The sequence below is a fragment of the Melospiza georgiana genome, chromosome 2 (assembly GCF_028018845.1).
Source record: "Melospiza georgiana isolate bMelGeo1 chromosome 2, bMelGeo1.pri, whole genome shotgun sequence".
NCBI lineage: Eukaryota > Metazoa > Chordata > Aves > Passeriformes > Passerellidae > Melospiza > Melospiza georgiana.
This window is the reverse complement of record NC_080431.1, coordinates 45,023,153-46,176,585: the sequence shown is the minus strand read 5'-3', so window position 1 is coordinate 46,176,585 and position 1,153,433 is coordinate 45,023,153. Positions and strand designations below refer to the sequence as shown.

Below are 1,153,433 nucleotides of genomic sequence, written 5' to 3'. Positions count from 1 at the left end.
CATATTAACTCACTAGTGTTGCAACATATCCAATAATTTTTAATTATCAAATTCGCCTATTATTTCTAGAAATTTAAAACACATAGCAATCACTCATATGTAATCAGAGTAATTAATAAGGGTGTAAATGAAAAACCACTAAATGATCTTGCATATTCATGGCTCATACTTTGAAGGATGTGTCATGCATAACAAATCAAAAATATTGAAATCAAATTACTGGAATTTTTGTGATTAAACTGAAAGACAGCAAAATATGATAACATTGTTCTTTAAGAAAAACACAGTTTTAAAAAATGCTGGAATATATTTGAAATATTGAACTTCCGAGCAAATTATAGTAGTGAAGCATTAGTTCTGATGTGTTAGGCTGTGTGCCATATCTATGAAAATCATTATAATACTCTAACTGATTTTTACTGAATTCAGATGAGAAATTTTTTAAAACTTTTTCATCTGTGATATATCTTTAATAGTGTAGCAAGGCAAAGTTGCTGGTATTTTTTTTTGCCATTTAATTTTAGTTTCCTGGAAGGATGTAAAAATAATAGGATTCAGTATTTTAAGGTATGCACCTATACCCCTAAAATTTCTGAATAAATTCTAGGTTGTAGATGTCATTCCTAAATGATTAGAGGTTACAAAGAAGATGAAAATCCCTATCATTGGGAAAGAAGAGAAAGAATTTAACTGTATAGAAGACTCAGACTTTTTTTCATCATTCTTCCAAAATTTATTGGTTAAGTGCCTGACTCCTGTTTATCTCTTCCTGGACCTCTCTTGACAATTCTGCTTTCTTTTCCATTCAAATTCTCACTAGAAAGATGTTGTGGCCTTAATGTGAATGATACATAATTCTCTATACAATTTACCCAGTCACTGAGAACATTTGCATACAAAAACAAATAGTCTGTCCACACAAGAGAACAGATGAGGAAATATGCAGCTAAGCTAATAAAAGTTTATGTCCTGTTGTCTTCTGTTTTGCCAAAAATAGTTTTGAGTTACAAAGTAACTCACACCATTACACTGCATATGGAATTATAAGAAATTAATTACCAGCAATAAAATAAATTCAGTATTCCATTCAAATTCTACTTGAGTGGTGAGCCAAGTTTTTCTCCACTTGCTTGTTTTAGATAAACAGCGAGGTGATAAAGCAACTATGACAATCTAAAATAACTGTGAAAGTGCTACTGAACAACTGCTGTAACTCTTAATGTGACATTAATTCTAACACAAAAGGTGAACTTCTCCTAAATTGTGGAATATGCTACAAACACTAAAAAAAAAAAAAAAAAAAAAAAAACCACAAAAAACCCCCCCAAAAAAAAAACATAAAAAAACCCCCAAAACAACAAAAACAAACAAATGAATGGGAGATTCAGTCTCCTAAATGTAGGTGTCTAGCACAAGCTGAGCTGCCCCACAGTATCTTCTTTGGCTTCCAATTCCTTGCTCACATACTTGCTCCAGAAGTACACATATCCCTTGTGCCAGGGTGACTGGCTTTCCCAGATTTGTTGACATATTCTTAAAGCAACTAAAAATGCATCAGCTTGAAGTTTAAAATATATACTAGGAAGAAATTCTTCACTTTAGGTTTGTGAGAGACTGGACCCAGTTACCCAGAAAACCTCCGGACTCCCCATCCCTGGAAGTGTTCAAGGTTTGGTTGGATGGGCTTCTGACTAACCTGCTCTCGTGGGAAGTGTCTGCTCATGGAAGGGGAGTTGAACTAGATGAACTTTAACCTAAAGATTATTCTAGGCCTAAACTATTCTGTCATTCTTTGATCATGCCTTCACTTGCATGCTGGCAATAGAATCACTACCAAAGAACCCATTTGATATTTGCTTGAAAAACAATGTTTATAAAATCTTAAATAGAGGCCCCATTAAATTTATTGTGTTTAGTCCTCAGGGTAGAATTGCATACATAAACCTGCATGTAGAACTATAACATCAGGAAAATTATAAAATTACTTTTTTGTCTCCTTGCCAGGGAAATATATGTGGTAAAATCCGTATCATCAACTAAACTGAGAAAAGACTTATTCACACAAAAATCACACATTCTTCTTTGAATGCTAACTTTCATAGGTAGATTTGTTTTACAAAACATGGTTTGTTTTCAATATTTAGAAAGCATTTGAAAAGATAAAGAGTTTTATATAAATCACAGAGATAAAATCATAATTTTAGCTAGGTAGGAGTTTGTCAATCTATCTACCTCCTATCTATAAATAAAATCAAATTGACATTTGATAATTGATTTCCTCATAACCAAAATTATTGACAAAAACCTATTTCTCCTGTTACTTATATGTTAACACTATCTGTCTTGGAGAGTTTTTGATTACTGACAATATAAATTATATTTTGGGGTTCTGTGTTTTTTTTCTGTGTGTTACATTTGAGCATAGTTTTAAGTGATTATTGTTATTTTTTTATTTATGGAGGTGAAATAAAATTTTAAATGCCTTCAGGTAGTTAGAGAGCTCTTATCAGAAATAAAAAAAATTAGCTACCATGAGGTTGCACAAATATCTATCTGACACACCATTCAGATGACCACAAGTATTTATTTGCTAATGAATGTCTACAAACTAGCAATTCTAAGTTGTGAAATCAGAAATTGTGTCATCTTTTGCAATTAATTCAATAAATGAAAGAGGTATATACAATACTCCTGGGTACACCAACAAAAATGACAAAAGTGAGAGTTTTAATAGCAGGTGTAATTCAATAGGCAATTAAATATGATAATAAAGATACCAACTTCCTTGAAAAATATTGGCTGGGGCTGTTATTTTTGGGTGTTTATCCCATTACTGGATGGGGTTGGGGCTGGGTGTTTATAACACTAGACTGAAGAAGGGGACACTTCATCAACTACACATTGCATCTAATAAATATTCATTATGTGTTTAGTATGGTTTCCAACTAAATATTGCACAGAATATTTGAAAGCAAGTATCAGTGACACTGTTTGTTTTACTTATAGAAAGAAAGCCTTTATTTCCAGATGAATAAATAAAGCTACAACAACCATAAAAAAAAAGAAAAAAGAAAGAAAAGAAACAAAAGACTGCAAGACTGCTCACAACTTGATGAGTGTCCATCCTCCAGAAATCTACCATCATAATCCTCTCAGGTTTATTTTTATTTGCTGTTGTTGGGGTTTGCTTGTTTTTTAATTTAGAGTCAAATCCATGAGTGCCTGCTGTTATAGCTGATGAAGGACACACATGATAAACTTGTAGAACCATCTGTTGCCTAATAAAACACCATAGCAGTGTCAAGAAATAATTCTGTCTAACAATATATTCCTCTAGAAACAAACAACAAAAAAATTGCTACTGTAGAGAGTTAAGACAGTTATTCTTGAATCTTTGTGAAAGATTGCTTGTGCATCAGAATTAGAAATTAGAAAAAAATAACTTGTGGAATAGCAGTACGATTGCCATCTCCTTAGAAGAAATAATATTTTTTCTTCTAAATTTCACTAACAAATAATAGAGATGACAAAATGATAATAATGATACTATGCATGCAATGTTATACAGGCTTTTCTTGAAGATTACCTATAGTATTTTCAGCTTCATAAGTTCACTATGTGAAGGAATAGTTTCTTTGGTTCATAGTAATAAATAATAATAATAATAATAATAATAATAATAATAATATTCTTAACACTTTTATAATTCTAGAAGTCTACTTGGTAATAAACAGACAAACAGATAAAAGACCTTAGGAAGACGTACTTATATATAATATATGGATTTCATTATCTAACTTTACCACAAAACATTCTATGAAACAGGATTTCAGTAGTTTATGACACAAATAACCTGTGAATAAGATTTATACATGAAGTATTTAGGAAATATATATTTGATGTATAACGGAAGGGGAATAGTAGAATTTTAAGAGTTGAAAGGGAGCCTAAAGATCATTCAGTCCCAACTATCCCCCACCCTGCTATGGGCAGGGACACCTCCCTAGAGGAAGCTGCTCAAGGCTTTTTCCAAAACACTACCAGGGTGGGGGTATCCAAGACCACTTGAACAAGCTGTTTCAGTATCTCACCACCCTTAAAGAACTTCTTCTGTATATCTAACTTAAATTTCCACTCTTTTAGTTTGCAACCATTATACTTTGTGCTATCACTAGAATTCCTGATAAAGTCCCTCTCCATCTTCCCTGCAGGCTCTCTTCAGATTCTGGAAGTTTGGTATGGCTCTCCAAGCAACCTTCTCTTCTCAAGGCTGAACAGCCACAACTTTTTTTGCAGGGGATATGATCCAGTTCTCTAATCAGCTTTTGGACTTCCTCTGGACTTGCTCCAACATGTACGTATCCTTCTTAGGTTGGGAGCATCAGAATTGTACTCAGTATTCTAGGCGGAGTCTCACCAAAGCAGAGTAGAGGAGCCACCTCCTTTGACCTGCAGACCACTCTCCTTTTGATGTAGCCAGGGATTCAGTTGGCTCTGTGGGCACTCCTGATCTAAGCTGAGTTTTGCATCACTCCCCAGGGCTGCTCTCAATCAATTATCTGCTAAACCTGTAGGTGTGTCTGGGCCTGCCATGATCCAGTGCAGGGCTGTTGAGGACTACATTTGGTGCAGGAAGCTCAGGGTGCAGCTGCAGTGCAGGGGGCAGCTGGAGTTCTGGGGGTCAGACACTGAGCTGAGGAAAAAGGTCTTGAACTGCTGGTTATTTGCATAACAAAGGGCACAGGAACCTGTGGCACAGCCAGGTGACTGAACACTCAGTGATGTGTCAGGAGCCAGCAAGAACCAGACTTTACTGCACTTAGACTGTCAGGGTGTAAAAGCCCAGGTAGTCCTTTGTTCACAGTCCATTCCCAGAGGCATCCAGCTCAAGATGATGTTCTGTGATTTTATCATTTAGTTATGACACCAGAAGTAAATTATTTTAAGAATAGGGACATCTGAGACTCTGTTATGGAAAACCTACAGTCAAGCTGGTAATGAAACCTGATCTGATCATGACTTTGAGGTGCAAAGCAGCCTCCGTCCCAGCTCGGGTGCTGCCAGAATGACTGCTAGAATGGCTCCTGGATTGTCACTGAGGGAAGATTCCTTAACAAGGACTTTGCTTTTCACATGAATGAACTTCACGAGGTTTGCATCAGCCCACCTCTCAAGCTTTTCCAGGTTCCTCTGCACGGCATCTCTCTCTTCCAATGTGCCAACTGCACCCCACAGCTTGGTGTAATCAGCAAACTTGCAGAGGGTGCACATGATCACTGTTTATGTTGTCAAAAAAGAAGCTGAACCTTAGCACCAGCCCCAGTACTGACCCCAGGGGACACTGCTCATCACTGAACAATGATTTCTCAACTATCTGGCAAGTAACAGAAAGGAATTATTCATATGCATATGCATTTCAGCAATCCAATTGTAATACTGTGGGACTGCTGAATCTCTGTGTCTTGGAAGTTCAGTCATGCTGTGGACATCTGCAGGCATAGTAGGAGATATCCAAAACTATTTGGAACTAAGATAAATAGTTTCACACACTGGAATGTTTTACTGAGGCGCCACTGTGAATTTGGCTCAGCTGTGTTTAGGAAATTGTTGGTGATTTGTGAGAAAGCCAATGCCATATCAAAATTTAAACATATTTTTGAGATGGCAATATTTGGCAGGTCAAGAATTCAGGAGAGAAAATGTGGAAAAGAAAACATATAAATACCTTAGAAATAAGCAGAGAATCAGAAAATGGTATGTCAGCAACATGAAGGTCAGCATGTTCACTGTAAACTGCCCACACAAGACAAAGACAGGCTGGCTTAAAGGACAAGTAATGTTATGTATGCATAATTATGTAAGTATATAATGAGAAACAAATGAAGAATGAAATTACCACTACTACTGTAAATTTCCTAGGACTGGTGAAATATTTTCAGGTTTTGTTTATTTCTGTGAATGCACCAGAAGAATCACATCAAACACTGTGAAAAACACAACAGCTTGACTCAGCTTTCTCTGAAGTAATTTATTTAAATGTGGATTGAATTAGAACTGGACAAAATAGTCAATGAACACAAAATAGTTCTACATAGTTAATCGTTGAAGAGGATCCTTAATTAAGAAAATTCACAGAAGGATAGAATAAATGGGATTTTTTTCCATTTTCAGGTTAAAAATGCTTAGAATGAATCTAGTATCTAAACAAGAGTCTACTAAAGAAAAGGTTTGTGAAGTTATTATAAAAAAAGCAAACTCATTGTTCATTAAACATTGTAAATAAACTATTTTTCCCTTAAAGAACAATATCACATGAAGTTAAACATTGTTATTGAAAATACATTAAAATAATTATAGTCTTCTTCTGCCTGATGAGAAAAAGCTATTTGTATTTTTATCGAAAACTATTTATCTCTTGGTAAAAAAATTATTCTCTCTGTTATCAGCATGGATTGATTTTCAAGAATTCAGATTAGCTTAATGGAGAGGAGCAGACAGACTTTGTACTTCTGTGATTCAGGGATGACTGAAATTCTGTATATATCACAAATGAACACACAAAGCACTCATTTAAATTTAAATATTTTTAATTTGTACATGGAGAACTTATTTAAAATATATCAGAACCTGTATAGCTATAAAGCAATTCTTAGAGTCTTTTTTACCAGAACTCACCAAACTAATTATCTCCTGATACTTGTATATTGAAAATATGTGCATTTATAATTACTTTAAAAACACAACATATGTCTGAGGGGGGAAAAAAAAAATTTACATTGAGCATCAAAAAATACAGAAAATTGTGCAGCCATTTGGAACTTTGTTTCTCCCCCCAGAACCTCTTGGTTTCTTTCCTGGTTTCCCATAATAGAAATGCTTCACTGATGGGAGATTTCTCATGCCCCTAAAAGGCTTCCTTTATTCGTCCAGCAGGGAACTTCTTAGAGATGTTGACTCTGAACACTCTCAAATTAAGATAAGAATCTATTCCTCATACTCAGGTTTTTGGGTAAGTTCTATAAGCATTTCATATAAAGGGTGAGAGCTTTTTTTTCCCTGTTGTTCAAAGAAATAAGGAAATATCACTGATTACTTCCTAATGAGGGAGTCCGGTACCATTAGTATCTGTCAGATGTGTTTAGAAGGCATTATGAATGTGTCCAAAGGCTAAACAGAAGAATGCAATGTTTTTTTAAGTTGAGATAGTGTTGAATTTTGGTTAAAATTTAAAAGATTGACATTTACTAATGTAAAAGTCTCAGACAATGAAGCAGCTCTTGAAAGTACACAGCTTAAACATTTCCACAGTTATGCAGAAACAAAGCTTTATAGGATCTTTTTCTCTACAGGATCTTTTATTTTTTTAATTAGATACCATAATTCTACTTGAAATAAGCATTATTGTTTAATTTTGTTTCCATATGCAGGGTATAAACTTGTCATAATATATCACAGTGTGTTTTCATAATGAAAAATGGATATATATGCATATATAAACAATATTGTACATTTAATAAAAAAATGCTTTGGTGTTTTTTACAAGATTTCAATCTCCCTGTAATATAGCTCTTCAAATTCATGCTGGAAAAATTCCAAAATCAGCTCATTTAGTTGATTATAAAGCAGTCATTCTGAAAACAAAGAATAGTCCTCCAAGACCATGACTGAGATCTGGTATTGGAAATTCTTTAATTTCAGGCAAAAAAGATTTGTTCATAGAGGTAAAATAATTTTATAAATACAATATTTGTACAAGAATACTGAAAAAAAAAGAAGTGTGGGTATCAATAACTTTTCCACAATTATTAGGGAGTTAGGAAGATAGGTTAGAAATACAAATAAAATAGATAATCTGGCAACACATTAGGAACTCAAATTTCAATTTTTAATTCATTCACATGGGTAGATTTTTTTCTTAAAAACTATTGATTTATTGTATCTTATAAATCACAAATCAAGCTAGCTATATGTGAGCAAATATATGTTGCAGTGAGAAAGGTAAAGTTTCACACCATTCAGTTTCTCTTCAGGCTTCTGAAAGGCACTTTGAACTAAATGAAGCTCAGTCAATGTGTTTTACATGATTAAAAGGATGAGCACAATCATTAACAAAACTGACTAATGGACTAGAGGGCTCTAAAACTCCCAAATGCCATCATGATGAAATGAAGGCATTTTCTTATTAATTTTCTTGCATAGATCTTAGCTGGAGAACCAGGAATGTGTTATTACCTTGGAACTTCCTGGGCTGTGCAGGTGACGCGGGTGCAGAGTGATATTGCTTATCCTATGACTATCAGTCTTTCCTTTGGCATTCTAGTTATGATATATAAGGCATAACATCTGTTTCATATTTCATAGGTTGAAATCTAAATTCAAAGACTAAACAAGAAAGTGAAGATAGATACATATGTACACATATCTACCTAGATAAAATCTTTGTCTTTGACCAATTAAAGGATATTGCCATTTACTTCTCAGAGAAATTGCCAGCTGCATAAGATTCTATAGAAGTTAAGTTTCTTATGCAGACTCTGTTTCTAAAGTTAACCCATATTGCTTCATTAAATATTAGATTTTAAATGCAATAGGTAAGCATCAAATACTTAATTAAAAAAAGATATATACCTCCATGTTGTAGAAGAAATATCTGCCAGATTTTGATTCTACTTATATAAGTGAATATGATTTATCAAACAGGAGCTACAATAAATAAGGTAAATGTCTTACACAATATGAGTTCATTAACTCTGAAGAGAAAATTTCTATTTTTTGTAGTAAAGTTTGCAAAGTGTTTTCGCATGTACTTAATCCATCTTTCTACTATGTAAATTCAAATGTTGATTATCAAAAATTTATGGATCATAGCCCTCAAAGTTTTTGGGCTTATTCACCTCGTGGCTATGATTGTATCCCCACCACATTAAGAGTTAAATGTTCTCCTGTAATTTCTTCATAGCCTACGTTTCCATCAGGTGCATTTTTAAATAGAAATACAATACCTGTTTCTTTGCCTTCACTGATAAATTATTAATAGCTCCTAACAGAAGAGTTCCAGCATACCATGTTTGTAATAGTTTTTAGCAGCCATATTGTCCAGCAGTACCAGGGCAGTGATCATCAGCACGGGTGAGGCTGCAACTCAAATCCTGCCACTCAGGTCTGGGCCCCTCACTACAAGAAGGACATTGAGGTTTTGGGGCGTGTCCAGAGAAGGGCAATGGAGCTGGTGAAAAGTCTGGAGCACAGGTCTGATGAGGAGCAGCTGAGGGAACTGGGGTACTTTAGCCTGGAGGAAAGGAGGCTCACAGGAGCGTGTGTGTGTGTATGTGTGTGTGCATCTGTCTGTCTGTCTGTGTGTGTGTGTGTGTGCACGACATGGCGACACCACCTTGTCACTCTCTACAACTGCTAGAAAGGAGGTCTCAGTAAGGTGGTGATTGGTCTGTTCTCCCAGTTAACAAGTGACAGAACCAGAGCAAATGGCCTTAATTTACACCAGAAGAAGTTTAAATTGGATATTAAGAAAAATTTTTCACTGAAAGTGTGATCAGGTATTGGAACAGGCTGCTCAGGGAAGTGACGATATCACCATCCCAGGAAGCATTCCAAAGGTGCCTGGATGTGGCACCTGGAGACACAGTTGACTGGTGAACATGGTGGTGCTGGGTTAACAGTTGCAATTGATAATAACAGAAGTCTTTTCCAATCTTAACTATTTTATGATATCATAAATAATGTGTTTTTCCGTTAATTCCATTATCCAAAGAACTTGGCAATTACAAGACAAGAAACATACAAATGAAAAACTATTTTATTGGACTGTTTTGTAATTCAGTCTTGGGGGATAGGTATTCTAGCCTTAATCATCTCTATATTTACTTTATTTCAAATTATTCCTCTGTTATGGATTGGGAAAATGTCTAAACCAAATTACCTAGACGATGTATGAATATGTTTTCAGAAATCTAGTTACATGGTGATTCAGTGTCACTATTAGCAGAGTAATCTGCAAATGGCATACCAATCTATGAGTTTGCTAGTGACAAATACAAGTATCCAATGATTTTGGTAATCTGAACTGGAATCTACACTCAAAACAAAATACTCATAAATTATAGCAATATCATAAAGTATTAGTTGTCTCCTTAATTACATTGAAATCTCAATGTAAACTTTTTTAGGTGAAAAATAATTTGCTTCTTAACAAGAAATTACTTTCATTATTCATTAAAATTTGTTGTAATGCCAGAATTCACTAAGAATTAAAAGCAAAAAGAGGAAAATATCCTTAAAATACATTAAAATTAAAAAATAAAATTAAAAACTCAAACAAACAAAACCATAAAACCTTTTCATATATTGTCTAAGTTGAAATGGGAAGGACCCAATAGCAACTAAGTTTCAATTTTCACTATTATTATTCCCCTAATAAAAATTAATGAATTTCCTGAAGTGTCAACACAGGCAATCTGTACACCTGCAGAAGCAGACAAGTAGTAGCAACATCAAAAATTTTCCCTAACTCAGTCACAAAATAAACAGATATGACTCACAAAATACACATTCTTCTGTTCAGCACAACTGAGAGACATTATTAAATCATATTGATAAATCATGTTTAATAAGCTATTTGAAAACACAAAACTAGTGAATGGAAGTGGTGCTTCTAATTCATAAATGATTGGAGCAATTCAATGAAAATCCGGAGAATTAAATAAAGTTCCCATCTATTCTGCAGTAACTGTAATATACAATTTCTAAATTCAGGAAGATGTAGCAATCCCACAACTTTTGACTAATCTGGGACAGACATTTCTCCCAAGGATTTCCATTGTGAATGCAGTAATTAAATATACCTAGATCCAGAGTGAGATCTCAGCTGGAGAGAAGAAATATCCCAATGAATATATATCTATTTTATTCAAAATGGAATGGAATCCTCAGATATTTCAGAAAACAATATATTTTTGTAGTGCTCTATTCCCAGTGTTTCTTCAATCATTGCTAGGTTTTTGGAGCTGTGATACAAGGATGAAGTAATATTTTTAGGATTTTTTTTTAGGGAAAAAAAAAACAACAAAAAACATACCAGATGATGAATCAAAGAAGCTATTGGGAAAAACATGGAAAATCACATGGACTACTAAAGCAGAACTTAATGTCTGTGTTCAGAAGAGCAGTCTGAGAATTAATGTTCCCAACAAAGCCTATACAAACAAAAGCCGGTAGTCCCACCAGTAAACATGTCCAGAAGTGAATGTGTTAATCCTGTAAACAGCTACAGCTGATGAGAGAAGCAGGATCATCTCACCCAGTTTTTGAGTTCTACAAAGTGCATGTCAACATTCAAACTAGTTATCTTCTCAAATCATGCATTGGAAACCCTCATTTATTTGCATTGACTAGTTTAAGTGGCATGTCTAAAGCCTACATGTAAAATGGTAAGCAATTTGAACGCTATGTTGAGGGTCTCTATTTCTATATCTTTTGAAAGATTCAGTTTGCTAGACATCTTAAAAGAACACCTCACACTGAGAGCATTTGTCAAAACAAAATTAGAGAAGATGGTGTTCCTGTGACGACCCACACCCCTCTGCTGCTTCTAACATAATTGTCTAGTAATTTCAGCTTTCTGTCAGGAACTGATCTAGAGAAAATCAAGCAAAATGAAACATGACTTGACAGGCTACTGCTTCTGTCACTCTATCAATTGTAGAATCTTTATCCTTTCACTGTGTTCTGTTTTATTCTAAAAGGGTGATAAGGGTTATTTTATTTTTAATCAGAAGACTCCTAGGAGGAGGCAAGTGTTTCCTCTTTCCTTAGTTTTTGTGGGTGAATAGGAATAAAAAGTCCTGGGTTTTTTTCAGTTTCTTCCCACCTGCAGATGGAAGCTTTCTGACATGCTGATTTTCAGAGCAGGCATTCTGAGTAGTCAAATTCCTCTCCACAATGCCCTCATTTTCACTCTGTACTCCACTTTTGCAGACCTGTGCCCAAAGAAATTGGTTGGGTTTGCTGTAGTACAGAATCACTCTTGGGCATTTCACAGTTGTGAGTTCTCAGACCTGGGATTCTAAAACTTCATAAGTGTACAACACTGAATATTCAACCAAATGTGGTACTACTTTTGGCTGGGGTGGAGTTAACTTTCCTCACAGTGGCTGATTTGGGGCTACATTTTGGATTTGTGATGCACATGACGATAAAATAGAGATGTTTTTGTCATTGCTGAGCAGGGTTTACACAGAGACAAGGTTTCTTCTCCTTTTTGTAGTGCCATGCTGGCAAGGAAGTTCGAGGTGTGCGGGAGGCTGGGAGGGGACACAGTCAGGACAGGTGACCCAAGACAACCAAAGGAATTTTCCAGACCATATGGCATCATACTCAATATATGAAGAGAGGCAATAAGGAGGAAGAAGCAGGGGCTCATTTGGAATTATGGTATTTGTCTTCCCAAATCACTGGTATGTGTGATGAGTCCCTGCTCTCCTGGAGTGGGCTGAACACCTACCTGCTCATGGCAAGTGCTGAATTAGTTCCTTGTTTTGCATTCTTTTGTGCCCAGCTTTTGCTTTCCCTATGAAACTGTCTTTATCTCAACCCATGAGTTTTCTGGCTTTTACCCTTCCCATTCTCTCCCTAGCTCCTCTGGTGTGGGGAGTGGGTGAATGGTTGTGTGGGGCTTGGTGGCTGGTCAGGTTTAAACCACAATAGTGGAGGATTACTAAAATCTGAAAAAAAAATAAATAAAATTGGCCTTCAGTTTCTAAAAGAGCAGATATGAAAATTTTGACTAAGCATTGTCTGTAACAAGCTCAGACAGTCAATATTATTATATTCAGATTCTAGCTGCAGAATATTTCCTGGCTTCATCATTTATTCTATGCATATGAAGGTCATAATAATTTGATTATAAAAAGTATAATTTGATAAGCACTATGCAATTTTCGTGACATGAGGTTTTAAGTCAAAACAAAGACATACCATAAAAGAGATGAATCCTCTAACTCATGGCCATGGAGTGATATACTTCTAAATTATCAGCCTCTTTTCAAATAATACCAAAAATACTCAGCACTGGTAAAAAATGTTCATATTAAAACACCTAACAAACTTATTAATTCATTGTAGAAATGGAGTCTATAAATGTGCTTGACCATATTATCATGGCAAATTAATTAGATCATTAAAATAATGTTGAGGATATTCTAAAGATACAGTCAGCAAACCAAGACAAATTTAAAGGGAAAGGAATTGAAATATCAAAGTCTATCACTAACTTGTTTCCTATTTCAGCATAAGGTTGCAAAAACCCATTGCAGGAACATTTCTATAGATGTAAAAAATGGCAATGTGGGCTGAGAAAAATAAGATTGTCTACAATGTACTGTACTGGCAAGTTTTATTTGTTGACAGTATATTACATGTGAAGCATATCCTAAATTTAATTTATTTTGAAAGTGGAGGAGAGGAGCTAAAAAATACAAACTTTATTCATGAGATTATGCATACAGAAGTGATATTTTGCAGCAGTTCTATTTATATAGAGTAGGTTGACATTACATATTTGTTATGTAAAGTGCCTAAACTGATCCAAGAGTATTTCAGGGCTTTCACAACAACCGAGCACTCACCAAAATAGCAATCTATCTGTAATACAGATATATGAATTTTTGTAATATTTAATTTCTCTCTAGTGTTGCAATATGACTCAGCAATTAGTTCTTAGCTTAGAGAAAAGGTAATTATGAGTCACAGCTTTCATAAGTGTTTGTAAGCAAAACAGAGGAGACAGAGATGGAATCAAAGGAAGGAGGGAGGGAGGTGGACGAAAAGTGAAAAAGGGAGAAGGGAAGGGAAGGGAAGGGAAGGGAAGGGAAGGGAAGGGAAGGGAAGGGAAGGGAAGGGAAGGGAAGGGAAGGGAAGGGAAGGGAAGGGAAGGGAAGGGAAGGGAAGGGAAGGGAAGGGAAGGGAAGGGAAGGGAAGGGAAGGGAAGGGAAGGGAAGGGAAGGGAAGGGAAGGGAAGGGAAGGGAAGGGAAGGGAAGGGAAGGGAAGGGAAGGGAAGGGAAGGGAAGGGAAGGGAAGGGAAGGGAAGGGAAGGGAAGGGAAGGGAAGGGAAGGGAAGGGAAGGGAAGGGAAGGGAAGGGAAGGGAAGGGAAGGGAAGGGAAGGTCTTAAAGCTCTGTTGTCTGTAAGATTCCTCTTACATGGTCATGCCTCCACACTGTCATTAGTTTCAGCTAGGATAGAACAAATTTTCTTCATAATGTCTGGTACACTACCATGCTTTGGGTGTAGAACAAGAATAATGCTGATAACACACTGATGTTTTAGTTGTTGGTAAATAGACCTCACTTTAAAGATTCAAAATTCTTTCAGTATCTTTTATGGTGCTATGGAAAAAAAATATTGTCAGCACATCTACCTCACTACTCTCACTACTTTAAGATATCCTCATTAAAAAAAACCCCATGAAATAAAAATCTAAATCAGTGTCCAGATATTGTGAAAAGAGAAACATGGAATATATTTTCCATTAATTAGCTTCAGTGAAAAATTGAAGACTTTTTAATATGAAGAACTACATTATGCTTAGCAGAAGTGGAGAAAAATTACGAATACAAGGTAGGCCAATCAGGGTATGCGGGAATATCAAGTGTTCTTTAATAAATTAATCAGTCTGATAGTATGCCAATCATGTCTAAAATTTTTCTCAATTAAAATAGTTTATTGATCTAAGGGGTGGTAAATACAGCTGAAATAAACTGCAAAATTGTATACATAATGATAAGCTCATGTATATAAATAATGCTTGCATTAGTAAACAGCCAAAAAAACAAACCTGCAAATTAACAGAACACCGACCTATTTTCTTTGCCCCTGAAAAAGAAACTGGACACACTAATAGTATCTTTCCCCACTGAACAGGAATCATTTCACATTTCGCTTAGCTTTTTACTACATTTGGTACAGTAATGTCTATCAAGGGGTAGATTTACTTTCCTTTTACAGATCATTAACAGCTGCAATCAGCCAATACAGTTTGCATGAAGTGGTTCTAGATTGTCTCTAAATTCAGACATGAGTTCATTCAGCATTGTAAGGCACGCTAAATGAAAGGAAATATGTCCTTGAACAGTAATGCACAACTTTTGACTTGTAACTACAACAAATAATTTTCTATATTATTTATTCATCATTTAAACCTTTAATTTGTAAAGAATTTGTGCTTTCAAATATATAAACCATATCTGTCCAAACAATATCTTATGATACCCCATCAAGAGTCTAATCCACATTATCTGTAGGTGTCATCATAATGGTAAGGATCAGTCTAAGCATTTGGCTGTCTCTTAAAAAGTACAGACTTGACGTCTGACATCTGAATTAACAAAACAGGAGTCAGACAATGCTACACTTTTTCTCTTTTAGATAACATAGTTCATTCAAAAGTTATGCTGGTCAGCCCTTTGAAATGAGCTATGCATATATGAGAGTGAATTTCTTGATGTTTATTCTCTTCCAGAATTCAGACTCCAATATGGTTACATTTGTAAACATATAACAATCATTAATGCTCTTTTCCTCAAAAGTTTCACCGAACTATCCATACAAAAGTGAGAGTTCTGGAGGTGTATTTTTTTCACCTGAATGCAAGTTCCTGAATGGCAGACCAGTACAGCAGAATTAGCTGGTTTTGGACATAGAGAAAGGAAGGAGCACCTGCCTCATCAATTTGCTGTCTCTTTCTAAGGATTTGTTTCTCTAAAAATATAAGCACAAAAATAAATCTCAAACTCAATGAAAGATGAGAAATAGGAATTACTTGGTTCACTTTAATCTCCAAATATTGTAGAATTATTGAGGTTGGAGGGGAAATTATCTGGTCCAACCAAAGGAAATCATATTGTGTAGGCCCTTATCAAATTAGTATTTGACAGTTTCCAAGAACTTGGAATCCACTGCCCCTCTGATAGATCACCTTCATGGTACACAGTGTTTACTATTATCTAACTGGAACTTTTCATAATACATATTCCTTTCTGCTTTTTACCTATGCACACTGAGTAAATTTATGTCTGTCTTTTTAGTGCCTTTTCAATTTGTGTCAGTTTCACAAGCAAAGTCTCCCATGCCCCTGTTTTGGAGAATTTGCCTTATGCGAACAAAGAGAATTGGGGTTGGTGACTCTAGAAGAGAGATAGATGGCTTTAGGAGCACCTAACAGGAACCCCACAGTACTTAGGTTAAGTTTAGTAAGAAGAGGGAGACAGGCAGCTCCCAAAAGTGTCTGGTAGGAGGAAAAGAGACAGTGGGCATAAGTTGAAACAAGACAATTTCAAAATGGATATGAACAAAAACTTTCTCACTATGAGGACAGTCAAAGAGTAAGGGAGTTTGCCTAGGAAGGTTTTGCAGTACCCATCTCTGCCAGGGTTTTGATCCTGTCTGGCTTAGACTCTGCATAACCTGCTTTAATTTCACCACCGAACCTAGCAAGTATTTGGCCTATATTTTTGAGTGGGGTGTTTCAGTATGTCATGGTTTAACAGCTTGGTTTTTAGTTAAAGAGAAAATCCAACAGTTGCAGAAGTGCTTCCAAGTGAAGACTGCTTCCTCCGGACCCGACGGAACCAATCAGCTGGTTAATTTTGAACATTGACACTCTGTTAAACCACTTAAGAAAGCTGAGCACCCCTCTGTGAAATTACATTTAAAAATGACCAAACCCTGGGAAAAACTCTCTTGCTTCTGGTCTTTGAAGAAGAAACTGGACATTGGCAGCTTGGTTGAGATTCTGCTGCTGCCAGGTTCTAACCAGGGCCGGAGCCGAGCCAAGCCCTGCTCTGGCCACAAGCTGCCAAGCCATCCTGCTGCTGGCACTGTGGAAAATCGTGCACTGAGAACAGAGGCGGGCCTGCAGTCACATGCAGAAAGCAGCCCCGTAGCTGGGATTGACTGCAGCAGGGGCTGGAAAGCAGCCATGCAGCCAGAGCAGCCACCACCCAGCAGAGATCAGATAACCATCTGCAGGCCCAGGTGAGATACTAACTCTTTCAGTGCATAGATGAAACTTGCAGGCATCAATCCTCTCTTGAGTGAGAGCAAAAGGAAAGGCTGACAACATGTAAAAAAAAAAAAACAACATGGAAACACTGAGGTCAGTGAAGGAGTCGAATCTCAGATGGGAGGAAAATGAGGAGATGCTTTAATTTTGGGCTGAAATTCTCTTGTAAGGCTATGGTGAAGATATAATTGATTCATCAGACTCTTTTATTTCCCCTGTAACTCATGGAATGCATTGGGGGGATGTAGCATTCTAACCACAGCTGTGAGCAGAGGCACCTGTGTTGAAGGAAGCAGATGTTGCAGTAGCTGTGACCCAATGAGAAGCTTGAACAGAGATGAGAGAGATGAGAAACCTTGCCTAAAGGATGGGAGAAGAAAACTTCTGTTCCCTGAAATAAAAGAACTTTTGTTTCTATACTAGAACAGCTCATCCTCAAAACTCTACCCCAATAAGTTGAAATGACCCATGGTGGTAGATGTGGGAAGACTCCTAAACCGTGGGAGAGATTTCACAATTGTAGATTTCTGGGCAGCTGCTATTCATGAAAAATAGAATCTTGAGAGAACTCTTGTGGAAAAGTCTCCATGGCATGGCAGAAGAGACTCCTCTCCCTAAAGGAACTGAAGAAAGATTATTTTAGAAGGGGAAAAACTGACTGAAAATACCAAATTTTGTCTCTACATTGTCAGTAGGAAAGAAAAGTTGGGGGGAGGAGAAATGTTCTGAAGGTTTATTCTGATTCTTATTATTCTTCTTTTAGTTCTGTTAATAAAGTTTTCTTTATACTCTTTAAAGCCTTGGCCTGCTTTTGCCCTTCTCCTTATCCTAATCTCACAGCAGAAAATGAGTATATAATTCTAGTGAGTGCACTGGTGTTTGGCCTGCACTCAACCCACCTCACAGTCCTGGCTGCATTTTACTTTGTTAAGCTTCTTGAGGTTCCTGATAGGTCATTTCTCAATTCTGTCATGGACTATCATTGTGGCATCCCCTCCTTTGAGTGCATCATTTAGTGCTCACACTGACAGCATTTTTTGATACTATCCACAAATTCCTTGAGGGAGATTGCCTTCACATTATCCTGATACAGACATAAAAAACCTATACTTACAAGTATCAAAAAGAGTTCTAGATAACTTTGAAGAACATCAATAATTATGGGCCTCCAGGTGGACTTTGTTCTCTGATTAATACAACACCCAATTTAAGCCAAACCCTGAATTCTCTTACCTTAAAGCTACATGTCCAAACCATACCTAATCAGTTTTGCTATAAAGATATCACAAAAGACAATGTCAAAATTCTTGTTAAAGTCATGGTAAAAAACATCACTGTATTAAATATACTCAGCTAAACACAAGACCTACAATTGAATTGAACTATTTTGTTCTTAGTTTCATAATATCCAGAACTAACTCAGGAGGAAAACTATTAAGGTATTTCTATATTTTAGTAGCAATAACAGGTGATCATTTTATTCACCAGTCGATAAGAGAAGAAAAGAAATTGCTTTAGTTAAGCAGAAACATTAATTAGTTCTAGATGACATTAGGCATAATATTGACTTTTTTTTGCAAATTCATTTTTTTCACAAGTCTGTTAATCCAAATAATTCATTTAGGATAGATACACTGAACATATCACAAAATCATTCTCAGAGATTTTTTTCAAACATCATGATATTGTAAATAAAAATTATTTAAAGAGTAATGCTTTTCTCTGAAATTTTGCATTAAATAGTCCTTTAAAGAAATCATAACAGCATGAAAGGAAGTATGAAAAATTATTATTAGTGTCGTTTTGTAGCTCTTTGCCACAGTAGAAAAGATTTTTATAAGCAAAATATATTTGTGTTTACAAAATCACCCTGATTTGTAAGACCTAACTGGAGGCAAAAAGCTGTCTTTAAAATCTTCTGGACTTTTAAAAAGTTCTGAGAAAGGCATAAGTATTAAACATAAGGGATGTACAGCTGGGAAAGAGTAGAGCTCAATGTAGCATAAGTAGCTATCCTGGAAGAAAAAGCACAGAGGAACAATGGAATAAATTGCAGTTGATTGTAAAATTGTTTGGATTGTTTTACATTTGCTCTTAGCTAAAAACTTGTTCTAGTTGCTTTACTACCTTCAGAGGAGAAAAAAAAATTAAGGTGCTTTTTATGTATGGCTGATATTTTGGAAGAAAAATTTTTTTTCAACCTGTTTCCTGAATGGAAATAACCAGGATGAATTTACAGTAGTGGTCCAAGCTGGCCACAAATCTCCTGTGTTTTACCATGAACATTATCATGAAGAATCCTCAGCTCAACAAGAGGGTTTTGCTCCACAAGTTCATGACAGTTCTGGGCCATTACAGACTACCCATATCACTTACTTATGTCAGTCTATCAGTTAACACATTATTTTCTGCCTTACGTTTAAGGACAAAAGAAAAAAAAAGAAGAAAAAAAGAAACATGGAAAAAAAAAAGTACATAAGTTTTTCTTAATGGGATGGTAATCTCAGAAAGTTTGTTACTTTAGAGGTCTGTTTGATTTTATGTTATTCTCAAAATGCAGGAATAAATGCATGGGGTACTTCAAGTGCTGCTGCTTCACTGCACATTTTGAAGAGTTGTGTTATTAGTCCTGCAGTCCCCAAGGTACAATATAAACCCCACCTACTATAAAATCTGTAGAAATGAAATACTTTTACTTGGCTAATGAGAACGTGATAATAGTAGGAACAAACCACAAAAAAAATAGGCAGTTTAATATTGTGCCTGTAATAATTTGATTGTGTAGGCCCTGTTTTATAGCCAAGATAACCTAAATGTTTCAAGATGCTATAATTATTATGAGACCTTTCTGCAATTAATGGCTTTTCTGAAAGTCAGTTCAAGGAGGCTTCACTCATTAAAACAGTCTCAAGCAGCTTCAGGCTCCTCTTTCACCCCTACTTGCTGTTTGCAGATGAAAAGTATGTTAAAAGATCAAGCAATAACCATAATCTCCTGAGATGCAAATCAGCAAGATGCACCAAGGACTTTCTTCTTCTAGATTGTTATTAAACTTTAAAGGTTCAATGATCCATCACTTTCAAGATCACTTTCGGGATCTTCTAGTCAAGCCGCAAGCATTACCAGTGATGATAGACAGAGTTGGTGCGACCTGGCAAAGCAGCAGCACATGGGACCGATGCAGTCCCTGCCCCTCTGACTGCTGCTTTCCCAGACAGCAGAGACTCTTCAGTACAATATAAAGTCTATTATAGGGAGGTGTTGTTCTCACCACGCTAATGTTTGGCCTAATATCTCATTAAATCCTTATATCTCATTAAATCCCTTTTAGATTGTGTACTATCCAATAGATTTTCAGTTTATACTTTTGAATTGTTTACAATCTACTTAAAAGTATCTCTGCACTCAGCTAAAGATGTCTGAACTGTTCCATAAGATGGGCCATACCTTCTCTATAAAATCTACCTTACTTTCTAGATGTAACTGCTGAAATTAGTTATATCATGTGAACAACAGGCCCTCTGAGACAGTCTTTCTCATAATTAGAGTTAACACTCTTGAAACTTACACTTCCTACATAGATTTGTTACGATGTTTTCACTGCAATTAAGCCCAAACTGGTATATTAATAGTCCCATATGTTCTTTGATTGTACAAATTTCCATAATTTCATAAAAGATGACTGGTGATCACATACATTCTCTCTTCACACACATGGCATATTGGATTAGATAATTACAGCTGAAATTCTGAATAATTTTTCATGAGTGTTGGGAATAAGAGAATAAAATATTTTATCTTTTTATTAAATTTCTTATCTGAATCATTCTTATCAATGAAACTTGTGTATTCTTCTGAGTGAAAAAAATAGCTGTATCCAATTTATATTTAAACTTAATTCAACTTCTGTAGAACATTAGGGTCACCATGCTACTATCACAAAAGTGTCCACATTTATTGAGAAACATTTAAGTAACTGTTGTAATGCCAATTCCCCATACAGAACTTTGTAGAAATAGAGTAAATTTAGTAAAATTAAAATTAAATCTGATATTTTGTTAAGCCTTCTCATGTCTTAAAGACTGCTTATGTTTACGTACCAGCAGAAAAGCAAGCAGTGTATTATATAGATATTTATTTTATATATGAAACCTTTTAATTAATACATATTCTCCAAGGAAAAAAATTCCTCTATTCTTTTAATAAGAATCATAAAAATACATTCAGATCTAAATTAAGAGGTTAGACCAGCCTATACAAACAAAACAATAAGCCAGTCCTTTGTACTCAATATTAAATTATTGCAATTATTCTCAGTGTATGTCTAAGAACCTGAATCTTCTCTGCTATAAACCATTCTCATATTAATATGGCTATATGAGATTTATTGCATAATTTTTCCAGAATATTTTTAATCATGGAGAGTATTTTTCTAATTCATTGCATTGTATTTTCTGTGTTGATTTTTTGTTACTTTTTTGAGGGTTGTGAGTTTGTGTTCTTTTCCTCCTTAATGTATGTTCTAGGAGATTATTTGTTTTACTCTATTTTCTTTCGTCCTTATAACGTCCTTAAATTTTTAGAATTCTCAGTTCTTTCTGCAGCAGAGAAAGGTGCAGTACTCCTTTAAACCATGACAAGAAAACTGTGTGTGTGAGAATGCAAGTGCTATGAGAATTCAGTTACTGTTCACCAAAGGTAGGACTAAAGCAACAGTGAGCTTGTAGTAAAGCATTTTCATGGAGCAAAGTCTAGCCCCTTCATGAAATCATAGAATCATTAAGGCTGGAAAATATCTCCAAGATCACCAAGTACAAACTTGGACAAAATGCCAACCAGCATGCCAACTCAACCATATTTTGAAGCTGGGTTTGTGTCTGATCACAGTTTCTTATTCAAGGATTGTTTAATTCAAAACTGTCCTAGAAGATGAAATCAGAGTAAATAATGGTTTTAATTAAGATCTCTAATTGATTGGTGGGAGAAGAATTCATTCCTGAATTCACAATACCTCAAGTTAAATAGAACAAATCAGATAGATTTTAAGATAGCTTTGTAGATTAATTTTACAAAAGTCTTGGGTGAAGTGTGAATTAGAAACAAATTTTGAGAAACATTTGTTTGCCTTTCACAATGAAGAATCAGTTTTAGCAGTACCCTGTAATATGCAAACTTTGCCTCTACACTTATCTGGAAGATTCTCAAGCCTATTTAACCAGACCCTCAATGTCAGAGGAGTCTCTATCCTGGATCCTGATAGGATGTATGTACAGAAGCTTAAGTTCAAGACCTGGAAATTCTTACAGCAGTAGAAAATGAGCCATTCAGCTGCTGTCTAGATTCCAAAGTGAAGGATGGGGAATTGACCTGTATTGCTTGTGGAGCTATAAAATTCCAAATATTATACAAAAATGATTTGCCTTTAATGCATTGTAGGCATCCCCACAAATGGCTGTAAACATACAGGATGTTGTAAAAAAGGTACCTGTGTCTGAAAGCTGCACAGCTCTGCATCATGGCATAATGCTCATGCTAATGTGTTTTGCTTGTACTTGAGATAACTTTTGTGCTTCCAGTATTTAAATCCATGATAATGATGTTCTTCAGTTTCTATCGATTGCCTTTCTATCTAGACTGAATCTGAGCCTGGCAAACTTGGTCCATCGGAATCTTCTCAGTCTCCTGGCTCTTCTTATTTCCCTGTTTCTCTGCATTGCAACATCTTCTTTTGAACACATATTTAGACATTCTGAAACTTAACTTGAGTCTAAAATATTTCAAAAGTTAAGAAAATCAATATTTAACAAAACTGGATGCAAACATTTCTAAGGCTAGCAAAGAAAGATAGTAACTTGGACAAGATCACAAAGACTTCTGGTATTCTTAAGCTTAATTTGCCACAGAGTTTAAGCCTATAAAACTATGCTATCCTTTTCAGCATAATTCTAAATATATATATAGATATATATTTCTAAGTACATCCCCTTGTAAGGAATGTCATTTTTTGTCGGTATCTCTTCCATGTATGATTTTCCCAACTGCAGCATCTGTAACATTAAATCAAAATAAATCTAAAAAAAAATCCCCACCGGAAATAAGGGGACTAGATGGACAGAGGTATTTATCTTCCTTATTATTATAAAGAATATTTGTGTATTTAATATAACCTCTTCTAATAATAAGTATCAGCTTCTTTGATATTAAATTAAATATTTTTATTTTCTTTTTCTTTTCCCTTTATTTAATCACTGAGAAATAATACCTAGAGAAACTAATTGCTTTCCAGTTTATATTCTGGTCTAATAGTTTTCTTCAAGAAGTACAGCATCTGGCCTTTCCTTAGATGATTTGCTTATAATTCACTTACTCTTGGTGCTTATATTTGAATGGTTTAGGTCAGGCATGTTAATGCTGAATGGTTTAATATCTGATTGCACCCTTCAGTTTTCACAATGTTTGTCCTTATTAAGGCTTTTTATCCCCACTTCTAATCTTGATATAGCAGCTGAAGTTAAAAGAGATTAGCATCCTAGTTCAGAAATCTAATTCCCTTCATATGTCCTTTAACCCCTCAATGCTCTGCTTTGCCTGTGCGAATCCAGATGGCTCCAGAAGGTTTTTACAGCTTTTACATGGCTCCTACTTAATTGAGCTTTAGCACTTTTTTCTACATGACCACAATATTTTAATTGACTCTATACACATATATTGAAGTACATTCAAATCAGTGGAGCCACGGTGACTTCCAAAGCTGTCTCTTTTTATTTCCTTGCAAATTTTTGCTATTGGACTTGAGTAAAAAGTTTTATGTCTGTCTCTTTGTGGACTTTTGCATTTGATAAAACACCTTTGGCCTTTATTTTTTTTTTTTGAGTGGCAAGGTTTCTACTCTGGAAGCAAGTGTTTAGCACTTGACTCCATGGAAAAAGACAGTTAAAAGAGTTTTATTGCTACTGGATAGTCTAAGTTCAGTTTTGAGCTACTAACAATCGATACAATGCTATACATTCTGAAGTTCTGAACAACCTAACATAAAAATTTTGATTCATTGAAGTTTTATTACTTTTTAAATAGAGCAGCAACCATCCTCTGAACAGGAAAGAATAGTCAACATGAATGGATTTTTATCTCCTACAAATAGCTGTTAGTCTAATGATTTTGATCCAGATTTTCAATATAACAATATCTGCTTTCATGTCTCTTTATGCGGTATTTATGGGAAAGAATGAATTAATAATTTTAAGGACTATTTTATAGCATTTCTTGAAATGAACTATCTTTGCAATTGAACAACATGGCTTTTTAAACGTAAATACAGTGCCACAGTTTCCTAAGAAGACTTCTGAAACAATAGGAGTGATCATATGTTGGCATTCTTAGCGACAGATTCTTGACAAGATGATTATCCCCCCTGTGCTTGCAGCAGTCACAGCCTGTAATAAGTAAGAGGCTGTAAATTGTATGGGCCACTCATTTTCCCATTGCACTCTCTGCAGGAGCTAGTGAAAGCTGAAAATCTTCTATTCTGCCCTTTCATGTCAGTTAAGATAATGGCCAATTTTTTTTTTTTAAGCAGAATATAATTGAGAGATATGTGATAGTGCCAGAAAATTGAGATCACTTAATCAAAGGTCAAATTAGTTTCTCACTTCATACACCCACCTAATCAAAAGTTCTTTTTTTCTTTTTTTTTTGGGTTACCTACATTGGAAATTCAAAGCTAGCCTTGTCATCTACTTGTGTTGATCAGACATTTCCCAAAGGATCTCTGTACATGACATCCTCTTAACAAAGTGTTTCTATGACATTTCTGCTTTATTGTTTTTTTGTCCAAGGGCATAGATCATAGGGGAAAAATTCAAAATACAAGCATATTTTTTTGATGGTATTTCCTTATTCCATATTTCTATAATATTATAGAATAGAGGATATTAAAATTATAAAATACTTGAAGAAAAAAATTAATTTCCTTTTTTAACCTATAATATTACTAAGTATAATATTCCACATAAAATAAAACCTACTTTCTGCAATCTAAAGAGTACTTGGGCAAAAGATACATAAGAATAACTCTGTCAGAGGCAGGCTTTGTATTTTTTTGGCACACTACACAATGCCTTTTTCTCTTGGAACAAAATTAGCATTAATCTGGCAAATATTTCCTTATTCTATTTAACATTCTATTTCAATAAATATTTTAAGTGTAAATGTATAGCTATTGGTGTTACAATGTAGAGTTATTTTTTGTTTCTTAATTATTGGACTTGATTTTAGTTTACTATTGTTTCATATCTCTGCTTGTCATGGCAGGATTTGGTACTTCCATTCACTGTCCTATTTAGGGAACACAGTTTCATAATTGTTTCTTCTCTTTCTAACACATTAATACAGGCCCATCATTTTATGAACGTGCCACTCATCAAGCTGTTTTGTGAGATCCAAATGAAAGGATGTATGCCTAAACAGAAAAAAAATCACATCAAAAAGCAATGGAAACTCTGCATTAGACTTTCACCCATGGATAGGCACCCTTTGAATGTAGAGGGGTTACAAGATACAAAATCCAGACTAAAAAAAAGAAATTTTGCAAGCAGGATGGAGTCAATATAATATAATTGGCTGCATACCAAACAGTCACACTGATAAAACAAGCATTAGAAAATTTAAAACAGATTACTTAAATTAGTTATCATGTTCAACAAAGATGAAAGATTTAAAAAGAAAAACCCATACCTTTTTCAGGACCTAAAACATATTTGAACAAAGAACATGGAATTTCATACAAGAAAACCAGACACAGATTCTTACTATGTATTTCAGCTGCAATATTTCCACCTCAGTCATATGCATAGATCTCAAAAGAATAATCATACAGAATTAATGATTATCATGTAACCAAGATTTGTAATTTCACATTTCAGAATTGTGGGATTTTTTAACAGCAGTATTACTGCATCCTGAGTGGGTCGCTGCTGGTGAGAGAGAGACGAGAATCTTGTTTCTTGATCAGAAGGCTGGATTTATTGATATATCATATATAATTCATTATAACTATACTAAATAGAATAGAAAGAGAGGGTTGCAGAGCTGCTCAAGCTAGGCTAAGAATACAAAGAAGAATCTATAACAAAGTTGTGTCCAAGGACTCTGTCCCTAGCTTGTTCCTTGTGATTGGCCCTTAATTATAAACATGGGAGCATGAACCAATCACCAATCAAAATAGGTGCGTCCTATCGCATTCCACAGCAGCTGATAACAATTATTTACATTCTCTTCTGAGGCCTCTGCCCTCCAGAAGACACAGAAATCTGAAAGAAAGGATTTCTGTGAAAAAATGTCTGCAACAACAGCAGGGTTTTTACCTCTGATATGTCTAATCAGTAGTTAGAGTTTTTGAGAAAGAGCAAGGCAATTCCAGTCATAAGCTGCTATAATACATGGCTGGACCCTACAGTTGGAAAGGAACTCCACAACCAGTATTGACACTTCAGACCTGCTGCTCCCACAAAGTGCATGCACAACCAGATTGATTCTTGCTCTACTTAGTCATAATCCATTTAAACTCAATGTTACATAATCTTACTTTGTACCTTGATTTGTGGTTTCTCTCAGAACCAGTCTGAGACTAAGACAAAAGCATTGAAAGACATCATGGATAGTATTCACCTGTCTAAATAATAAAGAATCGTTCTTATTTGAGATGTCATAGGGTATCCAAAACATCTGCAAGGGGCTGGACGACATGCTATAAAATGTACGAAAGAGAGGAATCTTCTGGGAACCAGATGGAAGCTGAGCTAGATATGCTAAGTAATGTAATGTCATTAGACATTTTTTAGACATGCAAAAGCAGTCACATCCCTCACAGTTAAAATGTTATATATATATATATATATTTATACACACACACACAATTATAAATATATGTATTAAAGCTTTAAAACCAGTCCAAGTATATTTTCATAGAAAACTTCCTTCCAAGGCTTCACTTCAAAGTGACATGAAAAGCTAGCCTAAAAGTGAAGTTTTATTTTAGTTCTTTTTCTTTTTAGAACAACAGTTTAAAAGCAAGCCTTGCATTCATGAACTAGTGCTTTTGTCTCCAAATTAATAAAGTAAAATATTACATATTTATCTGATAAGCTTCCTCTGGTTTATGTGGTACATAAGTACTTGAACAAGTTTTTTTTCAAAAATGCTATTTGGTTGATTTAAAGAAATTAAAGCCTGCTATACAAATTCTCATTTCTCTTAAGCAAAGTGACTGTATTTTATAAGAGTTTTAAGGATGAAGGTGTGAAAAGAAGAGAAAAATAATACTTCCCTTACAAAAAGATTCAATTATCAGATCTATATAAAAACTTTCTAGAGTTAAATTTTAAGTAAAATTGCTTGTTTAAAAATAATCTGTGATAAACCTGGAGAAAGCAAGAAATAAATGAGTGGGGATTTTTTACCAATTATAAACAAAATGAATAAATGAACAGTTAGCTTTCTGAGCGCTACGAAGTTACTTAGTTACAGTGTGATTGCCTAATGGTAGAGCATTCTTATTGACTAATTAGATTATTTTCAATAAAATTCCTGCTTCATTCAGTATCATCTGCATAGAGTAGCTCTTCAAATAGTGTAGCATTAATAGGTTGATTCTCATATGAGATACCGATTACAAACTCTTTGTAATCTTATTTAATTTTTTTCAAGTTAAGTATGTTAAAATAATTCAATTTATTAATTTAGAGACAAAATAGCTTTCATGGACTCATTTATATTTGTTTTATAGCTGTTTCACTAAGAGAAAAACGGATGAAACAAATGAGATAGTACTTTCCTTTTGCATTTCTTAATTTATTTCACACACCATTATGCTTCATACCTTCTGTTCAGACATCCTTTATGTCTTTGTTTGTCTCTTTGTCTCATCTCTTTCACATATGTTTTCAATTTTTCTCAGCTTTTTAGAACAAATCATAGGTGCTTCAACTGAGTAATTCACTTGACTATATTAATATTTTATTAGTACTTATATTCTACAGACAGAAAGGTCTGACAGTTAGACTTTTAATTATAGCCATTTTATCCTCGTCTCCTACCAATGCTTCTTCACTTTTCAATTTTTTTTATAACTCATCTTTCATTCTCCTTCTTGTTATTGAATTTCAAAAACATTCATAATGAAGATTGAAATTAAGTTTTGTGTACTTGAATATTGATCTGAAATTGGAAGGCCTGCAATATTAGGATACTTAGTAGATCAAGGTGATGTCTGAGTCCTTCAAAACTTTAAGATGATCTACTTAAACTGTAATTTAAAATTTTCTTCTGAAATTAAAGACCTACATGAGATACCATAAATCATGTATTTCATCACTGTCTATTTCAGATACTGAAAATATTATCTAGGCAATTCATTTCAATTTCAGAAAGATGGTCTTATTCTTTATTTCAAACCAACTGGAACTTATCTGCTCATTATGATCATGACAGTCTGTGGGATGTCACCTTAGAGAGTTTTGAGTTAAATGTCCAAAACTTAGATTTGCAAACATCCTGCTTGAATGTAATCTCTTTCTGCAGATGAATGTATACATGCATGTAATTGTTTTTTTTTATGAGATCAATGCTACTAAATAAAGATGTAACATAAAACCATTTTGTCTTACGGAGCTTCCAACTTACAGTCATTGTAGAAATTTCATATAAATACACTTCTATTACATATATATATATATATATATATACACATATACACACAAATTTCTTCTCTATGTCATATATATTCTTCTTTACATTCTTCAGTTGGTTTTTTTGCCTTTGAACAATATTTCTTCTGTGTATTCTATATACATCAATGGAAGAGTACAGGGACTTCCTGAGGTGATTTTATATTGGTTTTACCCCAAATATTTTGCCTGTTAGCTCTCAAGATAATGTTTTTTCATCTCAGGCTGGGGACTTACAATCACACCGTTATCAATAAATGTACGAAAATCCTTTATTCACTTTGTCATCCAGCTAGTAGATCTTTACCTATTAGCAGAGATGGGGTTTTAATTCCCCAGGTGGATTGCACTTCATGTTATCATTTTTATTGTTTCCTTTTTCAAGGTTGTCTTATTCTTCCCAGGAGACCTTCAGGTGCTCCTGCTGCTTTATACATTTCAAGGCTTTCTGTCATCATGAAAATCCATTAGCATCAACTACATCACTGTCATTAAACAAGGTACGAAAGATTATCAAAATGAATCCATTGACTACTCCACTAGTAATCTCTCTATCACATAATTCTTTATTCAACTTTCAATTCATGTACTAACCACCATCTTCTGTGAAAATTTCCCATGAGGTACCAAAGCAAGTGTTGTAAAGAAGTCTAGACAGATTAGATCTACCCCAATACTCTTGTCTTTAACAAAAGAGTCATTTTGTTAAAGAAAATATTTTATCAGTGTGACACAATCTGTCTTTGCTAATCCCTTGCATTGATTTATCCACCTGCCATGCATGTTAATTTATTTAATTATTTCTTCCTTCATAATTTATTCTGCTGGTTGTGGTCTCCTGTTGAGATCAGGCTCTATAGTTGTCCAGGTTTATTTTTCATCCTGTTTTTAATTAGTGTCATTGTAATCTACTCCTGTAAATTGAAAGGCTGCATTGGGTGTAAATGGCAAGTCTTGGCAGGTGAGGTCTACAGGCTTGACCTCAGTGAGAAGAGACAGACAAGGGTCTGCCCTGTGCTGGACACAACCAGTCCCAACTGAGCACATGATGCTGAGCACATCAGCAAAGACCTGTGTATCTTTGTGAAAACACAGTTAAGAAAGAGAAAAACATGGAAAAAGTGAAGAGTGAGTGAGGGAACATCAGAAGAAATAAGAGAATAAACAGGCCAGAGGAGGGTCTCCATGGCAGAACAACTACCCATCTGAAGGGACCATGCCCCTGGAACATGAAAATTGTGAGAAACAAGCAGCAGCAGAGAGAAAACCCAGTGTACTGTCTATGAACTCCTGCATGATTTTTTGTCTCACTGAATGGACTGATTGTAACCTGTGGTAATAACCAGGCAGAACAAGAAATGTTTAAAATGAAATACTGAAGTAAAAAAAAAAAAAAAAAAAAAAAAAAAAAAAAGAAAAAAAAAGATGGGGGGTGCCTGGAATGCAAAAAGAGAAGAAATTAAGAAATTTGGAGGAGAAATTAATTGAGCCTGGGAGCCTGGGAAAGGGTGAAGATAGATATTTTATTGATTGTCATCTCTGCTTCTCTTGTCTGAACAGTAATGCAGCCTGACAACAATTTATTAACAAAACCTCATTGAGACAGTACAAAAGATGAGTAGCAATGCACCCAATGTGGAAATTCATTCAATTGCTGATAGCAAACACAAGATCATAACTGATGCAGTGGCTTTGATCCACTGTCAGGAACACTTGGTGTTCAGGTCACCTCACAGCAACAGCAAATCGTGCACATCACATTTGGATGGAGGTAGGAGTCATGCTGACCCATGGCTCACCAGTGGTAATGTGAAATGAGAACCTCACACATTACACTTGGACAGCAGCCCATCTATGCTACCAATGTTGGTCAGGGGCAGGGTGTCAGTTTGCCAATACCTAAGTCAGTAATTAAATATTTCTGCTAATTACTGAAAAATTAAATTAAATTTTCACAATCCAGTCTGTTTTGCCCAAAATAGTTCTTGACAAGTCATATCCCTGTCTTTAATCCATAAGGATTCTCAATCTGTCTCTTTCCTTTTTTTTCCCTCTGCCCCAATGGGACAGAGAGACATGAGCCAGTGCCTGCGCTTGAATGTTAGCTGGGATGAACCTACCCCACTGGTTTATTAAGAATATTTGCTATCAGACCTACAATTCATTAGCTATTCTCAGCAGTGTTGGGACAGATTTGTTCAGGATCAGGGCTTCGAGGACAGTGAAGAGTCTAGAGGGGAAGCCATATGAGGTCACTTGGTCTGTTCAGCCTGAAGAAGGGGAGGCTGTGGGGAGGTCTCATGGCAGTCCACAACTTTCTCACAAGGGGAAGTGGAGGAAGAGACACTGGTCTCTTCTCTCTGGTGACCAGTGAGACAACTCAAGGGAATGACACAAAGAAAATTTTAGGAAAAAAGCTGTGAGGTGACAAATATTAGCCTAAGTGAAATATTGATAAAATGCTTGCTGAAAAGAGATATGAAATCAAACATTTAAATTATATTAAATAAAAAGGAATTGACATGGAACTGTGCAGAAGTTTTTGAAAAGGTATGTCATATAGCTGGCATGACAACAGTCAACATTATGGTTTTTGCTTGTTATTTTGTTATTTCTCAAATGAATAGGGGCTTTACACCAAATACAAATATTTTAATGCAGTCTGGATACATGGACACACACTGTTTCTGTCACATTAGAAAAAACACATAAAAAAAGTCTTGAAACTGAACTTGGCAAAGACATAGGTTAGGGAATGTGCAAATAATATTTACTGGAGGGACGAGATATTTTTTAAAAACAGATGCTAAGTGCATCAAAAATTAGCTTGGGACTCTCTTCAATGCAATCCCAAAAGCATGATTTTGTTGACTTACAATGTATTGCCAGGATTACACAAATATTTCTGTAATTTATTTTCCCTCTTTGCATATTCCCTCTATGCTCATTAATTGCCCTAGGATAGAAGAGTAATAGAGACTTCACTTGTTTTCAAGAGCACGCATGTTTAGACAGATGCTGAACTTTGAAAGGAAAGTAAAATGCCTTTTCCAGTGAAAATTCTGACAGATCTTAAAGACTGAAGGTCTTTAAGACTTTAGTCTTCCACAGAGAACATTCTCCTCCCCTCTGCTGGAAACTGAAACAAGATTTAATGACACAGGCAGGTTTGCCCAACCGGGCAGCTGCTATGATTAGCATCCAGGAAAGAGAAGCTGGAGTGATAACACTGGAGTGTCTAGACTTAATTTAGATGTGAACTGTGGATTTGTTTTTTAGGTCTTGAAGTCCTAAAAATTAAGTCCAATATCTCACTGAGGCCCATGTGATTCGCATGTGGAGTCACACTGGCTTTGGCAAGGAAGGAGTTAATTTCTACACAGCAGCCTGTCTGATGCTACATTTTACATTTTTAATCAGAAGTGTTGATAACACACCAACAATTTAGCTATTTCTGAGCTGTGTTTACCAATCATCAATTTTTTCTGTTTCTCCCTCTGGCCCCAGTGAGTAGGTTGGAAGAGGACAAATTGAGGAGGGAACAGAACTGAAATAGCTGATCAAAATTGATCAAAAGGTCAGTGTTGTATCATGCTTTTCAATAAAACTGGAGGCCAGTGTTAGCCAGGGATTGTCCTTACTTGAGGACTAACTGGGCATTGGTTCAACACATGAACAATGGCTTTTGCATGACTTGTTTTAATTTGCTTATTTTTGTATGTCACTTCATGAGTTTTGTGACTTCTGCTTTTCCAATTCTTTCCCACATCTTACTGGGGGAAAGGAGTGAGTGTCTTTGTGAGTCTTAGAAGCCTAATGGTGTTAACCCACAAAACAGATGAACACTGAAACTCCTTTATTTTGAAACTACGAAACGGGATAAAATAAGAGGAGCTCAACTGCTTTGGTTCAGTCCTAGAGATCTGACATCTTGTCATAAGCAAAACCTGGTGGGTTGAGTTCTGTGATTGGGTGGTTGGAGGTTCTTCAGGAGGGATAGGCAGGGCAGGGGATGGCATTATATGAAATGGAGGAGTTGGAATATATGGAGCTCTCAGCTGGCAATGGCACAGTTGAGAGCCTCTGGGTAAGGATTTACAACAAACAAATAATGAAATGCCACAGTGGAAGTCAGTTAAGGACTACTTAGCCAGGAGAATCACACTGATTATTCTTCAAGAAACTAAGGGACCCCTCCTAATCAAATGTCTTTATCCTTATGAGGGGCTTCAATGTGCTGCATATTAGCTGGCAACACCACACAACTGGCACAAACGGGTCTGGAAGACAGGTGAAACACATGGAAGATAACTTCATGGTACGGCTACTAAGGCAGATACTAGGAAAGGTTCCTTTGTTTTGTTTTTTAACGGAGAAGGTTGCATGAGTGAAGTGGTCATTGATGGCTATCTTGACCACAGCGACCACAAAGCAGTTGAGTTTAAAATCTCTGCCGACAGCAGGAAAAGAAATAGCAACACTTCAACCCTGGACATGAGGAGAGAAGACTTTAGGCTGCCTGGGGAACTATAGTTCACTTTAGCAGGTATTTGGTCCACCAGAGCTGGTCACTTTTAAAGCATTGGAGCAGGCAATTCTAAAGGCACAGGAGCAGGCAATTCCAAAATTTTGAAAGTCAAGCAGACAAGGATGAAAGTTAGCTTGGCTGAGCAAGGATCTCCTTTTGTAAATAAGGCAAGAAAAGAAGGTGTATATGTCCAGCAGAGCCAAAGTCTGGTGACATGGGAGGACTGCAGAGACACCTCTGTAGTGAGAAAATTCATGTGGCCAAAGCTCAGATGGAGTTGAAGTTGGACAGTACCATGGGAGGAAATAAAAAATAGTATTTTTAAATACATTAGTAGCAAAATGCAGTGCAAAAGTGACATCATCCCATTACAGAATATGGATGGTCACATCACAAACAAGTACAAAGACGAGGCAGAGAGGTTTCATGCTTTTTTTGCCTCTTTCTTCAACGTTAATAATGTGGTAAAGGGAGTCCCAGTGCTCTGAGCTGGAGGACCATGACTGCAAGAATGATCAGCTCCCATTTGACCTTGAACTTGTGCAGGTGCTGCTGCTCCAGCTGGATCCCTATAAGCCTATGGGGGCCGATAGGATTCAAGAATACTAAAAGAGATGGATAATATCATTGCAAGACATCTCTCTGTGATTTTTGAACAGTTGTGGGAATCTGGGAAGGTCTCAGTGGACGGAAAGCTGTCTAATATTGTCCAAATTTTCAAGAAGGGCAAGAAGGATGACCCCTGGAAACTACAGGCCTGTCAGTCTCAAAATTATGGAGAAGATTATTCACAGAGGTATTAAAAAACACCTAAAGAACAATGCGGTCATTGGTCACAGTCAGCATGACTTCATGATGGAAATCCTGCTTGTCAAACATAATTTCTTTTTTGACAAGGTAACTCACCTAATTGACCAAGGGAAACCAGTTGATATAATCTTTTTGGATTTCAGTAAAGTTTTTCATACTATCCCTCACAGTATCCTTCTGGATTATGTTCCCAGCATTCAGCTGGATAAACACATTATGCTATGAGCAAGCAGGAGAGAGAGAGCAGGACTAGAGGGCTGGGCAATCGCCAGTCATATGAAGTTTAACAAAAACAAGTGCCAGATTCTGTACCTGGGATGGGGCAACCCTGGATGTATGTACAGACTGGGGATTGAGATGCTGGAAAGCAGTGCTGCAGAAAGGAACCAAGGGGGTCCTGGTTGATGGCAAGTTGAAAAAGAGTCAGCAGTGTCCTGGCAGGCAGGAAGGGCAACCATGTCCTGGGGTGCAGGAAGGGCAACCATGTCCTGGGGTGCTCTGCATTGGGCAGCCTCACTTTGAGTGCTGCGGGCAGTTTTTGAGTAGTATTAAAATATTAGAAAGTGTCCAAAGGAGGGCAACAAGGATGGTGAAGGGATGTGATGGGAAGTTGCATGAGGAGCAGCTGAGGTCACTTGACCTGTTCAGCCTGCAGAAGAGGAGACTGGGTGAACTTCATTGCAATTACAACAACTTGTGGGAAGAGAAGGGGCAGACATTGATCTCTTCTCTCTGGTGACCAGTGACAGGATCCAAGGGAATGACATGAAGTTGTATCAGGAGATATTAGGTTCTTATTTAGGAGAAGGTTCTTTACACAGAGAGTGGCTGGTCACTGAAACAGACTTCCTGTATTGGGCTAGCTTTGCACAAGGTGACTACTGTGAGAGGTTGCTAGAAGCTTATTCCAAGTCCAGAAGAGCCAGTGTCAGATGGCTGCAAGACAGATGTGCTGCAGACCAAGGACGAGCCAAGCAGAAAGAGTGGTAATGCCTCTGTAATAACATATTTAAGAAGAAGAAAAAAAGTTACTTCACAAATGTAATTGCAGCCAGAGAAGACAAGGATGAGAACCTGTGAGAGGAACAGTCCTGCAGACACCAAGGTCAGTGGAGAAGGAGAGGGAGGAAACACTCCAGGCACTGGAGCTGAGATTCCCCTGTAGCTTGTGGTAAAGACCATGATAAGATAGCTGTGCCCCTGCAGCCCATGGAAAACCAGAGGGATGCAGAGAACCACCTGAAGCCTATGGAGGAGACCCATGAGGGAGCATGTGGATGACTGAGAGGAGGCTGTGAACCCATGTGCTGAAGCAGACCCTGTGCTGAAGTAGACTCCTGGAAGGGACCTGCAAACCTGTGGAGAGAGTAGCCCACACTGAAGCAGTATTCTTTATAGGACTTGCAGCCCTCTAGGGACCTACCCTTGAGCAGCCTGTCCTTGAGGGAATCCACCTGTGCAAGTGACCCACACTGAGCAGTTTTGGAGTACTGTGGCCAGTGGGATGGACTCGTGTTGGAAAAGTTCATGGAGAACTGTCTCCAATAGGATGGACCCCATGTTAGAGGTGAATGATGTTCTTGAGCAATGGCAGGCCCAACCTGTGATGAACTGACAGTAACCCCCATTCTTTATCTCCCTGCACCCCTGAGGTGGAGGAAGTAGACCTGGGAAGGGGGGAGGGGTGACAGGAAGATCCTTATTGAAGCTCATTAACCCTTTGTTATATTTTCTCTTGCCTGTCCAACTATGGAGTGGAGTGATAGCGAGGATTTAGTGGGTGCCAGCCATCCAGCCAGGATCAATCCTCTACACTCTTTTTGGTGTCAAAACTAAGGGATGCATGAAAATTTTTTGCTTTTCTTTAGCAAACTGCCTTATCTAAACCTATGAGTTTTTTTCAATCTCATTTTCTCTCTCATGTCCAAAGAGAGTGGTAGAGTGGCTTGGTGGGTACCTGTTGTCCAGCCAAGGTCAACTCACCACTCTCCCTAGGGAAGTGGTCACAGCACCAACCTACTGAAGTTCAAGAAGTATTTGGATGATGCTCTCAGACTCATGACGGAATTTTGTGTCTGTCCTGTGCAGAGCTAGGAGCTAGGCATAATGATCTTCTTGGGTCCCTTCCAATTCAGGTTATTGAATGGTTCTATGAAAACATTCTGCTAAAAATGCAAATAATTTTCTAGCACGAGTGTGAAGTTTTATGCAATATTTCACTATTGAATGATATTGATGGAAAGCCATCTGGCTAAAATTACATAAAATTACATAAAATTACATAAAATCACAAGGTATAATTTTTGAAGTCTGAATTTCAGAGCAAAAAAATCTTCTGTTTTACTTTTGCCTCATAAATTCTGTGATACCTCATCATATAGACAACTATTAAAAACAGTTTCAATTTTGGATTTTTTATGGTAATTAATATTTTTTTGTCAAAAGCTCAGTTTTATGTTAATTACGTACCAGAATTAGAAAAAACTATCTTCTTGATTATGGCTTGTAAAATACAATCTATACTTCATTATAGAGGATAATAGAACAAATAAATAAACTATTATACTTTTCTTAATTTGAAAAATCCTATTGTCAAAAAGACTGTCATAAAATATTACCACAAGATCAAAGCAATTTTGACAAGGTATAGGAAGTGTAAAATGGAGGTTAATAGAGGTTAACATTCCCCAATTTGGACCATTATCTGAATTGCTGAATTTGAATCATTTATTCCTAGTTAATGAATAAACAACACCTTCTAATCCCAAGGGCTCAGGAAGCAAATCATCCATGCATGCTAGATTTATCAAACTGGACAAAAGTATACAGATAGATGGCATGTAAGAATTAGTCCAATGGTATACACAATACCATTTCTCTCTAGCAGATGCAAAAGAAAGATAACTTTTTTTCTATAGCTAAGGATTCTAGCCTTCTTTTGTGACAGTTATGCCATTTTAACACATATGCTTGATCCATAACTAAAAACTATTTTCTAATCCTTTAATTTCTAAATAAATCTGCTTCTCAGATGCACTGGGAGAAGAGGGAAACATGTTTTTGAATAGCCAAACATTGAGTACGGCAGACAGGTAGGACAGGAAAATTGTAGTTGTTTCATCTTTCAGTAATCTCAACTAATAAATTATTTTACCTGACCATAATTCACTCAAAATGAAAAGAATGCTTAACTTTTCCATTTTTTTTTATTCCATTGGGACATTATAAATTTTCTGATAGGCTTTACAGAAATATATTCAGAAGATGATCACAAAAATACTTCTGGAAAAAATTCTATGCAATTTTCTTTTAAAAATCCATTTCCCTGTCATGAAGGATTTATAACTCAGCTGCTATAAACCTTATTATAATTCTGATTTTAAAGAGCTTTACTTGTGTTTTCTGGTTTTAACATCAGGACATTTCTCATCATATTTCAGCCTAAATCTATGATTGTTTACATTTATAATTTCATAAATAAACTCCTGTGTAAATGAATACAAGTTCTGCGTTCTTTATAGAAATACATCTGTTGAAACTGTTAATTCTCAGCTCATTCAGAAGTAAAGGAAAAAACAGCTGCTGACCCCACAAGTTCCCCTGCACTACATTTGCCAATGGAATCATAGAACAGCCTGATCGATGAGGGGCCTTGGAGCTCAATTTGTTCCAACCTCTAAGTCATGAGCAAGGATACCTTCCACTAGAGCAGGTTGCTCAAAGTCTCGTCCAGCCTGGCCTTGAACACTTCCAGGGATGGAGCATTCAAAGCTTCTCTGGGCAACATGTTCCAGGTCCTCACCCCCCTCAAGGTAAATTTCTTCCTTATACTTAATTTAAACCTAATCTCTTTCCTTTAAAAGCTATTCCTCCTTGTCCCATCACTATACACCCATACAAGAGGTTTCTCTCCATCTTCCTTGTAGGCTCCCTTCAGGTACTTGAAGGCTACAGGTAGGTAGCCCCGGAGCCTTCTCCAAGATGAACAATCCCAATTCTCTCATTCTTTCCTTACAGAATGGCTGTTCCATCTTTCTAATCACCTTCATGGCCCTTCTCTGGACTTGCTCCAACAGATCAATGCCCTTCCTGAGGACAGCAGAGCTGGACACAGCTCCCCAGGTGAGGTCTCGTCAGAGTAGAGTAGAGGGGCGGAATCGCCTCCCTCGACCTGCTGGCCATGCTGCCTTTCATGCAGCCCAGGATACCATTTGCTTTGCAGTCTGCAAGCACACACTACCATACTCAATGATCTGCTTAAAGAGTCAGATTTACCCACTGCTGACCATGTTCCCTCTCTTAAATCTGGGGTTTTTTTCTGTTTAATTAATGCTTCTTTTTTTTAATTAATGCTATTTCTGTTTCACTGTTGCTAGATCATACAGGACAGTATCACAAGGATGCACACATCCAGACCTAGTGCAGCTGACTCCTGGTGACCACTAGAGAAATTAACTTGTGTCCTGTCTTCTGAAATGGTTATCTGAATTAAAGCAGACAATTATTTAGAGTCTTATAGAAGCTAAGTTTGTTAATAGTAATTAATCCTTTAAAGCTCTTAAAACAGTCACAATAGCAAATAATCTGAAACATAATTTGAGCAATACAGGATTTAAAAATTCTTTTCTTTCTTGTGAATGGAACAATGGCAGCCCTATTTTATTACCTGTAATTATTAGATAATGTTTATATCAGTTTTAAAGCCTATCATATTCGGAGAGCTTTGATGCCTTTATGAATAATTTGATTAATCTCTTGATTTTGTATTTCTTAGCTTATGTACACATATATGGGCATATAGAGATATATCACTTTTGAGAAAACTCAGTATTTAAAACTTTCTTATATGTATTCTATATTTTTCAAGTGACACTGAAACTCTAATCTGCTCCACAGTAAAACTCAGACTTTTCTTTCACCCTCAGTGTTCTGCTGCAATATCTATATTCTGTGATGCCTTTCAGAAATCAAATTACTGCTCTGAGCAACAGTCAGAAAATCCTGATACACATGCCATTTTCATTTTTATAAATTTACTTCATATTTAAATCTACTTTCTCTTCCCTTCATTCCTAAAAGTAAGTTGGTTTTTATTATCACCAAGTTATACTTGAGAATTCTTGCCTTGATGGAAATAATCCCTTCATGTTCTCCTATGAGTCAGTAACCAAGCTCAAATTAGAATTCACCATTCTTGTCTCCAAACTCTAAACAATGCCATCTTGTTATTTCTTTAGAGAGTATTATGAAAAGATGAAATGAGGCATAATATTTGAGATTTTCCATCATTTTCAGTCTGTTGTTTATCTCATCCACTGCCTGAATTTTATTCTGTCAAGTTCAGAACACTCTTTTCATGTGGGTATTTTTATATCATTTCTTCCAATTCTTCCTGAAACAGTCTGCTATATTTTCATTTGAAGGTCTGACAACATCAGATATTTCTTCACATTATCAGATCACCTTTCCTTTATATCTTAACCAAGCTAGACATATTTAAAGTTTTTTTTTCCCCTGCAAGTGTGTGTTGGGAAACCTTTAATCAACTTTGTTGTCCTCTTTGCATCCTAATCAATTTCCTGATCATTAAGTGAAAATGAGTATGCACCATTGTGCTCAGTAGTCTGTTGGCAGAAAAGAATGAAAATTAGAGGACAGATCTTAAATAATGATGTGGTTTTGTAATATATAGTTGGAATGGCTAATGTTATGCATCTCAGAGAAGACAGGAGACCAATGAAATGCTGAATTCATTGACTTCCATGTCAAAATATTCACACAGTTGTGGGGGGCCAAAATTTATCTGATATATCACCTTGTAAGGATGTCCAGAATGCATGGATCTGTTCTATCAGGTTACTCTGTGCAATGGTTTAGGAATGGTATTTCCTAATTTAGTGTTCCCACTTAACGATTCCAAACTTGAAGATGCTGTCTCACTCCTCTCTCACCCTCCCAGTCCTACTGCCGCGGAATGGAGACGAGAATTGGAGGCTCAATAGGTAAAGATCATGGGTTGAGATAAAAACACTTTACAGGAAACAGCAAATAAATAATAATGTTGTGAGGGCCATACCCCCTCTTCATCCCTCACTAAGTGAATTGATTTGGTCTTGAATTTTTCTTTTGTCTAAGGGAAATTGCTAATAAAATGGATTGTTCTTCTGGTTCAGTTGCAGTTTAAGTGGTCAAAGTCACTATTGGTCTGCTTCCCTCCAACTCCTCCTAAATGTGCTGTCTAGTGATGAGCAGGGTCTGGTAAATAGTAGCTGAGGCTCAGCTCATTGCATAACTTCACACCTCTCTGGAATTGCAAGAGCATTTTTCTTTCAAAAATTTTGATACATTATCAGAGTTGTTCAGGGGTGAATTTTCAAACCATTGGAGCAGAATCGTCCTTGAAGAGCTGGCCCATTTTCTCCCATCTTCCATGTCACTTCTGACTATCCAACTTAGGAGCATATGTCTGAAAGACTGTCCTAAAACATCTCTTTTTTAACTCTAAATATGTTGTGGACTGCACTGACCTAGCAAGAAGCACATGCATTCCTTAACACCCAAGGGAAATTCAAAATACTCAAAAGCTGTTTTAACAGGTCTAAAGGAGGAAAAGGAGATGAAAAGACGAGGAAAATAATCCTTCCCAGTTCTCCCCCACAGACTGGGGATGATTGCTAATGGACTTTAAGAGACAGAACCTGAGGTAAGGTTAGGAGACCAACGCTGAATATACATCCCAGATAACCCTCATTGCCTTGGATGTTATAAAGTCATAAGCTGGAATTACACAGTACAGTAACAAAGGAACTTTGTTCCCTCTCCCTGCTCTAAAAAATATCATCGTGAGTAGAACATGTTGCAAATAGAGGAAAACACACAGACTGAGGTACCACACACATGTGAAGAGACCAAGTAACATTGTGATCCATGGTTCATTACCTAATACAGCAAATGGTCAGATGAAATTCCTTTCCAACCATCTCTGGGCAGCTGTCGTCACCCCAAAACTTTGTGCCTGACGTTGGGTGCCAAACAAAGATGTTGTTTAGGAAAAGTAGTTTCTAATTTAGTGTTCCCATTAACTGCTCTTAACCACATGCTATTCCTCACTTCTCCTTCCCTCTCCCTGTGAGACAGAACAGAGAGAAGAACTGGAGGCACAAAAGGTAAAGATCATGGGCTGAGACAAGAAGAGTTTATTGAAAACAGCTAATAAATAAAACATTGAACAGTAAAAGCAAAGTCCTAATAACAGAGCATATAAGAAAAAAGCTGGACTAATCACATGCTTATTCACCTCTCCTAGACAAGCCCTGAAAATTCATGACTGCTTCCTCCCTACACTAGCCAGACCTAGAGCCCCTCCCTTGTCCTCAGCAAATGAGGGGAGGTGATGTCGAAAAAATCTCTTAGGTCCTAGCCTTGTCTACTCCTGGCTACCGCAGAAATTACATTGTCCTGTCCCAAACCAGGACATCATGTAAAGCACAACAGACAAATACAAGAGATGTGAACATTAATAAGTTAAGTGCACACTGAGAGAAAGAGATTCATGCTATTTGCATCCCTCCCAAGGGAAATTTATGTGGGGTCCTAATTTTTCATATCTCATTTTTGGTTTTCCAATCACTGTTCTTGTGCATTTAGGGAAATGAACTTCCTATCTCTGTCTCTCTCCCCTTTTAATATTTGATTGTCTCCTACCTGCACTATGGTGACAAACTGAGTCCAACCTCAATTGAGTCTGGCACTGCAAAGTCCACCTCTAAATTATATACCCAGGTGTCACGTCCATGTGTTTTTTGCACACTTCCAGGGACCGTGATTCCACCACTTCCCTGGAGAGTCTATTCCAATGCCTGACCACCCTTGCAGTGATGAAATTTTTCCTAATATCCAATCTAAACCTTGCCTGGCAGAATTTGAGGATATTTTGTCAGGTCCTGTCACTTGTTGGGAGATGAGATTGACCTCCAACTGACTACAACCTCCTTTCAGGTACTGCTAGGGAGTGATAAAGCATCTCCTGGGCCTCCTTTTCTCCAGGCTAACCTTACAAGTGATTTCCTTTTCATGCCATTTTTATGTACTTATTGACCAGAAAGAGTAAGCATATTTTAATTCAAGTTGTTGAAGACAGTTCATGATTAGGGTATGGATAGTTTTATTAAATACTTTTCCTATTCAAAATTAAGCAAAATTAATATAATGTTTCATGCAACTAGTAGATTAAAACTGCTCTTGAGGTGATGTATGCTTCATAGCCTTAGAGAAAAATTAAGCCTGTGCCACCATTTTAAATCACACAACACTGCTGCTAGAGCACATGAGAACAGGATGTGCCACAGTTGCTTCTGTTGCATCCCTCTTTTTCCATCTGATAAATAATTCATTTATCTGTGTAGTGTGAAACATTTCCAACAGCTTAGAACAACAGATTTCTTTCCTCAAATTTATGGTAGCCTAAAGGTTATGGCTCTCATTAGCTTCTCAGCCACTGTCAGAAGCAGACCTATGCAGAGTGTTTGCATCCTTTCTACATCACTTACTTGTGCGAAGATCCTTAGAAATATAGCACTGTTAGTCTCATTCTCTGAAAATTCTTAAGGATAATCCTCATACAATAGTGCTTTGCTAAGCCCTTGTAATTGCCCTGGAAAAGAAAAATACACAGACACAAGTGGTATTATAAGGGTGTCATTATGCAATTTTAAAAGGAGGAAACTTTTTTCAGAATATACAAAATTTTGTAGTCAGGCTTTTTGTGTGTATGTGTGTGTGTGTACCATATCTGCAACACTTTTATTTTGGGAACTCTTAGGAATTTATAGAATTAAGGATACTATAGTGAGGAAAACAAACACCTTACCATGTATTACACCTCAGTACATAATGAATAACAGTATTGCTCACACGCTGTTTCAAAGCACAGTGCTGTCCTGGTAAATCCATCTGCACACAGGCTTTTCACCTGTATATTTTTTCTAAGGAACATAGTCTGGATATTTCCAGGAGCTTCATACCAGTCTGTTAGCCAAATAAGATCCTATCTTTCTTGGTTATGTTTATGAGAAGGCATTTTCTCATTACATTGGAAACAAATGAGTCTATTGCCATTCCTCTCTGGAGTACACATACTCCTGATGCATGGATTTAACACAAGCTTAAGGGGAGAATGATTTGTGAGAGTCTCTTGTTAAAATATTGGCAACACATCACCGAGGATTTCCTCCAGCAAAGGGAACAGATTATACCTCTGTGAGCTGAATGCAAAACTGCATGTGGTTTCTTTGTGTTTGTTTGCAACACAAACAGCAAGGAAAACATAATTAGAAGCAGTCAAACTGGTTAATGACAAAAATATGGAAAAATCCCACATTTAGAGTATTTGCTTTGCAGCAAGAAAATGTCACTCAAAGATAAAAAACTATTCAATTAAACTAGAAAGAGGATTCAACTTCTGAATATTTATATTAGATTTAAAAGAAAGATTAGACCTTGTGCGTGGAATCACATGCAGAAAATTACTAATGTTTATTTGTGCTCTATTAAGTCACTTAAATTTAGGACCATTTCACAGATGACCTCTCATCTGCATGAATTTCTGTTCATGCCATACAGAAATTCATTAGGCATGAATTTCTGTAGATATTGTCTCATACCTGTTTACCCCAGGTATATATGTCAAACGTCCTATCAAATAGTACCAAAATTATATTTAGACAATTGCATGTTTAGTTTCTGTATTCTGACTTTTACCTAAAATGCTAATTTGCCCGTTTCAATATCTTCTTACATTATTAATAAAAATCCCCTAGACTAATAGAAAGTGAAGGAGAGCTTAGACTACAAATTCCTAATTATAAATGCCCATGAAATTTGTGTAATGTAAATGAAAACATCTAGATACCAATTTAAAATTGGTGTTAACTTCCTTTAATAATAACCTTTAAGATAGCTGAAATATTTTTGTTTCCAGTATAAAAAAAATTGGTTTTTATATAGTTTATTTTATAGGATTATGCCTTCAGAACACTTATTTAGTCACATACATAGTGAAAAACACCACAAACCCCATGCAAGATGTCAATATTATTTATTAAAATATTTTTCTGTAGGTGAGATTAATAAATTTCCATCAGGATATTTAAAGAATTACAGGAAAGAAAGGTACAAAATAAAACTAATAATAAAATTCATAGTATATTTGCTATAAAAGTACTATAAAACTTTTATAGTACTAAAAGTACTATAAAACTAGCAAAAGAACCAGGCCTAGTGCAAAATCTGCATATTGCTCAGTATAGGAAAATCCACATTCTCAGTGCCCCAATGTATGTAACACCTCTGAGTTAGTTTACACTTGCATTCTAGCAACCTAGTCCTTCTTTGAAGGAATTTTGTTTCATGTGGAGTTTGGATCAATTCTTCATTAACAAACTTATTTAAGGCCATGGCATCTGTCCATAGTGTGGGTGCCCCTATCAGGTGTTGAGAAATATTCTGCCAATTATTCTACATTAAAAGCTTTTATGGTAGACAAAGTATTAATCTAATTGTAGGCTGTATGGTCATATTGTTGGAATTGTGTCTGTTCCTCAAAATTCAAGCAGGTCAGGCTATATGGATGTCATTCTTTGTTTCTGTCAATATTATTCATCTCTATGTAGTCCAAATGAATGTTCTCACAGAAGGCAACATGGGTACCCTTCACATCATCTCTTCATACAGCAAAATCCATTCATAAATCCTGCAGTTTGAATTACAAGGTAACCATCTGATTACAGAGATGGTTTTCTGCTGTTTACAGCTGCTTTGCCCACTTTTACCTTTTAAAAAACATCTTAATGGCATAGAAGAATGACCTCTAGAGTAAATTGTTATGGAAGGAAAACATATTGATATTTGCCTTATACAAGTCTCAAACCTTGCAGCAATAGAAATGTTAGCACAGGACTTTGTTTCCATTTACTTCATAAATGAGAACATAAAGAATTTCTAGCTTTAGTGTTATGCCTTAAAATCTGTTATTGTCACCACAAGCCCCTTAACATGAAGTTAAAAAATAATCCCCAGAAACTTTTAATTTCTTTCTGAATACAACTTTCTGATCTAAGCCCAGTTACCCAAAGGCCTGAAGGACGTGAATAGGAAAGCTAGTGGCAACAGATCTACCTCAGAGGCAAAAAAACCCAAAAACCAAATAAACAACCCAAAACAAAACTATAGTTTCTCTACTCAGTGTAACTGTTGTTATTGAAAAGTATGAACTCTGCAGGATGTGTTTCATTGAGGGAACTGGAAATATAATATGGACACTTTTTAGCTTTAGGTCACTGTTTCAAGTATAGCTCAGACTAATAATGACAAAACTCTATCATATCATCTTCTGGCTCTGGAATGATCTGCACCAAATGATTTGGTAATTCAAAAGAACTCCTAATGAACCTCAAACTCATCAACTTTGTATCAAATAAAATAATAATTTCAAACCATAACAGACCAGCAGTATCTTCCTTGGCTTAGAAAAATTGGTTCTGCTACTTCACTAGCTATGTAATTTCAATGGATGTAAAAGAGCTAAAACTTTGCATTTTGGCCATTTATTTGCCAGAGAATACAGATGTAATTATTCCCAATATCCAGTAAATTTAAAAGCTACTATATTGGTTTAAATGAAGATATTAAACTTCTATTTCCACCCCCATTTTAAAGAATTAAATAGCTATTAAATTTATTGAGTATATCTAAACATGCACTAGAGGCTTGGTTTTTATTTCTTCCTCATAAGAACTGGGTCTATAAGACATTTTCTTTAAAGAAAACCACCCAAAACAAATTCCATCAAAGCCTTTTCAATTTAACCTTTTCTGTAATACATATTCTCTCTTGTATTTAGCAAACACTAAATTTAAGTCTTTGAACTAATATTTCACCTCTCAGGTGCATTTCTGAACCCCCAAGCCCATCAGCTCTGCTAGAAAATTGTCTTTTCTTCTTTTGGTCTGAAATAACCTTCTACAGTTTTATGAATAGTGAAAAATTTGTGAGAAATGGGCTTGAAAAAGTATCATATTAGGACACCTTATAAATGGATGGTTGGCATCTGTCTCCAGAGTAATATAAGTCCATTTCAAAATCTTTCACAGCCTGAATAAAAGAGATAGTTTAAACCAATTTTACCTCAGGCCAAGATTCACAAAGGCATTCAGGATTTTGGATTTTTTTTTTCACTGTTGAATGAGACTTAGTTTCCTCAATGACTTTGGGAAACTGCAGTCTACTTCTCAGAACTTTTAGCTAATGACCAGCTCTGAGATTAGTTTCCCTCTGCGTTCATTTAATGACTGTGATACACCCCACTGGAACTCTTGGAGTTTAAGCATTTACTCCAAACTGTTATTGTAGGACAGACAGCCTTGTTTTCTAGATAGAGTGGTGTTTGCTTGTCTTTATCAGAGAATTACCTGTTAAAAATTCCCTCTGGAACATAACTCCTAGGGAAATCTCAGCTAGTTTTCACATTCTAATAGCACTCTAGAACTTCCTGATAGTGGAGGATATTCTTTCATCCAGACATTCCTCATTCCACATCAAATTCACTACAGGATCCAGAAAAACTTTAATATCTGACCCCAAACCAAATCTATGAAACTTTTACAATAGACACAATTATATCATTTGGCCATTCTTCTTAACTAAAATAATGTCCCCATGTTTTTTTCCCCTGAAAAGTCTTTAATAGACTAGAATTTGTTTTATGCATTTCGCCAGCTAACACAGGGCACATCAGAAAGCTGCATCTCTTTGGCTCCCTATTTTTATGTGTTACAGCATGAGATTTTTTGGGCTGAAAAGAACCCTGAAGTTTCCATTCCTTCTCAATGTGCTTATACAAAAAAAGAGGGGATACAAACACACAAGGATAACCACTGCTGAATGAGAGAAGAGATCTGGTTCACAAGACACAGGAAATGCAGAAGTGCTAAATGTCTTCTTTGCCTAGAAAGCATAGTATCTACTAGAAAACCCAGGCTTCAGGAATCCCAGGTATCAGAAACAAGGGGAACAATCTGGAGAAAAGAAGCTGAAAAGCTGCTGTAAAAGAATGATGTCAGGGAATACTTGAGAGAACTAGACATACACAAATCCACCATCCATGATGGGATACAGCCACAATTTCTAAGAGAGCTTGCTGATGTCATTGAAAGGGAAAGAAAAGCGATTCCTGTTTTCAGACAGGGCAAGGAGGAGGACTCAGGAGCTATATACTGGTCAGCCTCAGTCCCTCTGAAGGTCTTTAAGGAGATAAACTAAATCTAAAGTCTATTTTCAGGCATGTAAAGAAGACAATCATCAGGAATAGCCAGCAAGGTTTCACTAAGGAGAACAAACACACATGACAGTCTTAATGAACTTCTATAGTGAAATGACTGTCCTGGTGTTTGAGGGTAGAGCAGTAGATAGCATCTACTCCAATTTCAGCAATATCTTTCACAGTCTCCTTCAAGATACCGATAGACAAGCTGATGAAACATGGGCTGTATAAGTAGACAGTGAGGTGCTTTGAAAACTGGAAGAATGGACAGACCCAGAGAGTCATGATCAGTGTCACAGAGGCAAGTTGGAGACCAGTGACTGGTGGTGTACTCCAGCGGTCAGTACCTGGTCCTGCTTAACATCCTCAATGATCTGGATGGTAGGGTAGAGTTCACCCTCAGCAAGTTTGCTAATGAAACCAAACTGGGAGGACTCACTAACGGCTGTCCAACCATCCAGAGGGATCTCAACAGGCTAGAGAAATGGGCTGATAGGAAGTTCATGAAGTCCAGCAAGGAACAGTGCAACACTTAAAAATAGCCAATAGTCATTAGTTTAGATTAAAGAATTCCAGGATTTGAGAAAAAATAATGAAGTATTGATAAATGTCAAAATTACTTGTCCCTCTCATTTTTTCCTGATCTCATTGGAGTACCTAGAGTTGGATCTCAGTCTTTGGTCATGATTTTTCTTGATGGAATGACTGTTTTTCAGCTAGACAAAAAAACTTTAGGTCCCTTAGAGCTACACCTCTCACTTCCTATTGCATACTATTTATTATAACACACATATTATTGTCTGCTTCAGAGTTAATCAGTGACAAAACAACTTCCCAAATAACACAGACATTATTTGGGGCAAACCAAAAGAAAAAAGAAAGATATACTAAAGCATTAAATAGGTTTTGTATATATTTAAGAATATGATTTAACACAGAGAGTATTGACAGATTAATTCCATAATTCAGTTAATAGGTTCTTGAAAGTGCTTGGCTGTCTCTTTTGATTGTTTTCTTTCTGACTTTCTCTCTTTTTGAATGAGATGAATAGTAGTACTATTTTCTACTTTTTCTAGTGAAAAGATGAATTATATTTAAACAGTAGTAGAATATGCACCAACACCCCTTTTCCACATGACTGAAATTCCAATTTTCTTTCCAGTGCTTAGTCAGGAATGCAGTAACTACCATCCTCTAGAAAACATCTGTATCATACTGTATTATTCAGTATATTCTGATGTTGTATTTCTCAAATGCTCCATGTGTCCAGAGCATCCACCATCTGACTGGAGCAGTCCATAAATATTCTAAGCATTCAGAGTATAACATCTGGCACACTCATTATTAGCCTTTCATTCCACATTTTATTTATATTATAATTTCAGTAATGGCTTTTTAGTTCAGACATGTTGCCTGTGTCAAAAGTACATCTTATTAGTATTCACAAACTATAGACTGATGAAATAATCATGTCAAAGATTTGCTGATCATAATTTCTATGATACTGAGGATTTCAACAGATATTACAATTGTCTCCATGTTCTGTATTATTAATGATAACAGCTGCAAGTCTTGCATGTTGCAGTAGTCTGAGCTGAGACTTTCCATATTTTGACATATGACTACTTAACCTAAGTTCAGAATTGGTACATTTCTTCAGAAAAGTGTTAAACAACTCTTAGCAGTTAGAAGAGGGAAAAATAGCTTCCTTTTAACTCCATCTGGTACATACTGGAAATCCAAACTGTTACTAATAAAACATTGAATCTTATACAGAGTACATGGTGAAAAAAAATCTGGGGAAAAAATGAGTAAATAACAAACTACATACTTTGATAATTGCAAAAACAGAACAAAGAAAATAACAGGAAGACACAAAAATAGTATTCAATGACGGTATTACAAAAACATCATTTAACATTACAATATGCTTCATTGAAAGTGTACCTAAGAAAGATGATTCTTGCAACCAGAATTCCAATATATAGAGACAATTGGGTAAATAAATGAAAAGTTAGTTGGAATCAGAATTCTTACTAGGATTTTAAATAGCCTTGCATCATTGGGTAGATCTAATTTACTCCATACTAAAAGAAATCAAAAAAACAACTCAAAACAAACCCAAGCAAAGATAAGTGCATAATTCCTTTATGCAATTTGAAAACTGCAGGCCTAGACATGAGAGAACTCCACAAACCCTTGTTAATGAAAGCAATGATTCAGTTTTTAGGTAAAGCTGCAAGGAATTAAAAACAAAGAAGAAATGACAGATGGTATATGACTAGAGACTAGCAGGGATGAAAATTTCCTGGACAAAACCTCAAGGTAGTCAGAACCACAAAATACCATTTACAAGAGGAATTATCTCCTAGTAACCAAAGACAGCCAACCATGTATTAACCAGAGGAGAAGCCATCCTGGATCTACTTGCAAATAGAGAGGAATTGATTGAAAAATTTAAAAAAAATATTGAAATGTGGAACACAATAAACTAGTAGAATCTGGAGAAGTAATTTATGAATTTACTTAGCTCAATGGTACATGAGCACTGAATCTTAGGAAAGAAAATTAGACTCAAATCCACAACTGAGGAGTCAGGCAAATTTCTGAGAAGGTCCCCATGTGAGAGAAGCTTCACAGGACTTTTCACACTGGAAGTCACTGGAACTAGTCAGTTAGAAACTTCTGTAGCTGATCTGTGTGAATTGATTGAAGTTTCCAGTTTCCCACTGATCCTTTGCCTGCTTAGCTCCTCTTCGTATTCTGTGTCCTTTCCATATATCTGTGTTCTTCATATAGCAAAACCCATAGGTACTAATGCCAAACATTTCATTAGAATAGCAAATCCAAAGTTCATCCATACAAATGCTTCTAACAATTTGGATATAACTGTCCAGAGGGCAACAAAGAGAAACAGTAAACCTAGAATAACAGAATGTAAACTAATTTAAATAATTGTGTTTTCCAGGCCAAAATAATACTGATATTTATAATAATATTCATATCAATATGAATAATGGCAACAACAACAATACTAACATACATTCCATTGCAAGGACTAGAGACCCTACAGAAGTGGGCAATATTCCTACTTAGGACCATAAGTTTTGAAATAATTTTTGATATTAGACTAACACCATAACATGCATGACAACTTCCTAACATGTACTGTTTTTCATATATTAATTGGGTAATTATGTTCCAAGACAAAATATAAGGGGTGTGTGGAGGGGGAAATTGAATGTATCTGACTGTCTTTATTTTAGTTCTGATCCAAAGACTTTTTTCAATTCAGTTCAGCTGAAAAGTTGACTAGATAGACTGTACCTTATTTTGGGATTTCTCTTTCATCTAGGATTCAGTCCCAAAAAAATGACTGTCCTCAGGCTTGTCCTTCTGTGAAGTAGATGCTGGTCATAGGAGATGTTTATTCTTATGCCCTTCCTCTCTCCTGAGGCTGCAGTCATGCACATAACTTCCTCCAAGGGATTTTCTGTAATCCATGAACTTGCCAGATAATCACAGTACTAGCTTCTCTCAGAGAATAGGCACCTGATAAGGCATATCAGAAACACTGATGTCTTTTGGGTGTTAGCAAATCCTTTTCTCCCCTGGAAAGTAATAAACATAGCATTTATGAAAGGTGAAACTAATGGTCGGACAAATTGTTGAGCAATAATCCTGACTAAAGATAGTTTTCCCAGCAAATTAAATCCTTCAGTTTTGTAGAGGTTTATGCATAAATCTCTGTAATGCATAAATTGAAAACCACATTTCAAGGAATTAAAAGAATATATTAAAATCACCGGAGCCCCTTCTCTGAGTCACATCAGCGAACTCAAAATAGCTAGCTAGTAACCATATTATTAAATTCTTATACACTCTGGAAAAAGTATAGACTCTCTTAATTTGTCTATTGGGAGTGGTCCGTGACTCTCCTAACCCTAACTCTCAAGAACTTAATACAAATTATTTGGGAAATGGCTGGAGACCAAAAAACAAAACCATGCTAATAAATAATTAAAGCAATTTAAGAAATTTAGAAATATGTGTACATAAGCAATAGAGTTACAGTGCTCAGGAATGCTCTTGATATTCTTTAGTGGAGACAATACAATATTCCACCAAACTATTGCTTTTATAGAAAAAAAGAATGCTACTTTTTATAATTCTTGATGCATTAGATGCCACATCAGGCAAATAAATTTTGTGGATACAGGATGTTCGGAAGGAGTAACTTCTAAATTTGACATACTGGGACTAAGAGTCATGGTAATCATGGTACAACAGGATAGTATATCTGCTGTTGTAGAGGGATGATTTTTTCATTGAAGACCACACAGGCTACAGTTTTACAGTTACCTGCTGAAGATGTCCCACCAAGTCAAGCAGATTGCAGGGAAACAGCCAGCTAGGATTGTGGCTGTCCTTATATCATTTTACAGAGGGCCAGCAGTAGACCAGATATTGCATTAGAAATTTAAATCACAGTATGAAGGACAGAAAAGCAGATTTTTCAAATTTTAATAAATTGAGAACATTTGTTATTCAAAATAAAAAAGCATTATAAGGGAAAAAATTAGCAGTGCAAAAAAAAAAAACCTCATGAACATAAAGGCAATGCAAATAAAGGAAAATCAAAACACAGATTGCTTAGCAAATAGTTTGTACAAGAAAATCTATAAGGGAAAACTTGAGATCTTATCACAGTCTGTAGAGTAAAACTTTATCTCTTAAATAATCTGCTGTTACTTTACTATATTTTAAGTTTCACAATATTACTGGACATTCAGGGGAAAAAAAAGATGAATTAATGCATATAAAAAATTTAAAATATGTAGATGAGTATAACAATATGTAAGCATTTTTACAGTGTGTATTACAAGATTTTATAGGTGCCATATTTACACCCTGAGGTTTTTTTTTAGAATTTTTGGTTACTTCAATGAACCTTGATTGCATTTGCCATATTGCTTGATTGAATAACGGATAATTAGACTTAAGGAAGAACATTTAACACAGCAATACAAAGTTGTAAGCAAAAATTTCTTAGAAATATTTTGCTATTAATTACTTTCCTTGCTGTAGTGAAATTTTTTAGTTTGGGGTTTTTAAAAGTGAAAAAAAATCAGATGAAAATGGATGCTGATTTCCACTCTTGTGCAAAATCAAGCAAATACATATCTATATTTCTTATTTGACCTTTTTTTCTGTTGTTGTTTTTCCCCCTAAAAAAATCCCCAGATTCTTCTGAAGTATTCATTTAATTTAAAATTGAGAACCAATCAATCACCAAACAATTAATCTGCTAGATAATATTATGAGAAAAATCTGTTGGCTGGAAGTTTTATAAACTGAATTAATTTGTTGATTACAATTGTTCTTTAGTCAAAGTGAAATTTCTCCTCACAAACACAATCAGAGATTTCTACCAAACCTAAAACAAACAAACAACAACAAAAAAAGCTACAGGTGCAAATAAAACAGTAACTATGAATATGAATAGAAATCAAGGAAGAAAAAAAAGAATTTGGAAATTCAACGTTAAAATGCCTTAAAAATAAAGCAATTCTTCAAAATAAAAGACAACATTTATTATTAAATGTAGCAATTGGGAATCTCATGCATATGCAAACACTTTTTTTTAACATATATACCTAGGTAATATGCACAATTTTATCAATTCCTAGCACAGCTGTGATGGTTGGAAACATTTTCTTCTGGTTTACATGAATAAGCCAAAGTTGGAAAATGTAAAAAAAGTTTATATCAGTAGGAAAAACTTTGCATCAAAGAGCACCCTTTGGCAATAGCATTGATGGGGTGATGGAACAAGATTTTTCTCTTATCTCGTATTCCTCATTTCCATTCTGTGAACAGAAAACATGCCTGGGAACACAGACTTGGTTTGTGGTTTTTAGTTCTTTGTTGGATTTGTTTTCAGCTTATTATGACTTCAGTGTTAATTTTAGAATCTTGAAAATATCTTTATTCCAACTCTGAGCTGATAATGTAGCATAAACTTCATCTGGATTTGTGAGCATGGATATATTATCACAACATTTATTGTCAACTTCTGTCCCATCTTTTCTGCATTTTATTTTAAACTTCTCTTTTTAAACTTTTGTCCTTTCTTTCATTGTGATACAAGAATGGTAGACCTTCCCCACAGATACATTTTCATTCATAAAAAAAATCCCTTTAGTTCATTATGGCCACAGATATCCCACTCAGTATATTCTATTATTTTGTCACTCTACAACATTATTAATGATCCATCAGACCTACTCAGTGCCGAAACCCTGAGACAAGGATTTTTCTGTATTATACAGATTTGTTGGGGTGATTTGTTATTTAGTTAGAACTTTTGTTGCATATTTCATACAACAATTAGAACTGAATAATTATTGCAGCTTGTCATCTTGTCTTCATTTAACCAAAAATTTGATTTAAGCAAAAATGACTTAATGAAGATTCTTATACATATTCACAATGGTATAAACTGGCATTACCAGAAATAACTAAAATTAAGGCAGCTGAGAATATGGACTTGATTCTGTGGGTGACATTAAGTAGTATTCTCCAGATGGTTTATACTACTCTATGAACAGAACACAGCTGTAGACTCAGTTTAGTGTTTTGCCATTAAACCAAATTCATGACTTCTTTGTACAGAAAAGCAACTGAAGTACTTACAGTAAATCAGTGAATCTGGTCCTCAAGTTTCCAAAAATGAGAGCCAATCACACTCCTTCATAAGTTAATATACATTGTTTCTTTCTTTTCCATTTATATCATTAATAGTGTGGGATTGGGATTCAAATGCCTATTAGTAGTTACCTATTTCTACTCCACATGGTCAACAGCTTTTTTAGCTGTAGGTATTTTCTGTGTGTCCTACATGCATTTGAGCCAGGTGGTAAATGGGCTTTACCAGGGATTGTACAGTAAGATTCTATCCAAACAGAAGGCCACTGCTCTTTTATTGAAGGGACAGAATTGGCTTTATCAACTATTTCACTTCAAAAGAATCATCTTAGATATTCCAATCCTTTAGTGACTCAAATAATATATCTTTAAGGCTCTTTTTGGTTTTGGGTGGTGTAAATTATGTGACTGTCCACTACCGGGTTGGATCTGACCCATGAAACTGGGAGATCAAAGATGGCATTTTGTCACCAGTTTGATCTACTTCAAGAGCTTCTAGTGCCTTGCTTTATTATCATAATTGACTACTCCCTGGCAGTTCCTGATGTATCTTGATTAACACATGCACAAAAGATTTCATGTAACTTTTGCTCAAACTGAATCTAAAAGCTCATTTCTACAAAATTAGTGATTCCAACACCTTTCAGTATTAACTTTATGTGCTGATTCCAACACTATCTGGAAATTGAACTCCAGATAAGCCACTTCTCTTGCCACTCTTCAATTTACTGAAAGAGCAAAGCTTTGGAATAAGGTAAAATAATGACAGCAATATTAATAGCAAAGGCATAAAAAAAGAGAGAGTTTTTTGCCCACAAATTGGTGTTCACCACCAATGAGGAAGAAAAGATGCTGGACACCCCTCATAGATCATGCCCATGTGACTTCTCCATACAAAGGAAATATGGCAACCATTCCTATGCAACATACCAAATGGCCACTGGGAACAAAGGCAACACAGCAGGGGAGCACCTGCAGTTAATGCGTGTGTCCCCCCTGCTGCCCCAAGCTTGCAAAAATGACAAACAGTGACAAAGAAACACCCCAAAAGCTGTGTAGCTTGAGTCATGTTGCACTGCTTCTCCACTGTGGTTCAGTTCCGCACAGGTGCTTGTGCCTCTACTGCTTCTTCTACTTCACTGCTCTGGAGGTTGTTCCCACAGGTCACAGCCACTTTCCCACTGTTCCACTGCTTTAATTTGACTTGTTTAGGCTTGGCTTGATGGGCTTGGTTTGGCTGGCATTGCCCTTACCAGTCTTTTCCCCATGGAAGCCTCTGTGTCAGAACTGTTGGCTCAGCAAAGTTGATTTCCATTTTTGATGGTAGCATTTCAGCACCACATCCCATAGCTGCATCCCAGAGAGAAAGGGAAAAGGACTGGCAGTATGGCAGAGGAACCAGGGTCCACAGTGACTCTGACTCTGTGATGAAGAGAGAGAGATTTCATCCTGAAATCACATCTCCCAGTGATGATTTGAGTGTTATAGAATAACAACTGAGACAACCACACCTCATAAAACTCGTCTCTCCTCATTGCAACCAAGTTGAGGACACTTGACAATTGCTCTGTGCTTTTATATATTTTCTAGTGCTATGAAAAATAAATAAGATTTCTTTGACTAAGCAATCTGAATTGCAAATAATGTTCCATTAACAGAAAATAACTGTCATAGTGATGGAAAAGACAAGATCAATTAGTTATGTTCACATGTTACATGGATGGAGACATTGCATTCTAAAATAACTGATGAGGCTAACAGAATTCTTCCCCAGGCACACAACAATGGTCTTCAAAATTTTGCTTCAAAAGATCATATTAATCAGACATCCATATGTTTTCAATGCCATAATATTTTGTTGATGGTAGGGCAAAGATGGCTTTAGAAATATAGGGAAAAGATGCCTTTTTGATTTTATGGGAAGTTTCACATTAGACAAAAGTTTCACAAAATGCAATTGAATACATTTTGGTTCCTCTCCAGGTAAAACTAAGTCTTGAAAAGATTGAAGATGGAAGCTAAATGTCTTTGATATTGTAAGATAATGAGTATACCTAATATCGATGGGCATAGGTGAGACTATAGAATGTGTAACATCTTAGAGCAAATTTCAAAATATACATTAATAAATGGTGTTCTTCACATTATCTCACCATGTATCTCAGCTGGAAAGCTCATTTTTATCCAAAATTTTTTAGAGGAAACAGGTGTGATCTTATTACACCTGTTTTCCTTGCCATTCATTGCAGATGAAAACAAGTAATTTAAATTAACAAACTGAAAATAAAAAAGGTCTTCTCAGAATGCTGCCCACAGGTCTTTAAAATTATGAAAGCACTTTACATTATAAGATTGCTCTAGTCTCTGAACATGGATCCCAGTTTGAGAGATTGAAAATCTCCCTGAAGTCTGAAGCACTTAAATAATTTAGATTAAATTTAAATTGTCCTACACTTTATAAGCCCAGAACCATAGTCACATCTTTACTAGAAAGCTTATAAAAATTTGAAATGCTCCAATAATTTTAAATCTTGTGGAAGCCTAGTACCTTCCAAATTAAAGTGCTAATAAAAAAAATAGCACTGAAATTTAAATCTCTATATGCAGTGTAGAATGATTTAAAATTATTGAAGCTTTTCAATTTTTTATGAGGTCTCCATGTAGAAGTGAATCAAACAGCATTTTTAGTACAATGGAAATAAGTTACAAAATAAACATAGAAAAACTGCCATCAACATAGCACTGTAGTATGAGAACTTTTTCAGAATGCCAAAGAAGCTTTGAAAGAACAACTGAATACTGAAAATTGAAGCAGATACAGCCTTATGCTTAAAACTCAGGGGATACTTTAGGTTCTGATTTTGTGCAAGCTATTTAATGTCTTTCAATTTCCATTTCCTCCTTTCTTATTTAGATAGCAAATTCATTGGGGCAAGAACTGTCTTTTTTTGTAACTGATATTCAACTGATTAAATGTGTATATCTGCCATGTCAACATCCAGATCTAACCTAGTTATCCCAGTACTGCTTCATAGTCAGTGGAGAGAAATACATTATTTTCAAAGGCTGTTCATATAATTGTAAAACTTTAAATAAGAAATAGATCACATCCTGAAGAAGCCTATTAGTCTCCATCAACAGTAAGAGGAGCCTAAAGTCACTAGTTTAGCTATGGATTTCAGTATAAAGTTGAGGGAAATGCAGCCATCTTGCTATTATCTTGTCTGATTATTAAGACTTCCAGGTTTTCCGGCAACATCTATTGTTAATAGCTATAAAAATTTCAAATAGATAACCTTAAATCTTCTGAATCTACAAGTGTTCGGCTATGAAATCTTTAGAAACAGTGCATATGCAAAGACCTCTCAGTAATATATTCAGAGATACGTTCCTGAAGTGAAAAGAGAAAAGAAAATACGTGGGTCATCTGTATCTAATGAGATGGGGAATTTTTTCTTTCCATAATATTCCTGGTAGAAAGAATTGAACAATGAAACATATCAGGTATTTCTCACACTTTCCTGTAAGGATGAATATTTTTCTTGCAGAACTAATTGTAGGAAAACCTGAAGAAAATCCAACCACTTCCACTGACCTGATTCAATCTGAGTTTCAGTAATAGACTGAGATTGTTTTACTGGATGACAAAATCCTTCTGACAGCTGAAGAAGACTTTGAGATAGAGAACCACAGGTTTTCACAAAGCCAGAGTTCATCACACATGGCAGACATGAAATGTCCTCCAACTAAATGTAAAAATCCATGGCAGGAGGTGGCTGACAGTGAAGAATCCCAGAAATTTCATGTTTCATGTAGAGTGTAAGCTACTGAAGAAATCCAGTAAGGGTGGTAAGTCTTTAAAACTTGGAGTGGCAAGTGGTTATGGTGAGGTGAGGTGCAGTGGACTGCAAGGCCATGGGCGCTGCTCTTCCATGACCCAGCCACTTCTCCTCAGCTGCCAGACCCTGGGCCAGGAGTGCCTTGCATGGAGGGGCTATGTCAAACATAGTGAGGCACAGGGAGACCTCCCCAGAGAGGTGGCCAGGGAGGGCCATGGGGACAATTCCACAAAATGCCAAGGGTGTGAGGGCGTGTGAAGGTGGCACAGTGCTGGGACAGGCTGCCCAGGGAACTTGTGGGATCTCTCTCTCCAGAGACATTTAAAACTCATCCAGGCACATTCCTGCATCCCCTGCTCTAGGTGACCCTGACAAGGGGGTCGGACTGGGGGTTCTGCAGAGGTCCATTCCAACCCTAACTCTTCTGCGACTCTGTTAGAGTCACCTGTGCTCTATGCTGCTCTGCCTGCTGGAAACAGAGTCAGAAAATGTTTGAGTAAGCAGCTGATTTAATTTGAAATGCTTTAGCCAGGGCTTTATGGAAGTATAGAAACATTTGGGTTAAGAGGAGGCTCTTTTACTCTACTGATGAAAAAAAAGTCACAGACACACAACACAAATATACAAAGCTTCTGGTGACACATGTTGACAACAGTGTGTTGCAAAAGAGTGGTTAAGGTCACATAAGGAATTGCCAGAAAAAGATATCGACAAAAGCAGGGTTAATATAAAAGTTCACACAACAAAGTTCATTGGCAAGGTTCACTCCTTGATGGCAAAAGTATACAGACAAAAAGGAAACAAAAATCCAACATCCATTGGTACAAAACCAAACTCAACTCAAAAATTATCTGTGCAGAGACTGTGGAAAGGAGGAAGGGCAAGAGCAGGAAAGTGGGAGTATTCAAAGGGTTAAGGGAGACTCTCCCACAGAGTGACAAGATTCAGAGTGGTTTCCTTTGCCAAACTCCACCTCAGACTTGACTGCTGAGGCTGCAAAATGTACCTACATGGGAATGGAATGGAATGGAATGGAATGGAATTGATGTGATGCAATGTGATGCCAGGATCCAGCCCAACTCTCCCAGAGACTGGGATGGGCTGGCCAAGATGCAGAGGATTCTGGGATGGTCATGGCCAGGACAGGTGTGCCAGGCTGGAGGCCTCATTACTCACCTTGGCTACAAGCCGTGGGGGTCTGTTCCTGCCCTGGCTCCTGAGCACTGCCTGGCAATGCAAGGGAAACTGTGCTTGGGAAACAGACCCACACTGAGGCCCTGCCTGGAAGGTGAGGATATTTCAAGGTGAGGATATTTCATTGTTCCCTGGCCTTGGGGGAGCTGTGGCTGGGCTCTGCAATGTGGAGGGCTCAGGTGAAGTCTAAGGGGCTCCCATGGGAGAGGTGGGATGTGAGCCCAGTGAGCTGCAGGAAGAGCTGCTCTATGGTACAGGTCACAGAGAGGTCTCAGATGGAAGGGACCCAGAAGGATCACCAAGTCTGACATGTTCAGGGAGCAGTCTGTAGAGGAATTGAAGCTGCAAGGTGCCAAGTGCCCTTGCCCTTCCAAAGGGGTGGGCATGGGCATGGCTGGACAGGCTGGGAGGGCAGGTGCAGCCATGTAGGCACAGTCCCAGGGTCTGCTGGCAATGGCTGGTGGAACCAAGAGTGGCCAATGGTCACCCACAGCAGCTGCTGAACCTCCCAAAGCATCCAAAAGGTTCTGGAAGGCTCTCCACGGTTTTGGCAGTTGTTGCAGCAGTTGTTGCTGGCCATCCAAGGTTGCAGCCCGGCACCTCTGCACTGGTTCTTAAGGTAACTAAACCTCACTTCCTTCTTCTGTTACCCCAGCTCCCAATGGCTGTACTGGGAGGCTGAGGTTTGACCCTACACCTGAGGAGATGCTGTGGCTGTATGTGGCCCAGCAAGTTCCCCTGTGCAGTAGAAGCTGTCAGGGAGGTGGGGGTGTCACACAGAAGGGCCTGGTGCCAGCAGGAAACCCACAGAGAAAGCGTGGCTGACTCAGGAGGGCCCCATGCCTCCCAGTGTCAGAGGCTGGCGCTTATCGAGGGAGATGCCACTGTGTGGGATCTCACCCTGCTGATGTTTTTACCTCAGATGCTTTTACAGGATGCTTTGGCCATAAACCACGGCAGGCAGAGCACTGAGGGGAGGGGACTCTTCACCAGGCCACAGTGGGGACCATGGGGTCATGGGACTTTGTAGTATGATAATAGGGCTGTCCCATATTTGGTGAAGTTTCCAGTTCTTGTTTCACATTGGCTCCATGCCTAGTTCATATAAGACCATATCCTGAGTTCACCTTTGTGATTGGACCTTGTGCCCCTATACCTAGCTGTGTTTGCCTCACCCAGGGGTCTTTGGAACTTAGTCTCTGTACCTGCATGGTGTTTGTTATCCTTGCTATTAAAGTTTTTTATTTTCTGGCTAGTTTCATCATTCCTGTCTCTTTTTATTTAGCCAGCTCCTCCCAGCCAAGCTGAGCAGGGGACATCAGTGGGCTTCTAAGCTCCTTACCACCATGTGCATGCCCTCTTCTCAAATTATTGTTGGGCCTCGCTTACCCACCCTACAGGTCCCTGAGTCCCACAAGGCTGCACAGGAGATTGGGAGGGGGCTGTCCCCATATAACTAAAGGAACATTGCATACCTTATGGCATGCTTAGAACATAAAGCTGCCGAAAGAAGGAAGAAGGGGATGCACATGTTCCATTTTTAATTCCCAAGTCACAGTTACACTTGTTGGAGCCATACTTTCCGGGAGATGATTGAACACCTACTTCGCCCAAGTAGCGAGCAAATTCCTTGTTGTTTTGCTTCTGCACATGACTTTTGCTTTAGCTGTTAAACTGTCTGTCTCGAGTCATGAGTTTTCTAATTTTTTGTTTTTCCAGTTCTCTCCCCTACTCCACTGGAGGAGGAGGGGTTAGTAAGTGAATGGCTGTGTGGAACTTTAATTGCCAGCTTGGTTTTAACCATGACAAGTTACCACAGAAATGTGGAACATGAAAGGACCCATTGTAGATAAATATTTTATTGTTCTTTCAATCTATTATGCAAACAATTCCAGGAAAAATAAATTCATAATTGGAAAATTAAGATGACACTTCCACATGGTAGAGGAAAAACAGTATTTTATGTGATCTGATACTGGGAGTTACAAGACTATATACTGGGCAAGATCATACATTTAACAAATTTAATAAATCAAATAAGTAGAACATTAGGGAATAAATTAACACATCAAGAGTATTACACACTGCTGCAAAGAAAAAAAGTGCAAGCAATCACCTACATAAGCATTTGCACTGCAGCAAGAAGGACCCTTCAAGAAAGGAACCTCATATTTTCTGTCATGTCAGACATTTTCTGGTGATCATAATTTATTAGATGAATTATAGGTTGAATAATTACATTCAGATAAAGCTCATGTGTGTCCTATTAAATGAAACTTTGTCTTGGCTTAGATAAGGAAGATCATTAAAAGGGGAGTTTCTGGCCTTTTTTCCACATATCTTTTATAAACTTAAAACAATATGATATTATATGCATCAAATATTTTTTGAGTTGGAATAAATCTCTTGCTTTTCCTTCACAGCTGAAAAGTCCTCAACATATTAAACTAGAGAAACATTTTCAGTGTGAGACTGCGTTTCTTATTCTTTGGCCTAAAAAACTTTTTGAATGATGCTGTAATAAGGGAGGCTACTTCAGCAAGAGGGGCTGACACACTATGACTTCAGAATACATTTTACTCACAGTCTTAAGAATTTTACTTTGAAATATGAGATTTTGGAACAAGACCCAAATTGTATTTGGGTATTGTGGTATACCCAAGTATAACAAAATTAAGTGAGACCAATAAAATCAGACTTGGTAAAATTACTATCTGCATAATGTAAGAATTTATGCTCAAGAAGACAACAAAGTCCTTTGAAGACCATTACAAGGAGAATCTGCCAGTTTAAATTTAACTAAAGGGCAGAAAATTACCATCTGGATACCTCTGTTTTCTCCTGCATTGCAGGGTAGTGATTTAAATCTGAGTTCAATTTTTTTTTAAATCAGTTTGCTTTGCATGGAAAATGATTAGTAGTATAACATTTTGCAAGTAACTTGTTCCACGTATAATGTATTTATACGTGTACCAGATGTATTTGTATGGTACTAGATGCAGTGGAAAGCAGCAAATTGGACAAGTTAAGGCAATCTTACGGAACAGAGCACACATTTTAAACATGAAGTCATGCTGCAGGTAGTCACAGAAGTGGAAATTTAGCATATAGGGGAATTTTAATTTTAAAAAGAGGATATCTGAATCATTCAGATTCTATAAAATTAATTACAAATTAGGAGCTATTTTTTGGATCCAAAGTGTATATTTCAGATCTCTAAGTCACACTTGAAATTTTTCACAAGGTTCTTCAATCCTGTTGTTGATGTAGACATAAAGGTGAAAGTGAAAAAACATTTTAAACCAATATAAACCAGATATTTTTTACCTGCTGGTATATTATCACACAAGGGAAGATTTGGAGTTTCAAAATTTTCAGATTTCTCATCAGTTTCTTTGTCAGAATTTTGTACTTGTCTGGTCATCATTCCGTCTAAGAATGAGTGCTTGTTAAATGCGGTCAGCTCTGCTTGTTTCTCTCAGAGATCAAAGACATTTGTCCTTTGAGTCAAATCACTCAGATTCTGTTCTATCACTCTTTGTACTGGTTCTGGGCATAATACATTTAATTTTCATCACAGAAGCCCCTATGATGCCGTATTTTTTATTTGAAATGAGCATGGTGTTTATAGCATACCAATATTTTAGTTTTTGCTGATCAGTGTTTATATAGCATTAAGGCCAGGACAGCTGACCCCAACTGATCAATAGGATATTCCATACCTTATGGCATCGTGCTCAGCATGTAAAGCTGGGAGAAGAAGGAGAAGGAAGAGAAGGGATGTTTAGAGGGATGGCATTTGTCTTCCCAAGCCACCATTATGCCTGATGGAGCCCTGCTTACTTGGGAATGGCTGAACCCCTGCCTGCCAATGGGATGTGGTGAAAGAATTCTTTGTTTTGTTTTGCTTGTGTGCAGGACTCTTACTTTAGCTTTTAATCTATCTTTATCTTTACCAATCAGTTTTCTCACTTTTACCTTACTGATTTTCTTCTCATCCCACTGTGGAGAAGTGAGCAGGGGATCTGTGAGACCATGCTGCTTCCTGAAGTTAAACCACAAAACTGTCCTTTTTCAATTTTATCTGGTAAGACTGGCTGGGCAGTTATCTTTCCCTATCTGCTTTTATTAAAGTCAATCTTCTAGGGAATTAAAGTGGATTAATCAGGTATAGTCATATTGGTACCATCAGCCCCCAAAGCAACCTGAAATACAGTGTTTATAACATGGTACATTCCACATTTTTCAGTACAAAATGAATACTGGGGGCATTGCATTTCTTTAAAATGTTCAAATTAGCCCCTTTTTCCATCCAGGTTGTAATTGACATGGAACATTATAAACAAGATATGCATTGCTCATAATTTCTGTAAATATTTTTTTTAAGCAAATACACTTGGGGTCTTTAACAAAAATGTCTCTGAGAAGAGATATACAAATATTTTTGGGAATTAAATATATTCAGTTGGCGCTGCTTTTATTTATTGCAGTCCTACTTTTCATTCTCAACAAGCATTCAGACATTTAATCAGAAATTTAATAAAAGAACTCTTTCAAGTCTCATGCTGCTAGAATGTGTCAGAGCAATGCAATGCCCATAATGCCCACATGCTGATCAGTTCTTCTTTTTCTGAAGTGTCCATATTAAATAAAACTATTTGGCACATTTCAAAACACATTTTCAAATGTTCATAGGTATCCTGCGGCACCAAGGAAAATATCATACTGCACTTGCTGAGCTGTTAAGTTGCCATTGAATTTCATTTTATTGTTCCAACAGCCAGCAATTTAAAAAGCCACAAACTTTAAAATTACTAGAAGTACAACTGAAAGGCATAATGTGTTTGATCTTGTGCACTGATATGTACACTGTCAAGGAATATTTCTCAATAATTAAATCTGACTTGTACAGATACAAGCAAGGTCAGATTTTTTTAAATTGTTCTTGTTGAAATTATTTCAGCTCCATTAAGAACTCATAAGATTCTAGTGGAAAAATTAAAGGAAAATTATGTTATTTCATTTTTAATTTGTATTCTAACTATAGATTTTTTTCTGCTTCTAAGGGAAAAAATATGAAAATACAACATCTACAACATGAGATATTTAAGTCAGTGTTTTCTAAAGCCATATGGAAATCTCAAACCTTGACTTCTTTTCCTTCTTTCTTGATGTGAAAAAAGTTTTTGCAAATATGACACTAGAAGTAATGCAAGTTAGAGTAAAGAAATGTTTCATTCCAGTGTTCTAACACTTTAAAACAAGTTCAAGCTTTCAGAATCCATACTGTAGTAATTTTACACTTACATATATCATAGAATATTCTGAGTTGGAAGGAGCTTTACAGGAGTTCAGCTCATGGCCCTACACAGGACAGCCCCAGGAATCCCATCTTGTGCCTGAGAGCATGGTCCAAATGCTTCTTGAGCTCTGTCAGGCTGGTGCTGTGACCACCACCACTTCCCTGTGACGCCTGTGCCAGCGTCCAACCATCCCCTGGGTGAAGAACTTTTTCCCTAACATCTGACCTAAACACCCCCTGACCACAGCTTCATGGCATTCCCTCAGGTTCTGTCACGGGTGACCAGAGAGCAGAGATCAGTGTCTGCCCCCCCTCTTCTCCTCACAAAGAATTTGCAGACTGCAATGAGGTCACCCCTCAGTCTCTTTCAGCTGAGCTGAACAGACCAAGGGACTGAAGCTGCTCCTTTTATGGCTTCCCATCAAGGCCCTTCACTATCTTTGTTACCCTCCGCTTTGGACACTGTTCTAGGCTGACTATATGATCCTTTTATCTCCAATTGTCTTGTTCTATTTATACTGAATAATAAGTTTTGCACCTTTCAGACTTGTTCCAGAGAGTGAATGGGGGAGAGAAGAAGCGTGGAGTTTGTTTTCAGACACTGCACTCACTCCTCCGCATTCCTGCTCCTGACTGTGTTGTCTGCAGGTGGACAGACAGCAGGACAGAGCTCTCCTTTGTTTTAGTTAGTTTTAGCTAGCTGAGGCAAATAAGTTCCCTGGACTGTGGTTTTTTTCCTTTTTCTTTGGACTTGTTTAAACCTGCTCTGGACTGAACACCAGAAGAGCACCAGCAGCTCGCACCTGTGGCCCACCGGGCTGGGCCTGGGCTGCGACATTTCCAGTGCTGGAGGGACTAATAGGAGACTGAGTGAGCTGAGCTGCAACCCAGGGAAGGGACTTTCTGAGTTTGTCATCTCTTTTGGAGTAGCAAGGGGGATTATTGTTTAATATTGTTTAGGTTTTATTGTGTAAAACAGGTTTTTTCCATTTTTCTCCAAGGAGATATTTTCTCCTGAACCGGTTGGGGGAAGGGCCCAATCGAATCTGCTTCCCTAGAGGAGCCCCTTTGTGGGGAGCCAGGACAGACACCTTCTTGCAGCTCACTGCCTTTCTTATATTGTGGTTCCCAAAACTGCAGACAGGGCTTGAGTGAGACCACACCAGTGTAGAGCAGAGACGGATAATCCCCTCCCTCAACACATACGTGCACGCACACACACACACACACACACACACACACCCCCACACCCCACACACACACACACATTCATACACAGACATGTTTATAGAAAAAAAAAAAAGCGGAATCAAGCCCTTCTACTGTATTTAAGTCATTTCATTCTGGTATATTTCTAGCTTAAATTGCCACCAAACCTTTGTAATCACTCTAGATGTCTGGTAGTGAAGGATCAGACCTTGCCTTTTTCATTTAAATCCTGACTTCATTTTATATGAAACTGACATTTGCTGTAATACTCATATCCTTGTCTTTGCACAAAATAAAGATATTTTAAAAGCTCAGCATAACTGAAGTTTCTGCAGAAATCTGGATATATGCCAATGTTAAGTGGTATTGAATCAGCAAAAATGTCTGCAGAATTGTGAACAAATTTGTCAAGAGATAACAGTCATAATCCTAGCTTAAATTTAGGGTCACAGCTGCTCTGTATTACCAGCAGAGTAGAAGATGAAAGGAAGCCAAGGCACATATGTCCACTTGTCAAGCAATAAGTACTTGAAACCAGAATGATGGTCTCACTTGCATGTGTGTTTTATATGTGTGCACTTTTATGAATGTAAGAATATATTTTATAATTTCACTTTATTTATTTATTTATTCACTTTTCTTTCCTCGTCTTTTTGTTGGATATCAGTCTTCATAACTATACTCTGGAAAGAAACTGTTACAGGAATGTCTTTGCTGGCTGGCAATGGATTTGTGATGCTCCTAGCTGGTGTAAATTATTTTTATGAATGTGGAAACACAGAACTGTGAGATGAGGTAGATGAACTCAGTAGAATGAAGAATAGAGTGGAATAGTAAAGGCTGTACTGTCAAAGATCCCTGGTCATCTATCTGCATAATTAAAAATACCTCACCTATTTAATTGTAGTCAGCCCAGTATTCCACCTTTATCTAGAGATGTCCTTCTAGGCATACTGAGAGTCATACAAGTCTGGGACACTGCTGAACAAAGGGGCTCCTAGCTCATCATTAAGACTTATTAAGAACCACAAATCAGATATTCCTACAAATTTCTTCTTTTCAATGGATCCACCAATCATTCCTAGAACATACTGGTTGTAGAGTAATGTCAGTATTTTCCACTGACTTGACTGCAGGAACCACATTCTACTTTCTGCTTGAATAAAATAGAGTTTTTTACCATTTTACATTCCATGTTATCATGGGAACTTGAAATAATGAAATTCATCCCCACTACTCTAAAATATTCATAGTTAGTGAAAAGTTACGCTTACTTTTGGGCGCTATTCATCTCATCATGAGATAAATGTCAAAATTTGTAGTCTGTAAATGTCTATTTTTTCCCTCCTTGTAAAGAGTCCAGAAAAGAAGTTTTAGTGATGATAGTGGTGTGTGTTCCAATTGTTTGAGTATGGGAATTCAGGAATTTAAAAATACTTCATCTTCTTGTTCTGGAACACTGGATTCATAGACAAGGGAAGAAAAGTGAACTCTGACTACATTGCCTAATGATCATGTCAGTCTGATCCAGGAGCCTGGACAGGGTTGTGGTGAGGATGACGGTGGTGGGCAGGCCTGGAGGCAGGCAGGGTAGGAAACAGGTGACTCAGGAAGGAGTGCAGAGATGGAGCAGGGAGGGTGCTGGTCAGGGACACAGGGAGGCAGGACAGATGTGAGGGCGAGCAAGAGCCAGCGATGGCAGGAGAGCCAAAAGGCAGGACTCCAAAAGCAGGTTCGAAAAGCCCCCAGAGAGGCAAAAGGCAAAGAACTGAACATCCCCCTGGCTTATGATGCAGTTACTTTTTATGTCCCCAGCTCCTCCCAAAGTCTGCCTGCTGAGAGGAGACCACTGGCCCAGTCCGATGTCCCGGTGCAGTCCATTGGCAGAGACCTTTTGCCATCAGTTGCAGTGTCTCTGGGGTACAGGGTCTTTGGTGTTCCCCTGCTGACTGCCTGTCCTATGACAGACATGAACTGGTGGCCAGGCAAAGTACCCCCAGAGATAGAGATAAGCTCTTCTTCCTTCTTCTCCTGTCTGTCTCCTGGACATAGCACATGTGCCACCTCTCCCTGACATGCCTCTGACCACCTTTGTTGAGGCATAACAAAACTCCTTGGCTCCTCACAGAAGGGGAGAAACGAGGCTGTACATTGTGTCACTGCACAGAGAGAAGACTGAGACAACAGTGACTTTTCGGCCATCAGAAATGAAATATACTTCTCATCAAATAATACACATGGGGTTTATTTTGGTTTGTTGTTTTTTGTTTGGTTTTGTTTTTTCCTTTTTTATTTTCTTTTGCTGAAAAGAACTGAGAACAAGTTTCCAGGACAAAATATGTCTATTACTCACTTATCCAAGGAGACAGACAGCCAAACCCAACACTGTGTCTAAGGTCTGTAGGATTTCCTATGATCTCCATCTTCCTGAGCAATTACTTTTGACATACAAAGTATTTAAGGCAAGTAAATAAATAAAATTAGGTCTCTACTCTCTTCCACATATATAATTTTTTAATTTGTAAGTAAACAGAGAATAATAAGGACGAGTTATCTTTCTCAATTCTTCTGTTGGTCTTCTGAAGAAAGAAGACTTATGAGTTATCTTTTTTTGTCTGTCTCAGTCCACCTACCTCTATAACTTTTCAGCTGAGTTATGCTGAACATGGGAGAAATGTTAGGATATCAAAAACAAATTTCCTAAAATTAGTGATCATAAGAATAATCCAAATTTTAGTGTCTCCTCTGAACAGCTGGGGGAACTGGACATCCTGCATATGAGTCCTGAAACAACACCACTATACATATAGACAGTCCAGAGCTCAGGTTAGGCACATGGGTAAACCCACAAATTATGCAGGGGATATCATGAATGAAAATAAATTGGAAAAAAAAATACACAGATTTTTGGAAGAGATTTCACTAATTCTGCCACTCATATGAAACGTCTGTTTTATTTAAATGTTTATTTAGGTTCTTCACTCTCAGTTTTACTTGATTTCTTGCTTAATCCAGAGAAAATCAGAAAGCTCTTTGTGGCTTCTCTTCCCATACTTCCCAGACTCTGAATACAAACTGATGAAGAACAACTGTGATTTGAGCCAAAGGCAGAAGGTCTTCAGGCTCTGTCTAGATATTCTTTTTCATGCTTGTATAATCTATTATAGTGCCCTGCTTTGCAGATTGGCATCTAGTATATATTGGAACATCAAAGTGAGTTTTCTTTGTAGGGAAAAAACACCTGGCATGTGCTTTATTTAGAGTTACCTTGCTGTGACATAGGATTAGTATGGAGGAAAAGCAGCTCTGGAATGTGAGAACTGCAGTCTTAAGTATGTATCTAAAAATAAAAATGAAATAAATATACAAATTAAATATTTGCCTAATTTATAGTAAGGTGGGTACAAAAATACAGACAGAATACTTTATAAAGACCTATATTTCATGTCTTTCATTACCTAAGTAAGTTACCTCACCAAAGGTTAGTCACATTGAACAAAATCATGGAAAGGATAACAGAAGCAGTGACAGGTAAAGGAAACCTGGCAACACAGTCAGTGAAGGAGTATACTGGCTCAGCTACTTCTTTGACTACTAAAGGACAATAATTAGATCATCTTCCCAGGTGGAAAGCTCACCAAAATGAGTCAGCAAAATAAATTCCCCAGAAAACCATGCAAACTAAAAAGGGCTATTGTCTAAAGGACAAAGGCCTTCCTAAAGGATTCAATTAGAAGAGAGAAAAGGGGCCCAAAATCACTCATTGTATGAAAGTAATCTGTTGGTCAACGCATTTCTATGAAATCCTCTGCTTAATAACTGAAATCTGTCCTTTCTTCTTATGATTTTGTTCCTTTTTTCTGGCTGTGTCTCTCTATCCTCTATGTTCATATGTACACAAGCCACCAGAGAAGTTCAAGCTGGAGCAGCCAATGCGCAGAGTAAGGGGTGTGGGTGACCTTATCCAGAGAGGCAGGCCATGGGTCTGATACCCATGGGTTCAGATTCAAACAAGTGGAGGAGGCCAGGCTCTGGGCCCAGCTACTGAAAAGAAGCACATTGTGCTTGTGCATATTCCACAAGTAGATTTAAACCAAATCAGCTGGAAAGGTGGGACAGAAGTGAGTGTGCTGTTCATGTTTATGCCACCGCTGTTTTTATCTGTGTGACCAGCTGTATTTGTTTGTGAATCAGGAATATGTGCTCAGACTCATTCCTGGCTGAACCTGGGGACATGAAGCCAAAGCAGCCTCCTATCCATCTGGCAGGAACAAGAGGGCATCTGAAAGTGAAAGAGGTGATGTTATATGTGCCAGGGAGCAGAGAAGTTAGTTACTCTGCAAGGCAATGCAAGTCAGAAGCTGAGGGTGACAGCAAGACAGGCAGAATATTGACAAAAAGAGTAACTGAGTAATAGGAGCAGGTCTAGTGCTGGAAGCCAGGTTCAGCCAACAGTCTGGTGGCAATCATTCAAGTCCATACATGGCTGCTCACAGCTTGGGCAGGTGCACTCTTTGCCAGGTAACAAAGTTTCTGGATGGCTGGGCCATAATGTGGGGTGATAAAAGGTGCAACGCACAGAAGGAGGTCACGACTGGGGTTCCCCTAGTCTAAGTGTTGGGGCCAATTCTCTTTAATATCTTTATCAGTGATCTGGACAAGGGATGGAATATATCCTCAATCACAACCAGAGTTCACACCAGGTTGTGTGGGAGTGTTGATCTGCTGGAGGGTAGGAAGGCTCTGAAGGGATGGATCTGGACAGGCTGAATCAATGGACTAAAGCCAGTTGTATGATGTTCAACAAACCAAGGGCTGGGTTCTGCCCTTGGGTCCCAGCAACCCCATGCAGTGCTACAGGCTTGAGGAAGAGCAGCTGGAAAGCTGCCTGGTAGGAAGGGACTTGTGGGTGTCAGTCAATAGCTGGCTGAAAATGAGCCAGTGTCTGCCCAGGTGGTCAAGGTGGCCAATGGCATCCTGGTATCAGCAATAGTGTGGCCAGCAGCACCAGGGCAGCAGTACTCAGCACTGGTGAGACTGCACCTCAAGTCCTGTGCTCAGTTTTGGGCCCCTCATTATAAAAAGGTCTTGAGGTGCTGGAGCTTGTCCAAAGAAGGGTGACAAAGCTGCTGACGGGTCTGGAGCACAGGTTTAAGGAGAAGCAGCTGAGGGAATTGGGGCTGTTTAATCTGGAGAAAAGGTGGCTCAAGGGGGACCTTATCGCTCTTTACAACTACCTGAAAGGAGATTGCAGTGAGGTTATAAAGATATCCAGATCTCTTTCATGTATTTGATGAACTAAGTTCCATTTTAATAATTAAACACTAAATATAACTTTTCACCACCTTATTCCCCAACTGAATATTCTTAGTAATTTTCAACTAGCATCTGTTAAATTATCCCCAAAGTGCTCTGTTTGTATCAACAGAAGCTGTTGTCCTGACAAAAAACATCTTTTCTCCTATCAAGGACAAGGAAACATAATACACATAAGACACAAGTAAAAGATTACAGAGCCAACCAATTTTTCCTTACCTATAGCACATGAAAAAAGACACACAGAAGTAAAATACGTATACAAATGAGATGTATTCCATGCCTTTCTCTGTCCCAAGGCAGTATGCAATTGCAGATGACAATCTATATAGCAGTTAGTAATACATTGCCCAGTTAGGTATTCCATAATTATGAAAATGAGATCTCATAAAATTTCTAAAAGAAATAGTGTCTCAGAAAGAATCACTACATCTGTTAACCACACCTACTGCTATATTGCATTCCTGCTTTTTTTCTCACAGAATCAGAGAATGGGGTCATTTTGGAAGAGACCACAGTGGATCATCTGGTCCAACAATCAGAGACTCTCCAACCTCCCTGAGCAGTTGGTTCTTAATGCTGTCACCTGAACAGTAAAACTCTTCCTCATGTTCAGGTGGAACGTACTGTGCATCAGTTTCAGCCCATTGCCTCTTGTCCTATTGCTTGGCACCACCACGAAGAACCTGGCTCCATCCTCGGGACACCCTCCTTTCAGATACTGTTAGACATTGATGAGGTCCTCTCTCATTCATCTCTCCTGAAGGCTGAACAGCCTGTTTCCTCAGCCTTTTCTCATAGGCTCAGGATGCTTCTGCCCCCTAATCATCCTTGTTGCCCTCCACTGGACCTTCTCCAGAAGCTCCATGTCTGTCCTGTATTAAAGAGCCCAGAATAGCACTCCAGATGTGGCCTCACCAAGCCTGGGTAGAGAGGCAGAACCATCTCCCTTGGCCTGCTGGCAATGCTCTTTGCAATGCATTCACCAATTCTGTTGATTGTCTTGGCTACAAGGCATACATTGCTGGCTCATGGACAGCTTGCTGTCTACCAGCACCCTCACATTCTTCTCTGCAGAGCTGCTTTCCAGCAAGTCAGCCTGCACTGGTGGGTTATTCTTCTCCAGGTACAGGATGCTGCATTTGCCCTTGTTGAATTTCAGACAGTTCTTCTCTGCCCATCTCTCCAACCTGTTGAAGTCCTTCTGAAGGGCTGCACAGCCCTCTGGGGTATTGGCTGCTCTTCCCAGCTTTGTGTCATTAGTTAACTTGCTGCCATACTCTGCCCCTTCATCCAAGTCATTGATGGATAAGTTAAGCAATACTGGCTCAGAATCAGTCCTTGGGAGACGCCACTAGGGACAGGCCTCCAACTGGATCCTGGGCCACTGATTAGGATGCTCTGGCATCTGCTGTTCAGCCACCTCACTGTCCACTCATCTAACCCACACTTCTTAATTCTGATTATGAGGATGCTGAGAGAGCAGAACTAATTTCTGAAAAGCTGATTTCTGTATTCAGTGAAGCTCATGGTTGTTGATATGCTGGTTTAAGTTGTATTAGATATTGAAGGCTAGTAAATATCTTCCTTTACTGCGTTAAACCACCCTAAAAGTCACAGGAAGATGTTAAAATGACAGAGTTCAAATTTACCAAACAAAATGTTATTATCAAGGTTGATAATAGTTGCCACGGGCCTCCTTTAAAAAAATGGAAACAAGTGGTTTAGGAGATGAATCAAAACTGTCTCTCTGCTCAAATACCCCAATGAAGATGTCAGAATCCTTTCCTGGGTGTAAGAAAAATAGAGACATTGAGCAGATTAAAATATCAAGAACAAGATTCCTAAAGTAGATATTGTTATCGAGTTAGCAGTCACTTTTACATTATTTTCACAGGATATCCCTTTCAAATAGAGATTTCTATTTATAATTATTTATATTACCAATATTAGGTACAAATATAGACCTATTATAATTACAGATGAGTACCAGTATTAAACTGTTCTTGCCATTAAAATAGAAGGCCTACTTGCAGTCGAGGAAACTGCTGAATAGTCATTGAAACTCCTTGAGAAACAGGGAAATACAACAACAAGAAAAAAAATTAAGAACTGATTTGTCTGTTATTGAATGAGTGAGAAGACAATTCAATGCTCTATGTTTTATTTCTTACTTGCACAACAGTTGAAGTTTTATTTATTGTCACCTGAAAATCATGCATTATGTATCTGTGATAAACCAAGTTGTACATCAGTGAAATACTTCAGGGATAGTAGTAGCTTTTTGTATGGAAATACTCACCTGAAAATTGTATGTCATTTCTCATAAGCAATAGCATGGTTTTATGTTCAAGGTAAGAATTTCAAAACAACATCTGAAGATGCTTGAAATGAATGTCATAGTGGAATTTAAATTATTTACCAACTTTAAATCATATGTATGAAGAAAAAGAAGAGTAAATAACTAAAAAATCAATAACAAAGCAAGTGATAAATTTGGTATGCAGTACAAGACTCATCAAACTCAAATTTATAAATGAGTATTTTGAGCTATAAATATTAAACTCAAATCACCAGAACTAACAATATCAGAAAAGTGATTATGACTGACAGTGTGATCAGAAACACTGCAGATTTCATTAGAAATAATAATTTGCATGTGCAGTATGTATTACAAATCTGTTGCACATTTCAAATATGAATCTTCCATGTGAAATAGCATCTTTCAAGGCTATTTCTGTATTATCCAGATTCTGTCATTATAACATGTAACTATATTCAAAGTTGAATTTTCTGGCATTTATTTTGCTCTTTACATCTATTCACATTTCATAAAGAGAAAGGCATACAATTTTAACAACTTGTCCCAGAGGCAAGAGCATAAAGAAGGTCATAAGAAAAACAAAGCATATTATTCTAAATTAAAATGAAGACAGGGAATTAAGAAGTAGCATTTTACAGCTTAAGCTACAACATAGCAAGGCAGAAAGAGAACAAGATGTTCACCTATGGGTTTAAGAAGGGAAGAATCACTTTCTTTCATAAGGGATTATTTATTTCAGTCTCACAGCTTCTGTGGTGCATTGAATGCTTGACATTGTTATAGAAAATCAATAGAATTCAATCTGAGAAAGTTGTGTTGCATGCATTCAAACCTAATGGTTGCATAAATCAGTATTTCTCTTAAAAAAAACCTTGGGTCAAAAGCAAACCACATTCATTTGTATACCTTTTCACTTCTCTTTTAATGACAAGCGTGATTGATATTTTATTTTTCTTCAGTCAGACTTCAATTACCAGTTGGCATTCAACTGCCCTGTTAAGCCGAGCAATGAATGATATCTCTTTATAAAAATCTGATTAGGAAACTTGCCTTCAAAGCATTTTCACTTATTGAGTTTTTTCACAAACGGACACTCAGGTGAAAGATATTTATGGTGATAGAAAAAGCAACATAACCTTTTTTTCATTCAGAGTAACTAAAGAACTTATATAGCCCAGTCACAATATTTCAATTTGCTCAAAAAATTATGATATTATAAAATAATACTATTTTTCAGATACTCCCAATATTAATTAAAATAATTCTTAAATCCATGTACTTGATTTGTTAGAAGTCTACAACACAACTAAGGTTAAAAGAACGAGTAAGCAATGAAGAAAACTAACCTAATTTGAATACAGTATTTATAAGAATTGGGCCAGATGTTCAGGAAATGAAAGTCCTATATGACACTCACAAAAGTAATATATTAATATGTTTATAATATATATATATAAACCATTTATTTAAGGAGAACTATTCTGAGTCACTAAAAGAAAGTATATAGGATTTTTTTAGACTAGATTAGACCTCCAATACAACAGATATTCAGGATTAAACCAATACTGAATACCAAAAATTATGCAAATGTGTTGTGACATTTACCTTGGGAAAACTACAATGACATGGCTGAGAATTGTTTCTCATAGTGGAGTGATCATTTACCACCTGCCACAGAAGATTTGGGTAGTCTCTTGTCTCTGTTTTGATTAAAACCATAAAGATTGATTTTCTATTAATGGCCTATAAATTTAATTGACATACAGTGTCATTCTGGGTAGTTTTCTATTAATGAATAGCCTAAGGGAATTCTAAACCTTATAATGGTTTAAACAAATTTATGCTATGTAAGTTTTTCTGTCACTTCATCATCATCGTTTCTGTTCACTTTTCAAAAAATATTGCAGAGTTCCAGAATGCCATCTCTCGTTCCAGTTGTTATAACTTCTGTCCTAGAAGACTATACAGGGAGCGTGCCTTGATGCATGAATTTACCTATCCTTCTGTAGACTTATATGGCCAAAAGCAAGATTATATATTTGTACTTTCATCTATCTCTGCAGCAGAAGAAAAAAATTATGAACATTTTAATTCCTATAAGTGCCTACTCTAATTAACCATTCCGATAAGAAAAGTACATTAAACACAGATATTCTTTGGGTTTGGGGTACTTGCGTTTTTCTCAGAAACTAATGTGTCTCAGGTTGAATTTACCACATCAGTTTTAGCATTTAACTGAGAACTATGGAAAAGGTAATAAATTATCCTATAGTATAAGGAATAGTTGACTCCATAGCTAGCATATATGCATCAAATTTCTGGACCATATATTCTCAATGTACTGGGTTAAAAATTTACAAGAATTATGCTGATTAATTAAACAAAAATTTATACTAGTTTATACTACCCATCAGGTGTTAAAGGACAGAATTGGATTTATTTACGGGGAAACTGATTTAGTTTGTTGTATAACTATTATTTTATTTATGCGGATGCAGATTATTGAATGTAAGTGAACTTTTTTAAAATAATATCCATGGACATTGGATTGACTTGAGACACATGAATGAATGTTTTCAATTTGTGTTAAAGAAGTTCTAGATGTTTGGCTTTGCAGATGAAATTATCAGCTCCTAGTCTAATGCCAAAAGTCATTGTGGAACTAGAAGTGATCTGCTGTGAAAAACCAACAGTGAGTATACTCCAAATGGTCAGAAAACTTTGAATTGAACTTTAATCCTGGTCCATCTTCCTATTCATTCTTTAGCCTTTTTGTTGTAAATTATGTAGATGCTTAAAAATCAATGTAATATTGAGTACTTTGGATATCTTTTGATAAAAATACCTACTTTCAAGTCAAGTTAGTTTCTATGCTTACCTTCATATATGTAAACTACATGGATTGCAGCTTTTTTCATAACATAATTTTTCCCCCCATATATATATATATATATATATATATATATATATATATATATATATATATATATATATATCACTAGGAGCTTCATTTGGTTCTTCTACTTTTTCTTGGTTATAACATTCTCTCAAAGTCTGTGTTCTTAGATGTTCCACCTTTTTATCTGGTAATTTTGTATATGTCTGTGACTAAAATCATTCATATATGTTTTAAAAGAGAGTCTCTGTAAAGTAATGTAAGGAATTTCTCTTATCAGAATAGGTTGTTTACTTGCATAGCATTTCCAAATCTTACCCTTAAAAATATGCATTCTTTGATGCAGAGGTAAGAGATTAAATGATAGAATAAACCATGAAAGAAGAAGGCAAATATGTGCTAAAGACCAAAACCTGGAAATTAAGAGATAAATACTTTTTAAGTCTGTGTATTCATAGGGAATTGAAAATAAGGTTTTGTGAGGATTCTGGTGACACTGCTTCCCCAAGGAAACTTCCTGTTGATGTGCCCAATCTTCTTGGCTATTTGAAACATCTTTTAAACCTTCAAATTACTTAGTTCTGGAAGGTAAATTTTATAAACTTCAGAGAACTAAGAAGGAGAGGAGCTCTAAAAGTTCTTTGTCTGAGGACAAAGTTAACCAAGGCCAATTCCAACCATGTTCTCACTCTGGTGGATATCTGCTGAACAACTTCTTAGAGAGGCAGAAATTCTGCAGGAGGTTCTATGTCAATCCTTCCCTTCTTCAAAGCTCGTGATGCAGCCCAGCTAAAGACACCCTATCTGAGCTGATCACAAGTTGCAAACAGAAGAGAATAGACTGAGAATTTCTGCTGCATGTTGAAGTGGAAAAAAAATTAGTAATTTTTTTTAGATTAGAAACAAAATTAGAAACAAAATGCATTTGGTAGGGCAGGTTTCAAGAAACAGAAATAAATTAAAAGTCTGACTTCTGGCTTATAGCCTTATTTCTACAAAAGCAGGTTTTAAAATGTGTGGGTACTATTCATATGTTTTACCCCATCATTGAATTCCAGAAAGACTCCAAGGTCACTAATAGTCCTTGATAAGTGCTTCTATCTCCTTGAGCTAGGTCATGCCAGCTGTCTGTTTGCTCAGGGCTAGGCTACTGAAACAAGAACTCAGAAATAATGTTTCTGTAATTTGAGTTCAGTAAAGGACACACTAGACAGCCTCTGCACTTCTAAGAGTTTCTAAGGATAGTTTACAAATTCACATATACTTGGATGAGGAATGTCTTACTGTTATCCAGTCACTTGCAATCAGACTTAGATCAAGTAAAGTTAAGGAACATGTAGCTTATCCCTAGAGCATTCCTTGTAAGCATATTGTAATGGGCTAATATAAATTCTGCAGAACTCTTGCAAAAATTAAACTAAATCAGAGTACTATTTTTCATCCAGATTCAATATTTACATTTCAAATCTTACAAATTAAGCTAAATATTCCTCTCCTTTATCTAATACATTTTATTCCAGGCCAATACTGACCTTTAAATTAGAATAACAGAATAATTTTGGTTGGATAGGACACCTAGAGGTCATCTAGTTTATTCCCCTTCACAAAGCATGGCTAACTTCAAAGTTAGATCCCACTGTTAAGTGTCTTGTTCACTTGACTCTCTGAATAACCTGTTCCAGTGCTTAAATACTTCCTGTGGAGAATTTTGCTCTGATACCTAGTAATAATTTTTCCCTTGCTTCAACTTCTGACCTTGACCTCTTGTCCTTTCACTGTGAACACCAATAAGTCTGTCTCCTTTGTGACCTCCCATTAAGTACTCAAAGACAGAAGTCTTGAAAGACATCCCTCTTTAGTTTCACCAGTTCTTTCAGTGTCTCCTGTGTGTCATATGCCTGAGCCCCCTGACCCTCTGTGTGAGCATTCTGGACTCTCAGTGTCTTTCTTTTACTTGTAAGCCCAGGACCTGAGGCAATATGACACAGACTTGGGTCACACAGGTGGCACACACAGGGTAATAATCTTTGCTTTCAACCTGCAAGCTACACTCTTACTTATTGGTTGGCTAATATGTCACAAAGTAGTACTGCTGATTCATACTCAAATTCTTGTCCACTACCATACACAAGATCTTTTCTAAACTGTTTTCCCTAGGGGGTAGTGGCTGGTGTGTGAGAGTAGAGAGCATTTGGTTCATTAAGCTTATTATTTCAAGGACCTTTTATAAAGTAAAGTAACAAGAAAAGAGATAAAACACACAGAGACACAAATCTGTTAAGTAAGTGATAAACAAGAAAATAGCAAAGACCAAAACACTAAAGATGCTAATTGATGGGGTGTTAAAAAACACAAGGCACAGCTTTAAGGAGAGACAGTCTGAGTTGTGCAACAGATAAGAGGAGGAAATTATAGGACCATGAATAGTATGGATTTTGAGAGGGGATTGTGGGACTATGAAAAGATTATTGATTGTAGGTGAAGGACTAAGGTAGGGGAAAAAAAAGGAGGAAATAAAAAAAGGAGAAGAATTGAGAGGAGAATAAAAGGGGCCTTTTGTGCATAAGTTGGTATGTAGGTTGATCTTGGCTGGGCACTGAGTGCCCACCAAGCCACTCTATCACTCCACTTCCCAAGGGGATAGGGGGAAGAGGGTAAGATGGATAACAACTAGTAGGTTAAGATAAGGCAGTGTACTAAAATAAAAGAAGGCAAGCAAAAGTTGGCACATGCATAAGAAATGGGAAAAGTGAATCTCTACTTCCCAACAGTGAACAATGTTCAGACACTTCCCAGGAAGCAGGGCTTCAGCATGTACTGCTGTTGCTCTAGAAGGCTAACTCTGTAGATTAATGACTACAAACACTCTTCCTCCACAACTCCCCCTCTCTCCCTTAGCTTTTATATCTGAGCTAGCATCACATGGTATGGAATATAACTTTGGTTAATTTGGGTCAGATAGCCTGGTTATTTCCCCTCCCAGGATCATGCCCACTTTCAGCCTTTTGATGATGGTGGGGGGGTATGTTAACTGGACAGTGCTGCTCAGCAGTAGCCAAAACACTGGTGTGCTATCAACATTCTTCCAATTACCACTGCAAAGCACAGCACTGTGAGGGCTAATGAGGAAAAATCAACTCATGTCTCAGTCAGACCCAACACCTGTACAACTCAGTTATGCCACATCACCCAGACTGTTATATGAGACTGCTTCATGAAGAATACAATGCACTGACAGATTTTGAAATGCTAACACTTAAAATCTGGTGGTCCCACCAATTGTGTTTATTCTTACCTACAGTCTATCCAAACCATCTCTCATAAATTTGGCTGTAAAAATAGCATGTAATACCTTGCTAAAGTCAAAGAAAATTACATTCCCTGCTCTCACCTCATCCACAGAGCTGAAACTTTCATCATAGAAAAAAATCAGGCTGGTCAAGCAGAGCTTAGCCATGGGAAATCCATGCTGGTTGTTTCCAATCACTTTAAACCTGAGCATGGCTTCCAGTTCTGCAGTTCCTGGGAATATCTTCCTGCTTTTTGATGCTCAGCATGACTTTTGCCTTTTGCAGAAATTAGAGGTTGTCTTAGTTGTCACCACCTTCAAAATTATGAGAGCAGCTTGCAATAACATCAAAAAGCTTTGTCAGAAGTGTTAGACATGCGAAGAATCAAATTCAAATGGACAGCAGTAATTAGATAGTTGTTAATAATAAGCAGATAGAAAGATATTTTGCATAAGATCTTTTACCACTGCCATGATATGTATTACATTGCAGGCATAAAATGATTTGCCATTTATCCTGATAAACCCAAAAATGCTGTAGAAAGAGTGTGTGCCAGGTTCAAATAAAATGTCCTGAAGTCAGAAAATCACATCCCTGAAAACCTCAGTGAGAGGCTATCTCCCCTAAGTATATAAAATGCACAGTCACAATATGACAGCTGAGTCTGAAAATAAATACATAAACAGAATACAGGGACCCTTGAACTACAAAAAATTATGGCCATTTGCTGACGAGCTTAAATTCAACCTGGAGAGAAGCCAGTTTTAGAGCACAACAAAAGCAATGTGTATGAATTAGCCAGATAGGTGAAGTGATGCTGCCATAAAGGCAGAGCAGGAATCCCCTGTTCAAGTTTCTTGAAGTAAGGCAGGAAAGAATAGTACCCTGTGCTAAATCCTTTGCAAAGACTGTGCATATAACTGTATAATAATATGGTGTGGTAGTTTTTACCAGGACAGAGTTAATGTCTTTCCATAGTAGCCATTATGGGGCTATATTTTGCAATTTTTCATGAAAAGTGTTGACAATAAAGGGATGTTTAGGTAATGCTGAGTGGCGCTTATACAGTGACAAGGCTTTTTCTGCTTTTCACACCACTCCTCCAGTGAGGACACTGAGGGTGCATAAGAAATTGGGAAGCAGCATAGTCAGGACAGCTGACCCCAATAGGCAAAGTTTCACACCACATGCCATCATATTCAGCATATATAGTAGGGAGAAGGAGGAGAAAGTGGGAGGAACAGTTGGAATGATGGCATTTTGTCTTCCCATGTCACTATTACAGATGATGGAGTCCTGCTTTCCTGGAAATGGATGAATGCTTGCCTGCCCATGGGATTCAGTGAATGAATTCCTTGTTTTGCTTTACTTGCGCCTGTGGCTTTTGTATTACTTATTAAAGTGTCTTTATCTCAGCACACAAATTTTGTCTTTTTTTTTTTCCCTTCCAATTCTTTCTCTCATACCACCAGGCGGGATTGAGGAAGCAGTTGTTTGGGTCTTAGTTGATGGCTGGGGTTGAACAATGATATATACCAGAAGCAGAATTGCTTTAGGCTTTAGACTGGCTGTTAAATTTGGATGTAATAGCACCCTCAGATGTATCCCACCTGATACCATTGATCTGTGCATATCCTGCTTGTCAAAATAGTCCTTATCTTGAACCTTTTTGTAGTTGGTAGGATTTCTGTCTGAATTCTATCATCAAGCACAGAATTTTGAGACCTATTGGCAGACTTTGCCAGTAAATACCTAGTTAAAGACATTGATTACTTCAATGATTTGCTCCAAGTTCTTCACCAGCTGGTTGCCTGACTATTGCCTGATCTTTTTTCCTGCTATATAACTATAGAAGCGTTTCTTGTTGCCTTTCACATCACTCACTACTTGGAAATTCAGCCAGTCTTTGTCATTCTGAATTCCATCCCTGCATTATATGGCATTTTCTGTATGTTCCTCTTGGGTATCTTTTCTCTGCTTTTATCTTCCTTATGCTTTCTTTTGGCATTTAATTCAGTCAGGGTGGCTTCCTGTTTTGCCTACTTAATTTTATGCATAGAGGACAGAGTGCTCTAGTGTTTTCATGAGGTTGTCCTGAAAGATCATCCCTGTCTTTTGGGCCCCTGCAGGGCAAGATGCCACAAGGTCCAGCCTAGCAGTTCCATGAGCAAGCTGAAGCCTGCATTTACTAGAAACAATTTTTTATGCTTCCATTTGCTTTCCTCATTTCCCTCACTAAATTTGTTAAATCACAAGTATAGCAAAGTTCCTATCAGTTTTCCCATCCATCACCTATTTTTCTTATTTTCCAGCAGTAGGTGCATCAGAGTGCCTTCCTTAGCCTCTCCAGCACCAGCAAAACAGTCTCCAGAACATTCCAAAAGCCTGCATTTCTTGCACCTTTCTGTATTGTATTCTTAACGCAATCAGAAAGTAAAAGCTTCACATGAGCTGCTCCATGTCTGCATGAGATTTTATGTTCAGTAGGTGAATTCATAAGTTGCCTTTGGTGCCTGACCATAGGTCACTCACTTTATGAACATCAGATCTGGAGCACATTGTCTTCCTCTTACACTGTACTCTAACTAGCTTAAAAAAATATTAATCCCACAGGGAAAATCTTGTGAAGTGTTTTCAGCACTAGTGTCAAGCCATGCAACAGGAAATACCAGTATAACTAGTAGACACACTATCTGTGGTGAAAATGATTAAGCAGAAAGTAATAAGAGGGGAAAAGCAACCGTTATTTATCTTTTGATATGTTGTTGTAGAATGAGTAGAAATATTTTGAAGAAAGTAAATGGTTCTGTTGCATATGGCTACCATTTTAACACATTACCACATGACCCAACACTATCAGATTTCAGCATGATCAGAGACCTTGGGATTCTTTATCACACGAATATGACAAAATTCCTGTGTATATGATTAAGGATTACCCTACACTTGACACCCATAGTCAAAATCTCGTTATGGTAAAAAGGGACATCCTCTTTTTATGAAGACAAAAATTATTATTAGTCTAGTCAAAGTTTTAAAAGTCAATTTGGAACAGATCGTTCAGCTTGTATTAGCAGACAATTTGCACTAAAGTTCATATTCCTTGTCCAAATTCAAAAAGAAATGGCTCACGCATCAATACTTTAAAAACTGCTACACAAGAGAACTTTCTAACATCTATACATTTTTCTCTAGTAATAAGCTCACCTTTCAGTGTTGTCCTGTTGACAGGAGTCAGTAGCTTTCCTTGAGAATCAGGGTCAGAGTTACAGAAAGTTAACAGCACGTTTGTCAAGAGTATGATGCTCACAGTGAAGGGGATCTTCCTCCTCCCCATCAGTCTTGGGCTTGTTCAGGTTTGTTTGAATGTGTTTGCTTAGAACATCCTACTTCTTTCCTAGTGGTACACAACTGAAGCTTTCAGGTTGCACAATAATACTCACTCTGCCTCCAGCCTCACCGAATGGTTTGGGTTGGAAAAGAACTTAAAGATCACCTAGTCCAGCCCCTTTGCCAACATCAGGGACATCTTTCACTAGATCAAGTTGCTTAAAGCCCTGTCCAACCTGACCTTGAAAACTTCCCATGATGGAGAATCCCCGACTTCTCTGGGCATGATGTTTCAGTGTCCCATCATCTGAGGGGACATGGGTAAATAAAGAAAATGGAGATAGATTATTCTGAGGTATCCAGCGATGCCCAGGGACAGAAAAAGAGGGAATGAATACCAAGTGAAATACATGAAATTCCATTTAAACATAAGAAAAATCTTTTTAACCTCAGCAGTAGTCAAACACTGAAGCAGATTGCCCAAGGTGGTTGTGAAATCTCCAGCCTTGCCTGACTGGGCACATCTTTTAGCAGCCCATTCAAGCTGACCCTTCTCTGAGCATGGGAGCTGAGCTCAGTAGATTCCAAAGTGCCTTCTAAACTCATTCACTGTACTGTGTCTCAGTAAGGTATTAAGGCAGCTGTTCTGTAACTTTATGCGTCCAGTCTGTGCTACTTGATGAAAGATAATGATCTGGGTTGCTGTGTTATTTAGCTATGTAGGGAACTTGACTTAGTAACAATTTATTTATTTTCATGAATTTGAGCATCAAAGACAGTATCAATGATGTTTGATAAGTGAACCTTAGAATATGGTGTACCCTCATGAACACCTAGTAGAAGATTCAGTTATAAATTTCTGTAAGAACAAGGCTGAATTTAAGAGTAAACTCTGAAATCACTGTTAAATATGTTAGCAACATAACCATATACCTCAGTTTTAGTTTCCCTCTCAGTTTATGAGGAAGCAATTTGAAAAATTTTATCTTAGTTTGAGCTAGAATTAAGCTAATTTTTAAGAAGATTTATTTCAGGAAATATATTAAACTAATATCTAAAATCACAAAGTATTCTTCTAAATTCAGTGTCCACAATATTAAAATATTAGTTTTATTAGTGCAGCTCTAGGTTACAATTTTTAATTCAAAAAATATTTAATGGAGGGGTGGTCAGGCACACACTTAACAGTTATAGAGAATATGTGTTTATTATTTACTGGATGTTTGAATTATGGACCCAGCATGCAGATCTCTGGCCAGTCCTTCCTTCTTTATCAGTCCAGCAGAGCATTTGTACTCATTGGTCCTCCATTACCTCTTTTGGGAAGTTGGGGTGAAGTGCTGCAGAAACTTCCTGAATTACTTGTGCCCTGTTCCACTGTCCATCCAGCAGATATTGTCACAGTCTCCCATGAGAACCAACACTGTGAATGTGGGATTTATTACAACTTTCTGCAAAAGGGCTCATCTACTTCTTCCTCATCAGATGGTCAATAGAAGACATCCAACATAATATTTTCCACTTTGTTCTGCTCACTAATTCTAACTGACACTAATTCCAAGCCTGCTAACTGGTTTCTGGGAATGCTACTCAGTAAATTGCTTAGAAGGATCCTAGAAAATGTCAACAGATGGGAAAAATATCCAGGAGTATGCTGAAAATTAATAAAGTTGCCAACCTTCAATCATCAATCCACTTAAAACTCATTCAATTTCATTTTACAGAGGCAGTGTCCATATTTCTCATGATATCCTGAGGATATCCTGAATCTGTCAAAAATATAGTTCCTGTTTGCAGGTCTTCTGTCTTACTGATCATTCAGGCAATTTGCACACATCAAAAGAAAAAAGCCTCTAGAAGGCAAGACAGTGTGAACCTCAGTCCACACCTTTCTTCTCTCCAAGAAGATAGGCAGACTGTGAGGAAGTGATGGCATACTCTTTGCAAGTCTCCAGGCCTCTCTTCTCCGAACAGGCCATGGGATGGCTCGAGGTAGGTCTAGAAGGTAGATTAAGGTCTGTGTGCGTTGATGTTTACCAGAAGAGAGCTCCCCACTCTGGTCCATGTGCACTGAACATGCAATGAATGTTTACCAAAAAACGATTATATTAAAGTTGAGACAATTTTTCTGTTTGTTGTTCCTAATCCTTCTGAATGTTTACCATTCTTATCCTGAGTAGACAACAGTGACTCCACTGATTGCACAGAAGCCATTTTTCTCAATATTTTCAGCAGTCAAAGCTAAAAGAGTCAACATAGAACTAAGGTCACAGAATTTTTGCTGTTTTGAATTTTGCTACATAAATATTTTTTGATGCATTATTGTTTCTCAGGTTAGTCTGTTTTGGAGTCTTATGGAGTAGTAATATATAATAAGAAATTACTTCAATTTTCTGCTTCTAGATCAACCAGTTTTATTAGAGTTATTGAGTATTTTAGGTAAAATCACTGTAAATGTAAAATACTTGCTGTATTTATGCAAGTAAAATGGTTATTGATAATAAATTTAAAGGAAAAAAGTAAAAATCCTGTTGCAACTAATAAAAGTATTCCTCTTTCATATCTTTTTTAAAATCACTTGGTGAAAATAGCAGTGAAATAGCACTATTCCAAAATCTATACCAACAGATGGCAAGCCTTTATTATGCCAGATATGTACTCTGCACCTGTCACATATTTTGCTATAAAAGTGTAAGTATTGCTAGTGTACATGTAAATGACTATTTCATCGTCAGATCGATTACCAGTATGTTAGCCATAAGTCAAGTAGGAGAACAAATGTTTTACCATAAAAGGAAAAGAACCTTCTAGTTGCCATATGATTTTCATGTAATTACGAGATTCAAACATTCACCATGGGCAAACCTCTCTGACATTTGTTGAATATCTCTTTCCTAATAGGATACTTCATTATCAGGCTCCAAACAATGGAATTCTGTAATGAGAGGAATTTAACTTCTTTTAGAAAAATTTGTTAGATTTGTTATGAATGGTAGTTCTGCGATTGATGGGCAGTGACCCACAAGGGTTACTGCTGCAAATGAAAATAGATAAAGGTCAGTTTAGGTTCCACAGAAAATAATTGTCTTAGCATTTCTAGTACCAACAGATAATAGGCTATCTGAGAATGGTGGGTGAGTTCAAAGTGCTCTTATGTTGTTTAGCTATAAAAATAGAGCTCCAAAAGGAAATCTGGACATACAATGCTGGTAAATACCTTAAAAGGCAAGTATTGACATAGGCAACATACTAAGTCCTGGATCACCAAGCAGACCATATGAAGCAGCAGGAACAATGGTATTTGAAGCATATTTTCCTGTGTGGTATTTCTTCCAAGGTTTCAGTCAAGTACCTTTCCAAAAGAGAAGTATTATGTCAAAAGAATGGGGTTTTTTAAGATGTTTACTCTCTTGATTTTGCTGGATGGTAATGTTGGTAGCATTCATTCCAGCTTGAGTGGTAGGCACAGGCTGAGCACACCTTGTTAACTGCATTCCCTTGTCAATGTAGTCAAAGTATTACACATCTTTAGGACAGACAGTCAGCCTGGCAGTGGCAGCAGAGCCACATCAAGGAGATGCAGTGCCTCAATACCAAAATGATTAAAAGAAAGGCAGTTTATTTTTCCTTTATCTCCCAAGATTGATCTCAATTTTCCTATTTACCCATTATGAGAAGAGATCAATCTTAACAACAACTTCTCTAAGAAACACCTCTTTTCAAACTTTTGCTATTTTTGGGGGGTTAGTTTTGTTTATTTGTTTGATTAAAAAAATATTCTAACAGAAAACCTTTTTTTTTTTCTCATTTTAAGTACTTTCTAAAATTCCTAGTTGTTGCTTTACAAGTAGTTATACTGACAACCAAGATCAACAGTGTAGGCTGGATTCCTGGCCAATAATATAATTTATGGTGTGTACTCACTACTCAAAAGTATCTGGTAATCCTTTCTGGGAATTAAACATGAACAGAGGAAGATATGGGGAGTTAACCACATATTGAAGGTCAATTTGGACAAAATTACTACTGAATTCCTTATTTTTTTAATCATAAATACCAATTTTGGTGTAGTATGTTATTCAGTGTTGGCTATACATGGTAGCATGTATACTTAACCACAAAATAATGACATTAAAAAATACAAACCATATTTATTTATTTATTGTATGAGATCAGTGTCCATTTTCCCCCTGTGATATGAGCACTACAAGCATATCATAAAATGGGATACACAAATTCATCTTTTTTTAGTTTTAAAAGACAATACGTGGCAATGTAGGTGAAAAATAGCTTAGTACATATTGAAGGAAAATGTACCAGAATCATATAGCAGATTCCTATTTTCCCAATACATTCACTTCATAGCTAAACTAAGTTAGATTCAGTAAAATATGTGAATGTTTTTCTCTGTTTTTTTTCCCTGACTCAAAATGCTAACTGCCTAATTTAAAGACTCTGCTCTTTTCATGATCTGTCATTTCAGGCTCTAATCAGCCACAGTCATTAAAAATCTCACAGCACTTCCCACGAAAGTAATCAACATGATTTGCTAAGTGCTGACACTGGACTCATCTTCATACCAGACACAAACAAAAATAAGAGCAATTTCCAGATTAGGTCTATATGTTCCTATAATTTCCTGTGTTTTATAAATACTTATGAAATTAAATGCAGTCCTAAATCGTAAGGAAGATATTTCAGAAGAAATTGGAGAAAATAGAGTTTAGTGTTAAAAAAAGGTATTCTTTCATATTTCAATTACTCAACACGTGACTTGCTTGAATGAAAAGATCATAAGATTTTTGCCTTTGTATTCACCAGGGTATAATATTTCACTAATTTCAATCTCTGAATTTTAAGATACTGTACAATTCTATTTTGGTAATTTCCCTCCTTGCCATTCTAAAGATGAATATATGATACTTGGGCACTTACTACAAATTCTTTGATTGGTTATTCATAGGAGGTAAATTTTCAAGTCCTTTAAATGTGTGTTCTGTATCATGAGTTCTATTTACTATGTGTCTTTCCATTTTATTTTTTACCTTTTCTTACTATGCCTCCTACTTTTCATTTTCTCTTTGTTTTTCTATTAATTAACTATATAGCTTTAATAATTTTTTCAATGATCATTCAAATTACATTAATTTAGTTCTGTTGTTCTAGAAACTGTGCAGTAGTTTTAATTTATTTTATGGCAAGTCTCACACTTGAAACTTTGAGTTTTTTACCATGGATAACTTCTAAATGGAGTAAGAATTATTTTATGTTTATTATTTATAGGATATGCAGTCTATATCTTTGGCTCATATAATCCAGTTAATGGAAGCCTTTCTACTACACTTGATGCTGTGGTAGATTCCATACTGTATTATCTGTCTTACTGGTGGAGTAACAACATAAAGGTAACAGCTGGGAAATTTGTGCTATGAAATGTGCAGTAGCAAATGAGTACCAGAAATAATCTAACACTCAGCAATATTTAATTAGGTAAATTATTTTTTTCTCAATGGTTTATTCTTTCTCATATGAAATCAATTTAAGGTTTGAAGCTAGTAGAAATCAGTACTCTGAATACTCTGTAAAAACAGAAATCATTAAATAAGATTTAGATTGAAGTCCCAAGGCTCAATCTTTCCTTGATTTTAGACTTCATTTCTGTCTGCTATTTCTAGCATTATTTCCATACTGCCTTAAGTAGTCGATTGATTAAAAAACCTGCAAACTGAAAAAAAAACACCTATGAATCCTGAAATATGAATCATCTCTTAACATCAGTGTGAATTCTCTGATCATTAATTATTTAGTAATTAGCCTTTTTAAGTTTAACACATTCCTGGTGTACACAGAGGCACATCTGAACCAAGATGAGTAGACAGCATCTTTTACTTAGCCAGTTCTTTAATCAAATATTTAGGTTGTTATATTAAATAACTATGATTGACATTTGAGAGACACCTAATGTCCTGATTAAAAAGAAACAAACAAACAAAAAAAAATCCTGAAAAAAACCCTGAAGATTTTTTGATCCGAAATACAGGGGTTGGTTTTGAATCCTAAATATAGCTGATTGCTAAGCACCCTAGATTGGATCATCACTTCTAAAACCAGCATTCAGGGATTTAACGTAAAAGGCCAGGCATTAGAGTCAGAGGAGTTTATCATCTGTCTCTAAGAAAGATACAGGCCTTTGCTCAGACAAATGGGTCTCCAGATTCCTCAGGGATCCATATGCATGGATGTGCCCATACATGGGTACTAAGTACTGCTGTATGAGATGTAGCTCACAGTTTCTGAGACATCTTCAAAGGGTCTGCATATTTAATAAAGGACCTTATAAGGTGATCATGCTTTTGAAGTAGCAAGTAAATGGCATCACAAATGGTATTAGATACTTTAGAGTGAGATGCTGAATGCTGCGTACAAGTGCCAGTTTCTTAGGAATGCCAGGTCCCACCTGCCTTTCTGGTTCTATGCTACAGGTTCTAGGCCATCAAACTGTATGAGACGTCTGTGGTTAAGAACCGTGTCCCTGAGTTCAGTTTTCTCTGTGGCTAGTAATGAAGAGGGATTTTTCAACTGCATTTTTCTGAGAATGCCTCAGTTCCACCTACGTCCTCAGTAGTAATTTACATACTTGGCTGGATCTAGTCTTTAATCAGTATTTGACACATGACATTACTGTTATTTTAACAGATTTACGAAACCAACCACTTTCCAGTATCATTATAAGGTATGTTTGGCCTATATTAAAAGTTTTTTACCTTTTAAGTTTTTCCTATTAGAAGATAAAAATCATTGCATGGATTTTCATGTGTAAGGTCTGCTTAGGAATATTTGCTTATTTTTCATGATATCATATGTGTAACTTCAGCTATTTAGTATTTATACCTTAAGTTCAGAAATGCAGACCCTTTGAAAGGTAATCCTTACCTTTCCATTGTTTTTAATTAAAAAGTACCTATAAATGTTGCCCAAATGCATTATAGTAATACTGGACATTATTTTCTCTTGAAATTAAATGTCAAGTTTTGGGATTTTTACTTTTGTCTTAATAATAACTTCCTAGTTGATGATTAAAAGACACTTTCAAAAATCTGTTTTTTACTAGTGTTTCTCTAGATTCAATGGATTTGCTTCCATAATTCTAAAATTTGTTCCTGTAGCTTAGAAAGACGCAATACATTTGCCTTCATGTCTACTCTAAATCTCTACTTCAGTTGCCTTGATGAATCTTTGCAACATTAACATTGAATGTCTTCAGATACGCAGATTTTTACAACTTTCTTCAGCCTCATGCAGATTGCCCCTGCATGACTTCTTCCTCTCTCAGGAAATGTTATCTCTTGGTCTATGTCCTGGCATATATACTGCTTCTATCCTCAGAGGCCTTCAAGGCTCAGATAGACGAAGCCCTAGAAACTGGTGTGACTTCACAGCTGACCTTGCTTAAAGCAGAGGTCGGGCTAGAGACTTCCAGAGATCACTTTTAACCTAAAGTACCCAGTGTTCCAGTGAATACGTCAGTGGTCTTGGAAATTGTCTAGTTCTTTTATCAGTAACTTGTCCTTATAGAACATTAAAGAGACTGCAGCCTTCTTTACTGAATTCATGATTCATGGAATGTTTCTTATAGTCTCGCTTCTCACTTTAAATGACCATCAGAAGCGGATTCTTCTGCTATGTATTACTTTCCTTATTACATCAGGTCCTAAGTGTTGTACATCACTTATTTTCTTAAATGGTATTATTCAGTTTTATAAAATAGGTTTATACTTTTTTTCATATTTATTAATCAGAATTTTCAGGGGCTAAACTTGACCAAGCAAGTTGCATGAGTCTTCTCTCCTGTTTCCTCCCTGTGTTAATATTGACCATAATGTTTTTTTCAGAATTTAATAGACTGAAATTTATCATCCCCAAGAATTGCCCTGATTATTAAATTTACAATAGTAGATACAGTTGTTACATAATATATATATATATAATATAGTTATTGCACTCTTGAATTCATGTTCATGCAAGTCGTTTGGCTCAACATTTCTTACATATATATTAAAGATTATGTCAAGATCTGCTCCAAATTTACTCCTGACTATGTTACAGAAGCTGAGTATCAGTTCCACTTTTGCAATTTTGTTACCTCCTTTGAATATTTTCAGTTTGACCAGGATAATAATTTATATTGTGGAACTGCAGATAGAAAGAAGATCATCAGATTGCACATCAACATGCTCAGAGGAAAGAGCTTTTCATTGTCTTTGAAGCCACCAACTCCTGTTCAGTTGCAAACTGTAGTGGTTTGTACATGTACAAACAGAAGCCAAGAAATGGGCTGCAGTGATGAAAGCTGCCTTCTTCTTCCCATGTGGCTGTGGAAAGGAAGAAGACTCCACAGTTTTCTTTACATTGATATATCACAAAGTGATGTCATAATATTTGATAAAGCTGAATAATTTATATTTTGATGAAAACGTAGTTCTCACTGGAATAAGAAGAAATTATGCTTTGTACTCAATTAATTTAACATCTGTCAGTGCTAGCAGTAAAATGTGATGTTAGATTTCTTTTTTTACTTTCGTTTGACTACTAAGGCAAACGCCTCTATTTACATTATTGTGTGGATTTTACTTTTTTAAAAAAGTAACTTTATCTGTCACATCAGAAGCTTTAAAGAAGCCTAGACATTTTATAATTCCCGTGCACTCTTAATCTACTTTGTGCACATTACACACTTGGACTTTTCTAAATTTATTGTAATTAGACGTATGTATTACAAAGGAACTGCTCATATTGCTCCTACCTAATCTCTAATTTATATGCAGAAGAGCAAAGCTAAATAGTTTAGGATTTTCACATTTAATACCCTTTTTACCTAATCAAATTATACAGCTTAGTAGCTTCCTTCCCTGTGGTTTGCACTTTTTTTTTTTTTTTTTTTTTTTTAATAAATCAACATAGTCTTAGGCAGGCATGAATGCTACTTCTGTAACCTTTCTCTTTTCACTGAGTGTTCTCTGGGGACACAATAAATCATCACTCAGAAATAAATGTTGCATGAGTAGCCCCTTATAAGTAATGAGTTTATAGTTGAAGAACTAGTGAATCCAAATTATGTTTAAATGAAATTGCACACCCTTTGTGTTTTCCTCCATTCTTTTCTCAAAAGAGTATTAAAATTTTGACTCCACAAGCAGTGGGAGATGTGTCTAAATAAAACTGGATTAACCTAGTGAACTCCTTCACAGAATCGAGGTTTTGTCACCAGAATTGGTTCTTATGGTCTAAGATTTAAATCTGAGGCTGATTTCAATTTTGGTTTTCTCAACACTGCATATCCCACTGAATCATTTAAACAAAGTTTCATGCTTCAGCAACTGACATGATCATTTAGTAAAAGGCATAATTTCCTGCTGACTGTTAGGTTTTAATAACTACTGACATGAATTCTCAAAACTGCAGCTTATCTCTTTTCTTTATCTTACAACATTACCCTCAGCAACATATGGTATAGTGCCTGTAAAGGGAATTATAAGTCTGAAAACAAGTAAATAAGCCCAAGGTAATAATTAGTTAATTAATTTTTGCTTTAAAAAAATTATATTTGTTTGTCATTTGGCTTCATATATCTGGTGCTCCCTGATCAGACTGAACTATTCTTTTATTTTTCTTTTTCTTCTGAAAGCACTAACAAAATCAATACTGTTTTTAGAAATATTTTTCTTCTCAAATTAATGCTTAAGTTTTATGTGCAAGATGACTGAGTTCCTCATCTATTTTTTTTCGGAGAGAGAATTTTACAAAGACCATTATCAAGTCATCATCTATCATCTTTCCTGTGTGTATAACTTGACATATTCTCTTCAGTGTTAGATTTAGCCTTCTTTCTTTGTTCACTGCTTATGTTTATTGTCTTCATAAAGAAAACTAAGATATTTACAGAACATTAACTTTATGGAAAATGGCTCAAGACAGCAGAATTTGAAGGGTTAATTAAGAACACAGTAGAGAATGAAAGCTTGCCTGTCAGAAAGCATATGAAGAAACAAAGAAAGAAGAACATGAGTTTAGTGTCATATTGAACACATTTTTAATTATCGTTTCAACTGCAAAACAGCTGAATAAATGAAGGAACAACAGAGACAAAGCATTATGATTTGTCTGCAAGGAAGTGAGGACTGATGTCCCCTCTCAAGGGGTAGGGAGAATCTGGTTTTAGATTTCTTCTAATTTCTAATTAATGTTTCTGTGTTTGATTGACAGTAAATTAAATTAGTTTCCCCAGTCAGGGTCAACTTTGCCCATAACAGTAATCAGAGTGTGATCTCCTTCTCTTTATCTCAACCCATGAGCTTTTTGTCATATGTGTCTCCCCTGTCCTGCTGAGCAGGGGGAAAGATAGGGCACCTTAGTGGGCACCTGTCAGTCAGCCAGGGTCACATCTCCCCACTTACAGATGAAACAAACTTCAGAGGAATTGTTGATTCACCAGGTAGGTGGGATGCAATTCAGAGGGACCTCATCAAGATGGAGAACTGTGTAGACAGGAATCTCAAAATTAACCAAAGGAGAAGAGGAAGATTTTCATTGTGGCAGAAATAATCCCATGCACTAACTCATAATGGGTAACATATGAGTTAAAAAGCAGCTTTACATTGAAGGATATGGAACTCCTTGTGGACTGTACGTTGGCCAGCATCCAGGAACATGCCCTTGCTGCCACAAAGATCAGCAGCCTCCTGGGCTGCATTAAGAGGAATGTTGCAAGCAGGGAGATTATCCTTGCTCTTTTCTCTTTCCTGGAGAGGCCTCATTGGGAGTATTAGGTCTACATTTGGGATCCACAAGATCCATGTACAAGAGGGACATGGGCACATTGAATTATGACCAGGTCCAGCAAATGGTTACTCATAGGGAGATGATTATTTGTCTGGAGCATCTTTCATAGCAGGAGATGCTAAGTGGGGTAGAACTCAGTTTAGAGAAGAGAAGGCTCAGTGAGATCTTTTTCATATGCATTAATACTTGATAACATAAAGAAGTCAGACAAACTCTTTTCAGTGATGCCTACAGGACAAGAGGCACTGGGCCCAAATTAAAACACATGAATTTTCAGATGGACACAAGGAAACACTATTCTGAGTGTGCATTTTTGAGTAAACAAGTGGTTGCATGCTGGAACAGGTTTCCCAGAGAAATTGTGGAGTTTCCATCTAACAAGATACTGGAAATGTGACAGCAAAATACCATGAATAAGGAACTCTAGTAACTAAACAGGGGTTTTGGACTGGTATTGTGGATTCACTGCAGCTAGCACCAAAGTGCCACCCAGCTGCTCATTCATTTCCTACCCAGCAGGATCAGTGAGAAAATTAGTAGGATAAAAGGTAGAAAACTCGTGGGTTGAGATAAAGACAGGTAATATGAAAAACAAAAGCCATGTGCACAAGTGAAGAAAAACAAATAATTAATTCACTGCTTCCCATGGGCGGGCAGAGCAGGGCCTCATCATACATAATGGTGACTTTGGAAGACAAATGCCATCACGCCCTCTTCTTCCTTCTTTTTCCCAGCTTTATATATTGAACATGATGCCATATGTTCTGGAATATCCCTGTGATCATTTTAGATCTCTTGTTCCAGCTGTGTTTCCTCCCAGCCTCCTGTGCACTCCCAATTTCCTTGCCAGCATGGCAGTATGAAATGCAGAAAATATCTTGTCTCTGTGTAAACCCTGCTCAGCAATAATAAAAGCATCTCTATATTATCAACCCTGTGTTCAGCACAAATCCAAAACACAGCCATGTATAAGACACTGGGAAGGGAATTAGTTTTACTCCAGCCAAAGCCAGCACAACTCGGCAACCTCAAGAGGTGCCTTCCATCCCCAGTTGGTCCATGATTCTGCGAGTTTTTGCTCTTGGTATGTAAATTTATCATGTTTTCATACTTCCTCTGAGTTTTCCCTTAAAGTGAAGGAGAAATCTACTATCCTTCAACGGCAGAATGTAATCTTCACAACTTCCTTTCTCTTTATAAACTCTTTAAGGAACTTTTGCACCATCAGAGAAAAAGTAGTCTTAAGAGATGAAAGGCTAGGAATTGAACACTGAATAGCTGGAAAAGATCTCTTTTCCAGATCATAGAGCAAAGTCATTCTAGAGTCTTTGGAGTAAAACCCAAAGTTCCGTGACACCTTCCTCCTTTGACATCTTTATAGCTGGATTCTCAGTAAACCAGATTCAAAAAGAAAGGATTAGGAGGTAGTCTTGGCAGGCTACACCATCAGCTATAATTTACTATAGTCATGGAGTTATAGGGGTTTTGGGTTATAGGGGAAGATCTCTTGAGCCTGAAAGTACATAGATTAGATGAGTTACATTTCTTAAGTGACTACTTTGATATCTTATCAGAAACCATCACTGTTGAGATCTCTGTGCTTTACTATCACTCCACACAAAAGCACAGGCTTAACCAAAATATTATTTCCCTCCAAAATTGTGAATCTTACAAACTTCAAGGATCAAATTCAAAGTAGGTGATGCAGGGAGTAAATAATAAAAAAGGTTCATCAGCAATTTCAAAAGTCAATATTTAATCTAAAACGGAGATATTGTTTTATCTCACTGTTTAAATAAAACAGTATTTGTGTGAGTGATAATATTTTAGGAACATGAAAAAAGTAATTTAATTACTTTTTTTTATGTGAAGTAGTTTATAACATTAAAATCAACACCTAAGTACAACAGCTTCTGTGAGGCATATTCCAAAATGCTTATCAAAGATTACTATTTGAACAAACCTCCTGAGGTTTTTTTTGCTGTACATTGAAGATGCAGTCAGTGATGTAACTTAAAGGATGCATTTGCCTAATGGGAACAGATTCTTTCAATGCACCCAGCATACCAGACAAATTTTACATCTCCCAGCTTAGTACACATTCAAAATATGCTGAAACACATCCTTAAAAGACGTTTCTGTGCCATGCCTTTACAACTAAAATGCAGAAATTGGGGGGTGCTTTTTTAAATACATAACATTTATGTACTTTTGTGCCATACCTAGGTCCTTGGTCTACAGCCATGAATTTAGATAAAGGGCAAAGGTACCTCTTACTAACAGTTAGAGTCCACATCTTTTGCCTTATCATTGGGAGAGTACTTTTCACACTTTGCTTCATTCTGCTTCAAAGACATATCATATTTTTGCTATTGACCTCGTGGTTACAATGTAAAGAAGAGTGCCTGTGATGTAAAATCTGCTAGCTGTAAATCATAGACTATTTTAAAGATAGTCCAAGATGATCAATAATAATATTTTAAAATTAAAATCTGTATCTCGATAAGATTACTGGACTTAGAAAATGACACTTTTTAAAAACTATATATTTCAAAGTTATTCCTATACTTTAACAAATACTTGACACGATAAATGATTTTATTCTCATTTATTAATTTAATTTGAACTATTTAAAGGGTTTGCCCAGTAGCAGTTTCTAATATCCCTAAAATAAATATTTTTTATTATTATTGATATCCATATGAATAGGTAAGAGTTACAGGCAGAAAACATATAATGCTTTAGCTGGAGTGGGGTTGTGTACAGCAAGTATAAATCTGATTATTATTTTTACTTAATATGATTAAAAAAGTGTAACTCCAAGATGAAATAGAGGCTTTAGAATTGGGATCTAAGTACCTAACTTTAATGTAGCTATTGTCTCCAGGAATACAAAGCCCGGTCCCTAATGGATCACTGCATTTACTCCTATCCCCCCTGCCCACACCCTTCTAGTGTTACTCAAAATGCCCTAGGGTATCTGAGACATCTCTGAGACTAACATGTGATATTTGATTTATGAGATAACTCTGCCTTTCTAGAGGAGCAGCTTAAAATAGGTGGACTATCTGAATGTATTGCAAATTACACTGGAATCCAGCGTTTAAGGAACTGAATCAAAGCCCAGGCTACATTATTACCGTGGAACAAAGGACATACAATTAGGATTTATTAGGCCTGCATAAAATGAAATCTTCAGTGTCTGTGGGGGATACCCCAAATTTACTGCTCTCTAACTGCTCCATATGATCTTCTACAGATCTTGAGAATAATTTTTACCTTCATGCAAATTTCTCAAGTACCCTGTTGTGTTTCAGATTGAGTGGTGGAAGTGTTTAACCCCAGCAGGCAACTAAGCCACACTCAGACACTCAGACACTGCTCCCTCCGTTCAGTGTGGTGGGGTATGGGGGGGATAGAATATAAGAAAATAAAGATAGTGTAGAAAGTAATCTTACCCCTAAGGAGCTGCAGCTGGGCCAATTATCAAAGATTAGGAGCAGGCCTGTTTTTAACAGGCCACAGCTGTGGCCAATGAAGGGAACTGGAGTCAGTTAGATATTTTGTGAAGGAGAAGTCTGTGCTTGGAAGAGTAGCCCACCAGAAAAAGGTATGAAACTTTTGCACTAAGTAGAAAACAGTATGGAACCCCTGCAATAGGAGGATAACAGTGGGGGATAGAATTGGAAGGGTAAAAAGTGAGGAAGTTCGTGAGTTGAGACAAAGAAAATTTAATAGGTTAAGCAAAAGCTATGTTTTGCTTAACAAAGATAAATAAGGAATTGATTCATTACTTCCTATCAGCATTCAGAGGTTCAGCCATTTCTAGGAAAGAAAAAATTTAATGTAGCCTAGCCAAAACCAGCACAACCGGTCATGTTTAGGCAATTACATCAAGTTTAGAAAGAAGGTGTCTTACACAAGATGAAACAGCCAGGAAAAATATCTAGTAGGTGCTGGCCCTTGAAAAAAACTCACTGGCCTTAGTAAATGAAGTATGATCTTTGCCTGGATTGTAAGAGGTCTGTAGGTGTCTACCATCAAAGTTAGAAAACATGAAATGCCTGGGGGGCCTATATCCTTCTGAGCTGGTAAGGAGAGAGTCAGTCGAAATATCCTAAGAGCTTGGAAACAATACCTAGATCCACCTTTCTGAGCCACTGAATTTGATCCTCTAGCAATGAGACTTTCAAGGGCCAGATAGCCAGCCTTGCATGAAGCTATGGTGACTGGCAAGTGTCTGGGTTAACACTCTAAGCAAAAATAGGAATGAGAACCTACTAAGTTTTGTTAGACCGGGTGAGAATTATGTTCTGTAATATTTGCATCATAAAAAATGCATGCTGCTGGAAGATTTTAATTTTATTATTAAAATCATGATTAATTGTATGATTAAAGCACCTGTGGAGTAGAGTTTTTAAGATGCTATACTTTAGACATAGGACACATGACAATCTATCAATATATCTGATCTTCTTTTATTTAAATCTTATTCTAATTTTAAAAAAATATTTTTCTCTTATGTCAAAGAATTAAAAAAAAAAGGCATGTGACACACAAAAACCTGTGCTTTTTTACAGAAAGAGTCACTGCAGTCAGTAATGCCTATAATTAACTTGATTTGCTGCCTGTGGCTAATGTTTTCTTTTACATAGAAATCTTTCTTTGGGTATCGGAAATGATCCAGCTTTTAGAGTTTCTGCTTTTCTGATTTTTTTTCTACAAATAATTATGAAAATTTTGTTAGTTTCTGAAAATAGAATTATTTAATTAAGCAAATCTAAAATCTCAGTTATTGTGACATAGAGCTTGATATTTGGTTAGCAGTTCCCTGGCATCAGCAGTTTGCTGATGCATAATTGACTGATGTCCATTCACTTACTTGAAGACTGTGATAAGTATTTTCTAATTTTAGTAGCAGATTTAGAAATCTTAAAATTTTATTTTTCTTTTTCATATAATAATGGAATTATCTCGTGCAGGTAACAGAAGTGAGGTCCGCTCATGAATAGATGAAGCTAACTACATATTCAACATGACACTATTGGAAGCAATATTCTGATAAGACATTAGAGAAAAACCTGGATTACTCATTCATTCTATGAAACAGTAAAATAAAAATTTAGCTTTATAAAAAAATCCTTTTAAGGGTAATTTTTTTCAGTATAAATTAATTTTTTCATAATCTGAACTCAGACCATATATGACGATACATGCTAAAGGAGTTAATCTGTGCTTTTTATGCCTAATCCATTACTAAATCTTGCTGTGGCTGTCTACTTTCTATCCTTGTTAAGAAGTTAAGGAAAATATTGTAAAAGAAATGAGTGATCATTGTCAATAAAAACTTTTAATTAGAACAAATCCCTCTGAAGTGTTCCTTTAGGCCTCACTAAATATTAAAAAAAAAAATAAACAGGATTTTTAAAGATCAAGAAGAGCCGTACTACTTTAAAGTGATCTAATGTAAATGAACACACAGAAGGAAATATTGTACTATATTGTTTATTTTTTCCAAGGCAATTTAAAATTCATAGATATTATTTTGTCTCTTATTCAAGCAGATAACGTTTCAAGCAAAGAAACACCTGGGCTATACTATTCCAAGTGTAACCTTTCAGTTTAGGGTTCATCAGAAATTCATCAGTCTTTAATCAACTACATCTCAAATAACATATTAATTTCATAATTACAACATGGTCTTATTTCCATGTTAATGGGGATAGTGGGACCGAGACTTATAATTTTTAATGTTACCATTACTATTTGGATAATCTGTACCAGATGGACAAACAATACTATATAAAAAAGTTTATTGGCTTTTAATCAATATATGTGTTCAAAAAATACACCTAAAATATACAACTCCTTCAATTCTGGATTAATGAAGTACAAATCATGATCTTCACATTTTATTAGGACGGATTCAGATTTTAAATCTGGACCAAAAATAAAAAGTCTTTAATTTTTAGGTTTGAAGAAATTTTCATGTAATTGTGTTTGATGTCAGTGTCTCATCAGCATAGGGGGAAGATGAAGTATGTTTTAATATATATGACTAGAAAGGTTAATAAATAGTAAAAGATACATAAAATATGAAACTGAATTTAAAAGGAAAAATAGGTACTGCATTCATAGAAATATCCACAAATGCATGGCGAAGAACCTTTGGAAGAACATGCTAATTGAAATAGCTGAATCTGCAGGAAAACAATTTTAATAGCAATGGAAAAATCAAAAAAGGAGAAAGTGAAGATAAATTGTAAGCAGTGTGTGCTTTTTTATTTGAAAGACTTGTCCAAGCTTGTCAGGATGACATCTAACATGAGTACAGAGGTCACGAAAAAGAAGGCAAGCAAATTATTATTCTTTCACAGTAATCATAGTAAAGTACATCTTTTTGTGAAATGTTTTTATTTTAATAATCTGTTGTAACTCTGTTCTGCTTTCATCCTTTCTCCCCACTAGCACAAAAGGGAAGAAAGTCTTAGGGATCTTATTTGTAAAAGAATTCTAGTGATTGCCAGTATATGTCTAGTTACTTTAAATGCATCTCTATTTGTTTTAATATGTAGTATTTATCTTCTACAGGCAACTCCTGATTTCTTTAGTTAAAATGGAGGGATGAGGACAGAAAGAGACAACACTGGTAAAGCCAAAAAGATTTGGTATGTCAATTCTAAGCCAAATGTAAAATGTACTCCTTTTTATGAACATTGTCTTTCATGAAGAACAAGACCTGAGACGAAAAACATTGAAGTTGTGCCATGAAATTCTTTCACTTCCACAAATGCTGGAAGCTGATCAATTCGCCACCTTGGTGATGAACAATTTGGCAGTGAGGAGTTATCGATGTACGGTGCGAATACCTAATCACTAAAAAGAAATAAAATACTTACGAATCATCGAAAATATGTATTAACCCAAATTTTAAGAAATTTTGCATTCTCCAAAGCTTGGCTCTCTCCTGCCAATAGATGCTCTGTGTTTCTACAAAACTTGTTTTAAGTGCTTTGATCACCACAAATACAAGAGCACTATCATAGAGAAATCTGGAATATTTCATGTTAGAACCGTTTAACAGTTTATATCCAGAGAATATTTTCTTCAAATCCTGCTCAAAACAGATCCAATTAGCTGAGGTTTTGTCCAGTTAAGTCTTGATTAGTTCCAAGGGCAGACATAGAACAAATTCCCTGGGTAACTTGTTCTAGTTTTTGTTGGTAGTAATGGTACTTTCCCCCCCTCTATTTTAATCAATATTTGTTTATTTTGTCTCTTGATCTACTGCCAAATCTGGCTCCATCTTTTTTATGCCATCCTGTCATCACTGCACATACAGCACTTAAAATTTATATCATTTATATTGTTAAATAGCAGTGAGTACAGGGAAACATGAAATTGATGCCATGGGGTTATCACTGACAGCTGTGATTCAAGGTGTCATGGATCTCTGCTTTGGCTGCCTTTGCTGTGACCAAAATGTGCATCCCTGAGCCATTCTGTTACTGTCTCAGCTATTATGTCTCTGATGGTCTCTGGTAGTGTGTACTTGTCTGATATACTTTGCTATGTTGCTGTTAACCTGCCACAAAATATTTAGGAATTTCAGCTCTGCGTAGTTATTGTCACTGACAGTTCAGGTTTTTCTACCTCTCCACTGGTTGTTGTCACATTATTGTCATCAATTGCATGAATGCAACCCATTTCTGCCCTTCTTCACTGACTGACCACAACCTGTATCTCATGTTCCTTTAACATCTGAAGTGCACATAGGGTATCTTGCTCTTTTTATTATGCTCTGCAAGCTCAGAGAATAGAAGGACCTTAGGCATTAATGGGATTACTTTGTAGTATTTTTATGTCAGGGCTGTCTCATGCCTCCCTTGATGGCTGTACATCGCCTCCATATGTTCAACTGTAGGTTTTCTTACTGACTTCATAACAGTACAAAACAATTTTTTTCCTTTTTAATTTTTATTTTTCCCCAGTTTAGTATATTCTTCAGGACAATTTTATGCAATGTATTAAAAAAAGAGAGTACAGATTTAAAGACTGGGCACCCAAACATTAAATTCATGCTCCACCCAGGGAGCCATTCTTTTATTAAACTGTTTCCTTCTCTTCTGCATTGAACATAACTATGCTCTTTTATTGCTGCGCACTTCGCGGCCAGTATATAAAAGTACTTCTTTATTCATTATTTAGGTTCCTAATTTGTCCACCAAAAGCAGCGGAATGAATTACTTTGCCTAATATCAGGGGCCTCTTATCCAGTATTTGTTACTGTTGATCAACTGTTGATACAGTGCATACAGTTTGAAATTAAATAATAAAAGCAAAACATACTTAAGGACTATTCAAGCCTTACATATAATCTCTAACTCTTATTAGAAATAAAATTTTCATAGGCTTCTGCTTTATATTTATTGACAGTGAAATTATTTGAAATTTTTCAGTCATACATTGAATTCTTAATTCGCCGGAAATGTCAGTTAATCATCTGTTTCTGAACTCTTCTTTCCATCATGTAGAAATTGTATTAGGCATAAAAAAACAAAAAAAAATTCCCATAACTTTTCAAAGCTGTAGTATAGGGAAGAGCCTCATAGAGAAAGTTTCTGAAGGAATGGGAAGTATCTGTGGAAAACATGAGTCTGTGTCGAGATCATTAGGATCTGTGGGCACACAGGAGGATTTCATGAATGTGAACTTTTTTTCATACTAAAAAAAATAGTCCTTTAACGTTTCCTGTTAAGTGAAGGAACACTGCATGGGGAGGTGAAACAGAAAAATAAGATCTGTCAAGCCATATTTTTTTGTCAAGAGGAATGTTAGACAATGACATCAGGGTGTAAGTACTGTCAGTTCACATCAGCCTGATGCTGGATGGCTCAAAAAATTGTTCAGTTGCTGAAAGCAGATCTTCATTTGCAGACTCTATCCATGCATCTATCAGAAAAAACCCCCACTTCTTTAAATAAAACAAACAAGACAACTCTTGGTAGAAGGGAATCAAGCAAATGATTGATCTCACAAAACCAGTAAAACTTCTGGGATTTTTTGTTTTCTTTTAACTGTGCAACCCAGCTGTTATGACACCACAGTAGTCTCAACGCTCTTTCAGCCATTTTTCCACTGGCCATTTAACTTCTGATCTCAGCTGACACATATTTAATTTATTGTGGTTTTGTGCATGGAACATATGTGGGGTAAAAACCCATAAATTCTAAGCTGTCAGTGTAATCAGTGGATACCTGGTCAATGTAGCTAGAGGGGCATGGACAGCTCTTCAGCTCACTGATAATCCATATATTGACAACACTTAAAATTGATGGGTCCCTTCTTACTCTGATTATTCTGTGATTTTCTGATACTCTAAACTTTACAATTTTGAGTTGTGTTTCAACCACGGTATGATCACACCATAGCTTCTCTTTCCCTGCCATTGACCAATGAAGTAATAGGCAGAAATAGTATTATTTAAATTGAAATTAAGTCATCACATCAAACCCACCATATTGCTCACATTCCTTTAGAAATATACACCTAAAAGTCTTGCTCATTCCCCTGCTGTTAAGGGTTATGGTTATCTGTCCCTTCAAAATTTTTTTTTATTCTATGATTTTAGGCTTGGAATCTCTAATATGCATGCACCATCTTCAAATCTCTCTCAGCTTTGAGTTCAGTTTTGGGGCTTTTCTGACTGAAAGAAAAAATATGCACAGAATCACACCCTGGGTATTCAGTTAAGAATTTCTCTTGGCGTTTATAAGATAACTAGTGACAAATCTACCATGCAGGCATGCTGTACAGAGCACAGTAGCACTGTTCTTGGAACTCCTGGAAAAAAAAATTTCTTAAACAAAGAGAGAAGTGACTATAAAAGAAAAAAAAATCAGTATCATATTTTGCTAACCTAACTGTGGCCAATAAGTTTTTGAGCCTTTTGTTCCTTATACTTGACATTTAAAATTTATCAATTATATAACTCTGTTATTTTACTGCTGTAATTTGGGACTATGACTTTCTACCTTTTTTAACAGTTTTTTTTCATAAAATTCCTTTCTGTAATTCAGAAAATCTTTTAACTCTAAAGTTTTTTTATTCCCTTACATTTTCTTTTTGGTCCTCAGATACTTACCCCATAATAATATCCTATTTTTTCATGTCATGTCTTCACAGATAACTTCCTTGGATAGCCAGTTTGTTATATTTACCAAGAATCTTATGGTAATTACCATATAGGTTAATAAGTGAGGTGGCTTAATTTAGATACATAAATTGGATTATATAAATAGGTAGTGATGTGAACTGAAAAACTGGGCACAATTTCCAGCTGGAGCCCAGTCACCAGTGGTACACCCCAGGGCTCAAAAATGGATCAGGAGAGCAAAGTTCAGAGATTATATAAATGTAGAAGAAGTAGTTGATATAATCAGAGATTATATAAATGTGGGAGAAGTAGTTGATACAACAGATGGATATGCCCCCATTCAGACAAACCTCAGCAAAATAGAGAATTGGGTGGATACAAACATCATGAAGGGATGTACCAAGCCCTGTACCAAGTTCACCCTGGTGCCTAACTGGCTGGAAATTAGCTGTACAGAGGGGACCTGATGGTCCTGTTGTATAGCAAGCTGACCAGGATCCAGCATGCCCACACTGCCAGGATCGAGAGTCTTGTTGGCTGCATCAATAGAATGTTGAGAGCAGGGAGATGATGCAGTTTTAGGTTTCACAGTCTAACAGGGATTGGATTGGATTATATCCATGACAGGGATACAGACATAGTGGAGAGCAAGTGGAGCATGTGAGGATGGTTAAGGGCCTGGAGCACCTTTCGTATGAGAGAATGCTGATGAGGTGGAACAGCAAACCCTGGATAAGAGAAGTCTCAATGGGATCTCATTCATGGGTATAAATACTTGATGAGAGATACTACTTCATAAACATAGGTTTTTTAATTTAATAAAATAATATGGAAACCATTTATTCATGGTTCCCTCTGTGTAAGTCGACATGCAGTATTGTTATAAGAAATGTTGAGCTGTGGGAAAGCTATTTATTCTGAATTTCTCTGGCTTTAAGATCTGGTACGTAGTACTGCTGTTCTAACTTATTTCTGATACTTTGGTGAGTTGCACTAGTGCAAGACAGCTGGCATTGGCTCTGTCTGGCATAGTGGAAGTTTCGAGCAACTTCTTACAGAAGTCACTATTGTAGTGCACCACCCCTCCCCCACAAAAAAAAAAAAAAAAACAAAAAAAAAAAAACAACAAAAAAAAACAAAACAAAAAAAAAACAACAACAACAAAAAAAAGCCCAAACAAAAAAAAAAACTCAACAAAACCAAACAAATCCTTGCCACACAAACCAAATATATACCCATTATGAAATCTGTTTTCATGAAGAGTTCTTAGATCTATAGCATTGTGGTTTATATACAAAGAGAAGTCCAGGAATCTTGTTCCATGTATCAGCCAGCAGATCTCACAGAGGAGCACAGGGCTTGGTTTCTCTTGTCTGTCTATACATATATGGCCCTTTGACATGAACATGTAGGTAGAGTTGGGAGAAAAAGATAGAACACTCTATGAATCTGTCAGTTCTGTAGAGAGAAAACATTGGCTGCAGATACTTAGGATTGCTACAGATATTCAAAAAAATCTAAGGTAACAATGAAGGTAGCTAGTTAAAAAGCTCTGGGGAGCCACAAATGCAACTGCAAAAAGATACACTGAATCTGGTTCTTAGCAAAAGTGTGTTAGGAAATTATTTCTTAGCCTTGATTTTAAGAAGCATAAAGTTCAAAGTATCTTGCAGCGTGAAATTAAAGTAAATCTGCTTTTGCAAAAGAAAAATAATGGAGGAAAAAAATCTTTGCACTATTTCTATGGCTCTTGTGTTTAACTGGAACACAAATTCTATGTGCCAGTGATTTAAAATAAACCTGAAAAAAATAAAGATGCTAATTCTTTGTTTAAATACTCCCTTTTAATCAAGGCAGCTTAAGGTTGTTAGTTGTTTGAAATAGCATGGGTTGTACTTACCTTTGACTCAGAATATTTCCTTTTGAATTCTAAGAGCTAGAAATTAACTTATCTTTCAGAAAACAAAAACCCAAACAAACAAAAAAACCCAAGAAAATCCAAAAAAAAAACAACTTTCTGGAACAATGCACTAGACAAAATCTTCTATTAGTTCGATTTGCTGATGTGGAGATTGAAACGTGTAATCTGAAAAATATCATTGAGGTTTGAATTATGACAGTCATGTGAACATTTTCTGAATTTAACAGGTCTGTTGGAAGGCGTTCAGAGATACTCTTCTCTAAAGATTTGTATTTATTTAAAATAGATGGATTTCAAATAGTTTTGAAATGGAAGATTTGTGTAAATTTGAACAGTCCGTAAAAGGGAGTCTAGCTTTCCTCTAAAGAATTAATATAATAATAATAGTAATAATAGAAATAGTAGTAATAATAATAACAATAATACTAATAATGATTATAATAATAATACATGGTATATATTTTTTATATAATAAATATTAAAAACTGGAATTGGCAAAGAAAGCTGCAGTTTTAATTTTAACAAACTAGTTCCCACAGAACTGTTTTGCCACTTGTTTTGGTCAGAAATCTCACTTCAGTGAAGGATTACTTGATGGCACTCAGTTTCTTGGATTCTGTCCATGGCAGGTATCAGACATTATGAAGAATAATACTTCTGCTTTTAAGTAAGAGTCTTCAATTTAGGGCTGCATTACAGGGTTGTTTGTGCAAGTGAGGCCATAGTACACCTATTTCTTAATAAGAAAATAATTTTCTTCTGTAAGTCAAAACCTTAGCATTTAATTAAAAACACAATATCCAAAGAATAAAAATAGGTATCTCATTAGCTTGCACTAATGAAACATTTGCAGCCGCTTAAATGCAGCACTTTTGAGTTTTCACACTCACATAATTTTGACATTTTATTAATCTCTTTCTTGTGCTCCCAGGAGTTCAGCTAATTTTGATCAAACACATGATGGTACAGTGTTGTTATGAAAAACAACATCTCTTAAGGAAAAACCCCCAAACATTAAGTATAATATTAATGTTTACATTTACTCACAAGGTCATTCCAAAGCTCATTCTCATTTGTAAAGCATGTAAAATATGGTATCTTGCTGTAATACAGGCATCTGTTCTAGTGACTTGTTGCACATTCTCTGAACACATGGCAGAAAGTAGCATGGGTGTTCATCCCAGTATAAACTACATGTCCTTTTTATAAGGTCACAAATCTGTTCATGAACACTGATCTGATTTACTGTGATTCTGCTTGATGAAGACACACAAGTTTTGGTAAAAAAATAAAGTTGTTGAATTTAAAAAGCTGTATAGCAGATCAGTGGTTTTCTGATTTAGAAAGGAAAAGTCACTTGAAATATCAAGCTTTTAGCAAGACACGTACCTTGTCATCCCTAAAATGTATGGTTTTGTCCTTAAGATGTTTCCCTCTTAACTCATGCTGAAGAAGTCCCATATGGAATAAAACCCAGGTCTTATCTTGGGTTCCAGCTCTCAAATTCTGCATTCTGATGATGGAATCCTAACTTCATCTTTCATAGTCACTGCTTATAGTTGTGAAAATAATTCAACACTGTGAATAAAGAAAATTTGGCTCAATTTTAGATGTATAGAAATTATAAGTCCAGCTTTGCTTTATAGTCCATGAGAGTTTTATAGCAAATGGACCTCATATTTCTTAAATGAGAGGTAGTTCTGTGGCTGTTCCTTCTTCTCCTGACTGCTAAAAGTCTAGAGTGATGGGATCAGATCTTCACATTTAACTTTTAGATTTCTGAAGATAATTTGTGGGGTTTTTCTTTGCAAGATTATGGTTTCCATGAGACAGTCTGACTTTTTCAGAATTTCCTCACAAATGCAATGCTTATTCTAATGGAATTATCTGTGATTTAATTTCCTGTTGAGTACTTTATTCACTTTTACAGGTCATGTGAACAGGCTCAAAACACAGGAAGCTTTATAAATATTTTGCAAAATACCAAGCTGCAAGGGGGAAAAAATACCAAACAAAAAACCCAAACAAACACAACAAATTTCATTTCTACCTGAAAATATTGCAAAACAGAAGGACCTTAATGGCAGATAATAGTCAAAGGGAAATTACAACCTCGTCTTCTGGTCCCCAGAGCAAATAAAAGCCATAAGAGGGGTACAACTGTCTAAATATTGGATTTATCTTCCTGTAAGAAATAAAAATGAAAGCAGACATTTTTTGAATACAAGTAACAGTCTTTCTTATTAATGTCTGCCCATTATCATGAAGATAAACAGTGAATCAAAAGCATTATTTTTGCCTAGATCCTGCCATTTAGAAAATGACACCAAATACTCTGACCAATTAAAAAGAAGTAATTTAAGAACCCTTCAAGATAGCCTTAGGCAACAAACTAGCAGTTTTACATAAAAACGGCTTAGCATTTTTAGTTTTGATTTCAGAGGTTATAGAGCACATTTCATTTCTAGAACTCCTAGGGAGACAACTTACTCTCTATAATATTTCCCAGAATAAATGTATCCCAGAGCCTTTCTAGTAGCATAACTACATTTCTTTATCATTCAATCTGTGCCTCACATGTGCTTGATTTAGCCTTCTCAGCAAGGTCATGAGGCTCATGTCAGAAAAAGCAGTGTTATTTTCTGGTATTTTTCATCTGTTCTTTTATCTTATGAACATCTTTTGATTTTGTAAAGTTTGAGTTAAGTTGCTATGTGTTTTAAGCTTATTCACAGTTAGCATATAGATGGTATATTCAACAGCTGCAAGCATTTATATAAAAGGGTGTAGTAAATTTTTGACAAGAACAGACTGCTACTAAATAACTTGATAAATTGGAATTTCATTCTTAAAGTAACTTTACATTTCAGATGATGTGTCTATTTTCACTGTAACTCAAACATATCTTTGATGTTTTAAGTCTTCTAGAGTTACTGTCATGATACTATCTTCATCAAAGTATAGGATTAAACATACAAATCTTTAACCAAAGAATACTTACTGCTTCATGTTCTAACCATCTGTCTGTGTTGTGTCATCTGCTGATCCACCACATTTGGGTTTCTTAGTAGCCTTAAAAGGAACAGAACTATTTTTTAATACAGTAATCCATTTTTCCTTTAAAATGGGCATACCAATGTATCTGCAAAAGAAAAGCTGGGATTTAGTATGATGCCAGTGGAGAAAAAGAGAAAGACATTAAAGAGGGAGTTCTGTCCACTCGAGATCTGCATCAAATCATAGAACTGCTAATTCTTCTCCATTTCCTATTAAGTAAAAAAAAAAAAAAAAACAAAAAAAAACCTAAAAAAAAAAAAACAAAAACAAAAAACAAAAAAAAAAAACCACCCAGCTTAATTCTATTGGTTAAAACAGAATAATTATAAGTTTTTGCACAAAATGTGTTCATTAAGTATACACGTGAAAATACGTGGATTTATTACAGCTTCTTAAAACCTCTAATTTATTAATAATCTCATAAATTTATATGTGACATATTTCAAAAATTAGCAAGGTTTTTACATTTATTTTTGATCCGAACAGAAAAAATAGCATTTTGCATGTTTTATCTTTACAACACTGTTTTATTGATAAGATTTAAATAGAAAACCTGCAGCATATCACCTGTAGAGTAATAAAACCAGCTGAGTCTCATGATTTTCTGAGAAAGAAGCTAAGCAATCAGCATCTAAATGATGATGTGAGTTATATAAAGAACAACTGGAAAATAATATTTTTAGCTCTTGAGCTTTGAGTGAGGTTTCTTAACTTTAAAAATGAGTACATTTTTAAAAAGACAAATGGAATGATAATGTCAAATATTCTTCTCTGTTTGAAATTATACTTTGCCTGCAAAAGAGAAGTAAAAAGTGCTTTCAAGTGTACCATGCACAGACACAGGTGCATAAATTATTTAGAGAGTAAACAAATAGATCTGTTTGTGTGTAAGTAGTAGCATAGTCAGGCTTTTTCTTCTTTGAGTATAGCTTATACAATTAACTACATATTCAGCTACCTATGCTAGTGGAAATTAGTACTATTTTTGCAGATGAAGAAGAATAAGGAATGTGACGTATAAGTCAAATTACCTTCATTAGGCTGACAAAGTTAGTATGTACACCACGGTATCCCAAGTTCTTCTAATGCACTGATTCCTCTTCATCAATAAAATGTGAACATAATAGTGTCTGCTCCTAGTTTGCAAAAAAAATTAAATTTGGATTATGAACATGTCTTGTTTTCAATTTCACCTAGCTTTTAATACATCACATATTGTTGAAATCTATGCTTACTTGTTCAATACACAACCTAATAAAATAAAGTAAAAATCTGGGAGAACAATAAAGTTGTAAGCAATAAAGAGTTTTGAGGAAATATTTTCATTATCTGCCTTAACATGATTGATTAGTGAATCTTAGTCATAGTCTACTGGGCCATAGTCCAAGGCACAATGATTAGGGTATGCAGACCAGGTATAAGAGTACATGGGTATCTCATTATAAACAAGGAGTCCATTGATCATAACCTTGAAGGATATTTATTTTGACTAAAAGATTTTTCTACATTACTTTTATATTTCATCTCAAAAGAAGAAAGAGGAAATAATATTAAACTGTCAAAATAAATAATGTATACAGAACTTAATAAAACAATAACAGAAATAGCATACAAGAGAACTGATATAGTCAAATTGAAGAGTATCATTCAAAGGGCTGACAAATTAACAGAGAAATACCTCATCAATGTCTTTGTCATTGTAATATTAAAAAAGAAAAATAAATATTCAAAGGCCTTTAAAAAGCACTTAAAAGGTAATTTTAATCTTTGCACGGTACAACCATAGTTTTATATACATAGTAGTAACAAGTAATTATTTTGTGAAGAATGAGATATTAATTATTCCAACATAATGGTGCAATGTAGAGAAGTACAGGCCTGATAGGACAGCAGAGGCCTTGAAGAACAAAGGAAGCAGTGTCACCATGATATTTTCTGAAAAATCCTCTTTGCCCATGATTCTCTCCTGGGAAACTGAGAAGCCTCAGAGAGGAATGAAAACAAAATTATCTGACTGCTGCTCCTGTGTTTGCTGCTTTGCAATGTGGCTTAGACATTATTTACCAACAGGTGAATGTTTGATTTTTTCCATGTGAATAGTTTTTTCTTAATGGCCAATAATGGCCAGCTGTGTCAGACTCTCTAAGTCATGAGTTTTTATTATTCATTCTTGTTAAGCTTTCTGATGTATCCTTTCTCTTTCTTTAGTATAGTCTTAGTTTAGATAGAATAGAATAGAATAGAATAGAATAGAATAGAATAGAATAGAATAGAATAGAATAGAATAGAATAGAATAGAATAGAATAGAATAGAATAGAATAGAATCATCCTTCTGAGAACATGGAGTCAAATTCTTATCTCTCACTTCATCCTGGTGACCCTCACAAACAGCACAAAGCAGTGTAAAGGACAAGGAGAGATATATCCATACATGTGTGCAAGGATAAGGCATAAGGTTGGCATGTGGTTAGCAGTAGAGAATAAACAACTAATCCATGGTCAGTTACAAAAATGCAAACTTGGAGACAGACAAAACTGGTCTTAGGTGGAACAAGTAGAAAAAAGCCCATGGCACCATATTCGATAAGTTCATATGTGATGTTGAGATGTAGGCCAATGGAGAAAGAGAAAGAATTGTTAGCAAAGACTCTGAAAGACCCCAAATGGATGCTGAAATGAGGAAGAATAAACCATTTATACAACTGTCATGTTTCTTTTGGCAAAGCTCCAAGTGCTGATGACTTCACAATATCCACTACCACCAAGCTAACCACTAATTTTATGACCTTGCAAGGCAGTGGAAAGGAAAGCATAACACTGGGAAAGGGGTAGAAATTAATATATATATCTGACAATTTTACTGGCAATTCTGTGCTCTCTTTTTTTTCTGACTAGATCTGAACTAATAGTTTTAAGATTATTCAGATTTCAGTAATATTAGCAATATTTTTTGACTTTATTTACACATAAGGTATTCTTCTCCTTTGCCCATAAGTAAGATTTTGTGCATTGGAGTTTAGAATATGATTATGGTGATTTTACAGAAATAAATGGAACACTTGACATGACTGTATTCCGCCTAGTAGATCAATACTGTTTCTGAGATAGACATTTCAAATATAAATAGGAAATTTTTTTCATCACTTTGTAAGTGCTCATGAAACCAATTACCAATAAGTAGCCTGAGGCTTGCTGTGAGGAATCCTTTTCCTCACTCTGGCACCTGACAGTGCATCAAGTGTCACATCTCAAGGTTAAAACTGTGAAATGTATTAGGAATGATGTACAGTAAATTGTTATTAGTCACCTTCTTTATAATGTTAATCTTTTTTTCTGTGTCTGGGTGAAATGAGAATGCTGCTCAACTTATCCAACACTGATGTTTGAAGGACTCTGCAATATTGAAAGAATAACCTCTATATAAATCATTACTCCCAGAGAATTCTGTTCGAGTGTTTTGCATTTTAGCCACAGATGATATATGTAGAAACCTGACATTGTTTCTGTCCAAGTCAGTGGATATTTTAGCCCTATGTAATATTGAAGCGGGATTAGGAATATCAGTGCATGTAAGCACAAAAAAAAAAAAAATACCATGGTGGTATTAGGATTTTATGATATGGTAGCTGATTGGTAGATATATTCTGCTGCTGGGTGTTTGTTCATTTCAATTAAAGGGAACAGCTACATGTCATGCAATCAATTCCTTCTTTATTATAATGTAGTTTTGCTGATATGTTTTACTAAGGAAAAGATATAAAATCAAAAACAAAACAACGAAAAACCCCTAACCCTATCAACAATTTGACACTCAAGTGAATTTTCTCTCATTTTATTTTTGAATGTTTTAAGAGACGGCGTCATTGTCATAGCCAGATGTTCCAGGTTACGGTATATACCTTGTAGCTCTGAATGCAAATGTCTCCAGAAAGTAACACAGTTTCAGTTGTCTTAAGTCCATGTTAGAATAGAGGTGAAAAAATTCCCTTCAGTTAAGGCAGGACTACGGTCCTAGAAAAATATTGATACTTCTAAAAAGTAATGAACATTGACGTTGTGAATGAGAGGAGTGGAGCATGTTATAACAGAGATCCCATGTGACATCACTTGCACTGGTTTTCACTAAGAAAGTTTCTATAATCTGCTGTATCCATCTTTAAATATCCAGGCATAGTCATACAAGAAAAAACCACAATCATATCTTACTAGGGGCTTAAGATTCATGGCACAGGATGAATCCTAGAGCACCTGGCACAGGATTTTTCTGTCATCTTTAAATAAGATTGATCTGTGTACATGTTTGATTATCCTGAAGAAATAACTTCTTGAATTTTGTAATTTTAACTAGATTTTCTATAGTATTATATTTTCTGACACAGTTTTTCTGCAACTGACATGGTAATAAGCAGGAACTGATGTGAAATGCCACTCTCAGAAATTAAATGTAAAAATTAAACATAAATACATATATTTATCTGTGTTCAACAGGAGTTTAATCTGGGAATACTGTGGTTTATACCATCATAAGGCTAAGCCCTGTATAGTTGGTGTATATATAAATATGTGTTATATTGAGACCTTATTGAGTTATAATCTATTATTCATTACATACACACAGTAAAAGCTAAGCATTCATCAAAAAATTATTGCAACAACTGCAATTATATTGGTTACATACCTCACAACTATTACAATAACATCTCATCCACAACACATTATCTCTACTCTGAAGACAAAAGTTCCAGATTTCAGAGACATCTCTGTACTAAAACTAAGAAAAGAATATTCAATTCCAGAGTAAGACACAGTGCTTCTCCTCATAAGGAAAAGACCATATAAATATATTTATCTGCTTATCCTGTGGATAATAAAATAATCTTGCATAATTTTCTTTATGTTGTCTCAAATGACTTTTGGATAATATATTTGAAACAAGTGAGGGGGACTAAGTGGTTGCCATCTTAGAACAAATGTTTCAAGCACTAGAGGAGAAAGAAAAAAACCCTGAAGATGGAGGAACATCTGGAATGGTTAAAGGAAACAAAAGGAAATAATAAAGTAGAAAAAACTGAGAGGAGAGAGAGAGAGACACAAAACAGATGACAAGTAACTGCAGCCAAAACTGTCAATCACTATGGACTATAAGCCTAGGCTGAATGTAATTATTAATTGAGGATATAAGACCTTCACTTCAATGTGCACATATAAACTGAAACTGTTCCTAAACCATGCACGTGTCAAACCTTTCATTTCTTCTCCTTTTCTCTCCTAGGCCCTTATTTCAGAAAAAGGTTATTTTTTTGTACAAGATACGGAGGCATTGCAGCATCCTTTGCCATGTTTCTGACCTATATAAACAAACAGGGAATCTGTAGTCTTCTGTCTCTCTTCCATAGCCATTATGGCTTAGCTTGATCCACCCGTTGTAACCATAGAGAAAAATTTTATCAGTATTAATAATGTAATCAGTGGCAAAAATGATGGGATTGAAAAGTTAAAATGTTCAGATATGATAATTTGTAAAATTATTATTTTTCTGTGTCAATATTAGAATAAATAATCTTCTGATCTCATCTTGTTGTTTACATCACAAAGTCACAGTATAGATCAGGTTGGAAAGAAACACAGAAGATCATATGGTCCAACCTCCCTGCTCAAGCAGGGTCATGATAGAGCACACGGCACAGGATTGTGTCCAGATAGCTCTCCGCTGCCTCCTGTGAGGGAGACTCCACAACCTCTCCGGAAAATCTTGTCCAGTGTGTGGTCACGTGGACAGTAAAGAAGTTCTTCCTCACACTCAGGTGGAACTTCCTGGACATAATTTTCTGCCGATTGACTCTTGTCCTACTCCTTGGCACTTCCACAAAGAGCCCGACTCCATCCTCAGGACTTCCTCCTTTCAGATACTGATAGACATTGATAATGTCCCCTCTCAGTCATCTCTTCTTGAGGTTGAACAGTTCCAACTCTGTCGTTTTCTCCTCATTAAAAAGATGCTCCAGACCCTTAATCAAATTTGTTGCCATCCACTGGACTTGTTCCAGGACCTCCATGTCTGTACTAAGGAGCCCAGAACTGGACACAGCGTTCCAGATGTGACCTCACCAGGGCTGAGTAGAGGGGTGGATTCACTTCCCTTGAGCTGCTGGCAATGCTCTTCCTAACAGTCCCCAGGATGTCATTTGCATTCTTGGCTACTAGGACACACTGCTGGTTCTTCTGTGCAGAGCTGCTTTCCAGCTGCTGTCCATAATGTTCTGTAGTGGTGCTCAAGGTCATCTCTGGTATGGTGCAACTGAACCACACTGCTGGAAGAGCCATGAGAAATCACAACTAGGGTTTTTACCCGCTGACTCCTTAAGGTAAGGACCACAAACTGACTCCTTGCCTGGGGAGTCCCGTCCTGTAGATATGTCTTGCCAGACCTAGCATCTTGTTGAGCCTGACCTGACTCTTCACCAACACACTGCCCAGGATTCTCAGCTGACCTTGGTTATCACCAGCCCTGCCCTGCTCTTTTTGCTTGGGTCTACAGGTGAAACTATGAAGCAACTGTCCTGCCTGCCTCACTTTCTCCTGCCTAACACATCAGTGAGGTGTTATATTAGTTAAGTGGCTGAAATAGCCAAAACCAGCATGTATAAGTGCAGGATAAGAGTTTTCAGCATTCTTTAACTTCGTATTACTTACCAATAAGGTAAGGCTTTAAACATATTATGTAAATAATAGGGGACTTATTAGGATGCATGTAATTTGCATTGTAGTGTTTATAATAAGCCATTACAATCTTTGCAGATATGCCTTTATTATGATGTTTATTACTGGGCTACAGGCAATTAACTAGGTCATTGTCTTCTAAGGGAATGAGGCAAAAAAAAATACTGTAATGACATCAATTTTAAAAAATTACTCATCAAAGGCTGTCAGGGTGATTTTAAAAGTTACCTCAAAAATTATGTCAAAAGTGGTTTGACAAAGGTAATGACATAATCTTCAGATATCAAATACATTTCGTAGGCTGGAAAGTGCCTGAAACGTGGAATATGTAAATCAGTGTGAAATGTTATAGAGCTGGGATGCTGGACATATCTTATAAGAGACCGAGAAAGATCACACAAAACCTATGAGAGATCTCAATTTTACTGCTATAGCAACGTGAAGTCATTAAGATATTCTAAAGGTCCTAAATGGCATCAGAGAAATAAGTCTCAGATTTCTATTTGCTATAACGGTAACTGAGATTGGGTTCATATGTCAAGGTGTCACTACAGATGCCTAAAAGAACATAATAAATCCGATTTGCTTAATTTCTGAAGAGTTGAGCATCCAATCTGTAGTAGTTATCTAGATTTCTTGGATTCACTTAAATTCCCACAGATACATGTGTATTGATAGGTGCTTTGTACCTCAGATGCTATTCAGTTATTCCTTCAGAAATGTGTGTGATTCCCTTAAACCTGCTTCATGTTTGTCAGGTCTGTGAAGATGTTTGGGATATTGTGGGACATCAAAAATGCCCCTAAACCTTCACTATGGACATTTTATTTAAGACCCCTATGAAGGTACCGGATATGGGAAGTTCCTGAAAGCAATTTTTCATGTCTGCCTGATGCATCTACCTTAAAAGAGAGTCAATAATATTATATGGGTTTTTCTCACTGTGCTCTTTAAAACAAGAAATGTTGTAGCCTAATGTAGGAAAGATTCTAATTTTTAACTAAAGTTATTGTTAACATACGGCTAAAATTTCCATATAAAGCAAGGAAATTAAGAAGTTCTGGACCAATTTTTATGGGAATGAGAAGTAAAGAAAAGTCCTGAGATTTTTCAATTTGGTCATTTGTGAATGAAATAGAGCAAGAGGAAACTGAGAAGGAAAAATTAATAGTGTAGTACATTTAGTAAACAGAAATACTAGGGGAAAAACAAGTTAATTGTATTCTAATCTGTAAAAACAGATATGAAAAACAGAACAGGTTTTCATATCCCTCCTTTATAATAAGATAAAAGTATTTGATAAACTTGAGTTTTCACTTATTGAGGTGGAAATGTAATGAAGAAAAAACCTTAAATGGTTATGCTAAATCACTCTATTTATATATATATATATAAATTCAACCATCTCACTTGATTCATGAAAACAATTGAAGCATTTCTCGAATCAGCCCCTACTTGTGTACTTGATGTTTCTAGTTTGGATTGTTTCCAGGATTTTTTTTCCTATTTTTCAATTTCTTTTCTCTATGTATCACCAGTTCTAATCTGGTGTTCTTGTATCTCTCTTCTCAGTTTCCATTCAACTGTTTTCCCGTTACCCTCCATTTTATGTTTTCTCCTTCATTTTATTAATTATATTCCCCTTAACTTACTTTCTTTTTACGTATAATTTAGGTGATTTTTGTATGGAAATGGTGTCAATAATGATTCAGGACTGTGACGACCTTCCTGTACCTTCTGCTTTGGTGGAAAATGATGCTGCACACCAAGTAGGAGGAGCAGAAGATACTCAAATATTCTCTTTATTAATGTGTTATAAGAGTTGTTCATACAATTATATTTTTAAGTATTAGATAAAATTAAGACTCATTGAATGTGATGAGATTTGGTCACTCTGGTAGAAAAATGCTTAAATGAAGAAAAGAATTTATAAAATCTTCCAGGTAGATACCTTAAATTTATTTCTGATCTTTTTATCTATATTCACTGTGGAATCCAAGCTCTCTCTCTTCATAAGGATTTTAAAGAAAAATAAAATAATACTTAGAACTTGATTAATTTAGTTTTTCACTCCAGAGTATGTTTGTACTGATCTTTTGGACCTTCATATTTTTGTTTCAGTGTAACTTACTAAGGTGTTTTCCTGCAGATAGCAAGTAGTGGAGTATTTTGCTTACAAAATACTTTTGTTTTTTCTTCACCATTGCCTTACAGATACTGAAATTGATATTATAGGATGCTAGGAGATCCTGACCATTGTATCTCCATCTGGAAAAGGCTGCTTATCAGAAATAAAATTAATGTATCACACTTTAAGTAACCAAATCAGAGGTCTTATTCCTTCTGAGTTCTTGTCTGTGATTGAATCTATGGGCCAAACACTGCAGCCGATGAGCACCAGGCTGGACAGGGCTGCTGTCAAATCTGTAAAGCAGAAATTCACAGTGTTTCCTGTAAAAGTTTGTATTGTTGGAATTTGCCTTTGAAATGAAGCTCTTAGTGCTCTGAAATTTGGTCATCCACAAGTCTGAATATTAATTCTTTCATGAAGTCAGAATATGAAATGAAAACCTGTTCACATAAAAAAGCTACAAGACCTTTGGGCATAATCAGCATGTGCATTCCTGTATTCATGATTCTTGAGTCTTCACTGCAGTTCCTCGAATAACTGAAATAAGAATTTCAACTGTTTTGCCCAGGATTACACAAGAATTATTGTCAAAGTTAAAGAAAGAATACAGAAAATTGTAACAAATTATTGTGTGTTCATTATAAGATATTATTCACCACAATAAAAAGGAGGGCTATAAGCTAAAAAATGATCAGAATTAAAAAGCTAGCCAATGGGTTCAGGTAGAATACACTGAAGTTAGGAAAACGTCTGTTTGAGTTATAGGTCTATTCTATTTTTTAATAGTGTTTTTAATAAGTCATGCTAAAATAGGTAACTGTATGTGAGGAAAAAAAGCAGTAAGAGCAGTGGAAAATCAAAAGCATTATAATGTGGCTGTTATGTTGTAAAATGTACCTAGCAGACCTAAACATTGCAAGTTGATGTGGCTGGGGAGTTTTTGTTTCTTTTAAGTTCTTTGATTGGTTGATTTTAGTTTTGAAACTGGAAAAGGAAAAATATATTAAATCATTGTTTCTCTCAGCTACCTTTAATTTTAAAGCCACTGTACATCATAGTAGCCATAAAAATTATGTATATAGTTATACATGGAAGGAGTATCAGGAAATTTGAAGAGAAAATGAAAATTGAGAAAATCAATACCAGTCCCTCCACACACAAACAGAAGATATAAAACAACCCAGTGTTACAAAATGTTGTCTTGACTTCCTTTCCACACAGGAGGGAATCGCCAATGATCACAACTTGTCATTTTTTGTTGGTATTATTGTTGGTCTCTCCAACCTCTGAGATTGTTTGCCCAGGTTCCTCATTTTGCACTTGAACAATTGTACCCAGGGGCCTGTACATATTTGTTAAGGTGTATCAGAGGGTTGATTGGAAGACGCAGAGGGGTTTCTCTTACTGCTGCATTCTACAGCCTTTTACCTCCCGTCCTTATCCCTTGTGGTGTTGCCTTGGTCCTGGCACAAACCAGGTTCAAGGCCTGCCTCTGCAGTGGCCACACTGAGTTGGCCTCTGCACATCACAGGTATCAGGGTATGGCTCCAATGTATTCCTCAGACTCTCATCTCATCCCGCCCCTCAGCCACCAAGGACAGCAGCTCATTCATCTGGTCACACCTCCCACAGACTTGCTTGCAGTCACTTTCCATGTCTAGGAATATCTCTTCACACATCCCACAGCTGGAAATTTGTGTGGTTGTATAGTTGAACAGGAGCTTGATCTCTGGGGCAGCATTGGTTGTCCCAAGAGTTAGCAACTCAGCAAAAGCAGAGGACACTGTGTTTTGCTGTGTTCTCACCATGCAGCCATGTGCCTGCCCTCCAGAAATGTTTATTCTCATACTTTGCATTTTCTGAAGACATTTACCCCAGATTTGTGCAGAGTAAATTTATATCTCATTTACAATTTAACATCTTAATAAAAAATAGTAGAGCAGTGTCATTGATCAACAAGCACTTGAGAGTTCCTGACACTTCTGATACATGGGACTATCAAAACCCTCCACCTGAAGAGACTGCAGCACTTGAGTGTGCCATATGGTATAAAAGTACTATTGCAAAAAGTAACATATTGCCCATTAAGCTCACCAGATGAATCTCCATTACTTCCATATATACATCATTCTCAAACTGTGCCAGACAAACAAAAAAAGAAACAAAAAGTGTATTTCTGTAAGAAGTATAAAGTTCTTTATGAAGTTTTCTTCTGTTGGGTTCTGTACTGCACAGCAGCAGGCTTTACAGACACAGGGGAAGTTTTGACACTCTAAAATTCATGCTAATGGCAGCCTTCCCTTCACATCATTACAAACAGACACTTGTTTCCAAGGTGTGTATAGAAGGAGGGCAAGGGAGGTAGAAATAATAATAATAACTTGTCCTTTTCCTGTGTGCTGAATGTGCCACTACTGTGAACTACAAATGCAATGAGTTCCAAACCAACACAGAAAGTTGATGGAGTGGGGACTGTTGCTGTTTTGGTTTTCTTTTGGGGCTTTCTAGTTAGTTTTGCTTTGGGCTTTTGTGTGGTTAGGGGGAAGGGTAGAGACAGGAGAATATGTTGTTGGGGTTTGTTTTTTTTTTTGTTTTTTTTTTTTTTTTTTTGTTTTTTTTTTTTTTTTTTTTTTTTGCCAAATGCTTAAATCATGCATTAAAATTTAATCTCTAAAGCTTTTTAGCTGGTGGAAGTATCCCCTGCACTGAGAACTACTGCAGAGGCACAGTTAATTTTGGTCCTAGAGTGTATTTGCCATTCACGTGTGCTGTGGTGCCAGGCTTCTTGCTGGCATGTGCACAACTGCTGCCAATAAACCACTTTATTTAATAATACAGATAAATCACCGTTGCTAATGTCTGATTGGCTGTACATTAGAGAATGAATATAATTGTACTAAGAGGCCTGAGTCACCATAGGTTATCTTTTTTTTCATAAGTATGAAATGATTGTTAAATGTTATAAAATCAAGATTATAGCATTAGAAGAGGCGAAGTGTCTCTGCAAATTTCAGGATAAAGAAAAGCAGTGCAGGCCATGAGGTGGTATTGCAATAGACCCATTTTAGCTGCTTTTTTAACATAAGAATGTGCCATTTTTGTCAACATTGCTTAAAAAACATCTGATTCTATTATCATATGATTCAGAATGATGGATTTTGTAAGAATAAGGTGTAAATCCTTTTGATGCATTTTGCGTTTTCTGAAATATGCATTAGAAGTGGTAAGTGATGGTGCAGAACTATCCCTGGAGAAACTGCCCCTGAAATATTTAACATTTCCTGCCAAAAATACCTCTGCTTTACCTTCGTATTGCCAGTCATTCCTGTACAATTGGGTCCAAAATTGTCATTTATTCTTCACTTGTGTTCATGTTTCTTTTTTAAGAAACAAATAATTCCAACTTTCTTATTGTTAATATAAAGTGATAAGTATCTAAAAATACATTTTTTCCTAATAAGTGAGTTATTTTATATGTTGCAGCAACAGTTTATTTCTTTGTAAAATCTGATATTCCATGACTCAATAATTTTTCTAGCCGTTCTTTAGACCAGATGAGAAGTTAAATAGTGGTTGGTGATCAAAAGTGGCTATTTTAGTTCTTTTGGAAATTTTTTTCAATCTAATGAGATGATTTTGTCAAAATAAATATTTTTCATTTTTTAGTTTGTTTTAAAAGTAATGAAAAAACAAAAGAAAAATAAAGGATACAGAATTTATTTTTTTTGTTTTCATTTAATTTAGGTGAATCTGTTTTAGTTAGAGATCTTTCTTTTAGCTGTGTTATCACAATTAAATCCTTTTTACTTTCTTTTCTTTTTTTCTAAGTTGCTCTCTTCCAAAAGATCCAAAAGATACTTCCAACAGATACAAAGTTGTTCCAAACCACAATATTGTTTTGAGAAGCAAATGTTCTAACAGCAAAAAATAATAACATGAAAAAAAAGAACAAATTTCACAATTTCTTTTCTATCTCTTGATCTATTTTTAATGATGTCCATAATGAGGCCTTCTGCACCTATTTTAGTGTGTTCCCAGCAACTTTTAGTCCCGTGCTATTTATTATGGTGTACATATTTAATATATGAACAATACTGTTATTCTGATCATTTATTTATGTTAAGCGGCGACCATTATAGCAAAGCGTAACATCTGTGGTTTCATTTCTGGTGCAGAGGTAAAGTGATTACGGAATTATGAGCCTGCCACACTCAGGGGTATTACAAAACATGAAATACAACAAAGTTCAGTAAGTTCTTCTAATTTTACAGGTATGTGATTATCTCACAGGAGCTACATCTTGTAGTTACCAGATGTTTCACAATAACAGTAACTCTGGAGTTGCTTCATTGTTATAACAAGAAGATTTTACTGCAGAGAGAAAGGTTGGCATTTTCTCTGCTGGATGAAGATGAAATTGGCAATTTGGAACAGCGGTTTCAACTGAGCTATGTGGTTTACATTGATTAATCTATCATGCTAGAATATTAACCTACCAATTGGAGCTCCCTCCTAGTAGTTTTCTAATCTGTGCCATATGTCTGGAGTTTAATAAACATTTTCTTTAATTCCAGCTACAACAAGGGCTATTTTACAAAAGAAAGAATCTTGACTTTTCTCCAACACATCAGATATTTGGGGTCTTAATCTTCCAAGCAAAGCTAGAAATGTTTTCATGCAATGCCAAGAATCATCATCCAACTATAATTGCAGTGACTCAGATTATATGGATTCTGACACTGTACCTAAATAAAGCAGCCGTTCACAAGGGGAGAAATTCTGTTCACATTTATAAAGGACTTAAATGGTTCAGGGACAACTTCTGAGAGTATTACTCACTTTAGATGAAATCTTCTGGTATATAAGTCCATTCAGCTGATGCTATCTAGGATGAGTCAAATCTAGGTATAGGAAAGGATGGAATACTTATGGAATGTCACCCAGAAGGATGTCTTAAACACAGACAATAAAACATACACAGTTAAACTGGCTAAGAGACAGAGAGATGCTGCTAGATGCATGCTATTCTTCAGAGGCAAGCCTATCAGTTCCTCTCCACAGGAATTTTGCAGTTTTGTTCTACATGAATTGTAAAATCAAAGAAAAGCTGTTTGTTTACATAGGCAGCCTCTGAACGGTAACAAGAAGAGTATTTCTGTGGCAGGATTGTCTTCAGATGAAATGTGGAATAAGCACTTCAGAGAAAAGATTGATGATACATAGCCATTTTTTATTTTTATGGTAAGCCCCTGACATTATGTCAAGTACCAAAAATGGGAAGAAATAGTGTTTTCTTGCTCCAATGAAATGACATGTATGTAAAAATTTCAATCCAGTCATAAGAAAAAGCTGAAACTGAGAATCATTTGCTCAATAAACTACAGAGAGATTACTTAGTCGCTATCCTCACAGGAAAACCAGGAAATTTAAAAAAAGACTTTAAATAGTAAGAGAAAGCAAGAATGTAAATTATGAATATTAATAGAATTAGTCTAGACCTTTCTAGCTAGCTTCCTAGACTGCCATAATAAAATCTGTTCTGGCTGAAGAGCAAGTGTGATGTTGTGTTTTAATTATTCTGAAAAATACCTCAGTGTATGATTAAAAGATCTAAATGTAAACTGGATAGAGTTACTTTTCTGCATACTTTAATTAGCCATAGCTACTTCTGCTTTAATTGCTATCAAAAATTAAATGTATTGAATTTCTTTCTAACCAATGAGTTTGAATGATCATTTTAAATTTTTTTTTATCCCTTAGTTACTGACAGTAAAGTGGAACCTCATTTATGAACTATGGATATCTTTTTCCTAAAAAAAAATTTTTAACTCAAGATTGGGAACATTCTGTCTTTTTAAAAAATAACCCAGCCCTTGTACATATTTCTAGGTGTTATTTCCTTTTGTAATTAGTGGAGAAAAATCAGGCATTTTTGGAGCAGTGTTCAGCCTGAGTAGTGTTCTAAATTAGAATATATGAACTGCCCACTGTGGATACCTATTTCATTCCATTAATCTTGAAGATATCCCCTTAAAGGATCTAGTCTAGCTCTAGATATCTATGCTGTAGATACCTGAGTTTAGTAAGATTATTTACATCTAAAATATTCCACTACTTCTATATGCAAGAATCGTGAATAACAGACTCTATATAGCTGTTTCCCTTCCTCCATCATGGAAACTGGCTTGAAAGTATCAACAGATTCATTATTTTCTTATTACCTAACTGAATCAGTTTCTGTATGTTAAATATACTCTTGATAAATCATTTTTATATCAGGAAAAAATATCGCTGGTTTTCAGTACACAGCAAACTCTCATCTGATCCTTCATAGTTCACAGTGCTATCTACACAGAAGGAAGAGCAGTTTTGTCAGTTGAATTATGGAGTCTGGCAAAGAGGCTTAAGATCCTGTCATAGATATGCCATTAACAGTTTGTTTCATGCTTTTCATAGAGAGGTTTGAAGAGAAACACTCCTTGGAAAACTAAAAGTACTTTGACTAAACTTCTACATAGACACTTATAGTAAAAATAATATTCTGAGCAGTTGTCATGTGTACTACAGTTTGCTAGATTTTTCACCATTTCCTGGGTAAAATGGTTAACATCTGAAAAATCTCGTCTTTTGTAAATCTGTATTCTGTGTATTTCCCTTGGAATCAGTGAAGACTTCCTGACTTTAAAATGTTGGGGTCAGTCACATCTTTTCAAAGACAGCTGTTTCTAGCATGAGCCACCTGCAATGTTACAACAGATTTTTGGTGACTGAGAGTACAAAGGACAGAGGGTTTTCCCATTTCAAATATCTTCTTCAGTAAAAAGACATTAATCATTCTTTTTTTCTGTGTCTGACTCAATTTACTTCAGAATGGTGTTTTTTAATGAAAAGTCTTATGTTGCTTCAAACTTACTGAAGAAATTTACAAGAAAGAGGACATTCCAGCTGTACTGCTTTGATGTTCTCTCCTACTCTCTGAGACATCCCTTAGAAAACTTTCAAGATTTTTATAGGCCCCCTTAGGCACTAGAAATCTGCTAGTATGTCTCCCTGGATCATTCTCCTTTACAGGCTAAATAGTTCCAACTCTCTCACTCTGTCCTTACAAAAGAGGTGTTCCAGCCCTCTAATCATACTCATTGCTCTCCTCTTTACATGCTCCAACAGGTCCATGTCATTTTTGAGCTGAGAATTTGAGTTGGACAAAGGCTGGTTCCACCTCCCTCACTCTGCTGGATGCATTCCTTTCTATGCACCCCAGGGCATGTTTGGCTTTCTAGGCTATGAACACACACTGCTGTCTCACGTGGAGTCTCACATCCACAAATACCCCAAAGCCTTTCCTCAGTCCATTCTCAACTGTTTCTGAATTTTATTCTAGAAATCCTAGATGTTTCCTTATTTTCATATACTTAACAAATTACTTTTTGAACAACAAAATCACTAAAAAGTAATCACTCTTTTGAAAAGCTTATTAAAATAGCTTAGAATATTTTACATTATTTTGTGTGTGTGTGTTACATTTAGTGTTTAACTCTCTCCTCTCTGTAAAAATTGAAAGTACTCTGGAGATGAGCTAAGACTAATGGGAAATTGACAATTAAATAGCTACTATGCATGAATGACCTAAAGCTCTGAGAACACAAGGGAACTCTACACTATGATTGATGTAGTTCACAATTTCATCAAATACTGAAGCAAGTAATTCATCTGTCAGCACAAATCCAGAAGGACATGGAAAGATGAATGTAAAGTAAAGAGATACAAATCTTCAAGCAGGCCAAGTATCTAAGGAATTGGACAAAGGACAACTATTTATGTTACTTGAAGAGGTAAAAGTTAAATCTGGAGTCCAGTCTGTACACACCAAGTTTTTGAAAATAGCATCAGAAAACTGTCTGGACATCAGCTATGCTGATATGTGAAATTTATGTACTCTATAAATATTTTTGAAGGATGTCTTTTGAGGATGTTATGTTCTTTGATGTACAAGACTTGCTAAATCATAGATAGGTAAAGCTTACTTCAAATATGTCTTCTTGGTCTTGTAATGCTCATAGAAATTTTTTCTTCATACTTCATTAAACAAGGAAACTGATGGCTTGGACCAAAATGTTGCCAAAATTAAACAGGTATAAGAAAGGCATACATACGCAAATTACTCATGCCAGACTTGTTTTACAGTTAAGTGCAGGGAGCAATTAATTTAATATTAAGATAAATCAGGTAAAAATATTCCCTAAAAGTATTTGTAGCTCAGCATACCAGAAGAAATTCTTGCTCAGTAGCAGGCATGCATACTTCAGCTGTTTGAAACCATATTCAGTGACTCTCACCCAAGCATGTGTGTTCCCATTATGTGCTCTACTCTAGTCTCCTCCTTTTTTCAGACATCATTGCCTTCTGTTCCTTGAAACACCTATTACTCAGCTCACCCTTGTCAGAACCAGTCTTCCCAGGTTTTTCACAACATAAACCCTGTTGATTTGTTTCTCCTGGCACAGCTGCCCAGAGTTTGTCTTGCAGACCCATCATAGATCAGAAACCTTCAGCAACTTGTCAAAAGTCTGTGAAGCCTGAGAAAATGTCATGAACCTTTTTTAGTTGATGGATCTTCTGATTATTTCAAAGCCATTGCTATATGTCGATAGTTAAGCCACTTTGAGCTTTTAGTGTTAATTCATACATTTGAAATAGGCATCATCAATTATTCTGCAACGTATAAAACTCATTAAAAAACATGTAATAGACTTTCTCAGGCAGAAGAAGCTTTCAAAAATAATTTAGTCCATTATCTTACTTAAAATTTAAATTCTGTTGAGTAACAGAACAGGTTTAATTCATGTAAAAGTTCTGAGATGGTATTTACTTGCATTTTGAAGACAAATAAATTTATCAATTTGTGTGATTTCTTATCATTCTAATCTCACTCTCCAGTACAATGTCTACTTTGAAATTTGCACTGAGACATAAAGGACTACATAAGAAAATCTCTTCCTAGCATTTACCAAAATTAGATTTCATGGGTTCAGTTACCATAAATGGAAAGAAATAACTGCTTTAGTAGTCACTTTGAGTCACCTAATTAAGATATCTGCAAATGCTTTAGAATGAGTTCAAACCTGAGGTACCTAACTGTAATATTACTGTTACATTGAAGACAGATTTATGAAGAGAACATATCTGTATCAAAAGCCCAAGATAACTAATTCAGATACAGCAATCTAAAGCTGGTTAGGATGAATGCCTCTGCCTATCTCTCTATCCCTTCCTCTCCTAACTTTTAAGGCTTGACATATGTGCAATTACAGAAGCCAAGTATTTTAGATGTCTGTACTAGAAAAAAAATGCAATACAAGTTGGTAAATGTTGTGGTGAGTTATAAAATAAAGCTTCCTCCTAGCACTACTATTTCCTTTTCAATTTTCTGTCATCCCGGCAAACTGAGCTTCATTATGCTGTGTATTTTCAAAGGTATTTTAATTTTTTTCCTGTTTTACACAGAGAAATTTTGTCACTTATGACTATGGTCCTCAAAATAGAATTTTTACTTATGTATAAGTAATCACTAAGTGTAGCAAGCCTTTAATATCTCTAAAAATTAAAATATTTCTCTATTTGGGCTTGGTACAGGTAAGTGTTTCGCTTCCCTTTGGATAACTTTAGAATGGAAGGTTTGTGGAGATTAGAAAATCTGCAAAACTTATTATAGACCCAAGCAATTTTTCTACTCATATATTATAACTGACAAAATGCAAATTTGAGTATGGAAAATTACTAAATTAATGTCTAAAGTGATAAAAGACAAGATAGGTTTCAAAAAATCTCTTGAAGAATAAGACATTAACCTTTAAATGCCTTAAAACACTCACTAAATTTTGCTGATGAATCTCATATGTTTCTAAGTCAATAATGATTTTTAACAAATGAACATTGCTTGAACAGAAATCAGAATATAATGTAACAATAAAAGGAAATAAATATCCCACTGATTGCCTCTTGCCTTTTGGTATTTAGTTATTGCATTCTGCCTCTGCATTCAGCAGGGTATAATGGAAGGGTTTATTTCTTATGTGATTAAAGTCACAGCTGTTCCCACTTTCTGGATTGCTTTAACCCAAAATGTATATGAAAGGGTTGAGTCTCTGTTTTATAATGTAGTTTTCAAGTTCCTCACACTAGCACTGAGAGAAAAAATATCACTTCCAATGAGGTCCCTCAAGAGTGCCTTCATTACTTTCTCATGATGATGATAATGTAAGGAAAGACTTGTATTCATCCCCAGAGTGGCCCCACTATGTGGATGCTTTTTTCCCACAACACTTTAGGACTATATTTTGTAATTCTATAGCAAACTTAGCTTTACTGTTTCAATCTAAGTACACATTTTTCTTTGTAATGTGACATATTTATTTAAGCTGGGGTAATGTACAACAACCTGCTTTAATAATGTGGGAAGGTAACAGATGCCAAACAATGTGTTATGGAGTGTAGCAAATTACTAGAGAGACTCTTACTTCTTGTTTAAAACTAAACCTTGCAACCAACCTGGGGCAGCCTGAACATGTGCTGGGAAAGCAGCATTAGCAAGATCATTTGTTACCAAAATTTGCAAGGTATCTGCAAGTCTGATCAACAAAATTTATTTAGATGGATACTAACATTCACACCACAAACAGCACACATTATATCGCTCAGAACTCTGGATAGTGGCTGCAGGCAATCCCTAAGCAAATTCAGACTCTCTACAGTAATTGTATTATTGCCTCAGAGTGAATGGGGTGGTTAATTTAGCTTGGAATACAGCAACAAATTTTATGAGGGGAAAACCACATATTTGTATAACTTATTAATTTTGCTACATATTTCCTCCATGACAATCATTCAGCCATTTTTGTTTTTCTTGGAATTTCAAGACAAAGAATCTAAAGCCTATAGTTTTGATCAACTTTTCAGGCACCTGAGAAGCCTAAAAGTTTTCTTTTAAAAAATGACCACAGACACTCAGGACATGCTTTCCGTCTTCCTGCTGTCACTACATATCCTACTCTATATAAAGAACAATCATTGTGAAAAAGACTTGGAGCAATCTTAGCAGTTCCCAGAAGTTAGGAAAGATCTCTTGGAAACCATAGCATAATTTAACATGGATGATGGAAAAAGGATCAGCCTTATTGCTGACTCATGACCATTACAAGAAAGACATGGCTTCCATCCAACATTCCCTCTTGGTGCTGGGCAAATAACAGTTTGAATTGAAAAACTAAAAGCCTTGATTGCTTGAACTCAAAGTCATCCCTATATCAAAACTTTTTTTTTTTTTTTTTTTTTTTTTTTTAATTAGAAGGACCAAGAAAGGAAATATTACTCTCCATAACTGACAGTAAAAAGAGTTCCATATAAGTTTTCTAGAATAGTCTGACACCCGGAAGTGCATGCTGTATGTCTGCTGATATCTGAGTATTAGAGTTGATTTCCATTGCCAAAATAAATACGTCTCCAAGTTTGTGTGCATTTTCAAAATGGTCAGTGAAAGTCTATCAGAACAGCCCTTGGAACACATTTGATAAAGGTCTCACACATAAAAATGTCACTGTGCAAAACCCAAGAGACTTTTGTGGCCAATGAGGCTGGAAGAGGCTGTTGAACAGCTTCTAAACTTCATTTTGGAACGAATGAGAAGGAATGCGAGAGATACAAAATTAAATGTGAAAATAAATCCCAGATAATGCTACCACTGAAGCAAACCCTTATCCAACCTTGAGAACATCATGTCATATTACAGCACTTCAAGGAGAGACCTCAAAATGGGGTAAATTTGTCAGCAGCCACACCCTGCTTGAGGCAGGCTAGAGAGCCAGCTTTAGGATCCAGAGAAAGGATAAGCATAACATAGGAAAAAGGATAATCATGATGAAAACTTATTTTGTATAATAATTTATTTTCTGTATTAGTGAGACTGTTTGGTACACTATGCTTCTAAAACAATAAAGCAGATAAGAAAAATTCATGGTTTTATTTAAGCTGCATTTACACTTCAAACTGTAGCAATATTTTGAGCACAGCTGTGTCTCCAGATTAAATTCTTGGAAGGTGTTGACTGGGGTTATTGAGAAATTGGTTGTGAAAAGAATATTTTATAGGTTTTTTCTCCCATAATCAGTAAGACTAGAATTCAGTATATTTACTTTTCTCTCCGAAGTACCTAGGAAATATATCATGCTAGGAAATATCATATATTTTGCTTTTGCTCCTACATAGGAGCAAAGCAAAAGTGCTGTGAACAGTAACAAAAAATTAGACTATACATTTCTGGAACAATGCAGATATTTTCATATGATGATAATCAAAATAAAGCATTTAAATCAACAATAATTCCAAAATTTCTTTGGACATGTCAGGATATTAAAGGTAATTAGGTACTAAACTGGGGATAAATTAGTAACACAGAACAGTATTCTGTAAGAATATTTAAATTTTGAATTAATTTTCAACAGAATTTCTCACACATAAGTTTCTGAATGAAAACAAATTACTACACCAATTATTTTTTCTAGAAAATATCAATTTATTTGACCAGCCTGAATTTTTCTTTCAAAAACAACAACAAAATATGAAAGCAAGTATTTCTAAAATAAAAAAAAAGAAAAACTTTTAAGAATTATTTCCAGAGAGGACCTGCAAAAGACTTACTAAAATGAGAACTTCTCTACCTAAAAAATAATTTACTTATTCCCAAAACAACTTCTGTTGCTGTTTCCCATGATTCTGATCTGTCAGATCACCCTGGGGGACTGCCTTTACAAGGCAAACATATGAAGGGAATTTGCCGGGAATACAAGAGTTTATGAGCCATCCTCATGCATGGCACCGATTATACGACCCTGTTTTTTTCTGGGATACTTAATTTTCTCTCTAGCATCTGTTATTGCACTGTGTTTTGTATTTAGGATAAGAATTATGTTGATAACACATTGATATTTTAGTTGTAGTTGAGCAGTGTTTGCCCTCAGCTTCTCACTCTGCCCTGCTAGCAGGAGGCCTGGAAGTGCACAAGAATCTGGAAGGGAACACAGCCAGGACAGCTGACAAAAATGGCCTGAGGAATATTCCATAACAATATTGCCTGCTCAGCATATAAACCAGGGAAAACTTGTTGTGGGGCTGCTGTTCCACAACATGTCTGGGCATCAATTTGTTGGTGGTCAGCAATTGTTTTCTATTTGCATCCTTTGTTTATCTTGGCTTTTATTTCTAGTTTTTTCTTTTCATTACAATTCTTACTATCATCACAATTTTTTTTATTGTTATTGTATTTTACCTAAATTATCAAAATTTTCATATCTCACCCCACAAGTTTTCTTATTTTTCTGGCCGTCTTCCTCATCTCACCATGGGTGGAGTGAGAGAGTGAGAGAGTGAGAGAGTGAGAGAGTGAGTGAGTGAGTGAGTGAGTGAGTGAGTGAGTGAGTGAGTGAGTGAGTGAGTGAGTGACTCTGTGATGCAGAGCTGCTCTCTGGGGTAAACTCAGCAGTTACAAGTAAAGATTTGAATATTTGAACAGTCTTTTCTGATTTTGTCTTGGAGAGTCTTGCCCCTCAAGAAGGAAGAAGTGGGTAGAAGAGCAGGTAGTGATATAGGTACCAGTTAGGGAGCTTCCTCATAATTTTCTCTCCTTGCAACCTCCAGGGAAATGCTTGTTTGCTAATTGCAGATTACAGGTGCCTGAAAAGAAGTCGTTCTGGTTTATAAAAAAATGAGTACTTTATGGAAGGAAAAGTAATAAATGATCAGTTGTTCTAAAATATTAGATCTACACCATGAATGCATCTGTTGCTGGTGTTAAGGCACAGCTGGGGTGAAGTTGGAGATGATGCATTGAGAAATGGGTCAGAAAGAGAAGGAAGGGTTGAACAAGGTTCTGCAAGGGAGCACAGTGCAATCCCAACATGGTACAAATGCCTTGAATGCTCTGAACTACTTTTTCTAATGTGTTGTCAGAGAAGAGGTTGGTCAGTGCACAGAGACTGGAAGCAATGGATTTCTGAATGATCCCTGTGAATCTCACAGTGATTCACCTTCCCCACGGGGAGTGCTAGCACTGCGGTTCAAGGACCAAAAAGTTAATCCCACAGTTGCACGGAATTTTCAACCACAGAAATATTGCCTGGGTTTGTAAAACCTGTTGGTTTGGCCCAGATGCATCAATGAGAATATCAGTTCCAGCAGCACCACTACCTATTCACCAACTTTACTCTTGGCTGTTCTGGCTTCAGGAAGTGGGTGGTAAAGTGACCTGGGCAAGTAACAAATGAAGTATAGCCAGAAAGAGTAATTGTGATAAACTCAATTGCAATACAGGGTGCTGTGAATATCTGTTAGTAAAATTCCAAGTGAAATTATTCTTGAATCCAGTCATTGGGGTGCAGTAGAGGAGTTTGTAAGGACTGTCACATTTTGGGTGCCCTGTGTCATTGATAAACCAGTTTTTTTCCACAACACTACCAGTAATATACCAGAGTCAAAATAGTGTAGTAAGGAAATCTGCTCTCAAGTGTGCTGCAAGCAACACTCATTTTGGAAATTTTCCAAGTCATGTTGATTAGATAAGGACTTCCTTTATATTCAGAAAGAGTGCTTTCAAGGACAAATAGCCCTGCAGTAAATCACAAGAAAATGAAAAGCCAAGTGCACCATAACACAGGGAAATTCTAAGGAAACTAATCCCTACTACTTTTTAATATCATATTACATTATTATTGCTATTGCTTTGAATTTTATAAAGCAGTAATATGGGGAATCTAACACATTTACTTAACCATCAGCTTATTGTAGTTTCTGAAAATGGTTATGTAACTTATGATTTCATTGTTTCTTCTTCATGAAAAATATGAAAAGGAGTAAAGTAATAAAGTCTTTTTCATCACTGTTCACTGCTTAATTCATTTTAATTTAGGCAAAGGGGGTGTAAAGTTCATTCAGAATGCTGCTTTTTTTGATTTAATAGGTTTTGCTCCTTCTTGTCACTGTGGCACAGAAGTGTTCAGAATAAAAGGCAGAAAATAATACAGCTCCTAGTTCTTTGGAAGTTTTAGGTTAGTTTTGTAGGATTAGATCCTATGTAACAGTTTAAATTTATTTTATTTATCTATACATCTGGGATTTTTTTTACCTTTCCCATATGCAATTTATATGCATTCCCATAAAAGTGATGCCCAGAAGACCCCATAGAGGTTTGTTATGTATTTTATAGCTTTTGCATTCTTGGGAAGCAAGGAGCTACAGAATCATCAAAGCAACAGAGAAAATGCCCTCTATTTCTCAGGGACAGTTGGATATCCAGCTATAAGACACTTTCCTAGACCATGCCTGATGTGATTTCCCTTCAGTCTGTTTTAATATTTAAAACCACCTTGTTCTGGGGTACTGCTATTGGCAATTACTATTTTAAATAGAAATCCTACAGCTGGAAGTTAAAGCAGTGACAAGCAAACAGTGAACTCTTAAGTAATCATAAAAAAGTTACAATAAAAAGCCTCTTTAATTACTATTTGAAATTAAATATTTTTATTTTGGCTGTTCAGTTCTACACATAGTATCTTCCACAGTTTTTCGTAGCTACTAATGTACAATCCACAAGGCAGATCAACCACTTCAAGCTGTATAACTCCATTATTATCATCAATTTGGGCAATATATACTTGAATATATATTTTATAATATAAAATTAAACTTGATTATAGTTGGCATGAGGGATTGGAGCAAATTACAGATAATAAAATTTTGTAAAATATAGACTATGTTATAATCTATGCATTAGGGAACCAGTTTCATATAAGTGTTACCATTTTCTGTCTTTCTGCTCTACCTATGTATTTCTCTTCATTTGACCCTCTTGAAGGCATGCATGCATACATATAAGAAAAAAAAAGTTCACTATCCAGAACTGCTCCCTAAGCAACTCCTGTTTATTTCACATCCACAAAAATGATTAGTTACGAGCTGCTAAAAATGAATAAAAGAACACAAGAACAGGGCAGTTCATATGATACTCTATCAACTGTGTTTTTCTTGAAAAATATAAAATTATAAAAAGAAGGAAATTTATAAGAGGAGAGAGATTTATTTTACTTTCATTTTGGATGCCTCAATTCTGCCAGGTTAATAATCTGGTTCCTTACATTTAAATAAGAGTATGAGGCTCCCAGCACTATCCTTTTTTCCCTCCCTTCCTCCCTCCCTCCCTCCCTCCCTCCCTCCCTCCCTTTCTGTTGTGAAAAAGGAAGAGAGAGGTCTAAATTACTTTTCATCCAGTCACAGAAAGACCAAATTCAGAGATGAAATAGAACCAGGAAAGCTGATGGAAAGAGTTTCATATAAATTATCAGAAAAGCAGATGGTTGCAAAAAGCCTCCTAAAATCCAATGCACTTCAGCTTTAATCCTTTCATGTCATCAATTCTTGGCTACACAAAATGAATAATTAAAAAAAAAAAAAGAAAGAAGATGGAAAGACAGAATTACAAGATGGGACAAGTGAAAAGACGGTGATACAACTGCAAACAGAAGTGAGAAAGAAGAAAAAAGTAGAAAAATAGAAGGGCAGTCAAGGTATTTGTAGTAAAAGGATCAAAGGATAAGTACAAAGTGTTGAGAAGAAGGTGAGAAATGCTGGTGGGAATTGGGGGGAAAAAAGCAAAGGAAAGGGATGAATAATTGAATGAAGAAGCAAAACCTACAGTGCTGCAAGTTGAGCTAGAGTGAGAGGACAGAGAAAGCACATAGACAGAGGTAAAAAATCTTTAAAAAGAATAAGTGAAATCAAGTAACATATCAAATAAAAAGGAAATTAATCAACTTTAAATAAAATAGCTGAAAGGGAAGTAAAGGTAAAAACATTAGAAAAGGACAAATATAGTTGGTAGTTGTGCACAGCAGTAAGCATATTTCCATAATGTTTAATCATCACATTTTAAAATAAGACAGAAGAGGTTTATGGTACTCCATTTCAAGAAAAATATCTAATAGGAAATTCTAAATACAATTTAATTAGAAGATTCTTGTCCAAAAGCATTTTTTACAGTTGGAGCCTTCATATTGTAATTCCTCTGTACTCTGCACTGGTGAGGCCAGACCTCCAGTCCTGTGTTCATTTCTGAGCAGCAACATTGAGGTGCTGGAGCTTGTCCAGAGAAGGACAATGAAGCTGGTGAAGAGTCTGGAGCACATGTCCTGTAAGGATCAGCTGAGGGAGCTGGGGTAATTCAGCCTGGTGAAAAAAAAGGCTCAGGAGTCACCCTATCATAACCTCAAGATGTACTGGGGAGGTTCATGTAGGTCATCAGGAAGAATTCCTTTGCTGAAGGTGTAGTCAAGCATTGGAATGGATTGCCCAGAGAGGCAATGGAATCACCATCCCCAAGGTATTTAGGAAATGCCTGGGAGTGTCCCTTAGTGCCATTGTGTAGTTGATGAGGTAATGTTTGGTCAAAGTTTTGACTCAGTGATCTTGGAGGTCTTTTCTAACCTTAATGATTCTGTGATTCTGTGAGACTGAAGAAGCCAGGTTGTGCCAGGGGAAGCTGAGATAAGGCATTCGGAAAAAGTTTCTTCACAGAAGAGATCGTCAAGTATTGAAATAGGCTACACAGGGAAGTAGTGGAACTGCCATCTGTGGAAATGATTAAACATTTACAGATGTGGTATTTGTGGACATGGTTTAATGGTGGACCTGACAGCACTGTGTTAATGGTTAGACTTGATTGTCTTAGAGGCCTTTTCTAACTTTAATGATTCTCAGTTCTCCTCCGTGGGCTGCAGGGGAATCTCTGCTTTGGTGCCTGTAGAATCTCCTCCCCTCCCTCATTGACCTTGAGGTTTGCCATGTCATTTCTCATCTTTTTTCCCCTCCCTTAAGAAACACACTGTTGGACAACACTTTGCCCCTTCTTAAATATTTTTTCCCACATGCTTGCTGCTGCAACCAATACATTGCACAATCCAAATTCAGTGCTCAGGGAAGAATGAAATACCATATTTCATTCTTTAACAATATGCATTACTTCCTTGTCCTTCTTGATAATGTCCACTGTTTTTCTCTCTTTTCTGAAGGCAGAGGCACTGAAGATACCTTCAAGAGAAAGGGAAGTAGGATGAAAAGTCAGAGACCAAAAGCAAATAGACAGATGACTGAGCAGATAGCATTGCTAGGTGAGGGGAAAACTGTCTGAACCAACAGAATAATACTTCAAGAAGCAATGGTATATGGGTAGTCTTCATGTTTTTGTACAATTTACAGAAAGAAATCATCAATGTATTACCTGTATTGAGTAGAAATGACAAGGGTTTGGCTGCTGTGAGGGGAGTATGGGGCTGTGTGGTACTGAACAGAGCCAATTCCAGCCTTCTCCAACAGATCCACTGCAGGGCACAATGTCAAACCACAACAGTCAGTGCATAATGACCAATTTGGAGTAGTAACATGAAATTTTAAGCCTGACTCTACTCTTTTGTCCATGATGTGATGAAATACACCACAGCAAAGAAGACAGACCACTGAGAAAATGAAAAGTAACCAAATGCAGCTTCCTATCTTTAGCTGCAAGCTGTGTTTTTCAATTCGATACCATAAAAGGATCTATATGGATCTGAGTGATAACACTATTAACACAGTGCTAAATTAAAAATTATTTATATTGGTCATCTTAAATGCAAGCAAAATATTTTTTAGTCACTGGGGAAGAAAGACTGTCTTTTCCTAAAATGTGTTAAGCCTAATCCCTGGTCAGGGACTCTACAGATAACCACAATTCAAATGTTGAATCATAATAATTATGTTAGAGAATTAAAAAACAGTATTGGGACTAATTTTGTACCCTTCCACTTGAAAATCCAGCCTCCCTTAGTTATCTTCAGTCAAGCCATACAAGACTCAGAGGGAGTCATAAAAAGAACTAAAAATAACCTTACATAGCTTTTCTAGGCATAAAAATGTCATGCTTGAACCTCAGAATCTTCCTGGGACAGAATTAAATTCTGTGTCTGTCCCATTTGGACAATGAAAAATTCCTTTTTTAAACCTTCTTGTTAGAATTAGGCTTTATGTACAATTAAGTGCACATCATAGTCTTTAAACTTTGTCTAGGCTCATAAATAGTGTGACAGTGTGAGCAGGTGCCAGGAAAGGATGCACGAGTGCAGTGAGTCATAAGGCAGCAAAGTGGCAGATATCCAGAAGGCCAAGAGCAAGTGGGGCTCTTCAGTAGGTGTGTGCAAGTCAGTGTGCTTCACAGTGGACTTCACACCATAACTGTGTTGACTTTATTCATCATAATTAAGCTGATCTTACATGAAAAGGGAGGATGCTTTTGTGTTAAGCCATGATAACCTCTATGTAAAACATCTCGACATTTAAACAGCACAACGATGTGATTTATGTTTTTTAAAGATAAACTTTTGCTTTCTCCACATGAGGGCTGTTCCCTCTAGTTTTCTGTTATTAAGTCCTTTCAAGTAGTGGAGTTATGGCAACCAAAAATGTAAATGATGAGGAAAATTACCTCCTTACTAAAGTACCCATCCTGAAATTTCCAAAATAATTGTGCCCACAAAATAGAATATTAGGAAGCGCTGAAAAACTAATGTGTTTTTTTTTTTTTAAGTTAAATTATGTTGTAATGTTATCTATACATCAATAATAATATCAGTTGTCAAAATCATGAAAAAGTAGTCTTGAACTATTTCCTGGGAAAAAAAAATAAAAAACAAATCAAAAGAAAAATTTTGGACAGAAGAATGAGCACAATATGACCTTGAAGGACAGTCTTATGCTCACAACACAAATTAAGAAATACCTTATATATTTATGCACAGTGGCAATTCTATGAACTTTTGGTTTCTATTTTGTTATATTTTGTAACTCTCAAAATTATTAATATTCTTCAATTGTTCTTCATTTTCATTTCGAAAGAGACAAGGAATTTCCTGCATGACAATGCCCAATGAAGATTATCTAGGTTAGCGTCATGGTAAAGACATTTTCAAATCAAACACAATAATAACAATATTTTATATATATATATATATATATATATATATATATAAAATAGATTCTGGTACTTCTACATCTTGATTATCATCAAATTTTGTTGTATTAAAGAGTTTCATTCTGCTAGTTGCAAATTAAAAATTATTATTATGTTGGATTTTCTGATCCCATGCATAATACACTAAGTAATAAAAATAAGCATACTTCTTTGGGCTGAATGGAAAAGATTAATAGAAATACTTCAAGTCTTTATATCATACAAAAATATTGAGATGAGAGAGGCATTTTCTAGAGATCTTCTTCTTAACAAAACCTGAACCCACACCAAAACCAAAATCTACAAAATGTACCTATTAGGTGGAAGATATTTGTAGTAAGATTTGAATGGATTATTTACATACAGAGCACTGTATTTACACTTTGTTTTCAATTTCTCTGGGCTTCAATGTCTTTTAAGGGTGCTTTGGGTTTGTTTTTTTTTTTTTTTTTTTTGTGTATTAGTGGGGCTTTTTGTTGTTGTTTGGAAGATTTTTTTATGAAAGAAAAATCTTAGTAATTTTAAAAGAAAATGAATGTATGTAACATTGTTGAGGATGAATATTTGAGTACACTTTGTTTTTGAAACTTTGAAACTATAACACTCTGAGACTTTCTTAAAGTACTCAGATTTTTTGTTTTTGTGGGGTTTTTTTTCCTTTTTGCTAGAAAATGGAAATTAGGCGCTTTTGAAATGATGAAATTTTCTTTATTTTATGAGAGCTTATTGCTTATAATAATTTCCATCTGTAAAACAACAGAATCTATTCTACAGAATAGATATGGGGGGAAAGGGTGTCCAGTCAGTTATATAAGGGCAGTGTGTTACATTAATTTTGAAATCTTATGCTACAGTCATAATGAATCATTGTAATGAACACACTCTATTGGAGTAAAAGCTGCAACAATTAAAGTGGTAGGTCCAGAATTTTCATTGAATCCCTTAACCTGACTTTATTGACTTGGATGTTGTCTTGTGGAGGAGATTATAGCTAGAAGGATGTGAAAGAAGGTGAGACAGCAAAACTTATATATATACATATATATATATATATATATATATATATATATATGTATGAATTTGTTAATGTTACTCTTACAAACACCCTTAATGTGTGCAGATTTCCACCACTGCCAAGCATCTGCATCTAAAGTTCTAATCAATTGAAAAATTTATTTACTGTTATTCAATTTTCAGGGATACCATGGGGATCAATTTATCACAAATTGCTCATTGATCTCCATAATTGACATGCTTTCTCCAAGTCACGCAAATAGCAATTATATTACGAGTGGCTTTAGTATTTTGAGCTACTTTGTATAAGAGAAAACAGGATAAATAAATAAACACTAGCGCTATTAGAACTGGTATTACTTTGGCTCTTTTTCTTGACAGTGATAACACAGAATGAATCATGGCAAGTATCTGAAAACAGCATATACCTTAGCTATCTGTCTAGAGGTAAGATTACGTTAAAGTCAAAAGAGCTTTGACTTATTTGCTCACAAATATGAAATTTTAAAGGCATATGTGATATCCTAGGGTGTTTTTTCGGCTTTTATCTGCCAGTTGATAGCCCATGAGTCACCACTGGTTTTGTTCAACCTATCAGCTGCTTACACTGAAAATCTTGTGGAAAAGCAGGAAAAAACCCAAGAACATATTTTTTGTGTGATTGAAATCCTTATAGTTCATCCAAACACATATTATTACTTCAGATGCAATTGTTACAGAACAACAGCAACAAAACAAACAGAAAAAATAAAACTAGTACTGTTTTAGGGGGAAAAAGTTTTATAGCAGACAGCAGTTCTTTATTCTCTTGATTGTCCCTGAAATGTGTTTCATCCAACTCTAGAAATGAGATTATTTAACTGACTCTTTGTGAGCCGTTTAAAGACACAATATCTCCACTCCTAGTCTGTGCCTCCGGCATTGTCAAGTCTTGCATCTACTCCTCCTTTAAAGTATTCTCTGTTCCTGTTTTTCAAGGCTTCTGCTGTCTTAATAGACCTGTATTTCTCTGTACTACACCACCACATTAGAGTTCTAAGTGCATCATTCTGAAAAAAATAGTTGTCTCTCCTGATAAATGTAAAACTATGGTTCTGTCATAAAAACATAAGCAAAACAAAACAAAACAAAAAAACCCAACAAATAAACAGAAAACCCCAAGCAGATTAACCATAGCTAAAAAAAAAAGTTACAAATGAACTGCATAAAAATGAAGTTCTTGGGTTTTAAAACAATTTGAGGCAAAAAAGTCTGACAAGTCTCATTCTTGAGCCCTTCCAGAAGCCATACAAAGCCTGTAGCCTGTTATTTAGTGTCAGTATTGCATTACTTATCTACATCACTCCACAGCCTGAAATAAAGCCACCTCCATTTAGGAGTTGCTGGGGGTTCAATGGTCTTGATGGGTCTTCAATGGGCTCAATGGTTCAGTGTCTAACATGTCCATGCACAGGGGAGTACCCGGCTCCAGCTAGTTGGCTATCTCCGCATTGCTTCAGGAACTGAACAGTTTTTGATATGTTCTGTGGTAGCTATGAGGTGCTTAATCTTAGTAATTGCTGTCTCAAACAGCAATTTAGTATAATTTGAGATATCCTGGACTATGAATCTTGTTATCTACCTGTTAGCGTAGAGTAGTGTGGCAACCTTGAGATATCCACCAATTCTCCCCCTCCTCAACCAGACAGTAGAGAAAATACAGCAAAAATCTCATGGGATGGATAAGGACAGTGAGATCACTCTACAGTTATTGTCACAGGCAAAATGGATATAACTACGGGAAGATTGTTCTATTGACAATTAAGAACAGAGTAGTATAATAGGAAAATAAGAACAAATCTAAAAACACAGATTCTCCCAACCCCTCACAGATTTTTAGTCTCAATTTCAGTCTGGATTCTTCTACCTCTTCCCCTTTGAGCTGTTCAGGGAGATGAGGAATGGGAGGTGTAGATAGTTCACCACAGATTGTCTCTTTTGTTCCTTACTCCTCACACTCTTCTTCTGCTTCAACGTGGGGTCCCTGCTCCAAAATGCAGTCCTGAAACAGTGCAGGCCCCAGGAGATCACAAGTCATGCCAGAAAAAATTCTCCTACATATGCTTCTCTCCACAGGCTGCAGCTTCCCTTGGGGTGCTTCCACCTGTTCCATCATGGAGCCCTCCTTGATTTGCAGATGGAGATCTGCTCCACCATGGACCACCATGGGCTGCAGGGAAACAACTTGCACAGTCATGAGCTTTGCTGGGGGCTGCAGGGCAAGCTCTACTCTTCCCTCCCTCTTCTTAACTGACCTTGGTGTCTGCAGAGCTGTTTCCCATATATTTACTCACTCCTCTCTCACAGTTTGCTGTTGTGCAGTGTTTTAAATCCCTTCCTATTCATGTTATCACAGAACCAATATCGATATCACTGATAATCTCAGCTCTGGATCCCTCTTGAAGCTAGCTGGAGCTGTCTCTGTCAAACATGGCAGGGCAAGCTTCTCACAGCAGTCACTTTTGCAAACCTCTCACTACCAATGCCTTGCCACGTAAGCTGGACACAAGGAGCAAAGGTTTCCATACAGTCTGCACCATATCTGCCAGTGCCAAGGAGATGTCTCAGATACTCCAGGTCCTTTTAATTAGTGCTTGACACTTACAGTAGGGCAATCATACAAATTAGGGGCTCTTCCCTCCCTCTTCTTAACTGACCTTGGTATCTGCAGAGCCTCTAATCATAATTCCTCTAGGAAATATGAAAACTCTTCAGCTGGCCAAACATATTTTATGCTGAGACAAGTAACTCAGAAAGCTCAGTTGGCTCAGTTGTTGCTTAGAAGCTTAGTTCACTTGCCTTAACTTTGTAGACAAGTGTCATTTTAGATACTCTGGGGAAACCCAAGATGCTGCAAGATAGTTGCCAGATATCACAAAGGAGAACCAATGTGTTTGATAGCCAGCAGTGGAGACTAATCCTGGAAGTTATGAGCGCTGCAGGTGCCTTGAAATTGAAAGAGATATATTCTCCTCTGGTTTTGTTTCTGTTTTTATTTTTGTTTTTGTTTTCTTCTCCATCCCCCCCTTTCCCAATACTTAATTACAACACTAAGCTGATTAGAATTACAAGAGGCTATACTTCTCTTCCATTTTGGAAGAGTACTCTAGCCACCAAGTCATAAAATCGGGCTTACATTTGCCTAGTTAATACTTAATCATCTTATGTATAGTGGAGCATCTTTGACAGAAGGAATTGAGAGGATATCTCTCTCCTGGATAATCTTCAGACTAATAATTAGTTAATCTCAATGGAAATGGAGCCTCAGGTCCTTGTATTCAAGAACAAAGTAAGCCTATGTCTTTGATGTCCTTTATGATCACTATCGTCATGAAGCTTATGAAAGGAAAGGTAATAAGACTACTACCATGCTTTTTAAAGAGAAACAAGGAATAGGCTCAATATTTGAGCCATGCTAGGTGGTTGGAATTGTCCTAGGCATTACTAGCTTGCACAAATGTGTTTCCCTTTCTTCAGTGACTTTGCTGCAATAATACAATACATAGAAAATGATGACGTTTGAAGGATAGACTGCTCTTGAGCAACTTAATTTGTGTGTTAGGAACCAGCAAATTGTACCAGTAATGAATGACATTTCTGTCAGAAGCTTTTTTTTCTACTATCATATTTTTATTGTATGCAATATAAGGGGGGAAAGACCTTTAATGTGAAATTTCCTTAGTGAGTGTTGAGACTTATTATGAAAAATTTATTCAACATATTACTTTGAAGACACTGGCAAAATATAAACTAGTTTATGAAACAACACATCAAACCTTTAAAATCCTTTTTCATACATTAAATATAATTTTGTTACTTAATGTTCATAATTCTTTAGTATCTAAAATACTGTGATTATTTGTATCTGTGGAAAATTAGTGTACAATGGAAGAAGCATTCTATTATCTTCATCTGCTAGTGTCTACTCTTACTTTATTTAGAAATGAAAAGCTACAGGAGACAAAGAGATTATGTTCCCTCAATCTAGTTTTGTAGTATTTCTCAAGAATTTTTATTAGATCTTGTAATAATGGATGAGAGGACTTGAGCAACATTATTCAATATTGTCAACATGCAAGGAATCACCAAGGCAAGGTATTATATCCATATTTCATTAAGATAAAAATAGTTCCTTTACACTAAACACTTGTGAAGATTGATCACTGGAGGCAAACTTCTTTATGAAAGAGATTTTTAGAGGTATAAACAATTTTATGCTTACAATCACCATTTATTTTCAATAGGAATTAGGCACGTGGCTGCTCTTTGTGTCTTATAAAATTTGCAAGCAGTGGTTGTTTTTTTTTCCCTATCCTCCTGTCCAGTCATGTCAATAAATTTTGTCACTCTTATAATCAATCAGGTAATTTTTGAAAATTATTGAGTAATGAATCTGCCATATATTTTTTAAGATTACTATAAGAGTATTCCATGTAATCAGCAGACTCATCTAATTCCAATAAAGAATTTTAGTGACAAGAAATGTGTGAAATGTCTATTTTAATCTAATCTGCTTTAATGCAATCCAGTACTTCTGAGAAAGATTGGTTTATGGCCTTTTGCTGACTTCATTTCCTATATATGAATCCAGAATAGTGGTGAGCAAGCAATAAAATCAAGATATAGAATAGATAGTTCAAAGGAGTCAAATACCATGAAAACTCATGAATCAAGTGATAGAGAGGAGTCAAAAACTGAAAGTAGGAGTAAAACATATCACATTGTTGCAGAGCTACATAGAAGATGCTAATAAGTACCATAAAGTATACTTTTTTAATCCCCAAGACCCGGAATAAAATATGCAGGGAGCATCTTTTCTTCAGCACACCACCAATTTCCATTGATTTTTCTGTGACCATATATGAGAGTCACATAGTGAAAAAAAGGAGTCAACAGTCACTGATGTCACACACTTTTAGTCAAAAGGGATGCAAATGAAAAAAGAAAAATGTATAAAAATCAATCATCTGAGATTAGACCAGCAATCTTGTTCCATTTTTTATCCCTTCTTAACTAAGAAGGCCAATCTTTGTGAATGACGCAATGATTTTTCCCAATCAGTTGGCTGGGTTTTTTGCTTTCGCATTTGTTTTTTTCCTGAGATGTTGCCTCACTCTTAAACACTTTCCAGAAGGCAACTTGCTTCATGATAAAACAGAGACAGAGAAACAAACAAAACCAATCAAACAGAAATCCCCACATTCTCTGTAACCAAATACATTTAATGCCTTCTAAGACTAAGATTGTAAATGATGGTTCAAGGCAAAGGAGGTCTGTGAAAGACACAGGTCCCCCAAAACTATGAATGTGAGAAAAGAACAAAGCCATCAAGGGTGCAGGTGGTTGGGCAATTACTGGACAATTAAGGAACAGAGCCCTTGGAGCTTATTAAAACTAGTTTAACTAATAACAAAGAAAGTAGAGGACAAGTCCTCAACACATGTAAAATACAGTAAGTTTGGACATAACAGGAAAGTTTAAAACTATATAGAGAGAGCAAGTAAGAGTCAATGTTAATAAGCGGAAAAAAACTCAGGCAGACCTTGCATGAGGAGAGAGATGCCATTAAGGTTAACAAAACACTACTCTCAGAAAGAAACGTGGGACACAAGGCACTGTAATCTCCCTGTTTTCTCTCTAAAGAATTGAAACACACAAGGACAGTGTAAAGGTCAGAATAACAATGAAGACTGGTGTAAATTCCAGAAAGTCTCTTGGTATTACTGAAAATTAGATATAACTAATAAGTCATATCTTATTGGATAACTTGGAGTAGAAGCATTATCATCCTTCTAATTAGGTTAATAATTCCTTGATTAGACTATTAAGGTTTTAGTTAGACTAATGCTAAACCCTTGGATTTTAATCTAAATTGTATTCTTTGTTCTTACCTAAATTTTATGTGATCAGGTTTCTAGCAATAACATATTTGCTTTTAAAATTTGTGAGGCAACATCTAGGATTTCATACAGAAAGAACTTATAAATGTAATACGTATATATATATATATGTATGTATATATATATATAATCCAACTAAACAGTTGGATAATAGAAATTACATGAAAGCAGTACAAAATGCAAGGTCCCAGGAACCTCTGTTAGGCAGAAAACCTCATCTGGAGACACCTGGAATGTAAACAATAGCAATCACATTAAGGGATCATTGTATGATGACCCACCCTTTACATGATATAACTATTAAAAAAAATTTACAGAGATACTTCCAGTAATAGCAGAGAACACTCAAGTCATTTCACAATTTAGTGCTGAGACTAACTCAGAAGGAGATACAATGACTAGTCATCTGATTAAAATAAAAATAAACTGAAACTTGAAGAAGACTAGTAAGTGAGTATATTATGAGGGAAGACAAATAAGCCTTTTGAGAAGAATAAACACTGAGATGATTGTCCTTAACAAGTATTCATGTTGTGAAATACACTAGGGGAAAAGCTATTTTTTTCTAAAAAACAGTGGTGGCCAAAGGAGAAACTGATATAAAATCTCTAAGTTCACATTTGAAATCAGGACCCTTACAGATGTAAGGTTATGGGGAAATCTTACACTAAAGGCAAGAAAGCAAAAACAACAAACAGTTATTGACAAGTATGAAGTATGCAAAGGAATGAAAGTGACTTCATGACCAAAAATTTACTTCTCAACTCTGTTTATTTAATGCCAAAATCAATTGCATTTTGTCATAAAAATACATTTGATAAATTTTGTAAATATTTCAAGAGCAATGAAAATGGTAGATGCAATATAAACTTGCAGATATGCATTATACAAACTAGGCAACATTCAAAGTATTTCACACTAATATAAAAAGCAACACCATATTTCTCTGTGATTTGAGAATTTGTTTCCTATAAAACTAACAGAAATCTGATAGAAATCTCTTCTCTGTTTCCCACCTAATCACCTACCTATTAATATGACAGTAGAATTGACTTGGTTGTCACAGAATCTTAAAATATTTACTGCAAAGCAGTCCGTATAGTTTGCATTTTACTGGAGTGCAAAGGATATTCTGACGTGTCAGTTAAATCTATGTTCAAATCTCTATTAAGCCCACAGAAGAGATACTCAATGAAAAAATAAAGATGTTTCAAAAAGCTTAAATTTGTAATGCTTCTACATTCATGCATAAGTTTTTTTCTCCTAACTCTAGAAGAATAATAGCATCTGTGTGCTATCAACACATTATGAATCTAGTTTAAATAATATTTAAGATATTCATCTACCCTAAATAATGAATGACTCTTTTCCAGAGAGCTTCAAAGTGTACTACATTTAGAGAAGTCAAGAGGTAAGACACATTTCTTAAATTCTGTCAGAATAATAACTAAGAATGTAGGAATGACAGGTATTCAGTGCCATTAGTATCTTTTTAATTCACTTCAACAATTTTTTAGTTGTATTAAAAGCTGGCTTCTGCTTTGTTATTGATACCAGAGTAAGATTTCTGTTCATTCTAATAGTTCTCCTTAGAAAGTTTCTTCATACTTCTCAAATTACATGGAAAACATTATGCCACAGTCTATGAAATTTAGGTTATAATTATGTTATAAAGATAAAGCTAATGCTTTTCATAACATTAAAACAATTGTGTACCTGTGTGTCTGTGTGCAACCCAGATGCATTTAAACAAATTCCTCTGGTATTCCTGAGCAGCTATACAGCTTCTCTCTGCATAGGTGAGACAAGGGATAAATTTGAAATGATGTACCAACTTCAAACAAGAGGATTGATTCTTACCACTATATCTGCCACCTTTACAATTAGGCACTTGTCTAATATTTCCAGGTGAATATCTCAGACAGTTCTGTGGATGCCCCTAGGTAGTTCCTGCTGTGCTTAGTCTAAATGCAGACAAAATTTCTGTCCTTATGAATTATAGAAAGGTTAACTAACATGCTGGATGAAGAATCTGGTCACCCTGAGAATTCACATGTCAATTTCTGATGTAAAATTTACTAAACTATATGCACATAGATTTCAAAGCCTATAAAAATGGTTCTTCAGATGCAAGAGTGGTCATGTAGTGTTTACTTAAATGTAGAAAAGTTCACAGGTATTTTGTGCACAGTGTGAGATGATAGAAATTGGTCATGCATATCCTGAAGTGGCCATGCAGGATCATGGGCCAGCTGGATTATAAGGGCTTGGCAAAAGTTTGAGGTCTGTCACCTGAACCATGCAACAGAGACTCTGGCAACCATCCAGACAGCTTCTGGCTGTCATACTCAAGGTGTTGATTCCCAGTGGGAGTATTACACTATGAAAGGTGTGCCAAACTTTTTAAAATTCTTTTTTTAACAAAAACTCTTCCCATGAATCTTTGTGCTACATTATAAACAGTATAAAATGTCTTGCACAAGAGATGTGGTTTCAACAAGAATGTAAAACAGTTAAAAGAGAACATGTATAAATGGAAAAGTAAGGAGTATGACATGATGTCCACTTTTCTGCTGGAGGTTGGATAAAATATGTTCATTTTGAGTGAAAACCTAGCTATTTTTTGTTATTTATATGTTTTGTCATTGTCTCACTGGAATTATGATTCACCAAACTAAAGGAAATTAAGACCTCAGAAAATTTTTATACTCTTGAACCTTGTATTTTTATGTTCCTTATTATATCTAAGTTAAGTTTAATAATTATCAGTTGCAGAAATTATTAACTGAATTTTATTTTTCAATGTAACGCTCAAACGCTCAGTGTTGTCAGGTAGTGTTATACTTTTTGACTGCTGAATCATAGACCTGCTTCAGAATTGCTGATGTGCTTTTTCATTATGAATATCTACGAGAGAACACATTTGCACAGACAACTATGGCTCAATTTCCATTTGTAGTGTATATTATAGTTACAGATTAGTTAATTAAAATGTCCTTGGAAACTTATAGTAAGAATAAAACCTTTATATAGGATTTACTTGCTCTCAAAGTAATTTAGGTAAATACTTTTAATAGTATTTTCTCATTTTAAACATTGCATTCTGACATGTCATGCTTATCATTTTAATTTCAGTAATAATGTTCTCATAAGTAGATTCTCAAACATTGTCAGAATGAAGAAACAATGAGTTATGCTTAAAAATGGTGACAGAGTAAATAGAATTCAAAGAATTTCCTGTGTCATTTTCAGCTACATGATCTGTGAAGATTTTCTGAATTTTCATCCTTTCCTTCAAAGGTTATACCTTTCATTTTTAATTTATCCCAGGTTTGATAATTTGAATAAGTTAAATATTTCTTGTAATTTGAATACTATGTCTCATGTTAATTTTTTTTCATCAACTACAGTCTGGAGCACTAAGAGAGAAAAGTACAGCTTCCTGATAAGGGCAAAACTTTCTTTTATTTACAGTTTGTGACATAGCTTGGATATTCCAACTTGTCCAGTCATGCAAATACAACACTACTTTAAATACTTAAGAAGATTTTTGGAGCTATTTAAAAAATAAATAAAATAAGGATAGAATGGCTCTTAATAAGAATGATGGTTCACAAGATTAAAAAAGGATGGGGACATCAATGCCTTGACCTGATAGTCACAGAATTTTAATTCACATTTAGATGCCATTTATTGACATTTATTGACACTTTAAAGTCATACATGCAATATATTTTATACCTTAGACTCTCTCCCAAACAGTGTTTTCCTTATATTGTTGAAGAAAATATTTACTTTCAAGAGATTTAACTGGACATTTCACAACCTTAATCCTCTTTTTTTTATTTTTAAATGATAAATCCTGTGCCCCAGACAGCTATTCCATGAAAAATTATAATGATGAATTAAATGGGCAAGCTAATCCCATTAAGTGGACAAGTCCCATGGAAGACACAGGAAAATGTGTGTAGCTAATCACCAGAATAATCAGACGTAATTGCTTGAAAAAACAACATTCATGTATAACCCATTGATACTGAATTTGTAGTCAGAGATATAGATGAAGCTAGGGAGTTGATTTCTTTCCATGTCTGTGACATCATTGTTGTTTCTTATTGTTGGAGAATGTGCGTTATTGTGTGGCCTAAAATATATATATTTGTACAGCTTTCATAGCCACGAAGAGGCAAAAAACGTCACAGCCTTTTTACATGCTGTTGTGCATTTCACATCATTTTGAAGACTGCACAGAGACAATTTATTGCTTGCTGTAGACTTCCCTAGTAAATTTTAGTCTTTGGTATTTAATCCAACAGTTCTTTGTCTCTCTCTGAACCTGAGTGGGATGCAGGTGCTTGAACATTGATATCCAGAGACATTTTAGACACCCACAAGTCTCCCTGTTTTCTCTATCTGCCACATTACATAGATAGGAATCCCTTACTGTTTCTGTACAAGGTAAATGACTCAGACTCCTGAGACATAACAAATTGAACTAGACATCTATGAGTAGGGAAATTAATTTCTCTCTGAAATCAAAATACCTCCATCGACTTGAAGGTACCAGCTTCACATATTACTGATGAAATAACATCCCTCTAACTGCAATTAATTTGAGCAGTGTGGATTTTTTTTACCCCAAGAAAGTACATAGAAAGTTAATGATACAGAAAACCCATTTACAGCTGATGCTTTGGTGCCTTTGCATATCTTCATAGCTGGTTGATACACTCTTCTGTAGTCCTGTTGGCTTCATGTAAAACACACAGTTCAATATCTAAATGGGGCTGCATGTACAAATCCACAGAGGACCCAGTGAAACATGTTTCTTTATCCAATGTGGCTACCCTGCATTTAAAACTTTAAATATTTAAGTGCATATTCATTTCAACCATACATCTTCTCTAGAGCATAAATGTTTCACACAATGTTATCACAGCTCTTCTACTACGCTTTTATTTTTTAGCCAGTCACTTCTCAATTTAGCATTTAAACCTCCCTAAATATGTTGGTAAATACCAAAATCCAGCAACAGCTTTTGAGTTCCATAGCTTAGGTTTTTCTCTAGCTGTGATTTATGCACATTATGACCCAGGCACACATTACTCCCACTGTCTTTCTAAATCATCTTCCTCCCCTTCTTTCTCATACAGAAACTTATCAATTTTGTCAGAGAAGGATTGCTGCACTGCAACAAATCCACCAGTCTGGACTAGCATGGGAGAAGGGTTTCTGGAACATTTTTTCTCCCAAAATACAGTGCACTATTTTAATCTTTAATGACAATGAAGATCTTAATTCATTATTTTAAGTTTCCTGTCTTGGAGATGATTTCACAATGGACCCTGACCGAAGTGATATCTCTAAAATCTGTTCCATGTAAATTGTGACTATATAAAATGACATTAGCACCTCACCTTCTTGCTTATTTCATAGCTTCCTATAGCATATCCAGAATATCTAGAAGACAGTGGGCAGACAGGTAATGGTATATATGACCTTCCTAGATAAAATGTGTAGGGATTACTCTGTCTCATGAAAGAGAACAAGGCTGCCATCATGTCCCTGATTGTCAAAATTGTATCAGACCTGTTTCCTGGAACATTTAACATATTCTTGGTGTATTTAGTGTGTATTACTGACATATTTATTTTCCACCTCCATACCAATACTGGAGGTTAAACTGTCCTTGTTTGGAAACCTATTTAGTATGACTAAAGCAGAGCTGGTCTCTAGCCACAACTGATATATAATGAAAAAAAGAAATCCTTTCTTAGTCCCTCTGTTTATATTACCTGTAAGGATTTCTATTTGGTCTCTTTTTAGAGAATGATATTTTGTATTAGATAAAAGTTGATAATGGCAAAAATCTACCATATAAGTATTGTTCGTGACATTTCGTGATATATTAGTATTTTCTTTTCTTGTAATTTTCAGATTTGACCCCACTCAAGGACCATGACTGGTTGAAGAGAGTTTATATTTTATAATAAAAAACCTAGATCCAAAAATAAACCCCATCCTCAAATCATGGTTACATTTAATCTCTCCACCTGAGTGGTAGTCTTTCATATATATCAGCTTTTCTGCTATTCATTTCCTTTGGTATTTTCAAGGTCAGAGGGCAGAAGAAAAGGTACAGTTCTCTATGCACTTCTGAGGACTGAACACCACATACTGCTTTTGAATAACAGATGATTTCGTTTGCAGGACATAACTGCTAAACCCTTCCCCTCCTCCCGGGCTCTCTGGCATTCCAGCTGAGATAATCAGTAGAAAGGGACTTGGCACCAAATGTAAATGTGAAACATAGTGGTGTGAAGCTGCTTACAAAGCTGTTAGAGGCAGTGAAAAAACAAAGAGTTGTACTAGGTAAAAAAATCCTCTCTGCAACGATATAAAAGAAGAGAACAGCAGATGTTAAGATTATAATTTTGGTGATCTGGAAATCCGACAATGAGTTCAAAAATGGTAAATTAAATTAAGTAGAGAAGAATAACTATGTCTTTCAAAACAGAGCAGGGAAGTAACTCGAATAGAGAAAACATCATTAGAATTTGGATACATTCACTCTGCAGGCAACCTTTTCTTTCTGCTGAGGTCTATCTTGCTTTAAATTATCCATTGTATCTATTCCTCACTCCTGTTAAAAGTCACCTGCAGCTCTGCAGAATTTGAAGTCTTCTGGAGATAATAGCAAGGGAAAAAAATGAACTGTTTGGAAATGATGAAGGAAAAGAGAATAAGCTCCCCAAGTACAGGGGAGAATTGTTCAGTTATATGATATATTATTTAAAAATGAATACAGGCGAGAAATGCAGATGGTGGCCTACTGCTTCAGCACAGCACAGTTTTGTCAGTGGAATGGTTTTTGAGTTGTTCTGCTCTGGACTTACAACAATAACTACTGGTGAAGCACAGCTGGTGTTCTGGAGACAGAAGTGCAGTAATGTACTTATATGAAAGAAGTGATTGTACAGGCATAATTATAAAGAGATAGATCAATTAAAAAAATAAAAGTCATCAGTAAAGAGGAAAAAAAGTAGTTGCAAATCTATCTTTTATGCTAGATCATAGTGAGGTTCTTATTTGGAATACAAATGTAGAGAAACAAAATGGTCCACTATATGAAAATGTGATGATTATATAACTTGTTTTTCAACCTCCAATTCAACTCAGTCACTTTCCCATAGTCTTTTTCTGCTTAGCTGAAGTAGCAGGCCTGAGCCATGATTTTGCAAGGCCTTCCCTGTGTAAGACATTACATATATGCAAGAAAAATATATGGTAATTAAAACTGAGGTAAATATAGAAGCATCTCAGTCTCAGAGAGACTGAAAAAAATATTTCTAATTTAGCCTTCTGGGATATATTTTTTTTAATATATCTGACTTTTATTTTATTTGAATAACAACATCTCCAAGTTAATGCTACATCTTTCCATGAAAAAGCTGAGGGCTTTAAGGTTTCCCAAAATGCAATTGCAAACGCATTAGTATTTTCACTACTCTCACTAACAAATTAGCTGAAGGATTCCAAAAATAGCTTTATTCTATTTTCAGTGATTTTTGTTCATTTTCAAAGCATTCTGAAAAATAAGAAAAACACCTTGCCAAGCATTGCCTTTTAGCACACTTCAAAATATTTTGAATTCTACTAATGCCACTTTTAGCCTTCCAATGTACAATTTAATGTACAATTAAATTCAAGCCAAAGCAAATGCCAATTCAGAATCTCCAAACATAATGAAAAAGGAAAATTCATGAATAAGAAGGCTGGTCTTGGTGACTTGGATCTTTGTAACCAAAGACTCTGAAGAAGCTATTTCATCAAGCAGAACAGCAGACAAAATATTATTTGCCTTTCCCTCTGATTCTTTATTTCCAATTGAAATAATACATCAAAATTTATTTCTGGGAAATACATTACTGTTAACAGTGCTAAGGGTGATTAATCCAGAAAACACAAACATATATGTTGAAGGATTTTCACTACGTGAATCACAGTTTTCTACAGAAGTCTGTAAATTTTCATAAAAGTTTGTTTACAAACTGTGGTTTGTGAAGTTGAACTAATATGTTACTCCTAAATAACTAAGAAATTGAGAAGGAATATAGAATATGATCTGATATTAAAAGACTTTTGTCTGTCAAGATCACTATTTCTCTTTAATGATGCAATTGTTGAATGCTGTCCCAACCTCATTTGTAGCAACATAAAGGCCAGGAGGTGCTCCATTTTACAGGAGCAGGCTGGCTTTCTTGGGACAATGAGGACTGTGACAAGTTTTAATCACGTGTGCTTTTGGTTGTATTGTTTTCTTATGCTTCTTGTTCCTTTAGGACTACCATAATATTTTTCCTTTATAAAACACATATTCTTGATAACTATTAGCGTGCTCCTATATGACGAGCCCCATTGAATCTATTGATCGCAGAAGTTAAGATAAAGGCTTTTGTTCTCAAGACTATAAAATGCAACAAAGAATGAAAATCTTTTAGTTACATATATCTCAGTTTCAGCACAATAGCTCTAAAGTCTTTGCATCACTACTAGAATGCTTTTAAGAAATGGAAAATAAAATAATTCTATAAGAAAAAATAATAAAATTAGATTCAAAAGAAAGTAAATGTCATGTTTTTGTCTTATACCGGTAAACAGTTTAGAGGCCCTGACCCAAATTTTTATGGGACCAAAGGAAAGTAGCACCTTCCTTCTCAAGATTCATTGTCACCCTAAGATTTACTTCTGAAAGTGTTTTATGATCAGTTTAGACAAACCAGCTCCCATTCTATTGGCAATGAAGAGCATCTTTTCTGATACAAGTTACACTGGAAGTAAAGCTAGATGGAGCTAGAGCATATTCATATATTTTTGCAAATTTACTTCTGATTGAGTACTTGGTCTACATTATCTTGGTCAGGCCAATAAAAAGTGGAAATGCTAAAGTGCATCTTGAGTGATTACTGGCCTTGTAAAAAGAAGTGCTCTTTCAATAAATATCCATGGAACACTTTCCTATTAAGAGGAGGATTATTTTAAAATAAAAAATCATAGAAATATTTTTGTCATGAAATGACAATTTCATTTTTTTAAGGACTAAAATCTAAATCTGTTTAGTTTTTCTGTTGTCATTTTAATGCCATAATTTCAATATCAGAGGGGTACTTTATCCACTATCTTCTCTTATAAAATCCTCCCTTATGTACTACTAGTCAGATGTTGCTTGTGGAAAAAGTGTAAGAAACTAGTTATAAATGTCCTTGCTTTTGCTCCTAGGGATCAGCACTAGAAGGAATTCCAAAGGAAAAGGTGATTAATTTGTTCATAATGGTATTTAGTGTTTTGTCTCCAAAACCATGTGTTTTGTACTCTTTTTTGAATCCATATAAGCTTTTGTTTCCTTAAACATTTTTATCAATGATTTTCATAGCTTAACCTTTTTTATATATGTTTTCTGTTGTAGCCAAAATACTCTTCTGTATTCTTTAAACCTAAAGATATTCTGTTTGTGTCCTGTTTTTTCTTTACAAGAAACTATGAATATTCATTCTCCTTTTTTTTTTTCATGTCATGGCTTTAAAGTAAATCTCTCATCTCTTTTCTGATTGAAAAGCCATCTTAATTATTCCTAGAGTAGACTCCACTTTATCCCTTTCAACAACAACTTTTCATTCATCTCTTTAACTCCTTTAGTTCCATGTTTTTCAAATCAGCACTCCAAAGCTTGTTACACTTTCCTCTATGTGGGTGCATCACACACTTATATTGATTCATTAGCGTTTTTCCCCTTGTTTCTTTACTGATAAATCACACTGTATAATGAGGTCCTTCTGCAATCCATTGCAGATGCTACTATCTTGACTCTGTGAATAATTTAATCTGTGAAGTTTGTCACCAACTTTTCTAAGTCATTCACGTTCCTTCTCTATCCACCATCAAAAGCTGCCAACAGTTCCAACACTTGAACGGTAATTATTTATTTATTATGTAATTATGAGACAACTTAGCTAAATCAGTATGTTATTCTGTAAAGGCAATAGATAATTATGTATGAGATAAAACATCTGAAAAAATCAGTTCACATAAAGATGGCCACGAAAAACTTGTAACAAGCTGGTACCTCAGCTGTCAGTGTGGGAAGTGTAGAAGTGAATATGCACGCGTACAGCATTTTGACAAAGGCAATTTGCCATGAATGTAATCAATTTGGCAGCAAATGCAAATAAATGTAAAATATGAAGGAACTCAAGATAGCTCCATCACTGAACCCTGCTTTCATATTACCAGTGAATTAGGGATAATGAATCCACAAGACATATAAACAACTTCTCATTGATTTGGAAATTATTTCATATTCCTATAATCTGAAGAAAAAATATTTGACGACAGTGACAAAAACATGTATATCCTGTATACTTTTCCTGCCAAAGAATTTTAGAAAATAAAATAATTAAAACCTTCAAATTTTCCAGAATTCAGCTCATGAAAAAATTTTTGTTTAATTACGGTGTCTTCTCTCTGAACTTTGCTATCTCTAGGATGTTTTCACAGGCTGTTAAAAGAGACGAGAACAAAAGATTATTCAGATATTTGATAAAACAAAGGCTAACTCTTTTTAGTCTACCCAGAGGCCATTTATAAGTAGAGCTCCTGAGGGGTCTATCTTGTGTCCTATCATGTTTAATACCTTTTCCAATGACCTGGAGAAATAGGAGAAAAGCTATAGGCCAACTAAGTTTTTGGGTAACTTAATTTTATGTGTGTATATGTGTGTAAGCAGTCAGTATACAATGAAGGCACAGCTTCTGCTAGAGGGGCCTAAAGAGGTTGGTGGAATAGGACAATAGGAACTTCATAATGAGGAAATGCAAAGTCCTGCATCTGCATGTGCCAGCCCTGTGCTAGAACAGTTTGCTGATTGCCTCAGACAATAGTAACTCTGCTGGAAAAGTTGGGGTTCATGACGTGGCACCAATGAACCCAAACACCTTAATTCACTGAAAATTCACTGACATGAATTTTATCAGTAGATCAGGATAGTGATCATTCTCCTTTATTCAGCATGACATTAGTCTGAATCATAGAATCATGGAGTGACTTAGGTTGGAAGGGACCTTAAAGATCATGTAGTTTCAACCCCCTCTGACAAATATAGGGATGCCATCCACTGGACCAGGTTGCTCAGCCCTCCATCCAACCTAGCCTTGAACATTACCAGCGATGGATTATTCACAGGTTTTCTGGACAATGTGTTCTAGTGCCTCGCCACCCTCACAGTAAAGAATTTTTTCCTAACATCTAATCCAAATGAAATCTCTTGTGGCTTAAAACTTTTCCCTCTCGCTCTACCACTGACTGTGTTTGCAAAAGTTTGTGTAAAGCTCCCTTTAAGTAGCGGGAGGCCACAATGGGATCTCTCTGAAAGCTTCTCTTTCCCAGGCTGAACAACTCTTTCAGCCTGTCTTCAGTCTTCATAGAGGAGGTGCTCCAGTACTGTACTCTCCAGCACATCTTGGTGGCCCTCCTCTGGAGCTGCTCCAACAGATCCATGGTTTTCATGTGCTGTGGTCTTCAGAGCTGGACACAGAAGCCCAAATGGTGTCTCGTGAGGTCAGGGTAGCTGAGGAGAAGTACGTTCTTCATTAAAAGAAGCGATTCTTTTAATGCAATCAAGAATATGTTTGGTTTTCTGATCTGTGAGGGCACACTGCTGGCTCATGTCCAGCTTTTAATCCACCAGATCCCCCTCCCTCCCCAAGTCCTTCTCCTAAGAGCTTGTCCTCGGTGAGAATTTCTCACAGCCTAGGATTGTCCCTACCCAGGTGCATCATCTTGCACTTGGACTTGTTTCCTTTCAGGGTCTTGTGGAAATCGGGAATACTTCATGCCAGTTTAGTCACACAGTACGAAAAGACATAAATAACTTGAGCAAGTCCAGCAGAGAATTATAAACACCAACATAATTTTTGGTGCTTAGTAGCTCAATGACATCTGGTTATGATATCAAATCCTGCAAACAGAACAAAAATACCAGTTAGAAATTATCAAATCTGCTGACATGATAACAGAAGGTGATCCATGTCTCACAACTGTACAGGAATGCTGTGAGCACAACTGCTCAATAGACCTGAAACTTAGTATTGCCATGCAGCATCATTCCAAATTCACAGCTAGTCTTGGCTACATAGTGTGTTTCAATGTACAACAATCTTGCACCATGGCATGCCTTAATGTGTGACTGTGGTGTAATGCTGGGTGATAATGAAAATACTTGGCCCAAGTCTGATAATCTCTGTTCTAGAAATTCATCTGAGTATTAAACACTGCTGTTTACCTTCTCAGTTGGTGACTAAAATGACTCACTTACTAGAGGTGTTTGGAAAATATTAGAGATTTGGAAATTTTTTTTGCCTATTAGTGAAGGAAAACCAATTCTTGTTTCTGTTGGCACACTTAAATAAGGTCATATGTTAAATTTTCAGACCTGTATCAAAGGCGGAAAGCATCTCAATGGAATGCTACATTTAGATTTATAAACCAGGTATTTCACCTTCAAAAGTGCAGTTTCCTTCAGCTTCACAGACACTTCTTTCAGCACTTCTCTCAGCTTTCCAACTGAACATTAAAACAGAATGACAACACTTCTGGTTCTGTTGAAGAAGTTAGCTAAATTTAAGGGCTTAAAATTCAAAATGGATGAATCAGGCTCTGCATTTCTATAGTTCTTCTATCACTTCAGAGTCTACCTTATTATATTTTTTATCTGTGGCCATTTCATGTCACTCAGAAATCTCTGTCACTTAATCAGATTCTCAGATTTAGCTGCAGAAAATTTTTTACTTTTAAGAGCATTTGTAAACATTCCAGCTATTAAATAAAAACATTATTTAAAAACAAATATAAAACCAAAAAACCAGTTTTTTTTCACCATTTATTATATATAAGTTTGAGTGAACAGTTATGCCAATTTAAACCCATTGAATAGGCAAGCTACACAAGCATTAGAAATTTCAAAATGAAAGTATTGTGGGCCATTTAAGGAGAAGTATAATCACAGTAAAATCCAGATTGATCCCATTCTCTGAAAAAAAAAAAAAAAAGATAGTGAAATTAAACACTTCCTATTGCTAGACTTCCCTGAGGAAAAAACGATTCTTTCCCCAAGAGAACAATCCAATTCTACAGTGATTAGAAATTCTATTAAAGATATCTACTTTTACAGCATAGCTTTCTGCCCAGTAGTTTAACAGAAAGCTTTTATGGGCAGAAGGAATCACTTACGATTACTTATTCTGGCTCTGTCAGTGCAAAGGTCATGGAATCCTTTACTGCACTTTCATCTTTTACCCTAGCTAAATCTGATTAGATACAAATCTGTCTTTCAGAGGGAAGAATGGTCGATCTTGTAAAAGCATTGGGTGCTGAAGAATTTACTATATTTTTAAGTAATCTCATCCATTGGATGTTTATGTTACTATTATTTGTACTCATTTAGTTTTTAATTTGTTGGCATATTTTAACTCTTTGTTTTAAAGAGCCATGTAATTTTCAGTACAAATTGCTGTTGCAGTTTCTTTCCATTCTAGCCTACTGATGGGGAACATTCCTTAGGAAAACAGTCATCCAGAAGAATCAAATACAGTGATAATTTTGGTGCACAGCGGGAACTAGCAGATTTATTTGGTTGTCTAAATGTGGGTATCTGGTGCCATTTGAGATGCCTTAAAGTATCTAATCTGACTTCCAGCTGTCACTCCAGAAGAACTCAAGTCATATCTTGTGTCATATCTGCCAGTTCCACATGGATATGCTAGGACATCTAAAAATGGCACTAGGCATCTAACTGTGAGCAACTAAATCCAGGCCCAGAGAACTGTTCAGCTCATCTTAAAGTAGACATCAACATTTGGTCAACTAAGTAGCTTTGCAGACACCACTGGGAGCTATTCTGTTATATGAACATAGGTGTCTAAGCCTATTTGAGATGCTGTAGTGTATGTCAGATGAGTACCAGGACTGACAGATGTTAGACTTACTACAGACCCAGACCTTCCTGGAGTGGCACTGGGAAGCCATGCAGGGCATCTGAAAGAGTAGAAGGAAGGATTTTTAAAAGTTAAGTAGTGAAAAATTAACCACTTAATGTTACGATTCCTCAGTGGCTTCAGCGAAAGGCACCAGTGACTCGCTTATTATTAGGTACCCAACCTATAAAGCTTATGAACCTTCTGTGTTTGGCTTTGTTTTTAATTCAGTGGGTAAAGTAGATACACACCTAACTCTTTACCAGTCAACAATACAGTTTTATGGAAGTCACAGAATCACATATGGTTTGGAGATGGAAGGGCTCTGGGGAGATCATCCAATTCAGTATGTATGTCACAGGATACAGCTAATATGAAGGAGTAGACATAACAGTAGACCCATAAAGTTCCTTTCATGTCAATGTGGGAACCCTGGTTCCCCATCTGACAGGATAAAATATTAGTCTGAAGATGAGGCTTTCACAGAGAGAATTTAAAAGAGGTCATTGGAAGAACATTATACCTTGCAGTAGCCTAAGAGTGAAGATTTCATGAGTAAGCTGCCAGCCCTGGCCTCATGGATACCTGGGGGTGTCTGCACAGCTCGTGGCCCTCAGCCCACAGGCTTCTTCTTGCCCTTAGAGCATCCTGACCCTGCCCATGCCCTGTCTGGCAGGCCAGGTGTCAGAGATAGGGGTTTGACGTTTGGCTTGGGCTTCTGTTTGATGTTGGGGTCCTATGGGTATGTTCCTCCAAGGGGTGTTTTTTTGCATTGCTGTTTTCTAATTAGAACGATCAGCATGAACCACAAATGACCTCAGTGAGACTGAAATCACTGTGATTTTCCACATGATTTTTCCACATGTGATTTTCCAAAGCCACTACCTGGGTCATTATCACATTCTGACTTCCTATCCCAAATACCTTAAAAATATCTGACGTTTGTATTTCTTTTGTTTCCTTGTTTCTTTTCCATGCACATCTAAGCCATTAGAGGGGGGCACATGTAGCCCAGTGCACATCAGTTAATCTTCCCTTTATCAGTGTTCCCCTTTGTTTTCTCAGTATATACCAGAATCATCACCAATATACTTAACCATCAGGTTAAGTAATGGGTCACACTTAACTGCATGTTGCTATTTGCCCTGCGTCAGAAGTAACCACGTAGCTTCTGAAAGAAGCAATAGTAGGGGAAATTGTTTTTTCTTTTGTTTTTCCTTGCTACAGTCCTTGCAAGATTTAGCAAACTGGATAAATTTCACTGGCAATTTACAAAACACTTGAAATGAGTATTTCACAGGCATTCCAGATACAACATGTTTTAAATAATAATGTGTGCTGAATAAATACTGTACTCAAATATACAGTCTACATATAACAAATAAATGCATTGTGCAGTACACAAAAATTACTGGCTAAGCATTTGTCTTTATTCAAAGCATATTTAAAAATATTTTTACTGCAAGGAAACTGCAATAAATAATGAAAAGTACGTAGATGTAGATGTTGTTATATTAGTCTAGAAATACAACTCTGACACTATTTCTATCCTTTACTTCAGCAAGAAATGTAAATTTTCTTTATGAAGTTATGCACAAGAAAGTCTTAGCTTAATTAGCATATATCCATTTTTCAGTCTTGTGTTTCAATTTGTATCAAACTGATAAATTTGTTTTCAGCCACTTGTTTTATGTACCTTTGTTTTAAATGGTGATGATGAATACCCCAAATCAATTAAATTTTGTCAAATAAATATAATAACAGTAATGAAATGAACAAACACAACCATATCACACTTCCTTTTGTGATTATGCTAGAATTCAAGTTTATCAGATTATCTGTTCCTATAAATTTTCAAATAACGAAAGAAAAAGTGCATAGAATTCAGGTCCAGTGGTCCTCAAGTTCTTGTCATTTAATGCTTTCTTCTTTTGCAATTAATAAAAACTTTCTCAACATTATAGTTTCTCCACTGAGCTCAGAAAACATTGTAAAAGACAGAGATATCATGAGTTCTGTTTTAAAAATAAAGAGAAGTAGGCACAGAGCAGCGCAGCCATTTACATCAGATCACTCATCAGACCAATCGCAGAACTACGTTACCATTTGATACATCCCTGAATGTTTCTAAATTCAGGTGTTAGATATTCACATTATTTGGAATTTGTTCCACAGCTGCTTGCAGCCACAAGGTTAAAGGGAATTTCTGAGGTGCACAAAGAGAGCTGCTGTCAGGGCAGGGCTAAATATTGTCTTCAGCACTTTATGAACAATATACAGGCCTTCCTCCCTTTCGCTCTCTCTTTCTTTTTCTCTCTCTCAGATTTCAGGAGAAAACCTTCTTTCAGTTTTTCTTATTTGATGCATCATGCCATATTTATTATGCAGCCCCTGAAGGCTTTTAAGAATATGATGTGTCTAGGGACTTTCAATTCCATGGGAAAAGTTCCCACCGTTTTAATTGAGGCAGACAGAGCAGGTTGTCAGCCTAAAGAAGCAAAATCAGTGGAAAGCTGACAGGTTTGACTCAAAGAAAAGCAGAGAGGGGAGTGGGAGCATGGAAGAAAAGTTAATATGAACCTTCTGAAAACTGGTGATACTGCAATCTGAAGAATTCTAAAGGGAACAGAGCCATGAGCAATACTCGGAAAGTTCTAGACCTCCCCACAGAAAAATATGTGTTCTGTCCTCCAAGAAAAATTATGACAGCACCCCATATAATTCTGAAAGAATCCTTAGTTGGGAAAATAATTAAAATTAATCATGTTAAATATTTTGCATTTTATCAAAGACATTTGATTCTATGAACAACATTGCATCAAGTTCATTAAATGACACATCCCTTCTGTCACAATTGTTTTGATGTTTTATTCAAAACTGCATTTTCATCTCTCTTCAATATTTCTATAACACAGTCTCAATAGAATCTAAGCATTATAGCATAAGATTTGCTTTATACAAGCATATGATTTATACTGCATTTTTTAAACAGCATATTGCATTTTTAAACAGCATATTGCACTTTATGTGACTTTTTTTTTCTATTTATGAAATCACAGTTAATACTTTTTATTTTTATTATTCCTGTTATTTTAAGGAATATGATTATTACATACTTAACCTTTGGGTTGCTATACTTGCCTATTGCCCAGAAACTTGGACTAGAATATATGATAAACCCAAGGGAAGTTGGGTTTATGATGAAATAAAAATGACTACCAAGGCATGGGCAAAATGCCAGAAAGCAGAAGTTAAAATTGAAAAAGGGACTGGGGTTTCCTTTACTTTCCAGAGTGGAAGGAAGTGGACCTAACAAAACTGGGCAGAATAAGCAGTGATCTGAGAGAAAAATATGGGACTACAGGTAAACATTGACGTGATGAAACTGAAAGATAAAAACACAGGGCTTGCTCACTTTGTGAAGCCAGGGAAATAAATCAGGCATGTAGAACTTACTAAACTTTATTAAATGAAAGCCAGGCCACTTAATCTGGGGAAATAATTTGAATCTGATTTTTAGAATCACAGTGGTCAGAAGTAAAAGGCCTGGATGTTCTTGCCTGGAAAGAGGTAATTATCCTAGAACATCATCAGAATGAGGTTCTGCCCATGTCAAAGCACCAAAGTTAGATAAGTATTTTTATCCTCAGAGGTACTGAATATCCAACTTGAGGTATTGTAAGGTATTTTAGGTAAAAGACTAAGGAAGATTAAAAATACTACATTCTTCGTGTCAAAATAAAATATGTATAGGTTTAGCTGTGTCTTAAGAAAGATTTCACAGAGAAAGTTACTAAATAAATATTATGAACTTGCCATTGTATTACCAAGTCATTCTTGATTGCCCAAAACTGCCCCCAGCCCTCGGGGTGAGGCTGTCCCAGCCCAGAGCAGAGCAGGACAATCCCCTCCCTTGGCCCCTGGCCATGCTGTGCCTGATGCCCCCAGGACAGGGCTGGCCCTCCTGGCTGCCAGGGCTCTGCTGGCTCGTGTTCAACTTGCCGTTCAATTTGAACTTCAATTCAAATCCTCTTTTCTCTTTCTGTGGATCTTCTCTCCAGCCTCTCATCACTCAATTTGTGTGTATAACCAGTATTACCCAGTCCTGGGTGAGGAATCATGTACTTGCTCTTGCTAAATTTCATGCAGCTGGCAATCACCCAGCTCTCAAGTCTATCCAGATCTCCCTGTAAGGCCCCTTCTGTCCTCAAGGGAGTCCGCAGCTCCTCCAGGTTTAGTATCAGTGGTAAAATTACTTAATATACATTTTTTTTTCATGTATCCTCATAATTTATAATAATATTAAAGAACTCTGGCCCTGATCTCCAACTTCCAACTTCAGTTCCTTAGCTTTATTTCCATTCTGAAACATTTTCTCCCTCTCTTTTTCTCATTTTCATAGAATGTTCTTGGGGTCTGTATAAAACACCTCAAACTTTCCTATTATTTTCATATTTTTTCTCAGATAATAGAAATAAAGCATTTTGATATCTTTCTCCACCTTGCTTTTGTAATTTCAGAAAAATGAACTGAAAATCTAGAAGTTAATAATATGCAAGTAAGAATTATCCTTTTGATGTTGATGGGATTAAATTGTAAAGACTTAATTTTCAATTAATTTAATGAAAAATAAGTAAGAATTTTCCCTGAAAATACAGAAGTTTGGAAGATGAGAGCCACATGAGAATCTGTTAAGCCTTTTGCACCAACTGATAGGAAGCAGATGGCCAGTGACAGCCATATCAATTGAGCTTGGTACCTAGTACTAGAAATATTGTTGATAATTACCATAAAGCATAAACTGTAATCTCCAAGTATATTAAAATTTTGTACATGCATCAAGTTAAGTTTTAAAATGAGAGGTCCTGTTTCATTGGATATATATCTTCTGCACTGAGAGAAATAATGCAAAATTGTTACATTCACAGAAACCAAATATTCTTTTGAGAGTAATGTGACATGCTGAAAGAATATTTTTTCTAGCTATTTTTACTCGAATGATGTAAAATATTTTAATAATCAGTTTAATTTCTTTGCCACTTATGTTCTTAACTTTTAAAACTTTCACTATTTTCTTAGTTTTGTTTGTAAAATTATAGCCATAGACCTGCAGACATAAAGAGTAATAAATTATTTGTTAAGAAAGGGTTCCTCTAGGTTTTGAAATACTTTTATTGAATTTAAATTAATAATTATATTTTTAATCTAAATTATTGTTATCATAACAAGACATCTGCTGTCTCCTGTTAACATTTAGCTATTCATAGCTGCTTTTCTGGCTTTTCAGTCATCATTTTTTCCCTTATGACTATTTTGAGAAAGAAAATTACAACATACACTTTTTTCCCTGTAAAATGTTTATCATTAATCATGACAGTTAAGGACAACACTATCACTGATTTCACCTAGAGCATTAAAGCCACAAAAAAAAAATCACTTTTATGTTAATTGCTTCACCATTTACACAAGCAGATTCAGAAATACCCAGTAAGACTGCATGTTAATTTGCTTACATGTCTTCTGTGAGTTATAAATGCAGCAGAAATTAGTATTCTAATCCTTATAAATTGAAAAAAACACTTCCTTCAGTGTCTGTCAGCTCCACTGGTCCCTGTAAGTTTGACATGTGAAATGGCAGATGCTCCTTACCTTGGTCCCGCACTACATTCCCACAGGATGGAAATGATCTGACATAACCACATCAAACCTCCTCCTCTTAATGTTCTCATAATGCATACAAAAGACTTACCTTCCATTTATTATGAATACACAGATATCATACTGCTGAGGCAGAAATATTTGTTCTAAACATTTCAGAACAAATGGTTCATGTTCTCAACAGTGTTGCAAAATAAACTTTATAGGATAAAGATCTCAGTCATAAATTTCTATTGGTACTTTCTTACACATTTTTATTGAGCTATAATTTAAATTAAATATTTCATTTGCATACTGGACTATACTAGTGAAACCCTTTTTTATCATCTGTGTGGTAATCCTCTATTATAAATGACTTGAAAGATAGAAATTTTGTATAGGATACTTGCTACAGAAAGAAAACAAAAATGAACAAAAGTGATTTCAGCTTCCCTTTTCCTTGAAAGGTGAACTCACAAATTCCAGCTCACAAGTTTTTAAAAGACAATAAATCACTCAGATTTATCACAAAAAAATAAACAAAGGAATTTTTCCCTAAATTGTCTGAAGGAAGGAAAGCCTTTAAATCAAATAAGAAACCTTCTGAAAATTGATGAGTACTGCACCACTTTGGGGGAATCTCTATTCCTTGAGGAGTACAGTCTTGTTGCAAAACATGCTGATAAGACAGTACAATATTATCTGCACTGTAAGGAGAAAGTAGTGACATGATAGATCTAATTGAAATCAACACAGTGCAATGAGGATATGGTTATTGATATATTATATGGGAGTATCTAATATAAGAAGCCAGTGATGAAAACACATAATCAATAGAAGTAAAGAATGACCAGAGCTTTAAGCCAAATAAGGATGGCATACTGGTTACTGTGATAGTGAACGGAAGACAGGATCATCTGCTTACCAAGAGAATAAGTCAGGAAGGGCAAAATAAACTTGACATATGTACCAAATATTGGCAAGAGGCAGGTCTCTGTCAATGTGAGTTTTGTACTAGGATATAAAACCAGATTCTCAAGTGCATGAAAAACAGAATCTGGCAGTCCCTTTCTGGAACAGGGTTATGAAATATAATCTTGGGACCAAAACTAAACACACAGGTCTGCAATCAAGAAAAAAAAAAGATATTACAGTAACAACTGAATAGAAGAACTATCATATTTGAAACACTTCAGGAAAGCTATGCTTGAAAACAGTGAAATAAAAATGTTTAAATATCACAATAAACTGTTAAAAAAACCCAATCAATCAACCAACCAACCAACCAACCAACCACTCAACCAATTCTGAAAGTATCCAGTTGTAATATACATTATGAAATAATTAATGCTTTTAGAGAGAAGGTATTTTATAAGATTGTAAAATCCAAACGAGTCTCTGAACACAAGCAGCCCAGAGGCAGATGTCTATTTCAGAATCTCGATATTCCTGAAGGCAGCAGGAGAACAATACCCTGTTTACTTATAAATAGACATGGCCAGTGTGATGAAGGCTGTTCTCCCAGTGATTGGAAGATGCCCAAGAATGACCATGGCCCATCAGACACCATTGATCAAGATAGCAGAAGTCGCCAGAAAGATACATCTGAATACATGACTTCCCCTGACATGATCAACACTGGCTACTGCTCAGGAAACAGTATTTGTCCAGCTCTGCACCGTGAAAGAAACTTTCATGCATATGCAGAGTTACAATAGAAATCGGGACTCCTCTGCCTCAGGCATAAAAATCTGTATAAAATAGCCTCCCTGGAAGTGGTGCTCGTGAACAGAGAGAGGCCTGACACGATAGTGGTCAGATCTAGGTTCCCTCAGAACCGATCCTAGGCTTGACGCTGTCTCTTTGGCTGTGGGTTTTTGAGGACCATATTTTGGTCGCAGAAAAATAAAAAAAAAATCTTTTTTGCATTTTGATAAATTTGGCTTTTCGATTGGTCATTTATAACCCAGTCTCTAGCAAAGTTAAGACTATCAACTCTATAGTGAACTTTAACTATGAAAATGTGAATAAAGGATTTGCAATGTCTCAGCTCTAACTCAAACTGGAAAGGCTTAGTATCAGTATATTGGATGAGCAGTGCTGTATCTAGTTCATAAGCAAGTAAACGCTGAATATTTTAAGGTTTTCCCTTGTTCTGAATAAATAAGTGATGTAATGTGTTCTCCCTATCTGGAATATAGAAAAAATATGAAAAATTAAGTATGCTGATAGAAAGCTAAAGACCCAAGTGGACCAGTTGTTGTTTCAAGTAGCTAGAAAAGAGAATCCTAGATGTTGGCTTACAAGACCAATTGGAATGGCCGTGAAATAAGGAAACAAGGTAAAAAGTGCTGAAAATACCAATTAATGTTTACCACACTTTTTTAATGTTTTACATTTTGAAAGACCTAACACAAATACTTCCTATTAAGTCTAATCACTCTATTAGTAGTGCCAAAATGGGGCTGTAGTGATAGTGTATGGCTTGCCTAAATCAGCATAGCAACTTGGTGACAGATCTAGAATTGTATTTTCCAGTTTCAGTGTCTCATTCCTCTCTTCAATCCACTTACTGAATTAGATCTGGAATCTAACTTTCAAGTACAAAGTGTGACAGGACTGGTTATCTCTCCCATATTGCTTACTCTTGCTAGGATCTCACCAGTACTGACATCCTAATCACTGTCAGGTCTTTTCAAGCTACTAAGTGGGAGAAACAAAAACATTATTGGGAGAAACAAAAACATTCTCCTGCATGCTTATTTCTCTACCTTTTACATTAAATGTCGGTGTGGTGAATCATACCTGCTATTCCTTTTACTGAGTGTTGATTTGTATTTACAGAGTGATGTAGTGATGAGTGAATCCCGGATGCTTATCTCGATGATGCAACTTCAGTTCTATGCACTGAGAGAAAATAGCTTTTAATTGAGATAGAGGAGAATTATAACTGTAAAAAACACAGACAACTAACTTGACCCTCACCCTTTTCACCATTTTTAGTGCAAAACAAGAGTTGTCTTTAGAAAATCAGTTATGGGGAAGAGAAGATCACTGCCAAAAGTCATTCAGTACGCTACCATCTAGATCTCTGAACACACAGAGATTCTAGATTGATCGTCTTCTAAACTAAAGAAAATTAGCTTCTTAGGGAAAAGTTTTGCATCTCCTAGTAGAGATGTAGAAGAACAAACTTCATAGCTGGTAAGACAGGAAACAAGAAAATTGAAGGAAAATGCATTAAACATGTTTATTCTATTTATAATGTAATTATGTTATTGGGTCATAACACTTGAAAAGAAGGGATAGTTGCTCCCTGTGAAACAGAAGAGAAGAGCCATTAACATTTGGGACACATGAAAAATTATAGCAATCCATAAAAACTCTGCATCTGTCAAGTGTGTGATTTTTAATATGAAGCAGAATTATTAATTTCTAGGCTCAGCTTTTGAAGTATTTTATATATCTCACTTGGAGTTCAAGATTGTTATGTCAGAATTAAAATTACAATTTCCTGAAAAAATATTCTATGTTTTAATGAGATATTTTCATGATATATTTCTATGAAGTAATTGAAACCACAAATAAATGGGATAAAAATTCAACAGGATCTGCCGTTATGAATGGTTCTCCACAGACAACCATTTGCCATCTGGCTTTGGGACTGTAAAATAGAATACAACTTTTAACAGGAAAAAGGATGAAGTTTTTTTATATGTTTTTTCTATTATACTATTGATGGAAAATGAGCAGTTGTCAAAGAGCTGATTAGCTGTTTCATGGTTTTTCTCACAAATTTTTAACAATAATCCAAGCAATTTTCTTTTCAAAGAGCTTTTTAAGAGCCTTGCAATCAACTTTTTTTTCTATTCCTTTTTTTTTTTTTTTTGATTTTCTATGTTATTTTTTTCTTGTAGGAAGCATTTTACATATTGAATAAGAAGGTTTTATTATTTTAATGTTATATTTGGTTCTAATATTATTACAATTACACTGTTAGTACTAATACACTATTTTTAAATGAAATGTAAGCTTTTGGCTTTTCACTTACTACAGTTTTTTTTTCCTAAATATAAAAGAGGGAGAAGATATGTAAGTTTTATCTATCACACTCTTCAAAGCTGTTTCCTGGAATTATTATTTTTTTTTTAATTTCAGTTAGTTTACTTTAGTTGATTTTACATCCAAGATTGGTGTTTTTGCAGAATGTGGACTTTAGTCTTTGATAATGAAACAAGGTCACTTTCAAACTCTTTTCTTTAGAGACACATCTTGACAGTGTTTACATCTCTAATCTTTTATATTTCCTTTGATCTGCTTGCTCTACTTTCGCTGTGATTCTGAGCAGCTATACTACTGGAAGGAAGTAACATTATTTCTTCTATGGCAGAGCTCTGTGTTCTGGTCATTGTAAAGTTCATCTCATGATTTTCAATAGAAGCAGCAACATGAAATTTTAAGGTCAACTGATTCATAATGTCAAAACAGTATTTCTAAAAACTTAAGCTACAACTATACTGCAGGCATCAGCATGGAATAAAGATATCAGAAGTAGCTTTAAGAGGTACAGGTTAGCTAACAGATGCAGTCTAACCAGAGAAACATGAAGTATAATTAATCAGGTAATAACTTGTTTAAACTATTTCTAGAATTTCCTTATTATTTTTCTCTGCATACTTTGCCAATTAGATCGACTGTCCCTTTCATGTTTAATTTCAGTGCACCATGAAATAAAACTTTCAGTTGAAAACTTTCATCACCTTTTGAAACAAATGATGCAAATATCTGAAACAGCTTAGCAGTTTATCCTTTGCTGTCCCACTGGTCTGCATGGAAAAAGTCACATGGGAAGATGTCAAGGAACTTTATTCGGTTCAGATTGGAGAATTCTGTTGAGAAAGGATCTGAGTCATCTTCAGTGACCTAGAAGATGATTACAGAGAAGATGCACTCTTATTTTGAAGTGTAACGCAAAAGGAGAAGAATTAGTGTACAGAAACTGTGCAGAAACAAGAATTCTTACTGCAAATAGGGAAAATTGTCATAGGAATAGTAACGAAATAAAGAAGCGGGTTGACCAGAAAGACTGTGTAATCTCCATTCATAGAGATTGTCGATGTCCACATGGACATGACTTCTTACAAACTAATCTTTCAGCAGTGGGTGGGACCAGATGACTTCTTGACATCCTGACCAAAACAAGCTATTCCATTTTACTAGTTTTCTTTTATTTAAATCTGGCAGTTCCCCTGCACCAAAATGCTGTTAATGAATCCTTAAATGAGAAGAAGAATGCAAAAGTGAAAGGTCATTTAACCCTAAATGGGAAGAAGAGATATTAAAATCCTAACGATAGTGAGTTTCCCAGTAAATATTATTTCCTTATTTACTAATGAAAAACAACAGATTTCTATTGCCTCAGCAGTGCAAGGTCCTGTGAATTGACTGGATTTGTATTGAATTGAGATTTTGTTTGTTTGTTTGTTTGTTTAACTGGCATAACAATGAACTAGTAACAGGAAACCATTATTTAAATTAGTTTGAGTTAAACTTTAATTAAACCTGTAGGGAGCAGCTATGTTCAGTTAATTGAATTGCTTGTGACTTTAGAATAAATTTTGTGGAGTGGAATAATGCAAATGCGAAGTGATACCACAGATTGAAGATTACGAATAGAAATTGTGGTGGTGAGTTATGAATGTGACCTTTTACTGTTCAGTATAAGCCGTCAGGAAGACAACAAAGAAAACAGTAGCTCTGAGTAAAGGGGAACCAAGGAACATGTAAGCAGACATCACTGAGAAAAATATATAAAAATAAACCTAAGCAGATTCTATATGGATAAGGATGAAGAGGAAGATATTACACCAAAATGTTAGGCTTCTCAGAAAATAATGAGAATAAAAAAATTGATTAGGACATTTTTTTAAGAATGATTTTTTTTCCAAAATACCCCCAAAACCAAAACAAACAAACAAACAACAACAACAAAAAACCCAACCAAAAAAACACACACACAAAAAAAACCCAGGAACAAATTTTTATGAAATAACTTGCACAATGTCAAAGTTATATCTGTTCTTTCAGTTAGTGATTAAATTATGTGCTAAAATAATTTTTTCCTGTTTTTCTTCTCTAATGTGGCTGTGAGTGTTTTCATCACCTACATAACTATCTAATCCTTTTATCAATCCAGCTCTTGTTTCAAGGATATATTGTGGCAATGAAAACTAAAGGTTAATTTTGGATCATGTAAAGATGTATTCTCTTTAATCAACTTCAAATTTTTTGCTTTTCAATTTCATTCAGTGTCTCTTTGCTCCTGTATTACAAACTTCTGTACATTTCCTTTCACTAATAATTGTTATTAAGATATTTAATTATTGCATTTTCAAAATGTATTATCTCTAAAATGCAATCTTTTTCAGAACATTTGAATAAATATTATTCTTACTTCACCCTCAATAACCCAAATGTCTTTTATGACATGAATGCATGGGGAAGTTTTTCTTATAATCTGCTTGCTCAGTTCCTTCCAGTGTAAAATTTTATTTCTGCCCTTTAGAAATCATACTTTGTTTATTACTATGTCCTTAGAAATAGATTAAATCATTTATTTTGCAATAGTAAAATATTTAGTTATCTAATTATAAACTGATTTTAGTTGTTATAATGCTCACAAAAATATATATGCTTGATGACATGAAGTAATCCTATATTTTTACACTGGTAATATGTCATTGAATATCTTCAATGATAATTTTTATAAGATTGGTCATGTATCTCAATGCACAGTTCACCTCTAAACGAAATGTTTTTTAATGCAATTAAAAAGATCCAAAATATTGTCATTAAAATACAGATTTACAATAGAACTAATGATTTAAAAAACATTTTTTCCTTGTTGTGTTATGCCTGCTTCAGTTATGAGATTCAGTCTCCTAAGCAAAATAAAGGGCAAATCCAATTTGGCATGCATATAATTTCTTCTCAAGCCAGCAGATGTGTCATTCAACTCAACATCTGCTTGGCTTTTACTTGTAGAGAGAGCTCATGTGTGAATTTATAATTTATTTTAAATTATCAAAGAACAGGTGGAAAAATCTCTCAAAGTCTAAACTAAACTAAAGTTTTCCTGTAAGAAATAATGTGAAATCTACTTGGCTTTTAAATAAAGGATGTTATTGGAGATAAACAAAACAAAGAAACAACAACAAAAAGAGTGTATTTTTACATTGGGTAAAAAGAAGCAAAATATTTGAGGCAGTTCTATAAATAAGATGCACTAACCAGGGAGCTGGGAGTTTGCTTTAAATGTCAACTGTAATATCTAGGTCTACCATGGTGGAGACAGAACCTTAAACATATAAAATACACATAATTAATGCAGGAAGCTGTAAGTGCCTGTCAGCTGTAGCTAAAATTATGTGTGACCATGCTTGCATAAATTCAAGTATATGTATCTGAGATGTTTCTAATATTTAAATTGCTATTTTCAGGTCAGATTGTGTCTATCAGACAATTCACCAGGATCAATTTATGCTACAAAAGACATAGAGAGTATGAACCAAATAGAAACCCGATATATGAAATTCATAGGTTATTCCATAAACATTTTCCTGAAATTTAGGGAGTAAGGAAAATTCCTAATTAACTGACCTTTACCCCACCAACCAATTAAAATAATGGCTTATCTCCAAATATGTGAATTTCTTTAACATCCGTCTATAAAGGAGTAAGATCTCAAGTTGAGGTTCACATTCTTTTTCTGACTATCCATGTCATAGGTGTCCATGACGGAATGTTGCCTGATTTGCTAATCCGTGGATACCAGAGGCCTCCAGTGAACAATTCTTTTCATAATGTAGTTTTAGATATTTTACTTAGGTCAGTTGAAGCATGTTCTAGAGACAGCTCATCTTCTTTACTTTGAAAAGTAGCCCAGAATGAACAGCTTATATGATTATTTAATTTTCTAACTTCTAGAGCAATATTCAATGAATTCCAGCTTACATATTTTCTTGTATATGTCTGAAGAAGTACCTGAAACTTGACAGCAGCTACCTCCTCAGCATTCACAGCTAAGCTACTATAGAGTTTACAAACTTCAGTTCCTTTAGTGCAGCTAAAATTATAGGTATTGAAATAATTGGTGTAGATGATACTAATAATTTTTAAATAAATTAAAAAACAATAATGTGTATTTTTTTACGTCATTGTAGATTTCAAGACAATTTCAAGGCAAAATGATTTGACAATAATCATCAGATTTATTTTGAAAAGAAAGACATTTGACTAAAATGGGAGGAATCTAGACCACATTAAACTGCCTCTTGAATATTTTCTACCATTCTGGTGTTCACTAGAGAAAAATGCTGGAAGGTTGGGGTTTTTTCACTTTTTTTGTAAGATGGCTGGTTTTTGATTATTTTATTTGGTTGGTTGGATTTTTTTGCAACTTTCCTTTTTTTCATTTAGCATCAAAATTTGTCAGGCTTGTGGAATGGCTAGGAATTAAAATCTCAATGAATGTTCCTCCTGAGATTCATAATTTTTTTCCTCCATTTGCACAGCTCAATTTAATGTAGATCAATGAAATTATCACTCAGATGATTGGACAGGCAGTGAAAGGAGGCTAAACAATGTCTGGCTTTGCACTGCAAAAATAACAATGACATTGTCCACATGGGCCATTTCTTGATGCTCAATTTTCTAAATGTTTGAGGAGCACAAATGCTTAACTAAAAGCCATTAAAAACTAAAACAGATTAAATCACTGCCAAATCAGCAGTAGATGCATGAAACCATAGCTCCTCTCTTGAGGATTCAAACTGTTGAGGTACAGTGTAATCCAAACAGTAGAGAACTACCCCTGAGCTAAAGAGAGATCCACTACCACAGGCATGCAGTTTCATATTCAGCTTGCCAGTTATCATGCCCTATCTCCCTGCAGGTACTCCACAAGGCTTTCTTATAAACGATGGGTAGAAAGTCCCTGTACCCACTCAAAAAGCCAAAACAGAACTTCAGAATAGAGAGCATTTAAGCATACATGTTGAAACGCACACACACCTCCCAAACCCAAACCAAGAATCCCACAACCCCACAAGAAATCAAAGCAAAGGGACAGGCAAAGCCCCTGAAAGCCTCACTTTTCTACATTATACTTACAGTAATTCTTACAATAGCTCACATTTGAATTTCGCAACTGAAATGTAAGATTCTGTCTGCATTAAAAAATTGAGAAAACAAAATGAAGAACAAAAAAGAGATGGATGCTTTCTTAGATCCTATACTTAGCATACAGGTAAATACCATAATATTTTAAATACTGAAACAGACAAAAGCATGCTCACTGAGGTAGCTTCCAGGATGCTGATAGCCTAACTCATTGAAGCAAAAAATGTTACTTCAGCTGTCATTAGTATTCCATAAGTCGGCATGCACCACTGAAGCAATACTTATTCCATCACAGCTATCTATCCCATTTCAATTTTATTATGCTTTTATACAATGTATCTTATATTCACATAAACAGTGTGTTAGTTTAATAAGAAAACAATAAAATATGTACTTTAAACCATTTATTTTATGAATAATCATAATGCACCACCCAGAATGCTTAGCATTTCTCTTCTTTCTTTTCTTTTAGTATCTCTGTTATTTTTTTACCCTTAGGACCCAGTCATGTGAACTGATTCCAAAAAGTGAACAGCTCTTGTAGAGTAGTGATGCATTGGTTTGGACTTGGCGATGACTTTCATTTGCAAATGCAAGTTACATTTGCTTTTAAATGTATGTAAATCTGTCTGAAATAAATAGAGTATAAAAAGCAAAATGAAATTTAAAGTTGAGCAACAAGAACTTTTATCTGGTTGTGGTTGTGTTAGAGTGGTAAAAGTTGCATCTTTTTCTTATGGAATATATATTAAAAATTTTATTTATTTGTAATAATTTTTCCTGGAGATCTGTGAGAATATAAAAAAAGGCAAGAAAAAATACCTAAATTATAATTCATATGATGACAGAAATTTTAGGGCTGGAAGGAACCTCTGGAGATTTTCCAATCCAACACCCTAACAAGACAGGGGCACCTAGAGCAGGTGACACAGAAGCATGTCCAGGTGGGTTTTGTATATCTCCAGGATGCAGACTCCACAACCTCGTTGGGCAGACTGTTCTAGTGCTATGCCACCCTCAATGTAGAGAAGTTCTTTCTCATGTGGAGATGGAACTTCCAGTGTTCTTACTCTTGATCCTGTGGCTGGCATTACAGAAATGGGTCTGGCACTATTCTTTTGGTACCCATCTTTGTGATATTTATATTTATTAATGAGTTCTCCCCTCAGTCTTCTCCAGACTAAACAGGCCCAGCTCTCGCAGTCTCTCCTCATAAGAGACGCTCTCATTGTCTTTGTGGCCTCTGCTGGGCCCTCTCCTGTAGCTCCTTGTCTTCTTTGAACTGAGCAGCCCAGAACTGGACACAGCCCTCCAGATGTGACCTCATGAGGGCCAAGCAGAGGGGTGCTATCACCTCCCTTGACCTGCTGGCCACACTTTTCCTGATGCACTCCAGGATCCCACAGGCCCTCCTGGCCAAGCAGCACTGCCAGCTCATGGTCAGCTTTTCATCCCCCAAAACTCCCAGGTCCTTCCCAGCAGAGCTGCTCTCCAGTGGGTCAGCCCCAGCCTGTGCTGGTTATTCCTCCCCAGGGGCAGGACCTGACACTTGCCCCAGCTGAACCTCATTGGATTTCTCTCTGCCCAGCTCTCCAGCCTATCAAGGTCCCCCTGAATGGCAGCACAGCCTTCAGATGTGTCAGCCACAACCCCCAGTTTCACATAATCTACATTTATAATCATTTTAGCATATTTTGTAATCTGAAATTGAAAGTGCCATGCTTTCTTGGTATGTTTTGTTTCCTTTTTGTCCCTTAAAAATGTAAAATATATAAAAAAAGAGAGCCTTTTCTCATTGCTGCTTTGCACAATCAATTTGTGTTTTATCCAAGCAGAAATTACCCTTGTTTCAAAAGGCAATTCATGCATTTTCTTTTTTCTATTGTATTTTTTCCAAAACTTATTTCTTCCTTTATTCTAAGTAAGTATACAGGTTCATGTGCATAAATATCTATTGAATAGTCAGACAGTCATTAAAGTAATATAATTACTAATTTATCTACTGTGATGAATAAATATTAAAAAAATATATAGGCCGTATACACTGAAGTCTACATAACCTGTATCCTGTACACAAAGAGGTGAATATTTTTAGAGGTTTAGCATTCTGCTTTGGACCTACTTGTTTTTCTTCTTAGAATTAGATTCAGATAGAGAATCACATGTATGTCTTTATTAACTTTTATGCTCTGCCTCCTGGATGCTTTTCTTTAATATTTACTGCTTTGCATTGTGGTATACCTGACATTCAGCAGAGTACACCACCTGTCTTACAGTTCTCCTTTTTAATTCAGCCAAAATATTGCTTTACACCAGAAGTTAAGTTAAAACATGAAGGGTAGAGAGAAACAAGGAAGGAAAGTTATTGAAGTTCCACACCAGACAAGGAACCCAGAAAAATTCAACATCTACATGCATAACAGGATGAATGAATCATGTTAAAACTGTCTTTATGCCTCTTCATGAGGATATGTGGAATGATTGTAAAGGAAGAGAAACAAGAAGTTATTATTAATTTTTTGGTCAGAATGCAAAACTACAGAACAAGCATGAAGACGAATTAACTTCAGTAGCCTGAATGTGATATATTCAAGAACTAAAAGTGAGAAGGCAATTTTGAAGTTTCATCACCTAGCATTGATGAAAGCATGTTAGACAAGCTTTAATTTCAGAATTAGGAATTTGTTGGTGTGGAACTCTGATTTTAACCTAAAAGAAACAAATATAATTTTTCATGTTATAAAAAACAAAGCAAGCAGATGGACAGCTATAACTACTAAAGATCAGTCAGCTAAATACTGCTCTTTTATGAAACCTGTCTACCTAAGCAGAGAAAAGAGTTTATTATTCTTGCACACAAGAACAAACAAGATGCACGTTTAGCATTTTTTTAATAATAACCACAAAATCATTTTCAGAAAGAAAAGTCTGTATTTATTTGCTCTCCTGTTCATAAGTTTCTTGGCTTGGCAGGAAGCCAGATTGCAGATGTTAAAGGCTTCATCGTGTGAAAACCAATTCTGAACAGAAAAGACAAGTGTACCTTTTCACCTCCCATGTTCTATATTCAGCTGTTGCCATTTATTCTGTAACATAACTGGAATCTATTATTTTGATTGTTCAATATTGTCTTTATTCTACCTCAACAGCACCAAACTTACAAATAGAACATTACCATAATTTTATCTTGCAAACATCTTACAGTCTCTGGAGTCAATACAGTCTCTAGGACAAATAAAAGCCAATTAAATAAAACTGGGTGCTGACATACAGGTCAGAGTGACATCTAAACTTGATGGTATGAAGGAAATGCAGACGTGTAACACATTGACATATAATGCTTAGAAAAGCTTAGAAAGCTTAGATTTCATATTTAGTGATAAAATTGTTACCATGGCAAGTACATATGAGCAGCAAAAATGATTCTTGAACAGATAAGATTTATAGAAGAATGAGGATAAAAGGAATTAAAATCAAACTTATATGTAGAAATTAGAAACAAAATAAAATTTTAAATAAATAAGACAAATATCAGAAGGAGGATTTTTTTGAAGAATTTGATAAAATTATTGAGAATTCTATTATTTCAAACTCAAAAACCAGGTTTCAAATAAGGTTTAGGTGAAAGAAAGCTTAGAAAAAATGGAAAGTCAAGTTCAGATTTCTGTCACTGAGTGTGGAAAAAAATCCCTTTAAACTGGGTTCATCATATGCTGAAATATTTGACAAAATATTATGACCCAGATTACCCAAATACACAACAAATACTGTTAAAAGAATAGGTAAAATAGAACATTTATATGATAAGAAAATTTAAATGCTGCATAAAATTCAATTAGGAATATGAAGATAGAAGGTGATGTGAAAAAAGACTGCTGCAACAAGAGAGATTATTCTTGAGTAAATAATGTATTGGGACATTTTTCCCTATTTCCATGATTCTTAAACAAAACCTGACTTATAGGAAAGGAAAGGTAACACCTTCAGCTCAAGGCATCTCAGAGGTGCCATGGACCTCGTTGTCATACTTTGCATCTGTCGTGTCTGCACCAAGTATTCGACATCACAGAATTATTCTGTACGTCAACAGCAAGTCTGACACTTTGAATTTATTGTCTGTGAACAGCTTGTCCAATCTGTCTGGCTCCAAATGACTACAAACTGGCTGTGAGACCTGGGCCCTAAGCCTTCATGTTTTCAGATGCTTCAGCATTTTTTTAGGAAAGGCTTAAAAAAGGTGTATTCTCTGTGTCAAATTGCAAAGCAGTTCTTATTACACAGTAGCCAATAGGCCACATAGCATAATAAAATCTAGACTGACCAGAGAAGAAAATGACTGAATGAGAAGTGCAGAATAAAACCTATGAGATTATCCTGAGAGCCCAGAAAAAAGAACAACAATTCCACATCCAGCTTAGAACTAGGGATGTATATGTTGCATTAATGATACAACCAGGTTATTCACCATTTAGAGAAAAAAAAAAAAGTAACTGATCACTTGTTTCAGAAATGTAATAAATATTTACATAATACATTTTTTTCTTCTTGTTCAAATTTCTTATTCAGTCCCACATCTGCTGTGCTACCAACACCAAATTGCACCAAATGTTCCATAAACTACATGTGAATATATATATATATATATATATTTATTTACACCTGCACAGATGCTCTTTGTGTTTATAAGGGCCAATCTTTGCAGATGATCTTCCTTTCTCCTGTGCTCTCACTGTTCATAGCAGAAGAAACAATCACATATTTTCCCTGAAAGAAAAAAAGTAAGGCTATTGAAAACCCTGCAACATTTTTCAGAACAAAAAATTCATTGCAGAAATTAATAAGAAATGAACTGTCTCTCAAAAGTTGCATGACTAGCTTAAAACCAGATATTTTCACCTGAGGAAAATTTCCCTTTAATTTAATTACATTATATAAAATTTCATTTATTAAATATATTCATACATATTTTGATAGGGATTTTCTCTTCTGCCAAGAAATTTTATATGTATTAACATGATGTAAAAATTAACTTTTGGTGTCCTTGTGGAAACACCACTTAAAAAAAAAAACAAAAAAACTTTTCACTATTAAGCTGCAGAAGCTTACTAAATCACAAAACATTACAAAGAATAATAGAAATTGTTTGGAAACATTGTTACAGAACAACAGTAAGCTGGTTCCAGTCATTCATTAGAGGCTGAAGTCAGATTACTTCTCCTTCTCATGAGCTAAGAACATGTGCTTGTAGAAATAACATGACAGAGTTAGCACAGTAAATTGTTAAGATCTGTTAACTGGATGGAGAGGCTATTCCAGTAGTTACAATGATTGTACAAGAGGAATAATGTTTTTTTTTTGTCCAGTACTTAGGGCCTTTTAGAGTACAATTGTGTCATACAATGAAGAGCCCAAAGACCTTTCAAGATTTCCCTATTGTAGAAAAATTGGTTGCTTGAAAGTATGTGTATCTTCCCAACAGATGTTCAAGTATGCCACTTTTCTAAAGTTTCTAATTGTACAGTGAGGAACCCAAAATAATGTATCATAGTTTTGCAGAAGTACAAATTGTGTCCTCTTGTACTAGCACAGTCTGAGAGATTTTAGTTTTTGTAGTTATGTTCAACAATTAAAATAAGCATTACTGTGTAATGGAAAACATGCAAATGCCTCAGAGATCCATATATACCCGTCTTGGCAAAGCAATGTTTTTCACACAATGCTTTTCTAAGTCAATTGTGGTTTTTTTTTAAGAAAATTTAAATTCTTACAAACAGGCTAACAATTATTATCTGAATAAATCCCTTTATTTTTTCTACCTTCATTTAAAACAGTGAAATAAAGGGTAACACAAACACCTCCTTGGAAGAATTATAGAAGTTCGTTTAGTTACACAATTTACATAATTTCCCATGTATTAATGGGAAATTAACAAGTAATTGTCCCCTTAATTGGTCAGAAAATTATCTTGGAAACTATTATTAAAATTTTACTGCTTTCTTTCTCACTCAGCAGAGAAACAAATTTTTAATTACACACAAAATTTGATCCACTGTTGAGTTTACTACATAATCAATCTGCAGCATTTGTGACAAGGAGACATAGGTCATCATTTACGGTGTAAGTTCATCCTTGGTCCTAATGCTACCAATAACAAAATAGCTTTTATTTTTCTGTTATTCAATATATTGTTGTTTCCATTCCTTGGAAACATAGGAAATTTTCCTTCTGAAATGTTTTGGCTTGATCATGTCAGGTTCAAAGTATTGTCAAGCTTTTCTGCATTCACCTGAATTTCAGATTTTGCAGAACTATCCCTAACAGAACTATTCAAATAATTTCTTTTCTATTACTGTTTTTTTAAAAACAGACTGTAGTTTTATCTTTTTGATAGCCAGAGCTTCATTTGCAGCTATTTTCAGCAAAATCATGTGCATCCTTCTTTAAAAAAAGCAAAACATTAAGAAATGCATATAAACACTTGCAAATACACCTTTGAAAGTGCTAATAAACAAGTACAACAAATCTTGTTTTTAATATAAATTTGCCATTTTTTTCCAAGTCAAAATGGGGTGGATACATAAGTATGGATGCATTTTTGCCATTGAAAAGATAGATATTTAGTAGAAATGTGCAACTTTAATTTCACTAAATACAGCTGAAGCAGCCTAAAAACTTGAATTCTGTGGACTACTAGCTCAACTTTCAGTGAGAAATAGTGGCAAAAAGCGATCTTTTGTTTGTCAGTAAAAACATCTTCACGGTTAGAGAAATATCTGTGTGCATCACAGGAGAGGAGAATTGAAGGTCAAGAGGTTAATTCTGCTTACCACAACATATATTCTGTAACTGACTGGTGATGCTCTGTGATCTGCAGAACTCTCACTTAATAAGGAAGGCTTAAAGTAGAAAAAAAAGCAAGTTCCTTTCAATGGTAGTTCAAACCACTAGGGTTTACCAAAGGAAAGGAAAGCTAATATTGGGGGAAGGGAGTTGCTGTATTTTCATTTTGTTCTTTGTTTTCGTTATGTTTAGAGGGAGAAGAGAATGTTTGAAAGCATTTTTTTTTCAGAGAACTCAAAGGAGAAATAATGATGGGGAGGATGAGCTTTTATCCTTTACAGAGAAGACCTACAAAAAGCTGCTACTCAAAACCATGAACATACAACAAGGTGACAAGCAACACAATCCACTTATATATAAAGAAAACTGTGGAAATGACAACTCTCCAACTGTAAGTGTCACTGAAAAAATAAAAAGGATGGGCATGGGCCATTAAATGTACTATAATCTATTCAGTGAGTTTAATGTAAGAGTCATCATGAATTTAGTGCTTTTTCAAGGATTTATAATGCAATGGCATCTAGAAGTCACTCCTGGGGTAGACATACTAATATGCTATGTTGCTTCTGCATACTGATTAAGTAAAAAAGACTCAAACCAGAGAAAAAATTGCTAACTAACCTAAAGAATCTAGAACCCTCTTATGATAATATTGCAAAAGATATCTGTCACACTGCACTTTTCCATTTCCAAATTAAGAACATGTACAAAACCCCTGCAGATCCCTTTTATTCTTCATCATCTTTCCTATGACTTTGAAAATACCCAAGATAATAGTTAAATATTTCATAGAATGAGTTGAATGCAAGATTCACATAATATGTCTATTACTGCAGTATATGGAACATTACTTTTCTTATACTTTACACAGATTTAGATTAACAGAGCATAGCAGCATTTGCACATCATGCTGAGAAGACATTCAGAAGCTCCAGCAGGTTAATATATTTGTGCATATATGTGTTTCATACTATGCTTGACAGACACTTAAACAGAGAAGGCTTGGGTAGACCTCCCACCACCAGAACTGATAGCCTAATTTCAATATAACTGGGGAAACAAAATCCCTTTTTTCTTCTTCCTTGTCATTGACATGTGAAGAGATTGGATTTTCTATTTTTTTTTTTTTCAAATTGCCTGCTGCCTGTGATCCTTTGTCAGAAGTGGGTCTTTCAGGTCACTCAAAAGATCACCAGCAAAAGTTTAATACAAAAGCGAAAATAAAAAATTGTTGGCAAGTCTACTACTATTGTTCACTCTACTACTTATTAAATTGTTATAGCACACAGAAAAAACTCAGATTAAAATCAGCCCAAAATTATCTACATGGAGGCTAGGGTTGGAAAAGGGTAATGATGTGAAAGGGCAAGGATAAAAAGGAGTAACACAGACTCTTCTGTTGATTCACAAGGTTCAGAGAGGACTCCTTTCCAAATTTAGCCCTGGACTTGACCAGTGGTTTAGGTCAAAGGTTTTAAAAATAATTTAAAGGTTCAAACAATTAAAAAAAAAAGATTTTAAAATAATTTAAATTGTTTAGTCCAAGCTTAATAAACTAATAGTTTATTTGGGCAATCTCCAAACACATTCCACATGAGGAAAACACAGGAGAAGCAAATCAGATAAGATTTGTTTTCTTTTTCTCTGGGGCTTCTCCGCTTCCCAGGAGAAAAATCCTGGGCAAAGGAATTTTTTCAGAGAATGTGGATACCACGTAGCAGGGGAGCAGATAGCCCCATAATTCCTGGAGGAATTATGGTAGCTGTATGCCATGATCATAAACAGGAAAAAGTGAAACTGAGGCAAAAATGTACTTTCTACTGAGCATTGCCTTCTACTGCATAGTGTGGTAGACTCACACTTGTGCAGAAGCATCATGAAGGAAGGAGAACATTCTAAAGAAGAAAATATTTATATGGGGCACAAGTGAATGACTGAGTAGAAGGTGATGCTTCCCTGAGCCATGATGTTTGCTGTCTCACAACATAATATGGAAAGTCAGTACCTTATACACTGACGTTTGGAAAATTTCTCTGTTTTCTCTTAATATTTAAAAATTCTTTGATTTCCTTACTTTTCTCAATACACTTTATTATCTTCTGTGTGAAGGTCTGTCACTCATTAGTGTCTGCTGTCTGTCTCTCATCCTGTGGAACTTGGCAGACATGAGGACAGGAGGTAGCTTACAGCACTTCCCTTCAATGAAACAGACATGTTCTGCCTAGATTTATAATCTGGCTTTGGGGCTCTTGTTTTTCCCTTTTCAGTTATGACTTTGACAAGACAATGTGGGGCAAGGTGATCTGAAAATACTAACTGAAGAACAGAAAGGTCATCCATAGCTGTGAAAATGTCAGTTGGATAGAGAGGACCTTTATTCCGGCTGTAGTATATGTCTCTATATGCTGGTAATAGAAATAGAAAACCTACAAAAACTTAGGTTTGTCGAATCAGCTTTTTACTATGTAGTTGTGGAAGGAAGTGGTTTCTTTGCACATTTCCATTCCAGTATACATGCTGATATGAAACCTGCAAGATGGAGAACAGCCATCTCCAGAGCTATCAGGATGCTACACCTGGCCTTGTGAAGAAAAATGGCTGAAACTTTTGTATGGTTTAACTCAGAATGGTGCCAGATGATGCCTGTAAGTTCACTTCCATGGCTGTAAAACTATGCAGGGCCGTAACTTCATGACTCTCAACATCACTGTTGTGAGGTTATCGGGAGTGCAGGCTGGCTGCAAATCCCATCTGTCTCCTTAATAACTGACACTGAACCTTTCAAAGGCTTTGTCTGCACAGCATGTGGTGTTGCTGAGGATAGTGGTCAAAATAAGTCATCCTATGCCTAGTCTGTTTACACTACAGAAAGATTTACACATAAACTCACAAGGAGATAGAGTACACCTCAGCTTTTCTTCCTGAAAGCCTCAGAGATTGTTTAATGGAGACAAGTAAACATCTCTCCCTCAGTTTTTTCAATGTTTTAGTGAATTTTAGAAATTATATAGAATTTCTTTCTTGCTTTGTACACATGCCATAAGAAAAAAAAGAAAAAATAATAATTCTCTGACTGCCAAATGAAGATAATTGTCTTTAAAACATTCAGGAGAGGTAAAAGTACAACACTATACTGTAATGTATTTAGTTTTCTAAATCTTTACCAGTATAGAATGCAATATTTTGTCTCTTTCTAACTCTTCTGACACATTTAGTGCCATACTTGCCCACATATCACTGACTTCTCTAATATAAAGGTCATCTGGAAGCTAAATTACAAAATGCATTCCACTCAGTATTTTGCTAATTAAGTGTCATGTGGCCATCAACATGATCTGTAATTTAAAAGACAATGGAGAACACTTTTTGCTCTTGAGAATATTCACTCAACCAAGTGATCATCAGATTTAATTGTAAGGATGGATATGTCAGAAAATATTGTCTAGAAAGAGTTAAAGAATTCTAGCAGGTCAGTGGAAATGTCATTGGCATTAATGACTGTGACAGATTAAAGGCCTTTGGGCGTGTGCTCATGTAAGATCAAACACCTTTTTTGTCTGACTGGTACTACATCAACAAAATATCTGCTGACTGTGGGATCACAGAGGGGAATAATTTCTTTTTCTTTTCACTGTGTATTATTCAGTGCAATACAGCCTGAGCAATGGCACTGACACTCCTCGTAATCATTTCTTTGTGCATTTATCCAGATCTCTGCTGAGAGGTGTATGGCAGCACCTATTGCTCATTGTTTAACTTTTATTTCATTGTGCTGTGGAGAGATAACTGCATCCCCAGTAACAGCTCCAGATATTTTAATTGGTATAGACCTGGAAATACCTCTATTTATAAAAGAGAATGTTCAGAAAAAAATACTATTTAATGAGTGTAATGACTTTTTCTCATGATTCACTACTCTAAAACAAGTGTTCCAGAAACAAAGACACAACAGGCTTTTGTTAATTAATTCCCTGGCACTTGAAGTGGCTGTATTATGAGCTCATCAGCAAGGTTATCTTATCATTACTCAGGTGTCTCTCTGAGCAGTTGTTGAAAATACAGCTATTTGTAACTTTACACCAGACAGGTAACATAGTGCAGACATCATTTGTCTAACAAAAAAAAAAAAAAACAAAAACAAAAAACAAACAAAACCCACAAAAAATATCCCAAAATAAAACAAAACCCCAACCCCCCCCCACAAAAACAAAAAACCAAAAAAAAAAAAAAAACAAAACCAAAAAACCCTAGACCAGCTGACCTGACCATGTAGCTCTAAACACTATCATATCAATTTACCAATGACATGTCTTCCATTTTCTTATGTTGTCACAACATCAGGTAATGAGCTCTGACTTACAGGAATCTGTTTGATGAACATCATCTTGTAACAATGCTGTTTTTTTTACTGATTCCTGAAGCTTCCATGGTTCTAGATTCTTTTAGAGTTTTAATATTTCCTAATTATTCTACTTTAAAAGCTTACAGTGGTTTACCTTGAAATGGACAATGTGAAGCCTTTTCTGCATCCTTTTGAAAACCTCCTAGTTCATTTTAACCTCTGATATTTAGATCTCATTCTGCTTTCCCACATCTTGTCAGTCTACAGATGTACCCAGACCCCATTATTTTACACAGCATAACCCACCACAGGTATGTACTGCTCCATGGAGTAACCAATCAATTCAAATGGTTTAGCCATCAATCCCCTGGGGAAAAACCTTGCACATTATTTTATTCATTGCAGGGACAAGTGACATCACAATGAAAGAAGTTTGCAGAGCAAAGTAGTAGAATACAAGACTCACTGGTGGAATGTGTCCAATGGGTAGAGAACTGCACTTACTGTGACATATGTTTGCAAACAGGAAAGTAGGAAGGAATACAGAACTCTGTTCTCCTAAATAGGTAGACTCACCATCATGTTGGTATTTCTTTGCTCCCTATTTATTTCTGAGAAAAAAGGAAGGCAATTTATGGGGCTAGGGGTAAAGAAATATTGAATAAAGTAAAATAATCAAAGTTCACAAAGAGTATATATCCCCAGAATCACAGAATGATCTAGATTGGAAGGGATCTATAATGGCCATCTAATTCAAAGTCTCTGCAATAAGCAGGGACATCTTCAAATAAATCAGATTGCTTAGAGCCCTGTCCATGTCTTTGAAATATTTTCAGGGATGGGACATCTACCATCTCTCTGGAACAGAGACCCATTCCAGTATTTCACTACCCTCATAGCCAAAAATTTTGTCTTATATCTAGTTCGAGACAATTTTGAGACCAGATCTGCAGCTGCAGTTATATGGTCTGTATGGAAGGCTTTTGATTCTTCAGTACTGTCAGGGTTTAAGCCCAGCTGGTAGTAAACACCATACAGACACTCAGTCAACGCCCCCTATCCAACCTCTTCCCACAGTGGAATGGGGGGGAAAATCAAAAATAAAACTTTTAGGTAGAGATAAAAGCAGTTTAATAATAGATAACAAACTAATATATAATAATAGTAAATAATAACAAGAGCAACAACAACAACAACAATATTAATAACAATAAATGGGAAAAGAAAAAAACAAAAAACAAACAAACAAACAAAAAAACAACAAGAGATGCACTGACCTGCTGACTAATGCCAGAGCACATTCCTAAACCTAGACTGGCCAGCCTTCTGGGAAACTCTCCCAGTTCATATAGTTGGTATAACATACTATGGTGTAGAATATCCTTTTTGCCAGTTCAGGTTGCCCATCCCAGCGATGCTCTCTCCTGTTTTTCTTAGGTGTACCTGATCACTGGCAGAGCGTGTGCACAGACAAAATAAAAAGCCTTAGACTTAGAATAAATACAATTTAACAAGAAGCAAATTGACATGAATATTATTAACATTCTGAATCCAAAACACTGTACCAGCTCCTGAGAAGAAATTAACTCTATCCCAGATGAAACCAGGATGAGTAACAAAGTTTGAAGCCCTATTTCTGAAATAGCAATATGTGGAGGGATAGAATGTAAGAAAATAAAGATAGTGCAGAAGGTAATCTCGCCTCTGGCGAGTTGCAGCTGCACTAATCACCAAAGATTAGGAACAGGCTTGTCCTTAACAGGCCACAGCTGTGTCCAATGAGGATGAGTGCTATAAAAGAGTGAGTTAGCTGGAATTTGTTGGCTGTGCTGGGAAGGAGTTAGTACTGTGAGGAGCTGCCTGTGTGATATCACCAAGAAGGTATGAAAGCTTTGTAATAAGATGCAAAAAGCAATAAGTTATGATACATTTCATGCATTTCTGTTCAGCCATTTGCTGGTTTAAACCTTGTGAGAAACAATCTCCTCTTGGGTAACATAAGTCCACCAATTTACATCACAGCATTTGACTCAAATTCACCCATTTATCCAAGTTATAATTGATGGTTTTTCATTCATTGATTCTTGATCTAGTTAAAATTAGGAAAGTGAGGTGCATCCATTCTAATGACTACAGAAGTTTGGTAATTTTTAAGATCTTCTTTATTCATTTAAGTAAATTGTTTCCTCAATGCAAATGAATATAAAGTATTAAACTAGTAGCAGAAAGCATCCTTTCTCATGAACATAAGAATATTTTTCTGTGTACAATATTATGCATAGTCTCTTACTCCTTTTTAGAATTTCCTTTTGGATTTTTGGAAAGTCTGGATGTGGGTACCTAGGTGTACCATCTGCACAAGCTCAGAGTTTCAAAAATTCCCTTCCTTTCCTTCTATGGTTTTCACAAAAAATAACTGAGTACATCCTGCATGTATTCTGATAAATGCTTGATTTCAGTGCTGGAACTCAGAATGCAACTTAGTAGGAAGGAAAAGATAATATATTTCCTGGAGCTATTATTTATTAGTCCATTAACTGAAGTCAAGCTACAGGAAAAGTGTATGTATGCTCATGCTATTTAGTATCCCTTTGCATTCTGCTGCCTTCTACTTGTTTCTAGGGAAGCATGAAAATAGGTTATTCTGAAGGTGAATGAATAATTGGAAGTATGAGGAAAGTGACTCATGAGTAGTATGGCATCACAGCATGAAACCTATCCAAACAGACTGCTCATGTAAGTGAGACCTTCACCACATCTTCCTGGATGGAAACCAGAGCTGCAAATGAAGTTTGTTGTATAATTGTTTCCGAACTCACACTAATATCACTTATTTGGGGCAGAAAATCAGAACAGGTTAGAAAATCCTTTAGTAATTGGTGAATGACCAAAGAGATCTACTGCTGCACGCTAAGTAAGGTCTTCAAGGTTTAAGCTCTCTAATTCAAAAAACAATAATAATTAAACAATACCTATGTTCTCAGCTGAACACGCTTGTTAGATAGTATAAAACTCTGAGATGAAGAGAAACTGCTAAATGCAGAAACTGTAATGCCAGTGAGGACGAGGACTTATTCACCAGACAGAGCGAGTGCCCTACTAGGCTGACTCAATAGTGCTGATTGGAACTGGACTACAGGAATTGGGGTGATTTTGTAAGGGAAAATAATTTATTTTCAATATTTTATGAGAATGGACTAAATATTCTTACTCTAGATTCTACTTTTAGTTAATATGTGCTTTTTTCAGATATATTTTCATGAAGATATACCTGATTTTTTTCATTCTAGATTTTAATAGGCTAAACAATTTTAATTGATGCAATTATCAGTGCATTAATATGTATATTCTTGTTTCCTTACAATCTTACAAGGTCTGGACCATTTTAAGGCAAGAAACTTCACCTTTTCATTCCTATTCACGTAGAGCTAATTAACTTTCTATTTTCTCTACTTTTGTTTACTGCTTTCCTTCTGAAACTTAGGGACCAGATTCCAAATGAGAAAAGTAATGTAAACCTTGAACCCAAGATATTGGAACTATTAAGTCATGAGAAGACCATAATGGAATGAATGTGGAAGTGGTCAGCAAGATGAAGAATTCATATAGACCAAAACAGAATAACAACAAAAAAGAAAGGAGGAACAGATTAATAGAATTCAAGCCCAGTTGGAAGAGTAAGCATTGTAAAAGTGGACTCTGTTTCCAATATTTATCTTCCTCTTGGAAGACTGATTAGAAACTCATAGATAAGATAAAACTTGTCAGAACACGGTGGGTAGCGAATGGGGAGGGTTGTGAATATTTAAATGTAAAAAGTGACTTTCATTAAAGTAACAAGAAAAATCTTCTATTTTCCTATAAATATATAGAAATTTATCCCTTTAGCTATTTGTAATCAAGAATCAGACCTTTCCTTTACACTTTAATACAAGCCTCACAAGTGAGGCTTGTCTTCATGTGAGGACTAAATGTTGTCCTTAAGTATGCAAGCCCTGGAAATTGGGTTCTATTGCCTTGGGAAATTTCCTTTTCACTAATACAATCTGTATCTTTTTCATTAAAAAGAGAAGACATAAAAGTAAGCAACAATAATGTATCACTCCATAGCTTTTAAGGTTTGACAGCTACCGATTATTAAATCTTTCTATCAGTGCAAGCATCTATCATCTTTAAATCTCCAAAGAGTACAACAATATTTGTAGCTGATATTATGTGATTTGTATGTAAAGCAGTGGAATTCCAGAAATTGTTTACATTAATATGCTGTGTTATATCTTCTGCCTGATAAATACTCAAATTCAGCTAGAATATGCAGATTGAGAAAAGACATAGGAATATATTTGGCAAGCTTTCCCTTTACCGGATAATGTTTTACACTGAGCCACTCTCTAGTAACATAAGAAATTACAGGATTTCACTTAGCTGTGAGTGCACTTAGGAACACTTTTGAACAGGAAACAAAGATTTGAAGGTTTTAATATTTAATAGTTAACTTGAAAATTTACCAAGAAAATATCTTCTTCAGTTTTGTGAATTAAAAAAAAGGTTTCATGGTAAAGAAAACTATTTTTCTACAGCATTAGTATTTTTTCCTAGGGATATAATAGTTACAGGCATCATTTTCTGAGCTGTAGCATAGAGTGTTCCCATGTAAACTTAAATGTAGTTATTTGCTCTTCATGTGATATACAGATATTCCAACTTTAAGAATATAGGTAGAGCAGTACCCTTTCCCTTTTTCAAGGAAACTATTGTGGCATCTCATTCTTTCTTCAGTCAAGAATTTATTATTACGATAAAGACAATAACTGAGGCTTCTTTGTGATGCTTTTTACACCATTGTATCACATGCTAGTTAGCATTCACCTGTTCTTTCACAGGCTTGTACAAGTAGGATTATGAATGAAAGCTATTAGAGATGATAGGGTCCTTACATAAAAGAATTACATTGTGTAAAGCTGCTGTATGTGTCCAGAAGACAACCAGTTATTAAGTATCTGGAATTTTCTACTGTTAATATAGATTTCAACTCAACAGTATATTAGTACCAAAACATTTAGACATCTGCCTAAATAATTTGACTGGAATTTAATAAGATTCAAGTAGAGATTTGAATACTTTTTAAAATTAAAGCTTCAGAATTACATGTTTAGAGACAGGGGCAACCAAATTGAATGCTTTCTTTTCTATTTGTATGCCTGATGCAATGAATCTTGCAGCAATCAATTAGGCAAACTGCACTCTACAATGATCTTAATCTTACATGTTGTCTTTTGATCTATACTCAGGAGCATAATAATAAAGATATGTAGTACTGTGCATATACCAGCATCATTTGGAAAAATTAAATTAATTTTTAAAATATATCTAAATGAGACACAGAAAATAATTTCTTTGCTTCTTAAAATCGCATATTAAATTCTACTACATAATGTTTAATTAATTAAATATAAGAAAATAATGAAATTACATTAAGCAACTTGCCACAAATTTTAATAAAGTACATTTGTTGAGCTCATATAGCAGTAGTGTTCATAGGCTGAACACCACACAATCTACTGGGTTGCAATTTTTCTCATTTAAAGGAAATGGCAAAACTGATTGATTTTATCACAACGGAGAAAGCCTTTTCATCTTATCTGTTTTTTAACCTTCACTTCATGGTTTAAAGAAAAAAAATACGTGTTCTTTTGGTCATTTATTGACCCTTAGATTCGCTCAGTTTGTTAGAGCATGGTGTTAATAATATCAAGGTTGTGGCCTTGATCCTTCTATGGGCCATTCACTTAAGAGTTGGTCTCATTGGTTCTTGTGGGTCTCTTCCAAGTCATAATATTCTGTGATCTGCTGTGATTTATTTTGCAGAGCACAGAAACAACAAGATTGTCTAAATTTCACATTTATTGACATTGTTGAGTAATTCGATTTCAATTTTATTGTTTTATTTTTGTTTTCTCTTCAGTGAGCTTGCACTCTCCTTCTTCTGCCATGCTAAAGCCTGACTGCAAATATTGGTTTGTTATTTAATATCATACTTGCCTGAGGCTTCTTAAAATTTCTGCTTGGCTTAGCCCTCTGCTGTCAATCAGTGAGCAGTTGCCTATCTTGTGTTAGTAAGTAGTGTAGCTTTCAGGAATTGTGAGCATAAGGAGGAGCAGAATATCGTGACAGACAAAAACAGCCCAATCCCCGTCACCCTTCTGTCTGTGGCATAGCATTGAGCACCTAATAACAGAAAAATATGCATTGCCTAATAATAAAAACAGAGGTTTGTATCACAGGAACAGATCAAAAAACATGAGACCACTAGGCCAGATTTGCTGGTGGATATAAGAATTTTCTTTTTTTCTTTAATATCGTACAGCAATCAACTCAGCAAACATCATTTTCATAATCAAGGTGTTGTTCACATTTTATGCTTACCAAAGTTGTGGTTGCAGGATGACAGGAAGGATTTGTGAAAGGCCAATAGATTTGCTACTTTGGAGGCACTGCAGGGAAGTATTTTGAATCCTGATAAGAACAAATTATTTTAGTACTTTTTTTACCCATCCTCATCTTTCTACTAGTGTTCATGATGCAAGAGACTTCTAGTAGAAATTGAACACTGTTCTTGGTTCAGTAGTCTTTAAAGTTACTAAGTTGCAGTATTATTAAGAGGTATGTATGCATATCTTTGAATATTTTGGGGGGATTTTGGAGGCTGGAGGAATGGTGGAAGACAATATACATGAGAAAAAAATAGTCTTTTTTGTCATTTAACAGCTAGAGATGAAAATTAATTTTTCAAGTGACAATTGAAGTCTTGCAAAACTCACATCATTTGCCATGGTGCATAGGTATGACATGTAATAAATAAGGTCTGTTAGTTAATTATGTGGCCGTTTTCTTTCCAGAAAGTTACAGATGAGAGAGAAAAATCATCGTATTCTTGTGTGGATCACAAGGATTAAGTCGCTATTACTTCCATTATATTGATTTGACCTACCATACCTCAGTAACACTTTGCCTACTAGCTGTATTCGTGCTTTATTTTCCATAAATGGATTGTCATTGTCAAAGACAAGTTGAGTATCTCCACAGTATAGTCTATAAGAATCAGACATCCATCTAAAAAATAGTTATAATGAAAAATAAAACATCTTCTCCCTTCTAACTTTCTCTTTCCATTTCTGTGGTGAAGCTATCATGCAGTATTCAAATTTTAGCTGGGACCTGACCAAAATGAAGCAGACTGATAGGAAAATGCTAAAAATAGATTCACACAGAACCCAGAACTGGGGAAGAGTAAAATATTACGTTGAGAACTAGGTTTGTTGTCAGTGCTACTAACTAGCATGCTAACAGGTCACCATTGGAAGAAACAGTGAAAAAACTTTCCCCATTCATTTATTACATGTTATTTATGATTTTATAAATTCTTTCTGATTAATTTCCAGCTGTTTGCTTTTCAGACTGAATGGTACTAAATTTATTTTGGTTGTGTATTTGAGTGCTTTCTCTTTTCCTACTGCTTGGACAGAATATTGTTTGGGAGATCAGGAGAACAGAAGGTATTCAAGATGCTGGCATCTCATAGGTTTCTAATAGGGAAAATTTTATAAGGGTGTTATAGTCTCCTGTATGGTGTTCTTAAGAGTAAATTAGTGTTCTTTACCTCTACAGAGCATATACATGAAATTTTACTGAAATATTTAATAAGGGCACAGCTAAAGCCTAACCTGAACTGAATAATTGCACCACTTCTATTTGACTTTTCTTTGTTTTCTAGTACATGTACTAGAATGGAAGAGAAAAAAATTGTTCAAATATTGAAGCTAACTTTTGTAAGTTACACCACTGATATATGGATATAAATATACTCCTGAATTCTTAAATTTCTATGTGAAAACAAAGCATTTTTTAACATGTTAGTCAATATATAGGACTTAGAAAAAAAAAGTATTATCTGAATCCCTATTATCTGAAAATCCATCCAGGACTCAACATATTTTGAAATAATTATGGCAAACAGAACTACAGGAGAACGCTTATATGGGTGTTGAACTGCAGCTGAAAATTTCTGTAGATATTTATACACATGAACTCAGTACCATTCTACAGAATGATTATAAGATGATAAACAAATTTAAGTCTTTGTGAACAGAATAACCAATATGCTTCGGTTGCTTCATGTTAAGTAAACACAAATTTACTAAAGGAATGTTAAACGTTCATTCAGCCTAAGTCTATGGATAATTTGTGTCTTCAGAATGGCAAAAAGACCCTAGAATTTATGGCTAAATTATACACTGTTATTCAGCAGAGAATTGTTTCCTCCTTTACATACGTGAGCCATCCTAGTGATCTCAAAAGATGCAATTTTACTCATTAATATTTTACATAGTGTGTCCAGAAATCCTAGTGACAATATTAGTTTTCTAGCTCTATCCCCGAGTTGAGTCTACAGCAATATTATAAATTCCATAGGAGCAGCTGACAAGGAGAGCAGCTTGGCATTTAAATATAATGTTAGTTCACTAATATATGGATATTATAAGGCAAATAGAAACCATTCAAATCCAACTAGAAAGAGTTTCTTCTGCATAAGTAATACTTCTGTAAATACTTGCTTAGACATAAGAGATAGCATAGAAAATTTTGAGTTTGTGACATGAAAGCACGTGATAAAAATAGCCTGCAATCCATTACCCAGAGAGCCCTACTTTTAGGTTTTCTTGTGATTCCAAGTATGCATTAATAACAAAAATACTTATATTTTTAAATGGGTTTGGGGGTGGTTTTTGGTAGTGCACTTTTAAATTCATTTATTCAGAACAAACAAAGAAATATGCATTTAAATTTAGTGTTGTAGTGTGAAATTCCCTGTAAAAGACAAGACACTTTGAATCCAAAGCACAAAAAATTAGTAGGTATATTCCCTCCCCAAATAATGTTCCAAAGACTGACAAACTTTTTTTTCTAATTTAAAACAGATTTCTTCATATGAAAAACCTTAGCATCTTATGAAAAATATTACTGCACTTATGCCCATTTATATTTTATGTTCTGCTTTTACTATCTCTTTTGATTACTATATTTTGATATCAGAGAGGAATGAAATTTGCTTTGAGTGGATTGTCCCTACAAGTGTTTTAAAAGCTAAATATGCTTTCAACTTGCATTTCTGAACAAAATAGTTTGTATTGTACTCTTTTGTTTTCACAGGTATTTTTTGTTCTATTTAATGTTTTCTGAAGAAATTTTTTTCCAATATCTATGCATCTGTTTAATTTATTCAGACTCTGTCCTTTAAAAGCTGTTGTTTTCCTCTCAAATATTTTTGCAAAAGTCAGCATGTCCATAACTAAGTTGCTAAATTTAATAATTCAGTAAACATTTAAACATTCAATGGCATTCAATATACACCGTAACAAAGTATTGTTTTAAATTATTTGTAATCACATTGGTGTCTTATCAAGTTTTTCTGTTATAAATGTATAATCATGATTCTCTAATTTGCTGTAAAGACCTTGTTACTATCAAAAATAAAAATAATTTGAAATTATAGAGGTAAGCAGACAGAAGTTCTTAAAGGAATAACTTGTAAAGTATAGAACTCAGTTACAGTACAAGGCTACAAAGTAGACAGTAATTATTCCTTTAAGTAATATTTGCAAAGATATAATTTGGCAGTAATAAACTATCAATATGAAGAGCATATGAAGACAATGCTAGGACAGTGGAAGAAACAGTTGTTTTTCTTGAGTGTTTTGACAAGAAAAGAAACGCTACCATAGAGATAACTTTCCCAAAGGTGACCTCACTTATTTCACATACTTTTAGACATATTCAAAATATATTCTTTGCTTCCTCAGTGGTTCTTTCAAACTGTGAAGGGCAAAGGGTGTGAAGTCAGAGTTCTTTTCTGCACCCCAGACTTGAAGCTATATAATAGATCATGTTCTTTCCAGATAGGGCCATCTCAGAAGGTATTTTGCTGAGTAGGTTTTCTGGTTATGCCTGAGTGGTTGTATTTTTAAATTTTTTCAGCTATCTTTGACAAAGAGGACAAACAATGGATTTATAGTAACCTTAAGTCCTCATGTAGAGGGAAGAATTTATGGTTTTGCCTAAAATTGATAAAAGTCTACATAAATATGTCAAATTTATTCACCTTCGCTTTAGACTTTATCTTTTTTTATGGTAACAACTTCAGAGAAAGGTATTGTTGTGTGTAGAAAGAGCAATATTTATTGTAGCTACCTAGCTGCACAAGAGAAAGGGTAGTCTTGTTGCACACTAGGTGATCAAAACACACAAACCTGCTTTGGAAAACTTAAAAATGTAATCTTTATTCACATGGTCCTTTTTTCACTGATGGGTGTTGCACTGCTTATCAGTACTTGTTCCCTGTTGGATATACGTGCAAGTGTAAAGTACACATTCATTAGCATTCTGCCATATGTCCCATGGACAACTATCCAGGCATGAATTCTGCATATAGACTCCTTCAGTTTTCTCTAATTAGGAAGAATCATTCATGACCATCTGTCAGCCTCTATACCCAAGTCCTAGGTACATCCAAGGACTTGGATGCCTAGAAAGTCAAATTCAGTCAGCAATTACTCATCCTGCCATGCCAATAAAGCTAATAGTGCTCAAGGTAAATTAACACGGTGTGTTCCCTCTATTTCTGACTCATGGCTAAGAAGACATTTTAGACTAAGGGGATCTAACTCTTCCTGAGTGGCCTGTGAGGAGCACTGAATTAGAAGTTTACTGTAGCCTCTTTTTTTGTTTAAAAAGCTTTGTTCTGGGAAAATAGATACAATAAAACACTTCTGTGTGTTTCCCCTCCAGAGAGGGAAAACATCATGCAGTTTAATATACAAAATGAAGTTTTCAGCTCTTATTTAGAGTTTTTGATGCTGTTTTATCAGTTAGTTGAAATTATTCTAGTTTTTTGGTCTGAATTAGAGTGCATCTATTTAAATCTCTGTTCTCATATTTAAATAAAGTATTTTTATCTGAGTTTTGTCACTTGAATCATTTTGAGAGGCAAATTCTCTGCTGATACTGATAAATAGTTAATTTAATTTAATTGATGTGCTTATTTACCTTCATATCAGGGTATTTTCTGATGCCCTGACTGAAAACTTCTCCATTCCAAACTGGGTGGTTTTCTATGTATGTGTAAAAAGGAATTGCAAGTTTTTGTTTTATCCTAAAATAAAATTCACATCAGATTCCATATAGAATGGCAGCAGAAGTGCAGGTCTTAGGAAGGAATACAAAAATAATTAGATGAGCAATGGATGTACCTTTGAACTCTTGTAACCCATTATTTGAGTTGCATGTTATAGGATGTACTCTAACAGGAAACATACAGTCTAGTGGAGGATGAGCCTCGCAAGAAACGAGCAAGTGCAGCACTGAAACATCATGAGCTGGCTTTGGTGCACAGTAACTCTGTGCAACACCCTGTGTTTCCCATCATGAGTTGCTGCCATAATGAATAGAACTAAAATCATGGACTAAAGGATCTAAATGAGTATTTTATGGACACTTTACAGGAATGGATCATAGACTAAGCAAATTATGTCAGTATATATATCAAAGGGTGGGGAGTAAAGAAATATCTAATGAGAGTGTAGTGGACATTGCATATATTGCAGACTGAGGAGTGTCTGGCTTTGGCTGCATTGTTTTTTTTTTGCATAGTAGCTCATATGGTGTTAGGGTTTTGATCTAAAACCAAAACAGTGTTAACACACTGCTGTTTTAGCTGAACAATTGCTGCAGAACAATGCTTACACAGTATGAAGGAAGTTTTTTGTTTTTGTCACTCCATCCCATAAGCAAGGAGTCTGGGGGTGCAGAAGAATAATAAGGACAGCTTCCCCATCTGACCAAAAGGTCAGTGTGTACAACACAGCATCATGAGCAATGAAAGCTCAGGGAAAGAATGACAAGGAGGTGACATGCAGGCTTAAGATATTTGTCTTCACAAGTAACCACCACACATGACAGAGCCCTGTTTTCCTGGAAATTGCTAAGTATCTGCCTGCGGGTGGGAAGGAGTGAATTAATTCATTTTTTCATCATTTTTTCTTTTAAATTTACTTGCATGCACAATTTTTTTCTTTGCCTATTAAATTGCATTTTTTTATCTCAACCAACGAGTTTTCTCACTTTTACCCTCCCCATTCTCTTCCCCATCCCACCTGTGGGGGAATAAGTGTGAAGCTGTGTGGGGATGAGCTACCTACAAGTGTTAAACCAGAAAAAAGTTTATCAGCTGTATATGTGAAAATAAATTTTGAAATGCTTACTAAATAGAAAGAACTGGAAAGGAAATATTAGTCCAAGATGGGACAGGACCAAGTCCTGTTACATGTAGTTAATTTCTCTAGTCAGTTTCTCAGGTTTTAAAGAATATTCACACATTTCACTTGTACAAAAGTTTCTAGCTTTCTGTGGTTTGGGGTTGTTTGTTGTATGTCTTTTTAAACTAATCATTATATTTAAAATACACCAATAGGCAAAATAATAGGAAATGTAGCAACCACTGAAACCCAGAACTATTTCAAATTATGCATCACACAAGGAAAGCCACCTCCTTTTATACCTGTGAAACTGGTACTTGATTAGATATGTTCTGCTTTGCTAAGCTCAATACCTTTTTTTTTTCTCTAAAAAATAGTCTACATATTATATGAGAGAATCAACAGCAGAGTTTGAATTAAGAGCTTGAAGAGAACAATTTATAGTGAACTGAGGCAAATGGCACAGATGCTTACAGACAGTGCATATTGTTGACAGTGCTCATCTGAAACCAACATCCCATAATAACCAGAGGTTATCTTACAGTCAAAACAGGAAATATGGGAGCTGGTAAGAATTATGACACAGAAGATTTCACTGCTCGGAGGCTGCAAGCTGAGAACTTCTTATGGTTAGAGACATTATAGACAATTTGACCTTGCCTCTAGGTCCCAAAATTCTCCTGTGTCACATATGCCATTCTTTGCTCTTAACGTTGAGCCTCAGTAGTGCTTACTGTACAGCTGCTGTGCCCATCATTTTGTATTATATTTTTCTTAAAATATGTGATTATACAGCACTTGCTGATTAACAAGCTGAGCTTTCTATTCACAGATTACTCTTTCTTACTGCTACATTTTATCATTATCCTTAAAATGTTGCAGTTTTTATTTTAGCTGCAAAAATACTAAAGCAAAGAAAAAATTGAAAGCAAATGTTTTAATTATTAGCTCTTTAATACCAGGACAGGTACTAATTAATACAATTTTTCATTGAAAAAAAAATTACTTTTTTAGTAGAGGGAACGGATTTCTCGGTGATCCTGTGGACACTAGACATCTATGGGGAAAACAGAATAGCAGAATTTGGAGGTGGTCCAATCTGGGCACTAGAGTAAAGCTTGGTCTGTTAAAACACTTTCTTCCTATTCATTGCTGATTTTATGGAAATCTAAAAATCTGAGTCCAGTTGTGGAGTTTTGCTACTTCTGACTATATGTTCAGTACTGTGCAGATAAATTAATAACCCTTCTGAAGTGAAGCATCATTTCTTCTTTTTTTATGAACCTTGAAGGTAGTGTAATTACTTGCTGAAATTCAGGTTAAATCTGTGTACATCTAGTCCACTGAATGAGGCTAAATTTCTGGGGGTATTTAGGCAGCTAGATTCTGTGCTAACTGTGGACATTACATGCCTAAGTATTTTTATAAGTCTTCTACAAAATTAAACTGAAGAATTAGGGACAAAACTTAAAAGATATGAAAGAGAGTTGCTGGAACATCTGTTGGACCTCAAAGGTATAATTGTGATACATGCCACATGTCACCTTCAGTGACTATGTCCCACCAGCATTGAAAATTAAGAGAACTGGAAGGTATCCATATGTCAGCCAAAAGACAACACAGTCTTGGGCAATAATAAACACATACTCTGATTTCATCCACTTAGAAGAACAGTTTTTACATTTTTTATATGAGATGATAAATTAGGTTTCATATTTTGTAATTTATTTTGTGCTGTTAATGAGAGATTACATTACCAAGTCCTCCAAGAACATGTATTTGTAAAGACACAAAATAATAGTGCCTGAATTAGGATAATCTTAAAAAAAACCTTCAAGGAGAAAAAAAATAGGTTCGTCAATATTACAACAACTTCTAGACTATTTTCAAATGTAAGAGTTTCTTAGTAAGTTGAAATTACTAAAGTAGCTGAGAGAGCTGTGTTTTATAGGCAAAATGACTCTGGGAGTATAATATGAGCAATTATGACAGACACATGTAGAAAGAAGGTCAACAGAAGGACTAAATTCCATAATTCCAAACACAGGCAGGATGTTGTGAAAACTTCTCTTCAGACACACAACCTAGATATTTTATCATGAAATTTAGAACTAAATATATGGAGAAAAACAAATTTGATTTACTTTAAGAAAGTTACAAAACCAACTTTTCTCCTACTGGCTTTGAATGAATGCATTCCAGCATTGTGCAAACATACCTCAAAGGTATTTAGAGATTTTTCAGCCTCTCAACATCTCAACACTGAATTTTGCACTGTTGTCAGGGGTCAGACCCTTTGTTACCAAATATTTTCTTTTTGAAAGCATATATGCTACAGTCTTTTCTGAGATGGCCTTTAGGCAGACGTAGCTGATTCAATCGTTCATTTTGTTTCCCAGCTCTGAACTATAGTGTTTCTGATACGCCAAGGACAACATTATTGTTTTGTTTTCAAGCTATTTGGTATTTAATTTATTTACATAGTGGAATGGGTATTTTCACAAGAAATTTTTCTATTCTACGTAAAGAACTTAAATTTTATTTATTCGTAATCTAAAAAAAAATACTATTAATGTGGGCATTTTTCAGGGCTATTGTTTAAATATAATCACCTAAAATCTACTCTAGATCCCTAGTGTGAAAAACTGATCAAAACTTCATTTTTGTCAGTTCAAAAAATAAAATCACTTTCACTGGGGTTTAGTTTGCTCCTTTTATATGCTTCAGATCAATAAACTAGGAGAATTTAGTGTCTTTTAAATGCATACAGTTCTGGTTCTGCCATGATTCAGCAGCAGTATATGTAAATACATGCATATGTAAGTATTTCAGAGATATTAAAGGTAAGAATGACCATCAATTGCACAAGACTATTGAAATTATCATTGCCATTCATAATCAATTTAAAGAAAGGTTCTGTAGGAAAGGGAAAACATAATTACGTAGCAAGTGATTTACCATTTTAATAGCCTCATGGCATCCTCATCTATTATTTTAAAGAATTTGTATAATTTGTCTATTATATATATGCCATTAAAAAGAAAACCAAAACAAAAGATATATAAATGACAAATTTTTCCTTAAAGAGCAGCAGATATTTGACATTTTCTTCTATCAATAAGCACTCCTTTAAGAAACGTCTATTATTAATTACTTTTTCTTAATATTCCCATTAACTACACTATGGGGTGATGTCTTTTTATTCATTTTTTGTTACAGTTCAATTTTGAAGTGCAGGACCCTTTTGCTTCATTCAATCTGTGCAGTGATACTATTTTCAGGAACTTGAGGTATTCATTTATTCATGTTCCCCCTGGACATGGTAGTTAACAAGTCCTGCTTATTTTGATGCAGCTAATAAGAACTGATTTGCTGATAGCATACCTTATTGTGTTCTAAGTGAAACTAAGTCATTCGTTGGACAGTTTGTGATGGGTAAAAACAACACCTCAACAATACCATCTGGATTCTCATAATTAAGTACAACCTTCAAACAATTTAATTTTTTTCAATATAAAATTGTATTACAATTCTCAAGTAGGTATCTTAACAATACTGAATTCCCTGTTCTATATGTCTGTACCTACTTCTTAATATTAAAATTCTTGCATCTCAGTGTTCCCTGATTTTAACATTCTCATTGCAACTGTTTTTTGAGATTTCAGCCTAAACTTATCCACTTTGTTTTAAAAATCAAGTAAACCAAAAGCTTTTCAGGAGAGACTGTAGGGTAGAGGAAGAGAAAAACAAAAAAAAAAGGTTAGAAATATGACACCAAAAATAACAATAGCATTGATAAAATTCTACCATATATTTTTTATAATCATTTGAGAGCAGACAAATGGAGGAGGCTGAAGATCCATGTTATTCATATCTGTCTCCAAAGATAGCTCACAAATTCCATTTAAAAATGTGAAGGACAGCTCTTCCTCAGACTACAGCAACTTGCAGATCAGCAACCTCATGAGCCAGATAAATTGTCTTTGGATTTTTCTTTTGCCAATCCGTCTGGTTCCTTTCTTAAGTCACCGTAAAATTTCACTGCACTCAATATTCCTGCAGAATATCCATGCAGAACTACATGGTTCTGCCACAAAGAACCATGCAGTTTAAATATATCTTGTTTTAAGAAATACCCTTTTTTTTGTTTATTTTAAGTTTGTTTACTCAGTCATTTCCAGTATGGAAGAGGTTCAAGAACAGTGGTCATTGGTGTCTTTTATAAATTTTTTCCTGTTCTACTTCAGCCTTTTAAAGACATTGACAAGGCCTGCACACAATATTCAACATGAAAGCCAAAGAGGGACATGTGGAGGGATATGGCTTAGTGGTTTCTGTTTGTCTTCTTGGGATTTGAAGGACAGGAATTGGGGCTGTCCTTTTTTTTTTTTTTTTTTTTTTTTTTTTTGGTTGGGTTTTTTTATTGTTTTTCGTTTTTTTTTTCCCAGATTTCTACACACTTCAGATAAACTGTTTTCATGGATTATTTAAAATAGTGCCAGTACATCATACTTAGAGTCATTCATAACCCAAGACTATTAAATCTGAACGATTTTTCCTATATTCATGATTTTGCATTTGACTACAGGAATTCCATGGCTTTGTCACTCACCCTTGGTGAGTTTTTCACACCATCTACTCTCCTCTTTATTGCACTGATACAGGAGCATCTGTGCATCTAGCACAGATCCTTGAAGCACTCTAACAGTGTCAGATTCTGAGATAAAAATAAATAATTATTACTTGCCATATCTTTTCTCTTCCTTTTTTTCTCTTCCTTTGCTTTCATTTTCGTCCCTGTCACTTCCTTTTCTCTTTCCATCCTCCTTCTCTTTTCCTTTTTCCATTCAAGAACCCATCTGTCATTAAGATCTAAGATGTTGCTTAGCCTCTTCAAGGACTTTTGGAAAGGAATTTTGTTTAATCTCTGACTGGTATCAACACAGATCATCTTACCTCCATGATTGCCTCAAAGAATTCCAAAACCATTGTAAAGCATGTTTTACAGTGTAGAAAAATTGTGGATATTTTCCCCAATATATTGTTTTTATCCAGACATCAATTGATTTTATCCTTTATTATGTTTACTACTAATTCATTGCACAGCTCTACACTGTCCAGGTTTGTATTTTTCCAGATCTCTCTAGTAACAAATTTATTTACAGTCCTTCCATTATCTACCTTTCTGGTGTAGGAAAAAGTTGCCTTTAATCAAGAGCTTATAAACTGCATGTAGTTGTTGGGCTGTTTCATTCCTGAGCTCCTTTTCTTCCTCTTCTTGCAGAACATATCTGGAGGGCTAAAAGAGGATCTTCGGTCTCAGGGACGTTCTGATTAATTCACTGCATCTGTTCCTTCAATTTATAGTCTCCAAAGATGACTATCCCATGGCCGAGGTGATGAACACTTAATAAGATACAATGCAGAGTATGAATTTTGAATTGTTGGTGATTATGGGCCATTTAAAACATTAGACCATGAAAATGAAGTAGTTGAAGTATTCAGTTATCTGTATTCTGGATAATAACAGGGAAACAAAAGCAAATTAAAAAAAAAAAAAAGAAATTGACAGCCACAATATCTTTATTCATTCTTATAATCCACTATCATCTTAAATCTGAAAAAAACCCAGAAACTAAGGAAAATTGATATCTGAATGGCAACTTCTCTTCCTGACATAGAGCTGTAAATGTCTATGTCAGAAAAGTGAGCTAAATAGGTGGATTAGATTGTATTTTTCCAAATTTGCCCATTTTGATTATGAAAATGGGAACTATCTTTGCATTTGCAATATCAGTGGCTTCCTTCCCTCATTCTGAAACCTGCCGTGTACAATATGTGCATGATGAAACAGTTTGGTATTTTTTAAGAAATAGGTTGTTAAGATTTATGTCAATATTTCATGTTGTTAATGTGCCTTGCAACAGTAAAATTTTTACACCTAGAAGAGTTATAAAGAAAAAAATATATTTTCAAATAACACAGAGTAGTTTGTACTGGATATAAATGCACCAAGAATCAAAATGTTTCCAAGTTGAAATTGCTGTTTCAAGGTGACTGCCCTTTGGGACATATTTATTCCTTTTTGAACTTCAGTAAAGTTTATGATACTATCTCTCACAGTATCCTTCTAGACAAAATGTCCAGCACACAGCTAATAACAATGTCATGCGATGGGTGAGCAACTGGCTCACAGGTTGGGCACAGACTTACAGTGGATAGGGTGTCACTGTCACTGAAACTGCAGGAAAAGAAAAACCACTCCAACATTTTTTAGTGTTAGAGAATTAAGACATTACAGGATGTTGTTCTAGCCAGGATGTGCAGCAGAAATCATTTCACATTGCCCAGATTATCCAGAGAAAATCCCTCCATCACACATGGCTATTGCTAGGTTTTTCACATATTTATACTGTCAAGACCCAGAGAAATTAATTGATTCAATGTTCATTGGTTCCAAGTCACAGAGTTCTTAGTATTTGGTTTTCTATTTGTTATCAATCCTTTCACCTTCAACATTAATTAAGTTCTCATTCTTCTATTCTCTTAACTATCTCTTTCCAGACCAGGAGTGACCCTGACCATGCCAGGGGTGATGTTTGGAGTTGATCCTGATTAATGGCCATTATCTTTTTTCTATCTTCTGTCCTAGTCCTAGCTGAGATGTTAAGCTCATCAGGTCTAGGGATGTGAAAAGAAGTTTCTTTGAAAAGAAACTTCAATTTCTTCCCCTTTGGGCATAGGCGAACTAAACTCCTGACTAAAGTTATGTAAAAGATTTTAAATGTAGTATCATTTCCAGCAACATCAGACTGCTGACCTTGTCAGTAGTGGGATTCCTCAGGGCTCCACCTCTAGGCCTGATTCTCTTCTGTTTGAGACTGAAATGGTTAATGGTTTAAACATTGCTAAAATAATTTGATTTTGCCCACTGTAGCAAACTGCAAAGAAATAACTGTCCTTGTCAAGCACCAAAGACCTCTCCTCCCCAGTAAGGCCACTAACTGGATTTTGGACTGTGAGATAAAGGGGATACTACTGTCCAACCATCCCAGGTCTGGGGCATCCACAAGTGATACAGGAAGAGTAACCAGAATGTTAATGATTCAAACAATCAGAGGCTACAGATGGGTGTTGAACAAGATAGAGGCAAGTCCTTCAAGGCAGGTACTGTCTCTTTGTCCTTACTCAAGTGAATTCAGCTGTGATAACTCCCATTGCAGGGGAGTGGAGGGCTGGAGGGAAATACCAGGACATTCACACAAAACCTGAAGCCATCTCAGCTGCTGGGCCATCATGGGCCATAGCTGACTGAACTGTGTTTGTATAATAGGCAGCTGTATCATCTTAGAAAGTGTCAAAGACTCACTCAGTCTGCCACCATCACTTCTACAAGAGTGGACCAATAGACATCAGACATCCAAATTGCAACAACCAAGTCTTGTTACCTTCTTATCGTTTCCTTCTTCCTTTCCCTTATACATTTTCTTAAGTTATATTTTATGTTTTCATATTTTCATATTACTAGACATAATAATAACTAAAATGTCTGCACGCCTTTGTATATCTATATTACTGTAGATAATAACAATGAAAATGGCTACACACTTGTTCTCCTTTGCAGCCAAATTGTTCTAAAATAAATCCTACATATATATCTATAAATGTACAAACACAGATCATTCACTGCTGTTTCCCTATAATCGACTCCATGGGATCTACTAACGAGAATTTGGGTTACCATCACCCCATAATGTTGGGTCATAATATCTTCAGAATCTTTATTAAACCCTTGGATGCTGAACTTGAAGTAAGAGGAAGGTAAAGTAAGTTTGCTGATGACACTAAATTGGGATGAGCTGATGACTCCCTCAATGTCAGGAATTCTGACCAAATTACAGTCACCTGTTCTATTTTGAAATCCTGTTTGACTAGAACAGTGAAATGTATGTTGACAAACTATCCAGTCTACACAGAGTATATTGAATTAAATATGACCTCCAGAAGAGAGATCACCTGCGCAATCTGCAGGTGAAGAGTATGATTTGGAAAGCCACAGATGTGGCATAGGTTTATTTATTTACTTTCAGTAATTTCCAGCTAGATTAATGCAGTGAAGCCTTACAAATTCTTCCAGTTCCTCTACTGCGCATATTTTTAGAACTTCCCATATGAACACTGTTTTGAAGTGTCAAGGACCTTAATGAAAATAAGTGAAACCTTCAAAAATACAAATTAGAAGCTTTCCCAATCTTCCTTTGCCATCCATTAAGTGGAGGTAGGGAGCGGAAAAATAGAAGAGCTTCTAGATGAACTTCACTGCTACTCCCCTTGAATAAAAGCCTTTACCATTTTTGTAGGCACCACTTTGGGCTGATGAGAAATTGTCATGTGCTGCTGTTCCATGGTGTGGTTCCTGCATCTCCTCTGCTACACTGATCACAACAGGCAATATTGGGATCTGCTCTTTCAAATAAGGGAGCAAGGTAAAGAAATTTTGGAAACAGAAGACATCCATGTGGGGGGTTTTAATGTGTAAAAATAGAACAAGATTGGGGTTCTAGTTCAAGAAAGTGATATTGTGCAAAAATGCCAAAGAAGATAGCAAGTATCTTTGCAGAAGAGACTGGATCATGTAGCATCATAATGAAGATAAAATTACATAATTTAAATTGGGGGTTGAAAGGATGTACTTGTTTAGGGGGAGAACATAATACAAATTTATGTTACATTATCCTATTTTGCCATCTTTAACCTATTGCCTGTGCTTGTGTTGCCTCGAAACAGCAAGGTTTCATATTTATGGTCTCAGCAGTATTCCATATACATGCTGAGAAACTTGTTTTGAAGCTATTGTGTCTATATACCTCTTTCCTACCTGTTGGAAATAGGCATGTAGGATCCAAATTCAGTCAATGCAGTGGTTCGCAGGGCTTAAAGTCCATAATTTTCCAAACTCACAAGCCCAGCAACAATAAATGAAACAGAAGAAAAGAATGTCTTCAGTGTTAAGTAGCTCAGCCCTGACTCACCAAGAAAGATTACATACATTTCATAATTTTGCCACATGAAAAAGTAATATTACTCTCACCTGAAACTGGAAGTCTGCCATTTTCTTGTCACTGCAAGAGATCTAGCAGAGAGCTTGCAGAGAGGGGAACCGTAAGGAAAAGATACAGAAGAGCAGCAATTCCCCTCTTCAATTCCTACACAGCCACTGGACCATCATTCCCCCACCCCTAACTTGACAATAGTCCTGCCCTCTCACTTATAGTCAAGCCCATGAAGACTATGAGATGTATTTAGCTAAGAAGAGAGAAAAGGAGGAGAGTAGGGCAGTTTGAACAGTGTCTCATACTAACAACTGATTGTTTTCTTAGACACAGCTGATGTTTTCTTCTTGCTCAGGATCATGTTGAAGTGTCGCAGTCTGCTGAGTCTGAGGAGAAAAAAGCTCTACAACATTGTCAGTAAATACACAAGACCTGAGATATGGGGGCTTTTTTGTTTTGCTTTTTTGTTTTGTTTGTTTGTTTTTGGGGGGGGTTGGAGTCGTCTTTTTTTTTTTTTTTTTTGTTTGGTTTATTTTTATCTTTTTAATTTACCTTCAGGGCCACAGGACAAAAATTATTCAGAGGCAAACAAAGGGTCCATCCCAGAAAGCTTGACACTGCATATGGGCTCCTGCTATACTGACATACTCAGTTTCTGATTTCCAGATGAAAAAAAAGCCTCCAGTTATTATGCACAACATAACCCACATCTTTGTAATACAACAGGAATCTGCAGTGGCACTCTGTATTGCCAGGGGTTATTTGTGGTTTTATCCTAATTCAGTATTCAGCTAAAAGTATGATAAGAGACAAATTCTATCTGTTTTTATCAAACTATAGTCTCTAATATATTATCTGAAAGTTTTTACCAGTCTTAGGATTATACATAATAGTAGAATTTATAGAAAGTAATTTTCGACAAAGCTTTAAGTTTTTTAGAAGGGACAGGTAATTTGTGCTTTAAATATTTATGTATGTCATGCACTACAAGGAGCTAAAAATCATTCTGCAATATTTTTCTGTCATCCTGTGAAATACATGGCTTAAATACGAAAGCAAGTTTCCTGAGTTAAAGGAAATTATTCTTAACCAGGATAAAAAAAAGTTTTGCCACCTTTTGTAGAAAGAAATATTGGGGAAAATATGTAGAAAAATATAATATGATCATATTTTCAAAATTCAGGCGATCTTCCACTGAATTTAGTTTTTCTCAGAAATAAATAATCTTCAGTCAATATATAAAGTTTATATGATCTATTTTTAAGATCAGAGCCTGACTCTAAAGACATCTTCCATTTATACACTCTAATCCTTCTTTTTGTCAGTGAATTTTGATAAATAGTCTAGAAAATATCTTATTCTGTCATATTTTAGGTCTAAGCAGAGGTCTTTCCTAAAGAAAATACTCCACAGCATTCCTTTTGTTTTATTTATTTTCTCATAAAGACAAAACACTTTGAAAGAAATAAAGGGAATATCAGTTGGCAATTTCTGTTTTGCATTGAAATTACTGTAGCGGTGTTCAGAATTTGTTTGGCAACTGTGGAGTGCCATGGAAAACTATTCCATGTGCATAGTGAGAAAATGGAATGAGAATGAACAGAACCTATAGGTGAAGAGTTTGATCTTGTAAGAGTCCTTACTGTGTATGATTTAATTACCCTTGTCTTCTAACAAGGGCATAGCCAAAAGATGGCTAATATTTGTTTATCTGGCTAGCTAATAATAAAAAAAAATCTAAAATCACCTTTTTAATAGTTATACATAATTATATCAATGCTTGTATTCCTGCCCATAAATTTGAGATATATGTGAAAGAATCCTGATCATTGTCCAACGCAGAATAACTTACCTTGACCTAAACTCCTTGTTTCTTTTTTTTTTAAATTATTTTTCATTTTAAAGACTTTTTCAGAATTCATCTTCAGTTTAAGTCAATGAGATTAGCATAGAGATTTGTCTGCAAATTACTTTTCTGTAGATAACACCAAGAGTAGGAGGGAAAGTGGAACAAAAATACCCAGCACTTCATAAATTAAAGTTGACAATTTTTTTCATCTTACTGATCCTTCTGGTTCCCCAATGATGCTTCAGTTAATCCTCTTGAGATTTGTAAAGGGCTGTGTGCCAACAACTATTCTGAGTAGCAGTGTCTGCAACCTCATTGCCTTTCTGCATAATAGCCTAGAACAGCAAGTTTGCCATGCCCACATGGCACTAAGCTCTGCCCCCTCTCTGCAACCTGGACACAGTCATTCACATATCTGTGTGCAACATGAGTAAATCATTTGTGTTAACAGGAATGGAAGACATCTGCCCATGGTCACTAGCCATAACTGCCTACTGGGAAAATCAGTTTAGCCTCGATATGTTTCTATGAAAGTGGTCACATTCTTAAGGTCTTCCAAGATCAGCTGTCACAAAAATATATGTATATGATTATTAATATTTGAAAATTTTGAATTTTGATTTCTGGCTTCAAAGACTAAATGATCCAACTTTTACATCCCTAAGATGGAAGCAAACTATTGCAAACTAGGAATTGCAATGATAAAATGACATCCTCACAAATGACCTGTTTCAGGAATTACCATCTGCAATCCAAAAGTCATCCTGCCGTGCAGTTATGCCTGTCAGCTATTTGTACACAATATGCATCTGCCTGTCATCTGACAATTATGCCAGCTCAGACAACACTTCAGAGCAGAGGTTTCATGTGTCATTCTTTGCAACATAAACTGAGCTTTGTAGGAATCAACAGCCTTCCACAAGATCTCCTGCTCTTTCCTCAGGCTCTGCTGTGCCAGTAACATTCTTTATAATATCCAATGGAAATAAACTGCCTGATGTTTTCTGCAGTATATGAGAAATGTGATACCTGAATCACTGAAAAAGCAAATTTAGCACAGACAATTCCATATGTAACACCAAATGGAATGAGCTCCAAAGTCGCAATAAAATCTTAAAATCTTAAGAACAGCAACAACGGAGCCTTCCTGAGAATAAAAAGTTATAATATTTTCTATACGTATTCTGCAGCAATGTCCCTTACTCAGAAAAATTAGTTAATCTACTTTTTTTTCTGTTTTGTTCTCTGCTCCATAAAAATACCACCTGCCAAGTTGCCGAGTATTTACAGATCTACAATAAATTCAGTATCTTCTTTAAATTTGCTAACAGATGTTGAATTATTCTGAAATTAACTGATTCTTTGTGGTTTCTTGTAGCAATTAAATGTGTAGCAGTTCTCTGAAGTGGTGAAGGATCTAATTTTTCATTTGCATAATTGTTTGTTCTAGTTAGACAGTAGTTTAAAATCAAGTCTTACAAAAGCAGCACAACAGAAAAACAGAAATGAAAGAGTAATAAATAAGTAAGTAGCTGTACAGCTGAAGAGATACTGGTTAAGCTGTTTATGTACTACCTAAGGAATGAAGATCACAGAGATTTCAGAAGATGAAGTTTTTGAGAGTTTCAATTAGACTTATCTCCAAGTTACACATGAAGTCTCTAATTGGAGAAGCAAGGGCAAGGAAATAGAGTGATCTGCATGTCTGAATCAGAAAAATAGAAAACCAAGAGATTCTTCAGAAGATCTAAATATATCTCCTTATGCTTCTTTTTCAGTTTTCAGCATCTACTTTATCCATTGGCTCCATTGGTCCATGAATTCCTACAGTATTCCCATTACCTAGAGACATGATGGTTACTGCTTTTTCATAATGATACCTATGTCTTCTAAAAATGAAAAATCTTACTTTGAATGTTATAAAATTCCTTTTACTTCCTTCCAGACTTTAAGCTTTATGGGAAAAGAAGACTTCCTGAAAATTCAATAATTGAATTAATAAAAAATCAAAATGGGATTATAAAATCAAATACATTCTATTTAGTTTTACCAGACACACTCTTACTTTTGATAAACTAAGTAAATGGGGCTATTCCTGGGTTAGCAGAATATTCTACTGCTTTCTCCTCTTCAAAAATAGCCTTGAAACAAAGTTCAACTGGACATTTGCAATTTGGCATCAGGACAGAGGTAACCTTCCATAGCAAAGAGTCTTCACAACGGATGTAATAGGCAGAGAATTGAACTGCAGGAAAAAGCACACTGGCATTTATCCTCATGCTGTACTGATCCTCAGTTCTTTCACATGTTCAGAGTTTGTTGGCATATGAACTGAATAGACTACTAATATGCAAAAGTTGACATAGGAGTCAGGATTAATGTATCATGTGGATCACAGATACATTAACATCTCATTGCAAAAAGTTTGGAATGTGCTAGAGAGCAGTTTTTTTAATGGAGCACAAAAATAAAAAGTCCAACTGACCCCAGATTTAATTGCATCTCCTTTATTGCAGGGAACTATATTTCCTAAATTAGCTATGATCCTAATGCTGTGCAGCTATGACAGTTAAAGCTATACCACATCCTCTGCAGTAATTAGAATAATTTAATAGTTCTGATAAATTGTACATCTCAGTGGTGTCTTGTTCTAGCATCCTCTTGTGCTCTTTATTTTGCATTTGCAATCTCTATTTTAGGCAAATTGTCTTAGCAGTTGGAAACCCTTTGACTAGCTAATAAGATACCTACAACTACAATTGGTCTGGAAACTGAAAATGTATGTAAACTTACTGAAATACCTTATATTTTTCTTTTTTTTTTTTTTTTTTTTTTTAAGCCCATCAGTTTTTATACCACAACAAAACCACAAAAATCATTACTTGTTAGTCACTGTAGCATATCTAATTTTAGACTGCAAACTGCTTGGGGCAGGTGTCATGTCTCTTACGTGTTGCGAAAACTGGATAGTGAACATCGTATAAGCTAAACAACACAACAACATGGGGCTGGATCGTACCCTAAAGTCATGTGCAGAGACAGCCTTCTCTACAGAGACTGACTTGTAGCCCAGTCTGGGAAAAAGGGATATGTCAGCTGGTTCCTTAGTGCTGCCCTATAACAATGAAACCCTGCTTGAGCTGACAAAAGAATTAGCTCTAGGGTTGAATGAAAAGTGGCCAGATGACAGAAGGAAGTTTAAAAGTGAAGATAATCTATTATAATAGCTAAATTCACATTATCAATAAATTCTACTCTAAAGGGAAGCCCTGGGCAAATTCATTAGGTCACAAAATTATAATTACAGCAGTCATTATTACTTATTTTCTAATTGAAATAATAAAAGGAAGAAATTATATTTGATTATGTTGGTATTAGCTATCTATTTCAGTGGAGTCACTCCAGATTTATGTTGGTATGAAGGAGAGTAAAAATTGCCCTAATTCATTCTCCTGAGTTTCTATCAACGTGACTTGGAATAGTTTCTGTCTTGCCCTCAAGTTATTTTAAAGACACCACAGTATAAAGTTTTTTCTTTCCTGCCAGCTTGCCAAAACCTGGACATTTTAAACTAGCTGCTCCTATTTACTAACAAGAGCATACATTTTAAACTTATGTGGAGGCAACTAAAAACATTCCCACTGACAACAAATCCTCCAATTAAATTACCAGAACATATCCAGTCCCTCTAGAAACAAGAGTCATCAGAGGCTTTTGGCTTTATGTGCATAGGTTATTCAATTTGCCCAAGCCTCCTTTAACACTCTTCCTTGCATAATTCAAGGGAAACATATACTTGAGCATCTAATCTAAACCAGAGGTAACAAAAAAACCAGCTCTAGTCACTGCACAAAGCAGTGACAACTTGACAACTTTCCTGCAGATCTCTGTTAATAAAAATCATCCAAAAAACAAAAAGAATTTTTTTAAGGGGACAGCTTTCCTTCATTTTCTTTCTCTACCTGTTAGTTTTTACAAATATCCAAAAGTATAAAAATAGAAAGACATAAATAAATTATTTAATAATAGACTATTTTTATATTACATCTTGAGATCTTGAGTAAGAAACAAAAGATTTAAAATGCATTTCTTCAAAACTTCAAAAAGCAGGACTTAGGCCTGCCACTTTTATTAATCTTCATTACATTACTTCTGGACAGAATTGTGTCTCACAATCACAGTAATCAAGCTTTTCAGCATCATAAATGTAATTTATATTCATTTTAATCTATTTTATCTTTAAACCAGTGACTCTTGCATCCAGCATTTACCACAACTTAGAGTACAGCATTTTCAGTATTTTGATACTTCATCAGTTATCTGGAGGTTCTGCTTTAGTTTTGGGTACTCAAAGGCTCTCAAAGCACTTGTAATATTAGTCAAAATGATATAATCAAGAAATATTTATTTCATGTATCTTGCAAGAATTACCCTGCAAGGAAATAAATTGCAAAGCTCAAGTAATGCTCAAAAGCATGCATTTTTTATATATACAGCTTTTTTAACTTTTCTGAGATTATGCTCCAGTGCAGTGTTGAATTGTAGTATCCACAGTTTCCAAATGATACCTTCCAAATTCTCAGATATTCTCAGAAAAATAGAGAAAAACAGAAAGGTAGAGAAGAATAGAACAACATTTGAAAATATTAAATTACCAATAATATTCATTAATGTATTTTCTCTTTCAAAATACAGAGATATAGTTTAAACAAATTGTGCAATAAAAGAAAGATTTTGACTGATTTCAAAATTAATTTTCAAAGTACTGTAGGAAAAAAATAAGTTTTACTGGTGAATTTCACTTTTATGCATCAGAATTCTTCTTTTTTTTTAATCTAATCCTTGATGAGTTTAGATGAAAGAATAATAGATCTTCTATCTTATGAATTAACTTTTAATCACAGTGATCCTATTAATCATTATATGACAGCATTAATTACATTATTTTGATGCATGTCACCATAGAAAAGAGTCAGACAGAAAAGAGCTATTTACATTTTTATGGATATTTTGCAATGTTACGGTAGATATCCTGAATATCAATCTGCATTTATGTAATATTTTTTAAATTCAGAATCTGTAAAAAATGTGATGAGTTAAGCAAATTATAAATAATGCAAAACAGAAGAAGCTTAAGAACAGTTGCTCTTCTTTAAAAATCAGTTACTGTGACTCCAGATTATGTTTCAATTGAGTCAAAATTTCCCGTTTTGGTAGGATTTCTTGGATAAGGAGCAGACAAATTCAATCTGCTCTCTTATGTCTCTTTATGTTTCTCCTTCTGGGAAAAAAAAAACAAAACATAATTACTTCCCTATGTATCCATTTTTATGGACACAGTAGATTACATGGATCTTCACAATAACAGGAGTGAGACTATGATGCATTCTTCGAAGATGAAATAGGGTAATACAACACTGAAGTAATTATGGCAACTAAAACAAATTAGGGATCAATAAATATCATCCTGCACTGCATTTTACAGGAGGATACCTTCCAGATATGCCATTTGCTTTTGTTTTATGAGTTGCACTAAATTGTTCTGAAGATCTTGTCTCTAGGACATTATATATACTTACAGCCATAATGTTCATTCTTGAATATCCAGCAGAAGCTTAAATTAGCTGAATTTACTTTTTGTGCCAATGCCTGGTAGTGATAAAAGAATATTTGTGTCTTTTAACTGACTCTGTTAGAAGCCATAGGGCTCACTGTTAAGCCACCACAGATTTCCTCTCTCTCTTTGAAACTGCTCATATAGCTTGGCATTCCCATTTTGTATCTCAGATAGAACTATTTTTTCTTACTTGTAGAAAGCATTCATTCTGCTCATTTGTGAACAGTTGCTGTCTTTACCCATATGGTTTTTTAATATTTTTCTGCGTTTCTTAATGTGTTTTATTAAAAATACATTACTGAGAAACTTTTAATAGGTATGCAAAATATGTTGTACAAAAATTAAGCACTTTATTGAGTCCCTTGAAGTAGTAAAATTTGGATGCAGACTGTTGCTGTCAATTCAGCTAGATGCTTCTGCTTTTCCTGTGTAGTGAAAGAACTCTTCCTTTACTTCAGTTACCATATTATCAGCTAGTTTCTTATTCACAGATGTTGCACTACATGACTTTCAGCAAAGATAACTGTCAGCATCGTAATAGGAGCAGGGAACACATGTCACAAATTTGTAGTGAGAATAGCCAAATGGCATAGACTCATGAGCAACAAAACTTAAAGGTAATGGAAAGAAGGGATTTATGCCATTTGTTCTGACTAAGCTTGTCATTTGAAGTTTACTGTACCATCAAATTGCAATCCCTCCAACTCTCAAAGTTTTCCTGTTATGAGGGTGATTTGGAAGATTTTTCATTGCTCAAGACGACCAGTGCCCTCCACATGGAAAAAAAAATAAAAATCACAGGACTCTAGGTTAGATCCTCTTCAGTAACAATAGCAGATGACCCACATGTCAGAAGAGACTTCCTTTGAAGAAATATATTCATTCATTTGATAGTAGATAGGAGGGGGGACCTGTGTCCTATAAGTTAAAAATTTGCAGCTTAAAAATTTATTCAATCAATTTATTCAAACATTAACAATGCAAGTATTAAACTCACGTGTTTATGGTTTTGGATTACACTATTATTATATTTGCTGCTATTGCTGTTGTTTCATGTTGGGTTCTCTTAGCCTCATTTATTTTTTACGTATGCCAATAAAAGTGTTTGGAATTAAAATTTGACCCTCAGAATAAAGAAGAGTTTTCCATGTATGTACTCCATCTAACTCCTTTGTCAATTAGGAAACCGTTATTTTGGGGTTTGTGTTCTTTCTTATATTAGTATGATAAGAAATATTGCAATTTGTTCAATTTGACCTTAGGAAATCAGCCATGATGTATGATTTTCCTACCCCTAGGTGATTTATACACTTCTGAAAAGAAAAACTAATTCTTTCTTAAGCAAAATATTATATTCAATATTTCTTTGAGCTCTGTGATAGAGATTAGATTATAATTGGTTCAGGTATGACACAAAAAAGAATCAGAGCAGAAACACTGCTCTGAAATATTTTAGAACCAGAGCTTATTCCCATAAAGATAACTTCCAAAGATCATGTCTTGTTTCATCTATTAAAGGATTCAGGGAGACAAGAAGTGATGGACAAAACCAGTGGCCTTTAACGAATGATATAATGATAAAATAGATATCAGTAGGGATATACTAACGGAAGACTAAGAAACAGTCTGTTTTAAAAACAAGAAGTATTATTCTCAACCTCAGCAACCTAATGAATCTGAAGAGTGCTGTACCTGGATGTCACCCAAACAGTTTAGCTCTTCTATGGTTGGAGATGTACTTAAAGCACATTGTTCCTAATGTAGTATTTACATTTAGTGATATTTAGTGAAATATTGATAGGGAGAAACATGAATTAGAATCTTTAGACTGTATTAAAATGCACTGGAAGAGGAATTTATAATTTTTAAAGCATTACTGCCAAAGCAGCAACCAAATTGCAGCAGCTCAAATGAGAATACAAACATTTTTAAGTCTTCCTCAGTCACAGAACTCCAATACACATTTTTCTGAGAGAATACAATCAAATGTATTTGAGGCGATATTTCACATGTAAATAATCTATATGCAGAATATGTACATAGTCAGCAAGAAAAGCTTTCAGCCTTTTAAGACTCCCATAAATGACTTCTACAAACAAATAACTTTTATGAAAGTTCTGTTCAATTTTCTGAGGGTTGGACTACTGTGTTCAATAATTTTCCATTTCTTGTGAGTAGGTACATTATAAGTGCAGAGATAAAGTGAAATTTGAGTTATGCAACATCATTTGCTACCAAGAAAATGTTAGATGACTTCAATCTTTTAATGTTCAAATGAAAACAAGACTAGCGTGTGTTATATCTGTATTCCATATAGCTTCTAGAAAATAACATTCACAGATATTTTCTCTGTTTGTCAAAGTTCCAGTCCATTTAATTGAGCTTTAAGAATATAGGCAATCTGCTTCCAAAAGCTGGACAAATACCATATTTGCTGCAAAAGTGACTACAGAGATCTTCTTGAGGTTAGAGGTAATTTGACCTTTATGTATAACCAGTAAATACCCCTCTAAACACTGAGAAAAAATGTCTATTTTTTCTTCACAATATCTAAATTAGTTGGTTATTTTTTTCAAATAATCTGTGCTTTCCCCCTCCTCTCTCTTCCCTCCCACACCAATTGTTCCCCCACCAATTTTTACTGCACAAAAATTTATCCTTTTCCCTCAGCATCTGAATGCTAGGGTTTTTTTTTCTGACAAGGCTTAATAGTTTTCTTCTGTACTATTTGTATCTGAGTCCTACCAGTTAATTTGAATGAAGAAATAACTGAATCTGATCTAGGCATATCCTGCTTAAGGAAAGAATTTAGACCCTTAAAAACTTCCTGCTGAACAGGAAGCTCAGGAACAGGAACAGGAACAATCATGTCCATGTATACCTGTGAATGTCTGCTCTCTATATGTTCTATTCCTTAGGTGAATCCATGATTAGTTATAATGTTGCTTGGGTAGCTAATTTTGTGAAGGCACTGTTTAATTATTCATTCTGGTACCCTGGACTTAGTGCTCTGTTGCTGTTCAATTTATGATGATAGTTGACTCAATTCCATGTCAGATCCTGCCAGAAATACAGAGCCTCTGTGATATCAGTGCTGCTTTTCTTGGAGTGACCAAGGTCATGACTGCTGTCTTCTAACCAGTGTGAAGCCTTAAGCTCAAGGCAGCCTTAGAACAGATAGTTCTGAATCCCAGTCCCTCCTCCCCGATATTCCCTTTCCTCTTATTCCCCCACAAAGTATTTGTTAGGGTCATAAGGGCAAATTTAGAAGCAACAAGTCAAGCCTGGGAACAATGTACATGGTGTTGTCATCTCTGGGAGCCAGGCATAGATCAGAAAATGCTCTGCAGGTAAAGTGGCTTAAGAGGCTTTATCCAATAGAATGCATTAAACTTTTGTCATCAGGGTAATTCTTCCATTTCACACAGATAAAAACATCACAAATTCTTCTATATGCCCCAAAGACTAAACAGAAAAACTGGAATCCTAGTAAAACCTAACATGATAGTGTGTGTATGGCCTTATCACTTCTGCTTGATTGACAGAATAACTTCCTTACTCAGTGGACCATGAACTAAAACACCAATGAGGTGATATCTCAGCTTTTAATTGTTTTGGTGTTTTAATCCCAAAACTTTTACTTATGAGAAGCACTTCTATTTGCAAATATAGACAGCAGTCAGATCAGCAAAATGAAAACATTCTTTCCTACCTTTTTTCATTCAGTTGCTTAATGGAATATTCCTTTCTTTCTATTAATTTATACAAATAGTAGTATTCAGGAACATTTTTTACAAATTTTTAGTTTTGCTGTGTCTCTTCCAAGCAGATGATAATCCAAAACAAAACAGAGAGGGTTTTTTGGTCTTGTATTCTGAATGAGGCAATTTCTTAAGATGTTCTGTGATCTATATTGTCCTCTCAGAAGTACACATTGATCCTGCCTTGGATATATGAACAAATATAGAAATTACTTTACTGGTGTTTGATTCTTCTAACAGTAGCATCTCTATGTGCATCTGTGGTATGTAGAAGTAGAGGCACTGTATGCATATGAAGAAATTGTTCTTAGATATTTTCTGCTTCACTGCTGCATTAAAGCAATTATTCTGTCATGATTAAGAATAAATATATCATCTTCTGTCTTACCGTGTGAATCTGCAGTTACAGTTAGTTTACAACTCTGAGCTTTCTTCCACATTTATAGGAGTAGTTGTGATTTTCTTTCCTAAATAAAAATGCTATTAATTTTCACCTATTTGATTACTTGTTTGATTCTAGATTTTGTTGATTGAAATAAATTCCTTTATTCTTTTTAATGTCATTTTATTCTGAAATCTGAGTTTTCACCCTGCAGAAATTTTAAAGTTTTACACTTTTGGGTAAATTTTTGGGTTTTTTGGATCAGAATGAAGAACCAAAAAGTTGAATTTTTTAACAAAAAATATATTTTGAGAAAAACTTGCTTCAGTGAAGTCAGAATCCATGTCTTCTGTCATTTGTAGGCCAGCAATCTAGATCTGTCCAACTAGCTTGGGGAACTGGGACCATGCCTGTTTTCTGGGCAGAGATCCTGAAAAATACAGTCAGCCAAGAAACGATCTGCCCAGGAAACCATGCAGCCTAGGTTATCCGTGGAGCTGTGGCATTCCTGTATAATAACAGTTTGTACTATAAGTTAGCCAGACCTCCCAGGCACTTGGGCAGCCCACACCCAGGCAGGTGGGATTTCAGGGAGCCAGGGAAAGCACGTCTCAGTCATTGGACCAGTGTGAGAACAGGCAGAAAAACAAACACTCACGAAAGCCTTCCAACCTACCCATCTGCTTTGCTTTTGTGAAATTTCTACTAAGTCAACAAAGTTGCAAGGAAAGTCTTTAATTGCATTAGGTGAATTATTTTCAGAAAGAATGGCTAGTTGCAAAGTTTAGTTCAGTTCTGAGTGAGGATAATTCAGTAATGTAAAGGAAGAAATGTTATATAATTTCACTGACACTCCATCTAAGTCCTACAGGACATATGATAAATTGAAGGATGCTGGAGTACAGCCACAATACACTGTACTCCAGAAATTTCCACTCATAATAATGACTCTTAGGGATGTTTCCATATTGGCATAAAATATAGTAGTCCTAATATTATAAATTTCTTATAAGTCTTTGATAGACTCACAAATAGAAGTATATAGGTAGTTTAAAAACAGACTTAAGGTTTCAGTGACTGGGCCCATGTCTCAAAAAAGTACTTATCCTTACAAGCAATGCAAGTCAATCATTAAAATATTCTAAAGCAAAATATAAAGTACAAATAAAACTTCTTGAATAGATCTTAAATTACTTTTCAATTATAAAATGGCAAAAACTAGTTTCTGGTTATTTTTTACTCTTCATGCCAGTTTATAAGATAATCAGTGGACAAATACTTTCTAAGGTATTTCCACTTTGGATTGCTGCATCCTCCTCACTTTGACACATCTAGGGCATGCAATTATTCACAAAGGTCATTTTCCAAACAAGAAAAGGACAGTGACCAGAAGGCAGCATTTAGGCTGTGAATACACCATGACAATTTAATCAATGAGAAAACCCCCATGTCAAGAACCATCTTATTTCTCAGTTGACAGACATCTCATCAGTTGCTTGTAAAACTGACAAAAGACAGGTCAAAAAACAGCACAAAAGGACTAAAAATGCTCTCTTATTTTAGTCATAAAGGTGGAAATAATCTCACTTTAAAATGTTCATTTATTAATTAGCTAGAAGATCAAGGTTTGTTCAGAGTAAGAGCTGAAGTGTTTATGGTTTATGCTCACTAAAACTAGTCTCTGTCCTTCTTCACTTGCAGCCTCTAAAAATAACAATCTTTTTATCTTTTTCAGAAAATTGCAAAAACAAGAATTTAGCTGAGGTTTAGTTGTCTAAATGACACACTACAAATACAAAAATCAGAAGCTGAAATCCTAAAAAATCCACAATGTTGACACCTAGATATGGAACTATTTGTGATGAATGTCATGTGAGCATGCCTGAAATGTTTGAAAGAATATGAAGTAGCTTAACTTTCAAATTTTATCATAATTCACTATTTAAATGCTTGTGCATCTCCCTTGTTGTGCCAACTAATAAAGATATGTGGGCTATAGGTAATATATAAAGTAGAATGAGCTCAATATTTACTGGATGGTATAAACATACTATTCCATTATTATCTTGAGCTAAACATTATTATCTTGAGCATGCTTAGTGATATGTATGCCCACGAGACTTCTCAAGTGTAAGGACATGGAGGAAGACAGCCCCAGCAGCTTCACTGCAAACAGTCTAGTTTTACTTTTGTTGGTGTCACATGTAAAACTCAGGCTGATTCTCTGAAGAGAACTGTGCCTTTATCTCCAGTGTGTGACCTAATCATCAGTCCGTCTAGCACATTGTGCACCTATATTTATGCTAAAATGCAAAGCCTAACTAGACATCAATAGATGGAGACATTTAGAAGAGCAAGAATTTCAAATAATTTTTCTACTGACTGTTAATTGATTTCTATTTAATAGATCTTTCAAAACTAACTGAATTATCTCAAATTTTTTTCAGATGGCATGAACTAGGTAGATTTGTTGACACAAAGGGACTGTACTGATATGCTCAGATTTCTGCACACTTTTGATGTGCCATGAGATTTTAGTTAATGAAAAGACAGACCGGATCCTCTTCTTTATTTTTATTGATTTTTTAAAAATTTATTTCCTAATTTTTTTTTTTTTTTTCTGTGAAAACTGGTCATATTTTGTCTCCATCCTGGATTTACTTCACTTTTAACATTTAATGTTGAATATGGTAGTAGTGCTAGATTGGCTTTTGAACTCGATGGTCTTAAAGTTCATTTACAACCTCAATGATTCTGTGATTCCTTAATTTGAACACCAATGCTCAAGTAGGGTTTTAGTTTTTTATGACTCATAGAAGATTCACCTCTTCCATGAGGACTGCAGGGTGTGGCAGATCTTAATTCAGGAAGTGCTCAGACTTCTCTTGCCATCATCACATGGATCACAGATACAAGATAGAAATACTTACAGCTTTGTGATTTTTTCTCTCTACAAGGACCCCATCACAGATGTATCTTTTTGTATTCTCTGTGGATTTCTGCTAAATGAATTTAACCTGCAGGAAATGGTGGTTCAGGAAGGCAAAAACTGTAGTGCACAAACTCAGTCAAGTTCTAAATTAAGAAATACAAAGAATATGGAAAAAACACCCCAAAAAACAAACAAATAAAAAAAAATAAAAAAAAAACAAAACCAAAAACAAACCCAAAACAAACCCTGTTCTATATGTATTTATTTATTTACTAACAGCATCTACCAGTGTGTAGAAAGTCACTGGCTTCTTAAGCCTGACCATTGCCAACGCTGAAAGAAACATGAATAGTCTGAGAAATTGGGGCAGCTCTTTGATCTGCAATATCTAAAACTGGTATTCCAAAAATATTCCTCAAAATAAAAATCTCCCCATCTTCTACTACATAAAGTATATGAATTTTAATCTGGTCCATCCTCATTTTGAAAAGACTTGATGATAAAAGTGGTGGCTGCAAGGATCCTGATGCTATTTTTGTAGTAATAGTAAATGCTTTAAATATTAGTAATGTATAGCTGCATTACAAAATTAATCCACAATCCAACATGTTTTTCTGGCATAATGACAATTTATGTTAATGAACTTGTTAGATTTCAGATGAACTAATAATTTCTATTTACTTTAACAAAGGTAGAATATGTCATCTTATGTATAGGTATCTGTGTACATTGGCATGACTGAGTGGAAAAGCACTGTAAAGAGTAAGTATGAGTAAAGGAATTGTAGTTGTTTTACATAGGAATTTAAATAGTTAAGAATTACTTTTGGTTACACTTTCATTGATCTCTTCTGAGTTTTTATTGGTTTATAAAAGTTTACGGGCAAATGAATTAGGACCTGAGCACAATATCCTTACTCCCATTACACACAGAAATAGAATTGGAATAAGTTTAGCACTTTGCAATGAGACTTTGAACATGATCCTCTCGAAAACCTTTAACATACTATGCTCATTAGTTGACACTGATGAAATATCACATTCACTTTCTATTTACACTGCTGGGGTGGATTTTTTTTTCCAAAACTAAAATTTACAAGAGCATAAAAATTATGATTAAAATGCATTAAAGAATTAACAAACAAATCAATCAGGATAAATATTAAGGCATGCTTTGGGTGCCAGTTTCAGTACAGCTACCTGTGTGAAGCCTGGGCTTCAGGCTGGAGAATAAACTCAAAGGCTGATTTTATGCTACATCTTGTGTGAAGTTACTAATAGGGTGACTGATGCTTGACTGGATTTACAATAACTGTGAAGAAAGAGATTGCTAAGAATCTGATCTACAAGAGCCTGTATGACCACATAGTGTGGTCATTGCTAATATTAGTAAGGCATTCATATATTACTTCATCACAGTTTAAAAACCATTCTTTCCTAGCGTGGAGTTTATCATCTAGGCTAGACTCAAAAAAGCCCCAAAATAGATTTAGTTGAATGAGATGTAAGGTGAGAAATAGCAGTCTTGATAGTCCCTAAATAACATCAAAAAACCTCTGTCAACCAACAGGTACATTGCCAAAATTCCATAGGTACTTCATTGCTTGACTTCTAAAGCGGTCAGGGCACACAGCTGCATGTCTGTACCCTAAAGTGTCACATCTTAGCTTGGAGCAGCTGAATGCCTCAGCACTGTCTTGCTTGACTTGGATCTAGACACGAGGCCACAAGAGTACTGCGGAAGTCTCGTTGTCAGTGCAAGAAATAGGCACACAGTCAGAGTGCTTGTGATGCACAGGTGAAGAAACCATCTGCTTTTCCTGAATTAGCTTAAATGAGTTTGGGTAAGGGAGCCTCATACATATTCACAAATATCCCATTTTCCAGTTAGAGCCCTTCCAACGTGATATAAAAGGGGCTTAAATACTTGAATATGTAAAGAAAATGTGAGATGAAGTCTTCATCATATTATGTGTGTTATAGTTAGTCATCTGTGAAATAACAGCAGGTAGAACCAGCAGAATGAAAAAGTCCTTGTCCAACTAGTTTTGCCTTACAAAGGGGAAGAGAGAAGGGAAAACGTTCCAAACAAGCTTCAAGCATGCCTACTGGCTAGAAGAAAATGGGAAGATGGACCTAATGAACTGGTGGTGAGCTGCTCTAAGCATGCTGAGCAGCAGATGAGAAAACATCTATGAAGGTTCACAGATGTATAATTTTAGCTGGGAAGAATACAGAATCAGAGGAAAAATGTCATAAATTTAAATGACAACTGAGTTTTAAAGCTCAGTGCCTAAAATGATGTCTAATGACCTTTTCTTCTACATTTAAACTTGCCTTTTCAATGCTCCACTTAAGCAAAAAAAAAACCCCAAAAACCGAAACCACCAAAAAACAAAACCAAAGCAACTAAAACAAAACCAACCACAACAAGACAAAAAAAAAAATAATTTAAAAGCCCAAACCAAGCCAAACCAAAAAATGAACAAACAAGCAAACCAAAACCAAAACTAAAACAAAAAACCCCAAGAAAAAATAGATTAAGCTATGAGACGATATGGAAAATAAAATATGAGCAAGAACATTAAATTCAGTACTGAAGGAAGTAAAAAAGTCTTCATGTTTCCTTTTCCTTTCTGTAAGGAAACAAAACCTCAGTGTTTTGTCAGTATATTTTCAGGTTCAAATAATCATCTGATCTTCAGTTGGGATGATCACTTCTGCTTTCTCAGCCTACACACATACACAAGGTGACAAAAAACTTGAAGAAACTTGAGAGAGGAGTCTTACCCTAATTCCACCAAAACAAGATCACTCACAATTTTAATAAGGATTGTTCTCTCAGCATCCAGAACACTTCTTCATCTCATTGGTAACCCTTTGGACTTCAATAAGAATATTTAATATACTTTACCATTGTAAACTTTAATTTTTAAAGCTGAAACAGTATAAAATTAGTTTCATTATTTCCAGCTGCTGTTGGTTTTCTACACAGGGCTAAGCTGTACACATGCCATCCTGGGCAATGGGCTCTAGGTGATTCTCCCTGAACATAGTGACATCCAGATGTCTCTTCCAACCTCAATCGCTAGGACGTTTTTTCTGGAGACCAGGGGTATATCCTTCTCCCTTGACAGCTCTCTGTGGAGAAAAGGGATGGCATTCTGCTGGCACTGAGGACACCATCAGGGCTCCTCCACCTGCATTGCTGGGCTGCCTCTTGCCAGGTTCTTGTGCACAGGGAACATTTCTCATCACAGGATCTGATATACCTGAGTTTAAAACCTATCGGCGAGGTCAGAAGAAGATACCAAATGTCTTGCGAGACAGGGTTTCTCCCTTTGGGACACCTGTCTTCCTGGCGTGACAGACAGTGATGGGAGGCTCCTGGGAACTCTTTTATGTCAGAGAGTGACTGAGACACTCCCTTGTCTTGCTGCTTTTCAGCAGCTGCTGGCTCTGTCCCTTTACATTTTTTCCAGGATTTCTGTGAGCACACATGCAAGGCGTGAATGCTCCAGCAGGATAGTGGTCCTGATCCTCGATTTTTGGCTTGGTAGAGAAAAGCAGGTCCAGGTACTGAGTGAAGGCAACCTTTTCCAATACTTCTCTCCTGTCTGCCCGGCTGTGAGTGGCTTTGGTCCCACATAGGGGCTGTCCCAGGGGCTGTGGGTACAAGGAGGGTGTGGCACATGATAAACTAAACAACAAGGAGAGACAAGGCTCAGCTCTCTTTGGTTTGTTCCCACAAGTCTTCCCAAGATAAGGACAGTTGCTCAGCATCCCGTGACTGAGTCTGGAAGGAGCTGTCCCTGCTGTTTGGTCTGATCCAGAAACAGGCCAGCTCCTTCACTGTCAGAGTCAGAGGTACTAAAGGAGATGTGAGGAGGGGGGCCTGGGGCAAGGCAAGCAGCAAAGGACCATGTCCTGCATATGGCACAGGCATACAATGAATCCGAATAGAATGGAGGTGGCTTTTCAGGGGAAAAGTGCCCAGGTGAAGGCCCAGAGCAGATCTTTGCAGTAGGCCTACAACTTGTATGTTGAGAAGATGGAGCCAGGTTCTCCACAGCAACGCATGGTGGTAGGATGGGAAGCAGTGGGCCTCACTTGAAAAAAGACAAGTTTACACTGGAGAGAAAGCAAAAACCTTTTTCACTATGGGGACAATCCAGAGTGTAGCAAAGTGCTCAGAGGGACTATATTGTCTGCATCCATGGGGCTTCTCCAAAGAAGAGACCTGAACCATTTCTGATGTTGCTTTGAGCAGGAGGTTTCACCAGGGACCTGGCATGCTCTCAAAATTGAATTTTCCTACGACCCCATGATTTTCTTTTTCCAGGCTGCTTCCCCGCATGCTCTCAAAATTGAATTTTCCTACGACCCCATGATTTTCTTTTTCCAGGCTGCTTCCCCATCCAGGTAGACCCACCATTCTCTCATCTTTGGGTTCTCCCCCAGGCATTTTAGGATGAGTCAGTCTCACATATTTCCAGAAAGCTCCGAGCAATATCCTTCGGAAATGTCTGAGTACCCTTAAATGCTCTTGCCCTTCATCCTGCAATGACTTCTTCAGCGACAGAGGCACTGACCCCCGTCAGCCTGCAAGTCCTTTACACAGAATTTCGGTGTGTGACACAGCTCAGTTCAGAAAATAATTTAATGGCAGACAGTTCAGCAAAGAAAAGTACAAATTCCTGCACCTGGGAAGTAATAACGCAATGCATCAGCACATGCTGGGAGCAGATTTGCAAACTGGACTTGGAGGGAGCCAACAACAGACAGCAGGTTGGCCATGTGCCAGATCTGTGCCCTTATGGCAAAGAAGGCCACCAATATTCTGGGCTGCATAAGGAGGAGTCTTGAGAGCAGATGAGAGGAGCTGATCCTTCCCTTCTCAGCAATGCTAAGGCCACCACTAGAGTGCTGTTTCAGTTCTGGGCTGCAAAACTGCTGGGCTTTCATTTCTACTTCTACTTGTAAAGAACAAGAATAGGTGATGAGGGACCTGGAGCTTCTCCTAAAGGAAGAAAGGCTGAGAGAGCTGGGACGGTTTAGACTGGAGAAGGACAAGGCAGATCTCATCCATGTATATGAATATCTGAAGCAAATCTGTAAAGAAGGCAGAGACAGACTCTTGAAAGAAGTATCTCTTGAAATTAACGGACCTGAGGCATTGATCACAAACCAAAATACAGGAGAATGGAAGGAAACTTTTCTTCATTAAGAAAAGTGACCAAACACCGGCACAAGTTACGTGGAGAGGCTGTGAGACACTGTCCCCAGAGATTTTAAGATGTTGCCTGAGTATGATCCTAGGCGACTAGGAGGCCCTGTTTAAGCAAAGGGCCACCTCCAGATAATTCTTCAAACCTCAGCCACTCTGTGATTTAGTGAACTGTTTTATTTTAGAGATTGGGATTAATTAATTTGTGGAAGTGTCTAGCTTCTTATTTTTCCTTTTTTTTCTACTTTACTTGACAATTATTAATGAACCATAACCTGTTTACCTGATTATTTTTGCTTCACTTCCATTAAGATGACTACACACATGCATGAACATATACACTTCCCTGCAGATATGCTGCTAACAGTCTACTGTAATATTTTCCTTTAGCAGTACAATTTATAAAATTTTAGAAACTTCATAAGAGCACAAATATTAATACAAATGTTTTGTGTTTTATTACAGATACATTTGTATTTTTTCAGCAGATTTTTTCTCAATGGCAAACCATTAAAATTAATACCAAAACATTACCCAGCAGCCTACTAAAATTATAGAAATTAATGTATCAGCTGGTAACTAAATATGCAGAGCATATATCCAGACTTCACACCTTCAGTCTTCCCCAGACATATCATCAGACCGATGTGTTTTACAGAATGCACAGATGATCAACATATCACAAGTGTTTTCCATTCTCCCTCTGATGATTTATGAATCCACCTTTAACACTAAGTTCAGCCTGTAAATAAGACACTGAGTAGAGAGTGTATTTTAACATGCATTTGTAGCCCATGTTTAAATGCAGAAATTGTTCTTTTGCTGACTGTTACAAACACTCATTGTAAAGACTGTTCTTTATTCTGGGGAAAAAGGCAAATTGGTCAATTTCAATTTTCTTACGAAAAAACCCTAATACCCAGAAAAAACAATAAAGAGAACTAGAGTTTAAAAGTTAATTTACAAATCTTTTTTTAACACAGCTGATGACCATTTGCATGTTCTTTTGTATTCCTGTTTTATATTTTTTTTGTCAGTTCTACACAATTCCAGCAAACATGAATTTGCTCCAGCACTTCATGAATTCACAGTAAAATTTAATTGTATATGTCAGTTCATACAAATCTCAGTATATACGGTGGTAAAAACAGAAGAGGTTCACATAAAAGGTAGTGATACAAAAGGTAAAAGAATATATGAAGAATGTGAATATATAATTAATTATAGATTATCCGTGATAAGTTTTGAGCTACATGATAGACAGCATTTCTCTTTTCTGAGCCCTACAGAGAAACACAGAGAAGGACGAAAATAGCAGGATACTGAGGTGAGAAGTAAAAAATGTTCGTAGAGATTTAGTATTGAACAACTTCAGAATTTGCACTGGCATGACAGTGGTGATAAATACACAATATGATTTCACTTATATAGGAAACCTGACATTGTGCTGGAAAAAAGATAAAAAACCACAACAAAATAAGAGAAATAAAAATATAACATACAACATGGGGAGAACAAGAATATAAGCAGGGCTATGTGCTTTCAGTATTTTCCTTAATTGTTTCCAGATCTTCATAAAAACTAATAAGAAGCATCTCAGAAATACCAAAGACTGGAAAGAGGAAAACATGTAGAGAAAAGAATGAAGAATAAAGTGTTTTTTCTTTAAAGTCAATTCAGAGCCTTCATACTATGTTAGGTATGAAAAAGAGTTTGGAAAACTAATCCTTTCTTGACAGACATTTATTTAATCTGCTTAAAAGTACCTTCAGTGACAGAAGGCTGACAGGTTTCTTTGGCAAACTTTTGAGTTCTTCTCTACCTTTTCCTTTCAAAAGTGTTTTCTAATATGTTTTATATAAGAAAATGAGTCTTTTTTTTCTTGCAATTTAAGCCCATTACTTCTTTTCTCCTACAGAGAGTATATAAACCCCTTCTTTGAATAGCATTTTATTTTCTTGAAATCTATTAACGCATTCTTTTTAAATCTCCTCTTTATTCTATCTTTCCTTGATGGTTATAAAATCAAGACCTTCAATCAGTATTTTTGTTCATTTTGCTCTCTCACCAATTGGTATGTGCTCAATGTAAAGCCCAGTGAAAAAATATTTCACAGAGTATGCAAGTGTATTCATGAATGCTAAATTGACTAAAAGGATATCTGTATGCATCTTGTATACTACAATAACTGCTTTGTCACAATGTCCACTTTTTCATGTTGCTGACTCGTGATCCTTGGGATTCTTTTTGTTAGTTCATGGTGACCTTGATATCCTCTTACTTTGAGATCTGCAGAACTTTCACCTTGACAGCTGTTCCTTAATTTGTACATGTGCAATTTATTATTTCTGCCTGAGTATCTTGTACTTGTCTCTATTGAATTGCATTCTATTATTTCAAACATGTTTCTTATTTGTCAAGATTATTTTGAATTCTGTTGCTGTCCTCCAAGAAATTTGCATGCTTTCCTGAGCCTTGTATCATATGTATATATTCTCTGTTCCAATATCCATGCTATTCATACTGAAGGCTCAGCATTGCATCTTCAGATTACTGAAGCAGACCTCACAAGAGAAGTAAACAGAGCAGCAAAAGAAAGAAAAAATGAACATGGTAAATAAAGCAAGCATATCAGTAGGCAAAAAATACAAGCAAAAAAAATAATCAAAGCAAGCCTATATATAGATTGCGCTGCATGAATATATGTGTCTGGATTGTTCTGTCATTAAACAAGATGATCCTTAGTAAGAGTGATCCTTTTTTTGCTTCTTTGTTTTCATAACTAGTACATTTGTAAAATCATCTACAGATTTCTTCAAGCAAAAAGCTCTCCTTGTCCTGAGGATTTTAGAATATTTGAGTATTTATAGACTCTTGCAAGAGAAAATCGTGTTCCAAAATTATGTATAAATAAAAAGGACAGTTCAGTGGCTGACACAGAAATCTGTGCTCCTCTTTAATTATTGTGACAAGTCATCTGATTCTCCTTGTCTTTTGGTAGTTTTAACTTCCACAGAGAAGTAACATCATTTTGTTAGTCCCTCTAGCTAAAACAGTAACAAGAAGAAATATGGCAGTGTTTCTTCTCTGTTTTAATTTTCATTCTAATCTTCTTCCTTTCCAAATTTCAGGATGTTAATATAATTGTAGTACGGAATGGCTGTGCTATCACTGTATTAAACACAGAATAAACACTAATTTGCTATGGTACAGATCAGTATCTAACTCTTTTCTTCCACATCCACAGCACTGGATGTAGATCCATGAACTCTCCCCAGATGGAGAGTAAGTAATCAGTCTTTAGGTATACTTACTTTTCCTCTCCAATTATCCCAAATTACTTACTTCATATTGACATTATATTGTGATTGTATCAGTAAGAGGTATAGCCATCAGGTGTGTATAGAGGTGTGTCCCAATGCTTTTAACTACGTGTCACCTGCTTAGTGCAGCCACGTGACTCTGGCTACTCTTTCTTTTATACAGTCAATTTTTCATGCGAAAGTTTGACTTAAAAATCATCAGACAGATTCAGGAACCATTAATCACTGTATCTTCTTTATATATTTAACTGCCATGCAACAGATCTGTTCTAAATCCTGTATCTTTCACTACTTTTGAGCTAATTTAATCTCTTGCCTTAGCATGAAATTTAAGGTAACCTTAATTTTTTGTATTTTTCTGAATTAAAAACATACATAAAAATCCAACCCCCCTAAAGAAAAACAAAAACTCACAACAAAAAAAAAAATAATGAAAACAGGACAGCAGCTGTTAGGGCAATATTGGGTGCAATGCAGTCTTTTTTATGTGCTAAAATATCCATGACAATGTAGTAGTGGAAACTAAGAAAGTGTACTCTTTGTGGCAGACTAAAAGGATTGTGTCCTCAAACTCATACCATTAGATTACCATAGTAGATACTGCACTTATATACATTATGAAGTCAGATTTAAAAAGGTAAGTGTCTTGTTTATTGCAATTTAAGTCAGATACATTGAATAATCAGGAGAAAATTCGTTTGTAAAATGCTGTTGGGCAACTTTTTGAGGTGAACTTTTCTTAATGAGCATCTCTCACTTTGTCTGCTATGTATTCTAAAAATTATGTGTTTTTACTCTATACATTCTAGCTACTCCACAGTGTATTTAATATATAAAATCCAATTAATAGAATTTTAATTCTGGTAGAACAAATCTTACACATCGGTAATTACGCTTAATGCACATGGGATACGAATTCTAGTCATACTGATTGTAGTAAAGACTATTGAATATACACCAGATTTAAGCACTTTGTTAATGTTACTTGAAAAAATGTCAGCATTTTGACTTGAAAGGACAAAGCATTAACATCTGTTATTTTTGTTCAGTACTTCCTTCTATCCATGTCTGTATGTGCAGTTGTGTTTGTGCCAACAAAATTGCCTTTGTGCAATGGTGTGTGCACATGCACCCACATCAGCTTGGCTGAAGCAAAATAGTACCCATTCCTCTTTAAAGAATCAACATATAAAATAATCAAATCATAATATTGCTGCTTTTCAATGAGGTATAGATTTGCTATTTCTGCATGTACTCTTGTTTAATCTTTGTGTTGAAGCATAACAGTTCACTGTGTAAAATCAAATAAAAACAATACAGTAAACTCCAAAATTTTGCAAAAGATTAATTATTTATGATTATAGCCCGTCTCCTTGTGTATCTTAACCACTAACCCCAGAAAAAATGTTCAACTTTCAGGAAAGATTTTTTTAAACATGGTGGCTATGAAATCTATATTTTCATCTGTAAAAATTGTGATGTTCACAAAGATCGAGATCTTTATAATATTGGTAAAATAGCTTCCTATTAAAATGAATAAATGTAATTTTAGGTGTATTTGATTGATAACTTAGGAGAACATTATCTAATTTTGCTAAGTCATTCTGGACTGCTCAAAAATGGACTTAGTTGAATGAGATGTAAGGTGAGAAATATCAGTCATGATAGTCCCTAAATGACATTGAAAAGCCTCTGTCAACCATCAGGTACATTGCCTAAATTCCACAGGTACTTCATTGCTTGACTTCTCAAGCGGTCAGGGCACACAGCTGCATGTCTGTACCCTAAAGTGTCACATCTTAGCTTGGAGCAGCTGAATGCCTCAGCACTGTCTTACTTGACTTGGATCTAGACACGAGGCCACAAGAGTACTGCGGAAGTCTCGTTGTCAGTGCAAGAAATAAGCACACAGTCAGAGTGCTTGTGATGCACAGGTGAAGAAACCATCTGCTTTTCCTGAATTAGCTTAAATGAGTTTGGGTAAGGGAGCCTCATACATATTCACAAATATCCCATTTTCCAGTTAGAGCATTTCCAAAGTGACAAAACAAACAAAAAATGAGCTTAAATACTTGAATATGTAAAGAAAATGCGAGATGAAGTCTTCATCATCTTATATGTGGATCCAAGGCCTTTGATTTGCCACAGTTCCATAGAAAATAATTGAACTTTTGAAACTTCAAATAAGGTGGAAGACAAAATCAAAAAAATAGGAGGTAACATTTCTACTATGGTTTTATTCCTGCTTAACTATTTTTCTTATTAGTAATTTTTCTTGTTTTAGTCTGATTTTTTTCCCATAATTTAACACAGTAAAAACATCAGTCATCTTAAAATTTTCTTCTGTCATTAAATTAATTTTGGTTTACAGCATGGATTTTCTAAACCAAAGTAAGTTCTAGTATGTGTGGTTGTAATTCTGATCTTCATTTTGTTAATATAAACAAAGGTTTCCTCTGTTCTTCTCCACCGTTAGTCTTTCTTCGCTATGAAGACTATTGTATGGAAAATATATGAGTAATTTTTGATTTGAGTCTGTAGTTTCAGAAGTTAATTTAGATATCTTAAGAGCATACAATTCTTCCCATTTTTCTTCTGAAATATTTTACTGTTCTCTATTTGTTTCTAATTTCAGATTTTACTGGTATTTGGATTATTCTGATTGCCTTCCTTTTCTCATAATACTTCATCCCTTCTGTTTTGATGCCCTCTGTATATTCCTTCATATGTCCATTTAATCTTGAATAATTAATGAAAATAATCATGGCTCTCTAGACACTGATTTTGGCATGTAGTCTTATTGTTAGCTGTCAGCTTACAAAATGTAATGCTCCTATGAGGGCATTTTCAAAAAGTCACAGAATTAAATTATTCACTTCCACAGAGCAAGAATCACAACATGTTAATACATTCCTACAGTGGATTTTATATTTTGGCATTGGATCACAGTAAGGCTGCAGCTTTTCAAAATCTGGCAAAGTAAAGAAGAGTCACCAGATGGAGTCCTCAGGTAACATACTGAAATCAATGTAGTTTGTTCATACAGAAGTGTTTGGGTAGTGCTGTGTATTAATCTCAACCTTCAAAAGCAAACCGACAATGACTTGCCAGATTTTGGAGTTCACAGAAAAAGAGACTCGGTTAAATGATGAAGTTATCTCACATATTTGCCTAGATTTATTTTAAAGGATCTTTGGAAGGTTTATCTGCCATTTGCTACTCTATTCCTCTGTCTTCCCAGCCAAATAGATAGAGTTCAGCCTTCCCATTTAAAAGGAGTCCAGGCCGAAAAATTATATACTCCAATTGTTCTCCATCTGCTGCTTGCCTGATCTACAAATGCCTTTTCTTGTACCAGGAAGCAAACAGCAGAAACTCAGCTGTTCTGAATTTCCATCTGGGAAACTGCAAGTTGCTATGATCCAGTCCTTAGAAGAACAAACTATTTTTGCATATAGCTAAGTATAGATTAAAACCTATAGGAAGGGTAAAAGATTTTAAAAATTAAAATGATCTAATTTACACTGGACTGGTACTAAAGAGCAGCCAGAAGACAATCAAGTCAGAAATAAAATGCCTATGCCACTCTTTACTAAGCTAGAGCTCTGCAAGTCAGCACACGTGCTGCACCATTGGAGTTGTAGATGGTAAATGTGTCTAAATGGTATCTGTGAATTCCAGAAAACATTTATTAGGATCAGGTTCATATTTCTTCTAGATTTGTGTGCCTCCAAGCTTTCTATATGGGGCACATTTATTATCACAATTCCTTAACTTCAGAGCTAGTCTTAGAAAAATAGAAAAGATTTCTCTGTCTAAGCTTGTTATAAAGTGATACAAATCTGATTTCTTTTAAAAGCACAAAAAAAAAACCAACCTTACCAACATAAATATAACTTACTTTTTGTTTATTTTGCAAAAATATGATAAAACTATCAAAATGAACATTTAAAAATTTATTTTTATATTTTTCTTTTTTAAAATTTATTACAGAAACTGAATTCTCCTGTTTTTCCTTAATTTAAAAGAATTAAAAGGAAATGTTTTTAGTCATAACATTGATTTCCTTTTTTGCTCTATAGCCAACAACTTCTCAAAATAAATTATTTGCACAGTTAGAATTTAATCTTGCTCAAAAGAGACAGAGTGTTTTAAATCCAAACCCTATTATTTTAACATGTTATAATTTGAAAGATTTCTATGACTACAAAACATACTGGAGCAAACTCTTCTAGCAACTTTTCGTGTAAGACAGCAAAACCATGCATGTATGCATGGAAGGAAGGAAAAAAAGCCTCACACCTTCTCCTCCTGATATAAAAAAAAAAAAAGGAAAAAAAAAAAAAAAGAAAAATAGAACTTAAGGCAGGAAAATCAGAGAAATTATATATATGATTGATTTTAACATCTCCAGTACAATTTATGTTTAAAGTTTAATTAATGTTTCTAGCCTGCTCCAACTGTCCCATTGCAGGACATGGCTGAGCCCAACAGCTAATGTGGCTGAGATACTGGGAAAAGGTGGAATGCACCACACAAAATAATAATGAGAAAGTAAAAGAAAAAAGTGAGAAGCAGTCAGGTGAACATGGAGAAGGAACAGATTATCTGCTGGAAGGCATGTCAAGTAATATGGATGCCAGAGAGCTGACAAGAAACAGCCAATTTGGCTTCACAAAGAGCAAATTGTGCATGACTAATCTTACAGTGGAGTGACTCTATTGGTGGACAAGGGGTGATCAATTTTTATCATATATCTGGACTTCTGTAAAGCATTTGCTAAGTCACTGTTCTGCATCTTTGTGGCTATATTGGAGAAATGTGTGTTTGAGAGACAAGCCAATTGATGGATAAGGCGGCATAGGCAGTTTATTTCTGACTTGATTTTCTTCTGCCTACTCTTTAGTACCAGTCCAGTGTAAATGGATAAGGAACTGGTTAAATGGCCACATCCAAAGAGTTGCAGTCAATGGCTCTATGTCAAAATCAAAATCAGAAAGAAGTGAGTACAAACCCTCAGGGGTCTGTACTGGGACTGTTACTGCTGAATATTTGTAATAATGACACAGAGGGTGGGATTAAATGGACCTGCAGCATGTTTGGGGATGACACGGTGTGGGTTGTTTGGCTCACGTTTGAAAGAAGGGATGTGAACCAGTGGGATCTTGAGCAGTTTGAGAAGAGGGTCAATGAGGATGTCAGGAAGGGAGGGAGGCACTGGAACAGGCTGCCCAGAGAAGCTGGGGAAGCCCCATCCCCAGAAGTCTTCAAGAACAGGTTGGAGGGGCTTTCAGCAACCTGAACTCTAGTGAAAGATGTCCACAGTAGGGGTATGTTATGGTTTTGGCCTGGCAAAGCCAGAGCCCCCATGAGTACATCTTCTCCCCGGTGTCTGCTGTGAGATGTGACCAGGAATAAGCAAAGCAGGCTCCAACTTAAACATAAAGAAAAGTTTATTAACTAAGCTACACACAAACAATTACTAAACTACACACAAAAGAAACAAAAAAAAAAAAAAAAAAAAAAGAAAACATGAGGAAAATGAAAACCTCACAAAAAACACTCTCCCCCTCCTCCCCCCTAAATTCCCAATACAATACATCCTCCAAAATCACCAGTTCTGGGTCCAACACCACCCTTTAGATTGCTCAAACTTTCAGCTCCTCAAGAGGAGAGGGAGTCCTTCCATGTGTCATGGTGGCCTTTTCCATCCTTGTTCCGGTGCTCTCACCACCGAACAGGGATCAGGACTGCTTCCAGGGTTGTCTTTTTAAGGATGCTTTGTCCAGTTCCAGAAAAGCACAGTATCTCACCTTCTCACCTTTGGGACATCTATCCCCCCCATATTTTATATACCCCCTGGGGCCGAGGGGTCCCCACACTGAATCTTCTTTGGCTCTGGGACATTTCTCCCCCTGGACTCAGTCTCTGTATCACATGGAAACATGGCTCTGTCCATGGCTACACGAAAGAGTCCAGCATAAAATGCCACTCCATCTTCTCCATTCTTTCAACATCTCTCACTCTCTCTCTCTCTCTCTCTGATCCAGACCTCCATCACTCGTTCATTTCCTTCGTCCTCCTCCACTCTTATCAGTCGTCCAGGAAGGGTTAATGTTCTGTAAGGTTTTCATTGTCCAAAAAGGGTTAAAAACTTCTCCAGGCAGCTGGACTACTGGCTGCACCCCCCCCCCCCCATCTCCTCAGCCGGGCTGCCTGCTGCCAGCACATGTTTACTGAATTTCGAGATAACGACACAGGCTGCACTGTCTCTCTCTCTCTCTCTGTCTCCAAGGGTGAGGGGGGGGGGGGGGAATGGCTGCCCGATGTCTCTTGGGGCTCCTCCACCCTTCCATCCTCCAGGGCCTCCTCAACTCCCATCTCCGTCCACGCCCAGGCCTACCACAGGGCTGCCCCTCCCCCGCCCAGCAGCAGCAGCTGGACAGGGGAGAGCTCCCTCAAAGTCCCAAGAGAGACTCCCAGGCCAAAGCTCTGCTTTAAACCCCTGGGTGTTCTCGGAGGTGTGTCCAAAACCCCACTGGCTACACCAGGTGCCAATATCAAAATCCAAGCACCCATTGGTTTGACCACAACATCCCAGAATTCCCACTTCTTCCTGGTCAAACCACCACAGGGTATTGGGATTTGATGATCTTTAAGGTCCCTTCCAACTCCAACCATTCCCCTGAAGCCTGCTAAGACTGTGGTGAAGCAGATATCCACACTGAAGGCTTGGGAAAGACCCCTGAGGAAAAACGGTGAGGAGAAGAGTGCATGAGACAGAAATTGTTATGAGTTACTACAATCTGCCCTGCACAGCTTTAGAGGGAGAGGTAGAGAATTTGGGAATAAATTAATGAAGTTGAGGATGGAAAAAACAGTGGGAGGTGGGAGAAAATGTTTTGAAGTCTGGGGGTTGATTGGTTTTTTTTTTACTATTTCTCATAATCGTACACTTTTTTAACTGGTAATTTTTTTTCTCAAGTCTTTTTTGCCTATGATGATAACTGCTAAGCAATCTTCTATCTCAAGAGTAAAAATTATTTTTAAAAAGAGTTTTAAGCTTTTTAAAAGGTATTTAAAATTAAAAACTCCTTTTTTTTTTTTTTTTCAATTAAGCAGGGATTTGATCTACATGGATTTTTTGCTAGCAGACAGTCTCAGATGGAATATCCTGGTAAAGCAATTTTAGTGTGTAAAAACTTGAATTTAAAAGTTTTTGTAGAAGTTTTTATGTCCTTAAATGTTTTTAATTCAAGTACTTGACATGAAGTGTTCATAAGAGCTTTTCCTACAGGTGTTTTGTCTGTGGTTTTCTCAAAGACATTCGTGCCTTATCCTTGAAGTTGTGTGTAGAGTTCTCAAAAAGATTTAAATTTGCTTCAAGTGAAAACAAGAAAAAGCAAGTGATTAAGATGTTCATAAGAGGTATTGATACCAGGTGAAGTTATACTAAAGATTGTAATTAAAGCATTTTATTAAACTTGTTTTCTGTTCAGTTCCTTTCAGCTTGTCAGGAGAAATCATTACTACAGGTGTTTTCATTTTAAGAAGCAAACAAAATGATGAGGGATTAGAGAACAAAATCCTTCTGGAAATGTATCTTTTAGTTACCATACTGATATCTGCTGTGTGATGCTGCAGATATAAATTTGCTGGCTGTAATTTTTTTAGCAAGTTATGGAAGCAATCACTACAAAAGACAGCCTTAAATATATTATTGCCTTAATTTTTGTCTTTTTAAAGTACAGATAGTAAAATCCCTGCTGAGTATTCCTCAGCAGAAATAGGCACTTCAATGATAGCACAATCTGAAAGAGTCCTTCACATATGATGTGTAAGGGAAAAAAAGTATAGTATAAATAAGTTTAATACTATTTATGTCAGTAGGTACAAGAATCATCAGCACTAACCACTGAATGTAATGCAACTCATTCTCAACTATTCACACATTCTTAAGTTCAGTGAGGTTGTAATGTCACAGTGGGTCATGATTGAATCTCACTGCATCTAGGAGCTCTGCATGGGTAGTCATGATCACTGATTTTACTGCAATTCTCAAAGAGACATTAAGTCCCCTTTATATTCAGAACCATATTGGCAATTAACAAGAAGTCCAGCTCCTTCTGTGAAAGAAATAGGTTGGCACAATCAAATTTTGTTTCTCAGTTTGTGGTCAAGGAAGTACCGTACAATTATTTGGATCCTGTGTTGTTTATTGAAACTGTCACTTTCTTTTAAAGTTCATCACCTTTAGTTGTGTGAAGACTTGGTTGCAGCCTTTGCAAATGTGTTACTAAGCAAAATTTGGCTTTTGGCATGTTTTGTACTCTGAATGTTGGTCAAGCTGTGGATTTCAAAAAAGGTAGCTCTGAAATTAATTAATGTGGACTTAATAATTAAAACAGCAGTATCAGCATCCAGTAATTTCTGCTACATTAGTCAGTTCACAGAGTTTATTTACTTTATCTGAATTAATTAATTCTCCTTTCAGCACAGCCATTTATTTACAAGGTAACTGCTATTCTGAGCTATTCAGCCACCCAAGTGAAAATAATTCAGTATGGTATTAGGAAATTATTGTGCCTCCTTTTTAATCTTAAGAGCCTCTAAGTGCATTTGGGGTTTTAAAGGGAAAAGTATGGCTGTTTTCTTAATAGAACAAAATTTCCTGTTGGTATGAACAGTACATTTAATCTTGTATGACAGAAGATGTTAAAACTGGTACACTGAAAAGTTTGTCTGTTTTATTTAGAAAAAATTAAAGTGCTAATCTCTGTATAACTCCAGATTTATAAATTCAGATCCTAAATTCCAGCAGATCTTCACTTTTTTGTAACTGAATAGAATGCAAGCAGAATGAGTTCTTGGCCAGCCTTCAGGTCCCAGTTCTGTAGGACGTCCAGGGCTGTGGCACTGAGCATGAACTATGACAAGATTTGAATTATTTCCGCAGGAAATTCATTCCTGTGAGTTTCCTCCTCACTCCTACAAACCTCCCACCATTACAAATGTTACAAATATAACCAATAAGGTCACAAAATAGCAAATATAAATCTACTGTTGTTATGCTGAGCATTAAATGGATATATCAGGGTTGTTATTATGATAAGACGTGGAATCTTTAAAAGGCCTTAATGGACTAAAGACAGAAAATATGTTAAAGTCTCTGTGCAGAAAGAGATATTTCACTGCAATCTCCATGAACAGTTTTTGAAAGGTTCAATTACAGAAAAGTGTGGAAAAAAAAGACTTGTCATTCTAACTCACCAAAACCCATTCCATTATCCAACAAGTTCTGGCTGATCGCAGGAAAGAATAGAAAATTGAAATGAAGCTGTTATTGTCTTTAAATTTTGCTTAAACTGGTCACCAAAAATAAATTTTAAAATGGGCTCTCAAATAGAAACTCTCTGAAAAAATAAAAGAGGCAATGAATAGAAAGGAAAATGACATAGAAAAAAAAACTAGCATGAACAGTCACAATGTTCATTGAAAGCATGAAAATAAAATGTTGATCTTCTAAATTCTTAGAATTTATAAGTTCAAATTACTTTCAAAATTACTTACATAATGATGCATCTTTCAAAACAACTTTGAAAAATCAATTAATATTTTGGAAGCTAACACTATACTATTTTTATATATTTATTATACTAATGTACCCAGAAAGCAAACAAGATATTTTTCTTACTGTACTGATAAAAAAATAACCAAAACAAACTCTTGTATAATGCCTCAAATACACTCTAGATTAGAGAAAAATTGTTATCTATTCTTTCTATTCTGTCAACACAGCATGTGAAAAAAGGTTTCCTTACAAAAAATAAAACTTAAAAACAAACTTAGATAAGTACTTTATTATGATAAACTCTAATTGTGTTTTTTAAGTGTTTTTACTTTTTTAATTTTAGGGGCTTTTTCATAAAACATTGAAATAACAGATAAAATGGTTTTGTGAGTTTGTCCTTGATTAAGCTAAAAAGTCTTTCCAGCTGGAATGATTATGTTTAATCTTTTGTGTTGTGAGGAAAAGTAATCCAAAAGACAACAGCAAATAATTGTGTTTCCACCTTGGTTTAAGTCTGTATAATCAGTGTTATTGAATAGTGTAAATAAATAGCAGAAGATAGCTCACATTGTCCAAATAAGTATTACTAGATAAGAATAATACCTTGCTCTGTGAGCCAGGACCTTTTTTGGTAGATGGAAGGTTAACAATCTAAAAATACTCTTATACTTTTTGTCTCTTACAAAATGTTTTCCTTAAGTGGTATTTCAAAAAAATTGTGTAGTCTAACCTTAAAGACTTCTCCTGTTATTGCTGGAGAATGTGTGTTTTCTTGTTCATTCTAGTTTCTAGTTTTGTTTTAAGAATCTATATCAATAACAGGTTCACATACTTGACCTTGTACTGTAGTGAGGAAAAATATTCTAATATCAGACCATTGATAGAAAAGACCAATTAGGTCACCCAAGGTCACAGGTTTTTGAACCATCCTTACTTTGCGTGGGCTTTTTTAAATCTCCTGACAAGTGTATCCACCAAGCTCCGCTTATGAAGAAACATCCTATGAGTTGGAGGTCTGAATGTAATTTCCAGGACAACCAAAAGGAGTTGACAATGTGGCAACTAAGAACCATGCAGCTACTCACTCAACACCAACCCCCTCAAAGCCACCATCAACATCTTGCCCCCAGTGATGAGGAGAATTGGAAATAAAAAAATAAACCTCATGTGTTGAGATAAGAAAAGTTTAATAACTGAAACAAAATAAATAATGGCAATAATAATACTAATAATATTAATAGTTGTATTGAAAAGAAGAAAGAGGAATAAAGCCCAAAAGAAAGAAGTGATGCACAGTAAAATTCCTCACCAGCTACTACCCAGTTTTCAGCCTGTCCCCAAGCAGCTATGAACCCTTCCCAGCCAAGTGTCCCCAATTTATATTCTGATCGTGGTGTTCTATGATATGGAATAAAGGGTGGATAATGTCTTGGTTTCAGCTGGGATAGAGTTCATTTTTTCTCATTAGCTAGTAGGAGACAAACATTGATAACACACTGATCCTTTGCTTGCTGCTTAGTAGTGCTTACCCTAAGTCATGGACTTTTCAGTTCCCCTTGCTCTGCCAGTGAGCAGGGACACAAGAAGCTGTGAGGGGGCACAGCCCAGACAGCTGACCTGAACTGGCCCAAGGGAAAGGAGGACATTATTTTCACAAAAGCAGCACAGGGTTATTTTATAGAATAACCATCTTTGCTCCACTTTACCCTTCAGCAACTGCTAGGATCTATTCAAAGCATTTCATGCTGCCAAAATCATCGTTTGCTTGGTTTTTTGTTTGTTTTTAGCTTACCTATACAGTCCTGAAAAGAGAAGAGAAATTTGTCATGGAAATGCTTTCAGAGCTCCAACTACTAGAACTCTGTGAGTTTGTTATGTAAGAATGAAATGTGCTGTCTCTCTGTACTCTGAAAGGCAGAATTCCCAGAAGGGAGTTTCAAGTAGATCACTAACTTGTGTTGGAGAATGTTCATTGATGATGTGAGAATAGTTATTCACAAGGTCTTTTAGCAGATCTCATCACTCCAGAATTTTGAAATCCTCATTTATATCAGCAGGTCATTGAGGTGAAACCACATTTCTTTGGAAAAAATATACACTAAAGTGAATGAATACATTTTCTGAGCATAATGTAACTTTTAGTATCATCTTGTTCACATTACAGCATTTCTGTATACTGTGAGGGTTGAAGTATTTTGTGTTAAATCACAATAAATTGATGGAGTTTGCAATATCAGCACCAAGATCTCTTACTAATTTTTTCCTGCAAAAAGCTGTAAAAGCAATTTTTACAGTTTCACTTCTAAGTGTTATAATTGCTTGTGTACTACATTAAAACCCAGAATTCCTATTTGAGTCCCAGAATTTCTTATGCTAGGCAATATATAAATAATGTAAGAGACGACAATACAAAAACTAGGAGACTTTCCCCATTATCACTTGCCCAAGCAGAGAAAAAGATCAGAAAGTTAGTTTCTACCATCTGAGAGAAATTATTCTTTTTATGTCAACACTATATTGAAATCAGTTCTGAAAAAAACTTGGAAACAATTCTAATTAATCTGTGTAATTTTATTAAAACAGAACAGTCCTTCATTTTAATTTAAACAGAATTTAAAATTTTAAAATTCAGTTTAAATAGAACTATATGTATGGTCACTCAAAGTGTTCAGCCAAGACTAGCTAACAAAATTCCCAAGGCGCACCTGGTCATGCCTAAAATAACCACCGTGGGGAAAAAAATCAAAAGAAAAGGGAAAGGGAAAGGGAAAGGGAAAGGGAAAGGGAAAGGGAAAGGGAAAGGGAAAGGAAAGGAAAGGAAAGGAAAGGAAAGGAAAGGAAAGGAAAGGAAAGGAAAGGAAAGGAAAGGAAAGGAAAGGAAAGGAAAGGAAAGGAAAGGAAAGGAAAGGGAAAAAAGAAAAGAAATAGGCGCGGATAGGGAAGTGTCTTCTCCCTCCTTCAGCATTTTGAAAGCAAAATTGAATCGTCCTACCTTATGGACAGATTTGCTTAATCTTCATCCTAGCGGTGAAAAATTCAATACTGTGTCATTGACGAGGGTTGATTACAGAGAGAAGAGTTTGTAAACACAAGTGGAGGGTTTTGAAACTGTCAATGAGGAATGAGGGGGGTGGAAAGGGTCTGTGAGGTTTGTTTGAGGAACGAGCGACCTGCTTGCCAGCAACTGCTTTCTCCACAGGTGTTCCCCTTGGTCTGCCCTCTCCCACCGCTTTGTCTCTACTTCATAAACATTGCTGCAGCTCTTTCTCAGGCTGCTACCATTTCAGCAGGGAGGAGCTTATCTAGTGTCTGCTGCTGCTGCAATGATGGGATGAACTGGGAAGGAAACAAGCCCTGGTGGCAGGACAATGGTCCAGGAGGGGTTGATCTATTTGTCAATACTAAGTGTGAAGATAGACATCAATTTTGGAGCACCTGTGTTGATGAAAAGTAATAAAGATTTTATGCTGTTCATTTAATTGATAAAGATTTTGAATTAATAGTAACAATCAGTTTTCTTTACCTGTCAGATAGACTAGAAGACCAAAGGAACATATGGTAGGTTCTCACAGAAATAAAAACTTAATTGTCAGTATCTATAATAATTTTGTCTTATCAGCATTTCCCCTTTTTCTCCTTAAACATTTATAGTTTTATAGTCTTTCTCTTATTATGTCAACTAGCAGGGAAGTATATACATTTTAATTCTGAACAGGAACCTTGCAACCTATATCTAGACCTTTTTTGTGGCCATACCAATATCATGTGGAAAAATAAACCATTCCAAGAACTTATACAGTTGGGTATAAGTGGGTACCTACTTCCTAGGTACCCACTGTTCAATACATTTAGTGCAATGATACTGGTCTGGAGACCTGGTGTGACTGTTCTTACTGTTTCACAAGAAAGTGAAACTCTCTAAAAGTATATATATTCATGCACTACAGCTACAACTCATATGACAGCATTCATAGGAGCAGAAATGTGATTTACTTTTTTTCTTCTCCACATATCTAACTTGACCGTTTTGTTGTTTACAATTAACTTATGTGAAAATTAAATTCCATTCAGAGGGCATTCATTTATTTATAATTCTACATCTATTGTAAATGTGCTATTTAATGTACTTTCTTCTATCAAAAAGAACTGGAACTGAAATTCTATTTGAATGGATTCTGTCAGGATTTTCTCCACCTTTTAGTTTAATCTTTACCCATCCCTGTCACTGCAATCCCATTTCCCCAGAAACATCAATAAAGATTTAGGCTTTGAGGAGGACACATCATAGTATAACAATATTTTTCTCTTTTCTCATCTTAACATTGATATAATGCACTTTGAATTGGCAATCAACATCTTATATTTATAAATTTGCTGTTGGAAATTAGTCGTAGCTTGTAAGAAGCATCTGTTTTGCCTATATTTGGCATAACTGTAATTGGTATAATGTTTGCTAACTGAGAAAGACAGGGTGGATTACAGCAGAGCAATTCTGAGACTATACTAGCTGTCATACTGAGTTATAAACCAGTTTTCAGTGCCATTGATCTTTACATGAAACCTCCATCACTCAGTAGAATCACTAGGGAATGCAACTAACACATGAAAAATGATAGCTTTGTGCCTCTAACTTTTTTGATTTCTCTCCTTCATCTGGCACAGTAGAAAAGTCACCTCTCTCTGTATTTGCATGCACAAAGAAGGGAAGTTCATTGAGTATTAAGGTTTAGCCTATTGGTAGGTGATAAGTTTGTGTTAGCTACAAAGATCTAGTTTACAAATACCTTGATGTTCCTTCACTTGATGATCCTTTTTATGAGAAAACTTTGAAGTCAGAGTAGGTTCCTTTAAAGTTTATTTAGAAGTTAAAGCAATTTGTTGGAAATATATTTAATATATTTATTTAGTTATCCATTAATTAAGACATTGGTGCATTTCCATATTTTCACAAGTGTCAGCTTATTTACACATTTAAAAAAAAATATTCCTGCCGTTTATTTAACTTAAAAAAATGTGCAGTCATCAATGACAGTATCCAAAAACAAGCAATAATGATGATGAAAACAAGTCTTGGGGCAATCATTCATTCAAAACCAAAACAAAATAAGCTAAACTAAATTATGGTTGGAAATTATACTGAGTAACATTAACTTTATCTAAATTAAGGAATTCTATTTATTTCTCTATACATTGACAGTACCCAAAGATGTCTGAGACATCTTCATAGGGCTGATAGACACTAAATATCACCATCTGAAGTCTGTTTTCTCTGTCTAAGGAAAAGAAGAACGACACTAATAACATCTTGAATGGCAATAGATGCCTGTTTTGATCAGCTGAACTCAGCACTAGCTGTCTGAAATGTCTAAATATGAGCAAGGTGTTCTAATTTCTCATTACAGAAGTTCTCTTACCTATTATAAACTTCCACCAACTCCTTCACAAGATATGCCACAATGACTTTTCAATTAAATATAAGGTGATTGATGCCACCAGGCACAAAGAAAAGGGTGGGAAGTAAGTAATGGAGCCATATGTCGTGCAGGTAGACTAGGGAGAAATGAATTACTAGTTACATCAGCACTGCCAAAAGAAATTATGAACTTAAGAAAAGGTCTAAACCAGAAATTGATATCCCCATTACCTTTAAAGAAAGTGTATTTGTAGCTGAGCAGAAAGTATATACAATTTTACATTGATATCCCAGTCTGAGCCTAACTAAAATGCTGTCTCATGTGCAGAGACATGATAATTAAATCTTACACAGATGATCTCACAGACAGCTAGCTAGTCAATTTGAGATTGGTCACTCCAGACCCATCAAAATATGTGGTCGCTGATTAGCTAATTTCAGTGTTCACAGTGTTCACAGCAGATAGGACTGTAACATGGACTATAATAAAGAGAATAATGCATGTAAAATACTGGATTGGCCCACAGTCCTACAAGGGCTAAATTTGAGTATAGATTCAGTTCAGAAGGCATTTCAGAAATATCCACTGGACTGTCTCATTTTAGTCAGCTATCTACATCTTAGCACAAGTCTAAATACAGATCCTGTCAGGTCTTTTTATCACATTCATCTGCCTGTGGGTTGGAAGAGGCCAAAGGTGAATAAGAAGAGGGGAGGCATCACAATTCTATGGTTACACCAATGAAGAAAAAGACAGGAATAGCACTGTGTCTTACAGATGCTGGCTGCCCTGGCTGCCACTTCTAGTCCTAAAAAAGCTATGTATAATAATTATAGATTCACAACTTTGAGTTCCAATAAAACAAAACCAGACAATTTTTCAGCACATGACTCCAGACCACATAATGCAATTTGGGCCTTCTTTTAAACCTTATAGTGAGCAGCCACATCTTCACTTTTGTACCACTAACAGTACCTGAAAGACACTCTACTAGGAACTGTGCCAAGCTATTTTATGGAAAACTGCTAAGTGAAATAGGCCATTTCTTCACAGAAGTTTGATAATGATTGAGCTAATGATTTGAGCCTGCCTAATGCAGCCTCCTTGATTACTTGTCCCAGTTACATACTAGTAAGCCCAGCTGTAGCTGGTAACTCAGCCATGGAAATGCAAAAAAAGCTTTCTTTGTGATAAAGAAAAAAACATTGAAACTAGTGGGCATAATCAATGTTCTTCATTAAATACTCCAGATAAAATAATGTTTTCTGAAACTCAAATATCCTTACTAGGTAAAAATCCATTTTCAAGAAAGATACAAGAAATCTGCTCAAGAATGTGATCTAAATGGAATGAGAAGAGCAGTGAGAATTTCCAAGTTTACCTGTAGGTTCACGAGTTGAGGTTTCAGCAGAGAAATAATAATGGATAAGTGAAGAAGCCAGGTATGAGCTGTAGAATTCAGGGCAGGGGGAAGGCTTTTGCAGAATGATATGCTTATTAGTAGAAAAGGAAATAGCAGTGATATGCCTTGTTTTTTTAACCATTCTGGAATCATGAATAAAAAGGAAAACCCTTTGTATCCCTTTTAAAAACAGCAATAATTGCATCAGAAACTCGTGATTCAAATTAATCAATTTCTTCTCCTACTGGAAACAAAGAACTGAAACTTGAACTTTTGACTAGATTCTCAGGTCAAAATAATGAGATTATAATAGACTATAATAGTCTATAATAAACTACTATTATAGACTACTTCCAAATCATAGTTTAAAAAGTCTAGGTAGCTGAAAAGAAGACAAAAGATGAATAGCAAAAGTTTAAAGAGTTCTGCTGTGAAATCATGCAGCTTATTAATTTTAACTTTGTTTAAAATATAATTATTACTGTAGCGTATTCCTGATATGCAGTAATTTCAATAGAGAAAAAGTTTCAAACAAGTGGGTAAATTTTACAGTACAAGTGAAAGGACTTGAGAGAATCATATTGTCTCTCTCACTGAACAGATCAGCAGCAAAATTATTCAGGCCAAGTCACAGCAAAAAAATAATGTTAAGTACAATACTATTCCTGCTCTGGTCTCTCCACAGTGCTCAAGGACTCTCATGTCTCTGACTCCAATTTCTTTACACATCGCTCTTTGTAGCCAGTCTTTGTGCCCTCGTACACACCCAGCCTGTTCAGCCGCATTCTCAGCTATGCACGCTCAAGACTGGAGGGACACCCGAGGACAATAGTTCTTCCTGAAGGTCCAGTGCTGTACTAAAGATAAATATTAACTACCTTATTTCCTAAGATTGCTGAGCCTACTTGAACACTAGGACTAGACAATGAAAATGAATGTATTAATGTCTTTGACTTATTCTCAGTAAAATTGAAAATATCTGAATTATTCTTTTGTAAAGCCTTATATTTACCTATACTCTCATCTTGTTGTGTTTTATACAAAAACCTATCATTTGGACAGTCTAAGGAAAGGGGAATTATTTCCCTGCTTGGTAAATAGTAGCAGTAGATTTAGTTTTATCATTGTTGTAACAATGTTTTATTGAAAACTGTAGTATATATTAAGCTTTACAAAGACAGAAATATTTTGTCAAACTTACTTAATTTAAGCAAAAGAAAAAAGGAAATTACTGCAAACCAAGGCAAAGGACAGTTCTCATAACCCATGCAGAGAGATACTTGTTCATTCTTGCTGAATAGAAGCAGTGTCTGCAGTTGATTATTCATAGCTCCAGTTTTACTTTTTGTTTTCAATTGATCTCACCTAATTTAAGGCAACAAACATGTATGTATGAAATCATCTTATTTAGTCTATTAAAACATATTTGTAGATATCTCCAAATGTGAATCAGATATCAAAAAGTCCAGAAAAAATATGCTTTTATTTAGAAGGAAAGCCCTGGATAATCAGAATAGTATTTTTTATTATGTTTTCTGGGGTTTTTTTATGTCTAAATCCTTAGACATATATATTAGTAAGCACATCATATGCTTTTGTCTGTATGGCAAAAGATGTTCTTAAAATATGGCTTAACAAGTGCTTGATGTGTTTTTGTATAAAAGAGGGCTATGGGGCACTCTAGACTGCAACTTCCTATGGAAAATTGTCTGTCTGTTTCTACTTTGTCCAGAGCACTAAATTTTGGGCATTGCACTTGCACTGCAGTACAACTTCTGTATAACCAGAGATAATTCCTGGTTTCCTCCTCTGGCAATATTGTTACTGCTTATACATTCATTGCTGGAAAAAAATATTGGTGAAAGATTCAGTCTCTTCTTGGTAGTGGAATGGAATATCTTTTCTCACCCTGAAACAAACTTATTTGTGACCTGTTTCCTCACAAAGCTATGTGATGAATATTCTATAACAGTGTGGATATATCAAGGCAACATTTTGGCAACTACAATAAAAGTGAGTTTACTGAATTTCTGGATATCTTTCCCATTCACTGTAAAGACCATGATGCTAATTTAGTAACCGATAAAGAAATTAAAAAAATTTTAAAGGTTGGAAACTCCAGCCCATAATTGTGTACATATAAATAATACTTAAAATCAACTTTATATTAGATGTATTACAGCTAAGAGTGCAGAAAGTATTTAATCAGGGTTGACTCTCCCATTAAAAATTTTATGGGCATAATTAATATCATGTAAGACAACTAGTTCTGGACTTCCCTATATATGATTTTAATATACTGAAAAGCCAGAACACAATAAATCATAAGTGAGAGCATTTAAAAAGATTTATGCAAGTCTGGTGAGTAGAAAGATGTTAGCGAGCAGCCAGTTTGGTCATCAGAAAATGTGGTATTATGCTACTTCTTGCAATAGTAAAGTGTTTCAAGAGTTTTTGCATTTCTTTGCTCTACATCCTCCCTCACACATCAACAGACATTACGCATAGTCCCACACAGATGGCATTGCAAAGATAGCAAAAAATGGGCACAATGAAACTAATGAGTGAACATTTATTTTTAAAAAATTGAAAAAAATTCCTATATTTTGTTTCAAGTAAGTTTTTGAACAATAAGCAATACATTTAAATACTTTTATAGTATTTTGAGATTTTCTTGAAAATAAATTTTTACTTTATGGTATCATGCACACATCCTGAAACAGGTGAGAGAAACCATTTTATGTGATGGAGAAATTAAAAATATTAACTAAAACTAATAACTTTTCATGTAGGAATTATATATGTCATCCCAAATGTTTCAAGGGTGTCAACAGAATTGCAAAAACACTTGCTCAAAGGGCTTTTATGCATTTATTCTCTACAACTAATGAAGTCCTCCCATTATTTCAAAATCATTATTTTGATTTTTTTTCATAAATTCCACCATAATCACAACTCTTCTCTTTATAAAAATAAAGAGGGTATAGGTACATACATGTATATGTAAAAAGTTTCCGATTCCTTCAACACATGCTCCAAGCATGATGGTTATGAACCAGATTCACTTTAGAAAAACTTCAGCCCCATTGGCCCATCGTGGAGACGAATCAGAGTCCAGACAGCCTTTTCTTTATCCACAAAATTCCATTCAAAAGTGTCTTCAGACATTCTTACATCATAATGCACCCAACAGGGAGGAGTGAGGACTGTGATGTGTCTGAAATGATACCCATGATGCACATGTTGCCATGAGTGGAATTTGCCTAATTACACCAGCCATAGTCCCCTACTGAAATCAGACACGAAAATACTTTCTTTGAAAGACTAAAGGCTCAAGGCCATTGTGATATCCAAGAAATCCATAGAAGCTATTGAAAAGAAGGGAGACATTGGAACAGGTTGCCTGGAGAAGTTGTGGATGTGTCATCGCTGGAAATACGGGAGGTCAGATTGGAGCGTCTCTGAGCAACCTGGTCAGGTTAGTGGAAGGTATCTTTGCCCATGACAGGGGACTTGGAACTAGAGGATCTTTGGTATGAATTCCAACCCAAGCCTTTTTGTGACTCTATGATGCAGCTACAGGTGAAGTGAAGTTCATGGGTGACCTAAAGTGACTCCTGCCTGCAAATGAAATTAGCATGTCTCTGAGATGAAAACAAATGGCTCCAAAGTCCTTTTAATACTTTGACTTTGAGATCTATTCAGTTAGCAAAATCTCCTTCTCTGATGCTATTTAAAATGGCCAAGGGTACTAAGGAAGGCTAAACAGGAGGGAAGATGTTCAGGGGGCTTAGAGAAGGCACATTTTAAAGCATTTTAAAAGACACAAGATGCTAACAATCAGGCAAGTAAAGTGTGTCCTAAGAGGAACAGCTGAGATGAGTTCCAAAGAAATTCTTATGACACCTGTGAGTTTCATAGTGCTCTGTCTGGAGCTGGGTTAACTGATAAGTCCGTGAATCATTTGAACTTGATGCTTTTTTTAAAAGCCGATACTTGCAATTTTCATCCTGATTTTACTGTAATTAATGATCCCTTTGAACTTATCTGTAGCTTATGAAGGATCCATAATCAGTTCACAAACTGCCTGGTGGAAAATTCCATGGCAACTCTCCAGTGAGTCCATAATGCTATTTAATGCTATTCTGGCAAAGGGCCACCAGAAAGCTTCATCAGATAAAGATGACCATGTTTGTAGGAATCTTATCAGTTGCACAAGCATAATAGGTGCCAACATGCTTTAAACTTATAAAAGTATAGTTCTCTAAGACAACATTTTTATACCAAACTAAATGTAGTTTTTTTGCTTTACCTAAAGCTGTTTCCCGGGCAACACGGGAAGCTCATATTCTGCAACTTATTAGACAGTTCCAAAAGAAATCCTGTGCAACCCTCTTTGTAAAGCAAGAGGAAGAGAAAGCAAAAAAAACCCCAAAACCATTAGTATAGTTTTCTAAATTGAGATATTTCAATTTAAACTTAGTAATAACAATGTTTGAAAACCCCTACTTTTGCATCTGATGTAAAGAGAGAATTAATAGAAAAAAATAATATAGAAAAAGAATATAGAACACAGCAGATGCTTTACTTTCCAGCAACTATAAATTGCACTTTCTTTTTGGCATTGGGAAGTCATTTGTAGATTGGCAGCCTTCCTGGTGCTCAGATGCCATGAAAATTGCTACTGTTACTTAAATACGATATCATGGCAGTTTACATAACTTTCAAATACTAACTAATGATTTTGATTTAAATTGCCAACTTTCTATGCCTACATGTAGATATCAAAGGTAATTTTGAAGCAAATGTCATTATGCTTAGAATGCATAATTATCAGTAGTATTATTGATGTTCATTAAAAAAAGTTAAATAATCAAAATATGTAATGAACATAATCCACTTACAATAAATCCACATCATAGTAACATTTACAGAATGAAATTGCACTGATTAAGGACACCTGAAAAATTCATATGATCTAACTGCCTCTAGTGCAAAAGAATTCTGTTTCAGGCTTTTATTTGTATGGTAAGCTTGGTCAAAAAAAAGATGTATACAGAACCTGAGCCAGTTCCCTAACCAGAAGCTTCAAGCTGATTTCCTCTGAGATATGCATGGTATAAAGAGGTGGCAGATACAACACAGAAACCATGGGAGTCCTATGAAGTAGCAGCTAGTGACTGTTGGGGATACTTTTGGTCATTCAAGAGCTTAATTTGTTTTTTTAAAGAAAATAAGACCTCTTTGCCTGCTGCTCATCCCATGTGTACAATTTGCCTTTATTTGGGGAACTGGAAGATGAAACATAGCTCTCGGCTGAATGGCAAGAGTTGTGCCTTAGATACGTTTCAACAGAATCTGATTTTTCATCTGCTTATGTCAGGTATTCTTGTATTTCTCTATTTCAATTGTACAAGGGTAATGTGAATATCACTTTTTATCTGGATTCATAGAAAAGGAGTATTTGTGAAAATTTACATCAGAAAAAACTGTGATCTACACTAGATTTCAAACACAAAACAACACTATTTGATTTATTTTAAGGTAAAAATAAACAACTAAGTATTTGAGCCATCAGAATGCAGGAAGTCTCTGTAAGTTGGGGTTGTGGGAAGCAAATAAGTAAATTTCATCAGAAATGTAAACACCATCAGGTAAAAAAGAATTTAATTTCATATATAAAATGTCAAATTGTCGAAATTTATTTTTATTTTACATCAGGAAAAAACGGAAATTTATCACTAAGCAAATAATTGCTGCAAAGACACTGAGTACTTGCTTGACTTTAGGAGGAGCCAAACTTCATTTTTGCTTAAAATAATTAGTGTGGACATTAAAATTTTGCTCACTCCTGAGATGATTAACTGAATCACTAAGCCCGTGGTCTATACTTTGTAGTGGCCTTTTATAATTAATAATTTCACCCTAAAGCTTAGAAAATTTTATCATAACTCACATTTTCTATGAAAACTTTTTACTTCAGAAAACAGATCTCGGTTAAAAAAAAAGAATAATACATCTTAACAAGCAAAAGCAGAGAAAGGTTAGAAAAAAGGTGAAAAAAATCTCTGGCAACAGTTATTAGCAAGCAAGTAGAAATGTCTAGATGAGCAAAGCATCTAAACCTTTTCCTGAGTGATACTTCCGTGTATTCTGGTACAATTTGACTTTTACTGCAATAGAGCTGTATTAGTCCCACTGGCTAACAAACTCCATAAGAATGACACCAACTGTGACCAAGCTGAGACACCCCAATTATCGCAGTTCTACATGACTAGGCTAAAGATACTAACTGCCCCGCCAGAGGAACAGATGATGCTTCTGTGATGATCTTATCAGATGGTGCCTGATCAAAGTGCCTCCTCTGTGTGCTTCTTCAGTGTAAGGACTGTCTTTAGGATTATACAGATAATAGATCCTTTATGAAGCTTAGATGTTGTTTTATGGAAGTGAAGAGCTGGCTGTTGCTGAGCGTGCAGAACTTGCTGAGAAAATGTAATAAATATCGCAAGACCAAATCTCATAACTGATTTGGATGGTACTGTTTCTTCTGGACTTCAAAAAACTTATTTTCTAAGCTCAAACCTTTCCTGTGCTTGTATACACAACGAACAAACAGCAGCAGGAAGAGGAAGGCAAAACTGACAATGAAAATAAACTTGCATTGCTGCATTCTCACGCATTTGGAACCTAAATACTCTATGATAGTGCTAAAGATGAGTCTCGTTTGAAAACATAATTAACATGCACAAACATAATGGCTTGGTTTATAAATATGGATTTTCAAATTTCTTTGCATTATTTCTAGCTCCTTTTCCTGTTCTATAGTTTTTTTGGGCCTTTTTCCTTATTTTATAGGGGCACTGTGCTAGAAATGAAAAAATATTCATGAATATGTTACATGGGCATGTGCCGTGCATATTTGTAATTAAGAGAGACCATGATTTTCCCCAGTTCATTGATGAAGACTACACTTGATAGTGTCTATTAAGTGTCACTCAGATGTCAGTATTTTAACCAGCTTTTTCATTGCTGAAGCAGATTCCTTTGTCTTTAATTCAACCAGCCCTTTTACCCAGGAAAACTCCTTACTCAATATAGCTATCAATATTATCTAGATCACCTGAAATAATGTACATGATTTTCAGCCTAATGCAAAGTAACTCTAAACCAGATAGATATAGAAAACTTAGCCAAAGCAATGATAAAAAAAAATGTAAAATCATCAATTAATTATACTTTCAATTTTGTCAAATTACAAAAAGAAATGCACAACTCATAATTTTTTAACTTACTTGAATGTTTCATCAAAATCTTTTTAGGAATAAATGTACTAATTCAAGCTGCAAGATTAATTTGTAGATAAACAGTAAGAAAAGAAATTAATTAATCTGAGGCTGTTTGGGACATAATTAAGAGATTATTAATGAAATTACATGTTATGATACTAAGCCTTTTCACTGAGTGTAATGTAACTTTAATTAATACTTTTGACTTGAAAATGAGTAGCATCATCAACATCATGGATGATAACAGTGTTGAAAAGACATGTTAAAAATTAATGTCAAATGCAAATTTCATCCTACAAGACTTCCAAATAGTTTTTATTCAAATTTACTAAATTCTCAGTATGTCAAAATCTTAAAGAGTATACACATAGTGAAAAATGGGAATGACATCAGGTATCCTTATTGATTCTGGCAAGTTACTCTACTTGAGCTCCAAACACAGAGCTAAAAGGGGGAAACCTAATCAGAATTACTGTCAAATTGAAGAAATGTATGATTCTTAGCAAGGGAATATGGCTACTGATTTCTCCAGATAACAGACCTAGTTTTGTGTATTCTGAAAACTCATAACATTTGTGTCTTTCATCAAAATACATAGAAAAACCTGAATTAAGAAACCAATTAGTCTGGTGAACTTTTCTACCAGAATATTAAAGGGCTTTACTTTTACTATGCCTTTACTCTTTTTTTTTGTCATTCCCGCTACTAGCAATCTGTGGCAGATAACAGGTAAGAATAACAATTGGATGATAGGAATGATAACTATAATCTTATCACTTCTATTCTACTCAGCTGGTCTTGATGCTTTTTGTCAAAGGAAACTTGAATTGAGCTCACAGACTGTCACTGCTAATTCTGTTGCTCTGTAAAACCTCATCAGCTGTCTTTCAACTACTGACTGGAGTAGAGTTTTCTCATTTTCACCGATTTGTGCAAGAACAGAAGAACTTGAAACTCTGTAACCTTTGAAATCTACTGGATAAATATTCTAGCCTTCCAGGTCTGGGCTAATAAGCATCAGTGGGAATTAAATTGAAATTGTGGGGTATACAACACTTGCTTTTCTTCTTTAAGTACAGATAAAAAGATGCGCTAACTAGACTTCTCTTTCCTTTCATAATAAAAGTAGAATTGGGGAATGTATCTGATAGAAGGAAAGAGCACGAACAGAAAGAATTTCAAAGTAAATAAAATGTGGCCTACATATCTCCTCAAAAGTAGTACTAATATTGTTTTCAACAGTTAAATTAGGTGATATTTTGAGGAAAAAAGTAGTCAGACTTTCGAGTCACTGAAATGAAATTTTCATTTATATATAATACTAGAAAAGAAACAAAAATCCTAAAATGAGCATTCAGATTATAGGTAGCGCCTGTGTAACAACATTTAACAAGATTTTACTAAATAGCAGGTCTGAAGAAGTATTTTATTATTTAAAAGATTTGTGACAAATTCTAATAAGAAGGTGCTAAAATTTGAAATTAGGACTTTAACCCGTATACTAAGAAACTAACTTATAAATTCTCAGAAAATTCTTTCTGTACTTAAAATCTCAAACAGCAAATCCTGGTTTTAAGCAGTATGATTTTAGGGAGTATATGATGTACTACAAATGTAACAAGTGCATTTGTTCTTTATGTGTAAAACTCTCCTTCATGGTGAAGCAGCTGTCAATGTCTTCCTTCTCTCTTTCCTTCCTTTGTTTCATTGATCAGGAATGGGCTCAGGGGAGGGGTAGAAGAAAACAAAATATAGTGCATTGATTTTCATTTAGAAAACCTTATATTATTCTATAAGGTCTATAATATATATTATTCTATTCTGACATAAGATCTTTCATGGAACTCACTATTCTCATTTCTGAACAAACCACATAAAAAAATAAAGAACACACTTACAATGTCTGTAAACTGCAGTGCCACCCATATTTCTCTGAGAGTATCCAGCAAAGGATGCTTAGAGATAAAGAAATAGACAACATTCAGAATTTTGATTCCCCGGAACATTCACCTCCTCTTTAGCTTAAAAAGAAAATAAAATTTAAAAAAAAAACCAAAAAACAAAAAAAAAAAAAAAAAAAAACCTTTTATTTTAAATTCTTTCTTAATTGATATCTTTACAATACTAAATCTTATAGTCTTTCTCGCACCCTCTAGTCTCTCTTTTTCAGTTACATGTAAAAAGTACATGGGTGGTAAATTGACTGAACATAGACACAAAATTTTATGCAGAGCTGAGTTCCTTCCAATCATATTTAAACAGCCCACTCCTACTCCCACAAGCCTTCACCCTTTATTTTCACCAGTCAGCTGTCATCTAACGAAAATATAATGAACAGAAAAATATGAAAACAGTGCACACTAGAGAGTAAAAGACTCAAGCACAACCTGGAATTGTGCCACATCTGATGTTTAGCCCACACATACAGAGATTGTGTTACTGGGGTACTTATACAGTAGAGTAATGAAATTATAATATTTCATAATCTGGGGAGGAACAAGGTGGGGGGTGCAGGGGAGGGAAGAAAAAGAAAAAAATCCTTGTGTTCCTCTAGGGGTGCTCCTGGTTTGATACATTTTTTTAAGACTGACATAGACATTTTCAACTACAATGAAAAAAATGGATAATGCTGCCATTAATGCCCTCTTCCTTGCTTGAAATGATAAAAGGAATTAAATAATAGTGTATATTGTGACTCTGAATATATATCATGCACAAATAATGAGTTATTACCTTACCTCCGTTGTTACTTGTGATGAGAAATACTCATCACAGAGATACATAATCTTTTGTCTTAAATAGTGCATTTTAAAATGAGAAAGGAAAGCAAATACTTGATATTATTTGCAGAACTACTTGGGGAAAAAAAAGGAACTTTCAAAGTTTTCCACGAGGCGTCACCAAAGTCTTTACACAAGTTTTCATAACAGGCAGAAGACATAAAATCTAAGTGATGTACTTTGTTTATTATGAAAACACTTTGTGTCAAAGTGGGGATGTTTGATGTTTAACTGATATAGAAAGCCAGACTTCTTAAAGGAACCACTACTATCGTGCTTGTACTCTGAATAACATGGATTAATTTAGTCACTGGAAAGGTGTTTTGGATATGCATAATCTGCACGTTACATTTCAATAAGCAAAACTCTATGACAAATACATGCTGTAAATAGCTCCAATACAGCTGTATCTGAAATATGAAATATGTCACCCACCATTTTTTCATTGGTCGAAGAAAAAAGGATGAAAGGCCTTTGAAGACTGAGCAGTTCATAGTTTTAAAAGCCAGACAAGGGTGTGATTTGGGCCAAATAACAGGGGAAGAGTAGCCTGTGAAAGAATAAGAACTTGTTATTCTGTGCTATGAACATATTACAATATGTAGTGCATCTCTTATCTAACTGAAGGAGTTTAATGGCATCTTAGGTGTTCTTATCTTAAAATTATGTTCTAATATAAAAATTTGGTTTTCCCACCTCCATTAGATCAGAAGCAAAAGATAAAAGCTATTCCCATTTCTCTACTCTTTTTCAGAAATTTTCAGTAAGCTTCAGCATAGTCTTCAATGATATTTATTGCTATTACATCAAGCGATAAACAAATGGTTCCTATAAAAGCAGGATATTAAAGGGAAGCTTTTACCTCAGCATGCAGAAACATCACAACAAATAAAACATACTGGATTCAATGAAAAGGGTATTTAGGCATCCATTTAATGTGTGTAATTGAATTCATTCAAGTTCAGATGCTAAGCCTTCACACTTTTGATTAGTTGTTGCAGTGATTGTTTGTAAATGTAAGTGTACTTAAATACCCTAAAAAATCCAGTAAATCCTCATGTCCTTTAGATATTAAAAAAAAAAACAACAAAAAAACAGCTCTTAAATATAAATGTTACTCCACAATCCTGAAAAGTCATCAACCTCTTTACTCCTTCAGAAAAGCAAGCTCTTGTTTTAACTGTGAACATGGAAATTTGCAAGTATCTGTCAGTATATCCATGTCTTTAAAAACAAAACAAAACAAAACAAAACAAAACAAAACAAAACAAAACAAAACAAACCCTGATCTATCTTATGCACAACATCATCCTTTTTCATATACCATTTTAGTGGGTTTTCTTGGGGGGTTTTGGGGTTTTTTGCTTTTTTTTTTTTTTAATTATTATTACTGTTTCTTGTGTGTTTTCTTTACAGTTTGCTTGATTTAGTTTGGTCTGGTTTTAAACTTAGTTTAAAACTAGATAGTTTAAAACTATCTAGTTTTAAACTTTTTGAACCTTTGGGTAAGAAGGTAATTTTGCTTCTTTCTTGTTTTTCCTTTCTTCTGGATCAATAATCCTTCATCCAGGACTTCAAGTGAAATCCTCCTTTTAACTACTAAAGTTACAGTGGAAATATCATATCTGAACACTAAGAGCCCCTTGGGAATGCAAACAGATTCTTAGTTTCTCATTATCTCTTTATTTTCTTGCTTGACTGATTTTGTCCATGCATGCATGGTGGTAAGAAATGAGAAAGATCTTTCAGAGTTTGTTCAATGCTTTATTCAATATACAGAAAACTTACACACAAAACCACCTAGACAGAGCTAAGAATTACTAAACCTACAGGTTATAAGATTCTTTTAAACATTTTTTTAAAGAGTCTACACGATCTGTGCATCTATCCAGTACTGGATTTATCATGGCTAAAAATTTCTACCCTGCAGAAAGGTTTTCACACCATTTAGTACATAAATAAAAATGAAAGGTTTACAAAAGCTTAAGAATGTAGTTATTTTTAAAAAATAATTTTTCCATCTCTACTAAGTAGTACATAATTATTTCAGTGGGTGTTGGGTTATCTTTCACAATAAAGTTCAGGACAAGACCATTAAAATAATCTAAATCTCATCTTCTACACCAAAGGCATAGGAAACCAGGAAAAGGGACATAGCAGGTAGGTCAGGAGGGTAGTATGTAGTATGAATCTACAGTTCAATAGTATCAAAGGCAGAAATGGTTCTGAGGGAGTCCAAAGATTAATTCTCTCTATCTCTGTATTTACTATTAAATTTTATTTTGTAGAGTATCCTGAGTAGGAAGGCACCCATTAGGATCATGGAGCCAAACTCCTGGCCTGCACAGGACATCCCAGAAATGACACCACGTGTCCAAGAGCATTGTCCCAACACTTCCTGAGCTCTGCCAGGCTGGTGCTGAGACCACTTCCGTGAGGAGTCTGTTCCAGCACCCAACCACCCTCTGGGTGAAGAACCTTTTCCTGATCTCCAGGCTAAACCTCCCCTGGCACAGCTCCAGGCCATTCCCTCAGGTCCTGTTGCTGGTCGCCAGAGAGATCCGTGCCTGCCCTTTCACTTCCCCTCATGAGGAAGCTGTGGACAACCATCAGGCCTCCCCTCAGGCTCCTCTTCTCCAGGCTAAGGAAATCAAGTGACCTCAGCCACTTCTTGTACAGCTTGCCCTTCAGGCCATTTACCATTTCATGGCTCTTCTTTAGACACTTTCTAAATAGCTTTACATCTTTCTTGTGTTGTGGTGCCCAGAACTGCACAGGGCTGTTGAGGTGAGGCTGCACCAGAATTGTTTAATTTGTTTCAACATTTCCACTGGTTTCACACTACTTTCCCCTTTTTTGCACATCATAATCTGAAAAAAATAAAATTTCAATACAGGAAAAGCAACTGAATAAAGACTTTAAAGTCAACATATGATGATGTTGCTTAAGTAGCTCTTTTCCATCTGTCTCTCAGGGCTCAGCACAGCTCCTCTTCATACACAGAGATTATTTCATATTCTCTTACAGATGCTCAGGTTTTTCAACTCTTGTTGCCTCTTGAAAATAATAATAATATCCTCCATATGTGCATGTTTCAGGACCTATTTCTCCCATGTGCTGATGAAGATTCCTCACAGAGACCTCAACTTCACCCTATTTTATTTCATTCAATTGTTACATTTTCACTCTTGCAGAGGTTTTAAGGTGCATTCATAAAGTGCAACAACTCTTAATTTACAGACCTTTGTGCAATTCTCCTCCCCTTTTGCCATAGCATTCTCAAACTTTGAATTTCCCTGAAGCAACTATTGTACCAGGGTTCATAAGGGCGTGGAAAAGTAAATGCAAGTATAGAATACAGGATGGTTTCCCGAAAAGAAAAATACCTGACTGTTTGCCATGTAGAAAATATAGCAATGTGTAGATCTGTTGATTTATAGATTTCAGTGGCTATTCTGTCTATAATATTGTCTGGAACAGTTTACACTGTAGAGGAAGAACAGAGAATATGGATCTCATGCCAAGTGCTCAGATAAGCAGAAATGTATTTTTGAACAATAGGAATTTCAGGCAATTCTTGGAATGGGGAGGATTAAGAAAGTATTGTTGTGATGAGAATTGAATAGCATTCTTTGATAGTTCAGGAAGAAAGGACTTCAGGGAGTCCCTGGCTGAAAACAGTCAGCCATTATATCAGATTACTTAGAGTTTTATCCAGTCTGAATACTTGGTTGCAGTTGTGTGATATTTTAACAACCCCTGTGATCAAATAGAGTCATTCCCAACTGAATCTAGTTAAATGATGTTTTTTTACCAAGTTAAGTTTAAAAAAATTTAATTTATAAAGTTTAATACTTAAGTACAAAATAGCTATAAACTAGACTTGGGCATAAGCTGGGATACTGGTACTGTGTATCTGAACTATACAAATTATCAGAAACATGCCCTGAACTGTATTTATTTAATTTAGTTCTGTAGTACATCTTGCACAGCCAAGGAAAAGTGGTTTGTAATAAGTGGCTAAGCTGTCCCAGTCCCTTTGTGTTTTAAAGATTGATGCTTTATTACTTGTGTTTTGCATGTTATTCTCTTTTTCTCTAAGGTGTCAGTGAAGCTGAGAAATAAATCCATTCAAACTGAAAACCATTTACTATATCAATAATAGGCAGCTTTTCATCTGTAAACAGGAAAATATGTAATTTATTGTGTCACTACTTTTGAAATATCTTTGGTTTTTCTGATGTCTTAATACACTTCCCTGGTTAAAAATCCAAATGTCCACAAAAATGCTATGAAATTTTGGATCAGAAACAAAATCAGACTGCTTTCTCTCTAGATGTTTAATGTCCAAAATATATTAATTAAGGTACTTAGTGTTCTACTCTCAAAATACAACAAATCAAATTCATCTTTTGCATTTCAACATATGTAAATAAAATATTAGTATGGTATAAGGAAGTCTAGACAAAAATCACTGTATTCTTTTGACTGTCTATTGGAGCTCCATATGCAAGATTTTGCTGCCACTCGTATCAAAACCAAGTGTAACATCTCTCCTCCAACATATTCATAGGGTGGGATTAATCATAATAACTTTGGACTTCTACTGTGTAGATACCCTTATAAACTAATCATCTAGACTCCCTTAGGAATTAAATAGGAATTTTCAGGAGGTATTTGACTTCACCTATCGTAAACTTCTACCTCAAGAGTGAAAAAGATGCTGACTATCTGGAAAAAGTCTTGAATCCAGGCTCATGACAAAACAAGAATGTTGCACATGTACACACACACATGCAGAACCATGCACATGAGCACACACAGTTCCAACAAAAACCCAACAAAAACTAGGACTAAAAATTAAGACCTTTAGTGGTTTCTTTTGTTTGATCGGTGTGGTTGTTTTTCCATTTGTGTTTTATTGGGGAAGTTGATGCCTTCTACCATGTTTGTAACTATAATTTAAATGAACTTTTTAAAAAAACATTGGCTTTTAAAAATTTTATTCTCAATAATGTTTAAGAAATCTGCTGACAGAGTTATGAATAGAAAGGTCCATAAATTTACAAATTTCTCATGATTGTTGCTTGTAGTACAAAACCAGTCCAGATCCACCAAAAGTATCAATTCAATTTACACTCCATAGAAAAGATAATGCTTCAAATAGAGAAAATCTAAATACAAAATTTCTGTCATATATGAGATCCAGTGATTGTACACTGGAAAATAGAAAAGCTTTCTTAAATTTTTCTTTTTTTTTTTACTTTTAATAGTTTTTTCATCATAATGACTTGATAATTTCCAGAGATATTATCTGGCATATTACATTGCTAACAGTCATTAAAATAGCTTTTTAAAGCTCTACATTTGTATAGAACATGTTGTTGCTCAGAAATGAACATCATTAAATTAGGTGCTCATTTTATGTTGTCTAACATTGAAGCTCATTAAAATAAGCACCTCAGACTGCAAAACAAAGTGGTTGTCAATAGAGAAAAAGATGCACTTCCAAGGCAGAAGTGATCCCATCCAACGTTCTATGGAATGCGTATGCTTCTTTCCCTCTGTTTTATTGGAGACATAATTTATGTTAAGAACTTCTCTTTCAAGTATCTAATGTTAGGATAGATAAAGCCAAGGGTGAGTGATTTGCCCTAAACAAATCAGGTTTAGGCAGCTGCATCTTCAACTCATTTCTCTGTCTACTTGCTTGCAACTGTTTATAACACAAGTTGCTCCCTCCTCAAGGAAGCTGACCACACTATTTCAGAGGGCCAGCAGTCTGCCTTACATTGGATTTGAGTTTAGGTGGCTTCCCACCAGAGTAATTGTCCATGCAGGATAATACTGATGTTTTTTTAACGAATCCTCATTCATAAATCACAGTCCAGCTGTTTCCCACAGGAAAATGCCATACGACTGAAGAGCTGTTACCAGGCTGGCACCTGCCCCCGTCACTTTACATCCTACAAAGTCATTCTGAGTGCAGTTACTTTCATTTACTTTGGAGTAGTTTGTAGGCAGAAATGGCAGGCAGATAACCATAAAGGTCTTCAGAATAAACAAATAAGTTCTAGACTTATTATGTAGGTCAAGAAATTATATTTATATATGTAAAGGTCTTTGCAAACAGTCTGGTCTTTTTTTTTACTACAGAAAATAGCCAGTAAAACAGAACAAGAAAGTTAAATGGATTAATCAGTCAAAAAGCTCATTAATGTAAGCATTCATGTATTACCAATAATTGATAAACCAATAATTGATAAACAGCTGGTTCACTTGACAATAGCAGTTATACCATCTTGAGCATCTTGCATTCTTAATTTAAGTGCATTTAATATTTTCAAAAACATAAAGATTTTTTTCTTTCCGATATCTTCCCATCTTAGTTGTTTACATAGAAGAAAAAAGAATCTTGGGATATTTCTGAGCAGTAACAATTATCCTTATCATTCATCACATTATTTTCTTCATGTACATGCACAAAGGATCAAATAATATTAGAAAATCAACCTTTACATTTCTTGTGTGTTGCACAGAGGAGAGAGACATAAGGTATCTCTAGTTGATTCAGAAATTCAGAACACTAGAAAACTCTCTGGATGTACATCAGATAGAAAAGAACACTTACTTGGTGCTCAATATTAGACAAAGATAACCTGAGTGTAAATGGCAAACCTGCATCTAGGCTACAGGACACGAGCAATTCATTCTCCTGATGTGAGATTTGTTCTCCTAATCAAGGCAGATCAGATCAAACACCATTTGGATCCCTCCCTGGCTGAGCACCAAGCTTTCCTTACAAGACTAACCTCAGAGATGAAGGAGGAAGCTGCAAACTTTGAGTTGACATACAGTCCCCTCAGTATCCTGTCAATATAGGACACACACATTAAAGAAATGAGTAAGTGGACTGTTTTTAAAGCCAAATTTTTCACAAATAAGAAGGTAGATCGTGTTATTTTTCTATAAATCCTTGAAAATAAGCAGATTTTTGAAAAGTTACGTGCAAAACATAGTGTGAACTCCAGAAAGAAAAATCTTCAGATTCTTGCAGCCTGTTTTCATAAATATGTAAACAATTTAAATTGCTTATCTTTATAATGGAATCAGTTCAATCAGTAAAGGTTTTTTTTGACTTCACAGTGAACAGGAAATTTCAGGATGGCTTTTTTATTATTTTGTGTAATTTAGACAACAATTGCACTAACTCATTTCCCACTTATTATTTTCTTTCAGTTCAGAAGGAAAATAGTTTGACCTACAATACAGATTCTCTTGGTATTTTGTCAAATTTATTTTATGCCAGCAGCAGTCACTGATTTTAATTGAATAGAAACAACAGCTCTCATCCTGTGTGTCACATTGCTGGATTTTGTATCATTGAATTTCAATCTGGTTTCACTGGGACCTGCCAAGTGTGGCTTACGCCAACCTCTGAGTCTCCTTGCTATACCCCTTTCCAGGACAGCACTGTTTGCCTTTTGTCTATTCTCTGATTAAATTGACACCATTTTACCTTTTGTGACTCCTGTGTCGTTTTCTGTTGACAGCATCTAGCAGCGGTAACAAACCAATGTCCTTGTGGAAGGGGCAGAAACCATTGATTGTCTGGGTGTATTAATGCAGACCCTCTAAAAGTCGTGCAGACAGGGCTTTGTGCTTACTGGCAGCTGAATGGGGGCTAGCAAAAGATGCTGTAGATGCTATTAACCACAGATAAGAGTCAGCACCTTCTATTCAACAGCAATGTCACTTTGTACATTTGAGGGACAGTTGGTAGTGAAATTTTTTAAAGCCTCCCTGTACACATCCTAGACTGATACTATTTAAGGCAGAAGAGTGGAAATAGTTTTCTGATTAGAGTGATGTTGGTAGGATGCTCATATAATTTCCAGGGAGCTGAAACACTTAATTCAATCCATCTTCACTTCACAGCTAAAATCTCTTTAGAACAACAAGATAGGCCCTGCTGACATGAGAGGTTAAATGTTTACCATGGATAGGGAATTTATAATTGCCTTTTTAGAAATGAATGATTAAAAGTGGTTACAAGAAGCACCTGGCTATATAAGTCTTATCCATAAAACACAAGGGAGACGTAATAATTATGTCAAGTCCTTCCACAATGATCTTTTAAAATGGGATAGGAAAATGAAAATACCAAAGTCTTAAAACTGTGAACTTTAAAAAACATCTGCATTTAGAAATAAAATTTCTGAGAAGTATAGAATGGTACTTTTTCAAGCTTACATGCCTGAATATGAAACACTTAATCAGCCCCTCTTCTGTTCAGCAACAAAATCAGATACACTTCTGTCATAGTTGCAAACAATTTCAGTGTGTTTTCTAGATTAGAGAATTTTCCAAGTGTTAGAGTAGAAACAAGGATGGAATCTTTGTCTTCCTTCTGCTCAGTTTATGTTATCACGAACAGCATAAATCATCTAAAGTATTTTGGACTTTTACCAACATGATGAAAATGTAACTGTCCTCACGTTTCACTCAGAAACCAAACATTTCATCCTGATCCTAAATGACTCTGTGAACAAATTAAAGTATTGATGGCACATAAACATTTCTGATCCAAAGTTATACTGTATAGTAGGATACACTAGCTCATGCACAGTGCAACATCAAAGTAACTGGCTTCCCCACCACAGCTGGCTCACTTCTAAGTCACTAGTGGAATAAATAGCCACTTATAAGCACTAGGGGGATAAATTCAGCCTGTCTGCATTCACTCATTTAAACATTTCCTAACTACTGAAAGGTATTGTAGAAGCAGAAGGGAAGTGCAAATCCCCACTGACTCTTGGAATAAAGTAGAAACCAAGTAAAAATAAGCAGAAGCTACAAATATGTACTGTTATGCACAAGATGGTACGCGTTGTATATTATTTTGAGGATAATTAAAATAACACGTGCTGTGACATTATACATTCCTATCCCATAAGCTCAGTAGAATGATATTTACTTTATTGAGTGCTTTTCTTCACAATGGTTATTGTTTTGTTCCACTGTGGCACTGGGATGCTGGCATAGGTAATTATTCACTACCTATGGTTTTGAAAATATATTTCTCATTATAAAATATGTGATGAGCTCATTTCTCTTTTGGTTTTTCTTTTAAATTTCACATTTTAGCATAAAATAGAGAGATTTTTTTATTTGGTAAAGAAAAGACCAAAAAAAGTGAGTATTATTTCATTTGTATTCATAATTGCCATAGTAAGATTCATTACAAAGTCTTTACAAAACATTTAGATCTATATTAGAAAAATACATGGCAATTTACTGCAGTTCTGTATACATGACCATATATATTACTGGAGTGCTATTGCAGAAAAGCTCTCCAGTTGAGATGAAACATCTCTAAATAGATGCTCTAAGGAGAATTTGGTGGTGTGTGTGTTTCCACATATACACAAAAAGCAAGTACTCAGAACATAATTTTAAGTAACCCCAAATATTAATTAGACATTTCCAAATTGATAATTATTGTTGCTATACTTGAAATACACCATATCTAAAAATAGACATTCTTCCAATAGTAAGGATATTGAAATATTTTTTGGATGTTTGGGTGGCATAAATGAAATAGCATCTTGTTGCAATCATAACTGATATATATCTGTCAAACTAGATACTGATGGATAGTTTTGTTGCTGTTTATCCAGCTCTGAGAGAACAGTGATGTCTATGACACTCAAAGGTTGCTGTAATTAAACTCTCAATCCATCTGTGCATAGGATTTGAAAATATTTTCAAGAATAGAGTGTTTTCAGTCATTGTACATGTTTATTTTGGCTTGTTCAGGGACACATTATCCTGTGCAACTTTCAAGAACAGTTTGTAAGGAAGTTGCCTTCAGTATGTTTCACTGAAACAGAAGGCAGCAACTATTTAAAGTATTAAAAGGTTAACTTAGATGTTTTTCCTCTACAGATTGTAAGATGCTTCTTTTGTAAGATTTACTGACAGTACCAGAACATAAATTAGGACAGAAAATGTTTTTGTTTTTTTTTTTCCCTTTTCTTCTCTGGCATTAAATATTTTATAGCTATCAAATGTGTAGGCAGTGAAACTACACTAGGACCAGAGGCCAAACAACTGTAAAGGCAGAGAAGAAATACAAGGGAAAAAGAAACCTACTGACTCTGTGGATAGTTGCATTTCAGGGTTGTTTTTTTTCTTTTTGTATGAGTAATCATTTCAAGAAAGTTCTATTACTGATTTCAACACCTGTAGCAAAAGATACTTTGCAATCATGAGCTTATGAATTGACAGACATATATGAAGTACTCAGAATGATTGAAAACACTTCTGGAACTCAAATAGGAGTGTAAGTATTCAATAAAAGTTTCAAAGGCCCCCTAAAGGAAAAGCAAAAAATCAAGGCTTGGAAATTAATATCAAAATGATAGCAGAAAGTAGTACTGATTAGAAAACTACATTTTCATCTTCCTAGAAACTTTAAAAACCACAAAAACCAAACCAAACCAAACAAACAAAAACTCTCACAAAAACAGAAATTTATCAACCCAATATTTCTGTCAGAAAATGAAATGCACAGAATTCTAGCATCAGCATTCAACACTATAAGTAAAAGTTACTGTGTTGAAACATCCACCTGAACTTCCCATCCACAAAATTGAGTTCAATCCCTTGTACTGTCTCAGCTGTGCTTTCACCATTCCAGATCCACTTGAGTCAAGCAGAGTACAGATGTAATGCTAGTTATTGTCATTATAGAAAGGAGGGATATCCTTGGTTTTGAAACCATCAGATTTGTGACAAGTATTCCTGGTCCGGAATTATATTTCATCAAATATATTCTATATTCTTCCATTAATGAAGAAATAATTAATGTGTTACTGTTAGACACTACATAATAATGTAGTGTGTTTCAAGAAAGTTCTACTACATAATAATGTAGTGTGTTATTTTCCTTGTAAAATAATAGATTCAGGGAAAACAGACAAAAATATTTTTCTTTTCCTTCTACAAGAAACAGTTGAAAAATGTGAGAACATGACAAGGATCTTTTTTTAAAAATAGGATCATCGGAATCTTTTAAACAAGGGTCTTTAAAAAAAAAAAAAAACAAACCCCAAACAAATCTTTTTTATCAATTCTAAACATTTTGCAAGTAGGTAATGTATGCCTGAAAATAAACGTTTACAATTAATTATTATATAGTCCTCACAGTTCTGAATTGTTTGGAGGCTTATGAACGTGTTTGTTTGCCTCACTAACCCTACTGTCCTCACTTCTGTGTGCTCAGTGACACTCCAGACACACTTTGGCTGCTGCTTCTTGTTGCAGCTGTTTTTGTGTTTCCTATAAGCTGCAGTTTTGAACAGGTGCTGGTGTCATTATTTGTCTGCCACCAGGTCTTGCACGTTTATGTAGCTGGACACTTCTATCATAAGAATCAATAAAAAGGAGGAAGTAAATGGAAAGAAAATTATTGTCTGAGGAGTGGGAGCTAGAGCCACTGCTGATTTTTCATTCTGTATTTTATCTACATAGCAAAAAAAGCCATACAGCTAATTAGAAACCGGAAATTATGGTGCAATATGCTGAATAAACTACCAGGTGGAAAATATGTCGTTAATATTTAAATATATAATTAAAAATAAGTAGTTTGGGGGTGTAGGGGGGGAGGAATGTTCATAAGCAAATGTTAGCAGTAAGAATTTTCAACATCTGTTTCTACTAACTAATTTTAGCTTCTATTTTTTTCAAGTTTATTATATTGCAGTAAATCAGTAAAAAATGAAAGGAAAATGAAACAAAAAGAGCTCAACTAATGGAAAGCAGTTTCAGTTTGGTCCTCAGGATATTTTTGATTTATTAAACTGTATGTCAACATGCCTAGAGGTGAGAGTGTAAGTTAAAAGAACAGCCTAGATGACAAAGGGAATTGGAGAACAATAAAATCATTTAGGCTACCTATAGTATTCATATAAATATAGGCTGACACTTTGCAAAAGGTCACTGTACTTCATAAATCATAAGTTTAGAAGGGACCCTGAAAGATAAGGTATTCCATCAAGTAGATGTAGTCACTACTAACACATTTTTGTCTGCTTTTCTGAAGAACGGTTTCCATTTTCTGAATGCTTTCCTGTTTTGCTCAAGATCATGCAGTTGAGCCAGGTTTATAATGAAAACATGCAGTTTAGCCAGGTTTATCACTCATAACACTTCATATTTTCCTTCACAAGGCTCACAGTTTGTGGCAAATCTTTTCATACAAATTCCTATTTCTCTTGAAGTTTTCATTCCTGTTTTGGTTCAACTGTATTTCTGCTATCCAATTTTGAAGAATATAAATGTAGCCATTTCATACTTAGTCTTTCTAGGTAGGCTCCACATCCATATTCCCAATCAGTTCTCAATTAGGTAGAATAAAATAAGTTAATTAGAATCACATCCTCAAGATGTTTTCTACATCTTCAGTACAGCTAGATTGTTATTAATGCCTTCCAAGAATTTGTGGATCAGTATAGCATGGGGATTCATCTTATCCAGCTGTTGAAATCAACAATGCAGACGAAGAAACCTGACTGTGTCATTCAAAGATTCAATGACAGTCAGTAGAGAAATGAAGTGCTTGGCGTATATCATTCACCAACTGCATGCCAAGAGAGGGCTGCTCTTACTCACCAATCATATCAATCAGTTGAGAAAACACTGTTGATTGAGGGAATAGTTTTGATTCACTCACCAGTTGGGCCTTATAAGAACTACAGCTGCTCTCATCATAGAATCTGTTAAATTCCTCTTGGCTACACAAGGAATCGCAGAATATTCTGAGTTGGAAGGGACCCACAGGGGTCACCACATCCAGCTCTTAAATGAATGGCTCTTGCAGGGATCAAACCCATAACTCTGAGACTATTAGCACAATGCTCTAATCAGCTGAGTTAAATATCTGTATAATGCTCACTGGAAAACAGTGAAAAAATTTAAGTTTTTCTTCCTACTGTATCACATAACAACTTCAATTTACTTGATTTCCATGTAGGTGTCATTGTACTGAGACACTGATAACAAACAGTTTATATTTATGCATCCACCCAAAAGTTTAAAACTGATGGTTCTTGTTATTGCTTTTCTGTTTTTTTCACACTTTGCATGTGAAAAGTTAGATATGCTAGTTGTAAAATTTCGGGAAATGGTTTACTTGGTTTGTAAACAGCTCAATATTTCTTTTTTCTTAAAAGTCTATGTTAGAAAAGAGTACTTCATTTTGATTTGAGAAAATGCCAACTGTGAAAGCAAGCAACATGAGCAATTAACCAAGTGGGCTTTGCCTTTTATTTTTAACTGCTTGTCAATGAATTTACCACCCACAGCCTTCTCTGTGGGTGTATGCACGTGCACAGGGCATTTTTCAAGGCTGCCTAAATACTACCACAAAGATAGCATGGGAATTGTGTTTTTAATTTGCTTATTCTTTTATTTCTCTGATCTATGCACTAGAAGTTCTTAACATAAACAAGAAATACACTCTATGCTGTGATTAGAAATTCTAAAATAGTATGCTAACTGAGGTATTGGTTTTGTTAAATGAAGACTTATGCAGCCTGCAGTTGAGGACAGCTTATTTTAATAGTATCAGAAATTATGTGTATTTAGCAACTTTGGCAGATCTTCTGTCAAAAGCAGTGGATCTGAACCCCTTAGCCTTTACAGATTTATGGTATGTATTTGATATATTAGAAAATGTTACCATCTCTTACCTCACATTACTGCACAATATACTCTTTTAAAATAATGAGTTAGAGCAGCTAAATGTGACTCTGGTATTTCAAGTTCCACAGTAATGTACAAAGTGCTTGTACTTTTACAGGCTGACATTTTTAATGGTAGGTTAAATCAGGCACCAGTATCTGGATTGGTGGGAATGAGGTAACAAAATTGCTACTCTTTTGCTTGCGACATTAACAAGAGACTACAAGAAAGAGCAGGGTTGCAAGCAACATATAGGCAGCTTCCTCCATGACACCAAGGAACTAATCAGCAAAGAATAATAAAACACACAGTGACACAAGAGGTCTAAAGGAGAAATTTCAAAAATTTTCAAATTTCACCAGATAATATTTATTTTTAATTAAAATAAAAGCTAGCCTGTAAACACAACAGGCAGTAGTAGATCTAAATCAGAAAAAGACAGGATTTCTAGGATAATGATTAATTGCAGAAGTCGCTGAATAAGATACTATTGCCCATGTTACACAAGAGGTTAAGGCTAAATGACCATAACATTTTCTGAATATATAAAAGTAGATGTTCATGCCTTAACAGAATACAACTGGAGCTTCCTAAAAATACTTTTTTTTTTATTCCACAGTTTCCGTCTGAGGTTGCACTGAAAGCATTTTCTCCTCAGACCTTGAGAAAGTGATGGGCACCTTTTTTCTTATAGCTTCTATCTTTTTGTATACCATTTCTTTTAAACAAGAGAAGGGCAGTGTGCAAATTCTCACACTACTGATTAGAGACTGATTTCAACGTCATGGTGGAGTGAACTTGGCCACCTGCCTGACCCTTACTCAGCTGCTCTCTTCTTCTCTGCTCCACAACATCACAAGGAGAGGAAATAAGCTGAAAAAGCTGATGGGTTGAGATAAAGAAAGGGACATGACTTGCCAGTTGCTCCAACAGAGCTCAACTCAAGGAATATTAATTTAATTTATTATTAATTTGAAATAGAGTAGAATGGTGAACCAAAAAAAAAAGAAATATAAATCACCTTTTCACACACACACATTCTTCCCCAGGTTCAGATTCACTCCTTCATTTCTGAATCCTCTACTACCCCCTTCTGAGTGGCACAGGAAAGACAGGGCGTAGGGGGTTGTGGGTTCTCTCTGCTTTTCTTGCCCTTAACACTTTTGCTCTGCTCCTGTAGCATAGGTCTATCCTACAGGCTACAGGTTTTTTTGGGGCCTGTTCTTCTGTTGCAGTGTGGGGTCATCCATGGGCTACAGTGTGATCTGCTTCCAGTGGTTCTTCATGGGCTGCAAGGGAATCACTGCTTTGCTGTCTGGAGCATTTGTTCCCTCCCTCTCTCCCCCACCACCTTCTTGAGTCACCTTGCTGCCTGCAGGACTGTCACTCACTTTTCACTCCTGACTTTCTTGAATATGTTAGCACTGAGAAGCCACCACCTGGGCTTATGGGCTTAGCCATGCTCTACAGCATGCAAGGCAGTCCCAGCCTCTCTTCCCAGAACCCATACCTGAAGTTCTCTGCTGACAAAACATTGCCAACTACAGTCAGTAAAGTCGTTGATGTCCTCCCTATATGTTTTTGATTGTCTGGGGTTCTTTTTTATTGGTTTCATTTGGTCTTATTTTTTCTAGAATGACACAGCTGTAAACAGAGATGACACTGGGGATGCTACTTTTACTCAGAGACACCATTCTTTGTTCCTCTTTTATTTAGCAGTTTTGCCAAATATCATTCTTCCAGTGTCACAGCTTTCTCCACTTTGTTCTTATGGCCAATGGCAGGAGGTCTTCTGTAGTCCTTGTACACCATCCTTGTTTTTACATAATTTAATTAAATGGAAATAACTGTGGTGGACTGCCTAATACAGGATTATAGTGCCTTTATTTATCCCGAAACATATTCATAATTTGAAACACACATCCCTATGAATAGAAAATAATGCTGGCATCTCAGAAATGTGTTGTAGGTAGAGAAGTGTCAATAAACAAGCTTCATGAATTTTAGTTTTTACACAACTTCATGTTTTTCCATTTTGCAGTTTGAAGATGTTTGGACTTGTAGCAAAATTAACTGCAATCTGTGTCTCTGTTTTGGAAAAAAGCAAAACTCAAAACCTAAAGAAATCTATCTAAATTAATCTAGAGACTGAATCTTCGCAGCAAAGTAACTGGTTTACTTTTTCTTCTCAAGTGAGTCTAAAACTCTACACAGAAATTCAGCTTCCCTTCCCTTCCCTTCCCTTCCCTTTCCCCTTTCCCCTTTCCCCTTTCCCCTTTCCCCTTTCCCCTTTCCCCTTTCCCCTTTCTTTTTCATCTTTTTCTTTCTCAAATTTAGTGGTGTTATAAATTATCAAATCGATGACCAATTTATAAAAAATTTAAGAACGATTTATTGGGTTAATTACAAAAAGAATAGAATTTTGAGCAAGCACCACAATCAAGACAGTGTCAGTCCTGAGAACCAGCGCTGGGTGAAACCAGAGGTTCGACCAACAGAGTGACGGCGTCCCCTCAAAGGTTCACACCAAGTGTTTCCAGTGTCCAGTTTATATACAGTTTATTCTGCCTGAGGCAAAGACGACCACATCTTCCTATTCACTTCTTCGAATGCACATCTATTTCTATACATATGTTGAAATAGACAAAGACGAGTCCCAGTTTGCTGACAGAAGTCTGGGCACACAGGAGAAGTTTGCTTTCACATGTAATAAGTTGGTATGGGTTCCTGAGTGCCCAGAGGAAATCAGGGCGAGTCTGAATCTCATGAAATTCTTGGGACTCTGCAATCAATCATGGGCCAGGAAGGCCCCGATGTTATCTCCCAGGTGCAGGAGAAAAAGAAATCATTGTTGATGGTCCAGGAAGGTCCCATTCAGATGTTAAACAGGCCTGATGCTATCTTGAAGCTGCCAGGAATTAGTTACAATTTTGAATAGAACGCTATTCCTGGCTGGGGAGGTTAAAACATAATTTCTACAATATTTTATACTCCATATTATTCTACAATATTTTATACATCTATTTATACAGCGTGAATTAACTCCATTACATATCACAGTGGTATAAACAGCACTGACATGATTTTGAAGCAAGAATTAAATCTGTTCAAGTTCGGATTCTGGGGTGAATGTCTCCCAATGGGACACATCTCAATTATGCATCAGTTTTACTTGTAGCTCCTACATTACTTGTAGTTCCTAATTTTCTATTTTGCTTGTAATTATTAAGTTTCAATACACCTGAAAGCTAGAAAATACTTTTCCTCTTTTGTGCGAGTACATAGTTTATTCCCATGTGCTTTATTTCTTTTAAGCTGCACGTTTTTTTATTGTATGGCAGGATTTGGAGAATGTTACACCCTCAAAACCCCAGCAAGTGATAGTGGATGTAACAGTTTCCCTAGGAGATTCCACACTAGCATCCAGAGTAAATATGGTTGGACTCCATGTTGCTGTTACGGCTAAAGCAGGAGGGAAATACTATGGAGGAAGAGAAGTTTTTATTGGACTAGGAAAAGCCAGAAGATGTCAGTTGGCTCACTGTTCTAGAGCCCAGAGTTTCTCAATACATTCTTCTAGATGAAAGAATGTGAAATATTTAGGGCAAGAAAGGCTGTCATTTGTACAGCCATCATCATCATTCGGTCACCCATCTCAGACAGGAGCACCTTTCTGCCAGCCTTCTAACACATGGATATTGCCTTGCATTCCACAAGATTTTGCATTTCAAGTATTAAAACCAATAAATAAAACTTGTTTGAACTGAATCATGTAATCATACCTTTAGATCTTTTATTTTCCTTTTTACAATTAAGAAGGAAAAACAGTCTTGCAGGCTTAAATTCTCATCTGACTCCAGCCATGTAGCACTGAAGAGCCTAGAATAAAATAATCACCTTTAAAATATATGCTGAGTATTAGAGGACAGTTCTACCCATAATACCTGCAAATGACTGCATTTTTTCTTCTGGAAATGTACCAATAGAAATAGTGTAACTAAATATTTTAACTTTAGACTGGAACTCGATGTGAAAATATAATTTGCTGTCTTAAAATATCCACAGTAGCAAGACAAGCTTCTTTATTACTGACTCAAAAACATTCTGCAACTGGGTTGTTACAGCCATCACTTGCTGGGACTTTTTCCTGAGTTCTCTGAAATTCATAGCCATGGGTTTTCAGATTTAGAGAATATATTTTTACCAAGTAGTCCAATCTTTTAGATACTTCCTGATCTTGTCTGTCCACAACCAACATTTTGCTTTTATCATATACTTAGATAATTATTATTTTTTAAAATATTTTCCCCTACTGGAATGAAAATAGAAATACTACCAGAGAGTTATAGTGTATCTTTGTTGTTTTGCTTTTTTTCTGTATATCAGTGGGCTTTGCCACTATAATATAACCGTAAGCAATCCGTCCATCTTTTACTTCTTTGCTTTTCTCTTCCATTTTCTTTCATGCCTCTGGAAATCAAATTGTAGCTCATAGCACTTTGAACAGTACTGTAGTTCTTTGATCTGGCGCTTAGCCAGTGAATTTGCACTGGATGTTGAACTGAAGGAAGCTTCAACAATCTCCTCAGGTGAAACCCCAGGAGTATAAATGAGCTCTATTCTCCCCATTAGGTTGATCTTGTTGTTTAATGGGAAAAGGACATCTATTTTATAACTATTTTAGGAAGTTTAATAAGACACTCACTATAAAAGAAGTGGTTCTGAAAGCATGAACATATCTGAACTGAAAGTAGTTATCAGAAACTGATTCTTACTTTCTGTGTGGAACTGATATTTCTTTCAGTGTTTCTCTCCATTATGATCCCCTCATGGAATTTCTACTTTTCTTGGATCATAAATCCAGATGATTGCACAGATCATCTGGGTGGCTTGACAATTGTGATACAGCAAAAATTGGGTTAGCCTGAATTACTTAGGCTGTTATGAAATATATGTGGAATCTACAGACATCTTTTAGGAGCTAGGTGTGAGCAGTTCCAATATCAGAAGCTTGCAATCAGTTACTCAGTTTAGGGCTACTTTTAAAGGTCCTTTGGATACACATTTTGTTGATAGACTTTTTCATATATCAGCTTGTCAATAGTCCACACTAAAATATGATGTTTTGAAAATGCAGTCCCTGAACTCAGATATAAGATTGTTACGCTGAGATTGAAAGTAAAACATGACATTTTCTTTGATAACAAAAGAAAAGTTATACACTATTGGAAAAATCTTGTCACAATGTCCTGTGTTAAACAGGAGTTCAAAAATAACTTATTTTTGTAGGTCATCATTGATGTGTTGAAATTGTAGATATTGAAGCACTTATTTTTCAATTACAATCACAGTCAGTTTTGTTTACTATTTATAAATGGGAATAGAATTATCCACTGAAATTAAAATAAAGCCTCACTTTTATGAAGCTCTGTATATGCTTCTCTAGAAAGTTTAGAGGATCTAATTACTTAAAAGACAGGACTGTGAAACCATCTCACTAATTTTCCAGTATCCTAAAGGACATTCTAATAATTCTAGTCATTATATGCTTCCATAGATACTCAATACTCCTAAGCATATATTAATTTCACTTTCTGACAGGTAGTCCCACAGACAGATAATATAAAAAATGACAGTTTTAAAATTTCTGTATTATAGTAAACTATTTAGGAGATACAGAAGAAATTTACAAAGGTTCAAAACTAAAGAATTTGTGAAAAATCTCTGAAGAGCAGAAGAACTATGAAAGTTACAGTATCATCTTCTGGACTGGTTGTCATTTTACTGTCTGTTTACTGTTATTTGTTCCAACATTCTAGGGAGACATGCTGAATTGTCTTTCCATCTGAATTTCTGCTCAAGGATTTCAGATTAGTTTATATAAGCTACTCTGACGACAAAAATCAATCTATTTTTCTGTCTTTAAATTATAGCTTTGTTTCTCATGGGTATCTGTATTTCAATTTATGCTAAAATTACTTGTGATGTTTACACATGCATGTTTGTTTATATGCAAACTGGATCTTGTGTGAGTGTCTTGTAGTAGCTGGTCTTCAACTGATGAGATTCCTCAGATTTTAAGCTATCAAAAACCAATTAAATTCTCATGTTTGACTGCTGTGGAGAAGTCGCCTTTAATGCTTACTGAGACTTTGTACACCAAGTTATGGCATAATGTTCTACAGGCAAAATTACAGGATTAACATAGGAGAAAGCAACAGCTTGTGGGCAGAAGTGCAAATTCCCTTTAGCTGAATAGGCATCGAGCAGAACAAGCCAAAGCAAACTAAATCAGAATGTCTTTGGACCCTGCACAAATTTTGAACAAAGTTGGTTGTTCTGCTTGAGGAAAAGAAAAAAAAATGTGGAGGTGAGGGGGAATGCTACAAGAACTATCTTTCAAACTAAGATATCTAGCTTAAATACTGGGCTGGGATGGGTAGGTAAATGTTAGAGAGAATGTGCCAGCTCTCTGAACTACATACCAGTGTCAGAAATTTGGGACACAGAATAAATCCAGTTTCCTCAAAAATTATTTAGTGCAAGCTTAAACAGTGAAAATATTCAGTGCAAACTACGTTTTGCAGACCGCAATATTTTCTAGAAAATATAGGAATAATGTGCTGAAAAGTTCTCCTCTGCAGCAGTTTTCTCTGACTTGCATTTGCTCTTAACTTTGAGCTTCACTCAATTCTCTGAAAAGTCAACTAAATTAAAACCTATCTCTGCATACTTCTTTAGTGTACCGCTTTCAAACAGCCTCAAAAATGTTAATTTAGAAATGTCAGATACACACACACGTGTATATATATATATATGTATAAAGCAACAAGCTAAGCTATGCTTTCCTTCTGTCTAAACACACTTGCTTCAAAACATAGATCTTATGTTTAAAATTATATTTTCTTTCAGAATTATTGAATATCTTGTCATTCTTTCATTGTGTGATATTCCATCAAGACTAATGAACCGTCATGGTTCTTTTTTATGTCACCCATCACCTCCATTTTATTTTTGATGAATTATTTAAGTACAATACCTTAAAAATGTGATACTATTTTTTTCCAAGTTAAAATTCCTATAGTGTTTTTTTTTTTATTAAAAATACATTTGCATGTCAAACCTATTTGGTTATAATTTCTAACCAAGAGATTAGGATCCTATTCTATTGCCAGTAAACTTGAAGGACATAGCTATAAAAAACAATGAGCTTGATAAACATGGACTATGAACATGATAAACATGGACTATGAACATTTACAAATAAGAATATATGATTTGGTAGGGAGAAATGATGGTAAGAATTCCAACCAAATAGCCAGAATATAAATGAAAGTTCTTATATATAAATTTATTTTTTCATTATCATATTATTATATCATAACTTCCAGTTGCAATCTAGATGATTTCCAAATTTGATGAGATGACAATAAATCTCAAGATACACTTTCAAGAAGAACATAGATAAAACCAGAAAATGGTGGGGGTATTTAAGTTACAGATACAAAATCATTCTTCCACATGCATAAGTAAATTGAAGTGTGTAAAAGAATCAACTAAAAGCACAACTGAAGTCAATAAGCACTACACAGGTAAAAAGGAAGACGTGGCATGTGGCAACAAACATTGAATTAAGTGATAGGACTGGGACAAGTTCTTCAGAATGTTGCTTTTTGCTGACTAAATTTAATTTCAGCTTAGTTAACTACTTGAATTATTCTGTGGTCATGGGTGTATATAAAAATTATTTAAAACAAAAATTAATTATTTAATTTTATTGCAAAATTATTCCAGAGTTAATCACCTGTGAGTTGTAAGTGGCAGCATTACAATATTGGTAAATATAAATATAGAACTAGTATTTTATGCCTTTCTTTTATGTGTTCCCTGATTTCCAGCAGGGAAAATAACAAAAGGCACAAAAATTCGGGTTATAAGATTTCAGTAACATTTCTCTGTATTGAGCAAATTTTTTCTTCTTCCACTGTATCCAAGCCATCATTTTAGTGTTCCAAGAAGTGAGTTTGGGGTCATCTTTAGTAGAAATTAGAAGGCAGAGACACTCGTATATGTAGCAGATGGAAGATTTATGGTCTTGTAAACCACACCTGGTATCCTTGTTAGTGGTATCATTTCAGAAAAGTCTTGGAGGCTTTACCATTTTATTGCATAGTAAACCATGTGAAAAAATTATTTGCTATTGTTGTGAAGTATTATGAGAAAAAAAAAGGGATTGCTTAAATAGTGCTATTTTGTAGACTTTCAAATAGGTGTGTCGATAAGAATATTTTACCTTTCTATGCTTCTTGTCTTCTATTGCTAAACATGAAGCACAGTTTATTCTTGTTGCATAAGGCTCACAGTACATAATTACATATATATATTAACAAAAAAACCTCATCAATGCAGTATTCACTTGTGTCATTCTCCTTCTTGCCTTCCCTGTATACCTCATCATTGTACATGGAGGTAGAATTCAGATGCACCCACATTATGCAGGATTTAGTTCAGCTGCTTACACAAAGAATATTAGCACCATTTTTGGTATTGGATGTTTTTTGCCTGTCCTACAGTTTGTTTCAGAGCTATAAAGACCTTCTGAAAGCATTGTGGTCTAAGTACCATACCAGCAAGACCTCTTGCACATTCTAGGGCAAGCAAAATTGCAGTAGGTACCTACATTTAAGTAAACTGGTAAAATTTATGGTCAATACACTGACTGAGACTCAAATAATTTGCTTAAATTTGTTCAACTCATGCCATTTTCTAAATACTCTAGCTGCCACTCAGGGTGACAAAGGTCTGCTTTATATCCAATCTGTCAATTTTGTGTGTGTATATCTTGGATATCCCAGCACATCATAATTGGCTCCAGAAGCTTAAATTTGGGGCTAATGAACTAAGCCTATGCAGGCTAAAAAGCTGTTCAGCTGATTACATTTGCAAGTCTCTTAAAGGCTGAACTAATTCCTTAGACATCCTCAATTCCACTTTGATACAGATTTGATTCATTTTTTCAAAATAGGTGCATAACCCCTTTGAAATGCTTTTTCATGTCACGTTAGTCCTCAAGTGCCAGTACAGGACAACAGGGGTCTCCCATGCAGGTCTTTTGTTGCTTCTGCTAGCTCCACATAGATACTTAGTTAAAGAGATCTCATCTATTAAAGTCTGCTAAAGATCTCATCGCATACTAAATATACATAAATGGCAAATAAACAAATTTCCAGATCCTCACAGACTATAATAGCAGCATAGACAGCTCACAGGTCAATGCGTGCATGTAGATTATTTAAATATTATAGTAAACTACCTAAGAGGAAGAACAATGCATTTTGGGCTGGTCTGAGGGAGACAGATGTTGGAGGCCATCTAAGATAACTAAGATTTTCCTCTGTAAAATGTTGTGGGAGCAAAAGAATGTTTAAAAACATGATTATGGAAATCCTTGATACTGCGGAGGAGCAGCCTAGTAGTCTCCAGACACACGGCATAGTGCAACAACATCAGAAAGGGTGCATGCAGCAATACTTCATGATCTCTGCCTCAGAATTTTCAACAGGATTAAAGCTGGTACTTGACCATGCAGTTAAAACTCATATTGTGTAGGACTTTGAATCTGTTCCATTTTGAGCTATGGTATACTTTAGAGTTCTTAACCTGAAAGTCTCATAGTTCCAATTAAAAGAAAACAATGGTCAGATATTGCTCCTGCTGACTCTGAAATTTACTTTCCTATAGGATATACTGCTTGAGTCTGAATACCTTAACATCCAGGTTTGCTGTTAACTATGTCATTAGAATTTGCTGTTTGATCTTTGGAACAAGTAATTCTTAGGGTAGGAATTACTCAATGTCACTTACTCATTAAGTAAGTGATATTGAGTATTTTATTATGAATAGTAACATTATCTAACAGTGCTCAAAGGATGAACATAGCTTAGGAGGATAAGAGATTACTTTAAGTACAATTGCTCACATTTATGAATTCACACTTCATTGTCTAGGCATATTCACTAATACTTGCTCAGATTAGGATATTTAAACACAAATTCCAGAGGGTAGATTCATCAATGGACTGTTTATGTACAAAAAATTAAGAACCATACATTTTTGCATATTTCACACCACTTATTTATTCAGGATTATCTGAAGTATTTGTTTAGGTTTAGTGTTCTGGTTTTGGAGGATTTTTCCTATCAGCAAAAATATCATGCGGAGTCAACTAGTCTTCATATTCAGTGCATTATTTCTGTAAACTTTAGGGTCAGTTCTAATCCATTTTCTATTATTAAAAAAACCTTTTGAGATGTGACAGTTTTTAAAAGTCATGAAACAAGAATTGCAGCAATTCTTCAATTAACTATCTCTTGTTCACAAATACCTGAAAAAGAGCTTTTTTTTTTCTGAATGGATTTGAAGCTTAACTGGAGCATCAATACAGCACACTGCATCTGTCATAACTGAAATCATCCTGTTTCATGTAGATTTAGACAATTTTCCATGATTTTAAGTATATAGGATATGATTAAGTATCAATAATTTAGTTTCCCAAAACTTTTGGTGATGCACAGAAGATATACAAAGGAAATGCTATGGGCAGCTGGCACAAGGACATGAGGTAAGTGACAGACATTCATTTCTGAATTTCAGATATCTGCACATAGGAATTTATAGCTATCTGATATATCTTATCTTGTGCTATTACAACGACCTGATGAAGGTCTTCAGGGTGAGAGAAAGATGGAATCTTGTTTCATGATCAGAAGGCTGGATTTATTGATATATGATATATAATACATTATAACTATACTAAAAGGAATAAGGAGAGAAGTTGCAGAGGCTGCTCAGCTAAGAATAGCATAGAAAAGAATGAATAACAAAGTTCTGTGTCCAGGGAATCTGTCCCCGAGCTTGTTCCTATGATTGGCCCTTAATTGTAAACATGGAACATGAGCCAATCACAGGGGCACCTGTTACATTCCACACCAGCCGATAACAATTGTTTACATTCTTCTTCTGGGACCTCAGCTTCCCAGAAGATGAACAAATCCCAAAGAAAGGATTTCTATGAAAAAATGTCTGCAACATTGTGCCAACTTAACTTTTTCTCCTACACTGTTATCCCACACTATTCAGTGTCTGCATCTTTTCACTATTAAACTGTTTTGCAGCTTTACCATGGATCCAATCTATCTAAACTTTAGGTTCCCAGTCACTCTAAAAAAGTGTGAAGGCTTTTAGAAATTGGTGGGGAAGGCAATATGCCTCTGATGGATCCCAGAAACAAGGGTTGTCCTCCTAAGTTTAGTTTAAGTGAATGGGATTTTCTTTCTCTGAATCTGTAAACAAACTGTGTTTTTCTTATTGGATGCACGTCCATTGCATGACACATTCATGGCATGACACATCCACACAAAAAACTACAAAAATTCTATAAAATTGTCCCAAGGCAGTTCTCATGAGAATACTATATGTGCCCTTGAATATTACACCAGGGTGGGAAGAGCTGCAGAAGGGCTGGGCAGAGGCAGTAAAACTTGTGACTGCCCTTAGGCCCTGTCAAGTGCAGCCCAATCTATGCTAGTCTTCAACAACACATACAGAAAATACACCAATATGGTATTCATTCCAAATTTATCTCATCAGTTTAAAATTAAGTCTCAAAAAAAAGATATCTTCTTAGAAAAAAGAAAAAGTTTAAAAATATGTAAACTAAGGTTTGGCATATGAGGAAGTTATTCCTAATAGAAGGTAAATAAGAAAAGAAAACATTTCAAATAGCTTCCTTCTATGAGATTGCTTTCCCACATCTTAACTTTCATGCAAATGAAAGATTCCCTAAATCCACATACCAGTTAATCAGACTTGTGGCACAGCAAAATTTTTCTTCTGTTCTTTGGAGTACTTCCTTTACCAGGCCATTTCTCAAGAAATGCCTCTAATGGCACAATGAATATCAATGACACAGTGAATATCAGTGGCACAACGAAGCCAATATATCTGTCTGTATCCTGAAGAGAAAGCCTCTATTTTTCTTTTCCTAAAATCAATATTTATGTGGTCTATCTCCAACACAGGATTTTAATAACTTTTTAGTACACAGGGTACATGCAAAGTTCTCTAGCACAGTATGGAACTTAGTCCCAATGTATTTAAAAAAAATACAGTTTCTTCTGACAAACAAAAAGGAACATTAAAAATGTAATGGTCAGTACCATTATACAATTGCACTTCTCAAGATTCTTAAACTTATGAAAGAATGATCTTAGAGGCATATGACAAATTTGGAATGTGCAATCACATTACAAAGAAATGTTTCATCAATTCTTTTTTACTGCTTTAAAATAGAAATTTATTTCTTTATTATTAAAATATTTCAGAAATATTCCAGAAATATTGAAATATTGAAACAGATGCAGATTTCAGAAGACTTTGGGGGCAACTATTTCCAAATTTTTTGTCTTTCCATTATAGTGGTTTAATCAGGCATATGAAGCTAAACAACTAAAACTAAATGAGACATGCATTTGACACTAAGCTGTAAAGCTGCCAGGAATAAAGGAGTGCCTATGTTTATTAATCAGACTTCTGACAAGTGAAGAGTGAAATGGGTCTTAAAAATATGAGAGCTATTTTAGGTAGCAGTAATTATCTATGATCTGATAAAGTACATATTCACTGACAGCAAATGATCCTGCTTCACATCTGCCCAACACTGCTGTCCTGGAAAAAGTAAGAGAGCCAATGTGGCCTTCATCCAGTGTTCACTCTACCAGCAGATCAATATAACCTTTGCTTAATATTAGAATTTTCATAGAACTTCAGCAAAAAACCCCATAAAAGCAGAACATACCTTGAAACGGTTACCATTGGTATTTTTCTAATGTCACAAAAGATCAGTTAAGCCTTTTATTAGAGAGAAAACAACAACTTAAATGTTAACATTTTGGTATACATATTTTAGAAGCAAAATATTTTATTGGATAAATATATAAACTGAAAATAACCCATACTGATCCTCTGATCATGACAGAGACATGTCTACTTAGGACACCAATCATTGGCCAAGTAGTGGGGTTTTTTGGGGTTGAGGGTTTGTTTTATATTGGTTTTTGCTTTTGTTTTTTGTTTTCTGTACTTTTTTTGACTGGGGGGAATGTTTGATTGGTAGAATTTCTTTTTAATAGCAAAGGAATAATGGATGTTGGGATGAGAGATTTCAAGGTGGTGGCTTCATACAAGTTCTTCCTGTTTCCTTCACTGGGCAGTGTCAGAGTGTAAGGATTAGAAATTAGTCAGCTCTGTGCTTAAAACGCTGAGCTGGCCAGGGTACATGACCAAACTATTCAGCACTTAGCATAGATTTGGTCCAGGTCAAGCAGTACCTCCCTGTTAAAAAATCAGGTATTCCTTAAACTCAACACAAGAATACACTGTGGCTAAAATGATTGCTCCTATCTCTTTCAACAGAACAAATCTATTTATCAGAGGCAGGGATTATAGCTGTATGGATTAAATAATTTCCATGTTCTTTGTCCTCAGGATCAACAAACTATGTTCTTAATTTTCTAGGATAGACACAGACCTCATCCCTCCAAAGCCATAAACCACCAATTTTGCCTCTGGCCTTTTTTAAATCTAGTGCCCAATATTTTGCAGAAAGATATATGTCAGCACATGAGTAGGATGTGTTTTGCTTTCACTAGTCAGTTAGCAGAGAGCTGATTCTGCTGAGTAACTAATTCTAGTAAAAAGAAACATAAGGACTGTAACTTTGCCTTGTTTTCTATATTGTATTGTTGCATACACTATTCCTATATACTATGTGACTTGCAATTATCAATGCAGCATTGCAGCTGCTTTCACAAATAAAAGTCTTGTCTCAGAAAAGCAATAAAGAAATTGGCATCTGAATAATTTAAAAAGTCATGATATATGGATATTTTAGCAAAGCATTGACATTTTAGATAAGTGTTGAAAAGTGCAGATGTGTAACAAAAGTCTTATCCAAAATATCTGCCTGCTAGGCCAAATTTTCCAGCTCTGTATAATATAGCTCTGCAGTCAATTACAGACAAAATGTATACTCAATAAGAATTGAAAGTATATTCAATATGGTACCAAACTGCTCAATTTGGAGTTGGGTACTGTTATCAACTGTGCCTTAAACTAAATTGTAGGTCTTAAAGTAAATGGCAACTTGTTCCCTCATTGCATGTTAGGGGGGTCAAAAACTTCTTTCTCTTTTTCTTCTTCCCCTCCTCAGTGGAAGGAGTTTTCCAAGGCACTGGACACCTCTGCACCACATATGTGTACAGTTTTCTCAAAGTTGCTCAATAAACTGATGCTAATAGAATTGATGGCACCCAAAGATTGCCAGAATGGGCAGAATCCTGAGCAATGCTGTGCCACAGCTCAGAAACCATAGACATGACTGTAAATTCCTATGATTGGACAGAACACCAAATGTCTGTGATTAGCAAGAACACCAACTCTCTTGTGAGCTTTGTAGTTCTCTCTTTTTGCTGTCAGTACCACAGAATATTTCCTTAAGGACCACCTGTAAAGTCATGATTCCTGCCAAATAGAGAGCTTGTAGTATTTTACTGAAGTAAAATAGTTTCAAATACATCAATATGTATTTGATCTTTCAAAAAAGAGCTTGCAAGAAGCTTGATTGCAAACTATGCTTATTTGACAAATTTAGGCATACACCAGTCTATTATACTTACACCTCTTTCTACACAATATATGACTTAAAATTAATAACAGGAAGAATAATATAATCATTCTGTGATTTAATTTGAATTTATGTAACTACAGTAGAAGTAATTCTCCTTTTATTTGAAGCACCTAAAGTTTGCAAAAAATTAGATCTCTGAAGTTTTTGGTGAACATGTATCTGCTGCTATGCTCAGATGGCATTTTCTATCTAGAACACAGTACTTTAAAAAATAGTAATTTTTTTCTGAGCTTTTTGTTTTCTTTTCTTTTTTTTTTTTTAATCTGTTGGCATAAAGTTCATGCCACGTGAACTTTACAGACTAAAATTTAAAATTTGATAGATATGGTAGCTCATCTTAGAGCCTACAGAGTACTGGCAAGTTAGTAAAATGTAAAACCCAAAAAATTAAAATAAGAATTGGGTCTGTATTTTCAGGAAGAAAATGTTTGATGGCTGGATAACAAAAGTAATTTCATAATGCAATCCAAATGTATCTATGCATCTTTAAATATTCATACAAAGCTAACCATAGCTGAAACACACACCATCTTACCAAACCCTTAAACATTCTCACTGTCATAGTATTATTATTAAAGTTATTTCAGAATGATTTCATAATGATGTATTCCTTTTAACATTAATTTCTTATTTACCCTTTACCAATATCAGTACCTTCAAAAACAAGTAGAAGGATTAACCTTTTGTGATAAACTGCTCTAAACAACTTCTGTTATGAGAGCCTCTTCTATTCTGTCTAACTTCAAAGTTTCCTTTTTATTCTGCAAACCTTTTATAACATTCCCAGGAAAGCAATTTTAGTTTCTCCCTCCCCTAATAATTTGATCAAGCATAATTAAATTAGCATTATTTATTATACATGCAATGTATAATAAATTAGTACATCAATACATAAACACATCAAATTTGTTATCATAAATTATGAATTGAAATAACAAATATTTGTGTTTCTCATTTGATCTTAAGTAGAGATATGTTGTTTAATCTTCAACTGGCTTCTTTAATTTCTCTTTTATTTAGGAGTCATTAGACATTACTTTATAGACATTAGAAATATACAGATTCACATCTAAAAAACCCACCAGACTTTGAATTTTCAAATATATTCTAGAAAAAAAAGAATTATTTTCTTTAAAATTTCCGCTTCAAAAAGCACCTGGAAGACTGAATGACACAGATTAAAAATGGATATTTTCTCCTATCTTGTTTTTGAAGTTCAGTTATGAATTGTTAATATAACTTGTATTAGTTTATGATGGAATTTCATTGTTTGCATCTATGAGGCAAATGAACAATCACTTGGGAACAGCTGAGCACAACTAAAATACCTGGTAAAATACACAAATATTTCCACCTTTAGTGGAGTGTCTCCTTATATGTTTCACTCTAGTATGTTTATGTATGTGGTTCATTGTAAACACACAAAAATGTGAGTGTGCATACACACCGTCTTTGTATTTATATGTATATTGAGGGGTGTGGGGCGCAAACTATCCTAGCAATTGAATTGTTCTCATCTAATTTGTTTGCTAGATGTTACTTCACCTTTTTTTTTTTTTTGCAGTCTGATGTGTGTATATTTGCAGGTGAAATCAAAGTGGTTTTTTAGTCATATTAGCAAATGACAAGTGTACCCTTCCTTGTTTTTGTGTAATTAATTCTTTAGTAAGTGTTTATGACACACATAAAAGAGAATTGAAACAGTGTTTTTTTCACAGTATTTCTCTGTGTTCTTGACACATGAAAGAACTTATCTAAAGAAATGCACAAACCACAGTTATATCCTTTTTTTTCACTTCTTCTCGCATTCTGGATAAATTCTTGAATACTTTTGTTTGGCTCTTTTCCACTTTCCCTATGATGTAATCTTTATTATTTTTATATTTCATCCTGCAACTTACCCAAGTTGTTTCTATACCAATATTCTTGAATCTAAATTACTACCTTACAGCTTCTGTTCAATTACTTTAATTCTATGTTATTCATCTATTAGAGAAACGCAATCTAGAAAGTATTATTTCATAGAACATTAAATGTCTTAAAAGCCTCTATAAAAAGAAGAGGAAAAAGAAATTATTTCACTTAATTTCATTATGTTTTGTCCTTCAAGGAAATTTCTTTTTGAAAATGTCTACCTGAAGCTAGGTGGTTTGTCATTTTCAAATGATTTTTACATACCAAGATACATTAAAAAAAAAACCAAAAAAACAACGTAACACTGGAAAACAAGAAACAAGTTAAAAGGAACTACAGTGATGTGCGTGACTTGAATTCTTATGCCCAAACCAAAACATGCCCATCATCTTTTAAAAATATACATCAAGGAGAAAAATCATTGTGGTGACATTTCATGCATCATTATAAAGGATCTTACTTTTGACAGGCAATCTGAAATAATTTTTTTTCTTTCATTAAAACAGAAATTCTTGTTAAATTATAAAAAAAACCACCAACCCTACACTGATCTGTTCTCTATACTTTATTCATTCTCAAGGGCAAATAATTTTACTCTTTTTTTTAATCTTCAGAAAGAGTTTTCATATTGAATTTTGCTGCTCAGTTTTTTTAATACTATCCTTGAAACTGGACTAGAATTGTCTCTTTGAATGTAGACTTTTTAAGTGTGCACAATTTGCCTTCTAAAAGGATTTAGAATATTGTTGAGGTCTGAAAAGTGAACTTGAAGAATATCCTTTGAATGTTTCTGTCAGAGGTCACACAAAAATACAGACTGTAGAAAGGGGTAAGAGCTGTGATAAGAGTGAAGTTTCAGCTACTATGGATTTTTACAGTAATTTATACTGCTTCCTGCCTGTAGGCAGGCAAATAACCCAATAAGAGGTGAAGCACTTGAAGAAAAAGACCAATGAACAAAACCCAGGCTTCTCTGTGTAATTCCCAGCAGACTTTCCTAAATCTAATACTACAGACACCAAATATCCTGCTCTTCTGCCCTAAGACAATAGTGTCCCCTTACAGAATTTGGGAGGAGTGATAACTAAGTTCTCCCAAGTATTTCTAGTGAGTCCAAAGTCTTGGTGTGAACTGAAAATGAAAGTCTAAATATCTACAAAAATGTGGGTTATATTGTCTGCTTCAATGTTCTACTGCAGGACAATAAAGGTGTGGTGGGAGACATAATGATAGCTTTGGGAGACAATACATGAAATCTAATTCCAGCTGATCATAGAATAACAGAATGGCTTGAGTTGGAAGGGACCATAAAAAAAAACAATTATATTTTTAAATTAGTTGTTTTTTAGTCCATCAGAAGACATATAAATCAAATGCTATGCTGCTTTTGTACTTTTAGCAATGAGAAATGCAAGATAAAAGTCAAATTTGAATATTAATGGAACAAGATTATACCTACTTCCCAAATAAGCCATTTAGTCAATATCATTTTGGTTAACTCAAACCCTTTAAAAGTTAGAACTTTTCTAACACTGCTACTTCTGATTGAACTGTGTTAAGGAATGATTACACAAGCAGATCACAGGGCAGATCTGAGGAAGGGGTGATGTCTGGTGGGTGGAGAGTGGGAGATGAGCAGCTGCTCTTGAAACATGAGCTGATTGTCACCGCTGTTTGTGCTAAACAAACCTGGATATTTTGCACTTAGGATCATAAAAAAGGAAGGATAGAAGAAAAGAGGGAATGACAGGATATAAGTGAGCAGGAGGACATTCTCAAGTACACACTCAAGCAGTTGATTTGAGACAAAGAAGGACAACATACAGGGGGGTTTATTTCAAATGCATGTCAATGAAAGGTATCAGAGAAAGTAGGCAGCTTGAAAAACATTGATGATCATTTCATCCAGCAATTATTCAGTGTATCATTGGAGTTTGGCACAACTGAAGTCTGGAGAGCAGGTTTCTCACCTGTAACTTCTTCAATCTTTGTCAAATACCAATCCACACTGAGACACCAAGTAAGGGAAAAGGTGAGGAAAGGTAGTACAAATTCAAGGTGCCAGTATTTGTGTTCCAATTAAACAACTGTTTTCTTTCTTTTCAACATGGCAAGGGTGAATGTTTCCACACCAAGCTGTCTTCATTTGAACACTTCTTTATTTTCAACTTATTTTTCACTCATTCACCACTGCAAACACACATTGCTGTGACTGACTTAAGTGAGAAATAAAAATATAAACCTCTAAAATATCAATAAAGCTGACATAAAGTCTTTTTGATTGCCTAGAATAGAAGGTAGAAAGACTGTGGCCTCAGGGCAATATATTGTGCCTAAAGGCTCATGGACTCTGCTGTCACACATTGCATTAAATATTATTCCACTCTGTCTGTTGACATTATGCCTTTGGGATTTTCATAGAAGGTTGAGCATGATCTCCAAGATTGCTCACAATTTAGCTAGTGCACACTAATATACTGCTGCTATAATACTCATGGGTAGGCCACAACTCAGTCTTTTCTTGCATTGGCTAGTAAGAGTGTCAAATTACCAGACTAAACCAAGTGAAAGGGAATGCTAATTAAAAGGGCAGGATGTGTTCCATTTGTTCTAATCAAAGAGTGCTTAATCCCTTCATAAGCTGGCTGGCTTTGTTGGATGAAATTCTGAACAACCTTGTTACTTTTGATAACTGTAAGCCACTGGCTCATGGCCCCTTGACACCTAGCTGAGCATGTAATAACATTTCTCTGTATTTGGGGGCTGGCTTAGCTGGCTCTATAATAGATTATCGTGGATGTTAAAGTGAAATGTTAGTCTTTCTTTAAAGCGCTGTATTCCCTGGTAATTAAGGTTATAAAAAGGGCACTGAACACAATGCAGCTTCAAGGTCGCCCAATGTCTTCAGTTTGTGTAAATAAGGTATTAACCATAGGTTTATTGTGCAGTGCTAATAACAGAAAGACAGCTCTTCTATTACTGGTACATGACAAATTCACTGAAAGCTATTTTTAAGTGCAAACAAGCACCTTTCACTTCAATTAGAGGGACTCATTAAATTGTAAGTACTTTTATAAGAAGACAGAAAAGGTGGAAACACAATGTGGAAAAAAGACAAAAGAGGAAAAAAACCCCAAAACTCTCAAGTAAGCAGAACACTACTGGAAAAAATACAATCAAATGACATTGCACAACTACTTCTGCGGAGGAACAGATTGCTTGGTATAACAAGAACCTTAGTAAAATCCCAGCCCTTGGCATAGTAAGTCTAGAAGGACTGAAAACTAAGATTTTATTTTAACGTTCAGGGCACTGATTTTTTTTGTAGTGTCTGCTTTGTCATCTGTCTATTCCACTGTAAATGTAATAATTTGAAGAAAGTAGTTTCCTGTACATAATGCATTAATTTCCTAACAGACGGGGAGGAGTAGGACAACAAGAACTACATAAGATAAGAATGTAAAATCCTTTACAATTAGGTTAAAATTAGGTTAAAAAAATGAAAAGTTCCAAGAAAAAGGTGTCTGGCATTTGCATGAAAAATGATGGAGGGCATGAGAAAGGACATATAATATCTAAATGCAGCTATTAAGAACAACCAGTATAAAGGCAGACTGAGAGCTCTCTGTACATTTGCATTTATTGGCAGACCCTAGTTTTGTTTTTGACAAAGCCAGCATAAGTAGGTCCTTTATTGCATTGTGCCTTGATCAAGAAATGGGTGTTATCTTTCAGGACTGCTAATTCAATAGTTCACTTGGCAGTACTAAAAGACAAATGTGTGAAGTTACTTAAATACCTACCTAGTTCCAAGAATACCTACACCATTATATGATACAAGCACAATGGGAAGTACAATGGGCAGAACCTAAACCATGTAAGGATCAGATTTGCTGGAAGGAAAGTTTTTCATAATGAAAACAATGAAACAATGGAGTAGTTTGTCCAGAGAGACTGGAAGGGAGTTACAAGACCTGACTACCTGAAATCTTGAGGAGCTTAATCTGCCCAGTATCTGAACCTGATAGGCTGGCCCAGAATTCTACTGAGGTTCCACCCAACTTATATAGTTACTCATAAAAGAGATGCTTTTGTGAAAATGTAAGGAATTTCTAAATCTTTGATCATTGATACAAACATTACCTAAGTATGAGGTTTTAAGCCAAGCAGGTCAACTTAAGCAACATTCAGACAAAGCACTTGATTCCTGTTTCTTTCTCTAAATGAGTTTAGAGACAGAAGGAATGGAAAATTAACTATAAAAAAGGAAACCTAGAGAAAAATGAGTGCTGTGTTAGAAAATTATTCAAATCTTAACTGTTTTGCCAGTTAAGAAAAGAATTGCATGTATAGCAGATATGTATCAGTAGATACAAAATTTTCATAATGAAGGGAAATAATCACGACTGTAACTTAAAAAACACAATGTCCCAACGTTGTGTAATTGCCCAAATTATTCTCATAATGAAAGCTCATTTAGACATTATAATAACAATGCACGGTGTATTTATATTTAGTTACTAAGAGTATCCACTTTCTCCAAACAGAAGAAAATGCTCTGCAAATGTCTCATTCCTGAAGCGTGTGTACAAGACCTGATTCTGCTCTTAATGACTTCAAAGTCAAAAATTAAGCTGTAGAAAGATAAATTATTTTTATGTGAAATAGAACAAATGTAGTTGCTCAGGGAATTGCTGTGAGGGCTCAAATCAGTAAGAACATAAAAAGCAAGCAACTCTCTTTGGAACACACTGAAAGAGAAGGTACTGCTGCATGTTGTGAAGCATTCAGTCTTCCTGGTAGGCAGACTGAGTCCTTCTGAGTGCCTGGAGCACACCGAATTCCAAAATTCCGTCTGAGTCTAGAAGACAGGCAAGCAAGCTGCTCTATTGGGTACAAATGTTTTGCCAAATTATAGAAGTAGGATATGGTAGAAGATTAAGCTACCTGAATTCTGGTGTCTCCATATGTGCTGACAAGTGCACATATGCATGTTCTGTACTTCCCTCACTGCTCTGTCCCAAGCATCAGAGTACTCTTCTGTTTCCTGTGAAGCAATTCAATGTGTTCAAATACTGTGATCAGGTAAAGACAGTTTGTTGCTTTCTCCACTTCTCATTATCATAAATATTCTAATAAAATATTCAGCACATAGATACATACATGGCAACCTATGAAAATTTATTGTATATATATATATATATATATAAAGTACATTAAAAAGTGAGAGACCTATCTTCATCAATCAGTTTTCATGGATTTTCCATTGAATAGAATAAAGCAATGCTTTTTGAAGGGACTGCAAATCAGCACAATGTGTTTTTCTACTTCAGCTGAAGCTACTATACATTCCCAATTTTTCATCCATTGTATGGTTCTAATTATAGTTGTGCTTTTCTAAGCTCTCTCGTTGTAAACTATGTTTCCCATTTTGCCCTGAGAAAAAAAATATTGGTCTGAATTTCTCACACCAGGCTATTGATGCACCAGGCTTGTAGCAATTTACAAATGCAGTGCAGTATCAGATAGGATCCCAAAGGAAATACATTTTCTGTGTTATAAGGAGACAAGCCCTCAACTGCTATAAAAAGATATTTCTCCACTGACTTTGTCAGACAAAAATCAGTCTATGCAAACTATGAATTTGGCTGGAACTCTGCGAAAACTATCAATACGTGTTTTGATATTTGTAACTGTTTCTGTTGGTTTTGGTATTGTTTTGATATTAGAAGTATAAGGATTAAATTAAATTTACTAATAAAATCAAAACTTGGCAGGAAAATGGAATATTCACTCTAAGGAGTTAATGAAGAATTAAATTACTCACACTGCACCCAAAAGTTGTCTACAGAATCTTCATAATTTATATTTATGACCCAGGTATTCATTAGTCAGTTAATAAGAATCTTTTCCCTTGTGGGAAATTCATCAAGAAATAAAGAGACAAGCAGGGAAATACTAATGAAAAGTTTCAACAGATTTAAGTTTTCCTAAAGGCTACAGCAGGATAATTATTATTTTACTTACTCATCCTTTTTACTTTACTTACTTTGGCTTCTGTTGGTTTGTACTTAGAAGATCAGAAAAAAAAAAAAAAAAAAACAGAAAAAGAGGTCAGGAATTAAAAAAAAATAAAATTGAAAATTCTGCTTAGCCATGCTCTTTAAGTCATTTGAAAACTTTTAGACCTATACCTGCATATGTACGTATAAAACTTTTAAGTCTATATCCTTTCCTGTCTCTACTAGATTGAGGCCAAATGCCTGCATTCTGGGTGAATTACAGTTACAAAAATTTGTGATTTTATTCTTTCCTCTTATTGCTGCATGTATTCTTCGTTAGATTCTTTGTTGCAATTTCTTGGGCATATGTCAAAAAGAATAAAAATACTAAACATTTAGATTTTATTTGTGGTGGAATTTTACAGATTGTTCCAACACTTTTCCATTTAACTACATAATTGTAAAATGTCTGGCAACATTTTTGTTCTGTATCAAGATGTGACACAGATGGAAAGGCAAGGATTATATAAACTTAATATGTAAGGTAATTTTAATAGAATCACATTTTACATCTTCTTGAACCAGCTATACTCATATTATCAGTTCCAGAAAGCAAACTACAAGCATGAAGAATTCTGTGTTTCCTTTGCATATTAAACTTGTGCTCTGAGCTTTAACACAGAAACTTGCTGATTACACACCATTATGCCAGTCAAGACGATCTGTTAATTCAGCTGAACTAATTAAACAAATCTGATATCACTGTATAAGAATATGTGTTGAAACATATAGGTAAATATTTATATGAAGCTCACATTTAACTAATCATTCTTTTTTAAAACAGTCACCAAATGATGTCTGACAAAACAATTCACCTAAAGAGTCTGAGTTTTGAGTCCTGAGAAATTAGTAAGCAAAGGATAAATCCCAGGAGCATGTTATTGTAAAGTAAAAGAACACAAGCTTCTGGCTCAACACCCAAAGAACTTGTTTTTCCTCTCTGAGGGGCACAGCCTTGGTCTCTCTCAAGTAGTGCCAGTTAATACCACGTCTCAGCCGACTCTTTTCAGGTAAGCACAGAGTCCGGCTATAGGACTGTAGGAGCAAACCTCCTTCCCACCAGTCCTGCAGGGTAGCAGAAAGCAACTCGCCTTCATAACCAAGCCAAATGCTTGCTGCTTTCTAGGGAAGGAGGAAAGATGTGCACTTTGTCAGGACAGTTCCATTTTCATCTAGAACTAGACGATAGAACTAGAAATTGATAGCAATCAGTATCCCAATTATTTTCTCAGATATGCTTGTTTTGTCTAAACACAGTTCTCGTAGTGTAGGAAGTTCTCCCATTTGACCACCCATGAGCCATGCTGGAGCCACAGTCACACAGCTTGAGTGGAACTGCAGCCCTTCACAGGGCACCTCTCCGGGAAACAACGGGTGCTCCTTTTAGCTCCCCACACACCCCATTCCCACAGTCCATGCCATCTCCACCCTAGGTTTCCCAAACTAAGTCTCAGGCATCTCAATACTTAAAATATTTTAGTTCTGGTGCAACAGCTACAGAACAAGTAACAGCCAGAGCCAGGTGCCTCTGGAAAGGTATCCTAAATGAAGGAAATCCAGGGATTTTATATTCTCCCTTTCAAAGTGTTCAAAAGTCTAGGAATCTCAGCTCCACCTGTGCTTCTGATTATCTAGTCACCTGGCTTCTGCCACAGGTCCCTGGGTCTTCCTGTAACGCAGAGCAAAATCTTTTATTTTCTGAAAAACATCTGGCCTTGAGTTTATACTTAGTATATATATAGATTTTGTGTTGGTCCAGAAGCCAGCAAGGTTGGTGATCAGTAACATCAGAAATATTAGAAACTGCATTCATTTTCTGAAAGGATGACATTTATCTGTTATCCTGCCAGCCAACACCCTAAACCCTACTTTTTGCATCTCACATTCTCTACTCCTTTCTTCCCCTTACATTCTTAATGTAGCATTCTTTACCCCCTACATTCTCATTCCCCCATGACCTGTCTTTCATATTCTTCTACTTGATTATTCCTTAAATGCTAACCAATTCCTAGGAACATTTCTGGAATTTCCTTCTGTCTTTTTACTGTATGGGGTACTCACTGTTGCAACTTAAAACAGACCTGATTCCCTTCCATTCTTAGAATGCTCTTTGATTTCTCAGATATTTTGGGAAATTATTGCCAATTACACTGTTGTGCAGTAACAAAGCCTAGAGTAACTCCATTTTGTATGACAACCTAATCCAATAGGTTCATGCTAAATATGCCATTGTCAGAATGGTTCACAGACTGAACACTTCAGGGAGCACAGACATTTCTCCAGATATTTTCTGGAAATGAACAGGGTTTAGGCATATGGGCACTCAGAATGGGGCAAATTTGGACATGTGAAGAGGTACAATTCCAAGAAATTGTATTTTTGGTGTTCATCTATGCAGTCGTCTTGCAGATATATTTTGAGGAAGAAACTAAGAAACAATATCGGACAATAAACGAAAAGCTTAACTATTACATCCCTTATTAAAAATAATATAGCAGTTGAATATTTGCTATAACCACTCCCAAACTCTGTCTCAAATTCTCTGTCAACATTTATTTAAAGTACCGCCACTCCTGCTGGAATCAAAATACCTTTAGAAGTAGCATGCTATTAAAATGAGAGCTTCCTTTCATATGATTTACAAATAGATTTCTCAAGTAAAATGTCTGTGTAAACACAGCATAATAATAAAGAATCTGTGGGTGTTTCTGGCATAACTTACAGCTAAAACACCTTCTTCAATCTTATGATATCATTATAGTAAAGAAATGGAAAGTCTTACTTCCTTACAGAGTAGCATAAATGAATGTAGTTATTACCATAAAAAAAGGAATGATACCCTTGAGTGAAGAAGGGGCAATCAAGTAACAAAGGATAGTTATTATATAACAATCATGTTATCACCAAATGATGACTGCTTGATCATGATGGATTAAACAATTGCAACATTTCATTACTTCATATCCCTCCCGCAGTAACATTAGAGCAGAAATCATGTCATTTTTCCCCTGTAAATTTGGCACCTGCTGACTTAAAGTCATTTGTAGGATGCTGTTAAGTTGGTTCCTTAATGCAGGTGCTAAGTTACCATTAACACACTTAATGACCATGAGGAATATGAAATTGGATCAATTAAAAGAGGGGGTTAGACCTCCCACAGTTTCTAATCACATGTGGACAACCACTAATGAATTGGAGCTCTCTTGGGCATCTATTCTGAAAATCAAATCTTTTAGACAGTTAATCAATTGAGATAGATATCAGTTGAGCTTATGCTTCACTGAATTCACTGTTACCTAGAGAAAATAAAAAGCAAAAGGAAGGAGGAATAGTGGAGGAAAGCAGGTTCACAGGGGTTTATCTGCAGTTATACAGAGTAAACAATTATGCTTCTTGTTATTCCAGAAATGCAATGACTGTTTGAATAGAGGGACTTTTCAGACTTTCTGTCTGCTGATATTTTCCATGCAAAATAACAACAAAAGTCTACAAGCAAGCTAAATCTATTCCAATGCTTTCAGAACTTGGACACTAATACTGCCATGAAATAGCTGTAGGCTAAACATCTTTTTCTGGCACAGACACAGTAAACATTCCTTTTTGCTTCCAAAATATCTACTACTCCATATTGTCACATGTATAGGATTTTATTAATGCCAGAACTACAGCAATGATTTGTTTATTTCCAGACTTAATGACACATCACAAAAAGGAGTATGTCGTGATTCAAAGAAAATAAGAGGAAAAACACAAACCTCTATAAACTCCCAAAGCTAACTGACATTAAAAATATTTTAGTGCATTATCTTAGAATGCTAATTAGAGCTGCCAAGATGAAGAGTTGTTATTTGTATACTACTTTATCCACTGGCCTGAAAATAAGTGTTTTACTTGAATCAAAATATTTTCTAAAAGTGGATATTTCAGCCATGTCACATGCATAGACAACTAGAAAGCAGTGACTGCTGGCACTACATGTCCAGCCTATCTCAAATCTCAACTCTATTTCACCGGTTTCCACAAAAGACGATGGCTCCAGTTTCATCTAGCTTATTTTTCTTATCAGTTTATATGAAATACCAACCAAAAACTCTGAAAAAGAAAAGATGGTGGATTAACTGGCTAGGCAGAGGTGATGTACCCAGACCATTTGATATGAAAAGCCATCCAAACTCTGTGCAGATTTGCCTCTGCAAATCCCCATTTTTGGAAGATTGACTCGCACTGAAAATTACTTGGTGACGGGGAGCTCAAGAGTACATTATTAAGCTATCCGAAAAAGAAAATATGACTTTTCTTCTTAGCCAAGAGAGTGCTGCTCAGCAAAACGTGGGAATATAGCTCCAGATGGCAGCTTTTCAAATTTGAAAGATAAAGATATTTCTCAAACATCTTGCAGGAGCTGCCTACTACCTAACAGAATAGATCTTCAGGCTTTCAGCACAACTGTCTCTGGCTGATCAATGATACAATGAATCTTTAATCATTTAAGTTATTAAATAACAAAATGGATACCTTTCTGACTCATCCCAAATGCCATAAATAATTAAAGATGTTAATAAGTTCAATGGATTCTTCCTTCATTACTGAAGATAATAAAGAGGAGGCCTTTCTTTTTCTGAGCTGTGTGCCTCGGAACAAAACACTTTGACCCAAAAGTGTTGGTGCCACCAGTCCTTGCATCTTTTACTTTTCAAAAATACTCTTACTTCTTCTATATCTGAGATAAAATTACATACAAGAATTGTACGAAACAGCAACTCTACAATTGTAGAGTTGTAGACAGCAACAGCAATGTCTACATTTTTGCTTAATGATATTTGTGATATTGGAGGCAATACATGCATACCTATTTTCAAAAGGATATTTTTAAGGCATAAATGTTGCCTTTTGACTAGTCCAGGTAAATTATCTGTTATCAAAATATTTGTATTTCTCCGCTAGAAATGTTTGCATTTCTCCCTTTGAATATATGTAACAACTGTAATTTTTGTTTAATTACAAAGACAAGAACAGCTAGGTTTCTGCTGATCTTTGTTGCCCGCATAGGTATCTGTCTGAAGAAAAGGTTTTATATTCCCATGGGTAAGACAGTTGATACTCATACTCTGGGCTAATGTGGACATAAAGAAACATAGATCTTGCTGTCTAAATGTTGTAATGTCTTCAATAGTTTTTTTCAACATCAACAAAATACCTTATGACTTTGATGGAAATTAATTTACCAAATGTGTCCTAAATAGGCATCTTATTTCTCCAAGATCAGAGATAAAGAGTATATGCTATACTGACATGGTACAAATGCTTGTGCCTTTACTAGATAAAAAGAAAGAAGGGAGTATCCTTATATTTCTAGAATATTTTTCTTCTTTTTTCCAGTTTCCTCATTAAAGATTAACATTTGTTTGCTTTATAAGTTTTTCATCTGGTTCTTTTTTATGGCAAGTTATCCACAATCATTCTAGTCATGCATTTTCTTGCTCTCTTTCTACTATTTGTTTAAGCTAGTTAGAGTTCACAGCTAATTCACTAGCCACTGGTGACCATGCACTCAAATAACCTGAAGAATGTTCTGCTGCCCAGCCTTATCAATGTCTAGTAAAATCCAGCTCTGTGAGGCAATCACTACTGAAAGGCCATTTTTGATCGTCATTTTATGTTGTCCATCCTTTCTAATCCCTTTCTCTGGCAAGATCCTCATATCATATCCAATTGCAAGGTACAAGACACAGAGAAATTGGAGATCTGGTCCTTTAGAAACAGCTATTGCAGAGAGCAGCACACAGGAAGGCAGCAGAGGAGGGAGGCAGTGGGATGACACAGAAAGAGAAATACTCTACCGATGGCATTTCTTTCCTACCCTCCTTATCGCCATTTAGAGATCTCGATGTAAGTAAAACAAACATGCTAAAAGTAGAAATCATATTTATTATCTCAATATCTCCTTCCAGAATGTTTGAAGGTCACAGATGAGATAATGAGCAAAGAATGCCTAAAGAGTCAAACTGAAAAACTCTCATTAAAAAGTACAGTCTCCAAATTACAATATTGAGGTCTAAAGGGTTTTCTCCTTAGGTATTTAAACACCATGAAAAAAAGCCTATCTTAAAATATTATAAATACCAAATCATGGTTACAAAGAACAAAGAGAATTCAAGGGGTTTAAACTTTCATTAATCAAACAGCAAAATTGCAATCTACATTCTTCAATGGCAATTAACTGTGGTTAGTGATATCCTTTATGCAATTAGTTTCTAATAGATGCAGTACTTTAAAAATATACAGTTACTGTCTTTATTATTTGTATTGAAGAGCAATAGTTTGTGTTCTTCAAAATTAATTTCTAATTCACAGAAACAAAGTGAGTGATACCCATAAAAGGTGAAAACATAATTTTTTATTAGAGGCAGCAATCAACCACAGTTCTTGGAGCTGGAATTCAGCAGACATCACGGGCTAAATGCGTTGGATCCTGATCATCTGTCCTTTCAACTCAGTGTCACTTAACCTATATTAGTACTTTCCTTTTATTACTGATGCTTACCTCACTATTTAAGCTGCACCTCTGTATACATCTCAGATTTATGAGCCTGGACAGATCAAAGCCTGGTATCATTCAGAACCTACAAATTACACATCAAACTGGACAAAATGAAGATGATATCAGTGTTTGTTATCATCAAAACTTAGGGTATGTTCCCAGTGAGCAGAATTTAATACAGATTATATTTCCTTTTGGAGAAGAATTGTCTTTTGGCCTCCTTTCACCAGAACAGAACAGTTCCAGACTGTCAGTTCCAAGTGGCAGTCCTGTTGGCAACAGCTTCAGAAGAGGTACACTTCTGCCTCTATATTTGCTTTCCTGAATGTTGGTTTCTACATTCCATTTTGAGTTACTTGTCTGTCCTGATATTTTGCCTAAGTATTTAGGGACCTAAACCGGAGATTTTGTTTTCTGCTTCAGAATAAAGTTAGATACTTCAAAAAAGAATTTTCAGGATCCTCATACCCTTTATTAAAAAAAAGTCTTTATTAAAAAAAGTCATCAATATTTATGAGATGATACACTCATTAGACCTATTTATTAGTAGTATAAATAATAGATTGTAATTTTAATGAAAAATATCTATCTAACTACTAAGACAATTTCCATGTTATAAATGCTGCAATTTGCAATATCAGCCATGCTGAATTTCATTCAAATATCTTTAACAGCAATTAATATTGTATGACAGGGGAAAATGTATGGGCTTTTTTGAAATTACAAGTTTTATCCTTCAGCTGAGTAGAAGGTTAATAGCATGTAAAATATGATAACATATAGTGGGCTAAAAAATTAAAATATCAGGACAAATTGGGTGACATTAGAGAAAATATTTAAAATATTTTAGATGCATATGTCATTATCTGTTCTAACATTTGGATATTCACCAGCAGAAATGTAATTGCAAAATAACTATTATATTTAGGCTTGGATTTTACCAGCAACATTCCTAAAGCAGTTCTTAATTGCAAGAAATTAACTTTTCTTTGAGACATACATGCCTCTTGGAATTTCATTCTCATTCAGTGTGAGAAATGCTGTCCTGTATTCATAGACAGAGCACCTATACCTATATATATAATCATGTTAATGGAACAATTTGTCTGACAGAGGAACTGATTAAGGTTACAAATCAGAGATCTAAAGAATTATCCATTGCATACAATGGAGAATGTCTCTGTCCATCAACAAATTTGTAATTTATAAAGGCTGAGGCATGAACAATAGATGGGTGGGTATGAAAGATGGAAGGGAGGGTTAATTTTTAAATTGTACAAGACTAAAAGAATTACAATAGCAGAGGTAACACTGCAAAAAATTATTCCTTCAAGGTTATTGCGTACATTCATCTTTGCACCAGGCAACAAAAACTATCCTAATCTATTTGGTGGCAAGACAGATAGGTGAAATCAATTTATTATTTTTTTTCCAAATGCATTTTGGTTCATTGTCTTGTTTCATGGAAATCTACCATCAAGCGCAAAAAAAGACAATTTCCTGTTCCTTTTTTATCTTCATTTTCTTTTCTCCTAAGTTTTCACCTAATTCACACTTCTGGCATTGACATGCCAAAGATTTCATGCTGAGGCATCAACAAAGCAGAATACTAATGCCATGTTCCTTTCCTAAGGAAAGATTAAAAAAAAAAACCAAAACAAAACAAAGCAAACAACCCAAGCATCAGAAGGAACTATTGCCTTAATCTATTCTAATTTCTTCTACAACCAAGCCCATTGTAATTTCACCTGAAAGTTCTTCTGTCAAGTTCACTGTTTTGCAATGAAACACAGAATTTTCAGTGAAAAACTGTCTTTTTGGGATAAAGACTTCAAGTGAGAGAGAATCCTACACATCTGATAATGACTAAAACCCACAATTATTAAGCAACAGTGTTTCTAAATTCTAAATTTATCTAGATTTATTTCTTGCTACTGAATCTTAGAAATACTTTCCTCATGCTTTCTCATGTTATTATGTAAGATTCTTCCTATGACATTTAATTGAATATAATATGCCAGTCTTTTAAGGCTTAAAAACTTGGTCATGTTGATTCATTTGCTTTAAATCAGTTCTGAAATTCTCAGTAATTTTTCTCTCATTGGTTCAAATCTTTCACTTTTTTTTCTTGAGAAATCATTTATTAATTAGGTTGTATAACGGTGCAAAGTATTATAAAAAGTATTGTGACACAGTCACCTCTTTTCAGTTGTTCATAACTGTGGAGTTAATTAAATTGCTACTTTTGCCAAGAATTTCCATAAGTTGTGGTCAAATTTTCTTTCTATATACAGGGACATGCCATATGTATTTCCATATCTATACTTCAATATAACTGGCCTTCAACAGCTGACAAACATACTAAAAAACAGTAAACATATATATGTAATAAAACTCCAGTATCAACCGAAACAGAAAGCCACTAAGGAAATTTTAATAATAATAGAAAAAAAATTAACAGATAAACCTTAATGAGAATGTCCTTTTTTGAACATATTTAAAAAAATAATTTTAATATAAGTATAGGAATCTTTTTAATACTTACCTCTTGCTATGCCTCTGCTTACACACATAAATATATATATTTATATGGATGCAGGCACATACATGCAGACATATGTGTGTGCATATATATATATCTATATATGATGTACCTGAAAAATTCTTCATACTGTGAAACCTTACATTATTTAACATGAATTATGCTGATAAATTTTGAAACTTATAGAGAAAGACATGTCCCAAAAGTTCAATGAATCATTCAATTTCCAGATGTAGTTCCTCCATGTATCAGTAGATTCCTAATGTCATGCTGTCAGACTGTGGAAGGTTGTGTTAGAATTAAGCACTCCAACACAGGATTTAACACAAGATGGAAAGCTTATCTAACCTGACAGTACTCTAGAAATAATCGCTCTGACTTGTCAAAGATGGTACATGCCAGGATACTTACATTATTTAGAAATGTAGGATGTTTAAGAAAAAGAAAAAAAAAGGAAGGGGAAAAGGGAAAAAAAGAGAAATCTTATAAAGTCCAATGGCCAGATTTGAACTGTGCCAAAAGGGAGAGACATAAAACCAAGAAAGAAAAGAATGCACAGGATCTCATCATATGCATAATTTATCACTCATTATCTAGCTTTAACCCTTAGCTACCTCTAGAATACTATTCAAATTGAAGGATTACATTAGAAGCAAAGTGATGCATGTCAACAATATTTTCCAGGGAGATGCACTTTATGATCTATTAATTGGTTGTACCTGCCTTTGCAGAAACAGCCTACAATTGACTATGAATATCTAAAATGCTTTTTGAAGTAAAAAATTTTGGTTTATTTTATCATTCATAATGCATTTAGTGAAAAATGTTGTATGACTATTAAAAAAGTGTCCTCTTTTCATGACAGCAGCAACCCCAGGTCTAACTTTCTCATAAAAGTTTAAAAAAATAAATCAAATCTAAACCAGCGCAAAACAAACATCAATTTTTTTTTCTTCCAAAGATCTCTTATTCTGAGCAGTCTTTTTCATTTTTTAAATATATGGTTGTTTTGGTACAAACAGGGCCACACCTGTCCCAGAGACAGACAAATTCTCGCTTTTAGGTGGGAGGCAACTTACTTGAAAGCATTTAGTTCTTTTGCAAGTTTTGTTCTTCAAACAGCAAAATGCTTAGGTGTGTGCTAGGTGTGTATGCAATCATGCTGATTATTGCCCATTGTGCTTTATCAAGCACTTCAGTTTGTTGGATATATTTTTTTTAATTCTATGCACTCAACTAAGCAATTTAGACAACAAACACATTCTGAATTTAGCTGATCTTAGTTAACAATAACCTGGGTCAGAACAGTGAATCTTTGAACCAATTTTTCTTGAGCACAGACAGTTGCACCGTATCCGATCTTGTGCTGTTTAAAATTAAAATTACAAAATGTAAATTTAATTATATTTAAACTATGGGAAATATATATACATATAGATTGATTCAGATGCCTGAAAATGGTCGCTGACTGGCTTTTGAGACATATTAGGGTATGCAAATAGCCATGTAGGGCTATGATATTTGACATAGGACATGCAAGAGACCTCTGCCCCTCTGAAACAACAACTAAAGACACACAAAAAAACCCTGGGAATTCTGCAATAATGGTAGACAAATTAAAGCAACTGAATGGCACCTCTGGTGTCTGCATTCAGATGATACTGGTTTTTGAGCTTTATTAACTGTATTGGCTGACTATAATAGAAACTTAGATATATATCTAAGTTTGTAAGGGTCCCTCTACTGTAGGTGCCTGCATTTGTGAATCTGAAGCAGTCTCCCTGTCTGTTCGGGAATTGTTGAATTTTATATACATGTATACATACCATTTATTTCAGTATTTTACCTTATTTCAGTCTTACTGGCTGCTTCATAACAGAAAGCTCTTTCATGAGTCACACTCCTGCCCAGAAATCCAACAACTTTCTTCTTAGAAAGAAAACCTAAATGTCACGTAGACTCTCTCTTACAACCCCTACAATTGCATTCTCCCTGTTTTTCATTATGGGAGATAGAGTGGTATCCACTGTGGCTTCTGCTTTGCCTTTGTGCAGTTTCAATTTTTGAAAAAAGGTCAAAGAAAGGTTTAGAAAGAATAGATGTCCCAGGAAAAAATTTGGTGTGATTTGTATTCCCTCTAACAGTGTTGACATAGACCTAAGCAAGTGTGCATTCGAATATCACAAAAAAAAAAAAAAAAAAATAGGGAGAAAGAGCAGGTAGAGTGACAAATGCCAAAACCATGACAGGAAAAATAAGGATCAATACTGAGGCAGGCATGACAAGACCCCTGACTGGACAAATGAAATTGGTCTTGCCTGATAAGTTGTGGATTGAAGACAGGAAAATCAAGAAGTAAAAAGGCCTTGACCTAAAAGTAGGTAGAAACAAGTCAATCAAAAATAAGCTTTGCCTATTTGTAATAAGTGATAAGTGCAGCTAGTGTGGACCCATATTAGTTCCCTTGGTGCTATGGTGTGTTCTGCATCTGGTTGAGAGTGTCACGATAAAATATTGTGGTTTTTCATCCTCTGTGTGAGGGTGGCCTTTCACAGCTCCTTATAAACACTGACTGGGGAGCTCACTGGGTGTTCCTTGGTCAGTTGATCCCTTTAAGACGTGTTGAGGGTCCCTTCAACCCACAGGTGTTGAGCTGGGGGAACCTGAAACTAGAGTGTAACTTGCCTGTGTAACATCAAAACCATGATTGCTTTTGGTGGAAGTGCAGGCAAAGTGAACAGTGGTTCACTCCAGTGTTTTTTCTGGATATTCACGGGAAATAGTAAGTGTGCTGGACATCTGGTTTTGACTTTTAAAATATTCTTCTTATAAACAACTTTAAATGTAGTTTGTAAAAATAATGAAAAAATGTGTTGCAATCTGAAAATTGGTGTCAAATGGAGATATGCCATTTATGGTGCCAAGGATATGGCAGTCAGACCTAAAGGTTAGGATTGTCTCTGAAAATCTTGAATTCCATTTATTTTAAAGAACATTATCGTTGCTCAGAGATGTTATCTTGAGCATTTTAAAGATCTGGAATGAGTGACACAGACTTATCAGTGGTTTTTAACTCTACTAAATTGCATAAAAATTGTCCAGATGAGTACAATTGAGCCAATACTTACAAATTTGACTCATATCTCTGTTTACAACTTGTTTATCAAGGGCTCATAATTTTACTAGTGTATTTGTCTAAATTTTTTTGCAAATACAATATGCCTAATTTCTATGAATGTCTCCATGTGAGAGAAATTTTGGTGTTAAATTCACAGCAAATATAAAAAGAAATTCTGCATAGTTTTTTAAGAACTAATTCAATAATTATTTGTGCTGTATGATGGCTCCCAGCAAACTCTGGTAATTCTGCAAGGTCTGAGAAAGTCTGTTTCTAGACTTCAGTCAGACCTTGTGTCCTTTGGGATTTCCTTTTGAAATTTCTTTTTGCAATAACAGTAAAAAAAGGCCCATTAATTATTTAGCTAGACCAGTATGGGTACAATACCACATATTTGACAAAAATAAAAGGACACATAGATCAAAACCAGCATTAAAATTTAGGCAAGGCTGAAAAATATCTGTAATTTAAATACGTAGAGAATTGACATAAATACACTTTCCATCTTTTGTCAGATAAAATATATTTTTCAGCTCATAACTATTAGAAATAAAATCTTTTTGCTATTCCATCACTATAGTGTCTGGGCAGGGGTGTTCTTTATCAAGCCACTCTATTCTAAAGGAACCTTGTTTTGGGAGTCTTAAATTTTCTACACTTACTGATAGTTCATCCTTAAAATGGAACTAGATTAGTCAAATCATTCCTCACTGACTCTTAACACAGTCTGAGTAATATAATTTTTAATCAGGGGGAATTGTCATAGATCCTCTTCATATTTTAGTACCTCAATAGAGAGATACTGCATAGGATACACAAAGCTGTTTCTTTAACACTGGCAGTGATCCAGTAATACGTGTCTAATGCCATTTCCAACGTCATAGGTCTGGTCCTCAGATGCTGATCCAGAATGATTTAGGTTTTCATGGGCTCATGCCTAATTTCTGGTTTGGTGTTGAGGTTTTGGATAATTTAAAGCATTTAAACTGGCACCTGAATAGCTGCTTTTGCACCAACTTGCAATTCCTTTGGGCTATGAAGCTACATTTTTCTTTTATTTTTTTTTTCTGTGCTATTCAGCACTGATAAAAATACCAAATATTAGAAAGAGATTAGGAAGAAAAGAGAATATATTGGTATATATGTATTTTGGTATATGATTTGTCTGCATACATATGAGAAAAAAGATAACAGTATAGTCAAAGTAAAATACATATGGCAGCAATAGCTCATATATGATAAAAAGAAATTATACTAAAGTTTTGTTGGATCTGAATCAATGAAGTTTCTATTCATGTTTTATCTAAATCAAAGTCACTACATTAAACATAGAAATTTCCTATCATTTCAGGCCATTCTGAATGAAGTCAGCACTGCAGGATAGAATCTAGTATTGCAGTTAGGTTAGCCTTCATCATCACCTGCTGTCTTTTTTACACACTGGAAGAGAAATGGATAAAATAGGCAAAAATTATGACAAATGTAGTTATAGAATAATCTTCTTTTAAGTCAATAATCTTTAAGTGAAGAGATCAACACAGTAAGATTGAAGTCTGAGATTGCATGGTAGCTCCAACTTGAGCCCTCAGGAAAGGTTTTGACAGAAATCTTACTCATCTAGGGCACACCAGGTGCTGTGAAGTCTGGGTGGGTAGCATTTATAAATTGCAGTCCTGAATTTAGGCTTAGAAATAACATTTCAGGTTGTGTCAATCATCTACTATTAGAATTAAAATGCTCTTCTAGTGTTACAGATTCATCTAAGTCCTAGCAAACACAAACTTAAGTACATTAAAACTACTGCTTCAGAAACTTTATTTCTGGAGCACAAAGTTTATAATGATTATACAGAGGCATGTGCTCCAAAATGTAGTTAACCTGGAATTCAAAAATCTCATCCTGAAATTATGTTATCATGCATCCAGAATAGGGAGCCAGCAGTACAGAACTCAGAATCTGTTCTTTCAAAAGTTCTGCCAGGATAAGAAGTGATAGTGCCCAGATTTTCCAAAAAGACCTTCCAACTAGTTATGTTTAACTGGTGCAATACTTGTGTCAAGTCTTTGCTCCAAAAGTGTTTCCAAATTTTTCCAGAGCCCAAGGCATTTTGTTTAGCTGTAGTGTGTTTGGACAAAAAACCAAACTGAAATAAACACAAAAATATATAATGCTAAGAGGGAAAAAAATCTTTGAAGGGAATTTCAAGAAAATTTGAGTGGCAATTTGTTATTCAGTATATCACATGGAAAAGCCAGTTTGGAAGGATCAAAAAAAAAAAAATGATGAAGCAAGACCATCCCATAAATGTTCACAGAAACAAAGAGCTTTCTAGAATCAAATTAAGGAGAAAAAAAATTAAAAAATTAAAGTGTGGTGTACACTGTTGGACTGCTAAATCAATCTCTGTCTAACAAAAAAAGGCAGCATTTGATCACGAGACTTGGAGTACAGAACAGAATCATTTTGACAATGGTTGTGTCTATGGCTGTCAATCTCTTATCTGTGTAGCATTGTTATCACAGTTGCTGTCTTTGCCAGAATGTGACTTAAATCAAGGTCATTAGAACATAGATCAAGTTTCTACTAGATTAATAAAATAAAAATATAATCAAATAAAATATATACCCTTGTAGAAAATTATCTAGCAAATGAGTTCCTTCAAACTCTAGTCTCAGGAGAAATATTTCACTCCAAGGCATAACTAAATAAACACCTGTTAACAGACTGCAGCTAATGCTAATACTTTAAAATTCACTGATAGCAGCCTTAAACAGTGCTCAGAGAATTGAGATGAAACAGGTTTAAAAAAAAAAAGGAATGGAATGGCACTCTCACAGCACAACTGAACTGATTAATTGCAGCTTTAGAGTTCTATAATATGTATATCTGAAAGCTGATGTGACCAAATATGCCATCATTACTAAATCTGCATAAGCTTCTCATCATTTCAGACCTTGGTACAGAACTTGGAATAAAATAAAGTTCACTGCCTTAGCAGCTCTTACACCCTTGCCATCTGCCCACACAATACAAGAGTATCTAACACTGCTTTTCCTGTTTTAAACAGGAATTTGTGCTTTGCACCTTGATTAGGCTGCATAATTTTTTATTCATTGTAAAACATTTTTTACTATTTTCATTATTTTTCTTCATCTCCCCCCAGGAAATTTTTTATTGTTAATTACTCAGGGGCATATTTTTTTCCCAGAGGACATTCATTATTCTTTGTAATTCTTATTGTGATGCCCTTTTAATAAATGCTCTATTTTTCTACAGCGACCCAGGGAACCTAATTATTCAAGTAATTGAAGCCTCTGTTCACTATTTTTATTTTATGATGATAAGTACACTACGGACTGCAAAAGTGAGAGTTTCCATTTCTGGGCATTTTTCTTATTTTTTTCCTGTATGTTAGCCTTTTTTTTTTTTTTTAGCTGGTTTATGAAATTTATTATGTATCATTTCCATATTTCATCATTAACTGTAACTACCCCCTATAATATTGAATATAACTTTTTATATTACATAATTTTATCCCTATAAGTAGGTTTAAAATCTAATGCAAGTTTTAAACTAGTTTTCTGAAAGATAAGACAGAGATTATTACTATTACTATACAAATGTATGCAACACATTGGGAGAATACAATGGAGGTAAAGATGAAACACATATAGAATATTTCTTAAAAGTAAACCTAACTAAATAAAATAATGTCATAGTAATGTGCAGAGGTCCTCAGAGGAAATCTAGCTAAGAAGTATAGTTTACATTTGACCTTAACAAATTAAAAATATTCATATTCGTATTTAAAATAAAAATGAATATGGGAACTTTGTCTATTCATATACTATAAAAATACTTTAAAAATATATTTCTACATGGTGTGTAAGGTAAAAATTATACAGATCGTAATTTTTTGATAGGAATGTGGATAGGCATTAGTGCTGATGAGAGTATGGATATGTGTTAGTGTGTGGGCAGCAATTTTCAAAAAATCTATTCAGCATTGTCCACCCTACCGTGCTTAATTTCAAAATCTGACATTTTCATAATGAAAATTGTTTTCTCACTTCTTTTTTATATTGTATGAATTCATACCCAACATAAAAGCTAATCCAGATACAGTCATACGCACAGGGTGGTGGTTATTCAGAGCATTGTTCTTAGTTGTAATTTCATCCTTTTATTTACTTTTCCATCATTAAAAGTGACACTCTCAGAGACTTCCTGAGGTATGAGAAGACAAGACCACACTTAGTGATATCAATTCATCCCAGCATGCGAAGGAAAATGAAAAATCCAGTATCCATAACCACAATTAAGAAATTCTGGAAAATTGGCTATAACATAGACTGAGAATTAGATTACTAAAAGTTTACTATATTGCATATATTACATAAAGGAGGCATATATTTTTTAAAGACCTAATAGGAATGACAGATTTAAAGGTTATCTTATACTATGATTCAGTATCTAAAACGCCGTTTAACTGAGACTAGTTCAGGAATGAGGCAAATCTGTGTGAAACCCAGCTCAGACCAAACTTACATGATACTGATGAGCTCACTAAAATACCTGGAAATGATTGCAGAAATTACAGTGTCTAAATAAGTTAATATGCTCATTCTCATTACTCATGCTCTCATTTAAGCCTTACTGCAGATTCCATCTGCTTGTGGATGGCCACATTTTAAAAGTCAGATCTTCTTGGCCTCATGTCTGAGAGGATGTATTTTCTCCAATTAAAGTGTCATTGGGTCTGACAGAAGAGCCATACCTGACTACAATTAGGAAAAGGAAACGAGTAACATACACCAACTTGCTTTTTTTTTTTTTCTTTTTTTTGTAATCTCTGTTTTAGGGCACATGAAAGCAGTGTTCTGGGAAGCATAGCAGAAGCTAGATTCATTCATCTATGTAAACACTGAACTAGGAATTGTTCTTACTGAAGGATCCTCTTAGTATCAGTGAAGAACAATTTCCTTTCAAGAGACAAGGCAGATGTCAGATAGTCATTTTTACTCTTTGGATATTTTTGCCTGGATATCCTTAAGCTGATCACTACCTTGTGCTGCACTGACTTCTATGTTACATGAGACACTGGAGAGTCCAAAACTAAATTAGAGCTAGACTCAAAACTGTGGAGCAGTTAACCTCTGAAGTTAAGCCAATAAGTGAATATCGTGAGGTGGGGTGAGCCTGGGACTTGACTAATTTAAGTCTACCTATTCTCTTTAACATCTGTCTTGCCTTTTCTGAGGAGGAGGGTTTTTTTTTAATCTAAGTAGTGATTTTTCAATACATAAAAGTACCTGATTAGAAACTTTTAATTAAAAGAAGAAACAGGGAGAACTAAAAAAAAAAAACAAAAAACTCTCAGTGCAATTGTGAAAACTGATGCCATATTTGATCTGAACCAAAACATTAGGAAATGAATTTTTCCCCCACAAAAAAAAAAAAAAGGCAAAAAACCAAAACAAGCAAAATGAAACAAAAACTTCCAAGCAAGAAGAAAATTGAGAAGCTTAGACTTGAAGAGTTTAGAGTCATTTGAGATCCTACAGAGTATTCCCTTTGACATCCAGCTGCTGTTCTAGAAGGCTTTGTGCATCTCACAATGACCTGTGCCATGTATTTAAAATCCTATGCAGATGTCTCAGACATTGTCAGTTATATAAAATGATTTTAGATGAGTATGGTTAGGCTATTAAATGTAACCTCTAGTGTTGATTCTAGTATAAACATCCAGACACCCTTTATTGCATTGGATTTTTACTTTTATTAAAATTTCCTAAACCAGCATGGAAAGTTGATATATTTTGACTGTTTTCTTTAAAACTGAGCTTAAAGATTATGAGCTAGTGGTGCCAAATTCAGCGAACTACATGTTCAGCCAAAAGGACTGGGTCTTTAATGACTGAGGTTTTGCCAAGACCTGATAAATTCTTTCATGTTTCTGCAATGCATAGGAAGGCAATGCCAAAAGAAAATCTTGTATCTGCTTATTCAGAAAAAACTCATTAACAAAGGAATAGAAAACTGATACTCTAAAATAAAAATATTTACCAGACTCAGGATTTTAACAAAAATCTAATTTCTCATAAAAATGAATGTGATAGTTAAAAAAGGAAATGCTGGGGGAAATGGCTCTTTGCTTCTCTGATGCTAGAGAAAAGTCTCTTGTAAGGTCAAAGCAAGCTAGTTCATCTAATTCCATGATTGATGCATGACTGTCCTGTAATGGTTTTGCTGTTTTCAGAACAGCTTATCTTGTGAAAGATGACACACAGCCTCCCTTATTAGGAGTCTTCAGAGTCAGTTTAATGAAGGTGAAATTTTGTGTGTGCTGCAGTTGGGAAAATTTTTTTGCATTGCTGTTAAGAAGACGGAAAAACTGAAAATTCTGTGTCAGTCTTTCAAAACAATAGTCGCAGCGACAAGAAAATCAACATCTGTTGTGTGTTTTCCCTTTGTTTCCTCTAATCGATCCAGCAAATCTTTGCCAAACATTTGCACAGTGTGCCATAGAAATGTCACTTGAGGGTGAAAAAGACTGTCACTTTATAAGTAAATGTCATTTTGCAAGTAAATATCGTTGAGTAGGGAAAGAAAAATGACACTAAGGAAAGAACCTCAATGGCTAAATGGCTGATGATACAAACAAGAAACAGAGCATGTAATGAAGATTCCAGGTAATTTGTACCCCATCTTTCCGATGTCTTTATGGCAGTAGATGGTAAAGGAAGTGTTAGTCCTGGGCTCCCAAATAATCTCAACACTGGAGCTTTATTTTTCAACAAAAATCTGTAACAGGCAACGTTTCCATCTTAACCAACCATGGCAATTGAAAATATTCTCCTTTTCAATTCCTTCTTTTCCTATCAAGTCTCAGTTTTCAAGTAATCTTTGCCTCTGTTAGAATCATATAATCATAGAATATTTTGGCTTTTAAGGGACCTTCAAGAATATCTAGTTTTAACCCCCCTACCACGGGCAGGGATGCCTTCCACTAGACCAGATCACTCAATATCCCATCCAGCCTGGCCTTGAACACATTCAGGGGTGAGGCATCCACAGCTTCTCTGTTCCAGTGCCTCACCACTCTCACGGTAACAAATTTCTTCCTAATATCTACCACAGAATTCACAGAATCACAGAATGTGCTGAGTATGCTGAGCTGAAAGGGACCCAAAGGATTATCAGCTCCTGACCCTGCACAGGACCATCCCTGGCAAGCAGCACCTCTGTATTCTTTCCATGTCACATGATCCTTGCTTCCATTGGACATAGACTATTCTTCTTTACCTAATTTTCCAAGAGAAGATCCTTGTTCAGCCAAACTGGCTTTCTGCATACCTACTTGACTTCCAGTATTTGGGAATTGCCTGCTCCTGTGCTCTTAGGAGGTCTGGTCAACAGATATGAGGGAAATCAACTATATCACTAGAAAAGGAGTGGTTATCACATATACTGGGCATGCACAAGTGAGAAATGGGAGTGTTTCAGCAGAGTCTGCAGAGAAAACTTGACCTTAACTCTCTTATGCTATAGTTTAGGTAGCACACACTCACACAAAAAAAAATTTTACTGCTACACTGTGTGACCTTTGTTCACTGCCAGATCAAGAATATAACCTGAGAACAATTCAAATTGATTCAAATGCAGTGTATTTGCATGAAGTACAAAAAATTATTCTTGTCTACAGTTTCAGCCCTAAGCTCACACAGCACTTGAAGCATGCCACTATGCCAGTTTAAGATTGAGATCTACCCATATGGCTTCATCTGTCTGCACAGGATAAAATGTTTATTGAGATATAAAATGAAAGGGAAGAAAAAGCCCATATAATTACTTTCTTCTTATAGCAACATAATGGTAAATTAACACTGTCAGAAAAAAAATTTAATATCAATATTTATGATTAAAAATTTCTAAAGACAATCAGAAAATCAAAATTTAATGAGGCAAATTTTCTTGAACTACTGTTGTAATTTTTAACAGAATTAAAAGCTGAAAACCTAGCTTCAATCTACAAAATTATTATTATTATTATTATCAAAGACTTTTCATAGAGATTTTGAGTTTCTGCTCAGGCCAGAAATAGACTTCTAAAAAAATAAATATTACTTATTAATTTTCTGTGTTTTTATAGCTTTAAATGGACTGGCAGGTACTTCATTCTATCTGTGGATTACTTTTGATATCATGTATAGGTGGAGAAGTTCTCAATATATGGCATTGGTCATCCAAGTTTTTCGCTGTCTCTTAGTGTAAAATCTGAATTTAGTAAATAGCGCTACCATATTGTAGTAAACACTTGAACTCTTGTTCAGACTGTCCTTCTGACCCACAACACAAAGCACACTTAACACACTATCTTCATAGAGGAAGCTCATGTAATTCATAAAGTTTTCTTATTAGGTTATGTGCTGAATACCTGAGACTCTGTGGAAAAAAAACAAACAAACCAAACCAAATGAAACCAAACCAAACCAACCAACCAAAAAACCCCAAAACAAAACAAAAAACACACAAAAAGCTAAAAAAAACCAAAACGAAAACCACAAAAAACACACAAAAACAAAACCACAAAAAAAAAACCCAAAACAAAAACAAACAAAAACCCAAACAAAACATCCCCAATCAGATATTCATGCGGTAGTGAAAAAACACTAAGTAAAGAAATTCAGCCAGCACCTAAATTGAAGCTAATTGGCCCAGATGGACTGTTTTTCATGAGATTGATCAAGCTTTGTCAAAGTCTTAGAATAATGTTGTAGAACTCAAGTTAACCTTTGGACATATCTGAGCCCAGTGATCATTCATTTTTACAGAATTTCAAGTGACATACCAGCACAGCTTTTTCTTCAGTGACTGCCCTATGTTGTTAATGGAAATAATGTTTTAACACCCATCTGTAACTCTCTGCGCAAAATTTCTTTGGTAAGCAACTAGTTCAGCTGTTCCAATGTAAGGCTTCCAGCTTGATTGAAAACTATATAAATTTTATGGTGCTGGCATTTTTTTTGTGTTTGTGTATGTGCATGCACGTGTGCTTCTGTACCTAAAGGAGTGGAATAAATTCCTGTGAGGAATATGTAGTTTTCTAAAGAGGGATGCAATGTAAAGATGGAGTTGTATCAAATTCAATTTATTTATTTATTTTGCTTTCAAAGAGAATTTTTATTAGCATATTTATTCTGTAAAAAGGAAAAAATATTTTAATTAAATGCTTAAGTAGTTTATCCCTGTGGTGTATGCAATGATAATAAAATAATACTAAATAGTCTTGTAGGTGCAAACAAATTTTCAATATGTAAGCCAGACTTTAAAAATATCTCTGACACAAATCATTGAAAAACAGGTCATGCATAAGAATTTAGGAGGGGTTGTGGCTTAACCCTGGTAGGCAGCCAAGCCCCACACAGCCTCACACTCAGTTCTTTGCATTGGTATGGCAAAAAGAATTAGAAGTGCAAAAGCAAAAAACACTGTTGAGATAAAAATGGTTTAATAAATGAAGCAAAACCATCTGTGCAAGTAAAGGAATATAAGCATTTCAGTCATTACTTCCCATAGGCAGGCAGATGTGCAGCCATCTCTAGGAATGCAGGGCTTCATCACATGCAGTGGTGACTTGGTAAGACAAATGTCATAAATATGAATGTCCCCCCTTCCTATTCCTTTGGCCAGGTTTCATTGCTGGCCACAACCCTGCATGGCATTGGATGTCACATGGGGTGAGCTGCCCCAGTTGTGTCTCCCCACAATCTGTTTTCCATCCTTGCCTACTTACTGGTGAGGAAGCTTTAGATAGAAAAGGCCTTGATGCTGAGCAATTCCTAAAACATAACTGGATTTTTCAATCCTGTTTTAATCTGAGATCCAAAACCTAACCATAATCTAGCCTAAACCATAACCATAAACCGAAACCAAAATCTAGCTCCGTACTATGACAAATATTAACTTCATCACAGACAAAACTGAGACTAAAGTTAATGTCATGGATTTATTTCTGCTTTACCAGTTTCTGACTAAATTTTTAAAGCAGAACATTGGTGTAAATCCCAGCACCCAGCACTAGAAACCAAGTTGGATACTTGGAAGAGAAGGAGTAGTTCTGTAGTTTTACTCTGTGAACAGAAAGAAAAATAGACAGAAAAGAAAAAGATAATAACTCCATCTAATAGAGTTGAAACTCAGCAGAAGTTGAGAGCTTTCTAACTTCCTCGCTGTAGTGGACAGGGGAGAACAAGAACTCATGAGGGTGATTTATGCTGTCATCAGAGAAGTGTCACAGAGGATGAATCATTTGGCCTGAGTTTTCTTCATAATCAGCAGGGGGGATAAAAAGAAGCATCCATAAACAATTTGTCATTGTACCTTAATGTAAGTACCTGAGATAGCTATGGTAACTTCTGCTCTGACAGAAATTATATCTCTGCATTGTTTATTAGCGCAGCTAAAACAATTAAGTAAATTTTAGACATCTGAGAGATGCTGAAGCAACAAATACCCCACTAATTGCTTTTATTTCCAAGAGCACCATATTATTTTAACAGTTTCAAAATTATAGAATCACAGAATCAACCAGGTTGGAAAAGACCTTTTAGATCATCAAGTCCACCATATGACCTAACCTAACACCTCCCCATCAAGTAAACCATGGCACTGAGTGCCACTTCCAGTCTTTTTTTAAACAGGTCCAGGGATGATGACTCTATCACCTCCCAGAGCAGATGATTCCAGTGCCAAATCACTCTTTCAGTGAAGAAATTTTTTTCTGACGTCTAACCTAGACGACCCCCACTTGACTACAGCCACCTTTCAGGAAGTTGTAGAGAGTGGTAAGGTCACCCCTGAGTCTCCTTTCCTCCAGGCTAAACACCCCCAGCTCCCTCAGTTGTTCCTCACAGGGTTTGTGTTCCCAGCCCTTCTCCAGCCTCGTTGCCTCCTCTGGACACGCTCAAGTGTCTCAATGTCCTTCCCAAACTGAGGGACCAGAGCTGGACACAGCACTCAAAATGTGCCCTCACCAGTGCCAGTACAGGGGAAGAATGACCTCCCTGCTCCTGCTGGCCACACTGTTCCTGATACTGGCCAGGATGCCCTTGGCCTTCTTGGCCACCTGGGCACACTGCTGGCTCCTGTTCAGCCGGCTGTTGACACCCAGGTCCCTTTCTGCCTGGGCACCATCCAGCCACACCATCCCCAACCTGTGATGCTGCAGGGGGTTATTGTGGCCAAAGTTCAGGACTCGACACTTGGACTTATTAAATTTCATCTTATTGGAGTCTGCCCATCTATTCAGGTCCCTTTGCAGAGCCCTCCTACCCTCCAGCAGATTGACACGCTCGCAGTTTGGTCTCATCTGCAAATTTACTGATTATGGACTCAATCCCTTTATCCAGATCAGCAATGAATTTATTAAACTGGACTGGCCCCAGCACTGATCCCTGGGGGATACCACTGGTGACTGGCTGCCAGCCAGGTGCAGCACCATTCACCATCAAAATATAATCTATTTTAAAATATGTTACAGCATAATACCTAGTAATGTTTATTCCTTTGTTTTATTTAGTTCATAGCTCATATAAAGTTCAAACAAATCTGTGTTCAAAAAGGGTATATTTTCTTTGTATACTCACCTGGAGGAGGATCACCTTTATCTCAGTACTGGTACTATCTTGTCCTGGGGAGTATCTTATTCCTGCATGATTATTATGCTACTGCAAATCTTTCAATTCTTACTCCAACCTCTATGAGACTACAGGTCATATCCCACTGTTATCCGTACAATAACGCTTCATTTCATTCTCCACATTGCATCAAACACAAATCTGTCTTCAGAAGACAGCTGTAAAAGCTATTTAACAAATATCAGTGTTATCTTGAGAATTCACCAGTGGCCAACTTGCAGTGGTAAATGATTTCTCACAACACCATGGGATCTGCTTTTTGGTAAAGAACAGCTTGATGCTGGAATGCTCTCCTCTGCTGGCCAGGCATACCAGAAATCCCCTGAGCTTTGTGGTACCTAGTCAAGTGGGAATGCTCAGTCCATATAAAGGAACATAAAATTATCAAAGAAAAAAACAACGGTTTGAATGGTGACCTCTTCTATTTTTCTGCTAAGAGCCTTTCGATTCTTCTTGTCCCGCATTATTTTATGCACATAGAGTAATTTAAATTCTTCCTTTAAAAGATTTCACTTTACTTACAGTACCTATATCCTTTGTAAATGAAGACATTTATATCTTTGCTACTTATTTCACTAATACCAGATAAAAGATTTGCTGTTCATGTATTTGTACAGAGCTTGTCATTTTATATTATGACATAACATGACATTTTGCCTCTGTGGTACTTTTGATAATGTCAAATAAAAGTACAGAAGACTGGAATTTGTAGTTAGACTTTTTTTTCTCTTTCACCCTAAAGGCATGGAACCATTCAACCACGCAAATTATTTGAGAGAAAATATATTAAATAGGGTTAATTGACATTGACAAACAATAAGATGAAACTACAAAAGATGCTTTTCTTCAAAGTGAAGCAGAGGGTTTACCTTTTTGTTACAGGTTTTGCATGATAATGTTATCTTGTCATCTTGATCATCAGAAACTAGGCTGTTTTTGCAAAAGCCAATCAGTAAAAAACCCCAATTTTATCAAATTAATTACTCACTAAAAGCAGTATGTTGAACAGAGTACCTTTTAATACTAATATACATGTAAAGAGAATGCACTGTTTTTGTACTAAACCAAAACATGAAAAATAGCACAAGGAAGACTCTTTAAAAAAACCTAATTGAGGATAAACCTGTCACTTTAAAGCATGTGCTCGGCAAGAAGGTTATGCACAAAACCTTTCTGTGATTAATCTAAAAGTTTAAGCTGAGGAAGTACCGTATAATTGCTTATTATGATGAGCTTCTTACAAAATCTTAAGGGAGAATATAATTTGCACAAACATATGCTAGTTTTTAGATTGCTTAATATTTCTTACAGGAAAATGGTTAAAACATTAAAGAATAATAATAAAAGATAATTTCATTATAGTTAACACAGTCATAGTGGGTTTTTTGTTGGTATCTGTAATGTTAATTTCCACAATATATGAAAATAAATTATTTAGAACTGCTTTTGTCTCACATTTTATTGATTCTAGAAAAAACATGCATTATGAATCATCAGATTGATTTCTTTCTTTTAAAGATTTTCTAAAATTCACATTTATACAGGGAAAATAAATGTCTTTTATAATGATAAAATCATTGATGTAATATATTTTTGATTAACATATGTTAATAAAGTGTATTAAATAAAGCTTAAAGTTTTACATAATTTAATAAAATGCAAATATTTAGCAGTATAAGACAAGAGATAGAAAGTAACATTCCTTGAAGTTACAAGAATAAGAAATGCATGTAGTACTAGTGTTAGTTGGAAAAATGCCTTTTCCTATCTGATTGTATTTCCTACCTTTTTCTGGTTAGTTGAACTAAGAAAGAAAGCACTTGAAAACAATCTCTTGAAACAGATCATTTCAGACTTCATCATCCACATATATTTCTGTATTGTCTTATAGTAAAAGGTAACCTATAAACTATTTAATAACTGGTGCATGGGATCAGCTGTCTTTTTCTTTCATGTGGCAGCAAATTTTTCATCAAGCAAATGTCGGCCTTCAAATGTTTCTCACAGGACAAGACACAAATAGCAAAAATTCTATATGAATGGTCAATCCTTTTTCTAAGCTTTACTTAGCAATAGCAGGGACTATGTTATTTTTAAAAATTTTATTTTCATAAATTTAAAAGGCATTGTCAGCAGAAGCACATTTCCAATCAGTTAGAGACTGGATCAACTCCATCAAGTTTTGACATTTCTTCTTAGCCTGAATAATTTGCATTCACCAGAGTAAAAACAAACCAAAACTCCAAAGGTATTAGAAGGATATTCATGAAAACTAGGTTTTTACTCCCCTGAAGGTCTAGGGTCTTTGGAATGTTGTCTTACATGCCTTTGTTTAGAAATCTCCCTTGGGATGTGAAACAGAGGAAAACCTCACTGTACCTAAATCTAGGTGCTTTCCAGTGGTCTGTCTAGAACAACACACAGTCTTCAGTGAAAGTGTCTCAGGTGTTGGGTGCTATTGTCACTGTTGCTGTTATTGGTCTTGTTGCTATCAGGGTTGTGGTTGTTGCTGTTATTATTATTACTATTATTATCATTATTGTTATAGGGGACCGTCATGGTTGAACTTTGAGAAGGTATTACATTTTTTATATATTACTGTTCTGAGATTTTTTTTAATTGAAAAAGACATAAAATTAAATAAAGTGTTAAATCGATTTATTTTCTTGTTGAAATGCATATCAAAATACTCTTGGCAAACTTCAATATTCATATTCTCTAATACTAATACTGATACACCAGTGAGAGAGAAAAAAATAGTGGTGTAAATACTCTAAAAATTCCTGTGAAGATCCAGGCAATAAATGTCCCTGTATGAACATGAATAACCAAATGACAACCCTATTTTGCTATTTCATTTGAATCTAGTTGCCAATCATAACTTGCTTGAACTAGTTTCTAAATCATGAAATTCACGACAATTTTCTGTATCATAGCCTTAAGTTTCAGGAAACTTGTGACCAGTTAACATGACTCAGGAAATATTCCAAAGTTTCTGACTACTTTTAGCTGACTACTTTTCAACAAAATCATAAAACAATACTAAAGCTTAAGAGCAAGATCTTTATTTTTAATTTTTTTTACAACACTACATGTCAGCTAACAACATCAGATGAGGTCATGGACCATGATATTTATGTTACATGTGGGGGATGTGTCTGCCACTATGGACTTGTGTGAGGAGCACAACAGGTGAATTTATTTTTGCAGGCAACAGTGGTCTGGCATCATTTCCATTCATATCCATTTATGTCTCCTTGTATTATTGTTCATGGTAGATGGAATACAGTAACTGTGAATGACATTGTCTTCATGTTTGAAGAAGTCATGTACATCAAATGCATTTTAGAATTGTATATATGTCACAGCCCTTTGAAATCAATGGATTATTGTTAGATTTTAAATATCAAAACTATCGTTTATTTGCTTTAAAATATTAGAAAGTAACTCTTATTTTATTGCAATTTACTCTCTCTTTGTTCATAGAATTTACATCTTCCAAATCTGCTATTTACACTGTTCATTGCTGTTGCCTTCATTTTTACAAATTTTTTTTGCATGCATTCTGTTTCTGTATGCAATAACACTATTCTAAAAATGTAGCAAAATATGGCTATGGACTATGGACATCTGACTTTATTTCTTCCATTATTTCAACAATTTATCACTGTTGCTCTATTCATTGCTTAAAATTCAATCTAGATGGGGCAAAAACTATCCCCTGTAGGGCTGTTGATACAAAATTTAGGAATGTAATAATTTACTAAATCCAAATTCTTTCAACTTTGTCTCCATTCTATAAGGCACAGAGAATTCCCAATTAATACCAGGGTTGTTTAAACAAGCTGATATCATATAGTCCAGAAGCATAATCTTATTAACTTGATTTTTCCTCCTTATATCTTCATACAAGGTTTTCTTTATCTTTTTCTTTCATCTCCTTAGAGATTCATTGTACAGTGTACCTGTTATATTATCATTTCAATATTCCTATGCATAAACTACCTTATTTTCTGAAGATGTGAATTCATTTCTTCATGTGTTTAATTTTTCCTAACTTGTAAGAGCACAATAAAACTCCCAATATTTCTTGTAAATCTTTCTGCCATAAGAAAACTAGAGTATGAGGTGATGATACAGGATTTAGATGGTTTTTCCCCAAAAAAATACTGCCTTCAGAATGATCTAAGAAATCACATGGTAAAATGCATTGCTTTGAAATTCGATTCAAATACTTATTTTTATTTTTCTAGACACTGATACTTGGTTTCCATCATGCTGAATCTTCATGCTGCCACTCGGTGCTCAGAATGCATTTCTTAGAGGAGACCAGAGGAGGCAATTTCTCCTAAGGATACTCTCCAACTTATGAACTGAATGCAGTTCTAAACCCACAGAAGATCATAAAAACAACTGCTTTGACCACTCCTAAAACAAAAAAAACCCTGACTTTCAAATGTAATACTTCTATTTCGTAGGTGATTTGAGGGGTCCGGAGGGGTTCTGTTTGCTTTTATTTTTTTTTTTCTTTCCCTTGTGTAGATGATGATACAGATAAGCCAGCGTTGCAAAAGTTTTTAAATAGGATTTTGACAAAAATTGGTTTCTAGTTTTGACCTCTAATGCAATACATTATGAGACAGGCACACATAATAAAAAAAAAATCACTTCAAATATTCCTTGTCACCATTCCATCAGAAAACTAAGCTATTTCTATGTCTTTGCTTAGTACCTTAGGACTCATTTTACTTTACAGCTCCTCTGAGAATGCCAGTTTGTAACCTTTCCAGATACAGCAAATGAAGCACAGCTCAGAATGAATTAGAGTGGGAACAGACTACAGAGAAAAGAGAGTTTGCCTGTAATCCTCCAGCTATCTCATCACAGAATCATAGAATACCAGATTGGAAAGGACCTCAATGATCCTCTGGTCCAACCATCTTTTATTCTGACCTCTCTTTATTTTCAATCACCTTGAAATGGCAAAGAAAAAGGGCCAAATCCTGCCTCTGCATTATATACACTTCTCACTGTAATTTATCTGAAGGCAGAACTAAGGCCCAACTTTCTTACAGTAGAATCTATTAACATTTAATGTAGGACATCTCCCTTTCTCCTCAGGTCTTACTTCTCAAATTTAATCAAAATCAGTTTTTAAAAAGTGTCTAATCTTATCTTCTATCTTTTCACATGAATGCCCTGGCTATGGTCCTTTTTTACATATCTTAAGATGGTATTTTCATTGTCCATTTCTAACTTCGGTGTACAGGATCATCCTTTCCTTCATTTCCTAGACTATTTTGCTAGCCTTTCTTGTTTTCTTTCCAGCTTTCCTAGAAGTCCCAAGTACAAGTGCCAAATCTACTACTTCTGGTATCCAAAGTGTCTAAATTTTCCTACTAGTTACTTTTTAAATTTAATTGATAAACTTTTACCTGCCTAGGATGGAAAAACTTACTAAGCAGTCATGCTGAGGTGTTAAACCACTTATATTATGCCTTTTTCTAACTCTAATATATAATGAAATTATTTTGTGTATTTCAAAAAGAGTAATCAAGCAAAATATATTTTTAATAGTTTATGTTTTAAAGAATTGACTAAAATGAAATTTTAAAACATGTATTCATACTCTCACTAATTTCCTTATATTTGTAGCTCCTCAGGTCTTACAGAATCACTAATTGCTCTATAAAACAATAAGAAATGAGCCAATACCTTGTACATTCCACAAAAGTAATTATGGAGTGTTTATATAACACTCCATAATTATTTTTAAGGCATTTAATTTGTCATATATGTGTGTATATACATAATTTTCTGCTTTAAACAAGCTTTTCTATCTATCTGGAGAGAACAGGTAAGGAATTTTCAGATTTCTAAGAATTCTGGTACAGTAATTTCAGAGATGTATTTCTTCTGTCAGTAGACACCAGCAATTGCTGCAACTGATGTTTCATCCATTACACCAGCTCGATTTCTCAGACAATGGATAATTAGCTAGACTTTTCTGCTGGATGATTACTTCTATCTTTTGAGGAATCTCATGCTATAATGGACAAAATGTCATGAATAATGAGGTATTATGTTGGTGAAAGCTACATCACTAAAAAGTATATTGTTCTTTGTCTTTGAAGAAGGAAAGTCTTTTATGCATTAGTGGTTTCAGTTCTGTTTCATCTCTTGCTTTAGAGAGAATGTTAACACTATCTAGAAAATTAAAAAGTGAAGATAAATCTATATAAAGCTCATCTTATATCTGAAGAAGTTGAAATAAAAGGACTGCTGCAATTTTAAAAATCCTCAGTATGCTCAGACAAAGTTTGTCATTTAATCATGCATGAAGATTTTTTGCCTCTGAAATGGCTTGTTATAATATTATAATTGCATTAGGTGACTCACATTTATGAAATTACTTTAGGATATTGCATTATATATTTCCAAGGATGTATTTTTACTAAGTGCTACCTATTGAGTTTATTCCCATTATCCCATAGATATGGATGAGGCTCTTTTATTCTCTATGTGGGATATTTGAAATACAAAAACAGACTCTTTCAGCATGTGCTCTGCAGCAAATACACTGCACAGCATCCCCTGGATCACTGCATATTTTACACAGAGAACAGAAAAGGTGGAGTACTCTCAGTTTCTCAGTACTCTCAGTTTCTTTGGAACTAGCAAAACAACAGCAATATATTTATGTTTATAGAAGTTTGCACAGAGATAGGAAGCATTGAGCAAGCAGCAAATGGCAAGGCAAGGACAATTATTAGGTTTTCACTCTGCTACAAGAGTTCTTGCTGCCATGTGGTACATGCCTTTTACTTGGAGCTGCTCACAAGACTAATGAGCCAGGGGAAAGACAGAGAGAAAGAGAGAAGTTTAGTACTGGAAATATGTGCCATTGAAAACTCCTTTTGACTTTCTGATCATTCCTTGACAATTTTTGTTCATTTTGATGCACTACAGTGCCTACAATGACAACAGGTATTCTGTAAGGGAGCTTGTGTGTGATTGTGCTGGCTTTGGTTGAGGCAGACCTAATTTTCTCCACAGTGACTGGTATGGGGTTGTTTTTTAGATTTGTGCTGAACACAGTGTTGATAACACATACTTGTTTTTGTTATGGCTGAGCAGTGTGTTTATACAGAAGCAAGATATTTTCTGCTAGTTCTGTTAGTACTCCCACACTGGTGAGGAGTCTGGGGCTGCATGGAAAGTTGGGAAGAGACATGGGCAGGACAGATAACTCCAACTGACCAAAGGGATATTCCAGACTATGTGATGTCATGTTCATCTGTAAAGTGTGAGGGGAGAAGAAGCAAGGAAAAGATATTTGGGATTATTTCATTTGTCTTCCCAAGTCATCATTACTGGTGATGGGGCCCTGCTCTGTTGGACATGGTTGAACATCTGCCTGTTCGTGGAAAGCATTAAATGAATTCCTTGTTTTGATTTGCTTGTGTGTGACTTCTGCTCCACCTATTCAACTGCCTTTAAACACACAAGTTTTCTATCTTTTGCCCTTCAGATTCTCTCCCTGGCCCTCTTGGTGGGGGAGTAAGTGAGCAGCTGTGTGGGGCTTGGCTGATGGCTGGGGTTAAACTGTGATGGTGATGTAGAGGTAGTGAGATGCTATCTAATAACACAGGGCCTAGGTATGTTTGGAACAGCTTCTATGTTCAAAAGGTTTCAAAGACAATGAGAAAAAATCATCTTGATAACTGACCCCTTTGGCTGACTATTCTACTGGAGCGTAGGTGCACCCACAGGATTATTCTCTTAGGAGTGATTTTCTAAATAAAATGAAACTGAGTGATAGCTCATTGCTGAATAGTATCCCAAGATAACCCACACACAAACTTGAACAATTTCAATTGAATATTTCAGGATGCTCTGATGGCCACCATGGTGAACAGGAGCAGGTCAGACAGGGAGCACCAGGGACAGCCCCACCATCAGAAATCTCCTGGGACTGGGGACAAACCATGGGCCCACAGGCGGCTCTGGCTTAGTGGGGTCTGTGACCAGGCAGAGCAGGGCTGTGGGAAGCTGGACCAGTCCTGCTGCAGTGTTGCTGGGTAGCTGACAAAGGGTCCTGGGACATAGTCAGGGTGGGGGGACCTCCAAGCAGGGGGAATGTGGGGGGGTGGGGTTGTTGGCAGGGAAAGGAAAGCACACGGGACCCTGCCAAAATTGTGGGCCCAGAGCTATCTTGCCAAGATGGAAAAGGTTTCAGTGTTCAGCAAATTTTGTTAAGTAAGCCATCACTAATGTATTGACAAAATTATCTAAATAAAAATGTAAACTAGCGGAATAAGTGGGGTGTCAATAAAGCAGCAAGATACTTGGTGCTTAGCCCAGTGATGATGGAGAAAAACTGCACCTCAGCTGGCACGATTCTTCTTTTACACTATGAACAGAAGTGTTATCATTTCTCATGAGTGCCAAAACAGACAGGTGGCCAAAAAGTTATTTACTACAACCCATGACATGAATGTAGATCATGAAGAGAGCTTGTATATAGTAATGTCTCAAATTAAAGAAATTATATTGTCTGACTCACTCCAGTATCTTTGTTTCATGCTGAAAATGTTCAGATTACCACATGCCTGCCTTGTCTCTTCTGTCTCTTCACAGTTCTTCCTTACAAATCCAGCCCCCAAATATCTTTTAATATACTACACCAAAATTAAGAACCTAAGCATGTGCTATACACAGGCAAGACCCTTGAAGTAGTGGCATACCACAGAGATTACTCCAAAAGAGCAAAGTATTTATCTTCTCAAACCTTCCTGTATTCACAAATGTTTGGCTATCATTCTTTTTTTTTCCTTAGATTTATTGTCCCATTTAATGATTAATAAATAAATTTTTTATTTCACTGAAAAGGAGAAATAAAAAGTACTCTGATGCCACAGCTGAGATATTTAATAATGTATGAGTGTTTTGTAGCCTAATGCTTCTAACTTTACTCTTGTAATGATTCCAGGCTTTGTATTCTTTAGTCTTCATCTTGTAATGATTCCAGGCTTTGTATTCTTTAGTCTTCAGTCTTATGAAGCGAAGAACATCTTTTACTGAGTATTATTTTTACCAAGCAATGACCTCAGATTGTGTTCAGTAAAACATGCTGTCTTTTTTAGTGATTACATGGTCCATGGGAAAAAACCCAAAAAAACCAAAAAAAAACAAAACAAAAAAAAAAAAAAAAAAAAAAAAAAAAAAACAAAAAACCCCCAAACCCCCCCCCAAAAAAAAAAAAAAAAAAAAAAAACCAAAAAAACCCCAAACAAAACAAAACAAAAAAAAAAAAAAAAAAAGAAGAGAGATTGTATACTTGGGATTTTTTTTTTATTTTTCACTATTCTATATTTCTCATTCATTGGATTCTAGTTAGTTAAACAAAGATATATAGACTGCTGAATGGTAGCCTCAGATTCTCAGATTTTTTTCTGCCTGGAGATTAAAAATTATGTCCAGAACACAAAAAGATCTTTTACTTTTATTTCTGATTTTTTCTTTTCTCTCTCTTTTTTTTTTTTTTTTTTTTAAGTATGTTTTTAATGACTTATCATTCTCTTTCTTGGTATTTTCCTTCCTAATTTGAAAACAACTCTGCTTTCAGGCCCATTCCACATTATCCTAGAACTCATGAACTGGTGGATGATGCTTTTCCAAATAATCAGCAGTGCAAATTTAAAACTTAGATGTCCAGTGAAGCTCAGCAAGCTGAGCAACTGAATACTGAGCAGATTTAACAACAAAGACACTTTCTGTAGCCACTGAATTTTTAAATTTTGTTTCTTGTACATAAATTTGAAAAGTGGAAAAAACATATTTTGGCAGTTTGTTACCCATTGACTTTAAAGGGAATATCATAGCCAAAATTCATTGCATAGCTTTTGTTGGAAGGTGTTGTATGGCAAATAATTGAACAAAATGCAGATTGCATACAATGTAACTCTGAATAATTACAAAAAAAGTAAAAACTTTCAGATAAAAATCGAGACAACAAAGTAATATAATAACAGAAAACAAAAAATATTTTAAAAATGCATTTTAATTCAGTAAAAAAATATGATTCCATTGACTTCAGCAGACCTGTGACAAAATAAAGGATATGACCCATAGATTTATATGTTTGGAGACTCTTTTTTTTTTTTTTATAATAAGATACATGTGTATTCCTGACTTTTCTATTAATGTCTTGTCCTTTATTTTTTTAGCCAGCTCAGGATTACACCTTATAAAATAAGAAACATTAACAAGAATAACAGGTACCTGCATATGCAGTACTCTTAGTGGTCTATCCAACGCCATTGCTCTTCCTGCAAAATTCCTTTATAACTTTGTAAATATATGCTTGTGAAATTTGTATCCACCTTATATTGGTTATTGTGTTTTATTTCTTTTTTGAGTTATTGTCAAATTTCTTCAGTTTTATATATTTTATCCTCCTTTTTAGGTAATTAAATTACGGGTATGAAACATTACCAATTATTCTTTCATGGTGTTCAGAGCACAAACATTGTAGAGCACAGAAATGTGTAGAAATGTGCATGTTAAATAGCAAAACTACAGAAAATCTCAAAGGTGATTTTAACTTTATATGAAAGCTCTATGCTCAGGCTACTGTCCCTGTTTCTTCTGATCATATCCACATTTACCTGAACTGGCAAAGCCCAGGAGCCCAAAAGCTAAGAAGACCTGGCTTTATGCATAGCTACATTGTCTTTTAAGGTAAATTGAGTTCAGAATAAGTTCATTCTGCCTGCAGTTTCTCTCTGTGTTTTCATCAGCGAATGCCAAGGAAGGATTTAGATGGTCTCTGTCTCCCAACACCATCTATGTTACGCTGTCACAAGGACAATTGGCACAGGCAAGCTGCCAAATCAGAAAGGGAGCAGTGGGACACATCTATAGTACGTGGGGGAAATCTGTAATAATATGATTAAAGCAACAAAGAATTGGCTGGTCAAACGCAAATGTCTGCTTAAGGCTGAGATTAATTGCTCTCTGAAGCCCACAGGCTGTACTGAGGAGCTCAAACCAGCTGACAGGACAAGCCCAGACAAATGCTGAGACCCTGCAGAGTCAGGTCAGTGCAAGGTCTACAACCTTATACTACTAATGGCCAAATTATATCTATCAGGATGCACCAATATTTATGTCCTTAACTACAACAAACATTAAATCCAAGATGTGAGCAGTGACCAAGTCAGCAGGAGCATTTGAATTATGCATTACTCTTTAGGCTATCTACAATTAATCAAAGGTGCTTTGAAAACATGATCAGTGCTGGAGACTCCAAATTTTGGATAGCAATTTAAAATTTGGTCACTCCAATGACCTCATGGTGGACACACAACCTGACATGTCCATCATCAGAATGTAATGATGAGAGATAAGATGCTATTTTTAAAACTTTTTATTTTATGTAAACCTTACATAACTCAATAATTTTTGTTTGTTTCTTTTGTTTTACTAAGTACATGTACATCATTTTACTAAGATGGCATCTTTTCAGCAGCATTATTTGAAATTGATATTTCTTTGGCCCCTCTGTATGCTGAAGTTTAATAGATATTTCACTCTGAGGCCTAATATAGTTATTATTAGTAGTGGAAAAATTAATAAATATCAGTAGTTCCCATTCATAAAAATATTGATGGTTCATTATGTATCCAATTCACTTTGTTTTCAGCGTATTACTCAGTAACATAAATTGCCAGTACCTCCTGAAAGTTATTCTAGGCTGATTTTGTTAAAATTTCAATACCTGTCCTTGCAGATCCCGAGGCAAATTAAAATCACCAAGACATTTAACATATCACTTAATCCAACCCTCCCACAAAAAAAAAAACCAAACCAAAACAAAAAAAAAACCCATAGAAACATTAAGCTTTTCTGCCATCTGAGACCTTAACCAGACTAGATTCTAATCATATTCTAGTCCATTTTGCCCCCCCCCCCCCAAAAAAAAAGCAAAAACATATGTGCTACATTTTGTTGTCTGAGTTTTTTAGTTCTTGTGCCCTCCTTTTGTCTTTGATTGTTCTTTCTTAACTGGCAGGTAATTTAAATATTATTGTGTATTTTTCAGAATTATTTGTTTATTGTATTCATTACTTCTGAGAAGAAGCAGGGTGTGTTTGGGAATATCCACATGTTTACAGATCTGGATGTACATTTGTTTGTTTTTCAAATACAATGTCTAGAATTAATTTGCTGGAGTCATAATATATGTTTATGATTATCAAATATTCCTGCAGCATTTCCCCTTATATCTTACCTTTTAATTTTTAATTCACATCTAATGTAAGTTTTTTTTTAAAGTTATGTCTTTACCTTTTAATTAGAATACCAGTAAGGAACATATTTTCAGCCTAAAAAAATAAGAAGGGCAAATATCCAATCAGTTGTGCATTTTTCTACAGCAGAATCCACTCCCCATTTTTTCTTTTCTTAATAAGTCACTGTAATAACATATTTAGTTGGTAACAGGTGGTATTTTTTCACAATCTTGGATGAATATTTAGATTGTCACAAAGCCATATGTTCTATGCAACACCCCTTAATTTATTAAGAAATAAGAAAGCAGTCAGTGTGAATGGCATTTTCTGTTATCCACCAGATTTACAAACCTTCAAGTATTTATTTGAAGATTGTATTTAGAGATGCCTTTGTTATTGTTACATATCAAAGAACTCCACTAAGGGCAGAAAATATTTAATGTTTCAGGATCCTGCAAATTGCTTGAAAAAATTCTACTAATGATACATCTTCTCCTTTGACTTTGTGTTCATAGAAAGACTGCCATCCTGATAATGAGCATAGATTAATTAAAGCAATGGACTAAGACTGACTTTTGACAACAGCTGTGAGAATTTAAATTGTTCTGTGGATAGTGCAAAGTACATAAACAAGATACTTCAAGGTGTCAGTGGTCTTAATTAGTACATACAAAGCATGCATTTGTTGTGATTGAGCAGCCTATTTGTTTTATTATCCTGAAACTAACCTGAAAACTTGCTTTATTTTTATCTTTCTGCTTTTTTTTGTAGCTCCTTTGGTATGTGTCTCTGATGTTATTTTCCACCAGTAGCATCCTATCTAATTTTGAAATAGAATGTCTTTAAAGTTGTGGATTTGAAGTGAACTACCTGTTTCCTTAATTTTCTTTCAGACAAGACTGACAGATGAGTCTTTACTGGGAATTAAAAGTTCTTTTCAGTAGTGGACAACAAAAGATATCCTTCTATCCCATCTTCATAGTGATAGATCATCACATTTTGACACCTCCTTGGAATCTTGTTAATATCTGGATTGTGTTAGCAGCACCATAACAGTAAAAAAATTAAACAAATTCAGAATGTATCTGAATAAGGAGAAGGGCATCTCCTTATTCATAAAAATAAAGTCAAATCATCACAATCTTCTCCCAGAAAATTGCTTAATGTGATGACATCTGAAACAGTCATTCTCATATCAGCCGCCTTCAAAATTAATCTCTGTTTGTCTCTAAAACTTGATATATCTCATGAAGCATGTCTGTCCTCTTAAAGATGACTTGTATTTATAATTGTTATCTGTAGGAGTTGTTGTGGGGAGATTAAAGAAATACGTGTAACAAAATCAAATCTTTGTCTGACTAGACTAAAATAAACCTGAATTGAACACCTTTTAAATTAATATATAAAATTCTCCAAATATCACTGGAAATGGCAATCAAGAATGGAAGAAGTACTAAAATAGAAGATAAAATGAGACACGAGATGGGGTTAAAACCATAAAATGATAAATATATTTTAATTGCCTTAAGCAGAGAGAGAGAAAAAAATTACATTACTGGCCAGTTGTTAGTGCAGTTACTATTTCTTCAGTGACACTTAGATACTGCAGTGTTATATGCTATTATAAGGACAAGAAACTAGCAAGCTAGATAGAACAAATTAAAATAATATATGACCTGTCTTCGGTGTCAACAGAATTACATCTTGAGTCACTAGGTGTCTGATTAAATTTTTTTAAGAGCTTGCTGTTTAAAATTTATGTTTTAATTCATGTTAATTGCTTTTTGTACCATTTTGTTATTTACTGATGATTGTGAATAAGGTTAGCACATTAAAATTTGTTATTAAGGGTCAGTTCATGGTCATTTGACAGAAAAAATACTATGACCACTTTTATATTTTGATTCCAAACAGAATGCAACATTATCAAGATAATGAGAGTGAAATCTAGTGCACCTAATTTGACAAAAAATTTGATCTGGACCACTGAGAGAAAGTTTCTAATTTTTGAATAAATCTGGTACAGAGTTACAATCATATTTTAAACCAGTAAACTGAAATCCAGACCACCTTAGTCAGCTGCTTACATCTTTTCATTTTACCTATCTGAAGGCCTGGACACAAGTGGATAGCAATCTAACCTTTCTTAATGTAGGTGAGATGCCCTTAACATGACTCCAAGGCTAGACAGACCTAGACACACATTCCATTGAGGATGGGATTTCATGGACTGATTCCCACTTTGGTTTTAGAGTTCAGTGGCTGTGACACTAACCTAAAATGGGGGAAAAGACGACCCAGACAATCTACTCAGTTGATATTTAATTATGTTTTTAATGTGCCATACTTGAGATTGGAGGCAATGAGAGACAATTACTATGGATCACACAGTAAAATGCTTACTGGCTAACACACTCAAATGAGGGTTAATATTTTGCCCAGTAAATGACTCCAGAAAGAGAAAGGTTTAAGCACTTACATGTTTCCAAAGATAGTAGATAATGACAAAGAACTTGACTAGCTTTATTGCATTGCCTGAAAACAACTTCTGATTCAAATTTGTGGTAGACACTGACCGCTTCTCTCCAATGACCAGCAATAGCATCCAAGGGAACAACATGATGCTGTATTGGGGGAGGTTGAGGCCGGATAGTAGGAAAATATTCTGCATCCAAATGGTGACTGGGCACTGGCTGGGCTCCTCAAGGAATAGGGGAGCGGGAAATGTTAAGCCTGACAAAGTTCAAAAAGTGTTTGGACAATGCTCTCAGACACATGGTATAACTCTTGGAGATGGCGCTGTGCAGGGTCAGGAGTTCAACTGGATGATCCTTGTGGGTCCCTTTCAACTCAGGATATTCTATGATTTTAAATTTTTGTGGAATTGTGACTGTTGGAAGAGTCATGTTTATCTGCTAAGATAGTTGGGGTGTAGTAAAGAACTATTTTGTCCAATTTTCATTTTTTGTGAAAGGTTTCCAACAATGTTATGTTAATGCAGTCCAACATAGTGGTAGTTTTTATGGGAGCCAAACCTTGTTGCAGTCATACTTCCCTTGAAAACGGTCTCTTGTAGCTGATAGCCTCTGATCAGAGCTTTGGCCACGTTTCTGGGAGCTCTGGTTGACAGAAGCAAAACTGCACCCAGCAATTCAGCAAATATTGGCTGAGTACAGTGGATTATCAGTGCTTGAAGTTCCACCAAGACTTTCTTAAAATTATAGATGTGGGAAGTAGTTTTATGATGAGTTTGCAGAGATCAAGCTCTGAGTGATATCAAATAGCAATGATTTTAAGGTTTTTTTACAAAAAAATTGGTGCTCTGTAACTAGAAATGAAGCCCCATATCATAAAACATGTTCTGGTGCTTCTACACTTCTGCTATGCATAAAATCCCCCAGTAACACCAAGTTTCCTGCCATAACTTATCTATGTCCCTCAGGCTACCTACTTTTTATTTTTATTTGATTTAATAATTTTAATAGTTTAATCTCCATATTGGAATGTCCTTTGCATTTGGGAATTCATAGACTGTCTGAAATGAGCAAGTGTGGTCCCTAATTTAGGAATCTTCACTAAGAATTCTAATTAGGCAGAAAGACTGCAGGCTTCTGTCTAATAGTGTCCTTCCATGTCAGGGAGTTTAACAAGAACCACTGCCAAAAGGGAGTGACCGAGGCATTCTCCACAGTACAATTGCCTCAAGAAAAGCTAAACTAAGGGTTCTGAATTATGATTTTGTTCCCTTGCACCCATCTCTTTCGCCAGTATGATTGGAAATTCTGAGGATAGAATGAAAAATCTAGCTTGATGACAATAGATTGGAAGGAAAAATATCTGCAGTGATCAACACTTTAAACATGACTTGAAACCTACACTGTCTTTGAAATCAAACCCATACCACCTAGTGCCTTTGCTGTGTGCTTGTATGAGTGTAGCAGGACACAAATCAAACATTATTCAGAAATGGATTTTTAGTTAATTGGAAGGAGTACAAGATCAGAATTTTTTAATGCAGACAGCCAAAGACATAATTACAAATATTTAGCTTTTTTAAAAACAAATACATCAGATTTTTGAAATATTTCTCTATCAAGCTATTTTTACATTGCAAGTCATAAAAATTCAGAGTGATAAGACAGATGGCATCACTGACTTGATGATTTAACGCACAAGTTGGAGAATAATGGCTGTTTAAAGTGGCAAAGTATGTTTTTATTTTTGCCACAGAGAAGCAAACACTGGCTTTGCAGCCATCCACAGAATTCCTCTGTCAGCTTTCACATCTCCATTGTATCAACAGCAAATTGCAATAAGAAAAATCCTTAAAAAAAAGTATATTTACTTCCCGACTGCAATAAACTAGTATCCTAAGAGAAAGAGAGCAAAGAAATAGGTCTGTAACTCACTCTTAGAAGTCCAGTGACTTGTACTGTGATGTATGTATTATATTAAGAAGCTCAGATAAATTTAGTTTTACAGCGTCAGCTGTCTAAATTGTAGTCAAATATGTTTATAAACAGGATTATTGGCTCACTATATCAACCAGTAATTTGAGGTTTTCCCTGCTTGGACTCATTCAAACAGCTATTTCTTCCATTAAGACTGCTCCAGTTTTTCCCTGTACACGTTTCTTTGTTTAATGGGATAACACATGTTTCAGGCAGATGTGAAAATTCTCCTTGATGCACAACTTCTTCATAAATAAAGAAAGAAATAAAAAAAAAGGGGGAGGAGGATGCAGAGGAAGGGTAGGGGAAATATAATCCTGATAGCATTCAGATTTTTTATTTCTGTAGACATTGAATAGATGGCCTATCATTTTTGCTGAATGTTAAAAGAGTATATTTATAGTTAAGAATGACTGTCTGCTTGTCTTGGACTTCTGGTGTTGTACAAATAAGGTTTCAATAGGCTAAATTTTCCTCCTCTAAGTATCATTTTATCATGGTATTGAGGCAACAGGCTATCCAGGATGGTCTGTAGTTTTGGCACAGGGTTCCAAATAAGTACAGAATTGGTATGCTATCTTACATATATTATAAAAATTCAGAGACTCTCATAAATGAAATCAATGGTCATTACATTTAAGTAGGTACATAGCAAAGCCTTCATACTGCATTGGCACAGGCAGATTGTTCTGCTCTTCTCACACGACTGGCAACTTGGGTGAAAGAAAGTGCAAATAACAAAGCTTGCAATAGACTGTAAACTTGAAATGCCCACCCAAATGCATCAGGATCATAGAAGCTTATAACAAACACAGTTGAACTTTCCAGTTCCTGTCTTTAATTCCAATATGACTACATTTGATAACCAAATTATGGGATCTGAGTAACCACAATCCTAATTGGGCAATCTGCTATTATTAAACAAGTTGAATACCAGATTATTTGCCTGAATTTTTCAAAGGACACAATTACCTAATATTAATTGTATTAATTGTATTTATTGGTAATTATCCTCTTTCAAAAATCACATAAAATATTCCAGCATCATTAAAGAGCTTAGACTCTAATGCCCTTGCAAAAACTGCCAACCTAATTTTGAGAAGGAATGCAAAATGCTTTTGTGAAAGAAAAATATAAAAGGGAATAAAGGAATTTCCCTTAAAATATATAAAATTCTAAGATCATTTAGCTAGAAACATAACCTGAAAAATTCATCTATTCATGGACTATCAGGCCAGAAAGGATCACTAAAATATCTAGTCTAACCTTCCACATGGCATAAGATTCCATGTCATTACTCTTTATTTGAACTCTATAATTTATGCTTGTCTACAGTCTAGTTTTCAGGAGTTTATCTTGGAGAATGCAGTTGCAAATCTTATTTAAGAATGGAAAGTTCTTATTAGAGGGTGTACTTGCAAAGAATTTTGAACGGCTTCTTGAAGTGTCCATCTCAATAATTGAAAACTTTTTATTCTGAATGTATTTTTATTTAATAGATCAATGTTAGAATGAGAAATCACTGCTCTCTACTAAGGAACCTCTTAAGAAATGCACTGCACTCTGGTAACGAAACTTAAATAAACAGAAAATTACAATATCTCTACTTACACTGGTAATAACACATAAAGTTCTTTAATATATATTCCAGGTATTTTGTTCAGAACTAGAAATATCAATGCAGCAGATAAATTCTGTTGCATTTGAGTTGTTGCAACTATTTTAAGAACAAGCACAAGACCTTCTTTAAATTGAGATTATTATCTTTTTAAAGTTGCTTTTTTGAGGGAAGTTAATTTAAAAAGTCAGCAATATGCAAATCAGATATAAAAGTTCTAATTCACAGATTAATCTAATAACTTTTTACTGAAAGGGATGAATTTCAAAAACAGCACCAGAAACATAAAACAGTTTATGATTTGGGATTAGGTCCAAATATGACTGGAGTCTCTCTTAAATTTCTGTTTCTTCAAAGATTAAAATCAGACTGCCATTATCCATAACAATGACATTTTAATCCAATGTATTATTAGCCTCAGGACAAGAGTAATTATTTTTAGGTTCTAGACTATGTAGTTACAATGTTGTGACAACAATTTGCAAAACCTGGGAACATCTAAATTCTATCCTCATTCTGGCCTTGAACACATGCTGTCTTTTAAACAGAAACTGAGTCCTAAATTCAGTTTATTGACCCATATTTTGACATGTACTTCAGCTTGGCTGTGTGCTTTAAATTTGCTTACAATTCCCACAGCTTTTAAATAAGTGTTTACTTGTGACACAGGTTGTAGTAAAGTGTTTCCATCCAGTAAGTAAACTGTGCAGGAATACACCACAGGGATATACTCTTCTTATTAAAGTACATACAGTTTTTACCTCCAAATGTCACGTAAACCTTGAAATAGAGGATAGTTATATTGCAAAAAGTGAGAGCTTGTGCTATTCATCTTTTAAGCATCTTTTTCTCTTCCTTTTAGATGAAAGTCCTATTAAATCCTCAGCATAGCCTGTTGAAGCAACGCTTACAAAATGGTATCGGAAGCTCTGTTAATGAGTTCTTGCTGATCACCTCGGGAGGAAACAGGTGAAAGGGAAAGACTTTGTCTCTATATTATTTTGCATGTTGCTGTCAGAACTCTCTGAGAGTCGACATGCTAGTTCAAAACATTTTCTTCTGGCTTTCCGGGACTACAGGAGTTCTATTTCAAATGGTATCTGGAAAATAGATGAGCTATTTAAAACTGTAGAATGAACAATTCCAACACACTCTGACACAGGCACTGAGATACTGGAAAAGAATTCAGGAAACAGATTGTGGAGAATGGCCTCCATGTACTTCAGGTGACATAAAATTCCCAAAAGATTGGATACATAAAGAATATTTTAGAATTGTTTTGCTAGTTTTTATTTAAAATAGAGTTTCAGTACTATTTTTCAGTAATAATGTAATTCTAGAATATAAAACAATGTTTTAGTCTTAATTCTTCAATAATAATTAAAGAACACGGAGTTTTTTAGTGTATTGCAATTTTTAGGTCACAGGGAAACAAAAAAAAAAAAAAAAAAAACAACAAAAAAAGAAAAGATTTAAGGAAAATGCTGAGAGTCCTGAAAACTGCTGTGCTCCAGCTGCAGGGCTAGCAGTTTTCCACTGCACCAAAGATGTTCTTCTCCAGATAATGGAAAAAAATATCTACAGAGACTACAATAGATAGATAAAAAATCCATGGGTGCCTTCCATGACTTTTTGTTACACAGAGAGGATGGGTAGAGTGAAGGTAATCCAATTACATTCCATATATATATATATACAGATAAATTTACTGTAAGGAAGTTCATAGAATAATATCTATGACTGAAATTTTACGCTCAAAGATTGAAAAAAGAGTAAGTTTTCCTGTGAAAACTTGCTAGTCATTTAATATATAAGCAGATGGAACTGTAAATTCCAAGTAGAATGAAGGAACACATGCACACCTATCTACACAACACTGTCGTTCTGGCTCTGTAGTATGCACAATTGCACAATTTGCACTTTCATTTTTTCACAGTTAGGTTTATAATTTTAATTTTGTGGTTAATGCTACTTTAGGACAACTTCAAATATTAGTATAGCTTTATGGGAAAAGGATGAAAAATGTGTAAAAAGGATTTTGTGACTGATGGTAAAACAGTGACAAAGTGCCAGTCTGCAACTTGACTTACTGGGCATAATATGTGATTGGCATAAACCAACATGCCTAAAGAGCATCTCAAAATACACTAAGGAATTTGCAGCTATGAGGTCTTCATTCCTTCATTTGCCGTAAAACTCTGCCTAAAATATCTATTTTTAAATGTTGTAGGAGAAAGTTTGTGTGAATTTTTCCCTCAGGTTTTCACCAATTTTTGTTCAGGTAATACCTCTTACTTGCCTCTCCCTTATGATTATTGACAACAAGTATGTTCTACTTTGTTTGTTGTAGAAGAGTTTACAACATAAAATATTTGTGCTTTTTTGCTACCTTGTACTGAACACACTTTTCAGCTATCCATTCTACCTTGTACTGAACATCTCAGCTATCCATTCTCTCCCTTGTTAGTTTTACATTACATTCTTCTCCTGGTTCAGTCAATACCTAACTCAGTTTGAACTAAAGACAGGTTCTCACTCAAAAACATACTAAAATCTAGCATGACTGCAGTACTATCAATTCGTCAACTAGCATATGTTTATGAAAACATTCACAGAAGTAAAGAAGCCTCACACTGAATAAATACATACTCTTTTATTGTCTGCTCTTTTATATCTACATTCGTGATAGGTTGATTTCTGCCAGCAGTTAAGCACCCTTGCCCTCCTCTTGCTTGCTCACCCTCCTCTCCTTCAAGATGGGAAAAAGTGGAAGGGAAGAAGCCTCATGAACGGAGAGTGGTCAACAGGTAAAGCAAAAGTTGAGTATGTAAACAAAGAAACAATTTATTCACTACACCTGACTAGTAGCCTTCTCACTTCTGGAAAAGAGTGGAAAAAAAACCAAAAAAACCCTTGATGCTGTGCAAATGTTTTTCAGCTACAGCAAAAATTTTGGTGTGTTATCAACACTATTTTAGTTATAAATCCAAACCACAGCACCATACAGGCTATGATAAAGGAATTAACTCGATCCCAGCCAGATCCATTGCAACATCTTTTTTTTCTTAGATTTGCGTTGTGATTAAATCTATAATCTTTAATTCAAGCTAGACAAAGACACACCACAGTACATTTCCTCTGCTTGGCAGTAGGATTAGTCTGTTGTTAAAAGATTGGTTCCAAGGTTGTATTTTGAATCACAGAATATAGCAAGAATCTGGATAATTAGCTTCTAAATCATGAAGTTATGAAAGATTTTTTCCATCCCACCTGTTTTCCCTTTGCACCTACCCCTAGAGTTACCCCATACAGAACGCAATAACTTACTGCCATTACTGTTATTATCCTGAGAAATATTAATCCTGTAATTGCTGCCATCTATGTGGTTGTTCTGTCAATTTCGTCCAATGATGCTTGCAGCATCCTGTATTAAATATTTTAAACATGCATTGAACCAAATGCATCAAAATTTAAAGGTATTATCTTAAGTTCTCTGTAAATGTAAACTTTTAACTCCAATGTGGGCTTTTATCAAGCTTGTGCAAGTCTCAGCTTCTGTTTCAACTCCTTTCAGATTCATCTTTATTTCTATATTTTTTTATAAAAAAGAAGTTAGCAGATGCTGTAAGTGTCCTAAGACTGCTTATTTTGGAGCTGTTATGTATTCCTATCCCCAAGGAAGTTGAAAAATTATCAGTGTGTTTTACATATTAGTTATATGTACTTATTTCCAAGTCTGACTTTATCATGTTTCATGTCATTGTTACTGAGGTGGTACAAGAACCAATCCATCACAGACTACTTTAGTATTCTGTTTCATCATTCTATGCAGTTATCAAAAAATGAATCCTTATCCTTAAAAAAAAACCCTGTCTTTCTGTATGAGGTTTATAATCCTATGGGATTAATATTACCTTTTATAAGAAAAATTATAGGACAAATAAACCTGGGATCCTATTTCATGCCTTGATTGACCTCTTTATCCTCTTATAGAAAGGGTATCCCCTTGTATATTGCTTCTATCCTTACTCTGGTCTGAATTTATCCCATTGCCCTTTCAGCCACTTCTCTCTTCCCATCCTTCTTATCTAACAAGTCAGAATGTCCCTTCTAAAATTCTGAGCTGAACACAATCTAGCCTTGCTCTCCTTGGCACCTGTGGCTTGCCATAGGGTTCAGACACTATCTTTCCTGCATGTCAGACAGGTTTCCCTCAACTTCTTGCGGCCTGTCTGATAAGCCATGCCTATACTGCTGAGATGGGAGCCAGGGATTCCCTTTCCACTCGAAAATTCTTAAAAAATAAAACTAGTTTAGCCAAGACTAAGCAGAGTAGAGTTCTAAGAAAACTGAGAACTATCTAGTCAGTACAAACACTACTGTCTTTCATTAGAAATGGAAATATGTTATCAACCAGGATGCAATTTAATTTGTAAATGCACAAGAAATGGAGAGTGATTTAACCAATTATATTCCAACCAATTCAAAGCAATTATATGTTTCTAAAGCTCGCTAAAGAAAGTAGATTCAATTTGATGCGCAGTGCATGAAAGCATGATCTTGGGAATTTTCCTAGTCAGATATTAATTTACCTATCTTCTAGTTCTAAATATTTGGAGAAAAGTAATGATGAACTTAGTTACTGAATTAAAATTTGGCACAAATGAAAATTGAAAAATGTTTCTACCTTCTGTATCTAAAAGGTGCTATTAGGTCTACTTCAGACCAATGCAGGTTTTGAAGATTTATTTGAAAGCACTGGGAAAAAGCAACAAGAATGAGAACTTCAGTCTAATATTTTTTAGTACTAAAAATATTATTTTAAATAATAAAATAAATTTAAAAATTAAATAAAAACAATAATAAAAAATGTTATTTCCAAAACCACCATAGGATTAACCTCAATAAAAGCACTGTGTTATCTCATATGTAAGCATATTACAGTGTCCCCTGTCGTGTGGTGCAGTGCTCCCCTGGTGAAAGTGTAACAAAAATATAGCAATTTCCTATTGGAAGGAAAATATCTTTGAAATTCCTCAAAGGAAAAACTGAAATCATCCTGCAGAGTTCTCTATGAAGTAGTTCCAGACTTCCTACAGAAGATAGGAGCTATAAAGAACTGTAAGTGCAACACTGCCCTTTTAGCTGGAGTTACTAGATAAGATATGAGATGAAAAGCCACTGCAGTTTCTCATAATTCCCTGGTTCAAGAATTCAACGTTGAGAGATTACATTAGTCATATAAAGTATAACACTGGCAAATGTATAAAATATTAATGGAACGACTCACTAAGTTGCACGTAAAACAATGTGGTTATTAAACATACTGTTGTTAGAAATGCTATTCATGATGACTGAGTATTGCAGAGCCCTTAAGGATATCACAAAGACTGGTACTGTTCCCCAGATAAGGACTTTCCACAGTGTATCTTATTTAATACATACACAAAGCACCCAAAAGAATAAAACCTGCCTCAAAAAACCAATTAAATATAAAAGTAAACTTTCCAGATTTAAACTTTTTTTTCATTGTTTAATGTCTTAATGGTTTAATATCAAAATTGCACAAGCTGAAAATGCAGACTTATTTTTTTAGCATTATTACAGACTCCCATATCAGACAATCAAGTCTTTTTTCTTCAGGTGGATATCTAGAATACTTGGACTTACCAGCTTATAATGCAGCTTGCTGAATTGGTGTACAGATGTGCTTACACATGCAACTGTGTGACTGCATGTCCCTCTTCATTGTGGTTTGAACCCAAAAAACCTTGATGCTAACATTATATATAAATTTATAAATCTCTGCAAGTGGTTTGATCAGTGCATAGGACTCTTCTTTTTTGTTAGTTACAGGGCTTACAGATCTACTTAGTAAAGCAATACTTAAAAAGAAAATAATTTTAAAATATAAGCTTCTATTCAGTCCTTTATAAATACAGTATGCTCATTATCTCCTGAAACATTGTGCATGGAATTTTTTTTATACATCAATATAGAAACATTACGTCAAAAATCAATTCACAAACACACCAGGGGGGCAAAGAAAACAAAAAAAAGGAAATATTTATATAGATGAAAAATAATATTAAGGAAATATCAAGTACATATTTTTTAAAAAATTGAATTTTAGCAATTCTACATTCCAAATTGTAATCTAATTTTTTCAAAGTAAAAATGCCATTCATTGATCGCACACTTCCATCACTGCATCAGATGAAAGATACAGCCCACAAATTTAAGTGATATGTTTCCATGCAATCAAATGCTTTAAACTGTCAGAGTTAATAATATTAGTTATAGTAATAGTAATAGTAATAATAGTAATAAATTTTATTTCTAAAGCCAGCTGTTCTGATTCTTATTTCCTTCAGATGAATGAAGAATGTCATTCATTCACAGCATCCCTAGTTAGGAAATCAAGCATGGGCAGACATACTTGTGCTTGGTTTTCTACCTAAATCACATGAGCCAGAATTTGTGAGAATTTGTCAGTCTTTAGCAGCACTGTTGAGGGACAGCAAGTCATATCTCCGTCTTCTGAAAGTGTTGCAGAAAGAACCGCTGCAGTTTTTGTACAGGTAAACCTGGAAGCTGAGAAATCCTTGCAAATTCCATGGACTTTTTCTTCCAATATATCATTCTTAACTCTTAAAAGACCAATAAATAAAATTATCATTAGTATTTCCATTACAAATAGAACAGTTTGGATTGGAAAGGGCCTTTAATGATCTTCTTGTCCAAACCCTTGCAGTTATCAGGGACATCTAAACTAGACCAGAGTTTCATCTAACCTGGCCTTGAACATCCCCAGGCAACCACTACTTCTTTGGCCAATGTGTTCCAGTGTCTTGCCACCCTCAGATTAAAGAATCTCTCCCTAACATCTCATCTAAACATTTTCTCTTTCATTTCCAAAACATTATTTCTATCACTACCTGCCCTTGTAAAAAGTCCCTCACCATCTCTCTTGTAGGATCCCCTCAGTTACGTGCAGGCCACAATTAGGTAATGACAAATCCTTCTCTTCTCCAGGCTGAACAATCCTAATTCTCTCAGCCTTCCCTTGTAGGAGACATGTTCCATCCCTCTAATCAGAGAATATTCTGGGTAGGAAGGGCCCCACAAGGATCATTGAGTCTAACTCTTAAGCGAGCAGCCTCACCAGTGATCAAACCCATGACTGACCTAATCAGCACTGTACTCTACCTAACAGAGCTAATATCAGGGCCAGTCCCTCCCCGGACTGGCTCCCACAGGTCCATGTCCTTCCTGTGCTGGGATCCCAGAGCTGGATGCAGCATTGCAGGTGAGGTCTCCGCAGAGCAGAGCAGAGCAGAGCAGAATCCCCCTCCTGTCCCTGCTGCCCACACTGCTTTTGTGTCAGCCCAGGACAGGTTTGGCTGTCTGGGTTGTGAGTGCCATGGCTGGGTCATGTCCAGCCTCTCATCCAGCAGCACTCAAGTCCTCAGCGGGGCTGCTCTCCATCTGCTCCTCTCCAGCCTGTGTTGATACCAGGGGTTGCCTCAACCCAGGTGCAGCACCTTGTGCTTGGTCTATTAAACTGCATGAGATCCCTCCCCGTGCACCCACTTCTCAGGCTTGCCCAGGTCCCTCTGAATAGCATCCCGTCCTTCAGGTGTGTCAACAGGGCCACTCAGCTGGGTGTCATCGTCAAATTTGCTAAGGGTACATTCAATACCAATTGGTGAAAATATTAAATAATACTGGTCCCAGTATGGATCAGTCCCTGAGCAATACCACTGTCACTGAAAGGTTTATTTTATTTTATTTTATTTTATTTTATTTTATTTTATTTTATTTTATTTTATTTTATTTTAGTGTACATTAAAGGCTTAGTGTAACCTAGTTCACTTTTATCCACATTCTTATTTGTTTATTATTGTCTGTGTCTTTGTCTTGGTATGGAATATTCACTCTCCTCATTTTTATTTCAGTAATTTTCCTTAGAAATTTCATTTGCATGAAAAGAAATAAAAAGTTACTTTTGATCCAATATCTTGTACTAAATGATCTGTCATGAGTTCCCTTTGTTTCCTCGTTTGCATGGATTTTTTCCCCCCCAAGATTTCTTCATTATGCCTGAAGCATGTCCTTGTTTCCAAAGTCTGCTGTGTAACTCTTAAGTCCCTCAACACAGTAGGACAGGCCTGGGAATCTGATGCTGTGTTTACTGCATGAACAACAACTTAATTAAGTCGTGCTTTAGAAATATCATCAGTGCTTTGTTGCTGCTATTGCACTTGGGCTTGTATCACAGTGTTCTGATAAATGTATTGGGAGAATTGCTTTGTAGTTCGTCTTGTTTCTGGAACATTAGTGGCTAAGGACCCTGGAACAAATTGTTTCTCTTGCACAACTGAGGATAATGCTCTCAGTTCAAAAAAATGAATACAAAAGATTCAGGATGGGGACCAAAAATTTTCAAGGCAGTATATAATTTGAATCAGAATTAGACCTGCATCTCTTTCATTGATATCTCATAGGAATTACAGCAGGAGATTATATTTCTTTTTCTTTTTTTTCTTCCTTGCTTTATTAATACAGAGAAAACCCAGCATTAGATTCCTTATTCCATTCCTATTTACATGCATAGCTAGGGAAGGCAGGAAAACAGAAAAAAAATATGCTTTGTTATGCGTTCTATGAAACCTGGACAAGCATTTGCTATTCAAGTCAATTGTCTTGCACTCTGTGTGGTATATTCACTCGCATCACATAGATGTAAATGAAACCAGTTGGGCTCAATTCTCCATCAATTTTCAGCAAGTGTAATAGTTTGTACCATTGTGAAATAAGTCCAAGGTGAATGCAAACTAACATAAAAAAGACATTTTCACAATTACTGTCCTCACATAATGCGAACAGACCATAGTGCTAGGAGGATCAAAGTTTCAGAGGCCTAGAAAAGGAAGGCTAAAGCTTCTGTTCAGAGATTACTTAAATTTCATATAAAGTTATGATTTAATAGCTTAATAATTGTATAAAAAAGTCATGGATTTTGGAAATAAAGATGAACAAAAACATGTTCCCAGCACTGTAACAATTGTTAATAGTATAGATATTAGTAAAAGGTTCATGAAGTACAGTTTAGACTAGTTTTTACCTTCAGAATTAATTCTGCACAGCTCATATCTCTTCATATAAAATTAAATAAATTATTTTAAATGTCTGCTTAAAATTGCTGGTGTAAAGTCATTATGAATTTGCTAGTTCTTTGCATCTTACTATTCTAGTTGGAACATTAAGCTCACAGAATCACAGAATTGCACAATGTTTTAAGCTGGAAGGGCCCTTTAGAGACCATCTATTCCTAGCCCTCTGCTAAAAGCAGGGACATCTTTCACTGGACCATTTTTCTCAAAGTCACTCAAGCTGACTTTGGATTTGCCAGTGACAGGCCATACACATCTTCCCTGGACAACCTCTTCTAGTGTGCCATCATGCTCATTGTAAAAAGTTTCTTCCTTATATCCAGTCTAAAGCAACCTGCTTTCATTTTGAAGTCATTACCTTGTTCTGTCACTACAGACATGTCACTACAGCATAAAGTGTCTCTGTATCTTTTCCATAAACCCCTATGCATTTTTTATTTTTTTCCTTCCGTCTCTGAAAACCCAGAATGTCCTCTGAAAAAAACAGGGAGAGAAAAACTTAGAAAAGGCACAGTAGGGTGCAAAACAGGGCCCTTCAGTGCACCTGTCTGGCTGAGCTATGCACCTGATCTCTGCAGTCTGTCCTGCTTTATTACATCCTTTCTTAATGACCTCTGCAGAATCGCAGTCACTATCCCATATGTGCCAGTGCATCAAGGACTCAGTGCCAGCTCCTGGGGCAACTGAAGGAGGCTGCCAGTGCTGGACTCAGACTGGGGCTGTGAGCACCCCTGGCTCTTGATGACTGCTCCTGGTGCCAGTGGGGTCTTGGCATCAGCTACAGGAGCCAGCAGCGCCTTTAATATCCAGCCACTGGGGCAGGGATTGTGCCAGTGCTTCAGGAAACCACAAATGTGTGTGTTTGTGAAGCTGGGAAATGTGGGGTGTGTGCCACTCTAGTGAACTCCTACCTCTGCCAGCCCTTCTTACTATTAAGAAGCTTCTTAATATTAAGAAGATGAGGAGACACAGCCATCTGTGTGACTGCTGAATGTGAGGGCTGCTGGAGGTTGTGCCTTGTCTGTGGACATCTGCGGAGCCCCAGCTGTGGCTGTGTCCTTGTCTGCTGTGAGTGTCCACGTCTCCATGTGTGTGTGTCTGTGGTGGTGCCTTCACTACCCCTGTTCTTTGGACCATTCCACAATTTCAGGAATTCCTGTCAGCCACTGGCCTGTGTGCACTGAGCTGGGCAGTGAAGTGTCCTTTGACAGTAGCAGGAACTCTTGCATAGCTAAAGTGGGGCTGGAATTGACACACCAGAGACTTCTGCTTCCTGACCAAGGAGGGGAATGGAAAATCATCACTCATCCCCTGACAGTGCTGGAAGATTATTTACCTGAATTGTAGCCCAAGTGGAATGGTACCATCATTATTGGACTTTTAAAAAATTCTAGTAGTTACTTACTAGGATTTTGGTCAGAACAGAATTACAAACATCTTGAGACCCTATAAATAGTGATCCTGAGTGAGGTTGTTTGAGCTCTCCTGGACAGCATCAGGCTGTGTCGATCACCTCCCTCTGAGCAGTATACAATCAAATTCTCAGGTTTGCAAAGTTTAGAGGACTATCACTGAAAGTTAATGATGTGGCCTGGGCTGATATACCCACTCTTAGGGCTCAAAATCCACTCATTGAGAAATGCAAAGACATTAAATCTATTTCATGAACTTGAGGGGAATTTTTAACCGGCATACCTTGGTACTTTTGTGTGCATTCATCTTTGTGTATGCACATTGAATTAAACACCCTATGGCATATATAGGATGAATGCTGCCCTCTTAGACCTATAATTTGGTCACTGCTGTAATTTTAATAAATCCTATGGAATCAGTTTGAAAAGCCCACATGTGTTGAGACAACAAGTTGTCTGAAGTTCTCATTGATAGGAGTGCATGAGGTTTTTAGACAGATTTATAGAAATAGATAAATAACACATTAGAGTTTAAAAAAAAAGAAAAAATAAAAGTGGAGCAATCCTATTGTTCATGGGGGTGAAAAACTCTTGTTAGGATGTTGTGTCAAAAAATTGTATTTTTGTAACATAAAGTCGGTATTTCTTTAAGAGACTGAATTTTGTGTCCACAAGTGTATAGGGCATTTCTGTGAATTAACAGACTAAAAAAAATGTAGTTTTGAAAACTGTGTCATTGTTTTGTCTTTTAGAGTGGTCCTCATTTCAGCTTTATATTTGGCCAAGAACAGGAAAATAATTCTTTCAAATTGGAGGACTGCATTCTTTTCAGCAATGTTAGGTAACTGTTTTCTGGAGTTTCTTATGACCTAAGTGGTCATGTTAAAGGGCTTATGCTTCTTTGAAGCACAAAAGCAGAATGTTCTTAGTTTTTTTTCACACTACACAAATAATATACATCTGCTTTTCATCATAGGTACTTATATTAGTTTCACAGGTAGTATAATAGCAGTAAATGGAAATATTGAAGTATCAGCCCTTAAAAAGTTATGCTTCAATAAAACAAATATTAACAGTCATTTTACAAAGGTGATGTTTTTTGTTTGTATTTCCAGTATGAAGGATGATTCTAAATATTTTACTCATACTTTCATTAAGATTTACCAGAAAACATAGCCCCCTATTAATTGTGGTATTAACCTTATGAGGGTAATTCCTCCTTTGTACACTTCCTGATTTGTGGACGCTAAAATATTTTCATTTCTTTCATAGTGTAGTGCTATTAGTACCATAGAGTATTTTGAAGTAATAGTCATTACAACACACTGTAGCAATTACTAAAATTATGTGATTCTTTTTTTTGTCTATTTTTTTCTTTTAAGCTGTCTGGACAGATCTTGTGGATGTATTCAAACATACACCAGGGAATGTTTGCACAGCTTTTATGGTGTGCTTTAAGAAGCTACACAATTTTTGGTTTTGAGAAAGAGCTTTGCCCTGAAGGATAAATCCTTTAGAGCTAAGAAAAAAGGGAACACAAGGACTCAGGAGAAAAAAAAAAAAAAGTTTCACGAATATAGAGAATGATTAGTACAAAGGAAGGAGGAGGAGACATCTGTTGATTAAATGATTTTTAGAGATAATTAAGTGCATTCATCCAGAAATAACAAACATTACACATCATTTGCAGGCACACATGACTTTCTTGAAAATAAGAGAGAATTAAACAGAACCTAAAAAATAATCAGCAGCATGGGATGGGGGCAGTCAAAACTCTGTCACTGGCATGACCTTCCAGATTTTGTACAACCTTTAATGAAAAAGCAGAAGCAACCAAGTGCTGGATGATAGATTAATAGGGTATAAACATAGGTATAGGAAGTTGAAATTAAACTATCCTTTTCCAAAGTATTGATCAGCTTTTCATTTCATAAGTAATCAATCAATATTCACCAATAATACTACAGTTTTATTTATTTCATGTTATTCTCACCTCAAGGACTTCATATCTGTTTTTCAAAATATTAGGTATATTTATAAATTATTCATCCTGATGAGAAGTTTCTGATACTTTTTCAAATATGACAGATATATGAAGAAGAATTCAAGGACAAAATACTCTGTAATTCAGAGGAGTTATGCTCTGTGAACTACGGAGTTATGGCTACTATATACCTTAACGGGCAGAATATAAACAGAAAGACATATTAATATGACATTTATGCCACCTTAACAATTTCTACTTGGAGTATTTGTGATTAGTACTACATTTAATAATTTTTAATGCTTTGACAAAAAATTGTTATTTCTTCAAGAGAAAATACTTCTGATCAGAGTGGTCTCTAGCAGTTCATGTTTCAGAATTATCACTTGAAACCTACTTCCCAGGGACATGAAATATTTGAAACAGTTACTGTTGCAACCAAGTTTCACCAGTAATTTTCACCTTTGCTTTTAATTCCTGTCCTTCTGTATACTTATCTATGCTTCTCTAACTCTTTGACTCTGGGCTTCATCTTCTTCATCTTCTGCTCCTATTGGCTCAGAGAGCACCGATAAAGAACACACATGAAAATAACAAACCCATTTATACATTCATACGTAGCTAAGATTTAATTTCGATATCTTATGCATTTTCTATATGCAAAGCTAGTTTGGGATCAGGTTCTATGAAGTAAGACATTGTTTTGTTTTAAATATAATATATTCATAGATGTGTTTGACCAAGATACACTCTTGGGGGATGAGCTTGACCCTAGCCAAGTAGCTACTGACTTTTTCCCAACTGGTGCTTTACAAGAAAAGTGTGATGGGTTGCCCTTGGCTGGCTGCCAGGTGCTCAACAAGCAGCTCTATCAATCCTACTCCATCAGCAGGACATAGAGAAAATAAGCTAAAAAATTGTTGAAATAAGGACAGGGAGACCTCTGCTCCACCTGGAGCACTTCCTCATCCTCTCTCTTCAGTTCTCACATATTGTCTCTCCTCTCTCCCAGCTGCTGGTACATAGTGCTTCTCACCATTTCCTAAATATGTTATGGCAGAGGTTCTGTAACGTCAGATTTGGCAGCAGGTCCCTCTTGGAGCCAGCTGGAGCTGTCTCTAGAACAAAGGAGAGGTTTCTAGTGTCTTCTCACCAGAAACCACCCTTGTATCCCATCCACCTGCTACAAAAACCTTGTCCAAAAAAAAAAAACAACCAAAAAAAAAAAAAAAACCAAAAAAAAAAACCAACCAAAAAAAAAAAAACCCAGAAAGTTAAAAAAGCCACAGATTGCAATGAGCAGATGAACTTATGAGACGGGTCATTCCTGATATTAGCCAAAAATAAGGCTTGCACAATCAGCAGCAATCCATGCACTGCAACCTTGTTAAATCACTATTTAGCAAGGCTAAAGGAATTGTCATACCATAAGCAGTAAGTTACAGAGGAACTTTTCTCACGCAGTTACACTGGGCAGAATCATATCAGGGTTTTTTCTTTTTTTTTAGTTGTTTAGCTTGAACTTCTTCAAAAGTTCCTGAAGAAAAGGAAGTAAATGCAGTACTGATAAGGAAGCTGTCAATATTGCTATAAGAAGCTACAGAGCATCCAAGAAGACTTTCCTGTGCATATCACGTGCAAAAGACTTGAGGAATAAGAACTATGATAGGAAAGTGTTGGCACTCAACACATTACCAAGTGCTCCAATAGATTCCATGCAGCCCCTGAGCTTCATGAGAAGACATAAAATAGGCCAGATGCTGAATAGTATGAACTAATTCTTTGAATGAACCAGTTTTTAAGTGCACCAAAGGATTTTACTCATTTCCCAGCCATAAGAAAAATGTCTGGTCCTATTCCCAAAACTCTAAACACTTCTGTATATATATATATATATATATATGGCTATTTTACATAGTATGGGAGATACATAGTGTGGTACACTACTTTACACAGTGTATAGTTTACATAGTGTGGTAGTTTTTGTATTCCCTTTAAACATGTCCGGAGTACTGGGGTTTTTTTCCTTACCTATTGAAGACAATCAGCCAATATCATAACTAAACCAGTATGTTAATAGAATCTTTACTGATCCAAAAAGATTGGAATGAGATTACAAGTAGATTAACAGAATTAAGAAAAGGATCTAAAATGGAATAAAATCTTTATTTTCTTCAATTTCAGGAATGAGTAATTCATTTTCAAACAATAGGTTTTTGTAAAAACTTAGTAAAAAGATGGAAGACAACTAAGAGGCTTTTATTTTATATTTTCATAATCTCTTTCTCTACTACGCCTGCTGTCCTGCAGTTTTTACTCAATTCATTTGTGAGGTAATTTAAGAACAGAAAAAAGAAATCATCTTCCTTGTCTCATAGAGACAAATTCATTTTCTTTCTGACTGAATATGACCAAATTAAATGTGATATAAAATGCGACTGGTTTCATGATTTTCAAGTTGTGATACATGTCAATGTATGTGTCATGTATTAATGCATTTTCAATTCAGGCAATGATTACAAATTTATTAAATTAATTTGCATGCATGTTTATTTACCTCAGTTCCTTCAGTTAATGAAATATTACTGCAGGTAGAACACAGACTTTCTAATTTAGGTGCACTCTTGCAAAAATTTAGATACCTGAAAGAATAGGAGTAATTAAATTCCCTACAGAAGTAGTGAAAATTATATTCTAATTTCTGACTAAGAACTGATAAGAAATGATAGGCATAAACATCATGTTCACCTGCCTGAATCAGTTTTTCTCATCACCTTCAGAGGATAAGACTTAATCAAAAGGGATTTTTCTTTCTAATAGAAAAAATCCCAAACCCCCAAATGGATCAAAACAAAAGCTGAAAATAGCACCTGAACCCACCATTTTTTATTGTAATCTCTCTACAAATAGTTCCATCCCTCTGCGTGAGCCCTAACTGTTGGATAAGGTCAGTTTGCATTCCTCCTAACTCCATTACGAGCCCATCCACAACAACACAGTGACCTGTCTTCAAAAAAATATGAGATCTCCTACTGAGGATACCCCTCAGACTGCTTGTCACTGACGTGTTCCAGGAGATGAAAGTTCAAAGTCATTCTATCTGACAGGGTCAAAAAAACAAGTTTACAAATTCCTACTTCATTCTTCAGCTACATCACTCCTATCAAATGAGACAAGATGTTTACACAAATTTGACAGTGTCAAATACATGTAGGTTTTGGGGTTTCTTGGTGGTCTTGGATCATGCATCTGAGTTATACTTGAGTCCCAATGAGAAGAAAAGAACATTTTTCCCCAAAACAGGCACTTGTAAGCAGGCATGACAAATTAAACTGTCACTGGCCAGTGAGCATCCAGGCTAAGAAGAAGAGTAAGTAATGAATGTCAGGGTAAAGCAGTCCTGGAACATAGGCAAACTCAAATGCTGTGTGATACCAAATTGGGGGTGAATTCCAATTATGGGGTATTTTTCTTGATTGAACTCCATGACAACAACAATCTTGTCCTCTTCTTTGTAATTGCAAGACAATTTAAGCACTCCATATTTCTTACTTGATTCAGCCTTAACATATATTTGGGTTTGGCTTCATTCTTCCTCCATATCTTGTATTTGTGTCATGAATTTAAGAGATTAGGAGTTCTTTGGTTTTAAATACCCTTTTTTTGGTGCCTTTCACATCTGCACAGAGTTGTCCCATGTATTTATGCTTTTTTCCCATTTGCTTTATGTGATCCCACTAATACAGCATTTCCCCAGCACAATTACAGTCTAATACATCAGATTGAAGACTTGGAAATTTCTGATTTTCATATCAACTTTGAATTTTAACTTCATTATATTTTTTCCTCCTACTTATGCAATTTTCCTGTGATTCTTTACATTTCTATCTCTGGTATGTACCTCTTTGAGTGATAGCCAGGGGATTATCATGCTAACATCCTTTTAATCTCTGCTTATCTTAAATCAAATCAGCTTAATTCCCTGGCTACTTTAGTTGCTTCATTCTTTTCAAGTCTGTACTCCTGGTTAAGAAGTGGCCAAATATGAATGCAGACTTGAATCTTATCACAATATATTTAAAGTCGATTTCTGAGATAGGTTCTGAATCAATGAACAAAGACTTCACAATGAGACATCAGTCAAGATGACATATTGAGAAGTTTACTTTAGCTACTGAAAAAAATTTACATTTGCCTACAAAATGAGAAGAATCCATCTTACACTTAAGAACAGCGACTCATGGACAGAAGCAGATAAATCAGACTTGATGTCTTCTAAAGCCTGTAACCTACAGAATTTGAGGGAGTACCTTATCTATAAACTTCAAGTAGTTTCAAAAAAATCTAAGCCGTACATCACAGAGCAATGAAAAAAAAAAAAAAGGGAGAAAAACACTATCAATTACATGAGTATTGCTATAGAATGATTTTGAAGATGTGTCTGAACCTCATAAGTTTATGAAATGGATCTAATTATATAGCTCTCTTTTGTCATCACTGCATATTATGCAAAAGAAATGAGTAGGTGGGAAGCTACTTCCTAGCTTTTAATTCCATAAGAGAACAACTCACACCTCTAGAAATTCTAGTCCCATTCAGGAAAGAAAAATAATAGTTTAAATTTGTTTAATTCCAAAATGAAAATATTTTTATGTATAAACAAATTCTTCCAGAGTAGATGTGAAGCTTATGTATAGCTACTATGTTTAATTCTCTGTACACTGTCAATAATTGACATATTTGAGAAGTGCTGAAATCAGGGATTCTTTTGCATCTCTTTTTGATACCTACACACAAAGAATCCGGTTTGCAAACCAATACTTTTTTTTTTTTTCAAACATCAGGCTAAATATAGAAGCCTAGTAACATTTTACCTTTTGGATTCCGCAAACATGTATAACATATGCGAATACACAGAACCATCTAAATATAGACTGTATATAAATGTATGTAATCTACATTTGTAATATGTATGCATTTCAGTATACAAACTACATTTTATAGACATATCACTTACAAATTAGAAGCATATTTAAAAAAATAGCATAGAGAGACTTCTTTCACTTTTAAAAATGTTGTGATGCAGGGACATACCTGTGACCAGTCTTCTAATGAATTTAATCTCATAAAACCCAAGCATTATTCATTTTAGCATAGTAAATGTCTTTTCTATAATGGATATGTAATTGGTACTAAATGAACTATGCTGATGGCTGCGCTTTGTTTGCTTATATATTTTTCAAAGGTGTGGAGAATAAAATCCACTTTTTATGATCTTTTTCTTTGTTTAAGCTAATCAGTAATGCAAACCAATGACAATTAGTGTATTTTATCTTGTTTATTGTCAGGATTTTATTTTCATTTTGGCTGTGACCACAGATTATTTCTGTGTGTACAACTGGATAGTCCTTACACAGTAAGAGCTTTGCCTTAACACAGCCCTAGGCCAGATTAAATTCAATCACATGGAAAAGGGAAGATTTGTAGACCACTCTCAGTTCAAAATTATCATAGCTCCACTCTTCCAATTATTGGTTATAAACCCAGAATATTTTACTGCTATTTCTATAGACAGATAGAATTGTTTTCAAACATTCAGCAAAATTGTTCATATTTGTGAAACATTAGTGACATTTTTAATTGAAACAATTGCTTTTTTCAACCAGTTCTAGTGTTCAAATGAAGATATATTTTGTGGAACACACCTGAAGCACAAAACAAGGAGAAAAAACAGATACAAAAGACAAAATTTATTGAACCAAAATTAATGTTCCATCATGGCAACCATTTACAAAATAATTAGAGCACTCATCCAAGATTTTACAAATATTTCCTCTTCCACCTAACAAGTATTTGAATATAAATCTTACTTTTCTGGTAATAAATGCTAAAAATAACCTGCATTTCTCTTACTAATGCAGTCATGTGGTACTTCCATATTTGATTATGCTGTTTCACATTTAGTGTATCTCATATATTCCCACTTCCTGTGTTTGTACACAACATTATGAAGAGACATAATGGAAAAGAATTATTTTTTCAAATGCATTTGCTTTCAGTTTGGATAAAAACCATCTATGCATAATCTCACCTTCTGAAAGACTATTGTAATGAAAAAATTAGAAAATACATCCAATTACTCTAATAAGTCTGCTGCCCAAGTCACTTGCTTTTTATCTAGATTTTGGCCATATAGAACTCATACTGAGTCCCCTGGGAACATTGTGGTTGTAAAAGCTGAAAAAGAGGGCTTCCATGGTAATTGAAGTCAGTGGAAAATTTTCTAATTATTTTAATTGAATTTACATCAGGCCTTCAAGGGAGATGACCATTAGTATTTTATCACTTAGCTTTTATGCACAGAGATGCAAGCAGAACCTTCAGGCCAGATGAGACATTCAGTTGCACTTGTTGATTAGAAGAGGTATTTCTTGTAGCATTATCACAAAAATAACTAACAATTCAGAGCACTTAACTGAGTAGTGAAATATTTATTTTCTCAAAGTTGTCCATAACTAGAAGCAAAAGCTTAATCATTAGTATCCTACAACCTAGTTAAACATTTTTAGCAAGTCATGGACCTGTGTTGCATTGAGTTTACCGGCTCCCGTTTCACCACAGTCCCGCCATGTCATCAAATTAGCAAATGAATGTTCCATCCCTCCAAATATGGAGTTGTAGACATTATTCCCAGGCATATTAATACACATTTAACTTTAAGGAGGTCCTTTACCCCCATTGACTTTGAGGGTACTCAAATTAAGTAATCAGTTTGAAGAAGGTTCTTATATACTTACCTGAATTAATTGTCTCACTTTCAGATTAATTTTTTAAAGATTATATTACTTTTATCTTCCAAATTAAAATAAAAATTAAGTAGTCAATATATCATTAGAAAAGGAATTTTTGTGACTGTTGTAAATTAACCCCACAAAATGCCAAATACCAAGTCCTAGAGAAATATAAATTGACTTTGGACTGAAGATTTTAGTTCCAAAATGAAAGCTTAAATACTCAAAAATGCAGTTTTCTGAGACGTAGTATTTTCAGTTGATGCTTATACTTAAAATTATTCCAACACAAAATTCCTAGAAAAAGCAAAATATCTCACAGAACTGTAAAAACAAATGATAGCAAATAACATTTTAGAGCTTATCATGAATAGTTTTAATGGATCTCTTTAGTTTTAGAGAGGGAAGGATAAAAATGACAACGAAGCACAAGGCACTTAAGACATTTTTCAACCCATCTCCTTGCCTCTATTAAAGATAAGATGAAAATACCCTGCTGATCCAGAGATTTAATTTGAAATAAGGTGCATAAACTTTGATACCTCCTCATGGGTTTCTTAACTCTGCCACAGATCTGCTATATTCTGCATACTGTATAAACACAGTTCTGAAGGTAATTCTCACACTAAAATTAGAAAAAAGGATAACATGCATATTTAATACCTCCCTGAAGTGTTTTACTTCAGCAATAAAGCATAGCAGTGAAGTAAGAAAAAGCTTGCAGTTGCTTTCCTGTGCTGTTTGCCTAAAAGGGATCACATTGCAGCATTTGTTTTATTATGTAGAAACAGATTCATTTGAATAGGAATGCATTTTCTCCACATCCTTTCCAATTTATAAGGAGAAACAAAAACAAGAAAAAAATAAGTCAGACAGCTGGAAGAGGCTCATAGAGCAGTCTTTGGCAATTTGGATTTAGAAACAAAAATCAAATAAAAAAAAAATAATTCTACAATTTAAAGTACAGTATTCCCTTTAATAGGACTTTTACAAAGCAAAAGTGAAAATGGGTAGGTGGTTACCTGACTGCATTACTTCAGAAAATGAGATTTGCTGTAAAGTTGAAAGCATATAGACTCATACATATTTAGATGTTTGTTTGTTTTTTTTCTGGACTCATTAGCAAACTTTTGAACACGAAAGTGCTAATAAGAGAAAAGTATAGCGGTATATTTTACCTTACCTTCATACTTTCATAAACCAAGCAATTGCAACTTCTTTCAATTTCTGACAGAAAAAAAGAAAAATACCATGGAAGTTATAATCCTGCAATTTTACAGTTTACTGACATCCATGGCATTAAAACAGTGAATACTAATTAAAGTAATGCCTATCCTATTTAAAATTTAGGAGAAGATATTTCACATTATGATAGACAATGGGAATAGTAAGATCTATATTTTAATTTCTTGAGGCAAACATATAATGAGGTGCAACAGAAAGAAATTAAAGACAATTGTGAATACTGTACTCATAATAAGTGTTAGTTCAGAATTTAATTGTAGCCATCTAATTTGTTGGTACTTTTTAAAACTTTGATTATGAAGTGTGATAGGCAAATAAAAGTGCAAAGTGTTCTTTTTTCTTTCTTATGTATTTTGTATCTTAGCAAACTGCAACGATAGAACTAGACTAAACGACAATAAATGTGGCAAATGAAAAAAGTTGTAAATATTTTACCAGTCACTTTTTGTTTTGATTTGCATCATTTTAAACATCTAGGATCACAGTAGACAGCAGATTTATTCCAAGAAAGTTATTGTAAATTCAAAAAAAGACTGTGACAGAAAATATAATTTGAATGCAGCTCTTCAAGTATCTCATGCAGTAGTATCAAGTCTATTTTTTAGGCTGATTTTCCATGCCATATTTGTCTTCACATATTATAGCTGTGTTTTTGCTGTGCCATTTATGCATTTTTTTAGATTGTATTATATGTACTGTGAGGAATATATGAATGCTGAAATGAATATGTGAATAAATATGTATATGCATAAGCATATGTACATATATATATATAAAATTATGTTCTATATGTATGAATGTGAATGCATTAATTACTAAAATAGGAGCACAACAGAAATAAGCATGAGAGCGTTTTTGATGTAGCCCACTGTGTTCAAGTTAGACTTGAAAATTCACAAGTGTCTTGAGCATTGTCAGTTAAAGAACAGCTGAGACTCAAACATAAACCAATGAAGTGATCCAGCTGACTACTAAATCATCATGCTGACTATTAAGTGTGGCTACTAACTCAAGGATTGTCTTCATAAATGAGGGGAAGTTTGTCTATGCATTAATTTGAAATAAGATGAGGCTTCAATTAAGTCAGTTATATGAGTCCAACAAATCACTGATTTTTTTTTTTGATGTAAAGTCAACATCATGTTCCTGTAAATAGTTTAAACTGTAAATTTAAACTATGATAACATATAATATGTGAGGCTGCTTTGCCTTTGACTTGGTTTGTCTTTTTTTCTTTTTTTTTCCCTCTGTGTGGTTCATGCAGCAATTTGTCCTCTTGAAGTGTAAACTCCTCTGATCAAAATCTAAAATCATAACTGGACCCAGAGAAAGCAATGGTAATTTCTTGAAGTATAAAAGACTTTTTCAGTCTCACATAAAAAAGGCTCTTGACCGTCAATATTCTCTCTGGGAATTCTCCAGACTTTGCTAATGAAACGTTTTAATGTTTCTCTAGTGGCAAAAAAAAAAAAAAAAAAAAAAAAAAAAAAAGAAGACCAACTATTCCATTTAAGATTGTTTTAGAATAACTTTAGAATAACTTTGGGTCTTTGGGTCTGGGTCATTCAAATCAGGTCTTTTTTTCTCTTGTGTTTTTCTTATGTTCATCATGCCTACCTTTTTTTTTTGATAACCTCAATAAGAATATGTCATCTGCTCTAAAGACTTAACCGCAGTATTCATAGAACTGAGAACACATCAAAACCTTGCTAAGTTATGCAAATATTTCACAGTGTAATTGCCTCAAATATTATTTTGAATTGTGCTTTCAGGTTAATATTAAAGGCAAAAAAAATTAAAAAAAAGATCTGTGACAAGAAACAAGTACACTTTTATCTTGATAATCACTACCTAAAACGTATACCTATAAATAGCATGCAGACACATTTCAAGGAACTTAGCCAACAGCAGAATTATACTTGGATCCTTACCATTATTTTATCTTGCAACAAAAGCAAAATGCGTCTTGAAGGTAAGCTAAGCAAACTGCAGTGCATCAAAACATTGCTTTTCTAAAGGAATTGTCAATTGTGTTGTATATTAAGTGTTTAGGAGTCACAAAAATACTTTCTTCATTCCACACATTGCAGTATTTAAATGCAGAATTTAAATCAAGCTTGAACAAGGTTTTGAAAAAGGGGATATGAATGACTCAAGCAATAGACTTAAAACAGCAGTCTACTGACAGAAAAAAAAATATATGTAGTAATGTATAAGGTCTGTTATTTTTCATTCTATTGCCTTGGACAGGAAAGATTCAGGATCACATATGTTAGTTTATAAATATGCCAGGCACAGGCAATGCCTTCTGATCCTGCACGAATCAAGGGATCCCTGCTGAAGGGACAATGGCCTCAGTGCCAAGTTGCAGCTGAGAAGGAAGTGACAGCATCTCACAGCAGTACTTCTGGCCCTAGCAGAGGTCAGCAAGCACAATCAACACAGAGGAAGGAAATTCAGCTTCTCTCACTTCTTGCAGTTTAAATAAATGAATCCTCAAGAGGCATGCAACAGTGAGATCTGTAACCAGTTCATCCTTTACCATATGGATGATAAGATTTTCTTTTCTTTATGAGAAATAACATATGATAGTATTTGGACATTTTTTGACATTGAACATGTGTTAACATTTATTCAGACAAAATTTTCCTAGGGTTGAAGGAAAGAAGTGTGTAATTTTGAAACGACAATTATACTTTGTGCATCCAGCATGACAACAATATTGGCGATGTCTATGTATGAGCATATAATTTTATAAAGAAATTTAATATTCTGACTTTATCTGTGTAACTAAGCTCATATTTTTCTTTTATAACCAATAAATTATTCCTCCAGCAGAACATGAGATGTACATCTGAAAACTAATTAAATAATGTCACTAAATGATTATTTTGTAAAGTGGGATTGGAAGAACAAAGACAGTTGACACTGATTGTTTTCTATTTCCTTTTTTTTCACTTATAGATTTTTGAACTACAAATGTGATTTTTTTAACTTCAGTTCAAATTAATTTTCTTTTCCAGACATCTTGCCCAACTACCCAAGCCCATGTGAAGACAACTAGTATTTTGCTATTGATTTTTTTATCCATCATCAAAAATTGCAGTCTTCTCATTTAAGTTTTAGACCATGTAGCATTTTCTTCTTTAAAGTTTCTTCTTTTGATCATCAGTTGTCTAGTAAAACAAGCAAATGAAAAAATAAACAAAAATGTTTTAAAAGACAACAAAAAATAGCCAAAACAAAACAAAAATTAAAAAAGAAAAAAACAGAGCAAAACAGAACAAAATCATATCAAACAAGCGAAAGGAAAACCCCAAACAAACACAATTTTTAAAATGCATTATTTCTTTTTTAGGCTATCAGAGTATTAAAATGTTAGGTCAGTATCAGAGTACATGTTTAAGGATAATGGATCTAAGAGCCAAATTCTCAAGAGCCTGCTCATCTTAATCAAACTACACTCTGCATATAACATCCTTTGCCAGTGAAGCCATTGGGAACAGCATCCAGTCCTCCCCTTTTTGACCCCTGTGAGCTGACATCAAAGCACTGATTTACATTTTTCCCTACCATCTATCAGCTAAACAGGCTTAATATTTCATCACTGTAGTGGCCAAATGCCCCAATGAAGATACAAATACAACTTCCCCTGGTCTCTGCTTTTCTGAACAATGCCAAATACATGTTTTGTTGGAGACAAATGTTGCATCTGTTTTTATTAAGTAATTAAAATGCTTTTTTTTACAATATTCAAAGGTGATAATAGAGAAAAATTGCAAGCATATGAAGTAGACATCACTTTTCCTAAAGTTGACTTCACCAGTCAGTGGCTTTTCTTTGCTAGAAGCCATAATGAACATCCTCTTTTTTCTATTGTTATTATTTATACTTTGCTCAGTTTGATGTTCATTCGACTGACACTCATTCAGATTCTTACATACTTGTTTATTGATGCAGCCCCATCTAAGAGGATAAAGATATGTGTCTGAAATGCTCCGGGATGCTCATGCCAATTTAAACTTACAGTGTCAAGTTTTTCAGTGATTCTTTCCTACATATGAAATAGATAAAACAGAGAGAATTTCTACAGGACTGTACAAATAACAGCTCTACTGGATGAAGGATACCAAATGACAGCATTGTCTGAGACCTGCTTTTTCTCATGAAAGTTAGAAAAAGAAAGTTGTCAGCTTACCCAGTGAAGAGAAACAGTTCTAAAGCAAGATTCATCTAATCTTAATACAGATGTCTAAAAGACACTGCTTTACTGACTCTGTTAAAATGTCTATTCCTCTGCCTCAAAAAATAAATTAGGATCGAAGCTGTTTACTCAGACGTGAGTATCTATGGTATAGAAAGAAAAAGAGATTGAAATAATTCTACATCAAAGCATTCTTCTTATTTCAAGGGTTCATTTATGAATATTTTTATCTTTACTTTCTTTAAAATGTTGCAGTGTATATGTTACAAGGCATATATATGCTTATTGATCAGAAAGCAATTGACATCTTGAAATTTTTACTTTGCCTTTTGGTCAGACAATTTTTTCCTAAATAATATCTTCACCCTCTGTGCATTATTTGTTTTTAATAATTTTTATTACACTTCCTAACAAAGACTTAGACAAGTTTATGCTTATTTTTACATGATACCTTTTATTTTCTGCTATTTCTAAAATAATTTCTCAAGAAACTCAGACTTCAGTATTAATTATTTTCCCTCACAGCTAGAACATTACACATTTAATTCAGTTGCCTAAAGAGAAGACAAGTACTGTTGTTTGAAATACTCTTGGTTACCTGAAATATCCCCACAGGGATGAAAAATAGTATTTACAGGAGTGTCTTACTCTATGGGAAATGCATTGGAAGTCAAAGAAGACTGCACGGCAGTAGTTGCTGATCTCTTGAACTGGACTGAGCTGTATTAGTTCATTGACTCTATTGCTTTTTAGTGAGTTCTAGCTTGCATTCTTTTTGGGTGAACTGGTTAGATTATAAGTGCAGATTCAGCCTTAATTTGCTTCCTCAAAATAAAAAAAAAAAAAACAACTATGGAATACATCCTGAGCTTTTCTGTCAATCCAGAGTTTTCTGCAAACTCATGCAAAATATCCACTATGGAAGATAAAATTGCATTTTTAATTAAGAAACTTTAATGAGGGTATCTATATGTCTGTATATTAAAATTATAAACTCATATTATGGTCAATAATCTGCTCAGTTCAGCACCCATGTATTTCTATCCACTGCCACTTGAGTTGTAAAAATACTTCAGCTGACATCTGTCTGATATTTCAGGCTGAAGTGAGATTCCTGTAAGTCTTGTCTTATGTATGCAAATCTATGAAACCTCATTGATCATCTCTGTAGGTCTCAAATTAGTGCTCAAGGTCTATGATTAGGCAATTGAATTAAGCCCCAAGATTAATTTCTTTCTGGATTACACTGGCAATAATGAAAGCTTCAACACTAAGTCTGCAGACCACAGATAAACAGAAACCTAAATGTGGGTGCTTGGAACTCAGCTCCAGTCTTTATTTCATACATTCAGAGTCAGTGCAGAGTAGTGATCTGACACTGCTCTCAACCTGAGCATGAAAACTATGATGCTGTTTCATTTGAACTTGAACAGTGTATCCTTGCTTTTGAACTTTTCTACTTAAGCATGAGCAAATCCAGCGTGCATGAAACCCGTATGAACTCAAGTGAGAACTAGACAAACTTAAAGACTTGTTAAGAACTTCTGTTGTTTTTATCACCAGTCTGTGAAGAGTCAGAAGTGTTCACCTCAGTCACTGCTGTGAGGTTCTGCAGCAGTCAGTGCGGATGGAGGAGCCTTTGCTGCTGAGCCTGAGCTCCGAGGCTTGGCACTGGAAGTGGTTCTATTATGATTGCAGAATCCACTTCACTTACACAAATCCATGACACCATTTCCATGTTTTAAGTATGTTGCATGATTCATGTGATTATTTCCTCAAACAGTGTTTGGATTTTGTTTGAGTGGCAACTCTCCTAAATCCCCTTGGACTTCAAACAGCGCTGAATGCCCGCACAAAAGCTGAGGTGAACAAGGCATTTCCCTCAGTTTACCTCCATCTCTCTGTCCATGAAGTGGGAAGTATGGTATCAATCTCCTTTGCGGTGAGATTCAAGACTGATCAAAAAAAACACCATGAAAGAAATAGTTATTACTACCACTACTAAAATAATTCCAAGAGAGTTTTCTCCCTTTTGGATGGTAAATGTTGAATTTTAGGCACCCCTGTGGTGTTTCTCAGAATCGCTCAGTAGTTGTTGAAATTTTCAAATATACTCAGCTCAGATCTAAGTATGATTTAATTGAAGTCAATAGGAAAACTCCTGCTGACTACTATTGCCATTCTTTGATACTTACTGTGGAAGTTGGAAGAATAACAGTTGAATAACAAAACACCATAAAAAAACCTTTGGCTATTATATACAATGATATATAAAATTAACATTTTTTTAAAGTAAAAGTGAATGAAATTGAATGAATTTAGCAAATAAAACCAAAGGGCAAAGCAGGTAAACTTTTAATATTTCAAACAAACAGCATTGTGCATATAGAAAAATTTATAGAAATATATTTATTAGGGAAATAAGAATGCAAAAATAATGCCTAATTATTCAGTTATTTGCTACGTGGAAACAGATGCACATGATCTTCAGTCTACATTTACATTGTATTGGAGTGAACACTAAATTTTTACCTATTATTACAGTATGTATGGACACTGGTTCCACTTTATGAGCCTAACTGGAGAGAAGTGTGTATTCAAGTTCAGAGAAAAAACCTCCTATGTGTAATTTTTGGGGTTTATTGCTTTTCATCCAGTGGCTTAAGCAGTGTGGGAGCGTACCAACACACACGCATGTGTATGCGTTATACACAAGATGAGACCTGGTGTTTTGGGACTTAAAGAAAAAGGAGAAAAAAAAAAACAAAACAAGGTAGATGACAAAAAGGATAATTAGGAATGAAATGTTCCTAACTCCAGCAGAGTCAAAACTATAGCTAACATACACATTGGCTTTTTTAAAAAGGAGAAAGTAATATGATTAGAAAATGATCTGAAAAAGTAATCAGAATAGTAATTCAAGGATATGAGTACAAAAAAGCTGCTATGTAGTATGCTTAAGAAAGGACAGAAGAAATAACATGAGAAAATTGTGCTTGAGAATATAAAACTTGTCTATTTTTACCATATTTACCACCATTCCCTACAAAGATGAACTGTGTTCTCATTATCATTTGTAATGTTCCTATTAAGTAGAGGCAGCATTAGACATATTAATGCTTGCTTCTCCTTTAATTTATTATTCTCTTCCTACTTTAATGAGATCTGCTCTACAGCCCATAAAATAATTGTTATGGTAAACTGACTTTTTAAAATTAGCTACACACCAGTTGGTCCAGAAACCTATTCCTCTGGACTATTCATGCACAAAATACCTTTGTGTGAAGCTCTTTCCAAATGTGTAATGACTGGAGTAAGTCCAGAAGTTTTCCTGCAGAGTCTCTCTGCATGATTGCCATTGCAAGCAGTCTTACAGCTTCTTTTCCCAACAAAGTTATGGTCAGGGTTACTGCAATGTAGAAACGCTGACACTGCTTTCATCCTCAACAATGAAACCCATAGTGCTGCCACTTATGAAATTAAAGCACTTCCTGTTTGAAAAAGAGCTGTTGTAAACTCCCTGTTCTACCCTGCTAGGTCATAAGTTTCAGTTACAGAATTTTTGCAATGAATCTCAGAAGGGGGAAAAAATGTTCTGATTTCCTGCTTGTCCCTGCAGTTTTTTTAAGTTACTTTAGTGTGATTCAGCACTGCTGTTTGCACCCCAGACCATGTGTCCCGCTGAGACTGTTATTCTATCCCAAATATTTCCTGCTGTGAGTGCCAGTTTAGGTCACAAGCAGGGTTCACCAACAATACTTTTTAACTCACCCTAGCTCACTGGGAAAAATATATTCCCAAACCTATGGCAACTGAGCCATACCATATTTTAAGGATAAATTAGAGATACTGAAGAAAATTCAATGACAAGACATGCTAATGTGTAATCTTAAACAGGTATAGATACCATTAAAAAAAAAAAAGTGCATATGCAGTTCTGTGTCACTCATCAAAATGAGAATTCTTCTTTCTCTGCAACATGAAACAAAAACGTGGAGCTGGATTTATACCCCTGTGAAAGAGACAAAAACGTCTTTCCATTGCAGCTCACACTTTTCTGCTCTCACTTCTGCATCTCTGTAGAAGATGGTCACAGCAGACAAACAGGGAGTTGACCTGACTGACGCCTGAGCAGGCCTCCCTAAATATTTGAGCCCCTTGATTTTACTATTGAACAGCTCTATTTTGTTTTCCTTTCCCAAAAGGGTAATTTTTAGATAGGAGTTGTGTCTGAAGATGTCACAGAGGATTGGAGAAGTCTGCTAACCCTTCTGAAGCCTCAGCATTTGTATGGTTCTTAGCAGAACAGAAATTAGCATTCTTATCAGTTGTATTTTTTCCCTGTATTTTTTTCCCTGACGTTTTTGTTTGGGCTTTTTCTGTACTGCAAATCAGGAGTATATGTTTGAACTGATCAAGCATAAATCCTTGTTCTAATCTACTCACAAAAGAATCAAACCTAGTGCCTGTACACTGCATATGAACAGCAAATTGTGAAGCTCAGATCTTGGCTTCTAGGACTGTTGCACCATTTTATGACATACCACAGAATGTAAAATGAACACACTGTTTGTTCACCTGGAAGCAAGATCTCAGCCCCACCCAAGCCAGTGAATTAAATGTTACAGTTCAGAGCTGCAGATCATTTCATGCTTGGATGTCTCACTTTGGTTTGTGTGTGTACACAAGATGAGCAGAAAAGAGAGAAAAATATCCAAATTGTTAAACCAGGCACTCTTCTGGGGCTCCATGTCTTTCAACAATGTAAGACTGAACACATGCTTTAGTTTTAACTCTATTCCTGATGAACAGGAAAAGACAGAACAAAGGAGTAAACACACCAGGGAAAGAGAACCCTTCATCATGCACCTTTATCATTCAGGGTGATTGGGTTTTCTGGACTGATTTAAGATATTTTCAAGGATATACCAGCTGTCAGAACAGGCCCAATAAAACCCCTTAAATTCTTGTTGTAACAGTCATGTGAGGTAAGGGTATCAACATTTACTGTCCACTGTAACACAACCTACAGGAAATAAAATTTTCATGCTATTCTTGGATCTGGGAACAGTGCATTTCAGTAGCAGCGTTTCCTAAACTGCAACCATTTAATATAAAAATCTACAGGTGTCAAGCATTTTTTGGTAGTCAGTGCAAATAAGAGTTACCCTAATAAAACTGCCCCTCTTATTTCTACTAGTAATGCAACTTTGTGGGACCTTTCTCTCAAAAAATCATAAAAAAATAAATGAACTTGCATCATACCAAAAACAAATTGGTGTTTAATTTTTTATTTATATAATTAATTTTTGTTCATGTGAATCTACTTCTCTCCAAAAGAGCACATTAAAATCACAGAAAAAGACTTTTCAGGTATGAAAGTGTTAAAAAACCATATCCACTATTTATAGAAAACAATCAAAACACCCTAATAAACCAAAACCCAACCACAAGGAACAGCCTGCCCCACAACCCCCCGTCCCACAAAACTACCTCTGCAAAAGCCTTACAGAAACCTTCAGATACTGAATCTGCAAGCAGAGGGAGGGAGAAAAAAACACTACCAACCCAAATTGTCAATAAATATAAAAATGCAGCAGTCTTACCCAGTAAGACACAAATCAAATATATAAACCTCTAGAAATATTATGCAATGACAGTAAACTATCATCATACTTTTGAAAACTGCCTTAAAAATGAAACTCAAATGAGTCAGGATTTTTATCATCTTCTTTCAAGGAAAGAATTGGCAAAGTGGCTCGATGAGACATTTGAAATTTTCCTCATTTGAATTGCCTAAGCCTTGAAGTTGTTTAAATGTATACTGTATCAGCCTTCTCTGAAAATCTTGATGTCAAAAATATGATTGGGAAAACACACTCTATCTCCAATCCACTTAGAAAGTCTGTTGAGACTTAGAAAATATACTTAATATTCAATTATAAGTAAACATAATTTCAGCTTATTTAAATTTAAGGAGCTCCTCCCCTCTCCGAAGCAAGGAACCTCTTTTAACTTAATGTAAAACTGGCTGATACGTAAAGTCTATTCCATAGTCAACCATCACAAGTTTAGTTCCAGATGTGCTATATTTTGTTCTGCAGGTTTGTCACATGGGATGTAGGAAGATGGCTTAGAGAAAAACAGTTGCAAATCTGTGAAGGATTAGGTTTCAGTATCTCCCTGTTTTATGGAACAAGAGTTTCATTTTCCAAGGGTGCAATTTTTCTTGGTTTCTGGAGGAAAAATATAGTATTGAACTTGAGACCTGAAGTTGTATTATTTGAAAAATAGGTATAATCCATTTATATTGTTTAATGTAATATTAACAAGTTAAATAGAAACAAATCAACAGTAATTTGTGACAAAGCTGAATTAGTACTACAGTGACTGTGACTTTTGAACAGCTATGCTGTATTTTCAGCTTTAAAACTTAATCCTTGCTCTGAAAGGAAAGCTTAGAAAATAACATTTAAAGAATTTTGGCTGAGGGAGTCAGTCAAAATACCCTAAAGCAGGATCAGCTAGACCTTTGCTTATGTCTACATAGACATGCCATTAAGTGATTAAGCTCTGGCTTTTTCTTGACACATACAGAGCATCTGAAATTTATTTGTTAAATGTATGTAGATGACCTGTGATCTTTTACTGTTAACAGTGCAGTTCCTCTCTAACACATTCTATTTGTGCTGTAAATTTCTGGCACAGCCTCTGAGGGTATTTTAAAATTAGAAGGAAACAACTATATACAGAGATATTTAAAATTAATAAATCACTAGGGAGAAAAACAGACTTGTTACATATTTAGAGAAAGAATTTAAATTAATTTGAAATATTTGTATTTGGAAGTCCTTTCACTCACTGCTGATTTTGATCCTTGGAGAATGTATAAGAAAGAAAGGAAAAGGGAAATGTTGTTTACAAACACTTTAATTAATTACTTATAAGAAGCAGACTCACTATTAATAGCAATATTTAATGGAGAGAAGAATGCAGAGGATAGTTTGTAATGTTTTTGGTGCAACCACAGAAGGAGAAAGAGCTTGATGTGGTTTCTGCACAGTTAATGATTTAACTTACATTTTAGGAAGTGTCTTGTTTCTTCCTTTTTTTCTGAAAACTCACTTTAAGTTTTCCAGAGAATAGAAAGTGACTAAAATGTTTCTATCCAAGCTCCCCCTCTCCCAACCTACATTTCCTCTGGGATTTCAAGACACGATACTGTGAACTTTCTATGTAGCCTTCAGGGAGTCATGATTACGATGAGGAATGATGTGGATAATGTGTTCTTTAGGAGAAAAAAACCTCTAAGGTGAGGGAAAAAAGATCCGTTGTTAGACTGGAAATAGGCTTACACTGGGCATTACTAGCACTGGCATTATTAACCAGTGTGGACAAGACAGTAAACAACCTGATGTCAACATCCGAGAGACACATACAGACTGTTAAGACTATTCCAAAGTCATATCCAAGGAAAGAACTGGAAGCAGCATATTACCTTTCAAAGTAACAAACCAAGTATGAAAAACATTACAAACTTAATTGACCCCATATACTCATTAAGTCTGTTTAATAAAATATATTGTATTATATTCCTACATTCTCTGAGAAGAAAACAAAAAACAAGAGCTTCACTGCAAGGTAATAAATGCAGACAAATGAGGAGGAAATCCATTGAATAAAAGATAAGGTGTTTTATAGGCAAAACACATCAAAAGGAATAATTTCAGTTGAATTATTCATCTATGTTTCTGGGTTCAAATTAACTGTAGTCACTGAGGCTAAACACCTGGGAAGTTCACTGGAAACATATGTTCACATTGTAATTTTGAATTTAATTTTTTTTAAAAGAAAGGAATATTAAAACAGGAAATATTGCAAAAGGAAAAGTATGATGTAAGAAGCATGTGATTTAGTTATGTCATCACCTAAAACAGCAATCAGCTCTGATTATCCACAAATAGATTATAAACAGATGGAAAAAAACCACAAAGGAGATATATATAGTCCAGAAGAAGACAACACAGCTACTCAGAAGAAATTTTCCATATGAGAAAGTTAAAAGCCTAGTATTGTATAATTTACAGTAGATCTGGAGGGAAAATGTACCCTCTATAGCAGTAATGCATTAGTACAACATAATTTGAACTCTCTTTTACTCTTTTACATGTTTTTAAATTTAAAACAAAAAAAAAAAAAGACCCAAATAAAAGGAATAACTCCCTCAGTAGGGTAATATAAACCATTTTGTGATTCTGTGGAACAAAATAGAAAAGCTGCTGTTGACATGAAATTTTCACTTACATTCTGAGTTTTCTCCATAGACAAAGAAAAGAGGGGAAATCTGATCAGTTAGCAGATGCTGTGGGGGGGTTTTGCTTTGTTTTGTTTTAAATTTTCCCTTTTTATTCTTGGTTGTCCTGAACAATAGGAATGTAAGAGACAAACTCTATAACCTTAGTCACATATAGTATTTGTTATACATCAGGAGATCTCCTGTGAGCATCAGACTACTTGTTTATCTGTACACTCAGATTCATAAGATATTTAACTCTCTGCTGCCTGCTGTGATCAAAGTCTGGCCCTTCCATGAGGCACAAAGGTATTTATAGCAATAAATAAGAAACATAAGTGAACTATAAACTGAGAAGTATTGACTCTTAACAGACATGTGTCAGCAACTGGAATGCTTCCAGTTTAGAACAATGGAAACTAGACTTAAAAAAAAAAAAAACTTTAGAAGAAATCAGCAATATATCCTCCATTCTTCTATAATTCTGTTTTTATTCTAAAAATTTCAAGCAAAAGTACTGCTTTTTGTACTGCACCATGAGGCTGTGGATGCAGGCTACTCTGAGGTCAAACAGCAGCCCAACACTAATTGGTAGGTCACCTTAAAAGTCTATAAAGCAGCTCTGTTATCCAATTTGCTGAATGGTTTGAAGACATGGGCTAGTGACGACATACATGACTCCTAGACAAATGTCATCTGCACCATCTGTGGACCATATTGTGCATCAGATGGCAGGATAAAATTTTCAATAAAAAAGTTTCAGAGCACAGTTATGTTCCAGGGACTGTAGCCATGATCATTATAAAAAGGCTGCACTGGGCTGATCACACATCTAGGATAGAAGACACTGGCATTCTGCAGCAGCTGGTGAGCGCTGGACTTTAAAGAAATAACATGTAAGCAGGAAAGACAAATGTAACACTTCAAGGACACACAAATACAACTCCAAGTGGTAAAAATTGTTCAACCAGGTAAGACTGACTACATCACAGTCCAGGTTGAAGGGAGCCTGTTGAATCTAAACATACTAGCAGAAGCTTGCATAGTCTTGCTATCTGTTGTCTATTTTGCTAATCTGTTGTCTATCTTGCTAATCTGTTGTCAAGGACAGAAGTCTCCAGATAAAAGGTCATTTTTGTCTCTGCTGGTCTCTGTGTTTAGTTTTTAGGGGATCAGAGAATCAATTTGTCTGGAAAGGATCTGAGATCATTGAGTCCAACTTTTTGCTGAACATCATGTCAACTAGATTATGGCGCTAAGTTTTTCCTTAAATACCTCCAGGGATGGGGAGTCCACCACCTCCCTGGGCAGCCTATTTCAATGTTTAACCACCTTTTCTGTGAAGAATTTTCAATGTTTAATCAACCTTTCCTCCTAATGTTCAACCTAAACCTCCTCTGGCACACCTTAAGGATTAGCCCTCTTGTCCTTTGCTGTTGCCTGGCAGAAGAGACTGACCCCCACATGGCCACAACCTTTCAGGAACTTGCAGAAAGCAATAAGGTCTTCCTTGAAGACCTCCTTTTCTCCCCACTAAACAAGCCCAGCTCCTTCAGCCACTCCTCACAGGACTGGTGCTCCAAACCCTTCACTGTCTCCTCTGCCCTGCTGTGGACACAACCCAGCACATCAGTGTCCTTCCTGAATTAAGGGGCCCAAAACTGGACACAACTTTCAAGGTATGGCCTCACCAGGGGTGCATGCAGGGAGATAATCACTATTCCTTTTGGCCACACTATTTCTGATACAGGCCAGGATGCCATTGGACTTCTTCATCACCTGAGCACACTGATGGCTCATGTTCAGCACCCTGGGGTCCTTTTCTACTGGGCAACCTTCCAGCCACTCTGCCCCAGCCTATAGTGGTGCATGGGGTTATTGTGTCCAAAGTGTAGGACCCAGTATTTGCTCTTGTTGAACCTCATATTCTTGGTCTCAGCCCCTTGATTCAGCTTTTCCAGATTCCTCTGCAGAGCCCTCCTACCTTCCAGCAAATTGACAGTCGCACAAAAATTAATGTTGCCTGTGTACACAGTGGGGCTGTCTTTGATCCCCTCATCACCCAGATCATCTATAAAGACAATAAACAGCACTGATTCTACCACTGAGCCCTGAGGAACACCACTAGTGACTGGGCACCAAATGAGTGCAGGACCATTCACCACCACACTCTGGCCTGGCCATCCAGCCTGTTCTTAAACCAGGAAAGAGTGCCCCTCCCAACTCTGTTTTCCTATGGAGTGCAGGCAAGGGACGCTGATATTGCTGGATCTGATTCCCCTGAGGCAGCAGAACACAAATCTGCTGCCGACAATTCAGAGGCACTTCTGATGTCCACAATCCTGTGCACCTGAGCAAATTATAGAATCCATAGCAAAAAAAAAGAATAAAAATAATTAAATATCAACAGAAACCTTTATGGCTACAGCAACCCATAGCACTACTCACGTAGGAGTTAGAAAAACACATCCAGTAATACATTGGGATGACCTTCATGGTTTGGGTTTTTTTCTTCCTTCTGTTATTAGTGTCTTTTTGTTTGATTGATTTTTTCTTTTCTACCTGCTACGATGTTTGAAGAAAATACCATGAGAGATATTTGCTTCATTCCTGAAGAACAATATAACAAAAATAATTGGTAAATACAGAGAAAGGATTCTATTATGCTAAAAACCAGCTCATAAGCATTGTCTCACACTTGAGTTGATGAGAAACTCTGTTTTAAGTTTCTGCATTAATTGCAGTTGGAGTTAAATATTTTTAATTGATTTCAAAGCCTCAATTTAATTAATAACACTAGTTTCAAATTTTGTTTTTTAAATACTCTAACTAATTACTTAGTGTACAAAATTGTTTTAATTTCTAAGTGAAGATAGAAAAGGCCTAATTAACTTCAATAGATTTCAGATCGGGCTTTCAGTACCTTTGAATTCATGGAACTAAATTATATGTTTATGTACACCCTCAATTACATTCTGAATTGAGAATAAAACTCTTCAATATAACAAACAAAATTTTAGAAAATGGGCATTTAAAAACATTCAACGGAAATTATTCAGTGCAGGAATTAATATATATTATTTTCACTATATGCTATTTATTTATTTGGTGGTTTAATGACTTTATGACTTGGAATTTCTCATTATGAAATAAATTATCAGAAATTTGTAGAAATATAGGCAAAATATTAACCCTATGAATAAAAAAAAAAACATACAACAACAACTTTATCTTATTTTTCTTTCAAAATGGCTGTCACAATAGGTGTAGCTCATCTGACTAAAAGAGTTATAAAACTCTTAGTACTCATCAGAATTGTAATAACTGCTTCTTCCCCAGATTCTCATGCACACATGCACAAAGATAAATGTCTGTAGTCAGAAGGGATCTTCAGCTATGCACTGAGATTTAAAAAACATCATCTGCAATACAGCCCTCTCACATATATTACAAATAACATCCTGCTTCTAGATTTGTTGATAAAATGCTTTCACTGGTTATGTACTCTTTACATCAGCTTTGCCAGAACTGTGAGTACCAGTTAAGACTGTCAAAATAAACTTTGAGAGACACTCACATTCTGTTCTCAGTCACTACCGTGCATGCCTAGCTTGATATCTGAATCATAGTGATACTTTAAAAACCTTAACAAAGACCATAGGCTTGGGGGGAAGTGGAGCTGACTGATAGAAAAGAGGTACAGATTAGAAAAAGACTACATTCAGATGACAGGCTTTAATGAAAATTCAGGGCTCAGTCTAGCAACATGATGCTCATATGATCAGTTAGACAGGAATTTGTGTGAGAATATACAGCCAGACAGGGCAAAGTTTGAATGGGGAAATGAGGAGCTGCTGCTTACGGACAAGGGTGGAGAGGCTGTTACATTTCTCAGAGTTTGAAAAAGTGATTATCTAAGTGTATCAGGTTGTCTTCCATCCTGCTTGATTGTTTATGTTTTTGAGCATCGTTGTGTTTAGGACACCCAGGCCTCCTCAAACTCCAATGGAATTTGTGAGGTCTGGGGAAAAGCTTCACTTACAGCATACACACAGCCAGACACCTGCACAGGGGTCTGGCAGCCTAAAACCTGGACTGCATATTCCTTCTTCTTTGGAGTTACCTCCCTACTCTTCCTCACCTTTCTGCATCAAAATTTCCATGATCCAGAACAACTTTCCAACTGTTGCATCTTACTGTCAGACATCATAGAGACTATCCATCCTGATTTTGGCTACAGGAATCACAAACATTAAGTATTATATCTTTATTTTCGCATTCCCTTTTCTTCCTTTCTCTACAGACAGTCAAGCTCATCCTATCCTATCCTATCCTATCCTATCCTATCCTATCCTATCCTATCCTATCCTATCCTATCCTATCCTATCCTATCCTATCCTATCCTATTCTAACAGTTCCATTTTCTGTCTCCTTTCTAAGACCCTCAAATTTTGTGGAAGTAGCTGCTGTACACAATTACCTACAAGTGTACACTCTTTAACACCCTTGTAAAGTAGAATTTCCCCTCAAAATGTGGGGGCACTGTCCACAAAGGTAATTCACAGCAAGTGTTGAAGCAGATCAACATCGTCTTTGGGACATAGTTTGTTGTGCAAAACTGAATTAATAGAAAATCTGATTTACGTGAGGGTCTAAAGGAGGAAAAAGAAGTGGTCCTTCCCTTAAAGTTAAAAAGTTTCAGAGGTCTGAATCTGAAGAAAAAGAGGTTATGTAGGATTAAAAAGCTGATGATTTTCTAAAATGTGTCGCTTACCCTGGGCATCCTGGGAGATTTTGCAATAGAGCAAAGATAGGTAGGAACAGGGAAAGATTACACAGGAACATTGACATCTGTTCCTTGCAGCCAGAAAGCTGAAATGCTACTGGAATAAAAGTGGGAACAAAGAGGGCAGATTATATAAGAAGGAAAAAGTATTTTTTTCACACAGAATTCAAGCAGCAGAAATTAAAGCCTGTAAAGAAATACATTTCCTATCTGAGAAAGTATCTCAGGTGAACCTTTCACTAATTTTTATTTTATTTTTTCATTCTCTAGTGGAGAAGTATTATATGCATACTTCATGGAAGCAGAATGCTCTGACTTGGAAGAGCCTGCACACTGGTCTGCACTCTGATGTTCATCCTTTTCATTATAGGGCTCTCTGTGGTTGTCTGTAGCGGTCAGTTGTCCCCAGAAGTAGCTGTGAAGTGTTGAGTGGTCTCTCAGCACAGATGTGTTGATTTTTGAGGATGGGCTAGGAGAAGTTAGGAAAAGTGTTCCCCAGTCTGACAGCGTCGGCTGCATTCAGCCCCCTGCAGTAGGAGTTCATGTGGCAAAATAGCTGGTTGTAGGCTTACCATTTGGGGATTAATATGGCATAACTCCTGTTTGGAATGCTAAAGAAAGTTGTAAGTAGTTCTTGCCTCTCATATTACCTCTGCTTGTTCTAGGCAGGGCTCAGCAATCTGAGGACACTAACTCAGTTCATAGCACTCAGCCTGGTCTTTAGAAGGTCTGTTGGCTGGAAGGCAAATGTGCTCTCGCCATTCTCCACTTCTGAGGAAGAGACAAAGATGACCCCATTCACCTGTAGTTCAGACTCAGGTGTCCTGTTTTGACAATAGGAATTTAATTTATTTTATCCAGTGAACATGTTGATGAAGCCAACATCTACCTAATTTCAAAAGCAGCTTGTTGGATGGAGATGTGTGAGAAATTAATGAAGGTGTGCAGATGTTCACATGTACACTATAAGCACTAAAAATATGCATTAAAACTGATGGATGTCCGCCATGGGAAGTGCTGATATACAATTGGGTACTGTGTGATAGATCTGCAACTACCATGCTATAACTTAGGCCGTCTGAATGTTTTTACATTAAAATCTTTTTCCCCCTTTCCTCCTCTGTGTACAGTAATTGTCGGTAGCACAGCAGGATTACTTGGGGGCCTATGAGTTTAGGGATTTTGTGGTGTCTCTGACTGACATACCCTTTCATCCTTATTTGGTGTAATGACCGCCAACATGAAAACTACTGCTTGAGCTAATCTGTCTCCCACAGATATCAAAGGCAGCTTTTAATGCAGGGACCTTTGTAGAATAAAGATACCTTCAAGAAAAAAAAATGCAAGTATTACAAAATTTTACAAATTCCTTTCTAGACAGACCTGACAACTATTTACTTTTGGCAAAATACCAGCTCCACAATCTCAGGATCTGATCATTTGCTGTCTATCACACACAGAAAAAAGGAGGTGGTGAATGCAAGAGAAGGGCAATGAATTCAGAATAACCCTTCTGTGACTCTGGTCTATTGTCATATTTATCCTAGCACAATCACAATGCCACAAATATTCAAAATACAAAAACACTGTCACAAATGGCAGCTTTAGATATTCAGTAGATCCAGCAGCAGCTACTCTCCAGTAAAGCTAGATAGACTGTTGGAAACTGGTCAGAAAATAGAGTTTTGGTAGCTTCACATTGTGAAAAATGCAATTTCATTCTCATTTCTGTTTGTTTTAATTTCTAATGATTCTTTTGGTTGGCAGTTGGTTGACTTATTGGTTCAAATACCCAAAAGCTTCAGTGACTGGCTGTTAAACAGAATTTGTATAATTTTGGAAATGTACAGAGACCTCATTAAATCAGTAGTATCCCTTTTGAAATCATCCCTGTCTACTCCCAATGCTAATGTAGTTGAATTAGTAATTATGCAATTGCTCAGGACTAAGGAATTAGAGTCTGTGACTGCAAACTTATTATAAATAGTAATTATGCATTTGATATTCTAGAAATGCAGAAAAACTCAATTTCTTACTACTTTTCATACAATAACCATATATTGATTGAATGCGTATTTATGTAGAATTATTGCCTGCAAAATTATTGAGTTTAGCCTTTAGTATGGTAATTGAACCAAACACAGTAGGGCATCCAAAGAAAATGCAATATTAGCAATATACTTCCCTGCAGCTACCTATTTCATAAAGAAAATAAGAATCTAAAAATCTTAAATGCATCTTTCACTCATTCTTCCACAACGTTTCTTTTTGAACCATAGGGTGCTTGAATCGGTTGAGCTTCAATCTTTCTTTTTCACTGTTGTCCTGCCTATAGATTTTCAGGTTTCCAGTATTAGAGATGAGTAATTTGACGTGGTAGACCATCCAGAGACTTTGCAGCTGTCAGCTGCAAAGTTTGGAACAGGTTCTGCACTATGATTCTCCATAAAGCAGAGATCTAATGTGGCTAAACTTGGGAATGAAAGGATTCTTTCAGGAGCTCTTCAAAAATAGCTGTTTACCTTTTAGGGGACTTGAGATTATTTCAAAGGGCTGCTCAACTATGCACCTAAATCTAAGGAGCCAGAGACCTACCCAGTATTTCATTTCCCTCAAAACCATACATCTAGGGGCTCCAGAGCCATTTTTTCACATTGTTTTAAGAATGAGGTTTAGGCTCACCGTGAGGCACAGCTGTTCACAGTTTCGTTCAGTGTTGCTCCTAAAGAAGGAAGCAAGCAGTGTGTTGACTCAGCAAGTAGGTAGTTCTGACTGAATGAATAGATGCTCATAAATTTTGCTTTCATAACACAGTACAGCTGTTTTTTTTTGGTTTTGTTTGTTTAGTTGTTTGGTTTTGGATTTTTTTAGTGAATAAAACAATTGTCTTTATCCAGCTGCCTCCTTTTAATCTTTTTCTTCCTCTGAGGGTCTGAACACCACATGGTAGACAGTAATTATGTATGATCTTTATCAATAATGTAGAAGAACTTCCTATTGAAGATAACTTAACTGTCCTAAGAGTGCAAGATCATGCAGTAAAAAGCACAGGACTATGTCATTCCCTAGGGTAAATAATACTCCTGAAGAAAAAATCTAAACCCCTCCCAAATTAAAAGTATGAACATTGTAAACAGAATTCAAACCTTCTCTTCCCAAAAGAAAACAAACTCTACACTTGAATTAAAAATCACAAAGTAATACATAAATTTAAAGAAAGCTCTCTTAAAAAACTTCCTTACACAGTACTAAGATATATGCAGTGCTTGTTACATAATAATGAAATAGTGACTTGCAATAGAAAAAAAGAGAATTCTATTAATGTGATATTGAATTTTGATTTTATGTGACTGGATTTATTTAACCTTACATTGAATTAATTTAAACTTCAGACATAATAATAAGCCAGACCTTTCTGTAGAATGTTGCACATGAAAAGAAATTCACCAATTGCTTTATGGCATTACACTGGTATCTTTACCGTCTGTGCCCTTTTGTGAGGGCAAGGAGAGTCTGGATTGTTTTTCAGGAATGTAATTCTTTGTGTACTGTCTTTTTTTCTTTTCTTTGATGGTTGGTAACACACAATTTCTTGATCATTTAGGCCTACAGATTATTTGCAAATTACCTGCAGATAAAGATTTTATAAGCATTTGATATTGAGAATTTAATAAATATAACAGTCAAACTCAATGCTCACTTACTTAAACCCCATGGCATTGCTTGTGATCTCTATAGAAAAAAAAAAAAAAAAAAGGAATGGTACAGCTTTGCTACAATTCTGGATACCCCTTTTCCACAAGGCAATTGTATTAAATGCTGTGTGAACACAAATTTATGCACATAGGAGGGTCGTTTTTTATGGTGCTAGAGAGATATGAAGGCTCAAAACTACTCTCATCATTGTTACAATTTACTGCTTCCCTAATGCATACAGCCTTCTCCTATCCCATTTCTTTCCTGTCTTTCTGCTACACTCTCTCCTGCTCTCCACTGAGAGCAATGAGGTCAACAGCCTTTATCTCTATTAGCACCCATAGGACAAGATGTCACAAATGTCACACAGCTGCAGAGCCACGCACAGACCCCACCTCCAATTCCCTTCCTGTGAAGGAACAGAAAAAGAGAGGAAGGGAAGGGAAGGGAAGGGAAGGGAAGGGAAGGGAAGGGAAGGGAAGGGAAGGGAAGGGAAGGGAAGGGAAGGGAAGGGAAGGGAAGGGAAGGGAAGGGAAGGGAAGGGAAGGGAAGGGAAGGGAAGGGAAGGGAAGGGAAGGGAAGGGAAGGGAAGGGAAGGGAAGGGAAGGGAAGGGAAGGGAAGGGAAGGGAAGGGAAGGGAAGGGAAGGGAAGGGAAGGGAAGGGAAGGGAAGGGAAGGGTCCTATGGAATTTTGGAGTGAATGAAATGACAGCAGAAGATGAGTTTCCTTTGAACAAAAGCAGCTTTAAATGCCAGTAAAATACTGGCTATTGGCTTTTAAAAATAACCTAGGAAATTCCCATTGAATTTGATATATATAAGGTTTTACCAAAACCAGTTCCCAGTGTTGGTAATCCTTTCGACTATGCAAAGGTGAAAGCTGACTGTGATACATGAAAAAAAAGCTGAATAGTGTACCAGATTTCTGACTAAATTAGCTGTTCTGTTGGATCAGCTCTTATAAACATTGTGCTTAGAGTACAGAGTTTCTCCCTGTCTGATCCAAGACTTATTATGTCTTTACCTGAGAAATTAAGAATGTATGTTTACTTCTGATTGCTACAGTGAATAAAACAACTACTGTACTATGGATTAATTTTATATCTGATTTAAAGTACAGATCTCATCTTAATATCACTTGTGGATAAAGGCAAAAAAACATTTCAAAGCTATTGAAGCATTCTCAGTTGTACGAAGAAATTTTATCTCAGCTTCCCTTTAAATTTGCATTATGTGAAAAGAGGTAGTAAACACATAAAGAGACACATTCATGAAACTCAGTTCACTAATAAATATTGGTTTAGGTATATATTTAGACAAGAAAAGAAACAGTTATAATTCCCGTACAGTACTTACCCATTTTAACATTATCACATGGTTGTACAAACAGGATTATAACAAGCAAAAGAAAGCACTTTATTTAATGAATAAATAATCAAAAGCATTGGTGAAGATAGTCTTAATAATATGCTGCTTCATACAGTTTAAAGTACATCAAACAACAAAATCCATAGTTCCAAAATTCCATTAAATAATACTGAGTAATTATGTGACTGATAATATTTTTATATATATATAATATATATATATATGTGTGTATATAATAATTTCATTATGAGTAATTAAGGTATCTATTTACATGCCATGCAATATTAGAATGTGTTGCAATACCTAGGCACAACAGGTGGACTTAAGAATGGCTGTGTCAAAAAAAAAAAGAAAAGAAAGAAAGAAAGAACAACTTATTTTTGAAAATGAGGAACATTACTTTCTTTAAGTCCTTTCTTTTCATAATATATAGTGAGAATTTCAAATACTTTTTGATAGCTAAAAACATCCTCATTTTTGCTATTGTACAGTTAGGTAGCAGTATAAACTGCTACCTAACCATGAGATGCTGCAGTTAGAAAAAGCATACTTGCTTCAAAACATAGCATATGACACACGTCTGTGATACTCTTCTCACTGCAGACCCAGTTCTGAGAAATTCTGAACTGCTTCTACAAGAGGAGGCTTACTGCTGTGTTCTGAAGAAATTAAGTGCATTCAATATCTCAAAATAGCTACAGATTATTTGGCAGGATGAGGGTACATGTCAGCACAAAAGTTCTATTACTATCCAGCAAAGTGATGTGTCTGCATCAATGCAAAAAAACAAAACAAAACAAAACAAAACAAAACAAAACAATACAGCAACAACAAAAAAGCCAAAACCACCCCCACCCAAACTTGTAATTCTTCATTTATTGGCAATTATTTCAGTTTATAAGTGAACTACATTGTGCTTTAAAAACCTGGAAATGGCACGTTTACCTCTTCTAAATCATTATATACTGTTCTGCTCTATCGGCCATAATATACTAAAGGACTTGCCATTTCTGCTAATAATTATTGTACGTCTCCTGATATTTTTGTTTGTAAGAGGTTCAATAAAGCCTGAAGGATCAGAGCCTGGCCCTCTATGTTCTGATCTTACATGCAACTCAACTGGTTGAAAACAAAGTATAGAATGGACTCTCATAATTTATATATACATATATATTGCTAAAGTATTTTATAACAGAAGCAGATGTGTTAAATAAAGTATTACATTTCAAAGAACTTAAACTGAAACTCAAATGTTGTGTGAAAAAAGGGCATCTCATATTTTTTGCAAGTAAGCATCTACCAATGAGAGTCTCTTTTTGGAACAAGAAGAAAAGTCAGAGGCGGTTTTAGATTAGAGGGTAGTTATATTTGATGGATGTGTCCACTAAGGGGGTGAGCAGTGCAGGTTAATAAAACAAACATTAATTGAGTTACAGCTCAACTATTTGTGATATACTGAGCCGATTTACACCTCTGGGTTGGGTTGTATCATGTTCTCTGTATATTAAAATGCCTTTCTGTGCTCTAGAGCTGGTCCCCTTTTTGGAGTTTTTCATCACAGCAGAAATTATTACAAGCATGTTAATTAATTAAAGTCAAGACTTTGGAACACAGTTCCACAAACGAAGTGTATTAAATGGGAAAAATGGAGCTGTGAGTGCTGAGTTGATTTTACAGTCTGAACTGGCTCATGTGAGGACATGTCCTGTAGAGAACTCTTACTGCTTATTTGTTCGTTTTTATGGCAAGGATACATGCCATAAAAAGTTTTATAATCTGAATCAGGTAAATATTTTGTGGTCACAGGGAATCAAAACGTGTCATTCTGTCTGAATTGGACATGACTCCACTGCTGTGCTCTCATGCCAGTAGCACACTTTTGTAACATACTTTGAGGAACTGCCTAAGGCTGCTGGATCCTACCCCTGTGTGTTTTGGGATGCTATGAGTCTATGGCCTGTGGGTCTCCTACTGCCACATTCCATGATTTTCACTATATCTTCTATTTCATTAAAGCAACTAATGTTTCCCTTTGCTTAAAACTTCCCAAGATTCAACTTCTGATCAATATTGCAATCTTCTTTTCCCCATTTATTTGTTTTCTCATGTCAGCTACATTAGTCTTTATCACACCTGCTCTTGAACACAGATATACATCTCCTGCATTTGTGACATTTATGTATCCAAAGTTTCCTAAGTTTCTCCATTATTTTACTGTACCCTATGATAAAGTCCTTATGATTTTTTCTGATCTTGAATCTTTATAATAACTCATTAAGGTAATAACCACATTAAGCAAGGAATGTGAATATCATTTTCTTTATACATATTTGTTAAAATTGATGTATACTGCATACTCCTAATTCTGTTCCATTTATTTCTTTGTCAGCATTCACACAGTGCTCCACAGAGTTCCAAGTGAACTCCAGCAAAGGGCATTGAGTAGGCAATTTATTAACCTATTTCTTTCTGAAAATATACAGTATAAAATTTTTTCTTTCATATGACCTTATCATGCTGTGGGGCTCAGTCATACCATGATGTGACTTTTTCTGCAAGTCAAATCATCTGTTAAGGATCTCAAGAAGGCATCTAATCCATCTGCTCCCTCTGACAAAAAATCCCCATGTATTGATAGCTACTTTTCCTTTCTATTCCTCAAAGTACCAAGCCCATCTCTAGGCAATCTGTTCTAGTACATCACTACTTAAATAATTAGAAAATGTTTCACAGTTCAAGTCTAAACTCTCTGTTGTTTTTTTGGGTTTTTTGTTGATTTTTTTTTAAGTGGTTCTGTCTTCAGTAAGAATTGGCACAGCATCAGAATAAGTAGGACTAAGTAACTATGCCTATGCATACTTTCAATTTTCTGTTTGGACTAAGGGATTTGGTCAGTGACAACAAAAATATGAAAAATGAAAAAATATTTGGCAAACATTTTTAGCAGCCTTTTAAGTGTGTGCATTACTAAATAAATAAATAAAAGACACTGTCTGAAGGAAAGCAAAAAAGCCAGAACTCACTTCAGAGAAGCATCTGTAACATGACAGGTTATGAATAATTTTAAGTAATATTTAGCCTCAAAGATAGTAAAATTGAATAGTCACCAATACTCAGTTGTCATCTCATTGCATGCAGTGGAATTTTAAATTTTTTTAAAGGTCCTCATCTGAGATATCACAGAATTCTTGAAGGGTTTTTCCTTTTTTCTTTTTTTTTCCCTTTTTTTTTCTTCCTGAGTTTTAGACAATAGCAGTACTACCATTGATTAAGCCAACCAAATGGTTGCGAATGAATGGCACTTACTAAATACATGTTTAGAGTTAATTTTAAATTCTGTGGAAACATCTGGGAAACATTAATTTAGCTTAAATGGAATTAAGATGCAGTTCTCAGTACTGCAGATATTTCCTTCCTTCCTTCCTTCCTTCCTTCCTTCCTTCCTTCCTTCCTTCCTTCCTTCCTTCCTTCCTTCCTTCCTTCCTTCCTTCCTTCCTTCCTTCCTTCCTTCCTTCCTTCCTTCCTTCCTTCCTTCCTTCCTTCCTTCCTTCCTTCCTTCCTTCCTTCCTTCCTTCCTTCCTTCCTTCCTTCCTTCCTTCCTTCCTTCCTTCCTTCCTTCCTTCCTTCCTTCCTTCCTTCCTTCCTGTCTCTTTCTCTCTTGCTCTCTTTTTTCTTTCTTTCTCAACTTTCTACATCTCCCATCTTTTTTATTTAATAACCTTTTCAAAGCTGGGTAAGGTCTTAAAATTCTAAAATGGCACAGATTTTGGGAAAATTAGATAAGAAAATTTTCACCTGCCTAGCAATTGAAACCAATTTGTTTTAGCTCCTCCTGCACAGGTTGATAATAGGACAAAGTATTGAAGGTTGGAACAGACTACAGTTCTCTTTTTGCAGCAACAATCACTTATTTTATTTTCTGCACATGATAGAAATATTTTCAAATATATTCTGTTTAAAAAGGCATTTGTAATTTAAACTGGTTGGGGCTATTTGAGTTTTCAAATAATTGTTGTATTTCTGGTTTTAATATAGAACTCAGTGCATCTCTGCTTTGAAACTCAGCATGTTCAAAAATAGCTACTCTTATTGATATATATTTTTCAAGGTTGTTCAGCATTTTCTTTTGTTTTGTTTGTTTTTTTACCTGTGCTGCAACAAAAATTATTATGCAACTACTCAAATTTTCCTTGTAGGAAAGAATTTACTGTATTTTGATATGACTTAATTCTACTCTCAAAAGAAAGATCAAAGTGTGGCAAGTGCTGTATTTCCTATATGCTACTCCTGTACTTTTACAGAGATTCATGCAAGGATGCTAATTCCACATGCCCATATAGGCCTAACAAATGTGGGCTAGATTCTGTCATCCTTGAACTGAGTAAATAAAACTTTACTCAAGTCAAATAACTAATTTTTAATAAGTGCCTACTTACACAGGAATGCCAGAATGTAGCCCTCAGGTTTTATCATTTGCTGTATACTCCAGTCCTACACATATAGATAAATATGAACTTAATGGACCATGGTATGCTTCAAAAAATAACTCAGAAAATCAGAATGAAGTAAAGAAACAAATCAACCAAAAATAACAGAAGGAAAGAGAAATTAACAGGAATAAAGTCCCTTAGGAATCTGCCCAAGAACTAACACAACACAATCAGAAATTCAGAACATTTATTGCAAAAGCTGAATAACTAAATAATGTTGAACTGGCAAAGCAGTAACAAGGATAACTGGTTAGATATTTATTCTGTCAAAGTCATCAAACACCCCTCACAAACTGACATAAGTACTGCAATAAGCAATGCACCCCTAACCCATTTTTAAGCCTTTTTTACTGTGGAGGAAAAAATAAAAGCGAACTGCTATATACAAAAGAATAAAGAAAGAAACAAAAAGATTCTGGTATTTTTTGTTAAAAATAAAATCACCTTCAGATTAGCTAAATTTGTTACTTTAAGACTGATGTTTCACTGTGGCATAAGTAACTTGCTTTTTTCTGTAAGGACTTTTTTGCATGCTATTTATTTGTGTAAATCATCTTTCATGCCTTAACAAAAACCATTAAAAATGTTTTGGATTTGGATTTGCTTTGCGTGCAACTTAGATCTTACTAACATTAGGAGTCACTCTGCTGATTTTGACTGAGGTGACATGATACTGGTACCTGCCAGGCATTGACCAACTATGATAACAAACAGCTAAACAGCAATAATTAGAGATTTAACCCTTTAGTTTCCCCAACTAGCCTACCAGGAGAATGCTCTGTTACATCATGAAGGCACAACACATTAAATATTCTGTGGCTATGGTCTAAAAACACTCGTGTTACTACAACGTTAACGCAGATGAAGATCAACACAAATGCTGCTGTTTCAGCAATACAAACTGTCTTAGATATAGACACACACCTGCCCTACTGGAAAAACATTATTATTGTATTTTGCTCCTGCAGAATTTCCCCCATGTATTTCAGGTGGGATCAACATCAGCTACCACTCATTAAATGATGGAATATAAGTATTTTGCTCAAGGATCCCAAACAAATAGCCTTCTCCCTTGCCTACCACCACACATTTAAATATTCTTCTGTTTTGCAATTTCCCTGTTTTATGAAACAGAATGGAAATTAAACAAAAAATTGCTAAGTTTTTAAGCCCTTACACCAGTCCTTTCATTTCTTAATATTAAAAAAAATTGGAAAAAAAAAGAAATTCTAACTGAATGCTGGCATCATTTGCTACTACATAGAAAAAAGGGTTTTTTCCTTTTCTACAAACAACCTTTCTTCCTACCCCATCACTTTTTTTCACTTTTAATACAAGTGGCTTGAGTTTCTTGGAACATTGTGTGTCAGACAGACTACTAACACAGAAACACCATCACTGAAAATAAAAGCAAAACAAGAAAGCAAATGAAAGAAATTAAAAAGCAACTGTGAAACACAGAAATATGCTACAGTATCTTTTCAAGTGAACATTATAAGTACACAAAAATCGTAAGTAATAATTGTTGCTATTTACAAGTATTTGAACGCTGATTGACTTACAAGTGTCCACTAACATTGTTAATAGCACAATAGGTTTAATGTTTACAGCTTCAATTGTTTGCAATATGATCTCAAGTATAACAGTCCCAGCATAGATCAATGACAACAAAAGCACAATTTTCTAACTGGATATGCTTTTCAATCTTTGCGATCCACTGAGCTTTCGCACTCTCTCACTCTCCAAATGCATCTTCTTTTGTTCATAGCAGCAGTCCAGGGTCAAAAACCAAAGAAACAAAAAAGTATATTTTCAAACTGGAGAGATCTCTGCAGACTTTAATCATGTCTATTTAATAAAACCACACAACTAGTAGAAACACTCTTTCATGTTGCAGGACATCATACCTTCCACGGTGCTAACATAAAGATATGAATATCTCTGCTAGGTGAAGCATAGTTCTAGAGGTCTACCCAGTACATAAAGCTCTGACACACACATAGTATTAGCAAGTCTAAGTAAGCTAAAGTCATTGGTCCAAAGTAACCATTTCTTATAGCTGGTGCTCCTTTGGACTCTCCACAGATCCTGGGGCCTGTTTATAAGACTTCAAGTTGGCCAAAGGAATGTCAGTGATGTGGTTGCCAGTGTTGAAATGGCCCTCACTGGAACCATACTGCTTTCGATCATTGAACTGGTTTCTGTTGCTATCTTCTTTCCAGGTCCTGGTCAATGTGTGTCCATTAACTAGTTTGTCCTTCTTAACCCATTCCTTCTGAGGTGCAAAGGTGGAGAGAGGAGACTTTGGCTGTTGGTATGGGCCTAAGCTAGGAGGCATCCAACAGTTGTCTGAGTGACCCAAAACCAGGCATTCTTGAGTACACATCTCTGTAGCTTCAGCTAATCCTCGTGGACCAAGAGGCCCATCTGTAGAAGACAAACACAAAAAGAAAAAAGGGGAGAAAGGGGGAAAAAAAAGGACATAATATTAGATTTTGATATTTGTCATTAAACAAATATAAACATATATAAACAAATATACATATACCTCAGGAGAAAACTAACAATGATCCCACAACCAAATATTATGCTGGTAAATTCTACATACATTTTCATTCTGTTAGAGATTAGTTGCTTTGTAGGGCGTATACTCCCTGTATATGGTACCTGCCTAGTTTCCAGAAGTGGAGAATCAGTTCAATTATCCCTATGCTACTGATCTCGGATCCTACTACGGATAAACTTAACTCCTTTATTCTAAGTCATATCAAAAAATAGAGCTAGGTAAGTGAAAACATCCAAGGAAGTAAACCTACCCTTACAGATTCTGAGTGAGAATTAATGCTTTTTAGGGCCTGTTATTTGGATGTATTCTGTTCTGCTTTCAATTCAATTTACTCCTGAAGAACCTTGGTGAATTAACAGCCTACCGCAAACTGAGAAACATCTGCACTATCCAAAAACAGGATTGCCCAAAGGAATGTGCTGTACACAGGATTATTCTAATATTTACTGCTTTACAAACACAGCTTGAGGCACAGTTCTAGGTATCTACCCAGTGGATGCGCACTCCAATGTATAGTCTCAACAAGTAAGAACAAGTTAAATTTTCTTGATTTACTATGAAACCAGTAAGCAATTCAAAACATTGCATTGAGAGAGAGAACAAAATCTGTAACTTTTCTGACCATTCAACACATCTCAGATGCTCCACAGATACAATCATAAAAGTCAAGGGGAAAAAAAAATTCTTATGTAAATCTGGCACTTTAAAAAGAAATGTTCTCATAATTCTTTGTAAGCTAGAAATATAAGACCACAGGAGACAGAAATGAAGGTTGTTGAAGTACTATGCATATTAAATATCTATGTAACTTTTCACACACTGTTGAGGACACAGCAGGCCAGCTGCAGGCCTCTCGCAATCAAGCAGACGGGTCACCCATGCCTTCAGCAACACTAAATTCCTCTCAGTCTTACTGCATTTTTAAATTACTTAATTTGCTCATCTGCTCAGCCTGGTTGTATAAGGATAGTCAAGCCAAGAAAAAGGCAGAAAAATCACTTTGTCTATTTTTGTTAGATATTTCTCAGTGTCTGGGATATTCTTTGCCAGAAGTCATTGCTGTGTTTAATTTTGAGCAAGAATTTTGAGATGTCTTTTCTTGACTTCAGACTAAATCCATGGGCTAGTAGTGAAAACATTTGAAGAGTTAAGGAGACATATTTCCTTGATTAACCAGCCCAGTGACAGGAAGGAAATTATAGATTGATTTTTGAGAAAGAACATTAGCAAGTAGGCATGAATAGCAAAGTTACTAATCAGAAGAAAAATGTCAGCAATGTATCAGGAAATAAAAGAGCATCTTAATAATAATGTAATTGAAACTCAAAATGATAAGTGAAGACAGTCTAACAAAGATTTCTCTGTTAAAATGCCAAAGAATATTTTTGTTCTCTTGTACTCCATGCATATACAATAAATTATGCTTACTAACATCTTTTTCTGAACACTGAAATTAAATCAATTAATTTAATGGAAACTCCTATTCATTTCCAACCGCTTTTAAACACAGATATAAAAAAAGAAAACATCAGGCATATTTCCACGTGTTATATTAGTAATTAGCTAACCTTCTTATCTCTGAGCAACAACTCTTTTTGAATAACTAGAGAATATGGGGTCCTCTGTTGATGTGACAGAATATAATAAGCTATTATAACGTAAGCAATAATAAAAGTTGCTACTGAATTTCCCACATAAGAATGTGTCCTATTTCTGAAAACTAGAACATGAAAAATGTATAGAATCAATGCTTTCTTCCATTTAGATCAATACAAGGTGATATAATTAAACCAAAATCATTAAGAAAAAAGAAAAAAGCAACTGTAAAGTAGGATCTAAGCAGAGATTTCAATGAGAACCATGAACCACAATTCTAAAATGAGACCTGAAAGAGAGGTGGTTTTTTTCTTTTTTTTTCTGTAAAACTCTTGTGATCCTGTATTATGAAGTTCTAACCAAACTGAGGCAGGCACTTAGAGAGAAATAAATCCAAACCAAAGCAATTATAAGTAAAGAAAGGACTCACAGTACATTGTTCACTTTTCCAAAAATTAATCCACATGTTAAAAGCTGACTTCTAATTTTTTTTAGCTGCCAATTAAAGTTCAGTTTTAGTTTTTTTCCCATTTCAGAGAAAAAAAGGTGAGAAGTGGCAGAACTATTTTCAATCTGCCTACTCTCCCAGTAAACTACTATTTTATTGAACAAGAAAGAAAAATAAATGTTTTGCAGACATTAAAACTTTCAAAATAGAAAGAAAACATTTTGCCACAGAATTACACTTTTTAAGAAGGCTGGTGCATCTACTCTGAGCTTCCAATATGCAGTGGAACAAAAGGATAACAGGAGAGCCTTCAGTATGATAGTTCTGCAGGAGATAGGTTACTTTTTCTGTTTAGTTAAATAAATTTTGAGATAAGTCTATCATTTCCATTTAAAATTTAAATGACCAATCAGCTGATTTTAGTTAAGAATAAATATACATGAGGCCCTATAAGCTACATGACAAACTCTTTGGAAGATTTACTTCATGTATTTTGCTTTCTGTAGTAACAATAAATGTAGTGGTAGGCAGTTAATGCTGTTCAACTTGGAATGAATTTTAAGCATCCTTTGCTTTAGCCATCTCTAAGCTGATAGACTTTCTGGAGAGCACTGGAATATTCAGATATCTGCAGCTACTGTGAGCAGCAGACAGGAATGGGATAACAATGCTGAGATGATTGCCAGTGCAAGAATTGTTCCTTGGGTGCTTTTCAGTTTAACAAAATACCACTGTCCAACTTAGACCTGGAAAATTAATTGTTGTGTGAGAGTCTTCCCCCGATCAACCTTCCCTGTGCAGAGATGTCAATCAAAGGCAAGATCATGCAGTCCTTATAGCAGCCAATTACAATTTTGATATGGATGTTGGTCACACTAAGTGACAGCTGTAGACAGACTGAGACACTCTCCTTTTGGGAGAGGATTGGGAATCTCAGGGAACACCTGAAGGACACTTCTTTTAGCTGTATAACTGTTCAAACAGCTGTGAGCTATGTTACAGTCTGCACACACCTCTACATATGCCTGTATGTAAGAATGCCCAGAATTGAGAAGAGGTTCAGACTCCTACTGAAAGATGTATGCATATTATCCAGTCCTCTGTCTCATGCCTTCCAATCTGTAAAATGCAGGGAATATTTACTTGCCTTACTAAAATATTGTGAGGTTTAAGTTAAAAAATGCCTTTCAAGGCCAGATCTAATATATAACTAAGAATTATATTTTTATTTACTTTTGGTTTGAGCCATCACAAGAGAAAAAGAAACCCACAAAGTGATTTTTTTTAGAAATGCGAATTGTTAGAATAATTTTAAGCTACTAAAGGGAATGGTCATGTTTACTTATTGAGGAAAAAGGCAGCTTCATTCATAACATGTGTGGTGCCTGCCATAGCTATCTCCAGTTAAGGCCTTTAGATAAACCAAAATTGCTTGGTAAATATTGTTGCTAATAATGGTGACAATCATGATTTAGGGTATTCTACAAATTTTCTACTGTGGGATAAAAGAAAAAGATGAAAAGAAAAAAAGAAAGGATCTCACCCACAAAAAAAAAAAAAAAAAACAAAAAGACTGTTTTCACAATTAGGTTTTTGAGTTTCTGTTTTGTTTTATTATATTCTCAATCAAAAAATTTGTTCTTTTCTAAGACTCTTTATCATTCAGGTTGCTATTTAGCAACATAAAGTGTAATGATCATAAGCAATATGATAAGAGAGAGATTTTTCTGGGGATAGTGTGACTGAAGAGTTGGCTGCTATGTATTGAGAAAGCCATAATGTTGCCTTAATGGTAATTATCTTTCTCCTCCACCACAGCTGAACAATAGTTTTCACCCAATTTTCTAAAATTGTTTCATTACCACATACAATGACACCACTTAAAAACCTGTTCCTGCTGCTTTAATTTTATAAGTGCATTAATTTGTTTCCTTTCTCTTCACAAGAATGTCACTGCAATTTCTATATCAAGCTTTTCCATGCTGAAGTACTTTATTGATATATGGAGGATTTTTTTTCAAAGTATTTGCTCTCTGAACAATCCATAATCCGTGCGGCTGGTTATCAGTCTTGGCTGCTTGAATATATAATGACACAAGTGCTGATAAAACTGTACAAGCCATCTGTCTCTGGAGTTAAATGTTTTGAAAGCAAACACAAAAGTGCATAACAAACACTCCCTTAAATTGTCTTTGTAAATATTTATATCAGATCTTACCCAAAAATGCTTTTTTGTTGTTATTTTATTCTGTTAATAGCTGTCAAGCAGATGCATGACTTGCCTACTCAAAAGCAGACAGGTGTAAGAAGGGAAATAATGTATGCCACTCAAGAGCTGGTCATACCCTAATGCTGGAATTTCTGTGTGGTCTTTTATCTCTTTTTATTATACCCAGAAGCTAAACAGCTATTTCATTGATTAACTTACTGCTGCAATTAGCAACTAGCTTCTGGTGTGATGACCAGCTGCTTTTCAACCTGCTTCTTTAAAACTCTCTTGCTTACAGCCAGAGAATTAATTCTTTATTTCTGAAAGAGTTGAGGCCACAAGATTATTTCTACTTAGTGAGACTTTTTGGTCTCAAGCAAAATGAATAGGTACTCTTTGCCCAAGGGTGCTAACATGAAGTACAGTGGATTTGAACACGGCCACAGTTGTGTTTCAGACAATCATATTTATTTGACTTTTCATATTGCATCTTAAAATGTAAAAGAAAACAACAGCAACGTTTTCAGCTCTGTTTATCCCCAAATACAGAAAGGGTTGTTTTGGGGGGTTTTTTTGAGCTTTCATGGGCTACTTTACTAAATGACCTTCTCTGATTTTACAGCCTTCCCCACATATGGAATATTCATGGAACTGAAATGACATTATTCCATTTCATAGAGGTTTTACAACTAATCATATATTAAATATAAAAACTGGAAAAAAGTTTATAATTATGAAGATTCTTTTGCCTTTTATTTTGCTCTTAAGTATCAAACAAATAAGTGGGGAAGACTGTTCTTTATTTCTAGTCTGCTAAAAAAATAATCCAAGACTACAAAATCACACACATGCTGTGTAGGGTGTGCTTCCTCGGCATTATTAATCAAAATAAATACTCAGTGTCTATTAAAAATATATATATTTTAGTGACTTATTCCATGGTCATTCTATCTGGCACAGTCAATTCACATTCCATCCTCAAATTACCTTGTTCAAAGGTCCCTGGATTCCTCCTATCACTGCTACCAGTTTTGGTAGACTTATCAGTACCACCTTCTACCCTGCTGCTTCTCTCTTGCTTTCCTGGTGTTCCATCCTCTGTACTAAGGTACAGATCAAGAAACCCCTGCTACTCTCTGCTCCCTGTCTTGGCTGAAACTTCTCTTTCATCAAGGCTGAAATAAATAACACTGTAAGGTTAGCTTATATCTGCATTACTTAGCAGAGATTAGCTGTGAAAATCCTTAGTTAGCGCAATGAGAGGAGGGGCAGGAAGCAGGGGAAGAAGGGGTGTGTGGGAGGGACTGCCCAGGATACAGAAAAGCAGGAACAAAAGTATTTTCTGAAAAGGTGGGAAAACCTCACACAGTAAGATTTTCTACATTATTCTGTGAAATATTTAAGTGATCCAGATGGGTTCTATATCATGTACATGACTCTGTACAAAAACTCTGCCTGACTTTGATTCCTTGGGCAGCTAAATTTTGAAGGCAACAATATTCAACTGCTCGAAATTTTTTTCTAACCAATTGTGTGATGACTGAAGTTTCATCATATCTATATCTTTTCAGAGCTAAGAAAGTGAACCAAGTAGAAGTTAAGAAAGTACTCTGCATTTATCTCAAGTTCCTTTCCCCTACACCTTCTCTATCATAAAATTTATAATGAACAGCAGTTACTTTGTTATATTTTTTTTTCTGATGTATTTACTAGAAATTCAATACCATTACTACTCAGAAGGTACACCTCCATCAGTAGTGGCTCTACTGTAAGGATGCTCTTTATACCTGACCCTACTTTCTGTTCCTATTTCCTACTACTATTTCTGCATTGATATGCATGTATATAAACCTCTCTGCATCTCCATGTGTGCATGGTCAGAAAGTACACATATAATTCCTGTGTCTGCTAAGCCTGTAAGATACTAGGGGCCAATTTTACTTAGTGCTGCCTAGTCTTTAACAACAAGCAGACATACGAACCAGCATGAAGCCTGTGACCATTCTGCAGGCAAGTTGCAACAATCTGAAATCACAAGGTCACGTTCCTTGCAACAAAGGTGTGGGAAGATGCCACAGGAGGTGTCACAAAGTGCCATGGTCTGGAGTGGCGCTGAGCTGCAACTGACAGCTCAAACCTGAATGATTCTTCACTGGTCCAGCTCCATTGCTTATCATGGGTTGCATATTGCCTATTTTCGGATCTTTATGCCAATACTTATTTTTATTTTTTAACTTAACTGGGTGAAACTTTACATTTTATTGTTTTTAAAAAAAAAAGAAGTAAAAAATGTGTTCACTAGATAATCTAGTGATTCTTTCTGGTCTAAAAAATCTACGTATCAGCAACCATTAACATAAAGCTGCATTTTGTATAAGCTTTCACTGACAAATGAAGCCAATTCTAGCATACCCTTTAGAAATACAGAAGACACAAAATAATATCTGGGATTTTTATTCTGACTTAATACATTCTGTCATTAAAAACAAACAAACAAGTGAATAAACAAACAAACAAAGACACACAAATGACTGCAATTTGTATTCTTAGCTGAAGTGTCACATTGTGGATGCAGACAGTCACCTTGCAGGAAGAGCAGGAGAAAAGAAATGCAAACAGTATTTGGCAAAAGAAAACCCGTTTGTTAACAAATAAATAAAGATTAAAAGCTTTACCCATCTCTCATACAGATTTCATTCTTTGGGCACAGATGAAAAGTCAACATTTGCAAATGGAGATAGTCCAAATTCAACAATACATGGGCAGCCAGAACAGCAGATTCTCTCCCTGAGAGGATATTGTTATTTAGACAGACTTTATGGCACACAAAAAGCAGACAGCATATCTTTATAAATTTGCAACCATCTTCAGTATGGCATGGAACTCATTCATCTTTTCGTCTGCTCAAGCTACTCCTCTGAAGAATGCTATCTCATCTAATTTTATTTCCTCAAAATTGGCAGTTTTTTCCTGCCATACATTTTATTTTAGAAGGACAATCTAATGCAGAAGAACTCCTCAGAGGATTCAAATGAACCTTTTAAATTTGATTGTATCACTTAATGAGACCAGTGTTCAAATATTTGGAATAATATTATTTTCAGCATTTATCTTTTTCATTATGTAGCTCTTCATTTTGCTGCCTAAAAAAAGTCTTTGTTCCCAAAAGGTGATGATGGATGGTGATAATAAAATATTCATAAAGCATCCCATGGTCACAATAATTTACTATCTTTTTTCTCACACACCTAAATATTTATGATACTTGATCAAAATATTTTGTTGAATTGATTTACAGGCAACATGCTGAGACAGCACCACTTTTGACACGGTCACATTTTCTGATCTATTAATATGCCCCAAACATGAACCTGCTGTCAGTCTAAAAAAACTGAAGTCTCTATTTGGAACATTCAGTCAACTGTTTAACATAAAATCAAATTTTGGTTAGTAATTTCTATAAATTCTCTTTGAGAAGAGGTAGGATTCAATGTGGAAAAAGGTAGTCAAAATAAGAACTGGCAGAATGTTGTGAAACTGAGCTGAACAATAGTTATTCCTACTCTGCACAGCGTTGTGCTGTTTTTAGATGCCTGGCCATTAACTCATTTACAGCAGGAAAAAAAAAAAAAACATTCAGGTTGAATTTAATTTCATTTTTTATGATTGTTAAAAAAGGCTAAAATAATTTGTTTTCCTGATAATTTTCTAACTTACAGTAAAATCCTGACCTTCTGACTTGTGATAAATACATGTCCTGGCTCCCGGAGCACGGGCATGGTAATCTGGGATATATTAATAAAAGGATATTGACTTTATTGAGCAATAACTGAATAAAGGCAAAATTCATAATCATCATCATCTACATATATATATGATGAATTGTTCTGCTAAATTATATATGATTTTTTTTATTTGTATATCTATATATTTTTTATTTTATCTTTTATATGTATTTCTGTCCATTGATAAATAAGGAATCTGTGTATGACAGCTGGGACTTATTTCCTAAGTATTATATTCCTAGCATTAGATTGGAAGGGAAGGGAAGGGAAGGGAAGGGAAGGGAAGGGAAGGGAAGGGAAGGGAAGGGAAGGGAAGGGAAGGGAAAAAGTGATTACCCCCAAGGAATTCAAGGGGGAAAATCAGACAATATCAAAAAGCTACAAGATTGTTATACTCAAGAAAGCAGCTCATCTAAGGAGAATGAAAATGAGCATTTATGCTATGGTGTTTAAAACACACTGTCAATTAAGAAATATAATTAAGACTATTTTTGCATAAAAGTATAAATTCATTCTGTAATTAAGTTAATTACAACTATCTCAATAAACATTCAATTTAGGTTGAAATGCATCTTTTAATGAATCCCTATTTCTAAAGTATGCTTCTTGCCACATGTGTGTTTTTGTATTTTCCTTCAGTACAAATCAGACCAAAGTCAGATTTAGCTTAAACTGAATTTGTTGCAAATTTGTGGCAGATGCCTTATGCGTACATGTTATTATGTAAATAAGTAGTTTAACTGATTTGAAAATTTGAAGTACATTTCTCTTAGCAGAATTTGGACCTAAATCTGGATACTTGTCCCCCTAACTTAAGCCCCTTGACTCCGAATAATTGAAAAATGTGACAGGAAAAAGTGCTTAAATAATAATAAATTAAGCTTAAATAGTAAGCTTGATTATATTGTTGATTTTGTCTTCCATTCTACACAAAAATATGTCCTTGATAAATATCACAGGACACAGATGTCAGAGATGTCATTAAACTAATCCAGAGACAAAAGCGCCATTTCCTAATTCTGTTTGTATAACAGCATCTCATTGAGATAATTTTGTAAAATTCAGCTCAGTACCAGCTGAGTTGTCAGAACTGCAGGCATATTACACAGAGAATACTAAAAAGTGCTTTCTTTTATTATGCCTGAGCTATACCCATGCTACAATTTCTTCTATTTCTTTAAAAACTATGTTCATTTACATCATTTTTCAGAAGAGATATCCATAAGTCTCTTAATGAGCTCATATAGTTTACAGTAAAACTCCCATTAAACAAATGTTCCTGAGTCAAAACACTCGCATTTTATTAAACCATGCTTGAAAATTAACCTGTGCTGCATTTAGTCATTACATTCAATGTACTGAAAATTAATATGGAAGCGACATCTGTATGCAGCAAATACTTTTGGTTAGTCATACAATCCAGTTTGGATGTTTAGAAAGAGCTATACTTCCAAGCTTCCAAATCTCACGAGGAAGACTGCACAAAAAATTATTTTTGTGATTCTGAAGAAGAATTCAAATAATATTTCACATGAATTATGAATCCACATTTAACGGAGGAAACGTTATTTTTTGATAACCTTATTTTGTCTTCTTCCTGTTTGATGAAATATCTCAGCAAATGAACCCTTCTAAACATGTAACACCTCTTTTTTATTAGATTTTATTTATTCAAAAATAGCATGAATAAATAAAGGAGGCTACTTTAAATTGCATTCAAATCTAAGTACAACATAAAAGGCTTGTCTGAAATTAGTGCATAAAAGGCACATAGAGTAGGTCTAAACTAACACATTTAAAGGAATATCCTGGATGTCATCTTCAGATACCTAGACTTTTTTAAGAGAATATTATAATTTATTTTTATTTTTGAATAGGTTAAAATGGATTAAGCAAGATGTTTGAAGAAAAATTCTTACTATGAGCATAGACCATGAACATTTACACACACAACAAGCTACAAGCTCTTTATATTCTCCTTTATGTCTGTACACATTCTGATTTCTCAAGCATTAAAAAAATCATGGGTTCATATGCAAAGAAAATTTTGGGAAGGAACACGCCAAGAAAAACAGTTAGTTTGATTTCCTCAAACCACTGGGTTTTTATAATACCCAAAGACAAAATGGAAGGATTGCTTACTTCCAGAGAATTAATTTTGTTGTTATAAAATGTGGCTAGAAAGAGATATTTCTTGTCCAGTCACATAAGAATCTGACAATATCTATGACATGAGAGTTGTGAATACTTGGCAATACACTGCATCTGTTTTCTTGGTTCCAGTTTTAGATGTAAAAGTAAACTGGTTTTATTTTCCACAGGGTAACAATAAATTAAGAAAAAAACCCCAAATGTGTGATATAATCTTGGACTCAAAATTAATGATGTATAATATAGGCTTATCAGTTTCAAGCTTCTGAAAATAATGGGTAGTATGAACACATTTGTGTTTATTGAACTTGTAGAAATAAAAACATATGAAGCAGATGAACAACCTGAGAGATATAATATATTTTTCTTCTTGTATTATAAAAAAAACCCCAAAAAAACCAAACAAAAAGCTGATTTACCAAAATGGGAAAAGCAGTCACTAGATTTAGCTCACTTAACATTTCCATTCACCTCCCTGACAGGAATGGCAGTGCAGGTGTTAATTACTGTTCATAGAATGTCTTGTCAAAACACCTAAGAATTATTGTTCTGTTAATGACTTTGTCCTGTGCTTGGGATCAATGGCTGATTTCAGACCAAGAACACTGAAAAGGATCACTGACACTTGGTTAGGACACCCTGTCTTTCCCTGTAAACACCTGCAAATAATGCATGGCTTTGTGCCAACAATTTAGCTGTGGAAGAGAAACTATTATAAAACTGTATTCATGAGGGAAATAACAGTTAATTTTAAGATGATTATTACCCTTGTATCAAGTGAATTATTTAATGGCAACTTAGGAGGCTGCAAGTTTTTTAAAAGCAATGTCAAATGCTTAAAATCATGATGAGCTGAGATACCAGAATTCTTTACTGATAGACAAAAAGATGTATTTCAGGTCAATGTATTTAGTGAGACAGCAGAGACAGGGAGCTGTTTTCCCACACAGTCATTGGTCACATACATCCTCCCACTTGAAATAGGTTGGAGTTTTGCTACTGTCTTCATTGTGTGTAAAACTTGGTCTTCTGTCACTACAGAACACAAAATGAATTTTACAGGTAGGCCTGATTTAGGAAAGGATGCACTAAAGGAAACAGATTAATTCCCTTGTGATCTGCAAGCCATTTCTTTAGCATTTAGCTTACCTACATACTATACCAATTCTTCCTTTACAAGTTCCCCAGATCAGGATTCTACTTTTATTCCAAGCTGTCCCTTTATAGTTGTGCTTACTATCTTTTTTTACATGTTTTCAACTCAGTTCTCATCTGTATTCTCATCTGTATGTTTTTTCAAAAAAAAGCGCCATTCCTCTCACCATCTTCTCAGATGCCTGGATGACAAATCCTTCTCCTATAAATTTATATCACTGAATGTAGTCAAGAGATTTCACTTTAAATGAGTGATGGAGCATCTTCTTATAATTAATTTAGGTATAAAACTTAAGGTTATTAAAGACAGAATGCTAGGTAAGGTTGGATTAGTTCCAACCTGTGGTTCAGCTTTAGAAACATTCATCTGGAAGTGTTCAAGAAGCATCTGGATGTGACATTTGGGGATATGGTTTAGAGGGGATTATGGTAGTGCCAGTTTGATGGCTGGACTCTTGAATATTTCTTCTAGCCTTGATGGTCCTGTGATCTGAACCAATTATGAGAAAATGTCTGCATATTTGCTGCTTAAAGGATCAAGGTGGTTGCTACTGAGAAGACAAAGATAAGACTGAAATAAAATTTTAAATGTTTGTGATGCATATACCTACATGGGAATCACAGGTTCATGTATTTTCTAATTCCTCCTTTTGATTAACAGATATCCTGTTGATCTTTTCGTTGGTCTAGTCCATAAAAAATAGTAAATCACCAAACTTAATGTACAGAAATGAATCTGAAAAGCTCTTGCAATTATACTGCTTTGATTAAAACTCCCTTAAAAACAATGAGAAGTTATAGCACCCATTATTTCCACAGCTTCATTGTAGATAGCTAGATTTAGCATTTGAATATGGAGCTATGTCTCACCTTTGGCTTTGCCGTAACACTTCATCATTTTCATCTTTTAATGTGTATACCCAGATTAGGAAATGTTCCTTAAACAGTTAATTATTTCCTTAAAACTAATTGCTGCATCAAAAACCTGAGATTTTTTACTTTAAGCTCTGTCACTTGTGAGTGGATTCGATCTGGACAGAGCCCCTATTCTACCAAGGCTTTCAGATCATTCTCAAAGCACATGGTGAGGCTTTTTTTTTCTTTTTTTTTTTTGCTTTCCTGCATGGTGACATAAAAAATAGAATGTAATTTCATTTCTGAATTTCACTTTTAGAGTGTTTCAGATATCACTCACCATAGCAGTATGGATTTTTGAAGTATTAAGGGGCCAAAGCTTTAGCTGTAGAACAGTGGGCCAGGTCAACAAAACTGAAAAAGGAACAACTGAAACTTCCACTAATGCTAACAGCATTTTTGAGTGCAAGGTGAGAGGAGAAACCCTTCACAAAAGTTTGAAAAGATTGATTACATTGTAATTTGTCTTTGGTCCCCCATTCAGGCATTAAGTGCTAGCAGTATTCCTGATTATAATGGAAAATTTTGTTCCCTGCTGTGGGGAGAAAAATAGCACTGAAAGCAAAACGCACCTGGCAAACACCTTGAATATGGAACTTTTTATTAAGCACTGCATTTTTTCTTTGTTAATTAATCTATTTCACAGTCTCAGGTAATCACTTTGCAACTTCTCACTAGCCTGACTTTCAAAGTAACATTATGCTCTGTCAATTTCTATACCCGTGTTGTCAAAGAGCACGGGAATGACATAAACCTCTTGGTAAATTGTCCAGTGCTGTCTTGCACCTGCCTTTCCTAGAAGGCAGTAGCATTAACAGCATTCTTTGTTCTAAATGTTGTGCATTGAGAGTGTATTCTCTGTGTCTCTTTGCTTAGTTTTTGTCTTAGCAAACCTCTGGAGTCCTACTATTTTACAGCGAAAAGATGGAGTTAGTGAGATCTCCTTGTTGACAAGGCTGATTAAGTAAGACTGCAACACTTCTTTGCACAAATGCCCCCCTCAGCACGGGCTGCAGCAGGCACAGCACCAACTAGAAGCAGTTGCTTAAAGTCTGCTGCATATCATCTAAGTTTCCTTGTCTGTGCTTTCTGTACTTTTGTCTGGCACCTGCTGTAGCAAATGGGAGGCACTTACTACAGACAAATGGGCAAAATAAATCGGAGGGAAAATCCACATTCAACACCAACACATTTTATGTATAAATGATGTAAAGAATAAGCGCTACCTATCTGGAGTCTCCTAAATATATACCGAAACTTGGAGGGGAGAAAAGCAGGCACAAGTTTCTGAAAGAATAAAACAGAACAAAAAAGAAAAGTATAACACCATGACAACTGATAAATGGGGAACTCTGATACAAATATTTTAAGAATGGTAGATAATGTGAGAACATCATGGTAAATTACTTCATTTTTAGAATCAAAGGAAATTGACTCTCTGGATTTCAGCAGAGCATGTGATGAAGTTCCATATAGTAAATTATTTTAGTTTAGAAAGAATATGGGCTAATGGAACCTGTAAGTTGATTCAAAGAGGGAATAGATGGAGGTGGAGAGACATCCCACATAATTCAATATCAGAACTAATCCTGAATATTTTCAGTAATGCCCTTAATATAGACTTATAGGGAAAGGGCTGATGCAACGTGTGCTGACATAAAACTGGAAAGTACTTTCAGTGAAAACCAAGTTATCAGAAGAATTAAAGAAAGAGAAAAAAAAAAAGGCAGGAATGTTTCAGGTTAGAGAAGACTAGGAGATTTTAGCTTTTCTCGTTTAGAAGAATAAACCCAGACAGACGAAAAGGTGAAAACTATTGATAAACAAATAGAGACATTAAATGACTTTGTAAAGTAAGAGAAAGTGTTGTCATGAGAATAAATCTCACCACACAGTGTCTATAAGACACTACTGGACTCCACCTCAACATTTAGATTCTTATATTATCCCACAATAAAACCAGCAGACTTTATTTTGCAAATTATTGGAAGTTTTTAGTCTTGTATTTAATTGCCTAATGTCTGACTACAGTCAAGGTATCTGATGTACAATAGAAGCTTGTGCAGCAATAAAGTGTTAAGAAACTATAGTCACAGTGTACTGTTTCTAATACAAGACAGATAAAAGTATTTATAATTCCTTACAAAGAGAATTTGCAGCATTAAGGATAAAAACTTTTAGCAAGAAGGTGTGATATTTCAGTATAAATGGTTCTGAAAAATCTCATCTAGTAAAGGAGGGTACTAGAAGAAGGAATAATGTGATGAAATACTGGCATTTCTAATTGAAGAATATCTTTCAGCTAATCAACTAAATTCTTTAAACAGGCTTTTTCACAATGTGATTTTTCTGAACTCCTCTAGGTTTTACTTTATGATGAGATGAATTGTGCCCTGGAAGTTTCTACCTCTCCCTGCTGACCACTAAATTACCCAAAGTGCCGAGTTCAGGTGTATACATGGCCTCCTCAGCTTCTACAGCTAAAGCAACAGAAGAAAGATCTTTCAAGATATCTCTTAAATCAAAGACAATGTGCATGACCTCAGCAGTGTCATTTTGCTCCTCTGTGTCTTTATGCTCATCTATAAAATGAAGATAAAAGAATTTCCATACCTTACAGGGTAACACATGGGATTGTGGATTACATAGCTCTCTAATACCATGGCAATGGATGCCCTATAAGTACTCAGGCCTATTCTGGACTGTTAAATGAGGAAGCCAAGAAGAACAAAAAGTAAAACTTGCAAATTAATGTATTTGCAGAGAGACCCATTTCATACCTCCCTGAAGCAATGCACCATTGAAAGATGGGATTCCTATAAAGCATCCTGTTAACCATAACACTAAGAGCAATGTTTTTGAAAGAGGTGGTATCCCTCCCTCCTGAATAAGAGAATTCAGACTGAACATGTGTTTCTCTTTTGTCACAAGTTGGTCCATTTGTCTCATAACTTAGTTAAAAAAATGCTGCATCAAGAAAATAATAATTTATGTCTATAGCCTGCTGACACATTATACATCCTTTTAAAATGTCTGTGCCCTATTTTAAGATGGGTACCAGGGAAATATTTTCCAGTATTAAAATATTTACTGAAGCATTCATTCCAAAACATTTCTAGAGTAACGACTGGACTTATGCTAAGATACACGTGAGTCTCACATATGCAAAGGATGATTTTAATCTTGTTTACACCAATGCCAGTTGGCTTCAGCTAAATGACTCCTATTTTACCCTAGGATGGCTGTCAGAATCATCCTTATTTCAGCCAGAGCTTACAAATCTCCAGTGGGAAAATGCCTTTTTATTGTAAGGATAAATTGGCATTCACCCAGAATTCCCTGGGAGAAAGGTTTTTTAAATCACAATGATTTAGAGAAACGTAGAGGCCTTGTTTATTTAAAATCAAGTATATGAATATTTTGACAGAAATACTAGAAGACGTAAAGAGAAGGCAAGCATTCAAAGTTGCTACTTATAAAAAAAAAAAAAAAGAAAAAATACCCCTTGTTACATTGTTTGGAGCTAATGGCTGTTGATGGAATTTGAAGAGTGCAGAGAAGGAGGTACAAAGAAGTACTTGTCAATAGTAAGAACAACAGCCCTATATTTGCAATCCAGTGTTTAAAGCCAAAATAGACATTCTTTTCCCTGTTTGATCTCAGGAAAAGCTATCTGCAGCTCACAGGCCCAAATTTGAGTCTTCTTATATCACTCAAAAGAAGTACTGAGATAACTGCGCTAGAGATGACAGACTAGTAACCCCTCTAGCAAGCCAGACCCGTGGGGGGGTGTCATGTGTTTTTGTATCTGGGCTGAAAGCACTCTTCCTACTTAGAAATGCTCTCTTTTGTTCTCCCTGGTGCCTGAAATTCATTCTCAAGAGATATGAAAAGTTGAAATTCATCTCATAGGAAAAAAAGGTGTCTTCAATTTCCATAGGAACAAAGAATCACAAAACAAATGTAAATCCTTTCCTCTTTTTATTTTCTCTCAAGGCAGAACTGCTCACAGACATCATAAACCTAATCCCCAGCTGTATCAGCTGTTACAGCAGCACTAAAGTCAGACAGTGTCACCCCCAGAATCTGTCCCTGTAAGAGAGACATAAGAATAAGCCAATACTATTCAATATCAGCCATGTAAAAAACAGTGAAATAAGGTCTGTTCACTTGTAAATATAAATTTGCAGCAAACATTATTGCTAACCAGACTAATGTCAGGACAAGAAAGAAAAAATTATGTCCTACTGCCCTATTGTATTTTAATTAGAAAATTTTCTTTCTCTCAAGGGATTTGCACAGCGTTTTACTTGTTATAGTAAATTGCAACTCTAAATAACTCAAACCATATTATTCAAACCATATCCTGAAATATCAAAATCAGAGCTCCTAATCTTAAAATCTAGTAACATTATCAATTGAAAGGTATCACTTTACTTCAGTTTGGCAATTCTCCTATTCAAAAACAAAACTTCCATGAAAGCAAACATATTGCTAAAACAGTGCAATGGCAAGCTTTCACAGTTTAATTTTCAGTGGGCAATCTAAGAGACTGTCCTAGTAATGGCTTTCATTTGCAATGGCAAAGATTATTAAAATCTAATTGTCAAGTTCCTATTAACATACAATTTCTAGTTTTAAAATAATGCCCATGATCTTTGTATTTTTACATGGGGCTAAGGATCCTCTGTTCTACTCTATTAACCTCATTAGTTTTGATATCATGTTTCCTCTTGGAAACTCTCTATTACACAGAAAAATTGTAAAACCCACTTTCTTGTCCTGAAGTTCCCCTTCTGACCTCATCTCTTGACCACAAACAAATAATATGAGCAAATAATAAACACGATGCCCAACACCCATCGGAAAACGAGTTATGCAGGCACAGTGTTGCCACATGGTAATTTGCACCATGAGCATGTGGATCTGAGACCAGAACCCCACAGACAATCTCTCTTCACAGCCTTCTCCACCACTGACTGATTTGGGCAAAGAGAGAATTTTCTCAGCAATGGATTTCCATGTGGTTTTGTGCTTCACATGGCATATTGCTTCTGATTACAGTCCGCTTAAGTTTTGGAAGCTTAAGTGTAAAAGACAAACATGTCTTGAAGACTTAAAAGTCTTTGGCTCTGAAAGACTTCTGAACTGTTACTACATAAGACAGTTACAATTTCCCTTGTACTGTAAGTACTTTACTGCTTGAGGTACTTGTACAAAGAGACAGCAAAAAGCATTGATGACTTTGTTAATTATTTTCCTTCTCAAGCGTCCTACTCTTGGGTCACTGAGAAATGAGCAACGGGAGAAGTGGCTTTTGCCTCATCTACACAGTAGACATATTATTGAAATTAGGAGTGATGCAAGCTTTTAGTGACTAGCTTACAGCAGAGCAAAGTAAATGGAATAGAAGACAAAAGATACAAGAACCGTCACACACAATCCTTGCAAGTTCTGGTAAAGCTATTCTGTGAACACAGTTAAAGAGCATCTGAGACAAAAGCAATAAAAGTGTCTTTCAGCTCTGATAATAGGGATGCTGTTTCTTAGGCATAGCCACACAGTAAGCCTATAGAGCTCTCTCTGTATTTGCTCATCAGTCCAAAGCCCCAGACATATAAACTCCGTTAGCTGGATTGTCTAAGAGGCAAGTCATTCCTTTTTTCATCTTTGTAATCAAAAGAGTTTGCTTTCCTTTTAATTTTTCTAAAGTTTTATAATATTTACAAAAAAGAGGGATGGACTCTAAAATTTTGCTGGTTTTTGTCAGTTTTTTATAGAATATTTGCTTAGAATTTGATCCTGATTTACCGATAATTTACTGAATCAATCATGTTCAAAACTCTGGATAAATCAATAGAATAAAAAACCAAAAACAAACAGATGAAAAAAACCCTCACACATCTTTAAATGCTCTGCTAGTCTGCCAAATTTTTCTTTTTTTTCATTTCAACATGTAGAAATAACTAAAATGTTCTACTCCCAATGAATGAAATAGAATAGAGAGCCTGATGTATTATTAATTTTACTTATAATTTTATTTTTGTCAACATGTGGAAACATATAACATGCAGTCACACAAAATATTTTTTCATTAAATACACTAGAAGACTGTAATTCTTTTTTTAAATGAAAATACTCTTTTTCTGGATAAGTAATATATCAACAAGAAAAATTGTATAACTTTTGCTTCATTGAAATTTTGTGTGTGAATAACGTACTCTCTGTAAAATCCAAATGCATGAAGAGAAACACTATCTGGAAATATAACTGCAAGGAATTAAAAAAAAAAAAGTTTATTTAGGCTAATTTCCAGACCATAGTCACATATAAACTTTTGTGAGATGTAAAATGTGCATTATTATTTTCAAACAGAAAATATTCAAGACACTGTAGGCCATTCTTCAGAGTATCCATTTTATGTGTGATCAATATAAAAAAAATAATCTCACAGCTAAACGTGCAAAAATGTGCCAAATATGTCACCCAAATAATTCATTAACAGTAAGCTGATTAACATAGCACATTTTATTTCAGAGTAAAATGCAAAGCCTGTTATTGCAAAACAATTTAGGCTTACAGGATTGTATTGAGCCCTGTTATGCTTGACCATGCTAATGCAGCTGTTTTTATTTCAGAAGCACTGGGGAGGGAAGCATGAAATCATTATTAATTATATAAATATTAAGGCCACACAACTGGCTCTATTACTGTTTTCAAATGGCAGCATCTGCAAATTCAGCCTGTAATAAACACTAATGCATCCACAGATGAGAGTGCTGACACATGAATGGGATACTTTGTCAGACTTGCATAAAAATGTAGATGAACTGCAGTGAAAGAACACCAGGGAATTCAAAGGGTTTCTTGATTGCCTTCTTTAAAATGCCAAGAACTTAAGCTGGCCTTTCTTATCTTCCTCTACATGCATGTGACACTTTAGGAGGCTTTTCTTATTGTACTATAATTCAGTAATTGTTCCAGCTCTGTGCACCATGCCTTCCTTCCAAAGGGCAGCATGAGATATATAATTCTGGTAATGAACAGCTGCATAATGTAAGGGTCGAACTAGCAGGGACCTGTTCCTTATTTTTGTTTTCTTAGCAGTTGCCTGGATGTTCCAAGGCTATTTAGGAATACAATCCTTTGTGTGCCTTATTTCTCTTATATAGATGATATATGTTGGAACTTGGTAATGTTCCAGAAAACAGATTTTATCAACTGAAGTTGCAGAGCAAGCTTTCCTCTCATTTTGCTTCAAAGGGCAGCAGTACAGAACTAGTACGAGGTAATTTTTTTTCCCCAGCCATGAGCATCCTCTGTTCTAACATGCAGACTTTTTCAAACCCTGAGCCATCCCCTTTGCAAAGCATAGACTGAAACACAGAGCTATCAAAGCCATTTCCACACAACATTTCTCTCATCAAGGCTAATCTTCCAAATGTTAAAAAGGTCCAGGCAGCTAGGCCCTACAAGATGAAGGCTGCATGCTGATTAATCGGCTGCTTTTTTATTCTGTTCTGGCAAGTGTTCCCTATCTGTAAATAAAAGGTTTACCCTGGATTTCCTGTAAACTAAGGAACAGAAGGCATCTTTGGATCAGACTCATAAAGCAACAAAGCCTTCTGCTGTCACATCCGCAGGGGTAGGTTGTTTGTATTATCACAAATATCCTTTCAGGTGTCCTGGGGAGAATGAGCTAACCTAACACAAACATCCTTCCAACATAAGAAAATTATATGGTAACCACAAAGTCACCTCGTTATTAATTACATTCTTTGGCTTCCCACAGCACTTTCATTGTAGCTTGCTTCAGGAGACCCGTCTGCAATTTGTGTCATTGCAGAAGTTCAGGTTGGTTCACGATGTGTAGCTCAGTGTAGCACAAGTCCCTCAAAGAAACACTGTCATATTAAAGACAAATACATTTATTTATGTCTCACAGTGCTGGCTTTCTATTCAGATGGTAAATAGGTAGTGTGAAAGAGATGTGACAGACTCAAGAAGAGTAGAAATTGTCTGCAAACTGGCAGCCACTGTGGTTCACTGACAACCAGAATTACTTTCAGGCAGTTTGGCACATCTCCATTTGTCACACTTAAAAGCTTGAGCCAAAGTTATCCAATTAATACAGAGCACAGTATTTCTCCCTCCTCAAAGCTGAAACAGAAATAGAAATGTTTCAGATTCACAGTGTGGATCATGCTGCCTATACATCACAAAGGGGTGTAAAACAGTTATAAGTAAAACATACATAACTCCCATCACACCCTCTTGGCTGCCGTTCACCTCAGGTTGTCTTCTATGCTGTGCATACCATCTCTGGACTATTTATTCCAGACAATGATTTCTCATGTAGAGTGAATCCCTTCTGCTGTAAATCATGCAAACAGCTAGCACAAATAGTTGGTGAATATAAAAAGTATCAGGGAATAAGCTTTTGAAATATCTATCTAGGCCAAGAAAGGGAAACAGTTCCCTCCCCCAGCAAGATTTTGAAGGCAAGGTGAAGGTTGCTTATTTTGAAAGTAGAAGACCCTTCATGAATCAGTATCGGTTTTTGACATTATTATATGCCCATCCATCACTGCACAGCAATAACCACTGTATCTTGTGCTGTGACCCAATGCCACTTTATATATGATTTTATTTGAATTACCGCTACTGCAGTCATGAGGGTCAGCTTTATACAGCTCTCATATGGATGAAATTTTTCATTGAACCACAGGATTTCCTTGGAGAATTTCCACTGTCCCTAAATTTACAGAACTCCTCTTTTATCCAGATGAGCTTGTGGTGTTCAAAGAAGAGAAAAAAATCAACTCTTTCAGATACTATGAATGCTAATCAAAAAGATCTGTGAAGTGCTTCTCTAGATTCCCTAAGGTCAATTTAGGTATTTAAAATAGACAAAAGGAAGGCTACACTCATGGCAATCTATAATCAAAAGGTTTGAAATTCTTGTATTTTTCAAAGTAACTGGTTATACAGATCTTTTTAAGAAGCAAAGATGAAATCACAGGGGTTAAATAATGAACAAAGAATGAGAATGGCACTTTTCCTACTCTCTGCTATTTGAAGAAAGTTGCATCTGGCCCCCTTCTTTGCTTGTCCCCTTTGAAACTTTCATGAAAAACTAATTTAAAATTCTGAGATTCTTATCTGAGTTACTGCCTATTTCCAGTCAAAACTGATATTGAACTTAAATTGGTGAGAACTAACATTGTTTCAAGTTTAGTGGAGTAAATAATATCAGAATTCTTGCTTTTAGTTGCCAATTAACATATTGTATCATAATTCTTTCTGCTTAATGCCATGATATTTTTTAATGCAAACTCCAGTAATAAATATAGAAAATTAGATGTTTGCTAGTGAGGATATTTCAGACCAAATTTTAAAACTAAACACTGGAATATATTCTGGATTTCAGATATTTTTCTGCTGAATTTTTCCCAAATAATTTCCTCTGCTATATTCTGCTAAAAATTCACATTTGAATTGTTATTCTACCTATAAAAAATGTATAGCTTTACTTTTTTGTTGTTTTATTCACAACGTTGATGAGTGGAGGAATCATTTCTAGCATTAGCTTGCTTGCTACATCACTGATATGTGCACTTTGCTATGGAGAAACTTCAATTAATTAGCCTTTATGAATCACTTGATGACATTTTTTATATGAGAGAAATGAGTGGGATTGGAAAGAAGTGCAATTGCATGCCAAGACATATACATGTTTCTAACAGTGATTATTTTAGGGTTGGGATTTTTTTTCTCATTTTTATTTTAGGCAAACCAGCCTAGGAACCTAGAAGGCTAAACCACTAAGGGTAGCTTCTCAGATACTTCAGTGTCTCGCCATCATTAAATGAAAAAAACACCAGTGCCCAAGTGAGATGGGGCTTAGAATGGTTTTCTCCTGGACAACGTCTCCCAGTCACAGTGTGGGGAGGAGAGCATGGGGCAGGGGGTGTTCCCAGCATCCAGCCATGCTGCTCCTGAGACGGCACAGAGGTGCAGGGTGCCCAGCTGGCCTCAATGCCTTGACACACTCCCAGGCGTATTTGTGGTATAGGCAGACTCTCTAGCAAATCCAACGAAAGTACATAAAAGACATTTTGTAACTGGTGTGATTTTCTGCTAATAAAAATAGAAATGGAATTTTGGTTGTCTGAAGTTATGTGTGTGAGTAAACCAATAAACATATTCAATTTATAAAAATAAACTTGGAGCAAGGGGAAGAACTACTGTGGCTTTTTTTTTTTTTATTCCCCCCAGAGATTTCAGTCTGCTTTTAAAAACCCATGTAAATATATTTCTTACATTATTATTACTGCCACAAAATATATCCTGGTCTGTGTCATGTTTTATCTAGTCCATGGAATTACTGCTTGCATTTCACTGTTCTGTCAAGGCTTTTTCAAAAACCCTTGATTTTATTTTTATCTTCTTTTTAAAACAGGGGAAAAATGCCTTTCATTCAAAAAAAGTTTCCGGCAACTTCCAGAAGAAAAAAACCATAATGAACTACCCTGTCACAAATACCTAGTGGAATTGAAAAGAGAAAACAGAAGAAGATTCATTACACTTGTCTGCGTACAGATGATTGTTTGAAAGGTCACCCAGATGAAAAATGTCCTAAAAACCAAAAATGCCTGTCTGGTAAAGAAAATCACACTTGTAGGACAAAAAGAAATAAAAATGCTATTCTTATTACTTACATTAAGAAAAAAAAAAGATGTTTTACTGGTCAAATACACAGATTTCACTCTTAAACACACTGCCTTTCTGATGGAAGAAAAATCCACAAATAAATGTCTTATTTTCATTCTTTTACATGTACAAACACATATAACCAGATTTTGCTGTAAATAATTTCTTTTTTTTTTACTAAAGACAACAGAAGTTTTCCAGTTGAAGCTACTCAATCAGACTATGAACACTGATTAGGGTCTGAATGTACAATCTCCAAAACAGTCTTGAATAACCAGCTATCTTTAAAGCTTTCTCTGCCCTTGTCTCAGATGCTTTGCATTCCATATTGCATTACAGAAATTCTTTGCTGCAAATGCTGTCCTGACATGTTTTCAGTGAAAAATAATTCTATTAAAAGATGCATCATGCTCTTTCAGCTCAAGAAGAACATTTTCTTCAGATAAAACCAGCGTTGGGACATAGGCTGGGAAGCAATAAGGCTACATGAATTTAATGGGATCTAACTGGCGAATCTAGATCAAGGTTATGCTCCTCCATCCTAAAGAAACTGTTTGTGAAATATGAGGAACTTTAAGCTAATGTAAAGTCCATAAATAATAGAGAGAATTACCTCAATTAGTTGCTGCTGCATGAGAAAATGCTGTAGGGTATGCTCTGAATTCATAACTGGAAAAAGAAACTCTGCAAAGGATTTATATGAACAAATTGCACAGTGTCTCCGAACCAAAAATATTCAGCATGCTGTTTTTTTGGGGTTTTTTTCCTAACTACTGTATGTATGCTTCTTTTGTCCTAAATATGTCATGTCAACAGTTCTGTGTTTATTTTATGCACTGCAACACAAACTGAAGTTATTGTGGTTGCATATCAACATACAGGAGCCAACTGGCTGTTTAATGATAACAGAAATGTTTTGCTGAATGACTTGCATAATTACACAGGGACACACAATTTAGATAATGAGCTCTTTTTAGGATTTTTATGCTTGGCTGTCACATTACGGAAATCTACATGAAACTGGAGGTTTAGTAAGCAGAGGAATTCCTGTTAATGACAATAATTAAAACTCCATGCCTGAAGTCTAAAGAGATTTTAATTAAAATTATTGTATTTCATAGAAATGGAAGACATATACTTAAATTTAGTGCAGTAAAGAAAATGAACAGAACTACAGGTAATAAATTTCTTAGTCCTTTTGAACAAAGTATTTTAAGTGATGAGGGTCTGCTCTCAGAAGATGGCCATCATCCACATTTAACAGACATTAAATTTTAATGGGGATAAAATTAAAACTAGTATGAGAATTAGAATAAGAAAGGAAAAACAAGTCCTTCTTTACTGAAGACCACCTGGAGCACAAAGATGTGTTTACATAATTGCTTAATCATAGCTCTACCTTCAGGACACTTCCAACCTTGTGTAGAGACATTGTATGGATAAGCATGTCTTTCTACACATATATACTTCCATTTAGCAATGATTGAATAAATTTATAGTTAAAACCAAAACTAGTCAAAAGTATTGATAACTCTTCACAGCTCACAAATACTTTCTACTTCAACTTTAATCTTTCCAGTTTGATAACACTGCTTTATAAATTGTCTCCTAATATTATTGCTTCAGCATCTTTCAGTTCTGGAACAGAAGAGAATAATCACACTGTTCTGTGAACATGTGGTGACTTATTAAGAGCTAACAGTGCTCAAGTAAATTCTTTCCATTGAACGATCCATTACGGTGTAATCATGACCAAGCACACAGCCCTGATCAATACAGAGGTACATAGTTGCTGTAAAACAGCTCCACTAACCAGGGTAAGTAATCCACCATTCTAAACACTTGAAGAACCAACCAATTAAGCACCAGATAAGGTCAAATATTATTGATTGCAGATTCAAGTGAAATTCCTTTTGTTACTTTTCCTTTTTTTGGCTTTGCTTTTAATCCAAGTATTATTTCCTTGAAAATACACTTTCATTTTTTCCCCAGTGGCTGCACTTACATAGCAATAGGATATGAGTGGCTTCACAGAACAACATAATGATGCATTGACTTGAAGATCAATACTGCGAAAAAAACCTCGGAGACAGAGAAATAAAAAGGAAAACATATTTTTCAAAACCCACTAATGTTCGAACTTCTACAGCTTTTAAACAGCAGGGTTCGACAGTCCCATGAACTTTTCTAAAAACTATCAGATGACCATATTTTAATAATTGGGAAATGCTTACAATAGCTAATTTAATTTTTCTTCTGTGGACAGTGGAGAGAGAGTATAAAATGCTATAAGGATCAAGAGCAAGGCGTTCTTGATGAATACATTTCTGTCTCATGAACACTGTAATGCTCTGCTACAGTCTGGTCCTATTCTTCTAATATATGCAAGCATAAGTCCAATATAACAACTACAGTTTATATAAATAATGCATTGCTCTTTTGTTCTCTTGTTCTTTTGCTGCTTTAAAATTATCAGTGAGAAGATACAGATTTCACAGTTTGGAAAGAAGAAATATAATGTACTAAAAAAATTACTCAGATGCAAAACTTTTTGCAATAAAAATCCCTTTTATTGTTAATCATTTTTCTCACTCTTTTAATCTTGGACAAACTCACAAAAACTCCCAATTTTTTTAAAATCCTTTGTTTCATATACCCTTCTGGGATATCTTGTCCGCAAAGCAGTTAATATCCTTCATCTTCCCTTCCATAAACTTTTTCATATCACCAACATGTGGTTTCTATTTTAGACCCACGAAAAGAAGGGAGTGAAAATATTCCTTCTCAGTTGGTAAGGAGACCACCTCCAAGCTTTTTTTCTTCTTCTAAGATTTTCTTTCTGAGAACAAAGTGCCTTTGATGAAGTTTCACACTGGCCAGATATGCCCTACATCAAGTTCCTGAATGGGAGTCTTCAGCACAGAGAAGGAAATGGAAACCTTGATTTCTTTGCAGTTCTGTGGGGGAGACCTACCTTTGAAGCACCAAACTGGTAGGGACTAAATGTGCACTACAGCAGCCCTCTGGGTTCTGTGATTGCAAACAAGCCAGAGAGCTCTGTCAATCTGACAGTCATCTAGTTTCCTTTTTTACTCCAAGCACCTGACTTATGCAATAGCAATTTAAAGTTCATCATAGGCTGCTATAAACACTGATAACCATGAGATAACAGTGATTATTTTAAGCTTCTACAATACAGTAATTTATATTTGGTATAGATCCATACTTCTGGTATGCATGCTTTCTTTTTTCAAATACACTTAGCATGCTCTCTTAGCTTTTCTCTAGCTTTCTAATAAAATTTTCATTTACCCTAAACTCATTAATAAACTTCTGCTTTGACTGTCTTTTTAGACTACTATTAAATTAGTTGCAGTGTCATATGCATTTTCATTCATCCACAGGTAGAATGATATTCTGGTGTATTTTTATCTGTCTGTCTCCAGAAAGCTGTGAACAGAGACATGGAAATAGCACATATTTGGAGAAATGCCACCTGGCACAAAGCAGTCACTGGGTGGCTGGATATTGTGAAGAGAAACAACTGGCTCAATAGAAAATCTACTCATTAGAACCCAGCAGTGCATGTGACTATCACATTTAAGAGAGAACCAAAATATTTGTCTTAGGTTAGGCTTTGATGGTGTTTAACAATTTCCCTATTTTTGCCTGGCTCAGTAATGCAATCTGTTATTGCATTATAATTATTTGTCTGATGATGTTTTACTTTCCTTATTTGTTCATTTGTTGGGGTTTTTTCCCCCAACAAACGACAAAAGAAGAAGAAGAAGCTAAGTTTTTATTGAAGAAGACACTGGTACTTTTCATGGGACTACAGAGACCAACAAAGATAATCCCTTTACACAGTACTTTTGAAATTTACTTTCAGCTCAGTATGAAATAGAAGCTATCACAGCTTCTCAAGTCCAGTGATGTCCTTTGATGTGACCTGTTCCTATGACATATGCATCCCACCTGCCTCTGTGTCCGTGATGGCTTCTCTATAGGTCAAACAGAAACAGAAGTGAGAAACCAATTACCTGAGCTAGCAGAAACAAAGCATAAATTTTGTAGAAGATTAGGGAGACTTAAATGAAAATTTCCCATAAAAATGTGGGCCTTTTTCTAGTGGAAAATAGAACTTTTCATGATGTAAATGTCTGCCATTTCTAAAAGGTTATTGCAGATGAAAATCCAAGAAGGTCAAGCTACGGAAAGGTGCAAAAAGAATCTGCATTAAAGATTTTTGGTGTACAAGCCCATATTTCTGAATCGAAATACTTTATCCTTGGCTAGAAATTATTTGGTTTGGAATTTTTTGCCCAAAAAAAGGTCCCATTTACTCTTCCAAATCCCTCTTTTTAGATGTTTCTGAGGTATAATTTGGATTGAGTATAAAACTTGATTGACTTTTAATATTTACCATTTTTCTCCTTGTCTTAACACAAAAGCGTATGAATGAGGAAAATTAAGTTGAAATCAACAAACATTTCATGCCATCACAACTGTAGTCTTATGTTAGAGGATGTGACACTGAGGAGCACTGTATGTGAAAAAATTCTGCTGAAGTCCTACTGTGTGTTACTCTCTACCCACGCTTTTTTCAAGCCCAGCACCATGGCAGTGGGATAGTTCATGCTGACAGCCTTAAATATGACAAGGAGGGATGATCTGCAGGAAACAGAACATCAAGTAGCAAGTCAAAGGAGGAGGTACTATAACTAAATTTGATGTGATGAGACGCATGCAATAAACTCTGCAAGTGTAACATTGGACTGCATTTACTGTGCTCCATCTCACCTGTGCTTGGTCCACAAATTCTGTTCTACTGGGACCACTTTGAATGTTCCAAATCTCTGACCACCTGTCAAACACCTGCTTGTTTGGTTTTTTGCCTTTAAAGGAAATCCAACTGCAAAAACTCCATGTTCTTTTTCTTCACCACATTACGCTCATTTTTGTATGCACACCTAACATTATACTGTAGCACTTGCAGTCAGAAGCCATCTCTGAAAAGACTTGCACATGAAATTAAAGAGCAAGTATTTTTGATTGGTTAAAAAAAAATCTAAATGTTAAAAAAATAAAATAGTGTACATGCAAATTCTTGATAATTATTTATCATCTTAATTAATGTGTGAGCTAATGCACTCTAGTTTGTGAGACTGCTTCATTTTGGGTCTCCTAAATCTGTGGTATAAGGATCCCGGATCTAACAAACCCATTTTACTTTTGTTCAGAGGACAGCTCTTTACACCCACCAAAACATTGTCTGATTTTCATGTGAATTCTAGTGACTTGATCTGCAAAAAAAAAAAAAAAAAAAAAAAAGGCAAAAAAAGGAATAGGAAGCCCAAAAATTTGCTTCTACAAATTCTCCCCAAGAAAAATCCCCTTATCATGTGCCCTACGTACATTGCCTATTACCTCTCCTTTAAATGGTGAGTGGCTTTAAGAAACTCATTCTGCAGGATATGATGAGGAAAAAAAAGGATGACCTTGATAGTTCTTACTGCTTGAAGTGCCAGAGTCATTTAACAAAGTTGCTTGAAAAAATACCTTCTAACCTGTGAAAATTTAATTAAATTGAATTACCACAACAGATAAAGCACCTTAAGAAAGAGAAAGATCTAATAATTTCAATACTCTTTTTATACCATTATCATTAGCATTACAAAAGGTACAGTGGATTATTATTGTTTATGGGGATTCAGAAAGTAATAACTTACAAGATACAATTATTCCACTAGAGTCATAGTTCGACATCAGTTAATTCTTCAGAAAGACTGTCCATATCTTTCTGACAGATAAAAAGAGTTAACTTTTCTATCAGATACATCTTTCTATACCAAACCAATTCAAACCACTACCCTCCTGCTCCTCCAATTACTCCCTTTAGAGGAATGCACACAAAATAAATTTTCTTCTTTTGCTATATTCATTGTGTAGTCCAATGCTAATTCTGAAGTGGTGCAAAAGTGACTTTGTCAAGGGAATCAGATACATAAGTGGTAAATGTGTTCTGTGAGAACCCTGGCTGGAACAGTAAGCAAGGAACGTAAACGGAAGATGCACAGAATGGGCAGCAGCAATCCTTTAACAAAACTGTAATCTGCAACAATTTATAGCAGCAGAGAATTTGGTTCACTGATTCAATCCAAGAGAAAAAACTCACAATGTATCTCTGCAGAAATGCTTCTCCTTGGCTTAGCTCATCAGGCACATTGTTTTATCCACTGCTGTAAACAAAGAAAAACTGCCTGTGCTCTCTGTGCAATCCTGAGACTCCATTTGATTTCAGCAATTTCATGGTTCATCTACTAGCTGAAAGAAAATATCTCCCAAGAAGACTACGCACATGAAGCACTGCCAATCTCAAGCACTTAAAATTCTGAGTCAAGGATCAAAATTCAAGGCAGTTTACAGAAAAATAAAGATTACATTTGATTGCTTAGATATGCGTTCTCCTTTACTGCAGGTCTTAAAACAATATTTTATTTCCAGGTTTCTTCCCTGGATCATAAGTAATAGGCATTTATTTACTTTTCTAATAAAAAAATTATGTTCAAACATATTTCCATAATTATGAACTTCTAAAATAAGAATGTTCCAATGGCATGAACATGTAAGCCTAAAGAACTTGCACTGGTTTCCTCATATAGAAAACACCCAGAAATAATTTGTACAGAAAAATTTCCATCAGACAAAAGATTTTTAAAAATAGAAATCTCTTCAACATTTTGCTGATTTACAGTCTGTAGCCTGAATTCAGGTCATCCAGCATTTCTTAGCAAAGAGAAAAACTGAGCAAAATGACAGTGAAGATAGGCTTGCTTTTCCTTTACACAGTGTCATGATATTTTATATTCTCTTGCCCATTCTACTGCTGATTTTTGATCTTTGTGCTACTAGAGGTCACACAACTTAATAATATTTTACATGAAAATAATTTGGTATACTCATTTGCTGGCCTCCCTAAAACTATTGAGAACATATACCAGATCGTCTAGCAAATGGCTTTACCACATAATCATCCTTTTTTTTTTAATAATTTGATTTAGCTGTTATGCAATGAATAAATGCTGTGTGTTTTTAACAGCAAAATAACATCTAAGTTCACTTGGGGGATGTGCAGTCTCTTTAAATCATACTACTGGAGAAGAGGAAATAAAAAGATTAACTGCTCCACTTAATTTACAGAAAGAGAATAAATGAAATTAAAAAAAAAAAAGTAGAATAACCTGCTGCTTAAAACTTCTATATAGTTTTGCCAAGCACAATTTTAAGTAGAAGGAAGTAAAATTAACATTAGGATAATCTTGAACTACTATTGTAGGAAGTTATTTTAGTTGTTGTAGGTGTTAAATTGCCTATAAGCCACATTCACATTTGTGTGTTATTAATCTTTTTTTTAATTGGATATGTGATTGTAGGGTTAGATCCACAAGTATGTGACCATTTAAATATTTTTTTTTATTTAATACTTCTGTAGTTCAACTCATTTGGCAATGTTTATAGTGCTTTTATTTCTTTTTTCTAACCAGATAAACTTTGGTAAAATACTTTAAGAAAATGCCTGGGAGAGATTAATAAACATTATAAGAAAAGGAAAAAGGTGGTGTTGGACAGAAATTCATTGAGTTTGTACCCACTGAAAAAGTGTTAACCACCAACATACTTGGTGTTGTCACCATTAAAAGTTTAACTAACCCAAAACTTTAATCTTATGAATGGTAATTAGAGTGCTCACAAAAATTATGGATTCAATTGAAACATTAGGAAATGACAACGTAAGATCTCAATCCTTAATACTTCTTGAGAATTTCAAATTGAGGACGATACTGAAGGACTTTCATTTCAATAAATTACTGATTAAAGAAGATATTGCTGTTAATATAAATTTAAAATATGAAGACAGCCCATTTGAAACCTTAGTCTCTCACCTTCTGTCAAATTTATTACTGTTTTCATCTAAAGTGCACATACTGACATACCCTGTAGGACCAAACCCACTGAATTGTTTACAAGAACACAGAGACAAATAGTATTGAATTACAAGTCTGTAATGAGTAAACTTGGTTCATGATAATTATTTTCTTCTTCATTTGTAAAAATGAAAAGAGAAATAAGCCCAATATTTCCTCTATTACATAAGTATATCCATGACAAAAAATTTGTTGCATTGAAAAGATATCAGTGAAGTCCACTTGTTCAGTAGGGGGAGTGAATGAAGAGATGATTGAAAAAGCTTTAAGTACTAGAATGAAAACTGGATATAAATCTTGACTCGCAGTTCAGGAATCTTTATTAGTAAACTGAATTATCACAGGAAAAATAGGATCACTAGGGAATCAAATCTCTGAGTAGAGCTAAGACAATACTGAAGGAAATAACATCAAATGCCTTAATACACATGTGTATTGTAAGAACACAACATAGTGTCTAGTGAATGATGTATGAAGTGCTGCTCATAGGCAGGGAATCGATTATGGAATCCATGAGCTGATTATCTCTTATTGGAAGGAACACAGCAGCTGAAAACCTTTCAGTGGATATTCTAGCACATTAAACAAGGATAATGGTTGCAAAAATTAGAGTTCATTTAAAGACAGAAATCTCCTTAACTCATTCCATAAAATAGAACTATTCTTGAGGTAGTTTTAAAACTATATGCTTCCATATCTATACTGCTGGAAGATTTTTCTACTGTTTAATATAAATCTTCCTTACTATGTTATTGTTTTATCTTATTCACTCTCTATATGGACAACAGACTTGGCAGCAGTCTGGTACATATTTTAAAATGATAATATCCTTCTGTTATCCCCTCTCTTCATGATAAGTCAAATTTCCACAATCTTTACAAGCAGATCACTGTTTGGAAATCTCTTCTTAATTTCTTCTATACTCTTTCCAAATGGTCTGCATCCTTCAAGCAGGATGCAGAAGGGGTCTGCTCAGAATCAAGTGAGAGAGCTTATTTCTTTCCATGGACTATTAAGGGAGCCTAGGGTTATTAGCCTCCCAAGGATAAAGTTAATCTTTGTGAAGCACTGAAGTAAATAAATTGTATTTTGTAGTGTCTTGCTAGACGTCTGCAATGTAAGGACCATTGCTCCTAAAATAGCTCCCTGACTATTATTGTATGGCAAATGATGTGAGTGACTTGTTGCTACATTCACAATACAGATGGTCTCAAAATGCAGAGCTATGTGACTTTACTATGTGACTAGGTTCTAAAGTGTGCTACTCAGCTATTTTATTAAACTTACCATGTAGAATACTTAAATTCTCTAAGGTATGTTATGAGTCAGAAGGCACTCACCGGGTACAAAATATTTAAAGAAAAACTTCACTGAGAAATAATCTATTCATCTCATTATGCTTCTTTTGCTCTTTTGAAAATGCAACATTGTGTGTGGGGTGTGTGTGGGGTTGTGTGTGTGTGGGTGTGTGTGGGTGTGGGTGTATGTGAGTGAAACTTCATCATGTGATCTAAACCAGCATCAATTTTGACTCTTCAGAATCTTGCTTTTATAACTGCTGGTTGCAAATTCTAAAGATCTCCCACCTCTGGCTTAGTAAAAAGCTTCTTCACAGACATTCCAACACTGTTTATTGCCTCAGAAAAATAAAACTGAAATTCGAAAGTAGAAGAAAATATGTTGCTGTGAACAGCATTTCCTTAATGTTGCTGCCTGTAGGTCAGCCAGTTCTGGAGAACCGAATGAACAGCAGCTAAGAAATACTGGAATGGAATGGATACTACCCTGTCCTTCTTCAGGACATTTTAAAAATCACTAGTAAAATAAATTAAAATACTGGGTCAGTCCATAAAAAAACCATGACAACTAAAAATTTTCCACTCAAATAGCAAAGTTATAATGTATAATAATGTAAACATGGAATGTTTCCTTAAAAAAAAAATGGTTGTGTCATTGGAAGCTTTTTGCAACAACAATGAAAAGTGTTGCTGGCTGTAAAACTGATGAGTAGGTTCTGTTCTTTCAGTAGAGAACTGATGAAGATGAATTGCATTCTAAAGGAAGCAGCCAGAAGACCCAGTGTGGAAGGATACAAACTCAGAATCCGACATCTACAGTCAAGAGAAGGTACAAGCACACCACTTTACCAGCTGTCTATTGCAATAGGTTACCAGCAGTGACTATTTATCTCACATTGTATAAAGGTTAATAAAGGCTAGACACGCAATTAATTCAATATCAATCTTTCATCTGACATCAGCAGCTATTGAATTTGGTGTTCGAACAAAAATGTATGAGGGCATATTTCAGAGATATTTTCTTTTATTATCTTAAAGGAAACAACATTGATAACAACAGAGGTAAAGATGTTCTTTTGTGTGTCTCCTGGATAAATAAAGCTTAAACTAATAATGATAAAGTAAGAAAGCAGGAAATAGTGAGGGATGTTGTTTCCTTGTAGCTGGCCTTAACAGTAAGTCATAAATTCAGTCACACACAGCTGCGCACATGCACACAAACACACATCTCTGTTTCAGTGCTTCCACCAAGGTCACTCTATGCAAAATGGAACTCGCACTCCAGATGCTGAAACCAAGGTGGTGTTTATTAATCTCAAGATGTGCTGTTTGTAAGGGGTTATCACCTTCACGACTGCCATAGAGTAGATCACAGATCTCTGTGTTGAGCAAATGCTCATTGCAAAACGTGCGTTGTCATTGTACTTGACATGCGTCTGACACTATTTTTAAAGCAGTGGTTTCCACAGGCAGCTTGCAAGTCTAACACAAAGGAATGAGGACAAATCCAATTTTTCAAAAATTAAAAAAATATATTTCAGACTAGCAACCCTGGGTGATTTGAAAATACACTGAAAACAGCCTGAAGTCAAGTACTTGAACAGTACTCGACATCACGTAGGAAAAATCTGAGGTAATAGTGATAAATATGATTTTAGAACCTGAAATCATCCTCTCTAATGAATACCACACAAACATATATGTTTTACTTGTATTTTTAGGCAGCTCGATCCAGGCACATCAAACAATTATCCCAGCTCTATCAAATTATTTTTTTTCTTTGAAGCTGAAGAAATCTTTACTTGTAAGATACACAAAAGGTAAGCCAACATTTTGATACAGTCTCTGATCAGAGAAAGTCTTTGAGAACAAGCTGGAGATAATTTATTAAAATGGGGTACCACTCTGTTTCCTCAAATACTCAAGTTAAGATCTTCTCTATTCCTATACTGGCTAACCAATGAGATAATCTACATACAAACATACCCCCACTGTGTCTTTCTACTGAATCAATACAACTCTCAATCTACACAAAAGCAACGCCAGAATGCGTTAAGTACATACTACCTGCACTCTCACAAAGAGTTTCCCAACTGATGTGAAGAGTTGTGTGTTAATCTTATAAATTCACTCCTAGAGTCCTCCATCTGTTTCAAGTTCTGCATTTTAACAGAAAATATGTGTAATTCAAACTAGACATTCTTCTATATAAATTGAAATTTGCTGTACAGAATACAATGGTTTGAATTGAAGAGATGAATGAGAATTATGCAGATGACTTTTCCATACCAGAACACATGCTTTTTCATTTAAGGTATTAGGAATACCACTTCACAATTCCAGATCTGAGAAGATATCCACCTAGAGCTTGAAAATAATATCTATACATACTTTGTAGCTGTGTTTCTGAACAGGATTCAGTAACATTTGAATCAAACATGATTCAAAATATTGGAATTCATAGAATCACAGAATGGTTTAGGTTGGAATGGACCTTAAAGATCCTCTAGTTCCAACTCACTTGCCACACACAGGGACCATTTTCACTTGGCGAGGTTGCTCAAAGCTCTGCCCAGCCTTGCCTTGAACACTTTCCGGAATGGGGCACACATGGCTTCTCTGGGCAACCTGTTCCAGTGCCTCACCACCCTTTCACAATGGATAATTATAGTTCTGTTATCTCCCCAGAAAATTTATACTTCCTAAAGAAATTTGTAAATCTAGTCTAATCTGCATGCCTTTTGTGCCGAATTTTCACTGACATAATATGTAACTTTCCATCCTTTCGTAGCTTGGCTTATTTTGTTGTAATGGATGGAGTATGTCCCTTAGCTTTCAGGATCCTGTCTGCGTAATAAGTTGTGGGCACAATAGCAACAAGTTTGGGGTGGTTTACTAAATCATTTTACTCAAAAACCTAACCTCCCTCTTCACCTCTCCCTCTTCTCAGGGGGAGGACTTTTGCTTTGAATTTTATCTTATCTGGCTCTGTGGACTAAGATCCCTACACTGTGTGTATCTACTTGAAGCCAATGTTTGGTTCAGATGCCAAAGAAGGCAATTGGTGTGTAGAAGAAGGAGGATTTGGTGTGTACCTGCCAGAATTCAGCTCTCTCTGAAAGAAGTCTACTTTAAAACTGAATCAGTACATCAAAACTGCTCTGCAGAGCAAAACAACAGAGGAAAGAGAAAACCAGAATTTTTTTAGGGCAGGACAATGGAAGCAAACCAAAAATACTAATGCAGATATACCACTAGATAATCACTGTAATGTTTTTTCCTCATTCACACAGGGGAAGAGAAAAAAGAATAACAACACTGACAGCAGGCATAGTAAGCCACTTCAAAGTTTTTGGTCCTGTGTAGTAGCATTAAAAATTGAATGCTACGTCTGAGCAACTATTAAGTCTGACATGATTAATCAGAACACCTCATCAAGAGAAAACAAAAAATTTTATTTATTCAATATAATATGCTTTTTTTTTCTTTGCCATATTTCATAGTACTGTCAGTATAACACATAGCTTAGAAATACAGACATCTTTCAGCTGTAACCATTGGTACTGCTGTCAGGAAACTACAAAAACATCCCACGAAGACTTAAAAAATAATCAAACTTACTTTGAGGTGAACACAAGAGGAATACACAAAGTTCTGCAAGTCTTAATTGTACACACAAAGTACAATTTTGACAGGTAGGTCTCATACTTTTTTTTTTTTTTTTTTTTTTTTTTTTTTTTTGTTGCTCATGGCATTTAATGTAATGCAAATGTAGCAATGCTGCGCTAGATTTTGTTGTGAAAGGAAGTAGATTATCACAGGCTTAATGTCATGTCCTAAATCAGATCAGGTCCTTGTCCCATAATTTCATACATGACACACAGAGTCCTAAATCTCCCCCCTGACCTAAATGTCTGATGTGGTCAAACCCTCACAAAGCACAGGCACAGCAAGTCACCAAATAGAGTGTGAGGAGGGCCCCCTCTTCTGACTAAGGCATCACATGCCAAATGTTGTCACTGCTCTTGGACTACTCAAAATTTCTCTGCTCTTAACTTGTTAAAGCTCACCCCATTGAGGAAACAATGCTTTCGTTAATGAATATAAATGCTGTTTCTAAAATCATATCTATATGGTCAGGTTTTGAACTTTCCCATTCTAAATCTTTCTCAGATATATGTTTCCCTACTAATCTCAGCAGGGGTGAGGAGGTGATTTTAGGTGTGGTGTGGAGTATTTTGCTTTTCTGTTTTGGGGGTTTTTTTGGGGTTTTTTTTTTGTGTGTGTGTTTGTTTTCTTTGTAAAATTAAATTAGCGTAACTATAGCAGGATATGATATTGTGAAGATATCCTTAAAAAAAGAATTAATATGGTTTAGGCAAAGTGCAATCAAACAACTAAGATGACAGCAATTAAAATGACAAAAAAAATTGTAAAAGTGTCAGCTAGATTCTAAAAAACCCAAAAAACTGGTACATCACCCAGAATTTTTAAATACCCTTGGTACTGCTTGCACAGTTAACACCTTCAACATTTCAATACTGTCACCTTTAAGATATACAGTAAAGCAGATGCATTGCTAAATTCTGCCATTCTAAACAGATTCACCCTAGTATAAAAGCAGAATTCACTGCTGAGCGAGATTGTTAGCGTCAGAAAAATATTTTCTTTCCATTGTTATGAATTGTGAAATAATTTAATTTGATTTTTATTTTAAATTATTACTATTAGTAATAATAGTAATAGTGGAGATACTATTGTCATAATCCCTCTTTGGTAAATGGCCAAGAAACCAAATAAAGATTTTGCAGCAAAGATAAAATATTAGCTTCTATGAACATCAACTGAAGTTTAGCATCTCCCTCCTTGTAAGAAGTTTAACACAGATGGCAAAAGGAATATGTTTAAGGATTTTATGGAAGTAATGATGAGTTCAGTCATACAACAGACTGAAATAGGATCTTTTTTGAAGCAGGATTTTTTCCCCCAATGTTCATGACTGAAAGGATATACTTGGGCTGTATGGGAAAATAATTAAGAATGGCTACTTTCCGCCCAGCACATTAAACTGCTAATTTTTTTGACAGCCAGAGCTGAATTACTAGTGTACACTGAGACATGAACCGTATGGGAAGGGAAATGCAATTGCCAAATAAAGGATTAAAATGAAAGCGTGTGTGGGGAAATCTCTGTCGGGGAAAAAAAAAGCATGAAGGAAGACCAAATGTTGTTATAGCGTTCGAATGTGCAATTTGCAGATTGATTTCCCTGCTCTCTTTGCATAGTAGATGCAAAGATTATGCTGAAATCTAGGAAAATTTGATTGTACATGTGCCAACATGAATTGAGAACTTGAGTCAAATGCCTGCCCCTGTTCTAAGAAATTCATAATGAGAAAATAGCTCTGCAAGGCATTTCTTTGTAAACACATCCAACAAATTTTGCAGCTATGCATTTTAAGAGTGCAGGCATGCAAGATGGGTCTCTCTCACTAATTTAGATCATTCTTGCAACAGGACTGTCTTTGTGCAGCTTTAGCCTTTTATGATAAGCATGAATGTCAAACATCTTATATTTCTCACATTTCTGTGCTCTCAGTGCTGCTTGGTTGGGGCTTTTTAATTACTTGCTTTCCCTATTTCTGGCTCACATTTGGCAAGTCTGTGGCTGTTCCCACAGCAGAAGGCAGAAATACTGAAACCCCTTCTCTATCCCTCAAGAAATATTTCTCAAATGACACAGCTAGTCTGCTTAACTGATAGATGTACCTCCTCTGGAGCAAAACTTGCCACTCCTATTCTTCAGTCATCTCTGTTTATTTTGGGGAAGTTGGCTTTCCCTCTTCAGACACTTGTCAAAATTTCCGGAAGATGTTTTAACTGGCACTCCATCAGCTGACATATCTAAGGCAGGAAGGCTGACTAGCTGTGAAAGATGTGACTCCCAACCCCAGCAAGACTCAAAGCACTGGAAATTGAAACAAACCCCTTAAGAGCATATGTTACCCTACTTACAATGAAGTTTTTGTGACATCGTTTTAATTGCAACCATATGACACTTGCTTGTAAGCCAGAGGCACTGAATATGACTGAAAAGTCTCATGTGAAGTACTAAGCTTTGAATTTTCAAAGGTGATTTCTAAACAGATGAGTAGCTTCCCTTACAGCACAAAAATAAACAAAACCCCAAAAGTTTTTCTTTCCAACAGTACAGTTTTTATAAAAATCATTTCTGGCAAAAACTTATAAATACTGGCCAGCAACCAGGTTTTTAAAAATATACTGTTAACAGAGTCCCTGTGTTGTGAATGGCTTGGATTGGTGGGAGCGGAGTTAATCATTTGTACAGAAGGAGGCAATGTGATGGATTAATTTTAGTGAGTGCAAAGCATATGGCATTCCAAAATGCTTAGACTCTACTGATAGTCTTAGCTGCACATGGGTTCAAGTAGTATTCCCCTAGATACAAGTGAAGTAAGTTCATGTTTGCTCCAGAATAAAAGAAAATTTATTAATGTCTAGACCCTCAAAACTTCTTTCCTGCTTTCCTTCACTTGAAAACGTCCAACACAAATTTCAACTTTTTCACCATCTCCATTCCTCTCTCTCCACCTATTTCTACACAAGCACATTTTAAGGGATGTAGATACCAGTTATCTGATTCATTTATTTTGTAATAAGGCACGAAGCTCCAGAGTGGTTGCCATTAGCAGATCTTGCTTACACTGTGTGAGATAGAAGTGAAAGACAGCTCTACATGACAGAGTTATGAGAATTCAGAGAGTGAGATAACATGCTGAGATATATAATTTCAGCAAAGTGCGGTTAATAAAAAAATGCAAACTCATACAATCTTCATTTCAAAAGAGCATAAATAATATCAAAGTATCAAATGGGAAACATCAGAGAAAAGAACAAGGCAGATATAAAGAATGAAATAAAATTAAAATTTCTATATGCTAGATTAATCTCACTAGAGATATCCAAGTTTAGCCCTGGATGTAATTTGGTCCAGAGTAGGAAAGCACTTCAGCATGTGTTAAAATTATCTCCATTTAGAGAAGCACTTTAGCACATCTTCAAGCATGAGCTTTAGGAGCCATTGACCTCTGTGAATGAAACTTAAACACAAGCTTAAAAATGTGATCATGTAATTAAAGCTCTATATTGAATAAAGATTCTTCAGTGTAAGAGAACCTTTGCCATGTACCTTCAAGTGGTTAAATTGAAAGAATTCTAGAAATGAGAGTGTAGAATTTAAATGGTATTGGAAAATTAATACTTTAAAAGCAGAATAGAAGAAAACAGCAGCTACTTAGGCAGTATTTATTGCATATTCAGGTGTGCAAATTTTGCCTTAACCATATTTCGGATATAGTTATGGTTAGGAAGAAGCTTCCCCTGTTTTGCTGTGCAAGGTTCTTAAATAAGTGTTTTCTGTGTCCTGAGTCTATGAGATTTGATTCATCAGTTAGCCCAGGCAGAAATAAAATTATTCTTCCACTTCTGTAGTCTGTAGTCTGCCTACACTGTGGTTTCCTAAAGACTCTCAGGAAAGAACAAACCTGGCAAATCTATTGTCTATGTCCTTGAAAAAACACACAGAAGCTTTGCAGCTTCCCATTTCTCAACCAAAAAGTTTTCCAGCTGGAAATGACACAAGAGTCATGAAGATTATGAGAAGAATGTCCAGTGGCTCTCAAAACAGCAAAGTTCGGAATGAAGCTTTAGCAAGACATGACTAGCCAGTCATTATTAGCATTTTTGTCAAAATGGAGTTCTGTATGAGATCTTCAGAAAGCTAATGGATTTATCCTCTGGCAAGCAAAAAGGAATGAATTGTCAAAACAAAAATTATTTGCCCAATGTGGCACTGGGAATCTATGTGAAGAAGGAAAATGAATATACACTAATATAATCCCAGGTTAACTGCAAAGACTGAACTAAGTTAAATTAAATCATTAAGACTGCATACAAATGCAAATACTAGAAACCAAAAGCAAAGATGAAGAAAATACTTAATAAAAACATGAAAAGAACAGGAGTCATTAATTGTAATGGTAAAAGTAAAAAAAAAATATTAACAAAAAAACCCAAACAAAAAAACCCAAACACTTGGTTTAAAGTTAGATTTTACAAAGGAATGGCTTTGGGCTTTGCTGAGTGAACTGAAAAATTCAGAAGATAAATTATGTGCACAGTGTCTAGAAACAACTTTTGAAATATTAGGAAGAAGATTAGGCTGAGTGTCAGAAAACATATTTATAACCCCAAATCAAAACTAAAAACAAATGCAGAAAATTAATGTTTGGAAACTGACAGACTTGAACTTTCTGGTCACATGTTGCTCTGTGCAGATTAATGTGAGAGGGTCTGACCAACAGCAGAATAAAGTAATTCAGAATTTTAGGTATCAATGGGATTCATCTCACCTACCCTTACGTGTGTAACAGTGACACCAGGGAGTGGATAGTCACTGCAGAGCAACTGTTACCTTCAAATGGCAGCTCCTTCCTTTCTAAAATTATTTTCAAAGACAGGCAGCAAAATTAGAACTAGGGCTCAACAAGGAACATTGCACAGTTTTGTAGGAAGGCAGATTAAAACATCCCAGCAAACCCTGTCCTATCCAGAAATGCTTTTAAATATCAAAACAGCTCTGAAATCTATTACTTATAATCACAGATATTGTTACTGAAGAAATTTATATCATTCCCCAATCCATAATCTGGTGGCTGTACTCACAACACCAACACTTCAGTCAAGAGACACATGCAAGAGCAAGAGTGGTCATAGCATACCTTATACCTGAATCACTCCCTGGAGATATTTCTTCCCTTAAAAACAGCATGCTAGCAGTTAATAAACTTCCAGTGAGGCACCTGACAAGGTATCAAGTAATAGGATAAATCTAAGCCTAATTATATAGACAATCCCATCTGTAGACAACTTCTAATCCACTAAGAAGCTTTCCTGGAAATAGGCTAACCACAAACTTAATTTTCCTTCTCTAAAAATATTAGTTCTTCAGCACCTCATTCCCTGATTAAATGAGAATGTACTTTCCTGATACTGTCTTGCAAGAATTGCTATTTCAAAACTTACCTCCTATATATGTGTTTTGTAATGCAATTGCTCCATACAATTTTTCATTAGGATTTCTAAAAGATTTATGGTGTCCTTTAAAATTGATTGGTTAAGAAGTCCTTTCTTTCTTTCTTTTTCGTTTCTTTTTTGTTTGTTTGTTTTGTTTTGCTTTGCTTTTTTTTGAGGGTTTTTTGTTTGTTTTTTTGGGGTCTTTTTGTTTTTCCCTTGCTATGTCACTCAAAGTCTAAACCTTATAGCTAAATATTTTTGTCACCTCAGGCCTTATTTGAAAATCAAGTTAAACTTGAAATAAAGTGAAAATCAGAAATAAAACTTTACTGAACTAGGGAAGAACACTGAACTAGTTCATCTGGTTCACATTCATTTCCTAGGATTCTCTGGATGAATTATGAGCAAGGGCTTCAGATTAGACATTTTCCTTTTTTAACAGAAGAATTTTGTTTAAGCAGAAACAGGGTAAAAAACCAACTAAACCAGAATAATTAATCTGGGGTATTTAATGAAAAATAGATATTCCCAACTTCAAATATAGAAAAATCATTATATGAAATATGTGAGATGAACATCAAAATGTAAAGAAACTGTTGTGACATTTCCAGTTTACTCAAAGGCATCATTTGGAACTAGAGCAATTTATTGTCAGCATTCACAATTACCTCAGTTGTGCTTTACTACTATTCACATTATCTTTTCCTCACAGTGAAAGAATCATCAACATCCATTTGTTGTCTTTTAAAGTAAACAAAATTTTCATTCTGAAAAGCAAGTTTTTCAGCCTTTTGAAATTCTTCCTGCATACAATAGAAACATGACCAAGAGCATCCCATAGGTTAAAGGAGTCTGAATTAGTTTAGTTTTGAATTCACTTAAATTCCAGCTTTCAGCCTAATAAGCTGTTTAAATAACAAGTTCTTAGATATCAAACAAGGTAATCTCTCTTTGCAACATATGATTGGCAAATTCTGGTCAGTAAAAGACTGAAATATACTATCTGCTAAGCTTTCTAGTAGAAAGTAGGCTGTTATCATGCCTGCTGACACCCATGCCCCAAAACAAAAAAGTAAATTAAGTAGAAACCAAAACTGAGAAGGTTAGAGACAAACTGAACCATGGAATGGAGAAGGAAGCCATTTTACATTAGTAATATCCAGCAAGAGTAACAGAGAGAGAAAACCAAAACGTTTTGTCTATGGCCAAATACTTTCACTTCTAAATATTCCTAGGGAGGTACCAAACATTCACCCATTTCACTGTATTCCATAGTTAGCACTGACATTAATCCAACTAAAATACCATAATGCATTCATCATCACATATATTCCCAACTGTGCTGCTTTCTAATCTGCATCTCCTAATTATTTTCACCCTTTTGCTCTTTCTCCCATTTCTCGTCACAAAATCTCCTCTGGCAATGAATAGCATTTTACATAGAACACTAAAAATATGTGACCTAATGAAGAAGCTGTTCCCCAGTAGTTAATTTGCTCTAGCATTGGAATTTCACTTGAAGGTAGAGATCTTTTGCCTGATGCTTAAAACACAATTCAAAAATCATGCAAAGGACCTTTCATTTTAACCGCTGGAGAATGCAACAAGATGCACAAAGCATTTACTGCATATCAACATTTAGCTAGAAAAAATGGATACCTTTGAGTCCAGCAGATTTATTTTACAAAATCTGGATGCCCTAATTTCCACTGCTTAATGTCTTGCATATTTGTAAAATTACTTCTCAAATTTGCTTATTCACAAGAACTTAATATTCAATACTCTGGAAAGTAATATTAAGAACTGTAGGAAACTCATCAGAACCTTCTGCAGAAGTTTGAAAAAAAAATCTAAACAAAACAAAAGAAAACAAAAAAACTATCTGCAACATATTACTGGTGAGCTTATACAATATACAACTACCTGCAACAATAGATAAATTGTAACATGAAGTGTTATATAAGATCGACGAGAGCACAGCTCTGGATTTCTATTTTCAAGAATTCTCCACTGAATTGTTCTCCCAACTTCTTTCTAAATCAGTTGCTGCTGCTGGCTATTCTGGGGATATTTTCATATTTTGCTTTACTCTGCCACAAATGCATTTTCAGTGAAGTCCTAGGCACAGAAAGTAGCATCCATCATCTGCTGTTTGCTTTGGCATGCTGATCCTTCCTCCACCATGTCCTCATTCATCACAACCAGTTGTTTTATCTGGTCTTAGATTAGACATTATTTTTGAACAGAAATCATGTGTGTATTGATTGCTCATTTTAATACCACCTCTGAGCACCTCTATTTCTAATTATGTCTTTTGCATGTTCATGGAAGTAGTTCTTTAAAATGTCACACATAAGCACATGTATTCTTCACTGTCTAGTATGTATTTAAATCTTATTCAGCTGAAAAAAACCAAAAAAAAAAGAAACAACCACAAAAGACAACAGCATGCATATCATACGGAAAGAAAATAAAAAACCTCTCAGATTGTACTTGAGGCTGTAAATATCTTAAATAAACAGTAACCACAGCAAGGCTTCTGAAGGGCTTTAGGCTAAATGTGTAAACATGTTCACTTTGAAGTTACTGTCTTACAAATGACAACAGGTACAGTGTAATCAATATGCAAATATTTATGGACCATACACACTTAAACAGCAGCTAACAGAACCAATAATTTGGTGAAAAAATAGTAGATCCTTCAGAGGTCTGAGAAGTAGGGGCTACTTGATACTGACAATGACTTAAAATGAAATGACACAGAAAATCCTAAATAAATCACATTTCAGAACAAGATTTAAAAAACAGTGTATGAAAACTGTATTGAGAATTGTCCTAAGGCCAATGCATGGAATTAGGAGATTATTAGGGATCTATTAATAAGTCTTTCTAACAAACTGGCTATTTCTGTCAAAACCTTTGGGGGAAAAAATCTGGAAAATAGTCTGCATTAATCTAATTTTGCATTCCTCAAGGTTCACATATGACTAATTTATGGCAAACTTACAGCAGAAAAATACAGTAATTGGTAGCAAAAGAATCTTACAGTTTTCAGGAAAATTAAATTGCATGAAACTCCCTCTTTCTCCAGACACTTGCAAGTGCTTCAGAAGTTGTTTCAAAGCAATATTAATAGTTCTATAAGTAATTGCTGCTGGAGGGAGACTGAAAATGGACCTTCCTGGGAACAAAACTGTAAATGATATTACATTATTTCTCTCTGTATAAGCAAAAGTGGTCAGATATTAAAAATATACTTCCCAAGAAAGCTGAATTACACAGAAATAGAAATACTCTTTCAAAATGTGTTTCCAGGCTACATTTTCAACTCCTCTTTATGGGAATGATTATGGAAATCCCTTTGCTGGAAAGCCTGAAGGAGAAAGTAGAGTGCAAAACTATGTGTTTAAATGAAAATGGATTTAAACATGAAATATTGCAATTGTTTTAATTCAACACTTTCACAACATGATAATATTTTATAAGGGTTTTTCAGATACTCTAGTAAAAGAATAAGTTGTTTCTGATTCATATAACATCTGGTAGCTCTTAGAGTTCAGATGCAAGTATACTGTGCTCCTTTTCTCTCATTTCTGGCACCAAGAAGCAATATAATTACACCCAGCTTTAAGATCTGTGCAACCTCTATCTTTCCTTCATGTAATAACTTTGCTACAACTCAAGTATACATGTCCTGCTGCAATTAATCTAAATATATTCAAATAAATAAGTCAGCAAAGGAAAAAATAACTTGCACATTAAAAATGAACTACGTTCCCTGGCATTTACCCACTTTATAGTGTGATATTAAAACATAAACCCATGCTGTGTATTATGCTTTACTGCCAGAATTTACTACATGACTCTACAACCGTTATATACAGCATCAAAGTTTCACTTGCGCTGGTTTCCTACACTCCATTAAGGATTTAAATCTACATAGTGGTCACTGGCCCAAATACTTTTCATGTGAAACACCTTGGTACTGATATCTCTGGAACAAAATGGTCCACAAAGCTCAAGATGGAACATGCAATGGTGAGGAAAAAGACATCCAAAAGAATAAGCAAAGCATATTACAAATAAACATAGAGGAATAAAATGTCTTCACTGGGACATTTTTGATACAGGAAAGAGAGGAGAACAAGCCACCAAGGCTGTGACTTATAGATCCTGGGACTGTATTTTGGGATTGAGATCAGCAGCATGTAGAGCTTGTGCTGCTGCTATTAACTCTTTTGCTCTCCAAAACAACCCGGTCAGGATGAGGCATATCTGAATTGCCTACTGGGGATGGACTCTGGTCTGTTCTGGCTGCCAGACTGTGCCCAGGAGCTGCTTGGAAGAGTCTCACTTGGTCTGGGCCAAAACCACACGAGGGACAAATCTAACAATTTAACAATGTAGACAATTTGGTTCCAGTGGCTGGAAACATTCCTTGAAGCTGTTTTATGCAGGATATATATATCCTATGTTGTCACTGGAGATTTGCTATTGACAGTCGAGTTATGTGGAAGGTATTTCAATGACATGTTTATGAATGACAGTAAAAAGCCTTAATATAAAAGACAGAAGCATTGAACAGATTTCATTTCCTGTGGAGCAATAGCTCTTTAGAGAATTCAATCAGGAAAAGATACTTGAAGACTCTAATACAAAATGCAAAAAATAGATCTTTCAAAGTTTTTAAATTACACAGTGGGGAAAAAATAGAATATTTTAGATAGTACATTAACATATTTTTATATTGATTATATAATTGAAATAATCAACTTTAATTTAGAATTATGCCTTTAAGCAACATTTTTTGAATTCAAGATATCCTAAGCTCTTTTTAGAAACAACAACAACAACCCCCCTCTAGTGTCAGAGGCAACCACTTTAAGGTATAAAGTGACATATTGACAGCAATATTACCAAACATACTAACATCTCTGTGTTCTCAGGCTAGTCTGTAGGATTCTCAGACATGTCCACAGTGAAATATACTAAGTACAATTTTTTTTCAAATTATTAAAAAAGAAAACCCTATAGACTTCTATTTATGAGAGAATTTGTGCACCAAATACAAAACCTTACTAAGATTTCAATCAACTGTGAAACCCTTTTTTATTTATAAGGGAACATCTTAGTTGATAAAAAAATAGGAACATAAATCTAATAAAAGTAACACACTCAACATTGTAAAATACAAGGCCCTAATAAATAACAAGGTCACAAAACTAAAAACGAAGAAAGGTAACTTGATTAATTGTGGAATGGCATTATAAGCAGAATATTTATATTTTTAAAAAATTGCCTTCTTTTATACTTATTTTCAGGACAAAAAAAAAATTTCCTATTATTTGGACAAATAGGTCCAAATCTGGAAAATCCCATTCCTCTCATTCCCTTTTCCCAAAAAATCTCCCAAACAATCTAAATCTCCTTTCATATAAATGTTTCATGTATTAAAAAAAAAAAAAAAAAAAAAAAAAGAAAAAATTTTGCAAGCAAATTTTCTTCTATTTGAAGAATAAAGAATAGAAACAAGTTCTTGGCCAAGTTGTGCTCTTGTAGCTGTGCTATAGGATATGCAGAAATTCTGTTTTGACCTCTTTTAACTTCCAGAAAATAAATGGGACAGCACATGTTCAATCAAAGTGATTATATTACCTGAGGCTTCCCCCTCAAATCTGCAGCTGCTAGCTGGAAAGCAGTGAAATGAGGTCATGAGGATGAACACAATGACTTCCAGAGCTAAACAGGCACTCCTGGATGTCCCCCCAACCAACAACACGCTTCAGCTGGCAAATATCCCCTTTTGATCAGATATTTTAATACTAATAGATAAAATTAGTTTTGCCTGTAATGACCAGAACTACGATGGACATCTAAGACATGGTAGGAAACAGGTCCTGGGCACACCACAGCTGCTGCCCAAAAGAATAGAGAAAGCAAAGAGTTTAAATTGAGAGGGAATCTCAGGAGGTCGCTGGTCCCCTGTGTGCTCAAAGTAGCATCACCCTTAAGATTAGCAAAGATCGCTCAGGGCTTTTTCCATCCAGGAGAATCTCTAGAGATGGAGACTTCAGAGACCTCCAGGGATACTATTCCTGTGCTTGACTATCTTCAGAATGAAAAAGTTTCTCCTATCTATAATCACTGCCAAGTATGCAGAGATAATCCTATACCAATCCTATACCATTTGCTTAGTAAAATAATCTTACCGGTATGCATGCAGACAAACCATGCATCATGTGAACAGCACGAGTGGTGTGACATCACTTGTAGCTGGGCTCTCATGTGCTCATCTCCTGACATCTTAGGTGTAAAAAAATAATCCTTTGTCAAAAATATAGAGTATGAAAATCCATAAATATACTTCACACAGTGATTGAAGATACCATTATCTGCAGCTCTTAATGTTGTCACGTTTAGGAGATACTATTGTGATTATACACAAATGGGAAAAAAAATTTAAATTTGCTTCTACATACCTGGTCAGCTCTTAATATAACACAGCAATCATGACCACATGTGAGCTATCATGTCCTCCTTAGGGCTATGTAGTGAAAATAGCAAACAACTTATTCTCATCTACCAAATTAGTTTAAGAGAAATTTCACTTTTTCAGATGTGAATACACAGGGATATTGAAGCAGAGTCTCAGTTTCTTTGTAACTTACACTTGAAAGAATGTTTGCAATTTTTCTAGCCGTGAAAAGTTACTCTTGTAAAGAGAGGCTGTCTGTTCAGTTGTAATTTTTAAGTTCTTTATAGATGACAAAAAGAGCTTGTCAGCAACAAAGTGCTACTTCCAAGTATTTTAGCATGTACTAAAACTATTTATGATACAGCTTCTAAATTAGAGAAATTTGATCATCTACGTGCTTAGGTTTCCAGCATCAGTGAAAGATTACCTGACAACAAAGAAGTCATGACAACTAATTTGCTCATAAACATAACTTTTATCTAAAAACACCCCAGGCTAAAGCAGAAGAAAAATGAAAAATAACTGTAAAGGCACAATCATTTGCAATAACCTAATTCTAAGTCTTATTTTGAGGAATAAAATTTGAACTCTGATACTTTATTTTTGGGGCAGGGGAAAAAATAAATGCATTTTCAAAATTTTATAGATTCTGCAGAAATGGAAATGTTTGGAGGGAAAAAAATCTAACTATCTGAGGAATGTCATGTAGCAAACAATGGGTTATGCGTTTGAATGCTTCAGGAATCTTGCTAAGAAATAGTATAAATAATTTAATATTTTATCTTAAAGTTCCATATTTTTGAACTTTTTTAAAACTTGTCATCTTTCCTTCATCCATTTCTACATCAAATGAAAAAATATTTTTATTGTTCAAACTGACTGGGCATACTGTAGCAGTCCATTAAATATGGGCTTCTGTTAAGGCAGAGATTAAAATTCATTTCAATTGTATGCATAAAAAATTATGAACTGAAATTCAGAAAGAAAAGATGTATTGAAATACATTGAAACTGATAATATTCACCACTTAATATTAAGTCAAAGCTAAAAATAATTGAGAGCATTCAGGATTATGAGAGCTGTGTGCATTTATACACAAGAGAAAAAAATACATCCGCTGGTAAGGGAAATGCTAATTTTCTTCCTTTATCCTTTAAAATAAAACATTTTTCTATAGTTAATAGTGTTGTTGTTGAAAAATGGTTTTCAAGTAAAAGGGAGAAAGTAGTATGGTTGAAGACTATTTTATTTTTCATAACATTATGTATATAGTTATTACTTTCTTCTAGGTCTCATTAAGGAACATTTGCAAAGGTTCTCTGACCACTCACACCAGCCAAATATTGAGTAGATCACAAAAAAAACTTAAAATACCTTTTTTTAAAGTAGCCAGCAACTTGATTTAAACTTTATTTCATGTCACCATTATGCTAAGCAGGGCAGGGGCAGCAACTTAACTGAAGAAGGATACAACATTTTGCTCCCCATTCACACCCATCTCCCCAGCTGCAGAGGTAGCTTATGTTCCTATTGGAGAACTCTATTTCCTGTGAGATTCTCATGTCAGACTTTCTACAATTCCAGCAGGTAGTGTTGTTCAGAACCTCAGAACTGTAGAAAATCATAGAGAAGGTAAAATGCAGTGCAAAGCCATGAAACATACTTTTTTGACTTTTAATTGGCGGTAAAGCAGGAAAAGAGGTTCATATTCCCCTACCTTATTAATTTGCTGGCTGAATCTAGCCTTGTAACCCAAAGATAGTGCAGTGTCCTGTTATAAATAACATACTGAAACAAATAAACCAACTGGAAAAAGTCTGTAATCTGCATTATAACGTTTCCTTCATGGGCCTTAGGATCTGATTTTACATACTTTCCTATCTGGCAGGCCCACTTACAAGCTTTCAGGAAAGCTGGGGAAGCCATTTCTGTGCTACTCTTCTACTGGAGGAAACTAGAAACAAACTACCAGTGCCAAACCATCCGTAATGTTCACTTACAGAAACCAACAATTTAATGCAAGGTCAGCTGTTAAAAAATTTATTTCTTCTAAATAGAAATGTATTTTCTTTTCTTTGTAGGAATAAATGACTGAATTACAAAATTACATGGAATATAACAAAAAATTGAAGCACATTTATCAGCCAAATCTTACCTACAGAAGTAAGACATATTGTGTGTGCCAGTTAAAATTAAACTCTTCATTTCCAATCTGCAGGGATTTGATTTTATTTTCTTACACTGTGTTGAATATTTTAGAATTGGAAATCATCCATTTATTGGGACCATGTTCCTAAAACTGCTAAGGATTATTCAGTAATTTCAAATGGACAAACCCATCCTCATCCAACTGCAGTCTGGAAATTTTACTCAGTTTTAAGGAACAAGTACCTTTCGTATTCAAAGGGAAATGGAGAACTTGCTGAATATTTGAGTTACTGAACAAGAAATCAAAATCCCTGGTGGTATCTGACTCCCCAGCAGGGTCTCTTAATAAAGAGAAAAACATCAACAACAATTTTGAAAAATAACCACGCTAATTTAATTCTCCTCAATCTGGATACAAAGTTGTCATAGGCTAACAGAGTTATCATGAGTTTACCATGTTTTCAGGAGTATGACAGATGATATATATTTTCAAATTCACATGTATAGGGACTAGAAAAGAGAGCCCAGAATTACAGACGGTAAAGTAATAAGATTAAATTAGATACTGTCAGATATGAAAAACAAATCCATCAAAAACCTCATACACATGCATTTTGAATAGAAGCAAATGTTTTATGGTTTATAAGGCAACTGGAATGGAATTCATTATAATAAGACTAAATATCCACATCTGAGGTAATCACCCTAGGCACCTTTTGTAATGAATGAAAAACAAGTTTGTCTAGCATAAGATTCATTTCTACATAAAGAAGTGAACTAAAATAGATGAATGAGTTATACCCTAAAATGGACATCTTTCTCTGAAAGGTTAACCATGTCCAGTGCAGGTGTGCATCCTGTAAATGTCTAAAGCTCGGCAAGATAAACCCCAGACTTGTTAAAGCAACTATAAAAATCCACCAAATTGAAAAGATTCGGTCAGATTACCCCTCGGTACTGGTGCTTTAAAAAAATTAGTCTGAGAGCCCTTACTGCTTTCACTTCTCCTTGAGAATGAATTTGTGCTACACAAACCTTTGACTAAGTGTCTTATGTGCCAGTGTTTTAAAACTGCTGAAGTTCCAAACTACCATCTAGCTTCCACTTTAAAATTGCAGTAAATTAAACAACAGTTCTTAAATTGTCTCTAAGTGGCTATAATTAAGTCTTCACTTCTAATGATGTCGTGCATTCCAAGGACAAATTCAATATGGTAAGAGGTGTAGGAAAGGAGAATTATAGCAAAATCCTATGGCTTGGCATACAGCCATGTGTAAAGGGCATACATTACCACATCTATGGTTTCTGCAGGAGCTGCTGGAAAAGAATCAGGCTGGACAGGATATAGATGACACACAGTAAAAGACACAACCACCTTTTCCTATTTTGCCATGCCCCTTTAAATATTTTTTCTCTTGTTAAAAATTGTTTACTTTGTCAGAGGAAGCTTAACTAAATTCTCTTTCATATGCTTCTTTTTCAAGGTATAGCCATGCTAATAGACCAAATATTAGCCAGTATTAGGGTGCAAGATCAAATACGGTGATTAACACACTCCCTTCCCTAACATTCTTTTACTTTGGAAGTTCTTATCCTTAAACCTTGTTAGATGATTTGCCATAGAGGAACCTGCAAAGATTCCTCCTTTTAATGTGCTCAAGCTGAAAACAGATTATGGCAATGGATAGTAGAGTGAGTTTTAACAGTGTGTGTAAATAGAATATACTATTCTGAGACAATGTTGCCCCAAACCAGAGACCCCTAAAGAGGAAATTACCAATGACAAGCCTTGCATGAAATTGTCATCACTTGGATTAAGCAATAATCAGATAATTGCAAGGGACTTATGAGAAACAAATCATTTTGACTGGAAGAATAAGGAGGCACGACATTTTGCGATGGGGGAGAGAAGTAACAGAGCAGGACTCCAACCCCTGTGTTACGCTGCCTCAAGTCACCTCACCACCGTCCTGACCTCCTTCTGCGTCTAATGGTGTCTCTGCCCCATTTGACAGTACAGGCAGCTGCACTCCAGCTGGGGCATGGCATGACAAGGTGGGCATATGCTGGGGACCTCACCTTGGACCCCCGTGTGAGTCCAGTGGAGCTTCCACACCCACCACGTGCTGCAGGGAGAAGCACAGGCACAGGTCACACACAGAGCCAACCCCAGCAGACACGAGTTTGCGTGTGCACGGAAGCACATAGCTGTGTGTGTGCAGCTAGAGCCTCCTGCAGTTATTGGAGGGCACTTGGAGATGTGTAGGGGTACACTTCATGTGTGTACCATATCATGATTTATCTGTTGTATTGCTGGTACTGGTGCCAAACATACAGTTTATCCAACTGCCCTGTTAATTACACAGGATTCAAAAATCCTTAAACCACTTTGATTTTGTTTAACCTAAGTAAGCAGAGAAATTATTTCTTGCCACATTAGTTGCACTTATAATATAGAATAATTACACTTATGTTAAAAAATATCAAAATAATTCCAACCTATTACCTTCTTAACTTATGCCCAATAAGGTCAAACAAGACCAAGGACTTGTAAACTAGATTGCATCTTAGAGCACCTACATGCAGATTACTGAAGATTTTATTTAGAAACTGATTCAAAAATTGTCCAAGAAACTGAGAGAATTTCTATTAGGAAGCAGTACCAAGCAACAATAAACCAATTTATTTTTTACGCTACAGAAGTATGCAAATATTTTTTGTTTATATGTTTACTTGCATACCTTAAGATAAGTAATTTTTCTCCCTGAAGGGCTGACAAAATCGGGAACACACAATAACAAGTCATTGCTTTGGAAGTCAAGTCAATTGTCTAACAATAAGGTACCTCAGATTCTCTTTGAGTTGTATAACTGGGGGTTTTTCAAACAATAAATTCATTTATTTTCCCAATTTGATCCTTGTACTTATATTTCTGCAGAACCTAAAAATTGCCACTGTGCTGGTGGTTTTTATGGTGGCTTCTCATCTAAGTTAACCTCTGCTTGATGTTATGGAGAAATTATGATTTTAAGGACAAAAAAGAGATATCAAATATAAAAGTAATAGAATAAGCTAGTGATCTAACTTTTAAAAAAATCTAAGAAAAGTAATGATATTTTTACCAAATAAAGGTGTGTGCAAAAAGACTTCCTTTTTCTTTCATCAAACACAAAGCCAAAATTCTCCTTCTAAAATTTCTTACTTAATATAAAAAAAAAGACATAATAAAATTACTTCATTGATACTTTTATGACACAATTAGTTGATTAACTGATACTATGCAGGATTAAATATGCTAAAATTTCAAAATTTTTCTTTTAAAAATATTGTTAATTTTCTAAACTTTTTTTTCCACACAGAAGATTCTGTTGAAATCAGTCCTATGTTGATAAAAATGGTTTAACTGAAATATCAGATTATGAATTTGGCTTCTTTCCTTTTACAAGCAGAAGGCAGAGAATTATAATGTTATCTAAAATTATTATTTCTCTTTCCCTCATATATCAGCATTTGCCGATGTTTAGATGCTGTGGGGAACAACAGCAGTTTAATTTTGGAGAGGGTTTGTCATAAACCTCTGCCAGGTTATCCCACGACACTGTGGCCAGAGATTTTATTATGAATGCAGGAGTCAGTGTTCAGATTTGGCCCCCACATATTTCAGGCAAAATAATCCCTGCAGCAGGCAGTAAATGGAGCAGCAATTGATCCTTTCTATGAATTCTGCCTTGCAAAGTTTTGCATTTTTTTACTCCCTAGATATAATGTCTATTTTGCAGGTGAAAGCAAGTCCTGTTAAGGTAGAAGAGCAATGAGTAGATATAGGGCTGCAAATTTTAGGGATGTTATATGAATACACTTTATTTTAGCTGGCTTTAAAAGTATACAAAAATTTTATATATATATATGTATTTATATTTAATGAAGCAGATGATTAGAAAGATTAGGCAAATACTTTTGGAGAGGGTGAGTGGAGTCACTGCAGTGTAATCCGAAAAAGTCTATCTAAAACCAGAGAAGCTGCCTTGTTATTTCAGTCCCTTTTCTTCTCCTAGCTATTTTCAAGGCTTTATTTGACTTTCTAACACTAATTGGAGTATTGACTGATCATATAAATGCTTGCCCCCATTGTTCTACTCCCACAAATTAACTAGTGAGTGCCTCCAGTTATCTAAATAAGGTGCTGATTGATCGTGTGGAAATAATTAATCAAGCCAGACCTGATATGATCTCCAGCCATGTCAGAACTTTCTTTTCTCATTATGCTTACCTAGTGCAGAATTTAAATTTACAGCCTGTGGCAAAAGGTAATGTTTTTTGAGAGGTTTCTACAAGTCAAATTACAAGGAGGAAGTCAGATTTCATTGTAATAAGACTTTAAATGAGTCCAATTACATTTCTGTTCAAACAGTCTTGTTTCAAATATTGTTCTGCCTGTCTGGCAGCGTTTAATGGAAGCCAACATAGAGTTTAGTGCACTGGGGAATAATGTGCCAACTTTCCTACTTGAATCAGTGGAAGCAGGCGTCCTTAGTGGACAGGCACTTAAATGCATGTAATGCAGAAACTGAAATGCTGTTACAACTGTATTTCTCCTTAACGACAAGTACACACAGTAAGCAATACAATGCCTTTTACTGCAGCAGCTCATTTATCATGAACAAGCTTACTGTCCTTCACCCTTCACCCTCCCAGGTACAAAGGCTTAAAAAAAGGAAAAGATCTTTTTAACTGAAAAAGCAGGAGCAGCATACACTGTGACTTCGTTCAGCAAAGTACGTCACACTCTCAGTGAGCATAAAACGTCCCCAGATGTCTGCTCAGCATCTTAACAAGAAAAGCACAGCAGAAGTGATCTTCCAAATCATCAAATCCAGACTACTACACTGACAAACGGGTGCTAGTTGCTAGTCTTTTTTGACACACAGTCTCAGTTCTGGCTGGTGCTTCAGCACAGATGTTTTTGCAGAGAACTGGAGTCACCTAGCTTCTCCTCTCGACACACTAGCAATGAGACAAGAGGAGAAAGCTTTTAACAAAGTTGTCATACTCTTATGACAACGCAAGGAAGCTGAGTGCTAACCCAGCTACTCCTGCAGTGTAGAAGTGTGCCTGTGTTCTCCAGCAGTTATATCAGAAGTCTAAAGGCACAGGATCTCAGCCTACACTGACATTAGATATTTGCCCAAATAGCTCAGAGTTTCTGCTACACCCAGAAACACAGCACAGCTAATGAAAGCAAAACAAAAATCCAACATTGGATTTGTAATTAAGAATACCTCCTAAATGTGCATACTTCAGCAAGTGTGAAAAATTCCCTTGGATAAGCTTGGTTGTGAATCCAGGCCCTGAAGCATTTTCTATTTCAGAGGTTGCAGAAACAAAGGCTGTTTTAAGTGCATATGAATCAGCTTTAAGCTGATTTTTGCATTGTTAAAATAGCACAATTTACAGATTTCCTCCAGCCTACAACAGAAAATTTATGCTTTTGCTCTTTGAATGCAGAAACCATGTATTTGTAGTAAAGAGGAAAGAGCTGGATTCTGCACATTCAGATATATTCCTGCATGAATATATCTGCAAAGTGTTTGACATTAAAACATAATTACAACAAGGAATTGTCACACAGAGCATTTGAAAGCAATGCACTTAGTTTGCAATAATATATCTTTAATAGCCCTTTCAGATCTTCACCAAAAGGAACAGAACACAAATCTGCAGCATTGCCCTACTGGGAAAATAAATGGTCATCTTGTTTCACTCATAAATGAGCACTGTTGGCAGTGAACCATTACAGGAAAATTTATTACCTTATTTCCAGTGGTAGACCATTATCAAATGCTACCAGATGCTCATCTCAATTGTCAATGTCATATTTGAAGACTCTAATGATACCAGCCAGCTTTCTACATAAGAGAAAAATGGGATTTCTTCAGCTCAAAGCTGCCTATCCCAGTATGCATTTGAGTTTTGCAAGCAGGTTCATTTCCATTCTGAATGCACAGTTTCCTCAAAAGGACCACCACTTACTGGAGGGTTTATTACCCTGCAGAAGATTGTCCTGGTAACTCTCCATAGCATAATTCCCAAGAGGAGATAAATATCTGAGATGCAACCCCACTAGTTAGACTGGCAGTACAGAGATTGCCATTGATGCATTGTTTTATGTTTTAAATCACTGTAGAGAATTTAAATCAAGTACTTATTTTCAATAAAAATTTGAAAACCAACAAAAAACCCTCAGAAGTGTATTAATATATTTACATACTTATTTAAAACAAGCTTATTCTGAATGCAGCATACATTTAGATACACACAGATCTATCATATAGATGTATACAGATCTATGATATAGATGAGGCTTTCAATGCCACAATTGCAAGTTATGGCTTAGATTTTAAAACAGCTAATCAATTCTGGCCTCTGTTTGCAGTTTGAATAACATTTTAAACCAGGCTGGAGTACAGTAAAAATGCCTAGCACCCTTGAAAGTCATGCAGTGAATAGCTATGTTTATGTAAGTGGATCAAGCCATGAGTCAGAATGTTGAATGACCATTTGGTATCATAAATAATTAAAGGAATGTCATGAAATAATTTATTACAAATGGATTTTTAAAAGTGAATCACTAAGTGCATATGAGTTCATTGCTAGGAGATCTCACTACTTCAATCACTGCATTCAAATACCATTATTGAGATCCTGCTGGGAGAGCAGCAGAGGTACTTTCTGGATGGCCTGTTTATTTGCTTTCGTCTCTATTCTTGCTGTGTAAGTGTTCCTTGCTCTGTAGAAAATACATAACTATTTAAAAGGTGGCTAGAAATAATGGGCTGAAAAGGTTTGTTAAAGTTGGATTTGAAATTACAATGGACTCCATGTCAGAAAAAAAAAAAAAAACAAAAACATTTTATCCACATTAGAATAAAATTTAATTCACAATTCATTTACAGACCAAGCCTAAATCCAAGCCTATTACTAGAGGCTTTGATAAATGTGCTTCAAATTTCCTCTTGAAGTGTTGTGCTTCCATGCAGCAGTTCCTTTTTAAATTCACAGCACCCACTCCTGCCCAGGCACAAGACACCCCAGCATCTCTCTGCTCGTAGATGCATCACAGTCACATGCAAAGTGACTCCTACTTTAAGTAAAACCCTGTTTAATAGCCACAATCTTCATCCTACTTTAATCAAGGGTTTTCCAGGACTTCCATTCTTGTCAGGGCATTATTACTCATAAGTAATCACTGTGGGCTAAAGAGAGCACTCAATATTTTCAAACTGAAGATCATATATTTATAGCATTTAAAATTAAAATTACAAACAAAAATCTGCCAGAATTTTGAAGATCAAATTTCATTAAATGATGAAGATATGAGCAGTTCAAAACTTTGTTATCTTCTACAAGAGACCACAATTTTCACCATGTGTGATTTCTTTAAGCTAAAATTATGTTTCATTTTAAGAATTTTCCTAGATCCTAAAATTGCCATAATTTCTTTGGTTATGGGAACAATGTTTCAAGAACATCAGTGGCCACAAGAACAGTCAGGTACAGTAACGTTCCACTGCTTTCATAAAAAAACCCCCAACTTATTCCGCAACACCTGGCACTGACATTATTATTATTCAGGTTGGGTGATTCAAGCTAGTGTTGCATGGCAAGAAGTTTATGTGTATTCTTTAAAGCCAGAATTTATAAGTGTTCTGTATTTGAATGACCACGCTCGTAAGTGGCCTACAGCAACCTATAAACAACAGAATTAGCCTGCAGAATAATTCATCATGTACTGGGTAGGAACACATTTTAGGAGTCCAGCCTTGCCAACAAGACAGCAGCATGCATACAAATACTCTTGCTTCCAGTCCTGGAGTATGTGCATAATTGTTTGGGAAGCACACAGCTAGCCTGGACATTCAGAAAACATATTTATTATATTAGCTAGGAACAAGTGAGCCCCTTAGGCTTTCTAGATAGAAGCCATATTTACATTCAACCAGCTCTCTTTTGTTCTTTTGCTTAGCATATTGAGTTATTTTGACTTGTGGCTTGCAGGAAAGGAATGAACACTGGTTGTGCATGCGACGACACACAAGTGCAAAAGTATGCTTTGCTGTCTCTGATTCCATTAGGTTCACGTGGTTTCTGGTTTTTGCCAGCAGCTCACTGTCCAGGATTATGTATGAGTGCTAAAAAAAATTCTGTAAGGATAGCCTGTGGTAGTCACTTGGACAAAGATTCTACTAAAATAAAAATATGAAGAATTCATATAAAACAGTTGCTTACAGATGCCCTAAAGATAATGCCAATGTGATACATGGACAAACAGAAATAGGGATGACAAAAAAATGGAAAATTTTATCAGTAAATTCAGACAGACAGGGTACAAAACATTACTAATAAAAATAAAAATTTTTTTTAGATTTGAATTATTACACAGTTCTACTTTTTCTCCAAGAAGCTAGTAAAGAAGCAGGCAAAACAATAGCCCAGAAACACAGTAATTCACTGTCCTTATATATATATATAATACAGGCTCAATATAAGGGAATGAAGACTGCAAAATGACATTAAATAACCAAAAATTAATTTGCTTTACCATGGTGAAACCATATGTGGGAAATAAATTAGGTGATTAGATATTGTGGTGATGAAGACTAAGAAAGCATCCAGAATGAAAACCTAATAGTAATATATTGCTTATTGAATATTTTAGAATTATTTATTATTCAACATCCATACATATTTATTATTTAAGTATTTAAATAATTAAATCTATATGTCTGAACAGACTTTTTCTACTCTCCTGATCTTGCATGCTAACTGATCAAGTTCTTTTATATCTTGCTGTTGTCTGAGAAAAACATAGTAAGAATTCCTGAATATATAATAATATTGATTAAAAAATTAAAATGTTAAACTAACACTAACAAAAAAATTATAACTTCTTGCACCAGTGAGACTATACACTAGAAAAGACCAATTCACTTTAGTGGATACAATGCAAAAATTTATGGTGACAAAACAATAACACATTTTTGCATCTATTGCATAGGTAAAAATTACAATTCTATTCAGGTACTGTGTACATGCTATGGATGCAATTAACTGTTTGTAAATAAACTGTAAATAACCCTTTTGCAAATTATCATGAAACATATTATACTGTGTTAATACTATTTACTTTCAAGAGTGTTATATTACATTATTTGTAAAATAACCCAAATAAACAACAAATAAACAGCCCCCACCCAAACCAAGAGGGTTTTAAGAAAAATTGAATACTCAAATAAAATTAGTCTTGAAGAAAAAATATCAAAACAAAGTATTGTCATAGTTCCAAAATAAATTTGGAATTCAAACAGGGCTTGAAAGATTATAAAAACAGATGAGCTGAAATAAGTTAGAAAGATGATAGAACTATATTACAAAAGACATGCTAAAACTATAGCATTGAAGAGAAGATACCTGTCAAAAACCAGGATGGAATCTGAACTACTAAAGTCAAGGGGAATGTAAAGATCATTGTTATACCAGTCTTGAATTATATGAAAGGCTTTCCTGCCTCGACAAGATTTGGGCCCATCTATGCAAATCACATTCTAGACACAGATAGTACTAGGAGCACTTAAAAGCATTTGGCACCAGATGAGACCTTGATCCTTTCACTGATATTAAAAAGAAATTACAGCAAAAAATTAGGAAAAAAAGCTAGATCAGAAACAAATGCGAGATTCTTTTTGGTTTGTATGCCATGTATATTTCCCCTCAAAACACAACAATTCAATTATTTTTTGTTCCACAGGTACCAAATCTTGCTTTGAACGCATTCCTCAGGAGCACAGTGCTTATCCATGTTTCCCTGTAACCTGAGGCAGAGCTTCTGGATGATCCAGTCAGTCCATCTCACTGCAGCCAATGCCAGCTGTCAAAGCTGGCTACATAAAGGTCTCATTTAGACAAATCATCACTTTCCTGTAGCATCCAAAGCCATTGTCTTGGGTTTGTGTCTCTGTTTAAAAGCTAATCATCTCCTGACCCACCGTGAACTGAAAGGCCATTTATGGTACTGCACATCAGGGCTGGTCTCTGTTAGTGATTGACATTCCTGAACAAGAGATATTTACAAATTTGAATGTGGGGTATTTTTTGCTAAAAACTGTTGTTTGGGTGGTTCAAGATTTTCAATTTTTTTTTGTGAATAGTAAATGAATGAGTTTTCAGAAAAAAAAACACAAAAAAACCACTCCCATCTCAAGATTTAATCTAATTCAATTAATTGAAAACATCATCTATTTATTTCCCATTTACAATATATTGATCTAAATTAATTTTGGTGAATTCTTTTTATATGTGAAGGAAATAAATACCAAAGTCCAGTTTCTCAATTGCCAAAGACGTCTTCTGTAATAACTGGCAATCCTTTTCATCTCCCTCTGTCCCAGTTCTCACTCCATTGTTTGATATATCCTTCTCATTTTCTATTGACATGGTGACTTTTTAAAAATAAAGGCTTTTTAGAACAAAAAAACCCAACTGTTTCTGAGATTAAATGAGGAATATTCTTTGAGTTACTGAACATATAAATTGCTTTATGCACATGTGTCTGTAGGTGTATATGTGAATGTATCTCCATATCCATACCTATATCTTTATATAAGCACAAGGAATGTTTTGCCAATTCATACATAAGTGTGTCTAAGTTTTCATTGATTATATATGTGTGGATATATATATATATATGTGTGTAGCATAATCAAAACAGTTATTAGATCTATGCTAAGAAAACAAAATACGAGGAAAAATAAAGCTTGTTACATTTAGTATAGCTCTGTGTATGAAATCTGTGGTGAAAGGTAAGTGGATATAGTAATATTATGCAGTCCAGAGTTGACATATTTATTTCTTTTGTACTAAAATTACAGCAATTTACCTATTACTAACTGATGCCAGATGGTTGTACAGAGGGGTATATATTGGTATAAAACTACAGTGTTAAGAAATGTGCATATGTTTCATGAATCATTTAATTATTAATATTCTGATATAAAATCAGTAAACAACCCTTACATAATTTTAACACACAAGAATTTCTGCATAAAGGAAAGCATAAATATTTATGATTATACACCTGTTTATAGTATTTTGTTACATAGGCTAGCTGTTGCAAAAACAAGCCATATTCCAAATCCAAATGTTACATGCAGAGTGGAAAAAATATAATGGATAGTTGATAATAAAGATAAGCATCTAGCATACTGCAAAACTAGAAACCATCTAAAGGATGCTGTCTGTGAGCCTATGTCTAATACCCAGTGAGTATCTGTTTAGTAAGAGACACTTACAATAAATTAATTGCACTCTTTTTTACTACATACGTGAAAATTGCTTCACCTGAGAAGAAACTTTAGATCTCAAGATCAAAATTGTGAACCAAAAATTCTGGGCAAATAAAGTTACAATAGTTACTCAGCAGTTCAACTACTATATATTAAGTATGCCAAAACTTTCCTTTGAGGTTAAAAAATATCCAATATTTTGAGTCTTTACAAAGCAGATTTTCCTGTTGTACTTCGTACTGAGAAACGGTTTGTGCCACTGCAATTTGCTTTAGCCATTAAAATTCATTTCACTTATTTTAGTATTTGAAAGGTATAATTACTTGCAATTCTGCTGTTTGACCTGGATTTTTGATTTATTAAATATTCTTAATGAATAGTGCACAGATGTCACTATTCATATTGTTATGGAATTCCTATTAATCCTGACACACTGCAAAGAAATGTAATATGCTAAATTCACCTACACTAAAATTCTTCATTCCTAGAACCTTAAATCAATATCATGTTTTGATTTATCCTTACAAAATACACTATGATAATACCAAATGTTAAAGTAAGAGAAAACCACTTATATTTCAAACTTGGCAATATTAATATCATATAAAAAAATAAATTGTAAGAAACTAAGTACAAATTGGCTTTCTAAAGCACTCATGCATTCACTCATGATTTTGTATCATCCAGATCACACTGCCTTGATGCAGCTGAGGCACACCAGGTGATTTATAGGCAGAATATTTACAAGCATTCTTTATAACTATTATAGAATGTACCTATATCTATTCAAGACACTTGCATATCATTGACAGCTAATAGATCAAAATAATAAGTGCAAATGCTTGATCTTCTTCAATACCCAACAGTCATCAGGTTTTATGTCTGTCTTGTGAATTAAATTCTTTTACAAGGCACACCAAGAATATCAACTCTAAGTGGATTAAAGATCAGCCCAATGACAAAGATAAACTTGGATCTTATTAATGATTATTTCTCACACTCATCTTTTACTGTGGAAAAGTGAATTTGCCACTCTTACTGTTCACATACAAGCAAATGAGCTTGATTTATTTTCAAATTCAAACCGCAACAAAGATTTTAGTTAGGTTACAAGCCCAAAGTATGTCTCACCAGAAAAGACATATTAGCTTGGCTGTCGGATTCTAGCTGATTTTATTGACCTGGCATTTGGAAAATTTCTTTTTTCCTGACTGGCAACAGAGCCCATTTGAGAAAGAGTTAAGGAAACACAAGTACATAGTGTCATACCATCATCTTTGCAGTCACTTTCAGGGCTGCACTAATACATTCTTCCCTGTTCCAAAATTTCAACAATGGGCCTTTCATAAAGGCATTCTTACGGAACAGTACCTGGGCCCCTCATTCAAATAAATTCAAGCCGAGGTTTCCAAGGAAAGCTTCTGGCCATAATTCACATGACCTACACAAACACAGTGAAGAAAGAAAAAAAAGACTGCCTAACAAAGCACCAAAAAGAAACAATATCCCTCGGAAACAGACCATCCATTCAAGTAAAAAATTAAATACAAAGCACTGCTATAAGTGAAAAGACCATGTGTAAAGAATACTAGAGAGTAAAACCTTCTTGCTAAAGAGATGCCATACTACCAGCTGACCTTCACACTTTCCCCCTCAGTGTAAGGCATTATGCACAGTACAGCATTTGAAGAACTAACAGAACTAACAAGGAAGAGCAAAAGAAGCAATTAGTATGCTCAGGCACAGATAGGAAGAGAAAAAAAACAAACTAACAAAAGCCAATGAAATAACAAACACCCAAACTGCTATGGAGCTGTGTAAGAGCCCTATGTTACAGCTCACTCTCTCCCTGCCTTCCCCCTCTCAGTGCTCTCTCCTGCATATTAAACAGTGGGTTCAGTAAGGGACACAGCTTTCTGGATTCTCTGATGGAGAAGCACCCTTTCTTCATTCCAAGTGCATTATGTAACTGTGTAAGCAGTGGAAGCCAATTCCACTGCCATGCCCTCAAGCAGCATTCATCTAAGCAAACGGCCATGCAAAAGTCTGATGCTGCCCCACATGTGATCCCAATCTTAGAAAAATGTAGTTCAGGATTTGCCACACCTCACAGCCTTAACCATTTCCTAATAACTTACTGATTTCACAGAAAAGAAAACCTATTTTCATTGTGCCACATTCCAAAGTAATAAAGTAAACTCCCTACAGTCATAGCTGAGTTTTACATGAAAGATTTAACTTGACTAATTTCAGGAAAACCGTTCGGGTTGAATCTCCAACAAGATTCATGCTGATATTTAGAAATAAAACAGAAGCTTACAATATTTGCATTTATTGGCTGTCATAGCAGAACTTTACTTATCTGAACCTCCTGACCATATATTGCAGTTTATATGCTAGCATTTGCAACTATTATTTTTCAGAACAGTAAGCAATGTTTCCTTACTCCGAGTGAAAAATAAACAAGGACCCACAAGAAAACCTTCAAACAACTGTATCATACAAAAGGGTCATTCATGCAATTCTTGAGTTCATGCTTTTGATGTTTAAAAACCCTATAATCTCTAGTGACCACTGATTCCTGTGGTCAAGTTCATAAAACCCCATAAATTATGCACTGGTTTGGCATGAAAAGTCTTTTAATGTAGTTACTTGTCCTTTGTGCAATGGAGAGAAATTACTTGATTTAAAGGGCATGGTTAAGGAAAAAAATAAAACCAACAACAAAACCAAATACAGACAACCCCCTCATAAAAAGAAAACACAAAAAAGAACAAACCAGAAGCTGAGCTTTCCCCTCACTGGTCCAGTTTTTTTCACCTATGGGAAAGATGATGTTGCAGTAAAGAGCAGTGGGCACAAGGGGCAGGCAATTCCTGCTACTGTGGCTTCTGGGAGGCAAAGACTCACAAACAAAAACTATCTAACGTGTTCTTGTGAGAAGCCACTAAGTTTTCCAGATTTTATAGTAGAAAAAGCAGTTTCACTGAGGTTGCTGGAACTGCTGCCAGTAGATATTAATCACGGCTTGGTTGCTATTAAGTAAGTAAACTACTTGCATAGAACTTTAAAATAAAGTTAGAACTGTGCATTATTTTTGGAACTTTCAGTTACTATGCTGACATTTTTGAATACCATTTGAATGCTAAATCTATACCAGTTTTTTTTTCACAGATGAAACAACATTTTTCAATGATAGATTGAAGGCTCTAGCAAACTGAAGGGGTAGGATTTCTGCCAAATAACCTATCTATGCTACAGAGGTGCCTATCTGGGGACAAGCTAGGGTCCTTCATGGTCATTTCAGAGAAATAGAAAACTCCTGGGTGAAGGGTTTTCCTAGAGCTCGGCAGACATGCTCAAAAAGTGAAGCAATAAAGTAGATATTCAGTAAATAACAAGCATTTTTACACATACCATCTCTTTCAAGGAGACTAAACTCAGCACATCTGGGCAATCAATATTAAATTTCAGCTTTAGGCCCTGATCAGGTGAAGGATTTCAAAAATCAGTAATGAGAAGAAGGCATTTTTCCTTAGTGTTTGCTTTTCTTGTAATGGAGTTGTAGGGTACTAGATGAAAATCACTATTTTATTTCTAAGTTACATTAATACTAAAAAAAGTAAGGCCAAAACTATGAATGGCATAGTTGGTTTTTCAAAAAACAGATTATTCACATGTTTTTCTTCAAGTCAGCTTTAACTTTGATGAGACAAGGATACCAAGGATGCTTTGATTACCAGTATACCAAACTCTGGTCAATATACTTAACCGTTCACTCAATTTTAAATTTTCTTAAGTTAGCTCATTTTTCTTTTTCTTTGTAGTTGTCATTTAAATTTTTTTTTTAAAAGTTTCTTTGGTTTGAAATAACTGAGCACAGGGATTCCAGAATAATGGAGATCCAGGCATGCTTGGAAACCAGCCAGGTGCCACAATTTTCACCTAAACAGCTTGCTGAGCAGGTCAGCAACTTGAGGACTGTGATACTGCTGAGTATGAAACTAGAAACTAGTTACTGAGAGGCTATAAATCACAACTAAAATTTAGGGCCTACTAAAGAGATTAACAAAAAGAAGCATGTGATGCTTTTGGCATCCACAGTGCAATAGGGACATTGCTTATAAAGGAAAAATTGTTAGAGCATTAAGGCTCTTTTTGCCAAGATAAACCCAGTACTGTAGTTAGCTTTGTGGTTTATAAAGTCTCTGCTTTATGGTTTATAAAACCTGATGACTGAAGTCAGGAAGAAGTACAAACAAATATTCCAGTGTTAGGCACGTACTTCAAAAGTACTTCTGGAGCTGGTGGGGGAAATTTTATGTCAAAGGAAAAAAACCAAGTAACTAGTGCAAAGAAATGCTGGTGTAGTTCTAAATGCTGAGAATGAGGCAAATTTTATTTCCTGAAAGATATCTGAAAATACTGAAAACACTTTTATCTGGATTTATGTGCGTGCATATTTATAGATATATCTTCATACAGAATGTAGAAAAAAAGTCAGTTAAAGGCCAAAGATTGTATCAGCCATAAAAATAGTGATGTAACTGTTCAGCATTGCTATAAGGATACACAGATAAGAAGAAATAAACAGAGTTTATTTTACAGAATTCTGTACTGTTAAATAAATGAGATTAGGGAGCAAGCTGGAGCACTAGCCACTGCAACTGCAGGTGTCTGCAGCATTCTAACCAGCTCTCAGCAGGACTCAATCCCAGCACAGCTCTGTGAGAGACTGAGGAAAATATTATTGGTTCAAAAAACTCAAATGTGTGTTTGGGGGTTGCAGGGCAAGGAACTCACTCAGCAAGGACTATGAATTTGGAAGCACACAGGGCTGTTCATGTCAGGGCCCCTTTCTAAAATTAACACCACAGTGGTGCCCTGTGCTGTTCCCTTATCAGCACTCTCGAGCAGGCTTACACTGGAATCCTAAAACAGCCTTAGCATTCTTGGTATGCCCAACCTGAAATTCAACACTCATCCTTTGTTTCATGCTACAAAACCCTTCTTTGATGGTTTGCAACACCTTCAGATCAGTTCAAAACATCCTGAGCTGTTCCTAATGCATTGTACAGGAGTACCAGATGAGGCTCTAAGGAAACCCACTGGTGTGGAGTGGACAGATCCAGTCTGCTCCACAGGGACACTGTCCAAGATGAATCATGTATGAACCATGCTGCAGGACTTTTTTGTGTAAATAATGTATTTATTCCTGTGTGAATATATGATAGAAGATAGAGCTGTTCACAAGCAATAATAAAAATGTTCTACTCTGTTATGACTTGCTACATTCACTGCACAACTCAGTAGTATTAAAAGAAAAAGCAAAAACATGGAAACATGCAAAATTGCAAGCAACAGAACCCTGATCACTACTTAGTTTTAGACAAATAAATTAGGAGGCCTTCAGTTACTCATCCTAAGCAATGGAAAAGCTCTTGTGCAGCCCCATACTTCTGGGCAAAGTGCTTGAGAATTCTGGAGAACTGAGAGTTTGAAAGAGCAAATAAGTGAGAACATGTGAGAAATGTAACAGAACAGCAGAGGAAGCAAAATTTATGTTTGAAATGCTGAACAATACAGTGGGGTGTTGATAGCCTGCGGAAAGAAAAAACACCCTTACAAACCTGCTAACTGAACTACTGTGATCTTTTTCTCTCAATAGCTGGATATGAGAGAAAAAAATATGTTTAGATGATAAATTGAAAGCAAGAGCACCAGAGCAAAATTTGTGAAATGCTGTACGAAATTTTAAATAGTTTTTGTTCTATCCACTTTTCTAATAAACTTCCTCTTTTTACTTTTGCTTGAAACTTTCAAGACCAGAATGTTTTATCACCATTCCCATATATTTACACAATATTTCTTTTCCCTGTAACTTAAGTAAACAAAAAACTCACAACTACTATCCCTAAAGAAGTACAGAGCATATGCATATGCAAGATTTTGACTTTTAAGATTATGTTTAGATTTATTATCCTTCTATTTGTTACCTACTTCACATTTTTTATTTCATATTAATCTGACTACAGTCCTTTAGATACTTCTTGACCAATGAAACTGAAATTAATTCTTATGTACAAAGAATTTGGTTTGCTTCCATAGGAAAAAGAGGTAACACTATTCTACCATAGAGCCTTTTAAAGGATTATGTTTCTAATTATTAAAAAAAAAAATTAAATCTTGATGTAAAAGGAGAGCCTAAGGAAATACATAAAACAACACTTCAGTTTTTACCTTCACATCACTGCACATGAAGTATTGAATCCTACTTTAAAGAAGAAAGGTGGAGGAAGAGAATCCTACACAACTGATAAATTAAACATCTTGACTTAATACCTTTTTTTAATGAATGACTAAACAATAAAGCATGATATAATGAATACGTGTTGTGGGTGTGATGAGGGGGTGTAAGTGAAGGACAACTGAAGTATTTCAGTGGAAAACAAGAGTAAAAATAGCTGTATTCCATCATTTCTCCCAATCACAGTGATTTGATATCAAATAAAAAACATACAGTAGATGCTCTTCTGCAATACTCACTACATGCATACAGACATACATTTCAGAACATGTGGGATTAGATTTTCTTGTTTATCCTTTTATTTCTGGAAGAAGCAACTAACTCCCACAAGTGTCAACCACCTGTAAGTTTTTTATTTTTTAAATTACAGCTGGTTGACACTTGTAATAGGAGGGGTGACAACAAACTACTTAAAACTCTGTTTAACCCTCATGAACATTACCAAATGCTGACTATAGGGATTCTGATGAAACACTTGTCAAGTCTAGCATCACATGATCATTTTGTTACACTAAGGAAGTATCATGGAGTTCAACAATTTTAATCTTAACTTTCTATAAGAATTTCAAGGAAGAGCCTTTAGGCTTGACCAGCCCTCAAACACTTTCACGCTTCACTCTTATCAGCCTCAGGTATGTCTAATGGAAGATGTGGGCATTCAGACAGATTAAAATAGTGATAGGCTATTGTAGATAGCTATGTACAAAGAATATACATCTGCAATAGGTGAGAAGAGATTAGTGAATATGCCACTGTTAATGATGGAGAACCTCTGCAAACATGTTAATAAACTTAACATTCTACTGAGTGTGCTTAAAAATCGACATGCTGTTTTGGCATTTCAGTCTATAGCACTTCAAAAGACACTTTCAATTTTACAGATTTATTGAATATGTTATAGACAAATAGATTTCCCATTCTATTTTTATATCCTTGCTATAACAAATCTATAGGTTTTTCCAGGCATCATTCAGTCCCAATTCAGTTTCAATGATGTACTTCTCAGAAACATGTAAAATGAGGCACAGCTCTATATATCCAAATGTATCTCTCTTTATCTTGTAAATGTTTGGAACCTTTTAAAGAATTCCTTTTTTTTTTCACTAAGAAGAGTTGATTGTAAAGGAGCTTAGGAATGAACAGTGGAAAAGGATAATTTTGTGCTGCCTTTAGTCATCCGAAGGGGGAAGCTCACTTTTGTAACTAGGTCTCCTGATACATGAAAGGTTCACTGGAGAAGGTAACCTTGACTTACTATTTGCCACTAAAGTACTATGTATATTTACAGTTCTTTAATTATAATTTCCTTTTGTGTTTAAACCTTGTGATAAGGACAGATGTAATTCTCCAGAGCTCATGGCATGCTTAGTCCAAAGATGACTTTCACCCTGTTATATTTATCTTATGTCTTGGGTGTAGAACCTTTACATTTCCCTTGAAATAAAATTATATTTATAAGACTCCAGTTTTACAGGCTGAAAAATAGATATATCAGATATATCAGTACAGGTATGACGGATTTTCTATGCTTACACTTCATATTTTCTTTTTTCTTCTTTTTACTTTTTAAGAAAAAAAAAAAAAGCCACTTAGTTAAACAGTTTAGAATGCAGTGATGTGAAAAATCCCTCAGAATGAAGAAATGGCATATTTTTCTTTCTGCACATCTGCTCAAATTCCAAGTCACAATGAAGAACCCATAAAAATTCTAAGTCAGTGGGAGAGAGACATTTATAAGTGTTAAAGCACTGCTGAATCAGTATTATCACTACAGATATCTTATGGATAAGGAAGCATAACAGTTATAGTTGCAGTTTCCCAGCTGGGACATGGGAACGTACGGGCAACAAATAGAAGTGAGAAGACAGCCCAGGCTTGTTTCCTGTAGCTTGTTATCTTCATGCTTTGTTCAAACCTCGCAAAGAATGGAGGGTGAACCTGGCCTTTGCTGATGTCAATTGAAAAGTTTTGTCATTTACTTGAAAGGTTAAGAATTACTTATCATCTTTCTATTCTTTTTGACTTTAAAAGAATCTTTCCAGTTAGGAAGCAAAACCTTTTTATTTGTCTGAAGATGGCCCGAAGCAGTAAGTCAAAGAGAGGAGATCCATAGTACTCATTAATTTATTGGATCTATTGAGCTTGAAACCAATACATAAAACTTTAAAGTGGTCATTACTTTTGACTTCTGCAGCTAGCAGGAAGTAAGACTGAGAAGTTTCTCTGAGGAAGAAGAGAAGATGGCTCTCAGTGAGAAGAAAATTAATGGAAAAGAAGGGTGTAGAAGAAGAAAAACAAAATCCAGTTTTGGTGATTTTTTTTTTCTCTGCTTAGGATAGAATATTTTTGACTGTGCTGTGTTGAAATTAACAATACTTTCCAGCCTTTCTGATATTTTCCTGTAGTCTGGTAGAACTATTATTTTTTCTAAGTTTTCAGTAATTTTTCATGAATAATCAAACTCATTATAAATATTTAAATATTAAAAATAAAATAGATACCATATTAGATAGAACTAGCTGGTTCTGAGCCAGCAATGTGACCAGGTGGCTAAGATCACCGAAGAAATCCTGACCAGTGTAAAAAAAAAAAATTGTGTAAATAATAATGCATAAAAAGTAATATGGCTAGTGGGACCAGGGAAGTGATTGTTCTTCTGCATTCAGTGCTGGTCACACCTTGAGTATTGTCATGCATGCAGTTCTGGGCTTCTCAACTCAAAAAAAACCTTGAGGTGCTGGAGCTTGTCTAGAAAAGGGTTTAGAGAGTGAGTCTATGAGGAGCAGCTGAGGGAGCTGGGTCTGTCGAGCCTGGAAAGGAGGAGACTAAGGGGAGAGCTTATTGCTCCCTACAGCTCCCTGAAAGGAGGGTGCAGCCAGGTGCGGGTTGGTCTCTTCTCCCAGGCAACAAAAGACAGGACAAGAGGATATAGCCTTAAACTTACCAGAGGAGGTTCAAGTTGGACATCAGGAAGAATTTCTTCATTGAGAGGGTGATTAGGCATTGGAATGGGCTGTACCGGGAAGTGTATCACCATCCATGGGAGTATTCAAGAAACCCCAGGATGTGGTACTTAGTGCTATGGACTAGTTGGCATGGTGATGTTTGGTCTAACATTGGACTCCGTAACTTTTCCAATCCGTATGATTCTATTAGTCTAAAAAATTTCAATATTTTTAGAGTAAATCACCAGTCATATTCTTTCTTTCTTTGTTTTCTAAGAAAGCCTTCAACTGATATCAGTGAGTGCACATGTCACTGTTGAGGAATGCATCTCCACATCATCCTAAGTCTACATCCAATTTGCATACTACTTCAAACTCGGAAGTTTTCTTCTGACCTGCAATAGTGGTGTGATTCTGGACAGACTAATTTATGCAGGACATTGCCCTTTACCTCAGGCATATCTGATGAACTAGGAGAATCCATGGAGCTTGGAAAACTGGTTCCCATAGGAATTACTTTTGCCATCCTTTACCTTTTTTATTCTCATCTTTTTTATCATGTCTGACAACTTTGGTTTCAGAGAGTTTATTTAGACACTGGGCAGAAGAGATGAGTGTGAAGTGAGCAAATACAGTCAGAAATATTCTAATACAAAATTCACTTTACCCTTGGTATGATTCTCATAATGAAATAAAAAACACATTTTTAAGGTATCTTTCCCCACACTCAATCTCAACAAGAACCCCAAAATCTCAGCACAGATTCTTTTTGGCAAGCAATAAAAATAAATGAGCTTCAATATAAACATATCATTATAACATTTAAACTGTCTCAATAAAGTTCTGGTGTATTAAATTGCACCACAAGAAGAAAGCAAATGAATGATTCAAGATCAAGCATGAAAAAGTAAGCAGCTAAAGGTTTGCAAGAGACAATGATGAAATTATCAATGTAATTCTTCCTAATACCAGCATCACAAACTTATTTTAAATCTGTGCAGGAGTTGCATACAAAATATATAAAAATGCAAGAACTATGATGGGATTAATGGCTGCTTTTTCTGCAGAGAATGCACATTCTTCAAAAGAACCAGGCTGACACACTGGAGTAGGAAGAAGTATCGCTTAAATTGTTTGAGTTGCCATAAAGAGTAATAAATGCTGAGTGAGGCACACCCACACATAGATCACTTTTTGTTTAAAATATTATTTTTCTCTGGAATTCTGTATCTGCTGTTAAAGTAATGGATTCTTCATTTGAACACAGCTGTCAGATCATTAAATACCACTACTCAGAGATAGCCAGGACAAAATACATTGTTGCCTTATCTGCATGGTAAAACAATTTGATACTTGTGCAACTATGCTTTGTAACCAATCTACAAATGAGAAAACTATGGAATACAATTTTCTGAGATAAGGAGTAAAGAATAATGCCTTAAACCGTACTCAACAAACACTTTTATGTAAGGTAAATAGCTTTGTCGCCGAGTTTAGTCATATCCTCCTTCCCTAATTTTTATTGTCACACAAATCTCTCTAAACCCATTGTTTCCAAAAGAAAACCTGTGTATGGTTCTGAGCAGAGCTTTGTCCAGGGATCATTTCTAAATACATGACTATATCAGATTTGTTCTCTTTGCTCTGCTCTGTCCTCTAACACACTTGACACAGGTAGTCTGCTTGCAAATACTCCTGCCTGCCCTCAGGACCTCAAGGGGAGGCCAACCTCACACTCCCTTTTGTGCTTTAAAATTTTCATGCTAAGGACTGCAGTACACTTTATTTCCAACACCCCAACATGAGAAAACACACAAAAAATTATTCCTTTGTCTTAGGGTGACACAGGCATTGCAGAGAGCCAGAACCCTGTGCTATGTAGCTTGGTAAGTCTGGTCTGGTAGCCATGAGTGATGTCCTGCACATGAGCCATTCTGCACTGCTTGGCATGGGATCAGCCCCTTGGGGTGAGTGCAGGTGCAGCCAACTGCCAGAAATGAATCCAAGGTGAAAGCAGCACTATAAAGTGTGGCAGCTGAAAACAAGATTTCTGCTACCTGCTCTGTTTGTAATGCTATCATGAAAGACTTCCATCTCCTTGAAATTCTGGACATTTTCTCTTTGGATGTAAATATTCATGTCTGTACTCAACATCACTATAGTCCTCACCTCAGCTGCACACACTTAGAAAAACAAACAAAACCAGAAAAGGCACATAAAGAAACAAAGTCTACCATATTACTCTGCAGCTGAGATTTCTAAAACAACTAGAAGTAATTACACCACTGTCGTCTACATTGGAATGATACATGAGTATGTCTATAGGCATATACATGCACACAAAGAGAAGGTGTAAACTTACCCATCTCGTCCTGAAGGTACCTATAAAGCTATCAGATGAGTGGGGTATGAAGTATAATCAGCCCTGGTTTCTCCTGGCCCATTCACTTTTAGGAGCAGTGAAAGCCTCTTCACTAAAGGAATGCTATTACATGGTAAGACATAAATTTATACCCTCAGAAGCAGCCCAGATAGAAATTATTATCCTGACTTACCGTAAGTGTATTCATTCAGTTGGATGCATAGTTAGCTATGGAAGAGTATCAGAACAGAATTAAAAAGATGAAATCTTACAGAGTGTGTCTGATAATAATCTGAATCTGCAAACAAAAACTGTCTGACATTTTGTAGTATGAACAACCCAACTAGACCTTTCCTTTGCTGTTCCTCAACACGTCTACACCTTCTACGGGACAGCTTTCATTTCATGGCCCAGTGTAGACCATGGCAAAGATCACAAAACAATTGTCCAAGTCAAAGTGGAGCCTCAAGCTCTACTTGGTTTTGTGCCTGTCCCACCAATAAGGACTGCGCTATGTGGATACCCCAAGGAGCCATCTCTTATGGTACCAGCACCCCCAGGACACTGAGTACATTCAGCATTAACAGAAGCACTTTCACTGCTCCACTTTGGGCAGGCAAGCTGCATGTCTTCACTGTGAGCCCATTGCCCAGTGTCTGCAATGCTATTTCTCACAGATAATAAGCTGGACAGAACAAACTACAGGACTACAAGGATCAATAACAAAATGAAACACAACAACCAGAAAATAAACCATATGAAGGAGCACTAAATGATCTAGTGCCATCTACCAAACAGAAAATACTAGGTACATGATCAGTCTCTTCAAGTACCTATGGGGTAATACTATATAAAAGAAAGAAGGGATTTATTTAGTCTAGAAAATTATAAGGATTGGCCAAAAGCAAAGAACAGAAAAGTGGTAGAAGTAAATAAGAAAAGGGTATTAACGTAAAGATCAATTTGTTGCAGAAATAAGCTCCTTAAGGGCATTTGGTCAAGGCACTATTACTGCAGATGCTATTACAAAGGATAAATCATTACTTGCAATGATGTGACATGGTTCTGCAAGGGGCTGAGGAACTGCCCAGTCTGATGGTTTTTAGCATTATTATCACACAGATATTATCATAGATACAGCTCACTTGCCCCTAGGTTTCACAATTTGTTTGTAAAGCAGGTCTAAAAAAACCACCAGAGATAGGATGATGAAATTATTAAAACACCATTAATTTCCACGTCCAGCTGCTTATGATTTTAACATCCCAAGACTTTATGTATATTTGTAGCATTTCATTGAAATATTACTGAGAGTCTAATTTTACACCAGCTTGTTATGCCCCAGGATTGAACTATTTATCAACACCAGCTAGATGATAACCACAAATTTCATTGTTTTAAAGTAACTTTTTCAGACCATGTCTATTTCTTATGAAGTTCCTGTCTTTGGAGAAAGTTTTTGGTTTTTTAAATGCTTCTGAGAAGAGGCAAATAATGTCTATAGAAGTATAAACTGTTGAAAAACAACCCTTAAGAAGGAAACAATTTTCTTTATTTATGGATAAAAGTTTATAGATAAGCCTTTACTTCAGGAACAATTTTTTGAATGAAACAAAAGGGAAATCTAAATCCACTAAGTCCTGATAAACATATATGAAATTCTTATTTTTAAAAGACAATCACAAAATTCCTTCGACACTAACAAGACCAGTATTTCATTAAATTTAATGAACATAATGTCCTGCGAGTGTACAGATTAAAATTATAGGATTAAATAAACAAAAACCAGATTGTGCAATGCTATGAATTTATGCTCCTAGTAACAACTAAATCTTTTGTGTTTAATAGGCTATTAAGCAGATCTAACTGACATTTAAGTGTTGTGCATTCTTTTGCAGAAACTGTAATTTCAAATGCATGCTCTTGGTTATAGTGATAAGAAATGACATGGAATAGGGATCAAATGAAAGTGTCCACATCCCAAGCCATTATCACACAACCACAAAGGTAACACAACTGCCTGGACTGTAACTGGGCTGTGTCAGTACGAGAGCAAAACTTATTTACAGACTCCAGAGCCTGTAAAGGCCTGGTACAAGCAGCTAATAACTAGCAGCACAATGCCATTGGGCTAGCTAGGATCATCAAAGACCATATTTTGGTACTTTTCATAAAGATGATAGATGAGGTTTGCTTTCTTTCTACTAAACATGTGGGGTTACACTGCCTTCAAAGCAATATTTTCTTCACCACTTCTCTCATGATGCACTATCAGAATATAGCAAGAACTAATTTTTTTATCCTTTGAAATAATACATTATGATCACTTCTCAGCAACAAGGTCATGTAGGAAGACCTGTATGACCATGTAGGAAAATAATTGTCCCCAAAACTTATGCTGAAGTAGTTGTTACTCTAAATACTGTTAACTGAAAGAAAATTTTATTTGTTATGCTCTTTGTATACACTTGCAAACAAGTACCATAATCTTTAACCTTGAATCAGGTTTCAATGTTTGTGTCCTGGTTGCAGTTAAGGTAGATTAAATTTTTCTCAGTGGCTCCTACAGTGCTGTGTTTTAGATTTGGAATGAGAATGGTGTCAATAACACACGGATGTTTCAGTTTTTGCTGAGTGGTGTTTACACTAAGTCGAGGGCTGTTTTCTTGTCTCATGCTCTGCCAATGAGGAGGAATGCAAAAGAAGCTGGGAGGAAGCACGGCTGGGACAGGTGGCCTGAACTGATCAAAGGGATAATCCATACCAAAGAACACCATGTCCACTCAATGAACTGGGGGGAGTTGCCCAGAAAGACACCCAGTCTGGGTTTGGGATGAGCAGCTCTGGCATCATTCAGCAGGTTGTGAACAATTTCACTGTTCATCATTTCCTTATTTACTTTTGTTATCATTATCATTATTCTTATATAACGTTATTATTGTATTTTACTTTATTTTCCATTATTAAGCTGTTCTTATCTCAACATAAAAGGTTTACTTTGATTTCTTTCCTATTCCACTGGGGTGGGGGAGGTGGGCATGTTTGTGGTTAAACCACATTTGTGTCTTTATATGGTCCAGGTAATTTTTACAGGTGTAAAACATTAACTTGGTGTCAAAGAAAACATCTGTTGCCATCTATTTTCCTAAATATATTTTAGAAATTTAATACAAATTAATGTAAACAACCTGGAACCTAGACGCTAGAAATAAATAATATATCCTGGATATGGTAAATTTGTGACTTAAAACAAATCTGTGAAATTAAAATGTGCTGTTAAAGAGTAATGTTAGTAAGTGGTGTTGTTTCCATTACATGATGGAGATTTACCTTAAGTGAATGTGTGCTGAAAAAATGAACTAGGATTGGTGATTCTAGATAGTGATTAATTTAGAATGTGGGTGTTTTGGGGTTTTTTGCCTTTTTTGGTTGTTTGGTTTTTTGGTGTTTGTTTGTTTGTTGGTTTGTTTTATTTAGTTGTTTTAATTAATTGTTTCTTCTGTTTTGTTGTTTCAGATACATCTTCCAGAAGAAAAAACACTATTGCATGCAGTTGATATTCTAAAGCGTGGTTTTTTCCTTCAATATAACAGGCTCAAAATGGCTTCTGTCATCTCATACCTGTGCTTTATTGCCTGATATTTACTCCTTCATGTGCACAGCTCCATCTAACACTGGGGAAAAGCAGCATTGAAAATGTTATTCAGAGCTCTCAGCAACTTGGACAGATGTACACCAAAGAGATTACAGCACACAAAGACACCAGACAAGAGTATCTGTAGTCTGTCAGCTTTCACACGGACTTAATAGTTTAAATGCTTGGGCTAAACACATATAAGGTTCTAATCTCAAAAAGGCGTTTTAATTAATTGCAAAAATTATTTTGATGGGAAAACAGTAGGGCACTGCTGCAAACTAAAATAAACAGCTTAGGTAGGAAAAAAGCACAAAGAGGCTCAGAAGAAGAATTATGAATTAGGTACTCGAGCAACCAATAGCCAAGAACAAGACAGAATCTTACCAAGTCTTGGAACTACCAAGACCAAAGTCTTGGCTAGATGTGTGATCTCGTTTGCAAGCTTGGTAAAGAGACCTGCTTCATGTCTTTCATAGTCACTACTCATCTTGATTCTACTTAGAATGATTTTTTCCTCACATACATGTTATATGTTTCATTTCAGAACTGCTTGCCACGATTAAACTAATCTGCACAATGTTGTGCAGTCTATAATCTGTTGCCCATAATTTAATCAAGGAAGTGTCTCAAATCTTTAGAAAACTGATCACAAGGTGAGTTGGACAGATGATTTTTCATGTTTACTGAAAAAAAATTATAAAGGAATTAATACATACTGTATTTCTTCTCTGCTTTTAATCATGGTGGTCTAAGCAGATGTGAACATATAGCCGTGAGTTATTTTTTCTTGGGAACAGAAGAAATAAAAGTTGTCCTAGTGTTGTGGGTTAACCCTGGTGGGCAGGTAAGCACTATACATCTGCTCACTCACTTTCCCCATCCAGCCTTCCCTGGGATAGAAGAAGAGGAAAGGAAAAAATAAAAGAAAAATAAACTCCTTTATATCAAGATTTTTTAAAATAAATAAATTATTAAGGAAAAGAGGAATATAGAAGGGATTATTTAATAAGCAGAAGAAGAGAAAAGACAAAAAGAAAATAAAACAAAAATTATGCAACAGCACTCACTCACCGTGTTCAAAGGGTAGATAAATGTTTTCCTCAGGCCAGGCCTGAGGAAAAAGATGGCTAACCTCCTAAGACTTCATCTCTCCCTTTTTATTGCTGAGCACGATGTTGCATGGTATGGAGAATCTCTTTGGTAAGTTCAGTTGATCTGCACAGATTTTTCAATTTACGACCTATTGAGCAGTGACCAATATATTCACTGGGGGGTGGTGGGGAAAAGGGAGCAGAGTGAAAAGCAGAGATGCCTTTGAAAACAGTACTTAGCAAAAGATAGATTATTAGTGTCTTATCATTACTGTTTTGGTCAGAAATATTTAACACAGCATCATAGGAGCTGCTGCAAAGAAAATGAATTTCATCCCAGCCAGGTCTAACACATACACAATATCAAATGTTATTAACAGGTAAATTAATTTTAAGCAGAAGATTTTATTGGGTATTTCCTTTCAAAATCAGTACGGCTATGATTTTAAGCACGGGTATTAAGGCTGTATTTTACAAACTTTCCATCTCCTTTCATATTTTAAAAGAAGCTGAATTCAAACTGAGGCTATCATTTTTGTGAGGTGCTGGGAGGTATCATTTTTGGGAGGTGAGGATGCAAAGAAAACTCTGGAGACACAGAAAAATTGTAACAAGTAAAAATAAAATTTCAGGTTAAACTTTTACAGATTAATAAATTACTGAAAGAACTGCATTTACATATTCTACTCTTAGCAATTATGACTGCTAGCCTTTCTTTCTGATGGCTTTAAACTATGCATGGAATGATATAATTATGAGTGCTCTCTGATAGTGCACTGCATAAGTTTTCAGTTAAGTTTGATAGCTGTCACACAGAAATAAAGATAAAGCCTATTTATTTTAATTAATACATTTATTAAATAAGAATTAACAGATTACCAACTAAATTGAAAAGCCAACCTATAATTATCATAGTTTAAAACAGAAAGTTAAATGTATAATCAATTAAAAGCCTAATTCATTAATATAAGGAGAATTTCAGCAACTCTTTTTTTCCCCCTGCTTTTGTAGTTCTTCAATTATAAAAGAATAGGTCAAATTATCTTGCTTTTCAATGATGTTCTTGTAAAAGTTACATGAAATTAATGTGCAATTAAAGAAAGATGAAATGAACTTTTAGCTTTGCAGGGCATTTATGTGGCTCCTAAGAGAATAAATTAGGGAGTAAAAGCCAAGGGCTTTATGTCAGTGTGGAAATTGATTACTGCTAAGCAAGAGAGTATTAAGCGATGAATAAACTAAAGTGTGATTTTTAAACTTTTTATTTTAGTGGAATTCATCAAAGTTACCATCAAAGCTGGCAGAGATGTCTGTCCTGCTTGACCTTAGCAGATTTTTATGGTATCATGCACATTTGTGTGAGCAGCTAAACCAAGCCTTAGCTGCTTAGTTACTGCCACTAAGCAATCACTGACTACACCGGGAGCTTTCACACCTCTCTAAGGTGTGGGCACCGAATTTAAAGTACTCAGTGTTTTCTCTGTGTATATACTTTTAAGTGTTTCTATTTCTCTTTGTATTTTTTGGGTTCACCCCTCAAAACTTCATCCTGCGCTCCTGCTGACAGCAGCAACATAGGATCAAGAATTGTGTGAAACATCCCCACTCCACAACTGATTTCAGCATTCTTGCTCTCGGTCATCATTTTAAGAATGATGACCCTTCAAGCTTGTTCCCTTAAAAACACCAAATTCCTCATTTATGTCCAGCTCTTGACTGTCACCTTTTGCATAATGACATGACAGACCAACATTAACCACAGTTAAAAGTATTTTTTAAATATAATATAATACAGCATTTTTAAAATGTAATATAAAATTTACGTGTTTCATAGGAATCACAAAAATCACAGTGATAATTGTAGTGTCAGTGATTGAAAGGATTTAAAGTCATCCAGACATTACTATATTCTCTTCCAGACTTCTCTTAAAATTTCATCAGTCCCAGCTAGTACTTTGGTTTTTTCCCAATCCACTTCATGCTTAGAAATTTAGAGCACTATGAAACACAATAACTGAAATGAGTAAATGATTCTGAGACAAGCCAGGGTGAAATATCTTTATAGCAATAAGAATCAGCAATTATATTGTTGGATAATAGTATTAAGCAGCTTGTGAGCTAAATAATGTAAGCATTAATCAAGGAAATATTTTTTAAGAATATCCACAGCAACATCCTCAAAAAGGTACAGCTTTTTGGAAGATCCAAGGAAGAACTTCATTTAGATAAGCTTTTCATATTCTGAAGATTTATTATGACAGTAGTTAGGTATTTTTATTTGAGAGACCCTGCTCAGAGCATCTATCAATTTTTTAAATGTAGTGAATAACATTACTTAATATGTTTGCTATTTACATAGAGAAAATAATTCATTCTGTTTAGTTTATTCTCTATTTTTTTCTTAGAAAGGGATTGGTATCTCAGGCTGAACTATCATAACCCCAGATGAATAAATAGGATAGCAAAGAGCTATATTCATAACCTTTAGATCTCTGAATTTATGCTTCAATGAAACAGTCTTTGCCAGAGAAGGAATTAAACTAGAAACTGCCTCTTAAGGAAGGGATAGAGAAATCCATTAAGTATCAGCTGGATTTTTTGGTGTTTCAGGGAATGTCAACAAAATAGCTTTTATAATTTGTGCCTGAAACACTTACAAGCTTGGTGATGTTTAGAACAGAACATAGTTTACTGAAAATAATTAAATAAAATGCAAAAGAATAATTTAAAAGAAAATATTTAAGGTAATGTAATGAAAATAGAATTAAAATACACATAGCAATGCTTTAATCTCAAAGCTACTGAGTTCAATATCTATTTTAGAAAGGGCAAATTCATCTCATTTATTGTGAGAGAAGTAGAAAAAAAAGCACATTGGTGAAGGGTTTAATTTTCCACTTTGAAAAAGCAAATGAGTGTTTAACAACTTCCTTTTGGCAACAAATTCAAAAAAACAGTTAACTAAAAATATGATTAGCTTTCTTTAACTGCTGCCACCCAGATCTTAAATCTTGCATTCGTCTTCTTCCCCCAGTTTTAAAATGAAGTCAGCTGTGTCTTCTGAATTCAAGCTGAGAGCATATTTGAGCATGCCTTAGAAGGCAACATCTGCTGGCCTCACTCTTTTCCAGCACAGGGTGCCAAACTTATGATCAGAATGAAATTAAAGAAAATGCACTTTGCGTATGGAAAGAGTAATTTTAACTTTCTTTCATTAGCTTTAGACTTTTCACTGTTCACTTCTTTTTAATGTCTTGCCTATCTGTTTATGAGATAGAAAGAATTAAGCTTCCTTATTCACCTGCTCTATGCTGCTTGCTTCATCTTTAACTATCTCTTTTTAAAAATCCACTTTTTTATTGCAGCCATTAACAGCCTTGCCTTAATAGAAAAAAAATAACCAGAAATGGAAATATGTAGTGTCTGAAATATTATAGTTTTACAATGACACAGCACAACTAATTTCTGGAGATCCCAGGCAAATCACAATCCAAAATTACAAATCTCTGTCAAAATAGTTTCAGCATTGCTTCAAAGTAAGATTTATTGCATGGTTTAAAGACACAGGACTCCATTATGACTTAACAATTACAAGTAAAACAGTATCTGTAGTAAGGAGAAATTAACCATTACATATAATAAAATGTTAAGCAACAGCCCATGAAAGAGACTGAAAAACAAAGGGAAATCTAACAGTGTAATCATTTAAATCTCACCACTTTTAAACTCTAGTAGGTACAGTAATGATGCCCTTAGCAATCATTGAAACACCATACTGCACAGGACAGCATCAATAAAAATGAAACATATTCAATACATTTTTTCTTATTTATGGAAAAGCTAGAGTGCTGAACATGCATGTGAGAACTTGTAGAAAACATAAAATATTTTAGGAGTTGTATTTAAAATATGTGTTCAAGCTCACGTGTTTACCGAAGCACACTCAGCCTATAAATATCCATATTATTTAAACTTGAGTTCCACATTTCTCAAACACAAGATTATCCTGAGGTTCATAAGAGAAGCTCTTTCACTCCAGGATAAATTATAAAATATCTGTATTTTAGTGGGATGATAACTGTAATATTTCAAATGGAAGGGATAGTGTTTGAGCTGAATACTCAGATGAAATTAAGAAGTGTCAGTTACTCTCACGAATTTGAGTTGTGGGCTGGAAATAGAGATGTTTTTCAAAAGAAGAGGTAATCTGATGATTTCCAAGTTACTACTTCATCGCTGATAATGCTCCAAGCTGTACAAATGGCAACAAACAAATCCCATCCCTATGTTCTCCTAGGCTGGACATTAAAAAGCCTGTCACAATTGCAATGAAGAATCTATTGAATGACTGTGTGGGAGGTTTTACCAAAGCCAGCAATATTCTGAACAAAGGTCTTATCATACACTTGCTTCTGTATCATATTAATTGGCTTCTTATCACATCAGCCAACTCCCCTCTCCCTAATGCCATACAAAAGTGAATAATGTGTTAAAACATTGATAATACTTTAATACTTATTAACGACTTTCATGAGATTAGATTCTTCTTTTTTCACAAGAGCTCAGATCATACAATGTCAAGCACCTTTCACAGGCATTAGTTTAAATGAAATCATTAAGGCAAGAGGCAGGCCAGTGACATAAAAGTCTCACTGCTTAGGCAACTTCCTAAGTATATAGGCTTATATTTTCTTACATGAGATCACAGAGAGGGTTTCATAACTCATATGACAGATTATTATGTTTCATACAACAGTCAAACAAAGGGCAGCCTTAGCATGCTCTCTTCACAGTGCAGCCACAATAATAACTTGGGTTCCTGGAATGCCTCTGTTGATATGTATGACTCTATGATATGGAGCATTGAGAGCTGATAATTTCCACAGCCCTTTCCCTGTATTTCCAGCTAGTTGCTCTCTGATAACTGACCACCATACTAGCATGGTAGTAAAATTAAGGAATGCACTGGAGCAGATGCAATCACTGACAAAGGGTAGAAACGGAGCTTTATAGCTGCCTTTTAGTAATTTGGATAAGAAAAATATTCCAAGTTGAATTACCATAAAATTAACATGAAACAACATTTCTGAAAAGACGACGCCAAATGTTCTCACAGAAATACATCTCTAGGCTTTAAGAAAGTTAAGGGGAAATTGCCAAAGCGGGAGTTCCTGTAACTGGATTGGCAGGATTTATTACTTCATTCTGCAATGCAAATGGTTCATTTACCTTGGGATCCAGCAGAGCACTGGGAGGGTCACCAAAAGATCAGCAAAAGCAGATGGATACGAGAAACTTTGTATGCATCTGTGCTTACTGTTATGCTACTGAGTATTAACAATATTTTAACAAAACTGTATATAGGTGTTATCAGCACTGCAATTTAACTGATAGTTATCATAGTATCACAAAATGAGAGAATATGCTGAGCTGGAAGGGACCCATCAGGATCATCCAAGTCCAAATCCTGGCCTTGCACAGGACTAGTGACCCAAGAGTCACAGGATGTGCCTGAGAGTGTTCTCCAAACTCTTCTTGAACTCAGAAAGGCTTAAAACTTACTTTTGTTTTGACTAGGCAGTACTAATATTGATTAAGCAATCAGCAAGTTCCTGGTGCTTCATAAAGTACATTCCTCAGTCAACACAAAATTCACAGGGGATGGCATGTGTCCACATAAAAATTATCTGTAGAATACTTATTGTATTTAGTGTGTACAAAACATTTATTTAGCTAAATGTAAGCTCAGCACAGGTACCCCTTTACCTGTGACTGTATAAATGTTATGATATGAAGCCCTTTTGAATCTTCAGACTTGTCTACTCTCTGCTATTACCTGTATTAAAATGCAGGTCACAAAGGGATAAAATTAACCCAAAGGAATTTATAACAGGTATCTCTGTGGGCTGCAACTTTTTCTCAAAAGAGAGAGAGGTGGGAACATGTAGATGGAGACACAGTCAGGACTTTTACTCAGCTGTCACCCTGGAATGGCTAGCATGGATGAGATACTGCAGAAAGAGGCAATGAGTCAGATATACACAACTGACATAGTTTACTTTCCTTTAGGAACAAGAGTAGAAAAAATGACAGCTATGATTTTCTAAAGCACAATCTGGTCTCAGTTCTCAACTTCTGAACAGCAAGAATTGCACTTCATTTTTCTAGAGGCAAAATTTCACAGCAGTATTTCTTTATCAGAAGCTGCAATAGCAGTACAGTCTTGAAGATTGAACTACAGTCTTGAAAACTGTGGCAGTGACTCATTATCTAAAGTTTCAGCTCTAAATTTATTTCTTTGTTTTAGTCAGTTCTGTTAAGAAGTCTTCTCTGTAGCATTCTCCCTCTGGACTGTAGCAAAAATAGGACAGATAAATCTTTATAGACAATAAACCACCTATGAATCCCTCCCTTTCAAATACATAATATTTCATATGAATGAAAACAGTATACCTCAACTCGTATTTAAGGAATTACTTACATTATAGTGGCCCAGATTTTCTATTTATCTAAGTTTAGATTGCTCTTGTTTCTTCCAGTTAAGATTGGGTTTGTTAATTTTTTGGCTTAACATTTATTTTTCTAAGAAAAATGCCTTAAAGTAGGAGATGCAACAGACGTTATATAATATTTTTAGCAGCAACATGGAAATCAATGGATCAAAAAATCAGTACAGAATCTCCTACCAAACCATCCAACACATAACCAAAAATCAACAATGCCAAGAAATCAAATAGAAAAAAAAGGGCAATTTTTCCAATATATATTTATTGAGATACAGTTAGAAAAGAGCTAAGATGGAGACTAAAATTGTCCATTATGAAAAACAAACATTTGACCTAATCTTTCTACTGTGATATAAGAGTCTTTTCTTGGTTACTTGTGTAAGTTTCATTTCTAAGAACAGATAAAAGCTACAAAAATGTATATGCATGCCTACATAAGAATACATAAGAATTACCTATGTATTTTGTGGCTGTATGTATGCATTCATAAATACTTACATGCACAGACTTCATCAATGCCAATGGTTTATATTGATATAGTCAAAGAACAATATAGTATAAATCTGTCAGTGTTCACATACTTCTGTAATTTAATAATCACTAACATTAAAAGCAATCGAGGTAGAGAATGAACAAAAAATTTAACTACCTTATTTTAATACAGCTTGTATACACACATTAAGAAACTCAGCGTAATACTTAAGATAGTAAGTAATTTCATGGTATAGTTGTAGATTTAGGAGCACTTTCAAGACCTGCAAGTATTTATCTGATAAGAAAATTAAAGGTATTCTCTTTTTCTAAAACTGATCTCTGAACACCTGCCTTCAGTACCACACCTTGCTCAAGTATAGTACACTTGCCTACCCCAGTCCTTTTCTATCACTAATCTAACCTCCCCATGAAGAACCAGCAACATATTGGCAACCAACTACCATATTTCTAAGGAGGCTGAGTCTCCTCATCTATTTCCCGACAAATAGTCAAAACATTAAACCATAGTGACAACATAGGTACAATTAATCTTATCTCCTTGATGCAAAACCACAATGTCGGCGACAAACGAATCAGTTCAGTTTCCCTCAGAATCAATAGAGAGAAATAGGCACTGCTAGCATGGAATTTATTTGATCTATTAGATACCTGCTTTAGGATGAATTATTCCTAGAACTGCCTTTCTCTTTTGTAGCCTGTAATCAGAGTCTAGATAGGTAGTTCATACACATGGGTGCTGCCTGTAAGATAAATGCCATTCCTTTTTTTGCTCTGTGTTCCTACTCCATTTTTGGCATATTGATTTGCATAAAAGGGAGAATTTAGAGTACTCACTCCTGATAAAGAACAAAGATCCTGTTCAAGTGCCTATTTAATACAAAGTTCAAAGAGGGACAACCACAATGAGACTGAGAGAAACAGCCCAAAAGAGTCAATAAATGGATCTGTTTTACTTACTCCAAAGAGCCAGTTCCAAGTGCCTGCTTTGCCACATTCATGTCAATTTTCAAAAACAATTTATTACCCATTCTCTGAAAGTAAAGTAGTTCTCAGAAAAACGGCTGTTATGTGGTAAACAGGTCTTGCTATTCCCTTGTAGATTTTGAGAAGTCTTTGTTTGATTAAATGCAGACCACAAAATGTAAAAATCTCAGAAGACTTCACAGAATAGAAAAATCATTTGCCATTTTGCTGGGTTTGGCTTGGACAGAGTTAATTTTCTTCACAGTAGATGGTATGGGGCTATGTTTTGTGCTGAAAACAGGGTTGATAACACAAGGAGTGTGTTATGAATGAGCAGTGCTTACGCTGAGGCAGGGCCTTTTCACTCCATCAGTGAGGAGAGCAGGGGTACACAAGGAGCTGGGAGGGGTAACAGCCAGGACAGCTGACCCCAACTGACCAAAGGAACACTCTAGATTATATGGCATTGTGCTCATCATATACCTCTGAGGAAGGAAGAAGGAAGCAGGGGAATTGATATCCTCCCTCTTTCCAAGTAACCATTGTGGACAACGGAGCCCTGCTTTCCTGGAGAGGGCTGAACACATCTCTGCCCATGGGAAGTGGTGAATTAATTACTTGTTTTGCTTTGCTTGTGCATGTAGCTTTTGCTTTACTTATTAGAGAGTCTTCATCTCAATTTACAAATTTTCTTACTGTTACACTTCCAAATCTCCCTTCTACCCCACTGGGGGAAAAGTGAGCAAGTGGGGCTCAGTTACTGGTGGGGATAAAACTGAAATACCCATTCAAACAGAAGTTCTAATCAGATTTTGACAAAACAACAATGTGCCTCATGATAAAGTTCAATAACTTCTGTGCTTCATCTTTTCCATTCAGAAAGTAAATGTATCTTACATTTGAATAACTCCTTCAGCCAAACCTGCAGTAATGGAATAATGCCAAGGTCCTAGTTTGTCCCTTTGAGCAGGATGGAAGTCAAAGCACTGGAGCTAGCTATATAAATGAGAAAAGATAAATGTATTAACTGATATTTAAGGTGACTTTGACTGCCAAGAAACAACATTAGAAGATTCTCACTCTGGCTTTGCCTTGGCTTGATGTCAAATGTGAATACAGAGCCAAGCCAGCCACAGGTGTTGAACTGTAATTTAACTTTAACTTTCATTATACTCCTCATCACATTGTGGCCAAAACAGTCGACCTGCCAAGTCTTCAGCTGGAACCAAAAAAGCTTTTAATTGGCCACCAAGGGTGAAGACAGTAAGAAAGAAGTCCTGTTTTATTTCCCATTGGGAAACTGAAAGTCTGATATTATAAAGTACAATGATGAGGTACAGAGTCCTTCCATGTTTTTGGCTTCCAACATACCAGTTCCAAATCACTAGAGTAGGCAGAATGTTTCCTTTATGTTTTATTTATACAAAAGCTAGGAAAATAACTATGTTTATACAGTCAGTATTAATCCAGTCACACACACACAAAATAAAACCAGAAAGCAAACCTAAAACCAGCCCTTCTGTCACCACTGCCTTAGTATGTTACTATACTGAAATGATCCATTCCCTGTCATTCCCAATAGCTTTCTACCCCAGCCTGCTATTAATCTTGCAATCTGTTCTACAGAGAAAACTTGTACCAGTGTGGACTGCTTTTTTAAAAGTCAGCAGGGCAATAGCTGGGACAAAGAGAACAAGTGGTTAACCACCAAATCACTCAGTCATGTGGGAGGATCCTCAGGTGCCAGATTCATTCACCTAGGTTAGTCTTCAAAAATCAAATTGAACATACAGTCCATGCTGCCTTTATGGTTAAAAGAAATAAAAGGTCACTTTGAAATTTAGGTTAGTAACACCATTTTAAGATGGAGTTAAACCATTGTCTGAAGGTACCTAAACCCACTGCATACAGAAATAGCCTGGGAGAACAGTTTGACTGAGAGAAATAATTGCTAATTATCTATGTATATAATTGTAAGTGAATTCACTAGGAACTGAACAATTTTTGTTCTTCCACTAAACAAGAAACAAGTAAAATGACACATCTACTGATTAAAAAGTAAAAATATCTTTTTTTTCTACCTAAAGCAGAACAAAATTATTGCATTAACAATTATTTTCAGTATAGATTCCTCATTCATTCTTTCCTCACCCTAAGCTTGTGACATTTTCTGCTTTTAAAACTTCTCTTTCTAGTCTTTTAAAATATGAACCACAAGAAAATGGAAATTCTACAGTTTTAAAGTACAAATATCATGTTTTTCACGGCATTAGTCAAACTATATTAGATATAAGAAAGTTTTTTTTATAATGAGTGTTGAAACACTAACACAGGTTGCCCATGGAGGTGGTGGATGTTCCATCTGTGGAAACGTTCAAGTTTAAGGTCTAGTTAAAGATGTCCTAGCTCATTGCAATGGGTTGGACTTGGCCACCTTTATTGGCCTCTATGTGAGTGTTGTCTGCTATAAACAAAAATTTGTGACATGGGAAATTTCTCAAGTCCAGAAACACCAAATGCTCAGCATTTGTACAGGTTTCAAGAGACAGGGAACTCTTGGAGAATGGTGGCCTCTCTTTTGCTTCCACAGTCCTGCTATAAAAAACAAATGCTGTTCAAATAGCAGAAGTTTGAATTCTGATTCTATCTCATCCTCTCTAATCTCTTTAAAATATGTAGATTTCACTGTTTATTACAAACTGTGGGTGTTGTCTCTCTTTGAAAAACAGAAGCATTTTTTCTAACTTGAATACATTTTGGCAAGAATAACTATTTACCTGTCTAAACACTAACCTGTGTACAACATTCTTACTATTTTCCCTTCCAGCATTAGGTTTTGAAGCACCATTTGACTATCCTTGAAACAGACAGTTAATTTTCTCATGTCAGTTTTTCTTGTAACGCCTTACCATCCAGAAAACTACCTTTATTTATGTCCAACCCCTGGATGCTCATATTGCAATCTGCTAGCACCTGAATTTTGGGCAGTGGGTTGTCGTGGTCTCATAACTATGTACTCTTGCTCTCTAACAGTCTAGGAATTAATATTTACCCTTACTGAACCTTTCAGCCCGTACCAGAAAATTTAACATAAGCTGCTCAGATCTCCATCCACCCTTGACTGGTAAGATTAATAATAATTCATTTTGATCAGAATTACTCTGTTGGCCAGAATGGTTTCCATGGTTAACAGGTGGTACACAGAGCTGGAGCAGATTTCATCAGTTGTAAAACAGCATTAGAATTATCCTACACTTCTGATTATATCTTAGGACTGACTTTTGCATACTGTAGCTCAGAAGCATAAAAAGAAGATAGTTTTAACTATGAAAAGGCATCCATAAGGAAAGAAACTTCCATGACCTCTCCTGATAGCTGGTGCTCTTGGAGATGTTTTGGGGTGGTGTTTTGGGGTTTTGGTGAAGTTTCTTTTCTTTGGTTGCTTGGTCTTTATGTTTATTTGTATTCTGGTAAGAATGTTGTGAATTAGAGAATTTTTACAAAAGGAATGAAATATGATGAAAAACAATTAAAATGAACTTACTGTATAACACTGAGACTTTTAGTCAGTGTTCCATGTGCTAATGGGAGCAATTAAACTGCTGCAGGTCTCAGAAATTTCATGTCAGAAAAGATCATGCACCTTCAAAAACAGTAGATTTAAATGTGAGGATAGGTAATTCCAGGAGCAAAGACAAATGCATTTTCCAATCCATGTTGTAAACATTTCTATTGTTATTATTATTATTTGCTTACTGATTTTCCATTTTTTTTTCTTTAAAAAAAAGTCCTTGGAAAAATTCAGTATGACATTTTTTATTCCATCTGGTTCCCCTAGTATAGCAGTAGTCTGTGTATGATAAGCATGCCAAATGAATACTTAATCCTTATTTTAGTGGCAAACCCAAGAGTTGGTTGATGCATGTTGAGAATTGATTGATGCATGTTTAGAATATTAATTAAACTTGAAAATAGGCAGATGAAAATTAGTATATATGCTTACATTTATCACATAACAGCTTAATTGAAAGGATGGTGACATATTTACAGTAAGTACTCCTAGAATCTCTAGATGGACGTAGGAGTGAAAGAAGGGGGGAAAGGGAATAACCAAGAGCTCATAAATAGCACAGTGTTTATTTTGCAAATGAGAAAGACATGAAATAAAGCTGAATGGAGGGAAAAATGCATTTTTTGATGAGTCTCTAGGATGATTAATTTGCAGCTTTGGCTCAGATTTGAATTTTCACCCTATAGGCCCTTGCGTACACACACCTGATTTGTCCCAATTTTTATTACATGGACCACTATAGTTGTATCAAAAATCGGACATCCATCTTTAAAACCATGACCATATAGCTAGCCAAAATCAGACATCCATCTTTAAAACCATGACCCTTGCACTAAGGCATGTAGTCAATGACAGGAAATTACAAAAGGGAATGATAATGCATCTTTTCCTTCTAGTAATGACTGTCGACATCGTTATTAAACAACAGAAGAAAGACATCAAAATATTGCAAATCTGTAATTTTTCATGTTTGATATTATGAAAAGCTTAGGGCTACTAAAATTTGTGCAATAAATTATGGAGCATGCCATAACACAGTTAGAAGTCAGCTTCCTAAAAATACTACTAAACATTATTCTAGTTCATGGAGCACAAATGCTCAGTGAATGCACACTACGAACATGCTCTGCAGCCAGGAGATACCAGGTGGTGGGCAGAGGTTTGAGCTGCAGAGCTGCAGGCAGATGCTGGCATGTGGAAGGCCCCGCAGCCAGATTCCTTGAATCCCAGACTTGTGGCTGCAGGGCTGCCAGATTGTCACTGCTCTCTGCTCTTGGAGGAAGGAGCCCCCAGTCCTGGGCCTAAATGCTCTTCAGATCTGCACTTGCGGTAAGGACTCTTGGAGCATCAGAAAACTCCTGCTGCAGAGACAAGACTCTAAACCTGGAAATCTTCCAAATTTCATAGGAGACCTGAACCTCCAGGGTGGTGCATCAAGAAGCTATAACAGTTAAAGAACCATTCTGATGATTATGGGCAACCAAGCATTTCTACCTTCATTTTGCAGGTCTAATTTTGCCTGGAGGTGAAGTTGTTATTTACTATTAGTGTTATTAATTCAATGCCCAAGAGATACAGTCAAATTTAAGGACCTAAATGTGCCTGATAAAATATAAACTTGGAAAAAAATATTTTGTAATTTTGTGAAAAATAAGGCTTTAGGACAAGGCTTGGAAAACAGTTACAACAGAAATATGAAAAAGAAATGAGAGAAAAAAAAGAAGGAAAATTAGATAGAACACTTTGGAGTACTAAAGGGCATAAAGACAAATACTACTAAAGGGGACCATGACTTTTCAACTTCTGAAAGATCATTAGTTTGCATGTGATTCAGTTCATTAAAACATCCAAATGAAGCACCACTGCTGACTGATGGCTATTCAATTGCTTAAGAAAATTGGTCCTATGATTGCAGGACACTTTCTGATGGACAGATATCTGTATTCCAATTGACATGCTCCTTGACAGTATCAAGAGCTCTATGAATAGAGCTCAAGTGGAGAAAACCTTTAAAGAGATTTTAATTTCTTATAAAAATGTTTTCTGGTTGGTTCTTTGGTTGGTTCTTCTCTATTCAATATAAATCTTTGAATAATCTTTCAGAAGATACTCTTCACAGCTAATCTCAGACTGGCATAAGTGATTACTCCAGCAGAAATATGGTGCTCAACAGTGTTTCAAGAAACACATGTAAAGGATGGGATTCTGCATTTAAATCACTCTCATTATTCAAAACTGACTTCTTTTGGACATGGCATTTTTGAATTAGGTAAACAGCTATTCCAGTATTTACAGAATTTCATAAATGCCTTTATCCTTATAATAATTTATTCTGAAATCAGCCCCAACTACCAAATAGTAATTACAAACAAACTTTCATCATGAGCAGTCTCATTAAATTCATTATTATTCCTAACAAAACTGCAGATAGTTGAAACCCTAAGTGTCTTTTTGAATCAGGGCAAACCTAAAGTAAAATAATTTGTATAAGATAAACTGGTAAGGCTGTAACGGGGGACCACTGTGTACTAGATTTTAATAAAAGGACAAAAAGCTTAGCAAAAGTAGTCATATGCTTATCACTCCATTTGTTTAAGAGGGAGGACAGAGAGCGAGCAGCAAAGGAAATGAGTTCCAGATTTGCCTCGTAATTTGCAAATGCTGGGTAATTAACAAATTAAGTTTAATGTTGCAAGGAAAAGCACAGAAGAAGGACAAAAGTGTAACATAATTAGAAGCACATTAGAATGAAAAGACTGAAGACCTGATCCTGCATGTGTTGAAGGCAATAGCAAAACTCCATTATATTTGATTCAGGCAAGATTGAATCCCTTAAAAAACTGTCATGTTTCCAAAATACCTAAACAACTCATTCTAGCAGCAGCAAAAGGAAACAGATTGTTCAGACATTTCAAATAGAATACAACTAATAGCACCAGAAGGAACTCAATCATATATGCATTAGTGTGATATATAATGTACCATAAGCTATGCAAAATCTTTGAGGACCTTTAAGTAGGAATATTTCAGGTGAGAGGTAAATCCAGATTTATACTTTACTCCTATCCACTTAATAATAATTGAATTGTAATGGAAATATCCTGGATAAATTTGAAAGAAATGTTTCCATGTGAGATTTATCTTACTAAATCTACAACTAAGACAGAGTTTTTTATACACAGTAAGAAGAACTATTATTTTTAGAATATGATCCTCATTTATTACCAGGTAGCTGTTAGTAATAAATTAGTTGGCTCATATCCTAGAAAAGCCCAATTTTTTCAGTAACTAAGGAGGTAATCTAAGTAACAGGGTGAAGCTGGGTGAGTCTCACAAGATAAGTAACTAGAAATTGGGGGAGAGGGAAACTGCATCATGGGGTTTAGAGCAGGAGCACTAATCCTTCATTGGGTTGGTTCATCACTACTGAAAATCTGGGAGTGGGGACAGAAGACTTTAATTAATATAAGCCTCTATCATGACCTGTCTCATAAGTATCGTGGACTGAGATTTGACAAGTGATCCTTCTTTATTCACACAGAAATGTTGGGGACCAAAGGCCTCTTTCACCTCTGCGCTCTTTTTGCAGAACATTCCTTCTCACAATTTAGCCTTCTAGAGAGCAGCCTCAGATGTAGCCCTCGCCCCTTTAGGGGCAAGTTGTGCCTGACCAACCTGTCTCCTCCAATGGGAGAACTGGCTGGATGCATGGAAGGAGAATGGTGCATGTGACATTCTTTGACTTTAGCAAGGCATCTCTGGCAGTCTCACACTGTACTCTTACAGTCAAGTTCATGAGCTGTGAACTGGATAACTGCACAATTAAGTGGGAGAAAAATAGGCTGGATTGTTGTTGGTCTTAAAGAGCAGTGATTGGCAGTCAAAAAGCCAACTTTTAATGCTATTGGGGAAAATATTTTCCAATGACTCTTAAAAACTTGGAGGATGAGAGAGAGGACACTTTGAACATATTTGCAGATGATACAAAATTAGGAGGAACAGATGATATGCTTCAGGGCAGGACTGTTATTTGGAGGAACCTGGACAGGTGTGAGGAACAGGCTGACAGCAACATCACAAAGTTCAGCAATGTGTAAAATCCTGCATCTGGGAGCAAATAATCCCATGCAATGCTATAGGCTGGGTCCTGGATGGAGAGAAAGCAGCTTGACAAAAAAAAAGTCTGAACATTCTTATCAAAAAACTGGACAGGAATCATGTGCACCCTTGAGGCACAGACAAAAATTGACAACCTGGATGCATTAGCAGAAGTGTACTCACCAGGTCTAGGGAAGTAATCTTTCTCTGTAGTTGTGAGACTGCATCTCAGGTGCTGTGTCCAGTTTTGGGCTCCCCAGCACACAAGTTATACTGGTACACTGAGTGGGCACAGCAAAGGTCCTCAGGCTGGTGAGATTAGGGGAATGGAACACATGGTGTGCAAGGAGAGGCTGTGAGAGGCTGCAAGGTCTTTCTAGGCTTAAGAGAAGGCTTAGAGAAGACCTCACATACCTTTTGGGAGAGCACAGAGAAGATGGAGCCAGTCCTCTTGGAGTTACATGGTGACTGGTCTAGAGTCAACGGACACAAATTAGAGAATGGGAAGTCTTCCAAAGGGTATGATAATGGGAAAACACTGGAAGACGTTATCCGGAAGGATTGTGGGGTCTCTACAGACTTTTAAATGCAACAGAGGATCAGAAGATCTCCAGTATCTCTTTCCAGCCAGTAAGGTTCAATTTCTGGCTCTGGTTAAGTACTCTCTTGCTTCTGAAGACAGATAAAGCCATGAAGATTTTCACTGTTTCCTACATCTGGCAGAAGCAGAAGTGCAAGATGAAATCCTACTCAGGCCTGCCCCTGGGTTACAGAGAAAGAGTTGGGCAGACTGTTTAAAAATCTTAAATAAAAGGAAAAATAAATAAAAAGTAAATAGAAAAGTATGTATTCTATATGCTGGCTCTCAGCAATGCCAACAAATTCATATTTAGTTCAGATAAGGACACTTCAAAGAAGTCACTTAAAGAGACTTGATCAAGACTTAAGGAACCAGTGGAGTATGGTAGCCAAAGGGAAATCAATGTCTGGATATAGAGTTATGAAAAATAAAGCAGTTATCTGAAGAAGTAGCAAGTAGAGACATAGCAAGAGCTCTTGGTGGGGTCAGCAATGTATTAGAAGGCATTATTTCCTGTGTGATTTTGTTTTAAAGTAGTTGTCCACTGCAAATAACCCAACCAATTTCATCTAGAAGTACACAGTCTAAGGTAACACTGCTTATAGAAAAATACTCAAAAATCTTGTCTTGCAGGCTGCCACTGAAGGTGACTCTTCTTTGGTCTACCATAGAGGACTATTATCAGCTTCTGTCATCCATCCAGCTTCCTGTCAGAGGACAGGAGCCTAATATGAGAAAATTAAACCGTGAAGACAATCTCTTTAATGCAGTTCAGAAAGAAATGTGTGTTCATATATTAGGGATAAGCTGCATGAGCATCTGTTCTTCTCTGTGAAACCTCCTGAGTTTAGTTTACACATAAAAGGGACACTAGGCTTTGAATAGGAATATGATCTGCTTTTCTAGCAACTATATGGACGGCCATGGAGCTCAGTAATTTCAAAAGTAACTGCTTTGTGGTGCTATTAAGTATTCAAAAGAACAACAAAATAGTAAGGCTTGTAAAAGGAGTTTCATAATTCAATCCTTTACACAATGGAACAGCTACAGTTTTAAGATTAATATAGGTCTGTATAACTCTGAGTACAAAGCTATGCTAAGACTTTTCTTCCCTGAAATTGTAATCTTGAAGTGTCTGCTAACAACCAGTGTAATTCAATGCCTTTTAAATTTTTTCTCATTCACATTTTAAATAATATGCTACAAATGAAAAATCTATATACCTTAACATAAAGAGCATCAGAAATCAGTACTATTTTTTCTTACCTTTACCACTGCCTTCTGTTGTTGGTAAATTCTAATGGGCAACTAAGGCCCACAGAGATGCTCTTTCAGTGGCAAGAAAAAAGAGGAAGGGAAGAATGAAAGCATAAAAAGAAAAAGCAGGCAAAAACCCTGAAGGAAATGAAGAAGAGAGATGCAAACAGAATGAAAGAAGTGATGCAAAGACAATCATTCACCATGTTGCAGTAAGTTTTCAAAAAAAAAAAACCAAAAAAAACCCAAATCCACATAATGTTTTCAAAGCTTTTTTTGCCTTTTATTGCTAATCATGACATTATATGGTATGGAGTATCTCTGGTTGGTTCAGGATGTCTGCAGGATTGTGTCAGCTCCCAACCCATTGCACAACAAGTTGTGTGTCACACAATTGTGTGCCACAGTGACACTCAGAGAAGGCCTTTTTGCTAGCACCTAAGTTTCTTATCAACTATTACTTGAGTATTGTTTGGTTATGAATTTAAACCACAGCACCATATGAACTGCTATGAAAAAAAATATACCAGCCAAGTACATCTTATTTCCTATCTCTTTCCTTCTCTTTCTTTCCCTTTCTTTCAAGAACTGCTTCTCCAGTTGCTATGATTTTGACCCTTTTGCTCTTAGTAATATAGTATATATAACATGTATATATATATATCATTAAATTTCACTTCTGCATGCTAACTCTGCATATAATTTCTCTCTTTTAGACCAGAAGGCTGGCTCTTTATGTTCTAAATATAAGCCTGTAGGAGCAAACATTCCTATGCCCAACAGAGAGGTACAGTGCAAAAGTACTTGTTCTTGGTTTATCACTCGAGTCTTTCCTGAAATAGCTCACAAATATCAACAAGGACACAGCTTTAGTGAAACAGGAGCATAAATTGCAAAGCAGTTTGTGAAGAATTGGCCTTCAATCCTCAAAAAAATTAAATTAATGACATTTTTATTATTGGAAAAGTACTGAATCAATGAAAATGTTGTATTTGTAACTGCTTCTGCAAAAACTCCAGCCTTCATATCAGTGTTTTTTGGTTAGGTCACTAGAGAAAGTACCTGAGGTCACATGAAGAGTTTTCCTTTCATGCAGCTAAGACAAAACAAAACAAAAAAGCTTTTTAAAAAACAGATATTCAGCTAATTAACAGCTGATTTCTGTCATCACAGACCCAGATAGCTTTAGACTTGTAAATAATTTAAGCCTGGCAATATCTGTTTTTGTAGTGAAGCATTTCAAAAGGTGGGGAATTGAGGCAAAGACAGACCAAACAAGTTGTGCATAGAAGAGTTCAGGAAATCTGATTAGGAAGAGAAAAGATGTGTGATTAATGTCCAGGTACTGATAAGTTTTGCCAAGAAAACTTACAGTTGCCACAAATTCTGATGTGTATAGACCTAGAGACAACTCCAGACAGGCTACCTGACTTAAACTGTGTATTTTGGTATGTTTCACACTTCAAGCCCATTGAAAGTCAGAAATGGACCGGCACCTGATAAGGCAGGCACCTTATCTGATAGGCAAGTCTGATAGGTGGACACAGCTGAGTTCACTGCAGAGGCAGCTCCTGACCAATGTTTTTTCTTTGGTTAGCTTTGTGTTGGATTATTTTTGATAGGGAAATTATCAAGTAGGCATGAGAAGTACAGCAAACCTTTTTCTGGAGAGGAGGGAAGCAAAAGGAAGGAATGAGAAGGGAAAACTCAAGATGTAACTGAATAACTTCAGCTTGATTTACCACTCATCACCTGAGATAGTCAAATTTGATGCTTTTGAACTATCAGCATATCATAAAGAAGAGGCAAGTTTGGTTTTGGTTTATTTTTTTGTTTAAACCACAGTTGCTGTGACTTTTTGCGTAAGAAAATCAAGAGTGAGATTCATCTCCCTTAGCTTTACCAACCTATAAGCTGAGTATCTACTATAAACTACTGCCTCAGCCTCACTCTACATCCAGAAGGGTATTTCCAGAGGAAAATTCTTTAATTTTGAGACAGCTGTCCAAAACAGATTATATGAATTTTACTCAACAATAATTTCAGGAGTGGAGAAGACTTATTTTTGTGTAGTAAGAAGAGCCTGATCCCCTACTTACCTATATGTTGCAAAAATAAAATGAGACAGTGCATTCACCTTTCTCTTTGCAGGGTAACAATACCCACAGTAAAGTAAAGATTTACAATCTATAGAAGGTCATTCTTAGGGTCAGTACTTTATGCAGACTTCAAAATGTTTTATTTTCCCACCTAATAATTCACTCCTGAGAAGAAAAAACTCACTCTGTAAATACAGATAAAGCCATGCTATTCTTAAATGTGTTTTCTAAGGCTTTATCTGGGGCATCTATAAGGTTTCTATATCAAGTGATTAAGCTAAGAAACAGTTATACCAAATTTTATATATATATATATATATATATATATATATATATATATATTATATATATATATATAATTGTTCAGTAGGGAAATTATTTGAGGAATAACTAGAAGTGAGTCTGCCTCACCCCAGATGCTGAGCACAGTGATATGAAGAGCTTGCAATATTCATGTAATACTCAAGCATATTTGCAGCAAGTAATAGCCAATTGTCCAATACAAAATGCTTGATAGGTTAGAAGGTTAGGAGTATATTTTCTGCAGAATAATTAAGCATAAATAATGTTAAAACTAACTGGTACTAAAAGTAAAATGAAGTTAATTATTTTATTAAAAGAAATAAAATATTTTACTGAAAGCAATAGTTTTCATTCTTTCAGTGTCTGTTGATTTCTTTGAAGTCTCAAAGAAAGCCCTATTTCGAAGTAGAACCTATAAAATCTTAATGCAAGGGATAGGAAAGCTAATCACGGAAACAGCAGGGAATTATTTTTGTTTCCCTGGTCAATTTGTCAACTCTGATAAGCATATGAACTAATTTTAAAAGCAGTTCCAAATCCATGAGGTGTTAGTTCATTGACAGGAAATCAGTAAGTTCAAAAGATAATGTACATGTGATGTTTTTAGTGTCTATCATCCTTCCTGCCATGACATGGTCCTTCAGCTCTATGCAGAGTGACAGTCTCAGCACTGGCATTGCAAGACTGGCTCGTGGCATTCTCATCCTAAGACAAACAGAGCAGATGTTTCCAGCTACTGCTTCCCAAAATGCTAGAGTACCAGTTCATTTAGCCCTTGCTTGCATGCTTAACATTTAGAAAGTGGCAGCTTCTCTTTCACACATGAAAACTTCTAAATGCATGAACAGTGAACTACAAATCATCTTTTGTGCTCAATTTGATCAATTCCAATCATGCTGTATATATATTTATGCAGTCATGTCAAAAGGAAACTCTACCTCTAACCTCCTCTCAGTTGCAGTACAGGGGGTATTTCGAATGGACAACCATTTTTACAGACCCATTGGTCTATGTTTATAGTATGTAACACAATTACTTCAATTATAATGGCTCTGCCTCTTTGTGACCTGGTTCCCTCAGGCTTGGAAGTCACAGGCGGTTAATCTGGTTTGCTGATTTTTTATTTACTCCAAGTTCCAGTAACTTTACTTTTATGCAAGTTTCCTAGAGGCTGTGCAATGGAGTGGATAGATGAACAATCTCTCATCCTCTTTAGTTCAAGCATAAACTCAGAACAAAATAAAATACTAGCTTTTACAAGAGGTAAAGGCTGGAGGAATCACAAAATCATTAAAACAAAACAAAATCAGGGGGCCCAGAAACTAAAAAAAAAAAAAAAAAAAAAAAAAAAAAAAAGGAAGAAAAAAACCCCCAAAAAAAGTAACTTGGAAATAGACATTATTTCCTGAAAGGCACCAAATGAAAAACCCCAATACAGATTTGGAGGATCTGGAGTTTGGGAAGTGGGAGGTATCTCACTCCCCGTTAACATTGCTATAATCTCAGTGAGGAATAAAATAGTACTGTACTTTGAGAAAAAACCTGTGGGTAAAAAAAGCCTGGAGCTATTTCACTCACACCCTATGAAAAAATAATATTATATGCCATTACACATACAAGTATTCCCAATACCTGTCTTGTAGCAAATACATAATAGATTTTTTTTCTGAAAAGGCTATGAACAAATGAAAGATCTTTTTAGCAGTTTGAGGCTGAATTTGAATGTACTATAGGTACATATATATTTAAAAGAAATATATTATCTTAAGTACCATTTCAAGTCCCAGAAACCCCCTTAAATGACCATATGGGTATCAGTGGCTGAAGAAATGTTTACTTTGCACAAACTATAATTCAGCTGAATTGTCTGCAGCCATGATTTAGCTGACAATAAAATCAGTAGCAAATAAAATGGTCTATCTAGTATCTTATTAGGTTATCCCTTTAGCTGTATCCAGGGAAGATTATTTTATTCTTGACTATGATAAATGGAAAATACAAATATAACTGGTAAATCTCCTGTAAATTGGCCAGCATTTTCTAGACAGCAATTACAATGAGGAAAGTTACTTTTAAGTGTATGTCACTCAAGCTGTTGTTGAATTTTTATTTCCTCATGTAGTGATCACACACTCATCTTCCTATGCCCACACTTTTTGCTTTTCTCAGTAATATTTTGTTTTTCTCATTTGTCATCAATTCTATTAAAAATATGCAATTTTATGCACCATATACTAAGGTATTTTAATGACATTCTGCAAAGCCAGAAAGGAAATTATTAGTAACTTAGACAAATGCATTCATGATGCATTGTATTTGTTTCTCCTGCAAGCCTTCTAAATAAATTTTAGACAATCCTCTTTCCTCAATAATAGTAAAGTAAGCTAGTCCAATTAGTGTCACTGGTATCACTACAATATTAATTTCCATTACCCACTCTTGCATGAGATGATATGGTGATGATACAAAATAGTATTACAGAAAAAGGTGTCACCTAGACAAAAACCCTGTTAAATATAATAGAACTGCCAGTGAGAAAAGGTTTATTGAATAACACTCTTGTAGTTGCTTGAATCAAGGGCAAGATAATTACTTTTTTTAATATATGATGATGATTTTATTTTCTATATTGTGCTGCCTCACAATTCACTTGCATAGGTTTTGCTTAAAGAAAGGTGGACTTCTATACCAAAATGAGACTCAGGAATATTAGAGATATTTAGAGTAAATTCATTCTAATGGCTGTGAATGTTAAGATGCTTTGTTACCACTACACGGTATCTGAATTACCACTTACACAGAGATTCATCACAAGGTTAATACCAAGACCCTTTTCTTGGAAAAACAGTAGTTTAACATTATTTTAAAATTAATGCAAATATTTAAATGTTATGCTTTTCTAGAAGTGTAGATTTAACTTAAATTTCATAAGTAAGCGCTGGACTGATTTGGGTAGTAATTAAGATCAAGCAATAAGAGGTAGAAAAAGAGATTCAAAAGGCATCAATGGAAGCCTTTGCAAATAATTATAAGAAAAAATCATATTTAGAAATAAAATAACTGTTAAGGTATTCAATCCCCTTTTTCCTTGGTCTCTGTTATTGCATTTTCATATGTTGTTACAGCTGACTTAAAAATGCATAATTTTACTAATGCATCTGGATTAATTTCTTTGGGATTCCATGGCAGTGGTACAATTTCCCTAGTTGCTGAAATAATTTCCTCTTCCTTGGTTAACAACGGCCTGTTTACTAATTTCCTAGAAACAGACAAAGGACTCTGTCTCTGGATATTGGTTATTATGAAGAACTTTAGCTGAAGGTCCTATTGTTTTGCAGTGCAGTCCTTAGCAGAATTATACTAATAAGGACTAAGTATGCTTAAAAGTTATTTTAACATGGGCACTTTAAAAGTGTCCTCAAGGCAGGAGATATCTTGCTGTAAATATTCACCACAAATTCTAGTAATGAAATGGATTAAAACATACTTTTTTTTCTTAATAAATGTTCTTGTCTTTTGCATAGTCCTGAATTTTTACAAAAGCAATTTCGACCTACATATTTTAACTAGTTAAGGCCAAACTACAAACACAAGTTTTTGATTTTCCTCAAAATATACTCTCTCCTATTGTATTACATTAAGACATTCTGTAACTGAACCTTCACACCATGGTATTACTATGGAAGAGTGTCTTATTCCACTTAAGAACTTGGTGAATGAAAGCTGCATGGCTCATCTGGCTAATTAATCCTATGATCTGTGTTTTGTGATCATGAATTTATATAAAAGAACTATATTTTTGCCCTCTGATTAACATCAGAAGTAAATATACTATGCCATAAGACAGAATTCAATCAATAGTTAGTTTCCATAGAGGAAATAAACCTTGAGAATTGTTTGTTAGAGGCAAATAATTACCACATGCAAAATTCCAATAAAAACCATGGGCATACTTGAGAAGAGAGGAAAAAGATTTTTTTTTTTTTGTATCTTTCAGTTTGACTGAACCAGAGAACACTTAATGTCAGACTCCCATCCTCCTGTCCTAATAATCTGCTGGCAATGCCCTTGGAAGAACGTGTAGGAGGATTACTTTTTGTTTAACTACTGCGCTTAACCTTCACAGCATTTGCTTGCTGTGTTGTCAGTAAACACAGCACCTAAAGGATTTGTGCTGCTGGAAGGATAGTTAAGTGCAGCATTAAGCAACTTCTCCTCAATCTTTGTGCAACTGCAGGTGGAAATGAATGGATAAAATCCCTGTATTTCTTAAGCAGAAAAACAAATTAAAAAAAAAAAAAAAAAGAGTGGAAATTAAAGACAAAGAGCTCACAAGCAAAAGTCACTTGTTTTCATGAAGATTTCTCCAAGTGGACTGCAAGTCTAATTTATTTCACACACACACACACACACACACACACACACACACACACACACGCAAAATAAATGCTGGTCATTTATCAAGCCTCCTGTAGATTCTTAACTATCACATTTCTAAAAATTTTTTTCAGGCTTCTGAGGAGACAAGCCATTGGCTAAAATTACCTTTATACACAAAATAGAGAAAGAATGTAAAGATAGATGGGAACAGAGAGAATTGTTCTTAGTCCTATAACAGTCAGTGGCAGATTTATGAAGAGAATTCTAGATTTCTTAGTCATAATTCAGAGGCTTTACATTGTGCAACCAGTCCTACTCACCAGGAAAAAAAAAACAAACAACAAGTTAGCAAGGGCAGTGGGCTCTGTAGCCCTTATTTTACTGAGAATGGATGTTTTGCTTGAGCAGGCACTGCAGGATCAAGAGGAAGCATTGACTGTTAGGAAAATAAAGTATTCACAAAACTTCATTCTTCTGTTGATAAAAAACCTACAAATCCAAAGTGAATAGCCATGAGCATGAAAAGAAATTGATCATTTAGAAATTTCTGATTATTGCGTATGTGAAGTCATTGATTTACTGAAAGAAACACAAGCTTGAGTAAGAAAATCAAATGCCTTTGCAATACTGACTCACACATGGATTCACTCAAACACAGAGACCAATAATATCTTTTTCTTCTACTTACAGAATATTGACAATTTTGATTTGCATTAGCTAATATTGTGAAAGTGTTCTTTTTAGTTGCACAGCCACAGAAGCATGAAAATACTTTTATAGCATTTATTTGCCCTTGGTGAAATTCAGTGAAGGGTTCAGAAGCTTGCATGCTTATGGCATAAATTAATTTGTGCTCATCTGCCAGAGTCACAGAAAGCTGAAAATACACTTTTATGGCATTTATCCATTATTAAATACCATTTTGCTGGCAGTCAATAGAGTACTCCACAGAAACTTCTTGGATCTTTTCTATTTTGTCTTCATTTAGTACAATTCCTAAAGTATACATTTTCTAATAAATTTCCAAATGGCTTGTGATGTTTGGCTTCTTAAGGACTATCGTGTTGTGTTTCTTTATGACACAGAGGAAGACACAGGACTTGCAGAATATCCACCATTCTCAAATGAAGAATATCTTTTAAAAAGTACTGACATGAAGGAGAACATTTTTTTTCTGAGTTCTGGCAATGAGCAGACACTACAGAATGAATACATCATCTCTGACCTCTCCCTAATATTTCAGTAAGACTTTACAAAAAACTGATGTTGAAGATAAGTAATCAGCTTTTAACTTGTTCTTGAAACTTTACTAACTCTTCCTGTAGATTACCATACAGAAACAGAAATGGATTTAATCACGGCTTGTTCAAAATGTTATTCGTGGCTTTACTAAGAAGCAACAAGATAATTAAGCTTTAATATCACAGAAAGAGAGAATCATTGCTTGTTAGCCTGCTTTACTGCCTCAGAAAAAAATGATGTAATCATAAAAATAGGATTATTCATTTTAGATAGAGCTATTCATTTTAGATAGACTCCTATTTCTTTGTTTATAAATTGCAATAGAAAACATACTCTTGATTTCAGCAGTTTGGTCACCCTCATGGTGAAGAGGAGGAAAAATGAATAAATATTATCTCATCTGAATTGAAAAGCCAGTTGAAAAAAATAAAAGTGCATCAGTATAAAAATATGGCAAAACTTCTCTCCATTCTGGAATAATAATTGAAAACCATTTGCAATGAGTACACTGTGACTTGCCAGAAGCACAACTCCATTAGTGCAGCATATGAAAATGTGTCCTCCTCCTAAGAGTGGCAGGGTTTATTTGCACTAGGACTGCCTTTCTTACATCAGCTTGTGAAGAACTCACCCAGATTATAGTCTCTTATGTAAATAGTACTCGGTCCAGGGTAATAATTGCCAAAAGAAATCTCCAAATTTCCAACAATATCTGAACAGTCTGTATTTCACTAGATTAACACCTACTGCCAAAACCGCAGCATTTTATTTAGATCCATACAGTAGCAGAATATGAAACCAAAGCATTTTTTTTTTCAATCCTTGTAGTTAATAATTAGTAAACAGAAGCAGGAGAGCATCCTGATCTTCACACCATTTTTAACTGCAGAATTTTCTCTGAGTTGTACAGACAATGCTGTCAGTGCAAATTTAGGGTTTTGCCACACATTCTGTGTAAAAGTGAATCAGTCTCCTCTAAGTGGCTGCCTACATGATGGGCTAACCTAGGGCAATAGATTCCATCCAGCTGAGCAACACAATAATGCACATGCTCAAAGAGCTCTGCTCCAGGGAAGGTTGTGAGTCATGCCACTAAGTACAGCTGTCAGCACGTACATAAGAACAGAGAGGAATGGATGAAAAGGCAAATAAAACAATTAATGGTATTCTCTGTGACTTGAAGACAAAATACATTATTTTTTGGTGAGACTTCCATAGGTGTTCATAGTGATAAAGTGTGACATGATCAAAAGCTCTGTATTTACAAAGAAACTCCAGAAACATTTAGAGTATCTTTGTTCAGACATTATTATAGTTCTGACAGCTTCTGAGTATAAAAGTCAGGAGTAAGCTCAGTGAAACTATAAAAAAAGGCTATCATTCACATTAATAGAATTAGTACAAGCATGCTTAGATGTGTGTCCAAACAATTTAAATTAATTTGCTGTTTCACTCTCCAGCAGTTTCTTTGCAAGATCATGCTCTCTATTTTTCATCACAATGCTAGCAAAAAACTCTTTCAGATATTCTGATGGTTAGTACTGAAGCAACCAGTAAATAAATATGTTCCTGTTGCATTTCAATTTAAACTCAGTGCACACATTGAGGCTCAAATAGTGATATCTTCAGATATAAAAACATTGCACAAACCCATGGAAGATATAGAAAAGAAATAAAGAAAGTAGAAATGTGCATCTTCTGATGCTATATTTTTTTCAAAATGTAATGCAACTGCTTTCTGACTGACTTTAAATTTTCCTGAAAGCCTCACTGCAATAGTATGTATGTTGCAGTTTTCAAAAAAGTCAGCTAGTCTGAAAAATATTCTTCCCAAAAAATTAGATATTTTTTAGAGTTCTTCAATCCAAATTACTTTATTGTGTTGTGTTGACTTTTTATACCATGCTCAAATTCTATATTTGTTGAGACTTGGTGAACTGCATACTGTCAGCCATACAAAAATTTCAAAGTTTATTTTTTAAACTTTTGTATAGGAGATCCATAAATTAAAAAACTCCACACCAAAAGGAGAAAAGAATGCAAGCAAACAACAAAAAAAAATCCCCAAATCAAAAGCCAAGAACCAGATATAATCATGAGCAATAAAATCTATGTTGTCTAAAAAGAACTGAACATAATGTGAAGAAAGAGACAGGGAAAGGTGAATTGCTACATGGTAATAAGAATTAATTATAGGACCGAGTTTTTCTAACTGGTAGGAACACCTGAAAGGCTTTACCTACCTAAAGTGATTCTATCTCAGAAGACTAATCTACAGTTTTCCAATATAGATTACCATTCTGAACTAGTGATTGGAAGAGATGATGTTGGGTAGAGTTAGGAAAACAAGCTCAGGAAAAAGACAAATTCAGTTCTGATAGTTAAGCTGAGGTCAGAATGAAAAATTCTCAGGGTAAATTTGTTAACTGAAGTGTTGCCAGCTTAGAAAGGAAAGCCAGCATCTCCTCCTGCTTCAACCCTATTTTTCTGTCTGCACTCCAACAAAAACATGCCCCTCCTGGAAGCTCCCTTTTCTCATGCCATCATTTCCATCCCATTTAAAACTTGTTCTGTTGCTAGTGTTACAAACCTCAATATTCTGTTTGCTTGAGTGGTAGCCCTCAAGGCATGTGGGAGCAAACTGTAAATGCACTGTTCTTGCATTAAGATCTGCTTTAGTGATCAAGTTCAACCCAAAATTATACAGTAGCTAGACAGGTACAGCTGTCACTTTCACTCAATTACACCCACAGTTTGTGTAATTATTACTAAAATCATTTAATAGTGAGCAATTAATGCCAGGGTCCATATTTTTCCATGAGCCATGGAGTGAGGTACGATGCTTAGATGAACATTTATTATGAAAGCATGCAGTGGTACAAGCTAAATAATGTAGATCTTCAGCTGAAAATAATTCTATCAGTTATATAAGAATAAAAAAAACTATATCCAAAGTTTGTCTCAGGGAAGGAGTGCTAAACTCCTTACTTTGGTGCTGAAGACAGAACTTAGAAATGCCTTTGTTTCTCCAATCCTGAAAGCACAAACCTTACATCAATATCTCTCTTTGCACGCTGTAGCTGCCCAAACTACTGCAGAAATAGGAAGCCAGGGAGTATCTCCCATTGATTCAGCCTTCCCTTACACTTTGAAATCATGAAAGCCTGTGCTCAAAGCCTGTCCTGGAATGCCAGCAATGGAACAGGAACTGTGTAGGGTGCCCCAGTGCCACTGCTGGTGCCAAACCAATCAGAACATTCCGTTACAAATATAATTCCTGGCATTGCCAAGTGGGGTCCCACAAGATATTCAGAAGCTGGGCCATTGCACCACATTAATTCACCACCACAGAAAAAATGTGAAAGCATATCAGATACCATACGGTATTTGTGGCCTTTTGCTCAGCTTCTCTTTCATCAGATTTAGAAGTATCTACCACATTCAGCACAAACAACAAATAAAGCCATTTCCACAAAAATGTTACAACTTTATTTGTGGACTGCAGTGGAAAGACACTATAAAACAGGGCTTAGGCCTGCTATAAATGGAATTTCTGTGTGACTAGGCCTGAAGGAATAATGAAAGGCCCAAAAGGGAGAGAAAAAGGTAGTCATGGTCCAGCAGGAGAAGATGAAATTTTGGTTTCAAATGGCTGTCATCACAGGCAGGATTAATGGCTTGACAGAATTTGCTGGTCTGTTCAGAATGTTTAACATTTTTGTCAAAGCCTCCAGGAGTGTTTATGTGCTCTATACAAAAATAATTGACTTCAGAATCCAGTCCCAGGAGCTGGGACTGGAATAATGTTTTTATATTTTGTCATCTTTCCAATTCTGCATTTCTAACTATTTCTATCTATCATTTTCAGGAGAAAAAGAGAAAATTATTGTAAACCATGTATCCCTTTGTTGTGGATCTTCAGCATTTTCAATTTATGAAATAAGATCCTGACTCATGTTTCTTTATTTTCATTCAAAAACTATTTCAATTGATCATACAAGCACAGCAGAGAAAGATGAAAAGACATTGAGAAAGTCTCTAGTAAGAATACACATATAAGCCCTGTACTTGGTGCAATCTTTTAGGAAACACACATTAAAGTTTCATCAAATACTAAAAAGATCTAGGTATAAGGTTCTCGTATGTTAATATTTTCTTAATCAGTGGAATGTTACAGAAACTGTACAGAAATGTGTTTTTCTCTGTTTTGTGGGAAGAGGTTGACCTTGAATCCCAATTTCCAGATTATGTTCACCAATGAATCCATCAAGAAAGAGAATACTCTTGCAAAGGTAGGGCATGACACGCTTCTCAGTGCTGATTGCAACCCCAATCTGAATAAGAGTCTGAGTTTTTTGTTCCTCTCTCCTCTTTCCCCGTGTAAATCCATGCACTTGAGCTGCTCAGTAAAAAATGTCAAGTGGAAATCAACTACTAAATAAATAAAAACCTTTATATATTTAATCTCTTCTGAATCACACTGTTTAAAATCTTATTCTTACTGGTGCATAGGTGATGCACTAAACATCCAAAGAATATTTACATTCTCAGGGAATAAGAATTCTTTGAGTAAACCATTCTCCCTTTATGGACCTAGCCTTAAGCTATCCAACAGCATCCTTCCATGTTTCAGTGTCATGCTGTAATGCACAGCTATATTTAAGATGTATATTAACACTGGTAAAATTAAGAGATACACATTTTAAATTCAGAATTAGAAATAAAACATGATATTTTAATTATTGTCTTTCACATATTGAGGGTATTACTAAAACCAGATTTTTGTTAATAATTGAGCTGAATACTTCTTTCTTGAACATTTTAAACAAAATCAATATTCACATTTTTCCTTAAAAGACAGACAAGCCTTGGCTACTCTATTTAAAGATCAAGTCAGTCTAAGAACTTTTTCCTAGAAGTCAGTCCAAGTCAGTCCAAGAACTTTTTCCTAATCGTTTCCTCATTACGATTAAAGACAAATGAAGCAACACTTCTTCCCTTCCCTTCCCTTCCCTTCCCTTCCCTTCCCTTCCCTTCCCTTCCCTTCCCTTCCCTTCCCTTCCCTTCCCTTCCCTTCCCTTCCCTTCCCTTCCCTTCCCTTCCCTTCCCTTCCCTTCCCTTCCCTTCCCTTCCCTTCCCTTCCCTTCCCTTCCCTTCCCTTCCCTTCCCTTCCCTTCCCTTCCCTTCCCTTCCCTTCCCTTCCCTTCCCTTCCCTTCCCTTCCCTTCCCTTCCCTTCCCTTCCCTTCCCTTCCCTTCCCTTCCCTTCCCTTCCCTTCCCTTCCCTTCCCTTCCCTTCCCTTCCCTTCCCTTCCCTTCCCTTCCCTTCCCTTCCCTTCCCTTCCCTTCCCTTCCCCTTAAAATCTCAGTGCTGTTTCCCAAACAACTGACTGATCATGTCTTCTCAAATTCTTTCTTCACCCATCCGCTTTCACAAGATTTTTCTTGGGCATTTTACAAAACACAGTAGCAGTAAACTAATTGAATGCACACATCCAAATTAAACAATTCTGGTACTGAAGTTGCCCTTTTAATTGGCTTAGCAATACTCCACTATTCATTGGACCGAAGTTAATTCCTTGATGCTTCCTTTTTCTCTCATCTTGAAAATGGAGTTGTCTCAGTTAGCTTCCTTGTGGCTCAGCCTGTCCTTCAATGCAGAACATCCACGGGAGCTGTGACACTCCCTGGCAGTGTGAGCAGCAGTGCCAAGCGGCGAATGAGCAGGCATTCAGTGCTCAGCCATGCGTAGGCACGGCCTCATGCACAGCCGTGGCCTCAGGATTGCTGCACGCTGGCTGGGCACTGCAGAGGAACTCACATCGCTGTTTCCCTTTTCAAACTGAATCTCAAGATCTGCCCATCCATGGTCGCTTTGCATAATGATGAAGGCTCAATTTAGTCGGCTTAACTTCAGGTAAATTACAGAGAGCACAGTAGGTTTATATAGACCTCTGTGAAAAGACAGACTCACAGATGAATGAGTCATCCTTTGGAAATGCCTGTTTCTTCACAGAGAAATACCCAGTAATTTTGACTCTTATTTTAGAGCTTTTAAGAGCACCAAAATTAACTTTAGTGCTTCAGGTAGCTGCCTTGACTCAGATGGGTAAAGCCAGGCATCAATTTACGCTAGCATTATGCTATGGCTCCTGTTAGAGCTGCAAAGGAGTAAAGCAAAAGACAAAAAATGTTTTTATACTACCTTGTTAGAACCAAGAAATATCTAAGCCGCAGACAACAGAAGATACAGAATTGAATCATAAGGGAAGGTATTTTAGGCAAGTATGTACTGTAAATATTTTTAAAGTAACAGTTTTTAGTGAATGAGTGAATTTGTAAGTGGAAGACTTTTTGATAGCAGGATTTTGCTGCTTTTTTTTTTTTTTTTTTGCTGTACAAACAAATGAAAAGAGGATTTATGTATTTTTTTAATTTAAAAGAAGCAGTCTCTCTTCCTATATTACAGTGGAAGTAAATCACAGAAGAATGACATAGAATTAAAAAAAAGGCATAAGTTCTAAGATCCAGCAACATATTTGGTTAAACCATATTACTTAAACCACTGTTATAAGTCGAACCTGAATGCAAATGTGGAGGCTTGTTGTTGCCCTTTCTTTGGGGTTGTTTTTTTCTGTTTTTTTTTGTTTTTTTGGTTTTTTTTTTTTGTTTCTGTTGGTTTTTTTTTTTTGTAACAAGTCCTTACTTAATCCCTAAATACTTTGAAATAGATTTTTTATTCTCCCCATTTTTAATTTCAAAAAACCCAGCCATAATTGGAGAAGAAAGTAACTGAACACTCTCACATCCTCTATATTTATTCAGATTTGTGGCTAAGGGTGAAATTCTGTCCCCTGATGTGCATCTCAGGAATGATTTAGTGTCCAGAGACTTGAAAGACCACAGCCTCTGACTCATTAACTTTACTTCAACCTTTACTGCTTTCCCAAAGGAATTTCTGTCTTCTGATAGATTTGTAGAGAGTTTTCTTTCTCGAAATAGCACACAAATGCATTTAACCTTACATTAGTGACAACATCAAAGTGAAAGATACCATGAAACACTTCACCCTTTTTCTACATAGAGCAAGTTTGACAATATGTTTCTTGGCTTACATTCTATGAAGAACAACAACAACAAAAAAAAATTAATCACAGAAGTGAAGAAGCATACATGGATGTTACACTCTAGATGACATGTTCTTCAACAATGGTAAATACTTGATTTCCCAATCCTCCCTCTAAGGTAACATGAAAGAGAGGACCACACTTTATTTTAACCTAGAGACACAGGTCTACTGATCAAGAAATAGGAGCGAGTAGCTCAAGATTTCTCCTAGAAATAAACTCAGGACTTAACTGAAGTATGTAGCCTAACCCATAAAATGGCATTCAATGTTGTATTGTGTCACAATGTTGAAACAGCCTAAGAGATATATTTGTTTTCAGAGAGGGAATAGAAACATGGGTCTATGTTTCCAGTAAGTTTCCATGTTTCCTTGGGTAGATTTCATAGGTCTTCTTGTAATTTACATTAAAAAAATATGTACTCAAATATTTTGTTAACATGGGTGATGCCTGCTGCAAAATCACTAACAATGTCTCATTAAGATTTCACAAGTAAATTCATTAATACTTCTGGAATCAAAAACAGAAGGCTAGAAGCCAACAAAAGGTATTTCAGAAGAGAATAACTTCAAATGAATTCTCCAAATTAATTCTGCATCAAAAATACATAACTGTAGAGTAAAAGAATTTGAGCCACAATTAAACTGCAGAACTTTTGTCACCACACTGATGTTTATATATTGCATTAAAGTTAACAGGAATGTAAACAGACTTCCTCAATTTCTCCCAGATATAGTGAATTTCTGATAAACAGTCTGTCAAAATATTCCACAGAGATTCCTCTATTTGATTTTTAGGCAGCTGTGAAAGCACTTATTTTTCAAGATTTGTTCTGCCACAACCCGAAGAGACTAGGGTCTCCATCTCTCAGTTTTCTATATTTTATAGCATTGTTAGCATAATTCCAATTATGTTTGCTTTGATCTAGATGCAAGACCCAAAATCCTGAAAACTAGTAAGGACGTCCTACTTCACGTATATCAATGAATAATTCACTATGAAGTCACTCACACCTCATTTATCAGTGAATTTCACCTTTATTTGGGTTGAAATGAAATTTTAAAATCATCAAGCAGAAAATTTGAAAAAATTACAGTTTAATTTTTTATATAATAAATAAAATTTTAAAATAATAAAAAGAAATTTAGTATATGTAGGCTTTACAAGTGAAAGTGAAGAGAATGGACTTGCATCAATCTTAAAGCTATCGTGTGCCCTTGAGCAGGTCCATGGGTCCATGGGAAATTACATTCTGCAAGAAGAATCTGCAACTTCAAATTATGTTCTTTCTCTTGTGTCCCAGTTTATTTTATCAATATTCAGCAAGTGTGAAATCTGTTAAAAACAAGATATTCCCTGTGTATCACAGACCAGGGAAGTGATTGTCCTTCTTTACTCAGCACTTTTGGTACTTTGTCCACAAAATATTGAGGTGCTGGAGCATATCCAAAGAAGGGCAACAAAGCTGGTGAAGGTTCTGGAGAATAAGTTCTGTGAGAAGCGGATGAGGGAGATGGGGTTGTTTAGCCTGGAGAAATGGAGCCTCAGGGGAGACCTTTTAGCTGTCTACAATTACCTGAAAGGAGATTGTAACAGGTGGGGTTCAGCATTTTCTAACCAGGAAACCAGCAAAAGGACAAGAAGACCTATCCTCAGAGCATGCCATGGAAGGTTCACATTGCACATCAGGAAGAATTTCTTCACTGGAAGGGCCATTAAGCATTGGACTGGATTGTCCAGAAAGGTGGCAGAGTCACTGTCCCTGGAGGTGTTCAAGAAAGGACTGGATGTGGCACTGAGTGCATTGGTCTAGCTGGTAAGGTCAAAGCTTGGACTCGGTGACCTCGGAGGTCTTTTCCAGCCTTAATGATTCTGTGATTCTGTGACTGAGAACACTGCCTATTGGATCAGAAATAGTATCAAGAAGTAAAACCTGAAAAATGGAATCTGATATACTTTCCCTGATTTCCTGACTTTAGTATTAAATCAAAAACATATATGTATATATTTTTATATCTAGAGATCTACAGGCATCAAATGATGCTACAACACACCAATTTCAAATATACCTCTTCTCAAATTTCTTCACAAAATTCCCATCTGAATGTAATCAGGACAGTCCAGAAAAGTATAGTGGTAAGAGAAATATTTGGGATTTTTAATTCTGATTTTCATTCTTTCTCCTAAACAACTGAATTAACAACACCCAACCCTTTCCCCCGTGAAAAGAAAACAAAGCAAACTAAACTAAACCAAACCAAACCAAACCAAACCAAACTAAAGAAAATTACCCACAGTTTTCCTGTAGAGGAAAAGAGTTTATTTATATTTTCCTGTAAGAACTTGGAAGCCCAGTTGTCTCACTGAAGAATTAGATGGGCAGAAAAAGTATCAGTTCTAATTTTTTTCATGTACCTCCAAAATACTAGATTTAATCCTCAGATTATTTTAGCAACCTGTGTTGAGATCGGAATGATTTCTACTCTCCATTACTCTTGGCTCTCGAATTGTTGAGCTAGAGTTAAGCTATTGTAACAGCTTTTTCAATCTTTTCAATCGTGCACTTGAATTAAGAAGTGCAGTCAAGTTGCTAAATTTAAATTGCCTTGACTCTGAAAATGTCAGTTCAAGCTGAAACAAAATTGTTTTGAAAACTAGTAATTTAATACAAATTGACTATATTACAAAGTAAGCATATATTTGAGTATGCCAGCCCCATCTAATACTATTCATTATACTCCCTGAGAACCTGTGAAAAATTAATATTCTATACTAGTTTTAGCTAGGAAATCATATGAAATATAATATCAAATGAAAGGAGAGAAAATGTGTGTTGTAAACCCACACAACCTGATGGAGTATTTTCTTTCTTATGTTGTTTCCACAGAGCAACAGGAAGTCAGTACATCTGCCTCCACAGGTACTGTCCCTTTCTCCCTGTGTCAAGCAACCAAGATTCAAAAGGGCCCCAAGTAATTTCCAAGCTCCAAATTACACTAGATACATAAAGCACTTAGATAATTTTAAAGAAATGCATTTAAGTTCATCTGCCTTCTCTGTACAGTCATTGAACTAAAAGAATCACTTAAGGGCATTTCAGAATAGAAATGGGTACAGTCACTGGGAAGGCTTGTCTTTCTTCACTGCCTCTTCATTAGTACTGATTAAATAAAATAGAAAAGGTCTCCTGGATGGAAGTTCCTTTGGGACTCATTGATGATATTCTCAAAAGATCAGCTTACCTATGTGATACTAGGCACTCAGCAGCTGACTCATGCTGTCATCTTCGTCTGCTAAATTCAGTATCCACTTCTGTCAGATTCTGCAAGTACAGGCATCTGATCTGGCACAAAACTCTGCAGCACAGTCTATTTCTTTAAAATGCTGCATTTTCTCCCTTTTTAAATAACTCAAGCAATGGGGCTTCCACCTCCTCCACCAAAAGACTGTTAGCATTGAGTTCTCTCATACACTATTTTGCTTTGTGTATTAATTCACATATTTTATTATGTCCATTAATAATATGCATTGCTGTAATAATAAGTATTTAGTACTTCTTTCCTCCAACCATAAAATTTTCTCATTGTGAGCATGTAATTACTAATGTTTTAGAGACTTCATCACAAGCAGAGTATCTAAAGTGAGTATTTTTTCCCTGTAGTGTGAGTACACTTTTCTGTTATTATTTAGCTATAATTTTAAAATAATAAAGACTTTCCTACATGTCTCTTCAATGAATATTTGCTTTGCTTTGCTGAATTATTATTCTTACTGACACTGTAATTGCCATCACATATAGCAATCTCTTTATAAATAAACATGTGGATGAACATTTGAAAACAAGCCACCAAAATAATGTAATGAGGAGCAATTTGCATTTAGAAGAACATCACAAAATTGCGGAGAGCAATAACAGAGAGAAATAAATATTTTTCCTATTGTATCCAAAATTCTAATCATCTTCTCTAAAGAATCTGTGTCTAATCAGTCACTTACTGGGAGGAAGCTCTGAGCTGAGAGAGGGACGTACCATGATAGTAAAACGGACTTGACCACAAATAGAGCTGCCAAGGAAATTATTTTCCCATCAATATTTATTTTTTATTTTTCACAAAGTTTCTTATTCTACAATGGAGGAAACAAAGTTCTGCTAGAGTAGGGAGAGATCTACATCCATTCTGGAATGAGAAACCATGGGAGAGAAGAGGCTGGCGGGGACTGGAGCCATGCATCCCTCAAAGGGACTGTGTCCTAGTTCCTTGCACTAATGAGGCACAGCAGGGGCATGGACAGTACATGCCAGGGAATGCCAGTCACCAAATATTGCAGAGTAGGTGTTTTCCTCTCTCTTTTCTGAAAAAGATTGATGGATGTGGGAAATATTTCTTGGGACAATCTTCACTGGAAGTGACATGTTTCTGAACTTTTTGCTGAATTTGAGTTTTCTAACAAAAGCCTCCATCTTCTTTCTTGAAAAATCAATTCTTACTGTCCCAGTTGTATTCTAGAAAACAAAAACATCAGCCTTGACAGCAGACCACACTGGGCCAGATCTCAGCACATGAACTCTTGCTCCAGTGTAGCTTATCATTACAGAAATGGTACATCTCTGTTACCTATTGGTTTCCAAGCTACTCAGTATTTGTATTTCAGACTGTTTTGCTCCACTTAGCATTTTCCTCCTTTTTTCAATTTTTTTGTCACTTTTGCTCAAACTCCTCTTTAGCTTTGTATTGTTATCACTGGTTGTTGAGCATTTCTAGCTAAATAATAATTAAAGAACAGGAAAAAAAAAGAAAAAAAAAAGAAATAGAAATGTTTGATCTTTCAATGTAAAAAGTTTAAAAGTTAGGCTACTTTCACTCTTTTGGGAAAATATTCAAAAGTTCTTTAAATTGTACTAGAAACATATCTCAACCAGTCACATTTATTGAAAAAATGCCCAATGAATTTAAGCTAGAGCCTTAGAGCAAGCTGAGTTCTGTTGATTTATGCAAACAAAAGGTCTGACCTCAAGTCTTTTCTGTAACAGGGAGAACAATAAAGCTAAGAAAGAAAAGCCAAGAAAGAAAATACTGTCTTTACCTGGACATACATCAGTGTATATCAAATACTACAAACCTGGAAAGAAGCACTTCACTCAGATTTATATATAATTTGCATTCACTATGTCTCCTTAGAAAAAGCCAGCAAACTAAATAATTAGATATATAGTCATCGTTGACAACATAATTTAGTTTAATGAGGACAGCAATATACCTGTTTTCAGCACAAAGAAACATTGTGCTTTCACAAATGCACATTATGTTGTCTCACAATGGAAGTGCTACAGAAACAACTATTGAGAGTACAATAACATAAAGTGAAAATATGACAAAGATCTTTTTACTAGTGTCATTTTTTTAATGAATCCTACACATCAGAGGTTGCTGGGGCATGGTACTCTTTATTTATGGATTCATTAGAGAAGAGAGGGATCATAACTTAAAAACCATAGAAGTTTCAAATACATTAAGCAATTCCTCCCACTCATGTGTAAATGAATAAGTATTAATCCACTTCCAGCTATTATTTTAACCACTAAAATGATATTATTCTTCAATTCATTTTTTTTGCAATTTTAGCAGTGATAAAATAAGAGAGAACTAATAAAACCAAAGCCATTGATTGCTACTGCAGTTTCCTTCCAGCAGAGCCAAGTTTATCAGAACAAGGGCAGGCCAAAGACAAGGCCTGTTTCTGCATGTACTGACATGACTTCCTAGGCAAGCTCAGGAACTCATCATGGCTGCAGCTAATATGTGATATCAAACATGGAACAGTAGATAAGGCAAACTCAGACGAAACCAGATTTATCTACCAAATTCTATTAGTATATGCCTTAGTTTATATATATCTCCATTTCAACCTCTGTGAAAAAAAAACAAACCCACCAATTAAGCAATTAAGCAAGATCCTGAGAAATTTTGTTATGCTGATTAAAAAAAATTTCCCATAATGTATTCCTTAGATAATGATACAACTCCCTGCTTTCAACTTTTTTTTTCAGGTACTGCTCATGGGATTTGAAGCTCAAATACAGTAAGATTTGCATCATTTTATTCCTCTTGGCCAAGTTCCACAGCAGAAACAAGTAGAAGTTGTAGTGGGAAGGTAGGGAGCCACCTATTTCTCCATCCACCTGTGCAGTTGGAAGAGGAAACTCACAGGTAAAGATCATCATCTCCTTTTTCCTTCACCTGATACACAGGTGATGGATGGTGAAAACACCAGGAGGGCATCTTGGGCCATTAAAAGGACCCTTGCTGACTTCCAAGCCAGCCCAGCTAGAGCCAGGAAAATTTAGCGTGCAGCTGAGTCAGCTACTTCTTTTTCTTTGTTTTTTTTTTTTTTTTTTTTTTTTTTTTTATTTTATTTCCTAAAAGAGATTAAAAACAGCATGAAGTATAATCATCTCAATATAATTGCACTGCTGGACACTGTCTTGAGAAATCAATCTTAAACAGCAAGCTTTGAAAAGATTTATATAGTTTAAACAATGAAAAATCAAAAGACACTGTAAGTTGACAGAGTATAAACAATTTGATTTTGGATCATTCCCAGTTCTCAGTTTCCCAGTCCACAGAGATGGAAATACTATTTGTAAGCAAAATCAGGACGAAATATGCTGACCGTGTCTTCTTGAGAATTAAATACCTAACAGTACTTTTTGCTGGAAGAGAGGAGAGTTATGCAGTCTGAAAGTAGAAATTACATCTTTCATGGCCACCTTTAAAAATGATGATTTCAAAGTACTGTTAAAAAAAACCCAAACAAAACTACTTAGAGATCCAGAACAGTAAAAAAGCAGAATTTCAGAACTGTCAGCAATGAAGCATTACACAAGAATTAGTGAAAAGAGGACTTTGGTTCTTTACTTTGCTAACTTTTGACAAGGCCTAATCACAGCACAATATTCTGCACTATTAGATAAAGAGATTAGATATAAAGACAGAAACTAGTATTTCCTAGAATCATAGAATGGCTTGATTCGGAGTGAACCTTAAAGATCATTAAGTTTCAATTCCCCTGTGCCACAGGTGGGGTCACCTTCCATCCAATGTGGTCTTGACCACTTCCAGGGATCACCCACAGCTTCTCTGAGTAACCTGTTCCAGTGCCTCACCAGGCATAATTTCTTCATAATGCCAAATCTAAATCTACCCTTTAGTTGAAAGCCATTCCCCCTTGCCTTATCACTGCATGCCCTTGCAAAATTTCTCTCTCCAGCCCCCTTGTTGGCTCCCTTTTTTAGGTACTGAAAGGTTGCTATAAGGTCTCCTCAAAACTTTCTCTTGTCCACACTGAACAACTTCAGCTCTTCAACCTGTCCTCATAGGAGAGGTGCTCCAGCCCTCTGATCATCTTCATGGCCTCCTCTCGACTTGCTCCATATCCTTCTTGTGTTGGGGCCTCCAGAGCTAGACACAGTACACCAGGTAGAGTCTCAAAAGAGCAGAGGCAAGGAGAATCACCTCCCTTGACCTGCTGGTAATGCCTCTTTTGCTCCAGCCCAGATTCCTGAGCTGCAAGTGCACCTTGCCAGCTCATGTTGTGCCCATTGTCTGCCAACACCCCCAGCTGTTTCTCTGCAGGGCCGCTCTCAATGCATTCTCCACCTGCAGAATGTGCCCTCGGCACTTGATCTTGTTGACCTTTATGAGGTGCAAACACGCTCACCTCTCAAGCCTGTCAGGGTCCCTTTGGATGACATCCCTTCCCTCCAGAATTTCAACAGCACCACATTACTTGACGTCATTGTCAAAAATGCCAAAGATGTACTTGATCCCACTGTCCACGTCACCAATGAAAATGTTAAACAGTGCTGGGTCCAGAATCAACCTCTAAGGAATGATGCTTGTCACTGTTATCCATTTGGACACTGAGCTGTTTTCTGCAACTCTTTGAGAGCAATCACCCAGCCAAATCCTTATCTACTGAATGATTTATCTGTCAAAACCATGTCTTTCCACTTAAGAGGCAAGGATGTCATGTGTCAAATGCTTTGTAGATAAAGAGATGGCAAAGATAGAGAGATGGCATATGCTCTTCCCTTACCCACCATGGTTCTAACTTCATCACAGAAGACCACCAGGTTTGTCAGGCTTGACTTGAGCCTAGTGAAGCCACGATGGCTTTCACCAACCATCTCTGTGTTTTCTGTGTGCCTGAGCATAGTTTCTAGGAGGATTTACTCCATGATCTTGCTGAGCACTGAGATGAGACTGATCAGCTTTGTAGTTCCCTGGGTCTTCAGGGTTTGGGTTTCTTTCCCTTTTAAAAAATGGGAGGAAATGGGTTTTTTTCCCCCCTTTTCCAGTCAATAAGAACTTCACCAAACTCCTATAAATTTATAATATGATGGATAGCGGCTTGGTCACTTCATCTGCCACTTCTCTCATGACCTTTAATACATCTGATCAGATCCCATGGCTCTTCAGGTTCCTGAGGTGGTCTCAAATGTGATCACCTACAGTGGGAAGTTTGTATTTCTCCCAGTGCATCCCATTGAAAGTTAGTACATCCTATTAGCATTCAGAAGGATGTCATAATACTGGAGGATTTCCTGCTAATCAAGTAAATCAGGGATGTATATTAAGGCATCTGACACTGCTCAGAATCCTATAGCCCTGTACCACTCTTTCTTGTGCCTCACACTAAAAGTTATAGAACCAAATTTTTGTTTGCATAACACCTAAAAGTCTCCTTAACCCAGCTTTTACATAATCTTCAGAACACTGTTACTCTCATTTCATATTAAAAATTTATTCCAAAACAAAATTACACAGCTGTTTGCTTCCACGAATAAAGTTGTTTTGCTGTGTGTTTATTTTATTTAGTTCTTGGGGTTTGTTTGTTGGTGGTTTTTATTTTGTGGTTGTTGGTTGGTTGTTTTTTTTGTTTGTTTGTTCTGTTTGGTATTTTTATGGGGGTCCTCTCATCTGTTTCTCTCTTATGTAAGTCCTATCTCTTTTCATTATGATAGGTCTTAATGAATATATACTGCCTCTTAGTGTTTGAGAACTCCTACTAAAGCTAAATTTGAACTGCATTAACAGACCCCACCAATAACTCCTGAGTAATGGATTTATTAGACTCCCTACAATATAACCTATAATTTTCTCTATAAGATGTGATAAATGACAAAAGATGAACTCTTCAGAATATTTTGTATAACATTCACTATTCATTTCACATTCTCTCTTATACTAATAACTTATAACACTTACCATCCTTGGAAAATAAAACCAAGCTCTAGATATTAATATCTTTCTTTAAATGCAGATCTTGATTTTCCCCTGGAGACAAGACTTAGCATTGAGCTATGAGGGGAAAAGAAGACTTTGAGTCATATATTGTCCACAAAGAAAGGATTTTTCTAGGGTCTGGTGAGTAATCCTATTTTTCCTTTTTTTTTCCCCTCAGGTGTGCTGGCAATCTATAATTGTACGTTTGCCTTTAATACCATATTGTACTTTCAGTCACAGGACTATATGTAAAGCAATTGCTTTTGTATCATGAGTCACTAGGCACATCACAGTCTATAAATGCAACAATAATAGTGATGTTAATAATACTTGCTTGTCCTATGGCATTCTTTTATCTACATAATTCAGTAAGTTTTAAATGGAGAGATTATTACTCTTGGTTTATGGGTGGAGAAACTGAGGCATTGAAGAGACATAAAGGTTTTTCAGAAACAAGTAGAAAGTGTTTTCAAACCAGTTTATTAAGTTTTGTTCCTTCACAAATTCTGTATTCCAAGAGATTCCAGCTGTTTAATTGAAACAAAAGTGTTACAAAGGCCTGTAGTGGCTGCTGACTCAATGCGGTTTCTACTCAGTATGCTGTCAGCTGATTAAGAACTGGTACAAAGCAAGAGAATCTATTTTCAATGTCTTGTTCTAAGGCATTTAAAAACGGACCAAATTTCTCCCCAGATTTTTAACATAGATACAATTAAGTCAGCCAGTCCAGGCACAGAAATGGAGTTCCAGATATGTTTCCTGACTATGAACTCAACTGTAATAACCACTTGTAATAATCAAATGATAAGCTTTAATCACAGTACATGCCCCCCCTCTCTCTGTCTTCTACATCCTAAAATATATGTTACAAAGCAGTAGAGAAAAAAAAAGTTTTGTGGTTTAAACGTAAAATCAGAATAACCCTGGAGGACATGCCCTAGGAGAGACTTTGGTGTCCCATTTTTGTTCTTCTCTGAAGTCATAAGGACCTTTCTTTGCACAGAGGCAATTTTGCAAAAAAAAAAAAAAAAAGAAAAAAAACAAAGGAGGATATTGGCAGAGATTAGGGTTAATAACTATCTTCTAATAAGAAATAGAAGCACAACAGAGGAGAATTTGATAAATTGATTAAAGAATTATGCTCACTTGATACTGAACAAAGAGTGGAAACCAGAGGAAGAGAATGACAATTAATCACTAAAGGTTAGGAGATCTGGAAACATTCTAGATGTTAGGATAGACATGAGAATAAACATGGCAAGACAAATACATGCTTAGAGGTCCAGGTAAAATTCCACATGTGGAAAGGTCCTTTTAAAGGAAATTATTCCTATTTCATTGAAAATAAGAGAAAATAGGTGAAAACAGTTGTTTTGCTGGTCTAGCAGGTTAATCATGGCTACTCACAAACATAAAGAACTTAGTGAACTCAAAAAAGAAAAAGAAATATTTTTCCAGGACTCATTACTCAGGATAGAAAGAGTATTCTGCGTCAACAGACAGCTAGTAGGATGACTTTTTTCCCATTGGGTAAAATTCAATTATCTTCAATTAGGAATGGCAGCAATGTGCTGGAATGTGTAGTGAATGAAAAGAAATAACCATTTCCAGATGACTCAGCTAGTCATTAAATGAGTTCTATCCCTGAACATGAGAGATGGTATTCCATTTGGGAAAACTTTATCTAGGCTGTTTCTTCCATCAGCAGGGAAAGTGCAGATGATTAGTCATTTCAAGACTGCTTTTAAATTTAGAGAATGGAGATACCTTTCTCCATGGACTACAGAGAAAGTTTATGGAGCAGCTTAGACCAGATGCCTGACTTAGATTATTAAATAAATATTAATCACAACATAAATACAGGATTACTTATGTCTCTCTAGTCACTGTGCAAGAATTTATTTGTGATGGTCCATTTTAGTACATCTGTTATTTATCTATCTGAATTCGCAGAACTTGTGGGGAATCAGCTGACTCAGCCAGTTAAAGTACATAAATGAGCACCTAGAAAGGAGGGGGTTAAGGAGAAACAGATGAACAATCTTTTAGCACAAAATCAAGATGTCAAGAATAAAATTAATCAAGGCACCAAGAAGCTTGAACAGAAATACTCTAGTTGCCTGTATATGAATGGTAGAAAGCTGGATAATAAAAAAGAGAAATTGGAATTGGAATTGCTCTTTTATCCCCCAGCTAGTATTACTGACACATGATGGGAAGATTTGCATGAGTGAAATGTTAAAATCACCGATATACTGGATTTAGACAGGATTTAGTGGGAAAAAAGTAGCAAAGTCACTTTTTATCAAAACAGGATATTACCTGCCCCTGAGTTCTCTGGTAACTCAGGAAAAAATATTTTGCATGTTCATAGATTCATGTTCTAAACAAATCAGCAAATGAACGACATGAACAACATGAACAAATTTGTGTTCAAACAAATCAGCAAAAAGCTTAGACAAGGCACTAGCAACTGTCTTTAATAGACCAATAACTTAGTCTAGTAAAAGAATGGCTGATTTCTGCTGCAAAAATGGAGAAACTGCATTATAACGTGTGACTTCAAGTTGAACGGCATGGTTGGAAATCTCATGGTCCTTACAATTTCTAAAAATTACCTAAGAAAAAAATGTAATAAAATTAATGTTTCTTCCTAAATGTTCTATGCCTGTTGCAGTTATCTCAAAAAAACAAGGAATTCTAAAAGCACAACACACCCCACTTTAGATGTTGCTTTTTTGACCTTACAGTAGCCTTCCAGCACCTAAAGGAGACCTACAAAAAAAAGCAGGAGAGGGACATTTGACAAAGATGTGTAGTGATAGGAAAAGGGGGAATGGCTTTGAACTGAAGAGGCAGGTTTAGATGAGATATTGGGAAAAATTCTTCACTGTAAGAGGGATGAGGCACTGGAACAGGTTGCTCAGAGAAGTTGTGGATGACCCATCCCTGGAACTGTTCAAGGCCATGTTGGATGGGGCTTTGAGCAACCTGATCTAGTGGAATGTGACCACACCCATGGCAAGCAAGATTGAAGCTAAATGATCCTTAAGGTCCCCTCCAACCCAACTCATGCTATAAGTCTATGACCTAATTATGTCTGTAAAAGGTAAATAAGTCCATACAAGTGGTATGTATTCTCAGCAAGTTTGTGAATGACAACAAACTGGGGGGAGTAATCAATATGTTGGAGAACATGGCTATAATTCAGAAGGATTTCTACAGGCTGGAAGAATAGGAATGGCCTAGAAATGGAATTAATTCTATGAGAGGCTGGGAACTGAAAAACTACGAAGTCACAGATGTGCATGTGCAGTGGCAGAACCCCCTGTGCTGGTGCAGATCTGCTGAACAGGATCTGTAAATCCTGATGGGCTGGAAACTAAGCTTAGTTTAGTAGATGTTTATTAAACCACTTTACTATATTACTGCAGCACTCTCGAGGATGCAAGTTAAGTACAGAACCCAAGGTGAATGTTAGTTCACCTTCAAAATTAAAGCTCAGACATTCAAGATCAACAAGCAAAGAAATACATGCATATGTTTCAAAAATTAGGAAAATTTCATATTTCAGTAAAAAGAAAAATCAATGGAACTTGGCACAGAAGTTTAAAAGTCAATTTTTAGGACATGAACATGCTTCATTACTATTTTTCTTTTCTTGTCTGAAGTACAGTGTCAAAATGACATATTGTTAAGATTTAGAAAACTTTCTGCCTTGAAGGAAGAAAAAAATGGTTTTCTTCTTAACTGGAAGACTAGTATGAAACAGATTCAATAAAAAGAATGCAAAACATTCCAGGTGAGCTATGTTTTGGAGATTAAAATTAAACTAAGGAAAGGCAAGGACAAAAGGTTAGTGTTGTGGTGGGTAACACTAATCTACAGATCATTCTCAGAGGAGAATTAACCTTTTTTTGTTTCTAAGTTATGTAAAAGGAATTCAACAAAGCATCACTAAGCTGTCAAATGAAAATACTGGAACCACAATTTATCTTTTTTATCAATGCTTGTCTATGTAGGGCTTTGGTTTTGTTTCCATTTGATTTTTTTTTTTTGTTGTTGTTGTTCCTTAGGGAGTGATCCTATACTAATACAATTGTATGCTTTGTAACAGTAGGAGGATATGTATGAAATTAAATGGCAATGATTGAACTTGGAAAAAAATAGATGCAGAAGGGGAAAATATACTCTGAAAGATTTTCAATATAGTTTCTTGCATAGGTGGCACAATGCATAAGATGGAATATACTAGTTTGAACTGGGTTGCTTTCCTTTTTCTGAGAGGAGACTTTATTTATTACTATTTTATTTATTTGTAATTAAATGGCTCTTTCATTGTGGTTTCTGAATCCTGACTGCAAAATTAATGGATGTTTAGGAAAAAAACTATTACTTTGCAATAAAAAAGATTTTTAAATTAGTTTCTCTTTTTTTGTGCCTCTTTCTTTTTGTAGTTTTAGTCAATTTAAAGACACCTTAGGTATTCTAAATTACGCAATTTGCTGAGCCTTCTAATTATACTAAGATTTCTTTAATATTAAAACTTTATTACCTTTATTTATAGATCTGAAATTTCAATAATATTTCATTATGCTACACAAAAAGCAAAATAGAGTCTTATTCTAGACAGTTCTCACACAAAAGATAAGTAATGGAAAAAAATATTAGAATACCTTCAGAGCTGCAAAAGGTGCTTGGCTCCATAGTTGCATATGTTCTGCCATCTGAGTTAAACAGTACCAGAGAGTAACAGTAATTGTCAGTTGACCTTTTGATTAGACCTAGTCCTATTAAATGTTATGAGAATAATCAATTGGTACTAAATAATGAGCAAACGAGCAAACAAGCAAACAAAATTATTTCATTAAATGACCTTTTTTAAAACAGTGTTAGCTTAAGAAAGATAATTTTTGGTTTTAGCTTGGTTGTGACAGAAAAGAAAACCAAAATAATTCCCTCTAAGGGTATCCAACTCTATAAAAACAAAATCATAATGGTTATCTAAATCCAGTAACTCTCTTACAATGGTTTCTGCATTTTCCTGTGTAGCCCTTCCTCTCCATCACCCGTATCCCTTCCCCCAAATAGCACCTGTCAAATGCTAAGGTTAAGTGCAGAACAGAACACTGAAGAACTGAATTCAGGTCAGGGCATAAAAACACTTTGCATAAGGATGCTTTGTCTTACAGAACCAGCTGTGGAATGGACTGTGAACAGTGATGCAGGTACCAATATCCTTTATGGACAGTGTGGGGAGTTCCAATCAACAGCCTTTAACTCTTGCAAAAGTATCTTTATTACAGAAAAATTGCTTACTTAACATCCATATAGTCCAGCACTCACTACATTTGGTTATTTTGTTAGCTACTTTTCTTACAGTACATTCAATTGTCATGGTAATTAATTTTTATGCTGACCTGAGGCTATCTATTTCCATTTCAGGGTGTTCCATTCACTCATTCTCCAAGATAGGTACAACTATTCAGCTGTGCTTCACAGTCCCTGAACTCTGAAGCAGAACTGCTCACCTTTTAAAACAAAAGTCTCTCCCCTCCAGGTACAATAACAAAATAAATTGATGGTACAGCATATACAAACTTATTTCAGCCTTCAGAGAATTGCTTACTGCCTTTCATGCTAAGACACATATAAACACGGTAATTCACTCTGATTTTATGAATTGCCTCCTGACTATCATTGGGGAGTGATGGCTAGGCAGTGCTAAATGAAAGCATCTAAAGCAGGTTGAGAATGACTGCAGTGTGCCTCTAAAGATCGATGAGTTGGCAGGTACTGTTATAAATTACCATCGGGTGCCATTCACAGACGATAAGAGCTTCATCCTGCATGACAGCCATTGATCTGATTCAGAACTAAGATGCAACCTTTGATGAAACTCCTTGAGGATAAAAGGTTATGCTTCACATTCAGTTATGAATAATAAGGTCATGTTTTAATTAAAGTAGTATCTCAGTGGAATATTAGGGCAGTGAAACTGTACAAATTAGTATGACTGTATAGCAATTGTTGCTGAAAAACAGTCTAGTAGTGAGTATAAAAACAGAAAATAACAATGAAATTACATTAATGAGGTAAATAGCCCATGTTATTAGAAGGAGCTTAATTAGTCAGATCCCAAAATTAGAAGAAATAATAGCTTTTAAGCTTATGTTTGACTCTAAACCTGGCAAAACAAGAAAATTGAAATTAAGGTAAGAAATACTTAAATTATATACCTATGTTTTGGTTACAGTAATTTCAATACACTTCAATTTTAAAATATTTTGTGCAAAACCTTATATCAAAGCTAAAAAACAAGCCAGGGACTTACTGTTCATAGAGATTTTTAAGTCTTCTTTTCTAGGAAACTCAAAGGATTGTTCACAAATCTCTTTTATTGGCACAGTCCCAACAACATTTCCTGACCAAGGTTTCTGAAAATACAGCTGGCTATATAATGAACATGTATCCAGAACAACTATTAAATGGAGCAAATATTATTTGTAAATATTTGTGAAATCCTATTACATAATAAAATATAACTGATAAATATGTGTGCTGCTGATACAGCAAAATATTGAGGCTTGTGCTTAAGTAAATTATCTAACCAATACCAACCTTAGAAACTGAATTAAGCAATGTAGGGATACAAATATTTTCCAGTCTACTCCATTGTAAATGAATTGCACATATTCTAACTCGCACTCCAAAAGGCAATTTTACTCACCCAAGATTTGGATATGAACCTCCTATATAGAAAGTGTTGTAAAAGTTCAGTCATGAAGATTTATCAAGAAACTACAAATGGTACCTTGTGTATTCTGTCAGCATGGCAAACTTTATTTATTTATTTACTTTGACATACTGCAAAATCATGTACAACCAAGTCTTTCTTCACACCCACAGCTGTTGCAGCTTATGCTGTCCTCAATCCAATCTAAATGTTCATTTTGCAATTACTCTGCTGTCAAATGATAAGTGAAATACAGAATATATACGCAGTAAGTACTTAATAGCTTTAAAAATATACTTTCTATCATAATGTCACCAGTTGCTTGTCAGAATTCAGACATTTTAAAATGTTTAGTGCTCGAACTAGCTGAACACATCCAGATCAGAAACCAGGGATAGCAGCTCTGCAGGAGAGCAGCTATGCAAATGCCTTGAAAACATAAATTGCTCTGAAAAGGCTGAAAACACAAGATCAGATTGGGAGGTCAAGAGATTATGGAAACGAGCTGTCCACCTCCCATGGTGCACGACAGATTTTCATTTCCCTTGCTGTTCCTAATATAACTGACCAGCCATAAAGCAAAACTCACTTACTACACACATAGCAATGCTTGTTTTGGGGGTCTCAGTAAGTCTGGGCACTTAGAGAAATGCACAACCTCAAGGCAACTACAGGACTGGACCAGTTGCTTTGAATTGCCTTTAATTAAACCAAAACTGGGTTTGAAGCTGCTATGAGTTTGTTTATATATGTTTTACAGTCATAAGCTATGGCTTTGCAAGGCAGATATAGAGCTGTCTCATTCTGATGAGAAATAAGTAACATTCCAAATGAAAAATGTAAATCTACTGAATATTTATTCTGCTTGTGTTCTATATTGTTACTGATGTCAGACTATAGCTAAAATTCTTTAATTAATACAAAGCATGGGCAGAGATTCTTCTTCAAAAGATTCTGTCTCCAGAATCATTACCTAAGACTTTATATAATTATTTGTTTTCAACAATTTTTATGCAAACTTAAGAACACTATTTAGCATAATGTGGTCCTGATTTTTCTTGCTTCCAGATTTAATGAGGAAATGCACATTGCTTGCTTGGAGAAAAATAAAAAGGTAATTTAGCATGTTTCAAGACATATCCTGAGTTCTGACAGTCATATGCTATAGACTTCTGCTCTATGAGGAACACAGAGTAACCTTACTTTTACATTCAAGTCTATTTTCCAAAATCTTACTAGATAGCAGTACCTTCTAGAATAGAGAAAATATTAAAGGTAATTGTGTGTGTACACAGGGGTTTGGTAGAAGAACAAAATAGTTATGGCTGAGATAGATACACATATACATGCTGACATAATGCAAGCATCTAATATGTAGATATCCCATTTACTGGGTGAGAAAATAAAATTGCACTCAAGAGAGTAGTTTAGAATAATGTTTTGTTTTCTGACAATACGCCTATTAAAAAAGATTATCCTTTCTGCCTTTTTTTTCTTTTTTTTTATTTATTTAAAATATTTCCTGTTTCATGCTAATCTGTCCTTTTTTGTGCAAAAGTATGAATCAAATCAAGAATTGTAGTCAGTATTCTTCAAATAAAACCAGTAAGGATTACATTCGTCGTTTTAAAGGATGGGTTTACAATCAATACATAGATGATATTTGAACTATCAATTTGGTTTTGAAAAATGCTCAGAAATTTCAAATTTTAAGCCAGTATAAATGTATTGTATTAGTGGGGCACAACAGCATCCTATCAAGCATCCTCCTAAGAAGACAAACATTAAATAAAAAAAATCACATACAGTACTTCACCTGTCACCTATAAACTAACAGTCTCTGAAATGTTAGATTTTTTTATCTGACAAACAGCCTGGATTTGATCCCAAATACTTCATGGCAGAAGCTCAACCAACCATTTCCCAGCAATCCAACAAAACTTATAAGGAGGAAATGGCAATAGATTTCCATGCTGTTGGAAACAGTTACATGCTGTGTAGAAAAGTAACAAATATCTGAGTAGAAAAGAAAAATAAATAAAGCGATACAGTAAAAGAAAAGCCAGAAATCAAAAAAGGCATATGCTTTTTCATCTGCAGGCAAAGGAGACTTGATTATGAATTTCCAAGTGCAACAGCACAGTCCCAGTAAATGACCATAATAATATAAATTTCCAGAGAGCAAAAAGCTTTCTGAAGGTAAGGAATATTATTTGAAGCTCTTCTTGGTTACATCTCAGTGGAAGAACATGTGTAGAAACATACTGAAGATCAAAGGTCTAAAAAATTATCTTCTTTATTAGTTAATTCTGAACTTATATTTTATCAATGTCCTTAAGATATGTGTTTCAAGGATATAATACCAATACTGTAATACATTCAATTCAGTGCAAATAGTATTTACACTTTGGTGATTGATTAATTATTACCACATCAAGAAGCTTCTGTCTTCCTTTATCCTTTTGGCAAAACCAGTATTTTTTTATTAGGCACTTACCCTTCAAAGAGGTAAGACAGAGCATGATCTCAATAAATTTATTATGAAGGAAATTGACTTTTTGAAGTACAAAATTGACCAATGGGATTTGGTAAGAAATATAAAAGAAAAAGAATTATAAATCACATAAATGATAATATTTTAAATCTTCTCTAGATTTACTTATATATTCACCTTTATGATAGAGTTTAAACTAATGCTATGTTAAAGCTTCATTTGAAATCTAAAAAGAGTGGTATAGACTGAAGACTGCCATCTCCTAAGTTTGTTAAAATGTATTAAAATTAACACTAGCATTTCATTTCTGCTCCATTTCCCTTTTGGGTTACACATATTTTCCCTTAGTGAGAAGCACACAAGATCTATTGTATTGACAGCCATCTACATTTGGTGTGTTAATTAGGAAACCACCTAATCAGTGGATGAGCAACAAACGTTCTTTTACTCCACACATTAGAAATCTTCCCAAAATGATTACTTTACAGATTTATATAAAAACCAAAAATTATTAGGGGATGAGGGAGGGAGGCTTGGGTTTTGGTTGTTTTTCCTCACTGATACCTAATACTGATTTCAACGTTCTGTGTTTATGTCTACTGAGACACTGCTAAGTGATTAGGACCATATCCAGCAAAGCACTTAATATTTAGTTTTGAAATAGAAAAGGATATCTACTGATCTCAGTAAGCTACAGGAATCAATCTAATAGAACTAGTTGAAAAAACTAGCACATTTTACTTCCCTTCATTCATCTTATTAGAAAAGTGTACAAACTATTCCCTGAAAAATATTAAAGAATATTGTACACAAGCCTACTCCCTCCCCCACACACAGATGCAAACAACTGTACACAGACAAGACACCATTTATGAAACACAATGAAGCTAAGCAGGCAGGAAGTGAAAATATGAAACTACTCAAAGGTGCATTTCTAAATAAATTTTAAAAACATAATTTGTTTCATTTTCATTGTTTTAGACAGAAATACTATTTTTAACAACTCACAGCTCATTGTTCATTTCTTAAACACAACTAATAATTATTTATGCACTTTTTTGACTCTTCAAAGCACACTGCAACATTGCAGCTGAATAACTTAAAGACTATATAATTATTTTACCATAACTACTTGTTAGAGTCAGATTTATGCCATGATATTGCACCATCAGGACTCAGTTATGTCTCTTATTTCTATTATATCACAATGAAACATTGCAAAACCAAGCACAGTGTTAAAACTACTGTGACTTGTGGTGTCCCTCAGGGGTCTGTACTGGCACAAGGAGAGTTTAATGTCTTCATCAATGACATAGACAGCAGGATTGATTGCACCCTCAGCAAGTTTGCAGAATGACACCAAGCTGTGTGGTGCAGTTGACATGCTCGAGGGATAGGATTTCATCCAGAAGGACTTGGACAAGCTTCAGAAGCAGGCCCATGGGAACTTCATGAGGTTCAACAAGGCCAAATGCAAGGTGTGACACCTTGGGAGGGGCAATTCCAAGCAAAAATATCGGCTCAGCATTGAATGGTTTGAGAGCAGCTCTGCAATGAAAGACTTGGGGGTGCTGATGGATGAAAAGAGGGACATGACCCAGCAATTTTCATTTGCAGCCAAGAAAACATACTGTATCCTGGGCTGCATCCAAAGTAGTGTGGCCAGCAGGGCAAGGGAGGGGATTCTGCCCCTCTGCTCTGCTCTGGCGAGACTTCACCTGGAGGGCTGCATCCAGCTCAGGAGTCCTCAGCACAAGAAAGATGTGCACTTGTTGGATCAGGTCTAGATGAGGGCCACGAAGATGGTCAGAGAGCTGCAGTACCTCTCCCATGAAGACAAGCTGAGAGAGGTTTTTGAAGTACAAAATACAAAACACCTGAGAGAGGTGGAGTAGTTCAGCCTGGGGAAAAAAAAGCTCTGGGGAGACCTCATTGCAGTCATTCAGTATTAGAAAGAGGTTTATGAGAAAGAAAAATGGGGCCAGACCTTTCTTTGTGGTGACTTACAATCAGACTAGGGATGATATGTTTAAACTAAAAGAAGATAGATTCAGACTGGAAGTAAGGAAGAAATTTTTTACAGTGAGGGTGGTGAAAAACTGACATAGACTGCCCAGAATGGTGGCAGCTGTCCTATCCTGGAAACCTTCAAGGGCAGGTTGAAGGGGCTTTGTGCAACCTGATCACGATGAAGATGTCCCTGAGCTCATCTGTCATTGCAGGGGGTTGGACTACTTGGTATTTAAAGTCCCCTCCAAACCAAACTACTCAATAATCCTATGATCCTCTGGTTATATTCTTGCTGTTTCAACTCCATGTAATTTATTGTAATTTCTCTTTTCTCTTTTTTTTATTTTTTTTTTTTTTGACCAGACTGGCAGGTCCTTTTTCTTTGCACCAACCTTTTTTCACAGTCATGGATGCAGACACGCTTAATGAAGGTTCTGCCTAAGAAGATGGAAGTGACAATTGCTTGCCTAGTAGCTTCCACTATACTAATTGCAGAAGCTGGTCAACCATGTTCTGGTCTGACCCTAGTGCTACAAGACACAAGCAGATACCCCAAAGAAAACTTCCTTGGGACTGAGATAAATGTGAGTAATTCTGACCGCAAATGTGAAAGTCCCAAGAGTGGATCACGAGTTCTCAGTGCTCATATCTGGCTCGCAGGTGGAAATAGTACTGCTCTGAATCATTTATACTGAACAAGTCATAAACTGCAAACCCAGGAAAATGTGAAGAATGCATTTCTCCATTATCCTCAGGCACTGGCTCTTGGTATGATTTTACATATGCTGCTTGTTATGATGATATTGATTACTAAGTCAACAGAAGCATTCACAAGGGAGTGCAGATCTCTTTACTACTGCTCTGTAATATTAAAATATCATTACTGAGACACCAACGTTTTGTTCTGCTGCAATATTATTCTCTGATGGTTGCCTGCCTGAGATGAAATTTGAAACTGTCACCCACAGACTTGTAGAAGTGATTTGACTTCACTTATAAGGAAAGTGAAATTAAATATTCATCCTTGGACTGCATTTCAGGTTCAAACTGACTGAAATTCCTCAAGGCAAAAAGTACTTAAGTCACAGAAGAATTTTTTTCTAGTTTTAAAAATTCAGGAAGTCTATTTATCAGGGCTGGAGAGTCAAGAAATCATTTATCTGAAAGTTCTGTACACAGATATTATTTTCTTTGCTTTGCAGCATGGCTTTAATTACTATGGCTAGATAAGCTGCTTCCTAACCTGGATTAATTTTAGTACTCTGAACATCCAGACTGAACTCTTCAACATGTAGCTGCTCAGATAAGTGGTGGAAGAGCTTAAGTTTGAACTATCTGAACATTTTTACATTGGTGAGCATTTCTGCAGGTAGCAGCCTTCGAAATTAAGGTAAGCAATTACAGTAATGACAAAAGCCCAGTTAAATCTTTAAATGGATGTAACACCTCGAGACTTAACTTCCAATTTACAGATTCACTTGAGAGTTTACCCACTCTGAAACCAAAACTGTCTCAGCAAATAAAGATAAAATACTATAGTCCCCGCTAGACAAGATTTCCTCTGAATACCAAAAGTGATAAAATTCACCGATCCAGAACGTAGAAGCAAAGGATTCTTCCTCACAAGGGAAATTATTTTTTTTGGACAGACAAATTAATTGAAAATGGCCCACAGACTTGAAAATTGGTTCCTTTACAGAGCTCAATTGAAAAAACACTATTTTATTTAGAATTTTCTTGTTTTATTCGCACGGTTCTTGCTCTAACACTGGGAATATAGCATGGACTTTGGTAATTTTAAATGCCATATCAATAAATTCTACTCAGATATACATTACATTTCAGGAGTGTCCCAAAGCCATATATATTCACAAAGAAAAGAGTGAGGCAGGTACTGCAGGAACCAGCACAGACAAAGCCATCAAGAGACTTTGTAAGCTCTGAGTTCCACACACACTCATGCTGCCCAGGCAGCAGAACAGTGGGGAGGCAGAAGATTTGGGAAAACTTTTAGTTCATGGTTGTCCTTCCATGACTGCTGTCAAATGGCACTGAGAAATATATGACAATATTTAATATTTTCCTTTCTTTGGCTACTACTATCATTTAGTCAAAATAATAGTAAGCAGATACAAGTTTTATAGAATCAAAAACTTTAAAAAAAATTTTGTGACTAGAAATGCAATATGCTTGCATATTCATATATTTTTTCTAAAAATTACAGCCATCTCAGATACCCAACTCTGTGTATAGAAGGGCTTTTTATTTTAAAATTCATTAGTGCAGTGTTTCTTTCTCTCTGTGTAGGATGACTTTGTGATAAAGACATTTCTGGACATATTTTTCTGGGGTTCCTCCTTACTTTAATGCAGATGATGTGTAAAGGTTGAGGTGGAGTATAAAATAATTGTCATTATGAAGACTGTAAAAGTGGAAACATATTTTTTGGAAAAATAAGCAAAATACAGGACAAGTATTCAAGGACAAGCCTGGTACTGAAATGAGAACCACTATAATGGACAGTTGGTGCTGTTAGTTACTCCCAGTCCCTTTAGCTCTGGAATACAACTCCAGCTTTCAATTAAAAAAAAAACCAAAAAAAATCAAGTACACACCAGCAAATATCATTTATTCAAGCACAAATTCTAACCTTTGTTTTAGAACTTATGATTTTGGCCATGAGAGATGTATTCAAGTAATAAAATGTGGGTTTTTGATTTCTCCTGTTTGGTCAAGAAGACTAAATAAAGTGCTGGAACCAAGTCTAGGATTGTTTGGGTCAACTTTTCCTGTAAAATGGAATTTAATTTCATTTTTTAATGATGGACTCAGTATGATTACATGGCATTTAATTTGCACATTGAAGTTCAACCCAATGAGACAGCATAGTCAGCAAGGCTTTTCTTCTAAATTTAATTCCCATATTTACAGAAATTTCCATCTCCTATTAAATTAATGTTCTACTTTTTTTTATCTCCATCATGAACACAATTTGTGCTTTTCCAAGATTTTAAAATTTCAGACAGGCTCTTTTGTTTAAATCTATGACACCCATGCTTATCTTCTTTGTATGATGCATGTCTCTCTTGAGGCTTCTCTGCATGAAAGACAGTCTTGGCCTCATGCTTTTTCTCCCAGTACAAAATACTGTGCAGGGAAATTACTTCTAGATTAAATTTGGTTTCTGTCTAAGCAGGTGTCAGAACCAAATTATGAAAGGATCAACTCAAATTACTAATTGCAGAAAACATTTTTTATCTCTGCTTCTTTTTGACGAACAGCACAGCTAGAAATATTTAATTATTGTTTAATTATGTTTACTAGAAACACATACAAAAGCTATAATATTCCAGGAGAGAATTCTGGGAAAGAAATTTTAGTCAATGTTGTCAAGGCAGAGAATGCAATACTTAAACTTATCTTTCATTAGAGATGCTTCCCCTCTCTTTCCCCCTACCCCATCCCCCCATTTAATTTATATGCATAACAGGAACAAAGAAATTGCTTGTTGCTCCTCAAGGATCAAAATTCCTACTTAAAAGAAAGGGAAACTATTTGAAGAGGATACAAGTACTGGCAATGTGATTGAATTATTTATCCCCTGGCATCATGTATTGTCCCTGAATAATGGCTTAGGCTTTGTCCCTAAATCATTAGCACACTCTCTTAAACAGTACGTGTACCTGAAATCCCAACAGAGTTTTCATCTCCAATGGGAAATAATAAAAGCAGCAACACCTAGCTATCACATGTCCATTTCACAGGCCAAAAAAATTAATGCTGTCATTCTGGATCTAAGCCTAAAGTATCTAAAGATGGGTATTTGGAAAAAAATATTACTTTTTTATCATGTCACTACTTATGATTTGCCTTCACTTGATTCAGAGTGATTCAGCACAGGATTGTAATTAACCATGCAAGAAGAGGGGGAAAATGTTACAAAAGGATTTCACTAAAGAGTAAATGATTCAGGGTTTCTGAATTTCATAAATAATAATTTTGAATGGACACATTTTTTTTCATGTCATGGAATAATCTTCTATTTTCTATCCTTTAGAAGCCCCAGAAATGACACTATGTTCAAACTCAGCGATGAAGAAAGATGGTACCTAACTATTATAGAAAATTATCAATGTTTTACATAATAAGCATATCTTTATCTTATCTACATCAAAACTAAACTAAATTTTGAAGGTTTTCAAAAGTCCTTTAGAAAAAATGGGAAAAAAAGAGGGGATCATTTTACTTTGAGGTTTTTATCAATAGAATGGTTGTATTTTATCATTTGGTACAATTCATGCTTAGAATAAATTAAGACATACTTTTTCCATAAGGGAAAATTAATACATGTTACTGCTATTTTGCAAATCTGTAAATTGAAAATGAAATTCATGAACATATGGATTCTCTGCTTTCTCAGATGTGTTACAAAACTGTTATTAGCTTAAAGTGATAATTTACAACTAAAAGAGAGAATCATCTCACTTAACTTTAGAACTCATAAAAGTTACACATGTAAGTGTGAAGTAGCCACGACAGTCTCCTTTACAATCAATATGGAATATCAGAATACAGATGTGTTTTAAGTTCCTATCTAGTAGATCTGAAGAGTTATGATGCATAATTCCTTTATTTCATAGAAATATGGTTGAGTATGTCTTCTTTCATGACTGACATCTGTATTTAGGAAATCTAGCTTAATATAGATCAATCAATCCCAGGGTGTATGAAACACAGAGCCTGATATGTTATGTAATGTTCTGAAATATCAAATAGAAAGCTATTGGCAAAGAAGTATCTCCTTTGTTTGTACAAAAATGTCACTGTTTTATCTTAAGAAATGGAACACCACTGAAATCAGTTAAGCTATTAAAAATATTATGTTTTGTTTTATTTTTTTAAGGACTAAAAGTATTAAACAAAGTTTTTATTAAACGGTATAAACTCATCTACACAGATGAGAATTTTATGAGAACCCACAGTTGCCCTGTATTAGTCCAGAATACTTGTCCTTAGTTCAAAGTCATACTGACTATCTGAATAATGAACTGCTTGTGTTATGTATTTTTTTTAATAATTCTTTTAGCATTAAAATAAATAATGTATGAAATCAAAAGAGCACTTGGAAAAAAAAAAAGTACCTGAAATATCTCTAAATTCACATTTTTCTATTAGGACTGTCCAGACATGTGATTTGAGTGGGAAGGAAAAGGCTTTCCCATTCTTGAAATGTAGGGGAATGAACATGCCTTATGAGAACACAAGCAAGAGTCAGCTTCTTGCAAAAAAGCAATAGATGGGAATTAATGGAGCATCCAGATTTCCTAAACCTCACTAAGAAAACATCTTCTGCCTAAACAGATTGTTCTATGGCAGAAATAAGATATCTTACATGTGCCTCTGTCTAAATTCTTTCATACAAACTGCTACTAGATCACAAGTGTGTGGGTTGTTAGAAGGAATGTGGTTTGAGATATTTTGTTTAAGCATTAGTAAAATTGCTTACTCAATCACTTTGAAAGGAATATAGCAAGGCCAGTGGTGCCCAGTGACAGGAAAAGGGGCAACAATCACAAACTTTATCACAGGATATTCCACCCAAACATGAGGAAAAGCTTCTGACACAGGCTGTGGAATCCATTTCCACATATTCCAGATATTCCAAACCAGCCTGGACACAATCCTGTGTAACCTGGAAGGAAGTTGAACTAGATGATCTCCAGAAAACCCAACCATTCTCTGATTCTCTGATCTTACAGACCAGAGACATTTTTGTATTAGAAGCTAAATAGCAATCAAGCTACCTTTTACAGTCCCAAAAACTCTTACTCGTTTACAAGACTGCAGGTTAAAATGAAATTGAAATTTGTACTACCCAATATTGATCACAGTTCAGTATAGCTTGCTTCAATAAAAGTCACACTGAAAAAATTACAAAACCTGATTGAATTGTGTACTTTGTCTATCAAAAGAAAATTCACGCATGCAGACAGAATTGAACAAAAAATACATCTTTATTTTTAAGAAATGAACCAATAAAACCCAAATAGGCATTAAAAGAATGAGGCATTTCAGTATTTTAATGATCTAAAAAAAAAAATCCTGATGCTTAATTGAAGTGTCAAGAACATATCTTCAGCTTCTTGAAGTTCACCTATTCCTCCCTTACACACCTCTACATAATGACTGTTTAGCACTGCAATTATGGGCACTATTTAGAATCTATGCTAAAAAGAGACAGTTGTACAAAGCAATTTCTACAATACTCTAGTTACTATTAGTGACATTTCAGAACAGCAATTTGTTCATGCTGATTTGACAAAACACAAATCTCTCAAAAGTATAAAAGTTTGCATATACTAAAAATACATCAGGATTCCTGTATTTGTACTGAACTTTACTAATAATGCAAGTAACTACTTGTATTATTACAATTATGTGTGCAGTGCAGAGTGCAACTATTGTCTAAAGCGTTTTCCCCAAAATCAGTAGCTCAGATTTTGACTTAGACCATGAAGCTAATACTGCACAACCATGTTAATAATAGAATTATTAATGCTTTGTTGTCTAAAAGCTGTTATGTACATGATATTCATACATATGCAGTAAATTGTGTAAATAAACTCTCACCAAAGAATCTCTTTTTTATTCTTCAGCTCTCCACATCTCCCTCACTTCCTTCTTTTATTTTTGGTGGTCATATGCACTTTAACTCTTACTGGTGCAATAAGGCTTCCTTAAGGCTCAGCCATCAGATCAAGCAAAAGAGGTTTTACAGACATGGGCAAGTCAACCTATCTGTAACCAGCTGCTTGTTCTTAGATCACAGAAAATGCAGGCAAACTGGTTTGTGATAACATATTCTGTCTGTGGTGGTAGTAGTAGTTTCATTCTACACCTAGCTTGCACTGTGCTTTACGGTAATTTCCAGTGGCGTCTGCAGTAAATGAATTTTTTTTACTGCAGATACATGAGAATAGAAACTCTAATGTAAAGTATTTTACCTCAGCAGCAGGATGTTTAGCAATAGGCGCCATAACATATCATTACTTGTGAAACTAAGTATCACAAGACAGCAAAATATGTGGCTAAAAGTAACCTGGTCCCGTGGAAGGTGCCCGTGCCTAGGGCAGGGAGATTGGGACTAGGTGACCTTTAAGGTTCCTTCCAACACAACCATTCTATGACCCCATGACCCTATGATTCTGTGATTTTGGACCTTGACAGGTGAGCTGCAATATCATTCTTCTCTCAGAGTGTTATGCTCCTCCATAACTTAACTTGTACAAGAACCCTCAGCAAATGAGATTATAATAGCAAATAAAGAAAATATTACTGTAGAACACATTCTTACCTTCTGTTCCACAAATATACTTCACTCTCAGTTAAAAACTTTATTTCATAAAAATGCATCAATAATTTTTTCCCTTAGTTCTCCAAGCAAAGTAACCTTCTCTCTCTGTAGTTTGAGTTTTACACAAGACAAAAGTTTTAGGACTTTTTTTGTTTTGCTTTGTTTTTGAAAGAGAAATATTATTCTGACAATTTGGGCTTTTAATAATGAAAAACAAATTGCACTGCCATTTACCTGGACACAGACAACAGGATGGGTGAAATATTCATGAAATGTAAACTACATTTTAATGTAACATATATTTTGCTGTCAGCTCAGTTTAGACTTCTTTAGTGTTTTCAAAAGCAGTCATATCTTTTTGTAATCTCAATAAAAGAGATATGCACAATGTTGTAAATTTAGTCACCACACGTATGCCAATATAGTAGGTATAAATATGATATTTTCCTGCAGTTTTTGCATTTGGAATTTCTTTTTACGGGGAGGAAATTTTAAGAGGACTTTTTATTATCTTTTTAATTTTAGTGACAGATATGAAGATGGGAATCAAATTACCTGGAATATTTTACATCAGTGATTGTGTATAAGAAGTAAATTGTTCTCTTTTCTTCAACATTGTTCTCCCTAAAGTTTTGTTAAAATTTTAAGCTTTATATATGTTACATAGCAACTTCAAAAGCATGAATAATTTTTCTCTGTTGCCCTTTTATCTTCAGTGATACCTGTTTTGGTACCTGGATGTCTTTTACATAACTTTGCTCTCCAGTAAAATTCCAATGCCCTTGCTCTTTGCTTAAGAGAAAAAAATGAAGCCTATAAGCTCCAGGCATATCAATCAAAAACAACACAGTCAGCACTAACTCTAATAATGAAAACCATGATTTCATAAATCATCCTGCACAGGTTGGGGTCATCTTTTAAGAATTTCTTATCAGGCACGGCTCAAGATTTCTCAGACTCTCACTCTTCTTTCTTTAATAAAAACAATAAGAAGGATGTCAGCATACAAATGATGTGACCCTCTTTAGCTTAAAAAGATCCTGAAAATGAAAAGACTATGCTTTGCTTTGTCCTTGAAACTGTGGAAGTCAGGATTTTTACCTTCCCTCCCACAAAGTTCAAAGAAAAAATTTATCTCAAAGCTCCATAATGAAATATATAATCTTACACGGACTTAGTTTAATAAACTGTATATTTAATTTGAAGAAGCTGATGGTAGAGGATACTTTCTCTACTGCCTGTATTCACTACATAACAGGTTATAATTGCCTAACTGGCTTTTGTTGTTCAATATCTTTAAGCAAACCAAGTAAACATCTCTTAATGAAAGGATATAGTTTTAATTTCATCAACATGTTTCAATGCATTGCTTTACAATTTAGATATTTCTGTAATTTGAAAAAAAACCCACCAAAACACTAGCAAAATATGAGTCTATTGTTCTGTTTTTCAAGACTAATATATGAAAGAAAGAAAGAAAAGAGTATGACATTCAATCTCTGCTAATAAAAAACATATCTTTCAGCCTTCACCTCCTGGATCTGATGCCCCACTGTGCTTCTGTACTTTTTGCGCTCACACAGCCTGACATGACAGCAACATTCAAAATTCCATTAAGTTTTTTGCAAGCATCTAATCTACTCCCTCATTAACAAAATAATTATCTCCCAGTTAGAAAACAAACTAACAAAAAAAAACCAAGCAAATAACAAACATAAAAAACAAACAAACAAAAACCAAAGAAACTCCAAATCAAACTAAAAGCCAAAAAGAGAAAATCAAAAGAGATATCTAAGGCACAAAGACCTATGGGAAGGGAAAAACCCAAACATAGTTTCTCTCTGTAGAACTAAAAGAGTATCACACAAATATGACAACTTTAAGATGCATTAAAAGACAACAATATCTATCTTAGTTAATTGCATCTGCCCTAATTTGTAGACAAAACCTGAGTTTGATTTTTACTCAAATTAGAAAAGTTTCAATGTTAGTATGGAATGGATCATGATCAATTGCTCAGTTTTGCTCTTACAGAAGGATATGAATGCTTTGGATGCATCTACACTGCTGGCTGAGATGTGTCTTTAAAAATAGACTCGGACACTGCACAGAGGGCAGCAAGAACAGATCCATTCTGATCAAGGTAGGCTTTCTGAAATTACATGGCTGTGAGCTGGGATCACGTTGGCTGAACTAGGTACCACCCTCTATGAAGGGACACAGCATTTGACTGCAATGAGAAATACCAAGTTGTGGATGCTATATTGAACAAAGATTTTTTTTCTGTGCTAACACAAATGAAATTACTATGTTTGACTGAAGGAATACAATTAGCTCAAAATGTAAAGAGAAAAGACTGCAGGAGTGGCTCACAGGCAAGAAGGGACAAAGTCACCTGAAAAGACCTGAAAACTATATAAGGAAACCTGATGTAGCAGACCTCACCCTGACCTGGTGATGTCAGCTCCAGAGCACCTTGCTCCTATGTTTAGAGCACTCAGAAGGGCCTTGCTGCCAGCATATGTGAAATCTGCAATTTGAGCTCCTGAAATGCTCCTTGGTGGTAATCCCTCTTCTAAAGTCAATGCAGAAGGTTTCTGAGCATGTTGCCTCAGGCAAATATTGCTATTAACTTTATAAAAGAGTTTGAGATACTACACTGCAAAGTGAACAGCTCAGATATGAACAGACCATGTGACTGAGTAGAAAAATTGTTTGACTTTCAGCATTCTATCAGTTAGTAAGTGGTAGAAAACATGAAAAAAAATAGATAGAAGTTTCCTGGTAGGAAACTACTATTTATTAAGAATTCATCTTCCAGACTGAACAGTCCTTGAGGTCCTGTCTCCACTCCATAAAACATTGTTCATCTTGATGTATCAAAGTAAAAGTTAAGATGTAATACTTGAAATAGGTTTATTTCACCACTAGCTTAAGTAATTTTTGTTTTTTCCTATCTAGTCCAGGATCTGTTTGATTTCTGGGCCAAAGCCACATATTGTCAGCTCATATCTAACTTTTCATATATCAGCACCTCCAAGTTCTTCTTGTCAGGGCTGTTCTCAACCTCTCCATCCCACATCCTCTGTTCATACCAGGGGTTGCCTCGTATCAGGTGCAGGAACATGCACCTGGCCTTTCTGAGCCTCATGAGGTTCCCATTCCTGGATATCAGGGTTATCCACAAGAAGAAGAATGAATTTTAATCTAGCTAGCTGTTTAGCTATCTATCTATTTAGCTATCACACAAAAACACTTGAGATTGTAGGCATATGTACATAGAAAGAATGTGAAATATATACAAACAATACATTACATGTATACACGCACACATATATATGTATATATACACATATACATTTTATATATATATAAATAGATATAAAATATATAATTATATATATGTGTATATATATATATATATATATACACACACACACACACACATATATATATATACACATACATACATTTATGTATCTATTGAAATGCTTCCACTATTGCAGGGCACATATACCACTATACATTTGCAGGAAATTCTATTCATTCTGAGTAAAGGTTTTAGAGGAAAGGCCTTTGTAAGCACTTCATAAACATACACACTACAAGTTTACTGATTGTCTAGCCAGCCCTATAGCTGAACGATTTCTTCTACACGTCATAATCCTATGAATTGTGGAAGAGTCATCCTTTGGATTAGTATGAATCCACACTCCTCAGAATTCACAGTATAGAGCAAATTCCTACTCTAGGCAAGTATTCCAAAGTTCTGTGCAAATTGATTGGCTCATAAGACACGCTGGCAATAAATATTTCAGTACTTCACGCTTAGGAAAAAAAAATTTTATATTTGAGTCCTTCTTAAAATGAAGTAGAGACTTTAGAATGCAAATTCCAGGCAAAGATACAGTCCATCCCTTTCTAACACTGAGAAGACAGACATCTAACTTTACAAGACAACTTTCTGTTGTGAAAATATTTTATGCGTTACTACAACAGCATCAATCCAAACCCAGAATAATGTGCTTAAAGAAATAGGCGCTTTATGTTCCTTTTTGGGGGGTTGGGCACTGTTTGTTGTGGGTTTTGTTGGTTGGTTGTTTGGTTGTGGGATTTTAGGTTTTTTATTTGTTTCTTTTGGGTTGTTGTTAATTTGTTGTTTGGGGGTTTTGCTGTGGTGGTGATAGGATTTTTTTGGTTTTTTTAAGGTTTCTTGGTTAATCAGGCAAATCTAGTGGATTATATAATTTATACTTTTTTATCCTTCCATTCTGTGGGGCTATTGTTGCTAAGATGAATGTAATATATGGCAAAATAGGATGGTTTTAAAAGAAATTAACCAATCCTTGCTAAGGTTAAGAAAATATATTTTTAATATTATGAGAATTCTTTATATGTCATCGTAATGTGATTTGAATCCTCCTGTTTTACAAGGAATTAGTGTATCAAAGAAAGATTACATTTCTCTTTCTCATTTATTACTAACCTAAGGAAGTATATAATAATTCAATTTAATTTATATTTCCCTGAAGAAGTGCAATTCAGTGGATAATAAATGCAGAGCTTCTGTATTAATAACACCTAGCTGGAGACAGCAGAATACATATGGCATGTAGTGGTTACAATTAAGTAGGAAGACCTGAGACAGAAGCATTTACATCAGCAGCTTTGTACTGCTTAGGAAAATAATGGACCCCGAGGCAAAGCTGAGGGACTTATTTATCTGCTATGATTAAAACTATTGATAATTCCCAAAGTGGTAGGTTCAGCTGCTGTTCCAAATTATATTGCTTAAGATATTAATGAGAAAACAGAAACACTGTCTGCGCTATTTAGTTCATACCAGAGGCCATATTTCATTTGCCAATTCTACTTTAGATTATTCTACATTCAAGTTGAGATTAGTCTACATTACTATTGTTGATTTCATGTTTTATGAAATGTTCCTTGGCTTAACCCTTCTATTAAGAGAACATGATAGCATTACTGCTGTGTCAGTTCTTTTGTGATACCTAAAGAATATCTTTATTGTGATTTACATTTTCACTTATTCCTATTCACCAATATTTATTAATCCAAGTTAGAATTAAAAATTTAGTTTAGATTAAAATCACTTCCATATATCATGTATTGTTTGTAGAAATTGTGAAATGTTGAGTGCTGTAGAGAACTGCTGCCCACAGAGGAAAGTAGTAGAGCTGTCTTCCCTGGAATCATTACTCTGAAATGATGCTTGACACTGATCTCCATTCAACACAGTCTTTGTTAACTCTGAGAGTTATCCTATCAAGTGGGATTAACAATGAAATATTCCATCTAAGCAGCAACACATAAGAAGAGCAGGGATCACTGGCTCAGTCAGTCACGTGGAGATGCAGTCAGAAGCCAAGCAATGAGTTGAAGCTCTGATTATAAATTGAAGTATGAAATGATTTTGTCAAGTTTTGGTGTTTGACAGGGAGAAAGATTCATCAGAAAGGCTCCAGAGAACAGGTGCTTGGTACATGAGATAGTAGAAAGTATAGGACTCAAAAAATCACTTCTGATAGGCTGTTAGACCCGTTAAAAAATTAAAAAAATATGCATAACTATTTAATAGGTTAAAGTCATTACTTTGTCTCTCCCTAAGCATAAGGAGGTTTTACGCCCTTAAATCACCACATTAAAGCCTTTAAGCCACTGTCATGGTTTAGGCCTGGCACAGAGCCAGTGCCCCCATGAGAATACCCTCTCCCTGGTGTCTGCTGTGAGATGTGACCAGGAATGAACAAAGCAGGCTCCAGCTTAGAAATAAAGAAAACTTTATTACCTAAACTACAAGAAAAGAAGGAAAAAAAACTATAAGGGAAAAATTGAAAACCTTACAAAAAGCACTTTCCTCCTCGCCCCCACCAAAATTTCCCAATTCGATACATTCCCCCACATCACCAACTCCCAGTCCAGCACAACCCTTTAGAATACTCAAACTTCAGTCAATGAAGAGGAGAGGAGTCCTCCTTGCACCATAGGCTTCCCCTGGAAACACGCTGAAACCTCGTGTGCTTCCATGTCACTCAGCACCGCCCAAGTGGTGCTGAAAAGTCCTTTTGCCATTGTGGCATCTTCCTTCCATGCCCAGTGCTCTCACTACTGTTCATGGACCAGAGCTGCTTCTAGGGCTGTCTTTCAAGGATGCCTTGTCTCACTCCAAAAAAGGCACAGTCTCTCCTTCGGGACATCTGTCCCCCCCAATTTTTTTCCACCCCCTGGGGATGAGGGGCCCCCACACTGAACCCTCCTGGTTCTGAGACACTGCCTCCCCCTAAATGCAGTCTCTGTGTCACAGGAATAAAACTGGGTGAGTCTATGGCTACACAAGAAAAGTCCAGCAAAAGGCCACTCCAATCATCTTCTCCCCACTCAGCCAGTCTTCTCCACTTCCCTCGGGCCTAGTTCTTGGTTATCTCATTTCCTATCTCTCCTTATTCAGCTCCGAGGAGGATCAGCATTTTTGCAAGGTCCCAATCATGTAAGAAAAGGGTTAAAAATTTCAGTCTCTGCCTGTCCCAGAGCTCCAGCACTCCCACACTGCTCTGGCCGGGCACCTTCTCACCACACTCCCCCCTTCTCCTCCTCGTCCGGCTGCTGTCACATTCCGTCGCCGGCTCTCCCTCTCTCTCTCCTGGGGGGGGGGAATGGCTGCCCGATGTCTCTTGGGGCTCCTCCACCCTTCCATCCTCAAGGGCCTCCTCACCCCCCATCTCTGTCCAGGCCCAGGCCTACCACAGGGCTGCCCCTCCCCTGCCCAGCAGCAGCACTGGACGGGGGAGGGCGATCCGGCCTCTTTCCCTCGAAGTGCCAAGAGAGCCTCCCAGGGCCGAAGCTCTGCTTTTAACCCCTGTGTGTTCTCAGAGCTGTGTCCAAACCCCACTGGCCACATCAGGTGCCAGTATCAAAATCTGAGCACCCATTGGTTTGACCACAGCATCCCAGAATTCCCACTTCTTCTGGGTCAAACCAGCACAGCCACCACCTTTTCCGTGTTAATTGCTCTAATTTCATATTCAAAAAGACTTTTGACAGATGTCCTTTCTTTTTGTCCTGTCTGGGAAGCCCCTTTTTATGGCTGGTCAGTAAAGAGTTTAAAGACAAAAAAACCCCAACAAAACAACAACAACCACAACAACCAAAACCAAAACCAAACAAAATAACCCAAAAAAACCCCATTAAAACAAAGCAAAAAAAAAAAAAAAAAAAAAAGGAAGAAAGAAAATAACTCTCTGCTACATTTTAGGAACATCAGAAACCATGAAAAATAATTACAAATAATTCACGTTTAACTTAAAATGAGTCTTTGCACAAGGATTCTCATATTTAATACAGATCATGAGATCTCACCTGCAGACTGAAATAATCCACTGGGTGTCATTTCCCAGTGTTCACAGTACAGGAGGTGCACTCAAATACGTGAACTCTAAAGGCTATCCTACTATTCCCATTACAACTCTGGTGTGTTAGAATTACAGTATTTTAAAATGAAGGCTTAGCATATTTTCATATGTTTTATAACAGCCATAAACATGGCTTCATGCATTTACTCTGACAGCCATGGATAAAACTATAAAATAGTAATGTTTTGGGAATAGTACAGAGCAGAAGAGAAAAGAATCTAACTGGTCTCATGGCAAGTTTTAGAACAAAACACAAATATCTCAGTATTTTCTTTCCTGAACTGGGGCTTGCTACTCAGATTATTAGAATTAAATTATAAGAAGGTAAATATGGTACAATCATAATAGGTTTGAAAATAATAGGAGACTCTTTGGAGACAGATGAGATAAGAGCTTGTGTATTTCTACCATCCATAAAGTGTTCAAAAGCCAGTTTTTGAGCTACTTGGTCTGAACAAACAGGCCTAGGAGGCCAGATTTTTCTCTCACTCCTGAACTCAACACCTACCTTCAGAGTCAGCAATCTGAGGGAAAAAGCTGGAACATGAAACCCCCTCACCAGATTAAAGACGTTATGTATTTCCTATAGAATATTCCAGTCATGATGGGAATGAGTTTTCAGGCAGAAGCTCTCGGCTGTCACTAAAATTCACATTACAGAAATCTCAACTTTTCCATGAACAACAGGTGTCTTTCATCCCATATGATACTATACATATAACAGTGCATAGACTATATAGTACATACTATACTATACTATACTATACTATACTATACTATACTATAGTACATACTATTCTATATTCTATGAATATAAATATACATACTTATGTAAAAATATTTGCATGACTGTGGTGCAGAATGTATTCTTCATACAGACTCAAAATTTTACTAACACTCTTTATCACCAAAGAACAGAGAATGACCTTTGACTACTTTCAAAAGGAAAATTTTGAATTTGCAGAATTGGCAGAAAAAAGTTGATTAAATATTTCAGTAGTGAAATCCAAATATGTTATTTATTTCTAAAAACACTATGTCTTATATTGCAAATAGGACAGATAGACAACTAATTCAATATAATATCTCTTTGCAGAATTCACAGATCTAAGATAATGTAATAATAATTAAAATTCCATGCATATATTGAAAGCATATGTTATGATTATTCTGTTCTATATCCTTATAAAATATCCTTTCCTTTAATTTATTTTTCTGCAAAAATAGAGCTCACAACAGATAAGATGCTTTTAATTCTGACTTTATTGCATGGCAGACCATCTGCTTTGATTTCTCTGGCCACTGTAAGATATTTTGGTGATATGGCTTTAGACAGAAGAAATGGCTTGCATTTGGATGTGTTTTTAAGACAGAAATACTAACATGTTTAAGCTACACAACATACTCTTTTTTATTTGACAGATCAGTGGCAGTCCCATTAAAATAAGATATATGCTTCTACATTAGCCTGACAACGGATTACACTAAATAAAATGTTTTTGACTGGCATGAGTTTCCTATTACTCAATTTGTCCTTTGCTGCCAGAACAGGGATATAAAAAAAACTACATAACATGAAAAGTCCTTGTCCTTGGGCTCCTTGACATTACTTGGAGGCCAGCAGTCCTGAAATTAATATGTATTCCTTATTTAGGTTTTGCTAGTATGCTATTTACTAATCATAGTGCTAACAGGCAAATGCATATATTTCTCAGAAATAAATACCATCCCAATTGATAGCTCACTAGCAGTTTTATATTGATAATTTTGCACATGCGCAGAGCTGTTCGTTCAACAGCAAATACAATCTAAAAATAGTTGTTATTCAACACAATATGCTATTATTTTTCTGCTGTATTTTATTTCTCTGCCAAGTCAGAAAGTAAAGGCTGATGAAATTGGGCTCTTCCATTATAATTTTATTCTAAAATAAGTGATATTGACAAAGGTCATCAGTGGAACTGCTCAATTAGCAAGTCTGCTCTCAGAAGGACAGTTCATGGCCTGGTTTCTAATATGATCAGCATTAAATCATTTAACACTTCTGTGACATTCAAAAAGATTCAGTTTTTGTCAATCAAATTATAGAAGACCCTCAGTCAACACCGAAAGAATTATATGGGTCACCAAATAGCCTGTCTTTTTAAATAAGCTAAAAGGAAAGGAAAGGTTCACTCCTGCTCAGGAAAACATACCATATGGGTCCTGATTGGAAATCACTCTTGCCACTTCGTTGCCTGCTTACTGGTAAGGAGACATTACAGTTCCTCACCAGGAAGAGCTAAAAGCTAAAAAAGACATAACCATCCCACAGAATCTTTCAACCTGTAGGTACAAAGAGTTGCTCCTTTATCCCACTGAAGAGAAAAATCAAATTAGGGTTCAGAGAGGGACAAAGTAATAATTCACAATTAAATCTAGACTTTGCACATCTTATTCATGGTTTTGAATTAGCTCAAGCAGTCCTTCAGTTTCCATGGCGTCAGAGGTTCCTGCCTCACCAAATCAAAAGTGTGAAATAATTATGCTTTACATCTAACAACTCAAGTGGGTTCACACAGGCTACCGACTTGCAGACACTGAATGCCTAACTCCTTTGATCAAACTATACTAGCTCATTAAGCAATATTTTCTCTATAATTTTTTGTATGTAAACATTGAACAAAAGGCTAAATATTGTGCCAGAGAAGAACTGAATACTGCGCAGCAGGGTTTGATGATAGCAGCCAATTGCCTCCCCTGCAGTTGGAAGACAGTTTGGATAACTATTCCAAAGATTAATGAGCAATCAGTTCTAAATTAAACCAAGACCTATGTTTAAATCTTTCTCACTCACACCCTTTACAAGTCTAAATTTGAGTTATACTCACAGAGATAAAATGCAGTATTTGGCTTTGTGTGTTGTAGAACATTATTAGCAGAGTAAAAAATTGCTTCTTTAGCATTTTCTTCACATTTTTCAGCTTTTATTTTCCTGAACAATTGGAAAGTAAATGGACCGTGATGAGGTTTGCTGCTTCTGCACCAGGCTATAAACAGAAGTTTCCTGTCATTTCTAGAATCTATACAATCCCATTTTGGAACTGGAACAGAAGTATTAGATCTGTGAGGCTCATGACATCTGACACACCATTTTCATACTGAGCTCAGTTTTTAATGACTGACGAAGCAAATACGATAGTGAGCAACGTGAAGGAGAGTCATTGAAGGGCTTTGACACAGCTCAGGAAATATCACCTTGTTTGTCTCTATGCAGTCTCTGTAACTCTGCACCTCTCCCTCTCTATCAGTTCACTTTCTAAGTGTAGCACTGATACACTGAACCATACTGATTAGGGTATGTATGGGGTGCACATGTGTACAAGCATGTAATAACAGCAAGTTACATATCATAGGTACCAAGGTAGCTTTTGGAATAGTCTAACTAAAAGAGTGTCAGGAGAGGAACATCGTCACTTTTGGATAGATGGCAGAACTAACAGAAATCAATTTCTTACACATTTCTCTTCTAATTTCCTAGATAACCTATTTTTCCCCTTCCTCTTCCCTTAATTCCAACCTAAAAAGTAGGAATGAAGCAGGAATTCAAAGACACCTCAGAGACTGTCAAAGAGATCAGACATGCAAAAGCTACTGCCTAAGAAAACTTTCAGAACACATTAATTTGATGGGTAATTTCCTTCTTGTGTGAATTTGCCTCATTTTTCCACTCACGCTTTATTATTCATGTATGAATGCAGGAATGAAACATACATACCAACAAATTGGGTTTTTCACATGTTACTTGTTTTGGGTAAAGAGGAAAAGCACAAGATAATTTTGCAGATTTAAATCTCCTAAGGTTCTAAACTTACGGAGAGTAATTAAGATACAATGAATCAGAGTAAATAGGATTAAGAATGTAATAGGGTTTGGCAAATTCGTTTAAAAAATTACCACAGTCATACTGTTCATTTTGCTGCTAGATAGTAGAGTGGTTTAAAGTAGTATATCTAAAGAAGCTTTCAATAAAAGGCTTTCAATTCAATAAAAAAACCAAACCAAAACAAAAAGAAAAAAAACCAAAACAAACAAAAAGCCTCCTGTGAAAATTACAATGTACTACAACTGTGATACAATACAGGTATCACAGGTCAACCAGGTGATGGCGGTTAGATGAAATATGATATCTATTATGGAATTCAGCCGTTATCTGAAAATACACTCTTGAGCTTTGTGAAATAGATAAGAGGAAGCACTTCTGACATGGTGGAAAATACATGAACTGATTTAACCTACTTAGTATTGACAATGTGCTATCATTATACAAAATACAGGAACCTTCAAAAGTCTTGCATTTTTCCTATCTATAAAAATAATTTATGACTAACATCTGATCATTTTCATATCATCATCTAAAAGTTATTTAAATTATTTTTAAAGCATACATATTTTTATGACATACATATATTTAATTTAAAACTGCTGTTATTAATAAAATCAGGCTAAAGAGACAAAATTTCAGTGAAATTAGTCACAATCTGGGTGTGGTAGGTATTGCAAGCCAAATAACTAGAATTTCCATCATTGCTAGAAACATACTAAAATCCCAAGATAATAAATTTAAACTGGGATGTTGCTCATCCAAACTGGGAATGGACCTCTGAGGTGTAATATTATGTCTGTGTTCATCCTGTGTGCATTTTTGGGATACAACAACCTTATGACTGTGTTCAATTTCCTGTCAGGAGTTATCAGTTAGGCATAGAGTTGTGCAAAAATAGCCTGAGTTCTTCTAGACTCAAATATACCACCTTAAGAGTTTCTCTACCAAACTCACCTACCTTTATATATATACATCTATAATTGAAGGAAAAAAAATAAAAAAGATGAGGTAAGACTAGCCTGCAGTCATCACCAAAGATAAGACAAGAGGCTCTATTTGGTATCTTGATATCTTGATTTTGTATGTGTCAGAATCTCCCTCACCTCTACTTTTATGTACAGTTTTCTGTATGTGTCTGGTTTCAGTACATAAATGATAAACTAGGAGGAAAAAAAAAAACTCTCTGTAGTACATAGTATTTGAGTGTTTTCTTGGAAAACACCCCATGCTGGAAAGCCCACTATAAATTTTCCTGAAGGTATTTTCTTATAGCTCACCACATGGAATGTTTATTACTTGTAGTTTAAGTTTTCTTGTCAAAAGTTAATGAAAGCAATTTATTTATCCATCACTATTATATTAAAAAGAGATATGAGTCATATGTAGGGAGACAGACAAAAGTTCTTGTTTTTAAAAAACCTTCTGTCCACATTATTTTATCATCACTCTGTTAGAGAAATTACTGTTTTATATTCAAATAAATAAAAAGGAATGGAAAATGAAAAAGGAGAATTGTCTGTAATAGAGATTCAGACTTTAATAAGCAACAACAATGTTGTACAATGGTTATTAATTTCCTTTAGAACCAAATACGCCCTTTTCTCACACACAGATTATAGTTTGTATTTTGATTTTCATTACTTGTTGGTGCTTATTTACTCTGGGTGATTGGTTATTCAAGCATGTCAAGAATATACCATTTACAAGATTGGTCCCAGCATTACAGGGAGCTTTCAGAAATGCAGTCTGTTTCTCTCACATGCCACAGCTGAAAGCTCAAGACATTTATCCCCTCACTACTCTAACTACCTTGCCGTCCCACTGTAGTTTCCACAAGAACAGCAAGTGCCGTGCTTCTCTAATTGGCACTTCCTTGCCAGCCCTCTGTCCCATTCATCATCTCTGTCTGCAAATGGTCAGCTCTGAAGGGCAGACCAGCTACAAGTCTCCAGAGAAGTCACAGATGAGACACACAAGGATGAAAGAAAAAAAGAACCAGGGACACTGCTAAAGGAAAGGACAAAAAAAGACTGAGCAAAATAGTGAGCTAAGGAGAGAAGAGATTAGAAGAACATGTCAGAACAGATTAATTTGAGGAGATGAAGCATAAGGCATAATATTAGGAATTTTTATGGAATAGCTAGAGAGACAAGTCAACAAGGAAAAAAAGAGAGAGAGAGAAAGGAGATGCGAATAAAATAAGCAAAGCCTTTCAAAGTATATCAGAATAGCCCTAGATTAAAATGAAAATAAACTTGTCAAAAAAAGGAAGGATGAAGTAAGTGGTAAGCATAAAGAAGGAAGTACTTGATAATAAAATACTAAATTAGGAATTTAGAATGTAGGAATGTAAATTGCTGGTTAAATGCATTGGTTGAAGTACACTTTATCCTGACAGACTAGAACATCACCTTCAAAATGTAATTACAATGTCACTTGCAGTAAAGACCAAATGAATTATATGTCACTTTACTCAGAGGAGGCAAAGTTCAATTTGCCTACACTGCTGAGAAGCTTGCTCAGAGCCTGCATTTACTTTCCTGTGTAAAGTAAGACCGTTCAGCTAATGCTGAATCATATTTTAATGAATGTACTTAATATCCACAGGCTTAATTAGTTATATTTTTACACACAGCTATCCTGAATGTTTATGGCCCATGAACTTAGTTTTTTTTTCCTAACGTTTATGGTCTGATTGTTGAAAATTAAATTATTTGCATGAAAATTAAATACTTTGTGAACATTGACTGAAATTTAGCCTTCTGTTCTCATGGGAGCTTATGAGGAATTTGAAAATATATAGTTAACACAAAGGTTAATCAAAGGTTAATAGTTCTTATGATTGAGTAGAGTGGATAGAAAGTAGGGGCAGCTTAGTAGTGTTTTAAGATGTTAACTCATTTCAGCTGGAACCCTCTCAGGGCTCTCAGTGACTCTCTTACCTCTGTTTCTCAGACGAAAACAGTCTAGTGACATACTAGGGCATTAGTGTCTAATCAATTTGACGTCAGTTAGAGAAAAAGTACAAAAAGCTATATTTAGTAAATCAAAAGTGATCTATACAAAAAGTACTAAACAAATTAGTCTTCTAAATAAATGCTGAAAATGAGTAATCAACCCTGAAAATAGCCAGCATATTTCTTACCATGAAAAAGCTGTTACACTAGTAATTGTAGATACGCTGATATTTTACACAGAATAATAAAATTCAGAATATGTAGAAAACAGAAAAAAAAAAAAAGAAAGAAAGAAATCTGAATCGGGCAATGTATGTCTGTGTTACTGACACATACCGTACAGTTAATATTCTTTCATATAAAATCTTAAAAACATGGTAAATTACGTGTTTTTATGGGAAACCTTTAAGAAAAACAGATTAAATTAAGTCATAAATCACAGCATTTTGAAACTGACAAAAGGAGGAAAAAGCTTCGAAACTGCTCATTCTTGAAAGAGCACACAGAACCCAGGTTTAGCTTCTTGTTTGCCTGAACAGATGTGACTCTTTGCTTGTTCTTTACAAAAGGATATGCTAGAAACATTTCTGGGAGGTGCTGTCAATTTGCTTCATATAAACAATTAAAAATTAATGGAAAGAGAAACAGAAAGTTGCATATTTATCTCCTGGGTAGATGCGCTAATCATGAGGCAATAGTAATATTTTCACTCTTGGGTCCTATAAGTATTTGAATAACTTCCCAAACTGAGCAAAATGTCTGCAGCAAGATGTACTGAATAAAATCCAACTCTAAAATCATTAGACTCTAACACTTTGGAACCCATGCTGAAAAATGAAAAAAAAATAAAATTAAGCTCCTAAGACACTGGAACCATCTTGCTCTCTCTTCCTTGTCAAAAGCTTAGCCCCTGAAATTTTGTGTAAAAGAAAGGTCACAGCACCTTTCCAGCTCAAGATAATCACAAGTAGCTCGAGAAAAGTGGAAACACAAATTTAAGGCATAAAAATAATTGAAACAAACATCAGCTACAGAGAAAGCAATCTGAGAAAATACAAAGGAAAGGAAAAAGCTTCATCTGTTCAGTTATCCTGTAGCAGACATTGTGTTGATGATGAAAAAAGGTGGGTTAGAAGATATTTGGCTGGCTACTCCATTTTCAGGTACTGTAGCAATAATATAGCCTGACTAGTTTGATCATGAAGAAATAGAGTGTGATTGAGATCAGGCTTCTGATATGACTACACCCTCGCAATCAATATAATTGGGTGTCCTCTGGTGCCTCTCCAATGTGCACCAATACTGGAAAAACAGTTACCCATCAGAAGGCTGGCCAAAGATCAAAAAGGAGAGGAAACAGATACACTCTGCATCTCACTTTCCCCCAAAACTGCACTGATCTTCAGTGAAGTAAAGGGGAAATAAAAGCAAACAACATAACTGAGGAAATGGTTAACATGGAAGACAACTAACCTCTAAAGAAGTGGAGGGAGGGTGTGTGTTTGGATTTTTTCTTTGTTTCTTAATTCCCTTATAAATAAGAGACTTTTTTTTTTTTTTATGGGATTTTTTTGATTTACTTATTTCTGAAAAATGTTGCAAGAAAAGACTGAGTAGCTAAAGCTAAGTTTATCTTATAGGGAACCTTAGAAACATATAGTCTGAAACTGGCCTAATACAAAATCTGTTTATTAGTTACCAATACCCAGTACTGTTTCCACTTTATACATTTGCTATTAGTATTTTATATCAGCTGCTAGTAGGCTATTCAGTCTTTTTATATAAAATAAAGAATGTAGGCATTTAAATGATTTCTGCATCAGGCCAAACTGGACAAAATCAGAATATCAGCCAAAAATTTGACATTAATTTTAAGACATCCTGGTTAAGGTTAAGAATAGATTTGAAGAGAGAGTACCTCCATAAAAGCTGGTTTAAAGCTGACAAAAAGATTAGGCCAGCCAACAATATTAACTATTATTTGAACTTTTAGATTTTTATTCCTTTCACTCTTCTCTACATATCAGTCAAGCAATGCCTTACATTTCACAAATGAAAGCAAAAGCATAAGGAAAAAGTGGTATTTTCAAAAGGGAATTTTTGCTTGGATGACACCATGGATTATGCCTGCTATAATCAGATGGGAAAGTCATGGTACTGGTAACTTTGATACCACATAGTCACAAATACTGAACAGTGCTGACTTTTAAAATTTTTTCAAGGGACTTTTGTTTTTCCTGATGGACTTCAAATCTTACAATGACAATAACCATGCAAGTAACCATGCAAGTTCTACACGAGTCACAATTCAGTTTTAAAACTTTTTGCTGTTTTTTCACTACTACCACAGGAATTAAGTTTTTGTCTTTCTGTTCTACTGCACAGGAAAATTTGAAAAGTTATAAGATTAGAAGAAAAGGGTACATTTGCACTTTAATCACTTGTCTGGATTTGCTGCACATAAATCAGACAGTCAAACCCCATCAGCATACTAGAAATTATACTCATAGACTTTCACTGACAGTACTTAGCAATCTTACACATTTTGTGTTTTATGTCACAGAATTTTATGGAATCTGGTTTTAGGGGTCTTTTTTTTTTTCTTTTCTTTTTAAAGTTTGGAGTTAGAATAAAAGGAAGAAGAAAAAAAAAAAGAGCTCTAACTTTTCCATTTGTTGGGAAAAAAATTATAAACACATACAATTACAAAAAATTCTTAAACTAAAAATTACTGTAAAATATTACTAGAGAAAAGCAACCAAAACCAAGAAAAAAAAATGCACTGAAAATGCCAGATACACTTATTTGACTGTAGATATGCACTGAATTTACTCAGTCCAAGACAGGACTGCTTTGTGTCTACATGCCAGCACAGACACACACCAATCCCCAATAAAGCCTTCCTGACAAGACTCCTTCACAGAACTGGCTAACTTCCAGGAAATACCTGATTACTTGAACTTCTGTTGTGTAATTCTATGAATCCTGTACAATTTTTAATCACTACCAGAGCACTGTAAGTAGATGTTGGTGAGAGATTTAGTTGATCTACAAATTTAGTAGATGTTGGTGAGAGATTTAGTTGATTTACAAATGCTGTAATTACTGGTTTCTTCTCAAGGAGAGGAGGTAGGGATGGTCCCTAGGACAGGAAGTTGCCCTTCCTTATTGGAGTATAAGCTAGTTAAAGGCTGAAATACACAGTGCTGAACTCTTTCCTATTTTAAAATTGTATCGTTACTGCATCTTTATAATCAATACATTTATATTTCTCATTCTATTTCTATTATTATTATATTATTATATTTCTCATTATATTTCTAAAGGGAGTTTTTGTGGAATATTAAGTTTATATGTACACACCAAACTTTTTGTGCATCACAAATATCATTTGATTGCAAAAGGCCTTCTTAGTGCAACGACCTTTTCATATCGTGACAATGATTAGAATTATTAATTTGGTAGAAGAAAAGTAAAATAATTAAGTGTGTTCCAAAGGAGGACAGACAATAAAAAAATCCTGTTACAAACTATCTTCATTATCTTTGAAAAGCTCATAAGTATCTACCACCATAACCTAATATTCCTGACTAGTTTCCCATAAAAGGAATACTGAGAAATAGACCTGACAGCACAAGTTTAACAGAAAAGCATCATCTAACACACAGTAATTTTAAGGCTTATCAGTACTATATTAGTCACTTATTTGATGTCCTGTACAAAAGCAGTAGAGATTCACCAGTCTCTTCATATTTCTGTGCATAAAATTCCTCACTTTCTTTAAATAAAATTAATTCTAATAACATTTCCCAAGGAAAGATTTTAAAAATAAAACAACCAATGACAAAAATAAGGAATAATCATTACCAACACTGATACATTTGATATAAAAATACAGTAAATAGTGTGAGCTCCATAACAACTGAAATTTTTTGAGTGTTCTTTACGTTGTTATTTTCATTATATTATTTATCAGAATCTACCATATCTATGTGTATGTATATATATATATATGTATCTTCAGCAACTCATGACTCATGTTTCTTCATAAAAAAGCCCCTCCATGCTTTTTGTTTTTCATGGAAAAAAACCCCCCACATTATTCCATATAATTTTACAGCATAACTATTTTGAAACCACTATTTAAAAAGCCATTAACCCGGACCAGTGAGTACAAATAACACCTGTCTGAAAAGATACGGCAGTCTGCATTTTTCTGCCAGTACACTGAAATTACTCAGCCTGGCAGATAGCTTGTAAGACCGATCACATCTCCCATTGAGAAAAAGGCATCTGCTTTTTCTTTACCAGCACATTCTTTAAACACCTCCACCATTTCCACAATCTGCTGGGGTCTGTAGCTGGGTAGGGATTAAAAACTGCCTGGCAGTCACTCATAGTAATTCCACCGAGGAGTGGCAAAGTCAAATGGTGCACCACTGCCAAGGCTTGAGTGGCACTGCTTCTGCACAGCCAGCTTCCCCAGGGATTGACTGCTACCACAGGAGCAGAGAATCTTCACTGCTAATCTCCTCTAACTGTTGTTGACCTGTCTCTGCCTTCCACTCCCAAGTACACAATAAATCAGGCACATTTTACATGAAAAATGAAGTAATTACTCAGTGAATCCAATGGCTAATTGCGCATGGAAGCCTCTGGGAGACGTGGGACAAATCCATGTCAGATTTTGAAAGGCAGAGAAAAAGTAAACTAAGTTAATAACTCCTCAGATACTGACAGACTGAAAGGGATTGAAATGCACCATTTCTTCAAAGAAACCAATACCCTGCTTAAAGGAAATGGAAAATTCTAGCTATAAAGTTTAACTTTACAGACACAGCAGGAGTGATTTAGAGGAAACATTGTACCAAAAGCAACCAGTTTCTGGAGAAAAAAATGTCATGGGGCTGCAGCTTCTTATGTCAGATATCATTATTACACATTATTTAAAGTAACCTTCTCTTTTTTATATCCTCCTTTCTTTCCACCTGCTCTGCAACTGTGTACTTCTGAGTCCCATAATTCCTCTTTCAATTTAATTCAGTTCACTTGCTCCCTCTCCCCAGCTTCTCTCTCGATTGCTCCATATCCAGGGAAACCTTCTCCAAACTCCTATTACAAATGCAGCACTCTGCCTGCTGAAATGCCATGTACCTGAGCTTGCTGGCTTTCTCAGACGCATTGTGGAGGGAGAGGAGAAAAGGGAGTGGGACAGGGACAAAGAAGGTGAAAGATAAATTCCCTTGCTCCCTTTTGAGTTCCTAGCCAGTCTTTGCTCAAAGCAGATCACAGCAGGTGTGATTAGTTTCACCCTTGCAGCTCTGACCTGATTGAAGCATTTTTTGATGTATTTAAGCAGAGCATCTCATCATCTGGACAGCAATAGGAACTGTAAGAGATGAAAACATGCTCGGTGACTTTTTTTTAGAGGTAACAGTAGTGAACTTCTGGTAAGTATCTACTGAGCATATGTGCTTTTTCAACTTGGCTAAATTTGCTTGGATTGTCACAGGATAGCAAAAGAAACATTCATGACACAAATGCCACTCCTCTGCCAAGTTTCAAGGTCACTTGCAATTTAGCTTTGAAAAGCAACACATTTTTCTGCAGCCTAGCTGCTGTAAACAGCTGAACCATTTTAGCAGACTTTTTTCAAGTCGTGGTCCTTATAGAACTAGCCAGAATGGAAAATTTCAGCCTAAATAGTTACAAAACCTGCCAAGCCTAAAGTGTTTAGTGTGAGAGGTTATTTCCTTGATGCTCCCATAGCAGTTACCTTCATCTCATATAGCCACAGTGTTTTTTGGGGTCTTGCCCACACTTCAAGGCACCATCCGCAGGATACAGCTGATCAGCTGATAAGTTCTTTTTAGTACAGGGGAAAAAGAGGAAAGAAAATGTTCAAAATCAAAAAACTTTTAAGTTTGTTCTTTAAAAATACAACATTAAAAAATTTGCAATGACTCTTGGAAATTAAATTTGGATGTCTGTGCTTCTCTTCTCTTTATTGGTAAGGCTTCTCAGTGGGGGCTACAAGCCTAGTTATATTAGAGGATAATACCATGAGAGAGAAAAAGGGGAACTGAATTCTCTTACCTACACTTTCTTTAGCTACCAGAAATAAAGCACATTTAGACTCAAAAGGTTTGTATTAAAGATTTTAATTCAGCAGCAGAACTTCAAGATTTGTTAAATGTAGAGGAGACAGGAGACATTTGCGTAAGAGTTAAAATGTTTTAATACAGAGAAATATTTCAAAACAAAGAGCAAAAAGCTCTTGGGCATTGGGAGATCTGAAGTAATTGGATTTGATCAGATAAAGAAGAAGGCAATTATTTACATAACAACAAAAAAATCCATAGAGAAAAAATAATCTTCCTTTCATGATATCTTAGAAACAATCGGACATCAAACATTACTTTCATGCGGCCATGTTTTATTGTCTCCTTAGGCTTAATCAACACGCACGGATGAGCTGGAGATACACAGAAATTAAAACTTCAATCGTGCTATCTATGTTTCCTTAAGTTCTCTTCAGAAAGTTTTACTTTGTTAGTATAAAGTACTTCCTTACATAAAGCAAAACCAATTTCCTTTTCTTTTATCACAGCAAAAGACACATGTCACTTTTGGCAAATGTCACATGTTGACACATAATGGATGATGCAGGTACTATTACAGGTGTTGCAGCAAAGATGTTAAACTTGGAAAATTTGCACCAGTTGGTACCACAAGGCGAATCGACAGATGGACATATTCAGTGGACATTATACCACATATGTGTGTGCTAGAAAGATTACTCCTTCCTCTTACCTTTTTTTGATAACTGCTTTCTCAACGTGGCTCAAATAAAAAATTTCTGGCATCATTTCAGAGCACCTGAATGTCACTGTCTGCACATCAAACTTGAGACGACAGGAAAGACAGGAGTAACCTACTCTGATGCATTCATATGCCTCATGGGTAGGAGGAAAATTATTCTTTATTCTTGTGTTAATTGGTTAGACAGAGGAAGGACATCAAAGAAGAAGGTAACTGAGTTTTCTCTGAGTTTTCTTTGTGCTGACATGGCTGGCACTCCAGTTAGCCTGACTACACATATACAAGCCAGAAACATAGAAACAGTACAGGAAGTCAATGTGGCAATATATTAACATCACCCAATGATTGTGTGTGTGTAGGGGGGGATTGCTTATATTTCTAAATTGTGCTGAAAAATTTTAATGTTGTACAAAACAGCCCTTATTAAAGCCCAAATACTAAGATTTAAAATTTTTGAGAATGAGTATTTCTTCTTAATTATATTATACACAGACATCACATATTTACACAATCAAAGCCCAGCAATGTCGTATTAAGTACTAAACATATTTTTTTATTTGTACATATAAATCATTTTTCTGAGAAAATATGTTGCCACCAAAGAAATTAAAATGAATTCAGTAAATATACTAGCTTCTTAAATACTACCCCATGTGCAAAGAAAATGCACAATTTGGAATAAGATAAAGACACTAAGAAATTTGTCTGTTTTCAGAAAAGTGTATGTGTTCTAAACTGTGCCAAGTGTCCTTTAAGTATAATTTTTTTACATTATCTTTTTGTTAAATTTATACATATTTTCAGTCTTTTCTCAAGAATAACTCCAAAAAAAGAATGTTGCATGTTTTATGTATTAAAATGGTATCATTTCAGTGCGGTTTTCTTGCACTGTAATCCAAAAGAGTTTATACTGAGGAAAAAGTATCAAACATGTTTGCTGAAATATTTGAAATATAATCACTGTTTCATTTGCACCATTTTTATAATCATTGTGGAAACTGATTTTCAGAAAAGGTTTTTGTTTTCTCCTTACTCACCTTCAGTATTTCCACACTGAGTTTCTAAAGGAAACACTGATTATCTTTTTAATGTCACATTTGTTTCCTAAATACTTATTATTATATGAATAGTCTTTTTTAAAATGCTTAAAGGGCAACCTTAAATCACTACAGGGGAAAACAGACTGCTACATATTGAACCGAATATTAAACCTCTGAACCTCTTGCAACTCAGTTTTTGGGTTATCCCTGTTACAATGCTATGCAGTGATAAGACAGTGAGTTTGATGATAAAGTGCTGAATCTGACACACTAAAGATAAATCAGAATTACTGATAGAAAGCTGCTCTACTTTTGCTGCACTGTATGAGAAGGTGGGTTCATTTCCATCTCCCTGTCAGGCACCTGAAAACAACAGGCCTTATGCCTTCTTAATCTCAATGGGTTACCTTCATAAGCTCTTTAAAAGTTATATATGGAAGCTCAAGTAAGCCGATTAGCAATGGTTGTTTGCAATCGGACATCAGCAAAGTACATAATAATACTGCAACATAACTGAGAATACAGAATGAGGCTGGTACCACTTGGAAGATATGGAAATGTTATTTAAGACACAGAAGGGTCGCATAAAAGTCAGAAAGCAGCCAATGTGCATTTTAAATGCTATCTCTTCCATCCTGAAACAGCTCAAAATTTCCTGACTTTGAAGAGGGCACCTTTGCTGACACTACTCAACCTAAAAAATCTTTACCATATATCATTCTCTAGTACTTGCTCTTTATCAAATTTTAACTTTCTGAAGTTCTACAGCAATAATTGATAGCACTTAGTTACATCTATTAGGTATATTTTATTGAAAGACTCTGAATGCCCAGCACTAACCAAGGCACATTTGCTTTTTTTACTTCAAAATGCAGCATTTAAAACTCACACTAGTGTTTTGTACTGGAACATACCTCAACTAATAGTTGTACTGTGACAATAGTTTAGTTGCTATAGTACAGAATCATCAGAGAACCATGGAATTGTTTGGGTTAGAGGGGACTTTAAAGGTCACCCAGTTCCAGTCGCCCCTGCCATGGGTAAGGATGCCCTCCACTAGACCAGGCTGATCAATGTCTCGTCCAACCCGGTCTTGAGCACTTCCAGGAATGGAGAATCCACAGCTTTGCAGCACAGCCTGTTCCAATGTCTCACCACCTTCACAGTAAAGAAATTATTTCTTATAGCTGATCTAAGTCTAATCTTTTTCAGTTAAAAGACATTGCCCCTTGTCCTGTCACTACACGCCCTTGTCAAGAGTCCCTCTCCAGCTTTCTTATAGGCCCCTCTTAGGTGCTGGAAGACTGAAATAAGGTCTTCCTGGAGTGCTCTATTCTCCAGGCTAAACTACTTCAACTCTCTCAGCCTGTCCTCACAGGAAAAGTGTTTTAGCCCTCTGACCATCTTTCTTGGTCACCTTCTGGACTCCCTCCAAGAAATCAAGGTTTTTCTTATGCTGCGGACCCCAGAACTGGATGCAGCACTTTTGGTGGGGTCTCACAAGAGTGGATTAGAGGGGCAGAATCACTTCCCTCAACATGCTAGCTATACTTCCTTTGATTTAATGTGTTTGGCTTTCTGGGCTGCAAGCTCATACTGACACATGTTCATCCTCAAACATCCTCAAATCTTTCTTCACAGGAGTGCTCTCAATCCCTTCTCTGTCGAGCCTGTATTTGTGCTTTGGATTGCCCTGACTCACATGCTGTACCTTGTATTTACCCTTGTTGAACTTCATGAGGCAGTTAACCAATGTTGGACAAAATATGATGCCTAAAAGTACTCTGAAAAGATTTTAGCCTGCCTTTCAATGTTTGAAATTGTATCTGTCATGTTTTCCCATTTGTCAGTCCTGAATAACAGGGAAAATTGAGAGCACAGAAAAAAAAGAGTTGATTAAAGTAAAAAATAAGGCAGAATAGCATATATGTTAGCTGAAGTTCTGTGTGATTCTCCTCTGAGATCAGACAACCTTTTGATTTAATTTTTCCTGACAGTTCAGTATAATATAATAATAGACAGAATGTCCTTGGTTTTCACTTTTGCTTCCCCTTACTGTTGTCCTTGTCTACTGCAGATGCTCAGCCTGAACCAAACCACTTTTTAGACAAAGCAAATAAGCCAGAAAATGTTTTACCCACAATTTTAGGTGAAAGTAGTACGAAGGGCCCATCTGTGATTTTTGTTGCAATTCTAAGTATTGATTACCTTCCCATTCTTTGTTATATAGCTAAGACATATGGTACCCTCCAATTGTTTGATGAGCATACATGCCAACTTCTAGGGCTACATTTCCCCACTATATAAATCAGAAATGCTCAAGGCTATATTCAGAAAAGCCCACAGCCCAAGCTCCTTAAAATCCTGAGCATGTTAGCATGTTTCTGTAGTTGTGCTGACCAAGGACAACCACAGCCAAGCACAGAAGAGCCCAGGCTGCACAGCAACTCCAGAGTATTTTGGAGGCGCTTTCAGACTTGGCCACAGCTGTGTTATCGGAAACAATGGTCAGAAACAGTGGATGCCTACTATAAAGTAAAATTGGGGACATAAATCCCTCCCTTTACCCTGTGACATACATGGCCATACCCTGTGACATACATTGGCATAGTCACTCAGAAGTAAAGATGTATCTAACCTTAGCATGAGGTTCTTGAGGCTTAATCTTAGGGGAGTAAATGTGAGGAGGTTTATGGCAAGTAAATGCTAACACTCAGATCCTAAAAGATGTTTTAATGACGTGGAGTAACACATGATATTTGGGGTGGATTAGGTCAACATATTCAGCATATTTGTACAATTGAAACTACTTCCAATGTTACAACAACAAATATTGGTCACTCTTCCTTAACATATTCATATACACCTGGATATGGAAAAACAATTTTTTGTTAAATTATTTCTATCTTGAATCCTAGTTTCAAAAGGAGAAACTGAGATTTTTGGCTGCAGATTAGAACATTGTTCAACCCACACAAGTTAGTCCATATGCAGTGGGAAATATTGTCCAGAAACATCATTAAAAGAACAAAAATTATAAGCATATTTTGAATGTCATATGTATGAAGCTATCACCCTATCTTTAAAACAATGATATCTTTATATTTCAACTTGCAACAAAGATACTACAAAAATTTAAATTTTAAATAATAATGATTCTTATCTTTTCCTTTGTAAATCTCTATGGCTTTGTTAGTACAGTCCTTTTTACCCTGGAAAAACAAGACAATGATGAGTGACATCTCTTTTCCCGTAATAAAGATGGAAAAAAATACCTTGTTTGACACGACCCAAAATCTAGTCACCCTATTTCCTTTTCATTATTTGAATGTCCATATTATAGACACAGATGGCAATGCAATACAGGAAAAAAGGTAGATGAACCATTTTGATTAAGCAGAAAGTGGCTACAATCTTTATAAGAATATTCAATTATTCTTTTGCAGTTACTGTTCTACAATCTACTAAAAATATTTCTAGGTCTCCAAGCATATTCTAATTTCTCAAACTGGGAATTTAACATCTCCCTGGAAAGGCTGAGTATCCTACTCTTCATGGTTCACATGCCTCATTACTTGCCATTTCTTCATTGTAATGATTGCAGAGGTTTTTAAGGGACAACAGAGGTAATCTAGCTTTGAAAAGAGATGGGGATGGATGGAAAATACTTGTCCTTCCCTTTTGAGCACTTAAGGCGTATGAGAACTGCTTTGAGAATGAGAAATTGATTGGCTGCAGTTTTAGCCACCAACAGAAATCTCTCAAGAATATACACTGAAGATATTTTTAAGTAGGATGATGTCTAAATCTCTGTGAGACTGCTGATTTTGAAACTGATTCCTTCACTGTTTTTATCCCATTAACTAATATTTCTACCAGACAGTTAGCCATACTGGAATGTTCACAGTAAATGTAGTGGTAAACCAAAGAATGAATAAAACTAGCTCTGTAAATTGTACTGAAAACATTATTATTTTATTCAAACCAATGATAACTACTACAGAATGTCGTGCAGCTAAGACCAGCCTAAGCTCTGATTGCAAATATGTTTTCTTCTGTAGTAATGAAAGGTAAGTTCAAGTTGGAAATTATTCAGAGTCCTTTTAAATCTATGACTTCAATTTGCATATCTAAAGAACAGTCTAATTATATTCTGTTTCCTACCCAATTCTGTACACTCATATTAAATCTTGAAAATGTGGATACATACAGAAAGAATCTCTATAAAAGGTGATGGATGACCGCCTACTAGAGAGGCAAATCCCTGCTTTAGCTCTTAGTGCAAAAGGATAGCTTTGCATTGCTTACAAATATTGTCCTGTGCCTGTCTGGTCCCATCTGGCTTACAGCACTGTGAGATAATCACCCATCCATATATTCAACACAGCCAGTTTCCTTTCACTTCAACAACAGCAACTGAATTAGTCTTGTGTCTTTAAAATTATGATAAAAACAGTTAATTAACTAAATAGACATAAACAGATCAACACAGCCAAAGCCTGACCTGTTATGACTGCCAATAAAGTATTTCAGTTCAAGTATCCAACTGCTACCCTTTGGATGGAGAATCATTGTGATGTTATCTTTAATTTATCTCACCCTTTGCATTTATACAAATTGTGATAAATAATGAAAACAAGAGGGATTGAAGCTGCTAAAATGATGTTCTCGAAAAGTGCTTAGACTGAACCTTATTAGGATCTTGTCCCCAGACATTCTAAAAGCTTTTCTTCTAATTTTGGTTTTAAGAGGCAAAATATAAACATGGCTTATTTGTGTTATAAAATTAAGTGTAACAAGTCTACTAGATAGGAATCTAGAAACAAAATAGATTTTAAAAGTCACAAACAAACACACCCAATTACACACCCAGTACAGTAGCCCACTTTTCTGGTAACTCTTTGGGAACAAAAATGAACAAGAATGAGATAACACAATCCTAAAGTGATATTTTATTGAATGAACCAGTCTTTCAACCTGGACATAAAAGAGGCACACGAACATTTTTCTTCTACAATATTTTTTTCCTCCCTTGGTCAAGTATTTAAAAAGAAATATATTTTTACTACATATATTTATTTGGGCACTCATATAGTGAATTAGCAATAACATTTGAGGTTTCTGATGTTTCTTGAATACAAATGAAGGAAAGCAAAGGCTTTTATTTTCTTCATGAATACTGTACATATCCATTAAAAAGCTTTCAATCAGTGAAGTAGAGCATCCCAAAAGATAAACTGTATTAAATCATATGATGTAAGGCCATAGTGGTCTTTATACATAAATATACATATAGGCCACGTGTGAGACAGTGTAACGTGGAGTAACCATAGCAACAATACAGTATGTTGAGTAAGTCAGCTTAAAAACTGTCGAGTGCATTAGATATGCAGGGCATAGAGGGGTTTTTTTCATGCTCTTGTTGAATCAGGCCCATACTAATGCTTTATATTAGCCATCTCTATTATAAAAAAAAAGTCCCTAAACCTTCCCAAATTAAGCAAGAATCACTTCAGGCTAAAAAAAAAAAAAATGATTGCATACTTTAACACAGTTAGGAAAATGCTTTGTTTGTAAAATGCTTTGAAGATAAGTGCTAAGCAGAGCTTTTTATCTGCACAAGCAGTAAAATAGAGTGCAGGACTGCACAGAGTTATATCAGAGAAAATTGAGAGTGATTTTGTGCAAAAGTCTATGTTTAATGTAACCTATAGAACTTGATCTAATTCCTGGAATGTGATCACATGGGATTCTGGATCTGAATTTCTGCATGAAAATCAAGCAAATAATTGTCTCTTCATGAGACTGCATCTATTAGGGTTTTTTTGGTTATGTTCATTTATATGGTTCTTGATGTATTTTGTATGATCAGAATATTACATGAACAGAGGATTATATATTTTCTCGGTTACAATTAAGTAAACAGATAGTTAAGACTCTGGGTACCCCATAATTTATCATTAAGATTTTGATTTTCATTCTATTTACAAAAAAGAAATTAAAGCATTTCTTTAATATAAATATCTAGGTAGAAGATAAATGTTCACTAAATTAACTTCATCAGGGGAGACTCCCAAGTTTTCCCATTAAATCCAAAGAAAATCTCTTTGAGCTCTTGGAAGATTAGATCCTTCTCACAAAAAAAATTCAGTCAGCTTCAGTATTTTTTCAGCTGTCATATTTTATCATCTCAAATTTGTGATAAAGTTCAGTCCTCCTGTATCCCTTAATAAACACTGTTGGGTGAAAAATAACCGCTTTTATGTATTTTTCTTTCAGTCCCATCCTCCAGTTAGCTGTAGGCAGTGTTGTGGAACAGCAGCAGCCAGAGCACTGTTGCAGAGATGGCAGCACACACTGACTCTGGGGTGCTTCTATACATGTACAAAAGTAATCTGTTTTCAGGGTTATTGAAATGCACGACAAATTTAAAGTGGCTTTTTTGTAAGGAGTGACAAAAGATATAGTAATTAAAACCCAGGATATTTTTTTTCTTTCTGTTGTGGTTGCATAAGAGATGCTCAGAACCTTGTTTTCCTGTCCTTTCTCACGCTGCCTTCTCTCCCTATGACTTCCATAGGCCAGCTGTTTCAAATCATGGGGTTTTTTTTTTACTAAACCATGCCTATAATAAAAACCTTCAAATAAAAGATGGACCAGGTATGTCAAAAGCCTGCAACTAAATTCAGGTTGCCCGTTAGGAAGCCTTCATGCTCCGTTAGCTGCTAGAAGGTATACGTGATGACTGAGAAAGCCACCTCTGACCCACTGGCTTTTTCATGCTCTAACTAGTAAGTAGGAAACAACAGGGGTTGAGAGGAGCTCTATGAAACAGTGCTCGTCAGAGCGAGACAAATTGGAAAATGGGCTCTTCTGTATTCTGTAATGACAAGAATATTTAATAGGCTGTGTAGGGGGTACATTAAAAAAAGATGTTAGCTAGCCTGAAAGTACACTCCTGGGGTGAAGTCCTAGTCCCTCTTGAAGTCAATTGCAAAAAGTTCCATCAGATTGAATGGGGCCGTAATTTCACTCCTGGAGTATACCCAAGTGAAAATGTCGATTTAATTCTACAATAGATAGGAACTCCAATGCACGCTTTTTGATTCTATATGAAACACTAAAAATACCTGTTTAGGTGAAATGGCATATGCCATTAGAGCTCCTGAGGCTTGAAATAAACCAAACCAATTTAATTCTGACTTTCTACCTCACCTCTCTCCAAATGAGAGTCTACCTTTAGATGAAATGTGCTGAATTATGTCAGTTGCACTTTTTTATCCCACAATTCAACAGGGTGTAGAGGGCCATAAAGAGGATTATTGAAAATTGGCTTGCAAGAGTGCAAAATAAAATTTATCTAAGTCAGCTTTTCCTCACTCTTGGCTCATAACTCTAACACTTGTAATTTTGCTCCCACTGACATTTATAAGAATTGTGACCACAGAAAGACTGGAAGGGTAAAGAAATGATCTAAAGTTTGGGGCATAAAGCTAGGATCTGTGTTTAAGTCCTTTCTCTTCTAGTAATGGCTCGGCAAAGTATCTCTGGACTCCATTTTTAAAGGTGTTAGGCTTCAAGAAATACCAAAGGGCACAAGAATAGATTTTCAAAAATAATTGAGGGTATCTAATTTTTTAAAAAATTGTATGCTGACTATACAGAATGGGGGAAAAGGTATCTAACAGAAATAGCGATAACAGAACTGTAATACCTTACACATGCCACACACACACTGTGAAATATTTCTGTACAAATAATTCATGAACACCTTAACAGTCAGAAGAGAAAGACAATACCAAACAGGCCCATAATAATGATATTTTTCCTTTGAGTGAGCAGTATCTTATTAATCAATATTAGTTATTTAGTTTTTACACAATATACATATATATATATATATATATGTATATATAAAATACACAGATGTGTTGGGTGGTGAAGTAACAAAGTATGAATAAAGGTAGCAAATTTAGCCTGAAAATTATTTTGTTTTCACATGCAACACTAATTACCATTTGGATTAGACTGATGTACCACTTATCACTCCAAAGCAGTGTACAGGGAAAGGAGGAATGGAAGAAACCTTATTGTAATTATTATTCTTTCTAAGTGATTCAGTATGCTTTACATGTCTGTTTTCTTTAATCTACTAGTGTAAAATTCTTTTTTCACAAACTGCTGAAGAGTTCATTTCATTAATCCTTTAGGAAGAGTTTCTGTCAGATGCTTTAACTAATGGCTCTTAGCCCCCGGATGAGTTAGAAAGGAAAATATTACTTGGATCAATAATTAAACACTTGAGTTTTGGGGTTGCTTTTTAAAAAGGAATTATATATTATTATTCTTGTCAACCTTGCTTGGCATTGACTAGTGACTTAAAAATACTGTTATAAGACAAATCTTTTATTTGCCACTGGCCATTTCCTTTAAGCTTAAATGTCCTAAACATTCTGCTTTGGAGAACATACCTTCAAAGTGCTCTTTAATCACCACTATGTTAACAGCTGTCAGTATCCAGCCTTTTCCATGAATGCTTAACGGGATGCTTGGGATGCTTGTTTCTTTCCAAAGTTTGCACTAACCATAGGTAAGTAAACAATTGCAGTCCAGACAAGCAGTATGACTCTATGAATAAAAGCCACAAAGAAAACATTGAAACAGCTTAATTTTTTTCTTTTCTTAATATGAAAAAAGCTCATATCTTAATTCTGGTCTGCAAATTACTCCATCAATTATGAATCCTGAACACTGTTTAAAATTTACTACTTTAAGATAGATTTTAATGTTCTTACTCATACTGTGAAGCACTTCACTGTGAAGCAGTCTCATTACTAGTCTTAAGAGGTCTATTTATTAAGTAGTTTTTCAATATTAGTCAAGATTTAACTATTAAGTATTTATTCATGTAGTCTTAATTAGGTATTTTAAGTAAGGAACACCTGCACTAGCATTTCACTTGTGATATGCAGTGCATTTTTGAAGGGAATCTCTTGAATTTCCCATTTACTGCTCTTTGGCTCACAGCACAGAGAATTACTAGAGCACAGAGTTTTTCTTGGATTAAATTAAGACACCAGCGATGGGTACTCAGTCCACATCATCAAACCAGAGCTACTCTCAAGAGCAGAAATTCACACCCTAAAACATGTTCAGTGAGGACACAACACCACCTGTTTCATTCTATGCATCTGCTTCTATGGGGCCACTTCACTTATTACCACAGAGATATTCCCAACACACTGTAACCAATAACAGGCATTTAATCTAAAATGTGAAGATAAAACCAGTCCAGAATAAAATGTACAAAATATGAACACTGTACCTTTTGAGAATTTATTTGCATTGGCCCACACTCTTTTACGTTAGAATATAAAAATACGAGCCTAAAATCTTCACATGCTTAAGAGAGATAGGGTGATGATTGAGTAGTGGCCAGTCAGTGATATAAGGAAAACACAGCCAATAATTTTCTGTGACTATGTTACTCCTTTCTCTTTGACACCTACATGGCTAATATTACACCTTAAGAGTAATTATGCAAAATAATTAGAGGAACTGCTAAAGCAAGACCTCTGGACAGTTCTGAGGTGCTCTGGTATAATATGTTCCAAGCTGCCATCAGGAGCCATAAAAGCATAGGCATCTCCCAATTATCATTTCATGACTTATAAACACTTTCTCTCTCATTATCATTTGAAGAGATTGCTTTTCTATTTCTATCTGCTGATCTCTCAATGGTCAACCAATGAGCTCCTGATCACTGCTAAGTTTTAATCACTCACTTAAATGTTTATCTCAATCAACAGCTGATTCAGCTGCTGGCCTAACTGATGGGGTGGAAAGCTTGTGTGGCAAAGGAAGGTGAGAAGAATGGGAAAAATTTCAAAATCAGGGAAAAGTAAGACTGATATGCTTCTCAGAGAAAGAAGCAGTGCTTTTAAAGTGTTCCTGTCCTTACAAAATATATTGTTCCTATTCCCATCATTCATTCTTACTATTTATTTATATCACAGTACACTGTAAAAATAAACAACATTGCTATATTTTTTATTCTGGTTTATTTTCAGGTCTTCAGGTTTTTCTTGTCTTTGAATGTTTATCTGGTTAGGGTTTTTTTCCACAATCTGTTGTGACAAAACTGCAAGAGAGAGGTAAGCCACTGCAGGAGGAAATGAAGTACAAATTCTATTTCGCAGCTATATTCTATGCAGGAATATGGACAGAGAAATAATGTTTGAGGAACATGAGTCTCTGTCACAAAGAAAATCTTTCTTGTTTCATAATATTAGCTAAAATAAGGAACTCAGCTTATCTCTGCCATTGAAGTAAATCTGAATTCTATATAACTCAGTGGCACTTCATATATGTAATACAATATTATTTATACTTTGCTCTTAAGAAAAACAAGTATTTACTTAAGGTGATTAGAAAACCCTGTGGAGTTTGAGAGAGCAGGGAAAGGATAAATGAAAAATAATTGGGATTTCAGAAATAAAGGGAAATTTACACTGTTAATACTGTTAGACACACCCTTTTTTCCCCCTACAAATCTCATTACCACAAATACAACAAGCAGCTGCTTTGACCTTGCTTTTACAGATGTGTAAATGTAGTTTATATTTAGTATTAGACAGGTATCTAGACAATTTATTTTGAGGAAAGACACATCATCTCAGAAGAAAGTAACATATCAACCAGCATTTTCTTCCTGATGAAAGGAGAAAGAATTACCAACTCTTTGTTTAAAAAAAGAAAAAACAAAAAGAAGTGCATAACAAGGATCAATAAAGCAATTCATACCTGAAATTCAGTCACTGTGACGCTTTTATTTTAGACAGGCATCCCAACAGTTATTGCAGTTATGACTATTATTCATGTCTGGTTCCCAGATGCAGCCAAGGAGAGGAAATAGGCCATGGCTTAATAATTGTCTCAAGTCTGCACCCTAGTTCACCAACTGAACGTTTTAATTCCAACCTATAAGATGTAATGTCTTGATATTGACTCGGCTTCCCAGGTTATAGCCAGCAGCAGTCAGAAATCTGCTTGTAGTTATCTCAGGTTGTAATTGCTGCTTCACAGCTGAGTCCACAGCCCAAGTACATCAGTATTCCTGCTTTGCCTCATGCGTTGGAGATGACAGGTAAAACTATGAATTCCCAGCTGAGCCTGACGCCCAGCTGCACTTCCCAGGTAATGCATGCACCCACCCAGGTGAGATGCAGGCTCAGGTGTGAGCCAGCACTATTGTCTGATCATAAACACTATACTAGTGCTGCTTTCACTCCAAGTTGGAAAGAGCCACATTGACTCTCTGAGGACACTTGGTCTGGTTCCTGCGCAGTGAAAGCTGTGTAGAAGAAAACTTTCGCAATGGTAGTGGTAGTTTCAGTTGCTACTTTCCAATGAAAGGATCACCACCATACCTCGTCCATTTCACCGTGCAATAACCATCATTTGGATACAGGAAATAAAACAGTAGTCCTCCCCAAACAAAGATTTAAGAGCAGAACCTTTACAAGTGCAAAACTTTAATCATACAACTTAATTTTGGTTCTTTAGAAAGGCAGACTCTCTCACTTATCATTCTCAAATCTAATTACAGTTTCTGAGATGGGTTCTGAGATGCGAGTACTGTAAGGGATGATATAAAATGGAAAAGAATATGCACATTCATCAGTTATTTATTTTGAAGCAACTGGTTGAATATTTTGATGATGTTCAAACTGCTGATCAAGCTAGTCAGTTCAGTGCCAGCACCTCTCTCCCTGTAAGGAAGACAATTATTTTGCAATTCTAAAAGGTCAGTTAATTTAAATTAAATATAACTAATTTGCAGGACATGTAAAACAACAAATAAAATGTACCAAGAATCAACATGTGGAATCAGAGAATCTTGGAATGGCTGGACTTGGAAAGGACACCTGGAGATCGTAGTTGGATTAGACAACTAGTCCAATCTCCCTGCTAAAGCAGGCTAACCTACATCAAGTTACAGAGGACTGTGTCCAAGAGGTTTGTGAATATCACCAGGGAAGGATACTCCACGTACAGGGCAGGCTGTTCCAGTGCTCTGTCACCCTCAGATAAAAGAAGATTTTCCCTGTATTTGAAGAATACACCCTCAGATAAAAGAAGATTTTCCCTGTATGGAGCTTCCTGTGTTTAAGTTTGTGCTCATTGGTCCTTGCCCTGTTGCTGGGAAGAATTGAGAAGAGTCTAGCCCCATACATATTTGTATGTATTGATGAGTTCATCATCAATGCATCTAAGTCTTGTCCAGCCTAAGGGTTCCCAGCTGTCTCAGTCTCACCTCCTTAGAGAGATGTCCCAGTCCCTTAACTCTTCTTAGCCCTCCTCTAGACTTGCTCTAGTATTTCCTTGTCTTTCTTGAACTGGGGAGCCCAGAACTCAGCACAGGACTCCAGATGTGGCCTCACCAGGGCTGAACAGAGGGACAAGATCACCTCCCCTGATGTGCTGGCCAGATTCTTCCTAAGGCATCCCAGGACATAACTGGCCTTCCTTTCAAAGATGATTGAGAGTGGTTTAGGAATAACATCAGCCGTCTCCCTCAGCTCTTATGGGCACATCTCATCAGGACCAATGAATATGTCGGTGTCAAATTTACCTAAGTGATCTTTAATGCAATCCTCCTAAATCATAAGTCTATCTTTCCTCAGACTTTCTCTCTTGCCTCCAGGAACTAGGCTGGTTTTAGCAGTAAAGACTGAAGCAAAGAAGGCATTCAGTAAATCCACCTACCAACTAACTTCTCCAAATACCATAAAGTTGTTTTTTATTTGAATAAATCAGTAGGATTATCACATAAAGCCAGCCTCTGCATGCTTTTCTGAAATGAAAGAAAATCTAAGGTAGATATACATCAGCCTGCTTTGTGCCTTTTTTTATTGTCATATTTCAACTGTAACACAAAATAAAGTATCAAGCTACCCAGATGGCCTCCAGAAGCCCACTCCTCAGTAAATGACCTTCACTTTTATTACAAGTGAGAAGGAAAAACTGGACTGCTTTTAAAAATGCTGGTCCTTCTGCATCAAATCACAGTGCCCCTGGAGACAGAATGCACTATGCCATTTGCTGTAACACTTTCAAGTTACCAATTACTCTTTTGCTAGATATATACACTATAAGGAGAAAACCTATAACAGATTGAAACAGTTATTTTAATTAGAATAAATGAGTGGTTTAGCCTGCATATCTTTGATCATTGTCATGTTAACAAACTGAATAACAATGAACTCTTCGAACAGTGGGCTCTGTTGGGATTTCTGTAGCACATAATGTCCAACTACAGCTAAAACCCGCTAAGCCAATGCTTTTGTTTCCTTATGAAGTTTCATCACAAAGGTAAATGTTATCCAGTATGTTACACATTAAACACCATCAATGACTATTAAGTCTTTTATAGAGAATTGCCACTGTCAAAGGCTAATCTTCTTTCCTTTTTATCATAATTTTCCTGCCTGACAAAAGGCACTGATAGGGTTTATACACATACAAGCAATGTCTGCTCACACTCATTAGACTTATCCTGCTTGTCTAGGTAAGAGACAAAGGTGTACTTAAAAAAAGCTTTCCATCCCAATGACACGTGAGTAGAAATGCAGATATTCTACTCTGCTTGGTCTTCATTAATTTAGCCCACTTTTATGTGCTTACATTCCTATCTACCTTCAAAGAAACAGAAAAAGACAGAGGCAAACAGTTATATAAATTCACATCCATTTTAATGTTCCACTACTGCTAGCACTTTATTGTGTCTTGAAGATGCTCATATTTTCATAGCAGACATTTCAGTTCACAAGAGTAACTGTTCTTTCAGCCCCCAGTACAGCTCATCTCTGTGTGTTCTATTTGATTTAGAAAAGCCAAAAACATGTGACAGCAGGACTTCTTATCAAATAAGGCCAGTAGTTTAAAGAAGCTTTAATAGCTTAAAAAGACTGAAAAAGGAAATCCTATCATCCTTCAAAACTCCTATAGGTTTTGTAAAGTGCTGGAAACAAGAGCAACTTGCAGTGAGCAGGTGCCAGGCATGTGATAGATGAGTTCACAAAATAACAGAATATAATAAAATTTTCTAGCTAATGATTTAAAATATAAATTCTCCTATATCATTATAAAGAATGGTTAAAACATGTCACATTTGACCTTGCAAGCAGAGTCATCCAAAACTGTAAATTTACAGAGCGAGGTCCTTGACACTGTTTCATCATCATCATCATCATCATCATCATCATCATCATCATCATCTCTTTACCACTCCCACAAGCTCACTGGTTTTGAGCACTGCACTGCCTCAAAACACAGCCATGCACTGGCACCACCCAGCACTACAAGTGCTGAGCACCTTACTTTCAGTCTCCATTTAAGACAATGGGTCCCATGTCCTTAAATGATCCAAAAGCTCTCAGAGGAATCTGTGGCCAAACTACTCCACTCCCTGTGAACACAGCACAATATCTTACTGGAAACATTAAAGGAAGGAGAAAATTTTCCTTTTATCTCTGTATTTCTCTATCTGCTAGTGCTGGCCTACTAACTCAGCACTTATTGTGGTCCTGCTGAGAGGGTTTGTAAATCCAACACAATTTCTACACATTTTACTAGTATTTTACTGACTAAGTAGCTTTTTTTTTTAAATAGTGAGGTTACAGATGATACAAAGACTAATGGAGTAATAAATACTAAGGGCACAATACTTTACAAAATGATGTGAACCATTGACATCAAAGGTTGTATTTAACAAGTTGTATTTTAACAGAGCAAGTAAAAGCTAATCTATCTAGGAATTAACAACACTTTACTTAAAAATCAGGTGCCTAGGAAAGCAGTGGTTTAGAAAAAAGGATTGTGAGAGCCCTGACTATTCACAGGATTCATTTTGTCCAGGCCCCCAAGGACCTCCCTGTACCTGCCCAGGACCCCATATCAGTCCCCTGTGGCCATCAGGCCCTGCTCCATCAACTCCAGAGCAGGGCTGGCCTCAGCACCCTACCATCCTGCCCTGCCCTGTCACAGGCACTGCTGAGTCTGTGGGCCCACAGCCTGGCCTCAGCCTGTTCCCATCCCTAAGGATGTGCTCCCTGGCTGCCCTGCCCCTGGCTGGGGCAATAGGATGAATGCTGACAGACTCTGCCCTGATGGTTTCCATGCAGAGCTCCAACTGCTCCATGTCCAGGGAGCTATTTGCTACCTCAACAAGTACTTGGGAAATTATGCAAATAATTGCTCTCAGTGCTATGAGCAGATAAAATATTTTAAAATTTACCGAGTTTGCACTGGTTGAAATGATAAAATCTCAGCCAGTCAGGCGTGCTTCAGTAAATAGCAAGAAGAATCAGGAACAAGGTCAGTTCTTATCTACACAAATACCGAGTGTGTGACTTGGTCACTGTTTGTGAGCACTTGGACATCCAGAGTGAGAGGTCAGATAGCAATAAGCACCAGTCTTCCAGTCTGAAAAACATCATCAACCGGCTTGAACCTGAATTTAGACAAATTCAGCCATAGAGGACTTTACTTTTCCACCTGTGTGGAATGACAGGATCATGCTAAGGACTTGCATCTCATCCCATATGTGTTGACACCATGACTCACCATTACTACTTAAAGTTCTTGTCTTTTATAGGAGTATTTTTCAGTCCAGATGTACAAAAATATTTATATATTCACCCAAAAGTAACAATGCAATCCCTGGATTTCTGCTGGATGTTTTGACTCTCCTCATACACATCAGATGCTTGCTCATGCAATTGGCAATTTATGCCCACTGCCTGAAAAAAATGGAGAGGCTAAAAGTCACCTCAGATAAAGCAGTAAGTACTCTAAAACAATGAAAGGGGATTTTTTTAGCTTTTTTTTTTTTTTTTTGTATACAAAATGATGTGCAGATTTTTTAATCTGTTTTAGCTTCATCATGCATATCTGTGTTTAACTCTTTGCTGGTATTGTGCTTTTGCAAACTTTCTGTAATGGGCTGCGACACAGCCTCATGTTTCTGTCCTTTAAAAGTAAGAAAATAGACTTTTCTTTCTGGATTTAAATAAGCTATGACCATTAATATAATTACTTGGGAAATCACCTAAATATAAAATCTAGGAAGCTGCTGAATTTGAAGGTTCAACTGCCGCAAGTTCTTCACCTTCCTATATCTGAAGATAAATGAAAACTTGAAAATAGAGGAAAAAATGAAAAACGAGTTTACACAAGATATAAACCTCACTTCATTGAGTGTATTATTGAGACTGATAATGAGAACTACATTGGCATTATGATTGAATTATATATTGCAGCTGCTGTATATTGCTAAGCATAAATTACATTCATGTTGTGTTTTCAGCATATTTTGTATCGCTCCACTAAATCAGAATTCCTGTGTAACATCAATGGTCTTCAAATAAGTAAATTTGTTATAAACTTTAGCTATTCACACATGCAGTATCTAAAAGAACTTGATCAAAGAGTACTGAACTCTCATGCTTTATAAGTAATAAATGTAAGTCTCTTCAGGAACCACCTGCAGGTCTTGAAACTGAGGCTAAATCAATTCTAAAGATGGTGTAAATCAAAGTGACTCTAGTCATGAGTGAAATTATGCTAATTTGCATTGGCTGGATATCTGATATGTGAAGTCCACAAGACACGGAACACTAAGCACATACTTCAATGATTTTCAGAATTAGATGATAATGGAATTTATTTATTATTGAAGTGCCTTCTTGCTGTCAGACTTAGAAGAAAAAAGCATCACCACACATAAAAAGTATGCTTAGCTGATTTCAGACAGATAGACAAAGGTTTCTGTAGAGACTAAGCTGAAGATAAATATCTAAAATATCTGAATGGCAAATCACATAAGCAGAAGGATGCAGTAGAAGATTTATGGCTACAGGTGCTTGGCAATGATCATTCAGAAGTTTGGTTTGCTTGGGATTCTTTTTCTGGTAACTGAAAGTAGCATAAAAGTTCATTGTCCAAAAAAGGTCTATCTTAGGAAAAAAAAAATTGTAACCTCTTTTGCTAGCTCCCTAGCACTTGTCTTTTTTGGAAATAGCAGCCCTTCAAAAGGCGGCACTGATTGCAATAAAGGACAACTATATCAAAGTTTCTTTAAATGTATGTTACCCTGGAAAGGCAAAAGTCTAGTTAAACTATGTTCACAATACATATCTTTCTCTGCAGCAGTGAGGAGAAGAATTGTTCTGTGAGCTTAGAGTAGAAATTTCACTGACAGTGTGAAAGCTTATGAAAATCTGACAGGGCATATTCTCCCTTACAGAGATCTACAACTCTAAGAGAAACACCTTTCTCCCTTCTAGAGCTAAACAGAATCAAAGAACTGAATAAATGTAAAAATGAACGTAAAAGCTGATGGTCAAGCTCCTCCTGCTCAGAGCAGGAGAAAACAAGACTGGCAACAAAATTCTTAATTTCCCCTAAGATTATTAAAAAACATCTGTTAGAGTATCAAAGCACATTTGGTATGCTGTGCCAGTTTTGCCAACTTAGACGTTTCAGCAAGAAATTCAATTTGACCTGAAACATGTATCAAACTATCACTTTCATTCTCCCAAATTTAATGCAACTTATGCTGTTGAAACTCTTGAGGTTATTCCTAAATGTGATCCCACTGAGGACACAACTAAAAGTTTATGTGCACTTACACTTACAAGAGTTATGATGGAAAAAAAAAAAAAAAAAAAAAAAAAAAAAAAAAAAAAAAAAAAAAAAGAGAAAAAAGGATAAGCTCAGAAAATCTGCACTATTGTTTCTCTATAAGAGTAATTAACACATATTCCCAAAAGAACTAAGGAAAGAAACTACAGATTCCCTTTGGGCAGGATAGTAACAGTAGCAGGCATTAAATATGCAGGCAGCCATTAGGCATGATTAAAGATTAATTCTGTGTCATAGAAAGGACTTGAGGTTGTCACAGGTCATGACTCTCATCTTTATTATTTGGCTTACTGTTTTTATTTAATTAGCTGGACTTAATGAATCTTTGGTTATAGATGTCTGGCAAGCTAGATTATTGTGCACCATTTATTAAGTTAAAGGCTCAGCTCTATAACTTTTTCTTAGCTGGTAGCATCCACAGTTTCATCAATAATAACCAGAGGGGGTTCTACATGTGTATGAATGATGTAACGACTTTATTTACCAAAGTCAGCATTAGAGATTCTCCTGGAACTGGTGAGATGTGTGAGCTCATAATTTGGTGATAGTATTTCAGTGATGCCTATTACATTATTTGCATTGGTAAAATTCTCTCAAAGTCAAAAATCATAGTTCTCAAGAGGTACCATGTATTGTAGTGGCCATGTCGGTGTATTTCAAGTTTTTGTGTTCTGCTCACTGTTTTTTAACAGAAATTATTCATTTAAAAATGGAAGTATTGAGTATGTCAAACATTAATTTAAATCACTTATTTTTTTAATCTATACTTCCCTAATTTTTTTCTATAATGGAGATCTAAGAACTTCAAGTACTTCCCAAATGGAAAACATTTTCTTTTGCATTTGTTTTTATTAAATCTTTGCATTTTGCATTAAAGGGCTATCTTTTCTTCCCTTTAAAACCAAAAAGAGTTCTATTTCCTAAACTTTGCCTAGCAGTTAGCTAAATCACATGGATGGCAGAATCTCAGTGTAATCTATTTTTTCCTTCTTGTTTCAATTAGAAGGGTAGTCAATCAAACAAATAATAATTAAAAAGAGCATCTGTAGGAATGAAAGAACTGAGGAAAAAAAAAAAGGTTTATGATACAATGTAGGGGAACAGTAGAATGTCTTTCATCTTCTTCTCAGATCCTCTGTCTTCCATACCACAATGAAAAGAAAATTACCTTGTCCTTAAAAGTCTTGAAAAAAATAATCAGAACTTCACAAAAACATATATGAAGGGGAGGGTTCCTTTCTCAATGCACCAGAAAACATGAACTTTGCAAGGTAAAAACTAATAAAGCCATGAAATCAGGTTTCCTGTGAATTGAGTGCATTTTATGACACATCAAATCCTAGAGAAGAGAACTAAGGTCATTGTGGCCCAGCATAAAATGAAGACAGCTAAGGATTAAATCAGACTTCACAAAATTCACAGAATTTGCCTTAGAATAATTTCCAATACACTTGGTGTAAAAATTAGCCAGATATGCTGGTAAACTACAAGGTAGCCTGGTGCATAATATGGAGTTTGGAATCTTTAAGGAAAATAGGAATCCATGCTAATCTACTGGTTACATACAGAATTTTCTGAATGATGAAGCTAAAGGACATGAAGAACAGGGAGTAAATGCTGGTACTAAGCTAAGGTAAGTAATTTTTTTTAAATAGAACAGATTTCAATGTTGTATAATGCAAATTATAATGTATAATGCATGTATAATGGAACAAATTATACATGTTACACTGAGTAACATTTTTGTTAGTTTCAGGCCTAGCAATTTTCAATCAAAGATGCTTGTCTTAGCACTTTGGAGAACCCAAACACTTTGCCTATGAAAAGAAAAATTTATTTACAATTGAATATTTGTAGATGGTTTAGAACAACAAAAGGTCTTAGAAAAAAAATTGTGGAAATGCATATCTTGGCCTTAGGCCTGGTGTGAAATTGGAAGACTCTATCTAGAGACTTCTGGCAGAGATTTGTTTCAGTTTTGGGATAGCCACAATAGGATAGATATTCTTGGCCATTGGTCCTTGTAATCATGTTATTAAAAAAAAAAAACTTATACCCAGAAAGAAATTTAATGATTTAATGGACTCTATCCACTGAGCCTCAAATGCAGTCAAGTCAGCTGCAAGTTCTTAACTGTGCATGAAGGATGAAGCTATTCTCTTGTTATGAAGACAGTGTCTCTTCAGCACATGCTGATGGCTGGGTAACAGACAGATAATCTCCTAATTGTTTACCTCGACAGTGACCAGAAAGCTTACAGCAGAACAAGTATGAAAATTAAAATTCAGAGGACACCGAATTCAATGGCAGCTATTAGCAATGTAATTAGAGTGGTTGATTAAAAATGTGCATGAATGTATTTGAGACTGAGTTTGTGCCAGACCTTGAAAAACAAAGGTCTTTAACAGTCTGAACTATAAAGCTGCTAATACAGTATGTTCTGAAAATACCTAAAATGCTCATAAGTCTATCTGATGTATCAGACAGAAGAACAATTTAAGGATGATAAATTCTACCCGCTGAACAGTGCTACTCTGGGGACTGACTTTGGCAAAACTACTTAGAATAAGAAGAGTTTGAACAAGCTGCTTTTCATTCAATGGCAAATACTTGTGACATGTACAACTGAATGAATTTTGGGCCAGGAATTAGCTTTTTTCCTAAAGTTTTCACAATCTGCATCTTGAATGTAGTACCTTCTCTTTTCCAAATAGAAAGAAGTAAATACGACTCAAAACTCAGAGAGTGGTACATTTATTATTAAGTATTTAACCTGAAGACCAGATCAAGGCAAATCAAAATTGAACCTCCCATACTGTTCTCCTGACTGGGCTTATACTGATAAATTGTATATATCTACCATCTACGTAATTTCTTCTATCACCTATTTCTTTTCATCAGTAATGTCCTTGGCTTCATTACCAGCTCTTTTTCCCTTCTCAATTTTGGAGATCAGGACTGTGCATCACTGCAGGGAACCTGCATTTAGTTTGGTATTAATAGAGCTTTAGTATAAACACATGGTGCACTGAGCAAAAGAGAGAACTGATACTTTGGAATGTGCCCAAGAGTTATTTAGTTCAATATCCTGTCTCTGACAGAGGATGATATAAGAAACCTACAACAGGCAGATCTAGGGTTATTCAATCTAAAAGAGAGCATACTTTAACCTTTAGATTTAAATTCTCATTTACAAAATGTGGCTTATCATTTGTTAAGAGAAATTAAATATATTGTTAACATCACTATTCCTTTTTAAAAAACCTCCTTGATATTTGACTAAATCATGTCCTGCTTTTATGAGATGCATAAACCATTTACATGTACATAAATAGAACAACTGTAAACTTAAAAGTATTTCTGGATTCCATAACATTTAATTTCAATTTACTGTCCTGGTTTCCTTTTGTTCATAGTCATGAAGTGTTTGGTATGTGAAAATAAGTGATAGAAAAACATAAATCAGAAAAAACCTACTATTTTAATGTTCCTCATTCCTCTTTTCTTTTGCAGCAGTTCTTATTTCTTTCAACACAAATTTTCTACAAATTTCATTATTGCATTATATATAGTTAAACCTCTTTTTATTCTGTGATATCCTTTAAGATAAAGGACAGACAATATTACACAGCATTCAAGAAGAGGTGTTTAAAGCATTATATTTTTTCTATTCTTTGTTATCCCTTTTCTTATGCATATTAAATCTTGCATTTTTGTTTTAATATATAGATATTAAGCTGATATGGTCCTTAAGTTCTGTACCACTAGAAATTACACAAATACAGTTGTGGATTTTTAAGTTGATATATATTACTTAAAATAACAGAAATTATACCATTGAATTCAAGTCTAAGCTATTTTGCCCTACAATTTTAGTGTACTGTGTTTCATTTACCACTTGTTTCAGCTACCTTGGTTACCTAATTCCCTCTCACTTTCTCTGATCCTGAATTAATATCTCATTGAAGGTAAATAATTCATCTGCAAATATACCTATCACACCACTTTCTGTATTTTCACACTATTAATAAGAATATTTAAAATAAAGGTGAAAAGACCAAATGCAAAACCATAACTCAGTCTCATTGTTGCAGTTTCCCCAAAAGACAAAAAAAAAAAAAACCACATTAATTTTTTCTTTGCATCATGTTTTATTGAATATTTGAACTGTGACAATATTTCATGTCAATATGTATAATTACTTCTTTTAACAACCCATATGTGAAATAGCAATTGCTGTGTTATAAGGACATTAACAACATTTAAAAGTGAACCCAATTTATTGATAATGGACTATTTTTGAGTTATCAGAACATTCCCTCAGTTATAATCCCATATTGTCAAAGTATTTGATATTCAACGAATGTCTTTCAAATATATGTTAATGCTGTGCTTCACTCAAAACAATAATGGCAACTTTTTTAGTTTTTTCACCATATCATAAAGAGAAAAACATTTAGACGGAGAACAATTCAGAAATGGCCATAACAATTCTCATTAGCAAAAATGCAAAGTCCAAGGAAAATGCCATAGGAGGATGATACTGGAAATGGTTTCTATTTTAGGCAGTACACAAATAGGAGAAAAGTCAGTGGTTGTTGGGTGGTGCATTTAATTATTTATAAACACACAATTCCCAGTGTATCATATTGGTGGCTTACCTTGAATATGCATTCATGAGTATAAGCCATAGAAAGAGTCAGTTTCACATGTCAAGAACTTTTTATTTATGAAGTGCTATAAACAAGTTATATGAATGAAATTTGGGGGGGGGGGGGGGGGGAAACCCCAAAAAACTTTCCTCCTTTCTATTTTCTCATTTTACATAATGCTTTTCCTAAGAGAATAGAATGAGGGAATGGAAAAATAAATTGTACATCAAATTGTAGAAACACTGACACATTCCTCTAAATCACTAAAGTTATCAAGCAGTAAGTGGAAATTGCACATAATATGTCTATCAGAATTTTTCAAAATATTATATGAAAATTAATTAATTCACAACAATTCTAATCAGACCTGGCATTAAAATTTTGTATCTGTGTTGCTAACGGAACTTTATCAAGTCAAATTTCTAGAAGGATAAAAATAGTGCAACATAAGTAAAAATCTGGTTTCACTGAGAAAACTCTGCTTAGTTCTTCCTTTCTTCTCTTCCTCATGAATTTATTTAAGGTTATTTGAGGTTAATAAAGGAACAACAAAAATAACAAAAAAGTCTCACAAAAGGATGGGCTTACTGTTACAGAGAGGAAATATTTCATATTATAGAGTGATAATAAGCAAACAAGGAATTGGTTCCATAGGAGAAAATGTATCTACATAAGTGCATAATCTGTGACACATCAAAAGTACAAATTAGTTTTTTAATTATGAATAAACTCAATTTACTGAATTGCTAATTATAAGGCTCATATGTGCATTTTTCAGTGTCATAACTGGTATCAATAGGAAGTTAGTATATGAACTCAACATTTTTTAAGGATGCCTTGCTATATTTTTAGTAGTTATTTGAAATATTTTGATTCTTCTTTTTATACTAAGAAAATACACTGTCTATTTTAGAATTTGATAATGACTATTATTGCTATATATACCACAAATATAAATCAAAAAGGATTTCAGCAATCTTTCTTCTTCACAGAAAACTATGTTTACTTATTTTCTTTTTCTGAAGCAGCAATGTTTTTACTGATTGAACTCTCATGCTATGCTTAAAAATTAATAAATCTGATAGCATTTCCAGACTGTCTGTGTCTGTGCTCTCCATATTTTGGAATTCTTGGCTAGTCAAAACTATTTAATGAAAAATTTTTGTCTTTGGATTTTAAACAGGGAAAGTCCATAGCATTTGCGGAAAGAAAGTAAAGAGAAATGGAAAGAAAATTTTAAAAAGAAATACACACCAACAAACATACATATATGCTTCAGTCAGTTTTGGGGTTTGCATTATCCACAAAGAATGAAACTTTTCTAGTGGTTCATATATAAAACTAGCATTGCCTGGACCTGCTTTATTCATGAATACCAGATGAGGATCAAAGCATAAAATTTGAGAGGCTAGCTCACAGGAGGAATCTGTGAAGCCAAGGCAAGTGAAAAGATATTGCCTATTGATGAGAAAAGCAGAGGTATTACTCACACTCTGAAACCCTTACTTTGTGTTTACATCGGTCCTCGGGTTTTCTATATGTATCCTGGAGCTCACAAATGTAGCCTTAATACATGAGACTGGATGGGATTCAGAGGATATTAAAAGAGCTTGCTGATATGACAGACTGCAGGGCTGAGGATTTGGCTAACAGAAATCTCATGAAGTTCAGCAAAGTGCAGAACTATGTACCTAGGACAGAATAAACCCATGTGCTGATACAGACGGGGAAGCAGCTGGCTCAGTACCAGCCACCCTGAAAATGATTTGGCTGATACAGTGAACAACAGGTCAAGTAGGATCAAATTGTGCCAAAGAAATCCCACACAGGACTGCATTAGAAAAGATGTGGTCAGCTAGTAGAGGTAAACTATTATTTTCAACTCAAACCCAGTAAAGCTGCACTTGGAATACGTGCTCAATTTTGTGTCTCAGTTCAAGGGAGATGCTAGGAAACTGTGAAGAGTTCAGTGGAAGACAAGCAAGCTAGTGAGATTCCTGCCTGATGGAGCAAATTGAGAGAACTGGCTTTTTCAGTCTGCTGAAAAGCAGGTTAAGAGGAGAGAATAAGCTTAAAACTACTTGGACATCTCTAACCACAACTGTGAAGCTCTTGGTAATGACAAATTGTAAAACAAGGAGGAACTGCTACCAGTTGTGACTTTTGACGTCTACTCAGCATTAGGAAAAGCTTTTGTAAAGCACTGAATCAGATCACACAGAGAAGTTGCAAAATCTCCATCTTTGGAGATTTTCAAGAGCCAGTTATGGAAAACCACGGGTAATCTAAGATGATCACTATTCAAGAGTCCTGCTCCTTGGCTTCAGTGGAGAGGCTGAACTACACAACCTCCTGAGAACTCTTCCAATCCATAGTTCTGTAACGCAGAAAACACAGACGAAAAGATGAACGATGCTTCCTACGGATTAGTAGGAATAAATACTAAAATAGATGGTGAAACTATCTATGGTTGTAAGCCGCATTTTAAGTAAAGCAGGGACTCTATGTCCTGCACTGCTAAAATGAAAGCCTCTGGCTGGCTTTCTGAGGCACTTTGATTCAGCCTTACCAATGACTGGGAACAGTTCTCAAGAGATCCTCAACAATACAATTCTAGGAGCAAAACCAGAATCAGTATTGATTAGATCAAAAGTTGACATTAACACAAAAACGGCCTTTTTTTGTCATTGCACATAAACCAAGCTGTTACTTTTTGACAACACAATACATTACTTTCATGTGCAGTTTTCTTAATAATTTTATTATCCATGTGATTAATACATTATTTGGTTAAGTCTACCATCTTGCTGATGTTGCACAAAACAAAAATAAATGCTCCTATGTTAGAAAAAAGAGAAAGACCCATTATAAAATTAAAAATTTGGATATTGTTACATGATCTGCATTAAAGTTGCCAACTATGGTAATACAATACTTACACATGAAAGAAAAGTACAAGGTCATATTACCAGATCAAATGCTGAATTTAACACTGTTTTGAAGCAATGAGGCTAACTGACTTTTGGAGTTTTGAATCCTTTGGACAAAAATTATTCTCCTAATCTACTATTAGAAATATATAGCATTATAACAAATAATGCAAATAAATTAAAAGTAGTTCTAAGACTCACAAGCGTTGTTTGTGGCTGAAAAACCACCCAGTTTTTAAGTGAACATACACACACACAAGAAGCCTAGATGATAAAAAGTGAGGGGAAAAAAAGAGTCCCCTTTTTTTCCTCCAGAATTAAAATACCTTTGCATCACTCAAATGTTAACAGACAACAATTTGAATGACTGATGTTACATAACAGACACAGCAATGTGTTTATTGTGGCAGGGTAAGCTAAGGACACAGCTTTCTTCTGCACTCAAAATGTTTTTGGTACAGGGAGTTTAAGTCAAACACTTAATGTGAGCAAAATGTGGCTTCTGCATGTTAATTATGAGCTAAGTAAGGATATACAAACACACAAATGTATCCTCTGCATTTATAAAACTCTTTTTCTCTCTTCATGTATAACACGTGCCTTCACATCCCTTGTTGTCAAGTCAGGTGCTATAGTGCTACATGATGGATATAATTTAATGTGACAGGTTACAATGTAGCACATTATTTGGAAAATTGTTGAAAAAAAGGCAGTTGGAACTAAGTTCATTGTTAAAGATGTTCAGGTTTGTTTCGCTGATGGCTTTTTTTGGGTTTTTTTGTTTTGTTTTGTTTTTTGTTTTTCTTTGGGTTCTTTTTTTGTTTTAATTTGTTTTGGGTTTATTTTATTTTGCGTGTGTTTTTTAAATTGGTTTTGTTTTGCTCTTGTTTTTTCAACCCTAGTAAAAGAAAACACTAAGATGACATTTTTTATTTTTAAAAGCATAATTTATCTCTAAGATAAGAGCTAGGGATTTCTCCACAATGCACCAGATGTGTAAAAGGTGTAAACAATTAGAGGCAGAATCACTGAGCAGATATTCCTTCTAATGAACCAGCAAAAGGAAAACTTGTGCATGGAGTGATGGTGCTTTTTCCATTTTTCTCATAGCAAAACTCTAACTAGGCTAAAGTATATCTCTGTAATTTCAAAACAGGGAATAAAACCAAATGAAGTTTATGTTAAACAACTTTGAATGGATTCAGCTACAGTTCTTGCTGTTTTGATGGCAAAATGTGACAGGATGTTACATTAGTAAAAATATTTCCATAATTAATGCTTGACTGCATTCTCTGTTGGATAGGTCTAATATAACAAAACCAGGTTTAAACTGTAGTTTTCCAGATTCTCTGAAGTATTAATTTTGTGTTTAGTAATCCAGATGTAGATGACATAACAGACACTGTCACACATTTTTCTATAGAGTTGAAATGGTATCCATCATTATAAATCTCTATATTTCTACCATTTATATATCCATACATCAAAGGAAGTGATGCAGTAGGCACATATGCAGGACCAAGGGAAAAGATTTACTCATCCTCTAATCAGTCTCAAGAACACTACTGTAGGAAGACAACTAGCAATAACATTGAGAAAACTCTACGTTATAGTCCCATTCTAACAGAAGTTATACCAGTACAAAAATAATACGGCGAAATGCAGTTGTTTGTTCCTAGATGGAATGCAGCTGGCCTGCACAGAACCTGTTCCATGCTAGTTCCCCAAACAACATAGCCTGCACCTTAAGCATGCTGAGGGGGATGACAGGGAGGCAGGAGTGGAGTGAAGACACCAGGGCCAGGATCTGTAGTAATCCTCGCAGGGATGGGAGATTGAGAGCACCAGGTAGTGGATAAACCTCTTGGCAGCTGTTAACCAAGGGTGAAAGGTGAAGATGGCTCCCTGTTGAACTGGTGGCTGTGGTGAAATTGCTCCCCTTGGATGAACTTGGTTCATTAGAATCTCATTGTAATATTAACACACCTCCATAACAAAGTTACCCGCCCCCAAGGTACGACCGCCCCTCACTGAGCAAGTGCTCCAGATTTTAGTGACTAAATCTTTAACGGCAAAATGAGAACTTTACACCAATCAGTAACAAAAGCATGTGTGACTAGAATCACTTAAGTTCTACCAAAATGTAAAGATATAATACAAAAGTTAGTTAGGGATGGGGAGAAGTTAGTGAAGACTTCATCATAACTTCTGGGATCAGTGAATGGACTGAAACTTCTACCCCATGGGAACGCCAATTGGTAAGAACTTTACATGCACTAAATTATTATTGTAAGCTAATTTTTATTGGTGATTTGAGCTTGTCTCTATATTACTCCAAATTCATTTTTGCAGTCAGCTACTACCACCAGCAATCTCTGAGCCTTAATCTGTCACAATTTTCTGTTATCAGTATGTTTGTTAATGAAAGTGTGTTGCTCCCTAAAGTGATTAGTTAGCTCTTCAAGGGCACTGTTGTCCAACAGAGGATAACATAGTTGACAAAAATGGGGAGATACAGGACAGAGGTGCCTCTTTCTAACCTGTAATTAAGGATTCAGCTCTGATATGCTGTTGGCACATGTCCCTAAACAACGCTCTGATCCAGCAGACTGTCCGGTGGAGTCCCCACTATGGGAGACTGACAGGCTGGTCAGGCACGAGGGTCCCAGCTTTCCTGGGACATTGGCGTAAAGGAAGGGCTCAAGGTACCCACCCTTTTTGTCTGACTATACTCTATTAAGATTGTTCTAGTCCCTTGATATCAGTAAGGATACAAGATATTTTTATTACCCCAAACTGGTAAACAAAAAAGTGTGATATCAGATTTGAGCAGCATAACTAAGAAAAAAAAAATCTCAGAAAACTGAACAAAGAGTACTTGAAATTTCTGAAGGAAAATAACAACTGCTAATACACAGAAATAAAATGAATCATTCTGTAAACGAATGCAAGGGGATAGAGATTTTCAAGTGCTACGAAAGTTTTCTTTCACATCACAGTTTTACACCAATAAAATTCCACCTCTTATTTTTTAAATTATTATTTTTATTTTTTAAAATTATTATTTCTATGATAATTGCAAAAATATTAACAGCTCACTCACTATACATCTTATTATAACCTGTCCATTCTATCACAGTTTAGTACCCATTCAAGCATCACAAGAAGGAAAGTGTATTATAACCATGAATCATAGGTGACATTTTGCAAACATCTCTTATTAACTTCTATTTACAGCCAAATAATATAATAAGCTTAGGTATGCATGTCTCCTTGGGAATTATTTAAATTTCAGTCATCTGGTGTGATCTAAAGCTCTAATAATTTGGTTGAAGAAAAAAAAATCTGAAATTATGCATAAAAAACTGGTACCAGTGCTTGTCTTGGACTTACTGACTTTCTAAAATTTAGTATTTTCTATAATTTTCAGAGATGACATTTCTCTAAAGATAAGTTTCTACAAAAATATGTCCAAAACTCAAGGGATGGAAAAACTTTTGTATTTAATTGTATTGGTACTTTTTTGAAGTTCATGCAGATACACTTTTAGGAAAGCAAAGCTGAATCCTAATCATCGTAGTAGATTTTTAAGCATATTTGGAGAGATCTGTTTGAAACAAATAGGGAAGAAATTATACCTGAGCATGAGCCTGACATTTCATAGCAGAATAATCTTTCTTTATATTTTAGGTCATTCAGAAGCTCACTGGAAAGATGTCGAATAATGTAGCAGCATGAATGTTTATATCTCTGTGAAAGACACTCACTACTGACTAACACCCCTGCATTTTCTATTACACGATGTCTAATTAAGCCCCATGATGCCACTCTCAAATCTGACAAAGCAGAGATAATTCTTGACATTTTCAAAAACTTGGCTTATGTTCCCCTTCTTTTTACAGTGACACAAGCTGGGGCTTCAAACTGATAATGACATTGCAGCAAGTTTCTGGTTTTTTAATCTTTTTCAAACAGTAGTTTACTCAGAAGGAATGGAATCACACAGACCCTTATTTGCCTTTGCAATGTTCAAGCACAGAACCGAGGCTGCCAAAAGACAAAATTTTGCCCTTACTTGCCTCAGTTCAACCCCCAGCAAAATCAATTGAAATTATGTTCTACTACCCAGGGAGCGATTGGGTCCGTAGCACACAGAGAGAACTGTCACAGCACATATGAGGTGATAGGTCACGTCACTTCAATTGTCCCTATCTTCTCTCAGCACTAGACAAACATCAAGAGACAAACACAAAGCAATAAAATAGCAACAGTAATACTCAGTGTTCTGATTCCGTCCCTGTCACTGCTGCTTCTCCAATCCAGCCATAAAGCAGAATTTTCTCTACCACATGTGGTGCCTCACATCTACCTTTCCTGGTCAGCAGCAGGAGGCAGATCAACAATATTTTGAGGCTGTCTTTAATTTAAGACTCTTCTCTTTAAAATGAAAACTGCTTTTTAGATAGAAGAACAAGGACAAGGATGAAAAGGGTTCTGTATATGCTTCTGAAATTATGAAAATTAACAGAGAGGAATATGCTTTTCTTTTAAAAAAATAAAATTATTTCCTTTGCTTGCATAACTCAAAGGATATACATTTCTCTGTCCTGGTAATACCATTTGCTCTTATTTATTTCACTCTGTATGCTGTGACACTATCCAAAGACTACACAAAGACTACACAGTTTCTCCATTAAAAGGAAAAATAAAGAGAATTGATAATGACTTACACATTTTTTCACAAATGTCCTATAATGATTAAGAGATGGTTTGCATATCTTAGGGAGAAAAATAACAAAATGAAATAAAAGTTTTTCTCAAAAAAAAAAAGCTGTAAAATCTCATTAATATATGATTTAAGAAGTCACAGATTGCCATTTCATTTCTTAGTCAAGACTGAGATGAACGATGAAGGACTTTATCTCCTGGAGTTAATACTAATGCAAAAATCATTAATATTTTCAACTGCAAATTCCTGAGACCTGGGTACCAATAGCAAAATGTTTTGCTTTTTTCCACAATTTTCTTCTAGATATTGCTTTAATACAGTTTTACAAGAAACATCATTTGTTCAGACTGTGTCCCAATTCACCCTGCAAACAACAGAAAACAGAAACTAATTATTTTCAACCCAACTTCTACCCGACAATATCTTTTGAAGGTAGATACTAAATTGGTGGAAAATTACATCTTACATTGGATTTCATGCTTATCAGATTTTTCCCCTATCTTTCCTTCTATCTATTTGATTAAATCAATTCACATCTTTCAGAAGTCATAAGTTACAAAGGAAAAAAAGAATTCACCATAGAGAGATTTCATGTGTATAAAGAATATTACCATTAGACTTGTAGACTTAGGCATTTGGCAGCCAAGCTAAAGAATACACAGTAACCCAACTTACTCCTGAGCAAAAGTAGAGCTTCAACAGGCATAATCATCTCTCTTCCAACACAAACTTACAGACTAGAAGATAAACCTATTTGAAATTAGTTTTTTCACATTGGTTTATTATTTTTACTATTGTAACATTATGGTTCTAGTAAAATCAGATTCTGGGTGGCCATGAAGTAAGAAAAGGCTCCTGATTTTATTAAGTCTTGCAAAATTATCTGATCAGCTATAATACAGTTCATTGAGATTCCATTTCAATGTGGGGTTTTTGCTATTTTTAAGAATTTGAATTTGTGCATTTCTTTTTAAAAGAAGAAAAAGATGTAAAAAAAGCTCCAATGGTAGATGTAATAAATTCCTGTATTGAATGCAAATCAGTGAGGTGCTGTAGCTTGCTTTTAGTGTTTCCCCCCTACTTTTGCATTGTGTGTCTAACACTCTCACATTTAAACAGAGACATTCCCCACAGGACATACAAACTGACACAACAGTGCCTTACATCCTTTTGTAAAGATGTGTGCCCTTGATATCAGGAAAGTTCAGGCAGTATAACAGCCAGAAATCTTGCCCAGAACAGGGATATTTATTTGCATATATCTGCAGACTGTTTAATTCCCTACTGTAGTGCAAAGAAAACTACTGTTCTTCACATTACTTCAAACAGACAACTAGAACTACAGACCTGAAAATCACCATTCACTATGGAAAAAGCCCACAAAAACTTTCATAAATATATTAATGTGGCATATTCTCCTTTCACCAACAGTAACAGTAAGGGTTTCTGTGTTAATTGCTGAATATTGGGAAGGGAGACTGCAGTTTTCTTGAGAAATTTAACAGGAAAATTTGCATAGCAGTGAAAGAGGTGAATCCAGGATTGATGTATTTCTATTTATGTGTTATTCAGATCAAACAATTTGCAGAAAAGATATTATTTATATGAAAGAGATTCAAATGAACTATTTTCTTGAGTCTTTCTTGACTGAATGCTAACAATGACTACCTTGATTTGACAGCTCGTCTGTTCTTAGGTAAAGCTGGATGACAGACATCCACAAAAGCATTTGATTAGTTTATCATTACCTGTGTCTATGTTTAGCAGATGTTTTTGAAGTTCTTTACCTCAGTACTCAGTGAGATTTGTCACCATATAATGTGAAGTGTGGAACTCTGTTGTTCAAGTTACTTTTAAGTTCTTTCAACATTCTTCAGTATTTTATTTCATCACTGAATGTAAGTTTAGATCATCTGCAAAGTATAATATTTGGGCTGATTTTTAAAATAGAGAGAACTCTGGGAATATCTGGAAAAGTAAGTTGCAATAAATGAATATTAGGTAGAGTTGAAGAGAGGGGACTGAGAAAATAGTAGTAAACCAGTATGTTGTGACCTGTCCCTGAAGGAGAGGGTAACTCAGATTCTTGTTACCAGATCCCTTGGGGAGATTAGAGTGAAATGACCCTGGATAATTGGTGTTCAAAAATATCTGTAGATATGTAGGGCTTATTCTAGAACAATTTGTTTGCAATGGAAAAGAGGTATGGGTAATTTCTGTAGAAATAAAAAAGAGTAAAAATATCACTTATGTAATAATATAAGAAAAAGAAAGAAAACAAAGAAAGTATAAATAAGTATAGAAAGAAGAAGAATAAGAAAGTATAAAGTAAATAATGGAGAGGAAAAACACCACCACCTCTGAATTCAGTGACAAGAGTTGGTTGAAACAATTTTGCTGTCCATCTGTTGAAGTGATGCTTGCAATCCTGATCTGTCACAGGTGGAGGAAGCCCATGAAACACAAAGTTCAGTGGGTTAATGCACACTGATATTCAGGTGGGAATTCCCAGACACTTCCCCAGAGTTTTTACAGTGTCTGATAAAACATTTTGAGGCTCTTCAGAGGTCTTTGGTGGTTTATGACACCTTCTAAAACATGACAGCTGCCTCTCAGAAGAGCCTCTCACATAAAGCCAGTTATGCCCCATCAAAAGGAATGAAAACCCTCAGGCCTGTGAGTGAATGTCCCAATACCTTCCCTGGGAGGAGTTTTACAACTGATCCTGTTCTCAGGAGAGGAGACTGCATAATAAAAAGCACTATTCCCTCTCACAGGATCAGCTGCTTATTAGTCCCTTTCCTCACCTGGCTCAAAACCCAGATCATGCTAAACAAAGGTTGGAGTTTCCTGGTCATCCTCTTGTGCTCATGCCCTCGGCACCTGTGCAAGAATTTTGCCTTGCACATCATCAGCAAAGCACTCCCTGTTTTTGCAAGAGGCCATTTGGTTAAGCCATTAACCACTGACATTTCAGTCTCCCACACTACGTTTTCAAAAGATCCCTATGAGCATTACTCATACATTAGTCCCAATGGGCTGTGACCACCCAGCAATCACAGCATAGGTTTTGTCATGTTGTATCCTAAAACTGAAGGACAATACTGTTGTGATAATGAAAATATTGCCGTGTGTCACCACAAAAAGTATGTTTGCAAAAAGAAACATTAAGGATGAAGTGGTAATGGCTTTTAAAAAATAGAAATAAGCATTGCTTCATCAACTGAATCAGAAACAACAGCACAGTTTTGGAATAGGCTCTTGCAAATCACTATTACTTTTATATAGTAACTTAAAACTCAAGTGGAGCTCCCCCACAAAAGCCACCAACGCGCTTGAATTTCTGTGCTGTCAGTTTCACGATGGACAGCTGATGTTTCATTTCCTCTCATTTATGGAAGGCTAACTTGGAAGAAGTTAATTCAAGATGATAGAGTTTTTCATTGAAGACTGACTTTTTCAAATTTTATCTTATTAAAATTTTGAGGCAGGTGAACTAGTTAATCTTGGACATCTGGCAGTGTGTAAAAATACACAGTCAAGTGACTCCCAAGACATCTTGCAAGAAGGAATTAAATTACTTAGTTATTCTGTGAGGTACTGTGCTATAAGGTAACATTCCTTTGTCTAGAGAAGTTAGTCTTCTCTCCGGTATCTCCTAAATAATAGATTTACAAGTTTTAATCTTAATAACAGCTCATTTGGGTTAAGCAAAGATACTGCTATTGTAAAGCTCTTTTATTTCCTTCAAACAAAATTAATATTTAAGAATCTTTATATTAGCACTAATAATAAATAAAAGATATGCAGATTCATCCTAATAAGAAAAATTCTATATTTTTACTAAGGGTAACAATGTACATATACAAACATAAAGACCATGGGTGCACATTCTATTATTAGATTTTTGGTCTACTTGTGAAAAATTATGCGTTGGACCACATTTTTCTAATCCAAACCACTCAATGCAGATTGGGTGACAATACACTGAAGTTAAACAGAAATAGCAGAAGAAAAATGTGGAGCTTTGCCACAGTATCTCTGCTTGTTCAGCTTCTGCTAGAAAGTCCATTTTAGCAGTTGCTTCTGTTAAGTCCTGGAAACAATTTATTGAGGTTGGAACAAATGTATTGATAGGGAATTAAAATATATTCCTACCAGAAATCTTGAATTAAAATAAAAGCAAATCAAATCACTAAACCTTTTAATGAAAATGCAGTTTCTTTTTGAGCAATTGCAAATATTCTAAACAAAGGTAGGCCAGGTGTAGAAGCCACAGGGACTGGAATCTTCCTTTGGGACCTCTGCATAGACCATGCAATGTCAACCTCAGACTACTCCCAGTTTCTTCCTTCATTGATTCTTGACCTGACACAACCACCTAGCAGCCCAGAAGGGTCTCTTGAGTCAGACCAGGCAAAAGACAGTCAAAACAAATTATTTAGGCACTACCTTGTCTCTAAATAATGCCCTAAAGCGTTTAACTGTACTTAACATTTTTACTGAACAACTTTTTTGTTGTTGTTGAGAGTCAGAAAATGTCATGATGAGTATTTTCAGTTGGATATACAGAAATAATGGATTAGCATCCATCAAAGTGAAAAGAGATTTTAGCTCATGATATGCAACTTCTGTTCTAATTTTAACACAAGTTTTCCTTGAGTTATGCTATATTTAGCTTAATTTTTAAATAATTTCTTGATGAGCAATAGTCTTAAAATATAAGTGACAAATATGGGTAGATCATCTGCAATAGAATTTATGCAAAGTCCAGTGTATTCCTGGCTCTCTCTGAGGATGCATGGACAGAGAATATAAAATAGCTGCATGGGGAAAGAAAGATGCACTTTCCAGTCCCTTGCTGTCACTTTGTTATTGCATACAGTGAAGCTGCATAAAAGATATGGCTATAAGATCCAATTTTTTAATGATTTCTTTCTTAATGAAATAGCTCTCAAATTTTGTTTGAAGAGAAAGACAGCCACCTTTACATCTGGGTAATTCCCCTTCACCCTAGCCCCCATTTAACTAATTAAATGTTCCTTAGAATTTGAAATCACTGAGTATAACAAAGCTCCTGAGAATCATAAGAAAGTCGGGAGGACATCTCAAACACAGGAATGGCTAGTGTAGGACAGTCTGGGGAGTACACGATGCTTTCAGTATCATTTTGTACTGTACTTTAGGGCTTTAATAGCCCTTCCAGCAATGTTGCACCAACTGCTAATCGATACCAATTATTTTTCTCACCATAGAAACTAGGCTTAGTTAACCCCTGGAGTGCCTTAGCCTGAAATAAATAGACAGTGTGTTTTCTTATGTGGATGAAGAGAACATCCACTACAGTGGAATTATTCCTACAACAAAAGTGCTGCTACATTCAAATGCTCGATGAACATATAGTCATCCAAAAAATTACTCTGGCCCGTAAGTTTAAGGCCACATTCTCAAGCATTAACTTCAATAAACAAACCACAAATTGTATTGAAACAGTATAAGAATAGCTATTTTTCTGCTAATTTATGTTATTAAAACATTCTAATTTTGCATGCAGGTCAGGAGAAAATTTACATTGTAAAAACATTTCATCACCAAAACTGGGGGGAAAAAACCCAAACAAAACAAAACTCCCCACCAAAAAACAACGTTTTGTGAAACACTCCCTTATGCACCCACATATTTTATGACAAATAATTATGATAAATAAATACTTCCTTGGGGTATTTTGTTCAGCTTAATACAAGTTTTTTAACCAAACATATAAATAGATTAGTCAAGATCCTTTTTTATGTAAATAGGCAGGCAGACAGTAGAATCAGGGAACCATTTAAACATATTGAAGCTATTAAATATTACTGCTAAAATTATTTCCAAGTAGCTAATATAAAGGCAACATAAAAATAAGAGTATTGGAAATAAAAAGTACTAGGGAAACAGCTACTTGGTAGCCTTATTGTGCTGCACATTCTCAGCATCCCTGTGGTAATGGAAATCTAGATTCTCCTGAAGTAAATGTAAATTTCTGCTAAGATCCAAACAATGTTTTATGTTTATCTGTCTATCTTTAAGTATGCATGAAGTGTTTAATTCTTAAACACCTAGAAAGTCCTGCATACATTTATTCAGTATAATACACCATCAAATGGGAATAAATTGGAACACAAAATAGTTCCATTTGATTGAAGAAAAAAGCAGACAGTCTTCAAGACATAGAAGTTGCTCCCATAGCAGTTCACAAAAAGGACAATTCTAATAGATCCAAGAGAATGAGAAAAAAATGCCGATACGCTCCTGCAATGGATCTATCAATAGGGTAAATAATTGGCTTTGCATTGCTCTGTTTAAGCTAGCTAAGCTAATACATCATTTAAATGGTCATTTTAGAAAGTGAAGCTGTCTACAGTCATGCAGTATTATGCAATTGTTCAGAATACAGTACAGTATTCTGTCACTCTCAGCTATGGACATATCTGAAATATTTTTTTCAAGCCATTGAACCAAAAGCAGAGGAACAGAGGTTCTAATAAGCCATTGCCCTCTGGAGCTGCCATAGTTCTCTGCATAAACTTGATAAACTGCTTCCTTCATTAGTTTTTGTCGGCTTTCACAACAAATGGGCCCACATCATTACCATTGTTTGTCATATGCTCTTACTCCTTGAAGGTTATGAGCCATTGCAATGGGACACATCCCAAAACCATGTGATACTTTGTTCCAGGCATTCTAGAAAGGTTTTCCTAAGGAACACAATTTTTCATATGGTAGAAGGAATATATTCAGTACTCACTTGAAAGGAATGGTTTGCCAAAAAAGTAAAGTAAGGACTGATGGCAAGAAGAGGTGAATCTTGATTTAGCAAAACTTATTAAGGCTTTTTATTTTCTTAATGTTTTAATTTCTCCACTGTTTTTTCCAGGCTGTACTAGAAGGAAGACAGAACTAAAGATTTAGAATATTAATGGATTTTTGAAATACAGAAAAAAATTATGCTAACAGAGGATGGGATTTCCTTTCATTAGTTGTTCAATCTACTGCAACCATACCCAGTAACATAAAGCATAATTGCTTAGAAGACAAAGCAAAAAAGGCCTCACAAAATTGCTCAACATCATTTGTCTTTGCTTTCATCCTTTAACAAAGTACAGGCTTAATTCTGACTCCATAACAAAAACAAAACAAAACAAAACAAAACACCAAAACATAACAAAAAGATGCTATATACTTAAAAATGTGGTACATTTCTATATTTGAGAATACAAAAGTACTTACAACTATCAAAAAATATTGCCAGTTTCTCTTTAAATCCTTACTTATCTCTAATGGCAAGACAGCCAGCAACTGAGGCTTCATTTTTTACACACTTTTCCTGTGTTCAAGCTGATGTGATGACTAATCTTTGTAACTATTTTCACCATGACATGCAGTTTAATTATTAGGCTGGCACTACTATTCCCTAAATAAAGTATCAATACTTCCCTTTTTCACCACTAATACCAAGATCCTTGTGGATATTTACAAGAGGTATTTTCTGATTCCCTGCAAAATTTATTTCTTTTATTTAAAAGGGTACTGAGTAGTGCTGAGTAGAGGTGGGGAAAGGAAAAGAAGGATTACTTTTCCAAGGAAAAGGTCTTAATCCAAAACTTGAGGCTGAGGGATAAATGGATGCAAATTACAGGCAACTCAGTGAAAGCCCTTACTCGGTGCAGCATATCATTACATATCTATCTGTAACAGAAAACTAGATGCTTAGAGGAAATAAAAACCACACCAAAACATAAAAATCTGGTAGGATTTTATGCTAGGAAAATGAGTATTTGGAATCAGTAGATAACTTTAAAAAGTGTTTTATGTGAGATTTAAAGGCTCAACTTTTTTTCTGAAGACAAAACATGAAATATTGAAGGATCTTTTCTTCTGGAAAAAATTAGGTCATTTTAGGTGGTTTACTGAGTTAAACTCCCCATAGTATTCTCAACATCTTTTGTAAATTGAAATTGCTAGAATTGGTAACATAGCAGAGGGAATGGGAGAAAATTCCAATGAGACAAAAAGCTTCCATCTGGATTTCATTAAACAGTAATTTTCTCTTAATTTATTCTATCATTTTAAGGCATGAAAGTCAATGGATATATTATTGCATAATGAAAAATCTCAGGGATTATATAAAAAATTTGGTTTTACTCAAGCTTTTATTCTCTGGTTGCATGAGCTCATATATCCTAAATTAATTATCTGACCAAGTGGAAAAAAAAAAAAGCTGTTTTCCAATGGTGTTCTGCCTTTTTTCTGTCAGAAATTTCACCATGGTTTGAATCAACCATTGACTTAAAAACTAATATTCTCTAAAATGTTAGTGACCATAATTTTATATACTTTTCTATATAAAAAATAGAATATGTTATCCACTCACCATAAAATATGTGTTATGTGATGAAAGACAATCCTTTTCTTTTTCAGGAGTTATGAAAAATAAATTAAAAAAGGTATCTAAAATTATAATCATTACTCAATGTCACAAATAATTATTAGACCTTTAAAATCACACTTCTAACCTCATAAAATAAATAACACAGTCAGGAAGCTTTTTTATTTGTTTTTTGGTTTAGATTAGACTGAAAGAAAAATTAAGGGATTGCATCTTGTACTGTTGGAAAAACAAACTAATACATCAAATTTTTTAGAGAAATAAAAGAATTTAAAATAATCTGTACTTCTCTGTCTAGTCTCTGTGCCAGGTAAGCATCTCCATATGGCAAGCTAGTTATGTCTGATTTCCTCAAACACCTTCCAGTTCATGAAGCTTGGATGCCACACTTACCTACTCTTTGCAAAGCAGTAATTATTGTCACAATTTTATGTTTGTGGGCCTCTCTGCACCCTAGGTTTTTTCTCACTTTTCAGTGTTTGCAGAGCAGTGCCCAGAATTACCCTTTTTGTAATTCTGCACCATTTTCTCATTCATCCTTTCAGTTGTACAAAGTACCAACATGGATTTAGAGAGGTTAATCAGGGAGCAGAAGGGGTCTGGAACTTAAGCAGGGCCATCAGAGGTATAAGCAGTGAGTGTTGTACTGGAAAGATGCATCCTGCTCTGAAATCTTTGTTTCCACTAAGGTGCTGAAAAGGGAAGGCAGGAAGGCAGGAAGGCAGGCAGGCAGGCAGGAAGGAAGTGGCGGAAGTGGCAGAAGTGGCGGAAGTGGCGGAAGGAAGTGGAGGAAGGAAGGAAGTGGCGGAAGGAAGGGAGTGGCGGAAGGAAGGAAGTGGCGGAAGGAAGGAAGTGGAGGAAGGAAGGAAGTGGCGGAAGTGGCGGAAGTGGCGGAAGGAAGTGGCGGAAGTGGCGGAAGGAAGGAAGGAAGGAAGGAAGGAAGGAAGGAAGGAAGGAAGGAAGGAAGGAAGGAAGGAAGGAAGGAAGGAAGGAAGGAAGGATCAGTTTAAGGCTGCCTTTCAAACGAGACATATAAGAAAAGTTCTCAGAGAAAATTACATGACACTTTGATCATGGGCTACAGTAATCACATGGGGAGAAGATTTCCCAAAGAATTCAGGCTGTACTTAACAGAAGTTATGGTCTGGCAGCAGAGAAGATGCTGTTGCAATTTATGAATGTTATATATTACAGCTATTACAGAAGCAGAAGCCTATTGCAGTGCTGCAAACCAACAGGTTTCTCCCTCTCTCTGCTGCAGAGTTCAATATTAGCACAGGGGTTACCTATGGAGACACCCAGTCACAAAATAACCCATCTTTGCAGTTGAACACTGAAGAATTTTAGAATTTCCCTGAAGTATTTAGGAAGGAATATTTGTATTCTAATAAAGGATAGGGAGAAAAAAATGTGGTTAGTAAGGGGTAAATTGAGCACTTAACACTTGTTTCACTTTACAGGTCGATTTTAATTTTGTGTTAGGGATTACAGAGAAATCTGTCAATAAGACAACGGTACAGAAAACACAATGGCTGAAGAAAAGCAACTCTTAGTATCTAATAGAAAAGTTCCCATGTAAATTATAAAATTGAAAGCAAAATAAATTTACATTTTGTTGAAACAGACTATCTAGATTTTAATATTCTGAAATGCATCAAAATGGCTGCTTCAAATTTCTAGATATTTTACAGAAAAGGTAATTCCAGGAAAACAGAACAGCTACATAAGCTGTTTACAGCTTATTTAATGCAGAAAGCCCAAATATCAAGGTCAACTGAAGTACTTGGGATTATTATTAACTTCATAATACTTTTTGTATTACTAGAAAATCACCTTCACCAAAGCATCTCTCATAAGACATTTCCAGTATATAAACACTCAGAGGAACATTTCGTTAGTAGCTGTATCTCTGTGCCTGTTCTGCACCTTCTGAGTTTTGAGGAGGACCACTTCTGAGCACAGACTGAAACCTCTCACCACCAGTAAGCATCCTGTCACTCACATTCCCTTTGTGTGCCCCCAGCAAGAGGACAGGAGTAGTAATGGTCCCTTTTAAGTCCCTGTGAGTAATTGTTCTCAAATTAATTAACTGCAGTGCATGTCACTAGATTTCTTAAACAAAGTAGGCATTTAGTGCCCCAAGACAGGAACTGTAGAGAAAGTAAAAGATGGGATTGAATCAGAGGTCATTAGGATTTATTTTACCAATTACACATATATCTTTTGCATTTTTTGCCACACCTTAAAAGCACAAAGATCTAAATTACTATTCAAGTACTCTGAGAATTATAGAACTGTTACAATCCAGTGACTTAATCAAAATGCATTTGTGCTGTAATTTAGAGAGAAGACAGCAGGAAGAATGATATGAAAACACAAAGTATGATACAAACTGCAGAAAGGATCATTTTTGAAGGGGTGATGGGAATGGAGATGCCTAGCAAGCCAATATTAAAATCCTGAGAAGACAAGCACTCAGAGGATGGAAGCACAAGCAGTCACTGGTTTATAGAGCAGCAGTCATACAAGAGAAGTCTGATAGCCTTGTCAAAAGTTAAGACTTTTAACTGAACCTAATCTAATAAAATATAAAATAAGCTTTCAAATGTACTTCCTAAAAGCATATTTACATCTGGAATTCCATTGAAACATGAATTTCTTAAGAGTTTATTTCATAAAAACGTCCTAAAACTTTTAGAGTAAATATCCACATTGTTATCAAATGGTTTTTTGAATAGCAATACTTCCTCTTTAAAAAGATTGAAAATTGTAGATGAAAACCCTGTTTTGGTAACATTTTTTTCACAGATTCTGAAAATTTCCTTTGTATCTTCTCCCAAAAATAATATTAATTTCCATGAAATGTGGTTTTATTCAATGTAATATCAGGTTACACAATTTATTGGTATTACCATTGTATTGAAGTCATTATTCAGACATAGTTAGTTTGCTTAAAGACCATATTAACAACCAAACCATAATGTTAATGACAGTTGAGGGAATAAACCTTAACTCCAAATGTCTCTTTCTCTCCAAATACCCCTAACATAGCTTTTTCTTCCTAATAAAAGAAAGAAAAATATTAATATGTCAACTCTTTCTAAAACACAATAAAGTGGAGGTAGTGAACTCAGATAAAATGTACAACAGGTAAATAGAAATGCAATATTTTTAAAGAATTTGAGAAAGAGGTAGAGCAGATTTTATTAAAGTGAATTTATAATTTATATCTGGAGTTTTGCTGCCATGCACTTCCTAGCAAGTTTCATAGCTTCCAAGTCACCAAACTACATGTTTTGATATGCTTCAGGAATAAATCTATTACCAAGGCAACAAAACACAATGCAGTGTTTGCTATACTTTATCCATTAAACTTAAGCATTTGCTTTAAAAAAATCACATTTACCAACATATTATGAGACTTTTATTTTAAAAAGGATATTTTCCTTCCTGTTTCCTTGACTCTTGAAATTATTCTGGCTTCAGTGCACATATAATTATGCTTGTATAAATGAAAACTATTGAGTTGTATGCTCAGGGAAAAATGCAACAACTTAAACACAGTATGAGATTTTTAAAAAGTAAGTGCTTACGGAATATCGATAAATAGAAAGCTTTTCCATTCAAGCAAAGAACACAGCAATATCTGGTTAAACTGAATTACTTGCATAATTCTCTTAATTAGTAGAAAGCCACTAAAAAAACCTTTGGTCCTGATTCTAATGTTTTTACTTACAGAAAACCAATCTAGCTCAAAATTAGATGCATTTATTTAGTAGTCAGTATTCACCATGTAATTTTTTTGGCCTTCATGACCATTTGTTCCATTAAAAAGTAGCGGAGATGCTAGCTATCTCTGTTATTTAATTAATTCTTTAGTTGATTATACATTATTACTGTTTAATATAAGTCGCAGAAGTATCCTCTACCAATTTCAGTGTCACAGAACTTTGCAGGGTAGGTAAATAACCACAAAACTTTCAGGTAAAACAGAATATGGAAATGAAAACCAGAAACACTTGAGCAGATAATAATGTGAATTTATGGACCTAGAAGATGATTGTCTGTTTGGTTTTAATGAAAGTTGGTCACAATAGGGTTGGATATGCCTGGCACAACCCCCCTTACAGCCTTCCTGCTCTGACAGATGCTCCTTGAGCTTATTCTGCTAACCAGCCATTTGTGAGCTGAAGCTGTTGCTTGTCAAGATGCCTGAAGACAACTCCTCACGAGTCAGTCTCAGCAATGGCAATGACACAATTTTAATTTTAATGACATGCATTCTTGATTTCTGAAGTACATGAGTGACGCTTGTCATCGGTATTCATGTTAACGGATAATAGCAGGAATTTTCCTCCTATCAGAAGCCCATGAATTCCTCAGGATTTAAAGCTGTAGCTTAGTTGGCAGAGACTGGAGGAGGGAACACAGTAACATTGAGCCACCATGCGACGGCATCCACATTTTTTAGGAAAAAGTGCATATGTAATTGCCTTTCACTGTTGTGGTTCTCCTTCTTTACAGTAGACTGATTTACTAGGAGGGCCACAGGCTCATGAAATCTATCAAAGTACAGTAAACAGAAGCTCTTAATAACTTGACTATTTTAATAACACATTTCAACAATCCCTCTTTGCTGGGATTAAAGAGCTCCACTTGCCAAACTGGAGGTGAGGAAGAACAGCTGACAGAGAAATAAGAACTGAGAAAGCATGAACATTTTCCACATTGTTTGCTGAGTTGCTAAAAATATATTAATAGAAGAGGTGTTACCTTAACTGATCCCCTTTTCTTTTTAGAGGGAAATTTCACTGCTAATCCATACTAATGTTAAGCCATCATAAAACTGTTCAAAAAATCAATTACAATCCGTAACAGAAAATGCATTGGTGTGACAAAAAATGTTATCTCTAGAGAGTTGTTTACCCAGTCTGCCTGGGAAGATATTTCCAACAATTGATAAAGAACAATAAACAATAAGTATGCAAAAAATGTGCCCTTGCATTGTTTAAATTATAGTGGTAATCAAAGTTCCAGTCCTTTGAGATTAACTAGGGGAGCAGAAATGGTCTCTTCTTCCAGATAGCTGAGCTGATACACACAAATATAGTCCCAGTCCCCTGAGGTCATTATTTAAAAAACTAATAATGGGACAATCCCTTTTACCAGCCTTGGATATTTCCACTCCATTCTGCATGGTTGAAACCACACTGAAACTGTGAAATAATCTGCTTTGTTTTGGAACCATAATTGCATATTGACAGGTTAAACTGTAAGACCTAAATCAAGGGGATTTCGGTTATTATGTGAGCATTCTCATGGGGCAAACCAAGAGGGACATCAATTATTTTGCCACAGCCTAACTCCTTTTCAATTTTACAACCTTGACTGGCATTAAATACTTGGTGAAAAGGAACTGCTGAAATAAAAAATGCAAGGCAAATGTAGAAAGGTTGTCAGAAAAAGTTGTAACATAAAATGAAAATAAAAATAGCTATGTTTTACAAGGAAAATGTTCACAGAGAAACATTTTATTATTACAAAATATCTCCTTTTGCTTCTTAATTATTTTTCTTTCTTTGTTTTTTTCCCCATCTTAAATAGCTTTGATTTTGTTTCTAAATTCTTACCAAAAAGGATTGAGAAAGATCTTATTTACTGAACAATTGCCATTGTAAAATTACTGGTCAGAGCATTTTCCAATCATCCACTAGTTGATAAAATGAATGACATATGTATTATGAATAACATACAGTGAAGATTTTTTTTTATTAAACGTATAAGATGCCAAAATTAAAATATGGTTTAGAGGTAATAAATATAGTGTACATGTTCAAGAAAAACAAAATTATTTAGTTATTGATACATCTTGACACATTATGAACTCACTCTTTATGAGCTAATTTTTGCATTTCCAATGATGCACATCCTCCCTGTGTTCATATTGCATTTCCTCTTTATCTATATCTATGTTTAATTTCAAGAACATATCTATAAAAAACAAATGCCATCTATATTGTATGTGTTATCTATGTTATTAAAATACCTGCTAACAATATTTTTACTTAAATGTCTAAGCAAAATATCAAAGGAAATTATAAAATGTAACAGATTCATCAAAAGAAAAGAAAATAGAAAAATATACATAGGTAGCGAAATACCCACAAAGGTCAAAAAAATCACTAATTTTCTGAGAAAAAGACAAAACTTCAGAGGAAACCTGCTGTTACATAAAGACATGCTGAAGTAGAGAAATAGCTTGGTGAATTTGCATCCAATCATAAGAATATCATCAAAGTGTATTATTACGTATGTTTGCATCATTTGTTCTTCTGCAGGATTTGATTTTCTGCAACTAAATCTCACTAAAGAGAAAACACCACAAGCACTGCTGGGATTGGTTTTACTGAAGTCCTATTAAATTTACTTTACAAGCATAAAAGTATATTGCCCGTAGTATGAAAATTCAATGCAACTACATTTTTAAGGTTAACTTTAATTCTTGCTTGAAGGTTAGGGTTTGGCTGTGTGGGAATACGACATTACTGCACAGATGTTGCACTGCCTTGGGTCCCCCAGCACCTATCGATGAAACACATCAGGTGCAGCGTGTCATAGCTCATGTCTGCACTTTGATTGCTTGTAGGGCTCCATAGCAACCGAAATAGAAGCAACCTGTTCTAGCAACTGGAGATTGCTTTCATATTTTACTAAGATTGGGTGTTCCGCTTGAGTTGTATAGTAGTGGATGACTTACTGGTTGGAAAAAAATAAAAATGTTTGCAGAGCAAAAGTTTTGCCTCTTTATAAACTTGGATTTATGAAGTTCAGCAAACTTTGCTGATTCCCACTGAGGCATCTGATTCACAGTCAATAATCAAAAGATTATATGATTGCATATTAAATTAACAAGCTTTAAGGATTAAATTTAAGTGAAACAGGAAGAGTGAGCATTAATCTAAACCAGAGAAGGGGAACAAAAAATATCTACCAAACAAACCATACCAAACAAAACCCAAAATGAAACAAACAAACAAACAAACAAAACTCCCAAACAAACTCCCTCAAAATGAAACAGAAAAGAACCCAAAAAGAAACAAAATTATACAACTATAATGAGATGGCATAATAATTCTGACCTTTCCCAAGGGAAATTATACAAAATCAAGAGAAACAGTGAAAACATTAAGAATTTCTACATGCAATTTTTATATAATTCCTTAATTAGACTGCAGTTTGATGACTAAACCTTCTTCTCTCCCCAGCTGTAAATAGCAAAAGCAGGGTGTTGGATGATTTTGAGTTCTATTTCTGACCTTCCTGGCAGGTTCTACACTGCAAAGCTTACTTTTATCCTAAAAGAGATATTTACAAAGGGAATAGTGAACATCTACTGTTTCTTTCATCCTCACTGCTTCTCTTCACTGTACTGAAGCCCACAGAGGAGTCTGGTGTGTTTAGAACTGATATAGTTGAAAAAGCCAAAAAAATATTTCAATTCTGTTTACCAAACTATTTAATGTGTGACTACCTGGAAAATCATTGCCTCCCTGCAGATGGAAGGCTAGCAGGGACAGTCATTCCCCAGGCAGTACCTGGACACTAATTCTGGTCCACTCATGCCTGCTATGCTTCATAACCAGTTGGATGCCTCTAAGTAAGAGCTACATGACCATGCCTTGAAAGCTGAAGAGTGCCTTGCAATTTTCTGCTATTGTGTTCTTGGTTCTTATTCTTGATTCAAAATCACTCCTCTTCAGTCTGCATACTTAAAATCCTTTATGACTTTCTCTGGTGCACAAAATCTCCCCACATGTTGTTTTTAGACAAGACTAATAGCTAGTCTTTACCATACATCTGTCATTAAACTATGAGACTGCTGTCAGTGGGCTGGCCCATCTATGTTCCATGAAAGTGCACTATAAAGATGTTTTGGGTTTTTTTCCCACAATTGCTGCATCTTTTCTGTACTCAAGGAAGATTGCACTGGTTGTCCCCATTTATTACCTTGAAAGCATTTGTTCTCTATATGGCCAGTTTGTCTTGTCTACTTTGCTTTCCAGATTTCCACACATAGTGAAAAATAGTAATCCAGGAAAATAACCCAGAAGCAGGATGAATAGGACAGGTTGGTACTTCTTTACTACAGTTTTTCTTTATACATTATATCATTATGGCTCTAATGTGTCCAGCAGTCAGAAGGCACAGCCAATTTTGTGTGGTAGGACAAGACTCCAGCATCCCACATATTTCCAGGGAATCTTTCACTATTCATCTGCAATGAAATTTGTGTTCTTTCCTCAAAGCAATCCTGTGTGCAATCTCCTACACTCTTGGGTGATGCCCCATTTAATAGGTTATTATGTAAAACCAAGCATCTCTTATTTTCTTTCTCCAGGATTATTAATGCTTTAGCTACAAATTCAGGTCCACAGAAGCCATTTACATAAAATATAAGAATTGGACTTCTAATTGTGAATTTCAGCCTCAATGAGAAAATGTAATTTGAATCACAAATGAACCATTAAGTTTACTGACACACCAAATCTTTGTTCTGACCATTTCTAATTCCTGATCTTAGATTACTTCTCCTCAGCATAATGACTTCTTGAATGCTGTTCTTTTGTAGTTAGAGCTTCATAAAGAGTGCAGAAATTAATTTTGTAAACTTGCAGCTTCCTGAGATCAGGTACGTGCCTCACCTGTCTCTCAATTCCTCAGCAGGGTATCAGTTATGTTAAGTAAAGGTTAGGCACATAAAGGAAATTATGATACACAAGATAACAGAGAGTAACAAAGCTGGGGAACACCAACGGATGTCTACATTAAAACCTGGAAAAACTGGACTGTAAATAGCATAATCATGTACTCTCACATCAAATATAGGAGCGTAAATTCTCTTTCTTTCTTCATAAATCAAATAACTAAAATGGATCTCAGTGTACCTATTAAAAAAGACGTAGCATCAGATTTCAGTACAGATGCTCTATGCTTTAAGCTCTTTTTATAAGAATAACATCTATATTCAAAACATAAATCATGAAACTTTTAAATTGAGAGTTTCATTTTTCTGTTAATGAGCATGTCCAACTCCAGAGAACTTCAATACTGTAAATCAGGACAAAATGTATCCCTTAAATAATTAATTACAAGTCACATTCATAATAAGTACTGTAATTTAAAGTTTGCTCTACAGCTATTCCTTGTCAATCAATATCACACTTGCTCTGAAGAAACAGATATTGTGTTATTATTAATAAAAATGACTTGATAGTGCTATTTTTTACATTGAAACATCACAGTTTAACAAAATCCCATAACAGGCAATAGCTTCAATTGGTTTTAGGTCTTTTTATTCAAACTGTGGAAAGACGAGGGGAAAAATTTCTTGTTCTGATACATAAATACTGCAACTGGGACGATTTATTCTGGGTTAAATGTAAACTTTTGACTGAAGTACAAATCTTCCATAGGATTTCAGCATGCAGATCTATGGTTTTAAACTAGGCAGAAATTATTTTGAGTGATGGCTCCTCTTAACATCAGGGGAGTGCTTACCTCTCTCCCTTTACTTTGTACATGGCAGGCCTCCAAAACTCCTACTGTTAAATCTGAATTAAGTAGCCTTAATATGTATGATATTTAACATTTTCAGAAGCTATGCATTAAATCTGTAGCCTGAAACTTCTAGTTAAGGAATAAACCCAACACTTCAGGGCTTTACATGCATTTCTTTATCTTTAATTCCTCTTGCCAAGTGTTATGTTTCACTGAAAACTATATAAAAGTTCACATCACCTGAATCTTTTTCTGCAAGATTAGTGGAGTAACATCTTAGTCTGAAAGTGATCATTTTCTTTCACAGCGTTTTATTCCCTGAACTCTTATGCTTGTATTAAATATGAAATAGGTATAATGAGTTTTAAATTTTAAAGACATTAAATACCCTGAACAAGATGGTTAAGAATTGTAGAGCAACTTTGTCACTAAAAAGAGCTTAGCAAATCCAGTAAAGTACCACATTAGTTTTCTATATGCATGATTATATGTATTTACTATGTTATCGGTTTCTGAAAATGTATTCACTCATTCACATATCTCAATATGAATTTGCATTCATTTCTACAGCATTAGTTGGCAAACAAAATTACATGACCTAAACCTCTCAATAACAACTATCAATAATAAGGTGTTTATTGGAGCAGAGAAGTATCAAGATACGTATAGTTGCACCTCATCTGCGAAAACTGACAATCTGTGATAATCTGGGTCAGTCCAGCACTTTACCTCCTTTACCCATAACCTCCTCCAGGCCTGATGTTTTTAGTGTCTGATAGACCTGAAACTACTACATCAATGCTTTACAATAGCTCATACTTCAGCTGGCATATCAGTGTCATATTGTTTCTGTTAATATCTCTCTTCTTGTCAGTGGCATTACCACTGGAGGAAAAAATAATAAGAAATAATACTTGGTATATATACACATGCCTATTAAAGCCTTTACAAAGTAAATGGTAATCTCAGAAACTGCACCTAAAATTGTGTCTATATTGTGATCTAAAGTAACTGTCATTTGTACAAGTATACCAAAGGATGGAGAAGGGGAGACAAAAGTTAGGTGGACTGATGAAATCTTCTATCCCATGGATCATTTTAAATGGATCAAACATACCCCAGAATGCTATAAAGGGGATAGAAACTACATTTTTTAATAGGGTCCAAAGGAAGGATGTTGAGTATTCCAAAAAATACCAAAGCAAAACATAAAACAAATAAAATAAAATCCCAGTGTACAGAAACAGCAGGATAAATAAGGCCTTGTAATCTGCGGGCTGCACCGCTGTTAGTGGCAGCTCAAAGGAAACGAAAAGGTCACATTGCTGTCAAGTCTCCTATAAATAATCAACCTTTGATTTTAGTAGTGTGGTGGGTTGACCTTGGCTGGTCACCAGGTGCCCACCAAGCCAGTCCATCACTCCCCCTCATCTACAGAACAGAAGAAAAATGTACAATGCAAAGCTCATGGGTCAAGATAAGGACAGGAAGATTACTTACCAATTACCATCACAGGCAAAGCAGACTCAACTTATGGAAATTATTTTAATTTACTGCCATTTAAACATAGTAGGGTAATTACAAGTAAGAACAAATCTAAAACCAACTTCCCTCCTCCCCTCTCTGCCTCTCAGGCTCAGCTTTACTCCCTATTTTCTCTTCCTCCTCCCCTCCAGTAGTGCAGGGAGATGGGGAATGGGGGCTGCGGTCAGTTCATCACACATTGTCTGTGCCACTCCTTCCTACTCAGGAGAAAAACTCCTTACTCTCTTCTCCTGCTCCAGTGTGGGATCCCTCCAATGGGATACAGTCCTCTGGGAACTTCTCTTGAATGGATCCTTCCCTCAGGTTGCAGTTCTTCAATAAAGTGCTCCATCTTGAGTCCTTACCATGGGGTGCAATTCTTCAGGAATTAACTAAATCCCATAGGATCACAGGTCCTGCCTGGAACTTACTCCAGCAAGGACTCTGCACAGGCTGCAGCTTCCTACAGAGCTTTCACTTGCTCTGGCTCAGGCGGGACTGCAGTGCGGATACCTGCTCCACCATGGACCTCCACAGGCTGAAGGGGAATCTGTGCTCTTGTGCCTGAGGTCCTTCCTCTCCCACCTCATTCACTGATCTGTGGTTCTCTCACATTCTATCCCTTCTCTCTCCAGGTGCTGCTGCACAGCATTTTTTACCCTTTCTTCAATCTTTTCATAGAGGTGCTCCTAATGTCCCTGAGTGGCTCCGATTCAGCCAGTGGCAGATCTCTCTTGGAGCCAGGTGAAACTGGCTTTGCCTGACATGGGGGCAGCCTCTGGAATCTTCTCACAGAACCCATCCCTGCAAACCCATCCCCCCACTAGCAAACCTTTCCACCTAAACCCAATGTAAGAAGCTGCAAGGGTATCACATGATAATATAATATAGGAAATGGTGGAGATATGAAAACGTATTTCTGTGTTAAACTAAAGAGCACTATATGAGTAAAATATTATGGTCCTTCCACAGTACAATTTCTCGTCCCACAGTACAATTCATTGTTCCACAGTACAATTTATTGTACATTATACATTAGAAGGTGAACTTATGCTATTTCTCACTATTTACTTTCAAATAGGATTACAGCAGAGACCATACTACCTGCTATTCTCTCTGAGCAATACCTTAAGGCAAACTGGGAAAGCAAAATATTCTTGATACTGAAGAATATCTTAATACCCATTTTCCATGTAGCTGCTGTCTTCCTAACAACATATTTCCAACAGTGAGAACACAGATAGCTTCCTGCAGAGTTTCTAATCTCAGGGCTATTTTGCAGAGCAGCCAGGGGGATGTGCTAGCGTAATAAGAAATCTGGTAACTACTGCCTAGAGATATAACACTTCATGTCTGCTCACTTTTCAAACTCTCTTGGCTTAAAACAGGGATCCTAGCTTGGCTCCTAAATCTTTCCTTCCCTAGATAGCAACACATTATTCTCACACCAGATAGCTTAACTTGCTGGCTGCCTACAGAAGCCCTGAGAGCCCTTTTAATTATATACAAAACTAACACACAAGGTCCATAAAACACTTCCAAGTCAGTCAAGACTGCTAACTACTTGGATGTGAAGTGAACATGCTTGTGTTTTGATTAAGTTGGTACTTCTGTTTACCCTGCAAGTGAAGACAAAATATGCCAAAGATCAGGGGGGACTGGTTGCACACTGGACCTCAAAGTTAGTGTCCCAGATTTGCTTCATTTGAAAGACAACTCAGGGTTGTTATTTTGGGAAAAAAAATTAAATTATGTAAAGAAAGGATGCTATTTCAGTAGGATTTTCCCCACAATATATTTTTAAAAGTCTTCTTTTTGCTTGATATAATTTCCCTGTGGCATTGTGCCACCTCCACACAGCCATCCATAACTCTTCTCCTGCTTGAAACAATCTTCAACATGCCACTCTTGTTAATGACTGAGATACCCCCTGATGGTGCTTAACATTTAATAGTGGTAGAACTCCACGTTTGCCCAAACAACCTTTTCCATTTACCTTACCTCAAAGGCGTTCTAATTTTTCTTCAGAGACAGAAATCCTTTAAGCCCATTGTATCCTTAGGCTACAAATTTACTGAGATTTAGGTTTCCAATAAGAGCTCCAAGATGAATGCCACCTTCTCATTTATGAATCAATTTTTGCCCATCGGCTTTTCAGTGTTATTACTTTTTATTTTATTTTACACTCAAAGGAGAGAACCGAAGGAATGCATACATATGTACGCACACAAGGGATAAGGGGGGAAGGAGGAAAAAATTAAATCAGAACCAAATAAAACAAATGGTATTTTCCTCAAAATATTATGAATACAGAAATGTCAAAAACTGTGTAGCCACAGATATAGTAACATTTTTGTCTTCAGGACTCTTGTTTTGATCATCAGCACTCACCACAAAGGCAAGTACACTATTTCTGAGTGTCATGAGATATGTTTTTATATAACAGTTTTCAGCAGTTAAAGAAGCACTTTTCCTTTCTTGCACCACAATTCAACTTATACTATCATCTGTCTTCAGTGGTTAGCATGAGTTTGTTCTCAATAAAGACAATGTGGTATCTTGGAAAATTCTGTAAAGGAGTAGCATATAAAAAAGCTTTACTTGCCTAAACTAACTAAAAATCCAGTGCAATTCATTTGGAGCTAAATTTCAAACAGGTGAAGCAATAAACTGACTGGTTTAAAAAACTCAGTTGCAAGAATCATAATTTTCAAATCAGTGACTTGTAAATTCTGATTTATTCAATTATGTTTTGTCTGAAATGAATGTTGAAGTTCATGTAAAACACAATACAATGCCCAATTCTAATTGGGGAATTATGTGTTTATGGTCATGTATCAAGTCTAGGTAAACTGTAATCCCATTTTAACTGCTTTCTGGGAGTCAGATACGATTTTTGCTCTATGGTTTAGAATTCAACCCATTTGAGGAATACAATGAAAATCAAAAACTGGAATAAATCTTCTGTCAGAAATTAGCCTGCCATGATAGAACTCTCTTATACTTCAGAAACATTCCCTGTAAAATAAGAATTGCCTTGCTAACCAGGCAACATGTTTTCCAAATCCCGATGGTACTAGCTAATTAGAATTTTATCTGCATTTATGACAGCTGTTATATTACATATAGTTACATTATTATATCATAAGCAATTATTTAAAAACAAGAACAGATTCATTTGATGGGAAGGGAGGTATCTTCGGGATTCATAGTTTATCTATAAAGCTAAATAAACTGAGCAGAATCTTTCTGCAAGTAGGACATTTTGAAATCCACCTCTGAAGATCCTTTTGAACAAACAGCAAGCATCATCCAGTATAGCTACACTGTGATAGCAATGAAAACAACTGGAGCTCAGTATTATCTACATGACTGCTTAAAGGACACTCCTGATCAATGTGTGAATTAGGCCCCAGAGACCCTGCATGACCATTGAGACACTGGCCCATGGGATGTACTGTAATCAGGCAAGCCTCTATTTTAACACCACAGAACTTGACATGCTGACCAATTTTTTCCATTTATGTCTTGCTCACTACTAGGGGTTTTTTCACTGCTGTATTCTATGTCTGGATTTCCCATTGCAAAGGCAGGTGGAAGTGATGTAAGTAATTGTGGGTTTACACTACTAATTATTCCTTGTAGCCAGATTAGGAATAAAGGTGAAAAATAATTCAAGAAAAACAAAATAAAGCAAATCAGAATGTGTCAAGAGTGTTGTTGCTTGCACTTGGAGAACAGGTCTTGCATACCAAACATCAAGAAAAGCCTTTTTCAAAGGTTATCTGAACACATGTTAAATAGTTGACTACTCAGCCAAGTGAAAAATAGATCCAAAGGATGAAATAATAAAGCATCAGGGACAAAAGATCCACACACTATTTAGCAGAGAATGAAGCTTTCTATAATGGAAACATAAGCAGAGACTCTTACAGTACTTTGAAAAGAAGATTGCAAGCAAAGCCTTGTGAAACATCAATGTATTCTGTGACAGCTGTTTACAGGTTTTCCTTTTAAGCTGTTCACAGTTGTATGTCAGAGAAGTAATTTTAGGGAAAAAAAATAGAGATCTGAATGCTTTTCCAGATATGGGCATGCAATAAAAATACATTCACCTGAAAAAAAATGATAATGGTATTTTTGGGTTAAAAAAAGATTTGTGTAGTGCAAATTGAAAGACTAACCCCTGAGTTTTCTAAAATGCATTTTTCAGGTTTAGTTATCCATTATTTAATACTCAAAATTCATTTTCATAGTTTCTGGATGAGCCATTCAGAATGGCAATGTATTATATTTCAGAAGGAATGGAGGGATACAGAACAAAATACAAAGCACCTACAATGTCTCCTGATCCACTTTAAAAAATAAAATCTGTAAGTAAGGAAATCCAACATTTTTTGTTATGATAAAGCAAGGAAATTAAATTCTTACAGTACTGCATTTAAGACAAAGCTAGATTCAATTTGAAAAGGGGTACTGCTTCAGACAGCATTTGGCTTCTTATGCGTTTATGATAGTAATGAAGGATTTTATTTATACTTGCTGTTTTATAAGAACTAAAGGGAAAATATGATTTAAGAAATTAATATTATTATTTCAAAGCATTCGTATTATGCTATCACTGTGTAAAGCAGTCTTCAAAAACTCTGGGTAGCAGTGTAAATGAGGTGAGTGATAGCACAGCACGGCACTTGTGAGAGCTCCTGTTGCACAAAGTGGATTGGCAAATTTTGTGGTTTTTCTTCCAAGGCTCCCTTTTACTTATATAGAAAACAAACCCTTATATTATGGAAGTGTTTTATTTGAATGGTATGTTTGCAACCCCTGTAAGGAGCTGAAATAGCAAACTGACTTAGATTCTCTACAGCTCTTTCATGGGAGAAAAGAGGAAAACAATCCACGTGCAATAGTTCCTAGTTTCTTGCTGCTACCTCTCCCTGCTGACCATAATATAGATGAGACACAGCTTATTATCTTTGGCTTTATGACTACAATAATATTCTCTTGCCACTAAGGAAGCTTGCCTTCCTGGGCGGGAAACACAGAACAGTACAGCTATTTTAGGAGAAAGCTTGCTGTTCTGCACAGGAAGATTTTGTTCAGAAGCAAAGGCTTGAACAAAAGAGGGGGGGAACAGTACCTCTTTCAGAATAAGTCTTGCTCTGAAATCTTACACTTCTGAAAGTTGCCTCAGTGACATGACAGAATCCTCTGAAATGCAAATATATATACATTCAAAACATCATTACTTTCTCAAAATTTCATTAGGTATAATCAAGAAGAGTTATGACACCTTCTGCCACAATTCCTCACATATGAGTGTATGGTAATGTCACAGAGTTAGTATCTGACAAATTTCTCTTATAGGTAAGCATGGCCTAAATAACTAGAGAAGATAAAACTAGAGAAGATTCGGGAAGATAAAACAGAAGCTGAGACACTGGAAATCTAGAAAGTAAAAAGGTATAGGATTGATTAAAATCTGGCCATAAGTTTTAACTGGTAAAGAATTGAATAATATTTTTCTCTAAAGTCCGAGGCTACTCTCCTAGGTAACTGGTTTAAACTACCACTTGTGGTGTGTTGGCCTTGCCTTGATATTAAATGCCCAACCAGGCCCTCTCTTACTGCTTCTCCTCAGCAGGACAGGAGAGAAAGTAAGATAAAAACACTTTTGAGTTAAGACTGAGATGAGAAGACTGATTAACAATTGCCACCATGGGCAAAAGGGGTGATACTTTGAGAAAATACAATTTGTTGCAAATTAAATTAGAGCTGAGTGGCGAGAAGCAAAGAAAAGAGAAACAAAAGCAACACTTTATACTCACTTATCCCTTTTTGAGGCTCAACTTCAGTCTCTCATTCCTGACTTGTGAATATACTTGCTCTGGTGACTCCTTCTCCAGAAATGCAGAGCAGTCTCTGCTCTGAATCCTGGAACATCTCATTTCCCTCCTTCACTGACCTGGGAGTTGGTAGCAGAGTTTCTCCTATTTTTCCTCACTTCGTACTGCCAGACAGTGTTTTTTACTGCAGGTGGTGTGTTTTAACCTTAAGCATATTTTCTGCAAGATGCCACCTCCTTGGTGGCAGGGCTCAGCTGTGCCCTGAGGTGGGGAGAGAGGTGGAACCAGCTGTGCCCAGCATGGGGCAGCCACAGCTGCTCCTCACAGTGGTCACCCTGCAGCCCCCACCACCAGCGCTAGGGCACCTGCACCTAATTCTTACCTGTATAATCCTGGAAACCCACATCCAAAATACATAAGTAATGAAGAATAAAAAGGAGGTGAGCAATAAAAAATATTAGGTGAAGAAGGTTGAAATGTATGAGCATTAAGCAAAATAAAACTGCAGGCTTGTTTTGCTGCATAGAGCTGGCCCATGTAATGGGGCAGAGACTCTTTCTGTATAGTTGAAGAGAATTTTTCATTTATTGTTCCAATTGTCAAGATTAAATGTGAAAAATGAAATATTTATCTTTTTAAAATCAATTTGAAACACTGAGCCAGAGAGGTTAAAACAAGTTCATGAAACAATCACACAAACAATTTAAGGCCATGATTTATTTAGCAGGTTCAGAGTGATAATGAGCAAAACTGCTAATCAGTGCCCACAGATATTAAATAATAAATTCAATAGGTCGAAATGGGTATTTGTAGAGCAGCAAATGTTAGTCTAATGATTGAATTAATCTTCATGCAGAGAAATTATTGCATGCCAAATTTGTTTACCACATAACATGCTAATGATGATAAAACTGGTGGGTCTTCTTTACCCTTACAAATTAAGTGCTACTTGGGAAAAGTTGAAAGGGCATCAAGTGGCAAAGTTTTGTAAGAGACACATGAAAAGATTGAGCAAACAAGAGACAGTAAGAGATAAGGTACTTGTTCTGTATTACACTTTGAATGGCTGAATATAAATTACTGAATTAGTACAGTTTATCAAAGAACCTATTTTGTAAAACAGATCTAGAAATAAGCATGGGCTTCATAATTAGCCGATCATTCCGGTGCTTCCTAAACCCACTTTTGTTGGCTAAGGAGGAAAATCTGAGTAAATCTGTGCACAAAGGCTGGAAGTTCAGACCTCTATGCTAATTAATGTGTTTGTTTTTTGGGCTTTTTTCTGATCATCAAAGGTGCTTACAATGACAATTAAGGACAATTTTTGTCAAATGTCTTGCCTAAAAAGAACCTTGGATAAACAAACAGACAAATGAAAAAAAAACTACTAACAATGAAAACCATTGCTTTTTTCTCCTTTAAAATTATTCAGTATCTATTATGAGGTACAACCAACTGTTACAGTAGAAAGTGCTATTTTCAAATTGCTCACAGTTTGGAATTTTGATGCACAGATGAATGGCCCAGTTTAACAAACCTTTCACAAGGCAGATTATCAGCAAAGCTGACTCTCAACTACAGAAAGAAGTTTATTTCCAATTATTTATTGAGGGGGTAGCTACATCTTAGTTTGCTGAAGGTATTTTGTTTCATATATTTTTTAACTGGACATTTCTCAGCTATTTTGAACTGAGACTTTGCTGAAGTATCATCCAGAGACATACACTTGGCTACACTGATCGACCCTTTTTGACCTTGACAGGCCAATTCAAATGATCAAAACTGTTGAATACACTCCATCAAAACAAAACTAGGGCTATTGAGGTAGGCGCTATACCTGTTTAACGTCACTTATGTGTTCCAGTGAAAAATAGATTTGAATTTTTTCATTGAGTAAAATAATTTAAATTATTAAATGAAATTACATTATTATTGGTGAAAGGCCTAGGAAATAAGTCCTGTGAGGAGTGGCTGAGGGATCTGAGGCTGTTTTACCTGGAGAAGAGGAGTCTTAGGAAAGACCTTACTACTCTCTACAACTCGAGGCTATAGCCAGATGGGGGTCAGTCTCTTCTTCCAGTGACTGAACAATACCACACTGTTCTGATCTGCACCAGGGGAGGTTTAGGCTGGACATGAGGAAGAAAAGAGTCATTGACAGAAAGAGTGATTGGGCACCAGAATGGTCTATATAGGGAGGTGGTGGAGTCACCATCCCTGGAGGTGTTTAAGAAGAAACTGGATGTGGCCCTCAGCGTCATGGTTTAGTTGACATGGTGCTCAGTCATAGGTTGGACTCGATAACTTTCTTTTCTAATCTGATTGATGTTTTGATTCTCTAAAATGATCTAATTATTTAATCTGGCTAAGGTGCAAGATTTGCTAAATTTTATGGGAAAAAAACAAATGCACACAACAAAACAGTGCTTTATCATCTTTTTTTCTTAGACTAAATACACTATTCTATGCCTTACTTGTTAAGGAGATTCATATGCGTATCACATATTTTGATTGCACATGCACTGAATGGAATGTATAGGACTTCTAAAAATTTGAGGAAGTAATACTGCATATGATATAAAAAAGAAAACAAAACCACCAAATCCCTGTTGCTAGCAGGAATGTAGCAATACTCAATACCTTTCAGAGATGAGTTTTAAGTGCTCTCAAATATTACAACAGGCACCACAACAGTTTACCATCACTGGCTAGTCCAGACATACTACTCCAATTTCATAGCCTCAGCCTAGTTATACAAATTTTGATGGGCAACCAGATAAAAAAGTAGAAGACTGCTGTCAGTGTACTGCCAGATTTGTGAGATGCCATATAACTTGTGGCAGAATACAACACTGAGTAGGCTGGCATCTTGTAATAGGCAAACATTTGACAAGACCAAAAAGGAAGGAGGCTGAATTAAGCAATATGGCACTCATCTTTTCCCCTGGTTAAGCACTCTCTTTCTCAATTTGGGTTGTTTTCCAGATTGTTCTGGAACTTCACAGTCTTCTGAGGACAGGCGTTCTTTCGTTCAAGTTTGCTCAGTTGACAGAATGATTCATGGACATTTTGGAGCCATAAATAAAAGAGCTTTCTAACTTTTTAGCAGCACAGAGCTGTTCTAACATGTTTCAGTGTACATGGAAGCATTACCTATAGCGATGTCAGTCGCACAGCTCTCAACTTTTTCATTCACAATGCCCATGCTGTCATGCATAATCTATCCAGCTGGCAGTTTACCTGACACCTTCCAAGCCATTCTTTTCTCTGCTGCCCCAATGACACTCATCTAATTTCTCTCCTTTTCTCTCCCTATACTCGTGAAACAGAGTAGGCAATATCAGCAGTCACTTCTGGACATGATCAACTGGGAAAGGCATTTTATCTTGTCACCAACCTAAACATATGGAATTCTAAACAAAGGACATGGGATATGAAAAGACATCAACATACAGTGCTACCAGGATTTATCCTTTCAAAATTAATAAATTAATAAATACATACAACAATTGAATTAGATTAAACAGAATAGTAGAATATACTTTTTGTCAAACAAGCAAGCAAGGGAGAAATACACACAAAAGGACACAGAAAATATTCCTCTGAAAATGAAAGACTGTGGACCACAAGTCTCTTTTGTACTAAAATATCTTCCAAAGCATTAAATTGCTTATTCTTAAGTGATTCTTTAAATTTCATTGTGCTCTTATGAGGATTTTTTTTTTAATTATTCATGCATGTTCTTGTGAATGACTCTTTAGCCCAAAAGAAAATAAAGCATGTAAAGAAACTTTTTTTTTTTTTTTAACAGCAAAGTACTTTATTAGAAGGCATAACTCATAGGCTGTGGATTGAAGTGTGAATAGTGTTTAATTTGGGTTAAAAAAATCATAGAATCATAAAGCCATATAACAGAATATTCTAAGTTGGAGGGAACCCACAAGGATCATTCAAGTCCAACTCCTGTCCCTGCACATGACAATTCCAAGTGTCACACCATGTCCTTGAGAGCATTGTCCAAATGATTTTTGAACTCAGACAGGCTTGATGCTGTGACCACTTTCCTGAGGTCTCTGTTCTAGCTTTATGCCATTTGAGTCCTGTTACTGGTCAAAAGAGTGACAAGATTGGTACCTGCCCCTCTGCTTCTGCTCATGAATTGTAACTGCAGTGAGGTCTCCCCTCAGTCTCCTCCAGGCTGAACAGACCAAGTGACCTCAGCCACTTCTCAAATGAGGAATTTCCCTGTAGACACTTCTCCATCTTCATGTCCCTAAAGAGACTATTTTAGTTAGATTTCTCAAATATGAACTGGGCGGCCGTCCTATGCCTAACACAGCAGTCCAGATATGCAGAAATAGAACATGTGAGCATAGCTAGAATTTCTTTAAAATGTGGCCCTGAGAGTCTGGTAAGACTGCAGAGAGTATTAACAGAACATAACCACTGATGCATCAGCTTATTTTTAATGATGTTTATGTTTAAAATCAGTCATGCTGTTTCTTTAAATGCTGAAGGGAAGTTGGGTAGACAAAGGTCAGTATCATTAACATCTAGATTGTCTGAATATCTCTGTACCCTAGTGGAAAGTGTTATATCTATGCATGTCTGTATGCATAGATATGCATATATTTATCTATTACAGCTGTCACAGTGACCTATATTCATCTATAACATATGTTACATATTCTCAGTATTCTGCAAAATGTATAATTAATATGTCTCCAAACAGTGTAGCTGCTCATGCAAGAGGGATTCATATTACTAAGTGCCTATTTACATCTGGAAATATATGGTTTCCATTCATAATGAAGTAATAATGAAAGACAAGTATGTGTAGTATATGAAAAATTAATCAATATTAAGACCTGAAGTAATGGCACAAAGAAACTATCTTATACAATTCCTTTCATTTCTTATGAAAATAAATATATGAACTGTGAAACTATAATTCAAACAACTAATCCATTGTGGTGTGGATGATTATTTTTAAATCATTTAGTTTCTCTTCTGAACGATCCACGGAATCTGCACTTAAATCAGCTGAAAAAGGCAGCAGGGCAGGGAAATTTTTGATTACACTTTTAATTTCACAAACTAACCTACAAATGACTTTAAAATTGCTGGTAACACTACGGTATTACTAACCACCTACACGTTTGTATTGAAAGAGTGTAGCTACAATCCATTAGTTAATGACTATGCTGAGCTTGCCAGATCACATTCACACTCCTAGCAACTGTAAGTGCCAGGGTTTCAAGGGCCTTGGAATAACACCACCAATTAAAACCAGCCTCTTTTGTTAAATTTTTGAAAAACCAAATCATTTATAAAAAGAAGAAAACCCCAAAAGACTAAAATTGTATTGGCTTCTCTACCGAAAATGAAATCAATTTTGTACGCCTTGACTATGTTACAGTGTAAGTCTTTGGAAATATTGAAATATGCTCCTGTACATTTCAAGTACATTTTAAATAGCAATGACTTAACGTGCTTGTACTAATAAATTTCTTTCCCTTAAATTCAGTAATTGGCTACTGCTCTTTAACGAAAAAATATTTTTTAATATTCAGTAAAAGTTAAACATCAAAACTGGTCAATTACTCCATCACACTCGCTTGTCAATCATATATATATTTTACAGAAGAAAAACTGAAGGATGTGTAAAGTGATAAACATCACACCATTAGGCTCTTGGATTATAAAATATGCAATTATTATAAAGTTGAGAAGGTTTTTGCTTTTTCCTAGTTATTTTAGATGAATTAATCATTTATAACTGATGTTTTTGCTTGATATTTGTATGTCTTCAATAGTTATCTCCATGACACTATTTAACAAATGCAGATATGGAATAGAATAATTCAGTACAGTAAAGTAAAATAATTAAGTTATTCAATCTTTCTCAATGAACTTAAACACATTTTTTAGATCTTGAAGACAGAGCTTATCTAAAAGACTAGTGGAGCATATCACCAAAGAGCAAAAAGAATCCTTCCCCTACATGGCAGACACATAGAATTTAATTTCAAGTTTTGTATTGAAAATGACATTTTTGTGTGGTTTTCAGAGTGAAGAACTCAAAAAACACCATGCATATGCTGGGAATATTTGACCACAAAGTACTTAGATGACAGTTCAATAATGCAGATTTGTTTAAAATAATAGGTGAGTTGTTTCGTGTAGCTAGAAATATATCTTACTAAATAGCAAGATAACATTAACTTGCAGGAGTGTACTTCTGACATTAATCTCCTAATCACCTCTACTTGACATACTTGTGAAGAACTCTTGGAGTACAAGGATGGATTCCCTTGGAATGGAATGAAACTCAGTAATGAATGGGCATTCAGCCCATGGACCACAAAAGTCGATGCTGCCATGGAAGTACACACAGTAACCTCTGTGCTCTCAGCACCAGTTCTGGATCTTCACATCCAGATCTGTTCCTACTGTGCTGTGTAATACTTCATTGTGGAGCTACAAACTCAGATAAAGGTACAAAATAAATATATATAGGTATACACAAGAAAATGCTTTTCTACCTTCTCACAAAGGTGTCTAGATGTTACTAAATAATTTTTTGTGAGTTTTTTGGTTGATTTTTTTGTTTGTTTGTTGGTAGTTTTTGCTTGTTTGTTTTTTAGTGGTGGGTTTTGTGCTGATGTAGCATAGAATTTCTATTGAAAACTTTTTGCCAAAGCTGAAAAATTTTCAAACTGTCCTGAATAGTTAAAGATTTATTTATGTCTTTATCTATATTTTATTTCAAGATGGGAACAAACTCCAAAGTTTTTAAAGTTTTGGAAAAAGTTCTTAATATATTTTCCTTTCCTTGCCACCAGTAATTATGTCCTAAATTTAGTTGCTTATGTTGCTACCATGTCTAGATGGATTCTCGGTAGCACACAGGCCTCCACCTTGCAACCACAGATTAAAGACATTTCAAATGCAATGCACAGTCAAAAAAAGGTAAGTATTCTACTCTTATTTTCCTTTTCCCCACTTATCTTAACATGTATTTACCTGGAATTAGTATGAAAGGGGATAAAGCTTTACACTAAGAAATTATTCAACTCTTATTCCTATTTCTACAAGGTTTACTTTCATGGGTTTTAGACTGTAAATGTAATTCCTTATTTTTTTCCCCATCTACTTAATTCATCTTTCCTCCCTCTTCTCCTCCTGTTAAAGACAAACAGAGCAAATGTATGTACAAAACCACAAAATATTCCTTGCAAAGGCAATTATTTGAAAGAAAACAGAATATTCATTATCTACATAGTATAATTTTCAAATTTTATTCAGAGAACCTCCCTTCTTATGCATGGATTTCTCCTTAGAAAAAAAAATGAAAAAAAAAAAAAAACCAAAAAAAAACCACCCCAAAAACCCAAACATAAAATGTGAGAAAATGGAAAAGATAAATTCATAAGATAAGCATAATAAAATGAATAAAATGAACACCTACTTTAGGGACAAGTCTAGGTCAAACCTGAAGACACTTTTGCATAAGATTATTTCTTAAGATAGCACACTTTTTCTTCCAAAGGATTAGATTTCCTTCCCAGAAAGTGAAGCTTTCTAAGATATTTGCTTTAAGGATGGAACTCCTGGATTCGATTAGTGTCTCATACATATATTCTTAAAGAGACCATCAAAAGGCATCCTCTGCACTTCAAGACATGCTAATTTTCAAAATGACATGAGACTTATACTTCCCTGTCAATATTTGGTGATTGTTTGGAGGAAGGAAAACTGGTATTTTTATTTAATTAGTACTGTAAAAATGAGGCATAAAAATTAACAATGCCCTTCTCCTTTGAAAAATGTTATGTGTAGATAGATAAGAAAAACTGATAAATCTCCCAAAACATATGAGTATTCCCTTAGCAACAAGAACAGCTGAGATTTATCTCACACAAAAGGTTGGATTTGTGGGAATCAACTAAATTTAGGTGTCTGAGCTTTCCCTATACACAATATCAATCCTGTCAATATAGTTTGGAAAACTATGCCTCTCACATTAGATGCATCTACTACACATTCATCAAACACAACTGTCTGGGTGTCTAGTCTCAATTATGATAATTAAGGTCTCCACTGACAACACCTGGATCTCAGACTCTCAGATTCACATCTATCTCCAACTCACATCTGAATGAGTCACAGATGCATCACAAGGTTACACACATGGCACCTGCATTCACAGCTTTTTGAATAAATCTTAACCTAAACCTAACTTCTACTGTCTAACCATCAGCAATGCCACGTAAGAAATATCCTGGGGTACCCAAGCTGTTCAGACGTGGATGTCAAACAGGAAAGAAGGGAGTGTAATTAACAAGAAGTAGGTATTCAACCAAATGCTGATGTATAACAAATTTTTGAATCCTATGCATATATATTGCAGAGCTAAATCCAATCCAAAAGGTCTTTGTGTGAATTTTGTGTTTGAGCTCCTATTACACTCAACAGAAATATGGTGAATGGACTCCAGAGTGAAATTTGACAAACTTTGTATAAGTTCCTAGTTTAAATGAAAGTTTCTGTGCTCAGTAAATTAAAAAGGGAACTTAGACACTTAGGATAAATATTTAGATTTCTGCATGTAAGCATCCAAATTCAGGGTATCTAATATGAAGCTGAGTTCATCATTAATTTCTAGAACTAACAGGGGTATTACTTGATTACTTTCTACAGCCTTCATTCATAACCTATGGTGTGATAAAGGCATTATTTTACAAGATTTACTTGACCCATTTCAGATTTTACCTCCGGAGGTAAACCAGAGAAGCAATGAGTAACCTGGATTGTACACATTTGTGTTGATTTGTGTACTGTGTATAGTACTACACCAGATATCTTACCATAAATTTACAAGTTAATACTTGATTTACCTTAGAGAATACAGATTTTTCTTTTCTTTTTTAGTTCACATCTGCATTGCACAATCTATGCATGACAAATTTAATAATTTATAGGATTTCAGAATCATAGAATGGTTAACTTGGAAGGGAAGTCCGGTGAGGGTTTAGTCACAGCTTCCTGCCCAGGTCAGGAAGTTACCACGACTCAGTTGGAGAAATGTCTTTTTTGATTTCCAAAATATCCATGAAGATTCCACAATCTCTCTGGGAAAATTGATGCAGAGTTCTATTGTTCCAATAGCAAGAAAATGTGGTGGTTCTTTTTTTCCTTATGTTTAAAGAAAATGTCTCTCTATTTCAGTTTGTGCCCAGTTGTCCCATTCTTTGATTTGGTACCTACTGAGAAAAGTCTGTCTCTCTCTCTGCTCTCCTTCCTGCACCACATCAGGTATTTGCACACATTAATTAGATCCTTGCTAAGCCTTTCCCCTCTCCAGGATGAACAGTCACAGTTCTCTCAGCACCTCCCCATGTGACAGATGCTCTAATACCTTAATAATCTTTGTGGCCTTTTTCTGGACTCAGTCCATATTTCCATTTCCCTTCCACACTGGAAAAGCCAGCACCGGATTTGGCACTTCAATTGTGTCTCACCAGTGAGGAGTAGAGAGAAAGGAACTTTCCCAACAGCTTGCTGGCAGCACTTTTTCTGTTCCAGTTCAGGAGACTGATTTCTTTTCTTCAAGGGTGTCTTTCTGGCTCATGGCTGATTTGCTATCCACCAGGACTCCCAGTTCTCTCACTGCAAAGCTGTTTTCTAGTTGTCAGGCCCACGACTGTGTGGGTGCAATGAGCTTATTCTTCCTCATTGTTCTATAAGTTATTCCTCTCATTGCAGCCATCAACAATTCTAATTCCACTTAAAATTTGTAAACATTTAAAGGCTGAAATTAACAATGCCATGCTAAATTCAACACTTTATTCTCAAAAATATAATCTTTCTTTTTGTCAACTTGCCTCTGGGAATAGGAGTTGCACTACTAAGACTCTATTTGTAAAAAAACATGTAACATTGGTAAATTAATTGTAATTTCAAGGTAACAAGGAGTCACAGCTGTCACAACAGTAACTTCATATTGTTGCAATTGAAGTCACAACACTAACTTCCACTGAATTTCAGAAACAGCAACCTCAAAAAAATCAAACAAATATTTCTACCATAATCACACTATCACACATTTAAAAGGTGAATTGTGTCAAACACAGTTAGGTGTTAGATCACCTAGAATGCTAAAAAAAAGTCTTTCAAATACATTTCATGATGATTAAACATATATGTGGTCAGCCATGCTTTTGACTTTAATTTCCCATGGAAGATCTATAAATAGTAGAAAAATCTTGTTTAAAAAGCATTGTTAAACATCATGTTCATGATGAAAAAAAACCCCACTCAGATCAAAACAATGACTGATAAAGAAAAAGAAAAATATTTTAAAACTGTGAAATTTAGAAGACTTATGTTTTACTTTTCTTATTCTGAATATATATATATATATATATATTACTGGACAGACATTATACCAGTATTAAAATACTACAGATTCAAGAAGACTTGAGCACTGCATTTGAACTATGGACACCAAAAACCTCTTTTATCAAATAAAAGCCTGATTCAGTTGAAGTCAGTAAGCACTGTAGTACTATTTCCTCTGTCATTAAATGAAGAAATCATTCTGTAACATATGCTGTAGATACCAGCAGAAAACACATGCTTTTTTTAGGTTATTGGCTAGGATTTCTGATTTGTATTGTGCAGGATGCTGTACTAGTCAAAGAAGTCCCTTGGGCCTCAAAACATACTTGCACTTCTGGAAGTCAGGCTTCACATTGACAAAGGGTGGTACAGTCACACAGGCAAGAGGTAGAAACTGAAAAGAAATGCTTTCAGACTGAGAATACAACACGAGCTTTAATATTCTGGTGGGTTAACCTTAGCTGCTGCCAGGTGCTCACCAAGCTGCTCTATCACTCCCCCTTCTCAGCAAGATGGGAAGAAAATGAGATGAAAAAGCTCATGGGTTGAGATAAGGACAGGGAGATCACTCACTAGTTACCATCACTGGCAGAACTGACTCAGCCTGGGGAAGATAAATTTAATTTATCGTCAATAAAAACTGGAGTAGGATTGTGAGAAACAAGAAAAACAAAACTAAATACACCTTTCCCGTTACCCAACCCATCCTTCTTCCCAGGATCAAATTCATTTGATGCCACTAAGTGGTGTTAAGGGATATGAAAAGGAGTTGCGGTCAGCAAGTAAAACTTTGTATCTGATGCTCTTTCCTCATCATACTCTTACTCCGGCCATCATGGGTTCCTTTCCCAGCAACACATGGGTCCCTTCCACAGTGTGTGAGCTTCCAAGACAGGACTGCTCCAGAGGGGGCTCCCCGGGGGCCACAGCTCCTGCATGTGCCCTTTATGGACTATGACTTCCTTCAGGGAGGGCATACCTACCTGTTTCAGGGTGGGCTCCTCCACAGGCTGCTGGGGGCACCGCCTTCCCCACAAGCTGAGAGAGAAGCTATTTGCTGTCTGAAGCATGCTCTCTACCTCCTTCGTCACGGACCTTAGTGTCTGCAGGTTTGTTTCTCTCACATTTTTCTTACTCCTTCCCCCCAGATGCTGTGCAGCTTTGGGCAGCAATGAATCTGTTTTAGAGCCACTGAGAATTGGCTCTGTCAAACACGGGGGGCAGCCTCTGGTGTCTTCTCAAAGAGACACCGTCTGCAGCCCCCATCCACAACCCTGTCATGTAAATCCATATAAAACAAGTAATCAAACACCAGTGGAAATAAATCACTGGACTATTTTATCACTGGAATATTTTAAAACCTCAGTTTGATTTAAGGGAAGTTGTGTGAAACACTAAGCATTGTGCTATAGTAGAGGTTTGACTGGATAATGGTGTCACTTTGAAACCTAAAAAAGTCTGTGAATGTCTGCAATAGATCTGGGCTTGCTGTGATATGAAGAAAAGCCTTGTGAGCAGAAAATACTTACAGGAGAAAAATTACTCTTAATTCCTTAAGTCCCTTGTTTTAACCTGGCAAAAGCATCTGAGGTTTTAAACTGTCCTTGGTATCATCAGTGACAGCAGAAAAAGGCACCAGCTTTCATCTCATGTGGAAGCTTCCCTTCCCTTTAATCCTCTAACCTTTGTCATAGTCCCCTGCCCCATGTGGCCTTTTCATCTAACTGCTGAGGACCTGCAAGTGCTCTTCTCAGGCAGCAGCAGCTAGGAAGTTTTGGAAAGTTATCTGTTCCTCTTGGAGAAGCAATGAGACAAGTTCCCCTCCTACAGCTCATTCAATGGTTATGGCCTCCTGATTTACACTCCAATTAGCTTTGGTGTGCAGAGCAAGAGAGAGTGGAATAGGAACAGATGTAGCACAGTGGCTTTTCTGAACCAAGACAATTTTTAAATCCTCATTGCAATGAGGCATCAAAGAGATGTAAAGAGATAGCAATCTTCTAATGCCTCTCAGATTTTATTTATCTTTTTAAAGTCATAAGTGCACGGGCTAAGATTGAATTTAGGCTTCAGACTATTTTATAGCTCTTCTGTAGGCTAATTCACCAACCTGACTCCAGTTTTTCTTACTCCTGCTTGCCTGTAGCTAAATGTGACAGTGTTAGATTCTGTGTGAGGTATGAACTCGTGTTTAATGAAATGGAGGATGTGACTCAAAGGCAAATGTTCCTATTTTAGTTCTCATAGTCTCATATTATGAAAACACAAGAATAACTATGGATGGCAAATTATCTAGATCTAGGCATTAATACAGTAGCACATCTTTCTACACCTTAGGCTGTTTAGCTATGGACCACTCCAGTATTGCCAAAGAAGCAACTTTGGAGGCAGCGAAATGAAAGACAGGATTAAGCAGAGGGTATGCCCTCAAGGTTAAACCATCATCACCCACTGGGTGTAATGATAGTGACACTGTAAAACCAAAGCTCTTTGCAGCAGAGGCTTAGCTTCTCCACATGGGACACTATCATATGACCAAGTGTAATACAAGGCAGTCTTGCCATTACTCTGAACTTTAATCATAATTAAGCCACTGCCGCAGAGATATTCCTACTTATTACTGGAATTAGAGTACCATTTAACACCCCTGACATTACTTGACTAAACTGCCATAGTAATAGGTTTATTAAAAAGTGTGAACTCAGGTATTTATCAGTCAAATTTAACCACACAGTTTTTATTGCACTGGAAATAAAAAAGCTATCCACAAACATTATTACTGAAAGACAGCACTATAACATTACTTCCAAGAATATGGAATTGCATTGGAAGTAACATAGGACAAAATAGAATGTTCTATTTAATTTTGCTAAATAAAAACATGATCTTGAAACTGGTGTGTGTGTTACAATTTTTGCTGCAGCTACATGTTTTTTATGAAGCTATTACTTTGTTGATATATATTGATACTACTCATTAATGAGGTGTAGAAATTAGGCAAACATTTACTTAGCTTTGTAAACATGTATCAGAAGACATAAATATTATATTTCTGTCTGGTTTAAAACTGTTGGAATTATTGCATAGATTCATCCACAGTGTGCAGTAGGCTTTCTCCCTAGAGCAGTTCTAACACTCCACTAAATATATGCTATTCCTCTTTATCTCTTTGAAGAAAAATGAATCACATCCACAGCTTGCAGCTATCAAAATGTGATTTATCAAGCATTTTCATGAAAATGCATTTTTCTCCTTCCTTACACTAGGAGGCACATTTTTACTTTGTACAGTTCTATTGCACAGCTCTGCTGCATTCAACTCTTAGATACGTTAACAATTCCAGGCCAAACTGGAGTCCCTGACAACCTTTACTAAGCCACAGTGAAAGAAGAATTCTTCACTAATCAAGTGGATTGTTTCTTCATGCTGATGAAAACCACACTTATAGTAATGAGAAGTAACAGTCTGCACCCAACTGCTGGAGAACAAAAGCACAGGAGTTTTTTTAGCAGTACCTGAAAAAATAATTCACATTAAAGTACATCAGAGAGCTGTACAGTTTTATTGCAACTGATAATAAAGATGTTTGTGGTAAAAGTATACTTCCTGATATGCACATTTAAAACCATTAGAAAGCAGGAATTTTGGTAATGAAAGATGTTTTAAAGTAGTATAAGTAAATTCAATTTTACATTGGCCTTTTTTTTTTTTTTTTACATCCTAAAAAAACTGGAATGTTTTGTAAATTCTTATCTGATATACTAAAAGATAAAGAACTTGTATCAGATGATAGATCTTTGGAATATATTCCTTTTAAAAGGAATCAAGAGTATCAAGCTGCAAATGAGACAAAGGTGAACCATAAGGAGTTGTAATTGACAGGTTAGCATCAAACTCCTCTGACCATCAATAATACTGATCAATTAACAATAGAGAAATACAAAATATATATTAGAAAAATCAATACAACCCTCAAAATAAAAGACCTAAATAAAGGAGAAGTTAAATAAAGGTTTCAGTGATGCAAACCAAACTTGGACTTACATCTCATTACAAAAGATTTCATATTTCTATCTTGTTGCCTTTCTCTCATAGCTACAGTGACAGCGTGTGGCTGACAATGCTAATATTTGGCTTCTCTCTTCATTTCAGTTTCACCTGGTGTGAGAGATTTCTGTTTTCAGATTAGCTGGATGAATGTACTCTCACTGTTTGTGTTTATTTCATTAAATCATGTAATTGTAGTTCTTGTGTCTCTGTAGAAGCTAATGACTGCAAGTAAATATGGCATTAAGGTTTCTCATACTCTTGTGTAAAAAGTTAGCAAGACTTTTACCACATTTCTCCCCCCCTATTTCAGGTTTTGAAGACTTGGTCACTCTTCAAGTATAATTAAAGTAGGACATTATTTTCAGAAAAAATGGCTGTATTTTTATTCACGTAACTTCACAGTGTACAGTAATAACCCACACAATTCACTGAGCATTAAAGTCATTAACCAAAATTGCTCTCAGCATGAGGCAAGGACTTTACTACCAAGATTAACATCACATTCTCATGAACTGAAGAAAAGTTTTACTTTGAATGAACTTTCATAAAAACACAGTCGAACAAATCTGTGGTTTTGATGTAGAGGTCATTTGCAAACATTCCCAAAAACACTGTTCTTTCTCTTCAGTTGAAGCATTTAGAATAAAAATATTGTTATGCAACACTCATCATCCAAAACTGCTAGCAGTACATGTACATGATAATACTACAACTCTCCACTAGGGCTTTATTCCTTACTTTATAGTCGTATTTTTCACCTCAGCATGTCCCAAGTATATTCATAACCAGCAATCCCTTAATTAGCCACTGAAACAAAACTACCTCTACAGTTCAATACAATTAGGGAACATTTCACTGCAATAGAACTAGAAATTCAGCTTAGGAATGTCAAGGAATACAATGTTCAAATGATACTATATATTTTAACCATGAACACATGTAAATACCCACAAAGTAACTTTGGCCAATACCAGACAGCATTTTTCTCTTCTGAAAATTTTCACAGCATCTTCAGTAACCATAAACTGCTTTAAATCTTATTTCACATCCCATTAAAACTTGTGCCTACATTAGCAAAATAACTTTTAATATAGTGTTTAGGCAATAGCTTGATACTGAATACAATATACAAGTTAAAGCCATCTAATGAACAACATGACTCCCATCCTGGCCTGGATTTTTCTAGAAAAATTTCTGTCACAGTACTGACCATATAATTCCTTTCTTAGTTTGTGAGATTTGATGAGATACAGAGTGCACTGTTTCAATATCTGGTAAAAACAAAAAAAACCTATACTTCAATACTTTACTAATAGTTAATATAGCTTGATGGTTAGATTTTATAAATTTGACACAAATTTAGCATCCCTAAGGCTAAATTAGGTGTAAGCACAAACATATTAAAACTTTGCATATAGCTTTTAATAGACTAATCTTCTATTAGTGTCTATATTAGGCATGAATAGATGATCATGATTAATATATTGTGTTTGCACAATGTGTTTAACACAAAATTTCCAAAACTACACTTTTAATAACTTGCTATAAAGTTTGCTAAGCCATTTTTTTTCCTAACTCTCCTGGAGGACTTTTATGCTGCCTTTTGAAGGGATGTACAATTCAGAGTCTGTGAAGCCAATGTGACAGTGCCAACATGCAATGCTGCCTTAAAAACTCCTCTCTGATGTTGTTAAATCTTTCACAAGTCTCATACGTGGTCAGAGAATTAACCAGATAATTCCACTTAAGCTCCTCGCTTGCTTAAGCAGACATACATTCTTGTTCCAGTCAATCCACTCATTGTTGCTATTCTTTTATCATTCTTTGTATTTGTACAGATTAAGGGTTTAACATCATAGCTCCAAAAACATTTCTGTTTTGATAAAGAGAAGAAAATGCAGGTGTCATATCCAGGGGAGGAGAAGAGAAAAAAAGAAAAGTAGAAGGAAAATAGAGGAAAAGAAACCAGAATGCAACTCTCAGTAAAACATTTCAAATTGTTTCTTTGTAGAGTGTCATCCAACACAACCTCTTGGTCTTCCTATATACATATGAGAGAAATATTTCCAAAGTCAGTATTCCACTGTTCATGTTGTCATCTGCCATGATGTAAATGTCATCATTCAGATCCAGCTCTGCCCAAATGAGGAGATGGACCTTAATATTGTTCATCAGATCCCAAGGCCACCTTCTCTCCTGGTTTGTACAGGCCCAGTGACAACTTAATCATCTATACAAAAGGGAAAAATGCCAGAGACAGAAACTATTTCTTATTTCTATACTCCTTGGATGCAAGAGGACTCAGGTTCAATTACCTTCCAAGAGCACAAATAGATTTTTGACCTTCATCTCACACTCTAGACAAAAACCAAGAAACTTAAGAGCGGTGCTACTTCCCTCTCTCTGTTTTCAGTATGAGTCTCCACATTCCACATTGCAATGTCAAAATACTAATCACCCTATTGGTTAAGATCTTGCTTCAGTTTTTAGTTCTCTCACAAAAACACAGCAATAATGTAAATGTATTATAGAGGAGGATGGAAGAGAAAGGCAGAAGTTCCCAAATCAAATAGTTCATCCTTAATATTTGTATGAAAACCTGTATCTGACAGTTCCAATACATCATGCCATTCCAAGTTAACAAAGAAACCCTGTGATTCTTAATGTTAGAACAGAGAATTTTAAGGCTGTTAAGAAATTTGGATTCTTTCAATTTTTCAGTGCTTCACTGATTTACTGACTTCTCTGTTAGTCTAAAAGACAGTGCAACCTCCATGTCCTTGAACTTAAATTGATATTTAGAATGACTTTACTAAAACAAAGTCTAAAGCTAAATAGCTACAGAACTGAAAACATCAGGAAAAACTTGTTACCTTGTAGGACATCCTTCTCCCCTGCTGATATTACTTACTGTGCAATTAGTATGAAGCTATTTATTCTACTGGATCTACTTTTCTTTCCACAGTCAAATTACAACATGAGGCACATCAGGCAAACTACATTATTTCCAAACAATCCTTATGAGCTAATATGAACAAACATTCATGCACGTGCTTAAAAACCTCTCTACCATTGCAAAGCTCAAAGGGATGAAAAAGAAAGTACCAAGTTAGCAAAGCAACTCAGATAAGCAGAGATAAGGAGGTGACTCACCCGAGTTGGGGTCAGAATTGCCATCAGCTTCAGTCCTCTTGTCCGGAGAAGCCTGGTCGTAGAATTCGTCCTGCGGCTGAACCAGAGGGAGAGGGTGTGAGATCAGGGTTCCACCACCCACTGGCTCGTGGTCTCCCAGACCACTGTCACTGCAGCTTTCCTGGGAGCCATCGGGGAGGTGAAATGTAACACGGCGCTGGGACTACAAAGAAGAGCACAGGACACACTGATTAGTGCTCTTCTTTTCAGTTCTCTTGATTTTTATTTTTTTTTTTAACTTTTGACATAAAAATAGATCCCTGGCAATGCTTATGAAGCAATTGCTATTATCATGTTTGCTTGCTGTTTGTTTGTGGTTTGGTTTATCTTTCTTTCTTTTTTCTTTATTTTTCAGGCTTGCTTTTAGATGGGAAATTGGCCGATGGGAGAGACAATTTTCAAAGGTCTATCAAAGGTCTATATGTGCTCATCCATGAAGTAAACTTCTTCTAAGAAATTAATCAGTGGAAAAGTAGGTATATTTCTAATAATTTTCAAAACACAATCTATTTAAAAATCTCTCTCTGAGAAGCAGAAACCATTAGAAACTATGTTATGAAAAGCAAATGAAATTCAAAAATTTAATAAGTATATATTTCTGAGGTTAAAAACTGTATTATCATTATTCAAACTGGAAAAAAAAGACATCCACCAAGCTAAACAAACGCATAAAAATGGTTTTCATCTTTTGGGAATAGTAGCATGAATAAATAGCTGTCTATATTTAACTGATAGCAGTCATGTACCTAAAATGGATAATTAAAATTGATAATATATGTGTGAATTCACAGTGTTCAGCAAAGAATCACAAAATGCAATGACAGAATAAACAATTATCAATTTGGTAAGAGAAATAAAAATAAAACAGCACAGAATTTGCACAAAAAAACCACAGGGGCTGAGAGGCAGAATTACACATTTTACTGAACTTGTTAAAAAAATAAACCTACAGCCATTTCAAAAGGATAAAAAAACCAACAACAAGCAAAATCTTCAGTATGCACTTGGATTAGTTAACTGTTATTGATTTTGAACCTCTCTCATCTGGAGAAATAATCTGACTTTTGAATTGTGGCCACAGAATGATACAGTGATTCCCTAAGAGCTTCAGAGCTGATAGCACCGCTGCAAATTGTTTAGCAACCATGACTGTTGGATTCATGAAAGGAATATTACAGGTCTTCATGGATCAAAATACTGCATCTTTGAAGGATTGGAAGCAACTAGTTTAAGAGTACCTCAAGAGAGTGATTAAATTAAGTTAAGCACATCTTCCCACCAAAAAAAAAATTGGCAGCTTCAGTGGTCTGGTTTGTTAGATTAATTTAGGATAAAGTAGAGATTCACAAAGTTTTTCTTAAGCATAGTAACTTTTTAGTTTAATGGCTATTTCTCATCAATATTAGTAATCTGAAATTTATGGGGTATATCTAAGCTAATGATTCAAGATTTCTACAGAGCCAGAAAAGGAGGAAACATTTGGAAAATACTACAACGGGTATCTTTCAGTAGTTAATACTTTTTAAAGTAGTTAACATCAAGTGTCCTGTATCCATCCTGAAACAGCATCAGGCCCCAACTTTCCCTTTTTTTCTCCACCTTTTTTCATTTTTCTTTTAATGAGAAAAAACTCAAGTTAATACTACTAACTGTATGTTTGCTTATTAAAGACTATTTGTTAATGGTAATTGCTACCATTTTATATGATGATCAATAAAATCTACCAGGTTTCTTTTTATTCATCTCCCTTGGGTGGATATAGTTGATTAAGTCAACTTTAGATTACTGTGTTATTCAGTATAGAAATAAATGTCGTACTATTTGCTCTTGGCTGTGATTTTATAATTAGTATTTTGCTTTTAAGTTCCTTTTCTAGCTTTAGGAATAGAATTCAGCTGTAGAAAACCAAATAGATCCTCTGAGTCATTGGATGTATTCATTACATCAACAGATAACCTAACTCTAAATGTGTCACTAAGAAAAAACTTCAGCTCACACTTTGTTCCTTTCTCTTACAACTTTTTTGTTCTGGAACTACCACCCTGAACAATTTTTAATTACTATCCCATTCTTCCCCTTCAATATGGGCACAATAGAAATGTAGCTAACTGCATAACTTAAAATCTTCTCTTTCTGCAACTACTTTCAGAAAGATAAAATTGGAGATCTGTTCTTCCAAACTAAGAATTTATGTCATTATCAAAGTCATCAAGTGGCAAACTTTTCTGATGCATCTCCCAACACCCACCCCCTCCCCAGGTCATGATCTGAGGAAAGGAGATTGCTTTCATTTTTTTTTAACCAAAAAGACACTATAAGAAGACATGAATGACTGAGAAATTAAGCCCTAAAATAGGGGAGGAGATGACAAATTAAGTTTTAGGATCTGCAAAGTAATAAAACCCCTATAACTAATTAACTACCTAAATAAATAATTAAAAATGTTCTATTTCATGAATTATATAGGAAAAGTACTGATCTTGGGTAACAAAAATTCCTCATACTGGCCAAAATCCACTCTCACTCTATACTGACTGTGACCAGTTAGGCAGTAAAATGACCCAAGTCTAACACTTACACTGGCAACTTCTTTGCTATTAATTTTTAAAACCATACTTTAAATGATGAGAGAAAAGTACATTGTCTTGCCTTTCTGAGCCACTCTAGCAGAATGATCTGCTTTGGAATGTCGTCAACTAAATAATGCCCTATTTTGCAAGCTATCATTGGTGGGCTGAGAGATGCTGTCATGTGCTGGTTTTGCCATTGAATTTTGCTGAAAGCAGTCTGACTCACCATCTCCAAATGAAGATCCTGATAGTGAGGCAAAGATTTGACAGATAAACTGCTAAGGAGACCTGGAGACATATGACTGGCAGTCAATCACTATATACTGTAGAAGTCCAGTCCACTTTCACACAGTTGGGTTCCTCTCCCATATTCCTTCTTAGAGTATATGAAGTTTTCTCCTTTGAAGTGGGGAAACCCCTTCAAGGATACTCATTAAGGCTGAATTAAAGAGATCTGCCCATGAGCATTGGTGTGGTGAGTTATATCAAGCTTTACTTAATAATGGTTTCCTTTTTACTAGCCTTACGTAATAACTTTGACATAGTGCACTATACCTATACTATACACTGCTAGTAGCTTTAGCTTTTACATTCTGTAGTAAATAAATCTGATTAAGATATTTAGTCTAATCATTTGTCATCTAAATAATACATTATTTCATTTCATTATTATTTATAGAAATGTATCTGACTTGCCATCATTAATCCAGTGGGACAAAGTTACTTAAACCATTGACAAACTCTGGGGTTAAGACTGGATCTAGTGACAGCTAAATTCCTCTCTGAGAAGTTTAGAAAGCATGGAGACCCTTTCTGCACCCCATGACTCAACAGCAGGGCTTCTCTAATAAATTTTCTCTGAAGTTTCCATTCTCACCCACAACAGCCGCCCGCTAAGGAATCCACAGATCATTACAAAGGGTTATAAAAAATCTAAGGGTCATGTAAACAGTGACCCAGTTCCAGAGATGATGGATGGACAGCATGAGGTCCACAAAGAAATTTTAGATTAAATTGTGGTATCAAAACAATGAGGGGAACAAGCCTTCTGCCAAAAGAGACTCAAAGCAAATGTTTAAACTTGGGCATATTAGTAATTGAAAAGAAAGTCTGTCCTCAATGTACTGAGAGCTTAAAAGTGTCAAGTAATGTGATATGTGGTCACTGCCCCCACTGCCTGGTCCAGAACGCTCCTGCCTGGCTGTTGGAGCCCAGCTGGGATTTCTAGGCTAGGAAAGCTGCTGCAGTACCAAGACTGAGTGTGTAACACAGACACACACATGGATACTGATTTGGCCACAGCTGTGGCTACACAGCCTCAGATAAGGCTCTGCCCCAACAGCCCCCCCATTCAGGACTCACACCAGACACAGTCACACAGGGACACTTCCCCCCCTCGTCTTGAGCTGTCAGAGGCAGAAAGTCACAAGTGCAGCACACAGCCCTCACTCCCCAGGTTCACAAGCACCTAGCACCAGCACAGGCCCTCTGCTTGCCCAGAACCCCTGCCCAGATCCCAGTCCCCCTTTCTGACCCCACATGTCACCAGCTGCTCTCACGGGGGGCTCACTGCCCACATGCAGCACTCTCACACTTGTCCCACAGGCAGGCCACACTCATGGGTCCTCCCCAAACACCAGCATTGCCCCACTGCCTGCCAGATACCCCTACCCAGACCTGGGGCTTCCTACTCCAGGCTGGCCCAGCTTGGAGTTTGCCAATGAATCCACACCAACACACCATGCACAGATGGCTTGGGCAAGGTACACAGACTCTCCACTGGAGGCAGAACACATCACAGGATGTGGTGCATGGTCCAGATCCAGCACTGAACCCCTCACTGATTGTTCACTGAATTTCTTGTCACCACCACAGTAGAGACAGGAACTCTTCTTTCAGAAGAAAATCCAATACGCTATGCTCATGTTTATCTACTCACTCATGCAACAAAACCCAGGTTTGAATTCGTTTTACCTAAAGACAGATTCAAGTTGTTTTGAGTAATGAGGTTTATAGTTGTTACAGCACTGGGACTAATGATAACAAGTAATTACAAGTTTAATTACACTACAACATACGTGGGATTATATAAGCATGAGGTAAGGTTATGGTTCAGGTCCCAACGCTTGGCCAAAATTCACATATAAAATCTGTGACACATTCAGTCATGAATAAGCATTTGGTGGGGAGGAATAGTGATCTTCTTCAGGTCCTGAAAAAAATTCAGTCCTTATTTTTAATCAGGAAATATCACCTCATTGTTACGTGAAACCCAAAACTGAAACGTGAATTCAGTCAAAGCACTATAATTTTACCTGTGTCAAAGCAACTTCAATATATAATTCAGAACAATTAGACTCAGTGGGGTTTTTGAACCTGGGCTGAGTTTAAAATTCAGGAAAACAATCTTAGGAATCATTCTCTTTTAATCACCTATTGAAGCAGATTGCATGAAGCTCATCTAGGTGAAGCAGGAATTTATATCCACAAGAGAAACACCATCTCAGAAGGTGATAATGGAAAGCAAACTCCTGGATTGGAAACAGGACAGTTCAAGCGTAGCAGCAACACTTTTTTCCCTGTTTTCGGACCAGGTGGTCAGCCAGCCAACACTTTTTTAACCTAGTAACAACCAAATTATATCAAATCAAAGGCACATGAAACTGATCTGGCTCCTTTTTTCCTGCTACAACAAAGTCAAATAGGTGCCTAGTATGTTCTAAGAACTGTAATTTGTGAAATCACAGAACACAAATAATAGCTGTGGTACTTGAAAATGCCAATAAAAATAGCAACACAAACTCTGGTGTAGAGATGACGAATGGATGGCAGAGGATGGGGACATTCTAACATTACTGATCAAGTACAAAAATTAGAACTTGTGTTTGACATAGCATAATACAGTTTTCTTTGTTATTATACTTTATTTGGAGATACTGAAAACACTTAAAATTATATTTGTGTTGCAGCTTGTCATTTTTCTTTCCACATACTCTCTCGTTCTATTTTTCTCAGTCCTTCTTAATATGAGGAATTCAGTGGTGCCCAATGACAGAGCAGGTAATCATGGGCACAAACTGAAACACTGGAGGTTCTGAACATCAAGAAACTATTTTTACTGGGAGGGTGACTGAGCACTGGCACAAGTGGAGTAGATACACTGTGTAGTCTCCCTCCTTGGGGATATTCAAAAGCCATCTGGACATAGCTCTGGACAAGCAGTTGTAATTATCCCTGCTTGATCAGGGGGTTCACTAGACACCCTCCAGAGGCCCTGTCCAACCTCAGCCATTCTGTGATTCTGTCAACTCTAACTGAAAATAGAAGACAGTATCGAATTATTTGATGCAATTTCATATTTTCCCAGAGCTGAAAACATAATTTTGTCCTGAAGTACTTTATTTTCTACAGTCTTAGCTGTATAAAATATATTCCCATACTAAAATTTCTAATTTCATCCATTACAAATCTATGGCTTTGGAAAAGTTGCATAGAGCATTATATTTACAATATTGAAGTCCTTACACAACCAAAAGAATTGGTAGAAATTGTACCTCAGTAAGGATTTCTAGAAAAGGTACTCCAATACTAGTGAGTTTAAGGCATTACTCATGAGACTAAGCTTTTTCACTGCTGCCCTGTTTTCCCAGACACACTCACACATGGATAGAAAGTGGGCTGCAAATAATGTAAGGTATTTTGTTGACCTGAGTGATAAAAGCCTGAAGTACAGGAAAAATCATGCCATGTGATATCAAGTGTTTGAAATGTCCTGTGGCAGGTGAGTTATGAGCTGTGTGGAAACAGAACTTTAATGTAGGAAGTGTAAGCACTAAGTTTCAAAATTGTTCCCTTCTTTCCATTGTGCACTAGCTTCTAAAATGCATTTTATTTCCAATTATGTACTTGAATCATACAGCAAGTTACAGAAATCAGTATTAAGAGGAGATTTAGCTTCTTTGTTACTCCAAAAACCAAACCTTCAAGCTTTGTACAACTATTGTATTGTTTTTGCTAATCAGGGATCCCAGAAATAATTATACTATTGTTCCATTGCTGAATGTCTCACAGGGACAAATTTGGCTACAGATCCTATCCATTGTTATAAACCAAGCAGTAATTAAAAAAACATTTCTGCACTGGGTAGCTGGAAATAGAACCTGCTGAATTTTAACCAGCCGAGTTGCATTTTGAGTTTACAAATTAGGTACTTTAAACTTTTTCACTCAATACAGTTGTGAATAAAAAAAGCCATGATTTCTCTCCTTGATTTCCAAACAGGAAGAAGCCACTAAAAGATCCAGTTCACAGCAAGACAAATTAAACTTTAAAGAATGGGATGTAGGTCTGTATATGGGAATATATATTCAAGCATGACATTTTTTTTAATTGTAATTGAAATATTTTTTTTCAGGTCTGGAGGTTTTGCATCAACAAAAACTACTTCCCTTTCTTTTCTGAACTATTATGGTGTACTTCGTGTTAAGATGATAAAGAAATATTATGAAAAAAAAAACTTCAAAGAAAACATCCTGGGAATATTTTCCTTATGGAAAGATTGCTGATATGGAGGCTTAAAAGTGAAACTGGAACAAACAATTTACCTTTATTATGGAAAATAAACAGAAGAATCTATACCTGACATATTTTACTGAAACTTCAGTCACTAATAAAGAAGTCAGAGGAGAAGCATATTAAAATAAAATCAAGTGTAAACAGTAGACAAATGTCGTAAAAAGCCTGCAGGATGATTAAATTATGATTATGGAGAAGGTACTGCTTGTGCACGAGTTTAAGAAGATGTTGTAAAGACACAAGAAAAATCTATGCTTAATTCCAAACATCTTTGTGGAAGATGCCTGTTTCATAAAGTTTGTTCCTTCCAGGATCAAAACAAAGATTCCTTTTTCATGTACTAAAACACAAATTTGTTTTTTTTTTTTTCTTATGAGATCAGGCCTGTAAATGAAGACCAAGTCACAAAAACAGATTAGTAACAGTTTCAACAAAACATATCTATGTTTGTATTTGCTCTGCAGAAAGAACTGGCAAGGTCTTTGAATTAACATATGGTTCCTGTATCACTTTGTTTTATAAATAAACAATGATTTGTTATATTTTGCAGTTCTGATTGACTTAGTGAAAGGCCCCTAGAATACACAATCCACATTCTCTTCCAGTTTGGAAAGATGAGTCAAGGACTGTTGCAGTGTGTCTCACAAGAAGGCCACAAAGCCCCTCAAACAGGGCTTTGTCCAACTCAGCTCACTGATACACACCTGCCACTTTCATGTTTCACTGAACTTTGTAAAAAGAATGTAAATCTGAGATAAAATAAATCTACTTTCTTAGTAAAAGCCACTCTTGCTTTTCCCTGATAAACTTGGCTCAAGTCTGTGTTATGTACAAATTGTGCAGTAGATCCCTGCAATTTGCTAAGAGAAATAGAGTTATTTTTTCTTGGCTGCTTCTAAACTAAACTTCCTCACTCAGTCCCCATGGTAGTCCTTATTCAAGGATCCTGCTTGCAGGGGATAATCCATTCTCCATGCTCATCTTGATATCTTAGCCACAGAACCAAGATAATGGAGATAGATAGGGTCTTGGCCAATCTTTCAAGCTAAACTAAGAATGAAAAAAGAAAAAGCAATTGCTACAGCCTCTTCATGCTACTTCTTCATACCATGCTATCCATATAAATAGCTGGAGTGCCTCAGTATATACTTGTTTTTCCCCTTAAGGTAACAATGTTGGTATTGATTTCAGAATGTAAATTGTTGCTATACCAGACAATAATTTGATTTCTTCTGCTCAATTTCTCAGTACTAAAATTTCATAGAAATCTGTAAATTACACTGCAATGTATTAAAAGGAAACATAAATATAATTACTTATTATATCTGTCTTGCTACTAAAGCTGCACAGAACTGGCCTTTTCATAAAGGTGAAAAACATTATTAATTACCATCTGATGCATGAATAGGTAGGAATTGACAGCGTGATGGTCCCAAGCATATTTAAACATGGAAAACAAAGAGCCTGTCTGGCTGGAGAGTTGTGTTAGCTTTACAGAGACAGTGAATGAAGAAAATGAAGAAAAATCTGCAGTCAAATCTTGTGGTTTCCATTATTGTTTGAGGCAGTATCACATTCTTCCTCTATTTATATGATGATGTTCCTTCATTTTATTTCATGAAACTATAGTCTTTATTTCATAAAATCTTTCTGTGTTTTGTTAGGTTTTTGGGGCTTGGGTTTTTTATTTTTTGTTTGGTTTGGTTTGGTTCTGTTTTTCATTGGACATTCAAGGGACTGAAAACCTTTAACTAAAGACACTAGACAAAGGACTATCATATGTTTTAAGTTTTGCCTTCCTAATATCCACCGAAAAGGCAAAAAGTTCTTTTCTATAAGCATTATAAATAAGCATTTCTATTTAATTTCTATTTGATTCTACCTAAAATCATCTTGACTGCAAGGTAAATTTGACATAACAGGAAAGCTAAATGCTAAATTTAATGCAGTCTAAATCAGAGCATTACCTTGTTCAACTTTGGAGTCTGGTAAAATATTAATAAATTTTAACATTTTAAATATTATCCCCCATCCTCCTGAATTAATTGTCTGAGACACAGAAAATCAGTTCTAAGCCTACGATTATGAAAATTAATATATCAGATGCATGCAGAAAAGGAAAATGGAGAGAAAAGATGGAAATTTCTGTACAATACAACATAAAAGAAAATAGCCATATGTGTTGCCAATAGAAAACTAAGCTAATTTTCAGAAATATTATTCACCCAAATGGCTAGGCTAACACCCAAATGTTAGCTTGACATATTTATTACATATTTTTACCAGAAACTGTGTGGAAAAAATAGCCTGAGAAAAGATTCATTCAAAATGGAAAAAAAAATTGTATCTACCTATTAAAAATTAAAAATCAGTGGAGGAGGAAAGGCACTTCTAATGAACATTCATGCCATCCTGAAAGAGATATAATTGAAAAATAACAGTACCATGCCTTTTTGGAATGACTGTACTCAGTCACTGACTATAGATGACAAGGTAAACTTAGGGCATGTGTTAGAAGATGTAACACAGATTAATTCCTTTGATAATTCTGTTGTTATAACCCTTGACATTAGAGAGACATGAAGTTCAGAGATTTCAAATCTAAATGCCCCAAATTAACATACCTAGATCTTGCATTATGTTCAAAACTATTTAGCCACATGACTTTAGATATTTAATACTTAAAATTTTATCTGTGTTTAAGAAAATTATTTGACACAAGACCCTGAAGAAATAGATCTCACTGACAATTGATACTAGACTGATTTACACATAATTTAATTGCAATAGAATTGTATTTTATGTGATCTTTAGTAATTTGAAGACTTCAGTGATCTTCAATTTATTTATTTAGTTTTATTTTGGTGATGAGGTACTCCTAGCATGGCAGATAATGCACATTACAAGTGCACCCAATTGAAGAAGCATTTCAGAAGCACTGTACCAATTACAATAACCAGAGTAACTTCTCTACACTCTGAGAAGTTTTACATTAGTAAAAGCATGTGTTGATCAATAATGCATATGAAGTACTAAATGTAGAAACAGCTGTTGCTGAGATTTAACAAGTTAAATTATAATAATATATTTACCCTGATTTACATTCTGTAAGACTCATCCAGCTTCCATAATGTGAATGGGATAATAAAGCTTCAGGGACTCACTTTAACCTATAAATCACATTTTTAAATGTTAGAAGGAACAACTGAGAATATTTCCTGTCTCAGGACTGTACATTATCTGGAGGCTGCTTATAAAAGTAACGCTATTATTTTAATATATAAGAAAATTGACTACTATATTTGCATTTACATGTATAATGTTAACATAAATTATGATTATAGTATTTAATGAGTTACAGAAGTGTTCCATCAACTAAGGCTTATTAATTATATTGAGTAAACTGATACATGTTCTATGATGTCAACAATCATTATTGACACTGCATCTTACTGTTGAAGCCTAAAATTACTGTGCTACAGAAGTACTATGTATTTAAGGTTCCATCACTGTCACTAACTACACAAGATATGCAGAGTTCTGTAGTGCCAAGAAGCAGGAAACTTTACAGTGATCTTCAGCAAAAAGACAGATGTGATAAAACCCCTTTAGTATTCGGTTCCATTAGCACTTTAGTATCACACACAACCTTGAAAATCAAGCAGGCCATGGATCTTGTGTGCAGGTAGCAATCTTTTGTCTGGGGTGATGCAGCCCTTGCTCTATATTAGAATTAATCTGTGATTTGAATGTTTTTATTTTAATGATGCATGGAAAAGGAAGAAAAACGTACTTCAATATCCTCAGGTTTAACAAAAAATGACCAGTGTCCACTAGGAAGTTTGTACCAAAGGGCTTTAAAGGCAGTAACTGTCCTAAACTGAAAAAAAAAGTGTGTGTGGGGGAGAAGGTGGGGTGGGGGAAAGAAAATCTGAAGGCCTGTAAATGATCAAACTCTAAACTAACCGGTGCTCATAGAGACATCATGAAGGAAATCTCCACTTTTATTTATGTGAGTTTGAGGAAATTCAATTAAGATTATATGGATCATCAATAAAACAAGGATTTAAAAATGCAGAAAAAAGCAGAATTCTTATAAAGACTCTAAGGATATTTTGTATTAGCATGGGGACAGGAGGAAAGTCAGGCAGGAGGCTCTCAATTTAGGGATGTTGTTGGAGAATAGTAAATTAGGACATTGCTTCCTGAACTAGTAGTGGCCTGTATAGGTATCTGTCACTGTCAACTCACTGGGTTACAATTAATTCTGAGTCAGCAGTCGTGTCCTCTCCTACCAGCACAGAAAGCAGAAACGGCAGCAGCACTGCTCTTTGAGGACAAGAATGTTTGCATGCTATGATTCCAGAAAGCAGCTGTACATCTATTAACACAAGGAGCACCAGAGCTGTCACATTAGATAAATGGATCCACATTGGAAAAACTGAGCGTGGACACGATTGTCAAGGATAATACGGTTAAGCTAGTGCATCCTGGGAGAGATGTAATTTCTGGAATATTTTAATTTTGAAACTAATATTATTATCCCAACTGATTCCACACACTATAAGCTAATTAAAACACCTCTGTTAACATATCTGCACCTCTAATGGAAAAAGAACTAGACAGTAATGTATTTCCACCCTAAAAACATATATTTTCTTACTTAGGAGAGAATGTCCTTGAGAACTGCTTTCTCACCCACAGCTTTATGACTTTGTTTGAGGTTTTTTTGATTGGTTGCTTTTGTTTTGTTTTGTTTTTAAATTTAAACTCCCAAAGCTTTGGAGTTGTCATTTTGCATATGCAAACATGTGATACAGAAAATTAAAATAAAAAAAATCCCAGTTTTCTCTTAGGATTCTCCAGTATATTAAAAATACTGTCTGCAAACTTCTCTTACAGCACATATAACGCACATGTATATCTGCTTTGAACTATCTTATGATGTCAAAGCTTGAAAAACTAAAACCACAGAGCACACTAGTATTTTCAGTGGCTGAAGGATTTTTGGGGTTTTGTGTGTTATTTTGATAAGGGGTCTTTCATTCCCGTGCCATGTTAACTGTTGGGACAGGTCTCTGCTACATGAAATTACAATCCCAAATAAAACATGAAACCAAGAACAAGTCTGTGAAGGTGTTTCTACACAGAGGTTTCTATTAAAAAAAAAAAAAAATAAAAAAAGTGCCAGCAGCTTAGCTGCTAAAACCTCATTAACAAAAAGGATGAAAAAGGAAACCAGAAAAAAATTACTTCTTGCATGGAAATCAGCAATGTGACAGTGGTATTGCTGTACTCTCAAAACAGCAGATACTCTCAATGGCATCTCACTGTGAGAAAAAACAGTTAGGGTGTATTTCCTGCTGGCCTCAAGCAGAAGTCAAATGAGACCTGACAAGAATTATGATTATTATTAGACTCCATCCAATTTTCAGTATTTTTCACAAATTACATATGGCATGCTCTTGACACATTAGAAGTTACAGGGAAAACAAGAACTCTGACTATCACTTAGATAGTGTCAGGTAATGCTGCCAATGCCATGCTCCCCTTAGAACAAGAAGAAAATGTTTGATACTCCACATTATATTCTGATGTTGTACAATAACCTACTTTGTGCTGCTTGAGATTAATGTAAGTAAAATAAAATCACACTGCTGAACTTTTTTCAGCAGCTTAAAAGAATAACTTTGTAGAAGTCTCTGAAGTTACATTAACTGATGCTAATAGTCACCTACTTTTACATGGCTTCTGTTGTAAAGACAGTCACTGTCACATTCAGAAAAATAAAGAACTTTATACAACCTTGGGCTGTGACTTCTTCATTTTCTGTCTACAAAACTGGAGAAGCAGGACACCTACTTTGAACATAAAACAGTTTAGTGATTGGTGCATTTATTTTTCTAATGTGCATACTGGCAAGTGTCTCATTTCACAGAATTTGTTTGATGCCATTACCTTTGATCCCAGTGTTTAAAACTGATGGATTTATTTGTGCACTCTCTACCTAGTACACATGACCATGTTAATTAATACAAATGGCTAAGGACTGCTGGCTTTTGAGCCCAACATTTACTAACATTTCAAGGGCAATTTGTATCTGCTTTTCGAACTCTAGCTTTTCATTAGGCAAAGTGACAAGCACAAAACTTCTGTCTCACATTTATTTTGGGCAACAATACTAATTTAAATAAAAGCATGAAAATCACAGAGCCACAAAGGAATGAAACTGCACTTCACAAAAAAATTGTAAAGGCATATGCACATGTCTTATGTGTCTTCATTTCCCAGAGAATATTAAAAAAATAAGTCTTTATAGGTCACATCCAAACCTAAATCAATTGTTGAAAAATATTGCTGTTACATCATGATAAATTCCACATTACTAGTTATCTACTGAACACTCAGGACACACTTCTAAGTAGGAAATTAGCATTAGAAAAATTATTAAATAAATTACTCCTATATATGGGCGAATTGAAATGGCTTGTTTTAATATTGATTTCTCACATACAGTAGCTCAGGATCATTTCTGAAATGATCCTTTCTATGACAGATGGGTGAAAATGCATGGTGGCACTTTGAGATTTAAGGTGTTATCAAACTGTAGAATAAATCACAGAGCTCAATGCCTGTGGAAGCTACCTTATCTCAGTCTTCACAGGTTGACAAGGCATGTAAAGAATGCATCCAAACTCCCTGGTTTGATCTCTATTGTTGACAGATCACAGATATGGAAGTCAGAGATATTTCCACAGTAACTGCAAGTAGGATGATAACCAGTCAAAAATGGCAAACAACCACACCTATTTCTTCAAAAAATGTGAAAGTGGAAAGGTGCTTATTTTCTTTAGAGAGGGTGACCAGAGGAAGAAGATGTCATTACATTACATTTGCTAGTAATATTTTTAAAAGCAGTGAAAAGAGCAGTAAAAACAAGTTTTAGAAAATTCTCTGAAATGGAGACTTTAATACTTCTTCACACAAGTTTGAATTTCCTTAGTAGAAAGAATAAATGTGGGCCTAACTTAGAAACCAGTATAGTCACTGAAAAGTTTTCCACTGATCTCAGTGGTATTAGGATTGTTTTATAGGCATTTCTGCTACCAGTAAATTTAATAAAATTACACGTTTTTCCTGTCATCTGTTATTTTTATGATTGTTCTGACTTTACCAACCTTTTAAATCTAAATTACATTACTCACAGATATTATCTTTTTTACTAGAGATGCTCATTATACATATTCTACTTTTTTGCCCTGTGGTGTTGGATTTTCTTTTCTAATGTGTGCTAATAAGTATTCCTTCAATATAAAAAAATTAAATCTGATTATGGCTTCTTAAACAAGCTTTAAGTATATTAAATAATCACTTTGGTTTGACATGAAGTGTTTTGTGTGTCCGTGTTTTGTCTGTACATGCAAGTTCCTGTGCCTGAACTTCCTAGAATTAATTAAATATATATTCTTTTAATAGCTTATCTCTCTAGTTTCTAAATGGAGATCAAATTCTTATGTGTAATTAATGAACTATATATGAAGCCTGCCTTTAACTTCTGAATTATACAATGTCCAAAAAAAATGCAGTAAAAAATTATGTGGCAGTCAAAGCAGGATCGACATTTCAGTATGGAATGACAGGCATGCTTCATTAAAGGCCAAATCCTGGAGTTCTTGCTCAGAAGGTAATGGAGGCCTTGCACTGCAATAAGGAATGCTGATTTCATTGACAGGTAATTACTCTGTTAATGGCTCCATTATGCAAAGACAGACCAGCCAAACTGCTAAGGTGTCAAGCATCCATCACTTTTGGTCAGACCAAAACTCCCATATATGCAGGCTACAGGACAGCCAAGTCCCACTTGGCACAGATGTATTCACTTTGGTCCTTGAACACCACATGTGCTGTGCCCAGGTAGAGCCACAACAGCTGAAAGCATGTATTGGAGGAAAAAGGCAGCTAGGGGACTTAGATCATTTCTCTGCAAGAGTTCCTGGAATTGGGGGAAAAAAAGCAGGTATGACTACATTTGGATAAGTGCTTATCACAAAATTCTCCTCTTCCATGGAATAGTTTTAGGTAATATTAGTTGTAATTAGTTTTATTGAAATGAATACAATCAAAATTATAAAAGAATTCATTCCACATCAGATGCAAACAAAAGCCTAAAATAAGTATATATTAGAGGAATGCCTTCTGTGCACTTTGAAAAAGACCAGAGGGTATGAGCTTTGCTCTGTAGAGGCAAGGTTATTTATCATTATTTCTTAGAAAAGTGCATAGTTTAAAATCTCTAGAATTGAAATTATAAACCCTCTGGAATTATGTATTTTGAGTAGCAGTCCTAAGAAGAACAGTAAAACTATCAAAAATAATCCAAAATCAAGCTGTACATGGATTACTTCATAATGAGGAAGCCAAATGTTTCCCACACTAGGAAAAAAAAATGATATGGTACATGCCCTGGGTTGACAGATGGAAGAAAAAGAAAGACAGATGTGTTCTAATTTCTTGGGTAGGGTTTGGGGTTGGTTTGTTTTTTTTTTTTGTTCCCTTTAGTCCTTTTTTAAGTAAGATGACGATCAGGCATAGATGGAACTGCTAACTCAATAACACTGGCTACAGATATTCACCAGAGCAGCAATACCAAATATCCTTTAGGACTTTGCCCACTAGTATAATCTCGAATGATATTCAGTAACAAGCAAAATGAGCAACAGCTGGCACTTTCCTTAGAAATGGCAAAACACCAACCAGGTCCAGTTTGTGCAGCCCTGGTAGAGGGGACCATCTGGAATGCTAGCCTCAATCTTAACAATTAAAATCAGGGGCCAGGTCAGACAAGTGGCTTCTTAAAGAATTCATGATACTGAGTTTCTAAGCTAAACTGAAAATGACAGAGAAGCCAACATGTGAGGGAATATAAGTAGTCATGCTCACCCAGGGGATGGAGGGTGATCATGTGCCTAAAGTACCTGAGTTAGAAGACAGACTCTGTGGCACATTTGATACATAATAAAATGTAAGTCACTATAATAAATAGAAAGTTTCCAATTAAACTCAGAATAAGGTACCTGGGGTCTGTCTTCCAGGTACTTGTAACTTCCTGATGGTGGCCAGCTGCTGTCAGCTGCCAGTGATCTGAAACACCTAACATTTGTGTTTATTGGTAAATGGGAAAGATCATTGCTCTTTATTTTTTCAACTAGGCATGATGTTTTTGAAAGCTAACATGATATTTGCAAATGAATTTTAGATGCTCAGATGGCAAATGCTATCCAGAGAATAAATACTTTATTATTTTATAATTTGAAGTAGAAGAAATATGCTTATAATTTCAATTCACTTGATTATAAAAGGCTTAACGCTGAGAAGGGGAAGGATGGAAGAGAGAACAGAAAAGTAACACTGTGAGAGGAAATACTCGAATAACATAGGAAAAATGCTCTTCCCTTACAAAATTTACAATCTGATTGAAGACTGGATGAAGTAAAGACAACAAGAGAGCCATGGGGAAATAATATAGGTAGCAGTAACAGCTCCACATGATTACTGTGGTTAGTGATGTGTCCTGCTTGATGGATCTAAATTATTATGCTTTCTAGTTGTTTCTGGGGATATACATTCCTTTTTAAAAGAAAAAGCAAAAAAAAAAAAGAAGAAGAGAAGAGAAGAAAGGAAAAGTAAATCTATCTTTGCCTCTTTTGCTGCATTCATAATGTATTGTTATTTTCTTTAATCTCTTAATTGCAGTTCTATAAGAATGAATTTTACTTTAAGATATTCATGGTCATGCTTTAATTTTTAAACCAGAAACAGTTAAGAATTATATTTATTCTTCCCCATTACCCTCCCCCCCTGCCAGACATTTCCTTGTAAAATCCAATTGTTAAATACTTGCAAACAACAAGGGCATCTTTAAGAATATATAGGAAGATCCTTATCAAGTGATGGCAAGAACAGGATATATGTAATAGAACTAAATTTGCCCAAGGTTCATAGGTGACAAGAAAAACTTCTTTAGATATAGCAGAGATAAAAGAAAGAGGATTGAAATATGAGCCCTCTGCAGAAGAAAATGGGAGACTTGGTTACCTGGGATATGGAGAAGGCTGAGGCACATAACAACTTATTGTCTTGGTCTTCTCCAGCAAGTGCTCCAGCCACAGCATCCAAGTCAGAGAAGACAAAAGGAGGGACTGAGAATGAAAAGCTGCCTGCAAGACCATCTAAGGAATCTGAAGGTACTCAAATTCTTGGAACGTGATGAGATATATCTGTGGCTCCTGAAACAACTGGCAAGTGAAGTGGCTGAGCCACTACCCATCTGAAGTCGTGGCAGTCTAGTGAAGTTTGTTCCCACTGGCTGGAAAAGGGGAAACGTAAGTTCAACTTTTAAAAGAGGGAAATAACGAAGACCTGGTGAACTACAAGCCAGTCAGTCTCAACTCGTTGCCTGGCAAGATCTTGGAGCAGATCTTACTGGAAATTATGCTAAGGCACATAGAAAAGAAGGAGGCAATTGGTCACAGACAATATGACTTCACTAAGGGCAAATCATGCTTATAAAACTTGTTGGCTTTCTACAATGTGATTACAGTGTTTGTGGATAAGGGAAAAGCGCCTGCACTTGTGCAAAGCATTTGACCCTATCCTGCATAACATCCTGGTCTCTCAACTGGACAGGCATGGATTTGACAGATGTACAACAGTGGAAAAGGAATTTGGTTGCACTCAAAGAACTGCAGTTAGCAGCTTAATCTCCAAGTGGAGACCAATGACAATTGGCATTCCTCAGGGGTCCCTTTTGGGGCTGGTGTTGTTTAACATCTTTATCAGCAATGTGGATGCTCCACAGATCTGTGGAGTGAGTCCAGAAGAGAGCTGCAGAGATGAACAAAGGGTTGGAGCACATCTATGAATGCAGGCTGAGAAAGTTGGGCTGTTTAGCCTGGAGAAGAGAAGGCTTAAGTGTGACCTTATATCACCTTCCAATACCAAAATTGAGCTTACAGGAGAGCTGGAGATGGACTTCCATAAGGGCACATAGTGATAGGACAAGGGAGAATGGCTTTAAACTGAAAAGGGTAGACTTAGATTAGATACAAGGAAGGAATTCTTTACTGTGAGGGTGATAAGGCACTGCAGTTGGTTGCTCAGAGAAGTTGTGGATGACCCATCCCTGGAATTGTTCAAGGACATGTTGGATGGTGCTTTTAACAGTCTTGTCTAGGTGGAAGATGCCCCTGCCCTAGCAGAGGGCATTGAAACTAGTTGATCTCTAAGGTATCTTCCAACCCAAACCATTTTACAGTTCTTATGCACTATGATATTTTGCATAAACAAATGGTTGTGAAAATACATAAATGTAAATTTTGGTATCATTAGAGGAGTTGTTTTAATCTTAGATTAAAACAACATGTCATTAGTCTGTGAACATCTACTCAGCTCGCTGGCTTGGTTTTCCTTTATTGCTACTATAAAGATATTTTTAATTTTTTTCTTTTAAATACACAAAGATCATTAACTAAAGTGGCACGACTCAAGAGTTACCAAGTGAAACCACAGACCTATTCATTTCTGGGAAAGTATGAGTACATCTACACACTACCTGATATGGACATTTATCTATGATAATATCTAAGTAGTGTTTGTATAAATAATGATGTGACACTCCTTCAAAGCAGCAACTCAAAACCTGCTTTACTCAATCCCGCTTTCTGTCTAAACTTTAATACAACATATATGTGCATTGTGCCAGACTCCAGAATAAATACTTCAAACCATATCAACAATTTTCACAGGTAACTAGGGCAAAGACCCTCTATATTTACTTATGACTGTTTTTAATTTCATATTGAGATGATTAATCAGAGTAAATGTCTTTATTTTCTGCTGTTTTAACTTCAAGAAATGATCTCTTCTGGTTTATCCTATTATAAGGATCGTTACAAAAATGGGAAACAATTAACACTGGGTTTAATGTGTGAATGCCATAGAGCTGAAGTAATTGCACTCAAGGTCTGCTAACTTTTTAATCAGGCATCTGGTTGCAAGCTGCTCACAATTGATTCTGAGGGAAGAACTAACACAATCTAGGCAGCAAAAGCAGGTGCCAAAAAAGCACACATATTGGCGAAACCAATGAAAGCTCTAGAGGTTAAAAGAAGCAAAAACTAGTGAAAAATTCTTCTTAAAAGACCTTTGCTTGGGATCCAGTCATAACTGAGTGAAATTAAATGAGGCAAATGAGCACAGTGAGAATATTTTTAGCAAAATAATTAAGAAATACGAACAGCAGAACCACAAAAGCTCAGCCTAGAGAAAACTTGCCAGTCAGAATATTAGTGAGCAGAATTAATTAGACCGGGGAGTCAAAATTTTCACATGCGTTTTGCTACATAAAATAAATAAGAAATACCATGAGAAGTTTCTGGAATTGCAATTATGGCACTTAGATTCTCAGCATTTTTGCCTTGTTTTGGAGAAATGAGCATATCTGGTTTTATTAAAAAAATATACTTTTTTTTTTTTGCTTTATCTAATAAGTGTATCCTCCACGATTAAGAGAGTCCTGAATCTAAAAGTGCTTAGACAGCACAGCACTGGGTGCACTTATAAATTACATGTGTTGATGGAGACTATAGCTGGTCTCACACATATCTGTAGAATTACAGTTGAATCAGAGGCAAGTGCAAGAATATAATCTATATAAAAATTGCATGCTCCCATCTCTTTTCAAGTGGAAATACCCCTCCCTAGTTTGTATACTACAACACTGAACTCCTTTCAGGACTGCCCTCAAGAAAATTTTGTTTAGGCATATATGTTTGCATACCATCTTCAGTGTTGGTGAGTTTGGGTTTTTTTAATCAATATTCTTATCTGAATCGTTTGCACCTAATTTTAATGATTTTGGCACCCTTCTATATAAAGCACATAGTTTGTATAACCTATATAACAGTTCTGCATAAAGGCTTTGACCAAACACCCTAAAACACCTAGATTAGAAATAGAAAACCATAATGATAATAAGGTTCTGGCCCTTATTAATGGAAATCAGGATAGAATCACACTTATAAACCAGTAAGCACCACCCATATTGGGAAGAAAAACCAAACCAACATAGATAATAGGTAGTGCAAGAGGTTTGGAAGCTTTATTTGATAGAAAACTCAGAAAGACTGCTACAAATAACATTTTTTAAGAGACTGTCAAAAAACACGATTGAGCTGAAACCTAGACATTTCTAATAAATATTTTGCAAAATCCTCATCCTTCTGCCTAGTAACAATTTCCCTGTAAATTCCAGAAAAAGGTTTCCTATCTTTTAGGCACACTTTGGTGAAAAAATAATTACTCTGCCATATTCCAGGCCTTGCTCTTTCTGAGACAAAGCAGACAATATTGACTTAGAAGCAGACTACCATGTTACATTAAAATAAGGGTATCTAAGTGTTATTCTAAAAATTTTGGGCTTTTTTTTCTTTTGTGTTTGTGGATTTGGTTTTGGTTTTTTGTTGCATTTTTTTGTTTGGTTGGTTTGGTTTTTGTTGGTTTTTTTTGGTTTTCTGCTTTCTACCTTTTTTTTGTTTTTCCCAGTTTAGTAAACCCCACCAAGTACAGGATGCATCAATTAACTTAGAGCCTCACAATATAGGGAAGCCCACATCAATTGCATGGATCCAGCAGCGTCACTTCAATTTCTTTCAGACCTGGCTGAGTACAGATGCAGTAGGATATCAAAAGCTTTAATCATTCCCTATTTGCTTAAATCAAAAGCATCATCTCTTCTCGAATTGTTTACCAACACTTGAAATCAGCAAGTTGCAGCAGCTTAGGCATCAGCAGAGCAATATAGCAAGGACAGCTTCTAACTAAGGCAGATGACATGAGATGCCTAAAAGTTTTTCTCTCTTCCTATGCCTCAATGGCCATGGTTTTTTTAGAAAGCAAAACCCAGTTCAATGGCCACTATCTCACCTTGTGATCAGCATGGAAGAATAGTCACATATTTGTGAATCTGCCAACACTCCAATGACAGTTTTCTCTCTTTCACTTTCTTTCTAACAGATATCACTCATTCACTCTGTCTGTCATCTGCAGGTGAAGGTTTTAGAGAAATGAAAAGCAGGTCTGGCAGAGGGCCACTCACACACTCTCACAAAGAGACCCTTAATCATGAGGGACTTTCACATCTCTCTGATCTAGGAGCAATTCAGGATATGTGCCAGGAGGAAGAAGAACAAAGACACCAGCATTTGAAAATTCCCTCAGTGCCTTAATAATACTGCTGAGATGGCTTTTGCCAGATTAAACAGACATGTTCCTTTAGACCCTAAATATTGGTCTGAAACTAATTCCCTAAGCATTGTCCAGAGTGTAACAGGGTTTGGGACACCAACAATCAAACTTTGAAGTAATTCTTCAAACTCCAGTGGAGTTGGCTGCAGAGACAGAGAGAATACCCAGGTCTTTCCAGGCCAAGGAGAGAGAGGGCAGCTTGATTTTTTCGCAATTGTTGTTTTTAAAGGACTTGGACAAAGCAATTCTAACATAACAGCCTATTTCTAAAATGCTTTACAGTAAAGGCTAGATGTGGGGCTTAGGGAACTAGCTGGTATTTTCTAATGTTGCCTACACTCAGCACAGCATTCTGACTCTGAAGGAGATCACTACGGGAGCTGCAATTCATTAGTGAAGCCTGACAGGGTAAAGATCTTCCTTCATTTGCCATTTTGTTTTGAAGCAACAAGAAATGACAGATTTCAAGATGAGGATTTTATCTTATATTCACATGAAGTATTATTGTTAGACGATACCCCAAGTGATTTCAATAACTCTAACCATAACTGTCTATAGGCAGAAAAAATAAATCTTTTAAAAATCATTGAAGAAAAATATTTGTAATGTGGCTGAGGTTTTAGCTTTTTACATGTCAGTACTTGCCTTCATAATTCCTCTGAGACTCACTCAAATGTTAAAAGAGCCCATTTGCCTATCAGTTCATTCAGTTGAACACTCAGCAGGATCACTTTCTTGTGAAGTTTCTAGTACTTGGTTTAATTTCATTACATTCAGTGAGATATTCATCATAAAGAAATATCAGGATATCAAAATGCAATGTAATACTTAAATTCCAGTTCACTTACATGGGGAAACTAAATTAATGTCAACCTGGAAATTTGCTCTGAATTATAAGTGAATACATTCACTCTTTCTAAAGCTCTTATCAGCTTCTGCAGAATCTAAGGTCTTCAAAAAATTCTCAAAAAATGGTCTTGAAACTGTAAACTGAATGAAGGCAATGCGGTGCTTGCTTTCTAAATCAGCAGACAGACAGCTGGAGTGCCGCTGCTGTAACCCAAAGATTTGACAGGCTACAGCAGAGTTAAAACTGACAAGAGCCTTTCTTCATATTTTCCTGCTGCTATTCAGAACTCTCTGAGCAGCAGGAGACTGACGAGAAGGAGGTTAATTTTGCTCTGCAGTAGTTTGGACTATGAAAGTCTGAAGAAAGTAAACACTATAGAACAGCTTCATTCCTATCAATTGCTGAACATGTGATTTGGGGGAGATGAGTTAGCAAGGCAGATATGTTTTCAACCAGATTTCATAATGTCTTCAAATGTGGTCCTTCCGTTTCTTTGTTTGGTTTTGTTTGGTTTGTTTGGGTTTTTTACTCATCATTTATTTACTGATTTCTCTTTTGACAACTAAAATCCAGGAAAGCAAGCCTGAATATAATTTTTCATGCATTTTATTGTTCAAGAATATAGTAATTTGTGGGAAGGCAACACTTTCTCTTTTATTTTGGAGCCAGATGTAAGAGGCAAATTAAGGTCCCCAAGGGGACATGAGCTAGATCATTGAAAAGGAAGGCATGTGCACTGACCAAGGCAGTGGAAATGAGGCTGAGTCTTTAAAAAGAACATACCATAGAGAGGACTGAAACTGGATAGAAAGAGGAGGACTGAAGTCAGGGAAGTAGTTAGAACCTCGTAGTCAGGAAAAAAGAATGACATGAAAGGCCACACAAAGATAGTGGGTAAGACCAAGTGGGTATGACAAGGCAAGGACAAAGTAAGGATAGATATTGATTCTTACTCTCTAGTGGGGAAAGAGGAAGATGGTAAAAGGAAGCAAATGTTACAAAGAATTGGAAGAAAAGCCTCTAGCTGGCCTGAGCAGTTTGGACTAAGAAAGAGATGGAAAAGACAAGGAGAAATCCACAAAGAGAATGTCTGAGGACATATGCCCTGATTCAATGTCAATAGGACAGAACTCTCCTGGGAATAAGGAAACTTCTGCAGCAAATAGTATTCTAGTGATCAGGAATGGATCATGTGTTCCAAATTCTAGGTATTAAAAGGTATTGGTTAAAGGTTTAAATAATACTCCTGGAAAAGCTATATGATTAATCCCACTCTATAAGATCTTATCCCTCCTTTCACTATTCAGAATGTATATGGTACTAAGGAAGTTGTTGCATTTTCTGCAAATGACCAATTAGGGTGAAAAAAAATAGATTAGTTTTCAAGCCAGTTAAGAGAAATGGGCATATGCCAAGGATGCCATGTTATACACATCATCCTTAAGGTGGGATGAATTCCTTTCTGTCAAAGCCACTTATTTTACATTGACTAAAACCAATGTCTTCATGACCTCCTCTAAGTAAGATGGAATGTTATTGAAGCCAGGTAATTTCTCCTTTAGTTTCTGCTCTGTATTTCCTGAATGCTTAATTTAGGGTCTGAGATTTGAGATCATGCATACAACAGTGGCTTATGTGCCACTTCAAAGCCACAAAGAGTACTAACATCCTTATGCTTCTTTACTGGAGTGCAGCAACAGTGTGTTAATATTTGCAAAGCATTCAGAAACAGTAGTGATAAATGTCACAGCAAATTCAATGAGAAAACTAATAGCTCTGTCTTCAAAACAGGATATGAACACTGCAACAAATGACATCAACAGACAGTGAATAAGGAGGAGGGAAAATATTGATTTTAGCTCATTAACTTGGACTGACGATTTTGTGCACCGAATAAGATCAATATTCTCTGGATATAATGATTGATATGTGATTAAGTAATTAAATACTTGTATTGCAATTCCAACACATAGGGGGGCTGAATTGAGTTTCTAGTAAGCATCATTAATAACAGCCTCTGGGTGCAAGATTCTGAAACTTCAAAATAATGATTAAATATAATTTCTTCGTAGTGGATATACCATGGCAACTTGCAAACAGATCGGGAGAGAGAATGCCTTGCTAAGACAGTCCTGCTTGGGGGGAGAACATCAAAGTAACTGAAAACAAGTTCTAGGATTTCTATACAACTTTTTTTCATTAATCTTTGCCAACTTTATTTTAAATTTTTTTGGATCTGTGGTTCAGGTTTACTTCCTGTTTGTTTTATTTATATTCTCTTGATCCTAGCCTAGGAATTCTGATTGTTTCTATTTGTTATGAATTAAAGCAAAATGACATTGCAAAGACAGTCACATTTCTGTTTTTCAGTGTCTGTTAAAGCCATCACCAGAAAATAGTATTTTTGACCAAACATCCATTAAAATAAAGGCATATTTGTTTGACATTTCCTCATATATTTCAACACTCACTGTTTAATGTCCATTTATAAGTCTCATGGATTGCAGACTGAAACACTTCCACAAAGACAAACTTGGCTCAATTGCTAGTCTAACTGGCAAGAAACAACAATAGTGTTCAGGACTGACTCTCTTTCACTCTCTGACTATTTCTCTTTGGAGAAAAAGCTGCTGTGAAAAGCGAACCAATGCTCACAGTCATTGAGAAATCTGGAAGTGCTGTCATTGGAAGTGACAATATGGCTTGCTTAGTGAGGATTTGCTTTGAATGCACAGCTTCAGAATTATTTACTAATTAAAAATGTTTTACCATGGAGAAACCCTTTGAGGTTTGCCTCTTGTTTCCTAGGGTGTGGGAGCGTGAAATCATGGATGAATGAGCTATAGCACCATAATTTGCTTCTTTCAGTTTAAATGAAAAGGTCTGAAATGAACTGGTGAAATTAGTTCACAACATTTTTACCCACCAGTAAAGGCAATTTGCTTTTGTGATAACCTGTAACCGCATACCCACCTTTCACAAACTTCTAATCTTACAGCAGGCAGAAGAATTATGTGTCCTATATGCTATTCCATGCCCTCTTTAGACCGGGGAAGTGAAGATGCCAATTGGCATTGAATTGTCAACATTCAGCATTGAGAATATGTTGTTTGCATCTAAGGTCAAAATTTACCGATGCACAGAGAGAGCTCCTACTCTCCGATTTATCTCTTCAAACACACAAAGTAAACCGGGACTGTTTTACTCTGATGTTTACTGTGCTGATACAAATACCAGCTAGAAAGAAAGACCTTAACTATTGGGGTAGAAGAAAGAAAGGACATTTGCCAGCAATAATAGATATATACACGCGCCTAAAGAGGACTAGTGTGACTCTTACTAACAGAAGAATAAAGTCACTCAGCTGTGAAATGACTCATAATTAGGAAGACCTCATTCAAAACCCAGTTACAGCAAGATACTAGATAAGCAAATCAAAATCATCACTTCAGTTCTTTAAAGACAGATAGCATGCAGATTCCATCTGTTAAGCAATGCCACCTGTTCTATCAACTCATTACATCGTCTGGAGTATTAAGCAGGAAAGTCAATTAAGTCAATCCATGTGCAAGAGGACCTTCATGGAGGCTGAGCAATTGTTCTCTGCTTCCCCCTATCTCATCCCAGCAAGGAGGAAACAGGATAACTCCAAATGATTTCATCAGTCCCCTGTCAGAGTCCATCTCCACCCCTTGATTAATAATATAGGAAGCACTGAAAAAAATACACAGTCAATATAAAAATTGGGTTGTCCTTTATTACCAACACAAGGTTGTTATTAACCATTCACACCCAGAAAGAAATTTAATGAAGTTTTTCATTGTGTTCCTCTGAGGGAAGGGAAATTTATGTGCCTAAGTCCATCATCACCTCAAAATGCTCAGCTTACCAGCACACGTTATTTCAGCTAAAGCCTAATATCAACTTGCACTTATGATCTGTGGTTGCCAATCTATGCACATTTACACAAAATAAAATGTGCTTGCCATATACCCCTGCTTACACAAAATACTCATTAAAGTGCATAAAGAATCTAAACTCCATGATTCAGATACTACTTTTATAGCTCAAAATTACTATCTTCATATTGATTTAACCCTTTGCTTGCAGCAGGCAATCACAAGAAGAAAGCACAATGTGCTGTCTCGGCAGAAAATGGCAAAGGCCTGTTAGTAAATGTAAAATCAGAAAATTCTTCAGGAAAATTCTGACATTTCTATCACATCTTAGAGAATACCTCAGTAAGGTTCAATTCGTATATATATAAGGTGGGATTGGATATAAAGGTCACACACAGCCCAAAATCTCTTCAGTAAGGACACTCTTAAGTGACATAATACTGACATAAAAAGTGAATCCCAAAAGCACAGCTGAGAAGTGATTTTTGTATCCTGACACCTGCTAAATACAAAGAGTGAAAAAAAAAAACCCCAAAAACCACCCCCTTCTCATCACCAGAAAAGCTGACAAGGAAATCACTCTTCCAGGAACTAAGAGGCAGTGTGCCAAGCAGTGTAACCTCTGCAAGAATGACTTATCATATTGATGGTGTTTGATTAGGGAGGGTTGTAGTTACCTTAGTTAGCTTGACGCTTTTAAATTTAAATCTTTAAATCTTCTGATTTATATTTAGTAAAACTAAAAAGAAAGAGATGATATAATGTGTCCTTCAATGCTGTTCATTTTCTTTAGCTGGATGAGATTTCTCTATATATAGGCACAATCTTTCCCTGTCTGCACTCTGGTGCACTTACATAATAACAGAAGTCAACATTTACTTTAATGTATAGGTAAAAATGTGGTTTAGTCTCCTTCAAGTTTCATGTGCAATTTTATGTACATTTTTTTCTTCCTTTTTTGGTTAATGACAAATACGAATTGTGATGAATTTAATAGGAAGGAAAAAACCCTAAAAAAGAAAAACAAACAAACAAAAAATCCCAAATTCAAACCCTACCAAGCCCCCCACTTTTCATTGTAATGTCATTCCTTCAATAGAATATTTGTAACACTCCCATATGTTTATTAGGAGAGCTGTTTTGTACCATCCAGGCCAATTTCATGTTACTCTTACAATTATCCATTTCTAACACAACCAAAAATTCAAATTTCAACTGACCTGCAGAATCACCATGAAATCACAAACAACACAGGTCCTCATCTACAAAAAAACTGGAAAGGGGAAGCTGAACAATGATGTTCTAAAGATCAGGTTATGCACAAATCGTGAGTAAGATGAAGAGCAACATACTGCAGAATTTGCTGAGATGGTTAGAACATGCTGCAAATGACATCAAGTTTGTGGGTTCAAACCTTTATGGCCCATTCACTTGAGTTGGATTTAATGATCCTTGTGGGTCCCTTCCAATTCAGAATATTCTGTGATTCTGCTAGAAATTTTTGTCAGCCAAACATATGTTGTTGAAATCCCATCAAATTCCCAGTTTTGCCAGTTGTGAATTTATTCCATGAAGCTGCTTTTATATTTTTAGTTTCTTTGTGAGACTAAGAGATTTGCAGTCTCTCAGTCAATATGGGTGTTCAGGGTAAGTTTTGTCTTCCTGAGATGCCTTGGGAGGCTACTTAGAATAGAGGCTAGGCAGTTTTAAAAGCATAAAGTAGGTATTTATTCAAGTAGATATTTATTACAAAGGTCTTCAAAGGATACACTTTGGGCAGTAAAAGAGCCCAGCCGAGGCTACACCCAGGATGGACAATGGGTCAGACATTTTCACACTTTTATAAGTTTTGGTCCATTTAAAATTGGGGTTGATTGTCTATTTACAGCTTCAGGTTATGAAGCCCCAGCCTTCCAGATAGCTCTCCTCAATTTGATGCTGTTTACACTTTCTGGGCTTGAAGCTGCAAGGGTGTCCTTGGTTCTCACTGGAAAAGGATTCTTTTGTCTGACTGAACTGTGAAGAGAACTTGTTAACATTTAATATGAAGTGCAGGGTTACACACTAATGCAGTACAGAATCTGGAAAATATGAAAGCTAAAACTTAAGGTGTCACCTGAAAGACAGAATCATAAAATCATTGAATGATTTAGTCTGAAAAAGATCTTCAAGATCGTTGAGTCCAAACATAAACCCATGATTGCCAAGTCCACCACTAAACCATGTCCCCAAATGCCACAACTGCACATCTTTTAAACATCTCTTGTGCCTTCACAGCAACCCATTCCAAGCCTTCCAGTAAAGGCTTTTTTCCTAATAGCTAATCTAAAGCTCCTCTGGTGCCACTAATGGCCATTTCGTCCTCTCCTGTCACTTTTTACTTGAGAAAAAGACTGACTCCCACCTCACCACAACCTCCTTTCAGATAGTCATAGGGCAATAAGGTCTCCCCTGAGACTTCTTTTCTCCAGTCTAAACAACCCCAACTCCCTCAGATCCTTCTCCAGATTTGCTGCTTCTCTTTGGACACCCTGTTTATGTAGCCACCTGTAGTATTTACCTGAAACTTACACTAGATATTTACTTGTCTTTGATAACATAAGTGTGTATTGGATTTTTTGTCTTAAACAGCTTTATTTTGGCTAGCATAACATTATTTTTTTATTATGTGATTCTTTAGAAAGTTATGGTTTCCATCTGAGGAATTCCGTGCATTTAGAATTTGGGCTTGTATGTAGGAACTGACCTATAGGGAAATTATTGTGCTTTTGCATTTTTTGATTGCTTTCTCATTTTTGTTTGCAATAAAACAATGCTGTTTTAAGTAATGATTCTAGGTTCCCTTCTCTGGGTATTTATATGCAGATTTTGCCTAAATTTTATGGATTGTCTCTGTCCAACAGATTAAGAAAGCCATCTCTCATCTATATCTACAAAACTGAAATCTCCATCCATCTTCTTATCTTACACATTGATTACAGCAATGTCTCTTGCTCACACTTTATAAAATGTGGTCCTACTCCATTCATTTCCATGTTGTAATGACAATACTTTAGAATCTGAGTTCAAAAGAAAAAAAAACAAAAACAACAAACCAAACCTTGTGCACAAAACTCCTCTTCCCTAAATCCCTGTCTTTGGATCTTTATAAGATATCAGGCCCTTCTCACTGCACAAGGGCAGCAGAGCCAGCAGTGCAGTGTCCTACATCACAAGACCTACTTGCTGAGTAAATCTTCCAAGCAATAGCAAGAGCAGTCATGCTGCTCAGGGAAGGAGAGGGCAGGGGAAAAGGATGACAACAGCTGGAGTGAAATGCAATGCTGGTGCCTCTGCACATATTTCAGGAGCTAGATATGGTTATCAGTTATCTTTATTTTGCCTGTACACATCTGAGTAGCAGCTTTTTCCTGTCTGAAATACCAATACAAAAAGCAGGTCTACTTCCACACAAAAACTATTCCACCACTGATGCATTTTCTAATTAGCTTCTATTCTGCAGTAGCTTTTCAGTGGAGCCTGAACTGCCAGCCTGCTGTGACTGAAACACACCTATAATGAAGGACATGAAACCCGTCTCTCAAGCATCATTTTTCACTGGTACGTACAGGATGCAGAATAATACCAAAATGGGTTTAGATCCTTCCAGAAATCCACATACATTGTGTTTTTCAGAAATTTCTCAGCTCAGTGGTCATAATGAACTCAGTCCCTTACCTCAGACTCACTGATTTTTTTCAAGAGAATCTGTTAGCTGAACCAAGCCAAAAGGCTCTGACAAAGAATCAATGACCTCTGTAACTAACAGTTTTTGTTCCTTTGATAAGAGTGTGAGCTTTTTATTTAGGCGAATCTCATTCTTGAAATACTAAGCATTTAACATACTTCCTTTAAGTATGAGTTTACTTTTCAACAAATCTTTTTTTTTTTTTTTCCCAAAACATGCCAGTTAATAAACGAGTTTAAGCTCTTTCAGATTCCTTCACTGCTGCTCCTCTCTGCCATACAGGGGCAGGCTGAATCTCTTCATAGCACTGGGATGATCATAGTCAGTCCTGTTCTCAGGCTGCAGCCAAGCAGAAGGTTTTGTTCAGCATTTATCACTGTGATCTGTGACACTGGCTCTAGCTTTATCATATTTCAGAAGTCTATGTAGTTTCATATGGTTTAAGGTGAGAGGGGTCTATTAGATCATCTGCTCTGACCTCCCATATATCATAAACCATTAAGCTTCAACCACAAGCTCTTAAATTAAGCCCAAAGACTTTAGTTAGCACTTTGGTTCTCAGAAGACTAAGCTTTTTGCCAAAGGCAGACAGAAAATGAGAAAAACAGATGCTACTAATCCAAACTCCTCTGCAATGGAGGACAATTGATTAAGTGAGATAAGTGATTTATACACACCTCCGGTGTTAAGGCATTTACTGTAGGGACTAAAAATTGTGAATCATGAATTTAATACCCTGCTCTGCTTTCTGACTTCAGATCAGCCTCTTCCCCTTTCTTTGCCACAGGTTCTAATTTCTCAAATAGTTGTAATTAAAATCTCCTTCCTCAAAGCTTGTTATTACAATGTTCCTGAGATAGAGTTATTAAGTACTTATATAAGCCTCTTGTCTTTTGGTAAGTAATATTTAGCTAGGAAAAGTCTGAGTAGAATGCTTCAGTGCAGCATTCCTGTTTGCTCTTCTATTTCCTAATTCAAATCCTCTGCTGGCTTCCACAGGGCTACAAGGTATTAAGGGCACAGTCCTCTGGTCTGCACCCTGCCAACACCTCAGGTTTTAGCTTTTATATTTTTCAGATTCTGTACTGCTTTACTGTGTAGTTCTGATCTTCATATTAGAGCATGGCAAACTCTCTTCACAGAGTAAAGAGACAAAACAATTCCTTTCCTCGCTTGGGACCAAGGACAATCAATCCAAATCTCAGGCCCAAAAGCATAAATAAGAAGAAGAAAGAAGAGAAAAAAACAAGAAGGATGGGACTTCATAAACTAAAGCTATATTTGGACAATTAACTCCAACATGCAAATGGAGCAGAACTGATAAAAGTGAGAGACTCCCATGACCAGTCATGCATTTTGTGACCATTTTGGTTCATCTTGAGTGTAGCCCTGGCTGGGCTCTTGTACTGCCCAAGGTGTATCCATTGAGGCCTTTTAATAAATACCTACTTTATTCCTTAACTCCATCTTGCCTCTGTTCTTGGTCAGCCTTCACAAGGCATCACTGCCTTTCCTGTCTGCAAATGATGCATTTCACCGAAAAATTAGGTGATTCATTCATTCACTCTAAATTAAAACCCCATAGGAAGGGGAAGAAAAATGCAGGTAGGAGATTGTTATTGGATTACTGATTTATAAGAGCAATTCAAGGTTACCAGCACAATTTCACCTACTAGCAATCCATGCTGAAGAAAAAAGCTGGCACAAACTCAAAGTGCTGCTCTGCATACACCTTTGTTACAAAATGGCAGCCTAATTCTACCAGTAATTTTTGAAAATGTATATTAAACATACTTTCTACTGGAACAGTGAAACAGCGCACAGAGTGTTGTAATTTTGCTGAAATTTTGTTTCAAAGAAGCAAAAAGCTGATGATGATGACTGTCTTTAATCCTTTCTTCTGAAATTACTATTCAGAGAATTGAAAGAGATCTACTAGGTTAGCAAATCCCAAACCATGCTGTCACAGGCAGACATGAACTGTCATCCTGTTCATTTTCTATTTATATTATTCTGTGTATTACAGTAGAAAATAGAATTTAAATAAAAGTGATTAAACTGAAATTATATTTTTTAAATCCCTTCATATGAATTTTCAGATTTAGCTCCAATTCAGAAGGAAAAGACATTTCAAAAGCTTGAGATCATTCATGAAAAAAAAGAGCCTTCAAAAAACCCTCATAAAAAGGCTTCTTATAAATGGCAGCCTTCTTGTAATGTTTTTTCCACTGCTCCAAAAATTCTTTCAAGTAAATCTGACAGGGCAGCAAACAGGAAAAAGAATTGGTAGCAAATAGTAAGTGCAGCTCCCACTGTTCATCTGAGAAGAGAAACCAGCAGAGAAACAGTGTGTAAGTCTGGTACGAGCACTGCAATAAAAGCACAAAAGGCAGCTCAGCAGGGTATGTACCATCTCCATTCATGCCTAGGTTAGTTCCATGCAGAAATCCTTGCACAAGGGAGTCAGAACACACTCCCTTCTCTATGTCCACACTGTGCATCTCACAGTTTCTGCATGCCACACATTTCAGACTACAAGCTGTTCTTTTACGCTAAATTGCAACTCCACCATACAAACCTGTGCAAAAAACCCACTGAATTTACTATCAACCAAACCTGCTTTTAAGCCACAGGGGGTAGCATGTTTAATGGATGCCAAAGCTTCTAAGATGTGGCATTCAAAGCACTCACATCTGCAGGAAATATACAGCAATTTTGTTTTCCTTTTTCCCTTTATTCCTTTTTTCTTTTTTTCTTTCTTTCTTCATTTTATCCTTCTATTTGTATCATCATGCAACATTGCTGAGAAAAATATTGTTAAAGTAATGGGTAATGAATAAAGAGGAAAGTGAGCAGGTGTAAAACCTACTTTGTTTTTTGGTGCATGAAAATTTTTTTATGAATAGAATGGTTTATATATTTTTTCTTTGGAAAGAATTCTGAATTGTATCATTTAGGAATGAAACTCTAGATTAAAAAAAAAAAGCATAACTGGAATATATAGAAACAGCTTGGACAGTATTGCTTTTGTATTAGATTTGAACTCTACTATGAAAAGAGGAGTAATTATCCAATTGTTTGACACAGAAATCAAACACAGAAAATACTGTATGCCCCTGCGATCACAGAGTCAGTCTTCTGGTTTTTTGTTTGGTTGTTTTATTTTTTCCTTTAACACTGTGCTTAAATTCTGAAGGTCCTGGATATCAAAGGTGAGAATTACACATCATGAGACACTTTTGTGTCAGTGTTAAACTAACACATCTAAATCTATTTTGCTTCCCAAAGTAGTTTGCAATAAGTAACTTTCTCTTCAATTATATATTCATATGGGAATCTCATTTTACATTTTATTCATCAACAGAAGAGATAAAATCAGTTAGAAAATACTTGATAGCAGAGTTTTACTGCAATAGTAAATCATACCTCTACTATAAAAGTTGAGAGAAGCATTATGTGAGGTTGTGTTACACTCCAGGATTTTATAGCCTTGAAAAGAATCAGCAATAAATTTGAATAAGGCTGAGAAGGAAAGCAGCTGGAGATGCAAAAGAGAAGTGACACCTTTATACTGTACTTCTATTTACCATTTATCTGTCAGTTTTTATCTCCACATCTTGAGATTAGAAATCTCTTTTTGCATAGATAAAATGTCAGTGACAACTTTCTATTTTAACATCTTAGGCTGTCGATGACACTTTGTTTTAATAACTTTCAAAGAACTTCTGATTATTCTGTTTCTTACTTGGTAGAATGAGAAATACAGAAGGGAAAAAGGTTGCAGATGAAATACTCTAGACCCATTTCCTTTTAGTATTTAAAACTATTGCAGGTTAAAAGAGTAATGAACACCTTGATATTTGCTATTAATTCTCTAAATTAAAATGGGTTACTTCAATTACAATATTTATGTATAAAATAGAATGGATACCTTATATGCATCCATGTTTTAGCTGTTGCAAATTCCACCCTTATTAGTATAAGAAATATAGAAACTAAAATCTGAGGATAACAAAATGTTTGATATTGACTTACTGTTTTGTTTTGCGGGGGTTGAGGTAGTTGCAAGAACTTTGAGATAATGCTAGTAAACAATTTTAAATATTATCCTTAGCCAAACTATAGGCCTAATCCCCTTCTCAGTAGTTCCAGAGCTAGTATGGACTTTAATAACACATTTAGATAACTTTGTAGCCAAGGGTCTGTAAATGTTTTGTTTTTTCTCCTAAATTTCTAATTCCACAGACTTCTAAGCTAAAGATATTCTCACAAATGCATCTGTGGGTGTTTGCAGAGAACTAGAAATTTCATTACATAATATATAGCCTTTCCTTTACACTTCCCACTGAATCAAGAGACTTTAGAAACTAAATTTCAAAAAGCTGTTGCAAGAAATTTATTGCCATTTTAAAATTACTGCAGCAAAAACAACTTTTTATCACTTTTTTCATCATTTTTGGTGAGAAAAAATTCCCCATTACTTATGAATTAAAAAATCCCAAATTTGCAAACATTTTCTACAGCCATATTTGCTGTCCATTTAGGACTGATATATACGAGCATATCCCATTACTGCTTCTCCTGTAACAATTCAATATTATAAGGAAATGGAAAAGGTGGACAGTATTTGGTATAGTTTTCTAGTAGGTTTAACATTCAGAATCTTTTGTGAGCTAAACCTTGAGACATTTTCACCTCCTTTATAAAGAAAATATATTTTAAGATGTTGATTAGGAAAATAAATTGTCTCAGCTGGAAGTGATGAAAAGAAATAATCTTTTGCCCTTTTTGAATTTGAAAATACTGAATGTCAATTCCATGTGGCTTATTCCAAGCAATTTTAAATTTGAATAAATAGTGAATGCTGTGCACAAGAAACGAGAACACTTTCCATGCTCAACCAACCCCTAGTGTGCACCTGTTACCCTAAGAGGTTTAACAGAGATGACATTAATATAACTGTAACTTCAACATCAGCCATAGTTCAGGGAGGTTGTTTGTAGGTAATACACTTTCCCAACACCAAAAAATCCCAAAAGTGTCCTTCAAAGCCTTCTTAACCAAACACTAAATCATTACAAATTATGAAAGTATATGCTTTAATTTACTTTAAAAAAAATTCTAATTACATCTATAAAGCTTTCATTTTCCACTTCTGATAATAATCTGGCCTAGAACATACTTGACAAAATACTTCACAGTTTTATACATTATATCTGTATCTGCACAGCAGTTGCACATTTACATGTCTTTTTAAACATGGATAGACTCCACTTCAGAAATCTGCACTAAGATTTTATATTACACAAAATATTTAAAAATATCTGTATTTATGTCTCGTTATCCAGGGAATCTACTGAAATTATTGTTTGGGATTCTGAAAAAAGGGGTGTTTGCACGTGTGTGCTTCTTTTCGTATTTCCACACATCTATAGAAAGCTACCAAAATAAACTACATAAAAAGTAAAAGACTAATAGCCTGCATAATTTTAACCCTCATCTAGAAATATATTTTCAGTTGAATTTGCTTATAATAATGTTGTTTTAAATTAGGTTATTCAACATCATTTACCTTCACCCAGCAGTTCAAAAAATAAGGGATTCAGTAAACTTGAAGTGACAAACACAAAAATCTGTTCACTAAGGAAATTGACATGACATGGCACTCAATCAGTTACTCTAAAGCTTTACTCCCAGCCCCTCACTTCTGCATTATATAATTTCTCATTATCAAAATGAAACATTATCATCAATATGTTTGGTAATTTATGAAGTAAAACAATGTGGCTGTATGGGAACATTCCTAAAGGAGCCTTAAAAGGTATTATCAGGTTAATATAAGGACAGAAAAACAATATAACATCTATTTTTTCTTTGCTTTCCTTTCCTTTCAGCCAAATAGCTGCTGCTTGCTCAAGTCTGGTCAGAGATCTTTCAAAGCAAAGAATTGCTTAAGAACTTCAGATTTCTTGCCTCAGTATAGAGACAGATTGATTTTTTGAGCAATTAATGAACTACTATAACTAAGTATCGCTGTCTTGGGGATGAGTCACATTGTAGAGGGGCGGCTTTCCATTTTTATATCTTAAATGAGGGGCAAAATTTCATATATTTCACCACTGGAAGTCAAAGAATGTGAAACTCAGCAAACAATAGTTGTTAAAATTAAGGATGCAATCTTAGCTCATTGTGCAAACCTAGTTCAATGTAACTGATATACACTGTTAAAAATTAATGAAAAAAAAGTTTATGATGTGATTGTATTTAGACACAAATATATCTAAAATGGGTCAGGGTAAGCAGCCTATCGACGTGCCTATATCTTTCTGCTTCATCGGGCAATTATAAGGTGTCTGATTTTTCAGACAGTTGAATCTATTAAAGTCGAGCTCTCTGCCAACAGTGCTCTTGGCATGCATCCACATGATGTAATTTAATAGATAACTGGATTTTTCCTGTGATTGGTATTTTTAAAAAATCAAATTTACTAATACAGATTTTAAAAAAAGGTGAAAATAACCATTTTATATTGAATGCTCCATTTCTAAGTTTGACATCTCACTGAACCAGTGTTTCAAATGACTGTAGAATGTCAAGAAAAAGATTTTTTTCAATCCTGAGGAAAAAAAGTTTGCGAGCTGTCAATCTTCTGTTTTTAATAGCAAGTCTTGAATGTTCTAAATTAGTTTATGCATTTTTGCGACCACCTCTGTCTGCTGTGGCTGTCAAAACTCAGGTCCTCTGAGTTTTCAGGAGTCTTAGCTGTGACACTATAAAGTTTTAACTCTTTCAGCAAGTGAGTGAGGAATACCTGTACATGGACTTCTAATAAAGAGGCTTCTTGATTTAAAAGATTTAAAAAAAGCCCCAAACAACTGAAAGATAGGGTGGCACAGTAACATGGGTCTCTGGCCTTCTTTCAGTGAACTTGGTGGGGGTTTGACTACACAGAACTGCAATGTGAGGAGCCGAAGTTAGCTTTGCTTTCAGCTGAGCTCTTTGGTGATACTCAGACACAGCTGTCAAAGTTTAGAGAATGGTGTGATCAATGCATTTCAGTCTTAAAATTTAAAATCAGATGTTTAAGTTGAAATTAGACATCCTAGATAACTTAACCCTTAACTTTTAATAACCCTTAACTTTTAATAACCTTTAACTTTTTATTCAGAGGCACAAATAGTTACAGAGAAAAACAGTCATCTGTAGATTGCAGAACAGTAAATCTACTTTATTTCCTTTGGCCACAAAAAGAGGAGCGTTCTAAGATGTGGGACTTGGGTGTTTTAAATAAGGTACAATAAATCTTTTTCCTAAGAAGAAAATTCAACTTGCTGACCTTTCCAAACCACTTGCTGGCTGAGGACTTGAAGCAGTGGTGTCAGCAGTGAAAAAGCAGCAGTGAAAAGCATATCTGCTGCTTTAGATTAAAAATCACTTAATTCAAATGCATTTAATTCTACATTATGTTAACATTAATTTGAATTTAAATTAAATTCCTAACATCTGATGCTTATTTATGAAACCAGAGACATAAAATTTCATGCAGAGCTATACTACATACAATGCACTCAGCTAAGAGAAGAACTCTTCCAACATTTATATAAAAATACACAATATATATTTATACTAATGTCACAAAAATATTAAGGATTGATGTTTTTACCTGCCCCCACCCTAAAAGGTTCCAGCAATCTTCTGGAAAGAACCGATCTTGTGTGTGAATCAAATATATACAGGTAATACCAAGATGGCCACAGTCAACAGTTGAAGCTTATTCCATCTTAGCAGGGGCAAAAAGTGCTCCACCATTCCTGGCTCACATACCAAAAGTTCTGGAGCAGGCATAATGCTTCATCAGGCTGTGTTTTACAATCTCCAAGCCTCTTATCTCCCTCCCCCCTTTATGTCACAGGGCTAGGCCTGTGAAGAATGCTTTTTAGGTCCTTACAGCATTCTGTTATCTTCCACAGAAACACCACTCCCCAAGAAAGACAGAAAACAATGTGACTGAATATTCTTAGCATCCCCCAGATGCGAGGTCATATTGAGCAAAAAACAATTCTAAAACCAACTCCTTCTCCTGGCTTGTCTTCTATTTTCAACCCTTTCAGTCCCACATTCAGCATTCATGAATGGAAAGGATTTTTAATCCACGGCTACTGTGATCAACAAAATAACAAGAGCATATCATAGAAGTCAGTTGAATGTGGCCATCTCTAGTTTTTAATACTGTCCTGTGAATATGCCTCATTTGCCTTCTAGCGCTACAGTGCTACAAGCCAATCACAGAAATGCATAGATCAATTATCTTAACTGGGTTATTATCTTAACTGGGTTATAAGTAGTCATTACTTCAATGACTACTGTAAATCTTCAACACAGTTCTGATATTTTGTGTAAAATTCAGTTCTGGTGAGCCATTTACTACAGATACCTTACAATTTTGAATCATTCTACCATGCAACTTGAAGCACAAAAGCGAGACCTAATCTAGGAGTCTATTTAATCCAGTCTATCAACTTGGGTGCCTCAATTAGCTGCTCGAAAGGAACGCATGAACCTTCAATTTGTTGTAATGGCAACCTAGATTTATCTTATTGCAGGGCTGGATTCCTGCAGGAGGATATCATCCATGTATGATCAAGCATGCAAGTACCTGGAGATTTGGTTTTTACAGATTTTTCTAGTCACTTTGAATAGTGTAAAAAATATTCCTCAGAAATTTACCACATTGCCTTTAAATATCTTTTACGAACAAACAAAAAAAAATTATAATGAAGCATTATAAAAGAGATGGATACAAGAGATGTGGCTTTGGATTATAAAAAGAAAATATGTGCATTTTTCAGTAGCCTTGGAGAACCAGTTATGAAGCACACCTACATACATACATCCTGAGAAGAGGACACTCAGAACATGCACATGCTTTCAGGTGCTGTAGCACTTGAGAAAACTCCTTTATTTTAAGGAGGTTTTCAGCTAAATAAATAACTGCTCTAGCCATGTTTTATCTGTGGGACACATCCATAAAATGAGACCGTACTATTAATTATAATTTCCTGTTCATTTTAATGACATTTGAAAAGCTTTTGTAGCTCACTAAATGAGCTGCTTGGACTCCTTTTCTGCCTGGTTAGTGACTAACAGCAAGTAACAGCGTAGAGCAGGGATAGTCTAATTACTGTCAAAACCAAAGGTCACCTAATTCCAGGCAATGCAAATAGACTAATTATATTGTTTCTTAAGGTGTCTTCCAGACATGTGTCAATCAGCAAAAATAGCAAATAGCAGAATAAGCAGTCCTATACCAGCATAAATTCATCATATTTCTTTTTAGAATAATGCAGTAAAATGACACCACATGAAAATGGTTGATAGGGAATTTAATTACTATGCTTTATAAAGAAGGAAACCGTGGGATATTAAAAAAAACCTGAAAACTCTTTCTGTGACCTTTAAGTAATTAGTGTTTCATAATTATGTACATGCAGTCTGTAGTTACTTTTTTAAAAATGCCAATAATTTTCCTCCCTCCAACAAGCCACACATTACAGTTATTTTCCCATATATTCTAAATAAGGAGGCTTCTTATTGGACAAATATTTTTCATAATTAATCTCAAAGGAAAGAAAACAGAAAAGCACACACATAATTAAACATTATAGAATTCTGCTTTTATGATTGAGTTTTATGTACATTATCTTTAATTTTTTATTTAACACCTATGTAAAAACTGCGCTCTCAGAGACACACATATCTGAATCAGCCAGAGATATTTCAGTGTGCTTACCACATCACTTCAAACAAAAACTCGCACTAGAGCTACATTTTTAGTTTAAGACTATCAATGTTCCTGATTTGAAAATTCTCTCAGAAACATCTATTCCCAGAAATAAAGAGAGATCAGTGGCAGCACACCATACCATTGTTGTATTATCCTACCATACAGGTCATAACATAACACGGTCATTAACGGGAAAGCTTAAAAATTTAACAAATTATTATGCAAGATTGTTGAAGGAATCAAGCATGTGAATCCTGTATATTATGTGATAATAGCACAGTCCATCACACAGCTACTATCCATCACACTAGCTGAAGGTACTGCCTATCCTGCCTTCCTACGCCTGAGTAACAGACCGGCTCCTGTGGATGATCCTGAAAACGTGTCAGCTCTGAGCTACTTCCTTAATTCTCCAGCATGAATTATAGCTGAAACAGCACTGATATTTCCTAATGTACTACATGTGTTTCACTTCTACCTTTCAAAGGTACTTAGCAATGCCATCATTACTTAGATATGAGGCTTACAAAGGCTTTGAAGCTGCTGATAGGCAGCACGTATGGGTCCACGGTGCCATCAAAGCCTGTTTCAGAGAGCTGAAAAAGGCAAAACCTGAAATGCTGAGACAGAAGCACAGAACATGAGAGGGTACAGTCCATCCTGTCTCACAGGCTGTCAAAGAAGAAGCTGAAAAGAAACCAATAACCCACCCTCTGCTTCTGATGTTCTCTGTTGGTGCTTAGGGGACTTAAAAACAAACTGATGGAAAAAATGTTACCAGTCAGACCCACAATACCTGTGAGAATCAGAGGGTTATTTGGGTCAGGAGGAAGCTCACAGATGACTTTGCTCTGGTCCCCCAGCCATGGGCAGGGACATCTTTTTCCACTAGACCAGGCTGATCAAAACTCCAGGGATGAGGCATCTACAACTTTTCTGGAAAACCTGTTCCAGAGCCTCCGCAGCCTCACAGTAAATAATTTCTTTCTAATATCTAATCTAAGCCTACTGTCTTCCAGTTTAAATCCTGTACCCCTTTCCCTAACTTGTTAGCTCAGTATGCAGCTGTCATTTAAATCTGGGGTTAGGATTTTAGGAGTGGGCTGTCTTTACATCCTACAATCAAGAAAACTTCAGCTTTGATAGCAAGCCTATTGGATACAGTTTTTATTTTTTGGCCCACTGGGCATTCACAACTACTGGCCTAGCACCAGTCCAGCCTAGACATGCTGTCAACTTACAGGGCTTAACCAGCAAGTCAGGCTTGTCACTAGCCATTGTTCTCAAAGGAATTACACAATACCCCACTGAATACAAAGGCAAAGAGGTACGAGGAAAGCAATTTTGTTTTGGTTTTAAAAACTGGCACATTATGTGTTGCTTTCTCCCATTTTCAGGATAGAGCATTTTTAAGACATACATGGTATGATGTTTTGTCCTACAAACTGTCTACCCAAAGTATTGCAAAAGTTTGCAGGGCCTGAGTTAATTCTTCATAACTTATGGTGCTGAGTGTCAAATTAGTGTATTTGTATTATAAGTGCAATTCCACTGATACATAGTTTTCTGTGGATGGAGGTAATTGTATCAGTTCCAAGCACTGAAAAATAAATTTGCTTTTATCCACCAGTTTTCCATCCTACTTAACTAAAATTTTAGAAGAAGCAGAAGCAGGCTTTCATGTGGTGAAGTGTCCACTACAGTGTCTAAATGAATAATTTACTATCCAAATTGACTGCACCGATCATCTAAATTTAGAGATATCAGACTTTTAACAGATGGTACACTACAGACAGTAACTCTTGGTCAAAAGTGCTTCTAGAATATGCAATTTGCTATGGTAAACTGGTCCATCAAATCAATCTGGCATTTTGCCTCTGGGGAAGGGTAGTATTAAATCCTCTACAGAAAGATAAACTTCTCCCATATACACTTGGTCACCTGTGCAATGCTATACCTTCTTGACTCAAAATAAGAAAAAAATTGGTATGCTTTTGGGTGAGTAGAATTTGTTATGGTATCAGCTGGAAGGTAGCCAATATCTAAATAAATTATATTTTATATGAAGGGTATGACCTTAAGATCCCCTAATCTTATTGACATAAGTGGAAGCTCTCCACACACACAGTGTTTTCAGGAGTAGACAACAAATTGGCATGCAGTTTAACAGCTAAGATATAGAAAGGAAATGAAAAGAAACGGAAAGTGTGCATGCTTTCTATTTTAGGTTAATGCACTTCTAAAGACAGGAAATATTGTGGTTATTTGACTTCCTGTATATTATAGATACTACACTTCAATTATTTCTGCTTCAAATTCAATATTTTTTGCTTGACATAGACTATAACTTTAAAGGAAGAAAATGAATAAAGGTCATATTTTAATTTCGAGTGACAGAAAAATCTATCAATTGCATCAGAAAATAGTTTCCAGGATTAGTTAAAATATCCACCTTATTTTTAGTTTAATTTGGTCTATATTCTGCTTTTAGCCATTACATGTCAACATTTTCCTGCCTACAGACTTAATAGACCAGCATTAACAAATTCTTGTTCTCGGTATAGGTATTTATAGCTTCTAATCAAATATCTAAGTCTACTTTTCTTTTCCTTCTTTAGACTAAGCTCAGCTTTTTACTGCAAAGCACGTGTTCCAGTTCTTTCAATCATTTCTTCATGCTCCTTTGACATTTTCTAGTTTGCTTTCCTAACCGATGGCACCAGAATAGGACACAATATTCATGAAATAGTCATACTAATGACAATATAATCTGCTAAGTCTTACCCAATATTTGCATAGTCACATCTTTAAAAACCTTTCATTTTTGTGAGCTCACATTCCATTGTTTATCTAGTATTACTCTCTGCAAATTTTTTCACTTTGTGAAAGTGACTGCTTTCCTGAAGCAGAAGTTTTCTATTTGTAAATACAGTCCAACTTCCCAGGATCGTACAGCCCTCACAGTGGAATTCACACCAGTTTACCAAGTTTGATCAGAATTGGCTGATTATGTCCTTGTTACCAACCACTGACCAAATTATGTGGCACCAGAAAACTGAAGCATTACTGATACGATAAACATTATGATTTAATTCTTCAATATGCAAAGTTGCAAAGAAACAAAAACCAATTTCCCTCATGTAGCACAAATGCTCTCTAGGTTAATTTTCTTCAAGCTGGAAAGTTTACTTTGTGCTTTATTTTTATATTCAAATATGAAGCCGTTTGGTCATGCTATTCATACTTGATGCTGGGGAAAGTGCTACAAGGTCAGAAAAATCAATAAAAGAAATTAAATAACTGATATCACATTACTTTTTATCTCCAGTAAGTTATTACAACAGTAATGCAGTAATGTTACAAGGAGCTCAACAAGATCATCCAGAATGATATTAAGCCCTGCTTGATGCCAAGCAAAAATACAGTTAAATAAGACCTGGCACTCCTTAATCAGCTTTGTGGATTTCTAAACTCCCTATAAATATCCCAGGTGCTGTATGCACTATTAAATCAAAATAAAATATGCAATAGTTTGCAAACCTGGACTACACTTTCCCAAAATTTCCATTTAGCTGCAGTGATAGCAGGAATCTGCTATACATTTTTACCTAGTCCTTTTCTGGAAAGTTTAGTAAAAGAGCATCCCACTTTGCTTGTTCACTTTGACAGTCTATCCTTAACAGGAAGAAAATACAAAGTATTGCTGGGATACAGCTAACTTCGATTTGTAAGATTTCTTTCCCCCCTTTACCCATATTGAGTACCTATTGTTTACCTCTCTTGTAAGGAACACCTGGCAGCATTAGTTGATAACAAACCCTACTAGCACTGTATTTTGACAATTGAAAACAATAGCAAAAGCTTTGCTATTCTATGCTGGTTTGAAGCAAAATTCATGTAATTATAATCTGTAAAAGAAAAACAAAACAAAACAAAACAAAAACAAACAAAAAAAAAACAACAAAAAAACCCACAAAAAGCACCACAAAAATAAAAAAAAACCCTCCCGAACAAACAAAAAAACCTTCTCATTATTAACAAGGTGGCCACAGAAATTTAATTAAGTGGCCACAGAAATCATGCCAGGGATGCAGGAGACTGGATGCTGCATTCTTTACCACCTATGTTAAAATGTCATGTCCTGTCAATACACACTGGTAAGAGCAACTCCTCTCTACTTGAGAGACATCTGAGTTTTTCATGATGTAAAATGGCCTCACACATAATACAGGCATGGACTGATTGAGTTTATAAAGCATACTAAGTTTATTAAGCAAACTAGGCTCATGTCAGCTAGGTGCTCGGGAAGCTGGCCATGGTTCGTACATCCTGAGTCACCTAAGCAGAGCAAACAACCTGGTATAGATTCCAAAAATAAAGCAGATAGATTAAATTAAATCTATGGCAATTAACAAAGTGAAAAAAAGGGGGGAAAAATATTTGCATTTAAAAGGAAGGGTTGATTTAAGATCAGAATCTGAATACGCTAACTAGCATTGTTCATATAGCATGTTATTAAGGGATCTTAAAATGCAATGTTTGAAAATGAGTAGGTATTTTTAAATTCACTGTCTTTGAAACCAAGGGGAATTATTTCCAGAAAAATAGTTCTACTTTAATATACAAAGCTTACAACTACACAAGGACTTGTGGAAGACTTTCAGATCAGAAGAATATGTAGGAGCAATTTCTTCTTCTTCTGAATTTTTCACATCTTATTTGGGATCTCCAGGACTGTATAATACAATTCTTGATGCTTTCTCAAAGAAACAATGAAATAACAATGGCAAGTGAGTGGAGTTTTGAATAGAGCTGGCTTCTTTATAGGTGAAACTGAAGGATACTGAGCAGTGTTGCTCCCTTCTGAGTGCGCTCTTACATGACCTTGTAACACAGAAAATTAAGAGGATAAACTCTTAATGCATAATTATATTTCTGTGCTATAATATGCTATCATAATTTAGCATTTGCAAACATATCTTTAGGAAGTAGCTATCTGGCTGCTAATATATAACCCTACATTGGGTCTCACACTAAATCAACCTGGAAACATTCTGTTATAGAAAGGTGCTATTCTGCTTGATATGCTTTGTATCCCTTTATGAGCATTTGACATCTGCTCTCCAAATCTGCTCTGGCTGCCTGTTGTTTTTCAAGTGGAGTCTGAAGTGCTGTTTTTGACCTATAAAGCTCAAAATGACTTGAAGCTTGCTTTTTTGAGAGACTGAGTCACTCCCCATGAGTTAAGATTACAGACACCACTGAAGCACCTTTGAGTGAAAGATGGGGAAATAATGACAAGGTATATGAGTGCTCTTTCACTGCAGAATTCACTTCCACACCTATCAGAAGTGATCTAAATTTGTTAATCTTTAAAATGTACCAAAGTCCCACCCATCTATACAGACATGTAGGAGCAATTGCTGTCATGAGGACTGAAAAGGGGAAGGGAAGGCTTTCTGTGTACTGTGTTCTGTGGCCAGGGAACGACTGTTGCCTACTGACTAATGTTCCTGTCCATTGTGAATGGCATTTTAATTTGTCAAGAGCACCAATAGGTCAAAAAAGATATCTGAAGGTGTTCTAAAGACAACATACAGCCTTTTAACACCTTACATTCAGAGATGGAAGAATCAGAAATAGTTCCATGCAGGAAAGTGAGCCTAACAGTCCACTTCCAGCCCACAAAACCAAAACACCCCAACAAACAAACAAATTAAAAAACCAAAACATAAACCTACATTCACCTGCTATGAATTAAAGTATGAAATAAAGTGAGGAAGAGACAAACGTTATGCTGAATTATTCTACAAAGAGATGACAATTCCTACATTATTAAAAGTCAGGACGTATAAAGGTATTCACTTATAGATTAACTCCTTTCATTCTTGCAATTGAAAGACAATTGAAACCAATGCTGGTTTGAGAGCTGCTTAGCATGTTCATTCATACTGTCTGCCCTGCCCAAGCACCACCATTAGCAGTGCCACTTTCTCCCCAGGAAAAGGAAAAAAACAACCACCCAACCGCTATCAACACCCCTGTTACCTGTGGGTGACTAGAAAAGACTTCTACAGCCCTCTAGTGTTGCCAGACTACAGACCCTGGGTATAAATGCTAATTTTTGCCCCACACTCTGAAGGAAACCCTTCAGACTTCTCCACTGCTGGACATACCCACTACACCACTGAAATCCCACTGCTGGCAGAGTGAGTTACACTATTCTGAGTCACATCACACAAGGGACACGGCACCAAAAGCATAGCACTGGCCTTTGCAAATAAAAGCGTATTTGCAGAAAGAAATAGGAAGAAAAATTAATATCATACATCCAGGTTAATTTGCTGAGTACATATTTAAAGAGCTGACTGGAGAGTTTGCTGTGCCTGCTTGCAGGCCCTCAGCAGCACTGACGCCTCGTTTCTCCTTTTTCTCCCTCCCTGCCTCTTTCCCAGCGAGTTCCCGTTGACAGAGCCTACGGCTATACTCTCAGAAATCATATAAAACCTGACAGTGCCAAAATTTCAACCGCAAAAAGGTGTTTTAAGGTGTTGCCTTTCAAATCTAATTTTCCCGGACAGCTGCGTGGCGCTGGCAGCGCGGCTCCCGGCTGCCCACGGGCTGCAGATGGAGCTGTTGACAAAACAGTTCAGGAGCGCCGCAGCGGAGCGGGACCGGCCGGAGCGGGGCCGGCCGGAGCGGGGCCGGATGGAGCGGGGCCGGCCGGATCGGGACCGGATGGAGCGGGGCCGGATGGAGCGGGGCCGGATGGAGCGGGGCCGGATGGAGCGGGACCGGATGGAGCGGGGCCGGATAGAGCGGGTCCGGCCAGAGCGGGACCGGATTGAGCGGGACCGGATGGAGCGGGACCGGATGGAGCGGGATCGGATGGAACGGGTCCGGCCAGAGCGGGACCGGCCGGAGCGGGGCCTGCTGGATCGGAACCGGCCGGAGCGGATCTGGCGCTCGGAGCCGCAGCTCGCTCCTGCAGCCGCCCTCCTCCGGCAGGACGTGTGCTGCTGTCATTAATATTGCTGTGCCATTTGTTGCTGTTGCTTCCAAGTGTCTCTGCGCAGCTGAAAGAGTAGTGTAGCAAACCTCCTAACCTCGGAAAGGCAGCGCAAGGCTCCCTAGCTAACCTTCAAGATGTCCTTAAGCTATGAACATGAAAGCACGTTAGCAACTCTGGACTAAGGTTATTTTTAAGGGGCTAAAATCTCAAATCAGAAATACGTGACATAGAGAGAGAGCTATAAATATCAATGCTATAAACATAAGCATCAATGCTTCTGTTATCAGAACTAACTTCTTTTGGAAAAGAACTTTTGTGCTCAAAAAACCCGAAGCATAGTTGGTTTCTACTACAAGGATGTGCTACACATTCCCATAAAAATTGTATTTAGGAAGTAAATGTGCATCAGAACATGAAATGTGCGAATGGTATTGATAGGAAAGGTGTAACAAGATCAAATTCACACTGTTTAACTGTATATTGCCACTTATTACAGCTGTGAAGACTGACTGCTATAGCACAACAGTTTATTTTGCACTTGAAATTTCCGATAAATATTGCCTGGAGATCTCTGCAGGGAACTAACAGATTCCCAGCTGTTATATTTACTGGCAAGGAAGTTAATTCAACCTTCCTTTGGACAATTCAAATTAAAGCATTGGGTCATAATTATGCATCAAGCAGGAATGGTGACACAGATGATCTTTGTGTTCTCATGCAATTGAAAAAGGCTATGTTGTAATTAGCGTTGCAAGCATGATAAAGTGTTGGTGCAGCTTTGAAACTCCTCATACTTCAGTTCTAGTAGATAAGTGTAAAGAATAAGTAATTGCCTAATCTGAATCAAAGGTTTGAATTAAAATTCCCAAGTCTGGAGATTAGGCTGGATTTTCTTATTTCATTAGCTACAATGCTGAAAATATGCAGTCAAATTCTATTCCCATTTACTGTAAGGTTTTTTCAGTATATGCGAGAAAGTGTGGTCTATTAAAATTCCTGTCTACTACTTCATTAAAAACTTACGAAACCAAATTTCAAACTCATTCTGCTGCAGGATGCATATGTCAGAGTGGCACTGCCCCTTTATGATTGTTTTTTAAATTACACTCAAGTATATGATACACATTCTTCAAACAGTCTGAGCATAAGCACCATCCCCAAAAGCTAAAATTATATCACACACTGCATGTGACTTTGTGAGTCAGTACAGAAAAATGTACAAAAAAGGATGAATTTATAGAAACTATTTTACTGGAAAATATAGGAGAGTTAATGTCCAATAGCAATCATAGTAGTAATTTATTCCTGTCTTTCTTGCATTTATTCTGTGGTACCTAAAATATATTACTGTACATGCTTGTTTTCTTGCTTGTAGTTTTGGTTGGGTTTTTTTGATTTTGTTTTTTTTTTTTTTAAGCTAGATGAAAAATGTTGGTCTTTGCATAGCATTAGCATTTAAATAGCCCTTTAACTATTTGGTGCTCAAACCACAGTAATCTCCTTAAGATTCCAGTTTACCAAAGTACATTAAAAGCCTCTAATATGTTTACATAATATTTAATTCCTTCATGCCTACAGAAGATTTGAATTCATATCATTATAGAATGGTCTATATCAAAAAGACCCTACATTTCCTCTTGTTCCAAACTTTATGCCATGGGCAGGGACATCTTCCTCTAGACCAGGTTGCTTCAGAGCTCCATTCAGCCTGGGCTTGAACATTTTCAGCATCCACAGCTTCTCTGGGCAACCTGTTCCAGTACCCCATCAGCCTCACTGTAAAGAATTTCTTCCCAATATCTTTATGAGAGGCATGCAACTTACAGGATGTGTTTTATAATACTATGGTGCATTCCAGAATTTCTATACAGGATAAAAAAATGGGAAGTTATGAAAAGTTCTGAAATACAACATAAGAAATCTGCATGCCTTGCAGGATTTTACAAGAAACCTTCAAAACAGGCACCATTCAATGACTCATTTTTTGAAAAATCCAAAGCCAGTGGTTCTCCAAGAGAAATTTGCTGTGGAAAGGACAATACTTTTACAAAATTCAAGTGTTGACTCAGCCTCTGGACCATGATCAGTCTCTAAAATTTTTTAAAATGCAGTTTGATAAGATCTAGATACTGGAGAAAATATTGAATATATTTTCAATAGATTTCACATAAAAGTTGAGTAAAAACTTTGGAGTCAATATTACTGTTGTCAAATAATACTTTATCAAGGTAGCCTGATTTTAAAATATGAAGATTTTTCTGTTGAATGTCAGTTCTGCTTCCTAAGTTCTTATATTCTTACTCATTACTAATTTCTGATCTCAAGAAGTCTACACCTGTATGTTAAGATTATTATGATTAACACAGGTGGCTACAATGAATTCAGCTGTGAAGGTATAATGGTATTGTTTTAGTTTAATTAGGAAAAATTTTGACCTGGGTATATTAAAATAAATTACTTGACTGCCAACAATTTACAGTTATATTTTGTGAGATCTTAGCTCTTTTGGACTTGACATTTGTCTCCGTATTTTCATTTATTTTATTAAAGTTACAAGAATTTTTTAAATATAATACAAACACTAGTTTTGACAGCTACACTCTGTTTGTTGATCCATAATTAGAAAGTAAATTTTTTAAAACTAAAAGAGTCTAAGATAAACTAGAAATTATTATAAGACTTTATTAACAGGCATAGGATATATTTGTTGTATAAGTAATGAATATTACAATGATTGCTGATGTAGTTTCCTGATAATTACACTACATACCACTAAATAATAGCACAGCAAAAAGCTAAGAAGAAGACCCACCGATTTTTGCATAATTCAGAATATATTGAGGCCTAATTCGAAGGGAACGTGTATCAAATTGAACTTGGAAAAGTCATTTGAGGTGTAAATGATACCCATTAACATGCAATGCTGGTTAAACGTGGGATGAGGATTGACAGAGTTCATAATAAGGATCCAAGGGAAATGAGGTAGCTGAGTAAGAAGCAGGTGTTCTCTGAGGCAGGAACTCAAACACACAGGTGTTTGAGAAGCATCACACTCCCTTCAGTGATCTCAAGGGCCTCACCTTTATGTGCCACTCAGAATAGCAGCATTCCTCTCAATTTCCCTATTGCACCCCCCTCCCCACCTATTTTATAGTACTATCTATAATACAGATAGTGCTATGCAAAATTATTTACAAAAGGATGTCACACTGGCTATTTTTAATATTTTTATGCTCTGGTGTGCGTAAGGTGGAAAAAAAGAGATTTAACTGTTTTTCTAGCACATGAGAAAACACACACAATAAATTAGAAACTTCCAATAAAAAGTCAATGAGAAGTCTAGTGTGTCTGAAGTGAATCCTGTTGAATTTGGCATGAATGAAGATTATCAATTTTTTTAAGGAATTAGAGCTAATTATCCTGTGTTCCCGTTTACTGATCCAAGCCTGTATTTACGTAATCATTCTCAACTGACAAAAAGTATGCTATTTATAAATGAATCTTTAAGCAATGAAAAAAAGCACCAGCTTAATAATAAAACCCTTTCAATAAGTCAAATCATCAAGTACATGAACAGTGAAGAGAGACTACAATGTTGAAACTATAACTTAATTTGTGAGAAGAACCATTCAACCTTGTTTTGGGGGCAGGGAGAAGGGAGAAATCTGATCTGAATTTTAAATAAAATTCTACAGTGGCGAACTACCTATTCACTCTAATTTTGTTTCTATTTCGCATCTACCCTTTTTTCTCCTGTTTATAAGAATACCAACAGAAAAATTAAACAAAACAAGATGGCAAATTTCGTAGCTGTTCTAACCCTATCAATTTTAAGCTCATATAAGCTCTGGTAAAGCCATGCATCGGCTCCTACTGTGCAATGGCTTTTTTTATACAGTTTGACTATGTGATGAAAGAAACTAGTTGACATGCACTTACCGTATTAAGCCCTGGCACCTGCATTGCAGACACTAATCAAAGTGCTCCTTCAGAGGGGTGAAAGAATCGCCATTTGTAACGCAATAATTAGGCTGGGTAGAAGGGCCTGAAAAGTAAATCAATCTCGTCTGCTCTCTAAATCTGACACCATTCTCTAGGCAGATTGTTAACATAATGAGACAGAAGCCTACAAGAGGTCCCATAAAAGACCTATGTCTTTTTTTTCTTCTCCCTTCTTTCTTTATACTTGCAATGTTACTAAGAGCATAATTACACACAAACCTACCCTAAGTCACTGGCATAAAAGCAGCTATTTCTAAGAAGCTCATCAAAAATAAGTTGGCAGAACAGACGGGCTATATAACACAGCAGCAGGCTGACTCAATTTGCCCAACTGGATGAAGATTATTTTAACCTATTCCCTACTAAAATTATCATGATTATGTCTGACAGGGAAAAGTAATAAGTTCCTATAATATGGCAAGAAAATAATTTTGGTGAATTAATCTGATTCTCTGTTCACACCAGGCAAATGAAGAATAATTTCACTGAAATCAATACTATTATCAAAATTGTATGAGGAAAGAATTACATCCAGTGTGATCACTGTGAGTTTTAAAAAAGAAACAGTAACAAAATAGAAAAATTAGCGGTAAAGTTTTTTAAAAGACAATTTTCATGTACAGCCTCTCAATATTCAAGACTGAAATCTTATTTAATAGAGAAAAATAAGCAATTCCATTTTCCTTAGAAAAAATTGCACCATCGTTGATGCTCTGTAGTACCAAAAGCTTAGGAACCTTTGTTACAGATAACATGTTATGGTTGTTGTAAATAGTTATGTAAAAAACCACATAAAAATATATAACATAAAAATAAAAATTCATTATGCTGCAAGTGGTGGAATGCAGTAAGTAGATATTTGTGTAAAACAAAAAAATGAACAGGATGAATCACTCTTTTTTCATAGTCAAACACATATTAGTAATTATTTTTACTCATATACCATGATTTAATTTAATCACTCCCTCTTAGAGACTATAACTGTGTAGCCTGGTAATGCAGTATTGTCTGTGATAAACTTTGCACTAAATCTGCAAAGCCTCTCAACTGAGGGTTGTCAGGTATGCTTTTTCTGAGTTTTCCTGGACCTGAAGCTCTGTTTTACCTGCTTGAGCTGTGGCAACGCCTCTAATTGGACAGGTGGCTATGGCTAACCTGTGTTACTGTTGTGTGTCTTTGTCTGCTAGAACCATATTTTTGCACAGATAGCAGTAATGAGCAATTATTCTACATGGAATGAGATGTTTATGACTTTACCATCATGATGATGTAGAGAATTATTGGCCTAGAATGGCAACAGCAGCCTTGAGAATTGTGGATGAGATATGTGGCACTGAGGATTTCTAAATTTAACTTATCCAATATATTCAATTAAACAGCATGCTTTTCAGTGATTTCAGTTTTGGGGTTTTTTTCAGCAGTACATCATGTTGATACTTTAAAATACCCTCAAAATTCAAGATACTCCATGTGACCCACAAAGGCCAACAAAGACCACACAGTAGTTACTAAATTCTTGAAATACAAATTTCATACATACTTCATAAGTACCTACAATTAAAATAAAATTAATCTCGTACACTTTTTAAATGTCTAGAAGTTTAATTTCAAAGCAAGCTAGCAAGTTTGTCTTCTTTTACAGTTATGTCAGGAGCATGACTTCTGTGATCTGCCTGAGTGACCTCAAAATGAGATGAATTGTGGTTGGTATGCACCTACTTCTTCACATGGATTGGGTCATTTGGCTCACATCTGATTGTCCAAACTCAGGTAAGGAAACTTAAAAAGAAAGTAAGAAAGAAGCAGTGTAAGGGTAACAAACTGTCTGCAACCTTTTAATAGACTCAGAACTTTTTGGAAAGTTTATTTATACACAGGATGCATAAAACTTAAACTTTGCAAACAAAATTCCACACTAATTCTCTGCTTTGTCTGAATCCATTGTTCAAAGAAGTTTTTCAAAACAATTTCTTACTCTGATTCTGCTTATTATATAATATTATACCTTCCCATTCTAAACTGTTTTGTTTTCATTAATTTTGTTTTGCTGTGTTGGGGTCTTTTAGTTCAGAAATTCTGCCTAGCAAGAGAGGAAAGGATCTATTCCTGAAATGGCTGCTCAGCACATGAAAAGCTATTAACAGCACACAGAAGCTGTATGAAGTCATTCAATATGACAGGGAAAATTGAATTGAAAACTGACTTCAGTCTGAACCCTGGATAAGCACTGTTTGGCTAGGACAATGCAGATTCAGTGTCAAAACAACTGATTCATAGTCAAAACAACTGATTTGACTATGTTAGATTAAGTTTTTAGAACTGTAAATTGAAGAAAAACCAAAGTTTCTCCATTACAACACCATTACAAATGTTCATCATTGCTTTAACCAGAAAAGCAACACATACAGAATTGTTTTTATGCTATTTATGAGATTTAACAGAACACACTGTTTTAGTTATATTAAGTAACAGCAGATTTGACAGTCTAAGCTTTTTTTTTTTTACTGGTCAAAACAGAAATCATGTTGGGAGTATTTCCATGAAACACTAAGGGTTTTTTTTCTAAGAAGTAATGTTTTGCAACAGACATTCAAAATTTTTAGAAGGCAGTATCTGTATTATATAATGTTACACAGCGCTTAAAATTACATTCTAAAACTTGCAGTTTGCAGAACATGCATGTTTTATTGAATACTTCAAATGAATGCAAGATTGCCAATTGTGCTGATCTTGTTTTCATATGATAATATGCAGAAAATAAGGCCAAAATCATCAGTATGAACAAGATTTTGACTTTTATAAGAACCCTTAACTGAATTATCAGGGAAAAAAAAAGTATTTCAAGTTTATTTTTTAAGAAAGAAAATGAAAACCATTTTAACGAAAACTCATGAGCATAAAAACTCTATGAAGAAAATGGAAACCATGACTTGCATCCTAGCATAGTGCATATCTCATGTCTGAATGGTTGGCTAGGCAATTCAAGAGCAGTTAAAATCCCTTTAGAATTTAAAAACCTCATAATTAAGGTAAAAATCTCCTTCTCAATACCACTGAAAAACTCTTATCAAAATCAGCTCTGGTTTGCTGCCACCATTAAGAGTGAGGGAAGTGAATACTGGTGATTGGTGAAGCCTGATATCCAGCACAAACACCCCCACTCTGGTGTGCACACAATCTTTTGGGAGGTACAGCCAGGCTGCTTTTCAAGGTCCCACAGTTTCAAAAATAGTACAGCTACAGATATTTTGCTATTCCCCTCCTTTCACACCTACAGTTTCTGAGAGCAACAGGAGCAGGAGTTGTTTACAGTATTTTTAATTTTTTTTACTTTTTGTCCCTAGCTGCAATTCTGAGGGGGGTTCAGACAGAGATTTAAGAAAAGAACCCAACTGTGTGCATTCTAACAGCTTAAAAGAGAAAATTGCCCTTCTTTTTGACAATCCTGATTCACTATCTTGGTTTTTTCCCAGATAAATCTAGAGAACTGATGCTATAGCAGTTGACTAAAAACATTAATGACCTGTGTCCATTTTAATTGTTTCAGACTAGCAATTTCCCCTGTAGTATGAAGGTCTTTGAGAGTGCAAAAAAACCCAGTTAGAGGGCAAGTTCTGTCCCTGGGCTTCAGGCGGCTAATATAGAATAATGTCCCTAACAACAGCTCAGCTATTCATGATTTACATTTAAGTAACTGCAGATAAGGATGTTGACAAATTCTTTTCATTAAGCTGAAGAAAAAGGAAAAAAAAGTCCTATCCAAAACAGTACGAGGCTAAGTCAATTCAAATTTTCAATTTAATTTTGTTTTTAGGTTTTTGGGGGCTTTTTCGGTTATTTTTGGTTTTAGGCTTTTTTTGTAGTTTTTCAAATGAAAACAATCCTTGGAGAAATAAGGAGCCAGGAAAACCTGATCCTGAATACAGATGTGTTTTATTTTGGGGTCATGCTTTGAATAGTAGCTTTTGGTTACTCAGAAGCCGAGTGACTCTGCAGTTAGTTGACCAAGCTATAAATGGGATTGTTTTCAATAGAATTTTTAGATTTAAAAGTGTGTCAGAAGTTCATTGGAGCCTATCAAAAATTGCGAGGCCTTCATAATAGTTTAAAGACCTAAAACATTCTGGATACATTAGGCTAAAGACTACATTTCAGACTTTTGTGCAGATATTAGACATAATCCTCCCAAGAATTTTGTGTGACAGTCTAAGCCACTGATTTTGACAAAAGGAGTAGAAAGGGAAACTCCTGTTCCGACTGACTCTTACTGATATATTATTATTGTCTCATTTGTAAATTTTCTAGAGAGACAATGCAGTCTGAAAGGTGTGGCAATCTGAGAAATAATATTATCTGCTAAAATTATGTTAGCTAAAGGCCAGTAAGCTTCAAGAAGCCAGCAGAAAAGGGTCTGCTACCTGGATTTGCATTTTGTAGCTCAGAGTTCACCTCAAAAAAAAAAAAGGACAGAAAAACAAAAACAAAATAGTAAGACAAGAATTATGTACTATCGCAGATATATTTTTACTGGATAAAAAGCAGACCTTCAGAAATCCACTCAATAGAGCTGGTAGCAAACATCACAAAACAGTAATGACAGAGTTTAAAGGAGCAAGTGGCACCAAGATGTCCAGAGCTTTATGCCAGCAGTCCCTCCAAGGCAGCAGGCCATGGGCAGTGCCACAGTAACCAGCACAGGCCCAGTTATCACTGACTTTTGTTGGAGCTACAGGACTTCATGAAATTAGTCACCTTGGAGATGAATCTCTCACTTTTACATGCTAATGTGCTCCCTTAGGTGTTCCCTGTGCTCTGTTCTGGGTTTTAGGAAAACCTTTTATCAGAGCCATTGTTTCTAACAGATAAAATAAAGAGATAATCAAGGCAAAAAACTGACCTTCAAAAGAAATTAAATTAAAAGAGAACCATCTAATAAATTGGAAAACTTTCTAATTGCAAATTAACCCCTGACTCACCCACCTGATTATCAGCTCTGCTTTCACACCACTTAATTCTCTGCACACTTGGAAAGAGGAAATAGCCATCCCTCTTCCTGGCCAGCATTTGTTTCCCTCTCAGAGTACAACAGGAGAATATGGGTCCAGTTACTAAACAGTGATAATAAACCCACCTTAATTGCTTCAATTAGATCATCCACAGGGAATCACTTTACTCAACCTATAGGGATTAACAGGCTCTTCATGAAACACTAGGAACAATTACACAGGGATGAGTAACCATCAAGAGCTGGCAGAGGAACAAAGTTGCTATCTGTAAGAATTGTCTCAGTTACTCTCTTACTCATCTGTGGGCAGGAATTATTCTTCACCCAATTACAAATACCCAACCAGGACAAGTCAGAGGCAGATTTCTGTAAAGACATCCCTGAGGATCACGCTAATGTTAAGCCCAAAAGTAAATGGAGTCTCATCATCCCGGATGTGTCACAGGAGCAGGCATTTAGTATTTTGACACCATCTTTGCTCAGCCTGTGTGCCTTGCCCTTTTCAAACTGCGTTTGCCTTGTCTTTTTTGAGAGGTGTTTATTTGGCATAGCAAGAGAGTCAGTGTAAGTACAGGAAATCAAAGGGATTAATGTTCATACAAAGTAAATACAGTGCAAGTATTTCTTTTAATGGACAAATATTTAAACTGGTTTTGACTTTATTTGATCATTTTTATGAACACGATACTTTAAAGTTACATCTATTAGTAATGAGAAGACAAAAAAGAAAAGAGTAAACAGTGCTTCCCACGTGGCAATTTCTGTATGTAGCTAGGTACATTTATATGAATGTACACATGAATTTATTGAACACTATACATGCACACAGAAGGATGATATAAAAAAAAATGTGGGTTAAAATTTCAAATACCCTGAAGACAACAAACTAATTCTAGAATTATTTTCTGGGCATCACATTCAAGTGGGAAGGATGCAGTCTCTCGAATACAGAAAACTCTACCTTACAGCTAAAACTCTGGCATCTGCCTACTCTAGTGAGACCATGCAGGACTCCATATGCTTCAGTGAAACTAAGCTTGTAGACTGAAACTTGCCCCCCAACTAAATTTATGGTGGTTGGGTTGAAAAGTCAATTATAATTCCACAAAATGACAAAGTAGAAGCAGTCTTGTCAAAACTTAAGAGGTCACAGTACATTCTGGGATGTGATCAAAAGTGAGACAGAATATTTTGGCCATAAGAAAATCCCCAGGGCTTTTTAATTTTGCCATAAGCCTAGATGAGCTGGTTGATTATAGCATTTGACAGCTTACATACCATTTCAGGAGAAGAAGGCTTACTCTAAAGCCATGGATTGGTGACAAAAACCTTCTAAGTTCTGGTTGCAAATGCTACAATTGCTCTTTAACTGCATCTCAGTCACAAGCATTTGACTTTGCATATAAAATAGCTTTGGGATCTTTTCTGTCCACCTTTTTCTGCTACTTGAGACCCTTCCAACATGTCATTTACACTGGACTTCACTGACAAGCTGAAGCTGCAAACAAACAGTATCTTCCTCAAGAATATTTAATGAAGTAGGAAAATACCATAAAATGTCTTTCTGATAACATGCCCCTCTTACCACAGGCTGGGAACAAAGACACCTAGGGTGTAAAATAACATTTAACCTGAAATGTCTTTTATGGCCAGTTGAAAAAGACATTTTCCCAAAGGGCAAACACCTTTTCAGATAGCAGTATGAAAGGAAATGGGCCAAATGAATGAACACCTGCACTCAGTCCTTGCATCAATATACTTGAAAAACCCAAATTATCTGCTAGCTCTCCAGAGACATAGAGAAAAGTTCTAAGAGTGTTCTGCTGGGTTGGGTTGGCAGCAAGAAATGCTTCTGATCATTTCCAAATGATGAATGACATCCTAAAGAAGAAGAGAAAGTAGAAAATGATTGCTTGAGAAAAGCAGAATAAAACCAGCATCTGCTTTACAGTCAGACAGACTTTACAAAGGACAGGTAATGCTTCCTTGACTAATAACATTCCTAGCACTCAAATTGGGGAGAAAGAGAGTTTTATCGACTACATGAGCAGGCTTACTAGGATATATCTTTTGCCCTTCCAGACAAGTCGTCACTCCCTCTGTCGTACCACACTATTTAATTTGCAGCTATTGCCAAGTCAGTGTTTAATCTAAGCAAAGTTGGCAGAATTTTTATATAAGTGTAATGCTCACAAAAATTGCAGCAAAAAATGATGATGGTTCATGTCATTTCACAGTGCAACTGAGATGAATCTGATGCTGGTTTTTGAATGCTTGTTCTCTGGAGGTTGATATGGAGAAGTAGGAAATGTTTTGAACTTAAGAAGTATTCCTTTCAATGGCAGTGACTTTGCTCAATAGTCTACATTCTGTAAATTCAGGTTGAAGATACCTCATTGCTCTATTTCAGATTTTTATTCTTCAAGTTTGTTTCTAATGCCAAGAGAAATGGGAAAGAAAATTTTCAGTATAAATGTTTTCAATACTTTAGAGGAAATACGATACAAAAAGTCGAAGGCTCCTAACAAATCCACGAAAAAAAAAAAGATCTAATACTTAAGAAAACGTTACATATTATTTAGTTTATGTTATTTAAAGAAAAAAACTTTTCCTCTTGCGCAGCAATATTCATTTTTCTCAGTAGTGTTTTTCAATTATCATAGGTTTTTGGTTAGGAGCTGGGTTTTTGGGGTTTTTTATTCATTATTTTTAAACAATAGTTATAGGGTTGTTATTATTATTTTTGGGAATATAACAAAATCAGATTCACTGCATTACCTTGACTCTCTGAAGAATGTCTGATTTTTTTCAACTTAAAAAAAAAAAAAAAAGAAAGAAGACCAAACATGAGCCAACAGAACAAGAACATATTCTTTGCCATGTATGAAATTACTCTTTCAGACATGTGTTGTCCATATGCAAAGGCAACTTTGCCATGCCCTTCTGTACATAAGGGTTTGACAGAGCTATATCCACTGTGTTTGTATGGTCTTTAACTGCATGCTAGAATAAACAGCATAGAACAAATAGAAAAATAGCATAGAACAAATAAAAATTGTATATTTAAAGGGTAACATGCTATCATCAAAGAGAAAATGTTACTAAGGAAAAGGTAAAATACACCTTTCCATTAAAAAGTGCATAAAATACAGAAGGAATAGTAGTTTAGGTAAGTAACTTCGTCTAGGGCTCCTTAGAGCTAGAAATATGACTGAATTAATTAATAATTCAAAACTACAGGAAAGAGAAGCATATTCATGCTCCTCCAAGAATAAAAAAGTCGTTTTTTGAAAGAAATGTTGCATTTTTTTGGTAGGAAAAACCTGTTCAGAAATGTTTGGGATGAGTATCAAACATATTGGTTAAAAACTCACTCTGCAGTGGTTATGTGCAGACTTAAAGCAGCTTGTGGTACCTGCCACAAACTGCTTACGGGATTGTGACATTTGCTGAGCCTTTACACAGAGGAATAATGGAGCATAAGGTGAGGTTGCCTTCATGCTGAGACCACTGCCCATTATGCCGACCAATACTGTCGGTGGCTCTCTTCTGATCCCCCATGGCCTGGACATATTTATTATCTCTTGTCTTAGACTGTGCAGAGGCATTTTAAATGAGTCACAGTGGCAGGTGGCCCTTATTAATACCTCTTAGGATGTGAGAGCTGCTGGAAATCCTAATCAGAGAGAAGAAACCAGAAGGTGGGACAGGGAAAGGTCCTACGAGGAAACACATGAGAACAGCTATATTTGGAAGATAAATATATTTTGGTCATTTGAGTCAACAATAATGGTATAGTCAAAGAAAAGGAAATTCCGTGTAGAAATAGCTTAGTATTTCCTATTTGGAGCAGACTAGGGATTAATGTTTTGTACTATCCTTGTAAATAGGTAATAAAAATCACAGATTACTTTATTGTAACAGAAAAGGAAATTATTATAAGGAAAGTTAAACCTATGGACCACAACAAGTTCCATTTGATAAATACATCTGGAGTAAAAGAATTCTAAACATTAACATTTGGTGAAAGCTGAGAACTTTAGTAGTACTGATGTTGAAAAAAACTTTTCAACAGAAGCAAATTGATTATGTGTTCTCCAATGCAGGCTTAGACTCCAGTAACAAAAGCACCACAGAATACAAAGGAAATGTTTTATTTTCTATTCTAGCTTATTGGAACTGCAGCTCAGTGGCATTATCATCCTTTTCTTGAAAGGAACTACTGAGAACAGGAACAGAAATGCCAGTGGGAGAGGTGCATAAAGTCTATGTAGAATTTAAAACCACTAAAGCAAAAGGAGTTGAGAAATTGTTATGGAAATGCAACTTGATGCAATTAAGTAGAAATAACAGGTAAATACAACTGAAGAAAAATAATACCAAGAAATGAATCACTGACATTAATTTGTTTCTGGAACAATCTTGCAAGATTAGGGTAGGAAATTAACTGCTTTTAACAAAGAATGTGAACATACACAATAACTCTCAGCAGGAGGGGGTGTAAGTGATACACTTAGATTTTGCAAATGTCTGATTACGCTGATTTACCATACATTGTCCTGTAGTAAACACACACCAAATTTTAGTGGGGTTGTTTTGGTGTTTTGTTTGTTTTGTTTGTTTGTTTGTTTGTGGGGAGGTTTTGTTTGGTTAATTGGTTGGTTGGGTTTTTTGGGAGTTTTATTGTGGTTGGCCTTTGGGTTTTTGGTTTTTTTTGGTTTTTTTTTTTTTTTGTGCTTTTTCGCGCTTTTTTCCCAAAAAAAACCCCATACTGGTTAATAGGGGCACTTTTATAGTGGTTAAATTAACCAGTCAACCAAATAAGTTTTGTTTTGAAGGAAAGCATACCATTCTGGAGTTTGAGCATTCTACAAATGATTATGCACTCTCTACTTTTTTTCACTGACTGAATTAAAAATCAATTCATATATAGAGTTATGAATATAAGTATCTAAAAATATAAATGTGCACAGGCATGTATATATACTCTTTTATGCATGTATATATATTCTTGTGCACCCATGAAAATGGAATATGGCTTGACATCAGAGGGCAATGTGTTTGGGACTTCATTTCCAGAGGATAGAATTCACACCAATGTATATATATTTTAAGTATCTCCAAATTCACAAAGTGCTACAGTGAGTCAGTGATTTGAGGTGATCCAATTAAAATTAACTTATTTTAATCACAGGAGTAGTGACTTACACCCTCCAGAAACACTTAAGTTTATGGACAGTTTTACTGCACAAAAACAATGGCTGGTTGCCAATTGTTGTTACTGTGAGATATACAGAGGTATACAAAGAAATACTTTTGATGTATTTATAAAATATATAAATATATACAGAGAAAGAATGAATGAGATAGATCATTTGGCTTTTGTTGTTGAAGTACTTATTAAAAAGGCTTTTGGAGTGTGTTTACATTTCCTTTTATATTAATAGGTACATCACCTTTACACGAGCAAGGCAGCGTTGCTGCAAAAGAGAGGATGAAGTACTTGGCCCACAGAAACCAATTACAGTTCCACTACAACAACAAGGAAATGAAAACCAATTGAAAGCACAGCTAATCCTCATCTTTGAAGGAATGCAGCACCAAAATACTTGTCAAACACTGACATTTTAATGCTTCTCACTCCTCAAACTGTCCCACCGGGCCTCCTCTGTCTTTAACTCTTACACTGTTCTACACATGTCTTATGGGATAAAAAATAATTAACTATCACACTAAGTTTTGAATTAGAGTTCTGTTATGTACCACTTTGGGTTATCATACATTAAAATAGGAAAGTTAGACAATATTTGGCATGCTGTTACCTTCTGTATAGAAAGCAGGTCTTCACATGCTTTCAGTTCTAAAAAATTCATTCAAATAAGGAGTAAAAATGTGAGAATAAATACCTAAAATAAGAATTTGTAGTTCTGGACACAGCATTCCTCGTGAAAGAAACCAAATGAGCTGAACCATAAAAATGCAATAATAGTTTGTGGGAGTTCCCTAAAAGATAAATAGGATTCCATGGAAAATGTTCAAGTTCTTGTAATTTTTAAGAGAAAAGGTAGCCACAGACCTCAAGTATTAATCCAAATATAACACTGTCATACTCAAAACTTTTATTTCAAGTAAATGTACTGTTCAAATGAAGCATACAAGTGTCTTCTACCATCAGCAGTTATAGTAATCTGGACACAAAAATAATGAAAACCATAATCAATTTTTCTATTTTACTTTCAATGTGTTTAAAAATCTTTAGGGTTATCTTATATGTCCTCCTGTTCTGAAATGCCTAAGGTTATTACAGAAAGTTGACTGCAATATTTGTTATTATTGATTATTTCAGGAGTTGGAATAGACACTTAACTTCTGCTCATGAACAGCTAGACGTGTGTGAGATTTGATCCAAACTACCAAAGCAACAGCTTTGTTATATCTTTATATCTGTTTCTTAGCACCCACTTTTCATGATCCCTTTCCAGCTCATGAAACAACGTTTTGTTTTGTTTTTTTTTTTTTTTTTTTTAATTAGAATTTCCTTAATGGGCTGCAGAAAAGGAGCCATGATAAAAAAACTCTCTCACTCATGAATTGGAATTTTATTGTTTAACCAATAAAGTTCTGAAATATTAGAGGAGGAATGAAAGTTGAGCTGTCCTAAGTGGAAATCCAGAACTAATTTTAACTTCAGACTGTTCTGATCTTTCTTATTTCTCAGAGTATTACTTATTTTCATTCCCTATTCCATGTTTATCCTCCAAAAGCAATTACTGTGCTTTTAGACTGCTAGTGAAGTATTAAAAAAAAAGTTATCACGATGATTAGCTAGATTAATGCTGGCTTGCTTCAATCTAAAAGATGGTTTCGATCTGGGGTTCAGATCCCAATAACTGCCTGGAAAAAGGCTGCCATGCAGTTTAGAAAAACGTAGGCGTCTGCTCATCCATAGTTTAAATTAATATCTTTTTCCATGTAGAAAGCATTTGCTTCATTCTTCCTGAGGTTAGTCTTTCTTTAAATCACTGCTGGAGCAGATCTGCCAAATAACCTACACTTGCCAAACCAGTCATGCATTCCTACAGAAATGAGAAAGTGTACCACAGGCTGTGTCTTTTTTCCCTTCTCCAAACCCACCACCCTTTGGCAGGCTGCTGTGAGCCAACGTATCCATTTTCTGATCTTCATCCACACAGGTCCCATATTGGTCTTAACCAATGATATCTTGTTTATCCTATCATTTTAGCAACAGAAATGTTACATATGAGACTGCAAGGAGAAATGCAGCTAAAACTCTGCTTGTAATATATCAAATGCAAGCATTATCCAGTTTTCTAAAGCCTGTTGCTTTTATTTTTATAAATGCAATGCATCACATTTTATTGTAATGCTCACTTGTGTACTACTAGCTCTTTTTCTGTCATTTACTTTAAACTATGAGGTTTATCAGAGTGCTGTTGACTCCACACTAACGAGCATTAACCTTTCACTAAAGTGGTTTTAGAGACACAGCTCTCAGGCTTGCTTCCTTGAGATAACTCAAACACAGTTATTGTTAGCTTTGTTTTTACATTGACAATTTCACATGATTAGGGAGAAAGACAAATCATTGTTCATCCTATTCCTGTCACTGCCAGCAAAAGCCAAAAGACACTGGAATAAAAAGCATCCAACAGAGCCTTTAAAAATGCCCAGTGTTCCTGAAGAGTCAGCAATGACAAGTAGGAATCTCAGCAAGCCAGTTCAGATTTCTGTTAGACTCCACTAGAACTTGACACAGCCACGCCTGCGTTTCCCCTGCCTTGGTTAAGTGCCTCATATTAAGCGACATGAATTTGGGCCCCAAATGTCCTCTTTCTGTTTTGCTAGTGGACTAACTCACACCTTCTTAAAACACTGTGCATGTGTATGAATTACTTACTTAGCCATAGCACTTATTCAGGAGATAATATACTAGCTACTTTCCAGAAGAAATGAAAGTTTCCCACAGAGAATTCTTCTATGCACAATGTTATTTAAAATCTATTGTTGCTTCTTGTACATCAAGGGAAATATTTTCTCAGTATTAATAGAAGAGAACACTTTTCATTTTGTTTCTGAAGATCAAGCATGATTTTAGAAAGGTTAGCTAGGAAAGGGAAAATACCTTGATTGTTTTCCATGTCTCACTCTATTGTTTTTTCAATTCATCTGGTTGTCCCTCTGAAATAACTTGCACAAAGGATGAATTAAAAAAAGCAGCCCACAAATCTTGGAGAACAGTCTGCATTCAAATGCAATTTATACTTTACAAGGACTGTGTTTGGTTAGTGCCTTAAATTACAGTCTTGCAATGTGGAGATATTTTAAGGTTTGAACAAATGTTTCCTATACCATCGACAATTAAAGCATTTCTAAGATAATATCACTGTTAAGTTAATACCACGTCTAATCATGTTATTACTTTCATTATAATCTTGACCAAGTCAGTTTGGAAAAGGTGTGTGTTTTCAAGACATACCATTATAAATGTTATAAATGTCAACTGTGTACAAGTCACTTGCTTTAAATATGCATGATCAGGATAGCCTTCCTTTCAGAAGTACAGTCAAGGCCAAGGACAGGTATTTTCTTTTGTCTTTGAAACAAATAACAGATATTGGCTTCTTCTTTCACTATGAGATTCATAAACAGTCCTTTTTATAAAGGATCTCTTTTTACACTTTCTCGTGAAGTATGAAAAAAGGCAAAAATAGTACAATGCAATCGAGTAACACAATGCTATGAAATGTTCAATTTGAATTTTTTTTTCTGTAAAAGATAATAGCTAAGAGGACTACAATTGTCAAAGCCCAGTCATGTTAATGAATGGAAGTTATGCAATTATCCTTTTTTTATATTGTCATAATACTACTGAGGGTTTTTGAATGCTTTTTTTGAGGGGGGAGTGGGGGAGGTGTTGGGCAGGGATGGATGTATTCAATGTGGCAGAGACTTTACAGAGACTTTAAAGAGAAATTTTTTTTAATTTCTTAAAAATTTCTTAAAATTTCTTACATATTTAATCAGGCAAATATGGATATTGTTCTATAGATTGGTTAGTATACAGTTCTATGTGGTCCTCACAGAAATTGCAATTACAAATACTCATTGACTATTACTGAAACTGCAATTACTTCAATATTTTTTCCAGCAATGGACTGAAAATTTACTTACAGAGATCAGAGACTTTCTTTTTTTGCATACACAGAGATAACTATCGAAACCAGAAAAAAAGCCACACATATGATTGCAAAACCTGCCTTCTATTCCTCCTAAATTTGCATCTTTGATTAACCAGTAATTTGCTAGCCTGGGAATTCAACAGGACTGAGTTATCAATTCATACTTCATATGCTCTGGGAAACACACTGTCTTTGTTTCAACCTCATCTTCAAATCTTTTTTCATGCCAGGAAGAGTCCAATCTCTCCAAGGAGATTTCATGGAAATATTGAGTCAGAACTTTCTCAATATTTAGGCTAGATATGCATGGCATTATTTTCTCCTATGGGCAGTTGGGTATAAACAGCAAGGTTTTGGTAGCAGAGGCTATCTCATTTCAGTCAAATCCAGTTCCAGCTGCCTCCAAATGGAACCACCACAGGACACAGCTGAGCTGTGCCTGGGAGAGGCATGTTCATGAGAGAGCAAAATACTGGACAACAGAGCAGTGAGAGGAGGAAAAAGTTTGAAAATTGCATGAATACCAAGGTGAGAAAAGAAGGAAGTGGGGAGAGATAGTCCAGACAATTCTCCTTCAGCCAGCAGAAATGCCTAAAAAGCTGCAGGTTTATCCTGAAGGAACTGCAGCCCATGAGAAGGACCCTTGCTGGAAGAGAGGAGAACTGTGAAGAGGAAAGAGCAGCAGAGAGGAGCCATTAGGGGCTGACCACAACCCCCAGTTCCCCATTCTCCTGTGCTGCTTGTGGGATGATGGTAAGGAAGGTACAGGATCCAGGAGTGAAGTTGGGTGTGGGGTAAAGAGGAAGAAAAGTGTTGGTTTAATACTTTGTTTCGCTCCTTATTACCTGAATATACTTTAATTTGCAAGAAAATTAATACTCCCCATGACAGTAACCCTGTCTTTATTTCAGCCTACCAGAATTCTCATGATTTTCTCACACACTCCCACAGAAGGAATGGTGACTGAGTGGCTGGGGGGGAATTTGTTCCCTAGGCAAGGCAAACCCACCACAGCACTAGAGTTAAACGTAGGTGTATCACTCATTTGACACTATAGCTAATCTTGTAAAAGAAGGCATGACTCAGCCCCTTGGCAATGCCTTTCCCTGTGTTCTAAGTTCCAAATTTGCCAACTAAATCTATTCTGTAAAATTTGTTTACATTTGGCATAAAACACACCTAAAGCTGTGTGAGCACAGGTAATTGAACACAAAATTAACTCCAGAATATCTAAGTATTTTATTTTGAGTCAATTGTTTTCACAAATAGCTGCACTGGTACTGTACATAATAGGATCAAGAAGACACCTGTGTATCCAAAAGCTGTTCCTTTCTACCAACTGCAGCACTCAATACTACAAACAAAATTCAACTCAACCTTGTATTGCTCTTAATAAACAAACAGTATGTGGCACTATATCACCTATGGAGTTTGTGTTCTAAGATTTACGACACCTTCAAACTGGTGGGTTTTTTCCAAGTCTTCCTTAGCAAAAATTATGAATATTTTCTACAGTAGTAAATATTTTTTTATCATGGCAGTATTCAAAGTCCTGTGTGGCAAAGACTCTTGAAGGCATTATTTATATTTCACAAAATGGAAAACTGATGTGAAAGATCTGAATACTTTTGTATACTGAATACTTTTGTGACCAAATCAATCACAAAACAGATATTCTCAATCTAAGAATATAATTTCTAAGACCACTAGGTACATATAAAACAAACAACAACAACAAAAACCAAAAACCTAACAACCCAAGTCAGCCCAAAAAAGAACACCCCAAACATACTGATAAGGAAAAGAGGAGAAAACAAAATTTCCTTTAAAATTGCTGAACATGAGCTAAGTTGGTGAAATTCCTACAGATACTTTAGGACAGAAATAAAAATACTGCATGGCCTCTCCTCTAGGTATTCTTAAATATTTTTGTGAATTACTGCTGTAAATGATTTGGGAAATGATGCTGACTGCTAGTACAGAGCACTTGATAAATACCTTAAGCATGTAAAATTGTATATGCAGCAAGGGATGTATTAAGACTAATTGCCAACAAAGCACTTCAGCCTTCCCCATCTAAAATTAGTCATCTATGTATAATACTCATACAGGCTCCCTTTTTATCCAGTCCAAAGGCTTCTTCCAGACAATTCCCACTGCTCTCAGGCATCTCTTTTTGAAATTTATTAATTACTTGGTGTCAGTGTCTTTCCAGTGACCACAGGAGGAGCTAAATGTCCAGTCTATAACCTGACAAATCTTAGATAACTGAGTTGGGTGAGATAGTTCCTACCCAGGCAAATCAGAAACAGACTTCTAGCAAAATAGTATCTCCTCTTTGCCAGAGGGAAACGAATGCAAGGTCAACTTTGTAATGTATAGGGATTGCTTATGTTTCTTTTTCCTTGATTTTGTTGTCTTTGTTTTCCTTTTACAATGTCCATTTTATCTTTCAAAGGTTTGATTTAAACCACCTAACAAAACTCATTCCACAGTCCTCCAAAGCAAAAAACCACAAACTAAGTACCGACACCAAGCTTGGAAGGTTTACTAGAATTTTAAATGCTAACCTTTTTGAAAAATTGTTAGGCTGCAGGCAGTGGTACAACTCCAAGACAAGGAGTTTTGATTTCTGGTTTTTGTTTGTTTTGGACCTTTTGAAGGCATCTTCTGGTTAATGGGTACATTCTGAGACAGCTGGTTAGATGTCTTTATTACTTAATCATGTACCACCAGAGGGAATGCACATGATCAGAGTACTATAAGTAGTGAAATGGTCAAATCCATTAGTTCCTTTTGTGAAAGAGTATAAATAAGATTGTTTTTTAATGTAAAGAGCAAAAACACTGAATTTAAAATATTAAACGGAAAAAGGTCTCCCATTTAACAGACTATTGCATATTACCTCTTTTCACAGGAGTAAAAAAAATTTCACAGTCCACCAAAGCAAAGAGGAATTGTAGTGAAAACATGAAAATTATCAATAAAACACCAGGATGCTAAGCTATAGTGCAAATTACCCTAAATAAATTTTCACCTTGTATCTTTGACAACCCGGGAATTGGTTTTAATTAATACAAATTGAGTAATGAGGGAAAAATTATACCTTTTGGGAAAGATACTGCACTGTGAATTTTTTTTTCCTGTATGTTGCAGATTTTTATTATGTGTAACTGTGAACTAAAGTTGTCTGTAAAAGAGTAAATCATGAAGACCCCTAATTGTACACCAAAAAAGACATTTGATTACACATTGAATTCTACTGTTTGCATCAGAAGCATCTATCTCATCCATGTAGCCTTCTCAAAAGGTAACACTCAATCCTCTGTGATGTTGTACCTTGAGTAATCATTTGCTCTCCTGAACAGACGATGTAAATCACTGTTAAATCAGATTATCCTCTGAGGTAAGACAGCAGTTAAGTAAGGCAGCAAGCATCATCACAGCTCCTGTGAAGCCAAGAGCACTGAGGCAGTGTGTGTGAGCAGACGCGCTCCCGAGACCTCCTCAGCCCCAGGCGCGCCTGACGCGGCAGAGCAAGGAGTCTGATGGAGATCCAACCACGGGCCCGGCAAGTGCCAGAACCTCAGGGAAAGGCTGTTCCAACAGAACACCTTAACACATTGGACTGGTGGGTGGTTTGGCAGAAGAGCAGTTTTGATATTTGGTCATGAACAGCCAAACATAGTGCCAAGTGTGAGTGTCAACATCAGCCCATCATGATCCATGACATCTCCAGGACCTACAGCTTTACATTGTCTTCAAGAGAGTTATCACAAAGATGAATGAGAAGGGCTTTGTCCCAAATGACTTTTTTTTTTTCAATTTAAAACTGCATTTTTCTGTGTAACAATGAATAACTGACCCTTCAGGAGTCTTTGGGTAATGTATAAAATATATTTAAGCAACCTAATTTAAAAAAAAAATCAGACTGAAATCTAGTTCATAAATGATACAGAGCATTTGATAGCTAGAGTTGTCTTTTCAGAAGAAAGAAAAAAGTATGAGTCACTTAACATTTATTTACTTTTCAAACTAAAGTATAAATAATTTAGTGGTGATAAGACTTCATTTAAACAACATGAAATTTGATAATGTGTTCCTAAGTAAACACTGTGTATTATGCTAAGGCAGGTCTTCTGTGAACTATATTTTTCATAATTGCTTTTTTTACCTCTCTGAGTTTCTTCTTACACTAGTAAAGCTTTTAAGAATTAAAATATGTTTTTGGGTCGGCTTTTGTAGGGGATTTACAATAACGAGAAAACCTCTTTTTCATCTTCCTGAAACTCCACAGAGTAATTTAGTCATGAATAAATTATGTCAAAATAAGAAAATGTAATAAAGACAGCTATAGATAGTGTCTAGATCAATATAAACATTACAGTGTACTTTCACAATCTTTTTAACTCAAAGGAAACCCTTGCCACTCTCACAGAAAATCATTGAGCTTCCACTCCATCAACATGTTCTTATTAAGAAATTGTCACACAATGTGATGAGAAGAATTTTTTTTAGAACTTCAAAGGAAAATCACACAGAGTTGTTCTGTCATGCTCATACATCTTAAAACAACATTTTTCACTTTAAAAACTTAATGAGGCTTTAAATGCCATTATGCCAAAGATGCAAAGGGGACAACACAATACAAGAAAATATTTTTCTGCTTCTCTTATTGAGGGGAATTAATTATTTAGGATTATTTTTTTAAACCAAACTGGCTGTTTGTTACTCTATGTCAAACCACCTACTTTTAAAATATTTTTAGTCCAATGTAGTGAAGTATCCTAAAATTGTTGTGAAAAGCCTTCTCCGATATCTAGAAACAAAGACCTAGTTGTTTTTCATTTATCCCTGGAGTAAGTTAATTTCTATAACTTTATATGACCTCAATCATATCATATCTTTTCTGTCAGCTTTTAAAATTACATATTTCTGTTTTCCATACATATTGGATCCTTACAGGATGCAGAAGCTTACTAGTTCAGCAAAGGAAATCATCATGTTTAAAACTATCTATTTAAATTACATACAAGAGGCTTACACAATTCACTTACATCAAATACAAAAGATGAAAACTTTCTAGTATACCCCTGGCTTGGGCTAACTATTTGTGTTTATTTGCATTTCTACAATTCCTTTGTGTAAGTAACATTTTAAAACATGATTTTGAGCTTTTGAGATTCCACAAAGGAGCCAACACCACCAGATAACATTCAGCTAAGTAGCCAGGCAAACCAAAAAAATCAACCAGGCAATAAAATAAAATGAAATAGAAGTAGATCTTTTTCATAAAGATGAAAGTTCTCTGAATTACAAGATAGTAAAAAACAACCATAAGGTAGATGAAATATGGAGAAGAGATTTTATTTTCCATGTTTTTGAAACAACAGAACATCTCAGAAATGTAATCTACCAGGAAAATAACCTGAAAAGTAGAAATAGGTGTGATGAGATGAGAAGAACAAATCCCTTTAAAAAGTCAGCCTCCTAAGCCTGATCTATCAACAGCAGACGGATTCATAACAACCTCCCTGCATTTCTAGGACTCAATTTTTTTATCTTGCCAGGTTCTACATCAACCTCTCAAGCTGCTTTCAGGCATGCCTTAGTATGGAAAAGCCTCGAATGCCATAGTTGCTCTGACAGTTGGAGGCTGAGAGGAACAGTGTATGGGTTCCCTTTAAAAAAATGTTAGGAGATTAACACCCAAAGTTTTGAGTGATAAAACATCTCTGCTACTATGTTTCCTCATGCTTTCATGAGCATTTATCTGGAATGTTCCTAAAGTTGTAAAATAAAAGAAATGCTGAATTAAAAGAAATGCTGACAGCAAAGGTAAATGGCAAATGGCTTCTATGTAAAAGTTAAGCCACCTGCTCATATTTTATACAGAAATACATAATCCCTACCACAGAGCATCCTTAATGAAAATACTTTGTTGATTAATATAAATCAATTCCTCACTTGCATCACCAAAATTATAATTTGCTCCTCTCAGGCAGTGAAAGGACTAAGATACTATAATTGTTTAGGTGCACTGGATTCTTGAAATAGTAAAAGCTGATTTTATTTCAAGAATTCTTTGAGGCCTGAATCACCAAAGATTTTGATGTTCACATGTAGTACTAGTTTTTATTTCTAGTTTGTGTTTTTCTGTGTTCTTTGGTATACTCTTATAATCCTGATAGGTTGTGTCCAGCAGGACTGTGAGGAAAAATCCCAAGTATATTTTCCCAAGTATTTCCCATATACTTGGGAAAAATCCCAAGTAATTTTAAATTACACTTACAATCTTTGATTGCAGTAAAATACAAAAATGGTTTAGTAAATATCTTTAGCTTCTAAGGAAAAGAAAAAAAATTACAGCACATTTTCTAGCAGGTCGCAGCAGATACTGAACTGTTTTAAAATGTACAAGAACAGGCTTCCAGTTTATAATGTGGAGAAGTAGGAGGGCAAAATAACCTCACTAAAATACCCCTGTTCTTTCATTTCACTTCAGATGATTTGAAATTAAGTGTTTTGGAGGATTTTTTAATATTCACAAGTGCCAAATACTATTGACATGTTTATTGTAACTGTTGATTCCTGTAATCATGAATTCATATCCTATCTCCACTGTGAATAATATGTTCAGGTATTTTGACAGAACAAGATTATTTCTCATTGTCAGTGAGAAAGCAGAGAATTTCCACAGAGATCACAGGGATTTTATTCACAAGGACAGTATCTGTATAAATTGCAAAAGTCACACCTTTGTGTGTCCTATATTTTTTACTTAGGTCAAGACTGTCTAACTCACCTCCAAAAAAATCAACACTATTTACACTTTGGAGTCTCACGCATATCAGAAACCACAGAGCTTCTAACCCTGCATAAAGATTAGTCAGTAGAAAGGTGAACACTGCAGTGCAGTAAAGCTCCTGCTAACCTTGTGTTGGTGCACTTGTCAAAGCAATACTGTGTCAAAGGCACGACTTTTGTTTGGATTCCCTCGGGCTTTGCAAGGCACTCTCGCTTGATAGATTTTTGCTGTTCATAACTAGATTTTTGCTATTCATAACTGAAGTTAAATTCCACTAAATATCTGTAATAGAATGAGGATGTTCATGATGTCTGCTTCAGTTGGTACTTCTGTTAGGGGCAGCATCCCCATTTGGTGAAAAAATGAAGAAATTTGTATCTGACAAATTGAATCAGTCGTCCCTTACAATTTCAGGCTTGTTTTGTGGATTTTATTTTCCTGCCAAATTAATTGACAAATAATTAATAATGCTTTATGGCCAAGTACTCAGATTTTTTCAATACGGGAATTTTATTTGGGTTTACCAACTTCTTCGCTAAAAAATAATGGAACATCTTATGATATTTTTCTCCTATTATCTCAAATATTTTCCCTCTTCCTTTGTTCCTGGTCATCTGGAGAGAAGTTTTTGATCTCATTTCAAAAAAGGAAAGAAAAAAAAAAAAGAGAAGAATCATCTCTAGGCTCTTCTATTTCTCCATGTACTACCAAATGAATTAATTTTTATCCATCTTACATTAGACAGACATTACTATATATGAATTAAGAAGCTCAATATTAATTTATCAGAATTTTCTTGTGTAAGCTATATGACAGTTTCCATGAGCATGTGTACAAATTTTATATAAACCTTTAGCAGATAGCCACAGGCCTTTAAATTAATGGTCTGTCAATACTGGCAAGGTGGGGATGATGCAAAAATAGGATGAATGTTTTTTGAGGAGCCGTGCTTTCTTAATGTTTAAAAGATACTCTGAGTACAAGAGAAAACAAAGATTTATTTTAACTTGTATCTCTGTTTTAAAAATACTTAATTTCATTGGTTTTTGTTAAAAAGAAATTTAAAAAGCATTAATTGCAAGGATTTTAGAGGCATTTTCCACCATCCCTATGTTAGAATGAGAAAGGGTGTGGGGATTTCTGCAGAAAGACCACAAACAATCTGAAAGTGGCTGCACAAATTTCTTTTCCTTAAAAATTGCAAAAACAGATGCATGTAAAAATCCAATTCTGTGATATAAAAAAATGAATATTCAGAGCCTGCTGAGTGCAAAAATAAATCACTCAATAAGGTTAAAAGAACAGTGAATTCTGGGAAACTGATAGAATACAAGCTACAGCACAGATAGTCATTAGGCAATGAGAAAGATCTGGCAAGATTTCTGTAACAAAATTAATGCTGATAACTCTGCATCATCAGTTTACGAGTACAAGTGGGATTCAGGATAAAAAAAGAACCATGTCCTGTTTAAGTACTGACAGAATATAATCCCATATGTTGAAAAGGACACTATTAATAGGCCAATCTTTTCTGTGAGAGGAAGAAATACACTCTAACTTACATAAACTGCAAAGATATTAAATTTGGAGGGTAAAATTTTTTACACTGTAAAAACATTAGAGAAATTTGACTTATCTATATGTAAGGAAGAAATGCTTAAGTTAAAACATAATTCCTTAAAACCAGTCAATAAATAAAAACTCCATGATTTGGTCAAAATTATATTATTTTTTCAGCAAATGTGGTGCAGCTCCATCCTTTCACACAATCTCATTACTTTTGTAAGGGTCTGTTTGTGATCACCCACCCACCTGGGACAGTTTTCCCTCAATGTCCTGACAAATCTCCCTCATCTTTTTTCTTGCTGTTCAAACATAATCTACCTCTCTTAAAAAAAAAAAAAAAAAAAAAAAAAAAAAGTCATGCTGCATTTGGATTACTTGAGGTTTTTTTCCTGTATCTGCAACTGTACAGCTTTACACCTCTATCAACCAACTAAATGAAATAGGCATTTATATTATTTACTAATCACTTATGAACTTGCATACAGCACAGCAGCAATTTCACTGCTTGATTTATAACCCTAGAATAGCTCCCTTAAAACCAAATCAAAACAGACATGCCATATTAATGTAAAATATTATTTGACTGGGAAAAATGCAAACATCAGTAAAAGGATGTCTGCATAACATAAAATCCCATTAAAAAATCAGTAAGTTATAAGTTCCAAAATTTGTAACCTGCATACAACTGTCAATCCATTGCCAAACCAATATTTACAGTCTTCACTTCCATTTCCAGCCCTTTACCCTCCCAATATCCAAGCCAGGTTCTAAGAATGCCCCCTTGCCTCCCTATTTAAACTCATTCTTTCTGATTCAGCTGAAGTCTGATCTAATACCCACTATATGTGAACTGTATTTCTTCATGCAGAATTTTGCCTGGGAATCATTTTAAGGATGGATAAGATAATAGCAGCCATCCAGCTGCTAGTTCACATTCTCAACTTAGATGTACCATAAAATTCAAATCCAACTGAACTGTCCACACTATTAAGCCAGCTCTGTGCACGAGGAATTTCATGAGAATTCTGCTGCTAAACATCATTATTTTTATGTTTCCCTTTTCAAGGTTTGGATAAAATTTCAATTGCATGATCAAATTCTTTTTATAGCTGCTCATTTCAAAAACCCAAACATTTATCTTCATGTATACATAGCTATCATGTGCTCAGGGGAAAAACGATCAATACATGGAACCAGATCTAAATATGTCTGTCCTACCTCTATGAAAATCCCCAGCATTTAAAAGATATCAGAAGGCATAATGCTAGTACCTGCTTGTTGGGATTTTTAAGAAATTCAAATTTCCTTACAACAGAAAACAATAGTTTATACATTTGCTCCAAACAATTCTTAAGAGAGTAATTTTCACAACAGTTTTTTTTAAATACCAAAAACAACTTTTCTCTAACAAAGAGCTCCCTATATAGTTTAGTTAATTCAGAGAACTGAAAGCAATCCTGTGGAGATGTAGAAGGTATAATCATGAACAAAAAGGCTATTACAAGGATCAATAGATCATATTTTCTATCCCTTTTTCCCTCACAGAAATACCTTCACTTGTTTCTATCCCAATTGATATCAGTCTAATTTCAAAAACTCTTCTCAGTGAAGTTTTCAAAACCTTCCTCAAACCTCTAACCCAGTCCTTAGGCATCCTTACTGTTGCAAGATATTTCCTAGTGTCTAACCTAAATCTCCCTTGCTGATTTTAGTCTTTATTTGTTATGCCCACACAAGTTTGGTATTGTCTAGTTTGAACAACCACTGTTCTTTACAACTTTCCTTATGGATTATATTTTCTTTAGACAACTGATCATTCTCATAGCTCACCTGTAGTGAACTCTTTTCAACTGGTCCACATCTTCCTGCTCTGGATTGCCACAAATTGAGCCTCATCCTTTCAATTATCTAGAAATCAAATGTATGTTCTGTCAACCCAATCTTTGTACAGAAAACCTACAATGGGCAGCATTTCCCTCAAAGGTTAGATTAGAAAAAGAAAATGCACTTCTATGTGTGCCACAGTCTGGGTTATTATTGCAGATTGACACAAAGGACAGCTCACAAGGGCTCTGGTCTTGATCACATTAAGTGTGGTGTAGCAGCAACACTCACTTACTGAAGTGCAACTATGAGTAAGAGGCTCCAATACAGGCTTTTTTTTTTTTTTTTTTTTTTTCACAAAGAAGAAAATACTTTGTGTTTCTCAAAACTAACTGATAGAGAATATAAACATATATAGATATATATGTGTGTGTGTGTGTGTGTGTGTGTGTGTGTGTCTGCATACATGTCTTTATATACACATATTAAAGCTAAATCATGCTTTCTATATAGGCTAGCACAAGACAATGATTCAATTTCACATTAAGAAAGGGCAAAAACGCAGAATTTATAGGAAAAAAATGAATCAAAATTTCTGATGCTTTATGGCACCTTGTTAGTGTATACATGCTCACATGTACCACACAGGTGCAGTCTGGGGGAGATGCACAGGTTACTTTTCAACCAAATGTGTCACTGCAGTTTGTATGTGCTCTATGCATGCGACTGAACACACACTGCAGGTCTACTTTCCTAATTATATCTAGCAGACTGTGGTGCTGTGGTAACAGGCAATCAAGCACAAACAAGTATTTTGCAAGATCATGTAGGTCTTATCCCACCCACTGCCGAGGGAGTGAATTGCAAGTTCAGTTGAGTATTAACAGGAGTGCTCCCTTTGACTGTGGTTCTGACACACCAGTAAAGGGATGAATAATTCTAGGGATTAGGATCAGGCCTGGGAGGTGCAGCTTCACATATGAAAACGGCCCATTTAAATATATTAATCAGTCCTCCCCAAGAGTTAAATTAGCTAAATGCAGATAAGATGCAGTTCTTGCTGTATATGTAAATACACATATGTATACGGAAAACTTAGAAGCAGAGGTACATGGGAGAGTCTGTCATGTTCACAGTTTCTTTCAGTCCAACATAGCAACGGAATGTTGACATTGATATTTATTCCAAATTTGTTTCCGCGTCTTATTTTAGAAGAAATCTTTGCAGCTTACCCAGTCTCCAGAATTGTAACAAATTGTCAATATTTTTGCAGATTCATTTCCAAATCTCCACAGTCAGCCCACTGGACTGAAAATATGTACTTCATTTATATGATTTCCCATTCTTTATGCTCCAGTATTTTCCTGTATTTTAATTATAGCAGACTACATAGTTTTACAGCTACAAAAGTTTTTTAGTTTCCAAGCTCTTTGCCTGTATAGCAATAAAAGGTGAAGCAGGATCTGAACACATTTTCTCCACATCATCTGAAGAACTCTTGCCTGTGAGATACTGAATACTTCACAAGTCTCCCTATGACCATAAAAGTGAGAAATTTTCTGTGTTGATGTGTGGGTGCACAAGTCTTCCTGAAGACGTCAGCCTTAATGATCTCGAGCAAGCTATATACAGATATATATGTGTGTGCATGTCTATTCACATCTATAGATATACATAAATAGATGGATGTGTATATTTATGCACTCACACATCCCACAGTAAAACCCCAACAATTCAAAACCACAGAACATTGCAATACTCTGTAGCATATCTCACAATAAAGATTGTTGCAATAAGGCTACAATGCTTCCTATTTAAGGGAGTTATTTTTCGGTAGAGTGTTTTGGTTTGGATCTTTTGGGGTTTTTTTTTTTTATTACCTGACCATTCTGCCATGCTATTTTACAGTAGGCAGAGTGATATTGAAGTTTGGGAAAAAACAGTAAAAAACCCTAGAGAATTATATTTCAGAAACACATATATGCATAATAAATATATATGATGCATAATAAATATATATGTGTGCTTGTTCCAATATTCAAAGAATAATTCTTGATTTTCCTTGGTACTCAATATTTGTTATTTTTGTTCTCAGAACATCATAGTATCTCACAGATATCAGAACCTTCACATGGATCCAAACATACAATGGAGAGAGAGACATCAGGAGTTAAAACAGTTTTTTACCACAGGTTTTTGTGCTATTTTTTTTTTTTTGCCTTCCTCCACAGCTAGAAGAAAACTGTGGAGCCATCATCTTGATTAAAATGCCGAGAACATAAGTACCTATTTTATTTTCTTGTTTCAGTTTGCTCCATAGCAATAGTTCATTTTCAGCACATTTTTGTCATTATTCTAGCTGCATACTATGACAGAAAGAATCCTGCTCCTGGTCCCTATGATGCCCTTCTAAAGTGCCCATAAATGCACCTCACTTGGCCTTTCCTAAACCTCCTCCTTTTAAATGAGTTTGGGAAAAGTTGTTTCTGAAACAGCAATTCAGCTAATTTTCTGAGCCTAGAGGAATATGGTTAACTGATTTATTGCCCTGTGGAAGTTGTAATTGTTGCAAAACACGATGTATTCCCAGAACAGTGATATAAGTATGTCACTTGGAAAATATGCCTCCCAGCATTCCACTGAAATTAATGAAGCATCATTAAATAGTTGCAGCTCTTAAGCATGTTGCACATCCCAGCATGCAAAGAGTTATTGACAAACTTTGAGATGTCAAGAGATAATATTTGTAGAATCATAATCTAAATAGAGTAATAGTTGCTGAAGGAATGTTGTAATAATATCCCAAGTTTCTGTTCTGTAACATACACTGTAACTTCAAGAGCCTGTAACAGAAAATGATAAATGGTTGGACTGCCTGCAAGCATGCAAGTAACTTCAGCTATAAAAAATTATCAAGCAAAAATGCCTCTCCTCACCCCCCATTCCCCAAAAAAAATTAGGAATACTTGCACAACTAAGCAATACTTGCACAACTTGCCTGTTTCCAAAAGGCTCCCTTGCTAACAAACAAGGAAAAAAAAAAGAAAACAAACCAAAACACCTAATCTTTCTCTAATACCCATTTTAAATATTTTCTCAGAATATATAAAGTCAAGTCAAGTAGAAACAAGTTTTTCTATTAGCACTGGTAATATGTCAAATGAAATTAAAAAATAGGACAAAATTTTAAAGACCATGCAGCAAACATTTTCAGTATTCTCTCAAATTCAGATTTAAAAATTACATAAAACACTAAGTTTAAAATATAATGGATAGCTCTTATTTGAGGATGATTTTGAAATGTAAGCCACAAAAATGCACATTTTCAAAAACTGGTATAGGAGAATGAGTTGAAAAGTGCACTCAAATTTGGGACTTTAATTTTTTACCATATGTTAAGTATTAAACTGTAATCTTCCATGAAGACTAAAGCCATACTTCAGCCAAAGCTCATCAGTTGTCCAAGTTCCACTTACTATTCTGTAATGTGGTTTGACTATGATCAAGTCAGCAGAATCTTAAAGGAAAATCAGAATCAGGGAGATTCACAGCATTATGAATTTGATCACACACTGACAGAGTCAGAAAGTAGAGCAAGCTTGCTTTCACAAAGGAAATCTAACTTCATGATCAGGAAAATGTACCCCGGACATCTAATTTTGACTCAGCCATCTGAATTAAGCACCTCTTCTAAGCACAGCTACAATATGCACATTACAACATAGGCTTTATGAAAACAGGTTGGTGTGACAATAATTATTTGCCCTTTTAATATGAAAACCTCTTACAATTGTCCATTGATGTTGTGGGTAATACAAGTTATTCCAAAATAATATTTATAATCTCAATTTTCTGAATCAGTTTATTTACACAGTGCATAAATGGAGCATACTCTAGTTTTCATACCAACAGGCCAACAATCCATTATATGTCACATTTTTGTCTAAAAGGTACTTACCAGTCTCCATCTGGATGTATTCTAAGAAATATTGGAATCTTAATAGTCTGTCTTTACTTATGCCAGACAAATGGCTGAGAACTTATTGACTGAGACTTTATTTCATATAATGAACTGTCAATCAAAGTGCAAGCAGGTATTCTATTATGGTTACTAAGTACTTAATTAACATTTCATATTATTTGCTGCTTTTAAACTACCAGAACACCACACAAAACACCTGAAATGGCTATAGAAACAGAAAAAAATTGGCATGAGATATGTGAGAAATGCTAGCAATGAGCAAGTGTTGCTGGCAAGTAAATATTGGAGGCAGATCACATATCCACATAAAACATCAGAGACATGTTGCTAAGTGCTTATAATCACTTTTCTATTAAGTGTTTTCAGGATAGCTGGAATTCTTGGGTTTCTCTTCAAAGAATGTAAAAAACTATTTAAATTTCTAGAACATTTTCAATATACTAATTTTCTGCACAGTTCACTTCCTGCCACTCTTTAAAGAAGAAGGGGGAAAAATATTAAAAATCTGCCTTTCAATCAGCCTTCAGATAACTAGACAAACAGACACCATCCACCTGAAACAGGCAAAATTTTATGGATTCTGTATTGATCAGATCACTAATACCTCACAAAGTTTAATAGCAATTAATGAACTGAAATGATAAATTAAAAACATAAATGTCTGCATAACCAAATATTCCCAGTCATACAAATTATCAAAAACAGAAGACAGAACTTTTTGTTTCTTGTATCCTGATCATTTCCCTGAAAATGTGAACAGAACACTCATTTCACCAATATTCTCCTGACAGTAAAGAGTACAGATATCACCTATATAATAACTTAAATTAACAGCATCTATTTTAAGGAAAACAACACCAACAAGAACTAATAGAAGAAGAAGAACAGCAACAACAAAAAACAATAACAAAATATATTTATATAAAATAATAATTATTAATAATTATTAATAATAATATAGGCTACCACCTTACAGCTTCTAATTATTTAGGAAACAAAGTGTGACCTTCCAAGCTATACAAAATCGTGTCAAAATAGCAATAAAAAAATTAACCAATTTGAGAAATTTCTCTTTTGGTCTTAAGTAATCTTTGCACAAATTACTTTAAAACCTGTATAATGAAATAAAACAAAAATAAATTTAAAACACTAACACCAAATATCATCACAGTTTTGTTCCTGCGATAGGTACATTCAGATTATAATGGTGAGTATGAATTCAAAATACCAACTGGCAAATAGGTGGCTATGAAGTAGGTCCTCAGAAGAACTTAGCAATTATAAATCTTGAGAATTTTTGTGTTATGAAATCCCATGAATTCTAAGAAAATTCTACAGACCAATTTTCTGAGGAAGTGTTTCACTATACCTATTTAATACTGAAAATTTGAATTTTAGTAATTTGAATGAGGGGAAAGCAAATAATTCCACAAAAAATAAAAACCTTTCATGAGCCTGATGGGCTTATTAACTATCTTGAACAAGAGTGCTATTGTTCAGCTACACCTTCTGTACTGGCATTTATTTCATTTAGAAGGCACTCATATACCAGGGTGATGGATGGCAACCTACAGTAAATAGATTTGGAATAGATTTAATGCTTGCCTTCCCAGTCAACATTCTAAGACTTTGTGAAATGGAAAGGGGTTTGGTCCTTTATTCCTCTTCTTTCACTTGGCTATTCACTGGCTAGCTGACAGCAAAAGGAAGTAACAATCCATCATCTTCAATAGGGATCCAAAGCAAGCAAAAGAAAATCTTAATAATGTTCTGCCAAAAACAGTTGGGAAAAAGCATTGTAATTGTGAGATGCAAGAATGATACTCAGATCCTTGATTTTTATCACACTGAGTATCATCATAGAGAGTTATTCACATCTGTTATAAAGGAGAGCTACACACTTTTTAATTTACTCTTCAGTCTTGCTAGTTTGAATACCTCCTGCATCATTTTCCAAGGTAAAATAAAGGCATTGAACTCTGACCAGGACAAAACCACTTATGTAGTAAAACTTTATTGACTGAGAGCACATGAATCTTATTAATTTGACTTTAGAATTCAGACAAGAAAGAATAACGGGTGTCCAGCACCTCAGCACAATGATAACGATTTCTTGCATTGAATTAATAGCAATGAAACATGCCTGATTTCAGCAGCTGTTGGAAGCAGCGGGGTTGCTTCTGCCAGAATAAAGAGAGACTCCCACCTCCCCAGATAAATGCATTCAAATCAAACAGCGCATACCAACAGTCGGCAGTGCCCTGCTCTTGTGTTAACAGTGATTAATCACATCCCTGATTGGTTCTCAACTCTCATCTCTTCCAGCCTGGCTGTGGACAAGATCACCGAGCAGCTCATTAAAAGAGCTGTACATGAGCTGCAGGAGGGAAGGATGGCGATCCCCGAAGAATTGTTATAATCAGTATGAGGCCTTTCAGCACTTTATATAAGCTTAACTGAGGTCAGGTGTCAGTGATTGCCCACACCTCTCCTGAGGCCAATACCACTTTGCGCCCTGCTACTGACAATGCCGTCCAAGTAGCACAATTCCATTTTATTGGTGGAACATTTGTGGGAACTGCAGCGTGGGGAAAAAAAGACCATTGACTCTATGCACTTAATAAGCGGTCTGCAAGTACTGGAGTTTAGGAGTACTGAAAAATGGATAGGATATAGGCAGATAGTGATCCAGCTGTACCAACTGGGTAATTTGTCACAGGTACATTATTATTTAACCCATCTTTTTCAGTCTGTTATTTTAACCTTGTACTAGCTAGATATTAACTTTAAATTGCTCATGCCATCCATGTTTATAGACAATAGAGAAAGGTCCTCCAGCAAATAATCCAAATATCAGAAAATAGACCCCTGAGCAGCATGATTCTACTCCCTTGAGATTTTTATTTTTCTCCACTGACTGTAGGCAGCCCTGGATTAACAGTTTTGATCTAGCACCTAACTTTTAGATGGGCAACTTTTGTGAGTGAAAACTAATTTCTCTGAAAGTGAATTATGATTTTAGTGACTAGCAACTTCAAGTTGCTGACCCACCTATTTCTATTGCTGGTTCTCAGCCTGTAGGTTTTGGTCAGGTTGTCAGAAATATTTGCAATACCACTGGATATTAGACCAATTGACCACTTAAGTCCAGCGTGGCATTGGCCTTAAAAGGACCTTCAAGGATCACTGGTGTCTCCTCTCAGATGAATTTATATTATGCATTGTAAAGACCCTGTATTGATTTAATTAATTTATTAATAAGCATTCCTCAAAATCACCTTTTTGCCTACTTTCTGCTATCTGACCTGACATAGGTCTTGGTAACTCTTAAAATCAGATCTCTCTGAGCTCATTCACTGCTGTAAGAAACCAGTCTTTTGAAAATTACCCTAATCTACAAATACTGTGGAGGTCACCTCATTAAAGTTTTCCTCTAAGTTACTGAACAGTAACAAACCAAAGAGTTTTAAAGGTATCTGTTACTTAGCCACACATCCTTGTGGATTTTGGTCTTTCTAACTCCTGACAGCTGCTTAAGTCATTACCATATCCTCATCAATGTAATCAGTACCCCAAGGCTGCCCTACCTCTCAAATTCATGATCTGCAATGCTGCTCACTTCAGTGCTTTGGGGCATATTAGCAACTCAAGCTTTTTCTGCTTTGATGTGCATGTTCTGTACCACTGACCCCAAAATATGCAGGTCTAATGAATTAGCTTTAATAGTTTTTTTACCCACTTAAATGTTTTTAATTGGCTATACTACTATGTGTCTTGAACTACACTGAAAAGTTCACAGCATAGATGCTAATGGTGCCTTTCTAATTACTGCATAATGAACAAAGGTCTGTCTGAGCAATTTCAGGGGTTAGACTTCATAATTAAGAAGCCCTTTAAAATAAAAATTAACTTAAAAATTTCACACATTTAAAAGAAATAATATAGACCACAAAACAATATTTTTAAAATATCTGGGGACTTTAAAATATTTGTATAAGTTCTTTTAGTTACACAAAATTAATACTTTCTTCATTTCCTTTTAATCTACCTGCCAACAGCAAAACCTCAGCTTTATCACATTGTCCCTGAAGTGCACTTAACTTGCATGGATCATTGCTCTGGGGCTGGACTTGATTTTTCCTTTTACTTACTTAAGGGAGCACTGATAACTGAGAGGCAGAGTCATGCCAGCTACTGGCAAATTTGACATCATTGTCTCTATGGACAAGAAGCCAATGATTTATATCAGAAAACTACAATGTTTTTTCAAACTAAAGTCTGTTATTTCTCCAAGACTTCCAATTGCATGGGTATCAGTAAAGATATTATTTCTAACACAGACAGAAAGTTTAGCAGCTGGTTCTATTTCATACTCTGTGCCAAACTGCTTTGTGCATCAATGGCATTACCTAAAAACAGTTTTGCATCACTACTACTCTGCTAAACCTGAGATCATGACAGGAAGATGAAAGTTTAGGATTAGGGTAGATGAAAAGGATGGAGGGTCCTGCTGTAATGTCTAAACACTGTGGATTAGGTATGAACAAGGTCCAGTATCAGTTATTTCCATTAAAACACCAGTTTTCTTCTCCTTTTATGTTCCTTATGTTACGTTAGGTTAGAAAAATGTTCATGTGCAACACCTATGTTGCACACATTAGCTATAATTGACACCGGATGCTAGGATATCTAATACGGTTGGATATGAACAGCTACCAGAAAATGTGAAGCTCAATCACAAAAAGCATTGGGCATTTCACTAAACATTTCAACTTAAATATTTAGGTACAAATTCACAGCAATGACATGTTATATGTCACTTGAATTCCTAAAATCTAGTTATAACCACATTCAGTTTCCTGACAGAGCTCCATCTGGCCCTACGCATTTTGTTTGTTATTGTGTTTACTAAATATTTCCTTTAGAAACTAAAAAGTTATTTTAGTTGTAGTTTGCAACTAAATACACGGTAGCAGGAAAATCGGGTAACATACAGCTTCTGATAAAACTAACAATGTGTATCAATAGTTCAGGCATATTAAATGGTTTTTGACTGCCAGAAATCTACATTATATTCAGATCAGTCAAAACCTGCATGTATCTGGGGCTTCAACTCCATGAACATTTTTTTTTTAATTAGGAGTGAGTTTTAGGAATGAAGGTACAGCTGGTGTTCACTGATTGAGACTGAGCTTGCAATGTGCAGAGGCTTAAAACTGCAAAAACTGCTTCACACAAACTGCTTCAGGTGAATGGTAAAGGACATTCCAGGCCATTCAGCACAGGACCAGACAAGAAATACCTCAGCATCAATTGCATCACTCGAAGGTGGTCGTGTCTCTTGTCTGCTTATCACACTTGGTCAATTGCATCACCCTAAGGTCCCACACGTCTCTTGTCCACTTATCACACTTGCATGAGAAAGAAGAAAAACATCAGTTTTTGGTGGTTTTTACTTAACAGGTGTGTTCTTAGACTGTAAAATCCAGTATTTTTCTGCCCATATTGTTCTACAGCAAAAGGTCTGAATGGCTTATGGTTGAAAAACCTTGGTCACAGCCCTACAAAAAGTTGAAGAGCTGAAACAATCCTTCAGACCTCCACTTTTTAACCAACATCCAGAGGTCAGGGAGAAGACAATGAATATTTCTTGACTCTTCCTTGCTGTTCTCTTTAGTATCCTGAACATCACCATCTTCTCTTTATGAACAAAATCTGACAAAGCACCTCTGCAAAGTTTCAGGTCTGAAGGGATACAATGAAATTTGAGGGAAGTAAAAATGATTTTAATAGTTCTTAATTATTGATAGAAGAAATGGAGGTCTTAGCAGTCAGGCATGTTCTAACCTAGTATTTTTATATATTTTTCTTCCTAGAACCACAAAATTATGACTACATCACCATTACCTACACCATTAGAACACCAATTACTGTAGAAAATATATCACAGCCTCATCTCTCTACAATATTATCCATTCTCATTTATGTAGTCTGTGTAATTTCATTAAAAAAGCATGTTTGTGGAGATGAGTGGTTATTACTTTTATTTTTGTCTTAATGAATACTGCTTTTTTCCATTAACTTTACTATATATGCATAAAGAATTCTAACTGATTATTGAGTAATCCTTAAAGGGTATGGTGAATTCTGAGCTGACATTCATTTCACTACCTGCAAAATTAATGCAGAAATAAACAGCTAACTGATGCTGTTTATAGCAGATTTTAAAACAGAATTGCATATCCTGGGAAGAAAGTATTTTGGTCATTGAAACTGTATAACACCTATTGAATAGAGTTTCATTGATTGGTTAAATTCCACAGTTAGGAGAACACATATGATCACTTTTTTTCCTTGAAGTGAATCACTATTCTCATGAGTAAACTGATTTTTTGGTGGAATACAGCAAGGGAATATCACTGAGACACAACAGAGGAAAGGACACTCAGATAAACCAATACAGCTTTCTATCATGCCAAGCTGACAAAGGAGTGGAGGGGTAAGTAAAAGTCCCAACAGTCTTCAGATAATATTCCATTTACTGGGTGGATTTTGTGAGTACTTAATGCAGCTTCTATTCCTGCTTGTAAATTCCTGTTATATGAAATGATTTTTTCACAGGTGAAAGGGAGAAGGAAAATAAGACTTTGTGTCTGACTTCCTTATATATGCATCTTCTTAAGTATACCCATTAATGAAATAAATAAAACAAAAAACCACTATAAACTCAGTAAAATGCTATTTCAGAATGTTCTTAGGATTACCTCAATTTCAATTTTGTGAGATTGGACCAAAGATAATTATGTATTGACATGAAAAAAAATAGATTAAAAAAAGATAATGGCTTTAGAACAAAGATAGTCTTCACTCTCCCACTTGGTACATATTTACATTTAATTTTCATGTTTAAAGGACTTGTGTTCCAATCTCCAAACTGAACTTTAATGTAAACTGAGGGTAAAGATCATCATCTTCATTAAGCATCAACCAGCAATCAAACAAATAAGAACATATCAAAGAAGATTTCCCACCCTGCAGGGTTCCAGTGAAGGAACTAATAAAGTGAAATATGAAAAATAAAACTGTTCTTCAAGAAGAACAGATCTAATTAAAAGGAAGACCTAACAACTTCATGGATTAATTGGGAACCAACTGAGATAATTAGACCTCTGGGAATAAGATTACACCCATCATAAACTGCTTTTTTCACAACTACAGGTTAAGTGCTTAGAGCTTTAATTGGGGGCAGCACTAAGAGGAAAATGGAACTTGCACAGAAGAATTAATATTTGGGGAAGCAATATCCTGAAGTACTTTGGCATCGTTAAAAAAACCACATTATTATTTTTTTCCCTGAGTGCATGGGATTCTGGAGCCAAGTGGACAACTGTGGTTAGTATTTGTACCAATCAAAAAATGCTCACACCATTTTACTTTGACCTGTAAACTACATGTAGCTACTCTGTACATTAGTAGTTCAAATACAGTCTCACCCTCTGAGATTACTTTAAATGAGATGTTATTTTAACATATAGTTTCTGCAGTCAAACCATGACTTTCTGGAGAAATATACCCTGAGAACACAACAATAAATTAAAAGAAAAAAATCTAAAAACTGGGTAAACTGCTTCAAAGAAAAACTGCTTCTCAGAATTGCTCCAAGCACTAATTTCAATTAAACCATTTGGTACTGAAACAGTTTAATACCATAATATAAAAGTAATGGAAACTTTGGCATCCATCTGACAAGTTGTGTGTCCATTAAACAACTTGAAAAGCACAGTGGGAAAGTTTACTAATACAACACAAAAGTTGGTCAGAGTCTCTGCTTTAATTCCCCTTTAGGAATTGGAAGACACCTGCAGAAGAAAGAAATTCTGTATTTTCTAAAAGCTCCATATGTTCCTTCCCTAATGATAATATTCAAGATAAAGCCAAATTCTTTTCAATTACTAATATGATTTGCTTGCAAAACAACATATTTCAGCACTAACTCACCATCTTTCCTTTTTGAGATTAATATAAAGTGATGAGAAGGTTGAATTCTTTAACTGTTTTAAAACACTATGGAGTACATATGGGATTGAATTTAATGGGATGTAATTTTTATGTGAAACAAGTTATATGACCCAAAAAAACCCCAGGAAGTTATCAGTGTGATTAATCACTGATAGAAGTCTAATCTTGAAATTTTGAAGAATGTTTTTCAGATGTCTGCTTCAGTGGGTTTTAATCATATTGCAAGGTGCTTCTCTGAACAGATATGGTATAGCCCGTGGCTATTTTTCCAATGCACTCCTATTTTTTCAGAAGATCTCAAGCCATTCACATTCACTTCTCTTTTGCAGTCTTTGTCAAGCTGTCCAGCTCCTGTTCTTGGGCTCTACCTGCATATTCAACCTGTAGCTATTCATTTAGGGGTGATGAATTTTTTGATGACTAAGAACTACACTACAAGCCTTATAGTGTTACCTCAGATAATAGGTATCTCAGGCAATTTCACTCATTACTGCCAGTTTGAGACAGTGCTTAGTTGTGCCTTGCTTCTTGTCTGTTTCACCCTACCTCAGTTGCTGCTACAGCACAGGATCCTCTCTTTTCTTCATTTTAAACTCCATCAAGTAATATGAATCTGTGAGGCAGATGAAACAGGGGATGAAGAAACTGTCCAGGCCAATATCATTCCAACATCATATGCACCAGATGGGCAGATTCTTGGTTCTCCCAGTTCTCTGATAAAACTTTTGGTGTTTGACGGTGACTATGCTTTGCTCTTTGGGCTGGTACACTTTGCAAATTTTCTTGTTTAAGATTTTTTCCTAGTTCTAAAAAAAGCCTCTCACTTCATCTTACTTAAGCTATACCATGGAGTGATACATTAATTGTCATAACTACAGATGTCATTTTTAGTCAATGAAATTGTGTGGTAAGTTTAGTGTAACACCACGACTTTGTAAGATCACAATAAACACATTGTTGGTAAGTGTCAACTAATTTGCAACTTGGTGTGAGAAATAAACATACTATAATAAAGTTAATCTCCTAGCAACCTTATCAAATACCATATAATCTTGATCACACAAAATACAGGCAAAAATCTCTAAAAAAAATTAAAATATTTATAAGTGCTATGCATTCAAAGCCAAGATTGTCAGTTGTTTCTAACTATTTCTATATGCCTTCTGGATTCAGGCACTAATGAACCAATAGCTATCAGCATGACTTTTGCTGAAATACTGTTACATTAATGAGTTTGGATCAGCTGCTCAAACAGTTTGGCTGAAAAAGATGCCTGGTCAGGAAATATCTCGGGGGAGGCAAACATAAACGTTAAGCTTTAGTCCCTTAAATTTGTTGATTGCAAACACAACCCTAAAAACCTTTTACCACATTCAGCTGATTTGATACTACACTGCATAAATAAGACTGTATATAAAAATGCCTTGTTTATGTTTCATGCAAAAATAATGAGATAAGTTCTTCTCTTTATTATTCAATTTATAGCCCAAATGGCATCCTATGTTACACCAGTGTAAACCACTGGTGAATTTGTCACTATCATATTGAAGTCAGCATTATTCAAATCTAAAAGTTATTCCCTCAGTTGTGCTATGCCTCTACATTATCCTGTCTGAGACTGACACAAACTCCAGTGGGTTCACATCCCTAGAATTAACATTCTGGTGTGAAAAGGCAACAGGGATTTACATATGACATTGCTTAAATTAATTCTTTCTGTTGTCTTCAGTACAGTACTTCCCTGGAGCACCTTTAGTCATTCAATCCACTCGGAATGAGAAAGCTTTCTGCTGTCAGCCTATTAAAGAAACCAGAATATGAGTCACCAGGCATGTACCTTGACTTTAAGGAAAATCTTCTCAAATAATGGTAATTATTAGATTATACCTGAATGAATTGCCCTTTGCACCTGTGAGAATGGAAAGAGGATACATCCAAACCCGATGGCTCAGCACTATGTAGACCAAAAAATGTGTTTGGAAAAGGAGAGGAAAACCCATGTCTATCACCTTTTAATCTGCACATTACTAAGCCATGAGTTGGGTGGGGGAAAAAACAAAAAGTGCATTCAAGCCAATTTAACCGGATAATATGAAACTGAAATTTCAAACACAGTACTTAGAAATATTTTAGTGACACTTGTCCTATGTAAGAAGCAGCTGCATTTTTCTAGTCAGACACCAGCATGTGGGATTTATTCAGCTCCTGGGTTGTATCATAAATCCCTTGAGGGAATTCACAATTCACCAAATGACGTATTGTTATTATCATCGAAAGTGAACCGTATTCAACAAAACAGTACTCAGTGGGCAGCAATTCTGCAGTGTATAATTATAGTTGTCATTTCCCATCCCAAGATTAAACATGTTTTCACTTTTCAACTTCAACAACAACATAAAAAAAAACCCACCTCTCTCCACCTAATAAGAAACATCTTAGAAAAGACCTAAGGAGATGAGTTTTAATATTTAAACAATTTTTTATCTTGTTGTTTGAATAAACCTCACTTAAATTATTCTTTCATTGGAACATCTGGAGTTTTTTTCCTTTCTAGTATAACTCAGGGATCTGAGGTTTTGCTTTTTTATTTGGTTGGGTTTTGTTTTTGTTTGTTTGTTTGTTTTGTTTTGGTTTTGTTTTTGACTACATGATAGTGCTACCAGATATAATTATCAGCTGCATCTACATTACAATTAAGGTAATTAAGGTCCTGTTTCCCCGTTAATTACTGTATCTACCTTGGGAAAAACAAAAGAAACCCTACTCCTCCTTTCTTTTTTTCTTTTCTTTTTAGCAGTATAAAACAGCGTGTAGATCTAGTTTATGAGTTATAGCATTTGATGCAGTATTGTAGGCATCTTTAGCTAGCTAAAATTCTTTCATATTCCTCACCTTGAAAACCAAAGGTTTATGTTCTATTTTAAGTTGCATGTGTTTAACTTCAGATGAAAGTGTCTCACTTTACAGGCTGTAAAGAAATACATCTGTCATTTGTTTCCTTCCACTAAGTATACAGGAAAGCCAGAATGCATATTTTTTATTTGAATAACTAACATTTAGAGATGTAATATTAGGTAATAAATATGCCAAAGAATTATAGACTTCACTGAATCGATATGTGTTTTATACACCCAACAGCTCCAAAAAGCAGGTACCTTACTAATAACCATATTTTAACTTGGGATCAGAATGAACACTGAATGTTGATCTGAGTATCATTTCAATCCTTTCTCAGTCAGATTACTCTAAATATTTCCCTTCTTAAAAAAAAAAAAGTCCTTGCAGATAGCTAGAATGGAGTCCTACACTTATGTCAGAACAAAGGGCAACAGACCTAAGTCATAGCTAAGGAAGTTTAGATGTGTTTTCATATACGGTACAACATGGAATTCTTTACTGGTGTGACAGGATGAGAGGGTCTCGCAGGAGACATTGAACAGGCAGTGATATATCCTATTTTATTGCTATATTATACCTCCTTTAATTTAGAAGTCATTGAAGATCATGCCCATACAACACCAATGAACACTACATACATCCTTGAGAAAGCATTGTGTTACATACCCTTGGAATAATCCACAGCCTAGACACATTTATGCAGTGCTGGGGAAATAGGTGCTTAGCATTGCACCAGTAAAATGTGACCTAGTACATTTCTGTGGTGCTGTGCCATCTCATTTATTTGCTTGCATTAATATCAGCTCACGGATACATATATCAGAGTCTATTTCATTGTTTTATTTATATAACAGCTCAGTGTGGAAGAATACTGCTACATCTCTCATGATAGCAAAAAGTAGATGTGCACTTTTATGCTAGAGGAGGTTGTGTGATAACAATTGTCCTGAGGATACAAAAAACCCTCAAGACAAAGATTCCCATTCTGTCTCTTAAATTCTTCTTTACCATACACCCATGAGATTTGTGAGAGTATAATTCACTCCCTGTTCATGTCTTCTCATGTGAAATTTTAAGCAAAGTACTAGTCTGGGTGAGTTTTTGTTTCTTTTTGTTTTTCTAAAGAAGGCATGTTCTTAAAGCCTTTTGGAGGTACACTTTTGTGCCCATGAATCTTTTAGCAGTGGTGGTCTATGACTACAAAATATGGATGCAAATCAAGTAGTCAGATGTTATCCCACTGTCCCAATGACCTAGTTTGTAGGTAAGGAACTCTGCAACTGCTCCTCTACCTTTCTAACAATGTGCAACTGATAACTGAGTACCACAGCAATCAAAAACACAGACATGCACTCTCAGAAAAAAATTATGTGTTTGTAGAAGAGTAAGAAGAGTTGATATTTGATTGGATTCACCTTGTGCGAACACATACTTGAAATGACAGTAATTCTAGAGTTCCTTCTTGCATCTAACTGCAGATTTGAACTCTGCAGCCTTTCTAATTGGTCTTGTTTGTCACACTTAATTTGTTCTGATTTTATTTTAAACAATTATTAAATACAAATGAAAACACTAAAAGCTATCTTGCTCCATTAGCCTTGTGCATTCCACTCTGGTATTCAGACCCTACATCAACAACTGCTGCAGCAATACTGTTTCTTTCAGGATAAAGACAAAACATGGCCTACATCCAATTTTTAATCAGCTGTACAGATGGGTTTATTTCACAAATGCACTAGGCTGCACAGATGGAAGTTCCTGAATGCCTGACAAGGTGTTAAAATGGTTACTGAGACTACAAAGGAATAAAAAAAGCAGCACTGGAAATTATAATTAGTAGGGACTTTATCTCTTAAGGGCTTATTAGTTCAGAACTTAAATTTTGTCCTTCGTGTGTGGGAAATGGTTTACTGAAGGGAACACTTACCAGATTAGCTGTGATAACTGCTTTCTATCCCTTAAGAATACACACAGTCTAACAAATATAACTTAACTGTTATACCTGATATAATACTTCCTGAAACCAGCCAAAAGCATGACATAACATTTTTCACCAGCCAAAAGCCAAACAAATGGAGCAGCTTTTTGTGCTCAGTTACTGAGCTGCAGTTAAAAAAAGAAAAAAGACAACAACCACCAAACAAACAAACAAACAAAAAGCAAACAAAACCAAACCAAAAATCAAACAAAAAAACCCAAATAAAACAAAAAAAGACACAAACCAAAAACCTGTAGATACCAATGAAGGAAAATAACTTCCTACATGCTTAATGGGATTATACTTTTGAGCACAGTTATTACAAACTCACAGATTTTATGCCTAAAAAAGTTAACTGAATTATCATACTTGACTGAATAGGTTAAAGCTTCATCACCTCATGGAATACTATGCCAATTTACTGTCATGATGCAAATTTTTTAAAGCTATTTTGGAAATAACACAATAATAAAAGAGGTCATGAATAGCTGTGATCATTACAGAGTCCCATGCTGTTGTTCACAAGAGTGGAAGGTTGCAGAGACACTGCTATATTCATGCTAAGGCCACCAACAATTTTTCCATCTTTCATGTGATACATTTTGGGTCATTCATTGAAGAAATGGGTGCTTCTCAATATCCTCATATAAACTGAGTTGGGGACAGCTGTGTATTGATGAATCAGGAACAGACTGTCCTAATGCACTAGAAGCTGCACTGTAATTTTATGCAGAGCTTTGTGCTGAATATTTTATTCATAATATGCTCTTGGGAAGATCTCTGATCTTTCAGTACTATGAATAAGAAATGTTTATTGTCCCAAATTCTAGTTTGTCTTCCATGCTAAAGACTTAGTTCAGCGATGAGCAGAGCACATAAACATGCAAATGTGACGCAGTACTGACAGTAGATACCTTTCAATGGATCAGATTCAGATAAGGAAAAAAATTGAGTTGGGGAAAGGTTTGTATGTGTTTTGCTAAATCCCAAAGTAGGTGCTTTGCTAGATCCCAAAATATATACAATGACCAAGAAATGCATCAGTGCTCATTTTAAAATGTAGCTTGGAATAGAAAACAGAATTTCAAAGCAGACATTAACTTCAAAAGACCCATGGTGTGAACTAGTATAGTGAAATAAACATAAAAAAAATAAAATAGGTGACACAGAGAAAAAAAAAAACATAGTTTGGAGAAGATATAGAAAGCTGTAGAAGCCAACTTCATTCTAATTGTAAGCAAAGTAAACTGTAGGAATTTCATCTGTAGGAATTTAGATACAAAAAAATAAGGCAGACATGAGTAGGAAGAAAATAATATAACATATATTCATGGAAAACAAATTCTAACAAACTAATATTATTCTTTTTGACAAGATTTCTTTATGTAGAAAAAATATAAATAAAGAAATAGTAGTTATTGACATTAAATAACTAAATAAAAATGGCTAATTAGGAATTGTAAAAATGTAAACACAGATTTGTTATCAAGGAGATTTCATTCTGCTGGTATTCATCAGGTCACAAGTCCTGGCACTGTGATTTCAGATTTTTATGAATGGGGAAAAAAAGAAAGAAGGGATGAAGTTCACAGATGAAATAAGGATTAGTGGAAAGTGAATAAATAAACAAAGTGACTGATTAGAAGGAATTCTGAATAATTTTGGAATCTGGGATCCATCAGACTGTGTATTTTAACTTAACTAGATGTAAAAAAAATACAAAAACAAGACAAATAAATGTGGGATGGGAGTGATGGTGCTTAATGAACTAACAGAAACCCTTGCAGAGCATGTTTATACAGCTGGGGAAATAGTAACATTCAGGAGGATTAGAGGACTGCTACAGAAAATCAGCTGAACATGAGCTCCAAATACAAGACTGTGTGTTGGTTTTGGCTGGGGTAGAACTCAGTAGCCAGTACAGGGCCATGAAGAAATGGTGTTTCCAATTTAAGGCAGGCTAGAGAGTTAATTCCTTGTTTGGCTGTGCATGAACACACGGCCTTGGCTTTACCTATGACACTTTATTTTGACCCACAATTTTTCTCATTTTCACTCTTCCCACCCACCTGGCAGGGATGAGCAAGGGTCTGCATGGGGCTGAGTTGCTGAGTTGCTGAGTTGCTGGCAGGGGTTAAAGCATGACAGACATCAAACAACAACACTTAGGTTATAGTCAAAATACTTATACAGTTATTGCAGATTTCCCTACTGAACTTAACCATGCATTAGGTTTTTTCTTATTAAATGCAGTGTTGACCATTACTTGAACACGATGCTTGTCTCTACATCATGAATAAAAATTATTAGAGTGAGGTAGTTAAGAGAACAATAGAAGACAGCTTCAAGGTTCAAGAACTGTAGCTCTGAGAATCTCAAACACCCCAAACAATAACCTTTGATTGTATTAAGAATTTTCTGATAGGAGATGCCTTAGTCTGGCAGACACAAGTACACCAAGATTAAATGACTACAAAATTCAACATATCAAAATAAAAGCCATTAACATTATTTAAACAGTATGCTTAATTATTAAGATAAATTTTTAAATGTTCTGAGAGATTCACTTGAATTGATTATTTTTAAAGTAAAAATATTTTCTTCTAAAGAGAGATTTAAATTAAGGGGCAATCAATAAGAGGAAACTCTCCAGCCTTTGTAATGGAGAATTTCATGTTAGAGTATCACATAGCCTCTCCTGTCTTTATAAATGAGGGTAAAATATATATTAAATAATATCATTGATATGTTAGCCATTCTGTCTGGTGAAATACTGAACTAGTGGAAATCTACATCATGTCTGTGCACACAGCAGGATTCACATTCCTTGAGAGGTAATATTGACGCACAGGTGTCATTCCATTGTTTAAACAAATTGAAGTTAACATTTTAGTCAATATATGTAATGGCTTAATACTATTCTACCGAGTCACATAATGAAATGTAATTAGAATGTTTGTTTCTGAGGTTTATTTCAGCATAAATTTGTAAATAAGTATTACTCTGTAAAGAATATGAAATTATTAAATAATTTAAAATAAATACATGACTTCGTTAAAGAGTACAAATGGTAGATAAGTCTTATCACCAAGAGATTCAAGATACAGCATTTCAAGAGAATACATTTTATCTACATGGAGAATCAGATGTAAAATTATACACCACGGAGATCAGCAAATACTGTGAAGGAAGACTGTCAATGGAAATATCAGCAATCCAGGAGGTTATGTTATATTTCATCAGTATCTATCTCTACTTTTAAAAGAAAATCACAAGGTGATGATGTGCTTGGGAAGGAATAGTGATAGAGAGTGGAGTGTAATGCCAATGTGCTGTCATACAAATAAGAAAGAAAATCAAGATATAAATCATTGAGAATATCTTATAATCTCATTAAATATTTCCCCATGTGAAAAATAGTATCCATTAGACTTTGTGACCTTTGCAAACTTCATTTTGAGTAATGAAATTTTGTCCAAGTCAGACATCCCCAAAGTTAGATTGTCTGACAGGACAATCAATTACTGTATAGACTACCTAATTTCAAGTAGCTGAGAATTAATTTTTAAAAATAATAATAATATTAATAATTTCTATAAAATTCCCACCCTTAATATAACATTTCTGCTTCTTACAGAAACATTACAAAGGGTGGTTTGATGCCTTTAGAATTTGGAACTACAAAAAGTCGGTGAAATGGAATTCAAGTCAAACTTATTTTTTATTTAATATAATTTTAGATGTCACATCTTAAGTGATCTAGTGTAAACTACCTAAATGTCGTTCACTGCTAAGTTTTGGAAAAAACTCACACAGTTCCAGATGTAAACCACCACCTAACCTTTTAGACTTCATCCTCAGATCCACTTGTATCACTACCCTGACTACAGAGGAGACTTAAATGACTGTATTTGAGACTTGGTTCTCCAGCTTTGCCTTCTGTGATGTGAGATGGCTGCCTTGGTGAAAAAAGGGGTGCCATCAAGGAAACAGGTCAGAGAGAATTTTATACTTTAAAGTTAATGCACTTTGTTGAAGTCTTAGAACTAAGTCCTATAGACAAGATGACTTTTCACAGAGTGAAGGAGTTTATGTCACCAGAAGTCTGGATGCACAGGGAACAAGTACATTCACTGAAAACTGTGTCTAGAAAACCAAACTGGGTGAAACACAGAAGACAGATGGAGAAGCAGTCCAGTGCTCTTTCAGGTTAAATTAAAACCTCACAGCTTCCAATGCTGAATTTCCCTCTAGATAGTCATGAAATACCATGAATGATATGGATGAAAATCTTAAACTACTGAAAAAGAACTAGCATCACAGAATACTTCAAATTTGACATTTATCCAAAAGACATCCATATGCACATCAGAGTATTAAAGAGATGACATCTGAGAAACAAGTCCCTTGTTCCATGTTGTTGTTAGCAAAAATTATAAGATATAAAATGGAAATTACTTTTTCATGAGCAATACTATATTTCTGACACTTATTAACTGTTAATTACTAAAACATAAATAAACTATCTGAGGATTAGAAGAGTCGTCTATTAAACATATCAACATATTATGGAGTTTATGAAGAAACAAGTAAGCAAGTCCAGATTAAAAGCACTATTCTGAGAAGTGCTTCAGTAGTAAATGATGTTTAAATACAACTGAAACAGTCTTGTGCACAACAGAAGTGAATAAACAACAAAGAAAAATAGAAAAGAACCCAGGAGTTATTGGTATTATCAAAGCAGTAAACCATGCAAGTTTCATCATATCTAAACTTCTGACTGTGAAAATAAACCTGTTTATTGAATAAGCATTCCCTTGAATGTCAGTAAGTGAAATCCAGTAAATTAAAGTCATCACTAGAATTTTTTTTTTTAAACATGGCTATCAGAAAAATAGGTGGTTATGTTGGCTGGCTTTAGCACAGTAATTATGTTATTATGATAGTTACTCAAGAACCAGAAAATCTGGTCCTCCCAGTCTGTACTGAAGCCCTGATCACCAGGATAGAATATAAATATTCTGTCTCTTCCTATAGAAATATCTTGTAAAATCAAGAATGCAGCAGTCTTAGTCATGAAAATAAAGCAAATGAGGCAGCCTAACAGTACAACTACAGACTGAGATGAGAGAAGTCTCTGTCTCCAGTACCTACACTCAAGGATGTTATCTAGCATTGTTCAAATGGAAAATGAAGAAAGAAAAAAGTCTTGAAAGGATATCTCCCTTCTATGTGACTACCCCAACAGAAGACACAGGAGCCATGCTTTCTCTGGTACTGACTTCTTAGAGACCCAAAAATGATTTTTTTAAGTTAAATGTCACTTTCCTATCAGTGACACTGGATGAGAACATAACAATAAAATGAAGTGGTTTTATGATTAATTTTAATGGTCATTCACTGCATGTATTGTTCTGCACCTATCACTGAAATAGCTATACCCTCTAATCACAATTTTGTTCCATTCCCCCAGCATACATTGCTAAAGTGTGCTGCAATCAGTTGCACATAGTGCTGGCCACATGGTTTTCACCAGGATTCTGATAACAAATCAGCCAGCTGAAGCAAGTCTAAATGTGCAAGAAGACTATTTGCCTAGAAGATGACTATGCTGACTAAATGAAGGAAAAAGAGGGGAGCAGGAAAAAATAATTTGGCATTCTTTTAGTATACTGTAATGGAAATTGTAGTTGTTGAAAACCAGAAGCAGACTACTCAATACATGATAGTCTTGTCACACAAATTAAAAGAAAGTTTTTAAGTCATGGAGGCGATCCTATCACTTCACGGGAACAAACAGAACACACATTTCACTGTATTTTTAAAGTTTTTGTTTTTTCTCTTTTTCTTTCCAAGTGGGTTCCACTGCATTTTATTTTGGTGAATATCTGATGCAGTTTTTAGTAATAAAAATTAACACACTAATTTGTGTTTATGGGTCCCTTTCACCCATAAACACAAATTAGTGTATTAAATTGGGAAGCAGAAAAAAGGATAGAAGCCTAATTTTTCTGAGAAAAAATTGCACCGGAGATTTTACCATCTGGTAGTGTTTGATTATTGAAACTTTATTTTCATTGGTTATGAAAATCAATACCACTACATTCAAGAAAATAGATTAAATGCTATTAACTTCAATACCTTTTTAAACAATCTCTTTAAGTGATAATGGATTTTAAAGTAAGTATTCTCATTATATTGTTTTTTACATCATTGTGGTTTTCCTGTTGGCCACATGAATCTCTAAACCTGACATTGTTAATTACAGTTATAATATGTGTTATATGAATACTTGATTAACTTCATACTATATTTAAGGCAGACCAAAAGGCAATTGAAGAATTTTATCACCAAACTTAAAGGAGAGTCCAAAAATACTGCTTGCCATTTCATTCATTTGGAAATGAGCTGTACAAGATTTCCAGAGCAAAGCTACCATCTATTCAAGCCTTGAAAATTAAAGTTTAATTTGAAAGACGATCAGCTAATTCTACAGGCACAAGACAGGCACTAGAACTCGTCAAAAACTTATTGATGGGGAAGGTCTGAAGCTGTCGTGCTTTCACATGTATACCCCAATTTAGATTTTTAGTTACTTTTACTTGAAAAGTTGGCTTCAACTCTCCACATGGCTTGAGGCATAGTTTCAATACTCCTTTTTTTGTGTCAAAAACACCTGTCTTTTTACTTTAGTGCCAGAAGGGCTTAGCATCTTGTCAGTGAAGTAACACAGCCTGCACATTTATAGGTGTCACTCACTTTGCCATCTGTTTTTTAGGATAACAGTCACCACTATCAGCCAGCCCCTTCAGAGGCTCCAACAATCTTTGTGGATTAAGGTTGAGATTTACAGTAAAGAACAGCTAGGGGTATCCCACCTCTTCAACTCATTCTCTGTGTCCTTTAACCATAATTCTGTGAATACTTAATCCTATATGAATTCAGTAACTATCCCTCATGCAAAATTTTTTATCAGTAGCATCCTACCACTTTCTTTAAGTGTTACAGCAAATAACTGTCAAACAAATGTCTGCAATCTCTGCATGCTGCATGCATGCAAGCACCAGTTCTTGTACCATGTCCAAACCTACCCCACAAGCAGCTTACTTCTAAGCTCAAGAGACAGGATAAATAGCTCCAATAATATTAAATTTATAAAGTTTTTAATCTTTAGGCAATTTAACTAGAGAATTATTAATAAATACATATAGTATAAAAATCCAGGCTTAATTTATCTCTTTGTGACAAAAAAAGAGTTACTTTAAAGATTTTGGGGTTTAAATTTTCTTTCCGAGGAAGTACAATTTATTAGTCTGTAATTCTTATTAAAATAAATAAATATACAAATAATGCCATAGAGCACATACCTCTGATCTACCAGTGCAGCTAAGAATTTTTCTATAGACTTGTAGGACCAATATCAGAAAAAGGGAAAAAAACTGATGCAGTGGTGACATCTCAATACTGCTGTGAGAAAATGTATAAGCTAATGGCTCTTAAGTTGGAGAAGTAGAAAGAAAAATGTTTTCCCTTAATATAGCATTTAAAGCATGTTCAAATGCTTGCTTCAATCCTAAAACACGAGACAGTTTCAAGTTTTGCAATAAGACCAAATGGAAGAGGCAACACCAAGCAAGTACCCCTGTGTGATCTGAAAGCTATATTCTTCCATAAACTACATGACTTTTGATGATTCTTTGGCACATAAACACCGTTTTATACTTCCTCTGATGTTAAGATATTAATTAAGAAGTATTTATGTCACCGGTGCTTGTTCTTGGTCTGGGAGAAGCACTTTATGAGTTCAGTAACAAGGGATGGCCAAATGAATGATACAAAAACATTTACATGTTAAAATCTTGGCAAGGGCTTTCTAAATGTAGTGTTTTGGTTGTTAAAAGCCAAATGTCTTTGGTATGAAGGAACACAACAAGAACAAATTACAAAGGTAAATTTTCTGAATTAGCTGAATATCTTCCTGACAGTTATCTAAATATATAAACCTGTCCAAATTACCTGGAATAACACACCCTCCTCTTCTTTTTCTAACTCATGCTTCATAATATACCATTCATACATTATTAGCATCCTCATTACTTAGAGTAGGACATGTGCTAGGGTGGACAATGATCAGTGAGACTGCCCTGAGCAGCTATAAAGTTTCAGATGATTTCTCCTCCTTTCCTTTTATGAAGCAGGCAGGGAGATGCAGCTGCTGAGCCACATTTCTCCATAGCTGAGCTGCCTGTCTGCCAAGCCAGTTAGTATGAGAGTTTGAAAGCAACAGTAAACATGTTCATGTTGACAAAATGAATTTCTAAGCCAGAATATACTGTATAACTGAGAAAAAAATATTTTATACTAAATCTGAGTGCAGACTGGAGCTATTTAACACCACCTTTTAGAAAGTCTAAAGAGATAATTCTGCTCTCTCCCCTGTTACATTGCAGTGATTTGATTCAGCTTCCTAAATGAAACCTGTTCATTTTTCTGATGGGAAATGGCAGATGCTGTTCAGTCTTTCCCTTCTACACTGAAATCATTGTGGTGGGTTCTTCCTTTACTCCTATCATGCTAAATTTGCTGTATTAGTTATTTATTGGTGAAGCCATGTCTCTGTCATGAAAGTAGCATAATTTAAAAAGCCATGTAAGCAATCTTGTTAATGTGGCATTACCAGGACTCTGCAATTGCTGTTGTCTGCATGGAGATATTTTTTTTGTTGTCATTAGATGTTGGTTAAGTGGTGGTCCTGGCACTGAGTTGCAGCTGGTCAGGGCTTTCCACTAGGCCCAATTTTCTTTGCATTTTTGAATTGAAAAAGAACCAGCCTGAAGTTCCTCGGCCAAGTCAGCTTGTTCACTACATTATGACATTTAGGCTGCGTGGGTGGAGGGGGTTGAGAATGGTACTGCCTTGCCATCCCTGTAAAACATTTAAGTCTCTCACAGAGCAGCACAGCAGTGTCAGTGCAGTGCTCTCATTACTGTGGAAATTTTACATGTGGCCATTAGTCTTCTCCCTTCAATTAGTGACAGCCAGTTAAGATGTGCCCTCAGCCTGCTTTAGCTGTTGGCAGCATCGCCAAGTCAAACCTGTCTCCCACTTGAAAAGTAAACTGGGGAGACCTACTGTTCATCCAGCCACACTCTTTGGATGTGAAAAGGGAAACATGACAAGGTTGTAGACTTGTTTGAAAACATCATGCAATTAATTTACAGGTAAGCAAGTGGCACTGTAAGAGTTCTGGAGAAGATCTTCCCAGTATGTAGATGACATAGTGTTAAAATTATACAATGTCTTGAATGCCATTTCGCAGAGTTCCTCTCATTTTACCTTTTTTTCTTTTTGGTTAGTTTTTTTTCAGAGGTGTGGGAGGAGATGCATATAATGGGAGAGGTTTGAATTAAGGAGTATTGTTATGAAAACTAATTTTTTTCAACTGGACATATCAGAACAGATTTGAAAGGTCAGCTAAAAAAGCAGTCTGTCTTCTGCTGGTGAAATCCAATTCAAATTGGACAAAAAAGAGTATTCTCTAGCATGAGTGATATAGGAAATGCAAGCTGAAGCTCCTCTGATAAATCCTGTGGGGCAAATAGTCTACCAAAATAAATGGGCATAGCCTAACTAATGTTAAACAGAATTTCATTTTACTGATTGAGAAAGAGATTTTGGTGCTATATCTGTACAAAAGATCCCCTAGGCAGCTGATACTGAGATATGTTAAGACAGGATCAAAGTTTCCCTATGTGTTAAATCAACACGAGATTTTAGATGCAAAAAACTAAAAAATATTAGAATACTCTAAATAATGGCCCAGAACCATGTTTCTGCCATCTTGAACACAGAATCAAAAAAGCTTGAAGCCAGATAACAGTGAAAGCTTAATGTAATCTGTATACTTTGGCTCTGAAAACATGATTTGAATTTATATTTGTGTTGAAATTATTTTACAGTTTTTCCACCAAAAGCTCGTGGCTGTTAAACACCTGAGTCCTCATAAACTCCACTGCTTTCATTGCTCCTTTTTTGAAAAATTCCTATATTCTTTTGATCAGTTTTCTCCAAATTAATCATAACTGGAATGCTGAAATGTATACACACTATTAAGATCTATATTTTGTAGCAGTACAATAAATTATATTACCTTTTCAAAATATCTTTACAAAAAGGAAAAGAAACTGCATTTCCTTACTGTTTCAAAATCAACAATCCTAGTTTGTCAAATTTGGCAATCCAGGTAACTGCTCTACCATGAAATACCAAAGAAGATTTCTTTAGGTTATCCTTTCATGTGAAAATATTGTATGCAGTTTTTACTACTAAAGGTCAGGTAATAGTGTAGTGGAATTGAATAACAAACAGGGACCGACATACTGGAAGTAGTCTGCTATCAAAAGACTTCTGCTAAATGACAGATGGCTGGCAAGTTGCAAGAGGCCCGCTACTATGACACTTCTTAAAAAAAAAAGGCAAAAAAAAGGAGAAAAACAAACCCCTAACCAACAGAAAGAAAATGTATGAGCAAGATCCATGTATTAACATATCCATATTGGTCAGTCACCTGTGGGCATTTGACCTACATCTGTGATGTCCTCCTACAGTGATACAAGCTTTTCTTCTTCTCAGCAGGTAGTAATCTTCCAGGAAGAACTGCTGAGAGCTGCAGGTGTCCTTTACTTGCTGATCTCCCAAATTGTTTTTGGTAATATGGGCATTTCTGCAGTGTATGTACCTTTTGCTCTTTCTTAATTTTCGATTTTCTCCTGACACTCGAGAAACAATAAAGGACAAGAGGAAATGGACTCAAGTTGTGCCAGGGGAAGTTTAGATTAAATATTAGGAAAAAATTGTCATGGAAAGAGCTGTCAAGCATTGGAACAGGCTGCCCTGGGAACTGGTTGAGTCATCTACCCTGGAGGTATTTAGAAGACAAGTAGCTGTGGTACTCAGGGCATGGTTTAATGGTGGACTTGCCAGTGCTGGGGTAGTGTTTGAACTCAGTGATCTTACAGGGTTTCTCCAGCCTAAAGGATTCTGTGATTCTATTATAAGGTCTGAAAGAAGGTCAGCAGCTGCAGTGGCAAGGTTCTAAGCACCTTAGATATGCAGCATGCTCAACATTACTTTTGTATATTTTAGAATCATATATTACAGGTCAATAGAAGCTTGAGAGAATGAGTCTTTTGAGCTTGATGTTTGACTTATGTTACCTTACTTTGGTTCTTTCCCACCCAACTACTTATGAAAAGCCAAGAAATCCATATTATCAAAAAGCTTAGGGATTCACTTCCTTACTTCCACTTTCAAAGTGTAACAATTTAAGTCTACTATAAGCAGTTGTTCCCAGCTGCCAACATGCAACTCTATCAAATTTCAGCTGTGTGGATGCATCAAAAGAATTATTCTCTTATTCTAAAACACAATAAATGTGTTTTATATTCACAGTCTAATAAAGATCCCCAAACATTAGGGACAAATGTTTCTCTAAAAATGTCCCTCTCAAAAATAACTTCATTATGTCTTTCTCTTTTCTCAAGTTTCTAACAGAAATCAGATAGAAAAAATCCTTCTGAATTTGTAACTGAGATAATAAACAAAAAAGAAAACAAAGGCTTCATAATATAATCCAGTTGCTTCTAACTATATTTGTGGAGTAGGAAGTTAGAAAACCCATTCTCTGTCATGATAATATTTTCACATTGCACCACTGTAGGTCAAACATAAAAGAACAATTCAAGTCTCAACTTCAAATACACTTTGGGACTGATTAACACAATTATACACAGATTTGCAATGCAACAACTTTCCATCTAAAGTCAAAAAGAAGTTTACAATCACTCTAGGCTCTGCACATATTAACACTTCATTGAATATTAATGAATTAGTCTTTGTGACCAATTGCTATACAAACAATATTTGTGTCAGAATTTATAATTACATTTAATTCAAGATAAAATACATGAATATTGGCATTAAAAAAGTCTTTCACAATGAACTAAGTAAATCAATTAAGACATATGTCATAGTACTACTAATCTAGTGATTTCATTACCGATTTTCCCCAACTAGGTAACACTATTTTTTTCACACTTATTTCTAATCATCACAAGAACTCAGTAATATTCTAGAACTTTATCTTAATAAACTGCATTTGGATTTGGTTAGGAATCAACACAATTTATATTAGTCATATCATACATGAATCATCATTCTAATTTATCAGTTAAAGCAAACTGATACTGAACATTTTTGCTGAGTACATTTAATATTACCAAGCCTAAGACTTAGTAGGTGGAAGTTTCATCATTGCTTACTTCATTTTCATCATAATTATGAGTTTTTTTTAATTGTTAATGTGATGTTTACCAAAGTATTTGAAGGTTGAAAAGCTGATGTCTTTGTACTTCCAATGCAGCCATGGGAGAAAGGATACTGCTATAAAATCTTCTCACTACTGAATAAGCTGCACTGGTTCTAAAAGCATCACATGAGATTTCAGTTCCCATTGCTTGAATTACAGGATTGTTTAAATACTATAAATACAGTTTTTGAATGGGAGGAGGGGTGGGTGGGCTGATATATTTTAGACTTTTCTGTTGCTCTGTGAGGAAACCTAGATTAAATACTTGTGTTATTCCAAGTTCCTCCGCCAAGTCAGGGAAGGTAAAAAGAGAAAAATTATTTTCGTCCAACTTTCTTTTTGTGAGAATAATAGAGGCAGTTATAAGAAAGAGCAAAAAGATAAAAACACAAGGAAAGAATATAACCAGCAATAACACAAATTACACCCTTTTAAAAATTTATTTATTGATTCTATAGTTGAATCTATACCAACAGAGTGCTCTCAAATTTGACAAAAGAGTCATCGAGTATAGAAGCTTTTACTAATCTCATTACATTCTTATGGTGTCGAGGATATTTAAGTGAATTATATAGTTTTTCATATGGGATCAATTCTGAGTCCACAGTAAAGTCAGGACTGAATTTCACTACTCTGAGGCATATGGGTATAATTAATTATGGTGTCAGCCTCTCTCGAAGAGGGCAGAATGCCAGCAGAAGACTGAACAACGATGTGTTGTTTTCTACCTTCTGCCATAATGGCAATTGTTTCTTTGTGCTCAGTTTTGCCTCTTGCTTTCCAACAGATGTATGGTCTCTAGTACAAGAAATCATTTTAAAAGCCACCAAATTCAGAAAATGGAATATATACTGCCACCGCTTTGCACTGTTGCTGATGCAGCGGTGAGCTACTGTGAAACACCTACCACATGGAAAAGCATTCATGAGCAGCGTTAACCAAGCATCCTTGTCCGAAACAAATTTATGATAACTATCACTCTAATTTCACACCACTGCAACTTCATAATATTCTGAAATAGGAAGGCTTCATCTCCTGACTCTACAGAGCTGAGCTATTAGCCATGCATTAGAGGAGGGACTGGAAGTCCCACCAGCAACTTAATGCAGCCACTGTAGCCAGAGCCATGCACTCAATGAAGCAATACTTTTCCTTTTGCTGTCAATCTTCAGTACCAGAGCAGCAGGGTTTTATTTTATCTTTCCTTCTTTCCCATTTCACAAGGGTATTTAAAATTTGATCACAACAATGGTTCAGTTCATATGCATATTACAAACTGCTTTGGGGACTGCTCAGCGCAAAATGGGCGGATAATGTTACAGATTAACTTGACTTTGGAGTGTGAACTGTCAGCTATATCCTTTAGCTAGGGAAAAGATTTTAAACACTACCTGGAAAATTGGGAGGCCTAATCTTTCTGCTGTGCTAGCTTGCAGTATAGTCCAAATAATGTGAATGTGCTTTCCATCTGACTGAGGCAGGTGTGCTGTTAAGTGATTTGAGAGATTTGCTTGGTATAATAACCAGTTTTTCTCTGTCTCTCTGGCTGCCAGGAACTTCCTGAAAATCTTTGCCTATGGCTTGACACAGACTGCTGAGTAGCCACAAAACTGTTTGATAAAAGCACCAGTTTTATCCAGTATAAATCAATAGAATCCCGCTGCAATAGCTGTATTTGACTACAGCACTCAGCTGTTATCAAGTAGGGGACCTGTTCTGACTATTTTAACTTCAGAGTACATATCTTTTTCCCAGCTGGTCTTCAGCACAGCAGGAATGGCTGTGGTGTGCTCAGTGTTTTAGCCAAAGAACACTCAACACTGACAGTGCTCCACTGGCCTCGAGACAAAGATTAACTGAAAATGCAGTTCAATGCAGATATCAAATTGCTTTATTAGAAAAGGGAATACAAAGAGTGATTCTTCAAGTGTGAGCTCTTACATCTGAACTGGAAATATCTTTCAGTAATTTCATTTGTCCTGTGTACCTGACGTAACCTTAGATTTCTAAAAACAACCAAACCCTGCAACAAAAAAAATCACACCTATCACTAATAATTATACACATTCTTGAAACTAGTATAATATCTCCTACCACCAATATTCAGGACACCATTGTCCTCACCTTGTCCGTGCCTTCTACTCATGAAACCAGTTTTTAGATTACAAGACAATATATGCTTTTTGGGTAGACTCCTGATACATAAAAATAATTGACTTTATTCTCTCCAAAACTGAAATTACTTCTGCAGAAGAATAACACACCTTTTCTAAACATTCATATCACTTAACCTATAAAAACTCACTAGGTTAGATGTTTCTTATTTTGTTAATATTGCTTTTTGTATCTCTCAATTTTTCACTTTATACAAATGCATGGAGATTTGCCCAAAGCGTGTATGATCCCAGTGTGCTGCTCTAAGGAAAGGACAGAGCATCTGGTGACAGCAAGAATTTCTTTTTCTGTTAAATTTCACTTGCAACATGGGGCTGATAGTATTTAATGAATTCTTGGTTTCACTGAAGCTGATAAAATATTTGATCTCTACTTTAATGAAACCAGGTCTCCAAAATGAGACAGTCTCTATAATACAAGAATACTTCTATTTCTCCATGGTATAAATGAGCTATATATATAATAATTACAAATATTTTTGAGTTTACTTAGCTATGAGACCTTAAGTCTTATGTAGTTTGATGGTCAAGAAAATTTATGTTTCCCATGCAACTTAGGATAATGAAGGTGACCAGTATCCCTTTCCTTCCCAATTGGCCTTGGGAATATTATGAAAAAAACACACATATGATTCCAAACCCTGACTGATACAGTTACTCTTCAAAATACTCCAATACTCTTCTGTATGGCCATACCAGTGTAACAATGAATTTAATTATGATTCAAAGCTTTCATTTTATATACCTGCAAACTGAGGTTCATAGATTTACAACTATTTGTAGCCTGAAATAGTAAAAAGAACCATAAGAAAATCCTCCAAGGGTTTTTGTCATAAAGTTGGGTGTAAAAACTATATCTAAAAATGTGAGTATCTTTGATGGGGCTGTGCTTAACTAATAATGTCACAGGGATATTCTTACAATGGATAGCAGAGTATCACAAATCAAGAGGTTGTTGGCAATTCAAGCATACCTCATATGTGAAGAAGTGATCAGACTCCAGACAGAAAATGTGCAGAGAAATTTCAAGTGCTTTTATAAAATACTTTATTTTCCCAGATGATCTCCAAATTTCCGTTTTTATAATTTGAAACCAACAATTTAATTTTCGATCCTTAGCCAGGAAACTCAGGACTAACCACACCATTAGCTGCTAACCTTGACCTGATCTCCTCTGAGAGACCTTACAAGTTATCCACACTATCCTACCATAAAAAGCAAAAAGATAAGACTCTACGTATCTGCCATAGTCAAAGAAAAAAAAAGCAAGAGGAAAGGTAGGAGGGAGGCAAGAAGAAGAGAAATGTTCAAGGAAGTCTGCATGTCATTGTGACAGACAGGAAACATGAAACCCCCAACCAATCTGTTGGACTCTTTGATCACTGCAGCTGAAAGACTGCTTCATGAACTCTCCTTCCAGATCCTGGTCTGCATCACACCTTACCTGCAATTTTGGAGACTCCTCTTTCCTTTCACCTCTGTCTATGAAGTCAGGATCCCAGAGTGCCACAAGAGCAAAGGTACCATTACTGTGGTCCTGGTCTCCCTTGAGCCTTAGGGTGATTATGGGAGATTGGAAAGTTTTTTGGGGTGCACTTGTATGGGGAAAGGGGCAGGTCAGGCCTTGCTCTGTTGAGGTGATCCCATGTCCTGCACTCCCCATCCCTTAGATTCTGTATCCCAGCCCTGTCAGGCATGCCAATCACTGGCACAGCCAAGGCAATGGTTCACACCACGGCCCTGGAGCCCTAGTTAAGCCCCAGAGCTGCCAAATAATCGTAAGTCCCAGCTAGAGAAAGGACCCAGGAAGACCAAGGAGTATTTAAGGCCAAACATGTGGCAAATGTGTCTTGACCCTATCTCCTCTTAGAATTTCTAACATCTGAGCATTACTGAAACCCAGGAGTTGGAGCTGTATGTATCCTTTTCTATACCTTTTCTGTCTTTCTCTCTTTTTCCTTTTTCTAATTCCCTCTTCCTGGAGTTTTTGAGGAACTTAAAATAAAATGGGCTTACAGTTCGGAAAGTTGAATGGTCTAAGTTAATGCTCTGGAAGTTCTCTGTGCCAATTAAATGTTGTACTGAACCTTTTACCAAAGTTCTCTGATTTTCTAAAGTTAAAAAGTCTTGTTTTGTTGTTTTGACATCTTGTTAGTATTTCTGCCATGCCTCTAATTCAGAGTACAGGAACAACCATAAGCCCTTTTAAAAGCCTCATTGAGTGAGTTTTTCAGAGCCTTACAGTGCTCAGTGCTAAATTGCAAATAATAGAAAGATATGACATGCCAAGATAGCCAAAGACAGTAACAGCCTAAAGTTCTGCTGCTTAGCTGCCTTGTGTGATTTGAAGTTGTCTCCTAAGCACACAAAGATAACTTATGCACAAAGTTTTGAAAGGTTTTCAAAAACACTACATGAGATTCAGCATGTTCAGTACCACAAGGTGCTTACGTTTAGCAATATTTTCCCTCTTTCATCCAAAGACAAGACCTTTCCAAATCTCTTTTCCAATTTTTTAAATTACCTGTGGAAAATTATAATTTACTCATTTAGATGAATAGATATTAAGAAAAAATACAGAAAAAAATGTGTCAACACAGTTTTCACAGACATTCAGAACAGTTTTGTGATTGTCAGGATTTTTATGACTGCAATCAAGGTAAACTATCATGATTTTGAACTGTTTTAAAATCAGTGATTGCCACCTAGACTTCATGCTCCAAAGTGGTGAATAAAGTTCATACTTGCCTAACTTTTCAGAACATATATCTGAGTTTTCTTCTGCAGAAGCAGTTCAGTTTGTGTTTGCTAAAGGCATCACTTCAGTTCTATTGAGACTCAACAACTTATTAAAGGACATTCCTTTTAAACAGAAATTGAATCTAACTAGAACTTGACTAGGCATTTAACCTTTTTTTGATGCATGTATGGGACCAAGTTTCAAGCTATGTTAAAATGTCCTTGCTTCCAAACATGATTTGGTTTTACTGTAGCCAAAAATGATGCCTGTTGCATGCAGTAATTAAATGCCTATTAAGCAAGAAAATTAAAATTTACTTTCTTGCTACAGACATAAGCACACCAAAACAGCATAACCAGGTACAGAACGTAAGCACACTTTCACATTGTAAAAACATTAATAACATCTTGCAGTGTAGCTCAGCTTTAATGTATAAATAATAGCCTTAATTGACAAAGACACAGATGGAGTTGTGATGCAGTGGCACAAACAGGGTGCATTAAAAAAATGCACAAGAGTTAAACTCTGCAAGATAAGAACTAAGGACGCAGAGTAGGCAAGAATAATGTCTGGCAAAACCAAAATAATCCTGCAGAGAAGGCAGGCAGAGTGTCTGATGGAACCAGAATAATCCTGCAGAATTTGCAAAACCAGAAGAAGCCCTCATCCCAAAAATAAATGTCAAAAGAAGCTGATATCACCCAATTTTCTTTTGGGGAAAAGTCAGAGGAACACAGAACACCAGTCTTGTTTTGCAGGGAGGGATGAGGAGGAAAGAAGGTGATAGACTCTGTTATGTCTTTCCCTCTCAAATTGTTCCCCGGACTGATGGATTATAGCTATCAGTATGAACTAAAATGGTATCACTTCAGTGGCATTGTACACTCGTAGCTAATTTAAAATAAGCTTGTCAGGAATGATTGATAGTGATTAAGTGCTAACTACTAGCAATGTGTGCTGTTAACGAATTTAGTCAATACAGGCAAGAACAATTTTGAAGCTTGAAGCTGGCTGGTTTTGAAGTCTTCTCCCATTATACTCGAATCACACTGTCCTTTTAAATTTAAATATTTAGTGTATATAGTATACAGTATATATGCAACCTATATTCAGTTGCAATATTATGTTTACATTACAAATTTCCATGAGACTGAAACAAAATTTTCTAGATATTTGAAGATTCATCACGCCAAAGCAAGAAGCAACATGAAACATAGTTTTTCCACCTAACTTAGTACAGGGTAATGTAGCCTTTAGGATGTTTCATGGGTTTGTAATGTTTTCCTTCTCCTTTCTATACAAAGTGATACTAAATTCATTGCCTTGGAAAGACCTGAAAAAGGTAATACTAAAATATTAAAAACAGTAAAAACAAGTTAAATAATAGTGCCTTTTGTCCTGGTCTATATGTGTATACTACCTGTATGCACATCTGTACATATATATGTCAGATATAAGGGGTGTTAGGATTCATTTATTTATCTGGGCCTGAGATGATTTCTCAGTTTATGAAGAATCACAGTGGGATCTTGAAGTCACTGCATGTGCACACACATAAACCCACACACACCTTAAATTATTATCTCTTTTGTACATGCATTGATGGTTTTTCATAGTAGAACAAGATCTCCTCTCAGCCCAGGTGTTTTCCTCTTTTTGAATATCTTAGCTATCATATGAGACAGACCCACAATAAATTCTTTACAGAAGAAATGCCTTAACACATAGAAAAACATAGAAGAAAAGCAAAAAAACCACACTAAACTCCCCATATTTAGGGTTTTTAAAAGTTTATACTTCACTTGCTCCAGTAGCGCACTTTTAGGTGTATAAAAAGAAAAAAAGGAAAAAAAAATAGATATAAGCACTGTACTTTCTGCTTATTCAGTGAAGTAGTGTCTGATTTAATTCTACATCATTGGATCAGTTTATGGAAGTAGTGATGATAATGCTGAAGTTATTTATCAGTGGGGTCATTAATTTGTAGTGGCTATTTCTATTGACCTAATTTCTTTTCCTGCTTGAAATCTGTTTGAAATTTCATCTGACTACAATCAGGTTTATCGGAAATATTAATGACTGTGCTCTCCCCATAAGCCACCAGAAGGGTAATTGACTCAAAAGATTAATTACAACATCTGCATTAACAGAATATAGAGTGGTAGAGTGGAGTCTGGCTCTTTGGCCTTTGGTGCCCTCCCTTCCTTCACTTTGAATGTGATACTGACAATTAAGAAATATTTTTTTCTTTTTTTTAAGACAGCCCTCTGAGAACATCACTAATGATACATATTACATACTGTCGTTTATAATATTTTTTTATCCAAAGCTTGGGGAATGTCTCTTGAAACTTAGTCTTTGAAAGAAATTTGGGAATTGCCATGAACGAAAGAGCCCTTCCTGATATTCATGGGTGTATGATACAAAGGTAATTTCTCAACATTATTTTCTTTAAAACATGACAATAATCCCAAAGCCAGCAAACAAAAAACCCCACAAAAAACAAAACAAAAACAAAGCCACTCCAAAAATAAAAAGACAAAGAAAACAAAGAGAGAAAGGAAGGAAATATTTACTCTTCTGGATAAAGAATATTCCCAACTGTTTAGCGAACATTCTTCCAACTAGAAACTACTATGAGAGGGAGAAAAAAAACCCACTAAAATCATGTATATTAGCCTACATTGAGGTCTGTCCTAGTTACAAAAGTGCTTAAGCATGCAAAAACCAAGCACACAGACAGTGAGCGTAACTTGGGAACAAGAATGTGGCAAGAATCTGTGGCTCTTTCAATGCAATGCTATGATATTTGTGCTCCATATCTTTAACCTGATACCACTGGATATAAATAAAACCTTCAACAACAATATTAGATTTTCTTTAAAAAAGTCAATACAGAAATATAACAGTAAAGACATTTCAGCATTTTCTACTGTTGTGTAAAGAACAATTTAATACAAAAGTAAGATAATTCAAGAGGAAAATATTTTGGTTTTGAAAATTTACATCTGTAAATGGTGTAGCTTCCTCCTGTAAAATATTTTCTAATCAATTCTTACTATTACTTTAGTATTTGCCTTCTTAATTGTTCATGCTTTCAGGATAGCACATGGACGTGAGGATATGGGAGAAGGAGACAGTGGAAAAGGTAATTTATTATCTGTATCAGAATGGCTTCAAATACCTCTCTCCCCATGTCCATCTTTGTAGAAAAACAGAGGATGAAAGGACAAAGAATAAAGGATTAAAAAAAAAAGAAAATACAAAAGCCACTAAGCTACGTTCCTTGCACTGACTGAGGGAACCAGACAATTGATTAGTCAGATAGATGAGCCAAATTAGTCTGAAGGTTATTCAGTTTTTCAGACACAGACAGACTAGAAAGTCAGTTCAGCACCAACATTATCATCCATAATGTCAATACAAGTGGAACAGTTTTAACAGTCTTCTGTGTTGATTTCATCACTCCAGCTCCTTCCTACCTCTTTTGGATCATTTCCTGATATTTTTCTCACACTGATGTGAAAAGAGATCAAGAATTCTTTCTCTCTCCTTAACTTATCTCTTGTTTGTCGTTTGGGGTTTTTTTTATTTTTTCTTTTCTATCTCTGACTTAAATCTTGCTTAAAATAATTAAAATCAAAGTTTTTAATAGTTATAAAAGTATTCCCTTTGAAGACAAACATTTATGACTCAGTTACAACAATTATTATGGAAACTGTGTTTATCCCTATAGACTTCAGCTTTAGAATTACTTCTCTCAGCTCCCCTGTACCTCTAAAACTTTAGGGAATTATTTCTACAATACTGCTTCCCCACCAAAAAAAAAAAAAAAAAAAAAAAAAAAAAAAAGAAAAAAAAATTCTCTTGGTCACAAATAAAACCCTTCAGAATATCTGCACTTGGACTTAGACATTCAAGAAGCATGAGGATTTATTGTACTTCTGTTGACCTTAATTTCACCTCAGCCAGTATAACCTCTTGGGTTAATCACTTCTTATGCTCACCTCCTCAGAAGTCAGTATCACAAAACGTATGTGATAGCATCTGCTTCAGTTAAAGCTGAAAAATAGTTTCCATTATAGCTACCTGTTTTCAGACTCCTTGCTTATTGCTGTCTCAATAGCATTCTCTATAACTAGAAGAACTCAAAACCCCTTCTTTGCTATCCCAATTTTTATTCCATAACACTATTTTATTTCCTTGACCAAAGATGAGGAGATCACGGATAAAGCAGCCACATTACAGGTAGTGCTTAAAGGTCTACAATTAGCTCAGCAAGGAACTGCTTCACCTTTTCCCTTCAATGATCAACTTAATCAACAATCAAATGAAGGGAATATCAATTTTGCTGATGGCATACTGACAGAATTTCTGTTCTCAAGTTTTTCTCATTTTTCAAGCGTGACTTTGCTTGGTAACAGGGACACATTACTGCTGTGCTGTAGTGGGTTCTTTGTACTTATATCAGAAAATCCCAGTTCCTTAACTTACTGAAAGGTTTTCAGGCTTCTAAATCTTAGGAACAACTTTGTGGTTTCTCCTCAATTTCAGATGTTTAGTGATGGCAATAATTAGCAATACAACAATTCATCTGAGATATAACAACATGGTGTAAAAGATTTTTAACTGTTAAATAACATTTTAAGACACCTGAAGTTAGTAAAAGTGGATTAAACACACACTCAAATGTTGTATGAAAAGACATTTGATGTCTGGCCTCCATTTTCTCAACTAATCAAAAGTCTGCTCTAAAATAAAAGTATGGTTCAATGTACCTATGTTTTCACAGAGATTCATGTCTTCTTCACTGTGGTACCATGCTCTTTCTGGGAGAAACACTTTGAAGTTTAATAAGGCTTCACCAATTACTCATAGACTAAGACGGGATTCTTCCTTTTACCTTCCCTTTAGGAATGTGTAAATTCTTTAAAACTGTAAAGTCTTTCAAATCTAGAAAGCATTAGGGCATGAACAGAAATTAAAAGACATCCTAATGGATCTCAAAACTTTCTAAGTAATATATTTCTTTCCCTGTTTTGTTTTTTAATACATTCTTGTTTTCCAAGAGGAAAAGAGGAGAAATATTTTTAGTACTTACTACAGCAATTTACTATTACTCCAACATCACAAAATCTCAATGGTGGAAGGAATGAAAGTTCAAGAATCTCCTTTCTAGCTTCATTTGTCTATTTTCTGGTATCTATATGAGGGATCGATACAAGAGGATACTTCTCTGAAACTGAATAAAATTGAGATCTTCCCTCAATTTAAAATGTCACTGTAAAACTTTGCTCTGGTCTTAATTTATTTTTTTTAGCCTTGGAAGTCTTGTAGTGTCTCTCAAGGTAGCAATTAAACTGCACACAAAAAAATGGTTATAATGGTTATAATTAAAAAAAAATGCTTATAATTATTTTTGAAAGAGAATAGAGGAATATATGAGGAAAATGAATAACATGCAAGAGAGAGCCCATTTAAACTTTAAACTGTGATGTAAATGGCACATCTTTAAGTCTGCCCCTCCCCTTATCAACCACAGTTAGCAATATTAAACATGAACTAACAACTGTACTTCTGCTCAGTGAGATGCAAATGGTATTGAAAATAGTAGAAAAAAATGTATGTTAATACTGACTTCAGCACAGCTTTACATTTAAGTATAAAGCTTCCAAACTTACCAGGGGGAAAAGGTAATTTTCCACTGGCACAAACATACCCTTCAGACACAGCATGCCATCCATGGCAATGATAATTCTGATTTCAATTAGAACTTGCTAACTCTCCTGTGCCTCATTTTTACAAGGAAAATACAATTGAGAAAGGCATCGCTGTGATTAGCTCCTACAGCCACCTTTTCTGAGTAGTCTGAAGTGACAGCCACAGGGGTAAAAATGATTGTACTAAAACGTTTGCTAATGAGGCCCCTGTAGTACTGCTCCAAGAAGGACCATTATATGCTACATTTGTCAATTTCATCTCTTTGGCTTTCTCTTTATCATCTGCAAAAATAGTGATTAGGAGAGAGTTTCTTTTGAAGGCTTTATTCTTGATTAACCTTCATAATAATGCTCATCACCTTCCCGTACAGCTAAAATGTTCCAAACTTCCTACAGACTTGTTTGAGTTTCTTCAGACTAATATGTACTCTGTGATAACAATCCACAAACTTTCTGCTGAGTTATAGAAAAGGAGACATTAAAAATACCTGCAAATAACCTTACAAATGCAAAGCAGTAAGTTGAATGGAAAACACTAAAACTTTTTCTGTTCTTGTGGAAGATACATTCATGACAGAAGTACTAATATCTGCCACGAACAAACAAAAAAGAAAAAGGATATGGGAATGAAAAATAATAATAAATTAAAATAGAATAAAAATGTAACTAAGAAAGAAAAATGTAAGAAAAGAAAGGAGTCAGAGAGACAGTAGCTACTTGTGTGACTGCAGAGGAGGACGAAGAAAAAAAAGACTGATTTGCAAATGTGAATGAACATAAAAACTGATAGTGAAATCTCCTATTACTTTCATTCTGTACTTTACAATTGAAAAATAGGTATACACAAAATAAAATTCCTGCATATATATGGCTCTTAAAAACATGATAAGTACTTGTGCCCAAGGTAGCTAAGAGCTATGTTCTAGGAAAAAGAAAAAATTCTTCAGGAATACACACCTTATAGTTATTATGTCCTTAAAATTTCAATATTAAGGAGAAAGATCTTTACTTTTGCTGAACTCTAAGGTGGTGGTAAAGAGAAAACTGCAACTGAGTAAGGGATGAAATACAGAACATGAACTTGGAAAAGACCTACAACACTCAAAACTGAAATTCTTTTTGTTCATGTCATAAAAAAATTAATTTAAGGACAATTAATTTGGAACATTTTTAAACCTATTTAAACCTACAGATTGTTAACATTATAAGAAATTTACCAAAAGTATAATAATGTCTCCAAAAGTGGAATATTTAAAGCAAAAGCATTTCATTTGGGCAAACATTTTCATATTTATATACATAATTTCCAAATTTTGGATGTTCAAGCATATGGTCATTATCAATTGTCATTTTTAGAGCACTCTCTAAGCTAAATCAATCTTTACAGAAATATTTTTGATGGATTATGAGTGGAAATGAGGGAACATCATTCTTGCTTAATTCTTTTGTTCTTTCAGCTTTCAAAAGGTGCATGCATTTTACAAATGTTCAGGTTGGAATGGAATCATGGAGTCTCAATAAAAATAAGAAAGGATGAATTGACTTGAAATTATAATTTGAGAGTTTATATTTCTACTTTGAATACCTTAAAAATTTCTTAGGATCTGACATCAGTAATGCCAATTAAAGATTAAATTTCTTGATTTTTTTTCTTTGTTTTTTACACCCATTCTTTAGGCAAAAGCTGTTTTCTTTCTAACAAAAAAAACTTTGTAGACCTGACTCATTTTGCCTATTAGACCTATCATGTGATTACTACTTAGACCTTACATTTTACATCAGACAGTTTTATCAAACCACCTAAACAGTGAATTATTCAATTTTTCTAAGATTTTAACAGCGTGTTTACCCCAGGGCACATGTTACGTTTTCATGAAGGTGGGAATGAGTATGAAATATAGTATCCATAAACCCAATTTTAAAGAATTTACTAACTTAGGACTTTTAATGTTTGTTAAATGTTTTTGGTTCTACAGGCATATGATTAGGGTATTCTTTTTTATTTGGTGAAACATTCACCTGACAGTTTCAAATTTTTAAAATTGCAGTGATTTATTTCACCCTCAATTTTAAGCTGTTTCTTCTGAAAGTTTAGCCCTCCCACTAAAGTCAAAGTTCCATTTTTCACGGCTAAAATGAAGTTCTAAATCATTAAATCGAGCTCTTTTGCTGTCTGTGTTCTCTGGCTCTGAAAATATAAAAGCAGTCACTGGAGATAGAGGGTAATCCTCCTTGCATATTACATGTGTAGCTAAAACATTACTTCTTTTCTACCATGTGTCATCCAAACACTGTCTGAATCCTGTCTGGCTCTTTGCCAAGGCAGATGCAGCCAAGACTACTCATTTCATCCTTTTGGTGTTAACAAGTGAAAGTAGTCCTTCCATTCACTCTCCATTTTCAGAAGAGTTTGCTGAGAGTCCAGCAGTTCCCATGCTGGCAGCTGTAAATGCCTCAACTGTCTGGTTCAAAAATAAATCAGAAACAAAACCAGGTCATCTCTATAATCTGTTTTGGTTTTTTTAAAACAATCCAGTATTCTCTGTAATAAACGTATCCTACAAAAGATCGCTAATGTTTCTCTTCTGACATTAATATTTTATTAGCTTTTGTTGATGCCAGCATTATACTAATATTTTGACTTCTCTGTATAATTTTCAGGAGTGCATACCAGCCTGTTTAGTCTAGTGTTACCCACAATTAATTAGCTCTGCTTTGTATCTTATCATAGCATATATATGCTCAGAACTGAGGATTAATTTCCTTTTCACCTGCACAACTTGCAGCCGCACGTTTTCCTGTACCCTTGCACAGCTTAAGCAGCATTTAGTGCCTCCCTCTAGATATTTTCATTGCTTTAAAAAATAGGGACCTTCCAATCAGCAACTATTCCTCTGTCTCCACTTATGCTAAATACAATCTAATTTCTTCTAGACTTACTAGATATTATCCCACTTGTATAACTTTTCACGCTTTAATTTTTTAAAATATTAAGAAACTTATTAGGTGCTATTAAGCCAATTCAATCAGTTAGATTCAACAACAACAACGAGGTTTTGCTAACAGAGTAAGTAATTGATCTAAGGGAATGTAATTCAATGTATTGCCATTTACATGCTTGCGTACAGGATGATGAATACCTCAGTGCCCACACCATTAGCCAAGCACTGTTCCTTTTTACTGAATGATTCCTCCTTGGTCTTAATTTAGTTCACAATGTAACTGTACCATTTCTTTCAATTTATGTAAATGGTATTCAAATACAGATGAGCTGGAATGCTTATACTGGTAAGCTGCAGCTGAAAACATTTAGGACACTATTTGAGTCATTTTGTTATGAGATATGACTGCAAAACATGAAGGTGAGTACTGAACAGTAAAAGTCCTGAGAAAGTACTGGTTAATAAGTAAGAAAGGGAGGTGAATGACAACACTGAAAGCCAGATTATGATTATCTTTCTTTTTAGAATCTTCTGATGGTTTTTCTTGACCCAAGTTTGAATTTCTTTACTGTTTTTAGCAAATTGGCCTAGCAATATTACTTTCCCTCAGAATACCGCTGTGTGGGTTTTATTGCTTCACACTGTTGAGTGGAAAGGATTTGCCAGCTTGGGAAAATGCCAAAATTTGCATTTTAATAAAGATATGTCAAACAATAAACCTACTTAACATCCTGTGATGGATCTGGTGAAACTGTCTTGTATAGTGTATTATTACACTCACTACTCTTTTCTGCAGTTGTTAGAGACAAAGCTAAAACCAAATTCATGCATTAACTTCTTTTTCAGCAATACCTGAAAATCTATTACGTGGGTACCACAACTCTGTTAGAACTGCAGTGGTATGCAAAATCTCTCCCAAATTCAATACCTAGCCTAAAAAAGATAAAAATTTGGATAAAACAAAGACCTGAATTTCACCTGCATCACTCAGGGGAGGTCTTATCTACACTATAACTCCCTGAAAGGTGGTTTCAGTGTGGGAGCTGTTGCTTTTTTTCTCCCAGGTAGCAAGTGAGAGCACAAGAGAAAATTGCCTTAAATTGCACCAGGAGAGGTTTACATTTGACAGTAAGAAATATTTTTTCACCAAACACGTTGCCAAATATTAGAACAGTCTGCCCAGACAACTGATAAAATCACCATCCCTGCAGATATTTAAAATCAAGTAGATGTGGCACTCAGGGACATGGCTCAGTGGTGGACTTGCAGTGCTGGGTTAACAGCTGGACCTGATGTCTTAAAGGTCTGTTCCAACCTAAATGATGCTATGATTCCATGACAAGATAAAGGTTTTCAGGAAGGCAGCTACAATTACAAAGTGGTTAGAAACCCAAAGATCTAGCAGTGACCACAAGATGAGAGGGTGCAATGTGTGGGTAACTGGTTATAGCTGATAGGACTTTTACCTTTGCTGACTACATGCTTGTGAAAATACAGTACTACACCACAGTCACTCAAAAAAGAAACAGGCTTAAAAGCAAAAAAAATAAAAAATCAACAAGTAAAAAAATCAGTCACTAATTATTCTTGAAAATATTACTCTATCAACCCTCCACATTGCTAACAATTTTATGACAACAGTGGAAATGTTCAGAAAGTGACTGAGAGACTTATCATAATAATTTGACATAAGCAGAACCAAGCAAGTGTCTTTTGGATTCAGTACATGGAAATGGAAGCACTAAGTCACTAGACATATTACTGACTCACCAGTCTTCTGTCTGTAACTTTATTCAGCTACATGTGGTAAAACAAAAGAAAACAAAAATACCTCTCCTGTAACTAAAAAAAAAAAAAAAAAAAAAAGAAGAAAGGATGGCTATGTTTTTTGATATCTTCTTTCAAAGACTGGCTCTGGAATTTAAAACATTGCTTATAGGAATTGTTATGTCACATGGAGCAAATATCCTCCACTGCTGCGGAGACCAAGTAAAGCAAAAAAAGATATCCTACAGCTCATCAACTTTTCAAATGGAGCATGGAGGTGATGAAGAATATTTCTTTCATCTCTGCTTCTATAAGCACAAGAAATATAACAACCATACAAGATCCTGGTTTTCACTGAAGTGCAAAAGAGTAAGTCAGAACCTTTCCCCTATGAAAAACCCCACATGGCCAGGAAACCTGCATTTGAATGCAGGAATTCAAAGTAGTGATCTTCACATTTTTCATTTTCTTGGGTTTATTTTTTTAATTTTTTTTTCCATTTTTTTGCTTGCTGGCTGACAATGAAGCCAGTCGTGCAGGGATAGACCTGCTGGAGCAAAGTACTCTGCAGTCTGTCTCTGCCAACTTCCAGTCATAACTGCAGCTTTAATTTGTGCCAGCTTTAAAGTACGAGTTTTCCTCAAAATTCTGAGTCCTGTTCTCCACCCTAAACAGCAGTCCTTGCAAATGGCATGAAGAAAACTGCAATTACCTAGGTACAATGTGCTTTATGATAAGAAAGTAGTGTAGAGAAGGTCGGTTGTAAATCCTTATACAAATCCAGTCTTAATTCAGTGCTGAAATGTCACCATCTTTAAAAAAGGAACAGCATCTGGCAATGACAGATACCTAATTACCTTCATGTAATGAGACATTTTTTGTGCAAATAGTAGATGAAGTTTAGGTGCACCATAAGTTAAAATCTAAAAGCACCAAACCTTCTTTCTGCCTAATAAAAACCATGTCATTACATTTGATAGAGATACCACAAGGGTTTATTAATAGCTGGTAAATATTTTAAAATATAAAGGGTACATATACATTTATTTTTTGGTTTTAAACTAACAAAAGTTCTTGATACCCATTATTTGCCCAGGTTTTCATTATAGTTTGTATAGTCTTTGGGGCATAGCCAACATTTTTCTTCGGGGAATCCAATCTTGCTTAGTATTATAGATTTTCCTATAATGCTATATGAGTACTAATTAATAAGAAAATCTCTCACAAAGCTGAACTTTGTTGTGGATCTGAGTTTTTTTTTGATCATGGCCATTGCCTTAACTTTCAGATTTAATTCACTTTTGGACATTAAAAGAGTTTCTCTAACTTCACATATTAAACAGTCTTTATTTCCAGAGCCTCCATCCTGAAAAAAAAGTCTCTTTCAAATTTTCAAATTGCAAGCACAACTTCTCAGAATAAATCATGGTAAGCAGGAAAGAGAAGACAGAGTAGAAGCCTTGAAGCCGTCTTTTTTGGTACCAACAAAATATATTTTCTATTAAGTTCCAACTATTTTACAGATTTTTTTTAAAGGACTTTTCTCTTTTTTTCAGTTTGTAGAACAAGAACTGCAAGCTTCCCCTCAAAGCCTCCAACAGAGATCAGTAAGAAGTAGAGTCAGAATATTTTATAGACAGATGCTCTTGCAAACTTTAGCATGCCAGCTAAGCCTTAGTTGGCATGTTTTAAAATCTCCTGGAACATGAAACTGTCCTCTCTCTAAATACAGCACCTTCCAAGAGCTCTGGGGAGATGCAAGGGTATTAAAAAGATACAGGAGGTGCAAGGTTGGGGAAAGAGGAAGGGAGTGGGTGGTAGCCCTGTGAGCTGGCAAAGTCTACTGGAAAAGGACCAGCATGCCATCTGCCAACATAACTGCTTAGAGAGGGAGCTACAGTTTGCAGCTCTAGTGAGAGAACCAGACAAATATATTTACATGATCTGGTTAGTAATTAGTATGCCTGTGCAAGGTTTTCTTATAAGGTGCTGAACACACTAATGCATGGGAGTCATCCCACTTCTAGGTTCTCCAAAAGTTACTTTCTCTGTATTGTCAAGAAATATTTTTGGAAGGCTGAACTTGAAAATGAAAATAAATGTACCTTGGCTGAGTACTACATTCCTACCTAAGATAACAAGATATTACAAACAAACAACCCCCTGACAAATGCAAAATTATCAAATGCTTGACCTATGTTTAATATTACAATTATTTATTAATACTGAACTGTAGTTCAATAGTTATATTGATGATTTATAACCATTTAGCAGGCCACATAACAATGCATTTGTGGGTCATGAAAGAAACACTTTTGCTAACTAAATGCAAAAGGATGATCCCTGATAATTCACATTGCTATATTCTGAGTCTAGCCTAGACAATTTCAACAATATCTCTTTAAGGAAATCTGATACAAGAGGCTGTGTCAGACAGTGTTACTGACAGTGTTACCTCTTACTGACTTGAACCCTGCAGTGTCAAAGCTGGACAACTGACCATGGCATACAGTGTTTCAAATAACATTGCAGTCATGGTCAGTATGTTAAAAAAAAATATTTCTAAACTGAAAGAATACCAAACCAAATAATTTATTCTTACTAAACCAAACTCTCTCTTTGCCATGAAATTATGCAAAAATGCTGTGCACTAATTAGAAGAAAAAAATAGTCATATTGTCGTCCATCTACGCGAGATTTATGGGTTGGCTTCAATCTCAGGCTACACTTCAGAATATTCACAGCTTTCATGTGATAGAAAATGTGTGACTCACTTGTTAAGTGGAGGTGGTTACAAGGATTAAACTACACTTAAATCTGGACCAGTGGGAAGGGTAATTGAAATTGTTTTAATCTTTGAGGACCTTTACAGCTTAGATCTTATCTTCTTTAGGAGGTATCCCATTATTTTTGCCAAATGTAGCAAGAGTGATCAGAAGAACTCTTGTTAATGGGATCTTGATTCACAGCCAGAAAAGCCAGGATATATAAAGACTCTACAGAGGTAACTTCAGAAAGTTTGTTCTATCATGTAAGAAGTGACAGCATGACAACAGTTTCAAAAGTATAGCTGCTTCTTTGAAACTTAATCCAAACATTCCTCAAAAAATCACAGTCAGAAGAAATATTTAGACATGGTGCAAGACATGAATTTTTCTTACAGTCATGTGAATACAAGCTACATTTAGCTGAACAATAAAAAAGAATACACATGATGACATTTACCAGTGCGAAAATACAAAGAGACATGCAACAAATTCAAAAGAATATCTGTGCCATCCAGTGACACAGACACTTCCACAGTCAGTGGAAGCAGGGACAGGTACCCTGGGACAATTATATGGATGTTTCCCAGTTGTGTGGGGAAGGGAATGAAAAGCAAAACTGGAGCTGAACTTGTCAAGGGATGCAAAAATAACAAGCACTTCTACAGGTATGTCAGCCAGAAAAAGAAGGTCCAAGGAAGCATTTATGCCACCAATAAACACAACTGGTATATTAGAAACTGTGGACGAGGAGAAGGCTGAGCTACTTGACAACTGTTTTGCCTCGGCCTTCCTGGTAAACTCTTTTCCTGCCATCCTGGCGACTTCTCCCTGACTCAAGTGAATGGAAAGCAGGATTGGGACTGGGAAAAGCAAAGACTCTAAGAGAAGATCAGCTTCTTGAAGAACCAGAACAGACAAAAGCCTACGAGCCATGATGAGATGCATCCCAGATTCCTAAGGGAATCGACTGATGCAGTTGCCAAGCCACTCTCCCTATTAGCAATGTCATGGCATTCAGACTCAGTCACAAGTACCTGGAAAAGGGGAAAACACTACACCCACGTTCACAAAGGTTAGAAAAGGACAACCAACCTGTCAGCCTGACCTTTGTGCCTGTGAAGGTGATGGAACAGATCCTCCTAGAGGAGGATCCTCTCCAAGGCACTCAGAGAACAGGAAGGAGATTCAGGACAGCCAGCATGGCTTCACCAGGGGCAAGTCCTGCCTCACAAACCTAGTGGCCTCCTGTGATGCGTGACTACATTACAAGGGAAAAGCTATGGATGTCATCTGTCTGGACTTGCATAAGGCCTTTGACATGGGCCCTCACAATATCTTTCTCTCTAAATTGAACAGATATGGATTCAATGGGTCTATAGGACAACTGTCTTCACAAATGACCAGCGTACATCACAGAACCTTGCTTTCCTGGAGATGGCTGAACACCTCTTGCCTGTAGGAAGTGGTGAATGAATCCCTCATATTGCTTTGCTTGCATGAGCAGCTTTTGCTTTATCTATTAAACTGTTTTCCTCTCAGCTCATGAGCTTTCTCACTTTTACTCTTCTGATTCCCTTCCCTATCCCACCACAGGGAAAGTGAGGGAGTGACTGGATGGGGCTTAGTTGCCACTGAGGTAAAAAGGTAGGCAAACACAGTAAAGAGGAAGTCCATCTTAGTTTCCAAAATGCAGGGGGTGAGAAATTAGCCCCACAGAAGAGTACAGCACATGAAACCACAAGCAATCTTCTTCCATGCTTAGACATCCGCCAATTTCGAAGGAACTCCTTTAATTGCTTTTGGTCCAAGATCAAAGGAGAGATCAAGTAAATTGAAAAGCTGTCCTTGAACCTTAGTCTTTATCCATATGCCAAGCCCCAAACAAATGAATCAAACAGATTCAGCACACCTGAAATGGAATCTAAAGATGAAGGCATGAGTGGGTCCCTGAATTCATTCATTTAATGTGGCAGGTGTGGCCAAAAACAAACAGAAGGACAGTAAGAGTACTAATTTTTCTGGGACCTAAATGGAGATAAGCTGATTTAATCTAAGCTTCCAGAAGTGTCTGATGATGAGTGATTAATTCACTACCTATCCCTACATTGAAGGGTTAAATATAATGTGGTTTTTTTCTCTGATACCACCTATGTAGCTCATATAATTTTCTACAGATTTTGTTCTTCATGAGAGGGCAGGTTGATAGATCTATTGTAAATTCATTCTGTACAACTGATGTAGAAGTTTAAATCTCAAACATGAAAGCTTGCATGAAAATTGGTAATTAATTCTCTTTTTCAAAATTACAGATTTTCACCCAAAAGTTTTACTCTCCTAAGTCATCTTCACTCATATATCCACAAAAAACAAAATTTAAAAAAAAATCTACACTTAGAAATTATGAGAAAAAAGAGACTTCTGAGAAAAGCTTTCCACTCTATGGATACTCATGCATAGGCTTGAAAACTTAATATTATTATTTTTTAATCTTCTGGTGGAGTTAAATATGAAATAAAAATCAATCTTAGTGCTGTACTCCAGAATGAGATTTGACCTTGCAATTCATCTGCTCCTACTGTGCTTATGAGTTACATCTGTCCATCTTTCTTCAGGCATAATTTGACATTTCACTAAATCATGACAAAGCTTCTATGGATTTCATGCTAGCATTCTGGGGTTCAGTATCTTGTTTCAGAGAGCCAAGCCAGCAGTCCACCTTCCAACATGTTTTGCCAGCATTTGTCAGCCTAACATCACTAATGTTTGCAATACAGAATTTGCGTCATGTGGGGTGCTGAGCTTTATTTCACAATAAACTAATTTATATTTTCCTCACAGAAGCAAAGACAACAGCACCTTTGTGGATTATGCAGTGTAACCTGCATAAGTAGAATAAGGAAGGAGCTGGTTCTGGTTCCAAGGGAGTGGATTGTGAAGTATTAAAAATACTTGCAGAATAACAGCTGTGCACCCTAAGTCTCATCAAACAAGATGTGAAAAATTGCCATTGACCTCATGGAATTTGCATATAATCTGCAACTAGTGATTTCAGGACTTCTGAATGTTGCAGTTGTAGCATAAAAATTTGAGGCAGGATCATGCATTTTGGAATTTTCAATCAATTCTAGCTCTCAATGCAGCCACTACAAGAGCAGTATAAAACAATCTTTATAGTTATAATTTTTTATCTTGTCAAATTTCTTTCAAGATCACTGTACTTATTACATAAGAACTAAATGTCTGGAGTGGAGTATATGCACTGCAGAGATCTCACACTCTTTAATAATAATAAAAATATATGTGTTTCTCATATTTTCATTTTGTTCAAAAGCTTCCTATGTTTCCACGTTTCCACATATTTAAGTAGCATTCCAAAGAAATCTGCAATCTGACAAATGAGAATTTTGTTTCTAAACATGCTTTAGATCATTGTAAAGACCCATAAAGTACATTGCGTGCAGTCAGAAACTGAACACCTAAGTTCTGCAACATGGAGCTTCCTGGAAGGGAATTCCCAACTGCATGGTGGGACTGGCAGAATGCAAACCTTGACACAAAGGAAAAGAACTATGGCTGCTCAATGGGACACACCCAGCAGATGTATCTTCTTCTCCTAGACTTGATCATATTATCAATCTAGACATAAATATCTGTGAAAATACCACTTAAAATTTAATTTCTCCTTTAATTTCTGAGAAAAACATATTTTGCATATTTTGCTTTTGCTTTCTTTTCCTTTTCTTTTTTAAATGCGTGTTTGAATTTTTGCCCTGTATTCTATACCTATGTTTCAGATCTGCTCTTGGTTTATCATCTTTGCACAAACAATACTAGAACTGAAATCAGAAAAAAAATTGAGCACCAGATTGACTTAGAATATTCCACTGAGTCATGATTCCTTACATTTGAACTCTCTCTCTTTTCCTACATCCCAAATCTTGTGCTCCCTGCCATGTAGAAATGACACTAGCTTCAAGGAAAGCCATTAAGTGTCTGTAATGTCAGATTATTTTCCAGTACAACTTCACTGAATAAATTCAGTATGCTCAAAATGTTAATTCTTCACATGCAAAGTAAAAAGATGCACACAATGATCATGCTCCTCCCCAGACAAGCCCCTGGTCTGTCCCAACAGAGTGCTGCAAAAGCTGTGTGCAAACCCTCTGCTGCAGGCTGGCTCTTCATCTGTCCACCTCCAGGCAACAAAGGCATTGGATGCTGCTTCACACTGTACTCAGCACTGTCAGCACATGATACACATTCCTAAAATCCACCCACTGGATGATGTGTCATCTCATGGAGATCACTCACAGGGTCACTAGCCCTTTGTGTCTAAACACATTTGGATATCACAGGTTTGAGAGCAGAATGTGTAGTTCAGCCAATTTGGGTGGTGCCCCTGTGCATTTGCATTGACAGACTACTAGAAATATTAACTTTAACTGAAAAAGCTTAGGAACTTACACACTCTGCCACATTGAACCTATAAACTAATTTGGGGGTTTTGCCCTAGAATTGACATCTACAACTTAGATGATGTTTAAACATCAGTCTGTGTCTGGGAATTTGCTCTCCCACAATGTCTATTTTTAGATGTACTTACAACCTTAGACAAAAGACAAATTCTCATTCAAAATACTTACTATTTTGATAAATATAAATCTTCTGCTTACATTAATTCTACTGTCATAAAAAAGTAGAAAATGAAAGAAGATAACAGGATGATTTAAACAAAGAAATTTCCCCAGCTAGCTGAAAAAGACACCCCAAAGGAAATTGAGGAAAGAAATCCCATCTCAATTTGAGATTTGTTATGTTAATGAGGGGAAAAAAAATCTAAACCCAAAAAACAACTCTAAAACTCAAATAAACACTTCTTGCTGATACTGTACTTGCTTTCAGTTGTTAACTTCTTTAGCAACAATATGGAAAAGACATGGACAGATGTAATCACAGACAACGATGAATAATTTTAATATTAATCTAATTAACTTAATCTCTTGAGATTTCCTTAGTTAGCCTTGGCATAATTTTTGAAACAGTAGGTCACTAGCAGTTTATAGGCCACTATTTGAAAATCCTTTTCCGGCCTTATGTTCTGGAATTAATATTGGGGTAGTATTTAAAGTAAAGTTAGAGATAGCAAAATGATATAATTTACTCCTCTGGACTTTTTATTAAAACTCCGTCTTTACAGTGACTAATGGCATGTCAAAGAAATCTTTGTTTGTCTAACAAGTGCCCAGCAAAAGAGTAGGTTTAGGTCAAAACTGTAAGATTTCAGTTTCTGGTTCCCATTTTACATTGGAAATATTCTAAATATGCTGGGAGGGCTTAAATGGTTTCTCTCTATGGACATTACTTGTGCCACTAAAGTCAGAACCAATTCTGTATTGACTTAATTCAGAGTAAGATCAAGCACCTACTCTTCTTTCAGACCTACTTTAAGCAGGATAGATTCAGCCAACTGGAATAAAATAAAAGCATGATGCAAAGCGGTTCCCCAAAAGAGCTTTCAGTGTTAGCCATACCCACAATGGAACAGAACTATCAAAAGTTGATTGCTTTTCCCACTTCCTAACCCATGGCTGCAATGAGTGACCTCACCCAAGAAGAGAAGGACCTAAGCAGGCACTCATCACTCTCACCTTCTCTCTGCATCATGGTCTCTATTTTCTTTCCCCTCTAGTTTTGGTTTTCTGTCACTGCAATACAATTAAAATCTGTTCTGTTACCCACTGCTTACAGTGCCTGGTTTTCAGTACCATAGACATCTGGAGGCTGGATTTACATGGTAAAATGCTTATAGGTACTATAAGGATCGCAGAAAATATTTGTTTTTTATCAAGTCTTTTGACTTCTTGAGACACTTCATTTACTTTGCTAACTGACCTCTGCATACTACCTATTACACAAGTAATAATATATATTATAATAGCTCACACATGTGGCTATATGTAAATAACATCATAGCTGAGAACTGTCTTTATTTAGTTTTGTTAAGGAAACATCCCAGCTGGACTGTTCACAAGGCACTGCTTCAGTCACATGCCCACCATTCACTGACCCTGCTGGGACCAAAGCCCCTTTTCAGCTACAGTGACTCAACAGGTCTCTCTTTTAACTCCCCACACACCCCACTCACACAGCCAGACCAGGTTTCCTAGCCAGTCTGGTGCCAGGTTTCTCACAGCAGAGTCTCAGATGTCTCAGTCCATAAAGCCATTTATTCATGGCGGAGAAACACAGAAACTGCCTGAGCTGGTGTCTCCCAGGAGGGGCCTGGAACAAAGGAATCACTGGGCTTTTATCCCCTCACTGATCAAACCTGACAAAGTATGGAGTCTTTGGTTCCTGCTGTGTCACTGAGTGTCCGGTCACCTGGCTGTCTCTCCATGTCCCTGTGCCTCCATCGTGCAAAGGGTGGTCACTTCATGGCCTCTTGCCTTGGGCTCCCACCCAGACCTCAGTCTGCAGCTCCTGCTGCAGCTTCACCCCAAGCTATCTAGACTCAATGTGTTCCTCAGCAGTTTTTGTGATTTATGTGTTTATTTAGATTCTATACATGCATTTAAATGTGTATTTATGAGTTTAAATCCATTACTAAGGGGAAGGAAACTCACATAATGTTATTTTATCTGTCCTAATTTTCTTGCTATCATTCAGTTTAATGGCCATATTAGTTCATCAAAAACATTTTGAATATTTCAAAACACAAAAAGGATAAAGAAATTTTGTGGAAAACATGAACTGACCCACAATAATTTTGTGTGCAGTGAGTATGAATAATATATTTCTGTATGTATCCTTATTCTTTTGTGTTATATAAATTCTTCTTTGGCTTTTTACCTTCAACCAATGCTATGATTTAATCAATAGCCTGGTTTAAATCATCAGCAGTGAAGGGCATCAGAGCAACAGGCATAGCAGCTGGAACATTGTCAGAAATTGTGTTCAAAAACTATTTCTGCTATATATTTTCTTTCATTTGATATTTCTGTCACTGTAAAATTGCAGTATAAGGTAACAAGCAATGCTCTGTTCAGCACACAAATTCTCTCCTACCAGTATCAAAGCTTGATAGGATGGTGCCATGTGATATGGCAAAAGGTTGGAGAATGAGGAATAAGTAAAACAGAAAAACTAGACCTAGATGTCAGTTTGGCATGCAATCAAAGCTGTCAACTTCTAACCACTGCAGCTGCCTAGGCTTTGGTTAGCTTCTCATTGATTTCCCCAAATAGGATTTCATCTAAAGCACCAAATTAAAAACTGAGGCTGAGGGACGGTTCTATAAATTGAAAAGTGTACAAATGAATTGCTAGCCAATACATTTGGCAGCTTTTATTTTTCTAAAGCCTGTGGTTCTGAACCTAACAGAAGTTGGTAGAGGTCAGGTCGGGTTTTGGGAAGAGAAGAAACAGAGAGAGCATGAAAAAAAAATGCAATAATTTCTTTTACTATATGTTAAGGAATTATTTAGTGAGGGAAGGGAAGTTATTAGTAGATACATTGTTTATGACAATGGAAGGGTATAGTAAAAAATAAAGCACAGCAAAGATCATCTAAGTAGGAAACAAAGCAAAACAAACAAAAAGAATAAAAAACCCAAATCAACAACCCTCTCTTGTAATAAATCCTTGTGATCTGCAATACATTGCAAAACTGAAAAACATGCAGTAACAGCCATTTCACTTTGTGCTATTTCCTGATTGCGACATTCACGTACTCAGGCACATATACCCAATACTCTAAAAGAAGGTCCAGGATGTGAGGGTTTACAGTGCTGCAATATATCAGAAATATGACAGCTCAAAACAGCACTGTATTAAACCCAGAAAATTGATTTCAAAGACTCAGCAATGTTGAAACATTTCAGAATAAAATGCTTTCCATTTCTTTCCTACAAAGATCAGTGACTGCTTATCCACTTTATCCCCATCCACGAAACCTCATTAATCCTAAACCAGAAACAATTAATCTGATACATATTGCATGGGAGAAAAAAAAAAAAAAAAAAAAAAAAGAAACCTCTTTCTTTTTCATATTTTCAGTCCTCAGAGGCTGCAAAAATCACCACAAATGCTTTATCCCTCTCTGCTCAAATCAGGTAGATAATCACAAATGAGGAAATAGTTTTAAAGGTCTTAAGTAATGTCAATGTATCTCACCCTGATGGCAGGAAGAGTAACACAGGTTTTACCCAGAATGGACTAAATTCCTACTGATGAGAAGAATCACTAGCACCTACTTGGCCAAATTCCAGTTTAGTCACACAGAGTGGGTAAAACACAGAAGCATTATGAAGGCCAATGGCAAGTGTCTGCTGACTTTAATCAGGATAAAGTTATCCTTATCTGTGCTACTTCAATCATTGACAAAGACAGTGCTGAATTACATTTTCTGTATCACCTCTTGTTGTTGTTATTTTGCAAAGGTTCCATATTGTTATCTCCTTATTGCAAGAGTTTCACACCTCCTTGATGGTTCTTGTAGGCATCTCCTCTAAGCACTGACTCTTCCTTCTTCTCACAGTTCCCAACTGATTCCAGTTCCCCTCAACAAACCAACCCACTCTTTTAAAGCACTCTTCTTCTCATTGGCTACAGCTGTGGCCTGTTAAAGTCAGGCCTGTTCCTGATGTTTAATAATTGTCTCAGCTGCAACTCCTTAGGGGTAAGATTACTTTCTATACTACCTTTATTTTCTTATATTCTATTCCCCTACAACCTCTGTTTATCCTCACAAAACACTCCTGCTAGTCTATACTGACATTTTATGTTCTGTTCAATTTCTGCATTTGAAAACGTATGGAATTCTGCCCTCAGTGACAACCATGTGGGCTGTTCTTTACAAGTCTTGCTGAGGACCATGGCACAAAAAAGATGGACAAAAACAATAGGCATACATACACCGCTTCAGCCTCTGTGAGCAGTCTTTTCCCAAGCTTCTTTAACAAATTCTTGGATATGATTTGAAAAAAAACCAACAGCAACTAAACACCCGAACCAAACTGAACCCAAATTAAAACAGAACCAACAAGCCGAAACAAATAGCACAAAAAAAACCCAAACAAAACAAAATCACTATGCCCTTGGAGGCTGTGTTGCAACTCTAGGCTCAGATACTCAAAGTTAAGTATACACATTGTAGGTATTTAAACCCCAGTTTCAGACAGTGATTGAATGCTTCAATCCATTGCCTAATCACAGGCTGTGCTCTCATTTAATACAGCATAAAGCAGGTTGCATGGTTTTTAATACAGTCAATATTTAGAAGAATTTAAGAGAAAACATCTCAAGTGAACATCAACAGAAAAAAAATTCTGGCACAAAATCTTCAATTGAAGGAAATGTTCCTTCCTCCCCCCGCAAAAAAGATTAAAATTGTTATCGTGAATCACATTTGTAGTCTATTTTTATCCTACTTCACCTTTGCATTTAACATTAGGTCATAAAATCTTTGAGTTCTGGAACATAATGTTCTTTTTAATTCTCTCCTCCTCCAAGGAAAAATGCAACTGAAAAAATTTCCTTCAGCATGGAAAGTAATTTTACTTTATTAGGCATGGGACAGGTGAAGAAAACTTGTGAAGAACTGTTCTCATGAATACTTCCTCATCTCTCTCACCTACAGTATAATTATTGGTTTAAGAAACAAAGTAGCATAAAGAATGATATAAACCCAGGAATGTCCAAGAGACTTCTCATACCAATATACTATAAAAAATACTCACTTAAACAACCTCTGTTGCACCCCACTTACAAGAAAAGACAGACATCTTAGTCTTATAAAATAATAGATATATCTTCCTTAAAATATTCAAATACATAAAAATTATTTTTCTTTTTTCCCCACCAAGAAAAATAGCTTTTAAAGAAAATAAATCTGTGGGAGTATGCAAAAATGGTTTTTTTTAATGTCAGAATTTAGTACTACATGTCAAATGTGTTTAGAATACTATATGTTGATGATTTTTTTAAATGTAACCATAGTTCTAGAAGAAAAGAATACTGAATCTGTTTAACTACTGTGTTTTGAATCCCTGTTCAGGACCAGCCTTTCCAAAACATTTCAGCACATTCTTTACAAAGAATAATAAATCATCACCATCAAATTGGCCAGGCGTATGCATGACTGTTTTCTGTCTCTCATTTCAATTATGTTCAAAAAGCCAAAAACACATTGTACTATTTGAAAAATCAGATTGAAAGATAATACTGCCAGTAAGTCATGTAGGAGATGAAAAGCTGAAGGCAATATACCAAATCAAAAAGATAATTATTCAGTACTTTAGGAAGTTTCTTACATTCTCTTCTTTCTACTGCTGTGCACAAATGCAGAACAAAATACATAAAGTGTCTGTTCTATTCATGAACTTTCATACAGTTTTTAAGGATGGATAGACACAAAATATGTGCATAGATATTCTGTATGTATGCATACATTAAATATATATGTCAAATATTTCTATGTCTTTATGTGTTTAATAAAGTATGCCAAGACTCAGCCTACAAAAGAGGCTTGAAGAGAAGCTTTCCAATCTAGTGAGAAGCATTTCAAACATCTAGAGATGGTGAGCAAGTGACCTGAGACTTAGAGGAAGGGCAGGAGAAAGTGAAAACATGTCGCACACGAGGATAACTCTCAGGGATCATGGTTGGTTAACGCAGTGCAGCTCAGGGGCTCACCTCAGGTGCCTGTACACAAACACTCGTGGAGCTGAAAACAATCACAGGGAGCCCACGCAGGCTCCACAGGACACGTGGGGAGGAGAGGTTGCACTCTATGGACACGGACAGTTTGAATTCATGGAGATTTGCACTGGAGCACGTGATTTACTGGCAGAGCTGACGGATCAAGATCAGGCTGGGTGCAGTGATGAGTGTCTGCTAAAGACTGATTGATCAAGAAGAGGAAATGGAACCTTCTTAATAAAACTTGGGGAAGCCCTCACAATCACAAGGGTGGTTCTCAAAAGAGACAAGAAACTCTCAGCCTCTTCTGAAAGGGCAAGATGGTGGAGCACTAAAATTCAAAGAGACTTCTGGCCACCATCAAGAATTGGCTTTATTTAAAAGAAGTGTACTGGTGGCTGATAAACTGACTGGACTACACACAGTTTAAACTATTACCAAGAAAAAAAAATTACAAACCTAGACTTTAAAAAAGTAGATTCAAACTTGTAAGGGATCTGCTTGGTAGGATCTAATGGGACTGCCCTGGAGGGTATAGATGCTCAGGAGAGATGACTGATCACCAGTGACAACTTCTTCAAAGCACAGGAAAAGCCCAGTGTGAGGCCCAGGAAATCTAACAGGCACAGCATTAGGTCAGTGTGGATAACAGGGAAATCCTGACTCGGCTCAGTTGTATTACAAAAGGCAATACTGCCTTAGAGGTCATACTACTGAGGACTATGATGCATAAAAACAAAGTTATATTATCAGGAAAAGGAGGACAAAGGGAAATGTGGGACCATCACTCAAGCTGTAGGGAACTTTGTGGCAAAGAACATGGAAAAACTAAGGTAATAGGTACCTTCTTTTCTTTAGTTTCTAGGGGTAATGACTGTGTCAAACCTCCCAGCTCCTTTGAGCCTGTGCTAGGGTCTGGGAGACTCAAGAATTATTCCCAGCAGAAGACTGGGGCACAAACCAATTAAGTATATGGAACATCAGCCACTGTTTGAGGTCTTAAAAATGTCTGGGTCATTACAGTAGGTTCCTGATGACAGGAATATTTGTCCACTTCTGAAAAAAACAGGAGGACTATTACTGGAGAAACAGCAGGTCAGTCAGCCTAAGCTCAGTACTCAAAAAAAATCCCCTCCTGGAAAATACATCCAGGCACACAAAGCAGGAGGAGATCCTACATGCATTTACCAAATGCAAATCATGCTTGTCTATCTTGACTTTCTTCTGTGATGAGCTCATTGCCTTGGTGAAAAAGGCAAGTATCCTTGTTTGATCCTTGTTAAGTTTTTAAAAATTATTCTATTTAATCCACATTACTAAACTGGTGAAAAGATGTTTTGAGTGGGTGGACTAACAAGTTCCTGGAAAAATTGCTTGGACTGCCAGGTTCAAATGGTTCCAACAGCATTTTGTTTATAGGGATGGTTATGGGGCTAATGATGCCTTTGCAGCTGATGCTTTCATTAATAAACTGGATAATAAGGCAGAGGGCATCTTCTGCAAGTTTGCAGATGACACCAAGCTGGTGGAAAATGCTCTGCATGCTGGAAGTCAGTGCTCCTATTCAGAGAAAGCTTGACAAGCTGGATAAACTGTCAACAGGTACCTCCAGTGCAGCAATGGAAAACATAGAATCCATTCAGGATAGAAACTGATCAACTCGGAGGGAAATCTATTTGCAAGAAATAAATAACAGCCTCAAGTTAACCTTGTGAAGGAAATACTGAGTCACAGAAAGTTTATGGAATTTTCAAAAAGAGGAAAAAGTTCAGGAAATTTGAGTCAAATCCATATTGGACTCTCTTCCCTCAGAGTGGAAATCCTTGAGTGAAGGATCTTATCAGAGCACAGACTGGGAAAACACAATAAAATTTGATTGCAAGAATGTTTTTTTCTAATTGTGGTTTGACATTTAAATTAACACCAACTGTTTGATTACTCAACTCTCTTCCTCCTCCATGATGGATAAATATTTAATGAGAATAATCTCTACTGTGATTGTGAACAGAGTAAAGAAGTTAATTCCTCCTCTATTTTTTCTCAGCTCCCTGAGAAACCAGGTATTATCTGAGGAGTTAGAGAATAACTAGCTTTCCTCTAAATCTCTTCATAAGTATTCACCAGAAAGCTAATATTTATTTAGATATACCTAAAGGAATTTTGCTACCCCAGGAGAAATCCTGGTAAACTTTGCACAGAACAACATCTTTAGGGTCAGAAGCATCACAGAAAAAGTGTGATTTTTGACTTAAGCTAGGTCTTCAGTCTTAGTTATGGATGCAATAGCTCAAAGCTTTAGTCTGCTTGACTCAGATATGCTGATAACAGCTTGTTATCAGTAGCACTGGAAGGAACATGTGAGGCTCGTTTCAAAACCAGATATGAGGAAATCCACAAAGGCAACTACTACATTATTTCAGCTAAGAAAATATGCTTAAAAATATCTTAAGTAATCCATCAGCAAACACAGTTATTATTAACCTACAACTTCTTCTTAGTTCTATATTTAATTACAGTTCGCTGTGTCATAAAGAGAAGCTACATAGAATAATGCTATTAAAACTATATAACCCTCCCAAGTGTTGAAACCAGAGTAAATCTCCAACAGAGTGAAAAAGAAAAAAAAAAAAAAACAAAAGAAATCCCACATATTTTAAAATATTAAGGTTTTACTTAATATGACATTCATGACTGGCTCTCTTTTCCCTTATAGATGAGAGAGACAGAGAAAGGAGATATAAGATATAGGATAATACCTATAAATATCTTATCATTTTATTCACTAAGAATGTAAGCATTATATGACTAAAGAGAGGAAGAAAAACAGCAATATGTTACATATTGCTGATAGACAGCAGCATCCTGCTCCAATGGCAGATTCTTAGCAAATGTCTTCACCCAGAGACAAAAAGATGCCTTCCTTATACAAGATTATGATTTACACTAGATGCCAAAACAAGTATGAGAGAGAACATCTAGATTTACATTCCCTTATGAGCCATTAGACCTGTCATAACAACAGTGAGACAGAAACTAGAATATTTTTCTTTAACATCTCAAGAGAAAAGATCAGTCAAAGCAAGTATATGAGAGTCTGGAAGTACAATTCTTCATGAGGACTGAAAGATGTGGTCTGTTTCTATTAATACAGCACATATACTCCAAATGTTCTACATGAGTCTCTTAACTTACTAAAATGTAGGTGAACTAGTTGATCAAAGTATTAGAATATTGTTTAACAAAACAAGAATGAATCTATCTTCACCCCAGTAGGGCACTTACTTTTCCATATGCTGCTTCATGAGCTTCTGCTGTGCATCTGTCTCATATAAAGCATTAGATTGTTAGATTCACTATCAATTACAGACTGCAACAAGTTTGATTTCAATTACAGCAGGAGAGGAAAACAGCTTGGTTCCCTAAGGGGAGATGCAGACACCAAAGGGGTGAATCAAAAATGAGAATTGTACATTGCATGTTACCAATTAGGGAAAGAAGTGAAGTCAAGATATATATGTAGATATTTATTTTTATATAAACCTGGTTTTTTTATAAACCTGATAAATTCAGTTTCACTTCATGTTTGAGACAGAAGAGCAGTGCCTCATTGACCAGAATCTATTTAGATTAATTTGAAAGAACTGTTTCCCAAGCAATTGCAATGACAGTTCTAAACAGCAAAGAAGCTTACTTTGAAAACAAAGACATAATAAATTCTAATTACAAAAAAGATTGCTGTTTGTCCAACATTCCGGAATTATATCCAATTTAAGGTACTTCCTTTACCATTTAATAGGCATCTAGAGTTATGATCAGAACAAAGTAAAATCTGACAAGATTAATAACCATATCTGTATACACAGCCTGCAAAATTTAAAATGTACAGAACATTCAATTTCTCAGAATTCTGCATCAAATAGTTGTCATCTAGCTTGAACAGGAGAGAGAAAGTAGTGGGGTTTTTTTCTTTTTATTTTAATTTAATTTTTACAGGAGAAAAAAGTACCTACAATCTGCTGTTTGGAAATCAAGTCATTTATGTGGTACACAATCAAGTGAGATATTTGAGTGGTCTGGGATTCTCTTTAACCTTAGCCCATTTCCTAGAATCTGCATCTCTTTCTCTCTCAAAGAAAGATTCTGTTAATTTAGGTCAAGCTCAGTCATAAGATTCGTGCTTATATCCTCCACAAACCTTCCTTCCTTCTGCTTCTGATTTTTTTTTCCTCCCTCCTATACAAGCACACTCCCAGATTTGTGTATTAATGTGTTGGTGTGGGAAGCAGTATTTCCACGCCCAAGGAACAGATGTTAATGTTGTCAGTGCCAAAGTCCCATTATATTCCTAGAAGGGATTGTTTTGATTGCATGACACAAGATAAGAATCTACCCAAAAGCACAGCTTAGATAAATGGAACCACGACTACAACTGCCCATCTGCAAATAACAAAATTAACCTAGTGTGAGACACAAGACAAAGCTGCACTGGCTGAACTCTGTTACATAATTGTTGCTGACTTCACACTTTGTAACAGATTTGGGCTGGGAGAACAGAATGATAATAACCTCCATGACAACTGCTAGCTGGCCTTACATATGGATGATATCAGGGATGTTGGCCTGAAGCCACATGACAATGAGGCCACAGGCTCACTGGCTTGGTTTATAGTGACTTACACCAACAGGATGATTTATAAATCCACAGACAGTTTAGACAAGAGCTGCTCATGAATGAATGCATCCATGGGCATCCAGCATCCCACAAAAGGCTAAACCTGAACCACACGCACAAGAATCCAGCTGACAGCTAGGGCCCAGCCAGGATGTGCAGTTGGAGCGTGTGTCCTGTAGCCCTGCATGCTGGTTTGAACTGGGCTGAAGGAAATGCAGCTTGAACTGCTGTGGGTGTCTATGTGTGTGTGGGGGAATGTGCGTCTGTTGCAAAATAGGCTGATTAAAAGACCAAGTGCTATCCACGTGTTATCATCTCTCCCACATCCTAAATATATTAGATTATCTAAATATACTTTAGATTATTCATCACTGAGTGCTGTGTTTCCTTTCCTGCATCCATCTCACCCCAGCCCAGTCCCCCCACAAAACTGTGCTGTCTGCACTGCTGCTCATGATCTACATGAGACACTAATCTAAAAGCTTCAGCATCTAGTATTTAGCACCATCTACCACAAATATTAAAGGCTGATATGACTGAAATTGAACTTTAAGAAACAGAAAATCCATTAGGTCTGAAACTTGTTTTAAGGCTCTTTTTTATTAGATACAATGTTAATGGATATTTTCTTTGCCAAGAATCCTTTTGAAAGAGGCTGCTATTTACATGTGCAAAGTACTCATAGGTAATTCAGCTGTTTCAGAAAAAAGCAAGAATACAAGACAACTTTATTCATACTCAATAATGCATTGCAAAATGTGCAGTCCTCATTCACTCTAGAGATCATCAACATTACTTAGATACTTCTCAGACTGTGAACATCAATATTAAAATGATAAAAATATGCTAGAACACCTAAAGTACTTTACATAAGAAACAGCTTGCAGGATTTTTTTCAAAGCCTAACATTCAAAGGCACAAAAAGAAGCCTTAATTAAACTGACTAGACAGTCTATTGCTGTCAGCTATCAAAAAAAAAAAAAAAAAAAAAAGAAAAAATCCTAAGGTCCTCCATGTCCAATATCAGCTGGTAAAGAGAATAACTTTCTCCATTTTTGAAAACCTAGAACAAGAATGGGAAATAAATATTTCACACATTTTTTTAAAATCTCTTGAAGTATTGAACCTAGCTGAAAAAAAATTGTCTGACAAAGATAATTCTTAGGGAAAGGCTGAGAGTTACATAAAATGTTCCAAAAATTAGCTTGAAAACTTGAACTTTCTTCCTGTTTAGTTACTTTAGTACTTGCTTTCTGTAATTAACGTCTACCTTCCTGAAATACATTTCCTTAATATCTGTAGCTCTTAAGATGCCAGCTTTTACAATGTGATGTATAGAATAATATACTTTCTCTCAAAATTGACTTGATCATGAAGCATTACATATATATTGCCCTTAGATTTAAATAAATCAGTATAGTACAACTCTTTATTTTAAAATTAATATACAATGAAATAAAATATTAGGCTTGAGAGCTTCTGCTAAAACATTGTGTTCAGCACCAATACAAAAGGAGATATACCAAAGGTGAGCTAAAGACACATGTGCATGTTTAGTCTCACATATTGTTCCATTGCCTGAGTCTGCCTCAGTGAGGTCCAACCATTATTTATTGCTGTAAAAATAATTTATAAATAGCTATAGTCACCTAGATTTCTAGTGTTGGGCACTAAATAAAATGGAATAAAATATTTCAATTGGAAAGGACCTACAATGATCATCTAGCTCAACTGTGAATCCCATTTACTACTGTTCACTTTAAATTACTTGGTTTTAACTGTGTCTCATGCCTTTTTTTACTGAAAACTTCCTTCAAAATTCTTGTGGTAATCAATTAATTTATAATCACTGCATTCTCTATATTTAGAAAGGAGAGAGATAGATATCTAGGAAGTTTTAATCTAGATCAATTTTATACTACACTAATAGAGATTCAAAAAAGTTTATTCGGAATATTTTACACTGAAAAAATTAAAGCAAACCCCTTATCTCTGGCATGCCTACAGTGAAGCTAATGTATTCTACTGTTAAGGCTAAAAATTCAAATACTCAGTAGGTAGGTAGGAAATGTAATTTTAAATTTATAATCTTATACAGGAAACTCCAGTTTCCAGGAAATTTTCTCCTGGTTTAGCTTAAAGGAAGTTGACAAAAAGCGTGTAGTTTTGGGGAACAAGGCCTATATTACAAAGGAAATAACATCATACTGTAAATTTATAGTTTAAATAGTTGAACAAAGGTAATTAAATATATAATAGGATGCAACTACATTTAAATTGTATTTATTGCTTTCAAACTTTAAAACATTAGAAAGTTCTGAGCTTCTACATGAAGTTTGGTATTAGTTTTGAAGAGACTCACCTAAAAATACATATAGTGGACAGATTCTACAGTCCTTTATTTTGCAAAAAAATCCAGTGTGGAAGCTGACAGATTAGACTGCCTTTCTGGAGAAAAAAAAAAAAAAAAAAAAAAAAAAAAAAAAGGACATATCTGAACAGACTATGGCTCTTCCTTAATGGAGGGCTTTAAAACATTGAACTCTGGTTCTTCTCCTCTTCCTGACTTTGATAGTGGACAACAGACAGCATTTGCAAGACTCATTTTTGGAGAAATACACATGGTGCTCAAAAGGAGATTGTTACTTTCCCTGGCTTACTGGGTTGGACTCCAGAAGGAAGTGTTAAACAAGACTTTCAAGAGGAGGCCTGGAGAAGGGTGCTGTTCAGTAGGTCCAGCTGTGAGCCATTAATTGCTCTGAGAGGCAGTAACTAAACACTCACTTGTCTGAGTAAAGATAAGAGAAATGGCCTTATTATAAACTTCAGCTGGAAAAATTCTCTCTTCCCCCTGTCAGATGCTACCACACAGTTTTAGTACACTACAGGCATTACTTCAACTTTGCACCGGTGTGATGATATTGAAAAGAATGGAAACACACTTGAATACATTTGCAGTACTGCACTTCTTCTGAGCCCTGCAGGAGTTCAGTCCATTGAATTCAGTGACAGCAGGGCCCAAAAACACCTATCTTAAAATAAAATGCTTATTTTATTTATTGCAGTGGATCTGATATCTTACCACCCATGGTTTGTCAGGTACCCAAATCTCCCACAAGTACTTCGGCATATCTCCAAAATTCAGTGCCTAAAAAGCAATAATATTTAAATAAAAAAGATGTGTCATTCTTACTACGGATCTTCAGATCACCCACCTCCCCAAACGGCCCAATATTGGTACTGTAGAAAGCAAAATGGGAGTAAATTTCTATGGAAGACAGATAAATAACTTTTTATGAGGGTTCACAAACTTCACAGCCTAGTGTCCCACCAAACATATGGGTGGTAACAGTTAAAATGCTACATCAAACATCAGTGTGGCTTCTGAAAGCTGATTGTTGAACATTTTGTTGTAGTCAGGTAACAGAATTTCAGACGAGCTTTTATTGTTCTGTTTAGTGAACTACCAAGATGTCTCATAATAAGAAAATTTTCTCCTTTTTTTAGTTTAATGCACTATTAAGCTTTTTATTAAGATATTATTAATCAGCCTTGAGACTCAAAAAAGCAAAACCAGCAGATCTTTGAAACTGCAGTTAAAGCTGTTTAATGTGGGAGCATTAATGGATGTTCATGCTCTGTTACTAACTGCTGAATAAAAATAGCTCTATGTACTACTTCAGGTTCCCTCCTGGGTATAATACTCACACACCCCAAAATATCACGTCTCCAAGGACTAGAGTCATAAAGACAGTGTGTATATGAATGTGAGAACAGTGGAGGGAAAGTTCAGTAGGTTACTAAGTTTGCAGAACCTTCAAATCTGCCTATTCTGAGAGGAACTGATGTTCTCATTTAACTCAAAAACAGAAAACTACCACAATAGTTCTGAACTAAGCCAAAACAACACATACATTTGGAAGGACAGTCAGAAAGTTAGCAAGCAACACCACACCAGGCCTTTTCAGAAAACTGTTCAATTTTATTTGAGAAAAGAAAGCTTCCCAGAGAGAGAACATTACATTTAGAGTAATGTTTTTGGAAAGTCGGACAATTTCAAATCCTTTCTCTGTAGAGTAATATGCCCAAATTGAAAAAAAGCACTCTGTGCCCCATATTCAGAAAGAACATTAGTATTCTGTACAGAATGGTTTACCCACTCCTTTACCACTCTATAGTGAGCAAAATCCTCAGAACACTTTACATCAAATAGTACTTTTACTTGCAATGGAAAACACATGTCTCTTCCAAAGTACTCCCAACAGGTACCTTGGATGTCTCACAAAAGTTCTGTGTTCTTGGAGAATTGTATCACTGTTCTGAAAGCTTTTTCAAGAACTCCCCTTGAAAGCAGAAAGTCATTTAAGGATTTTATCTACCAAAAGTATTCTCCTCTCATATCTGAAGTCACATTTCCAACTAAATTCAGGAAATCCCTTTTTGCCATTTAAAATTTTACTGGGAAAAAACAAAACAAAACAAAAAAACACAAAAAAAACCACAAAACAACCCAACCCACAAACCCCAAAATAAAAATGCTTTACACAACCAGAAATGTTATTTGGTCATACAGAAGCAGAAATGTTACTTGGTTTTACACTCTACATGAAAAGGCACTTATGTAATCCAGGGAGATTAATAGGAGAGTTTAACAATAAGGTAAAGCCACTGGGAACACCTCATTCTAAAATCTGCCTGTACCTTCTGTGATGTTTTACATATTATTGTTTTCCTCATTTACATGAGTACAGCTGAGGAGCAATTCACCCAAAGGAAATGGAATCAAACTGGTTAAAAGGCAAAGAAGGGGTCCCTGTGGACCAAGCTCGCTCTCTCTCAAAATGCATATTGACCAGTTTGATCCACTTTGATAAAGTGATAAGATTTTGAAAGTATACTCCAATTACCTAATACCTCCCTACTTATTAGAAAGTCACCTTTACAGAAATGTCACCTTTGCAGAAATAATAAGTAGTTTCCTGAAAATAATTGGAAAGGAATTACAAGACAAATAATGAATGTTTCTCCTACCCCCTTAGCTAACTAAAAGCTTAGGGAGAGAGACCATCAAAATAAAACAGAAATGAGCAGGAACAAAATATCATTCACATAACAATTTTCAGACTGAAAAGACAAATTCATGGAATCATAAAATACAATGCCTTTTTTCTACAAAAAAGTAGGCTACAGCTACATGAGAAGTGAAATATGTCTCTCTCACTTTCCCATGCTTTTGGGAATGGTTAAGATCATTACATATTGCAGGGACAGAAAAGAGAACCAAAGAAGCAACAGATTCATAATATCCCCATCCATTTTACAACTTCCCTGTGTGCACCAACACCTCATAGAAAGCTGTACAGAAAGCAATCCCCATCTCTCAGTCTTCCAGTGGCAATTCCACTCACAATTAAACTTGGACCACATTCCTCAAACAAATAAATTACAGCTTGAGGCTGAACAAAAAAAAGATTTTGATATAGAGGAGAGGAAAAAAAGTAGTTGTAAAAAAAGAGTTAAATAAATCTTATTTTTAAGTATTACAAAGAATGAAGTTCTAACAGGAGATGAGTGCCTTGTCCCTGAGGTCAGTGTAGAAAGTACTCCCATCAGCTGATGATCTAAATTCGTTATTCCTGCAATGGTTCGTGACTGACACACATTTAAAATACAGGGTTGGGTTCACAAAGTCTTAAGAATATATGGCTTCCCTAATGATGACTTGAGAAGGCTGACTTAGAACAGAGGCTAGATGGAGAATATAGTAGGTATTTATTAAAGGGCCTCAGTGGATACACCTTGGGCACTACAAGAGCCCAGCCAGGGCTACACCCAAGATGAACCAAAATGGTCACAAAATGGATGATTGGTGTCAAGGTCTCACACTTTACAAGTTCTGGTCCATTAGCATACTGTAGGTAATTGTCCAATTATAGCTTTAGGTTATGAAGTCCCATCTTTCTTTTCTCTTTTCAGTCCACATTGTTTATGCACTTGGGCCTGAAATTTGGATTGGTTGTCCTTGGTCCCAAGCAAGGAATTGTTTTGTCTGCCTACTCTGGGAAGAGAACTTACCATCCCCTAATATGAAGCTCAGAACTACACATTAAAGCAGTATGGAATCTGAAAAAATATAAAAGCTAAAACCTAAGGCATCACTAAAAGGTGCTCAAAAGTCAACATAATTTAAGGAATTATAAAACATGCAAGATTTGTTTCTGTAAAACTTAGTACAGTTTTACCTTTTTCTTTCTAACTGTTTCTCTATTTTGTGAGCTGACATCAGCAAAATCTTTCAACCAAAATGCACACTTGCTTTTTATTTAATTTATCATCCCACATCTACAAACAAAAATATTATGGGAATACCTTGAGCTAAACGGTTTGGATGGAAGAGGGAAATGACAAAGTCAGCATCATAGATGAGATTGCAATCCAACAGGAAGTAAGATAACAGAAAAAAAAACTTCCCAATTGCTTTTTCCCAATAAAATGAACAGATAGAAGCAGGAACCTCTAAGAGTAATGAAAACAACCTACTGTGTCATCATTTTATGCAAGAAAGGGAGAGAGAAGATTAGCCTAAAACTCCTACAATAATATGGATTTTTTCAGCTGACAAAAGCAGTACTATATAAAATCTTTTCTGCGCTTTATTTCTAATTACCTTCTATCCTTTAATGAACAAGAAAGCACTTGATCTTGAAAGTCTTTGTGCAGTCAAAACTCCCACTAAAATTAATGGGACATTTTTTCCAGCCTAAGAGCTTTGAGATTAGTCCTCATACTTAGCTCTTTCTAAGCTACTTCCATTAATCAAACTTCTTAGGCTTTTTCCTCTGCTTTTCCTCTAGGATCATATATTAAAACATACAGACACCAGAAATCATAACCTTGCCTCAGGAAGAAAGCCTGCTGCACTTTGTTATCTTCAAAAATTAGCTCAATTTCACAAGTAAAACCCTGATTCTGAAGAACCTTGATTACCTGGACACCTAATACTTAATTTTGGCCTCTTTCCACAGTTCTGACAGATGTTGTGACAGTGCCTTAGGAAGTTAAGCTGCCTAAATTACACAATTGCCTTTGGAAGTCAAGCTGTCAAAATTACACAGCAGAAATGCACATACAAAAACTTTAAAATCAGACAAACCTCACTGAAACTAATAGAAAAAAACTAAGGGACTCTAAATAGTCTTGTGTCTCAGCCCCAGCAAAACAGGAGTTTAGACACTATGGTTCAATACCTGTTCCTCCTATTGAGGCTCACACAACCTGCAATGTATATCTGATCTAAGAGGAATAAAATTAAATCTTTACTTGTATGCCTCAATAAACCCCTTCATTTTGAAGACTTCATTTCACAACAAAATCTAGCAAAAAAATATGTATTCAAAGGAATTTACTGTTATTATGGCTTTGATACAGTAGCATCGATAGCTCACCCCTCTGTTTTCTCCCATTGAAATAGAATAGGAGGCTCCTGCATGAAAATAAAAATAAAATACCCTGTAATCTGTCATATGATGTGATTCTAACATTATCCTAAGGAAAATTATGACACTTATTTATGGCTGATCATTAATAGGTCTTAGCAAGGATAATCTCCTTTGTTGTTTCTTTTTTTTCTTTTCAACAGCACAGTAATGTGTGTATAAATGGGAAAACTGTCAAGACACTGTGGTGTTTAATTGTTCATTTAGAGAGACTGAGAGTGACTGTACTGCACCAGTATACAGCCTAGGAATGATACAATTCCATATGGATTCTTACATAGAATTCCATCCTCCTGTGAGGATGCTGTAATATCTGTGAGGATTCTGTAACATTGCCTTCATTTATGAGAAATTTAAGCACAATGAACTTCTGATCTTTTAATTATATTAAAGAAATAAAAGATCCAGCAGATGACAGAAAGAAGGAGAAATTTGCTAAGGTTGATAAAGTGATTTTCATTCTTATTAATACACACACATAAAGTACCTTCACAGTAAACACTTTGTTGAAGAAGCAGCACCAGATTAAATCACTGGGTTCCCTTCTTTGCTAGCTGGCCAGGTTTAAATTTACTTCGGTGTTCTTTTGCTCATAGCTCATCTTTATGTTTAAATGCTGTAATTTACACTACTTGAAAGCACAGAGAAAAATATTAAATATTTATACCTACTGGTGATGGCTGCTCATCATGGAAGAGGAAAAAAAAAACAGAAAGAAAAAGCAGCAACTATATAATTTTCAAAGATAAGAAATTTTGCATATTTTCAAAAATGAAACAAAAAACCCTACACAGCAGCAGTCACTTCCTAAATGATGAAGTAAAACCTTAAAAGGCAAATTTCTTTTTCTTTTAAAGAATGAAGAATAATTAAAGTAAGAATAAGCCAGTGTTAGAACTAAAAGGTTCACAAGATGTGCAATTATTTTCCTGTGTGAGCAATTAAGTATGTTTTTAGAAAGACAAATGAACATTTTGTCAGATAAAGAATTGAAGTACATTTTTCACTGCCATTTTGCTTTTTATTCTTTTAAATCCAGTCTAGAAACTACCTATGCTGGTGTGACCAATGGATACAGAACACATAAAATCTAGCAACACAAATGTTTTGGAGATAACAGAGAAATTCTGCCTCATCAGAAGAAAGCAAAAAGAGGTTTCATAATTCAGATTTTATTCCCAAAGCATGTGCATTCCCCCCCATATTTCTGTATTTGCAATACTTTATGCTATCAAAAATTGTACTGGTAAGAATTACATCTATTAATCACCATTGCTTCACAGATCTATACCCCCATCCTTTATCCCAGATTCCTTTTAAAATTAAGTCTCTGGTACTTGACTAGTAATGGTTAAAATGAGATGTAAGGAGGAATTAACACTGCAAAGACAGTGCAAACATAAGATCAAGTTCACCTTTCATATTTTACAGTCAATTCATTTCTCTCTTCTACTTATTGTCTATGTAATGTCTAATTAATGCTGATCTCCTGATGTGAGACCACTTGACAGATGTAAAACTTTATCACATCTAAGGCACTGAATATATAATTTCTGCAGAATCCTTTTTTTATTTTGAGCAGGCATCTAGATGCAATCCATGCATAAGGACAACAAAACCCAATTAATAACTAAATACCTCTTGGTATTTCTAGTACAGTGCAAGTCTTTATGGCTGAAATGGATCTGGACTGACTGTTAATGATGAGAGCTTATAACTGGTTTCAGCCATATAAGATTATATTATCATCTTACAAATATCAAATTATTGTGGTTGTTTGCTTCTCCGGTGTTGCCTAAATTATCATCCGTGAAGTCTTTCACCCTCATCTCAAGGGCAAAGGAAAGAGAGGGTAAGTAAGACAAAGAATAATGTGTGGTTCTTGAGAAACAGATGACCACTATTTAGGCTTATGTGGATTACCTCTACATGAAATAAATTGGTGGTTTAAATTTAGCTCAACACAGATGTGATTTATCAATGAAGAAACACAAGTAAATTACTTACTGGTAACTCTACGGCCAAAAAGATCTAAGATCCAAACCACTACCTGACCAACAATGATTGGCTCTTTGCACTGCACCTGTTCTGTGGATATGTTTTGGAAAAAGTGGATGACAAGGGCCTATGTACCACCTCTCATGGCTGTAAAACTTTTTTCAGGTGAAAGTGCAGTAAGGTCAGTTGAATGAACACACTCCCCACAACATTCAAGGGAAAGATTTGTTCAAGAGCTGCAGCATTAAGTTAGCAAACTATATGTGATGAGGAAAAAAGAAAAAAAGAAAAAAAAGAGTGGATTTTTTGTGATCTCAAGAGATTTCTAAATGATATGTAATAATATGCTAAAAATAAAAACAGGAAAACCAACCAAAAAAAAAAAAAAGACAAAAAAGAATAGAATATTTCTTGAAAAGTGGATGCCCTTTCCTAATTTTCTCTCAGAGGCAGTGTATTATGATTCAAAGGAAAATCCTTTACATCTCAGAAGAAGACCCTAGTATGGTGAAAAGACTCTTAGTAGAGAAAAGATACATTTTACTGAAATCCCAAAAGTGATTCAACTTTGAAATTGGCAATGTATTTCAATATACTAATTTTTTTTTTCTGCAATTTAATGCTTTGACTCCAATCCTATGAAGTCTATAAGTTGAAATCCATGCTAGGAATAAACACATACATTGAGACTGTCTGGTAAAGATTTGCACAGGAGACACATAATTCTCTTCTATGAGGAAGGGAGCAGCAACCCTCTCACTGAGGAAGACGAATACAGGTAATTACTGCTGCCTCTCAAAAGAAGTATAATCTTCTGACAACTGAAAGAAGGAGATCAGAAGGAGATTAACATGATCAGTTTATTTTTCTCACTAAATAGTGATAAAGGAGTCCTAACGAAGACCACCAGGATATCAAACAAAAAAAGCAATGCTTGAAACTTCAGAAGCTACCCTGATTACAATGCCTAGGATTACATGGACTGAGCTCACTGTTAGTAGCTTTCCCTCTCACAAACTGTAAAAATAAAGTTTGTCAAGATTTAAATAAAGAGCTTACATTGTTACAGACATTCCTATTCATTTCTTCACATACCTTGTTTCTGTAAAGACTAATTTTAATTTTCTCATCTATCTGAATGATACACATCCCAGTTCTTACATTGATGTTAGTAGTGGAGAGAGAGGAAGGGGTTATGTTGAGGTTTAACCCATTGCATATATAATAATACAATTAACAGATTTCTTTGACTAAGGAGTTGAAGGCTCATTCATGCCCTAAACTCTCTTATCTGTCATCCATTACCTCCATATAGAGAAAAAAAAAATAACCCCTTCCCTTTTGTGCTTCTTCATAAACATGAATTACCATTTAAATAAAAACATTTAATCTTCAAGCTCTTTAATTGTTTTCTGATTCTACAAAAGCCAGACCTACACTGAAAACAGAAGTCAATAAAATAATGCTGTCATTGCAGCAATTTGTATAGCAAAAATGTTTCACTCACATTAAACACGAAGAAAAACATTTTTCAACAAGATAATGCTAAACTGAACTCAAAGGTCTAAAATCTTGGCTTGTAATACCATCCCACACTAATCCTTTCATTGCCAGCAGTTGATTTATATCAGTGAGTATTACAATATAATGTAATTAGTAATGGTAATATTACCACAAATAGTATAAACAGCTCTGCTCTACTGCCTTTAGATTATTTTTGTAACCATGTTAATAACATACCATCAAGCATCAATACAAATCCTTGACAGCTTCTTGAAAAAAGATTATGCATGTCTAAGCAATTTTCTCATACACAGGTTTTCTTTAGGAAACATGTTGTCACTATTCCATTAGCTCAAAAGGGAGGGTATGCATAAAAGAATCTCTGCTAAAGAAGTCTGACTGCTAGCCAGGAAAGCATATGTTCAATAGTCTGTATTTACTACTGGCTGGGTTAGGGTTGTAGGTAGCACAACACCAAATGAATTTCATCTTTAAAAGATGTCTAGCAGTGCAGTGAATGAACCCTTTGAATGGCACAAACCCTCACTTTAAAAGTATTTCAACATGGACTGTTGGAAAGAAAACAGAGTAGATTAACAGATATGTAGAGCAGACATCTTAGGTCTGAGCCAGAATCTCTGAAGCCCACCAGAATTTGGATGGTATCCTGAACTAGACACCTTCCTGGATCAATTAAAAAACATAAAAACATTCTCATATGTCAGCCAAAAAAAGAAAAAGGAGCAAAAAACAAAAACCAAGCAAACAAACAAAGAAACAAACCAACAATGAAAAAACCCTCACCAACAAAAATGACACACTATAAAACCTAAGCCTAAAATCAAATTAATGCATTTTTGCTGAATGTCCTACCATAATTTAAGGGTACCTAACTCCACACAGTCAAATGCTACATAACTGGCAAAGGTAAAAACAAAGTCTGTAACTCAGCATTATATGTGATCTAGATATTATATTGATGCCACTACTTTTGCTATGGATGTAGCCCAGCATAGGCATCTATCATTTTGCTGTCAAAAGGTTCAGCAAAGATCTTATCACCATTGTTCAAAGATATTTTCCATATTGTCAGATAGTTGGCTGACTTGATTCTTTCAATTTTGTATGAAACTATTTGCTTAATAAGGTATTCAGAATGCCAACAGGTATCATTATCACTATGATATGATACATATGAGCCTAGAGAAAAGTCAGTTTTGTCAGCTTAAATTATACAGAGATGGAAAACAGATTTTTCTCTAATATCTTTTTCCTATTTTCTTTCTTTTTTTTCAAAAGTCATTAATTGAAGTATTTTAACTCAGTTCTTCAAAAGTTTCTATGTCTACAGTCAATATCTTTTATGAAACATTTCAGTCTAAATTTTTAAAGTTTGTTTACTGCAAAAAATATACAAAGGAAATGTGGATTTTATTTTAGTTTGTCTGATTGTTTGGTTGTTTGTTGGGGTTTTTTTGAGGAGAATGATAGGTAGTTGTTGTTGTTGTAGTTTCTGGGGATTTCTGTGAAAGCATACACAATTGTAACTATGGCTATTGATGGAAATTTACTTTCATAATTATACTCTCAGTTTTTTCTGAAGGATCATTATGTTACATGATTGTATTAAATATCCTCTATGATGTTCCACTTATCCATACCTTCACAATCATTTTACTGAAACAATAATCTTGAGGAACAAAATCCACCTCTGCTGACTTTTAAATTTTGCCTTGCTTGGGAAACCAAGAAAATAGAAAAGATGCCTAAGTCAGCCTAAACAGAATCCTTCCTTTGACCCTCAAATAAAGAGAACTTACCATTACATGGTTGGGTCAATCACCTGTTCCCCTTCTAGGGCTGAGTCAAAATTTTACTACTTCTTCTCCTGTTTTGATTTCACTTAACACTTTTACATTTGAAATTAATGATGTTTAACAATTAGCGGTATTATGCTAAAAAAAGCAAAAATTTTTATTCTTTAATTTAGGGGTCATCATGAAGTCATTCCTCCTGTTGGGAGATACAGCTCAAGAGAAGAGGAAAGAGCCTTTCAAGATCCCCACCATCTAAGGATGTGAAGATTAGAGATCTATTACATCATTCATTTCTACCATAACTGACATGAAAATACAGAGAAACAATGTATAAATCCTCCTTTCCCTAGCTGTGCCTAGAACACACACATGCAACCAGGACTGACCAGGAAGATACAGTTCAGTAACTCCATTTCAGTTTAAGTAGCCAAGATGAGCCTCTTCATTACTCCCCAGCCACTGACCAAATTCACTTGATTAGTCCATATGAACTTTCAAAACCACCAGTTGTGCAAGCTCTGTGTTGCATTGACGTTCAGTGTCCTATTAATGTAATATTCCCCAATTATAGATAGATAAAGATATATATAATTACGCAGAATGCTCTCATGACCAGCTGATAACATAGCAACATATTTGAAGTTTTTAACTATGAAATCCAGCTTTTTAATAGTTTCATAAAATTCAGTATTATCATAAGATATTATCATATCAATGATTTTAGAATCCATTTTACTATGATAATTACTTATGTCCAATTTTGCAAAAGTAGACAGCAGTTAGTGCTATGAAGCAATTCCAATATTTAATTACATAGAATATTTTAAATCCTGAATTTAGGAAAAATAAAATAATTTTAAAAGCCTTCAACTCAAAGTACAGATGGGTAGTTTAATGCCAAAAGAAAATAATTTTATGAAGCATAAAAGAAACTGCAAAAACCATTATAAGAAGTTAAATAGAGGGAAGGGAAATTTATAAATTAACTTTTTTATGGCAAAAATTTTGTCTGATGTGTTTTACTCATAAGCATTTACTGCATCAGTATTCAACAAAGCTTTTCAATTTGTTATATGGATCCATCAACTAATTGTATTTACTTGCCAAAAAAATTTCTAATCATCTAGTGTAACAGAAATCCTTTTTTTTTTCCCCTACACAGCTTTTATTTGAATGAGTCATCACAGCATCCTATGTTCCCTCTCTTTTACATACATGTCTCATTTATTTGTGTCTGGATAAGCAGGCGATAAAAAACTGAATTCCCAGCCTACATTTGATTGAGGATTGGATAAAAACCTCAATACTGAAAACAAACTACTTGAAAATTTGAACTAAAGTACAACATTTAATTGCCTAAGACTTTAAATTCCTCCATGAAGATGGGGTACTAAAGAGGAAGACCCTCTCACTTCCAAAAATTTTTAGTATGTTTTTTAAGCCAGCGCAGCAACGCTGCGCAATTTTCTGTGTGCATACTTTATACAGGACTGGCCATTCTTCCAGAGAGAAAAAATATAATAAAAGAATAGTCAGTCCTTTATTTCAGAAAACAGACTCCAAACCAAGATTTACATCAAACAATTCATGCTGGTTCTAGAAAAAGCAAGAGATAAGCAAGCATCCCTCAAGCATTCTCCCAGCTTCTGATGATTTGAAAATCAGCTGACAGCTATTTAGAAATCCACAACTGTTCTCATTATTTCATATTTGTGCAGGGTAATGCTTAAAACAACAGATAAAATGATCATATGAATAAAAAAAATATAGCTGAGGCTGAACTGTCCTATAGAGGCAACTGTGGGGCTTTACAGGGTGTTTTTTGCTGTTTTGTAATTCTCTCTTTAATAAAGACTAGCACCTAATGACTCAAACCACACATATTTTCGACTCTTCAGTATTGTTACTCTTTAAGTATCCAATAAGAGAAAAGAAAACCCCAAAACCCCAAAATAACCCCAAAAATCCTCAAAACAAATCAAAACCAAAAAATACCAGAAAATTCCCCAAAACTAAACCAAAACAAACAAAACCCCCCAAAACAACAACAAAATAACTATGAGTTTGATACAAACAGCAGCAACATATTTATTTAGTATTCTGTCCATAGAGTGATATTCTCGCTGTTACAGAGTTCAACAGAAGATGCTACAGAATCTCTTTAGCTGAAAACACTACACTTCCCACTGTGTCTCCCATGACAACCAGGCTTCTCTGAAAACAAACTGTACCACCCTAAGGCATCAAAAGTAGTAGAAAGAATTTGCATTCTTCCTACTGTTGGCTTCACCAGAAAAAAAATTGAGCTTCGGCACACTGAGAGCTAAAGCGAAGTCTTATTTCTCCTTTGCAAAGTCCTACAGACAAATGAATCAAGAATTTCATCAGCACACAAACTTATACATATAAAGAAAAAGAAACCTGTCTATCTAACTCACTTGTTCTGATAGAAATCTTGAGGTATCAATAAAACTGAAAATGCAAATAACAGAGCAGGATACAAGGACTTCTACCAACAGAATTAAGCAGCTGCCATTTGCTAAACTCCAGCGTTTTGTAAACGTTCTCAAATCCTAATCAAACCTTTCCATGGTAATTTTTTATTTCTGTAAACTTGCATCAACATTTACACAATCTCACACTTTGCAGCCTTCACTTTCTTCTCTTTTGCTGGGCACATCCTATGTCAGTACTTAAATCACGTAGCTCACCAGTTATGTCAGTTCCTTGAACTGACTAATACCTGGACCTGCCTCCCCAAATTATTATTTTTCCCAGAAGAACAGAACAATCACTAGTGCTGACACAAAAGAGGTGGCAAGAACAGACAGCTGGAGGCAGGGAAAAGAGCACGACTTGCCTTTTTGGCAGTTGTGTGGTCAAAACTGGTGCTGATAGATCAAAGAGAAAGCTAGAATTTTATATGACAGGAGCTGTATCTCATTCCATATTCTTCTTCTGAACTGGAAAAGCATGAGATGAACATGAATTCCCATTAGAACTAGCTTTATTATACAGTCAGCTAGCACCAAGACTTTTTCACTATCTGGAACAATGATCTGATGATTTATGGTATTGGAAGCTAGGCTATCATTCCACAAGGGCCACACTTAGAAGGATCTTGACTTTTTAAAACTTAGGGAAACAAGTTCTTTGAAAGACCTAATAGTCACAGAACCAGAGCATTTGGTCAGAAGCATCTGCCAAAGTATGTGTCACTTAACTGTTCCCTTGGGAGCCATTTAAGAAAAGGTACATTCAACATCTACCACAACAGAGCCTATAAAAGGTACCTCTACAGCATTTAAAGAAGAAAAGAAAGCCAAAACAAAATGCTCACAGTAAACTACAACTGCTTGCTCTTTAGGTCTAGCAGATGACTCCTAATTTCACATTAATAGGAAAGAAATTACAAAAAGTACGCTGCAAATATGTGTCCGTGAAGAAATTAATTTAGTCTAATTAGTACTAATACAGATTTAAAACACAAAAAGAAAAAACAACCAAAAACATAGCAAAGAGTCTTCAGGAGTAAAAGATAATGATCTTTAATATCAGTGGTTCACCCCTGACAATTATTGGAAGTGTAAACCTGGAAAATGTACTTAACGAAAACAGTGCAGATTTAAACCATTTGCCTTGAATATTTACTGAATAGTATAAAGTAACTACTTCTTCAAATAAGTGTCTGGACTTGGAGACATAATGTAGTCTTTCATTCCAGAAAGATCAATTTGCAACCCAACTATCTCAGAACTGACCTTTCTGAGTAAATAAGCTTCCATAAATCTTATAAAATTTCAGATTGCACTTGAAAACAGAAGTCAAAACTTCTTCAATCTTTCTTTTTATTTTCTTTAATTAAAATTCATATTATACAATACCAGAGATTATTTGGGGGAAGATACAAAAACTAATTCTTTCCCAGATGCATTTCAATCTCATTGTTAGTAATTCTTCCTAATTCATGTCAGCCTTATTATATACATATAATTATTAAAATGATATTTTCATAAATGCCATAATGACAAACTTCGAATATACCCTAGAAATGCTAATCTGTACTCAATAATAAAAGCATTTGGATAATAAACCTTTTAAAGAATTCTTTCATATTTCAGAAATCTGCACACATCTTCCCTCTCAACTAAAATAAGTATTTGACTTTACCAAAAGCATATGTGCAAATAACTTATCAAATTTAGGTCCTCAGAACAGGGATTAGAAGAGGATAGCCAGAACATCAGCAGCAGCCTGTGAAGTTAAATCCATTACCTACAAGATCCATACATCAGCAGTTATGCCTAAGCATTGTGTGAACTATGTATATGTCACTCTTCTATAAGTGACTTTCCACTGGAAAAGGCAATATTCTCAATCACTCATGAAGGCAGTATATAAACAGAGTTTTAAAATGCAACATACTGCTTATCTTAAGACATTTCACAATGGCAAGGCACTAAAGCATTCTCTACTTACTCAGCTTTGTTTTACTGTGTGAGACCTGAGCTAAACTAAATGCCACAATTTGATGAGCTGCACCAATCTGATCTGAGAGCTTCTGCTGTACAAATGCCCAATTCCCTTGCTCTGATCCCTTCTCTTACTGAAACAAATCTAGTAATCTCTGTTGTACACTGAAGCTAGCCTCAAAGGAAAAAGTCTTTTCTATGGCAGTTCTAGGGAGACTAACACCATTGATAGACATTTCTAAGCCCTCAGATATTCAATCTCTTCCAAGTCAATGAATTTTAAAAGAGTTTCTTGTAGCATAGAGTTCACTGTTTGATATTCTGCACTTGAATATGTGCCAACTCACCTTTCAGGCCCACTGGTTTCTGAGGTAAAAACATTTGTATGGAATTTATCCATTTTTCTGAAATGGGAAGGTTATTTCTCAGAGTCTAAAAACCCTGACACATTGATAGGGCTGGAGGGGCTAGCATTTCTTTCAATTAAAATGCTGTGGCTTTCAAACTGAGTGAGAAATTTGATAATGTAGACAGCACATGTAAAGCCTTTAGCTTGCAAATGACTGAGAATGTGCAATCCATCATCTAAAACAAAACCCATAAGAATTGTCCTAGCATGAATGATATCTTTCCCAGAACTATTACCATTGGCATCCTGCACCATTTCACACTGCTACACTGAGAAAATATGAAGTATTCCTGAACTGTTCAGGAATACAAATGCATTTGGTCTTTGATTAATTGCATTAAAACCACAAATGTGAAGCCTTCACACAGAGAAATGGGTGAATAGGACATTTTTTCCTCTTTTATTTTTGTCTTTTTATAAAAATGCTACTGTTTTCACTTTTAGGAAAGGTGCCAGCAAAGCTGAAATACACAGAAAATATCCACATGTTGGCCAGAAGGAAAGTTTTGCCATGACTGTCAAGGGTTCCTATAAAGGAGATAGGGGGTAGGAGTGGTGGTCAAGAAAGGATGAAATTGTGAGATTTTCAAGATGATTTATTACTCATAGTACTGTGCACCACATTTCTTCTACTAGTTTTGTTTTAATCTTTCCCTATTATATCCTAGTATAACAATTCTCTTCCTGTCCCAGTGAAATTAAACAATTTTTCCCGGTTTTTTCTCTTCATGCTATGTTCTGTCTTTTCAGACATCCTATTGCTTGTTGTGTCTATGCCAGGCAAGTTAAATCTTGCTGCCTTACCTTGCAAATCAATCAGTTCTATTTTGCTAACAGTTAGAAGAACACTTACCCAGAGTGACACCCACTCCAAAATCAGCACCTTGAGTTTGATCTGTGCGCATTGGATTATTGAACTATAAAAACTGACAAAAGGAATTTAAGATGATTTTAATGTCTGTGACCATTTAATTAAATTTCTAAGGGTGACACTTATCTGGCCATATCTATACCGTGGGCCATCTGCAGCTGGAGGAGCCCTGAAGTCTCTCTCTCTTGTCAGTTAAAGGGAAGCAAGCACCTACAACAGATAAGATGGTACAAGTCCTGATGGTATTTTTTTCCCTTTAAACTACAAGTGCAGGTGTCTGTATTTCAGCAGAAATGTGAAAGGCAGGAAAAGCAGGTTTGAGTTTACAAAATTCCTCATCGTGAGCTTTGCAAAGCCATCAAAGAGGCACCACATCGAAAATATCAACTGTGTTTGGGCAACATCATTGAAAGAGTTCAACATTCAGAGGTGAAAATGCATTTAATCAGATTTTTCTAAGAAATATTAAAAAAGGAGATGTACCTTAAAATGTACAGATCTTTACATATATATGAAGCAAAAGATGTATTTTGTAGCATATTTGTCCTAACAAATTATTAATTGTAATGGAGTTGGGGAACAGTACACTTCAGACTACTTCAAACTAACCAACTCTGCCTGTCATTTGACTGTCTCTGAAAATAATAAGGAAATAAAATAGAGAGTATAAATAGTGAGTTTTCAGGAAATATTTATGAGAACAATGAATTAATATTCCAGGCCATTTGATCTAGTAATAGTGTTCAGGTTACTGCAGAATCTTGTGATATGAGCCTAGACTGAAATGCTAATGCTATATGCAGGACGACAACAGACAACAACCATGGTGGGGACAGGGAAGAAATACAGAAATAGAGCAACAGAAAAGAACCCACACATGAAGAAATCACATAAATTATATTATCTGTACATGCAATTTGTGTTGTAGATCCAGTTGCTTGAATCTAGAACATCCACTACAGTGCTCATTGAAGAAAACACTATTAATGGGAAAATTAATTGCTAGGTTCAATTTATCTCAATATAAAAAAGTAAAGCACCACAAAAAAACCCCAGTTCTATAAAATTCAAACAAAAGAGAATATCCAACATAATAAACAGACAAATTATTTAGTATGCACACCAGAAGAAAAGCTTATAAAAGCTTATGGATAATATTCACAGGTTAAATGTATCCAAATCCATACTACCTAACAGCATTCTCCTGAGAGAGCTCTAAGACTGGGTGGTGTGACTTTAGTCCACTGTCTATAACTTGCATGGCAATTTGATGAGATCACTGATGGATTTCAAAATGCTATCATTAAGGATCCTTAAAAAAAAACAGGAAAAAGAGTCCAGAGAATAATGCTATCACCGTCAGATCAGGAATCTGCAACATGACAGAGAACGCAATAAAGAAGTTATCAGGAATATACAACATGGATTTTCCAATGCTACGTCATGCTTGACCAGCTGACGGGAGCAACCTGAAACCTCTGATGAAATGTCTGGTTGCAAAAGACAGTGGATGGAACCTATCTTGGATTTAGCAAGACTGTAGATATTAAATCAAACACTTTCTCCATATGGGAGGTGAGAATACAGGGGCTAGAGGAAAAGGATTGCCAGGCAGGGTGGAGGTTGGATGTATTGACATGAAACCAAAGTTGGGCACCTAAGAGCTGGTAACAAGCAGATTGTCCCAGTGGTTCATTTGCAGTTCTGTCGCAGATATTTTTTCATAGAAACCCTTTCTTTGGGATTTGTGTATCTTCTGGGAAGCAGAGGCCCCAGAGGAGAATGTAAACAATGATTATCAACTGCTGTGAAATGCAATAGGATGCACCTGTGATTGGTTCATGTTCCATGTGTACAACTAAGGGCCAATCACAGGGCAAGGTCTCTGGAACACAGGGACAGAGAACTCTCTTGTTTTTAGATTGTTTTGGATTCTATTCTTAGCTTAGCAGGCTCTGCAACTTCTCTCCTTATTCTTTTTAGTATAGTTATAATGTATTATATATCTTATATCAATAAATCCAGCCTTCTGATCAAGAAACAAGATTCTCGTCCTTCTCTCACCATGGAGACCTCTTCAGGTCGCTGTAATACAGTTCTAATTTACACACTGGATGACAATACAGACTGCACCCTCAGCAAATTTGAAAACAGAAGCGATACTAGGTAAGTGCTTGACCTCACAAGTTGAAGATATTCAATCCAGAAGAAACTGGATAAAATTGAGGACTGGACCAACAGAAAACTTATGAGACTCGATAAAGAGAAATCCCATTCAGACTGGAAATAATTGCCCTGTAAAAGGTGTCTGAAGTTTAGGACTTGATGACAGGCAAAACATGCATCTCATGGTAAATAGGGCAAGTTGCAGACATTAGGAGCACAGTAGCTGCAAATCACTATCTGTCTTTTCTCAGTATCATTGAGATTGCATCAGTAGGGATGATGAAAATTCAGGAGGTTGCAGCAGGTAATATCAAGACTCATGTATTTGTATTACCATATAATTATTATTATTGCATTTAGATATTTTTATTACCACTGCATTTTCTAAAAAGGTGATTATTCAGAAAAGATAAGAATAGGTAACTGATTTTCAGTCACTGCTGTATGACAGACAAATGATAACCACACTTAAAGTTATGTTTCATATGTAAGAAAAATGCTTGTTTTGTCTCTACAGCATATCGGCATATCACAACATCTAACAACACTGTCACTATTCTGCAGTGCTGTATTAGAAACTCCAGAACCTGGATCCATAAAGGTAGATGGAAAATAACTGAAAAGTACCTCCTATTCATATTAACAAAAAGCTTGCAGCCATGTACCCTAATTTTTGTCCCCACAGGTTTGGGTGTTTTTTTTGGTTTTTTTTTGATAGAGGATACTGAAGGTAAGTGGGTGAAAAAGGGGAACAAAATTATAAATAAATTAATGACGACTGACAACTGTTTTAGAGCTTGGAAAGCAAAAGCTGTTCCTTTAATCTAGAAATGAGTTTTGCAGAGAGAGGTCAATATTTTCCAAATTTTCAGAAAAATTATGGATTGATGACAGCCTGCAAGATTATTATTTGGTTTGCTACTATCCATTGTACTTTTCCCCATAACTTCATAATTCTTTTACACCACTTACAGTGCTTTGATTGGAAGTGAACAAGAACAGTATTCGGAGAGTGGTAAAATAGCTTCATTTGTCTAGTGCTGAAATGTTTCACAAAGTATTACCTTCTTATAACTGCTCAAATGACACTGGTGAGACTAACAATGAGCATAAGGACAAATGAGCAATTATATTTGCCAGGTTGCTTTAAATATTTTAAAATGGCATATGGGAAATTGCATTGCTACAAAGCAATGCAAACAGGGGCAACTGAAATTGTCCCAAAAAAACTAATTCTAGTTTTTTATTTAAAATGCATACTTATTAGAATGGCAATGTCAGTAGTACAGAACAAAATATGCTGGTAATAAAACAGAAGGGAACATAATACAATCAGGAGGTTATATGCCATTGTCAATACATTTAGATGCCTTGGTTTGAAGACCATTTAGTACAAATAAAAACAAACAAGTTCTGAGACTAAAGGCACAGCAGAAGCATGTGGAAATTGCAAAGATACTTTGTATTGCACAGCATCAGGAGGTGTACAATCCATGATGGGGATGAGATGATTTCTCAGGGAGTTTTGTCACACCAGAACAGAATTCTGCCACTATGCTCACTTGAAGAACTGAGAATGGGACAACTAGCACAGCTGCCTATAAAAAGCTTTTTCTCTCTGAAAGTCACACAGAGAAGCATCACTTATGACAGCAATAGACTTAGAATATTTGTAGGAATTGTGGAACCACTGAACTGTCACATAATGCTGTCATGCAGCAGATTTAATTTGCCCTTGTGAAAATTACAGAAATAACAGAAAGGAGAATTGAATGCCTGGCCTGTATATTAAGAAAACAAAAAGGAAAGCAATGAGAACAGGAGGGTTTAGGAAGAGGTTGAATAATCATTGAAGATGATAGCATACGGAAAATTTAAGGGTTTTGTGACTTAGCATGTGAAACGACTTTCTTGTGTAGATTATTTTCTTAAATATTCTTGAACAAAATAATTGCTTTCAGTTCTTAAGAACTTTACAATTAAAATATTTAAATATGGATTAAAATAAAGAAAAAAATATTTTTTAATTGTTGCATTTTACATTTCTCAGAGTTGCTTTAGATATATCAAGTATTCAATACAAGTTGGTGAGCACATGAATCTTCATCCATGTCTTAATTGAAAAGAATTTCAGTAGAATCAAAGAACATATGGAATAAAGACCTTATCTGGCTCTGAAACAAATTAACTAATAAATTCTTTGTTATGGTAAGAGAATTGTTCACCTTCACCTTTCCACTCCAAGTTTAATCACCTTCTATTTGACTGAAACTTCCACCTACTTTTTGACAAAGTTTTCTTGCATTTTTTTCTACTGGAAGGAGCTTTTCTTTGTTGATCCTTGGAGGAGTAGAAAAAAAACACAGTTCTAATATTTATTAATATGCCATACGTGAAAGGAAAATCCAAAATATTTTTATGAAAGAGCTAGTCTTCAATTTTGCTTCCTCTTCTTTTGTCATGATTTGGCCATGAAGCTTAAATGTTAGTGAGGTATGACACTGGGGGATACAATTCCTGACCAACCTGATTGTTACTGCTCTTGAATTTGTGGATTGTAAAGAAGGAAAAAAAATGCAGTTGGGAGAGAGCTAGAAGTCTGTGAGATTGCCAATTATAGAAGTAGTCACATACTGAATTTCTAGGCACATATCAAACAAAAGAAGCACTGTCTGTGTTTCCTTTGAGATCTAAAATTAAAAGGTTAAAATGAATTGCAGAATATCATCCCCTTGTTTCATACTGTAGATAACAAAAACTCTGCCAATAGTTTTATTAACCAATATTTACTGACTCTGCCCTTAATAAACTTCCAGTAATTAAAAGTTTTTGTCTTTCCAGGCAATCTATTTTCAGATGATAGTTCTTTGCATCTATCACAGGAAAAACTTCTAATCTGAGTTTTCAGTGCTGCAATTTAAGTTTAATGTTTCCTGTTGAATGCGCCATAGACACAACACAGATTACAGATGATTCCGTCCCCTATTTACAGTAGCCCTTTATGTGCTAAACTTTCTGCATAGGGACAAATGTGATGCAGCCACATGGGAACCAAGCCAGTGTCTGATAAACTCAGGGCATAGACACTTCCCTAATCGTTTATTATATGTTGTGCCAGATGTCCCATAGAGCCACTGCTGTATTTTTCCCAGCAGGAAAGGAAGAAGGAGAAAAACCTTTATTGTTATCTTTACTTGTATGAAATGCTCAGACACCGCAGTGATGAAAACCATATCAGAAGGTACCTAGGCTCCCTACTTTCTTTCAAGAATAATTTACCCACTTCCAAAAATTGCAGTGGCACTGCTATTTCCCGAAGACTTTCCAAAACAACCTGTAGAAATCTCACGTACATCACGCTTTGAAATATGTGCAGGATGAGCCGTACCAATGCAATCTAGTAAAATACCATGCTATATAACAAAAACTAAAGAAAACATAATAATAATAATAATTTTATGCCTAAAAATGTTAATATTCTATGTTAGAATTGACAGAGAAAATTTTTCCTTTACCTTTTCCTATTTTCATTCTTCCTCTTGAGTGCAAGTAAGAATTACACTAAAGGGGGACAGGTACCTATCAGATAAAGCCTGTCCTCCCCATGTTTGCAAGCCTAATGTAACAATCAGTTTTTCTCAAACCCCAGGGTGTTTCTTTAAACATGATAGTGGTGTGCCTACTGGTTTGCCAATTTCCACTGCTACCAGCACTTACTCCTTCACATGCAAACACATTTTCTTTTTAACAGTAAGACTAGGAACCAGAAATATGAGGTAGAGGAGTAGTATCGATTTCTGTATAAAGCATGAGAAAGAGCTAAAGGAGAAGCTGTACACAGTTGTTTAAAATTTCTTTAGGATCTTGAAGCATTTTCCCTACTTACTCCATTGTATGTCTATATGACCAGTGATTGCTTGTATAAATATCACCACTAACTGTTTCTTTCCCCTAGGTTCTTGCACTACAAGCTTCAAACCAAGCTTTACAGGTTAGTGAAGGAGCAATTGAATTTTCAGGGTTTCCTGACTTCTATCCTGATATTAGAGGTACCAGTCAACATATCTGTGAGTGTGGTCCTCTTCCCCAGCAGACCACTCAGTAAGAATTGTCTTTTGCTTAAAACCGCATTTTCAGTGGTGAGCTATGTTTTAGTCCTATGAAAGAACAGAATTCATTATTAATAGAATTAAGATTATCCTCAGCTACTCCAGAGTAGCTTTTGCAACTAATTACCCCTAACCGGCGTCAGGTTTGTTGTGCTTTGAGTATCCTGAAATATGCACCTTTTTATATTAAAGATGCTACACAGTCACCCAGAGAAGTGCTCAGAAAGAACAGACCTTTCTGGGTTAAACCAAAATCACCACCCATTGCCTCTGTTTCACAGTTATATGTTCCCACTTGGTCTGTCACTGATTACTGGGATACCAACTTGGTAGTTCAGTAGATTAAGTTTTCTCCTGGTCCTGATACTCAGCAACTTCTGGATTTTGGCCACTTCACCATTGCAGCCATTGGAAATTGGTGACGTTTTATTGACTACATTATTAGAAATATCAAATCTACAACCTTTTCTTTTAGAATTATACCTCCTTTTTCTATATCAGTATTCTATAAAGACAAAATATCTGGGAATGAGGTCTTAACTGAATATATTATCCCCTGGGATATATTTTAGTTTTAGGAGAAAAACTAAGGACTGTCACAAAACATAATGAGGTTCATCTATTGTTACTCTTCTCACACTGTAACTTTATTTTCCCATTTTCAGTAAGTAGAGGCAGTAGCCTGAAGGATAATTACTGGACTAGCTAAATTGTAAATGTTTTTTTAGCTATTGATTTCTTAAAAATTTGTTTTCAGAAAAGCCAAGTACAAGCTGCATTTGCAGAGAAAAAGCCAGTGGGGCGAGGGGAGAGTGGGGTAAAGGAAGAAGGGGAGGAAATGTTATCCTGCCATGAAGATGGTGTTGATAAAATTTATTGCTAAAAATTTAATATGTTTAGGGCCATGATGAAATGCTTATCATCAGCTTGCATTGCCTGTAGTTCTTGCTGATTCCAGCCCGCTCAGCGTATCCTGGTAATGAAATGAAATGGCATGGGCCCAGTGCCTGCAAAATAAAATTCATTTCATTATAGTATGAGAGGCTTTCTTTTTCTTTTATTCCTTAAAGGCTAAACTCAGGGACATACAGATCACAAACCATTATGGGTTTCTTCTTTTTTTTTTTTGTTTTGCTTTGTTTAAAAAGTAATGGTTTAATATTTGTTACTAAAAGGATTACCAAAACCTTAAATTTGAATTTACTGGCAATGGGTCTGGTACACCCTTCCCTTAAACCCAGCTACGGTCACATAATTTCTATTTAAGTACCTATTTTAAGAAGTTCTCTTTAAAATCAATGTCACCGTTGAATAGGTAATATATTGGCGGCTTCTTCCTCAATTCTCCTTATTTACCCAATTACCCTTACCAAGCCATGGTGCTTCTAGCTTAATAATCATTTAAAGATTATAAAGAATTAACCAGGATTCATTATCCCTGGACCTCTCCACTGGGGCAAAAAAAACCCCCAAAACCACAAGATTTGATTTCTGATTTGACAAAAAAAGGAATTTTTTTTATTTGCTTTGGGTTTATGTGTGCTATATAGGGCAAGTTCTCCACAGTTATCAATCTATGGACAAGCATAAATGGCACACATTAGACATCAGCTGAAATACCACATTCTCCCAAACATTACATCACAATGTTTTGTAATGTTCTAATGAACTAGATCTTGTTGCAACAAAGCTTATCTATGCAAAATATTAAGCTCCAGTTTTACTGTGCTCTCCTTTCAAAACTTTTATTTTATTCCTCCTCCGAATAAAACAGTGTTTATTTTTACATTAAACCATACTTAACGCTTCCCAGAGTTACTGCTAGTTTTATAGTCAAATTCACCTTGCATTCACCCTACAAAACCATGTGTTTTCATTAAACTGACTATATTGGTGCATCAATATTTGGCCCCTAGTATTTCATACCTCTGGCAATAAGCTGAATGAGCCAAAAGTATCCATACTTCCACCATTTTAAGAGAACATTTATACAGGGATATGCATTCTATAATCAAACGTGCTCATCTTTCCTTTTTGGGATAAGCCAGAACTGGATTGAGCCTGAAAGCTTTTGGCATTGATAACGCAACCTACTGTTCAATTTGTATTAAATCCAGGCAGGAGCAGCAGAACTCTCCACTGAGGTGTTTTGCCACTTTATAAGAAAACAGACTTTTAAAAGCAGAAGATGAAAATAGTTGCATTAATAATCTTCTTCCAAAGGATGGATAGGTACAGTGATTAGAGTGTTATCTTAGGGCTTTAATGACCTGGGTTCAAGTTTCTGTTCTATTTTCCTTATCTCTTTGAGACACAAAGGTACACGTCTTGTGTTTCTAAACTAATACAAATACCCAGATGCTCATGCTTCCCTGTCCTTGAAGATACTTTCAAAAGTTTTTTTTTCGGTTTGTTGGTTTTGGTTTATTTTAAAATTAACCAAAAGTAACTACTAGATACAGACTTGATCCAACTACAATAAATTAATTCTAAATGGACAACATGTCAACATGATAATCAGTGATCCAATGTTAAAAAAAAACAAAACCTTCAAACAAACAAAAAAATCTCCATAACTGTCCCTTGGAGACGCTGAAATTCTTTAAAACTGTTTATTAGCTTTCTGGTAGTGTCAGGCAAAATACCTTATGGATAAAAGTTACAGTTTTGTATTCTACATTTGAGTATATTTACTCATATTAATAGAACACAGCAACTAGGAATGCAATTCAGTCTTAATGGCTTAAGACATAAACCATTCTTTTTATATTTTTTCCCTCACACCAATTTATAATCCCACTTTTCTGTCATTTACCATTGTCAGACTCATTCTGAAGGCCCTCATTAGGGCAAATGAAGGGATAAATGGGCTGCAAAGTTGTACAGTACCAATTTGGCCTTACCTGAATGAGAAGTTCAGCTAAATCTGACACTTTTTTTAACACTTTCAAAACAAGATTACCTTGAGCAAGGTGCTAAAGATTTTAATTTTTATACAGGAATGGGTTACTTACCTCATTAAAATCCCCAGCAACAATCAATTTTCTGATTAATTTCTTGATACATATTTGCTGTCTTCTGATAGTGAATTACCTTATTGGTATATTTAACAAAAGTCTTTTGAAACAGCAACAGTCTACTTTCTCCTGTCATGTCCTAGGACCTCATAGGGCTTGTCACTTACTTATTTTTAAAGTGGACTATATTTCTGTAAATTAGGTCAACTCTTCAAAGGGTAATGCTTTATTTTAACTCATAATTCTGATACACTAAAACATCAGACATACACCAGATCATAGCCGCTACAAGGGAGATGTGGGCATTTTATCAGTCAATCTGACCTGCTTTCAGCATCATTAGAAGGATGATGACACTTAACTGCCTGTTTCCCCCAACACATGACACTTCCTTTCATTTAGACTTTGGATTACCAGCACTGTTACTGAGTCTAAAGAAACAAAAATACCTTTTCCTGCATTGCAAAGTGCAGTCTGCCATTAGAAAAAAATGAAGTCCTCAAATTTGTTTGTAATGGATCTCTTCCACCCAGAAATAAAAAAGGAATATGAAGGGAAATAGTTTCCTAAACTCCTGCAATGAGATTGGAAAATCAGGTTTATAGACTGTATGAATTTGAATGTAATGGCAATTATGGAGAACAAGCATTACTAACCTCTGATGTGTATTTGACAGTCTATATTTCCTCAGAAGGGTGACTAGTTGTTTGTTTGGGGTCTTTTTTGCAGAGCTGGAAAGTAGAGGGATCTAAGTATAGTACCAAGAGTATCAATGGTTTGGTTAGCTGAAATACATAATAGCAAACACAATTACTAGGTGTTTAACACTGAGTAAATACAGAGAGCCATGTTGATAAGGCTCAAAGGAACTAGAAAAAAATGGAATGGGAGGAATCAGTAAAGAAAATACCAATCTGCATTCTGAAGGAGACACTAAGAATGAATAATGTGGGAAAAGATCTTTTTCCTAAAAATGTTTTCTGCTAAGGCTAGACATATATTGGAGTGTGGAAGAAAACACACCCTTCTCCATACTGCACTAGAGTCATAGATACATAATAAATACAAAAAGATTACTTATTTCAGCTTCTCTATTAAAAAAATAAAATATTTAATATATGTAAAAATAGTTTTTAAAAATCTGCTGAAATTGGATCTACAACCAGACTGTAAGTTGCTGCACTTATTGATGTATCAAACATTTATGATTAATAATAATCTTCTCATGAGTGAGTTAATGTGCTGCAGATTTCAGAGTGAGTGAAGTCTGTCCAGGTTAAGTGATTCACTCTGCTGATTATTTTCCCTCAACATGAATTTGAGGAGATATGTTGCCTCTGGAATTAGTTATCAATAACTGCTACTACCTCCAGGCACGGCTGAGAGCTCAGAGCCATAAAGCAGGGGAGTACTGCACAAAAAAGAAGGACTGTAAACAGCGCAGTGAGGTTTATTGAAGAAGTCTTGATTACTGTGACAGTAAACTCCTCTAACCACTGCCAGCACAGTGAAAGATAGTTACAGAATTTATCGACTTCTGTTCAAACCAAATATGTATCTACCCTCACTCTTCATTTTTATTTTTCTTCATCACCCAGAAGAACACAATTTTTTGGTTTATCACAAACCTTCTGTCTGTTCTGTCCTCTGAGTCATTTGTCACACTCCTCAAGGTCACAGGGGAGTCTCAGTGGGAGAGCATGTGCGCTGATTGATTGGTACTATGATGCTTATGTCTACCGTGGCTGCTAAATGAGCTTCTTTCCCTTCTCCTCTTACCCTCTTTGCCTCCAAGCAACAACTTGATTGAAGGCAGGGAGGGGGTGGAAGGAAGAGGGAGGGAAGACCTCAAAGAAAAAAAAAAAAAATCTCACCTACAAATTCAATTAAGAATGTTCATAAAGCAGTATTGTGCCTGGTGACCAACCTAACTTGTGTCACTGTCAGAGACTTGTACCTTAATTCGGGCAGAGGCATTTCTAATAACTTTAAAAACCAGACCATAATGGCCACTAATAGCTGACCCCTTTCTGGCTAAAAAAAATCCCCTCATATTTCCTTTAAAATAAAATAACATGCAATAAGTTTGAGAGGAGTGAGAGAAGAGACAGAGACATACAGTGCACAGGAGAAAGAAAGAGAATAAGAATTCAAGAGCATAAATGAGAAAGGGAGTGAGTGTAAGAGAGATCACATAAACAAGGGAAAGCAAGAGAGCAAGAGCAAGAAAGTGAGTGTGCAAGGATAAGTAATAAGACATAGAGTGACTGCACCCACAAGAGAGCACATGAAAGAGTCAGACCACACCTGAGAAAACGTATGAAGCAGTGAGCAGGCACAGGAGAGCGCAGTACTGCACAGGATGAGTGTGACAGGAACAGGGCAGGAGAACGTGAAAGAGAAACTGAGAGCAAGGAGGAGTGCAAGGAAGACCAGGGGAAATAAATGAGGAGAAACTAAACATGAAAATTCTCTTCCTGAAAAAAAGAACAGAAAGCTCCCCTTGTGGCTTACCAATACTTGCAATGTTATTTAGGGAAAAAAAGCCCACAATTTAATGCACCTGTTAACTGCTCCCCTGATATATATTTGTATATACAAAACTGAATATACATACGATTCTGTAGCGGATACTGTATTGACATACAAGGCGAAAAGCTGTGCTTCTCTGTACAACTCTCTTTCCTGTTCATCTCGTAGAAACTCATAAACACATAAACATGCCATCAAACAGATTGTATCTGCAACACTCAGGGACTCATTTTAATTTCAGAGAGAAGAAATCTGAAAGATTATGACTGCTGAAGGTATCAGTGGCTTGTGGATTATCATAATATCTCTAATAAAAAGTTCCTAGATTAAAACAAAACTCACTACCATAAAAATGCTAAATTAAAAAAAAAATCAAATGCCTTACTCATATATTTGTTCTTCATAAGTATACCTAATACCCAGTGTCTAGAAGAGTGTTCTTCTGTCCTTCAGTCATGACACAGTGAAGAAATAATAGATATTGGTGATGAAAACGGAATAAGAGAAACTGTCATTCTCCTTTCACCTCACTGATTTGTCATTTCATGCAGTATAACAAGGTTAAAAATTTGCCAAAATTCCCAGGCTCTCTCCTCTTTTTGTTACTGAGTTCATAATCACATGCAGCAGGATTATTAAACATATTAACCCTTAAGGGTTTTTTCTAAATCATCTCCTAATGACTGGCAGGTTGTATCCATCTTCTGGGCACAATTCTGCCTAAGCTTTAAGACAAGCATGACAGGGGGCTTAATTAAATTAAAATTCCCAGGTTTGTTCATTATCAAAAACATTGTAAGTTCACAAGAAACATGAAGGTATATTCTCTCTTAATCTACCAATATTGTCCTGGGTTCTCTATAATCTAAATAAAAGTGAAAGATATCATTATCTCCTGAATTATTCATTAACAAGAATAAGTCAGATTTTGTGTCATTAATATAGCATAGCATGCAAAGGTTCCGCTGCAGCCATTCGTGAATAAGCCACACAAAATTGTCTTTTATCAGGCACTGAAAATACATGGTTACAGAGAATTTACCATTTTCCTGCTGAAAAGAAAACATATACATATAGCCATTGCAAAAACAGATGTAGTATTAGTCCACTTTTAGTGAATTAGACTAGTAATATAAAGTTACAAAAAATCCTTTCTATGAAACTACCAATTTCATGTGCAATGACAAACTTACACAATTAAGAACACAGGAATAAAAGTGCATACAAATCTTTAGAGCATTTTTACTACTTAAACTGAAAAATACATAGAAACTGTTCCCAAATCTCAAATTGTGCAATGAATACTTAAACCAGGCATGAAAAGAAATTGATATATGATTTACTATTAAAATTATTAAGCTGAGTAACCAGTTACAGAGAACAGATGTCAAAATCTAAGCACTAAGAGTATATAATTTTGAAAAATATTGCTAAGAGAAATATAAAGAGAAATATAAATGGCTTGTTGAGTTCTTCAAAATTTAAAAAAACATAAAAAGGTAAGAAATGGTGGACAAGGCCGCTAAACACTCACATTTTTTTTAACTGAGCAAAATAATTTTCACAAAAAATTGATTTTGCATTTGTCGTGAGACTTGTATAAAATCTAAGACCTCAGGTTGTGTAAGCACATTAAATATTTATGAAGAAGATCTAAAGTTTTCAGTAAAATAATTTGGATTACCTGACAAGTCAAGAATGATAAAAAACAGAATGTCACCAAATAAAGCATTGCAAGCCTCTGTAAATATAGTACAGGATACATTATGTACACTCAAATGAAAATTACAGGAACAGTCCAACTACAAAGAGCAAGGATTGATTAAGAAAGTCCTCAATGTATAAGTTGATCTTTAAGTGTTTTGGATATATGTGTATAGAGTGTTTTTAAATATATGTACAAATTATGAAAATCATCTTTGTTATTTTTGGGGGTGGTTTATTGATTTTTTTTTTTCTTTTTATAATACTTTTTGTTTCTTCAGTGCAAGACAAGAGGTAACAAGAGCCTGGTACCAAATCATTCAAAAAAATAGTAAGCACTGGTGATGTGTATAAGCAAATGTGTGGTTTCTTTGCTCTGACAATATAAACATCTGCTTTGGGACATTTTTGGCTACCAACTGCAGCATACTGTTAGCTACTTTGTCTGTATGTCAGTGGAGAAAAGAGAAGTTACATGTAATAAAACCCATAAGTAATCAGCAATAAAAAGAAAAATACTTAAAAAGAATCAATTTGCAGGGACATTCCAAATCTCAATGCTATCACAAACTAACTCACTCAGTTGTAAAATTATACCAGAAGCTTTCTACAAGGAAGTTTTCAAAGCAATCTATCACTCCCTCCCTTAACCTAGGACAGATATATTCCAAGCAAAATATTTGTCTTAATCTTTCTGCTTCTATGAAACACAGAGGAAAATCAATTAATACTGTAATAACTTTTTTTTTTAAATGCTCAGCATTAATTAAAATCCTTAGACTGAATTCTGGGGAGGGGAATATTGCTGTTATCCTTATTTCACTTATTAATTCCAAACTGGTTTTTTACCTCTTAAACGACATCAACATTTTAAAAAATTTCAAACCTACTTTAACCTTGGAAATAATTTTACAATCTATTGTCCCTCGAAAACTTAATTATAAAATACTTGGTAAGTTTTCCATTACAAAAGGTCCAAAACAGGACCTCCCTCTCACTCTGTCCATTTAAAACCAATCAACTGGAAGTAAAAGTTAACAGGAACTAACAAATGCACACCAGTGAAAATGTCACTATTTCACCTGAATCTTCTGCATTCTCAACGCCACACCTTTGTCTGTAGTGCATAGTTTACATTTAACCAAGTCAGACATGTCCTCCACAGTGACAATAGAGGACGTGTTCCAGTCTCAAATAACTGTATATTTTATCACATAAGAGTTCCTGTCTCGGCAAGGGTATGTGCTTTGAAAAAAAGCAGGAACATTTTCTCAAACTCTCTCATTCCCCACTTATAATCATTCAGAACAAACAGCAAGTACTTTTTCTCAACTCCTTCCCTCAGCCAGGAAAGGGGCTTCACTTGCCTCCCTCCAAAGCCAACAGATCTATGGTACATCAATAAGTTATTCAGGCCCATGCGCTCCCCACACTTGCACTTGTGGGACTTTCTGGAGCACATCCCCCATTAATATCCCTGGTCATGTGCACGAACTATAGAAAATCAAGATGGTTTGTATCTTAAACCCCTCAGCCTGCACTAATCTCAAAAACATACAGCTCCAGCTGCCTCACAAAGCCTCGAGGGCCAGTCCTGCTCTCTTCCTCTCATTCTTCCTCTTTTTCATGCTTAAACTATATTCCCATTTTATAAATTTCAATTCCCATCTTCTCTCTTCTCCATTCCAGTGTTTTATTACAGCTCTGGACGGCTGCACTGTAAGATACCTGAGCTGCCACTTGTTCTAAATCCTCCTCCTCCTTCTCCACCTCCCACCCTCCCTTCTCTGTGCTCAATTCACACTGTGAACAGCTGCATCACAGCTGTCAGGGTGAACAGCAAAGATGTCCTTTTGCAATAAGATTGTGCCTGTGGCACACAGAGTTCCTTCGAACAGCTAATTAGCAGGAGAGAGTCCACAGCAAGGTTTGGTTCTGTCCATCAAGCCCGCTGCCAATGTCAACACCATCAGCTGAGCTGTCACGTTTGGTTCCTCATTTAGGGGACTGGCAAAGCCTCTTTTCATGGCTAAGGAAAGATGGTGGCATTTGGACAGTAGAAAGTGGAGGGTTGGGCACTGTCAGTGTTCAGTAAGAAGTGTTTCATAATGTTAAAGCCCTTTCTCTGCATATACTTTGTTTCTTCCAGCTAACTCCTCTACTAACAACTCACAACTCTGACAGAAAAACAAGCTATAAAAAGCAAAAGTGAGACAGACTCATTTCTTATTATTGTAGAAATAGAAACTAATACACCCGTAACTGGCGTTGTATTTGTGAAAATTAGTTTGAAAAATCTTTCTCTAAAAGAATTCATATCCCCCAAAATTTTTATTTCTAATAAGTAACAACCAAGAGCATACAATTTCTTGTGGGGTTTGGTTGTTTCATTTCTTTCAAGTTCCAGACCAAGGCTTGCTAGCACTGCAAGGACATGTGATTAGCTAAAGCTAAACTTCAATCAAAATGACACGTGGACTTCGGGATCTTTTTTTTTTTTTTTCCTAAGAAGATGAAAATGTAGAAGGGAATAAGAAAGTAAATCTCTGATTAGGTGACTATAGAGCAAAAGGTTATGGGATGCCCGTGGGGAGCTGCTGTATTTAATTTCAATAGCTTTTAGACATCTGAGCTGTCAAACCTAAAGCACAATATTAAGCTACAGCCATTATTGTGGGAAGGATGCTATCACATCAGGAAGATGCTCTCTGAGCCCAGCCATTATGCCAACTTTTAAAATACAGTGCATTTTATGCCTGTAAAATAATTTACGTTGGAAGAGAGCTGGTGTAATTGCCCAGTCTAAATGCTTAAAGCAGAAACTAACTTGAGAGCAAGACTGGCTTGCCCAGGGCCTTGTCTAGTCCAGTTAAGTTTGGGGAGCTTCCATGGATGAAGAGTCTCCATTGCCAGTTTTAGCTTCATGCAGCTGAGTACAAAATGGATCTTCTTTCAAATCACACCTGGGAAAAGACTATGCCTGTGGCATGCAGAGTTCTTTCTAAGTCTGACCACCTACGAAGTCTTTGTTCTTCACAAAGCACAGGCATGCTGTTGCCCAAGCTCATGTAAGGAAAGGACATCTTTATCACAGATTTCTTAAGAATATCATAAGGCTGTGTGTTTTCAATGCAATATTTATTGAAAAAAATCCCAAGCATCAAAAGGACTAAGATCCCACTTCAACAGACTACATAATCTGCTCCAAAGAAGTTTTGCAGAAATTGCAAAAATGTTTTCAGCTGGTTTTCCCCATTTTGTTCTTAATTGCATTTTTATTTCAGAGTAAATATTTTAAAGAGGCAAATCTCAGGTTTAGAATTAGTAGATATGGAGCCCAGCTATTAAAATGAATAAGCTTTCAATTTATTTTCCACCTTTTGTTTTTATCACTCAGTTTTCATTTGATCCTGGTACATGAAGAAAGAGCAACTACTTTTTTTTCACTTGAATGATTTGCCCATCATAGTTTAAAATCAGCTCCTTAAGTGACAATGTAAAATGTACGGCACAAGCACACAATTTTTAGCAAAGGAACATGGAACTAGGTTAAACAGGAAAAAAAAAATCAGTATAGAACTATTAAAAAATAGGGTTTATATTAAAAGACATGGATGCAGAAGTACTACCAATTAAAATGTTGTATTGACTCTATGACTGTAATTGATCATCAACAAAATTAACCTCAGCTCACAGAATATTTTTTGTGATGTCATACTTAAAAGAAAAAGTAGGCTACATATCCTCATTTCTCTTGTTTGAGTCTTCTACTTGATCATGTCCCTAGGAAGTCTGTTTCTGAGAGATGAGATTTTTATTTATTTTAAATAAGAAGAAATAGCTATTTAAATGGAATCAGTTAAATTTTATGTGCATTACTGAGAAGTAATTGGAATGGGGTTATCAACCAGTTTCACAAAGGTACAGGCATATATCTAATTTCCTCAAAATCTGAGCTACATTTCCAGGTAAAATATGTAAAAAAGTATTTCTTCATTTCAGTCACAATTTTAGTCTTGATTTTAATGCTAACTTTTTTCTAAGCTCCTTAATTTCAAACATGTCTCCCAGACATCTACAACCAGGTATTTCATGCTTGCCCTTTCTGACAAATTTATGAAGGTAAAAATTGAAATTGGCATTCATTAAAATCTCTTTCCATCAATCCTTCAAACTTTGAGAACTTTGATTTTCATCTGACATTGATTTTTGGATTTCATCCCTACGAGGAAGAAGTCTTATCAGAACCACTCATACAGTGCACACTGAATGACTTGGTAAAACTGCTTCAGCTGAAGCATCGAACACAGTGACAGGAACAGATATTGCATTGAAACACTGCCTAGTCTGACTTCCAGTGGCATTTTAATTGTGCCATTTATTATATTATAATAATTAATATTACAGTATGTTGGGAAAATTGAGTATTTTACCCAATATTGTTTTTCACACTTTGAATTCAAAATGTTTGCCTAAAATGGACATATATAAAATTATTCTATATTTAATCTTCTATTTAAAACTAGTTACCAAATAAAGCTTTGTCAAAAACCTTATGATTGTTACTCAGTTACGCTCAGTTGTTACTTCATAAAAGTACATCAGAAAACAAATTAAGTACAAGCATTTTACCTCCCAGATGAAAATTAACAATTCAGATCTACAGAAATAGCATAGAAACAACAACTACTTTGCTTCAGCTGTCAGCTAAAATCAGTGAAATGTAAAATAAGGTTTTACATGCATAGAAAATATCTAAAAGCACAGTAAAAATGAAAAAAAAAAAATGCCAGTTATTTTCCCTGTATAATTGCAAAATGGAAGTCCATCAAGATCTACAGAATACAAAGATAAGCTATAGCCCCTGAGCCAGCAGTCACTTAGAACACAGATTTCAGGAGCAGAAAGCAGAGAAAGAGAAACCCCCACGCAAACTAAAACATGTGATATGTACACAATACATTTGTCCTAATCTGTGACATAATAGGCTAGGAACTCTTGAATACAGTATATTAGGACCCTTCTTTTGTATACTGATATTTGAAAGAAATGGGTACTGAGATTAATTAAAATATTTTAGTTAACTAAACTATTGAGTTAACTAGTGAAACTGTTAGATTTTCACCCACCCATTCACCCACTCGCTGGAAAAAAATTGCAATAGCAAGAAGTAAATAGTTTACTCATATTTCTGGGGCTCTCCTAAATTCAGTAGAATGAGGCAGCAGCTAAGGAAGAAGCACCCCAACCATGTATTTAAAATGTCTGAAAATACAGATATTGTTGCATCATATACCAAAAGACACAAGCTAAACCAAGAAACAATTACTGCAACACCAAACAATGCAATTGTTTGGGGGAAGAAAAAAAGATAAATGGAGAGGAATAAATATATTATGTTCTCTGTGAACAAAACGGGAAAAAGTGGAAGCTTTAGGAACAGCCATTAGAGGAAAAAAAGCAGTAGACCCACTAGAAGGTTGTGAGTAAATATGAGTGAAATGGTATTTTTTTCCTCCATTTTCCAGCCACTTCTACTCTGCATTCAAATCCCAGTTGCTCCCAGACATAAAGTGAACTCCATTAATTTTCCATCTGCTTCCATATGCAATTAAGCTTTCTCAAAATAAACATTTTTGCATAAATCTGCAAGGATTTCTATTTTTGAATACTCGTGATTCACCCACTTACTACAGTGATGTGACCCCCTAATTAAGAATGCATTCTTAGATAAAGAGCAGACCTCCTGACATTAAAAAGAAAAAACAAACATAAAAAACTTCTGGAGCTCCCAGAATTTGACCTCTTTTGGTTTTAGATTTTAATTTCATGAACTCCACACTTTTTCTGACTCACTCAATTATGCCCCTTCATAACAAACATTTATCTAGGTGCTTAACCTTATATAGAGCTCTGTCTCTTTTCATGCTGGTTTCAGTTCCTCTGAATTGTATCTCCTATTTCTTTCAATCATTAGACTTGATTTAGCCCCCTTCAACTACAGAAGAAATCCTTGCTCACAGAGAGATTCATTTTCTCTGTTGACACTGAGTAAAATTTGTGCTGGTCTCATGGAAAACCACACGTGCATCTACTGAGGTCCCATTCTTTGGGAGAAATGAGATATGGCAACACGTCCACCCCAAGCTGGAAGTATTCCACATATATCCATTTAGACACAGCCATTTACTTCACTGTCAATACTTCTAGAGTGATTTCTTTTTCCAGAAATAAAATCTCTAAGTCATGTTTCTGAACAGCAATCCAAGGAGATGGAATTCAAAAAGAATTCTTAATCCAGACTAGTAAGAAGTATTAATGGTCATCAATATTTACCTGCTTGAGATAAATAACAAAGTTTTATAATAAAATTAGGAGGTTTTTAAGTGGTTTTTTTTTTCAAAATAGAAGATCAATTCAATGCTTTTCTTACAGACAAAAAATAAAAACCCTCATGAAAATAATTATTTTAGAAGAAAATAACAGTAATAACTGTTCACACTTCATTTGGAGTGTTTAATGATATATACTGAACAGCAAAGTAATGAAAAACTCAGTATTAAAAAAAAAGTTAAATATTTAATCTGTAATTATTATTGCCTAGATGCCACACCAGCTAAAGGCAAATATCCTGTAACAGTTTTATTTCTCAAGAAAAGATCAAAATGTATATTAAAGAGAAGACCTTTATAACTTTGAGCTAGAAGGAAAATGAGAAAGGAAATACAAATTTTTATTGCTCCTTAATACAAAACTTACATTCTACTACAGATAGGACATATCCCCTTAGAAATAATTTTTATCCTTTATTCACTGTACAAACAAGTATGTAAGAGAGGCAAACACTACCATCTATTAAAATAGGATCTCTGAGCATATTTCCATGAGTGGCAAGGCAGCAAACCCAGTTTGAAGGTTACTAATTCACACTTCAAGATATTACATTGTGTTTGTATGCTGTTCCATACTGGTTTTTGAGCATGCAGTAAAAACTGTTGCCAAACAGGGTTTGCCAAGAAGAACATTTGTTGATGCAATAAAAGAAGGGGATAAAAGACCTGCACTAATGTCTTGCTATACAAAGGTAAAGAAATGCAAGGAAAAACTAGCTTCTAGGACAGAGCTAGGACAGAGACGCAAGGAAAAAGTAGCTTTTAAAGGACAGAAATTTTCACAAGTTGTTCAGGGAAAGTGAGTGCATAGGCATGCGTGCTTCATGGGCTATATTTCATAGAATGCACTTCAGGTTTGGAAGTACACAGAAACAGAGATTTAAACCTTTCTGTAAATTGCAAACCACAGAGCATTAAGCACAGCCACACTAATAAAACAGAAAACACACACAATAAGAAATCGTTTTTAGCTTCTTATCAATTACTGATATTTTACTTTAACTTCTTAAGTTTCTCCACAAAAAAGAGGTCTGAAGGAACGTAGAAATCCAGAAAAATCCAGATCATATTCTTTTCAAACATGACTGGATGAGCCAACATTTTCAACTACATCCTTCCTTCTTTGCTTGCTCTGGAGGGAAGAAAAACAAGCAACAACTGCCTCTCCAAAGGGAGAGATGGGGAGAGGGAAGAACCAAATGAACCAAAGCCAGCACTGAAAGAGAACTCTATATTTGATCCATATTTACAATTTATATTCCCGCTGTTCTGCCTACACTGTAGTCCCAGGTGCTTCTGCAGTCAGACCCCAAATATAATCTTGGGCAGTGATGGTAGTGGAACTAGCTAAGGACAATTGTTAGACCAGTGTGCCAAATGTCCCAAAGGATGAGGTGTGAGAATATTTCAGCCCATACAGGACACAACATTGCCATGGCTAAACTGGCATCTGCTTGATCAGTAAGGCGTATACATACGCTGCAATCTTGTTGCTGGACTACAGCGTAAAATCAACCTGATGTATCACTAGAGGCATTGGGGCAGGTTTTATCTTCTACCTCCAACTTGGGGAGAAAAAGAAAGAGGACTAGTCTTTCCTATTACTGCAGTGATAATAGGCAAGACCACTTCTCAAATTAATCTACAATCTAGGGGCTTCTTAACTCATATCAGCCGAAAGAAATGTATATTTTCATCCCATTCCTTTGCCGTCATTGCCAATGTAACCAGGAAGATCTGTTTAGTCTTACAGCGCACATTTAAGCATTCCTAAAGAATCCCAGATCCAGAGTTACACTGGTTTTGGACTTCTATGGGTAAATCAACTCTAAGAGACCAAGTTAGTCCAGGAGAGTCAGAAGATATAACCTGACTGTCACACTTGTGCTGGAATTTTACATCTGTATGTTTCCAGCATTTTTGGCTTGAATAACTTTTGTGGCCCAAGGAGGATGCACAAAGAAAACAGGACATATTTTGTGGTAAAACGTGCCTATAAGCATAAAACGCTGAAAATGCTAAATGATAACTAAGGATGAACTACTCAATTAACTCAAAGCAAGTAAAAAAACATAAGTTAAATTAATGAGTATCTAGGTATCTTCTGAAATCTCACACCTGCCAAAACACATTCTATTTACAACTGGACAATGGTGTTTGACACTGATGTTTGCCATGCTAAGTATAAAATTAAGATGTTTAATACACCAGTATTAAATCTGAGGAAATAATGAGTAAGAATGTATTTTTAACTTTTTATGTTAAGCAACCCATTTAATGAGAAGTTTCTCTTATAAGGAAAAAAGTTAAGTTGAGGCACTCCCATCTTGTGTTAAGTAAACAATCTCTGGCTAGAGTTGGGAAGCACCTAAAATTCAAGGATAAGTTTTTAATCAAATGGAATGTCAATGTCAAAGAAAGGCAATCACAGTATTTGATGAGATGACCAAGTTGAATACTATTGGCAAATCCGCTAATGTTGGAAGGTTTTAGGAAAGACCTATATAGCACTTGTCAATAAACTACATACTTTAAAAATTTAAAATTCTTGTGTAAATGAAGACTATCCCATCCTGCCAATGACATTTACTCTGAACTCAGTGTGCTTGTGACACTATGTTTAGGATGTAATGTGGATCTGACCAGGACATGCTGTGTTTTTTTGTCAGAGCACTCTGAAAATCAGATTACTGAGCTAAACAAAAAAACAAAACCCCAAAACTTAATAAAATTGAATAGCACTACAAAGACTCTAGAAGAAATTTCCAAAACCAGAATCTAATAAGACTTTCCAAGTTTAAGAAGTTCTTTGAACTGCTTGACTGAAAAGCAATATTTCTGCAGCATCTTTTCAGGACCGTTTTACTTCATGGCATGAATGTTAAAGCCTTTTCTCCTTGTCTAATTTTATATAACTAATATTAATAAATTAATAACCTATAGAAAGCACAGTAAAATAACACACAAAAAAGGGATTGAAAAACAGGCTGAAAATGGCAACAAAATTAATGAGGATACAGCAACATAAAAGAGAACCCTTGAAGTGATCAAGGAGAAAGTCAGTGACACAAACATGAAGACTCCCTAGAAACATACCTCATAATGTCTTTTTCCAGTCTTCTGCAAATGAGAAATTATCACATAGGGATTTCGTGCACAGTTGTGAGAAGAATACTGTCAACTTCGCTAGGCTGATTTGCACCAAATTTGACTGCCAAATGATTGTGAGAAACTAGTCAGCTAGTCACAGCTCAAGGTGATTATCCATAACAAGCTTCACTGCTGAAAAAAAAACATCAAGTGCTGCAGACAGCAAGTCATGGAAATCACTGAAAATATCTGTAAGTCAGTCTGAAAGTCCAATAATTTTACATGGGGAAGCTGAATGGCTCATAGAAACTCAACGCCAGACTATGGATTTCTCTTAGAGCTCTGCTTAGTCCTGCATTACTCTACACTGACTATACATGAAGTCTTCACTGACAGCTTTCTAGGAAATTGTGTGCCTTTCAAGCATTTCAATTAGATTACTGCTGCTTACCATACACATGGCTATGTGTTACAGTTCCTCAGCTAATACAAAACGTGACTGCCCAAGAGAATATGTGAATATTTAAATGCAAGTATCTCACATATTCTGTTCTTTCCTGTTTCTATATTCATGGAAAGACAAGGCTTTGCTCCCCATCCAAAGACTATCAATATATCATGACCTATTTACATCAGTTACTGACCCCTGTTCAGATGACAGCAGTCTTAAGTCCCAAAAATAATATGAATCATAAAAAGAGATGATATGTATTTGGGTCATGGACTGACACAACGAGGCCACAAGACCAAGATGGGAGCTGTAGTTTTGACCTTAGAGTGGTCCAAATTATTGACAGAGCAGAACTCAGCATACATTAGACTTAGGACTTACATTCTCCCCATATTTTATAAACATTTCTTCTTCTCAGCTAGCAAGTGCAACAAGACTGGAGACTGAAAGAAAAGACACCATAAAAATCTTTGCTCGTTCAGAATAATTGAATGAATCCTTGCCAGACTCAGATCAAACTTCTCCCAAAATGGTATTTAAAACCCCAGTCCACCTAGTTATGAAATAAGTATTTAAGGATTTTTAATCATTTTTGTTATGCTAGAAAACATTTATTGATAGACACATAGGGTAAGAAAATTCCATAATGACAAATGTACTAAAAAATTATTTACCAACTTCAGTCCTGTATTTCTGCATCAAAGGTCACTGAACAGGACCCCTACATTCTACTTTCTGGACAGCAAATAGTGCAATTTTGCAGTAATATTGTAAAAATTTAAATATTTTCTTTTGAAATACTGCTGCTTTTCTATCTCCTGAGAGAGACACAATGAATTCAGAGGTCTCAGTTGTTCGAGTAAGCTCGCTTGCCTCCTATAGCTGCTCATTTTCCTGAAGAGCATGCAATTTCTTTGAAGGATCTGCTAAATTGTAACAAACAGTATTTGTGAAAAGTCACAATAAAACATGAGATTTTAAAATGTCATTAGATAGTACTTGGAACTTGTCAAATCCCACACAATTCATTCCCCATCCAATGACACATGATATTTGGCACACCGCGTACTTATGCTTTTTGTTTGTAAAAGAAAGAATTTTTCCTCCTGCGTTTCTGACCTTTATTCTTATTATAAAATACTCTTTCCAATTGCACTGAATTATGCAAAACTATCCCTTGTGAGTGATGTCAGAAGGATTTTGTCCATCGTCTGGAATGAGATATTTTAATTTATGCAGTCAGCTTGTGTTTCAAACTCTACTTAAAGAAGAAAAGACTAGATTAAAAAAACAGTTTAACACAAGGAAAAAAGTACATAGTTCTTTATTTTTTAATCTCAGGATTATCTATGATATATAATCCGTTATTAAATATAGCCTAACAGAGAATACAGCTTCTCTAGACAAGGTCAGAGGTTTCCTTCTCAGTACTGGAACTCAGCACTTGTGGGTGAAAAAGGTGTTGATAAGTGACTGAAAAAAGGTAGGATAGCTTGAACTTCATTGTACTTTATGATGCCTGCTACAGCTTTTCTGCAAGGTTTATCCAGCTTAAAATATCATTGTTATTTTAAGATCACTAATTAATTACCTTATAAAAAAGTCACTCAATCCAGGAAGGCATTTCTTTCATTTTAATTACATAATGACTATTTTCAGTGATTGGCAAAAGTTCTTCCAAATGCTATATTCAATCTGTATTCAATCAGGGACAATCTGTGCTGCCTACATAGCATTACCTCATCTCACTAGCTTTTACAGCAGCTACACACTATCTATTGAGATTTTAGGATGTAATTTCCTATGAATGACAGAGGCTGATAACAATCCCAGTCACGAAATTGAGAACAATATTCACTTGCTTTTTAGAATATTGAAAATATTTGCTACATAAATTACACAAATAATTGAATATTTTTGTTTAAGAAGCACTCAATGCCTGTACCCTGCTGGAAAGCAATAGCAGTGTACATTGTTATTTAGCTGCACCATCTACCCTTCCTACAAGATCAACATTGTTCATGAAAGATCAATAGAACCATTATAAAATGTGTTTTCTATAATTAAGGAGGCAGGAGTCTTATATTTATGCTGCAGGATGCATTAAAATACCAACAGACATCAGGACTGAGTTAGCACTCTCTCAGCTATACCAGCTATTCCTCACTAAAACATGTTTTACTTATTTATTTGATTCAATTTCTACTCCCTCATTAAGAACCCCATGCTCTAAATTTAAAAGCCCTGCAGGAAATAAATTTTTTCACATCCTTTAGTGAGGAAAGAGTATAAAGAACATGGATTGGAAGGAATAGGTAAGGACTATACTCCAAGTTCCTCAGAACACAAAGTGAGAAATTTCTTCAAAACTAAATGGAGATCAAAATAGAGGGGTCTGTGGGAGAAGGAAGGTAATCAAACAACAATTTGCTTATGATTAGATAAAAGTGCACCTACACATATCCCATACGTCTATATTTATATAGCTTTACACCTGAAAAGGATATTACTACCATCACTAGCCATTTTATTCCTGCAAAGCACTTATCTGACTTTTACATTTTTATGGTGTTGAAACCTTAAGATGGAAAACTGTGATTTCCATTTTGCTTAGTCAACAACTTGCGCCAATAACAATTCTGACAATGTTCTCAAAAATGTGTATATCAGGAGAAGTACGTTGATTCTTATCCGCTGTGCCTGATGCACACTCAGTCAAGTGTGGTACAAGTTAAATACTACTGAAATATATCCCAACGAATCTGAATAAGCACTTTAAAAGTGCTTATTAATGAAAAGTGTACCATCAAAGACTGTTGGACCACAACAGCAAATAAATAAATACAAGTAAATACCCACTGACTTGTATAGTTGCAAAGATCACAGGATAATAATACACCAAAAAGCAGACACTTACAAAGGTTTAATTTATTTTTATATATTCATATTTTTATAGTAGTTAAGTATCACAGAACCATGTAATGGCTTGAATTGGAAGAGACCTTAAAGCTCATGTAGTTCTAAACCCCCTGCCATGGGCAGGCACACCTTTCACTCCTTAAGAGTGGCAATTGCTCCTCAAGAGCCCCTTCAAATGTGGCTTCAAAAATCTCCAGGTATGGGGCACCCCCAGCTCCTTGGGGCAATGAGTTCCAATGCTACACTACCCTCACAGTAAAGAATTTCTTCATAATATAAACCTCTCATTTTTCAGTTTAAAATTGCTTCTTGTCCTGTCACTAAACACTCTTGTAAAAAGTCCCTCCCCATCTTTCTTGCAGTCTCCTTTCAGGTAGTGGAAGGCTGCAATTAGACCACCTTAAAGCCTTCTGTTCTCCAGGCTGAACAACCGCATCTCTCCCAGCCTTTCCTCACAGGAGAGCTGCTCCATCCTTCTAATCCTCTTGGTGGCTCCTCCTCTGGACTCTTTCCAGGGGGTTTGTATCCTTCCTGTACTGGGGACCCCAGCAGAGGGGCAGAATCACATCCCTCGCTGTGCTGGTCACAAAACTATATAACACTGTACGCAGCTATATAGTTGTACAAACTATTGTTCCAATGTAGAAAAAGGCATATTACAAGAGATGAAAGCAGAACAAGTCACAAAAGGAGCAATTTAGAAGCACTTCCAGGGCACAGAGGGCTGGTGTTAGGAGAGCAAAAACCCACCTAAAGCTGACACTTGCAGCGGACATAAGAACAACAAGAATTTCTGTCACGGTGCGGGCAGCGAAAGAGTGAACAACAAAAACGTTGTACAGTTACTGAATGGTGCAGGTATCTTAGTGACAGCAGGCACAAGCAAGGCTGAAGTACTGAGTGCTTTCTTGGCCTGAGCCTTCACTGACAAGGGCTTCCAGGTCTCTGTGAAGAGGGATGGTGTTCACAGTGGAAAGCAACTACCAGCAGTGGATAAGGATTGAATCAGGAATGTATGTCATATTAAGAATAACTCTCTTCCTTTAATTCAGAAATTGTGACACTAAAACTGAATTGAGACATAAAAATACCAAATAATGATAATATTTTTTTCCCACTGCATGTTTTATTCCAATTAGAGTAATTTTAGAACACTTTGGCTCCATGGCATATGTTCATAATTAAACACACCAAAATATCAGGGAAAATTAACTTAAACCAGATTTAATTTTTAAGGCCTTGTTCAAAATTGAATTTTGAAACAGAAAAAAAGAAACTAGTATTCCTTGACAATACTTAAATTAGAAATGAAGTTTAACAGTGTATTTGTTACACACGTACCAGCCAACATACTGCAGAAACATAAAAGAAATCACTATTCAGTTATCCATTAAAAATAAGGGCTTGCAAATAATACACTAAATGTACAATTACAATGGAATTGTTGGTGAATTATTTAAGAACTGAAGAACATTTTGAAAGTAACCCAGCAGGTTCCTAGTAAATTATCTGCAATATGCAAGCCATATTTGAGCTAAAATCCAACAAAGCATTAAGTGCGACAAAGGAAAAAAATGAAGGAAAAGAAAACCACAATTGGAGAATGGTAAACTAAAGCTCACATTTAGGAAAGCCAGCCTTGTATTTCAAAATTCAAGGGCAGAGATTATTCACATTCCACTATTGTCCATTATTCCATCATATAATATTCAAACTAGAATCTTAAGTCACTATTCACAAAGCAGAAGGAATGCAGAAACTTTTTGATATGGATCACATTTTTCAGATATTCTCTGCCTGTTTCTCAGGTTTCAATGGTTTATAACCACTGTATTTGAGTTTTATACCTTTGTTCTGTCCAAGTTGCCATGGGTATGCATTTAAAAAAATTCTCATCAAAACATACTTTGAACAGTAATGGGATCTGCCTTGCTGTTTCCTCATCTGTATTTATTTCCTTGCCAAAAATTTATTTCATAGAAGGAAAATGCAATGAAAGGTTTCAAATGGCAATAGGATAACATCTCTACAGATCTACATCACAGATCACTATGATTTCCTTGATATTATGCTTAAAATAAATTGATGCAAGAAAGGTAGGCATTTGTAACTTTACAACCAGATGAATAAAAATGCCATTTTGGTCCAAATAATGTGTTAGGGAGAAAACATCAAATATATTTGTTGATAACTAAAGGATTTCATTCCATTTGCTGCTAAATAGATGAACTCTAATAGAGAACTGAAGTGTTTTGTGTAGTGAACATACTATTTGCATCATACAATTTTATAAACTTAGATTTACACTATAGAATTAACTCCTTTTAGATATTTAATATGAAATATGAACTTATCACAGTGCTAAAATATCCCAGCGTGCTGTGCAGACTATTCCTAAAGAAATTTATTTCTGAAACAGGTGAAGTACGACACTGTAATACTGAGATCTGATTAAAATAAGTGATTGCCTATCTAAATATGGAAACTAGCTGTATTTTAGCTCAGAGTTCAAATTTACCTCTTGCTAAATAAAGCTGTAATATCTTTTTAAGCACCCCACACAATCCATAAGCAGATGCATTTCAGCAGTTTTAACAGATGTGATTGGACATGTAAAAACAGTTTAATTTTTTCATTGCACGTGTTTAGAAATTAATGGAAAAAGAAAGCTAAAAAATTTTATTTATTTTTGTAGATTTTAATAATGTATTAGGGTCTTATAATTTGGGATATTCTGAGCAGACACCAAAAAACCCAGTTCATTATGTGCACAAATACACATGCACACCCACACAAGTGTTCATTTCAGACCTAGAGCATATTTTATTTGGACCTTAGGACAGTGAATGTTACCGGAATGCAGGTGACATTTTGAATTAAGTTGATTCCCAAATCTTCACTATGTAAGATAGGAATATAATAAACATTAAAATCATCTTTCTATACTATCTTAAGCTTTCTTTTCTGCCAACTTGGCACTACAAACAATTGTAAGCTTCAAGGGGTGAAAAGATAATAAATGCTAAGACAGGAAGGCATTCATTATGACTGAAAAGCTTGAGGGTTTTTTTACTAAGATTAGTGTTCTTTCCTTAATTTTAAATCCACAAAAATCTTGCCCACTATGAAATCTTAAAATCTATGAAGTTCAAAGGCATACCAAAGCCAAGGTCTATTCCTTCAAGAACAAATAAAATCCATCTATAAAATGGAGGGAAAAATACTACAGGAAACTAAATTGACATCCACTCTGTGTTTTTTCAGAGCACAATTTTACTTTTCCTGTTCTTCTGATGGAAAAAATCAAATTAATAAAATCATTGATAGTCTTAGAGATTTCACTTCACTACCATTAACAATCTGGTAAATCATCAAGAAAAAAAATAATTAGTTTCAAGATTCAAAATCAAAAGTATTATATAAAAATATTAGTTATTCCATGGGCAGAAATCAATAGCCTTTGACTTTAACCAAGTGTGAGCCACTTAATCTTTCAAAAGCAAAGTACCAGAAAACATCTGGAGAAAATTTTATCTTTCCCAAAAGGAATTCCAATCTGTTTACTGGAATTCTTTTCTCTTTTGCTTTGCTTTGTTTGATTCAGAAAAATTAGTAAATTGAACAACGGATTTAACTTTCACTGTGAACCAGAATCAAGAACTTATACAGTGTTGCATAACACAAAACTCCCCCTTATCCTCCCATGGAGCATGAGGGGGAGTTTTGGGTGAGGAATGAATTCAGAATTATGTCCTCAGGCCTCACTCACCCCTTATTTGGAGCTCCAGTGTAATTGTAACTGACTTAAAAAAGGCCAAAAACCTGCTCCTGCAGCAGTCCTTTGACTATAGAGCTTCTTATTCATGCTCTTCAAAATCATATTAATGCCAGTATATTTTCAAAGAGAAACTGAAATCTTCCTTCAATTCCACCATTCATAGGGTCTTCTCACATGACCCTCTTCAGTTCTCTTTTAAAAAGAGCAGTGATGGCTGGACTACGGCTTTGATCCTGTCACCCTTTTTTTATATTCTAGCAGTGCAGAACTGATATAGTTTCAGGGCTGCTTTGAGAGTCTTTTTGTAGTTGGGAGCTCAATAATTCCTGCATTTAGGTTGCAGGAGGATCAAACCACAGCAATCTTTCAGGCAAGATCCTTATCTTGATACAAGTGCAGTCTAATTCCAGTCATGAACTCATAATAAACTCCAATACTTTGTCTTTCATCTAATTCTCCTATAAAAGCTTCATATGTCTTAAAGAGCATATCCTAAATATATGTGAGCCACAGTACTTTTCACATTTACTGAAAACTGATCTCACAAGCTTGAAGAGGGGAATTTCTGAATAAGAGATATATTGTATGGGGAAGAATCTATAAACTCAGCCACAGAGGAGAAAAAAATTCTCTTTGAAATCCTTTCTTTGTTTTAGGCACAAAACCTGTACAACCTCTGCACAGCAATTTTTAGAGTTTATTCTTTAAATCCAAGGTCATGTAGCCATAGCAGCTAGTTCATGCTCAGAGGGGAGGTAATCATCCTCTGTTCTTCTCAGCAAGTGCTCTTTGCTGAGGTCAAAGAAATGGGGCAATGTAACACTAGAATCCATTACAAATTAGCATAATGTCACCACCTCTCTCTGTGACATTTAAAATGAGCACAGATGAAGGACAGTGTGGAAAACAATGCAATTGCAAGTATCTGGATCCAACAGCAGTTCTGGAAAAGGACGAGAAACTGGAATTGCCTGCAATGAATCCTTTAACAAACTCCAGCATTGCTGTCTTTCTCTGACCTATCATTAAACAGATAAATAAAAACAAACAAACAAACAAACCATCAAAGCCCACCAATTCCAGTCAGACACTCACTTTTGAAGGCAGAAAATCTGAATGAAACACTACCACAAGTTTTCATCATGTTCAAGTACAAAAAGAGAAAATAGACATAGAGGTGAGAAGAACACCATCTCAGTGCCACAATACAACACCACTGTGAGGCAATCTGTGAAGATGAGACCAATCTCTGTCTGTACACTGACATCTAGTCAGACTTTAACACTTCTGAACATCTGAAAAAGATGACACAAAATATAAAGAAAAGGGAAAAGAAACATACAAACCCCAGAAAAATGTATTGCCTTTTCTTATACAGTTCAGTAGCAATTTCACAGTATTTTTTTTAATGAGCTATGCCCAAAATTATGGGGAAGGAACACAAATACAGGACAGACTTAAAAACCAGTCAGCTCCTTTTCAGTAAAAATTGGCAACTTCCATTTCATCCAATATGTCCTAAGCTTTCTAGAAAAAAAAAAAACCAAACAACAAATAAACAATCAGAAAACAAAAACAAAATCAAGTGGAAGTACCTTAAAACTTAACATATTCTGAAACATTTTAAATTTTATGTCTTTTCTGAATCATGATAGCTAATTAGTTATTTGATTATCATAATCAGGAACACTAATCATCACAGTCTTGATGAAAATTCAGTGATTATCCCAAGAGGGTTACGGTCCAGTAAATGTGTTGACAGGCTATTTGCTATTGTAACAGCAATGCTTCATGATAACATATAGCAGAAAACAAAAGACAAATACAGATTAATACTATCCATAGAACTTCAACGCAAGAGAAAATGTAATGTGACCTTCAGGTCAAATTACATGCTTCCTAATAAAGAAAAATTTCTTGTAACATCAGCTTTGCATTCAGAAGTCTGTAGTCTCCTAGTGAATGAAAATACAAATCCTACTAAAATAGCCGGCAACCAGTGCCAACCACATCAAGATGTCTCCCTAAAATCCCCTCACACCTAATTGAAAAAATTCATCTGTTTTATTTTGTAGAAGTACAATCAAAATATTGCAAGAGAAAATAAAATGCATGAAACAGTATCTCTTCTCTTCATAAAGTTTTCCCTCTAAATCCTCCAAACACCTAAAAAACTATTTATTCTTTACAATCACTATTATATATCTTTACCTCTATATTATACTAACCGCCCTTTTGAGAAATACTTAGCAGTATCAGACCTTTTCTTGTGAAAATAACAACAGAAAACTGACATTTGCTAAACCATTTTTCCCCAAGAAGTTGCAGTTTGCTGGCCCACTTGAGAATTTATTTTTAACCCCATTCCTTCAGCCTATAATTTCTTATTTCTACTTTCAGTTTAACAAGCTGCAAGTGGAACTGTTCAGAGATGAAATAGTCATTGAGTAGCTTTAAAATACTAAATTACTATTATCTGCTCCATGAGTTGGAACCCTTTTCTCTCCTTCACATTTTTGCCTTTTTATTTTTATTATTTTCAGCAGGTAATATTAAATGTCACCCAAGCTCTACAAAAATACCAGTGCCATTATTTTTTTTTTTTTTTTTTTTTGTCTCCTTCGCCTTCAAGGCTAGCAGCTGCCAGAATTGTGGCTGTCAAAACTGGCAGCTAGGAACTTTTCCCACACTTGCCAAAGAGTTGATTTGAGATATGCAAATAACACTTCTCCAAAAATTGTCCAATGGGTCCCAAGAGGCACAACTGAGGTTAGATACTTCCTTTACTACTCTGTGAAGACACTGTATGTTCCAATCTCCCAGAAATAGAAAACAAGAATTCAAGACAAAGAAATGTCATTTTCACAATGACTTTGCATAGAGTAGCTGTCTGTCACTCTACAGTGTAAACGTATACGGCTTCCATTGTCACAGTACCCAAGAAATCTAAATATTTAATGTACATATACTCTCACCACAACTACCAAAAAAAAAGAAAGCATCATTGTATTTGAAGCACAAGGGACCAAGGCACAAAGATGCTAAATAAACCTGGTACAATAAACATAAATGTTATGGATTCATATTAATGAATGGGAAATCTCACAGAACCTCTACTTCAGCTACAGAAAATAAAGGAAAGCAATTATACTTGACTCATTTGTCAGACGTTTGGCAAATTTGAAGAAAACTCCATAAAACAAAATACATGCAGGTAGTTTATTGCATAGATTTACTGCCTGCTAAGTTTTTATGTTTTTTACCCTAAACGTAATCTGTAGACGAACCTCATTTATTCTTCTCTTTCACTAAGCGGACAAGAAAAGCAGTATCATCATCCTGCTTGCAACAAATTTGTGCATAATAGACACCATATTTTCTGAGTCTTCCTTTTTTTAAAATAAATAAAACAAATCTTATCAATAGATTGTACAGGTCATGTCTTCAAAATCCCTCATCATTCTTATTCTTTTCTTTTGGACTGTCTCTAGTCTCTTCAACTCCTCTTTAAAATGTGATGACCAAAACTACTCAACATACTAGATATGGTCTCAAAAGCATTGACTTAAATAATTGTTTCTCAAATCTTGCACACAGTAAACATATTCATATATTCTACAGGATCACATTGTTAACTCATGTTTCATTTCTGACTGACTACAACCTGATTAGCCAGGTATTTTCACCTTGGGGTATTTAATTTCTCCTTTTTGAGTGTAACAATTCCCACAAATCTTGAACAAATGCCAGCTTGTCACTTTGAAGATGTTTTCAAAAAAAAAAAAAATTTTTTTTATTGCCAATCCCCAAACACACCTTTACACATTGCTAAAGCTTTGATTTCTATCTGAAGCTTTTACAAGGATACATTAGTCTATCATCAACGTCATTAATGGAAACACTGAAAGCAATACTCTGCCCAAGACGGACAAATGCAAGACTGCTGACATGTTTTCATAATCTGAGGGAACACTAACAGCAACTCATTGCTTCTCATGCATCACAGGACAACAATGAAACAGAGCCCAAGTTTGCCTACAGGAATATCATGTGTGACAGAATGAAAGAGTGTACCAAACCCAAGGTGTGTTACATCTACAGATTTCTATGGATCTGTTAGCCTGTCAAAAGTACTCTATAGGTAAATTCACTTCTTGTACATATTAAATGCTTGTTCTAGACTATTTCCAAGGATTCAGCTCAGAGTGGATATGACAACATGGGTCTGTTTTTCTTATTCTGAAGCCCAGAATCATCCTAGATCCCTCCTCCACGAGTTCTCAAAATGTTAAAGATTCAGAGAAAGCTCCCAGTCATTAATTTTTAATTTTATTAATTCATTTTTTTTAAGGTCCTTCTTTTAGGCAGCCATACTTCAGCATGCAACTCTTCTAAACCCTATGTCTCCATGTTTTTCATGTATTCTACGTACTCATTAAAATACGTCCATTGGGTATTGTCAAATAATTCTGTGCCATGGAGCATGAAGACTGCACCAAGTCCTTCAGCTTTCTCTACACTACTGTATATTTTCTCTCTTCTTTATATTTAAGGCCTTGAGCAACCTGGTCTAGTGGAAGGTGCCCCTGCCCATAGCGGGGCAGATTAGGAGAAGATGAAGTTCCTTTCAAGCTCTTAATGGTTAATGAATCTATGATTATATAATGGAAAGGTAGTATTTTCTAATTTTTGTAGGAATACAAGATTGACTTAACCTTTAACGATTTCTTTCTAATCAATTTCTAATTAACATAGGGGTTCCATTTTGCACTACTTTATGTTGTCTTTATTTCCAAGTTATTTTCTTTATTCTTATGACTATTTATGTATATAGTTCTTCGGTGTATTTTGGTTTTGTTATCGTGGGGTTTTGCTTGTTTGTTTTTGGTTCACTATTTTGAAGAAACTTGACTTGCAATTTGAATTCAGGAGTCCTGGGAAGCACATTTTTTAATACTCACTAACAAATAGGAAATAATCAAATTGCTTTCCTTAAAACTACAAAGAATAGATATACAGAAGTTGAATACTAATGTAATGGGACTGCAGAAAACTGACTTGGAAGCTAGACTATTAAATATTCTAAAATGTAACGACAACTTGAGAAGCAAACTTATTTTAAAGAAACAGTAGAAAGGCCTAAGTACAATAGAAATCTAGCATTATTAGACAGCATATAATTTGTCTGATAAGCTGCACTTTCACTTACCAAAACTTACATCATTAGCTACTTCACAGCTACATGCATGCCTGGTCTTACTGCCTTGCAAACAGGGGGAGGGTAAAAACATTCTGTAGGGTCACAGCACACTCAATCACATGTGAACAAACTGTACCTTACAAATGGCAACCTAAACCTTAGATCATGTCAAAGAAACTGTTTGTGTTGACACCATCAAAACCATTTATCATTGATCCCCAGCATTCCTGAGGGGATGGCCTGAAAATATTTTGAATAAGCATTAATTCCCTTGAATTTTCAATGTTTACAGTGTATTTTGTACATGACTAAACAAGACTGGAGTGATGCATTTTGCTGTCTAGCACAGGTGGTTTACCTCAGCAAATAATTTCTCACATTAATAACCTTTCTTACAGGAGTTGAGCAACCTTGTATAAACACCTTTGCACCTTCTATCAGAAATTAAAATATGTAGCATGATTTGACAATCCATCTTTTTCCTTCCTACAAAATAATAGAAGGTGCAAATCCCAAAAGTTTTACATAAATTAATCATGTCTTCTATACAGAACAGAACTCTGAGAACACATGCAGATATGATGTTTCCCACTGAGAAGGAATTGAAAATAAGACAGTTGTCCCCATGCCAGCATGACTCCAACCCACCAAGAAATGCAAAATAAATGCAAAAAGATGCCATCACTTTATGAAAGAGAAGAGCTTTTTTAAACTTTTCCTTGGAAGTACAGGAATAGGGTCATGTTGCATTTAAGAAAGATGGACCTCAAGGGCCTGCAACTGTAGGAAAGTCACTTTTAATACAAAGTCTTATGATGAGGCTGTTATAGCATTAACAAGAAAGTGGACGGTTTTGAGGGTTTGATATGTTCAAGAGTTTGAACATAATCCCAAATATTAATGGGCAATGTATACACTTCAATAAGAGAGCAAGAACAAAGTATGAAATTAATTCCTACAGTCTAAAGCCTACTTAACAATATGTCAGAGCTGCTTTATAAAAGCCCTGTTCGTGTCTGCTAATAACATTAAACCCTACCAAATAAAGCTAGTGAGCAGAAAATTTGGGTTCCAAGACCAATTCCAGGACCTAAAATAAAGGATCATACACTGCTTAAAGCAAGATAGGCTGTACTCATTTTGATCAATACTAGCAGGATCACAGAGCACAAGTGAAAAATTATTTATTTATTTTCTGTGAGCACAGCTAAAAAGAAAGACACTGGAAAACTGCTCCAAAAAATGACTTAAGCTGAACTATGTATTGAAAAGGAGGAAAAAAACCCCACAAACTTGTAATTTGAACAGGTTTTTATGTTATTGAGACCAAATTCCTATTCTTAATCTTTACTAGTGTTCGTATTACAAGTTTGCTTCTGTTTGGATAATACCACAGTTGTAGGAATGTTCAATTTCAAGCAATCAAAAGCACAATTTAAAATCTAGTATTTTATTCATGGTGGCTAACAAAATATGCGTTTGTAAAAAATCAAGTCCTTCTGGCTTAACTAGTTCTCAGAATATCACCCGGAGAGTTACCAACCTTGACCTATTCCTTTGAAAAGAACACACAACACAACTCAATATGTGAAATGCGTGAAGGCAAACCTAAAATAATAACCTGGGTCAATAAGGCTTATTTATGGCTACTTGATAATCCATGCCCAAAAAAATTCAGAACAAGTATACAGAAAAGCTTTCTTTGTCATGCCCCAGCTGTCAAGAAGCTTTAGAAGCCAACTAAACACCAGTTTCTTAATATGGTACAGATATGCAACATAATCCTCTACAAAACTACTTATATACTAAATTTAGTATTCATTAACTCAACAGTGGATGCAAGAGTGTTTTCATAAAAAGCTAAAAGAGGCAATGGAGATGGATAAATAAAGATATGATTTACAGCCAGATTTGTATGAAGACTTTAGTAAGACTGAAAAGCTTTGAAAATATGCTAAACTTTGACTAATCACAGAAACAGGTTTTAGCTCAGACTCATTGAAACATCCAGCCAAAATCAAACAACTGCAATGAATGCATTATTGTCCTCTGTTTTGTAGCTGGAATTTCATAAAGTGGCAATCTTGCAAAGAGTGGAAGAGATTCAGATCCCCTAAAAAGATAGCTAATTCCCCAGTGATTCCCTCACATGACAGGTTATGACCCATGGGGTAGACAGAGCATAGGTCAATTGCACAGTTCAAGAAGTGCAGCATAACCAGTGTGTCTGAATTCCACACAAAGTATCCACATTTTTATTTCTTATTTCCCAGATTCAAACATTAGCTAAGAGACTGTTTCCAGAAATGTAAAATTGCACACACACTTCCGACTTCACCATTACGCAAAAGTCTTTCTCTTCTACCTGTTCAGCTAATTTAATAGGACTTTAAAATTATGTCAGTGTAACAATTTTGTTCATGTTCATTCTGATCTAGGACTTAATAGGTTTTTCCTACCTATCTTCAGGCAGCTAACTACGGTATCTACATTACCTCAGTTTTTGTTCTAGATTCTTGGCATGATTATCCCACCTAAAATCTGAACCACTTTCTGTGATTATCTCTATTTTCCTCTTAATTATACAAGAAGTATTAAGTTTAGCACTTCAACTGGCTACTTAATTTTAGAGGTACTTAATATCAGTTCCCAGGCATGGCAAAATTCAGCAGATTTGTAACAAGCTAGACTCTTCACCCTCATGCTCCTCTTAGATAAACAGAGGGTTGGGAAGCAAAAATTGCTTGGTGATTTAGGAATGTAACTTAGAAAGAACCACAAGCATGTCTCTATGCAGAACATCTGGAGTCAACTGACTTGGAACAGGATGGAGGCAGTGTCAGTCAGAGAACAAAGGAGACCTCTTGCAGAAGGAAGACCTTGGACCTTTGGTCTCTTATTTCTTACTAATTTTTTTTTTATTCTGCAAAACAGCAGCACAGTTCTCAACCTTGACTTTACACCAAATTTAATATTAGAGCAACTAATTGTCATATTGCAATAGTTTTCTCAAGTCATTCTGAAAATATGAAGAGACCTGGTGCTGGAGAACCTCTGGAGATTACCCAGCTTTGATTACAAAAAAAAATAAATTTAGGACCTTCTCCCTAAAACCCAACAATCTCTCCTACTCAATACAGGCATGTGGATATAAGATCAATACTAACCCTGCATTACATTCTGTTAGGGCTTCAGGGCTTTCTATGTGTATCAAAAAAGTAGATGGATCATCATATGGAACACCCTCCCCCTCTTCTGCACCACAGCAAAATCACAAACCCTCATCTTAGGACCAGAAGTTCTTGCTCCTGCTCTGTGCTCTCCCTGGTGCCCATGGGAACTGCCAGAAAGTACACTCATTGTAACTTTCAGTAGAGAAAAAATTGCATTTAATTCTGAAGACTCAGTCCAATTCTGAGAGTTCATAAAATAAACTGACTAGTAGAATTTTGTCTAGACTCTTCTCTCAATTTTTATCAATTTTTATACAATCTATTTGATTAGGACTTATTAAATATATTTTATAAAATATCTATTAGGTGAGAGACTGATTAACTAACATGCAAGGTTACTTACCTTGAATAATTTACAGAGAGCTCTTTGCTCCTGAAGACAAACTAAAAATGCATTTCAAATTAAAAGCAAGCAAACAAACAAAAAGAACAAGGGAAGGGGGAAAATACTGGGAACTCAGAAGGGAGCTAGAAATATTGTGAAAGCAAAAGTGGTAATGAAGCAGAGAAGACTGGAGAGAAGTTGACATTACTGGAGGGCTCTCCCAGTCAACAATCAAATGTGCATTTGCTGCAGTGGAAAAAGGAAGGCAGATTAGGTGTAAAGATGAATTTTGCAACAAACCAGGCTTCTCGCTTTCTAACCTTTCATGGAATATATTTTTTGATAAAATTCTCTCCTTATAATGCAAACCCTTCAGACCCCCAAGAAATTCTTGTCATGCACCCACACTGTTTTCTGGCTTGAATAAGTTTGTTAGTAGATAAACACTGCCGCTGCCTCATGCTTGAAAAGTTTTGAATGTAATTGACTGTCAATGATATGATGATTTATAATGCAATCTGCTGCTACTTCTGCTGCTGCAGATAACTCTAATTTGCCTCTATTGTATTAGATATGATGAACTTGACAATCATTTTCAATTTTCCTGTTTGGCTTTCATTCAGGTTGATGTGGCCAGTAACACTGAATTTTCATTGTTCTTCCCCTAAAGCAATAAAGGAACAGGAGCTTGTTTTATATGAAGCAGTTGGCTCTTTCCAAAAGACACATTTATTGTGTAATGAAGCTTCTGCCAAGCAAAACATTTACTAAAAGTGTGGACTGAAACTTCTGGTTTAAATATTTGTGGATTTACTGAATCATATATTAACCAGGTTGTACTATACTTAAAAGATAGGTGATAGGGGGAAGGAGCCTACAGACATAATGGACAAGGTACAAGCTGATTGAGATTAAACAGTTCCTTAATTCTGATCACACTCAGACCTGGAGGCTTTGGTTTCTCTTGGGAAGACAGGTGAAAGAGATCAAGATGTTAATGATTTTTGGTTTTTGGGAGAACTATTAAGGAATGAAAAAGAAAAGTGATAGAAGATACCTGAGTGCATATAATAATATTTTAAAGAAATGCTTGCCAGACAAGCAAGTGCCATTTGACATCTCTTCAATTTACAGTCCCACTATCTTAAAATACAACTACTCAGGAAGATAAAATGTTTTTATTACTAGCTATAGAGATAAGCAAACCAGTTTTAAAGTGATACACATTAGACTATGAAAAACAGCCCTTGTAGCTTTGAATAACGCAGCTTCCAGAGCCTCAGCTATACTGTCTCTCCATATTAAAGAAAGATAATTACACCTGCATTTGTTCTAGCTTACTCTGGTGTGCACAGACATAATTTAAAATGTAAAAATTGCATATTTCCAGACCACAGAATAGTTTCTATTTACAGAGTTACAGCTGTCTCCTCATCTAGTGATGAGTGTTTTCATAATAGTTGCAATAGAGTTGTAATGTCACTCCAGCTGCCACTTGGAAGGAGATGGGGCCTATTCTGCTTCATCCATCACAAAAAGGGATTGACATCTAAGTTTCAGTAACTAAACTCTATTCTGTAGGTAAGATATGAGAAAAAGATTTAAGATCTCAAGTTCAGTTTGAACAGCTGGCGGTTAGAAAAATGATTTTTAGACTTGCAAGCTAAACATATTTAATACAAAAATCATTGAGGAAGAAGAAATAGGGAACTCCACACTCTCACAAAATTACCTTTTTGACTGTAACCACTTTTCAAGAATTACATGATTTACAGTATCATGCTTTCTGTATATGAGAATTAATCCCAATGTCATTCATTGAAAATAAACTATACCACTGTAAAAGGTAATTTCATTTGAATTAATATGAAGAAGCTTTTTATAAATAAACTCTGCAGAAGCTTAGGCCAAATTCTGGGGGAAATTGACTGATTTTCCTTTTCCCTTGTTCTTACAGTATAAAAAAATCACCACAAACAACATAAAGAATGATGACATAAAATACATAGACTGCACAAATATAAAGGTTGAGAAGAACGAATATTGCTTGCACCTGTTACAGTAATTCAGACCTGGAAAGCATTAAGTGATTGCCTTTCCTCTGCAAAAATATTAGAGGAATGTGTACCTAGACCTTAAGCATCCACTTTAAACAGTTTACTTATTTGTCAACAGGAAGAATTTTTAAAAGTCCAATGATATGAAATTGTTTTCTAGAGGCTTAAGAATTATTTTTGAACAATTTGTTCATAAAGCTTGTAGAAGAAACAAAGGATTTACCCATCCGTGATCAATTTAGAGAGAAAAAGCAAACAATTCTGTAAAATGTCTTCAACACTGTGAATTTGTATTGTATAATTAATATGTTATCATCTATCAATGAGGCAAGCAGCATCACTTCACCTTTAATAGCTAGAGTTACTGAAGAAGAGATTTTGGTTGGAGACAAACATGAAACTGATCACTGGTTCTAACAGGGAATCAGCTCCAACAGTGAAGATAATATTATAATGTGTAAAAATGCCTGCAGTTACATACAGACAGGGCATGAGGCAACAATTTAACAAGACAAAATCGTTTGAATGAGCCCTACCTTTCACATAGAATTTCTATTTTACTGTCCGAGTGGAATTTCAAAGGTGCTCTGCTTCTTCTGCTTTATTCACACAGAGCATCGTTTATGGAGAGCAGCTCAGCAGTGACCTGTGGCTGCACACTGTGAGACAAAACACGGCTTGCATTTCTCTACACCACGCTAAGTGTAGGCTCTGAGTGTCTGTGCACAACATTGTCTCTGTCTTGAAACTCAAAGATCAGCTTAAACCCAAAACTATCAATTTACTTCAACAGCCCTCAGAGACCAAAGAGCAAGAATTGCAGCTGCATGTAGAGAACCACAGCTCATGTGTGCAGGAATAAGCTTTACTCTTTTTTTTTTCACAATGAGATAAAAAGAGAAAAAAATCTTTCATTCAGTGCAAAAAAAGACAAAATCGCTGTTTAGAAAATTTGTGGTTTGTGTCCATAGACACTGCTTCAAAATTTAAATGCTTTTCAGTCCCTAAAAGCAGATGCAAAACAAAGCAAACAGTGACTGAGAACAGAAAATTAAATTTACAATGTAGCAACAGCATAGGAAAAGTTACAAGTTCCTACAAGCATGATGCCACATATGTGCTTGCTATTACCTTTGGAAGTTTTGAGATGATACCTTACTTATATGTTATTAAATTTGATGTAATAAAAACCTCCTGAGATACAGAACAGTTATGGTTGATGTACTAAATTGTAATTCATCCCCTTCTGGCCATTTGCTATTTGTAAAGAGACGAGGGAAAAACAAGGACAAGCTCTTTTTTTGGTGGCTTGTTTAATCTGCTAAAACCTATTTGAGGTAATCCCTGCTCCGCAGTGTCTCCCAGTGGGAGATGTAAGCTGGCAGCAATACAGGTATTCCCCAAAAAAGCTGCAACTGAGACATCTCTTTTAAAACATACTCTTAAGAACAGATACTGGAGCTATTTTTTATTTAAAAAAAAAAAAAAATTCTATGAGCAGTTGACAGTATGGTGCCTGACATTATTTAGAAATAACCTGTGCCTTTACGTGATAACATTTAAATGGGAAGTTGTTGAAAAAATTGTTGTAAGAACTTCACATACATGAGCTGACGACACGGTCCATCTCTGGAGCTGGCCTTTGGGGTTTTCAATCTTGTAACAATCTTATCTATATAAGTAAGATTTCTGCTTTCTGTACCCTAAGCAACAGATTAAGCTTTTAAGAGGTCTGCCTATCTTCATCAAGAAGTCACATACCCTAGGTTTTATTTTCCCAGTGAGATAATGACAATGAAGTTTATGAATATAAATTTTCAGACAGAAAAAGGTATTCACTCTTTAAACCAGAAACCCTATAACATCTGAAGTCTCCATTCACTGTTGTATCGAACAAATAAAACAAAGAAAATACACACAATACAGCAACTGAACATGTCACAACGTATAGAGTGTCTATGAACTGCAATAAGCACTACCTAAAATTTTCAATGTGTACAGAGTTCAAAAAATGAAGTCATCATTAGAGCTTTTATGAACACATTAAAGCAATCTAGTGACGAAGAACTTCCTCACATTTTACAGGGCAGCTTTGCTTCTGAAGCAGCACCATGTAGTTAAAGAATTCAGTCTTGCTACAAAGGTGCTTTCATATACACACTTTGAAGACAACATCATAACTTTATTGTGATTTAAAAAAAAAAAAAAAAAAAGGGGAAAATAAAGTCTTTACTATTTTTCCTTGGTTTTTATCCTTTCCGTCTTCCCCTCATTGCTACACAAAGAACACAAAGAGCATTTCCAAACCTGACACTTAACAGCTCAGCTCCTGAATCCATGTGTGGTATATTTAACTGCAATTTTTATTCAATTCACTGTGGGTGCAGACACTTAGCTTTACACACCAGATCTGAAAGCATTGGTTCTAGTTCAGACAAAATTGTATCACTGGGTGGGAAAGCGTAATATCAGAATCAGTGAAAGACTATGTTCTTTTTAGATTGTACTACATAGCAGAAATAGAAGAAATATTCAAAAGGCATTGAAAGAGAGGAGGCATGGTGTGGGTTTTTTGAGAAACAGAACTGTAAGATTAAGAGAGAAAAAAGGAATTTAGCTGTCATGTAAAGAACTGGACTCCCTGTGTTAGAGACAGTTTTCATTTATACAGAGAACTGCAAGCAGCAGAGAACACTAGCATGCTTATTGTCAGTGAATAACATAATTTACCTTTAAAATTATCCCTGAAAATGAAAAGAAAGTTAATAAAGCTGAACTAATAACTGAACTAATTTTTCCAATCTCCATTCAGCTGAAAGAGAAAAATAATGTATACGGGACTCAAAATCTAAATCTCCAGTCTCAGACATTGTGGAGGTTTCTAATCTAATTGAAATATTTACAGACATTTTGTTGTTGAACATTTTATTAAGAATAAACAGCAATAAACATATTTCCTGAGTTATACTTTTGAGAAGTGTTTTTAGCGTTGCTGTTCACTGATAATATATACTTTCTAAAATGAAAGTAGGAGTAGTATATGCCAAAGCATCCATTTTACCAAAATGCATTTTACCAAAACCAAGTTTCTCCTGTTCCTAAGCCTTGTGTCCTATTGAACTTCAATTCCATATTGGCAGTCCTGTCATGCAAAACACCTGGAGCCAGGGGATCACCTAGCCTCTGGTTTTCCTGATACAGAACCAACAGTCCCAATGGTGATGGAAATTGCACGTCTGCATGAATTTAGCCACTCCTTAGGGGCCTGATTTACCAAATTATCATACAGATTAGGATGCAGTCAGAGTGCTCATCCACATTTCTTTTCTACAGGAAGAAAGGGGTCAGAAACAGGGAAAGCCTGGAATATGAAGGTCATGTATTAGCTGGAGTGCCAGAACAAGAGCAGGTGATGTGCACATCCAGCCTGGGGCTTTGTGCAGCTTAAGCCTCAGGCTCATTTCCAGGACCCAATCTCAATTGTCTAAGTCGTTTTCTAATACAGTGAAGAATGTCAATTTAAAACAAAAGAGAACGCATCTTTGGTGTCCAGTATAAAGACGTATTTTCAGTATTTTGCTTTTGTTTTATTTTTCCATGTATTCAAAATACTCTTCTGCTTTTCTTGTTTAGCAAATTGAATTTCAAAATAGTAACCTAAAAGAAAATGCTCTGGATCAGAGCCTTCAAACTTCTCAATGGCTCTGAACTTCATAAATTACATCAGAAAGAAAAAAAAGATCTCTTTTTCAATCACAGGCTTTAGGGTTGAATGCTGTTTTGGTAAACAGAATGTGCAGGTGGGATAATGTATTGGTTAAGCAGAGATAACAGCAATGTCAAAAAGAATCTCAGAAGTTAATGCATGATAGCAATGGGATTGTATTGCTGTGCAGAAAATAACAGCAAAGTAAACAGAGGGGATGTTTCAGTTGCCAATACACAAGGTTGGGTCAAATCTGGACAGCGAAGGACTGCAGTGGTTCAGCTTTTCACCCTCCACCTAACTGCTGCCTGCCACTGAAAAAGCTAATCCTAGTCCTCTTCATTGCCCAGCACTCCTGCAGCTAGGAGATAGTTGGTTCTTACTGATTAGTGGAAAATAACATATTTCTTTTCCTTTTAAGGGATACAAGATAAGCAGTAAGTACAAGGCCATCCTTGGAGCCTTGTTGGCAGCAGTCTATAATTACATAAGATTAGGTATAATGTGATACTGTGCCCAAGGCCCCCTGAGCATTGCCCATTACATTTTGGTAGACAGAGAAGAGAAGAAGGGAAAACTCAGCTCTATACAAGAATTGCTGAACTACATATTTAGATTATGGAATTGGAGATTATGGAAGTCACTTGATCAACAAGACAGTCAGTGGACCACAAATCCCCCATCAACCCACGGGTCAAGGCTATGATTAGCAGTATCCTAAAGAAAATTGTCACTTTGGCAACCTAAAATTGGTTTAATCCCCAGATTTCCTAGTGTGAGGGTATATGTATTCCAAAACCACTTCTGTAAATAAACTTGAATTAACTTCCAGTGTATTTCATCTACCAATCAGCCACTGCTCTCCGTGCTGCTGTAAAAGTGAGGTTTCCAAACCATTACCATGAATTCTTCCTTCCCACTGGTTGCTTCTACCATTCTGCCTTTGAAGACTCCTAGATCCTGTAATATCTCTGTTTACTGGCTCAGGCAATTACTGGTAGTACCTGACCACAGATGGCTTTAGTCAGAAGCCGCAAGAACAAAACCACCCAACTTAGCTCTCCTACTTAAAGCTCTATTCTGATCACAGGTGAGAGCTGAGAATTTGTCCATCGCACTGATAGTAACAGAGAAAGACGGGTGAATAAAGCAGCTTTTTTCTCTGATGCCTCCAAAACTTTCAGGGCATTAACCAGAAGCTGTCATAGCTATAGAGATCAGGAAAGGTGAGGATTGGCACCACCATTTTAAAAATGACTGTGGAAAAAAAATAAAGACATATTTTCTCATTCTCAATGAAGTTTGTGTCTTTTTTAAATTTTGTTTTTATTTTTCTTTTACTCCAATAGACTGGCAGATCTTTTAAGCATTTTGAATCTAGCAGTCTGTTCAGTTGACAATACTGAAGGGTTGAGGATGGGGGTGTTGGGGGGAGAGGGTGAGAATGACACCAGATAAGGGGAAAAGAAAGGAAAAAAGAAAAAGAAATACTCTTGCATAATACCCACAAGAAGTTCCTCCCCCCCTTTAGAGTGAAATTTAGTCTGCACATCAGCTCCTACAGAGAGACTATAAATCCAGGTTACATAGCCACATACCAAATGCACCAAGGGAAGACACTTCTCTTTTTTCCTTGATAAGGTGTCCCCTTCTGCCAGTACAAGATGAGTAAATTACTTCACCTGTCTAACTGATCCCCAGTATTCAGCCTGACACTGACAATGGCAGTGCACCTGTTAGTGTGATGGACAAGTGATTGGCAGCATGGCATTTGCTGCTTTCTATAATAAGTTGGTTATTATACAATGATGTTGACAATCTAGAGACTGCAAATATTAAACTGTAACTAGGCATGGGTTTGAAAAGGAAAAAAAATAAAACAGGTTATAGGTGAAGTGTGACCCTGAATAAATTTTATGCCAAAGGTTCCTTTCATTTTGAAAAGAAAAATATCAAATTTTAAGTATGACATTTTTTCTTAGGCACAAATTATTCCATTTATGTATAGCCACCAAAATGCCAGTTCTGAGTTTTCCCATAAACTAAACACAAGATTGCAAGTCACTGCCTTGATGGTGTTCTCAGGCATATTGCATCTATAAATGCAAAAGTGCAAGCAACTGCAGTTACACTCTTTGTAAGAATACATCTTCTGCACCCATAGTAACTACTACTTTGATGCAACTCCTCCATTTTCTCCCCTGTGGTCCTGCTGCGTATCTCCATTCCCTACAAGCATCACTCCGGAACAAGCGTCACTGCACTGTTTCAGGACTGACAAAAGCTTCACCCTCTATTAGCAGTAGAAGACTGAATGGCTAATACATGTCCTCTACATAATAGAGGACACTGGTTTGTAGCTTATAAAACTTACTGGAACACCAGTAAAAAAAGAAAAGAGGAAAACAGAATAAAGATCCATTCTGGAATTTAAAAGCCACTAAGAAAGTTTCAGGAAATTTTCTTTTTTTTAAACCCAGCATCTTGTTTCCAGTTCTTACCAGGATCATGCAGAATAAACCCACTGCACCAATTACGCATGTTTAGGCCAGGTGATCCTTGTCCTATTTTCATCCTAATTTTCAATAGTGAGGAACTACTTTAAACCTTTACATGGGAAATTTATCCCCAATATTATTCTTCTAGCATTAGTTATCATCATGATTGATACCCTTGATCTTCACCTAAATGTTTAGAGTGTTAAGGGAAACTTCTCAGTCAGATCATTCCCGAGACTCCCTGGTGATCACACTCCAGCCACCAGAGACTTGACTGGGACCAAAATCCCTTTGCAGCAGGCAGCTCCAGGGTGCCTCTTTTGACTCCCCACACAGCCAGATGAGGTGTCCTCACCTGCTGGACCCCAGGTTTCCCATGGCAGTCTCAGATGCCTCCTTCCACAAAGCCTTATATTCATGTCAGAGAAACACAGGAATAGCCCAAGCTGCCTGTGCCTCCCAGGAGGAACTCAGGACAAAGGAACCTCTGGGTTTTTATCACAGTCCAAGTCAGTGAAACTCTTGCATTTCCTACCTAGTCCTTGGCTCCTGCTGTGTCACCAAGTGTCTGGTCACCTGGCTGTGCCACATGCCCTGTCCTTTGCTATGCAAAAGATGAAAAGATGGGCAAATCACAACCTCGGGTTCCTGTCCAGACCTCAACCTGCAGCTCCCACTGCAACTGCACCCCAAGCTACCCGTATTCCACAAAAACAAATTTTCTAGAAGATTTGGAGGTTTTATCCCTTTTTTTTTTTTATTTGTTTTGGGTTTTTTTAAATTGTGTCAAGGTGTAATACATGCCAAATTGTTGTTATTTTCCATGAGAGCATTTCACTATGGAGCATGTTACTGTGATGAAACAGGAAACATGTGCAAATTATGAAACCTAAAGATTACAATGTGACACCCTAAAACCTAACATTCTAAAGATATTTTTCATATAAATACTCCTTGACTTTCCCTTTCTTTCAACCATGATATAATAATGTATAATGACATAGATCCTGTTTAACAAATGACATAGGATATGCATTTTACACAGTGTTCTAATTAAATTGCTAATCTTGCTCCCAGTTGCTACATTTGTCCTAGTAATCTGAACAGCAGCAGGTCAGAGCCTTAACCTCTGGCACATGTATCAGCATGGTCAAGTTATTCATTAGCCTGTAAACTGTCCATTGTTAGGACTGTGAGAACTTCCTAGAATCCCTTAACATTGTTCAAGCTATCACTATGGCCTGAGATGGCTCTCCAGGCTTTCCTGAGAATGGAGAACATACAGCCAGAGAAGGTGGCCAATAAATGCACGACTGCGATCAGTGTTGTGACTTTTGAAGAATGGAATTTGCCAGATCATTTTGATAACCTCTAAACAAAACCAACATGTTATAGTGAAATGGGAAACACATGAAGTTATACACTTTAAATCAACAGCAAGCCTTTAAATAATCAGTAAGCCTTAATTGTCCTCATAACGCCCAGATCATTTTTAAAACACAGCATAAAAGAATATTGCAACCTTACTAAAAAACTTCAGCATTAAATGTTGAAGTTCACAGCTTGAAGTTTTGCTGCAAACAGAAGGCCTATTGATGATTCATGATGTTACAACTAGAAAAAAACTACAAAATTCTAGTCATAAGGACCTCCTTAAAGGAAAAAAAATAGTAAAGCTTAGAAATCATCATATTGTGTGCTCACAAAACACCATTAACAATTCATGTATTTATTAATAACTGATAAATTTAATCTGTTAATAAATTTCATCCATAAAAATTTATTATTTAGAAATCTTCTATTTCAGCATTTAGGTTTATAGCCATAGATTTAAACTGCATATTGCAAGTCCTATAGATCTGAATAAAGCCATACATAACACATGGTATTCACATCTGCAACATGCTCAGAAAAATACAGCTGGCTATCTTCTAAACATTTTCAAACATTAGGAGGTATTTCAAATAATTATTTCTTATACATAGCAGTTACTAATACATACAGGCACACACACAGAGACCAGTATATACACATATATATACAGAAATAATTTTCTGTTCTAAGTTTAGTGGGATAAAAGCCACTGAATTAAAAGAATGCTGAAACAAGCAGTCGCACACTCTAAATGACTGCTGCAATGCAAAATTCAGTCTCACAAAGCTTGCACGGTGACTTGAAATATATCATTTTTTCCAATCCAAATGCTATTTTTCAATTCAGTGGGCCTCAAGCTTTTGAACAAACTGGATCAATTTGAAGCTACTCATTCAAAAGGATTTCCTAAATGCCAGTCCTAGAATTCAACATGACAGAAGAGACAAAGAGTCATCTTCATTTCCAGTCACAATCAGCTGTGTGCACAGGCCCACATCAGCATAGGGACTGTAGATTATGCTGGGGGTGCAAGCTGCTCAGGAAAGACCAAACAGCCTTCCTTTTTATTTTTTCATATTGCAGATAGGGCAAGAAAATTGAATAGTTCTTAAAATACAAAGTGGTATTTTTTAATGTCACTTCTTTTGGACAGCTGAGAACTATTATACCAGGAAATGAATAGAAAAAGTGATTTCTTTTTAGCTAAGCAAATGGATAGCGAGCCCTTCCCATGTACAGGAACACTACTCAGTTTCAGTTTCTTCATAAGTGCTAAATTCAATACAAGGCACTTCAGCCTGCATAAGCCTTCACCACACTCAGTTGCAGTTACACAGCACAAACACATGCCCGAAGCCTTGCACTAAAAGTCTGGTAACAGTCTGGGAGAGAATGCAGTCTCTAACAGCTGTGAAACACTGCTGCCATGACACCATGCTTGGGAATGGGGAAGTGGTAAGTGAAAGTTCAAAAGACTCTGGAGCAGCTGTTCTGTCTCCAATGCACACCTTTACTCATGTAACCTAACTCTTTGATCTCATGTAGAAATCCGGCTGCCTTATGCTGTTTGCAAGCAGAAGGCACATCAGTGCAGATCCATTTGTATGCAGCTGATTTGTTCCTATACAAATACTTCAAAAATAGGAGAGCTAGCTGTGCTGGCGAGTAGTACAGAAAGAATACACTAAGTGTAGGAAGCACAGCTTATGTTTCAATAAAGACCACAAAATCAGGGAAGTATGTTGTGCTTTTTATAGGAATAGTAAGAAAAACACAAAAATGGAAGATTTTTGGAGGACTGAGAAAGTTCTTTCTGTAGCAGTTTGGACATTTACAGGTGGAACACACAGGACCAAACACAGAGAGTAGGACAACAAAAGTAAAGGTCTATTCAAAGCCTTTTCCTATCTTTAAAGACTGTCAATTTAAAGATTTGAGATTCAGAACACAAAAGGTATACTTACATTGGATGGATGTAGCTACACTCTCTAGCTTTTTTTTTATTTGATCATCATCTCCTTACTTGCTGTAACATAAGCTAGCAGCAAAACTGATATGTCAGCTGGATAGAAAGCCCCACCTTCAACTCAGCTTCTCTGAAGCCCAGCAGAAAGCTGTCTCTCCTGAGATGGCACCCCATCTGTCCAGGTTTTTGAAGTGCCGAGCTCTGTCAGCCAAGCAGACAGCATCCTGGCACATCTCTCAGGGAAGGCTCCTCACTCTGCTGTAGTGCAACTCAGGTATGGAAGGTTAACAGTACCAAAAATTATGAAATACTTTTGTTTCTGGAGAAGGTAAAGATACATTGAGCTGGCCCCAAAATGTGTTCTGTTCTCACATTTAGCTGCAAGTTTATGAACTCTGTCACAAAATAAATTAAGATGCCTGAAAACAGCACATCTGTCTTGCCCTTTTGAAGTTCAACTGCATCCAAACAAATGAGGGCATTCTGATGAGTGTCCTTTACACAGTACAAAAAAGGCCATAAGTTTTGTTCACAGCCAGTCCCACTGTGTTGTTCTGTCTGCTTTTCATTTTCCCTTGTACAGTGATTTTGATTGATAGTTCTATCAAATCTGTGGTAGCAACCAACTGGCAAACAATACTCCAGTGGAAAAACACAACAGAATTTAATACAGATAAAAACAGTTCTAGAGAAGTGTTTCTAAAAAAATGCACAAAGCCACCATGGACATCTTTTAAACCTACTTCCTTAACTTTCTAACAGTATTGTATGATAAGACAATACACTGAAAGTGGTAGGTCTGGTACTCAGGTATTATTTCCCGTGGAAAATATTCAGTTCAACAGAGCAAGCCATTGAAATTATGATCCATTACCATCCCTGCATGTGCATTCAACAAATAGAAAATTTAGATGTATGTAGTAAGCAATCTGATTGTGGCTCATGGTAGCCTAGATTTTATAAAAACTTTAGCAGCAAATTATTTTAAAATCTTAAATCCCAGTAACCCCATAGAGTTTTATTTTGGAAGAGCTATTGGGAATTGTCACAATGTGGAGAAGACTCAATCACCAACTATTATCACCTTATCTTCTCTTCTTATTGAATATTGTTTGGTTCTTTGTGAAAGCTACCCACTTTTGTAATGTATTTTTTGAATAAAATACCTTTTTTCAGAGAAGACAATTTTACTTTCTTACAAGCATCTTTTTGTTGTATTGCTTTCCTCACAGCCTGTTTAAGAGACTCAGATTACATTAATAATACAACTAGGCTAATCAGTATTTTTATAGACCCAGAATCTCCCAAGATCTCAGTCGAGAAATCTATTAAATCTACTGAAAAACGAATCTTTTGACAAGATATGGTAGACTCCTAGTAATGGTTTTACTCTTTTTGTCATTATAGATCTCTTAGTACCATCACACAGTTGCAAAATCATTAAGACACAGCCCCTGTCTTTTAAAGGGTAAGAAAACTCATAATAAAAACCCCTTTCCTAGTAGAGGACTATATGCTACTGAATGAACTCTAAATAAAGTATTGTTGTACAAAAAGCACACTCCATAGTTGGGAAACATCCTTCAATTGGCTGGTGCTGTAATGTACAGCAAAGAATTGAAAGGAGCATATATTATGTCCATTGACTCTTTCCTTTCCCCTGAATCAGAAGGTTTTCCCCCCTTTAGTGAGTATCTGAAAGCCGATGGTAATTAACTGTAAGCTGCAATAGCTGCTAGACTGCAAGAAATCTCTTCTCAGGTTAAGGGCTCTCTAGATATTTTTGAAATCTGAGTATAGAGGCTTTAAAAATTAACCCTGGAAGAAGTAGTAAAATCAGACTATACCAATTAAAAAGTCTGCTGAATCAAGAAGAAAGTATTTTACTGACTCCCCTGGAGTTTGAATCTGGACCTTGAAGACTGGTATAGAAAACCATGACCAATGGAAGTGGCGTTACATAAATCCCTAAAGACTGCATTACTCAAAACCTTTCTCTGCACAGGGGTCATTCAAACATGTTCTGTGATGCAGCACACTAAGAACAATCTTTAAAAATATTGTTAATGTCTTTAAGAGAAAAAGTTAAGGAAACCTTACTGTACAGGATCTTCAAGTAAGCATCTAAGAACTCCTGCAAACATTATGATCCTGAATAGTATTATTAAGCCAAGTCTATTGTGATACCCTGGTGATATCAGTTTGTTGCATCTAAATTCCGGTGATGGCTTGTTTCCACAGTCCCATTCAAAAAATTCCATAAGGGGAAAATGACAATATTAAAAAGGTTTGGTTTTTTCCAAATTATAAGCAAATATTACAGATAAAATTACAACAAAATTTTTAAAACCAAGCAAAAAAAATAAATTTAAAAACAAGCAATTATGCAAACCAAACCAACCAACCAAAAAAAAAAACTAATAATAAATATAATAGACAAAAAAAAAGAAGCATGCTTTCTAAGCATTTCTTAGTGAAACCAGTTGTCCTGGTCTGCCCCTTCAACTGCACTTCTTCTCACTGGAAGAAAAGGTGAAGTGATGGATTTTGCATTCAGAAGCACAGATACACTGTATTCTTTTACTTCTTATAAATGCCTACAATGAGGCAGAGAAAGAATGACAAGGAAAGGCTTATCATTAATCGTGGGCATTGTGCTGGTTGACTCCCTCCACACAATGCCTTCTCAGAATCTGAGAAAAATTAAGTATGTAAAAGAGAATATCAGAAAGCCAAGCAAATTTTTGTGCAAGTAATAAAATGAGAGGCAAATCAGATGAGTGTATGTTTTTAAGAAATTCTGCCCCACACGAAGAATAGGAAATTAATTAATTGCCTAAGAAATACTGTGTGCACACATTAAACTTTTCTTCCACTGAGAAAACAAATATAGACAGAAACATTTTTACACTGCAAATCTACTTCCTAGGTCGGCTGAACATATATATATGAGTATATATATATATATATATAAAAATATATAAGTTCATCAGTGTAGCAAATTAATAAACATTTCTGGGTTATGATAGGATATTTAAGCTAGAAACAATTGGACTTTTTGCCTGTTATGCATGTCAAAATATCTAAATTTTAATACAAATTTAACATTTCATCTTAAAAGACTGGCCACTGTTCTCACATTTTCAGCTTTCTTAGAATTCTAGTAAGATCAGAACTGTCACTCCTATTTAAAAAAATAACCAAAACATCACAGTCACAGGGGATCAATCTGCTTTAAATATTTGAGATATTACTTATGTGAACAACAGTTTTTATCCAGTAAGATCTCTTTGCACACTTTAAATGAGCAGCTCAGTATGACAGAGGAAACATAACAATCAGAACAAGTCATTCATATGTGACAATAAAAATGATTCCTTCCAATGTGTTGATGAAAAACAGGTTTCTAGTTGTTCAAGGTATCACACATCACAGTAGAGAATCCTTTAGACTGAGTCCATTCATCAAAGCCAGCCGACTACATTAGCAGATGAGTTACTGGAACACTACGCAGTTCTTTTTCAGCAGCAAAATTGACTATATTCACAGGTTAAAATGTAAATAGTAGAAACTGAATTGTGACATGAATAGTATCATTGCAATATAATAGAAATAAAAGGAATAAATGAATAATCATGTAGCCTTTCTCCTAAATAGTCTCCTATTGAAAGTTCCCCCACAAAACTTTAGAGTAGAACAAAACTTATCTCACATCTGTGCACATTCACTAGCTTCCCAGCTGAATCCAACACATTATCAGAGAAAGTCAGAATTCATGATTTTCAAAAAAAATCTTGTTGGTTTTTTAACAGGAAAACGACTCTCAATTAATGCCATCCTTAATTTAATCCTTAATGTAAGACATTCACAATCTCTTAAAATAAAAACGTGATTTAAAAGGAAAAAAAACAAAAAAAAAATAAACCAACAAACAACAAAAAAACCAAGACCAAGCAGCTGTATGCATTTTTAATCTTCAGAAAAGCATGTGTTCTGAGAATTATGTTTGTTTTTAAAACATCTGTAGATATTATATAGAAAATTACATTCTGCAAAAACCAACATATTGCAATTACAGATCACACACACTGATATTCTCATCTTATGCCTACTATACCAATACTTCATCTAATACTGATATAATGAGCATATGTACCACAAGTTATTATTGCAATTAGAATACATTTTTTTATTTGAAAAAAACCTTTTATTTGTAAAAGGAAATAAGATTATTTTAGCTAAACCCTTATTTTGTACCAATCATACTCTAAAAAAACAAAACCTGCAAATGGGAACTGAAAGTAGAAAGCTGCATAATTCCCATTTGAACAGAAGGTGTGAGCGATGTGTATTTACAAGAAAATATCTTTTAAAGAGATCACCTTTTGCCTTTCTATCCTAGCTCCAGTATAACAGTCCTTAATGCCATTGGCATACGCACCTGTCAATTGATCAATGTCTATCGAGTTACGTAGCCAAGTGTGGGAAGAGCATGTGATAATCAAATCTCTCTATCTAAAGGTATATTTGAAACTTTCTGCTATCTTCTGAACTCTCATATTCTTCGGCTTTCAGCTTAATTACCCAGATGTTTCCACAGATGAGCACTGACTCCATCAGCTACTCTTGCGTGGAGGAGCAGGCTGCTGACAGGTGGCTGTACCACACTCACCATTCTCACAGAGAGAGCAAAGCACAGTGCACTTCACAGGGAAGCTGCTGAGACAAATCCCTCATTTACGCTCTGACATGACTTTTTGCTCTCTACAGTAGCACTGCTGGCAAACGAGACAGGAGCTCCCTCCCCACACTCCACAACACATCAGTAATGCTCCACAATTCATGCACTGCTTCCAACAGAGGAGCAGCCGGCTTCCACTGACTCACCTTGCAAGTGGATGCTCACATGCCAGTGGGAAATGAAAATTGATTCCTGCAGATACACTGCACCAGGTGGTTCAAGTATTTTTCCTGGATATGATGGAGGTGGAAAGGGAAATGGGAATCGGGGTCTGCAATAGAGAAGGATCTGCACTGGAGAGATAGGAACAGCTTCACCTAAGGCAGAATGTCTATTTTTGCTGTTACAGTTCCCAACTAGAATCCCAGAACGCAATCAGATCCAAGGGTAAACACAAGTTGTTTCTTTACATGTTAAGTAAGGCACACAGATCCTGCACTGTAATGAGTAATCTATTATTTCAGTGCCTCCCTCAGAAAGTCTGTCCTTTAACTACGCTTCTGAGCAACCCTGAGTTGTTATTGATACCACAGACCATAAATCAAATCACAAAAAGATCAAAGCACAGACTGAAAAATCATTTTGGGCATTTAAAAATCCAAAAACTTAAAGTTGATACATGTGCATCTACAGGCCTGATACAAGTACCCACGTCTTAGGCCTTCTCAGGTGCAAAATAAAGTACTTTCAAATCGTATATTTTTTTAATTGGAAGCATTGCAAAAGCATACAATGCAAATCCCATTCCATCTCTATATATTGTCATTTACTATAACACTCTTAGAAAGAAGAGAGCTGGCCTCCTAATCCAGATATGTCTAACAAATGTTCAAAAGTTTCTGTCAAGATGGGTTAGTCTTAGAATTTTATCTCCCTGCTGATTATTAAACCTGACTATAAAAATATTAGGATGTTTTTCCTGGAGCAGAAGTTAAAAGACAGCACACACAAGTGACAACGTCAAGTTGTGTGAGGTGAAGACAATGAATGTATACAAAACACAAATTCCCAGTGAGTGTGAACAGACATTCAGAAGTGGTTCAATGAGAGATCTAAAACACATCCCTCCCATTATGGACAAAAAATAGAGTCTCACCCTCATTTGAGTAAGGAAGAGGAAACACCTGCATGATATATGACAGCTCCTCAAACTCAATCGTGTCTCTTTGTCATCTAATCAGCATGATAATGTATGCAACTCCTCAAGCAGTAAATATGTGATTCAATGACTACAATGACAAGTTACGAAACCACATGATAAAATGTATGCAAGAAAAGCTAATTTCTCTTTCCCTATTTTTTTAATACCTTCCACCATCCTACATACAAAGCAACAATGGTGGCCAAAACACAAAAGCTGAATGTGAATTCATGTGATTAAGACAATTAATTTCTCCTCCTTACCCAAAATATGAACACATTTCAAGCCTCACTAACAATTATTAAAAACTAATAATTCCAAGAGTACAGATTCACTGCCCAGAGTCACTACAGCTGTTGTATGAGGGCCTTCAGCTTTGTTAGCTTTGTTATGCAGTTGCAGAGCCAGATTGAGCATGCCCAGCAACATGTTCAGCAAGTGATGTATTTCAGCTGGTTTTTGTCCTTATATATACACACGTGTTTTGACAATGCTCTCACATGAAGGACATCACTGTCAGGAGCAATCTCTTTGCAGCTATAATGCATAGTCTTTCAGAAAACCATGCAGAAGGGCTAGCAAAGTTACTGTATTTAGGAAACATTGTCTTATCAAATCTTTACCTGTGTTTACCATGAGAACAGCAAATCTTTTCTTTCTACCAACTCCCATCCATTACTTAATGTGCAAAGGGAATGTATGGGTTTACAGACATAGTCATTTGCTTTATTAGAAAACATTACTGACAGCACTTTGGGAACATTAATACGTGGTGGTTATTTTCTGCTTTTTAATATTATAATGAAGACCTCAGTTTTAATATGTGCAATAATATTGTTGTTACTGTAAAAACAGATTTGTGTTACTCAGACCTTAGACTGTTTTCACAGTAGGTCTGGTTACATGAATTCTAATTATCTTCAGCAGAAAAAAAATGTGGAAAAGTCTTGGAGTCATGAATTTCTAATGCATAACAGTTTATTCTCTGTAAATAACTTACAGAGATTATACAGAAGACAATGTTTTCCCTTCCAGAAAGAAAATAATTATTTTCATAGAATTTACTGCAATAAATATTAGTGTGAAAGACCTTAGTACTTAACACCAAATGAATCTTTCAGTTTGAAAAAATAAAAGCAGATGAATTCCTCAGAAAGCAGCTAACAGCTAAAGAGTGAAGAAGATATTTTAGATAAAGATTCATAAGAACATACAGTTCATCTCCAAAAGCAGTTGGAGCTAAGACAGCAATATCTCAGTCACATATTTTAAATTTTTGATCTGCAAGGAATTTAGGTGATTATTTGCAGCTTCTGAAACAAAGCATACAGTTTTGCGAAGGATTAGATTAACAATCCTGATTTTTAGGTTTTTTTTTATAGAGAATAACCCTACTCCATTATCTGAAAAAAATGGTCAAGAGATATTTTCTACAGCTTCCATCTATGTGAATTTGATTACAACACTATGGTTTAAGTGCAGCTGTTCCAAAAATAATCTTCCTTTATACTGAAGCCTCTCAATCTACTAACCATAAATTTCTAGAAATGAATTTTTCTGACATCCTGCCCTAAGAATAGACACTAACAGATGAGGTAACACCACAATATAAAACCTTTCCTCACTTTTCTTTCACAGAATTTATGAGTTTTCTACCCACTTAGGCTCCTTTTTTTGTCAAGTTCTCATACTAGTCCTTTTCATGTGTAATCATTTACATGAATATTCACTATTACCTCTTACTGTCACTGGATTGTTACATCAGGAACACGACTCCAGATGAGGAAGGAAGCTGAGAAGGCTGGGGATTTTTTGTTGGCTAGGTGGCTGGGTGGTTTTTGTTTTGTTTATTTTAGTGGGTTTTTTTGTTGTTCTTGTTGTTCTGTAGGGTTTTATTATTATTTTGAGGCGTAGGGTCCCTTTCTTTGTTTTAATTTTGCCGTGTTTGATTTTAAATCACAGTTAATGAAATATTAACTATCACTTTAAAAGAAACCTTGGCAATGCAAGATACATTTTGGAAACCAAAATACAGTAGATTACTAACATTCTAACTGCACATTATTAAACTTTCCTAAGGAAGATTAAAGTAAGATTTCTAGCTTTCGCATGTCAGAACCACAATACATTTGCTATTTAATATTCAGTACTTCCTTAGCTTCTGATTTCCACAGACAATTAAAACACTCCTATCTTCGAAGATGTGTTTCAAAATGTACATAAAGTAGTTAATTAAACAAGTTTCAATGTGAAAAAAAGAAGTTTTAAAAGTTATTGTGCTTAAAAAAGAGATAAAATTGTCAAGAAGAAATTCAAGTATACATTGAACGTGTAAGCACCTCATCATAGTAGTGCATTTATGGTATTTAGATAGCTACAGTCCTAACTCCTATTTCCCACCTCACTTGGAGTTTCTACTAACTGCAGAAAATTATTCAAACCTTCATGACTTTTGTCTTCATGACACTGCATCTGTGTCACATTATGAATATGAGCAAGCTAATGAATGCACATTCCCAGGTTTTAACACATTGAGAGCTGCTTACAGAATTACAGAAAAGCTGTAAAAGAGAGAGAATATGATGATTAAGACATTTGTAATATGTTCTATCTGTTCTGTTTCTTGTGACTTCTCTATGCTTATGTCTCAAATAAAATTTTGCTCTTCTACTTTCTCCATCTTCTTCAGACTTCCTGAAACACCACAGGACAAACTAAGACAAGCATGATTGGAGAGAAAATAATTTTCAGTACACTCCAGGAAGCCCCCCAACCACACAGTAGGCACTTAGGCTTACACAACTGTGAAATAGCACAATGGGTGGATTTTGTAGGAAGTAGTGGATTCCAGTAAAACCAACCAAACACATACATACATTTTCTTGACATTCAATTTCACAGCAGAACATTTATTTCTAAAAATGGAAGAAATTTTAAAAGAATTACAAATACTAATCTCTTCAGAAAAAATATTACCTTTAAGAGTGACTACATTATAATGACAAAGCAATTAATTGATACAATGAAATATTGTTTCAGTTTAATCTAAAATAAACACCTTTTAGATTATTTGGTGGAGTGATGAGAGCCAGCACCCTCCTTTCACTTAAGGAAACTGAACAATTTAGGACTTTTTCATATACCTGTGCCTTCATAAATCTCATGTTAAACTCATTATCCAATAATGACATCAGTCAGTTAATTACAGCATGTTTGAATGCTGCTGGTCTAAGATTTACATAGAATCTTGGAGTTCTACATTTAAGGCAGAAGAGAGAGTTTATTTCCTCTGTTCAGTGCTGTAGATCTCATTGTTCATAAAAAAACAAACAGTGGCAACTACTGATGTTTAACTACTTCACCTTCCACTTTGTAAGGGAAAACAATTTGACATGATCTTCCTAGCAAAGTAGTCTCCTACTTTTATCAAATCAAATAAAAATTAACTTTAAAGATACTTTGGTGCTCCAGTTTCAAAATGAGTTGTTAATGTCTTTTGTACACTTCTAGAATAACAGAAACACATTCTTCTCAACATTCATCCTCAGAATTTGAAATTCCAGGTAGGTGTCTCTTCATTTAACCCATAATATAAATCTGTTTCCTTTTATGTAAAATAGAATTCTGATCCAGAAGGGAACATAAACATGTCAAAACAGAATTTAGTAAGGAATGGACTAGGTACACTATCCTGCTCTTTAAAGAAAATTCTCATTGCCGAGATACAGGCACAACAACTTGCAAGGGTTGTAAACAACATATATGTTTCCTTCTGCATTTCCATAGCAGAGAATTTAATTTATCCTCTGAGAAATAAGGTCAGGTATATTTAAATAAAAAACAGCAACAACAACAAAATGATAAAACAAAATAAAACAAAAACAGGTGCTTGAAGTATTCAGCACTTTACAGTTGATGAGCTATTAGTCTTAAAAATATACAGATTTCCTTCTAATCAGCACTTGAGATTATCTACCTATTAAAAAAATCATAGCAAAAAAGGCTCACTGAAATAGAGGGAGCAGATTGAGAATTAGAGACAGGAGACTGCTTGCAAAAAGCATTCTAGGATAACCTTCTTCTTGTCTAGACATTTTTAACCCTTAGTTAGTGTAGATTATAAATTACACTGCTGCAGATGGTTCACTTATGCAGACCATGTGAAAACATCCTAATTAGGCAATTTTCCCTGATGGGCTGCTGAACCCTGTACACTTTCAGAATCCAGGTGTTTAATTTAAATCCTTGGGCAGAAATTCTGTCAACATGTTCTACAACAGATCTAGGACATGAGAGAAGGACCAGGGATGGTCTCTGTGCAGTAAAACTCTTACACGTTTGCAGAAGGTGGCATTTATGGGAGGCTTGGGTGACAGATAGTAGATGCTGCAATTTTGCAAATTCAGTAATAGTTGGTGCTGCTTTGGTAGGTGGGTGGCTACATTTCAAATTGAAGTTTAGATTAAACACTGTTTGCTATACATGCCTCCTAGATATGCAAAGACAGAGGAAAACACGGGTTTTTGCTTGTTTCTTTACATGCAATATATTTTTTCGTAGTATGAGGTAACTAAAATGTTTAGATAGTAACACCTATTCCTCATTTAAAAAGTTCTATTTTTCAGATTAAAAAATTAAGAACAGTTTGAGCAGAACTTTTTCTCAAGAGATGTAAAGTACAAGCGAAATAATTTTATGCTAAAATTAAAAAATGTGTGATGGTCATTAAAAAAACCACAGTGGATATATTTTAGAGAAAAAATTTGATGGAAAATCTTGAATTACTAAGATGATAAAGTTATAAATGCTATGACGTTTTTAAGATTTAGGAATAAATCTTAACTGACATCTTAATGAAAAGTTCTTATACTGTGCAGTGTACCTGCTTGTTCAAAAGGAACTCAGTATCTGAGGATAAGAAAAGCAATAAAGAAGGTTGAGATATTAAAGCCCACCACTTTACAGGTCTGGAATATTTATCTACTTATTCTATTTTTAATTCATCTGACCATCTTCCCTCTGTCTGGTCCATTTGGCATACACTTTTTGTCTGACCTTACTGTCTGGAGATCATCTCAAAATGACAACAGAAAACACAGCATGATACACAGTATGCATCTCCTAGCTTACCACACTTAGAAGAAAAAATAAATTAACAGTCATGTGAGTCAAGGTCCCCTCCCAATCACTTTTAAAGAAGGAAATAATAAAAGAGTGACATTTTCTATGTCTGATTAGAGAACACCATATTTAAAAAAATAGGTGCTCATGTCACATCAATACACAACTATTTCACTCTCTTATAAATGAACTGTATGCCTGAGGATAAGATTCTCTGCCAGCAACATGCACAGACCATTACACCTCTACAAAGCCAAGGAATAGGGTTTGTTTTTTTTAATCCAGTATATGTACAATATAGTTGTACTAATACATACTTTGTTATGGAGATACTAATAACTGCCTGTAATAGTTTCATTGATGTTCATTTATAACCCATTTCCACTTATAAGCAAAAAAAAAAAAAATAAGGCAACCCAAAACCTTTCAGCCTTTCAGCATTGGTATTACCTGAAAGTGCATTTTTTATCAATAAAAGTTAAAAAGTCATTCTTGGAAAAAATTACTACCCTTGCCTGTTTTACTGATGTCTATAGTTGCTATCTGCTTTACTTAGGGCTTTAAAAAACAGAATTCTGCTCTACAGCAAGAAGGATGCTGTGATCACTCATGAGTTGCAGCACAGTGTTAGAAAAGAAATACATATTTCAATATGGAAGCAAGAGAAATTCACCAGTTGTTTAGAGATTGCTGATGCTTGAGTGAGGACATTGTTTAGTTTAGCTTTACTATTTCAACAGCAATTTCAGTATCTATCATGGATTAGCTCACCTTCGAATAACTGACTTAATTTCCTCTTTTAAGTTGGTTTTTTTTTGGTTTTTTTTGTTTTTTTTTTTTTTTTTTTATAGAGACACACTGCTTATTTTAAATAGGTATCTTTTAATCTCCATTTTTTTCCCTAATAAACAAGTAAAACTCATCTTGGTCATATCTCTCAGACTTTCTTGAAAAGAAAAAAAAAAAAAACAAAGGAAGAGAATTCACTCATGTATCAATTTAACACAATTCAAAATACAACATTAGAATACAAATTGAATTTGTACACATGGATCTTAATTTTTCTAGCAGAGTCTCAAACTGTTCCTTTACAGCTGCTGAAGGAATAAGGTAAATTAACCACTAAGCTTCATCTGAGCAGTCACAATAGGTTTTTCCTCTCTCTCCTGCCTCCTACTGTAAGTCATTCTCTTTTTTAAGGTCTGATCTTCCCAGCCAGAGAACTCGCAGAGATTATCAAACATGAAATAGGTGATTTCTAAAACATCCCTGTAGCTTCTGACAACCATCTCCCATCTGAGGACTTCTCACCATCCAAATTTTCCGTTTCCTCAGGAGCACATCTTCCTAACCAACTCTTACATCCCTATTTAATCTTGCCATCCTACTGTATGCCACTAAAAAGCTGCACTGTTCCAACCCAGGCAGTAATACTGGGGCACAGGTAACTGAAAATATGGAGTCACACACTCTTCTCATACAAAGGCAGAAAGCTTCACTGATTAGCTCAAAATCTGACTCAAACTTCCCCTGGAGTTTTACCACTGTTTCAGAGAGTGAGGTGATCCATGAAACATCTCCTTAAATATTGCATTGTACCTTTTTAAGCATTGCATTTTGTAAAAACTGGGTTTTTTCTTTTTCTCTCCATGCCAAAATTCAAAACAGGTTATCCTGCCATTTGTAGCTTTGTAAAGACACAAAAACCTTGCCTGCACTTGCAAGTTTCTTTTTTTAAACACAACTTTCAAGAACATGTTTACAAAATATGCATAACTGGGCACTGATGACTGCAGTGGGGTGACCCTGGCTGTATAGCAGGTACCTACCCAAACTCTGTTGTCATCTTATTGCAGAAGTCCCATACCTTTTTGGTGATTTCTCACAGTCATCTCTTCACAGCACAACTAACAAACACCAACTCTCTCCCCACCCAGCTACCCCACTCTTTTGTAGCACTCTTCTTCTTATTGGACACAGCTGTGCCCTATTAAGCACAGGCCTGTTCCTAATCTTTGGTGATTAGTGCAGCTGCAACTCCTCAGGTGTGAGACTGCCTTCTGCACTATTTTCTTACATTCTATCCCTCCACTAAACCCTACCACTCTGCTTCTCAGCAGGATGAGGGGTGAAAATAAGCAACTCAATCTTAGCCAAGTCCAATACAATGACTCTTGAGGAAAATGAGAATGTCTTGTTATGCTGCTCCAAAGAGCTTAATAAAACTAAGCCTGCCCATTTATGTAAGTAACATACTATATAGGCAAATATCATGCAAATCAAGATTAAAAAAAAAAAAAAAAAAAAAAAAAAGGAAGAAAAACATTTCAGCAATCTACCCAAGCACAATTTGACCAAAACAGGAGTTATTCTACGGCACAGTCAGAGATCAGAGACATGAAAGCAGTTTTATTTTGATCAATACTGATATGGTTCACAGAATCACAGCAGAAAGCAGTCAGCCCGAGTTCACCATCGGCCAAAGAAACCTGACCTGCAGGGCTGGGATCTTATCATGTTTGAGACCCAGACAGGACCAAAATATTATTCACACACAAAATAGTCATTGCCATTCTCAAAGCTGCCTTCTAAGGAAAGGGGTGAATGAATTAACAAGAGTATTAACTTCACATGGTCCCTTAGAGAGAAGCCACACGTAAATAGTTGTGCTTTTAACAAAAACAGTGCCCATCACCTGCCTTTCTCCCAACATAGATGTCCTATATGTCAATAAAGCTATGATCAATTACAGAAAAGGCATCTGCTCTATATATTGGTCATTAGGTTGAAATACAACTGGGTAAGGTTTTGAAATTTGCCTTATCTGAAGAGTGCACTATGACTTTAGGCTGAGACACATTTTGTCTTTAACAAGATCTTATACTGAGGGAGCTCTATGGGAATTAGTCTGTCTTATTTTTTTAAAATACAGATGCTAATGACACCAAAGAGTTAAAATTTCACAACGAAGGTGATTTCCCACATATCTGGAGTCATTCCTTCACCGTTTATAGAAAAAAGAGATCACTACATATAAACAATATGTTATAATCAGGAAAAAACAAAACAAAACAAACCAAAACTGACAACAACAAAGCCCCCAAACAGTCAATCATCCAGCCGCTTCACTGGAGTCCAACTTGACTTGAGGATTCTAGCTGATAAGAGAATGCAAATAGTTAACTCCTACATCATTATGCAAGGTGATGTTCAGTGAAGGGAATGCAGGAAGGCACTGCCTCTTCTGTCAGGCCACATTTTCAGAGGCATGTCACATAGAAAAAAAGTTGAAAGTTGAAAAGTTGAAAGTCTTGAGTTCTGCAAGTAGTAAAAAGCTCAGGTTTACTGCTCAACAAAAGATAGCACAGTCTATCTAACTTTTATTGCCACGAGATAACCCAAAAGAGGCAATAAATCAGATGAACGACTGATGCTAATTCGGGCATGATTATCTCAGCAATTGTGACCTATTCTCCTACTCCACTTTCAAAATGAAGTCTCAAGCCATTATTGAGGTAGACTGTACAGACAGAAGAAGGTTATTTCTGATTGCTTTCCCATGAGAAATGTCTTCTTCAAGGAAAAAGAGGGTTCTCAAGGGAACCCTCTTTTTATAGTACCATACCATGTCCAGTATGGGTACCCTGTATCTACCAGGAAAGCATGACTTGCTTACAGTCTTGATCATTGTGTAGTGATCCATACCTGGTAAAATAAGCATAAAATTATGGTTTCTTCTAGTTCAGTAGCATTTTTACACTTACATTACACCATGGAAAACAATTACACACTTTGCAAGACAGTGAAAGGTGTGAAAGGCGTTACTTTTTACTTTCCCTTCACTGTTTCTCAGCAGAATGCAAGTATAGAAATTATGCCAACTGCCTGCAGTAAGAGTCACTTATCTCCATCAAAGAATTTCGAATTTCAAGCATTTTTCAAACAACCAATTCCCTCTACCTTCACTCAAAAAAAAAAAAAAAAAACCAAAACAAAACAAAAAAAACCCAAAAACACCCTATATTAGGATATAGTCAAGCAAAGCAAGCCACCAAAAAAGTTCCCTAAGGTCAAAGATAAGTCAACTGAAGAAACTCCTATGTTTCCAACAGACCTTATTCCCAATCCCCATCCCAAGCCTTTATGTCACACCCACACTTTGTAAGGGCATTATCCATAAAGGCCCTAATTTCTTTTTTCTATCTATTGCGGTTGCTCCATATCTCCTTTTCCTTTACTGCAGGCCATAGAAAGGACTCACTAATCCTCCTCTCATACAAATGCCTGTTTTTCTGACATGCTGATGTTCATGTAGATGTGAGTTTGCACTTCTTCCCTTTTCCTCACAGTGGGTGAAGCTTAAGTTATCTTTATGTTGAATGATAGGATAAACACAAAAGCAGAAAGAAATGAAAATGAGATAAAAAAGAACAAGATAAGCAACAGCAAGAAGTTTCACAAATCTCCTCAACTGATGAAGCTGGGCTGTGACAAATCAGGCTTGTACAAATTCTGTCATAAGCTAGCAAAAGGACAATACAACTTTTAAAGGTCATCCCTATTTTCAAAACTAGGCATTAAAACAAAATAATGCCTTTAATTGTATTTTACTGGCCAATAACTGTGATGTTCTCCCCTTTTCAAGTGCTGACATGAGTCATGTGCTTGTGAAACACAGTTGCCACTCTTAGGTTAGCTAAATTTCATAAAAATACAAATATCAGTTAAGAAAGCAGCAGCACTTCTGCTATGAGATGGTGCCATTTATCTCTTACAAGGACCAATTGGACCATGCTTTCTCTAAGAAACCAGACAAAATCTCCAATCCTTTTCAGAGAAAAGGTCATGCTCACATTTCAGACATGCTTTTATTCAGCTACATGTTAATTAAGAACTTATCAATGCACATTTACCTGTAGATGCCTCACCAGCAGGTACTTCTTTTTAAATCACATTAATTGCTACGCTGAAGTATGGCACTAGCTAATCATATCACAGGTTATGTAATTTCATCATAAAAGTCCTCTCTAAGCACACGGTATACATGCTTACAAAGTGATTTTAAAAATGTAATTCCAATGTTGAAGCAGTAAGTGCAGATTAAAAAAGTTTTAATGTCCCATGGTAGCTCTCTTAGAATTTACTCCTCTAAGACACTTAAGCAGACAACCATTTTTCTTTTCTCAATGTCATTTATTGCAGTAAACTAGCACTTGCCTATCATAACTGTTCCATGTGCATCATGAAGACGTGATGATCTATGTCCTTAAGTCCCATTTCTCACTTCCTCTTTCACCAGCCTGTCAGCATCAGGAAATTCAAAGCATAACAATTATGACAATTAGCATCAAAACCATTTGGCCATGACCCTACTATTTTTTTTTCAGAAACAATGAACATTACCAAGTCAACACTTTGTGAGAGAGAAAGCTGAGCTGGATGTCAGGATAGCACAATAAAAGTACCACGGTGAGATGTGTGTGCAATCAGCCATACAGGGACTTAAACTAGAAGTGGTCTTATTATGCAAACAGTAGTCTCTGGTATGCAAATAAACACAAACAAAGCACAACACGGGACTCTTGAATAATACCAGCTGCTGCTGGCAGTCAAGAAATCATTTCTTACAATCACTTAAAAATAAACAAGACACACACACCCATTCTAAACATGATTGTCATATATACACCTAAAGTGATCACAGGATATGACAGGAATGTTGTTAAAATTCAAAAGTCTTCAACAACTTGTTGCCCTCTAATAGCACACGTTCTAGTGAACCTACTTGTCTTGCCACTGGGCCATCGCCACTGACACAGCTATTTAGGGTTTCAGGCTTTCATTAGGGTTGCAGAATTTAATTGCATAAACCAGTTTACAAAAGTAGAGTAACCTAATATACATAGGAGTAAACTGGAAGCAAAGGACAGATCCAAGGGACAGACAAAAGATGGAAAGTGTGGATTTGAAGCATTATTAGCAGCCTTCATCCACTTTTCCCCCTGACCCCCTACTAAAACAAAAGAGAGGAATACATGTAGTTTTGAGAACAGCCAGAAGCAAGTACCAAAGAAGAGACTCTAAGTCCCCTTTTGTTTTAGAGTTCTTGCAGCAGCAATACTGAATCTGCATTACAATGCTTTGCCTCTGGGCAGCAGCAATACCATAGTATACTACTTTAACTACAAATGTTTAATCACTGCCTATGATCTCAGCACAGTCCACCAGTTTCATTTTGTGAGCATGGGCCAAGCTGTGCAGAAATATCCTAAATCAAGGTTTAACAGCATCAGTTAGAAATTATTCTGGCTGTGAATCCTCTTATCTCCTCTTATTCATACTCCCCAGCTCTGAAGGCAGATTGCTTTTCCAGCACAACTGTTTTACCTAAAGATGCACCCCACAATGCAGAGCACGTAGACAAGCAAATTAACTCCCAGTCACATTAATGTTATCTAGACTTCAGTGATATTCACACTCCTACAAGCTACAAAGCCAGCTGTCTGTTTTCTCTGAAGTTTAAAAGTCATAGTAGGACCCAGAAAAACTGAGAAAATGAGACTGATCAATTTCATTTCAATAATGCTGGTTTGCATAAAAAATGGGGCTTTCTGGTAGGTAAAAAAGAGATTCCCTTATCTACTGGAAGAAAAGGAAAAACTGGAAACAAGGTAGGATATGATGGGAAGGTCCATTATGTGATATATTAAACTAAATATTCAGACCCCTGGGGCATAAATATGTAACAAACTGACATTCAACATCCTGTAGGCTAATTATGAGCAACTGCACTAGAAATCCTGAGTGAACTATTCACCTTCTGCATTGACAGAAATGCACTGGCATAACCTGACTTTAATAAAGGATTGATATCTCCACCATTGTGTTTTAATGAATTCTGATTTGATATTAGTAACAGCTTGCCCCATATTAGTGTACTGGTGATGGCCTCCTACAGTTTCTCTTTGAAAATGAAATTAAATTAGCATCACAGAACAACAGATTTTGTAAACTCTAGTGAATAATCTAAAAAACTGGTCATTTGTAAACTGATCTAAAAGAAGTCTATAGGACATTAACACAAGGAAAATTCTGTGAAATCATTTACTCAGAAGGTAAATAATTAGCTCTGAGCCTGTGAAATTTGTGCTAGGGATTAATGTGTGTCTACATTTTAGACAGTTAACTGGATTTGCAAAATTTAACAAAACTACATACCTCTTCATGAGGTAATGTTATTTTCTTGGTACTTCAGTGGATGATTCTCCTGTGCATGTGTGCATTTTGTGCAGCTCTTTTTGTAGTCATGTGGTTGTTTTACCTGAGTTTGGATAACACACCTCTGAGCAAACATTGCATGATATTTGGAAAATTACTGCATTGTGAAGTCCCATTGCTTCAACTGAGGCTACAATCTACCTTTCAGGAGAAGCCTTTTAGTTGCTCCCACAAACATGTACCACATATCTGATCAGCTGCTTTCCCACAAGAAACTGCTTCATTCTTACGAATGGTTTGTGATTCTTTGCTATGTTTTCCACCCTAGCAAAATGGAGCTGCAAGAGGTTGAATCAGTAGAGAGTACAATTATCCCTTCTCCAAACCAATAAGAGAAAGCCACTTGGATATCTTGTATGACAGATTGCTATCTTTATCTAAAAATTTCCAATACATTACAAGCTTTGTATTGGTTTAATCCACTAATTTTTTATCTTATACAGTTTGAGATTTATATATTGCCCTTTGTCTATTGCTTTAGTAATATCTATCTTCCCTTTAAAAGCAATAAAAAACCCACAAAAAACCCAAAGAAACAATAAAAACATACCCATCCCCTGATTAGATACAGGCCTGCTTACCTCTTATTTTCAAAGATTAAAAAAACTGAAATATTTTAGGAGTCAGTAAGAAAACCTTGCAGGGTTTGTCTGCCTTCAAAAATCATGCATCATGTATAACAGGTCAAGCTTTTAACTTAATACACTCTGCTCACTGTAACAAGACAAAATGACGGGGCCCAGATTCCAGCTCCAAAAAAGACATGCAATGCATTTTGGAAGCCCATTCTTCTCACCTCTCCCCTCCACAGAAAGCAAGGGGCATACCTGTTTTGATATTGTCGTTGCAAAGTGCTCATTAAATTATGGCTCATAGCAGGGGGCAAGAATACTTTTGACTAAATCCGTTAGCCAGCGTCCTGCAGTGACTCTCCTCTGGATTCCCCAGCAGGCATCTCTTTGATGTGCTTATAATAAATGGAATACAACTGGGAGAAACCAGAAAGGGCAATGTTGACAACTGTCATAACAGGTTACAGCTTGAATGGCAACAGAGCAGAAGGTGTCTCTCTCTCTCTGTTGCTCTCATACCTCAGATCTCCTTAGCATCTTTCTGGTAGGCTTCCAATCTCCATTAGCAAGAGTTTCTGGAAAATTGCATTTCTCCCTAAATTCTCTCTCTCTCTCTGCTGTAAATATAATGCACTGTTCCACTCCGCCGGGTCTTCTAGATTAAATGGTTTTGCAACTCTTACAGCACATCCACCATGATAGGCAAAGTGCCAAGATATAATTGGTGATACATAACAGAAGTTACAAGCAATATTAATGGAGGATATATTTCAAGAAAAGAACTATTTTCATTCCAGAAGCATTTTTACGCCATTAGGTAAAGGGCAAAATATGTTAATGCCACTAAATATGGTATAATTCCTCAGCAACCATTTTTATCTGATGAATGTTATATATTTATGTCATACTGCAAATTGCCTCATAAATCATCTCATTTTGTCAGCACTAGAAAATTTGGAATATATGGCAACTTTAAAATATTGACTAATAGCTGATCATTTTGCATACTGCTTCATATATTGTGAAAGCATACGTTTTTTAAAATAAAACATTATATGCATTAAAATACACATGCAGACTAATTTAATTGGTAATAGTAACTGTAAATTCCCATGAAGACAGGAAAATTATATCTCATCCCTGTTCTAAGCATTTCAATACCTAATAATGTTTTCAGCTCTTATTAACATGTTCCTTTGCAATATCAACCATTAAGATGAAAATCTAAAACCCTTAAAGGTTTACAACTTAAAAAAATTAAGACACATAATAAAAGCTGTTTAAAGGCTAAATACAAAATCGAGGAAATCAAAGAAAGAAAAGTGAAAGAAAAACAACTTTCACACACAACTGCCCCCCCGCCCAAGTCTAATGAGATGAAAGGCAGAAGGTGCTTGATTTGAGATTTCACTTTTTCAAATCTGTCTAGAAAATTCCTATTATAGCTGAGGCTGATGCTATGCAATCCAACTGGCTTTTAGGAATCCTAATTTCTATTATCCTATGAAAAATACCCTCCCTGTTAGTAGGAATTAAAGCCTTTCCAACTGAAGGATGCCAAAATGTAAGCTAATACTGAGCAATAGTGGATCATTGTGTTCTTGTTCTGAATGACAATTTGGTGCACATGTGAGACAAGCCTGAGGCCTAACCATGACTTCCCACAGAGAGAGGAGGAACAGGCAGCATGGTATAAGCCTCACAGCAACACTTTCAAGTGCTGTATTTCAAAAATAAATCTCAGACTGTATGTGGCAGAGAAGACACAGGGACAGAAGGTATTAACCCTCCAAAGAACAATGTTAGGCTTTCACTTTTCAAAATATTTCGGAAATTCATCATTTATAGAGTAAGCAAAGAACAAGGATAAAGTATTGATAAACAGAAACATACCAGTGATGAAATCACAGCACTGTTAAACTGAATAAGGGCTTATGCCAAACTTGAAGAGTAAGAGCAGTTTCAATAATTTCCGCAAGAATGAATAATGACAAACTATCTAGGGATTCAATTTTACTCAACATATGCAAACATAGAGAAGATTATATTCTTGGACATTGAAGAAATTATTTGAAATGAGATGTCACATATTCTTTGAACCCAGCCATGTTAATACACCATTGGGTTATTGTCACTGGCCTTAAAAGTTAGCTGTCATACTATTTAATTGGAAATTCCAAGCTAATCCAAGTTCTCCTATCATGTTCCTGTCCATCAAATCCATGTAATAGCTACTTTAAGCTTTTCCATGTGTGGGACATCACTGATGCTGAAAAAATCACTTCATTGAAATATTTTGTAATTAATTCTCAAAACCAACTGAAGCAACAAAAAAAAATGAGGTGCAAAATACAATTAAAAAGCAATGGTTTTTCTCATCTTGACTAGGGACCAGGGATTAGAACTTCTATAAGCTTGTGTGAGGTTCTCAGTATGCACCAAAAGACCTCTCCTCCATGCCCACAATTCCATCTCTAGCTTTCTGTACTGAACAGAGATGCTGAATTACATTCTAACCAGACCAGCACTTGGAGTCACACCTCAAATTTTTCCACTTGTTTTTAACACAATAATATGTTACCTCAAAAGTTGCCAGAGATAAAAGACTCAGTAATCAAATCTGTACAAGTTATTATAAAGAAGAGGAACAGGAAGTCAAAAGATCTCTGACTTGGCATGCCGGTGATATCAGACTCATATACTATCGTCTTTCCAAAATCTGATGCAACACGATTGCCTCCAGCTTCCTTAGAGCAACAAAGATATGCTATTTCTCTACCTGCACAACAAAGCATTCCATAAGCATCACTAAGAAAAAAGGCTCAGATTATTTACTCCAGAAAGACACTAGTCAGGTGAGACACCGCCTATCCACGCTGTCTCAATGTATCGCCTTGAAAGGCTCTACAAGAAAATAGCCTGCTGAAAAGGTTGACTTACAGTGATATTTGTTTTCTAAGCATCTCCCTAAATCTCCTATTCTGTTCCAAAATGTTTTCCTGAAGAAAACAAACAAACAAAAAAAAATTAATAAGATACTCCTTCAATTTTTACTCACCATGAAAAGCAAAACCATACTAGGACTTAGCTGATTTCAAAGCCAGCTTCTCTTTTTTTACCCCTTGCAGAAAAAAAATAAAAGAAAGAAAATAATTTGTATTTTACTAAAAGTGGTTCAAATACGACATGAACTGTAGCTTTTTAAAATTCTACATTTTAATGATTTTTCTTTTACATAAAAATGTATATAGCACTGAAGCAGAATTTCAGAACCTAAAATCAGCTACAGCATAATCTTAGATTAAAAATTCAGAAAAAAGTCAGCACAAAAGAAATTAAAATAATTTTTATAAATGGCACTAAACCTTAAAAACCTCATATTATTATGCTTTTAATTTTTTGCAATGCATAGGTATAGTCACAGTTACTTTCTTAACAGCTTCAATGACTTAAGTTTTCAGCATTATACAGAAATTCTAGCAGAATTGCTAGCAGAAAGGATTGTCTGAATGCTCCTTTATCAATTTAAGAAGAAAACCTTCCAAAACACCTCCACTGGTCTTTTAAAACAAAGTTGCTGGTTTTCTACTGTAGAATCATAGAATCACAGAATGGTTTGGGTTGGAAGGGGCCTTAAAGATCATGTATTTCCAATCCCACAGCCGTGGGCAGGGACACCTCCCACTACACCACGCCACCCTGGCCTCAAACACCTTCAGGGATGGGGCATCCACAGCTTCTCTGGCAACCTGTTCCAATTCCTCACCACTCCCACAGAAAATAATTTCTTCCTAACATTCAATCTAAGCTTACTGTCCTCCAGCGGCACTCAGAAGCACAGAAATTCCTGTAAGTGAAAGAATAAACTCTCAACATGTGTGTGGTAACAAAGACAAAAATAACAGCATTTTAAGGGGAAAAGTGGGAGAGGAGAGAAAAGAGTAAGGTTGCTTTTTATGGCACAATGATTTGGAAGGTTGTGACTTTCATGAAAACCAAAACAGTTTCTCTAAAGTAAGCCAAGGATTGATCTTCTATAACAAACACTAGGAATTTTTATAAGCTGTTATTCAACCAAAACTCCCCAAAATTTCAAAATAACAAATCTAACTTTAGCTTTAAAAATCTTGTCTAATTTTAGGAAATCTTTATATCAGCATATACCGAAAAATATTTCAGTGCCTTTAGCTGAGTAACTTTGTGATTCATGCAAGGTAAAGAGTTTGCTGTTGGAATTCTTCTTTTCCAATTAGCTAAAAAATGCTTCTGCAATTTGGCCCTGCCAGTAGGTAAGGCCTAATTGCCTGAGTTTTGAGCTAGTATGAAATTCATCTCTTGCAAATTCTATCTGTGGATACATGACCTCTATCATTTTATGAATATTTACCTCTTAGAGAATGATTTTACCTATTTTAAGTATTTAAGTTCTCTCAAATAGAGTATTAAAGTGCAGCCAAACTTATATCAGAAAGATAAATCCAACATTAGGTTGTCCTTGTGGGTCCCTTTGAACTGAACTATTCTATTATTTTTATTTTAAAATGATAGCAGAATTAATAACTACTACTGCATGAATAACACTGATCACTGAGCATACACAATAGGTGCTTATCATAAGATAACCAAGCCCAAATTATGCATGCCCCAAAACTTAGAAATTACAGCATACATATATGTGATTTTCAAATAGGAAGAAATATCTTTGGAAGTTTAGCTCTGGTATTTTTATTAGGCTCTCAGAATAATATCAAGAATTTATATAATAATCCAAATCCTGCTTCACAGTATTTCCATTAGTTAAAGTCACTGAAACCACTTTTGTTCACATTCCGAGGCAAAAGAAAATATATGTTGAAAATTAAATGCTATTTTTGCGGCTACACTGGAAGTTGAAGTGGTTTTTGCACTTTAATAAGTAAAGAAAACACATTTTTATGGTAAAAAGTAAGTGTCCTGGTATAAAACTACAGTTTTAAAAACATCTTCTCAGCTACTGTCAAACCCTAAAGTATCCACTTTACACAGCTGGGGCAGCACCTTCATTTTAGAAATCATTAGTCGTTTCCAGATCTCCCCTCAGTATTTGATTACTTAGAAACTTACTAGGTTTTGGGACAACTTTGCTAGAACTTTGCTTTTCTCTTACTCATTTATAAGCTGCCTGAATACTCATTCTAGTAACCATATGCACCAACACTGAATAAAATGCACTATTCTATATCAAGCCCTGTGAAGACAGATTAGTGATTTAAAGGTAATACTGCTGTTCTGAAAGGTACAACATTGTTGTTCACTGTGCTGTTAGATGTTTATTTGCTTTGCCAGACTTTAGAGACTGAATCACTCACTGGATGAAATGGCATGAGTTTCATAGTAAGGAGAGCTATAAAAATAGTCTAAGCTATAATTTGAATGCAAGGCATTAAAAATGTATATGTTGCTCTATATAATGCAAATACACTTTAATCTCATTTTGTTTTTATGTATAAACCCCAAATTGATCAATGGGACACAAATGGAAAAGGGAATATGACTTTGGAAAAAGGAAAAAAAAAAGGATTTTTCCTCTTACTTATGCAAGAATAAAGCTCTCTATTTAAAAAAAAATGTAATAATGATTCCTACTTTCATTATAGTTAAAAAGACTTTATTTCTCCTTACTGTTTTACAACAGTGAAAAAGGACTTTTTTACTTTTAATAATCTCATTTGAGTAAATTAGAGGATTAACTGAAAACCCAGATAAGATACAGCAAGCTTAATTTGTTTAATAGAAAAATTCTTTTTAAAGAATCTTTCTCTCATCTGTTTAACAGTGATATATATGAGGAAGAGAAAAAGTAAGAATCACTTTTACTTCACAGATGTGAAATTAATTACAGAGATAAGTGAGCTACCAAGGGTTATTCAAAATCTTTAAAGAAGTTAAGAGACTGAGCACCAGATCTTGGCTCAGTGCTTTATCACAGCATATCATTTTTGAGTAGCACAGCATCATATCTATTATACAATTTAAAAAATTACATACTTATAGCCATCTCTAAATATACAACTTTTTTTTTGGAAGCAAACGAAAAACCCAACCCACAAGTAAATATCAGCAGAAAGAAGAATAATTTTTCTGTGCAAATCATGAACATATAATCTTTCTTCTCTTGAGAAATTTATGGGCTATCAACACAGTTTTGACCACAGTACCATGCATGGAAATTCTTACAAATGAAGAACTATTCAAGAAATCCTACTTGCTTATTTAAAATACTGGATGTGAGCTCTCACTGGGCTTATGGGATGCATTTCAGACACACAGATAGAATCCAAGGGATTAGATACGAAACCTACACTGGCATGGGGAATACAGAAAGGAAATACTATGCTATGAAAAGTATACCAATTCATAAAGGATGAAGCTCACAAAGAATGGCAAGGCTTCTTTGTCACTCACATTCACGGGAGCTTGAGATATATTTAACTCTGCATCACATGAGTCAGATGCAGCTCCTTTACTGATCCTCATCACTGGACACACATTCCCTTGGTTGTCCAAGACAGGCCTTGTGCTTTCAGCACCACTGTGCATTTGATCTCAGTTTCATAATGGATAAAAAAGACCATGCTAGAATAAGCAAACAAGGTCAGTGGTTTCTATTTGAGCCTTTTTTGTGTATACATTGTCTAAGCCCACCAGCTATATAGCAACACAGTATGCTTTCAGATGGATCAAGGGAGAGAGCATCAGTTGCGCTCCAGGATCCCTGTAGATTGGGATGAAATCCATAGGTCAAGGAAAACAAACCTTGGCTGCCCAGAGGCATCAGAGGGGAGTATGCTGTTCCCAGGGGAGCTATGCCTAGCAGGCTCTAGCAAGCAAAGCCTGGTGAAGTATTACTGCTCAGCTACAGTTAAATTCTCTTTTCAAGTGAAAGTACAATAAAAAAAAAACCCCAAATCCAACCACAAAAATGTCTCACACAGCTAACATCGGGCCTGCATTTAGAAATATTTCATCCTGCCCTTCTTCAGGGTTTTGATTAGCATGGTCCCTTGCCATGGGATAGGAGGTGTTCAGTGCAGAAACTCCTGAATAGGTTTCAGTCTTTGACCAGAGCCTCTGCACGCATTTTCAATTACTGCAATTCAGGGTATGACAAGGGGAAAATTGTTAAGAAATTATACCATGTCTTCTTATTAGTAGCTACTCCAAAGCATGAAGCTGTAAATTTGAACTTAAATCTTCCATGTGGAAGCATCCTGCCTTATCATCAAATCACTACTTTAGCTTCCCTTCTAATGAATTCACTTCTGAGACTTTGAGAATAAAGATACACATATTGGATACACTGTTCTCTCTTTATTAGGCAAAAAAGATCTTGTTTAAGCCTTAATTGTATTTCCCTCAAACAGGAGGAAGGAATAATTCAAACTAAACCTAATCCAAATATCCTTTGACTCTGATATTAAGAGTTCAAAATCAAGGCAAAATATTTTAGTGTTGATTGGTGATCTACTACGACCGCAACCGCAATCTGCCTTCACAAAGAAGCAGGGGGAAAACATCCAAATTAATATACAGCAGTTAACATACAGCTGAAGAATACCAAAATAAACTAAAATAACGATTAGGAAAAAAATCTATTTGTTTATCCACTTCAGGCCTTTCTTAATCAAACTTGCTCTTACTGTGAAAAGGAATGCATTGTAACTAAACCCATGCAGTACTTCCACTGTATGATATTACAAGTAAAGCATTAGAAATCAGTAGAAAGGAATTATTTTCCTGAAAGGAACAAAACAGGCTATAGTTTGCATTTTAAGAATGGGTACATCTTTGTTCTGAGGGAGAATGAAGCTGAAGGGAAAATCAAAAGAAACACAACACCCTCAAAAAACCAACCAATCAACTAAACAACCCCTCAAAAGCCAAACAAACCAAAACCAATCCCTTCCCCCTCCAAAAAGAGAAGTCATGCCTAGCTCTCAGTGTATTGTGAGGTGCAAATCCCCAGGAGATCTGTTACCTCTGTGGTGTAATCTGTACAACAGTTCCTACCACTCACATTTGATGTGAGAGTATATCCATTGTATCAGTCCATAAAGGACTGCCCAATCCAGGAGATTCTGAGTAATTACTTCAGCAAAGAGCTGCCACCATGCTTCCCATGCCTACACTACCAGCAAAAGCAAAGCTGGCTCACTTCAAGCTAAATTAGGAATTAAGCGGCAGTATTGTCCCTGGTGTGGCCTGCCAAAGTGCACAGCTGCTAGACAGGCACTAAGTGGGCTGACAGCTCTGGGGTCCAACACAGTTAGTGGAAGAAAGGAGTGAATGCTGCCTTGGCTCTGAAGATGACAGAAGGATAGTCACACCAGAAGAGGCTCCATATCCCTAATACTGCCATCTTGCCATCTAATTTCCCCGTGAAACTTAGAAAGCCACAAGTTTTGTAGTCAATGTTTTCCACCAATTCCTGTGTGCAGCCAGCTCACAAATGAAGAATGTAGGCTGGAAAAGCTTACAATGAATTTTTATGACTATTTGAATTACTCTGTCTTCTCCCATTCTCCCCTGCTCCAACAAAAGCAGCTGAAAGAAAGTGTGGTGTAGGACCGTGGTCCTCTCACCAAAAGGGTAGATGATGGATTTATTCTAGTTAGAGAGAACAAACTTACCTGACCATAAGTGGTTGCTTTTTGTCAGCTCCTACATGAATAAATAGCTTATTTGAATGAATACATGCTTTAAAACCCCTGCCAACCTCTGCTGTACTGTAAAAATACATTAAGTTTCACTGAAGCCAATGAACATCCCATTTACTTAGTGGAAGCCTTAGTTTCTACCACCTTCCTGGAACATTTTCAACCTGAGATGCCAAAGTGTAGAGAACCATTCCCATCACCACTGACTCAGCCAGGATGAGAGACAGTGTCAGTACACATCCTTTAACAAATGGTTTCTGACTGCTTAAAAAAAATAAGCAAGTAGGCACTTCTATAGCTGTTTATCTTCTTTTCTCTCTCAGGCCTCATAGATATAAAAGCAGCAGAAGAAAGTGGCAAGATGTCAACACTGTTTGAACACCAAGCAGAAAGAAAGCAGAAAATACAACTTTTTGGTATACTCATCAGTTTGAATGAAAAGCTGAACATTATTTATGAGACATGTGAGAAACAATCCATTGTACTGAAAAACGATAGTCAATCCCAGATATAAATTCTCTGCTGGTCGATAACCACTATACCCATTCCCTTAGACATGAGAATGACCTGACAGAGCCATAAATTCACAGGTTGTCCATTTTTCACAGAGAAGTTCCCCGCCCCAGACAGTCTGCAGTGCACCAGGCATGACATCGGCGTAAACATTTACTCATTTATTATTTTATGCTGACTGCTTTTCAGCTCCCCAGCAACAGACAGGCAAGTAACAATGGTGATACAACCTGGGCCAGGTTCAAGGACAGGCTAAACTTAGGTTTCAGAAATGGCACAGTGTGATAGCCCTTCCTATCCCAGAAATACTCTGGAACTCACTAAATATGCATTTTCTCTTAACACAAAACCTCACATAAATCCATAAGGTTTCAATCTACACATGCATGAAACAAATCTATACCTACAAGTTTCTTTGAAGGAACCAAACAAAAAACTCAGTCTAAACTTACTGAAAATGTTAAAAATGGCTGGCATTGACCCAAAGTCTTTCTGAAGAGCCTGACCGATAATTAGTACATTTCAGTGACTTGCCCCCTTTGGGGCCTGTGCTCTAATGGGTTTTAGAGCTCACAAATCAGTGCTAGGATTTGTTCTGTGCATTAACGTGCACAGAGTGCTAAGCTACTTATTTGTAATGATACTGTTCCTGTAGGAAAGCCTGCCTTGATTGTTAATGATACTTGAGGCTCTTAATCTTAAAACAAGGGGGGACACAAACTGCAGGGTGTGGCATAGTCTGCTACACAGTTTATCATTTCCTGAAAATAAAAACCTCACTTAATTCCATTGATAGCACTCAGAATATTATAATAGGCATTTAATTTCCTAAACAAATTGCGTTTTAAGAAGCTGAAGCAATCTCTTAAATTACACTATTTTCATTGTTTATCTTTGTTGTTGGTTTCTTTTAAAGCTAGGTCCTATTCAAAAGTGATTTATTTGAAAGAATAATTTGAAGAAACTTGCTCTTAATTTCCACTACTCTCACATAATTTTTTTAAAAGCACAAATAAAAAAGGAGAGTAATACCTTATTCCTCTTCAAGATTAAAGACTGTTGTATGATCAGCATTGCACCACTGCCTAATAGCGTACACTGTTAACATATTAATTGGTTTATTGACTAAAGTTTTACAACTTTTCATTCAGCCCAAAGTGCCCTTGCTGTGAACTCACCCGAAGAATTATCAGGTTCAATAATCTAAATTATATTCATTAATACAATAACAGATATATATAATAAAAAAAGAACAACAATTATCCTCAAACAAAGTGGAGCTAATGACTTCAGTAAGACTGATTTTACATACCAAAAAAATGCATAGACAATCGAAACTTTGATTAATAGTAAATAAAATTAAATTTTCCTTTGAACATCACAAGATAAAATAAACTGGAAGAATAAGTGTAATGCATATTCATATGGTAAAAAATATTATGATATACAGAGAAAAAAAATATGAAATGTAGACTGACTGGTAAAGTATGATAAAACTGTTGCTGTCAACCTTTTATAGATTTCATTCCCATCTTTCAAAATATTTTTAAAATACAAATTTCAGAAAAAAAAATAGTTTGGTATGACCGATCCAATTTAGAATTCATCTAGAAAGTCAGTTTGACAAAATTTCTGTAAAACATGAATTTCAAGTTTGTCACAATTAATTTACAGTCTTGAGGCTTCATGGAAGTTGGAGGAAAGGCTCTGGATCCCTTCTAAGTATCAAGGAATTAAACACAGATGTATACACACACTTGTGTGACCTGAGCTCAGCTCTTCCATGGGATGAATTATCTTTACCTTCTGGAGACAAAATGTCAGTTAATGTAGACAGTATTATACCAAAATGATCTGATGTTTGTAAACAGAAAGATATATTTATAGACATACACACATACATACACAGAAAAGGGAGTATCATTGACTAAAAAAACCCAAAAAGTAGTGGAAAAGCCTCTACTCATACACAGAACAAAGATATGAACTCATGATGGGACAAAAGATAGAAAAGACAGAATTTAGTGTAGTAAAAAGACACTGAAAGGAGGTCAGGATACTTAGTGAATCAGCTGCTGACCTCATATCAAACTCAGTCCTATTCATAGTGAATGAAAACTGCTGTTTGTAGGTGGCTGGAAAAGGCTTTGAGCAACAAACTCATCCTAATATGCTACACTAAAAAAAAATGGACAAGATATTATCATCCCCTAGCCAACTCATTGAATTGTCTAGCTGCAAATCTTATAAAATCATCCCGCATCCTCATTCATATTAATTGCCAGTCTATATCTAAATGAATATGTAATTACATTTCAAAGAAAATACATAAAATCCATTCTTAATGTAATGGTTTAGATGTCATGTCTCTAAGGTATCTAAGGCAAATAACCTTGTTACTTCAAATACCTGTCAGAGACATGCCTGCCCTTATGAAGTTACTGGAGGCACTGCACAGGGAGGTATAAGAATTTGGAATTTTAGGTATGTTTCAGACTTAAAAAGGTCAGATCCAGTGAGACCATAACTCCGAGAAAATCTCCCTAAATCCAGAATTTATGGAAAGAGAGATATCCACATGCATTCAGACTCTACAGTCCTGTTCTTAGAATATTCATCTACCCCATACACCGTTATATGTTTGTTAGGTTTTGTCAGAGGCATTTTTGGACCCAGTTACTCACCTGTATGTGTCATTATCTTAGATATTTCTTCACTAAGTGAGTTCCTCACTGTTCCCACAGTGTATTACGTAAGATACTGCAAAATGGTTGCATGTGCACTGTCAAAATATCTAAATGCCACATGCTGAAAGCACCTTCCAAGTTACCATGTTTGTTACTGTGCTTGTCAGACATGCCTGGTTGCTCCTGATTAACTCATTCACTGTACAAAGGACCAAACTGGCTAACACAGAATTTGAAATTTTGAGGATAGATGCCAAGATAATACCCTTACACCCATTCCAAATTTTCAGGTGAAAATCCAGTTATCAAAGAAGAAAAATTCCTTCAGTAGTCAGTTCCCTGTGGGAAACCTGAAATGCCCCAAATCACTGGCCTTGGCGGTAAGTCTGTGTTCTCCATTAACATCTACAACAAACCCACCTGATGACAAGGAAAGGTCACCAAACGTGGTGGCTGCTGTCTTGGTAACCATCAGAGTCACTTATTCATACTGCTTGTAATCAGGCTAAAAGTTCCTGAGGCTTTGCCATCTGGAAAATTTTGCATAGCATCTCTAATGACTTCTTTTATTTTATTTCTTTTATGACTATGACAAGACTTGATTCAACAACAGTTTGGAAGCAAACCAGCCAATTCTCTTTCTTTCAGGCACGCTTTTCAGGCAATTCAAAATATTACCGTTTTTTTCCCCTTTTTATTTACTTTTCTTTTTTTTTTTTTTTTTTTCGCCAGACTGAGCTGTATTAGAGATTAATTTGGAAAACCAGATACATAACATGGAAAAAACCTCTAAATGTACCAGAAATGAGAAAATAAGAAAAGACTAGAGACAAATCTCCCTCTGGCCTGCTGTGTCTCTTTCTCGTGCTTTCTCTCAGATCAGCTACCTTACAATAGCTTGCCTATTACAAACAACATCATAGAAGGGACTGTCCCTTTGGGAAGAAAAAGAACAGGCAAAAAAAAGAGCAACCTTTTTCTCCATCCTTCCTACAATTGGTTGCACCTCTGTTCCCTGTTCTGCCCAGAAAATTTCAACTCTCATAATTTGTCACATATTTCCTCTTCCCTCTCTCCTCCTATCCAATGTCAAGCTGCTCCCAGAAGAGGGGTAAATGCTCTCTTTGCAGATATACACTTGAGAAAAAATGCGATTTTTCTTAGTGTATTAAGTTTAGCTCAATGAATAACTTTTAATGCATAGAATGTCTAAAAAGTGCCCTTTGTTGGGCAATATACTAAAATATTTGTCGGGTCTTGGTGCTGCTGCTGATTTAACATGTACCATTTCCCATTAAATACTATAGCTAGCAAATAGTTTCTAAAATTTAGATTTCATTATCCTAATTGTATTTACATACGTGTGACCTCCTTTAGAAATTATGCAATTCATCCTCCAACTAATTTTTAATAGCGATGAATGCATATGAAATTGGAAGTAGCACTATACAAAATTAGCCCATATTCCTCAGAAGCTCCTCCACACTGCCACATTCCTGCAGACTTGGCTGAGTTTGTCTCCTCTTGTGCAACTTCCTCAAGAATACTAAGCCAGTGAACACATGCACTACTACTGATACTTAAAATATCATCTGAATTTATGTTATTCCTGCAAGCGACAGGGTTCTGTCTCAAACCTTAGATTTACCAGATATTGCTATGAACTTCTTCATGACCTGAATTCTTTGACCTGTTTCTAAAGACAAATCAAGAAGAAACCAACAGCACAAAAAATACCTTTCCTCTCTAAAAAAAAAAAAAAAAAAAACAAAAAACCAAAAAACCAAAAAACCCTGAAGCCACAACTCCAAAACTACTCAGTTAAATATTAAGATATTTTAACTGTTCACCATAGGCAGGCTCTCTTTAATGTCAAAATGACTTGACTCCAGATTTGAAATGCAGCTACACCACTGCAAGAGAGCTAATGTTTTGTTAGGAGGAACAAATAATAGTTTTCCATCAAAACACTCATGGAAATCTTGTGCTATTCTTATTCTTCCAAAAGAACTTAGTTGAATAAATAAAGCAGCTGTCATTCAAAATTTGCTGCATTTGAGAGGGAGAATAAGAACATGCAGGTTTGGAAAGACAACAAGCTTGATAACTTTTATTAGTGTTTCATGACAGTCAATTTCTGCATACATTGCCTTGCAAAGATTTGATGGTACCTTAACTGAATCTACAAAACATCAGAGACTCTCAAATCTAGTCAGAAAAAAATACATCCAGAAATATCATAACACATTTCTCAGTAAAATGTTCATTTTCATTCTTCTCCGGAGATATGGGAATTTAGATAAATTCAAATAAAAAAGATTGAGTTTAAGGAATGAACACCAAATGCTTATCCATTCTATCTTCCCTATCAGTAATCAGGAGCAGCATTTTGGAAGATCAAAAAAGCCCTCCTTTCTCTCCTTCTCTCACATCTTCCCCCCGGCACACCACATTGTCACATAGGCATTCCTCTGGTACCTGAAGCAAGCAAAAATCTCCAGCTAAAAACAATGACATAATTTCAAATGTTTGTGGAGCTGAGGTCACACTTCATTACTAATCAAAAATTTCCAGAGTTTATTCAGAACTTCTGCATAAAAAGCTGATTTTCATCCAAAGTATAATCCTATTCTGTAAATTGCTTTCATAAACAGTACAGAACACTTTTGCATTTTCAGTACACCACAGGATTCACTATCAAATTTCCTGAATTTACAAGTCAATAGAGAGTCTTTCAATCTATCTGGTCTTTGCAGACTCAGCATGCTACGTGTAAGCCAAGCTGTTGTCCTTCTGGCTTTGCATATTGCTGCCAGCACTAAAGATTAGGCAGACCAAACTCCTCGCTCAGTAGACACAGCACAGAGAATTGGGGTGTGCTGACTGTTCCCAGATGAGCAGATACCTCAGGTGGTAAGTTAAGTGAAGCTTCCTACTGCTCTACAGAGCACCAAGTCAACTGTGCCTTTCTACCATGTTCCTCAATGTTCTAGAAACATAATCCGTCTATATCGATCCCAGAAACACACAGCACGTCCCCTATCACCATCTTTTTAATAGACAGTTTCCTCCCTTTCTCAAATGAAAAATGAAATAATGATCATAAAAGAAACCAGAGGGCAGCATGTGATAAAATTTCTATTCAATCTGTTTTTCAGAGTAATGCTGTGTGTGCTTAAAATACCATCCTGCCTCAACCAACCACTTTTTGTTTCTAAGAAAAAATTTGAATGGCATGATAAGATGTCATTGCTTGCAACAGTAAAAAGGAACTGAACACAGAAACTCCAGAAGGTCTTCTGCAGTCTTAAGTTCCCCACATGCTCTAAATATGCATGTTGTCTTTTATCTATATTCTGAACTTGCCCCTCAAACCAACTGTCATCCCGGATGCCTGCAGCTCTATTACCAGGAGAAAACACCAACATCATCACTAAGGATTTGCTAGTGGATCAATTCTGTAGGTGTTATAAATCAGCAGAGCTTCAGTAACTTCAGCTAAGTGATGATGATTTACAACGCCCTGAGGATCTGGCCCTCTGTCCTAATTACTTCATTAATCTGCATATTCCTGAAAGGAACACTAATCTTTTTACTAAATTACTTTTACTTCAACCCACCTGTTATAAGTCTGATGTGGATTTATACAGAGTTCAGATCATACTTTCTTACTTATTTTTGAAGAAGCATTGCCCTGAGGCTGCCCATGGTCCATAAATGATCTATATGGCTGACTGAATCAAGCCTGAGCTGGTGCTTTCAGCAGGTATGAATTCAATTCCTCAAGACCAATCCATTAGAATCTAAACACTATTAATAGAAGGGAGAGGAAGAAACACATTTTTTCTGTCCCAGGGAATAAGAAGCTGGCTACTCTGATAGGAAGTTATTTGATCAGGTCTATCAGAGCCAGAGGAACACAATGACTATCTTCTATTAATAACAAGTAGTTTATTCCAGGAAAGGAGAAAGTTGGTGTTGAAAAGCATGTTTTATCATATTCCCTCAAGATATCACTGAAGCTAAGAGCCCAGCCAGAGTCTAAGGAGATTTAGGTATTTATATGAATAATAAGACCATTGACTGCTACACTGGACTGTGTGTGCATACATATATGTTTATTCTTTTTTTTTTTTTTTTTAAATAAAATAAGCTTTTCTATGCATAACTTAGCAACTAGAAATATGGGATAAAAACAGGTTCAGTGGAAATGCTGCAATGTTTCCATTTTGGAGCTTTTCATTGTTCACCAAATTTCCCTCTGATGCTGTCTATTGTTAAAAAAGGACCCTGAGGGACAACCACTCTGATCCTCCATGGCATGGCCTGAAAATGAAGAAATTCAGTCAGTAAGCAAAAACCTCAAAAACCTAACAACTGCATTTTATTTGGAAACTCATTCAAAAAAAAAAAAAAGGAAAACAACAAACAAAAACCAAAACAGTGTTGTGCTGATCCCAAGTTTAAAGTGAGGCCCACATAAAAAATTGATTATGTGGACATTTCAACACTTCTAGAGTCCTCGGAAAGTAGCAATAGAACAAAAGAAATAATTTAGATGGAGTTGAAAGAGTTATTTTGTCTGCCTAAAACTTAATATTTTTGTAAAAGCAAACGTCTTCCAAGCATTTTCCGCAGAAATATGTCAACATTTAAGTCAACATTTTTCAAATGTTACAATATTGTAGAACTAAAATGGTATTTTTCATAAACCTAAAACAGAATGAACTGACACCTCACATACCATACTTTATTAACGAGCCCAGGCTTTTAAATAGCATGTTCAACCATAAGAAGTATTTAAGGAGTGACATAAGATTCCGTACCCTAAATGAACGAATAGTAACACCAAGGTTAGGTGAGTAACACCAAGAAGGTGACAATTGTATCAGGCTGAAAGCACTACAGAAAATACAAAATGTACTTTGGATAGGCTAAAGAAAGATTCTCAGTACACAGCAGCAAAGGTTTCCTGCTCAGATCTTCGCACTCTGTCCAACCAAAGAACTGTTAGGCAGAGTGCAATGAACAGGATTTTTCATTCCCAAATTCATAGAAATAACTAGATCCCAGAGAAAAAGAGTTAAAAGTGATGACATTGTAATTGAGATAATGTTGATTTCATATGTACCTACAGAATAGGAATGAACTGAGTGTACAATTTAAATAAAACTCACACCTTGCTGATTTCTTAAGAGTTATTTCATTGCACTTCTGACAGGTAAAGAAATACAATTTCTTAGATTTCTAGTTGTTCCCTCTTAAAAATTTATTTTAGACTACAAAAGGATATTTTACACAGCAAGTTAAAATCGCCTAAATAGTAAGGACTAGTGTAATAAATGCTTGCCTGGCTTCTGTAGTATCAGGATGCATTTTAAAGGGCCACTAATTCATGCTAACATTTGCACATTATCATTCTGCATCACTGCAGTATTTGCAGTGCTATTGCTAGCCTCATAAAATAAATACTAAACAAATTACTATACTCTCCCATTTGCCTATATGGAGCCATCATTTACTTTTAATAAATTTTCCTACTCTTTCTATGAGGAAGAATAGTTTCCAGCTTCATAGGTTTGCTGTTGCTATTCTTTGTGTGCACTTATTGTACATCAAGGACAAATCTCATTATCATATCTATTCTTAATACTTATCTTCAGTCAAGCCACCCACCAATGCTCCTCCCACCCTTTAGAAAATAGCATTCCTTGGGATTTAGTGACTGATCTGTAGGCCCATATGAACTAAGTTTGAATCTCCCACTATGTTTCAGGAATGACTTCACTGAAATTGCATGGGTATTCAGAGAGCAAATATTAAGTGGATTTCAGCCACAGCAATATCAAGACATTTGTTAGACTAAAGAAGAGTGCATGAGGAAAAGGAAGGGGTGAGCCATTTAAAATTTCAATCTAAATTTTTAATTTTGTAAACCCTCTTCCTATCTCCTTTCTTCTCTCCTTCAAAAATCTGTATGTTACATCTTCTGTATTAGCAAAAAAAAAAAAAAATTGCTACCTGATTCTCCCTTCTAGTTACAATAATCCCATTTTCCTACTACGCTCCCTATCTTCTCCCTCCTCAGCCCCAGTCTTTTTATCTGAAGTCACCACAAACTTCACTAGTAAACTATCACTGTCCATCACCTGCTGTGAATCACAAACTCACTGCAGAAACTGCTTATGGACCTACAGCTGGCAGGAAGCAGTAACAGCTTTCTGCATCTCCTTGGCCCAAAATAAGAGCTAACACAGACTGCACCCAGCTGGTGAGCTGCTATGCAGTTCAGTGCAATTTGCATTCTCTGGTCAGTGCCCATTGCTTCTCAGGGATGACTGTTCACCATTGGGAAAAATGGTCACTGCCAGCCACTGAAATGGTGTGCAGAAATGGTTCACCAATGGCTCCTATCACAAGATAAGTGGTCACAGATTGCCCAGAGAGGTGATAGATGTCTCATCCCCAAAAACATTCAAGGTCAGCGTGGACAGGACTCTGAGCAACCTGTTCTAGTTGAAGATGTCCCTGCTTATTGCAGGGTGTTAGACTAGATGATCTTTTAAGGCTCCTTCCAATCCAATCTACTGTATGATTCTATTATTGCGAATTTGAAAATGGCAAATATTGCAATAAGAGCAGGTGATTCTGATGGGTTCCAGCATGGCAAATCCAGCCTGCAGCACCTGTCCAGTTTACAGTAGTGAAATAACTACTTTTGTAATGATAGACATCAACATCAATAGTAGTTATTAGTCAGGTACTGCCTAGACTGGAAACACGCTGTTACCAGTTAATGATAGGTAGTACCTGTTCCAAGCACATGTAGTCCTCACTAATCAGGCTAAATAATTAATTCTTGTAGCAATGGAGGTTTACCAGCTTTTCTCCTCTTTTTATCATCTTGCGATACCCTCATTATCAATTTTTTTCTTTTATTTTGCTACAATATCCTCCTACCTACTCTCTAGAGTTTAGTAGTACAACATAATATTGCAGGTTCATTTTCCTTCTACCTGAAATAGCCAACACAACTGATTTGCCCAAGCCCTTTTCTTTTTTTCTCCCCCTTCATATGGGTACACAGCCTATGCTCCCTCTAGAAACTGTTCTGAGAAAAACATCCATAGCTAGCTACTGCCCAGGCAATGTTTACTTGCTCCATCACTGTCTGCAAGCTTGAGAGGTGGTAGTCTTGGTCTATGTCAAGAATGAGGAAGGTTGAGGAAATACCTTGATGTGTTACACTCAGTATTGGTTGCCTGGGGTTGGTTTAAGTTTGCAGTCTGACCCAAGACTGTAATCTCTAGAACATAGATTTCAAGAGATGTGGTTGCTGTGCAGTTTTCCCTCCCCCTCCACTTTTTCAAGGTTATATCAAAAAATTTTGATAATGTCCTGTCTAACCAGAATTCCTTTAAAATAGAACTGGTAAGAAAAGATCTTGAGTCAGATCCCAAAGCTCTAGAAAAACGAATGCCCCAATTTTTTACTGTTGTGAATCTGACATATTATTTTCTTATCCAGCATTTTTAATTCATACTTTTTACTGAGGTCATCAACTTGGTTTGTATTTTGCAAATGTACAAAATGGGTAATGAAGTGAATGGATGTTCAGTAAGATAATTTCAGAGCCAGGAATGAATAACAGTGCTTTGAATCTCTTTCCAGTGTGTGCAATAATAAAGAGCTGTGGAAATGGCTGTGAAATGACAGAATCACCCCAGTTCAAGTGATCATACAGAAAAGCTTGAAAAAAAGTGAATAATCAGGCTCTGGATGAGACATAATGCAAGAAGATAAACCAAATGTACCTTCCTCCTTTATTAACTTTCTTAATGAGGTTACCTCTGAATACCATGAACTCTAATGAGACCAAGAACTATCTATTTTAAATGCCAAGCAAACCCCTGCTAAGCAATACACTCTTTCTTTGTAGGGCTAATGCTCTCAAATCCTCATAGTAACTGGCAAGGCTTCCCTATCTGAACCTTTTTTTACTTTGTGTTTTGATTATGTGATAAAGCCCAATGAAAAGTTTTTCCTTTACAAGCAGAGGTATGTGTGGTTTTATTATTTTTTTTAATTGATAAACAGCATTGCACTTACATATGTGGAAAGATCAAGGTACACTTTCTTTTTATTATTCCTATTATTGCATTCCCCTGCACAACTGCACCCTCTTCGGAGACATCATTTGCAACATAATATTGATTTTATGTGCCGCTTCATATGCATTCCACATCCTCAGATTAAAGATTTAAATTAATATGACAAGTGAAACACTAAGAAATTCAACAAATCATCAGATAGAGTAATCCACGCTGGTTATATTTTATAGGAAAAAAAAATCCACAATCAAACATGCAAACAAACAAGAAAACCACTTCAGCAGCCACAGCCTAGGCCAGATTTAATTTGCTTGATTGATCTTGAGATCTTTGAGCTCAAATTCATTATTCTCCTATTAACTATTATCATTGTTGGAATTTATAAGGGACCTGTAAACCTATTAAACTGGTCTTAAATGTTGCAATCCATTTATTGAACAGACTAGCAATGAAAAATTAATTATTAAATAACCACCACAGAAAAACATCAGTGTCCTTGTCACCTCAGAGCTAGATTGATAGCACGTTACCTTCTGGAAAGGTGGGGCCCTGCAACGTTCACATATAAACCTTGGAAGGATAATGCTGAGTATGTCACTGCAGAAGTCACATTTTTAATTTAATGTTTTATTAAATGTTAGATAGAATAAATTTATCCGGGCCTCGCAGACTCAGTCTTAATAAATGAATTGGCTCTCTTTCAGATGTAAAAAATGATCACAGCTTCTCAAGGGCATCGGAAACCCTGAAGCATAAGACACCAGTAAATACAAAAAGCAAAGGCAGCATGGACAGTGATATATTTGCAAGCACTGTGGGTGAGCCAACACTTTCAAACTGCTGAGGCTAACAAAACAAGGGCAGTGAACTCCCAAAATGGTAAAAGCACCTGCAGTAAGAAGCTGTGCTTGAGTGCTGTTGCACAAACATGTCCACTACTGGAAAAAAGTGGAAAGGGTGTGGGTTTATCACCCTCCTGCTACTATATTTCAAGATATGTTTGTACGTTTAAAATTTCATGAGCAGTATTAATAATTTATTTTTCTCCTGTCCTTTACTTTTCTAAGACTTAGACTTTGAAACCAACAGGCATGGAGAAGATATATTCTCTCCCCCCTGTACTGTTATCTACAGAATGTTCTCTTGTGTTTCCCTGCAGAACTGTGTCATTAGTAATATTTAATCTGGCTAGGAAAAATGGTTACAAGTTCTTAAGTCAAAACCAATATGCCCCTGTCCTGGCACATCTCTCCAGAGACAGGATTTCAGCAAGTGGCTCCATTTCGAAAATATTTGGCTTACATAAGGCAGGACAGCTCAACACTAACACTGAAAGGCTTTCACGGCATAGTTGAGCTGCACTATGTATTTGCACAGACACTCAACAAAGTGATTGCAAATGGCTGTTAAAGTGGCCAGAAAACTGCCCTTCCTCACATTGTCAAACAAAGGAAAAATGCATGGCATGCTTTTTCCCCAGAATCCTAAAATGTCGGTGCTCAATAGCTGTCCATCTCACACTGCCACACGTTCCAATGTTAGCCAGCACATGGACAACAGGTTCCAATAAGCAAAGTGCAGAACTACAGAAAGCAGTGAGATGTGCTAAAATTGTCTTCTCCTGCCCTCTCTGCTGTTTGAATTCATGCAGCTGGCATCCTCTTGCTGAATACACAAGAGCATTTGAATAAGAAGGTAAAAAGGAAGAGGAAGAGAAACTTCCTTGGAGTCTGGCATTCTTCCAAAAAGCCAGGAAGAAAATTCTCAGCAAGTAAACACTATAAAAGAAAGTAAATGACAAAACAAAACACACAATCGAGCTGATAAGTTCTGAATAATGAAACAAAATGCATAATTATGCTGATAAGTTCTAAATATATGATATTCTTGGTCTAACTACATGACACTTGCACCTCACTTATGAGCCCTACAATTGATGTGAGAGGAAATTAGAAGGACTTTATTCATCAAAAAGTGAAATGTGACTTCACATAAACATATGGTTGCATGGAAACACAAGCAGTGAGATGAACTTACTACCAGTAAAAAATAACAAAAAACTAAAGCTGAGCTATGCTATATCTAATCCTATCTTTCTTTAAATGACCCAAGAAAATAGATTATAGCCTCAGAAAAGCAGTCACAGCTTATAACAGAAACCACATATTTATAGGGAAACTTAACTTTTTTATTCAAAATGTGAACAATAAAAATGAAACAAAAATGGTTTTTCTTTCATTCCATGACAATATAAATTAGACAGTGATCTCTCCTGAAGTACAAGAACGGAAACTAGTTTTGCAATTATGCTATGCATTCGTATGAAGAAAACATTAGGTCAAAGAAATAAATGAGATAATTAACATCCTGAGTTTAATTTTGTATATGTTTTGGCTGGGATACACTTAATTGTCTTCACAGTAGACTGTATGGTGCTATGTTCTGGATTTCTGACCAAAAGAGTGTTGACAACATCCACATGTCTTATACATTTCTAAGCAGTGCTTGCACAGCCTAGAGACCTCTGCTTCTGATGCCACCCCACCAATGAGGCTGGAGGTACAGCAAAAGTTGTGAGGTGGGACAGCTGGGAACGCTGACCCCAAACTGACAGACAACATGATGTCATGCTCTGCACATAAAACTGGGGTAGAGGAAGGAAATGGGGACATTCAGAGTAATGGCATTTGTTTTTCCAAGTCCCATGTGACACATGATGGAGCCCTGCTTGCTTGGACATGGCCAAACACCTGCCCACCCACAGGACATGGAAAATTAATTCCTTAGTTTTTTGGTTTTTTTTTTATTTTGTAGATGTTTAATTTTTTTAAATATTATTAAAATGTTTCATTTTGTAAATGTTTTTTGTAAATTTTTAAATCAAACTGAATTTATCCCAATCTATGAGTTTTATCACTTTAACCCTTCTGATTCACTTCCCCCATCCCACTGTGGGGGAGTGATCAAGTGACTGTGTGGGACTGAGCTGCCGGCTGGGGTTAAACCACAACCAGCTTTTAATTATTCTGGTAACAGGCAAACCACTTTTTTTTTTTTTTTTTTTTTCTTTCCTTATAATACAACAACCACTTTTGTTTCATAAGTGGTTTTTTTTATTTTCAAATCACCTTTGGTGGTGGGAAGGAAGACAGATTCAGATTTAAAGGGAGATTTGACACAGTTTCAGCTACTAAGTGAAGCCTATTGCTTTAGCCATTTTTGAGGTATACACTGCTTTGTAATTCAGACATACAAAAAATGTCAACACTTTTAAGCAAAAATGTGTACATAAGCAAGTAAAATAAATGTGTTTAGTGTGGATGTTGTAAGAGAGCAGAAAATCAGAGCATAAGTAGCTCAGAATGTTCCAGCTAAATCTAACTTAACGCTCTTAGAACATGACTCCGTGTGCTGCCTGGTCCATGTGCCCTGTTTCCTGTCTAGGTTTATCAGGACACCAACAAGAGGAGTATAGGAAGTGTCTTTCTGTTGCCAAAGTACAAAACTCATATCACGTTGGGAATGTGCTCCCATAATATTTGCAGGGTTGATACATCCCATGCTACAGATATATTCAGTGTCTGGCTCCTACTCCACAGTAAAGAGAAATTTGATAGTGGTCAAATTAAACAGCTTATCTCTTTGGTCAAGAACAAATAAAGTCATGTCTGATTGCAGTAGTTGTTACTCAAACATACATTCTTAATCCAATATATCTGAACAATCTATTGAAATGACTCAAGAAAGTATGGAAAGTTAGACAAGGGAAGAACTATAAAGTGATAGGTACAAAAAGAAATATTTTTTTCTAATTCTTTAACATTTAGGATTTTTTCTAGAACTGTAAATACCTCAATAATTAGTAGTTATAAAGCTAACATAGCTAAATACGTGACACTGCAACAGTTCACTTTCTATTAGGAGACAAAATTTATGAGCCTATCTAAAGAAAACTATAGCCGTTAGGAATTGATTACAGACTGAGATTTGCTGTAGCTAATCAAAAACTGACATATTCTTGTTGAATAGGATAAATGGCCATATAAATTAATTTCAGTATTTTCAGGCAGAAGGCAACATGCCTAAATACTTCTCTTGAATGTTAGCAAATAAAAGAATGCAAGCTGAAATTAGCTTTTCTCTGCTAATAAACCAGGATACAGCTGAAGCATCCTATACAGTAAGATCAAACAGATTTATAATATTGGGCATTGGATGCTAAATTGCATCCACAATATAATATATACACTAATATATATATATATATATAATGGCTTCAACAGATGGCCCAGGTCAAATCTAACCCCAAATCTAAAATATCATACAATTTAGGAAATCCACATATGATCAAGAAATATTGCTCTAGACCAATATACTGTACTTTTGTAAAAAGAGCCACTGCAAATTGATATCAGACCATCTGTACTGTTAGTTACTACAACTGGAAAGCCTGAATCTACAGCTGATGACTCATATATTAGCTTTACCAAAACTAAGCATATGAACTTTCAAAACTGTATCAACAGAGTCAATTTACAATGAGTCAGCAAACGGCAAGTCCATCAAAGAATCAGCAAGGGAAATAACAGCTTTACTGATTTTAACAGAAGAATTTGCTTCCCATTTCTTCGCAAACAATGATACTTATTTTTTTATTGTGCACTTACTTTAACATGCTCAATAATGACAGTTTCCAATAGAAAATTTCTCAGAGGTACCCAGATCTTGACAGATGATTACATGCCAAATGTTTTTATCCTACACAAAGCAGGGTAATGGATGGTAAGTATAGGTGCAATGGTAAAAGGATAGGTGCAAAGCATTAGTATGCATGTGCATATAAGTGTCCATACATGACATGAAACTTTTGTAGCAATTCCATTAAATGCCAAAAAAGTCTTCTAATCAGATGTTAAATACCAAGTAAAAAAAAAGAAAATCTGGGACACGTAGGATGTTGTTCTTTAGTAAACTTCGATTCTGAGGATGAAAAATTGAGATTTGTCATCCTCTTGTACAGTGACTAATGAGCTAATAAATTTACAGACAGATGAATATAGAATTCTTGATTTCTCTTTAAAAAGGTAGCTACAGCCTAAAGAATTATTTTAATAAAATAGAGAATACAGTAAAACACAAAAAAACCCATAAATACTGTGAAAGGACTACGTTTTCAAGAACTCTACCCAACCCTCATAAATGTAAATGAGACTGTTTACTGTGGTACCATTACTCATGAGTATTCTCTTTTAGTAAAGGCAATTTTTTTAAAAAAAAGTAATTTCTAAAAGCTGCGTATTATAAATCCTTTCACACATGGAAATTGTAAGGGATTATAGATTGCAGTCCATGTTATAGTAAGAAAGAATTATTATCCTTCGTTACTTTGAGCAGGTAATTTTATTTCTTTCTTCTCCCCTTTCCTTTCTTATTCTTCACCTATGAATCCTATTTTTCTTGTAAGCTCTTTGAAGAAGGAATTATTTATATTTGTAGTTTTATCCTCCAGCATTGACTGGGGACTGCAGAAACAATTGCAATGCAGATACAAGAAAGGGATGCCGAGGTAGTCACAGCTGAAAGTGTCATACCTACTCTATTGTTAAAGTTACCTGTGAAGATGCTTCTTGGTTTGGAGCTTGTGCTCTAAAGAAAACTGATCTTCCTTTTGTCAAAGAATTCCTAATGATTTCTAATAGTTTCTAGAGTTCACTACAGACTTACTTCATTTATTGTCCTTATCACTCCATTTCTGTCTTCACTTGCCTGCTTTCTGTCCCTCTTCAACATATTGTTACTGTAGGAGGTATTCACACTGTCTAACTTTAGTCAACTAATTTAGGGCTCTGAATCACCCTCTTTGAGTGCCTACATCTCATAGAATATGACTATATATGGAATAGACATTTTTAAACTCAGGTGTTCTAATATGTACTTTTTCAAACACCCAAAGTAGCTTGGCCTAGGTGGTGTTAATATTCCAATGCATAAAGCAGTTCCTGACAACAGTAAGCAAATTTATTAAGTGACTGGTTTACAGGTATTTTTGTACTAGCTTGGCATCGCACTTTCCTTTTTTCTCACCTAGATTTAATGCAGTAATCACACTATCTGTAGCAAAGCATAAAAGAAAAAAAATTAAAGAAGATTAAATGCAAATAGTATCTACTAATGGAATTTACTAAAATATCCATAGAATTTAAAAAGCAAATGCCTGCTCAATAAATTGCTGCATTCAGCCAAGGAGGCTGCAGCTGTGAGTAAGACAGTACATCAGTCCCACGCCTAACCACATCTTGACCTTTCTTTTGAGGCTGTCAACAAAGGTGCCAATTAGAGCAATGATTTAGAGCAACACATTTTGCGTTCTGCTAAACACAACTGTTACCAAGGGGACAAAGATCATGCATTTTGCTTAATACTGGATGCCTGATTGGCTCAATACAAATCTTCCGCTGACAACCACTTTGGTAAGCCTCAAGATGAGAAGTAGGTAAGTGCACCACCCACATACTTTTCTTTTGATCTCCTGGGACACAGAAAAGCTTATACTGTAAATATCTGAAGGATTTCCTGGCATATTGTTGATTTTGCTCAGTTTATCATCTCTCACACACAAACTCAATCATCTAAGAAATCACTAAATTCTTTTTGTATCAGAACAATATTAAACTATTTGTTTCCATATATCACAACTAATATATGGCCATAAATTATGCATCCTAATTCAACATATGGAGAGCTGCAATCCAGATATTCAAACTTAGCTTCTGAAAGCCTCTCCTTCAACCAAGCCATAAGAAAAGCCTTAAGCAAAATACAAATCAACTATCAAATTATTTATTTAAAGAATGGTAAATGAGATAAGGTGATGAGAGACAGAAAAGGAAGAAATTTTTTCTGCCTCAGTTGCAATGTGAATGCATGCAATTTTGATAAAACTTAGAGAGGCAAGATGAAAACAATGTATAATTGAATACAAACTGCCCATAGCATGAAAAAATAAGTGAGTTATGTACCCAGAGTAGGGAAAAGACTATGATACAGTCTTAAATATAAGTATAAATTTTATCTTGGAGTTCCATTAGCAGGATACATGTTGATGATCTCACCAACAACATAATATAAAGACCAAATATCTATTTTAAGTGTGCAAGAAAATGTTTAGCTGACACAAGCACTCAAAGAATTACTTAGAAATGATGTGTGGTTCACTAAAATTAAAAAACCCTATATATATAAAACAATTACTCTTAATTCATATATATCTAAAGTTCAATTAAAATAAGTGGAAGTAGTTTTAGTCAATACAACACCATTTGTCCATCCCAATCAGATGCTTCCCACACAGCAATTTCTATGAACTGATCATCTAAGGAGAAGCACAGGAGATGGAATGACAGAAGACATGTGCAAGCAGGTTTTCAGTACAAGTATTTCAAACTGAATCTGTATTAAGGCATACTGACTGACATTCATGATAGGCCGACTTACTTGGATCTACCAAATCCTGGGAGGTGGGAAGAACTTATATAACATACACTACTTTAAATCTCATATTTCTCAGTAAATGTTATGAAAAAAACTTCAAACATTGGGCTAAAATTTACCAGGCAGTTCAGAGATGTTTGCATGCAAACTAGCTACTGCTACATTAAAATTCTTTTACAGTTAGGCACAGGATTAACAAGTTTCTTTACCAGTTGTCTCTTTTTTAAAATAAGTACTATGGCTTTTGGGGGGTGGGGGTGGTGATTTGGGTTTTTTTTTGGTCTTATGGTGAGAAAAAGTGTATTGTGTAACAGCAAGCTATGATGTAACTATGATCAACACTTCTGTCTGTACTTTAAATCCTTAATTGCTTCCCTAAAACTAGTCTAGGAAAAAAAATCAGTACCTTGAAAATACACATAGTTTTGAAGCTATAAAAGGAAGCCAATTGAACTGATATATTTTTTAAATTTTGAAGTATAAACTTTATTGCTTTTCTCTTTGGGGATCTTCCTCTCCCTCTGCCTCCTGGAGCTCTAACTTAATATTGCATGAACAGAACTATGTTATACCTGATTAATGGAATGTGAATTGGAACCTAAAAGTTAAAGGCCAATCTGATTTCACTGTTCAAAATCAATAAAATCTGAAATTTAACAAAAACCAGATGAACAACTAAAACCAAGTCAATGAGTGAAGCCATCACAGCTACCATTTATTTTAAATGACAAGGTAGGTAACTTGTATTAAGTTTCCTACTAAAGACTTGCCTTTAAAATAAAAATATTCTTCATTCAGTAGAACAAGGCTTTTACAGAACTATGGAGATAAATACAACTTTGAAATCTTCAGGCTAGAGAACATTTTGAATTTTATTTATTCTTTTTTGGTATGGCTTTACAATAAATGGTCAGTAAGAGCTTGAGAATACAACACAAAAGTTTGCAATACTGTATTTAATTTCGATAGGAAGGAAAAGATTAGTATTTCCACTGATTCAGCCTTGGGTTCCATACCAGTTGGGAAAATTCAAAGGAGGCACTCTGAGAGTTATGTTTTCAAAAGTCAAGTTCTATGAATGGACAGTATTCATATACCTGCTGATGTTTACAGGTTGTTAATGATACACCAATATACTTAAAAGAATACTTGATATTAAAGGAAATAATGCAGACATCTTGTGCATAGGCACGATCCAAGTATTTTGTGAAATCTTTGTAAGTATGGAGACGGAAGTTTCTTTTATTAAGATTCAGCTAGAAGAGCATTTTCTTGTCTAACAGATAAATGACATGATACCTTATATGTCACCTGTCAAATACTTGATTTGATAGATTCTCTATTTCTCAAAGTCACATTGGTATGGAAAACAATGTTTGAAGTTAATGTAATAATTAATGTATCTGTCCATCTAGCTTTAATGTTTTCAGCTGTTTTCTTCTGGGACCCATATATATTTCTGCTTGGAGAGATTTGACTGGATGGTTTAAGGACCATGGTTTGTCTTACATAAAAAAGTATAATTAAAAGTGTCAGGAGAAAGTCAATGTCTTTGAAAAATAGAGTGCTGTCATAGAGAAAACAAAACAAAAAACAAAACTGAAACAGAACAATACAAAAAAGCAAAATACCAAGTGATTTGAGAGTGTTCATAAAAAACAGCTTTTCAACAGTATTTTTGTCATACTTGGACGAAATCTGAACTCCGCTTTAATAAAAACAGAATTCCTGTTGGTTTTTGCTGTTATGATTTTCAAGTGATATTTTAAGATATAAATAGAAAAATTGCATATATTTATGTCTCTGTGATTGTGTATATGTGGAAAATCCCCAGTAACAACAGCACCAAATTGCCCCCTAATCAAGTTCCTGATCAAGTATAGGACAGCTGAGTATCTTACACATATACTTCTACGGCTGTAAACTTCAGGTAAAAAAAAAAGAAAGAAAAACAAGCCTAAATTCAGAAAGGTTACCTTCAGTGCCTCATAATTCTATTAGTTTACTTAGCCTAACGAAAAAAAAAAAGCATAATTGCATTTTGTTTTATATGAAATTGAAATGTAGAGGTACCAAAACCATACCACCCAATCCTTCTCCCAGTAGTTACATAAACCCCTGTGATTCAAACTTGATGTCTTTCTTGTCACAGATTTCAGGATGAAACTGGACCTTTCAAATAAGCAAGTATCTTAGCCAATATCATCCTTGACAATTTATTCCCATTGTGATATTTCACTTACTATCTTGTACGTTAAAGTAATAACTATTGATACCACTCCTCAGAAAGAAGTCATTGCTTGGGACTAACAACATGGAAGGATGGAAAGTATTAAAACATTCTATTTGGAAAATGCAGTGTCTCTTATCCTGCTACACTGGGGAACGTAGGAGGATGCACAGCCTTTTAAGGAAAGTAGAGAAACAAGAAGCTTGTCTGAAAATGGGAAAATCTAAATGTATTCAAATCAATTCTTATATAGGTTCTAGAGAAAAAAGAAAAAAAAAATCCCCAAAAGAAAGAAGTACAGATTCTTCCCTGAATTGTTACAGTGATACAGGTTTATTTCAGACAGCATTTAAATACTTATTTATTGATATATTTTATCATTATGGGTTTACACGAAAAATAGTGGGATACAGGCTTTGCATAGTGAGTAACAGCTTCCCAGAGGTGCTGAAAAGTATTCTGTGACATTCTCCCAAATGAAAAAGCACCATTGAAAAGATATATATTTATCTCTTAATACTACTTGAATGTACACACATTTCAAGAGATATATTACTCCACAGCAACTGCAAAGCACAGATATTTTCAGTATGAAGCCAGCACCAGGCACAGTATTGTCACTGTTTTCCATGTGTATTGTTTCCACAAAACTCCGCCGCCAATCATTTAATGCTATTTTCTTAGGTTTGGTAGGCAAACTGTAAAAACTGACATAACTTTTTATTAGGTGGCTGCTTATTTTGCAAATCTATTGTGAAAAGCATTCAGCTTTGAATTGTTGCAGTGAGCTCATACTTTTGCTATAATTTTTTCCCTCTAAATTAACTAAATGACACACAGTATTGTTTCTATTCTTATATTTGATGCAGAAGTGCCATTAATATAACAATATGTTCACTAATAGGTGTGACTATACATTTTATGGTCCATCTCTGTCACTGTCTTATTTTGCACAAGCCCTGTGGTATTTTAGAGCCTTCAACAATTTAGTGAGAGCACCAAGTTTTCTTCCTATTCTTCCTTCAAATGAGAAACTCTAAATTTTCGATTGTGCTATATTTTACCGGTACTTTTTGTGTTGCTATGAATTAACAAAAAGGTCACAGTGGCAACTTTTTCTGTTACTCTCCTATAATTCCGCATCCTACATTTTACTGTATCAAAGCAGCTTGCTAAAGGAAAAAGAATATATGTAGTATAAATACTCTTATACACATAGATATATATTGTGCATATATATATATATATAGATATGTATGTATAATTGGTCCATAGATAGACAAAGATTATATTTCATGTTCTGTCCTCTCAGCTTATCAGGCACCAGCACTAGTTATTGAGGAGTTACTAACATTTTCATAGGCTTGTTCACAAATTAAATACTTAATCCCTGTTGTCACTGTTAACTGGTGTCAACCTGTGCTCCACCCAAAATAGTTTGGATTAGGATTGGGTGGACTACGGTATGGAAAATACAGGATTTATGTCAGATAAAACTATGGGAATATCACAAGAAGTTCTAGCTTTCCTTATAGTTCCTTTACCAAACAGGTAGGGTCTGAGTTGCAGGTGTCTGATCACACTTCCCACCAATATGTTCAGGATCTCTTTTAGTGTCCATTCTGAGTTCAAGGCAGTGGCATGCATCTGTGCAAGGTGTCCCAAGCAGTCTGAGGAGCCTTCTCTGTGCAAGCAATCTTCTTGGTGCAGAAAGGTGGTGAGGTCTGTTGCATACTGTAGGCAGTCAGGGTTGGTGAAGCACACATAGACTCTCTCAGGGAGAGGATGGAGAACACTTGAGAGAAAGAGAGAGAGATACCAGGAAATAAGCAGGCCTAGGGGAGGTCAGGACCTATAAAGCCTCAAAATAAGTTTGCCCTTCCCCTTTCCAACAAGAACTTTAGATATTTCAAATCCTAAAATATCTTGGTTCATATCAGATTGTGAAAGAAAGTCTTGAAAATTAACAGCTGTCTAGACCATACCACTAGTTTGCCTTTTCCTTATTTTCACACAAAGTCTGAGGTGTAACAAGTAGACTCATATATTCCTGTCTATTTGCAATGATTAAATTCCTGGTTTTTATGATTATCACCAAGACAATTCTCAGAACTGCCGTGTTAAAACCTTGCTCCCATCTTGATTTTGAACGTGTCTGCCCAACATGATGAATTAATTAGTTTTCCATTTTCTGTCCTTAATTTCCATACTTGTGGTTGCAAACAGGATAGTTGTCTCTCAAATATTTAGCTTTAATTGTGAAGGCAACTTGGCCCTTGACCTTGTTAGTGTAATTGAATAAATGTGGTGAGAACAATGTTCCTCTCAAGAGATTCAGTCTCCATCTCAAGTTAGAGGCTAAGTAATTTTGGGATAGGATGCAAAATGAAGCAAAACTTTTCTCAAAGATTAAAAAAAACAAAAAATACATACTGTCAATTTTCACTATAGCAAAACCTCAATGGCAGGGTGCTTCAAGGCATCATACAAGGACCAAGTGCTCGAAATGTATTAAGTAACGTCAAAAAAAAAAGTGAACAGCAACTTGGCAAAATTTACAAATAACAAAGAAATATTATTAACCAAGTCTAAATAAGACAGGAAATCTGAGAGAAAATTGACTCAGGGTGGCCATCTTAAAAACCCACCAAAAACCAACAAACCACCAAACAAACAAACAAACCAAAAACAAAACAAAGAAATCTAAATGTGTAACAGATTATTTGTCTTATCAGAGATCTCACTTACTAGCACTATTTTAGGAAAAACACCTGGGTCTCACTGCAGACAGCTCAAAGAAGAGTCCTGCTTGATGAGCAGCTGCAGTCAAAAAAGCACATAAAATTTTCAAATACAGAAGAAAATGAGGTGAAGAATAAGAAAGAAAGAAAATATGTCATTATATGAATCAATAATTTTCCCTTCTCTGGAATAGTGTGAAGTACTGGTCACCCCACCACAAAAAGATATTACTGTATTAGAAGGTATTCAGAAAAGACTGATTGTGATAATTAGGCACATAGACAAGCCTTCATAGGAAAAGACTGAAAAAACTGGAATTGTTAACCTTAAGAAAAAAAAAATAAAAGATGAATAAGGAGGGATATGATGAAAGTATAAAAATGGTAAGTGGCAAAGAGAAAATAGATCAGGAGCTTCTGTAGTCCTGCGTCTCATAATTCAAGAACAAAAGGACACTAAGTGAAAGTGAAAAGCAGAGGCTCCAAATCTGATAAAAGAACATACTTTTTAATGCAGCACATAATTAGATTATGGAATTCAATGCCACAGGATGTCACTGATGTCAAGACTTTACCAAGACTCAAAGAAGGACTTGGCACATACAACTCGTGATATTCTTGGGAATTTTATGCTAACTAACTGTTAAAAGGTTTTGAAAGAGAGATTATGTGCCATATTTCATGATTTAAAAGAAAATAATTTAAAAAATAATTTGGAGAAAAGTTCCCTCTAAGTGGATATTCCCATCTCTTGCTGTCTGATTATTTTGTTCTTTTCTTTGCTTCATATGTTGGCATTTTCTCTTGAGACATCTGGGCAGTCTTGGTGGGAGGCTGTGTAATAATGAATAACTATTCTGTTCTAATTACTATTATCCCAGTCCTACCCCACTATCTTAGTATCTCCTATAAAATCTTAATATTAGGACTTTGGGCTTCCCTTTTGCAGAATAATTGTCTTATGCTCTATTGTATTCCACTCCATTCCAGTTAGCCAACTAGATTTGTCACCCATTGTCACTTAGTATAACCATTGTTGTAAGCTATATAGCATTGTGCATGTGTTTGGAGCAACTGTGAAACTTCTAGATGCAGAACCAAATAAATTTTTGCTGTGACAGCTATACAATTGATTCTGTGTGCCCCAATTGTCTTCCAGCCCTATCTTAACCTCCAGCCATGCTACTGACATCTTGCTTCCCATCCTGCAGCTGGAAAACATATGCAGTGTCTCTAAAATAGAGGCACTTCAGTTTTTAAACCTCCTATTCTCCACAGCTTACTTACCACATTTTTCTCCTTTCTGCCTGCCTGGCTGCTCAGAGAGATAAAGTATTTTTGTTCCCATTTTTGTTATTATACTATTTCTTTTCTAACTCATTAGCTTTTTCTTTAACTATTTTTTTTTTCTGTATGAAGGCTTTCAATGCAGGTAAACAATGACAGGCATAAGCATAAAAGAACTTCTCTGATCAGATGTGTTAAGTGAAGACCGAACCAAAAATAGGGTGTGAGAAATACTTGATAGAAGCAGGATCACAGATTTTGAACATCATTCTCAAACAGGTATTCCTCCCTCTGTTATAAATTTCATTACATTCTCAAAGCTGGAAGGGATAGAGGCAGGAAGAAAACCTTTAAGTACCGACCTATGTAGCTAGCAAAATACCTGCTAAATTCTGTGAGGTTTTGGGAGTAGCTACAAAGTAAGTGAAGATATTGGGGGTGGAGGCACAGAGAGCAGCTGTGCTCATAGGGCCAGCTGGGGGGCTGTACAGGCCTTGAAAAGAAGTTGAATTCAGACAGTGCTTACAAACTGGACACCACAGGGAGACTGTGAGGATACCAAGGGATAACACCTGGAAGAAGAAAGGCAACCCCAGCTGAGCTAAGATGTGACTAGCTACTACACAGAGACACGTGGTATATTTTTTCTCCTTCTCTTCCCCAACAACTTCCATCCCGTAAAGTTTTCAAGATTCAATGTGGCAGGTTGCCAGATAATCTCATTAAAGTTCTCCTTCCCACAAAAGGCTAGATCTTTGAAGGTCCCTTCCAACCTGAGCTGTTGTGTGATTCTATGAATTGGGACTGTATATATTAGTACACTGCTTTGGCACTGACTATTTTCCTGAACTTTCATATGCATGCCTCACAAACAAAACACAGTCCATAATTGTTTTCTCTTTTTTCTATTTTAGGATAAAAATATTAAAGTAGCAAAAAATGGGTAATGTTCTAGCTCTCACAAATTGAGCTGGTATATCACACACAATGCTACAAAACACCATGCAGATTAGATATTTGTGTTGTCTTTGGGACATCCACTGCACTTACCATATGGTTTAGATATGCCTGAGGGTTTACAGCTAGTTTGCAAGACTGGTTTTAGGCTGAGTTCAATCCACAGGACATGTACTGAGGACACTCAGGCATAAATATGCTACTGTAGTACAATATTCAATAGCCAAAGAGGAGAAGCTGGATAGAAACAGTAAGGAATTTAATTTTTAAAGTCTAGAAGAAATGGATCCTATATTATGTGCGATAATAAAAAGCATGATTACTTTCTAGTCTACAGGAATACGAGAGTTTTTTTCCAATCTTTGAAAATTTACAAACACCAACAACGAATAATTAGTATGTTTATTGTTCTTCACCTTTTAAATTTTTAATACTTAATTCTCATTGATTGCAATTCTTCACCATGAAACAAGGAAATACCTTTAATCTGAAAGGCATCCACGAGCAAAATAGTGCACTGTATTTTTTAAGTACAACCTAAATAAAAGAAATACCCAAATTATGCACAAATACTGTATTTTCAGCCATATTTTGCCAATTTTATTTTACTAAAACTCATCTAGTTTTAAATTATCTTCCCTCTTGAAAATTCATATTTTGAAAAGAAGTAGGAGACCACCTGATCAGGAAGAGCAGATTTACCTAAATGATCATTATTTTGCAACAAAAAGTCACAAAAAGTTTTCACCTAGATGTTTATGCTCCCTTTTCAAGTCTGCCAGTCTTCCTTTTGAAGTCCTCTGTTCTGAATATTTTCACCACTTAAAAAGCGTGCCCTGAAGTCAAGAAACATTTCTAATACATTTACTGAAAACCATTCTAACAAATATGCTTTCCCCTTCTTAGCAAAGAAAAATAAATGTCACCCATCTATTAAAACACAACATAAAATGTCTCATTATGGTTATGCAAAACTAGGTTTCCCATATTACCTCAATCATGTTACACAATGCATGCTATCTTCCTGTTTTGCATAGTGAAGCTAAACAACATTTTTTTACCTTTTTTCCCTTATATCTTGTATTAGGTCTGTGTTCTTTTGTTATGAATTGTGTCTGGTATAGACAAATACACTTCTTTTACCATTAAAACAATTTTATCTTGAAAATTTAAGTCAATTAGATTAGACAGAAATGTTCATGGAATGAAATATGGATGGGATAGATTTCAGCATTTTAGTTAAAGGGGCACTTTGTTTTGTGTCCTGTAGGGCACTTTTTTTTGTTTTCTGCCACTGTATACTTGATAATGAGCTTTGGAAGAAATACCAATGAATACCATTCCATCTGCTTCCATTATGGCAAATGTCTTTTAAAAACGGGAAAGAGAATTTGTGCCTATTTTAAAAGACACAAATTAATGTGCAGAATGTTATAAGACCCATTCAGTTCTTCTAAAAAGTGAACCTTCTAAACCTGGACTTTCACTTACCCAATTACAAGTCAGGTTTCAGCAGTAAAGGTGAAACTAAGAGACCTTCTTGAAATAAAGGCCTACTGAGTTTTATGCTCTCCAATCTATTATGACTTTATCTATTTATCAAAGAAAATAATATTCAGTGCTATGCAGAGCTCACAGGCTTGCATGAAGCTTTCTCAATACCTTATTTGAGATTTGGCATACGCGACGCTTTATCCTCAATCCAAAAGTGATTTTTTTCTGTTCAGTGTAGAGATTGAGCTATGCTTAATGGTTTTGAATTGGTTTCCCTAAGGCTGAAAAGCTCCTTTTTTTCTTAGACATTTCAATCAGGAATGGTGTGGTTGGAAGACACCAACGGCAAAGTACAGCTTTTTTTATTCTGCAGTTTTCATGAGAATACAAACCACATTTCCATGAAAATAGTTAGGCAATCAGAAAAGCTTAAACATATTTAATATTAAGTCTAAACATAACTAATACCTAACTATAGTTATAAATGTAACTTTCACTTAACATTTGTATATGGTATGGTTTATGCACCCATGCCTTTAAAAAATAAATCCTAAAATAAACCACAGAGTCCCAGCATTAGCAAAGATAATAACAGATTCTCTGCTTCTATTGTCCTAGCATAAATTTACCTCTGGGCATTACTGCACAGAACAGAAGCTGCTACTATTCCCTTTGTCCACATTAAAATTTTCCAGTATTAAGATATAGGTAATAACCGATTTGTAATGGCTTCCACAAAACCACTCATGTATCAAAACCAGCCTCTATTCAGGATTCCAATGAGAACAAGAGTCCAGATGTGCAACCCTCATCCATATAATTAATCCAATGATATTCACTACCTAAATATAAGCAAGCAATTACTCAAGTGAGGTGTTTGTAGGATGAGGCCTGAAATTGTTGATTTTTGTTCTTAGCCAGTAGTTTATGCATGCATAACTGTCAATTTTTTTAATAATTTTAAATTTAAAATTCTAAATCCTTTTACATTTATCCAGGGAGGTCAGTTTTGGAAGTTTTAGGTTTATAAGGGGAAGTTCTAATATTATAAGGGGTATTACAGAGTGGTCATCTTTATGCCATGCAGTGGACAATTACTACATAAAATATCTTGGGTTTTTGTTTCCCCTGAGATTAAAATTGCTAGTAAAAGGAATTACAAAAATGCAAAACAATCTCTGAGCCAATAAGACTTTTATAAACCACTGTGGGATCACTCTTTTCCTTAGTTCATGAAATTCAGTGGATTTTTAGTTCATGGTAACTGGAGTTCTCTCTTGAACTATTCTTCTTCATTTCCCTTCTAATCTCCCAAACTGTCAGTGTCCAGACGTAAGAACATTTTTTTTCCAGCTCATTCATTTCTTCCGAAAGATCTCAAAGTACAAAGCAGGCAATTATTTATCCAGAGATGGATGAAAGTGGACACTATTGTCACATCTCTAGTAAGTTTGCAGACAATACTAAGTTGGTGGGAGTGTTTCCTGTTGGAGGGTAGGAAGGCTCAGCAGAGGGATGTACAAAGGTTGGATCCACGGCTTTAGGTGAATTGCATGAGGTTAAATATGGCAAAGTGATGTGTCCTGCTCTTGGTTCACAATAATCTCATTCAGCCCTACTGTTTTGTGGGTGGATGGCTGGAAATCTGCCCAACAAAAAAAAAACTTGAGGCGCTGCTTGTGCCCAGGTGGCCAAGAGGGCCAATGGCACCCTGGCCTGTATCAGCAACAATTTGACCAGCAGGACCAGGGCAGGGATTGTCCTCCAGTACTCGGCACTGGTGCAGCCACACCTCAAATCTTGTGTTCAGTTTTGGGCCTCTCACCACAAGGACATTGAGGTGCTGGAGGGTGTCCAGAGAAGGGCAATGAATCTGGTGAAGAGTCTGAAGCCCAATTTGTACAGGGAGCAGCTGAGGGTACCAAGGTTGTTTAGACTATTAAAAAGGAGGTTCAGGGGTGAGCTTGTACTCACTACAAGTACCTGAGAAGATGCTGTAGCCGAGTAGGAGCTGTTCTCTTCTCCCAGGTAAAAAGCAATAGGATAAGAGAAAATGGCCTCAAATTGTGCTGGGGGAGGATACCAGGAAAACATCTCAGAGAAAAGGTTGTCAAGCACTTAAATGGGCTGCCCAAGAAAGCTGTTGAGTCACCATTTCTGGAGGTATTTAAGACATGCAATTACAGACATGGCTTAGTGATGGACTTGGCAGTGCTGGCATAACAGTACAACTCAATTGTCTTAAAGGATCTTTCACTCCTAAATTATTCTCATTCTGCAAAGTTCTAACACGGGATGAAGGAATAGAGAGTCCTAAGCATTTTACAGTCTGATTTTTTTTCAACATTTGGAGGGAAGGTATATTTGGGGTATAGATATTCTGTCCTCCACTCAAGCTCTAAAAGAACTGAGACTCAGAATCATGTAGTCATAAGTATTCCAAGGGAATTAATCTGTTGGAATTGTAGCTATTTGTGTAAAATTATATAATTCTGATTAGTTATTAAGTTCTGCAATTCCCACGTGTTAACACAGGCTGCAATTGCCACATAGTAAGTTAAAAGCAAAATGATAAGCTGTCTGCTGTAAATGAGATGATGGCTGAAGACCTGAGAGCTAGTATTTGGCCAAATTGAAGATCTGTATAGGACAAACACGGCTGAGAAATAATTTTAATCAGTAGTGGACAATTTTTGACAGAGAAAATAAAAAGATGTTATCGATCTTGTCAACCTTGTCTCGCATTCTCCTTAATTACTATGGCCAAATTAGAAATAGTATCTTCTATTAAATTGTTCATGCCAACCAAATTCCCATACAGTTAACTCCAAATAATGAATAGCCTGCAGGACAACCTTTATTCATATCTTCATACATTTTTAACAATTTTTTCCAAAACAGTGGTTAGGATTGTGACTCTCGGCCTTAACAGAAATCAAAAGCAGGTGTATGTTGTCCAAAAGAAAATATTAGAATTTAGTTGATTGGTTATTTTGCTGTGTGCTACTTCTCTACCAATGTCTTCTAATGTCTTGGGCAGTTTACAGATTTGGTTTTCATTCAAGTGAGGCATTTGAAGTGCTAGGCTGGTCCCAACATTCTGAAAATAATCTATAGCTGTTCCAAGCTACTTCTCTAATGTCCTAATGGGCAGTATTTTGGCTTTGCAACAGCTGTTGGTCTATTTAGACTATATGTAGTGATCTCCTGAAAAACGTGGCTTTATAAAGGAATCAGTGAGGTACCTATAACAACTCCTTTTTCAACAGGTCTAAATACAACATTGAAACACTTTTACAATAAAACAATCATCGTTCACTCTGGGGTTTTTTTTTTATATATTCACCAACTTGTAATTTGGAAAATTCTGTCTTTTTTTTGTATTGGGAATTTAAATTTAGCCTATTGCCAAAGAGAAATTAACCAGAAGAACTTCACATGAATATGAAGTAGACAGAAAAAATCTCTGAATGAAAGTATAGAAAGATTAATGAAATGCATACATCAGAGAAAGCAGCATGCAAAAAAGCAAACCCTGTTAAGAATTTATCTCTTTAGCATGAAAAATATTTATACTTCTCTCCTCTAACCTGTAAGCAAGTTATTACTAATAAAAATATCCACTGATACTCACAAACTTAAAAAAATTATAATAAAAAAACAATTATAAGGAACGATTTTAAGGAATAGAATTACTATTCAAGCGTTGTTTGAGAAGGCCATTATTTGCTATTTTTAAAAGTAGTTTACCTGTACCCAAATATCTATGGCAATATATTAAACATCCCCCAAGTGACACCATATGCACTCAATGTGTCATTCTCAAGGTGTTCTGCTGCCCTCAAAGAAAGTAAAAGCATTTTAATAAATAATCGAGGTACAAAATCACATTTCACTTTGAGGACACTTTTCCTACTACTTTACTCTCAACATAGAAGAAGATGAAGAATGGTCCCTTCATTCAAATAGGGGTCATTCCCCATGTGCCTGTAGAACAAAGGGCTCCATTGGAAATAGTAGCAAGAGCTCTCCCTCTGCCCTCCCTATTCAACAGAAAATTTTACTGTGTAACCTTCCATAGGGTAGAGGAAAGGATTCGTGAGAGTGAATTCTCTCAGCTTGAGCATGTAAAACTTATTATTACCATGACAGAAATCTCATTTTCCAAGCATACTTTCTCCATTGCAGAAAACACAAGTTTTAAATGCAGATGCAGTCAAAATCTCATTAATGACTCAGATCAAGAGCTGCCATTGATCATTAAAACATAAATGCAGTGACTTCTAAATCTTAAAATGACACAGTAGCTGTGCATTTTGGGAAATGAGAGGAACTGTGACTATAATATAACAATCCATGAATATTTTCTTCCTGCTGTCTAGGCATTGCTGAGATTTTCTAGGTAATATGAAAAGAACAACATAGCCTTTATATGACATTTACAAACTATCTGTTAAAAAAATAGAGAAATAGTACGTATTTTTCTTAATGTCTATCATACTCTGCTTTCTTGATGTGTGTGTGGTTTGCTTTCATTCTGAAAAGAGTTTCTTTAAAAAATACTTTAAAAGCTTCTCTCCTTTCTTTTTAAAACACAAGATTTTGTGACTCTTATTCTAAACATTATCTAAAGAAGCAAATCTTACTAGAATACAAAGTTTGAAATACAATGGCAATTTTACATAAAAGAACACAAGCCACCACTTGCTAGGATGGATTAGAATGTGAACTGGGCACCAGCTGTAGGTAGTGGCCACTAGTGGGACTCACTGTTTTCTTCACTTATCTTCACAAAAAATGCTATCTGGCAATTAAAGATATGGAGTTAAATAAAAGCAAAACCTAAAAAAATTATGTAACAGAAAAGAAATCTGGTTGTCAGCATCTGAGATTCCCTAATATTGATAAAAATAAGCTAATCTCTATTTCAAATTTATATTTAAATCCTACATATTTAATGAGAATTGAGAATGATTGCAACAAAGTCTCATCTCATTAAAAAAAAAGAAGAGGTAAAGAAAAAGAAACACATAAAAGAAAGAAATAAAACCACAAAGAAAAAAAAAACATAAAAAAAGGAAAACAAAAAATTCATGGGTAAAAGTATTTTCATTCTAAATTTCACACATAAAGCCACAATTTGGAACAGGTGTTTATGAAACCTTTTCAATTTCCTGTGTTATGCAATATGTGATCTGATTGAAATAATAATGAATCAAATAATTGTAATTGTACCTAGAATGACTCTGTATTGCAAATGAGTTCTTTGGGAAGTCAATGAGAATTACCAAGTGACAATGCAAAATCTCTGTGACAAAAACCTGCAGCTGGAATTTTGCACAGCAGTGATGCTATTGGTCTAAGGGGGCAGAATTTAGAGGAAAGCCAAGCACTTCCAAATCAAAAAAATGTGAGCATGTGGTGGGTTGACACTGTCAGGACACTAGGTACGCACAAAAGCTGCTCTGTCACTCCCCTTTTGATCTGGACAGGTGAAAGAAAATATAAGTGAAAAGCTCATCGGTTAAGATAAGGACAGCAAGAGATCACTCAACAAATACAGGCAGGATAGACTAGAGTTGGGGAAATTAACCAAATTCATCGCCAGTCAAATGAGAGCTGGATAATGAGAAGTAAACCCAAATCTTAGTGACATCTTCCTTCCTCACCTCCTTCCTTTATACCCTGATCTCTATGTCCTCCTAATAGGGGCTGATGTCAGTGCTTCTCCCTCAGAGGGAGAGCACCTCACACTCTTCCCCTGCTCCACATGTATCTATCCCATAAGAGACAGTCCTCCATGACATTCTCCTGTGGGAACAACTCACACAGGATGCAGCTCTTCAGCATCTGCTCCAGCATGGGTCATTTCCACAGGGTGAAGTCCCTCAGAATAAGTTGCTGGCACGGGACCCCCATGGGACAGGCCACAAGTCCTGCCCGCAAACCTGCTCCAGCGTGGGCTCCTGTCTCTCCATGGGTCCACAGGAGCCAGGAGCCTCCTCCAGCACAGGGTCACAGCTTCCTTGGGGCATCTGCCTGCTCTGGCATTCTGCCTTCACCGTGGGCTGCAGGGGCACAGCTGCCTCAACTTGGTCTTCACCGTGTACTGCAACACAGTAACTTTTTACTCCTCCTAAATAGTTGTCATAGAGGTGTTACCACCATCACTAATGTGTTTGGCCTTTAATCAGCAGTGAGTCCATCCTGAACCTGGCTGGCACTGGCTCCATAGGACAGAGGGAAAGTTTCTTGAAGCTTTTCACTGAAGCTGCCACTGTAGCCACCCCCACTATCAAAACTTTGCCCCATAAACCCACTACAGGGAGCAAACAGCACCCCTCCCACAGGTGTCAGCCATACACCTCAGAAAGCTCACCAATTCTCCTGCCAGATGTGTTGAAATGTCATTTTAAGGAATACTCTAAGGTAAACTCCCTCCACCACAAGTCCCAGTCTCTACAACAGGCATCTCTCTTAATAAATTACCAGTTTGGGTTTTTTTAACACTACACTTTGGCAATGTAAATTTTACCTTTTTTTTTTTTTGTATTATTCTGTGTTAAAGAAAGACAGGAGCAAATCAGGCCTCAAAAGTTGCTCTTAATAAACTCCCTACAATGTAATAGGCTTTATCTAGTTTTAAATGAAAAGCAGGACACAAAGGGTAGGACTTGGGGAGGGGGGGGGAATATCTTCGAAAGGAGCAAATAAATGTAGAGTCATGAACAGTACTTATCTAGCCACTCCAAATTAGAAGTCCCTCCCTTTCTATTTACCTCAAACTGAATCACAGTTATTATTTCAATATATTTCCAAGAACAAGTAGTGTGTGTACGCTCGAGGGCTCTGTACCGAAAGACTAAGGAAAAACCGACAACAAGCTGCAGATTTATGATGCATGAATAAGGCAAATGTTTGTCACATGGCTGAAAAAGCCTCTCGTCTCCTACTGCTAAACTTGTTTAGCTGTTATTCAGTATTTATCCTTTTTCCTTGCAATCCAGAAAAACAGGAAGATCCTTGAACATCCTCTCAATTTCTTCTTGACTATGTAGGTCTTTACATACCTATCAACAAGCCACAGCCTCAGGAAGCTTTCTGTCTCTGCACACCAAGGAATATTGGCATGACTAGCATAGTAATTCTGTTTCAGGCATTTGGCTTAACCATCTTCATTGCAAACAAATTGCTTAATGGCTTTGGGTAGCAAACACATACGGAGCTGTGCCAACAGATAGAGAAATAGCTGAGTAGGTATGGCTTATGATCATATTTATTGGCATTGCTTTTAAAACCTCTTCTGAATCATCATTTGCATCATCATCTAAGTCTGATCTCTTTTGTTCAGCAACTCAATGCTTCTTACCTGTTCTAAACCAAAAAGAAATCAAAAGTCAGGACTCGCTTCCTCCATTCAAAAGCTTGAGATTCAACAAAGCTGTGTAGGAAGAAATTCCTTACTTTCATTACCAATATAAATGTAAGGAGCAAAGCTACATAGAAGTAGAGGAAGACAAGGAGCAGTTCATCTCTCAAGAACGTAAATACATAAAATGACAAAATCTGGCAGCACACACAAGCACCACAAGACCAAATCCCTTTGGGCTAAAGTGCTTCAAATATTTCTATAAAGTAGCAGAAATTGGACAGGAACTCAGGTAAACCTCTCTGTGTATGGCAAGGGCTGAATGAATATGCATGGAATTTATAACAAAGTGATGCATTAAATACTATGTGAGAAAAAATCATGCCTTTGAAACATGGCACAAGTACAACAGTCCACCTACTTTTTCATACACTGCAACAATTAATGCCATTGTGCATATTTTATTTTGAACATCTTGCCATTGGTGGAGAACTTACTTGCTGTTTCTGTTAGGATAACCTCATGAATCATAGAAAATTTCCTTTACATATTCTTGTTTACTTACAGTACATGTCAGGACATCTGACTTTGCCTGAAAATTGTACACAAAATACAGCTTTCATGATCAGAAATAAAACACTAACTGCAATAAAAACTCAATCCTACAACACAGCAAAATCTTGATGATTTTTCTTGTATTTTTTATATATTGGTGGATTTTTTTGGCATCTTCACAGCTGAATGGCCATGACTACTGATTGTGCTTTTAGCCACTCACCTTCACAGCTGCAGCCAATAAATCCACTGGCCTCTGAATTTATGTTTTAGAAATAGGTTTTATTTCTTCAGGTGGGTAGGTACAAGTTCTGCCATACAGCCAAACACTTTGTAGCACAGTTTCTACTGTTTCCAGCAGTGACTACAAGAAAAAGTACTTAATGGCTCCTTCTGTGCAGCCCTAAGGAAGAATGGTGAGCCAGCCTAGCTATCAACTTAACTAGGTCTGTGAGCAAACTTAGAGATCAAGGTCAAATAAAAAAATTAATTAATTTAACCCTGCTTAACAGACCAGTCAGTTCCACTGTCAAGGTCTTCCCCTAACTACCACTTTTTTCTCTTTTTAACTGCCTTCTGTATTTGATCCACCACTGAAAAGTAAGCTTGCTTTTTCTTTTTTTTTTGTTCACTCTTTTTTTTTTTTTTTTTTTTGTTATTAATGGTATTTTTCCTACCAAAATGAAAAAGATCCAGTAAATCCATATCATTACATATGGACTTTAATATATATATATATATATATATATATATATATATATATATTGCATGGAAATACAATTTTTTATGAAAAATTTTCTCGAATATTTTGAATATTTTTGAGGACTAACTAATATGAAGGTCTCACAATAGATATAGGGCAAGGATACATGTCTTGAAAAAATTATTCCAGAATACTTGGTGATATGTATTCCAAACTGGACATATGCTTCTGACCACTGACTTTTAATTTCTGTCTATACGAGGAAGGAGACCTTCTTTGAGTGAGTCATCAAAAAGTCAGCACAGTTTTCATCCTGACAACAAACATCTCTCCAGTGTAAAGAAATTAGCTATTGAAGAAGTCTACAGCAGCACCAAATATTTTAAGTTCACATGGCAAAAATACAAAAAAAAAAAATAGAATCACATTTCTGTTAAATGTGTAGTAACTGCTGATTTTTCAGTCTTGAAATTTGCCTAGACGATTAACAATAATTAAATAAGTTGGTCATGCTTACTCTGTTTTAATATTGGTTTAGGTGTCCAGAGGAAAATAGCTATGTTTAACATTTAAATATCAAACACTTTGATTAAACATTAGTGTGTTAAACTAATATTAAGGAAAAATGAAAAGGAGTTCATAGAACTGACCATAAGTCTTTTGGCTTGCAAGTGCGAAACACACTTTAAAATTTGGCATGTAGGCATTTTTTCAAAAAGTAGTTTGATCCCAAGGTCACAAACAAGAATTGTAATTAAGAAGCAATATTTCTAAGTCTGTACTTAGTGCTGGGCTGTGCAAAAAGATGCATGTTTACCATCAGAAAGAATCTGCAGGATTCTGACTAAAATCAGGTATGAACACAGCAGCTTGAAGAGTCAGGACAAAGGGTACTCAGCATCAAATCACCACACTTTCTCAAACAAATTATTAATTTACAGTCTTTGTATTCTCCTAGAAATCAGTGGAATTCCCTCAGAGAAAATATTGAACTAAGCTTCTCAGTCAAGTCTGCCATTTTATAAATACATTACAAGTTTCCTTAGAATCTACTAGGTGGGGTCTAAACAACTTCTACACCTTGGAGCCATTATACTTTCTCTTAATATTAATCCTTCCCCTTTCTTCAGAAATAATATTCTCTATGAATAATTTATAATTGTTCAGTTCTATTTCTCCTGCAAAACCCCATAACAGTAGTTTGAACTAAAAAAAAAAAAAAAAAAAAAAAATCTGCAGGGATTTTCCTGACTTAAAAAAACCCCAAAAAAACAAAAACAAAAAAAAAAAAACCAAAACCAAATTCAAACACCACCAACAAACAAACAAACAAACAAACAATCAACCCCCCAAAAAACCCAGCAACAACAGAAACCCCCAAAATACCCCTCAAATATGTAGAATTCAGATTTTTAATGATTTGGTCATTGCAAAAAAAATCCAAAGAGTTTTGGATCCCCCCCATCCCCTAAAAAAAATCAAAACAAAGCAAAACCCAAAACTAAGTGAAAAACACTCCCTAGAAACCAGCTGTTTTCCATTCTGAAATGCTACAGGGATTACAGACAAGGATTAACATCAGTGGATGGGGTGCAAATGTAAAAGCCTACACATTTGTTCATTTTGTATCCTAGTTGCAAATTATCTAAGTGCAATTTCCACTGTATTAAGGAGACAGCGTATAATGCTTCTAGCTTTCAGTCAGGTTTAATAAAGAGAAACCCTTCCACTGAATGAACAGTACCCCTTGGCTACTTTTAAAATAATCCATTGAGAATAGTGCAATATTCCATACATTTATTAAAAGTATTATGTTTCCTTAAGGAAATACCCCAAAGAAACATTGCTCACTTTTTTCACATATATGGAATAAAAATGCAAATACTCCAAGTTTAGAGGTCATGTGTTTTTGTTGGGGGGCTTTGAGGCTTTTTTGGCTTTCATTATTGACAACAGTAAAAGGATTGTTTAAGACTAGCTGTGTCAGAATTTTGGATACCAAATGTGACAGGCTCTGCAGGTGTACAGTGCTTTCCTTATTGATACAAATTGAATCTGAACATAGCAATTTATTCAGCAAATCAAACCAATCACTGCACTGCAGTTTTCTCTTTCAGCTCTCATTTCCCAACCAAGCACTCTTAACCACTTTGCTACAGTTTCTTTACAGCAAGGTTTCAACTGCCATTAGATGCTGTTTTACGGTCAGAGTATAGGGGTTTAAAAAATTTTCAAAGACTGTTATGTTGCCATTAAGTGCTGCATCATTCACACCTATTCCATACTAGTTGCTTGTCTCCAAACACACTTCCATTAAACATATTTCTCTTCATGTTACCCTAGAAAAAACTCACCATTGCCATCCCGTGCAAAGCATCTAAAGATCTTGCAAGCAATTTTTTTTCTAATACACTGTAAATATTTGTCCTAAGAACAAGATTATCTCAAATCCTTCTTTTTAATTATGAATTATAGTTTAAAAAGAGGTTCTTTAATGCATTTGTGTTGTATGTTATTTTGTTAAAAGATATTTAAAGCTGACCAGTCCTCCAAAATAATCAAAAAGATTGAAGAATGAAAATTAATACCAGATTGCCCAAAAGATAAATTAGGAAAGAGAAGGAACCAAATCAGGAAGAGCAAGGCAGACAGCTAAAGTGGGAAAAAACAATCTTACTGTGTTGAGCCAATATATAACCCTGGATTAAAAGCTAGCCTTGGCAAGGCTCAAATGTGAAGATGCTCACATTGGGCAGCCCAGACCTGCTGCTACCAGAGGTTGTTGCTATGGTGACCAGTGACAGTCAGCCAACAGTAAAATGAATTTACAAAAAATAGTTAGGAAATACTGAAAGGAAGAAAGAAAAAGGACAGGAAAAGTTTGGCGTCCCTAAGCAGATGCACAGTTCCATTGTCCACTGCTTGCCCTACTGCAGTGGCGGAATACATCACCAAAATGGAGCCGAACTTCCACTTTACCTCCATGATAGCTGAAGGATATTCCTGCCTCCATGGGTTTCTAATTGAAAGAAATTATTGTTTCATTCATGCTACAGCTTTTCAGTGACTCAGCATTCCAGCAAATTCAGCTGCCTCTGAAACCTGCATGGAACTGTTAGCTCATTGTTCTCATCTAAACTATTTAGAGGAAGCCTGGAGTGGCCCATTTCTGTCTTCTGCCTTTAAATCAGCCTGGGGATGGTTCCATCCTGACATGTAAAAGGTTTCTATGGATGAAGTATTTGTCACTGAAACAAAAGGTTTTGGAACTTTACAAATCTACTGGAAAACTCAGTTGATTTCTTTTTTCAAACAAAGAATAAAGCAGAGACTGGCTGTTTTAAAAGCAAAATCTGCTTCAGAGAAGGCTAGCTGAAGCTGCAGTCAGTGGACCATAAATCACAGTGCCCATGCCCAGCTGTGCAGCACTGCATGGAAGAAAAGGTTTTGGATGGCAGTGTCCCTCGGCGATAGCTGCGGGACTGTGTGCCAGAGAGGTAGTTATTGTTGTTTACTTGCTGTGCTATCAACGTGGTATGCTAGAGAGCACACTTTTAGGAATCAGCATGTGTGCATTGTATTATCTTATCTTGCACAAAACATTGTCCCAGACCCCTGGAAAATTCCTGCTAGAGTACTGTCAGAAAGAGATAAAAATGAAGTACTACATCTGTTACAGCTGAAGTGCTGAACTAGACTTCCCTACAAACATTTTTTCCTAAGATTGACAGTACACCATGATCAAGAGGAGGAACAAGAGAACTTCGTACTGAGCCCTCAAAATCTACATGGATATCTGTGTGCATGTGTTTTCCAGGCCTAAATGGCATGAAGACGGGTAGAGGTGAAAAAACTGAGATAGAACAAACATGGAAGAAGTTGTTATTTTTAGAGAATAAATATAGACAGAAGCATTTTCACAAAATATGTTTTTACAGAAATAGCAGGCACAGCCAAAGTTGAAGAAATTGGCCAAATTTGTCTCCCCTTTCAGCCCAAGGAACATGAGGGTTCAAGCCACTTCACTCGCCCTTTTGAGGTCATGACTGGGGAGAGTCACTTAGCTGTGCCCTGATTTGTTTCCTCCAGAGATAAAATGGAAAATACAGACTAAATCAGCCTTTTAAAAGTGCTTTCATATTTAAAGAAATGAAAAGTGCTAAGTGAGTGGTAAATGTTCCTTGAGCAGATTAATACTTGGATGATCAATATACATTATGAGACTGCTCTTATTCATCATATTTCCCACAGCTGAAGGAATTCAAGAAATAATAATATAAAGATGACAGCTGGTAGAAATGCCCTTAGTGAAAGCTGCCAAATTTTCTTGAATGCAGGGGGAGCTGTGTTCTCATTTGCTTACACTTCAGTGCAACTCATACAACATGAAATCAAAATGATGCCTTTCATCTGAATCATACTGCCTTTTTATACTGATGTGTTGTGTTGACTTAATTTCAATATTTCAGTACAATTGGTTTTTTATTGTTTTTGAAAAGGACACAATTTAAACCCAAGTCATTTAGCTACTACTCATAATGGGAATTCTTCTGGTACTTTCTTTGAAGAGCTTCATGAAGGCTTTGACCTAAAACCTGGTATTAAGCAAAGAAAGAGAACTGAGATCACAGAGTTCTCTTTTGCTAGATCCATGAAAACAAGTCCAAACAGATATCATCAAGTTACAAGTTTCAAAAGGTTATATGCATTCAAAAATAGGGCATATCTTTTTTTTTTTTTTTAGGAAGCAGACTTCAGCTACAAGTATATTAAACATTCCTACAAGCACAAGCAAGAAAAATAATATTCTAATTATTTGGAAAGCAACTAAGCAACTTGAACAGCTTCAAAATATTTTATATTTTCAAATTTTAGATTTAAAACACTCGATCACAACCCTGTCCACAAATACTAACAATATTTTAAAATATAATTATCTAGCTGATTTTTATAAAAAGTAGGCATTTGGTGGAAATTCTTGCAGTTTCTTCGTATTCAGAAAGGATAGAAGATATTTTTAGTAGGTAAGAGCAACTTGCTGTTTTTCACTAAGTACCTGATAATACTCACTGAGATGATTACTATCCATATAAAAAGCTAGATCATAAAGTACATCAAAAGACAAAAAGTAAACAGAATTCTTTCATGCAAAATCTCTTGTTTATTTATTTCTAATGCACTTGAATCCATAGGAATAACATCAGTGGTCTGAAACAGTGCCAGAAGCAGGTCCTCAAAGAAGAACAGCAGTTACTCTAAAGCTTCTCCAACCTGACATCCCCCTTGCTCAGAGGGACTGAGAAGGAAAACAAGGGTGGACAAAGATGAAGCTGTGGAGATTTTCACACAGGAAAAATCAGTTCCTCCTTTCACAGATGGCTGCATCACAGTCCTTTTTACCATTCACCTCCTCTTGTGAGAGTTTCAAAAGAATTGTGAAAGTGCAAGTGTCTCCAGCACAAGTAGAAACATACTTATAAAACAATTAGGAAATAAATAGACCCTTGTAGCTCAGAATGTAAACTTGTTCATAGAGGACAGTTTTGTTTTTTGTTTGTTTTTTTTTTTTTTTTTTCACATCAACATATCTTTGCTTGTGTGTCATTTAAAAACATTTTGTCATTGTTAAACTAGACCTTCCCTGAAGTAAATTGTGGCTTCAGTTACTAAAAATCTTGGGACAAGCCAATATTCTATGAAATCAAAGTTAGCCTGACCAGAAATAAGCAAAAGTGCCCTCATTTATAAAAGAAAGAGAAGATGAGCCAACCAATGAAATAAACATTTTTAGCTCCTAAATGAAATGAAATCATGGTGATGATAAATACACTTGCTAGTTAGCCACCTGATCTAAAGCCAATGATTCTTTAAAAAATAAGAAAAAACCCAGAAGTAACATTTATACAATAGCCACTGTTGGCTAGGAGCTGCAATACCTACTAGGAATGAACATTACTTCTCAATTAGAAAAATCTTTTTTCTTTTTTTTCTCCTTTATTTCATTAAGTAATGGAAACACCTGCTTCTTTCAAGTATCTTTGAAGTGTTTGGCACTAGTACTAATGCTTTACACGAAAAAGGTCCCCCTTTTTACTTTTAAATCAAGAACAGCTAGATACAAGTCTTGTAGGAAAATTGGGTTTGCCTTTCCTGAATTCATTACTCATTGAAGTCGACCTACCACTAAAATAGTTCACATTATGCATGAAACATGAGAACAGAAGTACTTTTTTACCTGCAGGAGATCTGGTTTTGTCTTTATCCTTATTCATTTAAGGAACAATTACATGGGCTAGAAACTTTTGGTTATAGATCTTACCTCTCTTTAGGGGCAAACTAGTGAATCTAAAGTTTTCAACAGGCTGTGAATTCAAATTGTTATATTCTTAGTATTTCTTCTGAGGGAACTAGATCTTAATACAAAAGGTGCAGAGAAGCTCAGAAAGACTCTATCTTCAGTAGGAGTGAAGTGCAATTTCTGCATACCAGCTAGCTTAAGCCAGTAGGAAAAAATAAAAGGAGTTATCACTTCAGAAAACACCTCAAATTCACCTTTTTCATGTATTTCCTAGCTAACCCAGAGTAGGTATTTTATAAATATTTCCTATATATTTTTAAAAAATTAATTAATTCTATAATCTTCTTTCTCTAATTTCTTTTTATTTCTAACTGAAAAGGAAACCACACATACACAAGTACAATATTAAGAAAAAGCAAAACAAAACCACAGCAAGGAGAAACTTATTTCTTGTGAGGCTTTGCTAATAACATGTTAAAACATTTTGGCTAATAAATGGCACTTTTTTTTTTATTTTTTATTTTTTAATGGAAATTTCTTCATTGCCATACCTGCAGAATTCTCTGCTTAGTTATATGCCTGCCTGTTTCTATCTGCATCGGTGCTAGAAAGCACAAATGGCCCAGCCTCAAAACCTACTGATCTGGCAGTCTGACCCCTAAAATATCAATGTGATAATCTATAGCTTGCTGACTTTTGCTTTAGCTGTCTGTTGCATGCTTTGATGAATATCGGCCCTGCAGGAAAAGCATATGAAAATCACATCATGTGCAACTGGTTTGAACTGTTGTGCAGCCATGGGACACTGAGCCACTCTGGGGAAAAAGTTAAAATGAACTACAGTAGATAAATGTCGATTTCACGGGTTTTGACATTTTATTATATTATATTTAAATTAAAGTGAATGCAATCTTGGTTTCTTTCTGCTCTGAGCCTGCTGTTTTTTTTCCTTTCAGAGGATTCCGATAAAATGCATGATCGTCCTCTGCTATGGCTCTCAATTCCTCTTTGGTGAAGACAGCAGGGTTTACATGATGAAATTTTAATGATCATGGCCCTGCATGGCAATGTGAGGTATCAATGCATTTTCAATAACACTAGGCCTCTGTGAGAACCGGCATCAGGTGACATTCCTACTGCTGAATGCTGCGTGTCCTAAAAGGCAGGCGTCGTGGAGATGGAGGCAGCACCAGGGAAAGCGCCATTATAATGCAGCAGTCGTTCAGGTGAAATGGAGATTTATGAATCTCTGCCAGAGAAACTATATTATGGACTGTAAATTAAAATGGGGGCTTAACACACGGTGAACTACATGCTAGAGAGGCTGATTTTTAGATTGGCCTGTCTATTCAGGTTCAGGCAGCTGTAGAGACCACCCCTCGCTAGGCAATCCCAAGCTCTCCATGAAACCCAGACATTCTAGGTTTGAAAAGGCAATTGCCAAAGCTTTCGTAGTCACAGCAAAAAATAAGTACTCCTCAGTTGCTCCAGCAGGCATTTTACTCTCAGCTTACTGTTGTAGTATGGTGACTGGGATGTGGTGGCTTCATTCTCAGATGTAATTCCAATGCCTTCCACGGAGAGACTTTAGTTTTAATCCTCCACAAGTCATAGTGCCTTAAAAGCTCAAAGGACTACATTTTGGTCTCTGAATTACTGCTGCTGTTCATGAATCAATCTTCTTAGATCTGCCACTGCACACTGGGAATACTTCCAACTCAATCATCAAACCCAAATAATTCAAATTGTTTACTATGTTTTGGCAAGCATTTTTTGGAAGCCTCCTCAGGGATGAAAAAAGCCCCCAATTTTGAATTAAAATAACTAGATCATAAGATGCGAAAAAGTTTTTAAAAACTCATGGGAACAGCACACATGCCCCAAAACCTGTATGGTAAAATGATAAATTTCACACTGCACTATCCCTCTGCATATGACAGTGTTTCAAGTAGGATGCAATACAACCTGTAAGACTGATCTTGAAATATATTCAAATATGCAACTGGTATGTCCAATATCTAGTGTTTCCCCAGAAAAAAAGAAATGCATAGCACTTTTTCTTATAGACCACAAATCCAACACAATTATTTCCTTTCCAGCCACCTACATTATGTGCAACAAAAAGTTGCACATAATAAAGCACAAAATAAATGTACTCATCATATATCTCAATTCATATGAGAGGCTCACTCCCTGCATTCTTTATTTTAAATTCTTTTGGAAACTGGCTTACATCCTTACAAAAGGGTAATTTGTCTTAGCCCTCCTAAAAAAAAAAAAAAATTCTCCTTGATTGCCCTGAAACAGGAAAAAGAATACAAATTAACTTTGCTTTCTGCTTATTTGTACAATTTAAAATGATAAAATTGACTTCGCACTTCAAAACTCTACAAGGACACTTTGCCTCAAGTGAAAGTAGCTCCACATGGACCACTTTGTGCTTGTCTAATGTGTAAATGTGGTGTTTTATGTTGAAGAAAGTTTAAGCAACTATACCGTGCATATACAGTAACTCAGCTCTCACTTGAGCCCCACAAGTGCCATGCCCTAAGGCGTGCTACGGGCCACGATTCACATGGCAAACAAAGTATTTCCAGTGGACTATCTGCAGTGGTGCTGCAGAGAATAGAACATATATTCTAGACCTGCCAAAGCAATATGTTCCAGAAAACACAGCTTTTTTTTTTTTTTTTGGAAGGCACAAGGGTAACACGCTGTGGATTTTAGAGATTTTTTGGTTTTTGTTTTTTTGGGTTTTATGAGTGTTTCGGTCACATTTCAAAGCACACAAAGTTCTGCCACAAAGTTCCAAGTAAGGGATCTGTTCCTTGATTTATTCGCACTTTTCCACAAACACTCTCTGTTGGCTTTCCCAGAATAGGGATATTAATGACAGCACACCACCATCTCCCCACAAGTGGTGAAGCAGTGCTGACAAATCACATATGGGCATGACACTATGAATAAGGCTCCACAGAGACTAGTACCAGGCAGCACATGGCACTACTAATACGCAGTGTAACAATGCCAGCCTGAACTGCATCTCCTCAAGGAAAAGCAAGACAACGGCAATTTTTCCGACTTCTGGAGGTGGCAAAAAGGTATCAGATCATTTCATGGCATCTGGAACTGATCATCCCACTGTCTCTTGATTTAGTCACACACCACTGCAATTTCAGTGGTGTGTGCCACTGTGCATTCAGGAAAGGGAACGCAAGTGAAACACGGCATGGTGTGAAAAGGAGATGCCACCTACTCATAACCACCATGGGCATCAACAGCCTTCCCGTACCCAGCTCTCCTGCCACTAGTCCAGGCCTTGGGATGACGCCCAGCCTGGTCTCATCCAGCCTCCAGGGAGGGCCTGATTCCCAGGGCTCAGGCTGCTCCTGCCACCTTCCAGCTGCTCTGCTCCTGGCTGGAGCAACAGGGCACTCTGTGCCCCCTGACAGGATAACTCCAGCTGACAGCCCCAGCCCACAGGAAGGCACTGTCCCAAATAGCACCCAGACAGCCACCAATTCCAGAGTACAAGAGATGAGGTGACCACAAATACCTATCTAAAAAAGCAAGAAAATTACCAAGAGTTGGGCAAAAAACCACAAAAGCTCTTCTTATACATTATGACAGATTTTCATATCTAGATTTCCAAGTCAAACCCTTCAGCTTCTAAATGCCCAGAGTAATGCTAGGTAAATCCAAGTGTGGTTTTTTTTCCTTTTTTTCTTTTTTTTAAAGTGTTCTGGTTGATTTGTTTCCCCGAGTAAAGCTCCTCACTGAGATGAAGGTTCCTTGTACACAAGCACCTACACCTTGCATCTGTAATCATATCCTGTAAATGGCATCAGCAAAAGAAAGGAGTGACATTTTTTCCTCTTGATCACAACAGAATAAACAACATTTTAAAGGTTAAATTATTCAAATTCTACAGTTACCACTAAAAAAAAAAAAAAAAAAAAAAAAAGACATCTCTTCTGTACCTTCAGATTTCTTACATCCAATTATTTTGATTTTTTTTTTATCCTGTTCCAGGCTTCCTGACTATTGCTGATTAAGGGGCAAAAAAATTGTGTTGTAACTAGAGGCAACTCATTTACTTCCACTGATAGCTACAGCTCCAAATACAAGTCTTTCAGCTCAACTCAGAGAAGTTGGATGAACAACACAAGTTAGTAAAATGGAAACAGACAACATCTAAATGCATATCACAAAGACTTGTGCACTGAAAAAAGGCCTACTTGGGTGTCAGCTTTAACTATTTAAGGTCAGACAAATGCCAGGGGAAGAAATACGTAATTTTACTTAAAACAGTTTCTTAATAGCTTAAGAAAAAGTGAAAAGAAAATTAGGGAATTCAGTTTGAAAACCAGTTTTAGTCGTCATAAATCCCTGCAAAACCACTGTTGTTGATGCAGCCACAAACCTGATGGAGTCCTACTGTACCAAAGCAACAAAACACCTGACCTTCAGTTACAGAAGAGACTATGGTGCTCAAAAAGCATCATATAATTTTAAGATTTTAATGATTTTTCTTTTTCTGATGTTGTATTTATGTATAAAAAAAGTAAAACAAAATTAAACAATGGGTTCTGTGAAGCATCTTTGTGTAATTTTGCAAGAACTGAACACAATGACTCCCCTTTCCTTAGAATATTTTACACTGATCCCTTACAGCCCAATTCCTTTGCCTCCCCAAAGCACGCCTGCTGATTATCCTCCTGCCTCTAGGTTTGATTTTGCATAGATTATCCAAAATGAAGGCTTCTGCATGAAAAAGTTCTGTTATCTTAAAAAAAGATGTTTGAGAACTGAAAAGCAGCAGAGTATGACAATCCCAATCGTTCTATTTCTTCTTGACCAATGAAAGCTGCACATTTACATCCAGGCCTTTTAATCTAGGTCATTCATTTATCCCATGTTCTGATGCTGCTCCATTTCTAAGGTAGTAACACCACTAATTCTTCCATGGTTATGAAAAATAACTAAAATGAAATGGGTGAAAAAGACATACCATGCTATGTAAAGTAACATTGTGACTGAGCTCATAAAAGAAATGCTGACTGAGGAATTTAAAGTTTTTCCAAACTTTTGATCTTGTACATGTTAAGGTTTGATGTGAAAGTTAGATGTCAACTGTAAAGAGAAATCTCTCCAGACCAAAAAAAAAAAAAAAAGACCTCCTGTTGAAACATACCCAATGATAACCAACAATTTTCTGATCTTGAAGAGAACATCTTGCAAGTACCTTGCATGTAATATTATCTTATGCCAAGCAGCCCTACTTTTTCTTATCATTATATTTTTGCCATAGATAAGTGTTCGGTTTCACAAATTTGACAAAAAAAGAAAGTTGCTGGAATAGATGTTCAGTAAGTCTTATTAGAACAACTACCCTGTTATATTTGCATTGCCCACGGGTCCTGAGAAAACATTTTGTTTTGTGAGGACAGATATGCAATTTATATATAACAATTACTCTTTTCATTTCGGATAATCATAGTTATTAGTAAGCAGATCCCTAATAACCCCTTTGTATTTAACTTTGAGCTCTTAGCTAAGGAAAATTTGAGCCTGTAATTTCAAATATTTCTAGATATAATTTGTTTTCTGTATTGATTACTTTTAACCTTGGTTGCAAAGGATGAGTAGGAAAAAAAATTTAGCATTATATGCACAAAATTTAGCATTATATGCACAAAAGAATCTTAATGCAAATTCATAGAGTTTTTGCTTCTTGTGATGGTGCAGATGCACGAACCAAGATCTAGTATCCAACTGTATTTGTTGAAAACTGAGTAACCTTATTTTTTGCTATTATCCTGGTGATAATAGACAAATGATATTTGAAACAAATCACCATTAAAAAGATGCTGGAAGTCTTTGTTTATAACAAAATAACCTTTATATGTATGCAAAATTCCATCAAATAAGATACAGTATCAATTCTATACAACAAAAGAATGACTTGTGTATATCCTTCTAGTGGTGACAGAAAGGGCTTTGAAAATGGCATCATTATGGAATTGTTCTGCTTTGTGGGCTTGAGGAGGGGGTGGGGAAGAGGCTGTTCTTATTTTTAAAGAGAAATCCAGAGACAGTCTAGATATGCCACATGCAAACAAAAATTGTTGTTCAAATGTCACTCATGACCTGACAGAAGGGAAAGATTGACATAAATTTTAATGCATGCAGAAAGCATACAGAAGTATATTTTGCTTTCAACTAGTTTATTAGTATTTTGTATATGCAGAGAGGTTAAAAATGAACTCCTACCCACCTGTCAGTGGGTTCCTATTGAACACTTCATCCATAGCAAGTAGTGGAAGAGATTCATTATACTTGCACAAAGTAACACAAAACAAATGTTCAAAAATCAGAAAATATTACAGGACAATTTATTCCTATTTGCAATGTTAGCATTCTGACTTTGGCTAGACATTCAAATAAATTTGATTATGTGTTTTTAAAACATCACTACCAGATAAAAACAAAGTATGGTACTACATTAGCGGCAGAGTATTTTTAAGATCTAATGAGTTTCTATACTCAGAAATATATTAACCTCATGTGTGAATCACACATTATAGGGAAATAAGGTGAGAAACCTTCTGTAAAAATGTAAAAAAATGTTAGTGATAATAAACTAAATGTAGAAGCTGTTTAATGCCAATGAACCAAAAAAAAAATACTGTAAAATGCAAAAAAATAATTGGCATAAGGAAAAATCACATGGAAAATCAGAATATTCCTGAGTGTGCTGCGAAAACACAGTTTTCCAGTGAAGGTAATTAACTACGTTATGTATTTGTCTAGTATATTCTTTGTTTTTCAGATTTCTTGAAGTCAATGGGCTGTCCCTAAAGGCTCCATAAAAGGGATGAGTTTTGAAGAGTTAGTTGATTGAAGACAAAAGATAGGGATTTAATTCTGTAGAAGAGTACAGAAGTTAACAGTGAGATCCAGAATAAAAGCCCAGAAGGAGAAAGGTATTAGGGCAAAGTAGAGAAAAAGAGATCAGTTCTAGACACCCTTAGTAGAAGAATTAGAGAAAATATAACCTATAAAAATTAGCAGCTGCAGTGCTTAGAAGAACTTTGAAGGAGAAGGTTTTCAGTCTAATATAAGGCCCATTTGCATTACCAGGAGTTTTTTTGGGTTTTTCTTTACATTGACTCCAAGGGATTTCTGATCAGACCATATGAATTTCACCTTGGTGCTCTGAAGGCTTTTTTTTTTTAAGTCATGTGAACAGAAACACAGCCTATGTCAAAATGTAACTCTATATCATCTAAATTGTGAGTCTGTGGTTGCATTGTCCAACCCACAGTCCATATTGTCCATCAAAGGTTACAGAAAGTGATAAATGAATGCCCCGAAAACTTTAAAATTAGTATGTACTAAGTGCAGAATTATTCTTTTCTTTTCCAAGCACAGATCAGCAAGCAGAGCTTGCCGAAAGTCACTGGTGCTGCTGCAATTTCAATCTGCTAAAGTTGCCTCACAGGAATTCAGTGAATCACAAATTAACATAAAGAACAAAGACTCTCTACGTAATCCAGACTGTATTTTCTGTGTATGCAGATAGTTAAATCCTATTTAAACTGACAGCATTTATGACACACAACATTATACAGTCAAATGAACTGCCCATATACTAAAAAGTGAATGTAGTTCTTTTTCCTGAGAGTTGTGTAGGTAGCATCCCATCCAAATTTAGGTTGGCTATACTAGAGTTCTAATAGCCGGTAATCTGAAGTGCTCATTAGGGATATGCAAGAATTCATTACCTAAGTGTGTCTAATTTAACCATATTTTCCCCTTGAATGAAGCCTGCCTTAGTGGAAATTAGTGATCTAGCCCACACACTTCCAATACTGTTGGCACTTTCAGTTTACATTTGATATTTTTTTTTAGAATTCTAAAAATTACTTTCTCTGTCTTCTCTTCTGATCTCCACTGGGTATTTATATGCAGCAAGCATAATTATGCTTTTGGCAAGCTAGTGAAAATTAAACCCTTATGAGCAAAGAAAGGAGGGTAAGGAAGCAAGGAATGGGAAGAAAATCTGGTTTAAAGTGAACTTATCACAAGCTTACTGGAGTATAAGCAGAAGGCAGCTACATATTGGAATCTTGCAGCACACTTTTAGGAGGTGGTGACATTTGGCTCATGCTTAATGAAAGCTGAGAATGGGTATTTTATTGAGTTGAACAAGGAGTGCATCTACTGGAAGACACTAAAGCAATGACTTTGGCAAGCTGTCGTGTTTCAAATATCAAATAATCTGACCTTAAAAATCCAGTGTCACTGACAAGGAGAGATGATCTTGTGTGGTAGGTCTTACAATACTACACACCCTATGTACTCTGAGCTCTGATTTTCATATACATCACATTTACATTGGTTTCCTCACCAACAGAATAACAACTGCTAGTATATCACCCTTCTGTCTACTTTTATTGAAAACTTCCCAGTGTTTTGCTCCTTCAAGAACTGTAAACACTGAACTCAAAGGGAAGCAAATAGAAGATGGGATATTTAAGGGAAATCCATCAATGTTAACATTTTCCTTTCTTCATACAGTCACAATACTCAGGGTCTGAGAGCTAGCAAATCGTGCAGAGTGACGTACAGATGCACCCAACAAAGGAAGGGGCCATGAAGAGCCTTTTCCCACAAACCTGAGAAAAGCAGTAAAAAGAAGCCTATTCCAGTCAATGACCAAATATGGTCTGTGAAGCATGACCTGCCAATGGCCACGAAAATTTTTACAGAGCCTCCAAAGACAGCCCCTGACTGCTGTACTCACAGGACAAGCTCAGGATGCAAACAATTAATTTTTGAAAAAGATTTTGTGACATGACCTGTCCTGTGCCAGTGCGTCTTTAACAGCTCTCAAACTCTCAAACACAATGTGAACATTTTTCATAGTGGCAAGTTTTCCTGCTCAGATGTGTCCTTTCACAGCTAATACCTCTTGAAGACAAGGCCCCTTATAAATCTCATAAAAATTTCACTCCACAGAAAAAGCTGACAGTCTTAGCTGTCTAATTAGAGCAAAGAAAGGCTACTTTCAATAGCTGAAATGTCAGCAGTAAAATTCCAAAATAGTTTTAGCAGACAAAGGTATTCTGTATGAGTGAAGCTTCCTGTAACTGTTTTTTGGTATCTGTGATCAGTGGTTTGTTTGGCAGATATATACTGAAACTTTTGCACCAGAGATGAGAAAGATGACAGGCACAAACAGTTAATGGATTCCTTCATCTATCAATACTCTTTTGTCATTATAATACACTTCTACCTACAATAGGAGACTAACATAATTTGTAACCTGTTGTTTGACAGAGCATGAAGAGAATGCTTCATGGTACTTCTCTTCAAACCCCCTTGCCCCTGAAATGGGATAAACAAAATGTGGATTATTGTAGAGAGTGTGTGTTTTGCACATAGAAGCCACAGAAAGTAGCATTATTGTAAGCCTGATGGGAGAGTACAACAAAAACAAATCAGAATGAAAGAAAGCACTGTGGTTAATAGATAAAGGTGGAAACCAGAGTGAAAGGTTAAGAGAAGGGAGTTTAATGGTAATTGCCCTATCATATTTTAAGAGCCTGATCTTCATTTTGCCAAGATAAATTAGTGCCAATAAAGACAGGCCTGTATTTCTAACCTTGATACTTATGAAAATGTTGTGTGTTAGTCATTTGGCAGAACAAGCCTCAAAATAACAAAGCCTGTTTTGTAAGAACATTGTGTAAAGTGAAGGTTATTTATTTTACAGATTTCCTGCTTGTCAGCAAATGGTGCAACAGAGATCCAAGTGGAAGCTGAGTAGTAAACTGCTAAACAGACACAATCACATCATGTGATAAGAAATGGGCAAATAATTTAATTGGAGAGAAGGGGAAGTATCATTTAACAGCAGTAAATCAGTATTTAAGTTGGGAGTCTTTAATCACCACTTTGGAAACTTGCAGGCAGAATAACTGTCCTGCCAAGAAAAAAAAAATTAAAAATGAGAGAGAAAGAAAGAGAAAAAGAAAGAGAGAGAGAGAGAAAGGATTTAAATAAATATGAAGATGCCACAACATATCACAGACAGAAAAGTTTATTTTACTGAATAAATGTTGGATTTGGCAGTCAAAATCATTTCAGTACAAATGAAAGTTTGAATAGCTTTGGAATAGGTGTGAAGCTTTGTCAAGCAAAGAAGATACCGCTACAAAACTGAAAAAAAAAAATGACAGGAAAGTCACTGAAAAGTGACATTTTCCTCATTACTGCAAGTTCTATTCATCTTCCCTGAGGAGTTCCTCTGACTGTGTATTCATTGACCCCAACAAATATTTGGCTTTATGTTTGCTGCATAGATGAACTGCCGATGATTCCAAAAGAGTGTTTTAAGAACTCCCATAAGGGCAGTTAGTCATGCCAGGGGTGCTCTGTCAAGGAGCCTGGAAGTGCTGAGAGACCCAATTCTCCCTGTGTTCGCCTCTCATTCTGTAGTGGGGACTGCCTGAAGCATCTCAATTCCTATCAGAGCCACAGATCCTAAAAACCCAAAGTAGCTGATCACTAAACTGAACTTGCTGGCCTGTCAAGAATGCCAGCTTCACTGAGCAACTGCAGGGAGCCCATTTAAATTCAGAACAATATGTGCCAGAACTCTTTAAACTCTTTTTCCTTTTTTCCATTTTTGATTCACTGAATTGCAAAAGGGTTGGGTTTTTTCCCATCCACCTTATCATTTGAGAAAACTGAATGTTTTCTCAAATGATAAGACTCCCAAATCTAGATTCATTTTTCTTTTAATAGCCTCCAGTATTACAGTCTATTTAAATCAAATGATAGAGCTTTCAGTTCTACCTTTTGGTACTCTTACGGTTTCCTTCACACATTTAGTCTATCCTTGGTGTGCATTATTTGCATTTTTAGATCCTAGTTATTCCCCATTTTCCATAAAAAAAGAAATCGATCTTGCCATCTGAAAGTTAGAATACCAGTTGGTTGCTTTGCTAGTTTTTATACAGCACATGCAGCTCTGTGAGAGGCTTAACTGATGAAGCTCAGTTTAATATGGCTTTCTGTCTGGCATTTCAATTATCCCACGCAAGCTCTGTTTTTCAAAGCTTAGGGGGCTCATCAGCTCTCTCTTGTGAGGATTCAGATGTCTAAAAGTATAGTTTATATACGGCATAAAGTACGTACATCTAATCTCTGACAAGTTTGTCATACCTATCAGATGACAGACAAAACATGCTCAGTGGCTGGGAGATCTGTGCGTTAGCAATTGCCGAAGTCACAAAGAGATTATAAATGCCAACTAAATGGTTTTTCTTATTAGTACATTCTTATCAAACAATTCTATTCCTGCCAACTTAATCTTCAGATTCCCAAATATGCTCTCATGCCTCTTTCCCTGTATACTATCATGTTTTACCCTAAGTCCTTGAAGCAAAGACTAGTTTCTGATTTCTGTCTAAGTGAAGCTTTCACCTTTCCTTCACTGCAAGAAATTATTACTTCTCATTCTATTAAAATGCATTTTATGTATTTTTCAGACAGGATTATTGGCTGTAAGATTAATATGCACCTCCAGTTTCAGAGGTCATTCTGGCTCTTTAAAAGGAGCCAATTTCTCTTCTGGTCATTTATCAAGAATAATGCAAGGTAATACATCTAACCTGAAATAAACAGTGAAAAGAAAATCTGTAAGACTGTAATTGTCTACTAATATAGTCTTACCTTTACAAATAATCTTTATTTTTCCCCTGAATTTAATATTATTACTAAATGCAGTGGTCATGCAATCTGTAATCCACAAGGCATTAAAAGATATACACAAATCTAAAACAATGTTTAAAAAAGAAGTTGCCATTAGTTATGTGAGTTTTGTTATCCTGAACAATAAAATCATATTTCATAGGACATTTTGTATCTTTTGATTGTCAAAAAGTATATGAAAATCCATTTTCCACTGTGTTGGAAGTGACAACTCTAAGAAACAAATATTTCTGTCTGACCATAAAAATGGAAAAAAAAAAAAAAAAAAAAGAAAAATTATACAGATTTAGGGCTTTCTTGAAGGTTGAAAAAAATGGGTATCTATGGTATAGCACACATAAACCACAGAGTGAAAATGTGCAGTGAGGGCTGGCAAGCTGAAGTGTTTCTTACACACTATGCATGCACATTTCCTGTCTTACTGCAATGAACTTATGATCCCCGGTGCCAAGTGCTCAAGTCCCAGCTGTGGATTTAAACTCAATCTCGTTTGGAGTTTCCATTCTGTTGGCAGCAGAGTCATTCTTCACTGCACTGCTCAAGCCAGAAAAGGCTTCCTGACTCGGAGGCAGACTCAGATAAGCAATGGCTATAAGAGAAGTTGTAATTGCACAAGCTCTTTCTTTCCCCAGCAGGTATAACTACAAATGAGCGTCACTGAAAATTCTTCTGAGCTTTAACAGGGCAGATAACCTCATAGGCAATTGTAAATCTAACACAGTGTCCAGATTAGCAAAGTAGACAGAAAAAGGGCCTGTTATTTAACTCCTTCCTAGCAAGCATGGATTTTTCTGGTGGGTAGGCTAGTTTTTTTGTGTCGGCTTTTTCTGAGTGCTTGTTTTTTTAAGAAAGCTGCCTGGAGTAAGGAAGGTGAGTAGCAGGCCTAGCCTAAACTTAAGTGAAAGCTCCACTGCTGAAATTTTATAGCAGTTAACACCACAAAATCAGGTAACCAGAAATTAAGCAATGTCAGAATAACAAATGTTCTGTTTTGTTTTTCCCTATCTGTACATAAACATTGCAAATGACATCTGCAATTTCTTCTCAGTGAGTGCACAGATGACACACTTCTTGTTAAACAGCAGCTTGTCTGTGCTTACTTTATCCTCATTATTCAGTGAATATACCACACACCCTTTCCAGCATGCTGTTCTTGATACAGAGACATTAACTTCCTCAGGGGCTCCTGATTCTCCCACTATAGCTTCTTAGTTCTTTCTAAATATTAACAGATTTATCCACACGTCATCGCTGTGCAGTATGTGGTATCATTGCTGGGCATGTTTCACAAAAGAAGGCTGATGTGCATCTGTTGAAACTGAAAGAGAGGTGCAAAATAAATTTCAGAGCTTCAGGGGTGTCACTTCTCCCATCAGTTGGCACTTCACAGCCTCCCACAGGGTCTGAACAGATATCCCTTGGCCTCAGCTGCTGGGGCAAGTGCAAAGGCATTCTGCACCTCAGAATCACTGCATCACAGGCTGTCACACGGGGAGTGAGAAACACAACTCTTTGCTGAAATGAGAGCTTCATTTCAGTCATGTGTCTCCAGGATGACTTCAGGCATAAAAAGGTACTCTTTCCTTAATTCCCTTTCCAGGCAATGAAGAGGATGACAGCATATCTGGCAGGGGCAGCTGACCTGGCTTTCTCACTTTCAGTATCAGAGCAATCCTACAAAAGGAAGCTTCCACCATTACAATTAGCCCTCATGAATATTTTCTCACTCAGAATATCTAGTTCATAATTATTGTCCAGTGCTGAGCTCCTCATTAACATATTCCTCAGTGACCATTCCTATCCAGTCTGCTACTGCTCCTCCAGATTCTTAATCCCTGTTTAACATGCCAATATAATTTGCTACCTTTTCTTTTACCTCTTGTTTTAACATTCCTGCCTATCTACAGCTGCAGTTGGCACAATCCATGAGCCACACTGACCCTCAGATGGCTCTTGCTGACTGAGGTATCTCTTCCACAAAAATTCCCTGTTTTCTACTCCACATGTACTCCTTACCTCACTGCAACAAAGCCAGACTGCAATTCTCAGTTCTTTTATGGACATCAACTGGACAACTACTGAAAACACAGAAGAGAATCTCCCTTTGGAGACCAAGAGCTCTCACAAGTACCATACTGGAAGAACCGCTCACCCTCATATCCACGGATATTTCTATTTAGGGATGGTTCATGTGCAGTCAGGTCACACCAGTGATTTCTGAGAGATAAAGAGATCTCAATTCAGGCACAAATCACAGACTTCAGCTGCCAAATGCAAATGTTGCTACTGAGCCAGGGCAAACTGAGGTATTTTTAAATGTGAATGAGTGGACTAAATACGTAAGGTTTTCGCAAAGAAAGAGCAAAAGTTATATTCTTACCAATTCAAGGTTCATATTTTTTCAAAGCACAGAGGGAACAAATTTGATGCAGTAAAGAGATACACGAGTTTTTAAAATTTTATTTAATAACGTATTTTGTCTCTAGCCATTTTAAAAACTTGAGGCTAGGCAAATCTTGGCAAGGGAAAATGTCAGATAAGCTAGTTTTGGCAAAGTTATAAAGAACTAAGACAGTCTCCTAATAAAGGTTCTGTATTTTAGAAATTTATTTTCACTATACCTAGGAGAGTTTACTCGCATGTTGAAATTTTCTATATTTGCTTAACAGTATTGAATCTGTGTACTGATACATTCACTCATACTGGAACATTTCAAACAGCCTTTACAGGCAAAATTATTGAACTTGGTAGCCCTAACTAAAGATTCCTGATACAGCCCAATTTCTGTTTTACTTTCATGGATTTTAGCCAAGTAAAGCATAAACTCTTGTTCTTTGTTCTGACAGAGGATTAGTTAGACCTCCCAAGCTAGCAGTCCATCTGCTCTGCCAGCTAATGCTATTGTCCCAGAGACACCACCTCCTTCATTGTTCCACTGAACAATCCATGCCATCTCTTTTCTCAGCTGACACTGACAAGTACATGTCAACCCGCTTGCATTCTCCTGCACACATCTGTGACACTGAATATTGGCTTTCACAGTTTCAGGCAGTTTAAAGCCTACTAAGAGCAAGGAAACACAATACTATAAAAAATACTAACGTACAAAAGCTTTTAATTATTCCATATTAGTTTATCCCATCACTGCAATGTCCAGATTTGCATGTTTACATTGCTCCCTTCTACCCTCCTCAAGACATGATTTTAACTTTGCTGAGTGAAACAAAATGTTTTAAAGCATTCAGAAAATTTAAAAGCACTTGCATATAAAGTAAATTGGATTCCCTGGCCTAACATGTTCTGGTAATTTTTAAAATAGATATAAGAGTAGAACCTCTTTTACTGAAGACTGGTTTTTGTGTTAAATCCGCAAAATGGAAGGACCAAACTAAGGAAAGCAATTCCACCAGTAGGTCTCTGAAAAGCTCCTGCTAAATGAGCTGATGCAATCTCAGTACAGGACTTATAGTCAGCAATGACAACAAAATTCTCATTACTGCCAGCATTTCAAGGAAAAAGCAAGAGACACAGTGAAACTATAGTTGTTGCAGGTGGAAGAAATCCAAGATTATTGATAAAACATGGATCAAATTCAGTGCTCTATCCCCTGCCATGTCAAACACAGCTTCACTCAAACTCAAGTGACCTTCATGTGATCCAAAATAATATTCTTATATGCCAATGCCAATTATTTAGTAACAGAAAACAATATAGATGTAATAAAACCATTGTATTTTAAAACAGCAAGGTAAAATTGAAGTTGCTGCCTACAACAGGTAAGTAGTTAAACAGAAGGAAACAATGTATCTATTTGTTGTCTCTCTGTCTGTAAAACATACTAGCACATAAAACACCTACTTTTGCTGATTCATCTGGGGCTTATTTACTGGATACTCCAAAAATGAGCCAACACTTCAAATCAGAAAGGTAAATAGCATCTCTGTCATGACAGACCACATTCTCAATGTGTCGCTCAAATGGTTCCTATGCTGGCTCTCAGCCTCAGATGTGGAACCACCAGGACCACAGTTCTTGGACTGGGAAAACAGGTGATAGGTGCTAGCTTTAAAACCTTAAAATAAGGGGGAAATCCAGTGCATTCTCTACAGATAGTGTGCACTCTTTTAAAATCTTAATTTCATTTACGTCAGTGTAAACCCGTCTCCGGAGATTTCCCTAGAGTGAATTCTGCCTCCAAATAGGAGGCATCTGACAATTATCCACCAGTGTCCCAGTTTAGCTAAATTGGTTTTAAATTGGAACAACTTGTTACATGGAAGGGGGAGTTAAAGGGGGATGTAGTTTTGCCTTAGACACATGATTAGATTTAAGCATTGAAATTCAAGGTCCCATCCTCTGGACACAGGCTGTCAGGCCCACAGAGTTGCCTTTTTGTTTTCCTCTTCTCCCTCTTCCTTTTTTCTTCCTTTTGCTGAAAAGCATTTCAGCAGATGAAAAATCTTAATTATATTTTATACAAAGAGGGCAAGAACACTCATAATTTTTTTAACACAAGCAAGCACAGCAAGGTGACATATAATCAAGCACTCCCAGACTGATGTATTAAAATGCTTTTCTGCCAACTCCTGCTTTCCATCTGTGATGTAAGAATTCTCCATTATTCCTTTTTATTATTTTCCCATGCAGATCACTGTGACCCATGCCAATCTTTGTGAATGTAGATGATAGCAGAAAGTCCTTTTCATCACAGCAAATCTTTTCCTTAAGCATATAAAAGGTTTGTTCATTAAACAACCAAACAGAAAACATTCCTCAGTGAAGAAACTACTACTACTGTGATTTATCTATAACAACCCAAAAAACATTGCTAAAAATGTTCAAGGAAGCCAGTGAATCAACAGTACTTCTTTATTCAAAGAATAAAGAAGGCCCCTAGTAATTGGATCTCAGGGAACAGAGAGTGAAATAGGAATATTTTCACACAAATTTTTGCATGAGAAAAAGCAATTTATGTGTACCTATATACTGGCCGAACCTTACACTCTCAGTATGAATGGCTTTGCCAGCTCTGCTGTTGACTGAAGAAACAAGGTCCATCCAGTCCTGACTGCTAAAGTGCAGGAGACCTCTCTCCAACTGCAACCAACTTCTTCCAAATTGTAAAGCATTCCAGCTCCCCTAGGTTAGGAAACAGCAGACTGGAAAATTGTAGGAGATTGGTTTCTACAGACCAGCTATGTTTACAGCTGCAGTCTGTAACAAGACAGGCAGGGCTCGTTCTGCAAAGGAGCTCACCTGCAGCAAGTGTCCTGGAGCCGAGTGAGGGTCTTCTATTGGTTCCCATAGAACCTCTCTAGCAAAAATCTGTGCTAAGTCTGGAATTCTGTCTTCCTCTTTGTTCTCCTCCATTTTTTAGCACTAATATTGTTTTTGCTTAGGCAATCAGCCTTAATATCATTAAGGGGACTAGAATCTTGGCTGTTTTTAATAAAAATATTAAGTGTAGAGGAAAAAAAATGTCCAAGAAGTAATGAAATAACAAGGAATGACTATAAAAAACCCCTCATAATCAGATACTGCTTTTATCACATCATATGCATTAAACTTCTCTGAACTGATGTCCTTTTCATCCTAATGTACCAAATTAAATATCTGCTCCTTGTAGAATTTGATTCATCTAAACTAGATTAAAATCAAATCATGAACAAAATCAATTTCACTTAAAGTACAATAATCCCAGCCCACTAAGGCCCCCTTCTAGTAATCACAATAAATTCTGTCTCTATCACCATTGCCATCTCTTATTTTTCCCCCCAGCCTTTCACTGAATGTATAATTTTCATATCACATTATAAATTAGGACCTTGTATATCTTATTCACGTCTTATTAGAATAAGTTGGCCAGGAAGCCAGAGGCAAGACAACCTCATTCAAACATTCCTCCAGGGTTTTCAGGTCAAGTCATTTTTTAAATTGGGATTGGTATAAACCCCAAGGGATTTCTTGATTTAAGAAAGAACTACAAATATTTAAGCTGTCTTGGGGGGATTATTCTGACATTGGATCGTGGGATTACCTTCTACATAAGACTCAAAGGATTTGGACTGGTTCAGCATCTCGTCAGAAAACTGGGCAAAAATGCTTCTTACGTGGAGTTAATCAGATATTCAATCATTCCTCGCTTTAAGCATGTCAAGAGGTGGCAAACAAAGGGAGAGGAAAGCAGTCGCTTTGAGATGCACAGGAAACAAAAGCCATCCTCAGATATACTGGAGCATTTTAGCTTTTTCACAAAGGAGAGCTATTCCTTCTTACAATGGGCCAAAATCCTGAAAAAAAAAGCTACAAATTCCTTACTTACATACCAGCCACCTCAGAATTTTTCCCCTTGAATTTACAGTGGATCACTACCAGCATAGTGGTATTTAATGAAATATTTTATTAATAATTAATAACACTTGGCACTTCTATGACAGCCCCCCATTTGTCTTAGAGCACTTTAGTCTAATAACAAAGTCTGACAACCATCTACAAAAACAGGAAGCTCTGATCGTAGCTGATGTAGTTGGAACTGTGAGAAGGTTTTAGGCAAACCCCCTTTGTCGTAGTCAGATCCTGGCTTTGGCTCAGATCTGAGGCCAGGCTTGAATTGCAATTGAAACCATCCTGTCAAGAACAGCACTTCAATAAATTCTCTGACCATCAAAAGTAAGTGTGAAAAATGTCACTCTCCCTTTAGTGATTTCCTTTTCTCTTTTCTTTTTGTCTCCTCCTAAAGCAGAAGTTTGAGGGGGAAAATGACAGGAATGAGACTTGTTCACTACTGCAACAATAAGGGGAACAATAGCCAGAAACATCGAGAAAAAATGGCTATTTGAGAACTGTATCTTCCTACCTGGATCTGGCAAATATAAAGGATCAATGCCAGACCATCATACTGAGAAAAATATTGCAAAGAAAAATGGATTTTTTAAAAGATGCAATGTTGAAAGGAATTCAGTCACTCTCAGAAATGGGGCAATGGTGCCTTTTCAAACATGGATCCAATCCCCTCAACTGAACTATTGTTCCTTATAAATTTATTCAACAAATAAAGAGCATACCATAACCCAGTGGCAATTGATACCATTAATTGCCCAGTGTGGAAAACTGAAGGGCCGGTATTTTTGTTTCCCTTCAGTTCATTCACTGAGGAATGAAGAAAATATCCTTCCTCAAAGGTACGGTCTTCATTCCTTCATCCCATCACAGCATATTCTCACACCTGTACTCTCTACGTGTATAGCCTCACATATCTCCTGTCCAACATACTGAGCAAAGACAGAATCCAGCTTAGTTTAAAACTCCAGAGGTAGAAGATAAAGGTGACCAGACTGTAATAGTCTCTCTATTTCAAACACAGGGTTTCTTCTTTGTATATTTAAGACAGTACAGGATTTGCACTGTACATTAAAAAGAGATTGTCTATGCTGGAGTTTAAAAAAAAAGAAAAAAAAGAGAAAAACCCCAATCCTAACTAAACTTGACAGGAAACTACTTGCCAGTCACTGATGAAGAGATTCCAGCAGCACTAACAACAAGCCCTGCTGATTAGGGTCAGTCACTTTTCAAGCCCAAGGGAACAGTCTTTTCCAACTTCAATCACAATCTCATAACTCCCCTATAAATAAACATACCAAGGAATAAAAAAAAAAAAAAAGCAGAGAGAACTAGCAGTAACAATCCACACACAACATTAAACTGCAGTAATAATGTTTGTATTCTAGGAAGTCTGGAGAGAAGGAATTACTCTTCTTCACACAGATTAAACAAGTTTTATTTGAAGTATGCTTATAACTTCAAATGGCTAAGTAATTTAACATTATAAACACTAAGCATTATAAGAAACTTCAACTTTTTAGACTTATGAAAGAAAAACTGCAATACAATGTCTCAGATGCTTAACTAACACAAAAATTAAAGTTCATTTTTAACGCTGAGTCAGGGTAAGATTTTGGGGCTCAGGACCCCAAGGACCCATTTTTTTCATTGAATCTGCCTCTGAGTTTTTGAGCAATCTTTCCATAAAACAGAAAAGCACAAATCATGATGGTTAACCAACAAGTGAAACTTACTTCATGTGAATCATATTCCAAAATACTGATAATTTCGCAGGGAAGAACAACACTGTTAATTCCTAGCACTGTGTATCCTGAGGCAATCCTGTATGAAGTCCTGGAATGTGTGGAGGGGTCAGGAAGAAGATCTAAGATATTAGCATTAAGAGATTTCGATGTATGAATCAGAAACTGTGGTATTGAATGCTTATGAACACAAATGTCTATGTGTCTTTTTCTTGTAAAGAATTTGCCAACTATTTTATCTTCTAAAGTATCTTATATGAATAGGAAATATTCCTTTGGGCATCCTTAAATCACCAAAGAAAAATGCATACATATATTTCCGAACTTTTATTTTGCTATTTAAAAATTAATCTGCATCCACAGCTATAGATCAGTTTCTAGATATAAAGTCCCAGTATCAAAATACCTGAAGGAATCTCTTGTAATAGAATTTATGAGATTAAAAAAAAAATAATTTAAAAAATAATTTTGAATTCCATTTTGGAATTTAATACCACGGAGCACAAAATACCCAAACACAGAAACTGTTTAGTTAGCACAAGAGACACAATTTTTTTCCACAAGTGCCACAACTGCCGAAAAGGAAGCACCCTGTGACATTACAGAAAACAGCCACTGGTTGAGAATGAGGATAACTGCCAGTTTATCATCCAAATGTGATGCAGGATTTAGTGTGCCTAACTTAGACTTGCAGGAAAAGGCATTTCACAGACTTCTGCATGACCTCTCAATGCTTGGAGAAGTCCTTTTAGTTAAAACTATGGTATAGTTTTGTCTAACATTTATGTAGGCAACCAGTGAATTAAGTTCTGTGTACAGAACAAGTACTGAGCTATTCCTTTAGTATTAACTCTTGTGGTGGTCGTATGACATCTGCCACAGGCTGCCTCTACAGTTAGAATATAAAACACATGGGGTCAAGCAACGGCACACAATTATCAATACTCACTTGTTTAGTTGTGCCAAATAGCATCTCCCTAGTAGTGCTTATGCGTTGCATGTGAAATAAGAGGACCCTGTTGCAATTTGCACTTTGTGGTACAAAGGCAGGCAATCCTCTTTTGGAGGACAGTTAAAGAATGTGGGGAAATCTAGCCATAGGGATGCGAACTGTGTTGCATTATCTGTGGGTCAAAGAATGGGCCTGAATGGGTTTTTTACTAATGTAGTCCTAGCTAAAGGGAGAAAACATGTTTCTTTTAGAAAAAAGTCAAACTAATTAATGCTGTGCTATTTTTCTGCCAATGTAGAAGCATAAAATTAGCATTCTATAAACATTTAAGATGAGATTATGTTTCCTCTGTGAAATCACATTCCTAATCTCTTCCAAACAAAAGCACGTGCCAACTCCTTGAAAGCAGAAAAACTTTCACCCCATTGAGTTCCTAATTAATTTAATTAAAAAATCAATCCAAAATTAATATTGTTATAGATGAAACTTAAGCCTTTTTCCTAGTGCTTTCTTCTTCTGGGAATCAAACTTGAAAGGTTTAACCATTTCCTTATACCTGGATAGTTGTATAAGGCAGCAGCCCCAAGAAATCTCATTGAATGCTTTCTCAGCAGTTTCCCTATCTGATACAACATTGCCAGAACGGCACGCAATGCTGTTCCATGAAAAGGGACACTGCTTATTTTATCACACGCCAGCAGAAGCTGCCTTTTTCACAGGAGGCTTGAGACGTGCTTTCTCTGGTACTGGTCTGACTTCACTGCTGCACGTCATAGTCTGCAGGCACTCTTCTAATCATAATGCTAATTATCTTAGGATAAAATACTCAGCGTGACATATCTATCTGCAACCCAGTTGCAGGACTGTGTAGATCTTGTTAGGATGTCAGGTTCTTCTCACACTTTGACATGTCAGAGAACAGCCTTGTAAAAGCCAGCAGCTGAACACAGTTGCAGAAAGTAATCAATGGAAGATGATGAGTGGATGCATATCCCATCCCTTGGATAGTCCCTCACCTAACTAACCTCAGGCTGTAGAGCCTTCAGCACACTTCCTCCCATTCTTCAGACAAGTGCTCCAAAAGGAGTAGTAGTCATATAATTTCTTTAATTCTTAAGCAAAATTCAGGAACAGGAAATGTTATCTGTCCTTGCTATTTCTCCTTCATACAAGCATGTATACTGGGTCCTGGGTGTGATTTTTAAGCAATAGGCTCTCTGCCCAGGTGAGAGGTTTTCTTTATCCCAAGAAAACTGTCAAGAAAGGGTCCCAGAAGGAAGAATGTTTTCTTTGAAGATGTATAAGGCAGGGCTTTTAGCGAACTAGAAGCTCCAGTATATGAACTTCCATATGCATATACTGATGCAGTAGCATTGAAGGTCTTACGAGCAGATATTTTGGCACATGAGAACTTTGACATACTGGTATATACCAAGAGTTTCCAGATTTCATTCCCATATAAATGCTGAACATACCTACATAATCTATAAATTTAAGTGATGAAAGACTCATAGCCTAAAATGCTCAATGTATTTGTGCGGTATTTAAGCTATGGCTGAAAGGCACCAAAGCCTAAGGAACTCAGTTTGCAAAAGCTCACAAGAATATTCCAAAATTCACTTGTGTATGACATGAATCAACTATGAAGACATTTGGAAACACAGCAATCATTTTCCATTGCTGGTAAAGTAATATATGGGTAGGTACTCTGAGATTCTGCCAGGTATTTGAAAGGTGTTGTATCATGTTGAGGTATCTGACATTTCACACTTTTAGCAATTAATCTAAATTTATTAAAAGCACCAAAGCAAGTGTTTTCATTAAAATATAGTAATAGTACATATTTTAAAAAATTATAAAATTAATTATAATCACCTACAGTACAACCTTAAGATAATTTTACAAGGACTCTCTTACTCTTTTTTAGTTTTATGTTTATTTGATGTCTCCTTTTTATGAACACCATATGAAGCTTCTGGTTTCACACATTATACTCACATTTTAAAGCACGTAATCATGGTAACTGCCAGTTAATCTGTTTTTAAATGTTAGAATTACATTTTCAAAGAACTTTTAATCATTCTGAAAGTGTTTTCTCCAGCCCATTTCCAAGACAAAGGTTTTGATCTCTGCAATTGGAGATTGAATGAAATTGATTAATTTAATGAAATTGTTATCCCATTTAAAGGTAGCAATTTTATCTGCCAAAACCTGCACAAGAACACAAATCACAAAAATTTTAACATGATGCAAGTGGAAAAATATAAATGGTCTAGGAAGACCCTGCTTGAGCAGGGACACTGAAGCAGATGACACACTATGGTCCCTTACCCATTCTGTGATTCTGTTAAATGCATTAAAACCCAAAGAGATTCTTAGAGTAATAATGTTGCTATAGTAGGGAAATTTAATGCAATCCTTTGCATTCAACTCCTTGCAAACTTCCTTTACATGCACATGATTTTTCTTTTTCAAGATGAGAACTCAGTTTTTCTGAGTTTCAGATGAGAACTTCCATTTTAAAGGAATGTGGCAGGGGCAACCAAGCCTCTTCCCATATGTCTGGTGTTAGAGAGCACCTGAGTCATCCGGTCAGCCACTACCAAACCACACACCCACACTTTCTGACAGCCATTTGGACAGACCATCTTCAAGCAAACAAATATTTTATTCTTTTGTAAATAGCCTAGCTGGAAATTTCAGAAAGGCCACAATGGCTTGTTTTCATTTGCAATGTTAAGATTTGTTTTGAACTTGTCAATTTTAACCATAGCAACAAACATCCAGAAGCATCCGCTTTTGCTATGTTACTGTTTGGATTTTGTCTGCTCTCAGTGCCCTCCTCCAACCAGGCACAGCTGCCATGTGGATGACAGCTACAACTTAAATAAACAGAAAAAGGGAAAAGGGAAACAAAACCTCAGCTTATAGCCTTGCCAGGCTTGCTCCCTTGCCTTTTGCTTTTCCCAGGCTGGATAAAACTATTAACTAATGGAGCCTGCAGAGAAAAGAGGAGTGCAGGAAAAGTGGGGGCACACTGATCACTTAGGCCACCAGATACTGCTCTGTATAAAAATAAAATAAACTCCACTGATGTTAAAATGCATCATAATTAATAAATTACAGCCCAAAATTAACTGCTTTTTTTTTTTTTTTTGCTGCAGTCTGCTGGTACTCTGTTAGCTGTCAAGACTAAAACAACTATGTGCTCAAAGGATGTAAGACACTAGCTTTAGATTTAATGCTAACTCCAATTTGCTCCTACTCTGTCACATCTGAAGATGAGAATCTCCTCAAATTCCCTGTAAAGAAAAACTGCAGCATCCGACCCGGGCAGCATCTCCCCAGAAAAACCGGCTCTAAAATGCAGGGCTGTCCTTAGGATGCCATTAAGCATAAGGCAGTGTCTTCATTTGCCTTCATGCATCAGTAGCTAACTCATTATTCTTTTGAGTAATTCCTCATATAGGAAAAAAAAATATAAAGTGTAAATCCACATCACTGTGCAGCTGTGCTAGCAGTTCTTAGTGACTTAAAAAGAAGCATCATTGACAAGCTTTTAGAGGCAGCTGCATCCTGTCCTCTCAGCCTTGAGGCATTGCTCTGGGTAGGGCTAGCTCGTGGGAAGGAAGAAAGGCTGCTGCTGAAAAAGCTGGGGATATAAAGTAACTAAATTACACAAGAAGTTTAGGAGGGGAAAGGGCATGAAAATTCAGAGAATGTGAAGCTCTACTGAGCAGATGAAATTGTTTTAATAGAAGAAGCCAGTTGTAGTAGTTGGAAAAAGAAGAATAAGAAAAATTATTTAGGAGCACTGTGTTATATTTCAAAATTGGACTTTCCACAAAAAACTTGGCTTATTATCTAAGATACCACTTGGTAATTTAAAACACACTTTAGTTCATCTATCTTATCTATGTAAATCCAGCTCTTTATAGGAATCATAGAATGGTTTGGGCTGGAAGGGACCATCTAGTTGCAGTCTCACTGTTGTGGGCAGGGAACCTTCCACTAGGTCAGGTTACTCAAAATCCTATTCAGATAGGAATGGCTTTAAATAGAAATACAAGTCTACCAAATAATGTATTTAGCCTCTACCTGTTGCTACGTATTTCTGTGTTTACTCAGTAACTTGTGAATATTTATGCTAGGGAAAAAAAATCTATTCCAACAGTCAGCTAAAAGTTGTCATTAAGCATTTGAAATTGGTAACCTTGCTAGAGATATACTCATAAAACATGACCTTTTATTTTAGGTGAGTCTAACAACAAATCATTGAATTAGGAATAAATACAGTGTTGATATTTCCAACCTTTTTCCAACCCTTCTAGGCTAGATTTATTTCAGTGACTGTTATAACATTATTTGTTTACAGTAATTGAACTGAGCAATCAACACAAAAACAATGTGTTTGAGAGCTTCTCCACTTGTGTTACAACAGTCATTTATTAAATTACACACAGATGTCATTCAACTCCTTAAAAGGACTGCCCTCAGGTTCAAGTCTGGATTACATGTATACATTGGCATTCTATTATTAATCTTTCAGCCCTTTTTATTTCCTCTTACAATATCAAAATGGATTTTGAAATAATATTTCAAGAGAATTAATGTGGTTTTATTTGGGATGGGGACTTGGTTGGTAAAAGTGAATCATGATTAAAGAGCAAAGCATATTTCTGCTTCTAATTCAAAATCAGTCAGGGAATTTGACATCGTAACCTCATTTTCTGATTTCTCTCTTTCATTTTATACTGCTTCAATCCATCTCAGCATGACACAGTTACAATACTAAATTTACTTTCTGACATACGAAAGTTTATCCTCCTAACTACTATCACCTGCCAAAACAGGAAGCTAAACTGAACAAACATGTCCAGACTGTAGCAACTTTAACTCAGAAGCAACCTGAGAAATTTAATCAAATACATTCCTCTTCTGTATTTCAGCTACCAGTAATCTATGTCAGTGAAGCTGCACTAACTAAAAAGCAATTGTCAAGGTTAGAAAAGACCTCCAAGACCCTGGAGTCCAACTATTAACCTAGCCCTGCCATGTTCACCACTAAACCTAACCCCAAGCACCCATGCCCATGATTTTAACATTTTCAGGGATGATGCTCCCTCTGCTTGTTTCAATGCCAGACCACCATTTCTGTGAAGAATTTTTTTCCTAATAGCTAAGCTAAAACTCTCACAGCACAACCTGAGACCACGTACTCTTGTCCTATCACTTATTAACTGAGAGAGAAGACTGACACCTACATGGCTACAAACTCCTTTTAGATAGTTGTAGAGAGCAGTAAGGTCCTCCCTAAGCCTCCTTTTCTTTTCCAAACTAAACAACCCCAGCTTCCATCAGCTACTCTTCATGACAATTGTGCTCTAATCCTTTCACCAGCTCTGCTGCCCTTCTTTGGGCACACACCAGCACCTACACTCGTGAAGATCTGCAAATGTGAAGAAACTGTTTTAGTAAAAAACCTAACTGGAGTTTTCAAAAAGTTCTAGAAAGGTTCTTATTGTACTGAGTAAGGAGTTCATCAGTGGTTACATGTACAGATAGAAAACTTCAAGGTTAGTTCTTTCTCTTTTGAGTTCTACTTCCCTTGAATGATTCACTCTATGCCAAAAGTTACAGTTAACTGTTCTAGCCTGACATCCCCTGCTTTGGCCAGTGGTTGGTTGCCATTGAAGGATAAGGTCGTACATGATAGTAGCAGAACTCTTACAAAAAACCAGGCAAGTCCAATCACTTTTATTGTAATGTTGGATGGACAATCTGCCTCTGATGGTAGAATGCCTCATTTTTTTTTCCCTCCATAAGTCTTCCATGCTGTTCTAGCTTGACCCTGAAATGCAAACAGACTTTCGACATAATCTGACCCATATTGAGTAGTGGGACTCTAAGATAAGGTAGGATTGGAATCCATTTTTATGGCTGACAAATCAGTGGCTTCCAGTTCTGAAATGCTCATTATGAATCTGTCCTAAAATCAGGAAACAAATTCCTGATGACTTTTAACGGCTAAAAACATAGAATAACTTTACACTATCCAAATTTATTAAACAAATAAAAAAAATAAAAGGCCTTACACTGCCCCCTTACACTCTAGAGGAAAGACATTTGTACAGGGTTATGGACTAAGCTCAAAAGGAAGAAGGAGATAACACTCATGTTTCCTGGGGTAAGCTAGGGTGACCTGAGGGACTTGTATCTCCTTGGGTGGCAGCATCACCACAGCCTAACCCTGGGGATTAGTAAGCAGCCTGAAATACTACAAAAGTATTCAAACACATTCCAGAAGGAGAAATCTCTGCCAGGGCATAAAGAGCCTCCTCGCTGAGATATGATGCCTATTCCAAGCTAAAGCCATTGCAATGCTTACAGCAACTGTAGCTCAAGCAGTTCATGTCCTCCACTCTCTTTAGAAGACATTGAGACATTTGTTTGTAAACCAATGTGTATGGACAATATGGGACTAGGATGTATACTTAGTAACACTTTTTTTTTCCTTTAGGTAGATTAAATTTCATTCCTTTTTTTCACTGGAATAAATTACATAGGTTTAGAGAAGTTACAAATATTATGGATGCTGCAGCAGGTATTCAGCCATTTAAAAATAAAACAACATTTCCAATTTGCAGTCCCAATGTGCATTGGCCCATCCCTATGATTTAATAGTGAGGGCTTTATTTTATTCTAGGCCTTACTCTAAAAACAAAGGGTTTCATGTTTTAAGTATACATTTAATCTCTTGTCACTTTCCTTGTAAGAGTGTCCTGGCACCAAGGTAATGATTTATACAGTGTAAAGGTGCTACTATGGAAAACAAAATCAAGTCTTACTGCACATTAAAAAATGGGGCTTAAAAGCAAAAAAAAACATTAGAAAAATTTATTGGACAACTTTTAATAGTAACAAAACCAGGAGACACCTGATTGATTAGATCAACTGACTTTTCTGTATCCAATATCAGGGATTATACAAAGAACCAGTTTTACCGACCAGAGTATCTATGGCTGTCAGGCAGCTCAGGAGTACATGCCATAGCAAGTGATGCCAAATGGAAGTGCTCTTACCTTTTCAGCCTGACCAGCAAACCCATACCTGCACACAGCCACCACCTTGATCCTTGGGATATCATTACAAGGAAGAGGTAGCTTCAGTTTACTTGGTTTGACTTGAGAGTAGACAAGAAGTCAGAACTATACAGGTCACTGCAGCAGTCTCTTCAAGGACCACTGGGAAAGATTTTTACCTTAGCGGGCTCTGCCATAGATGTTTTCCCATGGAATCAGCGTTTTGCTTCACTGCCGTATGCACTCCAGCTCTCCCAAGCAGGAGTCCTTATCTCAAACTGTAAGCCTAGAGGTATTATCAATCACATCCCTTATGGTCTTTTTCAGTCCTTGCATTTAAGGTACGCATTGACTCTGCCCCAGGGCATGTGCAAAGTAAGAAAACTAGATTTCTGGTATTTCCCAGCTGGCACACTATTATAATGTTAAACCACTCTATTCCTGAGTCTACGTATGAAGCACAGAGGGAGTATAAAGCTTAATTAATTCATGTTTGTAGAGTGTGAGCTTCTCAATAGAAAGAGACTGTGTAAGTAGAAATTAATACTATTAAATCAGGTATTGGGGGAAATGATCCCACTTTGTGCACTGAAACTTGTTCCTCTGTTCTTTAAATAGCAAGAACGCAAGCAGCAACGTCAATGGAGACTGCAGTCCTCATCATACCTTAGTTTGTTCATAAAGTTCAAGCCAAAATGAATTCTCCTGACACCTGTTCTGGCACTTTGTACTGAAACCTGAGCTGGGGACAGCATCCATTCTTTGGAAGTGAAGACATTTCCCAGGTACTATGTGCGGTCTCTGTGGAGGATGAATCAGTAATCCTGGGTACTTTCTGTTTGCAGTCCTACCGACTGGAACTGGCATCTGCTGCAAAATGACAGTCTCTTGTTGAAAGCAAAATACTTCAGAGCAGGTCCTGGATTGGGGGATAAAAGTACTTTGAGGGAGGATAAAAACAAGGCCAAAGGGAATGAAGAGAAGACACCAGAAGAAGAAATCTCAGTATTAGCAGGATGATAATTACAACTTTCATACAGCTAGGTGCTTATGTAAAGAATTCTAAAATTAGTTAACACAGTCTAGTAATTTGCCTCAGTGCCAAATATGCAGTTATTTTTCATGTTCGTTAATGTTTCAATGATATTTCAAATAAACTGAGTATGGAAAAGTATACGAGTTCCCCATCATCATTTTCAAGTTCTTGTTTGTGCTGAAACAAGTCACTTAATGTTCCTCACATGGGAAATAATAAGATGTGTCTGTTTAGGGTGACAAGAACAACCTGATATATTTTACAATGCTTTAGCAGAGACTGTCACTTTTCAATTATGGCACTACCATAGGATGCACAAAGGTGAGATCCTAAGTGTAAGTGTTATTAGTTACACCGTTAATGGTGTGAAAGTGCAGTGAGGGTAAGTGAGGACAATGACCACTTTATGCATTGTCATAGTGCTACTTCTTGTATCACCACTTCCTTTATCAGAGTCTATCTCACTCAAAAAAGGAGTTCCATCAAACACAAAAGGCAGTGAGCAAGAATAGAAAATCAAAAGGAGTTTTACACTGTTGTTTCTTTTTCCAGTTGCTAGCGCCACTCAATAAGATAGAGTTCACTTCAGCATTATATTGTCATTTTTTTTATCCCTTTCCTTTGCACCACAGACTCCATTTGTATCCGGGGCCGGAGATGCACTGCCTTGGCATGTTGTTAAAAGCATTAGTCTGAAGAAATCCCAAGGCAGTGCTTCACTTGTATAGCATTTTTATAATTTCATCAACTGGACATCTCTTCTGTGTTTGTCAGAGAAAGGAGCTGTGTGTCTGCACCTATATGTGTGTGTGTGTATGTGTACATGTAATGAAGATGCTCAGTCAAAAATATCTATACTTTATCAGCTGCTTAAAATCTAGAAGCCACAGATGTTTATATATAAAGAAAGCTAGGGCTTTCTTGGCTGCAATGATAGGAAAGGAAGGCAAGAACCATTCCAAATCTTCATGAAACTATATTCTTGAAGTTCATATTTTACATATGTCCACCCCCAACACTTAACTCCTGAAGATCGTGTTGCTGCTCTATATTACAAAAAAGTATCAGACAATTTAGACCAGTGCATATGGTAGCAAGCCTGTCAAATCCCCATTAACCTTTCTCTAGCTTCACAAACAATTTTTACTTAGTCTTTCCAGACCCTGCAAATTACTTTGCAGACTTCCTTTCAGCTGTCATCTGAGCAAATGAGAGATGCCACAGAACTTCCCAAAAGAGAATTTTGAAATAATTTATCGAGGTTGTGCTGTCTTGAGATAGAACTAGAACACTTTCTATTTGGAATTAGAGACAGGTTTCAAGTTTGATTGAGACACGTGGTTTTCCACTGCTCATCTCCCCATACCTTAAAATGCCTGTACACAAAGAGGGCGTTTCTTGGAGAAATGCCAGGGAAACAATGTCATTTAAGGAAATTTCCCTGTCCCTGGAACTAAAGGAGTGTTATAAAGACCCCGGGAAGTGATGCCAACTTCCTCTCCCCAGCCAAGAAAACCCCTAGGAGTGTCAGGGTTTTTTTTTTCCTCCATGGTTCACCAACTTTGATGAATGAGTGCAGCATAACCAAAAACTTATAAAAAAATTGGGAGGGGTTTAATTACAAAAATAAACATTACCAAAGTAGGCAAAAAAGCAAAAGGCTAGTTTAAACATAGAAAGCATCTATGAATCAGTGTGGGAAGAAAGGGATAACCCTTCTGTAATTGCTGTTTTGTGCCCTATTGATTACACCACCATTAGTGTATATGTAGAACTTAAGAAGGCCTAGTGCTTAAAACTGAAGAATTTGCATGCATTTAGGAGAATACAGAACTGCCAAAGCATGCCTTCAAAGTAACTGAATGAATGCACTGTTGATAAATAAGTTTAGCAAACAGCAGGACATGCTTCTTGTGAAAAAAGGAGGACGATAAAGAAGAAGAAAAAAATAGAAACAGGTCATGCAAGACAACTCCTTCTACCAAAGTTCCCTAAAGCAGCCAAAGTATTCAGGAGCCAACCAGACCATTTCATTTCCTCTCACATAAATCACTCCAGGGTTTTTACAAAATAAAGAAAAAAGTGAATATATAATTTTGCAATATTGTTTTAAAATTAAGGAAATTCAACAGTACAATAGGTGAATGATTACAATAGCAATTAGGGATTTTTTTTCACCTTTTTTTTTCCTATCTTTATAAGCTAGTATTCACCAATATTCATGTGTTTTAATCTCCCTTTCCGGGGGCTTCACACTGTCAGGAACAGAATGGTTTTAACAAGGAACAAGATAGGCACATTTTCAAGGAAAAATAGTAAAATGTTTCCTAAGTGTTCTCATGAAAGTGATGGGAATATTTGCATATAATAAGGAAAGAACAAATAGATTCACTCCTTGGTAAACTCTATTGCCAAGATTTTACACACATAACATAGAAAAGAGTTTTTCAATATATCATTGTTGCTGTAAAAGGGAAAGTGGAGAGGACACTATGGTCTTAGAAAAAAGGAAATGCAGGTTAGGCACTAAGGGAAGAAAACATCTTGCCAAGAATAAGGATAATGATGCACTGAAAAGATTGCATAAAAAGAGACTGCTATTTTCCATCACTGGAAGTTTGGGTTTTTTTAGAAGTATATAAAAAATTTATCAGGAAGTCTTTATAGATAGGTGAATTTGCTTTTTGGCAGACAGCTTTCTTGAATGGGTGATCTTTTCTGTCTTCTCCCAGAGAAAGCTAAGAAGATATTAAAATACAAGACAGGAGAGACAGGAAAAGAGAAAGCCATTTTACTTCAGTAAACATTCCCATATCTTTCTAAATCATGGCTCTTGAAGATGACTTGTCCATGATACATCATTCAGAAACTTCTTCAGAGTTTATGTGGGAAAAAATTTAACATATGTGCAAAAACATAGATGGCGTTACATTGAACAGAGTCATACTGTGGGATTCGAGAGGTCTGCATTCTAGTCCTGATGCTGCCTGTGACCTAAAAGGTGATTCTGGTCATGAATCCACTTGACTCTGACTTTCACAGTACATAAAATAATATTGATATTCATGTCCTTCTAGATCTCTTGGTGCAAATCCCAAGAGAGAGCAGCATATTATTCATTATACTGTTGTCATGTTACTATCACTAATACTAACAGTAATTATTTTAGCCTGTGTTGGCTGATACAACTTTTAAATCAAGATAATCAAACATCTTTTAAGAATGGGCACCCATGATGAAAATTTGTACTTGTCATTGTTCAGTATTAAGATAAGTTGAAAATACAACCATAGCATTGCTGTCAGTTTAAGGATTCTATGTGTGTTTTTAACTTAACCTCAACAGCAGTGTAGTTTCCCCTTCATATGCATCATTCCATTCTAAATCTAAAAATTATGAGTAATACAGAAGTCATATACATGCCATTTAACGATAAAACTAAAATCTTCCACAAAAACAACTTCGACAACTCCCTCATACTGGTCATTCACTCAACAACACTACCACAGCCAAGAAAATAATCACTGCTAGCAAATGAACCAAGAGACTGAAAGAGAGCCCCCTGTTAACTTTCGCAAATATTCCGTGGATTAGTTTTGTTCTTGGACAATTAGGACTGGGCCCATCCCAAACTATATTTTAAACAAACTTTAGGAGTTAGAAGTATTCTCTAGAGGTGTTTTTTTTGTACTCACCTTCTTTGTAAATCAGCAAATTTTAATAATATAGACATGGATCAATCCATGACAGCTAGCTTCTTTGGCATCAGTAACCCCAGGCACATTTAATTTCCTAGTGCAAATCTTGCCAAGCAGCTCTTACATTAAATAATCTAATTTTTATTCTATCTTGAGCCAAAAAGAAAGCAAATGATTTTATTTAGTAAAAGTTTGCTGCAGCTAATTGGCTCCTGTTTTACTTCCTGATCTACTGATTCTGTCCTTTAACTAAAAGACAGTTTGATGTGCAAAGATTTAGACACCCCTTGGACGCCACCTAGTAAGGATAACATCTTCACATCTAACATATCCACACACTTTACAATAATCTCTTAAGGCAATCCAATTTAATGACATACTTTACAAGGCCTACTGCTTTTTAAATGCATGCCTGCAACACTTTTCAAGTCCATAAGCTGTAACTGGCTTCCCTTTAGTATAAAAGTTCCCTTCCTAGCGGAAAAAAAAAAAAAAAAAAAAAAAGTCAGAGTCAATCTAGTTGCTCCAGAAAGGTGTCTACCACTTTTAATGATTAAAAGTTTGCTGTACATGGCCCAGTCTAGACATAAATCTGCTTTACGATGTTACCATTCTATCTCACAGTTAGGTAAAATTTGTAGCTTTTTAATATAACAGTTTTGGCTTGGGACTACTCATTTATAACATATGGTGACTTTGGGCTGTCATGATATCACAAAGGTTTCACATTGTTATCTCCTTAGTGCAAGAGTTTCATACCTCCTCAACGTTTCTCATAGACAGCTCCTCCAAGGACTGACTCTTTCTTCTTCTTGCAGTAGCCAACTGACTCCCATTCCCCCTCAGCCAACCAATCCACTCTTTTATAGCACTCTTCTTATTATTGGCTACAGCTTTGGCCTGTTAAAGTCAGGCCTGCTCCTTTAATAATTAACCCAGCTGCAACTCTTTAGGAGGTAAGATTACTTTCTACACTACCTTTATTTACTTATGTTCTATCCCCCTACAACTTTGAACAAAAAGTTATCCTTCCACAGTATTGAGATGTAAGTGGAGTTGTAAAACAGGTAATGGTGGTCTTCATGAACTGAAGATGCAGTAGTTTACATCTCATTGAAATGACAAGTACGCAGATTAATAACTAATGTATTATTAATACATATTTATTTCCTCTGCTGTATTCAGTTTTATAGCAGGATGCATAATTAATATACTATTTTAATCATGTTATAATAACAGAAGTCTCACAAAAGCAATACACAACTGGTTTTGTGCAGTTAGTGATGTCTAGTGGGAAGCATTTTCATGTCAACTATAAATAAATAATTAGAAAGATAAACAAAATGCATGTCACTGGCATTATTAAGGCAAAAGGTCTTTCTATAGTTTTGTTAAATACCAACAAGAGACACTGTGAGGTTTTGTTTCTGTTGTTTGTTTTTAAACAAGCCACTTGAAAGAGAATGGATTGGAAAGACTCAGCCACTGAATTACTGCCCTGGCCTTCTTATAAGGTTTGATGTGCCTCAGTGGTTTATTTCTCATAAGCTGCTCACCCAGCAATGGGGAAAGCAAACTGACAAGAAAAATGGTTGGCAAAGGAAAAAAAAAAGGGAGGGTGGATGAAAGCATTGATTTCTCTAAATAGAGAATGCAAGTCTACACACTTGAACAACAAAATGCATGGGTAAACAAGAAAACGCACTAGCCCCAGGACTGGCAGTCCACTGTAATTCATGATAAAGCAAATGCAAGATTTTGGCATCATTCTATGAAGACTGCTGTGCTTCTGCCCTTGTAACAGGACACCTCTGTAAAGATCTGAGCTGAAGATCTAATGTATCTCCAAACTGAGATGCTGTATGCTTTCAACCGTAACTCCCCATTGTCTACTGTTGCTATTTAATTAAATAGTAAAAAAAATATAATTATATAAATTAGTAGATTATATAAATACATCTACTTAGCATCAACTGTATCATTGCTACATGATAAATCTCTCTAGCAACAACAACAGATTTGAATTTTTTAGTCTTATTAATTGTATAGGTCACTATTAAAGAAAACAAAACAATAGCATTGTAATACATTAAAGTGACATTAGCAAGGTCCTTTAAAACCTCAAACCAGCAATAACCAACCAGCAGATCTTTTGTCCTTCCCAAAAGCAGTAACACTTAGAAAGAAGCAGAGCATTTTCTAGGTTTATGTGAGATGTTGATCTCTCTGTTTCTTACTGTATTCTGTCTTCATTATGGCTGTTTGGACTTTTACCTAAGTGCATGACACAGCATAACACAGAAAGGAGAGTTGATTCCAGTGGAATGATATAGCAGTGTTCATGTCCATGATGCAACCTCAGTAACAGTGAAAAGGCTGCAGAGTTCCTATACTTGTGATTGACAAAAACTTCTATTGATTATAATGTGGGCAGTTCATCTGGCAGTGGTATCTATTCCTTTACAAAGAGATGGTGATTCTGGTTAAGGGACAATAAAATGACAAGCAAGCAGCCAAGCTGAATCCCTACTAAATCAGTAAAGCCTGAAAAGACAACACAGAAATAAAGAAGCAAAAGACTGTTTTGGGAACAGCATGATAAATCCCCACTTTGGCATAGCACAGCTTCATGCATTTCTTTACAATCAGCTGTGCCAAACACACCAACATCTGTATTTTTCACTTCAACCATAAATTGTCAGGTTTGAATATTCAGTTTCAGTGGCCAGGTACGTAATGTCTTTTACTATTATCTTGGTCTTTATTCTCTGCTCTCCATGATTTTCCACTGTGTCCATCATTCATGAACTTTTAAATTCCCCTCAAGCCTTTAATCTCTACTTGTAAAATATGAATTTTCTTTCAACTTATTTATTTCTTTTAAAATGGTAAATTTTCTCATTTTCATGGTCGTGTCTGCTACCATAATCAGTTGACAACAGAATGCATATTACTATAACATTTTTTGTTCGTTTTTTAAACAAGAATTTTTCTTGGATTACCTGCATGGAATGGGATAGAAGGATATAAAATTTTAAAGAAAAAATCTTCCAAAGATATGCTTTTAAGAAAACTTCGTATCTCTTGGGACTGCCTGCATTTGGGATGGTTGAAAAGAATGAACTAAAAGTATAAGTTAATGGAAAGAAATTAAAACACATTAAGCTATATGTAGATGCTCTCATTCTGAATTAAAACGCCTTTATATTTTTTGTAGTTTAATCCTCCCTTAAGCACTCCACTTTTGAATAAGTTTTTATATAGGGGCTTAATGGTCCTTAATTTTGCTGCATTAACTTCATACTTTTAGTTGTTCTCCTACATAGAATTGCTATATCTAACTACCACATCTGCTTGGTGACTGCACAGTCAGGAACATAGAAACCACGTCTCAGTGCTGCCATTTATAACAACATTAATTTGAACCTCAAAACTATTAACACAGAAATATTAATTCAAAATAGGGACTCTTCAAGGCTTCTTTCAAAATCTGTGCAACTTTTTGAAACATTTCTTTAAGAGACGATCCCAAAACATTCTTCAAAATATGAAAATATTGATTTTTCTGAGGGAAGCAACAAAAATTCAGGGTGAAACCTACAAAGGAACTTTGCATCATTCAGATCTTCCCATGTTTGTCTCTTCCTGGGCAAATACTCCAAAAGAAAGATACACCACTTTATATTCTAAATGTATTTTGAGTGAAACTGGCTGTGGTCACACTTACTTGCACCTAAACTTACTGCTGATTCTGTATTCAGCGCCTTTGCAGAGCACCAGCTCAGACCAGCTACTCATAGATTTCAGCACAGGGATGTTTACTCTGTAAATCTAAATAGCATAAATTTCAAGTTGAACAGCTCTTCCAAGATAGAAATGCTTAAAAAAAAAAGTCCTGACAAAATTCCTCTAGGCTCATTTGGAAATTTGAAAAAGGGAAACCTGCACCACCAAATGTCTAATTAAAATGAAAACCATGAAATATGTTAACAAGTGTGAGTAAAATGACTGCTGAACTGTTGAGAAGTTTATGATGGTATAGAGATGCTTTCCAGGCTTATTGAAAGCCAGTCCAGATTGGAAGAACAGTTCATTCTGGCATAGTTAGATCTCTCTCAGATTTTCTTTCAGGGAAAAGAAAAGAAATAAGGTGTTCAGTTCCACAAACCAATGACAAGAACTAGCAGATATAATTGGCAGTGTCACCAGTGACTTCAGACCCACGATCTGGCTGATTTGGGAATTGTGAGGCAGAGATTAGATAGGAGAAAAATTCAGTAACAAAAAAAAAAAAAAGAAAGAAAGAACAGGAAGCAAATGCATTAAAAGAAATATGGGTTTGTTTGGGGGGGGGGGGGGTTGAGAATATTGAAGGAAAAGAAAAAGAAAAGATTGCCTTAGATATGCAGAGGGCGGCAAAAAAGAAGAAAGATTACTGTAAGGTTATGGTCCCAGTAGGCAGGAGGGATAGTGAAGTTGTAAATGGAGACAGAAGGGAGGCAGAGGAGAGGGACTGAGGGGAGAGATAAGAAATAGTTTATGTTACAACAAATATAAATGTCATGCACTTCTCTTCCCCCCTTTCAGCTTAACAAGTGTTCTGAACTACAAGAAACATGGATGATATCAGGAAGGTAAGGTCTTCCCAAGAGACTACTGACATAGCAGTATTATTTCTTTTACCTCTCCAGCAATGACAAGTGCACTTCTGTAAACAATGTTCTGCTCTTAAATCATCTAATTTATGCTTTAATAATTCAGAGGTTTCAGAAGATATTTACCCAAGAAATATTTACTATAGATGCTGAACTAAAAAATAAAAAACACAAAACCCCATGAAAAAAACAAAGAAAGAAGCATTTTCACCTCCAAAGTTATGAATGGGAAGTAAACAGATACATCATTTCAGATGTACTGCATGAGCATGTAAGAATGATACAAATATGTACCTATACAGACAACAACCATTTTTGTATTTGTTGAACATTTATGAACTGAATGTTCAAGTGTATGCAAAAGCAGTTTAATCTGCCCTTTTCCTCTTCCTCTTTCACTCTAGGCTCAGTTCACACTCCTCCTGACCTGCAGGTACTGGAGTTCATCTGAGCCCACAGCATATTTAGCTTGCTCAGCCAGAAGAAAAGTACTAACTACCTTTTAGTATGGTTTGTTATCTGTGGACCTGGCAAGCAGCCACAGCTCACAGGAGAGCAGAGGGTGGGGACCTGAAGCAGGGGGTGAGGGAGAAGGTACTGCAAGGCAGACTGTGCTGGTTTATCCTGCCAGGGACCCTCAGCAGAGGGGATTCTTTTCTGCAAGTATCAAATGTGTGTTTTCAGTTCTGTGCTTGCACAGTTTAACTCTGTTTTTCACCATCATAATTTTTTTCAGTTACTCCAGAGTTGATCCGTATGTGCAAAGAAGGACATTTATGCACCAGTAATATCATCATGGTTCTGTGCTGTGTTTCAAATAAAGGTGAAATGTGAAGGATATTACCAGGTAGTTCTCAGTTCTCAGAACTGTTCTGTTGCTTTCCTTTTATTATTATTTCACAGTTTCTTTTTCCTTTCTCTTCTTTCAAAATCCAATAGCACAATCAGTGTATAAAGTTAGTATTTTTGAAATGAACATTTCTGTGATGCTTTTTGTTATAGTGATAGTTTTCCTTTCACTGATGTTTTCTACTAAGCAAGCAGAGAAAAACAAACCCAGTTTTTAAACTGCACCATGTAAAAATCAATCAAGAAGACAATCAGGTTTCCGATGTTTTGAAAATGATATCACCTATATCAGGAATTATTGTGTACTTACTGTATACACAGAACCATCAGTCTTTCACTTAACTTCCAGGAGTTTCCCCCTCCCCAGCCCTTACAGCAGTTTTACCTTGGAGTAGTTCTGTTAACATCCTTGATGTACTGGGAAATTTATCAAGGTAAGATCATAGACAAACATCACTTATTATGTTGCTTTACATAAGGGGATATCATCTACCACTCAAAATATTTTTTCCTCAAATAATGCTGGTTCCTAAGCGTCATGTGAAAAAATGCAATCCACTACAACTGAAGGGAAAGTACTGGAATCATGCAACATCATGCAAAACTGGCAGAGAAAAACTGGGACAGGAGGAAGTTATTTTGAATACTCTAATGACTGTCATCATTTGCAGCGCAAGTCTCTCCTGCCCATTGGAGACTTCATTTTTAAATACTAAGAAGCTCACTCATGGGAAAGATCTCTTCATTTCAACCATGCCACTATGTTCCTCCAAGATTCCATGTTCATTCAAGCACAGCACAGCTGTGGCAGAAATGGGACTCGCTTTCCTTTAGGAATCTGTCGTGTCCTATGCCTGCTTAAAGTCATCTGTTGCCCCCAAACCTATGCAGTGATACTCTAAATTATTGAAAGAAATGCCATCCTTTAAAAAAAACACAGAGTCAAACAACCTCACGAATACTTTATTGTTCATTCAGGATTATTACCGAAATATATACAAATAGAAATTTCAGAATAAGGGAACTAGCATGTTCTAAACAAATGACAAATAATTCTAATTACCAGCCAAGTTCCAACTTCCTACTGCACACAGAGGATGATCCTATCCAATGCATTCCTTCCCAGGTGATGGGGTCACGGGCACCTCAACAAAAGTTAGCCTTAGAGACTAGAATTCCCCCACAGTTAATGGAAGCAGGTACCAAGTTATTACATCCCTGGAATCCTAAATTCCTACCTGTTAAAGAGCTTATATGTCTGTATCCTGCCCTCTCCTAAAATATCACTTCCAAATTCAAAGAAATTTAATATCTTTTGCAAGACTTCAGACTACCTATTAAATTTAGTTATTGTCTACACCTATGCTGACATCTGAGAAAGAGTCAGACAGATTTCTCCCAGACACATTGTATACACCAAAGCATGCAGCAAAATTATTCTGTATTTAGTTCTTAAAGTTGATTATTTAAACTATATTAAATCCCTGCGAGTTGTAATTCATTTGGAAGGGAGTTAAGTTAAACCAAATCAAGGCAATTTTTATTTTGAATGAACATCTATATAAGGACTTAATTAGGTTTAAATAATCCACTTCAGATTCATTTTTACAGAATAATTCTCCTGAACATGACCATGTAAATAAGCTTCCAGTGAACTAAATGTAGTTTCAGTAAATTATTACCAAAAAACTAATTCAGTTGCAAACAGGGACTCTGTTTTGCTGTGTATTTTCTTGTTAAACTTTGACTATCAGGAAATATCACACAGAAAACATGGCACTAATCTATTTAAATGTCACTAGTTAACTGACTGGAGTTTTTTTTAATGAAGTAGATTTTTTTTTGAAGTATTATTCATTTAAAATAATATATCAGAAGGACTGTCACAACAAAAGAAGGTGTATAAGTTTTTGCAGCAGATATAAATATTTTTTTTTTCGTTTTATGCTGAAAAATGTTATTTAGGCAATAAATGAGTAACATTATTGGACAACCCTGCACAGCAAAGGCCCTAATCCTTGTTAAAGTAGCAAAAAGCCAGACCCAAAACAAAAATAAAGTTACACCTGGCTATTCTCAATTAGAGATACTTTGAACATGAAGCTTTAATTGAAATTAATTTTATTTAAACTGAGTGTGCTAATATTTGGAGAAATCCATTAATTTTTATTTTTTTTAATTCACAGTTAATTTCCTTAAAAATAAGCAGTGTATCCAACTGAGGGAAAAAAAAAAAAAAAAAAAAAACAAAAAAACAAAAAAAAAACAACAAAAAAAAAAAACCCTAAAGGTAAAGGAATGGGATTGAAAAGTTCCTCATGCATTTAAGAATTGTTTCTTTGTCTGCATGGGAGTATGATAACCTCACTCTTTTGGAAGCAGAAGAGAGTCATGAATGTGGCCTCACTGTCCAGTTCTATCGTAGCCTTCTAAGTTTAATTTGAGGCCATTCCTTTACCTCACTTTCCCAACATGTAAACTGTAGCTAACTACTGAATTTCTTTACAAAGTACACTCAGATTTGTGGTTGAAAAGCATTTAAGAAAGAGAGAATACTGTATTATTATTTTAGTAATAAGGATGAAACACTGACACAATGATAGACCCAACAGATACATGTTCAAACTTCTAGCACAGGAAAAATCATGTTGAATGATAAAAAGTGCAAACTGATATATTTAAAACAGAAGCCTAAAATCATAAAACTTCTTACCTGTCTGAAAAGCAATGAACCTAATACTTCTTCTAGATTTCAGTAAAATGCATTACAGAAAAGCTTAAAATGGAGAGGGACCAGGGAGTTAAGGAAATTATGTTCCCATCACTTGAATGGATGATAATTATATCAATACTACAGCATTCACCTCCAACTGACTGCTTGGAAACTGACAGAACATTATAAACACAAAGGTCATTGCAGCCAAGAAATGAGGTGGGTTCCCAAGACGGAGTCACTAAACACAAAAAAACCCTCAGTAGTGAAATAAAGAGCTGTAACATAAAACTTCTCTCAAAATAATTGTCTTTGTTGCTGAGCTGGCTTTATTCAGATCTAACAACAGGCAGAATTACGTGTAAGGGGCAAAGGCTAGGACATCAGTGACATCAGTGTCTGTGAGGAGAGAGTTCAGCACTTTACATTCTTCACCACCCCAAAACAACTGTCAGACAAAGAAAATAAAATAATTAACCTGAACTCAAGAATATGGACTTGAATTAAGCAGTTAGCAGTAGTATAATGTGCTTTATCACAGGTTTAGTGCTATGAGCACACCTTTCTAATGACAAAGCCATAAGAGGATCTTATACATATATTTTTACCCAACAGAGCAGAGGTCTTCTTGGCTTACAATGGATTTTTGGAGCTTCTTCCTTAAATCTTAAAGCTGCTAAAAAAGTGTTTTCCACATTATTTTATTCTACATTATTCTATTTTTTTTTATTTTCAAGAGACACTAACATCCTTATATTAATACTGCAAAACACAAATTCCTCTGGGAAGAAAGGAAGGTTATCATCACTGTGGTCCCTAGCCCATCAGCATCCATCATTACTTTTTACATTACTTGATGACTGAAGACTTTGAGGGCAGGGGATGCAGGCAGGAAAGTGGGAGTAAATACAGAGCTAAGGTTTCATTCCAAATTCATAGTAAAATTAATTTCCCTGATCTCCTGGCCCACAGCCACATGTCTTCTCTAGAGCACAGGTGTGATTTGGCCTGGTGTGCCCTCTGTCTGACCTACACAAACAGTTTGTCTGAAGCTCAATAAGGAACAAGCTTCAGCAGCATTGCAATTACTGACAAACACCCATAATATTTCTGCAATAAAAGCATGTTCTGCCATTTCCTCCTCCAGTATTTCAAAACAGTCTATTCCTCTTTCCAAGCATGTGTGCCATAATCTTTTGTCTGATCTGTGACCTGTGTACATTTCAAAAAAATATGCCAGTTTCATCCTTTTTTCATGTCACTCAAAAGTGAAATATTTCTCTTTTTTTTTTCACATTTTTCCCCCCTAAGCAGGAATCACTGAAGTTAGCTGACACAACCTATAGCTTGTCACACAAAGCAGAGGAAAAAGCATGAAGGGACCTGTTGTGAAAACAACAGGTCTATGTGGAACACAATATAAGAAGCTGACACTGAAAACTGGATAACATTCATGCTTGCTGGTTGCAAACAGACAAGGAGAGAGACAAGTCTAAGGATGATAACTTAAAACACACTTAAACCTTTAATTTAGCTTCTTCTAAGACCAAAGGTTAAAAGTAAGTTTGACACGTTGTTCTATTGCCTCTTCTCACCCTCAGGCAATAAAGGAACCAATGAAATATAATAATGGGTCCCTCTGAGCCTTAACACTGCATCCCATCAATTACATACCTCAGGAATATCAGATGTACTCTTATGGGGAATTTAAAATCACTAACACGTTTTAAAAAATACAGCAGACATAATATTTTAAAGTGGGTTTATTTATTCTTATATGTTTTTTTCTTGAAGGATTTATTTGATTATCTAGATACCATGAAATATTTCTTTCCTTCCTAAATAATGCCTGTATGAAAATGTCTAAGTAAAAATATCTCAAAAAAAGTATTCTCACAGCTGCTCTTATACTGTGTTCATAGGTTTTTTTCACTTCACTGCTTTCCTTAGGTCACAGGTCCTGCTGGAAATAAACTGTATATTGCTTTATAGTTTTGACTGTGAATATCTCACACTTATTTTGTATAAGAGCAAATAAAAATTCACTAAAGGACCACTTGAAAGTAAACTCCATGTGATTTCTGTGTTAAGGAGATGAACTTGACTCTGATATTGATTTAATGACAATTAATACAGACAGTCTTTCCTTTAAAATTTTCAGTTGTATTATGACAAGAAAATTTAGATGTATATCTCTTTGAACTAAATACACAACAATTCCTATGAATACTAATGAAATACAGTAATGAACTACAATTCTTTCATGTTAGAGTGGTATATAAACACCCTGAATTAAGCTACTAAACACACATAGGAATTAAGCATTATTACTCCTGGCATACAAATAAGGGAACAGGCACTGCAAGATTGGTTTGCAGAGTTTAATATGCCGGTTTCTTTCCAGAATAGTGTTATGGCAAGTAGTGGGATTTAAACATGTGCTTAAAATTTAACATGCCCTAAACACCTTCCTGACTGAGTTCTAGGTGTGTGTCGGTGACAAAGCTCTAACACTACATTTTGGCTGCCAGCCTTGAGCTCCCAGCCATTTGTGCAATGAAGGTAAAGCACTGGCTTAGTGTCTGCGAATGGTAAGCACAGATATTGTTCAGGAGGCAGCAAAAAGCATGAAAGGATAAAGTGTGGCTTATAAAAGTAAGCACCGTAGCTTCTCCTTGGTTTTGAAAAACAGTAATTCAGATTTCATCCAAAATCGTGTTCTCTCCCTCTGTTCTACATTTGTCTCCCTATTCTTCCCCTTTCCTTTTATTCTCTTTAAAAGCTGCTAACATCAGCTGCTTCTTTGTGGATTTTGCTTTTTGCTTCATTGCCTACAAATTGCTCTAAGCTCTTCATTCCCTATGAACCTGTTCAGCTGGAGGAGAACAGCTGTACAGCAGGCTGTTCCTAGTACACCTCTGGAAGATGTATAGCAAAATGTTAACAAGACATACATATTGAAGTTTTTTGCCTTCTGAAGATTTGAGGGGGGATATATATTTACATATATTTAAAAATGCGTGCATCTAAGCAAATGTACAGTTGGGAGAAATAAATAATCATTAAAATACAAGGTACATGTCTCCAGAGAACAAAAAGTCTAAAATTCTCAGTCTCTGATTTACATCCCTGAGGGTGTCAGAGGATGTCTAACCATGTCAACTGGAGTGGAAAAACACTGCATGTCAGCACAAGAAGGCCTGATTGCTATAAAACAAATGTCTTTTTAGTTCCTTGCTCCCTTAATCCTCTCCCCCACACAAGAGAAACATTCGCTCAACTGACTCTCATTCTTCAACTTCTTACTTAGGTTCCAAAGATAATGAACTCCAGTATACATTTTACCTCAAAAGATGGATCTATTTTCAGAAAAAGCATGGTTGCCATGTTTTTCTGGGTTTATTGAAGTAATCAGAAATACTAAGATGAGAGTCTTGATTACAAGTCTCTAAATAAAGGACAGACATCTGCAGAGTATGAGAGAGAATATGCAAAGAGGAATAGTTTTGAGTTTTGTTTGTAATTCTCCAAAAGGATGCTTCTATCTGAAGAGGATTGACCCTGAGTTTCTGATAAAAACCTCAAAGAAGGAGTTGGAAAATTTGTTAAGTGTTATGTATAAAGAATGGGATTCCTTTTCCCCAGACAGAGACCTGCTACTTCAAACACATAACATGCACAAGATCAATCATCATTTCTAATGGTGATGTTACTGCTACGCTTTACGGGTCTCCATGAAAATTCTGGATAAAACAAACTACATTAAAGGTGTAACACCAATGACTGTGGTGGTGCTCTTAGGTTGCTTTAGAGGAGGTGGTTTCATGTTTGCCAGATATTTAAACATCTTCTTATATACTTCCTTAATGGAAGCTTTAGTTAGAACAATTGAAGTTTAAGCTAGCACAATATTATGATGGCCTGAGAAGATTTGGTAGAAAAAGAAGCATCATGGTTTTGGTGGGCTTTTTTAACAACTTTATCTTTGAGAAACAAACATGAGAGTACTTACAATGAAAGATCCCAGCTGACATAAAAATTATTCAATTCTGATCCTCCAGCAATATCATAATACAGTTTTTTGAGCCCTTTTCTTCCCTATTTTCTTGGTTTTCATTTGTTTCTCTAGTTTCGAGGCAGTGCTCCCCCACTGGCCTCTCCAGGCTGCCAAGGATAAGGGGAAGGAAGAGAAGGTATTTACGTATAAATATACTCCACATACTAACTGGTTGCCCTTCATCCTGACATCAAAACACCTCAACCAGGACACTTCTGAGACAAGCATGGGACCTAAGTAGGCCTGAAGGCTCTGAAGAAAGTGAAGCATTATTTATCCTGCACTAGAAACTAGAATATTTGGAGGTCCTTATACACCCAGCAGATCCTAATGTGACAGACTTTACCGTGGCCAAAGTGTTCTTGCGTCTCTGAAGGACTCCACAAAGCCCTGCTGATTCTTGTCTGAAATGTTTAATGATGTTAGGATACTAGGAGAATCATAAAAGTCTCAAAGAGCATTAAAAGATTTTGGTATAGCCCATCAGTATTGGAAAATACAGCATTTGTAAAGTTGATGTTGTCCAATGGTCACACATAGGAGATTACACTACAATCTGAAAATCAAATAAAAGCCCAGAGCAAACCCCTGATAAAACACAAAGTAATAACTATGGGATGCTATGGGATGGCTCATTAACCTCCAAAGTTCCTAAGAGGTTGGAGATCTCTGAAATGTCTGTCCTTCTGCAGTGCCTGCAAGCCCAATGTGTGATTTAATGAGTCCTTAGTATCAACACACAAAGAAAGGAATGTTCTCTCATTCAGGATTCATCTAGTTGTCTTTTTACCACTCTAAAATTACAGTTATACCAGGGACTTAACTGCAACTTTACAGAAGTGTTCACTTTCAGTAAAATTAATAAGACCATCAACTTTTTAACAGTTGAAAAATGGATGCTTTTATGCAGTATAGAGAAAAACTTACAAATTAAATTTATTCTAGGACCCATCTTTATCACTATTTTCTCCAAGAAAAATAAAATCAATAAGAGGAAGCATTTTTTAATGTGATCAGCAGATCTTAACACTTCAAAGGGCTAAGGTCTACTTCACTGAATTCTAGCTCATGACAAGAAAATCTTCTTAAGATGATGATTTATGCACTGATAATTCCAGACATAGCATGTTCAATATCTACTGTAATAGTAATTGTTCATACAGTTTGGTTTATTTTATTTCTTTCTTGGAATTATGTAGGAAAGTTACAATATCAAACTAAAACAAAAAAAAATGCAAAAGACTCTAAAAGCAAAAAAACCAATCTGTTACATTAAAAAAAAAGTTTTTTAGTCTTCGACAATTTCCTTTTTAAAAGTGAAAAATTTGAAATCAGAGGTTACATTTGTGCATATAAAATTATTATTATTAATATCTAGAGCTTAAGGTGGATAAACAGGTAGAGTAAGACAGAAAAATATAATTTTTTTATGGAGGAAAATTGGTTATTGAAATTAATGCATTTGAGTCAGAAAACAATGTTTACACATGTACTGTGGCACATACTGGATACTTATCCCTTTAAAACCTTGGGTTTTATTTTGATTGCCAAGTAATTTTTGCTCAAGTTCTACTGCAAGAACTAGGCTGACTCCAAAGCATGCTCTCTGCACCAAGTTTCAGCACTAGCTAAATCATACGTATTTGCACAAACCTGCAATTTAATCATCAGATAACTGCAACAGAGTTTCATGGGTAATGACACACAGCCTAATAAAGACACATAAGAGGTTTAAGAAGAACGGAGGGCATGCAAAAGTCTTCTCCTGCTACACAGCCCCATATAACGAATGAAATCTGTGATCTTATTTAGGTAAACTATTTTCAGTTATCACAAGGTGGATAGGACTCTTGCCTCCACTCAATTCTAAGATTTAGTGGGAAAAAATATACATTGTCTGGAAGACTGTAAAACAATTTTGAAATTATGACACCAATGGAAGGCTTAATTCAGTATGTTTTCTGGAATACAAAGTCATAAAATGAAATAGTTATTAGTCACTTGAGGTTTTGGATTTTTTTGGTTTTGCTTTTTTGGGGGTTTTTGCTTTGTTTGTCTGTAATTGGACGCTAGTCAAAACAGTATTTAATTAATAGAATGATGAAAGCTACAGATTACATACTCTAAGCATATGTTGTCAGCTCTTTTAGGTTTAGCTTGGGGAGACTGATTTCATCCTTGTGTTATGTGGGGCTGTGATAAGTTACTATTATCTACGCTCAGAATTACCTGTCTGATGATGCTTACAAACACCATGGATTTTAGGTTCCCAAGGCTATAACATTTCATGGGTATCACTTGCTGTGCTGCCTACAGCAAATTACCAACTGACATACCCAACCAAGCAAGAGCAAGCAGTTCATGAGATTCAAACAACAAAATTCAAAAAACAAATTAAAAAGCTCTGTTTGCTGGCAATAACCTTATGCTATTTAGATATTGCTAACTTAAAGGTATTTTTCATGTCTTGGACTACATTTATAGTCACCCTAAAGTCTTACATTTTCTATCCCTTAGAAAATACTGTATCTACAATTTAATCTATTGAAATCTCACAAATAATTCAGACATCTTTGCCATAATGCTTAGTTATCACAGGTTTAGCAAAATGTCTGACAGTGCTTACAGTACACTAACATCACTGACAATCTGTATTACAACAAGTAAATTTTTTCTTCTAAGTTGTCTGGTTACAAAACATATAGCAGAGTATTTTACAAGAGTATCTGATGCTCTATGTCCTTTTACTTATATATCCAACAAAATAAAGCTCACAAAGTCATCCTGAAGAATATGTATTGTAAGTTGAAAGATTCAACTTAACCATATTCTTTCACATTGTTTCCTTGCTATACACACAGAGCAAAGCCAAACCTCTCCTCCAGCTCTGGAGTCTGCCTTTAAGTTCCTTAATGCAGGACCAATACATTTTCAGCACTGTAAATCTCAGTCTCCTGCAGCCAGATAGCTTCTCCTCCCTGTGACTAATAGTAAATATGAGTAGTAGTAGATAGTATTTACCATCACATTCAACACTCTTGTCCCACCTGAAGACAAAAGTATATCCGGAACTGTATTCTCTTGGTTGTCAACATTCCCAATCTTCGACTCATGGGCAGCCTGAAAATTGCACATAAAATGGTAAAACCTTATTCAGCTTCAGACTCATGAGAAAATTTTAAAGGCTCAGTGAAAATTCCCTATCTGACCGCTCTCTTAAGTGCTTTAAACCATCTTCAGCCATTCCCATGTGTCCTGTCCCAGGGAGAATATCTGCTAAGCATTTATTTTTTTAAATTTCACCAGGAGTAGACCTAAAGAGATTATATTAAAGAAAAACAGTTATGGGATTTAAGCAATTCAAAGAGAATAAGTCCAAGTTAATCCTGAAAGAGCTTAGATTGTGATATTAATGTTCTTCTTGTTAGATTAATTTTAACATCCATCCATGTTAATATCATGCTTCATGATGCTTTCATGTCTCACAGTAGAACAGGCAAGACTGAAAATTTCTAAATGCAATAAATATTTTCCAGAATATAAAAGGTCCCCTTTTAGTAGGCTAGAGAATCAGAAACATTCACACCGTCAAATCCTCTGACTGACTGATGATGCCAAAGTGATTTCCAATTGCTGAAGTGTTCACTTCCATTGTGTGTGAATAATGAGGGGCTGAATGTGTCACTCCACAAACAAAACTGTCAAGTCTCTTCAGTTTGACTTTCCCTGGTTTAGGCTTGAATGCTTTTTCCTTTATTTCTTTTTTTTTTTCTTCAGTTTAAATAATATGTATTTATTAGTATAAGAGTTTTCAGGAATACCAGCAATTCAATTTTTGGCATGAACACGAACACAGGAAGGTCAATGAAAAAAAAAAAAATTCCCTTCTGTGGAAATTTAAACTGGCCTACTGGGAGGACAAAACATAATTAAAATAACTGCACCCTGCACTAATCAAACTGAATCTATTCAAAGTGACTAAGAGGAGGACAAAGGAAAGTGTTGTTCTGCTATCCAAGAGAAGAAAAAAAGTTACTAACAGATGTGAAGGCCAAAGCATTTAATGTCTTCTTTGCATTAGTTTTAATTAGAAAGGTCAACAATGAGAAGGGGACTAGGATAATTAATACATAAAAAAAAAGAATTATTTCAATTAAAAAATACAGACAGAAAAGGTTACAGAGTACTTAAGCAAATTGGTTTTCAGACCAGATGTGCCCAATGAACTTCCTCCTAGGATACTTAGAGAATTGGTAAAGCCATCTCAGAACCATCAGGAGAGCAATCTGGGGAGCACACATGAGGTATCAATAAAACTGAAAAAGCAAACGCATAATATTCATCTTTCAAAAAAGTGAAAACTTAGAAATAACAATTTTTTTCTGTCACCTAGTAAGTCCTGGAAAAGCTCTGGAACAAATAAACTGCATGATTTTTAAGTAGCTCTCAATATGAAAAGGACATAAGAAGGGTCAAAAATCAGTTAAGAATTAGTCAATCATTTAAGAACAAATCTAGTCAGAATTCAATGTCTCCACAAAATAGTTACAGACCTTGTGGAGAGGTGAGTTGCGAGCAAGGTCATTTATGTTCGTACCCTTTGCCTCACAGAAAATCCTCCTGCATATAAAAAAATGGAAAATTTGTCTAAGCGCTAATAGTATTGTATAGGTTCAAAACTGATTAGGCAACTGTACACAAAGTGTAAGGACGATTATGCTGTTGCTTAAAGTTATATTTTACATTTTTTCCCCTCTAACAGGCTTGTTTGAAGTTTCAACAAAAAAGCTGTGAAGAGAGTGCTTATTGCACTTAAAGACTACACATAAATACTGGACCTGCCAGTGTGTTGAAAGGTCAGCCAGAATGCAAATTTCTGAAGGGCTTGAGCAAATCTAGATATCACAACTGTGTAGGCAGAAGTTTCTCAGAGAAGAATCTAGAGATCCTATCTCAATCCAATCTGGAAATAAATCAAAAGTGTAGTTCTGTTGCAAGAAACATACCTTGGATATGTAAAACTGAAAAATACCTGCACAATACAAAAGACCTTCTTCGCTCCAGCTTTTGGGAAACTCAAGATGAATTGTTTCTATCCTGTTTGGGGCAGCCCAAAGAGATGGAAATGAATAGGAAAAAGTCAAAAGGAAAACCATCATGAGTCTCACCAAGAAGGAAACATTTGAGATTTAATAACACGCGATTGTTAAAGCTTTAAGAAGAGGAGGCTGAAGATAAAGAGGATAGCAATCTTTTAATGTATAAAAGGTAGATCTAAAGAGGAATGTCTTATCTGTGATAAAGAATAAGCGAAATTCAGTTGTGCCAAGATGCTGAAAAGATTTCTAACAGTTAGAAATTACTGCAACACTAAAACAGATTATTAAGAAAGCCTTGAAATTCCCACAGTTGTGTGTCTTTAAGAAAAAAAAAATCTATCAGGAACAACCTAGGTATTCTAATCCTGCTTTGGAAGGGACTGGATCATCAACCATATAATTTTTCCCCTTTTTTTTTTTCAGTTCAAACAGAAGAAAACTTTAAAAAGAGAAATTCCTGTATTTTCTTACACACAGTCTACCAGAAATACCATACTTTTAAGAACTACTATAAATCATTTCTGCAGAGACAAGCTTTCACCTCTGTAATGCCAGAGGTAGCTATCTATATCTGAAATTATAGAACTCTAGAATTCCTTGCTACTTTCTCAACCATTACTTGATCAGACCATTTGTTTCCAGACTGGACAATAAATCAGGTTCAGACAGATTCAAATTTCACTGAAAAATTGTCGGAGTGATTTGAATATGGTATTTTAAAGCTCATGCATACAGTTTGAATACAAAATTCAAAAAACGAATATAGGAAATTCAGCTATGAAAGTAGAAATGTCTGCAAAAACTGATGTTATAAAAATACTTGCGCAGAGAATGATGTGATAATGAGCCATACATCAGAAAAAAATATTAGCAGACAACATGAATAGAAAACATATTTAAACTCAAAAGGACACCTGTGCCAGTGTTAAAAATGATTTATTACATGAACAGCAGGTCAGAGCAGACAATACTTGCCTACAAGATTAAAACAAGAAAGGGTCTCTTTCCACTCAAAATTGGACTATTACAAGCATTTCTAAATCAGTGTCTCATCTAGTGCAGTACAATTAACTCAAATTAGCATACTATAAACAGCACTATTAAGAAATTTAAAGGCTTTGACTAAATGAAGAAAAATTCAGCTACAGTCATCACACAAATCTTAATTAAGGCTGCTTTCTCTGACATACAAGAAGAAAACAAAAACACAGCTCTTGGACAAGTTGCTGTTATTCTCAGGCGAGTCAATCACAAAACATGCCACAGCTTTGCTGGCAGCTCTAGGTAAACAGTTATGTCCATGAGGTCAACTACAAAATAACCTTTTGTGTGTAGGTGCAACCTACCCCTTCTGGCTTCACGCTCTCATCATTAGTCCAGTATCACAATGACTGCATAACTAATGGACACATATTTGTGCAGGCATATAAATGTGTGGTACAGCACACCATTTCAGAACACTAACTGCAAACAACAAAATTTATGTTTTTACTTTTCCAATCGAGTCTGTTATTTTTTATTATAGGTTACCAACACATTCTTAATTTTTAATGGAAGTGCATAATATCTATTTTCAGACTATTTCAACCATTTTACAAGTAGACCACAGTATTTTATTGATATACTCCATAATTTTTATTACAATGTCATCCCTGATAAGAAAGGCTTGAAAAAAGTCAATTTCTGTCCTGTAATTTTCTGTCTTCTTACTTTACATATTTGAAACATTCAGAGGGGAGTACCATGCAAATCTCACATTAAAGAAAAATTGTTGTAAGGAAAGAGATACTGTAGAGCCATATCTAGCAATAGCATAGCCATATCTAAAACATGGCTTGACTATTCATTGTTCCAAAATTAGATATTCAGAAAAAAAATATAACTATAAATCTGATGAATGTGACATGCAGACTTGCAACATAGGTACGAACATACACTGGATTCCAGATTTCTCACTGTCCCCAGATTCCTATCAGATACACTGAGCCTTAATGAGGAAGCAATGCACCGTGAGGGATGGAAAAATGCTGGGGAATTTCCTGAATGGGGCAAAATGTTTCATTTTTAACCCAGGTAAAAGAAAGTTTCATGCCACATTAATGATTTCTTTCACTCAGGATTGAAGAACCTGCAGTAGCAGAGGATTGAATGGCACCCCTAATTCTCAGAGTTGCATCAAAGCACCCACTATCAACCATAAAGCCTTCACACTGCAAATTAATTCTGCACGGCCAGTTGCAAACTCTTTCACTGGGTCTTTTGTTAAGAGCATTTTCTTAATGACTGTAAAAGTTGAAACTTCCCTGGAAAGCTTTTATTTGTGAGAACAAAACAACTGAAGAAATAATGTGACGGCATAGCTATATTATCCTATGTAGATGAACTGGTCTTTTACTGTCTAGATCAGAGAGAATGTGAAGATATGCTCTAAAACACTCAGTTTTTAATATTCTGCCACAAAACAGTGAATAGCTCTTATTGTGTCCTTGAAGAAAAATCATACAAGAAAATTCAGAGCAATCTCTTTTCTTTATTTCTGTATATCCACAATTTCCTTATATTTATCATTATAAATTACTATGCTCTAAGACTGTGACAGAAAGATCATATTCAACAGGTAGCAAATCCTATTAAAGAAAATACCTGATATTTAAGATACACTGATATTCAGCTCTGCTGTATAGCCAAGCCTATGAAATTCAACATACTTTGTTCTGCTCTGATCTACATCAATACAATATTATACTGAGTTCCTCCTAGTCAAATACCTGATAAATGGATCAGTTACAAGAAGCAATTGACTATAAAGCAAGCCTCTGAACACATTTTCATTGCATTTGTCACTGCAATAAATGAATAAATCTTTCAAATCACTACTCTGACACCTTCCCAAAAACCCTCACCATGAAACCTGAACTGCAGTATTCTGTGCCATAGGTTGTCTCTTTGACAAAACCCAAGCATGTTAATTGTCTTGATTCATCTTTCATCCTCAGTAATTACTTTTGCTCCATATGGTCACAAGTTAAGTACCTTCTATTTGAATGCAAAAAAGCAGCATTTTTTTGTGGGCTTGGAAACATCATGACAACTTTTGACAAAACTTTCCTTTGTCACCATTACAGGTAAAAATAATGGAACAGACAGTATTAAAAAAAAATTGTTTCTCAGCTTTTTAAAGGATTCTTGGGAGTCTCATTTCTTTGTGCCCTGCTTAGAGCAACAGGTGCTGATCATTCAGTAAATTAGGTCCATGCAAGATCAATTCAGTCTCTTGCCTGTGGTAGGTGCAAAGGCAAGACCAAAAAGAGAAGGAATATTGTCATTTCATGAAAAAACAGTGCCCCCTACTCCTTCAGTTTCACCCTGTGTTTATGGCACTTTAAGCTTGTCTTGTTGCAAAGACAAATTTACCTCTTTCTTGTTTTACTCCATGTCACAAAAAATGGAACTAAAATAGTGAGAACAAGAAAATTTGGGGAAAAATCCTGCTGTATACAATAACCAATGCAAAACCATTTTATGCTTGGTGTAGTGTTTTATAAACAAGGGATGGAAACTGCCACTTTTGGACCTGTCAGTAGAAAATAAAAATAAAAAAAAAAAGCATTCTACAAGTCTTACAACACAGTTTTCTGAACATTTAAAACTCTGATCACCATCATTTCAGCTAATTCCTAGAGCAAATAAATTTTACCCAAATCATTTGCTGCCAGTCTGGAATACAGACAGGCTGTCCCAAAGGTTAATTTAATTTTCCCCAATTTAACTCACTTTCTAAAACCCACACAATTTTCAACAAGGATTTCTGGAAACAAATCACTAAAGCACTAAAGAGCTTTGTAATCATGCCCAGCACTTAGGCAGAAAGAACATTCAGGAATATGCCAATGGCTTGCTATTAAAATAGAGTTAAACTAATAAACTTGGAACACTGTTTGTACCAGCTTTTTTTTTTAAAAAAAAAAAAAGATATCACAGGTTTTGTTTTTTTTTTTAATTTTGAATTCAAAGTTTATATCTAAAAACTTTAGATAGACTGAGCTAAAGAAGGCAGATAGTAATTTAAAGTAACTAGAACGTGTGTCATGATAAGCAAAAAGGGATTAAACACAGGGAAATATTGAAGAATAAATTTAATCTTTACTTTCTTTGTAATGTATCAATTTGAGGAGTAAAATTAATGTGCTATGGTTATGTACTTCAGCAATTATGCCATAATTTAACAAAACCCATTTCATACTGCTCACCCTGTATCCCAGTTTACAGATCACCACATTAGTAGGTATTATACCAACTTTCCCTTGAGTTAACTTGAGGACATTTTTCACCCGGCAATATAGATACAGCCTCTCACTATTATCTTCTATTAGCAGCGTTACTCTCGCCCATCCAAGTGTGTAGCTTTGTCAAACACACTCACACACTAAAGGAACTTCTTAAGCTTTGGAAATAATGAAAGGATCAGACTGCTACTCTGGTGTTTTGAGACCCTCAGAGTAAATTCCTTGACTGAAAAGGCGAGCAGTACATACTCTGAGCACTGCAACAGAGAATTAAAAAGACCAAAAAAAATCTATTATTTTTCAGTCTTCATCTTATAAAACTGCATTATTCAATTACACCTGTCAGAAAAAGAGAAATTACCTAAAATGAGACATCTGCCAGCATTTACCAGAACTCTTGAAAGTCATCATAGGCTTCTCCTAAACCAAGGGTAAAACAGGAGCTGCCATATTCTGAACTTAGTGCTAATGGTTTTCATCTTTTCTACTGTAGGGCTAAAATGAATATTTTATGGAGAATCGGTGCAGGAAACTCTTTGGGGAAAGTAGTCTAAGATTCTTAGAAATCAATGTTTCCTTATGCATATTTATTTTTCCTCACAATGCTCTCAAAAATAGCAGAGTTGTTTTGTTTTAAATCAAACCTTCACTTCTTCCCTTAAATAAAAGGCCAAAGCAAGAACAGATTGTGAAGCCATTATATTCATGAAGAGAAAAAGAGAGGTTAATTCAAAATTCTATGGTCTGTTGAACCCAATATCCACACGTTCCCCAAAGCAACAACAAACGCACCACGGAAACTCAATCAAGGCATCAAACCCACTCCAGCAAATGTGTTGTGCCAACCCATTATTAATGTTGCCTCTCAGGGAAATTCCGTATCAGCATGAACTTGCTGAAAATATTTTTCACAAATTCGCATTATACTATTTCCTTGACATTAAACGCCAAAGACGGCAAATTAGGAGAGGCCTGGGAGACAGAAGACATTCACGGATGTGTCCTGCTCACAGAACCGAACTGATGAACAAATTGCACAAGTACACTCAGAAAGGGTTTAATTCACTGACGTTAGCTTTTAGCAAATTTGACAGGTTGTACATAAGAAAGTTGTCCTTGTGAAGACAGCATCTATGGACTCATTCTCCTGTATTCCTCCCCATGCCAATCACAGGAACAGGAGTGAAATATCAGTGAACCAACATAGCTGAATCAAGCCATTCAGCACAAGCGTATGGAGCTTAATTGTGTTCCCTCACATCTTTTCCTACTGCCAAATAAAAACACCATTGTTCCTGTTGAAGAATTCCCTTTCATGTCTCAAGGATCTCGGCCAACTTACTTGTGAGAGTCACGCTGCATGCCTAAGTGGAAGTGAGGGGATCTCACGTCTTCAAATTCATCCTCTCACCCTCTTTATGGCAATACAATTTGAATGCAGTAAGCACTGCTGAGCACACTGAGAAAGTTCATTCAGCAGGTGCTTGCACAAAAAAATCCCCCAAACACGTCACGTTGCAATTTGTATGCAAGCTACATGCATGCTATCTAAAAATGCATGCTAACTGCAGCCTCACCATTTGAGAGCACCCATCTTAGGTGATAATGCAAATATCCACTTTCATAGATGAACAGCTGCAGTAGGTGGGAGAAGGAAGAAGAAGGGAAACACTTTCCATAATATGACCTAATTAAAACTGTACATAATAAAGGAAATTGATGGCAGAGACGTACAGATCTTAAACATATTTTTTTAAAATTCAAAACCATGTTGGGATGTGAGTAATAATTAGCAGGCTCTTTGAGATGAGAGTACCTAAGAAGAAATTTCGCAAGAATTTTCTGTAATACCATCATTTCTGAATCATTCTGAAATTCCATAATTTTTTTTTTTTAGAAAATATGTTACTTCATAAAGCATCAACAATGATAAATCACATATGAAGCTTTTAAAAGTTATTATAAACTACCACTGATAAATCAGTTAAGGACAGTTTAATCTGTCTGATAAATGTTATTTAGTCATCAAACTCATGCTTTATATAGATTGTTACTTTTTTTCATTTTAAGACCACTTATTAAAATAAAACAGGACATTTAAAACCATTTTCACTGAGGTGAAGGGAAAACAGGACTTTGCTGAAATACTAAATAGCATGTGGAAGTATGAAAAACACAATAAGGATAATTCATTCAGTAGAAGAACAAATGGAATTCTGTATTCATTTCTTTAAATGTTTGCACTGAAAAACCAGCTCTTGGCATGTGTCACGCAGCTGGGACAAAACAAGTCTGTAATTTCATTTGGTGCTCCGGTTGGATTTGATTTCCTAACACCTCCTGCAATAACGACAAACTGTTGTTTTTGCAGAAGTCTGGGCAACTAACCCTACAGAAAGCCTCTAAAAACACACTGGTTGGGAATGGAGGAAACTGTGAAATGCACAAGCCAACAGTTTTATTTGGTTATAAATTCTATCTTTTGGCATAATTGCCATATGGCATATTAATTTTTATGTTTAGCAGTTTTTCATTAGAAATTAGTGTTTTTCTTCTGTTTCAAAAAATCCCTTTATTAGGGCAAACATCTTTTCTTACCCTCCTTTAAAGCCCAAAAGCCTGTCAAAGGTAACTACATATTCACTATTAGGCTGCTTTGTATTTTGTTCCAAATCCCGAAGAAGAAAGCAATATTCAGATGAAGATGGACCAGAATCAGAACTATAAATTAAATCAAGCACATTTAAATATGAGATTTATAGCACATTTGCTTCTTCAATCTACAGCTCATTTATTCTAAATACCTCTTCCTAATGAGTAATTTTCTGGATGTCACTACAATTTTTGGAGTCAGTATTCAAGTGTAGTACAAGCAACATATTTATATCAGTTTATTTGGTCAGGAAATAGCAATATAACCTGGCATATATCAAGAAATTGTTAATTTGTCTGTATTCTGGGACAAAACCATTGCAACTGTAATACAGGAGTGTCAAGCGGCACATAAAGTACCCTTTTTGATCACATAAATGAGATTCTTAAAATAATGAATAAATATGGATCTAAAATCATTCTTCCAGGGAGGGCAGCAGGATTCTAGCTGCTAAATAAATATAAGTGTTGGATTCAGACTGTGAGAAGCATGGACCTAGATCCAGGCTAATCTGCATGCATCAGGCAGCCTGAGTCCACAAAGAGAGAAATCTTGTCCCTCAGTCCTGACTCCCTCTTCCCACCCAAGACACTTAACAGCCTTTATCAAATTATTTCCATGTGGTCCAAAAAGGCAGAACAAAGACAGGATAATGAGACAGTTTAGAGTTTCTGACCCTCCCCCTCTGCAGACCAAAACCAGGAAAAATATCTTAGGCTTAATACTGTTCATTTCGTTACTAGTTTCCTCATGGTGTACTATGGCTGTACCATTTATGTAGCCTCCTAGGTTTTCCCCACACTGGAGAGAAAGGATAATTAAAACTCTTTTAATTAGAAAACTATCCTGTTAGTGTAAGAAGAAAAAAATCTTAGACTAATAAATTGAAGAAAAGCATCATATTCACTACAATGTGCAGAATATTAACAGTAAGGAAGTTCTATGTTTAAAAGAAAGCATTAAAATAGGTAAAATAGTAACTATCCTAATTTCTCAATTCAGTGGGAACTTTGGTATGTGCTAAATATGCAGTAAAAATGAGTTATGAAAATAACTGTCATAAAGGCCATTTTTAAAACATGAATAATTCAAAGAAGTTCCTGTTTTTTATCAAAAAATATTACATTCTGTACCTTGTACAATTAATGCAGTTGAAATAGTCAGGCTTTTAAAGCAACCACTTATTCTATACAATAACATTTCATTGGAATTTTTATTGTGTTTGTTTTCATGCATCTCAATAGACAATGCATCCTGTGAAAGGAAAAAATCTAATTCATTTTACCAACCATGCACAGTCAAAAGAGAGATGGAATTGGCATGTTGCATGTTGTGAATGAAAATTGAGAATATATGTAATAAGCATCTCTAAACCTTAATGAGTTATTGAGCTGTGTGTCTCCTAGTGCGTCAGTGATTCTTTTAATTTATTTTCTAGTTTCAATACAACTTTTCTGTAGGAAAAGAAAGCCCGAATGAAATGAAAGTGAAAATATACAATGAAGCAAAATTAACAAAACCCAAATACTACTGAAACTAAAACTGTATTTGCCCCAGGGTGAATGCATAGTAAGAATCAAACCAGGAGTGACTATGGCACTGAAGCTGCAGTTAGAATCAACCCTGGGACTTCATAGTTTCTCTCCAGAGGCACATAAGCATACAGAGGCAGGAATGATAGCTGTTGCTTAAAATACTGAACATTTTTAAACATCAAAGGCAAATAATTTTATTTCCCCTCAAGATTAAATGAAGGAACTCAAACAAAATACATATCTTGTTCTTGCAGTTTTTTTCCAGCAACAACAATTTTAGACAAACCATACTAGCTCAGAATTTGATGGAAAACATCTAAATAACAAATAGAAGCCAGAACAAGGGATATATACATGGGATGTAAATGCATGCACTATCACACAGATTAGAAAAGAAAAAATCTGGATGACTGAAAACAAAAGCAGTGGACTCAATACTCCATACAAATGAAAGGCAGGGTTAGTGAAATTACAATGAGGTTCTCCCTTCCACAACGGGCAGTGAGAGACTGAAATGGTCAATGGCTTAAACATTGTTAAGATAGTCCCAAACCGTGCAAAGATGCAGCTGCTCACCTGCAACCACAAAAGCTCACCCCTCCCCAAATATGCCTACTAACTGGAATTTGGACTGCAATAGGAATTTAGAGATAAGTTAAAGTTGGTGCTATTGTCCAATTATCCCAGGTCTAGGAAAAAGTTAATAAGGCTAACAAGAAGAATATCTCCACAAGTGGGAGAGATGGGAATGTCAGCGGCTCAAACAATCAGGGACAAGCTGCTGATGTGCAAAGTAACCTCCCTGGTGCAGAGGGCAACCGTAGCAGATACCTCAGGCTACAGCTGGCGTTGAACCAGAAAAGGACAGAGGCAAATCCTGAGAGGCAAAGTACTGTTTCTTTATCCTTATTCAAGTGACTCAGCTGTGGTAACTCCCCTTCAGGGAAGTACCTGGACATTAACACGTGTCCAACCCTGCTGACAGGCCAAGATGGGCCATAACTGACCCAAATCTGCTGACTTAAAACTGCAGCTGCAACATTTTAGAAGGGATCAAAACCTCCTGAAATGTCCCACAATCCAGTATTACATCACCCAGAGTAATACTCCCAGCCCAAGGGGAGGTTCTGGGGCATTTTCCCCTAGACTAAGCATAATATAAATCCAATGGACTTTGTGTTTTGGGGACTTTGCTCCCACACCCCACCCCCGATGAATCCAGTCTGCAACCACCACTGCAAGTTTGACCACCAGACATCAAACTTGCAACAACCAAGTCTAGCCACGAGATCCAGAGGTGCTGGTATCTAATCTTATCCTTTTTTCCTTTCTTTCTTTCTTTTCCTTACACATTTCCTTAAGTGTTACTTTCATGCTTTTACATTGCTATGTTACTATAGGCAAAAATAACCAAAACCATCGCAACCAAATTGTTCTAAAATAAACCCAGTATACATATATTTTTGAGCAGCAATCATTCAGTGTTGTTTCATTCTACCCTGCCCCAGAGGGATCTATCAACAAGAATTTGATTTACCATCTTCTTTAGGGGTGGATCATAACACAGGCTTACAATGTAACTTCTGCTAAATGGTTAAGGGCAAGTAAAGTCTTTTGTGGACCTACTGTAAATTACCTCACCCAAAAGAAAAGAATTAGTATGTTTACAAGTTCACATCCTCCAGGTCTGCAGTGACAGCAATATCACAAAACAGCTCTGCTTAATCAACTTTGCCACTCAAAAAGTTTTCTTGACACCTAAACTAAAAAGCCCACATTTTTTTCTATTTAAAATTAGTACTTTTTGCTTATCTAAGGTGGCTTACTCACACTCTCAAAAGACCTTAGACATAGCACAGCTGAGCTGCATCAACAGATCGTGTCTAATTACATTTCAATTAACACCACCTAAGAGTACTCACAAAATCTGCTGTTGAAGCTCGGAGGTTGTGCAGTGACCGTGAAGCTTCTCTAACTCAGTCACACACCTGATGCAGGCATGAAATCAATTTCCTTGCCTTCTCAGGACTGAGTACCTCCTCTAGTCCATCCAAATCCATGAAAAAGTCTTGCTAGATCAGTTTCCATTGCAAGCACTCTTGGATCACGTCTAGCAAATCTGGCTTCACTCACAAAGTTGAAGCAGTTGATGCTGCTTCATCTAACAGGCTAGGATGCAGATTCTGAACTGGGCTGAACTCATCTTTCTTGATGGGAATGAAAATTATGTTTCCTACTCACACAGGGATATATTCATGCATAAGTTATATGTCTTACGGTGAAGTAAAATGGGATAAAACTAATAAAAGCTTAACCAAATACTAACATTTCACTACTCTATCATTGCTGCATTCAAAAGAGAGAGGCAGTGAGAAGTGTTTGCAAAAGTAGGCTAACGATCCAAACTCATCACCTCAGATGACGGCCACCAGTCAAGGAACACTCACATCTAATCAGATAGATTCAGCACACCAAAAATTTAAAAAATCAAAACAACCATTTTATTAACTCACTTCCAACGTGATTAGGAGGAATTTGTTGTCACTACCCCAGAAATGCATACCACATTGCCATTGCTAGTGCTGTCCTGTAGCTACAGCACTACCCTGCAAGCCTCAGTAGAGCTGTGCTGGCAAAGTACCTGGAAAGACAGCCTAATTATACCAGGTCTGGAATGAGCTCCCAACAAGAAGGGCTCAAACACCAGCAACACAGAGAGCTGTAAAGAGAAAAAAAGTACAGGGTACAGACACAGATGCTTCCTAACATCTTTATTCATCCTGAAAAAAGCGAAAGCTCCTAGTGAAATTCCACAGTTCTGAAGAGGTAGGTTAAAAACTCTGACTAATAAGTGAAAATGCAAATTTATGTTTGCACTCAGAGTTATTATAAAAATCTAGTCCTTCCCTTCATTTTTTATCTACTTAGTACTCACTACATATTTGACCATGCTAGCTAAATATGGTCCTTTTCACTCCAGCCAAACTTATTTACACCTACATCGCAAGTATCTGGCAAATTCAACTTTTTGAAGTAGGATAATTTGCTTCTACAAGAAACTTTTCTTAGCAATGAAGTTAAACACCTTCACAGAACTCCAGAGTGATCCTACATGCTTATGTACCTTAAATCTCTTCAGTAACTGTTTAAAATACAGGCACCCAGGTCAGGAGATAAATTTCAATAGGCAATAGATATTAAAGCACTAATTAGACTGTGACTTTAGAATATTGCTCCTGAACACTTTCAGAAAGATACCTAAAAAGACTTTCCTCAGCCATTTATTGTGATAATACACAGATCTCAGCAGTTAGACAAAGGCCCACAGCATGGTATCTCCAGTCATGTCAGGTTTCTGTCTTTTTCCTCGTGGCTGTCCCATTTTCCACGGGGAAATATTTTTTTTTTTCTTATTTCTCTGCTACATTTCAAGACAGGTGAATGAATAATTAAGTTCACAGCACATGGAGGTTCAGTGTGTTTTAGAACGAACACTTCTTGAGCTCCTTAGCACTGCAGGGGCCATAAGGCTGCTGCTGAAAGAATTCTTTTATTCTATTACACATAATATACTGCACACATAAAAAACACACATACACATACGTAGACATTCTTGCACTGATGCAATGTGTTATATAAAAATAAACAAATAAAAAGAAAAAGAAATTACTTGCAAGGAAAACACCGTAATGTTATTTTCTAAAACTTTTGAAGAGGTATCAGTGTAGTAAGAAACATATGTAACTGCTCATGGAAATTAAATCATCATAAAAAATACTTAATAGCAAGGGCATCTGGATATTTCTGAATGCATGTTATCTGCTTTTCTTTAAAAAAGTCGTGATTCCAAGTATGCGATGACCTAACATCCATAGGTATCTGTAACATTTTCATAGCTCAGTTCTCCTTTTCTAGTGTGGTTAACCTCTTGATATCATTAAGACATAATAAAATATAACATCTGCTTGCAATGTGTATTAGAAGGAGGAACTTCCTGTCAACGCACTAATTTTCAGACAAATTTGAACCCACTGGTTTTGCCAAAGTTCTCAAAGCTTCTGCAAATATTAATCAAGATTCACAAACTTTGGGCAATAAACATTAGAGAAAATAGAGAAAAGGGAAAGGAAATAAATTTACTCTCTGCCTTTGTTCCAGCTCCCGCCATTGTGCTGACTCACACACCGTCTGCCATTCTCAGGTGCCACATTTTGGTGTCCTAGGTGTATGTGGCAGGGCCTTGATCCTGGAGGGCTGCAGGGCAGTGTCTGTGAGGGGCAGTCCTGGCAGACAACTCCAGCCAACGCACTGCAGGGCATGGCTAAGCCCCACGGCCAAGGAGTGGCATCTCAGAGGAAACAGGTTTTGGAAAGGGCACAGGCAGTAAGAAGTGAATGGGGGGAAAAAATTAGGTGAGAAACACCTCTGCAGACACTAAGATGAGGAGAATGAGCTCCAAGTGCTGAAACATAGACAGCCCTGCAGCTTGTGGAAGACTCCATAACAGAGGAAGAATATCCTGTAGGACTCTAGCCCATGGAGTTCCCCACACTGCAGCAGGAGAAAATGTGAAGAGGAAGGAGCAGAAGAAATGTGTACTGACCCATGCCTCCATTCCCCATCCTCCTCCATCTCTTGGTGAAGGGGAAATTGGTGAGGGGAATATGATTGTTTAATTTTTCTTCATTTTTCAACATCCAACTCTATGCTAACATAAATAAATAACATAAATAATTTATTTATATAAATTAATAAATCATACTTTTTCCCAGACAAGCCTGTTTTTCCAGTGATGGTAACTGATAACTGATCTCCTTGTCTCTACCTTAATCCAGGAAATTTTTAATCTAATTTTCTGTCTGCCCTGCTAAGCAAGAGGAGTGAAAGAGCTGCTGGGTGGGCATCTGGCCAAGATCAACCCACCACACTTCATACACTGAAGATTTTCACACACTCAAGTTCCCACTTCTGGAGACATGGGGACAAGTCTCAGTTTCAACAGAGCTCAACAGAGGTCGAGAGCAGATTTAGACCCATGAGGAATCAATAAACTAGATGAACTTCTGTCTCCTTTTTTGAGGGCATGTCCTTACAGAAAATCTCAAGCACTAGTAGAAGATGGAAGTCTATACAAGTACCTCTTAAAAAATAAAACCTGGCTGCAGAAAGAACAATTAGTCCCAATTACCCAGTAGTTCAAGGACTGCTGTAACATAAAAAATACAGTTCAATTGTTTTTCAAGAGTATTCCAACTGCTATTGCCAAGCAAAGTGCCACAGCACCAGGCTATGAGCAATCATGGGGTATTTTTAATTTGTGCTATTCAAACCATACATGATGATCCATGACTCTGCCTCATCCCTTCTATTATGTTGCTTAAATAGCTGTCTCCTCGTGGCAGTAAATTATGGGTTCCACCCCAGACACAGAGCTCTCCCTGTGCACTGCATGGATGGCTCCAGATCCAGCCAAGGTTCAGCCTCGGACACGCATTCAGGAGTTTGACAAGGCAATGCTCCGGATACAGCCGCTGCTTCCTTCTCCACATCTCAGCATGACTGCCTCCTCCACAACTTACATCAGAAAAATAAGCACTGTTGCGAATTTAATTATGTCTTTGCCTTTCAGTGACAACAGATTATGCTTGTTAAAGAGTTTTTTGTTTGCTATTGTTTTACATCCAGTTTCCAGCACTAGCTGTTTTTATATACTTCTTTCCTTCAGCCAAGCAAAACCAGCTATAGTAGCTGCTTGAAAAAATGCTTCTTATTCATTTTCCTCCACTGCCTGGGAACCAGATTTATGAAACACTATGAAACAGATATGAACTATTTTATATAAAAGAATTTTTCCCTCCTTCACCACTGGCCCTGCATTTTCTGTTAGCACTGGAAGGGGAGTAAGTCTGTTATGTGAGCCAGGGCACTCCTGAAAACAAGATTATAAACCTCAAGTGGGCTACAGCAGGGAAATATTTATTTTGTTGAAAATAAATGGAGAAACTCTTGGATTATAACTGGAATCATATGTTATAAATCAGTTTATTGAATAACACAGCCTTGGAATAATCACTGTCCTGGGACATAGCTTTCTACTTCCACAAAGCCAGATACAGTCTGTGTTGGTAATAATAAACATTAAAAACCAGAATTGCTTTTCCTTTCTTCTTGCTGGTCCTTTTTAAATGACTTTGGGCCCAACCGTTAGGAATTACAAAAGCCAGACAAACTAAAAGCTAAACCAATCAGAATTTCCTTTATGGCCTTTCCTAAAATGGTGCTTTCTCTGCTATCATCAACATATTATCTTCCATTAATGGCGCTTAGGCTTTTCATGCTGTGAGAACCTAAACTTCAAACAGTAATGTTAAGATACTACATCTGCAGGATAGGACTGTTCTGTGCTTGTTAATAGTGTAAAGAAAAGGCAAACACCAAATCTCATTTTCTGAGAAAGGTGAGAGAGTTTTGGGAATTAAAAAATGAAAATGGAAAAAAAATAAATAAAAAGGACATCCCTGACTGTCAAAACAGGGGCAGTTAGATACCATGAATTTTTCACCATGCCAGACAAGTCAATCAAAGATAACACAATGCAAGAATATCTGAGTGACACTTCAAGCTGTATTCGTAAGCAACCTGCCTCATTCTAAGTCAATGAAGAGACAGGACTTACAAGCCCACACTGGAAAGTTATTGAAATGTGACTGACATCTCAAAGGAAAAGTGTCAACAGGATAGCATGACCCTGTTCTGAAACACTGCAAGGTTAATCAAAGTTATGGCAGTTGGGAGCTAGAAAGGCTCTACCTTAGATTGAATTCTTGTAGTCAAAGCAGTGATGGGGCCACTTTCTCATTTTCACTTCCTCTCCTGCTGACATTTGCACACCAAATTTGTAGCATTTTCCCACTTTTCTTTTGGTTTTGTTTTAGACAGACACTGGGGGATGTTGGCTGAGAGAAGGCTTTATACATGTGAGTAATGACTGGTTTGCCCTTTCTCCTCTGGGACTCAATCTGCTGTTAACATACGATCTAAGATAGTAAATACACCATTGGGAGATTAAAATACAGTGCTACAAATTGCAGAGTTACTGCTCAAAAGGGAATAGATAAAGTCTGAGCTAAAGTACCAGCAGAATTCATCTAAGCTTCCATGGAGCAATAAAGGGAGTAGATAAATGCTCAGACTGTTTCTTAAAATTCTTACCTCCCTACACCTGGAGAGTTTCCCAACAATCTATTATTTACCAATATGACATCAGGAAATGCATTGCACAGATCTATCTTCTTCTCTAACCTCCTCACCTACCACCTAATCTTGTAGGTTTATAAAGACAAATTACTTTTTCAAGTTATTTTGCTTATATATGTCAGTGGTTATCATTTTAATTCAGGACTATCATTGTTAAAATGTAGACCAGAACTATTCACTTACCACACTCTGCAAAGTAACAAAGCTAGGAATAAAGATAAACTAAGGAAGACAGGATACCACCAATGCAATAGTTATGTTCATATGCTCAAGACTACAAAATGCAATCCTTAAGCAATTTAACCAAGTATAGCTTTTATGAAAAAAAAAAAATTCTCAAGTTCCTGGATTGAATCTTTTTGCTTCCTTCAGTTTACTTCGTATGTTTCTTGTTTTCTTATTCTGTCAGCCCACAGCAATATCTCACAGATACAAATAGCACCTTCTTGACACTGCATATCATTAGCTAAAAATGCTAGTGGCCCTATTCTGTTGGTTTCGTTCCCTGCTCTTTCTCCTTTTCTAGAAGGCAAACAGTCTAGAAAGTAAATATGCTCCTTCCTTAGAGCCTAAGGACTAACAAATCTTTTTCTTCCTGCAGACTCCGTCTGATTTCTAAATCACTGCCTGCGTTGAATGTCACACAACATTTCCATTATGGAACAAGTCCTCCAGTCAATTATTTAATTATGGAAGATTTACAAAATAGCATCCCTTTCCTCAGTAAAAAAAATAAGAAATATGATAACAAAATATTTATTCTTTTATTATTAATATTTTTAAACCAATGATGGAAAAACTTCTAATGAGGGAAAGATCACCTTGGGAATATATTATATCAAGCATGGCCAGCAAGGACTTTTCTTTTTGGAAGAATAATGGCTTAATGTTTAATTAATCCTATCCATTTCTGCATTTATGGGAAGGCGGAGAAGAAGAGTCTGCTTTATAATGTGGAAAATTAAATATTAAAAACTTTGTGCCTACTTGACTTTACATTTTCTTGTTATGAATGGGTATTTTCACTTTATTTCACTTTCTTCAAACTACAGAGACAGAAGCAATTACTGCAGCTCTGCTGAACAAAGGTATTCTCAATGTACCTCTGATACTGCCTTGCCAATCCCAAAACAAAACAAAAAATTAAAAACCATTTAGAGTATTAATAGAACCTTTAAACTTCACATTCAAAGTGACGTAGGTTACTCAAGATTAGAGAAGACGAGGGAGAACTTCAGAAAAGCTGAATAAAGTTATGAATTTAAGAAACTCAATAGATAAAATTCAGTGTAGTCAAGTGGCAATATACACTGGATGAAATAATGCAAATTTCCCCCTGTGTACAAATGGGTTCTAAATTAAGTGCACCTATTCAGAGAAAGATGTGGAAAATATTTTGGACAGTTCAATAAAACCATTTGTTCCATGTACAACAGTAGTCAAAAAGCCCAGCAATGTTATTAAGGCCTGTAGAATTAGGAGTATAAAAAGACAGAACAATAATGAAAATAAGACCTTTAAATACAGTGACCTTAAATAGTCTGTGTTCTTGCCTTGTCTCAAAAAGAATTAAGAAAAAATTCCATTCAGTGGAAAGCAGAAAAATAATGAAGATGATGAAGCATGTGGCAGGTCCTGAGCTGGGAGAAAGGACAGAGTAGGGGTATGAATGGCCTCTGAACCACTCTCCTAGCAGCCATTTCTCCCGCCTTTCCACTTTTGAGTGGTACCTCTGAGAATTGCCCTGGTACCCACCTGCCATAAGAGCCCAGAATCACTCCAGTCACTGGCACAGAACCCACCCTGAGCCCCAGAACCTGCGTGGTTCCCAGCCCTGCCTCACCCATGGCTGCCTCATCCCTGCTGTGCCTGCAGCCCAGGCGAACCATCCTGCTCCAGGAAGAGGGGAGATGTTGGGGGCGCCCACCTTCACCTCCTACCCATGACACTGCCACAGGGCAGGCTCAAGCCCAGACATTCAAATGTGAACCTTTTAGTATGCACTATGAGAAATAGTAGTTCATACTAAAATAATGTTTATAGTGAACATTAGATGCTGCATAGTGAAAATTTCTAAAAGGAAACTTCTTCCACACTTCTCCCAAAGAACAATATGGTTCCTTCTCTCCCTTGTGCTATCCTCCCTCCACCTCATCATCACTCATATCCTTGTTGTTTTCTCCTTTATCCACTTTTGACTCAGTTATCCTTCCTTTTCCATTCTCTTTGTTGACTCCTTACTTTCTCTGCTTCTTGACTTCACAAGGTCCTGGAGGTTAAACAGACTGATACACTTTTAAGCCTCCCTTTTAGTACATCATCTTTCCCTTCCACTGCCGAGTGCTTGATCTTTCTCTGGAGAGACACAGCCCAGGGGGATGCCAGCAATTGGCTGCATGCTGTGTTACACCATGTGCTCTTAAATTTGACTTGTTCAATCCACATTCAGACCCCAGACTAACTACACTATAAATGTAGTTAAATTAAAATTCTCTTTTCTGTCCCAATTTCTAACAGCAACTTCCTTACCACCTGGTTTTGGAGTGGGAATGATCTAAGGTATGCTCATCTAGCTCTGTACATGAAAAAAATACTGTAACTGAATGAAGGTTTGTCATTGATTTAGTGACAATTTACATGGGAAACCTTGACCATGGGATATACTCTTGTTCACATTAAAATTATTCAGGAATGTAGGAAAATATTAGCTGTTCCATTTAGCCATTTAGCTTTTTGTTTCTCAGTTTCATTTGATCTACTGTCCATGTCACTACTGCATTCTGACCTCCTCCCTCTTTTACTCAAATAATGCTGCAGTGTAAATGTGTAAATGAACTTCCCTTCTCCCTGTGACCACTTAAGCTTTGGACTTCTCATGCTCCCAGATGTGGTCACATACTCCTCCAGAAGTGACAGTAACTAGTCTTTATCCTTATCAATTACCACCAGTCCTCCACCTTCTTCCATGCCGGGATTATTTTCCCTCTGTCACAGAATTACAGAAGAGAAAGGACCACTGGGAGTCATCGGGTCCAACCTCCCTGCTCAAGCAGGGTCATCCTAGAGCACATGGCACAGGATTGCATCCAGTCAGTTCTAGAATTCTCCAGTGACAGAGACTTCCAAACCTCTCTGGACAATCTGTTCCAGTGCATGGTCACATATGTAGTGAGAAAGTTCTTCCTTATATTTGGGTGTTTTTCCCTGTGCATTAGTTTCTCCCCTTTGCCTCTTGTCCTATTGTTTGGTACACTGAGAAGAGCCTGGCTCCATCCTCTTGACACCCTCCATTCTGGGATGTCAGACACTGATAGACATTGATAAGGTCTCATCTCAGTTGTCTCTTTTCAGGACTGAACAGGCTCAGCTCTCTCAGCTTTTTCCATGGTAAAGAAACAAGAGCAAGAATCAAAATCTGCTATGCAAGTCTCTTTACCATAATTCCCATTAATTTCTAGCCACCTTGCATTTGGTGTTGGGAGTGTTATATTATGCACCTATTAAGAACTGCGATGCCTGTGCATAAATGTCAAAGGACACAAACCTCTGTACATACACTGACAATGGTCTATCCAGAATAGGCAATTTTCAATCAGACAACTTTTATTTTATATTATTGCCTGTAAATGGGACCTAACATAGACAGCCATGACAGGAAGCCTGGAGGCCTCAATTTCTAATTGTAACTTTAGTACTGGTTTGTTCAGTGAAGCTAGGGGAGCTACATCCTTCTCTTCCAACCTGTAAAATAAGATTAGACAAGATTACCTCCTCTAAAAAGCTTTAAATCTATGCAAAACAAATGTCAAAGTAAGAACCAGGGTTTTTGGTGGGTTAGTTTTTTTTTTTAGGGATTTTTAAATAAGCCATTTCTATAGAGCCAACTCCAATGTTATACTCAAGCTCTGAATACTTCTATTTCATAAGTATATATAGCCAATATCTTGTGTAAATATACCAGTTTCTGTGTGTCTCAGGTGTTCTGAAGCTAAGGAGGCATATGTTTGTTGTGGCCCAAGAGAGTGTGTGTGAGCACAAAAGCCCCTAACTTTTCCCCAAAAAGAGGACATCATTGTAGAGACACTAACTCAGTATGAAATATAAAAAATTGAATTGTTTGGCAAGGAATTTATAATTACAGAAGTCTTGAAAAAAATTAAGGTTTCAGATCCAAATCAGACATTCTGGCCAATAAACTGAAGATCAAAAAGAGGCAAGAAGTTGGCCTCCTTTCTGATGAAAGTCCATTGGGGTGCCAACAGACTGTGACTGCTTTTCTTACCAACTGTATTAATTAGGACCCTCAGGAAATTCAAAAGCAAGAGGGAATGCTTGCCAGAATTGCTATGGCATGTGCCAAACCCCTTACTTTTAAGAAGATGTACACAAACTAGTGACATTTTATCTATTCCAGCATAACTGAGCTCAGTGGGAAAATTCCACTGAGTTCAGTTCACGTATCAATTTACACTTAAGGGTAAAGTGGTTTAGTGTCTTGTCTAATTGAATTGTTTTTATTACGGGTTCTGGTTTGTCTGAACAGCATGGCATTCAGTACATTAAGGATGCCATACATGAGTAGCTCAAAGAAGTTAATTCCGTTGGAAGTTATTAAAAAGCAGGAAAAAAAATGAATCCATTGTTTTTTCCCTTACTGCTTATTTTCTCATTTTGCAGAAGCATATTATGGTCGTCAAGACATTGCATCTAACATGCATAAAGAGCAGCACCTTGCACGCTAACTATGTGGTTTGGGTTTTTTTTGTTGTTTGTGGTTTCATATTAGAGTTGGATTTTTTTCCTTTTTGGAAAAAAGTCTAAACAATTAAAAGCAAAAAGGTAAGGAAAGAAAAGGGGAAAAATCCAGGGTAGATGCTATGCCATTCTTGATTTGCATCTGCCTGATCCTAATAGCAAAATGATTATAGAATTCATTTTCAGAGCAAGTAATTCATGCAGGTTGCTTTAAAAGAAAGAAAAAAAAAAGCATTTCTCTTCTGAAAAATTCGATCTCTCATGACATGAGCCAAAGGCATCCAGACCTTTGAAGTACTGCATTATATTGAAATGGTACTTCCTTTTAGGATAACGAGTACCCAAAACTCTTCAACAGGTTCTTGGAACACAAGCCCTGTGAGGAATGATTGAGGGAGCTGGAATTGTTTAGCCTGGAAAAAAGGAGACTCAGAAGTGACCTCATCATTCTCTATAACTTCCTGAAGGGTGGCTACAGTCAGGTGGGGTTGGTCTCTTTTTCCAGGCAGCAACTGACAGAACCAGAGGACACAGTCTCAAGCTGCATCAAGGGAAATACAGGTTGGATACTAGGAAAAAGTTTTTCACTGAAAGAGTGATAAAGTACTGGAATTGTATGCCTGGGGAGGTGGTGGAGTCACCATCCCTAGATGTGTTTAAAAAAAGACTGGACTCGGTGCCATGGTTTAGTTGAGGCATTAGGGCATGGGTTGGACTCAATGATCTTCAAGGTCTCTTCCAACCCAGTGATTTCCATGAATTCTATGAATTATTCATTAAATCAAGTCTGTATTTGAACTAAGACTAAAGTAAATATTTTCAACAGAGAAATCTCAGAACCAGTTCAGTAAAACAGAAATAAAACAGGATTGTAAAGAATGTCCCATTTGCTGTATCCCAAATCATATATTTGAAAGCAATTCCTTCTCCCTAGGCTTGGTTTCAGACCAAATTACTCAATCTGGGCTTCAGCACACTCTGCACAGTACCCTCTGCATCCCTCAGAAGTTTTTATTTCTGCATCACATCTGCTCCCTGCACTTTTCAGTATGTCAGTCTCTTCAGGCTTAGCTATCACGTGTTCTCTATCCTCTGCTCTGGTGTCTTCCCTTAGAAGCAAATAAATCTACCTCACTTTGACCCAGTCACGTCCTTTACAGAGGAACAAAGAAATGAAAATAAATGACGTTCATCACACACATACATTTCGGAACCAGCACTGGTCTCTGTTTTCTCACAAAACATCAATGAAGGCAAGAGAGCTTCATGACAATAATTGGGAGAACCACAGTGGAACATACATCACTGTCTGTATCTGGTGCTATTCTGTATGCTCTGTGCAAGGATCTGAAGGGGTGACATTCCAGTGGACAAATGTTGTTTCAAAGTAATACTAATTTATTCTTCTGCCTTGCACAATCTGCATTGAGAGCTAGAGGCCACAGATTGAACGATACTACAGATCTCTCCAGCACAGACTCTTCTCCTACAAATGCAGAATTAAGTATTCATGAAGAGATTTCAAAGGTCTAAAATGACTGCAGAGCTTTCAAAATGCGACACTGTGAACTAAGACACTGTCAAGTAACAAGTAATAGCTGGAAAGGAAAAATTTATCTCTTGAATATAACAGATATTCTACAATTATTTTTCCTTATCTTTACTTTGAGAAAATAACAGAACTAAATTTCTAAAAAGGAACAGAACTAAATTACAAAACCAAAGCAAACAAGAAAACAAAAATCAACCTTCAAAAAACAACAGTAAAAGCAAACATAGAGATTAATGATTGGCACTAAACAGAAAAGTTCTCTCCTCTTCCAGTTTATTTTTTAAACTAAGCATACAAGAAAATGGCTGCTAGTTACACTTTGCTGATCAATGCAGTATTGTCTTGTAAAATAAAAAAGCTTTTGAAACTCAGCTTGATCCTTCAGAACAAATGTTTTCTAGAGAATACAATTTTTGAGACCAATTTTTAATACATACCTTTTTTTTTTTAAGCACTGCCAATGACTGCAAAACCCCCCCAAAATTAAAATAAAAAATGACTGTGTTTTACTCAACCCACATGCACAGAGTTCCACCAAAGGTTTCCTTAAACGGAGAGCAATATGAAAACAATATACCCTACTCCAGCACAGCTGGGCTCTTCCTATAATGCACACCTGAAAAACTAGACTGAACTCACAGTTAGCTATATTCACTGGGGCAGCACTAATGTGCATTCTTTTACAGGGGTAGAACAGATGGAAACTCAGTGTTGCAGTACCAAGAAAGTCACAAACCATCTTTGCTTAAGTTCTTCCACCCCTGGAATACTAAAGTGCAAGAGATAGCCTGGACCAAGGAGAGGGCAAGTGAGTCCAGCTATTCTGAAGTCTCCACTACAGAGGATCATGTTGGAATACAAAGCTGAATTTGTAGATTTGCTGGACACTTAAGGAATACTCTCTGCAGTGAGAAGTTATCGAATGCACCCTCTGCGTTTGTGACTACACACTGTTGTATGGACCCTGCTCACCTTGAGAGGTGCAAACCCACACACACACAGGCTATAGGCTGACTTCAGGTTCACTGTGCCTCGTTTCTTCTCCCTTTGCATGTGAAATCAAGACAAACTGTGCCCATAAAAACACTCTCACTCAAAATTCTACTCCCATAAGCTTAGATTTGACATTCCTGAATAATGGAATGGAGGTTAGTGCTTAAGTGAATCAAATTACAGGACACTGCTTCTTATTTGAGGGATTGCTCGGAGACAAAAACTATGACTTCAGTTTTTCTTGTTATGTGGAAAGGGAAGGAGGAGGGAAGCACTTATTTGTTTCTTTGGCTGGAAGGGTATATTATTACACATAAGGCAACAAATGCATTGACGTATTTATTTCCCAAGGGAAGTGACAAATCAGTATATACCAGGAGAAACTTTGTCACTTGTCCTAGAACAATCCTCTCTGTTGCTCTGGGTGACTGCATATGCTCTGCGAACAATTTTATTTTTATTTTTTTCATATAGCTTTTATGATGTTTACCATTAGGCTACCAACATCACAGATAAAACACCCCACACACAGAGTCAACACACAGAGGTTTACTCAGGAACTTGAGAAGGTTCTGATTTCCTTGCTCAGCTTGGGGAAAAATTGAAGCTGACTTATTTTGCTCTTCCTGGCATCTTCAGCACCTCTTTTTAACTCACTGTAATATAATGCATAAAATGATTTTCAACCACATTTATAAATAAATCTCGGAAAACAAATCAGTCTTAATATATTGGTTTATAAACTCTTTTTTATATATACCTTTTTAAATATCCTGTTACTGTGGCATATGAGACTACACACTGCCTGCTGATGTACCACTTTGCTACTTTAAGTTGAAAAAAAATCCCTTCAAAATTAGGAACTCAAAATTATTCTATAAAACCAAAGCTTCAAAAGAAAAATTGTTAACACAGGAAACTATTATCTTTGAGTATGTATTTAGGTCACTACACTTATTTTTCATTACTTTTAAATTTGCTAAATTACTTATAAATTTTATAATTTTTAAATTCTATTTCTTTACTTTGCTACCTAGAAGCATCCTTTTGTTGCTTGGGTTGTTTTTTTTTTTTGTTGTTGTTTTGTTTTTGTTTTTTATCATTTTATGATTTTTAAAGCACATAATACCATAACTGTATACAATGGTGTAAGTACTGCATTCAGGGCAACAGGCTCTGCCCTGAGAACATGTCCTTCCCACTCTAAGGCAATAAAGAAAATGTGCCATGGCAGTCTCCTTAACTGTTACTGTTTTCACCTTGTGTTTCTCGTGCTGCTAAAGTGCTGAATCGCACGGGTGTCACAGAGGTATGCAAAAACAGCTCCACTCAGTTAACAGAATCAGACAAATACAAACCTTGATAAAAGCCAAAACCAGTGGCCACAACTGACACACACCATGGGTGACCATGATGTGCACCATGGTGTTTAACAGGTTACGAGTTCCCTGTGCCTGCTGGGCATATTGCTGCTACACGGACAAAGACAAAGATCCACACGTTCACAGACTGACATGGAGCCCCAGCAGACTGGGTTGCTCCACCCAAAGGGCCATAGGATCACTGAGGGACATCCAGTAGAGAGAAAATCACTCACCTAGGGGTAGTGTGAGGGCACACATCCCAGCAAGTCTCCGTGGCAGTGTCCCAGTGCCCAGGGCAAGGCTTCACCTCACAGGCCTGCTGTGGGTGAGGTAACTGTTCATCCAGGGCTCTTGGCTGTACATGGTCACAGTCCTGGGCTGGGGCCCCTCCTTGGACAAGGCTCCCAAGGAGGAGAGCCCCCACCAGGAGCAGCCCTGGGCCATGGCACACCCATCTGTTGTGCTTTAACCTCATCAGGAAGCTCAGCCCCACAGAGCTGCTGGGTCACACCCTCACAGTGGGATGGAGAGAGCACCGTTTAGGGTAAAAGTGAGGAAATGCACAGCTTGAGAAATAGGTAAAGCAAAACCAAAGCAAAACAATAAATTTGTTACTACTTCCCATGTGCAGGCAGAGACAGCAGAGCTCCATCATATGGAATGGTAGCTTAGGAAGACAAAAGCCATCACTCTGAACATCCCCTCCTTCCTTATCCTTCCCCCAGCTCTATATGCTGATCAGGATGCCATAGGGTATTCAGTATTCCTTTCCTCTGTTGGGGTCAGCTGTCCCAGTTGTCCACCTTCCCAACTTGTGCACTCCCAGCTTCCTCACTGGTGAGGTTGGGTGAGAGGCAGAAAAGGCCTTGGCTCTGCATAAGAGCTGTTCAACAATAGCTAAAACATCTCCATATTTTCAACTGTTTTCAGGACAAATCCAAAACACAGTCCCATACCAGCTAATCTGAAGAAAATTAACTTCTCTTCCCCAGCCAAAACCAGCACACTGCCACAGCTGTGGTGTAAGACATGAAAAGAAGGGCAGGAAAGTCTGTCAGCAGACACACACAGCAGGGTCTGTGTGTGATATTCTCCTGGCTCATTTGGGGCTTGTTTTTGGGGTTGTTTTGAGGGGAGGAATGGTTTTTTTGAGTTAAGTTTCCAGAACAGGTGAGTAGGCACCTCTGTGGAAGCATTTTACTCAAAAAGTTGGTACATTAAGTGACTGGTAAAATAGAATGAACCAAATTAGATCACCGGGTCAAATTCACTTTTTGAAAGTAAAAAAGTAGGATTCTATTTATTTCAATGAAATTCAATGAAATTCAGAATTATTCCAAAGCACCATAATATAAAGGGATCTTATGCAATATACCATATCTGGCAAGTATGGGACTTACAGAATAGATGACAAAATCTGTCTGTGCAGAGTATGCCTTCTTCAGTGAGCTGCTGTATTGATTATAAAAGATACTGGAACTTGTAACCTGTTCCATATAAGTGAGATACAGGCAAGCAGCTGATGTGTGAGTAATTTACTTGAATCAGGTCTCTTCATTGCTACACTTCAGCTGGGAATGAAAATGCAAAAGTTGTTTGGCACAGCAGAAAGTTCCCTTAGCTGGAGAAAAGCTGTTGGATCCCACTGTTCACAGTATTTGATCTTAAAACACTAGAGGGCTGCACACCTTGAAATGTCTGTACAGTTCTACCCTGTTATGCAAGCTGGCTTTCATAGTCTCTGCTGTTTTAAACAGACTTCAAATTTAGCTTTCTTCTAGTGTTGCCCCCCATGCCCCCGGCTCCCAGAGGCAGAATTACTGCTCCCTCTCAGCTTCAGTTCCACTTGCAGTAAGAAAGTAAAGGGTTTCTTCTAGAATTTTCTTCCATTTAAAATAAGCATACTGTAGGCCTCTAAAACAGTGTCCTCACTCACACTGACTTCACTGCAGGCTCAATTCTGAAGTCACTTAAGTGTAAAAACGACTCATACAATGAGAATAAACAATATCATCGAAGGGGAAATTTTGTATATGAGACTGATTGAGCTAAGTAAATCTTCCTGTTTAGCAACAGGATAAACTGTCCTTAGTCTCACCTTTGCTGGAGCAGAACTGAGAGTAAAATGGCCGTGTAAAGAACTGCAATTATGCCCTCCTCTTTTATTCCTGCATTCCCAATAAAGGGAAGGAATAGTCAGTCCAAGGGAAGTTGCACATTTCATATTTAATATTAAGATTTTTCAGATATTTTGTAGCCTCTACTGTGCTTTTTGGAACTTAGAAGAATGCATGAGCATTTTGAGGAAGAAGGCCATGTGGCTTGTAAATAAAATATACATGTAGATCCCTAGTTGCAGGAGAGAATTTGAAAATATCACTCAGGTGGGCTTAAACTGTTCTAAAACCAAAAGGTAAAATAAACAAATATGAAGGTGGTTATTTTTATACTCTGAATGCTCTCTGAGAATCCAGAGTGCTTGATGTTGTCACTATTTGTTTTTCTTGCCAGCAGATTACTAAATTGTGATCTCTGTTTTGCTGAGGGAAGGTAAAAGCAAATTAAAGTCGCTGAGTCTGTCTGCCATGGGTCATTTTGAAAGGTGCAGCCCTTAAAGAGGTTTAGTTCTAGTTCTCTCTGGAAGATGGTTTCTGAGGAAGAAAAATATATATGGCTTAAGACTCAGGAAGACAAAGAAAAAATATATTGAGAAGATAGGCATATAAAGCAGGTTTTTCTGGGTAAAGCAATATGTACAATCAGATGAATAAAAGGAGGAGGCATGCAGTTGCGCAGCTATTGACTTGGGGGAAGAAAGACTCCAGCAGCTTATTTTATTTGTGCTGAAGTGATGGAAGTTAGTTATGCATGCTCCCTGAAACTGGCCCAAGAGCACATTTTGGAGAGGTGGGGGAAAAGACAGCTTTACAGCACAGAAACATTCAGTAATCCATGAAGGAGAGCTGAAAATGAATGCAACAAATCCAAACTCCCCTCTAAAGCCAAAGGACTAGCCAACTACTCTGAGTTCTGGTGTTATTTAAATTATGTTTTCACAATATAATTTCAAATGTTAATTTAATTTTCAAAATTAATTAAAACATTGCATACATTCATAATCAAAACTGAATTTACCAAAATTTTAAAATGCGGTTGAATTTAAATGATTGTTTTGGTCCATTTTTCTTACCAGGTATTTTAAATTGGTATTCAAAAATCAAGGATGCATTTAGTTCAAGTTCTTTGTAGTTCTTTTTAGTCCCATGGGAGTTCATAAGCATTTTGCAAAGTAATTCTGAGAAATTTCAAACTCTGTATGATCAATAAGGCTCTGAAACCTTGCAGGCACATTATCAATCATAGCTAATTTAAGTCCTGTAAAAGATTTTAAATCCTTAAAATCAATCCACTTCTTTTTTGATAGGAAGAAATTATCAGATTGCTGGCTAGTAGCAAAAATCGGGAGAAACCTAAAATTTATTCAATTATCTCATTATTTAATTATTTTACTCTTAAATAATTAAATTGGCAGTCTTCTTCATTTAAAGAACATAAGATGTTCTTCTGATTACTCTGACCAACTCATAAACTATTAGTTTAATGATCCTAGTTTCTAGTGTAATAATCCTAGTATAATAATCCACAGCACATGTATCCTCCTGTGACTTACCCTGGTGTGCAGATGAGATCTTGAAAAGTTATCATTCTTTCATTAATTAAAAACCTGTTCTCAGTGGTTAAAAATGTGTCACAATTTTAGGATAATTTGTCTAAAATCCACTAAGTTTCTGATTAGCAGAATTGGGTTACTTTTAGCTTCTGAGTTTAGACAAGGCAAATGAATTTTGATTAAAGGTATTTGTACTTCTTTTTGTGGCCCCTAATTTGATCTCCTATGTCTTTCAGCTGTGGTGCACATCTCCTGTTGCAAAGCTCGTCTTTCAAAGGATGTTTAATACACCAGTGTTTTTTCACAGCAAACCACTAACTTCTTTTCCTTCCCTTTCCTCTCTTGCTTGGGTGGAAGAACAGCAGACTACTCACACATGAATGTTTAGAGTGGAGAATTTCTGATACTGAATATTCAGAACCTAATCCTCTACCTTTTCATTCATAGTTATGTACATGAGGAGTGAGTCGAGCAAATATATGTCCCTAAAAATACCTGAACCTTTTTTCACATCTGCCCTCATTTTCGTCATCATTTTTATAAATGTAGGCCATGTGGGGTGTCCAGAAAATCCCTCTTTTCTTTGCCAGCTTGTATTCATCCTAAAACTATTTCTGCCCTGAACACAAAGATGTACACATAAAGTCACATGAAGACAAAGATGTATGGCTTTGAAGAAAAGATGCAAGAGACCTTTCACTCTTCCTTCTCTCTAGTCACACAGAAGCTTGGCTGATCACAGTAACATCTGAAAACAAAGTCATTCAAGTATTTTTAAGATGTTGAAGTTACTAGGATCACGATTTCTGTGGGAATTCTGTGAATGGAAAAGGTACACACTCCTGTGAAATGCGTCCAAACCTATTCAAACACAACTCTAAAAGAAGTCATCCATTTAGTAATCTCCAGCTAAGACAACAAAACTAATCAGCCTCTCAGTTTCTTATCTTTATTAAAAAAACAAAATCTTAAACTAAAGATACTGGATAAATAATCTATTGAACTGATAACCATTATAGTGCCCAAAAAAAAATGGCTTAGCCACAGTATTCAAAGTACCTTCAGAACAAGAATGCATAACAATTTAATTATTAATTATGCTAATTTATTGCATTCTGACAGAATTAAGTATTTGTGAGTTTCAATGCTATTTTTTTAAAGTGAATTTTTGAAAACTGGATGAAAGCATTAAACAGCACAAATGGCAAATCACTGAGAGCCTAATTTTCGGATGTATAATGTAATGGGAAAACCGACAACTGCCAGTTGACCTCTTGTTTCCTTGCTTTCTGTACTGTGATCATTGAGGTGAAACTCTCTGACATATTCCTTCAATTTTTCAAAAGCAAGAAAATGAATAAAATACCCTTTCAGTGATCCTGGTATTTAAATAAATGACATTTATAATAGGAATGCACTTTTGCCTCCACTTTAGAACCTTTTTCAATTTCTTCCGAACAGCTGTTGTTTATGACAAGGAATGACAGACCATTTCCATTTCCATCTCTGATTCCTGCAGCCAGGTCATGCTGTCTCATGCAGAGCGGGAGGGAGAGGGCAGCTCATTCTGTTACCCAGGTCTTATCTGCAGTAGCCAGTGAGTGGATGGACTGACACCCCAGACCGAGCATGCAGGCCCACCTTGCCTGCGAGCGAGCTTCCTATAGTACAGTCATTCCTTTAGCAGCAGTCTTTTGTTTCTGCACTCACCTGTGCTTGATGAGAGCAGAGCCTTTGTGCTAAGATGTTCCAGCACTTGCTCCTAGTCAATTGTTGGCAAAGTTGGCTGATTCTCAAGGAGAATGCTGGACAGCACCAGAGGACCATTTTGGTGCATATACTTTTCCCAATGTGTGGTCAAGTTCTGATGCAGAAGGGAAACCTCAACAGACTCCATCTCTCACCTTCAGTTTACACCTACCAATCTCAGTGTTTACCTACCAGGCACATAAAGGCAACTTTGAAATTAAATGTGCAGTCTATGCATATTTGTTAACTTATTATGCAACTCTCTTTAGCATTTCATTGGGCTATTGATACTAGCATAGCTGAAGTTTATAAATTAATTCTTTGGATTCATTTGCAATTTGAGACTGCTGGCAACTATATAAAAAAATGTACAACAAACCATACAATTCGTCAGCATTATGATCCTATACATCTAGGAACAGCTATTGTGAGTGCCAGTGGCTGTGTAAGAATATCTGCATGTTTATTGTTCCCTCCTGAGGCAGCAAGCATTGTCTGAAATGAAAGCTCTGTGTCTTGACTATCCCTTGAGAACTATAATTACAGCTATAGAGGATATACCATGCCGAATGTCGAGCAATTGAAAAAGACTGACAGGCAAATGCATTTTGTGTCCATTGCTCTGGTATCAGATCCTCTGAAAGTTGAAATGCATAGGCAATGGGCCAATCTAACCTCAGACTTAGAGGATTGAATATACCAACATCAATAGAATTATAACTTTTCATATTGTTCATGACTTTGGCCCGGTGCCTTCAAACAGAACCAAAATAAGTACTGAAAAAACAAGCACTGCATTTCCAACATTGTTAGTTCTAAATAATAACCACAGCTTCTGGCATACAGCTGAGTGCTTTTGCTAACTAAACAAACCATATCTCCAGATAGAAACCAAAGTCCTAGACTTGTCAGAGAATGGAGGCTGAGGACATGACCAACTGAAATACAGAGGCAAAGATAAATAGAAGAATTGAAAATGCCAAGTCATGCTTGAAATTTTAGAGCATGTTGGTAATAAAACTCTCTGAAATTTTTCAGAAAATATCTCAAACCATCAAGATCCCCTCCTAAAAGCAAAGACACTGAATGGAATTGGCAAAGTATATATGTGAAGAAAATAATATTAACAGCAACATTAATTCAGATTAAGTTGTCATTACAACGTAAATGAATTAGGAACATTTGAATTCAAGTTTCTCAGGATTTTTTTCTTTAGGCAACCACAATAAATTAGTGATAACCTCTGAAGCCAAAGCAGCCTTATATTTTGTTGCAATGTGCTAGGATTTTACCCTTGGCTCAAATTAATATATTTTTAGGCTCTAAGTGAATTCCTTGATAGACAAAAGATGTTTGACACGTCCAGGTTCATCTCCTGTGTAAACCTTTTTAAAGGCAAATTCAAATAGTCAAATGTTATATCATCCCATTTTCCCCATATTTGTATTTTAAATGAAAAGTAATGAATTGTTGGTTTGCTACTTATTGGTTCACATAGAAAATGGGATTTATAAAGAATTTGACTAATTATCAGTTCAGGTAGTAATAGGTTAGGAATTTCAATTTAGACAGAACATTTTAGGTATTTAAATAGCTGGAAATGTACTGTCATCCTTAATAAGAACAATCTCTAGTATTTTGTATGACAATTTAATCCTGAAAATCGTCATCATCTGTAATCTCATCATCAACTTTATTAATGACTTTAACATAAACTCAACAGATTTCTTCAACATGCCAGCAAGAAAATTCCCCAGCACAGTATAGATATATTAATCTTATCTGAGTGTGAACCATGCAGCTGCGTTTTCTCATCAGACGCAAAAGACATCATACTTGGGATGATCCCCTCTATAATTTATCAGTAACTGAACATGCAGCAACAGAACTGAGAATCTTCGTGGATCTAGCATGACTGTATTAGCAGCTAATATATGTGCTTTAAAAGCCATCAAAATCGAGGGTGAAATGTAAGTCAATGTAAAATTGAAATGTAAAAATGGTCTCAATGAAAAATATTACAAGATACTAGAAAAGTAGTAATTTGCTTTTTTAAAAAATTTATTTTAATTAGGATTTGCAGAATAATGCAGAGGCATGGGTTTTCTTAAATCTTCACTGTTCCAGTTCTGATCCTACAAAGGAGATCTCTTTCCATTTTGAAACAAGTAATACAATATGAATATCTGGGAGTAATGTCAATAAAGGTGATACCAGTCATATCTTCAAGATTTTTAAAGAGCTGTTTAACACATCATGAAATATTTCCAAATCAAATAGGAGCATAAGGAAAAGGTAGTGTCCCTTGTTTTGTAATGCTCCATTAGATTTTGCTGTGCTAAAAAACATTAGTTGTTGTGACAGAGAAGTCTCAAAAATTAAAACTATGTGTTAAAGAACCTAAAAAAAAAAAGAGGCAGGTCAATATCTATTTGAGCTTAACCAGACTTCAATAAAACAAGCATCTTGAGAGATGTTTTTGAGAGAAAACATTGAGAATGAGAGGCTGGCAAAGGACATCAGCAGACATGACTGATAAGAATTCAGAAGGACCACAAAGGAAACTGTTTATTTAGTAGGAGCCCCAAAACCCTCCTATTAAATTTTCTTTTCATCGAAAGGTGTACAAGCTCTTTTATCTCTGATACTCTACTGTCTTTTCTCTGGTGATTGACTTAATTCAGTGTTTGGGTAACACACAATGTCTGACTGATTAATAGCCATATTTTTCAGACAGGAACAGAAAAGAAATTATCTTTTATAAGGCTGCCTAATATGTCCTTCTTTGTTATATCTCTGATCACTAAGGTCTGTTCTTGTTAAAAATTGTTTAGCATTTTGCTTGTATGTGACAATAAATTCAGGGTTACATTTCGTAAATGCCTAGGAAGTCTTAATTTGGATTTTTCTTGAAGATTTGGTATTATTTATTGGTTTCAGTGCTTTCAGCTTTTATTGTGCTAATCACAGTTCCATTATATTTTGACAATACTATATTTTGATACATTTATTATGCTCTGTAGGCATACAATAGATTGAAGAGTGGCAGAAAAGAATATAAGATAACTGAAAAGAAAAAATACTTGAGCATCATTTTACTGTACTGGCTAACCCTCACTACTCTCATGAAGACAAGACGAGCAAAGGTTCTATAATAAAAGCTTGAATGGCTTAGTAACAGCACTTCTCACCAACTCGGCCCTTCATATGATACTCTAAAAGCAGACTGACCAACCAGCTCTTTGGAGAAAAAAAAAATCCTTTTTTGAACTGGTCCTCTTTAGAAAAAATGTTTCATACTGTTCCAAAATGAGTCAGACCCAATTTTAGCAAACTGTGTCTGGTATTCTATTCGTTGGTGACCTTATTTCAGATGAACACCTGCTCTTCCCTTCCATATTCAGTCTGTTCAAGAGCTACCTGAAAAAGCTGTGATGTCAGCCTCTCACAGAAGCTCTCCTCCCTCTGATTGCTCTTTGCATCCTACTCTTCATGCTTTGTTGTACTTTAAGGCACATCATGAGTAACAGTAGGGCGTGCATGTGTGTGTGTGAGTGTGTGTATGCAATATTTTTATACCTTCTTATTAGCATAGAATGGTCTCAGTATCGTAATCTACTGAAAATAGGCCACTTATAAAAGAGGGATGGTAAGGTTCACATCCAAGCGCCAGCTTCAATTTCAGGTTTAGTTACTTCACATCCTTCTTAGAAACACTGGCTCCCCCCAGTCTTGGAATATTTTTCATTCAGTGAAGTCTCACTTTCATCAGTTTTGTTTCTTCTGCCATTAAGAGGAATTAGCATGTTAGTTAGCTCAGCTACTTTCTTTACACTCTATTTGCACAAATATAAGTTCCACTACACATAAAGTATAAGACTAATTCTCACATTAGCATAGGACAATAATTTATTTTCCTTGAGTTTTCAGTCTTCTAATAGATAAATTAAAATGGATGCCTAAAATAGTCCTCATTTCACTGTTGCAAAAGTCCAGCACCATAAACAAGCTTCAAACTAGCCTGGTTTCTCAGAACCACAGAATTGTTGAGGATGGAAGAGACTTCGAGACTCCATTTAATCCAACCCCCCATGCTCAAGCAGGGAGACACAGAGCTGGTTACTTTGGACAAAATGCTGATGGATTTTGAATATCTGCAAGGATGGAGACTTCCAATCTCCCTGGACAACCTGTCCCTGAGCTTGGTCACTCTCATAGTGAAAAAAAAAATGTTTCCCCATACTCAAGAGCAACCTCCCATGTTTCAGTTTGTGCCTTTACCTCTTGCTCTGTCATTGGGCACCACTAAAAAGAGTGTATTGCTCTTCTTTGCTCAATCCCTTTAGGCATTCATACACATTGGTATGGTCCCCACAAGCCTTCTTTTCTCTTTTTCTGAACAGTTCCAGATCTCTCTGCATTTGCATCACTGGAGAGATGCTCAAATCCCCTAAACATCTTAGTGGCCCTTCACTGGACTCTATGCCCATACCTCTCTTCTACTGGGGAGCCCAGAACTCGATACAGTACTTCAGCTGTGGTCTTTACAGTACTGGATAATATCTGATGCAACAGAATCCGTCTCCAAGACTAGGGTTCCTAAAAATTATGAGTGGAATCCTAAAATTAATCTTTCTTTGGTGTAAGCATTCTAATGTGAAATTTCTACTGTTGCAACTTTATTATTTAATGTTTACCAGAATTTATTTTCACATTTCTTAGTCTACTACAAAAATTTAACCACAAAAATATATTTGTATTACCTTTGAGTAGGTTTACTCCCTATGCCCATTAAAAATGTAAACATTTATCCAATTCTGACTTCCTCTTCATGACTATCTTACAATAAAGATATACATAGATTGAATATGAATATGTGTGTGCTTTCTAGAATATTGTATGTAGCAACCCATAGCTTAATTGATATAAGTGCAGCCATGATAACTCCCATCAACTAAGAATTGGGTCCCCTTTTTGCAGACAAGCTTTTGTTCATTCAGCACTGCTTTTAAACATGCTAGGATTGAATTCCCTGAAAACAGCCAAATTTAGAACAGGCACAACAGAGGAGCAAATGAGCAAGCTTTCTTGTTTGTCCTTACTTGCCCTCTCCTTCACAATATCCTTGACCCAAAATAACCACTCCTAGGCATGAGATCGTAAAATAGTCTGAATGATCATTCAGCTTTCCTTTTATTGGTGTCTGTAGCTAATGAATGTGCATCAGGTTTTACCTCTACAGCAGAAATTGCATTGATTCAATATTAAATTGATAATATATGTGTACAGCAGAGAGAGCTAAACAGAAATTTGTTTTTTAAGCCATTTAAAAGAGATGTCTTTACTAATTTATTCTGATGCATTTAGTTGCACAATTTCTTCATACTCAGTCACAGTCACACTGAAGTTCTAATTTGCATTAAGATTCTATGGGTTGTCTTGCAGCCATCTGTAAAACCTTGAAGATAACTACAGATAGACTGAAAGAGGATGTTTCCATGCCACACTTTATATTATTTAATGAATATTATCCATCAACCTAGGGAGCTATTATTAAAGGTTTGGGTTTGGTTTTTTTGGGTTTTTTTTTTGGTGGTGGTGCTGATGATGGGGATATTATTAAAAGAGAGAAAAAAGCAGCCATATATAAGTGAGAGATACACAGCCTAAAGGAAATAACAAATCATCACTTTTTCAAACAACTTAAAGGTGTTTGCTAATATGGTAGCAATCTGCTGTGAAGTCAAGCTGTAAATAGATTCTTTTGTGTTAGATTTGCATGCACAAGATGTTAATCAGTTCAAAGCTCAGACATTCATGTTCCCTAGAATTATAACAAAACAAAGCTCTCTGACATCTCTATAAATGGAAATACTCTGAAAGAATTGGAGAGAGCACTTTGTCTCATTTTTATGTACAGAACATTAGCTATCACATGTAAAAGATCAAAAACAAAAAGGAAAGCTTAAGTGCTTGGCTAATTATACACTAGTGCACAAACTATGCGGACACTGTTTGGCTACATTCCACCTACACAGAGCGGAAATTCAGCAGCTCAGGAGATGTGATCTACCTCTAAGCACTTGGATTACCAAGCAGAGTACTTTCTGTCACAATGTTCCTGTTTGCCATCCATCAGGTATATGAATACTTCAGTAGAATCATGGTTAGTGTAAAAAAAGGGAACAGAATAAGGATTTCAAAGCTTGTTTCCTTGACCACCCTTCATTTCTAGGAACAGAGATTTTTTTATGCCATCTATCATTGGATTATAAGCAAATCTTCAGATGACAACAGTTTCTATATCCCAGATGCCAAATTATAGACTCAGATACATGTCATGCATCTCTGAGGAGCTTAAACAATCAACTTCTAAGTTGCTATTTTTAGTACGTGCAGCTATTAAAAAGACAACTGCACTTAAGTTCAGCTCTGATCCTCTCAATATGTTGAATTCTTAGTTTTGTTTTGTATATGAACAAATAACAGGCCTTGTATATGGCTGTTACAAGAAAACTGATTCTTTCTTTGAGGTCTGTGCTTACCACACGCATGCAACCACTTTTTATACCATCCTTTCAGTGTTTCTGTGGTTATTATTCATAGTTCTTACTTCAGAAGACATCCATTCACTCATATTTCAGAAGAATAGAGCAATAATCAGCTTGCTTATGAAGTCATGGTGATCACTATGTTTTTTACATAATTTTTTTAAGTAGTGAATAAGTGAATTTGGTAAGCTACCTTGAGAAAATCTTCATTTAAAACAAATTAATACCTAAGGCGAAAAGGAGCATGAAAAGATGAAGAACAGATATATAAAAGAAGTGCCTTTGGACGTGCTGCCTCTTCAAGAATCATGAAGTGGGAAAAGGATGAGGAGTTATCTTTTGTCAGGTGAAAGCCAAAAAAAGCTGGTGCAGCAAGAAGCCAGGAGAAGGCATTTTTAACTCAAAAAATATATGCTGGAGGAAAAAAAAAAGGGTTTTCTAAACAATATTTACTATCATACTACTGAATGTTTTTACTTCTGCAAATCCAAATGCAAATCACCTTACCTACCATCTCTTTGTAGCATTGTTCCTGTCTTCTACAGGCTGCAGACTTTAGGGATAACCCAGGTCTGAAATAATCCCAATGACTTGAGTGCAGTTGAAGGATGAATCAATTTGCAGTTAAAGGTCAGATAATCTACAATTTTTCATTCACATTTCCACAGGATGACACTGGTATGGGATCCTTTTATGCTCCTTTGTAATATATCAGCGAAACTCCAGATTATGGAAAAAAAGTAAAATCTACATAAACACGGGTACCTTAATTTTTTTTCCATTGGAAAAAAAAATGCAGATCACTTCATTCTAGCCTCTCACTCTGCTTCCATAGGGAAATGGCAACGTCACTGTATGACCAAATAAATGGTAAAATTCAACAAGAACCTGACAGGGTGAGAAAGTCATACTCCATGGCAGTGGAGTTGTGACCTTAACTTGGCTTGTAGTAAGGGAAGGGAAAGAGGAAAAAGTTGGTATATCCCCTAGGGCACTCACCCAGGTAAATCTTCACAGGTATCTTCTGATAAATGATGATGTAAAGAATGATGGAATCATCAACCTGGAACAAAGACTCCCAGGTTGCCTAATATAGACATCCTTTAAGAGTAAGATTGCATCAGGGCTTCTCATGCATCAGTTTGGAGGGGGTAGACAGGTCTGTGGCCCAGTTCTTGTTCCCTGCCCTTGCTGTGAGAATACAGGGGTTCTGCCATAGAATAAGATTAAACATTCAAGGCAAGATAAAGCTATCTTATCCTTAAACAAATGTCCCTTTCAAAAGCTTAATACAAAGCAGGTCTAGAAAGTCTGCAGCTATAATGTTTTCATGTTTTGCTGATCCCAGCCTTTTCTACTGAAAGACTTTTTACTGGTCCCTTGTGGAAAGTTGAGATCAGCATTTAAATGCAAGTCTATCTATTTAACATAAGTCCTCAGCAGCCCAGTAATAGTCAGTGATACTGAAAATTTATAAGTAGTTATGCATGGATACACATATAAATGAAACGCATATTACACTTTTTATGGCTGATGACTATACATTCAGACTTTTTTCAAAATAATTGCAAATTCTTTTGGATTTTTTTCCCTTTTCTCTATTAATTAGGATGCAAAACCATCACCTAACAAGAATATTTTTCTTGCTTGCAACATCTCTTTCCACAGACAGTTAGGGACCAATTACAGGCATTTCCCATCTCCTTCTAATTTCTATACCTAATATACATTGCTTCCTCTCCTAGGTAACAGGGAAGCTACTACACATGTAATGGGGAATATCAGGAAAATACTCTATGTTCTTTCTATTTCTTTAGTAATAATCCTTACCACCTATTTAAATGTGAAAGATAATTTTTACTGTAAATTTGAATTCTTATGAAAGAAAATGAAAAAACTGAAACATAATATAGCAATCCAGCTTGTGCAACATGCAGCCCCTATAGCTGTTATTTTCTTCCTCTTTTCCCCTCTGCAGAAACTCCAGACAGCAAAACTGTTCTCAGCAAAAAGCTAACAAAATCCTATTCCTTGTGCTGTGCATCATGCCAGTTAAATCATTTAATACTAAAGAATTTTTTTTTTCCATTGAAAGGCCTTTAGGAAAAGCTGACCAGTGCAGAAGGTTTCATGTTCTAAGGTTAAAAGGGCTTCTAGCCTGCACATTCAGCTCCTTCTCTTACTTTGTAATCTAGAGAAACCTGGCTAAATCAATCTCAGCCTCTCCAAATAAAGTATACCAGACTTGGCACTTCTGTATCTGCACATTGCACTTTTGCTTCCCACAGTGCCGGTGAAGCAGTGTGAGACCTTGTCAAACCTCATCAGGCAGTGAGCACGAAGATGAGGATCCCCAGCCTGGGGTCCCACACCCCTGAAGTCCTGATTTCAAAGTGACTCCCCCATGCCTCCATTAGGAGCAGTATATACTTCATATCTATGTCTGGAAATTTTTCTTAGTTTTTTTTTTTTTTTTTAGCCCATGCTTAACTTAATGCCCTAAGCATCTCTCTGCATTTCCCTGGCCCTCCAGTCAGTATATGCCTCCTGTCTCATCTGCTGCCTCCTGTAACTGCCAAATTTCCGCAAGATTCAGTTTAGAGCTGACTGTCAAGATTTCTCTGAGCCTCTTAGCTCTTCCATGTTCTTTACCTGTGGCTGAACACAAGGCATTTAACCTCTCAGCTTTGATTTTTGTCACTTGTAAAATGGAGAAAATAATCTTTAGTACTTGCCATGAAAGAAGTCAATATTTATCATTGATAACCAGAATGTAAAATCTGAGATCTCACACTTGGGTCTTCATCTTTCTTCCTTCAAAATCAATGCAAAGTTCTCATTGACTCAAGGAGAGCAGCATGTAGCCTTTGCTTCTTTATGAACCCAGAAATACTGTGATGATTGAGATACTAAAGCACTGACAGCCATTGGCTTTTAAATAGATGTTCAGTAGCAGTTATGACTTATCACCACTACTGTCTCAGAAAGGAACCAGGAAAATTGATTCAATTTTGTTTTTATTAGAGAGGTCAACTTTTTTTTTTAATTAAAAAAAGCAGTACTGTAAGATTTGTATCTTACTGCATGAATAAACCTGTTCCTGTTCACACAACAGTCACTGAGTGTTAACTGGTTTCCATGTAATAAGGACAAAACTTTTATAAACCCATTTGATGTCCCTCAAATTAAATGATTAGGAAGATTTCAATCTAGCATAATGCCAGTCTGTTCAAATCTGGAATCACAGTGAGGGGAGCAGGGTGTGGTGAGGTGTGGGGGTGCAGTGTTTTTTGGAGTTTTTTGGTGGTTTTTTTTTTAAGACAATAATGGCAACAACAAAAATGTCTTTCCTTTTCACCTTAGGAGTTTCTAGTCCAGAAACACCACAGACTCAGAGCAAAGAAGGCAATGGTTTCCAGTTGCAGGGGAGGGGAAAACACTACTTAGTTGCACAGGCTCCTGTTGTGACTTCATTTGGAAGGTTCTATAACTATTTCTCTGAGGAACTCTATGCTAGTTTGAAAAAGTATCGCACTTCAGGAAGAGTTTGGTCAGAAAAGAAGAGGTGTGTGTGTATCAATAATGAGGTATTTCTGGGAACTACATCTTGGGATTGAGTTAGGTAATTTACATTTCAGCCAGAGTATCATGTCACCTCTACAGAAGCAGTCAGCCTCTCTGTGTTTTCAATCAGAATATGAATGTACAATGTTTGCTGGATCAAACCAAGCATGCTTAAGTAAATATGATTTTAGTTAAACTTAGGAGCCACACCATGTCACAGAGCTTGAAAACTCCTGAGTTTGCCTCATTTTACTCTATCACATTCAGAATAACAGTGAGCACAAATACACAAATGGAACAAATCCACTCTCCTTCCTTTGGGATAACAGTATAGTCCCTCAGCTAGCTTCAAAGATGACGTCTGAGTGCTCCAAGCAGACACTGAGGACAGGCCCAGATGAATTCTCTGCAACAGAACCAAATTGGAATAACCTATTTCAGGCCTGGTTCCCTCTGAGATGATAAAATTAACAGTACACTTCTCACAGCTGTGTATCCTCAGTATCTGAACCTATGCTGTGCCATTCAAGCTGCTTCAGCAATAAAAAAGCAAAACTGAAAGAATGTCTTTTGCAGAAGCATTCGTATTTCTGCTTCAATTTTGCAGTGACAACATAAGGGCAGTCAAATTCTTAGACTCCATGGACAGGTAAAAGAAGCTTTCATATCTCTTATTAAATCAACTATTTTTCAATATGAAAAGCATTTTCCTGAAAATATGAGCATTTTCCTGAAAATAACTTCAGCCTCGAAATGATTGATATCTCTCCTGGATGGTAAAAGACAATAGAAATCTGCAAGCAGTAATGTGTAAAGGAACAAAGGAAGAAAGGCAGGAAGGAGGGAAGGAAGTAGGAAGACACATAATGTGTTTCTATATCAACATGCATGTGCACTTATGCACAGAAATGAATCTCTCCACTTTTTAATAGGGATTTTACTAGACCTTACTATTTTAGGAGCATCCATACTACATAGGAATATTCAGCAAGGTATGTTGTTGGTGTCCTTCATAACATAAGATCAGAAAACTAAGAAAATTGGGATACCTCTGAAAAGAAATAGCACTCCATAAAACAGTACGGTTAGATTAAAGAAAGCATCTGAATGTCTTAAATTGAATATTTCCCCCTTCCAAAATAAAACAAATCCAACCAAAACCCCAAAAATACAGAAGATAGATAGGTATCTAATTCCTTTTCACTGGTTTTTACTCATTGAAGTCTTCTGCCAAGTCAAAGGAAACAAGTTGCATGCACATATGTGGCTTCAGGAAAAAAGCTCTGCTTTTTAATAATGACTCTTGCAATTGGACCTCTCAATACATACAGAATTATGAGGTAGTGCATACTAAGAATATTAGCTTTCATTCTTCAGATATGACTACTTTTTCATAAAAACTTTTTAAAAACTTTTAAAAAACATGGTATCCTAGAATCAGCCATATTTGTTTGCCCTATTAATCAAGTTTCCCTTTTGGGCTTTGTCCCCAGTTGCGTTTGCCTCTACAAACTTTGAGTTCTGGAAATCCATGCTTAATCCCAGGGCTTCATCATCTTCTGGGATTTATAATTCCTGGTGTTTATAATCCCCAAATATGAATCATTGTGGAAGTAGGATACTGCTGAGGTTCAGTGTAGGGGACAGAAAACCATAATAATATATGTACTCATTTCTCAGTATTCTGTGTTCCTTCTTACAGTGTCACCTGAACTATAAAAAACAAAGGTTCATCCAGCTTCATAAACTAAATAGGAGTAGGGCAGAGTCAGCGTGTTTAGAGGCACAGTCCTTGACAGTTGTAAGACAACTACTGCTGTCACAGAAAATCCTGTGGTGTAGTTCAGGGGTTATCCAGGAATGGAGACAGTCCCCAAACTGCAAGACAATGGTCATCTTGCCCTTAGGAGCATCTAGGGTGCATGAATGTGAATTGTGACACACTGCTGGTTCTCTGAGCTAGATAACAGAATTTTGCTCTTTTATTTGTTTTTATTTTGTGGCTCTCTACAATTACCTTAAAGGATGTTGTAGTGACATGAGTGTTGGTCTCTTCTCCCAGACAATAATAGATAAGTGATAGGACAAGAGGAAACAGTCTCAAGGTGGTCCATTGAAGGTTTAGATTTGCTATTAGGAAACATTTCTTCACTGCAAGGGTTGTCAAGCATTGGAACAGGTTGCCCAGAGAAATGATGGGATCATCAACTCTGGAGGTATTTAAAAGATATGTAGGCGTGGTGATCAAAAATGGTTTAGTGGTGGATTTGGGGGTGTTAAGTTAATGGTTGGACTCTTTAAGGTCTTTTCCAACATAAGCGATTCTATGATCTGATGATCCTATTTACTTGTCTTGAAACAAACATTAAGAAATATCTTGCGACCTTTAAAATTACAGAGTCGTGTAAATGAGGCACATATATTCAAGTCACTGCTTAAAACTTCACTGTGTCCATCAAGATGATGCTGTTCCTTTTCCAAATCTAAAAATCCATGATGCTGTATTCTTTATAAAATCTTCCAAAAAAGGGCCATCTTCAAAAAAAACAAAGCATTTTTTACAGAGTAAAAACAGAGAAAAGCATGTTGCCACAGGAAAAAAAAGAAAAGAAATTACATTTTCCGTATTTGTTTTTCAGAGCAGGATGACTGACATTATTCTACCCCTAAGTGGAGGAGGATGTTGAAGTGTAGAAATAAAACTTGTCAAGAATACTGGCAAAGGAATATTTGCTGAAAATTGTTAAAGAAGTAACCACAATAACATAGAAAAAAACAGCTTACAGGTATACATGGGTATAGAAGACAGTGGAAAGAAAGGGAAGAAGTTTCCAACCAATTCAGTTTTATTCTAGAAATATTTTATCATAAGACAGTGAAATTCAAAGCTGTAACATTTCTTCTCTATAACTCAACAGTTCTGTTGGAATCATGTCCATGAAGACACATGCCAAAGTGTTCTTGTATTGATGTGATGCTAATTAAAGAGACAATATTATTATTAACCATATTTTCTCTTTGCACCCATTATTCATCATGTTCAGGGGCACATGGCAAACTGCAGACAGTTGTCATCTAGATTATATAACTGTACCTTTTTTATGTTTAGCAAGAACAAATAGTATTCTTTGAAACAAATACAAAATAAAATATTTGCATAAATAAATAAAAATGCTGAATTTGATCAAGTTTATCTATTTTATGGGTTCATAGCACATCCTGTTCTAGGCATTTTTTCTGAGCATGCCTGAAATATCTCATTCAAGTAGTTTTAGAGATCTACTTTCCATGAGAATAACACAGAATAAACTTTATATTTATGCCTAAAGTTTAACTTAAGCCTATTTCAGGGGGAGGAGGGGGTGATAAAATTTCCATTATTCTTCCTTTCTTTTTCTTTACCTGACAACTTTCTAATATAAAATGCATGAACAGTGAAATGAGTAGATCTCTAAGACTCCTGTATCCCTGGTGGGTTGTTCAGCTACGGGGATATACAACCAAGCACCTTCATGTTTGCTGTCCTAAATCCATGAATCTTGAATCCCTGGGTGCCCAAGTGGCCCAGTTTCAATAGTATAAGAACATTTTAGAGGATGGGCTTTTTTAGGTTAATCCTTTCCCTCTGGTTTCTTATTCAGTATAAAGTTTGGTATACCACAGACATTTTACCCTTCACTTTTTTGGTCTTTGATTACTAGACAGGTGTCAGAGAGTAGCAACTGTTTGAGTGCTAAGGCACTGACTCACAAGCTTGCAATTCAAGTCCTTTCTCTGAAACAGACATCCACATCTTACCCTGAGCAAGCCATAGAAGCAGTGCATGCCTCAGTTCTGAACTGGAAAATGGAAAACAGAAAAATCTTTAAAACCATGCTACATAATATAGTACAGTACACGACACAGTGCATCGCAGAATATGAAAGGCAATCATATCCTATGGCAACAGCAGCTGTATTCACACTGTAAATATAAACTAAGGCTAGTTAATCCCAGAGAGAGGGGCATCTTTTTCACAGAAGTGTCACAGATTTCAATCAGCTTTAATGCCAATTGACTATAAGTCACTTGTGATCCCGGTATTGGCATCAGTCTGCTTTAGGCTAAGCTCTTCCACAATGTTGTGATATTTGTGTTTCCAGTACTAAAGGTATTTCAATTAATTTTAAAAGATCACTGAGATTTTTTTCCCCCACAATAAATAATTCTATCCGCTTCTGTAAAACCCTTTGTTTCCAACCCTTCAATTTTTGGCAGAAAATACCTGCCAATCTCCCTTCTCACTACTGAATGAAATACAGCATGGAAAGCAAAATGGAATAAGAAAAATGAAAATGGTGATGCCAGTGAGAGTTGCAAAAAGCAGCAGTGATAAAAACTCCCAGCTTAAAAAGCCAGTGTGAAAGATGCCACAACAACAAAAAGAAATGAAACCACCAACCAACCAAAACAAAATAAACATACAAAAACAAAACAGACCAAAACAAAACAAAAAACCAAACCAAATCAAACCAAACCAAGCCAAAAACAACAACAACAAAAAAACAATCCAAAAATCAAAACAAACCAACTAAACAAAACCAGAGACAGCATCAAAAACTCCATAGCTGGAGTGGAAGTTGGAGAATATTTGAGCAGCTGTTAATCAAATATTCACTGTTAAGCAAAATAAGAAGTTCATTGTAAAAAGAAATTCAAAACTGAAGCCGTATAGGAGAGAGAAAGGGAACATGCCTGAAACAGAGAAAAAGAACCAAAGGAAGAGAACATTCTACGTGTTAAAAGTCTCAGAGATCTGCCACATGACACATGGACACTGGTGGGTGAGACATGCCTTCAACGCACATCTCCAACAGTTTTCCCTGGCTTCATCAAAACTTCACATCATATGATGTCTCAGAGACATCATCTCAGAGACCTGTCATGAGATCCTTAGTTGTATCCCCCATTATTTTCCGCCCTCTATCAACAGAGGGCAAAGACATTCCATTTCCAAGGTTCCTGTGCCTCTTTGTCCATAGGTGCCTCCTTCCAGTCACTTGAGGCCTCCTTACAAGCCTCAAGTTTGTCACTGTATCGCAGAGCCCCACTAAAGCCTCTAATTTTTTTTCCCAACTAGCCATGTTTCCCATACATGGAATAATTCCCTGAGCTTCTTGGCATCAGTTTTTTAGGGCACAGACAGCATTATCACGTCAGGAAGCAATGTATGTACAAAAAAAGGCACCATTCACTGTGTCACTAGGTCACAAGTGCTCCTCGATCTAAAAATCTCTGTGAATTTAGGTGCATTACTTCATTTTTTTTCTGCACTTTCCCCACTCCACATTCATCACTGGCCAGTCCTGAGAGGTCCCAGTGCTGCCCCACAGAAAAAACACACTCCTGCTCTTTCTTCACTTATAAAAGCAGCTGAAAACGCACAAAGCAGCCACAGGAGCCAGCCAGGGATGGTGAATTGCTCAGCACCACAGCGCCAGTCCAGTAGGACACCTGGATCCAGGCTCATATCATCAGCACTCTGCTTCAGGGAACACACTGGCAAGGGGACACAAGCAGATTGCCACAACAGTCCACAATGCTCTCTATGCAATGGGAGCCCTCTTCATGTGATACCAGGTGTGTATATACACACACAGAGCATGTTTGGCAATGACCACATATTTGTGTATAAATTTTTATGAAATGTTTTCATTTCTAGAGAAACAAAATGTACATTCAGCTGGCCCAATATGCATTCTGCTCTCACATTACTCTGAATCTTAATGACTAAGGTTGAGAACAAAGGTGTAAATGTTCATATATTTTGGCAGCAAAAAATAGACTAAAATCACAGAATATGATTTATATTTAAATTTTAAATGTGAATTTTACAGATGATTTTATATGTGAACAATGATACAATTACTTTTACTGTAGATAAAAATAAAAAAAACCTGTCAGCTTTGTTCTTTGTCTCTATATTTTTAAAAACCTCTGCAAAACCACCATGACAAGATTCACTTCTCACACAGCCTAATTCCACTTACAGTTCTGAATATTGCTATCTCAGGATCTAGAAGGTTGAGAGACATGTTTTTTCTGCAGATGGCATGAGAGAAAAATCAAGACATGACGTAGAGAAAGATGTTAAGTGGCAACAGACTAATGGAGAACATTTTGTCCTACTTTTGAGGAGCACATCAGGAACAGCTTGCTTTTATAGTGGATCTGAAGCATAATCACTGGCACTATATGACTGCTGCAAGCATTGCTCTGCACTAATCACTACCATATTATTGTAAGTTTTGCTGAGCATTCTGTAAAAGATACATTGCATTCTTTTTGGTTTTTTTTCTTGGCACTTATCTTGAAAATTAATCAGATATACCAAAATCTCTAGACAATAAATAATGATAAGCTGTAGCTTTTAACATTCTTGATAAGTTTCAGAGATTTATTGCTTTTCATTTTACTGCTGCCAAGAATCAAAACAATGACTAAATAAATCTATGTATGGATTTCCATTAGGTAAATCACAATAACTAAATACTAGAAGGAAGAGATGTCTTTGATGCAAAAGCATCAAAGCCTTTAAGAACCTATTTTTAAATCTGCAGCAGTCACCCATTTTTACCATAGTAAAAGCCAAACATTTTGAAGAATGATTTTTAAAGATATATTCACAAATTTCTATTCAGGTATTGATCCAATATCCATACAGAGTTGCTGCAAAGGTGACAAGGTGACAAGAAATCTATTTAAAATCAATCTTGTCATATAAGTTGTAAGGAGTAAAATTTTTAAAAATTTCTCTTCTAGGCCAAGAAAGAAAGAAAGACAGAGAGAGAGAGCAAGAGTAAATTTGCAAGAAATACTTTCTAGTCATATTATGGAATATTCTATCGAGCAATCCTCATCAGAGAATATTCAGAGAGTTAAAGACATTCAAGCTTTGCCAAATCAGCTTGTGTATCTCCAACAGGGATACGCTTTGTATATATGACTGATATATTGAGGAATCATGTAATCTGCTAAGCTTCTGGGACCTGCTAAGTGTGAACTGGCTCTTCCAAAATCTGAGCAGAAGCAGATATTTATGAATCTAATCACTGTTCGCCACCTGAGAAAACTGGCCATTAGGAGTGAGCGCTTGCTCTGAAATCATTGGGAGAGCAGCCATTGACTTCAACAGATCAGTATCTTACCAAGGATTAAGTCTGGTATAAAGTGAATTTTATTTCCACCAAGTAGATTTTCAATCAAGGGAAGGAAATCTGATTATTCTTCACTAAAGCATTCAGAGTTCCTTGGATTTTGTTTATAGTCCTTTTTTTTATTTTTTAAATGGATTTGGACATGCAAGGAGAGGTAAGGAAAGCATTTTCTCCAGGATACAAGCAGTTTATTTTCTGTCAGCCTTCTGTGCTGTTCAGAATTTGTCACAGAATCCCCTACAAGCTCAACATTTAAGACAAAGCTCACCACAACCACTTGGAATCTTCTCAATGCTCTTTCAAGACAATATAGATTTTATCACAATATCTTTTTCATCTACATCAGGTATTGCTTAACCAACCAACGAACCAAATAAATAAAAAAAATCTGGTTTATTTTTTGACTTTCCCTCTCCTTAACAGAGGAAAATATCATTCACTGTTTCAGAAGTCTAAAAATCACCAGAAATTTAAAAATATCTCACAATGCTCCAGTGTAAATCTGAAAACACAAATAATGGCATATATCTATATACGTATACATTTCAATCTATAGTTCATATTGATATTCAATTCTCTCTTATCTCTCTTAATCCTATAGATATGCCTGAACATATACACATGTGTATTTGTTTTCAAGTATGTGAGGAACAGGATTCCATTTCCTTGTTCAAATAAGATGTACTACCATCTGCAACAGCCATCAAGTTCCTCTGGCCTTTAGCCAACTTCAGGCAAAAGTTCATTTTGTACCAGCAACTGCAGCAGCCTAAGGAAAGGGCACCGTGGGGGTTTGGCTAGTGTAAATGGGTCTGTCCATGATCACAGCACAGCAGAGCCTCCTCTCATGGCAGAGGATGCTCCAAGATCCTTTGGGACACGCTCCCGTGGCTGTGTGGGGCAGTGGGTTGGTGTAACCAAGGAGTCGATTTCTTGTGGTATTTTGGTAAAGGCAAAGTTACTTGTGCTCCTGTAGGAAATGTTTCTCATCACTTCAAAAACTCAGTCTGTGGGAAAGCTTCTCCTCTGACACATGAAGCAAGCTCACCCTGCCCAAACCACAAGTGTTAGGGATAAATGCTGAGTATGTGTGTACACGTGTGTATAACATCCAGCCTCTTAAATTTTAATCGAGCTCATACATAAGCTTCTCTGGTGATGGTGAAAGTGTCGGAAATACAAAGCATGCACACACATCTCCCAGCAAATGAAACGTGTCAGCAACAGCTGTAATCAATAACAATATAATATTCTTTCCTAAATAATGGTAGAGCAGCAGAAGTGTGTAAGACAGTGATGAATTATTCAGCAGGTCTGCTTTGCTGCTACATTGCTCCTTCCATGGTTTAAGCTTTTCTACAGCTGAAACACCTGGCACAGCACTCTCTGACTTCATCTTCTTCTGAATGCCTAAATCTATTTCTTCCCTCATATAAAAATTAAGTTACCTAAGTGCCTGAAGCTTTAAATGGTCTTAAATGGCAAAATTGTATGATGTCGTGAAGTTTTTAAATAAGTGCCTTATTTCTACTTCATAGCTTCACATGGAGATTTGAAATGTATGTTAGCAGGCAGCTGCATATTAAATATTCTTGAAAGTAAATGCTCCAGACTATGGAGAATTTAATTCAGTAGAGTGTGTATGATATTCTGGACAAAGTATTCATTAAAAGACACAAGGTAGATCTATTCAAGTGGTTAAAATGAAAGCCCAGGTTATGAAATTCTTGCTTAAATTGAACAGTATGCTACTCCCATGTAGATACCACTTGGTAATGCCTAGAATAAGCACATAGTAATTCAGTTTTGTTAAATTAAATGATCCAACGTGTTTCCAGTCACCTAATTCTCTAAAAATGCGTATATATATATATACACATATATATGAAAAATACACATTTCAACATCTAATTAAATACAGATTATTAAATGAATTCTATAACACTGAACAAGTGTAAAAAGTTAAAATATACAACTGTGGTTCATAGAAGGACAGTAATTTCTGCAAGACAAACAAAAAACAAGTTGAAACTTTTTGCTTACAATTTTAAAGAAAAGGGATCTAGTTTCTGTTGTGTTTATTTAAGCTATTCTGGAAATTATTTAAATCTTTGTCTGGACAGCAACATATTTGTATGTGGAGATATTAATCTAATCTGCCATTCTGTTAGAGACAGTGAGATCCCTTTTAACGTATTTAATGTGCTGTGCGCAGCTCACTTTTAAATGCCACAAGCAGTACAAATCCGTCATCTCTCCTTGGGAATCTGCCTGATTCTGTAATACAGCTTACTGCTAAGTAGTTTCTCTGATACTCAAGCTATATTTCTCCTGCTTGATTCATGTTCTACTTCCCATTACTTTGCGTTAACTCTCTCTGCTCCTGCTACCAAATGAAGATCTGATTCCTACCTGTACTAGCTGCTAACTCACTGCTGTGAATGGAGCAGCAAGAAATAAATTACCCCTCACCTTGGAAGGTCACCTCTGTGGTGTCCCTGCCTTCACCCGATTCCTTGGACAGTCATTGCTGTCCACTGCCAGGAGCAGGAGCAGGACCTCTGCCATGACCTCAGAAAGCTATTTCCCTCTCCAAGGAGACACTACTGGATCACTACTGAAATAACTCAGCATTCCTGGAGGAATATGATATTTTTAAATAGGCAGTGCATTGACTCCGGAGTCCTTACGTAAGAAAGGTTTCTAACAGCAGAGCCCAGCCCGCCCGGTGCCGTGTGCCTCTCAGCAGCCAACGCTGCGCCTCGCAGTGCGGCACCGAGCAGCGCTGCTGCTGCTGCTGCTGCTGAGGAGCAGAGAGAAGGCACGTGAAGGAAGGTCACAAGGTTTCGACCTAGATTTCAGTCAGCAGGAGTCTGCATCAGAAAATAAATTTGGATGTACTTCAGCGCCCTTGACAAAAAGGCTACAGGCTTGAGTGAGGGAGGAAAATAAGGTGCAACCTTGCCTTTGCACCACAGTGCCTGGCAGGGGGATGGAAAGTGACTGTGCCTTCGCTTGTCTGCCGTGCTCTCTGTGATCGTGCATTGAGAAAAAAGATCTCCTGTGTCAAGCAGACTAACACTTTGAGCAGAGAAAATAGCTACCTGGCTCGTGACTGCTGAAACAGAAAATATTTGTTAAACAAGCCATTAAATTTTAATAGTAAAGTTTTGAAGAGTTGGTTGGGAAATCTATGCAAAGATACTTATGCAAAAACACTTCTGCAAAAACACTTACACAGTAATTATACTTGCCTACCAGAATCCTTTCATTGCTCCCTCTGATTCTGGAAGCTGAGACATGACCTGTCTAGTCACCATCATCATTAGAATAGGTTGACAAAGAAGCAATTTTTTTTGAGTGCTTTTATTAACTTTGGCAAATAGACATTAAATTAACTGCAAGTTTTCACAAATGCAGTTACTCTAGCAGCTCCAGAAAATGAAGGAGAAACAAAATGCATTAAATAGAAATAAGTACATGAAGAACATAACTTCCGTCCCTGATCAAAGTGAATGAGCAAATAATAGAAGTTCTTCTACATAGAAAGTAACTATTTTCCATAAACCTTACATGTCCTTAGGAGAAAATAAAACTCTTTTTTTTTCTGCTATACAGAGGAGGATTCTTTACTAAAGGAAACAGTGTCAAGACCACATATGAAAATATATTGTAAACTATTATCTGCAATTCTTCAGTGAAATGATAAATCAGATTATGTAATCTCAGATGACAATTTAGATCTATTACAACTAGCATCCATGTTTATCCAAATACTTCTAATCTTAAATCATCACAACTATTACTGTCTCCTTCAAGTTCCAGTGAAATTTGTATATTAAACAGCGCTCATAAAACAAAGTTACAACTTGCCAACTGAAAATGGTACAAAAATGAAATGATCTAATCGTATTTTAAACAGGTTTTGACAATGGCTGCAGTAGCTCATTGTAACTATCCTGCTTGCACTACAGCCTCTTCATGGAGAAGACCTATTTTCTTTTAATTTCTTATTATTTAATTTATTGAATTATTAGCAACATTGAATTATTAGCATTGAATTTATTAGCAACACTGAACTGAACTGAAAGCTCCCTTTTCTTAATTCCTAGGGATAGTTTTTGCTGTGAAACTTTTACAGGAATTTTCATTAGTACAGATGTAACCAAAGCAACAGAGGTTAATGTCCAAAATATATCTGGAATACAAGAGAATGTCCAATACTGCTAAAGAACAGCAGCCAAACTTCAGATTATCTTCTACTGCATATGGACATCCAGAATTAAATCTACTTCTTAGTCCCACCTTGACACAGGCAGGCCTTGTTGACAAGACAAGAATTTGTTTAAAAAACCAAGAAGTGTTTTTAGCAACTAAAGCTCTTGTGTAGACAGACAGATGAGGGCACAGATCACTGGCAATGAATCCTGCCACTGAAGGAGACCTTGTAATGGGTGCGTAGGTAGACAGAATGCTGAGATGGGAATGTGTTGGGCAGGAAGCTTTGATAGGAACAGAGAAACCAAACCAGAATTTGAAATATTCTTTCGAAAACTGACATACAAAACAGCTGAGAAATTTAAATATCAAAAAGAACCATGACAAAAAGATGATGATGTCCGCTTACTGCTGGATTAACTGCAAGGGTTTCCAGTGTGGCGGCCCTGTACTTCATGCTTGTCCTTTTCCTTGGTAGTTAGGCTTGGCTTTCCTTTTCATAGATATAGCACCAAGTAGCAGCTGTCCTCCAAAATTACCCAATTTTGTAAGATTATATCTTTGCTTCTGTGCTCTAGGAATTATGTGGCATATAACCACAATTCCAGCAGAGTTCAAAGCATTTCTCTACGCACACTACTGAGACACGTGCCCTAATGAACACAAATAAAGTGGAGAGGGGGCAGGTGGGGAGGGTGGGTGTTTAATGAGCTTCTGTGGTAAGCAACTAAATAGGCTTAAGGAAATATGTGTGTTTTCTACTATTTGTACACAATTCTTAGGTCATCTCTGCCAATTCACTTAATCCAGCATGTTTGCCAGCTCAGAGGAAAGGGCAATGCCATCCTAATTCACAGAAGACAGCAATGTTAAATAAATTTGAACTATCATGCTGAGGTAGTGCAGTGATAAGGGCAACGACATCTTCCAACCACACCTCTGAGGCCTCCCAGATGACAAATGTGTTCCTCACCACCATGTAGGGGCTTGGCCTCTGGAGGGTCCTTCCTTGCGAGACAGATCCAGGTGATACAGTCTCTTTCTCACAAAACAGTAAGTGAAGACCTAAGTCCAGTGCTGCATAGGAAATTACCTTGTCCTGAGGTTAATTTTAAAAACAGCAAAACAATTAAATAGGAAATCTCTCGTTTGCCTGAGCAAATCTTTTTTACTTGAGGCAGGAAAAAATAAAATGTGAAAATCTGTGTAAAAATAGGGATTTGTCCTTGGAGATACTTAGAAATACATTCTTTCCATGTGTATTAAACTCTTCTTCAGCTGCAAGTACTTATTCATAGACATTCTCAGACTTCTTAGAGCAGTTTGTTTTTAGAAAAAGACAACTTTAGATAATAAATCTGTATACACTAGTTCTAAACTGGCAACACTCATAAAAAACATTCATTTAAAAATAATTTTCTTTCTCATGATCATTTTTTTCATGGCAAATAAGTAATTTTAATTGGATTTTTCATCTGATATGATATACAAATGTATTTAATGCAATTTGTTTTGCAGCAGTTCACATTACCTACATTAACAAACAGAAAAACAGTTCCTGAAATTTATACCATTAAATGGAGAAGAAACAAGGTCTGTGAACATCTTGGGACACAATTCAGTCCACTTAAAAACATTTGAAAAGCTCTTTGTGGTTCACCTCATAAAGCTTCTGGTCCACAAGGCTCCTTCTCCAGATGTCTCCATCTCCATGCATCTCCAAGTGAGATGCATGATGCCAGAAAGATACATGACTGTATAAAGGGCTTTATTTTACATCCCCTGCCCAAGAAGATTTTAACATAATATGGAGCCTTTTGGTAGAGCTGTAGTAAAATCTACATTCACTATGCAGCTATTGGTATTCACCATCAAACTACTGCATCATGTTATGACAATCTTACTGTTTGGCGTAGTCCCTAAACTATCTGGAATCACAAAAAGGCCTGAAGAAGAGGAATCCCTGAAAAAACAATAATTTATCTCATTGACTTTGTTTTCATGAACTAGGACAGATGATGCTTTGTAGGTGCCTCTGTCCATTGACTGCAAAATGAATCAATGATCACTGTGGTATAATTAGTGTGGGAGCTCCATGAATTGGAAAAGTTCCAGGCCAACATCTATCTATTGCAATTCCCAAAGTACAATGAAAAAGTCATCATACAACTTTCCCCATCTCATATATTCACAGCTGACCCCTTGTCTCAACAACTGTCACTGTGACACTCCAGCAGTCCTACAAATGTAAAGTCCTACTTATGCAAATGATAATTGATTTGGTCTGATGCTTTCATCACATTCCCTGCCTTATGCTCCTTTTAAAGATTTTCCCCTCTCTATTATTTACTTTGCCATATTTTTTTTAAATGTTCAAGAAAATCTACTACTGACCTTTTACCATTCCATCATTTTTCTTTCATATTGAGAATTTTACCTCTGTCTCTGATAAGACTGTGAGCCCAGCTTCTGTATGCTGTTCATTTTTAAACAAATATCTCCATCCGTATGAAGCTTGGTGAAATGTCTCCTAGTTACCTTCTTAGAAAGCTAATACATTGTTCTTTTTTTTTTTTTAATTTTTATTCTGTAATTTTCTCTTATAAGTGTCCTCTACTATAAAACAATTCCCAGGTTTCTTTAGGTTGAGTTTTTTGTTTTGTTTTGGTTTTTTTCCCTTGTTTTGTTTTGGTTTTTTTTCTTTGTTTTGTTTTCCACAATCCCTTTGGTTTTCTGCAGATTTGAATTCTATTTTATATATAATTATTTGAGGCAGGACACATATTTTTGAACTCTGTGTAGAGTACAAACGATGAATTATTTCTAGGTGTTATACAGTGAAAAAAACAGGGAATAGAAACAACTACTTGAAATTAGCATTCTTTTCTTATTTCCATGTCTTTCTTTGAATATGGAAAGCATGCTGTTCTTTTTCTAAATTTGTCTAGCCTTCCCACTTTACTACAATTTAGCACTGGAGAGCTTTATGAATTGTTTTTGATAGGTACATAAATTTACTACATTACACATTAAAAAAAAAAAAAAGGTGTCCAGGTTTGTCAAATATAATTGCATAAAAGCATGCTAATTTTGGTTCTTGCACTGGTGTCTCAGCAGAATGTTCTTCTTGTTCACCGTTAGAACAATAAATACAGAACAAGAATTTTAATGGTTTTCTCTTTTATAGCAATCTGATGGGGTGAAGTAATTGCTTTTGGTGCTCACAATATCTGTAGCTAGATGAATTTACAAGGAAAGCACTTTAGCCTTAGAGCAAAATTATGAATATGTATCAGGCTCCTGCATTACATTTATTGTCTCCAGTACACAAAAATCAACTTTGGCATTACAAGAAGAGAGAATAACCAACAAACCATCTCCTGAAGTAGAAAATTATTATTTAAAGTGACAGTTTCACCCCTCTTTTCCTCTAAATAAGGGACAAGGGTCTAAACCAATAATCTATCCTTTTTCACCTCTCTCTGCAACGTGTTCACAAGGAGACTGCCATTAGGCATAGCACTGCTGACACCTACATTTTTATGCAATAGTTCTGATGACAGCTATTAATGCACCATCAATAGGAGACTTACAACACTAAACATGCATTAAGCCACTACTGCTTTCTAGCTGTCTGGAATTTCTCTAATACAATCAAGGGAATTGGCAGAAATCCTAGTTTGCTATCACAGGCAAACCAAAAGAATTTCCATTCATCTAAAGCAGCGAGGAATTGGGTTTTCTTGATGCTAATCAGGAGAAAAAATTCTCTTTAAAAGAAGATTAATTTTCAGATTAATAAATGGTTTAAGATCATGCATTCAGAGATAAGATTGCTGAATCCTAAATAACTGGATGAATGTACAGCAAACTGATAATAAACCTTCAAATTAAAAAAAAAAAAAAAAAAAAAAAAGAACCCCAAAAACAAACGAAAAACAACTGAAAGGACTGCAAACTGCTAACCTAAATATGATAGGCTCTCACTGTGCATATCACTTACTGTCTGACAAAGCAAGTCTTTTGCACATTAGTTACAAGCCATGACAGAAATTTTATTCCCCCCCATTTTATTCCCTCACATAAATTATATAGAATATATGACTTAGGAATTATTTCAATACATACATAATGTCTCTGCTTAACTTCCAGATGATATCACTTTTTGGCACTGCTCTAGTATAGTAAAACAGATTCTGAAATCTGATATAAAATGCTTATAACCAAAGGAAAGGAAACAAAGAACAGGAAGAAGGAGAGACAGATGAAAAGAGGTGCATGTACATTTTGAAAAAACACAAAATGGCAGCTAATTCAAATCTCAGAAATATACAGAGAACCATGGAATAGGCATCCTAAAGCATATCAAAGCTATGTTTTTGTGCAGTGTACTCATAAAGAGTACTATATTCAAACGGCATGCCAACAGAACTAAGCATAATGAGGCAGCCAGTTCTTGTCAAAATCTATTCCTAAAAATCTCAGCTTGTCATTTTCTAAATACCATTATTTTTTTTTTGCAGGTTATTTCTTTACTTTGCTTTGAATTTTAGGCAAAGTTTAGGCAAAATTTGTTTCCACATATAAAACTCATCATTTGTATTTGTACCTGGAAGCAGACCCTAAATAGGAAAATTAAAAGATATATTTACATGCATCTAAATACTGCTCATAAAATCCTGTCTGAGTTGTATTTTCTTTTGAAAAGACAAGAGCTTAGATTGTTGCTGGGAAATTAATCCTTGTTCTGGGCCCTCAAACAGAAACTTTTGAAAGGTTAATTTTTACTATAATTGCTGTAAAGAGGCTGCCCTGTACGAGAGCCCTGTTTCCTAGTCAGACAATGGCTTTATCAGAGAGCTTACTGTCCAGCCATTGAAATGTTCATGTCAATGTCAAGTTGAAATACCATCATCCTCATGCCAAGTGAACCAAAAAGAGTGTTCAGGCACTTACTGGAGCTAAGTCTTACTTTTCTCTCTTTTACAAGCTGTTTCTGAGCCAGCTTCACATTTTATACACGCCAAAATTGTTGGGAAGCAAAACACGTGATGGTTTTGCTGCCATATAAGGAAAAGCACTGTGAGCAACTATTTCTAATTCCTGTTGTTAGAAGGAAAAATCTGTGGAGGAGGATCTTTTAGATCTTTCATAGCCATCATTAGTCACAGAACAGCCTGTATTCTCTTCCCTTATCAGATTTTTAAAAGTCATCTTTGTTGCAATCATGCTCCTTTGTTTCTGGGCTGCATAGGGACAGAGAGAACCTGAGCACTTTAAAAGGAAATCTTTCCCCCTTAGGAAGGGGGTACCTTGCAGTGACAATCCAGAACAGTAGCTGCAACCTCTCATCCATCGAGCTGCAATGGCACGTCACCGCTGGGTCCCTTGTTTTGGAAACAGCCATTGTTTCTGTACTGGCTTTGGAGGGTTGGGCTGTTGGGGAGAAGACTGGAAGATGAGTGTCCTTTGGAGAGTTCTAGAAACCCTAATTTACTAGGCATGAGATCACTGCAAGGACATCACTTCCAGGTGCTAGTATTGGCAGACGCTGCAGCATTGGCAGGTCATATTGTCGCATTTTTGAATTCACGGGAGCCAACCTATGTCATCTTATGAAATCAGTCTAAAGAATGATAAATTACCTTCCTCCATGCTGAACTGGATCCAGGATAGAGCAGACTGTACAGGAAACTATCACCATCCAAGATACATTTTCCGGATGATGCCAACTAAGAGGCACTACATTATCTGGAGAATGTCTGAGAGAGACAGCAGGAGTTGAGCAGCTACTGCTTTTCATCCAAGAGCTCAGGCCATTAAGTTCCTCATGCTAATGAGTTATGTGGATGGTGGGCTGGATGCAGGCATGACAGTAGGAATGATGCTTTGAGCTGTTTTATTCTCTAAGTTGTACAAGATAAACAGAAAACTGGCTAGAACTTTTTAAACTGATTGACATCAGAAAGTTGTAGAGTTCTAGTGAGAATCTTTTGAAAAGCTAATATTTTTTTCCTGTCACCAAAACCCAAAAACTGTATTCTAAACTATTTATAAAGAAAGAAGGGAAAAAAGTCTCCTAAAACCAAAGAGGAGGAAAGTTCCCTTTTTCATAAGTAATCAAGAACCTTATTACATCAGTGGTCAGCAAAGCCTACAGAGAGGGAAAACATCCTGTTATCCAGAATCTTTGATATTTTTTACAGAGAGAAGAAAGGGAATATTTTTTAGTCATGTTCATCTCAAAAGTTCCAAACATCTGTTTACAAGGACAGTGATGCCCAGGAGCAAAGCAGTCGGAATGGAGAGGCTAACAACTCGTGTTTTGGATGGAATGCTTAGACCTGTCATCCTTCTCACTGAGGCATCCCTGAAAAGATCAGGAGAAAAGACTGATGCCATTCACATGCTCTGGACAAAACATGAGGCATTGAACATATACGTATTTTAACTTATTTGTCATTAAATATAAGAAATTTCATCCACCCTTGAAGGAAAGTAACTATGCAAAGCTTAGATGGATTTGGATTGAGCTGTAAAACTACTTTTCACAGTATACATTTTAAAAATTGAAATGGTTTTCTTAAATGAAGGAGGTTTTTTTTCAATCTGAACTAACACTTCAACTCAAGAACTGTTCAACTATGGTGAAGCAAATTAATTGCTCTCCTTTTTTTTATTCTTTTCCTCTAGAAAAAGTATTTTCTGGTGTAAAAAACTCCAAACAAATGCAAGATAAATCTGTGTGGAATAAAAAAGGGCAGAGCAAACAACTTACATGCAATTCAGACAATAAAGACTTGCTCTACTAAGCTGAATAAATAAAGCAATCAGTTTTAAGAAAGAAAACTTTCTTGCCAATTACATAGATAATTTTCACCCCTAGAGAACTCATTAGTCCCAAACTGTATTGCATTCCTGTCATCAGCCAACACCACTTTTCAGTAAAGAGTTTTCACATGTTTAAAATATACATACAATTGTATTCTTTTGAAAATGTGTCAGGTGTTTTTAAGATGACAGTTTATTCAGTACTTTCTTTCACACAGCTAATTTCCATTTGTTCTTACAGTGCAGCTACAAAGTTTAATTTTATCAGAAATATATGTGTAGATAAAAAAAAATACATTAAGTGTACACACTGACACAAATAGCTCACCTTTGGGCATTAGCATAAATTATGAGCATCAGAAGCAGCAACAGATGCCCCAGGGGCAAATGACATGGCTGGAAGCACACAGAGTGTGTTGTACTGTGGCTGGTGCACATCCAGCTCAGATTGCCAGGTCACTCCTTCATATGAGGCTCTGTGTATGAATGACAGTGCAGAGTTGGTGGTCTACTGGCAGAAGAACTCATTCCAATATTATTTAAGGGAAGAGGGGCTATTCCACAGCAATCTGACTCTCTAGGGATCTACAGATTGCTGTGTACATGGGACGCTCTGCTGGAAGTAATGAGGAAAGAAGAGCGATGCTGTGGTCACGACACTGCATGTATTAACTGACCTGTGTGTCCTTTAGTTTAAAGTGCAGATTTCAGGCAAACAGTGAATGTCAGATTACTATGTGAATTTTTGATCATCACTTCTTTTCTCCAGGGATCCAACTTCCCCGAGGACCTCATAAAAATATTTGCCCTGTCTCAACCTTTCATTTTGTTCCTCAAAGATCCATTGAAAAGGTATCTGTATCACAGCTGCAGTCCAATGCCAGCCAAAAACAAAGTACAAAAAGTTCTGCTGAGCTGTAACTCACTGCACTAAGCTGAACAAAAGCTTCCTTCCTGAAGAATAGCAAAGGCTCTACTTCTGACAAAAGCTTGCTTTCTTTCCCAGCTCTTTAGGATTCAGCATCATGACTTCAGGGATAGCTGTAGACGTGCAGAGGTTATGTGGAGATTTCTGAGATCTGAGAGTGGTTTCCCATTATATTTCATAAATCACTGTGCTACCAGCCTATGATACTTTTATTTCCAGGTGTGGAAATCAGCCTGCTGAGATGAACCTTTCAGTCATCTTTGGAACTGGCATGTTGCTCTGCAGTTGCAGTAGCAACTGTGCAACAGTGCAACTGTGCAACTGTGCAACTGTGCAACTGTGCAACTGTGCAACTGTGCAACTGTGCAACAGTGCACTGCTACTTTCCTTTGAGATTCATAAATTATTCCAGGTATTATATAGATGCAATTTTACATATGGTTTTACAATTTATGTCATTTGATATGGCCTCTGTAAATATAAATTACAATTTTTACAATTGATGTCATTTGATATGGCCTCTGTAAATACTGCAGGTCCATTCCTGACCATGCTGGTGCTGAATTTCTAGCCAAAATCTAAGTAAGGTTTAAATGTCTTGTACGCACCTTCCTTGATTTCTTTGTAGTAAACACAGTGGGAAGAATATCCTACAATTTTCAAGACTGTTAAGTGCTACGGTTAGGAAGAATTCTTTTGCTTCAGTTTAAACACTGGGGATATCCCTTCCTGTAATGTTGATTCATGTGTATGCACTTCTCTTTTCAGGCCCTTAAGTAATGGAAAGTAAAATAATTTGAAAAACTTGTTCCTTTTAAGCTTATGCCAAGAGGCTAAACTATACTAACTGCAAATTTTAATCACAGAATATACTTGCATTTGTCTGACTTTATGAAGGACATGAAATATAGAGCCTATTGGAAAGAAATGGTCATAAAAATGGATCATAAGAAATGGAGTGTTTTCCAGATGTAGCAAGGAGGCTCATGTTTTCACAAAATTATTTGGAGGAAACAATATTGAGCACTCATACTAGAAAAGAAATGCACAATGCAGAAATAGAATTCTGGTGTAAAAATTAATATGGTACAAATGAAAGATTATTGTTTGAGTTAAACAAATCTCTCTTAGCCTCATCTCATAAATAGCCACACATTTATTTTATCTAACAACCAATTTTCATTCTCATCATAACAATTTCAAAGTTAGAAAATGCAGTTCAAAATTTACAGCATAAAAGACAGAGGAGTTATGCTTCAAACCCATTAGTGGGGAATCAGACTTAAACCAGCTCACATTTAGCATGTATTTTATTTTTCCCCACTGAGTTTATAGCATTAGATTCAATTATTTTCTTAACTGCACATGGTCTCTTGAAGTGTCCTGCAAATACTTCCATCAAATTAAAAAAAAAAGAGGCTGAGGAAAGAATTTATGTATGTAACTTAAGTTCTTCATATACAACTTTTTTCTTGTCTCTGAACCACTACCAGGAGATAACACTATCCATTCCTTATAGTGTAAAAAAGCCAGCAAAGTGCGATTACATCTGGTAGATCTAGCACCAACCCAGACACTGAACCTCTGGAGGCAGGATGTGTCCCCAGAGCTCCCAGAGTTCCCAGCTTTCAAAAAGCTTCAAGATACTTTATGAAATATTTAAATTTGTGCTCACTGGGCTTTGTGCTAGAAACACTGATATAATACTAGATGCATTAAACAATTTGTCATACTCACATAAAAGGTTGGGTATTTTATTTGCCGTCCTATTATTGAGTTTTCAGCTTGAAAATTACAGGACTTGTGTAAGTACAGTCACACTGTTTTGAAGAAGGAAATGTTATTTAAAGTACTCTAGGCAAGTTATTGCTATGAAGTAATAGAAATAAAAAGCAATAAACAAATAAAATCCTTTAAACCATACCAAACATTAAAGAAAACAAAATGTTAGAATTAAACTGTCATTGGATGACTGCTTTTAAAGTTCACTGTCTTCATTAAATTTCCTCTGAATTTAACAACTATAATTGCCAAAACAACTTTATTTATTAAGATTTATGGTTGCATTCTACAAATAAGCACAATCTAACCATGTCATATCAAATAGGTATGCAGCAAAGATTGACAAAAACACATACAATGGTTTTCTCCATCTCCAAATTATTGAGTTAGCTAAAACGTTCTGTTTGTAGGAAAGTTACAAAGAATTTATGGAAGGGCAATACCTAATTAGTACCTGGGCTGCTGATTCCAATTAATAACACTTTCTAAGTGTGTTCAAAGGCATTTAAGTAAAATGAAAGCCTTCAGAAATGCATCGAAGCATTTAATGCCTAGATATTGAAGTGATAAGCCTGCTGTAAAAGCCTAAAATAGGTTAGACAGATTAGACTGGCAGAGAAAAACCATTGGCAAATAAAACACACAGTCAGGTATGAAAGAGACAAATATGCTTGAAAAAAATACAGAGACACAAAAAAGTGATTTGATTTGAAGAGAAGCTTGTGCTTGTTTATAAAAACATTGTTTTTAGTAGCATGGTTTTAAACATCATGCATGCTGTAAAGGAAAACATTTCCAGATAACACAGCTGCTCTAGATAATAGACAGCTTTGTAAAAAAGAAGAATTCAACCTTTAAACCTTTTTATGTAAGAGCAATTAATATTCCCTGGGAGGCATTGCATGACATACAGGTGTTACATTGAACCAGTTCCTTCTCTGATCAAATACATCAAATTTAAATAATCTGATCCTGCAAGAAATATTAGTCTTCCACAGCATTAGTATGCATAGTTGGTGGAGCAAAATAAGGAATTGTAGGTCATCTGGTGCTGTTAAAATGCTAAATGACTTGTGACACCCTACCCTCTGTTTCTTTACAGAAACTAGATACAGAGCTCATGTGTAATATTTCAGTTGCAGAAAACAAGGTTCAGTTGAGATAATCCCCACCCTGAACATGGTTCCTGTCTATGAACTGATTCTGCCTCCGAGTAGAACTTCACATACTTACATAAATTAGCATATGAGAGAAAGAAGTACTGATCTACTCTACACATAATGTTTGATAATCCAAACAAACAAAAGCCCAAACTGGAGCTGAAGCATCCGTGAAATTGCACACAGGGTTTCACCTCTTCCTTGCACACCCATGGCAGTAATCAGGTATAGCTGGGGAGTGAAGTGATTGCCATGTATTTATGCTGCTGTGTGTCCAGGAGAGATGATAAGAGCCCACTGAAGTTGCTGAGTGACTAAGTAAAGGTGAATTATACCTTTCTGAAGACTGGCACAGTGTGTGCCACCCAGCCTCCTGGGACATCTGTTCAAAGGTGTGCTACTCCCAAGAAACTGAAGCACATGGTCCAAAGCCTGCACACGGGCAATTGCTGCAAAATCTGTATCAGCCATCAGTAATGAAGAAAGTGAAGCTACAGAAGAACTCTTTTTTTTGGCATTTTCAGAACAGCTTGAGTACTAATAGAGAAACACCTCTAAGGTGACGCTGCAGAAGTAGAGTATGATTGTAATCAAGAAGCAACAAGCCTTCACTGCCTATATTGAGCAGAAATTTCACCAGCTGCCCACTGGGCCACAGACCTGGCCTGTTTTAACACTTCACCAGATTCCCAGGGCCAGGCAGCTGATCAGCTCAGCTTCAGCTAGAGAAAATCCTGTGGAGCTAGAGAGAGGTGGAAAATCTCTCACTCTGTGAGGCATCAAGACAGAGACAGATGTTAAGAAAGTTCCCTGTCAGACAAGAAATCCACCCTTTTAACAATTTCGTACCTCCCTAACAGCAGTTCCTCCTGCATAAACTTCAGGCAGGCTGGGTCAGTGTAAACATCCTCCCCTCCCCTCTGCTGCTCTGGGCCTCTCGCTTATCCCCCACCCGCCGGCAGCTGTGGCTCGGGAGGCAAACAGTGCTCATGCTGTTCTGTGCACAATGACAGACAAATAAAAGAACAAGCAAGCTTGGGAGATTTCAAATCTAGAGCTGAGGGATTTCTCCGAGTTTCACCGCGTCTCTGTGATCCTCCCCCTAAATGCGAGAGCTGTTTTCTTCAATAAATGAAGCTCGTAATAAACATCTCTCCTCCTGTGTCTCCAGAGCCCTTAGGGAGCTCTGCAACAGCAGAGCATAGAAATTTGCAGAAAGGTGTCCTCTGATGGATTTGACTTACACAGTATCAGTTGGTATAAACCGCCCAGAAATGGGAAATGGGATGTCTCAAGACACCCATGGACTCCATCATTAAAAATCATTGTATCAAATGCATATTTGAGCTTTGTTTCAAAGAGGTGTTTGAATCCATCAAACTACTTTTGAAGCAAAAAGGTTTATTTGTAAGGACTTTTTGCCTTTCGTACCTTCCTTATAGACTCGATTCACAAATTCTCCAGTTAAGGGCACAAAAAGAACTTGTGCATTTGTTAGAAAATTTAGATTTCAAAATGTATTTTCTCACAGAATACTATCATTGAAATATATTAAGTTGAAAATGCAATGAATATGTTTCCAAAGTTGAAAAAGGCAAGACCAGGTCTTGTAACTAGACCTCACATTGCAGAGTCAGAATAAGTATGACGGAGGACAGATTCAAACTGTCTTGTCTCAGCAGGGTATTATAATGGTACATATTGTACATGCAGAACCTTAGAAACTCTCATAAATGTACTTACAAGAGCTGAGAAGTAAGTGCTTTGTAATCTTTAATCAGTCCAACATTCAAAGCCTGCTGAAATTAGAGCAGATCTTCTTTTCAGCAGGCTTAAGGTCAGGTATTTTACATATATTTAAAAATAAACTCAGCAAAGTCATTGCTGGACCAATTCTTGTCCTTCCCCCTCATAAGGACTTATCTGCCCAGCTATTCTAAGTCAAGCAAATCTCCTTTAACAATAAATACAAGTTTTTACCTTTACAGAATCAGTCCTCAGTTAAAAGTCAGTTGAATTTCTGTTTTATCTTATGCACTGTCAGCAAAATGATTTATCTAAATCTGAACTGCAGAATTTTTATTGGTGAGATAAATGTAAAAGTCAGAAACATGGATTTTCAGATGCTGTATTCACAGAGCTGGCAATTAGAAAAGCCATCTTTGACTTTCTACTGGCACTGACAGCAAAGTCATTAAGAAGAGTAACATGAATTTACAGGCTTTTCACGCTAATTTTTTCTGATCACATTACCAGCAATCTTAACTCTTTAAAATATATAGTGTGCAACTTGGGGTGATGTAAATGAAAATAAATATCAAGAACGATGAAAATATCCCCAACATAGTAATTGTAATGCTTATTTACAAAGATATTTTAGCTCTTTGTATGCTTATCAGCTCAACACTCCAAAAAGCTGGTGATTCCAGTACAGTTAGTAATAACTATCTGATTGCATTGTGTAATTGGGATTGGACATGGATCCAACACACTCTGGGAGGAATCTGAATGCCATTTGGATGATCTAGATAGATGTGTTACACCACTATGCCAGCTCCCACAGCAATCATACACAAAATCTCTATTATTATCAATGGGAATGTGATAGCTGTTGCTTCATCTTGAAAATAAAAACAACAAAAAAGGGGTTTAAAGCCTTCAGTATTTAGAAGACAGAGGTAATGCCTACACAACGAAAACTGCAAAATCATTGAGATGAGCTGCAATTTTATAGGAGCAGATCAAACAAAACTAAGCAACACTTTTCTGGAAAAAGGTAGGCAAATTACTTACCTGAACAGATAGAATGTAAGGCACACCAAACACATTATCTCACTTAAATTATATGCATTCACACACCCACACACAGATTTTAAAAGCATGTTCTATACAAGGTTATTATACATAAGGACATAAAATAAAAAAGTAAAATAGGGATTACTAATTTCCTATGTGTTTAGTCACTTTGTCAGTCATGCCATAACTGTAAAGCCTTGCAAATAAATGGTTTCTCACATGAATATAAAGAATAAAAAGACTTAAAACAAAAACCCAAAAAATCCTTGAAGTGAAAATAAATAAAAATACCAAGGGGCTGTTTTATAGGGAATACCCCACAAAACAGACTTCTTAGTGGTTTTTATTTCTATTTATTAAATATTAAAGGAGGAATTAAACTATACAAAACATTAAATATATTAATCCTTTGCTATGTAGTTCATGCACAACAATGCTAGTGACTCATAAAAGACCTGAAAGCATCTTTGGCAGGATTTTATTCTCACTCATTAGGCATCATATCAATGTGAAAGGACAAAAAAAGCAAAATTTACCCTAGTACAGTTTATTAACTCAGCAGATTTTTCACTGATGGAAGAAGTGAGCCTTATATCTTGCCTTATTATTGATTATACTATCATCTTATACTTAGTATCACTTCCTTTAGCACTGACAGTGTGGTTAATATCACAAACAAGCAAGAACTGTACTGCTCTAATTGTCCACTAAAGGGCAACTTTGAACTGCTGGTAGATTTTTACCTTCTATACATGTTTATGCTTGAGTCAGGCCTTTGGGCAGTAGAGGAGGTCAGGTAAAGATAAACGTTGTTTGTTCAGTGTCAGTAACTAATAAGAAATCACCTTGGCTTTAACCCCTCCCTGAGCCTTTGGAGGGTATGGGAGGTGATGAGAAACAAGTCCTTGATCCCCTCTTCTTGACCTCAGCCCCCTACCCAGCACTTACGAGGCAGCTGGAGCTGTGTCCCTGCCGTGGGCTTTTCACAAGCCCAGGATGAACGGATGCCTCCTTTCTGCTGATTGCTCCTGCTTCTGCCCTTCTCCTGTACCCAGCACACCCCTGAGGACACCAGTGCCACATTTTGAGTTGGAGGGAATTGGTTGAGATTCTTTGGCTTTTTTGTGAATAGCATTTCAATTTCCACAGCTGTTAACCAAGAGATGTACCCCATGTATATGTATTATTACCATTAAAAAATTGACACATTATATTAGAGTGAGACCAGATTTTGTTTCTGTTGGAGTGACTATCACATTTTTCTTTTTGGTTTTAATTTTTCCTTCCACTCCAAAAATTTTTAGAAACTTTTGTGTTTCAAGGACAATCTTCTCTGATCTCCAATTGAGTCACAGCACTCTTGACATTCGTATGATACAATACAGACTGAGGACAGCTTTTTGTTTGAAAACCTCTACTGGCTGCATCTTCCTACAGTTTTGTTTACCATCTAACAAACTCAAAATTCTGTCTCTGGTTTCCTGAGTTACTTATCAACTGGGGATTTGATCTTGAAACACATATACAACTTTCTTTAATTTGCTAAAAGGCACTGTCTGTAGAATTGGCATCAGTGCTGCAAAATGTTCTGCAAATGCCGAGAGCAAGGCACGTGGGATCTGGTTGTGACAGTACACTTTTGAAGTTATTGTTGATATAAACATTGTCTGTAACCAAAACACTAAATCAGATAATAAAATTAATGAGTGTTTCATCTACTGACAAATAATAATTAAAATGAATATTTTTCCTTTTGACATTTTAGCATATATCCTCCTGAAAAACTGAAATGATGGATAATTTAACTTTTGCTGCCTTTTTTTTTTTTTTTTTTGTAAAGCTTCTTCACTCCTTGCATCCCTTTTTACAATCCTTATCGTCCCTCTTTTCATATAATACTCAAAAAATGTCATCTCAGGATAACCTTTTTCTTGCCCTTTTTAGCAGATAAATATCCTCCAAAGAAATCAAACTTATATTTTCCAATTTCCCACTTTGAAATAATCAAGAGCAGAAAATATACAAAGAAATACTGTTATGATTCTTGTTCTTGAGCTCAAACCATCAAATTATCATTTGACCCATTTTAATAATTCAAAACTATATTTTTTCTTTTAATCTTAAAAATGTCAATTAAACACTATCAGTTGTAATGATAGCCTACTGCCTTTGATGAAAATGATTCATTTAGAAATGCAGACCCATTTTTATGCATTTATTAATGATATCCTTTAAAAATTAATCAACAAAGGAGTATATTTAATACCTCCAAATATTAAAAGTGAAAAGTGTATCAGGGTATCAGCATCACTGAGAAAATCTGCAAATAGATCTGGACTGGGCCCATAAGGTCAGACCAAATGGGTCTGGTCCTGCTTCATTCCTTGTTTTAATGGCTGGAAGCTATGGAAGAATTCTGTTTAAAGTACTACCTTTACAAATGGTAGAAGTCAGGGGTTGCTTGGGACAATTGATACTGCTGGCTCAGTGTACTAAATATAGCCTTCTAAAAACCTAGCTGGAAAAAAAAAATGTTGAAGGGAGCAGGAAGGCTAAAAGTAGCAAAATTTTGATTTAGAAATAAAAATAATTTAGACAAAATAAGGAAGCCATCTACATATTTAAAAACTATTTATGGAAGGCATAAAGAAAACCTTATACAAGTGCTCATTATTCTGTCTCTTCCGATCTCCTCCACCCCAATTGACTTCAAGGCTTTTTTTTTCATTTCCAACACCTCTGCAAAGGAATTCTTGAATTGCAGTATTTGCCATAGGATTGATTCATGTTCATGACATGAATCAGCTCTCTGGTATTTCTAGCTATATACAAATGAAATTAGTTTCTTTCAAAACCATTGAACTTCTCTGAGTATTTCCCTGACTTTTCTCTGGATCTTGGCAAATGTAACAAGAACTTGCTAGATGACTAGAGTTTCTTGGCAACTGATTAAATAAATAAATATAAAAGTATAGATGTACTTTCTGTTGAGTGTAGTTCAGAACTTTCCTGCCAAAAAAATTATATCTTTGAACATAACTTCCCAGTGGGGAAGACTGGAGAAGCAAAACTTAAGAAGAGACAGGAAACACAGAATTTGGACTGATTTTTATTTGCTGTTGCATTAATTTTTAAATATTTTGGTTTGATTTCCTGAAAATCTGTTAACACAGCACTTTCTGATAAATGCCATAGGACAGTACTGATACCTGAAATAACCGAATAAATGAAAACAGACTTCTGTATCATATATGAAACTAAGACAAATGAATAAAGATGGGATATAAGTAATACTTTTTGAAAGATCCTAATATAGATGTCACTCAGCAGACCCATCATGGTGGTCACATGTCAAAAGAATCTTCAGCTATCAAGATCTGTGTCTTTGTTCAGGAATTTAAAAGTGAGGAAGGAAAAAAACAAAAACAAAAACAAACCAACATTTCATTGTTTAGCAACATTCCCCAGTCAGGAATAACATAAGCATCTGTACTTTATCAACATTCTTCAGTCAGGAGTAGCATAAGCATCTGCACTTCTTCATCTGGACCACTGGCCAAAAATATGAGATATCGTAGAGAGCACCACTGAACTAAATTAAAATAAATTAAATATTGGAGTTCAAGTATTTGCTTTTCCAGGTGGAAAGAATGGCACATGTGCATACAATGATGGGAGAAAAAACCCACCTTAAATCTTCTATGCATTTAAAGTATTTGACAAATAAAAAAATCTCCAGTTTCAAAATCTGAAGTGCATAGATGTACTAGACTTCATGATAAAGTGTATGATGACTCCAACCAAGGCTGTCCCCTTGAAATGACAAATCATGCAGAACACTACAATGTTTTAATTTATCTCTTTCAGTTTACGTGCATCCTGAAAGTCAGGATGTCAAATTAGGAAAACCTTATGCAGAGAGACCTGTGCATCAAATCAGTATATCACTTCTTCCTTCCCACTTGAAAAAAAACTTCTGATAAACAACTTGAATTGATTTTCAGTTAATGCAGAGGCAAGCAGATACTATTTTTAGCAAGAACTCCTTGTCATAGACTCCCAGACTGAGACTGAAGCCAGGCCCAAGCTTATTCAAATTGACTACTGATAATCCTTTGAATTAGTGGAAACTTAGAAATGCTGGTATTAACACAATTTGGTCCTTAACTCACCCAAACATAGAAAGGTAAAAGTTGTAATGTTTGGTTAGCATTTTGAAATTCTGACAGAAAAGAATGTATGGACAGTACCCAGAACCTTGTCTATAAAAGTGCAACCACAGCCCTACAGCTACTGCTGTCCCTAAAATAAAGGGTGATTCAGGTGGCTGCAGCACTGGGCTTCCTCTGTAATCAAGTACTTGCACAGTCAGGCTGGGAAAGGCATTTAAGTGGCTGCATTGCAATGACTTAATGGGGCATAGACTCCTAAATACTTCTGTGGGCAAGACCTGTAGTGCAGAGTCTGCCTAACCTTAGATATCACTAACTCTGCCCATCGACTTCACAGGCAGCCCTGGGGAGCTGGATGTCTGAAAGCTTACTGCTGTTTCAAATCTAAACCAGGTATGTAAGAGTAGATGCCCTGACTTTTGCTTCAGTGGTTCTAATGAGATAAGAGAAAAAGAAAGTAGTCTGGCTCCAACATTCATTATGATTTTATGTAAATTATTTTAAGTAGGGATTCTTGCCCTCCAGTGCACAAGGATCCTGAAGTTGATCTACTTTTTAAAACTAGTTTAGGAAACTTTCAAAGATTTTGCAAGTTTTATATTTGCTTGGAAATACGCAATAATGGCAGGGTGTGTGTGTTCCAGTATCATGAAAAGCACCTTTAAATACCTTAGTATTCTTTTATCCATTTACCTTTCCATTCCTTGCATTATGGAAACACTACATTCTCTCACTGTGAAAAAATACTGGAGAATTATTTACTCAAGTAAGATTTTTTGCAACATTTTTAATCGTCTATGTAGTTCTTATGAAATGTTATTAAAAAGTCTCTAAAAAGAACTACATATGGGACTGCCTAAAGAGAAAAATCAAAAACAATTGTGGTGATGGATGCTAAGGAACAAAAATTAGGACGTATTAGCTTGCACAGGATTTCACAGACATTTCTACAGAACCCCACTCTTTGTACTGATTTTAGAGAATTTCGTCATAAAGGTAGATCCTTGAAATTTTCTCATCATCATGCCTGAATGAGCTCTCAAATTACAAATATATGCATATCTGCTAGAAAGCATTCTCCTGAGGCTGAAGTTCTGGCATCCAGCTTAGTCAGGAAGGGAAACCATAGAAAAGAGAAATGATAGTCCTGAATCCTAAAAGGTTACTGTTCTCAGTAAGAAATCTCTGCTATTTACAGCACTAGACACAAAAAAAGATATTCAAACAGCTTCCCAATAGGCAAAATGAAGAACACATCTGGACTTGATATTCATTCCTTTTCCAGCAAATGGCTGTACCAAGTTAAAGTTTTCAAAATGTCTATCACTTTACATACATAGATTTAATTTAATTTAAAACAAGGTTCCCTGTATAAATGCATCACATCTTCAAAGAGAGGCTTCCTCAAAATCATAGCATGAGAGCTTCCCGTGGTTTCCATGGAAATGACCTTTCACTATTTCCATGGTAATGGATCTAGTTTTATATATTTCTCTTTTATGAGACTTTATTATACCAACAAAGCTACCATCCAGAATATAGTCCTTAACTTATGGATGTGAACTCGCTGAGAGAAATTATCTGGCTCCCAAGCCCCATGGGCACGCTAAGCTTTTGTGTGTCTTTTTAGTACTGTGCAACAGACTTTTGAGAAAGATCACCTATTGCAAATTGTCAGCAGAGAAATGCTGACATATTTTGCTCATTTCTGTTTCTAAAGGAGTCTCTGGATTCATCTGCTGCAGTCTTTTCCAGACTGCTCCACTGCTCCCAAAGGCAGAACAACTGGAAAAAAAAATAGAATGGATTGAGAGCTCAGAGTCTTCTATAAATTCCAGGCTGTTGATCATATCCTGCTGCAAAATAAATATTATCTAGAGCATTTATTGAAAATCTATGGACCTTTGAAATTATATAGACTTGTTGGTCTTTCTTTTAGAATTTATACTTGAAATTGTCCTTCCCTTCCCTGTTTCCTTTTTTTTTTTTTAATTGTTATGGTCATTGTTGCTGTCATTGAAAGCTAAAATCTTCTTTACCCTGGAGTCAAAATGAATGGAAGCAGTGAATTCAAACATACAAAACTGAGAGCATCAGAACAACCAAGGTACCCCCGTCCCCAGCGTCCTTGACACTCAGCTAGACCCGTGGTGTTAAGTGCCTTAAGGTGTTATGGCGATGGAGCTTGGACAGGATGGTGCTGCCACTGAGGTACACAGATAAAAATCCATACCCTTTGGAGGAATTTTCCAGTAAGGTTCAGTTTGGAAGGAAATTAAAAAAAAAAAATATTTCAATAAAGCTTCTTCCATCCCTGTCAGAAGATCTAGGGTTTAATAATAAAGCAAAACCCCCTCCCATCCAGGAAAAGTAAACAAATTAAATCTGTGACGAAACCATTAAAAAAGTGCAAGTCCCTCAGAGAAGGAGAAAAACACATAAACCTGATTGAGCAATTTAGTCTGACTCATGTCTAATTGGTGATGATGCATAGGAAAGAAAGAATTCACGCCTGTCATTCAGGTTTGAGTTTTCTGGGCTAGCCATTAGAAAAATGCCAATTTTTAGAGTAAGTTAGACATGAGACAGACACAGGTAGCTGTAAGACAATGTTTGCATGCAGTAAAGGTAAAAGAGCCACTTTCCAGCATGAAATTTAATTTTAATGCTCTTTTTTTAAACTAAAAAATAGGTCAAAATAGAGCTCTTGCTCTTAGAAATGTTCTAACTCCTTCATCTGCTTCAAAGGAGATAATGACCAACATATAAATCAATTGTCATTAAGTAGTCAAATGGTATAAAAGCACATATATTAGTTTACATTACTGTTAAAGAATATCTAAAATGCTAGGATCATCAATTATGCTTTTTGTTAAGGTACTACAATGACAGTGACTATCCAGGCTTCAGCCTGCTGTCACTGAAAACATTCCACTCCATTTAATTCTATTCCTTGCACATTTCTAAATGAAGAGCACTGCAAGTAATGACTTTTATTCTATATATTGAACTCATAGCCTTGTCAGAGAAATACTGTGGCTGGAAATACTTAGACAGAACAATCAAACAAATATGATGTCAGAAAAAATGGACATCATCTAGCTTTAAATCTCTACAGGGTTCATGTTTACACATGAGCTACTAACATTTAGGGTTACATTCATAGGACTGATTTTGGCCACTTACTTCAGGATGAAATGAGATCAATCAATGTCCCCAATTTGTTTGTTTCTCTCCAGTAACTATAACAGGTGTCTAGGTGATTAGATTATTCAGTCAAATGAATTTAAACCAAGACAATTGCAGGCAACTGACAATACTAAAGGACAGCATTTATTTTTCTGGAACAATTTCTCTTACACAGCATTTTGTGTCACTAGTTCTTTAGAGAAAATGCTTAAAAGAGTTTCTGAAATTATTTTTCTTAGTGAAGGTAATATCTTTATTGATAATTATAGATCTCCATTTTATCTTTTTTTTTCCTCAAAATTCTTTAAATAGTCTTGTCTAAAGATGGCTGAAAGCCTTTACTTAAGCGAAATATTTGTTTTTAGCAACCAGGTTTTTTTGGATATGACAGTGGATTCATTTTTCTTTTAAATAATGCTGATTTCCCATTTATTTCCACTGTAGCTTGACATTCGTGTCACACTTACAAAGACAGACTACCTAGTTTCTTGTCATGGTCTATAGCAAAGAAGTTTACAGGGGTACCTATAAAAGCATTAGGATCAGGACAGTAATATACTGCTTCCGTTTTTAAAGGTATAACTCTAAGTGATGTCAACATTTGCCTCCAACAAGGTAATATTCTGTCATCTTGATAAAGAATTACATCAGCAAAAAAAAAAAAAAAAATCTAAGAAAGAATATCAATTAGAAAAGAAAAACAAAATCAATAATTTTACAAGTCTGAAGAGACTGGCCCAGCATAAGAGAAGACAAAAAAAGCCCCAAACAAACCCATAACTAAAACCCAAAAAAAAGCCATGTCAAAATAATATTAAAAATAAAGCATAAAACCACAAAGAAGCACAGAGACTTTACACTGTTGAAGCTTTATTACTGCACCCCTGTGGTATGCAGGTATGTCACCACAGAGACATGAGTGTCCTGCCAGAGACTTCTATAAAAAGAAGCACATCAATGGCAGAAAGGATTGACTTAAAAGTACACCTGGAGAAAAGTACCAAGTGTACTGGTTGTAAAATGATGTCTCAAAGTTCTGACATTGAAGCACACAGAACTGCAGCTCCTTCCACCTCTCCCCTTCATGTAGGGCAGAGCAGTGACATTCCTGTCAGCAAAGGAAAATTTGCCTTGGTTCTGCAAGCAGGCCCTGTGGTTACCCCCTCTAACCAAGGAATGTATGCTCTTCTGGCATGAAATGAGGTTTGTTTCTGTGATCTCTGAGTAAGCCTTTGGAAAGGCCAGTTTGAAGAAGCTGGAGAAGGAAAATATTTTCCAAACCACACATAATGCTATTGTCAGGCATATTGCTGTGTACTGTCAGACTGAAAAAGTAATATTTCTGACAGCAAAATGAGCTCTTACATTATTTTGCAATTAACGTATGTTCCAAATGATAGATTATGTTTCAAGTATTTAGCATTAAAATAAAAAACTAAAGGCAAAAGGATGGATGATGTGACACTTTTGGAATTGGATTCACTGGTATAATCTTTCTACACTCTATTTTCTGATCCATCTAAATAGCTTTGTAGCTGGTTAAAGCATGCCCTGTACCTCCCAGCTGTAGGAACTGTCACAGCCATTTGGATTCAGAAAAGGATTATGTTCTCCACTGCTTTTAATTACCATCTTTCTGGCCATAGTCAAAGCAATACTTGAGCAATTTCCGTTTAACATTTCCCATCTATCTGAATCCTAATCCACCCACTGCTTTTGATAAGACATTGAGTAGTGACCTGAAAATAGTGTTGCAAAGAAGTTTGAGAAAGAACCTGGCGGGGGAGAAAAATTGCAAGGTTAAAGATCTGATAACCACTGGTTACTAATTTAAACTGCTAATGGTCTAATGGAGCTGGAGCTAAGGCTCCTATTGATTAGCTGAGGTTTGCAAAACATTCACTCCCAAATATAACATGCTGTATATAGTTGCATTTACAAGGCAAACAAGCTAAAAAAAGAAGAGCAACTCTGCCACACAGTAGTGGCAATGAATGCAATAGCTGAGAAGCTCTGTGATGGGATATGACATGCATTTCTTCATACATTTACATTTTAAAGTTTTAATGAAAGCACATTGTCAGGGAATGCCAAGCCCACTACGTGTTTTCCCTTTGCAGTGCAGTGACAGGATCCTGCTTCATGTTGCAAACAAGAAAACATTTTGTATTAAATGGGGAGTGAATATGCAAAAATGAAATTGAACAAGTTCCTACAGCAATTCTGCTCCCCATCAAAAATATAAGGGAAGCCTTTTTCAAAGACAAAATAATTTTCCTCCTTTTCTTGTGAAGCAGGTTCTTATCAGATGTTTAAATGCTGGCTGTTGGGAAATTTTCTCTGTCTTTAAGAAAACTGCAAAGATGCTAGAGCACTTCCTGACACTTCATCAGCAAAACAGTTTCTTCTATTAAGAAAATAAAGTTGAAATTAATTCATGCATATAGAAATAACTGACTGAGTCAGACTGTTAAATGCCTTTTAATATCTAACTTCATGGATTGATGGTATCACTTGATATACAAAAACCTGAAAAAACTTTAAAAATGTAAGATCCATAAGATCAAAATAAGATTTAATCGAGAGCTCTTTCTGTAGGGTATTGGTTTTGAGTTTATCTATGTTCAAAAACTAATTAAATTGTCCCCCTAAGTCCATAATAAACTGTTTTTGCTTTTTCCCTTTGATGATGGCTATCAATTGTGAGATTTTAGTTTATGTTGGCCATAATCTGACTCTTTCTAAGCTAAAAAAAGGCTTGTTGGTGTATCATATTCAGTAGGACTAAATGGCCTAGAAACTGGCACTCATCAGTCTCTTGCATGGCTCTTAAAAATCCCAATACAGGAAGTCTGTCCTACTTAGGGAAATTTACCATATCCTAATTCAACAACCTCTTTGTTTTTACCACCACTTTACTAAGTTATTGCAGTATTAAAAGACTTCATTAAGTGAAACTTAGGATGGGACTTCTGTTTATGGGATCAGGAAAAGTCAGATTCTGTACAAGGGGAATCCATCCATCCAGCATGGATGACACAATCCCTGGCACACCAAGGAGCACTTAAAAGTGCACTGCACAATACTGAGACTGACAGGCTCCTCTCAGATTTAGCTGCCAGCTAATATGGGCCTGGGTTACCCAATCACAATGCAGATTAGTCTAATAACTTAACTTTGGCAGTAGTACTGCAATAAAAAGATCCATAATGGAAAAGGTGACGATGTGAAACTCGGTGGAAAGACACAAAGCCGTCCATCAAGAGACAATTATGGGTCCCAAGTACAGCAAGCCAAGCAGGTGATGACTATCATCAAACCTGTCAACAGGCAGTGTGCCGACTTGCAGTCCTGATGACAGTGAGTGCTTTGTTTATTCTGTTGTGAGTAATGTTGGTGTGCTATTTTTGGTCTCTGGCTATATTTGCAAGAAATATTTCTGGTCTCTGGCTATATTTGCAAGAAAAGTGCAGGATCCTACCTCCTTTTGGTCACCAGTGTTTCCTCAGACGCGAATACTTGAACATCCGTTCCCATTTCAAGAATTAAAAGTGAAAATGATTCTCATTTGTAGTATCAGCTTCACCATAATTGAGTGTTGAGTTAGCCCCATAGCAGATCTTTAATGAGATAAATGTTATTACAGACTGTTAAAAAATAGTTGAGTATGGTGAAACTATCTCTCTGCAGAGATCTGAGGGCTCTCTTTAGAGCCTGAATTTCAGGTTCTTTACGAAGACAATTCAAAACTGTTCTTCAGTCTTTAAAGAAGGAGTAACTCAGAAAGAAAGATCTTATTTTTTGTATGAATAGCACCATTAAAGTTAACGCATTTTTTAAGTAAAGAATTCAGCTGAGTATTATCTGCCATTAAGATAATTAGGTCTAATTTTGCCTTGGACCTTAGTTGAAGCTTTGCAGTGGGAAATAATTTCTAGAAGTTTTACCTATTTAAACAGACAAGTTAAATAGGGGATTTTGAAAGACATTTCCAGCTCATTCTCAAATCAGATTTACTTGTCATCAGAATTTCATTTTTAATGTGCAAAACTCTAGCTAACCATTGTTAAGAGCTATATTGGGATTTCTGAATGGAAACTATCAAGCTATATATGTCTTCAGATATGCAGTGCCAGTGAAAGCATCTTGAAAAATTACTGTTTCGTGATAATACAGGTATGCCATGTGGAGTTGTCAAACATGTAAAAAGATGACCTAAAACTGTGCCACTAGCAATTTTTACAGTCATGATGTTAAATATTTTTTAAGACTTCATCTATAAAATTAGAAGCCAAATCCTCTTTTGATTAAGTCAACAGCTAAAGAGTAGTCCATTTCATGGGGAATAAGACTGTTTTGTTCTCAAAAGAAAAAATATACCATCCTCTTGCTTAACCTTTTTAGCCATTGCTAAACATACGGGTAAGTAGAAATTTCTATATCTGAACAAAACTATTTTCACTGTTTTTTCCAGATGAAGAAGGTCAGACATGAAAAAAATGATTGTTATTCCAAGCATCACAGGGCTCAATTAATCCTTTACTTGGGCAAATTCCCCATTGATGCCACCAATATTTTTACCTCAATTACTACCAAATCATCCAATAATAACCATAAAAACAAAAGACATGGAATTTCAGAATAAAACTGAAAGCTTGCAATTGATTTGGCTGTGTACTAGACCACTGGATCTTTCTCCAGCATTTCCATATTTCCTTTTGTTTTCACTGGGAGCTATAAAACAGATTTTTGGATATTCTAAAACACACATGTTTTTCTCTATGTTTCCCCCACTATTTCATTCAATTTATTCTGAATTATCTCCTGGATAGGGCTGATATACAAATGGAGATACATTTTATCTCACCCTTGATGTCCAACACATTGTTGAACCCACGGAATCTCCAGCAGAAATTACAGAAGTGCCAGGAGACACTGTGGTCAGTGGAGTAGCCTAATTTACTCTGAAGTAAATGGAATTACAGTACTTTGTGACAGGGCACACCTGATTTTAATCATGATGATGTTAAATACAGATTTACACATATTCGAGGAATGTGGAACTTAGTCAAGATAGCTGTTTAAAAGGATTTGAACAAGAAAATTCAACACAAAGCCTCAACATTGTACAAAAGAACTTCTGAAACTTTATTGTGAATTTTAAAGTACATTTAGAAAGGATTTTATCCTTCATATCATTAATTAAAAATAAATTTAAAGAAATCCACATACTAGTAGTTTGAGCAAAGTTCAGTACAGACTTTTTGAAGTCACAATATATACATTGCATGAGAGTGCAATAAGCTTCCAATTACATTAGGTATATATTTCTAAAATAAAGAGCTTTGATTTGACATGTGTGAGAGGCATACTGTTTACAATGAAAACATTTTACAAAATATAGCAAAGGAAAAATGGAATTTAATACATTTTGAATGTACAACTACTTTATACTATTTTAGGCAATTCTTTACTCAAAGTGTACAAAAGTCCATTTTTAAAGGACATCTGTTCATTTGCACTGTCCAATACTGATTAGAAATTATAGTTTTAAAGATTCATTACTATACATATCAGCGAATTCTTATTCAACTCCATAGCCACTACAATGAAGAAAATATTACAGAATCATTGACAGCATCTTCTTCTCTCCTAAACTATGCATAGATAAATACATAGCAATGGTGCCTATTACTACAATAAAAGTGAAACATTTCACCTGATTTTTGCAACTATTTTTTGCATAAATATAATGCATTGTATATATATATATTGGTTTATTTAACAATCAACTGATTGCTTATTTTAACACTCAGTAACATACAGAAGCACATACACTGCTATCCTTAAATATTTTCCACTCTGTAGTGGCTCATAAGGTTCAAAAAAATCAACACTGTAAATTCGTAATTCTCAACCTGGGGAAAGAATATCCCTCAGATGGACTGATACTACTTATACAAGTTAAACCGTATTATGAATCCATAGCGTCCACCTCCAAAATACATAACAGGAGTAATATAGTATACTGTGGCAACTAACTACTGCATCATCATTATATAGGAAATCATCACATCAACTGTTTTACATCTATGATTACTCATTACTATATATCACACACAGAGCAAAACTTTCCCAACAGATAGATCTCCTTTTCTACTGTTTTTCATGTTTTAGAGAAAAAATCATCACACAGTGACAATGTTATGTCTGGAGAAGTATGCAAAATGTGTTTCCTTTTTCAGGACAAAACAGTAAGCAGTAAACTACTAATTATTTCACAATCAGGATGAAAAAATAAATCTTTAAAGAGAAAGTCAAGTTTTCAGCATTGCAATTAAAGAAATTATGTACTGAGGGTGTGGGACTGTCACTCAAAACTGTGTGAAAAGCATAGCAGAAAATTAGTTTGCCAACAATGAATTAAAAGTTGTATTTTCCTTTCAAACAGAGCACAGTAGGGTTATGTGATTTGTGTCCAACCACTCTGCAACGTGCTATCTGAACAGCTCAAAGTATTTGCAAAGGACAAGACAGCTTTGCATTCATTATTGCAGAATAAAAGGAATATGCTGAAACGTGTAATGACCGATGGTGGATTTTTAACCACCACCAAGGATGTCTGGGACGTTAAGATTTGCAGAAGAGAGCACGTTTTTCCTTTTCAGGGTGGACAAAAACCCATCCTACATGGATTTGCAAAAATCCACCCTACATGGATTTGCTTACCTACTTTCTCTTTTAACCAAAGTTAAAATTAAGTATCTTGCACCAAGGAGCTTTACTGCCTTTCCAGTATAGCTGTCTCTTCTACAGAGAAAAAAAGTACTCTCTGTCTGCAGAACACTACCTACAGCAGTGACCTCTTGGAGGGCAGACATTGCAGTTCAGATGCAAACCACTTTAGACTACTGTCCCTGGAACCCCTCTCTGCTGTTTCCTGCTAAATGCAGTAGACTAGGCTTTCTGCTGTCATCCCTGTTCACAGCAGGAAGAAATACCAATAATTTTGCAGATCCGCATGATGTTTTTCACTTTTGCTGTCCACTAAGAAACTTCACGGTGACAAGCTATAAAAAAAATATGCACCACAGTTTTGCCTAATATCCATGCAAGAAGAGCACAGCAAGCCCACCGACTTCAGTCATGCTACACTCGCCTGTCCACCACACACAACAGCACACAGGTGAGATTGAACTGCCTCAGGAACCTGAAGGGAATGGAAACAAGACATCCCTGGCATGGCTCCATGCTGACAGCCTGTACTTTAAGATTTTTTCTTAAAATAGCAAGTAAAAAAAAAAAAATTAAAAAAACCCAACCAAACAAAGCACTCCGGAAACCAGAAGCTTTACCAGTCAGAAACCTGCCCAGCATTACTGTATTTCAGTGTCACTTTAGGTTAAAAAGAAATCTTTTAGCTTACATTATGTGGCATATTTTTTCTCTATTTCTGTTTTAAATACACAAAATAGCCCACCCCCTCCTTTGATATCTTCAAAGAGAATAACTGAAGCCTTCCAGGATCCTTGACAGCTTAAGTATACAGGAGGAATAGCTGACAATTACATTAGCTTTTCCCAGTGTGCAGAAAGGATGGCTAATGGAATTAATGAATCGTTTGCTGTTCCACTAGTCAAAAGTCTAAATAACAACATGACCTTCAGTCAATGCTGCTGAAGAAACATTTCCTTAAACAATTCACAATCAGAGAGAGATGACCTCAGATTGCAACTGTGTGTATGTGACTTCTCTGCTTTAATTTACTGTTTCTTGTGTAGACCTACTTAAAGTCAAACCATTTGCACCAGTTGCTATTTTCCCTAATGACTGTTTATACCAAACAGGGAGGAAAAGAAAACTACCATGATTTAAAGGTTAAGTCAGCTACTAGGAACAAAACATCAAGGTAAAATTTCCATGAAGCCAAAATAATGCTCCCAAGTTTATGTTTTTCTTAGAGAGGCAATAAAAAATGTCTATTGTATATTAAGTTCATTTTCAAATAAAATAGAGTTTTAAAAATAAAGATGAGTAATTGTCTTCTTGCTCCTCCTTGTTTCTATTTCATGTAAAATTCACTGCTGCCAGAGGTGGGATTTTTGGTTTAAACCAGTGTGAAAAGAAATCAAGTATCTGTAAACAAACTGCTATGTTTCAAACTGCTTGTGTTTCATAGTGCTAAACATTTTATTAAAAAAAAATTAATATCCCATAAGAACTGAGGGCTAGGATTGCTATTGTTGTTTTGAAATAGTATTTATCAGAGGGATAGTGGGAGTTAGTTAATATCAGATCAGCTCATGAATGCAGATTGCAAAACAATTTTTATATGTTTGGGTTGTTTTTTTGGATTTTTTGGGGTTTTTTTTGTTTTTTTTTTTTTTGTTTGTTTGTTTGTTTGTTTGTTTGTTTGTTTTTAAGTTCTAAAGCTGAAAACAGTATTCCTAAACAGAAACTGTATTCCTTATTTATCTTTGAAAAAAAGGGTTGGACTAACCCTACATTTTTAATCTTTTTTAGGATTTAGTTTAGCAGGATAAGAGGTTATAGTGGAGTGAAAAAATGATTAAGTACAGTGCCTACAATCCACTGATGCTTAATATAGTTGATCATCAAAATACTTAAAATGATAGTATTAAGTGATTTATGCAGTTGATGACATGAATGTTTATGACAGCCTTAGCCTCATAGTTGCATCTGCTTGACTTTCACTCACTTTATTTGAAGACATGCATGTGTAAAGATCAGTAGCAATTGCCAATTTGCCTGATGTACCACATCAGGATACAAAAACTGCTACAGATTTTCCCCCTCAGGTGCAATTTTGTCATACTCCATTAATCCTTTCAATCCTCCCCCAATCCTGTGGACTTGTTATTTAGTAATCCCTGACTGTTGTGGTGAAGGAACATTAGAAAGTCCCTGCTGTCTGCAAGGCAGAAAATTACAATGGTCGTCTATTAAATTTGGCTCTCACAGTGCCCCCTTGGATCAAGCCTGCTTGTCACAAACACAACCAGTGGCCATAACGTCAGGACAAATTATCGCCGATTTCCAAAATGTCAATTTTAAGCTAATTTTGTGTCTCGCAATGTCGCCTCTTCAGCACCTAGACAAAGGCTGTATTTTTAAGGAGGGAGAGAAAAATCTTAAATCAACACATCACATAGGGTAGCTTCATTCACTTATGCATGTCAGGTTTTCAGTTTTCAACTCCCAACCGGGAACTCTCCCACATGATTGCAACCCATTGTGCAACTGAACAACTTGGCTTTCTTCCACTTGAGACAGTTAAAGAGAGATTACTGGGAGCATTCCTTTCCAGGGCTGCTCTCGTTAAATACAACATTCTCTGTAAACACCAGTGCTTTTCTTTATATTCAACATTTTAACACTGCAAAGTAATCTCTCTGCCTGGATCTTCTCTCCCTCTCATATGCACACAGCTGCAGGATTCCTATCTCTGATCATGTATATCCCTATCATACTTTTCCCACATAGACAGAAGTCAAATTTATCTATTCTTTAGGAAAACAAAAAACAACAAAAACCCCCAGCCTTTCATCAGCTTGATTAATTTAAAGCTGTAAACTTTGGTTTAATTCTACTGACATGAAAAAGTAACAGCTACAAGCTCCCAGTCAGGATTTGTGATTGATTATCTAGTGAAGCCTTTAAACAAAAGCTTGTTTGCTCATTAGTTGCACTAAGGTCTTTAGTGATATATTCAACAACAATCTTTAATTAAGAAAAAACATGACTAAATATTTAGATATTTTAATTCTGAAAGAATAAATGAATAAGCAAATAAATTAAAAAAATAATAAAACAAAACCAAACAGTCAAAGCTTTACAATCAATCACAGAATAGAGGAAAATTTAAAACAAACTCTTAGATAACTGAGATATTTATTGTTGTAACACTTTATTTCCCAGATCTGACTTGTCTTTGGGTAACATTGTACTGCCACTACTATCTCATCCTTCAGAAACTCAGCAAGATCTTATCCTTTCTACAGTAACAATAACTACGAGTGCGATTACACGATCTACATGCTTGCCACCCATCACTTACGTATCTCAGCATACTGTTGCATAAATCACTCTTACTCACCCATGGGTACAGTGTATCCTGCCTCCAGACCACTGAGCTAGTTTTGTTTGTTTTGATCTACACAGAGCATAAGGTGTGGGAAGTCTTCTGCAGAAGGGATCACATTTAAGCTTGAAAAGACTACTGAAGCCTAACCCAAACAATACACTGAAATAAAAAGTAAAAAAATTTTGCAAAGCTAGTTTTAAAAATAGTTGAGACTTTTCTGTTGAATTTCAATACGTATAATACCATCAGAAGTCCTCTACAGTGATACTAGCTTCATCTCCTTGCAACAGTGTTGAAAACAGCAGGATGCTCTTATGGTAAAACACTTAAAAGTCTCAACAAATTTAGTTAAAGAAATCTTAATGCATGCTGAGCAATGATACACATTCAATATCTGACAGAGTGGTAAGTGAATTAAGGGAAAAAGAAAGTGTAGGTGTCTAATTCTGACCCTCACCTCTCTTCAAAGGTCATACTAGTAGTAGCAGATACCATGGACTGTAAAAACCATCACACCAGTCTGCACTGCTGCCTACATTAGCCCAGAGGACACTGACACATGGGCTTTGCCTACAGAGATGCTCAGGACAGGCCTTCTCCCAGCACAGGCAGAACCCACCCATGCCACAACCAACGGCACAAGCCAAACTGGTGGCAAGGAGTTTATCTTCTAGCACAGTGCAACAGTTCTACACATCTATCCATGGAAATTGCACCTGACAGCTCACTCTCTGTATCAGCACAGTGTTTCCCTGACTGAAATCTTGCAAATATCTGCCCAGATCCCACAGGACCAAAGGTTCACAAAGTTGCAATGCTGAGAACTTTTACATCCAAAAACAAAAAAGTAAAATACATCTAACACAAATGGAATCAGAAATATGTGTTTGGAGGTGCCTCATGATCTCTTCCAGTTAGAAACTCTCTCCAACCTACTGCTGATGCCTTAGTGATGTCCCTATGTGTTTTTACTCTCATTAAGACTGTGACCAACAGGGATTCAGCCAGGGAACTGCTTGCTAGGGAGGAACCTGGGAGTTACAAACTGTTCACTTCATCTGCCTTCTATCATGCTTTTGTTTAAAGGCATTCCTACAGAATATATTCACCTTTGATGTATATATGCCATAGGTGTCTGTAGGAGAAGCTTCACATTGATTTGGACTGCAATTGCACTGGATTTTCAGATGGTTCATTCTAACACTTGCCTTCTGTTTTTATTCGGTAAAATAAATCTTCAAATGTCATGAAATTAGATCTTCAGTTGTTTTCATAGAGATAGTCCATTACTCTATGAGGACTTGGTAAACCTCTCAACTGGACAGTGTGAAGTACTTTTGGGTTATTCACAACAGAAATTATGTCTGTCTTCATAAAAACTGTTGAAAATTACTTTGAATTTCCTTCTGATGACTCTTTAGCTATTCAATACATACCAGTGCATGTTCATTAGACAACATGAATAATGTACCTTTGGCCACCATCGTGTCTTCTCTCTGAAGCAGAATCCTCAGTATTTCAAGAGGTACATGTAATCCTGTACATACAAGCACATGTATATATCTGTTCTGATATCTATACATGCACATGCACAGTCATAAGACAACATGATGACTGGCTTCATATTATTCTTGTTTGAATTATTTAGGCCCAACTAAACTAATACAACCAAAATAACTAGAAAATCTACACCAGCCAATCAACCTAAATTAATACAACTAACTAACCTAAATTAAATTAAATAATTAGCACTAAAGTAAGCAGCTAAAAGATATTATTCACTATTACACACTAAAAAAATCATGACTTTAAGAGGGTGACACAGTATGAAACTTCATCAAAGAGGCCAGTTCATGGAGTTTCTCCTTACACAAAACAGCATCTGCTTCTTTAAGTTTGAAGAGAGTGGCTGATGCCTTGCTGGTTTTGTTTTGGTGCTGGGTTGGGGTTTTTTCAGATTAATGACTGTCATCACTAATGTTTCCATTTAAAATATTCTAACCTCCAGATTAAATCACCTTTCAAGTGAAATAGCAGACAACATCCTTAGAATTCTGTGATCTTTATGAGTTCAACATGAGGCATGTAGGCTTTTCAAAAGCACTTTGTATAAAATGCAAAACTCCCAGAGATTTTAATGCAAATCTTTTGCTAACTCTAAGCTGTTCTGATAAAAATTTTATCCTCAATGAACTTACGATTCAGTTATGCTGTGCACAAAGCCAGTACAGCTAGTTTTAAATAAAATGTTACACATAGTCAAGTTTTTCAAAAACAAACCCAAGCAGGTAAGGCTATCCCTATTACCTTAGGAAGTGAAAGCATAATTGTAAAATAATAATGATCATCTTCAAACAAAGAAAGGGAAAGTATAATCGGAAGCAGTTTAATATTCACCTTCAGCGAGAGGAAGATGTTAATTTCCAGCTGTTTCCATTTTTAATTGATGATTTTTTCTGTGGTGTGTGAAAGTCAGCCAATTTTCTTCAGAAAAGTGCTTCTATTCGTTTAACTCGGTAAGAACTAGATGCCTCTTACTGCACCATGGGGATGGGATAAAATATGAAAGCAAGGATTTCTTTATTCTAGCTAGGAAAATTAACTGTTAAGCTCAGTGGGGGCAGAAACAAAGGTGGCATTTAGATATAACTAATTTAGTATCTAACTAAAGCAGGCCCTTCTTGGAGAAGAGAGAGACCAAGGGAATGCAAAATTGTACATGAATTATTTCTGAGTCAATTCCTATAAAAGCAGAAGAACTTTCTTTTATGCTCAAATGGATTACACACTTCCTTTTATAATATGCACATTGTTCGCATTTATTAAAGATAATATAATGAACAACTACTGCTAAGAAAGAACACACTTTTTTTTTTTTTTTTAATACATTGAAGTGCAAGGGTCATCTGGAGATGAGGCCTGGACTGCTTTTTAAAACACAGGTTGTAGGACAGATCCTCAGCTGATATGAAATAGTTCTGTCAAGTTTATTGTTCAATTAGAATGCAATATAACTATGATTACAGATTGCTTACATTACCATATCTTAATAAAATAGCAAACATGACTTGCAAATTTTGTTCTTTGCTTTGTTTTGGCTCCTTTTAATTGCTTGCATTTTCTTTAATTGTGAAGAGTGTATTTTGAGGAGATAAATTGTCACTTGTGCTGTCAGACCAGGCTAATCATTCCCTACTTAGCTACATTTCTAAAGACCTAAGATTTTGCTTGAAAGGGGGCTTAAAACCAATTGATTTGTGTTCATTAATACATAAGCATTTGATTTCAAATCAGATTGCCAGCAGACATAACCTCTCTGCATTGCTACAACAGAGACTTGATTTGATTAATCAAACAGCTCTGATTCACTGGATTGTCTACAGAACAGTTGTCCCTGACAATACTATGCAAATAGCTGCTGATGTGGTACTGGCATCCCAGATTTCTAAAACTGCTATGTTTTCCTCCATGAAGACATCAACACTTTACATCTAATTCAATTTTATTCTTCTATATAAATGCTTATGCATAGGAAGTACATAGTTTTTAATCCATGTTCTGCCATTTGCTTTGAAAATAAGAATCAACTATAAGATTTCTCAGTTTACCCTTTACTTTAAGAGTAATACTGATATTTCTGTATTCTAAAACACTTAAAATTATATAAACAATTATACATATATATATACTTCTATGTACCACCACTACTATAGTACCGCTATAAATAGGTTTTTACATTTTTTTTCAGGAGCTATGCAACAACATATCTCATGTAACTATTTTTGCCTGTTCTGTTCAAAAGAGCTGTCATTCAGTTAAATGCATTGGTTTAGGGAACAGGAAATTTTTCTATTTTAAAATTCCAAACCCAAATATGCTAATTAGGTCTACATATTTAATACTGACTGTTGATAAAACAGCACAAGCCAGTTAACATGCAACAGATGTATGATTCACTTCCTAACAGATAATGGCTACTCCACAGGAGTATTTGTTCATTCTCCTGGGAAATAATGCAAAGGTGAAAAAAAAAGTAGGCCTGCAGTCAGGGTAAGAGAGAGGAGTAAGAATACTTTTGCTACATTCGGTTAGGTAGGAAGAAAGTAGGAGGAAAAGCCAAAGTGCCCTAAAGAAGCAGAAAAGCTAAGCCTGTAACATCTGCAAAAAAAGCAGGGGGGCACAAAACTTGAAAGGTGACAGTTCCTGAGCTGCAGAAGAAAAAACTTCATGGACTTCAAAGTTCAAGAAGAATCATGAACCAAAGGCTTTGGAGAAGCAATAAAAACTATGAAGGAAACAAATACCTACTTTTTTTCCAGTAATGCCTTAAATATTGCAGTTCCCAAGTGTGGGCTAATGCCTTCAACTGGTTCACTCTGCTGGTTCACCCTGAGGAGCATTGTGTAACTACCTGCCAATAAAGACCTGTCTGAACCTAGAGTTTTGCTTTCTGGGAAAAAATATTCTTAATTAAAATGTTCAGTTCTTAAGTATTCTGTCAAATAAATACATTAGCTCAGAATAAGCAAAAAATCCTCAGCCATCTTATCGTGACTCTGCCAAAGTGCAGATTGGTTAGATTACGTTATTTCTCATCTTCCGTTTGAAACAATCTGTTTCTTCTTATGATTCAGACAACTGAAGGATGGACCTTCTGGTATGATTTTAGTCTAAACCCACCATATTGTTTTGGTAAGCTTCTTAGCAAGTACTTCTGTATATTAAACTGAGTATTGTTGGTACTCCTGCGAGATAAATTAGCTTACAAGCCTTCAGTGAATAGGCAGCCTCTCCTCAGTCAGCATGTGATAAAATGCTAACTAGATCACTCATGGGTTTACTGACAATGTATTTATGTTTCATACTTCATGTGTTTTAAAATGAAAAATAAGTATGTTAGTACTTGCATCAGTTACTTGTTTATGATTTGTGCTAGATTTTTCTTGCTGAAGTTTTATGTATTTACAGTGTTTTAAACCACAGTGTATGTATTTAATGGTAATTGCTTAAAAATTACAGAATAATTGTTGATTTTTATTCAGATTTTTGGCAGAGCTTGAAGTCTTAGTACAAGTGGAAAAAAATAATCATTTGTTTGAGAAATAAAAAGTGCAACTTAGCAGCATTATTACATTGGCAAAAACATGAGCAATTTTCACAGAGAAAAGAAATCAAAATGTGAGGAAAAAGGTTTTGAGAAAGAGGTTCAAGACCTTCTCCACAACTCTAGCAGTAGCAAGCCTTCCTACATTAGCAACCTTGATTCAAAACTGGGATGCGGTCAAAAGTGAAACTTCTTTTAGAATTTCAGCTACTCTGAACTGGACTTTTTCCCAGCATGCAGATTAGGATAATACCCTGTCTGTGTAAAAAGAAAGGTCCACAACTCCAAACAGCAGGAGTGCTGAAGTCAAAACAGTATTGCTTGACAGAACTGAATACAGAAGTCTGAATGCTGCACTTATTTATTTTTGTTTTCATTAACAGGAAAGATGTGTCCCATCATGCACTTGTATTCATTCCAAGCATCTATCACCTGAGTTTGTGTATGATGTTATATTGCTTGAAGAAGATTCTCACAGCCTGAGCTTAAAAGAAGAAGTTTCGACTCAATTGAAATGCAAAGACAAAATACAGCATTCCTCTCCCAGCTGAGCTTTTATTTAATGAGCCAGATTAAGAAGCTTGCTCTACATTGCTGGATCAGAGTCAACACAGTTTGTCCAAGAAACTCAGAGATAAGGGAGAAACAGTTCTTAATCAGACAAAATTCTCAATAAAATAAATGGGCACTTTGCCCAAGTATGTTCTGTAGAATTTAAAATCATTATGTTTGCCTTGGCTGAGTCTGAAAAAGTGGACTGCTGCTTTTATACCTAAATTTTAAGACAGCTAACTCAATACAGAAGAGAATAAAAACAAACTTCACCCTTCCTGATGTCAATTTTTATCACGCTTTAATCAACTAGGAATCCCCTGAAGAAAATTCACACAGCAAGTTGGAACAGAATAATCTGAAGCTCTAGTGGGTTTGGATTAAGTACAAGGCATTTTACCATTGTGTTAAAAAGTGTCACAGACCCGTGGATTAGAAATGTGATTATTTCATCCCCTGTGATTAGAAAATAACATATATTTTATAACTGTACAAGTTCCTGTTAAGGGCACAGCCTATCATAACACCACTCAGAAGTATTTATTTTCTTAAAACAGTGGATGTAGTCTGTTTTGCATATTCAACCATTTTCAGTTGAATATGCCTCAGTCTTTTTTTTTCTGCTAATTTCATGCTGTCCTGTTGATCTAAACATGTTAAAGTATCACACACACCAAAACCTGAAGCTTAGTTTTATAGCTTGGAAAGTTTTTCCCAGAAATGTTTATCTTTAGACAATACTAAAAAATGTTGTCTATATGCATAAGTAGCTCAAAAGTGGGCCATGATAGACAGTGTCTATGTAGTATCAGATTATTTCAATGTGCTTAAAACTACTCCTGGCATATCACCCTGCAAACAGAGCAACTCAAGAAGTCAGAGCTGTGTATTTGTTACACAGCTATAGTAGAGCTATGCGTATAAAAGCAGCAGCTTGGCAGCTCAGAGGTTAAAGTGGTAATTGTGAGAAGGGACTGAGCTTCAGCTTCCATAATTCTTGCTATTTAAAGTGAATTACTGCTCCTTGTTTAAACCCAGCTATTACTCAAGAAGCTGCAAGAGAAGGATGAGTGCCACAGGACAGAAAAAAGTGTTAGAGATCTTTGCATCTCCTTCAGCCTGTTTGTGGGAGGAAGAAAGAGGGGTTATCACACAAACATCAGGAGACAGATTCAATTCTTGATTACAAGCAAAACCATCAGGGAAACAGTTGTGATTTCACAACTACAAAATTAATGAATATGAAATAAGAATTGGGTTCAGATAGCCTTTACTTAGAGTAAGTAGAGTTACATGCAGCCCTAACCTAAGGAAAAAAAATAAAATAACTTGGGAGCAAATGATATTAGCATCTTTTTGGCCTTTGTCCATGACTATAAAATGGCATTAATATAAATGTGACTCAGACTTGAGATCCCGGGTCACTATTGTAGCCAAGAGCCTAAGTATATGAAATCTCCTTGGCTCTGCTAAAGCACTAGTGCTAAATTCTGGGAAATGATAACACTGATTCATCTCAAAACAGTCTATATATAACAGCAAGACTAGGCACACATAAAATTATGCACTATCTTGCCCCAAGGTTAGCAACATATTCCTAGTAGAAGGAAGAATGTTATTTTCATTCCCTGCAATCATGTGATAAATAGCTGTAGGGCAGATTCAGCAAGATCTCGAAGGTTATGATTTTACAATATAATGAATGTCTAGCTCTCTGCCACCTGAAAAAGCAGCAAAACAAAGAAGGACTTGTCAGTATTTTGCTTATGGCAGAAATCAGACATTGTCCAGGACCCTTTATGAGACACACTGCTACTTCTTAACTAGTTTGATTATAACATTCACTCCAATACTTCAACAGCTCAGCTTTCCAGCATATGGCATAATTGGAAGCAGCAGCCAGCAGGTATCACATGTGAATGGAAAATGTCTCACACTGAGTAACTACTGACTGTATCAAATATGTGGTCTTGTAGGTAGGTTGATGGGGGGAAATACTGCTAATAAAAGTATATTGAAAATGAGAGGATAGGTGGAACACCTGTACAGGAACGCCTGTATATGAGGTGAGCAAATTACCTAGAAAGTTCAGAAGTAGAAAATATCACAAAAAGTCATTGAAATCAGCTCAAAAATAAAGAGATGAGACAACACAAAGGAACATTTTAAGAAATATAAATCCCAAACCTATGGACAGTTTCAGGAGAAACTTTCAAAAGGTGGAAGACATACACTGAAAAGAGCATTCTTAGAAGGCAGACTCAAGCTACAGAACAAAAAAACTCAAAGAAGGCAACTCATGCCCAGGACTGCTTACCTCACTTGTAAAGGAACTGACATTTGTTCCTAGTCTACTAGGAACATTTATTGCCAACATGGAGTAGACCATGGATGGAATGTTCTATTCTGATCATGCTTCCTATAAAATACTGTGTTTTACTTTAGTAAAAATAGAATACAGGCACATCTATACCATTTCCAGCACAAACTAATGGCCTGTGCTGAATTAATGTTTGATTTTGGTGACTCATATTACTCTGCCTTAGGGGGTGACTGAGTTATAGCCATTGTACGCAGCTGCAATCATTGGCAATCCAGCACAGTTTGCAGAGCAGTAACACCGACATTGAAGATGTATGAAAATGCATTGGAATTACACCAGATGGTGATGCAAGCCTGGCAGGAACATTTAGGGGTACCTCTGCTAATATAATCAGTATTATATGCGAAAGCCCAAGGACTTTAATTCAACCACAGGACCAAATTGTATGGTTTTTCTAGACAGTAGGACAGACTCACTTGGCATCAGTTGAGAAGTGTTAAACAACCTAGAGTAAGTACACACGTAAATCATATCCTTAAAGGCACCTTACTGCAAGACAGAGCAGCATGATTTCACACTGAAGTAGGTAAGGCAGTAGAAAATTCTGGTAATGATAAGGTATTGTAGATTCATCTGTACAGAGCCAGTAGAGATCAACCCTGAGTGAATTGTTCCAGGCTGACCTTGACCAGCTACAGTAAGGTACAAAATACCTCTTTCTTGTCTCCACAAGGATTTTACATTTAGGCAGATATCTCACAACAGCAATTGTGATATAAAACACTTTTTCCTTCAGTGAAGATAGAATCTTAAAAAAATGAGAAAAGGCACATCACATTCAGAGTAATGAGTGTACAGCACAGTCCAAATGTAAATGAGGTTAGGTCTACCTCAGTCAATTGAATTGTGCAAAAAGAGACAAAACTAAGATTTCTCCCTTTCTATTTCAAAAGATTTCTAAGAGCAGCAAAATTTAGAGAAGAAAATGTCAAACAAATTTGCTTCACAGATAGATAGAGACATATGATTTCTTTGTTTACAAGACTGAATCTTCTGTTGCAAGAGTTAATGCGCTTTTTGAAAGTTACTATGGCATGGCTTATAAGCTTCAGTGAGATGTGGTGGCAGTTCAGATTTCATGACAGAATGCCAACTTATCTCTGATACTGAAAAAACTAATGAGGTGCTATATAGTTGCAGAGCAGTGTTACATGCAGAGATATGCAGGCTTTTTTTTTTGTTTTTCATTATCTGTGTAACTGTATAGATATAAAAGTAATGAAAACCCAAAACAGGCAGCAAAAGCTTAAGGCTTTAAAGCTGGAATAAAATTGTGTCAGTGTTTTCTAAAAGAAGTATGATAAATTTAAGCAATCCCAGAAAAAGCCCCTGATACTCCTACTAGCGTTTTCTGCTGGGTCTAAGGTCTCATGGGTAGCGCTTAGGTGAAGATCACAATTAAGCTAACACAGGCAATTTATTCTCATGCTGGTTTTATTCAAGTCAAAGCAATGGCATAATGTTAAGCAGTCTTAAGGATTCTCTTTGTTATGTTTGTTGCCTATGGCTTTTAATTGAAGGTGCTATCACAGCATCCCTATCAGATGCCAAATGTCATGAGCAGTAGCAAGCAGGAGCACACAGTGCAGACGGCTATCCTGACCCCCAACTATCTTTACTGAGGACAGTAGGATGTAAGATATAACACTTTTCAGTAGCTAGAGGCTTACTGAAATGAATTTCCACAATACTGAATACAACTAAGGCTGCTATTTAGCACTAGGACATGAAAATGTTAAACAATACCAAGTGTGAGACAGTGAATGCAGAGCGTTTTTTAATGTGATCACCACTGATCCAAAGAATGAAAGTTCTAAAATTGGGAATTACTTCTGTGACATACTTTTGACACATAAATATCATAGTTGACAACGAGAAGTACTTTGTCTGGAGGTGATCTGCACCATCTATAAAGCTTCAGCAGGCACTGAATAGAACTCCTCTACTGAAAAGTGCTCAGCACACTGCTTTGAAGAAGTAGACTCAAGGATCACTGACAATCTGTATATCACAGCAGCACTGCCAGCTTTCTTACTAAAGAATAAGTTTTCCAACAGTTCAGTCATCTTTAAACCATTTTGAAATGTAAAGATATATGAATATTTTAATCTCTCCTCCCAATCTCCCTTTCAAATTGCTGAACTCAAGAAGCACTATTCAGTTACTGAGTTGCAATCTCCGCTCTTCTGCTTTGTGATTAACATTTTTTTGTTCTTATTTTCTTTCAGAATCAATTTTCTATCATAAGTCTGTGAGATAGCATGCTTATTACAAATTGTGAATGCATTATGCCATATATAAAAATATGAATGGTCTTATAAAAAGAAAAGAAAAAAAAGTGAGCAAATAAAAACATATATGAAATAATTATTTTGTCTACTTTTTTTAACTACAACACATATGGAATGGCTTGCCATAATATGCTGCTATACAGATATGCTTCCAAATGTTTCAAATCCTTGAATCTTAAAGACCATGGTTTGTTAAAAGTCTTTGTGTGGACACAAGCAGTGCGTGGTTACAAGTTGGGTGTACTAGAACAGATTGTGCATAAAACGTGCCACTTCTGCACTGTGATACTATGTATTTGAGGGTGAAACTCAAATTTCTAATATGTGCATAAATATGTTTTACAAAAATAAGCATTCTCAGAGAATAAAAGAAGAGAAAAAAAAGAGAAACATGAAAGGACAGAGAGAGTATCTCATAAAAGAAAGAGATGTATTTAAGCATCAGCCAAATGATAACTATTTTTCATATCATTTATAGTGGAAGCCTGAAGACTAAAATACTTCACAAGCCATTAGTTTCTTGGTATTCTGTGACGGATTAGAATATTTCTTAATCAACTGCTAAAGCACAGAAGAGGCCCAAAGCCTAGATTCAGCAAAGCTGAGTGATACTGAAATCCAGGGATGTTCAGTGAGGATGCGATCAATAGACACATCATAGAAGTGCATCAGTTTCTCAAACCTCTCAAAAGGCATCTATGCTTTTGTCCATTTCTTAATCTGGAATTCGGAAAATCACATTAAGAAACAAAAGTTCTGATTTGTATTCAGTGAAGCAGATCAAAAATCCCACGAATTTTACAAGATTCAAATTACTTGCTGAAGGTTTTGTTTGCCCAGCGGCAGCTTGAAAGCCTACACAGCCCCCCCAAAAGTGGTCCTGCCCTACTGGTTATGCCCCTACCTTGGGCTGCATGAGGTTTGCTGCAATGCATTAAAACCACAGCGAGAACGAAGAATAACAAAATCAAACCTATTTAAGTCTCATTCATATTTTCATCTCATTCACACACAATGGACATTCATAAAATTCATACAGATAGTCACTTACAGCTCCATTGTCCACCTGGACTGTACCAGTGCTTTCAATAGAATGGGCATTAGAAGCCAAGACTAACAGAATTGGAGTGACCTCCCTCCATTATATCAATTTTTCTCATCTGTTACCCCACTAAAGAAAAATACTGCCATTTTTAAGTTTAGAAAAGAAAAAAGATGTTGTAAAATAAAAATAAAATGCCAGTCACAGCAGCAGATCACCTATCTTGTCTAATTTTGTACTTCTGTTGATTGACAAGCTGGTGCTCTTGTAGCATACAAAGGCAAAAAATCAGGCGTTCAGTTCAAACTGAAATGTTTGACAGATGTAACAGCTTTCTGCAATGAAACTGATGAAATCTCAAATAGCAAAGTCCATCTCCTGTACAGTAGAGAGATTAAATTTCAACAGGCAACGTTTGCCGTCTTAGCAGATGCAGATTTAATTTGGGGGGGAGGGATGTTATTTGTTTGGTTGGTTGTTTTTGTTTGGTTGGGGGTTTTGCTGGTTTTGTTTGCTTCTTATTTATCTGTCAGTAGTTAAAAATACAGGCTTTGCAACTGGTACACAGCCTACCTCCTGCTGCTCTGGATGCTGCAGACTTCAACACCATCCATGTTTCAGAGTACTGTTGTCACAAACTCAAGGCAATTTCAAATTCTCTTAGTGGTAACCTAGCATGTCACTGACATTTTGGCCTGTATTTTTGCAATGGTGAAAGTGAGACAATCTGACAACTGACTGAAAATTCCTGCTGCTATAGACACATACTGAGGGTATGGCAGGTTATATCTCACCGCAACAACACACCTTTTACCAGAGAGGTAAAAGAAACATTTTTACACTATAATGTGAATGGTCTGTACTAAAGTTCACAGAATCAGGTAGCAAGGAACATGCATTTCTGAGGAAAGACAGAAATACTCAGATCAGCACCAAAATTATTATTTTAATTGATGTTTCATTGCACTGTCTTACCAAAACAGATTGATGATGGCCACATAATGATTTAATAAAAAATAGTGAAACTCTTTCTGCAAATTTGGAAACCTTTGAATTTGAGTTGTAATCTAAAGAAGACTTCTCAAGGGCAACTGTGCACATACATTTTTGTGCCCACATGCACTATTCAAATAATACCTTCACTCTAAGAAATACACAGCCTTAAAACCCTTCTCTTGACCTTGGTGAGAAAAGGAAAGTGAAGAATACAGATCACACCAAATTATACTTTTCACTGGACGTGGGATGCAACTCACCGAGCTGTGTTGCTCAGCTTTTTCACTCAGCTTAAAGCACTCTATTTTCTTCAGGATGGGGTAAATCACAAACTCACTGAAGTAGACTAGATTTGTCACAGAATTAGAAATCAAACAAGATGAATCCCATACTGAGGCACTACCAGCTATGTGTACTGGTGAAAACTGTACCAATTGTACTTTCTGTTAACATCACTTACAGAAATAAGGTTAGATCCACCACCAGAAGCTGGGCACCTGAAGCAATCATGATAATATTCATCACATGCTCTAAGAAGAGGGACTGGAATAAAACAATATTCTGAAAACCTAGCTCACTGAATGGAAAGCTACTAAAACCAGGAGCTAAATATAATTCCCTTTCAGGCTGTGCAGCCTGTCAACACAGGAAGGAGGTGTTATCTTAAAATTCATTAGTCTTCACCTTTCTCTGAAGCTCCTGAATCCCTACATGTAAAATCAAGCTTTTGTGAAAACTCTCTTCCAAAAAATTTTTGGTAAAAGAAGATAGACCTCAGTGGTCAAAGCATTTCACCATCAAGTTCAGCAGAGCAGTTACACAGGTCATATGTAGAAACATATGCATCCTACAGAACCTTTACATCAGAAAGACAATTGTTTCCATAACTTTATGTGTTATGAAGGAGACAGATATTTACATCTAGCAGGCGTAGCCATTTAAGAGATACTACTGCAGGCTAAAAATCAACAGAATAGCAAAGAAGAAGAGCAAAAGAATAGCATAGAATTTGGAAGAATAGCAAAATACCATTCATAATTGAAGCATGGTTTCCTCTTGACTTTTTCAGTGTTTTAGAGGCTCTATGACCTTACAAGGCATAAGCTAAATTAGTTCATTTGATGAAAAATATTGTATAGGCAGATATTTAACACTTTTTAATGATAAAGAAAACCAATAAGAGATTTTTCTTGCTAGTAACACATGAAAGCCTAGGAGGTGATAAGAACATCCTTCAGAACTACAAATGATGCATCTGGCAATTTCACTGGGAGGAATGAGAGCGAATGAGTGAATATCAGTTTCAGGCCACAAAGTATTTTATAAATCAATATCAGTAGTGATTCTCTTTCAGCTATCAGCCAGTGAGAATATCCGATTTCATTTTCTGGACTGGGAAGAGATGGTTATTTTAAAACCACCTTTCTGCAAACCTGGGGCAAGAAGCGAAGGAAGAAAGAAAAAAACTGCCGATCTTTCCCATTTTATCACATTCAGCTCAAAATAAAAGGATTTCTAATTCACTTCACTTCTGATTAATTTTACATATTTTTTAGATTTTGGAAATATTATCTCAATATTATCCTATTGTTTTTATAAAGAAGTTTACATTAGAAAGAGTTGCAGATGGAAGAAACCAGCAGATTTATCCCAGCTTGGATTCAACTTGAAATGATGAACTGTTACTCTAGAAAAAGGCTCTATAATCCTCTTGTAACAGGAAGTGTGCATTTTCTGAACCAACTTTCAAGTAATAATATTAACATTTGTGCACAAAAAGTATAGAGTGACTTTTACAAAAGAAATGGCAAAACTACAACATCAAGTCATAGGAAATTACACATTCTACACACCAAAAGCCTCTGAACATGAATATTTACAATGAAATGAATAATTACAAGTTTTCTCTCTACGCAACAGAACACGCAGGACAACCCATGTCAAGACTTTAAAACAAATCTCCACCCCCCCACCACTTCACTTGCTGCAAAAGAAAAAGAAGCTGAGGGGTAACTTTTGAGATTGGTACAATTTAAACATCTCAGTATGATCACAAATCTAATTTTTAACTGCCTTTCTCTGTATTATCACATATAACTCAAAGTATATGCAAAACCCAAAAGTTATATTGGCAATAAAGGCCAAATCATTCCAAAATTTGAATGTCCAGATATTTTTAGAAAAATTAACAAGAAATTTGTACCAAAATTGTAGCAGCCTTTATGTTTTCCTGAAACACAGTGGTCCCAGGAATAATATATACACAGGTTTGTATGGCTACAACAATACTGCTGTTCAAAACAATTTATTTTCTTATTTCAAATTTTTGTAATTTCACAACCTGTGAAAAAGTAGCAATATCAATTTAAGTTGTCTTCTGCCAGAAATAGCTATTTCTGCTTCAAGAGAGAGTTTATAGCTCACTAGAAAATAACACATTGCAAGAAAATTATTGCAACTCCTTTAGGAGGAATTTTTTTGTATGGTGTTTTAATTGTAAGGGAACAGTGAACATGCATTTTGTGTCTAGACTAGCACTTAAAATCTCAGTTTGGTAAGATGCTAAAGCCCTTTACATAGCAAATGTCTTTCTAAAAGACAGAAATGAACAAAAGATGTTCTCCTCCCCCCATATTTCAGTAAAATATGATAGCATTCATTCATTTCATATGTACAGTCCGGTAAATCTTTCCACTCAAAGGAATGTTATCTCATGTAAACCAGAAATGAACTGATTAAGTGCCCACATAAGTGTACGGGGATAAATAATTTTACATACATTGTGCCAAAGAAATAAAAAAGGAAAAAATGATACATGATTCTATGTATGTTCTTTTTCTTCAGTGAAGACATGGACATTACAGAATGTATGCAACATGGCCACACTTGGAAACTTATGAGTATAGATTTTACAGACCACCATGATGTTCTGTGAAAGAAATTATACCAGAATATCAGGTAGCACCTTTAATTTCTGTTAGGTCTTTCAGAACACTTTATGTCTATTCTGTCAGTTAAACCCTATATGTTCAATGCAATTAAATGGTAGAGTAAGAAGATACAGCATCTCCTGAACTAAATGAAACTTGAATCCAGCTATTCTTGAACAGAAATTGCCTAGATGAGGATCTACCCATAGGCATTACGTACCTGGCCCTTGACAGTATTTGTATAAGATAAACAATACTGAAAAAGTTAGAATCCTAGAACTGATGGAGCAAAATTACTCAGGACTTGAAACCTGCACTTCAGACAGGTAGACTGTTCCCGTAAAGAGCCGCTGAATGTAAATGGGTCACAGTTTTCATATCTTTAACATCTGTTGTTTATACCCAAGAAAGCACATCAGGGGCAAGAAAATTAATTCCCCAATTGCTGTCAACTGCGTTAGGGAACAGCAATAAACAGCTTACTGTAAGCCTCTAGCTACAATAAAATTGCTGTCAATAAAGTGTGGCTGATATGGTTTTGCTGTGCTAGAAGAAAAGATTCTTTGGAACTGAAAATCTGAAATGGAAACTAAAAAGATTCTCCCTTGTTCCTATATACAAAAGAAAATTATCACAAAATTGCAATAGCATAAAACTCTCAAGATGCAGTTCTCACTCACGTGTGTGGCACAAATTTCTTAGCATATGTGAAACTTTGGCTTTGGATATTCGGGACAGATGAGACTCCAGTGATTCTGATAAAAATCTCATGCACAGGAAACATTTAAAGAGAAATGAAAATTACTAAGCTTTTACTGCCTGATCTGTATACACAAAATGTTCCCTACTCTGGTTGAGCACGTCTACCGTCACTATTGAAAATGTATAGTGTTATAGCTTAGGGTTATGTTCAGATATCCATTATAGCTCCCAGTTTTCACATGCTCATAACTTTCTGAAAAATTCTTCTTTTCAGCTGAAATTTTCCATGCTTGGTCTCAGCTCAAAGATGGATTTCTTTAGACAGTTCAGCGAAATCTGTTAACCTATTTTTCAGTTATTCAACAATAGAAAAAATACACTGTACATGATCACCATTTCTAATATTTTAGTACGCATATACAAATATACAGAACTTGAAAACAATTGAATTTTACATGCAGACACTTTTCCAGATGACTAGTCCTCACTCAAGACTAATATCCATGCTGACACATAAACCAAACTAAGCATACAAAAGAATGTATGTGTTTTTTTATTTATACTAAGTGATGAAACAAGGCCACTAAAAATAATACAGTACGCAGAATTGTGGAATGCTATGGTTACAGAATTTTAATATTTGCAGGTGACGTAAGCTCTGCACTGCTGTTCCAATGCAGATTTCCATCAACTTATGCACCTTGAAATTGCCACTCTCAGCGTATCAAATTAAGAGTCATTAATGTTTTCAGCTTTTCTTTTCTTTTACATAAACTCCAAACTTACAAATTTAAACACTCCAAAGTAAGATAACATCAATTAGATTTGCCACATAAAGCTTAAGTGATGTGCATTGATCAGCAAGAGCCTGGCTACTTGTTCCTTGATCAGGCAAGAAGTCCATTGGCTAAAAAAGGAATAAAGCAATCTCTACAGAGCTTATGTTATCAAGTATAAGATTAAAAATATACTTTAGTATGGAATGTAGTTAATGTGTCATTCGAGCCCCAAATCCCTAATTTCTGCCACTAGAGCACAGAAATACAAGGACAGTGTTAACATATATTCAACTTTCCTGAATCTTCTAGAAGTGTGCACATTTCCAAAATTTCTAAATTATCACTTTGATTCAGAAAAGTGCTTATAGTGTGCTTACGACTTTTTCTTGAAGACAACATCTCAAGTCACTTGGACTTTAAGGATCTGCTTCAGTTTTACACATTAAATGAAAGTTAAGCACATGCCTAAATGCATTTGGATTAGGAATGAAGACTGAGGGTTTTGCCCATAACCTATACTGATACATATTTTTAAACCTGTGTTATTTGTCACTGCTGTGCTTTAAATCTGATTAAATGAAGTTGTTATAATTTAGAATTGGGATAACCACAGTAAATTTGCCTTAATTTCTTTTATTATTTAATCTATTGTTAATCTAATGACATTGAGTAGGAGTTTTTGTCTGTTTATTTGCTTTTCAAACGAGGTCTTTCACATAGAAGAATACAACTTGTCGTCTTCTGCTGTATTTCTATGTAGCTGTTTGGTGTAATGACTTACTAATTTGAAGCGCATTTTAAAGTTCAATCAAATACTGAAAAGAACACTGATTGAGAAGCCTGCATAGATTTCAGTATTCTTTATGAGTCATAACACTGATTTTGGAAGCTTAGCTATATAAGCTGGTGGTGTGCAACATCCTTTCCATACTCCTAATTACGTGAATTAGCATTTAGAACAATCCCAAGTTCAAGTATTCAAAAATGCTCTTTTCAGAGCATCCACCAGGTTTACTGCAAGATAGGCACTTGAAGGAGGCTTTGGTTTTCATACTGGGTACTTGTGAAACATCAGTCTGTACAATTCAAAGTCACATGTAAAAACTTAACCACAGAATTTCCACTAAATTAATTGATGATTGCACAGAAATTGCCCACCAAAAAAAAAACCCCCAAAACCCCACAACCCCCCCCAAAAAAACCTAAGAATTTTTTATTGAACAATATATTTTAAATTCTAAATGCTTTTTGATTTAAGACCCAGTTCTAAGAGATTTCTAGGGCCATGTGCCCAACAAAAGCATCGGAATTTTGCTTGAATGAAGTCCAAGTGCTGACTTATGTCTCAGCTCTTTGCTAATATAAATGTATCTGCAAGACACACTGTGTGTGTGTGTTTACCTTGAACTAAAAGAAATTGTAAGTAAAGGTGGAGGATGCTAGTATTTCTTAGACATATATTTATCCTATATTTCATCTTTCCTTATCTTAACATCATCCACAACAATTCCCATGCATTTTACAAAACCCACCAAGTTACTGAATATACATAAGTAACCTAACTCAACATTAGATGCAGAGAAATTAGTTATGTTAAACCTGAAGAAAACAGTAAAATGCCACAGAACTAAGTATCTCTTCCTAAAGGAATTTGTAAAAATTGTTTTCAGATGCTGTGGCATTAGCACACACTACTGTTCAGTAAGATCTTTAAATCTGAATACTTTGTTTAAAGGCCATACTCTATCACTATTTTTTTAAAGACTTATGAAGATGTATTTCACTGCTGTGCAAATGAATATTAGCTAAGATGCATCCTAATTTTAGGAATTACAGACAGAAGAATAGGAAGATTGTTGATGATTACTACCATTGATGGTTATACTACTCCTGCCAAAATTGAAAAGGAAGTCTGAAAAGATTACATCCTGTAACACTCATCATTGGGAGAAAAAAAACAAAAAGACACTATATCATTCCCCACAGAATAAAAATCTACAAGCTCAGATTAGGTAACTGTCTACCTAAGAAAGAGTTGTATTTTCATTTACATATAATAATACAGCTTTTTCAGGAAGCAATCCAAATCATGAGTATCTACTGACTTCAAAAAGGAAACACTAAGACCTCAGTGAAATTTGAATCAAGTCCATATATAGTTATAATTACAGATATTATTAAATGGAGACCAGGATATTTAATGTAATTAACACAGGTAACTCTGGAAATACTGCTAGTTGTTTCTGTATGGCTGTGGGAGTTTTATTCTCCTCATGTTCAATTTTGCCATGCAGAGCTTACACATTCTGTCAGATAAAAAATTCTGGGTGTCCCAACTGCCTCTAGATACTATGGGGAGTTAAGTCTGAGTTTTCTGATAGAATTTGGAAATTGATGCCGAAATTAAAATAATCTCAGAACAGAAAAGGAATGTGTGGTTTAGAGGGATAACATTTTGCAACTAAAGCTGAGGAGAAAACTTCAGACAAGTAAGCACATATTTTGCAGAGCTCTTCTATAATTTTTGGGGGGTTTTTTGATAGCTTTTTTTAACTTACGCTGACAATGTGTGTACAATGCTGTGAGAAGGCTTAGGGAGTAGACCCTTCTTAAAAGTCCCTCAGAGAGGTGAGGGGTTCGCGAGATTCTCCTGTGGTGTTTTCAGTGTCTGATAAAGAAGGAGCTGTGTCAGAGCAGTTACTTCAGCAGAGCTGCCTCCAAAGTGCTCGTTTGATTCTTAGCACCTTGTCGGTGTGACACCTCACAGACACGCAGAGTCAAGACACGCTTCTGGGAACGTTCACCACAGCTAAGGCCAACGCAACAACCACAGGATGACTTTGCCCTAAACTTGGCTGCCGTCAAAATCCCTCTGCAAGGACGAGCCTAAATGAGCCCGGCTGGGCTCCCTAGGACCCGCACCCCTGACTAACTCGGACAAACCACGGCCACTCGGGGGGGGCTGCGAGGAGCACGGACACGGAGGGAGCCGGCGGGCCCAGGCGCGCTCCCGGCCCCCGCGCGCTCCCGGCCCCGCGCGCTCCCGGCCCCCGCGCGCTCCCGGCCCCGCGCGCTCCCGGCCCCCTCAGCCTCCGCAGGGCTGGCGCGGGGCCAGCGCGCGCCGCGCGGTGCCTTGGCGCCACCTACGGGCCGCGCGCGCGCGCGCTCCCGCGGCGCCCGCAAGAGGAGCTCCCGTAAAATGAATTAAGACAGCACCGCGTTTAAATCTTTATTAGCGAGGAGTTATTAGACCTAAGTAGGAGCAAAACAAAAAAAAAAAAAAAAACAAACCAAAAAAAACCCAAATCAAAAAGCACAAAGCACACCTAATGCTGGATTTGGCTGAAATATGAGTCTCTCAGCTTCCTAATCCCTCTTCATATGGCGTGTTCCACAGTTTAAAATGAGATATGTCAGATCACTTATGCATTACTAAGATGAGAGAATATTTACAATGGGCTGACTTTTTTTTCTTTTTTTCCTGCATAATTCAGATGTATTCAGAGAACGCATTCCTTTCAAAAGTATGCTTTGGCAATTTTTTTTTTAAATATGCAGCAAACTGTCTATGCGATACCAACTTTCATCTATTACAACAAAATCATGTTGAACTCAAACAAGAGGAAGACTTACATATGGCTTAGTTATATCCTACCAATAAACCACGTGCTTCACTGATGAGTAGCTTGGAAATTTGGCTGTCTTTGTTAGGGAAAAAAAAATTAACCCTTTTAGTAACACTAATTTAGCAAGGTTCCAAATCAGCTCGAACAGCAAAAGAAATTGAAGCCAACTCACTTTGAAATTTGAAACAATGTACATATCCCTTCAACCTTGAAACAGTCAAATTTCTGACTGAAATTTAGCACATACGGAAACAGTTCTTCAGTAAGTTTTACAATTGGACAGTTAAATACTGGGGAGAAAAAAAAAAGTCTTTTTTTTCAGTTTTGCTCATGCACATGTATGTGCACGTGCATAGTCCTCTAACAACCAAAATTCTTCAAAACCCAAAGTATCAGAGGCATTTTGCAAACACATGTTTAAGCCCCAGGTAAAAGATAAAAAGGTCAAGGTTTTAGTTTGTTTGTTCTTGTTTTTGGTGTTTGGTTTAGGTTTTTTTTGTTCCCCCCATAATGTTAACTAAATTAAATTAGCATGAAACAAAAAAAAAAAAAACAAACCCCACAACACAGTGGCACTTTTAATACTGGTTGATCGGGCACTTGTATGCAGTACTTATAGACCAGTAAAAGTGCTCGTTTACCTGTCTGGTGTGTAAGGGGCCCTTTGTCTTGAAGCCTCCTTGGGAACTGCACTCTGAGGCACTGAAGTGATCTGAACTAGTGGAAGAGCGTTTGGAAAGGGTGTCACAACCACCAACAAAGGTGTTGTCCAACGGGAGTTCCTGAATCACATGGTGCTTTTTCACTGAAACTGGAGTGTCAGGTTTGAGATGAAAAGCAGACTGCGGAGAGGCAGACTTGTAATGCTTGGCAAGATCAGGACTGTTAGGCTTAAAGGTTGATGGTGGTGCTGTGCCCCAATCAAATCTTCCTATACTTTGCTCCTCCAGCTCTGCTGGAAGGCTTATTGTCCCGTTGATAGGTTCATGAACTGCATCATCAGGTTTGGACTCCTCAATGGTCACAAAGTTCAAAAGAGAGCTCTTTGGAGATTTCCTTTTCTTCCTTTTCTTTTTCTTGTTTTGCTTGTTTTCCTGATTGGGAGACATCCACTCAGCACCTTGCTTGCTTCTCTGGGCAGCTTTGAATCTGGATGCATGTCGACAGCGAACAAGAACCGTGACAAATATCACCACTATGACAACCATGGCACCCGCCACGACAGCGATCATGATTGTGAGATAGTCCTCATTTTGGTAGGGTTGGCTACTGTCCCCTATGTTCCGATCCAAAGGGGTTTCCATAGTCCTGCGTATCAAGTCATAAATGTAAGAGGCATTTCCAGCAGTATCATTTACATATAAAAATACAAGCACAAGAGTATGCAGGGATTTGGGATAACCCAAATCACTTATGTTGACAACTAAGCGATGCAGGCCCACGTCATTAGGAGTTGGTTTCTCTTCCAGAGTTATATTACCTGTCACTGGATCAATCCGAAACAAACCCTTGTTATTGCCGCTTACAATGGTGTACTTCAGCTCAGCGTTCATGCCAGTGTCTATATCCACAGCAAAGACTTCGGCTACCACCGATCCTGGAATTGCTGAGAGTGGCACCAGCTTAAAAGAAGTATTGGAAGGTGGGTAGATGACAACAGGACTGTTATCATTAACATCCATCACGTTTATTGTTACTTTTGCTGTAGAAGAGCGAGGAGGTTGCCCTCCATCCACTGCCTTAACATCAAAGGTGTAAGAGCTCTGCTGTTCTCGATCAAAAGAAACGTTGGACTTTATAACTCCAGAGTACGGATCCAGCACAAAGTTTTCATTGTCATTCAGGATGGAAAGGGTCACTGCTTTATTTTCCCCAGCATCTGCATCAGTCACTGTGATCACCCCCACCGTGCTATACTTTGGTAAGTTCTCTGATACGAAAAACTGGAAATGATTATGAGTAAATTTGGGACTGTTGTCATTTTCATCCAACACAGTAACAATTACAGCCGCCTGACTCTGCAAAGGAGGGGTGCCGTTATCTCGGGCTGTAACAGTGAAAATGAAACGTTCCTGCTCTTCTCTGTCAAAAACTCTGGAGGCTGTCAAAACTCCTGTCTTTCGATCCAGATCGAAAAAGGAGGCATTAGGACCAAGCTGATAAACAATGTCTGCATTTTTCCCACTGTCTTCATCTGTAGCACTAATAGTTGTTAAGTATAGACCACGCCGGTTGTTTTCAGAAACTGACAGCTCAATTACAGGCTGGCTGAAAATCGGAGGGTTGTCATTTTCATCCTCCAGCTTAACTCTTACCAGGGCAGTCTGGTTCAAGCTGGGCTTGCCAGAATCAGAAGCCACAATTTTAAAGCTGAATTCTTTGGTGCCCTCATAGTCCAACAAGGAAGAGGTCTCTAACAAATACTGGTTGTCGTAAACTGCTTTCAAGTGGAAGGGGACCTCTCGCTCAATGAAACAGATCACTTTGCCATTCACATCAGTGTCCTTATCTGAAACCGTAATTAGGGCAATCTTTGTATTGATGGGATCTTTCTCAGATAAGTACACTGTGCCATTGATGGGACTTATTATGTACCTGAGGTCTATGTTAGGAGGGTTATCATTTACATCAGTGACATTGATGGTGACAGTTGCCCGGGCTGGTGTAGAGCTACCATCACTAGCCAGCACTGTCACTTTGTGAATAGCAGTCTCTTCTCGATCTAAGGACCTCTGAACTGTAATCAGCCCTGTGGTGTTGTTTAAAGCAAAAAATCTTTTGGTTGCAGGGGCGACTTGGGCACCAAAAATGTATCTGATTTCTGCATTGCTTCCTATATCAGCATCTGTAGCATGAAGCTGAATTACAGAGGTGCCTACAGGGGCATTCTCTGGTATATGGACCTCTACTTGACTCTCTTTAAAGACTGGCCTGTTATCATTGACATCACTTACTGTGACTTGCAGGATAGCTGTGCTGGATTTCTGGGGGGTACCTCCATCCTCCACTTTGATTTTCATCACGTAGGTGTCCTTTTGCTCTCTGTCCAAGTTCTGCTGCACAATCAGCTGAGGCCATTTCTCCCCTTCTGGAGTTTCTACAATATCCAGTCCAAAGACACTCTGCCCATTTAACAACTCATAGTGCTGCACACCATTGAAACCTGTGTCAGGATCTGTTGCTGATGGGATTGGAAAGCGACTGTTGATCAGAGTGTTTTCTGGGATGGAGATATTGATGACAGGGGATGGAAACATAGGTGCATTGTCATTAGTATCCTTTACAATGATTTTTATTTTGATCAGCCTAAAAAAGTCATTGGGGAGAATCACCACTTCAAGTTCAAAGAAACACTCGTTTTCTTCTGCATAGGAAGCTCCAGCACATAGTTTTTCTCTGTCTATTCTGTTAGATGTTGTAAAGATTTCCCCCGTGTTACTGGACACTTTGACCAGAGGTGCATCCCCTGCTTTAGACACCAGTCTGTAGACAAGGCTGGCACTGGTCCCTGTGGCAGCATTGATATGAGAAATGTTCAGGTCCTTTGGTATGTTCCCTATGGGCACGTTTTCAGGCAGCTCCTCTCTAATAGTGTAAATAAGTTCTTGAGCTATAGCAGAATCCAGCCTTAAACAGGCAATCAAAGCGGCCAACAGGTAAAAATCCCTCAGGTCCATGATAATGTTTTTATTCTCTTTCCACGGATTTTAGGACTTAAAGGTTTCCAGAGAGGAATGATGCGCGATTTGCAAGAGGAGGCATGCATGGACTGCAGGATGCATTACATCTCATTTCTTATTTGGAGACATCACTGTCAACACAACCACACAGAACAGCATTATTGTTTTTTTTAGGCATGATAAATCCACAATCTCCAACTACTAATAGTTTTTGCAATGCATGCTTCCAGCAGTACATTTTCCTACTGCTCCCTTTTACAAGCAAGCCCTCCGGACAAATGCACCAATATCCCATTGGCTGCATTTGCTCAGAGCACGAATGAAAATAACTACTTGCAGGATTAAGGGCAGCTACTGTTTCCACACGTACTTTCTGAATAATTTCTTGGTACACCGTGTAATCCCTAAAGTGCATTCCCCCTCTACCCTCCTCCACCCAGTCATTGGTACAAGTGAAAAACCTTCCCGGACTACTTCTAGATTCGAACTGCTATGCCAGCTGCCAAATGTAATTTGCTGTTTGCTTCCATGTGTATTTTTTAGCTCTTGCTAACCAGATTCTTCTCTGTTCGCTGTGCCTTGCGTGCCCCTCTATAGCTATCGTACTGGGAAATAACCACCCGGACATGCTGCTGCTGCAGCAGTCGTCACTGGCTACTTCACATCCCTGTTAACTGATGAGACAATAACAGGACTTACAGTTTCTTACACTCTCAGCTCAATGTTTCTTCTCCAGATGTTGGATACTTCTCCTGTTTAATAACCTAAAACTTTATTTTTAGTTTAGTCTAAATCAGGAGGCTGGAAATTCCAAATGTAACTTAGAAGCAGGAAGCATGTTTACAGATGGGGGAAATATACATTTTCTGATGACATGAGGAGGAAAAAAGGTGCAGCCTTTCCCCACTGACACTGGTCTCCCTTCAGGATGATATTAGCAGCTGCCACATATAAATACTGCAGACTAATAATGCAGGTGGAAGGGAAAAAAAAAAAAAAAGGAAAGCGACTGACAGACTTCTGTTTGCATGCACTGCTAACCGCACATTATAGGGATGCAAGGCTGCCAGCACCTACAGTTTGACGGAACTAGGCAGCCCCGAGCACTAATCTTATCTGCATTAAGCTGCACGGTAACTGATGCCTGTGATTACTTCCAGCACAGTAATGCAGGTAGGGATGCAGAGACAGCGAGTAGGTGAGCCTTTCCCACCAACACCAACAGAATCCCAAACACTGATTCTTTCCCTAGATAAATATACTGCGTGCTGGCTTTTTTTTTTTTTTTTTTTTTTTTTTTTTCTTTAAAGGAAATGCATCCCAGCTTAAGGGTAACTTTGCACTTACGTTAGTTGTCTACCTTTGACGATCTGCTGCAGCTAAGCAATGATCTGTTCCAGCAGATACAGCACAATGCATCTGGTAAACCACCAGTTTTGGAGAAATCAGCAGCAGCCAAACGCTTCCTCCTCGAGATATGTGTTGCTTCGGGGTGGCAAATTATCAACTCCAGGGTACAAATTCACAGTTCTGTCGTTAGTCATCCTCTCCACGTTTCATTCCTGTGAAGCGGTGATCCTTTGGGTGCCTAACGGGCACGCAACAACCCAAACAAACAGCAAGAGAAAAATCCGGTGCACTTCTAAGAGCGGGGGTATTTTCCACTCTGCACTGCACACCATTCCCGTCCCTCTCTCGGCAGAGCAGAGGCAGCTACATGAAGTCTGCAACTTCTGACTGGAAATGGCAAGAGTTGGTCTGACGGTGCTTCTCCCTCTTTAGCTCTGGGGTGACAGTTGCCCAAAAAAAAAAAAAAAAAAATCAAAAAAAAAATCAAAAAAAAGAAATCCTAATAGGTTATTGCTTTAGTGACGGGAGGAAGCGGCGGCGCTTTCCCTCCTCCCTCCCTCCTTCCCTCCCTCCTCCCTCCCAGCCTCTCTCCCTCGCATACGCTCTCTCCTTCTCCCTCTCTCTCTCTGAACTGAAATTCTTGATATAACTCTCAATAAGCCCAGAGGGAGGGTGGGAGCGGAGCGAGGCCACCCCTCCCGCCGCACCGCATTGGCCCGCGCCGGCGGGGGCGGTGGATGGCGGAGCGCGGCCGCGGCATTGGCCGCCGGGCACGTCGCTCCCCGGCCCGGCCGGGCGGAGGGGGCTGCGCGCCGCGCGGAGGGACCGCCGGGGCCGGGGGATGCGGGGACGCGGCGGGAGCGGGAGCGGGAGCGGGAGCGGGAGCGGGAGCGGGAGCGGGAGCGGGAGCGGGAGCGGGAGCGGGAGCGGGAGCGGGGCGTTCCGCGGCAGGAGCGCGGCGCACACGGGCGGGCGCTCCGCGGCCGGGGGCGCGGAGGGGGCGGAAAGCAGCGCCGGGTTTGCGCGCGGCTGAGGGGTAATTTGGAAACAGGGGCTCGGGGTGTGTTTGGGCTGGCGGCGCGGTGCGGGGCTCTGCGGGGCGGGGGTGCCTCAGTGCGGGCTCGGTGTCGCTTGCGCGGGGCAGCAGCGCGGCCGCCCGCGGTGCGGTGCGGAGCGGTGCGGGCCCGGCGCGGAGCGCAGCGCTGGCCGTGGGGCCGCCGCCCGGCGCCGCGCAGGTTCGGAGGCAATCGCCTGCCCCGGCCCGCCTTCGCCCGGTTCGGCCTTATATTTAATACATGCCCTTTCATCTATAATTCAGGCTGCTCTGACTCCAGCCCTGTCTCGGCTCCCATTTACGCCTGCACACCTTTCTCCTTCCCTTTCCCGAAGGGTCAGAGAGACACTCGCCAAGGGAGGGAGAGAGCTACTCTGCTGGTTTGGGTTTTGTCTGCTTAAACATTGAACTGGAAAAGATTTCTCCTCTCTGTGGTTTGATAAATAATAAAAGTGATCGTTTCGCCTTCCCCATAAATGACACAGGTAAATTATCCAGCTAGCCACAAAGAAGCATCACATGCCTGGAACACACTGTAATAAAATGCCAATGTATTATGATGTGAGTGACCTCAAAAGTGTGACAAGAAGATGATTATAGTGCATTATCTATAGTGCATTATATGTAGTGCCTTTTTCAATGTTTTCTGAAGCATGAATGAACCTTTATTTGACTGTGCTTTTATTGCTGGCTTTTCTCAGCTTGAACTTACAAGCTGTATGCTAGAACCTATCCAATTTAGTATGCCCAGGTACGTGGCCATGCAGGCTGCTGCTTCTGGTTAAGCCTTTCAAATATATATGCATAGAAAAAAAAACAAAGATAACATCAGCATTTGACTTTTTCTCTATGTGACACTATCTCATTTGCACATTTTCTGTGGATAGCATTGGTGAGCTAAAGATTCGAGTTTTACCTTGAAGATTTAAATTTTCAGATGCAGGCTCTTAGGCTCTCATATGTGTCTGCACATAGGATGCACTATTAACAAATGGTGGGAGCTGCTTGTACCTCTCAGAGGTCAGTAATTTGCATGTGTGCTACATACTGATAAATGTACATATCCTTGCAAGTCATATGGATGCAGACACTGTATGTGACCATTGCACATCCTGTAATCCCATGATGCGTAAAGATTAAACACTCTCAGTTTTGCTGTGCTTTGTAGTTGTGTCCAAAATACTCTTGTTACTGTTACACACAGAAAAAAAATTGATCCCGGTTTTGATGGCATTGAGTAACATTAGAAAACGGAACTGGATCTAATAATAGTTTAAGAAAAATGTTCATTATGTAATACAAGAAGGATGGCTGGAGCCCCAGCATTGAAAGTCAAGCAAGTGACATGAAGGAGCAACCTTACTGCCAAACCACTTGGAAAAAGAATTCTGTGAATGAATTAAGTATGCAGTTCTTTTGTCTTTGAAAATACAAAGCAGAATAGCCATTAATAAAGGAGATAATTAGAACTGCTAGCATTCTGTGTAATGCAGTCTGCTTCTGAAATACGGCATGTTTATGTATGCATTAATAATACACACATTTTTCCTGACACTAGTCATATCACAGCAGTATGGCATCACAGACGTTTTATAGCCTCATTCTAGTAACATCACAGGCATATAACATTCTTATTCTAATCACACCATAGTCATTTCAATGTCACATTGTAGTCACATCACATAGCCTGGTAATAATTATTTAACTTTATTGCTAAGCTGAATAGTTTTCTGTTTGCTCAGGGATGACTTAAACTTGTAGTCAGAACCGATTAGCACATGCTCATAAATGAGCTCTTCTCATGTACATAGGGTTAGACTTGTGAGAAGTTAGGAAGAGAAAAAAAGAAATTCAGTGAACTAGTGTCTGTTGGACTTAAACCCAATGCAATCACAAGTCACAATAATAGCACATTTTTGCTGTTTTCAGAAGTAATTCTAGAAAGCCAACAATGTTTACATGTAGATCTGTCATGTTAATGTTTATGTGCTTGCTTTAAAACGCTGTAGTACTTTAACTAATCATACATTATTAACCTCATGGAAGAGGCACGTCTTTAAACTGTTGTATTTGCACACCAGATTGTAAAATTGAGGCCCAGACTACCAAAGGGGTGAGAACTGTCACAACTGCTTCTAATAATGGTAGAAAAAGAACAGAAGGGGCTGAATTCCTGAGCAGGAGTTGGAATCACCCAGTGCAGCATTAACACCACCCCTGCAATGTGAGGAACTGCTCTGAGCCGTGTCCTGTGCTCACTTGAGTAGCCTCTTGTTTACCCTCTGGTAGATGTTTATTCCATAGCTCTTACATTTGAGAAAACTGCAGTATTTGATGTCACATTCCCCTCAAATGCAGCTGTGGGGACATTATTTGTGCTGTTTCTTAATAATTGCCTTTCCTTACTGTTGTGGATTAGCCTTTTGTCTATGTACAAGAACACTGGGTTGGCAATCACATCACACCTTATTAAAATGACTTCTGTATTATAACTCACTACTATTCATCCACATCATTGCTTGTTATCTTCGCCTCCATATTATTATGTATCAAATTCTTTTCCATATCATATTTGACTCAAATTCTAGCATGCTAGAAACTGACTCCAATTATTCTGTACTAGCTATAGTCAAATTGCACTAAATGGAATTGCTTACATTGTATCACAGTGGCTACAGGCTCGCACAATGCATTATACATGAAACTGATTCACATTATGCTTAGCTAACTAAAGACTTTAATCTTGAAGTGTTGAGCATAAAATGCTATCATTCTTCACTGAACTGGCTCTGGTCACTTGATCATTTTGTACCTGGGATTGCCTCTTACAGGCTGTTATTATTAAAGCAAAATGGCTTTTCCTCTCCTGCAGTTCTACCACTTTCTGTAGAGAGCTGATTCATATGCTAATGAATGAGCTTCCTTATTTCATGGCAGAGCACTGCAACACTGGAACCTGACCTATGGTGCACCTTTAGGATGTCCCCCTCAGTTCAGCGTAGAGAAAAAATGCATTATAAAAATCCACTTGTGTGTTCAGATAGCAGGTTATGTGCTAACTATTGAGCAATCCTTAATATTATCCCCAGAGGTCTTATTTCTGTATGTTGCTGAAGTCATTAGGAAACCCATCCTTGGTCCCATCTGCAATAGGAAGTATTCAAGGCCATATTGCCAGTTCTGCTGAGGTCTCTCAGAGTGTTTCTGATGTGGCTGTCCCTGGAAGGAGAAGAGATTAGGAGTTCAGTGTGGCAGGTAAAGCAGTGAAGACTCTCCCTGTTACAAATAGTTTTTAATCCATGAAGGAGTCCACCTCTACAGGGCTGACATTGTCACTGCTCTAAGTGGCACTGGCATTGCTATATCCTTGATTTTGGCTCCTGCTGAGTTCAGCCTCATACTAACCTCAGGAAACCCACTTCTTAAAGGAAGCACTGGGCCAAAAAGTGATGCCTGTAATCTGCTGCACTCCTAACCACCAAAATGGTCAGGGTTTCTGTAAAGATGAGAGAGGAATGCTACGGAGTCAAGAGCAGCATCTGGAGAGGATTGTGGAGACCATGTTTTCTTTATATACTTACAGACATGTTTCTCCTTGCAAGCATGATGCTTTGGTCCAGACTTTGTACACCTAATGGTTTGTAATTCAGGAGCTTGCTTCAGAGTGACCTAGTCTGCTAGGGCAGAAGGATTGGACCTGTAGCCTTTATTTACATTAATGAAGTCAATAAAAGTGTTTTTGGATAATGTAAATCATATGTAACTACAGCATTTGAATAAGCCAGGTAATTGTATTATAAATACTATTTATTTAATATACCATTTTTTTTCAATTTCAAAGTGTATTTAATTGTTTTTCAGAATGGTTGTGAGAGCTCTAGGAAAGGAAAAACACTTAAGTGAGCAGCTCAGGACTATATAATAATCTGTACTCTTAAATAAACAGCAGTAGCTAAGTCAGTTAATGATTAATAATTTAAGCCATTGAGCTGCTGAGATGGGGAAGAGTTGCAGAATTGGGACCTTTTAATGTGTCTTTCTTCAGGAAAATAAACTCAGTCCCTGGATAATCAAATCACAAAAGGGGCAGGTGATGACCTTCATTCAATTTGAATGGCAGAACTAAATTTAAGTGAATTTGCCATTTTTTTTTGACTGACAAAGATTGCAAATGTCAGTTCATGGCTCTGAAGGGTCCAGAAGTGCACAAGCTGAAAGCTGGCATTTTGCAGTGCCAGTGTTTAATCCCTGTCACTGTACGATACAACAAAGTGCCCAAGTCCCCTTAATTATTGCTGTTTATTTAAAGGTACAGATTAATATGCAGGTTTAAATTGTTTTCTTGAAAGTATGTGGGGGCTTTTTCCTCCCTCACAAGGCTTAGTGTCTACTTACTATAATACTAAGAATCCATTTGGGTATTACTAAAGGAGAGTAATAAATGCTGTTTAAAATGCAATAATTGAAACACTTAGATGTAATTTCATGTGGCACAAAAAGAAAAAAAAAGCTTAAATCTTTGCTACTCTCATGTCATTTTTTATGATGGAAGTACCTGATGAATCAGAATGCAGAAGCAGACTCCAACCAATGAGCTGCTTTTGTGTAAGGCAAAAATATTCCAGAACATGCAAATAACCTGATGTCTTATTGATGCTTTATTGTTTAAAAAGAGTAGAAAGGAAAAGAAATTAAGGCTTTCAGACAAAAAAAAAAAAAAAAAAAAAAAAAAAAAAAAAAAAAAAAAAAAACCTCTGAAGAAAGTTTTACTGAAGCATTTTCATTTCCATCAGAACACTAATGTAGTTTTGGTAGACAGAGTTATGCTGATGCAATGCTGGCAGGATCAGAATGAGACCCAAACCATGGAATGACACCTCCTTCAGGCATTGTCATGGTTTACCAAAACAGACATTTACTTTGTTTTTCTGCTTCCAACTTATGACCTGCTCCTTGCTTGCACAGAATATAGAAAATGCTCAATTTAAATCAATATATATACTCACACTAACTTGCATTAGTGAGATTGACATCTTTACACCTGGGTTTGAACCTAAATATCTTCTTTTTTGAGTCCTACACTTCTGTCATTCATGCCTCACCATTTACAAAAGGTTACTAAGGTAGTAAAGCTTGATTAAACCCTATGTCCTCTAGGGAAAAAAATGTACTTGTTTGACGTAGACATAGCTTTATTCTTTAAATTACAAAGGCAGGCAGACAGATGACTAATTTCTCTTTAAAAGCATCATGCTGTCATAATCACTTCTTATTTCTAACACTTTCGCATTTCTTAATGCCCCTGTTAACCAAAGAATCTATGGCTTTGAGGCTTTACCTTTTGGGAATTGTATGTTTAGTGTCCTGGTAGTAGAAATATTGCAAGAGCTACACCCTTTCATTGAGCAGATGATGCCCATCTATTTGCCAGGCATATGCACTGAAGGGAAGAGCACGGATTCCTGGCTGCATCCCTTTTCTGTGCCCCACTGGCATGGCTGTGGTTTTCAAAGACCCTTTGTTCTTCTGGACTCAAAATCTATAAAAGACAAGGTGCGTGCCCTCCTCCTATGGGCAGCAGTACCCCAACTCTGTACATGCCATCATATTCTGGGGAAGTACTTTCTTTGATGTAATTTTGGCTTTCTGGAGGCCAGTTCCTCTCTGAGCTCCTCTTTATATGGAAGCCAGAATTCTGCACAGTGCTCATGCAGAGCTGAGCCTGAAGGAAAGGATTAATCCAAACAAAATTACTCTCACAAAAACAATGGGGGAGAATTACAGGTCTGTGTTTGGCATGTATTCACAGAATAGGAAATGTCACCAAATATCTTTGCTGTCATTTACATTTTGTTCAAAATCCTAAAAAGATATTAGGTTCTAGGCAAGAGAAAAAATCTAAAGGACCACAATATGACTTCTCCATAGATTTTCACTGTTCCATTTAGCGACTTTTTCATCCAGGTTTCTTAATGGGCAAAAGTCACTCAAAGTCTTAAAGCAAAAAATGTGTTATCATGTAAGTAATAATGTAAGCAAAGTAAGAATATACAGGTTACGGGGCATTATTTTCCCTTTATGGAAACTAACTGGGCATTCTTAGAAAATAGTTTAGAGGAAAAATAAATTGGAGTTTCATGTGTTTTCCTTCTTTATTACTAATAAATCACTGCTTCTGCCTCCCATGTTGACAAGCAGCAGATGTTTCAACACAAACTCCATCAAAGTTAGTCATTTTGTCCTCTCTCTTATCAGTGTTTCTGTCGCTCTGAGGACGACATGCATCAGGAAATAAGTAAGCACCTATCTACAGGGGCATCACTCAGTCATGCTTAGACAATTATCACTGCAAAACACACTTCAGACTGATCAATAATTGCTTTCCTTGTCAAATTTCAGGATGTCACAAGCAGCACCAAAGGAAGGGATCAGACCTGTGCAAAGCCTTGTCTAGACAGGTAGATTAGATTGCTTTTAGTCCTAGCAGAGGCAGGAGGATGCCTCAGTGGTCTACAGCAAAGCCTAACAAAGCACCCATCGCCCTTTTTCTTGCAATGGACTTGGACAGACTCGGGTTGTGTGAGCAAGGAAAATGCCCCCTCCAAGGGAAGACACCTTATAATCTGAAAAATTCAATATTAGGAATAGCTCGGAAGTGCCGCAGTTTTTTTTCCCTGACAAAGTTTGTTTTGACATAGGCCAGAAAGTTGTTATTTTCAGATGGATTTACAGGGATCAGTTCTTAGATTCCCTTTCATATCTCCGTCTTTCCCCTTTATCTTTTTAAAGCTTAGATAGACTGAAGGCCTTCTGTCTGATTCATGTATATCTGTGCTTGCAAGCCTCAGGTCTGTGATGAGGAGAGGATACTTGTTTCTAAGACAGAATATTTTGAAAAACAGTAAGTTGAGTTTATTCACAGTCCTCTTTAGACATTCTTCTTCTCTATAGAATATATCTGTATAACTATTTGTCACTGAAGACAGTAAATCTGGGCAATAGAAAAAGAAACCTACAGATTTTCTTGGAGTGAAAACTCAGGTAAAATGCACCTGATGCCAGAATAAAAACACATTAAGGTGTAATACAAAAGTGATACATTTATCTGATTCCTGTAATTGTGAGGTCTTTAAGGCATAACAAACCATGTTAGTCATTGTAAAACCAGATCCACCTTACATATGCTGTTACCATACCCGGGGGGAGTAATAATTATAAAGCCTTTTTCTCCCTCACTGCTTCAGTGCTGTCAATTCCACAAAACTCCTGTGCAATTCAGTAAACTTGATACACTGAACACTAGTCATTTCAAGATGTGCTTCAGCTGCTGCTTGGTTTGCATTCCTGTTCAGCTGATTCTTGACTGAGAAATGCAGGGAGTCTTACTGAAATATTAGTATTTGTTTAAGAACATGAGTGCCAGAGGACTTCAGGATACACAGTGAGACAGCCATCTGTATTCAGCACAATATTATGCTTTTCATTACTGACAGAAATAATAAAAAAATGCAAATTGAAAAACTATGAGATTCTTATTAACATGATTGAATTTAAGTGAACAAAGAGACTGTCTGCTAGCCCAAAAGATGCACCCATTGAAAAGATGGTATAGCAAAAATCTTTCTCTGTACAGACAGAGATGTGTATCTCTGTACATATCCTACTACAAGACAACCACTGAAATTGTGAGCTTTCAGGTTTTATCCCCATTAAGTATTTGATCTTGGATCTAAGTCTGTGAACAGGAGTGAAAATCTCCATTCCATTGACAAAAGTGTTTTTGTCACTCTGCTTTGGTCTGTGGTAACTCAGTGCCCTACACTCTCCCAATGGAATAACAGTGCAGGTATTCCTCAGCCAGACCCATCTGGTGCTTTGAAACATTTAATGTAAAATACTGTAAGGTGAAGGTTTTTGCCAAAGCTTGGATTCTTTGGCAGCGACGCATCTATGGCTAACGAGTAATCTTTCTGTCTTGTTGGTTTTTTATTTATCAGTAGATATAAGATTTGAATCAGCCTTTAAAAGTTGAACATAACTGGTTCTCTTGCAGAAGTTCGTATGTTTCAGTTTTCCCAAAAGTGGAAATCAAAAAATTGGTCATGAAGCAGAATTATGCTGTGCCTGAACATGGACTTTAATGCATAAGAAACCCATTTAGTTTTGGATGAGGACCTACATGTTTTAATAGTATTAAGAGGAGGTCATATCAAAAATACAGCTCCTCCCCACTAAATACAGACCGGAGGCTCATTTTTATAATTCTTTCTTTAATTCCATTCTTTCAGTTAGCATTATAAATTATTATGTCAGTGCTCCCACTTAGCCTAAGGGAGCTGCAATTTAAAGTGTTCAGTCACAAATTCTGTTCTTATTAACACTGATACTACTTGTTCTGATGTGCAGTAGATCTTGCATAATATTGGAGAATATCTAAGAAGCTATAAGGTTAAAAAATGCCAAAGTCTCAAAAACAGGTCTAAAAATATCTTAGTTGTCTCAAGTAAGTTATGGACAGTACCTAGACATCTACCTCACAATGCAATCCTGAAAGTCTTATTTTTAATGTCATCTAACTGAAGGAAGTTTGTCCACTATTTAAATTGAAGCTTGCTGAGAATTATTGCTTAAATAGCTTTGAGAATCTACATTTGTGATTTTGTGGCTGTTCAAAAATCTCTTATTCTCACTCTATCTAAGCAATGCATATCTCAAGTCATTTCAGGATCTACAAATAAGATCCTGTTTCTTTTCTCAGGGGATAAAACAGTGCATGCTTACAGAATCAAGCCTTGTGTAAAGCATAGTGCATTTTGTTTTGCTCTATTTTTAAGCACAACCATGAAATTTATGTTTAAATGGTTTTAGTATTCCTCTAGCCTAGAACACGCTTACTTGGTTTTTGTTCTTATAGATTCAAAATCACAACTCCTAACTTCTGGAAGAACTTCTTAGCTGTGTCTTGGCAGGTTGTATATGTCTGTGTGTGTGTGTGTGCTGATTCCCAGGCATAGTGGACAAGAGTAGAGTGTGAGTCTTGACTTGCATTCTTTATTCCATGAGCATGAAACTGTCGTTCAAGAAAATCCTTCATAGTGTCAGTAAGCCTGGCCCTCCCCAAGCAATCAAGGAGTTGCAGGTGGTGTACAAAAGGGTGGTGCATGCTTGAGTCACCCAGGATAAGGAAACAAAAGCCTCTCAGCTCTCCTGCTTCCTCAGAGCACTATAATGAATTTCTAGCCTGTGATACAAGTGCTCTTGGTGGCTCGTTTTCCACTTCTAAGAGGTCTATAGCAGGTAATTCAAAAGCCTTCCTAATGAGAGTTGGTAACAGATGCTTTCAGTTTGCCTAAACAGCGCTCTCTTGTTTTTTGAGAGAATCTGCCAGGAGGTCCAAACTGAGAAGTTACATGTGTGAGTACATACTCTCTATGTGCTTGTGGATAGATCACCATTCTAGTCAGAGTATCTGCTTTTCTGACAGGTATAAAGGAAAGAGTGGTCTCTCTTTCGTTTCTGAAAGATAGCACTCTGTGATTCTGCACTCTTCCTGTGTTGTAGAGGGAACCAAGAGGCTCCTGTAAGGAATATGCAACTTGAACATGAATATTTCAACTACTAAATGGCTTCCTGAAGCTTTGCCTAACCTCTTTTACTAGTTTAAATGCTATAAAAATTACTCATATACTTTCCAAAATTTTATCTGCTGTGAACTGTCTTATATAGAGGCTTAAGGGGAGTTTCTGTTTGAGTTTTTTGAGGGTTTTTTGGGTTTTTTTGTTTGTTTTTTTTTTTTTTTGTGTTTGTGGGGGTTATGTTGATTTATGAGTGTTTTTTAATTATCATATAAGTATCAGAGAATGTCTTCATTATCCCGATTAAAGAAAAAAAAATAAAATAAAAAGAAAATCCAAATTAGAGAGTAATTAATCTTCCTTGAAGACATTTACATCTAAATAGCAGTAACTGATCTAATGATCTCAAATTTACTGTGCTACAATGAATGTAGATCACGGAACAAAGAATAGTTGGGGGGAATAAAAGGATTAATATTTATACAGTGTCATTTTTAAACAAAGACATCCAGAATAATTAAGTATGTGTGTCTGTGAGAAGGAGTTTCTCTAATTAGGAAGGCGGAACATTTCATGGCTTGGGATGCCATGAAAACTATTTTAATTGTATTTCCGAGAGCGATCCTATTGGAAAAAGAAAGTACAAGTTTGGGGGTTTTGGGGGTATTTTGGGGGGGTTGAGGGGGCGTTATTTTTACGGATAAATGTAGAAGCTGTGCCTGTTTTCCCGGCTGCTGAGGCGGGGAGCGGGGTTCGGGCTCGCACCGTTCCTGCCGGGCGCGCTTCCCCCGGGCCGCGGCGCCGAACCGCAGTAAACAGCGGCATCTAGAGGCCGCGGGCGGGAACTGCAGGGCAGCGCTCGGAGCCGCCGCGCCGTGCGGAGCGGGCGGCCGGACAGTTGCCATGGCAATCGGCTATTTTATTTACTTTTTAAAGTGTTGCTGAATGCGTCCTGCTTTTGGGACTCCAGGCATCCCAGAGAGCTGTCACAACAGAATACTTGGTGCGTCAAGGTTGTTCATTTAATCACGGGCATTTAAAGCAATTAGGCTAATGTGTTATTAGCGTGAAACCTGGTTTTTGGTTCTGGTGTAGTGACAAAATATTATGTCAAGTTGTCATAATAGAAAAAAAAAGGAAATAAACTATATATCATGTATTTTTTACCAGTCACCTTTAGTTATTTGTGCTTCTTATAATGTAATTCAAATTGCACTAAGAAATACATAGAAAATATTTTTAAAACCTAACTAGACCCAGAAAATAATAATTCCTAATTCATCAAATAATTGTTTGAATCCTGTGGTAGGAAACAATATCTGTGAAAGGATGTAAAAGAGAGGCACATTGTGAATGTCATCTTATATTCACAACTTGACATTATTAGATTTCCATCTCTCACCTTAGATGCAGTGAGAGGCAACAATTAACAAAAATCCATTTCACCGAAAGGTGATGAGTTATACAGGTCTCTCTCTCTTTTTTTTAATAGTTCAATCCTGCCATTTTATAGGGTAAAATATTTATCAGACCTTTTTATTAAAAGCATGCAAGCCACAAACCATGATTAACCAACCAGAAAAAATACCTTTATATAAATAAGAAAGTAGTAGGAAAATCGTTATTGTTTGTCTTAACTGAAGTTGTAGGGTTTTTTCTGTCTAGACCCTAAACATTTTAACATTCTGCAGCTCTCTGCTATCCTGCTTTTCCAAAGAAGGATCTATCCCACTTCTGTTTGTCAGAGTTCCTTATTATGTTGTAAGAATTAAAATACCTAAAACTGTGCCTAACTTCAGTCATGGGTCAGACAAGAGTGAAATTTGTATAGAACTTGAATGCAAGAGGTGCATTAAAATGTAACTCAAATCTGTTTTAGAAATGAGCTTCATTTAAAAACATATTGCTTAATGAAGCTATACTGTTAATTAAATTAATTAAATATTGTAATATGAAATGAATGAAAAATTGTGGTATGAAATAAAACCAAGCAAGACATAATACATTAATTAATCATAACAAAGTTTTCTTAAAGCTGTCAAGTTAACCACTTAGATAAAATCTTTGGTATGACAATACTGGCACAAAAGGCAATTTTCCTTTTATAATGTTGGGTTTTTTGGAGTAACCATTCCATTTTGAAGGTCAACATCACTTACATCCAACAATAAACTTACATTCATTTGGGTGTGTATTATGGGTGTGCTGTTACTATTAGAATGGTGACCAAGTTAATGAAAAATGCTGCTGCACCCAGTGCATTATTCTCTGACAAGAAAAGTTGCAAACATTTGCAGGAATGAATCTAAAGGAAAGAAGATGCCTGTCAGATGATGCGTTCCCTATTCTAGTGACTCTCTCGTAAAGTTTTGTGAAAAGGAAAATTGGATCATAATTTCATAGTGATCAAGTAACAGGACTATTGGTAAAATAATTAAAAATACTGTTTCAACCTATTCATACAATAAAAATACCTTGCTTTCTCAAGTAAGAAAGAGACCACAGAGCTGATGGCAGATGAAGGCAGAGGGGATGGAGGAAGTGCACGCCATGTTCTACATGAGGAGACAGAGACCACAGCCTTGCAGGATAGGTGCCTCCTCAGCCACAGCTCCAGTGGATTTGGGTGTTTGCTCAGTAAATGCATTTAGAAGGAGGAAAAAAAATGTGTTGCTGCAGTTGCACAGAACTCTTCTTCTTTCATCCACTCTTTTTTATTTTCAGACAGAAGAACGCTCCTGCACAGAGCTCGAGAGGCCACATATGCAGCAGAGGGTAGGTTTCTGCACATTAGTGCTTCTAACATGCTCACTAATGTTTATACATCTCCAGAGGCCTTTGGTGTAGGAAGACAGTTGCTCTAGCAGGGTATCTGGAGGTAAAGTGTGAACTCTAATGAAAGAAGTGAAAAAAGCAAACAGCTGGGCTTCGTATCTGGAGATAGCTGGGGAAATGGAAGCAGTCCACAGGAGCTCCAAATGGGAAAATGTGATCTCTTGCAGAAGATACTATATATTTTTTTTTTTTTTGGTAGCAAAGGAATTCTTTATGCAATTTAGCTGTAGAAATGATACACATTTTAGAAGTACTAGGTAGCAAAAGATGTGGGAGTATTCTAACAAGAAAAGGCTGTAATCACAAAGGCCAAGATTGAAGCAAGAAACAAAGGTACTACAAAGAAAAAGGCTATGAGTTAGGAAACCAAAGGAGAAAGAAAGCAGAATGTGTGCAAGTTTGTTAAAATATAACTGGGATTTTTGTTTAGTGGTTACACAACAATACTTTTATGCTTAATTGCTGGGTTGATAGGAATATTTACATTCTATATGTGCTGTTATTTGATAGGATCACAGTGAAGTTGCACAGTTGTCAAGTTGTCAGTGGCCTAATGCCTTGACCTCTATTGCCCTTCGGGGGTGATACAGCTCAGTGTTAAAGGCACTGCCAGATTGTCTCAAGCTGTCCCCACCAAATAGCTTCAGTGCTTGAAAAAATGGATTCTGTGCTCAGTGGAATAGATCACACAAATACAATTGCTCCAAGTGTGAAACCTCAAAGTGAAACTCTTGCTGTTACTACTTTCCAAAATGCAACTTTTGAAGAAAATTAGTTTTGTTAGCACATTACAAATGAGTACTTTTGTCAAAGTGTGTAGGGATGTCCATGAACTATCAGTCTATCAGTAAGATAAGTGTCCTGTAATCATCTACACTCCTGCCCTATTATATGAAATGTTAAGGCGTTGTTTCTGTTCATAGAGTGTTTATTTTTCTGGAGGGAAGCCAGGAATTTCCACTTCCACAAGTACAGTTCACTGGTAAAAATACTATAGCCATTCATGAATTCATTTTTGGGAGAGACATGGTGCTATTTAAAAATCTGTAGGAAGGAACAACCCTGACAAATCACATTTTTACCTGCTACACTTAGTTTTTACTTTTTCAGTAATGGCTAATTACATGCCGTATTGAAAATCCTCCACTGCACTGACAAGCAGCTGAGAAACAGCAGGAGTTTATGAAGCAAATACCTGCCCTTACAAACCAATTCATGGAACTGGGAAGCTCTCTTATAGACAGCAATATAGATGAGGGTAAAGAAGATAGTGAGAACAAGCTTTAGCTGAAGGTGTCAGAGGATTGCTGCTGGAACCATCTATTAAATGTGGATTCCCAGTACTGGACTAGATAATCACACTGAATTGATAGGATAGCACAGCTTGCAATGGCAGGAATATGTTTGCTGCAAATTTATGTCAAGGTTGCCTTGGAGCTGCCAGCCTCATACCAATATAAGATTTCCTTGTCTGTGGAGATTAATTTTGTCTTAAACGTCTGAAAACTTACCATTCCTGACTGCTGCTGGCCAGCTGCAAACCCATTTGAAACCCCTGCCATGCACCCCTAGCACCAGCACCAACAGAAATGCAGGCCTTAATAAGAGGGAGTCAGGAAGACACCTTATGGTTTGAGGGCATGAAAAGCTTCATATTCTCAAATGACAACTTTAGAAGCAGCTTTTACCTGTTTAAAAAAGAAAAAACAATCTAAGCTTTTCTTTTTTTTTTTCTTCTAAGGAAAAGGCCCAAGTTTGATATTGTGTTTTTAGCTTTTGGCAAAGTTTACTCTATTGGGAGGACTTTACACAACCACAGATCTATCTGTGAATGTGAGAGCGCTGCTCTTCATGTTGCCAATTTTAAAGCATCTATGTCCATTAATAATTTAAAAAACATTTCAAGTATGGAGATTCACATTTAGACTTTCAGACTTATGCTTGATTCCCATCACTGCAAGGAGATATCTTTTATGCTTTTTTCTGCATATTTTTAGTTATGTGGGGCTCAGACAAGCTGAGCCTGTCTCAACAGCAGGTTAAGGCAGCTGCAGACTCTAGCATGTCATGAAGCCCTCACGGTTGATCTCCTGGTTAAGGACCTTGCTGGGGTGCTCTGTGATTCCCATCTAGTCTATATATTCAGATTTCTTTTACAAATTAAAACATAAAGTGAAGAAGAAGAGGAGAAAAGTGGAAAAGTTAATTTTCTGCTCTGAAGTTGAGGCTTCAGCAGACCCATCCCCTCAGCTAATAATGGAAATCTAAAGTGGAAATATCCCAGGTTTATATTCCCATATACCAGTGGGATTCTGTTTCTGAACATCAGATTCAAAGTCAGTTAAGAAATGTCATAATCTTCTGTATGGGCTCTCTGAAATCTGAATTCTTTACATAGTGTATTACTTGCAGAGAGGGGCCCTGGTTGAACTTCCCTCTGCATTCGCACAGTAAGACAGCAAGTGACTAAAAGAACTCCAAGAGAGAACAAAAGAGAACAAAACCAAAGCAAACTAAAAAAAATGTTGCTTAGCAATGCATCCTGTAACACTCCAGGGGGATGGTCTTTGTCACAGATATTTACGTGTTGTGAGTAGAATTTATTGAAAAGCAGAGAAACATTTGCACAAAGCCAAAAACATAAATAAATGGTGAATTGCATTTTTTTCAGCACTGAAAAGATCAAACTAGAAGAAAAGACTCAAGGAAAAAATGCACGTATACATGCATTTTTAAAAGTTACTAATTTGGAAATAGGTGGGTTTTGTTTAGTTTTTTTTAGATTTTCCTTACTTGTCCTTTCTACTCCTACCTTATTTGTGCCATTTGGTTCAGTGCATGGAGTGATAGTTCTGTTAGGGTTTATTTTTATATTTGTGACTTTGGGACTATGAAAGCTTCAGAATGATGAAAGAAGAAATATTTAACTTTTAAAAATGAGTGTGGGAAGAGGGCTGACTGAAAAATTTAAGGGTTTAATATTTCTTTCAGTGCTTTCATGACTTCAGAATTTTAAGAAATTGAGGAATTGGAAGACTGGAAAAGGTGGAAAAAAATCCATCAACATTGCTCATATTATTGAATTTAATTGCAAGGAACAGGAAAATAAAAATATGTAAACTGAGGACTTTTCAACTTTTACATTAATTACTGTCTCAAAATCTTTTGAGGATTATAGTTGAAAAAAACTGTAGGGGGAAAAAATCTCTATCAATTGTCTGCATTCTTCCAGGTGTTTTATTTTAGTTTCTTTTTTTCTAGCAAGGCTTGCCTATTTGGACGTCTCTTTTTCCACAAACATGGTTGGTTCCTTTGCAGCAGACTGCTACAGACCTCATTCCAAATTGGTGACAGTGTACTTTTTATACTTCCCCTTCTAGTAAAGCACATTCAAATAATAAAAGGCCTTATCATGTCAATGTGCTCACTGAGTACACAAGACCCAGGCATCAAGCATATTAGTTTTTCTTATGGATTGATTGGTGCCATGCTTTAGGTTACAGGTTTCATAGTTTCCTGTGAGGTACATTTCCTAGTGCAGCATCACAGGGCATCCAAGGTATATTTCACAGCTTTTTTAATTCCATTTTATTTTAGCATCTTTATCAGGTATAATGCATAGCATTTTTTATAGCAAACTCTTGCTATGAACATTTTACAGCATAAACTTGCATATGTATGAAAATATATAGAGATGGCAGGGCATAGATGAGGCAGGAGGTAGAGAATATTTTTAACCTCTAACATTCTCAACACTTGGTGCAAAACTCCATTTATTTTATAGTGGAATTTGTACATGTCTTCCAAGGACAAAAAAAATTGAATTTAAGGCACAGAAAGTGTCATATTTCGGCTCTAATATTACAAGGCAGAGACACCTTGCTGTTTGTGCCAGTATTGATAACTATGATCTTTTATCACCTTAGAAGGAATCCTTCTGAGGAATAGAAATCCTCAGTACCTTACTGATCTGCTCTTCTTAAACAAGCAAGTCCTCTGCTTCCTGGCTGCACAAGTGAATGACATTTTACAATGTAAGAAATGTGAGAGAAATACACACAGGATTAGTTGCTTGTCCCCCAATAATCCCTTAAATTCTTTTAGCCTTTCCTCCCGCTCACCACCGTGTCACAGTGACATGTTAAACAGCCTGAGTTACTTGTTTGTTCACAGTTTCCATGAGCAGTGTGTTTTTCTAAAAGGCTGTGCTGGACAGCAAGGTCAAAAGCTGCTGCTTTGTTTTGTCCTGGATTTTGCACCCTCTGAAGGGAGACAGAGATGATGTTATCTCTGAGAGTGAGTTTACAGGCTTTGCTGGACAACCTTTGGCAAGTGCAGGGTGGAGCAGGCAGGGAGCCTGCAGCTGGCGTGCAAATCAGTGAGAAAACAGAAAGCACAGACACAGAGGTGACAGAAAGGAAACTTTCAGAGACCGTCAGAGGGAGTCTGCTGCAATCCACTGTGAAAACTGCAGGATGGAGAACAAGGTCAGAAGGAAGGACGGGCACAGCGGATAGGGGAGAGATTTGTTCTCAAACAGTTTAAGCTGTGTTCCCCAGAAATTTTCCTTTTCTCTATTATAATGGTTACTTCATCCTACCCTGTGACCTAATGAATTATGTTTTTTAGCACTAAAAGCCCTGTTTTGAGGTTTGACATAGGGAACAATGTTGGCACACCTACCTCATGTCTCTGGCTGACTCAGCGTCACATCAACTTGCAATTTTCACAATGAACCTCTCGGACACAGGACAAGAGGAGAGACTTAGCACGCTGCCAGTCTATATCCAGAAGAACTGAAGTGGAAGAAGACTTACAGTTTCCCAAAACAGGGAAGGGGATATGAAGGTAACATTTCTGAACTGGATGTAGCATAGAATATTTCTCCTCTAGTGCCAAGTCAGCTGCTGCTGGGAGCTTATTAACCTCTGTGTATGGCCATTGAGGAATGAATTCCTATCAGTTTACAAGGCATAGAAAATGTTATAAGGCAGAAGATGGAAAAAGACATGATAGGACAAACTGAGAGCAGTCTGAAGGGCACATCTATTTATTAAGCCTGCTGAACATTGCCTCCTGTAATAAATAGCAGGCTGGAGATCTCTGCAGGTTTTGTAAATAACTTGGTGCTTCTTTCCTCCATTACAGTAAATATACAGCATATGTTTAGGACAGGGCCTTAGACTTTCTTTAGCCCGCATCCCCTGTTTTCCCATAGTAGCCTGTTCTCTGGCACAAACAACATTACTAATTACATACTAATAGCCTGGTATTGATGTTATTTTATCCAACCATTCCTAACTGCCTTTGGAAAGTGGAAATGTGAATAAAAGGGCAAATATGCTCATAGAACCAGAAGAGAGTCAGTCAGTCAGTTGTCAATCACAAGAATGCGGCTGATATGGGAAAGAAAAATACTGCCTTTCAGTAAATTTGCCCCTGCCAAAGTTAAGTATAACCAGTTAGATAATGACTGTTCTATTATTCTAAATTGAATGTGGATTTTTTTTTTTTTTTGTAAATGTTGGAGGAAACCACATGGGAAATAAATGCAGAAAGTTAGACAAAAAGCACTCAGTTCCCTGGTAATGCATCCTTCTGAAATGTCCACAAATGGCTTGAGACAAAATATCTATGCATCTTCTTATTGTGTTTATCTAGTAAAGCTTTCTTCTTTCTTGACTTCATTTTTTCTTTTCTTCCACATCCCCCTCTTTGCCACTGTTTGGGTGGAGATGTGTAGGTTTGTAAAGGATGAAACAAGTCCGATGATGATTACTCAAAGCATGAAACGTCTTCCACTTGAGCACAATAAGCTCAGAAGGACTTTTCTACTGCCTGCCAGGGGGCTGAACAGACCTGTGCCGTGATTTCAGGGGCTGCAGAGAATAGGCAGGTGCAATCAGCACAGGTTTTTCCTTCCAATGAGTGTGACAAAAAATAAGTTTATTGTAACAAAGTTTTGGACCTTGATTTCAAGGGGGAACATCATGCAAAGTCCCAATGGCCCACGGGTTTCCAGAAAGGAAGTTAGGCAGAAAGTCCATAGGTTGACTGAACTGTAAACTGAACTTGTGTGCCTGTGTGCACTTTGGTGCCTTGTGTGCATTCCATTCATCGTAACTTTACTTCTGTTTTGCATGTGTATTTATCTCAGGCAATTTTTATTTTTTAATTTAAATTATTATAGACTTTGGCAACTTTTGCAGTTTAGAAGAACAACCTTTAGGAACTAATTTTTTAATGTATTAAAAAAAATCACTTTTCACATGGTGTTGTTACGTAAAACTGAAGTAAAGCAGTGCAAATTTAGTTGGATAAAAATGAAGACAAAAAGCCAAGAGAATCAAGCTCTTTTCTTCAGTACTAAAAAACAAGATAGCCTTTGTGATTGTTTCTCAGTGTTTTGGAGTAGTCTCTCACCTCTGTCAACTGAGCTGTGGTGATGCTTTCACAGATAACATGAAAACATGTTATCACTGAGTAATTTCTGACCTTATTCAAAGATATCTCTTTCTTTACTTTGTTCATCAAAAATATCTGTGCACTGTTATGCAGCACCCTTGGTGCTTGCTGTACTTTGTTGCTGGTAAGCTGAATCTCCAGCACAACAGTAGGTAGCTGCTGATCAATAGCAACTGAAGGTGACACATTTCCAGAAGATGCTGGCTGTGAGCTTCTGAGCCCTCTGGAGAATGAAGTTTGGCATGACACACACGCAGAATCTTAAAAAGCCTGTTTTATCCCCATTCTGTAGTCATTACTGACCATGCATCTCTGAAAGCACTCTTTTTCCACAAAGCCATGCTTACTTTAGGAACGTCAAAATGGCAGTTTCCTCAGTGAATGGGATCCAAGCAACACTCACATTCTTCTTCACAGAACTCGATGCTTGTTGCCAAAACTATTGTTTCTATCATGAGCTTTATTGCCAGTCTAACTTAATTAGCTAAATGGCATTATTTAGTGGCAAGTTCTCCAGTACATCTCCTCTAACCATTGCATATTTAAAGTAGATTTTATTCATGGAAATATTCTGGCAAGTGGGCAAAAATGAGATGGACAGAGGACAGAAAAGGAAGCTGAACCGAGTGGCCCTTCCTACTGACTTTGACTGATGTGGAAATCTTTTTCATAAAGGAAATTAGGTGGCTCCAGAGGGGTAAATGCATTCTCCTAAGGATAGCACAGCATGCATAGTACCACTTAGCATGAGGCTGCTAACATACAATGGTAAATGACCGCTACAGGATTGCATTTTCTGCCAGTGCTGTTCAGTAACATCCAATGCTTGAAAACTATCAAAGGGTGGTTTATGTACTTTGCTACACTACTTTGATGGATATCATCCCATGGCTTTCATCTGCCTTCTTTTTAATATAACTTGTAATCCCGTGACATCGACTCAGATCAGCTTTATGCAAAAGTGTCTTCGAGTTCATTCACTGTGTATTTTGCTGTTGCTTCTTCACACAGAGGGTAACTTTCATAGGTATTTCTATCTGGATATGTCTCAAAAAACAGAGTAATGACCCTGTTAAATTTAACTCAGAAAGAAATCTTACCCTCTTGCTGCTATAAGATATGGGCAATTTTTCCAAATCCTGTTAAACATAAATTGTGTGCAGATCATCCCTGGTGTATTTGTAGGGGTGTGACCAGATGTATATTTTCCACTGAGTTGTCTGTTTATCTACTTGTCTATAGTACGTATAATAAGTTCACACTGAAAACAGTTTCACATCTGTAGAGGAAATGGAAGAGTAACAGTGAATTTCAGAAAATTGAATGAAAATTTAGAAGTGTAGAACAAAACAGGTCTGGATATGGACCACCTGGAAATGTCACAGAGGTCATAGCCCACTTTCTCATAGCTGTGTCGTGCAGAAAAGAGGGGTTTGGAACCCACAACTCAGGCGAATTATTTGAGACATCTGTGGTTTGTGCACTGGTCTTCCTGTGAAAGGACTTTCTATTTCATTGAATCAAACTTTCCCTGGACAATATCCAGTCAAGCAAGGCCTCTCACGCACCAAACACCCATCCACTGTGCTAAAGCAATCAACTGAAGGACTAGCAGCATGGGAAACTGTAATGCAAGACAGGGACTGAGCAGGAAAGACTGAGAACACTTAAAGTTCTTTCAGTAGTGCTCTCATGGACTCAGATGCTATTTCAGTAGAAAACCATTAATGGTCAGATTTTAAATGTTCTATTGTTTTGTCTCCACACTTTGTGCTTCATAAACTGTAGCAGAATTCTTCAGTTTTGCAGCTGGTATTGTAATTAGCAAACTAAATGACTTTTGCTTATAAACCCGTGAATCACAGCTAACTGCTAAATGCCACTGCCATAAACATGTGCTTTATTGACGTCTTAAGCCTTTTCATTGTGTGAACTCCTTTTCTTCTCTCAAACATTCCTCTGCTAGTAACAGTCACCTATCCCTACCCAAATAAATTGCTCATCAAGCAGCTCTCAACCTAGCTGAGATGGCTAGTGATCAGTGGGTTAGTAAGTAACTTTTCTCATAACCTTGTTTATATGTTAAGGGCCTAATTTAGCCTTCCTCATTTTTGAAACTGTGACTGTGGTTGTCCCTAAAACTTCACAATACGTTTTGCTGTGTTCAGGAAATTAAAAAAAAAATCAGTGCAGACAATTTATCTCATCTCTGAGATTCTTTTCTACTATCAGTGCCAAACTGTTAGGTAAATTTAAAATTAAAATAAAAAAACAGAAGAGAAAATTTGCTTCATGTCACCTGTGGTGATTGCATTTCATTGGTATCTGAAGTCATCCCTCTGCATATAAAGGAGATTGGATGCTTTCATATGAAAGAAATGCAGATAAAAGTTGTTGCTACCCAATCATGTATATATCTGGTGAAACTCCACTGGTTTTGTCACATTCCAAGAGGGTGAATTTGTTATAATACTTTGAAAGCCATTATTAACTTGAGAAGGATTTGAAATAAAACACTTTTGTATTTACAAATACTGTGTATTGGTCACTGATAAAGAGGAAGCATATTCTGCAGAGCTATGACATTTCACCTGCCTCTCCATGTGGATGTGAGGCCATCAGAAATGGATACCTTGAATCTGCATCTCTATGTGCCTAACTATAATTACATTATAGTAATGTGTTGAAATTCAGATGCTGTGCTGGATATAAATGCAGTGCAATTTTGTTCTTTTTCAGGTCATTGGGGAGATTGATAAGGATCCAGAGAAGAATATATGTACTGCAATACCTAATTTCTGAGAGATCTGCAGAAAAACTGTATTTTCTCCTTCTTTCAATGCATTTGTAAAGGGAGGTGTCCCAGAAACTTGCAAGCCAGTCAGAGTCACTTGAAATAGTAAAGCTCTTTGAAAATACTGAGGGTAGAGAAAAGTATTAAACCCTTACTCAATAAGACATACTTATTTCTCTGACACAAGAATTCTTTTATGTTAAAGCCTGAGACACCACTTTCACACACTGCTACGCAAAACCTGACAAATAAAAACTGAACAATAAGAAAGTCTACAGAAAAGTCCCAGCCACTCTTAATACAGTAATAGAGTATTCATCTCAAAGGATGCCAAGGTTAGAGGTGAGGATTCAGTTCTCAGAGTCTCTGTCCTAGGAGACTACTAAGATACTGGATAAAAGTGTTTTGTGTGATACTGTTCAAACACATGGGAGAGTTGGCCACACTGGAGGCCCTGATGAGACCAGACATTTAACAGCCTTACCAGGGTATAAGCACTGAGCAGTACAGTAGGACGAGACCTTCTATTATGGAGATTGCTGGACAGGGAATAAAGGTGGCCTATGGATGTCGGTGGTAGTCCAGCAAAAGGTTTCTGAGTAACACAGTAAAGCCACAGTGTCGGTGCTTGGTTTGCAAGTCCTTTTGCAAATGTATCCTAATATGACAATAACACTGTTACAGCCCTTCTCACACCAAAATATGATAAGAGCAGATCTCTAGCATAGAGTCTAAATTTGTTGTGAATCCTCAGCACTGCAGGCTGCATTTTTTCTTAAAGTTGCCAGATTCCACAAACCTCCAGTGTAAGCTGTTGTCCTGTTAATGTTACATATAAGGGTATGGACAAATCTTTTATTTCTGAAAAGAAGAAAAGGTTGTGCTTGTCACAACTGTAAGTAGCTCTTTGTGATCCAAGCAGCACTAAAAAGAACATTTTCTTTTTCTCCCTGGTTTATCTGTATTTAAGCAGACTAAAGAGAAAATATAAAGAATATAAGAGGCTCCCAGAAGTCCATGTAGCTTGTTCAAAGATCATGAAGAAATATGTGGCAATATTTAGGAAATGACTAATACCTTCTGGAACAGAGCTTTCCCATTCACTAAAAGGCATTTCTGTTTTCCTATTGGATTCCATGAGATGCCAGAAACATGAATTAAAAGTATGGAAATATTCCAGAATAAAAGTAAGGCTTTTCTAAGGCTTCTTAGATCTGTCTGTCTTCTCAAAGAAGTCTAGTTTTTTTCTTCACTTGAGAAATACCAGGATGAGCAACAACTAAAAATGACAACAAGAATGAAACAAATACCTAGCAAAATGTGAGCAAGAAAAGATTGCAACGCCTCTGCAGAGCCAAGTATTTAGATTAATTTTTGAAATTCTGGAATTTGTGAAATAAAGAATTATTGCTGGTCTAAGATTTAAAAGAATTTCTAAATGCCTAAAAAATTTAAAAAGGGAATTTCATTAAAGAATAAAACTGTTTAAGTGTTCAATCTGGACAATTTGTCCCAGCTCATTCCTTTAGTGATTGAGCTATATTTAGAGGAAACATCAGAACTGAAGGTGTCAAGGAATCTACATTTAAGCAGATATTCTATTTACTGCTACTCAAATATTCAGAAATTTAAATGACAAAGAGCTATAGGAAACAATGTACCAAATCTGTACATCATAAAATGGTGGTGTTGAGCTCAGTGAAACTTTTAGGTGTAAAAAGTGTCAGAATTTAATTCCATCCTTTTGTCTTCAGATATCTCCAGCAGGGAAATGAATTTTTTTTTTTAATTCTTGGAGGACCTGTCTAGCCATTAGACAGAACAACTAAATGGATCAACAAGAAGCTGCAAATGGGATTTTTCTGTAGCTTTGGTATTACAGTAAATGGGATAAAACTGCCAAAGCTATTGCTTGTGTTGTAGAACAAATTCTCTCCTGATGTAAAATGATACAAATCCATTGACTGCAATGACGTTACACCCAATTTATGTCAGAAAAATATGTAGCTCTTTATCCATTTATCTATAAGCTGGTTGCTGTGACTTAATTTCAAATGAATTATGTTACTGTTCTTGGTCTGTGCCCTTGCAGCACTTTATTACATAGAAGGCTAGTTCAGCAGAAATAAATAAATATGTGATTTGCAGTCTCAGCAAATGTCCTAGCCAGGAACAATGGCCTCTCTGCAGTGTTCCAGACTAATTGCCCCCAATTTTCTGCTTTAACCTTCATATGCAATACTATTCTCCTCATTCTTTTTCCACCCAGTCCTCATGTTCAGATTTTGTCCAGTGTCAGCACAACTTAGGTATTCAAATTCCTTTAGAGTATAGCTTCCTCTATGTGACCCTCAGTGATCATAAGAAACATGTGTTACATTTAAGAAAGTGCATTCCTTAAGAAAAGGATATGCTTTAAATCTTTCCTTCTTAAGCTCTTGCCCAGAATTTTCGTGTTTGATAGTATACCCTAACATTTATGGTAACAAATGCTGTCATTATAATTGTGTCTTATGCTCACTAGTATATCATCATCCAATATTTTTCTAATTTCACAGTCAAAACCCACCATCAAATATCATAAGCAGTTTAACTGATATTAATACAAGTAGGAAGATTTTTGAGCTTATTTTAAGGCTGATTGGCAGCAACTTTCTGTCCAAAAACTGAATGCAGTAGTATGAAGTTAATGATAAGCATTAATAAACCATGCTCGAGGTAATTTCTTAGGTACTAAGGACTTTTTGATGATTAGTGAACATGTCTGAAAATTGTTCTGGTCACCTACTTAACAGCCTGTGGCTTTGGAAGGCATTAATCCAGAACATTGACTTCATTTTATCATTAAGTCTTCTACATTATAGGAAGTTGTTTGTGAGGCCTATTGGATTCAGTGGTGTACAGGAAGGATGTAATTAAAGAATCTGTAAGTAGTTAGTTTCAGTTAGAAATAAGTATTTTGCTCCCAGCTACTTACTTTAGGAAGCACCTGCTGAATTTAACAGAATTGGTTCCCACAGTCCAGCTGTATTTCTGCTGAACAGTTCAACCAGATGAGGAGCCAGAGTCTATGACCTTTGTGTGCTTATTCACTATGAGAAACCATGGACCATTCTGTTGAATACAATACATAGGTAAAAAGTAAAATAAATGTCCACAAAACCCATGATATTTGTGAAATGGAACTGTGTTGTTGCTGAAATCTTTTATTAAGTCTCGTATTAGAAAAAAAAAGCACATTTTTTATGCACATACAGGTTTTAGGTAAATATTCCTGATGGGACTTGCCTCTATCTGCTCCATGTTGAAAGTCAAATTTTAAGTTATCTACTGTTAATATGTTTTTCAAACATGCCCCTCTTTTCCTTTATGTTTCCTCATCTTGCTCTGTTCACCTGCTGAGCCAGTCTGGACTGGGGGAATCTTTTTCTCAGTTCCTACCTTTTGGATCATAACTCTATCTTCTTTACTGCACCATTAAAATGACTAAAATCTATTTGCATGGTGGCTTATCTGACCTGGTGTACTCCTTCTTGTGTCCCCTGTGGACACTTAAAAAAGAACCATTATGAAATAAGATTATCACTATGGAAAATTTTACTCCTAGTCTCATTTAGTTAACATTGATATAACTTTTGATAAACTCAAGAGGAACAAAATAGAGTCTTGCATCATCTTTCTCATATTGTATGCAGTCCTGTGTCTCTGGGGTGCTCCCAAACACAGAAGCACAGTATAATGTTGTATTTCCTTTAGTCTTTGTGTTCAAGGTCTTGATAAGTCTTTTCCTTCTGTCCTTTGTCAGTGCATCAGGCTGTATATTATGGGTAATCTTTTGTAGGCATATCTGGATTCAGCAGAGCTGAAAAAATTCCTATATATCTTTTCTGGGAGGGGAAATTTTGTAGATGTTTTTTATCTTTGAAACAGTTTTAAAAAAGATGATTCTAGGATGTTTCTGATAAATTCTTAAGAGTATTACATTTCTTTCAGAGAAACATATTTGAAAAATCAAAAAAAGTTTTTTTCATTGTAGATTGTTGATATTGCATTTATATAATTGTTCTAAATGTAGTCAAATGTATTTTAAAATGAAATTATATTGAAGTTTTAGACATGTCAACGTATTCATGATACTACTCCTGTACTTCAATTGATGTGACTTGCACATCAAACATCTGTCTTTGGCCCTACCCTAATGTTCTCCCTCTCCCTCGTGCTCACTAAGGCATGTGCCTCTTCTTTCCTGCCTGTGCCCCACACCTGACCGCAGCAAATCCTGTCTCTTTTCAGTAACACACTGGATACATTATTTGTGCTGTACAAACAAGTCAGTGTCCTGACCAGAATGAGTGAGGGACAAGCAAACCTGTAGTGCAATAACCTGTGTAAAAAAACAGAGTCCCAGTACACCAAGAATCATTTGAAAGTTTGACATTAAACAATTTTTGCAATGTTGCTACTGACTTCAGGACAGCTATTCAATATGTTTTCTCTGCAGGAAATCATGCACATGAAAATATTAACTTACAGAATCATAGAATCACAGAACAGTTTGAGCTGGAAGGATCCTTTAAAGGCCATTTAGTCCAACCTCCCTGCAATGAGCCTGGACATCTTCAAATAGGTTGATCAGAGCCCCATCCAACCTGTCCTTATGCAATATTCATCTGAAGAATGTGCAGAATATTCCTTTTTTTCCCCTCTGTACATTATTCTTTATTAGAGATTTAAATATCACTATATGAAAATTTTATTTTTGCTATTGTGGTAAAAAAAAGTTTAAGAATGCTTTTATTTCATTGCACTTTTTATAAAGGTGTGATATTTATACTTTAAGCTAATATTGCCAAAATAATCCAACCAGTTCATGCTAAGTTTAGTAAGTTAGAACTATGGAAATTCTGCATGGAACAAAATAAATTTCCCTACTTTACAAGAAATCTCCTTGTTTTAGAACAATTTAAATTACAAGTTTTAAATATTTGTTTCATTGATACAGGATGGTTCTTGTAAATTAATTTGGCAAGAAAATGTTATTCCCCTTATATTCCAGGCAGTTTCTTCCAAACCTACCATTTCTGTCCACCCAGCCCTCACTAGTTTTCAAATATACACTCACTGTAGGTCAAGTTCTACATTTGGCTTTAAGCCTGGGACTCTCTTGACAGCCTCCTACATAGAAGGTGATTGTTGACTTTAACTTTTTCTGTAGGTATGACACCAATATCAAGAGGGTTAATTTGTTACTCTAAAAGTGTGTGTGAACTTAGTCTGTCAAGTTTTTTCAAAGTCTGAACTCCTATAAATATTCTTGACATTAAGTATGAAATATGTGGCTGCCTTGGAACAGATACTTCATTTCTGTATTCGATCAGAAAGTCCTTTTTGTTTACAGTTTTCCTGAGTTTTCTTGAGTGGCCAATTATACTGAATATATAGTGAGAACATGTTTAAAAATCCACCAAATTCTGTGCTGTTGCTCTATTTTCAACACAACTTAATTTGGCCCCTTGGCTCATGCATTCTTACAGGCTTTCTGTACAAAGTAGCCTAACTCTTTTCTTCCTAGTGTAAGATTTATCTGCTCTAGTTTTGGCATTTTTAAAAGAAAAAAAATTTCTCTAACCTGCCCTATTCTTTCTTTACAATCAGTGAAGAGAAATGGATACCTCAAGGGAATTATTTTTCTCATCCTAAGATTGGTATCTAGCATGGGTCAGATGGATTTCTCTTTGGAGGTGCCAATTTCTTTCCAGTTGCTATCAAGGGAACTTAGGGTGACTGACTCACTCTTATGTCTGTAACTTTTAGTTGTCTGAAGTTATGTGACATAAATTGTTCTTCCTTATCATAACATTGTCTGAGGATGTGAATAATTAATTATCTTCAGAAAATATTACCTTGAAGACAATAGTGTTTTGACTGAGACACAAAATGTTGAAGATAATTCAGTGTACATATGTTTGAAAGTTTTGTGCTGCTCTGGCAGAATCTTGGGAGATTTGATGAAACAAGCAGAGTGAGCACTGGTGCATTACCTGTACTTCTGGACACATGTAACCAGGATTTTATACAGAAAAGTAAAGTTTTCAATTATATTAATAGAATTAACCTCATTTAATGCTAGAAATTTACCATGGAGACCTCTATATGTGTTTTAGTCTTTTTAGGCTCCTTTTCTAATCAAGAGATAGAAATAAGACCTTTCAAGGTACAATACTTCTGACCTATTTTAGATGTTCACTTTAAAATGAGTTGAACAATGGTTCAAAAGTTTCTGGTTTTCTCCACTGATTTTAAAGCAAGAATGGTGAGTCTTGCTGGGATGAATTCAAGTGCAGAGATCAAATTTATTCCTCTGTTATTCATAAATAGATCACAAGGAGAAAATAGATTCAAACAGCTTCAAGGGGACAAAAAGCTGTGCTGTGAAATCTTAAAACTCTTTAGTGGCCCTCAGCTTTTTAGTGTCACATAATGCTAATTGTTATTGTGACATTGGACAAATATTTATGGCTCAAATGTGACATTTATTGATAATAAAGTCAACTTTATAAAAAATTGTATAAAGACAATTATTCCACACACTGTTACCTATTACATTTTTTTTTTTTTAGAAAAGAGCTCTAGAACTAATTTACAGTGCTGGTAGAAAATTAATAATGCTGAGATTATTTTGTTAATATCTCAAGATTTTGAATATAGATGCACATTATCATAAATACTTCTATTTATAAAATTATCTTTGCAGATTTTGCATCTTGGTTACTGGAAATGTTTTCTCTATGAAAGCTTCTTCCTTTTTCAGTGCTATAGGCATATTCTTATTCTGTATGAGTTGTTGTATTATTTCTTCTTCCTAAATTTGAGGAATTTATTGCTTTTATTGTTCTAAAATCCTTCATCAGCCTGAAATGGGTGAGAACAGTGGCATGTTATTGTTTTTTGTTCTTTATTTGAAGTTCATATAGATATATAAGTATACTTAGGAATAAAATATTTTCCTTTTTTATCTCTTGCAAGAATATTTCTATGTGATCCTTTAAGTAATTTTACCTTCTGTTTCCAGATATCTTTCCTTTTACTTTTGTATACTGTTCCCACAACCAATTGCTCAGCCTCTTCAAGTCAGCTTATAGTCTTCTCCCTCACAATGTCTTCATTTCTATTTTTTAAGACAACAATTTTACTCATATCTGCATTTATATATGTGTGCTGAGAAAATCTTGACAAGACAGAATAAAAGTATAAGAAAAATAAATAAAGTGTTGACTTTATTCTTTTTTACAGTGAGACTTGTATATATTTTTTTGTGTTTGAGTATTAATTTATGAACAGGATATTATTTTGTTTTGAGGAGTGCAAAGAAACCTTGCTTTTCGTAGTCTACGAATTGATGCATCTAGGCTCTGGTGATACAATAAATAACAATAATGTGACATTAAGAGAGAATATGGTCTAGGGTCACTTGTGAGGTCCAGTGTCACTCACTAAATGAAAGTGATTGAGAGTCTGTTAAACAGGGCGACATATGAGAGCCCAACATTTCTCCACTTTACTAATTTTTTGGAAAAAAAGATGCCAAGAGACAAGAAAAGATTTTTCCACAATACAGAGCAAGGTGGAGAGGATTATACAAACCACTGAGTGATTTTTATTTTAATCCCTCTCTGCTATTTCTATCACTCCACTGGATCCTTGTAGACAAGTTACAAAAAATTACATGACCAGCAATCTGTGGAAAATGCAATAAAATATTTTCTTATTTTTGCTTGGAAGAACATTAGGCCACCAGGAAGAATGAAACTGAAGGATAGGAGAGTAATTTTTTTCCATTTGTATATATTACTTTTTTTTATTTTTTTTTTGTATACCTGGAGATTAAGAAACGACTGATGAGGTGCAAATTAGGAAAAGTGAGCATGACAAAAACTGCCACCATATGTGGATATGCATCCCCAAAGCACATGGTTTATCACTTGTTTAGTTTAAATTTGCCTTAAATTTGAGTTGAATAATTTAATAGGTGGGCACACATGCAGAGGAGAAGTGGCCCTAGGGAGTGAGGTGAGCAGCACTCACCTCTGCTACACCGTGACTTGGGCTGGTGACACAGGCACCTCATACAAGCCTGAGGCTAGACTTGGTTGAGGCGCCTGTGTCACCAGCCCAAGTCACAGTGTAGCAGAGCATGCACAGCATTCCTGAAGTGCACACAGAGCATGGACCTTCTCTGGAGACTAGCAGCTGTGGGCACTTCTACTGAAATGCAGGGCCAGAGGAAAGGTGTCCCTTTCCTTTTTACTCAGCCAAGCAGCTTCCAGCTCAGACAATTTGCAGTTTATGTAGGAAATGAGAAACTTATTGTCAGTCTTTTTCCCTGCTTAGTATTTATATATACCTGTGCCTTTCTCCTGCTCCAGTTTTCTGGTGAGGGAAGAGCCCCAGCAGTTTGCCTTTTCATGGATATTTCCTGCTATTGCACCCTAACCAAAGTACAAAAAGATGTGGGATATCTGGAACCAAACGGAGGCAATTCAGAAACCTGGACTATGAGGCGAGTGAATGGTCGCTGATAAAAACAGATCAGCTTCCAAATCCTTATGCCTTGCATTGTTTATGCATTTCACACTGCGTGGTGATTAGAAAATCAGAAGCAAGCTGGTGAGGACCAGAACCCAAATTGCTCCACACTCAAGCAGAGGACACAGAACCTGAATGTCAAGTGATTTTTCTCTCCTCACTTGCCACAAGTCTTGCATTTCTTTTCATATACTCAAACAGTTACAAATGAAAGCAAAACTTTGCACTCAGGCAGACTAAACTGTGTATGAATTTCTTTCAGGTGAGTTTCAAACCCAGCACGGATCGCTTACTGGGCAAGTGCAAATAGCTACTAAGGTAGTATATCCAGTCAGAGACCGCCACTGACATCTACTCTTTAACAAATACAAGCCTGCTCAGCTAAGCCTCCAAACTGTCAAGAATGGACCTAAACTATGATTCTAGATTGAAAGAGGCTGCTTATCCCTGAGAAGCAACTTCTGCATACAGAGGTATGCGGGGAGTATTACCTATTGACTGGCTTTATGCAGCTCCTTTATGATTGCAAAATAGTTTTGTAGATCATCTTACTCAGGACATATTTCATCATTTCAGAAGAGTCTGAGAAGGTGCTTGAGTCAGGATCTGTGAGCCACTCAGTTAAAACAAGCTGTCTGTATCTGGCATGAGGTGAGGTCAGTAGGGTCAGGTCATGATGTTCACAGAATCACGGAGTATTCTGAATTGGAAGGGATCCATTCCTCAGTGATCCTCAGGATCATTGAGTCCAACTTTTAGCCCTGCACAAGACATCCAAAGAGTCACACCATGTGCCTGAGAGCACTGTCCAAGTGTCTTGAACTCTGTCAGGCTTGGTGCTGTGATCACTTTCCTGGGAAGCCTCTTCCAATGCCCAACCACCCTCTGGGTAAAAAATCTTTCCTGATATCCAACCTAAACCTTCTCTGACAGAGCTTCAGACCATTCAGTGTGGTTCTGTCACTGGTCACCAGAAAGAGATCAGCATCTGCCTCTTCTCTTCCCCTCATGATGAAGTTGTAACTGCAATGAGGCGTCCCCTCAATCTCCTCTTCTCCAGGCTGAACAGACCAAGTGATCTCAGCTGCTTCTCATACATCTTCCCCTCAAAGTATAGCTTCCCCTCACCATCTTTGTTTCCCTCCTTAGGACAGCCTCTAACAGCTTTATATCTTTCTGACATTGTAACACCCAAAACTGTCATCAGCACTTGAGGTGAGGCCACCCCAGCTCAGAGCAGAGCAGGACAGTCCCTTCCCTTGCCCAGCTGGTGATGCTGTGCCTGATGCACCCCTGCACGTGGCTGACCCTCCTGGATCCAGGGCACTGCTGACTCAGGTTCAACTTGCCATTGAAAAGGACCTTGCTGGTCATAGATGTTGTATAGGTACTAACCAGCATTGCACTGGTGCTTTACATTCCTCTAATCAACTATGTCTCCTTCCTTCCATCTTTGCAGCACTGACACCTTAAGGGGTACAACAATAAATTTCCTGAAAGGGGTAAACACTTAATACTGGGATTCATGTCAACCATAATTACTTTATGTATATGTGTGTGTGTGTGTGTGTGTGTGTGTGTGTGTGTGTGTATCCAGTGACTCCTCAATCTACTAATTCTGACGGCAGTACAGTTCTAGGACTCAGTATAGTCTGCTGCACCATTCATAACTGAGTTAAAGGAAAATAAAAGTATTTTTTTACTTTAGCAGCTTGATAATAATACAGGGTTTAATTGACCTCACTGCAGCAGAATTTCTAATTCTGAAATAAAAAGGGAAAAGTCAGGGATCTTAAATTTTTGTTAATAGATCCTAATGAATCACCCTGAAATAGCCGGCTCAAACAAGTCAGAACACTGTCAGCCAGCTCAGTTTGCCAAGAATCCATTTCTCTTCTAAGAGATAAATGAGGTTCCCCAGTGTGGAGAATGCAGAGTGCTAGTGTTATGCCCTTTTATTTTAGAGTTGATTTATTCCAGTTGCAATGAAAGGTCACAAATTTCAGTGTTCCTTTTTTGGTTTCCTTCAGTTCTTTCAAATGAAATTTTCTTGAGTAAGGGTAATACGATATCTGAGAGTACACTTTGTGTCAGTCAGTTCTCCTACCATTATCTTTGTGATTCAAATGACCATTATTAAGATATAATTTAATTTTTGTCATTAATAATATCTATATTCTAAAGTCCTATCTAAAGTCTAGTGAGCTAATACAAAACTTCTGGATCACTTTGGGGTATTTTGAATCAATCCTTGTGTTACCTATCACCCCTAGTGTTTTTCAACATGGCCCTTGTATGTTGACCTTATCATGTCAACGAATTCCTAGGAAAAAAAGAGTCAATAAGAGTCTATCTGCCAGCCAGGTGACATTGGCTGGTATGACATTGTATTCTGAAAATGCCACTTGGTCTTAACTTTGGAACAAAATCAAATTCAAATGCTAACTGATAATTAAAACTTTCAATGTTGGAATGCTACATAAGGAAGAACTTATTAGGAATACATGATCAAGTTGTATTCTTTATCCTGAAGAATGGAATTATAGATTGTGATCATAAATGTGATTGGAGATAGGTTATAAAATCAGCTTCAGAGCTATGAAAGAAAGGAGATCTGAAGGATCATGTAAAATTATTCTACATTATGCTCTTATTTAATTTAATAATGACAAGCAGAAGAAAGGGTTGGGGGTAGGAAATCCCAGAAGTGAAGGACTGATAAAATTTCAAAAAACTGTTTATCATAATTTTAAAAATCTGGACTAAGGCTCAATGTTAGATAAACCACGTAAGACATAATAGTCTTCAGAACTATGGGGCAAAAGAAGATGCTGTAGGAAAGACATAAGGTGGAAAAATTCCATTTGCATCTTAAACAAATGTTAAGGTTTGCCTAAAATACAGAATCCCCTGATAGGACATTGTCTTCAGGATACCTAGTTTCATTCTTATCTGTGATTCTAGATATCTTGAGATGAGTCATTTCTTGAGCCGTTTTTTTTTTTAAGTCTATAGAAGAGTGCTAATGGAAATTGCAATGACAATGTTTTTAAGCATAGTTTGGTCAAAATATGAGAAGAACACAATAAAAATTAGCAGCTATAGAGCTCAAACTGTGAAACTGTGACTTTCTGCACAGTTTGCAGATCCAGTGAATAACAGAAGAAATAATCAAATGGCACCAGATATCTTAAGTACAGAGAACAATTTTCTCTGTAATTAAGATGTCTGGTATTTCAGAGTACTTCAGAGAACGATTTTCCAAAATTAATTTTGAATATTTGAAATTACCTGTTGCTGGGTTTGCTATGTATATCATTAGAAATACATTCTAAAGCTTCACTTTAACATTTTTTTGTTCAGTTAAAGACTGTTCTTTGTGTTCAGTTCACTGACTTACTCAATTCAGTTCTTTCTCAATTTTACTTAACTTCTGACTTGGAGACTGTCTTGTTCCTCCTCAGCTTTTTTTTTCTTTAGGCTAAAACAGAGAAAAAAGAATTTTTTGTCATAAGATACACCATTTGGGTATTTGATCATCCTTGATTTTCCTCTTTTAGACTACCACCAATTAGTCCACCTTTTTGAGGTCTGGCACAGAAATCCTATTGTTCTTAACCAGGGTTGTGTTTGTCAATGTGTTTGCTCAATATCAATGTAGTTCTTGTTACTATACCAAACAAAAGACAAGTAATAAGACAATTTTCTAAGGTTACTTTGTTAGTGAAAATTGTGCAACTCTTGCTAAAAGTCTTTCAATTTCTCAAATCTTTCTAATAACCCTAAAGGGTACACATGACCTTATTTATTTCTTTAAATTTTATGATGTTCATAGTCCATTTATGCATTGTCTGAAATAAGGCCCAAATTCTGACATTCAGTCATCTTCTATTAGAACAAGGAAGCCCTTACAACTTCTTTTGTTCACAATATGCAGAAATCCAAAATCCGTTTCATGCAAGTGAAGTCAAAATCCAGCATTTTAACTGTAACTGTGCCCTTTGCTATAATATTCATAGCTTTTTATTATTTTTAATAGAATTCCTTCTGTTAGAATTTGGCTTAAAAATGTAAGTTATTTAACAGATATAATTAGGTTGCTAAGCATTAACAGTTAATTATCATATTAATAAACAGTTATTACTCCCATTCTATACTGAACCATGCCAAAGCAGCATTATTATGTATGCATTGCTCTTAGGCAACGTAATTGTCCTTAAAGGAAATCATTACAATTTAAATGAAATTGGGAGCTACTGGTTAGGGATGGCTGTAGGGCATGCACAGTACATACTAAGCAAGGAACTGTAATTTCCCGTATCACATCTCTTCAGTAATTTCACATCACAGGGTTATCTGTGTTTAGTTAAGAGGAAAACAGTTTATTTTTGCCTTGCAATTTTACAAGGGCATTATTTAACCAAGGACAAGCCAGTCCCTAAAAGGAAGGTAATGCAGAGTCACTGAATCTTAGATTTTAATATGGGTTAGTAAACTGTTACCATGACCACTTTGACCACGATTTAAAACTTGTGTTTCAGACTATATTTCTAAGGAATGGATTTGCTGTGGCACTATCAGGTGCTGCCCAAGCAATGTGAAGCATAGAATGAAGGCTAGTAGCACAGTCTAAAGGCTAGAAACACCCCAAGTAACGTCCAATGTAAAATATATCTCTGTACAGAAATAACTGTCTCTTTTTGCTGACTAGATTTTTGCTGGCTTTTGCATGTTCTTTTGTGTCTAAAAGGTACACTAAGGATGTGTTCTCCTCTATGAAATTTTTTTGTCATATGAAGGTTAATTGTTTGACTTAATCTCTTTGACATCTGTTAAAATACAAGGAATTGGAGCATTAGTTCCTGGTATTTTCTTAGACTGATAACTAATTAATGTTTTGCACTGCTATAAACATTTCCTTAGTTTCAGTAAATGACTCACATTTACAAAAAGGTTATATCATGCGTGGGTGCTAAGGATTTTTCAGATGAATTAGTCAAAAACTCAATATTAACTTTATTAATAAGTATTATTTGATAAATATGACACATAGCAAATGATGTGTCTCATAAAGTACTATAACAGAAAACAATCCCTAGCCTGTCAGAAGCAAGGCATTAAAACTTTTTTTTTTGCAAAATGAATGCCAAAATAGCAAAGACAATTCCTCTAACCCATATTAACAACAAAATTCTGCCTTATGTTTGATTCCTCATACAGTTTGAACTCTTTTCCTTCCAAATATATTAGGCTAAATTAGAAGTGACTCATCAGTACCCAGCTGAATTGTGTCAATATAAAAACAGAGCAGTGATAACGATCAAGACCAATACACACAAATTGAAACCAAGCATCTTTGAAGAGAAGCTCTTTGTCCTGCCTTTAATATGAGATTTTAAAGGTGAAATTCTTCCTTCCTTGTCCCCGGGGTCAACCAGGAATACTGCTTTGAGTCCTTGACATAAACAAGAACAGAGTCTGACCTCCTTTCTGCAGAGGCTGCTACTACCTGCATCCCAAGAATAAGCTCATGTGACTTTCTGAATACATACTTACATTGCTTTTAAGAAGCATTAAAAATGACTTTTTTTTAATATTGAGAGCTTCTGTCAGTGGCATTCCTTATTTCCAGCTTCATTGGCATTTGAAGCCTATAATTTACTGCTAGAATGTGAATGTGTGACCTTACACAACAGCCTCGCCATTCCTGGGTTTTACCTTGTGCAATTGGATTGCTTGTAAAGGAAGGTCATCAAGGCTGTCAGGGAGGGGTTATGGCATTGCCATAGTTGGCATGAGGTAGGGAGAAAAAACTTGTGATTAGACATGTGCCACTGCCAAAAAAGCCAGCTGAACTGGGTTCATCTCACTGCTCTGAGATAGACAATAGGCTCCTGGCTGTAGAATTGCAATCACTCCGATACTCATTGTGCTACCAAAATGCATTAGGGACTTACAGAGAATGTGAGCAGTTCACAGCACATGTTCTTAGGCCTTTTGGCCACCACATCACCATTTAATTACAAAAGTCCAGGCTTGGAGATAAATTCCAGATTTTTTTGCATCAAATCAAAGACCTGGGCAGTAAATTCTAGTCGTAAAACTAAATACTGCTAGAGCTACTTGATGGGATTTGATCCAAGATTTTATTCCAGAAGGAAGAGCACATTTTTATCTCATTCCTTAGGAGCATGTATGGCTCATGTGCATCTGTTTACAGTCTCCCACTTGATGTTATAATCAGGTCTTTAGACTGAATGAGATGGCAGTACTATAAGACAAGGTTCAGATAAGTTGGGAATGCTTCATTTGAAGCCAGAAAACTCTATATAGGGAACCCTGGCAAATAAGAAGCATAATTAACTTGATCCTCTGGAAGGACAAGAGGTCATCTTGTGAAAAATGCAGGCTATCAATACTGTCCAATGAGCTATAGGAGACACAAGGAAGGATGGGTGATGAATAATGGCTGAATAGGAAAAGCTTTTCATGATAATGAGAGAATATCTGTTGTCAAAACATCCTGAGGTGGAAATGTTAACAAATAACATTGGTCTATTATTTGCCATTATGGATCAATCTTCCACTCCCATTATTTTAACTTCCAGGTCAGTTTTTACATTCGGTATTTCCTGTTCTTCCTAAAGTAAGAATTATTACCAAAGATACAGTATTTATTGTTTATCAGACCTAGTCAGTCAAGATAATTTCCCCCAGTTTTCCAGATAGAGCTTGACCTAAAATTTCTATTTGATTTACAGGAAATACATTTAACTAAATAACAATACAAGAAGTAGTTTATAAGCAACAACCCCTCACAAAAGGTAGCATAAGTAGAAGGGAAGTATTTGTGTGGAACAGCATATCCCTTTTTCTCTGGAGGAATGTTGCAGTGCTTCTTGTTTCCTGTAATAGTGCATCATAGTCACATTTGGGACAGTATTACCAGTCTTTCATAGGAGCACCTGCATGAAGATTGTACGTTATCAATTATCCTTGGTTTTGATATGACTAATATGGAGCTTTTTCTTCTCTATGAAAGTATGAGTCAAAGGATAACCTCAGTAATCAATAATGACTGTTACTAGACAACTTCCAAAAATCTGAGTGTGAATATACTTATTAACTGGTTTTAGTGAATGTAAGTTAGACTAAGTTGTACCAGTCAGCAAACTGTACAGATATATTTCTTTTAACCCCAAGAGTTACTAAAGAAAAATACTACCAACAATAAAACTAATTAACATTTCATAAGATTAATGCTGTGGGACACTCTATGCACAAATCATCATCTGTGACTTTTCTGCAGAGGTATAAAAAATAGCATATGATATTATCTCTGAATCCTAGTGATGATTGACTGCAAATATAATGGATTTTCTTCCTTTAAATGTCATCAGCAGCACTTAATTTCTTTGAGAAGTAGACATACTAATCTAAGTCTAAGCAATACTTCTCTTAAGGTTTCTTTTTTTTCTGCACTTGTATTTGCATAATTTTCCTAGAAGACATTAAAATTATAATATTGATAATATTTTTCTAATACTAATTGAATTTTAGAATGCTTTTATTTTGCAATCTAATGATTTCTTTTAAGGTTTTTTTGTCCAGCTAATACTATAATACTTTGTAGCTTATTCTGCAACAAAATTTCCATGCAAAAGCCTGATTTTTCTAGTTCTTTAATTTTAGAATCCTAAAAACTATTCTTCTTTTTAGATAGTTGAATTTCTACTGTATCTGAATGGAGCTAAGTAGTGGGTATTTGTGTCAATCCTAAACATCAAAGCTCTTAGTAGACTTCTAAAAAAAGTCTTTCAATTTTTCCTTCTAAAAGGTGAGAAAGCAGGAAAAGAGGAGAGAGAAACTTTGTATGCCAATGTAGCTGAGACCCATCCACAGGATTGGAAAGCAGTGATTGAAATCTAGTTTCAAACTGCACTAGGACTTAATTGTGAGAGACAGAACTATGCACCTGCGGTGAGCAAGGATTGATGGGGCAGGGGGAGGTCTCACACCTGTTACCTGGTAGAAACTGTCCTCAGACAAAAACTTGTTGCCAACGGGGCTTTTCTGTGGAGAACTGACTATATATAATAATGATTTATGTTGTGGAACTGATCATATACAATGTTGCAACATATTAACTATCATCATTAAAATACATCACACTCTGAATGCAAACAGTGGAACATTTTGAATTTGAAAATTGCATGAATTAGTTTAGTTAATACTTAGAGATGTATTTGTTGGCCAGTGAATACCATACACTTTTAACTCCTATATTGTTCCTAGTGTTTTGCCATGCTTGGAGGAGCAGGGTGATGTGCTGGTAAAAGCAAATGCCATGGAAGCAGTGGAGAATAAGCAAGGAGAATGCATCAAAGTGGAGGAGACAGGATTACAAAAACAAATTCTGCATGGTATAGAAACTAAGGAAACATGCCAACTAAGAAGTTAACCTGAGAAACCAGAACAAGAAAGGGCATTCCAACACATCCCTGTTACAAGAAACATAAGAAAAAATCTTTCAAAATTAAATTATGCATTTTTGATTTATTTCCTTCCTTCCTTCCTTCCTTCCTTCCTTCCTTCCTTCCTTCCTTCCTTCCTTCCTTCCTTCCTTCCTTCCTTCCTTCATTTTCAGAGCAGCTGGAGGAAATCAACCCACTGTATGCTTGAATGCTCCCTGGGCAATACAAATGAGTCATCAATGAGTTTAGTGTGCAGCAGGAGAAAGATGATACTGGAACAAAATGTTCCGGTGTGTATTTATGTAGTGTCTAGCATAATGCTCCTGACTGAGGCCTCTGGGCATTCCAGTGATGTAAATATTAACTAATAATAATAAAAGGACAAGCACTTTATTTGCATCCATGTTGCCATCTGTTGTGTAGACTGAATCAATATCAAGTATATGTTCAGCTTCATTTACTTTTTTCTAAGCTGTACACTTCATTTGCTGTAAAAATCCTGACAGTTTGAAAAGCTCCCAGTAAATTTTTAGCATTGAAAGACATTGTCACTGTTTTTTAAATCTTCTTGCTAATCAGCAGCAGCTGTAGGCTGGAATTAGAAATTACATATTGATTTAGGGCAACAAAGATGGTTGGGGAACAGGAGCATGTCTCTAATGAGGAAAGGCTGAGGGAGCTGGGCCTGTTCAGCCTCAAAAAGAGATGACTGAGAGCAAACCTCATCAGTGTCTATCAGTTCCTGAAGGGAGGGTGTCCAGAGGATGGAGCCAGGCTCTGCCCAGTGTTGCCAAGCAATAGGACAAGAAGCAATGGGCAAAAACTGCTGCACAGGAAGTTCCACCTGAATACAAAGAAGAATTTTTTTTCACTGTGTGGGTGACCATGCACTGGAACAGGTTGTTCAGAGAAGTGGTGGAGTCTCCCTAACTGGAGATATTCAAGAACCATGTGGGCACAGTTCTGTGTGATGTGCTCCAGGATGACCCTGCTTGAGCAGGGAGGTTGGACCAGAGGATCCACTGTGGTGCCTTCCACCATTCTAAAGCATTCTGTGATACAGTTGCTGTGTGATGCAATTAAAAATATAAATAATGATAATTTTCACAGATGGTCTTTGCAAAGAAGATGAGAGACTACTTACACAGCAAATAGAAGCATTTTTCATAGATGATGTGCCATAACTAATATAGATTTTGCTTTCTTATTTTTACAATGTACTAATAAAGTTCCGTGCTCAATAATTAGTAGTATTTTTGGAAAGACAGAGGAGATCATCAAACTGGCTGTGGCTGTTTGCTAAGCCATTGCCCTTCTCAAACAAGTGTCCAAAACAATTCTCACATTTCTCCAGGTACATGACCTGAATTTTTTCTCCAAATAATAAAGATGCTGCTGCTTTGGGGTCAGAGGAGCATGACAGACTGTGAATACAGCCAATGTGCAGCAGGGTAGATTTAAACAGTCTTGGCATTAAACTTGGCTCAGAGAATAGAGATCTATCCATGGCCGCCTAATGTGTAGATATGAGTCACAGAATCAAAGAATGGTTTGAGTTGCAAGAGATCTTAAAAATAATCTATTTCCAATTCCTCTGGCATAGCTGGAACACCTTCCACCAGACCAGGTTGCTCTTAGCCCCATCCAGCCTTGCCTTGAACACTTCCAGGGACGATGTATCCACAACTTCTCTGGGCAATCTGTTCCAATACCTCATTTCCTTCTTGAGTATAGAATTTCTTCCTAACATCTAATCTAAATCTCTCCTCTCTTAGTTTAAAACCATTCTCTTGTCCTGTCTCTATCTACACATGTAAAAAACTGGCCTCCATGGTCTTAGATTTTGCACCCATCTATTTCATGTTACTATTACAATATGGATTAAAACATGACTGATGAAGACTGGAAAATATTAAATGACGGAAAGAATAATATGTTGCTAGGAAGTGATATGGATGCGTCTAAACTTGAAACAAACAAAGAAACTTGTGTTTTAGTATGCCCAAATGTGTGGTCACAGACTGAATAAACTGGAAAGTGATAATAATATTCCAGGACTATGGGACTGGGAAAATATAAATTCAATTATCAGAGTATTCATCAGGTGTATGTAAACTCCCATTAAGACATGTGAACTGAAAGTACTGGTATGAATATTGCATATACAAGCAGAAAAACACTGAGTTGGTGTTGGAACCTCATTCAACAACGCTGGAGTAGCTCTGAAAGTTCTGTCTCTCCAAAGTGTTCCCTTTTCAGAGGAGAGTTGATCACAGGGACTATTACTTACTTTATATGATAGCATGTTCTAAAATATTGTAAAAGTAGAAAGATCTTTGTAACATTCTGTAAATGCAATCACTGTTGACTCCAGGTAAGAAAGAAAATTAGAAATGGGTGGAAATGGTTGAATTTTGTGTGCAATCTCCATTATGAATGGTATATTAAAAATAGACATATTAGAAGGAGTTTTATATCCATGTATATTTTATTTCTTAATGGGAAAGTCAAATTTCTTTTGACTTGTATGTCTAATTTATCTGTTATAAATTTTCCCTCTGTGTGTGGTCAGAAATTTTTCTCAAATCATTGGCCAAGTAGGTGCTTTCTAGGACAGCTTCTCATTACTTTCTCATCTAAGGTAGACTCACATAAAGGCAGAGTAGATTTATTGTACTGTAGGGGATGAAATAGGTGAATTAATAGACATTTCATATTATTAATTTGTATGAGGGAATTAAAAAAAATTATTCATAATGTCCTGTAAATTAGAGCCCTTTCCATGAAACTCACTTGGAATACTTTTTACTTGCTTTCATTCTGCTAATGTCTAAAGAAACTGTAAATTGGTGAACTTGTTAAGTCAGTAGGAAAGAACATCTAAGTTGTAGTAAGTTTGGATCCTAACTATATTGTCCTCAGGGTCCCTAGTGTGCAAACTCATGTAAATCATCTTTCTCCTGCCTGCTTCAAAGGGAATTCACAATTGTGTATTTTTATAAATTATGATCTTTTTTTTTTTTGGTACAAGGCTTAAACTGGCATAACTTTCTAACATATAACAAATAAGAAATTTCAGAGATCCATACTTCTTAGTCATCTTACCAAACTTAACACAGACCATGGGACTCTTTGAACTAATTTGTGATTCAGATGGAATAGATGCAAATTAAGGATTTAAGTGCCAATATTTTTTTGTTATTTTCAGCCCCTTGAATCCTTTCACAATGAAAATGCAATGTCCAGAGTTAAACTCTGACAACACAGCTTTCTTCCCTTAGCTAGTTCTCCTGAATTTTCAAGTGTCTGTAAATGATATACTGGAAAATAGGTTCTAAAGAAAAAATATGCAGTTGCATTTTAAAATTTCCACTGAGAAAAGAAAGCACAAAAATAAATTCTGGGAAAAATTAATAATCAAAACAGTACTGGTTTCCATCCAACAGAACTTAAGGACAAGTCAGTGAGAGAAGGTGTAAGAGAATTTGATTTATCTTCACACGCATTTTTAAAGCTTGACCTGTAATTACCATGTAAATTCTCTTGAATTTCTCTGGTAAAGGATGAAAAATAGCTATTATCATGCTAGAGGATTTTTTTTTCTTTTTTCAGTTCACAGTCAAAACAATTCTAGGATGAATGAAAGAAAGAAAATTAGCTCAAAACTAAAAGGGTAGATTTTGCTTTCTACTGTTTTTTTTGCCTTCGTATGAGTATGAATCTTATCCACTGGCAACACGAATGATTGCATTTAATTGGAGCATAATTTATTAAATGAATTCTTTTGCCAGAATTTTAAGTGTTCTTTTCTAAACCCAGAGAAAAGGCAGAAGAATTGGAATTATGTTCACATCTCCTGCCAGAGCAGTTAGCACTGAAAAGCACCTACAGCCCAGACTTTGGAATGGGGTATTTTATGTTTGTTTGCTGCCAAGGTGGCCTATTCTGATGTCACATCTTGACAGCTATCATTTAAGATGGACAAGGGGCAAGGAGCATCTGTTGTTTATAAAATACAGTAACTGCAGTAGGGAATGACTTAGGGGACAGCATGAATAGCAAACACCACTACAGAGATAGCAGAAGGGGAGACCTTGTATTAGAATAGGCATTCAGCAGGATAATACTGAAGATACTCAGGGAAAAGGTTGCAGAATATGGCTATGAATCAAACAAAACACGAATGCAAAACAAATGCAATACCATGCTGCTAGCAGGGAAACAGGCATGTGGTGTTTGCCTTGTGAATAAGAATATGTTATGACAAAAAATCAGTGATTTTGAGAAAGTTCACACTTTTCTTTCCCATTGTAGCCATCACAGGGTATGTCTAAATTTATGATAAGAAAGAAAAGAGGTTTTCTACCAGGTCAAACTGTTTGAATTTCCCACTTGATTAGTATAGATGCTGGTGATTACAATTTGAATAAAGCTCATTAAACAAAAGCTTTAGTGAAACTAGGATAAATACAGGGAATTGCAGATTTGACTTTCTGGCTTGACCTCAGACCTGCTTCATCACTGTAGACCTGCACAGAAATTCCTGGGCAATGTCTGACACTTCTTGTTGTATGTGGACCTGATCCTAACCTGGGCTTGCTGATTATTTCCCTTGGATTTGACCTTGGATGTTCCCCATCCCTATAAACTTGTTGGGAGATCTGGACTCGGCATTAACCATGATTATCACCCCCATTTCTGCTGGTATAAAACCAGGCATTTCTAAATTTGGAGAGTATGGGTATGATTAAAAAAAAAAAAAAGGAAAAGGAAAAGATGTTACGAATTCTACTGCACTGATAACCTGCCTGCAAGTCTCTCAAGAGAAGATATTGAAGTGATAAGGATAAAAAAAAAGACATTAAAGGAAAGGGGAACCAAGTCTCAACATTTCAAAGTTGTGAGTAGAGCTACAAAATGGAAACTGAGCAACAGATAGAGCCCTTGTCAGCACATCACGTGGCAGCAGCAGCTGCCTTCTGTCCATACAATGGAGGCTTTCCAATGAAAGGCTTTCCAATGAAAGCCTCAGTCCCTTGCCCTTTTACTAACCTTGTGTCCATCAGTTGCACATATTCATACTTAGATTTACAGCAAATCTGTCACTGAATTTGGAATTTGAGGAAAATAAATTTTGAGTCCTCTGTACAGATGCTATTAAAGAAAAATTATGCCTAAGGCATCAGCTTTAACAACAAAGGAGGGCTATGCATGAGCCATTTCTCCTTTATGGTCAAGCACAGTTGTAACAGTTGGATAAATTAAACCTTGTTCATGCTTGAATGGATCCATGTGAAAGACAAATGAGTGATCAATGGGTTCAGCATGATGCAAAAGAATCATAGGGTTGAAAAATAGTAGATTCTGGTAAAAAATGTGACGTCTCAATAGCCTTCTAAGGAGAGCCTCATCATGATCATAAAATGTTGTAGGGAGGGGCTTTAATGGCTGCTTTGATCATTCCTGCTGAAACTAGCTTTTGGAGAAAGAATATGCAAAAATGCAGTAAAGCGCTTTGAAATGAGAGGAGGGGGAGCTTAGGAGAGCTCTGCCAAAGGCCTGTCACATTTACTAGTAAAAATACAGGCCACATTACACCCCTTAAACTACTGTTGCATGGACTCCTGGCCAAGGGGTGAGGCTGACCTCTATGCTGCTATAGATAGCTTTTTATAAGTAAGGGTGCTCAGAGTGTATCTATCTGAGTGCATTACAGAAAAACAAGTAAAGTAAAGAGACATCAGAACTTATGCCAACACATTAAAAAACTTTCCAGAGGAAATTGGCTCAGAAATTATTATCAGACCTGTTTCTTTTAATATTGATATGAAGGAGGGTTTTTTTGATGCATGGGCAGACTTAGGTTAATTTTTTTTTGTTGATTCAATTTCCCATTCTAGAAGACTACCCTACCAAAAGAATATAGTTATTAAATATCTTCTAGTTGTACTTACAATACTCACAGACATTCCAGTGAAAACTTTCTACTAAAAGTCTACTGCTCAGACAGCAAATATATGAGAGAGTAAATTATGAACTTTTAATCTAAGGTATTCGAACCAGATACATGAATTCATTTACATTTATCAATTTATTGAATTAAAATTTTGTAAAAAAAATATTACTGCTTTTGAATAAACAGTTCAAATGAAGCATTTAAAATCCATGCAATTGAGAGAAAATATGTGGTGAACAGTCACATGGAATGAATATAGCTGAGAAAGTATTAAGCTACTCGTGAGCATTTGTTAAATGGTAAAGAGGCTAATTGTTATTAAATTGTTCGCTGTTTATCATTTGTTCTTCTACACTCCCCAAATCACTCTTATTTTGATCTGATTATGTAGTGTCAACCACAATTATTTAATTTTAGTGAGAAGCATTGAAATAACAGTGATGTCAACTTACAAATAGGAATTTTATGTTGCTTTGGGCATGGCCAGGAAGAAGACACCATCTCCATTTAGCACAAAAATGCAGATATCATACAGCATTAAAAAAACCCAACCAAAACAAAAAAACCCAGAAACTAACAAAACAAAACAAAACAAACAAAAAAAAAACCAAAAAAACCTAGATTTTTTTTCATTGTGAAGGTAATTTTCTACCTGAATTATTGAAGAATGGATGGAAAGAATGTTTGAATATACATTGGCAAGGCAAGTAGAAAAAATATAGTTATAACATCATCAAATATTAGAAGGTTTAAAAACAAATCCAGAAATCTCTCTTACATTGGTATAAAACATTGTAAGTGATAATAATCTCTATTTTCTTGCGTTCCTATTCCCTTCTCAACTTTGATACACACTCTGAAAGGATAAAACTTTCCCGTGTGTTATCATGGAGAAGAAATCACTTAGTATTTAAGTAAGACTGAACCAAGATGAAAAGGATACACCTTGAAAGGATAATAAGCTATTACCTATTCCACATACATTTTCCCCAGATACACAGGGGAATGCATGCTCCTAAATTTCTCTTAGCTTGAATGCTCCTCTCTGCCCACTGTGAGTGTATCTCTGGTGTTAATCAGTTTCAATTCCAAGCTCCCCCTGGTGAAGTTGGAACCCTGAGCTTCTCTGCCACTGCAGATTGCATGAATGGCAATTCATGCTAAAACTCACAGTGCTTCAAGCTGCTAACCTGCAAACATATACAGATCTTTTCAAGAGTCAAGCAGGTTTGTTTCCTCCCTTCAATATTATCCCAACCTCATACATGCCTTAACTATACTTAACTCTGGGCATGCAATCCATGGCCTCAATTTCATGCCATCGGAAGATCATTTTGCTGAGCTGCAGAAAAGCCCTCACATGACTCACTTTGTTCTGTGGGGAAAGAAATAAAAAAAGGAACCAAATCAACAACAGTCTTTACACTTTGCCCATATGAGTTTCAGTAGTGAGTAGTCCATCACTGATTTCCATGTATTTTGGATGTAGCCATTCTGCTATATGTGAACTGAATAGCCTAGGAGAGATTCTCACATTCAGGATGGGTGCATGCCCTTGTATCAGGGCATTTTTCATCCTGTTGTGGCTGAAGATAAGTGAATGGTTAGAAAAGCTTCTGTGCTCTTCATTAGGTCCTCTCTCATGGATAACTGTGGACAAGGACTATGAATTTTGTTACAGACTTCACCTATTCTGGAGAGAAGAGTTTGTGCAAACCTTTCTGTTATAATTGTCAACCAATTTTTTCAGTAACTGAAGCCTTTTCAAGGCAATCAGTTACCAAGTAATGCTATCTTTCACACACAAACTTTAAACAAAATTATTCTGGATTTCAGGTATCTCTTTGTTGAACATTATCCCATTTAAGTCATCAAATTTTAATGACTCTTGTTGTCTGCTCTGTGATAAAAGCAAGAATTTCTCATAACACCATCTGTGGGATTTAGCTCAGTGCCGAGCTGAAAGTCAGAAGAAGACATGTAAGGCCCAGGTTCAAAGTGATGCTTGTAACCTGACACTGAATATGAAACATGGCCCATAAACTGTAAATAGGCTGATTTCTTAACATCCTCATATATTTATTATCCACGTAATGCTTTATGCTGGAGGATATACTATTTTATTTTGAAGATCAGATGTATAAAATTAACATTTAAAACTCAGGAGTGGATCATTCACTTGTGACCATTTTGAATTTTCTGAACACCTGTATAATTTTTTCCTTTATGATTCTTATAAAAAGTCTTTAGCTATTCCCTTCTAATAGTTGAAGTTTGCAGTTCAATCTGTCACCTTTTGAAATAGTTAAGTGCGTCTGGGGCAACAACAGGCATCTCATTAAGGAGATTAAATGAAAAATTAGAAATAACCTTTAATGAAGGAAAGACATCTTTCTTTCCCTCTGCTCCCCATGACTATAATTCATACCCATTTCCTTAAGGTACCAGTCAGTATTTTATGAGAAGTGCTTTGACAGAAAGGTATCATGTATCAGGTCACCTTTGTTTTCTTCCCATTGCACTTCCTTTTCACCCACTCTCTGCTCTCTATGGCTCAATTAAAATTTATGAGACTCAGCTGTATGGAGAGAAGGCAAACTAGAAGCAACTTTCATTTGTAATTTCTGTAGGATATTATGTATTCTGAAAACTGTAAGTGGAAGTGTGTGCTGCTGTGAAGGTTTGCCCCTTATTTAAAGAGTGTGACAAGCTTCCTGTCAGAAGCTTAGTCCAACAATCACTGAAATAAATGAGAATTTTATTTTTTATTTAACCAAGTGCATGTTCAGACTTCAGCAATGAAATGTAGAGCACCACTGTTCTGTGTCTGATCATAGAAATGCTTTTTAATCAGCACTGATCTCCAGCTACCTTCTCATCCTTCTTCAGACATAGAATTTCACATTGCTCAAAGTATCAGTGTCAGATTCTTTCCTCAGATTCAGCTCAAGTTCAAGCACTTCATCAAAGCTTCAAACCTTTGAATTTAGAGTTTTCTTCAGAAGCATGGTGCAGTTGCAGTGATAGGACTCAAAACTTGGGGAAAGGTATTTTCTGGGTATTAGAGATGAAATGTGTAACCTGTCTAACCTGCTATCCTCTGGAGGTCAAAGAGTGGGGTCATAGGAGGGAAGAGGCCTGGAAATAATCTAGTTCAAATCCTACAACTATAAGTAAGTGTCCTGTAAAGGGTCTACAGAACATCTATTTTATATGACCTTGTATATCACAGACCACATAACACTTTCTACCAGCCTGTGGCAAACTGAAGATTTATGGTAAAAGATCAAAACTCAAAACTCTCAACCATACTTCAGAAAGAAAGCAGAATGTCTATCCTTTTCCAGGACTCCTGCAGTCACAGGACATCTGAGAGACAAAATCTTCACCATGGCCTTTTACCCATATATAACCTACACATATAGCATTTCTAATACACAAGTTACTCAGTTAACATTTGTCTTGAAGTGGCTTGTTATTTAGACAGTGTACGAGGAATGAACTACCTTTGGATAGGGAAAGAGGTTTCCTTCACAGGAAAAATTACTTAATGCCTCCCAAGTGTGTAAGAAAAGTGAAAAAGAGTAGCCCATTTGAGGCAGGGCTTATGTCTTAGCGGCTTATTAGAACTCTGAATGGAGAGCTGTCCATTCTGCATTTCTTCACTTTCACACAATCTACAGACACAAAAACCCCATTAAATTGAAATGGAACTTATTAAACTTGTCATGCCAAAAAAGATAAAGGAAAGGATTTAATAATGTTTTTAATGTCTACCAAATATGCATTATTATAAAGAATCACAGTTTCTATTTTTAACATTTAGTGCCATTTGAATGTTTTTGCAGGAAGGTATTTTAAAAGAACAGTAGGGCTATTTTTCTCTGTAAGCTTAAAAAATAAAATCCGTGTACTGCAAATCTCAGTTATTAAGTGAATCTGTCATTCTAAATTGATTTGAGATGGATTCAGATTCTTTTTGCTAGTCCTTTGACAGGAGACAGTAACAATGCAGTAATTGTTTGAAGAAATATGAGTAATATATGTCAAATTGATTTAGGAAACCGTTAAAGAACACAGAAACGTTTTTTAGGTGTTTTCCACAATTGTATGTAGGGCAAGCCTTTAAATGAAAATATGATTGACGGCTGATTAAGAAGGAATATCACTACCTTGGCATTAAAATGGCTAAGCTACAAGAGTCAGACAACTTATTGAATTAGAAAAATAATTGTAAATAGGACTTCAAATCTCTGCACAAAATTCTTTCATGCTACAAGAAACTTGTAGACTGAATTAGCTGGTTAATATTGATTCCTCCAGTAGTCTATTAAGTGTAGACATCTATAACTATGTTCAAATGTTGATATGCCATCATTTGCACATGAAGAGGAAGAGAAGGTTGGCAAAATATACCCAAAGCACCTCTAACTTACAAAAATCTGTAATTATAGGAGCATCTGTAGACCTCAAGATTTTTATCCTAAGAAAAATAGCATCTTAAATTTAAGAGCTCCTTCTCTATGATATATAAAACATACCAGTTTGGGTTGGAATACAACTATGGGATAAATTCTGCTAAAAAGAAAGCAATTGACACTCTTATGCTTCCTTACTTAATCTTCATATATATTCACCTTATACTGCAACACAGTGCTGAATCATTTAAGAATAAATTTTCATTGTAAGAGGAGCATCACTGTAGTTAGATCATTATATCTTTCCAAGAAAATGTAATACTCTAGAAAGAAGGAAATATTTTTAGTTTTCTTATCTTCAATTTATTTGAGCTATCTTGTTTTTTCTCTCTTTTGTCGAACCTTCAACTTTTAAGCTCTCATTCAGAAAAAAACCTCTGAATTGCTAAGTTTAAGCATACATGTAAAGATTATGAGACTTAAAGTTGTATTTTTTGAACATGGTTAATTATTTTACTAAAAAGCAATTATTTTCACAAGTTAAGAACATACAGAACTTTCTATGCTTGCTGTCCTTGGCATAAAAGTCACTCATTATAACTTTTTTTAATGTCTGTGACAGTATAAGTCTTCTGCAACATAGATGGTCAGACCTATATCAAGTGTTCTCCGGGAAGGAGAATTTAAAAAAAGTTACATAAATAACAAACTCACCTGTTAGACTCTGTGTTTTAGCTTCTGCCTCTGAGTGTGGATGGCAATACTCTTACCTAACTTAAATGACTAAGAAATTGTGTATTTGGTTTAAACATGGCAGCTGTGTGGAATTCAATTCAAAAAGCATTAGGTCTAGTGACATTTTAAGTATTTTGGTATGTCCTGTGGTACGCTTTCAGCAACAGCTCCCAAGGGGTCTCCTTAGTTGTGCTTGCCAATCCAATCTTCATTTCTCATGTCCCACAACACTTGAAACAGAGAATCCATATTTTGAGGAAACTGCAGTTTGTCTTGGCATCTTCAAAGGGGATAAATTGCTTTCTGGAGGTGTTCTCTGTTTTCATGGGATAATTAGAGTTTGGGACTACTGCTTTGGAAATGGTGACTAAATTTTAGGTGGCTAAAACTAGGGGAAATAATTTTCCTTCCATGCCTTGCATACACCTGGCTTAATAATCAATCTCTACTCTGAGACATAAAAATATGTTCTATATAATTATATATTCTAATATAACTGAAAATGGTATGAAATACAATATGCTAAAACCTTCAGTAAGGTATATAAAATATTAATATTTTATATTGTGAGGAATTGTTGTATAAAACTATAATCTTTCATTTGAATGCAAGCTGGAGGTCAATTTTAGTCTTCAACTTCTAATGGCTATATTTTGTTGCCCAGTTTACAGTTTATAAATATGGCACTTGCTCTATGTTTATCAACCTCCCTTAAATAAAATGTGAAAAATTAAAGTAAAAGATTTATTTTAGAAATTATATCAATTACCAGTGATAATAATGTAATTTCTATATACGCATGTTCTAAGAACTTTAGAGAGAATACTTCATAAACTAGGGAAAGAAGAATAGAACAATATAGTTATAATTTCTTTTTTGTTATAATTATAATTATATATATATTTATAATTATAGATATAATAATATATAATATATATTATATATTATATATTATATATTATATATTATATATTATATATTATATATTATATATTATATATTATATATTATATATAAAATAATAATATATAATATAATAGTTATAATTTCTTTTTATTGCTCAAACTTGCTGTATTTTTTCCAGTACTTTATGATGCCTATATATTTATTTTTTTTTTTTGTCACAATACAGCATGGTGGTTTATCACCTACTACATGATCATGACCTAAAATTCAAGGTCAATACATGGCATTTCAACTACACCTGAAAACTTCCTGACCAAGAGTAAAAAAAGGAATAATTAAGGCATTGATACTTTGCATAGTAATGTTAGAGTTTCCGATTTTTAGATTTTATTAATTTTATTTTAAAATTCTACACTTCCCTGACTTTCAATTTTCTGATTTCTTGCAGAATGTTCTAATGAAATCTTTTTTCTAAAGTAATAGAGAGACATATCTGAAAATTTGCATCAATGAATTTTAAGGGATTTTGCTTCTTTTATTTTATTTTTTTTAGTAAGGGAAAACTTAATCTTATATCTCTGTTTATTCCCAATTACATCTCCAACCCACATACCAGCAGGCAAATGCAGAGACAGCCTGCTTTTGCTGAGTACCTGGTAAACAAAAAGCTCTCACAGCAGCCCAACTTCTGAGAACCTTTTAAGCTGTTGATTCTTCCCTAGCATTGGTAGATCTGTCTAATCCTGTAAAAATCATAAACTCCTCAGTCCTCAGTGAAGACAGAAGAATAAACCGCATTCACTTTTTCTACAACCTGCTGTTTTGGGGATATGCTGTTCTGAAATACATTAGGATAATGTAAAATGCAAATTACTACTGATTTTCCAGCATTTTCACAAATGCCTTGTCCAATTACCCTCAAACTTTCTAGGGGAAAAAAAAAAAAAAAAGAAATCATCTTCTTTTAGCATACCACACAAGAGAAATTTCCAATAGAACAGTCTGAAGTTAAAATTAGATGTAAGGGCTTAATTGAGTTTATAATGGAAGGTATTACAACCTTAACCATGGAATGACTCCATAATACCATCTATTTCAGAAAATCAAAAAAGCTTTAGAGACAGACTGCCTGACAGTTTTTTTGGGAATGGAGAGCAAAACAACTAGCCAAGAAAGGTCTGTGTTTATTGCCATGTTGATATTGCCATGGTTTCTAACACATCTGAATGTCTTGGACAAAAATTTACCTGTGGGAGTAAACAGCTTTCCTCCTACACTTTTATGCCTCAAGTTTGGCCTTAAGAGACTATTTTTATGCAGTTAATCAGGCCTGCATTAATTTCACTTAAATTTAGGCATTTAACTTAAGTGGCAAAATTGTGATTGGCACTGCTGTAGGTCATTCAGGTCTCCACTAACTGTGTGAGGAACTGACAGGAATAGTGCTTGGTTCAGTATCTAAAACCATCTGGGATAAATATTGTTCAGTGTGCTCAGTCCTCCCAAGTCAGGTGATACGTGAATAGGAACAAAGAGATGTTGACTTCAGTGCCCAGTGTGGTATCCAAGACAGATCTGTCTTATAAATAGAATTTCCTTTTGCTGCTGGATTAAACCAGCCTAGATTTACTAGATTTATCCCACTGATGAGCTGAGTTGCACAGGTATGTTTCTGAAAGCATCTCTTCCTCTTAGCATCTCTCAGTTACTGACCAATGGACACTGTGCTTCTTTCTCAGTTTTAAAATAAATCTTTAGTCATATGCAATTTTGGTTTTGTTTTCTCTTCCATATTTTTAAGACGGGTGAAACTGAGGACACAGTCAGTCTGTGGAATTTTAGGAAATTGTGGAGTAGCAATCAGCGGATGGACGTCCAAGTGGAGACCTGTGACAAATGGGTTCCTCAGGGGTCAGTGGCAGGGACAGTGGGATTGAGTGCACCCTCAGCAAGTTTGGGGATGACACCAAATGGTGTGGTGCAGTCAACGTGCTGGAGAAAGGGATAATGTCCACAGGGACCTGGACAATATTGGACTATGCAAACTTCATGAAGTTAAACAAGACTAAGAACAAAGTCATTAAGCTGAGTAGAGGCAATCCCAAGCACAAAGACAAGTCTAGTGGAAAATGCATCAAAAGCATCATGACTAGCACATCAAGGGACATGACTCTTGTCCTTTGTTGCACTCTCATTAGAGGGACATGTCTCCTCGTTGGACAAATGGCTTTAAACTGAAAAAAGATAGACTTAGTTTAGTTATAAGGAAGAAATTCTTTACTGTGAGGGTAGTGAAACATTGGAACAGGTTGCCCAGAAAAGTTGTGGATGTGTCATCCTTGGAGGTGCTCAAGGTTAGGTTGAATGGGGTTCTGGGCAACCTGGTCCAGAGGAGATTAGTCTCCCTCCATGGCAGGGAGCTGGAACTAGGTGATCTTTAGGGTCCTTTCTAATGCAAACCATTTAATTCTTCTAAGATATGTTAGGGGCTATACATTTTGCTCTTTAAATAGCTACACAGTGATGTGATGGTGTCTCTGTTGTAGCTGAGCACTGACAGTCAATACATGTACTGCTTGTGGATGACTGAACAAAATGAGGTTTTTGGTTTTTTTTTAATTGAGGCCCTGTACTCTTCCTAGAGTAGTACAGATTTAGCAGTCCTTGGATTTCATTAACTTTCTGGTTTATATTTCAATACTTTTTACTTTTATTTTTAACCACTCATGAGGTTTTCATCTTATTTTCACACCTATAATGGCATTGATAGATCAACTTTCAGTCTATAAAATTGTAGATCTTTATGTTTTCTTCAATGCCAACAGGAATCCTTCTGTTCAAAAATACAGTAGATTCCCAGGTGTTATAAGATATTATAGATCTTTATGTCATGGAAATAATTTTTGGTAATTTCTGTCTATACAGATATCATCTCAAGTAGCATCGAATTTGAGGTGGCAAAGATAGATGTGTAAAAATATTTTCTCTTAAATAAAGTGCATTTATTATTTATAAGTGGATTTCTCTTCTTCTAAGGATTCAAAACACATATCTATTGCACTGAATGGAAGAAAAAGAATGCTAGAATTTGAGATGATTTTAGTAACAACAGATACTTAAACTTGCCAGAAAATTAAAAAAAAAAAGTTTGGAAATTTTAGGATGCCACTTTCATTTATATTTTGAGAACAGAAATTTTGGAATCTCTATGGCTGGAAGTACAGCAATTATTTTTGTTATTCTCATTATATTATACACCTATGCATGCCACAGCACTCTCAGCATGAGTCTTTTCTCAGCCTTGTTGTTCTGCTCTTAGGTAATTCATTCTTTCTTTAATTTTGCTGACTCCCTTTTCTGAACCCACCAGACTAATTTATCTCTGGATACAGCACTACATGTTTTTTTATGACAAAAAAAGAGGAATTACTGATGGTCACAGCTGGTAGTTTTCTGTTGCAGGAAGATTGAGAGACTAATTCAAATCTTGAAGCAGCAAATACTGCTTTGAAATGTATTGAAGGCCATGGAACTGTACTAAATAAATGACACTACATACATTACTGATGCCTTTTCCATTTAGAACTTAACATTAAAGAGTTAAAATTAAGGCCAACATATGTAGTGTTCAATAAAGCTTTACTGTATTTTTGCATATATAAACTATCTGTGCAGATAGATTTTTAAGTCATTTTTACTTCTCCCTGGTTCTCTTATATATGTTATTTCACTTTTTTCTATACTACATAGATCACAACCACCAAGTGGTGCCTTTGAGAATGCCATACCTTGACTATATGAATAATCTAAATGAAAATCATATTTTGCTTCCAAGACTTGCAATTTAGAATCAATGAAAAGTGGCATGGGTTGCCAAAATGTTGACTTTTTAATGATTTGTATCAAGATCATGGTTTTTAACATAAAATAATTGTATGATACATACTTTTATATATGTTTATAGGAATAGATCATACTGCCCTGTAGGAAATATTCAAAGACATTATGACACTGAATTGTGGATTAGCTACAATCATCCTGAATAAGAAGGGACATAAGATTGGATTCTGTTAGTATCTGCAGCATCCACCTTTTCTCTCCATCAGCTAGGCTTAACTAGAATGACTCAGAATAGCTCAACAGCCTATTCAGATAATTTACCTGCACTCTGACACACTTAAGAAAGACATGCGATTGTTGGTAATTTACATGCCATGGTAATTAGTTTGCTCTATTAGCTACAAATATGGTTCACTGTGTATCACAGTAGCACATTGGGCATTTAACTCTTCCATGGTCAGCTATTCTTATGGTCCTGACCCGAAGTTAACTGCTGATCTTCAACACCTGTCTTAAAATAGATGCCTGTTCCTCTTTATCAACCAGATGCCTGGTTATAACGTTAATAATACATTTTCTAGTTACTCTCTCTCCCACTGGCTTAAGATTTGAGATTTTCAGGCTGTAGTAGGCTGCAATGATTCTTGATGATAATAAAAAAAAAATATATATATATACATTATAATAGATAGCAAGTGTGCTGTGATAATACTTTACTCTTCTTCATCTGTTTTTTATAACTAGTCCTGTAAATTGTGGAATCACAGAAGCCTACAACTAGTGCTTCAATCCCCCAGCCATGGAGGGCTGGTTTTAAGTGTAATCGTGAACCCCTGATGTAGGGTGAGAAAGATACCTCTCCCACAGGTCATTGCAAACATACATAGATTTATATAAGATAATGATATTCTATTCGCCTGTTGGTTTGATTACCCTAGTTCAGCCCCTATCTCCCACATATGGTTAACCCCTGGAATGTTCTCTTCTCCCCCCACTTCCATTGGGCCCATTTTGATGCTTTCCTCTGCCTCTGTTGCTCTGTTGGCTAGCCCTACCCCTAGTCCCACCTCTGCACCATTTTCTCCTGTATCCATTGGACCCTGCCCTTCGGCTCCTCCCCTGTCACCCCATACAAAAACCCTGTGCCCTCAGATCACTGTCTCTGAACTCATTGTGCCTTGGATACAATTCCTGTGTCTCAATAAACTTGGTTGCTGCCAATCACACGAAGCCCCATCCTCTCCCCTTTCTGTCAGCATCGTTATTGTGAGAGGCTCTGGGCTTGGAAGCACAGGACACTCCAGGAGCCTTGGCAGCACCCGTGCTGCTGTAGTAAGTACTGCTAAAACTGTTGTCTGCACCAGAATCATGCCTGAGCATTTATATTTTCTCCGTGCCGCCTTGTAAAGGATGACCTTCTTTTTTCTTCCAATTTTTGCCAAAGCCAAATGCACAGTGCCTACCTACTTCCATACAAAGCTGTCCATGGAGGAGCACCAGTGAACCAGCATCCTCAGACCTCCAGGACGCCAGGCAGTAACATTTGAAGGAACTTGCCCAGGAATTTGAACACTGAACTCATAGTCTTGCATTTGTCGCCTGTAATCACCAGTTCTCTCTACATGAATGAATTTAAACACACACATATAAATATCAGACTAGTAACAAATGGACTAAGGAGCTCCTATAATTTTAATAATTAAATCTCAGAAATTTTAGTATAACAAAGAAACAAAAGTTTGTTGTTTTTTTTCTTTTTGTCTCTCTTATATCCATGAAGAACCTTTTCAATATGTTAAAGATGACATTTCAGTTTTCAAAATTTGGACCTTCGTTAGCATTGTGGTTATTTAATGATTTATTCTCAGTATGCATTCAATCACAGACATGAGAAAGAAAACATCTTAGAAAGTCTTGGGTACATTACCACAATAATTGTATCATCAAGGACTTTGAAGCACAGAGTACATGAAATACGTGAAACAGAAGAACATTCACTATTCACTGAAAAAGGTGCCAAGGAAAAATATCTATACTTGCGCAGTAAATAAGGTCAAAATAGGCAGAAGGTAGAGGGAATTCACTGTCAAATCTGCTGTGCAGAAAATGGAAATTGTTTTTCTAAAGTGATAGTTCTTTTTTTTTTTTTTTAAATAGATTCTTTTACAGATGCATTTTGCAGAATGTTGATACTTAATAAACAGATGGCTACATAACAGATTTCAGCTGGAGAGTACCCATCAAGGGACAGAGAGTGGAGATATGACCTTGTGTTTCAAGGCAGGAGTGAGAGAAAAAAAACAGTGTGCATCCATTCTAAGTACCTGTCTGGAAGCCTGCAAAGTCAACTTGATTCAGTGAGCTTTAGGGAAGCAAGAAGTGGTTAAAGGAGTCACCAGGTGACTAAATATAGAAGGTATCTTAATATGAACCAAGAAATTCTCTTCTTGAATATAATTTTTGTCCTTGTTTTAAATTCTCAAATAAATAAATGAAGATCTTTGCTTCATTTGCAGCAGGCTGGGTTGTTACATTTCACAGCTGTGCTGAGACTGACAGTAACATCGCAGGAAAAATGAATATGGGTTTGATTTGGGAATGCAGACACTTAAACCTTTGTAATCAGGCTTCAGAAAGGAAAATAGTGGTAGCTGTTTGTAACAGTGCTGTGCCGGGGTTGTGTCTTTCTGAATCAAAGGGATCAGATGAAAAAATCTTTTATTATTTTTAAAATGTTGATTTAAGAGTTTGTCAACATCTTGAAACACTTTTCAGTATGTATGTGCCATTGTGAAGACAGCATTCACTGAAAGAATATGAGAAAATATTTTTTATTTAATATAAGTGGTAGCAAGAATGACTGACCAATGCCATCCTTATAGAATAATACTGTATATTGCATTAGTAGAAAATAATTTACTCTATAAAACATTCTTCTACATTTTAACAATAAAGAGGAAGTTTTATTCTCCACTCACTGTTTCAGAAAGCCTTGTGTTTTTGTCTCATGAGAACATGAAAGCATGGCATTTTAAAAGGTAAAGATGTTGACACTTGGTCAGATACAGAAAGATTTCTCTTCAACAGCAGTAGTTTTCACACTTTTCAAAGCTTTTCCTGGAGAACTTCAGAGAAAATCCGATGTGTACCATAATCAAGTAGAAATTTAAACAATTAGATCTTCAGTGTTTGTCATGTTTCTGGAGGTGCGCTGAAAAATTTACTACGTTTTTTTGCAACTTAATAGTTCCGAGAAAAAAAAATAAACAGCTTTGTAGTGATGGTTTAGGTGTTGATGATAAAAAAGGCTGATTTAGGCCATTAAAGCAGGAGTGTTTGCCATCTGGAAGAGCTATATACTATATAACATCTGTTGATTTCAGTCTCCAAAACATCACTAACATACAATTAAGAAAAGCGGTGACTATGTATAAACATAGGTGACCATTTCTGGTAGAAACACTCTACAATAGATGGAATTTTGATACCATGTAATTCAACAATGCTCCATGCAATATTAATGGCCCTTTGCAACTTACTCTAATTTTAAAATTCATTACTAAATTATTCAGCAGTATATAAAACAGATGTGTGGCCCTGAAGCACACAAATTGCTGTATCTGTTATAAATTTATGTTTTTACAGTCTGCGTGCAGTTTGTCCTTTAAGTCCCATACAGAATCAACGGATCTTTCCAGGTGCTGTGACTCACCTTCAGTTTCCTTATTCCCCTGAAAGGTTTCACTTGTGCTCCCTTATTATCTGTTTCAACACTAAATGTCAAGATTTTATGTTTTGTTTAATTGGAACTGTTGCTCAAACCTTGATAGGCATATATTATAGGAAAACAGAACACAGAGAAAACGTTTTATTTTTCTTACAATACCTATTTGCATTTGCTGGAGGTTAGAATGGACTTCTTTATCCAAGCTTCCTTGGTCTTTTTCTCAGAAAAGATATGAACAAGGAAAAAGCCTTACACTTTTGAAAGACTAATTCAGATTTCTCCTATAGGTGACAGTACATGCTTGGATGCTTTTTGCACCTTCATCTCCCATGAATGTTGTGGAAAATGTTTTGGAGGAAATTATATGACCTGGTTTATAATTCTGTATGACAGTTTTGGTAGCAATTGAGAAGGAGAGGTTTTTTTTTCCCCTCTGTTGTATGTGAATTGATGACAGGATGACATGACAGAGAGTTTGGTTGAGCTGTTTGTCCTAATACATGGAATAACAAAAGGTGAAGAGATATTTGTCCAATTATAGTGCCTGAAACATGTAAGCTGATGAGGTAAAACAGGCAAAGCATAAGGCCACAGGATAAGGCTGTCCAAAGTACAACATGGTATACCAGCAAAGAAGGGAATGAACACCCACCTGAATAAGAAGGGACATCCATGTCACTTCCTTTAAAGTCCAAGCTATGCATGACATCCAAATGCAAAAAAAAATTTAAAAAAATGAATATCATATATATATATGTCGTAGGAAGGGGACCAGGACACCAGGTGGTTAATCACAAGTCCGGTTTATTGAAGAAAGCATCAAACACTTATACAGCAAATAATAAGCTTATGAATATTCTGTAAGCCAAGCAATCTATTGGTTAAACTATACCATGAACTCTTCCTCATTCCTTAGGGGTTACATCTCTCTTTTCTCATGTCTCTTTCACTATTTGTTATCCTACTACACCTAGGCCCAAGGACACGCTATCTAGCAGGTGCAGAACTTGGAATTAGCCACGGCTTTGTACTTTTCCATTCTCTAGTCACCTAAATTTCCCAACATATATATATATATATATATATATATATATATGGTCAGGTTGCAACTTTACTGTTTGTTCGTAAACATGTATTCATGTGTGGGATTGGTCTGCTCTGTTTCAAAGTCTGTGACCACGAGATCGGACTCTAAATATGCCTAATGAAATCACAACAGAGATGAAAATCAATTTTCTTCTGAAGTACTTAGGTTTGTGTTGGGGTGAAATAAATTTGCCAAGACTGAAGCATAAGGGTATGGGAAAACCCATTTCAGAGAAGAGACTGGTGCACTCCCAGCATCCCCTGTGCTTGTATATTAATCACCTGCAGAAACTTCTCTGTAAGATTATTGGTTTGAAAGTGTTGCAAAATTCTACATATTCCTAATCCCTCTTTCCTATTGAACCCTCACCCTCTATCCTGTCTTACATAAGTTGTGTTCACCCTGGCCCTTGGCTCTTCTGGTGCACCCCTTTATACAATGTTCACCTTCATCCAGTTTGTTATTTTCATATTAGTAAATCTTCCTTTTTGGGTCACCAATCTGTGCCTGTCCCTCATTTTTAATTGCCAAGTTTGAAGGCCTCTCACAGATCTCCCAGGCAGTCCAGGAGTCTGTCCATCTGGGTCAGACCCCAGGCAGCTGAAGGTTTGATCTTTAGATTTAGTACTGAAATGGAAATCTTACTGGGCTAGTCTCATGTATAGTTACCCTGTTGTGGGTGTGATCAACAGAGACAGTTCCAAGTTAACTCTGTGGGACTGGGTCTGGCTTAAACTGCTTTGCATAGTTCAAAGGCTGTATAAGCACAATACTTTCTAAAATTGCGTTAGAATGCTTTTATGTGGTCACGTAAACATTTCTATTGTTATGCTCTAGAATTGAAGCAAGACTTCTGCAGCATGGTAATTAGCTGGAGTGCATTGTAATACACAGAAGGTGTGCACTAACTATGCCACAGCACAAGTTTAGCCCAGTTGGCAGTCTGCACCTCGAGTAAAAATATGCCCGATGCAGGATTCATTCTGTATAATTTCAGAGAACCATCAGTTCTGTGTCTGAAGCTGAATGAATCATCTTAACTCTCCCCATTGTCATTAGACAAAAATTAGAAACCTCAGGAGGCTTTTTTTTTCTGATTTATCTTAGATGTCATTGGGTGAGATGAGTTTCTTCTTGGAGCTGTTTGCAAAGAACTTGAGGATGACTAGGACAGACATAGAGTGAAGATGACTAAGTTAGTGCTAATAAATTACATTCCTGTTGCAACCCCTCACTACCCAATTCCCATCCCCCATAATCAGAATGATTCAAATATTTAAACTTCCTCCAGTGAGTCTGTATGAAGCTTGGTATACTTCTTCCATGTAGGCCTTAATTTTGAAATGCCTTGAGAAATGCTACCTTGCTTTTCTAAATTGTTACTATTCTTATAGAAACCCTGTGGTTCCTGCGAGTGGCATAGCATTAGAAATAACATCAAATAACTTATTTACTTTTTCTTTTCCCACCTAGTACATTAGAAGTGAGAAAGATTTCTCTGAAAAAAAAAAAGTAAAGAAACCTGTCCAAAATATTGAAAGGTGAGAAAAATATTACATAACAGCTACAGAATCTGCTTTTCCTTTTTCCTTGAATAGGCAGTATAGGGAAAATTGCTCAGCTATAGAGTTAAATAGGAGTAATCCCAAGTGGTGGGTAGAAGGGCACTTCATAGTCATGTAATCAACTGAAAGAGCATTTAGAAAGAACAGACAGCTGGCCCAGTCCAAACATCAGCAGCCAAGTGGGAGAGTTTGTCATTTTGTAAATGGCAAAATAACAAACACCTGACCTGAAGATAATAGGTTAATTGCTTTAATATTACATTTTGCATTGATGTTTGTTTTAATGTTGTGATGGATGAAAAGAGGTCATTTTTTTAAAATTCAGGCCTTGCAGAACTGCAAATGCTTGCCCAGTGGCCTGATGTAAAAAATCTCTTCGGTGACAAAATGAGTTGCATGCAAATGACAAGTAGGCTTGATGTGCCCTGAAAGCATTCAGCTTGGAGTGACCTGTGATCATAAATTACTGGCATGCTGCATCAGATCCTAGACTTGTAATTTCATCAAGATCAACAAGATGCAATCTTGAAAACTGTTTGCATGATGTGAGGACGAATTGATGCCCTTGTCCTTGCAGACTGCTGGATCTGATGCTCAGGAGCCTGACTACTTTGTGTCTCTAAGTAGCAGTATAAGGCTATTGTAAATAATTAAGTAGAAATTTGTTACCCTTTTGTCAAATGTATTTGTGATGTTACTCTTCATTCGCCTCCATTAAGAAATCCCTTGATTAAATTTTAAAGTCTTAAACAATTTAAAGGGCTGAGAGCACAGGACACAAACTATGATCTGAATGTTTTGCACAGGAAAGTCATATTCTCTCTGGGAGAAAAGAAAATAATGTCAAGTATTTAATATGCAATCCCATAATTCTCTTTCAAGACTTTCAAAATTTAATTACCAACTCAGTGACTGGTGCTTGTAGGTCATTTATTTTCTCATTTATTTGCTTTTAGAGGTGCAGAATTTCCTATTCAATAAACTTACAAATGTTTCTGTACAAATAGAATGTATGTCTGAGAACCTAATCTCATGCAGTTGTATCAAGAGGATGCATATAGAGTAGTCCATAAAAATGTGGATTCTTCAGAATATATGTTGCTGTTCCTAATTTAAAAGCCTGGATGCTATCAATAAATATATGCTAAATTTTCTGAAAAGTTTAAGAAAGAGACACAGCATTTTTAATAACAAATTGAAAAATTAAATACCATTGTCATGTTTTCTGCATCTGGAGAAGTGATTGGTGATCCTTTTTTTAATGATATACCTCTTCAAATATATATACACATGTGTGAAACACACATTGTCATACATATCTTGAAGTAGGCATATAACATTAATAGTGGTAAAAGTCACTGTGCCTTGAATGAAAATACAATCTACACTCCAGGAAAAAGAAACTTTATCAGGGATTAGCAGGTATTCCCACAGCAGAGAGTTTAATTTTGGAACAGAGCACACATCATTGATGTTGACCTAATGAACAAAAAATATTGCTGTGCAGACCTAACTGCTCTTACAAAAATTAGTTGTTTAGAGGGTGATGATTAAGAGGGATAAAATGATTAGCTGGGATGGAGTACCCCTAATATGAGGAATGGCTAAGAGAATTGAGATTCTTCAGATGGAAGGAGAGAAGGCTTCAGGGTGACTGAAATGTGGTGTTCCTGAAGGGAGCCTATTGCAAAGATGAAGAGAGAGTTTTTACAGGGGCGTGTAGTGTAGTGACAGGACAAGGGGGGATGGCTTCAGACTGAAAGAGAATAGGTTAAGATTAGATATTAGGAAGAAATTCTTTATTTAGAAGATGGTAAAGCACTGGAGCAGGTTGCCCAGAGAAGTTGTGGATGCCCCACCACTGGAAGTATTCAAGGCCAGGTTGGGTGGGGCTCTGGGCAACCCAGTCTAGCAAAAAGTGTTCCTACCCATGGCAGGGAGTTGGATCTAGATTATCTAAGGTCCCTTCCAACCCAAACCACTTTATTCTATGATTCTATGAAACAGATAATTGTTTTATTTTGTTTCCTTAAGTTTATACACTCAGTTATAAATAATGACATCCCTTAAAGGTGTATATAATTTTTACCTCAGTCCAGTGAAGCAGTAAAAAGTAAAAACATTCTAGTACAATACGTTTAAAAAACACTCCTGTGAAAAGCAGCTCCTCAGTCATTATACCACACTTGCACTCCCTTACTAAAATGCTGTGAAAAATGACATCTCCCTTTCACAGAATTGTTTACTCCCCCAGTAATATCTGGACACCCATTTAGAAGATTTGTGTCATTAATATATATTGCAGACAGTGCATGCACTCTTTAGACCTTATATTTGAAGTACATGTACACTAAGTATTTGCATACAGGAAATGATTACTCATCCAGTTTTCACATCAAACAGACCTAATTACATCTCATGGAATCATTTTCCTAATTGCATGCTCTCATTTCAATATTTTATGATGTTGGGTTAGATACTTTCCCCCAGTTAAACTTTATAAAACTCTCTGTAAAAAAAGTTTCTCAGCCTCTCGTCTGCCAAATCTCATTTTTTCCCTAAGCTTGATCCACACTGTCCCTCCAGTTAAGTGCACATAGTTTATTCTGATATAGATGGGCTGTTTCTAAGAAAACCTACATATGTAGCACTCCAGGTATATCTACATCTTCTAAATAAATGAGCTGACTCCACAGACAACATTTTCAATGTCTGTCAGAGAGCAAGCCAGGCTTCTATACTGAGCTTCAAAAGCATGTTCAGCAACTGTTAGTGGCTGCAGGCTGTGTAATGACTACCACAGAGAACATTATAAACCACAAGCTGAGCAAACCTACAGGCACGATGGACTACGTTATGTTGTCCAAAGCATGGTAGACATAATAGCTCAGTAACAGAAAAAATATCTCCTTGTATGTACTTGTCAGAGTTGTGCTCCAGCAGCAGATTTTACCTTTTAAGTTCCTTCATGGGGAAGTCTACGGTTCTTCAGAACTGCAATTGCAGAAAAATACTTGTTTTGCAAAAAATTCCAACAACCTTATGATATCTGAGGTCCAGTTTCTACTCTGGACACTGCTGATCTAAATTTGGCAAGCTCCATTAAAGTCAGTGATTATTTTTGACAGAAAGTGGGCCTGTGTTATGCAATAGTTCACTAGTTGTCCAAAGAATTTCAAAAAATAAAGGGAGTTATGCCTCTTGAACAGGATGACATAAGAAAATGAATTATTTTGGGGCATTTGGTATTCTCTTTGTTTAGAATCTTTAACTCACAGTAATTTATATTGCAATGTTGAACGTATAAATAAACATTTCCTAGAAGAACTTTTAAAATAATCTTTTTGATCCACTTTCATAAAATTTTAATGCTCAGACCTTCAAGTTTCTTTGCAGTTTCAGTATTGGAATTGTCTATAAAGTACCCACAAAAATTGCAAGCAGATACCATAATCCCAGTGCAGCTCTGTGAATTGTAAGTTTGTCTGTTTGTGGCCACAGAGATCTATACCACGACAGTCAGTCACAGAACCAGGGTGTGGCTGAGCCAAATTCCAGGTCAGGTAACTGCTTTCTGCCCCCTGAAGTACATCTGCTAATTTTAACTGAATAAAATGTTAGTCTTCCTTTTCTCTCCAAACAGCTGGTTTGCTAAGTGCTTTCAATTATGTCCTAGGATCCTTGTCAGAGGTGGCTGGACCTTGCTTGTTTTGATTTGTTTATGCAAGTATTGTTCTACCATGGCTAATTATTTCCAATATAATATTGCCTCTGACTTTATTTGAGCCTCTGCTGTTATTCACTTATTTATAAAGCAAAGCCCTTCCTATTTGGCAGTTATTAGCAAGCTGTGGTATGTGCACTACTGCGAGATAAGAAGGAAACCTTGATGTCATAGGCACTGATTACTGGCAAAATGTGACATAATTGATCACTGGTCTACCTCTGTTGCCTAGTTACTGAAATAGAAGTTCTTTTGGGCAGAATGTGTTGTCCAGTGCTCATTTAAAAGAGAAAGAACAAAATAAAACAGATGTATGAACATGATTTTTTGGCATACACTGTTGTGGAATATACTTTGTTAAGTATATAGGGTCACAGGAGAATACGTGTATGAATATGAATATGAATACACACCCATGTATATATGCATACACATACATATTTTTCATACCTACATATACATATATACAATACATATATACATATACACACACACACACACACACACATATATATATACATGAGAAATGTATGCAATCACAAGCATGTTGGCCAGTGAATGTGCCACTGGTTCTTGGAAACTTCTCTTGGTGGAACCATTAATTGAGGATGATATTGAGAATATTTTAGCTGAGTTTGTCCCAGCAGCCAAACTTCAGCTGATACTATGCTGTGAAAGCTTTCTTACTGTGCACTCAATTCAAATTTCAGGGGTAGTTTCTCACACCCTGGCACAGGCATTCTCTGCTTATAAACATTTCTTTATACAAGTAAGTAACAAATATATTTTCTGCACTGTTTCTGGCTGGCTGCAACACTTGCAAATGCATTATCATAAATCTCTCTATGTATATGTAAATACTATCTTAAAAAAAAGGAGAAGAAAAGTTCTACTGGGGACTCAGCTCCTTTAGAATTTGAGCAAGGATAGATCTCAGTGAAATTGACAATGTTTAAGTCACTAGGTTGTATAATTTTTTCCTATTTATAATTATATCTTTGTGAAAACCTTGCTGTTTTTAAAAACACTGTATAGTTATTATTTTTTTAAGTTAATGTCTAATGGGTACATCTCAGAATGTACCTATTAGATTTCATAGCCTATTTTGGAGTCCTGTTTCCAGTCTGAATGGAAGAGATTTTTTTTTGCCTTTAGAAAAGCAAAACCAGAAAAAAATGTTTAGAAAGGTAGAATAATATAAGAATGTCTTGTTGTTTGGTAGGTGATTTAACATTTGAGCCTCCTTTATTTGCATATCAAAATAAGACATAAAATAAAAGCAGCTTGAAAACAACAACTGCAAAGCTACCAAAACTCATATATAACTCAGACTGGGATAGACTGATCTATTGTATATATTTATGTTATTTTTGGAAACACAGAAAAAAGCCCCCATGAATGGAAACACATGAGACTGCAGCTCATTGTAACTGCATTTGCTCATTACTGAAATTCTTTTTGCATCGAATTTTCTGCTCTCAAGTTTTATATCCTCTAGAGTTTCCTGATCTCTTCTCTGCAACCTTTTTTTCTTTCTTTCTTTTTTTTTTTTTTTTTTACTTCTTTTAACTCACCTTTTTAACTCGCTTGAAAATTGCTCTTCCTTCTCCTGGGGATGTAACTGCCCTTTCTGGATATTGTTTGGAAATGCAACTCTTTTAACAAATATAAAGGCAACATTAGGCTGTACATTTTGCTTCTAAACTAAAACAACATATGCAGCTAACTCTATTTTGCTATCATTAAAGAAGAATCAAGTAAGTGGAACAAAGAACTCTATATACAAATCATAGAAATTCACTTTCACCCAGACATGTAGTCACATAGACCAGCTGGTATAAATTGACATTTCCTTCAATAGACCTCTACCAGGTAACAACAGCTGAGCATCTGGCATCTATTTAGTGGATAAAATATGAAATCCATTTGCTGTTTCAATATACATCTATGCTTTCAATGGATAGAGGGGCTGTTTGAGTGTGAATATCAATCTTCATGTTATTAGTCAACAGATTAAAGCTAATCTGAGAAGCACTGTTGATTACATACATATTTGGATTTTAACAGGCTCATGGTTTTGCAAAACTGTGATTAATTATATGCCTGGCTGGGTGAAATGGGATTAAATAAGTCAATAATTTATTATGGGAATTTTCATCGATTTAGTGTGCAAATCATCAGTAATAGCACAAACTGTGCCAAAGAGTGAGTCAAACTGAGCTCATTGAAAAGTCTCATATAAAACTCGACTCTAGGATAGTTCAGACACATGATTGACAACACTTGAGATTCATATAGCTCATCATTTTGGTCTGGCCTAGTAAGAGTTTGGCCTTTCTGCTATGAAGTCAGAGAATTATTACCCATACACTTTCTCAGAGATGTCTTCTCTGTTCCGTACTCACTCTTGTGGTATTGTTTCAAACTCTGCTTTTTTTCATTTCCTTCATTAGATTTTCCAGCCTTAATTGCTGGAAAAGAGTAATTGACATTCTTTTAACTCACAACAAAAGTAGTGATGTTTCGGGGTTACATCGTTGTCAATGTATAATTCCCATTTGTGTTTTGTGAATAGGCGGTTGTGTTTTACACTTCATTTTGAAGGTAAGTGCAGCTTAAAGCATTCAGCGAAGCTATTAAGTGCAGCTTAAAGCATTCATTTTAAAGCAGGAAGCTGGCACGTAGGGGAGAGCCTGTAGCTGGGAAGCTTTGACAGAGCAATCAAGGGCCATCAACACTTAATGGCTCTACACCAGTGGATCAATGTGCTTGCTAGCAGCAGGGCCATTGACTTTGAACAGCTCTGCCCAGAAGCAGAAAGGGTGCATGTTCATGTCAGAGCTGGAAAATTTGCAGCCTAAGCTCAGGGGGTTGAAAGAGTCACAGACTGTTTAAAAAAAGGGAAGCTTTTGGCGCAAACTGGGAAGTTTCTCCTTCAGTAGCCAGGTTACACAGTTCAGCCAGGCCAGAGGGTTGTGGGTCTCCAAGACACAGCCTAAATCCTGAGTTCACTTTCTTGTGAAAGGAACAGGAATGGCAAATGCTCTCTGGGACGTTAAATTTTAGTCACATTTGTGCTTTAGTACTGAAAAATGAAATTGTATATGCATATTTGAGAAATTGCACAGCTGAGTCAGTGGTTCTTCCTTTCCCTGTGCATTGTGCCTGGATGTTGCCATGAGGAATCCGACTACACTGCAGCGCAGAAAATTTTTTCAAAAATTTCCAAGTCAAATTTTTTCTAGCCAGCTGTGTCTCAAGGAGGCTCATGCACAGGTTTTACAGTGTTATCAGAAGCACCATATGGTGTTCCTTTACATAAAGAGGATCTGTCTTGATTGTGCACTAAAAAAGTTTATCCAAGAAAGTTGCCTGGAATTTATGATCAGCCATTAGCTAGTGTTAGATGTAGAAAGGTATGGGATCCCGATTAAATCCAGACCTGACAGAGGGCAGGTGAAATCTCGACATGTCTGTTTATCAGAAGAGGGCATTTGAGTTTTATTTACATGACAAAACAAACAAACAAACGAACAAAGTTGTGCACAGGTGTGTTCATTTTCTTCTGACTAGCAAAATTCAGTGATGTTACAGTGGCTTAGGTAATTGAATATTTTATTTAAGAGCTGAAGAAACACCTGGTAAATGGAGTAAGAGGGTGAAATTCACTACTTTGTGCAAAAAGGTCTGTGAAATTGGATGTCTGAAGGCAGGTAATGGGTAAAAGGGACACTAGATTCACAGACAGAACATGCTTGGGAAAAAAGGTTGTTAATGGAATGTGGTCATTAGAGTGGGACTGTTTCAGGGGATAAGTATGTTTTCAACAGTGGATTTCAAATGATATATCACTGAGAAGTACAGAGATTGACTGGTTTTAAAAAAGAAACATTTATATAATACAGCCAAACCCTACAGCTTGTGGGCACTGATATCCCATCAACACATCACAAGCTTTTTATTTAATTGAGTGTGATTTAGGAAAAAGCATTTAGAACACAGTCTGCTCCATCACATCAAATCAATTTAAATTAACAGACCAATGTTTCAGCTGTAAACTGATGCTAATTGAGGACAAGATGCTAGAAAGTTACAAGGCATCTCTTGCAAGCTTAAAAGAACTTCGATTTTTGTTTACTTCAGAGGGAGGAGAGTCAAAATCCACATCTTTCACAAAGAATTGAGATCTTTGTAGGATTTTTTCACGTCTTATGCAGTTACTCTCACTGTAAGGTCTGTGTTTGCTGAAATTGTAAGTAAATGTTTAACCAACTCTTAGGCAGCAATCTGAATAGGAGTTGATTAGGCATGTGATGAAATCAAGTGTGTTCTTCAATGGATGGTAATTTTTGGTGTCATTATCCAGTGACATTATTTAAAGGATATTTTTTTCCTTTGAGACAATTAAATATAGCTCCAGAAGAAGCGGTTATTATTGAAATCCTTTTGTAATATTTAATTCTCTAATGCCGCCTGAATAATTAACAATAACAACAAGAAGGAAATTCCCAAATGATGAGTTAATCCCATTTTCCTTTTTTTTTTTTTTTCTTTTTTTTTTACTTCCCTCCAACTAAAATCCAGAGGAACAAGCTGTTTGTTGGATCAGATCTAACAAATGGCTGTGCAGTCCCTGTTACCAGGGTTACAAATTATGGCCATCTTCTTTCAAAATCATAGAAACAAGACTACAACAAACATAAATTACCTATAATTTTCTTATTCCAATAATTCAAATTCACATTTCCATTACTGGGGATGAGTAAAGGAAAGTATGATTCATGTTGCAGTGAAAAGCTATTAAGGTCTAAGATTACTTAGGCTTTGAGTGAAAGGTGCCTGTTACTATAAATGTGGAAAGCTAAAATAAAATACTTGGCTAGATTAGAAGATGTGCTTAAGATCTTTGCAGCTATTGGACTGATAATGTGTGTAACTATTTGACATTTTACTATCCCCCTAAAATTTCTAGTTATTTGAACATTGAAATCGGTCATTTTTTCAATCAGGTCTAAGTATTATGGGTGATATTCCCCGAACAAAAAAAAAAAAAAAAAAAGAAAAAAAAAAAAAAAGAAAAAAAAATTGAAATAATTCTTATCTACCCTTCACTGACTTCTAGTACTGAGCTAGAAATTACCTTAAACATGAGGCAAGCTGTTCACAAATTAGAGTGTCCTTTTTTGAGGATTTGTATTCATTCCATGGAGAATGAAGAGCCAGGCTTTTCTAACCTGGTCTGTCTTGAAGCAGAGGGGAGCAGTGTATAAAAGACATACTTTCTGCAGCATTTATAGAGCTGTGTACTTTAGTGCATGGTGTGTCTGTAGCCAGCGCTCTAAAAATCCGGGAGTTTATCCTCACCTCGATATTTTAGAAAATAGAAATCTGTCTGTCTTCAGAGCTTCACAATATTCAAGGCAGGGTATTTCCTGCTGTGCTGCACTGCTTCACCACTTCACACATGGGTCATGAGTGTGAAGGTCATTGTCCTTTCTAATGAGGTAACGATTTGCTTTGGTACAACATCGGTCGTTTTGATATCTTGAACAAAGGAAGATGTATTGAAGCTATGATTCCCCTGAGCCAGGAGAGCTCATCTTTAATGTCTGCACATCTGCATCTGAAATATCAGTGGACTATAGGCAAAGAAACTTAAGAGTCCTTAGGCTGAAATCACATCACCTTTCAAATCACATCATTGGGCTCACACGAATCACAGTCTGAAGTTTTTTGGTGATTTTTTTTCTGTTGAGTACAAAGACAGTCTGGAGTAACCAACTCAATCCAAGTATCTGAGTTTGATTTGATGGAACCAGTTGAGAAGACGTCCCATTGTGTAATGGCACCCTCCACTGAGTCACTGGAAATATCCTAGTCTTGGGTCAGGCCCAGAATCAAGACTAGCTCCTTACAATATCCTGTTTAATTTTTTTCAAATAAATCTGGCCTAGATGTTCCAAAATTGAAGGTTCTTAAGTTTAAATGCATTATGAATAAAACTTATTTCATAGTGCCTAATCCCTAATGATAAAAGAGAAAAACCTAACGATTTAAGAGTAGATAGTATGTTAATATAAATTTATATTAACTTAAACATGCTTGCTGGTATGTGCATTGATAAATCCAAAAAAATAAGAACATTTAAAAAATCTAAGTACTTGAAACACTTTTTTATGGTCTGGAGTGTTTTGACTGTTCATTTCAAACATTTGTATTTCAGTTCAGATTTACCTCTTTTATTTTCAGTGAAATATTAGAATATGGGAGGGAGGGAAGGAGGGAGGGAGAGAGGGAGGGAGGGAGGGAGGGAGGGAGGGAAGGAAGGAAGGAAGGAAGGAAGGAAGGAAGGAAGGAAGGAAGGAAGGAAGGAAGGAAGGAAGGAAGGAAGGAAGGAAGGAAGGAAGGAAGGAAGGAAGGAAGGAAGGAAGGAAGGAAGGAAGGAAGGAAGGAAGGAAGGAAGGAAGGAAGGAAGGAAGGAAGGAAGGAAGGAAGGAAGGAAGGAAGGAAGGAAGGAAGGAAGGAAGGAAGGAAGGAAGGAAATCAGTTTCTAAACAGTCCTAAATACTAGTTTTCCAATACTATTCTACTGTTTCTTTGTAAAAGAGATCAGATTAATTAGTTAAAATGCATTTAAATAAACAGAATACTGTTTTATTTATCCCACCATGAATTAAATAAGTAATGTGAGAATTTGTGATTTTTATTCTAATGACTGAAGTAGTATGGGATGCTGAGCATTAATAATTTCAGGACACTAAATAAAAGGAAGAGATATATTTCAGTGGTGGTTGCAATTTCATCCGTTTATTTTATGTCCCTTCCAGATGCTCACAGCATGAAAGAACAAAAAAATATTTGTAACTTCATGTCCTCATTCTGATTTGAAATGTATTAAACATGCATGAATACGCTTAGAAAAGTTCTGTTTTTCCAGTAAGATAGTCTACATCGTAGACACAGGGATTTAATTTCATAAATAAGTTTCTCTTTTTTTTTTAACTTTTGCTTTTTATTAAAGCATTTTCCATCATAAGCAAGTTAAAAATTAAATGTGTCATTGGATAAATCTTTTGAGCTCTTGAATGCCAATGAAAAGAACTGCAGCAAGCTGAAGTGTAAGAATTCTGGTTTGCAACATGAAATTCAGCTTCATTATAGCCGATGAAAAGCTCTGCTATTGATTTCTGTACCGCCCAAATTTTTCCTTAATGCCATTTGCTAACAGGCACTTCCATAGCCAGGGGAATGTTTGCAACCATCAGCAGAGTAAGCAGAGCAGCAGTCTTGTCGCTGCAGCTGCCACAGGTGAGTGGAAGGAGCCTGAAGTATGGTTAAAGCTGAAAAGGGCCCAGACACTTCATGTGCACCTTCTGAATGCAGTAAGATGAAGTAAAATGAGGTTTGGATTTTCATTTTCTCCCTCTGACAATCACTGTTTTATAACTCAGCCTCTGAATCTGCTGTTGAAAGCTGCACACCTTGTGCTGACCTTGGTTTTCAAAGCACTGAGCTTCTGTGTTCATGTACATTTTTGTATCAGGTACTATAAAGCAGTATCTTGAAGCACCTGACCTGTGGCTTTATTATTATTACCTTGCAGCCCTTGGCGGAGGACTTGAAAATCTTTTGTTTTCTTAGCTTGCATTTATAGAATGAATATAAGCAGAACTAGCTCCAGAGTCAATTGTGCATAGCCTACAACCCAAAATTGTCTAGTTATGCTCTGTTTTGTTTAAGCAGCTTATGTTCTCTTTTTTTTTTTTTTTTTTTTTTTTTGAAAATTAAAGCTTTTCTATAGCGGGATAAGGCAGAGGACATTGTTAATTACTCATTTTAATTTTCAATATTATTTTTTTCAAAAGAGCAGAACAAGAACAACCTATGTTTACAAAGGAAACAAAAGACATTTATTTTTAGCTTAAATTAACTGTAGCATGGACACCTTTTAAAAGTTCCCTTTTCAGGTACGAACAAACCTTTTAGACTGTCTTACAGGGAGGTGAGAAAACTTGAATTACAAATAAAACTTTATGTTAACTAAAGATTTCAGGATCGCAGTTCATTACTAGTTTGGAAAACATTTCTATACTTAAATTTAGTGGAAGTCTTTGGGTTTTCTCAAAATACCAGCAGGTTTCCATTCCTAATTTCATCTTTCTGATGATATAGGAATCATTGTGAGTTTATTGTGAGTTTATACTCATTATATATATATAATCATTGTGAGTTTATACTCATTATGAGTATTTTTCTCGGCTTTGTTTTTCACTATATTATGCTGATGGAATTCACGTCCAGTGCAAGCCCTACAGTTTTATTCCCAAACTCTCAGGCTGGGCCTGATCAAAGCTATTTTGTGCCCTCTTTGTGCCTGAGTCTCGGATGTAATCAAGAAAATGAGAAAGAGGAGAATGAAGAACTGAGGAATTAAAAAAGTATTGACTTCCTCTGTGTTTGTGCAAGGGGGCATTGGTTCAGAGGGCTTCTCCCAAGCCCTCACTTAAGGCAGATATTGATGCTGTTTCGATAAATGAATAAGCTTGATCTGCTGGCAAAGAGCTTTGGCAGGAAATGACAGATTTGTGCTATACATTAAAAATGTGTAAAAATCTTTGGTTGAAACATAAACTTTTTTTTTTTTGACTGGCTACTCAGGTAGTTCAGCTGAAATGATGAAGTAATTAAAATAGCTGATCAACATAGTAGCTTCAGAAATCTGCATCCAAGGTCTTAAAATTTATTAAATACAAGTGTACTAACAACTACATTCCAGCCACAGTGATATTTTCCCAGTGATTGAAAACACCTTTTTGAACACAAAAGATACAAGAACTATATTTTCTACAACAAGTACAATAAGATACAACAAGTATCTTGAAATGTTATACCAATCTATTAGCTTGGAATATTGGTATGATTTTTAAATGTTAGGGTCAATATCTGAGGCAACATAGAGCTCCATGAACTCCAAGATACATGAGTTATTTTTTCTTTTTTTTTCTAAAGAAGTTTGGAGTAGTTATTTACAAATTATCCAATTTCAAGTGTCTTCTTTAATACTAAAACAGAAATTATTTTGTGGGGTAAAAACCTTAAAAATAGATATATATTTAAATTTCAAATAAGTTCAGTTAGACTTCAAAGATATATAAAAAGAAAAGTATTACTTTCAAATAAATATCTAACTTATTGAATGACTAGTCACCAGCTTTATAGCACTTACACAATTTTTAAATAATTTAAGTTAAATAGTATCAAAGTTATTTTAGAGTATCACCTTAGAGACTGACTTCCTAAACTCAATAATGACCAGCTGGTTTATGTTAATAAGAATCTTCAAAATCTGAAACTTTTCCCCTGCTCTTTACAGAGTATCTGGGGGCAAAAAAAGCAGTCCAAATGTTATGAACCTTTGACTTCTGTCAGTAAGATGGCTTCAGAGCTTTCTTATGCTGAAAAAGTACAAAAGAAAGACAAAGAACTCAAGCTGATATGGGCAGAGTTCCAGAGTGTTCAAGAAAACAGTGTCCTAATCAATCTGAAAGTGAAATATTGGGCAATTAACACTGAAAGCCTATTTAATTAGGGTGAATCATGTCAATGGAAATGTTGGGTAGTCTTATTTATGCAATCATTGTATTTCCTCTTTTGCTAGAGTTGCAATTCATAATAAATAAGTAGTAAAGTTGTCTTATTTTCCATAAACATTATTAGTTATTCTACAAGTTAATTCTCAGTTCAATATGAGCAGTGTTTGTTAGTTAATAGGAGTCTAAATGCAGGACTAATGATAAAAAATCATTATATACAATAAGGCACTTACACAAAACCTATGCAAATAGCTAATATCTAGGGTGTCCTAATGTCCTAATGTGAAAAAGTAATTGGAAAAGGTTTGTTGTTTTTTGTTTATTCATTTGTTTGTTTTTAATCATACAATCACACTCCAAGCAATTGTTAACTAAATTCTTAGAGAGCCATAGTATATTTTCTTAAGAGACTAAAATACTAACAAGTAGTTGATTCTTAGAAAATGAAAAATCTATACACATTTTATTCAATGCATATTTAATAAAGTGTTTGCCTGTAAAATATATCTAAACACAATATACAGAGTCTTTAGAAGAACACATTTTCTCCAATATGACACTTTAGATAGTAGGATTTTGCCAGTGTATGGCTCTTGAGAGCTGATCAACAACTGACATGGAAAAGGCTACTGGAGACATCTAATTTTTTACCATTCTACCTTTCTTTGCTGGAAGGTGAGCAAATATTGACTGTTTTATATATAATTTATGGTGACCAGATGTATACCTCCTACCTAAGTAGAATATTCATAATACTTTGTACATATGAAGGCACAATAGCAAGTGACACACAGTTTTACCTTTGGTTTCTTTGCCTGTATTTTAGAATTCTATTAAAAAAGCATAGAAAAGTTTGAAAAAAGAGTATTTGGAAGGCAAATAAAAATAAATAAATTAATACAGAGTTCCCCTGTGTAATGCTGCTTGCTAACTGCAGCTGTCATTTCAGGGCAAGCAGTGAGCAGGCTTGTGGCAGACCCATGCAGAGTTTGGACTTTGCAGACAGGGACAAGGACTTTTCCTCTGCTGAAGAACTGTATTATCCACCATAAAGAAAAGTGTGCTGGTGTGAGATATCCTCATTAGCCTGCTCTGCTTAGCAGGTGTGCTGCTGCCAGCTGTGCCAGCTGCAGCTTGGTGGTGGCCCTCAGAGTCAAGTGCACACACAGTCAAGGTAAAGCACAGCAGCAATCAGCTCCTTTGTGATAGGACCACGGACTTTCAGATAATCACCTGCAAAGTTTGCTGCATGCAAATGTAGTGAATGTTTGGGTTTTTTCACTGCTATGCAACACCCAAGAATGACAGAAATGTAGCTGGAAACAGCAATTCGATAAGAAGTTTTAAGTAGTAACAAAAATTCCAGGAAAATTATGCTGGATAATTAGCAGCAAAAGACAGCATATAGCATCACTGGCTGTCAAAGATGTAGAAATTGTACTTCAGAAGTTTTTGTCCTGCCAAAAATGTGTAGCTGAAGAAATGAAACTGCAGTTGATCTAAAATCACATTTGCAAGAACTCAAGAGGGAATCTTCTTAGTGGCTTATTGCTATTTATGTTGTTCCATCAGTCACTTTACATTATTCCTCATGTCAAGGTGTTAGTGTCAAAAATTGCCTTTTACTCATGCATCCTTTTAGAAGGTAAGAAAGCTGATTAACTTATTTAGGAGGTAATTACCTATACAAGAATTAAGAGTTAGACTGCCGCTGGATCATTCACATATGCTCAAAGGAGAGAAAAAAAAAATATGAACAGCCATTCTCATTCAGTTGGCACATATTTTTAGTTTATAGGCACATATCCTTATTTCTTCTATTAAAACCAAAATTTTCTTCCACTGAATGTGCAATCTGAATATCAACACACAGCATCCATGACCATATTCTTAGAACAGCAGATATAAAACTTCTACAGGTAGCAGTAGTGCCTAAAATTTCCCTTCCCCTTCCCTTCCCTTCCCTTCCCTTCCCTTCCCTTCCCTTCCCTTCCCTTCCCTTCCCTTCCCTTCCCTTCCCTTCCCTTCCCTTCCCTTCCCTTCCCTTCCCTTCCCTTCCCTTCCCTTCCCTTCCCTTCCCTTCCCTTCCCTTCCCTTCCCTTCCCTTCCCTTCCCTTCCCTTCCCTTCCCTTCCCTTCCCTTCCCTTCCCTTCCCTTCCCTTCCCTTCCCTTCCCTTCCCTTCCCTTCCCTTCCCTTCCCTTCCCTTCCCTTCCCTTCCCTTCCCTTCCCTTCCCTTCCCTTCCTTCTTTTCCTCTTATCTCCTTTCACTTATAAAATGGCCATTTTTCTGGACCCATGAGTTTTTCTCATTTATGTCTTACTGATTCTCTCCCCATCCCACCGAGGGGAGATTGAATGAATGACAGAGTGGGGGCTTGGTTGCTGGACAGGCTCGACTCACCACATTTGCTTACTGGTTAATGTGATGTTGCCAAGGACAGCATAAATGGGGAATGAGAAGTAATAAACCTAAGAGGGACACAGCCCATGGAATTAAATACTCGTGGCTATCTGGGGCTTGCATTTCTGACTCATCTGAGGTTCTGCATTTTCTGTGAGACACAAAAATCTGATAGGAACTCTAAGTTTCTAGTGGACATGGAAGTTACTAGAATACTGCAGGCTGTGAAGTTCAGCTGTATTTGGGATTTCTCAGAACACAGGCAGTTTGAGAACTGGTGCACTGATGTCTAAATCCGGAGGGTAAAAGTGCTCATTGCACAATGGGTAGAGTGATATACAACCAGATACAGAAGTCATATTGATTTCCTTAGGCAGGATTGTAGCTCCTATGGAACTTATTAGGACAAGTCTTGTTTACTCTGTCTCTGATATTCTGTATTGAATAACCAGAGCAGAGAATCAAGCTGACTTCAACGAGACTTGGATTGGGTCCTGAAAGACTGAATAAGAAAGTTCCTATTATTGAATGTACACAATGAATCCTTCCTCCTGAATTCATCAGTTATTCTTTACACCACACCTGCTTCTCTAACAAAGATTGTCCTTGGTACGTAGTTAAAACAAGAAGAGAACAACAAACAAGCAACGTCTTCATTCTTGGCATAGAAAGATGCTGTTTTGGGAGGTAAAAATAGCACCAAAGGAGATAGTGCTGCCTTTCTTACTGCTTACATTTATATTTGCAGAAATACATAAGTAAAATGTTCAGTTTACTGGAATCTTTTTTAATGCAATGAAATTCATGTTTTTTATGAAATATAATGTCTATTCAGACACGTTTTTGCTAAATTTGGTGTTGGGAATAGGAGCTTAAAATCTTTTTTATTCTCCCCTTAATCATATTGACAAAATCGTGTTGATATAGCTTTATGTTGCCAGCTGTCTGCTGACACCTTCATCAAGGGAGAACCATGAAGATGCAATCAATTAAAAAAATGCCTGATCAACTTCATCACAGTCTGCTCTTTTTTGCAGTGAGATTCTCCTCTTTTTTTGCAGGTGACTACCTGTATGTAGTAGTTGCATGATAGAATGAAGGCTGCAATGGATAGTTCTGTTGCAATCTGTCTCACATCTTGATTTCTCCAGTAGAAACTGGTGTAAAGATAAATGGTTAATTTCATTTTCTAGGGCATAAAATTAGTTTTGAGGGCAGACTCAATGTATAGGCTACAAGATTTTTATGTGAAGTATGTATGTATCAATATGATTTTTTATGTAATTGTGGGTACGTTGAGCAACCCAAATCCCAAGAAACACTCAAGTATGTAGCTTATTAAAATCAGTAGTTGTCTTGTGTTTAGATTTTAGCAGTGATCTAGGTCTCAGTCTCCCTGATTTAGATATAATTCATGCTCCATGAGTGAGTTTTGGCTTTGAGATAGAATGGCTGAGAGAATATTCCTTTACCCCACTGAGATATTCTTAAATATCTTGCACTCATTACTAGTTTCTGTTTTTCTTACTGTTCGCTGCTGGGTAGGTAAACAACAGATATCATACTAAATTCACTGCTTTGCTAAGAAATAAATAATTAAGACCCTTCACAGAAAATGTTCAATACTTTTTTACACAGCAGTAACAGTCGTAAAGAATATTTTCTTTTAGCAGAAACAAAACCAATATAAGGCATAATCCAGGATAGAGCACAATAATTTTTTTTCATAATCTTGTCAAGATTGACTGTTACACTTGTTAAGATAAAAGTCTAAATATTGTTAAGGAATTCCTTATTTCCTTGTGTCTCTTAGGAGCTTGCTAAGCTAGTTATCAATCACAGTGATGTCAATTATGGGCAATGTCTGTCTGAGAACCATCTAGGTCATGTAAGACAAGATGAGCTTATCCCTGGTATGCACTCTAATCATCAATACCTGGAGCTGCTCAAGCCTTTTTACCCTTGGAGACATCTAAATTCACTTTTTCAACTTGAAAGGTGCAAAAGTTCATCAGATCATAGGATCTCTCTGCCTTCATTATAAATACCACTGAGACTTCTGGAAACCTCTGCCAAAGACAAGAAGCACTCCTTATTTTGCTGGAAAGTAATCTATAAAGTAACTAGACACCATACAGATACTAGACACTGAAACTACAACGTAGTGCTCGTGTACTTTGCTGTGTGTGTAGCTGAGCCAGTGAATATCACATGCTGTGAGAGGCTCAGGGTGCATTGAAGTCCAGGGGGAGCCATAGGTAGGTGATTGATATTTACTGACCTCTGAGGGCTCTTCATAAAGATTTGGGGGCATGCATAACTGGCAGTCTGTTCTCAGTCCTTCCCCAAGGCAAAGGAAAAGACTGAGAATTTTTTTTTTTTTTCTGTGATGGGAAAAAAAGGCCACTCTATCCCTTGTTAGAAGTTACTGATACTTCCCCATTTCTTTCAGTTAATGATTTTTTTGGTCTCTCTCTAATACATTTCAGAAAAAAATAAAAATCCCTCTAGTTAGCTTAAAATACCAGAACCTATTTTATCTGCTAACTAATTAAGAAAGTTAACAAAGGTTAGAGGCAGAGAGAGTAAACTCTTGAGTTGAATACTCATCTAAGTAGATATTATTTTTTTCTGCATTTTGTCTTCTAGATTCGGATTAGCTCTGAACAGAGCTCTATCCTGGTTTCTGGATTCCAGAAGCAGCATGGAATTCCTGTTATAATCCTGAGGTGGGTTGCCTTGCAGCTGCAGGGAATTACATGATCAGATGTATACTCTGATATTTATGTTTTCTCACTCTCTGTCTACAACAGCCTCATGAAACAGATCATTAGGATTGCCTTTATAACTTTAATACTTCTTTGGACCCAATGTCCCTGTAGCAAGGAATATGATTCTGGAATATATGTATTTAAAATACAAGCTTTATAATCCCAGATATGAAAATCAGTAATTAGTATTATCTGGCTAGATGCATTTTTAGCCCAACAACATTCTTTTTTCTTTTTTTTTTAACTAAGCTATAAAAGCTTTCCTAATTTTTATCTTCTTCATATATAAATTTAGTGGTAATAAGCACACCATTGGAAGTTTGGAATTTTTACATTTTACTTTTCATTACTTGTATTTTATTGTTAATTTTGCTTCAGCTATAAAAATAGTAGTGCACCTTTGTTTCATTTTAAATAAGGAAATGTTACAGCTGCCTTAGTGTGATAGTTCACTTATATTCAATTTTCCACTGCTTTGACAAAACATTCATCTGTGCTAGGGGTGCTGCAGTTATTCTTTTATCTTCCTAGGGCTCACTGTAGCTGCCTGCAAACAGATCCGATTGACTGTTTCAATTTTAAACTTTTTTTAAATGCAAATTTTCTTAGCCTGTATGCATTTGGATAAAATTGATATACCTTGTGTATTCCTGAGCTCTGAATTCTGCATTCAGTTGATATTGAGTGCTTTTTCTTGTATTACATTAGGATTTTCAGTCAGAGTATCTCTATACTTTCTATACATTCAATTGTTGATTATAATGTAATTCCACTTGAATAATTTCTAGGTGTTTTTTAAGGGCTAATTTTAATTCAAGAATCTCTTAGACCCTTTTCTAGTACTTGATCAATTCTTAGAACTTTTCAGAAAAAAATGTTTTCTTTCATCTCCCAAGAGTTATGACATCAAAAATTTTGTTACACTGTTTTTATTTCACAGTTTGAAACTCTGTCTCCCACATGCTTAATTATATGGAGAATGCTAGAGTTCTAAAATTTCTTGCTTATTGAAGAAGCCCTTATCGAATTTAATTAGAAAAAGAAAAAAAGGCAACAAGTGCAATGGGGGCTGTGATGATAAGACATAAGATTTCTTTCTTTTGTCCTGCCCTGGGTTGAAGCACTAATTCACCTGGATATCTTCTCCATTTTCATGGATTTTTCAGCACAGAGAGTTTTCAGCCTCTTACTTCTCTACTTCAGGTCCCTTTGAAGTTGGTAATTTATTAGGAGCTCTCATTTCATCTTCAATTTTTACCCCATACAACTGAAAATATTTAAAGGAACAATTTTCAACACTCTAAAAGTGATAAGTAGCTCTTAGAATTGATAATCTGGATTTGCACAATAGAGGAAAATATGGGAAAGGAATCAAATTCAGCATATTCACCAAAATACAGGCTTCTTTGGGAATGGACTTCTTAATGAGGCCTGCTGCAATAGGACATGGTATAGCATTTTTAAGCTTATAGAGGGCAGATTCAGAAGAGATACAAGGAAGACATTTCTTATTCAGAAAATGGATTGTTACAAGCGCTGCTGGATGTATGCGGGCGTGTTTCATCAAATGTAGCAGGGAACTGCATTTTCCCTCTTAATTACACTCAAAGTAACAGCACTAAAACAGTTCAGCTATTATGGTACCTAAGTAGTTGATAGGAGAAGCAGAAAAGATGAAATTTCGGTAGAAACTGGATTAAAGCTTTCCATGTTACTCAACTCATACTGTACAACTCATACTCATAGATAAATACTCAAAGCTGTGTCTGCAGTCATAGTTCGTAGTTCCTGGGGCCCTATAATAATAAAAGCAAATAAGTCAGCTATTCATAGAGTACTCTGTGTTTAAATGCTAACAACAGTGTTTTTCCTCTTTCCTGCCTCTTATGCTCATGTCATTTTCATGGAGAATCACTTTTCAGGCCAAGCTGTAAAACAATTCTTGCCTCCAGCTGTCACAGGTAAGGGAAAGTCCATCCTTTGATGGATTCTTATTACTTATTAAATATTTAATAAGCTCTGAGACAAGTTCAAGGCTGTATTTCAGTCTTTCCCAGTAATTTTGGTGCTGCCTGTCAAGGAAATAATGCAGGCTGAATGAAGGGCACACAGTACTGGTTAGCAGCTTGCATACATGTCAGTAACAATAACTTATCCATGTATAATCAGGTGAGGTTTTTCCATTTAACTTACAACAAGTTGCATTTTAAAGTATTACCCTGAGGGAAAAAAGTAAAATGTTGAGAATAGATGCAGGAAACAAAATCCAATAATATCCAACCACTGTGCTGAAAAATTGAATTTTAAAGGACTTTTTTTCCCATCTATTTTTCTGTGATTGGCACAATTTTAACATAATAAGAGCAGCAAATAAGGTCACTAGGCTCAACAAGCAACCTCCTGTTGTTTCCCTTATCTTTATTTTCTTGATTTTCCTCTCTTTTCTGTCAGCTCTTTGCCTAATAAGCATTGACTTTCTTATTTCAGAGTCTCTCTAATACTCCAAACCAAGGATTGTAATCTTGAAGATTTTCCTTATCACCATGGCAAAGTGATAAAAAAATCTCTGAAAATGCATCCATTTTTGAAAGCGTAGTGTAAAGCTCTTGAAATAGTATTATAGGTGATTTAGAAAATATGAAGGATTATTTTACCTTGAAACTTTTAAAATTAACTTCAGTTTACACAACAAATGTCAATCTACACTACCACTCTGGTGCTCAAAATCATTGTCTAACCACAGTAGGGAGTGTGACCACTTTAATTAATTCAGTTGGAATCATCATAGTTACACTAAATTACTTTTGTGTCTTGAAGAGTAGTCATGTTCAATAAAAGGACATTAGCATAAAGATCATATAAAATAAAAGTATTAAATAAAACATACAATATTTGCTGTTCAAGTGCTGATTTTAAGGTTTTGTAAATAAAATTTGTATTTTAAAATTCACACCTATTTAAACATGGACTATAAATGTTGCACTAAGTGTAACTAAGCAAAAGGACTCAACAATGGTAATAGATCTTAGAAACTTTCAGTAAATCCATTTATCATAGGATATTTACACTTTTGAGGAACTATATCAAGTAACAAAAAATATTAATATCGGGAAATAGAATCTAGCAGTCAGTTTTGGAAGATTTATTTGAAAATCTAAGGGATATTATTGGCAAAAGTTCTTTTAATTCTCTATTAACATGTTAAAATTTCCCATTATAAATGTTGGACTAGCAGAGTCAACCAGAGAAAAAGAAAGGTTGAAATTGGAAGTGTCAATATATTATTTAATCATTGTCAAAACAGTTCCATATTTCTCTTTCAGACAACGTACTTTACTATTTCTGTGAGAAAGTGCATTTTTGCTCAATGTGAAATTGGATCAGAAATTCCTGTATCACAAATGTGTAGCATTGTAACCCAGTTAGAATATTATTGCTATTGCCTGTGACAGGCTGCAAACCTGAGACAGGAGTGCAAATGGAGACACAGGGTGATCACAGGGGTCTGGAAAATGCAGGCACCAGCTGACAGAACACCCCAGCATCCTTAAGCCACTCACCAGCATTCAGCTGCTGGTCCTCAAAGCAACACGGACTTGGGACATGGGAGGGACAAAATAACCAGCTATAGGAGTGACCAAAAAAAAGGAAAAATATCCATTACATATAAATCACATCATATACAGCAAGTTCAGATCTGTGGTGCACTGGCGGGTGGAAGGAAGATGTGGGATGTGACAATATATGTATAAAAATGAACCTGGGTGGATCCTAGAGTGAAGAGGAAGAAACAGTTATTACATAGTACCATACATCCTTTATCACTGGTATACTGATGATTTATTACCTAAAAGCCCCAAGAACTGAAGCCATTGACAACAGGGTGCAGAGGAGAAGTAGAAGGCTGAGCATAGCAATGGAGGAGTAGATTCTGCAGAGCTGGTGTCTACATTGTTCTACCTGCATCTGATTTGACCTAGAATCAGATGTTAGAATCAATGCAACTGGAGTAACAGTTCTTTGATTGCACTGTTAATTTAAAGAGACTGAGAATCAATTGTCAGCTTTGCATATACAATGCATTCTTTTTGCCCATAACAAGGCTTTTTCTGTTATTGGTGGGAATTCAAGTTTTCTGTAACCTGAAAGTAACAAATTCATAAGGGAAGAATGTAACCAGAATTAAGTATTTTGTTTGGTTTTTTGTTGTTGTTGTTTGTTTGGTTTTGGGTTGTTTGTTTGTTTGTGGTTTTTTAATACTTATCAAATACGTACTTAAAAATATTCAGTCTGGGATATTCTCTTTTTCAAATATTTGTTACCACAATTATCTTTTAAAGGAAAAGAATTCCAGACTTGTGCTTCTCTTCTCAAAGCTATTACTTCTGTCATCTTGTTCTCAGCTTCATAAATTTCACTAAACTGAGACAAATTTTGAAAATGAACTCTGTTCTCTGCAGGTACACTTGGTACTCAGTGAGTCTGCCACCTCATTATGTACCAGTAATTAGGCTGAATATGAAAAACAAAATAGCTTTTCCTCTATATTTTTTCCCATCATCCATGACTCTCTGTGGGTTTGCATGTAGGAGCCTCTTTGCTGAAACAGACTTCAGTGAATAACGATTGTGCTGTGCTATATCCATCATTAGCCTCAAAATTCTATAATTTGTGTAAAGGGAAATTGGGGAAGTATAAAAAAGGGAAGACTAAGTGTAATGTACTGCTAATGAACTCTGGTTTGTCAGCACAAAATACCTTGATCACAGTGGCCTAACCACATCTCCTGAAGTAAATGGACAGAACTGTTTCTTTGGTGCTTTTCACAAATCTTCAATTTCATGCATTATTTCTAGAAATATATCCATGAAAATATGTAATTATGTGGTTGCAACTAGGCATATCTGATTTGTTCATGTACTGTTTCTTCCAAAAGCAAGGGGCAAGCCCACAGAAAGTAACATTCCTGCACTCTGGATCTCTTGGAAATGTTTGGAGAATCTGGTGCTTTCTGCCTGCTCCCAGTCCACTTAGGCACTTGCCCACCAGGGTGAGGCACCTGCAGCTTGGGACAGGGTGACAGAGGCCAGAAAAAGAGAGCAAGTGGCAGCTCCTGAGGTAAGAATGCAGTTCTTCTAAAGAATAGATATCTCAGAAAAGCAGGAAACAGATGCATTACTGCTCCCCAAGGTGAGGGAAAGAAACACTTTTCCTAGAGATTCAGAGGAGATGATGCAGAGATTTCCATCGCTCAGGAAGTCCCGACTGGTTTCAAGATTGACAGCAAGGTGGAGTAACATTGTTCAGAGGCTTAGATTCATGGACAGATTTCTGAATATATTTCTGAAATACTTCTTGTGCTCTGATTTGAAGCTTTAGTTGTCCCTCACTTCCTACAGATTGGGATTAAAAAGCATTCTGCTGTTTATATGTGTCTATACTTGAGACCTCTTTTTTGCTGTTCCTGAGTAAATGTTAAACTTAACCTGTTAGTCTCTTTGAATTAATATTTGTAAATATAGGGAAGGGATCCAATGAAAATCCAAATGAGGGCTTCAAGACAGCTTTGTCATGCGATTGTTTTGCAGGATCAAAAGTAACCGTAATGTATCACCAATAACTTTGATTTTTTAATTCTAATATTACCCCTTTTTACATTGAAAGCTTTGAGATGTTGTAGGTTAGTATAGTTAGGAGGAAAACATGTTGAGAGGATGCAATGTTTTCTTTAGATAATGTATATGGTTCCAAAAACTCATGCAAAATATGGACTTGATGAATAGTATGAGAATGAAATTACAAGAGAAAATTTCCTAGTATACTGAAACACGCTTTCTTCACTCATTATGCCCCAAAATCTTTGTTGTCCTTCCTCAGAATTACATTAAATCTCATGGTTAAACTGCTTATTTCCTTCTCCTACCTCTATTTTCTTCTGTTTTCTTGGTTTTTAATCCTTGTCAATTCTTTCTGATTCCTGCAGTTTTAACAGGGGGTTCTTCTGTCCAAAAAGCTGAGGTGGCTAGTGACTGCAATTAATTTTCTTCCCTTACAAGTTTAATAATTTCTGCTGGTTTTGATAAAAAAATTACAGTTTATCCTACTGAATAGGAGAGGTTTAATCAAATATCTCTACAATGTTCTCACAGAGTTTTTCTTTTGAAAAATTTCTTTCTCCAATTATTGTATGTGTACCAATAGAACAGTATTCTGTGGCCTGTACTATTTAGCATTCTTCAGGGTTTGGTTTTCTTTTTTTTTTTTTTTTAGCAGTCTGGGCAACATCAGCCATGTAATGAATGATAAAAATGCCTCAGGTTCGTGTGCAATATCATAAGCACGGGCTCTGGGTCTAAGTGAGCTAATTTTCATATTCTGTTTATTTCTGTTCCTTTAGTTTTAAGAGCATTGAGGACATTGTTCATGTGGAAATTCTGAGGTGAAAGCATCTGCTCCATGATTAAAAGAAATCCAAATGAATATATTCTAAAATAATTTCTAAGAAAACATATATAAAGTAATTAACTTCAGCAGAATTGCAGATATTCTGTCTGAGAAACTGTAATCCCTTGCATAAAAAGCTAGTGTTGTAAGGCAGAGAGAGATTTACCCAGAGGCATTTGAGAAATGCAGGGGAACAGTGCAGTTTTGGCTGATAATTAATTGAAAAGAACACATTCAAGAACAAAAAAGAAAAAGTACACTAAATTGTTAGGTATGATCAGTTTTCATAGGCAAGGACTGATAACTAGCAATATTGAAAACTGATAGAATGAAAAGCAATGAATATAGAATTTTTCACTGTATACAGAGGAAATATTAGTTGGTGAATGAACATCACTATGACATGATGCCATTTGGATGAAAACAATGACAATTGAATAAGCATGCAGAATAGGTGGGATTAAAAAATAAAATGTTTAAATGTTCTCACTTTAATGAGTAATCAAAATCATAAGCATCTGATGATAAGGAGAACCATCAGGTATTCAGGATGAGAAGCTGAATGCATTTTGACAAGAAAAATTCAGGAGAGAAGGATAGTATTTAGTCTTTTTTCTACCTCTTATTCTGGTGCATGAAGTATCTGAGAATTTTACACATTTAAAACCTTCACCATATCTCATGGGCAAAATTCATCTTTACTTTACACACATTTATTGTACAAAGGGTATGTGCATGCAATCAACATAAAGCTTCACAATTATGTTGAATTATAATGCTTATGATGTACTTTGGACCTGATTAGCATAAGAGATCTGATAATTAGGATGTCTTTGCAAGAACAAACAGAGCTTTGAGGATTGAATCAAAACTGGCTGATAGGAAGACTAAGTCAACTTCTGCAAGCAAGAGATGTTGCAAAATGTATGTTTGTTTATGTGATGATTAACCCAGTCATTGTAGTAAAAAATTACTAGCCTTCCTCAAATGGTAAATCAGCATATGTAGTCCACAACAAATTCAGACTCTGACCCCCACAGTCTCCCTGTCTCTCTCACCATCTGCAATATTTAGGTGTTCTGCACTTGTAATAAACGAGCATCAGGTGAAGGGCTCCAGGTGCTGATTTTCAGGGGCTGCAGGGAGGCTCCTGTGAGGAGCGCAGATGGTTCCAGCTAGCTCCCAAAAATGATCCACTGCTGAGCCCCACAGCCAAGGTGGTGGTACCCTAGGCAAAACATGTTTTAGAAAGGGCAGAACATAAAGGGGAATGAGGAAAAAGCTGAGATAAGCAATCTGTAGGCACTCACGTGATAGAAGGTGAGGGAGGCGCTCAACAAGAGATTTCCCCGCAGCCTGTGGTGAAGACCATGGTGAGACAGACTCCCCATTCTGCAGCCTCTGCTTTTGTGATTAGCGGTCAGTTTACAGCACACTGGGCCTGCTGGTAACAGATAGGATAAATGTGTCTTGAAGGTGGAAAAGATCTTTGCACAGGAGCTAGCAGGGTTAACGGAAAGATCTTGAAGCCACTGTGCCACACAAAAATGATGATACAGTAGCGATCACTGAAACATGGTGGGACAACTTGCACAATGGGAGTGCTATAATGGATGGCTAAAAACTTGTCAGAATGGATAGGCAAGGAAGGAGAGGTGATGGCGTGATGGCGCAGCCCTGTATGTTAGGGAGAGTTTTGACTGTCCAGAGCTTAATGATGGTGACAATAGCATCGAGTGTGTATGGGTGAGAATCAGGGAGAAGCCCAACAAGGCAAATATCATGGTGGAACTCTGTTGTAGACCACACAATCAGGTAAAAGAGGTAGAAGGAATATTCTATAGAACCTAACTTTGCTACTGCTGTCAGATACAATAAAAAAATCTTTATATATATTAGTAGCAAAAGGAGAGCTAAGGAAAATCTCCATATTTTGTTGGGTGCATGGTGAAACATCGTGTCAAAGGATAAGGAAAAGGCTAAAGTACTTAATGATTTCTTTGCCTCCGTCTTTAATACTAAAATCAGCTTTTCTCTGGATAACCAGGCCCCTGAGCTAGAAGATAGAGATGGGAAGCAGAATGAAGTCCCATAATCCACAAAAGAATGTTCAGAGACCTGCTGAATGCACAAGTCTGTGGGACTGGATGGGTGCTAAAGCTCTATAGAGGGATGTGGACTGGATGGATTGACGCACCAATGCCAATTTTATGAGGTCCTGCACCTTGTTCACAACAACACCATGCAGCACTACAAGCTTGGGGTGCAGCGGCTGGAAATCTGCCTAGTGCAAAAAGAGATGGGGCTCCTGGTTAACAGCTGGCTGAACAGGAGCCAGTCTGTGGCCAGGTAGCCAAGAAAGCCAGTGGCATCCTGGCCTGTGTCAGCAATGGTGTGGCCAGTAGGACCAGGGCAGGGATTGTGGCCCTGTACTCAGCACTGGTGAGGCTGCACTTTGAATCCTGTCTTCTGCTCTGGGCCCCTCACTACAGAAAGTCATTGAGGTCCTGGATCATGTCCAGGGAAGGACAACAGAGTTTATGAAGGGCCTTACGAAGAGCAGCTGAGAAAGCTGGGGTTGTTCAGCAAGGAGGAGACTCAGGGGAGACCTTAATGGTCCCTAACACAATGTGAAAGGAGGCTGTAAAGAAGTTGGGGTTGGTTGTTCTCGCATGTAGCAAAGCAACAGGGGAAGAGGAAATTATCTTCACTTGCACCATGAAAGGTTTAGATTTGGTATTAGAAAAAAATGCTTCACTGAAAGGGTTGTCAAGCAGTGGAATGGGCTGCCTGGGTAAGTGGCTGAGTCATCATCCCTGAAGGTATTTTAAAGATGTGCGGATGTGGTGTTTGAGGACATGGTTTAGTTGTAGACTTCACAGTGTTTGGTTTATGGTTAAACTCAATGATCTTAAAAGTCTTTTCCAGCCTATTCTGTTATCTTCTGTTCTGTTCTATTTGTAAGAGTTAATATCAGGGAAGTAATGGAGGCAAGTCCTGCCATGGAAAGAAAATTTTCAGGAGTGTTGTAGGACAAAAGAAAATTATGAACATTCATTATACAGTGCACATATAAGATATAGAACAAATTTTTTAATCTAAAGCCACTCTTTGATTAGCACTTAAGCACATATATATTAGACTAGAATTATTTTTTTCCTAAGAACTAGGTACCCACAATTGAAATAAATGAATTTAAATCGCTTTTAAAATCAGTCTGCTTTTATTTACATTTCTACTTTTGGATTTATCACGTTAATAATTACATGGAAACCGCGCAAAAAAGAGTAATTCAGAACTGTTTTATTTCTATAGAACAATAATAAACAACTTTAACGAGTTGTAGACTTTGACATTACTTTTTTCCTGTGCCATAAAGTAAAATATTTTATCCAGCCCACGGAAGGATATTCTCACTGTGAGAATTTAGTGATGTAAGGTATACTTATCTCTCTCCTTACCACACAGCAGAGCATAGGGACACCACTAGCGGCCTTGTGAATGATGCAGCTCATGAGAATGTGAGCAGGAAAGCAAGTATTTTAAACACATAAGGGAATAATTGCTTTTCATAGAGGTAGTGTGGTGTTCAGTCAAAAACTGAGACTGCCCAATGTATTTACTGTCACCCCTGTGTGTAGCTGTGGTCCTGTGCCACTCAAATCATCCCTGAGAACAGGTGTCCATGGTTCTTGCAGAGGATGCACCCCAGCACCCCTCACACCCTCCACCCCAGTGTGGGTTGTGCCATCCACCTCTCGGTTCACTCTGTGTCATCCTCACATTTACAGGCAGCTAGTTAGGTATTGTTACTTACCTCACACTTTCTGTAAAGGTTAACACTTTAAGATATGAACACTGACCTACATTAAACCACTGTAAATTTTGGGGTTTTTTTCCCACCACACAATCACTAGTCTAATTTCTAGCTAGCTCTTTTTACTTTTCTGTCTTAATCTGGATCTCGGAAGCTTGTAGTTTTAAGCTGAGGCCTGTCATGTAAAATTTGATCAAAGGCTTGCTACAAATCCAAATAAAATATATTATATGCACAGTCATTATCAACCTTGCCTGTAAAAAGAAGATATAGGTACAAAAATCTTAGACTGTAGCAATGTATTTGCAAGCATTACAATGTGATCTGCTACAGAGGGTTATTCTTTTGATGTTTCATTTGTGGTATGTATTGTTCCACAAATAAGGTAATCCTTCGTAATTTTTACTCTACAAAGTACAAAAAGAATGCCAGAGTAAGTAAAGTCTAACATAAAGACAAGCAGTTTCATTTTAAGAAACAGTAATGTTTTTGGTTTGGATTTTATTTTTACTGTTTATGAGGTTTTATTTCTTTACTTGATTCTGCATATTTAAGATCATTTTTTTTTATTATTCATTGACAAATACAGCAATTAGAACTCTTGTGTACACTTGTGTGCGTTTTAAATTGTCTTGTCACTGAGGAAAATAAAAATTTTTGTTAGAGGACAATAACATTGTTCTGTGTATCGGGAGGCTCACATTCTTACTGGTGAAAGGGATTTCTTTCATATCGAAGTCGGTTGGAGTCTTTGCCTGACTTTGAAATTATCTGTGTATTTTTAAAATACATGCATCATGTCAGAGAGATGTGAAAAGAGTCAAAGAACAAGAGAAGAAGAAACAAGCACAAGAACAAACTCAGTTCCTCACTGTTGTTTTTAAGCTTCTTATTGCTGCTGATCTCCTAGGTCCATTGTGCAGCAAACTGGCTCAAGGCAGATTTTATTGTCAAGGACTGAAAAGTGGCATTTTGCCATGTTCAGCATGGCAGGGACAAGTGTACTATTTGAGGTAGTACTAGAAAGGAAATTACCATAAGCACATTTCAATTCTCCTACAGGTACAATTTTAGAGCTCCTTTAAAATGCCTTCTCCTTTAAGGAGTTGGTTTTTTTCACTTTATTCCTGTCAGGATAGTGCTATACCATTCCAGAAGTGGCAGGCTGGATCTCTGTACTGAGATGATATTTCCTAATCATTCTAAAACTACTGGCATAGCAGATTTTGACATCTGTGAACTCCTTCACATTGATGTTAGTGGTTGATTGTGACTGACAAAAACTCCACCCTCCAAAAGAAAATCCTAATTACTGGTTCTCCAAAAATTGAAGTAATATGAAAGAAAGGAAGAAGAAACCCCAGCATTTAACATCTATGAATACTGAATATTTTTCCCATAATTTCTAAAATTTTCCCATACTAATTAACCCCACAATTATCTAGAAACAGGATTGCTGATTTTTTGTTCTGTATGTCCCTTTCCCAACATGTACTTACTGGCCTTCTTATTGGGTCAGCTACTGCAGGTGTCTGGAGATTTGATTTGTGATTGGGAAGAACAATTCTGACTAATTTGTGATACTTTTCCCTATCGAAATTGCACTTTATTGCCTCATAAAAACCTTGGCTTTCTTCTCTTGTTAGCATTCTATATGACAGCACCATAACATATCATAATTATATTCTATTCAGTTTTTTTCCTAATAGTCAAATGTGTAGTCAGATTAGTTTAGTATATGCAGACAGATATGCAGAAGTTCTTGTTTTTATCGAGACAGTTGCAAAAAAATTTCCTGTGTTTTCATGTAGTGTGAGCTGATACACCTTGTGGGAAGAAACTAGGAACTTTGTTATCTACAAATAAAAGAGCATATATCATGACATTTTTGAGTGTTAGGACAATAATCTGAAGAACTGAAAAGGCATTTATGGGCACAGACTAGAGCATGTCCTGATCCTGGAAATTGTTTTTGGTGTTTCACCAGGGTCCCAAATAAATATACAAATAGTTCCCTAACTCAGGAAATATTAATGAAGATTTAAAATTATTAAGATACAAAAAAAATCTAAGACCAGCATCAATATTGTTGAACCTACATTATTAGCTCATATTGGAATATTGCCGGATGGAATGTGCCTGGGCTAGTCTGGCTCTTGCTGCTTGACCAGGGGTGGCAGCTGTGGTGACTCATGTAACAAGCTCATATTTATATAAAGTAGAAAAATGTAAACCTAATTTGGCTCACTTGTTTTTATTGTCTTTTTGTAATCATATATTCATGGGTAAATTTTAATACTTGTTGAACCTATGTCCAGGAACTTATACTTGCAATAATGCTAATGGCTGACAATTACAATCATACTCAGTTTAGAAATAATGTAGTAAATTCATATGTAAATATGAGTCTCCTTTATATAAACAAATACCAGTTTGTAAACAAGAAGACAAAGAAACAGCCTAATGAAGAGACCTTAACATTCTGTGTATGACAACAGCCAGCCTATGATATAGCCTTTCTATCCTGACTCAAAATCCAGTGCTTTGAGCAGTGTATCATACTCCATGATATACTTGGAATTCTTGGTTCATTATTGTTAAAAATAATTATTTAAACAAATATCTAACTTACTACATATGCCAGTTCTTAGCAGACTGAGTGTACCAAAAAAGATTATAAGTTAATTTATTTATTAAATAGATTTAGAACTCCTAGTTTCTGGACTCTGTCTTGAAAAAAACATCACAGACATAATGTCTTATGGCTTTCTGAAGACAGTTATCTCTCCAGAGGTAGAGTTCAGGGCAGATCTAGGAGATACAGAAATTAGATATTTCTAAGTAGCATTGAATTGAACATAATCTGTATTTACATTCGATAACAGAAAACATTACATTTATACCTTTAAGTAGTAGATTTTGTACTTTATATATTCCAGAATTTAAAGTTCTGTATGATGGGATTTGAGAGATCAAGCTCAAAAGCCTATGGATTTGGTGTTCCCAGATTATGAGCCTGTATAAGGCAATGTAGAATCATAGTTATATAGTTTCTTCTGTGCAGGAAGACCACATAATAAACTGTCATCCTTTCCATGCCGTGTAAGAACTTGCAATGGAGCTTACAAGACTGAGCAGTGATGACTCAGGTGAAGCCAGGAATGAACTGGTTTCAGATCTACTGCTAATAAAAGTTGATGTCTTATTATTAGCCATTCTTATTTTTCAAAATTTCCTCAAAATAATTTAATCTGATCCTATGGTATAATATGAACAGTCTCATCCATGTTATCAAATGCTCTTTTATTGTGTTAGTCTCTTTACATCTTATTTTCAAATGATGTGGCATATAAAAAAAAAGTGTTTAATTTTAGAGTAGCTTAACCTAAATGAGTTTAGAATTCCTTTGGGAATATAAAACAGTTCATCAGGTCTATTTTTTTTCAGGGAAGAAACTTGATTTATTTATAATATTCAAAACCAATTAAAGTTTTCTCTAATTGTTAGGAATTCTTTATTTTCTCTAAGGGAACAAAAAAAGAAAAAGATATAATTAAATAATAGCAGAGAAATTGAGTATAAAGAATAACTGTACTAAATGGAAGACATTATTAGAAAAAAAACTTCTGGGAAATTTACCCACAATTTTAATGTCTTCAGGTTGCTAAAATTATCTGTATTTTCTGTTTGGAAATACATAGGAAAGGAATGAAAAAAAATGGTTATGAATTTTTCCCAAATGATACAGACTAGAGAATCTGGGAGATAAAAAATTGCATACTTTCTAGTTTATATTTATCTAAACTTTTTAAGAAGTACCACCTACACTGTAGCTACAGTACAGCATAGTTTAAAACTGTTATGTAAGAGTCAAGTTATTCAAATGAAAAATGAGTTGTTAGAAACTGTTTTTGTAATCTCTGCAATGTAATTACCCTCCCTGGATTATTAAAGTCTGGCAATATTTTCATGTATTCCTTTGGAATCAATTTATTATTTAAAAAAATGAGGACAGCTCCACTGACCTAATTAACTCTAATAAAACCAACTAGGTCACAATTAAGATTCTCCTTTCACATAGGTATTTTCTGTCTCTTTAGTGCCACTTGTAATTTAAGTCTGGAGGGGTAGTATGATTAATTCTTTCATACTTTTTGTCTATTACTGTGTCACCTGAGCTGCTTATGTAAAATAACATGAGTCCCACAGCTAGCAAAAACCAGGGGCAAAATACTTGAAATGCCAAATCTAGCATCTGTATTATTCATGGCATTTGTGGTCTCTGTGGGAGAACAAAATCTGTGCTAAATAATGTGAAGGATCTTACAATCCTCATTGTACTGTCACTGCATTTTCCAGGGAAACAGAAGGGTTACTGGTTAACAAGAATTGAGCTTCCAGAATTTGTCAGCTGTCAGGCTGGGAAGTGTGGATTATACCTGTGTTACTGGGTGGGTTTACTGCACTGAACAGAATCACTTTTAAAAAAAATCCAACCCTGTCTGCACAACAGAAAACAAATATCATGTTACTTCCTGATGAAATTAAAGCAGTGTCTCCATCCAAGCATAGACAGTTCCAGAGCAAGATCAGGTTAATCTTTTGGTTTAAGTTTATAGTTACAAAAAACTTGTTGCACTAGGATGCTGAGGTATACAAATAGCACTCCACAGAAAACTCCAGGTGCTTACAGTAAGCTGGCTTTGTCTTGGGTGCCTCTGCAGTTTGTAAATGGGGGGAAGATAGGCCAAGTAGGTGATCTTTTATCCAACTTAGGCATCTACTTTAATAGCGAATGAGTCTCTTTATTTATATGTTTATTTACCTTTGCTTTCTAAGAGACTTAAAGTAGCCTAGATGAGAAGTCTAATCTTTCAGATAGTTATGGCAAGTTAAGAAGGCTATAGGAAGTTAATCATTACAGTAAATTAATCATGCTTGTTACAGTCTGACCAATCCTTGTTCAGAAAAAATCTAAGATAAATAAAGTAACACAATGACCTTGAAATAATTCCTGGAAAGGGGGACCTAAGGGACAACAAGCAATTCAGAAAGACTTAGCTAGAAAGCCTTAGTTGTGGAAAGAAATTTTGAGAGAGAGGAAGAATCCTTTGGCTTCCAGAAGTCATGTCAAAAATCTTTCTGTCAAGTAGTTAGATGACTCAGGTAATTCCAAATTGCAAATAGTGATCATCTGGTGATTATATCTGGTATGACAGCAAAAATACCAGCTGAAATAACATCTCATATGACATTTTACATAGGCCCTAAACGTTGCTGTTTCCAAAAGTTTTACTAGAAGAAAATGAAAGGGTATAGGTGTAGATTACACTGAAAAGCCACTGTTAGTAACAATGTCACAAAATTCCTCACTTGGCCAAATATGACTGCAACATTGGGGCAGTCATTATCACCTTTCTATATTATGTTATTTGTAAACTATTTTCCTCCTCTAGCATTCAGAAAGAGGGTTGTGGTGTAAATGCTACATTCTTCTAAAGACATTTCATATAATTAAAACCATCAATGTATGAATTGAACCTGTTTTTGGCAGACTCTGTTTTTAATTGTTCCACATTCTTATCTGTTTATTTACATTTTTACTTGTTTCAGAAACATGTATTATAATTAAGTTCAAGATAATGCATGACTTAACAACACTAATCCACCACATAGTAAATAATTATGAGCACAATTGGGAAAAAAATAAAAAAGGAGCCTTTTTATACATCTAGTAAAATATCACAAATCAATAATTTCATAATGAATTTCACTTCTCTGAAGAGTACCTTACATGGTTTTCTTGTCTTTTTCTGCCTAATAAAGGATAGGTAGAGAATGATCACTACTACTTAGATGGAAATTTCTGTTTAATATATGTGCATATCCTCTGACTCCTATTTGCCCATCAGTACCTTACTACATTACAATTCAGATAGAGCAAGTCACAAGTGATTGCCCATAAATCATAATAAAATATGTCACTTAGCATCTAGGTTTTAGTGTAATACCTGAGTTGTCTGGTGAGACCACCTGACATACAATTTGAATTGTATGTGATTTTTCATTTATCTAAGAAAAAAACACATTCTCCAGATAGCTATTTGGATATATGTACAAAATTTAAATCATGACAGAAGAAAGTTTTCTCTTTGTAAAATTGTAAAATTCCTTATTTCTTCATGAGAAATGGATGAAGAATATTTCCTGAGCATAATGCTTTTTAAAGAGTAGAAGAATCAGAAAAAATTGTGTAATCATCTTATGATGTAACAATACAAGTTTTATCAGCTGCACAAATCTATATGTCTGTCTCTAAAAATATTAGTTCTGTTAGTATGGAACTTAAATGACTCTTTTATTTTAATGCTTCTGTATGTGATCTTCACTGTGTGAAATGATGATTTCTTATGGTGGAGCAAGTCTAATATAAATTTACTAAATGTACCTAACAGCAAACAAAGTAAAGCAATGCATCAAGAGACGTTGTAAAACTTAGTGGAATTTTAGACAATAATCTGAACTTTTGTATTTTTTATTTACTATCTTTGGTACATTTTTATTGGTTTTCTGTATCAGAGAAGAAACTGCTCTTTTCTTATGCTTTATAATAACAATTATATTTGTATTTTACTTGGAGAAAGAACAAAACTTTTTCACAAAACCAGCCAGTACAGAGTGACACTGGATTTTAGGTTTTTATTTAAACTAGCTATTGGGAATCAGGTCAGCAGTCCTCCACAAGCCACTTAAGAACTTGAAAAAAATTGGAAAACCTAGGCTACTCAAAGCTTCTTCTGTGGACAGAGAATACAATAACCAATTGCACACTTCAAGGGGAAACACCACACGCCTTGGAAATTTAATCAGTCTATAAATATTCCAGAAATTTTGCTTTTAATATGATGGATACACTTGCAAGCCTTTATATGCTAAAAACCTCAGAGATTCTGGGCAGTTAACTCTTTTAGAGAAAAACTTCAGAGATTAGTAATTGCTTACCCAGATGACTAAGTACCTTAATTAAGGCATAAGGAGCTAGATATTTCCAGAATTTGTCATTTAAGTTGATAAAGAGTGACTTTGAAACATGTTCATTGTTCCCACTGCATGGAAACACTAACTGTAGCATAGAAATCATGACAGCTGTGGCACCATGTTGTCAATGCCATGCAGGTTTAAAATGCGAGGACTGTCTCTGCTGAGGAAGGGTAGGGCTGTCTACCCCAAGGATCCATGAACCTGTCCCTCACTGCAAGATGTGTGTATGGCTTGTGAACATGACAGTTCACGGCAGGTTGAACACGAGCCAGCAGTGCCCTGGAGCCAGGAGGGCCAACCCTGTCCTGGGGACATCAGGCACATCATCACCAGCCAGGCAGGACAGGGGATTGTCCTGCTCTGCTCTGGGCTGGGGCAGCCTCACCAAGCCAAGTTCAACAAGTGTTTGGACAAGGGTCTCAGGCTCATGGTGTGACTTTTGGGGTTGTTCTGTGCAGGGCCAGGAACTGGACTTGATGATCCCTGTGGATCCCTTCTAACTCAGTTTATTCTATTGTTGTATGGCCTCCAAGGAAAATATTGATTTAAAAACTGATGGAAAGTGTCAATCCTTTAGACTGATCCTGTTGATCAGAATATTTATTGTTGACCAGAAAATTCTGCTGTTCCAGCTGCTTCTTCAGATGTACAGAGTTTAAACATTAACCTTTTTTTTTTTCAAATAAAGGCAATGAATGTAGTAGCTGAATATTGCAATTAGGTAACTTACTCTAGTATAGTTGAGGAATAAAATCTCTTGGGAATCTTATATCTGACATCTGCTGAATCCATAAACAACTTACCTTTACTAGACATTACCCTGAGTTAATCATCTGAGCAAGAACATTTGGGATTGGTAATTTAACTGGAGATGTTTCTTTTTCCTTTTTTGCCTTTTTTTTTTTTTTTTTTTTTTTTTTCTAATTTCACACTGTCTGGGACTACGTAACATACTATACTGCTTCTAGAGCAGATGCCATTGATTTCAGCTCTCCACATGTTTAAAAAAAAAAACAAAAAAACAAACAACTTCATCACTTCATTTTGAATTAAAGACTTACTGTTTCTCAGGAGGGCTACATGCATACTGCCACAGTGAGGAGAACTATATCTGACAAAGTGAATGTGTATTCTCCTTTTACAATCAGTAAAAAGGAATAAGCAATTGAAGAACATAGCATCCTGACATATGCAATCAGCAGAAATTAGATTGACTCTTTCTTAGAAAGAGTCTAAAACTCTTTCTTTCTTCATTGGCCATAAGTGTAATTTTTCAATATTCTGAAATAACTAAAATATGATGCATAAAATTGCTGAGGAGGTTCAAGGGAGAAAGAGGAGCAATACAAATGTACTGCATTAGGCAAGAGATTTACTTTTCTCTTACAAAATGTATATTCTAATGGTTTGGGAGTTTTTTGGTTAAAAGTAATTTCTGGTTTCTAAGAAACTATAAACCTGAAATAATATGCTTTTATGCAGACAGTGGTGCCCAAAGTTTTGAAAATTAAATTCACCTTTGCAGTGTCACATGCCTTTGTGTGCTACCTTTTGCATATAAATTCAAACTAATCACTTTTTCCTTCAAGACATTACTTTTTATTAACCAATCACTTAAATTTAAAATTAGTAATTTTATTTCTGTGAAAAATCTTGCATTCACTTTTCCACTTATGTAAAAGACTCAGTAACTGCTACCATTTTACCATTTCTCAGATGAGATGACAGGGGATAGGTTCCCGCAGATGAGTGAGGAAGCCACCACATTGCATAAGAATATAAAATAAGAACCATTCAATGATTAAGAGCCATAAGAAGTAAGTTAAGCACCATGTAACTTATTACTTTCTTGATAGCAGATAATACATGCTATAAGAAAGAGTGTTGGAACACAAAGCTGTGGTGTAGGAAGCGCAAAATATCACTTCCTTTAACAAATCTTGCAATTCATGCCTGTTTTTCTTTGTTGAACTTATCTGATGACTTTTGTGGTTCATATAAGATTTTGCCATCTGCTACATTCTATAAAAATCAGTTCCACAGTTTAACAATGCATGGAGTGATAAGAATGTCCCTCTTCTTTGTTGTGTTGACGAATTGTCTGCAATATGTTGAAGGGATGACTTAAGTTCCTTACAAAGACATTTATGCCTTGGAAGGGGAGAGAACACTGCTCCCCTTTTTGAAGCTCTTAGAAGAAAACAAAGTAGTAGCTCTACAAAACATTCTTGTTATAATTTTAGGAGTTTCTCCATAAACAGAAAATATTACAATAGACATCGGAAAGTAGGTATACTTGCATGACATTTCCTTGAAAAGAAATAACTTTTCTTTTTTTTCAAGACCGGATAGTTTAAAAATATCAAGAAGAAAACCTTCTTAAAAATTAAAGTGGTCTTAATAAGTTTGTTCTCTTGTACAGATAACAGAAAATGTTATAGGTAGTTGATGGAATAAAATGTAGAATGAAAGACTGATGAAACAAAATGCAGAAAGTACAGTACTTTCCTATGAGGAGTACATTTAGAAATCACAACCACAGTAATCTGAAAGCACCAATGTAAATACGCAGAAGTAAACTATGCTGTTCAAGTTCATGGAAGGAATTTTTAATCCATGCAGTATATAAAGAATAGAGTTTTCCTGTACCATTCCATTACTAATATTTATTTTTAACAAAAAAATATTCATTTCAAGAATAATGTAAAATATGTGTAATATAAAAGTTGTGATATTCAGTGCCATAAAAAGAGAAAACATATGTTGTTATTTAAAAATGTATATGTATGGTGTGTTGCCACTTTGGCTGAAGCATTGGCAAAAAAGCTTTGCTCTAGCACTTGCTTTTAATAAATTACTGACATTATTATAGTGAAGTGAAAACAATGCTCATGCTTTTGCCCCTATTCATCCACCTTACAATACAGAAGCTGTAATTTTTTTCTTCTTGTGTTGGGGGCAGTTTTCCAAGTAGAAGAGCTCTAAATCTTTGCTGTCCCATAAATACGTGAACATAAACAGTGATTTATTGCAATTTAGTTCCTGTTTTGGTGGAGGAGGTTTATGGTGCTGAGAAAACTCATTAATCTAATTCACAGCTCATAGTATAAACATAACCTTTAAAATATATAACAGCAGAAATTATGTGTGGTTATGATTTACTGTTTGTGTTTTTGAAGGAGAAAGAAGTGCAAACTTGCTTTGCCACTTCCAGTTTTAGTACTCATTGATTAGGTTGAAGAATGAATATGAAACTGCTATAAATAAC

General features: G+C 35.9%; 1 protein-coding gene across 7 annotated transcripts; it reads right to left on the bottom strand.

Annotated features, from left to right (window-relative positions):
- Window positions 1-380,934: 380,934 nt before the first annotated feature.
- PCDH9 (protocadherin 9) lies at window positions 380,935-1,052,865 on the bottom strand. Of its 7 annotated transcripts, none has more exons than XM_058045079.1 (5): window positions 1,052,354-1,052,865; window positions 1,047,968-1,051,137; window positions 758,621-758,686; window positions 617,650-617,851; window positions 380,935-384,262 (listed from the first exon to the last, which is right to left on the bottom strand). In XM_058045079.1, the coding sequence occupies exons 2-5, from the start codon at window positions 1,051,001-1,051,003 to the stop codon at window positions 383,889-383,891; spliced, it is 3,678 nt and encodes a 1,225-aa protein (XP_057901062.1). In that variant the 5' UTR covers window positions 1,051,004-1,051,137; window positions 1,052,354-1,052,865; the 3' UTR covers window positions 380,935-383,888. The 7 variants fall into 7 exon arrangements, with proteins under 7 accessions (XP_057901062.1, XP_057901065.1, XP_057901063.1 ...); XM_058045082.1 differs by having other exon boundaries at window positions 617,650-617,725; window positions 1,052,354-1,052,864; XM_058045084.1 differs by lacking the exon at window positions 380,935-384,262 and adding an exon at window positions 614,899-616,726.
- Window positions 1,052,866-1,153,433: the final 100,568 nt, after the last annotated feature.

Bases quoted from the DNA above. Each gene is read 5' to 3' on its own strand.
- PCDH9 (XM_058045079.1), bottom strand. From the start codon at position 1,051,003: ATGGACCTGAGGGATTTTTACCTGTTGGCCGCTTTGATTGCCTGTTTA. The intron at 758,687-1,047,967 runs GTAAACGAGCAC...ATTGCTTTTTAG, and splicing joins GCCCCTTACACACCAGACAG to GCACTGAATTTTGGAGATAT. The intron at 617,852-758,620 runs GTAAGATATCAG...TCTTCTTTGTAG, and splicing joins TACCTGACAAACCATGGGTG to TCCCAGCGCCGTGTTACATT.